Source organism: Bos javanicus, chromosome 10, assembly GCF_032452875.1.
Source record: "Bos javanicus breed banteng chromosome 10, ARS-OSU_banteng_1.0, whole genome shotgun sequence".
Taxonomy (NCBI): domain Eukaryota; kingdom Metazoa; phylum Chordata; class Mammalia; order Artiodactyla; family Bovidae; genus Bos; species Bos javanicus.
Genome location: NC_083877.1, coordinates 88908199 through 90061631, shown reverse-complemented (window position 1 = coordinate 90061631; position 1153433 = coordinate 88908199). Strand labels below are relative to the sequence as shown.

At 43.0% G+C, this 1153433-nt stretch overlaps 1 protein-coding gene, 1 long non-coding RNA gene and 1 other non-coding gene across 3 annotated transcripts; all 3 read right to left on the bottom strand.

The window, feature by feature from the left end:
• Window positions 1-224976: 224976 nt before the first annotated feature.
• LOC133255253 (neurexin-3) lies at window positions 224977-1112498 on the bottom strand. Its single transcript, XM_061429773.1, has 15 exons — window positions 1112075-1112498; window positions 1034406-1035846; window positions 996023-996040; window positions 974869-974898; window positions 614034-614335; window positions 607841-608002; window positions 539542-539980; window positions 532439-532822; window positions 417636-417839; window positions 411579-411605; window positions 257672-257791; window positions 246416-246797; window positions 245310-245500; window positions 244361-244534; window positions 224977-225173 (listed from the first exon to the last, which is right to left on the bottom strand). The coding sequence occupies exons 2-15, from the start codon at window positions 1035112-1035114 to the stop codon at window positions 224977-224979; spliced, it is 3339 nt and encodes a 1112-aa protein (XP_061285757.1). The 5' UTR covers window positions 1035115-1035846; window positions 1112075-1112498.
• TRNAG-GCC (transfer RNA glycine (anticodon GCC)) lies at window positions 986379-986450 on the bottom strand. Its single transcript has one exon. It is a non-coding gene; the product is annotated as a tRNA-Gly (tRNA).
• Window positions 1112499-1143795: 31297 nt separating the features above from the next.
• On the bottom strand, window positions 1143796-1149856 carry LOC133255448 (uncharacterized). The gene is made up of 3 exons (XR_009738945.1): window positions 1149501-1149856; window positions 1147978-1148969; window positions 1143796-1144047 (listed from the first exon to the last, which is right to left on the bottom strand). It is a non-coding gene; the product is annotated as an uncharacterized LOC133255448 (long non-coding RNA).
• Window positions 1149857-1153433: the final 3577 nt, after the last annotated feature.

Sequence of the window (1153433 nt, the reverse complement as noted above, 5' to 3'; positions counted from 1 at the left end):
ATATCTTTCTATTCTTTTCAAAATCCTTCTATGACAAAGCCAAGGAGTAGGTTTATTGTTTGGCTGATTCTCTAGTAGAACGATCACCAGATCTTTTTACATCCTGCTTCTCTGAGCATATCAACCCCATTCTTCCCAGAGACAAACTCAGCACATAGTTGGTGCTCAACCACATTTGTCAGACTCTCAGAGTTGGAAGGGATCTTTGGGAACATCTAAATAGTGATTCTGAGAGCCAAAGAAATGAAGTCACTTGTCTGTCTTCCAGTATTCTTTTGCTATACTGGTTTAAACTGTGTTGGTTTGATAACTATTGTAAATTGGGGGTATTGCCTATTAACAATGTCATGGTCATTTCAGTGAAGTGACTCAGCCATACATATACATGTATTCATTCTCCTCCAAACCCTTCTCCCACCCAGGCTGGTACATCACATTGAACACACATTCATGTGCCATACAATAGGTCCTTGTTGCTGGTTCATTTTAAATATATTAAGTGCTTTAATCTTGACAACTGTATCTAAAATGCATACTATTATCATCCTCAGATTATCATATTTTATAGACCAAGAATCACAGACCTAGAGAGGCTTAGTAACATGGTTCAGTGGCCCAACTCATGAATGGAAGAACCAAGATCCCAGTTCCATTCTAACTGCAGCACTCCCTACTAACTATATCCTGTGTTATAAAGTAGACAGTGACCAGGAGCTAGTGATTATTGTCTGCTCCACGATCTCCTTTGTTTCTATAACTGCCTAAGCATTCCTATGTGAGATCCTTCACTTCTCTGTTAAATGGTAAGACAGACTAACACACTGCCATTGGAGTATTCATATGCATTGAAAGCATTTAATAAAGTGGAAAGCTCAGAACTTTAAATTGAGAGAAATTAGCAGGCAAATCCATATTCTGTCAATTATCTGCTAAGTGCTTTCAGGCAAACTTGACTTCTTGAATCTCAGTAGGCTGTTTCAAGAGTAGTTTGCTACAAGGCTTCAAAATCTTACGTCAAATGCCTGGGAAATAGGATGCTGTCAATGAACAGCATCTGTTATCACTGTTGCTAAATGGAAAGTTCTTACATTTGTCCGTCTCTGCCATGATGTTACAAACTTTGGGCACTTTCTATTTTCTGTCAGTGGACACATTGTGCCAAGATTCCATAGTAAGTGGACACATGGTGATTCAGGAAGTCAGAACCTGGATAGATCCCCTGGCATCCTGGTTTTATGACTTCTACGGCAATGGGCAGAAGTTTTCAGGCACTTTGATCCACCACCATCAAAAGGCTGCCTCCCTGAAGAGTAGTCATCAGACCCAGTGGTTGTACTAGGAGTCTTTCCCTGTCATGACTCACTGATCTGCCCTGATTTGGCTACCAGGTATGTCTTTGCATTTCAGTTTTCTCTCCCTACTCTCCTAATTTATTTGCTCTGGTGTCTGGCCTGTGTTCTAAACTCAGTTTCATTTCTGAAATACTGGAGTGATGACTTCTCCATAGTTCACATGTCTCACTGCTGTGTGTTCCAGTCTCCTTAGAATTCTGCTCTGGTTGACCCTGACAGGCCTTCACTCAAAGACCACAGGAGAGTATCTCCTGTTTGGGAGCTCTCTGCTAGTCTCTGTTGGCTTCCAGTCGCTACACCCAAAGCACACAGAGACCCTGATTCACTGGAGATGGGACTCTCCATGGGACAGTCAAGCATGTATACGTCTGATCCATGCTGAATCTTTGTTCCTACCATGCTTTAGATTATGCGCAGTTATAAGGGTAAACCCTGAAACCATGAAGACTCTTGCTAGGGCTTAATAAGTTCGTAATGTCAGTGTGAATTCATTTTCAACAGTTTCTAAGAGACTTAGTACAATAGAAGGTTAAGCTAGGAAATGGAGTTGCAGGTGTAGAAAACAAACCCATGGTTACAAAGGGGTAAAGTGTGGAAGGTATAAATTGAGAGACTAGGATTGACATATACACACTACTCTATATGAAACAGATAACTAATAAGGACCTACTGCATAGCACAGGGACTCTACTCAATACTCTGTAATCAACTCTATGGGAAAAGAATCTGAAAAAGAGTGAATATATGTATAACTGATTGACTTTGCTACCCAGCAGAAACTAACACAACACTGTAAACCAACTACATGTCAAATAAAAATTGAAAAGTAAATAAGAATCAGAACGGGTTCTGAATAAACAAGATCGAGGTTCCCTTTTGTCATCCCTGTATCTCCACCAGCGTATTCAGAATGCCAGGGGACCTCTAAAGTAATTTCCTTTCTCAGGGATTCTCTGCATTAGGACAAGAATGGCTGTGACCTCTTTGGATCTAAACTTTGGAGAAGTGAAAGGAATCAAAGAGTATCAGAGTTTGAACTTTCACCTTCAGAGCACATCAGGACCAGAAATCAGTGCCAGCAGAATCTTGAATTCCAGAAAACAGAACAACTGAAGGTCCATTAGAAAATGACCACTGGTTAATACTGCATTTTGCAAAGAGTGGGCCTTTAAAATAAAGAATTTTTTATGTATAAATTAGACTTGAATCCAATTCACTTTTTCAGTAAGAATTATTGAATATTTATAATGCACCATGAGCACTGGGGAGATCAAGGGTATAGAAGGGAGACAGAGAAAAAGAAAGGAATTATGTCAGTTCAGTAGGGAAAAGCTGATATTTTACTGACTGTCAAGCACAGCATGATGACAATAAAGGAAATTTTCAGTAAGGATTATAGACCTGTTCAATGGAATCTGAAAATGCTTCCATGACAAGCACACAAGCAAGCCTCATTTTATCACTCTTCACTTTATCGCACTTGGCAGACATTGTGCTTTTTACAAATTGAAGGTTTGTGGCAACCCTGCGTCGAGCACATCTATCCACCATGTTTCCAATAGCATTTTCTCACTTCATGTCTCTGTGTCACATTTTGGTAACTCTTGCAGTATTTCAATTTTTTTAAAAAATATCATTATATTCGTTGTGGTGATCTGTGATCAGTGATTTTTTTTATGTTACTATTGTATTGTTTTGAAGTATCCATATAAGATGATGAACTTAATTGATAAATGTTGTGTGTGTTCTGACTGCTCCACCAAATGACCATTCCTCCATCTCTCTCTCCCCGCATAGGCCTCCCTATTCCCTGAAACACAACAATATTGAACCTTATTGAGCCAGTTAATAACCTTACAAGGGCCTCTAAGTGTTCAAGTGAAAGGAAAAGTCACATGTCTCTCACTTAAAATCAAAGGTTAGAAATGATTCAGTTGAACAAGGAAGGCATGGCAAAAGCCAAAACAGGATGAAAGCTAGGCCTCTTGCACCAAATAGTTATCCAAATGGTGAGGGCAAAGGAAAACTTCTTGAAGGAAATTAACAGTGCTACTCCAGTGGACACAAGAATGATAAGGAAGCTAAGCAGACTTATTGCTGACTTGGAGGAAGTTTCAGTGGTCTGGTTAGAAGATCAAGTCAGCACAGCCTTCCTGTAAGCCACAAATCTAATTCAGAGCAAGGCCCTAACCCCCTTAATTCTATGAAGGCAAAGAGGGATGAGGAAGCAACTGAAGAAGAGTTTGAAGTTAGCCGAGGTTGTTGGTTCATGAGGATTAAGGAAAGAAGCTGTCTTCACTACAGGAAGACCATGCAAAGTGAAGCAGCAAGTACTGATGTAGAAGCTACAGTAAATTACCCAGATTACCTAATATAATCAGTGAAGGTGGTTGCCCTAAGCCATAGATTGTCAATAGACAAACAGCCTCACAGTGGAAGAACATGCCATCTAGGACTTTCATAGTTAGAGAGGAAAAGTCAATGACTGGCTTCAAAGGACAGACTGATGCTCTTGTTAGGGGATCATGCAGCTGGTGACTTTAAACAGAAGCCAGTGCTCATTTAGCATTCTGAAAATGTTGGGACCCTTAAGAATTATGTTACATCTACTCTGCCTATACTTTATAAGTGGGAAAGCAAAGCCTGGATGACAGCACATCTGTTTACAGCACAGTTTACTGAATACTTTAAACCACTGTTGAGACTTACTGCTCAGAAAAAAAAATCTCTTTCACTATATTACTGCTCATTAACAATGCACCTGCTTACCCACGAGCTCAGATGGAGATGTACAACAAGATTAATGTTTTCATGCCTGCCGATACAACATCCACTCTGTAGCCCATAGATCAAGGGGTAATGTTTGACTTCCAACTTTTACTATTTAAAAAATACATTCCACAAGACTACAGCTGCTGTAGATAGTGATTCCTCTGATGGATCAGGGCAAAGAAAGTTGAAAAACTTATGGAAACCACTCACCAATCTAGATGTCATCCATTAAGGACATTTGGGATTCATGGGAAGAGGTCAACGTATCAACATTAACAAGAGTTGGAAGAACGTGATTCCAACCCTCACGGATGACTTTGAGAGGTACGAGGAGGAAGTACATGCAGATGTGGTGAAAATGGCAAGGGAACTAGAATTAGAAGTGGCACCTGAAGATGTGACTGAATTGCTGCAATCTCATAATAAACCTTCTATAGAGTTATTTCTCATGCATGGACAAAGAAAGTGGTTTCTGGAGATGGAATCTACTCCTGGTGACGATGCTATGAAGACAGTTGAAATTTAGAAAACCAAGGATTTAGAATGTTACACCAACTTAGTTGATAAAGCAGTGGCAGGGCTTGAGAGTGCCGACTCCAACTTTGAAGGAGGTTCTGTGGGTAAAATGCTATCAGACAGCATCACATACTATAGGGAAGTCATTCATGGAAGAAGAGTCAATCAGCGCAGCACACTTCAGTGTCGTCTTATTTTAAGACATGGCCACAGCCACCCAGCCTTCAGCAACCACCATCCTGATCAGTCAGCCATGACACTGAGGCAAGACTCTCTACAGGCTTCCCAGATGGCTCAGCGGTAAAGAATCCACGTGCCAATGCAGGGTACACAGTTTCGATCCCTGGGTTGGGAAGATCCCCTGGAGAAGGAAATGGCCACCCACTCCAGTATTCTTGCCTGGGAAGTCCCATGGACAGAGGAGTCTGGTGGGCTACAGTCCATGGGGTTGCAAAGAGTTGGAAATGACTGAGCAACTAAACAACACAGACTCTCCACAGGCAATAAGTTTACAATTCACGAAAATCTCAGATGTTAGCATATTTTAGCAACAATTACTTTTTAATTAAGGTATAGATATTGTTTTTGAGATACAATGCTACTGTATTTTTAATAGACTATACTTAATAGTCAATTATACTTAATAGACTATGTATAAAAATAACTTTTACATGCACTGGAAAATGAAAAAAAGTGTGACTTGCTTTATTGAAATACTTGTTTTATCACAGTAGTCTGGAACAGAATCTGCAATATCTCTGAGGTATGCCTGCATTCCTTTCTTCTTTTTGACGCAATCTCTGATCCATAAAGACTGCTGGCAATATCCATCATTGAAAATTATAGGGAAATCTGAGAAAATGAGTAGGTAAAACATTATTTCCCTTCAGGGGATTTTTCAAGGAATGTCCAATATCACCCAACTCCAAAATGCAATGTGTTTCCTATTCAGAACTCATACCCAAGTGTAATGTAAATTCCTACCCCTGCTATAAATACTGTCTTCAGGGAAATCTTTCTCAAGGAAGACAAAAATCACAGTATAATACACTTGAAAAGATGCAACAAACCTGTCACCCTTTGACGAATCGATAAATATGTTTTTATTGTTACCGTGAAATAGGTTACATATGTATACAGTTGTATGACTCTTTTTTATGCAAGAAATAATGTGGGATTGCATTCGGTATGGAGTGACTTAGTTTTCACTGTTCTACATCACTGTCAAAAGTTCCATTCACAGGTCCCCACTGCATACATCTTTCTAGAAAGGAGCTAGGGGTGGGTACAGGGCAGGGTTGGGGGTAGTCTTTGCTACAGATGTAAAAGCCATACTCCTTGCTAGATGACTTGAACTTTGCTTTGGAAATTTTCCATCTCTCAGTCTCAGATTCCTGGGAATGTTGCTTGGTTATTCCTCCTTTGTCTCTTTCTTTCTCTCCTTCTCCTCCCTTTTTTCATTGTGCAGCCCAAGAAAAATCACATGACCTCCCAACAAGGACCAAAGGGCAAACATTTAAACACTTACCAAAGCCAGCTGAAAGAGAACGATCAATTAGCTATTCAACGTGCGATGGATTTAAGAGTGGCTGGGGCTCCCCATGGGGAGTTTAAAATCATTTGACTCAATAGTCTTGGTGGGTTCGCTCTGGAGAAGCAACTGTCTTTTCACAGAGATTCAGTAACCATGTGTGCATGGATATCCTGTGAAAATGACACCTTCCCATGAAGGCTATGTCCCCAAAAGATGTTCACTAGAAATATCTTCGTACAGTCTAAGGAAAGGAATCTTATGTTGTACAGGCTAAAAGGCAAGCAGTAATATGAAGCTGCTTTTAAAAACCCTACTTTTTCACATATCTCTAATTTAGATAATTAATACCAGGATGTCTGCAATAGGGGACTTGAAAATACTTCTTAAAGGTAGGCTATGTAGTTTGGAAAGAAACATCACCATAACCATCACCACCACCAACTGTACAATATTTACTTTGAATGCATCACCCAAAGTAATGGAATTAATAAATTCATGCAACTTTCTTGCTTTATTTAACACCCCTTATTAGTGACTCAAAGCATTTACTTTGTAATGTTGAATGAAGGTGCAAGAGAAATATATAATTATTTCTGTGGGTGGCTCAGGGGTAAATAATCTACCTACCAATGTAAGGAGCCACAGGAAACACGGGTTCAATCCCTGGGTTGGGAAGATCCCCAGAAGGAACTGACAACCCACTCCAGTATTCTTGCTTGAAAAATCCCATGGACAGAGGAGCCTGGTGGGTTACAGTCCATAAGGGTCGAAAAGAGTCAGACGTGACTGAGTGACTGAGCACACAAGAGAGAAACTCCAGCTGACCTCTTAGGGTGAAAACCTTATGCCCAACAAAGGCAAACAAAACCTACCAAGACACAAAATCCTGGATTACAAAACTAGGCATTCATTCATTCATGCGCACAAGTTGCTTCAGTCGTGTCTGACTCTTGCTATGGATTGTAGCCTGCCAGACTCTTCTGTTCATGGGATTTTCTGGGCAAGAATACTGGAGTGGGTTGCCATGTCCTCCTCCAGAAGAACTTCCTACCCAGGTATTGAACCTCTGTTCTTATGTCTCCTGCCTTGGTAGGCCGGTCCTTTACCACTAGCGTCAATTGGGAAACCCTATATGCTCAACAAATATTTCCTGTTCAGTTCAGTTCAGTCACTCAGTCGTGTCTGACTCTTTGCGACCCTATGGACTACAGTATGCCAGGCTTCACTGTCCTTCACCAACTCCCAGAGCTTACTCAAACTCATGTCCATCGAATCAGTGATGCCATCCAGCTATCTCATCCTCTGTCGTCCCCTTCTCCTCCTGCCTTCAATCTTTCCCAGCATCAGGGTCTTTTCCAATGAGTCAGTTCTTCACATCAGGTGGCCAAAGTATTGGAGCTTCAGCTTCAGCATCAGTCCTTCCAATGAATATTCAGGACTGATATCCTTTAGGATGGACTGGTTGGATCTCCTTGCAGTCCAAGGGATTCTCAAGTCTTCTCCAACACCACAGTTCAAAAGCATCAATTCTTCAGAGCTCAGCTTTCTTTATAGTCCAACTCTCACATCCATACATGACTACTGGAAAAACCATAGCTTTGACTAGATGGACCTTTGCCAGCAAAGTAATGTCTCTTTTTTTTCATATGCTGTCTAGGTTGATACTTCCTGAGTTCCTGCTTTAAGTGAAGTACCACACTACAGTAAGAGATATGGAGAGTGGTGTATACACAGGGCATGATCTTTCAAGAAACAAACGTTTAGTAACACCCACTGAGATGATTCTCAGCCCCACTCAGGAAGGGTTCATTGTTGAAAATAGCAGAAGGATCTTGTTGTAATAACATATCACCTATAAAAATCTAGTATGATCCCGGAAAATAGCATATGCCTTTCCCCCCATGCCTACACACTCAGTTTTAATCCCTGAAAACTGCATCATCTGTTAATAGGGTAAATCTTTACAGTGAGTATTGAATTATTCTAGAGGGTACTATTACATCTATTCAAAACCCAAGAGAAAGGATCATTTAATCTGATTTAGCTCCAGATGCCTCTTCTATAAACTGTATACAGTAATACTTTTTACCTCACTAAGAAGTGAAATAATGAAATTTAAACCACTTAGTCCAATTTCTGAAAATAAACTTTGGTTCTTATGAATAATAAAAATAATAATATAGTGTCTTGCCACCTGTGAAAACTGCTAAGTTATTCTGAAACTTACCTACCAGCTTCAGGCAATCTTTTTTTTTTTTTTTCTTTTATGGCTTAACTGCTCAGCATGCAGGATCTTAGGTCTCTGACCAGGGATTGAACCAGCACCCCACCACAACCCCCTGGGCCCCCCTATAGTAGAAGCAAGAAGTCTTAATGGCTGGACCACCCGCGAAGTCCCTGCCTGCCTGCTTTAACGATGTGTTCCAAATCCGCTTATGGTGCATACATTTAGAAACAAGTGAAAAGAAATTGTTTACATGCTTGTGAACTTTGGTGCTCTGGCCAGCATGCCAGGTGAATGAAACTCATGGCCTTAAGTCTACTACCAAGGCATAAAAATGGTGAGAAGGAAACTCAATAGGAAGAAATCTGTCCAAATGTTTATCTCCCTTCATTTAGATCCATAAAACATATAGATCAAATGCTCAGAGCTATTAGGAGCAGAGGAGAATGCCAGAATCGATGCTGCAACGCATTTTGTGCTTACCCCGAATTAATGCTTCTATATCAGTGTTGTTCCTGATTTAACTTCTTGTTAATGGTCTTAAACGTTTGATCTATATCTTTTGCCAGCTCAGATACAGAAAACTCCACATCATGGATTCCCCATAGAGTCATGAGGAAAGGAATCTGCAATATCAACAGAGATGGCTAGAAACTATACCAGGTTTGAGTGACACTTCCTTTCCTGCAAAGTAGTCATTACAGAGAAACTTGATGCTCTTATATCATAAAATATAACTACCATCAAAGGGAAAGCTTTCACTACTCACCAATAATTAAAATCAAGGTTCTTTTTAAAGAGTAGAAAAGTCTCAGGGAGTTGATTCCCTTTCCTGTTCTCTGCTTTTAGGACAATTTCAATAAATAACTTTTGAAACATCAAAAGATCTAGCAACAACTTTGGGATCTTCAGAAATATGTCTTATCATGACTGGACCACTGCTTTCCAAACTGAATTCACTGGAGATGTTAGTAGGTGCATTGAAAAGAAAGCTAGTCTGATAAAACAATTTAAATTTTAGAAACATACCCATGAGCTATAATGGATATGCACAATTCATATCTATACATTAAATGTCTAAGTTTCAGAGTAAAGCAAAATTTTTAAATGTGTACATCACCCTATTTTATGTAAGGATTTTTTTCAGATTAACACCTTTGGCATCCTGGTATAATTATTTATTGGTAAGTTTATCAATTTCATGTTAAACTACAGAAACAAAATGAAGTAAAATAAAATAGTTAATATGTACTAAGTACTTGTAATATGCCAGTCAGATATTATTCTAAATACTTTGCATGTATAATTTTATCCTCCTAGAAACTCTGTGATGTATTTACTGTTATTACAGAGGAACCACAAGGTTAAACTTTTCAGGGTAGACTGATAGTAAACAGTAAGGCCAGGCTTCAACCCAGGCAGTCTGGCTGCAAATCATCTCAAACCTGCATACAGGCAGAAAACTCAAGGTGATTTTAGAAAAATGACAGATAATGAAAATGCTTTTTTTCCATCTAGAAAGCAGAATGCTAAAAAGAAAGAATAATATTCTCATATGTAAAATAGGCTTCAAATAAAAAAGTAAATTAACAGGAAACACTGCCCAAGAATAAAATTGCTGAAGTAGTAGAGAAAGTAGAGGTTGAAGTTGCATAAATATTTTTTTTTCTCTGAATTATTTAAAATACGAATCTTTCACCATGTTTACCTCTTAGGACAGTCTTTATTAAAAGCAATTGGATTAATAATCCCTAGACCCTCATGAACATGCAAGCATGCCTGATTTCATATGAAGTGAGTAGAAAACACTTAGTGAGTCTGGGGTGACTTCACTTCATTATAAGTGGGCCAGTCCACAGCAAATTTTCTGGGTATTAATATTTCCACCTGAGAAATGAGTCTATTAGGACTATGAGGAAAATGAAGCTTCAGGAGCACAAATAATAATAATCACCTCTTAAGATGATAAAACTCTATAAACAAGTTGCTATGTGAGCTGCACCTCTGCAAAATAACCTGAGATGATGGCTTCCCAGGCAGCGTTAGTAGTAAAGAATCTGCCTGCAGTTCAGGAGACCTGGGTTCGATCCCTGGGTCAGGAAGATCCCCTGGAGAAGGGAATGGCAGCCCACTCCAATATTCTTGCCTGGAGAATCCCATGGACAGAGGAGCCTGGCAGGCTGCAGTCCATGGTGTCTCAAAGGGTCGGACACGACTGAACACAACACAGCCCTATTCGGGTGAAATGACCAAGTCATGGACAAAATTACAGCACCATTTTATTGACACAAATATAGAAACTTGAGAAGCCAAAATATGTGTTCAGCATCCTTAACTATGTATATCATCTTGCTATACACAATGAAAAATTTGCCAATGAAGCACTGTCCCTAATAGGGAAAAAATGTTATGGTACTACAACTATTTTTCTAGATTCCATATATATGCCTTAATAAGTGATTTTTTTTTCTAACTTACTTCACTCTGGATGGCAGACTCTAGGTTCATCTACATCATTACAAATGCCCTAACTCTGTTCCTTTTTATGGCTGAGTAATATTCCATTGAATATATGCAACACATCTTCCTATGCATTCATCTGTCAATGAATATTTAAGTTGCTTCCATGTCCTGGTTATTGTAAATAGTGTGGCACAGGGAGCTCAGCTCAGTGTTTTCCAGCACCTAGAGGACTGGTCTGGGAAGGAGGGGAAGGAAACTCAAGGGGTGGCAATATATGCATACTTATAGCTGATTCATGCTGCTGGTCAGCAGAAACTAACACAACATTGCAAAGCAACTATACTTCAGTTAAAAAACTAAATGCCCCCCTGCCCCAAATGGTATAGTATGAACAGTGATGTCCCAAAGTATTTCTTTGATAGTTACCCTCAGTCATTCATCCCTATACCCTTTGCTCTTGTTTTAGCCATTAGCGAGATTTAAGTCCTACATGATTCAGATCATCTCCTTCACTGTCCACCAGAGAACTCAGCACATACAGGAGAAGGTTTTTATGTCTATGATGGCCCAGGAACATGTGAAGGCACTGGTTTTAGGAATACGTCTGTTTCCAATAAAGACAACACTGCTGCTAAGTCGCTTCAGTCGTGTCCGACTCTGTGCGACCCCATAGACGGCAGCCCACCGGGCTCCCCGTCCCTGGGATTCTCCAGGCAAGAACACTGGAGTGGGTTGCCATTTCCTTCTCCAATGCATGAAAGTGAAAAGTGAAAGTGAAGTCGCTCAGTCGTGTCTGACTCCTAGCGACCCCATGGACTGCAGCCCACCAGGCTCCTCCGTCCATGGGGTTTTCCAGGCAAGAGTACTGGAGTGGGGTGCCATCGCCTTCTAGTGCAGTGCTAAAGGTCGAAACAACATGGGTATCCCAGATCATATTCTCTGATAAGGTAACAGACATCTAAATCCAGAATCCATATCTGCCAAATGCAATCTTGAAATCTTTCTCCTTGTTTTTTTTTTTTCCACAGATAAGCATAAATCATTGTTTCTTGCTTTTTCCTTTCCTTTTTTGTCTTTTTATTACAAAATTAAAACTTATTGCCCTGTATCCCAAAACATTACAGATTTCACATCCTGTTTGGGCTAATTATATCATCCAGTCTGCCAAAATGGTTTCATCAATGAGCTGGCATTGCAAGAACCCTCCTAATCAATTCTTTGACACTTAATTAAGGACTGTCTGTCTTTGAGGATTTGGAGCCTAAAACAGGGAGGGGCTTCTGCATGCAAGGTAGATTGTCAGAGTTCCTTGCAAGCAGAAGCCCATCTCTCTCATCATTTGTGCTTCCCTGGCTTCTTTGATATTGCTTTGAACTTTGGGACTCTCTCTAGTCCCCAGTCCTCAGTTTTTTTTTTTCTTGGTTACTATCATCTTGGACTAGGGATGCATAGCATTTTACATGTTGCTATGGAATTCACATAGGGTTTGGACCCCTTTTAAACCACCTTACAATTAAATGAAAACATATTAGAAAGAAAGCCCATACAGGATAAAAAGAGCCCCTGGTAGTACGTGAGGATCAGGCAAGGATGGGACAGAAGATACGGTTGGGCAAATTCTAGGACAAATCTTACTAAAACTCATGGAAAAAAATTATAGTAGAGTGCACCCTCTATTTGAAGCATATTGATGAGTTTTTGCTAACAATTTCAATTATTTAAGCCCACATGAATCAAATATATGGATCTTGAAGTTTATTCAAATCTAAGAAGATTAGAATTAAGGATATGAAAAATGAAAGTGTGCTCAGAGCAAAATAATCTTAAAAATACATGTTTAACAAACCTAACATATGGCAGAATTGAAATGCAGATTTTTTATAGTATTTAGTCTGATTATATAGCAATACTTCTCTTGTTCTAATATGTCTCAGATTTCTCTTTATGCTTCTATTTATAGTGAATGTTTTCCAGTCACTTATTTGTTAACAGTTGATTTAATCAATAGTAGATTTCAATGATGAGTAAATTTATTTGACAACAATAATTTTGTAATAAATTTTCAGAGATTTCTTGTAGACTCTATTTCTCATCATAACTGAACTTAAATAATGCATTGTGTAAATAATTGCCTAATGTGTGAGTCTACTAGGATGTAAGCTCTGTGAGGTGCGGACAGTATCCATCTTTTATTTATTTTTTGATTGGAGGATATTTGCTTTACTTGTGTTGGCCTCTGCCATACATCAGCATGAACCAACCACAGGGATACATATGTCCCTTCCCTCCTGAACCCCCCTCCCCTCTCCCCCCTCATCTCACCCTCTAGGTTGTCTCAGAGCACTGGGTTGAGCACCCTATGTCACACAGCAAATTCCCACTGGCTGTCTATTTCACATACAGTAATGTATGTTTCCGTACTGTTCTCTCAATTCATTCTACCCTCACCTCCCCACACTGAGCCAACAAGTCTGTTCTCTTATGTCTCCATCTCCATTGCTGCCCTGCAAATAGGGTCATTATTACCATCTTTCTAGATTCCATATGCATGCATTAATATATGATATTTGTCTTTCTCTTTCTGACTTACTTCACTCTGTATAATAGGCTCTAGGTTCACCTACCTCAAAGACTGACTTGAATATGTCCTTTTTTTAGAGCTGAGTAATATTCCATTGTATATATGTGTCACAATTTCTGTATCCATTCCTGTGTTAGTGGACATCTATGTGGCTTTTATGTTCTAGCTATTGTAAAAAGTGCTGCAATGAACATTGGGGTACATGAGTCTCTTTCAATTATGGTTTTCTCAGGGTATATACCTAGTAGTGGGATGGTTGAATCATATGGTAGTTCTACTCCTAGGTTTTTAAGGAATCTCCATATTTTTCTCCATAGTGGCTGTATCAATTTGATGGTGTCCATTGTATTCCATGCTTTGTTTAGCACTTAGGGCATTTTTACCTTCATGTATCAAATATACTCAAATAATTATTAATAAGGGAATAAATAAATACTGTATTGATCACTTTACGAATATCATAAATATTTGGAAGACCCTGATTATAAATAGGGGCAACAGCAAAGACTGAAAACATCAATAGAAGCACTGTTTCTTGGACCACAACCAAACCAATCCCCAAATTTCTCCATTTTCATAGAAGAGAGGGCCATCTAAATTTTAGGTCATATTATTCTTCCTAAAAGCTGAACTGTGGAATCCATGATTAAGATATTTCTCAAATAAAATATCTACCCACTGTGTATACCCTCAGTTCAGTTAGATTCAGTTCAGTCTCTCAGTCATGTCCGACCCTTTGTGACCGCATGGACTACAACATGACAGGCTTCTCTGTCCATCACGACACCCGGAGCTTCCTCAAACTCATGTCCATTGAGTTAGCCATGCCATCCAACCATCTCATCCTCCGTTGTCCCCTTCTCTTCCTACCTTCAATCTTTCCCAGCATCAGGGTCTTTTCCAACAAGTCACTTCTTTGCATCAGGTGGCCAGGGTACTGCAGTTTCAGCTTCAGCCTGAGTCCTTCCAATGAATATTCAGAACTGATTTCCTTTAAGATTGACTGGTTTGATCTCCTTGCAGTCCAATGGACTCTCAAGAGTCTTCTCCAACACCACAGTTCAAAAGCATCACTTCTTTGGTGCTCAGGTTTCCTTATAGTCCAACTCTCACATCCATACATGACTACTGAGAAAATCATAGCTCTGACTAGAAGGACCTTTTATGGCAAAGGAATGTCTCTGCTTTTTAATATGCTGTCTATAGGTCATAGCTTTTCTTCCAAGGAGGAAGCTTCTTTTAATTTCATAGCTGCAGTCACCACCTATGGTGATTTTGGAGCCCCCCAAAATAAAGTCTCTTACTGTGTCCATTGTTCCCCTATCTATTTGCCATGAAGTGATGGGACCTGATGCCATGATCTTAGTTTTTAGAAAGCTGAGTTTTAAGCCAGCTTTTTCACTCTTCTCTTTCCCTTTCATCAAGAGGTTCTTTAGTTCTTCGCTTTCTGCCATAAGGGTAGTGTCAACTGTGTATGTGAGGTTACTGATATTTCTCCTGGCAATTTTGATGCAGCTTCTGCATCATCCAGCCTGGCACTTCACATGATGTGCTCTACATATAAGTTCAATAAACAGGGTGAAAATATACAGCCCTGATGTACTCCTTTCCCAGTTTGGAACCAGTCTGTTGTTTCATGTCCGATACTAACCTTGCTTCGTGACCTGCATACAGATTTCTCAGGAAGAAAATGGGGTCATCTGGTATTCTCATTTCTTAAGAATATTCCACAGTCTGTTGTGATCCACACAATCAAAGGCTTTGGCATCGTCAATAAAGCAGAAGTAGGTTTTTTTTTTTATGGAACTCTCTTGCTTTTTCAATGATCCAACAGATGTTGACCATTTGATCTCTGGTTCCTCTGCCTTTTCTAAATCCAGCTTGAACATCTGGAAGTTCACAGTCCATGTACTGTTGAAGCCTGGCTTGGAGAATTTTTAGCACTATTTTGCTAGTGTGTGAGATGAGTGCAATTGTCCAATAGTTTGAACATTCTTTGGCATTGCCTTTCTTTGTGATTGGAATTAAAGCTGATCTTTTCCAGTCCTGTGGCCACTGCTGAGTTTTCCAAATTTGCTGGCATATTGAGTGCAGCACTTTCACAGCATCATCTTTTAGGATTTGACATAGCTCAACTGGAATTCCATCAACTCCACTAGCTTTGTTTCGTAGTGATGCATCCTAAGGTCAACTTGACTTCACATTCCAGGATGTCTGGCTCTAGGTGAGTGATCACACCATCACGGTTATCTGAGTCATTAAGATTTTTTTTTTTGGGGGGGGAGTATAGTTCTTCTGTATTCTTGTCACCTCTCCTTAATATCTTCTGCTTCTGTTAGGTCCATACCATTTCTGTCCTTTATTGTGCCCATCTTTGCATGAAATATTCCCTTAGTATCTCTAATTTTCTTGAAGAAATCTCTAGTCCTTCCCATTCTATTGTTTTCCTCTATTTCTTTGCACTGATTGCTGAGGAGGGCTTTCTTATCTCTCTTTGCTATTCTTTGGAACTCTACATTCAGATGGGTATATCTTTTTCTCCTTTGCCTTTAGCTCCTCTTCTTTTCTCAGCTATTTATAAGGCCTCCTCAGACAACCATTTTGCCTTTTTGCAATTATTTTCTTGGGGACAGTCTTGATCATGGTCTCCTGTACAATGTCACAAACCCCTGTCCATAGTTCTTTATGCACTCTGTCTCTCAGATCTAATCCTTTGTCTAATCTATTTGTCATTTCCACTGTATAACCATAAGGGATTTGATTTAGGTCATACCCAAATGGTCTAGTGGTTTTCCCTTCTCTCTTCAATTTAAGTCTGAAATTGGCAATGAGGAGTTCATGATCTGAGCCACAGTCAGCCCTGGTCTTGTTTTTTCTGACTGTATAGAGCTTCTCCATCTTTGGCTGCAAAGAATATAATCAATCTGCTTTTAGTGTTGAGCATCTGCTGATGTCCATGTGTAGAGTTGTCTCTTGTGTTGTTGGAAGAGGGTGTTTCCTATGACCAGTGTGTTCTCTTGGCAAAACTCTGTTAGCCTTTGCCATGCTTCATTCTGTACTCCAAGGCCAAATTTGCCTGTTACTCCAGGTATCTCTTGACTTTCTACTTTTGCATTCCAATCCCCTATGATGAAAAGGACATCTTCTTTGGGTGTTAGTTCTAGAAGGTCTTGTAGGTCTTCACAGAACCATTCAACTTCAGCTTATTCAGCATTACTGGTTGGGGCACAGACTCGGATTACTGCAGTATTGAATGGTTTGCCTTGGAAATGGACAGAGATCATTATGTCAGTTTTGAGACTACATCTAAGTATTGCATTTCAGACTCTTGTTGACTATGAGAGCTACTCCATTTCTTCTAAAGGATTCCTGCCCACAGTAGTAGATATAATCGTCTTCTGAGTTAAATTCACCCATTCTAGTCCATTTTAGTTCACTGATTCCTAAAATGTTGATGCTCACTCTTGCCATCTCCTGTTTGGCCACTTCCAATTTGCCTCGATTCATGCACCTAACATTCCAGATTCCTATGCAATCTTGTTCTTTATAGCATCGGACTTTATTTCCATCGCTAGACACATCTACACCTGGGCATTGTTTCTCTTTGGTTCTGTCTCTTCTTTCTTTCTGGAGTTATTTCTCTACTCTTCTCCAGTAGCATACTGGGCACCTATCAACCTGGAAAGTTCATCTTTTAGTGTCCTATCTTTTTGCCTTTTCATACTGTTCTCAGGGTTCTCAAGGCAGGAATACTTGAGAATACGTGAGGGTGTGTACCCTAATTAATGTAAATGCACATTTTCTGGGATTACTTCATAAAAAATAAGGCTCGTTTCATAGTAACTTCTTTAAGGGGGAAAACAAATATTTCTTATTCTATTGGTTAAATCTTAACCCACTGTTGTAAGCATTCCTCTATCCTAAACACCTATTACATCCTCTATGATCCAAGAAAGCAAAATCCTGTGCTGGGAAAAGGGAAATCATCTGACCTCATTCAGAGAAGGCTTAGACTGAGGAAAATGAAGTAGGAGTCATCTAAGCATGAGTTTTAGTTTTCAAATAGGAAGTAGGAAAAATAAAATAAGAAAAGGATTATTATGATGAAGATATTGGCTTAGGGAAAGAATATATCCCTGGTGGCTCAGTTGGTGAAGAATCCATCTGCAATGTGGAAGACCTGGGTTCAATCCCTGGGTTGGGAAGCTCTCCTGGAGAAGGGAACAGCTACCCACTCCAGTATCCTGGCCTGGAGAATTCCATGGAATACACAGTCCATGGGGCCGCAAAGAGTCAGACGTGACTGAGCGACTTTCACTTTCACTTATATTAGAGAAAGGCCAAAAGGTCAAAGTGGAATCTAGGGTTTGCCCCATTCTTCCGCTGACGTGTTTATTCATTTTAGACCAAGTTCCTACTCTTATAGTTTGGATCATCATGCCTATCCTTTTAGTTACCATCTTTCTTTCATTTTGATTGCTGTTTGCTTTGTTTTCCATATTAGATTGTTACCCCTTTTTGGAAAGTCTGCTGACAAAGAAGCTCTTTGTCCCTGACTACATCTCACAGTGTTTCTCTCTCTGCTACATGAGCACTGTGGACTGTTTGAGTGTAGCTTACAATTATGGTACCGCATACACATCATTGGACTGAAGGCACAGTAGAAGAGGCACTGGCATAGAATTGGGGTCTATGCAACTTAAAGTTTATCAACAGTGTATATTTGTCAATTAAAAGCTTCCACTGTGCCTTATGATGCTAATTTTAAAATATCTTATGCTATCTGCTGTGAGTTTGGGGGAACCAATGAAACTCAGCAAGTGTATCCATTAAAGATTGGACTATGTAAGATATACCATGCAGGGAAGACTGTTAAGATGAGAGGCTTCCAGAAATGATAGATGGCCATTAATGAAAAATGCAAAAGCATAAGAGCTAATTCAATTTTTATTTGGCAAAATAAAATTGTTTCATTTCTGGTGCTCATGAAAATGCGGGAAGACATACTGTTAAAAACCTTGATATTTACCTTGACAAAAATGCTCAAGTTTTTCCCATTTGCACTTATTTGTGTGGTCGGGGGGGAAAAATGGGGAGAGAGCCCATTTATTTCTTCCTAGAGACTACGATTTCAAATTTCAATTAAAATGAAATGAGCGGCACGATTATCACTATAGAGCAGGCTGTAGGTAGCAGCAATGGGCCTCCTTTCATTGCTATGGCAACCGTGCTGCATTGTCACGGCTACCTTGGCGCTACATGTAATTGTCAGTGTGTGAGCTAAACTGATAATACACAATCAATACCCCATAAGCCGAAAACACATTCTGAGTCTGAAAGAAAACCTAGAGCAAGCGAGGTGATTTATTATTATTTTTATACACGTGGTCTGAGACTGACACACGTATTGCGGCAATCTATAAGTTTTGCTAGAAGGGGAAGGAAAACAAACCTGAATGGCACTCTCTGGACTAAATACCACCCACAGTCAGGGAGGATGAGCCTTAAATGGTCAGGGGCCCTGATGGAGCAGGAAACAGCACAGAATGCAATGTGGATGGGGCTTCTGAAAACAACCAGCTCCCCTTCTGAAGGGAATCACCCCTGCAGAGCTTAGAATAAAATATAGAGTGCAGAGTTTGCGGGAACAGAGTATGTGTGCACGGTGTTCCCTGGGTGTCCTCCTCACCACTGCCAAGCTGCCAGTTATATTTTGCAGCGACCAAATAAAAGTGCCTCATGCAGACACCAATTTCAGCCAAGGATACAAGAAAAGCAATCATCAAGAGGACCAGACTCTTCCATGTTTTCCACCCAGTCCTGCCCTTCTTTTCAAATCCTTAAACTGGTTGTTGCCCACCTTCAGTGTGTGTGAGAACTACCTGCAGGGCTTGAGAAAATTCAAATGGCTAAGGTGCCTCCCTCAGAATTCTCACGCAGTAGGTCTGAGGTGGGTTCTGAGAAGTTGCTAATACTGTTCGTTCCCAGGCCACACTTTGAGAACCACTGCCTGAAACTTATCTCAGCAGGGGTTTCACTGTTTGTAAATAATCATAATAATCTCTATTCTAGTAGAGTCACAATGCAACTAAAATATGTATGTTTTGGAAGGAAGAAGCATTAAGAAGGTTGCATTAACACTGAATAAACTTGACTCAAGAAAAAAAATTAGATAGGACTTTTATTTATTTGTTTGTTTTCTTGTCTTTTGTACTTGTCTTACTTAGGACCTTGAGATAGATTGACCATTGCTGAAGATACTTAAGGAAGAAGAACACCAGGTATGCCAGAATATATGAAATCATAGGAAATCTGTGAAGTCAGAGAGAAATACATCTTTTAGACATGAAGACTAGCTTGAGACGTGAGGAGTACAACCTTTGGGTGAAAGAAGACAAGAAGTGCCCCCCACCACCCAGATGGGTTTCTTGACCCATTGACCCTTACCTCCAGCCTCATTTTGGGAGTAGTGGCTCAGACAAAGCCTTCCTTTTAGTAAAGAGTAAGTGGAACAAAGCCAGAAGACTGGCGTTGGGAGGGTCCTTCAAAGAGGAAAAAGGTGAGTGGTAGGAAATGTTTGATGTGGTTTGGACCTAGGCAGAGATTCATGATTTGGCAGAAAGCTGCTGACTTAATGACCTTCACAGCACAGAATAAAGTCACTTTATCTCTTGTTTTCCAGTGTGTGGTATGGTCAGAACATGTATGCTTTGGACAAGTACTGATAAAATACATGCCCTGAAATGTATACATACTCTTAAGGAATGATGGTGTTTTACTGTTCTTCCTGATGCTTACTGTTCTCCAAAGGACAGGATCTGACAGCATCTATTTAAATCAGGTTTCATTTATTCAGAGTATGCTCAGTCTGATACATGGTGAAAAACCAGGGGTGTGTTTCAAGTAATAGCTGTAAATTAGTGACAAAATCTACAGCTCAGTCAAGAGGCCACATAATTTTATGAAAGTAAATGCTGTTTTTCCATTCCTTTAAAATAATGTCTGTCCCATGTTGCCATGGAAAATGTAAGGCAGTTAACATTAACGTGAATTTAGTGGAATTTCAACTTTCACGATTGTAGGTTAATAAAATGGTATTTTAAAATATCATCCAATTTTTGATAAAGAAAAGAGGAACTCACTGAGACACTTAAGGTTCACAAAATGAGCCCAGCATTAACCAGAGATAATCATTACAGTAGATTTTCTTTTCTTTAATCTTACCTAAGTATGGTAACAGAATAATGTTTCCCAAATTGTGGTTCCTAGACCAGCGGCTCAGTTTTACCTGGGAACGTCATAGATGCACAGTTCTCCTCCCTGCTCACAGACCCACTTCATCAGGAACCCTGGGAGTGGGACCCAGCAATGTGGGTTGCACAAAGCCCAAGAGACGATCCTGATGTACCCAAGCTTCAGAAGCACATGCACAGAGTGCTCCTTTCTTTATCCCTGATCTCAGGTAGGGGCCTGGTATGACACACTCTACAGAGCTCGGCCAAACAGTCATTTTTCAGTTTCTGGAAATAATGGGCTATTAAAAAAAAAATCACTCATAAAAATAAGGATCTCTACCATCCTTTATGACATTTTTTATTATGATTTCCCCTCTGTTCACACTCAATTCAATCTTGATATGCATAAAAAATCAACGATAACAATGTTAATAAACCCATTTGCCACAAATTTGAAAGCAAACAACTGACTGTACTATTTTTCTCTCATTTTTGTCATTACAATTTAGCAGTTGAGATCTGCTGCCTCTTCCCAGAGTTTACCCACCCCTCAAATGCTTGAAGATTACTTTTTAAATGTAAATGCATCAGGAGGAAAAGACACCTGCGAGAGTTTCTTTCCTCCAATGAAACAATTTACTCTTAGATTAAGTTTAAATAATCCCTCAGAAACCCTAGATTGCAGCATTAGGTACTTGGCTGTTTTAGAAGGTATTTTTTTCCCCCACATTCATTAAAATTAATTTGTGCATTTTATGACACGAAAACTTATCAAAGCATCTTAACTGTGAAGCTAACCAAATAAATATCCCCAGCATTCCCCACACTTAAAGAGATTATTTATTTTCTCTGAGGGCTGATAAAAGTTCTGATGGCACATTTTCTAATTTTAAAACCATTTTCATTTCACACTTCTGAAAATCTTGAAGTCAGGAGTGAGCTGGTGGGTCTGTTTGAAGTGTGATTCACACTTTATGTTCTCTCCCCCCAACAGCTCATGCATATTTATAACGCCAACCAGACTTCAGGTTTTAAACATGCCAAAGAAAGGGACTATTTTAGAGAATAATAAATAAGTGTGCTGTAGTTATGTAGCACTTTCTGTCCAAAATATCCACTCTTTTTACAAATTTGAACTCACAATTTTCAAAGATAAATAATAGAGAAGTCCTCCTCACCTTCATCTTACTCTACAAAAGGCTTCATTAAAAATAATATATTTTTTTCTCTACAGCACTTTCAACAGTAACTTTCCACTTTCCTTTTTCTAGGTTTATAATATTCACTATTTTACTTAATAACCAGCAACTTACTAATCATTCATTCACTATTATTTCACTTAATAATCATTCATTCATTCATCAGGCAGTCAATCCATCCATCTCCCCACCCAACAAGTAATCCACCAGTCAACAAATACCATTACAAGGATGCTATGATAAAGTCAAGGATAGGCTACAGAGATACAAGCAGAGAATCCCTGCTAGTTAATAACAGATTAACTTTCTCAGCTGAGAGTACATAAATTATCTGAGATTACATGATAGGTATATAAGTTATTATATCAATATGAAAAGTCCCAAAAATGATAAATGGATGAAGTAATAAAGAAGGAAATACTTAACTTATTCCAGATATGGTTTTAAATGGCATCATGAAGGCAGTGGTGTTTTAATTTTATGTAAAAGGATAAAATGGAATTCACTAGGTGCAGTTCAGTTGCTCGGTCGTGTCCGACTCTTTGCAACCCCATGAACTGTAGCACTCCAGGCCTCCCTGTCCATCACCAACTCCCAGAGTTCACCCAAACCCATGTCCAATGAGTCGGTGATGCCATCCAACCATCTCATCCTCTGTCATCCCCTTCTCCTCCTGCCCTCAATTTTCCCCAGCATCAGGGTCTTTTCAAATGAGTCAGCTCTTCGCATCAGGTGGCCAAAGTATTGGAATTTCAGCTTCAAAATCAGTTCTACCAATGAACACCCAGGACTGATCTCCTTTAGGGTTAGGTTATGGGGCACAATAAGCAACTCAGTCCAAAGAAGTAACATGAGCGAAGTTTCCAAGGCACGGAGAGGCATAGCCTCTTGAGGCTGAGGGATCACCAGCTTAACACCATGGGCCAGGAGCTTCCTATGGGAGTGTGCTTTATTTCAAGGCATTCTAATTCAATTCATTTAAAACATCAAGCAGGTTCAGGAAAGCACACTCTCAGGTTCAGATTCAGTGCCTCTTACTGATTCCTAAAGCTAACTGGAAAGTATGAGAAAAAATTAAAAGGGTCATAGGATCGGATTTGCATTTAGCTGTGTGGCAGACAGATATTAGAGGAGAGAGGCAGAGAGCAAACGTACTGGTTAAGAACAACTGTGGGACTTCCCTGGTGGTCCAGTGGCTAAGACTCTGTGCTACCAATGCAGGGAGTCAGGGTTCGATCCCCGGACAGGGGACTAGATCCCACATACTGCAGCTAAAGATCCCAAGTGCCAAAACTAAGACCCAGTGCAACCAAATCAAAACAAAACAAACCAAAATAGAACAGCTGTAACAACCCAGTTCCTGTTAATACTTTCATTCACTCATTTGGCCAACTGATATTGCTAAGTTCTTAAGATACGCAAAACCCCACCAAGCTAAGCTCAGAATCAGATCATGGAATTATCTTAACAGAAAGTCCACTGGGTTGCTTTCTGTTGGTTGTTTTTGTTTGCATCTCCCTTTAGTTGGTAAACTTCTTACAGGCAGCAGCAACACCTCTTTTAAATGCACTCATGCGCTCGCCTAGAGCACTACTACAGGGCTCTGTGCGGGCCACAAATGTGTGCTGATGACATTCAGTTTCACGACTGCAACACTGTTTTGTAACTTAGCCAGGAAACAGAAGTACTGTGATTCAAACAACACGCCATCCCACTTCCTCACTGCCAGCAACACAGCCCAGAAGCCAAAGCTCTGGGCTTGGGAGTGAGCTGGCTGGGGAAATTCTGGGACTCCATGGCAAGCACTGCTAACTTTGTCCTACTCGGAAGCGGCCTACACTTTTCAAGTACGCAAGTCATGCATCAGAGTAAAGAGGCATTATGTAGTCCTCTCAGCTTCCCCTGGTAAGGGGCTGGACTTGTTTTCTTAAGCGAGAAAATATATGAACGTGCTGCTTTTAAAAACAATATAGGTTTTTAAAATAGTTTTTATTTATTTTTTTAATTTATTTAATTGGAGGCTAATTACTTTACAATATTGTAGTGGTTCGGCCATACATGGACATGAAAATTTACTGGATACCTGCCAGGTGGCACAGTGGTAAAGAAACACATACCGATGCAAGAGACTCAAGACACATGGATTTGATTCCCTGGGTCAGGAAGATTCCCTGGAGGAGAAAATGGAAAACTGCTCCAGTATGCTTGCCCGGAAAGTTCCATGGACAGACGAGTCTGGTGGGTTATAGTCCATGGGGTGGCAAAGAGTTGGACTCGTTATTAGCAAGGAGAACTCTATAAAACTTACTGCTGCTGCTGCTAAGTCGCTTCAGTCGTGTCCGACTCTGTGCAACCCCATAGACGGCAGCCCACCAGGCTCCCCCATTCCTGGGATTCTCCAGGCAAGAACACTGGAGAGGGCTGCCATTGCCTTCTCCATAAAACTTACTATTCGTGTTTATATTAAATAGAATATAAAGCACATACAGTAAATTCTCTATAAGTTTATAAAGTTTCCTCTTAAAAGAATGGGTGATAACATCTCATCAGAAACAGTTCCAAGTGAAACCTTAATCTTCTGTTCTTTATTCTACACTGGCCCTGTTGTACCCAGTTTATTTGCTGTGATTTCTTGATCTTGTTTCAGCTCTTTAAAAAAGAAAAAAAAAAAACAACCCTAAATTCTAAGTTATTTTATTTATATACATATCTAAAGTTTGATTTATTTCCCTCTTTCACATTCCAAATTTCCCTACAGCTTCTCTTCTTCTCTCCATCTCTTGACAACCCAGATTAACAACTTGTTTTATTCTTTTCTCTCCCTATTATCTTATTTCCTCACTTAACAATAGATTGTGGAAATTCCTCTAAGAAATGTGGTTTAGATCAAGATAGATCAGGTTCATTCTTCTAAGGACTGTGGAACAATCTCTAAAAGAAATCTATTATAATACACTCGACAACTCCATTTTCCTATTTATAAATATTTTTCCTTTTTTAACCACTGTAGATAGTCACAAAAAACTCTTACATGTATGTACTAGAATACTGATACTTTTATTTCTATGAGATAGACTCTCATAGTTAGGATTCCTGAGGCAAAGGGTATACGTATCTTAATTTTAACAGAAACTGCCATGCAGAAGTTAATCTTTATTTAAAGAAAAAAAAAGCTATAATAATTTAAATTTTTTCTGTATTTTAAACAGCAGTAGGAGTTGGCACACTTTAAAATTTGTACTAATCTGATGAATATAAAGTGATATCTCATTGTTACCTAAATTTGCAATTCTTTGATCACACAGGAGATCACACGTTTTTTCGTAGGTTTAAAGGCCATCAGAATGCTCCCTTTTGTAAAGTGCTTATTCATATTCATCACCCATTTGTCTCCGAGGTTCTTTTCCTCAGTTATCAATTTGCAAAACTTCTATGTATAATCTGCTATTGTTTGTGGGAGGCACTGCTGGCCACCTATCCGGAATTATTATTGCCCTTCTCCCCATAAAAGAACTCTAATATTAATGTTGAAATACGCCCAGATTAAAGAAACAAAACAAACAAACAAACAAAACCAAATTGCTTGAACCAATCTCACGTAGCAGTTGGGACAGACACAGTTATGGTGAAAGAAAAACAAGCTGACATCACAAGGTGACACTGCTGACAATTTCTTCTGAAAACTGAAAACTTGGCTGGTATATACTTTTTGCTTTCACCCTTCCAACTTTTTCCTTCCTAGAATTTGGGTCAAATACTAAATGTTCAACAGCCTTTTAGAGAACACAAAGAGACAAACATAAGGATGAACGTCCACGGTTAGGACAGCTGCTTAGGGATTATTGCATAGGGCTGTTGTATGAGCTCTGAATGGCTCACCTTTTGACTTCTTATGTAAAAAACAACAACAACAACAAAATTCAGACACCTAACTTGTTAAAGCATGGTTATTTATGCTCTCAGTTACAACTGTTTATAATCCTTATGGACTTATTTCATTACAGCTTTTCCCAAATATATCATTTATATACTAAAAGTATTAATGGAATCTTTTACTCTAAGTTTTTACTTAAAATTCTTATATATTGACTATTTTCTTTTTATATTATAGCATCTGGGATTCCTGTTTTGGTTAGAAATGTTCCAACCAATCATTCGTACAGATAGTATACACGTTCTTCCAATATGTTTGGTACTTAAAAAAAAACAACAAAAACTTTAAGGCTTTAATTCATTAGGAGTTTATTTTGTTTATGAAGTGAGACAGATACCCATATGGATTTTTTTCCATATGGATGGTGGGCTGTCCTTCTACCATTTGTCAAACACTTTGGATCTAGCCACTGAATTGTGATAACAGCTTGGTAAGCAATTAAATTGCCATGTACGCTGGGGACTTTTTTTGGCTACTCTTCACTTTCTATAATCTACTTGCCGATTTCTATGCCAGAACTACATTTTTTTTTACTACAATGGTTTATATACTGGACTTATAAAGTATAGTCCTTCCTCAAAATCTTTTCTTAGATTTCTTTTTGGCTATTCTCAGATATAAACGCTTTCATATGAACTTTAAGATCACTCTGGGTCATCAAAAAGCCACCAGCAGGAGATTTGATTTGGAATTGTAGTGGGTGATCACTGATACTAAATCATCCCACCGAGGTCATAGCCTTTTCTTTGGCCAAATGCTGCTTGCTCGTTTCTATAGTCTAAAAAATATATGTGTTTTTTTTTTTTTTCACATTCTGTTAAATATATCTCTAGATATTTTTTACTTCGGTTATCTTTTGTGAGATGTCTATATCTAGTTGTCCCAGGCAAAAAAACAAATACATATCTTTCTTTTCCTCTTTCCCTTCTACAGGAATTTTCTTCTACAAAAATAATTATTTTTCTCTAAGAATAATTAACCCAGATGTTAAAGGTGAGAAGATAACTTAGAATATGCCCCCATTAGTAAAAGAGTTCTTTCCTACTCTCACCGTATCAGAAGGGAAAGCACAAGGGAAAGAGGAAAAAAAAAATCCTTCCTTTTTTCTTTCTCTTGCCCTTCCTTTCTTTCTTTTGGAGATATTCAATATTTTTAAAAGTAAATACAATACAAGAACAACAACAAAAAGATGAATTAGAACAAATATAAGGCAAGAAAGATAAATTTATCTATTTTTACTTATATTTTGAGCATTGTTGTTTTCCTCTCCATTCTACAAATAAGGGCAACTGAAGCTCAAAGTTAGGGGTCTGGTATCATAGTCAGGATTCAAACTCAGGGCTGTATGTTTCCAGAGTTGTCCCCCTTTTCCTACCATGATATTGCTTCTCTATAGCAATTTCCCACAGATATTGTTTCATTTATACTTGCTTTTTACATAGATGGACAAACACTAATTAATTCAGATATTAAAAGTGAGAAGATAACTTAAAATATGCCCCCATCAGTAAAAGAGTTATTTCCTACTCTCACTGTATCATATCTAGATTGTGTCCTTTTATTTGTAGGATTGTTGCAAGAAAAATATTTTTTTCCTGGCTTTAAATGTACCTGGATATTACATTGACCTTTCTTTTATTCCTGTAAGTTACAGTTGCACATTGCAGAACCCATTAGATTTCACCACAACTGGGATTATTTTTCCAGTGGGACAAAAAAAAAAAAAAAACCTAAATGAGCAAAAAACTATTTTCTCCAAAGAACAGGAACTTAAAACTCAGATGCAGGGCCGTCTCTCTTGATTATAATTTTGTTTCCATACGTTTTCAACAACAGCCAAAAAGAGATTCAAAAGCAAAACTATCTGATACATCTGCACCCATATAAACATCATCCTCACTCTTCTGATCAGGCATGCATCAAAAAGCCTTGTCTACATTTAAATGTAAGATGAATGATCACTTTGAGCTTTCCCTCGGGTTCTATAGGATGATATCATTATGCATGATAGTGAACTAGTTACAGAATTGAGTGTCACCGAAGTATAGGCGGGATCTTTCAGTGACTTTGCTTTTTTTAAGTGCAAGGGAATGTAACTGAAAGGGACCGAATAAAGGGACAAAGTAGCTGATTAAATAGTTAATGCCACCAGGGGTACAATACGTTGAAAAAATATGTGAGGTCCCTCCAAGTTAATGATTATTCAAGAAAGCAGCTTTGCTTAACCACAAAACCAAGCAGTCTTGCTTAGCAACAAGATTATGCAACAGGAGCATGAGAGATGCCCTGAAACTGTGGCATAAGGCAGAGGGGCCTGAACCCCACAACCTGCCAGTGAGTTCAGTGTGTTAAGATACGCTCTCTGCACACATCAGTTCAGTTCAGTTGCTCAGTCGTGTCTGACTCTTTGCGACCCCATGGACTGCAGCACGTCAGACCTCCCTGTCCATCACCAACTCCCGGAGCTTACTCAAACTCATGTCCGTTGAGTTGGTGATGCCATCCAGCCATCTCATCCTCTGTCGTCCCTTCCTCCTCCTGCCCTCAATCTTTCCTAGCATCAGGGTCTTTTCAAATGAGTCAGTTCTTCGCATCAGGTGGCCAAAGTATTGGAGTTTCAGCTTCAGCATCAGTCCTTCCAATGAATATTCAGGACTGATTTCCTTTAGGATGGACTGGTGATCTCCTTGTAGTCCAAGGGACTCTCAAGAGTCTTCTTCAACATCACAGTTCAAAAGCACACATAAAACACACACACACATACATACACACACACACACACAAATTTCTGGACCTAGCTTGACCATGTAGAGACAAAAAAACTTCCCTGCCCAACCTGGAGGAGGAAATGATGATGGAAGCATGACATCTACCAAAGAATGGCAAAGAAAGTCTTCTCCTCACTCCCCACTTTTCCTTTGATGAAAAACTGTAGTCCACTAAGTTTTTGGGTGTGGCACCCTTTTGTCTGTCTGCTTGTAGGCTTCACAGGCCGCCGATTCGAATAAACCACATTTTATCCATCACTTTGCCACTCGCTGAATTCTTTCAGCATTGAGACATAAAGGACTGGACCTCTTTGGAGCCCCCTGAAATGATACCTAACGGTTTCATAGCTAGACTCCAGTGACAGGTAAGGGAGAAGCCTAGTCATTGCTGGGCACTCATTCAACTACTTTCTGTAAGTACTACTATCATAACTCCTTGTGACTTTACTTCGAAATCCAATTTTCCTCTGTTCCAAAAGAAAGAACATTTTGGGTATACCACTTTCAAGGAGAGGAGAAGAACAAATGTACTCAAGGTCTTCCCTCTACCTGCCCCTTCTTCAGTGGACAGCAAAATAAAGAGTATGTGTAAAGGTTTAATTAAGGTCAGGATTAAAACACAGATCCTGCTTCTGTGCCTGGGGGAAGTCAGTGCATGTTTTTTGAAGTTTAATTTCAAGAGCAGAGTAGAACCTTGTAGAGTTCTTCCTACTAATTGGGCCCTACTTGAGGAGTCCATATGTTTAAACATCTCCTGTAAGGGTTATTTGTATTCCCCCTCCTCCTCAGAAATATACATTAAAGGAAAAATAAATCTCTCCTTGGAATATTATTGTTTTGAGATGTTCCAGTACTTGATTTGTGACAGCAGATACAAGGAGTCACCAACTGATATCCCAAACTCAAGCCACTGGGTTGATTCAGACATTAAGAAAGCATAATCTTCTCTTGAAATTCTAACTATCTCAAATTTCTGTATCACAAAGAACACACATTCTTTTCAGATATTTGGTATGACTAAAACAGCTATTAATAGATTCTGGAAATGTAGAAAGAAATGTGGAGAGACGGAAAAATCTACAAGGGAAAAAGCAGGGTAATTCTAAATGTACTTCTTGCTGAATCTTGTACCGTGTGCGCACACGCATGCACACACACACACACACAATCAGGTAGTGGATTCTCTGCATAACTTTCCAATGCTATTTGGTGATGAAGAGTGATTTTTCACCTCAGTCTATCCTTTAAGAATCAATTCAAATTTCAACACCTCCACAAATATCTGTCTACCCAGCCTCCAGAGATCTTTGTTTTCCTCATACCTACAGGGCCTGTTGGGCTTCCCTGGTGGCTCAGATGGTAAAGAATACTCCTGCAATCCTGGAGACCTGGGTTTGATTCCTAGGTTGGGAATGGCTACTGACTCCAATATTCTGGCCTGGAGAATTCCATGGACAGAGGAGACTGGCAGGTTACAGTCCATGGAGCTGCAAAGAATCAGACCTGACTGAGTGACTTTCACTTTCAAACTTTTATGGGACCTATTGTGAATGACATCCATCTGACATAAATATGCAGCCATGAAAATGGCTACTTTACTTGGAGTTCTAAAATAATAAGGAAACTAAAAGACCAACCCCAATCCCTCATTTTGCATATTAAAAACTTGTTAGATATGTTAAATAATCTGTCTAAGACACATTGAGAACTGTAACTGGGTATCTCTTCCCCCCAACTATATTGCAGACTCACAGAATACAGAATAAAAGTATTTTTTCTTCAGTTATTTTTTTTTAAATTATTTACTTTTAATTGAAGGATAATGACAATACTGTGCTGGTTTCTGCCATTCATCAACATGGATCAGCCATAGGTGTACATATGTCCCCTCCCTCTTGAGCATCTCTCCGACATCCCTCCCCATCCCACCCCTCTAGGTTGTCACAGAGCCCCGGTTTGAGTTCCCTGAATCATGCAGCCAATTTCCACTGGCTATCTATTTTACATATGTTAGTGTATATGTTTCCATGCTACTCTATCCCAGAATGAGAGTCTTATACTCCATATATTCCAACGACCCTTGCTGGTCCTATTCCAGTCACTTTCTCATAATAGATGTTCAATAAATATGTGTTGATTGAAGGTTTAACATTAATCTTGAAGCAAATTTAATTTAATCTGGTGCAACCAAAAAATATCTCTTGAATATGTAGTATAAAAAGTATGGTTAAGTGAAGAATTCTACTGTTCTCAGAGAGCTTGAAATCTTGCCTAAAAGACATGATGTTCCAGCTATGTCTACCTTGGCTAGAGTCATGGATGTCTTATATACATTTAGGACTGGTCTCTACTGGATGGTAAGCCAATTCTAACCAACGAAGGGTGTATCCTTAAATCACAATCTCACGGGTTGATGGGTTTGCAATGACTGTATTCGGAACACTTGACGGGTCTGCAGTTACTACACTTTGGAACACATTGGCCGCCTCTCACTGGTGTATTTTCCCTATCTCTATTTACTTTCCTTCTGGGACTGTGGCCTTCCATGACATCCACAGTTATTAGATGAAACCCTAAAAAAATATTTTCAATCTCCACCACTTCAAAGTATGCTTACAAAGGATGCTTCAAAGTGTGCTCAATCAGTGAGCCAGGCACTTTACGTAGATTACTTTATGCAACAGTCACAGTAAACCTGAGATGTCAGGATGCATATATTTATTTTATTGATGAAAAAATGGAATCGCAGATGACTATAGCATCTTTCTCAAGGTCCTACACTTTACTAAATAGCAGAGGCAAGAATGAAATACAGGGATGTGCCACTATGCTGTGCTGAGCTTAGTCGCTCAGTCATGTCCAGTTCTTTATGATCCAAAGATGGTAGGCCATCAGGTTCCTCTGTCCATGGGGATCCTCCAGGCAAGAATCCTGGAGTGGGTTGTCATGCCCTCCTCCAGGAGATCTTCCCAAACCAGGGATCAAACCCAGGTCTCCCGTATTGCAGGCGGGTTCTTTACCATCTGAGCTACCAGGGAAGCCCAAGAATACTGGAGTGGGTAGCTATCCCTTCTCCAGGGGATCCTCCCAACCAAGGAATCAAACTGGGGTCTCCTGCATTGCAAGTGGATTCTTTACCAGCTGAGTGACCAGGGGAGCCCGAAATACAGGGATACCTGGCTTCAAAGATTCTCCTTCTTCTTCTTTTTTTTTATTTTTTAAGTCCATTCCAAATACTCTTCATAAGAAAAGTTACAAAAAGCCAGTCAATGCCAATTTTATTAATCCTCAGGTCTCAGCATTAAAAATAGAGAATTTTCTTAAAATTTGGGTCAATATCAATTTTAACTTCTCTAGAATAGAAAAACTCGACTTAATAAAACCCAAAAAAAAAAGCATCTTACAAGATAAGATGACATTCTGTCTCAATTTCTCAATTATTGTATTCATAACACCAACACCAATATTTCTGATTAATTTCCATTTTCTATAGACAAACTTTTGTATGACTCACAATAAAATCTTTGGGAAATCTGCCCATTGTAAACAATGTAGCAATAAGAGTGAAGAGGAAAGAGGAAACAAATTAGGATGGATGTGTGACCCTCAAGCTGAGAATGAACCAGCTTGATGAGAGACTATTTGTAATACCTTTTAACTCCATAGAGTTCTAGGCAGTTCCTGTCAACCCGCCACACCCCCCAACTACAAGGGAAATGGGGAAATGCTTTCAGAACAACCCAGGATCAGTGGCATAGCCCTTGGATTCTTTCCAGATGTACATGACTTAGAAAGGACTACTGTAATATAATAATTCAGGGGGCAGGGGGGAAGGACAGAAGTAAACCAGTACTGGTATTAAAGGCAGCTGCAAAAGAAGCTGTAGAAGGGCATGCATTTTTAATACTGCAGCACATGGAACATTCTCTGCCTGATCCCCAATAGTATTGTGATGGCCATTTGTAAATCATTTTTAATTGTCTTATTAAGGAGCTTAGAGTACAGCAATCAAAAGCTTGTGGCGTTGTGAGACCTGGCAAAGCCATCGGGCACGGATCAGTGGTCAGGATAATGGAAGACGCAGGATTATATAACCAGTTATGGTCAGCAGGGAAGGCGATTTGGAGAGAAAGCAGTACATGGTTGATTTTGAAGAGATGCTAATCTCAGACAATATGAAACCCAACATTATGGTTCCGGGGAATGGAGACCCCTCTCCACACATGCACACACATCAGCCATGTGCAGTCTGATGACTGCATTGGGAGACTCTAATTGTCAAAAACAGTGATCTCTTTTCAAGGAGAAATTCCTCATGCCGTGTCCTGACTCATGACATAAAGGCTATTTGCAAAATAGGCCCCAAAGATTGGAATTTTTTTGGAGGAGATTCCCAGAAACTAAATCAGGAAGTTGTCTTTTGCTTTAATGAGAACATATCAACACAAGATTGCAAGAGAGTGAGATCTTCGAGTCAAGATTCCATGAAGACAATTTTCTGAGATGAGTGTGTCATGTCACAACTTTGTGACTCACAGTTATGACATCTGTAGACTTAAAATAGATAAAAGATCAGTTCTCATTCCTCTAAAGACTTAATTGTCCTGCACTGCCCTAAAGCATTCCAAGGAAAAGACACAAACTCCTTAATTAATTATTATGTCACTTTAGGCACTAGCAAGAGCCACAGTTGTGGTCAACAGATGAGGAGCGGAGCAAACACGGGATGAGTTCCTAGCTGAGGGATCCAATGAAATAAGTTATTCTTCACAAACTATCTCTTACTAGACAATAACCACTGTCAACTCAGCCAATAAAAGTTTGGCCAAAAATGAGGAATGGGAAAAGAAAGAACTTACAGAATTAATGGCAATGCATTTGTAAATGCATATTAAGAGAATTCTATTTTAATGCAACATTAGTGGGGAAAAATTGCCTAGTCCCCTGGATTTATAGTTCCCCAGTTATATGCTGCGACATAAATAATGTATAGCTTTCAAAATTTTTTTTCTTGATTTTCTAGTCATAGGCAAAAATATTTTAAGTCTGTTTCCATATGCATCTGGTCTTATCCAGACAAAGAAAGCATAAAAACTTCAGTAAAGACACTGTTGGTCAAATGTTGCAATAGTCTTAGAAATCTTATGATTATATACTATGTGTTTTTCTGAACAACAACTCTATTTATTTTAGCTTGAGATTTTGAAATAAGTCTAATTAGAGATATAGCATAAATAATCTAATTTTGAGAAATATGCTTGGATAAGGGATGGAGAATGGGAAGAACTTCCCACATGGGTATTCTTTCTCATTTTCATAAGTGATAACTTCTTTCCCCCTGATATTCCTCTTTAGGTTTAACCATAGGTGTAGCAATTCAGAAGCAATTTGGTAAAATATCCCTGAAGTTTCTCCATGGAAATTATAATGATTTCACAAGTGGCTTTATTCCCAAACATCTCTCAAAGTGATTATGTTAAATAAAGTAAAATTAAAATGATTTAGCCACACCAATAAACAAAACTGATTAAACATCCACCTTTCCAATGAAAGTGGAGAAAACAAAGAAGGACATACATAAGTCACTTATTTTACTGTTAGGATTTGTTCAGTCCTTGCTGGAGAATCCAGGGGGATCTTAGGTTGTTGGCTACAGACTAGATAAAGTCCTTATCCTTGGTCTTGGTTTATCAGAGACGTGTACCTAAAGGATCGAAAGTTGTGTTTCATTGGCAGACATATATAGTTGAGAGATGTGTCCTAGAAGTGATGAGTGACATATCTAAAGAGAGATGCAAGACACTATACAGGGAACCTGCTCATAAGATGAAACTAAACTGGTAAGTAAAGAGCTGGGAGGGTCAGGACAAGGCTGAAATGTGTAGGTTCAAGGTGAGTATTTCATGTAGTACTGACTGAATGGATCTAGTATGGCTTAAAAGCTTAAAAAAAGTCACACAGTACTGGACAGGGATAACAGTGATGTTGCTGCTGTTGTTGCTTTTGTTATTTTACATAATAACTATTTTTAGACAAAGTCTACTCTTAAAAAGAAGAGGAAAGGGGCATGGTTTATCCTCGTTCTGCCATTTTCTTCAGTTCATTAAATGAAAGAAATTGATTTGGCAGAGCTAATTTTGTAATTAAAAAGCTTATCATGGTTTTCTACAGTGAGTTAAGTAAACAGGCAGTAATTCAGTTACAATATTTACATAGCTCATGCCAGGGGATGTCTGCTCACTAAACTATGGGGAGATGAGAAAGAGGTCATATAAAATGGGGATAAAGAGAGTGTATCAAGGGCAAGAAGGAATTCAGATGTGACAGGCCATTACTGTATTTCTTATGTTGGCACCAGGTCAGGAAGTTAGCTATTTGTGTCTCTTTTGAGGGAGAGAACACTGTGGCCATTGGCTTCATTAGACTGTGACTCCCATGAACGCTGATTCATCTCCCTTGAGAAAGAAGGTTAGTAATCTACCTGAGACCAAAAGATGCCAAGTTTTCCATTCTCATAAAAGGAATTATTTTCCTTATGATCCCAAAGAGTTCCCAGGAAATTACAATTCATCTACATTTGGAGAGAAGCACAGAAACTGCTTCATGAAACAGGGATATGATGAAGAAGTAAGGATGGTAGTTGAGAAGACAGTTGAAAGTCTACCAAGTCTCAGTGGAGGCAGACAAGAATTGCTCAAAGGATATCCTCTCAAAGTCCTAATAAGTTTATTTGAGGAAAAAAAATTGTCAAAAATAACTAGGTCCACCATTGATCAGGACCTCTCTTTGAAATGTCCTCTCAAAGATGAAACTCATAAAGATACATATCCCTGATTTATCAGTTTGAATATTGACTTAAGAGTCAATATTCAAAGAGAGTCAGACAGAGACCAGCAGACAGATGAAGAAAGGAAGAAAGGAAGAGAGAAAGGAAGACAGTGGGAAAGGATGGGAGGGGTAGAAGGGAGAGCGAAAAGAAGGGAGAAAGGGAAGGGAGGTGAGGTAAGGAGAGAAGGGGAGAGAAAAGAATAGGCAAGGAGCCACAGTCTCGGTACCTCAGCACCTGGCTTTGTCTTTTGATTTGGTAATTGAAGTAATGATCAAGCCCAAAACTGCTTGCCTTAAAAGGAGAGGCAAACTCATCACCTCAGATAATGCAGTTGCATTGGGTACGATTATTCAAAACTATCTTTGACAATTACTGCCTCGAGATAAACCACAGGGCTCAAATTGTACAGCTGAACCTGAAACTTAGATGTTCCTGGACTTTGAACTATAGGCTACTCTTTACCAACTGTCTCTACTCTTATTTTGCTAAATCCCATGGGATCCCATTATCCCAGTGCCTTTATTACTATATTAGTTCAGTGCCATTATTTCAGGACAGGTCAAGGGATTCCAGTCATTTTCCTTTGCATCCCGTGTCCATTCTCATCAAGGCTCAAGTCATTCAGTACCATGGACAGCTCTTTGACTCATAACGTAGAGATGGGCTATCAACCTGAGGCTTAGCTCTGCCACCTTAAATCACACATGGAATGTATCCCAGAACACAGAAAATACTGGTCTTTGTTCAACTGAGAGGATTTCAGCAGTGAGTTAATGGTATCATCTACATCCTTGTGATTTTAAAGATATTTCAAAATACAAACTGCACATTCTTTACCACACATACAGCTATATTTGTCTTTTCAATCTTTCTAAATGGGATACTACTAAAATCAATTCAAATTATCACTATGTGTCAAAGATATGCCCATCAGGATATTTCTGCCTTGTGAGCTACATTGGAAAATGCTGATGGAAGCAACTGGATGTCAAAAGTCTCTTATGTTCAGCACAAATTCTTTGAAATTTTAGACTGTATAAATTTCTGGACGCTGGGCATACATAAATTCTTCCCTGTGTCAGTATTTTATAAATATTTCCTGAAAATCTATTATGTTATGCTTACAGCTGCATAAGAATATGTCCAAAGAAAATAAAGTTTTAGGAATTGCTCCATGTATCCCTTTTTATGTTCTCGTCTCCAAAGTAAATTATGATGCTGTTAATCTCTAGTTACAGAAATCCAAGTAAATGCATTGTACAAAGAGGAGAAACAACAATCTTACATTGAGTAAGCTTTTCAAGTTGTATGGCTTAAAATTAAAGGTTAGGATGGTCTCCTTATCCACAGACATAACTGATACCCCTTGTATCACTACTTAGTCTCCCTCCCGAGAGACCAACCACAAAGTGTTACTGAGAAAACCCATATACTGGCTATTTGGAGACAAAAGGAAGTAATTAATTCTCTCTGATTTAAAAAATGGTCATGACCTTTTCCAAAGCTCTTCCACACCACTGCCTACTCGGTTCCGCCTTCTCTTCTTGTGTTGCCCAGCCTACCACCCTGTGCCATCTGCCAGTTTCTGCCTATAACACGTGAAGCCTCCAAAGTATCTGAGTATCATTTTAGATCCTGTTTTTCAGGTTAAAAGCAGTAAATTGCAGATGGCAAGTTTTTTTTTTTTTCTCCCTTGATATTACTGAAAGCTGGGGTAATTTTGTCATGAGTCACATTAAAAAAAGAACAAGTGATGTTATCCAGCACCTACTCAACATGAATATGTGCAAAGAACAGCTAACTACCCAGTCATCCATTGAGCAAGGAGAGAAGGCTTTTGCTTTGCTTTAAGGTGACAGATTTTGGAGTGAGAGAGTGTGTGTAGTTCAGTGTGCCCTGTAAGCACTATCAGAAACTATGTGTGAAAATGTGAGTGAAAAAAACAACAGAATTGGTGGAGTACCTCCAGCGTGCTGACTTATACTAGGCCCTATGTAGAACCGACTTATTAAAAAAGCTGGGGAGGGGAGATCCAAGTCAAAGGAAAGGCTTGAGGTCAATATGGCAAAACACTTTTACTCAGGGTCTAAGATTAAGAATTTATTTAAGAAGTTTTTTTTTTTTTTTTTTTACCCTTATATATGTTTATTTCAAAGTTCTGGGCTTAAAAAGTCCAGCTTTGACTTAACTGCTTAATTTTAAGAAGACTTGAACTGTTTCACTGTTTGAAATGAAACCAATTTCACAAGCACCCTCAAAGGAATACTACTGCACCAGAAGTTAAAGTTGACAAAGGAAAGCATTGGGTAATGCTGGAGCCCAAGAAAGGAAGCTGTTGCCTCAACCTCTTTTAACCAGCAATGGGAATTTACTCCAAGTCATTTCACTCCACTGAGTCTCAACAGGTTCTAAAGAGGTCCGTGCTGACAGCACTTAGGATTCCTGGGAGCATTATAGCCTATAATCTATCTCTTTTTAAGGGATTTTATTTTGAAGCCTCCAGTAGATGACATCTGAAAGTTTCTGCAGTCTTGAACTCTACAATTCACTTAAAATAACCCATGCATGAGTCCATACTATGTCCACATTCTCCACGATAAATTTTAGAGCATAGCATAAGACATGCATGCAGATGAATACACCTATTTAATTATGCTGCTATCTATCCTCAAAGCGGGGCACTGAGGAATCTTAAATCAACACATCTAAGACACAGACACAAGTAACAGTAGAAAAGAAAGGTACTTATGAAGTAGGTAGGTGAAACAAGGAAATTTCATTAATAATAACATTAAACCTTATGTTCCAGTGAATTTTGTGTGCTTGTTTGAGTTGTAGCAGTAAAAGCCTTAATCAGTTTCATTCATCATGAAAACAGACAGGTGTTTGTGAGGTTCTCAAAATAATTTATACCTTAAATTTATCCCACCATAACTAATACATTAATCTCACTATTAAATATGCAAAAGCAGTGCCTTAAAGCAAATATATCAAAGGATCAATTAGTATTAACTTCTGTGTTTTAGAAAGGTGCAGGGTACCTTATCAGTGCCTCTCCTAAATGACTTGAACATTTTTCTTTGAATACTGGTTTTGATCATAGGGAAGTATAATGGAATACTTCTAAGAGAGAATAAATCTAGAGGAGAGTCTCCAGGCATAAAAAGGAGGAATAAACTAACAGGATCTGAGTAAGAGTAGAGTAAGAAGCGGACAATAGTAGACATGATGAAAACAGAAACAAAAAGTGTTATCTTTTCAATGCAACCAGAGGCACAGCTTACAAAAGAAGACCTGCTTCCGAGGGTGAGTCTTTACATAATTGCTACACTCTTCTGAAACTTAGCCTTAGCATAGCAACTGTTCAGGAAAATATTATGAATATAGGCAATTTCCAAGTGACAGTGAGAGAAAAGCTGTGCTTGTTAGGTTCCATCGCAAACACCCTCTCCTATAAAATCTTTCTCAAGTTTTTGTTCTAAGTCCTTCACTGTATTTTCACTTTCCTCTGCTCCATCATCTTTTCCAACAAAGGACACCAGGCTGTTTTACTGATCCAACAGGTAAGAATTAGAAATGGTGCTGCTGATGTGAATTTTGAGTCAATGATCCATCAAATGATGACACTTATGTCTTGGGGCTCCAAAAGGCTTCAGGAGAGTTTGCCAAGTAGTGACAGGGCAACTCTTACAATCTAAATGAGGAATCTCTGAGTATCATATCTTCTGATTCATGTCACTACATCATATAGCAAGATGAGGATCTGTTCTTTTCTCTAATTAAACAAAACAAGTGAAGCATAATACCAGCTTATGCTGGTGAAAAAAAGATGCCCCTGGAATCCTGGAAACCTCAGATTAGCCAAAAAGCAATCAGTGTTGTCCATTCCTTTTCTGATTTTCACAGTGATCCCAGGCCCATTCAGGCTGATAAGGCTTTCATTCACTTCCAAAAGTCACAGTGCTTGATCAGTACCTTCAGAACTATCCTTCTTTGGGAAGACAATCTGCTAGAAATTTAGTTTCACTAACTGAAATCAAAGTAAAAACATTTAGATACACATGTTATAATGCCATCTTTTTTTTTTTAAACCTCCACTGCTATGCCTTGAAAATCAAGCTAGATTTTATTATGACCTAAAGAGTTCTAAGCTGTCCTCTTTCTAAGCAGAGAGAGGAGCTTCAATAAAGGTAGATGTGACGACAATAAAACCACCACAGCAACAATAACAGATATCAATTAACAGCAAAATAAGCAGAGAAGTACCACAAGCTTAGGTAATCCCTAGCCACAGTTCTTCATCAGGATGAATTTTGCAAAGTCCTCTGTTTTTATTTGGCTGTTCTGGGTCTTTGTTGAGGTGCTCAGGGCTCTAGAGTGCCCAGCCTCTCTAGCTGTGGCACAGGCTTAGTTGCCCCGTAGCATATGGGGTCTAAGTTCCCTGACCAGGAATTGAAACCATGTCCCCTGCATTGGAAGGCAGATTCTTAACCACTGGACCACCAGGGAAGCTCCTGATAACCATTTTGATTGTCATAGTTAAGGGGTAGGGCTGGCATCTAGTAGGCAAAGCCTAGGAATACTGCTAGACACCTTACAATGTACAAGGCAGTCATTTCCAGTAAAGAATGATCTGGCCTACCATATCGACAGTACCAAGGTTGAGAAACCCTGCCATAAAGGACGTGGAAATAGGAATGAAGTAATGATAAAGGGGCATGGAGTGAAATAGTGGCGGGAGCCACTGCTGGCAATTTAAAATAAAATCCTCTCCACTTGGATTCTGCAGACTTCTGGAATTTTTACTCCTCCCTGGCTCTATGAATGCCCTCAGAAACTTCCTCTTAAATTCATCTTCCAAGTTTTGTTAATAAAATAACATCGTAATAAGGAATTTAAGTAAAGCAATATGAAGGAAAGAAGGGAGGAAAGGAGGGAGGGGACAAAATGGAAGACAGAGAGGGAGGTTGGACATTCATTTGAAAATGAACTAAAACAAGAAAGATAAGCAAAATGTATTTTGTTATTCTTGGATATTTGCTTATTTACTTTACCTCCTGAACCTAAATCCAAATTGTAAAGTTCATTCTTTCAAAGATACAGAAACTTCAGAATGTCAATTTCAGTGAGGTAGATGGTTAACATACTTAAGAAAAAGTAATAATAATTAACAACATTCAGAAAACTAAGATCATGGCATCCTGTCCCATCACTTCATGGGAAATAGATGGGGTAACAGTGGAAACAGTGTCAGACTTTATTTTTTTGGGCTCCAAAATCACTGCAGATGGTGATTTCAGCCATGAAATTAAAAGACGCTTACTCCTTGGAAGGAAAGTTATGACCAACCTAGATAGCATATTCAAAAGCAGAGGCATTACTTTGCCAACAAAGGTCCATCTAGTCAAGGCTATGGTTTTTCCTGTGGTCATGTATGGATGTGAGAGTTGGACGGTGAAGAAAGCTGAGCACTGAAGAATTGATGCTTTTGAACTGTGGTGATGGAGAGGACTGTTGAGAGTCCCTAGGACTGCAAGGAGATCCAACCTGTCCATCCTAAAGGAGATCAGTCCTGGGTGTTCTTTGGAAGGAATGATGCTAAAGCTGAAACTCCAGTACTTTGGCCACCTCATGCGAAGGGCTGACTCATTGGAAAAGACTCTGATGCTGGGAGGGATTGGGAGCAGGAGGAGAAGGGGACGACAGAGAATGAGATGGCTGGATGGCATCACTGACTCGATGGATGTGAGTCTGAGTGAACTCCAGGAGTTGGTGATGGACAGGGAGGCCTGGCATGCTGCGATTCATGGGGTCACAAAGAGTCGGACATGACTGAGCGACTGAACTGAACTGAACTGATGGCCTCTTACTATACTTAGCCATCTTTTTTTTTTTTTTCTTATAAGTAAGATTATTTCAGGAGGAGTTAAGATTGCAGGCTCCAGAATCAGTCTGAGTTATCTGATCTGTTAGCTCTGTGATCATGTCAAACTAATAAAAATAAAGCCTATTTTTCACATCTGCAAAATGGGTTCTTTGATAGTGTTTAATGTCTCAGCCTGTAAAGAATCTGCCTGTGATGCAGGAGACCCAGGTTCAATCCCTGGGTTGGGAAGATCCCCTGGAGATCCAATGGATGGCAATCCACTCCAGTATTCTTGCCTGGAAAATTCCATGGAGAGAAGAACCTGGCGGGCTACAGTCCAGGGAGGTCGCAAAGGGTCGAACGAACAAAGCTGAGCAACTAACGCTAGTACTTCAAGAGCTGTTGTGAGGACCGAATCAGAATACCATGCAAAGCACTTCACTGGTATTTGAATAAATAATCATTTAGTAGTTTACTGATGTGGTGGTTATTTTATGATATACAGTGAAGACTTTGGTTTAAAGAAATAAAGTCCTTCTTTCCTTTAATTAAGAAATGAGGTAAAGAATAGATTTTTTAATGAAGTTCAAAAGATGTAACTCCCCAGCAATGTATGTCACAGTACTGAAAATATCCATAAAGACAAAATTTCCATATACCATCAGAATATATGATTATACCATGTTTGTGACCGTGTTTAATGTTAAATGATTGAAGTCATAATAAAGAAAATACTAAAACATAATGCAAAAGTATTAACTTTTAAATTTTCCTTTGATCCTTATTTCCTCATAGAGAAAATTGGTACTTACAGACTTCCTTTATTTTCTTTTTTTTTTTCTTTTGGACAAGCAAAGAGTAGACCTTGGTTTTGGCTGGCTACAATATATTGCTAATATATAATACTTTTTTTTTTCTTATTGCTCTTATATTTACCATTATCTTTTATCTATGAGAAATGATACTGACCTTCCATGTATCTTATGGTTATACATTTTCCTTTTAAAATAAATGTATTTCTTTCTAAGTCAAAGCAATCAACTTAAAGAAGACAAATAATGGCACAAGTCATAAGTGGGCATGACAAAAATGGTGAAGGTGGTGTTAGGATACTGGAGTGGGCAGCCTCTCCCTTCTCCAGGGGATCTTCCCGACCCGGGGATCGAACCCAGGCCTCCCACACTGCAGGCGGACTCTTTACCAGCTGAGCCACAGGGAAGCACTCAGGTGACACGGGCACAGCAAACACGGCATAAACCTTCCTCGTGGCTCATCTCTGAACGAGTACTCAAATCACGCAGCTCCATGGGGTTTCAGAGAGTCTACACTTTGTCTATCATTTTGTTTAATATTTTACCAAAGGATACAAGAAAGATCCATAATATTCAAGAGCTAAATATGTCTGGAAGTTTCGAAGTGTCCTGTGACGGGTGTTCCATGCTAACACACATGGTTTCCGATTTCCTTTTTCTAGTTTTAGGTGGACATTCACCAAAGAGGAAGCAGAGGGCAAGAGTGAGGAAAGGACACTCCACGTGACACCAATTTTCTATGATGAGGAGGAAAATGTCCAGAACCTGACAATGAATAGGATGCCACAACCTCCTGAATGAAAGGTAACCTGTGAGGTGGCCTCTTGATCTTTGTAAAGTCACAAGAAACCACAGGGGAATATAAAAAGAGAATGAGAACGTGTCCAGAAACTTAACATTCCACAGATTTTAGGCTGGTCTGCCGACCAATGGGTGAAGATTCAGTTTAATTAGATGAAAGTCAAGAAGCTTTACTTGCAGATACTAGATGTTGGGTTTGATCACATTTCAATACCATAAAAATAATAATCATAACACTACTAATGAATTTAATGAGGATACATTCTATTATGTTATATTTGGTGAACTTTATTTTTTATTTTATTTTATTTTTTTATTTTGTGAACTTTATAGTCCTTTTCCTGGATTACCTCTTTGGGTCGTCGGAAGATCTCATGATGTAGGCAGAGCAGGTAGCAGGACAATTTTACAGATGAAAAAACTGCCGTCCAGAGAGGTTAAATGGGGTCCAGAAAGGCCAAGCCACAGAGCAAAATTCCTACAGGGGCCTGGCAGGTAAATGTGGGAGTAAGCTTGCCATAAGAAAACACAGAGCGATGTGGCCTCAGGCAAAAGCTGAGCGCCTATGACCCACCAGAAACGTGACATAATTTCACATGTTTAAAAAGAAAAATGTTACCAAACAGCACAGATTTTGCAGGGCAGATTTTAATCTTGGGAAAGCAAGTTATTCCTTCTGGTAGTCAGTAGAGTTAGGGCTGGTCTCCTGACTTGGTCAGTTCACTTGAATACTTATTGAAAATTTCCTATTCCATGACATCAGCCCCCTAATTATTTACATCCTAGTTGGGCACTGGCAGTAAGACCATCAGGTGGTTATGCAGGTCACGCTGGCATCCATTAGCAGAGCCATTCACACCCCAAATCCAGTGAAATGAGTCATCTGTACACTGTCTGGAAACCAGCCTGGTGTTTAAGAAAACAGGATAATCATGTGAGGTAAGAGGCACAAGAGAGTACTAAGTGCTACAGGCATGAAAGGGGCAAGACGTAACAGTTCAGTGGTGAACGCCATGCTCTGGGCACAGTGGCCAACCCTGCCTGACCACAGTCCACTTCACAGAGTCCCAGGCAAGGCAAGCAGGGTCATTCAGATGTCCTTTGTGAGTCTGCTGAAAGTGAAAAAGTGAAGTCACTCGGTCGTATCCGACTCTGCGACCCCATTGACTACAGCCTCCATCCATGGAATTTTCCAGGCAAGGATACTGGAGTGGGTTGCCATTTCCTTCTCCAGGGGATATTCCTGACCCAGAGATTGAACCCAGGTCTCCTGTACTGCAGGTAGACTCTTTACTATCTGAGCCACCAGGGAAGCCCTGCAAATCTGCTACTCCTTCCAAATCTGGATTCTTGGCCTCACACTGACTTAGCCTTCCATCTTCTTCTCTTCAGGGTTTCCACCAGGCCTGGGCCTCTGCATTTCACATAGAAGATAAAATAAAACCTGCCTTGAGAAGAATGGAGTGAAGGGAAAAATCTCTTGACAAGTCACAATAAGTAGTTTATTATGATAGCCCGAAGAAGGACAAGCGAAGAAGAGATCCACCAAAGACAACATGTTAGAGGCTTGCTTTCGTTGCAAGTTCCTCTAAAACATCAGCACAACCCAAGGATCAATGGTGAGCTAACCAGATGTTTAGCGTTTCCTCGTAAAATTTCAGTAAAAGTTACCGATAAACTTCAGTTGAAAGTGCCAAAACAGGGCTCTCTCATCTTTAGAAGCATTCATAATCATATTTCTAATTTTTTCACATTCTTTTTTTCTTTTAAATAAAGGAAGAAAAATCTAACTAGAACTTCGAAAAGCATTTCATGAAGATGGAGAAATGTTTTGAAAATGGTTGCAGGTAAATAGCTTTAGAGAGAAAAGCCGAGGTCAGGATAAGACAAGCCAACATGTAGTTGTTAGGCTGTGTGTCGTCAGGATAATCAGTTAAGAAGATAAACTTTTCTAGCAAATCAAAATATGTCCCAGTTAGTTCAGCCACTCAGTCATGTTTGACTCTTTGTGACCCCGTGGACTGAAGCACGCCAAGCTTCCCTGTCCATCGCCAACTTCAAGAGTTTACTCAAACTCATGTCCATTGAGTTGGTGATGCCAAAAAACCATCTCATCCTCTGTTGTCCCCTTCTCCTCCTGCCCTCAATCTTTCCCAGCATCAGGGTCTTTTCAAATGAGTCCCCTCTTCGCATCAGGTGGCAAAAGGATTGGAGATTCTGCTTCAACATCAGTCCTTTCAATGAACACTCAGGACTGATCTCCCTTAGGATGGACTGGTTGGCTCTCCTTGCAGTCCAAGAGACTCTCAAGAGTCTTCTCCAATGCCACAGTTCAAAAGTATCAATTCTATGGTGCTCAGCTTTCTTCACAGTCCAACTCTCACATCCATACATGACTACTGGAAAAACCACAGCTTTGACTAGATGGACCTTCGTTGGCAAAGTAATATCTCTGCTTTTTAATATGCTATCTAGGTTAGTCATTAGCTTTCCTTCCAAGGAGCAAGTGTCTTTTAATTTCATGGCTGCAATCACCATCTGTAGTGATTTCAGAGCCCCCTAAAATAAATTCTGTCACTGTTTCCATTGCTTCCCCATCTATTTGCCATGAAGTGGTGGGACCGGATGCCATGATCTTAGTTTTTTGAATGTTGAGTTTTAAGCCAGCTTTTTCACACTCCTCTTTCACTTTCATCAAGAGGCTCTTTAGTTCCTCTTCAGTTTTCTCCATAAGAGTGGTGTTACCTGCATATCTGAGGTTATTGATATTTCCAGGAAAATTTGCCCTGGAAACTCATTTTCTACCTCCACATTATCCTTGCCAAATCAGAAAAGGTTGTATTAAATGGTAATCAGCTAGCTTCCTCAATCTCATGGCTTTGTGAACTCTAGGTTTTTAGGTATGAGATGCTCAGGAAATGATCTAAGAGCAGTCAAGAGTAAAATGTAAGCCCACAGGTGTCATTTCAGGGTCTTCTATCTCTCCCCAATGCATGACCCTGATATTGCATTTCTTATGCAAAATTTCCTCTTTCCTGTGGTGTGCTTTGTCATGTCTGACCCTTGCGACCCCATGGACTGTACCCCATCAGGCTCCTCTGCCCATGGAGATTCTCCAGGCAAGAACGCTGGAGGGGGTTGCCATGCCCTCCTCCAGGGGATCTTTCCAACCCAGAGATTGAACCCCAGTCTCCTGCATTGCAGGTGGATTCTTTACCAGCTGAGCTACCAGGGAAGCCCAAAAGGCTGGCTTGTCAGGAGTGGGATTCGAACCCATGCCTACAGGGGAGACTGCGACCTGAATGCAGCACCTAGACCAACAGGCCTCTTTCCTACATGTACACAAAATTACATGTGCATCGGTATTTGTGTGTGTGTGTGTGTGTGTGTGTGTGTGTGTGTGTGTATTGGGGGCAGGGGGAAGTTTAGAAATTCCAAGCTGATTCCAAACAAACACACTGATAAAAGTTCACGGTATTTCCATTTGGTTACCAAATGCAGAGTGTGAGATTCAGAGAAGGAATTTGAACTACAAATAAGAAAAGAATGTGATCCAAGACAGTTGTTACTGGTCTCCAGCCAGCTGACTACAAATAAACTTCAAAAACATTCTATCCCCATCCTTTCAGTACCTTAGCACAATAAATGATCATCTAGTCGAAGAAGGGAAAAAGAGCACAGTGTCTGTAGAAAATACCTGTTCAAAACAGCAGGTCACTCAGAGCTGAAAATAGACCCAAATACACACTACGGAAAAATAAAAGTGGTTAGAGAAAAAACAATAGGGATGAAATGAAATAAGTCTAATTATTAGCAACATTGTTTTGAGAGGATAGTAGTTACTTTCTTTCCTTTTAGTTTTCTCTATTACTCATTTAAAAATATATATAATGAGTGTGCTTCTTTTCTAGTATGAAAACATAAAGTAATATTTTTGAAAGAAAAATAAAGCACATTGGCTTCCAAAAGACACCAATTAGAAACATAACATGGCATAAATTCATTGAGAGCATCGGTGACGCGAGTGGTAAAGAACCTGCCTCCCAAGTTTCATTCTTCAGAATGCCGTTTCAAGAGTTGGACCTGACCTTGATTAATACTGAACTGGTTTCCACTCCTGAATAATAGGGCTCAGGAATAAAATTAAGCAATTACCATCAGGAGTCTCTGTGAGCAAGCCAGAACCCATGGTTTGTGATGCAGATACTCCATAGTCATTTCAACGTACAGAAGGACAAGGTTTAGAATGGTTCACAGTAGGCCTGCTTGTCTGCATCTCATGTGAGAACAATTATGTTTAATGAAAGCAATGTGTTATTTTAGGGCACCTCCCGCACCCACAAGAGAAATTCTAGAAATAAATAGCCACCCATGACCTAATCTATTCTCTTCCCCAAAATAAATCAGAATCCTAAGAAAGCTGGTACTTACTCACATCTACCTTTTCTTTCTGTTAGTCATCATGCTAAGACTTTTTAAAAGATTCCCTTTTTACCCTTATCCAAGATAGTGACACCAACAAATGGCTATGGAAAGGTGCTACCAGACCACAGGTGGGTGCACACTGGGCTTGAGGTTCGGGACTCTGGAAATACCCTGACCTCTCTGAGCTCCAACGTGTCTCCTTAGGCAGTGTTCTGCCAATTCTTGATGAGCTCCCAAGGTTTTTGTAAGAATCACAGGAAGTAATACAGAGACACTTGTGAAATTACAGTGCATTATTATAAAACATATATGTGAGGCTTTCATCTGCTAATGTGGCAAGGTCAGGGAAAATACGGAACAGGATGTGGGGATTGAGAACAGTGGATTTGGAGCTTCTCGTGTTTTACTTGTAAGGTACCAACTTCTGCACTTCATATAGTGAAGCAAAGGTGGCATCTGGACAGCAAAGGCGACTTCCTCCCTGGTCACATCAAAAAAGTCATCTCTGCTACCTGTCTCCTGAAGATGGACAGGGAAAAGCATCTAACACAAAACAACATACGTCTCTGCATCTGAAGTCTTCTGCGTCACTTTGCAGCAACCATCCCTCTTAATTCTGTTTGAAAAGGCATGTATTAACCAAGTGATAAAAGAGAGAAGATTCAGAGCAGTAAGTCTTCACAACAAACCAGGTTCACAACGTATAGAAGTGTCTTTCCTCCTGTCTAGAACTGAGCAAAATTACATTAGGGTGCTGCAGAAACAGGCTTTTCCAAGTTCTTTTCCCAGAGTCAATCCCCACAACCTTTACAACTCTGCTTCCGAACCCCTGCAATGATGGAATGCAGTCAGTTGACTATTAAGATACCCTTCATCTGTTAACAGAAAAGCTGCTAAATTGCAACTCTGAGCAAATTTACATGGAAATCACCAAGGAAACTCAACACACAAGGAGGGAATTACCACGGCGAGCCGCATGAGCGTCTAACTTCTGGTCCCCATGGAGCGGCTGACCTCGGGGCACAATCATCAGTGCCTGGATGAGGAAAATCAGCCAGGGCTCCCCTTGGCTACTCCCACCTCTCACACCCATTTGGACTTAATTTCCATCTGGCTTGCTAACCCACTGGTCCTTTCGGAGCTGTCACTCCCTCAGACCCCCTCACATGGCTTTTCGCAGCTCCCTCTCCTGCACAATGGAAGGGAGTCTGGTCTTAATTAGTTTCACACCCACCCCCAAAGGTTAATTGCTCAGTTGTCTCTGCTCCCCTCTATCTCCGAAACTGCTGCTCACTGGTGTTCGACTCAGAGCAGTGTTCAGTGAAGTATGTGAGGAACAAACATCCCGCAGAGTTCCTAAGAGCTGGGGCTGCCTCTCTTCCTGTCTCTATAAATGCCCTTCCTCTTTCCTGGCATCCAGATGAGCGATCTGGGTTCAGATGGGCTGTTCTTCCCTGAAGCATGGTCCCTGCTTTGCTGTCCTGAACTTCTCCGTCCTTCCAGGAGGAGACTGCAGCCTCCGTCTACCTGGGCTGAGGGCTCCACTCAGGGTTTTGGGGTAGCACACTCACTTCTCCAGACTCTTTGAAGCCTGCTCTCCAAAGACTTTCAGACCTCATGGTTGTCACTGCCAACTCCACACTCCAGGAGAGTCAAATCCTTTCCTTCTCGTATGATCAGGTCAGATATCATAACTCTATGCAAAATGAAAATAAAATAAAAAGTGAATGTCCATGCCATTCCCGTGTCTCTGGATTTGTCACTTTGTTCCCCAGGACTGGATCACCGGCTCCTTCTCCCCTCCCTAGACCAGAGTCCAGATCCTTCTTCAAGAACCATGTCAGCCTTCCCTCCTGTATCGGTGTTGTCTTGCCATCTATACTCTCACACCACAAGAGAGACCCAGGCTCTGTGATTTTGTAATCTTCTGTAGTGGTTAAGAATACAGGCTCTGGAGTTCAACAGCCTGGGTTCAAGTCTTGAATCTACCACTTATAAACTGTGAGATGGAAGTTGAGTTACTTGAGTTTTCTGAGTCACAGTTTCTACACCAGCAAAAAGTGGGTTATGAGGATTAAAAAAAAATAATGCATGTAAGATAAGTACCATAATAAAACTCAATAAATGTTAAACACTGTAGCTGTTACTTTGTATCACTCATGTGCCTAGTTTAATGAAGGACACACACTGGAAATTAAATATCTGTTGTTTGATTCAAACTTTCTCTCTCTCCTTCTCTCTCTCTCTCTTTTACACACACACACACACACACAAGCAAGGACTCATTCTCAGAAAAGACCTGATAATTTCCCAACCCTCTTCAATCCAAAAGAACTCCTCTACAAAAAGTACTGCAGAGAATGCTGCTGAGATCTCCATAAGTAACCTAAATAGAAATCTTGTGACAATAGAAAAGTATTCTAGAAATGTGAGACCCCTACATGCGATAACCACCCGTTAGTTGTACCTGGTAGTCCCGCCCCACGTGGGAGCTGCAAGATGCATGTGAGATGTAAGAGGCAGCTTCCTGTGGAAAGAAAGCACATTTTTCGTGAAAAGCTGAATTGGAACCGTGCCTCCATTGTTTACTAGTTGTGTGAATTCGTACCAGTTAAGTAACTAAACTGTGTCTCAATGTCCTAATTGGTAACATTTGGGAACAACCTCACTAGTTTATTGAGATAACTAGCACCATGTAGGTATAAATAAATCTTGGCTGGCTTTCCCTCGCCCTCCTAGCACACAATTTCAGGAGAAAGTTTGGGACCACAAAACAGAATGGCACTCATGATTTTTAACTGAGACTTGCCTTTTACAGTAGAAGAGAATTGTGAATAGCTTTAACAAGTATCCTAGAACAACGGCAAAGGTAAAGACACTAGATTTTCCTCGTGAGGAAGATCTACCTGGCTTTTTCTAGAATCATTTAATGGTAGTTTACTTGCCTAGTCATATCCAACTCTTTGCAACCCCCTAGACTGTAGCCCGCCAGGCTCCTCTGTCCATGGAGATTTCCCAGGCAAGAGTACTGGAGTGGGTTGCCATTTCCTGTCCAGGAGATCTTCCCCATACAAGGATCGAACCTGCCTCTCCTGTGTTGCAGATGGTCTCTTGCATCGTAGGCAGATTCTTTACGAACTGAGCCACCAGGAAAGTCCCCGAATCATTTGATGCTGGTTATAAAGACAATTTAGCATGTAAATGTATCCCTGTAGGATCTGAAATGGCCCATTAAAAACGTCACATACTACGTGGGGATCACAGCATTCATAACATGCTGTCATCTGGGGGGTAAAAAAGAGCATCGTTACTGTTTCATCTACTCTCAGTATCGACAATGGACAAGGGACTGTACAACTAAAGGGGATGTGAATTTTGGTCTCGGATGCTGAAGTTGGGCCTGTGACCTTCCAATAAAAAGTTTCACAATAAAAGGAGACAAAAAGAGGTTATTTTTAAATGACACAAGGGAAATTTTGAAAAGAGATCTGAAGATTCAAAACTGCAGTTATATGCTTTACCCAAATAACCACATATGAATCAAGACTAAGATTAACGTGCAGGGTTGCCTTATGTATCTCAATGGCTGTACTAAGTAGTCACGAAATACTCAAGAGAACTCTAGAATCATGCCCCCTTGATGAGCAGACAGGGCTTTCAATTTTAAATGATTCATCTGAAACGAGTCTCCCACACAGGAAATTGCATGAGACTTAATTCATTTACCTAAAAAGGACAAAGGATTGACTCAAGCCAAGGAGAATTCAAACATCAATTCTCTAGGCTTTATGGCAGAAATGTCTAATAACCTGATTTTGAGATTCTAAGTTCATTAACTCTTGCTATGATTTTCGAAAGAAATGAAGAAAGAAAAAGAGAAAGACAGAGGAGAAAGAGAGAGGGAAGGAAAGAAGGAAGGAAGGAAAAAAGAGGATTGAGAAAGGGAGGCAGCAGGGAAAGGGAGCGAGACATGAAGGAAGTAGAATGAGATGGAGAGGAGGGAGAAGAAAGAGAACAGAAGACCAAGGAGGCAACACATTCCTAGATCAGGAGAAAAAAGGAGCCATTAGATCAAAAAGGATCAAGAAACGCCATGCTTCCAAGACTGCTCAAAAGGAGACTTTTTCAGAAAAAAAACGTTACTAGCTTTGTACCTTTTTTTTTTTTAAAGTCAAGCCTTTATATATTTTTTATTAACAAAGTTTCCAGCCAGAGGGGTAATAATCTGTGCACAAAAAAATGGGACCTACAGTATTGTTTATGCAAATTTCTGACTTCACATCAATGACAACAGTGGTTACCTCCACTAGTTGAAATCCAAGCAAGTTCACATTAACAATTACTTTAGTTGGGGTACATGGTGAATCATAAGGACATTTGTGAAATTAGCACCTAAATCTTCAAAAATGTTTAATTACTCCTTTTATTTATTTTTTGCTTTTTTATTTTATTTTATTTTTGTGTGTGTGTATTTTTTTTTAATTTTATTTTATTTTTAAACTTTACAATATTGTATTAGTTTTGCCAAATATCGAAATGAATCTGCCACAGGTATACCCACTTTCCCCATCCTGAACCCTCCTCCCTCCCCCCTCCCCTACCCTCCCTCTGGGTCGTCCCAGTGCACCAGCCCCAAGCATCCAGTACCGTGCATCAAACCTGGACTGGCGACTCGTTTCATACATGATATTATACATGTTTCAATGCTATTCTCCCAAATCTCCCCACCCTCTCCCTCTCCCACAGAGTCCATAAGACTGATCTATACATCGGTGTCTCTTTTGCTGTCTCGTACACAGGGTTATTGTTACCATCTTTCTAAATTCCATGAGTGAAGTAAGCCAGAAAGAAAAACACCAATACAGTATACTAGCTTTGTACCTTAACATCTTTCCTGGCCAGGGCTCCACCAGTATGCTCAGGCACTGTCATCTTGCAGAGCAAAAACTACCCAGTTAGCAGGGTTGGCGGTTCAGAGTGGCATGGGAGATGGAAAATATACCGCAAACATCTTACTTTTGAGAAGACCTGTGGTATTTTTAGGGTGACATCAGGAAACAGTCCAGGAGCGCCCTCACTTACGGATGTTTGCCACTTGTTCACTCCTCTCCCAGGAGGCACATGTCTGATCTCATTGCTAGGGATGAACCTACCTTCCATCGGAGTGCGGTTACACTAAAAACCTTTAACAAGAGAGCTTTGGCTCTTCTGGGAGTTGGAGGTTGATAAATGTGTGAACTAGAGGTGATGGGAATCTGTGTTAAAACGGAAAGGTCATGCTCAGCCTAGGATCATTTAATGTGTGTCAAACATATAGTTTCAGGGCTAGATTTTGCCCCTAGAGATGCTAGTCTGCAATTTCTGTAAAATGAACTCAACTTTTATCAACTGAAAGGATGAGTCATACAGGCATCTTTCAGGCTCCTAAAGAATGAGGGAATGTTTTCTATCACCAGCAACAGCATCAGATAGCTATTATTCCACCGTCTCCCTTCACTCCACCCTTAGGAGTTCAAATTCATTTCCTTTTTTAAATTATTATTTTTTTACTTTTATTTTTAATTGGAGGATAATTGCTTTACTATGCTGTGTCGGTTCCTGCCATCCACCAATGTGAATTGGTCATAAGTATACATATGCCCTCTTCCTACTGAACCTCCCTCCACTCCATACCCCACCCCTCCCCTCCAGGTCGTCACAGAGCACTGAGTTGAGCTCCCTGTGTTATACAGCAACTTGCCATTGGCTATCTATTTTACACATGGTAATGGATATGTTTCAGTGCCTCTCTCTCAATTTGTCCCACCCTCTCCTTCCCCAGTGTGTCCACAAATCTGTTCTTTACGTGTGCATCACTGTCCCTGCCCTGTATATAGGTTCTTCAGTAACATTTTTCTAGAGTCCACATATATGCATTAATACACAATATTTGCTTTTCTGTAAATTAATTTTCTTTCAACACAGAAAACAAACAAAAAAAAAAACTTGTGATATTTAAAACCTTCATAGAAAAATTTGAAAATATCTGCTCACCCCATCTGGAGGTATATACACTTCAAGAGGAATACAACTGCATACAGAGGTATCTGCATGACTTTTCTGACTCCTATATCTGGTTAATACAAATAATCACATAGGGAGAAAAAATACAACTCTTTGAAAGGTAATGAAAACCCACTGTATCAAATGCCTCTAAAGTTAAAGGAAATCTCCCTGTAAAAGGGGAGCAAAGTCACCATAACTCCTCTAGGCTTCTAGATCTTAAAGCAATCAGCCAGCTAATATTTATTCCACAATATAGACAAAAGTCTCCCTCCTGTCAGGGGAAGAGAATGAATTGTTTTCCCATAATGGTGTTTTCTTTTCAATCAATTTCCCTTCAAGCTTGATTTAAGCAGGTACCGTGTCAGAACCTCAGCCTGGTGGATGAAATCTGGGACAGTTTCCCATCAAAGGTGAAAATTATGAGAGGCAAACCTGTGGAGTTCAATCTAGATGCTGCAATACACCCCCCTCCTCCTTCTCACTCACTCACTCTCCTTTTCTTCTTGTCAACTATAAGTGTTTGCAGCACTGGAAAAAGCTCATAGGAGCCAAAATGAAAAAGGCTGAGATAAACCCAAGAATTGGAATAGAGACGAGAACATCCTCCAGGTACTTTTCCTCGTTGTCCTAAGTACATTCAACCTCAGTCCAATCCATCAACCATGTGTCGAGTTCTACTCGGTGTCAGGCACCAGTGGGCTGGGTATTTGATAGATGAATGACATGGTTTTGGCTGTCTTTGCCCTCAAGGGGTTTGCAGTCTAGGTAAACTACTAAAATGCAGTGTTAAAGGCTATTATAACTACTTTTATGTGAAAATACAATAAGTGTTCCTGTAACAAATATGGCAAATGAATAGATGGCATTCTTCTAATTAAATCTAATCTGTATTTTTTCAAAAGGAGCTTATTAAGTGCTATCCTAGCTATGGCAACAGTTATCCACACATGTGTCTAAGCCAGTCTTCTCCATTTCTCTTATTCTATATATTTCATCAGGTGCTAAGCTCTGTTGAATACATCCACGTCATTCTTTCTGACATCCGTTCCCTCTCCCTGGCCCCCATGGCCACTTCCTGCATCTCAATCCTCCTCCTGTCACTCCTGAAATTAAGCAATGGCTGACTGCAGTTTGAACCCTGGCTGTTCTTGCATCACACTGACACCAGAGTGATCTTTCTAAACCACAAATCTGGCCATGGTACTCTTCTTCCTAAAAACATCCACTGCAGCTCACATGCTACCAAGTCATCTTCAAACTCCTTAGCCGAGGGCACGGGGCATTTCACAGCCAGACAACGGCCACTTCTGCCACCAACACAGTTTGACCACCTTGGCTCGTCCATTGTTTCTTGTTCCTTAATGCTTTTGCTGAAATGGTATCCTCTTATCTGTATTAACTGCCTAGCCACCATTTATACTGAATTCAAATGGCACCTCCGCCCCCTCCACAGGAGTGTTCCTTGAAATCCCAGGAAGAACTCCTTTGCTTCTCCATGTGTACTCACATAGTACTTTATATGTGCCTTATCATATGTTACGATATTCTTAACAGATACTGATGTTGGCTGAAAATTAAAGCAAGGGAGATTGATTTATGAAAAACTAATAAAATTGTGCTTAATGGACCATCCTAAACATATACAGCCATTTGAGACCACCAATAGAGGCTATTTAGAATTACACTTTGGCTGTCACTTCAGAGAAAATCAATTTTAAAATATTAAGTAAATGCCTTCTTTTTAAGACAAGGCATGAGTTCAAAATCAGGGAGAAGATACAAGAGAGATCTGATGTTTTATTTTTTTAAGAACATTTCAAACGAAAAAAGAGTCACTTAAAAGTTTGGTATAGAAGAGTAAGCACTGGCCTAAAATATTGGAGTTCTTAGTTCAAGTACCTATAATACTGCTCACTAATCCTGAGACCAGAGACAAGTCAGATAACCTCCTAACCTCTATTAGTCTGTTTTCTTTTAATAAAACGGGGATTAAATTATTTGCCCTAAAAGCATCAAGGGGATGTATAAAGGATCAAAGTGTAATAACGATAGTAGCTTACATTTATTGAATACTCACAAGGAGTCAGACACAGTGCTAACTGCATTCCACAAATAATCCCATTTATTAGTGCCAAGAGCAAGTTAGGCAACAGTAAGATGGGAACAAGGGGACGCTTATTGACAGAAGAGGAGGATAGAAAAGCAAAGGCTCTTGGGAAAAGAAGGCATAATCTATTTCCAAATCAGCACAGACAGCTTGACTATTAGACACTCCAATGGCTGCAGGGCTGTACCGCTGGGGTGAGCTCTGTTGCCATATTACATATCATTCAGCACTCCACGCTCAGAAAACTGACCTCCACAGAAGGCATCAGTAAAGTTGAAAGATATGCCTGTCACATTTGATAAAAGGGAAATTTGCTGCATTTTACACAATTTGTTAATTTTTTCCTACTAATGCTTCTCTTAAAGTATTTATATTTTAAGCATAAAAACATAAACAATATACACATATTATATACAAAATATATGCATCTGTGTATTTCTCTCTCTCTAGGTCTGTCAGTACATATTTTCATTCAGGACACACAAGGAGGACAAGTTAAGGTCCTTTAAAAACAGTTCTATTAATATTTACTAAAACTAGCTGTCCAAGGTAGAGTGGAAGGAGAGGAAGGGTCAACATCAACTTGTCCTATATTTCTACTCTGTAGATCTATCTCTTTCCTGTAGCACAGTTTTCTTTCGATAGGTGGCTTGTGCTCACTCTGCTTTTTTGACAACAAACCAGTACTGAAGATCATTTACCTTCACAGACACACACTCAGATGTGATAATAACAATTGCAACATGGCATCCTTATGGTGAAATGGAATTATTATCCACTTAATCCTCAGAAGTGATAATGGGAATGATCCAACATTAAGAATGTCCCTAGTGGCTGCAACTGTTCTCACCTCATTAGAGGACATCCTAGATGGGAAGAGAGGCAAATAGGATATTGCACCACTTGCTCACAAAAGGCAAGGAAAAGGTCAAGCTTTCTAAATCTCTCAAACCCACTATACCTGTCCAAACACATGTATGCGAGGAGAAGAGATAAAACTCAGACTAGCTCAAATCAAGGTTTTCCGGTTCATGTAAGCACCGTATGTCCAAACCAAGCATCTGTCATTAATTTCTTAGTTCTGTTAGATACAGTCTGCACAAAAATTATTTTCCCGTGACATTTTCATGGCCTATTTTCCCTGTCTCCAACCCGGGTGAAGAGATAGAAACTAATACATAATGAAACAAATGGGTTTTGTTTGAATAACAAACAATTTTACTGTCTTTTTAAAGATGACAACAGATACAGCGTCCAAATACGAACAAAAGAGTTTGCCTTTTCCCACATCTGTGTTTCTATTGCCAACTGTGAATATATGCATATGGAATTTGCACAAGCCATTTTTCTAGGAAAATCTTTGACTGTGCAACACTGATAGTATTTAATTTTAAGCTAGACTTAGATGCAAATTTATGACCTGAAGTCATGGTAATGATTTTTTTTTTAATTTTTATTTTGAAGGCTAATCAGATATTTATTAAAAAAAAAATAAACTTGGGATATTTAAGGGGCTTCCCTAGTGGCTTAGTTGATAAAGAATCTGCCTGCAATGCCAGAGATCCTGGGTTTGATTCCTGGATGGGGAAGATCTTTGGAGAAGGGAATGACAACCCACTCCAATTTTGTGCCTGGGGAATCCCATGGACAGAGGAGCCTGGCAGGCTACAGTTCTCGCGGTGGCAAAAGTCTGACACAACTTAGCAACTAAACCACTACCACCACCACCACCACTAGAAATTCTTTGAAATTCAATCATCAATTAAAAACTTTTAAAAATACTGTGAAGATAGTAGGTTTTGAAACAAAAGTAGAATTCATATAGCTAAAAGGGGGCTCAAATGATCCATTGGTAGTACCAGAGATTTTCTATATATTCATTTATACGTGTGAACTTACAGAACAGATACAACACTGGAACCTTATTTTTTTTTATATTCAACATGACATGAGAAGAAAATTTCATTTATAAATTTAATTGATTTATAGAAGTGAATCTATAAAACCAATGCCTAGAATATGGATGTATTATTTACGAGGATTTTTCTTCCTTTCCTCGCAACAGAATACATTAATTGGGTCACATGGCAGGAGGCATGCATACAGACAGGCCCATATGTCCAGGTCTCTGCTGGCTTACTAACCAAAGGAACCCCTAAAGCATTCTGACATAAGACAGAGAAAGTGAACGTGAAAGTCGCTCAGTCGTGTCTGACTCTTTGCAACCTCGTGGACTATACAGTCCATGGAATTCTCCAGGCCAGAATACTGGAGTGGGTAGCTTTTCCTTCCCCAGGGGATCTTCCCAACCCAGGGATCGAACCGGGGTCTCCTGCATTGCAGGCGGATTCTTTACCAACTGAGCTAAGAAAGTACTTCTTCAAAAAGCCAAATGAAACTAAGTTGTTTGTTTGTTTATGAAAGTCATTAGCTGACACCACCCATGGAGATCTGTGGTTACACATTCACCACTCAAACTACGTCCATATGGAAAGGTTACTGGACAGATATTTTAGAATTCTTTAGTGTTTTCACTTTAATTATGTCATTTCTCATTCGAAGGTGCAACTTAGAAAACAATCACAGAGCCATCAGCCCTGAAAGTTGGAAAGAAATAAGAAATCGCAGAGTTATAAACGACTTCGAGAAGGACACTACCTGTGAAGTGTCCATTAAGTCACCCCTCACTATCCCTTGCCCTCTGCTATGGAAATTCACTCCCTATGTAGCTGATCTTATCTTTTTCCGCTTTGGGGCCAGTTCAATGGCTTTGTTCATTCTCATCAACTCTGTACACTATTTTATGAAGAAAAAAAAAAAAAAAGGTTGTGTTTTGAGCTTGAGTTGCAGTTTTGGAATATCACTTTTGTTTCTTATTTCAAACCATAGTCATGTATCTAGGACTATTCTTGTTCTGATGGTTCAGTAAAGTTCTAATGTTAATCACTACCTCCTGCCTTCTTAAGTTCCCTAGTGATTTTAACATGATACGCAGTCATTCACTTTCTGTCCAACAATGATAATTTACAACTTTGATGGGGTCTTGGTTCTATAAATCTCAACTAGCCAATGACCTTCTGATTTAGCCTACAAAGTCTCACATTTTTGCCAAGAACCATTCTACTTCAGAGCATCTTATGTTTTCAATAACCCTAGTAACTTTGGGAATATGAGTTATGACCCTTAAAAAACAATGCAATATGTCCCAGCTTTATTCTTTTCCTTTATTCTTTTATCCAGATACATTTTTATTTAAAAGAATATCTCTAAAAGAATAATCAATATTTTCCAGATTTTTAAGTGTTTAGCAAAGAACTTAGCTTCTGAGAAATGTTATCTCACTGCTTTCCATCCAATGATCCAAAGGATGTTTTCCTGGCACAAAACATGCCACGGAGAGAGACTGGCCTCCAATGAGAGCAAAATGCCAAAGTGACTTTCCAAGGGAAGAATTTTCATGGTCCCTTTTTGAACTAATCCTTTCAGGGACTTCAGGTATTACCTTCTCCTGGCCTATACCGTGGTTCCAGAGGGAAGATATTTAGATGAAAAAAGGGAAAGCAGGCTATGACACCCCAGGCAAAACCATTGAGCCTGGCTTTCTTTGTCTAAGAAATGAGTAGTAAGTATCTTGCAAGGTCTTTGCAGAGGGACAGGAGAAAATAAATGTGAAAGCATTATTATAAAATGGTAAAGTACCATAAATACCTGAATTATTTTATTAGAACCAGTTTGTATAACCCCAAATTTCTGTTATTACTCACTCTTCACAAGTGGCTGAAATTTAACATTAGTTGGAGTGCTCTGTATGAGTGTTCACAACTCTAACATTTGTGTAATGTCTCGGGTTTTCAGGTGGAGTGTATATGTGTAGGGGTGGCGTGCATCACTTTTCATAACTGATTCACACCAAAATGCTAGCTTTCAAGAGGCAGAGCGATGTATGTAGGCAGTTGTTGTTTCGACAGTACACAGTTACTTGGATGACAAGCAAGCTTTCTGCAGGAACAGAACACTCTCCCGTCACCTTCCTCCAGATGAAGGCCAGAATATTCCAGAAATAACAGATGGAGACAAGCTGGGACCTAATTGAAGATCTACCTATTGAGAGTAGCAAATGCCTGAGAGCTCCAAGGTCAGACTTTCCTCGCCAACCAGGCAGCATGCAGAACCCAGGACATACAGAGCAAAAGAGACTTACTTCTCACTGGGTGGGGAGAATCTTTTCCACCTACATGACCCCAAGGGGTAAAGGGTTTATGATGAGGAATATAAGCAGGTTAAGGAGTATGATGAGAACACGGCCCTGCCAAAGTGTCCCAGCATGTAATTCTTCTGTGGTTATCGGATGGCTCCTGAGATTTCTGAGATTTTTTTTCTATATCCTAATTCCTGGTATTTCACAACAGTATTAGTGCTCAGACTCTGGGAGCAGGACTCTATAGATTTGAACATTTTGGTTTGTGTTTTACAGTCTTCATTTTTGCCTTTCTATCCTAAGAATTTCTTTATACTTACCCTGTGTACTTTAACATCCTAGGATTTTGTCAATCAACTCCAATTAAGCTGGAAATAAACTTCTTGTTTGTAATTTGGCTAAGTAAGCATGGACAGCCCCTGGAGAAGACAGTGCAGTCAGAACTCTGTTGAGGGTTCCCCATGCAGGGATTCAAACAACCATGGATCACTACTGATACTATGCATAAAATATAGATATTATGCATAGAATAGATAACTAATGAGAATCTACTGTAGGCCACAGGGATCTCTACTCAGAGCTCTGCGGTAACTGAAATGGGAAAGAAATCCCGAAGAGAGCGGATATATGAGGGCATATAATTGATGCAGTTTGCTGCACAGTAGTAATGAACACATCACTGTAAAGCAACTGTACTCCAATAAAAATTAATTAAAAAAAAAAACCATGGATCAAAAGTATTTTTTTAATTCCAGGAAGTTCCTAAAAGTAAAACTTCAGTTGTACCAGCAAGTATCTACACAGCATTTCTATTGAATTAGGTATTAGAACTAGAGATGATTTAAAGTATACAGGCGGATGTGCATAGGTTATACACAAGTATTACATCACCTTTTATAAAGGCTTGAGCATCTGCGGATTTTGGTATCCCCTGAGGTCCTGGCCACCTGATGAGAAGAACTGGCTTATTGGAAAAGATCCTGCTGCTGGGAAAGATTGAAGGCAGGAGGAGAAGGGCACAGCAGAGGATGAGATGGTTGGATGGCATCACCAACTCAATGGACTTGAGTTTGAGTAAACTCCGGGAGTTGGTGCTGGACAGGGGAGCCTGGCGTGCTGCAGTCCATGGGGTTGCAAAGAGTCAGACATGACTGGGTGACTGAACTGAACTGAGGTCCTGGAACCACACCTCCACAGATAAGGAGGGGCGGCTGTATTAAATCTACAGTTTGTATTTCCAAAGCTTATTTTCTCTTTTCACCTGCTCTTACCAAGCACTCTGTGAAGTTGTAAGTATCTTGGCCGCATGGTGAAAGGAGCAAGCCTAGACTCAGCAACTATAACAGCTGTGAAGGTAATAGATTTATCTGTGATTCACTAAGTCCCATTTTCCAAATCCTATTATCTCTTAATCCATTCAGTTTCTCCTAATGGGTTTCCCCTTCCAATGTGCAAACTACCACAGGAATCTGAGGAGTCCGGAAGAACAACTCCATCGCTTATTCATTTTGAGTCCTTACAGAGTTGGTCATTAAAGAGAGAGAGAGAGAAAAAAAAGAAAGAAAAACACAAAATACCACAGTCTGCTTCTAGTGTAGCAGCAACATGTCTGCAGAGGACACTTTAGGTGTGGACTGACGACCTTGATCCATGTCTGGACCTATCTGGTTGAAGGTTTATGGGAAAGGCAAGAACAGTGTGTTCCAAACAGTATGAATACATGTGTCCAGGGACTGTGGAGTGAATTGCACCTTTAGGGAGTATCACAGACCAATGAAATAACCTCGCACACCATCCTTCAGTGATTTTATATGGGATATTACTAATTCCCAGAATTTATGCCTCTGGAAACTCAGCTCATTGGCTTGGAAACAAAGACTTTTATCCTGCCCTGTGGCTATAAATTCAACTCCAGACAGGACTTGGTGAATGTATCCTTGGAGGAAAAAAAGGCAAAGACAAACAGATAGCTCCTGATAAAGGGAGTAAAAGAAGAGGATGAGGAGAAGTAGCAGTAGGAAGGTAGTCATTGCGGTGGTGCTGCTGCTGTGTAATTACAAGGCGGCAGGACAGTACCGCCGGGTGGAAATAGCTCTAACTCCGAATACAGCTCCGGTTTCCTATCAAGACTCCGTCGACAATGACTTGTGTGATTTTGGAGAGCTGGCTTGACTTCAATGAATCTCTGTTTTCTCATCTCGAAAATATTTCATAGAAACTAAATAATTGATGTAGGTCACCTGTACAATTAAAGTATCTCTCAAAGGATCAGTTCAGTTGTTCAGTCATGTCAGACTCTTTGCGACCCCATGAACTAACTGCAGCACGCCAAGCTTTCCTGTCCATCACCAACTCCCGAAGCCTACTCAAACTCATGTCCATGGAGTCAGTGATGCCATCCAGCTATCTCATCCTCTGTCGCCCCCTTCTCCTCCTGCTTTCAATCCTTCCCAGCATCAGGGTCTTTTCCAATGAGTTGGTCTTTGCCTCAGGTGGTCCAAGTACTGGAGTTTCAGCTTGGAGACCTAATGTTTATTTAGATCTTTGCTCCCTGAATTTAACAACCACTTACTTGGCTTATAAATCAAATGCAGAGTCACCAACTGTCTTCTTAATATTAAAAGAAAAAGGTTTCTTTGGGACTTGCAGTTGCTAAAACTCTGAGCTCCCAATGTACGGGGCCCAGGTTTGATGTCTGGTCAGCGAACTAGATCCCACGTGCTTCAACTAAAACATCCCACGTGACACAGTGAAACCGAAAGATCCTGTGTGCTTCACTAAGGCTTGGAGAAGCCAAATAAATAAGTAAATTATTTTTTTTAAGTTCTTTTTTATAGGAGGAAAGGGGATAATTTGGATTGCCAGAAAACACATCTCTTAGTCCTCTCTGTTACTCTTATATTTCAGAGATCTGGACATTCACATCAAAGTAAGCCTGAAAGTTACCTTAGAAATTTACTTTAGCAAGCCCCTAAGTGAACAAGGATAATAATACCAGTTGTCATTTATATTCTGCTGTCTTTCTTAATTTGTATGACTTTTTATCTTTCAAATCTCCCTGGAGGAAATCAGTAGGATTTATCAAACTAATTACCATTCTCATCATATATATATATAGAGAGAGAGAGAGAGAGAGACAGACAGACAGACAGAGATAAAGAGAGAAACCAGGGGAAGGAGGGATTTTGTGACATTTCCAAAGTCAAAAAAGTACTAGAGGTAAGACTAAAAGTCACATTTCTTTTTCCTAAGTTGTTTATGTTTTCATAGGGCTACATACATACACTATACCACACAGTGAAAAAAGTAAATCTTTGGATAACCGTGATCAGGAGCAAATCTGTTCTAAACTCGCCCAGAACTGAAACGTCTTCCCCAAGAGGTGCCTCATTCCATATTATGCACTACTCATATCCATTTCTATCTTGTCTCAGTTGCTGACACATATGCAAGATGAAGTGAATTATCAGTGGCGTTTTAGCCTGAACAGCAGAAACTATCCACTAGGCATTCTGAAGGAAACATGTTAAAACCAGTTCTAACCCTGGGCAGCTGGGCAAGACAGGGATTCCACCAACGACAGTGAAGTAGATAAAGCACCAAATCTATCATATACACAAAATATCTGCGATGGTTATCAGCAGTCCAAGAGAAGCTAGAACAGAGGACGAGTCTGAGGAACAGAGAAAGCCAGAGTTTGTTCTCATTTCTGCTAATGGGTAACTTGAAGCAAAGACAACAAGCCTCCCTGAAACTAAGTTTAATTATCTCTAAAATGATGATGATGAGATGATTCCTTTATATCTCCTTCAAAAAGATCATTTGAAAATGGGGGAAAATTATAAATTGCCTGGAATTTTCTACACACAAGCAGCACAGAATTCAAGCTACTGCTCCCTCTCTAAAGCCTCAAAGCAGCTGCAATTTCTCTGCGGGAATGAGGAGGAAGGTATTATGTAACACTGCATCTGCCCTGATGGTCCATTTCTAAAAAGAGCTCCACTGAAGGACCTAGCTAGCCTCCTTCCAAACACTGGCAGGGCTTTGTTCTTCCTTTTAACTGAAATTAAATTGCTGCCTGAAGAACAGAGGATATATTTAGAAGACAGATTCTTCCCATTTTTTTTATCTGCTTTAAAATTTTCTAATTGAGACTCATATTCCATAAAATTACATAGCAGTATAAAGAATTGGGGAAAGAGGCAGGAATAATTTTTTTTTAAGTCTTTCTGACCTTTTCCCCATTTTCTCATCATAACAAATACATAGCCTACCTTTTAGGTTTCCTGACAGTACGCACTCACCCCCATTCCATTCAGATATTCTCTTTCAAATCTTCCACGGCTAACACTCACAGTCAATTCATTAAATCCTTTTTAATGTCAAAAATATGCAACACAACTGAATTTATATCCAAATTTCCAGTAAAGACTTCCATTTTCTATTTCTTTACTCCTGAAAGGTATGATACCTTTCATACCAGGATATGATAATACATGCTTTCACTGAGGATGTGGATAAAAAATACGGATATGACTGGTGTCATACATATTTTTATTCTTTCAGTAAATACCTTCTTTGGAAAACCTCTGATATATTTGGAAAGTCTCAAACCAATCTTATAACAAGGCTTTGGGGAAATTATATATATATATATATATGTGTATATATATATATATATATATATATATATATATATATATAGTCCCTATCTTCAAGGAGTTAACAAGTAGTGATGAGAGTTAGACAAATACAAAAGTACCTTTTCTTGTAAACTTTCATGGAAAAGAATAAAGTCTGGTCAATGTGGTCTGCAACCATCACAGGGTATTAAACATAGTCCCCAGTCTTGGCCGGGCTCAAGTCAGTCTGGTCTGAGCTTATAAACCAACACCAACATCTAGAGGGGCCAGGCAGTAATGAAACAAGAGCTAAGACAGAGATAAGTCAAGAGGAAGAGACAGTATCAATGAGAAACACACAATTTATGCCACGGCCTAAGAAGACAGACTTGGTTTCAGCGATGAATTGGTGTCATAATGTAAAGAACAATATTACATTGGAATCTGGATTGTTAGGTCCATGAATCAAGGTAAATTGCAGGAGATGGAAAGAGTGAACATCAACATCTTAGGAATCATTGAACTAAAAATTGGTGGGAATGGGCAAATTTAATTCAGATGACAATTATATTTACTAATGTGGGCAAGAACCCCTTAAAAGAAATGAAGTAGCCCTCACAGTCAATAAAAGAGTCCAAAATGCAATACTTGGGTGCAATCTCAAAAACAACAGCATGATCTTGGTTTGTTTCCAAGGCAAACCATTTAACATCACAGAAATCCAAGTCTTTGCCCGAACCACTAATGCCGAAGAAGCTGAAGTTGAATGGTTCTATGAAAACCTACAAGACCTTCTAGAACACCAAAAATATATATATATATATATATATATGTCCTTTTCATCATAGAAGATTGGAATGCAAAAGTAGGAAATCAAGAGATACCTGGAGTAACAGGCAAGTTTGGCCTTGGGGCTCAAAATGAAGCAGGGCAAAGGCTAACAGAGTTTTGCCAAGAGAATGCATTGGTCATGGCAAACACCCTCTTCCAACAACACAAGAGAAGACTCTACACACAGACATCACCAAATGGTCAATACTAAAATCAGGCTGATTATTTTCTGCAGCCAAAGGTGGAGAAGCTCTACACAGTCAGAAAAACAAGACATGGAGCTGACTGTGGCTCAAATCATGAGCTCCTTTATGCAAAATCCAGGCTCACATTGAAGAAAGTAGCAAAAACTAATAAGCTATTCACCTACGATCTAAATCAAATACCTTATGATTATACAGTGGAAGTGACAAATATATTTAAGGGATTAGATCTGATAGACAGAGTGTCTGAAGAATTATGGACGGAGGTTCATAACATTGTATAGGAGGTGGTGACCAAAACAATCCTAAAGAAAAGAAATGCAAAAAGGCAAAGTGGTTGTCTGAAGAGGCTAGACAAATAGGTGAGAAAAGAAGAGAAGCTAAAGACAAAGGAGAAAAGGAAAGATATATCCATCTGAATGCAGAGTTCCAAAGAATAGCAAGGAAAGATAAGAAAGCCTTCTTAACTGAACAATGCAAAGAAATTGAGGAAAACAATACATTGCGAAAGACTAGATACCTCTTCAAGAAAACTGGAGACAGTAAGGGAACCTTTCATGCAAGGATGGGCATGATAAAGGATAGAAATGGTGAGGATCTAACAGAAGCAGAAGAGATTAAGAAGAGAAGCAAGAATACACAGAAGAACTGTACAAAAGGTTTTAATTACCTGGATAACCATGATGGTGGTCACTCACCTACAGCCAGACATCCTGGAGTGTGAAGTCAAGTGGGCCTTAGGAAGGATTACTACAAACAAAGCTAGTGGAAGTGACAGAATTCCAGCTGACCTATTTAAAATCCTAAATGATGATGCTGTTAAAGTGCAGCACTCAGTACATCAGCACACTTGGAAAACTCAGCAGTGGCCACAGGACCAGTAAAGGTCAGTTTTCATTCCAATCCCAAAGAAAGGCAATGCTAAGGAATGTTCAAACTACCGTACAATTGTGCCCATTTCACAAGCTAGCAAGGTCATGCTCAAAAATCCTTCAAGCTAGGCTTCATCAGATTGTGAACTGAGAACTCCAGGTGTACAAGTCGGATGTAGAAAAGGCAGAAGAACCAGAGATCAAATTGCCAAAATTTGTTGGATCACAGAGAAAGCAAGGGAATTCTAGAAAAACAAAACTTATGCTTCATTAACTTTGACTGTGTGGATCACAACAAGCTGGAAAATTCTTAACCAGATGGGAATCCCAGACCACCTTACCTGTCTCCTGGGAAACCTACCTGCAGGTCAAGAAGCAACAGTTAGAACCAGACATAGAATAACGGACTGGTTCCAAATTGGGAAAGGAGTACGTCAAGGCTGTATATTGTCACCCTGCTTATTTAACTTATATGCAGAGCACATCATGTGAAATGCTGGTCTGGGTGAATCACAAGCTGGAATCAAGATTGCTGGGAGAAATATCAACAACCTCAGATATGCAGATACCACTCTAATGGTAGAAAGCAAAGAAGAATGAAAGAGCCTCTTGATGAAGGTGAAAGTGTAGAGTAAAAAAGCTGGCTTAAAACTCAACATTCAAAAAACTAAGATCATGGTATCTGTTCCCATCTCTTTACTGCAAATATAAGGGGAGAAATTGGAAACCATGACAGATTTTATTTTCTTGGGCTTCAAAATCACTGCAGACAATGACTGTAGCCATGAAATTAAAAGACACTTGCTCCTTGGAAGGAAAGCTATGACAAACCTAGACAGCATATTAAAAAGCATGACTTTGCTGATAAAGGTCTGTATAGCCAAAGCTATGGTTTTCCCAGTAATCATTATAGATGTGAAAGTTGGACCCTAAAGAAGGCCGAACACTGAAGAATTGATGCTTTCAGACTGTGATGCTGGAGAAGACTCTTGAGAGTCTTTTGGACAGCAAGGATATCAATCCAGTCCATCTTAAAGGAAATCGACCCTGAATACTCATTGGAAGAACTGATGCTGAAGCTGAAGCTCCAATACTTTGGACACCTGATGTGAAGAGCTGACTCACTGTGAAAAGATTCTGATGCTGGGAAAGACTGAAGGCAGGAGAAGGGGAAAGCAGAAGATGAGATGATTGGATGGCATCACTGACTCAGTAGACATGAGTTTGAGCAAACTCTGGGAGAGAGTGAAGGATAGGGAAGCCTGGTGTGCTGCAGTCCATGGGGTTGCAAAGAGTTGGATACAACATGGCAATGAACAACAGCAATGAATTGGTGTTAGTCAATACATATGGCAATGCACTCCAGTATTCTTGCCTGGAGAATTCCATGGACAGAGGAGCCTGATGGGCTACAGTTCAGGGGGTCGCAAAGAGTCAGACACGACTGAGCACCTAACATATACACATAAATACATTTAATTAAAAAAAGACAATCATCAAAATGTTTAACATGAAACTTTTAATCAAACTGTCAACATGATGGACACTGAGATGTACTGCCCAGATCTCCGTGCAACTAAGGCCACGTTGTCCAACTTGCTGGGAGTGCTATCTACAGAGGGCCTTGAGTGTCAGCCCCTTCAGGGTTAGCCTCAGGTACAGAGAGCGCCTATCCCAGATCATGCCCTTCCCAGGATGAATCAGTGACTTACTGATGCACAAGTATAAAGGCCTGGCCATCAATAACAGGATAATCTGAAAGCCAGTTCAGCTCCAGAGCTCCTCATGGGGTGGGATGAGGCTATTGCTGTGTGTGCATCACCACTCAGCAACTCTGACTGCAAAATTCTACTTCTGTCCCCTCCCATCCACAGCTGGCAGCCCCCCAGGGATCTTCTATAAACCCTGTGGCACACTAAACTCCAGCTCAGACTCTGCCCTGGGGAACCCAACCTCTGATTCTTAGCAACTGCTGGTTTCTTGTTTTGTTTTGAGTATTATTAACATGATAGATATCAAACAAAACCAACTTAAAGTACCTGGCCTAACATAATAAAGAGCATAGGCTAGAGTCATCTGATAGAAATACAAAGCAAAGCAAATACATACTTTTTAATATTCTAGTAGCCACATTAAACAGTAATAAGAAAAATTAGAAAAATAAATTTAATAGTATATCTTATTTAACCCCAATGTCAAAATACTATCATTTTAAGATATAATAAAAATTTTTAAATATTAATGAGATATTTTGCATTCTACTTTTAATATTAAGTCTTCAAATTCCAATGTATATTTTATGCTTACAGCACATCTCATTTCAGAAACAATTTTTAGTAAAAATATATGATCTGCATAGGAATTCCATAAAATTTACTACTGTAAAAGCAGATTCACATGCCCAAGTTTTCTATACATACTTAAACACTTTCTAATGACTGAACTGAACACTGGTTTTTATAGTCAAATTTAATTAATTAAAATTAGACTGCATGAAAAATCCAGTTCTTCAGTTGCAGGAACCACATTTCAAGTACTTAGCAGCCATTGTGGCTAGTGGCTTTTATGCAGTGTAGATACAGGCTGTGTGCCTTTTTTTTTCTTTAAGTACTTGAATGGATATTTTGAATGCTATGACATCCAATCAATGCAAAAGTAGTGAATAAAATTATTGAAAGAAGAGTTATGTTAACAATAAAAACAAAAGTACAACACATGTTTTTAATGAAAGTGGTTACTCAAGTATATGAAATCGTTCATTTGACAATAAGAAAAAATCTGAATGACAAAGTATAAATCACGCAGTGCGTTAAAGTGCTGTCTTGCAGTTGCCAATCTTCAATGAGAGATAGACAAGTGGAAATTGAAAAATTATCGATTCATATGACTAGATTAACATCATATAGCATGCTACTATACTGAGGTTAATTCAGGAGATGGCTAAGAATAAAGAACATAAAAGTCAAGCATAGGAAAAGGGATGCTGGTGAAGATCTGCTTGCAAGATGTGGCAGAGTCCATAGTCAAGCAGTTTATGCAATGAGTCCAAGTTTAACCATATGGGGATCATGCAGCATCAATCTGCTAGTGAAGTGGTGAGGGCAGGAACCGGAGATGCTAAGAAGATGCCTATCTGTTCACAAAAATCACGAAAGAGGGGAATGACCACTACAAAAGATGCTTGATAAAGAAAAAAATACGGTCTAGTTTCTATCAGTCCATCTGAAAAGCACATATTTGAATATCTACAATATCACTAAAGTGCTGGGTTTTCCCTGGTGACTCAGACAGTAAAGGATCAACCTGCAGTGCAGGAGACACAGCTTCGATCCCTGGGTCAGCAAGATTCCCTGGAGAAGGAAAGGGCAACCCACACCAGTATTCTTGCCTAGAGAATTCCATGGACAGAGGAGACCCAGGTTCGATCCCTGGGTCAGCAAGATTCCCTGGAGAAGGAAATGGCAACCCACACCAATATTCTTGCCTAGAGAATTCCATGGACAGAGGAGCCTGGTGGGCTATGGATCTGGACCCTTTGAGTACTTGGGATTGCAAAGAGTCGGACATGACTGAGTGACTAACACTTTCACTTTCACTTTCACTGTCCTCAATTTGCTTACATCCTAGTTGGAAAAGTATACAATTAATTCACTGGTAAATAAGCAAGACAATTTTTTATACTGATAAGTGCTGAGGTAATGAGGTAAAAACAATATGATAAAGCATGACCAGAGTCTATGAGTCACTTTAGCTATGGTGACCAGGAAAGGCCTTTCTAAGAAGGCTACATTGAGATGAGATGAGATCTACAAGAGGAAAAAGGCAGCCAGAGGAAGATATGGGGAAGAGTGTGCCAAGTAAGGCTTTGACTGTAATAGATTAAGTACTTAGTCTTAATATACAGTTTTAAATTGTCCTTGTACATGTATGCTTTAGCCTGAATTGCAATGTTTTCTTGAATAAAATCATTGCAGTCACTTTTTAGGCATTGCATATAACTCATATTCCTGTGGGGGTGTACTAAGCAGGAAAAGGACAGCCATCTCATGTATCTCACTAAAAACTTTAGGGAATGATTGCTTAAAATTTTCCCAAATGTACAAACTTACAGACTGACTCAGTGACTGATTCTCTGAAGTCTTTACCTACTTCCAGAGCCATGATCCAAGTATTATTTGTATTTCTCCTTGGAAATTTCCCTTCCAGCAGAACAAATGGCAAGATGATCAAATATGCCTTAAGAGTTTCTGTTTTACGGGTGTCCCACTATTAGGCCAGTATGATTATTAGCAGCATCCTCTTTTACCCCTTATGGTGTCCTAGTTTGGAGATAAACTGTGTATGGTCACTCTAAATGCTACCCCCGTGATTATACTGGGAGGCCAGAGGTTAGCTCTCTCCTTGCATCCTTTGGCACATAAGCACGCATGGGAGTATCCTGCACCCCTATGTGCTCCTAGCCAGTTTCCATTTGCCAGAGGTTAAAGATAAATAATGACAACGATAAGCAAACAGTCTGATTTATACTAAGCACTACGACTTGCCCTAACGCAGGATAACGTATTGTCTCCAAGCAACCTCATCTTTGTTTGCCTGCCTCCTGACCTTCTCAGCAAAGAAAGCTTCTTGATTTGATAACGTCTGATAGCAGGCACTGAAGACTCCTGGGTTTGTTGATTCTACATCTACCTCTTCATTTCATTTAGCTTGGTTTTATTTTTTTTTTGTTCCTCAACTAAGAGAGCCAGCATGACCCTTTGAGCCTTGTGTTTAGACCTGAAGCAATCAACACCGGTTTCAAGTACCATGGGAAAGCCCCAGACCTACATTAGAGCTGCAAACAGGACTTTGGATTGGAGCCAGATGCTAACGTGTTCAGGAGAAAAGATGTGTTGCTCACACAGCAGTGTGACATAGGGGTGGGGCAAGTGGGATAGAGAGCTGTCCCATTATTCGGATTAGATCCTTAAGACACAATTTAGAAATAGTGAAAAACCGAGAGAGAAATTAGCAGAGGGAACTAAGGATGAGAAAAATAAATCTTTCAAAAAAGAAAAGAAGAAGAAGAAGAATTTGCTGGCTGGAATGCACTTTTCTCCATCCACAATTTTGCTTCCTTGGTCTGTTCTGTTTGCTCATTCCTTATATACCTTCTTTAAACAGAATCACCACTGAAACACCTTCCCTGACTTATACCCCAGCCTCCAAGGCAGAACTGTGTAGCCCTGCCCACTTCTACAGTCCCAAGGACATTCTGTTAGAGATTACACGAAACATTTTCAATGTTGTATTTATCCATCGGTCTCTCTCTCTAGATTGCAAGGTCCTTGAGAGGAGATGGTTTCTTACCCATCACAATCGTCTCAGCCTAGAACTCGTATCCAGCAGCCACTCAATAACTGTCCTCTGAATTTAACTGAAACCCACAAATAACGATGCATTTTAGGTCCTTCCATTGAGGGAGGGAGGGAATGAATAACTGGGCGAACTGTAGCACTATCATATGGTTGCTTTATTACCCAGCTATTTCCTAGCAGACAGACCAGCTCTAAACTCTACATGAGAGATTCAATTTAGAAGAAACAATGGAAAATTGGAAAACCCATCTTGACAGTAAACATTGAGATGAATAATGAAGAAAGAAGCGGACTTTTCTTTTCTAGGCGCACACACGCACGTGCACAAGTAGGCATACGGAATCATTTAGCCGCAGCCCCACGTGAAGGGAGAGGAGCCACCAGAGGGCTTTTCCCACGACGAGTCCACCCTCTCATCGGCATCCTAAATAAAGGTGAATTATTGCACTCATTATTTCTGAACTTGGTGGGGCGATGACAGAAGCTGAAGATAAACTGAAAACTACTTTACTCCCTCCTCCGCTGTGAACTTTGTCACTGAAATTGTATTTTCATTCCTTCCGTGAAATTAGGTTATACTTATTCCTGGCTTTCAAAGAGAAACTGGAGAAAAATAGGTATTTTCATACTATAGAGCTGCCTTTTGAATGAGGTGTGGGGGGGAGCAGTTTAAATAGATTTCAGAAGTCTAAGAATTTCACAGGCAAGAAACTTGAAGAAGTAAAGTGATTTGACCCCAATGACATAAAATCTGGTGTGGTGTCTGGGACACAATAGGCCATGGCAAAAATAAATAAATAAATAAACTTGGCAAAAATTAATGAATACTAATGAATAAATGAATGGCCAAACCATGGCTAGAAATGTCAGGACCATGAGTTAAACTGCACATTCCAAATAAAGCTATTTCTGCTCTACACGCTCATACTAACACTGGGTCTGTTTGTTTTGTTTTCCCCCTTGGCTGTGCCTTGCAACTTGCAAGGATCTTAGTTCCCCAACTGGGGACTGAACCCAGGGCCACGGCAGTGAAAGCTACGAGTCCGAACCACTGGACCTCCAGGGAATTCCCTGAGTCTACTATCTTAACAAGATACTGATCTTTGTTGAATTTACAAAGAACATTAAAATCTCTCTTCAAAAGCTATTCTCAATTGTTTTCCTTCTCTAATCCCATGTAGTATCTGGAAATAGGGGACCATCATAGCCCAATTCCCGTGGGGGAAAGTCTCCCAGTATCTGTATATTATTAACTGTGCCTCCTTCCTCTCCAAGTCCTCCAAAATCAGAACATGCCTCTGGCCAGTTTCTTTCAGCCAAGCTGCCCTCAGGCTGCGGTGATGCGTAGGGTTTTCCTCAAAATGTCAGAGAGCTCCAGTCAACCCCTATCTGCTTCTCATTACTCTGTTTCCTCTGCCAGTACCCCCGAACCCTTGGGAAATCTTTTTTGATAACAACCAGATTGAAATTTCATTTTTGCTTCTGTGCATGACCACCTGCACATACCTGTCAGCTATGATGGGTCAAACTTTTCACCAGAACCCAGTATACACTACAATACAAAAAGCCGCATTGGAAAAAATGGGCCAAGAGAGATAAAATGAATAGTATTTGTCTTAAAACACACTAATCTAGGTGTTAAAAGGCACCAACTTTGTGGTATGGTGTGCCGAAGCTACAAAGCAAAAAATACTAAACTCACACGTATACACAGCCTTATTTTGCATAGTTCTGACATGTGTAGATTTCATTTACCATGATTGAATTAATAACTTCAGAGAAGGAAATGGCAACCCACTCCAGTATTCTTGCCTGGAGAATCCCAGAGACAGAGGCGACTGGTGGGCTGCCGTCTATAGGGTAGCACAGAGCTGGACACGACTGAAGCGACTTAGCAGCAGCAGCAGCAATAAATAACTTCAACATTTTGATAAAAGTTTAATTTTCAGCTACAGGCATAGGTGGGAGACACTGAAGATCCAATACCAGACTGGAACAATACAGGAATATTGCATTACAGTGGGTCACATTAATTTTTGGTTTTCCAGTGTACATAAAAGTTATGTTGACACTATAGTAGAGCAATAGCATCACATCTAAAGGCACTGTACTTACCTAAATTAAAAAATAATGTATTGCTAAAAAATGCTAAACATAATCTGACAACACAGGGTTGCCACAAACTCAATTTATAAGAAGCACAGTTATCTGGAAAGCATTACAGAGAGAAGTGCAATAAAACAAGGTGTGTCTGAACTACAGGATACTAACCATGGCTACCCACAGGAGTGTAAACGTCACTGCCAGCTTTTCAGTTCACAATCGCTACATGAATCACAGACGTACATTACAATCCATGACCAATCACGTAAGTTCTTTCAAAGTCTGACAGTGAATGTTCGCAAGATGTCTATTATTCAGTTTATGCACAGACAGCAAGACAGGTAAGGTGTCACCTCCTTTCTCTCAGCCATGCACCCACGTGACATTCTGTCATAAAACTGGATAGTCAAAGCAGAGAACCGGCCATCAGAGAAAACAAGGAAGAGGCTGAAAATCAAATTTAAGTTGAATGTAAATGAAATTATGGAAGAAGTAGCCAACCATGTGAAAATGTTGCAACTGCCACTCACGAGAGGTTTCAAGGTCTGCATGCAGCCAGAAAGATCTCCCTAAAATCTAGAGGTGATCCTTCCCTCTTAAGTGAGTACTTACAGCTCTATCCCTTACACCACCAAAGAGGTGCATGGTTTACTGTTGATTTATGTCACCCCAAAGGGCTCATGATCTCACGCTTTTATGACAGAGGTATTAATGTGGCCGAAGAAGGCCTGAGAACAGACTCCCTGTTGTCTTGAAAAGACACTCTGAATACAGTCCTGTTCCTCACTTTTGGATTCACTGCTCTCACAATGACGACTCTAAAGCAGTTAAAAGCATCACTTGGTACAGCAATCGTGAGAAAGCTTTTCTTCGTGACATTGTTCTGAAAGATCTATGAGCCCGTATTCCCCTGGAATTGCATCTCCTCTTTGCTGCATCCCACCTATAAGGCTCGCAGAAGAGAGGTCATGAATAGAACGCAAGTGACAAGTCTTTTGCTGTTAATTTCCGCCCGCCCCTGCCCTCCACCCAGAGAGCAATGCAGGGAAGCAGAAGTACGATACAATAAGGTTATCTAGAATTTTCCTCCTTCTAAAGGGAATGCATGGACACAAAAAGCAAAATATCACCTAGTTATAAAGAGTAAGCAACTTCTGAGATTTCATGAATATGCTGTGTATACAAGATTTAGTGTGCTTGATGAAAAATACATAGAGCTATTTCTGGCTGGAAATTTTTCTTTAGCTATTTAGAAAAAAAAATATTTTTGCATTCTCATTACAAAATAAAATGTGCTTAAAAAACAAAAGTTGGATAACAGAAAAAATGTAAAAGCATGAGAAGGAGACAACAGAGGATGAGATGGTTGGATGGCATCACTGACTCAATGGACGTGAGTCTGAGTGAACTCCGGGAGCTGGTGATGGACAGGGAGGCCTGGCGTGCTGCAATCCATGGGGTCACAAAGAGTCAGACACGACTGAGCGACTGAACTGAACTGAACTAAAAGCATGATGAATAGGATAAATCAACTTTAGAGACGACCCTTTCAGGCTTTTCTGTCTTAAATTTTATTTTATTTATTTATTTTTACTTACTTATTGGCTGCAACAGGTCTTAGTTGTGGCATGTGGGATCTAGTTCCCTGACCTGGGATCAAACCCAGGCCCCCTGCATGAGTCTTAGCCACTGGGCTACTGGGGAAGTCCCTAGGCTTTTCCTCAGGGGCATGCATGGATACATAGTGAATACAGCCTTGCACTCTACTTGTTTTTTACCAGCCTCTGTTACGAATGTTCCCTGATATTTATAGCGTACTGATCATCTAGATGAAAACTGTGACTGGAAATCAGTAACCAGTTGGAGAGAAATTACAGAAAATTATGCCCTTCTCAAGGAAAAAAATCAGTATGAACTTATGACTTCAGCAAGAAATACATTTTTTTCAGCTTTGCCATTACTTCAAGTACTAAGAACCAGGGCTCGTGCCCACCAGCCACGCTCGCATAGGCAAGATTCTTTGCAGTCTTGCTGATTTCATGTCTTGGAACCGGAATTAATCTCCGTGAGTCTAGAACTACTCCTGCAGCCACAACACAAGTCTATGCACAAAAATATCAAAGGAAATACTGAAAGGACAGAGTCCACTTAAAGGAGACCCTACTAACCAGTCGGTGATAATTTGAACGCTAAATAATAACCACAAAACTACTCATAATTTTTGTTGTTGATTGAAACAAGCCAAGTCCATGAAAGTTCGCAGTGATGTTTAAAAAAGTTTTCTATAAATAATATGATGGGTAGTTTTAATATACAAGGAGTATGAACATAATAACAATAAAATATATTTAATTATTATTGATTTCAATAAGTAAAAGAGTACTAAAAAATATGTGCAACTACATTTTACTTTACCTTTTACTTAGGTGCCTGTCTTTAGAGTATTGGTGTGGCCATGTTGCTACTGGATAAGTAGAGAATACGAACAGAAGTAACAGGAAATAAATCAAACAGTCTTGAAGAACAAAGAAGGAGCCTTTCCATGAACTGATAAGCCTGGTCAGCTCTGGGCTTCACATCTTACAAACCCAGAGAAAATGATTCACCAGAGCTTTCTAGGATGACACACTAATCTTATAAACTGAGGAGAAATAACTATTCACATTCACCCTCATCTCCTGGGAAATGAAACTGCCAGATGGTCCTTGGCTTTTTTAAAAGTTGCTCACAAGTGGTCGCGTGGTGGTAAAGAATCCACCTGCCGGTGCAGGAGACTTGAGATGCAGCTTCCAGCCCTGGGTCAGGAAGATCCCCTGGACAAGGAAATGGCAACCCACTCCAGTATTCTTACCTGGGAAATTCCATGGACAGAGGAGCCTGGCAAATCCCATGGATGGAGGAGCCTGGTGGGCTGCAGACCATGGGATCGTGAAGAGTCGGACACGACTGAGCGACTTCACTTTCACTTTTCCCTTTCATGCATTGGAGAAGGAAATGGCAACCCACTCCAGTGTTCTTGCCTGGAGAATCCCAGGGATGGGGGAGCCTGGTGGGCTGCCGTCCATGGGGTCGCACAGAGTCGGACACGACTGAAGCGACTTAGCATAGCATAGCGTGTATATATTATTTGGGGGGCAGGATAGCAAGTTGCAAGAAAAATATTAGACTTTTGTAAAAGCAGTTATATCTTGAGACAATAAATCTAATTAATGGTTAAAGAAATAAGCTCAGCCAACTGACCAGCAGCTGAGATTCGATTCACCTTGAGAAGAAACTACTATGTAATATATTAGCTGGATATTAATCTCTAATCCTCCTGGAAAACATAAAAATGAGTCCAGAAATAATGATAAATGAGTCAAACTTTACTGATATAGATTTAAGTTTAAAAGTTTAAGTGTAAAAGGTATTTAAAATGTTCTTAAAAATCAATACAAAATATGGAATTAAAATTTAAGAGTAATTGGTGGCTTAGTTGGTAAGGAATCCACTTGCAATGCAGGAGACCCAGGTTCCATTCTTGGGTTGAGAAATTCACCTAGAGAAGGAAATGGCAACCTACTTCAGTATTCTTACCTAGGAAATCCCACAGACAGAGGAGCCTGGCAGGCTACAGTTCACGGGGTGGCAAGTGTCAGACATGACTTGGTGACTAAACCACCATCGCAAGCACCTTATAGGGCTTCCCACCTGGGTCAGTGGTAAAAGAAGCCACCTGCCAGTGCAGGAGACGTGGGAGACACCGGTTCAGTCCCTGGGTCGGGAAGCGGGAAGACCCCTGGAAGAGGGCACGGCAACCCACTCCAGTATTCTTGCCTGGAAAAATCCCATGGACAGAGGAGCCTGGCGGACTACAGTCCATAGGGTCGCAAAGAGTCGGTCGTGAGTGAGGAACTGAGTGCACACACACACACACAATCATCTTATAAAGAAAATTTAGTTTTTAAAAGTTTGCATTTTAGATGCATAATGTAAATAAATGGAGCATCAAACAAAGCACAGAGAGTAATGACTGCTCTTAACCCACAAAGGCCCTTTAGATACCAAGACATCCACCAACACAGTGTCTCCACTTTGTCATCTTCCTAAGCATTGCATTTTTTAAGATGGCTTTAAATCTTCCAGGACTAAAATAAACAAAACCCCTTTAAGGAAACTTACCCTATGGGTAGGGCTGTGGGTATAATGAGGTGGTAATTTGGGTTGTGAGAAGAGTTTATAACATTATGCAAACTTTTTGCCTCTCTTCCTTAAGGAAAATAAAACATCTATACTTTAATCAAATGTGCCCATTATAACAGGCCAGGTTATGCTGCTGTAACAAAAAAGCCCCAAACCTCAATGGCTTAACATAAAGATAAAATGGTCTATTTTTGTCTACTGTGGGTGGACTGGAGGTTTTGCTGTTAAGTTGTCAGAGTGCTTACTCCAGGAGCCAGGCAAACGTAAGGGGTACTATCTGAAGATCACTAATAGGCCTGGAGAGCAACTAACTTTCACTTTCCACAGGCTTGGAGAAGGAGAAAGAGCTGTAGAGGGTATCACACTTTTGGTGTTTAGTCACTAAGTCGTGTCCATTTCTTTTGCGACCCCATGGATTGTAGTCTGCCAGGCTCCTCTCTCCATGGGATTTTTCCAGGCAAGAATACTGGAGTGGGTTGCCATTTCCTCCTTCAGGGTATCTTCCTGTCCCAGGGATTGAGCCCACATCTCCTGCATTGGCAGGTGGATTCTTTACCACTGAGCCAGCTGGGAAGCCCTCAGTTCAGTTCAGTCGCTCAGTTGTGTCCGACTCTTTGGACCCCATGGACTGCAGCACACCAGGCCTCCCTGTCCGTCAGCAACTCCCAGAGCCTACTCAAACTCATGTCCATCACGCTGCCCAAATGGAAAGCCAGAAATATATGATGAACTTTGTGTTGTGCTAGAATTTTCATGAGCAAAATAAGGCTATAAAGCTACCTGTGTTCTCCGAAAAACAAAAAAAAAAGTGACCCACCAAATTCTGAGATAGGGACTTGGAATGACTATGCCCCCCGGCCAATGTCTGAGGGTGATTTGTGGTCCCCGCTGGAAGGGAATTCACCATTTCTCTGCTGAATTTCCAGGGTCTCATCACCAGTCAGCCCCATCTTCTTTCACTAATACACGTGCCCTGCATCTTTGAATTGGTTTTGCATCTTTGCTCAGGTTTGAAGAAAAACCTCTCCTTATTCACTGCGGTCACAGCCGCTACATCCTGACCCCAGCACATAATACCTGTCCCTCTCTGAGCACACAGGCAGGCGGTCATATCATTTCCTCTCTAGGCACAACCCAGACCCTGGTGGGATCACTTCTCTGTTAGCTCCAGCAATGGCTCTTTTTTTTTTTTTTTCCTTTTCTTAAGGGCTCACCTTGAGAAGAACCATCTCTTTCAATCTATCTGATGCTGACAGGTTAATAGCTAGAATATGACAAATGCCTAAAAAGACAGAAGTGCTGTCTAAGACCTGAAACACGCTTTTTGTTGTTGTTGTTTGTTCTTTTGCCACCAGCCCTTCCTGTCTCCCATCTAACAGCTACCTCTGCTCCTTACATTTGTTGGTGTCACTTTAAAAATGATCTTATAAATGTGTTGCTGCATACACTTTTGGAGGGTATATCTCAAAAAAAGAAACTCCATGATTTCAGGAAATGTAATAAAATCCTTTAGGGACAAAGTAATGGTGATATTTTTTTTTAAAGAATCTAGAACCCAGACCATGGGTTCACATGCCCATGGGTCTTTCTAATATCTTAGTGGTGAAATATAAATATGTTCTGATGGCTAATATCACTACTATTTTTTACAGTTATTAATACATTAAAAGGAAAGATATCCCATATCCATCTGTAGTGACCTTACTTCCATCTAAGTCCTTTCCTCCATGCAGACATTCACAGGCAGCAACAACAAAACATATAATATACACATATTATGAAAAATGTATACATCTTATGAAACGTGGAATAGTCGAGAGATATGTAGGGCAAAGTAGAGAATTTATAAGAAATTTATAAATGAGACATGAATACATACACAATATAGGTAATGTTTCATATAAGAAATACATGAATACACAGTATATGAATGAAAGGGGAACATCAATGGATGAATAAAAAAGATGTGGTACATATATACAATGGAGTATCATTCCACCACCAGAAAGAAGGATTTCCTATCATTTGTAACAACAGGGATAGACTCCGAGAACATTATGCTAAGCAAGATAAATCAAAGACAAGTACCATATGATATCACTTATATATGGAATCTAAAAAAGTAAAACCTGTGAAAAACGAAATAAAATGGTAGTTACCCAGTGATGGTACAGGGAGGGATAAGAGTGATGTTATTTAAGGATACAAACTTGTAACAAGTAATACATAAGTCCTAGAGACCTAAAGTGCATTATAATAACTATAGGTAATAATACTGCACTATAATTATGTAAAGGAGAAGGCAATGGCACCCCACTCCAGTACTCTTGCCTGGAAAATCCCATGGATGGAGGAGCTGGTAGGCTGCAGGTAGGCTGCAGTCCATGGGGCCACTAAGAGTCAGACACGACTGAGCGACTTCACTTTCACTTTTCCCTTTCATGCATTGGAGAGGGAAATGGCACCCCACTCCAGTGTTCTTGCCTGGAGAATCCCAGGGACGGGGGAGCCTGGTGGGCTGCTGTCTGTGGGGTCACACAGAGTCAGACACGACTGAAGTGACTTAGTTAGCATAATTATGTAAGATGATAAATACAGCTACAATGACAACTGTATTAAGACATGTAAATGCATCAGAGTAACACATTATACGCCTGAAGCTTACACAATGTCACACATCGAATTCACTCAATCATATCTGTTTTAAAGCAAACTTTTAGAAAACATGTTGCTGCTTGCGGGCATCCCAGGCGGTGCTAGTGGTAAAGAACCCACTGTCGATGCAGGAGACATAAGAGACGTGGGTTTGATCCCTGGGTCAGGAAGATTCTATGAAGAAGGAAATGGCAACCCATTCCAGTATTCTTGCCTGGAAAATCCCGTGGACAGAGGAGCCTGGCAGGCTACAGTTCATGGAGTCACAAAGAGTCGGACACGACTGAAGCAATTTAGCACGTGGCTATTTTCTGACTAATATAAGTAATGTTCTAATATAGGAATCTTGTTTGCCTTATTGCTTAATATATCTACAGTGCTTGGTGCAAGCATGCATGCTCAGTCCCTTCAGTCAGATCTGACTGTGCGACCCCATGGACTGTCGCCTGGCAGGCTCCTCTGTCTATGGGATTCTCTAAGCAAGAATACTGGAGTGGGTTGCCACACCCTCCAACAGGAGATCTCCTCAACCTAGGGACCGAACCCATGTCTCCTGCATTGCAGGCAAATTCTTTACCCATTGAGCCACCTGGGAAGCCCCTTATATGTAAATATAGCAAACAATATTTTTAGACTGAATGAATACGAGAATCTCCAGTAGATAAATATATATGAATTATTACTGAAACCAAGTTGTTCATTTTTTCCAGTAAAGACTAACACTAAGTGTGGTGGGATGGGAATTGCAGAAATCTTTGGGAAGACCTGGATAAGAAAGAGAAAGGCAAGCTGAGGATGATAAGACCATCATTTTTCCATCCTGGTAGATCCTTTGCTGTTCCTTAACAAAATAGTATGTATACAAAGGGATGCTAGTGTGCAAATGAAGTGTCCCCAAAGTTATGTAATTATTGCATTTGAAGTTATTGAGTTTCTGATATCTCTGACCTGACTTTCACTTAAAGACTCTTCACATACCAGAGAAACATCGATAAGGGAGACAGAAGTAGGAGTTACTCCATCAACATCAGTGATCAAAATAGTATCCATCCAAAATGAGGCAGGTTTCCTCTTTTTTTAAATGAGGCAGCCCCTCTGGAACTGGGGCCAAGCCTCATACGCCCCCACTCAGAGGAATCCTGAACATGCAGACAGTAACTAAGCCAGAACTTTACAACTGTGGTACATGTAATGGGGTCAACCTGGCAGAACAAAATGCTACAGTAATCTTGCATCCATTACAGCCTAGAAATGGAAGCTATGTATGAAAGGGGAAGGGCAATTAGGAGACAGTGAGAGGTCTGCAGGTGTCTCTGTAATAAACTCCCACAAAGAAATGCTTTCTTCTGTGTCTTCTATTAGCCAGCTGCACTGCTTTTCTCACTAATGGGGAACCTTCTCCACCATCCCCTGGAGGTACAAAGGTTGAATTGCATGGCTAGTTCTTTTGCACCCAGGTCTTAGATCCTCAGGAGGATGGGTCTGGTTTTTCACGAAGACCAGGTTCGGAGAGTCATGTTCTGCAGCAATTGAAATGTGTGCTATTAGAGGAGCATCAGTTTGGTTGCTAGGCAGCCACCCATCTTCAAATCCTAATTCTACTAGTTATGATATAGGTGACTTTGAGTATGTTCCTTATCCTTTTAAACCCTTGGTTTCCATGGGATCATAAAAGGTACAATAACAGAATCTACCAATAGGCTTACTCTACATAAGATGGAATGCAAGGTACTTATTCTGGTGCTTAGAAAGTACTTAAAGATAGTGGTTATTATTAGTACCATTGCTAAATGTTCTCTGGGGCAGGAGGTGAATTTACCCTTGCTGAGAGTCACCGAGAAGTAGAGGGGACTAGAAAATGAGACCCAAAGTGTCAAGGAGAGTCAGTCTTAGGAAACCATGCTCATGAAAGCCAAACCAAAGCACTCAAGAAGAGAATGATCAAGACACGGCTTTGCAACTTTAATCCCCAGATGAACAGCATGAACGTCAGCGGGGAACTTGTAGGAAATGCAAATTCTCAGGCCCAGAGCCTCCTGAGCACAGAGCCCAGGAATCTGTTTTCACAAGCCCTCCAGGGATTCTCATACACGGTAACATTTAAGAACTGATCAAGAGTAGCAAAAGTTTCACAGAAGTCAAAAGAGATGAATTTAGGAAAAGTTCAACTAATGTGATCATTGGAAATATTATTGGATTGTAGCATTTGGGGGACCACTTTTAGTAGTGTTATAAGAGAAAAAAAAAAAGGCAAATCGGGATGTGTTCCAGAAAGTGGGCTGTGAGGAGGTGGAGAAAGACACTGAAAACTACTTTTCTAAGTTAGTCGTGATGTGAAGACAGAAAATAAAGTCATTTAAACCTTTGCATTGTCAAGAGACATTCTGTTCGCCTCTAGAATACAGGAGACGATCAATTCCACGCTCAGTGAAGATTTAGAGACAAGATACAGAGGCTAAAGAGGATAATTAACTGACTGAAGAATTCTGTTTTGCTGGGCAACTGGCCACTATTTACTTACTCTGTACAATGAGTTCCCCCAAGTTAAACTAACCTACCATACTACTTGGAGGAAGTCCCGGTGGTGCTAGTGGTAAATAATTCATCTGCTAATGCAGGAGACATAAGAGACACAGATTTGATTCCCTGGGTCAGGAAGATCCCTTGCAGTAGGAAATGGCAACCCATTCCAGTATTCTTGCCTGGAAAATTCCACGGACAGAAGAGCTTGGAAGGTTATAGTTAATGGGGTCGCAAAGAGTCGGATACGACCGACCACACATACACACCATACTACTTATGGATTTGGAACAAAGAATAAATCTTTTTGTAAGAGTACAGAACTCCCTTCTGGTCAATATGGGCCATGGCGATCATTCTAAACCAGGTATGTTTTCTTCCTTCCCCTAACTTACAGGTTACATTTGGCAAAGCCTTGATTTTCATAAGTGGAGGGAGACGCTACTGGCATCTCGTGGACACAAGCCTCCTACAATGCACAGGACAGCCCCTCACAGCAAATAATTATTTGACCCAAAATGTCAAGGGGGCTGAAGTTGAGAAACCCTAGTCTACCGGGAAAAATTTGTTTTATGGTTATACTGCATGAACTGTATGTAATGAAATCCTGCCTCTCTAGGTAGGAAATTTGCATCTCAATGCCAACTCTTGCCTTATCTTTTTCATCACTGCTATTCTACTACATAGAGGAGCTCACTCACTTTGGCTGTAAATCCTATGACATTTCAGCTCAAGAAATTTACTTTTAACTTTATCACTGTGTATCGTGGTCTATCTTTGTTCCTATGCTAACAGTGTGTGCAAGGCTACACACAGTTGCTGATATTTTATTCACTTGGGGCCAACGGGATATCTTTATTCAGAAAGTAAACTTTAAAGCATCCAGAGACTAGCCCAGCTTTCTCTACGGTACTGCAGTTTACATTGTTTAAACTCTAAAATCTCAGACACGTGCAGACAACACTTCTGAAAGTGCTTATTTCACTTTTTTTATGTACACATAGTCTGTTGAATAAGTCAACAAAGATGCCACTTCTTTATATTAATTCCACGTCCCAGTCTATTCATCCAAAGTTTCAAGAAGCCAGACAGAACAGAGAACTCTGCCAAAAATTACAGAAGGAAGGAACAGACAACGTTCTGTTTGTTTGAAAGATCCATGGTTCACAATACTGCTGCCAGCCAGGCTTCCAGGCTGAAGAACCAGTGAATGCAGAATGGCACCCTTCTCCCAGCAGTCCACACCTACATGCTGGAATTCTTACAACTGCAAGGTGATGAGGAAGATAAGAGACAGAGAGTCGGGACTGGGAAGAAGCAAGGCCTGCTGCTCCAGAAAGAACCTCTAGTTTTGCAAAGAGTTACTTTTTAAACATCTCCTCTTAGAACATTTAAGATTAATGGTTGCGCGTAGGAGGAAAGAATCTGTTGATATTTTAGTCATTTTATGTACTCAGCGTATTTTTTAAAAATAAAATGATAAAACACCATAATTAAATGATTACTCAGAAGTGGACTATATTAAGTTCTGTGGGTATTGCTGAAAATGGACTGTAACTTCTTAGGGATTCTGGTTTTGAAAGTTCTGAGCAGAGAACTTAGTCATGCACACACTGGACTACTTTTCTGTTATGGGAAAAAGGTTGCTGAGAACACTGTAGGTAGATGAGCTTGTATCCGTTCCCGTCACAAAATCGTTCTTTTTTTTTCCCCCCAAATTGCAGTATAATTGCTTTACAAGGTTGTGTTAGTTTCTGCTGCACGGCAAAGTGAGTCAGCTGTATGTATACACGTGTCCCCCCCGTTTGGACCTCCCTCCTACCACCCCTCATCCCAGCCCTCTAGGTCATCAGAGAGCACCGAGCTGACCTCCCCATGCTTTATAGCAGGTTCCTACTAGCTAGCTATTTCACACAAGGCAGCGTAGACACGTCAGTCTCAACCTTGTAACTTGTCTCATCCTCCACGTACCCCTCTCCTGCCGTCCACATGTTCTCCGCGTCCACATCTCTGAGTCATTCTAACGGCTGCCCATTTATTTTCTCACCCAAACTCTTTTTTTTCTAATGTTTGCTTAAGACCTCGATTACGTAATAAATTACACAGTTAAGTCCTAATATCTTAACATTTGTTAATGCAATTTTAAGCAGTGAGGGTAAGTCTAGAACTCAGAGCTGTGAGAAGCTGGTACTGGCCACCATCCGGGGGCAGGCAAAGAGATACAAGCGGAAGAGAGCCAGTGGCGAAGCTTCACTGGACAGTGAACATCTGAGATTTCAACCGAGATGGTCTTATGATGTCAAGGACTGTTAGGAGGTAGCCGAATTCTGCTTAGTCCTTCAGAGGCAGCTGCTTGCAGTCACATCAGTCATCTCTTGCCTCGAACCCACCCTTGTCTCACTGCACTGCTCCAAAGTTGATGGTTCTCATCTGTTCACATCCCAACTTCCTTTCTTCCTCCTCCATTCTCAATTCTACATTCACATTTTTAGATAATTTCTGATCTATGGAAGAGCTGTAAAACTAGTTCAGAATTTTTTTTGTTTTGTTTTGCTTTTTTGTAAGTACTAGTAATACAGGTCAATGCTTGTTTCCAAGGTCAAGTCAATTGTTATACGATCAACTGATTTTGTAAACACACCTGATAATCCCCTTAAACCCTCTTTACAAGAAACTGAGGCTAGGTGGCTTAAAAATATTGGATGCAATTGCTAAAATGGTCACCTGAAAAATATATAACATGGGAAAGAGAGAGAAAGCAACACAGATCTCAAAGAGAGAAAGATCCCTTTCTGTCTAAAGAAAGAAATTCTTAACAAATCAAGGGGGAGCTCTAAAGTCAGTGAGATCTTAGCACACATAGAGCAAGGAGTTGCCAAATCCCCACAAACTTAGGCAAAATCTATTTAAATGGTCATCTATTTCATGCATGACATTAAAAAGAGGGCTGTGTTTAACATTTTTGATCCTGGCTTTGTCCTTGCCAAGTTTCAAACCTTTCTGCTTCGGCTAAAGACATCCCCTGTATTTCCCCCCAGATTTGAAGAAAATTACCCTTGGACCTTTGTTTATAGAATAGACATAAAGGAATACATCAGAAAGAGACATAATTATCTAGTAATATCCTCTGGCACATTCACATTGGTCCTGATCAAAATGAAATATATTTGGCTTTAGGTGAGACTTCATATTTTTTCATTTGAATTAGATAACCCAAGTCAAATAAAATATAAGTACTAATCTAATAAAATATATTTCTGTTTCCACCCCAGCCTTCCCCTTCTCAGTAAATACCACCATAGTCTACTCAGCCTCTTGAGTCCAAAAGAGTAGGCAATCCCAATTTCTCCCTTGTCATTAATCCCCCTCCTACTTCCATATCCATGAGCCATCAGCAAATTTTGTTATCACTGTTCCTGAAATATACTTCCAACACATCCACTCTTTCTCCACACTTCCCACTAAAAGCCTCCTGAGTAATGTTCCTCTTCCTCTCTGCCCCCTTCTCCTACAATCCATTCCCCATAAAGCAGCAAGAGTGACCTTTCAAAATATACATCAGATGATGTCATTCTCTCAAGCGAAGCCCACCAATGTTCTATGTTGCTTTTAGAATTACGTCTTCATCGCATCCCACGGCCGTCAGTGCTGTTCGGGATCTGGCTGGCTACCTCGTCAAGTTTGATTTTACTTTTCTGCCCACCAGTCCCTTCCTCTTTCCCAGGCATGAACTCCCCTCAAAGCCCACATACTGAGCACATGTCTTGCCACTCTCAGCCTTCATGTCTCAATTTTGATGCCCCTGCTGCTGCTGCTGCTGCTGTTAAGTCACTTCAGTCGTGTCCAACTCTGTGCGACCCCATAGACGGCAGCCTAACCTACATATTCTTCCTCCAAGCCAGTTATCACCTATCACATTATTTTCTTTGCATATCTGTTTACTTATTTTTAGACTCCACCCCAGGAATTTAGGTTCCATGACATCAGGAAGTCTGTTGGTTGTTCACCTGTATCCCTAATGCCTAGCACAGTGCCTGTCCCCAGATAAGGCCCTCAATAAAACACTGGTAAAGGAAAAATATGAGTTCAAAGGATGAATGAATTCCTCCTCTTGTCTTGTTGGCCTTGGGAATCACCTTCGTGTTGGCTTTAGAAAGTAGAGGTACTCTTCTCTGCTCCTTAAGGTACTTAGTACCCTCGTCAATAAAATAAGATAGTTGTATTAAATGATCTTTACAATGTCTATTAGCTGAGGAGAGTTGTTAATTCATGTTAGGAGAATAATATTAATATAAGCTATTAGCAGCAGAGTCACTCACGGAATGCAAAGGTCATCAGTCTCTTTTTTATTCATTAGCTATTATGCTTATATTTCATTTCCTTTTTCATACAGGGAAACAATCTCTATACATAGGTATCTCTCTCTCTCTCTCTATTTATTTAAGCTAGCTATTTTTATCCCTATCTACCTATGCATTTGTAGTTTTTTATAACAAGATAAATAATTAAGTCAGACTTCAACATTCATTTTTATTTGGAAAGAGACAGAAAAATATACTGTATTAACTAATTATATTCACTAATAAGAAATCACTCCTATATACCTTCTCTTGAGCCCCTGTATATTGTGCATAAAGTGATTCTAAATTTATTGAATTTTATCAGCCTTTCAATAGTCCTTATTTTAAAAACTGCTCTTTAAGTTAAATTATTATACATGATCAATTATGCTAAGTTTCATAAGATATTCTCACATTTAATGGAAATTTTCCAACACATTAAATACTTTAAAGTTTCTTTGTTTAAATTATTGGATGTTCTCAAAGGTGTGTAGGGTGAAGAAATCATGTGGCAAGATTAAATGAAAATGTCCTTTTTTATTAGCTTGATTTTCCCTTCCAGCCCATGTTTTGGGGTATGTTTTGCTTTTTTCTCATGTTAACTTTTCCTAGTCTTAAAAGGCAAATCTCCTAACTAATATCTTCCTATAGGAATTAAAGAAGAGAAAACACATTTGAAGAACCTGGGCTTTGGTATAAGCAGTTCTTCTGGCTTATTCTCTTTCATTTCATTAAAAGGAATATTCCCAAGATAAAACCTATGCTCACCAAACAGGTTTCAACTCCTGAGTTAGGTTTCAACACAGTTCATCTCTCCTCACTCTACTACAAACAGCTGTCCAGGGCAAATGTATTAGAAGATTATGAACTATGACATCATATCATTCTCTGATGCCCATATGGAGATGACAGACCTTAAGTTTACTAACCTTGAGGACACAGGTAAAGAAAGGCCATGGTGCCATATTGAGGGGAAAGAAAAGAAATTGGAGGTCAGAAAATCGAGAGCCTAATTCAAAATGATTAAAACTATAGGAAGAGCTGTCTGTCTCTGGATATTTATTTAAAAGTACCTACTATGTGTTTAAAGTACCTACTATGTATTTAAAAGCAGAGACATTACTTTGCCGACAAAAGTCTGTCTAGTCAAAGCTATGGTTTTTCCAGTAGTCATGTATGGATGTGAGAGTTGGACTATAAAGAAAGCTGAGTGCTGAAGAATCAGTGCTTTTGGAGAAGACTCTTGAGAGTCCCTTGGACTACAAGGAGATCCAACTAGTTCATCCTAAAGAAAATCAGTCCTGGAAGGACTGATGCTGAAGCTGAAACTCCAATACTTTGGCCAACTGATGCAAAGAACTGACTCACTGGAAAAGACTCTGATGCTAGGAAAGATTGAAGGAAGGAGGAGAAGGGGACGATAGAGGATGAGATGGTTGGATGACATCACTGACTTGATGGACATGAGTTTGAGGAAGCTCTAGGAGTTGGTGAGAGACAGGGAAGCCTAGCGAGCTGCAGTCCATGGGGTCGCAAAGGGTTGGAGGTGACTGAGCAACTGAACTGAACTGAACTATGTGTTAATTATTGGTATATAGTGGTGATCAAGACAGAACTATACCTGTTTCAGGAGGCTTAAAATTCAGTAGGCTAGAAAGAGAAAAAGCAGGAAAAATAATCATATATAATAGGAGAAAAAAACAAAGCAAAACACTGGAGCAAAGAGATGCACGCACATGTTATAATCAAGAGGAAAGGGTTTATTTTAAATCCCTTATCCTCTTCATTGTGGATTTCCTCCTGATCTTTGACTTTTTTTTTTTGTTGGTGCCTGTTATAATTGGGGACTTATGTTCCTCTATTGTTTCTCCAATGCAGCTTTTTCTGTTAACTCCTTAAATAGTTTTAGCCTTTTGGCAATCTTTTCTTTCTTAGTTAATTTTTCTCCATTGAGAGAAAGCTCTGTTTGCCAGCTTTGCCTGAGATTAAGAATTTGGTAGCAGAGGGAGGCCTGGGGAAGTATTTGGGAAAGAAGATGGAAGCTAAAGAAACCCACTCTCAAACAACTTTCTCAATAGTGTGGCCTTCAGAGAAGCCAGGAGAATGGAATGAATGATCGCTCTGAAACTGCAACAAGAGAAGTATATTCATGCGTGAAAGTTAAAGTGTCAGTTGCTCAGTTGCGTTCGACTCTTTTGCCACCCCATGGACTGTAACTGCCAAGCTCCTCTGTCCAGGCAAGAATACTGGAGTGGGTTGCCATTCCCTTCCCCAGGGGATCTTCCCAATCCAGAGACCAAACCTGGGTCTCTTGCATTACAGGCAGATTATTTACCTCTGAGCTTTTTAAAGTATAAATAGATGGCCATTCTCATTTCAACAACACATATTGCTTTCATACACTATTTTTTTAAACACAGATACCAGATAGAAAATTTAAAAATTACAAAAAGTTATTTGAAAAATCCTATTCTCCTGTTTAGAAAGCTCTCTATAGGATATTTTTATGGACAGGTAGACAGCCCATCTGTGACTAAACAAGTTCTTTCTTTGGCTGGAGATGATTTGTAAAGAGAATATTTGTACATAGGACATTAAAATGATATTTATCAATGAAAGTGATGTTGTGGATCTGACTGCAGATTATTTTTTGATGATGGCATGTCTGTGCCATGATCAAGTCACTTTTTTTAATCCAGTTTTCCTTATAATTAAAAGCATATACTTGAGAAGTGGCTGCCTAGGATTAAATAAGAGGGTCCCATGACCACAAGAAAAACCATACTATTTAAGAAAGTATTAAACCACTATTTTGGCCTTAATGTGTTATGACCAAATGAGAAAATGGATCTAGCCATGAAATACCATGAAAACTGAGGAAGTATTCCATGCAGTAAATGAGTGCTGGCAAAATAAAATCTTAATAAAAGGAAATCTCATTTCACTGAAACATGGCTTTGAAATGCTAGATGAAGCAATGGCTAAAGGGTTACCAAAGAAAAAAAAATAAAACCCTATCACAAGATTAAGGATTTTACAAAACTCAGAAAAAAATTAGGATGCAATAACTAGGAGGAAGGTAAAGTTCCTTTAAGTGATAAATAGGCAAGTGATGATAAATTGAATGTCCTGTTTATGCCAACAGTAAAAGGGAAAAAACATCATCTAATGAGAAGGCTTAATGAGAAGTTGATTACTGCAACACGGTGCCAACTAATGAGATAGTTCAGACACGGACAGAAAAGGACGGCCTCGTTTTCCTCCTGTATATTCCATACATTGTGACCCAGAGCACATGTGGTAAACTGCATCTTCTTGGAGGACAAGAAGTTTTCAAGAAAAGCTTCAAAGCTTACCAGAGCAGTGATTCTCATCAGAGAAGAGATTACGTGGGTTGGAGGTTCACTGTGGAGTGGGGAGGATCCTCCAAGTCATGTCTCTTTTCTCCAGAGTGCACATTCACTCTCTACATCTCATTAACACTCACACCTTCATTTGTCCATCCGTCCATCCATCATTCATCCATCCATCCTCAGTGTGCACCCGTAGTCTATAAATTAAATTACCCATTCATGCTAGAAACTATGCTTAGAGGCTACAGAAATATGTAGATCACTGCTTCTAATATGGAACTCCCATTCTAACAGGAAAGAAAACATTAGAGCATGAATTACTCAATACAGCTCAGTAAGTGGTATGGCATTAAAAAAAAAGGAGGAAACCCTGTTTTAGTATGACGTCATGGATAAACTGTGGTGTTGGATAAGACTCTTGAGAGTCCCTTGAACTGCAAGGATATCAAACCAGTCAATCCTAAAGGAAATCAGTCCTGAATATTCTTTGGGAAAACTGATGCTGAAGCTAAAGCTCCAATGCTTTGGCCACCTGATGTGAAGAGCCAACTCATTAGAAAAGACCCTGATGCTGGGAAAGACTGAAGGCAGGAGGAGAAGGGGACGACAGAGGACGAGATGGTGGGATGGCATCACTGACTCAGTGGACATGAGTTTGAGCAGACTCTGGGAGATGGTGAAGGACAGGGAGGCCTGGTGTGCTGCAGTCCATGGGGTCGCAAAGAGTGGGACATGACCGAGCAACTGAACACAACAGCAACAAGGATAAAAAGATGTTTTAGCTGAGTGTGTGTGGAGTGAGTGGGAACTGACTAGGTGAAGGTCTGCATGTGTTTGTGAGCATGCCTGTGCATATGTGCACATTGTATATGTGCATGGAGGGAGCATCTGTGTTCACAGTGCATACACATGACTCTATGGGCATGTACACATACGTGTGTGTGTGCGTACTATGAGGATACGTATGCATGTGTTCACATGTTTGCATGCGCATGCCGGTGCACGCATATGCTGTGCGCAGGAGAGCATGTGTTGAGGGGGTGCTTCCTGAGGTGGAAAGGGGTCTCACCTATGTCTCTGAGAGCTGAAATCCAGAACCTGAGCCTGACTGAGAACGTACCTCAGGACGAGCCTGGAGACAGGCTGAGCCAGTTCACAGTGCCTGGCCAGTCATGCTAAGGTTGCAGGTCTTTCTCTAAGAGCACCACATGATTGCTGAAGTGACTTAGGCAGTGGGAGTGACAGAAATGAGATTTACATTTCAAGAAAGGTCACTCTGGCTCGACCACCCTGTTGATGAATCACAAGTGGATCTCTGGTCCTGACTTCCCATCCGAACTTCAGACCAAAATTTAAAATTGGCTGTTGGACATCTTCCACCAGGCACTTGAAATTCAAAGCAGCTAAAAACAAAATCAGTATTTCTTTGAAGAATATCTTGTTCCTCTCTCTAATTCACCTTGAAGAATGGCACCATCCTCAAACCATGATTCAAAGCAAGGGCTTTAGAGTCAATACCCTCCTTTTTCATTCCTTCCAACCATCAATTGATAAACTGATCATTGGGCAAATTAGTCCCCTTTTTCGCTCTTTTCAGTCTCACACCATCTCCTTCCTGGATTGCCGTGGCCACACTGCCTCTGGTCTCTAAAGTCCAATGAATCTTCCACCCAGGCTATATAATTGCCACTCTTCCTCAAGGGCTTCCAGACATTCTCCACCTCTCTCTGCAGCACAGTGTAGTGAGAAGAACGGGGTCTGGGGATTTAGGCCTGGCTTGAACTCTGGCCTCCATCACCTACCATCTGACTGTGTCGAACAAGTTACCTACATCTCTTAATTTTCAGGTTCATCCATTAAGTAATGCCAGTAGTCACCTCTCAGAGTTGATAACCTATTGAAAACAACTGGTACAGGACCTAGCCCATAGGAAGCACTCCATAATATTTTACAGTCTGGCCTTCAGCCACCTTTTCCTCATCTGCTACCACTCTTTCACCCACCCTATGATCTAATTGTGCCTACTAATTCCCTCTTTTCAAAATTATAATATAATTTCCCATAGGACTTCCACATCCTAGAAGGTCCTTTTTTAATCTGCCTGACAAAATCCTGCTCATTCTTGAAGAAACAGCTCAGAAACAGTCTCTAGGTAAGGACTTTTATGATGACCAAGCAGTCCTTACACAAACCGCACCTCTTCTCAGCTTCTTGAATAGCTTCTCATACTTGCTTTATAAATGTCTACACACCTCTTTGTGTCCCTCTGGATTGCTGGCTCACTGAAGACTAGGACTCTCTCCTCACTGCCTGGCACATGGGTGGTACTCAGAAAACATCTGTGTGGAAAAAAAACTGACAAGTCTAAGTTGTAAGAGACACTCTTTGGGAAGAGGATGCCAGAGGGAACAGTCAAGAGAGCTGCAGGTTTGACCTTGGCAACTATTAACAACCTCTCGCTTCTTGTATCTTTCCCCCACAAAACCTGCCTCCTGAAAATTTAAGTGTACCAGAGTAAAATTATCAACAAAGTGACTAAATTGTCCTACCATTTTCTTTATCCTCTGCAACCCCAGGAAGAGTGAGCACATTGTGGTTCCGAATGCTCAGTGGAGAGGGATTATACTCAGTGACCCCAGGGAGGGGGAGACACAGAGGAAAGAACTTGGTGAGCAACACAGGATCTGTATCAGGGAAGGGAGAGAAGGGGACTGCATTATGTCCCCAAGGTTGCCATGACAAACTGGGTAGCTTAAACTAACAAAAGTTTATTTTTTGACTATTCTGGAGACCTGAAGTCTAAAATCCAAACATAAGCAGGGACGAGCTCTCCCGGAAAGCTCTAGGGTGGACTGTGCCCCAGGCTTCTCTCCTGGTCCTGGGGATGCTGGCAACCCTCGCCGCTCTTTGGCTTGCAGACACATCACGGCCGTCTCCGCCTCGGCTGTCACAGTGCTTTTCCTCCGTGTGCTGTGTCTTCCCGGGGCAGTCACTTCTCTGTGTGTCTGCCTGTGTCTCTTGTCCTGTTTTATAAGAGCATCAGCCCTATTGGGCTGGGGACCTGCTCTCCTCCAGGACGCTCTCCTCAACTTACATCTTAATCACAGCTGTAAAAATCTTATTTCTAAATAAGATTATATTTACGTATGTGTGCATGCTAAGTTGCTTCAGTCGTGTTCAACTCTTTGCGACCCCATGGACTATAGCCCACCAGGCTCCGCTGTCCATGGGCTTCTCTGGGCCTGAAATGTTGTGCTTGTAAAAGGCTCCCGGATGATGTCATGGAAGATGCTTGAATAGCGAGGATCTAGAACATCAGCAGAGAAGGTGATGGCACCCACTCCAGCACTCTTGCCTGGGAAATCCCATGGACGGAGGAGCCTGGTAGGCTGCAGTCCATGGGGTCGCCAAGAGCTGGACACGACTGAGCAACTTCACTTTCACTTTTCCCTTTCATGCATTGGAGAAGTAAATGGCAACCCACTCCAGTGTTCTTGCCTGGAGAATCCCAGGGACGGGGGAGCCTGGTGGACTGCCGTCCATGGGGTCGCACAGAGTTGGACACGACTGAAGCGACTTAGCAGCAGCAGCAGAATACTCAGAGGGATATGATAAATGTGCACACTATTTAGTTGTAGATAAGAATTAATCATTTGGAGATTTTAATGTCTTTTTCAACCAAATTCTGTTTCTAGCAGAGTGTCGCAAATATGCTGTAAAATTCCTGTCGAGGTATTTCTGTGAAAATGCCTAGGGCAGGGACTCTCAACCCTGACAGAATGTTAGAATCATCTGAAGAGTTTAAAAATACACAATCGAACTTTACAGTGGTTCAGGGATTAGGAATCTGCCTGACGATACAGGGGACATGGATGATGCAGGGGACACGGACAATGCGGGGGGCATGGGTTCAATCCCTGCTCCCGGAGGATTCCACATGCTATGCGGCAGCAAAGCCCAAGCGCTGCAACTATGGGTTCTAGAACCCGTGCTTCCCAACGAGAGAAGACAGTGAAGTGAGAAGCCAGAGCGCTGCAACAAAGACCCAGCAAAGCCAAAATTAAATCAATTAAATTCAACAAAAAGCATTAAAAATACACAATCATCAGGGGTTCTGACTTAACTCATCTGGGCGTCCATGTATTTGGGGGGTGGTGGATTTCTCTATTTAGTTCTATGGAGTTTTATACATGTAGACTGCATAGAACTAAATTAAATAATTACCATTTGATCCAGCAATTTACTTCTGGGTATTTATCTGCAATAAAAACATTAACTCAAAAAAAAAAAAAAAAAGCTGGAGGGGGTTGCCATTCCCTCCTCCAGGGGATCTTCCTGACCCAGGGATCAAACCCACGTCTCTGCATTGGCAGATGGTTCTTTATCACTAGTGCCATGTGGGTCAAGACTTCAACATATCTTTTGGGGACTCAAGTCAACCCATGACCAGGATATCAAGGGAGGAAAAACCAGCACTCAGCTTCTGCAAAAGACAAGGATAGTTGTTTACCAGAAGCTGGCGGATGGCTGGCGGGAGCACTACTGACCACATACCACTAAACACAAGGGGAATGACAGTGTTTGAGACGAAGCACGCCCTGAAACGCCCAGAGCCAAAAGGAATGAAAATAAAGATGACCCCACAGCAAACTAAAAACTATTCTCCAAGTTCTTCCGTCACCACTTGCTAGAGAATCATGTACAACTCTTTTATCCAAAAAGCAAATCTTTGAATTTCCTGCCAGTCCAGAAGGTGGGGATGATTGAAGGTTGGATCAGGAAAATAAAGAGAAGGGTAATTATATAAATAGGGTGGCTAAATGTCAGTCTCGTTCCCCAAGTGTGACAGCATGATACCATCACTACAAGGAGTGAAGCTACTGAAGACAATTGCCTCTGAATCCCTCCCCTGCTTTGTAGGCAGCTGCTGGTGGGCTGCTGGCTGTATGTCAAGAGCAAGATGGAGGAGACAGCCAGTTCTTCCAGAACAAGGCTCTAGAGAGTTGACTCTGTAATCCTCTGAATAGTGTGTTCTCTGTGTATGTTCTTATCTGTGCTGTGCTGTGCTTAGTCATTTAGTTGTGTCCAACTCTTTGTGACCCGATGGACTATATAGCCCGCCAGGCTCCTCTGTCCAGGGGGATTCTCCAGGCAAGAACACTGGAGTGGGTTGCCATGCTCTCTCCTCCAGGGGACCTTCCCAACCCAGGGATCAAGTCCAGGCCTTCTACATTGCAGGTGGATTCTTTCCATCTGAGCCACCAGGGAAGCCCAAGAACACTGGAGTGGGTAGCCTATCCCTTCTCCAGGGGATCTTCCCAACCCAGGAATCAAACTGGGGTCTCCTACATGGCGGCAGATTCTTTACCAGCTGAGCTACCAGGGAAGCCCATGTTCTTATCTACCCCTCAGGAAGTAAAAGTAAAGATTAAAGAGACATGCACTTCTCTGGTCCCTGATTAAGAATCCTCCTTGTAAGGCAGAGGGTACCAGTTCGACCCCTGGTTTGGGAAGAGCCCACATGCCTCAGGGCAACTAAGCCTGTGTGCCACAACAGTTGATGTTGCAGCTCTCTAGAGCCCATGTTCTGCAACAAGAGATGCCGCCACAGTGAGAAGTCCTCACACTACAACTACAAGGTAGCCCCTGCTCGCCTCAACTGGAGAAGCAATGGAGACCCAGCACAGCCTTAAATACACACACGCACACACACATACACATACCTGACGCGAAGAACTGACTCATTGGAAAAGACCTTGATGTTAGGAAAGATTGAAGGCAGGAGAAGAAGGGGATGACAGAGGATGAGATGGCTGGACGGCATCACCGACGCAATGGAAATGAGTTTGAATAAGCTCCAGGAGTTGGTGATGGACAGGGAGGCCTGGCGTGCTGCAGCCCATGGGGTTGCAAAGAGTCTGACATGACTGAACCAAACTGAAATTATATATATATTTTTTAATTTCAAAAAAGATCAAAGAGATAACTAATTATGGGCTGCTGGGAAATTTTAGCAGCAGAGCTGATGTTTCAATATTCATTCACATGCATCCACCAGAGCCACCTATTTCATCCAGTTTTGGATGAAACAGAACACTCCCTGGAAACAACAAACCACTGGGAGGTCATGAGCCTGGATACTGGAACATGAGACGATTTCACAGTGACCCCTGATTGTACCCAAAGGTGAGGGGTTTCTTGTCCCCACTTAAGGGTGCTGAGTTCTGTGACAGGGTGTTTCATGCCTTGTTTGCCATCTAAATGACAACACTGCCATCAAGGCCCAGGGGTGACTTATTTTTCTTGGTAGCCCAGACTGAACGTAACTCATGGATTAGCAGTTTCGCAGACCAAGAAATAGCCCCTTTCCAAAGCAGGAGAAGTTTGTTCAGAAATATGAGGTTTCTGTTAAACCCTTGATAGAAAGCTGATATTTTTAACCTATTCATTTCTAAGATCCAAGATCTAATCACATAAACCAGAAATCAAAGCACCATCTTCGTAGCGATCATACTTTCTGAGATTACTGAATAAAGGGCCAATAAGAAAAAGCAAGAAACTAGATCGTCTTCTTAAGAAACGTGAAAGACTGAAGTTTACAAATGTAGGGGAGTCTTTTTACTATTCATAACATTTTATGTTAGTATTTAGCTGAAACGGAGTGGAAGAGGGGGTGATTTGGGGCTTTCAAAATAATTCCTCTCACTTTTTCAATAGCAACACTCAGTTTTGAAAATACCTTCCCAAGATGTATGTTTAGGCTTCCTCTTGCCCCTCTCCTTCTTTCAGATACACTCAGACTATCAGCGGTACTCCCTGAAACAGATTCAGTGGCCTGTTTCAATGAAAAGGCCCTCATTTCTGGATATTGACGGGCAGAGAACATTCTGTGAGCACAGCAGCAAAATGCAAAGCTAAACAACATATGGGAAAGAAAGAACTGGAATATTTTCTTGGAGGGCAGATGACTGGTGTCCCCCTTCCCTTAGAAAGATCATTCATATGTTTCATTCAAGCTTGAACACATTTTGTCTGTAGGAGATTAGCCTTCTTCTGTTTCAGTTATTCCCTCATACAAAGCTGTTTTCCAAGCTTCTATCAGCAGCCAAGACCGAAAAGATCCTCAGTAACAGCTAAGCCTTGGCAGGTTAGGAGAAATTAGAGGAACACTTGGCACCAACACAAGATAAAATAAAAGATAAACATTTATAGTTTTCCAATATGAAATATTTTGATTTTGTACATGCTAATATTTTTTTTTTCCAAATTCATCCCAGAATATTTACAAGTTCTGAGGGGTAAAAACAGTATCTTCTATAATAGTCTTTCTAATATCTCATAAGATTTAGGATTTAAATAAAATTAAACATGAACTTTGCATATAAATTTGGAATTTACCATGATCTTAAATAAATGTGGCATTTTCTTCACCTAAGGAAACTTTTTTAAAAAATAAACTTTTGCTTTTTCCCTCACATTAAAAATAAAAAAGACCCCCTCATATAGGCCTGGCTTGGGCATACATTTTACTTTGCCTAGGATGATTTTACCTGTTGGCATGGTAGGATTATTTATAGCATCCCTGTTGACGCTCAAAATCATCCTGATATAAATCATAAATTATACTTTCAGCCTACTTATAGGGGACCTTTTTAGGTAGCCATTTGTTTGTTTCCCCCCAAGACCCCATGCGTTCTCTCATGCCTTTCCCTTTGTATGAAGTGTGAGAATCCAGATCCAGGATGAAATCTAAAAAGAAATAATAGTTACTCGGACTTCCCTGATGGTTCAGTGGTTAAGAAGCTGACTCCCAATGTAGGGGACACAGGTTCGATCCCTGGTCCGGAAAGATTCCACATGCTGGGGGAAACTCGGCTGGGGGTTGAGTGGGGAGGCTTCTGGAAAGTGTTTTCCTCCTTGGGAAACAGTGGGGCAATGAAGCTCAGGTACCCTGACTATTGAGGCCACGCCGTGGAGCCTGCGCACCACAGCAAGAGGAGCCGCCACAGCGAGAAGCCCCCACGCTGCAACTAGCAGCCCCTACTCGTCGCAGCAACAAAGACCCAGTCCAGCCAGAAGTAAATAAACAAAATTTTAAAAAATAACAGTTACTTGAAAATATCTCAGACAAGATAGAAGATTCTGCTTAGACCCTTGTACGTGACATGCAAAATACCAAGAAACCCATCCATGACTCCTCCCATGGCAAACACTACTGTGTGGTCACCTCCTTCACATCGGTTCTCTACCTTAATGGATTTTGATTTGGCTCCGAAATTGGGAAATCTTGGTCTGCTGTGCTAGTGGTTGATTTAGGAGTGACCATAGGTTTTGACCAATCAGACACAAGGGAAATCTCTACTGGGGGTTGGGTGGGGAGGTTTTTGGAAAACGTTTTCCTCCCTGAAAAAAGAGTGGGATGCATGAGAAAAATCCATTTCCCTTTTAACCTTGAATGCCAAATTGTGACGTATTTGGAGCCGCAATGGTCATCCTGTTTGACAACCGATCAGGGCTCCCAGTGACTTGCTGTCAAAAGGACTCTGACGGGTTCCTATTCTAGGTACCCCTGCAGCATCCAGAAATCTCAACAGGGAGCACCTCTCTGAGCTCTGCTGCTCCACAGCTTGGTGATCAAGTGCATTAGAGCGACATCCTCAAGGTGAGTTATATGAAAGCAACTTAAATTAGAGAAAGGATCTAAATTAGCCAGACTTGGCAACATCACAGGAGAAGTGTGGTGGGGTGAGAATGTGTGAGAAGACAGGCCGCACACCCAGAATCAGAGCGATGCCATGAGCTTCTTCCCTAGGAAACTACCCAACGAGGACTCGCCCTATGGCCAAGAGATGATGCATATATCTACTAATTAGAGAAGAAAATGCAATGAGGCTACAAGCAAGATGGAACTGCAAAGTAAACAGCTTTTAAGGCATATGCAGTAATGCGTGTACTTTCTAGTGGGGGCAGGGTAAACATTGAAAATGGGGGGGGGTGGTATGGGTTCATTAAACAAATAAGTTTGTTTGTTCTTACATAGTAAAATCAGAGATCAACTCAGCCAGGGTGCACCCAGAGCAGGATGGCTGAGATGCTTTAATCCAGTAATAGTAGAGCATTTCACATCCCAGATAAAGTCAGCCTCTTGGGCTGTCCTCTTTCCAGGTGACTCTGCCAAGGGCCCATTTAGATGGCCACGTGGTTTAGATGGCCTGGAGGAGTTCTCCAAAGGTACCAGGCACTAAGGAGCACTTGGTGGAGAGATCCCTTTCAGAGAGGCTGCTGCAGGAGAGTAGTATGACCCCAAACAACCTGCAGAGCCCTTGTTGAGAACACATATGCGTCTCCTTTATTTGATCTTCAGGGCTGGCTTTGCAGCCAACTACCAGGACCTCGTGTAGCTTTTCTGACGTGGGGCCCAGGCTGCAAGACCCCTGTGTATTAGCACTGTGGTATTTACTGCACTGAGGAGCAGGGGGACACTGCATTAACGTGAAAAATATGCACACGATTCCCTTTCTACAGTGAGAAGGGATTTACTGAAATAAAGGATAAGGGGGTAATTTATTCCTCACATTATCCACTGAATGCAAATGTGACAAATAAAAGGAAGGACAGAAGTACTCAGGCCACAAATTCTAGTCAGGGAGTGAGTTCTAGCTCATTCAGTTCACCCACAAATTACTCATTCAATAATGTGTTTCCCTCTTCCTTCTGGACTCATCAATTCAGCCAACAGAGTCAGAAACCCTTTCCCAAAGCTCTAAGCAAATTCACTCCCTAATTTTCACCCGATGATGCTTCAGGATGCACACGAGGATACTCAGTTGGCATGCCTACCTTTGGAAAGCAGGAGGAAATGGCTTTTTCTCTTCTCACGCAGCTACACAGAGCCAGGGCTTCTTTCGATATCGGCAGCACAACTCCCGGGGTTACAGAGAATGTGGCAATATTGTGGCACAAGGATAATTCTGCTTCTGATGCTTCTCTTCTTCTGTCTCCTTTGCTCTCCAACCTTAGGCTACCCCTTGTTTCAGCAAGACTTTGATCTCGGATTAACCCATCTCAAGTGCCAGCCAATGTTGACTTCAGGGACTCACCAGGAGGATTTGAAGCTGGGAAGAAAAGTCTAGCTAAAAAACTCTAAAGGGCCGAGGAAGGAGTCTATACTGAAGAAATTCCAAGCACCATAGCAAAGCATAGAAAAGATCATTTTGACCAGAGAGGCAACTTGACTGAACACTTACAGGCTGCTTTAAGGTTGAGCCTAGCATCACTGTATACCAAAATCATTTCAAAAGCTCAATTTCTCAGAAGCACGCTGACTTACTATGGAACTCGATTTCTCCGTGGCATAACAGGGTCAACATAGGAGATCAAGACTTACCTGGAGAGGATTTAAATATGCCAGGTGTGGAAAGCCAAATGGAACAGTGTGGAACAGGCTCAAGAACAAAAGGGGCAGATTCACAGAGAAAACTGGGGAGAACCAAACAGACAAGGTGTGTGATACGGTGCTTATATTTTTCACATAATATCTCAGTTTTGGGGCTACCCTGATGACTGAGCAGTAAAGAATCTGCTTGCAATGCAGAAGATACAGAAGACAAGGGTTTCATCCCTGGGTCAGGAAGATCCCCTGGAGGAGAAAATGGCAACCCATTCCAATATTCTTGCCTGAAAAATCCCATGGACAGAAGAGCCTGGCAGGCTACAGTCCAAAGGGTTACAGAGTCAGACACGACTGAGCAACTGAGCAAACACATCTCAGCTTTTACAGGAAGCACTGCATGATTCTACAGGGAAGGAAATATGACTCAGAGATGTTAACAAGTATCTGAAGTCACATAGTTAGTAGTGGTGGAACACAAGTAAGAGATAAAAGGAAAATAATTTCCTGTAAGCTAATTGACACAATCTACGATTGTTCTTTCCTGCCAGCACATTGAAGCATGGATTTTTCCAGAGAGAGGAGGAGAACTTAAGAAAAAAACAGAGAGACAGAAAATCAATCAACCAACTGGGAATACCACAATGGAGAAAGTTGGCAAGAAAATGTGAAAAAATTTCTAGAATCTAGACTGCAGAAGGTAATAGCTTTTGCTTGTCCAGATGTATATGAATTCTTACAACAAAATTTTCATATATAGGTTTCCAAGAATTGTTTACACATTCCAAAGTAACCATCAGTAGGAGACAAGGAAATAATTTTCCTAGGATATTAGAGAGAAAGTAATAAAATATCACCCCACTAAAGGCAAAAATTACTCCTTGAAAACCAGAGGGTAGATGAAAAAATAATGAAAATAAAACTTTGCAGAAGTTTCCCATGGAGTTGTATAGATAATCAAGGATGAAAACCATACTGAGACTATCAACATAGACATGCATGTTTCCTCAAATCTGACCAGTATTTCTTAGAAATTCCTGGTAGTATCTCTCCCCTATAATGCATATGATTGACTGCTTTATCTTCAATGCCTAAAGCATTGCCTAGTATAAAGTAAGTATTCAGTAAATATGACATGCATGCATAAATGAATGAAACTCCTTGATAAATCACCAGTCTGTCTTGCAAGGGTTACAAATGTTTAGCATCTGAAAAAGTTTAGCTTATTGCTGATGACAGATTTGAATTTATAGGGACAAAGAATCATAGCTAACTTAGACCTAAGTCTATAACTGTATTTTACAAAACGTGAAGGAAAGAAATACACTGTAGAGTCAAGTGCTAAATAAGAATAATAATTTATAATCGCTTGCGGTGGCAGGCAGTTACATTGGTAAAAGCTGACTATAGATACCCAGGCCTCTACCACCACCATTAGAGAGGAAATTAAGCAGGAGTAAAGTGCTGTCACAGCAGAAGACCACAAGAGCACAGCCTCATTAGCATAAAGCACGGCAGCCAGGAATTATGACTGTTCCTAATCTCTGAATGCTCAGGAGTTCGGTTACATTCAACAAAATGACCTGTCCATTTTGAGGCATTGGTATTTCTTCCCATTTTATTATACACACACACACACACACACACACACACACACACACACACTCCACCATCTTTTTGAAGCCAAAATGTATGGGTCAGAGTTTTTAAAAAAAAAAACAAAAACTCATTTTTAACTGTCCATGATCCTCACTTATGCCTTCAACTCCAGCCCAGTACTTTTCCCCTTGATATTCAACAGCCAGAGTTATGCTGGAGTCTAAGAGAAAGCTGATGATCATGGCACGTGCTTCTACAGCTTTCTAATGGGCATTAACTGTCATTTAAAAAAACTCAGAATTCTCTTAAAACATTAACAGATATGTGTTCCTTCGAGGGTGGAGGATGCATATATACTGGAAAGATTGTTTTGTCCAAAGATCCTAATTCCTTAGAACTGTAATTATGAACTGGATGGAGTCCGAGTTGTATCAAATCTGCAAAGACAATAAAATGTTTGCAGAATAAAGGGACTGTCTGCTAAAGAATTGGTGTGTATTTCATTGTGACACAATCCTACCCACTTTCTGCAATCCACTTACCTTTACAAATAATTTTTAAAACTGTACACACACAGCCCTTCTGTCCACATCTTTCTCGTTTAATAAAGATGGATGCTTAAGCTTTGGAGTCCTTGCCTTTGGGGTGACTGGCACTAAGAATAAAGGAAGCAAAAACAGAAGAGATGGGTGAAAGCAAAGTCCAGTCTTTGGGAGCAAGGACAAATTAGCGGGCAATTTAGAGCTTAGCTATACCCCACTGCTCAGAACACTGTCGGTCTCCCCTTCTTACCACTCCCCTCTGGCAGAGACCAGACACTCCAAGCCTGGGCTACGGAGCTATTCTTCCTTACCCACTGCCTGACCTTGCTCCACTGTCCACCCCTCACGCTCAGCTCTGAGGGACAAAACAAGATGAGGTCAACTAAGCCAGACTCGGGGGCTCCTGCCAGTTACATATTTGGGCTGAGTTACCCTGATTCTGTCCCATCACAATCTCTATTTTACCCCCTTCCCCTTTCTTTGAGTAGGGGGCAGGAAAAAACATAGAAAAAAAAATCAATCAGAATGATGTATGACTCGTCAGTTCTGAAGTAAAGCCCAGTCGTGTAGAAAATAGACCAGGCATTGTAGTCTGAGTCCAAAAGATAGGGTGAGCAAGCTCCAGCCTCGGGTGCAATTATCTCTTGAAAACAAAATGAAATAAAAAATGCGCTCATATATATATATACACCCTCAGAGACAGATATTTATCTAACCTCCGCGTCACACACATTCGACTTTGCAATGTCAGAGCTAACTGCTCTGCACGTGGTTTATGCAGTTTCTCAACCTGTACTTCTGCAACTGCACAGACTCGCTCTCAGGATGCAAGAAATGTCTCCCCAAACTCAGCACACTTCTCCAGTGCCACCGCCTCTGCTCCAGTTAAAGCTACCATCACCTCCTATTCCAACATCCACAATAGCATCCTACTGGTCACCTTGCCCCATTTCATCTGCCTCCCACCTTACACAGCTTATAAATCACACCTTGATGCGTCTTAAAATTCTCCAGGTGTTCCCCATGACTCTCGGAATAAGGGGTCAAACTCCTTCTGTTGCTGTTGCTTTTCAGTCACGAAGTCCTGTCCAACTCTTCGCAACCTCATGGACTGCAGCACACTAGACTTCCCTGTCTATCACCATCTCCCTGAGTTTGCAAAACTCATGTCCACTGAGTCAGTGATGCCATCCAACGACCTCATCCTCTGTCGCCCCCTTCTCCTTTTGCCTTCAATCTTTCCCAGAATCAGGGTCTTGTCCAATGAGTCGGCTCTTTGCATCAGAGGCCCAAAATATTGGAGCTTCACCTTCAGCATCAGTCCTTCCAAAGGTAGGAGGCCTTTAAGGTCAAAGGTCAAAGAGACCCACCCTGCTTCCGTGCCCCGGGCATCACTTGCCCCAACCTGCCAGCCCCTGTTAGGCACTCTTGGACTTCAACTTGAGGCCTCCTCTCTTTCCAACACCTCTTTTCTTCTCAGCTCTCTTTACCTAGCTAAGTTATCATCATCCCCGGTACTCGGATTAGATTTCCTGTCCAGGAAGCCTCTCCTTACACCCTCAAGTATGCCAGAAACTTCTGTGCTCTGCACCAGTCAATGCACAGCTCAGGCTTTCCTGTAACTATCTGGGTCCTCGTTTGTGTCCCTCCCTGATCTGTAACGTCCTTTGGCCGTCAGTGTCTGTGTCTGTTTCAGGTTTATATCTCTAGCCCTGTGCTCGGTATCGCTACCATATGGTCACGTGAGTACGAATGAATAAGCACATGAATGAGTGAAGCCAGAGGACGGCCTCTAGTCGTCTAAAAGCACATCACCATCAGACTTCCCTGGTGGTCCAGTGATGAAGAATCCGCCTTGCCCATCGACAGATGAATGGATAAAGAAGCTGTGGTACATATACACAATGGAATATTACTCGGCAACACATTTGATTCAGTTCTAATGAGGCGGATGAACCTAGAACCTATTATACAGAGTGAAGTGAGTCCGCAAGAGAAATACCATATTCTAACACATCTATACGGAATCTAGAAAAATGGAGCTGAAGAATTTACTTATAGGGCAATAGCAGAGAAACAGACATAGAGAATAGACTTATGGACTTATGGGGAGAGGGGAGGAGAGGGTGAGATGAAAGAGTCACATGGAAACTTACATTATCACGTGTAAAATAGATAGCCAACGGGAATTTGTTGTATGGCTCAGGAAACTCAAACAGGGGCTCTGTATCAACCTAGAGGGATTGAATGGGGAGGGAGATGGGAGGGAGGGTCAAAAGGGAGGGGATATATGTATACCTATGGTTGATTCATGTTGAGGTTTGACAGAAAACAGCAAAATTCTGTAAAGCAATTATCCTTCAATAAAAATAAATAAAAATGAAACAAATAAAAGAATCCACCTTGCAATGCAGAAGACATCCATTCCACCTATCCCGGGTCCAGGAAGATCCCAAACGCCACAGGGCAACTGAAGCCCATGAGCCACAGCAGCCGAGCCCACCACGTCCTAGGGCCTGTACTCCATGATAAGAGGAGCCACTGTTCACCACGGCTAGAGAAAGCCCATGTGCAGTGATGAAGACCCAGTGCAGCCAAAAATAAATAATACATAATTTTTTTTAATATTAGCATTTTTAAAAAATAAAATAAATTAAAAGAAAAAATAAAGGCACACTATCCCTTCAAGCCCAGGCCCTGTGAGCCCAGTGCAAGCATAGCAAGATGTCTCAGAATAGGGTGGGGATCAATGGGACAAGGTCCTTGGGGGAAAGTGTTTCCTTTCTGCTTTTAAAACTGAGAAGAAGGGAGCCCCAAGGGTCTGTCACTGCCAGGGGTCTTCACGAACAATGCAGTAGGCTGGGAGCTACTGCACTCACTCCTTCAGAGAGCTCCTCCATTCACCGAGCGGAGCCAGCTTGCAGCAGTCGCAGAAACAGGCTGGCTCAATTCAGCCACAGCCCGTTCACTCCAGCCTGAGGCCACACATCCAGGCGGCAGCTCCAGCAAACCGTCACCTCTTATTGCACTTTAACTTTCGACAGAATTACATACTTCTACATGTACCAACAGGGCACGATATCCGGGAGAGATACATTTATCGTATGACTCTGTATGGGCTTCCCTGGTGACCCAGGGAGTAAAGTGTCTGCCTGCAATGCAGGAGACCTGGGTTCGATCCCTGGGTCCAGAAGATCCCCTGGAGAAGGAAATGGCAACCCACACTCCGAGTACTCTGGCCTGGAAGGGTCCTCGGTCGAAGGAGCCTGGTAGGCTACAGTCCGTGGGATGGCAAAGAGCTGCACACGACTGAGCAACTTCACTTCTGTATGAAGACGGAACGATCTTTTGGGACAGGTATGTATGTGCACATGTACTCATGTTTCTATTGGTAAAGGCAGAGCAACGGGTTTGGATGGCTGCACCTTGAAATGTCAACCATGATTTCCACTTGAGAGAAGAGGAGGGTTGGGGATGGTCAGAGCGGACTTTGATTTTTCCTGATATTCTCCAGGATATTTTGAAATCTTTTCCATAGTGTGTGATAACCATGCAGTTAAAAATACAAGCAAAGGAGAGAAAATAACGTGGAGTTTCTGACCTGCTCTGCAGGGATGGTCCTAATTAAACTGAGATCCAATTTGAAATGAATTCCCTATAAATTAGGCTTGGTGGCAGCAACTGGAGCACAACCATAAGCCTTCTGCAACTTTCAAGTCTGATGGAGAATTATCTAATACAAATATCATTGCCCGTGTGCTAAGTCGCTTTAGTCATGTCTGACTCTTTGCGATCCTACAGACTGTAGCCCGCCAGGCTCCTCTGCCCCTGGAGTTCTCCAGGCAAGCACACTGGAGTGGGTTGCCATTTCCTACTCCAGATAACCTTATGAAAGAAAAAAAAATGTAATAAAAATAAAGCTGATTTATTATTCTTTTCATTCTCTTTTTAAAAATAAGTAGTTTTTCAGGTTATCAGAGGAAGCCGTGGTCAATTCTCACAGTTTTGACTTAGTTCCATTTGAAGTGAACAAAGAAGTCCAACCGAAAACATAAACATAACAAAAAGGGGCCCATTAGAAAAGATTAACTTGGAGTGTTTTTTTTTTCCCCCAAAGCCCTGGAGGAACACACTGCCCCCTCCTTAATCATTCACCTTTGTTCCCCTTTGGGAAGTGGTGCCACCTCACTTCAGAAAGTGTGGCTGCAAAGGTATGGGAAGCAGCCGGCTCTCCGAGTCTCCTGGGGCACTAACTAGGTCTTTAAGATCACACATCACCTGAATATAACTGCTTTGACACCATCACCCACTGGCTCAAACAATCACCCTTATAGTAATACCCTGGGCACGCAGAGTGCTCCTGATTATATAAGCTGCAAGCAGGAACACCTGGGACAAAGTGCCCTGTGGGGAACCTCTAAGATAAGCTACTTGATTTCTTAATCCTTCTGTCCTTCTGTCAGCTCAGCTGGAAAGCAGGAATCGGGAGGGGGCGTGGAAAACCTCCTGAGGAATCAGAGGTTGAATGTGAGCCAGATGCAACTTACATTTCTGTTACAAAACGCTACTATTATTACTCCTCTGTGCTTTTCACATAGAGTTGAAAAAGAACATGGAATGTGAAGGAATGTGGATGGAGCTTCCGATCACCTACTGTACCAGTGCAAACTTCTCATCCTGACATCCAATGACATTTATCGTAGCCTTAGCGTTCTACGGCATTTTCCACAAAGTTTTTGAAAAAACAATTTACTATACACCGGGCAATTAAAGATGCTTTCATAAATGTACATCCAAACACAAAAATGACACTAATCGAGACAGAATTTTGTCAGGGGTGAAGGAGGGAGAGCTCTTCTTTCATTCTGTTTGTTTTGGCTCACCTTCCTTACTAGGATGGGAGGCTGTTTCCACCAAAACGTCATCTGGGACAAACCTGAGTAAGGCAGGAACCACCTTGTAGGGGTCTCAGGTGGTTCTTTGTGACATGGCTTGTGTTCTCAGGGATTTCTGTTTTTTTTTTTTTTTTCCTTCATGTCGTTTATTTTTAAATCTTGGGGTTTATGTCCTTGCTAAAAATCCCAGGCTTTGAGTGCTGGGAAATTACCAGTCCATTTCTACGAAAGGCTTTGTTCCTTTGTAATACCATGTATGTCTGGGCAGTGCTACAGGCTTGATTCTTAAAGCTTCATATTCTGCCATTCCCTACTAGGTGTCTGGAGAAGGCAATGGCACCCCACTCCAGTACTCTTGCCTGGAAAATCCCATGGACGGAGGAGCCTGGTGGGCTGCAGTCCATGGGGTCATGACTGAGCAACTTCACTTTCACTTTTCACTTTCCTGCATTGGAGAAGGAAATGGCAACCCACTCCAGTGTTCTTGCCTGGAGAATCCCAGGGACGGGGGAGCCTGGTGGGCTGCCGTCTATGGGGTCACGCAGAGTCAGACACGACAGAAGTGACTTAGCAGCAGCAGCTACTAGATGTCACGCAATGTTGTGGACAGTCTACTTCCTAAAGAGGCTAAAGAATTTGGACTTTCCTCTGTTGACAAGAGGTGGAGGATTTCTGAACAGCAGATTGAATAAAAAGAAGAGGTGATGGAAAGTGAGTGGGCATTAAGGGGAGGCATAAGATGTGAGACCATGGCAATCTGAGAAGCTGGCAGGGAGAACGGAACCGCAAGGAAAGACACATAGGGGAAGATGGCCAGGGTGCATGAGATCCCAGGTATCTGGTAAGTCCATTAAGGGGAGTGACAGGCCGATGAGGAAGATGAGACAAGACAAAGACATCACCCAGAATCTGGACGCAATTGGAAGCCTGGGATTCCTTGGAGGGAATCTAAGGGTTCTAACGTAAGGGCTGCTGCCTGCAGAGGCCAGGGCTATCGTCTTCTCTAAAAGGGCAGGCAAGGATTTGCAGTGCCTGAGTACTCTCATTTCATGCTAGGCATCCAAGAGATGCATATGCTGAAATCCTAACAGTCACTATTTTACAGTAACTGGGAAGCAATTAGAAGTCTAAAAATAGCCTTTCTGCATAAGAGGATGAGTATTATTCTACCCAATCTATAACCGGGAGAGAATTAACCCCTGAGCCAACATTTCTTGATGTTTAAAAGAGAAAGTGCTTCTGAAGCTAGAGTGTAACCAGTCCTCCACAAAACTGGTACCTTAGCTACATATTCTTTGAGATATCAAAGGGAAGGTAGCTTCATCATCACAGCAATCCAAAGTGTGTTATTTCAGAAGCTTGACTCAAGGCAGTACTCAGATATGATTTTGTGATTATTTCAAAAACATAAAATATACTGCAAAATTCCCACTTGACTTATGCTTCAAATTGAGAAATGAGAAATCACAATCTTAATTCAGGTCAATTAAGTGTTCTTGAAACAGGCCAAGAGGTACGAGAAGGTTGAGAGATTCCCTTCAGGGAGTCCTCCGTGATCCTTTCAAGCCCCCTAAGTGGTGCCAAAATGCACAGGAGAGATCTTGACTGCTCTCTGCACGAGTCTGAAGGTGTGAATGAGAAAGTCTGTAGTCGTCATATCCATGGGGGAAAAAAAATCTGAGTTTAGTAACGTCTTGCCATGCACATGAGTTATTTTTTGAAAAGGTTTCTAAGCTTGTCAAAATATTCTGAGGTGCAAGTTTAGTGTTTCTTGGAAAAAAAAAAGAAAAGACAGAAAGCAAAAGGCAAGCTCTATAACTATGTTTGGTCTTTTTCACTCACGTATGAAGTAACTGTCAGTTAAAGAAGAGACGCAGAATTCCTTATCTACAGGGAATTGCACTCACATGCTTGTGCTTAGGATGCTGTTCTCATCTAAAGGCCTTTATTCCTCCTCTCTAATTATCTGATTACTTCTCACTGGTGGAAGCTCAAAGCAAATAACCTTCTTACCAAAGCAACTTCCTTCTTTGTTGCCAACAGACTTTGTCAGAAATTAAAAACAGTTATTTTTACTACACATATTTAGTATTAAAATTGTTAACATATTGTTAAGTGTTCAGATCATAGTTTTCCTATGAGTTTATTAACAATACCTTGAGGTCAGGTGTACCTACCTCAACATGTCCCCCACATAGCTTTGCATGTGGCAATTGCTCAGCTGAGCTTCCACTGACTGATTCTCTTAGAGGAAGAACAGATAAGGGGGATTATAAAAGATGTCTGAATTCTTATGCCTCTGTCTGCCATAAATACCACACCCCACTTCCCTTGCCAGATCCTGATAGAGATACTCAAGCCATAAAACCAGGTATTTTTGTTTTACAGTGTTGTTGTCATCATATGATCATCGATATTCTGTGTGCAGAATATCCTCGCTTTCTAAGTTTCACTGAAATATCCTATGCCTGGGATAATAATCACACAGATTAGAAGAGATCCATCTTACAACTGAACAGCTGCACCATGATTTAAGCTGCCTTATTTCTAAATACCCAGCCTTTATTGACAAGGCATATTTTTAACATGACATACAAAAATGACCTAATAAGACAAAGAGAAATTGAAGAAAAAGAAAGCCAATATAGTAAAAAATAAAAAGTTGTTTGCATTTAAATGATGAACTTATCCTCTTTCTTGTACGGACTGAGTAATTCTCACTTAACCTTTCCCTTCCGCAGGCACTGCATCTGAAGAACCATTAAGAGACTTTTTGACTTAAGTCCATCACAAGGAAAATTCAAGAAATTTGTTTTCTTCAAAGAGTATAACTGCTTACAGTATAATGGAATATTCAAGAATATACTGTACAGATTTTATTTTCTTGGCTCCAAAATCATTCTGTGGATGGTAACTGCATCCATGAAATTAAAAGATGCTTGTTCCTTGGAAGGAAGGCTACAACAAACCTAGACAATGAATTAAAAAGCAGAAATGATATTTTGCTGACAAAGGTCTGTATAGTCAAAACTATGGTTTTTCCAGTAGTAACGTACGAATGTGAGAGTTGGACCATAAAGAAGGCATAGTGCCTAAGAATTAATGCTTTCAATTTGTGATGGGAAAGACTCTTGAGAGTCCCTTGGACGGCAAGGAGATCGAATCAATCAACCTTAAAGGAAGTCAACCCTCAGTACTCACTGGAAGGACTGATGCTGAAGCTCCAACATTTTGGCCCCCTGATGTGTAGAGCCGACTCACTGGAAAAGACCTTGATGCTGGGAAAGACTGAAGGTAAAAGGAGAAGGGGGCAGCAGAGGATGAGATGGTTAGATAACATCATGGACTCAATGGACATGAATCTGAGCATGTTCCAGGAGACAGTGAAGGACAGGGGAGCCTGGCATGCTACAGTCCATGGGGTTACAAAGAGTTGGGCGTGACTCAGCAGATGAACAGCAGCAACAATAGTGTGCACATATACATGAATATATTAAAGCTTCAGGGAAAGGGGGAGGATCTTAAAAGCATTCAAGCCTCTGTTCTCTCCTGTCATTCTTTATCCCAACAGAATCTGGGGTGAAGTTGCTAACTGGGGGAGGCTGAGGCAGAGCATAGTCAATATCACCGCCTTTAGCAGGAGGCAGTAGAGGGCTCCTGTCTCACCCAGGCTTTCAAGTCACCTTACTTGACGCTGCTCTTTGGGGAGAAGGGTAAGATGGTGAGCAGAGTGAGGATGGATCAAGCAATTTTTCTTATGAAGTGGAAGCCAAGATACTTCAAAGTTCAGATGAAAGTGAAAGTCACTCAGTTATGTCCGGCACTTTGCAACCCCATGGACTATACAGTCCATGGAATTCTCCAGACCAGAATACTGGAGTGGGTAGTTGGTCCCTTCTCCAGGGGATCTTCCCAACCCAGGGATTGAACCCAGGTCTCCTGATTGCAGGTGGATTCTTTACCAGCTGAGCCCCACGGTGATCCCTAAAGTTCAGATAGTGAAAGAGATTTATCTGAAATATTGAAACAGACTGACAGAGGTTTATAAGGATCTAGCTAATCCTCTCCTCTCTGACCTATAAGATGCTATTACTCAAAGGAAATCAACCCTGAATGTTCATTGGAAGGACTGATGCTAAAGCTGAAACTCCAATGCTTTGGCCACCTGATGTGAAGAACTAACTCATTGGAAAAGACCCTTATGCTGGGAAAGATTGAAGGCAAGAGGAGAAGAGTGTGGTAGAGGATGAGATGGTTAGATGGCATCATGAACTCAATGGACATGAATCTGAGCAAACTCTGGGAGATAGTGAAGGACAGGGGAGCCTGGCGTGCTGCAGTCCATGGGGTCACAAAGAGACACAACTGAGCGACTGAAGAACAACAAAGGAGAGCGCTACTGCTTCTCCAGAGGAAATTCACCAACTCACTCAAGTGCATTTGGCCTTGGGTGATTGCAGATTATTCTGAGATGATTTGAATCCTGCTGTTGCTGTAACTGGGGAATGGTTAACTGTGATTCCTCAGACACTCAGGTGACTCAGCACCTCAAGTTCTTCCCAGATGCAACTGAAAGCATCTTCTTATCTTCTGTCCAGGAAAGTTCTCAAACACAGTTTTGTTTTTTTTTTAGTTAAGGTGGCAATGGTTGCCTGATATTTTTGTCCAAGTAGTAATGCATAGGTTTCCTTAAAAGAATGTAGTCGAGATGCGGCCATCAGTTTTGATGGGGTTAAGTGGGACTGAAGTGGGCTGTGAAAACATGTAGGGGTCTATGTTTGCCTCTTACTCTTCCACCAGAACACGCTCCTCCCCATTCTCCACCAAGTATTCTGCATTCTTCATCTCTTTCAAGGTCAACCTTGACCTTGACCTTGAAAGAGCAGTGAAGCCTTCCCTGCCTGTAGCTGGCGTAACTGGTTTTGTGTTCATATAGACATTAGACTTGCCAAGCTGTTATTATAAATGTGTTCCTCCTCCTCCAGAGGATTAGTTTTTCCAGGGAAGTTGTATAAACTCTTCCTCATCAGAAGTCTTATAGCCAATCTATGTAATTAAGATCCAACTCTTTCCCTGGTTACATTCAAATCTTCCTGAGACTTTTTTCATTAGAAATATAAGAAACACGTTTGACTATATCTTAATAAATACCTGTTCATTTCCAAGGAGATCACCTAACCTTGTGTAGAGCTATGGATAGACTGTTAAACTTTTCATACAGGAGGCCAAACTTGTTTCAACATTCTAATTTTACTGTTAAAATTCAACTATTTTGGAAAAATAAATGAAAGAAATATTGAATATAAATTACCACTGTGGTCCTTAAAAGTGGAGGAAAAACGTTCAAGTTATATACATTTCATTAAGGCTGACGTTATAGCTCAAGAATGTGTGGTGATTCAGCAATGTCCAACAGATCAAGTGCTAAGTGGGCCACTGGGCCACAGAATTTCCAGGTTCTCTATGCAAACGTCCATCTGCAGTGCGCACCCTCAATTTAAAATGGGGCAAGTGATTGACAGGTAGGTGTTAATGTCACTCACTTCATCTTTCCAGACATAGAGTTCTCAGCAGAGAGGGAAAGTAAAACCTACATCTCCAGCATTACACAGAGAGCATAAGATCCTAAGTCATGTGAAAGGGCGATGTCCTAGTGGAGAGGAAAGTAAGCTAGGAATGGGAGGGTTCAGGCCACCTTCCCGCCTCCACCCCTGACCAGATGTATAACCTTAAAAAAGCAACTTTGCCTCAGAAACACTCAGGAGTCACCTACTCTGTGTAACAGAGGACACAGGCTAAGTGGCCTGCGAGATTTCATCCAGTCTAAGACGTTATGATTTCATATGGGTTCTTTTGACTTTTCATTGCAGCTTACAAATCTGCAGACCCCATATCATATCCTATCTCCCATAAACTTAACACAAACTCTCTGCCCCCAATATCACACTATCAAAAGTGTGCAGTATAAGAACCATGAGAAGTGACTTTTTAAAAAAGAGAAAGAAAATCATCATGGAAAAATTTTGAGACTCCGCCGCTCTCATCATCACTCAGTGATCTTAATTATGCATCAATCAACCCCAGCTCAACTGGGAGATGAGAAAATGGGATTTTTTTTTTCTTTTTTTTTGCTGATCTCAAAGGACAGGCTTAAGAGGCAAGATCATCAGAATCATTACAGCTGAACAGGTAGTTTTATCCACCCAGAGGGAAACCATTCAAAATTTCTAATCACTTTTCACTCATCATGTTCAGAGGTTTCCAGAAAACTGTCTTATTTATTTAAATCATCTTGTATTCAGGGCTTCCCTGGTGGCTCAGTGGGAGAGAGTTTTGCCTGACAATGCAGGAGACACGGCTCGATCCCTGATCCGGAACCACCCCACTTGCCTCAGAGCAACTAAGCCTGCAGATCACAACTACTGAGCCTAAACTCTAGAGCCTGGAACCCACAACTTCTGAGCCCACGTACTGCAGCTAATGAAGCCCGTGGACCCTAAAGCCCATGCCCTTCACCAACAGAAGCCACCGTAATGAGAAGCTTGGATACTGCGACCGGAGATTAGCCCCTGCTCTCTGCAACTAGAGAAAGTTTGAGTGCAGCAGTGAAGACCCAGTAGAGCCAAAACTAAAAATAAACTTTAAACAAATATTTTTAAAAATAAGAAAAAAGGAATGAAATCATCTTGTATTCAAATTCTTTTTCTCCGTCTACTCCCTCTAGCTCGCCTCACCGCTCCCTCTTTTCTGTGCCTTCTTGCACTTGGGTAGGACTGTCATGGCACATAAAACCCACTCTATAAGCCCAAGCCATTACTTTACTTGGTAGAAGCTGGAAATGAATATTTTTGATTTACATCTAGTAGCTGGATTTTATTTTCCCTTTTGAGGAGGACCATTTTCCTATGAACCATAAAGATGGGTTACTTGAATATCCCCTCAGATAAAACACTTTAAAGTGTTAAAAGTAAAATGGGTACATTCAAACTTCTCTATTTTATTATGAGTTCACCAGAACATTACAATATAATACAAATAGCTTTAAGGTGAATTTTAATACCAAGTCATTCATTTCATAAATTATTTTTATCTTGGTTGACACTGATGGCCCCAAAAGACAGTACTTAATATTTCAAGACTGGAGACAACAAATTTCATCCACCAATCATGTAACAGGAGGTAATCATACATGAGAAGTAACCATATAAATGTGTTTAAACACTTGGAAACTCCCCCAAACCCCTAACACAACTCCTAATTTTCCTTGTTTAAGCGAGTTATTTTAAAAAATACACTTCAAATATGTTTAGGATTCCATCCCAGCAAATGAATAGCAGCACATAAAAGAGTAAAACTAGGCAGGAACCCAGGCATAATCCCAAAGGCAGGATGCAAATAAAATGTCTCGTCAGCTCTTAAGCCTTAATGCATTTTACCTTAAACATTTACATTAACAGATGGTCCCCAGCAGTGCCATAAACTTACTTCTGAGTTCATTTCCATGTCACTCTCAACCCCATTTATCACTACCCATGCAGTAGAAAGTGCCACAAGGGGTTTAAATCAGAACAGTAAGGAGCAGGGACAAACTCTGAAGCAATTGGTGTCACCTACAAATATGCGCTTGACCTTTGTTAAAAAAAAAAAAAAATCAGTAGGAGAATTGATGACTGATGCAGGGAGAAAGAAGAAGATAAGAACTAACCAAAGTCACCACATTGGACCCACTGGAAGGAAGATGCAACAGAGACATATACCTTTCACCCGGAATCCTTAAAAGCCTTCTGTTTTCCTGATTTTCCCAACAGTATGAAGCCATAGGCCATGAAATAGCCATGAGTGATTACAGATGTCAGGGAAGAAAGAAGTTTAAGAACTAGATGTAAAGATCATAGTTTCATTTTGTGTGCAAAATGATGATACTTCTTTTCTGTGTCTCATTAATTAGGCTTAATAGTTGACAATATTGTCAAACCACATCATTTCTGTTTGACATCTGCCAACGTAAAGAGGACAACCTTTTACCAAAATGTTTACAGTTTATTTTTAAAATCATCATAAAATGAGTTTTTTCTTTGGTGAAGAGTTTCATGAATTTTAACATATGTATTGGTCCATGTAATCACTACCATAATTAGAATAAAGGATATTTCCATCAGTCCCTGAAACTCTCCCAATCTATCCTTTAAGAGTCATTATCAGTTCAGTTCAGTTCAGTCACTCAGTAGTGTCCGACTCTTTGCCACCCCATGGACTGCAGCATGCCAGGCCTCCCTATCCATCACCAATGCCCAGAGCTTACTCCAAATCATGTCCATCGAGTTGGAGATGCCATCCAGCCATCTAATCCTCTGTCGTCCCCTTCTCCTCCTGCTGTCAATCTTTCCCAGCATCAGGGTCTTTTCAAATGAGTCAGTTCTTCACATCACATGGTCAACATATTGGAGTTTTACCTTCAGCATCAGTCATTCCAATGAATGTTCAGGAATGATTTCCTTTAGGATGCACTGGTTGGATCTCCTTGCAATCCAAGGGACTCTCAAGAGTCTTCTCCAACATCACAGTTGAAAAGCATCTATTCTTTGGAGCTCAGCTTTCTTTATAGTCCAACTCTCACATTCATACATGACCACTGGAAAAACCATAGCCTTGACTAGACGGACCTTTGTTGACAAAGTAATATCTCTGTTTTTTAATATGCGTTCTAGGTTGGTCATAACTTTCCTTCCAAGGAGTAAGTGTCTTTGAATTTCATGGCTTCAATCACAATCTGCAGTGATTTTGGAGCCCCAACAAATAAAGTCTGCCAACATTTGCACTGTTTCCCCATCTATTTGCCATGAAGTGATGGGACTGGATGCCATGATCTTAGTTTTCTGAAGGTTGAGATTTAAGCCGACTTTTTCACTCACCTTTTTCACTTTCATTAATAGTCATTATTCAGTTCAGTTCAGTCGCTCAGTCATGTCCGACTCTTTACGACCCCATGATTCACAGCACGCCAGGCCTCTCTGTCCATCACAAACTCCTGGAGTTCACCCAAACTCATGTCCATCGAGTTGGTGATGCCATCCAGCCATCTCATCCTGTGTCATCCCCTTCTCCTCCTGCTCCCAATCCCTCCCAGCATCAGGGTCTTTTCCAATGAGTCAACTCTTTGCATGAGGTGGCCAAAGTACTGGAGTTTCAGCTTTAGCATCAGTCCTTCCAATGAACACCCAGGACTGATCTTCTTTAGGATGGACTGGTTGGATCTCCTTGCAGTCCAAGGAACTCTCAAGAGTATTCTCCAACACCACAGTTCAAAAGCATCAAGTCTTCAGTGTTCAGCTTTCTTCACAGTCCAACTCTCACATCCGTATATGTCCACTGGAAAAACCATAGCCTTGACTAGATGGACCTTTGTTGGCAAAGTAATGCCTCTGCTTTTGAATATGCTATCTAGGTTGGTCATAACTTTCCTTCCAAGGAGTAAGCGTCTTTTAATTTCATGGCTGCAATCACCATCTGTAGTGATTTTGGAGCCCAAAAAAATAAAGTCTGCCAACATTTGCACTGTTTCCCCATCTATTTGCCATGAAGTGATGGGACTGGATGCCCTGATCTTAGTTTTCTGAATGTTGAGCTTTAAGCCAACTTTTTCACTCTCCTCTTTCATTTTCATCAAGAGGCTTTTTAGTTCCTCTTCACTTTCTGCCATAAGGGTGGTGTCATCTGCACATCTGAGGTTATTGATATTTCTCCCAGCAATCTTGATTCCAGCTTGTGCTTCTTCCAGCCCAGCGTTTCTCATGATGTACTCTGCATAGAAGTTAAATAAGCAGGGTGACAATATACAGCCTTGACGTACCCCTTTTCCTATTTGGAACAGCCTGTTGTTCCCTGTCCAGTTCTAACTGTTGTTTCCTGACCTGCATATAGGTTTCTCAAGAGGCAGGTCAGGTGGTCTGGTATTCCCATCTCTTTCAGAATTTTCCACAGTTTATTGTGATCCACACAGTCAAAGGCTTTGGCATAGTCAATAAAGCAGAAATAGATGTTTTTCTGGAACTCTCTTGCTTTTATTATACTTTACATCAAATAAAACTTGGCTCTGACAGTTGTAAATCCCCATACTAAGATTTTTTAAAACAGTTTTATATCAAACCTGTAATGAATTTTCCTATATGTTCCTATACTTTTACTATTTTTGCCTTCAAGATTCTAGAAATTTTTCAGCCACCAGATATTCTACGAGGATTTTGAAGAAATATCCCTTTAGAGCAGATGTCATGTTATTATTATTTTTTTTTACATAGGGAAAAACAACATCATGAAGAACAAAACTTTTTTTTTTTTTACACATCGTACACACATACACACATCAATTGATGATTAAAAAGGAAAAACGAGACAAAATCAGTTCACTATTTCAAGTACATAGTGGAAGCTTAGCAGAATGCCTGGAACACTGCGTGAGCTCAGTACAATTTCCATTCATCCTCTGCTTTGCTTCCAAGGCTCTATTTTCAATCCAGTGTTTTTACATGACCTTTGCTTTTGAGAAAGCCCAAGAGCCATTGTTTCCCCTTGTGTGGTTCCCATCAAGATTTATAGATCAGAGTTTCAGACTAATAGCTGTAGTGAAATCAGCTAAGTCTTCTTCAATCTGCCAATACTCCTGACAGAGTGACTGGCAATGGAATTGTTATTTTTATGGGAGATCCATGTTGCTGTAGGAATAAAACTTCTGTGTCTCAGGAGCGCCAAGCTTAGACTGAGTAAAACATCTCGCACAGTGCCACTGATGGGAAATAAATGGAGATTTGTCATCTTTTGTTTGGAGATGCTGCTGTGAAGCATGTCAACATCCATTTAAAAATGAAGAAGGCAGAAAAAAATGTTCCATCAATGTCCTCCTGCCCTACCATGCTATGAATGCTAAATAGCAACTGCGGAGTATAAGAATCCTCATATATGAGGGCGGTCCCCACCGCCCTCCCCAGCCCCCAAACAAAATTTCATGTATTTAGGGCTGTGAATACACAACAGAATCCATGCTAAAGTATATCTGGCCCTTATTTGGCCCTTCTGTAAAAATTACTCAGCTGAATCTGAATTCCTAAATCAATTTTCCAAAAGTATAAATTTCCATTAGGCTTTATATGGCCTATATATTCTACTTGTTCAGCTTGAACTTCTTTTCAATTAGTGTGCATTCGTCAGAATTCCAGTTTCTTCCTGATGCAAAAGGCATGGTGCGATAGAAAGAGGACTTATTTGGGAGTCAGGAGCTTTGAACCCTAAGTACGGTTCCACCTATGCTCCTATGTCAGGCCATTTAAATTCTCCTGGCCTTAGTGTTCATGCATAAAAACAGAGACTCAGATCAGAGAGCTTCATTCAGCTCATTCATTCATTCAGGACTAAATCCATTTAGCCCTAATTTTGATGATGCCTTCACCATGAGTCTGACGCTTGCAACCATTTTATGTCCTCTTCTAAGGCAGAAGTATAAAGCCAGTGCCTCACACAGTACTTAGATGTGATAAGGTATGAATAAAAGATTTCCGGTGCTGTGTCGAATCAACTTTATTAGACACCTAAATTTTAATGGGCCTTAAGCTAGCAGAAGACAGCTTCTTGAAATGTGAGGTATGCATGTATATTATATCTGTGTGTATGCATATGTATGCATGGATATTTATGCATGTTTTCTATGACATATGGATATGTTTATGGGTATATGTATATTTATGTATATGTGTATGCATAAATATGTGTGAATATATATACTAAATTATTTATATTTCCTCTTGAGCATCAAATCCAAATTCAGGGTATTATTTTGATCCATCAGCAGTGATGGTAGAAGTTTTACTCTCACATCTTTTCAGACACTTTTTCCTATCTGTAATACCATCCATATCAACAACCTATGGGACAAGCTATCATATCTGACAGTAACCATGAAAAGCCTGCTTTTGTGATAACCTGGGCTATTTCAGGACATTCTCAGTTTGCAATAAGGAAAACACATATCTTCTTCCTTACTTTACCTGCAACATCTATTTTCTTTATGAGATGGACAGCCTGCACAGAATCATGTATTTTTGCTCAGCTTCTATTAATTAGCATAATGCCTAGCACAGAATATGGAAATATTCTAAACATTAACCATCCGGGATCACAAGTCAGTCATTTTGTTTTTAAATCCTGTACTTCCACTTGCTAACTATAGGACCTGTAAGCCTCAGTTTTACCATAGGGGAAAAAAAAAAAATGGAAGTGATAAAGAAACCAACTTTACTAATTGTTCTAAAGTGTTAATGAGATAACAAATACAAAGCACGCAGCATAATACTTTGTATTCATAAAATGTTAAAAGAACAGCTGACCCTTCTCTAGCTTAGGAAATGGAGAAGGGAAGCAGAGATTTACAAAGCACACAAAAACAAGAGTTGCTGGCAGAGGGATAGAAGAGAAACCACCAAATTACAGGATGAGTATTTCCTTTCGGCCAAAAGACAACTGTGTTTGGGTCACTAGTCTTAACTAATCAGGAAGGTCCAGCTGCAGTTGGGGGGATTCCTGGAAGAGAGTAAGAAAAGGCCGTGATAAGCGCATAGAACATAAGCAGGACAGGCGTTTGGGAAGGCTCTGTTTTGGGAATGTGAAATCCAAAAATTGTCACAGGCTTTCTTCTGTTCATTGAGAAAGCTCTTGTTGAATATGGGCCTTGAGAAGAAAGCAGAGGAATGTATCTTGAAAGGCATGGCAGAGGAGGAAACATCTACGTGAAATATTTGGAGGGCTTCCCTGGTGGCTCAGATGGTAAAGAATCCACCTGGAATGCAGGAGATGTAAGCTCGATCCCGGGGTCAGGAAGAGCCCCTGGAGAAGGGAATGGCTACCCACTCCAGTATTCTCGCCTGGAGAATTTCATGGACAGAGGAGCCTGGCAGGCGACAGTCCATGGCGGTCACAAAGAATCGGACACAACTGAAGCGACTAACACTTTTCACCTTTCAAAAGGATGGGAGCTGGGAAAACAGATGAGAAAGGGGTATAAATGTCCCCACAAATGGGGGAAAACTAGTGCAGGAATCAGAAACTGCTCGAATGTGGATATAAACAGATTCCCTTTAGCCACCCATCCTAAAATGATTAGACTTTAGCCTTACTGAGCACACTGCTAATACTTTGATAAGGGTCCCAAATCAAAACTCCTCAGAGAGGTTCCATCTATTTTTTGACATACAAAAAGCTGCACATAACTAATATATACAACCTAATGAGTTTGAAGATAAGTATGCACCTGTGAAACCATCTATCTTAAAACAATATATTCCATTTGGCTACTGTAGCTCATAGAAAATAGTTTACCTACATCTGTCGCATTCATTAAAGCCACTTTTCAAATCCTTTATATATCTGTTCCTTCTTCATGTTTATGTTTAGGCAAAAGAACATAAATGACTTTGTTCCTGAGTGGTTGAGTCAAGGACATTCAGGGGTTTAATTTCAGATTTGAAAGGGTCTAGTTTCAGATTTCCAAACAAACCAAACCACAACCTCACATGACTTCTGGAATCCTCCAGCTGTCAATCCAGAAGTGTCAAGTATGAGCTGATTAGGAGGACGTGCCCTTTTTGCTTCTGGTGGCTTCCTCAGACCAAATGGCACAGTGATCATAACATACAAACAGTTCTCAGTTTAGCGAACAATGATCCAGTTTGACTTTCTCTTTCTCCCTCACCTGTAGCTTTCAATCTCTTCACCTGCCTACTGGAACTTATTCCAAAGAGTGAGAAAGCCAGAAACATTACAGTTCATGTGTTATTCTTTTCAGATATCTCTGGGAAAGATTTTAAGGTGTAGGATGTTGAAACAAGCAGTTGTACCGGGACTTAAAAACATATATATTTGGTCCTTCTCAACACAGGTTTAAATGCATGGACCCACTTTTTCAATAGTAAATATTATAGTACTACATGACTTGCGTGCTAAGTCGCCTCAGTCGTGTCTGGCTCTGCAACTCCTCTGTCCATGGGATTCTTCAGGCAAGAATACTGGAGTGGAGTGGGTTCAGGGGATCTTCCCAACCCAGGGATGGGACCTGAATCTCTTATGTCTCCTTCACTGGCAGGCAGGTTCTTTACCACTAGCACCACCCGGGAAGCCTGATTCTATGACATGAAGGTGGTTGAAACCGCAGATGCAAAGCACCGATATAAAGGAAGGGCAGGCACAGAGTCAGTCAGGTCAGTCGCTCAGTCGTGTCCGACTTTTTGCGACCGCATGAACCATGGCACGCCAGGCCTCCCTGTCCATCACCAACTCCCAGAGTACACCCAGACTCACGCCCATTGAGTCGGTGATGCCATCTAACCCTCTCATCCTCTGTTGTCCCCTTCTCCTCCTGTCTTCAATCTTTCCCAACCTCAGGGTCTTTTCAAATGAGTCAGCTCTTCGCATTAGGTGGCCAAAGTATTGGCGTTTCAGAGAGCCAACTATAAATTATATGCAGATTTTTTTTCGACTGCAGGAAGACTCAGCACCCCTAACCTTTGCGTTGTTCAGGGGTCAACAGTTTTTGAAAGTTTAAATTATCCATAATATCTTTGATCTCACTGAAAGACTGGTTCAAGTTTTAACCTTAATATAACAATGTACAACATCAAATAATATACTGTTTGTTTGTCTAAATACCTTTTTCTTCACAGAGGAACAATTATTTCAGTAACATATAATCTTTCCAGTTGTTACTTTGCAGTGGAGAAAAGGATTGCTTTAAAGGTATTAACGGTTGTATTACTATGAAATGGATTTCAAATCAGTCTGCAATTTCATAGCAGATTGATGTGTTTCCCCAGATTTCAAGATTTCCCTTATCACTTAGCTTTGCATTGGTAACATTCACCTGGTAATTTAGCTAAAGGGTCTTTCTATAGCTGAAAACATCCCTGACAAGCAAGGGACTGTGGAACTGTGCACAGACACCAAGAGTCAGAGCAGAGCTGGATGCAAATTCATCTTCAGCAGCACAGCTGCATCCATAAGATGTGGAGGAACACAAGCTTGCTTCTGTCACTAAAAGAAGCAGCGTTGACTCAAGGACAACATAAGTCACAACATGAATTATAAAGACTGGCGACAGAAAAGAAGCGAGGTGTTCTCTTTTATATGTACGGGTCTCCCAGTACCCCTACATAAGAATAAGGCACTAATAAGGTGTTAGAGCTTGAAAGGAATTCATAGATCGTCATCCAGCATGACCTCCCACCTTTACATGCACTGGAAGTGAGCCCCAAAGAGAAGAAGTCATTTGCTTAACCTGTAGTATTGCCGCAAAAAGAACTCAAATTCTTGTAAGTATTCCCAGAAACGGTCGTTCATCTCTTAGAAATATATGTGTAGGTGTAAATAAAATTATATCCAAGGGGGTTTTTAATCTGACAAAACTCTATATTACAGAGCAGGAACAAGCAAGAGCGAAGTTGTTAATACACTCAATGAATAGAAGAATACCTTATTTTACCACCTCTTGTTCTCCTGTTTAGAAAATGTATATATTGAAACAAGCTTCATCTTATCTAAGTCTCCTCCTGCATGGATCAGTTAAAATAAAATGGTGTAGGCATCATGTTTCATAGGGTTCTGGAAGGTATACAGAGCAAGCTTAGGTAGATTTTTATGATATAAGGCCACTGGGCAATGTTTATAGTGGAAATAGGCCTCTGCCACTCATTTCCAATGAAGCAGTGAAAAACCAGGATATCTACCTCCCACCAGTCAGCACACTTGCGCTTTGCTCTATCCTGGAAGCTACTTAGAACACTGGAGTAGCTTTAGTGGTCAGAAGTCTAACAAAAAGATCTTTATGGCTGAAAGAACTCAATGACCTCTAAGGTTTGATCCAACCCTGAGATTCTAATTGTAGCAATAGACACCCTGGGTATATTTCAAGTGTCATTTTGAACAAAGCACATCAGAAGGGAAAAAATCTTTTAGATTCATTATCTTGTCATTTCAACCAATATAAAAGCCAGCTTCATTATCTAAAAGCTTTACTGGAGTGTCTACATAGGTCTATATACATTTCTAAGTACCTCCCTGAAGTAATCATCCTTGTCTATAATACAAGTCAAACACACCCTATATAGGTTTCCCTGATCAAACAGGCAACAAGCTCTCTGACATATATTTTCACCCTCTTGTCTGACTATAATGAAATGGAAGCAGAACCCCGCCATAGAGTACAGCATTACATCACAGACTGAACTGTGTGATTGCCATAGTTTATGCCTTGTGAAGTAGTTGCATGTAATTTGTCTCGCACCATATCACCAATTATAAGGGGCTGATCTGCATTAGATCTGATAGGTCTAGTTCTATGGGGCATTTCATTTCAGTTATAGTTTAATTTTCAATTTTATACCTGGGCCATTGTTATCTCTCCTTATAATCACCCTAAAGGTCAGGAGCCATGTGGAATGTGAAGTGATTTTTGTACTTACCCATGTGGAAGTAGAAATCTAATAAATACCTTTGATAATGGGATTGACAAGGATGCTAATTTCTCATCTTCTGTAGGAGAAATCAAGGTTTTAACTATAGCAGAATTCAGAAGGTATAGTCAAAATTCGTCTTCCAGATTCACAAAGGGCACTGTGAGACCATCGACCCAGAGCTTCAGGCCATGTGGCTAAGATCACACACAGTGTGCTCTGCCTTCCAGCGACTGAACTTCCAGGTGAGACCAGATTAGACAGAGAAGGTCGGAGGAAATTTAATTCTTATCATCTACTGTGGAAGACTGGCAACAGCAATCCCTGCACGAAAGAAGAGGCTCCTAATTATGATTAAAAGGATAATTCAGGCAAGGTGACTCTAGATCAGCTTCAGTTAGTCCTTATTTTTGAATTTCATATTTAAATCCATTCCCTTGACAGCAACTGAAGAAGTGAAACACAGGAAGAAAATTGTCTATAAAGGATAGCATCAAACACTAATCTCCATGTAACGGAGACTCTACAGAATTTCAAAGGCATGTTGGTACTTGAGTGACTGCTATGCACCAGGCAATGTAGGGGGTGATGGGACACAGGATACAATGATGCTCTATTCGGAGGCAGTTCCTGTGGTATATGACTCCTCAGTAAGCCCTGCAGTGCAGGCTTGCTCATATCCATTTCACGCTATTTACGCCTGCTGAAGGCGGTGTGCAACATGGATGCCAGTCATCCCCATTCCTCGTAGCCATGCCCGTATGTCACCATTGGTGCCTGCTCAGTCACTCAGTCACGTCCAACTCTTTGCAACCACATGGACTGTAGCCTGCCAGGCTCCTCTGTCAATGGAATTCTCCAGACAAGAATACTGGAGTTGGTAGCCATTCCCCTATCCAGGGGATCTTTCCAACCCAGGGATTGAACCTCTGGACTGGTAGGTGGATTCTTTACTTCTGAGCAACCTGAGAAGCCTCTCCCCTTAAGTATGCACTGGACGCATCACATCTAAGGGATGGATGGAATATAGCAGGAGTGATGGAATCACTTTCAAAGTCAGATTGAAAAAGACAGTGGCTTCTAGCTTGGTTATGCCATCTCTCTCTCCCATTTTCACTGAGTGAAGATAACCACCATGCTGTAAGCTATTGTACAGAGAGGTCCACATGCCAAGGAGCTGATGTCTTTGGCCAGCAGTCAGCAAGGATCTAGGGCCTACCAACTGCCATAGAAAGGAGCTTAGAGGAAGATCCCTCCTAAGTTGAACCTTGAGACTGAAGCTCTGGCTGGCACCTTGACTGCTGCCTTTGAGGGACACTGAGCAAGTCACCCAGCTATGCCACACCTGGATTTCTGTGCCACCGAAACTGTGATGTATTCTTATTTACTGAAGGATCTCAGTTTTAGAGTAATTTGTTTATCAGCAATAGATAACCCACAAAACATTATTTCCTCCTTGCTAGTCACCATTATCTAAGAAGTAACCACAAGAAAGAAGAGTAATCAAACATTCAGAATCAAGAATCAAGTGATAGACCAGGCAACTGCAACACTGCCAACACCTCTCCTCTGGAGGCTGCTCTTCTTCCCTAAGACAAGAGTACACCCTGAGGGCTTCTCTCACCACAGAGCTGCAGGATGCCCTTGGCTAGCGCAGCAGTACAGGTAGGACGACTCTGCAGACCACGCCTTCATATGCATTCAAAATGTGTGAAGGTCACTCAGTTGTATCCGACTCTCTGTGACCCCAAGAACTATACAGTCCATGGAATTCTCCAGGACTCGGCTAGCTGTTCCCTTCTCCAGGGGATCTTCCCAACCCAGGGATCAAACCCAGGTCTCCCTCATTGCAGGCAGATTCTTTACCAGCTGAGCCACCAGGGAAGCCCCTCGTATCAATTATGTCTCAGCTAACACTTCTACAGCTCAGTTTGGCAAAGAGCCAGTGGCATCTGACCTCCTTTACATTTCCACCATAAATTAATTAATGCCTGGGGAAGACATCTAACTTCTTTCCCTCTTGTGCCCCTGCCCCCACCCCCACTGCCATACGCACTGAAGGCCAGGGACGGCTCTTTGTAAAACTACCTGAAATACACTTAATCTTAGCCAAAAGGCTAAGAAGCACTTTAAAAACAAAGAAAAATAGACCAAAGCAAAAAACCACCTGAAGTAAATGCTACTGCCCTAGTACTCTTTGCAAGCAAGCAAATCTGGATGGAATGTAATCAAACAGAGTGCGTTTGGCATCAATTTATGTTTGAGCATTGCAGGAAGATAAGTGAAAAATACGCTTTGGCTGCGAGTTAGACAGAAAGGAGGACTTAATTAAAGTTCTGAAATGTATACCATTGGAACCAATTAACAATCATCAAGGAATCATAAAAGAGAGGACAGTACTAAAACTAGCTGGCAAAGTCAGAGTTTTCAGTGGAGAGAAGGAATCCCATCCACACTTTCCGAACCAGTCGAATGGTAAGAGGCAATTATTTTATATCCTCTAAGTAATTACTCATTATCAGTGGCCTGCTGCCCTCAAGAAGCTTATGGTCTCACTGGGAAATCATGACATGTAAACCATGATCATATATATGAAAAAAAAATAACATTGTGTGCATCAAAACACAGGCTCTAGTCAGGATTTGATCACTTTGAAGTTCCTCAACTGGAAATCAAGCCTGAATATTCATTGGAAAGAGTGATGCTGAAGCTGAAGCTCCAATACTTTGGCCACCTGATGCGAAGAGCTGACTCCTTAGAAAAGACCCTGATGCTGGGAAAGACTGAGGCAGGAGGAGTTAGGGACGACAGAGGATGAGATGGTTGGATGGCATCATTGACTCAATGGACATGAATTTGAGCAAACCCCGGGAGACTGTGAAGGACACAGGAGACTGTGAAGGACTCGGAAGCCTGGTGTGCTGCAGTCCATGGGGTTGTGAAGAACTGGACACGACTGAGCAACTGAACAAGGAACAACAACCCCCATCTATCAGTGCACGTGGACATTTATATCGTCTCTCTTCAACAAAAAAATAATTTTACCCTGAAAAATCTGGTGGTCAACTGAAATGGAGCAATTTATAGGTGGGGCTTTCTCTTTTCATGCATGCTCACTTGTGTCTGACTCTTTGTGACCTCATGGACTATAGCCACCCAGGCTCCTCTGTCCATGGATTTTTCCAGGCAAGAAAACTGGAGTGGGTTGCCACTTCCTATTCTAGGGGATCTTCCCAACCTAAGGATCGAACCTGCATCTCCTGCAAAACCTGAATCAAAGGGTAAAAAATAAAATGCATAAAGATCACACAAATTAAGAGATTCTAAACTCTGAAAATATATTTGGCTTTCAATTTCCTCTACCATAAAAATAGTGGTGGCAGCAGCTTACAAAAGCAAAAATAAAAGTAGGTATGTTGAGGGATTTCCCTTGTGATCCAGTGGCTAAAATTTCGCCTTCCAAGGCAGGGAGTGTGGGTTGGATCTCTGGTCAAGGAACTAAGAGCCCACATGCCTCAGGGCCAAAAAAAACCCAAACAGCATCAAACAGAAAGCAATGCTGTAACAAATGTAATAAAGACTTTAAAATTTAATAAAGACTTTAAAAATGGCCCACATCAAAAAAAACAAAATAGGTATAGTGAGGCAGGAAGAAACCCCCCACCCCCCCTTAAATGGTTTTGCAAATTTGAGTCACATGATCCAATGGCAGAGGCTGAAGTGTGTCCAAGGAGGACTTGATCTTATCCTGGCCCCTCCGGCCCAAGCAGAAATCAATGCAGGCTTTTCTGCCACCTGCTTGTTTTGTCTGCACTCAAGCAAAACGAGGGGCTTATCTCCTTCACAGATCAGCATATGAGATACGCCTCAGATATGTCTGCCTGTCAGGCTCATAAACACAACAAGGCACGCCGGCAGCAATGGAAGAAGAGCCCGGCTCCGGTTCACGGATTACAGACCGCAACATCCATCAGCGTAAAAACAAACAGCTCCAAACCGCTGTCCTTGGAACATGGCCTAAGAGTGTGGAGGGATGTGAGAAAGAAAGATAAAAGCTCCCAAGGTTTGCTAAGGGTGTCTCTCACCGCCTTACACTTTCACAAGGAGAAGTGTCCAAACATATTCAAGTGGGCTAGTAGGTAAATGAGAAGCCTCCTTCTTGACTGATATGGGGGATTCTGAAATACTTCTTATATTCCCAAGAATTGATATAGGCTGTGGGTGTCTAGGTCCTGATACTCATGTCGTAGGACAGCCAACCTCTGGATCAGGGATGTCTGTCAAAACTATTTAACTCAGCACAGTTCTCTCTGAAATTAATTCAGTAACTTGATCAAATATAAACATCATAACACTTCACATGTATATACCAAACTCATTATAAGTACATTATCACTTGGATAAGTATGATTATCCTTTGAAATACGTTGGATAAATAATATTTATATTTTACAAAGGAGAAAACAGCTCCAAAAAAAGTTTAAATGTGCAAGATCACATAGTTATTTAGTAGAAAAATGGAATGCACATGTGTCCTCTTCCCCACTCTAATTTATTGATTTATTTAGTCACCAGTATTTATCACAGTCCGTATGGAAGGTAATAAGCTAGCTAATGCAAGCGATGTAAGTAATCCACTAAGCCTTATTTTATATAACAAAACTCACATAACGTGCCAAGGTATTTTTCTAATCACTTTACCTAGATTAACTCATTTAATCTTCCTAACAAGCCTCCTGTGAAGCGGCTACTGAGGCACAGAGAGGTTAAACAACTTGCCCACAGCCACACAGCAAGTACATGGCAGAGCTGCAGGGTGAAGACAAGCAGTTGGGCTGTAGAAAATATTCTTTAACCACTTTACTGTGCTAAACTACTAAGACTGGCCTTTGATAGGACCAGAGGGAATGAGTGTCAATAGCAACTGTGGGGACAGGAAGGAATGGAATGGAAATAGAGTCCTTCAATACATGCCGGCTTAGCTTTTAAAGAAAGATTGGTGATAGTTGCAACAGGAAGGGACTAAGAAGCAAAGCCTTCCCTTAGTACTGTCTGTAGTGCAAAGAGTTTTCCAGGTTCTTTAAGGACCTAAGCCACCAAACATAGAGGTCTGGTAACCTCTATCACAGCGATTAACTAGGACTCCCATTTCATCGTTGATCTAATTCATGCCCAGCGGGAGGAAAATGCTGATTTAATCTGCAATTCTCTTATATAGTCCAGTGAGATGTCTGTAAGAATAAAGGCTAATTTGTCTCTAAGATATATATCTGCAGCAGGTGCCTATGGAAGATAGTTAAAGGCATGTCAGTATTCTCTTTGCACTCTGAAATCTATCTGCAGAATTAATATTCAGGATCTCTAAAGTTGTTTCTGCGGTCCATAGTATCGCTAAAAGAGGGGTGTGGAAATATGCTGATTTCCTCAACACAGAGGACTTCCCTGGTGGCCCAGCGGTAAAGAGGCTGCCTGCCAGTGCAGGGACATGGGTTCAATCCCTGGTCCTAGAAGATGCCACATGCCATGGGGTAACGGCCTGTGTGCCACAACTAATGAGCCCACGTGGCCTGGAGTCCATGCTCTGCAATGAGAGAAGTCACCGCAATGCGAAGCCCACACCCTACAATTAGAGAGAAGCCCCTGTTTGCCACAAGAGAAAGCCCGTGCACAGCAGTGAAGACCCAGCAGAGTCAAAAACAAACAAATACCTACATAAAAATTAAAAGAAAGAAAGAAAGCCACATACAGATGGCTCATCGTGGGATGTCAACAGGGACTGACCACACTGGAACAAAAGGGGAGGGAGAAGAGATGGAGAGACAAGAGTAAAAGGAACAACCATTTTAGTTAATAAATTATATCACCAGAATGAACACTGTGACCCAGCAACAACAATATGAGTATCTGGCATTCCTTGAGAGTAACTGTTTGCTCATGCTTTATCATATGCGGTTCTCACAACCTTGTTAGAAAATTAGCCTAATTATCAGTTAGGTCAGACTGGTTGACACATTCAAAGGTTGCAAATAATTTTGTGTTAGAAGAGAGGCTTGTTTCTGTATTTTCAAACCACAGCTGCACTCTTTCCATTACACTACATTATGAAATTACTTTTATATTCCAGCCCAAATCACTCAGTGTTTACTCGGACTTGGAGATTTTTGATGTGCCCGATGATTTTTTTTATGAAAAAAAAAAAACAAAACCAGTATCTCTAGTCAGTGCCATCTATTCCCCAGTCACATCCTGGTAAGTGTTAGCAAAGATCAGGACACCACTGATGACCACCTTAACAAGAGTGCAAATGCAAGCTGCCAAGTTTCTTCCTCAATAGGGTCTTTGGGTAGCCTATTTACACTGGCTTGTAGAAGCATATAGTGGTAGCTATATTACAAATATTTACCAGCTTCATAGACATTCATAAAAGTCAGAGAAACATTTTTCTCCTACTATCCTGCATTGGGTCTGACTCTTAAAAGAAAAATCAGGAACCACCAATCACTCAAGAATGGCAATAACTCTTCTCCCATACAATTTGTTAAGGGTGCCTATTGGATGAATGATAATCAAGCCCCTTGCCAAGATCTTTTGAAATCAGAGAAATCATAAGGTAGTTCTTTATTATCTATGTATCTATCTATCCATTCATATACTCACCCATCCATCATCCACTCATCCTTCCAAATTTTATTTCACTGTTAATTCAGTGGTAGGGGGCCAACTGCTAATGACAATACATGGGAAAAAAAGAAATGCTTTTTATTTATTTGACATTTTTAAATTTTATTTCTCCTACTGAATTGAAAAAGTGTTGAACCAGAACAGTGTTAAAATTCAATATCGAAAATAAGGCATCTGAGAAGCCACCAAAGAAACATACTCAGAGAAATTTGATGGGGTTTTCAAAGACTCGACTTTTCAAAGATTCTCAAGTCCTTTCAGAAAAGAATTAAGAAGCCATAGAACTTAAAATAGATCAGCTTAGAATATTAATGTACAAAGAATTTAACACTGATTGTTCTAGGGCAAGAGGGTTTCCTATACACGGGCCTAATGCAACGCTGTTAAACCATCAAACTGTGTTTCACCCTATGTTTCTACTGTGTCCCTGAGACTTCCTGACACATCTATACACCTTCAAGAAAGATACTGAAGACCTTTGTAAATGATTATGATTTATTTTTTCCAGGACAGAACCTAAATATTCTACAGTAAATGCACATGTGGAAAAAGCTATGATAATTGCTATTATTAGGACAATTTGTTTAAAACTGGATCGGTTTTGTGATTGTTATTTTCCATTCGAGGCTTGGTAAACTTATTTCACCTAACAGAAAACAGAAAGACAAAAAAAGAGGGGAAAGGGTCTTCAGGTATGGAATAACAGCAAGGAAAAGCAAATATTTAAATTCCAACTGTTTGATTACATGCAAATATTTATAAAAGGGAAAAAAAAAAAACCACACATACACAAGGGGAGAACAATGTGTAAACAGGTTACTAAGAAGCCCTAACTGTGGCGGGAGTGCTGTCCAAAGTTTTCCAAAAGCTATTGAACGGCCTTTCATTACTCAGGGCTATCAAACATCATACAGCCATGACGTTTGCTTTTACACGTTAAGCTGACATGGAATGGCGACTTGTGTTGAGAGTATTCCTAAATTTGCTATTTCCTTTTCTCTCCCTTCCTCTTCAAAGAGTACAGAGGAATACTACCCCTTCCTTTTACCATACAATCTGAAGATCAACGTTTCAGATTAGAATCACAGAGACTTGTCTTTGTTTTACTGTCACTGGCGTTATGGAAACTGACAGACAAATTGCCAATTTACAGGATGCCTGGTGTCACTCAGAACAACACGGGAGGTTTGTACACAATGCAGTGGCCACCCAGAGGGTCATCACGAGCTTCCGAACTTGTGACAGTGATTTTCCAAATGAATGAAATCCAACACACGCAAAACACTCAGTCTAGAGCAAAGGCAAAGAGGCAGAGCTGCAAGGAAACACACAGAAAAAAGAAGTTGACGATCACATCCCGCTTATCCTCAATAGCTCTCTTATAAATTGTCATATTGTTTTCTCTTGTCAAAGCACTTCCATCCATGACAATTCCAAACACAGGCATAGAAGAGGTCCTGAGGTTACACGTCCTGCAGTCATTGTCTAGAATTATAAATCTATCACATTCTTCAGGCTGGAAGCAAAATGCCCTCCTACTTGTAATATTATGATGCATTTTTTTTTAAATGACCATAATGTGCAGCAATTTAATCACCAGGATCCAGATACTGGAACTTTCTGTGTCACTTTCACAGAAAGTTCCTAGAAGATTCAATTCCCACAGGATAAACACTAAAAAGTAACAGAGTCAAAACTTTAAAATTTATCAGAAAAGCAGTCTCTTCTCTGACCATTCTTTGTAAAGTTTTAACTTCTCAGACTCTATCCCTTTTCCCTGTTTTATTTCTCTCTGTAGAATTTAACACTATGTAATAAGTGATAGGTTATAGTCATAATAGTCAAAGGTCCATCTAGTCAAAGCTATGTTTTTTTCCAATAGTCATGTATGGATGTGAGAGTTGGACCATAAAGAAGGCTGAGCATCAAAGAATTGATGCTTTTGAACCATGGTGTTGGAGAAAACTCTTGAGAGTCCCTTGGACTGCAAGGAGATCAAACCAGTCCATTCTAAAGGAGATCAGTCCTGGGTGATCATTGGAAGGACTGATACTGAAGCTGAAACTCCAATACTTTGGCCACCTGATATAAAGAACTAACTCACTGGAAAAGATTCTGATGCTAGGGAAGATTGAAGGCAAGAGGAGAAGGGGGTGACAGAGATGAATACAGAGTATCACTGACTCAGTGGACATGGATTTGAGTAAATTCTGGGAGATGGTAAAGGACAGAGGAGCCTACATGCTGTAGTGCATGAGGTCACAAAGAGTCGGGCATGACTTAGCGACTGAACAGAAATAACAAATGCGTCGTATAACTTATGATTTTGTTAACCACTCCCAATCTTCACTCAAAGAGAAAATTCCACAAAGATAGGGAATTATATCCATCTTGTTCAGCTCAGCCAATAGTTACAGAATTAATTAATGGCTGTCTTCACCATACAACTAACTGTGGGCTTACAGAGCTAAACTAATTTGGACAAAGGGAGAAGACAGGAACAGAGAAGAGAGATGAAGAAGACATAATTAAAGCAGTGATAGAGAAGAGTTGGTCAGGCACACAAACTGTACATGGATTTCCCATCCTTGTCTGACATTTTCCTCTTCTGTTTTCTTGATTCCATTTCTTCTCACAGCCTTAACACTTTCATTTTTAGCCAACAGCCCCAGTAAAAGGAGTTCTGTGCCCTTCAGGAAAATTTGACCTATGCTTGGCTTCCCTGGTGGGCTCAGATGGTAAAGAATCTTCCTGTAATGTGGAAGACCCAGGTTCAATCCCTGGGTTGGGGAGATCCCCTGGAGAAGGGAATGGCTACCTACTTCAGTACCCTGCCTGAAGGATTCCATGAAGAGAAGAGCCTGGTGGGCTACAGTCCTTGAGTCTCAAAGAGTAGGACACGATTGAGCAACTAACACTTTCAATTTAAGAAATACATTCAATTTGGTCTATTCATTCTCCCTTTATTGGTGGGAACCACAAAACAGAAAATTATGCCATGTTAGAGTCCTTAAAATATTACACAGTAACTCTCCTGCTATTATTAAAATGCTAAGCAATCAATGTAAAGGCTTTAAGAACCTACACCCCATAGGTTGTTCCTCCTGTGTCTTCTTCCCAGCCCTTTTTCTGGAATCTCCCATCAACTTGAATAGCATAACTGAGAATCCAGCTGAAAAATAGGCAATGCTGAATAATTCTTCATTGGAGTATGTGTATTTGGATATACTCTCACTGTGCATGTGTGTTCTGAATATTATTAAACTACATATTTATTGGTATGCACCATTCTTTCTTCTTTGTCATTTCATTTTAAACGACCCAACAACTATAACACAAATAAAACAAACACACGGAATAAAACATCTGGTCCCCCCAGGAAATTAAATGCTAAATTACTATGTTAATTCAACCAAGAAGTAGAGACTTTAAATGTGAAGAAGTCAACAAAAATCAAATTTATGCTCCCCACTGTCCCCATAACAGCTAGGCTGCACATGCACATTTTATTAAGACATAAATATAAGGTAGCAGACATAATTGAGACTTAAACAAGCAACTTAGAAAGCAGTACTGTCTCTGACTCAGCATGCGACTATGACCAAATGCTATCAATGTCGAGAGTTTCATTTTTTTCTTCTCCTCAATTTTTCTTTTTCAGGAAGATATTAAACTCAGAAATTGTAGCAGTTAGAAACCGTTTTGTCCAACAGGTATATAGTTAAAGTATCTTTGTAACAAGATCATTTCCTATGTGATTAAATTAAATGGACATTCTAAAATACGTGTGCTTTGAACAATGAAAAACCTGCATTAGAAAGTAAAAGAAAAGAACTAGGGGTAAATGAGAAATCACACATAACTTTGAGGAATCTATAGATAGTTTTTCCAAGTATCTGTTTCCCTTTGGGTTTTTTAAAGAAAAGTGTGGTGCCCAGAGAGGATAAGGACTTTGAGACGGGCTGGACTATATCTGAGTGGCTTTCGATCCTTCAGTAAGTTCACAGCCTCATGTCTGTTCTTCCACCATCATTTCTCTATATTTCAGTCTACTTTGAACAGAGCTAGAATTATCTTCTGCAAGAAATATTTTTGTCACTCCATGCTACTGATTGAACTGTGCCCCTCCACAATTCATATGTGGAAGTCCTAAGCCCCAGTACCTAAGGACATGACCTTATTTGTGGTTAGAATAGCATCACTGACTCAGTAGACATGAATTTGAGCAAATTCCAGGAGATAGTGAATGACAGAGGAGCCTGGCGTGCTGCAGTCCATGGGGTCACAAAGAGCTGGACGTGACTTAGCAACTCAGTTCAGTCACTCAGTCGTGTCTGACTCTTTGTGACCCCAAGGACTGCAGCACGCCAGGCTTCCCTGCCCATCACCAGCTTCCAGAGCTTGCTCAAACTCATGTCCATTGAGTCAGTGATGCCATCCAACCATCTCATCCTCTGTCATCCCCTTCTCCTCCTGCCTTCAATCTTTCCCAGCAGTAGAGTCTTTTCCAATGAGTCAGTTCTTCTTCACATCAGGTGGACAAAGTGTTGGAGTTCAGCTTCAGCATCAGTCCTTCCAATGAATATTCAAGACTGATTTCCTTTAGGATGGACTGGTTGGATCTCCTTGCTGTCCAAGGGACTCTCCAGAGTCTTCTCCAACACCACAGTTCAAAAGCATCAATTCTTCGGTGCTCAGCTTTCTTTATAGTCCAACTCTCAAATCCGTACATGACTACTGGAGAAACCATAGGTTTGACTACACAGACTTTGGTGGCAAAGTAATTAATGTCTCTGCTTTTTAACATGCTATCTAGGTTGGTCATAACTTTCCTTCCAAGGAGCAAGAGAAAACAACAATCCACTTATAACATCCCTTGGCTCTTAGTAAAAATTCAAATTCTCTGGTCTAGACTATAGAGTCTCTATATCTGCACTACTTAATTTCTATATGAGACCCTACCCCTTAAGTTCTAGCAACTTTGACTTTCCACAGTCTATCCCATGTCCTTACAAAACTCAGTACCTATGCATATAACATTGTTCTTTGTGCCCCATTCCTTTCCTGACCTGGCACAATCTTACCCATCTCTCAGGATTCACATCAATTGACACCCATCAACAGAACATCAAGCCTATCAGGAACTTAGCCATCAAAAATACAAAGTTGAAAGAAAGAAGCATGATGCAGAAGGAGGCAAACATCACTCTACTGTGTAAGTCAACCGGATAAACTATGTAAAATGTCATATGCTGAGTTTTCTCTAGATATGTGTATGTGCACAGAAGTGCATATTTTAAAAATCACAAGTAACCACACTGAGATAGTTAATTGTATGTTCAACTTGGTTGGGTTACGAGTAGCTCATTATTTGTTTGAACAGTATTCCAGGTGTGTCTGTGAGGATGCTTCTACATGAGAAGAACATTTGAATTGGTAGACTGAATAAAGCAGGTTGCCCTCCCCAATGACAATGGGCCTTCTCCAATCAGGCAAGGGCCTAAATGGAACAAGAGCCTGAGAAAGAAAGAATTTACTATCTGTACCTGACAGTCCTGGGAGCTTCTCAGGTGGTGCTAGTGGTAAAGAATCCGCCTGCCAATGCAGGAGACAAGAGATTTGGATTTGATCCTTGGTTGAGAAGATTCCCTGGAGGAGGGCATAGCAACTCACTTCAGTATTCTTGCCTGGAGAATCCCATGGGCAGAGGAGCCTGGAGGGCTAGAGTCCATAGGTTCCCCAAGAGTTGGATACGGCTGAAGTGACTTAGAATGCATGAATGCACACGACAGTCTTGAGCGAGGGCCATTGATCTCTTCCTGCCTTCAGACCCAGACTGGAACTTACACCTTCGGCTTTGCTGTTTCTCAGGACTTCAGATTACAGATCTTGAGACTGCTCAGACTCCATAATCACACAAGATAATTTCTTATAATAAATTCCAAGTTACAGATCTATATATGTAGATTTAAAGACATATCTCCTATTTGTTCTGTCTCTTTCGAGAACTTTGACCAACATATACACCAAACTCAAAAGACTGATTTCTCTGAGAAATTTGGGAGGATAGGATCTAGCTGAGGGCAAAGTACAAGAGGAGAGTTTAACTTCATATTTTTTTTAAGAGCAGAAAAATATATCTATAGGCTGCTTTTATAATTTATGAAAGACTGAGGAAAGGATGACACACTATTAATACTGCTTGATTCTGGATAACAGGAACATATTAATGCATATAAAAACTACTACCCTGCTTGTACTTTAGTGATTTTTCTTTTTAATTTTTTTTTAAACTGGAATAATAAGTCCAGTCCTTGAAGATAAAGGAATAAAAAATGTTTGGTGTGTTTTTAAAAAAGAAAATAGACCTCAAAGGGAGTCACTCATGCTAAGCCCCATGTCAGCAGAGACTTACATTAATGACAGTTTCAGTTCTCCCAGAGATGGAGTCTTGAAACAGTCAATCAGGAATCACCAGATCAGCATTAGTTACGATGGACATGAGTTTGAGTAAACTCCCGGAATTGGTGGTGGACAGGGAGGCCTGGCGTGCTGCAGTCCATGGGGTGGCAAAGAGTCAGACATGACTGAGTGACTGAACTGAACTGAAGTGAACTGCCTGATAGACCTTGCAACCCCTAAAGGAAAGTAACTCTGTAATAACCAACCTGCTTTTTCGTCTAGAATAACTTTCTGTTTCCTGCTCCTTTGTGCCTATTAGCTGTTCATTTTGTATAGATCCTCGGATCTCCTTTGTATCCACGAGATTGGATGCTACCCAATTTGAGTTGATTTGTGTTCAAAAACACTCTTAAAAACTTTAATATGCCTAAATTCACCTTTCAACATTAGGAAGCCAGCTGAAGACCGAGGAACACCTTGAGGAATTTGAAACATGGTACCCTTTTAAACCTGGTTTTTATAAAGAATTTACTTTTACTTCCTGGCTGGCATTGTGGTGCTGCTTTGAAAGAAACTGTCATGTAGAAAAGAGAAACCCTGGATTGAACTCACAGCCATACCACTATCTCCACATTTTATAGAGAGAGAACCTGGGGGCTCTCTCCCAGATGAAAAACAACAAGGATCATAAGACATTAAGTCACTTAAGATGCTTCATAAGCCCATATAAACACTAACAAGCTACCTTTTAATTCTTTAGGAATTCATCTTGTCTTCCTCTAGTTTTATACAAATAATCAGAATATTTACAGAGTCATGTATATATCTTCACACACAAACACAGGCTTTTCTGCATATATTTGATTCAAAAAACAAGGAAATATAAATATACTGGCCAAGGTAAATAAAAGGAACATACATATTTTGAAGAGTGGATTTAAGTGAAAAAAATTCAGTAATACTATTCCTTATCCATTAACTCCTTTTTTAAAGAAATGTTGAACTGTTTTATTTGACTCTTTAATGGTCCCTCTATCTTGAGCAAACACAAATATAATAGGTTGGAAAACCCTAAAACAGTTTCTTGCTCTTGACTTTTTCTCTTCCCATCAGCTTGTATTCAAAGATGGAACAGCCTTGTTGGTGACACATCACTTTGTCACCTTGGAAATGCTTGTGGTGATGTGGCACAAACAAGATTCCCATCATGAACTGCAGGAAGTAAGTTTTGTTAATATAAAAGGTAGAAAAATTGTCAATTCATTGTTTGCCTAACCTCCTTACCTTTAAAGGATAACTGCATTTGGACTCCTCTCCTTTCAAGAATGTGTAAATTTCTCAACAAAAGAATTCAGTGTTTGGAAGCTGGGAGTTTAATTTGACATTCAAACCAGAATCTATTCAACAGAAACAAAATCAAATGCAAATACACACCCTTCCTTGAATATGCCAACAGTTTGCTTCCTCACTTATCACAAAATAAAAAGATAAAGCTGTGTTAAAATTCACCTAAACTGTCACCAAGTCCTCCCCTCTTTTCTCATAATACACACTATACAAATTACTGCCTTTAAGGGAGTAATTCCAGGTTGTTCACCTCAGAATTATTGCTGCCAATTGCTATTATGGTAAAACCAATTTTCCCTGCAAGAATTCACAAAACGGGTTTTTTGTTGTTTTGTTTTGTGTTTTATATTTTTCTCTTGCACAGGAAAAGAGACTGAATAGAAACAGAGAAATAAAACAGAAGAGCATTACAAAACCTTTGATTACTCTAATTACACCTAAAAGGAAAACAAGACCCCTCTCTTGGTACCAGAGGTATAAATAATTAATGGAAAGAAAGGAAGATAGAAAAGCTGCAAACCACTGAGAGCTGATCTGCAGGGCCACCAGACAAAGGTGTTGGGCTCTGAAAAAGTCACTCCTTATTTCATTTTCTCCCCCATGCCTTAAGACCAAAACTTCTCTCCCTTTCGCCCCCGGTTTTATAATTCATTGTGGAGTTGTTTTCAAATGTATTAATACCCTTCGGGGGGGCCTGTGTCAGTAAGAAAGACATTCCTGGAAACTTTGTCATTGTGCTTTATTTGGAAAAAAAAAAAAAAAGAGTGAATTGTGGATGTTTAGCCTTCTTAAGGGCAGTCACAGAGAAAACTGGAGCTTTGTAAACGTTTTAATTGCAATTTCCCATTGAATTGAACCCATTGAGCATAATGAAAGAAAGAAAGGGTGTAGGTGTGGAGGGAGGGACAAGCGTGGATAGGGAATTGGCAGGAGACTTCAGCCTTGCCCCTGCAGGAACCAGCGGCTTGCTGCTCCAAGCAATGAAAATCCTCGCAGGGAATTAATTCCAGGGATCAAAAGCCTGCCTGGTTTTTCCAGGTAATGGGGAAGCACTGTTGCTGATGGGACCCCTTGAAGACACCAAGTAGCCAGCGGCTAAATCAGGCAATTTAAAAATTATGGGCATTTTGCTAAATAAATGAGCATGCTTCAGTGGTGACAAAGAGGATTTCCAAACAGCTCCCTACTTGTTTATTTGCTTGTGTGTTTCACCTCAGGACAGAGAACGTTGAGCGAGCAGAGCTGGGGTCTCTGGGTGAGGTGTGATAGATTAGCCCAAGAAAACTGAAACAACAGCTATTACTCTCCGGCCCACTCTGGCATCCGGCCGGCTGTGCTGGTCCATGGTGGCGGGAAGGGGAAATGGGATGGGGAGGGCACGCGTCATCCTTCTCTTAAGGCGACAGGGTGAGTTGAGACAAGGACACGCACAACTCATGTATAACCCAGTGTGGTTAGCCAAGAGAAAAAAAAAAAGGGCTAATTCTTGACGACACAGGTCTTGCATGGAGGGTAGATGTCCTCAAGAGAGAAGGCTGGGCCCACGTGCAGGGGCCTGATCCTTCAGATGACCTCGCCTCTGCACAGCTGCCCACTGCAGCTCAAGCAAGAACCAAACTCCTGAGCAGGCTCCCCCGGGCAAGTCTTACCTTGAACCTTTCTCCCTGGACTCCAGCCATGTCGGCTTCATCTCACTACCTCATCATACTCCCTCACGCTATGAGTGCTTTGCACACCCTGTTCCCTACGGCTGTGAGGCTCTTTCCTCTCTCTCCTGGTCAACTCTACCCATCCTTCATATCATTGTCCACAGCCACTTCCTCAGACAATTGCCTCCTGACCGTCTTGATTCCATCGCATCTCAGCAGCACCAAGTTCTATCACTGTGGGGTCTTCATCACTGCTGCAACTGTACCTCTGCTTGTGAGGGTATCTGATTAATGCACATCTCTCCCTTGATGATACATGCCCTGCATGAACAAAGACAGTGTCTCTCTTTATGCACTGTGGTGTCCCCAGAGCTTAGCATATAGGAGATGCGTAATGGGTTTTTATTGAGTAAATAAATTAAAGAGTGCCTCTTGGTTGGAGACCACTTCTAATTTTCTGGTTTCTGAACAAAAGAGAGTGCAGCTGTACATGTAGGCCATCGAATCGACGTTTGATTGTCTATCGCAAATTATCATGACCCTATGGTGGACACTGGGATAGAGAGACCAAAAGGGCCAGAGCACGTCACGCAGTATCGCGGGTAATCATTGACAGACAGCAAGCTCAGACTCTCCTCCCGGTCCTCTGTGAGAGGGGGCAGCCGTGGTCTCTGCCCATCACCTAGTAGAAGAGTCAAAGCCTCTCCTATGTGAAGTTATAACACAGCATACCCATAGCGATATATGCATAAGGTACCAGGGAAGTCAGAGGGGAAGGAAAAAGAGGAAATTTCACCCTAGTACAAATCTGAGAGAGATCTCATAATCCTATAGGAAACTGAGGTAGAGAGAGGATTAAGGAAATTAGCCTCACAAAATGAACATGTTGTTGAGTGAGAATTCAAAATTGGGTTTCTCAGATTCTCAAAACCAAATCCTTTCCATCACAGCAGTGGGGCTCCTTTTGGGTGTAGGATTCCCCTAGCATTTGACATTGGAAAGAACCTAAAGTTTTTGGCTATAGGTACAAAGTGAAAGAAGTCCCTTTACCATTCACAAACCACTGGAACAGAGATGGGCGTGGGCAACTGTCATCCTGACATGCGGCTGATTTACACACATACTGAATGAGCATATAACACAGGGCACTGTTTGTACTAAGCCAGAGCTGGAGACAAAGAAGACACAACATTTATCCTCAAGAACTGTTCAGGTAGAGATAGCTCAGAGAAAGAAGCTTAAATGCCATGCAATCAAAGTTCCTACAGACAGTCCGTGCTGTTTGAATTTCTTGCTTCTGTTTCAAGGCTATTTTTGCTCTTGAGATCCCCCTAAAGATTCTCTCCTCCAGCAGAACTTGTGTGGGACTTTGATCAACCTCAGAAGTACACCAGGAGGCACTAAAGCCCTGGCCGGCATTCAAACCCTCTGGTTCGATAGAGTCTGTGCATATTTCAAATTTGTTGCTTAGTGCTTTCAGCTGCCTCCACAGCAAGGGAGCTGGTCCCCAGGGCAAAATCTGCAGGGTCGTTGAAGAAATAACCCATGTTTGACCTCTGTGTTTCCTAAAACTGAAAGCCAATGCCAGAGGCAAGCGAAGTCGGGGTACTGGCACTTGTACAGAAATTGGGAAGTACACAGAAGAGCCGTCCAAGTCAAGATGTAGGATTTGGAACAGGAAAGCACCTGGTATTGAATCTCCCTGTCTGTTCATTTCAAGTCCACTAGGCTAATCGCTCCATTCTTTTAATTCCCCCTTCTCTTCACATTACCTACCATCCAGGAGAAGTTATGAGAATTAACAAGAATAAAACAAAAGGAAGCCTGCCTTGTGACTTGAGTCAGAAAGCCCGAAAAGCCAACTTGAGACTACAGTTCCTTGTAGCTGCAATGAAATGAAAATAAGTAACTCGAGACCAGATCTGGATCCACACAGAATGAGAACAAATGTCTACCAAGAGGTTTTGACTTGTGCAGGACCTAAGGACAGCCTTCCTGTCATAGAACAATGGCCCTCATTGGCTTGATCCACTAGGGATATGATGAAGGAAAGGAAGATGAAATTACCAAAGGAGAGGAGTACAAATGAGAAATATCATCTACTTTATGATTTTTCTTGAGGCCATTCCAGAGAGGTAAACCCAGGACGCTAGCATTTCCAGGACTTTTCTGTACTTACTATGACAATTACGACAACAGCACAGGAACTGGCTGCGCTTTCTATAGTAAGAGAATAAAATATAGATGCTGAAGCTGAAATTCCAATACTTTGGCCTCCTGATGCGAAGAACTGACTCATTGGAAAACACCCTGATGCTGGGAAAGATTGAAGGCAGGAGGAGAAGGAGACAAGAGAGGATGAGATGGTTGGATGGCATCAGTGACTCGAAAGACATGAGTTTGAGCAAGCTTCAGGAGTTGGTGATAGACAGGGAAGCCTGGCGTGCTGCAGTCCTTGGGGTTGCAAAGAGTCAGACATGACTGAGTGACTGAACTGAACTGAATAATAAAAGAATCTTGGAATAAGAAGGAACCTCAGCGGTCACTCATATCCAAGTCTCACCTAGCACAGGAGTCGCTCATTCCAATATCCAAAGCAAAATAGTCATCCTAGGACCTCTCTCTTTTCTCTCATCAAATGCATTTTCACCTGACTCCTCTTACTTCCCCCACAGCCTGTCTTGCATTGGCCATTTATCTATCTGCCCACCCACTTACCACCCCTTTGACCCTTTGATCTTCTGCTGAATCTCACTGATCATCCTCCAATGCTGGAACAAACTAATGCCTCCTTTCTTCACTTCCTGGGTTCTGTTGGAGAAATGTTCACAGCTGTGCTGATCATTACTACTTAATGGCTTCCAGCCTTGGTTTCAACCTTAACAATCCTTTTATTTACCCCTGTTAAATTTCCTACAGCAGCTGTTCTAAATGTGTGTTGTTGTGGTGTTTTTTTTTTTTTTCTTTTGTAGCCCGTCTCTCTCTACAAACCCTTTCCCTCATATTCTATTTCAGAGGAAATGTGGAGTCATCAGGCATCAGCTCCCTCAATTTTCCTCTCTGCTACCTCCACAGATTCATATTTTTACCTGTGTGAAAGGAGGACAATTCTCAATTGCTCCAATTCTGATCTTTCCATTTTATGCCTCATTCCATACCTTGCTTCATCAATGATCACTCTCCTTATCTCAATATATTATCAATTCTACTCCATTAAAAAAAAAAAAAAAAGTACAACCTCTCTCTAACCTTGCTTCATCCTTGGAACACGACTGCTTCTCTCCTCCCCATGTGTTGCCAAGCTTACTGAAGGAGCAGTCTGCATTTGCTCTGCACAGGGATCTCGCTCACGGCCCAGGGCACAGCAACCTGGAATCTTGACAGCTCTTCGGCCTACTCCGAGGTCATCAGAAGCCTCTACCTTTTCGAACCAATGGCCTCGCCAATTTTCATTTGCATAATGTGTCAAAATGGACCTTTCTTCTTAAAGCTCTCTCCCCTCTTGGTTTTGGTAACACTCCTCTCGGCTCATCCTAAAATTTACCTTTTTCTGGTCATCCTCCTCACTCATCCCTAATGTTGTTATTTAGGATACCATCTTTGATCCCTGTCCTCTTTCAATGACTCCTAAACCATTTTGTTTTCAGTCCCATCTTGGGTGCAAGGACACCAAGCGGCACATCTGAGGTATTAAACTCACATCAATTACAACACAAGTATGACGACAAGAAAAGCAATGTTTCCTGAGGTCTGAAAACACAGCCGCAGTCATCACCTTATATACATGGCTGTTCTTTGTAAACAACCAAATCTTCACTGGGCTCCAGTTAATATTATGTTCTTCTCTCTTCTTGTCTTTTGCACCTTGTTTGATAATGTACTGCTTCACCTCCTTAGACATAACCACAGGAGCATGAATCCTCAGGTATAAAAGAAGAACGGCTGTACGTTAAGGAAGATGTGATTTATTCATTAGAGAAGGATTATCAGTGTATATAGACCAGTGCTCAACTCCCGTGCGAAGATTTGTATTCATAGCTTCAACAATCACCTTAAAGCATACAAGGTAAAATCTGATAGTCTTTGGAACATAATTAAATCAAATGTAGACTACATGGGAAAATTTTTAACTGAAAAAGTAACCAATATCCAGATGCTTGTCTTCATTTAGAAAGCATCTCCATACTGGCAATACAGGCTAATCTTCCTACGTTGTAACATTTCATTAGAGCTGAGAAGCATCAGTGCCTTTTGGGAACGTCATTTACTTTCTGATTTGCCACAGTCCCCACTACTCCTTATTGTCTTATGCCTTGTCTACTTACCTTATTTATAGTATCTGCCTATCTTTTGAGGACTTTTGCTTTGATGATCCTTGCTTGTCCTGAAAACTCTGCAATACATTCCCCCATCCCTGACTATTTTCTAAGCTCTAGATTCATATTTCCAAACACTTCCTGGACAATTCCATGCAGCTGTCCTTCAAGTACCATAAAAATTTTCCCTCTAATCAACTCCTCTGCCAGTTTCCATCATTTTGGCTAATACCTCCACTCGACCCTGGACAGAATGAATTTCCATAGTTCTTTGTTCACATCAATAATATGTATTTCACTGACTTTAATTAGCCGTTAGTTATCTCAGGATCTCAGTCTCCCTAAGGGTGGGCTCAGTGTCTTGTGCATCGTTACTCAATCTATAGCATGTATAAAGCATTTAAAAATATGTCTCAAATTAAAATGCTCAGACACATTCAATGATGGATGATAAACAAAGGCTTTCAATTTTTGGACCACCCTATTGTATTGAAGTTAAAATATATTTCTCCCATGAATCCTTACTATGCCCTCTATAAATAAACAGAATAATCTCCATCTTCCACCAGACAGCCCTCCCAATACTTTTTAAACTGTTAGCAAGGGTCCCCATAGACCCTTGCTCCAGGTGTCTGCCTGATTAAAATCTTTTATACCTGTGCTGTTTTATCTACTGCCACTGTCATGACATTAAGTTAGGACCACCATCATTTCTCACCTGGATTGCTGCAAAAAAAAACCCTCCAACTTCTCTCCATAAATCTACACTTTCTCCTACAATGAAGTCAAATGAACTCATACTACTCCTCTGTTCTAAATGCTTCCCTTCTACAGAGCCCTCAGATGACATACAGGACCCATCAGGATCCACTCTCTGCTCAGCTCTGTAGCTGTGTATCTCTGCACTCCCTGGGGCACTATGCTCCAATCACCCTAGACGGCCCGAGGCCCCCAAGTTTGCCTTCTCTGACTTCTCATACAAGTGCCCCCAATGCCAGCCTACTTCTCACTCACCAAAATCTCTTTACTCAGGACACCGTTCATTTCCTGGGCTAGCTATGATGGTTCTTCCGTTTATTCCCATAGCATCTTTTGTTTCTCCTACAGAAGTAAGAATGTTAACATCAAAATACTGCTCAAGCTCCCCTTAATGTGATTTTTCAGGCCTGTTATATTGTCTGTGAGAAACATATATAGATATGATTAAATCATCTTGGATGTTTTCCCTCGACCATTTTTTGCCAATGTTTCCCTTAAAACGTGTTAGTCAGATTTTAGCCCAATCCCCCCACATGGTTAGACTTCTGTGGGGTACAATGAAGAAACTACATCACTTGCTTCAATTGCTAGCAGGTTGGTTTTAGCTTTAATTTTTTATTTGTACAGTAGGAACAGTATACCTTCCTTTAAAGCTTTGAAGACTGAGGACTAAATAAGGCAATGAATATAGCAATGGGCCCAATCCCGGCAAACAGGAGGTGCTCAGAGAATAACAACTATTATTTTAATGGAGTACAGCATTACCACATTCTACCTGTGAAAGGTTGTTGTTGAATCACGCGAAGACACAGGGATTCTTGGCCCCGGGAGGAGAAGAATTCAATCTGGGGCCAGAGACGAGGCTTGATCGCTCAGAGCTTTGGTGTAATAAAGTTTTATTAAAGTGTAAAGGAGATAGACAAAGCTTCTGACATAGGCATCAGAAGGGGGCAGAAAGAATACCCGCTTGCTAGTGTTAGCAATGAAGTTATATACTCTCCAGTGAATCCAAAGAATGTCTGGAGGTTGTAAAGACCTCCCATAATTTACATTTTAAGATAACCGAATTAGCCAGAAGGTTTAATCCAGAGACTGTCCTCAGGCAGGATACATCCTTGTAAAGACCAGGTCTACTCCCATAATTTACAGTTTAAAATGACAGAATTAGCCAGAAGGTTTAATCCAGAGACTGTCCTCAGGCAGGATACATTATTGTTATATAATCCTAAGGAATGTAGAGAAGGGAAAAAAGTTTGTCCTTTCTTCCTCCTTGAGAATTCCAGACCCCTCTCTCCTTGGGGACCCCTAGACTCCCTATCAACCTGCCTAGGAAATGACTCTCTCACCTGTCTTGGAACCCTATAAATAGTAGTCTTCTTATGCATAAGAAAGAAAGGGAAAGGATCACAAAGTTCTGTTTTGGTGAAATGAAAACGCAGGGGCACTTAACACCTCAGCTTCCTCTCTGTGTCCTGAAGGAGCAGAAACAGAAGGGGTTGGAGAAGTCAGTCACGGGGGTGGTGAGGGTCGTGGAATTCCCCATACCAGAGCAACACGGTACATCTGGAGGGCTGCTAGACACCGCAGCTCGTGAGCCACCGCTGTATTGACATAAAACATCTACTTCAATGGAAACCTGCAGCTCACGGAATGTAATCAAAACAACATCTGTTTACATTTCCAGCAACTACTATATTTTGTCCTCTACTTCAATAGCCTCCAGCAGATGGGAGACTGCTTCAAAAAGGGCCCACTCGCGTTTTTGTACCACCGTAGACAGCTGCAATCAGATATCCATGGATAAGGCAATTAAGCAGAAGACACCATTAAAACAAAGTTTCAGGGTGTCTAAAAGAAAATGTGTAAGTAGCACTGGCCCTACTTCCAAGTGTTCAGACAAAAATTTCATGCTTCACACCCAAAATCTCCAGCTCATCCTTCCTAGACTCAGTCCAGACCTCGTGAGTCTCAGCATTTCCAGTGGGATATTCTGACCAGAAAGCCTGCTGAAGCAGGGCTCCTTGCAGAGGGGGAGGCTGCAAATAGGAAACACTGGTGCGAAAAGCTTCTGTTTAAGTCAGAAATCCTCTCGTAGGGAAGGGAAGCTCTCAAGTGCAATGAAGTCAGACATGGCCATCAAGGAAACTCTGTACCCACAGAGCACACACAAAGCTTTGCTCTTCATCCAAGGCCATGCCTCCTTCATCTCTTGCCTGGACCACTGCAAGAGCCATGGACCCTGCCATTCTGACAGCAAGAGTGTTTTGTTTTTTTTTTAATCAACTGAAGTAGGTAACTTCTTTAAAATATTCCAATGACTCTACACTCCAAACTTGGCCCGTAAGACCCTGCAGTTCTGATACTGTCCCCACACCATCCCAACCTCACACGTATCCCCAGTTCTACCATAAGCTTTTCAGCCTACAGGCCTTTCCCTTTGAACTGTCCAAGCTCCGTATCTCTCTTCTTGTTCCCAAACTTGTTCTCCTCAGGACCCTCAGGCATGCTGCTTCCCCCACTGGGAACACTGTTAGGTTCCTGCTTTACTCCAAGCACAGCACACACACGCACACAGTTCAGTTCAGTCGCTCAGTCGTGCCTGACTCTTTGCAACCCCATGAACCACAGCAAACCAGGCCTCCCTGTCCATCACCAACTCCCAGAGTTTACTCTAACTCATGGCCATCAAGTCGGTGATGCCATCCAACCATCTCATCCTCTGTCATCCTCTTCTCCTCCTGCCCTCAATCTTTCCCAGCCTCAGGGTCTTTTCCAATGAGTCAGCTCTTCACATCAGGTGGCCAAAGTATTAGAGTCTCAGCTTCAACATCGGTCCTTCCAGTGAACACTCAGGAATGATCTCCTTTAGGATGGACTGGTTGGATCTCCTTGCAGTCCAAGGGACTCTCAAGAGTCTTCTCCAACACCACAGTTCAAAAGCATCAATTCTTCGGTGCTCAGCTTTCTTTATAGTCCAACCCTCACATCCATACATTACCCCTGGAAAAACCATAGCCTTGACTAGATGGACCTTTGTTGACAAACTAATGTCTCTGCTTTTTAATATGCTATCTAGGTTGGTCATAAGTCTCCTTCCAAGGAGTACGTGTCTTTTAATTTCATGGCTGCTGTCACCATCTGCAGTGATTTTGGAGCCCAAAAAATAAAGTCTGACACTGTTTCCACTGTTTCCCCATCTATTTCCCATGAAGTGATTGGACCAGATGCCATGATCTTAGTTTTCTGAATGTTGAGCCTTAAGCCAACTTTTTCACTCTCCTCTTTCACCTTCATCAAGAGGCTCTTTAGTTCTTCTTCCCTTTCTGCCATAAGGGTGGTATCATCTGCATATCTGAGGTTATTGATATTTCTCCCGGCAATCTTGATTCCAGCTTGTGCTTCTTCCAGCCCAGAGTTTCTCATGATGTACTCTGCATATAAGTTAAATAAGCAGGGTGACAATATACAGCCTTGACATACTCCTTTTCCTATTTGGAACCAGTCTGTTGTTCCATGTCCAGTTCTAACTGTTGCTTCCTGATCTGCGTACAAGTTTCTCAAGAGGCCGGTCAGGTGGTTTGGTATTTCCATCTCTTCAAGAATTTTCCACAGTTTATTGTGATCCACACAGTCAAAGGCTTTGGCATAGTCATTAAAGCAGAAATAGATGTTTTTCTGGAACTCTCTTGCTTTTTCCATGATCCAGTGGATATTGATCTCTGGTTCCTCTGCTTTTTCTAAAACCAGCTTGAACATCTGGAAGTTCATGGTTCACGTATTGCAGAAGCATGGCTTGGAGAATTTTAAGCATTACTTTAATAGCGTGTGAGATGAGTGCAATTATGCGGTAGTTTGAGCATTATTTGGCATTGCCTTTCATTGGGATTGGAATGAAAACACCTTTTCCAGTCCTGTGGCCACTGCTGAGTTTTCCAAAATTGCTGGCATATTGAGTGCAGCACTTTCACAGCATCATCTTTCAGGATTTGAAATAGCTCAACTGGAATTCCATCACCTCCACTAACTTTGCTCATAGTGATGCTTCCTAAGGCCCACTTGACTTCATATTCCAGGATGTCTGGCTCTAGGTGAATGATCACACCATCGTGATTATCTGGGTCGTGATGATCTTTTTTGTACAGTTCTTCTGTGTATTCTTGCCACCTCTTCTTAATATCTTTTGCTTCTGTTAGGTCCATACCATTTCCATCCTTTATTGAGCCCATCTTTGCATGAAATGTTCCCTTGGTATCTCTAATTTTCTTGAGGAGATCACACTAATCACATAAAATCACACACGCACTAATCACATAAAAACCATACACACACACGCACACTCACTTCACCCACAAGACTCTCATCTTTTCAGTTTCAGCTTTAATGACCTTACTTTTGAGAGTTACCTCCTGACCATCCAGTACAAAGTAGTGAACCCTTATTATTCAATGCATCATGGCTAAAACCATGAACCCCAAAGGCAGACTGCCCAAGTTCAAATCCTGCCTCTGTGACTTGCCAACTTTGTGACCTTGGACTCAGTACCCAAAGCCCCTGGTCCCTCAGTCTTCTCTTCTCAAAAAGGAGATCATAGTAGCATATGTCTTTATAGGCTGGTTGGAAGAGCAAAACAAGTTAATATATAGAAAGTCTTAAAAGTGCAGCTGGCATGTATCAATTGCTCAGTAGATGCTAACTCTTATTCTCAGTGACTCTTATTCTTACTTTCAATTTCATATCCACAGTGAGATGCAGCCCACCATGTAAGAGCAGCATCCTTCTTTTTTCCTGTTCATTCAGAGATCCCCAGCAATCAGTACAGGAAAAGGCACATGATGACAACATGGCTAGTTTTGAATGAGTGGATACATTTAATTAAAGTTGATAAGTAAAACATGGGGAGAAAAAGAATCTTAGCCTCTTCTGAAAAAAATACTATATATCACATCCTCCTCTCTATTTTTTTCACTACCTGGTACTCAAAGTCCAACTGCTTCTGGGTATCCCTGTTAGGCAACCACATTGGTGCATTCTCAAGAAATGACATCAGGGCAGGGAAGCCAATACAAGGAAGGAAGGCCAGAAAACACTGCAGACGTAGGCTCCAAACAGGCAACCTCTGATCCCAATGGGGAGGCAAGGTGATTTGTATCTTACCTAACAAATTTTTGCATCTTGGTTGGAGAATGAAAGACATTCATTTGGGATAATTACTCATAAGGTAATAGTCTAAGAGACAAAACTAAAATAAAACTATGGCAGAATAGCCCTTTGGTGTCTAAAACCTAGGAAAGCCATGTGCCATCTGGAAGTGAAAAAAGAACCCTACAAAGAGAAACACTCATCTCTAACCCCGGGAACACAGAGGTCCAGGCTAAGTTTTCTGTCTCAGCCTATTAGGACACAAACCTGTGCGGAGTGCAGCCCACCCCTCTCGACAAGTCAAAAATCATTCTGGTAACTACAAGAGTTCAAGGACTTTGTGAATGAGAACTCCCAAATCTCAGGTGTTCTGGAAATTTGGTAGTCCAAAAAACAAAAAACAAAAACCAAAACAACAGCCTTATTTCTTTTTAACAACATAAACTCTGAGTTTTTAGCCCAAGGCTTATCTGAGTTTTAGCCTAGAAATCATTTCCTCTTCCTCCCAAGGGACTAGATTCCCTAGACACACTTGCCATAATTTTGAAGGTTTCCCCCATGGCTCAGTGGTAAAGAATCTGCCTTCAATGCAGGAGACTCAGGAGATGTGAGTTCAATCCCTAGGTCGGGAAGATCCCCTGGAGAAGGAAATGGAAACCCACTCCAGTATTCTTGCCTAAAAAATCCCATGGACAGAGGACCGTGGCAGGCTACAGTCCATGAGGTCACAAAGAGTCAGACAGGACTAAGCATGCATGCACGCATAAAAAATGTAGAGAATTCACTTTGGATGAGGCCAATCCAAGTTCTTCAAAATGCCTTAGAGCCACCATTAGGACTTATTCTCAATCTACCCACCCCAGGGACAGGAATATGGCAGCCACTTCTATCTCTTCTATCTACTTAAATCAACTTTCTTCAAAGAAAAAAAAGTGTGTTCCTCAGAAACAAAATCCCCACACTCTCTTACAAAGCATTAAAAATTAAATAGCTTAAAAATTGTGACTCAACACAAATCAAAACCAAAAGAATTTTAGAGAAAGAACCTTTTTTTTTTTTTTTTTTTAACTCTAATCATAAGGTACCAATGTGATTGCTGAGTCTGCTGGCCTGATGCAAACATTTCCATCCAAGCTAGAGGAAGTGTAAGAGACAAGTCTTAGGTCAAATTCAAAATCAGTCCTCCAGCTCAGCTTCACTTTTGAAACAAGCAATTCCCCTCATCCCCTGCCTTCCATATGTTGACACCTCCTCTGGCAGGGCACTGCCATCCCTCCCAATGCTGCCCTTTCTTGAGAATTACTGACTTAAACCACGAAATATGTCAGGTCACACTGACCAGGACGACCTTGGAGAAAATCCAGTTCTTTCTTTTTTTTTTTTTTTTCCAGTTCTTTCTAAAACTGGTTTGGTGCCAGATTCATAAAATTGAAGGCAGTCTCTATCAAACCAGAGACTTTCCGGCTCAGAAAGAGCTAAGTATAAGTGTTCCTCCAGCAAAATTTTATTTAGTGCATTCTCTGTTTAGTACCTCTTCTATTAGAACCAGACTGAACAAATGCCCTTTTATTTCAGCTTCTCTGCAGTCCTCCAGTCGGGGGACAGCCTCCGGAACCAGTCTATCGGGGTTCACACTCTTCCCAGCTGTGTGGCCACAGGCACGTTCCTTTAACACTGCACGACCGGTTCCTTCATGTGCAATGGAGGGATGCAAAAAAATCGCACTTGCTCATGAACTTGTGAAAAGTCAAATGAAATAAACCACTTCGCACGGAGGCAACTGTCTGTCTAGTATCAGCGGAGATCACCCCCATTCATCGGTCACTCACAGGTTTACTTCATTGAAATTTTCGTTCTTTTTCCAGAGGCAATACATCCTCCCTGCCTCCTCTCCTGCAGACAGGAAGCAGGGCAGAGAGGTGTGGCACCCCCAGGCTGGCTCTCTCATTTGCAAACTGCATGGGGGGCAGGTCTGTAGCTCCCCTATGCTTCTGCAACTGTAAAGTGAGGGGTCACAATAGTAACCCCCATAGTATAGCAACACAGCAGGATATCGTGACCATTAAATGAACTCTTGCATGTAAAACATCCCAAAGAGTCCTGGACAAGGAGAATGCTTACTCCCCAACTGTCAGTTACTATCGGACCCCTTGCATTGTGAGAGGATGTTTGCATTATTGATTTAATACCCCATGCCCAAAGGAAGCAATGCATTTAAATGCTTCTTCAAGGCTGTAACTCAAAATGTAGGAGAGTCCAAGGCATAATTTCATTTTTTCTTTTTCAAATTTCATAATTTCATTTCCCTCACATGAGGAATCTCTCATGTAATCTGGAACCCATGAAGACTGCAGTGGCCATGGCTCAGGGCTGGCAGTCAGCAGATCTCAGAGCGAACGAGCTATGTGACCTTGGGCTTCACTGATCTGGGTTTCAATTAAGTCAACAATAAAATGATTGAGTTGCAACCCAGCCCTGAAATTCCATGAATGAAGGCAAGAATATTTTGAATAGATATCCTTATGGATATCCTATTTCAAGATGAATAGCCATATGTACTGCTTATCAGATCCCTGTCCAGTCCAGGGCCATTTCTTCTCTCTCCTTGTCCCTGCTCTTAGCAGATCCATGTGCCAAGGGCAGCATGGTACATTCTGTAAGTGTGGACTGGGGATTGATCTCTGTTTCAACCACTGTGCTGCTCTCAGTCTGGTGGAAGAACGGTGGGGGCGGGGGTGGGGTGGGGTGTGCATCAATTCTTGCTTCAAGTGTTTGCACTGACATTGATTTGAAGTGCGACTACACGAAGATTATTTTAATTGGTGCCATCACCTCTCTTTTTTCACAGGACATTACCATTTTATGATGATGTTAATGAATTAGCGTTTGTAATGTGCATGCAAAAATCTGAATGAAGAGTCCAAACGAAGTGGAAAGGGTCATCAATTCTATTCTACAACAGATAATCCAGGACAAGACAGGGACAGGAAGGCCAAAGTGCAGAGGCCCAGAAATGAAGCGCAGTTGTAAAAGATTCCCCCTAGAGAAGCTTCACAAAAGAATAATTTATCTAGAGGGGAAGGTACAAGGTTTTAAGAGATGCACATAATTAATCAAAGGTGTTTTGTTTACTGTTAAGCTATTCCCATTGAGGCAGGCTGGAACCTGGGACCCCAGACCCTTTGCTGCAGAGCTGCAAAGCCTGCACCTGGACACATCTCTCCTAGAGCAACAAAATACAAAGAAACTATATGAGATTTAAAATAACTGTATGCGTGCCCGGTTGGGGCAAATTCTGGGCAAAAAGAACAAAAACCCCATCTGTCACTTCTCACTTCTGAAGTTGTTATTGCTGTTCAGTCACTTAAGTCATGTATGACTCTTTGCCATCCTATGGACTTCAGCACGCCAGGCCTCCCGGTCCCTCACCATCTCTTGGAGTTTGCCCAAGTTCATGTCCATCCAGTGATGTCATCCAACCATCTCATCCTCTGCTACCCTCTTCCCCTTTGCCTTCAATCTTTCCCAGCACCAGGGTCTTTTCCAATGACCAACACTTGTGAAGAACTGGGAGCAAAAATAGACTGTTGGGAGTACTGTGCATGCCTCGTGCACTCAACACAATCAAAGGCCTGGGCAAAACACCTAAGCCGCGCCTCTAGCCCAACCCCTACCCCTACCATATAAGAGGCCCCTACCCTCAATCCATGTAAGGAACCATCTTGCCTCCACCTTAGAGAGTGCTGTCGCCCCGCCCCCCACCCCCACCCCTGCTGCAGCAGGAGCCTCGGTAATGCCCTGCCTGAATTTCTTGTCTGGTCTCTAGTGAATTTTTACTGATTGGAGAAGGCCAAGAGCCCTGGTCAGTATCACTCTTTCTCTATTTTCTAGATGATGGTCAACTGCTGAACAGAAATTCAGATGGTGGGAAAGAATACAACAAATAATCTGGGCTCAGGATAACACACATGATTTCAAGTATATCACTGGGTGAATTTTAACAACTCAAAACTCTATGAAACCAACACTCTCATCAGGATACGCACATTTCTGCCATCCCAGAAAGCTCTCTCGTGTCCCTTCTGGCAATCCCCACCACTCAGAGTTGACCAGTGTTACGCTTTCGAATGCAGATTAGTTTTGCCTCTTCTTGAACTTCACTTAAGTGGAATTACATAATCTGGACACGTTTGCGGCTTTTCTTTCCATATAATATTTCTGAGACATCTATATCTTGTATTTATCTGTAGCTCATTCTATCAATTATTAGTATTCTATCATACAAACATGCCATATTTTGTTTATTCACTCTCTTGCTGGTAGGCACCTGTCCCATTTCCAGACTACTATAAAGCTATTATTAATGCTTTTTTACACAAGTATTTTTGTGACTATGTATCTTCATCTCTTTTGGATAAAGAAACTTGCTGGGTCTTACTATAGATAGACTATGCTTGGTTTTATTAGAAACTGTCACACAACTTTCCGAAGGTGGTCATGCCATTTTTCCTCCCTACCTACTCTGTATGAGAATTCTTGTGCTCTCATTCTCACCAACATGTGGTGTCACCAGCATATTTAATGTTAATCATTTTCATGAGTATAAAAGGACACCTTATTGTGATTTTAATTTTGCTGATTACTCAAGATGCAGGGCATCCTTTCATAGGCCTAGTGGCCATTTGTGTACCTTCTTTTGGGCTTCCCAGGTGGGGCTAGTAGTAAAGAACCTGCCTGCCCAAGCAGGAGACAAAAGATATGCAGGTTTGATCCCTGGGTCAGGAAGATCCCCTGCAGGAGGGCAGGGTAACCCACTCCAGCAGTCTTGCCTGGAGAATCTCCATGGACAGAGGAGCCTGGAGGGCTACAGTCCATAGGGTCACACAGAGTGAGACACGACTGAAGCAACTTACTACACATGCATGCACTTTCTTTTATGATATATCTATTCAATTCTGTTGCCCACTTTTCACTGGCTTTTTATTAGTGATCTGCAGGAGATCGTTATATATTCTGAAAACAGACTTTTTTTAGATATATATCTAGAAAATAATCTCTCCCAGTCTGCAGGTCACACACTTTAATTTTAAGAATACTTTTTGAAGAGGAGAAAATTTTAATTTTGATCAACACCGATATATTACTTCATGCTTTTTGTAGTCTCTCCAAGAAATTGCTGTCCACCTTAAGGTCACAAAGATGTTTCCCTACATTTTCTTCTTTAGATTTTTAGCTATGCATTTAGGTTTATGATCCATGCCAAACTAATTCTTCTCAAGATTATAACTCAAAACATTTAACTCTTGCCAGGTCTGAACTGCTCCAAAGTGGTCCAGGAGAATAACATTTAGATATGGAACAATGGACTGGTTCATAATTGGGGAAGGAGTATGTCAAGGCTGTATACTGTCACCCTGCTAATTTAACTTATGTGCAGAGTACCTCATGTGAAATGCCAGGCTGGATGAAGCACAAGCTGGAATCAAGATTGCCGGGAGAAATATCAATAACCTCAGACATGCAGGTGACACCACCCTTATGGGTGGTGTCATCATTTTACTTCTTGATGAAAGTGAAAGAGGAGAGTGAAAAAGTTGGCTTAAAGCTCAACATTCAGAAAACTAAGATCATGGCATCCGGTCCCATCACTTCATGGGAAATAGATGGGGAAACAGTGTCAGACTTTATTTTTGGGGGTTCCAAAATCACTGCAGTTGGTGATTGCAGCCAGAAAATTAAAATACACTTGCTCCTTGGAAAAAAAGCTATGACCAACCTAGACAGCATGTTAAAAAGCAGAGACATTACTTTGCTGACAAAGGTCCATATAATCAAAACTATGGCTTTTCCAGTAGTCATGTATGGATGTAAGAGTTGGACAATAAAAAAGACTGAGTGCTGAAGAACTGATGCCTTCAAACTATGGTGCTAGAAAAGACTCTTGAGAGTCCCTTGGACTGCAAGGAGACCAAATGAGTCAATCCTAAAGGAAATCAACCCTGAATATTCACTGGAAGGACTGATGCTGAAGCTGAAACTTCAAAACTTGGCCACCTGATGTGAAGAGCTGACTCGTTGGGATAGACCCTGATGCTGGAAAAGATTGGAGGCTGGAGGAGAAGGGGACGGCAGAGATTGAGATGGTTGGATGGCATCACATGGTGATGGACAGGGAAGCCTGGCATGCTACAGTTGATGGGGTGGCAAAGAGTTGGACATGACTGAGGGATTCAACAACAAATTTCCCCAAGATAGAAGTAGGCAGTGGTTGATTTTTGTTGTTGTTTGGTTGTTTTGTTTTGTTTGGGTTTGTTTGTTTTGGTGGTCGGCAGAGGGGGTAGTTACTGTCTGATGTTGGTTGCCTACGTACAACCAGAAGAAATAAAATCTGTATCACAATGTCAGGAATACTTACTATGTGCCAGAAACTCTTCTACCTGTTTCTCATGTAGGAACTTATTTAATATTCAAAATCCAGGAAAATGAGATCTAGATAAAGTAAACATATGAGTGCCATGCAGTAGCTGAGTCAGGTTCCAACCCAAAACAAGTGGACTCAGAGCCCTCAGACGCGGTCTACCACGGACCATATAACTCTGTCCATTGAATATAAATGACATGCTTCAAGTAGGATGGCATTAAAGTTTATTGAGCGACTACTGTGCCAGATATTATGTTAGGCTTTTCTATTTCAGCTCATATAATAGTCAAAAATACCCACTTAAGCCCCTATTATCAGGTTTTCACAGAGGAGGAAATGTAGGCTCAGATTTAAGTGGCTAGAGTCAGGCTGCGCAGTCACCGGCGACTCTGAGAATTTAGCCCAGGTTATCAGACTCAGACCCCATGCTTGTTCCACTAAGAGACTCTGTGTCTCCATAGAACCAAGTCACATATCATTGGAAAAAGAACATGTAGGAAAGGGTTTGATAGAGAAGGTAAATTTGAGTCAGGTCTATAGTATGTTTCTGGAGAAGGCAATGACAACCCACTCCAGTACTCTCGCCTGGAGAATCCCATGGATGGAGGAGCCTGGTGGGCTACAGTCCATGGGGTCGTGAAGAGTCGGACACGACTGAGCGACTTCACTTTCACTTTTCACTTTCATGCACTGGGGAAGGAAATGGCAACCCACTCCAGTGTTCTTGCCTGGAGAATCCCAGGGACGGCGGAGCCTGGTGGGCTGCCATCTATGGCGTCGCACAGAGTCAGACATGACTGAAGCGACTTAGCAGCAGCAGCAGCAGCAAAGTGTGTTTCACTTAAGCAAACAGAGCAGCAGAGTGTTTCCTGTCTTGGAGAAAGTCTTAAGAGTAAATGTTTGAGCCATAAGCACACTCTTTGCTCATATCAGCATGCAGGCCTTACTTAGAGAAAAAATGACCCCCATAAGTGTTTGGTGCTCAGCTGCTCAGTCGTGTTTTTTTTTTTTTTTCCCCAGAACTCTCATTTTTCCATTCAAATCTTATCTTGAACAACAAACATAACTTGTTTTCCTTAAAGTGACGGGCTCACTTTCTTAAGAAATTCTCAAGAAAACATTTTTATAGCCAATTTCCATGTCTGAACAACCAGAGTTTACCTTTCTTGGAAAAGAAGCATAACTAGTTCAACTTGCAGTCAAACACTCACACGAGCTTTATTCCTCAAGCACGTCTGAGTGTTTGTGAACCCTCTGGACTATAGCCTGCCAGGGACTGTAGCCTCCCCATGGGACTTCCCAGGCAAGAATATTGGAGTGCTTCGTGGGTTGCCATTTCCTTCTCCAGGGAATCTTCCCAACTCAGGAAACAAACCCACATCTCCTGCATTGCAGGTGGACTCTTTACCCATTGAGCGATCAGGGAAGCCTTACCCAAACCTCACACACATGGACAAATTATCAGACCATCTGCTTCTCTTGCTTCTTCCACTCACTGTTCTTTCGCAGGGACCATGATAGACCCCAAATGTGTCCCTCGAACTCAAAGCACAGACTACAGTTAATCCTGTCAGATCTGGAAAAGAAAGTTTCTGTAAACTGTAGAGAGGTGCAACATAAGCTGTGTTTTGCTGTTACCTAAACCTACACCGATGGGTGGAAGCAGATTTTGACAGGCCACCAGCATTCTGTTACACTTGGAGTTGAACCACAAAAGAATGAGCTGTTCTCTGCAGCACTGGCTTGAGATCCCTCAGGTGCAGCAGTGGTCTGCAAAGAACCTGGAAGGCCATTTACCAGGAGACTTTTTAAAAATCATATGGGGGGAAGAAGACCAAACCCACAAATAACTATATGCCTAGAGTTCTTCAAGTTTCTGATGATATTTCATAAACATAAAGTAAGGGTTTTTTTGCCCCAAACCAACTGGGGAGATGACTATTGCTTCCTGTAAAAGCTAGCAAGTGCCATTCTGAAAGAAATAATTCTGATCTGGGAGAAAAAGAAAGCTGTGAAACACACTAGGATCTCACCACTCAAAATGTGTTAAGAGATGAACAGTGTCAGCCTCACCTGGGTTGGGGGAGGCGGGGGGAGGGGGGCGGTGGGGCGGGCGGCAGGCTGTAAAATGCAGATTCCCATGCCCCACCCAGACTAGCTGGATCAGAAACTGAACAAGATCACCCTGGTGAGTCCCACACACGTTCCCTGAGAGGTAACTAGAGGAGGAAGAAGGGATCTGTGAAAGGTGGGTGCTTATCCCCCAAATGTTTCCTGTAGGAGTGCTGTTCCAGGTGGTACCTTTGTCGAGCTCTGAGCATCAGTAGTGGAGTGGCCTCTGCCATTTCACACGAATCCCCTAAAGCGCCTCTATGGGTCTGTGAGCCGGTGAGGTCTCTCGGTGTGAGCTTACTTGGTAAGTGTCAGGCCACATCATGGAGAGGGCATCCTCGGGGACACTCTGCCCCACATGGCTCGGGGAAGCCCTGCCTTGGGGCTCTGAGTCACCTGTACTCACGGCAGCTCCCTCTCCGAGGGCGTGATTCATGAGACGAGTGGGATGCAGGCTTATTCTTTACGGTCCCATCAAGCTGTCGTACCTCCAGCAAACAGGAAGCTGCAGTGCCTGGGATTAGGGCTGGCCTTCTCTGTTTACGGCCTGTTCCCGGTCATAAATTTGGAGCCAGAGGGCAGAGTGATTGCAGGTTGTTCTGGGGCTGGAAGCGGGGCAGGAGGAGGTGACAGAGGAGGGATGTGGGCAATGCCATGAAAAGCTAATGCAGAGCTGGTGCTCCCTCAAGGTCACTTTGCTTCTGCAGCAAAAAGAAAAAAAAAAAAAAGAATTTTCCCATTTCCTACATCTCTGCACCATTATAGACACAGATTTGATAAAGTTCTGACCGAAAGAAAGCTGCTGGGTTTTTCTTTTCTGGTTTCTTTTTTAAAATGCCATGGTGTTTATGAGGAGGCTTAACCAATGAAGCATAAAATCAAAAGTCACTATAGGAGTTTTCTCATTGGTTCAAGGGCTGCAAATCAAGGAGATGATTTGCTCTCCATCTGATGATGGTTTCAGAAGGAAAGCATAGGAAGGAAAAGACAGTGAGAGCAGGGAACAGTGAGAGCAAAACCAGAAAAAAAGAAACTAGAAGAGCTAATCAGAGTGTCCAGAATTTGTCTAAACATAGTGTGTAGTTAATCAGACTGTGTGTGTGCGCGTGTGTTTACATTTGTGAATCTATTCTCTGAGATTAAAAAATGTGGAAAGTATTTTGTAAAGAAAAAAAATGAAAAAACAAACATTGGCTTACTAACAACAAGCTGACTAATTCTTCCAAAATTTCATTAGTGACGGTAGTAATTCCAGGAAGCATAAAGCACTCAACTTGTGCCGGGAGCCGTGTCCCATGGTTTCACCACGTTGTCTCATTTAATCACCACCACGACACGATGAAAAAGGTACAGTCGTCATCCCCCTCATCTCACAGACGCAGGAAGGGAGACAGAACTGTGAAGTCACGCAGCCAAGGTCACAGAGCTAGCTGGTAGCAAATCATTAACTCAAACTCAGGGGATTCTGGCTCAAAATATGTGAATGTAACTACTGCCTTCATCAACATCCTATTTCACATTTGGGGACAATCAGCCGCTAAAGATTAAAACGCAATATGTTTTCTCAAAAAGAATCAGAGATTTATGTTGGAAGTCTGTCTTAAAAGAAGGCCTTGCATTACTGAGCATAATTAGGAAGAAGAAAAGAAAGAAGAAACAGTGGCCTTATTTCAACTTATTTCAAAGGAGACAAAATCTAAGGCAGTGGTTTTCAGTCAGGAGCGATTATGCCCCCCAGGGGACAACTAGCAATGTCTGAGATATTGTGTGTTGTCACAACTCGGGGAGGGTACTACTGGCATCTAGCGGGTAGAGTGCAGAGGATGCTAAAAATCCTACAAGGCCCAAGACAGCCCCACAACAAAGAATCATCCAGTCCAAAACGTCAGGAGCGCCAAGATGGAGGCCTCCTATAGTGATGCTGTAAGCAGAAAAGATCTTTCAGGCAGTAGCTTGAAATTTCTCTCAGTGGAAATGAATGGGCTCTCAACCTCACACTGCCATGCTGTCGGAGGCAGAAAAGACCTTTTGACTACGCTTTACAGAACTGGGATCTGCAGGTGAGGCAGCCAGCACATCGTCACAAAGAGCCACGGCAGGCTCTGTCGCCTGTGTGAGAGAGCAGCCGTCCATCCCCGGCGGCAGCCTCAGGAGAGACCTGCCTGCCCGTGACCAACACAGCAGGGGCTGTCCCAGCCCACAGCTCCCCAGACGGCAGGACCGAGTGAACTTCATCAAGTCTCCTGCCATATCTCCAAGCCCTGGTACCTCTCAGAAATAAAGGATTTGGGAAAACTGGATACGTGTGCAATTTCAAATCCTGCACGTTTCTCTAGCAGGAATCCTTGCCAGGTGGCATACCACAGAGGGTCACAGTGCAAACTGGCTTCGTTCAGTCAAGCAAATAGTCACCCACTAAAATCTGTGATCCTAATACATCTTAACCCACACCCTTCCAGACTCCTTGGCTCACGCTACAGTCTTGCTTTGTTCTCAACTCTACAGGCTACTCCCAGTATCTAAGGTGGATATTTGTCAAGGATTCTAGGCCAGCAGTGTTGAGGGGAGCAAATCGATGAACCGTAAAGATGTCGTGAAAACAGAACCCAGGGAGCAAGAGATTTTAGGTGCTTATTAACCAATTCATTTGGTAGGGCTTGTGACAGAATCTAATATTTTTGTTTCTGATAATTCCCACCATTTCATTTTCTTTAATTCCTATTTCATTGTCTGGCTGCCTGATTTAACACAGGATTATTCGGAAAAATAAATTCTTGATTAACTTTTTTTAGGAGGTAGAAAGAAAGTGAAATAGCATTTGTTTATGCCACACGCTCTGCAGCTTTATTGGGCTGCTCACTGAGTGGAAATAAAAGATTTCTGACTATGGCCAGCCATTCTACCGCAGTGATAATTAAACAAACTCTCACCAAAGCGAAAAAAAAAAATCCCTTAGCTGCATTTTGAATCCTTTCCCCTGTACTAGTTGTTCCCTTTCCAAGACAACAGGACAGACCATACCAATCTAAGAGAATCTGCAAATAACCCAGATGGCAGAACTTTATTGTTCAAGTGAGCAGTTTCAGCTACTCCCAGCACAAAGGCACGCTTACCATAGCTTTTCTAATTCCCAAGCAACATTAAGGACAAAAAGAAAGAAAAGGGTACTTTCTCCAAAGATAATCTATATTCCAAAATTATCCCTTAGTAAAACTTATTTTATATACACATAAAATAAGTGTTACATTTTAACACATTATATATACACACTTTTTTAAAAATTAGAAAATACAGTATGAATTTGGGGTCAGAATGAAATTTAAATCTAGTTCTACCACTCAGGACTTTTCTGACCCTGAGTAAATTATTTAGTCTTAGTCTCACTTTTCGCATCTCTAATACAGGGATAATAGGGAAACTATGGATTAAGTATTCATCCAATAAGAGTGACTGTGAGGGGGACAAGACTCTGGAATTTCGACTGTAAGGGCCCAGGCTCAGCTACCAAGTTTACTGCTGCATGGAGAACGAGCCATCGATCTGCTAAGCCTCCCAGTTTTGCAGGTATTCTTACAGAAAATGGGAATCCAGCGGGATTCAGGGAATTTCAGGGAATTCAGCAGAATTCCCTGAAATTCAGGGAATCGTCTGCTTGTGAGGAAGCCTGACAGGCCCCCAAACAACTGCTCACTTTTCAAAGAGGCAGCCGCACGGTGAAGAGGTGAGGAAGGTTTTGTTAGAAAAAAATGAGAAGGCTCCCTTCCCTTTGGCAAAGATTTCCCTCCTCTGGTCTCCTCTTGCGAAGTTGATCTGTTTCACCACTTAGCTTTTCTTCTGTGTTCTTTCTTCTGTTTCCACATCCAGGCTTCCTTTTAATGTTTTCCTACTGTTCTTATTTGTCTAAGCTTACCGGCTTTCCATGCTTCTTTTTAAGGATGCACTTGCTAAGTCACACCACAATTCAACATGATAAACCTCAGAACATTAGGAGATGTGGCCAATCCCAGAATCACTGTTTCGTTTGTATACATCTTTGCATTGAAATTAAGACTTGAGCTAGCACCTTTGCATTTGTGAGCATGATTTAGAGGCTGCTCCTCTTTTCATATCACCTTCATTATCATACAGCACATGGCACCTTCCTGGGCAAGCCTAACGCTCTAGAGAGAAGTGATCTTTACTTTCTTTATCGAAACCCTTAAGAAGAAGAAGCTAAGTTTGCATTAAAGTATTTTTTATAACAATCATTTTAAGGACAAGAATACAGAAACACTATAAATTGATTTTTAGAGACCCCAGAACCAAGGGTAGGAGAAGGCAATGGCACCCCACTCCAGTACTCTTGCCTGGAAAATCCCATGCACGGAGGAGCCTGGTAGGCTGCAGTTCATGGGGTCGCTAAGAGTCAGACACGACTGCACAACTTCACTTTCACTTTTCACTTTCATGCATTGGAGAAGGAAATGGCAACCCACTCCAGTGTTCTTGCCTGGAGAATCCCAGGGACGGGGGAGCCTGGTGGGCTGCCATCTCTGGGGTCGCACAGAGTCAGACACAACTGAAGCAATTAGCAGCAGCAGCAGCAGAACCCAAGGTTATAATAAGATGAAAACCTAGCTCCCCAAATCCTAGGTCCAGCCCTTTATGAAAAAAGCAACATTTACACACAGTATAGTCCCTTCTCTGCAAGTGTGATTATCCATTCTTATGATGGCATTATAATAGAGCTGCTCCTTGACTTGAAATAACGCTTTTCTAAATGTAGCTGGTCACCAGTACTCAGTGAGAATCTTCATGGATGAAAGTACCAGCTAAAAATGAGATTCTTTTGTTTCATTAAAAATTCTGAACCATAGATTATGATCCCCGCTTGGCAAGCAAAAAAAAAAGCAGATTCAAAGAGAAAAGGTAACAGGCATGAGCCTGAAATTTCAAGGGCTCTCAAAAAATGGTCACTAAACAAAGGGTCCAAAATTAACAGCTATAGAGCAAAAGTCAGGATCAAAACTCAGGTCTTCTGTTACATTAATGTTTAGCCCACACAGTTTTATCTGTGTGAGCTTGTTTAGGCTGCTCCAAGAATGCCTTCCCCGCTATCTTTGCAAGCTTTGTATACTGAAACTCCACTCATCCACCAGATTTAGTTCATGTATTCCTCCCAGAACATCCTAATATTCCCCTACTATCCATTCACCCTTCTTCACCCACTCTGTAGTGGGTAGTCACAGCAGCCTGTGATCTCTGTACTCACAGCAGCCTGCTCAAATCCTTGTTAGAATATCCAACAAACCTTCCCTGGGATTATAACTGCTTGCTTATATTTCTGTCTCTCCCAGAACATTTACTCACACAGGTAGTCACTGGTTTTATGAAACCATTATTGTGGCTTACTCTGTGTCTGGCCCTGAAAGTAGAAGCTAAATAAGTTAGGCAGGATTCTTGCTCTCATGGAGTTTACATGGGGAGCAGAGGTGAGACAGGCAAAAATAATAACAAAAGGTGATCACTTCTGTAAACGAAATCATCAGGGTAGGGAGATGGAGAATAACTGGGAAGGCCACTTGAGATGAACAGGACACCCCTAGGGAGTGACATATGGTTTGAGGCTGAAGAAGGAGAACAAAAGGCTATGAGAAGATCATGGAAAAGGCACTACAGGCAGGGACCTGAGTGAGTCCGGACTAGTGAAACAGATCAGAATGCCTGGAGATTTCAGAGTGAAAATGCCAAGACCTGAGCTTGGAAGAGAGCTGGACAGACTATGTGCGTCTCCTGCCTGAAGCAATGGTGTGGTGCAGAAGACATGTTTTGTACTTACGCACCACTGGAGCCAAAAACTGTCTTGTCCCTTACAAACTGTGTGACCTTGGACAAATCTCTTAATCTCTCTGATTCTTAATGTCCTCATATGAAGAAACTGGAGATAAAGAAAGAAATCAGTAAAAATGCACTGAATAGGAACGGTCTTGATCTAGTCCTGAGTTGTAAAACTGAGGAAGAATGAGACTCATAAACGAGCTTTGGGTTCTGCTAATTCTTGAGAGTCCCTTCGACACCAAGGAGACAAACCAGTCAATCCTAAAGGAAGTCAACCCTGAATATTCACTGGATAAGGACTGATGCTGAAGCTGACGCTCCAGTACTTTGGCCACCAATTCTTTAGAAAAGACCCTGAAGCTGGGAAAGATTGAAGACAAAAGGAGAAGTGGGCAGCAGAGGATGAGATGGTTAGATGGCATCACCAACTCAATGGACATGAGTTAGAGCAAGCTCCGGAAGACAGTGAAGGACAGAGAAGCCTGGTATGCTTCAGTTCCTGGGGTCACAAAGAGATGGACACGACTTAGCAACTAAACGACAACAGTGTAGATAAAGGGAAATTATCTAAAATGAGGTTTAAGCAAATGGATTTTTCTCAGTAGGTAGGTCACCTGCAGTCAGTTGAAACTGAAGGACAGGCAAGCAGATACCGGCATGGTTTACCTAAGGCTCAACTCTAACACAGAGGCACCTCGATCTTCCATGGAGATGGCTTGAAGGCTTGCAAGTGCACTGGGGCCTCTGCTTAGAATGGCGAGTGGCATTTGCACTGTCGCTCTGCACCGCATTGACAAATGAGCAGGACACTCTCAAGTGCTGACTCTGTTTTTCCAGTTTCTAAAACTAGAACCTATTTGACAATATGTTTCATTCTTTCCTACACCCAATTACTACCCTCCTCACACCCACTAGAGCTGATACTGCGGGTCCTCAGCCACTTGCTGAAATGAAGAAATCTCACTTCATGCCAAAAAAGATGGAAACTGTGTCCCAAGATCAAGATTGAATCAGGAAAGGGAACATGGTGCAGCCAGAGATCTCCTTTGCCTGCGGCTCTGCTGACCAGCAGGAATCAAGGAAGCCTCTCCTAGGAATTCATCTTGAAATGAGTAGAGCTCCCTGCTGGGGCTTCCCTGGTGACTCAGACAGTAAAGAACTGCCTGAAATGCAGGAGCCTTGGGTTCGATCCCTGAGTCAGGAAGATCCCCTAGAGGAGGGAATGGCTACACACTCCAGTATTCTTGCCTGGAGAATTCCATGAACAGAGGAGCCTGGCACCTACTGTCCATGGGGTCACAAAGAGTCAGACATGACTGAAGGACTAACACTCTCACTTTCAGGGCTCCCTGCTACAAAGGAGAAAAAAAAATGTAAAGCACAAAGAAATAACTGGGATTTTGTAACACTTTTGGAAGATGAACCCAATCACTCCTGCCCCCAAATAAAATGAAACCATAATCAATCAATAATAATTACCTGGAGGTAAGAACAGTTAAAAACAAAAAAAAGCATGGAAGGAAACTTGGAAATGTAAAGTCCATTTTAAATGATAAACAAAAAATCTGCTAAGAAATGTTGGTCCTACAAAGAGAATCTAAATTTATTATTTTTAACTGAGTAGCCACACTCAAAACAAAAAGTAACACTATTTTTCTTCATAATTGAAAAAGTAACCCATTTATTTTGTCTTCGGTTTAGTGGCCTCACTCAACTGCACTTTCACACAAAGCAGAAGTCCTCCCACCACTGTGTTATTAAATGTAAGCCTTACTGAATTGTACCAGCAGGGTATAACTGTTTATCAGTTCTCTGTCTTTTCATTACATATTTTTATGGCTGCAGGTCTCTATTTCTTGACTCCGCAGTGTGGAGAAAGAAATAATATTCTCACCAGTTTTTCCCAGATAAATACTCTATAAATCGCAAGCAATGTTTCTGGTATTCAATAGAGATTCAATATATTAAGACTGAAAAACAGGACTAGATTTTTACATGGTGGTATTTACTGACAATAATTATATGGATGTATAAACAGCCATACACACCCCCTTCATAAAGCTCCTTAATTAACTTGTCCAGGATCTGGAGTCCCGACAGTCTACGAAGTCAGCAGGATCATTAAACCCAATCATATTTTCAGTCTAACCTGATATTTCACTGGACCCATTCAAATCAATTTACCCAACAGAGACATTTGTCCCTGGCCTGTCACCAAAGACCGTACCCAGCGTCCTACACTTCTTTATCTTTTGGCAGGGCCATCATAAGCGAGTGACACAGAGGGTGATGTATGGGAACTCAAAGAAGTCATAAATCCCGCAGCCCTTCACCTCCCTTCAGGAGGACTGAATTTACGCCCACTGGCCTTGGCTACGGCTCTCAGCTGAGCTCTGAGAAAGTCAACTGAAAATGACACACTCTTTTAGGAGTGAATCTCCCCTCAATGTGGCACCAGGGAGAAGCAAACCGCAGAAGACCAGGGAGATTAGGGAGCCGCCCGGACACGCTGCTCTGTATCAAGGTAGAGGGCACTCACCTCCTTCCCCTCTGGAATTAAAACACTCTCATAGAACAATGCTCCCCGCCTTGTATCACCCCAATTCTAAAATGACCGGAAATCCTGCATTGTAGTTTGTGTTCTAATTGGTATGAGTGGCATAGAATTAAGAAGGGAGGGAGTGGTAACGAGAGAAGGTGTGGCTAACAGAGACCACAGAGCAAAGATTTGCCTAAGGAACTCAGAAACCAGCAGCTTTAGTGCTCTGTAAATAGCTGAAATACTGTAGGTCCTTCTGTAGCTGCGAGAGCTTCCTGCTGTGTATGCATTTGTGTGTACATGCACACATGCTTTTTATCATGGCTTTAGTTAAAAACAAAGCATTCAGATTGGGAGATCTGTCAAGCCCCCAAAGCCCCACTCTTTAGATGCAACTAACCCAAGAGTTCATGGAATCTGTTGGGAAAAGGATTTTATCACAAGCTACATCTGTTTCTGGATGAGGAAGCTATACCACTCCCTGCCTCCTTCCTCATCTAAAAAGAAAAATGCTATTTTCAACCCAAGTAAATAACAACCAATGTGATGTCACCTAATAAGAAATTTAAAAGAAAAAAGAAATTTAAAATTTAAAGTAAATCAAAGGTACTGAAAGTCAGAAAAATGGATTAAAATAGTTGCCAGTAATCATTTGAGGTACTTTTATATGTCTTTATCCCTCTAAAACAAATAGAAATTTTGTCATTCATAACGTATATTAAAATTAACACAAGTAATTCTACTTGTCCCCCTCTTCCCTTCCACTCATTTTGATAGTCAACAACAACATAAAATCAGCAAACCACTATGTCTTCTCCATACAGCTCAACATCAACCCTTCTTAGCATATATCTTGAATAGTGCAGTTAACTTCAATGTCTCCAAGAAAACTAAGTCACTTTGGGACCATCATTATCATAAACCACAACCTGAGTTTATATGTTCTCAGCTGCACCTTGTTGTAACTTCCTTTAAAATAACAAACAAAATCATGTACTGAACTTGCACTGGTCATCTATTTCACATATGATAATGTACATGTTTCAATGCTATTCTCTCAAATCATCCCACCCTCGTCTTCGCCCACTGAGTCCAAAAGTCTGTGTGTCCTTTGCTGCCCTGCATATAGAATAGGACTATAAAGAGAACTGAGCACCAAAGAATTGATGCCTTTCAAGTGTGGTGTTGGAGAAGACTCTTGAGAGTCCCTTGGACTGCAAGGAGATCCAACCAGTCCATCCTAAAGGACATCAATCCTCAGTGTTCATTGGAAGAACTGATGCTGAAGCTGAAACTGACGCAAAGAACTGACTCACGGGAAAAGACCCTGATGCTGGGAAAGACTGAAGGCAGGAGAAAGGGACCACAGAGGATGAGATGGTCGGATGGCATCACCGACTTGATGGACATGAGTTTGAGTAAACTCCAGGAGTTAGCAATGGACAGGCAGGCCTGGCATACTGCAGTCCATGAGGTCGCACAGAGTCAGACACAACTGAGCAACTGAACTGAACTAATGTAAAATCATCAGTACCATCTTTCTCTGTCTCTCTCTCTCTCTATGTATATATATATACAATATTTACCACATGTAAAATAGATGACCAGTGCAAGTTCAATGCATAAAGCAGGGTACCCAAAGTCGGTGCTCTGGGACAACCCAGAGGGATACAGTGGGGAGGGAGGCGGGAGGGGGTTCAGGATTTGGGGGGACACATGCATACCTGTGGCAGACTGATGTTGATGTATGGCAGAACACATCACCATATTATAAAGTAATTATCCTTCAGTTAAAATAATTTTCAAAAATAAAATAATCACAAAAAGAAAAAAAGACTCAACTTTTTTGATTTTTTAGAAACCAGGACTCAACAAAACAATGACAAAGTAGTTTGAGCCCTGGTTTCCATCCAATCCTGTAACTTTTCCATTTTTGCTGTTGCTTTGCTTCTGTCATTGTATTTATTGATTATTATCCAAGGTACAGAACTAAGGATAAGTAGAGAATACATCTTCTCATGTCCTTTCTCTACCACACTCCTGCTAATATTGTAAAAATATCTGGCATGTCATTTTAGTTGGGGAAATTTTTTGTCTTGGGTTCAGAAAAAATATCAGAAAGTGATCATATTAAATTTAAGACAATTATTCCCAGTGTTTAAATAAGGAACACCATTTGGTGATTTAGAGTTTTGTTATAAGTTGGAGGTGGGAGATGTATCTTGTTGAATACTATATAAGCAACTTACTGATTTCTGAAATCAGTTAACTCTGCAAGTATATCCTTCTTGTCCAAAAGCAGCTTACAGTGCTGAGCAAAATGCAACTGTCCTTCAACAGGAAAAGAATATCATGTAAAAAAACTTTGCAATGCTTTTCATATTTCAAGAAGAAATGATAATATTGAAATAAACAATATCCCAGAAAGATAGAATTTCAGGCTAATAAGGATAGTGACCAGATACTAAAATTCCACTATCAGAGTAAAAATAAGCATGCACACACACTTAATATTTCTTTACAAAATAGCAGAGAAATTATTAGTTCTATACCCCCTCAAAAAAATCTAAAAGTACAAATGTTACTTGAAATTAAAAGTAGCAAAACTTAGACATGTAATTGGAGAGATAAAACAGTATAGCAAGTCTTCAAGATTAATTTGGGGTTTATGCCCCCTGGGCTGGTGACTGTATTTCCTGTATTCCTACTCCTCAGTATAGAAAATGGAAATCACATAACTTAGATTGAACTGGATTTGGAATCGAGAACTCTTGACCATAAATGCCACTTGACAGAGAAAGGGGATACGATATAGCTAATGACTGAAACACTTTAAATTTCTGGGGTTAAGATGCTCCATAAGTGTAAAGTATATTTTACTTAAAAAAATCTATGATTTCCATGAATATGTACATGTAGGCGATGGACAGAAATAGGACCTGTTCTTTTCACATGAATGACTGTCAAGGGAGAATATCAGATCCATTTTCATGAAAAGGCCAAATATGGCATGTTTTATGTAATGAAAAGATTACATCAAAATCCTTGTGAAAGTGAAAAATGAGACAAGACTAGAGAGTAAGACCTATTAAAAGGACAGGAGTCATTTCAAATAACTTATCTTAGTAGCTTCATAACTACCATACATGAATAAAACTTTGATTTTACCCATTTTCTGTCAAATGTATCTCATCTGTTAACATTTTGCAATGTACTTTTGATAGACTGAACTTAAATTTGTTAACATTTTTTAAAAGGTTTACATTTATAGAAGGAAAAGGAGCTTTTCTTAAAAGTATACAAACCTAACTAACGATGATAGGCTTTGTGAATTTCTCACATTTATTTTCGTGTGCTATGTAAACTTGAGGTGGATTCTTAGACATGACATGATTATAATCTTGCTCCCACAGCATCAGAAAAAAGTTAACTTCATAAATGAATGCCCTATTTGCTTTCCATAGCATGTGCTTATAACGTGGACTCACTTAAGAGTTTAGCATTAGGATTCTTAATATTTAACTATTGTCAGAATCAAAGTGAATGCTTTATAAAATTCCTATTTTATGCAATCTCAGAAGTTCCCCTTACTTTTAACAATCAAGTTCAGTGTTTAATAAATCTGAAATTAAGTGATTTAAATGTACTTCTAAACCCTACAGAACAGCAAACCAAACTAGGCTACTTACAAAAATATTATACATGTAACAAGACTACCATTTCACCAAATTTGCATATATGCATCATAATACCTTATTTTTCATAGCACTTTATATTTCACACTTGATTTTCTCTTTCCCGCATACTCCTCTCTACCCCTCTTACAGAGGAAGAGCAGATGGCGCCATTCCCGTTTCATAGATGATTATGGTGAAGCTCAGACATGCTCAATTTTCTTCTCACAAAATATCTAAGTCCTTATAACTTTCAACATGCATATCATATCAGTCAGTTCAGTCGCTCAGTCATGTCTGACTTTTTGTGACCCCATGGACTGCAGCATGCCAGGCTTCCCTGTCCATCACCAACTCCTGGAGTTTACTCAAACTCATGTCCATTGAGTCAGTGATGCCATCCAACCATCTCATCCTCTGTCGTCGCTTTCTTTTCCCACCTTCAATCTTTCCCAGCATCAGGGTCTTTTCAAATGAATTAGCTCTTTGCATCACGTGGCCAAAGTATTGGAGTTTCAGCTTCAACATCAGTCCTTCTAGTGTATTCAGGGTTGATCGCCCTTAAGATTGACTGGTATGATCTCCTTGCAGTCCAAGGGACTTTCAGGAATGTTCTTCAGCACCATAGTCTGAAGACATCAATTATTCGGTATTCTGCCTTCTTTATGATCCAGCTCTCACAACTGTACATGACCACTGGGAAGACCGTAGCCTTAGCTATACGGACCTTTGTTGGCAGAGTAATGTCTCTGCTTTTCAACACACTGTTTGGGTTTGTCTGATATCACAGCTGTATCTGTCACTACTTCCACATTTCCTCTTCTATTTGCCATGCAGTAATGGGGCTGGATGCCATGATCTTTTTTTTTTACTATTTAGTCTTAAGCCGGCTCTTTCATCCTCCCCCTTCACCCTCACCAAGAGGCTCTTTAGTTCCTCTTTGCTTTCTGCCATTAGAGTGGTATCATCCACATATCTGAGGTTATTGATGTTTCTCCTGCCTATCTTGATTCCAGTTTGTAACTCATCCAGCCGGGCATTTCTCATGCTGTGCTCAGCATACAGGTTAAACAAACAGGGTGACAGCAGACAGCCCTGCAATTAGATCTGTGCTAATCCATAGTGCAAGGCTTCAGGAGAGACCTAGCCCCAATTCCCTGTACATGACCAAGTACTCATCATTTCAAACTTACCTATAAGCCTCTGGAGGATACCAGTGCTCCACAGAGACACCTGCCTACTCCTAATCACATATGCCTTGAACACTCAGATATTTGGTAATTAACCTTCATCCTTTTTCTAGGTTCTCACTCTAGGTTTGCTCATTCAGTGGAGGCAGGGCATTCCGGAGCCCCTCCAATGAGCTAAGCACTGTGTCGGGGCTAGAGCTGCAAGACGAACAACGCAGGGTTTCTGCCCTCAAGGTATGTGTGTTGTGGGTATAAGAACAGAGATACAGGAAGATACAAGGTATAATATATTATGACACGGGTAAACTCATGGTTCAGATGGCCAAGCGTTTGCCTACAATGTGGGAGACCCAGGTTCGATTCCTGAGTCGGGAAGATCCTCTGGAGAAGGGAATGGCAACCCACTCCAGTACTCTGGCCTGGAAAATCCCATAGATGGAGGAGCCTGGTAGGCTACAGTCCATAGGGTTGCAAAGAGTCTGACACAACTGAGTGACTAAAAAAAAAAAAAAATTCAGCACATAAGAAGCGTGTGCATCCTGCAGGGCAGGAAAGTAGTCAAAATGATTCCCAGCAGAGTCCAAAGTCTGAGACCTGAAGGTCAAGCAAGAGTTAGCTGGGTGAAGGGGACAGATGGAAAGCGTGCTAGGGTCCAGGAACTCAAAACCACCAGGTAGAGAAGGAAAGAGGGGCACTGTCAGGGGCTGAGTCTATACGCGTGGCAACAATAAGAACAGTTAGCATGTGTTGAAGGCTACTGTTTTCGCTACAGATCACTTCCCTGGCACTAACTAGTTTTCACGAACAGTGATCCTGCAAAGTGGGTAATATTATTATTCCCATTTCACAGATGAAGTAACTGAGCTCTGGAGAGGTAAAGGAACTTGCTCAGGGGCACACAGATAGATAAGAAGGGAAGGACAAAAACCTCCAATGTCATGGATCAGAGCACGGATTTTATCCTGAAAGAAGTCAGGAGCCGCTGACTAGTTTTCAGAGCGATCAATGCTCACCAAATATCATGACAAGTTGGCTGTAGTATGTAGAAGGCACTTAAATGAAGGGAGAGTGAAGCCATGGAAACCAGTCACGGTGCCACCCAGTCCTGGTGACTGTGTAGACAGACGTAAGAAATATCAAGTGGAATTGACAAAGAGACTTGCAGACATCACCTTCCTCTCTTGGACATCCTCAAGTTAGAGCATGGTCTCACGCACTCACGTATTTTTGGCCACCTTGGTTTATGGTGGAAACATTACTAGCCAAGGCAGTGATGTTTGACAATAAATAGCTGAGAGCTCTGTCAGAGTGATCCCTCCTCCTCAACCCCAGCACAATGACCATGGAAATAACTACTCAATAATTTCAGGAAGCAAAGCATTTGGTGGAACTAAACTTATGTGCTAGAAATTTTAGGAAACTTCAAGATCTTGGATATTTGTGTGATTTCTAAGAGAAAACAAATGGCTCAAGAAAAATACCAAACACCTTCCAAATATCATTGCCTATAGTAGACTTTTTGGAGAAGGCCATGGCACCCCACTCCAGTACTCTTGCCTGGGAAATCCCATGGATGGAGGAGCCTGGTAGGCTGCAGTCCATGGGGCTGCAAAGAGTCGGACACGACTGAGCGACTTCCCTTTCACTTTTCACTTTCATGCATTGGAGAAGGAAATGACAACCCACTCCAGTGTTCTTGCCTGAAGAATCACAGGGACGGGAGCCTGGTGGGCCGCTGTCTATGGGGTCACACACAGTCGGACACGACTGACGTGACTTGGCAGCAGCAGCAGCATAGTAGACTTTTTAATGATGTAGTATTGTATCACTGAATTTATTGAGGTCCAGACAGTGTACTGAAGAAATGTATCCTAAACTAGAAAGAAAAGAAATGTCTCCTTCCTTTGTTAGGTTTCGGTTGCCTCTGTCAAATCCAAATTTCTATCTTGACTTTCTCGGCGGGTTGAGGGTGGAGGGTTGTTTAAAGTTTCAGAAACCTTAACAACCCTCTTCACACAGTCCTGCCATTCTGCTCTCAGCAGCCGTCACTTTTCCTTGTGCCACAATTAAACAAACAACACGAACAATAAAAGTACTGAGAGATATAACTTGATTCATTTACATATGGTCCAATTAAGCTGCATGTTTTTAACATGTTTCTACTATAAAATAAATTTTTCCTGAGTTTACAATTTCTTCTTGCTTTGGTGAACCAAATGATTACACATTTTAATTGATTAACTCTTGATACTGGCTTTGATTTTGGATACACAGTATAAACAATCATTAAAGGAGGATTAATTTGGCTACACCAGATGGATTCCAATCTGTTTTGCAAGTTTATTACGATTCTCATTTTCTCACAAAAATGAGAAAATTGAATAGTTTTCACCATCTTTGTGAACCCCACGGGACTCTCATACTTGGTTTGGACATTCCTTAGGAACCAAGCAAAAAGGTAGTACTTTGCAAATAGCCAAATCCTATTCTTAAAATTTTTTATTCCCAAACTTTGCCTAAAGCAACTTCCACATCTCTACAAATCATTGACTTCATCTAGCATTATAAAAAGAGTTAATCTCAAGAATGAATTACCTATTAGTTTTCTAAGATAATTGCTTATGAACTCATATCATTTAAAATGATTTTTGTGAAAGGTTAAATATTTAAACTTCGCTGGATTTAATATTCTAAATGTATAATTTGCAAAAATTCAATTCTATAAAATAAAACAAAGAGTTGCTTCTGAGCACTTAACTGAAAAATCCATTCCATATCCATTCCCTGAAGCTTATTGTTCAATAGAAGTATAAGGTTTCTAGAAAGAACATGCCTAAAGAACTTCCTACTCAGAGAAAGAGACCTTGATAGGAGCTTGGTACAGATGGATCATTTCCAAAGAAAGGCAGAAATGAAAAAGAGGATGATAAAAAAAAAAAAAAAGACAGTCACAAGTGGAAATACCATGTAAACACACCAACATCCTCCAGAAGTGTAAGGGGGTCATGAGAAATAGTTGGAGAGATACAAAAAGAGAAAAGGAGAAGGAGACAAGCAGTCATTGAAAAAACTCAAGGAAGAATCCAGAAACACAGTCATTAAAAGAATGATACAGACTTGGGAGATAAATACCTAATGGCTAAGCCCTAAAATGAAATAGAGATCTGGGTAGAAAGACAGATGTTGATACAGGCAGGAAAAGGCTCCACACCAAAAAGGGATCGAGAAGCCATAAAGAGAGATACAAAAAGCAATACAAAAGGAAAGGAAAAATAAAAAGTGAGAAACTCCACGGTGGAAAGTTAAAAATAACAGAGGTAAATGAGGTATAGACAAAAAGCCCCTTACTTCTGCAGTTGAGGTACTGGACATCAGTAAGTGTCCTTTGAAAGTAAAAAAAAAAAAAAAAAAAAACTGCAAAAATTCTTAATAAGAATTGGATTGGGACGAGACACTTGGAAATGTCAAGAGATATCTTTTATTGTGACAACTAGTGTGTGTTTGAGGAGCAGCGAGGTTAACTAGAGGCATCTAGTGGGCAGAGGCCATGGCCAAATACCCTACAGTGTGCACCACAGTCCTCCACCAAACAAAGAACAATTCACAAAACCAGCCCTGTTTGGATTTTCTTTTGTCATCCGTGAAGTGGAAGGCCAGACCAGAACAATCGTTTCCAACCTTTCTGAGTTTGGACAGAGGAGCCTGGAGGGCTACCGTCCGTGGGTCACAAAGAGGAGGGCACGATTGAGTGACTAATATGTTCACTTTCTGGGTTCAAGGGTTCCTTTTAAGTTTTAAAACAGAAAGGACACCACTACTTGAAAGCAATCATACTTTTAGCATTTTTTCTTGCTTTAGTTCAGTTGTTAAATCATGTCCAACTCTTTGTGACCTCATGGACTGCAGTGTGCCAGGCCTCACTGTCCTTCACTATCTCCCAGAGTTTGCTCAAACTCATGTCCACTGAGCCAGTGATGCCATCCAACCATCTCATCCTCTGTCGTCCCTTTCTCCTCCTGCCTTCCATCTTTCCCAGCATCAGAGTCTTTTCCAGTGAGCCGGCTCTTTGCATCAGGTGGCCAAAGTATTAGAGTTTCAGCTTCAGCATCACTCCTCTCAATAAATATTCAGAGTTGATTTCCTTCAGGATTGACTGGTTTGATCTCCTTGCAGTCCACGGGACTCTCAAGAGTCTTCAGTTGAGACAATACAGACCTCTAACATTTAGTGAGATTCAATTACATATTTTATTCATTATCTTTTGCAGTTATTTTAGTTTTCCAATAATATATATTCACACAAAGCAGACTACTTATTATAAATATGGTGCACAGGCAATATGTGGATTACATATGGATTTATAGGTCACTTACAATAATCCTGAGATCCCTGACCCTTTAACTCAAATGGAACTACACTTAAGATGATTTCATCAATGTCTCTTTTCAAAATGGACTACGTGGTGAGGGCAGGGGGAGCAAGCAGGCAATGGAAACCTTCAGGGCCATTCGTGTCACCGAGGTGGGGATCAAGCTCAGAAAGAAACAGAACTGAAGAATTGAACAACTGCTTGCTTTAAAGACAGCAAGTGCTATGCAGCTCCAGCAAAGCATACCCTTCATGGGAAGACTTATCCTTACTCCAAACCTTTCCATTTCTCCGAAGAATTCAGACTTCTGGGTTTTTCAGCACTGGCTCAAAGATTTAAAATCCATCGTTGTTACTGTTGTTCAGCCACTCAGTCATGTCCGACTCTGTGACCCCATGGACTACAGCACCCCAGGCTTCTCTGTTCTCCACTGTCTCCCGGAGCTTGCTCAAATCCATTTACAAAAGGTTTCAAATACTGTGAGCCAAAACGGCATTTCTGTAGACTGAGTTTGGTCCACAAAAGGGCCATTTGGTGATATCTGGGTAATTACAATTTATAATTTAGCACGACTGCCTCAAACCCTAAAGAGACAAGCCATGAAATAACAACGATCAAGCATGGAACTTAAAAGACAACATTTTTTTTAAATATCAGGGCACATAAACTCTATTTTTCTCACCACTCACATCTGATCTATAGTCAAGTTCTATAGTCAAGCACATCTTCTTTCAAAATATATCCCAAATCCAAGAAAACCATCTTAGTCCAAGTCAACAGCATTTCGACCCTGGCTATTCTATTACCCTTCAAATTTGTCTCCCAAATTTACCTGCCCCACCAACTGCTACACAGCAGCCAGAGCCATACTTTAAGATAAATACTACATTAATGTATTGCCTTTTTTGAAACATTCTAATAACTTACTCTCCTGAAAGTTCTGCACTGCCCAGCTCCCACACACTCCATCTTCATCTCCTATCTTCCCGTTTGCTTCCTTCTCTCCAGACACACTAATCTCCTTGACATCCCTCTAACACATCACTCTGACCTCAGGGCCTTTGCACGGGCACCTTGCTTCAGACTGAATGCCCCCCCCTTAGATATCTACACAGGTTGATCATTTCTTTTATTTTGCCCTTTACTCAAAGCCACCTCCTAAAAGATGCCTGCTTAAGCATCTTATCTAAAATACACATGTGCTTCCTCCTATCCTATCACTCTGTAACCCTGTACCATGAGGCAGTTACCTTTACACCGACTATCGTGAGTTTATATTATTTGATACAGTATCATAAATACTGTTTGTTCTTTCCTACTTACATGAAGCTCCCCAAGGGCAGATATTTTTGTCTACTTATGCACCCCATGTACGTGGAACTGGCACAACATAGATGCTCCCTCAGCATTTGTTAGCAAGTGAATGAATGCATGAACGTAAAACCTCTGACAAAGCAAAGGGTAAAGACACGTTACAATGGTGACGCGTTTGCAAATACTGTCTGACAGCCTGCTTATATTACCATTATTATTATTAAAAGTAAGAAAATGCATGCAAGATGTGTGCAATAGCTACAGATTAACTGTAGGCTCCTTGTGACTCCTGGGACAAGTTAGACATCACAAGTTCATTCAACTCAAATATATCAGATATAGATTAATGTGCTAGATCCTTCATCCCTTCTTCTCTTGTCCCCTGTGTCCTTCCTTCTTCCACTTTTTTGCTTGCTTCCCTGCTCGCCTGCTGTTTTGTCTTCTCGCCTTCTTTCCACCACATGTATTCTTCTTTCTTCCTCTGCCATCTTCCTGTAGGGACCTCCCAGCTTGGCTGAGCATCACTCCATGCTCACCCCTCATGCTGTCTCTCTGGGGAGATGGCTGCACCTGCCTGGACTGGACCCAGAGTTATGTTTGAGTGGATGAGGCAGTGAGAAAAGATGGAGAGAACTAGACTCCTTTACAGTTCCTTCCATCTATGGCACAAAACTGTGGATCAACGGGCTAATTGAAAAGTCTTCTCCATGCACTTTTCATCCCCCTGAAACTCCCACCAGTGACTCCCCGCTGCCAGTCAACACCTCAGTCAACCATGACTCTCTTCCACTGCAGAAACCTGGAAATCATTTACATCTGTACGTGTGTTCCCTCTCATCTGTCATTTCCCAAACACCAGTCATTTATACTGCAGTAAACAGTACATTAGCCACCAGACAGTTCCTAATCTGTCATCCCTTTTGTTAGATCCACTCTATCTGTTCAACAGAGGAGCTGCTTAAAGAGACTTCCCCTTGCTAATGAAGAGTCAGACTTCTAACCTTGTTCACCGTTTGTTCTTGGGTGGGGTGGGTGGAGGATGCTAAAAGCCACAAGATGACCTCCTTGCTCTTTGTGATTTCCCTTTTCAGACTCCAATTTAAGATGTTTAAGGAATATCGAGCGAAAGCTCTCAAATGAAATAGACCATTTGGCCATGCAATGGGAGAACTAATCATTTGATTTCAGCATCTTATTCTACAGGCCTAACTCTGCCAGAACATGAAAGGAGTAATGAACAGGAAGAGAGATGGGGTCATCGTGTTTTCCAATGGCCAAAGTAGTGAATTAGACATCAGGATTCTGGTCCTGTTTCTGCCATTAATCTTGAATAAATTTGAACATTCCTGGGGCTCAGTATTTTTCATGATGATGACAGTAATACTAATAATATACTTTATGGTAAAAATTTTACACACATGATCTCAAATGTTCTTCATAACAATTCTATGATATAGATCATAATTATTGTCCCCATGATATAAATTAGAAAAATAACTCTTACAGAAGCGACTTGCCCAAGGTCACACAACTTTTAAGTGGTAAGGCAAAAACTTAAGTTCAGTTCTACCCAACTCCAAAGACAAGATCTAAATCAACTTCTTAATATCTGAAAGGAGAGAGGTAGAGGGCTGGTGGATCCATATCTTCTTTGGGATATGATAAATGTTTTGCTTTCCATTCCTTAGAATAAATACAGCACATGCAATGAAATGGCACATACAACTTCAAAGAGACCACAGACTCTGGACATAACAACAATGTCCTTTCCAGGGTTTAAGTTCTACGACCCTGTGATTCTCACGCTTGACTCCCTGGCTACGTAGTAAAGCTCAGGATTGACCCTTAACTAAAGAGGACATGATATCCTAGAAACCTTGATGCATATGGCGCTATATATGCCATGGTCATATTTCAGGCAAGTGACAGCTAACTGCTATCACACAGCAATAACTTTCAATTCATATTAACCTGCACTAGCATTATAACCAGCAACTGGAGGTAACAGATTCTTTATTCTTGATCCAATTCTGCATCCCCGAGCCATCCAGTCCTCCAGCTGTTCCCTTTTCTGTTTTACTTTGTTTCATAAAGACAGTCATTTAACTTCCCGTCATCTTCAGCTCCTAATTGCCACAACCAGATGGAATAACTCACTGCTGGGTGAATCTGAGACTATTTCATCCTGTGACATTGACCAAGAGAGTCCACATCCCCACAGGAGAATTCTGATTGAATCAGTTGGTTACCATGCCCCCCAACATCTGGCAGGTTCTGCTTTTCCTTTGATCAAAATTAAAAAAAAAATTCTATGGATTTTCAATGCATTTGATATAGATATGATAGATAATTTAAAATGCATACATACAGGTTGTTATACTATAAAGTTTTATTAAGTTTTTGTTGTTGTTGTTTTTCCCTAAGAACTTTAATAAATTACACGGTGAATTTCCTTCTGCTTTTTGAGTGGAGGGGACGCAAAGGGAGTTAAGAACACGCTCTGCCATATATATATATATGGCACACACACAAGCACACTTTTTTTCTGGGATCACGTGTGATTTTTGCACATGCACCACCTTCACAATCTTGCTAATTGGATATCTCTCTGCCCTTCCCTCCCACCAAGTGTCACTTCTCAGAAGCAGGGTTCCTGTGTGTGATTTCAGGTGATGGGACTGTACAGCTGATGGGCCCACAAACTGTTGATCTTCATTAAACACCTGAGACTTGTGAGTTATTGTCACATAGCTCAGTATCCACAGGTCAACAGCCTTACAAAAATCCAGAGGTTCCCTTTCTTATCTGAATGATAAGATACACGAATCTCAAACACTTCCGTACGTCTGTTAGTGGGCCACTACTTTTCCCTACTGAGGAAAGTTTATGGGGACTAGCTGGCAGGAGACTCTTTCTTCCTTGATTCCATTCTTGATTTTATTTACTATCTCTGGGACTCTTCACTACACCAGCCAGGGCCTCAAATTGGAAGAGACAAAAGACACAGGCATTTACTTGGCATCTGCCATGTGGGCTTTACCTCTTTTAGTCCTTGCAATATCTCAAAGAAGCAAGTGTTACTGTCAATCCAATTGTTCAGATGAGGAACCCATTATAGAAAGATAAATAACTGAAGGCCATATGACCACCAGGCCATTTAATTGATAACAAGCTAATCTATCTGTTCCCATTGTTTTAGCTGCAATGTTCTCCCATTAAAAGAGAAGCATTGACAGTGATTAATTATGCATTTAGCTTTGTTGGGTCTGATACTACAGGCTAGTTCACTTAAGACCAATTCTTGACCACATTTTTCTAGTCTTGCCTCCCCTAGGAACTTTGAAGTCCCAAACTCAATTTTACAGCTTCCCTTGCAGCTAGAGATGGCATGTCACATAATCTTAACCTTGCTGACCAATGAGGTATACCTGGCTTTCTGCTGTTCCATTCCTCCTGCCTGAAGGTACAGTACTTATATTATGATTAAAGGCAATAAACCAACATACAGAAGATGTTGAACCAGAGAGAACATGGGTCCCAGATGGCATAAGTGAGTGGCTGTACCACCCTGGACTTCACACTTTCTGGATGTTTTGTTACTTAAGACCATCAAGCTCTACCGGTTAAGACAATGTCAGTTGTGTTTCTGTGAGTTGAAGCCGAATAATACAAATCAATAAAGAAAATACTTTATCTGCAATAAGGGGCATCTGATGTAAGATGAGCAGTTTCTACTGAAGGTGTATTTAAAATAGGACCATTTTATAGACCTTTGAAGTTTAGAGAAACCGTTCAAGAAGGAAGAGATCAATATGGCTAGAAAAGGGAGGATGCATTTCATGAATGAGACAGAAATTGATCTGGGTCTTTTAGAGAATATAAAAAAGGAGGCTGCCCTTTGAGTGGGGCAAGCAGTGTGAGCAAGGTTATCAAGGGAAGAATGTATCTGGCAAATTCCAGGGATCTCATGAACTCAGTCACATGGCTGAAATCAGGTTGGTTACAATAAGATGGAATAATAAGCAAGTTCAAATGATAATATAAACCAAGGAAGTACTTATAGTTATAGATGGCAGACAAATGATTAAAAGATGTACACAAGAAAAATAAAAGCACCAATAAGAAAATGGGCAAAGAAGGAAGTGACAGCACTATGTAATTTAGCCATCAATCAGATGCTGCTTTCCTTTTAACTTCCCCCAGTCTATTTTTAGTATGTTTCAGTGTTCTGCAAAATTTTCTTTGATAATTCAAGATGCCTCTGATTTTTAAATATACACACAAGAGATATTCTTTTCTAAGCCAATAAAAATGTTTTCATGGAACAAAGTGAGAAAAATAAGGTGGAGTCATTATGCAGTACTGTGCAGCCAGCATTCAGAACCTGCCTATTATTACACTGAGAACAGTGGAGAGCCCCGAACAATGGTAAGACGGTAGCAACGTGGCGAAGTGGTACTTAAGGTAGCAGATCAGACAACAGTGCACAAAATTGGTTGGTGTGGCAAACGATTGGAGGCTGAAAGGCAGCAAAATACAATAGTCTAGATATAAAAGGATAAAGGCTCTGTGAGGAGAAAGGAGCAGGGCTGCAAGCAAATGGATAGAGTATAAAGAACCTTCTAGGAAGGATTCCACAGGACTTGAGGAGGAAGGAACAGGAAGACTGGAGAATGATGGTGAAGTCTCAAGGGGAGGAGAATGGTGGATGTTTTGAGAGCTAATTGACAGGGAGAGTGAGCACAGCACTGACTTTGTAGGCAATCAGACCCAGGGCCCACCCAAGCTGCCCATTTATACGACGGGGCTCTCTGTGCCCCTGAGTCTCAGTCTCTTTGATCTGTACAGAGAACTAGGTTCTATGGATAACTGTGTTAGACATGACATATTTAACAGCTGTTTAGTAGATACTTCATCATCATTGGACTTCCCTGGTGGCTCAGACGGTAAAGCGTTTGTCTACAATGTGGGAGACCTGGGTTGGGAAGATCCCCTGGAGAAGGAAATGGCAATTCACTCCAGTACTATTGCCTGGAAAATCCTATGGACAGAGGAGCCTGGTAGGCTACAGTCCATGGGGTCGCAAAGAGTCGGACACGACTGAGCGACTTCACTTTCACTTCCATCATCATCATTATTAGCAGGTGGAGAAAGTAGATGAGTTATTTTGTATGTAAGAGAAGAACTTCACTCATGAGTATGATTTTCAGGATTTTTAAGAAACTGACAGGATAACAGTATCAGGACTTCAAATCCTGTAGGGACAGCTTTGGGGACAGTTCTAGAATGATGCAGATTACAGCGTTACACCTACGTCTGAAAAGGCATCCTTACCATGACTCTTTCTACAGATTAGTGAGCACCAATGCCCCCGTGGCAAAATGGTACTCTTAACTGCCAAGTGCTCCAAGGGTCTCAGCTGCCCAGAAAACTTACCCTTTTTATTTTCACCCCACTGCAATACCTAATTGGGATGCTTCTCACTGCGTGTGTGTGTGTGTGTGTGTGTGCGTGCACACTGTGGCATGGTAAGTGGTGTGGCATGACACCATCACAGGGAGCAATCACTCGTTCACTGTGACCTCTGAGGTTCACGTCATTCATTCTGAAACCTGAATTTGAGGCACTTGTGTTTCAGAAGACAGAGAAGAGAAGGGGAGGGGAAGAGGGGCATTGAGAAAGGAAGGGAGTGGATTGGAGAGGTCAAAAGGAGAGTAGTGGAAGGGAAAAAAAAAATCAAGGCACAGGGGTGGGGGGAGGGAAGGAAGATGTTTCCCAGTGACTTGCCTAGATGGTAGCAGCCCTCTGGTATGAGAATTCCTCTTCAGTCATTTCCTTGCATTGCCAATGGAGAGGAAGCTCACTTTTTTTTTTTTTTCTTCTTGCACACCAGTAATGTACTAGACACTGTGATATATATTTACCTCCTCCAGGTCATTTAACATTACTTGTGCACACTGAATGATTCCTAGTAGGTGCTCAAGTTAAAATAAAATGAAGATATACCACCTGAAGTACGAGCTGTCTTCCCTGCCTGGAAGGCCTTTCTTATAACCACAGGTGTCTCTCACTTCATCTCGACTCAAATGGCTCTTCCAGGAGAAGACCTCCCCGACCACCACCCGTCCCATTCTTTCTCTCCTTACTCAGTTTCTTTATCTTTAGAATGCTTTTTTGTTTTTCATACCTGGTGTATGTTTGTTTGTTTATTGTCTCTCTCTCACTCAGTGAGAGTTTCAGGAGCTCAGGGCTTGGTCTGGTGTATGCTCCCCATCTCCCCAATATTCTGATTACTGGGCACAGAATAAGTTTCTAAACTCCTACTTAAAGAAATATACCTAACTCCCAAAGATACTAAGAATCTGTCCTCAACTTTTGGAAAACGACATTTCCCAAACAGTTCCCATCCCTAGGATCAGACGGTGTCACCCAGGAAACCAAGAAATGGCCAGAGGTCGTTCCTGGGGGTCCACGCTGACTGCATCAGAGCTTCCTGTGGCCCTGCATCCACTGGAGTGCTGAGCAAAGTGGTGGTGGGGACCACACACCAGCTTTCATTCTGCCCTATGGGCCCCTAAGCAACAGGGGTCCCACTCTTTTCCCTTTCCTTTCCTAGACTTCATGCAATTGGCATTTTCTCCAAAAGCCCGTATCCTCGGCTTGATAACAAATAACCGATTACCTAATCTGAGGTAATGTAGACTCTGATCAAGGCTAATGAAGACACGGGGGCCGAAACCCGGTTTGCTGCGCACAGCACCATTAGGGAAGATTAATCACCTTCTAACCAGCACTTCTGTGTTCTGGCTCCAAGCAGCCGGAGAGAGGCATCCATCACCTCATCCAAGCAACACCAAATGTGGCCGCAGCCCATCCATCAGGGAGGCAGTGACCAACTGCACAGGGCGGGGGAGGAGGGTGGCAAGCAAACCGCAAGGGTGTCCAGATGAATATGGAGACAAGCATCCCCGCGGCGCTGCAGAGCAGTGCAGAGTGCGGAGAAAGTTACGGAATGACAGCTCCCGCAGTCAGGTGTGTGGTTCCAGGAACATGGCAGAGGCTACCTGGCTTCTGACCTTTTAGCAACCATACCCTGGAGTTGTTCTACTTAGAAATAAATTCTTAGAAGGCAGAAGCTATGTTTCTTCCAGTTGCATGTTTCAGAAATGACAGCACCCAACACACATAAGTGACCAGTAAGTGAAGAATCGGGGCACACTTATTAAATTCCTGTGTGTACAGAGTACACTGTACTCACTCGTGTTCTTTGGTTTTGATCCCCTTCTTCCAAAAGCTTGCAGGAAACCTGAACAGGAACTGCAATGAGGTGTCTAGGTCCCTCCTTCTAAATCCCCATGAAAATGTATTACACGATTCTTTACCCAGAATATGTAGGACTTGACCTATTCTGGGTTCACAGTTATTTCTGGAGTTCAGATTCCTTAAATCCCAAAAAGCACCTTAAAAGAAAAAATTAAACCCCCAAAACTCTACATAACATATACCTTTGCACAGCTGCAGTTCAATGTCCTGAACACCTATTGTCTGCCAAACACACCAAGAATCAAGAACAGCCGTGGGTCACTCCCCATCACTGGGATTACTGCATCCTTACCTCCTTGCCCCGCATCTTCAATCAACTAGCCCTACATCCCCTACAGCACAAACTGGGCAATCACTGAAGATGACATCATTGCCATCTTATACATTCTTTACAAATATTCAAACAAATGGGCCATGGTGTTTAAAACAAAGACCTTAAAAAGAGTTCTACTATGTGATGGTTCCTGGGTTTAGGCACAGGAACGAAGCCAGTTTTCTAGTTATTCACATAGCCTTGCATTTCTGAATTAAGAAATCATTGTCTGCACCACCTCTTAGGGTGCTTATCACATCCAATCTGGCATTAGAGCCAATTACGCACTCCCATCCTCTCCACTAGATTGTAAACTCTTGAAGCACGGGCTGAATCACGCTCATCCATAGATCCCCTGAAGTGCCTGGTGCTTTCCAAGTGAATAGAGGCACTTAATAAACATCAGTAGAATTGAATTTTTTTTTTTCAAGAGACCATACATCAAAAGAAGTAAAATGAAATTAATTCAATTGAAGCTTATTAAAATGCACTTTCTCCTCTCCTTCCACTGCACAGGATATTCAAGCCAGCATGAGAGCATCTTCAGGATCCAAACTAAAGACTGGTATTGTTCTTCAAGTCCTTTTGCTGTAACTAGGTGACAGGGTGATGGTTAGGGCCAAGAAGACTTGCATTTGCAATCAAAAAATGTCCCATAAGAAGGCGGGTGGGGCTGAGCAAATGCTTCAGTATCACAGAACCTCAGTTTCCTCCCACGTCAGCTCACAGTGTGACTGCAGGGACTGTAAATGGGATCACATATATACCAAGGGTCCAGTGTAGTTCTGGATCACAATCAGCATACGTTTTTCTATAAGAGTTACCAGACACAATTTATAGCTAGAATTAAGCTCCAGGGTGGTATGAGGTGAGGTGAGGTATTAAGTCTCTCAGACATGTCCAACTCTGTGACACCGTGGACTATAGTCCACCAGGCTCCTCTGTCCATGGAATTCTCCAGGCAAGAATACTGGAGTGGGTTGCCATTTCCTTCTCCAGGGGATCTTCCCGACCCAGGGATCGAACCCCGGTCTTCTGTACTGCAGGCAGATTCTTTACTGCTGAGCCAGCAGGGGAGCCTGAATCTAAACTTTATACTATTTAAATAGCACAACATAAGATCACATACCTAAAAACTCAATATTTTTAAAAAAGACTCTAAGACTCCAGAATGTAAAGAGTATTTACTATTATATTCAATTGGTTATGAACTGACAGGGATGTAGAGAGGTGTGTGTGTGTGTGTGTGTGTAGGAAGGCTTTTTTAAGCAGAGTTTGGTTCAATGACGTGTTTATACAGAAAACCCTGCCATTTGGAAAATGTAGTTAGAGGTTGTTTCCATGGTCATGTCCTTGCATACTAAAAGGATTAAATGGCTTACTTTAACCCAATATCAAAAATAAAAGCCAAATAAATAAAACAAAATTTTAAAAACTGTTCTTCAATGTTTCCTGATGAATGTCCTACTTCTGCACTCGACCTAACTCAGACCTGCCCCTTTCTACTCAGGTTCACCACCTACCGCCCTCAGTGTGTTTCCTTAGGAAGCTTGCAGCTACCGCTGGCTTTACCCACATTCAACCCTCCTCCCTTTGTTCCGCACGGAGCACTGCTCCTCTGACCAAATCGATCCCACTGCAGGGGGCCTGGTTTCAAACCGGTCAGGGATCTAGATCCCACAAGCCGCAACTAAAGATCCCACACGTGGCAATGAAGATTTCAGGGGCTGCAACTAAGATTTGGCGCAGCCAAATAAACAAATATAAATAAATGCTAAAAAAGAAGCTAGTGATCTTTCTACAATGTTGAAAAAACTGACAAGCATTACCACTTTTATAAGCAGGATAAAAAGCAATGTAGACAAATAATGGAAAAGTATGATATTTAGAAAAAGGGGTTAGATTACAGCAGTTGGTTATCAAAGTGTGGTGTCAGGCCAGCAGCATCTGCTTCACCTGAAATTGATTAGAAAGGGAAACTCTTTAGCCCTACCCAGAACCTGCTGTTGTTCAGTCGCTCGCCTCCTCCAAAACTATGCTCCATCAGACATCGTCTCACTCCTAAATTTTCAGCTATCTCCTTCCTCGCTGCCAGGCTCATAACAGATTGTTTCAGGTTAAACTGCAGCCTCCCCTTTGACCTATATCTCACCCTCTGGCCACCGCGCAGTCTGGTCTTCCCTCACTGCTCGACCTCAGGACACCCCCTTCATTCCTCACCCTCCTCTTCTCACCATTCACCATCCCTGTTCCTACCCTCCAATTAAAGTGAGCTCCCGCCTGCCACACCCAGGAGGCATTCTCAGCAGTTGCCTTCCTAGACCTCTCAAGAGGACAGGATTCTGATGGTTAGGATTTGACACTAAGGATTACTTCCTTCTTTGTAAAACTCTGCTGACCTCCGTTTCACTGAGATGCTCTTTCAAATCTTCCTTCCCTGAATTCATCAAGGGCACTGCTTCCTCTCAAGCACAAGCCAGGGACTCTCCTTCAGTTTCATCCAAACTGTAATCAAATGTCCCTTCCTCACAGAGGAGCTTCTCAGGGACCCCAGTGGTAAAGAATCTGCCTGACAATGCAGGAGACACAAGAGATGTGGATTCAGTTCCTGGGCCAGGACGATCCCCTGGAGGAGGGCAAGGCAACCCACTCCAGTATTCTTGCCTGGAGAATCCCATGGATAGAAGAGCCTGGAGGGCTATAGTCCATAGGGTCACAAAAGAGTCGGAAGTCTTCCAAAACCACATTATCGCTTGCCCTACACATTCTCTCCTTATCTTGCTTTGTCTTCTGAGCACTAATCATTATCTTCATCTTACAATACATACTTATTTACAAATTTTCTAAAAGTTAGACATTTGTGACTGAAAAAGACGTGCAATCCTTAAACTTACTCTATAGAGTGAAGTAACATATGTGCAGATAATAAGAGCACTTGGCTTTTACTGAGCCCTTGACAAGTTCCAGGTGTCAGAACAGGCATCTGGTACCTAGGTCCTCATCGCACGCTCTAGGCCAGATGTCCTACTGCAGAAGTTTACTATCAGTGAGAAGGAACTCAGGGTCAAGGAAGGTAACTGACCACCACTGCGTGGCAAAGGTAGGACTTGAGCCAGAGCACTCTCTTCAAAATGCTTATCTCGATATTATTGACTCTAGATGAACGAGAGCAGCAGTTTGTTCTAATAGATCAGAGAAGCAAAATATTTTTTCCAGCTCTGGTAGATAAAGAAAGCCTTTACTGAGTGAGGAGTTAAAAAATTAAGCTCGTCTTGAAAGACGAACAGGATTTTAGTAAGTGGAGGAAAGATGGGGAGACAGATGTTTGATCAGCAGCTATAATTCCTGAGAGCCAGGGCAGGAGTGCTCAGTGACCTGGAAGCACCTGGACATTTTAATCACCCTTGAGCTAGAGAAAGATAATTTTTATTCTGAACCACATGATTTATCCTTCTGGAGGCAAATAGTGAGACACTAATAAACTCCATGAACAACACAATGAACAGGCTTATTGGACTACATTTAAAAGTCTAAGGCAGGGAAAAGAAAAATCTAAGTCAGTATCAGAGAGATCAGGATGAATATATGTAGTACATATTAATCTGTTGAATCACTTATTCACTCTGCACTTATTTATCAGGATCATGCCTTCTATAAAGAATAGCGAGAAAAAAAAAAAATAGTGAGAGATAGGACTACGAATAAAAAGCTGTCCAAAGGGAGCCCAAAATCCTATAAGAATTAAAATGAGTAAAGGGCCGATAGTATAAAATGATCATAATGATAGAATTATTATCAGAGAATTGAAGCAGTCTAGGATCTCAGAAATTGAAGAGATCGTTTCTTTTGATATACAAAGAAGGAGTAAGAGAAGTGGGTGGGATCAGAGAAAAAAATGTTTCTCCCATAAGGGCTTCTTTGTTTTTTTTTTCTTATTGCTTTATTTTTCTTTTAACTTTCTATTATATTAACAAACCCTTTTATTATAAGAAGTGCCCAAAGGATTCCCTTTGATTGTTAAGGACTCTTGTTTTCTTGATTCTTTATCACAGAAGACGATTTGCTGTGTGTATCCTGGCAAGCTGGGCTTCCCAAGTGGTGCTAGTGGTAAAGAACCTGCCTGCCAATGCAGGAGGTGTAGAAGAGGCTGGTTGATCCCTAGATTAGGAAGATCCCCTGGAGGAGGGGATGGAAACCCACTCCGGTATTCTTGCCTGGAGAACCCCAAGGACAGAGGAGCTAGGAGGGCTACAGTTCATGGGTTCGCAGAGAGTCAGACATGACTAAAGCACCTTAGCACGCACATGGTGGCAAGCTAGCTTCACCGGATACTGAGAGCAGACGTCCACAGACCAGCTTCCAGGGGCTTCTGTGGAGAGAAGTTCCAGTCCCTTTCATCCTTTTCCTGCTGCCCATCATTTAATACCCAAAGCCACAGCCCCCTGTTAACAGAGAATCCTGCACACAAACTGTTTCCCTCAACACACATGTGGCATAGAACATGTAGGTTACACCAACTGCTGTGACAATTTTCTTCAGTAACCTTCGGAGTATTACGGCTGACCCTAGTCCTATATGTCACCTGAACATTTCTGGTCAGAATGACTCTTCCCATCTCCCCTCCAAGCCACCTGGATAATTTCCCTAACTCCAACACCTTTCAGCAGGACTGGTGGAATCTGAGCCCCACAGTAGAATCCAGCATACCTACAAGTAGGTAACTCAGGAAAGACTGCTGCTGATGCTCCAATACTTAGGCCACCTGATACGAAGAGCAAACTCGTCGGAAAAGACCCCAATGCTGGGGAAGACTGAAGGCAAGAGGAGAAGGGGTGGCAGAGGAGGAGATGGTTAGATCGCATGACCGACTCGACAGACAAGAAGTTGAGCTAACTCTGGGAGATAGCAGAAGATAGAGCAGTCTGGCGTGTTGCAGTCCATGAGGTCGCAGAGTCAGATGCCACTTAGCAAACGAACAACTTAGGAAGGGGGGAGGTTGGGGAATGAGAGGGTACAAAGGACGAGCTTCATCATAGATGAGTTTCTCTAAGTGGATGAGGCTGCTGTATATTGAGTTGTGGCCACACAGCAGGATGACAGGGCCAGATGCATATCAAGGCTGGAGAACTAAAGAAGTTCTGGTACAAAGCATGGATGTGGTCCATGGGGTGGTCCACACCAGGGAGACAGTGATCATCGGATCCACCCCCGGATGTACTCCATTTATGGAGTCAGCTACTTCCGACTCTGTTCCCAGCAGAGCTTGACCCTAACCTTGAGAGTCAGGCACAGAAAGTGACAGAGACAGTGGTCAGCCACCTCCTTTCACGAATATGTGAGGGGCACCAAGCTAAGGGCCAGATGTATCGTAAGAAGCGAGACAGATGCAACGTCTGTCATGGAGGTCACTGTCGGCCCAAGAGTCTTTTCTCCATTCTTCATGTGCGGCTCCGGAGTGAATCTGATGCCTCTTCTGTCATTTGCTCTGTATGTCTGCTCTCTGTACAGCCCAGCTTACTGCATGTGCACCATCCTCCTTGTCCTTACAGACGTGGGAGTCTGGGCAGGAGCAGGGAGGGCTTGGTGGGGGGGCGGGGGGCAGGGGGAGAACCCCTCTTTATTACAGAAAGGTGAAATCATTTGCTCAGGGTCATTCAATCAGACAATGCTAAACAAACAAAACAAATCCTCAAATTCCCCAGATTAGGTTAGCCCCTTCCACTGTTCACATCTACAGAAACTTGACTCTGCTTTCTGGAGCCTCCGATGCTCTTGGAACTGTTTATGGAAGGCCTGTGATCTCGTCAATTTCAGGCACTACCAGAGCTGACATCATACCTATTGTGCTCACCGTGGTGGCCCCTGCATATGTGTGCTCCTGGCGTAAAGTAGGTGGACAAGAGTATTTGTTGAATTTATTGTAAATTTGCAGGCACTCCTACTAGCTATTATAAAAGAATTTCCCAAACTTAAAAAACATTTCCCTCACACAAGATGCTTGAGCCTGGACATCCCGTATCGCAACCAAAAGGGCCTGGCACCCAAGGCAGATTTTAGAGAGATGGGGGTCTAAACCAAAACAAAAATATATATGAGCCAGAAGTGCAGATACAGTGGGTATGTGATCTTGATAGGAACCAGGGTGGACTAGGAGGTCTTGGGTGTGTAGTACTAACACAAAGATTGCCTCCCCAGTGCACAAAGATGTTTCCACTCAATTGCCATCGCTTCATAACAAGCTCCCTCGACTTGTGGCTGCTGTGTTAGCCAGACTTCTACATCCAGAGAGAGCAAATAAAGGGCACCAGGGGACACGGGTGAGGTGACACGGAGAAAGGCATTTGCTTTGAAAATCACTAGCAGCCAGAGATGACCACCTTTTCTCCTGTGGTCCCAGACACTGAGAAAAGAGGTGATGATACCCTTTAAGAGGAAGGGGTAGACAGCAATGAGATGCGGAGGACAGAGCAACCATTCCCACTAGAGATCCAGAAATTCTGAGCTTTGGAGAGGATTTACATCCTGCCCAGAGAAGCCAAGAGAACCAGAACAAGATGGCTGTCTGCTGCAGGATGCAGCAGGTCCTTGTGTGGGACCACTGTGCTTAAACGTGTTTCTGCAGCAGGCAGGGCAAGGCCAGGCCTCACTCCTTTGGACGGAATGCAGAACCTCTCCTCTGGGTCATGAGTCCAAGTGCCAATCATCTTGGGATGAGCTAGACTTTGAGACTGAAATTAAAGACAGAGGAGGTAAGCCTTAGAACAAAAACGAGGGACATTCTTCTCTGGCCTCTCTTTGCTTTGGACTCAGAATTCTAGGCATGCTTAAGGATCTTAAGGCAAAGGTAGCCTTGGGAAATCCTGAGGGACCCCGTGAGGATGGGCGTGGCCTGTGGTCCCTCTCTGAGCACCCCCAGCTAGCAGCCCGTGTGCCTCCCCACCCACGATTCCAAATCCATCGGGAGCATCGTAACTTCTGCAGCCGTCTCAGCTGTGGATACAGAATCGAGGAAAGGGGCCATTCATTGCCCACACCCGGGTTGTTGCTGGTAGGATGGCAGCAATGGAGAAAGGGATTCTCAGGGGCAAAGGGAGGTCCACAGCCCTTGGCCATGGGGAGGGTTTCACTTCTCAGCTCACAACAGTGAATGATGGTGCCAACATCACTAATTCCGACCAACTGGGCTTTCATACCCAGTCATGGAGAAAAACCTGTGATTCAGTGAAGCATGAATAGTTTACATGTTGTAAATTTCATGAGAGCAAAGAATTTTTTTTGGTCTGGTTTCCTATTTTATCTCTAGTGCCAAGTACAGCACCTGCTACACAGGAGGAATTTTAATACTAGTGGATGAGCAAACTGATCACTGAATCTTACATTTTGCTTTGTATACCAATAAAATATTTATGAATGAATGCATTAAAATGAATACTCATTTAGAGACACAGAAGTCATGTGAGGTGGTTGCTTAGAGATTTTTTTATTTACCTATTTGGAAATATTGGTAAATTCTCTAACTACTAAACTAGTTTGGGGCAAACAGAGTTAATGAAGATCATGACCTAGTATTTTATAGTCAGCAAGGTGGTTGGCAAAATCTAACATGAATAGAAATGCATTCAGCATTTCAGGAACAAAAGCTTCTTTAGAAGAAGTTAATAATCCCTTTGAGAGCACTGCCCACCCACAGGAAGTGGAGTGGGCGGTTACTGGGACTGTGTTTTTGTTTTAGTGGGTACTGAATACCAACATGTTATAAGTAACTTGGGTACACATAGAATTAGGCAAAAACTGGTCTGCTGTAAATCCTGCCACTCCAACAAAGCAAAGAAAACCAGCTCATAGATACATCAAGAATGCAAGAACAAATTCACCATCGTTATGATCCAAGGAGTTTTTGGTAAGCTAGCATCTTACTCATGCAATATGGAGATTTTTTTTTAACCTCCTCTAAAATAATATTTTAATTTGGGAAGAATTCACAAGCGTTGGTGGGCTTTAAAACAATTTAGGAACCCTCACTGACCTGCTGGAAATTTGATTATACACATTCTTATTGTGCATGCTCAGTCATGTCTGATTCTGTGACCCCACAGACTATAGCCAACCAGGCTCCTCTGTCCATGAGATTTGCCCAGCAAGAATATTGGAATGGGTTGCCATTTCCTTCTCCAGGGATCTTCTTCACCTAGGGATCAAACCTGTGTCTCCTGCATTGCAGGCAGATTTACCACTGAACCATCAAAGAAGCCACATATTCTTATTAGATGAATTTAATACAGGCAAAGCTGAAAATTTCCTGAACTAAATATTTGCCACTGCAGCCACTCCATCCCCCTACCCCACCATACCCACACATACAGACTGTATTTCCCCACCACCTTTAAATACAGGAGGACAGGCAGAGAATGTTGGACCACAGTTGGTGTCAAAACCATCCCTATGAATTTCTGCTTGAAAATGCTGAGGAAACATGCTTACCAGAGGGTAAATGAGTATGATGATAGTTAAACTGCAACAAGACTGCTCTGTCTACAGTTTGAAGAAAAAGAAAATGTTGAAAATAGCAAGCAGTCTTTAAATAATTAAACCAGGAGCTCATCCACTCTTGTATAATCAATTCTTCAGTAGCTTGGAAAGCTGGAGAGAGTCAGGATCTAAATCCCCATGAAGTAAAGACCGTGATGGTTGGTCCGTCTGCACAGTCTCTGAATTTGGGTGGTCCCCTGGAGCTCCTCACCTGCTCTCTGGGATCCCCTTCTCTAAACCATGGATGAATGACCCACCCTTCTTACAGGGTTATGTGGGGAACACAGCGTCTTCAAAAGCCCTCCGATAGCTTTCAGAAAAACAGCTCACACTCAGCTTAGCACTCAAAATCTCCCCAATTCTGGCTCCGCCTGTGTCCTTGGTGACATCACTGTGCTCAAGGCTACAAACTCATCATTCCCCTCACTCACTGAGGGTCTCAAGCTTCTTTACATTCTCCTCCCTCTGCCCGCCTCTCTCCTTTCTTCTCCTGCTAATCTAGCCATCCTTGCAGACTCGGCTTGCCTGGGTTCTGTTGGTCAGGCCATCTCCATTACACAGCCCTTCAGCATTCTCCCCGGTCACCAGACTTCCTACCTTGTGCAGAAGGCCACCAGTCACTGCACACACAACAGTTCAGCTGTCTCTTTACCTTTCTCACTAGACTTGAGGCTCCTTAAGGGACTGAGCACAATTTCAGTATCCTCAGTACCTAGCACCTTGATTGGTATAATAGTAGACATTCGGAAGTGAGTAGATAGATAAGTGATGTCCATAGCCAAACCTTTTAAGGAAACTTTCTGATTCACAAACTATTATCTTACACTCTGGTCTTTTCCTGGAAAATTACTCCCTGACAGAAGGAAAGACAAGTTAACAAATAAAGTCCTTGCATGGGATGGAAATGGGTGAATTCAGGGTATTTAGGTCAAATGATGGATTGATTTTGCTGGATTTGGATTAATGCTATTTTCCCATTCCACTGCTTCCTTCCCACCCCACTCCTCTTTGATGTCAATCTGTTTAACTCATTGTCCACTCCCTTTTTCGTCTCCACTAACATTAAAATGTAAAGAAGAAAATCAAATATAGGGTGTGTGTGGGTCCCAGAACAACATCAGGAGTCAGTTTACTTTCCACAGGTACACACAGATGGCAAACTTGGTTGAGCACAGTTTCAGCCACTTATATGACTTGCTTTGTAGGAAGAAAGACTCATTGCAAATATAGCCGGTTGAGATAATATGCTGATGAGATAACTGAGCTAGTTCCAACTATTGATGCTCCTTCCCAAAATGCATGAATGCAATTTATAAAACAAAACAAAACAAAAAACTTGAAAAAGCAGTATCTAAAATTTTCCAATGGGTTTAATTATCTTGGTTATAAACAGATATAATGATGGAGAAAACCCAAATGGAACAAACCTAACTGGCACAATCCCCTTAATCAGCCTTGTGTTGGGCTATTTTCCTGGACCAACAGACATCTAGGAGGGAAAAAGAAAAAAAAGGAAAGGAAAAATAAAGCAAAGAAAGCCAAGCTCATTACATTTGACCCACAGGACTAAAGCACCACCTAGTGGGAAAAATGAAAAACAACTGCTCTTGCACTGGCTCTCCTTTTTAAACTCAACAAATGTTTTCTTGGATCGCCAGTCTTTCAGTGTCTAGTGAATTTACAAATTCTTCCCTTTTGATTTTATGCTAAAAATTAATTGCAGACTTGTAAAGACAGAACAAACAACAACTTCTTTTATTATCCCTCAAACCTGTTAACACAAACACTCGGGGCCCGACGTAAATAGAGATGTGTGGGCTGCACACCATCTGGGTGTGATGTGTTTGCCAAGTATCCTCTTATAGCAACTAGCTAGCATCCCCACAGTCGGAGTACCTGGCCATCTATATCTTCTCTGGACTTTGTCTGGGGTCCCTCTCTGGGAAGGTGGTGAGACCAAAGTTCTGTTCTGTACCTCAGCATGTGGAAAAACAATATGGTATAGACATTAAGACCATGGGCTCCTAAGAGACAAACCTGGATTTGATTCACAACCTTCTACTTTCTAGCTCTGTGGCTTACGGACCAGACATCTCAATTCTTGTATCTCAGTTTTCATCATTGTTATAAATGGAGCAATAAATAACGCCTACTTGCTGGGGAAATAATATCTAACTGAGAGACTGTTATAAAAATAAACCATGAGAACATAACCTAGCACTCCACAAAGATTTTTGAAAAGTTTTATCATTCTACTTATTAGCTTATTCTAATTTCAACTTAAATGTTTCAATGATACGAAACAAAATTCATGGAGTGGAATTGCACTAAGATGAAATAGTAACCTCTTTTTGGACTACACAATTTTTTATAATAACTTTCATAAAGAAAGAAAGCTGACCATGAAAGAATTGATGCTTTTGAACTGTGGCGTTGGAGAAGACTCTTGGAGAGTCCCTTGGACTTGCAAGGAGACCAAACCAGTCAATCCTAAAGAAAATCAGTCCTGAATATTCATCGGAAGGACTGATGCTGAAGCTCAAATACTTTGGCCACCTGATGCGAAGAACTGACTCATTGGAAAAGACCCTGATGTTGGGAAAGATCGAAGGCAGGAGGAGAAGGGGATGACAGAGGAAATGGTTGGATGGCATCACCGACTCAATGGACATGAGTTTGAGTAACCTCCAGGAGTTGGTGATGGACAGGGAGGCCTGGCATGCTGCAGTCCATGGGGTCACAAAGAGTCAGACATGACTGAGCGACTGAACTGAACTGAATATATGTCAACAAACAACTTTTAGGATTTTGTTATCAATCTAGGCATGAATTATACACCAATGAGTACTAGATAAGCTCCTGCAGAAGTCATGTGTAATACAGAGATATGACTCAAATGCTGGTTGGTTGCTTGATTGCTTTTATGGCACAAAAATCACTCAGAACCAAGCAAGAGAGGACAAAAGTATTCCAAAGTCATCATGCACAAATTCACAGCCAACATGCTCCCTAAATTTTATTTTCCCTAATTGAATTTAGCAATTTCCTTGAATCAATCAAACATTCTACTGCAACATAGGCTAAAAATAAAACATATAAATGGATCAAGCTAAATGAAGGATAGAAAAAACTGATATTATAAATCCTGAAGGCCCATTCGTGTTTTTCAATGTGTTGAATACTAAGAATTGTTGGTTTTTTGTTTTCTGTTTTTCCCCCAATAATATGCTTGCATCAGGGCCTTTAAGGAATCTGTACATTTGATCTGGAGGGGAAAGGAATCATTTCTCACATTCCTCAAAAGAAAAGGTGACAACCCAATAATGTATTTTTAGCTCATCTTATTTGTTGGCTTTTTCATTCTTTTGCAAAAGAAGCCTTCACTGAATTGCAAGGCAAAAGAGAGTGAACCAACCACAGGCATTTATAACAAAGAGACAGATGGTTGAACTGGTCACCTGTCGCAGAAATTATTCATGGAGAGGAAAAAGAGCAGCAGAGAACAAATAATTCCTATGTGTGTGTATGTTTTCTAATAACCTCAAACTACTCTTTCTGTTTCAAACATGAATCTTAATCAGAGTAGTGAAAAAAAAAGAAAAAAAAAGCTGGAGGGGAAAGGCCATAATTGCTACTACCATCCTCACTGGAGATGGATGATATGAAATCCTCCCATTTGATCATGATGGATGGTCGCTCCTCCCTACTCGGGAAAATGAGTCACCTCCCCCACAAAGCACCTCCCTCTGGCCTCCTTGAGGAGAAGGAGGGCTCGCTCCTGTCCAAACCTGACAACTGGATTTAATGGTGTGTGGAAGGAAGGTGCCCCTGGGGTGCAGCATCACACCGACTCAGAAGCAGTAAGTGAATTCAGCTTGGTCCCTGTACTTCCAGTAAAAACAATCTCTTTCTCTCTCTCTCTCTCTCTCTCTCTCTCTCTCTCTATATATATATATATATATACACACACACACACACACACACACATCCTTTTTCAATATTCCTTTGGGTATATTTCAATCCAGATCTGCATGTAAGATTACCATTTCTTTTTTATGGGATTTTTTTTTTTTTTCTGTCCAGGTAGCTCTCAAAACCAGTATCGCTAAGAATGGTGTCATTTTCAGATACTGATGATTTCCCCCTTAGTCTCATGAGGAACAAGGGTGAAGCAATACTTGATGAGCACTTAAAACATTCATACTTAACAAGGTCTTAAGTATGTATAGAGAAAAGAGCTTTCCCAGAGAAAAGCAGGTAGGAACAATGAGGGAATAGAAGAGACCCAAACAGCTTAAGACTGTAACAATTAGGTCCTCAAATCTCTTTCTAGCAAACATCATTCTCATGCCACCCAATTTGAAGAGCAATAGGAAGATGTTCAGATTCAATGCAGACATCAGAATCTAAACCCCAGGAGTTTCCTTTTGAACATCATTTGGGGGCAGGGGATGCAGAAAAGCCTAAATTAGTAAACTCACAGTAATTGTGATTTTTTTTTTAATACAATGAGTTTATAATTCTTAAATCGGGAGGTAGGTGCATGAGCATTTGTTATTTTGATGCTTTTGAACTGTGGTGTTGGAGAAGACTCTTGAGAGTCCCTTGGACTGCAAGGAGATCCAACCAGTCCATTCTGAAGGAGATCAGCCCTGGGATTTCTTTGGAAGGAATGATGCTAAAGCTGAAACTCCAGTACTTTGGCCACCTCATGCGAAGAGTTGACTCATTAGAAAAGACTAATGCTGGGAGGGATTGGGGGCAGGAGGAGAAGGGGATGACAGAGGATGAGATGGCTGGATGGCATCACTGACTCGATGGAAGTGAGTCTCAGTGAACTCCGGGAGTTGGTGATGGACAGGGAGGCCCGCATGCTGCAATTCATGGGGTCGCAAAGAGTCGGACACGACTGAGCGACTGATCTGATACTTTACACACATTAACATGTTATAAATATCATTTGCATGTGCTCAACAGTTAAGAAAAACATGACAAGTATTTTAAAAAGAAATAAAAAAGTAAACTACAGTCTTTAGCAATTTGGTAAAAAGCTAACATTTTTAAATAAGGATGGTGGGTACAAGGGTGTTGAATATTTTCTGTTTTTTCCATATGCTTGAAATTTTTTATAATTTTAAAATTAAATTTGGCTTAAAAAAAAAATCACACACTGCTGCTTTTCACCTAAATTAGTTTTAGGTGAGAAGATGTAACAGTGTTGATTCTTTTAGGAATGAGTTTCTAATTCTCAAAGGGAGACAGTTTCCATCTTGAGCTCCTGAAATACTGAATAACCCTTTCTTCTGTGGATATCTAAACAATTTACAAAACAGTGGTAGGATTTTTTTCTCAAAAAGTAAAATAAAATCACAGAGAATATGAGCAACCTTGGGTTGTCCTGATTTAGTTACTTGTCAGAACCTAAACTTTCTAAGCCAAAGAACCAGAAAATCACAGGATTAAGACAGAGGCAAATAATAGCTGACCTTGCACCACCTCCTCAGGGGTGGTAATATGACCATGGTTTAGCAGTTTCTCCCACCTAATCCTATCATCAACACAATTGTTTTGTTTTGTATTGTCCTTAAAAAAGAAAAAAAAAAAAAGCTTCTTTTTGAGAGACAATCTCAGGCGTGTAATGTTGCTGAATTTTACCCAACATTTACCTTGGAGGTTTCTTTTCAACACTATCTGGTTCAAAATTGGGAAAGGAGTACCTCAAGGCTGTATATTATCACTCTGCTTATTTAATTTAAATGCAGAGTGCATCATTCGAAATGCTGGCTGGGTGGATCACAAGCTGGAATCCAGAATGCCAGGAGAAATATCAACAACCTCAGATATGCAGATGACACCACTCTAATGGCAGAAATCAAAGGGGAATTAAAGAGCCTCTTGATGAAAGTGAAAGAGGACAGTGAAAATGCTGGTATAAAACTCAACATTATGATAATCTCAACAGATGCAGAGAAAGCCTTGGACAAAATTCAACATCCATTTATGATAAAAACCATCCAGAAAGCAGAATAGAAGGAACATACCTCAACATAATAAAAGCTATATATGACAAACCCACAGCAAACCTTATCCTCAATGGTGAATAATTGAAAGCATTTCCCCTCAATTCAGGAACAAGACAAGGGTGCCTGCTCTTACCACTACTATTCAACATGGTTTTGGAAGTTTTGCCCACAGCAATCAGAGCAGAAAAAGAAATAAAAGGAATACAGATTGGAAAAAAAGAAGTAAAACTCTCACTGTTTGCAGATGACATGATCCTCTACATAGAAAACCCTAAAGACTCCACCAGAAAATTACTAGAGCTAATTAATGAATATAGTAAAGTTGTAGGATATAAAATCAACACACAGAAATCCCTTGCATTCCTATGCACTAACAACGAGAAAACAAGAAATTAAGGAAACAATTCCATTCACCATTGCAACGAAAAGAATACAATACTTAGGAATATATCTACCTAAAGAAACAAAAGACCTACATATAGAAAACTATAAAACACTGGTGGAAAGAAATCAAAGAGAACACAAATAGATGGAGATATATACTGTGTTCATGGATCAGAAGAATCAATATAGTGAAAATGATTATACTACCCAAAGCAATCTATAGATTCAATGCAATCCCTATCAAGCTACCAATGGTATTTTTCACAGAACTAGATCAAATAATTTCACAATTTGTATGGAAATACAAAAAACCTCGAATAGCCAAAGCAATCTTGAGAAAGAAGAATGGAACTGGAGGAATCAACCTGCCTAACTTCAGGCTCTACTACAAAGCCACAGTCATCAAGACAGTATATGGTACTGGCACAAAGACAGAAATATAGATCAATGGAACAAAGTAGAAATCCCAGAGATAAATCCACACACCTATGGTCACCTTAGCTTCAACAAAGGAGGGAAGAATATACAATGGAGAAAAGACAATCTCTTTAACAATTGGTGCTGGGAAAACTGGTCAACGGCTTGTAAAAAATGAAACTAGAACACTTTCTAACACCATACACAAAAATAAACTCTAAATGGATTAAAGATCTAAACGCAAGACCAGAAACTATAAAACTCCTAGAGGAAGACAGGCAAACACTCTTCAACATAAATCACAGCAGGATCCTCTATGACCCACCTCCCAGAATACTGGAAATAAAAGCAGAAATAAACAAATGGGACCTAATTAAAAGCTTTTGCACAACAAAGAAAACTATAAGCAAGGTGAAAAGACAGCCTTCAGAATGGGAGAAAAAAATAGCAAATAAAGCAACTGACAAAGAATTAACCTCAAAAATATACAAGCAACTCCTGCAGCTCAATTCCAAAAAAAATAAATGACCCAATCAAAAAATGGGTCAAAGAACTAAACAGACATTTCTCCAAAGAAGACATACAGATGGCTAACAAACACATGAAAAGCTGCTCAACATCACTCATTAGAGAAATGCAAATCAAAACCACAATGAGGTACCATTTCACACCAGTCAGAATGGCTGCTATCCAAAAGTCTACAAGCAATAAATGCTGGAGAGGGTGTGGAGAAAAGGGAACCCTCTTACACTGTTGGTGGGAATGCAAACTAGTACAGCCACTATGGAGAACAGTGTGGAGATTCCTTAAAAAACTGGAAATAGAACTGCCATATGACCCAGAAATCCCACTGCTGGGCATACACACTGAGGAAACCAGAATTGAAAGAAACACATGTACCCCAATATTCATCGCAGCACTGTTTCTAATAGCCAGGACATGGCAGCAACCTAGATGTCCATCAGCAGATGAATGGATAAGAAAGCTGTGGTACATATACACAATGGAATATTACTCAGCCATTAAAAAGAATACATTTGAATCTGTTCTAATGAGGTGGATGAAACTGGAGCCTATTATACAGAGTGAAGTAAGCAAGAAAGAAAAACACCAATACAGTATACTAATGCATATACATGGAATTTAGAAAGGTAACAATAACCTAGATAGCAAATTCAAAAGCAGAGACGTTATTTTGCAAAGAAAGGTCCATCTAGTCAAGGCTATGGTTTTTCCAGTAGTCACGTATGGATGTGAGAGTTGGACTTGAAGAAAGCTGAGTGCCGAAGAAATTATGCTTTTGAACTGTGGTGTTGGAGAAGACTCTTGAGAGTCCCTTGGACTGCAAGGAGATCCAACCAGTCCATTCTAAAGGAGATCAGCCCTGGGTGTTCTTTGGAAGGAATGATGCTAAAGCTGAAACTCCAGTACTTTGGCCACCTCATGTGAAGAGCTGACTCATTGGAAAAGACTCTGATGCTGGGAGGGATTGGGGGCAGGAGGAGAAGGGGACGACAGGGGATGAGATGGCTGGATGGCATCACTGACTCAATGGACGTGAGTTTGAGTGAACTCCGGGAGTTGGTGATGGACAGGGAGGCCTGGTGTGCTGCAATTCATGGGGTCACAAAGAGTTGGACACGACTGAGCAACTGAACTGAACTGAACTGAACGATAACCCTGTATGCAAGACAGCAAAAGAGACACAGATGTATAGACCAGTCTTTTGGACTCTGTGGGAGAGGGTAAGGGTGGGATGGTTTGGGAGAATGGCATTGAAACATGTATATTATCATATATGAAATGAACTGCTAGTCCAGGTTCGATGCATGTTACAGGGTGCTCGGGGCTGGTGCATTGGGATGACCCAGAGGGATGGGATGGGGAGGGAGATGGGAGGGTGGTTCAGGATGGGGAACACATGTACACTCATGGAAGATTCATGTCAATGTATGGCAAAACCAATACAATATTGTAAAGCCAAAAAAAAAAAAAAGAAACAAAGATCATGACATCTGGTCCCATCACTTCATGGCAAATAGATGGGGAAACAATGGAAACACTGACAGGCTTTCTTTTCTTGGGCTCCAAAATCACTCCAGAAGGTAATTGTACCCATGAAATTGAAAGCTTGCTCTTTGGAAGGAAAGTTATGATTAATCTAGACAGAGTATCAAAAAGCAGAGATATCACTCTGCTGACAAAGGTCCATATAGTCAGAGTTATTGTTCTTCCAGTAGTCATGTACGGATGTGAGAGCTGGACCATAAAGAAGACTGAGAATTGAAGAACTGATCCTTTTGAACTGTGGTGCTGGAGAAGACTCTTGAGAGTCCCTTGGACTGCAAGGAGATCCAACCAGTCATTCCCAAAGGAAATCAACCCTGAATATTCAGTGGAAGGACTGATGCTGAAGCTGAAGCTCCAATACTTTGGTCACCTGATGTGAAGAGTTGACTCACTGGAAAAGACCCTGATGCTGGGAAAGGCTAAAGGTGGGAGGAGAAGAGGACAGCATAGGATGAGATGGTTGGATAACATCTTCAACTCAGTGGACATGAGTTTGAGCATGTCTAACTAACTCCTGGAGATAGTGAAGAACAGGGAAGCCTGGCATGCCACAGTCCATGGGGTCTAAAGAGTCAGACAGGACTTAGCAACTGAAGAACAACAACAGTTGATAGAAAAGACAATCAACTGGCAACAGTAAATGAAGCAAAGATGTAGTGAAGACATGGAGCTCCATGTTTCACTGTGCACAGCCTGAACAAAACTGTTAGAATTTGCATTCTAACATATGCATTACAGATGCCTTGATCACTCTCACACCAAATGGTGTCCCCCCACAAAACACAGGAAAACCTAAATATTTGATGTACCTCATTCCTTTGCTACAAGAAATTTTTTTTAACCAGAATTCTGTTAAGATTTTTTTTTTTAAGTATCAAAAGATTTTCCTGTAGCATGGGAAGTTTCTCAACCTTCTAAATGTTCAGACTGTATCTTTTAAACAGGAAAGTCTGCACACATTTCAATCTGACTCAGGAAATGAGTTTTGAAAGCTTCAAGCATTTTAGTTTAGCAACAGGGAGCTTGGGGAGGGTGCTGAGGGAGGAAGAGTCAGAGGCCTCTGGTATCTCTATTAGCAAGAAGCCTGGAGCCTGGGCAGGCATAGAACTCAGCTGACCGCAATTCCGCCTGTATCAGGGGGAAAATGAACTTGGAATGAACTTGGTCCCAGCCATTCACAGCCCAGTGTACTAAAATTATAATTTAATCAGAGAGGCCATAACAGTTCATTCCATTAGAAATCATACAACAAATATGATCTAACAGTTTTTAAACCAATGTATCTCTGAAATACAATACTATTCACTGTTTGAGTGACAGAGAAAAAGGTTTTAATACAAGAAGTGGATTCTTCTTAACAAAAGAAAAATCTTTAGCTGCAAATATAAAAACAAAGTTAAAGTCAAAAGGAAAAGTAATTAAAGCTTGTAAGATTGCAAATCAGTCCTTGTAAGATTACAAATCAGTCCTGAATATTCACTGGAAGGACGGATGCTGAAGCTGAAACTCCGATACTTTGGCCACCTGATGCGAAGAACTGACTCGTGTGAAAAGACCTTGATGTTGGGAAAGATTGAAGGCAGAGGAGAAGGGGACGACAGAGGCTGAGATGGTTGGATGGCATCACCAACTCAATGGACATGAGTTCGAGCAAGCTCCAGGAGTTGGTGATGGACAGGGAAGCCTGGTGTGCTGCAGTCCATGGGGTCACAAAGAGTCAGACATGACTGAGCAACTGAACTGAACTGAAGATTACAAATGGAGTCAATTTCTTAAATCCTTGCCATTTCACTAGTTCTTTGAATATTACAGTTAGTTGTTTCTGTCTCTATGTAGCTTGTATTCCATTTTTCAGTTGTGGTTAACCCTAAAATTCTCACTGCCAGCACTAGCTCATGCCATTTCGCCATGTACCCCAGCTATTATAAACATCCTAAGAAGCTCCAATACTTTGGCCACCTGATGCAAAGAGCCACCTCGTTGGAAAAGACCCTGATGCTGGGAAAGATTGAAAGCAGGAGGAGAAGAGGGCAGAGGAGGATGAGATGGTTGGATGACATCACTGACTCAATGGACAAGAATCTGAGTAAACTCCGGGAGATAGTGAAGGTCAGGGAAGCCTGGCACACTGCAGTCCATGGGGTCGTAACGAGTCGGACAGGACTTAGCGACTGAACAACAACAAATGGCTTTCTTGTTTTCACTAGTTAGTCTGACAATTTTTCATCAAATCTCCACTGCGTATCATACTCTACTCGAAGGTCTGATTACTGCCTTCTCTCAACTCACCCCCCAACACTCTGCGAGGGGGCTCTTTCTGAGACATTCTTTGCCCATATCACATATGAGCTCAAAAACATCAACTGTTCCTCTTCCTCCAAAATCTCCTGCCTCTGGGAGCTCATAATCTGACTTCATCCAGGCTGCCTCCTGCCATCCTTCACCCTCCCTTTACTCCAATCAGACTTTTTACTCCCCAAAAGTCCCTGACTTTTCCCACTCCTACCCCTGCTTACCTTGTTCTTTCTATGTAACACTGAGCCTGACCAGAACTGGGCCTATATTCTGATGAAAGAGAAATATATACATGGGACTCTGTGGAAAAAAAAAAAAGTTACATCCAGATACACTAGTTATGCAGGCCCCCTTGAAATGGGTCTAGTTTTCTGAGACGCTTAGGGAAGAAAAGAAGAGAGGAGACAAAATATGAAATCCTCTACAAGAATAAAATGATTTTCTTCCAAGTGACAGAGAGTAACTTAGCATGTATATTAAGTTGCTTTTACTCTTTGGGATACAATAATTTCTGCAGCAGGGTCATATACTTGCCTCTTTAAGAGCATAGAGTTTCTTCTATCATTTCCCTTTCTTTACATCATGGACATCTATTACCTCTGCCTTTTACTCCCCAGCTCCTTCCCTTCAGTCCAGTCAGTGTATGTAAATGAGAATGAAAACTCCTGGGACATGTTATTACGCAAAACACCATTTAGAAAATACTGACTTAGGATCACTGGCTCGAGAACCAACAGTCAGGAGTCCTGGTTCTTATGCTCTACCACTCATTAGCCATGTAACCTTGGAAAGCAAGTACTTTCTTTTGAATCTTATTTAATACATACATAAAACAATAAATAAATGAGCTATTTATTTACAAATGAACAATAAATCATTTATCCACAAATAATAATATGTCTTATAAATTAATAGTTTTGTGCCTTGCATGGCCCATGACAGTAGCCTAATCCACATTCCATACTTTCAAAGTAAGCTGCTGATTATCACTGCTACCTGTAATTGGTAGCCAGTGTTTCCTACACTTATCAAAAATTACTGAACATCTATAAACTGTCATGTTCCTCAAAAATACTGAGAATAGAAAGATAAATAAGGCATTGTACCTGTTCTATAGAGTTGACAGTTTACTAGTGAGCCAGAATAGTTAACAAACACTTGTGTGATAGGCACTATAATGGAGAAATATTTAGTGCAATGAAAGAGTGAGGAAACGTCTTTTTTTTCCACTGGCTGACACTGTGCTAAGCAATGTAAATGGAAAGATAATCACATAGTCTGGATCCAAATTAGAAAAAAAAAAATATATATATATATATATATATATACACACACACACATACACATATGTAAGCATGTCGCATAAACATGGAAATTGTGCACAAATATTCATTCACTACAAGGCCCCATTCAACATATACAGGTGAGTAAAGTAAGGAAGATGAGTCAAATCGATAAAGAGAGCTTGGACACATTTGGAGGGGAGTCTTCCCACCGGTGCTCAGGTTTATGAAAGTGAGTCCTAGAAAATCTGAAACAGAAAATAATGTTTAAACAAAACTCCAGGAAAGTCTTCACTGCCATGCAATAGAGATGTGAGGTGTTTAAACATAACAACAAAGCTTATGAAGAAATAAGAAGACTTACAAACAGCTCCTAATAGGTGAATGCTAACTAGCACAGTAGAGAACAAGATATCACTGGAGAGACGACAGAGTGGTCATAATTGAGAGTCCCAGCTTGGGTGGCCACAAAGAGGAACACGCTGAAGTTATCACTAAGAGTAAGAGGCTACAGATTCGCAGTGCAGTCACTGCCAGGTGCCTGACTTTCCCTAATTCACAAGGCAGCAGCCAAGAAACCAAGTAGAGGGGTTTACTTGAAATTTGGGTGGTGTGGCTAGTTCACAAGGCAAGGGCTCTGGAGGATTGGTGGGGATGTCACTCGAATCAGCGACCAGGAACTGCAGGTGGTGTACAAAGGCAAGAGAAACCTTTGACCCTGTGGAGGGCAGAAGGTCGAGTCAGGAGAGAAGTGAAAACTTAGAAGGGGTAACAGCAAGAGAAATTCTCTTTGCTAGGTAGCCAGATGTTTGAGGAAGTCAGGTTATTAGGAAAATCACAACATGAAAATTGAAGTCACCCAGGTTAATGCAAAGGATGCAGGAAGATGAAGGCTATGAGCAAGGAGCTTGGTTCAGATCATTCTTCACATCTCGAAGGTCAGAAGTTTATGATGAGGATGGGAGAAAATGGCATTAAAGACACGTGGACCTTAAAGAAAGAGACATCATGGAATGATAATGGTGAACTATGCCCCGACTCCAGGAATAAAAGGACTGAAGAAAATAGTCTCCATCTAGGGAGACTTCACAGGATGTTACACCAATGTAGTATATCCAGATTTTAGCTAAGGCATAGATGTTGAGATGGTAGGAGACTTTGTTCACATTAGGAAAATACATGTGAAACAGCAGTGTGCCCAGGTGGTGGCAATTACTTAATCATCTGTGGTCTACCACTTACTTGGCATCACATAGTTGTCATTAGAAATAAACACTACTTACATAAACACATTTCTATAATGCAAAGGCTGAGAAGTAAATAAATCACCTTTTCCTCTAATGACTGAATATAAAGAGAAAAATCATTTCCATGTGAGTACACTTTGAAAAGAATTTAAATCTCCATCAAATTAACCAAATTATTTTTCTTTTTTTAAATTTAAATTTATATATTTTTAATTGGAAGATAATTGCTTTATATTACTGTGTCAGTTTCTGCCATATATCAGCATGAATCAGCCATGGGTATACACATGTCCCCTCCCTCTTGAACCTTCCTCCCATCTCCCACCCCATCCCACCCCTCTAGGTTGTCACAGAGCACCAGATTTCCTTTGAACATGTGCGTTTTATTAATCTGAATCATGTTCTCAAGAACAACTAGAATCTGAAGTACAAATTCTCCACATAATTATCCTCATTACTGCCAGTCCTTAAGATGACTGAAATTTATCTTTTGGATTCCCTCTCCACCAATCTTCCTCCCAGACACTAAGCAGTCACACTTATCTACTTCCTTTCCTCAAATACTACCAGCTTTGTAGGTTCCAAAGAGCTAACGGCACTGTAACATGATCAAAATCACCATGATTAAGATTTTGGTCTAATCTCCTAATGTTCACAGCTGAGTCCATTATGAAGGACCCCTGGGTAACTGGATAAATATAATAATGTTCCTTAGACATGGCTTCTCGTTCAGTTAAACTCCAGTGGAGATCAATATGCAGCCATCTTCCCACTGCTGCTGCTGCTGCTAAGTCGCTTCAGTCGTGTCTGACTCTGTGCAACCCCGTAGACGGCTGCCCACCAGGCCCTGCCGTCTCTGGGATTCTCCAGGCAAGAACACTGGAGTGGGCTGCCATTTCCTCCTCCAATGCATGAAAGTGAAAAGTGAAAGTGAAGTCACTCAGTCATGTCTGACTTGTAGCGACCCCATGGACTGCAGCCCACCAGGCTCCTCTGTTCATGGGATTTTCCAGGCAAGAGTACTGGAGTGGGGTGCCATTGCCTTCTCTGACGGCAGGCAGTAATTAGCACATTAAGCCACTCAGATGGTAACCTAGGACTCTATAGTTCTCTGGGTCTTTTTCTATCCAGAATGAAGATGGAATGAGAGATCGGCTATAGTTCTTCTACAACCTGGGCCTCGTGTTCAGAGTTAAAGCAGATCACTGTCAAATTTGGCCTGGCCTGATCTTAGAGCCTCAAGGCTCAAAGAGTTTTGAATTGGGGAGAGATAACGACAGAGTCATCTACTGTAAATAGTCCATCATGAATGCTAAAATTAGGTTATACTTTATGACTGTAGGTGAGGGGATTTAAAAATGAGTTTATTTCTGCAAAGTTAAGATTATGTATTGAGATTCTGATAAAGATAGAGACTGCAAAGATTGTGGTTTGGTTCCCTCAGTCCTTTAAATGACAAGACACAAAGATTTGCCCTGGCTAGTAATTCTTCGTATTCCAGGAAGGAAACAAAAGTAGGACATGAGATTACCGAAGGTCACAGAATCCTCCAGCATGCTCTTGGAAGCCTGTGCAAATATTGCATTTAAAAGCTGGGGTACTTACAGGAAGGAGAGTAGGTCCTCTGAAACTTCCTTAGGTTTTTGGTCAAATTTTACAGCCCCCAAATCAGGAATATGTTCAAATTTTAAATTAGAACATCACTGCTATTTGGATAATTTTATCCCAGTAACCCTTCCACCTACATCCGCTCAACACACAGTCACATCTACTCAAGAGGAAACTATAATCACCACCATAAGCAATTGGTTCTCTGGAGAAGAGAATGAACACACAACAAAAGTGGCCCTTAATCTACTCACAATTTTACTTGTTTTATTCCCTGGTGGCATTTTGCTCCAATGGAAGTTCCACATTTTTAATTTAAGCTGCAATCCTGAACTTTTCAAAGACTATTTTTTTTAAATCCAACACTCTGCCCTACATCTATTATTTCTAACTCTATAAGCAAAAGTGGGACTTTTGCAAGGTACATATTGTGAGGCTGTGTCACACTCATTTCCAAAGGCCACCCAGTTAGGAAGGAGAATAACAGGATTTGAACCCACCACTCTCTCTCAGGTCCACGTTAATCTCCTTTACCTGCTGAGTACTGCTGTCTCTCAGTTCTGAACATAAATGCAGTGGGATTTGGGGAGAAGTGATCAATATGGACTAACGTGGCCAGAGAAAATGCAAGGAAGAGGTGAGACTTGGGCTTGGTACTAAAACTGTACAGGATTTGAAAATCCAGGTCAAGAGGAGGGAAGTTACTCAGTAGGGAGGAAGGGCGTAATGACCTTAGAATATGCTATGACGGGGAGGACACCGACCTTATTGGAGGGCACAGTAAGCCAAGAACATGTAAGAAACAGGATCAAGAGACAAATGTTGAAAAGCAGATAAATGAAGACCTTGAAAACCAAGTGTGGCATTTTTAACTACAACAAGAGGGGGCCATCGAAATTTCATGAGCAGAGGAGTGATAAGACAAAGACAGTGTTCTGGGAAGATAAATCTGGAACTGGTACACAGGGTAGATTTCAGAAATAAAAGCAGGAGGCTAGCAAGGCAGAGCTCAAAACCTGCCATGGGAAGCAGCCAGAGAACTGGCCTTAACACACTCTGTGTTCCCCAGGTGATGCTCAGTACTATGGCTTCCCAAGAATTCCAGTGGAACATTCCTCCCTGCCTTGCTCTGTGTCTGCAGAATCTGCCACCAAAGCATTCCACGTGACAAGCAAGGCGGCTTTAGGAAATGCAGCCACAGCCCAACATTACCTAGGAAACCAAATATGACTAAATGCAAAATGTTACCCCACGCTGGGAAATAGCTGTGAGATCTGGTTAGAGCCGTGTTTATTGTTCATTAAACTTTATATAATAGGAAAATAGGCTAAATGAATCCAAATGCAAATTAAAGTAAGTTCGATGTTGGAAAGACATGGGATGTGTTGGGGTGACTGGAATAACGCCTTTAATAACACTGAGGGTGTGTGTGGCTAAACCCGCTTGTTCCAATTCGTTCTTTTCCATGTGTTCTGTCCTCGTGATTTTTTCATGAGTCAGGGACAACAGGCATGTGTGACGATAGGTGTGTTGAACCTCAGGCCCCTTACCAAAGGCATCCTAATGGCAGGTCCCTGATGTGAGTCTTAACTAGATGACACAATTGACGCCAGCATGAGGGAGCCCCCTGGGAGTTTCAGGTAGGGAGAGGAGCTGGAAAGATGGCTCTCAAGGAAAAATAAATCCCAGGGGAGGTTGCCCTCCCCAAATAATTTTTCAGAGATAAAATCATACCCCACATATTGAGTATTCAGTTCAGATAAAAGGGACTTTCTGCCAAATATCCTGAAGAGCAGACAGATTCCTGATCTGCGACCCCCTAAGCCTCAGAAACAAAGTTATTTGGATGGAAAAAAATATTTCAGAACCACTGGAAACAAACAAACGAGAAACTTAAAAGAAATTTGTATTTATTCATAATGTGTATATATGCACAGGTACCTATTTGTATTTATATAAACACAGATTGATGGAGGAGCCTGGTAGGCTGCAGTCCATGGGGTCGCTAAGAGTCGGACACGACTGGGTGACTTCACTTTCACTTTTCACTTTCATGCATTGGAGGAGGAAATGGCAACCCACTCCAGGGTTCTTGCCTGGAGAATCCCAGGGACAGTGCGGCCTGGTGGGCTGCCGTCTATGGGGTCGCACAGAGTCAGACACGACTGAAGCGACTTAGCAGCAGCAGCAGCAAACACAGATTTGGTTTTACTCATATAAACATATCTGGGTAAAATTGCAGCTTTACATGTAGTTGAGGACTGATTAGAAAAAGCATCCATTGAACTGACTAGGAAATAATGCCCATAGCCACATACTGTTGGTATCCATCAATGCTCCCAAGAGTGATTACAAGGAGTTTACTAAGATTGGGTGAATTCTCCCACAGAGATACAGAACTCTTGAAACACATGGTGTAAAAAAATCAAGAAACCTTTGTGTTTTGCATTTTCAGTACATGGTGCATTTACATTTTCCAATCATATATTACGTACTAGTTTAGGTCACCTAAAACTCAGCAGAAACTGACGAATGATATTAAAGCAGAAGAGTTCTGTCTCTCTAGAGGACTAGAGTATTACAAGAAATCTCATCATGTGAAATAAACCATGACACCTCTCTAGAAGCAAATGCCACAGAAAAAAAAAACTGGGACCCAGGAGGCTCCTTCCCCATACTTATGATAAGGGCTCTTTCCTTCAAACTGCAATCCACTGCAAAACTATTCTACTTCTAGGGAGATTCAACTATGTATAACTGTTTAGAAACTGCAAGGCTTTCTACTGAGAAGGGACAAGGTCAAGAGAGAAAAGAAATAAACACATCTTGACATTTTCATTTTTCATCCAAAGAAGAAAACTGCATATTGGGATGCTAATTATAATTCCTGAATGCCTAAAAGCATTCCTTCTGGCAAGAAAACACCTAGCCCTGGTAGAAATGCTATTCGTCTCATGAAAAGAATGCTAGGACCTTTGCACAACTCAGACTCTGAAAATAGGCAAGGCTCAGTTGTTCACTCAGCAAATATTGCCTGAACATCTAGTATGTGCTGGACACCATGGATAGCCTGAAACAAGGTCATATAATTGGTAACATTATGCATGTTTTTTTCTTATACTTTTATGCATTTTCCAGATTTTCATTAGTGAGCTTGTATAATCTTATAAAAAAAAATGTTAAAACTAAAAAGCATCAACCATGCGACGTCCCCTCTTGTTTATATTTTTGGAGATTTGCATCAAAGATAAGTGCACAAAACCATCTACAAAAGCATCTAACGACCAAAACAAGGAGCGCCAACAGTCAGAACAGTCCCCAGCACAGAAATACTTCCACTTCCCTGAAGACTCCAAAATTTTTGTTTGAAAACACTTCTTAATTTCATTTGGCCAAGAGATAAGGATCAGGCGGCAAAGATCCACAGGACAAAGGTAGGTGAGAAAACAAATGACAATCCTAGATAAGGAAAATAAGAACAGCTGGCTGCAAGAGCCAAATCAATTCCTGTACCCACTGAGCTTAATCAAGTGCTACCAGGGAGACTGCAGGGGAAAAGCGATGGGGACCCTGTAAATGAAACTCAGATGAAGAACTGCTCGATGGAGACACATTTGCAGATGTGCAACTAGCTTGGCACAGTTTCTTTTGCCAGGGAAGACTGTTTGACTGCAGAGGGCCTGTAACTGGTGTTGCAGGATAGTCCCATATACCAAATAAATGTCCTAGAATATTCTAGGCTACCAGGGCTGTCCCAGAGCTAATGCAAAGCCTTACATCATCCCTAGAGGTTGCGGTTTAAATCACAGCACACTGCATGTCAGGGCAACATCCTTCCCTCTCCGCTTGCCCCAGTGTCCAAGGGCAGAGACGAAGTCAAGGCAAGAGAAAACAAGCAGACACCTACTTCCATCCTCAACAGTAACAGTAATTGGATCTGAAACGAATGATCTGAAACAACCAAGACAAGGACAAGGGATGTTAAACTACGGAAGGCGCTGGACATCAGGCAAAGGACAGTGATTCCCGAAAGGGGGAAGACAAACAAGGTGAGCCGCCAGTGCTCACTTTATGGCCTTAGGAGGACGTTTTGCACCATGGTGCAGGGCGAGAAGGAGAAGACGACGGCACCCCACTCCTGTACTCTTGCCTGGAAAATCCCACGGACGGAGGAGCCTGGTGGGCTGCAGTCCATGGGGTCGCAAAGAGTCGGATACGACTGAGAGACTTCCCTTTCACTTTTCACTTTCATGCATTGGAGAAGGAAATGGCAACCGACTCCAGTGTTCTTGCCTGGAGAATCCCAGCGACGGGGGAGCCTGGTGGGCTGCCATCTATCGGGTGGAACAGAGTCGGACACGACTGAGGCGACTTAGCATCAGCAGCAGCAGCAGGGTGAGAACCCTAAGTGCAGTCCTGAAGACTCCTTCAGGTGAGGAGATGGAGCTGAGAGTCAGGAGAGAGCCAGGCAACCAGAAGGCACAGGGACATGTGTGCCCCTTAAACACATTCCATGGAGCTAGAGAAAGCAGACATAGATGATCCCATACTGGGCGATCCCATTTATACATACCCAAGACAAGTGAAAGTAGAGAGTGAAAAAGTTGGCTTAAAGCTCAACATTCAGAAAATGAAGATCATGGCATCTGGTCCCATCACTTCATGGGAAATAGATGGGGAAACAGTGGAAACAGTGTCAGACTTTATTTTTTTGGGCTCCAAAATCACTGCAGATGGTGACTGCAGCCATGAAATTAAAAGACACTTACTCCTTGGGAGGAAAGTTATGACCAACCTAGATAGCATATTCAAAAGCAGAGACATTACTTTGCCAACAAAGGTCCATCTAGTCAAGGCTATGGTTTTTCCAGTGGTCATGTATGGATGTGAGAGTTGGACTGTGAAGAAGGCTGAGCGCCGAAGAATTGATGCTTTTGAACTGTGGTGTTGGAGAAGACTCGTGAGAGTCCCTTGGACTGCAAGGAGATCCAACCAGTCCATTCTGAAGGAGATCAGACCTGGGATTTCTTTGGAAGGAATGATGCTAAAGCTGAAACTCCAGTACTATGGCCACCTCATGCGAAGAGTTGACTCATTGGAAAAGTCTCTGATGCTGGGAGGGATTGGGGACAGGAGGAGAAGGGGATGACAGAGGATGAGATGGCTGGATGGCATCACTGACTCGATGGACGTGAGTCTGAGTGAACTCCAGGAGTTGGTGATGGACAGGGAGGCCTGGCGTGCTGCGATTCATGGGGTCGCAAAGAGTCGGACACGAGTGAGCAACTGAACTGTACTAAACTGAAGAACAGACAAAACTCATGGACGCTGATAAAAATCCAAGCTGTAGTGATCTCGCAGAGGAGGAGAATGACTGACTGACAGAGGCACGAGGGATCCCTCTGGGAAGATGAAACCATCCTTTATCTTAACCGGAATGCTGGTTATATGGTTATAAATGTTTATAATAATGCACTTAAGATCTGTGCATTTTGCTGAATGTGAATTGTATACCCCAAAATGTCCCCTCTAAAAAAAATGTTAACAGGAAAAAATAAGGGAAGGAAACCAAATTATATTTACTAGCTCTATTTTACAAGAAAAGATAAAGTCATTTGCATTTCTTTTGCCTCTGCATGTAAATGCTAATAAATGGAAATGTAGGAAATTATAAGCCTATATTGAAAAATACATTAAAATTGTATCTGAATATGACTAACAAGATAATATAAAATTACACTCTCTGGACCAATAGGCTCTCAGCGGATTACTGCCGTCACCATCAATAAGTAACTAGCCCAGCACACCAGAAATAAATGGATCATAATTAAACATAAGCAATAAAAATGGCCTACAAATACAGCATGCTGAAGACGGCTGAAATGAAATTAGTGAGGCCAAAGATTGTTACAACTCATAACAATTCCTGACCAGCAACAGATCCCTGAATTCTGGAGCCCATTTCTTCTTGAACCACAGGTCCAAGTATCAACTGGAATTTGTAGAAACAAATGTTACCCAGCTTTGTTTCTACGGATGGTTGTGCAAAACAAAAGCTGTAAGCAGTCCTGGCTCTTGTTGAATCTATCTGACACCATGTATTAATACCAGCAGTACAGTAGATTTTAGGCACAAAATAGTCACTTCCTGATATCAGGGGTGTTTATAAGCAAGAGTGATTCCCATGATTCCCACAAGCTAGCCACAAGCTGCATCTACAAAACTGTTCCCAAGAGTACCAGTACCATCCTCCTCACGCGAAGATGACTTTGGGTTTCACTGCATCCCCTGGCCTTCTTTCAGCAACACTGAATATCTGTGGCCCAGGAATAAAACACAGAGGCAAAGGAGAAATATTAATAAATGGGAGCATCACTTTCGGTGCTGCTCACTGGTGAATGCTTCTTTTGTATCTGCCTTCCCCCTGGATCTTGCTGATCATGGTGCCAGGCTGCTTCTCCCAGCCTTCCTGCCTTCTCTGGACTCAGTCTCTGCCTGCCTAAACCTGCCAAGCCTGTCTCAGCTTCCTCATCTGTGAAACAGGGATCAGAAGAACATCTACTTTCTCATGCTGTGTAGATGACAAAAATGACATAAATTCAGCACCGTGACTGGCACACAGTGTAAGCAGTTAAAAGTAAAAGTAATGATATAAGGACAATATTCAAGGTAAATAGGATTTGTAATTTAACAGAACATAAAAAAGAAAAATTATCCAAAACTTAGAAAAAAAGACTAAAAGAGACGTGTCCTTAAAATGCCTTATAGGGCTTTCAGTAAAGAATCCATCTGCAATGCAGAAGACCGCCTACAATGAAGGAAACCCAGGTTCAATCCCTGGGTCAGGAAGATCTCCTGGAGGAGGAAAAGGCAACCCACCTAGTATTCTTGCCTGGAGAATCCCATGGGCAGAGGAACCTGGCAGGCTATAGCCCATGGGGTCCTAAGAGTCGGACATGACTTAGCGACTAAACCACCACCACAGGGATGTTGTTTAACATATCCACACAAGAAATACTTAGTTTTATGGGAAAATGTATCCTTGTTTGAAATAGATATTTACTATTAATTGAAGCCCAGAGTCCATGAGATGATAATTAACCTGTAGATTTCTATTCAGCAGAGATCAACTGTTCAACAGAACGTGGTGGTGGTGGTGGTTTAGCCGCCAAGTTATGTCTGACTCTTGTGGCCCCGCGAACTGTAGCCGGCCAGGCTCCTCTGTCCGTGGGATTTCCTAGGCAAAAATATTGGAGTGGGTTGCTGTTTCCTTCTCCAGGGATCTTCCTGACCCAGGGGTCAGTCCAGAATCTCCAGGCAGATTCTTTATCATCTGAGCCAACAGGGAAATCCTGTTCAGAAGAATAAATAATATCAAAAGTTAAGAGCCTTTTACCCTGTGAGACATTCACCAGTTTTATACTGAACCTAAATTTGTATTTTAATATTCTTTTTAATGCCTATAAATATCCAGTTCTTCAAATAATCTTTTGTGATCTTGTTGCTTACATTTAACCATATTGTTGCTTCCCTCATTGAGGAGTTAAATAAATTTGGGCACACATTCATTCTATATTTACATGAGTTATATTTTAACTTTATGAAAACTACATTTGTATGAGTCATGTTTTTAACTTTCTGAAAACTAGACTGAAGAGTAGCTAATAGTTCTGTAGGGACTATTACATGCCATGTCCTGAACTTCACAATTATGAATTCAACTTATCATTACAACACTCTAATAAGGTAGAACATAAAAATATCTACATTCTAGAGACACAAAGGAATTAATTAAGTAGCACCAAGGTAACACAGCCATTAAACAACACAGTCCAGATTTGAATAGATGCCATCCACTCCACGTCAGCTGTCTCATCCACTCTGCTATAGGACATAAACTAAAACTGTAATAAAGTAAAAAGAAAATGGAAATCAGAAGGTGGTCAACAGAGAATGAAAATATAAATATCAGAGGCTACAGGGGATATTCTAAGTCTAAATCTTTAATACCTAAAGATCTTCTAACTTCATGGCCTCATCTGAGTATTAGAAACAACTAAAGTGTTCTAAATTTCAGAATAGGATAAAATTAATAACCAGGAACACAGAGCTTATCTTTTCCAAGTCTATGTGCTGAGCTGTGCTCTACTGCTCAGTCGTGTCCAACTCTTTGCGACCCCATGGACTGCAGCCCACCAGGCTCCTCTGTTCATGAGGATTCTCCAGGCAGGAATACTGGAGTGGGTTGCTATGCCCTCCTCCGGGGGGCTCGAACCCAGGTCTCCCACATTGCAGGTGGATTTTTTCCGTCTGAGCTGAAGCCCTTTCCAAGTCTATGCCATGCTATGCTAAGTCACTTCAGTCGTGTCTGGCTCTGTGCGACCCCAGAGATGGCAGCCCACCAGGCTTCCCTGTCCCTGGGACTCTCCAGGCAAGAACACTGGAGTGGGTTGCCATTTCCTTCTCCAATGCACGAAAGTGAAAAGTGAAAGTGAAGTCGCTCAGTCGTGTCCGACTCTTAGCAACCCCATGGACTGCAGCCTACCAGGCCCCTCCGTCCATGGGATTTTCCAGGCAAGAGTACTGGAGTGGGATGCCATTGCCTTCTCCGTTCCAAGTCTATATTCTTATATAATTCAGTTGTCTGAGAAGACTTGCGCAGCTGAAATTTTAAGTCCTCTAGTCTAGCAACTAGTGCTGATGCTCTCTGTGCTTATTTCTAATAAGGACTAAGTAGCAGCAAATCTAATGATAATGTGACTTTTCATGTCAAACAAACCTGGGTTCAAGTGCTGACTCAGCCAGTTCCTGTGTGACCGCAGTTTTCCCATTGTAGAAATCAGGACCAGAGAAGAAGAGTATTTCTTCAGGAATTTGGAGTGACTAGGGCTTCCCTGGTGGCTCAGACAGTAAAGAATCTGCCTGCAGTGCGGGAGCTCCGGGCTTGAACCCTGGTTTGGAAAGACCCCCTGGAGAAGGTTATGGCTACCCAGTCCAGTACTCTTGCCTGGGATATGCCATGGACAGAGGAGCCTGGCGGGCTACAGTCCATGGGGTCACAAAGAGCCAGACACGACTGAGCGACTAACACACTTGGGATGACCAAAGGGATGACATCTTTAAAGGTCACAGCAGAACGTCAGGAACGAAACAAAGAATTGACAAGTAGCAAATACTATTAGATATATTAAAACCTATTACTGCTCCTGTTTACTAAGTACTGATCACACTCCTTGTGCTGTAACAAAAGAAGCTAAGTGACTAATTCAATTTCATCATGATAGAGTTAGAATTGGCATTTAAAGCAATTTGATTCTAAAGCTGATTAACCTAATGACTATGCTATGAAGTTTTTTATAATGCAATGTTATATACATTACAAATCAACCTTTTAAAAATATGGTTTATTATAATTAAATTTCCAAGATCAAGGTCTACCAATGGTTCAGTAAAATACGATGTGGACCCTATTAGGGTTATTTATACCCAGGACTCAGCAAGAGATTCAACACACCAGGGGCTTCTTTTCCAATGACCTGGGCACCATCACACACATTCTACTAAAGGAAATTAGGAAATCTAATTGTTTTTATACTTTGAAAATGCATGTTGTGCAATAAGAGCACAAACTTTAACCTGAGTGTAAGTTTAGCCACACAAATGCTTAGAATAAAGACAGGAAAGAAATCTGGCAATCACAACAGCATTTTCTATAGAGGTAATAGAGGGAGTTGAATCCACATAATATCCGAATACTGTCTTCTGACCTGGTGCCAGAATAGACAGGAATTGAAGGAGAAATTCTCCGAGAGAAAATGACTGTCTCAGAATGGGAGCCCTGAGATCTGTGGCAGGAGTGACAGCCAGCTGAAGACCCCAAGGAGAATCAGTCACTCTCTTATTCACTCAGCACATGCCGACTCTTTACTCAGCACACGCTGACTGCTACAGGCTCTGTGCTGTCCCACAGGGAGACAGAGGGTAGGAGCCAGCCTATCTCAGAGAGCTCACCCCACCCAGACACCCACCCTTTAGAACTACACTCTGAAGGCTTAACCACCAAAGGGAAGGTCCAGGTTCCTTGGAGTCCACTGAAGAAGGGCCAGCCAGGCCCCATCCCTGACCCAAGAGGCTTCCAGAACTTCCTCCAGCTCAAGGAGGGTGTCCTTCCCACACAGCTCCAGCCTTCTCCCAACCAAAGGTCGGGGCTTTGAAAGTCCCCCGTGCTCTGATGGGGACAGGTGTGGGCACACGGGTTTACTCACAGGTAGAATACGTGCGCAAGAGGAGGCCCATGTATTTGCAAAAGGTTAGGGGAGAAAAAAACATGGGAGGAAATAGCCAGAACATTAACAGTGACTGTACTTTATTTCTCTGTGTTTGGCGGAATGAGGCCTTACCTACCCAACCCTAGTTCATGTCATATTTGCTTAGGAAGCACTTGCATATTTTCCAAGACTCATTTGTCAATGAAAACTTTTCTAAAGGCAGTAGCTCTCCGAGATGGAGTCTCAGCCCCAGGGAGGGTTGATCCCCTTCCACTTTATGACTTCTATTTACCGTTCATATTTCTATTCAAGCACTTTCATACGTATCTTCCCCCACTAGACTGTAATGTCTTTAAGAACAGGATGGATGTTATTCATGATCCTATCTGCAAATTAGAAATGTCCGGTGAGTGAATAAATGAATAAATGATAAAGTGTGTTCTAAGCAGAAGATAGAGGCCTTGACTGAGAACTTCTCAAATATGGCCTATTTGCTGGACAGGCAAAGCCTGAAAACAGAGGCAAGGAGCAAACACATCACCAAAATCATGGACATATTGTAGTATGATATCCGTGGAAATTAGTGCTATACATACAACATAGGCTGGTAACACAATGCCAGGGTACCTATATGAACTCAAGAGACAGAACTAACACACACACGTCTGTCCCCTTGTTTGTGCACTAAATTATGTGTATATTATTCATTTTTCGGAAGCCTGAATGGGAAATGTGTTTTTAACAGATGTAGTCAATACACCCACCTACATTAAAAAATAAATAAACCCACACAATAAATAAAAAGGCCAATCGATAGCCAACAGTGCTGCTCAACAGCCACTCCAGCAGAAAACTGTCTGAAAAGGTGCCTCACACACCACTGTCTGCACGATCCATAGCTGCTTGCTATTGATTTGTTGCAAGCAAAGAACATCTGTTATCACATGCCAGTGTGAACCCACCATTTCTCCAAGTAGCTCTCAGTCTACCTTGAGCAACATCGTACACGTAGCTGGCTGAAGGTGGGCTGAGAACCCATGTTCATTCCTTTCTCTTCACCCCCACAAAACCATTATAAACACTCAATTTATAAATCCAAGAACTTGACGTGGGGACTCACGTGACACAGACGGCCCCGTGTTCACTTCTCCGGGGCACAGACGCAACTGCGAGATTCCAAAATCGCAGACAACGCTAAAGAGTTGTCATGAACAGGCCTAAAAGTAACGAGGCGGTGAGGATAGATGTGAGGTGTTCAACACTGGTGTTTTCAACAAGCCCTCCCCAATGATCACTTTTTTGCACACGTGTGGGAATGCACGAGTGGGCTGGGTTTTGTGTGACACTGTGTGGCATCGTGAAGGAGAGAGGAACCCAAACAGGCTGCCAGTGGAAGCGGCATTGCCACTCCACACAGGAAAGGGGTTTTGGATTCTCCTGATCGTGCAAGGGCTGCAGGATACTAGAACTGCCCTGATTCTCAGCCCTGATTGAAAAATACCAATAAGAACCCAATATCCAAAAGGAATCTCCTTACCAGGACCTGTAAAAGGTTCCTATCTTTTGTTGTTTTTAAAATGTAGCCCCTACAACGCGTCATCAAGTTGGATGCAGCTGGTGCTCACTCTCAGGGCAATCAGCCCCCTCGGCTTTGAATGTTTCCGAACGGAAGACTTTCTTTGGAGCATGTTACTTGTGTGTCCTTCCAAAGATCTTACTGGGTCCTACAGGAACTCAAAATTGCATCTGGGATGAGTGTGCCTGCTGTAGTTTCAGAACAGCCTGAAACATCACCTAACAAAACTATGATTTTACCATTATGTGAAATGGCGGATGCCTTAAAACTAGATAAGACAATTAATAAATCAATTATACTTGCGTCTTCAATCAGACGATTTCTATTTTTACTCTGTGGAGTTGGTGATGGACACGGAAGCCTGGTGTGCTGCAGTCCATGGGGTCACAAAGAGTCAGACACGACAGAGTGACTGAACTGAACTGAACTGACCAGCCTCAGAGAACACATGCCGTTCTTTGACAACCACTTATATCAGTTTTACAGCTATCTTTATAAGGATGAACCAGAAATTTACCCCATGGCCTCCATCAATCCACATTGCTCTCACAAAGAATGAGAGAATAAAGTTAAAACCATCCAGGCTTGGTCTATTCATACTAAAGGAGGCACAGTTTTTAAATGTAAATTCTACTCATGGAGGCCATTTCTATGTGACAGCACCTTGAAACTGTCAAGCAAATGTCAAATTGAGCAAACAGGCAAGAAATAACAAAAGTTACAAGTGATAGAACCAATGCTAGAAGAAGTGAGTGAGACTCTAAAATGCAAACATGTTGTAATCAACTTTTCTACATATGATGAGCTGAGCATCTTACTTTGGAAAATATCTTAGCCTAGTCATTTCCCTATTGAACAAGTTTCGATTCTTGGATTTGCAATAACTAATTGAGATGTTTTCATTTCTATCTGCTATCCTGAGAAACCACTCATGGAAACTTATTCAAACATCTCCCCTGTGAAATGAAACTATCTCCTGCCATACCAACAAACAAGAAATGTCACAGCGACCAGCGATTCCTGGCCTCCAAATGTGAATGAGGGCTCCCAAAGCCACAATCCAGCGGATGCTACCACCTCCCAACGGTGGTTGCTGAGGAGCCAGGGGAATGCAAGCACCAAGGTGAACAAGGAAAGAGGATTGACCCAAGACAGCTGAGCTCCATAGGGAAGAAATGGATTCAGTGAGCCCAGAGGCTTGCGTGTCCCCATACAGAGAACGCCAAGTTCCTTAACTTAATACTTGACCTTTGATGACAACGCCCCACTTCCCCTCCTGGTTCCTTGGACCAGTTTTCTCTGAGCTACTGACATGCTGTGTCTGGTCCACTCTCCAAGAGGAGAACAGGCAAGAAGACTCTTTCAAGGATTTGGGCTCAGAAGTCTTTAACAATCAAAAATTCCACTGCATTGTTTACAGGATAAAATTCAAAATACATTACCCTCAGCCTGGATGTCTTAAAACATTTTTGGAGGATGAGGATCTACTGCCACAAAAGAAACACTGACCTTTCCCAGGACTGGTTCTGGTACTTCACGACACATTGACAAATTGCTCAGGTCAGATAATGCAATAGTCCTCATCCCAGACTGAGGTACAATCTGTTCTCGACAAAGTCAAAAACAATCATAGAAAACTGGAAAGGATCCTGGTTGATTTTTAGCAGCAAACCATGCCTGGTGCAGGTGGCAGAAAGGAACATGTCAGCAAGAGAAAAATGCATACATACCTTCTGAAGACTGTGTCTATTCACCGCCGTTAGAGAACTTACCTTTCACCCTTTCCTGTGTGCAGTCTCTTCCTGATCACGTTCTACCGGAAGTGATATGTATGTATGTGTAATATGGAATAAACTTGTGAGGGTAAAGAAGCATTATGCTACCACTTAGGAAAAAAGTCTCCCATGCAGACAAATTGGAGGAAAAAGAGCATACAGCACAATTGCTCAGGGACCCTGGATGGGTCTATCGCTGCCTGTTTCAGAGTGGAACAGTATTTCCAAATCATAAACATGGAAATAGGACTTTCAATAACACCAAATAATTGGAGAGCCATCTAATGCCAAAATTTTCTGCAAAGAATGTGTTCTTTGAAGTATAAATACAGAGGCAAACGCTTACATCTAGATCAACGAGTTTCAAAAAATTTTCTCTCTACATATCCAGATTCCCCACTTATTTTTCCTTAGTGTGTCTTAAGTGACTGACAGAATACACAGACAAAAAAAAACAGCTACTAAAAAAAAAATGGAAACCAGGACGAGAGATTACTACAGACTTGATCAAAGTTGAGACGTGAGGAATCCAGGAAAACCAAACAGACACACTAGAGACAGCATTGTAATTGGCACCCACTCCCACCTGCACAAACTGTAATACAACTTTAGTATTTGTTCATATCACATTATGCATCTTTTTTACCAAACCAATTAATGGCACCTATGAGTTCAGATTATAAAAATAAACTCCTACCATGAAGGCTGCCTTTAGAAAAGCAGAAGGTCAGCAGGACCTAGTAAGTCAGGGCTTTTCAACAAATCTCTTTGCAATAGAGATGCAGAAATTTCCAGTGTTTGCTCATCAGTGGCCAATTGGAAGGAAGCAGAGATACCTGTTACAGATTCCCACAGAACGTAAGTATGAATATTTCCACCATAAGCGCTAGAATTGCCTTTATGAAATCAGTCTTCTCCTAGAATGAAAACGGCTGATGAACCCGAAGCTTCACTAGTGGACAAAAATAGCAAGTGGCTGTCTTCCAATATGAAGCGAATACACAGATACATACATATACACATACTGGCAAAATAGAAATGCATATATAAACAGAATGACTATGCACATATAAACTAAACAGATATCAATACATTTATCCAGAAGGAATCTCTGCCTACATTTGAAAGACCCTTCAGAATGTGTTAAACATTTCTAGTTGGAAAAAAATAATAAACTCTTAATGTCTTCATCATTTGGAAGGCCTAAGAAATTCCCTAAACTCAGACTTTCTGAGAAAATAGCTGTATTCCTTAATATCCTCTACGTTATGTTAGTGAGAGAGTCTCAAAACTGTTACCCAGATGATTTAATTAATGGAAAACTGAACTCCTTAGAACAAAAATATTGTCTTAATTGTTTTGTCAAAGGTAATCTAAAGAAAAATAGGGAGGACGTATGGATAAACATCTGGTATGGTTGAACAAGAAATGTCTCTGCTCTTCCACAAGAAAATTAGCTTTCTATTTTCCAAGTTTCTGGATGAGCAAACTGCTTATGAATTGTTCAGAAGAGTCATTCTTTTACCTAATGTTCCTTAAGGTTTCTCCAAACCTCTGAACTCTTTGAAAATATCCCAATATGAAAAAGCTGTACTCACGATCATTGCACTGGTTTCCAGAATAGGAGGTCATGGAACAGTCGCAGGTGAAGCCTTCCCACTGCTGCATACAGACCCCCTGGTTGGCACATGAATCCTCCTGGCAGGTGGTACTTGGTCCTAGTAATTCATAAGAAGAGCAGGGAAGAAGAAAAAAGGGGAGAGAGAGAGAGAGAGAGAGAGAGAGAGGTGTTCAAACTAATCAGATTCAAAGCCATCACCTGAATTTACTCTTCCCAAGCCCCAAAACATTCAGACACCACTGCCAAGAATATCAGTTCTATATCATGCAAGAAAAAAGTCACTGTATATTTACAAAAGACGACAAACACACACTTAGCCACAAAGTATCAACAGTGACACACGGAAGGGAGAGGGCTGAACACACTGTTCTCTTTCTGGCAGACTCTGCAAAAGAGCTTCGTCTCTACCATTCAACTAGAAAGATACCTCATTCGGAGCATGGTCTTTCTAAATGGAGAATGCTAAAGCAGAAAGATGCACTCCCATGATCCTTGTGAATTAAGGCATGAAAGTTCTTTACAGCCTACCCCATGACGCTAGGAAGATGTTTGATGAGAACGAAGAGGAGGAGGAGGATACAGCAGCCAACATACATCGATGTTTTGGGGGTTATAAGCACTGGATGATGAGCACTTTGTCTACATTATCTCACAAAGCTTGCCAGTGACCCTAAAAATGTAAGTAATGGTGATTACCTCCATACCACAGATTTAAAAAACTAAGCTCATGAAGTAAAAGAGTTTACCCAAGGTCACACATTTGATTATTAAAGGATCCTGATGTTCAATTTAGGGAAATTAACTCTGAGACTAACTACCTCATAGGTTCTTAAAGCATAGTTTCAGACCAGCTTCACCTAGAAAGTTGATGGGCAGTGCTTAGTCACTCAGTCACCTCTGACTCTTTGCAACCCCATGGACTGTTTGGAGGAATGCAAATTATTCGGCCCCAGCCCTGATCTACTGAATTAGAAATAGCATGGAGGGAGTGGCAGAAAACTGTGTTTGCACAAGCTTCTAGGATTTGGGGGTGCAAAGCTCTTTAAGAGAAGGGAATGGCAACCCACTCCAGTATCATAGCCTGGAGAATTCTATGGACAGAGGGGCCTGGCAGGCTACAGCGTATGGGGTCAAAAAGAGTCAGACACGACTCAGTGACAAACACTTTCACTTTCTTTCAACAGGAAATACCTTACTATTCAGGATATCCAAGAGTTTTCCAGAAAGTCACAAGGGAGGTGAGCCCACTGACTCATCAAATGTATTAGTCAGGATCTGATGCAAAAATCCACTTGACCCAGTAAAAATATATCCACTGCGGTAAATGCATATTCACAGTTCCCAGGCACAGAATGTTGAAATGTAAACATATCGGGTCCAAGGATGCATGTTCAAAAGAGATGCATGACTACAGAGGGTTTGTCTTCTGGGTGGCAAGACTTTTTGTATTTATCCATGAAGAATGGACGCAGTACAGACCATCGCTCCTAACACAAAGCTATTAAGATATGACATAAGAAAGTTCAAGACAATTACTAGCACTGGGCGAGCAGCATGGCCGCTGGGTTTCTGCAGCTCCTAAATGCCATGTAGTTCCCCCATGCGGAGATGAAAGGAGGTTCATGGTCATGTTCTCAGTGGGTCTTCAACTTGAGCATTGTGTAGGACAAGGCTTATTAACAATAGCAAATCAGGACGGCTTCTTTCAAAGGACAAAAGCTTCTGAGAAGTCCACGGGGCTCACTGACCAAACAGCTCTCACCAGACAATGGGCTAGTAATTCAATTGTGCTCAAGAATCAGAAACACATGGAAGGCTTTGCCTTGAAAGACAGCAGACCAGCAAAAACTTCAGGGAAACAATAATCCTTTGCAGGTTCATTGAATCTGAAGACAAAAGTTTTCCCATGCCTCTCTCTTTCCCTTTAGCCAAATTTTAGTCATTTTCCAAGGATCAGCTAAAATGACTCTGAGATACTGAATATTCCCCAGTAACTTTAGACAACAATTCTCCCATTTCTTAGTGGCCACAGCACATATCACGTACATCACTACCGTTTATATATGACAATATTTAACATTTTATTGCACATGGCGCTGTACTCACTTACGCAATCCTCTAACTCTTTCACATTTTTTACTAGTTGTCCCCAAAGATGGAATGCTACCTACAGTTAGAAAGCGCGTTCTATGCTTTTGGTTATGTCCTTGCTGCACCAAGTGTGGTGCCCGATGCAGAGAATATGTTTCAGTAAATGTGGAACTGATCTGATCCATACTTCCAAAACTGGAGTGTGGGGAAATGCAGCTCTGCAAAGGGAGAAAAAAGTTCCCTTTGTCAAAGGTTGGTCAGGAATTCCATACAGAGGGAATTACAGGCCATTTCCAAATCGCACAAGAATGTGCTCTGCATTCATTAGGTGAAAGTGAAAGTCGCTCAGTTGTGTCCAACTTTTTGCAACCTCTTGGACTATAGTCTGTGGAATTCTCCAGGCCAGAATACTGGAGTGGGTAGCCTTTCCCTTCTGCTGGGGATCTTCCCAACCCAGGAATCGAACCAGGGTCTCCTGCATTGCAGGTGGATTCTTTACCAGCTGATGCATTAAGGGGCAAGTGCTACATTAAGGGGCAAGTGCTATTCAGAATCAGATAATCCTCAAAGACTGACTGCATGGTAATCCTCTCAAGAACCAGGGAGGTTTCAGGGTTTCAGGAAGGACCAGAAGGATCCGCAATGATTTGTTCATCCTAGTCTGAGTCCTACTTTCTTTCCTGGGTGAGATCCCAGGGTCCCCCGCCTCCTCCTCCAGCCTCATTTCCTACTGTTCGTTCACCTGCACACACCAAGCTCTCTTCCTTCTGATTTCTCACCACACAATGATGCTCAGAGTCTGGGCACCTAGTCAGTGGCCCCTGCATGCCCTGGGGGCTTGTGAGAAATGCATGTTTTCAGACCCCACCCAGACCTATTGCCTGGAGGCAGGGCTCAGGAATCAGAGGCAAGACTAGTCCTTTGGGTCATTCTGAGGTTGCTCAGTTTTAGGACCACACAGTACCCCCACCCCCAACCTGAACATTTCAAGACCACCCCTGCCTTCAAGTCTGCCGCTGTTGCTCAACCCACAGACTGAAATGTCCTTCCTACAGAACTTCAGATAACTGACTCATTTCCTTCTTTAAGTTGCAGCTCAAAATGGGCTTTCTACAGACTCTCCTATTTGAGGAAGTCCCCATCAAGATTTCATTTACTTTCCAGCCTGTTTCCCTCTTTATTTAATTCACAACAACATCATGGACAGTAATAAATTATTTATTACGTTCTTTCATGTCTATTTCATCCTGGTGGAATATGAGTCCCTTGAAGGCAGACACCTTGCTTGTCTTGCTCACTTTTTATTTCTCTAATTTCTGATAAAGTCTTTGGCATAAAATAAGGGCTCAAAAATATTATTGAAAGAAAGAAAGAACAAGAGAATCAAAAAATAAAGGGTTAAAATTCTTTCGTGACTTAAAGAAAACCTGTGGTTTTCCTAACTAATAATTTATCCACCAAACTTAACAATAACAACTCATATAAGCAATTTTCTATTTGGAACCAAATGTTTTGGGGGTAGTGGTGGTGGCGGTGGTGGTATTTAATTGACCACATTTCCTCCTCTAATTTAACTATTAGACTCATTCAATCTCAGCAGATGTTGGGACAGACTCTTGGGTTGCCAGTGCCCACGAAAAGCATGCGGTAACTGTGCTGAATGAGTGTGAGCTGAGACTAGACTGAAAAATACTTTCTGAATAGCAATGTAAGCTCCTTTCTTTATTTCAAACTTGTTATGTACATCCTTTCCTGAATAGACTGTATCTTATATGTGTATCTGTTTTCCATATTCTCACAGTGTCTTCCAAATTGAGAGACAGAAAGAGAGAGAAGAAAGAAAGAAGGGAAGAAAGAAAGAAACATTGGAGAAATAGATAAAGGAAAAGAAAAAACTTTAACAATGCTTCCAATTGCACACCCACTGAAATAATTCAATCTTATGCAAATCAAAGGATATAACAATAACAAAGTAGGGCAATTACCCAGCACTTATCTACGTAGAATGGTTCACGTATTTATTCTTTGTAAACACAGGATAAAGCAATTATAAGTATTAAAGAATCAGAAAGAAAAAAAAAAAAAAACAGGAATGATCTTCTCATGGAAGACACCCAGAACTTCAAAAATAAAAGAATTCTTTGACTGTTGATCAAATTGGAAGGCAAGGATTTCAGAAAAGTGAATTAAATCACAGATCCAGTTATGTGTGTTTTGTTTTGTTTTGATTTGTGCTGGGTCCCACAGGGAATAAGAAGCAGGATGAGGTCTCAAACCTAGGTGTGCAAACACCACAACTGACCTCTATGGACATCAATAAACTTGTGTGTGTGTGGGTGTGTGTGGGTGTGTGTTGCTATTAGATTAACAAGAGTAACTTAAGGTACTTTTAACCTAAAACCAGAGAAAGATAACTTTTTAAATGTAAGAATGTGGCTGTTTTAACAACAAAAATTTTCAAATCCTATTTCAATTCAAAATCCAGTTAAAAATAAACAGGACAATCTAGCTTTGTCTAAGTACACGGACAAACATCTGTATCAAATGCATATAATAATAAAGATAATAGATCTTCCTAAAGACAATAATCCTACCTAAAACATTCTTCCAAATAAACCTAAAATTTAAGATACAGTAGGATAATATAAACTTTTGGAATTATATATTTAGAAAGTTTTTCAATTATTATTAACAATAACTTCAAATTGCGCTAAGGCTGCAGGGAACCCCTGCATAGGGATGGTGCATTTAATATGTAATCAATGCTCACTAAAATAGTCACATATTCTTTTGAGAAAAGATAGTGACTTTTCTTTGTGTAGTAGGGAAAGTGACAAGGCGACAGAGAGATGCATGAAAAGACTAAACAAGTTGTCAATGATGTTAGTAGGTACTCCGGTTTTAACTCCCATCTTGGTTTTTAGTTTATGGAGAAGCATCACATTATGTCTTTGTTCTTTATTTTTTTCAGGTGAAAACTCTGATGGCTGCCACAAATTTCTCATCATTCTGCTTGAACCTGGGATTTTCTTTTTAAGAACTGTCCCAGACAGTCATTTCATGCCTGTTATTGCTAAAATCTACCTCTGCTGTAAATGCAAACTTACTCAGTCACCTCCTCTTCACGGTCCAGAAAATCAAAAGTTGACAGACTGCCTTTTATTACTTGCAGATCCTTGAGACAGAACTGCTGTTGGAAGCACAGGACACTCGTATTGGAGTGAATTTCTGTTATTGCCGAGGAGGACTTAACCAAATCTATGCCTCAAACATTCCGATTTAAAACAGGTAAATAACCAGCACTAGCTGGTCCTGGCCATAATGGAAAGGTGGGCTTGGTGTTGATACATCTGGTCTGATTCCCAATATGCATTTATTCTAAAGGGCTAAGGCTGGTAGCCCACTAGTGGGCACCTGGAGCAGTTGGTTTAACAAGATTCATCATCTTTAATCACACAGCATAAGGCATCTGCACAGTGGGATTACAACCTCAATGTGAAGCATCACAAGAGTAAAACACTGTGCCAATCAAAGGATTTGCTGGCTCATATAAAGCACTGACATGGGAAGGAACCACAGGGAGCTGCCATGGGCTGCCTACAATGATATCATCCAGCTCCAATTTTATTTCCTACTTCTGTAAGTTCATAAACCTTTCCAATTTACAGTTTTAATTTGCTTCACAGAGGAAGGCTGACCAAGCAGTAATTGAGTGGGAAGAAAAACAAAAAGAAAGAACAAAGAAAAGGAAGATGAAGACATGTAGATTTAACAAGGCCAGGAATCAAAAGCCACTGGAGATACAGAATTCATGAGGGCATCTTGGTTCCAACCAATTGCATACTTGTGCGTATGTGCGTGTGTGTGTGTGTGTGTATGAAAGACTCTTACCAGCTTCCTGATCAATCTACAGCCTCTACTGCTAAGTAAAAGAACCAGAAGTGTCAAGGCTTCCTGAGAAGTATTCTTGACATTCAGTTCAGTTCAGTCCAAAAGTCATGTCCGACTCTTTGCAACCCTGTGGACCGCAGTAAGCCATGGCTTTCCTGTCCATCACTAAGTTCTGAAACTTGCTCAAACTCATATCCACCAAGTCGGTGAAGCCATCCAACCATCTCATCCTCTGTCTTCCCCTTCTCCTCCTGCCTTCAATCTTTCCCAACATCAGGGTCTTTTCAAATGAGTCAGTTCTTTGCATCAGGTGGCCAAAGCACTGAAGCTTCAGCTTCAGCATCTGTCCTTCCAATGAATATTCAGGACTGATCTCCTTTAGGATGGACTGGTTTAATCTTCTTAGAATCCAAGGGACTAAGAGTCTTCTCTAACACCACAGTTCAAAAGCATCAATTCATTGGCACTCAGCTTTCTCTATGGTCAAACTCTCACATCCATACATGACTACTGGAAAAATCATAGCTTTAACTAGACAGCCCTTAGTCGGCAAAGTAATGTCTCTGCTTTGTAATATGCTGTCTAGATTGGTCATAGCTTTTCTTCCAAGGAGCAAACATCTTTGCATTTCATGGCTGCAGTTACCGTCTGCAGTGATTTTGAAGTCCAAGAAAATAAAGTCCGTCACTGTTTCCATTGTTACCGCATCTATTTGCCATGAAGTGATGGGACCATATGACATAATCTTTGTTTTTTGAATGTTGAGTTTTAAGCTAATTTTTTCACTCTCTCCTTCCACTTTAATCAAGAGGCTCTGTAGTTCCTCTTCACTTTCTGCCATGTGAGTGGTGTCATCTGCGTATCTGAGGTTATTGATATTTCACCTGGCAATCTTCATTCCAGATCGTGCTTCATCCCGCCTGGCTTTTCGCATGGTGTACTCTGCATATAAGTTAAATAAGCAAGATGACAATATGCAGCCTTGACATACTCCTTTCCCCTCTGGAACCAGTCAGTTGTTCCATGGCTGGTTCTAATTGTTGCTTCTTGACCTGCATACAGATTTCTCAGGAGGCAGCTAAGGTGGTCTGGTATTCCAATCTCCTTAAGAATTTTCCACAATTTGTTGTGATCCACACAGAGACTTTAGTGTAGTCAATGAAGCAGAAGTAGATGTTTTTCTGGCATTCTCTTCCTTTTTTCTATGAACCAAGGGATGTTGGCAGTTTGATCTTGGTTCCTCTGCCTTTTCTAAATCCAGCTTGAACATCTGGAAGTTCTTGACTCATGTACTGTTTCAACAGCCTAGTTTGGAGAATTTTGAGCATTACTTTGCTAGCATGTGAAATGAGTGTGATTGTGTGGTAGTTTGAACATTCTTTGGCATTGCCTTTCTTTGGGATTGGGATAAAAACTAAACTTTTCTGGTCCTGTGACCACTCCCGAGTTTCCAAATTTGCTAGTATATTGAATGCAGCACTTTCACAGCACCATCTTTTAGGATTTGAAATAGCTCAACTGGAATTCCATCACCTCCACTAGCTTTGTTCATAGTGATGCTTCATAAAGCCCACTTGACTTTGCATTCCAGAATGTCTGGCTCTAGGTGAGTGATCACACCATCATGGTTATCTGGGTCATTAAGATTATTTTTTTGTATAGTTCTTCTGTGCATTCTTGTCACCTCTCAATATCTTCTGCTTCTGTTAGGTCCATATCATTTCTGTCATTTACTGAGCCCATCTTTGCATGAAATGTTCCCTTGGTATCTCTAATTTTCTTGAGGAGATCTCTAGTCTTTCCCATTCTATTGTTTTCCTCTATTTCTTTGCATTGATCACTTAGGCTTTCTTATCTCTCCTTGCTATTTTTTGGAACACTGCATTGAGATAGGTATATCTTTCCTTTTCTCCCTTGCCTTTCACTTCTCTTCTTTTCTCAGCTTTTTGAAAGGCCTTATCAGACAACCAATTTACCTTTTTGCATTTCTTTTTCTTGGGGATGTTTTTGATCACCACCTTCTGGGCAATGATGACCTTCCATTCACAGTTCATCAGGCACTCTGTATATCAGATCTAGTCCCTTGAATCTATTTGTCACTTCCACTGTATAATCGTAAGGGATTTGATTTAGATCATACCTGACCTAATGGTTTTCCCTAGTGTTTTTCCCTACTTTCTTCAATTTAAGTCAGAATTTGGCAATAAGGAGTTCATGATCTGAGCCAGGTCAACTCCTGGTCTTGTTTTTACTGACTGTATAGAGCTTCTCCATCTTTGGCTGCAAAGAATATAATCAATCTGATTTTGATATTGACCATCTGGTGATGTCTATGTGTAGAGTCATCTCTTGTGTTGTTGGAAGAGGGTGATTTTTATGACCAGTGTGTTCTCTTGGCAAATTCCTGGTAGTCTTTGTCCTGCTTTATTTTGTACTCCAGGGCCAACTTTGCCTGTTGCTTCAGGTATCTCTTGACTTCCTACTTTTGCATTCTAGTCCCCTGTGATAAAAAGGACATCCTTTTTTGTGTTAGCTCTAGGTCTTGTAAGTCATCACAGAGCCATTCAACTTCCTCTTCGTTGGCATTAGTGGTTGGGGCACAGATTTGGATTACTGTGATATTGAATGTTTTGCCTTGGAAATGAACAGAGATCATTCTGTCATTTTGAGATTGTACCCAAGTACTGCATTTCAGACTCTTTTGTTGACTATGAAGGCTACTCCATTTCTTCTAAGGGATTCTTGCCCACAGTAGTATGTATAATGGTCATCTGAGTTAAATTCACCCATTCCAGTCCATTTTAGTTCACTGATTCCTAAAATGTCAGTGTTCACTCTTGCATCTCCTGTTTGAGCACTTCCAATTTACTTTGATTCTTGGACCTAACATTCCGAATTCCTATGCAATATTGTTTTTTACAGCACCAGACTTTACTTGCATCACCAGTCACATCCACCACTGGGCATTGTTTTTGCTTTGGCACAGCCTCTTCACTCTTTCTGAAGCTATTTCTCTACTCTCCTCCAGTAGCATGTTGGGCACCTCGCAACCTGGAGAGTTCATCTTTCAGTGTACTATCTTTTTGCCTTCTCATACTGTTCATGGGGTTCTCAAGGCAAGAATACTGAAATGGTTTGCCATTCCCTTCTCCAGTGGACCACATTTTGTCAGAACCGTCCTCCATCATGACGTTAGGGATAAGGTTATCCTTACTGAGCTGCATGTGTGTCTAGGTCCCTGCAGCAAGGATGCTGCCGTCGCTCTCAAAGTACATCTATGTTTACAGTATTGTGTCATCTTGGCTTTCCCAAAGAGAGTCATTTACAGGCAATATACCATTCATCCCTTTTAAGTGGCAGCAACCAAGCTCATTTCTATTTAAAGTAAGAAAGCTATGATCCTTAAATGTGTCAAGCATCCCTCTTCATAAAGAAACAGCTGAGAGTGAACACTCTGGTTCCCATTTCACGGAAGATTAAGCAAAACCAGAGAAGAGGGTCCTAAATGTTATTATCAAATTTCATTGCAGAAAGACCTAAGAGTAACTGTGTTCCCAAGATCTTCTTACATTTTTGTCTTGAAGGCTGGACCTCTGCCTTAGCTTATGATCAGAAGGGTTCCATCAAGCATGCTCAGGCTCCTTCTCCTCGATCAAGGGTTCAAAACAGTCCATTGGTTAGGACAATGAGTGAAAAACACTAAGGATAAAATCGAGCATTTGGGGGGACACTGGGACAGTTCAGTAGCACCCTCGTTCTCCTCAATAACTTTTACCCTCTCATCACACATTGAGTATAAATTAGCCAAGAGGGACATGAAAATTGGTGGAAACCAAGATGCCCTCATGAGTTCTTTATTTCCAATGGCCTTTGGTTCTCTGCACTGTTAAATATTCAATGACTAGAACTATAAGAAAAAGAAAACCTGATATGTAACATTTCTGTAAGCTGATTTTTATAGCATAAAATACTTTCTCTATAGCCAATCTCAAGGTATTCATAATACGTCTTACATGATATGGATCAGCTGGGAAAATTCCTGAAAATTCCTGTGCTGATGCCAGCTCTAGCACAGTACTTCCCTTGATGGCCAATAAACAACACAGAGTAGTTATACTTGGTGAGAAAAGCGATTTACCCACAGGACGCTTCTAGACAATGGAGAGGTCACGGGAATGGGGTGTGTGTAAAGGTGAGAGAATGATATTGTCATAAAACCAAGAATGCTTGCTCAACCCACCCTATTTTCAGAGGCTGTCTGGGTAATAAAGGTCAAATGATTAGATCAGATCACCCCTTCTTTTTTAACAACCATGAACAGGTCCTCAAAAGTCAATGTTGCCTCAGAAAATACAAATTGGGGCCTCATTTTTCTGCTTTTCCTTCTTTTCTCAGCACTGATGGAGCAACTTGTTGGAGTAGTAGAGGGTAGTTTTTAAGAGCGAGAGAGAGAGAGAAGGGATTTCAAAGGTCGGCACAATGACAGAGAAGACTAGTTTCAATTGCTTTAATGAACACTGTACCAGTATCATCCGGAACTTAGTGACCTAGTACTGCCATGAAAACCATCAACCATAAATTCAGCTGGATGACCCTCTTGGATACTCTCTGGTCATCTCTGTTCTGTTTCTGCTTTGGAAATATGCAAATCTGGATTCACACCCCCATAGCATAGTATGGGAAAGGCCATAAGCTTCAAAATCCAGCTTTATGACTTACTAGTAATGTGAAATTGAGCCAGCTACCTCAATTCTCTGAGCCCCCGGCTCCCCATTTGTATAAAAGAGATAGAAATTGTTTCTATGGTGTAAGGTGTTAATAACTAGAACCATAAGAAAAAAAAAAAAGAAATAAGAAAACCCGATCTGTGACATTTCTGTAAGGTGTAAGGATTCTGTACATGGTGTAAGGATTGAATTAGGCAACATATACAAAGCCTATAAAGTCATCCTTGACCTGGGAATAAAAACATCTACTATGCAAGGTCATTATCATTGTAGAGACACAGGATAGAAAGTCCTTAGCATGTGCCTGCACAAAGGAGACCCTCAAAAAAGGGTATTATCAATTCCATTGAAAAAGAAAATTAAGTTCTCTCTACCCGTTTTAGTTGGGTAAATCAGTCAGGAGTGCAGAAATGAGACACACTGAGGCAGCAAGTCACAGTTACAGTTCTTTCGTGAAAAACCTCTGTCATGCAATGTTGAGAGACAAGACAGAAACCACTGTGGGAAGTTCCATTTAATTCCTATCTCTCTTATTATTGCCCATAATGCAAACCATTTTTGAGGACCTGATTTCTATTAGGTCAAACACTGAATCACATAAAATACAATCGAGAAAGGAATACAGCTCTTAGCTTTGAAGAAAATGAAGTGAAGAACTATATTTCTTGTGGTAAGGAAAGCTGGAGGATTACTCACTAAAAGTATTTGGCTGATGGCAACTCTTATAGAATGACCCGAAGGCATGTTTAGGTTTTCAAGGTATCCAAACCAAAAACATTTATTGACCGACTCAAGACACGCAGCACTTGGAACCAAATCTGATCAATCCTTGGCCCCTCCTACCCACCTGTCCATCATCTAAGCAGAGGGATAATTTGCATTCCATAAAAGAAGCTATTCATCTCCAGAAATAGAAGTTGCTAAGAGGACAATGTGATAGAAAGTGGGGAGAGGATATTCTGATTAATCACCTAACCCAATAAAGAGCTATTCCTTTATTTCTGGTGATTATGACTCATCTGCCTCACTCCCAACAGACCAAACTTAATACTGCTTTTATAGTTGAGCAGCTTCTTTCTATGGATAAGCTTTTAGGAATCTTTTCCGCTCTAGGAACACCCCTCTTACAAATAAAAAGGAATCAGAAAATTACCCCTGAAAAGCCCATAGACATTGTTATTCTATTCAAATGACCTTGAAGTTCAAGGGACTGTAATTCTCCGAGAGGCAGCACCTCACAGGGGTCTCAAGGGAACTCTTACTCCCTCTTAAACTGGAGGGGTGCAAAGTCTGATCTGAACCCAGGCCATCAATCAAGTTCCTCCTTGACACTTTCGGTCATGATGTGCAAATGCATCTGCTGTGAAACACAGCAACACTGTGGGGTGGGAAGGAAATACACAGGAGAGAAAGTTCCTTTTCTTCCTCATTCGTCAAAGGTTAAATCCCAGAAAGACACATACTTGTCTTCTTAGCCCACACCAGTACCAAGTGTCAGTTTCACAGCTCTTCCCTCTGTCGTGGAAGATGCTACTTCCCTCTGAAGCACTCTCTGCTTCTACTTCCTGTCTTCCTCATCCATCTTGCACCTGGGTGTCAGAGTGAACTTGAAAAGATGAAAATCTGACCTGAGTCTCTGTCCTCCTTAAAGCACCCCCAGAGTAAAGACCAATGACTTCCACAAAAGGTCTGATGTCACCTGTCTCCATCCAACTGGGCCCACTTCATCCACAGTCACATCCCCACATGCCCATTATTTCAGCCAAACGGAGCTTCTGGTAGGTGCTCAAACTGGCCAAGCTCTTTGAGCTTCCACCTCTCATCTACCTAAAACATGTCCTACTTCAGACTCAGTTCCAAGTCTGCCTAGAAAATCTCTCCTGAGCACCCACCATCACCCCAGGCAGCACAGCAGCCCTTCTCCCAGACCACACAGCCAGCTCCATGCTCACTCTAGCGTAGGGGTTTTCACTCTGCAGTGTAGCTATTGGCTGATCTCCTACAGGTCTCTTTGTTGTGGAGAAGAATGAATGAAATGAATGAATAAACGAACAAATAAACACATATTTTAAAAAACACCCCAACAACACAAGGACAAGAGGATTCAAGCTGCTGACTTGTCACACTTGTGCCACTTCCTAGATCCACCATTATATTTCCTTCTGAATATGATTTGCCTTTACTTTTTAGACTCATTTTTAGCCTCCTTTCCTTGTCAAATGGTTTTACTGTCCTTCACAATTAGGGTAGTTAGTACTATCTGTGTCCACAGGCTGTAGCTGAAAAGGCGAGTATGAGTAACGGCCCATACCCCAATGTCAGGAAAACAGAAAGGACAGGCATTTGCATTCTAAAAGGTCTTTTGCCATAATATCCAGAAAGAGTAATATGACTCAAAATAATTACAAAGAATAACAGTCTCCTGCCACAAAGAGACTGGTGAGTCATCACAAGAATGGAAGAGAATTTGGTCAATGGAGTAGTAACATAAAAACCATACTGATGACTAGACTGCTTCTACAGATGAGCATTTTAGGACACTCTAAACTATTATGTCCCCAAATACATATCTACACTTTGGTCAACAATTTATTGTATGGCATAGACATGAACTATGAGTCCTATAAACCATTTCTCCTTTGAATGGGAACTTTCAGATCATTTTGCTACATATGAAGTCCCCTTGTAAATTTCTGGGAATTCAAAATCCAGAGTTCTTACCATGAAAAACCATAAAGTCTAGGGGCAGATGCAGCTGTCTAGTTTTATCTAAAAGTATCTGGTCACAAGAAGCTCTGACAACCTTGAATTGTCTCTTTTCTAGATCAAATCCCGCTCTCTTTTATCTCCCATTCATTTACAGAGTAACATGGAGTAGACCTAGTTAGAAAACTGAATAGAATGTCTAAAAACAACAGCCTTTCGTATCACTGAAAGGGCCATATATATATGAAATGGAAAGCTATTGTACAGCTACCTAGGACTTCAAAGTACTAACCCAGTGCATGCTCTTTTCGTCAATTTTATGACATATTAGCATATTGCTGAATCTGCTAAGCTGAGATGAAGAAAGAGTGAGAGTAAAATGGCTAAGAGAGACTTCTGCTAGTTGATATCCACCCAAGAGACAGACACTTGTGCTGGTTACTGACATGACATTTAACAACTCATTGCAAAGTAAATGATCTTTTAGGTGAAAAGTAATTTTTTTTTTTTTTTTTTGCCACACTGGGTCTTTGCTACTGTGCGTAGGCTTTCTCTAGTTGTGGCCAGCTACTATGGTGCATGGGCTTCGTATTGACTTAGCTTTTCCTTTTGTGGAGCACAGGTTATACGGCATAGCCTTCAGCAGTTGTGGCCCTTGGGCTCAGTAACTGCCGCTCAGAGGCTCTAGAGCACTGACTCAGTAGCTGTGGCACATGGTCCTGGTTGCTCCGCAGCACGTGGGATTTTCCTGGGCCAGGGCTTGAACCCGTGTCTCCTGCACTGGCAGATGAATTCTTAACCACTAGACCACCAGGGAAGCCCCAAAAGTATTATGTTAAAGCTAACTCCATCTACCTAATTTTAACAACTGGTGCTGATTGTGAATTCACAGAAGCCATCCCAGGCTCAATTGCCCCACCCATCTTCACTCTCAGCTGAAAGACGGCTAAAAGGCTGGGTCTTGTCTGGCTCTTCCGCATCAAAGTTCTGACACAACAGGACAGGTGAACCATTACAGACTTTGAAAGGTGCCTCTTTGAATGGTAGGAGAAGCAGTTTCTGCAGTAGATATTCACTGATATCTAACATGCAGACATTATCAAGGGGATTCAGGATAAAATCGATACATTGATTAGACCTCTTCCTCCCCAAGAGTACTTTTTTCCTGTGAAATCACAAAACAGGAAATTAAAGTGCTCCATCAAAATCCCCAATTGGGGACACAAATCTCTAGAATGTTTTAATAACATTAATATATCCCGAATGCCTAAAAGATGTCTTTAAAATGAGTTAAGAGAAAAAGGCATTCTCTTTCATAAGTTCCAAGCACTCAAAACTCCTGCTCTGAGAAATAACCTCCCTGACCCAGAAAATAATAAATTAAGAACACAAATGGGCTTTTATTTTCTTTTTCCAAGTGCTGTCTTCTGTCTGGAATGAGTAAATTAAAAGGAGCCTACCTGCTCCATGACAACTACTTGGAGAGGCACTTCCAGAAATGGATTAATACGTCTGTGGGTCATCACCACATAGGGTGCTGTCAAACCTCTTTGATCACCCCCAAATGGAAGCATATTCCCATCCCCAAGACTCCTCGCCCATGCAGTTCTTTTTCATGCAGTGATCCGGGTTCTCTGCCACTGTCTGTAAAGAACACAGGGTTCAGCCCCCTCCCCACGACCACCGCTGTCCAAGAGGTGTGACAGCTTGAAGGCCTCTAGAGAAAAGATCCCAAGGGTGACACAGGACTTCTTTCAGTCCAAAGTGGTAATGGGAACAAGAACCTTCTCTACCTTGCAGGTCAGCTTTGGTCAACGCAACTTTGTTAGCGAAAGAACAGAAGAGGTGAAAACAATAACCAGAGGTTAGTAAGAGGTGGAGTAAACGAGGGGTCACATTACAGAAATGAACACACAATCGGCATAACCAACATCACTCGGACAGACACTTGAGATGCTCCACAGGTTTCTCCAGAGACAGCACAGACAGGGAATGCACAGACCAGGGGTGGAGCAGGCCTCGGTCATCAGAGCCACGACAGCAGAGCGGGGGCGGGGGAAACGCCGGACGGGACAGGGCACAAGCAGTGGCACAGGAGCCTTCCCAGAACCACACAGCAACCCCAAGGCAGATGGCCCAGAGAAACGACTGCCCATCGGTCAGGATGAACATCAAGAAAGAGGCACAGGACGTGGCCAGACTGAAAGACACGTGTGCACAACCAAACGGAGCCCACAAAAATAATTCTGCACATGGAGGAGTTGAGCATGGAAGAGCTGCCGGGGAGCATCCCTTGTAAACTCCTGAAAATGCCACCAAGGAAACTGGCACCAGAAGTGGGCATTGCTAGGAAAGTGATCTGGGGACACCCAACCATCTCAACTGGCTTAATTTATAAAAAATGGAGCCAAACCCAAATGGCAGTGGGCAAAATGGCACCCAACCCAATGCCCTTTTTATTTATTTATGCCAATCTCCAAATGAAGCATGTGCTTTCTCTCAGATGTTTACCGTCTGCAAGTGTGGGGTCGAATTTCTAGCCAATCCATGCCTTGGTTTCTGCAGCAAAGCTGGCCTCAAGATAGAGATATTTACCAGCCAAGTATTGAATCAGACAATATGAAAAATCCCTAGCCCAAACTGAGAGGCTGCAGGTCACAGTTAGATGTTGGCTAAGCTGTTCAGAAATCACACTCAACTTTTAAATTATGCACTCCGCATATATTAAAAACATAAAATAAAAATCTAATTCAGGATTTGTTTTTCTCTCTTATTATAAACAATTGAGTGCCAAAGAGTAGTGGATTGATGAATCTTTAAAGTAATTTTGGACTCTTTTGGGTTAGATATGATAGGGAAAGTAATACAACTACTACTTAGGGATCTTGAAGGGTCATTACAAATGACTTTGACAAGAACACACAATATACCCTAGCCTGTGTATCCCAGCTATGTAAGAATAAAACACACCCACCATCTTGGCGAGATTCAGGTTTTAGTTCCTTAGTAATGAATCCTTATCCCCTACCTGTTTCCTGTTCTAGGCATAGAAATGACACATCAAGAAATGTGTTCTGTTTCCTGTGACTGCCTAGTTGTCAAAGGCCTTCTTGAGGGTCCCGTACTATGTACAGAGATTCAGGGTGAGGATGGTTCTTTTTCTGGAGTCTTTCCAAGGTTTTGTGCCCCTCATTTCACTCCCCATTATCTTCCACAGTGTTCTAAAAAGCGCCTGGGATCTCTTACAAGGTCTTATTCACAATACTGCAAACTTCCGATGACAGTAATTTATGCCTTAACCCACTTTTTGGCCATTTTTCCTGGCCCCTTACGCTAATTATCTCAGTCATCTGTGTACAATAAACAAGGGCTTTCTTCCCTGAGCACTCATCCTCCACTTCCCACCACCCAGTGGGGCACTCATAATGCACCATGGGTAACCATCATAATTATCTCCATGGCAATAGAGTGCAGTGTTATTAGGCCCATAGGACTTGCCATAGATGTGGGTGATAGAGCCATCAAGCCACAGTGTTCAGCTTTGAACAATCACCCATACGCAGAGGAAGGTCAGAACCCATCATCATGCTTGTGATGAGTCATGCCAAACTGCACCTCGAGCTGTAGGTAGGGTCAGGAGCATTTTCTCCCATCAGATGGGCAATTTCTTTTCCCTAATGTTCCCACGACTTCCCCTAAAGCTCTCTTACATGGGGTCCATTCCACCTTTGCACTATATATTTTTATCCACTTTTATAAAGGTTGGTTTAGATTTTCTTTTAATCCAGTGCTACAACTTTACCTCCTCATACCCCAATTTTTATACTCTATAGAACCATGCCTCCAATACAGTAGCCATAGATGCAAATGGCTATTGGGTACCTTAAAGGTATGTGGTCTGCACTGAGTACAAAATACACATTTGATTTTGAAACTTAAAATGTCTTACTAAAAATGTTAAGTTGATTATATGTTGAAAAGATAATATTTTGGATATTCTTGGATAAGTTAAACTGTAAAATTAAACTTCACCTGTTACTTTTAATCTCTTCTAAATGTAACTACCAGGAAATTTAAAATTACATATGTGACACATTATATTTCTATCAGCCAATGTTGCTATGGAGCTAAATGGATGATTTCTGTTAACCTCTAAATCTGCAGAACTGATGGCATGATAAACATATTTAACATTTGAAGAGTGTCTTGTGCTTCTGAACATGTAATTTTATATTATGATTTGACTGGATATGATTAATCATTCCAGAAAAACTGGAATTCCTGTCATTCCAAAGTCCTAAACTAAGATACTCAATTCCCAAAGAGGGCATCTATTTCAGGATTTCCCTTAATACCCAAAGGAACTAAGAGCAGGCCAACAGGACAAAAACTCTTGAGTGAAATTAGGCATTTTCAGGAGAAGAAGGCAAAGTGGCTACTTTAAATGGTTGGTGATACCCAACTTCCTGTCTGCCCATACACACACACTGTATTTGGCCAACAGAATTTAAGAAATATTTCTGGCTAAAAGAAAACTGGAAGGGTTATAGGGATAATAAGCCTTATCACTAGGCAAAATGGCAATGAGAAGCTGACTCTCAGGTGAAGGGAAACGATTTCCAAGCTACAGATCAGTCTGGGAAGTTGATCAGAAGCTTCTAGACGGCAAGTGAAGGATTGAAGCTGATGAAAAACAGGAGTAATAAATGAAGCTGAACAGTTCGGAGATGAACGAACAGGTTTGATGTGGTAAATTAATGAGGGATACAAGAAAACACAACATATGGCACAAAAGACCATGTCGCTCAACCAGACAAAAGAATACAAGGGCCCTGGTGACTAGTCGGATCATCCTCTTGGACTCTTAAGTTAGATTTGAGTCACCTTTTCAATCTACGCAAGGAGGCTGGGGAAGGCTGAGAATGTCTGCTATCCCCTGCTGGTTAAAATGAGATGGGTTTTATTGCCAAGAACTGATTGGACTCAAAAGACCTATAAAATTCTGTTAATATCTCAAGAGACAGTGTATTACCTACAGAAATAGGCTGAGCATGGTTTGTTGTGCCGCATGGGTGGGCATGCAATGCTATTATATGTCTCAGATGAGATAAAATTCGTAAATGATAATCCTACCACTTATTGAGTACCTACTATGTATGTACCAGGCATTCTACATTTAACTCTGACTTACATATATTACCTTCCAAGACACGTTTTATTGTCCCATTCTACAGATGAGGAGACATAGTTCGGAAAGGTTAATTAAAGTGCCACAAGCCACACAGCTGACAAGAACTACTACTTGGACCTAAATCCAGATCTTTACAACATCAAAGCCCATGCTGTTCCACTCCACCACACTGAGAAACTGCCTAAGGATGCCTGACACCTAGTAAGTACTCAATAACTGTTCCTTCCCTTCCCCCATCGAGGCATTCTGACACCATTTTCCTACCTCCCGCTCAGTCTGCATTAAATAATGCAGCCACTGTTGGTGACATACTTTTCATTCACGGTGATACCCATACAGAAGTCCCCGGTTTGTGACTCCTCATGTACTCAGATATCAAGTAAAAGTCCCTGATACCTTTTCAGCCATGCAGGAAGCAAAGACACGAGTCAGGAGAAGCCTGATGTCTGTGCCAGGAACGGTCCTCTATGGCAAGGTGACACTGAGCAGACATGTGCCAACATGCATTCCCGGAGCCTGAGGCACATGTCTTGACACACTCAGCCAGAGACAAGAGGACACCGATGGTGATGCAGGGTCAGACGGGGAAGGGGATGGAAGGTAAACCGAGGAAGGAGCACTGGCAGAGGCAGCAAAGAGGCTTGCAACAAGGCTGCAGCTTAAAAAGACAGAGGGTACCTTCACAGCCCCGCTCGATCTGCCCACTGCGATGGAGGGCATCGTTGATGAGGTCTGGCAGGCGCCCATTCAAGTCCACTGATGCCAGGCAGCCCTGGAAGCCATCCCGGGAGGCCACGAGCTTTGGGAGGTTGCTGTACATGCCTTGGGCCAGACCTGCCATGTAGAGGTCACCTGGAAAGGAAAACGGGTAGGAAAAGCAAATGGGTAAAGGGAGCCGTGTCAACGAAAGCCAAGCCCACTCGCCGTTACCCAGGTAACGGTAACACAGCTGGCGGAAACAGCATCCACAAAATTATTGACAGGGTTTCCACACTGTATAAAAAAGAAACTTAACATTTCTTAAGTATCATTCATTTTATACACATCATCTCACAAATTGTAATCACCATATCCATTCCACGAGGTAGCTATTGTTTCCATTTTATGATGAAGTAAAGATTAACAACATTTTCAACAAAACAACCATTTACTGAGTCCTTTTTATGTGCTTGTTATGAATAATATGCTGAGAATTTTATAGACATTATTTCATCAAAACTCCTAACAGCCCATAAATGTAGTAACAATTATTATCCTCATTTTGAAAAAATAAAGTGTATAGAAGCTGAAAAAAGGCTAAAAAATTTTACCGAAGTCACACAGGCAGTAAATGATTTAGCTGAGATTCCAAAACCTATGTGCCTTCCTCTGCATTATGACCTCTCCACGTTTTGTAATTCATCACTCAGTTCCCACACGCCCAAGGTTTACAGGGAAAACAGAGCATTCCTAAGGAGTGGGCAAAGTAAAAACTGAATAAACTGCATTCTGGTATAATTCAGTGTAGTTAAAACAGGATATACATAATGTATCAAAACTGCACGGTGCTCCTAAATTGCAGTTTACTGCCGGGAACAGCCTTTCCACTGAAAGCTCTAAGGAGGATAAACATCTTTACAAGCTTTACCTTTCAAATCCAGATTCTTGGCACCATTGATAACTTGAGTGACCACCTTCGTGTCCACTTTCAGGCTGTGGGTGTTACTGTTGTCCCGGGTGATGACGACGTTGTGCCACTGGTTATCATTCAGGGGGCGGTCACTATTGCCTTTGATCACATTGGGGCCATTTCCGAGGTCAAACACGTAGTGTATGTACCTGGGGGAGATCACAAGCACCCAATGACTTGAGATTGCCTGGAGTAGTTTAATGCAGTTTAATGGTAACGTGTACCTAACTGACACGGGGGGCTTCAAACGCCCCAAGAGAGACTGGCATCATGCAAGGAAAACTAAAGCTTGATTTAAGAATAAAGAATGTGTGCCAAGTCACTTCAGCCGTGCCTGACTCTCTGCGACTCTAAGGACTGTAGCCCGCCAGGCTCCTCTGTCCATGGGCTTCTCCAGGCAAGAATACTCGAGTGGGTTGCCATGCCCTTCTCCAGGGGATCTTAAAGAATAGTCAGATCATATTCCATCAGACTGCATTTTAGTTCTAACCCATTAAATCTATTTAACACTACCAAGTAAAAACCCCGAGTCGCAAAGCACAGCGGCTGGTACACTGCGAAACACTAGGGGGCGACATTGAAATTCACAGTCATTTATGGATCTGTGTTTTGGGTTTTGGTCTCTTTTTTTGCTCTTGTTTTAACTACATCCTAACACTCAGTAGTAAAATATCCTGGACCAAGAACAGCTTTATAAAATTTGCATATATGGGATAACGGTAGTACTGAAAATATCTATATTTCACTTCTTCCCATGAATTTGGTGGCACAGATTTTACTGCCCCACAGCCTATATCCCTGTTTTGCAAAAATAATTCCTTTTTTCCCATAGGTTTAAAGGACTACATTTCATAATAAAAAGCTTGAGAGTACTGAGTTAGCAGAGGATCTTTCAATAAACTCATGAATTTCTCTCCCTTCCTGCCTTAATCATTACACAGACATTTTTAATCAATGGGGGTGAGAGCATGTATCAGGAATAGAAAGTAGAATGGACAGTCTTTTCATATCCATAGTTTCTGCAGGGCTGGTGTTAAGATACCTAGGCGCTGTCATCCACTTACCCCTTGACTAGTTCAACGGCAATGAAGTCGTTGCCATCACCGCTGTTGAAGAGGATGAAGCCGTCAGCGGAGGTGGTCTTGAACTGAAAGAAGAGGTGCATGGAGGTGTAGGCCTGGAGGGTGGCCAGGCTCAGGTAGCTGCTCTTGGTCTTGAAGGTGACAGGGTCAGCGATGATGTTCCTCAGTCCAAAGCGAGCCTTCAGTTCACAGTAGTCGATGTCTCCGTTTTTGCACAAGTCAATGTAGAGCAGCCCATTGAACATAAGGCTCTGCAAGTGGCCAATGAAACTGGAGGGGACCACGGAGATGTAACGTTTCTCAGTCATGATACCAGTTTCGATGTTGTGGAATTCCAAGCGGGTGTGGTCTCCCACCATCGTACCTGTGAAAAAATCACAAGATGAGATGCAAACGGGAAAAGTGACCCTGTTTTGTCAATAGCATCCTTACGATACTGTGTAGATCTAATTCATCTCTACACAAACATTCAGTTCCAGAAAACAAAATACTCAGTATAGCAGATATCTGACTTGGCTGCAGTGGGCGAGCTGATTACTGGGCCAGTCCAAGTTTTATGCCCTGCACTCCATGCCCTCCTGCAGCTGCACAGAAAGTACCATCTATAGAGGAAGATATGAGATCATGGACAACTCAAGTTAAAGGATGAATCTACTCGTTTGCTCCATTCAGGAAAACAATGGAGTACAAAAACATACTGTAAGAAGAAAAGGTTTTATTTACCCTAACCCTTGTAAAGATAAAATAAGCAAGCCTTAGTCATTCATTACCAAATATTTCTTGGTATCCTAATTTGTCACCCAGTGCTTGGGGAAAAGTTTCTATTGTAGAACATATTAATTTTATCTGACTAGCAACTGTCGCTTTTTCTGATAATTACATATAATTTTCCTTTGGGAATCTACCTTCCCCACTCCACCCTTAAACCACTGGGGCTGGATGAAGGTGACCCCATCGCAGCTCCTGAAATAATCAAATTACCCAGTCTGAACCACTCAAGGTATTCTATCCCCCTAGACATAGAGTGTGGTCAATGGACTAACAAATTGGTCTTCTAAAGCATGCATCTCAATCACACAGTTCACTGAGCCCACCCTTAGAGTTTATTATTCAAAACTCTGGAGTACAGCCCGAGAATCTGCATTCCTAACAAGTTTCAAGGTGCTGATTCTGTGATCAGTCTAGGGACTACACTTAGAACACTGAATTAGCAGCAACCCAACTCACCCCCATGTTTTTGCTAGAACACTTAGGAAAGAGACATTCTTGGCAAACAAGGCTTGCTGAAGGGGAAAGAAGAAAAGCCAGGGCTGCTGGAGGCCACGATAACTGGGGGGAGAGGGCCTCCCTGGTGAGAGAGCCGACCCAGACGATATCACGAAATGGAGAGAGATGGTTTCTGCAGGGTGATGTCTTTTTAGGACCTGGATCTAGTCAACCAAACCTGGGCTTTTAAAAGCTATATGGCCATAGATTGCCCTTTATGCTTAAAACATTTGAGTTGGGTGTCTTACACGTGCAACTAAAGACTCTCCAGCTGATACAAATAATCTCTTAGCCCTCTCATTACCTGGTTTATGCAGAGAGAGTGAGTGGCTGGGGCAAGGGCAGTAAGGAGGGCTTGAAATAAATACAAAGAGACAACACATTTCAGTAACAAAATCAAGGAAAACAGCATTAATGTGGTCAAACTAGAAGGTAGCTCTCTCAACATTTATTTGGGTAAATCATATCAAAATTTAACACACTGAAAGCCAGATTTATAGTATTGCATCTTAAAAATGTGGGACTAACAGCAGTATAGATTGTTACCTTAGTGGGTTTTTCTTCTTTTTTTTGCTGGGACCATCTACCTGCCTTATGTTACACTTAGGAAAAGTATTACGTTTGGTTTATTTTGTAACTTCAAGTATTATTGCCTTAATGTCTCTTAACCCTGTTACACGCTGCTTGTAGACATGTTAATATAGTAATACATTTTATGATAAATTGAGTTTAAGGACTACTCTTTTTTGCTAATGTTTTATCATGTATGCATTATTTTGTATATGTACAGGGCAAGTAGGTATATAATTTGATAAAGTTGCAGTTATAAAATATTATTAACAGAAGATGTAAGAAATTTCTGCATGGTCTAAATCTTTGTGTACCTTATTTGTAAATTATTTGCCCTGAAGTTTTAGAAAATAGTTTCTGATTTTTAAAATTGCTGGATTCATGCAGCCAGCTTTACCGGTTATCAGAGATCAAAGATTGTAAAAATAATACATTTTGTAAATTGTAAGCAAAAAGTAATTTTTATATTATATACTGTCTAATTGTCCATCCTAATTGTCTTTGTTTTCATCTAGTCATGGAGATTCAGTAAGTGCCTTGGAACAATATTGAATTCTCTTAGCTTGTGTGTGTTACTTTAATATTTGAACTCAACTGGGATTAGAAGACTATCAAACTATATGTATGTTTCAGGATATTTGACATGCCATTAAAAAAAACAAAAATAAAATAAAATTTAACAAACCAAGTTGTAATACCCCAGAGGCAGAAGGAACGGAAAGGGAATTCCCTCTTCCTTCTTTCTCCTGTTATGACCTTCCACTTTGAAGAAATTTCACTAGCAAGACATACTAGTATCTCTTTATTCCCTCTTTTATAGCTTTCCAGAAAAAGAGAGTGACAAAATCTGAAATATAAGGACCATCTGCAAAGAGAAACCATATGTCCATAGCTCAGCCCCTGGCATGCGCTTTATGGGAACACGCTGCCTTGGGAAACATCAGTTTATGTCACTCATTCATCTGCTGCATGGCTGTTAGAGGAGCAGATGTGCTTCAGGGGAGATTCCCACTCCAGTCCTGAATCAGCGTGCTAGAGGGCAATTCTAATTCTGAAATCCAGTACATGTAAACCACATATTTCAACATCAGTGCTCTCACTAATAAAAATCAAAGTTCATTTCTGCCAGACTAGCATTTGTTTTTCTCAATTGGTGTAGAACTCAGGTGGCAAAGATAAAAGCAGGGGAGGGGATCATATTTTCTTGGGTCCTTAAACTTCAATATATGGGACCTTCAACCAGATCACACCTTTGGATGCTCAATATTAATTTCAACTCTTTGGGAGCATCCTCAGACCTAGTTGAAAGAATTGTTCATAAGCACAAAAATCAAATTTACATTTTATGAGCTCCTGTGTGGTGTTTTGACAACTAGTGACAAATTGTTCTCCTTATATAAGCAAAAATAAAATGATGATGTTGGTTAACTTAACTATAAAATTGTGATAGGACAAAAATCAAAATGCAACATAAGCCTGCTAACAATTGAATAACTAGAAGAAGGAATTACTGGATAAAATGCTTTAGTACTGAAAACTGGACTGGTCATGAAAATGCAACTAGCATAATCTAAATTCACATGACATAAAACTATGAAGTGATGAAATAAATACCCAATGTCAGTGTGGCCACAGCTGTTCACACCAGGGCTAGAGGCGGGGAGCTGGGGCTGGATGATGATGTGGAAGGGAAACCATAGCCAATCTCGATGAGGGCCTGGGAAATGAACAGTGATGATGCTAGTCCTCATGCTCATTCTTAGAGTAAAACTTTAGAACAAGAAACATCAGTGATGAGAACTAAGAAGAGATAAAGGGATGATCCCTAGTGAAGACTGGAGTTCTGAAAGGAATCTGAAGAGACGATGACAAGGTCAACTCGGAGTTTTTAGAGAAGTATGGATAAATCGCAGCTCATGGGGTTGCAAAGAGTCGGACACGACTGAGTGACTGAACTGAACTGATGGATAAATCAGCCTATAGAACTGAGGGGTTAGGAAATTCTACTCTCCAAAACAGGAATATCATAAAGCAGGAAAATCACACAGTGTTGCCTGAGAGAGACCGAAGGAAGGTTTGCATAAGTAAGAAAGTGTTTGTTGCTCAGTCATGTCTGACTCTTTCAGACGCCATGGACTATAGCCCACCAGGCTCCTCTGTCCATGGAATTCTCCAGGCAGGAATGCTACAGTGAGCAGCCATTCCCTTAAACAGGGGGATCTTCCTGACCCAGGGATTGAACCCAAGTCTTCTACATTGCAGGCAGATTCTTTTCCATCTGAGCCACCAGAGAAACCCTGTAAGTAAGGAAAAGGAGGCTAACTTTGAGAGCTTAGGCCAGGGATACAAACAGATTTAAAGTTTAGGATAACTCAGAGAGCTTCAGCTAGAAGTTGGTGGGGTTAGGAGAGACAAGGGAGTGAAGAAGGTGACATGGGACCAAATTAGAAAATCTGCTGCTGTATTTAAAATGAATAACAACAACAACCTAGTATATAACACAGGGAACTGCGCTCAATACTAGGTAACTAACCAGAAAAAGAATTTGAAAAAGAACAGATACATGTGGAGGTATAATTGAATCACTTTGTTATACACATGAAACTAACACATTTTTAATAAACTATATTCCAATAAAAAAAAAGTTTTTAAAAATTGAACTGGCTTTACCATGTGCTAAAAGAACTCACTTGGCCACAGATGGATATTCAAAAAAAAAAAAAAAGAGTGTATGCTGCTGCACCTGGAAAAAGCATTGAGGATATAGCTTAAGTTTGAAACTTGGCCAAACTAAGTAAATAAATGCTTTATAAAAAATCTGTGTATCAGTTCAGTTCACTTACTCAGTAGCGTCTGACTGTTTGCAACCCCATGGACTGCAGCATGCCAGGCTTCCCTGTCCATCATCAACTCCCAGAGCTTACCCAAACTCATATCCATTGAGTCAGTGATGCCATCCAACCATCTCACCCTCTGTCGTCCCCTTCTCCTCCTGCCTTCACTCTTTCCCAGCATCAGGGTCTTTTCCAGTGAGTCAGTTCGTTGCATCAGGTGGCCAAAGTATTGGAGCTTCAGCATCAGTCCTTCCACCACCTAATCAATACTAATAGCTAGGAAACTTTTCACTCATCTCTTTTAAATGCTGTCTGCAAACTGAAACTCCCTCCACTTAAGGTGAGAATACATGCATACTTCACACCAGCTGCTTTCAAATTTCAGAGGAAAGAGGAGTAACTTGGGAGAAAAAAAATAGGGAAAAAGCAAGACTACTGAAGAATCCCTATATGCCAGGCACTCTGTAACCACCATCAAATGCCACAATCACACAAAAAAGCTATAGATAGGCATTGTTATATTGCTTCAGAGGTGAGGACACTGTGCTTAGCATTCTAGAGGGAGTTTATCACAGGTCATATAGGTGGTAAATGGTAGACCCCCCAAACTGAACACAGGTGTGTATCATGCTTCCCAAAGCCCATATCTTCTCTTGTACAGATACACTGTTTCTGGAGAAAACACTTGACTCATTCCTCACATCAATGTCCAAGAAAAGTTGTAGATGGAATTTAACTGGTAAAATTTCCACACAGAAGTTGCTGCGATGAATTCAAACTCCTTTCCAGGGGCCAAAAATTGTAACATCATCCATCTAACTCACAAGACTCTTGAGAGTCTCTTGGACTGCAAGGAGATCCAACCAGTTCATCCTAAAGGAAATCAGTCCTGAATACTCATTGGAAGGACTGATGCTGAAGCTGAAACTCCCAATACTTTGGCCACCTGATGCGAAGAACTGACTCATTGGAAAAGAGTGGGGAAAACAGAAGGCAGGAGAAGGGGACGACAGTAGATGAGATGGCTGGATGGCATCACCAACTCAAGGACATGAGTTTGGGTAAGCTCTGGGAATTGGCGATGGACAGGAGGCCTGGCATGCTGTGGTCTATAGGGTTGCAAGGAGTCAGATAGGACTGAGCAGCTAAACTGAACTGAGCTCAATGTATTCCTTACCTTTCCCAGGATAGGCATGCTTCCCTGGCTCCTGTTCACGTACTCACTGCCATAGTTCACCATTGGCCAGCGAGCAGTTTACAGACCAGCCCTCAGAGTACAGGAGTTTGTTGAGAGCATAAACCTACTGAAAATTTTAGCCAAGTTCAAGCTGTAACTTTCCACAAGTGGATGAACATGTAAGCTCTGAGGCTTGACTGCCTGGGTTACATAACTTTCCTGTGGCTCAGTTTCCCTGTGAAATCAGCATGAAGTTATCAGGAAGAAATGTATCAGTACGTATAAAGGACAGAACACAGTCCGTTATCTATGAACTAATTACGCATCTTTCCTTTTTCCCTTTTCTCTGACGTCTACTAAGAATTTCCTGGAGACCTCACTTATTGCTTTCTCTCTTTTACCAGAACACAAGCTCTTTGTAAGTAGGGGCCACTCCTTGCCTCTTCCGTGTGCCCCACACTAGTGGAGGGGCTGGAGCACAGCAAGCACCCCTCACGTCTGGGGAAGGAGGGTGCATGTGAGACATCTGCTTTGGAGTCAGCCTTAAGAGTTGGCCAACACTGACAGCAAAGAAATAATGGGAGAGGCTTGACCACCCACGCCCACCGATGGGGAGAGAGAAGTTAAGAAAACAAAGGCTTATAAAGCTTAGTAAAGAATGCACATTTTGCCCACAATCCTCCAGCTCTACCACTCTCACATCCTTTTCTCCATGTTATATCAACATTTTTCAAGAGTATATGCTGTGAAATGCTTTCAGTTCAGTTCAGTTGCTCAGTCATGTCTGACTCTTTGTGACCCCATGGACTGCAGCACGCCAATCTTCCCTGTCCATCACCAACTCCCAAACTCATGTCCATTGAGTTGGTGATGCCAACCAACCATCTCATCCTCTGCTGTCCCCTTCTTCTCCTGCCTTCAATCTTTCCCAGCATCAGCATCTTTTCAAATGAGTCAGTTCTTCACGTCAAGTGGCCAAAGTATTGGAGTTTCAGCTTCAGCGTCAGTCCTTCCAATGAACACCCAGGACTGATCTCCTTTAGAATGGAGTGGTTGGATCTCCTTGCAGTCCAAGGGACTCTCAAGAGTCTTCTCCAACACCACAGTTCTAAAGCATCAATTCTTCGGTGCTCAGCTTTCTTCACAGTCCAACTCTCACATCCATACATGACCACTGGAAAAACCATAGCCTTGACTAGACAGACCTTTGTTGGCCAAGTAACGTCTCTGCTTTTTAATATGCTGTCTAGGTTGGTCATAACTTTCCTTCCAAGGAGTAAGCGTCTTTTAATTTCATGGCTGCAGTCACCATCTGCGGTGATTTTGGAGCCCACCCCAAAAAAAGTCTGTCACTGTTTCCACTGTTTCCCCATCTATTTGCCATGAAGTGATGGGACCAGATGCCATGATCTTAGTTTTCTGAATGTTGAATTTGAAGCCAACTTTTTCACTCTCCTCTTTCGCTTTCATCAAGAGGCTCTTTAGTTCTTCTTTGCTTTCTTGCACTCATCTCACAAGCTAGTAAAGTAAAATGCTTTAGAAATTTTTTAAAGTTCTGGTACCGAATAAGTTGGGCAAACACTGCATATGCAATTTTTGATGATGAGCAAGGGATATTACCATATTAAAGGCTCCTAACAGGTCTTTCAATAAAGAATTCTACTGCATTTTGTTTAACCTACTGTATCCAAATTGATCTCAACATTTCTTTTATTAACATGAAAAATTTTTCTTGGAAAATGATGCTCTACAGCTTGGTATGGTATGTGCTATATACAGGGTGAGGGAAGGAAAGGAAAAAGCTAACGTGGACCAGAGGAGTAAAATTTAAAAAGAAAAGAAAAGGTGAAATTCTATACCAGAAAGAAGCTCCAGGTGGAGTGGGCAGTTCCTGAAGCATTGGGTCCCCAAGCTGAGGAGCATAACTCATGTGATGTATTCTGTTATTATTTTCTAAAGATTTTTAAAAATATTTATTTTTATTTGGCCTCACTAGATCTTAGTTTGGGCATGTGGGATCTAGTTCCCTGACCAGGGATCGAACCCAGGCCCTTGGCATCAGGAGCACAGAGTCTTAGCCGCTGGACCACCAGGGAAGTCCCTAATTTATTCTTAATAATAGAAATCCAGCCCAGCCAATCAATCAATCAATCCTGATTAACTGTCAACTGAACTTAGTATTTTTCCAGGAACACAGTATATTACAATAAATTAAAACCACCAGGCTAAGGATTATTTCTTTCCTAGCTTCTGATTTCTTATGAGTCTGACCTATTCTTTGCATCCATTTCTACAAACTAGCTGAAAGTCTGACATCCTGGGGGACCTTAAACAGCATGAAAGGCATTTCTAAATAAGTCAGTAAGACACTACTTAATAACCTGAAGACCGTGTGGTATTTTAGTTTCATTGCCTGATTTTATGACTTCTGTGAGCTAAAATTAAAATTCCCAAACCCCTTATCACTGTAAGGAGCAACCCAAGGCTGCAGCTCATAAGCAAAATAGCCTTTTCTTCTCCAAAATTTCTTTATCCACATGGCTCCTTTTTTTTCCCATCAGCAGCAAAGTAGGGGGTATGTTGGGGTTCATTAATTTCTAATATCAAATTACTGAATGACTTGGGCATCCATGGTTTAATCCTGCAGTTTAATTATTAGTGGTTAAGAGAGAGCACAATTTATAATTACCTTTATTCTAAAATTTCTATAAAAGAATAATGACTGAGGGAGACAATATACATTACTATATTCTCAGTCCTGCAGTTCTTAGATTTCAGGGTATATAATTTCCCCATGGAAATACATGGAATGCACTGTTTGCAGAGAGGGGTGAGGTCGCCATCTAGTGGCTGTTTATTCAAAACACGCTGCAAAGAGCACTGTTGGCTTTACTGGGCTGAACCCAGAGAAGTCAGCGAGGGACTAGGGGTGTATCACAGCTCTCTTTGAGGTCTCCTTTCTGCACTCTCTCATGGGGAGTTGTTGAATAATTAATTCAGGTTGGCTATGGGTTCTAAAGCTTACGAGCATTTTACATCTCTTTGATATATTCATTACATAAAACTCAGTTACCCTTCAGGCATATAGAACAGTAACTTCACCCCCAATACTCAGTTATGTCTCTGTACAATTGGAGGGTAACGGCTTATTGCTGCGTTCTGTTTCTCTTCCCAGAGGGAAGGAAGGAGGTGGGTACCACTGTCTACCTTCTGAAATGTATTCCTCACCTCACCCCAATCCATTCCACTATACTGCACCTATGGTGTAAGACAAATCATTTTATTAGGATGAACTGTGACGTCTAACAAGCAGTTTGATTGGGTCAAATCACACAGACATGAATTTAGAGTTTAATCTTACACGTGCCTCTAAATTCATGCTCTCCTTACATAAAATGACAAGAAGAACACTCGACTTGCGAGGCAATGGTGTACTTTAGAAGATTAAAGGAGCTGATGTGTGTAAAACAGCTAAGCCAGCGTCTAATGCCAGCTGGGTACTAGATATATGTGGATCTTCTGCCTGTACCCAGGCTCTCATTCCTGACTCTCACACACACGGCTCACTACAAGGCCCAACTCCATAAGCATAGACTCTCAGGCTTATAATTATAAAACTAAATTACAGAACCAAACATGGCAGGAACTTAATACTGCAGACAGCCTTAGCGATAGTAGAATTTCAAGTTTAGAAGTCTGAAGTGTTAATAGAATTTCAAAATGAGGAAATAAGGAAAGGGAGGTTTAGCATTATTTCTATCCCAAAGGTATAAGGCATTTTAGTGACAGTGACTATTAAACCAAAGGATCCTGACTCGAATTTGACTGTCATATTCATAAAAGACATTGCAAATATGGCTTAGGCCCCTGACTTCAACTCGCAGGCCCAGATAGGATAAGTGACTTTCACAAAATCCTGCAGAGAATCAGCATTAGGGCCCAGGTCTCCTGACACCAACAGCGCTCCACATAACACCCCATCCTGCCTGACATTTTCCTTTCCCACATGGACAAGAAGGTATGCACTGCTCTGGAATACTGGAGAGTATAAATTTTAAAATGCCTCATGTAAGATGCGAGGAGATCCAACCAGTCCATTCTAAAGGAGATCAGTCCTGGGTGTTCTTTGGAAGGACTTCCGATGCTAAAGCTGAAACTCCGATACTTTGGCCATCTCATGTGAAGAGTTGACTCATTGGAAAAGACCCTGATGCTGGGAGGGATTGGGGGCAGGAGGAGAAAGGGATGACAGAGGATGAGATGGCTGGATGGTATCACCGACTCCATGGACATGAGTTTGGGTGAACTCCAGGAGCTGGTGATGGACAGGGAGGCCTGGCGTGCTGTGATTCATGGGGTCGCAAAGAGTTGGACTGAGCGACTGAACTGAACTGAACTGAAGATGCATTAAAGACGCCTTCTCTCTTCTGTCCTAGATCTTACTCAATGATCCATCAAATTCTGCCCAAAGATCTACCACTCCAGATTTCTCCAGCTCAAATTGATACTTTTCTCTCCAGATTGAAAATTATAATCTTGCTCACCCAAATTATCATCTCATTATATATTCCCTGACTTATTTTCAAATTCCCAAGTCTTATCTAATACACAAAATTGATTCACTGTTGAAGGAAACAGGTAATCTTGTGTGCTTCCTTTATAACTTCCACAATCCTTAGCATATTCCTGACATATACCAGGCTATCAAGAAATGCTTCCTGCTCGAGTGAGGCTCTGAATATTCGTTTATGTATGTAAAGATTCATTCACTTATTCCTTGCCCTCCTAGAATGTAAATTCCACCAGACCCAGGACTTGCCTAATTGCCCACCACCACATTCCCAGCACCATCTAAAGCAGGACTTGGGACACAGTAGGCAGTCAATTAATAATGACTAAATAAATCATTAAATAAATGAATAATTATTCAGCACCTTCTAAGTGTCACGTACTGCTTTTGATACTTACTTGTACCTATAAAGTTTTGAATTTCTTGTTTACCCATCTCCCTCTACTAGAGAGTGACTCATTCAGAAGGGAAGGGACTAGCACTTGGGATGACTGAAGTGGGTTTTGAGTAACTGAACAATAGAAGGATCTCGAGAACTCTGTGTCCTTTCTCCAGACACACACTCCATGCCTAAGGAGAGAGCCCCATCAATATGTAACCACAGTAGTGGAGACGTTTGGCAATACAGATCAGTGAAAAGGGATTCTGAAAATATAGAGGCAGATGTTCTTAGTCTTACCTGAGCTTGTCAATAGAGAACAAGACATGTGACTTCTGTTTAGCAAAATACAAGATTTTCAAAACAAAAAACCCTTTGCTCACTGAATGACCGAGAGGAGTCCAAAAGAAGAGAGAGACAAAGTTCCGCAGAGCTTACTCACCCTCGGCTACATCGTCGTCCACGGTTAACTTAAGGCTTTTTCCTCTCCGCACCACCCGGACGGTGTGCCATTCATTGTCGTTGAGCTTCTGCCCCGCGTACAGGGTCTCTGGGCCTTTGCCTAAGGGCAGTGGTAAGTGCCAAAGTTAGGATCAGTCTTAAAAGTAGTGTTCATGGCATCAGAGTTGTCAGAGCCACACTGGTGCATATGACCCAGCAATGCTCAGGCAGTCAACCCCCTCCAGAGCCCATGTGAGTCTCAGGGACACTCTGCAGAAGTCCCCAATGCAAAATTTCAACTGAATCATAATGGACAGTAACAAATAAGTATCCTCTTTTATCTGTAGGTACAAGACATTTCAAATGGCAATGCAATATTTACAGGAAATAGTAGTCAGCTGTCATTCTGCTTCCCAAAGTCTTAGACTTCAGGTGAATTTCTTGAAGACACAGGAAATTCATTATACATTCTTTTAGAACCATTTGATCACTCAGGTATAATACACCAGTCTGGCTTTCAGAGTTGGTTGAGAAAAGAGCTCTACAATCTATGTTTTTAATTTGACATTTCCATTAACCCATGGTCTTACCAGAATTCAGTGACCATATGAATCGCAATGGTAATCATTACAATAATAATAATGTCAAGGTCTAAACTCCATTATAAATAATGCTCCTGAAGGGAATACAATGGGCCTCAGACTTATTCACTGTTCATCATCTTCCAAAAAGATACAAAGATCTAAAAAATGAAATAATGCAAATTCCAAAACTGAACTTGTTTAGGTGAAAAGAATATTCAGTAAAATGTGCCACTAAATAAAGGAACAAACCAAACTATCCCAGAGGATTCATAATCAAGACGCTCAAGATGACGTTCAAGTGAATCCTTGGAAGAATCGGGTGTTGTGATAAATTATGGTATTTAGGGACAGGAGTTGGCAAGACAAACACTGAGGCATCGAAACAGATGAAGAGGAGAGGAACATCATGTTTCATTCACTACAGAATTGAGATGTAAGTTGAAAAGGCAAAGAAGATTGCGTAGAACCAGAACTCTTTAGAAAAAGTTTGCTCTCTCTACATACATAGCTGATCCCTTGCAGAAAGATGCTGCTTCAATCTTCCTACATTAGTCTTAGTATATGGAAAGTCTTATTTCTGGAAATAACTTGCAAAAAAATAAGAGATGAAACATCTAACTGGGCAACACACGGATTGGCATCTATGGATAGTAGGCATTTGGAAGATTTCAGAAGACCACACACTCTACTCCAGCATATAGGAGCACAGGGCCAGGCACACAGTAGGAGCTTTAATGAGTGCTTGTTGAATAACTGATGTCTACCTAGATCATTATTTCTTCAGAAACAATCAAAATAAGGTCAGTATACTCTTATCTAAGTAATTATGAAACTTATTATATAACTTTCATTAGCTAGTCTTCCCACTCCTCTACCTCCAAGACTGAAGATACTCTGTTGTTTAGGGGAGAAAAGAAAACAGAGTATCACTTGAGTAGAACACTTTTAGGATAGGTAATTTTAAATTAGACCCTTTAATGTTGAGTAATTAGCATTTCCATTAAGTTCTGGTTATTAAGAGTTACGATAGTAGTTGCAGTTTGTTGAAATTTCTTTCTTGAAAAGCAAACAGGCTCTCAAAGTGCAAAGGTTTCTTTTAATCACAAGGTCTTCAGCCGGTAATTTGTGTTTTTTTCAGAAGGTACCTATACTACAAGGGCAATCCATATTTATAAAAATTCTGAGAATTCAGTGAAGAAACTTAGAATGGACCACATACACCCAGAATTCAGTGATGCTGCCATGAGACCTGTGAATCTTGAGAAAAAAAAAATAATTCTATAACAAACAATTTAATACTCAATCTTAGCCTCCATTAAGTATGCCTGTCTTTGATATTATCTAAAATCTATACACTGTAACAGGCTTTTTCCTACATTTTAGCTGGTTAGGTAGCACTGTTCGTGATCTCATCAAGTACAGGTCTAGGAGTGATACGTGTCTGCCCCATGCCCTGCAGTTTAATTATACTTGATATCTCCAACCCCCCTAATCCTCACTGCTCTAAGAGTGGGGGAAAAAAATTGACGCTCATCTCCTTAAAATGGCAGAGAAACAAGTACTGTTTGATATTTATTTTTCAAGCAATAAATAGAGAAATCTCAGTAGGCTTCTGGAAAATGCTTGGCCTCCCAAAGTGGAGAGTCAACAGCGTTTATCTTTAATCAAGCCAAAAAGGTCAATTTGTCCTACTAGAAGGAAAGTGAGGTTTAAACTCAGCTGGAAATGTTCACAAATAGAGGGGAAGAGCACGCCTAACTGGTAGCCTAAGCATAAAAATGGATTGATAAGTAATGCAAGAAGCAGACACCAGCTGAAAATCGAAACAGACCAAGGGACAGGTTTCAGTAATAAGAGGAGTTAGTCTGGGACAACTTCTTTGGCAGATTCAAGCGCAAAGTGTCAGTAAAACAACAAATGGAAAGAGCTCTTTACTGTTAAGTAAACGATGGTCCAGATAAGGAAGAAATCATTGTTTAAGCTGAGCTTTAAAACGTAACTTGTGAGAATGTAAAAAAAAAAAAATATATATATATATATATATATAAATCAAAGCTATTGATTTTCCAGCACTGTCCTTTTCTTTTTAGTAATTTGGAGAAGTATGATCTGCAGTTGGGTACATATTACATGCATCTCCTTTTTTTCTTATAGTTTACATAATAAATATTGATCACAAAGCAATCTTTTGAGGCCCTTTAGACTGCTGAGATCATCAATGTTTTATCTAAATACAGGAAACTAACAAGTTGTCTGACACCCCTTAGCTGAATTTTCCAGGTAATGACACCCATGACTGGAGTAAAGATGCAAAACGAAGATGGAGATGGTGGGGCTGTAGCAGTCAGCGAAGTGGAGCACTGAATCCGTTTGTTATTGCAGAACAGAGAGCTTTCCATGAATCCTTTGAGTAATGCCATACCAATGCCCGTTCAGTACAAACTCACTGCAAACTCGGGTAGCATCCTCTCTTGTAGTTAAGGCTGGTCTCACAGAAGATTCTCTGATGAGCAGGGGACAGAGAATGAAAATTGTGGATGAAGGACACAAGCTAGACTGTTTTCTCGACCTATCCTACAGTAACCTCAAGGAGGCTGGAGCTAAGAATAAAATGAGAGTGAAAATTAGGAGAAAAGTACCCTTTGGGAGAGAAATCATTGCTGATAGCTTGAAAGAAGATGACCCTCAGATATTAGCAGAATGTTCCTTCTATTGGAAGATAGGAATGGAAGTGTGTGGGGGAAATCTACATGTGAGCATTACTAAAGGCACACTTCTTCACAAAGTGGACTGTGGATTTTAATTACTTTGAATCTATTTAGTTGTGTGTTGTTGTTGTTGTTTTTAACAGACCATTCACATTACATGAATTTGTTATTCCCCCCAGGAGCAATATAACCAGAAAAACTACAAAATATCCAAATATTTTGTATTTCAATAATTTGTCGATATACTTCTAAGACCTGTCCAAACCAACTAAACCAGACGGTTTTGCTCATATGCAGGGAGTAGAAATTCCTTCCATGTTCCACAAAGTGCTATTTCTGAAAGTGGGTGGGTAGCGTTTAGGAACTTTTTGTGGGGATAGGAGGGCAGGGATTAAGAGGGACGAACACCTGCACCACACGCACTGAACATCTTACTATTTGTGCAGGAAGGGAAAAGGAACGCCAACCTGATTTCTCTTGGAACTTGCTTCACATGAATCAGGACTCTTACAATGAGTAAAAAAAGATGTAATTCACTCCTTTAGAAAGGTACAGTGCAATGCATGTGATTATACATCTAAATGATATGACAAATACACAAAATGGACTCTATTAGGTTTAATGAACACCAAAAAATATTTAAAGACCAAAAACTTACCTTATTTCCTCTGGCACCTTAGGTTGGGCTAGCTGAGCTATGACACACACTTTACTAAGCCTGGAGAACCATATATTTTATGAATCTTCCTCTCCAGAGAGGAGAGATTCAGCAAGTAAAAGCAGGGGTGAGGAAGAAAAGGGAGGAACTAAAGAATAAGGAGGGTGACAGGGAAGCAGGGAAAACAAGTATTTTATTCATTCCTCCCCCCCCAATTTTCCGGTTCTGCTTGTTTCCTTTGGGCTAACAACCCAACAGAGTGTGAGAGGTGTTTTGTTTTGGGGAAAAAAAAAAATTTTTTTTTAAATCAAAAGAATTCATTTTTGGGGGAAAAAGCTTAAATCATATTTACTTATAGAGCCAGTCTGATGAAACATTTCAAAACATTTCATCCTCACCAGAATCCTCAGGACTCAGGAAGAACTGCCGTACTTCCTGCAACAGATCTGAAAAGCACAAAGGAGGCCTTCCGGAAGCCTGGTATTAGGAGGTCTTCCCATGAGTATGCGAGAAAGACAAGCCACCAAGTCATCCAGGGTGAGCCCATGGTCACTCCTGGAGGCCAGACTCTAGTCAAAACCCAGCACTGATACTTATGGGGCTTGAATAGTTCCATGGACAGTGTAGCTTGGCAGGCTACAGTCCTGGGGATCACAAAGAGGCAGACATGACTGAGCGCACCTGCACACACATGTGCCCATCCACACACGCGCGCACACATATACCCCATCAGACCCACCACGTGCAGCATGCCCATCTCTGGGCTGCCATTCCTTTCCTGTGCTCACCCTCTGCTCTGCTCTTCCAGGTGCTGACAGCGTCCTGCTAGTGACCCCTGACCACACATCGGAGAGTCTATCCACATACTTAACAAACGGTCATGGGTTTTCCAGTTGGTACTAGTGGTAAAGAACCAGCCTGACAATGCAGGTGGATGTAAGAGACAGGGGTTCGATCCCTGGGTGGGGAAGATCCCCTGGAGGAGGGCGTGGAAACCCACTCCAGTGCTCTTGCCTGGAGGATCCCAAGGACAGAGGAGCCTGGCGGGCTACAGCCCGCAGGGTCACACAGAGTCGGACACAACTGAAACAGCTTAGCACACAGGCAGTGGAGCATCAGCCTGGCACAGGCACCATCCCGGGTGTGCAGGATGTGGAAATGAACAAGACAGGCCGGGCCCTCAGCCTTTATAGAGCTCACAGGCGACTTTGGGGTGGGAGATGATGAAGAGTAAAACTAAAATGAAAGAACATGAGAAGCTTCAGACAGGGCTGAGTTCTACGAAGGCAGCAGAACAGGGTAATACGATGAGACTAATTGGGGTGGGGAGTGGGAATAGAGGATTGGCTACAGCGCAGAATGTTCCGGAAAGTCTTCTCGGAGGTGACGACTCTATTCAGGCCCTGTACCAGGTTGGACGGAGAGCTGTTTAGTGAGACGGTACAGTGGAGAAGGAGCCAAGCATGCAAACGCATGAGACGATGGGGACAGCCAGAGGAGAAGCCCAAAATGAGGCTGGCATGTTGGAGGAACAGAAAAAAGCCCATGATGTCTGGAGCTTGTGCCCAAGGGCGAGTGTGTCGCAGGAGAGAAGGCTGCAGTACAGACAGAATCCAGATCACAATCTCTAGAACCTAAAAGTTCTAGAAAGTGTTAGTCACTCAGTCGAGCCCAACTCTTTTCAACCCTATGGACTGCAGCCTGCCAGGCTCTTCTACTCATGGGATTCTCCAGGCAAGAACACTGGATTGGGTAACCATTTCCTTCTCCAGGGGATCTTTCTGATCCAGGGATGAAAACTCCAGTCTCCTGCATTGCAGGCAGATTCTTTACCATCTGAGTCACCAGGGAAGCCCCTATGGAATCTGAATGCTGCTCTACATGTTGCTTTAAATCCTCTCCTTCCCTTGGGAAGTTTTCAACAAGGGAACGAGACTGGATTTAAGTTTTAAAACTCAACTGCAGATGCTATGGATGCACTGGTCCAGAAGAGATGAACAGCGAGACAAGGAGAGGTACTAAAGAGCTTTGCCTTTAAGGCAAAAAAAAAGAAAATGCCATGGACCAGGGGGCCGCCGGTAGAAACAGAAGTGGTGAGGTTTGGATATACTTTTAGAAGCGGGGTCAACAGTACTTGGCGATTGGTTTGGGAGGTGAACTGGAAGTAGGAGGGAGAAAGAGAAGCATCAGGATGACTCCCAGATTTGGGCTGAGAGCCTGGGGGATGGAAGAGAGAGACTCCAGGAAAAGTTAAGACACGACTGATCCTATTAGCCAAGGGAGCGTGCCTCTGCTATTTGTGTCTTTTCTCCCTAACATCAGTCACACTTGGTACCATCTCCCGGAAGCCTCCTGGGGATAAGTGTGGCTGAGTTCACTGCTTGCGTGACTGTCTTAGCACAGGGCTAATTTGCACCTTAAGCCACCACTGCTACTAATGGCGCAAAGTCGCTGAGTTTCTGTTGGCTTTCTTTCCAGTCTCTGCCTCTGTCTGTCTCTCCCCTCTTCCTCCCTCCCTTCCTTTCTTCCCCCTTCCCTGGCCCCCTGCCTCTCTCCCTCCATTCCTTCCTTTTTAAATTTTTTTCCCAGCATGGTTTCAGGTACACGCTCCAGCCCACCCTTAGGAATTGAACAAGGAGTGGCCCTAACACGACAAAGCAAACACTGGCAACTCATTCAATAGGATCTTTATGCATGGTGATCACAGCGTAAAATGGACACGTTCATCCTCCCCAGGAGAACAGAGCAGGACAGTTTTGAAATGGAATGAATCCAGGGCAGATAAATGAACAAAGGACTCCACAAAGGATGAGAAAAAAATTCTCGCTCACAATTTCCTGGCAAATCTCTCCTATAAGTCATAAATTTACAGCCCTGCTTAGGAGGGGTGAGCAGAGGACAATCTCAGGATTTCTCATGATAATCTCTCTCCATGAAGCCACTTTTCAAGAGATGAGGGCAATCTGTGCAGGGATAGGCAGAACGATGTTTTTGCAGATACTGATTCTACTCTTGTTTTTTTTTAAAAAGAGCTTTCTAAAATACACTAGTATTTTTCCTACCACTGTCAGGACATAACTAATACAAATTAGTCTTCCTTTGATTATTTAAAATGCTATTCCAGGACTTCCCTGGAGTTCCAGGGGTTAAGACCCTGCCTTCCAGTATATGGGAGGCGGGTTTGATCCCTGGTCTGGGAGCACCCCCTTGCATCCCATATGCCTTAGAGCCCAAAATCCAAACATAAAACAGGAGCGATATTGTAACAAATTCAATAAAGGCTTTAAAAAATGTTATGCTTTAGGATCTCGCTATGCAATCTTGCTGTTTAGCACTGAAGACACAGATTTGGAAGCTGACAGAGACTCAGCTAAAGAGACTTTAAGCAGGTTATACATTAGAATATGCTCTCCTAACATCCTTCTAATACATTTCCAACTAGTGTTTACTTGTAAACTGACCGTTTTGTGTTGAAAAAAACCAGAATTTTAAACTGTCCAATTATGAACTGAAAGGTCTCGTTCATTACTAATAATTAATATTGTGCTCGAAACAGGGATTAAGAAAGCCAGAAGACACCTTTCACTTTCATATACACTCATGACTGGTCTACCTCCATCCATCACTTCTCAGCCTTCTCCGGCCGTTCCAGCTGGAAGTGGTCACCTCTTCACTAATTCATCAGTACTTTTATACTGTCAGGCATCACTCTCTTCCTTGCATTACAGGTTTTTTTTGTTGTTGTTGTTTTTTAATTCTTAGTGCCTCCACTTTTATGCCCTTTAAGAAAGAACATTCTACCTTGGTAATCCCTAGCAATGAGGCAGAGTGTCTTATACCAAGAAGGTACTCAACGTAATAGAAAAAAAAAAAAAAAAAAAAAAACCTCAAGCAGCAAGTGAATAAACAGAATTGAAGAAATTAAATAACAAATTAGTAGATAGACTGAGGAAAGGAGAAGAAATGATAGGGGAGGTAAAGAGAGTTACAAGCAGTATTTTAGCAACAGAATGAATTGAACCAATCCAGGATGATACTCAATATGGTAATAAATATATATAATTGAATTAAGAAGTAAATACACAGAAGCAGAAGAACAAATAAATGAGAGTAAATTTGTTGAAGATGGAGGAAGAAACGGAAGGAGAGCAGAGATACCTGAACGTTGCCTTTTGACAGCTGAGTGAATTAGACACATTTGAAACTAAATGACACCAGGCAACAGACATAAATCAAAACACTACCTATGTATTCATGCTGCTGCTGTTAAGTCACTTCAGTCGTATCCAACTCTGTGCAACCCCCTAGATGGCTGCCCACCAGGCTCCCCCGTCCCTGGGATTCTCCAGGCAAGACCACTGGAGTGGGTTGCCATTTCCTTCTCCAATGCATGAAAGTGAAAAGTGAAAGGGAAGTCGCTCAGTTGAGTCCAACTCTTCACAACCCCATGGACTGCAGCCTACCAGGCTCCTCCATCCATGGGATTTGCCAGGCAAGAGTACTGGAGTGGGGTGCCATTGCCTTCTCCATATGTATTCATATAGGCACAGTAAAGATATATACAAAACACATATATTTTTTCCCAGCCAAAAGAAAATGTATTCTTCTGGGAAACTCAAACTGGAATGAAGGAAGTACCAAGTACATTGCACACATGATCTTATTTAGGTTCGTATTATGAGGCTGATACAGTTTACCCAATTTTACAAACAAAGAAGTAGAGCAAAGCACCACAAGGTCAAGGTCACACAGCTAGGGACTCAACCCCCAGTCAGTCCACCTGCAAAATCTCTGCTTCTCGTGGCTGCATCAGGGTCACGCCCCTAGACTGTCCCAGTCCAGGTGAATGAGGAGGGGTGAGTCCAGGTGAGTCCGGGTAAAGAACATGGAGGAAATGGGGAACACTGCTTAATTCGAAACAGAAAATCTAATCTGAGGGGGGGTGTCGATGAAAAGTAGCACCTGATTTCACTTCACCTTTTCAATTCCCGAGACTAGGATCCAGACCTAGCACCTGCTGCTGCTGCTAAGTCGCTTCAGTTGTGTCCGACTCTGTGTGACCCCATAGACGGCAGCCCACCAGGCTCCCCTGTCCACAGGATTCTCCAGGCAAGAACACTGTGGTGGGTTGACATTTCCTTCTCCAATGCATGCATGCATGCTAAGTCACTTCAGTCATGTCCGACTCTGTGCAGCCCTATGGACAGCAGCCCACCAGGCTCCTCTGTCCATGGGATTCTCCAGGCAAGAATACTGGAGTGGGTTGCCATTTCCTTTTCCTAGTCCCAGCACTTAGGACTTATTAATAAAGCCAGAAGAAGGTAAAAGCTAATCTTGGAAATGCACGTGAAGGGTAAACACACCCCCACATGCTGGTGCCCCAGCAGGTGACACTTTCAAGGCCCCACATCATGTCCACTCAGCCAAGCTCAGATCTCAGCCACAGGGCAGCGAGCAGTTACTGTGACACACCACCTCCCACCCAGTCTGACCGTTCCCACCTCGAGCAGAGCCAGCTCCCGGGCCTTCTCCTTGTCTGCACACAAGAGGTACAAATGGGGTGGGGGCTGGCCCACAGGGGCAGGGACGGAGCTGAAGGACAAATGTCCTGACCTCCCGTCCATGGGACAGACAGCTCTCAGAGGTGTGTGTCACGGCACCTTCCATCTGCCCCACTTGCACCTGGCTCAGGGCGGAATCCTTGACTGTGGACGCTCACGTCGGTCCGTCTTCTTCCCGCTCCTTCTCTCTGCTCCTGCATTCCTACCTATGGGATCTCTGCCAAGCAAAGCGCCTGACCCAAGTCTTTGTCTCAGCCTCTGTGCTCCCAAGAGGATGAAGACTGTGATGAAACAGGTGGCACGTGCTCCCTTCCTCCCTAGTCACTTACACGGAACAACCACCCTGTGAGATGGGTTGTACCACTTGTCTGATGAGATCCAGAGAGGTTACACGACTTTCCCGAGGTCACAAGGCTGTTATATCATGGCAGGAAATCAAGAGTCCAGGCTTCTGACTCCACAGAGAGTGCTCTTCTTATTGACCTCTAGCTGCCTGAAGTCTATGAAGTCCATGGAGGACTGGGGACCGTGGTCTGAAATCAGCACTAAGGGCACACACGGGGGCTGCGGCCGTGAATTAGCAGTTTGAGATGGGGAGAAAGCGGCCCAGGTCTTTTAGAACAACCACTGCACTGTCGACCCCGGGGACCCACGAGGACCATGAGGACCGTGGAGGGCTGCTGAGAAAGTGCCATCACCATCATTTTATTTTTTTAATGTAAGATCTATTATTATTTATTTATTCTCTGTATATTCTTTTTTTCTGGGCCATGCCACACAGCATGTGGGATCTCAGTTCTCTGGCCCGGGATCAAACCTGTGCCCCCTGCATTGGAAGCACAGAGCCTGCACCACAGGACCTCCAGGGAAGCTCAACCACCATTTTTAATTAATTTAGGTCGATTCAAGACCAAAGTTAAGAGATATGGTCTCCATACCCAAAGTCCCTTCAGGCTCTATGTTTTTAATAATTACCACATCCAAGGTGGGGGCCTTTATTTTAAATATAAAGATATAGTCACTGGCTTTAAAAAAAAAAGAATACCCCAAACAAAGAGTTCTGTGAAATGGCATTTCCATATCAATACCCATGTCTGCAGCACCTCCTTCCCAAAACAGAATGTACTAAATCTATGGTAAGAACAGGAAAGGAATGGCATTTCTAGCCTGTCTTCTTGGGATGGTAATCACAAGGTCTGTTGGCTTATGAGATTGACGACATTAGCTGATCACCCACCGCGGACACAGGCGGTTGCCACACAGAAGGATGCTGTCACCTGAGTGGACCCTCTTATCCCATTAAGGTCTGATTTGTGCACCCGGGGGATCCGGGAGACTGGATTAGCAGAACCATCACTCTATTCTGGTCTTAGTTCACTGAGACGAGGATCCTTCTCCATACTAAACTAATGTGCATGTCAGTTTGAAAACCTGAGACATTATAGCTCCCCATCTCACCAGAAATATCATCTCTCTATGGTCCTTACCAAAATAAAACTTGCAAGGCAAGCACATAGAGGAAAAACATTAAAACCAGAGCATTAACACAAATAGATCAAGTATTTTCATTCAAATGCATTTGTCTCCCTTAAGTAATATAAATGCAACAGGCTCCTTGTGCAGCAAAGCGTGGCCTTGGGTAAGCCATGCAAAGAAGCTTCTCTGGGCACCAGGACTCCTTTCCTTGTGCTGTCTTCATACCTCTGTGCAACGCTTTGGGTGGGTACAGTATGGAAGTTAACCTCAGACTGCTCAGTGCTTTATCCATGTACTCTGAATTCCTGACTCGATTTGGAAAAGGAAACTGTTCCTAATGAAGAGGACAAAACCACCATCCCACCTCCACACTGTATAAAGGAAGATCAGTTTAATGGAGAGGTTCACTTCATGCTATAACAGCACTGTGGAAGTTTCTGGAGGTACAAAGACAAAAAAGACATGCTTACTGTAAGCCAACAGCTCACAGGCTGCTGGAAGAGTTGAGCAAATAAAGACCAATGTGTGGCAGCACTGGGTATAGATGTTTTCCCTGGGTACCCTGGAGATGGGGATCTTAAAAGAAATCAGAGTCATCAACTATCCTTTTCTCTTCATATTTATTTTTTTACACAGGACCATATAGTGCATATGTTTCCCTGGTAGCTCAGACAGTAAAGAATGGGCCTGCAATGAGGGAGACCTGGGTTTGATCCCTGGGTTGGGAAGATCCTCTATAGGAGGACATGGCAGCCCACTCCTGTATTCTTGCCTTGAGAGTCCCATGGACAGAGGAGCCTGGGGGGCTACAGTCCACGGGGTCACAAAGAGTCAGACATGACTGAATGACTAAGCACAGCGCATACAGTTCATATAAGGCAGAGACCAAGGCCTTCATTTCTATATTGTTCTCAACTCTCAACAGTACTGTCCTTGGCATGTACAGTGGATTTTCAAAGTTGAAGGGTGAATGAAAACATTTCTTCTTCTTTTTATACTCATATTAGACTCTATTAAAAATAGCTAACACATATATTTTACTTACCAGACACTAGTCCCTGGACACCATTCTAAGTGTTTCACTAACTAATTAATAGATTAATCCCATAAAGTTATAGAGGTTGATTGTATTGTTGACAGTATGTGCTGCCCCTTCCTACCAACCTTTTCCTAAATGAATCTGTCCTCTCTGGAGGATTGCATTTCCAGTCCCATTAAGTCACACATTTTGTGTGGCTTGCTTCATAACCAAAGAAAGGTGAGCAGAAGTGTCTCAGGCCACTTAGAAGGTTTAAGAGCCATCACGTCACATCCAGCTCTCTTTTCCCCTTGCCGCAATCTTCGAGGTGACATATTAGGGCCTCTTCTTCAGCCCGGGTCCAGAAATGAAGAGGACACACAGCTGGGCTGCAGCAGAACCACAATGGGCAGAACCAAGAAGATACGGGCAGGCATTTCTGACTGCAGTGCAAGTGAGCAGAGCTGAGCTGCCAATGTCCACACTTGAACTTGAGGAAACCGAGGCAGAAAAACGTTCAGTCAGTTCTCTAGGGCCATGTAAGTAATCATTGCTGGGATCTGAAACTGGCAACCTGGTTCCAATTTGCCCTTAAAGACTATGCTGTACAGCCACTCTTAGCCAAGGGATGGACTCGACGGACATGAGTTTGAATGAACTCCGGGAGTTGGTGATGGATAGGGAGACCTGGCGTGCTGCAATTCATGGGGTCGCAAAGAGTCAGACATGACTGAGCGACTGAACTGAACTGAACTGGACTAAGGATGGCTAAGGACGAATGCTCGGAGAGCATCACTGACTCAAGGGACACGAGCAAACTCTGGGAGTTAGTGAAGGACAGGGAAGCCTGGTGTGCTGCAGTCCATGGGGCCGCAGAGTCGGACACAACTGAGCAAAAACAACAAGGATGAATCCCCACAGTGAAATATTCTACACATGCCCTCAAGGGAAAAATGCATAACTACTAAATCAATGGAAACACTTTTCATTTCTGGGTGGAGAGAAGATGAACAAAGGCAGAGGAAAAAAAACAGAAGGCAAAATAAAACAGGAGAAGAGAGACACATACAGAGAAAATGACAGGGGAAAGCAACAGATTAAGAGGAATCTCAATATTTGTCAAACTGCTCAGAGGCAAATCTCTCTTCTGGAAAAAAAATAATAAAACTCTTAAGATTTTTAATCTCTAAAATGCTGCCAGAACAAAGAACAAATAAAAATGTTTAGAAGTATGCATTTTGGAAATTATCTGGGTTTCCTTCCCACTTTACTAAAATATACTCCTCAGTTCGTATAGGCTGACAGGAAGCACATCTCACCCAGCGGGCTGCCATTTACATGCATGGAACGGTATTATCATTTTTCAGATTTTTCAGAGCTGTTAGGAAGTAATCTAGGCCGGTGGATCTCACATTTTACACTTGATAAGAAGCATCTGTGGATAACATTAAGAATTCAGATTCTGGGACTCCAGACATGTTGTCTTTTGCCAACCTTGACTTCTCAACTCTCGTTTTCCTATTTCATTTTTCCCAGGTTTTCTCCTAGACACACTCTATTTTCCCAACCCTCTCTTTCCTCCAGGAAAGAGAAATGACCTCTTAAGGTCATGTCCACCCAGTTCTGCAGGCCATTAAGCTGGCAGTCATCTTGGAGTTTTCTTTATCCACACCTCCTGCACCCAAACCAGAGCCCGGCCAGGCAGTTCGACCTCCCGTGTTCTGCCTGAGTCTGTTCTCTCTGTGTGAGCACAACCCTAGCAATACCTGTCTATCAACCACACAGTGGTCAGAACTACTATCCTTCAACAGAAATGTCCTCATGACAATTCCCACTTAAACTCTCCAAAGGGCAATAAATGTCTAGGTACAATGAAAGCATCCAGAGTCCTTGGGGATCTGGCCCCAGCATAAATTTTTATAACCTCACTTCTCCTACCAAATATAGCACTCCAACTGCACCAGCTTGCTCCCAGTTATTTCATCATAGCTTAACCCTATGCGCTCTCAAAATCTAATTCAAATATTGCCACTTTGAAACTCTCCACACCAATTCCTTAAACTCCCTAGAACTCTATTTTTGTCTACTCTATAGTAGAGAACAAGAACAGGAACTACTTCTCAAGGTTTTCTGAGTATGAATCAAGATACTGTGTGTAAAATTTCAGAGTGACAAATGGCTACTACATGCTAAGGGAATATTACCAATTATAGTGATGGTTTAAGTATCTTTCTTGCTACCATGTATATGATTAGGAAACCCGCATTCAAGGCCTGAAATAGAAGCCCACAGCAAAGTGATACTTGAACAGTTTTGTATGATGGGAGACATCCTTAATGCAACACCATCACATCACAAAATCAACTTGAAACTTGACATCTGCACGAAAGTGATAGTTTTCACGAACGTTTCTTCTCTCCCTTCCTCTCCTCTCCCCTCTTCCTCTTCCCCAACTTCCCTTCTTCCCTCTCTACTATTGGTTGAAAAAGAAACAAGGAGGTAGAACCAAAAATATCTGCTGTTTACAGGCTGCCTAGTACGGACCAAGGGCTTTCCTGGTGGCTCAGAGGTGAAGAATCTGCCTGCCAATGCAGGAGACATGGGCTTGATCCCTGGGTCAAGAAGAGTCCCAGGAGAAGAAAATGGCAACCCACTCCAGTATTTGTGCCTGGGAAATCCCATGGACAGAGGAGCCTGGCGGGCTACAGTTTATGGGGTCACAAAGAGTGGGACATGCCTGAGCCACTAAAAACAAAAACAGGAGATGGACCAAGCACCGGTTTTCTACATCCCACTTAACTCTCATGAGCAAAGCTGTCTAATACTGTATGAAGTTTTGAATTCCTCTTATTTTACAGGGGAAAAATTGAGGCTCAGAGAGCTTAAGCAACATGGATAAGACCATTTAGATTGAAAGTAGCAGAAACCAGATTCAATCCTCTATCCCTGTGACTCCAACAGCAGCGCTTTCTTCATATACCTCAACCTTCCCACGAGCCAAATATCTTCATTAGACAACATACTAGCATTTGAGATCAACTTCAGTGGCTGTTAAAATCATATTGCTTATGGCTCATTACACTATCTACTCAGATGACCTTTCAACCCAGCATGGGTCCCTTGGAGCCGGAACACAACCTCACAGCTCCCTCTACTATTCTCTAACCCAAAAGCAAGCTCAGATTTTCTAAGACTCTAAACAGTGCTTTCTTTCCACACTCCTTTTGCTAATAGTGGGTCTTTTAGAATGTAGGGCACTAAAATGGAGTCCTCGCCCATTCCAGAGGGTAATTCGTCCCAGAGATGGCATAGGATGAATAGGGTGAAGGGCTGCGGGACAGCAGGAGGGATGATGGAACAAGAAATAACTGTTATACTTTGCGTTGGGCTTAATACATAACTGTCTTATACTTAACTTACACCATAACAGGATAGTTAACCATTACAGTTTGTGTTGGGATTGAGAAGGAAGAACTGTGAAGTAAGCACTCTGACCCCACATTATAGATGATGGGATTAACACACAGGGATGCTAGGTTATCCTGGCCAAGGGCTAACTGTTAGTACGTAGATCCAAAGCCAAGTCTCTCTGAGCGTCAAGCCCTCAGCCTTATATTAAACTGCCTTCTGGATGGATGTTCAACGCATGAGTGTGCAGGCAGGACCAGGTGAAGGCACCGGTGCTGCCCCCGCAGTGGGGAGCAGGAGTGGAGGTGGGGGAACGCACCCTGGCAGGGGAACCAGAGATGAGCAGGAGTGGAGGTGGGGGAATGCACCCTGGCAGGGGAACCAGAGATGAGCAGGAGTGGAGGTGGGGGAATGCACCCTGGCAGGGGAACCAGAGATGCTTCTCTGAACTGATTCTCAGGCTGGGTGAGAATGAGGGTGGATGTGTGAGGCAGCAGAAAAGTCCCCAGGAGCAGTATGGATGAGGAAAGATAAAACTCCTGTGGACTCTGGATCATGCTTCTGGGGGAGGGACATGTGCTTATTTGGGGTACTTGATTATTCAGTGAATTTACATGGACCAGGACTTGCTTTGTGGGAATTCAAGGGTACCCCAGCTGGAGTTGAGGTGGGTCATCCCGGGACTCAATAACCTATTTGCCATTGATTTTGAGGTCATGGTGGCTGCACACTTCATGTGGCCAGAGACTGTGCCAATCTTTTTTTAAGTTCTCATCTAAGGCTGAGACATAGTCATGACTGAAAATGCACTGATATGAATGCACACAAACGCAGTTTATGGACACTGAAATTCAAACAGTGCATGAACCAACACGCTCTAACATGGAAACGGGGGGCACAGTAGTTAGGTGCTTATTACATCTAATTATCCTGTTTGAAGTTACTCACGCTCCATCTGCCTCAAATCTTTGTTGTGATTCGTACAACGTTGTCATTTAATCCAGTTCCCTTGGGATCAATGGAAAAAGAAGTTCTAATATAATCTCACACGCAGTACATGCCCAATAGATTAGTGCTACTTGCTATTATTACGCATTTATAAAGCATATGTAAGTGATTTTTTAAAATAAAGTAGTAGGAATAAATAATACTTTGTATAAAACATTCAAAGGAAAAAAATGAAGGGAAAGAAAGTCCCGTAAGGACTGAATTTTAAAGTGACAAGTGTAAAAATCCTGCTTACTCCAAGAACAAATATCCCCCCAATGGTAGCACAGTAGCATTCATTTATTTGTTATTAAATATTCATTAACTCAATAACTCAGAAAACACTGCTCATTTATAACATGTGAGGCTTTGGCTAGTGACTGAGGATAATAGGAGAAATTTATTAAAATCCCTGAATAAAAGCTGTTCAGAGTCTAATGTAGGAAAGAATAGCATAAAAAATGCAATAGTGTTTTAAGTGCTCAAAGCTAGCATGTGCTTCTTATACTTGACCTTAGGAGCGCAGTGAGAGGGAGGAGGTATTTGTGCATGTGTGTGTGTGTGTGCACATGTGTTTGCCTTTTGGCCTGCATTTCGGATTAAAATGATAGTGGTGTTCAAGTAAGACTTCCTAGAAAAAGCCATACTTACACTTCTGAACGGATTAACAGGAACTAGTGCTCCAGGGAGATCATAGAACATTCTGGCCATAATGCAGACGAGTGAGAGGTGTGCAAATTCAGGGAATACGTGTTGCTCTATGTGACAGGAAAGTGGAGGGCGCTGGTGAGGAGCACTGGGAGATGAGACTAAAAGAGTACCAGACTGGATCATATAACATACGGAATACAATGCTATTTTGCATCTTCTTTTCTAGACCAAAAAAGAGTTCTTGAAATATCTTAAACAGGCTGTAGTGTGTGAATGCTGTAATATTTAGGATTACTCATGGGTTGGAAAGATCCCCTGGAGAAGGGAAAGGCTACGCACTCCAATATTCTGGCCTGGAGAATCCCATGGACTGTATAGTCCATGGGGTCGCAAAGAGTTGGACACGACTGAGCGACTTTCACTTGCACATTTTCCTATGGATTACGATAAAGGCAAATGGGCTGAATAAAACTCATACAATGGGTTAAGTGTAGAGAGCAAATGGAAACCTCTGACCCCTGTCAAACATACAGAACCTAAAGAGAGCATGCGCATGTGTTAGGTGCTCAGTCGTGTCCAAGTCTTTGTGACCCTATGGACTGTAGCCCGCCAGGCTCCTCTGTCCATGGGATTCTCCAGGCAAGAATACTGGAGTGGGTTGCCATGCCCTTCTCCAGGACTCAGGAATTGAACCCTGCTCTCCTGCACTGCAGGCAGATTCTTTACTGTCTGAGCCACCAGGGAAGCCCAACAAGAGCATATGTATTTTAAATAAAGATAAAAAGACTGGACCAAACAGAGAGGTACTTGTCATAGAAAGGAATGCGAGGACCAGTAAACCAAATACATTTTATAAAGCTTAGACCAAGCCTGATTGACAGTTTTCATCCCTAAATTTATCAGCTCATCAGTGACACTCATTATGACCCCATATTTTCTCTGCTTGAGACACACAGATAAAACCTGTATGCGGTTACTAGGCTAATGGGTGAGCTACAGCTGTGGCCAGATCTATTTGCTCTTGTATCTCCATCCCAGCTCTCCAGTAGGACAACTGTGTGATGTCCTCAGCTGCCTTCCAGCTGCTGTAACCCCCCTATTAACCTCAAGTCTGGTCCTTGTAACCAGTCATCACCAGGAAAGGATGATACGGCAGACAGCGAACTATATGAACACTGTGACCAAGGATCCGGGCATAGCAGTCTTATCATCTCACTTATTATCCTAAGTGTAATCATCTGCCTGATTTCTTTCCCCTTCCTTCTGTGTACTTTAAGTGATTTAATGAATGACATAATTATACATCTTAATTTGGTCTATGAGCATTCTGCTCCATGACCTTTAGGGCAGCCCGCTTGAGTATACTGGGAGTGATTCCCACATAGGGAATGATACGATTAGACAATAGTTTTAGAAAAATTGCTATGGCCCTTCAAGTGTAAAGTTTAAAAGGGGAGCAAGGCTGGAGGTAAAGACCAATTCCTGAATCCCTTTTCCAGCCAATGAAATGCAACTCAGATTTCACAAAGGAAAGGTTAGACAGGAGATAAAAGCTCTAGTCTCACACAAGAGAAAATGTCCCAAAGACCACAATTCTTTATTGTTAAACCAAAATAAACTCAATTCCTAAAAATACCACAAAGTCCATGCAAAAACCACTTAGGAGGTAAGAAAAAAAAAAAAAAAACTAATGTCAAATAAAAGCTGAGATTCCTCCACATCCAACCAAGAGGGTCCACCCTTCCTGTACACCGATGGTGTCAGGACAGCTTGCAGAGTTAATGGCCCATGGCAATTACAACACAGTTCTATAACCTCTCCTGAAGGCTGCCAAGATACCCCAAAGAAACTGAAAATGGCATGCTAAAAACACCAGGGTGAGGAAATGGTCGAATGATAATCCAAATGCCTCACAATGAGTAGTGAATGGGGCGGCGGGAGGGCATGAAAGAACACTGGTTTCAAACTAGCCAAGCTTGGCTTCAAATTCCTGCTTGGAAAGTACTAGCTGTGGGACCTTGGGCACACACCTAAACGTCTCTGAGCAAACTTTCAATGTCTCAGAGTTGCAAACTGGTATAAACCACTGCTTTCGTCTAGGAGCTACGCTGAGAGATACGTGAGATAAATAACAAATGTGTCCAGCTTGTCTAAATGTGACTGTCATCCTCTTATTTCTCCAGTCTCTGTTTTATCCCAACACTAAAAATGTTTTCCTTTAAGCATCCTAACGCCATTGGTATGTTACTAAGGAAACTTCCCTAGAGATAAGCAAAGCCAGCATTGGGGTCATTTAGATTTAAGCAGTTGAGCTTTAGAGAAACTCCAGCAAACTCTCCTCTCCAGGGAACATTGTTCAGCCACAAACCTTGGGGTGCTTTAAGAAGCTTACAAATTCCTCTCAGAGTGAATTCAACTTTAAGACCACTGTGTGAAGCCAGTGTCATTTACAAGGGCCTAAGAGATGGAAAATTTCCCAGTGATATCTTCTGTTCTAAAGTCTCTCACAGTCTCATAAAACATGCTTCTATTTCTAATTTTCTCCTGGCATTTCTTTTCTAAAATTACAATTTTTCAACCTAACTAAAAACATCCTATTATTGTTAGATGTGGAAAAGGAGAAGATGAATTTGCGAGGCTAATGATATGATGTGCACTTCAGATGGGTAATTTAGCCAAACAAAGAAACTGAGCAGCCCGTGCTCTGCTTCTATAAAGGAATATTGTATCAGATGAGCCCCTGCAGTTTCAAAGAAGGATGAAACACACAGGAAAGAAGCAAGCTTAACAGGCAAGGCATCACCTACAACAAAGGAAGGGGAGACACGTACCACTAACGTACTACCTGAGTAAGCACAGGTACCCCCAAAATACCTGTGCAACGAACCCGTAAAATGGAGATGAGAAAACTCTAGAAATTCAGAAGGTGACTTGAAGATGATCAAGTCCAGTCCTGTTTTATCTTTGACTAAGGTTAAAAGGCAGGAAAAGGTTAAGTGACGTGACCAAATTCCTAGAACTAGTAACAGAGTGGGAGTCTGGGACTCTGGGAAATCACTCCAGTGGCCTCTCTATTATGACATGAGTAATGGTCTTCCCTTTTAATTGGCCTGGTGTGCCGGAGGCCATGGGGTTGCAAAGAGTCAGATATGACTGAGCGACTGAACTGAACTGAACTGAATGGTCTTCCCTTGGTGGCTCAGTAGTAAAGACTCTGCCTGCAATGCAGGAGACGTGGGTTTGATCACTGGGTTGGGAAGATCCCTTGGAGAAGGAAACGTCAACCCCCTCCAGTATTCTTGCCTGGAGATTTCCATAGACATTGGAGCCTGGAGGGCTACGATCCATGGGGTCGCAAAAAAGTTGGACACAACTGAGCAACTAGACAACTCTTCAGAGTAACCGAGGCTGAGACAATGGGAACACCTGTTGGGAATGTAACCAATGTTTTCTTTTAAAGTGAGGTACAATTAAGAAATAATAAATCACACATATCTAAGATGATCAATTTGACAACTTTTGACATAAGAATAGATGAATGAAATCATTACTCAATCAAGATAAGGACAATATCCTTCACCCCCAAAAGTTTCCTTACATCAATTTATAATCCCTTTTCTCATGCCTCTCTCTAGGTAATCAAAGATCTACTTTGTCACTACAGGTTCATTTGCACTTTCTAGATTTATATAAGTGAAACTGTACAATATGTACTCCTTTTGTCTGACATCTTTAATCATGAGCACCGTTCATTCATTTGTTCTAATAAACATTCTATGAAAAGCGATGGTGGGAATACTTGGCCTGCAGGTTGTAGGTTGTCAGCAGCTGCTCTAGTTGTAGACCCCACATGCTTATTTCTGTGGTACGCCCCATCCACCAGAGGGTACTGGAGGGCGAATATGACTGACTGTGGCAGGACAGGCAAAGCGGGGAGGGCATTTGTGTTTGTGCGCACTGGGGAGCAGATGGAATGTGAGCTATGCAGTGAGAGAGGAGGTAGGAAAGACAGTAGATTGTGGCTAATGCTAAGGATAATCACAACGGTGTGGTCACTCACCTAGAGCCAGACATCCTGGAATGTGAAGTCAAGTGGGCCTTAGAAAGCATCACTACAAACAAAGCTAGTGGAGGTGATGGAATTCCAGTTGAGCTATTCCAAATCCTGAAAGATGATGCTGTGAAAGTGCTACACTCAATATGCCAGCAAATTTGGAAAACTCAGCAATTGCCACAGGACTGGAAAAGGTCAGTTTTCATTGCAATCCCAAAGAAAGGCAATGCCAAAGAATGCTCAAACTACTGCACAATTGCACTCATCTCACACGCTAGTAAAGTAATGCTCAAAATTCTCCAAGCCAGGCTTCAGTAATACATGAACTGTGAACTTCCAGATGTTCAAGCTGGTTTTAGAAAAGGCAGGAGAACCAGAGATCAAATTGCCAACATCCACTGGATCATCGAAAAAGCAAGAGAGTTCCAGAGAAACATCTATTTCTGCTTTATTGACTATGCCAAAGCCTTGGACTGTGTGGATCACAATAAACTGTGGAAAATTCTGAAAGGGATGGGAATACCAGACCACCTGAACTGCCTCTTGAGAAACCTATATGCAGGTCAGGAAGCAACAATTAGAACTGGACATGGAACAACAGACTGGTTCCAAATAGGAAGAGGAGTATGTCAAGGCTGTATATTGTCACCCTGCTTATTTAACTTCTATGCAGAGTACATCATGAGAAACGCTGGGCTGGAAGAAGCCCAAGCTGGAATCAAGATTGCCGAGACAAATATCAATAACTTCAGATATGCAGATGACACCACCCTTATGGCAGAAAGTGAAGAGGAACTAAAGAGCCTCTTAATGAAAGTGAAAGAAGAGAGTGGAAAAGTTGGCTTAAAACTCAACATTCAGAAAATGAAGATCATGGCATCTGGTCCCATCACTTCATGGGAAATAGATGGAGAAACAGTGGAAACTGTGTCAGACTTTATTTCTTTGGGCTCCAAAATCACTGCAGATGGTGACTGCAGCCATGAAATTAAAAGACACTTACTCCTTGGAAAGAAAGTTATGACCAACCTAGACAGCATATTCAAAAGCAGAGACATTACTTTGCCAACAAAGGTCTATCTAATCAAGGCTATGGTTTTTCCAGTAGTCATGTATGGATGTTAGAGTTGGACTGTGAAGAAAGATGAGCGCTGAAGAATTGATGTTTTTAAAGTGTGGTTTTGGAGAAGACTCTTGAGAGTCCCTTGGACTGCAAGGAGATCCAACCAGTCCATTCTGAAGGAGATCAGCCCTGGGTGTTCTTTGGAAGGAATGATGCTAAAGCTGAAGCTCCAATACTTTGGCCACCTCATGCGAAGAGTTGACTCCTTGGAAAAGACCCTGGTGCTGGGAGGGATTGGGGGTAGGAGGAGAAGAGGACAACAGAGGATGAGATGGCTGGATGGCATCACTGACTTGATGGATGTGAGTTTGAGTGAACTCTGGGAGTTGGTGATGGACAGGGAGGCATGGTGTGCTGCAATTCATGGGGTCGCAAAGAATCGGACATGACTGAGCAACTGAACTGAACTGAATGCTAAGGAACTGGATGTTCTGTTAATAATTGAAGAATTATTGAAGAATAATTGAAGAACTGATAAACAATGTTTAAGAAAGCATGAGGTGGGGCAGTTAGATGAGACAAAGACCAGAACAGATAGACTACAGACAGACCACTGAATTTAGGAAAGAGGTAAATAACCCTGAATTTAAAATACTCTATAGTAGAGAAAGAGAACAGATTTGTGGACACAGTGCGGGGAGGAAAGGAAGGGACGAAGTGTAAGAGTAACACTGAAACACACACTACACATCACCATATGGAAAATGGACAGCTGGTGGGAACTTACTGTATGAGGCAGGGAGCTCAACCCCAGTGCTCCGGGACAACCTAGAGGGGTGGGAGGTGGGAGGGAGGTTCAAGAGGGAGGGGACATCTGTATGCCTATGGCTGGTTCACATCCATGTGTGGCAGAAACCAACACAATATTGTAGAGCAATTATCCTCCAATTAAAAATAAGTTTAAGAAAAATACTTTATAGCAGAGAGAAAATAAATGAAGGATGTGAACAGGAGAGGGAGCCAGATGATCAGCTGGGTGACAGGATTGAGAACGGCAGGGGGAGAAGCAGGATTATTAACACCTCATATCTCTAGCCTGCTTAACTTGGGTCTTGCCACTTATTTTAGATGAAACAAAGAGAGATCTGCATTTGGAAGAAACACTGGTAAATTCTATTTTGAATGTCCTGCATTTGTGGGATATACAGGTGGGAAAAACTAGAAGGTAATCACAAATGTGGACCTAGAATGCAAGACTCAGATGGAAAAGATTAGGGCTTACATACTCAAATACATATACCCACAGCCCTTTGAGTGTAGAGAATGGGTTTTCATTAATCACTGTCACCTACAGCTTGCTAACACCACCCAGTGACATCATGAGCTGTGCCTAATGATGTCATAGGAGCTCTGGATGGTGCTTCCATATTCTCATCAGAGGCCCCACTCCAGAAACTGATAAGCACTGCGTCTCCAAACTACAGTGACTGACTTGCCCTTGCCGGGGGCCTGGAAGCCATCTGCTTCGGCACAGGAAGTACACAGGAGTGAGTCAATATTTTAAGATAGTGCCTTTCCCTTCTTAAACCAGCACCCTTAGATCTCCACCACCAGGGAGACCTACCGGGGGTTGACGGGCTCAGAGTGAAGGCATCTCTAGAGGAGATGGAGCTGCTATGGCTTGTGAATCTACTTGGGAGCATCCTCTCCAGAAAATAGCGCTCTGCTGGGCCAAAGGGGGAACCTAAAACGTCTTAGAGCATCAGGTGTGCAAGGGCACTCGCTGGGTTCTCATCGCACGTGTCCCCTTCTCGTCAGGCGCCGGCATCTGCCTGAGCTAGAAATAGACTGCAGATTGACAATAAATTTCAAGGCCCCGATTCAAAGCAGCAGTGCAGGGGTTTGCTTTGTTTTGTTTCTGGTTCTCTGGTGCCCCCCTGCGTTCTCTTCTCAGATAACACTTAATTTACAAGATCCACAACACTCGATTTGAAGTAAGCTCAAGTAACAGTGAAGGCAGCAGAAGGGGGAGACAGAGGATGAGATGGTTGGATGGCATCGTCAATCAATGGACATGAGTTTGCGCAAACCCCGGGAGCCAATGAAGGACAGGGGAGCCTGGCAGGCTGCAGTCCGTGGGGTCACAAAGAGTCAGACATGACTTAGCACCAGAACAACAAGGATCAGTGATTCTTTCTTTGAAAGCATAAAAAGACCACATGACTTTATACTACAGGCTTCAGTTTGTTTCAACAAATATGTTTCCATGTAAAAACTGTTTTAAAGAAGTAGAAGACAATCTCTAATGTTTGACAAACTGACTGCCATAAAGTAGAAGCTCAAAAAATATTTGTCAAATGAGTGAAGGTCCATTAATTGTTGGTGTTTTTTAGCTAAGTCATGTCCAACTCTTTGGCCATCCCATGGACCATAGCCCACCAGGCTCCTCTGTCCATGGGATTTCCCAGGCAAGAGTACTGGAGTGGGTTTCCATTTCCTTCTTCGGGTGATCTTTCAAACCCAGGGATCGAACCTGTGTCTCGGCATTGGTAGGTGGATTCTTTACCACTGAGCCACCGGGGAGGTCCATTAGCTATAGAGTTAAGTAAGGAAGTCTGTTAAGCCTTTTTGGTATATTACAGCAAATTTATAGAGAATTGCTGAATTGATACCTTTAGCTTGGATTATATTTGTACCTACTTTATAAACTACAACAACTATAAAACGAGTCCACCATTTATTCTTTCAGGCATTCCTTCAATCAGATATATATTGACTTTGGACTGTGAACTGCTCTCTGTTCTAAGTGCCAGGAAGTCAAAAAGGAAGACCTTGTTCCTGCCCTCAGGAAACACACAGTCTAGTGGTAAAGACGGAAAAGTAACCCCACCACTTCAGCACAAGTAAAACCCACTATGATAGAGAAATGCTTCGGCTATCTAAGATCACAGGGGAGGGACAAGTCACTGGATCACAAATATTTTATGCTGCATGGTGCAAACTCTGGAGCTGCCTGTGGGCTAACTTTCCAGCCCGTGTCTAGATTTTGAATCCCTACAGGCTGAGTTGGTATCTCATATTTGTACAAATCAGCAACTCCAAGAATTCTGATTAGCACATAGAAGATAGGCTACCATGTGTAAAACAGATTGTTAGTGGGAAACCGGCTGTAAAGCACAGGAAGTGCTTCATCAGTGCTACTGATGACCTAGAGGAGTGGGGTGGGGGTGGGGTAGGAGGGAGGTCCAAGACGGAGGGAATATATGTATACATGTAGTTGATTCACTTCATTGTACAGCAGAAAGTAACACAACATTGCAAAGCAGTTATACTCCAATAAAAAAAAAGAAGACACCCAGGATTTTTAATTGATTCACTAAACTCTTCTTATATTAGTTTCTACCTCATTTGACAATAAGAAAATATGAAGCGTATGTCAAAAAATATTCCTTCACTGCCTACTGCCTGGGAAGGTAGAGCTCAACATTGAGAATTACGAGTATATACTCCTTGCTGGCCTCTCCTGGTCACAACTCAGTTGGTAAGTTCAAGCACTACTTTCCACTTCTGTTCACTCCTTTTTCCTATTCTCAAAGGCCCTCCTGCTCTGGCTGCCCTACATCTACATTACCAGAGCATTCTTTTTGCAGGAATTGTATCATCGAGTGATCTTGCAATATTTTATCCTTTGTAATCAGACTCCAATTCCATACCTACTACTTCAATAAAGCCACTGTTTCATCTCACCCTTCAAAACTCTTCTAGATCAAACAGAAAAATCAGACCACTTTTCAACACGGCCTGGGGCTAAAATCTCAGGCACTAAACTGACATGGTCTTTAGACTGGAGACCTGCCTTACTTTCCTTCTCTAGGACTTGTCTCTGAAAAAAAACATGAGTTCAAAAACCTCACCGAATTCAACTAGAATCATCTTCTGACTGCAAACTCCTCCACCAGCCAGAACCACAGAGCCTGACTTCTTTCATTTCTATCCAATCCCCAAGCTCACAACTCTCCATTCGAGCCAAATGGTTTTCTTGGCTTCCTGGTTTGCAACTTTCTTCTACTTCCAAGAATTTGCTTATGAACTTTACAGTTCTTGATACAGTCTTCCATCACCTAACTGTAGCATTACCTTCTTCTCCTCCTTGGACACTGCAGCCCAACACCAGCTCCTATGGGACATTTTCACCTAAACAGCACTTCTCTAGAGTGAAGAAAATGGTTTTCTTCATGCTCAGCAGTGAACCTGTGTTTGTTTCACTTCTGCCCGTTTAGGTAATGCACTTAACACTAAATATCTCATTCTCAGTGTCCCGTCTGTGAAATGCGACTATCCATACCTACAACATGAACACTTTCAGTAAGCATTTAATAAATGATGGTTTCTTGTCTGCACTTCCTCTCTGACTAACCCCATTCACTCTCTTATCTAGTATCACAACATCCTATAATTACTGCAAGTAAATTGATTATATCCCATTTAAAAAAATATGTTTTCTTTTTTTTAAATTGGAGTATAATTGCTTTACAATGCTGTGTCAGTTTCTACGGTACCATGAAGTGAATCAGCTATGTGTGTATATATATCCCCTCCTTCTTGGTCCTCCCTCCCACCTCCACCCCCATCCTACACCACTAGGAAATCACAGAGCACCAAGCTGAGCTCCCTGTGCTATACAACAGTTTCCCACTCAGTTCAGTTCAGTCGCTCAGTCGTGTCTGATTCTTTACAACTCCATGCAGTGCAGCTCACCAGGCTTCCCTGTGCATCACCAACTCCCAGCGTTTACTCAAACTCATGTCCATTGAGTTGGTGATGCCATCCAACCATCTCCTCCTCTGTCGTCCCGTTATCCTCCTACTTTCGGTCCTTTCCAGCATCAAGGTCTTTTCCAATGAGTCAGTTCTTCACATCAGGTTGCCAATGTACTGGAGTTTCAGCTTCAGCATCAGACCTTCCAATGAATATTCAGGACTGATTTCCTTTAGGATGGACTGGTTGGATCTCCTTGCGGTCCAAGGGACTCTCAAGAGTCTTCTCCAACACCACAGTTCAAAAGCATCAGTTCTTCGGTTCTCAGCTTTCTTTAGAGTCCAATTCTCACATCCATACATGACCACTGGAAAAACTATAGCTTTGACTAGATGGACCTTTGTTGGCAAAGTAATGTCTTTGCTTTTTACTATGCTGTCTAGGTTGGTCACAGCTTTTCTTCCAAGGAGTAAGCGTCTTTTAATTTCATGGCTGCTGTCACCATCTGCAGTGACTCTGGAGCCCCCAAAATAAAGTCTTTGTTTCCACTGTCTCCTCACCTATTTGCCATGAAGCGATGGGACCGGATGCCATGATCTTAGTTTTCTGAATGTTGAGCTTTAAGCCAACTTTCCCACTCTTGTCTTTCATTTTCATTAACAGACTCTTTACTTCCTCTTCACTTTCTGCCATAAGGGTGGTGTCATCTGCATATCTGAGGTTATTGATATTTCTCCCGGCAATCTTGATTCCAGTTTGTGCTTCATCCAGCCCAGCGTTTCACAGTTTCCCACTAGCCATCTATTTTACATGTGGTAGTACATATATGTCAATCTAATCTCCCAATCCACCCCCATATTCTCCTTCCCCTGCTTGGTCCACATGTCATTCTCTATGTCTGCATCTCTGTTTCTGCCTTGGAAATAGGTCCATCTGCACCATATTTCTAGATTTCACATATATGTGTTAATATATAATATTTGTTTTTCTCCTTCTGTCTTAGTTCACTCTGTATGATAGGCTCTAGATCCATCCATATCTATCTTTTATTCCATCTTCTAAGAGCAGAGACCATTACTTACTTCTGGCAGGAAGCTATTTCATATTTTAGACCACAGATGCTATTGATTCTTTATATCACTACCCCCGCCAATCAGCCTGCTCCCCAAATCCTGCTTTAAAACCCCTACGTCTTGACTTTTTTAAAATAAAAACCTCATTAGTTCTATATCCAAATAACCTGATAAATCCCAAGGGTTGGTTAATTCTGCCTCACAGTGGAAGTCACCTAAGAGGGGGGGAAAAAAAAGATAATTTCAAGTTGTAAATCAATGAGATAATAATTTTCTTAGTCACCATCTGTATATTACATCCCCAGGACTTATTTATAACTGGAAGCTTATACCTTGTGACCACCTTCAAATGATTTTATATTTTATATATTAATCATGTTTTTATATGATTAATATATAAATTTTATTACCATCTGCATATTTTTATATATATATATATATATATATATATATATATATGAAACTGGGATAATCATACTTATGTAATTTAGAAAGAGAAAAAGGGATGAGTCATCTGGATGACCTGCTATTTACAACAGTAATAAAAGAGAAATCTGTTTTCCTAAGCAAGATACAGTACCCTTGCCTGGAGAATCCCAGGGACGGGGGAGCCTGGTGGGCTGCATCTAGGGGGTCGCACAGAGTCAGACACTACTGAAGTGACTTAGCAGCAGCAGCAGCAAGCAAGATCAAGAGCATAAAATGAAGGAATTGTGATCAGAAATATTGTGCCTTTCTACCCATCACCACTAGCGCCAAGCACAATGGAAAGAGCGCTGGAGAGGGAAACCTTGGGTTCAAATGCAGCAGCATGGCCTTAGTTAACCTGCACTTGTTCTTCGAGCTTCAGTTCCTCATCTGCAGGCTGTTTCCCTTGCACAGTAAAGTATATTAAAGGTCTCCTTCCTTCCTTCTTCCCTGTCTTAGCCTAAATAAACTCTTTTCCCTTCTCACTACAGCCATGGCACTCTGTGTTGTAGTTTATCTGCTTATGTGTCTATCTCCCTGACCGGACTTGAAACCAGGAACCAGGTTACATTTGTCTTAATCACAGGGTAGCAAACAGAATGCCTGGGACATAAGAGGCACTCAGCAGAAGGTGGTTAAAACACCCCTTGTTAACAGACCATGTTACACTTAGGTAGAGGCGCTGCTGACTGAATTTTTCAACATTTTAGCAAAGCTCTGGAAAGCACCTCTCTCTCTGGTGTGCTGTGGACATGGATTTCATTGTCAGTTCCTTTCACTTGCGTCTCATGAGGCTTTCACTCAGCGACACCGGACTGGTCCCTGAATCTCAGGAAGCCTGGCCTTTCACCCTACTGGCTTGGTCCTTTTTTAAAGTCTGCACATCTCCTTCTCCAGCATGAGTCTATAACTCATCAGACAGCAAGAACTAGGAGAACTTTCAAGCTCCAGAAGTTTGCACAGATGTGAGAAATCTTCCAGAAGTTGTTAAGACTTGTAGTTGTCTACAGCTATTCACTCCATCTATTTAGAGATGATGGGAAGTAAACCAACATCAATAATAATAATAAGGCTAATTTTATTGAAAACTTATAATGTCATACTAAGCACTTGAAAGGAATTATGTCAGTAAAGTTTCACAGAAGCTTGACTTAGTTATTATCTCTATACCCTTTCTAGAGATGAGAGGATTGAAATAACAAGATGTCTAATTTCCTTAAAACTGAAAGAGGGGCAGAACTGGCCACAAGGCAGGCCTGCTCTAAAATCTATAGTTGTCTTCACCTGGGGTTCCACCTAAAAGCAGATCTGGGGGTCTTACTAAAAGTAGACCCTAACACAGGATTTGGGTCCAGATAGTTTATTTGGAAGGGGAGTGGGAGAAGCAGGGAAGGGAAAGAATCAGGTTAATAGCTGACTTAATTTCTTAATTTCTATTAAGCCCAATAGAAGCGTTATGGATTACCTAATCTTTTAGGCTTTCCGTGTGGCACAGTGGTAAAGACTTCACCTGCCAACACAGGAGATGTGGGTTCAATCCATGGGTCAGGAAGATTCCATGGAGTAGGAAATGGCAACCCACTCCAGTATTCTTGTCTGGAAAATTCCATGGAGAGAGGAGCCTGGCGGGCTACAGTCCATAGGGTCACAAAGATTCAGATGTGACTGAGCACACACACAATCTTCCTTCGAACTATACTGTGCCCTTTCTCCAAAGAAACCTGGTTTCCTCGGGCAAATTCTTACAGACATGACTACTGTATTGGAAAGCTTTAGAAGAGAGCTTTCAAACCTCTGAATCATAAAGTTATGTTGTCTTTAAAGTTCTTTCCTCCCAGCATTAGCTAACTGGTTAGCTAACTACCTGTGCTACTTGATTTTTTTTTTTTCTTTTTATTATCAGGGCCACTGCTTTAATTTAACCTTAATCACATGGTCCCCAAAGTTCTCTTTATTTTCACCTCCTTCCATATTCCTGTCCCTTGTCTCCATTATCAGTCTGCCCCAGATATGGAAGATTCATCACCCTCCCTTCAACCCAGTGTCTAACTTGTTATTTCCTAACTCAAAGACTGTCCGTGGATCCTACAGGTAATAAATCTTTCCAGAAGAACATGCAGGGTATGAAAGCTACCTTCTTTGCCATTCTCACCTTACATCTCTTCTTTAAACACAGACCGTGTCAACCGTGTGATTTGTATTTGCACAGGTTGGTGTTATTTGCAATTTCCCAACCACAGCTATGATTTCTACCTTTGTACTTCTGCTGATAATGTTCCCACTCTCTAGAGTCTAGACTGCTTTCCTCCACCAAATTAAGGCTGACTTCTCTTTGCTATCCGTGGGAAAAGGGTGGAAACTGACCCTAGCCCTGTGCACTGTGCTGTAATGATCAAGTGTCTCTCAGGGTCTGATTTCTGCACAATCAATGACAATCAATCAACCAATACCACCCCCATCTCCTCTCCCTCTTTTTCTCCCCCTTTTTTTCCAGTGTATAATACTGAGGCTCAGAGGTTAGTATATTTATCAATTGCAGGCCAGGCCACCCGGATGGTAAAACCTAATGTGTGATTTGAGCTGGAATTGTCTCCAGAATCTAAAAACCGTGAACTTCTCACCATCTACTTCACGACTCAGTTGGCGATTTCTTTAATTTTGTCCCCAGTCCACAAAGAGAGATATTTGGCTGTTTACTATTTCCCACCCAAGTCTCAAGGCACTTAATTGATATATCTCTTTTAGAACATTTGACACTGAAGAAACTCTTGTGGACCTAGAGATTGACTGAATTCATATTTTTGTTTTCTAGACATGAGCCCAGACTCTTCCAGCTACTCAAAGGAGGGTTCAGCACAGGGAATAAAGCACAGGTTCAGTTAGATGGTTTACATTCAACTCTTATTGTTTGGGTTTGCAAACTTGGTTCTTCGGAAACATTAAGCATCTATTTCCCAGGCATGAAGGAAGGATGAAATGAGATGACACAGTTCTGCACATATATTAACATTAACTCCTGGTGTTAATTGAGTACTTTCTGTGTGCTAAGCAGTCCTGCCTATGAACTTCCTATGAGATCAGTCCTATCATGATCCTGATCTTGCAGGTGAGGAAATTGAGGCATGGAGAGCTTAAATAACCTACATGAGACCATTTAATTTATAAGCAGCAGAGGCTGAGATCGAATCCAGAGATTCTTAGCACTATACTCAGTCATAGTGGGTGCTGTGCAGGACGATATCTGGGGCAGGGGCCAGGGTTCTTCCGTCCATGGTTGGCATGACCTTCACAGCGCTCCACTCAGCTGGTGCTCATCACGGTCACTGCCTCTCACATTGCAGGAAGGACATCCAGCCAATCATGCGCTTGGGAATTGTCCTCCCGACAATGTCAGCCTGGGCCAGCCATACTTTCTCCAAGTCATGGATTGGCCTGGAGCATGGTGGGGTCTCAGTGACTCTGGTCCTGAATGCCAGGGACCGCATGGACAGGGAGAAGCAGTTATAGACGCAGCTGGAATGTAGATGCCACAAGGAAAGAGACTAAGTCTAGGAGATTAGTGTTCAAGGGAATACTTACAAAGTCAGAACTCAGAAAATACACTTTCAACAGTTAAAAGTGATGACCCAATAGAGAGATACCCAATATGGACTCAGAAAAAGCTGGGTTCAAATTTCTGCTTTTCTACCTACTAACTCTGTGATCTCGAGAAAGTCACTTAACCCTTCCAAGCCTCAGTTTCTTCAACTATAGAGGGAAATTCTAACAATTATAATAACTGAAAATTTTAACATGCATTTAACACCCCCTGTGTAAATAAAACAGGCATAATATGATTTATGTTTACAAAATAAAATGATCCAATTAACCTCCCAGCAAACAGTGACTATTATCTTCTTCGGATAGATAAAGAAATGGAGTATATATCACTTCCTCAAGGCCACACAGCTAGTAAATTAAGGAGCTTGTGTTAGTAATAGTGGTGAAAGTGAAAGTGTTAGTCGCTCAGTTGTGTCCAGCTCTTTGCACCCCTATGGACTGTAGCCCTCCAGGCTCCTCTGTCCAAAGAATTCTCCAGGCAAACATACTGGAGTGGGTAGCCATTCCTTTCTCCAGGGGATCTTCCCGACCCAGGGATTGAACCCAGGTCTCCTGCATTCCAGGCAGACTCTTTACCATCTGAGCCACCAGGGAAGCCTGTAACAGTGGTATGGACTTCAATCTTTGGAGGCCTTTACCAAGGACGGGCCTCATACTTAGCATACACAGAAGGTTCAAGACGGAAGCTGTGAGCCATCCAACTGGTACATCCTGCTTCAGTGAGGATATCTGAGTCCTGACGTCAATTTAAGGTTGTCTCTCAGGATTTTGCCAAGTCCCTTTCCCACTATTACTAGCATGTTCTTTTCAGAGAAAGTGACCTGTGTTCACTTGGGTAGGGTTTGGCAAAAGTGGTGCTCTAAAACAGAAGTAAAAGAGCCAAACCATTATATTTAACTACTATGTTTTCACATTGCTTTATTTTCCCAGTGCTGCACATGTATAAACCATGTTTCTGTTTGTGTGTATCCGGGCGGGGGGTAGAGTTTCAATCATTCTCCAGCAGTTAAGTACCTACAGGGCTAAAGTTGAGTTTTGTTTCCTTCCTACAGTAGTGTGTGTTCAAGGGCTACACAAGAAATGTTCTCAATGGTCCAATGCATCAGTGCATCTCCGGGCACACACCCTCTCATTAGAAGCTACTAGAGAAACTGACTTCATGTCAGATTTCCTTCTTTTAAACTCTATTAGTACCTTAATACGGAGAAGGCGATAGCACCCCACTCCAGTACTCTTGCCTGGAAAATCCCATGGACAGAGGAGCCTGGTAGTCTGCAGACCATGGGGTCACAAAGAGTCGGACACGACTGAAGCGACTTAGCAGCAGTACCTTAATAACTGATTTATTTCTAGAAAGACTTTCCCATCTTGTGGGGGTGTTATCAGACTTTGCTGGAAACTTTGCCCACTTAAAAGACAACCTAAGAGATCCAGAAACAACCCAGACCCACCAATAAACACGTATGAGCCAACTGACTGTAAACACACTTATCTCTCCACCAAAATCTGAAGGTAAATGCCCAGTCTTGTTTGCTGATGGCTGCTATTCGAATTAAAAAAAGATGAGGCTTGGCCAATGCTTCATTTTTGTGAATGCCTCAGGCTCAGCTCTGCAACTTTTTAAGCAAGGAGCTTCTGCTTCTCTGCAATAAGTCACAAGAAAAATCAGAAACATGTTCTTCAAACCTCAAGGGCGAGTCAGCAGGACTGCTGCACTCACCTGACAAGAAAAGCTGGGTCTCCAAGGAGCAAGAAATTTACCTCAAAAACTGGGCACTGGAAGCACCACAGAACCCCAAAGGTAGTACGAGCGGAAAATCACAAAAGGACATGGTTTCAGTTTACCAGAGACTGAGAGAAAATGCTAGAATTTTCTGAAAGCCACTATGAACATGAATGTAAAAAAATCACATACATACGCACAATTCAGCCTTGACTACAGACGGGAAATAATATGCCATGTACTTTATTATAGTTATTGTATATTCATTTAATTATAAAAATACATACTTATTAGTACAAAGCTAATTCAAAAATAATTTTTGTGAAATATTTCTTTTGTCCTGCTAGCATCCATTTTCAAAATTAAAGATACTTTAAAATATCTAATAACCTTTATTGAGAATTTTAGCATTGAGGAGACAAATTAATGGTGAGTTCCATAGGGGCATTCCTGTTGGCTCAGAGGTAAAGAATCTGCCTGCAATGCAGGAAGACAGGGGTTCGATCCCTGGGTCGGGAAGATCCCTTGGAGAAGGAAATAGCAACCCTCTCCAGTATTCTTGCCTGGGAAATCCCATGAACAGAGAAGCCTGGAAGGCTACAGTCCCTGGGGTTGCAAAGAGTCAGACACGACTTAGCAACTAAACACTAACAAGAAGTGCTGATCTGGTAACTCAAATAGGAAAACACTTTCTTACCAGGAATCTCCTCTGTGGAAAATTTTGTCAACTCCTCAATTCATAAGAAACCCCCATATTTCTGAGATTCAGTTTAGTTTAAGCTCTAGGACCTAGGAAATCACGTTTGGCTTGCATATCAGCTGCATCTAATTTGAACAAGTACTATTTCACCTACAGACACTGCATCAAATTCAATTCTCAGCCTGAAAAATGTTTAAGTCCAAATCTTTTGATTCCATAGAATGGAATATGTTACTGTTTTACCTTTTTTGGAAATCTAATAAAATTAATAGGCTGAAAATTTTATACCAGAATTTTATACTTCTTTATTGTCAAGAAGAAGAAGAAATAAACATGTGAACACACTTGGGTTCATGGGGAATATTATTTCTGCTCTGACAAGGGGCCATGAAGGAAGCTGGCACAGTAAGGGTTAAATCCTTGGGCTCTGCAGTCAGACAGGCCTGGCTCAAATCCTAGTGTCTGTAGTCTCTGTGTGAGCTTGGGGGTGTCTCTAATGCTCTCTTTAGTGTTTTGAAATAAGGCTGATAACATTTTAATCTACAGGAGTGTTTGGGGTTATATAAGATTTGCGTGTAGATTGCTTAGCTTAAAAACTAGCACATAGTAAGCCCATGGTAACTGTCAGCTCTCAGACCCATATGTATTAAAGATTTTAATAAACTATGTGAAAATAATACCTTAGAATATCCTTGCTGAAGTATGGGACAATTAGATAGATTATAACGGGTGAAAGAGAAGGAACGGGATAAGGTATCAATGTCAACCTGACTCAAAGATTACAGTAGTGTTTCCATCTGAGGCACCGCCCACATGAGACTGCAAAGAGCAATGAGCAACACAGAGCTTCTAATACCCTTATCACAGTATCTGGTACATAATAAATGCTCAACAGACATTACCTACTATCGGCTGCATTCACAAATCAAATACCTAAAGTTAGGAAACATGGCAGAGCAAGAACTCCACCAAAGATCTCAGATGTTCTTCCACTGCTTGGAATTTATTTCCTCTTCTCTTCTCATTTGTGGGGCAGGAGTATTGAATAACCAATGCAACCTTTAAGAAGCTGTTTATTATATTCAAAATAGCACATCAAAGTCTTTCTCTCCAGGTGAAATCTTAGCCTCCAGGGGATGCCACTAAAAGGTTAAAACCATGAAAATCATTCACAAGCTTTAAAAGAAGATCAGAATGGAATGTGCTAACATCCCCTGTCATTTTTATGCTGATACTTGTAGTGTATCAAATGTATTCAAATTTAAAAACAGCTCTTCAGAAAACAGACTGCCATATTGGACATCAAGAACAGGAAATCTAAAAATGGATTCTGTCTCTTTTTGTTTTCTTTCTGTTGCTCGTCTGAGAACAGAGATGTATAACCAAAAAAAATATCTAACAGGATGCTAAGTGAAAACTTCTCTGATATCTGAGGATTACACTCAGACAGTGCCACCGATATGCGTGCATGCTCAGTTGTGCCTGCCAGGCTCCTCTGACCATGGAATTTTCCAGGTAAGAATACTGGAGTAGGTCATCATTTCCTACTCCAGAAGATTGTCCCAAGCCAGGGATCAAACCCACATCTCTTGCATCTCCTGCATCAATAGGCGGATTCTTTACCACTGCACCATCTGAAAAGCCCAAGAACCACCAATAAACTGCTACAAATTGGAGATGTACACCTCCCATAACCAGGTTTTACTGGAAGGTGACAGAGTCTATCCAACTATTATAAAATACCAGACTGGAGAAGCATGGAAGGGAACTGGATTTTTATGGGGAACGTGGCTTTCATGAAGAGAGTTCTTTTCCTTCATTTTCCCAATTAACACTTGGCTTGAGTAAGGAGCAGTGGTAGTCTCCAATTCCAGTCACTCATGGAGCAATCATCTTTGCCCCATCCCCTGACAAAACAGTTGGCTGGGCCCCGCAACCGTACCCATTGCTACCCCTGGAGTAGTCATCAGTTCAGTTCAGTTGCTCAGTCATGTCCGACTCTTTGTGAGCCCATGGACTGCAGCAGGCCAGGCCTCCCTGTCCATCACCAACTCCCGGAGTTTACTCAAACTCCTGACCACCGCATCAGTGATACCATCCAACCATTTCATCCTCTGTCACCCCCTTCTCCTCCTGCCTTCAATCTTTCCCAGCATCAGGGTATTTTCCAATGAGTCAGTTGTTCACATCAGGTGGCCAAAGTATTGGAGTTTCAGCTTTAGCATCAGTCCTTCCAATGAATATGCAGGATTGATTTCCTTTAGGATGGACTGGTTGGATCTCCTTGCAGTCCAAGGGCCTCTCAAGAGTCTTCTCCAACACCACAGTTCCAAAGCATCAATTCTTCGGGCTCAGCTTTCTTTATAGTCCAACTCTCACATCCTCACATGACTACTGGAAAAACCATAGCTTTGACTAGACGGACCTTTGTTGGCAAAGTAGTCTCTGCTTTTTAATATGCTGTCTAGGATATGGAATAGCCATAATAGGAGGCTTCTTAAAGAGCTCAGCATTTGTTTCCTGGAATATGGAGTGAAATGTAAAATTTATGATTGAAGCTTACTTCCAGTCTAGAAATTTTAAAAGATTTGAGGTAGCCATAGTAAATTGTGCCAGTGGAGCTTGGAGAGGCCAAGCCTGAAGTCTAAAGGATGAGGCATACCCATTCCAATTCCTCAGGGACTTTGAGGGTCCCAGAGAGACCCTCAATAATTCCTGTATTTCTACTCTAAGGAGTGGGAAGACGAGAGGAGAAAAATGCCCTTGAGAGTCACTAGGTCAAGCAACCAGGTACGCCCAACCAGGAGAAGGTGCTGGCGGGCTTGTAGCAGGGCTCAGGGTCAACAAGATTGACCCTTCTCAGGGGTTCTGCAGAAGAAGAGGGGTCAAGACCAACCTGACTCTGTAAAAACACACATACCACCGAGGCAGAGATCACCACAGTCACAGTGTATGGAGCAGGTTCGAGCTGAGTAAGACGAGGTGTCTTTCGTAAGCAGTATGAAACCTATGAAGATTGTGTACAGAGACCTCTTTGAGTTTAAGGCACTGCATACATGAGGAGTTGATTTTGAAATCGAGTCATCTCTAAGTCACAAGTCTAATTTATGAGAGGTAAAGGGGGCTTTACATCAGGAAAGACATGGACACAGATGGTACTGGACTAAATTTTAACAGATGAAGTGAGTGAGAAATTGGGGAAACTACTCAAGATGGAGCTTAAGTAATATAAGTGGATACTGGACACGGTATGGTTGAAAGAGACTCCTGTGAAAAAGACAGAAGAAAATCATAACATGTATATTCCTCAAAGAGCTGAGACTCTATAATAAATTCATTACCCAAAGGAAAAAAAAAATCCCTTATATGTGTCTATGAGGATTTTCACCACAGAGTAAAGTGACTAGATTTAAACTCTTATTCCAGTATTAGTTAAAAGCCAACACATTCGGCTTAAAAATGCTTTTTAAAGTCACACAATCACACCTGAGAGAGCCAGCGAGGCCCAGCTTGGCCCATCTTGTGCGGAAGTCAACACTGACCCTTCCATAACCTGGGCAACTCTACACACTTCTCCCCGTTTCGCTGCCTACAGGATGAGAGCGCCAATCAGTGAAAGCCTACAGGAAGAGGGGCTGTGGACAGTGTTGGCAAAACTCCCATTTATGTGAAAGATGGCAGAGAACATGATTATTAACTGAAGATGCCAGCTGAATTGTAAAAGAATATATTCAAAGCTGCTTACAGCAGCTGCGTCTAAATTGGTTGAAGGCCCGTGAACAGCGTGAACTTGATCTGAAGTATAGCCATCCAATGGACTATGTGTGCTTCTTTTTTTTTTTTGGTTTTGTGATCTTGGCCTCAAAAATGGAGGCAATATTTGAAAAATTATAACTCAACATAGATTGTATGTTGTATGTGACATAGATTGTAAACCTACTTATATTCTGGAAAATTCAAAAGGTTTGAACCAGAGATTGGAGCACCTTATTTTACTCACAAGCTTGACTCAATTAGAGTCAACCTCATTATGACCACTGATATTTTTATAAGAGGGAAGTGAAGTGAAGTGAAAGTCGCTCGGTCATGTCCAACTCTTTGTGACCCCATGGACTGTACAGTCCATGGAATTCTCCAGGCCAGAATACTGGAGTAAGCAGCCTTCCCCTTCGCCAAAGGATCTTCCCAACTCAGGGATCAAACCCAGGTCTCCCACATTGAAGGTGGATTCTTTACCAGCTGAGCCACAACAGAAGTTCAAGAATACTGGAGTGGGTAGCCTAGCCCTTCTTCAGGGGATCTTCCTGACCCAGGAATTGAACTGGGGTCTCCTGCATTGCAGGTGGATTCTTTACCAACTGATCTATGAGGGAAGCGTTCACTCAAAAGGTGTAAAAAAGCCTGAAAAGGCAGTGAAATAGCCTATATGCACACATCCTTCTCGAGTGAAAAGGAAACCTCCGTGTTTTTACATGTGTGGTTATAGGAGAAAATTAACTGTGAGTAGATCAATTTCAGTAAAACAATCAGGGTCACAACTTTAGCAGAACTAAATAAGTAACTTCCTATTTTGAGATGAGATGAACCAGGACAAAAGAAACAGGATGTGAACATTCTGAAAAGCATGTCTTATCTGGGAATTTTTTTTTTGAGTGGGTCTCACAGGAAGTTTTTCAGACATCTGTAAGAATTCATACTGCAAATCTCCTAAACTCAAAATTCAAAGAAATGGGACTTCCCTGGCCGGCCAGCGGTTAAGACTTCACCTTTCAATGCAGGAGGTATAGGTTCAATCCCCGGTGGGTAGCAAAGACCCCAAAGCCTTGTGGCCAAAAAAAAAAAAAAAAAAAAAGGCAGTAATAGTGTAACAAATTCAATAAAGACTCTAAAAATGGTCCACATCAAAAACAATCATAAGAAATCCAAAGAAAGAAATGTAAGCAATCTAACATAGCTCTACATATAACTAGCTCATATGCAATAATCTATTAGTTCATATTTTTAAAGAACGTATGCATTCATGTGCTCGTTCATCCATGTGTGCGTTTGCCCATGCATGTGTTATTCTGTGTGAACCATGTAACGTAGATTACACCCTGGGATAGCAGTTCAAAGCATCGTCTCTATTTGCCTACACTTTCCTGGCCTCTCCATCTGGCGTGTGTCTGTGCTCTGATAAGAGAAATGTGCCAACCTTAGACCACATCTAACAGATGGGATTAAAAGTGATTCAGGTCATAAGAAATTCAGCGTGAGCCTCTCCAGTTTTCATCACCATCCCACAGCCAGCATTTCCTCCCTGCTCCCAGCTTACTCCTTACTCACATATGGAGGTAATTGCTTCTGAGAATAGAGGTCATGTTTTATTTATCTGCTGTCAACTTTCACTAACGCTTCTCTAGGCTCATCTCCTCTTCCATGAGTTTGCCTGACTTGAAGTCCAGGAGGACAGAAACTGCCTACTCCATTCATCACGGTATCCCCAGTGTACGCAGCTTGGCATGTAGGTGTTTGTGCTACAAACAAACAAACAAAATAGATATATGGTCTTTCACCCAGGTGCCCAGCATAGAATACTCAAAACCTTCAGAATTTATTGTTTGTTTTGTATGCTAATGAAATGATCCATGGGGGTGGGGCTAGAGAGCTTCAGGATGGAGGCTGGTTGCCAGAAAATTGTTAGATTACAAGGTTAGAATTCTCAGTTCTACCTCCAACCTTCAGACTGGAAAGACAGGCTAGAGATTGAGTTCCATCACCAATGGCCAATAATTCAATAGATCATGTCAACGTATGTTATGCTATGCTATGCTAAGTCAATTCAGTCATGTCCGACTCTGTGTGACCCCGTAGACGGCAGCCCACCAGGCTCCCCCATCTCTGGGATTCTCCAGGCAAGAACACTGGCGTGGGTTGCCATTTCCTTCTCCAATGCATGAAAGGGAAAAGTGAAAGTGAAGTCGCTCAGTCGTGGCTGACTGTTAGCGACCCCATGGACCGCAGCCCACAAGGCTCCTCCGTCCATGGGATTTTCCAGGCATGTCAACATAAGGGTACCCCAATAAACCCCCAAATGATAGGAGCATCTGGGTGGGAGACCACTGCAACTTGCAAGGAGGATGCCCTGCCCAGAGAGAGAACAGAAGCTCTGCACCCTCCCCCCAAATCCTTGCCCTCTGCATCCCTTCCATGTAGCTGTCCCTGAATCAAATCCTTTAAAATAAACCAAAAACCACCAAGTGAAGTATCTGTTTGGAGTTCTAGCAAATTACTGAACCAAAGCAGGAGGATCATGGGATCCTCCAATATGAAGCTGACTAGGCAGACGCATGAGTAGTCCAGATACCCCGTTAGGCAGCTGCTGTCTAAAGGCAGGGGTGAGGTTGTCTTGAGGGACTGAGCCCTTGACCTATGGGGTCTGCACCCATTTCAGGTACTGTCAGAATTGAATAAAATTATTGGACAACCAGGTGGTGCTGAAGAATTGGAAAACTGGCCGTCATCAGAAAAAAAAAAAAAATACAATGATGATCAATATTTACTTGTTGAACAAATGACTGCCTCAGTAAGTAAAATCGAATCTATGCCCTTTTAGAAATAAAACTGCAGTTTCAAGCTAAGAATAATGGAGCAAGAATCTCTTTTTTCTTGTATGCCTTGACACTCTGCTGTGTTTTTTCCTGTTCATAGTGGGCCCTCAGTGCTGAGTGAAAAAAGACATTCTAAAGAAGGAAAAAGTAAATGCCTGTTTCTTGTAAAGAAGGTGATTCTAGGAATGACTAGGGCTGTCTGTCTCATTATCTTACTGCTCTCTGTGGCAGGTATCAGTGTTTGCAACCAAACGTGTCTAGTACCTTTGAGCATGTGATGAGACTGCACTCTCACTTCCTTGATCCGGGTACAGTTGTGTGACTTGCTTTGGTCCCAAGAGCTACATCACCTCCGAGCAGAAGTGCTAGGGAACAATGCATGACTCACCACTCTTTCCCTTTGTCACGGCGGTCAGTCATGTTCTAGATGGTGCTCCCCTGTCAGCCTTGGTCCCAAAGTAAAGACGTGGGACAGTTCTCTGCACTGCAGGGGTGGGGATGCAACATGAATGAGAAATACACTTTGTGGTTTTAAGACTTGCTGGTTGTCTGTGATTAAGGAAGATCTTAGCCCATCCTGATACAGAACATTTCCCACTTCTGCACGCCCTCATTTAAAAAGTTGAACGCTATACTGCCAATCACTGAACACTGACATTTTCAGAGAATGGCAGGCATTCAAGTTGAGTAAATTAAATGATGAATATGGAACACTTAGCATATTGTGATTAAAATATAAGTGCTTAACAAAATAAACTATTATCATCATTACTATTAACAGAGTTAAAATTGAAAACTCCAAATTTAACTTATGTAATACACATGAATAACAGTTTGATTTTTTAAAATACTCTAATGAGCAATACAGGCATAAGGTCAGATAAGTTATATTTTCTTTTCCCACATAGATGTTTGACATGTGTTCACATATATGACCCTGAACAAGTCACTAACCTCCCTAACATTTGTTTGCTCATCTGTCAAACATGAAAATCATATATTAGAAAAAAACCCACGTGAAAATCAAATGACACGCAGAAGCAGTAAACACGGAAGCATTAGCTTATCGTGATGAGAACAGAAGAAAAGGAGGGTTGTCGTTTATGATTTCCATCTAGCAAAATTCACAGGAATTATCTTATCCCACCTCAGTTTAAATGCCCATTTGATATTTTAAAACATTTTTTTTTTACCTAAAATCTAATTCTTTTCACTTGTCTAATCTGATAACATCAACTTATCTCCTTCCTTGGAAAACAGACATTAAAATTAATTGCCAATACTAAGGTAGAGTGACATAAGATAAGTTAGTATTTTGGTGCCATACTTCAACAATTGTATTCCAAAATGTCTGTGCTGTTATGAACTGAAAAAACATTACCCGGCTTCCAGGAAGTTGGCCAATGATCAGTAATACACAGAAGCATGTGCATTAGCACTGGGTGGACCTTTAGAGGTCATCTATTTCAATTCCCTTTAGACAAAAAAAAAAAAAATAATAATGGAGTGTTCTTTGACTTTTCACTTTCATGCATTGGAGAAGGAAATGGCAACCCACTCCAGTGTTCTTGCCTGGAGAATCCCAGGGACGGGGGAGCCTGGTGGGCTGCCATCTATGGGGTCACACAGAGTCAGACACAACTGAAGTGACTTAGCAGCATCAGCAGCAGCAATTGCTGTGTTTTATTTGATGTGAAACAAGAGCATTTCTCATATAATAGATGCTGAGGAAGACTACATTTTTAAATTCAATAGAAGTCTTCCAAATTATATCTGGAATTAACATGTTTCCCCTTAATGGATATTACGTGAATGCTGTGCTGCGCTTAGTCGCTCAGTTGTGGCCAACTCTTGGCTCATGTCCCAAATGTTTAGATTCATCATTTCTCCTATAAACCTAAACTTGTCCAAAATCTCTGCTAATCACTCTCCGTGAGACAGCCCTGAAGCAGGGGGTGCTAGTGACTCCAGAGCCAGGAAGACCCAGTGCAATCCCTGGACTAGGGCTGGGCCAGTTCACCAGTTGGCCTCTGTAAATGGTCTGCGAACTAGATGTATCCCTTAGACTGGAAACAAGAACTCAGGAGGAGGAGGCATGGAGAGCCGCATCTTGTACCAAGTGCGAATACTTAGTTGAGGACTCTTCAGAGACAAGAGAAAGAAGACATACTCCCAAGCCAGCAGCCACCTTGATTATCATAATTCCTTCCAATATACCTAACCCTTCCTCCAAAACCAGCCCTTTAATCTTTTCCTCATGGCATTAACTCACACACTTCTGTTCAGGCTTTTTCCCTCTGTTCCCTGTACCCCACCACTAGCATCTATCCCAAAGCCTCCTACTCCACCTCCTACTCCATGAAATCTTGTTTGTAAAGTTTTGATATCTGTTGGTAAGATCATATCATACAGTGAATTCAAAAGAAAATTATAGATGATAAATTGCCTGCTCTATATTATCTACCATGTCATCTTTTCAAACTATCTATTTAACCTTCAATTTATCATTTTTTATTGCTCAAAAGTGTGTGAAAGCCACTCAATCATGTCTGACTCTTTGTGACCCCATACTGTAGCCTGCCAGGCTCCTCTGCCCATGGAATTCTCCAGACCAGAATACAGGAATGGGTAGCCATTCCCTACTCCAGGGGAACTTCCCAACCCAGGGATTGAACCCATGGTCTCTCGCATTGCAGGCAGATTCTTTACCATCTGAGCTGCTCACAACTTATGCTTTAGGTTTTTAATTCCCTTTTGCCTTCTCAAAAGCCAGCCCATTCAGAATTACAGCTTTTCTGATCTTAGCTGAACAGTCAGACCTTTCTCTTTTGCTTTTGTGCACTACGAAAGCATGCTTCCTTCTTCCTTCTTCAGTCCTGTTTCACCATCAGTTTTCCAATCACACCATCTTTTTCAGTGCACATATCTACCACCAACCATACTGTCGGAAGCCAGACTCTAGAAGGACCTCCTCTACTTCATCTAGATTCCACTTCTATTCAAACAGAGAGTGTATAACTCCATGTGACCTGGAACTTCAGGACACAAAGGCTGAACATGGAATGGCTTAGGGATGACACAGGAGGCAGAGCCAGAGCAAAGGAAACGTGAGGATGTACTCTTGGTGAAGGAGTCTTAGGTAGTAAAGGGGCAACCCACACATCAAGTTCAAAAGGGTCAACACAAGTGAACTGAAACAGACTGAGACCCTGAGTAGAAAGAGGAACCCAGAGAAGGGAAAGAGCACGAATCAGCTCAACTCTGAGAGAAGAAACGTGTTTATGGTATGTGTATGCGCATTAGTTCATTAACAGACTTCAGTCATAATAGTCTTTGTTTTCCCTAAACTGGTTCAGACATCTTCAAGTTTAAGGCACAGATGTCAATATTTCCTTCACTATAAGCCAAGATGTCATGGTTACTGTTCTCCAAGATCTCTGATCTGTTCTTCCACCTCCCAACCCATACTCACCTTCATCAAAAGTTTGTTTAGAACAGCAGTTTTTCCCTCAGTACTTCGTGATTCATGGAATGACTGGAACATAACTTTCAAGATTCTTTTGAGAAATTAAGCAAATTCTCTGGTTAATTTATATACACACACATATATATAGTAAAATAGATATAGATACGTGTGTGTGTGTGTATATATACACACATGTGCTGTGCTGTGCTAAGTTGCTTCAGTCCTGTCTGACTGTTTGCAATCCTATGGACTGTAGCCCACCAGGCTCCTCTGTCCATGGGATTCTCTAGGCAAGAATACTAGAGTGGGTTGCCATTTCCTTCTCCAGAGGATCTTCCCGACCCAGGGATCAAACCCGAGTCTCTCATGTCTCCTGCATTGGCAGGCAGATTCTTTACCAGTAGCGCCACCTGGGAAGCCTTATATACACACATACACTTGGTAGAATCATATATCAGAAAATTTTCAGACGGTTTAAGATGACCATGACTTTTACGCTCTGCTCTTGGACCAACTGTGTAACAGACATTAGGAAATTATCTCACGTAAATATCACCCCACCAAGTTGGGTGTGATGCTCCCGTGTCTGTGATTTATCACTCCAGTACCTGGATCTGGACAAGCAGGTGACTTGCCTCCATGACTTGCCTTCCTTCTTCTTTCTGTTTTATCGATCACTCATGAACTCATTGTTGGGTATTCCTAGATCTTACTACTCCAGACCTTGGCACCACCAGGAACTCCCATACATCTTATTTAGACAACCTTTCAATATTGTGTGTTTTGTTATGCAGATTCTTGATGTCTAGATTTGAATAATGTCTTAAGAGATTTTAATATTACTCTCTACACAAAGCTTCTATTTTACACCATGACTGCTATACTAACTGAAAATTGAGATGTTAACTGTTTTGATCCATCTTCCCTTTACTTTTTATTCATTTATTTTGGGCCATGCTGTGTGGCATGCAGGATCCTAGTTCCACTACCAGGGCTTGAACCCATTCTCCATGCAATGGGAGTGCAGAGTCTTAACCACTGGATTGCCAGGGAACTGTCCCATCTTCCCTTTAAAACTGAGTTGAAACACCATTTATTCAGTTGATAGAATTTCCCTTCATCTCTTTTCAGACTTATTAAGGTGTTATGGGCTGAGTTATTTCTCTCTGAAAAATTCACATGTTGAAGTCCTAACCCTCAATATCATAGAATGTGACCACATTTGGAGATAAAGTTCTTTAAAGAGGCAATTCAGTTAAAATCAGGTCATTAGGGCAGGGCATAGTACAACATGATCAATGTCCTCAAAAGAAGAGGAAATCTGGACACACACATGCATACGGGAGAAGACAATAACAGTAAGAAGAGACAATCACGGAGAAGCCAAGGAGAGAAGTCTGGAACAAATTCTTCCCTCTGGTGCTCGGAACAAACCATCCCCGCCAACACTTTGCTCTCAGATTTCTAGCCTCCAGCGCTCTGACAAAATAAATTTCTGTTGCTTAAGCCACCCGGGCTGTGGTGCTTTATAACAGCAGCTCTAGTAAAAACTAAAGACGGGGACACTTAAGGTCCAAAATTTCTCACCATACCTACATGCATGGCCCGATGTGAACTAGCCTCTCCCTACATCTGGGATCTTGTCACCTCCCCAGTTCCCCTGACAGTTCATTGTCCAGCCAGAAAGCTTTTCTCTCCCAGGCCATGTTGACTCCCAGGACAGGACTTTTGCAGTTTTCTCTGCCTACAGCATGCTGGCCGTGTATCTCCCTAGGGATGGCTCCTTGTCATTCAGATCTTAGCTCAAATACCCTTCTCAGAAAAGCCTTCCTTGACTTTCCATGTAAAAGCAGTTATCTCCTCTACCAACCTATCAAAACTCTGTCTACTTTCCTGGTTTACTTTCACTGTAACAGTTTTTGTTTTTCTAAACCAGATAACTTAGCTTGCACCATCATCAATACGTATAATCATGAACCACTTTGTGCAGAAAAATAGATCTCATTCCAGTGACCATATGCCTGGGTTTGCCAGCACAGTCCTAATTTATACCTATTTCAGTGTAATTATTAAAAGCTGTCCCTCTCACTGTCAAAACTGTCCTGATTTGGAAATCCCCCCCAAAATGATAAAAATACACCCTGAAAGTCATCAAAAGGTTTGAGCTGTTTTCTACACTAGATGACATAGTTTGGCTCTTGAGTTCTGTGCATCTCTGCTTTCAAACACTAAATAAGCCCTGTGGTTTCACCCTCTGTTCCCCTGCATGTGAAGTTTCTTCTGCCTGGAATCCTCTTCCTTCATACCCAGAACCCTCAAATGCGAGTGCTCCTCCTCACCCTTCAGGACACTGCACAGGGGGAAACTCTTTGGTTCAGTTCAGTGGGAATTAGGCAACTTCCATGGTGGCTCAGATGGTAAAGTGTCTGCCTACAATGCGGGAGACCTGGGTTCAATCCCTGGATTGGGAAGATCCTCTGGAGAAGGGAATGGCAACCCACTCCAAGACTCTTGCTTGGAGAATCCCATGCATGGAGGAGCATGGTAGGCTATAGTCCATGCGGTTGCAGAGAGTCAGACACAACTGAGTGACTTCACTCACTCACTCACTCCCGTGTATCACACTACAGTGTAATTTCCTTATTTCTATATACTTCCCTTTGGATTATAGGCTTCCCTTGAGAATGATTTTGTTTCACTCATGTTTATATCTCCAGTATCTAGAAAATTTCTAACATAGTGGACATTCGATGATGCCCAATAAATGGTACTAAATGGACCCCTGAGTGCTCTCTAACTCTTATAAAGTCGTGTTGTTTTTCTGTTTCATGTACAGTAGGATTTGAGGAAAGGTGGAGGAGAAGGGAGCTCAGACATTCATATGGTTATCAGTTCAGTTCAGTCTCTCAGTCATGTCCGACTCTGTGACCCCATGGACTGCAACACGCCAGGCTTCCCTGTCCATTACCAACTCCTGGAGTTTGGTCAAACTCACGACCCTCAAGTCAGTGATGTCATCCAACCATCTCATCTTCTGTCATCCCCTTCTCCTCCTGCCTTCAATCATATGGTTATAAAATAGATAAGAAGTATTTTATAAACCATCCAGAACTCTACATACCTGAAACGCAAATTGAAAACTCTATCCTTGAAATTTCCTGCTATTTTCATTCTGACATCTTTAATTTACATTTTCATATCCAATTGGCAGTAGAAAAACACTTGCTTTGTCTCAAAATCATCTTTTACACGCTGCTCTTGGACAAACATCTCTTTCCCATATTTCCTCTTCCATTATGACATCGTCACCTGTTTACTCTCTCAGATCATTCTGACATCTTTTTTTCCTTTTGTCTATACTAACACTCTATTCACTAAATTATTCCATTCATTTATCAAATGGAACAAGGCAAGAAACCCACTTGAGCAAATTATCCCTCATCCAATCTTTATTTCTCCCCTCGCTTGTGACAACCACTTCCGAATGACATCCCTGCACCTACCCTTCCCCTCTTCATTCTATTTTCCACAGAGCAGCTAGTGTGATCCTTTCAAAACCGAAGTCAGAACACGCTCCCCTTCTGCTCAGCCTTCCCTCATGGTGGGAGCCAAACTCTCAACTACAGCTGCAAGATCATTCATGACCTGGTTTTCAGCTACATTTCTGACTACATCTTGCTCACTTAGCTTTAGCTACACTGGTCCCTTGGTCATTTGTCAAACCTGCGAGGCCCCTGGTTAAGTAACATCACACCTGCTACTTTCTCTGGAATATTCTTCTCCAAGACAGCCATATCACAATGCCTTCCTGTCTCTGCTCACATGTCACCTTCTCAGAGAGGTGTTCTTTGACCTCATTCTTTGGAAGAGTAAACCTTTACCTCCCCCGCCACCCGCCTCTTGCACCCTATTCTTCTTTGTTCTTTTATCTCCAAAGAGTTTATCACCATGTGTCTTACAATCTTATTTTCTTCTGTATTGGTTTATTGTTTGTTGTTGTTCAGTTACTAAGACCTGTCCAACTCTTTGCAACCCCACGGACTGCAGCATACCAATCTCCTCTGTCCTCCACTATGTCTAAGAGTTTGCTCAAATTCATGTCCATTGAGTAGGTGATGCTATCTAACTACCTCATCCTCTGTCATCCCTTTCTCCTCCTGCCTTCAATTTTTCCCAGCATAAGGGTCTTTTCCAATAAGTCAGCTCTTTGCATTAGGTGGCCAAAGTATTGGAGATTCAGCAGCAGTCCTTCCAATCAATATTTGGGGCTGATTTCCTTTAGGATTCATTGGTTTGATCTCCTTGCTATCCAAGGGACTCTTAACAGTCTTCTCCAGCACCACAGTTCAAAAGCATCAATTCTTTGGCACTCAGCCCTCTTTGTCTATAATCTTCACTAAAGTATAAGTTCCAAGAGGGAGGGTTTGGTTATTGTTGTTCATTGTTTTATTCAAAGCTCTTTAGACAATGCTTGGCACGTATTTGGAGCTCAAAATATATTGACTGAATTGATGGATGCAGTTCCTTCCTTTTTAATTTCCTTCCTCAATCTATACCTGCAAAGTAGCTGGGTTAATAAGTGGGTAGTTAAGAAACCTGAGTAGGAAAAGGAAGGTGAACAGCAACCACTGCTGGGAACTACAGCAACAGCAACTGAAGAAGGCCAGTTTTGGTTGCAGGAATCCCCCCCAAAAAATTCCAGAGTTTCTGCCTTGGGTTGGGTCAGTACACAAAGCATTCAGAGTCCAGCACAGAACTTGTAACAATGCTGGAACTGGGCAATTTAGGTACTGTCTGCAGAACTTACTTTTGCCCCCTTATTTATTAGGGAGTCACTGAACAAGAAAAAGCTAGATAGCGCTGAGACTTCCAGAACAATGGTTTCAAACTAGTGCTACAGGGTCATAGAGAGGTGATCCTGGGACGGGCAAGTCTAGGAAAAGCTCAAGGATACAGAGCTCCCACCCCCAAATGAGGGCAATTCAGATTTTTATCTGTGTCCTGTTTATCATAGTACACCATGCTGCTGAACATTAAAGTCTGTAAAGATGAGAACAGGCCACTTGTGATTAGAAGGCTGTTACTATCTTGGAGGCAACTGTTTCCATAATATAAAGATGCTGTTTCCATAATATAGAGATGCTGTTTCCATAATATAGAGATGCTGTATTGAGCTGGACTGTCATTTACATGCTTACTTTCTAATCTGCAACTGTCTTATCAAAATTGCAACTAAATTGGTGTCTTGTTTAACATCTGCCTTCCCCACTAGGATGTACACTCTATTGAGGGAGGGACCACATCTGTCTTATTTAATGCTACAACCCAGTATTCTAAAGGCATAATAGGTGCTCAGTTAACATTTGTTGAAAGAATGACTAAAGGAATAAGGGATGAATATCTAAACAGCAGAGACAATAGGTATAGCTAATATCTCTCTTACATATAGATATGAAAAGGGAGTTTTAATTACAAAACTTGCTCAGATATTTAATTTCCAGAAAAGACTATTATTTTCTACATTTTCTCATCCGTTTCCTAAAATATATGAACCCAGCAGTAAACCACCTAGAACACTTTTTAAACACTCTGCAAATAATCCTATTTTGAATTGCCTTCCGCCCAAATTTATTCAAAATCTCAGGCAGACAAGTGTAAATGGAGAACTGTTGGAAGAAGACATAGCCTTCTAAGTTCTGAATATCTTTTGACTACGGGTTTTCCATTCCTTCTAGATTTGCTTTCCTTGAACAATGCCTCAGTATCATACTCTCAGCTTTTGCGAAAGGACAAGACAAGGAGGGGCCATGTGAACCTAAACAGCTCATGGTATGCGTGTGGCGGAAGTCTTCGTTCATCAGGAAAGGCTCAGGTAGAAATGTATTACCAAGCTGTGAAACAGGAAAGTTGTGTTTTCCTTAGATATCTGGCATGAAACTTCCTTCCTGACAATAAGAACTGACCATGTTTCCTTTTATTAACTGGCTATCAGAAACCTTTAAAAACAGAAAGTTGAGGTTCAATCAAGACAACTATCTGTAGTCCCTTGACATTGAACATTTACACACCTCTCAGACCACCCTTTACCCCAGAGTCCAGCGTTTTACTCTTATTTTTTGCTGACCTGACTTTTTATTCCTGTCATTACTTTACAATATATTATCATAGCAAGGTACTGAAAAATCCTCTGGGAAATATAATGTGAACATGCAGAAGAGAATATGCTTTTCAAACTATGGCAAAATAGGCTTGATAAACTATTTCTGCTGGAAACACTAATTAGCATGTCATAGAAATGCCATGCAGTATATCTTTCCTTTTATTAATAATTTACTTCTTTCTCATAGTAACGTCATCATCTGTTTAGCCTTATGGATACTGAGCTGATTGACAACTTGACCAAAATGTACTGAACTATTGGCTCAGTATTAAGCAGGATGAAAGGTAGGGAGTGTCACAGAGGCTTAGTCTTGCCTTATGCATCTTATCATCAGTTGAACATAGATACAGGTCTCCCCTGTTTTGTGAAAGTTCAGTCTATGTCACTTTACTTTAAAAAAAAGACCTACATTAGTACCTGTTTTCACTAACTAGAAGAAATCCAAAAATGGTTTAGGTTTTATGAAAATAGGAGAAAAGCGAAAATAGCATTGAGCATTCATTTTGCTATTATAGAGGCAGCACACACACTGAATGGCTGAGCGTGGTACCACCAAGCTCCTTCCCCCAGAATAACCCTCAGCATCTCAGCATCAAGAGGCCACAGCTCTGAACTGTGTCTCTGAGCATCTGTGCCTTATCTCGACTTATTTTGTACAACTGTTAGCAAGATGCATCCTAAGGTAACCGATTCTTCACTTCACACCATTTCAGCTTATGCATGATTTCATAGAAATGCCCCACTTTGGGCTAGTGGGGGGACCCTGTACAGATGAAACATGTATTAAATTTGCAAATAATACAAAACTCAGAAGAAGGTTACTTTTAACACTGGTGAATATGTAGCTTATAAAGTCGGACTACCTGGTTCATTTCCATTCTATGACCTACTAGCTGTGAGACTCTGGCAAGTTACTGGCCCTCACTGTGCCTTGACATTCACATTTTTTAAATGGGAATAAAATGATATTTGCATCAAAGGGTTAAGTATTAAATTAAATACTATGTCAAGATTTATGAGTGTTTTTTATACAGTAAGCAGTCAACACAGTCATGATGTTATTTTTGCCATAAAATTATCATAGTTGCTAAGAAGTCCAGCAATAAATTCAAAACACCATCGGATTACTGGAACTCTGGAAAGAAACAAGTCATATTTATTAAGGATAAACACAGGTTTGGGATTCAGGTTTTCAAAATGCATTATATGGGATGGAGGAGTTCTATCTTAGGGAAAAAACAAAAACAAAAAAACAAAAACTGACATCTGAGGAGTATCTGAAAGTTTTCCTAGACCCCAAAATCTTACACAACAAAGTTTGGCTATGTGTTTAGAGTGTGCAGGACATGATTCTAGGGACTCTGAACATCAATTAGTAAATGAGACAAAAGAGATTTACAGCCTCATGTATCCCAATGGAGACAAAATGAGCTAATAATCAAGCAGATTAATGAAGAATTGTCAGAGAGAAAGGCGATCAGAGAAGAAAGTGGACTTGTGCACAGGGATAGCCAGTGATCAGTGCAAGTACAGACTTTTTGAAACAGCAGTCATGGTTGGGGGGTGGGGGCAGTCTTTGAGAAATGATAGTCAAGCTGTGAAAAGGTGAGATGGAGCCAGCCCTAAGACTGTCCTGGAAAGAATGTTCTAGATTAGGAAAGCCACAGGTTTACAGACCTGGAAGTGACAACAGTCATGATCGGGTTGTTAAAACAGCACCAAAAGTTAGGTGACAATGATGGCAAAAAAGATTCATAACAGAGGACTCCCTGTCGGCCAAGGATGCAATGTTCCTCATAACACTACCAGGTAGGTACCACCGACTGATACCCGCGCTTAGAGGGGAACCTACACGCAGGGAGGGTTGTCCAGAGTCTCACAGCCAGAAGGAGGTGGAACCAGAGCGTGAGTGCACTCAGCTAGGCTCTGGTTGCTGGATTCCTCCTGCCCCATTCAGAATGGAAGTAAAGCCCACAGCACAGTGAGGAAAGGCCGGAGAGACCCTCTCCTACGGCAGGGACAGTTTATTTTGGATGGCATATTTTAAAGAAACTAAATATACAGAAAATGGAATAGGAATGGTCAAGAGTAGGAAAACTATCTCACCAGAAATGACTAAAACGTCTGAATGTGGCCAGCAACATGAAAAGGGAAGGCAAGGGGAAGGTGGGCTGGCTTTCTTCAGGTGTCTGATAAAATTTGTATAGATGAATAAATGATAGGTAAGTGGGAATAGGGAAGGAGGGGTGTGCAAACATATCTTTATATAATTCTAAAAGAAAAAAAAAATATGATCAACAGAAGGACAATAAGTGACGGAAGATTCTGGCAAAGATGGGTCAGGGCAGGAGTCTCAGCAATCCAGAAATCTGAGCTACCAAACTATCGAAGAAGCTTCTGGTGAGACTGCAAGGTCCTCATAGCCTGTAAATGTACATATTAACTAAGAAAACAAGACTCATTTTTTATGGGCTTGCAAAAGGGACTTCTGCAAAGTTAGAGCACTGGACTTCTGCAAAGTTGGAGCACTTGACTAGAAGTCAAGTTCCTCTTACAACTCTACATTCCTTGCTTTCTATAATGGAAGCCACAAAAGAACACATTGGATTTCGTTGGAAATGGTATTAGTAAGAGTGTTAAGCCATAGAGGGTATTAAAAAAGAAATGCTCATAACTGTTTGTATTACATTTTTCCTTGCCAAAATATGTATTTCTAATATATATATGTGGCTAAAATTCTTAAGACATGTGTTAAATGCCCTCTGTGTTGAATAAACTAATTGGAATGCAATCTTTAAATAGTGACATGTTGAAGTCTATACAGCGTGGGAAACACATACACAGGTTGGAAAGCACATGCACAAAATCTATTCTAGAAAACACAGCCTAGGAAAATTCTGCTTACGATCACATAGTTCAAAGTTGACACACTACACAGTTTTTCCTTAAATCTCTGAGTAGCTCAGGAACTGTAGTGTGATGGAGACAGAAGAGTCCAACGTGTTCCTTGGTAACAGCCTGGCCATGTTGAAGAAATACGACCCACAGCCCTCCATGGCTTGATGGAGGGTTCACAAGGCTATGGAGTAATGTTAACTTCATAGTGATAAGAAAACAAGATCCAAAATCAGATTCAGTTGGCCTTCTGTATCTGCAGGCTGCGCATCCACAGACTGAATCAATTATGGATCCAAAATATTTGAAAAAAAATTTCAGAAAGTTCCAAAAAGCCAAACTTTAATTTGCTGTGAACCATCAACTATTTACATAGGATCTGCATTGTATTCACAGCTATCCACGTAGCATTTACATGGTATTAGGTATTATAGCTCATCTAGAGAGGATTTAAAGTATAGAGGAATGTGTGTAGGTTACATGGGGATGTGAGCATCCGTGGATTTTGGTATTCACAGGGGGTCCTAGAACCAATCTTCCACAGATACGATGGGATGCCTGTAGTATCCCATGTAGTATCCCATACGATGGGATACTACTGCATGTAGTCCAATTTCAACAATAAAGATGAGCAGGAAAAAGACAAAGGAGATGTCTAACTGTTATCACTGTTTGTGTGTTGAGAGTATGACCGATTTCTTCTTTTTACTTTTAGGGGAGATACAAGCTTTTGTCTGCCTGGTACCACCTTTCCTGTTTCTACCAGATACAACTCCCTGACTGTGAAGAGGACTGTAACCCAGGCCAAGACAATCAATGAACCCTGGCCACAAGTATTGTTCCAGGAATAAACGCTTGTCCCAGACCAAGGTTATCAAAGTCCTTCGTTATTTGTTTTTAAGTGAATTTAGCAGGAAATGTTTTTCCTTTCTCTCCAGTAGTACGTTTATAAGTTTGTAAGCCTGTATCTGCCAAGGCCATGGCTCCAGCCTTGTGGGGACAGTATTTCTGAAAGAAAGAAACCAAACTGCAAAGAGAAAAGAAGAGGGGACAAGAGGGCCAGAGAAAATGAATGACTGGGTTCTGAGTGATTAAACTTTCTGAATCTAGGCACTGAGGCCAGGGCAATTCCTACCCTTTCTGTAGTTAAGGCCATGGATTTGCATGGGGTCAGGGGGATAACATGGAGGAGCCTGGTGGGCTGCAGTCCATGGGGTCGCTAAGAGTTGGACACGACTGAGCGACTTCACTTTCACTTTTCACTTTCATGCATTGGAGAAGGAAATGGCAACTCACTCCAGTGTTCTTGCCTGGAGAATCCCAGGGACGGGGGAGCCTGGTGGGCTGCCATCTATGGGGTCGCACAGAGTCGGACACGACTGAAGCGACTGGGCAGCAGCAGCAGCAGGGGGATAAGAGGCATTGGAGACAATTATTTCCCTAAAGAAACTCTGTTTGAGGGAAAAGTGAATCATGTCTGTTTGCACCAACTGAATATCATAGAAAGGTAAAGAATTAATAATAGTAATGAGTAAGGGGATTCAGAGAAAGGTCTGATTATTACTAGGATCAAGGAAAGTGAGTTGGTGGCACAGGTGATAAGTAAGTGGTACAGGAAGGGGTTTCGACATCAGGGAAACTTTGGGGAAGAACATTCTGGGTGCAAGACACAACGGAAGCAAGCAGTAGAGATGGGAGAACACAGGGAGAGTTAGTCGGTGTCCGGTTTGGCTGGTGTGCAGGGCACAGTGTGAAAAGTAATCCTGGGAAATAAACTGGAAAATTTGACCAGGGCCAAAATGTGAACAGCCTTCAGTGAGTGTGAATTTGGTTTACTGAAGTTACAATCATTCAGATTATGTAACATATCTCCCTGCCCCAGTGTTACTATCATTGAAGTTTTATCTTCTAATAATAAATAGAACTGTGCCATAATCAAGTTCAACAAATCAGTCAAATTAACGAAACAATCTGATTTTTATGACTTAATTGTCTATCAATGACAGAGATAACTGTTTTTAAACGATTATCTCTTTTAAACTGACAATAATTGTTTTTAATTTTATCTAACCATTCCCCTAATAAAAATAAGAAAGAAAAGACAGTGAAGTTGCTCAGTCATGTCCAACTCTTTGCGACCCCATAGACTGTAGCCTACCAGGCTCCTCCGTCCATGAGATTTTCCAGGCAAAGATGCTGGAGTGGGTTGCCATTCCCTTCTCCAGGAGATCACCCCCACCCAGGGTTTGAACCTGGGTCTCCTGAATTGTAGGCAGATGCTTTACCATCTGAGCTACCAGGGAAATCCTAAAAAATATACGAATGATCCTATTTTTCCCATTGCCCTTCATATTTTCAATTTCCTCTTTCACCAAACATTTGCTTAAAAAAAAAAAAAATGTTGGCTTAAGTAACAATTACAAAAATCCCCCAATGCAATGATTTTTAATATAACACATAAACTCTATCAACTTTAGTTTCACTATTTCTAAGTATTCTCCATAAAAAATTATTTCCAGATTATGGATTATCTTTCAGATGGGGAGAATATTAATAGGCTTTGTAGACGAATGACACATTAAGTCATTTTTTTTTACCATTTTATAGATGATTAACTCTCAAAATGATTTCATTTTACTGAGATCACACAGTTAAGATTTTAATTCAACGAACTATGATATCAGGCACTGGGAAAGAAAATGAAAAATTAGTAAGTTTTCCTTTGGAACAAAATAAGGCTGTCCAGTTGGAATGATGCAATATAAATGCATAAACAATTTAATATTCAAAGGAAGAATACAGCCAACATAAGTGGTATGGAAAAGAGGAAGAATTAAAGGCAGTGTAAATGATCATATCAGGTCTTAAGGGTAGGCGGTGGACGATTAGGGCACATCCATCTGGAGACCACAGTATGGACAGAGGAAGGACCGTGGGGTGCTCAAGAAAAGGTTGGGTGGCAATTCAGAGGAGGACGACAGAGCTGGGAAGACAAAGTTGGGTCAGATCCTGAGGGATCTTCGATGCTAGATCCATTCTGCACAGTATCAGTGACAGGAGATGATACTAAAGGACGTGGGGCCAAAGAGTTAGTCTAGAGAAGCTAACCTGATGACAGTGCAAGATAATCTAGAAAGAGAAAAAGAATGCAGTCAGCGAGATCAGCTGGGAGACTACTACACGAATGTCACAAGACATGGAGACGCCCGAGGTCAAGGCTGTGCTGAGTGTGCTTAGTCGCTCAGCCGTGTCCGACTCTTTGCAGCCCCACGGACCGTAGCCCGCCAGGCTCCTCTGTCCATGGAATTCTCCAGGCAAGAACACTGGAGTGGGTTGCCATGCCCTCCTCCAGGGGATCGTTCCAATTCAGGGATCAAACCCAGGTCTCCTGCATTGCAGACAGATTCTTTACCAGCTGAGCCACCAGGGAAGCCCCTAGGTCAGGGCTAGGGTGGGGTAAATAGAAACTGAAAACCAGCTTAGAAAATGGTCATCAGTATTCAGTTACCATTTGGAGAGGACGCAGTGATGGGGAAAGTGGAAAGAAGAGTACAAAAGAGAAGGGGAAATGAACCCAAGTTCCCAGTCTGGCCAAGGGGAAATGGAGCTTCCGACACAAAGGATGAAACTGCCAAGGGAGAAGTAAGGAGTGGCAGGCACTCTGAATTCACAGATCCTGGGTTGGAACTGAGGGCAAAATCATTCAAATCAAAGTGACCTCCTGAGAGCTGCAAGTAAGAAGATTCTACTGAGAGGTCAGGAGTCCATTCGTAAACTTTTGGGAACCATCTCTACAGATGATTTCTGGAAATTATCTCTACAGCCTATAAACTCAGTTGCCGTGAATTCCTACCTGCTTTGTTCCTATTAAACAGGCTTTCTCAACCTGAGGACTATTTGCATCTCGTGATGTGATGTGTGTGTGAGCTTAGTCATGTCCGACGCTTTGTGACCTTATGGACTATAACCCGCCAGGCTCCTCTGTCCATGAAATTTTACAGGCAAGAATACTGGAGTGAGTTGCCATTTCCTTCTCCAGAGGATCTTCTGACCCAGGGATCAAACCCGTGTCTCCTGTCCTGGCAGGCAGATGATCTACCACTGCACCACCAGGGAAGCCCCATCTCAGGCTGGGTAATTTTTTGCTGTGATGACTATCCTATACATTCGAGGTGTTTAGCAGCATCTCTGGCCTCTACCACTAGATGCCAGTAACACCCCATCCCTTAGCTGTAACAATCAAACACATCTCCAGACAAGGCCCAATATCCCCTGAGACTCAAAGTCACCCACGGTTGAGAACCACTGTCCTAAGAAGAGACCAGCCTTTATAAGCAGAGTCTCTGAGTCCCAGTCTGCCTTTTACTATTCAAATGATCTTGAATTTATCACTTAATCTCTGAGGCACAGTTTTATCTGCAAATAAACATACGTAATTCTTGTCCCTATATCTTATGGTGGGCGGTAAAGGGTAAACTGTGATGATGCAGATAAAGTGCCTGGAATCAAGCAAGTATACAAGAAATGGGACCTATTACTGTGCTGTAATAGGCACAGGCATCACCTAGACTTTGTCCCTGAGGTCATTCCCCATTCACTGAGGCGTGCAGAGAAGCCCAATAACTGTTGACAAGGCAAGAAATGCATGTTTTTCTTTAAATAGCACTTCATTCAAGGCTTAATATAAAGTTGAGCCAGTTGACAAATGGTGCCTATCATGACATGTTGTTTTAAACATCAGTCACACATCCCCAGGGTCCTACAGGTCACGACGTTCTTCACTAATGTCAGTAATACCAATTCTTCTCTAAAAGAAAGACTGAAGTATATAAAGACTTAAAAGGCATAATAAAAAGTCACTTTTTAGGTGAGTTAGAAATTTCAGCGGGCTTCCCCGGTGGCTCAGTGGTAAAGAATCCGCCAGCCAATGCAGGAGATACAGGTTTGATCCCTGAGTCGGGAAGATTCCCTGGAGGAGGATGTAGCAACCCACTCCGGTATTCTTGCCTGGAGACTCCTATGGACAGAGGAGCCTGACAGGCCACAGTCCATGGGGTCACAAAGAGCCAAACACGACTTAGCGACTAAACAACAACAGAAATTTCAGCATCACCTGAAAAAGATTTTAATCTTCATGTTAGTTCAACATTTCAGGAATTGGGAAAGATGCCGTTTGATACACATTTCTTAGGCCCCCATGCTAAAGTTTGACAAGAAAGATAAGACCTCATGGTTTCTGTTCTCAAAACGTAAGTCTAGAGAGGAGAAAGGGAATGGCTAGTACAAAATAAGAACTCAGTATAAGACAGTGCTGTGGAAAATGAGCAGAGAGTAGTTTCAGCCTTGCCAGAGAAATCAAGGACAACCTCACAGAGTGAGAGGCAGGAGAGCTGAGGCTTGAAAGCTGAGCATGAGTTCACAGGAGGGTAAGAATCATCGCCCAGGATCCAGACGGATGAAGTACACAGAACACACAGTCACAGCTGTGAGAGGCATTGATCCGTTCAGTGAATTGCAATGGTTTGTGTTTTTGGAGCATAAAATTCAAGGTGGGCAGTTGTAAGGTTGAATCTGGACTCAGGCAGGCAAATGTTAGACAGTAAAGCGCCTTGCACATCAAGTAAAAACAGTAAATTTCATTCTATAGTCCACAGGAAACCATGAAAGAATTCGGAGGTCATTGTCTAGGTATTATGATTAAGAAAGAATGCTTTAGAATAAAACATTGATTTGCTTTGTTTCGGCATTCGAACCTCTCCTCCACTTCTGCCTCCTCCCTTTTCTGTTTCTCCTTTTTCTTTACTCCTACTATTTTAAATGCCTCTAAGAAAACATTGAATGGAATTTTTAAATAGTCTATTTTATTTTGTATATCTTTTTTTTTCCTTTTTTTTATTTTTTATTTTATTTTTAAACTTTACAATATTGTATTGGTTTTGTCAAATAACTATGTCTATTATACTTATCACTGCATCACAGATAATTCAAAATTAGGTAAACATAGAAAACATATAAATACATATGAGATACATATAAGAATTGGCCAAACACATTCTAGGTGAAAACATAAATTGGCAATAAGGTCTTAATGTCAAATAAGAGTATTTTTTTCACTGAGTAATGGCTGCACAAAGTGAGACATGTTTAGATGTCGCCACTAGAGGGAGCCAGAGTGTGAGGTTCTAAACAAGGCCTCCTTGCTGGCACGCCTGTGAACCAGGAAATAGAATTCTTTGCAAATCCCTTTGTCTGCTTGTCTATTTTGATCAAAATCCTTCAGTCTTGCAGAAATAATTTAGCTGATGCCAGAGTCTATTTAACACACCAAAAGGTGGATCATTACTGATGCCCGGTTTTCATGCTGGAATCAAACTCTCAGTCCCTATTTCCAGCCTCTTTATATCTGAGACATTCCTTCAAACAGGCCTTGAGTAAGATGGATCGCTGGCTCAGACTCAAGTGTCACCTCCATCCTGCATATCTGAGGGGAGGACGGGGAAAGGAGAAGAAGAAGATGAAGTTAACAAACTAGGGAGAGGAAAATTCTTAGCTCAGACTTTTAATATTGGTGAGGAACCCACACATTAGCTAGAGGTAAGAAAGTGTTACCGAGTCCAAGCTTGCTCTGCAAGCCATGGAGGGACGAGGTGTCAAGACAAGGAATATCACTTAATTCAAAAAGCTGGGTGACACAGAAGATGGCAGATTAATGTCTCAAAATAACCATCTTGCCCGGGTTGGATGCCAGGTTCTTTGACGGATTGGAGATGCGGGAGGTGAGGAAACAAAGTAAAAGACCATTTAATTCTTGCAAATATCTCCTAGAATGGCAAGCCTCAGGCAGGGGGATGTGTTTCTTTTTCTTACAGTTATTAACAGGTGAGAGGATCAGATTATCTCCCTGTGAGCCTAACAAAGGCACTTTAGTTTAAGGGTCAGGCAAAGGGGGCAGGGTTCTCTAAGGCAGGCCATTATGTGTGACTATTCCCTGGTGGCTCAGAGGGTAAAGCGTCTGCCCCAAAATGCGGAAGACCCGGGTTCGATCCCTGGGTCGGGAAGATCCCCTGGAGAAGGACATGGCAACCCCACTCCAGTATTCCTGCCTGGAGAATCACATGGATGGAGGAGCCTGGTGGGTTATATATATAGTCCATGGGGTCACAGAGAGTCGGACACGACTGAGTGATATATATATATGATAACAAAGGGCTTCCTTGATAGCTCAGTGGGTAAAGAATCCACCTGCAATGCAGGAGACCCCATTTCGATTCCTGGGTCAGGAAGATCCTCTGGAGAAGGCATAGGCTACCCACTCCAGTATTCTTGGGCTTCCCTTGTGACTCAGCTGGTAAAGAATCCACCTGCAGTGCAGGAGACGTGGTCCGATCCCTGGGTTGGGAAGATCCCCTGGAGAAGGGAAAGGCTACCCACTCTAGTATTCTGGCCTAGAGAATTTCATAGACTGTATAATACAGTTCCCGGGGTCACAAAGAGTCAGACACGACTGAGCAACTTTCACTTTCATGATAACAAAAGTGGCCAAAGACACACATCTAGCATGGAGGAGTCAAAATTTACTCCTGGCTTCCTCCAGGTTACAGAAGCAGAATGGCTACCCACTCCAGTATTCTGGCCTGGAAAATTCCATGGACTGTATAGTCCATGGGGGTGCAAAGAGTCCGACACAACTGACCGACTTTCACACTCACAAGCTGCACTTAACTTTGCGTACATACTACGTCACTAAAGTCCTGTCTGACTCTTTGCAACCCCATGGACCATACCCTGCCAGGCTCCTCTGTCCATGGGATTCTTCAGGCAAGAATACTAGAGTAGGTTGCCATGCCCTCCTCCAAGAGATCTTTCCAATCCAGGGATTGAACCCTGGGTCTCTTTCATCTCCTGCATTGGCAGGCAGGTTCTTTACCACTAGCGCCACCTGGAAAGCCCATGGTGGGGGTGGGGACTGCATCAACTCTCAAAATAATTACATTTTACACAGATCCCACAGTTAGACTCTCATTTCATAAACTATATCATCAAGCCTGGGAAAGAGAACAGAAAATTCACAGGCTGTCTCTTAAAAACACAAACTGTTTAGTTGGTAGGATAAAATACAGACATGCAAAATATTTGAATAGAAATACAAAGAAATAGCTGTGGGTTAGGGCCACGGTACACGGCATAAAAAAAGAATAAAGGAATGTATCAATAAAGCTGCAAGGTTGGGTCCATAAACATGGACGTCTGTGCAGAACGAAATGGAGAGAAAATTAGACACAAATTCTTCCCTGGAAAGATACCCAGGCTTGAGAGTTGGCCTTGATTGAGAAAGAGATTACTTTTTAAAGTATTATTAGCAGATGGAAACAAATATCATAAGTCATTCTTTTAGAGGTGGATCTGGGAGGTGGGTGAGAGAATGGATAGAATATTAATTGCAAGATGCAATGTGACCATGCATGGGGGAAAGAACCGGGGGTTCAGACCTGACCTGCTGGAAATTCCCACCCAGCCCACAATGCCTCTGGGACCTTAGGCAAGTCATGGGATCTCCTTGGTCTTATGCATCTGTAAAATGGGACTTTTCAAATCTACCTAGTAAATTTGCTTTGAGGAACAGTGTAGCAAGAACAGGCACCAAGAAATGGTACAGTTTAAATAACGGATCACAGTGATGCCAACAGTAAATGTCTTCATCCCTCCACTTCCCAGACTTTCTCCCTTCTTCCTGGGTCAATTCAAATGTGGGGATGCGCTAATTTTATTCTTGGGTTTCAGGAACTGTTTCTTTAAAGTAAAGAACATTCATAAAGTAATATCTATGAAAACATAGATACTATTGTTTCATTTTTTGCTGAGTAATGAAGTTCTTAATGATATTACAAGGATTTACCTACGTCCCAGGGCTTTGCTGATAGATACCCTGCAGAAGAAAGAGCGTGAGATTTCCAGGCAAAGTTCATCTTTGGTGATCCCCAACTCTGCACCAAACATGTAATAATGATAGTTATAAAAAAGAGAAAAAGAAAGAAATGAAAGTGCATGCCATCTTCAATAAAAAGATGGAGACTTCATGAATGGGAAAGAGGACAGAAATCCAAAGTGAAAGGTGGGCCTGAGTCATGAGCCCACTGGACTCAGAAGCAGGCAAAGGTCTCAGGAAGTTAAATTCCTCAGGCTTCTAACCCAAGCTCTTTGGTTCCTGAGATCTTAGCCACAAGCCAAGGACCTGCTTAAAGCCTCAGTCTCCTCATCTGCAAAAATGGAAATGATACAAGGACTCACTCCTTGGTTGTTGCGATGAAAATGAAGAAATGTCAGACCACATAGAGAACTAAGCTGGGATGCTGGCATAGAAGAAATGTTCCAAAATATTCATGGTGGTCTTTTCAATTGTTTTTAGAGGGAAGAAGACAAAGTACTTCACCAGTTAAATTGAAGGAAATCAAAGTGAAAATAGATAATGACAATTACAGAGAAGAGAATGTTTCCAGGTTGATTTCCTAGAGTTCCTTAAAGGCAGGAGGAAAAGGAGATGACAGGTCTGAACTCAAGGGAAGTATGGACAAAGTTCACCCCTTCTCATTCAAAGGAATGACATCACTTCTTTAAAAACAAAAAGGAAGATTAAAGGGCGACACATCAAAATCAAGGTAGAGAAGAACTTGATGTATTTTCTTTTCAAAATAAAACTTTGTGCATCAGTACTTTTACAGGGACATCTCAGAGGTTTTTGCTTTAGATTCGCAAAACTGATTATGCTGGGCAATAAGCATTTATATGAGATGCAAAATGGTACTGCATCAGCTAAAATGTCCTCTTTGTTCTCATAAATGTGAACATGTTTAACCAATCCTGTAAAGACTGAAGATTACCTTAAAACGATGGGCATCCATAAACCATAATAACCCTTCAAGCTCCCAAATCCAGTGTGTCAAATACTAAAAGAGACTGCAAATCCCCATAAGAAAAATGTAACCTGGGCTGGTGGGGCCGAGATCAACCCTGGAGCCCACACCAGCAAATTTACACATTCTGGTGAATTTCTACTGCATGCCACGTGGCAGATGTCACACTTCCCATCTGGTAAACGTGCTACAGGTGAGTAAAATCTTCCCAGGTGAAACCACCTAAAGCCTAAGGAAGAGCCGATCCTGATGCTGGGGCTGGGCATCACCGGGGGCCCAGGCTCAGCGTCCGAAGTATTTCTTCATTTCTCAGGGAGTTCACGCCGTTGTGCCATATTCTCCTTTTCCCCTTATTCTGCCCTCTCTTCTTGCTTTTTCTCCCTTCCCTGGTTCCTCAGAACAAAGGGTAAAAGAAGTGGCTGCTAAGGGGTCATTGTTGGCCCATCCCTGCATCTCCAAAGCAGCTTCATCCCATCTCACTTTTGAAGTTGTATTTCCTCGAGGAAAAGATCTCACCGCCTTTCCTCCGGCTCCCAGCAGAGAGATGCTGCTCATTCAGAGGACCTGCGCTCTCACACAAAGCCAGCCTTTGGGCTGGTCCCCCCCTCTGACCCTGTGACTCCCTCTCCAAGAAGTGTGCTGGAATATCAGAGCAGGAGGAGCATTTGGAGAACTTGCTGTAGTTTTTTAAAAGTCGTTTTCAAACATTGCAAGATACCTCACAACTTTTCTCAATATTTTAATTGAGAACACCTACACTCAACTAAGCTGTTCCCCTGAAAGCCTACGGTAAATGAGCAGGCAATGGCACTGAAGCTGTTACATAATTATCAATCATTCTAATTATTTTCAATCAGAACAATAGGCTTACAAAAACAGGTGGGCAAAATGAGTCATTGGTTAGAAAGATAATAGCGATGGAATACGGAAAAAACCAAAGAGGGCAAAAATGTGACTCCTCCGAATATAACCTACAGTGAGATATATCCATGTATGGATGTGAGAGTTGGACTGTGAAGAAAGCTGAGCGCCTAAGAATTAATGCTTTTGAACTGTGGCGCTTGAGAAGACTCTTGAGAGTCCCTTGGACTGCAAGGAGATCCAACCAGTCCATCCTAAAGGAAACCAATCCTGAATATTCATTGGAAGGACTGATGTTGAAGCTGAAGCTCCAATACTTTGGCCACCTAATGTGAAGAGCTGACTAGTTGGAAAAGACCCTGATGCTGGGAAAGATTGAAGGCGGGAGGAGAAGGGGACAACAGAGGATGAGATGGTTGGATGGCATCACGGACTCTACGGACAAGAGTTTGAGTAAGCTCCAGGAGTACATTATGGACAGGGAGGCCTGTCATGCTGCAGTCCACGGGGTTGCAAAGAGTTGGACACGACTGAACTGAACTGAAGATATATCAGCCAGATCTACACACACACGTGTGTGACACACCAAATGTGGTTTGGATAGCACCCTTTGAAGATGATTATGCATCTCTGCTTAATGTGAAGAGTTCCTGCCACCTTTCCTTTCTGGTCCTTACTCCTGGACGATAAAGTGGAGATACATGTAATAGAAATCCAACATCATTCATGCCTTCACTGTCCCTGGAGAGTTCTCGCCACGGCTGCAAGTTCCCTGGGAAGTTTAGCCATGTTTCTATCATTCTTCAAAGGCCTCATTTAAAGACTAGATGTTTTTTAATGCACTTATATAGATGCCTAAACATTTTTTCTGAATTCTCTCAACTGAAAGTCTCTAGTTCTGTACAAGAAGCATTGATGAGCTTGAGAGTTCTCTAGAAGTTTAACTTTTAAGTACTTGATAAATATGTCACCACTTTTTTTTTTTACTGTGCTATGCTGATGCCCTTATGAAATTTTGTAATTATTCCAGCTATAAATACTATACTTATTACAAAGGAGGGGAGGGGAGGACAGGTGCTCATTCTCCGCCCTTGTACACCTCAGAGAGGCACCTTGATCCCACTGCTGCATTAAATAAAGTCAGAATATAGTCTCTGCCACTGAAAATTGACAAAGCCGTATTACATGAGCTAAATGCTATGACTTTTATGTGAGTTAACCATGCAGAAATTATTTTTAAAAGGTCACTAACTAATAAAGTACAAGCCATCCACTGAGAGCCAAAGAAGTTGCTGATGATGAAACAAAACCAAACAAGGAATTTGCATATGTCAAATAACCTTGGATTAATTGGGACTTCCTCCTTCCACCCCCATCTACAGTTGGTAAATAAATTGAAAAGTGCACAGAAGGAAGCTTTGAGTACATTACTTGAGAGAAACATGTCGTCTTTGTGGACTAGGTGTTAGCTAGGACACAGAGAAGGTGGCAAGTTAATATAAGCAGGGGAAGGCCTGCCTTGAATGTTTGAGAGGTGTCATGGCCAAGGTCCATCAAGACTGTAGCTTTGCTCTCCGTGAGTTACTTCTGGTGACAAACTTGCCCAGGTATTTTCAGGTATCTTTCCCCAGAAAAACAGAAGGTGGTCCAAAAGGAACACTGACCTCTAACTACTCTCACATCGGCCTTCGTCCAGAAAAAAGCGAAAGTGAAAGTGGCTCAGTCGTGTCCGACTCTTTGTGACCCCAAGGACCGTACAGTCCATGGAATTCTCCGGGCCAGAATACTGGAGTGGGTAGCATTTCCCTTCTCCAGGGGATCTTCCCAACCCAGGAATCGAATCCAGGTCTGCTGCATTGCAGGTGGATTCTTTACCAGCTGAGCCACAAAGGAAGCCTGAAAAAAGCAAAACCTCCTCCTATTACCATGATATCTCAACAGAAAAATATATACACTCCTTCACTCATTCAAATATTGTGTTGGCCAAAAAGTTCATTGGGTTTTCCACAAGATTGTATGGAAATGAATTTTTGACCAACCCAATATTTAAGCCTCTAAGTGGAAAACTGCTACTCTAAGAAGAATCTAAGATTTCACCACCATCCTTTGGGTTGCCTATCCTGGCACAGAACGCTGTACTTTATGGAAGTGATCAGGGATCATTCAGATTTCCATAAAGGGCCACTGGCAAATATTTCAGCTTTGTGGCCAGACAGTCTCTATCACAACCATTCAATGCCACCATTGATGCATGAACGCAGCTGCAGACAATACAGAGATGCGGGAATGAGTACGGTCATGTTCAAATAAAACTTTACTCACAGAAACAGACAGTGGGTTGGATCTGGTCTGTGGGCCACAGTCTGTCAACCTCTGTTCGAAATCATTCATGACTCCCCACTGCTTACCAAGTCAAATCCTATGTCACCTCTCCTTCCGAGCCTACCTTTCCAGACTACAACCTACCATTACTCAGAATCACCAGTCCCTCCAGCCATGAGGTAGGAACCCTGGACTCTTCCTTCTTCATGTCCTTTACTCTGCTAGAATCTCTTTGCTCTTCTCTACTTATCAATATCCTCAGTTCTTCATACTTCCTCCAGGGGGCTTCTGTAGATTTTAGAAACATATATATTTACAAATAATATACACACACACTCACATTCTATCTCTTCCTCACTCAATTTTTAACCTCTAGAAGCTAGTAATCATACCCCATTCACTTTTGTTAAATGCAGAGCATCCAACATAGAAACTCAAGTACAGATGTTGAGTTCAGAACACATGAGGGTCACCTTGCTTAAATTATCAGAATAATAAAATGTTGTAATCATTAATCATCCTATTTATCTGATTCTGTCTTTATCATTGTTGCTGTGAGTATCATTTTACTGAATGGAAGAGAGAAGCATATCGTACTGAAACAAACATATGTTTGATATCGCTGCTGCTGCTGCTGCTAAGTCACTTCAGTCGTGTCTGACTCTGTGCGACCCCATAGACGGCCTCCCACCGGGCTCCCCCGTCCCTGGGATTTTCCAGGCAAGAACACTGGAGTGGGTTGGGCTTCGCTAGTGGACAGCAAATGTCCTTTTTCAAAAAAACATTTATCTATTGATTTGGCTGTGCCGCGTTTTAGTTGTGACATCCAGGATCATTTAGTTGCGGCATTCAGACTCTCAGTGGGGGCATGTGGGACCTAGTTCTCCAACCAGGAGCTGAATTCGGACCCCTGCATTGGGAGCGTGGAGTCTTAGCCACTGGACCACCAGGGAAGTCCCCCACATGTCCTTTTGAGACCTTGTGTAATTTTACATAATTAACAAAGACATTAGTAAACAGGGCCATCCATTCAGCTATAGTCTAAATGCCTACTCAAAGGACAAAAAAGAAATCTAATATCTGGATCACTTAAAAACTAGACTGGGTATACGACTTTTAAAGTCCTGGACTAAGTAAATTCATACCCCTAAGAAGTCCAAAACCGTGGAAACAAGGATCCTGGAGTGTTAGATGAAATGTGCTTCAAAAGACTCAACAATTTCGCCATGAATTCTTGCAATTCCATTAGAAATGTGGGAGGGATAGATGGAATGGTCCCAGGAAAGCCTAAAATAAAAGGGCCTTTCCACAGATGAGGTCAATGAAATCCGGATTCTGGCCTTTGAGACTCAATCGCTGCCCAGCTTTAACACCGTGAATCACAGCTATGTCACACAGTGGGTTTTCACCTTCTTCAATCAACAGCAGACCCAGCATGGACTCCCTCACCACCGGCACAATGGATACACAAAGAGATTAGTCTTTAGACAGAGAACAAGCTGCTGAACCAAAGACCAACTACAGATTGGTGCAATAAAAGAGAGAGGAAATTTTTTTTTTTTTTCAGAGTAATAAACCGATTCATCCACCTGCTCTTGCAAAGCGGAGGATCAATTATGCCAACAAAAGAAGACACAATGAGGACTGTAAAGAGAAAGCCAGTGAATGAATGAGCTCATCCAGGGTGTGGATGGATTGAAATATACAGGCTGACCCGGGGAAGGAGAAAGATGACGTAAGTGGATAAGGAAGAAAAGGAAGGTGGGTGGCCAAGCAGGTGCCCACAATACCGGACAAATAGAAGTAATCAGGAATAGGGACAGAATTATTTCCCTTCCAGAGAACTCTCTTGTGATGCTGGTTGAGATGCTGGAATTAGTATCGGAAGAGGCCACCTGCACCACTTCAGAGCACAGTCACCCCTCTGATTGCCAAATAACAAAGGAAGCACAAGCAAGCAGCAACATTTTCCTTTGTCTTTATGCAGCTTCCTAAAGCCCAGCTGAATTCAAAAGCAGCTGTGTGACTCTCCACAAGCTAAGAGAGCACGTGTAAGCATGTGGGGATGCACACGCATGCACACACACGCGACATGGGCATTGCTGAGTTATTCAAATTAAGTTGCATATGTCAAAGTAGTCAAGAAAGAACAAAGACTGTCATGGCTCCAGCCAGGATGTGTAAATAAGTCTTAATGTGTAAATGTTCTTAATGGGGAAAAAAGGATTGATTTAAGACCGCTGAAGTTCTACCAACTCAGTACATCTGTTGAATTACATTCACTGGGTATGGAAAGGAGCTTTGGTCACATTTCAGTTCCCACTCAGAAACCATCAATCCTTCAATGAGTCCCATTACTTTCAGAATAATGTCTAAACACATGCAAGTCATTCAAATCCTTAGAGTTCAAATGTTGCAACTAAATGATCCTGCATGTCATAAAACCCAGCACAGCCAAATACATACATATTTTTTAAAAAAAAGGATATTTGTTGTCCACTAGAGATGTTTCCCTGTTAGCTCAGATGGTAAAGAATCGCCTGCAATGTGGGAGACCTGGGTTCAATCCCTGGGTTGGGAAGGTCCCCTGGAGGAGGGCATGGCAGCCCACTCCAGTATTCTTGCCTGGAGAATCCCCAAGGACAGAGGAGCCTGGTGGGCTACAGTCCATGGGGTCGCAAAGAGTTGGACATGACTGAGAGACTAAGCACAGCACAGAGAAGTCAAACGTACTTTTGTTTCAGTACAATATGCTTTTCTCTTCCACTCAGCAAAGTAATGCTAATATGACAGAGCCTGTCACTGCCTGATTTCAATCCAGGTTTTCAGCCACAGGTAGCCTACAACTCTGACCGAAACAAGCACATTTTGACTCCTGCTCTTCTCTTTGACTTTATTCCCTTTCTTACCCATTTCTATCAGCCAAAATCTACTTGTTTTCCATGGCTCTGGTCAAATACCACCTCCTTCGAGTCCTCGCAAACGTTCCCAGTGGAACGTGATCTCTAGCGTCCTTTAGCACAGTCGCGCTTTCCTGCGCCCAATGGTTCTGACACCTTCATGTGCATCAGACTCCTTCAGAAGGTTCTAGAAACAATCTCTATCTCTGCTGGACCCCCATCTGCAGCACTCTGATTCAGGAGGTCTATGATGGGGTGAAAATGTGCATGTCTAAGAAGCCCCCACCCCACTCGATGCAAATGCTGTTGGGCCAGAGACCACACTTTGGGAATAACAATGAGTATCTCACCTTCCCTCAAAAAGCTCCTTGGGAGCAGAAAATAAACCTGTTATTCCTACCACTCTTCATCCCAGGTTTACATTCAGTAAGTACGCAACAAATATTTGTCAAATTAAATGTACATGTTCATGTTGCTTCATATATGTTTGTGTATATACATTCATATTCATTCAACAAATATTTATTGCAGACATATACATTTGAAATATGCATCTATATGGTGAGAATATTTAAAGTACAAGCAGGTTTCTTAATCATCTCACATTTGGCAAACTAAAGGGAAGTATGAATATGCTATGATCTGTCTTGCAAATGTGTTCCGCAGAAGAGTCCCATTAAAATTCAATATGGATCTCTGTTTGAAGAGTGTCCATCTGTGTTCATTTGTGGCAAATGTAATGAATCTCTCATTCTGCCTGCATATTCTGTTAACCCCTGCCATCTAGTGCCTCAGCTTCAAGACAAGGAAGTGTGGGATACTCATTTCTCATTCTATGGATTCCAGGCAACTCCCTGAGATCACTGCAGATGTGACTCTTATTCCAGATAACTTAATAATTCTGAAGCAGACCATGTCTACCCACCAACAGTACATACAAGCACAGATGCTAAAGTCATCTTGAAAGTGAAAGTGTTAGTTGCTCAGTCGTGTCCAACTCTTCTGCAACCCATGGACTGCAACCCACCAGGCTCCTCTGTCCATGGATTTCTCCAGGCAAGAACACTGGCATGGGTTGCCATTTCCTTCTCCAAAGTCATCCTGCCTGGGCTCAAATCCTGGCTCTGCACATGTCTAGAGTCTGAACTTGCACAAATTGCTTAACAGCTCTAAACTTCGATTATCTCATTAGTGAAATAAATATGGACAATAACCTTATAGTTACTATTTTCTGATTGTTATGAAGAGAGAGGAGGAAGTATTAATACTTGGGCAACATTTACTCTGGCACACCATTGGAGCTGTTGTATGAATATAAATCCAGCCTCCCCCCAGGTTCCCACTGCCCTGTATCTTCTGAGGCCCCAAATCTTATTTCACCCAATTGTCATACAGAGTCATCATCAACTAAGCCAGTCAAAACGGATAAATGTAAATGTTAATATTTTAAACTTTCACAGGTACTTAATAATTACCTGCACTGCTCATTAATGTTAGTGCCTTATGTTCATTCAGCTCTTTTGAGAACTGAAAGGATATAGTGGCCACATTTTGACTGGGAAGTACAGAGCTGCTTCTGTGGCTTCCATTATTGACTAACTGATATCACCACTCAAATCCCATAGCCAGCACCAGCAAACAACATCCATTCTGATCCCAAACTCCCTAACCCATGAAACTAAAATTATGGGTGTCTACAGATCATTTTTGGAGAAGGAAATGGCAACCCACTCCAGTGTTCTTGCCTGGAGAATCCCAGGGACGGTGGAGCCTGGTGGGCTGCCGTCTGTGGAGTCACACAGAGTTGGACACGACTGAAGTGACTTAGCAGCAGCAGCAAAGATCACTTTGGAGAAGGAAATGACAACCCACTCCAGTATTCTTGCCTGGAGAATCTCATGGACAGAGGAGCCTGGAGGGCTACAGTCCAAGGGGTCGCAAAGAGTCAGACACGACTGAAGCGACTTAGCACATACACACACACAAAGATCATTTTGGGGCTTCCCGTGTGGCCCAGTGGTAAAGAATTCACCTGGCAATGCAGAAGACACTGGTTTGATCCCTGGATCAGGAATATCCCCTGGAGAAGGAAATGACAACCCACTCCAATATTCTTGCCTGGAGAATTCCATGGACAGAGGAGGCTGGTGGGCTACAGTCCCTGGGTAGCAAAGAATCGGTCATGACCTAGTGACTGAGCACGCATGCATGCAAAGATCATTTTGGCTTTTCAGCTTATGAGACTAGATATCACTTCATCCAGATTTCTTATGAGACTAGATATCACTTCATCCAGATTTCTTTCTCTGTCTAATATTATTGGTGGATCTACAGGTGTGGGCCTGCCATTCTGTAAGGTTTCAACAGCGTTAGAACAGTGACCACGTGAATTTCGTCAGGTTTACCCACATACATCACCTGATAAGTTCACAAGAAACATAAAAATGCGGAGGTCGTTTCTGTTTGTGATTTTACGTATCCTGCAGCTTGATGTGGGCAGGGGACTGCATTTCTCCTGTCTGAAGAACACTATTCTGTGAGAAATTGGCAACTGTTTCTTGAGACGGAAATTTAAAATTAAATTTTAATATAGGATGTTGCCATAAAATTAAAATTATAGGAAATAATCTGTGTTTAATAATCATCTTATTATTGCAATATAACTGATGCATAGCAGGCAATGGTATTTTCATAATTCAATGCTTCTGGACTGATTGTACATAAACACTATCCTTCCAGTAAGAAGAGCACTTTGGGGATTTCCCTGGTGGTCCAGCAGTTAAGAATCCACCTTCCAATGCTGGGGACATGGGTTCGATCCCTGGCCGGGGAACTAAGATCCCACATGGCACGGGGTAACTAAACTCATGAGCTACAATGAAGACCCAGCAGAGCCAAAAAAAAAAAGTTAATTTACTTAAAAATAAATAAGTTATCATAAAAAGAAGTGAACCTTGGCTGTCTCGTGTCATTTTATAGGTTGTGTAAATTATCCTGTTTCATTTTGTATTAGACTCCTGCTGCTGCTGCTGCTGCTGCTGCTAAGTCGCTTCAGTCGTGTCCGACTCTGTGCGACCCCACAGACGGCAGCCCACCAGGCTCCCCCGTCCCTGGGATTCTCCAGGCAAGAACACTGGAGTGGGTTGCCATTTCCTTCTCCGATGCATGAAAGTGAAAAGTGAAAGTGAAGTCGATCAGTCGTGTCCGACTCTGTGCGACCCCATAGACGGCAGCCCACCAGGCTCCCCGTCCCTGGGATTCTCAGGCAAGAACACTGGAGCGGGTTGCCATTTCCTTCTCCGATGCATGAAAGTGAAAAGTGAAAGTGAAGTCGATCAGTCGTGTCCGACTCCTAGCGACCCCATGGACTGCAGCCCACCAGGCTCCTCCATCCATGGGATTTTCCAGGCAAGAGTACTGGAGTGAGTTGCCATTAGACTCCTAGGGCAGCTGTAATAAATGACCAAGAATTTGCTGGCTTAAAATGACAGGATCTTACTCTCTCATAGTTCTGGAGTCCAGGAGTCTGAAATCCAGAAGTCAACAGGCCAGCACTCCTCTGAATGACTCCAGGAGATAATCCATTCCTAGCCTTTTCCAACTTCTGGTGTCTGTCATCATTTCTTACAGTGTATCATTTAATCTCTGCCTCTCTTTAATCTCTTCATATGGCTTCCACGTGTCTCTATGTCTTATATAAGGAAGGACACTCTCCACTGGATTTAGGGCCCACCTAGATAATCCACCCTGGAGAAGGAAATGGCAACCCATTCCAGTATTCTTGCCTGGAAAATCCCATGGATAGAGGAGCCTGATGGGCTATCATCCATGGGATCGCAAAGAGTCAGACACAACTGAGAGACTAATGCTAGATAATCCAGGTTGATCTCAAGAGGCTTCATTTAATTACACCTGCAAAGGCTCTTCTTTCAAATAAATCACACCCATGGGTTCTAGGGGACCTATCTCTTGAGCAATGGCCACCATCCACCCTGTACACTTGTTGTACAGAGAGTATGTATTTCATTTCTCTGCAGCAGCTTCCCTGAGGCCAGAGATCTGTTTTCTGTATCCGTGATTCCACCAGGCTCAGTAGTCAGAGTACCTGCTCATATGAGATGCTCGTTTAAGGTGTGTTGAGTGGATGAATGAATATCATCACAACTCCTACACCATACCAGAAAAATACTGGGGAAATATTCTCAAGTGGAGGCATACCAGTCCAAAACCCATCAAAAGGGCTAGCCACAGTTCACGTCAGGAGCCCAGATGCAGCTGGTGAAGTAAAGCAATAGAGTAGAAAAAATGATAATAAGATCATGATCCCAGATTCAAACCACACACCAAGCACAACACTTGTCAGAAAGCAAATGGCTCTCTGCAGCTCAATGGGCACTTACAGAAAGAAGGCTCAACAGAGGGAAGCACATTCAGACACTTCCCCAATGAAAAGACGGATAAGAAAACTTTTAACAGATTTACAGAAAGTTAATCATATTTATCCTTCCCCTTTGAACAAGATCTTTTGCTTGTCAGATTAAACATCACAAAAATGAAACCAGTTATATGAAAATCGGATTCTAAAACTGAAAGAATAGGCCAGTCTTCCTGCATCTCAAATATGATTTAGATCATGAAAACTAACATTTTAATCATACTTCACAGTGGGTAAGGTATTTTCATGTGATTCCATCTGACATAAGCAATAGCCTCCTGAAATCAGGTATCTCCCCTGTCATATAAGAAAACACATGTTGAGAAATTCAGAGACTTGTTCAAGGTGATGTGAGTGACAACAGGTAGACACCTAATGAATGTTGTTTTTATGGTTCCATATCTGGTATATGCATGTGTGTGTGTGTGTGTGTGTGTGTGTGAGTGAGTGTACAAGAATAAGTCTCCTCTCCACTCAACTGCAACCTCCCTTGGTGATTCTGCCACAGTGATTCTACCAGGCACTTTCTTATGTCTGGTTGTATAATTACATTACAAAATATTTTTAAAATCTGACTCATAGAGATTTAACTTTCTTCCCAAGTCTGCCTGAGAATAATCTTGGAAAACCTTTATGGATTCCAATAAAGAGCAAAATGAAGAAAATTAAACCCTGGTGTGGGAAGGAGTGGGGATTAGGAAGAAAAAGTAACACACCACTTAGAATTTGTCTGTTCCTTCATAGAAGAGGAAAACTCACTTTTCCTGCAAACAGGAAAAGCACTGTTCTAAAAATGGGTCACTTTGAATTTCACTAAATCAAAATACTACTTAGCATGTTGTTAACAAGCTGTTTTGTAATGTTTCCATGTTGGTACTAACCGTACTGACCAATTGTACGTTCCCAAAGGGCAGAAATTATGTCTTACCAGAGTAAACAGTCAACGTTCACATTTCTCCCAGCTTACCCTCACATGCTGGACACTCAAAATTCAGTAACTGGCCACCAATTTAGAAAGAGAAGAGATGCTCTTGATTGTTAGGAGTCCCCAGGAAATCTCCTTTTGGGGACATGGGCTCCATGACATCTGCCATGGCGGGGTGCATCATGGTCCCTTTTCCCCTTAAAATAATCAAAGCCTGAACTAGGACACTGAAAGGGGGCTGTACTGTAGTAGCTGGAATTTAGGCATAAATGGCATTTCTGAAGTGTCAGTACGTAACTGGCTTTTAAAGGACTGCAGGCTACTTAGCCCTGGTCGGTCTGCTCCTGAGTGCCAAGAAATAGGAACCAGGGCCATAAGCATCTGACTTCATGAATAAGGAGACCTAAAGTGCCCCCAGGAAGCCAGAGGCAGTGAGAGGTGCCTCCAGTCCCAGAGGCTGCAGGTACACAGCCTGAGACCCTGGGCAGAGCCCTCAGCCACCAGAGCGGGATCCTGTCCCTGGGTCCCTCAGGACACAAAGACAGGCAGCAACCCTGCTTCTGCCACCAGCTTCTCCCTCCACTCAGCTTGAATCGGCAAGAAGCTGGGAACCCACCTCCCCTCTCTGTTCATATGAACCCTTTCTTCTGACGAGGCTCCACAGAGGCCAGGAGTTTGCTATAAATCTTGTTTGCCAAAACATTTATTCATATTCTATGAGTCTGTATAATTTCTGTGAATGCCCACTCATCTATGGGGTGGGGGTGGGAATCTATTTCTTACCATATCTGTGAAATCAGAAAATTAGCCTTTAATCAAACAAGTGTATCTTTGCATGTTCAGGAAGAGAACATGGTGCTTAATCTTCTTGAGGTTATAGGCCTTGAAAATCTTATATCCTATGGGCCTAATTTTCATAATAATAACACACTGTCCTAAATTTAAGAGGTCCCTGGAATTCTTGTAGCACCTTCAGAAACACCCTGGGGTTTTAGAACTCTGGGCAAAAAATGCAAGAGTCTATACACTTGTGTTTTAGTCCTTATCTTACATTTTGAAAAAGTTACTCTAATGTCTGTATAAATCTCTCTTTCTAGAAAAAGAGGACAAAATTATCTTTCACCCTTAATATCTTAAACAAATGATCATCAGCCAGAGTGCTTGAGTGTCCTGGCTTGGGGTCAGGCCGATCGTATTTGGACTCTAGCTCTGTTCCTTTCTAAGATGAATGACTACAGACAATTTGCCTAATCTATTTGAACATGACTTTCCAAATCTCTAAATATGTACAGTGAGACTTATCAGTAAAAGAAATAATATCTATAATGTGATTGATGCAATGCCAAACCACAATTGCTAATGCTGATTAAATGGCTGGTGCCATCATCACCTTCACCATCAAAAAGACCAGAGTTGGGATGCAGGTAGTTCTGAAGCATATTCAATTCCAAAAAGACACCAAGAGCCATATAGGGAAACTTGAAAATCTATGAAAAACAAACCAGTCTAGACAATCCCCACCTCTACAATCTCCAGTTTACCATAATACAGACCTTAGGTTATATTACCATTTCCAACAAACCATGAGAGAGCTTTCACTATGACATGGGAAGGGTCTCACCTACACAGGATTCCACAGTCTGGGCCCTGAGGGTGGCATCCTGCTACGATGGAGGTCTCACTGCTGCTACTGCTACTGCTAAGTCACTTCAGTCATGTCCGACTCTGTGCGACCCCATAGACAGCAGCCCACCAGGCTCCCCCATCCCTGGGATTCTTCAGGCAAGAACACTGGAGTGGGTTGCCATTGCCTTCTCCCGGAGGTCTCACTAGCACAAGTTAAAGATGTGGCTGAGGGTAAATTTTGTGGAATGGCATATATATACTTGACACATGAATTCAAGAGGATACTGTAGTCCTTCATAAGACCAGTAAACATTTTCATGAAATCAACAATTTGGAAATGTTTACTAAAACTTTAATGTCCTCTTCTTTATTCTTGTTTTGATACAGCTTTTCCCCAAGATGAAATTTGTCTTTGATTCCCTATCACTCATCACAGTGCCTAGTAGAATATAAAGCCTCTGAAACTCTGAGATCAGAGAGAAAGAAAGAGAAAAAGGAAAGAAGGAAAGGAGAACTAAAGGAAGAATGAGGCAAGAAGATTGGGAGCACATGTTCATTTGTTCACTCAAGTAATGCTTGTTGAATATCTGATACATGCTAAGCTTTGAGTCAAGCACCTTAGAGACAATGATAGGTGAAATAGGGTTCTTATTCTGAACAAGCACACACAATTTAGTGTTTGTTCTTTCTTTCTTTCTTTTTAATAAAGGAAGAGGAGGGTGAAAAACGGGACCAAGTCTATTGCCATAGCTCTATTATAATAAGGGTACGTGTGCTGGCATGCTGAGTCCCTTCAGTCGTGTACAACTCTGTGCGATGCTATGAATGCAGCCTGTTAGGCTCTCTGTCCATGGGATTCTCCAGGAAAGAATCCTGGAGTGGATTGCCATGCCCTCCCCCAAGGGATCTTCCTGACCCAGGGATCGAACCTGCATCTCTTATATCTCCCACATTTGCAGGCAGGTGAGGGCTTCCCTGGTGGCTGAGCTGGTAAAGAATCTGCGTGCAATACGGGAGACCTGTGTTTGATCCTTGGGTTGGGAAGATCCCTTAGAAAGGGAACGGCTGCCCACTCCAGTATTCTGGAGAATTCCATGAACCGTGTAGTCCATGGGGTCACTACTGACACGACTGAGTAGTCGTATCACTTCTTTACCACTAGCACCACCTGGGAAGCCCATAATAAGGGTTTGGCACAGATCATCCCTGTCTACCAAATACCTGGGCCCCTGCCACAGGCATTGAGCTGTTTCACCAACCAACGCCGGCCAGAGACTACATTTCCCAGCTTCTTCTGCAACTACGGGAGACCTTGTGACTAGCTTCTGGCCAATGAAATGTGACCGGAAGTGACGTTTGCCACTTCCCGGCCCTTGCGACACCTAGAACCACCTTGGTAGCCCTATATGGGCTGCAGGGCAGGGCCTCTGACTGCTTGGGTCCTGTGTGACTGTGTGGAACAGAATCTCACTTCCCTTCGCTGATCGTAATTGCTTGTTCTACACATCAATGAGCAAAACTAATACTAAAACAAAAAGCTTTTTTTGGCTACTGTGCTGAGATTTGGGGGTTGTTCATGTAGTTACGGAGAAGGCAATGGCACCCCACTCTAGTTCTCTTGCCTGGAAAATCCCATGGATGGCGAAGCCTGGTAGGCTTCAGTCCATGGGGTCGCTAAGAGTTGGACGCAACTGAGCGACTTCAGTTTCACTTTTCACTTTCATGCATTGGAGAAGGAAATGGCAACCCACTCCAGTGTTCTTGCCTGGAGAATCCCAGGGACGGGGAGCCTGGTGGGCTGCCGTCTCTGGGGTCGCACAGAGTCGGACACGACTGAAGCGACTTAGCAGCAGCATATAGTTAATGTTTACTCTAGCTAACACACGTTAAAAATCTAAATTTAATTTTCAGGTAGCTTGAGATGTATCTTACGTGTATTGATACTAAAATCAAACTGACATATATCTTATGTGTATGGATAATAAGCTGTCAAGAGACCCTGCTTTTGAACTAGAATTATGCCCCATCAGCACAGCAGTGCTCTTTAGCGCATTCTGATCTGCTGCTCTATCAAACTGCCAATGATGTCAGAGAAATCTGGAGACAGAGTGGTGGATGGTTACTGCAACACATGCAGAAGAGTCAAAATCAATGTCATTGCTTTGCTAATAATTATTTTAACGGTAGAATAAAGCAATCATTATGTATTACATGCAATTTGTTTAGCGGGTAAAATCATTTCCAAACACCTTGAGCTTAGTCTCATTTACAGATTTAAATCGAAGACTTTTTCATCAACACCTCTTTTGCAGAACATGAAATTCTCCTTTTCTATTTTTTGTGCCTTTGTCTTATTAATAACATTACTGATAATTTCTCCTAAAAATAATACCCACATCTGATGAATGCTTTCTATGAGTCAAAGCCTGGTTATGTACTTTTCACACATGAATTTTATATTTATCTAATTTACATATGCTCAACTTGTCACATGTCAACCCTCTAAGACAGATATATTATCATTCTATCTTACAAATATGAAAATTAGTGTTACTAAAAGTCAAATAACCTGACCAAGTTCACATACTTACTAAGTGGAAGAACTGAAATTTGAACTAGGGTTTCCTGATACTAAAGCCCAAGGCAGTTTCATTGTGTCAGGTAAATCTTAACTGAAGATGAATTTTAAATGAAAATAATATTAAGCTTACAGCATCATGTTAGGTCAGGGGTATAACAATAGCATCCGATATTTACTGAATGTTTGCTTTGTGTCAGATACTCTCCTAAACACTACGGGCTAATTTATAAATCTTCACAACTCTAAGAAATAAGCACTAAGATTGTCTCTTTCACACAGATAAGAAAACTGAGGCACAGAGTTTCAGTGACTTGTCCAAGATCACACAGCTAGTTGGTGGGTGAACCAGAATTCAGATATAGGCTTCCTGGTTTCAAAATCTGTTTCCTTAACCACTCCACTAACTGCAGTAAGGTATGCAAATATGTCTTTAATTAAAGATAACACTTAAACTTGTTTCTATTTCAGAATGATGCTGGGTGTGGTCAGAATTATTGTCATCGCTATGCAATCAAATTTTAAGAGAATCCCTGAATCTAGAATAGGAAAATATTGTACAAAAAATGAAAGTTGGATAAGTATTAATAAATTGTCTTAACAAGAAATCAAATACAGAGCAACCCCAACAGGATTAGAAACATGAGCAGCAGTGGAAATGTCTGATTTTGGTCTCAGGTAGGGAGTTGCAAGGGTCACCAGGAACTCAGAGGGGCAGAAGTGTGAAAAAAGCTCACAGGTCATATATCCACCGGATATTCTGCTCTCAGTAGTTCCTACCTACCTACACTCTTTTCTTTCATCTATATTTCATATCCCAGGAACAAAACTCACTTTATTTTTTTTTAAATATACAAAATTGCCTGATCATTAAGTGTTTTCTGATTACATCAGGCAGAGAATCAAAGAAAGCACAGGTAGGTCTCACAGGTGACATGTAACAGAAAGATCTGTGCTAGGATTCAAAAAGGACTTTAAGAGCAATTAGAAAGCATTAGAATGCCATTCTTAAAATAACAATGTCATGACTAAATGGACTGAAGAAACAGTAAGTCCAGTCCTTATTTTAAAGGATGGATTGACATTATAGAAATAAATAGATGAAGCGAGTAAGATTTAATCATGGAACTATTCATCTGAATGACTCAACAATACTTGACCATTCCTAATGCAGCCTTTTTACAGAAGGAGTACAAGAGTCCAACCTCTGCAACTACTTAGGGGTGTACCATATACTTACCAGGTATTATAGGAAATCCTTCCTCCAGAGAGCTTTATCACTCAAGAAATTTAGCCAAAGTAAATTCAGCCAAAGCTGAATTAAGATGGACGGACCTGGAATCCACAAACTCGGACAACTGCACTTTTTGAGAGTGTGATCTTAGGCAGGACACTTAATCGCTCTAATTCTCAGTTTAAAGAAATGTGAAGTGAGTGGGACCCTAGTAAATGCAGAAACCACGTGGTCCAATCTCTAAGTTGTCTCCTTCCAAAGTGCAGTCCAATAGCCAACAGAAATCTTAAAAGTAATTACATTTCTCCCTTAAGCTTCTTGAAAGCTATTAAAGGTAATCCAATACAGGTAAACTCTTTTCCCACCCTTCCTTTACTTCCCTCGAAATCTTAAACTGCTACGGTGGTTTTTTTTTTAGCTCTTCACACTGCTGAAAAGCTCCCTGACACACACACTCTCACTCAGTATTCAGATTAACTTCGTCTCTTTTCCAGCAAGAAAGAATCCTTCCTCTTTAGAAAAACGAGAGGGAACTGAGCTGATGAGCTGGAATAAGAAAGGTGTCTGTGAACACACACATTTGTTTGTTTGCTATATCATGTGCGAATAATGATGCTCGTCTTAAGGGTTTTAGGAATATTAAACAGATAATATCTATAAACTTTCCAGAACGCAGTGAGAGCTTTTTCATGAGTACATGCACTATAGCCATAATGCATATACATTCCCCACTACACACAGAGTGTACGTGATATTTTGTTTGGTCCTTTGGATCATTCTCCACCCAAACTCTGCCCTTTGGGAAGCTCATCTTTCTGGGTTGCACCAAGTGGGAGGCATTGGCAGGAAGCTGGGGGAGTGAGTCATGGGATCAATATCCCTGGTTCCTCCTCAGTCAGTCCTCAGAGGTTGGCAGCAGCTGGATTTCTTCACTGAAGAGTGCAGACCCTCCCCTAGTTGCAGTCACACCTCTCTCTTTTGGTTCCAGTAACTGTCCACCCACCCCTCCCAGGCCTGTCAGTGATAACAGTTATACGGGTGCTTTTCCACAACCCCACTAGCATCTCTGACCACAGACTTGTCCTGCCCTGTTCAGTTCAGTCGCTCAGTCGGGTCCGACACTTTGCGACTCCCTGCACTGCAGCACGCCAGGCTTCCCTGTCCATCACCAACTCTCGGAGTTGTAAATAGGTCAACCGTCATCATACTACTCACTTGAGTGGCACCAGTCTTCCCAGCAGGATCCTGACTGATAGACGAGGGAAACCAGCTGGGGTGTTTTCTACCCTTAAACTCCTCGATCTGATGTGGAAAAGTGGCACAGAGGCACTCAATGCTTCATTTGCTTTGCTCAGAAGCCCCCACAGCTATAGGGAAGCAGAACCTAGAGTTGGTGGGGGGGGGGGGGCGTGTGTGTGTGTGGGAGGGTGGTAGGCGAGTGGGATGAAGGATGAAGAAGCAGCAAGGAGACTTAAGCTTCCCTGAGAAGACCCCTTCCTCATCTTCAAAATGTGACATTCCACAGGCTTCCGTGGGAATGAAAGGTTTCCTTTCACTCAGATTACCTACCGGACAATACAATAACTGAAAAATTCATCTTGCCTCCTATTGGGTGGACCCATGTCAGTGTAGAATTGCTTTTACTTCTTCAGTTAAAGCATATGTCCAGGAGTTTCACTAAATAATTCTGTCTTGTTATATGGAAATACTCTGTAAAGGTTACTTGTGTTCTCTGGACTTTTTAATAAGTGAAGAAAAGTAAGTTTAAGTAATATAGTGATGGTTTTCAAAACTCATTATCAAGGAAAGTAGATCAATGTACTTCTGTATATTTATTTTTAACTGAATAGGACATGCCCAATTACTCGTGATTATGAAAAACAATTCAAAGCAAATTTCACCCAGCAGCTATAGTTTTTTTAACCAGAAAAAAAATGATTTGCCTGACCTATTCTCAGTAGCCAAATTTAATCTTACTAATGAACAGTGACCAAATTGTTGGAATTAATAATGGATAGAAAAAGTAGCTTGTAATGCTTTATTGACCTCTTTTAACACAGAAAGGTCTAAATGTTTAGTCTGCCAAAGCAAGTTTTGATATTATTCCCCTCTTACTTCTTTTTATCTATAAGCTGCAAGCTGTCTGCGATGCAACTATTTATTTTTGTTGAATTGAATTCCTACTACCCACCACCATAGTACCTGGCACCTAGAACATGCTCGACATATGTTTATTGATTTAATAACAGGATGAATGGATAAAAGATGAGTTAATTTCTAATAAATTTCAAATCCTACAGGATTTGGGCACCTTGTTGAAGAGATAAAATTGTAATTAAGTCTTTATTTGCTTTTACTATTTCTTCCTAACTTACAGAACTTAGTATTGCATATGAGTTCACCAAAGCTTGTTTACTCTAATCAAATATTTGTTGAGCACTTACTATAAGGAAATGTGACGCACTACGGGGACCATGAAGGCAGTTAGATATGGGTGCTTTCTTCTGAAGACGTACTAGCAGGAATAAAAGAATACAAATGCCTGCTCTACGAAGCAGTCTTTCTTTGAATATCAAGGAAGATCAGCTGACATGGAGTGGGTGGGCACAGAAGGAGTGCTGACATCTGGAGGTTGGGGAGCTCAGGAAAGGCTTCAGAGGAGAGGTGGCTTCCATCCTGGGTCTTAAGAGAGTCATTGGATGTGGACCTTCAGAGAATATCAATAACTGATACTAACTCGACACCACGCGGTCTGCAAATGAGCACACTCACTAGATACTTTCATCGGATCCTCACAGCCTCCCAGTGGGATGGGTGAAAGTGACAGGTTAGTCCCTCAGTCGTGTCCGACTCTTTGCAACCCCACAGACTGCAGCCCACCAGGCTCCTCTGTCCATGCAATTCTCCTGGCAAGAATACTGGAGGGGGTGCCATTCCCTTCTCCAGGGGATCTTCCTGACCCAGGGATCGGGTCCCGTGAACTGTAAGCAGATTCTTTACCGTCTGAGCCCTTAGAGACCATCAAATGACTTAAAAGACATAAGTTTAAGAGACGTGTTTGTTCAGTCAGAAAGTGATTGAATGAATGAATCTCATCTTCCTAAAAGTTCTAGAATAGATGGCACAAATTGTACTTGTGGAAACTTTGGATTTTAACCAAGTGTTCTGAATCCCAAGTAACAGATCTTTCAACTACATTGCATTGCCCTTTTGGGGAGGATCTTGAGGTAGAAATATCCACAAATTACATAGTAGGCCAGTGAGAAAACAAATGATTTACTGAGGTTTCAGTGCAGCAGCAGTGAAAGTATGGTTTCTTACAATATAGCTCCCCTGGAGTGGCTGACAACAATAATAATAGCTAACATTTATTGAGTGCTTTTTATGTGGAATGCATTATGCAAAATCTTACATGCATGCTCTTATTTGCTCTCATTTAATACTCACAACACCATGTGGTAGGTGCCATTATAAACCTATTGGTACAAATGAGAAACACGACGCTCAGAATAATTAATCACTTAGGCAGAGTCACACATTTGATAAATCACTGCACCATTATTATTATTAACGGCCCTTTGGAAATGCAACCAAACCTTTAATTAAGAAGACAAACAATTCACTTCTACTTCGTAATAAATTCTACCTGTGAAGAAATGTTCCCTGGTATCTGAGCCGTTAGTCAGACTGCTGGGTCTAAATGTTCATCCACAAATTAGTTGCATCTTCATCAAATTTGTTCTGCCAGATATACAAAATATCTAAGTATGTTGTCAGTCTTATTAGGGGATTTCAGTTACCAATGCAACTGACAAATAAATCTGCAGATATACAAACTTCTAATGATTCACTGGAAAACGAAGTCCACTTTTTCTTTTTTATGCAATAGCTCCTTGGGGCTAGCTTACCTCTCCTTTGTATTGAGTCTGACATGCACACTTTCAAATTAGGTCGCTGGCACAAAGTCTCCAAATTTTCCCCCTCTTTGCCTTTCAAAGCTTCACCCCTTAATAAAACCAAAGACACCAATCACTTTGGTTTTGTTTTTGTTTCAAAAGATCCTTTATTTTTGTCATTTGCCATTTGAGCCTTTTAACAAAGCCAGGCTTTACAGCTTTCATCTGATTTGGGTCAGAATCAGCCCTGCAGAAGTCATTCATTTTTAAGCTGAAGGAAAATTAACTTAGAAGCAAAGAGTACTGGAGTGTCACTAACCAGAAATGAGACCCGAGAGCAGCCCCCCACCTTCACCTTTCTACCTCAGTTTCCTTGTCTGTAAAGTAAGGGAGAAGGCAATGGCACCCCACTCCAGTACTCTTGCCTGGAAAATCCCATGGATGGAGGAGCCTGGTAGGCTGCAGTCCATGGGGTTGCGAAGAGTTGGACTCGACTGAGCGACTTTCCTTTCACTTTTCACTTTCATGCATTGGAGAAGGAAATGGCAACCCACTCCAGTGTTCTTGCCTGGAGAATCCCAGGGACGGAGGAGCCTGGTGGGCTGCTGTCTACGGGGTCGCACAGAGTCTGATATGACTGATGGGACTTAGCAGCAGCAGCAGCAAAGTAATGGAAAGGGAGGAACTGCTCTCCACTGTTCTTTACAATGTGAGATTCTATCCTTCTAATGCACACAAAGCTTTATGCCTCTGTTCATGTATTCACTCTTTCTTTCTACCAATACTTATTTGTAGATGCATATTTCTACCAATACTCACTGTGCTCGCAATGTTGCAAAAAGTAGAGGTAAATTCTTTAAACACATTATCTTTTCACAAATACAACGGGGTTTCAAGAGCATTTTTAGGAAAAATCTCACACTATTGAGAATAAAGCACATTTTTACATTTCTTCTTTAGCTCTTTTATTGGGAAATGTTTTAAAAAGGGCTGAGGAATGATATTCAAATGGAAAACCCAAGGCCTTTAAAATCCTTTTTACAGATGCTCAAACTAGAGTCTCACATATTCTTCCATTTCTCATCTTACAGTCTAAGGAAAAACAAAAACAAACAAACAAAAAACTTGACTTCCAAAGTATATCTTTAATAACAGTGCACACTTAAAGTTTAAGAACTATAGAATATTTTTAAAGTTGATGTAGACTATATCTCAGAGGCCACTTTATACCATATTCAAGAAACTACCATGCTGTTATTTTTGTCTTCAGAGCAAGCTGCTACTTTAGCAATTAGCAGTCCATAAAAATGTGGGCAATTGGCTTCCTCTAGACTAATTAGCAAGTTTGCTATGTTGCTGTCCCAGCTGGTCATGCTATGTCTTTTAACTTAGCTCAGGCCTAGTTGGTTTTGCCAGTTCTAGAACCTTTTAAAGTTTGTCGTAATAACAGATATCTCAGTTGGCTTAAACTCTTCAGCAAAACAATGTTATCTGAACTGGGTCAGGATTCTCAGCTCCTATCTCCTGTTCTCAACAAAAGCTCAGGCAACTCCCTACTCTGTGCAAACCTCCTCCAACTGTGTTCACCCTGTCCCTCACCCCAATGCTCAAGTCTCTGTTTTCTGAAGTCTATCCCACAGTGTGGTTGGCAGATTCTCACTCTTGACCTCTGCAGCCAGGTGGACCAACCATCAAGCGTGTAGCTTCTCCAGAAGTTGACTCTTCTTGCTTTATTCCCTTGCAATGTTTCACTCATCAGAGCCTTCTGGCATTTCTCCTCCAGCATGCCCAGCCTCTTGATTCAGAACCCTAGACTTGACCCAGGATTTGTGTCAGAACACGTTCCCTGACAGCAAATGGATAACTGGAGATTTAAGCGTGGATGTGAGCAATGGCACAGAGCAAACAGGAAAAACAAAAACAAGGATGTTGTCCAGGGTCAAGGCAGGCAAACTGCTAAGTGAACAGATCAGACTCAAAAGTAGATGTGATCTGGTGAGGGGAGATCGAATTGCAGTGTTGGAGAAGACTCTGCAGTGTCCCTTGCACTTCAAGGAGATCAAACCAGTCAATCCTGAAGGAAATCAACCCTGAATTCACTGAAAAGACTGATGCTGAAGCTCCAATACTCTAGATACCAGATGCAAAGAGTTGACTCACTGGCAAAGACCCTGATGCTGGGAAAGACTGAGGGCAAGAGGAGAAGGGGGTGACAGAAGATGAGATGGTTGGATGGCATCACCGACTCAATGGACATGAGTTTGACCAATGTCCAGAAGATAGTGAGGGACAGGCAAGCCTGGCGTGCTGCAGTCCATGGGGTCTCGACGAGTAGGGCACAACTTAGCAGCTGAACAATGAACAGCAGCAAAGATGGAAAGTTATGGTAGATCATCAGTAAAGGTTAGTGGGAAGTAATTTAGTGGTGGGAGGAGGGGGAGGAAGGAAGTAGTGGTAAATCGAAGACATTTAGTGCCTGAGGCACATGATGATAAAGATAATAATTATAATAAATAATAATAATAAAAATGACAGTCAAGCGGCTCAAAGGAAGAAGCCAAGAGTAAATAAAGAGACATTTACTATATAGAACCCTGGAAAGACATCAGGGTTGTCTGAATTGGAGGCATCAATTTCTAAAAGCGGGGGTGAGGGGCAGGGCTAAAAACAGGAGAAGTAGTTGAAAGTTGTATGAGGATTAAATGGATCCATAGATATCCTCTCCACTGTGGCAAGGAAATCCAGACACCCAGAAAAAGTGAATGAGGAGAGCTTTGGATCTGGGGACCCAGGTTCAGGCCCTTCCAGGTGTGTGAAGTCAGAATAAAAACAGGAGTTGGTGGTGTTTAGTCACTCAGTCGTGCCTGACTCTTTGCAAAAATAAAAGGGCTACATGTAAATCTACCCACTGACCTGAGACCAGTCCACATACCCTGAGCCCTCTCCTCCTCAGTTCTCAAGGTACTGTCACCCACCTACATACAGAAAACATTCATATACAGAGAAACTGACTTAGACTCAAGAAACCGAATTACTGGAGAAGCTAAAGGGCTTGAGAGAAAAGATACAGAGATAAGAGTTATCTTTAAGGGGCAGCTCTTTGACAAAGAGGCTAGCCCCTCAGCTATTTATACTCTAGTGAACTTTACCAACTGATCTAAAAAAAACAGACTGCCCATAATTACAGCTTCTAATTGGCTTGTTAGAATTTTATTATTAGGGGAGAATAAATAATAGCCACCATTCACCCGACATTGGAAGATAGCCTCTAACAGAAACATGAAACCCAGAGATGAAGATAGAGAGTGGGGAAAAAAGAATTCAAAAAGACAGTGCAGGGAATAGAAAAACAATTTTTAAAGCTTCATCCTTAATAATGTTCACAGATAACTTACATCTACTAAAAACCACAAACTGAATGCTATTAAAAGGAAAAATAATGAACCACGAAGCTCTTAGAAAATAAAAAACATAAATATTTATGTATATTTGCTAGCAGAGATCTACTAAACAGAAGGATTGGAAGATAAAGTCAAGGATATTTAGAAAAAAAATGCTAGTTGTCTAAAATGAGCATTCGTGTATAAAATGTAAATAAGCCAAAACAAAAAAATAATGCATGTAATTCAGAAATATGGATGTAAAACCAGAAGGAAAAAACTAAAAGTATTAGATGCAATATCTTTTGATTGATGTGTGGAAGAATTAGGTCAATAGTTTTCGCTCACTATTTTCATTATAAGCTTTACAGGAACACTTTTTATATATTTATGTGATAGTCTGTTAAAACATGAAAATTTAGCTTAAAAAAAGACAGTAGAAATTTAGTGGAGCCCAGCAATATGCAACCTGGGTGAGACAGTCAACAGATTGCAGGCAAATGGAAGTAGCTATTGTAGAGGCTGGTGACACCATGATGTAACAAGAAATATATATTTGATCTTTGTGCCAAATTGCTGGTACAGGGCTTCTGAAACTCTTATAATTTCCTGAGTAATGGGGTAAGAGGAGCAGCTTTCGTTATTCCTAACAAACCTTTTCAACTATGCTTGAGTTTACGCTAATGAAGTGACTCTTGGAGGATGGGGACTGGCTGCCACGTGGAGCCCTATATGATCAGAGAGTTGGAACTTTCAGCCCCACTCCCATACCTCTAGGGAGGGGACTAGGGTAGACACTGAATTAACTGACGGCCAGTGAATTAATCAATCATGCCTAAGTACAGAACCTCCATAAAAACCCTAAACAGTGGGGTTTAGAGAGCTTCCAGGTGGTGAACTCACCAAGGTGTTGAGAGGGTGGTACACTTGGAGAGAGAGTGGAATTTCTACACCCCTCCCCTATATTTTGCCCTATGTCTCTCTTCATCTGTATCCTTTATTACACCCTTCCTAATTAACCAATAAGTATAAATATAATAACCTGGTTCTGTGAGCCATCATAGCAAATTACCAATCTGAGGAGAGGACCGTAGAACTCCTGATTTACATAGTGCCGGATGGTCAGAAGTGCAGATAACAACTTGGGACCTGTAGCTAGCATCTGAAGTAGGAGGCACTTGTTTGTGGTGGGGCCCTTAGCCTGTGGGGTCTGCATTAACTCCAGGAAGTTGTTTCAGAAGTGAGTGATATTGTTGTTGTTTAGTCACTACGTTGTGTCCGACTCTTTTGCAACTCCGTGGACTGAAGCCCACCAGGCTCCTCTGTCCATGGGATTTCCCAGGCAAGAATACTGGAGTGGACGGCCACTTCCTTCTCCAGGGGATCTTCCTGACCCAGGGATTGAACCTATGAGTCCTGAATTGACAGGCAGAGTCTTTACCACTAAGCCACCTGAGAAGCCCCAAGTTAAACTGTAGGACACCCAGTTGAGGTCCACCAAGATCTAAAAAATTGCTTAGTGTGGGGAGAAAAACCAACATATCTAGTGACAGAAGTACTGTAGAGTAGAGGAAATGCTTTTCTTTTTCAGACCTAACAATGGAAAAGTTAGTAGAGGAGTATATCATAGGATTAAGATCAGTGGAGGAGTGTATCAGATTAAGTAGAACTGAATGTCCATGAAACCAAGCCGGTATTTCTAACAAAGAAGAAGACTGGACTTCCAATTACCAAAATTCTTCAGTTCTATTTGGGTAAATCTTATAGACTTAGATGCTTCTATAATATTCAAAGGGCATAAATCAATCCACACAAATTTTATTGTTTTACTGAATTCAATGATAGTGCAAATTTTAAAACCAACTCGTCACACCTCAGGCAAAAATTCAAATCTCTGAACTAAAGGCTTATGTTAAGCAAAGGAGATTTCCATGGGGCATAAGAAAGACAAATATAATATTTTGAAGACAAAACATAAAAAGGAAAGCTGTGGATTTTACATCATGTGATTATTTAGGAAAAGATAACATGTGGTCTGCTATATTAATTTTTCCCATCTAAAGGTTGACAAAAGATGAATGAGGTATTTTCAGCAATATTAACTTATGGATCACAAGGGATGTGCAGAGTTTATTTAGAGGATGTAGAGAGAAAAACAAAAGATACTTTCACTTGCTTGTATCTTCCTTCCTTATTTAATTGCATTATACACACAGACAGGCTAGATTTAAAACAGTCTGAGCTGTCAGATAATAGATCTAAATTAGAATTCAGAGCTGCAAGTTGGGTCACTGTCCTTTCAAACTGCTGCCAACCTCCTGGATTCAGATAACTTTAGAAAACATAATTCTGTCTAGGTCACCAGCTATTTAAAAATAAAACATTCCTCCCTAAAGGAGGAAAGCCAAGTCATTGCAAACTGGTATTTATATAGCAGAGTTCTACTGGTGAGCCATTCTAGATCCTTTCTGGAACAAGAAGAGTGAGCGAGAAGGCAAAGATGAGAAGAAACACAAGAGTTTGAGCTTCACTGTCTACACCAAAAATAGTTACCGCCTCGGCGTCATTCAGGAATACTCAAGACCAACTTCATTTTGGTCACCCAGGGGTTCTAGTTAGAGGCTTTGGCTTTGACTATTTCCTCACTCACAGCCATCAAATCCTGTCGAGTCTTAATCCTTCCCTGCTTTCCATCTGCCTGCTCAGTATTTCCTGTCGTCCAAGTTCACAGCCATCTTCCTCCTCTAATTCTGCCAAGTCTTTCTTAATCCTAGTACTAAAGGATCCTCTTTCTTAACCCCATGCAGATTCACCACGTGATAAAGTATACAGTTCTTAAAGGCCACATAAGGCATTCCCTGACATAGTCTTTACCTTTCCGTCTAGTTACACATTCCTCCACTTACCCTCATAAATCTACCTTTCAAGTCATTCTAAACTAACTACCTGTGAGATGGGCCCTAAGATAAGCTCCTCCCACTGAGTTCCAGAAGAACCTGAACTTACTTCTAGACACAGAATATGCCAAGGGTGATAGGATTATCATTCTTATGATTGTTGTTGTTATTCTTTAGTCACTAGTCTGATTCTTTTGTGACCCCATGGACTGTAGCCCGCCAGGCTCGTAGGTCCATAGGATTTTCCAGGCAAGAATACTAGACTGAACAACAACAAAAAAAAGAATACTAGACTGGGCTGCCATTTTCCTCCTGAGGGGATCTTCTCAACCCAGGGATCAAATCTGCATCCCCTGCTCGGCAGGTGGATTCTTTACCACTGAGTCACCTGGGAACCTGGTTCCTATGATTGTATTAAGGTATATGGCAAAGGCAAAAGAATTTTGCAGATATAATTAAAATCCCTCATTAAAGACTGAGTTAATAAAGAAAGAATATCATGTATAAGCCCAACCCCTAGCCAGGCTACCCCTTTAAAGACAGCCTAAGCCTTGCCTGGAGGTAGAGGCTTGAAGCAATAGGGACACTCTTCACCACTGGTCTTAAAGAAGTAAGCAGCATGGTTTCTGCAGCTGCCAACCATCCAGGAAGGAATAAATTCTGCCAACAATCCAAGGAAGCTTTGAAGCAGATGTTATCTCATCAACCTCCAGATGAGAATTCAGTCCAATGAACAAGTTGACTTCAGCCTTAAGATCAAGGTGAGACTGTGAGCTGAAAATCTAGCCAAGTCCACATGCCCTTGTGATCTATAGAAACCATGAGATAAAGGAATGCTATTTTAAGTCACTAAATTCATGTTAATTTGTTGCTCAGCAACAGAAAATGATTATGCTGTGCCATTTGATTATATACCGCCTTGTCATTTCTACAGTTGTCCTAGCAACTACCTACTTACCCATCCATGCTATTCTTATGATGGAGACCAACCAACATTTGTTGAGCAACTATTATGTGCCAAGGATTATGCTTAACAGGAGACACGAAGATGAGTGAGATATGGTACACACAGGTGCTCTAAAAACAGAACTGCAACTGATCCAGTGGAGGTTCGAGATGAGAGAATGGCACCATTTTACTAGATTAGGGTCACTGAATGACAGACATACGGAACTCCCCCAGCTGGGAAAGAATACGAAAAGGTATTACACAAAGAGGAACCAGCATGAAGGCTTGAAATGGAGTGTAATGTGCTTGAAAGGACAAACAATTTTGTAGCATAAACATATCATGAGCACGTCAACCACGAATGGGCACTTGCCAGGTACCTCTATGAGGATTAAATCATGTGCTGCTACAGCTGCTGACCTTCAACATCCCCCTGAAGGAGTTCAGGGTGGAGGGCAGAAATGAGGCATTCTGTGCTCCTGGGAAACTGGCAGGATAGGTCTTCACATAGATATTCTCTGCAGCTGATTTTTTGAGCTCAATTCTCCTATCTCCTCATACCTAGAAAAACACTAAAATCCCTCCTGGTGATAACTGCTTCTCGTGACTAGCAGAAGCTTCATGAGACCAGCAGGAACTTTCTACAAAAAAATACGTGCTTGATTGCACGTACTCCCCTTTACCAGAATCACGTATATACTGTCCTTCTCCCTCACCTCTTTGGAGCAGTTTCTCCGCGCTGAGTTGCTGTCTCCCAGGCTGCAGTCCACATCTTGCCCCTCAAAACACTTAATCACAACTCTCACGTTGTGCATTATTTTAAAGTTGACAAAAGGTAGGGAGAGGCCAGAACACAGAGAACCATCAGCTTAGACATTATCCTATAGCCAGCAAGAAACCCTTGCAGCATTTCAAGCAAGGGGAGATGGTGCTAAGCTTTGAGGTTTTAAATAGTTTGGATGATGGTTTTATGCCTGGATATGGGAATACCAAATAAGCCAACCGATTTTAAATCAAAATGCTAAACATTTCATGTAGCTCAGTGATGGATAAAGAAAAGGATATGGAGTTGAGAACCGACTAGAGGCAAAATTGGCAATCATTAATTGAATATTTGCAGGGTAAGGGAAAGAGAGTGTCAGGGGTAATTCCAAGGTTTCTGGCTTTGCTTGGTTTGGTATTCAAATGTTCCTTTCATACTTTTCCCTCCCACCATCATTTTTCTCACCCAATCCCAAGACATTTTTTCCCCTCTATCCTAGGCATTATCATTGTCCCTTACCCAAACCATTTCTTTAAACATGTATTTCACTGTATTACAATGGTTTACTTCTCCACGTATCTTCCCCAAAGAGCCCAATTTATTACATGTCAAGCAGGACCTGGAGGACACCTGTAACTTTAAATTTTGGACTCTGAGTGTCCTAAACTCAAGCTATTCAACAGAATGCCGTTATGACATTAATATTTAGAGAAACTGTTACTAGTTTGATGGTGTCCAACTCTTTGGGATCCCATGGACTGTAGCCAGCCAGGTTCCTCTGTCAGTGGAATTCTCCAAGCAAGAATACTGGAGTGGGTATTCCCTTCTCCAGGGGATCTTCCCGACCCAAGGATCAAACCTGTGTCTCCTCCATTGCAGGCGGATTTCATTCATTTGCAAAGCTTTGAAATGTGATGTCTTTGAGGGAAACTAAATACTAATCTCCTCTAGTTCTGCATTTTAAAACAGGGTTTGGCTTTACTGTCACTAATTTTTTTTTTTTAAATGTTTGCCTGTGAACAGAGTTTTAAAGATAGGATCAAATAGGCCAGCAACATTGTTTTTAGGTCAACCAAGACTGAAAAGTTCTTTCTTTAGACCACAGATGGCCACACAATGAATTAAAAGAAAAGGAGCTGCCAACTAAAAATTGGTGTTCCCCATGTGCCTTTGCAAAGATTAAGTCACTAGGCACCAAAGCCACTGATCTTCAACGCACCCTGAAAAGAATTCAGTGTAGAGATCAGGAATGAGGCACTCTGTGCTCTGGGAAAAAACTGGCAGAACAGGCCTTCATGTGGTGAAATATTTTCAGGAGGAGATTTGATGAGCCCAAGTTCTTGTCTCTCCTCCTATCTAAAAAGCACTGAAGCCGTCAGTGAGGTCTACTCCTCTGGACTAGCAGCAAGCCTCTGCCAAAATGCATGCTCACCCGCAGGTGCCGCCCTCACTAAAATCACCTGCAGTACTGACCTCCCCTACCTCTGGAGCAGATCCTCAGAGCCATCTGAGATGCTGTCTCTGGGCCACGATCCTCATTCTGCACCAAATAAAACTTAATTCATAATTCTCACATTGTGCTTTTTTCTTCTTCTTTTCAGTTGACAGAACTAATATTTACCAAGCTACCACTAAGTGTCAGATGCTTTGTTGGGATTGAAACTTGTCTTAAACTGCCTGGGGATTGTAGAAACAGTTTTGCCTAGCACTAAAAATTAAGCCAGGGCTGTGACCCGTTTAATCAATAAGAATCTCTGTCCCTGGGTCAGGAAGATCCCCTGGAGAAGGAAATGGCAACCCACTGCAGCAATCTTGCCTGGGAAATCCCATGGACAGAGGAGCCTGGAGGGCTACAGGCCATGGGGTTGCAAAAGAGTCGGAGAAGACTGAGCAGCTAAACAACAAAACAACATACAAAATAGATATTTTTTAAAAAGAGAAAATCAAAATAATGATAATTTGTAATTATAACATAAAATAAATTTTCCACAGAGGCAAAAAAATATATTACACTTGGATCCAAGAAACTGGGGTTCCCATGCTGGTTTTTTTCTGACAGTCTATGGGACTTGAAGAAGTACCTCAACTGTATCATGCTTTTCTTACTCATAAAACAAGTACTAAAAAGTCTAACTCACTCTAACAGTTACTATGATATTAACCATAAACTACACATAAAAGCATTTGGAAAGGTAAGCAGAATAGATACATGCAAAGTGATAGCATTTTTATTTATTTCTTTGTTGTACTCCTGCATCTAGGAATTCAGGACCTCTAGAATGTGGCTTAATAATATCTTTGATCATATAAAGATAACCAATCCTGTGGGTATTGGAAGCTATGATAGGCTAATCAATCAGCAGGAACACTATTTCATTAAGTAGCATTCCTTATGAGCCTCTCTGTACTACTTTGCAGTCTAATCAAGAAAATGAATGCAGACTTCCTATTTTCCCCACCAAGTGCTAAAAATGCTAAACTGTGTTCATTCATCATAAAATTACAATATGGCCCTGTCATTACTGGGTTAAAGATAGCTTGTGTCACTGCTTCCAGATTTAATCAGACTTACTAATAATCATTCCTCAGCTCAAGGGTAATGATACATACTCCACACAAAATAATGCTGAATTTTCATTAATGCCTCAGGGATCAAATGATTATAGCTATCACTATTCTAATTTAGTATAATCAACATTAAATTATTGAGGGTTTGTTGGCACTTTTTCAGTGTGGAGATAAAAAATGATCTTATTTTTCCTTTTCTTTCCCCAGAACACCTTCGTCTTAGAGCGGTAGTACCCTAGGCACACAAGCACAGCATGATCTCAAATTTAAAGCCGGCACAGACTACAGAATTCTTAGGACACTGGCCATTGAAGCATTTGTATAACCAGAGTCCCTGAAAGTCATTATTCATTTGAAAAACAGACCTGATAAGTTCCAAGTTTTGGTAATCTGGCAATAAATCTAGTGATAAATTAGTTGTCATTTGTCTTTTTCTTTCTTGATTCTGAAACTGCATTAAAAAGCAAGGGTCATTATGGAAGCAGCATCTGTAACCTCTCTGATAATGTAAAGCTAATGTTCTAGTTTAGGGGCTCTGAAATTTCCCCACGGCCTAAATTGTGCTAATCTGACATCTCTCATTGATCGAATAAATGTTAGTTTGGGCTGTAAAATAAAAGCTCTGTATATCGACTGCCTATCTCTTGTTAAAAACTGACATCTACAGCAGTCCCTGGAAAAGCATAGTCCCTTCTGTTTAATTCCAGAAAAACCTAATTTTAGAGGTATCCAGTTTAATTTATTTTAAATTAGAACTACTTTACTATAGACAACGCTGGGAAAGGCAATGATTTTGAGAAAGTCATGCAGCATAAATCTAGTCTTTTTAATTTTCCAATAGAAGTTTTGATAGATACTTAAATTTAAAAGGTACTTTTATTAGCTATATTTACACTTCTATAGGCTGTACTCTTTAAGAATGACCCGTTTAATAGATTCTTTGGTTCATTTCTACATTCACAGCCAGTGTCACATTGTCACATTTGATCCATCAGTATTCCTTATCTCTTAAACTTTTCAAAGTTTAGTGACTTTCAATCACATTGAACCTTCTTACTTTTACAACTTCACTATCAATCATTATTTTACTCATTATGTCAATTTTACATTATCTGCCTACTGAATTTTAACCATCATGTTAAGAGAAATGGTAATGTAATATATTCTAAATGTCACTATGATAACATGGGCAAAAGTCAATTGTAATCAACTGGCTGCTGTGAGATAAGAATGGTTGTTTATGAATGAGTAACCACTACCCTCTCTGTCTTTCTTCACAGCTCACAACTTGAGACATTAAATGGGTGCCAGGTATGATATTGCTACCAACTTACTCTCAACAGATGTCAAATACGCATAGTGAATAGAGTACTTTTAATTTTCTATGCAGTTTAAGATCAGGCAAAGCACAAAAGGTTAAGCTTAATAATTTATGGTATTGATGGTGATAACTCACTTTTATGGAATGATTACTAGATGCCAATTTCTTACTACACTTTAAGTATATACTATCTCATATAATGCTAGTAGCAATCTTCAGTGTGAGGATGTTCTATCATGTCCAGTTTACAGGGGAAAAAACATAGATTCATAAGTTGGATATTTATGCAAGATCATACGGCTGAGAATTTTTATATCTAAGATAACAACCTAGACCGTTTCATCAAAATACCTAGATTATTAACTAATCCATGGGGTCACAAGAGTCGGACACAACTTAGTGACTAAACCACCATTAGTCATGTTATTCTTCTTAAATTACAATGAATGAAACTTTAGAATGATGTTTAGGTGGTATATGGTACAAAATTATTGTCCTAATTATTGACTGACAACACCAACCCTGACTCTCTGACTAAATGTGTTTTGAATTTTCCAGTTAGCAAGGAAGAGATCCTTCCTAAAAGAATCTAGAGGTATCTAGTAAGAACCGGTCTGCATTTGTTTTCATGAGAACAATTAAATTACCAAGTGCAAAGGTAATACATTCACAGGAAACTACTTATGTTTATATTTGTTCTATTTGTCAATTATTAAGCCTGAGCCATCACAAAATTGTTTTACAACCCACTTCTTTTTAGCAAGGTCCTACATTTAAAATAAATATTTCACCAGTTAAAATATCCTTACTCATTACATTTATAATAATGATGATAATGATGAGGAGGAAAAGGAGAAAGAAGAGGAGGAAGGAGCAGAAGGGAGGAAGAGGAGATGAACAGGGGGAAGAGGAAGAAGAGGAAAGAGGAAAAAGATCATGCTTATATTTTCAAATAATTTTATGGATTATTGGAAAATTATTTCAAGGTTATTTTTAGAGTACCTATAAGGCTATTTTTAGAGTACCTATATTTTTTATGGACATATACAAAATTTTTCAATACTTCATAACTGAAGATAAAATCAGTGATCATGTTCTTTCAGCAAATAGAACAGTGAGCCAAGATACTTGTGTGGGAGGCTCTATGTGCAAAATTTAATTGGTGTCTGATTAAACATGAATTGGAAAATGCCGTAGATTAGAAGGCGAGACAAGCAGGAGTCAGGGCAATAATCTGGCACATGATTGCTAGGATCACATAAAGAGTAATCAGGACAGGTAGCCTGGATAGGCAAAAGGTACAAAATAGTACTTCAAGTACAAAGACGAAGGATGCTGATGCTCCAGTATATGTTCAGCACCTTGGATAGCTCTTTGGGAGCCGAACAGATAACGTTTTAAGAGTAGAATTCTAACCTTGAAACCGCAGAATCAAGGGGCTTATAATAAGTAGGTAATCTATTTAAAACCAGGAGTAATTCATATAAATTCAGGAAATCTATTTATTTCCTTGTAAGACTGAAAGATGCTGCCAATCTGCCTGACTTGGAGACCCCTGGGGATGCGCATGGTTTTAACAGAGCTGGGGAGTCGAGTAAAAGACTTCATTATCTGGCCTCTTGAGCACTAGTTTAGCTCAGGTCTGGGGCCCTCTATGCAAATCACAAGTACATTATTATCCAGAGAGATGCATTAGTAGTGATATTAATTTAAAATTATAAACTCCTCCATGATAACAGAAATCACAGAAAGCCTTAATCCAGTTTTATAAGTACATTATCAGAAGGTATTTTAGACTCAAAAAGTACTTTTTAATCTTCTACACAACAGCTGTGGTGACCTTTATTGATCAATTTCACTCTCCTCTAAAGTTCCTTTTGCTATTTTTCATATTTTTAAAATTGAGAAAATGTATTTCCCAGTAAATATCTTAGGATCCTGTTTTATATTTATTTTCATAACTTCAGGATCTTATTCATTTTTCCTTACCCAGAACCAAAGACTTGACTTGCCATATAGTAGGACCCTGGTAAATGCTTGATGAATGAAGAAATGAATGGGTGGCCATTCTATATAACTAGTAAATATTATAAAGGCACATTGGCACATTATAAAATGCAGATTAGGGATATAATCAAATAAACCATGTGACAAAGTTAATTGGCATGTCTTTGTTGACCAATTAGCCATTAATCCAAATTCTAAAATCATAAAGAATCCCCAAGGGGTATATTGCTGGCACAGAATATTTTACTGATTTTAAGCTAAATTCACTTCTCTCCTAAAGCTATGTGGGCAATTACACAACTATCAACACTAATAAATATTTGTCTGCAAATATCCACGCTCTCAACGTCTCTAGTCAATCTGCTCTTCAGATGTGCCAAACTTATTCATACTTTACTGAGTGTACTCTTGATGTGTGTGCATTGGCTCTGAATGATCTTGTTATAGATGTTCTCCTCCCTGACTTTTCTGCAAATGGGTGGGAACTACTGACAAGAAAATATCTGATAATACACACAACACACACATATAATGATTACCTAGAATCTCACCAATGCAGAAAATGTTAATGGTAGTAATGTTCTGACCAGTTCCCTTTCTTTTATGAAAAGACATGCATTGTAATTGTCATAACCCAAAATGACAGTTCTAAGAAATCAGTGTGCAGTTGGCAGATAGTAGCTCCAATCTCTAAAACTTATTCCAACATGGTACCGAAAGGCTGTAATTGGAAAACTATCTGCTTGCCTCAGCTAGCAAATACATGGCAATTAGTACATGGGGGATTGACTTTTCCTAGGGTTAAGAGTTATAGAAGATGAAGGCAGTTTAGGGTAGAAGTTAAGCATGAATTTGACTCCTGAATTCTCCATTTAAGAGCAGGGGACACTGGGCAAGTTGATTTCTTTAGGCCTCATTCCTCATGTATATAATGAGGGATGGTAATAATACCTGCAAAATAGCTAATACATAGTTATAATGAGAATTAAATGTAACAATGCATGTAAAACACTCATTGTAATACTTTGCATATGAAACATTTACACATAAAGCACCTTAGACATAAAACAACAAATGTTAAATGCTTTACTAACAGTATTATTTCAGCTCTGAGATGTTCATCTCAGGACTAGTAACAGCATAGGACTCCTCAACATCCAACTGGGTCAGACAGTCAAAGAGAAAGCAATTAAGTGCACACAGTTTTTCCCTGCCACAGGTTCTGAGTTTTAGGATCTTAAACTTAGTATATGATCTTCAGCAGTTTCTGCTCCTCACAGAAGCAAGACACTTAGAGGAAAGACAAGAAACGGGTGACTGATGATGGAGGCAAGGATAAGAATGAGGGAAGGAAATGTGTCTGAAATGACCCTGTGTCTTTACTCCTTCCATGCTCTTTACAGATGAAAATGTGAAAAAAAGGAAGACATTCTATACTCCTTGTCAAGAAAATACAACAGTAAACATTTGGGTTTACCGTTTACCACTATTGGGGTTCTTAAGCTACTCTTGCACTTTGGGAGATGATACATGTATGGTAGGATCACAGTCCCTAAATAAGCTTGTTATTTTGCTGAGGGCTAAATCCTAATACCTGCATCAGCAAAGAAAGTGGTAAACAGAAAAGCGGGCTTTCCTGATGGCTCAGCGGTGAAGAAAACACCTTCCAAGGCAGGAGATGTGGGTCCCATCCCTGGGTCGGGAAGATCCCCTGGAGAAGGAAATGGCAACCCACTCCAGTATTCTTGCCTGGAAAATCCCATGGATGGAGGAGCCTGGTGGGCTACAGCCCGTGGGGTCTCAAAGAGTCAGACACGACTTAGTGACTAAACAGCAAACAGTGAAGTATTATGAAGTGTAGGAGGTGGTCTGGTGAGAGGTATTTCATTCTCTTCTTTCTGTTGTCAACTCAACCTGGCTACAGCAGCTCAAGCACACGGGTCTTCTCTCAGGAAAATGCAGGTAAACAGGGGGCTCCCCGCGCTTCAGCAGCACAGAACATGTGCAGATGGGAGTAAGAGGTGGCTTAATGTTGTTTTCAGCTTGTGGGTTTTCTCATTATTCCAGACTTACAGAATCCAAATTTGATCCTATGGATCATCCATGTCTACGGAAAATGGAGGAAAATACATAGATTTCTAAAAAAGAACCAAAGGCACAAATCACTGAATACCTGGAATTCCAACCTCTGAAGACTTTACTTAATAGAGAGAAAACAAGCTCACATATTTGACTTGTAACTTTCCCCTGGGAACAAACACTTCTAATGTGCTAGCCAAGGAGTACTGTGGAGAAAAATAAAGGCTCAATCAGAAGTGAACAAAAACTGTCCTCCAGAGACCTGACTTAATCAAGAGCTTAAACATGTCTAAAGCCACAGCTAAAACACAAAGACCCAATGTCAGGGTCAGGGAGGGTGAATTCCTAAGTAGCTAAGGACCTGATAAGTCCCCCCACCACCACCACCAAGTTGATAGTACCCTTTGTTAATCAGCTTCACTCAAGTCCTGTTGGTCTCAAGATTGTAAATAGCCAAAGGGCAACACTGAGACCCTACTCCCCGGACAATCTTCACCCCTGTCTCTCTTTTCAGAAGAGGAGGGACTCAATTCCTCTGCCAAAGGTGGAGTGTGATTCTAACATCTACTTACCAGGCTGAAAACCTACATATACACATGCCTTCCTACCTACCTACCACTTCCTCCTGCACCAACCCCCCTACCACACCCCCCCCCAAAAAAAACACCCACAAACAAAAACCCACCTCTTCGTTTTCTCCCCCAACCAACAGAAATATTCCAATGTCATAACAGGTCCACATGACAAGCTGAAGACCATCTCTATGGTTAAAATCCCCCAGATGTCCAGAGTCAGAGGGCACCCCATCAGGGACACCTGTGCTCTCATCACTTTGCACAGGATTTCCCAGCACTACTGGCCTGCCAGTTGCTTCCTGCAGGTGAATTCCCTACCTACCTTATACAGAAAGGAAGGTTGACCCATGCAACACACTCTCTACCACCAGAAGTCCTCTAGCAAGCCAATTTTCCAGTTTATTTTCAGACACATTTTTTCTTAAGCTTATCTCCTTTTTACAACATCCCACCTCCCATCCACAGAAGTCCCAATCATCCAAAAGAAAAGGCTGAGTAGAAGAAAGTAATTCTGAATCTTGGGTAAGAGAATAACCTAAGAGTTGGCTTCTCCTGGCTCAGCATTCAGTAACCCCCTCTATACTTCCCCCTTGCATCCTCCACCTTTCTGTTCAGTCACTCAGTCATGTCTGACTGCTTGAGACCCCGTGGGCTGCTGTACACCAGGCTTCCCTGTCCTTCACCATCTCCCCTGAGCTTGCTCAAACTCATGTCCATCGAGTCAGTGATGCCATCCAGCCATCTCATCCTCTGTCATCCCCTTCTCCTCCTGCCCTCAACCTTTCCCAGCATCAGGGTCTTTTCCAATGAGTCAGTTCTTCACATCAGATGGCCAAAGTACTGGAGCTTCAGCATCAGTCCTTCCAATGAATATTCGGGACTGATTTCCTTAGGACAGACTGGTTTTATCTCCTTGCAGTCCAAGGGACTCTCAAGAGTCTTCCCCAACACCACAGTTCAAAGGCATCAATTCTTCAGTGCTCAGCCTTCTTTACGGCCCAACTCCCACATCTATGCGTGACTACTGGAAAAACCATAGAAGTGAAAGTGAGGTCGCTCAGTCGTGTCCGACTCTTTGCGACCGCATGGACTGTAGCCTACCAGGCTCCTCTGTCCATGGGATTTTCCAGGCAATAGTACTGAAGTGGATTGCCATTTCCTTCTCCAGGGGATGTTCCCGACCCAGGGATCGAACCCAGGTCTCCCGCATTATAGACAGACGCTTTACCATCTGAGCCACCAGGGAAAAAACATAGCTTTGACTATACAGACCTTTGTCGGCAAAGTGATGTCTCTGCTTTTTCACACACTGACTAGGTTTGTCAGAGCTCCATCCACCTTTCTGAAATTTCTACCTTATGCTGATACCTGGGCATGTTCCTTGTGTCTTCCCCCATGACCTATGACACATGTCACGTTGCAGTCACTCTTTTCACGCACACATGGAATCTTGCTCTTTGGAGATTTTAAGACAGTATCTCTGTTGGAAATAGTGCTTCCCCATTCATATCCCTCTGACTGCCCTATTCCAACAATCTAAATTATTGTTCCTTCTCTCCTCATACTGCCTGAATTAGTTTCGTTTATGCCTGGTGCCAGTGGTAAAGAAGCCACCTGCCAATGAAGGAGACACAAGAGACTGGGGTTCAGTCTGTAGGTCAGGAAGATCCCTAGAGGAGGAAATGACAACCCATTCCACTATTCTTGCCTGCAGAATCCCATGGACAGAGGAGCCTGGCAGGCCATGGTCCGTGGGGTCGCAAAAGACTCAGACACAACTGAGTGACTAAATCACGATATACCCCAAGATGTTTTGCACAGAGTAGGTGCTCATTTGTGGGCAAGAGCTACACACACAGACTCAGTGAGTTGTTAATTACAGCTTTAAGATTTCAGAGAACTTAGATTTTCTTCAAGTAATTACAAGTATGAACTAGTCAGATTTCTAAAAATTCTAATCACTGTAGAGCCTCATTCAAGGCTCTACAGCTTCCACATTTCTAATGGATTATGAACTTTAGCCCTAAAACTGTCTGAATAATTACCATTAGCATTGCTACATGCATTTTTTTTTGGCTCATTCTATGTTCATTTTATAATGTGAATGTTAATAAAGAGGAGGAATCTACATATTCAGAAGTCTACAAAGTGAGAAAAGGCTTGGCAAAGACAACAAATATGCTTAACCTATTCCTTTGAAGATAAGCAATTCATGTTACCATAATTCTATGTAGGAGCACAAGTCTTGCCTAAACAGCTTAACACCTAATATATGACATGGAGACATATTTTATTCCAGAACATATGTAGACATGGGTCTGGAAAAGAAATATGCATAGCCCAAGGAGAGTTGAGTATCACCTTTGGAGATAATATTAGTTATCCATGAGACACTGTGCAGTGAAAAATGACTACCAGAATTCCTTAAGTCTACAGATAGACATAAGCCATCTTGTTACTATAGTGAACTTCATCCTCTGGAAAAACTTCAGAGAAGACAGCTTTCAAGATGGTCAAAGAGACACAAGGCAAACACAGGCATCAGGAGTCTTCCTTTGCTGTGGACCATTAAGGATCTATAAAACAACTGATATTTCAAGTACTCAAAACATGCATCATACATTCACTTGAGGCTTAAGACTTTAGATTAATTGATGGAAATTTATAGTTACTTCAAAAGTGGTTATTAATTTTAGAAGTTATATTTTGGCTGTATCCTCTAAATTCTTGAGATCAACACTATTAAAAAAAATATATATATATATATGTGTATATATATATATATATATATGCCCTCAGTCTTGTCACCAGCATAAGGAAAAACATGCTGAACCAAAATGGTATACAATCCAACTTTCTACAAGGGAAAAATGATTTTGCAACTGTGAAAAACCTAGGGAAGGTGTGAAGGTACAACATGGTTGGAGAGGTTTATAGAACAGTCCTAAGCTATGGATCAGGGCTGTGCATAGCATCATGAGTGGGACTATGAAGAGACTTAGGGTTGAAATACTCTGACCCTTTTATTATACCAAAAAGGAAACAAGACTCAGGGAGATGGTTAAGAAGCCGGACCAAGGTCATAGAGATACTTACTACTGAGTCATGACTAGAAATACCATCTCTGGACTCTTCCCTTTTTACAGGACAATCTTTGGACCTAGTCCATAGAAAGATTAGAGGTAAAATACTGTGACTATAAAGTTCTGAGAGAGTCAATTCCTAGGCAGGTTGATAAGAAATCCGGGGTCCCCGAGGAGAAGATAGGGGTCTGGAATTCTCAAGGAGGAGGAAAGGACAAATTTTTTTTCCTACATTCCTTAGTCTTAGTTTCATTAAATGTTTTTTTTTTTTTTCTTTTTTCTTCTTTAAGCCAAATTGATGATTATAACAAAACAACAGAGCTTAAAATCTGCACTAAGGATTATATAACAATGATGTATCCCACCTAAGGACAGTTTCTCCTTCCTGAAAAGAAAATGAAAGTGAAGTCACTCAGTCGTCCTGGACTCTTTGCGACCCCGTGGACTGTAGCCCACCAGGCTCCTCCGTCCATGGGATTTTCTAGGCAACAGTACTGGAGTGGGTTGCCATTGCCTTCTCCAAACTTCCTGACTAATTTTAAGATAACCTCCTATTATCTTAAAATGTATATTATGGGAGTAGGTCTAGTAAGACCTTTACAACCTTGAGACATTCTTTTGATTTATTTTAATAACCAATTAAAAAAGGATATAGCTCCCTTGCTCACACTAGCGACGGGGGCATGCTCCACTCCCCCCTTCTGATGTCTGTGTCAGAAGCTTCATCTGCCCCTTCTTATACTTTAATAAAACTCTGCTACGCAAAAGATCTGGAGTGATCAAACCTGGTCCGAAGCTAAATCTTCTTCAGAGATCACGAATCCAACATCGTTCACTGTAAGCTATCAGTTTCATGGCATTTCAATAACAAGATCTCCTTGGAAGGCCTGTAAGAAATACCTGTGTATTCCAGGAATATATGTAATAGTCAATGAATCTCCAGTGTAGCAATACTCCAAACTTAAATGTGGATTGTTGCTAAATTTGAAAAACAGTTCCTGATATGCTGCATTCAAATGATTTTTGACAGCAACATTAATTGTCTCTGGGATCTTAGAATTTGGTAGAAAACTGGCTTTGTTTTGTGCTAAAACTGTTTCTTTTCATGATTTCAATTTCTAGCAGTAAATGCTGGTTCACAGACACATCAGGAAAACACAGGAACAACACACACTAAAGGCTTTGGGATGACTTTTTTCTTTTTTTTTTTCTCTAAAACTGAAAATTTTCTGACACATTCCTATAACTCATACTTTTACCAGAAAAGATCAACAAATCTCTGAAAGATAACTTTCAACAGGTAGGTTTTTGTCTCCTTTGTTTTACTTATCTTACCAAAATAATAATATCATAAGCATCTGTCTCCACAGAACTTTAAATTATCTGGTAGAAAAACATAAAGATCATTGTAACCTGAGACACTATAAACCAGGTAAAGATAGGAACAGTGTGCTGTGTTTAGCTGCTCAGCCGTGTCCGACTCTTTGGGACCCCATGGATGGTAGCCCGCCAGCCTCCTCTGTCCATGGGGATTCTCCAGGCAAGAATACTTGAGCAGGTTGCCATGCCCTCCTCCAGGGGATCTTCCCAGCCCAGGGGTGGAACCCAGGTCTACAGCATTGCAGGTGGATTCTTTACCATCTGAGCCATGTGGGAAGCCCAATGTAAAGATAGGAACTGCAGTTATATACTTTATTGTATTTTTCATTCTATCAATCTTGCCGCTGCTGCTAAGTCACTTCAGTCGTGTCCGACTCTGTGTGACCCCATAGACGGCAGCCCACCAGGCTCCCCCATCCCTGGGATTCTCCAGGCAAGAACACTGGAGTGGGTTGCCATTTCCTTCTCCAATGCATGAAAGTGAAAAGTGAAAGTGAAGTCGTTCAGTTGTGTCAAACTCTTAGCGACCCCATGGACTGCAGCCCACCAGGCTCCTCCATCTATGGGATTTTCCAGGCAGTAGTACTGGAGTGGGGTGCCATCGCCTTCTCCACTATCAATTCTAATGCTCAGTAAAAAAAAAAAAACAAGTTTTGGAGGAAAGCAAGAAAATGAACTCTAAATACTTATGGGAAGGATTGATGCTGAAATTCCAACACTTTGGCTACCTGATGCAAACAGCTAACTCATTGGAAAAGATCCTAACACTGGGAATGATTAAAGGCAAAAGGAGATGCAGAGGATGAGATGGTTAGATAGCATCACCGACTCAATGGACATGAACTTGGGCAAACTCTGGGAGATAGTAAGGGACAGGAAGGCCTGGAGTGCTGCAGTCCATGGGGTCACAAAGAGTTGGACATGACTAAGTGACTGAATGACAAGATATTTCGAGCCAGGAAACTTTTAGTTTAATTCTTGGCTCTGCCACTGATTAGTTGTACAAGTTAAATATTCTGTTCCAGAGCTACAAGTCTCAATGACTTCATCTGAAAAGACTATGAAGATTGCGTATCTCACAGGACAGTTGAGAAGATTTAAATGAGCTAATGTATATCATCAAATAAGCAAGCAACATACTTTAAGACTATAACACTGTAGGTGCTCAAAAAATGTGAATTTATTCATTGCTGGCATTCCAAACATAACTGTTAGATTGAAATGGACGGAAATCACCTCCCATTGAAATGTGTCCCATTATGGTGGAGGAAGACATCAGGTGCTTGGGTTGATTGATATGCTGCAGAGAATCCTGTGAAAGGAAGCAAAAAGCAAAGCTAGGAGAGGGAGCTGAAGTCACTTGTGGAGACTAACTGCAGTAGAAAGTGGCTGCTAGCCAGGGACCACAGAGGAATGGCTAACTCAGGGGAAGCAAAGCACGTTTGACAAGGAGGAAGCATGTGTTGTGGAAACCTGGGACAGGATGAGCACCACTAAAAATCAGAAAGACCAAATTTGGGTGATGACAGCTGCCAAGGACATATGACAACTTGGAAACAGCAACAGAACATGTAATCAGAGGATGCTTGACCTTGGCTAACTGGATTATTCCAACAGGTATAATTAAAGGCTGCCATATGGACTGCGGAGTAGGTAGTTACAAATATGACCGCAATTTCGGAGGCATCAAAAGGAGTCCACTGCCAAGTAAATACCTCTCACCCAGGCTGAAATTATACTCTTAGATGACATCTCTGCTATAGTGCCTTGAATATTAATAATGCATGTTTTATTATGAAATAGTTTATCAAATCATTTTCCTAGATCAGACTCTTAACTTTTATGTGGGAGAATGGGGAATAAAGGAAGACCTTGGGTACTAGGGACACAAGAGGGGAGAGAAGTCGGTGGCGGGGGGGTGACAAATGAGGGAAATAGATGTGGACCTCAGAGTCTTCAGGCTGGAACCATAAATGGCTTGGCTCATTAGTAGGACTTTCCTTAGGAAGCATAGTACTGCCAAGTTTGAGAGTCTGTCCTCAAACATCGACCAAGAGTAGCTGTGCATTAAATGTAAAGTTACACATATTTTACAATATATATACTTTTAAAATAATGATTGCCAAAATTGGAAACATTTGTTGACAATCTGTCCTATACCAAATGTGTTACATCCTAGCTCATTTATTCTTCACTAAAGCCCTATGGCAATGGCACCCCACTCCAGTACTCTTGCCTGGAAAATCCCATGGATGGAGGAGTCTGGTGGGCTGCTGTCTATGGGGTCTCGAAGAGTCAGACATGACTGAGCAACTTCACTTTCACTTTTCACTTTCATGCATTGGAGAAGGAAATGGCAACCCACTCCAGTGTTCTTGCCTGGAGAATCCCAGGGAGGGGGGACCCTGGTGGGCTGCTGTCTATGGGGTCGCACAGAGTCAGACACGACTGGAGCGATTTAGCAGCAGCAGCAGCAGAGCCCTGTGAGGGGCTTCCCTATCACAGCTCAGTTGGTAAAGAATCTGCCTGCAATGCAGGAGACCCAGGTTCAATTCCTGGGTCAGAAAGATCCGCTGGAGAAGGAATAGGCTACCCATTCCGGTATTCTCGGGCTTCTTTTGTGGCTCAGCTGGTAAAGAATCTGCCTGCAATGCGGGAGACCTGGGTTTGATCCTTGGGTTGGGAAGATCCCCTGGAGAAGGGAAAGGCTACCCACTCCATTATTCTGACCTGGAGAATTCCATGGACTGTATAGTCCATAGGGTCGCAAAAGTCAGACACGACTGAGCTACTTTCACTTTCAGAGCCCTATGAGGTAGATCTGTTATCCTTCCTATAAGAAACCCTGGGTTATCCATCCTAGATTAGGATGGATTTGCTAATTTGTCTGTTAAATGATAGAGTCAGGACTCTAGTCAGATATTATGGCAAAGGGGAGAAAATGGAGACATACATGAACTTGAGATCCATCTCTATACAATGTCATAGGCAACAGAATGAGCAGGTAGGTTCTTACTGAGCTGAGAATTTCTCTTCTAGAATGATGACAGCAACAGAAGTGCTTGCAGACACCTGACTTACAACCAGGAGTTTCACACCCAAAAGAAACCTACCGACTTGGCTACTTTGGCCCACGCTGTTGTAACAGTGAGCTAATTTATAGCCATTGTTAATTATAAAACCATCGCATGTTAAATAACAATACCATAGCAACAGAGATGAACCATGCCATACCAGGAAGAAATAGACTCATGCAGTCAACTCCAGGCTTTCACTCTCAGAACACAGGCATGTTAACAATGATGGATGTGTAAGCAAAGAGGTATAAATCTGGAGGCAGAGACTCTTGAACATCAACTAGCAGGAATTGAGATGATCAAGTGCTCTGCTTCGCCAGATACCATTTCACATATTCACTAAAATAGTCCATCACCCGCTCTGTGGCAATGAAGTTGTTTAAGTTCCTATGCCTGCCCTGCCTTTTTTCAGTTGCACTCAGCTGGAAAAATAATTTAATTTCAAGGTACTAAATAGGAATCTATTCTTCTGTATCTTCCTACAAAATAAAGACAGGCATTATGGTATATTCCTGTATCTATTTTTAAATGCCATCCCCAAACTCCTTTTTCTGAGCAACACAATTCTTGCTACTTTCCAGCAGCAAAAATGACTTTGCTAGGAATATCTCTACACCAAAATCATAAAAATTTAAAATAAAGTTATGCCTCAAACTTCCTGTTGACACTAATCCCATAGAGGTCTTCTAAGAATCATTCTGAATTTGGATTCTGCTCAGGGTAAGGTTTGTTATCCATTTTCATTGTTTCCTCCCATTTGAAGAGATGCTGCATATAAACAACATTCCTGGCAGGCCCCCAGAGAAAGAGCTGGGGCTTCAGTCTGCCTAATTCTGAAGTGTAATATCAACAAGCCTACTTAGCTGTGAGATCTGAGCTTCACCCTATAACACCGTCTTCATGGGTATGGACTCAAGCACTGACATATATAGATTGGGCTGGCTTGTAAGAGCCAAATGTGTAAATCTCTGCCCAGTTTCAAACTCAGTGACATCATATTGGCAGCTTGAAGCTGACCACGGGGAGAGAACTTCACCCCAGAAATCTATAAACACTAAAAATCAGACCCTCCCCTACAAATGTTAAACATTTACTAGTATACCACCGAATGAAAACATTATATATATATATATATATATATATATATATATATATATATTTTTTTTTTCCTGGTTCCCCAACCAGGGATCAAGGTCTTGTCCTCTGCAGTGGGAGCACAGTGTCTTAAACCACTAGACCACCAGGGAAGTCCTGGAAAACACATTTAATCGTTTAATCTTTACCTATCTAACCCCTGTGCTCATCTCAACTGATAATGAACTCAGTAGGCGGTACTATCTACTGCCCTGTCCCCATCTCCAGCAGTCTCCCGAGGACTGTCTACTTCCTTTTTCTACTAATCATCAGGAAAAAAAAGTTTGTTTTTTTCTTAAAGGGTATCTGTCTAGTTCTACATGTATCAGCTCAAAAAGAGACTAAATACAAAACCTTGAAGAATGGCCAAATTGTAAAGCATTAAAACATACAACCACTTAATAATTTTTAGAAACGGTTCATGAAACTCGTGTCCTTGAAATATGTAATACAAGAGAAAAATGCTAGTTTTCTTAACTTTCTCATTCTTGCCTATAACATTTTATGTGACTTTATACTTTAATGCGTAGCCTCCATTTTTTGTTTTTTTTTTTTTTATAAAAGCTTTATTCACCCCTGAACAATCTGAAGCTGCAATTTTAGCAGACTTGACACAGCGGTGGTGGTATTTCAGTCACAAGATCTAAATTACAGAGTACCTGCTTGGCCTGTAATGCTCAAGGCTTTCCTACTCGGCCTCCTACAGGGCTGTAACCCAAAGTTCCCATCACCATATTTACAAAATAATAATAATAATAATAATAATAACATTTTAATTAAAATACCTGCATAGAAACACCCACTGGTGTTAATAATCATATAGTTCTAAGGCAATGAAAGCAAAGCTTGACCAAAATACAGATAGTTATCTTACTTTTTACCATTCTTCTGTTAAGCTTTTGTTAAAAGAAGGCATCAAATGTTAACCTGTATGCAAATGCACTATGGTTAATTTGACCAGCTGGGGCCTAACGTGAAGTCACTATTAAGTCCATCACACACCGTATCCTGAAGAGAAGACTGAACAGGTAGACTCAGTGTTTACCCTAGCTCTGTCTGAGAAACCATCTAACCGCCGGGAAGTTCCTATCGTGCCAGGCTGGCTCCCTCATCTATACCACTATTCCGTGAGGTTTCTGGGCTCTGCCTGCTCCAGCATCCCAGGTGCCCTCTCTGCAGGGTCTCAGCGGTGGCCTGCCACCTCTGTCTCAGCTCCAGGCATGTTAACATAACCTGCCATGCGTTGTGTGAGTTAATTAAAGGGAACTGATTGCATTTCGCCTTTTAAACCTTTCGGAACTCCACGTTCTGCCTCCCATCTCCACATGCGGTACATTAAAAAAAGTGCCAAGCTAGGGTACAAGGCATGATTGCGCCTGTTCTCCCTAAATCTTCGCTGTCAACATTTCTTCCCCACCCTTCACGTCTCAGATAATTAGAAGGTGGTGAATTCTGCTTCGCCTCCAAAGTCTCCGCCCCTTTCAAACGCGGGATGGGATCTTTGTTCAGTTTCCTTACAGCCACTTTGCAGAGCTGACATACGGGCTCCAGACCCTCTGCCTCTCTCCCCCCCATCCCCCAGCCCCCCATTCCACTTGATGAGCTGGAGAGGAACAGCTTGAGATAGTTGCTTCAATTATAGGCTGCATTAATTAAACTGGTGGTATTTTTTACATAGAACAGAACATCGTGAACCAAATTTAAACATGGTTTTTTAAACATAAAATGTAAACCGGTGTCTTTACTATCCACACCTCTGAGTTAGGTTTTCTGTGGGTCCTCGGGGGCTTTCTAGAATCATCAGATCTCTAGGTTGGAGGGCCCTTTAGTGCCCCCTGGTCCAGTTAGCCGTCTGACCCATAAATCTCCACGATGCCTCTGCCAATGGGTCCTACTGCTTCTGCATGTGCCCACCCAGCAGCTGGGAACTTAACACCAGAGGGAGGCATCCCGCTCTGGGACAACTGACTTTCCTAGTTCTCAACTTCTACGTCTCAGACCTTCCAGCGTTTGTGTATCTCTGAGTCTAAAATATATATATATATTTTTTATATATATAAAATATATATATATTCTATTTCCATCCCAGTTTAACAGATTGGGGAAATGGGGACAGACAAGTAACTCACCTAAGGACTCACATAAGTGTCAGACTTAGGATCTGAACCAAGACCCATCCCTTAAGTCCTGAGGTTATATTGTCTCTATCTTCATAATGAGTACTGAAAATGTGCCCCTGATTCAATTTATTCAGTTCAGTTGCTCAGTCGTGTCCAACTCCTTGAGACCCCATGGACTGCAGCATGCCAGGCTTCCCTGTCCATCACCATCTCCCAGAGCTTGCTCAAATTCGTGTCCACTGAATCGGTAATGCCATCCAATGATCTCCTCCTCTGTCGTCCCCTTCTCCTCCCACCTTCAATCTTTCCCAGTATCAGGGTCTTTTCCAATGAGTTGGTTCTTCGCATCAGGTGGCCAAAGTATTGGAGTTTCAGCTTCAGCATCAGTCCTTCCACTGAATATTCAGTTTATTAAACCACTCTAAATATGTACATAACTCATTTCTTATTCACCAAGTTTTCTGCGTATCATTATTTACTGCTAACTCTCCACTCTTGCTCTCCACTTTACTGACTTCCAAAACAAACCCACTCCAGCTCCCTCAGCCTCTATAATGAGAATGCTCACCTCCATTCTCCTTGTTTATTCTAATCTTTCCCACCCTTCGAGGCCTGGCTTTATTTGACCACCTGCAAGGACTCCTCCCAGCCACTCAATTCAACAATTCTTCTGCCAACAGAAACAAATAGCTTACTCACTCATGCTAAGTAATTATCCTTAATATCTGTGTCCTCAGTTTGTAATCTCACATACAACATAAGCAATAGTTTATTTTCCACTAGTGCCCACTGGCCCCATAGTAGGAGTTTAATAAACATGTGAACAATGTCAGAATATGACCCCTAATACCTTATGGACTCTTTTTTTTTTTTTCTTGAAAATGCTTTGTTGTGACAGATTCATCAATAACCTCATTTCTACTCTGAAATAAATAAATAATTCTGAAACTCACTCAACTAATGTTGACATCTTCTCTACCTGATAGCGGGGCCTGGAAGGTATCTTTGGCTTAGCAGATGCATTTCTGCACGCTGACCACCAGAGGGCTCACTTTCCTTTCTTTTCAAGGCTCTCCAGCCCCTGACCCAGAGCCTTCAGAAATCTGAAAATCTACTTTTGCAAAAATGCCTTGGTGACACTCTGTCACCCAACCATCCATGCCACAACACAAGGACCCCAACATTATTCTAGTCTCTGGAAAGGAGAGGATCCTTGAACACCATCCCACTCAATAGATGGGAATCTGGGGACAAGAAAGGATGGGAAGAGGGGGGATGGGACACCTGCAATGCACCCCAAAGCCCACCCTTCACCCTCCACACTGAGTGCGACATCTTCATCGGCAGCAGGGCTGAGCATGGCCAAGCCTGTAGACGCCTCTCCTCAATTTCTAGGCAGGTCAGTTTCTTAGCCAGAAAGGCTGGGGGAGGAATTCTATTAATATCCATTATTCACTGCAATGCCCCAAATATCTTGAGAACCAGATTTCCTTTCCCACGTGAAGATGGCCTACCATAGTTCTTTTCTAAATTCTCTGACAATTTTACAAGCGGGGTGGCGAGTGGCCTTTCTTTCTTTGAAAAAGTGTGTATAAGTGTACCTATTCATAGAACTCCTCCAGAGCTGACACCTGGTTCTCCAAAAGTGGAGCTTCCCTCTAACCACATTCTACTGACATTTATAGACTCTGATTATTTTTGATAGTGGGAAGCAAAGCGGGGAGGGTGAGCAGAATTGTAAAGCACACGCTTTCATCCAACATTCCCCCACAGCAAAGCGAATTGTTATTTTCGGGCTAGATGCACAGTACCCAAATGTAGACTATTTCTCCTCTTTTCCTGGGAAGAGACGGCTTTGCTTTTCCGTGGTGGACACATCACACCTGCTCCTCCAAGCTCTTCAGTTCACTAGGCAGCCCGCTTCTCCCAGGCCCGCGGACGCTCACGTCCCACAGCCATGCAAAGCTAATGGTTCTCTGAGAAATGACAAAGTGCTTTTTGAACAGTACACAGGCCTGCTCTCAAGTGCTGGGGAACGGCCATCAAACTCTGGGCAAGATGCAATTCAAGTCAAACCTGACATGTTGAAAGTGAATGACTTTATTATGCTTCATGGTTTATAATTCAGTCATAAGCCATGGCAGGTTGGGCACATCTTTTTCAGACAGTTAAGAATTAGGAGGACTCGAGGCTGTCAGCTTTACCAGATGGTCATTAACTGGAAATGTGTTGTTTAAGCAAGATACACTCAAGGCGGGTGGGAAAGGCTCACAGAGTTTCATTTGCCAGGAACTTCTTCATACCTACCTCTCAGGCAGAGGTGAGAGCTGCAGAGAAGGAAGGTGTGCTTCGGAAAAAGGTCGTCTTACCTCTTTTCCAGCTGCCCTCAGCAAGGATGAGGCGACAACCTGTACGCTGTGCGGATTCAACTCACAGCATCAGAAATAAAGTAACTTCGTCAACAGCACATAAACCCGTCTCCACATGCAATCGTCTTCACAACATGCTATGACCTTGAGACCAAAATGGTGAGAAGAAGCTGGACACAGATTTCACTGGGGCAAAGCCGAAAAGAGTGGGGATTAAGGAAGGACAAAAAACCAGTGGAGAGAGGGTGAAGCTGGGGGGGCTGGTGAGCAGCAAAGCAGACCGCAGAGGCCTAAGGGCAGCAAACGAGTTTCTGAAAATTAACTGATGGCATTCTCTCTCCTTCCACTGACCGTAAGTGGTTTCACTGTAACAGTTTGAAGGAATTCTGTCCAGCACCTGAGATTCCCTCAGAACTGTTGAGAATCTTAACACTTGTGCTTAAGAACACATCAGGGAACCCGGGGTAGGAGACAGATAAGACAAATGAACTCATGGAAGGATTGCATCTTAAAACCACCTGTTTATGAGCAAAACTCAGTCATAAAAGCCGCTGTAAGCAGAAAGCACAGAAACATTATTTTGTCCTCTTGACATCCCTAATAGCCTTTAAACCCCATCAGAGCAGCAAAGATTGTAAAGAACTGACGCTAACTGTCATAATTAACCACATGCACATCTCCACTACATGCGCAGCTTTGCAACTGGCGGACCCGATCAGGTACAAAAGAAAACAGAGCTTCTGAAATCTCAGGAGATGGAGGAAACGACTCATCCGATCCCTCTCATTCTCAATTACTGCGGGTGGAGGCAAGGTAATTCTTCAGCCATTTCAAACATGGAAAACACTCATCGAGAGAACACAACCGGAATCTAACGTGATATCAGCTTTATTTATTTTTTTTTGCCATTTTAGATGTGATTGGGAATAGGGGTTGTAAAAAAGTGGAAATAACACACAGATAAGATGTTTATGAGCACTGAAGCAGATGTTCTCGGAGTCATTTCTTGGAAGATATGAAATGGTTGTATGAAGAAAAGCAATCATGTCTTAAAGAAACAAACTTACCTGGAAACTCTGAAGATCTCCAAAGAGTCAGTTGAGTAAAAGCAAAAATCTCAGTTACTTGCACACATGCACAAACACACATATGTAACATTCTCACGCTCTCCTGGAAAATCTAAACTTAGTATCGTCACTGCTTTTATTTTTTCTAACAACCCAAAGTAATCCAGAAAACAAAGATATGAAATAACCTTTTTTTCCGTCTAGATTGGAAGAAGGAGATAAATAAGATAATGAAAGAATTTAGCTACAGAGTAGGAGATTTTAATTTAGGAGCTAAATTCAGAAGATTGTAAGTTCATGGGATTTTAGAGCTGGAAAGCATCTGGCTCATTATTTTGCCTCCTGCCTATTTCAGTGGTCACACACAAACACACATCAACTTGATTATAGTTCACTAAATCGGACATTATTCATATTCAAAGTCAACAGTCTTTCCACAGGCCAGAAGGAGGCGCAGTAGCCAGGAGGGGCAAGGTATGTGAGTAGGGTAAAGAGAGAATGAGACCAGAAGATTCTGAAAAAGTGGAATGGCAGGAATTAAGTTACTAAAAATAAGAATTTACAGAGGAACACATTAAGAGGTCAAATTCTGAAGCATGCTCTGATTTCAATTATGCCCTTCCAATCTATGGAAGCCGGCACAACTTATTCAGTTGTCTCCCAATTCAGAGACACAGAGCTACTCCAAATCACAAGCAGCTCAACAAAATCACATCAGATATTACTACAAAACTCAGATATTATATTTTAGTCATGTTTTGATGAGCGTTTTTACTTCTAGAAGTAGAAATTATAGCTTGAGAAAGAGCCTAGAATATGAATCGATAAGCACATACCTCAAATAAGAATTCTGTAAAGTGTGGATGACAAATTCTATGCTGCCCTTATGCTCAGCCAAAGAAGATTGTTTGAAAAGATTTTTTTATTTTTTTCAGGCCCGTGATGCTGAGACACCACTGGTTTGTTACTCCAACTATCACTCATTATTATTTAAAGAGTTTGACATCACATCATAACACATTACAAAGCATGCTAGTGGATAGGAAGCTGCAGAAAACAGAAAGAAAGAAATTACTATTAAATGAGGCATGGCCAACACAGAATGGTTATCTGAATATAAAACCCGTTTGTGGGTGCTTTATGCATAATGGTGAACTAAATATAAAACCTTTTTTTTTTTTTGGTTGCTCAATAACATTTTCTCAACCAAATCATAAAACTTTAACAAATCCTTAACCAAACAGAGGTCAATCTTACCTTTTTCTTTAAAGTAAAACAGTTTAGAATCTGTTCTACCATCTAAGCACCTGGGACTAAGGCAATACATTGTCCAGAGAACTGAGTTAGAAACATCATCTACACTCTATCTCTTTTATTTCTCATTAAAACTCTGTAAACTGGGCATTGATAGTCTCATTTTACAGATGTGAAACCAGAGTTTCAGACAGATGTGATAACTTGCCTAACTGTAGATAATCAAAGCACAAGTTCCTGAGCCTAGGTATGGGGGATTGAATGACAGACAGCCCCTCCAAAAGGACATGCCATGTTCTAATCCCCACAACCTGTGGTCACTACCTTCTTTATATGGCAAAAGAGTGAATATTACTGCATATGGCAGAAGATGTGACTGAGCGGAGGAGCTTGTCCTGGATTGGTCAGGGAGGCTCTAAATGTAATCACAAGTATCATCATAACTAAGATGCAAAGAGGAGCAGAAAAGACCCTGCAAAGATGGAGGCAAAGAGTGGATGGACGCAGCCACAAACCCAGGGGTGCAGACAGCCGGCAGCCACAGAGGCTGGGAGAGACAAGAGTGGGGGCCCACTGAGAGCCTCTGCAGGGACCATGGCCTCCAGGAAGCACCTTGACTTCAGACTCCTGGCCCCCAGAACTGTGAGCTATATACATATATAGACACATACATATATACATACATATATATATACACACATACGTACATATGTATGTACGTACATACATATGTACGTATGTGTGTATATATATAGCTGTAAGCCAACCAGTTGGTGGCAAGTTGCATGACAGCTACAGGAGACAAGAGGTCTTCTTGTATCCCCTCTGCAACCCCACTCAAGTTCCCTGACGTCAAACTGCCAGAGTGAAGAACACGGTACTCTAGGCTCTCCCCAGGTCAGCACCAGACTAGGGATCAGCCATAACAGATTTGAAACTGAGGTTCTTAGACTAGTGTTTGGACTAATTGTTTAGACTAAACAATTAGCCTTCTTCATATTTGAGTCAAACCGCTTCAATTAGTACAAAGAAAACACAAGAGCACAAGTTCATGATCTCATGGATGTGTTTCTCCTGAGGCTCAAGAAGAGGTAGAAGAAAATGAAACATTCCCTCACTTGCTGTCCTCAGTGAGTCAACTTTGATACTGAAGAGCCCATTCGACCACAGATCCTTTTACATGCTTAGTATTAAATGTGTAGAAATGAGGATAGATTTGGTCTAAAAGATTTTAACATTCTGTCTATCCCTAAAAGTCTCTATAATTATCTTACTGTTTCTCAATAAATATTTGATGAATGAATAAAGGAATCAATCAATGAATGAAAATGTTGCTATGCATAGAGCCAAAATAATCAAGCCCCATTGTGTCTCAATGACAAATATTTAAGCCAAAAAGAATGAATGTCTTACAAAAATATCACTCTCTGGGGAAATAACCTGAACAGATTATAAAAGATTAGATTAAAGGGAATAAATAACTCTATGACAATAATAGAACTTAGATCCCTGGGATAAATTCATATAGAGAGAACATGAAATTTTAGGTATAAGGCAGTATAAGAAAGAACTTGAAAAGTGAAATCTGAAGGAAAATTTGACTCCCAAGACAAAGATTAAAGACATCATTATTGAACTTTCTCTGTGTCAGGCAGTATTCTAAGTACTTTGCAGCACGAAATTAATACTCATGGCAAGTCTGAGGTAGGGCACACCGTTATCCACATCCTATAGCTGAGAAAACAGTTTACAAAAAGTTTATTAAAATCACACAGTCAGTAAACCATGAGGTAACTAAAAGGCAGAATGGCTATCTGTCAAAACATTGGTGAAAGAGATAGGTCAGAGTAGTTGAAGAAGAACCTGAATTCTTAACATGAAATCCATCAATTCATTAACTTATTCTTTTATTTTTAAGATATACGTGCCAGGCAATTTGCTAGACAATGGAGATATAATGGAAAAGAAAGTAATGAACTAACAAAATGTTCTAAAACAAAAGGGAGATAATTCACAAATAGGAGAAAAGTAAAAGAGAATCGCTAAAAGTGATTTTGGGGAACATGCTTATAAAGCGAATTTGAAAAAAGTAGCTAAGTTTTCTAAGAATTTTTCAATGACAAGGCTTCCCTAACACTGTCTTAATGAGTATGATCACAGGATGTTCGAAGCCTTAATAATCCTATAAGAGCTAGAAAAACGTGAAAGTGCCCGTGAAGGCAATTCTCAAGGAGCTTGAAGAATTCATGGAAAGGAAAAATGATCTTGCCAACCATAAAAACAGAAAACTAAGCAGAAAATGGCTGAGAATAGTTTTAAAAAAGAAAAATAATCCATTTGGTCCTAAAGACCAACACAGGCAGAGCAAAGCAGAGACACATTTAAGCAATTCTAAGTGACCAGGTCAGAAATCACTGGACTCTGTTCTTTCAAGCACTATGTAACGTAAGTCAATAGACTTCAATTACCTGATAGGAATCTTGGAGAAGTGCTCAGACTCTTAAATTAGGAGGAAGTGGGTTTGAAACGTAGCTCTGCTAAAGACTAGTTGTGTAACCTTAGGCAAGTTACTTAAAGACTCTCAGTTTTAATTTTATCATGTGGAAAGCAGAGATAATAATAAAACCCACCTCAGAGGTTGGTAAAGAATTAAATGGAATAATCTATGTGAATTGTTTAACAAAGATGTTGGTACATAGTAAGTGTTCCATTATGGATAAGCAGTTGTGTTATTATCATTTCATTGGTTTACTGATCAATTACTGTGGCTAGAATAATTATTAGATTTGACCAGAAGCTTCTCATTGTTTCATCAACATGATGGTTTTCCTCCTAAAGGAGGATTGCTGTTTCTTGCTCCCATGGAGTTACTCATCACCACATACTTGCCTGAGCTAAAGGAATATACATGGAAATAAGGTCTCACTTCGGGACTGAAACATTTCAAGGCCAGTCACAATATCCCTTATTTCTCTGTTCAGGGGAACTAGCAACATTGTAAATGGTTAAGAACCCATGAGCCTAGTTCCCTGAATGGTGGTGACACAAGGAAGTGGCCCCTGGCATTCCGTGATGGATATAAAATGTGGCGTGAGAAGCAAGCTCCACACATTAAGCTACCAGGTACGGAGTTTGTTTCCACAGCACAAACTACCTTATCCTGAGTAATAGAAGAGCAACCCAGAATTGTGTGACCTTCAATTTATAAGTAATATAAATACCTGAAGTCCATTTATATACTGATCCAATATTTTACAATCTCTTGTTTTGGTTCCTGATACCTTCATGGCTCTTTTCAAATGTTTATAAATAAAGGCTGTCTCATAGATTGAGATTTTCTCAGGACAGAGGCCATGAATTTGTAATTCTCTTTACAGCAGCAATACTAAACAGCATCTGCCATTTAATAAATGCCTCTTTGACAGTGGCAATGACAGCAATGCTCATAAAGCTGTCTTCATGATAATCCCTTAATGTCTGTCTCCACTGACTGTTTCACTACTCAACAACTCTCTTAGAAGAAAGCTGCGATGACGCATGAGCGCGGCAGCTGTGACGGCGCATGAGTGTAGCCGAGAGGAGCTACCCCACATCCAAGGTAAGGAGCAGCGGCTGAGCTTTGCTGGAGCTGCCGTGAAGAGAGACCCCAAGACCAAGGTAAGAGATACCCAAGTAAGACAGTAGGTGTTTCTAGAGGGCATCAGAAGGCAGACAGATTGAAACCAAATCACAGAAAACTAGTCAATCTGATCACATGGACCACAGTCTTCTCTAACTCAACAAAACTGAGCCATGCCATGTGGGGCCACCCAAGATGGTGGAGTCATGGTGGAGAGGTCTGACAGAATGTGGTTCACTGGAGAAGAGAATGGCAAACCACTTTAGTATTCTTGCCTTGAGAAACCCATGAACAGTATGAAAAGGCAAAAAGATAGGCTCTGAAAAATGAACTCCCCAGGTCGGTAGGTAGCCCAATATGCTACTGGAGATCGGTGGAGAAATAACTCCAGAAAGAATGAAGGGATGGAGCCAAAGCAAAAACAACACCCAGTTGTGGATGAGACTGGTTACAGAAGCAAGATTCGATGTTGTAAAGAGCAATGTTGCATAGGAACCTGGAATGTTAGGTCCATGAATCAAGGCAAATTGGAAGTGGTCAAACAGGAGATGGCAAGAGTGAACGTTGACATTCTAGGACTCAGCGAACTAAGATAGACTGGAATGGGTGAATTTAACTGAGATGACAATTATATCTACTACTGTGGAAGGGGATTCCCTTAGAAGAAATGGAGTAGCCGTCATAGTCAACAAAAGAGTCCAAAATGTAGTACTTGGATGCAATCTCAAAAACGACAGAATGATCTCTTTGTTTCCAAGGCAAATCATTCAATATCACAGTAATCCAAGTCTATGCCCTGACGAGTAATGCTGAAGAAGCTGAAGTTGAACAGTTCTATGAAGACCTACAAGACCTTCTAGAACTAACACCCAAAAAAGATGTCCTTTTCATTATAGGGGACTGGAATGCAAAAGTAGGAAGTCAAGAAACACCTAGGGTAACAGGCAAATTTGGCCTTGGAGTACAGAATGAAGCACGGCAAAGGCTAATAGAGTTCTGCCAAGAGAACGCACTGGTCATAGCAAATACCCTCTTCCAACAACACAAGAAAAGACTCTACACATGGACATCACCAGATGGTCAACACCGAAATCAGATTGATTATATTATTTGCAGCTGAAGATGGAGAAGCTCTGTACAGTCAGCAAAAACAAGACGGGGAACTGACTGTGGCTCAGATCATGAACTCCTTATTGCCAAATTCAGACTTAAATTGAAGAAAGTGGGGAAAACCACTACACCATTCAGGTATGACCTAAATCAAATCCCTTATGACTATACAGTGGAAGTGAGAAATAGATTTAAGGGACTAGAGCTGATAGATAGAGTGCCTGATGAACTATGGACAGAGGTTCGTGACATTATACAGGAGACAGGGATCAAGACCATCCCCATGGAAAAGAAATGCAAAAAAGCAAAATGGCTCCCTGAGAAGGCCTTACAAATGGCTGTAAAAAGAAGAGAAGCGAAAAGAAAAGGAGAAAAAGAAAGATATATCCATTTGAATGCAGAGTTCCAAAGAATAGCAAGGAGATAAGAAAGCCTTCCTCAGCGATCAATGCAAAGAAATACAGGAAAACAATAAAATGGGAAAGACTAGAGATCTCTTCAAGAAAATCAGAGATACCAAGGGAACATTTCATGCAAAGACAGGCTCAATAAAGGACAGAAATTATAGGGACCTAACAGAAGCAGAAGATATTAAGAAGAGGTGGCAAGAATACACAGAAGAACTGCACAAAAAAGATCTTCACGACCCAGATAATCACAAAGGTGTTACACTAACGTAGAGCTGGACATCCTGGAATGTGAAGTAAGGTGGGCCTTAGGAAATATCACTATGAACAAAGCTAGTGGAGGTGATGGAATTCCAGTTGAGCTATTTCAAACCCAGAAGAAGATGCTGTGAAAGTGCTGCACTCACTATGTCAGCAAATTTGGAAAACTCAGCAATTGCCACAGGACTGGAAAAGGTCAGTTTTCATTCCAATTGCAAAGAAAGGCAATACCAAAGAATGCTCAAACTACTGCACAATTGCACTCATCTCACACGCTAGTAAAGTGATGTTTAAAATTCTCCAAGCCAGGCTTCAGCAATATGTCAACCGCGAACTTGCAGATATTCAAGCTGGTTTTAGAAAAGGCAGAAGAACCAGAGATCAAATTGCCAACATCCGCTGGATCATGGAAAAAGCAAGAGAGTTCCAGAAAAACGTCTATTTCTGCTTTATTAACTAAGCCAAAGCCTTTGCCTGTGTGGATCACAATAAACTGGAAAACTCTGAAAGAGATAGGAATACCAAACCACCTGACCTTCCTCTTGAGAAACCTATATGCAGGTCAGGAAGCAACAGTTAGAACTGGACATGGAACAATAGACTGGTTTCAAATAGGAAAAGGAGTACGTCAAGGCTGTATATGGTCACCCTGCTTATTTAACTTCTATGCAGAGTACATCATGAGAAATGCTGGGCTCGAGGAAGCACAGGCTGGAAGCAAGATTGCTGGGAGAAATATCAATAACCTCAGATATGCGGATGACACTACCCTTATGGCAGAAAGTGAAGAAGAACCAAAGAGCCTCTTGATGAAAGTGAAAGAGGAGAGTGAAAAAGTTGGCTTAAAGCTCAACATTCAGAAAACTAAGATCATGGAATCCGGTCCCATCACTTTATGGCAAATAGATGGGGAAACAGTGGAAACAGTGGCTGACTTTATTTTTCTGGGCTCCAAAATCACTGTGGATGTTGACTGTAGCCATGAAATTAAAAGACACTTGCTCCTTGGAATGAAAGTTATGACCAAATTAGACAGCATATTAAAAAGCAGAGACCTACTTTGCCAACAAAGGTCTATCTAGTCAAGGCTATGGTTTTTCCAGTGGTCATGTATGGGTGTGAGATTTGGACTATAAAGAAATAGTTTGAGATCTTCCCAACCCAGGGATTGAAGCCGGGTCTCCCATATGGTAGGCATTGTAGACAGACGCTTTACCGTCTGAGCCACCAGGGAAGATCACTATAAAGAAAGCTAAGTGCCAAAGAATTGATGCTTCTGAACTGTGCTGTTGGAGAAGACTCTTGAGAGTCCCTTGGACTGCAAGGAGATCCAACCAGTCCATTCTAAAGGAGATCAGTCCTGGGTGTTCATTGGAGGGACTGATGTTGAAGCTGAAACTCCAACACTTTGGCCACCTGATGAGGAGAGCTGACTCATTTGAAAAGACCCTGATGCTGGCAAAGATTGAGGGCAGGAGGAGAAGGGAACGACAGAGGATGAGATGGCTGGATGGCATCACCGACTCGATGGACGTGAGTTTGAGTGACCTCCGGAAGTTGGTGATGGACAGGGAGGCCTGGTGTGCTGCGGTTCATGGGGTCGCAAAGAGCTGGACACGACTGAGTGACTGAACTGAACTGAACTAATGTATTTTTAAAACATGTGTTGCTGATGAAGGGATGCAGGTAGGCACATTGCCCTCTGTTTTCAACCTATTCTAAGAGAAAGACACATCTGTAAAGCTGATACTCCCAAGCCTTGCATTAATGTTTCAGAAAAAGAAACAAAAGTGTTCATGTTCTATAAAGGAAACATAAAAACAATTAGCCTTTATACAAGTTTTCCTTATGGGAGCACTGACTCATAAGAATACTTAAAGACTATCTGTACATTTCACAGGAGCAGGAGCTGGCTGAGGAGCATCTGTGCATGTGGGTATACGGCTCCCTCTTCATTTTGCAGAACCCTCCAATGTCATAAGACATGCTATATGTCTTGCTTCATCTGGGCAAACCAGTGGCCAGAGGGACAAGGGTGGTCAGCCTGTCTTGGGCTCAAAATGTGCTCAAAAATGAACAGAGATAAACTTGTGAATTAAAGAACTACTTAGCACTAAATAAACTGGAGCCACAAGTTTAAGAATGTGAGCTTTGGAAGGAGGCAGATCCTAGATTTAAGTTCATTTTCTGCCATTTACCAAGTGTGTGTTGTTGGCCAAGTCAATCTCGATGTGTCTCAAATTCCTCATCTATAAAATGGAAAGAATGGTAGTGGCCTCTGTTATTTTAAGTAAAATAATGGATGCAACAGCACTGGCCGAAGTCCTAGTTGACACAAGGCACTATATAAACAATAGCTATATAGAAAATATTAATACTATAATTTAATAGGTATTTAATAAATAATTTAATATGTATGAATTCAATTTCATATTATAAATATAGTTATCGGGAATATCAATACATCCAACATTCTCCTAGACAATAAAGAGGTCTATAAGAATTCCTGTTACAAGAATGAAGCAATATTTTTAAATAAGGCTGTTAGACTATAAAAATTCTTTTAATTAATCTTATAATGATCTATAAGCATTGCATGGTTTAAGATAGACTTTACAAAGAACATCTAATATAGAGAGATAGTTTAATGACTTTTTTAATGGAACAAAATTTTCTAGAGGAATAGACATTTAAAGACTTCATTCTTGGTTATAAAACCTCTGTTCTAATCCTAGATAATAAAGGTTTATGGGGAAAAAAGAAAAGAGCTGTGCATGTCCTATTTTATTCTCCTTAGTAATCACTATGTATCTGATCCCAAATATCAAATGTCTAATCTATATCACTAAGTCTTGTCAAGACCTAACATTATTCTATATCTAGTACAGCTCAACAAAAACTCCACTGAGGCTTCCTTGAACTTTTAATACAGATATCTTGCCTTAAATTGCAAGAAATCTACTTGAAAACGCTGACTAACCTGAGTCAAAGTTTGAAAAAAATAAGATTTTACATCTGTGCCAATATCTGTTTTCTGGTATAGCATCCTGGGACATAACAGCATGCCTAAGTGGGTCTTCACTAAAGATATAAACTCAGATAATGAATGGAATTCAATACAAGATTAAGTGAAGCACGAACTCATGGAAGAGAAAAGCTAAAGCGTGAGACCAGAGAAACAGACAGGATGACTTCCCTCTCCAGCTCTAGAGAGATCAGGACAGGAGCCAGGGGCCAAAATTCCCCAGTAGGAACTTATCAAAGGATGCTCACTCTTTCTAAGGGAATCAGAGAAGGGTACCACTATATGAGAATATTCCCCGGTCGACTTAACAAGAAAAGAATCTCAAGGAGGGGGAAAAAAAATCACCAAAATAAATAAACAAAGGAGTGGGGCTAAGCATTTTCAGATTTCCTTCCATAAATGAGCTTGACAACTGCCAGGAGCACTCAAAAGGCCCAAGTTACTCACAGCTGTAGCTCACAGTAAATCCCCAAATCAATAAAAATTTTAAAACCAACAAAGAGGGCCTTCGACATGAAGTTCCTTTTCATTTTAATCAGAACTTGGCTGCTATTCCTAACTCCAAATTTGCTTCTGGATTGAAATAAAGGGAGACCTTAGAAATAAGGATAGAAAGGCTATGATTCTGAACAAACTGTGGTCAATCAGGCATCCTAAGTGGGAGTCCATGGGGTGCATTCACAGTTTGCCTTTGCACTCAAGGCATAGCCTCTCACACCTTTTCAACCAACCCCAAGCAAAGTTCCTTAGGTGCGGATGGGGTGGACAGTAGGTGGCGATATAGGTTAAGTGAACTTGAACATGGACCTCACAGAATCCCAGCACACTGGCGGGGAGGCCGCAGGTCTCCCGGTCACTCTAAGGTTCAACACAACTTTCAGCTGCACAAAAGAAGCCAAGGTGGCCCTGACCTGGGTTTCAAGGAGGACTTCAGCCCCACACCTCCTCCATCATAATCTACATTCTCCCAGCTTTTTATTTTTAATATTTATTTGGCTATTGCAAGTCTTAGGGCACGTGGGGTCTTCAGCTACAGCATGAGAGATCTAGGTCCGGTGATTGAGAGCATGGAGTCTTAGCCAGGGAAGTCCCTCTATCTCCGTTCTGCCCATGCTAAAAGCCTTTCCACTAGTGGAAACTGTCCTGTTCATACCTTAACATGGATTATACATAAGAAGGCAGTGATTTTTGCAACAAATTAAAGCAAAATACATGTCATGAAATAAACTAATACTGGAGCCCTTTAAACGATCACGGAAAACACAGATGATTTTAATTTATTTTCCCCTAAATGTCCTCTCAAGAGCTTCAAATCATAACCCTCACCTGTGAAAAACATTCTATGGAAATTCAGACTAGAATCTACATCAGAATTACTGAGCATGCTTATTAAAATGTAGATTCTCAGTCCCAGCTTGACCTAGTAAATCAGATGTTCAGAGCCTAAAGCAGAGGAGACACACATTTTTACCAGACCCTCACTTAGGCAAGAAAATTGCTCTTCATATCTTATACCTCGCTGAATAGCCTACCAAAAAGTAGGCAAAAGCCTTTTTGAATAACAATATTTATCTTCAGGGCAGCAGCAGAAGCTGGAATTTCTAAGCGGCAAGCTGTTTTCTGCCCCCATCCCCACCACATCGTGACAGATAATAGAATAAATAACATACTCTTTGCTTTTATTTTATGTCTTGCCTGTTTCCTGAGACTCTGTGGTCTGGAAAATTTAAACATCTTCACTTCTTCCAGTGTATACAATTTCTAATACTTACAGATTTTGGATGAAGTAAACAAATTTTACAAAAGATCTTCCAAGCTGGTTTAGGGCGTGCTGTGTGTCAGAGCAAGACTGCAGGATGGCAAATTATAGGGTTACCGGCACAGTTCTCAGGGGAGAACTTGGACTCGAAAAAAAAAAATAAAGAACACTAGAATTCAAAGTATAGTGGCTGGAGGAAGACGATTACAAAATTCTGAAAGCCCGTGCAAGGTCATTTCATTCTGAGAAGGGGTCATATTGCCCGATCAGATCAAGGTGAGACACACTAGCATTTTCTACATGCCACAGGCTTGGCATATTCGAGGGGCATAGCCCTTTATAAAAGTCGCCCCTATTTTTACTACATTGTTAGATCCCATAGCTGTGCCCAGGTGTCTTGGTGTAAAGGAAGATTCTAGATAAGACTCAAGTGTTAAAAGGTTGAGAGCTTGGTGTAGCTGAATCTCCCAAGAGAAAATGCAATAGAGAACAAAGTCTATCTACACAGTAAACTGTAGCAAGAACAATGAAATAACAGGTATACAGTGGGCATGTAACCGCTTCTCATAACTCATCTCTCCGTCTCATTAAAAAAAGATTGAGGGGTGGATGCCAACTGCCCAGATTATAGTTTAAAAAGAACACAGATGCCTCACACCTGGGGCGTTCTCACAGGCTATACCAAACCCCATCTCTCAGTGGGGGAGCCTGTCCTACACCCCCAACCTATGACTTCCTCCTTCCCCAAAGGTGTGGAGAGCCTGCTGCTGCCACCGCCAGCTCCCACCATCTGCAGGCACAGCTGGTGGGACACATTTCAGCAGGGAAGCTCAGCGAAGAGCGTAAATCCCATAGGGGCGGGTGGCTGTGAGCGGAGCCACCATCAGCTTGCCTGAGCTATTTCTGGAAGCACCTTAACTGATGGTCCTCTGGGCAACTCTACTCCTGCTTTCCCTTTTCCAGCCCTCCTCTCTCTCTCTTCTTCCCAACTGGAGACGCCCAGGACTTCCTGATCAAGACTATGATACAGAGCAGACAAGCTGAAGGAAACCGGCGAACAACCGACAGGAGCAGATAGATGCAGGGGCGATACCCAATACAGAGCACATGATTGAGGGTGGGGCGTGTGTACATGGATACCCTGTGTAAGAATTCAGCTTCACAGATGGGCTGGAGGTGGATGACAGGAGGCGAGCTGGGGAGAGGAGGCTGCAAAACAAGAAACTCTCAAAGAGTATTGTCTCTCTCTCCCCACCCCTCCAACCTCCCCTGCATAGGGTTCTTGATTTAGCAGGGCAGGGTAAAGAGTTTAATGAGCAACTTGCCCCCTTGACGGCCCAAAGCTTGCTGTTTTCTATACTTAGTACGTGCTGCTGAACATAAGAGTGGCTAGACAGTTGAGAGCAAGGAAGAGAAAATTCAGCAACAACGGAGCTTCAGCAGATCCCAGCCCTTGCACCCGAGGACTCAGAGGCGAAGCTCTGCTCCTCCTGGTGGAATGAGCAGACAGGAGCCTCCTCTCCACGACCTGGTCACAGGGGCTGAAGATCAACACGGCAAGGAACACACAGACCCAGCACTGAAGGGCAAGCTGACCTCCAGATTTGCAGGAGCAGACACTAACAGCCCTGTTAAAATTTCCGGAAATAACAGAAACTTTGGATTTCATGTTTACATCCTGGTTTTCCCCTTTATCCTTGCCTACACTCTTTCTTTTCAGTCTCTTAACACCAAGTGAAAGTGAATGTCGCTCAGTCCTGTCTGACTCTTTGTCACCCAGCATCTGTACAGTCCATGGAATTCTCCAGGCCAGAATACTGAAGTGGGTAGCCTTTCCCTTCTCCAGGGGATCTTCCTAACCCAGGGAGCAAACCCAGGTCTCCCGTATTGCAGGCAGATTCCTTACCAGTTGAGCCACAAAGGAAGCCCAAGAACACTGGAGTGGGTGACCTGTCTCTTCTCCAGCGGATTTGCCAGACCCAGGAATTTGCCAGAACCAGGGTCTCCTGCATTGCAGAGGGATTCTTTACCAGCTGAGCTACCAGGGAAAGAGCAAGTAAAACAGTACAGCATGCCAGGAAGGGGGTTGAAGGCAGTGGCACCTGGGTTTGAGGTCCAGGTGAGCAATTCAACCGCTCCCTCTTCCCTCTATGCCTACATCCCCTGGAACAAACCTCTTCAGGGAACACTGGAAATATGTAAACTGAATCAAATCACTCATATCCTTAAACATCCCCAAAGCTTCCTGTGCCCCTCAGAATAAGATCCAAATTCCTTCCCCTGACCTGCACGACCTCTGCCTGGCTCAGGTCTCTCACCACCTGCCCTCACTTGTTCATGCTTCAGCCTCTTAGGCTTTCTTTCTATCCTGCGAAAACACCTACTGAGTTCCCACATTCACAGGACTCCTGGCCGGACCCTTCTCCCTAGAAGCCCACAAGGCAGCCTCCTGCTCTGCTTTCAGGTCAGTGTGTCTGCTGCGGAGGCCTTCTTGACTACTCTCCTCTCCCAACTCATGGGGAAAACTGATGCCTAGCCCTACTTTCTTCAAGACATATCCCCCAGGAAAGTCATGCTGCTTACTTGGGCTTCCCTGGTGGCTCAGCTGGTAAAGAATCTATCTGCCTGCAATACAGGAGATGCCAGTTCGATTCCTGGGTCGGGAAGATCCACTGGAGAAGGAATAGGCTACCCACTCCAGTATTCGTGGGCTTCTCTGGTGGCTCAGCTGGTAAAGAATTTGCCTGCAATGCGGGAGACCCAGGTTTGATCCCTGGGTTGGGAAGATCCCCTGGAGAAGGGAAAGGCTACCTCCTCCAGGATTCTGGCCTGGAGAATTCTATGGACTGTATAGTCCATGGGGTCGCCAGGAGTCGGACACGACTGAGTGACTTTGACTTCACTTCACTTGTTGACATACTAATTACTTGCTTCCCTTCACTAAAATATAAACTGTCCAGTTCAGAGCTACATTATCAGCACTTAGAAATATAGGCACTCAATAAATATTGGATGAATATTACTTAACATACGTGTTTCCTCACCTCAAAGAGGAGTAATACCACCTCTTTGGCAGCGTTAAGAGAAGAAAACAAGCAAAGTGTTGGCTGCGGTGTCTAAAACACAGTAAGCCTTTAATGTTTGGATTTTTTCAGATTTTTATTTCTTCATTGATCTCTTGGTTATTTAGTAGCATCTTGTTTGACCTCCATGTATTTGTGTATTTTTACATCTTTTTTTCCTGTAACTGACTTCTATTCTCACAGCATTGTGGTCAGAAAAGATGCTTGATATGATTTCAATTGTCTTAAATTTACCAAGGCTTGATTTGTAACCCAAGACATGATTTATCCTAGAGAATATTCCATGTGCACTTGAGAAGAAAGAGTATTCTGCTGCTTTTAGGTGAAATGTCCTATAAATATCAATAAATCTGTCTGCTCTAATGTGTCATTTAGGGCTTGTGTTTCCTTCTTAATTTTCTGTCTGGATGATCTGTCCATTGTTGTAAGTGGAGTATTAGTCTTCCACTTCTCAGATTTTGAAGGCCACTTCCTACCACCTGAAATAGTCTTCTTTTACCCTGATAACTCAAAATCTTTCAATCCGTTTCAAAAGCTGACTCCAAGTATGTCTATAAATTTTCCAGACCCAAGATTCCTCCTCTTGATCAAGCTGCTCTGATGTTTTCTTATTAAAATACTCTAAGAGAAGCAGCAAGTGAAAATAATTGTTTGAAATTCTTCAATTACGTATGGGAACAAAGCCAACTGTCCAGGCCAAGTAAAGGCCATCTGAAGGGTAGATGATCCATCTAGAAGTGGTGCTAGGAAACCAAGCAAACAATTATTCCTCCAAGACCTGAATTCTTGGAGGCTTCCTGACATTTATAAGCTAGCAAGACTGGAGTTCCAAGACTTACTGAAGGAGGAGGTCACTCAAAAGCATGAGGTCTTAGGCAAAAATGAAAAGATAACAAGGAGAACTGTAAGATTTATAGTATACTAATCACAGAATTCGGAGAAGGCAAGGGTAACCCACTCCAGTACTCTTGCCTGGAAAATCCCATGGTGAGAGGAGCCTGGTAGGCTGCAGTCCATGGGGTTGTGAAGAGTCAGACAGGACTGAGTGACTTCACTTTCACTTTTCACTTTCATGCACTGGAGAAGGAAATGGCAACCCACTCCAGTGTTCTTGCCTGGAAAATCCCAGGGATGGGGGAGCCTGGTGGGCTGCCATCTATGGGGTCGCACAGAGTCAGACATGACTGATGCGATTTAGCAGCAGCAGCAGCAACAATCACAGAATTGGTGGAAGAGTATTAAACCCTCTTAGTCACCAAACAATAGGAGGGCAGGGCAGCAGAGAAATGAGCAGAGACACAGACATTTCTAGCTCAGCAGCTCCTCTGCAGCATGAAGGTTGGGGACAGGGGCTCTGGTGGTGGATAAGCCTCACAGAAGCTCATCTCCAACTCCTTGGTTACCAACTTTCAGCGGCAAAACTTTAACCTCTTCGTGTATGAAACTAAACTGAAAGTTCCCCGTGAGATGGAGTTCCAGCTGGAGATGACTCTACAGCTCTTGTATCCTATACGGTGCCTGGTGCAGATCCAACAAAATCAACACTTTCTAATGGACAGGTGGGCTCCTTTTTCCAAAGTTCTATCTAACAAGATTGGTCCTCTAAAGGACTAAAACCTCTGAGTCATGGGGCTACTAATAAGAACACTCAGTTTTCTCTGATCCCAGCATTTGACATCACATAAATTGAAACCACATTGGAGAACTGGTTAGTTTTCAAAAGTTGGGGGAAGTGTCCAAGGAGATGCCTTTTGTTACAGGACTGCCTGCCTTTGGTGTAGGTGCTATCACATGTCCATCAATCCTCTGCCCGCCTCTCCTGTTCCTCTGGGAAGAAGGCTGGTTCTGCCCACTGTTGGACATCAAGACAGAAAGGACTTGTCCCAAACAATGGCAAAAGGAGAACAGGGATTAAGCTACGGCCTGTTTCCTGCTTAGCCTAGTTGCAAATTCCCATGCCATGTACTATGTTATAATCAGCTGTTAGTTTAATTATGAAATACCTGAACGCTGCATAATTACAGCTGTTTTTCATGAGCGACTGCCTCCTTATAAAGTAAAACATCAGCTAAGTAGTAACACCTGGAACCTGGAAGGGTTGTCTATTCACAGCAAGAACCACACAACAGAACATCTGATTGCGTCAAAGCCTTGTGTCAACTTCCTAAATAAGCCTTCACTAGTTCTCTGAGAGGTATATACAACTGAAAACTTGATAATGGTTTTTGATCCAGGACACAAAGCTAAGTATCCTTTGAGTTAGGAACAATTTTCTAATGCACACACATACACACATATTTCTCAAAGGAATTTCTCATTTCAAGGCCGAGGTAAGTGAAAAGTTATTTCGTAGTTGTTATTCAGTTGCTAAGCCACGTCCGACTCTTTGTGACCCCATGGACTACAGCATGCCAGGCTTCCCTATGAGCCATGCTGTGAAGGCCACCCACGATGGATGGGTCATGGGGGAGAGACCTCCACTGGAGAAGGGAAACACAAACCACTTCAGTGTTCTTGCCTTGAGAACCCCATAAACAGTATGAAAAGCGGTCCTGCAGAAAAACAATTCCATGCAGTTCTGAACAAAGGCAAAGAATGAAACACAACAATTTTACCTACATAAGTGACAGTTTCACTATTTGCGAAACAATAACATGTAGAATGTGAATGATACTTATTTTTTGCACACGATTACTAAAGCATAAGAAAAAGTAATCTGTGAAGATGCTAGCATCCCAAATCACATGACTTCAGGACATGTGGTGAATATGCTGATATTCACCCATGAAAACTCTGCTAAAACTGCAAATAACTGAAAATGTTAGTGTCCTGTCCATTTGCAATGAGAACTGAGGCTTGCTTTACCTGCTTTCCGATAATTTCTTGGTATATATAGAAAAGCAGAAGTCTAAGCCTTATTAACAGCTTTAGCCACAAAAGTAAGTCACCTACCCTGGCAAATGGTTTAGAGGAAAAATAATTGTTTCTACTTTTTTTTTTTTTCTATAGAAAGTTATCAGGCCACTTGGTAAAGTTATCAGCCTATTCGAGTTCAATGTCATGTATATTTTTCAGTTTTCATTACATTAAAGTTCCCAAACCAAGAATTATTCTTCAATATGTGATTTCTGGTTGTAAGAATAGGTGAAATGCTTTAAATATTTGCTAAGCATTTGATGATATTCAATAAAACCCCATAGATGACTGAAGTAGCATTATTTCATCGTTGTCAGATGAATGAAGTTGAATGTGCTATATAAATGGAAACTCTGATGGATATGGTGCTAGATGTGATTATAATCTGTATTTCAAAATGTTCCCTTTATAACAGTTGCTGCTGCCAACTCCCAAGGAAGAGATTCGGGAGGCTTAAAGGAATACATTATATCCTCATAGAAAAAGGAAAAAATTAAATGGAACCTCCAAATACTATTTTATGGCTAAATAATTTTTTTAATATTTTGTCTAATTCTAGTTATACATATGAAACACCAGGAAAAGTGAATATATTAATTCTGATCTAAATTATTTTTTTTAATCCTTACAATATCTTGTGCTAAGACAAAGTAGAAAAAAACACTTTTGTTACAAAATATAATCTCTTACCTTCATTCTCCTCACCAATTTGGAAATCCTATACTATGTTAGTGGAGATACTGCATTTAGACTTCTACCCTCAATAAAACTCATTAACTCAGAATCAAACACAAATTTAGAATTTGCAACAGAATCTAGGTTAATATGTTCCTTTATAGAATCCAAAAAAGAAAAAAAGCTATGTGAAGCCAATTAAGATATCAGACCAATTTTGCTGAGCCTATTTGTCTTCTTACAAAGTAAAATAATTATAAACATGCTAAGTAACTTGGAAGAAATATTTTAATCAACTGAAATGGCAGTAATAAGTCAGGCTTATATACTCCCTCATGCAAAGAGTTGACTCATTGGAAAAGACTCTGATGCTGGGAGGGATTGGGGGCAGGAGGAGAAGGGGACGACAGAGGATGAGATGGCTGGATGGCATCACTGACTTGATGGACCTGAGTCTGAGTGAACTCCAGGAGCTGGTGATGGACAGGGAGGCCTGGCGTGCTGCAATTCATGGGGTCGCAAAGAGTCAGACACGACTGAGCGACTGAACTGAACTGAATATACTCCCTAAAATCATTTGTTAGGATGAAAGTATACAACACACACACATATACACATACACACACACACCTTCATTTAGTTAAAACATGTTTTTGAAAGGAACTGTATTTCTTTTAAAAAATCCATGACATACTCTTTCATTAATTCAGAATGGCTTCTCCCCCTGGCTGTCTGAAATTGTAATAGGTTACTGCTCATAGTGTTTTAGCCTTCTAATAATTCTTATCAGAACACAGAACTCTTTAGCATTCATCTGAAGCATTGTTATCAAACACCATTGCCTGGAAAACTAACTTGTCTTTCAAGGCAAGACACTCTAATTAACTTCCCTGAGCTTGCCTTAATTCTTTTGGAACCATTTCCCCAAATTCCACTTGATTGTGGCAAAGGACTTGATTTTGAGTCAAACTAACTCAAGGCATTTTATTTAGATAACAAGCAATTCTCCCTAGATAAGCATTTTACAGTCCCAAACAATAATGGATTAAAAATATTTTTCCCAAAGTATCATAAAATGACTATACAGCACAAGAGCAGATGCAGTATTTTCTGTGAAACAAACTGATTTGATTATTTTAGGGTATGATGAGATTTTTTACAGGCCACAGAATCCAACCAACTAGCAAGTCTGGAGCATTTATGCACTGAAACCCCCAACTGTTGAGCTGTTTTACCCAATCACCCAAACATCATCAACTACTGAGAAACTGTCAATATTGCCCAAATGATTAGACCTATGAAACTGATGCATGGCTTTCTTGACTCCACAAGTCTTACCTCTAATATCCTGGTTTCACCATTTCTTTAAATATGGTTCAAATGTCAATCTAACTATTTCTCAACTGGATCACTGGCTTTCTTCTAATAACTGTGGGTTTGAATTTTTAAAAATTATACTTTGATAATAAACACTTAATCTATATACCTATGATTCTGCCTCCCCCAAGGAAATAAATAATAATAAGGCAAAAAATGACTGTGAATTACAAGGTGAGTTCTTTAACTTGCAAAATTGTGACTATAGGTCTGTCTAAGGAAGATAGTTATAGAGACAGAGTCCTTTACCCACTGCTACAATTTAACCACAGAGATGTCTTCCTGATCCTCAAACACACCAAATATTTTCCTTTCATAAGCCCTTAACCTTTGTGAATGCCTCTGCACAGAAGGTTCTTTCCCTAAACTTTCCCAAGACTGGATCCTTCTCATAATTCAAGTTTCAAATATCATTTCCTCAGAAAGGCTTCCAGGACAGTCCTACCTAAAGGTGCCCTTCCTCCCACCTCTAGGCTTATACTTTACCCTATATACTTTATTTATTGCATTTTGCATTATCTGAACTAATTTAGATATATACATATTCACAAACAACTCAAACAGAATGCAAACCTCATGACATAAGGGCATTGGTCTTGTTTAGCATTGCATCACCAGAATCTAGAATAAAAATAGATTTAAACAGATAGCTTTTCGAACTTCCATTTGCCCTGCCATTTGAAATCTCAGATAGTTTCGTCTACTTCCCAAATATGGTTTCTCCAAGTGTTCCTCTCTTTTAGTCCTAGTCCAGGGATTGGCAAACGATGACCCTTGGTTCAAATCTGGTCTGCTGCCTCTTTTATCAATAGTAATTAACATTTTGCTGAAACTCAGCCTTGCCTGTTACTTTGTGTGTTGTCTAGGGAAGCTTTTGTACTACACTGGCAAAACAGAGTTGTGACAGAATTGAGTTGTTGTGACAGAGACTACTAGGTTCACAAGCCTAAAATGTTCACTATTTGGCCATTTATAGAAAAAGTGAGCCAATCTGTCCCTCGGTTGGGAAGATCCCCTGGAGAAGGAAATGGAAACCCACTCCAGTATTCTTGCCTGGAGAACCCCATGGACAGAGGAGCCTGCCAGCCCCCCAGTCCATGGGGTCACAAGAGTTGGACATGACTTAGTGACTACACCACCTGTACTTGGATCAATAATAACTGAACTATAAATTAAGTGGTCATTTAGAACAGAAAGCAAGACCAACATATAATCACATAAAAAAGTGATGAAATCCTCACCAATAAACACTTGCTACATGTAGGTAATTGTGACATAAACCATCAGTCTGGATACAGAGGGTCCAAGTAAACCAGATGTCTGAACAAAACAATCTGAGCAGAAGGATATTACTACTCCCAGCACAGTGAATGTGTGCCTTCAAAGGCAGTGACAATAATCTCAGACACAACTAAGTACGTTGTGACATGGAACAGAAGATGCTGCTCCCCCATGAATACAAATGTTACAGGAAACCCAGCTTCCACCCCTGAAGGGATGCTGTCTTTTCCCCCGACATCATTTTGAGTAAGAGGTGGCCACGAGGCTGAGATAGCCGAATAGCTCAGGATGTCAGCTCCCACCACCAAGCGCCTAACAACAGGGAAGACGGGGACGAGGCAAGCTAACGGCTGCTCAGTGGAAGCCAACATAGATTATTCTTTTCAGAAAGACACTGAAAAATAGTATGGCTTGGTGGCCCTCAGGGACGGCTGTCATTATAACCACAGCAAGTGTTTCACTTTCATTAACTTGCAACCAATTTGCTCTGCTCTGTTCCACAGATTCTGTGGTATTTGTTGGAAAGGACAGAGCTTTTCCTTTAAAATATTCTGATTGGACCTGATAGCTTTCTCATCATCCATTCCCACTGAAGGGGATTTACTTGATTGATCTTAAATTAGGTAAAGGTGAACAGAGAATAACAAATTTAAAACCAAGGCACCGGGAGCATGGTTCTAAAGATGGTAAATAGTCAATTACTCCTAGAACAGTTCTCTTTTCTCCTTCTCATTTAGTCCAAGGGATTTCCACAACAATGGTGCACTGAAATAATGTCCAAATTCTGTTTGCTAGTTCCTGATGATGCACCAGAGCCACGAAATGGTAATTTAGGCTTTTAAAGGCTGACTTTCAATAAATATTAATAATAATAAAGTAAATAAATAAAGGTAGTTTGATCTTCCATTCACAACTGGGCACCAGTGGAAGATAATCCTTAGTAAAAGGAAGTGACGACACCATAGTGTGGGCATGTGTGGCCACCAATCAAGGCCAGTCGGGGGGAACTGATTTTTACTAACATAATTATGCCCAAGACTCTTTAAACACTGACACTGAAAAATAAAGCATGGTTCCATTAGCCAGGAAACAGTGATGGACAGTTGTATGCCATTGTGCAAACGTCTCTAGGAAGGATAGTTAATATGATTCATGATTTGTCTTTGGCCATGAGCAAAGCCAGCCAGGAGCAATTAGGATTTACAAGATGTGGTGTTAAAAGTCTGCCAAAATTCAGAACAAGCCAAGTTGTCAATAATAGGTATACCATGTTTTAGTAATTATATAGTGGACAGTTATGCCAAGAAAACAAAGCTTCTTTCTGATTAATTGAAGTTTTCTCAGCTGTAAAATTCCAATAATAACTTTATCTATTTCCAGGGCCAGCTTAACAAGTAGACAACCCGTACAGTCACACAGAGCTATGCATTTCGGGCTCAGTGCTTTTTAGTTGCCATCTTAAAATTCCTAACAATGTTATCTTAGAATTTATGCTTGATAAGTGACATTCAAAGGGAACATAATCTTCAGCCCCTATGGCGCTCTTCACACCTCCCTTTTCTGCCTTAACCCAGCAAACAGCCGCTGCTGTTTTCTGCCCAACACCATGTAGAGCCATGCGGTGGAGTCTTGGGTGCCTGTGAGGGTCTGCACTCGCCCTATAGGTATCCTCCTGCTTCAGGGAGCACATCAGATGGCAAATTAAAAGAGGAGAAAGAAAAACACCATGACAGGTGGAGAGAAAGAGACTGTGAAAGAAAAAGGAAAGCTTCTTTCTTGCTTTTTGAATAAGGGGTTCGCATTTTCATTCTGCACTAGGCTCCACAAATTATATAGATGGTCCTGCCAACTGCGTATAATTACGGTGGGATTACGGGATATAATGTACGTACAACTGAAAATATTACTTGGCCCAAAATAAATGCCCATTAAATACTGGCCCATTTGTGTTATTTTTGCTTCTTCTACATGTATTTCTTCATGGGCAAACATAAACGCATGGCATCTGTAGCACTCAACTTTATCAGGGCCAGCTTAATCCCTTTGGCATTAAACTGAACCCTCGGTCCCTGTGACTTTGGTAGAGGAGGATCCTTACACCTGACCTTACTGGGAGTGAGACAAAAAGCCCTGAATTCATTTCACAGAAGATTCTACACCAGCTGCTCCATTAAAGCTATCGTGAGCACACTCAGCTTCTTCAAACACTGATTCCTGTCCTCCTGTGAGATATTTTACAAAAGGTGCAATTTCCTTTGAAAAATCTCAAAGGTTAGGCAATTACCCAGGAGGCCTGGGGTTCCTGATGTTTCCATTGTTGTAAGTCCAAATGATCAACGAGCAATCCAGGCTGTGAGACGTGAGGGCCATGGCAGTGACTGTGGGTTTCGGTGCCTATTTCGATGCTGGAATGGGAATCACGTGGCTGGGAGCAAGGCAGTTATTTTCGTCTTCATCAGACAATGCTATAGTTATTACTACTCATAATGACGGCTTGAAGAAACGGCCTCAGGGAGACGGCTAATGAGACACAGAGCAGGTGGAACCGAACCTGAAAGCTCCTTTCTCTCCACCTGGAGATGCTGCCGCTCACGCTGCTGTTGCTTGTTATGTTTACCTGTTGTGAGTAATCTTCCTCCTTCTCTTCAGGATCAGTCTGAAGTTTAAAGAGGCCAATAAAAATAATACAGGACATATATTTCTATCCAGAGTGGGTAAGACATAGAATCTACTCAGTTTGACGTGTACAGAACAATACTGCCCAAAAGTAACTTGTGCTTTTGATGTTTCTTTGAACAATCATGTAGGCAAAAGAAGAGTCATATCACTTTGAAATCACATTTCCTCATGTTAAATGTTAGCCTTCTAACATAGTAATATTAGTAAGGATTTCTCTTTAAGACCTGGGCAAAGACCCTATATCATGGTAACCCCTTGATAATCGAATGGGATCTGCTGCTACTTCCCTCTTTGTAAATGTGGGACAATTTTCCTCTTATTAAGAAATATGTATTCATCTATGGAGATTTCTCTTGTCATCCCAAGTTTCAAGTCATTAGGTTTATAATTATGAATTCAATAAATGTGCATTAATGCCAACCATATGTCTAGCACTGTGCTAGACAGTAAGAATACAATGCCGAAGAGGACATTTTCCTAAACTGTGAGGAATCCAGAGATTGGTTTGAGAGATGCACATGTAAGCAAATAAAGCGACACAAATGTTATGAGACTTCTGAAAGATGTGCATTCAGGGTGCTCTGGAACTTCAGAGATGAAGAAACCTAGACATGCCTAGGGAAGGGAAGGCTTCTTGAGCCGTCATGACCCTTGAGCCGTCATGAAGGATGAGAAGCAGTTGGTGATGGTGAAACAGAGAGAAATGGTACACAGTGCATAAGGCAAAGCACAGATGCAGAAAGAGGAGTATCAGAGAGCTTGGGGAATTTAGGGTCGCATAATCTGTTTGCTGAGACTACAGCACTAGGGTCTAATAGAAAGAGACAAAAGGCAGGGAATACCAACTAACACTGTACTTCTTAAGACAGTGTCATCATTGTATCTTTGATAGATGTATTGTTGGCATTAATGTACATTTACTGAATTAATTATAATCCTAATGATGTGAAACTAAGCACGGAGGATGGATCAGCAATTAGCAGTTATGGCATTCCAACACTACCTTCTGCTTAGTCATCCCATTGTCTGTGATAATTCCTAATTCATCCTCTAGGCATCCCTAACTGCCAACTTCATTTCAGTCATAGAATTAAGCAATATGCCTATAAAGCTGAGCGGAGGAAGGCTAACTCTGGAAAGGTCAAGGTTACAGAAAGGCACGCTAAAGAAACAGGACTTACTAGTGACTGGATGCAGCATCTTTCATGGGAACCACTAGCTCTTGTCCTGGAGTGCTAGCTGAATTCATTCGAGCATCTGAGCAGAAGCAATATGTGCTGTGGTGAGGAGCACAGCTTTAGGGTCAGGTATACAGAATGTGGGGCTTTCCTGGTGGCTCAGATGGTAAAGAACCTGCCTGCAATTCGGGAGACCTGGGTTCGATCCCTGGGTTGGGAAAATACCCTGGAGAAGGGAATGGTAACCCATTTCAGTATTCTTCCTTGGAGAATTCCATGAACAGAGGAGCCTGGTGGGCTAATGTTCATGGGCTCACAAAGAGTCAGAAAGACTGAATGACTATGCACAGCATATACTGAATGTGAGACCGGGCAAAGCATTTCATATGATTAAGTCTCATTTCTAAAATGAGGATTATAACACCTTGTAAGACTATGGTGAACATTAAACAAGATGATGCAAACAAACTGCTCATCTTGGTGCCTGGCATGCAGAAAACACTCACTCTTGGCTATAATTTTTACTGTAACTAGTAACCATCTGTGAAGTCAATCACATTATATAACAATAGCAAAAGATTTTTAACTTTGTATTACGAATTCTCTTGTATACAGACTTACCAGCATCCATTATTTGCTATAAAAAAAAAAAAAAGAGGAATAGGGTTCAGTGAAGATCTGTAGAGGGGAAATAATGGATTTGGTCTTAGTGTTTAATTTTCACGCCTTTGACATGTCAGTCATGAGAGTCTCATTCTTCCAGGTATGTAGGTGTGTGGAAAAATCAGTCATAAATATCTGGGCATTTACCTAGTCAATAGGGTAACATAACAACTAGCGTTTCTAACAAGTTTTTTTTTTTTTTTAATTGGATCCTTTATCAAAAAGGGAGCTTGCTTATAAATCACCATCAGTGAATCGGGTAAACATTCCAACTACTGACAGGTATACAGGGTGACTTTAATTTCAACTGGGCTTCCCTGGTGGCTCAGCTGGTAAAGAATCTGCCTGCAATGTGGGAGACCTGGGTTCAAACCCTGGGTTGGGAAGATCCCCTGGAGAAGGGAAAGGCTTACCCACTCCATTATTGTGGCCTGGAGAATTCTATGGAATGTGTAGTCCATAGAGTCGCAAAGAGTTGGGAAGATCCCCTGGAGAAGGCAATGGCAACCCACTCCAGTACTCTTGTCTGGAAAATTCCATGGATGGAGGAGCCTGGTGGGCTACAGTCCATGGGATCGCAGAGAGTCGAACACAACTGAGCGACTTCACTGGTTCACTGGTTACTTTCAACCATCAATTTCTTCTCACGAGGAGACGACAAGCCTTCTCAGGCCATCCCCTGGTCCAGTGGCCTCACCATATTGTCTTTATCCATCTTCCACTGGGTTCTCTTTTTCTTCGTGAGATTGGAAAGATACAGACGTTTTCTGTGGCAATAAAACACACTCCTCTCACACTGCTGCTGCTGCTGCTGCTGCTAAGTCGCATCAGTCGTGTCCGACTCTGTGGGACCCCATAGACGGCAGCCCTCCAGGCTCCCCCATCCCTGGGATTCTCCAGGCAAGAACACTGGAGTGGGTTGCCATTTCCTTCTCCAATGCATGAAAGTGAAAAGTGAAAGTGAAGTCGCTCAGTCGTGTCCGACCCTTAGCAACCCCATGGATTGCAGCCTACCAGACTCCTCCGTCCATAGGATTTTCCAGTCAAGAGTACTGGAGTGGGGTGCCATTGCCTTCTCCCCTCTCACGCTATGCCATTGCAAAGACGCGCATGTCCTTTCTCTCGGTCTTTACCTGTCTTGTACACCTTTGTCATCATCGTTTACTGCTCGGCTCCCATGCTGCCTTCTCTCTGCTGCTCTCACCACCCTACTCCTGAGGGCATCCTCCTTTTGGTCAGCAGGATAGTTCCTTCTCCTAGGGTTCTGAGACGGGAAGGAAGGAAAAGGCCTTCCTGATAGACTGTCAGGAAAACCATTCAAAGGAAACAACAGACTTTCCTCTCTCCATCTTGAGCATTCTGAATTTTCATTTTCTCAAGAATAGAGGCATAGCCCCCTATGCTTATTGCTTTAGATTTCATCCTGCCCACACCTCTGGGTGACACTGACTTCATTTCTGTCATCTCAACTCCAGAACTAAATTTCAGTCTATTCATAAGGCTGCTCACCCCACAAGCAGGAGTTTAGGCCATAATATCCTTCCTAATTTGGTACCTTTTAGTGCCCTCCCCCTTTTAAGATAACTCTGAAGAAAATAATGTTTGTGTCATCATTCTGTTCAGTCACTCAGTTGTGTCCGACTCTTTGCGACCCCATGGACTACAGCACGCCAGGCTTCCCTGTCTATCACTAACTCCCGGAGCCTGCTCAAACTCATGTCCATCAAGCTGGCAATGCCATCCAAACATGTCATCCTCTGTCGTCCCCGTCTTCTCCTGTGTCATCATTAAAAGACTACAATTTGGGTGACGAACAGTGTTCATTTGATTAAGAATCAGGAAATTAAATTTTTTGAAGATTCATGCCTGCCACGAATCACCCTGAGGCTTTGGGCAATGCATGTCCTTTCCACAAGCCTTGGCTTCCCCATTTGTGATATGTGAATATTTTAACTGAGCTTCCCAGTTGGTGCAATGGTAAAAAAACCTGCCTGCCAAAGCAGGAGATGCGGACTTAATCCTTGGGCCAGGAAGATCTCCTAGGGTAGGGAATGGCAACAGACTCCAGTATTCTTGCCTGGGAAACCTAAGGACAGAAGGAGCCTAGTGGGCTACAGTCCACGGGGTTGCAAAAGAGTGAGACACAGCTGAGTGATTCACACACACACATACATACACACACACACACATACACACACACACACACACCCAACAGGCCTCTTTGGAGGACCCTGAACTCATACCCATTAGAAGGCTTTGCTTCAGTGGATATGATCTCTATTAACGTTTGTCTCTCTTTTAGGACATATGCTTTTTAACATTTTTCTATTGCATCATCATTCAGGAAGATATAGATTATTATAACTAGGTACTATATATAGTGAAATATATATATATATACACACACACTGTGAAAAAAAGAACCATTATTTTGAACAGAATACTGCAATGAACCACTGCTGAATGAAATCTATGAGAAGCTCATCTGCATTTCAAAGATACATATGTCCAAGTTTCAGTGGATCTATGAGAATCAGAAAATGGGAGGAAAGTGGGGACGTGCCTAGACTATAAGGATCCTTACTGTATGTCCCTTGGAAATCCATAGTATAAATCCCTAAAACTGACATCAACACGTGGAACCCAGCTAACTCCCAGTAAATGCTCATTAAATAAACGAATGAAGAGTGACAACATATGATATTTACTGATACACATTTATCCTCCTTCATGAAATGCTGACTCCAACCACAACCCAGCCAAATAGAATTTCATGAAGACCTTCATTCTCTCTGCAATTCCTTGCTTTACAGAGAAATATTTATTCTTTCAGATTATTAGGGAAAAAAGAACAAATTCACTCTTCAGTTAACTTTCTTCCCTTTAGGATGACAACAAAACAAAAAGTTGTAATGTGTTTTGGGGGCCTGTATCTCTGTATCAATTCCTAAGAGTATCTGTATAAATAATAAATTAAGGGAAAGGAGTGGGTACAATTCATTACTCAGTGACTTAGTATTGTTTGAGTACACGATATCCAAGGTAGTTTTAGGTCATGCAAATCCTACAGTGGCCAGATATCAGCATAAAAAGTTCAGGTTGTGCTGACGTAAGGAATCACTACAGGTATGTATGGATCTCTGGGCCTCCCAGCTGGTGCTAGTATTAAAGAACCCACCTGCCAAAACAGAAGATGTAAGAGACTCGGGTTCGATCCCTGGGTCGGGAAGATCCCCTGCAGGAGGGCATGGCAACCCACTCCCGTATTCTTGCCTGCAGAATCCCATGGACGGAGTAGCCTGGCAGGCTACGGTCCACAGGAACGCAGAGTCGGACACAACTGAGGAGATTTCGAACAGCACGTGTATATATCTCCAAGCTATGTACACTAACTTAATACAGTTTAATGGCTTGAACTGTGATTGGGAAACAGTTCTAATTTACATATGGCTGCTCTTGCCTGACAGTTCACAACAGATCATTCCTAAACTGGCATCTTGTTTGCTTATTTTTAGAATGTTACAATAGAGCTTTTACCCCTTTATATTTTTGTTTAATTTTTAAAATATTAACTTATTTATTTGGCTACGCTGGGCCTTAGTCGCAGCATGCAGGATCTTTAGCTGTGGCATGCAGACCCCTAGTTGTAGCACGTGGGATCTAGTTCTCAGACCAGGGATTGAATTCAGGCCCTCCCGCATTGGGAGCAAGGAGCCACTGGGCCACCAGGGAAGTCCCTTACCCCTTTATTTATCAACCTTTCCTAGAATTTAATAACTATCAACTTGGCTTATACCTATATACTTTGTGAGGTCATGTGTTTTTAACTCCTTTGCTTTTTCCATCTCCTTTGCTATTTCCTCTGTTCCTTTCTTTGATGAGACAAAACACTCTCTTTTTGAGAAAACACTTACCTATAATTTAATGCCTCAATTTCACTCTGTCTGCTCTTTAATTGGGTGCTTGATCCCAATCCCTTTATCTTTTTAAAAGCCAGATGAATCACAAAGGTTAAAATACTTTCTTAAGTGGACTTTTCCATACCAGGAACTCACCTTAGGTAAAAGAAACAAACCAAAAGGTGACGATTTGCATACTAGAGTGCAGGGATCAGCCTGAAATCACAGAAAAGGAGCCTGAGCTAAAGGAGAAGAAGCTTCTCTGTGTGTCTCCCTTAACCTGTTCTCAAAGGAAGCTGGGATGGATGGGCACTGTAATCCTAACTGCTAAATGATCATTAAGTTTCTACTTCTCAAGGCATCATGCATGGATCTGATAAGGCACGAACCATCAGCCTTTGTATGGTATATGTGTAATTTCAATTACCCAAAGGTCCACATGTGAATCTCTTAACAAAACAAAAAAAGGACGTATGCCATGCTTCAGCAAACTGGTTGAAACCAAAATACAAGACCTCAGAAGAAGAAGATGACTCTCTTCACCTTTTTGGGAACTGGCTCTCCTTTCCCTTAATAGTCTGAATGAACCTGATGACTTTTAAAACCATGATACAGGAAAATGTGCCAAGGAAGCCCAGCAGACAGTAATGTTCTTAGCCAGAAGTCTGGATCCTTGCTGCAAAAAGTCTTACTTCCCTGACTCTATTTTATTTTAGTTCCTGTTTAGATTATACAAATTGATATTAGAAGATATTAAAGTCACAAATATGATATCATTGAATCATATCTGTGCACTTAAAAAGATAATATTTTCATTGTAGAACACTATTAAGCTTTTATTAACTAGCATCATAAACCCCAAAACAAACACAGAGGAACTCATGAAGCCAAAATATTTTCATTAGTTCTGGATTAACATCAAGTATTTCTTTATCATTATGCACTGTGGGGGTGGGGAACCCAATATGATGGTCTCATCAACAATATTAGTAATGTTACTGATGCAGAATCCAATTCAACTCTGATGAACTTGAGTTTATTATTTCCCTGAGCAATAGACTAAAGGAAGTAGGATATTCATTTCACAGGCATCTATTAATCTGCCAAGAATTGTTTCAAGAATATATTCAGGGATTCCCAGGTAGCTCAGTGGTAAGGGTCCACCGGCCAATGCAGGAGACATAAGTTCCATCCCTGGACTGGGAAGACCCCACATGCCGTAGAACAACTAAGCCCGTGCACCTCAACTATTGAGCCTGAGCTCTAGAGCCTGGGAACTGCAACTATTGAGCCCACACGCCGCAACTCCTGAAGCCTGCATGCCCTAAAGCCTGTGCTCCACACAGGAGAAGCCACCGCAACAAGAAGCCAAGGCACCACAGCCAAGAGCAGCCCCTGGTCTCCGCAACTAGAGAAAAGCCAGCCCAGCAACAAACAACCGGCATCAGTTCAGTTCAGTTCAGTCACTCAGTCATGTCCGACTCTTTGCGACCCCATGAATCGCAGCACGCCAGGCCTCCCTGTCCATCACCAACTTCCGGAGGTCACTCAAACTCACGTCCATGGAGTCGGTGATGCCATACAGCCATCTCATCCTCTGTTGTCCCCTTCTCCTCCTGCCCTCAATCTTTGCCAGCATCAGGGTCTTTTCCAATGAGTCAACTCTCCGCATGAGGTGGCCAAAGTATTTGGAGTTTCAGCTTTAGTATCAGTCCCTCCAGTGAACACCCAGGACTGATCTCCTTTAGAATGGACGGGTTGGATCTCCTTGCAGTCCAAGGGACTCTCAAGAGCCTTCTCCAACACCACAATTCAAAAGCATCAATTCTTCGGTGCTCAGCCTTCTTCACAGTCCAACTCTCACATCCATACATGACCACTGGTAAAACCATAGCCTTGACTAGACAGACCTTTGTTGGCAAAGTAATGTCTCTGCTTTTTAATGTGCTATCTAGGTTGGTCATAACTTTCCTTCCAAGGAGTAAGCATCTTTTAATTTCATGGCTGCAGTCACCATCTGCAGTGACTTTGGAGCCCAAAAAATAAAGTCTGACACTGTTTCCCCATCTATTTCCCATGAAGTGCTGAGAGAAGATGCCATGATCTTAGTTTTCTGAATGTTGAGCTTTAAGCCAACTTTTTCACTCTTCTCTTTCACTTTCATCAAACCGGCATAGACACAAATAAATACATAAAATTATATATATATATATATATATATATATATATATATATATATAAAAGAACACATATATATCTATTCTTAAACAAAAACAGTTCTCAACAGATCATCTTTTCTATTAGGCAGCAGAAACTAACACAACATTGCAAAGCAATTATACACCCATAATAAAATTTAAAAGGATAAAAAATAAAGTAGAAGATGGCTTGGATAAAATAGAATATCTTCAAGAAAAAAGGTCACCTTTTATTACAGGAGTATACGCTGACAGGATTAGTCATCCTCATCAACACCAGACATTAGTTCTGGGCTTACTCAAAGACGTGGGCACGGTAATCATGCCCGTTTTACAAATGAGGGAACTGAGGGTTAAAGTCAGTTGTCCACAGGCACATAGTTCATTAGCGGTATAGAATGAAAAGGTTGAGCCCAGGCTATTTAGCTCCAGAGTCCTTCTTGCTCTTTGTAATGGTACTTAAATGCCTCTCTTTGCTGGGATTCCAACATAGACAAGCAGAAGTACAAGAAGATAATAACACAAAACAACTGTAACATACTACCACTTTTCTACAACATCCCTTTTACTAGGAAAAAAAAAAAAAGATTAGCAAATTATCAAATGTTGCTGCAGCAGATTTCCATTAAAATATTTCTGGTATAAATGGTCACCAAGACTTTGAATGCCATTTGTCCGTGCAGGTATCTGAAGAAGTGAAAGAATGGAAGGTAAAGGTCTGTGAGTGGGTCACTGCTTGAATATGTGACAGCCACATTGTAAAAAAGTAGTTGGAGAAAATGAACAAGAAATTTGATAATATGAAGTATTTGGCAAGGGTGATATAAATCTGGACAACCTCTTGGGAATGCAATTTGGCAATATCTATCAATATTTTTGTTATGTACTTACCTGTTGACCTAGTAACTTTACCTTTAGGGATTTAACTAACAGATGTTGCCGTACATGAACTCAAAGACTGGTGAACAAGAGCATGCATTTTCTCACTTTTAGTAGTGGTAAAAAGCCGAGAAAAAATCTGAACATTTAACAGTAAGGTACTGATTTAATCAAATATAATACTTCCATAAAATGTGACATTATGTGACTATTGAAAAGAATAAAGTAGGTCTTTACATTCCTATTATAGGGAATAGTCCCTAAGACATTTTGTGGGGGAAAAAAGGCAAGATTCAGAAAAATGTGTTACCATTGTGCTAAGCAGAAGGAAGACAAAGAGGAGGGGAGAATGTGGTAATAACTGTGGTAATTACTATGGAGAACATGATAATAACATTTCACACTCGTATCGATTGCCTCTGAAACAATGTTAAAGCACTGATAATTTAGCTTGCGCCTGGAAACTGGGGGACTAAAATTAGGGATACGACGGAGAATTTTTGCAACATTGCCTTTTGTTCCCTCTACAATGTTTAAACTATTTTAAAATAAATGCAGTCTGAATATTTATTAAGCGTTTCCTATTAAATATTTAGGAAGCAGCCTATGAGCATACTCAAATCCGCCTACTACTGATACTGTTAATAAACTTACATATGAGGTGTTTCGTATGTCACAAGAAACATAAAACCTTCCAAAGAGAAACAAAAGTATGTGTTATCTTTTAAAACTCAGGTTTTGATGAATGCTGAAGTACAGCACAACCATTTATTATAGAAATAGAAAGTCTCTGGTGTGATGCCGATAGTTTGGTAGATAATAACACATTACTGTACATAAGATTCTGCTTTGTGATTTTTCTGTCTCCACTAAAACTCTACTGGGAAAAGCGGTATGGTCAGGCTCACAGCAGAGGTGATCCAAACCTTGGAATGGATACCAAAAAGACCACAATTTCCCTCTGAAAAAACTTTTAAGAGTGAAGAGGTTAGCCTTCCTGGTGGACACGAGAGAAGTATTTCTGAGTTGAAGGGATGAGCTGAGCAAGTCAGCTCTGGGATTTCTTGATAAACCAGGCCTAAAGATGATGCAATTTATTCTAGTACCTAGGCAGGGAAGACAGAGAAAAAGAGAAGAAAACCAGAAGTCAAGTGTAATAAACTGGAGTTCACCAAGCCATGCCTAAATGAAGCAAAACCACCCACACCTTGTTGACTTTGCCAAAACACTGGCATTGAGTCTGCTTGGAAACTCAAGGCCAAGAAGCAAGGGCGGAAAACAAAGAACAGGTGCTAGACGAGCAGGTGCAAGAGAAGGAATATTTAGTATTGATAAATACTAGTAGTTTTCAGAGATATGATTTGGAGAGACCATATCCTTGTGATGTTATTTTCTTTCAGATCTTACATTATTGTGCGTCTCTGTGATTCAAAGACAACAGACTCAGTCTGTGGGACGTGGACAAGATTATAAAAGACACAAATGACTACATGCGGTGCTTCAGTGATTTCAGGTCAGTATATTTTTGCGTGACATTGTTTCTTTTCTCCTCTATGTGAAGAAGAAAAAATTAACCTTGTCACAGATAAATCAGTTAAGTCTTCAAGTTGAAAGCAACTTAGGGGGAGGTCTACATATACCTAAATAATCAGGCATATGCATGGAATTCACAATTTTCATGTGATATATGCCCCCCCTTTTCAGAAAGAATGAGAAAGTGATCACAGAAGAATTAGCCTTTGAGAGAGAAAGATTGGAAAAAAAAAAAGGAGGGGGGAATTGGTATTTATTAATTTGTGTCCACTATATTATTTCATGCTGGACTTCCCAAATGGCGTTAGTTGTAAAGAACCTGCCTGCCAAGGCAGGAGATGTAAGAGATGTGGATTCAGTCCCTGGGTTGGGAAGGTCCCCTGGAGGAGGGCATGGCAACCCATTCCAGAATCCTTGCCCGGAGAATCCCATGGACAGAGGAGCCTGGCGGGCTACAGCCCATGGAGTTGCAAAGAGTCAGACATGACTGAAGCGACTTAGCACAACACACATATTCATTCTTGCTACACTCATATTTAATCCACATGAAGTCACTGCATTCATTCAGACAACACGGGACTCACAAGGGATGGGATGAAGGAGGCATTAGGAACCTGGAGGCCAGAGTCCCAATCAGATGAGGTGAAAGGCCACAAACCATTTTCCAGACTTTCATCCAAGCAAACACCCATGAAATCAACAAGAAGCTCATACCTGTTTGCAGAACCACGTGCCTCCTAGGTACAGCCAGCCTCATGGAACTGGAACCATAGGGGATGGTGACTTCCTCCAGAAATTCCCAGAAAGCAGCCCTGTTTTCTTTAGCTGTGCTCCAGGGCACCCTGGAGTTCAACCCACCGTGATGACTGCCAACTCTGTTGCTCTTTGGCAATTTTAAAGTCAATTCTAGACTGGAAATTTCTTTACTACTTAATTTTAAATATCCCTGTCAGATGAATCTATCAAACCCAGCAATGTCCCCAGTTCAACCAAAGACTCTGATTGGCATGCTCTCTAACAAATGTCTAATGACGGCAGCTGGAGAAGAATTCATGGTGTGGTATTCTTGCAGGACTGGGAAAGCAGGGCTAGGAAGATTTGGAATGAGTAATGCTATCATAGGTATTATGGGGAAAGACAAAGTACTGGAAAAGAGAAGGTAAGAAAGGGAGAAAGGCAGAGAACCTGATTGTTTCTGCCACTTGGAAACCCTCATCAGGGAGCTGGGTCAGTTACTGACAGAAGCGCCCGGCACCAAAGCTGAAAGGAAAAGGCTTTGGAGACCATCGCCTTCTTTCATGTTCAGTGGCTTTCTCTTCACATTGGAAGACAGTCCTTCTTTTTCATGCTCTCTCTCTCTGTTAAAAAGACAGTCACACAAACCCTTGGAGGTAGTCATTCTCCAGAACAAACAATATTTTGCGGCAGATTAAAAAAAAGAAAAACTGCTAATGTCATTCAGTATTTTACCTGATTTCTTTACAAGACAGGGATTCTAAAAAGAAATACGGGAAGAGCTTATGAACTTGTATTTAAACTTAGTTAAAGTTTGATTTACTGTGTCACTTCAAGAGAGAAAAAAAAATTTGTTTAGAAACTTGAGCCATTACCCCTTAAGACTGCTATTGAAATGGCAGCTGGATCTCAGGGGTAAGAATCTCCTTCTCACACTCAGCTGGAAATCAATCTTATTTCTTGTACTGTTACAGTGAAAAACTGTGTAAGAGACAGGATCCGCACACCTATTACAGAAACAACTTGACATTCTGTAACAGGCTGAACTATGAATTTTGATATCATGTGATTAAAAATAGGGGTTTAGAAGTTCTAGTCCCCTTTGTCTCTTTTACCTCAGCATTTAGCTGTGTAATCTCAAACTTTTCCACTCAAGTGCCAATAAAGCTGGGAATGGAATAGAGAAGATACACAATAAAATAAAATACACAATAAAAATTATATGTCTTTGAATTCTTATTCTTTTTCTTAAAACATAAAAGAAGATTTACATATTAAATAAGGTTCATGCTTATTTTCATTCTTCTGCATTGTTTCACTTTGCTTTCAAGTATTTATTCCAAATCAACAATTAAAATTAACTTCAAGAAAATGAATCACATTTACGTTATAACTCTACATTATCCTGGGTACATATCTACCCATCTTAGTAGTAAAGATCTTTAAATTAGTTTGAAGAACTTGTGTGTGTGTGTCTCTGTGTGTGTGTCTGTGTGTATGTGTGTGTGTGTGCGTGTGTGTTTCTCTTCAGCCTGGATGCCAGGAGCAAGCACTATGTGTTCTTTCTTCCATGCTTTCAACAAAAGTAACCTCCTTAGTATGTTACAGATTTATCATGAGAATTCAAAATCAAATTTTCAAAATCCAGTCTTGGCTCTTTACCTAAATATTGATTTAAACCAGTCTTACTGTTTCTATTCTGTGATCAAAGTTGGAAACACATCTTTCCCTGCATTTCCTCTCAATGCTGGTGTTAGTGGCTCTGAATAGAAAATCGTTTGTCTGGCTTAGGAAATCTGCTGACATCTGTAGAATAATCATCATCTTCCCAGGAGAAAGAACCCAGGAACTTGTCTTGTGATGACTCTCCATGGCTAAACAGATGGAATATATGGAGTTAAATGTAAGATAAAGTTTGACTAGAACACAAAAAGCCAGCCCTGATATCCTGATCAAATAGCTCCCTCGGTTCTCTGCTCTGCAAATAAGTCCCTGCAGCCAGAAGATGCCAGCTTCAACTTTGGATGAGGTTTTTTTACCTTCATGCTCAACTTTCATTTTAGTTCCTTCTGGAAACTAATGCAAGATGAAAAGACAAAACTTTTCATAGATACACTGTATTTAGTCCAAACACAAATGACTACATGCTATACGATTCAACTTATATAAAATGTCCAGGAAAGACAGAATTATAGAGCCAAAAGCAGACCAACAGCTGTGTTGGACTATGGGAATGCACAAGGATTAACTGCAAAAGGACATAAGAGAAATTTGGGGAGTGCTGGAAGTGTTCTAAAGATGTGACTATGGTGATATTTGGACAATCCTAGAAATTAAAAAAAAATCGCTAAATTGCAGGCTTACAATGGATGAATTTTGCGGTATAGAAATTATATCTCAATAAAGCTACTTAAAGAGAAAATGCCAGTCTTTGGAGAAAATGGATGTTTCAATTAGATTTGTAATGATCTAAATATCAGGAGAAATTTCTGGCTAATTAGAAATGTTTAAACACAGCAAAATAGGATATTGCTTAAATTAACTGACAGTGATGCCAAGACAAGCAGAAAGCACTCTACTTTAAGAAGTTGTTGTTTATATCGATTTTTTATTTTTACATTTCTTTTTGTTATTCATTTGTATGGAACATTTACCTCTAAGAAATGGATTTGGGCTTTATTAGTTGGTCATCTTAATAGTGTATCTCCTAAGAAAGAAGGTTAAGCCAGCTAACACCTTTAAAATTTTTTAAAGGATGAGATAAACAAGTCAATGAAATGTAAACGATTACTTCCTTTTTTTGAGTTTGTTCCTACAGCAACAAACTAGCAAGGAAAGAAGCAAAAAATGAGGACATAATACTGAGAATTATATGTGCTAGATGCTTCATTGAGTTGGTGACGTCGGGTCGGCGTCACCGACTCCATGGACATGAGTTTGAGCAAGCTCCAGGAGTTGGTGATAGACAGCGAAGCTCAGTGTGCTCTAGTCCATGGGGTCACAAAGAGTTGAACACGACTGAGCGACTGAACTGAGATGCTTCATCAATCCAACTTTGTCTTCCTGCTTCACACAGAGACTGTATTTCTCAACTTCCTTTGAGTTTAAGATGGAGCTACATCTCACAAAATATGAACAGAAGGGATGTATGGCATTTTTAGGCAAAGCAATAAAACACGCTGCGTAACCACCCAAGCTCTCTCTCTCTTCCCTGTGGGAACAACTGGAAGTAAAGAAATAACTCCAAGGTAGTTGAACCCAAGTCATGAAAGAATCTTAGATGCCTGAATTATTTCTTTGAAGAGAACTGACCAGGAGAGCTGCTCAACTGGTATGAGACTGACCGAACAAAAATGAAATCTTTCTGTTGAGCCACTGAAGTGTTGGGACTGCCTGTTGTAGCTAATCGCCCGAACCGATTACCCAAGTTGCTTAATTATTACTTAACTGCCTTGCCTATATGACATGCTGTAGGACTCAAAAGTATGTTTCTTCCTTTCTTTCTTTTATCAACTGGTCCTATCTTTCCTTCACATCCATCTTTCCTCTTTCTCCTTCTATTCTCCTACTTCATGACTCAAGTTAATGTGCATTTCTCAGACAAAGGAAGAAATGTGTGAGTAGTATTCAGCCTGTCCCTCATTAAGATCCTTCTTCAAGAGGTGGAATGTTTAAATAGGATAAGGTAAAAATAATAATCTGCCATTCTTTATTCAGAAGAACTAGAATGCATCTCAAGTCTTTGGTTAAAATGAACGTGTCTCAAGTCTTTGGTTAATATGTTGCATTATTACCAAGAGCAATGCTGTGCCCGCCCTCCTACAAAAAAAAAAAAACAAACAAACAGAAAGTTCAACCCTATAGCAATAAATGCCAGGAAAGAAATGTCAGAGTTGGCAGCCACCTTGTGGGTCATGAAACCTGCTTTCATTTTCTGAAGTTTTCGGTAGTGGAGAAGTGCATTATGGTTGCTCTAACGCTTTTTTGTCCAGCCCTGAGAGTTATTTTCCCAAAACAAAAGATTACCATTTCAATTCATTTCAAGCTATTTCATTAGCCAGGTGCCCTTTCCTCCTTTTCTGCATATAGAACCAATGCAAGGAAAGAAGAAAGGACCTGCCTTGATCTAGAAACCACATCTTGGGCCACACTCAGCCCAAATCATCACCCCAGCCCTTCAGCTTGTCAACCCCAGTTCCCCCCAACTCCATGGTCAAAAAAATAAAATAATTCAAATGAAAAACAGCTCATAAAACAGTAAATAAAATAAAGTCAGTTTTCTTTTTTAAAGAACAAAATGAAACTTGAGGGAAAACTTACTGGAGTTACAGTTTATCCTGATACAGTCTAGATGGGGAAAAATAAATGAAAGATGAAATTGCATCCTTCAAGGTAACAGCTGCAGACATCCAAAACAATCAGTCCACCCTTCCGGGGACAGACACACGCAAGAAATGTGGCCATTTTATATATATATATATATATACAGTAGGCACAAGTTCAAGGGTGGGTGTATATGTACAGTATATTGTTTTGTAAAGTTGGATACATATATATATACACACACACACATATATATACACATATGTATAGAGATATATACTGGTATACATATATATCCACAATAGACACCAAGTATGCTGCTTTTTTTTTCCTTCAAAAATCCAGTTCATTATTATTAAAGTATTTCAAACCCAGACTTTGAAATATTAATTTTGTTAAACTTGGAAAATACTGCAAAAATTTCCCCACCAAATGCAGCTTATATTTTGTTTCCCTCTATAATTTGTTTTTCTTGAAATTGCTCTTTAAAAGTAGCAAACATACAATTTTTGTTTTAATATTCCAAAGATAATATCACCAGTCTGACATAGTATATCATTTTTTCAAATTTTGTTTCTCAGGGCAGTATTTAACCCTTTCCCTTTTTCTAAAACCAAACTCCCTCCGCCCTCTTTCAGTGAGGCCCCAAATGCGATAGAAATTCACATAGGCAGACTTGCCTTTGTCTTCAGAGGTAAGAAAAGGGTTAACACCACCTGGTCATTTCCTGTCATAAAATGGCCACTTGCAAACAGCTAACCGCACAAACACCCATCCCAGATTTTAGAGAGGCGGGGCCGGGTGCTGGGTCCAAGGAGTTGTATGACGTTAGCCCAATTGACTAGGGTCTCTGCTGCGGTTTCAAAGGCCCCCAGACCAACCCCTCATGGAGCCCATCTCCGTCTTCCTGCCTGAATGCTCAGACTGAATCAAGCGCCCACAGCATTCGAGGAGAAGGCGAGTTGGGTGCATGGGGAGGTGGTCCTGGGCACCTTTGACATCCGACCTATCCCATCCTGTGACCCTGCATCTTGAAGAGAAAAGTCCATTTTAAAAAAAAGGGGGGGCATGGAATAGAGGGAATAAAAAGATGGCTATTTTTTCCAGTTCTGGTCACCAGAAAAGGTATTTTGGGTCAGAGTCAGAGCATCTATCCTTTTATTAGCATCTGTTTGGCGCCATGGACACATGGCCCAGAGGTCAAGCACAGAGTTAACGGGCAGGTGATGGGGCAGAAAGGTCAGAGACATGTCTCAGGCACATTGTTAGCAGGCTGCCCACCTGAACCTAAGTTTGTTTTTTTTTATTATGATCAGAATTCACATAAGAATGTGTTTAAAGTCAGATATTAAAAGGTAAAAGGAAAATGATCAAGGAAAGAGAAAATTACAGGAAAAAAAAAAAATACAGCGAGAAACTGTGCTCTTCTTCTAGCTAAAGTTAACCCAGTAGTTTTGGAGGGTTTATGGAAAGATAATGCCACCTTTTAAATGTCCCAAAGTAGATCACTTTAAGCAAGTCAGTGTGAAAGAAATGAGTGGCGAGTGACGGGGCAGAATAAAACTATGTGAATCCAGACAGGAGCAATTTATAACACCCAAACATTCTGAGGAAGGTGGGGGCGGGAAGCTAATTTGTTCCCCAGAACATCTCTTGAGAAAAATCTGGGTTTGGTTTCATGCGGTTAGGTTTGTCATGTGTCGTCAACCGCAACAGAAAAGTGGGAGCAAACAGCCCTGGAGCATCTGGTACGATCGCCGGACAGAGGAGGCCATGCCCCTGGTGGGGACGGGGAGGGGAGGGCTGGGGGAGGGGAGAAGCAAGGTCTCAGCTGCTGGAGAAATGCCCTTCCCTCGTGGATGCAAGAAGGAGGGGAAGCAGGTGTGCAGGCACGCTTCAGAGAAGGAAAGGGAAAGAGGGAACCTAAAGCAAGAAACCCAAGAACTTTAAAGGAGAAGTGGCTTTCTGCTTGGGTTTCTGTGCACCTGAGGCTCTCGTCTCTGTCAAGGATCTGATCTAGGCAGAGGTGCTGGGTTGGGCTCATCTTTCTGGGTTCATCCACATGGTCCCATGAACTGAATGGTGTCTTTAAGTCAACATGAGGACTTGGAGCTTTCAAGACAGCAAACAGCTGGGTATGTTCAGTTGAGAAGTAGAGAATGATTTTGTTACCTTACTTGAAACACATACTTGGGAAGAAAAATCTACCCCAGGCCCTTGTTCATAGGGTCTGAGAGAGTGGTCTTGCTAGTGAGGATGTACTTTTTAATGAGAAATGAATCAGAAGAACTGTCCTGGCAAGGCAATCTCCTTTAGAGCTCCAGTAACAGCTGAAGTTCTCTCTCTGCCTGAGCCTTGGCATGTATTTGAGGGATGTGGATGTGTGTGTATGATGTTCATTCTTTTTTTTGTGTCTGTGTGTGTGTTGTTTGTTTCATTTTAGTTAAAAGGAGAAATGTTATTTTCTATATTGATGAGCTTTGGTTTGAGCAAGGAAGAGATGAACGTTCCTAGGAGCTGTGGGTCTTCAATAATGGATACAGTCGACAGGAGTACTTTCTCTGCCTGAGTAACAGAGAACCCATGATGACTGAGTAGTTCAGAAACATGGGTAGTCGCACCACTGTGGCCTACTTTCTCTGCTTCCAAAGAGACAGAGCATCTGGAGACCCTGAATGCAATTAACCAAGCTGCAAGACACTGCCTACAAGCCTCCGTCACTGAGGAAGGGTGGCCTGCATCTTGCTGAGGGTTCTACAGGCCCGTGAACGAGGCTGCACCAACCTGATGGACTTGTTGGCTCCACTCACACCAGCACTACGGCAAAAGATGCCTTCTGCGCGTGTGTAAAAGGTGACCGTCATGAAAGCAGCCAGAGTCGTTAAGTCCGTCACATCACTGATCCACAGGATTGATCTTTGGAGGTAATGGATAACCCAGGATGATCGAGTAGTTTAGAAATATGGGTAGTCCCACCTCTGAGACCTACTTTCTTTGTTTCGTGTCTATCAAGCAATCATAAAAACATGTAACTGATTTATCTCACAAACTTACTGTGGGATTAAAATAAGGGTTTTTTTTTAATATTTAAAAATACTATAATATTAAAATTGTGATTATAGCTTTTAATAGTAAGAGATCAAAATATGATTGGTCAATAGTCAACCTCACAGCTTTAAAAACATGCTATGCTTAGCTGGACACTGTCCATGCCTGCTATCGCCACAGCTGCCATCTTCAGGAAGAAAGACCCTTGGAAAAGCCTAGTCTCCTTGACGTTTAGAAGACATACTACAGCAGAAAAATACAGACATGTATATCATGGGCTTATGTGTGTGAACAATTTGAAATAAACATTAGGAATGTCATTAGCACCTGTGTTAGAAAAGAGACATAACTTAAATGGAGGGAGGGATCATCTAAAATTAGTGATGGGGGTTTTGTACATAAATGAACACGCTGCTTGGAGATGTTTACTACTATAATCAAAAAAGGGTACGATTAATTCATGACTGGGAGAAAGAAAGCATTTATGAAGGGGTACACCCTGGGCAGGGAGGGCAACAGAACCTTCAAACAAAGCATGAGTATGGAGTGTGTACATACACTTCAAGGAATTTAAGTTCAGTTTCTAGTTATGGTTGAAAGAAAGCTATGTAATTGAAACCAGTAATTGTGGTGAACCATACCCTTCAGAGAAAAGTCACCATTGTTTCTAAAGAAGCACAGAGCTCTTCAGGGTAGACTCGCTCTGTTTTGCCTATGATGCCTCGGTCTAGAAGGAGGTACATTGATCACATGCAGAAAGAAGCCAGGAGGCTAGAGCAGAGTCTTTTAAAAATTCACATTGCCCGGATTTTCATGAGAGTTTAAAATGGAAAAATAATGCTTCTAGGAATACATCTGGAATCTATGACTCTGTGTGTGTGTGTGTGTGTGTGTGTGTGTGTGTGTGTGTGAAAGGGAGAGAGAGAGAAACTGTTCATCTTTCTAAATCATCCCCTTTTATCTCCCTCCACTTCCATTTTTCCTTTTAAGATGTGAGACCTGTCACAGTTGGCCTTCTAATCTTACAAAACAAAATCTAAAATGGAAAAAAAAAAGTTATCTGCTTAAAGCCAATGTGCATTTCCCTAGAACCCCAAAGGGCTGAGTATTTCTTATGTCTCTGGCTCTCTCTTACCTTAAAATAGATGGTTAAAAATTGACACTAAATCCTCTTTTCTGGGAGCTAAGTAGGAGGTCATATTTGTTTTCATTTGGGTTTGGAGAGGGGTTGTTCTTGGTTTTAATCTTTTCGGCTGTTTTTCAGAGAAGCTGACAGCCGGCTCCTGGTGGTTGGTTTCAGGTATGCAGTCCGGTTGGGTAGTTTCAGGTGGGGAGCACGGTGCAGGGAGGGGAAGGGGGAGGGGACAGGGGGATGCCAGCCCCTGTAGGCTGCTCAGTACACTCTGTTCGCAAGGCTGTTTGCTATGCGGGCCGCAGGCTTTGGGCCTTTGAAGGGTTGAATACCATCTTTTGATTTACCATGGCTGATGGTGGGGAGGACTGGAAACTCAAGAACACTCACAAAGATCCAGCAAAAGAAAAAAAAAAAACCACAAAATAACCAAACACACACATACACAAAAGAAAAACCAAGAGACGCACTGACAACAGAAATCCAATGTGGTTGGAAAAGAAAAAGGGCATAGTATTGTAAAAGCTGCAAACTGGAAAAAAAAAGGAGACACAACTAAACAAGCCACTGCTCAAAACAGTCTTCTGTGTCCTAGAGCATTTGAGGATTGTAGTACAGGCACTTTTCAAGTGTAACCAGTTGACCTGACAGCAGATAAGAGTGGTATGGATTTCCCACCTTCCCAGCAGGCCATCTAGGATTCTGGACCATGTTGTATCTGCTACATGTGTCCACCATGTCATCCCCACGCCTCTGACAAGCCATCCTACTGACATCTTTGGGAAGGAGCTGTGTATCTAAACATATTCTACATCCTCAAACCAATCATAGGCTTAGAAAGTTTGAACTCAGCTGTGACAACACAGGCATTGACTTTCTATTGAGTAGAATCAACAGAAACACAGATTGTTTTTTTGTTTTTTTTTCTTGCAAAAACCAAGAGGTCCCCACTTTCCAAAGTGTATTGATTAGAATTCAGTCAAGGTCAGTAGCCCAAAAGAATGTGAGGCCATAAAAAGAGGAATTTCCAAAGTATTACTATAAGTAATTACAGTAGAAGAAGAGGTCCTTTCTCAATAAAATTACAATTTGAAATCGCCAATTTTTCAACATGAAGGAAAACTGGATATGTATTATATGAGAACAGAGTAACTGTTAGCAGTGTGACTTAATCATCTTTATAAAAAGGGCTGCTGAATGAGGGTAGGAATGTCAGGAAGGAAGAAGGAGATACGTATCAGGAGACACACTGTCCTTCAATGTGTCAGACTCTAAACTCAGAGAATTTTCCTGCAGTGGGATCACGGAAACAACACGCCTGGTCCTCCCTACTAGGAGAAAGTATAAGGAGATAGTAGTGTTGTCAAGGCCACTAGAATTTCCCATGCGATTGGTCCTTGTGGAGCTTCAAACTGCATTCCCCGTCCCACTTATGTGGCTCTGTTCCCTCCAATACCACCCTCCCATTTTGCTTCTATCTCCTGCCCTGGCCCTGCTCTCTAACTTCGACTGTTTTGAGTGGTGACCGAGGAGTTGGACTTAATGAGAATGGGATTGATCAAAAGATGGACCAAAGTAGCGTGTTTCACACAAAGCTAAACGATTCCAAAAAACCAAGAAAGGAAACTTAGAAAACGAATCTTCTAGTAAAGAAATACCACCACTGTCAGAAACCAGAAATTGACATCAAAAACCTCATGCAGAAACAAGGAGAAGGTGTTTGTTGCTGTTGGGTTTTATCCTCAGTCTATTAAACAAGAGGTGAGCAGCTAACTTTCAAGAAACAAACAAAGAATTCAATCAAACCAATGAAAATCGGAAAAGAAAGGGAAGACAAGCCCAAACGGAGTGGCAGAGGGTACTTCATACGATACCTAAGTTAACCATGAGCTTGACACGCCCCCCATCGAGCTCCAAACGCAGGGTGTCGGCAGAGTCCCTGGAGGTGGTGGCCACCAGCAGCCCGTAAGCTCGCTGGGACATGAAGCGGAAGGACACGTCCTCTGCCTCGGTGTGCATGACCATGGGCATGATGATCTTCATGTACATGCTGCCGTCGTAGCTCAGGATGGACGCCTCTGCAGAGAAGAAAGGAAGAGATGGTTAGGAGGAAGCATTTCAGCATTTGCCTTCACTTCCAGGGTAAGCAGGATAGTATGGAGATGCACCAACTTTGTAGACAGGTAGCTTGTGTTTGGGAGCTTCCCTGGTAGGTCAGTTGGTAAAGAATCCACCTGCATTGCAGGAGACCCCAGTTCAATCCCTGGGTTGGGAAGATCCCCTGGAGAAGGAAATGGCAACCCACTCCAGTATCCTTGCCTGGAAAATCCCATGGACAGAGGAGCCTGGCAGGCTGCAGTCCATAGGTCACAAAGAGGCGGGCACGACTGAGGAACTAACATGGGCTTGCATTTGCTCAATCTCCATTGCCACTTTTAGGCTAGATGCAGGCCCCTTAAATGCTGAGGGTCTATTTCCTCTTTTGCAAAGGACATCTGGTAGCCTTGGTCCCTGCTCTACCATGCTCACCGACTCGCCAATGGCATCAAATGAAGTAATGGATGTGAAGTCATTCTGCAGAAGTGAAAATATCCTCACAGATGGTAGTAATTGTAATTCTGGGCTTCCCTGGTGGCCCAGATGGTAAAGCATCTGCCCATAATGTGGGAGACCCGGGTTCGATCCCTGGGTTGGGGAGATCCCCTGAAGAAGGAAATGGCAACATACTCCAGTACTCTTGCCTGGAAAATCCTATGGACAGAGGAGCCTGGCAGGGCTACAGTCCATGGGGTCGCAAAGAGTCAGACACGACTGAGCGACTTCACTTTCTTTCTTACACTGTAGATACGACAAAACCAAAGACACTAAACAAAGCCTGAGTCCTGTGAGCACTTCATGAAGAACCTGAGAGTAGGCGCAGTTTATAAGCACCGTAGCAAATACATACATACTTGCCAAGTGCTGCTGGGAAGAGAACAGCAGCATAGCCAGGCCTCAGAGCATCCCTAGTGGCCAGGCCTTGTGAGAGTCTGCTTGGCCCATTCAAAGAAGACTGATAAGAGCCAGGGCTAGAACAACAAAAGCTAAGGACAGCTTTGAAAACCAGCCATTTTAATTCCAGTAGTACCTTTATAAGAAAAGGAGCAGCTCACCTTTTTGCCAATCCAAACAACACTTTGGTTATGAGCCCTCCAGCCCCTCCAATATGTTAGCTCACTTAATGCCACAAGGTGGGTCTATTATTCCTACTTTCAAACAGAAAACCACAGCTCATGGTGGGGGATGGGTATTATCATCCCAAAGTCACATAGTCTGGATTTTAATCCAGTATATCCAATAGCAAGTCCAGGGCCTGTTCTGTAGCATCAAGTCATTTAAAATGTGAATTTGTTGAATCATTCATTGAGCAAATATGTTTACAGAACACAGGACAAGAGCATCACTCACTTTCCCATGAAGCCAGTCATCACTGAGCTCCGTTCCTGGCATTGAAGCAGTCCTTATTAAATATTTGCTGTTGCTAAATATTTGCTGCTGCTGCTGCTGCTGCTAAGTCGCTTCAGTCATGTCCAACTCTGTGCGACCCCACAGATGGCAGCCCACCAGGCTCTGCCATCCCTGGGATTCTCCAGGCAAGAACACTGGAGTGGGTTGCCATTTCCTTCTCCAATGCATGAAAGTGAAAGTGAAGTCAATCAGTAAGTGTCCGACTCTTCATGACCCCATGGACTGCAGCCTACCAGGCTCCTCTGTCCATGGGATTTTCCAGGCGAGAGTACTGGAGCGGGTTGCCAATATTTGCTACTTTCCTATATACACTGTCCCCTTGAGAAGGAACTGGTAACCCACTCCAGTATTCTTGCCTGGAAAAATCCCATGAGCAGAGGAGTTTGGCAGCCTACAGTCCTCGGGGTCGCAAAAGAGTCAGACACGACTGAGCACATGTGCACTATGGAGGGTACAAAAGGCGAAGCAAACAAGATCCCTGTCTTGAAGGCAGAAACAGTGCACAAAAATAACCGAACTAGAATTTAAAAATGGCTAAATGGCCCAGCAAAGGTGCATCAATAAAGCCAGGCACATTCAGAAGACAGAGGCTACAGCATGCAGGTGAGTGGAGTACATGGGGTAGTCTGAAACTGGTCTTGGTAGATGGGTGGAGTTTTTAATGAAAAGTGATGCCATCAGATTTGATAGGTAGACAAAACAGTGTCTCCATATATAAAAAAGAAAGAAATAGGGGAATGCTCAGATAATAGCAAACTTCACCAGAAGCATCAAGCATATTTTGAGAATAGTTACACAAAGGTGCTTTGACATTACAATGAAATCAACAGATTTGGGTAGATACTGAGAAGTAAATGAATGATTAACAAAGAGATAAACATGTTCTGTCTTCCTGTATAAAAGGAACAGGAACAGATTGGTGAGACGAGGCAGACCACACGGAAGGTTCTCAAAATAGTCTGTGTCATCATCATACCCCCAACCTTACTTTCACAACACACAAGGTGCATGAAGAACAGTATAAATACACCTGTCATCCCTGGGAATCGACCATCACCCAGTAAAATCCGTGACATGCTAATAGCTGTATATTGCAATTTGCAAACTCTAAGGGTCACAAATAAAGGTGGGACAGTAACAGACACCATCAAACTGAAAACATATTTTGAAGATCTGCTCTTAGATGCGAAGGATAATCTAAATTTAACACACACTCTAGATGCAAAAGAAACTTCTATCTCCTGAAAGAGCAGAATCAAAAGATCAATAATGATTACTAAAATTTACTGAGCACTTAAACCATTTACTTGCGCTTTCTAAGACTTTACATGCATTAAGATGCATTCAATCCTCACAAGCACATCATGAAGAAGACACTATTATTATAGTTTATAGATACCAGGTCGCACATCTAACAAACAGCAAAGCTAGAAGTTAAATGCAGGCAGTCTGATCCTCACAGCTGTATACTTGATGATTCTGCCACATTTCGAGAGTTATACCAGAATCACACCCATGTTTCTTAGCACCCAAAGTACATCTATAATGCTTCATGGCAGAGTGTGGTATGCTTGTGTATTTGTGCATATATGTACATGTGTGCACAGACACATAAATGCCATTATTCAAAGTTGTATTTTATGACCATATAGAGTTACATAAACAGAAATTTCTGTTTGTTTTTAAAGAAGTTCACTGAAACCTAGTATATTTTGTTATCACACAGTGCAGCATGTGAAATCTTAATTCCCCACCAGAGATCAAACCCGTGCCCCCTGTGGCGAAACTGCAGAGCCTTAAGCCCTGGACTGCCAGGGAAGTCCAATGATACAAATTTCTAAATGATATCTTGTTATACATTACTATGCACAATGCTCTGCATGGCTTTATGATTATGCTGCTGCTGCTAAGTCACTTCAGTCATGTCCAACTCTGTGTGACCCCATAGACGGCGGCCCACCAGGCTCCCCCGTCCCTGGGATTCTCCAGGCAAGAACACTGGAGTGGGTTGCCATTTCCTTCTCCAATGCATCAAAGTGAAAAGGGAAAGTGAAGTCACTCAGTCGTGCGTGCTTCTTCACGACACCACAGATTGCAGCCCACCAGGCTCCTCCACCCATGGGATCCTCCAGGCAGGAGTACTGGAGTGGGGTGCCATTGCCTTGAACACCATTAATTACTACTATGACTTTCTACTATAAATACCTACACTCAAGCACACTCCTTTTCAAGAGATGCGAAGGCATTTGGTGAGCCATGAAATGGTTGTTTGGATGCATTCAACTTAAGTAATTCCAAAATTAATGGCCAACTTGATCCCTCTAGATATATGCAGTGAGAGAATATGCATCTTTATGTCAATATTGGTAGTGTCAGAGAATAAACATAAGGTGAGTGTGTAGTTAAGCATCCAGTGGTACAAAATGAAGTATGGATCTCAGCGCATACCTTTGCGTGTATCTTGGTGAGTGTGTTCTAATTTAATATAGAAATCAGCTGAAAATAAATTTGCTTCAGAATTCATATTAACTTGCTCAAAATATTTCAAATAAAAGGGGTACATGAATGGAATACTAATTTGAGGGAAAATGAGTCTAAAGAAAGAACGCTATTTGATCTAAAGTCTATCAGCTTACTGAGTATTGAAAGACTTCATCATGAAATGCTGAGATAACAATACTTATACAGTTCTGTTTTTTTCCTCTTTTCTGCTTTTATAACTTCCCTTTGTTTTACGTGAATATTTAACATATTATGTTAATTTCTTTGATGATTCTTAACTATATAATTGGGCTTCCCAGTTGGCTCAGTGGTAAAGATTCTGTCTACCAATTCAGGAGATGTGGGTTTGATCCCTGGGTCAGGAAGATCGCCTGGAGAAGGAAATGTCAACCCACTCCAGTATGCTGGTCTGGGAAACCCAATGAACAGAAGAGCCGGGTGGGCTACAGTCTATGGGGTTGCAAAAGAGTTAGACTTGACTTAGTGTCAGACTTAACTAAGTCAGATTTAGCAGCAACAATTATATAATTAACTAATTAAAAGCTTCTTTCCTAGTGGTTGGTCTAGGGCTTACAACATAAATCTTAGTTTATGAGAATCTACTTTCCATTTATATGAACTTAATTCCAGAAAGACATAGAAATTTTACTCTTACATGCTCTCATCTATTCCTCCCTTCTGTGTTATTATTGTTATTCATGTGATGTCTATATGTGTTTCAAACTCAAAAATACATTGTTATACTTATTGCTTTATAAAAACTTCTATCTTTTTACGAAGTGAAGCAATGAGTTCTCAGATATATTTATAGAGATTTTTAAAGTTAAGCTTATTTACCATCTCTGTCTCTCTTTCTTCTTATGGATTCAAATGACACCATCTGGTGTCATTCCCTTTCTCCAGTATAGCTTCATTCATTTTTGTTTTATTGTCAAATATATTACAATTCTATATGTGATAGACCCAATAACACAATGTTATAGATTATTTTATGTAACTGCCTTTTAAATCAGTTAAAAGAAGAAAGAAAAAGATATGCTTAATTATACTTTTCATCACTACCAACACAGTTACCTTTATTGGAACTCTGTTTTTTTTTTTTTTTCCATGAAGATTCAAATTACTGTCTGCTGCCACTTTCTTTCAGTTTATAGAACTTCTTTTAGTACCTCTTATATGGCAAGTATACTAGCAATGAAGTCTCTGTTTTTTGTTTACCTGGATACATCTTTATTTCACTTTCACTTTGGAAAGACAGATTTTTTTTTTTTTTTTTTTTTGACTATAGAATTCTTGGTTGTTGATATATGTCTTTCAGCACTTTTAATGTCAACTCACTGTCTTTGGGCTCCATTGCTTCTGAACAGACAACAGCTGTCATTCTTACTGTGATCCCTTGTATATGATGACTTGCTTTTTCATGATTTTCTTTTTGGGTTTCAACATTTCTATCATCATGAGTATGGATGTGAATGAATTTCTTTGCATTGATCCTATTTGAAGCTCACTAATGTATAAATAAAAAGAAAGTAGGGAAAACCACTAGACTATTAAGGTATGACCTAAATCAAATCCCTTATGATTATACAGTGGAAGTGAGAAATAGATTTAAGGGAATAGATCTGATAGAGTGCCTGATGAACTATGGACGGAGGTTCATGACATTGTACAGGAGACAGGGATCAAGAGCATCCCCAAGAAAAAGAAATGCAAAAAAGCAAAATGGCTGTCTGGGGAGGCCTTACAAATAGCTGTGAAAAGAAGAGAAGTGAAAAGCAAAGGAGAAAAGGAAAGATACTCCCATTTGAAAGTAGAGTTCCAAAGAATAGCAAGGAGGGATAAGAAAACCTTCCTCAGTGATCAGTGCAAAGAAATAGAGGAAAACAACAAAATGGGAAAGACTAGAGATCTCTTCAAAAAAATTAGAGATACCAAGGAAACATCTAATGAAAAGATGGGCTCTATAAAGGTCAGAATTGGTATGGACCTAACAGAAGCAGAAGATATTAAGAAGAGGTGGCAAGAATACACAGAAGAACTATACAAAAAAGATCTTCATGACCCAGATAATCATGATGGTGTGATCACTCACCTAGAGCCAGACATCCTGGAATGTAAAGTCAACTGGGCCTTAGAAAGCATCACTACGAACAAAACTAGTGGAGGTGATGGAATCACAGTTGAGCTATTTCAAATCCTGAAAGATGATGCTGTGAAAGTACTACACTCAATATGCCAGCAAATGTGGAAAACTCAGCAGTGGCCACAGGAAAAGGTCAGTTTTCATTCCAATCCCAAAGAAAGGCAATGCCAAAGAATGCTCAAAATACCACACAATTGCACTCATCTCACAAGCTAGTAAAGTAATGCTCAAAATTCTCCAAGCCAGGCTTCAGCAATATGTGAACCGTGAACTTCCAGATTTTCAAGCTGATTTTAGAAAAGGCAGAAGAACCAGAGATCAAATTGCCGACATCCACTGGATCATCAAAAAAGCAAGAGAGTTCCAGAAAAACATCTATTTCTGCTTTATTGACTATACCAAAGCCTTGGACTGTGTGGATCACAATCAACTGTGGAAAATTCTGAAAGAGATGGGAATACCAGACCACCTGACCTGCCTCTTGAGAAACCTATATGCAGGTCAGGAAGCAACAGTTAGAACTGGACATGGAACAACAGACTGGTTCGAAATAGGAAAAGGAGTACATCAAGGCTGTATATTATCTCCCTGCTTATTTAACTTATATGCAGAGTACATCATGAGAAACCCTGGGCTGGATGAAGCACAAGCTGGAATCAAGATTGCCAGGAGAAATATCAATAACCTCAGATATGCAGATGACACCACCGTTATGGCAGAAAGAGGAACTAAAAAGCCTCTTGATGAAAGTGAAAGTGGAGAGTGAAAAAGTTGGCTTAAAGCTCAACATTCAGAAAACTAAAATTGTGCCTCTGGTCTCATCACTTTATGGCAAATAGATGGGGAAATAGTGGAAACAGTGTCAGACTTTATTTCTTTGGGCTTCAAAATCACTGCAGATGGTGACTTCAGCCACGAAATTAAAAGACACTTACTCCTTGGAAGGAAAGTTATGACCAAACTAGGCAGCATATTAAAAAGCAGAGACATTACTTTGCCAACAAAGGTCTGTCTAATCAAGGCTATGGTTTTTCCAGTGGTCATGCATGGATGTGAGAGTTGGACTGTGAAGAAGGCTGAGTGCCAAAGAATTGATGCTTTTGAACTGTGGCGCTGGAGAAGACTCTTGAGAGTCCGTTGGACTGCAAGGAGATCCAACCAATCCATCCTAAAGGAGATAAGTTCTGGGTGTTCATTGGAAGGACTGGTGTTGAAGCTGAAACTCCAAATACTTTGGCCACCTCATGTGAAGAGCTGACTCAATGGAAAAGACTCTGATGCTGGGAAGGATTGGCGGCAGGAGAAGGGGACGACAAAGGATGAGATGGTTGGATGGCATCACTGACTCAATGGACGTGAGTTTGGGTAAACTCCGGAGTTGGTGATGGACAGGCAAGCCTGGTGGGCTGCAGATCATGGGGTCGCAAAGAGTTGGACATGACTGAGAGACTGAACTGAACTGAATGTGTAAATTAACGTTTTTCCTCAAATTTGGGAAATTTTCAATCATCAATCCTCTAGATACCTTTTCTGTCTTATCTCCCTCTCACTTTTCCATGACTGCCATCATAGATATGTTGGTACACTTAATGATGTCCCATATTTATCTGATGCTCTTTTTCTTCAATTATTTTTCTTTCCTCTATTTAGACTTTATAATCTCTATTGAGTTATCTTCAACTTTGCAGATTCTTTAGTTAAGTTTGCTAACTCAAACTTACTGTTGAGCCCCTTAGTGAATTTTTCATTTGGATTACTGTACCTTTAGATAGTTAGAAAATACATGTAGACAGGGAGGGAGGGAGAGAAACAATCTCCAAACGAGGGAAATTTTGGAGTTGGAAAATATATAAATAAACACACATATAATTTTAATCTCTGTATTAACATTATCTATTTAATAAATCACTGTCATCTTAAATCTTGCACAGGCTCCCTTAATTCCCCAAATTCCCCTTGAACATATTTATAATAGCTTTGGTGTAGTTTGTCTGCTCAGCACAACATCTGAGCCGTTTCTATTGCCTGTATGTATCCCTGTATATGGCTCACACTTTCCCTTTCCTTTGTATGTTTCACGATTTTCTGTTGAAAACTGGACATTTTACATCACAGACTGTAGCCAGTGTGGACACTACTGCCCCCTCCTTGACTACCACCAGGGTTACTTCCTTCTCTTCGTCCATTAGTTTGTTTGTTCAGTGACGTGTGTGTGTTAGTTGCTCAGCCCCCACGCACTGCAGCCCTCCAGGCTCCTCTGTCCGTGGGATTTTCTGGGCAAGAATACTGGAGTGGGTTGCTATTTCCATTTCCAGGGGAATCTTCCCAACCCAGGGACTGAACCCAGGTCTCCTGCATTGCAGGCAGATTCTCTACCATCTGAGCCACTGGCTAAACTAATTCTGTGACATATTTTCTCAGCAGTGTGAAGGTTCTGATGTCCTTGTTCAGATATTTTTTTTTCCCATTTTTATTTTTTAGCCTGTCTTCCTAGGTGTTTTTCTTGGGTCAGTGTAAGTCACTTACTGCTCAACTATTATACCTAAGCCCCACTGGTCAGTTTTTTTTTTATCCATTGTCTGTTGGATTTGTGTGACTTGGAGGCTGATTTCACAGTTCAGGAAGTTTAAGACTTTGTCTCATGTTCAGCCCGGGACTAGCACTTGGAAGCTGCCCCTCCTGTCAGTCTTGGGAACATGCACATTCCTCCGGCTAACCCCACCAAGGATAAATGTGGTTTTACCTTTAAGCCTAGTTCCCAAAGATTTTCCCCTGATGATAAACGTAGCTTATCATTCAGCCAGTTGAGAAGCTGTACTTAAGCCCCTTGAGCCAGTAGGCTCTTCCCCTTACTGATGGAGGTATATGTACTTTAGGAATACTTTCAAGTCCTTCCCATCTCCTCCTCTAATTAATCTGAGTGTTGCAAATATGCATAACCATCTAGACCCTCATGGCTTTCTCCACCTCTGATTCTTTTCACTAAACGTCTGGGTGGTCTGCCTTTTCACTCATTGCTACTAGTGTCATAAATCTATCTGTCCTTTCAGAATTGCTAGTGACCAAGATCACCACTATTTTCAAAAGTCCTTTACCCATGAACTTTTCTAAGCCTTGTTCTAAAGAGTCAGGTGAATAACATAATCAATACACGTCTCAGTGTTAAATGCACTATATCTGATTTTCTTAGGTGCCATCATGCTATTTTTGAACTTTAGAGTTAGTTCTTTATATTAAGAACAAAATTTTGGTTTGAGATTTAGGTAATCTCTTTGTTGAAGTACCCTGTTTTTCTGTTTCAGAGATTGAATTACCTTGTATGTCCTCCATATCTCTTAGTTTTTTTTTTATGATGGATTTAATCTCTTTGACTTTTCATCAGCATTCACTGTGATGATCTGAGGCTTTTCCTTCTGTCAATACATCAATATTTAGCCATGTATCCTCTGCCCTCATGTTGTTACTAATTATTTCAATTAAGTTATGTGATCACATTTGGCTCTCAGATATGCCACATACAATCCCCTTTTCCATTCACTCTGTTTTGTACATTTTCTTCAAATTCTTAAGCTGTTGTTTGTTACCCATTCATGTCTGACTCTTCATGACCCCGTGGACTGCAGCACACCAAGCTTCACTCTCCCTCACCATCTCCCAAAGTTTGCCCAAGTTCATGTCCATTGCATCGGTGATGCCATAGAGCTATCTCATCCTCTGATACCCTCCTCTCCTTCTTCCCTCAATCTTTCCCAGCATCAGGGACTTTTCCAATGAGTTGGCTGTTTGCATCAGATGGCCAAAATATTTCAGTTTCAGCTTCAGCATCAGCCCTTACAACTGAGCATTCAGGGTTGATTTCCCACAAGATTGACTGGTTTGATCTCCTTGCCATCCAAGGGACTCTCAGGAGTCTTCTCCAGTACTACACATCAAAGGCATTTCAATTCTTAGGCACTCCACCTTCTTTATGGTCCAGCTCTCATAACTGTACATATAGCCTTGATTATACAGACCTTTGTCAGCAGAGTAATGTCTCTGCTTTTCAACACACTGTCTAGGTTTATCATAGCTTTCCTGCCAAGAAGCAAATGCCTTCTGATTTCATGGCTGCAGTCACCACCCACAGTGGTTTTGGAGCCCAAGAAAAGGACATCTGTCACTACTTCCACATTTCCCCTCTCTGTTTGCCATGAAGTAGTGGGGCCAGATGCCATGATCTTACTTTTTTTAATATTTAGTTTTAAGCCAGCCCTTTCACTCTCCTCCTTCACCCTCCTCAAGAGGTTCTTTAGTTCCTCTTCGCTTTCTGCCTTTAGAGTGGTAGCACCCACATATATGAGGTTGTTGCTGTTTCTCCCACCTGTCTTGATTCCAGCTTGTAACTCATCCAGCCTGGCATTTCTCACCATGTGCTCAGCATATAGATTAAACAAACAGGGTGAAAGCAGACAGCCCTGTCATACTTCTTTCTCAATCTTGAACCAATCAGTTGTTCCATACAAGGTTCTAACTGTTGCTTCTTGACCCACATACAGGTTTCTCAGGAAACAGGTAAGATGGTCTGGTATTCCCATCTCTTTAAGAGTTTTCCAGTTTATTAAGATTCATATAGTCAAAGGCTTTGGCGTAGTCAATGAAACAGAGGTAGATGTTTTTCCTGGAATTTCCTAGCTTTCTCTGTGATCCAGATAATGTTGGCACTTTGATCTCTGGTTCATCTTCTTTTTCTAAACCCAGCTTGGACATCTGGAAGTTCTTGGTTTGCATAATACTGAAACCTAGCATGCAAGACTTTAAGCATGACCTTACTAGCATGGGAGATGAATTCTTACAGGATTAATTAAGTTGTCTGACAATATTCTGCAGTGCAAATGAGCTACAGAGTATACAGCCTGTGAGAAATTTTTCTGCCCATGGGTTTGTTTTCTTCTAGATCAAATTCCTTCAGTTTTCTAAGCTATATCTATGTTTAAAAATCATATTTGCTGCTGTTTTGTATTTGCACTGTCTTATCATTGTCTTTCTTGCTCACACTCAGGTGGCTCTGTCCAGAGTTTCTGGTTGTTCAGAGATAGTTTCAGTAACTTAGTGCTTCTCAAAATCAAATACAATTTAATGGCTTCATAATTTTAGTTCTATGTACTTTTTTTTTCCCCTGTAGGTTGAGAGATGGCAATGTGGAAGGAAGTGGATGGGAGAAATGGAAGGCTCAGTCAAGACTGTGTGTAACCATCATTTAGCTTGCAGGGCTGTGTGTCATTTCTGAGGTTAATGTTCTGTACCACCTACTTGAAGAGCGCCTCCCAAGGCCGTGGTGGTGGGTGGTCGGGGGATGACACATTTCGACTTCTGATCCCTCTAGCCCCGGTGACTTCTCTCTTGATCCTCAGTCCTACTTTCTGTTTCGGCTACATGCATTTGCCTCCCACAGCCATTCCCATTATTCTTTAAAGGCAGGACCAGATAAGAACATTTGCTCAGTCTACTTCCTTCCCCCTAAAGGCATTTTAGAAAGACATCTCAACTATTTTATTTTTTATGATCTAAACAGTACTACACCTGAGGGCCATAAGCAGGGTTTGCAGCCTTATCATGGTTGACCATTTCTCTTGACTTGGCTTCAGAATCATTTCTCTTGCTCCTATTGTTTGAGATCTATGACAGGATTTGAGCTTCTTTCGTTACTTGGAGCTAATGATGATTTGGCTAGTATACTCATTCCTGTTTAACTTGAAAGAGGGAGTTTATGGCAGGCAGCTTTCCCCTACCATCCTCCTAGAGCTTTTTCAAAATCAAATCATTACATCTAACACCAAAGAAACGATACAAAATAATCGAAGCAGCATTCTTTAATATTATTATAGTATATCTTGTTTTGATGTGATGAGGTCTTAAGAGGCAAAGTGAAGACTATAGGGAAAATAAACTGTAGGAAGTGAATGGTACAGAAGATCTTCTTGCTTACACATACTAGGAAGTGACACCACTTACATTTCCTATAGTCTTAAAGGAGAAAGCCAGACCGGTAGGCACAGATAGGGAAGAGATAAAACAAAAGTACTAGACAATACAATTGATGTGAGGCCACAGACAGATACAAGGGGCCCCTTGACATCAATACAGTCCTATAAATAATTAGCAAAATGTGCTTTCATGCAGTCGACTTCCCAGGTCTCACTTTGCACTTAGCATATCAAGCAGACTTCCTAGTACTACCCAGTGGCCCTTAAGCTGTCTACTGTAGAAAGAAAGTATGTTCATGGTCAGCCTTGTAAGCGAAGCACCAATAAACCATTGCCTTCCCCACCAGGTTCTCTTTTCATACCTTCAAGACCTCCTCCTGCTCACTCCTGCAGCGAATGGCCTCATACACTCCCCAAGTATGTTTTATTCTAACAAAGCTTCCAAAATACACAGATTGCTTCCTCTCTAACCAAACTGGGCCGATCTTAAAAAGTGTGCAAATGTATGCGGGAATGCCTGCCAGGTTCTAATTCTGTATTTTGCAGCAGCAGGAGCAACACAAATCTCTAGCTCTGAGCAGACCCAACAATAGCCAATAGTTCCAGGGAACCATAACTGTTACGAGGTGATCTCCTCCCTCTGGTGGACAAGGCTGAGAAGAACTAAGTTTTCACATTCTCGACATCATGCTGCCATTATAGATAGTCCAATGGCCTTCCCATCCCCAAACAATTAAAGCACCCTAAAGCCCTGACAGAAAATGTGATGGAGGTTTTCTACTTTAAGAAAAGCAAGCAGGTATATCTACATATTTTAGTATTCAAAAATAAAAAAAAGAAATCCTGGTTTGTAGGATGCATAATTTCAAGAAAATGTTCCTTTGCTCAGAGAATTCATGTAGCTTTATCTTAAAATTTCCCACTGAATTCAAAATGTGACTTAATTTATAAAAATTTAACATAACACAAATCTTCAAAAGAACTATAGCCACTGCTTGCAGTAATATTCGCTCATTCATTCAATGACTAATATCTAACGTGTGCCAGATAGTGTGCTAAAATGGGGGTGACAGGATCACAAATAACGTGAGTTACAGACACAAACAGGTAAACTGTCACACTATAGAATGGAGAAACCTCATGTTCACAGCAGCACTGTTCACAACAGCCCAGACGCAGGAGCCACCTAGATATCCATCAGTGATGAATGGATAAAGAAGATGTGGTACATACGCACAATGGAATATTACTCAGCCATAAAAAGGAACCGAACTGGGCAATCTGCAGAGACGCAGATGGACTTAGAGACTGCCATACAGAGTGCAGTAAGACAGAAAGGGAAAAAACAAATGTCTTATACTAATGCATACATGTGGAATTTGAAAAAAAATTCTACAGATGATCTTATTTGCAATGCAGAAACAGAGATACAGATACAGAGAATAAATATATGGATACCAAGGGGTAAAGGGGAGGTAGTGGGAGGAACTGGGAGACTAGGATTGATTCATATGCACTATTGATACTGCGTATAAAACAGATAACTAATGAGAACATTCTGGTTAGCACAGGTAACTCTCTCTCTCTCTCTCTATATATATATATATGGCCGATCCATCCTGTTGAGCAGTCGAAACCAACAAAACATTGTAAAGTGACTATACTCCAAATCAACACAACATAGTAAAGCAATTATTCTCCAATTAAAACATAAATCATTTCTTTTAGAGATTTACATTTTAAGATAAAGATAAAAAATTAATTTGAAACAAAAAAAATAATGAACAAAGTGTTGTGGGAATTTAGCCCTTGTGTCTATAGCTTTACCTAGCATCATTAGGGAGGGAGTATATCACTTAGGTTTCAAGAATGAGAAAGAGTGAACCACAAAGGGAGGAATTAAAAGGCATTCCAGCTGAGGGAACATACATACAGGTGCAAAGCAGATAAAGGCATGTAATGAAATCATATTAAACACACTGCTTGACATAGCATCTGTTAAATGGTAATTATAATGCAGCAAACTCAAGAGTCAGGAGGAACTCAACATGCCTCAAGTAGAACAGGATTTCTCAACAGTGATAATACTGAACCAGATGTTGTGGAAGTTGGCCTGTGCATTGGAGGATGCTTAGCAGTGGCCCTGGCCTGCACCCACTAGATGCCGGCAGCAGTCTGTCTAGTCAAGACAAACCAAAGTATCTCCAGACATTGCCAAAAGCCTCTTGGAGGAAAAATCGGCACCTGCCCCGGCCCCCACCCTGTGAGAACCACATTGATTCCATATGGGCTAGAGGATATGGATTGGAATGGTAAAGTTAAGACTGAAGGGAGATAGAGAGGGTCTATCCTAGCAGAGCAAATAACCACACTTACAAAGTTCGGATGTTAGTCAACAGAGATGACTTTTAGGATAGAAGCGATCTGATAGGACTTGCTTTTTAGGCTAACTGTGGTGATGCAGGGAAGGCAGGATGGTGTGGTGAGAGACTAGATGCAATCTTACTTAATTTTCCTCCAGATACCACTGCCATTGCTTTATTTTGAGAGCATATTATGAAATTTCAAAACACGGTATTTATAAATGATGGTGGTGTGTTTCTCAGAATTGATCTGACTCTGAGTCAATTCAACAAAGCTCTATTGTGCAGGACTATAATTGCACATACATAATTATACCTATGGGCTTCCCCAGTAGCTCAGTGGTAAAGAATCCGCCTGCCAATAAATGCAGGAGACTCGGGTTCTATCCCTAGGTTGGGAAGGTCCCCTGGAGAAGGGAATGGCATCCCACTCCAGGATGCTTGTCTGGGAAATCCCATGGACAGCAGAGCCTGGTGGGCTACAGTCCATGGGGTCACAAAAGAGTCGGACACCACTTAGTGATGAAACAACAGCAATTACACCTGTTCAAAATCATTTTTCAGTGGGCTGTCACTATGAGCATGTAAGCCTGGAGTTAAAAAACCTGGGTAGAATCCTAGATCTGAAAGTTACTTTTTTTATTTTTTGCCTGTGCTGGCATGTGAGATAATCTTAGGTCCCTGACCAAGGATCAAATCCAGGCCCCCTTGCTTTAGGAGCACAGAGTCTTAACCACTGGACCACCAGCGAAGTCCTAGATCTGCAAGTTATTTCACAGTGAAACATTTTTGAGCTTCAGTTTCCACATCTGTAACATATATAATAACAAACTGAATCAGCCAGGATACTAAGAGGAAACAGATGCCCCACTCAAATTAGGTCATTTGATGAAGGTTTAATAAAGGTATGAAGGTTTTATTAAGGTAGAGACAGGGAAGAATGAACCCTCCAGAGGTAATATGGTATTCATGGTTATTAAAAGCAAACCCCAATTACTATTTTGACTACCCTAAGGCCTGACAGAGCAAGGGGAAAGTCAGTTGCCAGAATCCTGATGCAGGAGGGGTAGAAGGAAAGAACAAGGGTGCACTGAGTGCCTCACAAGACAGTGGGCTTACATCAGGGGCACAGCAGTGGGTGATCGTGTCAGAGGGGCAGAGGTAAGAAAGTAACTATTTGGATCTCATTCTCATCATTTCTCCTCATCTTTACTGCCTGCTTTCCACTGGGCAAACTCAACCAGAATAGATGGTTAAGAGAGGCTGTTAATGTCGTCCCTATAGGGTACCTTCCAGGGTACAAAGCCCAGTGGGAAAGTATGGTGGAGATGGGAGAATGGATCCAGGGTTTCAAAGAAAAGCTACTCATCACAAAGGGGTGGCCACTACTAATTGATCCAGACATCTGATATTAACAGGTCCTCAATGAATGTTACATGCATATGTGCATGCACATGTGTTTTAATTTCCCTAAAGTCTAGAGATGACCCATTGCTCTCACATGTGCATACTTCCATATCAGAGGCAGCGCTAACCAGCAGAAAGAGCCTAGGGGTCCAGAAGCCAACATTCCATCCTAGCTCCACGTCTCATGGGCATGCAGCCTTAGGAAAGTCACACATTCGAAGACTTCCCTTTTCCTTTATGTAAATCTTCAAGCATTTCCAAAAATCATATAAGAAAATACATTTGAAAGAGCTCCATGAAGTGTAGTTCAGTTCAGTCACTCAGTCATGTCCAACTCTTTGTGACCCCAAGCACGCAAGGCTTCCCTTGTAAGTAAAGAGCTAAATATAGTGCTTTACTAATCTTTCTCTTTATTACACAGTCTACTTTGGCTAAATACAGAAATAAGGTAGACATTCTGCCTTCCTTTGATCTCAGATTCCCTATACAATGGGTCTACTTTCTTTTTAATATATGTTATTTATTGGCTATGCTGGATCTTCATTGATGCACACAGGCTTTCTCTAGTTGCGTCGAGCGGGGACTGTTCTTTGTTGCGATGTTCAGGACTCTCGTTGCAGTGACTTCTCTTGTTTCAGAGCATGGGCTGTAGGCATGCAGGCCTCAGCAGCTGCAGCTCACAGACTAGTGGGCTCAGTAGTTGCAGCACATGGGCTTCCACAGCATGTGGGATCTTCCCAGCCTAGGAATTGAACTGGTGTCCCCTGTATGGCAAGGCAGATTCTTAACTAACGGGACCATCAGGGAAGCCCAGGTCCACTTTCATAATAATGGTAGAGACTGCATTCAAGAATCCCCGAGTCTTATTAGTTACTGTAGATAATAAGCATGGTTCATAACAGTCATAGGCAGACTATGTTCAGTGATTGAACCTGACATCCAGCTATGCTTTCCATCCTGAAAATCAGACAGCTCTATTTCTGTAGATTTTCATCTTTGCCCAAAGCTTGTAGCCTCCCTCTGTCATATTCTTCCTGTTAGTATTCCAGAGAATACATCTGCTCTCTCGTCATCACTAGTGATATTTGGTTACTAAAAATCTGAATAAAAAAATTTCACCTGTGATCCATCAGTGGGGATGACTGATTTGCAGGCATGGGATGGATCTGTATACTTATCATGTTTAGTTTATCTAGAACAATGTTAGACAACAGTGTTGAGCAGACACAGTTAAGTGATTAACGGCCAACTTGCATGCATGTCCTTGCTGTGTTTCTCAGGCTAGCTTCGGTGTTTTCATTTCCAATTAACTGGGTTGAAGCTGCAGAGAACTGTTCCGCTCACAGGTCTGGCTCACTGGAATGTGACTGCTCCATTACTGCCTAAAGTCAGACCAGAGGAACCAGTTTTTCAGGGCAGCAAAAGAGAAGACACTTTCTACCTGTCAACTGTTCTGCAATGAACCAACTCAACAAACATCAGTTATGTATGGAAATTTGTAAGTTGATACTGAGACAGTATTTCAACAAGAACCAAAGTCAAATTGGCTAGGACTATAAAATACATCTCAAAGAGTCAAACCAGTGAAATTTTCAGAAGTCTAATTAACTGATTAAAGTAGAATCAGTCTCTTGTGATTTTATCAGAAAAAAAGAGCACAGAAGTTATAAGATTATTCCTTTGAATTGCACAAAATTTAGAGTCAGAAACTTAAATTTACCTGCATTCAAATCTTAATTTCAAAACTGAGGAAACTGAAGCAATATTGAAAAGCTTTGCCTTTTTTTCTTAAAAAGCTCATTCATAACCTTATTTTTTTTCCCTGTTTGGGACTCTATTTCCAAAATGAGGCTGTACAAAATTAGCAATGATCTGAAAGAGTTGAATCAATAGACACATGTGTGTGTGTGTGTGTGTGTATTTAAATACTTGATCTGTTGAAGCACCTGGTTGACAGTACTGTTGACAACTATATATGATACGCATATATCATATGTATAGTGGTGCATGCTTAGTCTCTCAGTCGTGTCAGACTCTTTGCAACCCCAAGCACTGTCGCCAGGGTCCTCTGTCCATGGGATTCTCCAGGCAAGGAGAGTGGAGTGGGTAGCCATTTCCTTTCCCAAGCAATCTTCCCAACCCAGGGATCGAACCCAGGTCTCCTGTATTGCAGGTGGATTCTTTACTGTCTGAGCCACCACGGAAGTCCTATGTATACAGGATATATATATATGACATATATGACATACATACAAGCTATTATACTTCCAACACTACTTAAGCAGAGTTATCTACATAATGGAAATACAAAAGAACTGTGCAATGATGACACCCAGTTTACAATGATGACGTGTGCATGCTAACTTGCTCAGCTGTGTCTGATTCTTTGTGACCCGATGGACTGTAGCCCACCAGGCTTCTCTGTCCATGGGAGTCTCCAGGCAAGAATACTGGAGTGGGTTGCCACGCGCGCCTCCAGGGGCTCTTCCTGACCCAGTGCTGGAGCCTGCGTCTACGGCCCCGTGCACTGGCAGGCAGGTTCTTTACCACTAGCACCACCTGGCAAGCCCAAGTCACGATGAAGATGAGTTAAAAGATGTTTTTTCTAATGGATGTAACTAAGAGAGCTAACAGAGGGCCATCTCACAGCCCCACATCCGTGTACAGTAGAATACAGAGTCACTAGTTTATTCCAAGGTTAATAAACTACCCTTAGAATTAAGTTCCACATAGTTTTACAAAACTTAGAATGCTGTTACAGTAAATGTTAACATACATAATGTTACATAATGTCTAAGGTTGACACATCGCTCCATTGACACCTCTGCCAATTCTTGCTCAGTAGAACATGCTCTTCTACATCATCTGTGGTATTCATTTCGAGATCACTACAGCATGTTTTTAAGTCAATAGTTGCGCTTATTTATTTTTAACACATAGTATTTTAGTGCCTATTATGTTTTCCAGCATTGTTCTAGACTGGGGATCTAGAAATGGACAAATTTCCCTTCTGTACAGCTTTAACATTAGCTATAGTCTCCTGAGGGCAATGGCTGAATAGAAGAAAACCTGTTGGCCCAGTGATATAAATGTCAAGTAGCTACTGTCACATACTAGGGAGAAAAAAAAATCTATAGGAAGATAATCATTTGACTATGTTCATGGCTGGCATCGCTCTGATTAGTCTATTCTCAAGCCTTCTATTAATATCATTTTATAAGAATTTTGGAAGAATAATCTCAGATAATTTTTATCAAGGGAAAAGCCACAGCTATGGAATACCTAACGAGTATGTCTCAATTCCTTTGTCACAAAAGATGAAGGTGCATGCTAGGGTTACTACTTCCTAAGGTAAGAGGCTATCACTGTGGCTGTTGAGCAAAGACTGATGTTACGCCTAGTTTGCCAAATTTTCTAAAGAAGTTGTAACTGTCTGACAGGTGACTAGGATGCATCATGAACAGGCAGCTGCTGCAGTAACTATGGAGAACACAGCTATGATTAAGCTATAAAGACTTTTTCTTGTCAGGCCCCCAATCCCCTATAAACAGAAAGCTGTTTTACAGGGCTGGCAAACTGTACTGTAAATTATATTACCAGCCCACAGCTCATGAGTTTATAAGTCTACAGGGAACAAGTTATCTGGCTCCACCACCATGCTTAGCTTGCCAAAATTGCATGTGAGGCACACTAGTCTGAGAGAGATTGCTAAAACTTAAAAATAAGTCGGCCAAGAATAGCACTGGAGCAGAAGAAAGTTACATGGTACATGACATTAATTTGTCCCTAAAGTTTTCCTCCTGGAACTTCTTTATGACTCAGTGACACTATCTTGCAGTCCCTGAGTCAACACTTAATTATACTGTATAAACTACTAGACTTCAAGGGTGTGTCTGATGAACGCATAGACAATCTCCAGTAAAAATAAAAGGTCCCTCATCTTATTATACCACCCTGGAAATGTTTCTGATTTCTTGTTTATTTCTCTAACTATCAGAAGGTATCTCTGTTTTCAGGGTTCCTTTTCTCTTTTATCCTTTTATTCTCCTGATAGTTGAGTGAGTGTCATTTTTCAAAAAACAAATCAAACCATGCCACTTTCAAGTCAAATGCTTTCAATGGCATCACAATATCTACTGATTACCATTGGATTCTAAGTCTTTGATGACCTGGCCCCAGTCATATCTCCAACAGAGTCGCCTGTCCTTCTGCACCCCTTTAATTTTCCCGTAAAAACACTAGGGGCTTGTAGAATATGCTCCACACCTGTGAGTCTCTTCTTGCCACTCCCTTCATATGGAATGTTCTACGATTCCTAACTAACTGATTTAGTTCAGTTCAATTGCTCAGTCCCATCCGATTCTTTGCAACCCCACAGACTGCAGCACTCCAGGCTTCCCTGTCCATCACCAACTCCTGGAACTTGCTAAAACACATGTCCTTTGAGTCAGTGGTGCCATCCAACCATCTCATTCTGTGTCATCCCCTTCTCCTTCTGCCTTCAGTCTTTCCCAGCGTCAGTGTCTTTTCCAATGAGTCAGCTCTTCACATCAGGTGGCCAAAGTACTGGAGCTTCAGTTTCAGCATCGGTCCTTCCAATGAATATTCAGGACTGATTTCCTTTAGGATTGACTGTTTGGATCTCCTTGTAGTCCAAAGGACTCTCAAGAGTCATCTCCAACACCACAGTTCAAAAGCATCAGTTTTTTGGCACTCAGCTTTCTTTCTGGTCCAACTCTCACATCCATACATGACTACTGGAAAAACCATAGCTTTGTCAACAGACCTTTGTCAGGAAAGTAATGTCCCTGCTTTTTAAAATGCTGTCTAGGTTGGTCATAGCTCTTTTTCCAAGGGGCAAACACCTTAATTTCATGGCCATGGTTATATCTGCAGTGATTTTGAAGCCCCAAAAAATAAAGTTTGTCACTGCTTCCATTGTTTCCCCATCTATTTGCCGTGAAGTGATGCGACCGGATGCCATGATCTTAGTTTTTTGAATGTTGAGTTTTAAGCCAGCTTTTTCACTCTCCTCTTTCACTTTTTTCAAGAGGCTCTTCAGTTCCTCTTCACTTTCTGTCATAAAGGTGGTGTCGTGGGCTTCCCTTGTGGCTCAGCTGGTAAAGAACCCACCTGCAATGTGGGAGACCTGGGTTCAACCCCTGGGTTGGGAAGATCCCCTGGAGAAGTGAAAGGCTACCTACTCCATTATTCTGGCCTGGAGAATTCCATGGACTGTATAGTCCATGGGGTCACAAAGAGTTGGACATGATTGAGTGACTTTCACTTACTTACTTGCTTATCTGCATATCTGATGTTATTGATATTTCTCTTGGAAATCTTGATTCCAGCTTGTACTGCATGCATATAAGTTAAATAAGCAGGGTGACAATACACAACCTTGATGTACTCCTTTCCCAATTTGGAACCAGTCCATTTTTTCCTGTCTGGTTCTAACTGTTGCTTCTTGTCCTGCATACAAATTCTTCAGGAGGCAGGTCAGGTGGTCTGGTATTCCCATCTCTTTCAGAATTTTCCAGTTTGTTGTGATCTACACAGTCAAAAGCTTTAGCGTAGTCAATGAAGCAGAAACATGTCTTTCTGGAATTCTCTTGATTTTCTATTATCCAGCAGATGTTGGTAATTTGATCTTCGGTTCTTCTGCCTTTTCTAAATCCAGCTTGAACATCTGGAAATTCTCGGTTCACATACTGCTGAAGTCTAGCTTGGATAATTTTGAGCATTATTTGCTAGCATGTGAAATGAATGCAATTTTGCAGTGCTTTGAACATTCTTTGGCATTGCCTTTCTTTGGGATTAGAATGAAAACTGACCTTTTCCAGTCCTGTGGCCACTGCTTAGTTTTCCAAATTTGCTGGCATATTGAGGGCAGCACTTTCACAGCATCATCTTTTACCATTTGAAACAGCTCAACTGGAATTCCATCACCTCTACTAGCTTCGTTCATAGTGATGTTTCCTAAGGCCTACTTGACTTTGCATTCAAGGATGTCTGGCTCGAGGTGAGTGATCACACCATCATAGTTAGTCCTGGCTTATCAACCAAGAGTAAGAAAACTCACTGACTCTACTATCAAAAGTAAGCAAGTCTCCTTTTCCATGTCTACTTCCTTAGTTCAAGCCTCCATTCTCTCTCTGCTAGCCAGACTTCTAATTTTTCCCCCACTTCCGTTCTTTGCTCTCAATAATCTATGCTCCACTTGGCAGTCAAAGAAATCACTTCCTTCCCCTGCTATCCCTTCCCATGCCTCCCTAATGCACTTAGAATACATTTGTACTCCCTGCTTGACTCAAAGTCCTACATGACTTGTTTCTTCTCTATCAGGTGACCATATGTCTAGGTTTAGCCCAGACAGTTCCATTTTATTTCTATTGTCCTGGTGTGATTATCAGTGAAACCACCATTTACTCAAAAGTCTGCCAGGTTGGACTTAAAGTCAACTGCTCAATCTACTTCTGCAGCTCAACTTCCACTGTTATCCTCTTGTCCATTACAGCCCAGCACACTGTCCTCTCTTTGTCTTGATAAATAGGACACAGCAATTTGTTCTTGTGCTCAAGAATCCAGCGAACCTGTACTTCAGCATAGAACTACCTGCTCCTTAAATTTTTTGCACAGCTAGCTCCTTCTCATTCATACCTTGGCCTTAACAGCCTAACTAGCTGCTGGTCAGAAAGATATTTCCCCATCATCCTATCTAACTCCTCATTTCTCCACGTGTATTCTATCATATTAGCTCATTTATTTTTTAATCCCAGCACTGAAAATATCAGTTTTTTGTTCATGTGTTTATCTGACACCTCCTTCTATAAAGCAAGCTCCATGAAAGTGGTACTGTTTTTGTGTTTATTACCAAGTAACTACTTTCTAGATGAGTGGCTGGCCCAGAATAGGTTCTCAGTGAAACAGATAGTTAACACACACACACCCCTCAAGCATCCCCTTCTCTACGCAGTCTATCCTGGCTTCCTGCACTCCCACTCCAGTGGAGATCAACCACGCCTCCATGGCCCCTTTCTGCAGTGTACACACATATTATGGGCAGTTCCTGCAAGACTATTTTTGTGTGCCTTTTATTTTAATTTACCTGTTAGCTTCTCTCATCACGGGGTAAGCAAATCTGAAGGCAAATATACTTCCTGTTCATTTTTCTGTTTCTGTTCCTGTTGTTTTTTCAAATATTTTATTTCAAACTTAAATACTTCTAGAAAAGTTGCAAAAATTACACCAAGCATTCTCTTATACCTCTCACCCTACTTCCCCTAATGCTAATACCTTACATAGCCATTGTTTGAGTATAAATAATAGGAAATTAACATTGATACAATACTTTAAGTAAACTTCAGATCTTTTTCAATTTTATGACTTTTTCCACAAATGTTCTTTTTCTATTTCAGGATCTTATATGCATTAGTTGTTATTTCTCCTTAGTATTCTCCACTATGTACTAATCCCTACATCTTTCCTGGTTTTCAAGTCCTTTTAAAGAGTACCAGTCAGATACTTTATCAAATGTCTTCAATTTGGGTTTGTCCACCCTTATGGCAGAAAGTCAAGAGGAACTCAAAAGCCTCTTGATGAAAGTGAAAGAGGAGAGTGAAAAATCTGGCTTAAAGCTCAACATTCAGAAAACTAAGATCATGGCATTTGGTCCCATCCCTTCATGGGAAATAGATGGGGAAACAGTGGAAACAGTGGCAGACTTTATTTTGGGGGGCTCCAAAATCACTGCAGATGGTGATTGCAGCCATGAAATTAAAAGATGCTTACTCCTTGGAAGGAAAGTTATGACTAACCCAGATGGCATGTTCAAAAGCAGAGACATTACTTTGCCAACAAAGGTCCATCTAGTCAAGGCTATGGTTTTTCCAGTGGTCATGTATGGATGTGAGTTGGACTATGAAGAAAGCTGAGCGCTGAAGAATTGATGCTTTTGAATTGTGGTGTTGGAGAAGACTCTTGAGAGTCCCTTGGACTGCAAGGAGATCCAACCAGTCCATTCTAAAGGAGATCAGTCCTGGGTGTTCTTTGGAAGGAATGATGCTGAAGCTGAAACTCCAGTACTTTGGCCACCTTGTGCGAAGAGTTGACTCATTAGAAAAGACTCTGATGCTGGGAGGGATTGGGGGCAGGAGGAGAAGGGGGTGACAGAGGATGAGATGGCTGGATGGCATCACAGACTCGATGGATGAGAGTTTGAGTGAACTCCGGGTGTTGGTGATGGACAGGGAGGCCTGGCGTGCTGCAAATCATGGGGTCGCAAAGAGTTGGACATGACTGAGCGACTGAACTGAACTGAACGTTTGCTCGTGATTGGTGTGAGGTTATGCATTTTGGAAAGACTATCATGAAATTGACATTGTGTCCTTCTCAGTGCATTATATCAAGGGGTTCATGATGTTGACATGTCTTTTGACTGGTGATGTTTTCTTGGTTATTTGGTTAAGTTGGTATCTCCCAGGTCTTTTTAGTAAAAAGAACAGTTATATACCTGCCTTTTCCTTCATACTTGAGAAATATCTCATGGAAGATACTTTGAGCCTAGGCAAATGCTGATTCTTCTCAAATTTTCACCCACTAATTTTAGCATCCATTGATGGATCTTTTTGTGTGTGTGTGTGTGGTATGTAACTAGAAATAGTTTATGTTTTTTTTTTTAATTATTTAAGTGGAGGCTAACCACTTTACAATGGTGTAGTGGTTCCTGCCATATATTGACATGAATCAGCCATGGGTGTACATGTGTCCCCCATCCTGAACCCCCTTCCCACCTCCCTCCCCATCCCATCCCTCTGGGTCATCCCAGTGCACCAGCCCTGAGCACCCGGTCTCATGCATCGAACCTGGACTGGCGATTTGTTTCACATATGGTAATATACATGTTTCAATGCTATTCTCTCAAATCATCCCATCCTCACCTTCTCCCACAGAGTCCAAAAGACTGTTCTATTTATCTGTGTCTCTTTTGCTGTTTTGCATATAAGGTCATCATTACTGATGGATTTTATCTGCAACATTCATTACTGCAGTATCTGCCTAATGGTGATCCTCTCTTGCCCACTCTCCTTCTACATTTATTAATTGGAATTCTATTGTATTCTTATTCATTTTGAATTTCCCTGCTAGTGCCTGTTGTCACATTTCCGACATGCACGTGTGTCTATCAGTACAGATTATAGCAGCATAATTATGTTCTGTATACAAGACCTGACATGAGCTAGCATGGCAACTCAACAAGTTAATCTCTCTGAGCCTCAGTTTCCTCAATAATGAAATAGGATGATTAGTACATGGCTCATTAGGCTGTTGGGAACACAGTCAATTCATTCCTAATCAATTCCATCATCCATTGAGGCATTTATACGACAAACAAGAGAGGCCACTCTGATTTTAAGTCTTGACTAGCCCAGTCCTAGGTGTGTGTTAAGCATAGCAAGGCTCCAAAGTTGTTTTCTAAGTTATGATTAAGAATTGTATAATTTCCTTGCCAAGTCTGGATTCTTACAGATTTCAGGTGGACACTCACATCCCACTCCTCACCAATGCAGTTTTTTTTCAGTTTCCACTGACATGATAAAAATCAAAGGGATGTGCCCCCACCCACACCAGGTATGCAATTTTAGTAACGAGTTTTCTGCAAACATGTCAAAATCCTAGGAGGAAAGCTCAATTAAAACACAAGTACAATCTTTAATGAAAGGTAAATGTTAAAAGCTCTTAAAGGAGGGCTTCCCTCTCTCTCAACCACTCTCTTTAGGTCCCAGTCTATGGAGGAGCTGGATTGCCATCACGTGAGCCAGAGGAAATATTTGAAGATGGAGAAAACTGTAGCTGGTAAATGTTATTGCTAGCTCCGGGAGGTGAGGCCTGCAAGGCTAATACCGCTCTTCTGGAGCTTGGCAGGCCCCTGAGGGAGCACAGACACTCAGGCGAACTGATCACGCGAGCCCAGTCCAAATGTCACCCTAACATTTGCGGAGCTGCATGAACTGCTTAAGGAGGGGGTTCCAATGAGAAGGTCAAGGATGGAAAAGCTGTTTGGGGAGCTGAAGGATGTATCTGGGAAGGTGTAACCATTTTGTGGAGTATTCTTTTCCCTTCACATGAGCAGGTTTTGCTTTATTCTGGTTTATATTACCCTGCAGGGTATTTCAGGCTGGCAGCCACTCATATAGACAGATAATCCTTCAGGAGGGCGAACGCCAATTCTCTAGTCTGATTTTAGGGGGGAAGGAGAGAATACAGAATCTTCTGAACTCTATTATCAAACAGCATTTATTTTATTTTAATTTGTATCCTTTTAGTCCTCGGTTGGTTTTGCATGTCTGGAGTTGGCCCTTGCCATTTCAGAATTTAACATTCACAATTTGACATTTTCTCAAAGAGTCTGAATAGTTATGCTTTTCGGTCATATAGAATTTTAATCAGTCCCATTGACAGCAGGAAATGCAGGAACTTAATGAATAAACCTGATCACTCAGCATCCATGGGCTCAGTGGCGCTAAGTGGTCTTTATTTAATTTTGAAATGTTTCATTCAAACAAATAGAAATAATAATAAATATCCATGTACCTAAATTTAGTTTTTACCCCCCTAATATTCTACTGTATTTGTTTCAGATTCTTTTTGAAGAAATAAAATATTACAAACACAGGTAAGACCCCTTATAGCAGTCCCATTTCCCTCTCTTACCAGAAGTAGCATTTGTCCTGGGAAGTTCATCATATCCAGGCTTGTTTTAATTTTTTATGTATGTGGATCTTTACATAGGACTTCCCAGGTGGCTCAGTGGTAAAGAATCCGCCTGCCAGTGCAGGAGACACAGGTTTGATCCCTGGGTCAGGAAGATTCCCTGGAGGAGGGCATGGCAACCCACTCCAGTAGTCTTGCCTGGAGAATCCCATGGACAGAGGAGCCTGGAAGACTACAGTCCATGGGGTCGCAAAGAGTCAGACATGACCAAGTGCACACATACATCTTTACGTAAAGTATTTTGGATTATAGAACATGTTTATAAATTTTATATAAAGGTATCATTCTGTTACCTCTGAACTGTGTGCTCAGTTGTGTCTGATTCTTTGTAGCCCTATGGACTGTAACCCATTAGGCTTCTCTGTCCAGGGGATTTTTCAGGCAAGAATACTGGAGTAGGTTGCCATTTCCTCCTCCAAGGGATCTTTCCAACCCAGATATTGAAACTTCAACTCCTGTGTCTCCTGCATTGCAGGCAGAGTCTTTACTGTTGAGCCATTGAGGAAGTCCCTGATTGTATCACTTGCTTTTTTCAGTTGATGCTATGACTTTGAGGATCAGCAATGTTGCATGCAGCTCTAGTTTGTTTTGTTCCACTGCTGAATGGGATTCAATTGTACTGAGATCTACTATTCATTTATGTTCTCTCACGTTGATTTAGATTGCTTTTTTTTTTTTTTTACATTGCAAGCAATGTTCCAATGTACCTTCTCGTAACTACCTAAAGAAAGAAAAAGTGAAGTCGCTCAGTCGTGTCCAACTCTTTGTGACCCCATGGGCACCAGGCTCCTTTGTCCATGGGATTTTCTAGACAAGAGTACTGGAGTGGGTTGCCATGTCCTTCTCCAGGGAATCTTCCCCACCCAGGGATTGAACCCAGGTCTCCCGCATTGTAGACAGATGCTTTACCATCTGAGCCACCAGGGAAGCCCAACTATCTGAGCATGCACTTATTTGAAAGTCTCTCTAAAGCCTTTATGTAGATGTACGCTAATTAAGGCAAACGTCTTGCTTAATTTCAATGCTAAACCGCACTCCACAGTGGTTGCCTATTTCTCACTCCCACTGTTTAGGATATGAAGATTCTCAATGCTCCTCCTCTTTGCCAACCTTTAATATTAGAATTATTAATTTTTGCTACTCTGCCATATTCAACGGACATGGGTTTGGGTGGACTCTGAAAGTTAGTGATGGACAGGGAGGCCTGGTATGCTGTGGTTCGTAGGATCGCAAAGAGTCATACACGACTGAGCGACTGAACTGGACTGAGTCTGCCATATGATTCAGCAATCCCATTCCTGGGCATATATCCAGAGAAATCCATACTTTGAAAAGATGAAGGCACCCCAATGTTCACTGCAGCACTATTTACAATAACCAGGACATGAAAGCAATCTAAATGTCCATCAACAGAGGAATGAATAAAGAAGTTGTGCTATATGTGTACACATGGTTGCTGTTGTTAAGTCGCTAAGTTCTGTCCGACTCTTTGCAACTCCATGGCCTATACAGCCTGCTGGGCTCCTCTGTCCATGGGATTTCCTAGGCAAGAAGACTGGAGTGGGTTACATTTTCTTCTCTAATACATATACATATACAATGGAATATTACCCAATCTTAAACAAGAGTGAAATAATGCCATTTGCAGCAACATGGATAGACCCAGAGATTGTCATCCTGAGTGAAGTCAGTCAAATAGAGAAAAACATGATTTCACTTGTGAAATCTAAAAACAGGGTCTAAATGAACTTACCTATAAAATAGAAAACAGTTACAGATGTAGAAAATAAACATATGGTGACCAGCAGGTAATATAGGGAGGGATCAACTGGGATATTGGGATTGACATATACGCAACTACTATTTACAAAAGAGCTAGCTGGTAAGAATCTAATGAGTAGCACAGGGAACTCTGCTCACTACTCTGTAATGGCCCATAGGGGAAAAGAATTTTAAAAAGAGTGGATACATGTATATGTATAACTGATTTACTTGGCTGTACACCCGAAACCCATTTTAAATCAATTATATACCAATAAAATGTTTTTGCTAATCTGGTGGTTTGCAGTGATATCACAATATTATTCACATTCTCAAGCTTAGTAGCATAACTGGACATCCCTTTATAGATTTACCATCTATTTTGGTTCAGCATCTGTGATTTGCTTTACTTATATCCCTTATCGGTGTTTCTGTTGGGTTCCTTTTCTTTTGATGACTTGTAAAGGTTCATTATAGAACTTATAATACCAATCCTTTGTATATTACCACATGTGCTGTCCTAAGTCACTTGAGTCATGTCCAATTCTTTGTGACCTTACAGATTGTTGCCCTCCAAGCTCCTCTGTCCATAAGGATTCTCCAGATAAGAATACAGAAGTGGGTTGCCATACCCTCCTCCAGAGGATGTTACTGACCCATGGATCAAACCTACATTCTTCCACCTCCTGCACTGGCAGCCCAGCTCTTTACAACGAGCACCAGCTGGGAAGCCCATATTACAGTATATACACTGCCAACAGTTTCTCCCAGTCACTCCTTTTTAATTTTTTATCATGTTTTTCCTTGAACATAAGATTTACATTAAACTGCAGTGAAATTTATGAATATTTTCTTTATGGTCTATGCTTTGTTTCTGCTCTTTTCAAAGAAATCTTTTCCACACATAGATCATAAAGCTATTCACCTGTATTTTCTTCTAAAAATGCTAAAGCTTTGCATTCTAAATTTAACTTTTGGGTACTTAATTTATTTTCATGTAAAGATGAAGACTGATTTTATTTTTTTCCATATAGGTAACCAGTTATCTCAGTGCCATGTCTGACTAGCTTGTCCACTGACCACTGATTTGTACCATCAATCTGGTCATGTATGAATTTCCTATATTTCATGAGACAGTTACTGAGCTCTATTCTTTCCCACATGTCTATATGCCTATGTCCCACTCACATAATTATTACAGTTATAAATTATGTCTTGATATCTGGTAGGGCAAGCCTTTTCTATTATTTATTTCTACTTGTTCCCCCAGAAATATCTTGCCTATTTGGACACCTAGCATGTACACATGAGTTTTATGAGATCATCTGTGTCAAGTTACATAAAAAATTGTTGGAATTCCCTGGTGGTCCAGTGGTTAAGAATTTGCCTGCCAAAGCAGAGGACACGGGCTCGATCCCTGGTCCAGGAAGACTCCATATGCCACAACTAAGCCTGTCTGCCATAACTCCTGAGCCTGCACCCTAAAATCCTGTGTTCCACAGGAAGCCACAGCAATGAGAAGAAGCTCGTGCACCACAACTAGAGTATCTCCCACTTGCCGCAGCTAAAGAAAGCCTGTGCACAGTAACTAAGACACAGAACAGCTAAAAAAAATTAATTTTGAAAATTTGTTGGAATTTTGGGTAAAGTTGTATTGCATACATTCATGATCAGGTGTGTCCAACTCTTTGCAACCCCATGGACGATAGCCCGCTAGGCTACTCTGTCCTTGGAATTCTCCAGGCAAGAGTACTGGAGTAGGTAGCCATTCCCTTCTCCAGGGGATCTTCCCAACCCAGGGATCAAACCAGGTCTCTGACATTGCAGGCAGATTCTTTAAAGCCAGAAGAATATTGGAATGGGTTGCCATATCCTACTCCAGGGGGTCTTCCCAACCCAGGTCAAATACATGTCTCCTGAGTCTCCTGCAATGGCAGGTGGATTTTCACCATTGCACCACCTGGGGAGCCCAGTTGTATTAGATTTACGGAATAATTTAGGGAGAATTGGCATCTTTATATTATTGAGTATACTCATGAAATGCTATCGATGATTTTTTTCAGAACTTTATTATCTTCAATGATATTCTGTCAATTGATATCAATTGATATCTTCAAATGATATTTGTCAATTTTTTCATAAAGGTCATGGTTCTTTTTAGATTGATTCATAGTGTCTTTATATTTTTGTAGCTATTGTATACAAAATTTCTGTTCTACATTGTAATTGGTAATTATAACTGATAGAAAAGCTAATTAGGTTCTTATGTTTATCTTCTAATCAGCAAACTTACTGAAATCACTTTTAGTTCTAATAGTTTACCTATGGACCTTCATGGGCTTTTCACCAATTAGGAAATTTCAGTATATTCCTCACCAATCTTTATGCATCTGATTTTCTTTTCTTATTTTATTGGTTTCTCTATTTCAACAATAACTAGGAATGATAATGAGCATCCTTGCTTTTTGTCTAACCTGAATAAATATGATATTTGCTGTAGGTTCTTGATAACTTCCTACTATGAAGATTAAAAGTTCTAATCTAAGCTTATTTTGATTATTTTAAATAATAAATATATAGACTATCAAATATTTCTGTGATTATTTTTCCTTCTTTATCTTTAATATAATATCAGTATTTTATATTAAATTTAATTAATTTATTTCTTTATGTTATATCATCTTTACATTGCAAAGGAAGTCTCTCCTTGTTTATGATGTATTTCTTTAAATATGAAATTATATTTGCTGGCTTTTTTATTTGGAAATTGTGTGGAGATAGGAATGGCAACCCACTCCAGTATTCTTGCCTGGAGAACCCCATGGACAGAGGAGCCTGGTGGGCTACACTCCATGGGGTCACAAGGAGTCAGACATGACTGAGCAACTTAGCATACTTAGAAATTGTACTAAAAGCATATATTTCATGCATATAGTTGTGCTTTGGAATGGAAGATTATTATAATGATATAAAACTGAGCCTGCGTTGGTTTCCATTCATGCCGATTCAGTTTCTGATTTACATCAAAGTCTTTATGACAGGAAATGAAGACCACTACAAAGGTCTGATGTATAGACTGCAGTTCTAATGGGTTTAATATTTAAAACAAATATACGCAGGCACAAAATACGTGTGAAGAAACAATGTGTAGAATGCATAACGAAATTCATGTTTAAATGAAATAAGACGAGAAAAGAAACCAGAAAGGAAAGAAGGCAGAAGGTCTCATGGCAAAATTGCAAAAAGTGCTGATACTTTGCAGTAAAGTAGTTAAGAGAAAACAGATGAAAAACACTGAAGGAATTTGCTTCTGTAAAACTAATCTTATTTCAGACTAACTTCAGATTGCTCCGATATTTTTCTGACCCTTCAGAAATAGAGCATTTGTTTATTTGACCAATGATTAAGTCCTGATCACAAATAACTTTTTGAGGGAAATAGTGTTTGTCTGATGTCTTTCTGTAACTTCAGACTAAAGGAGGTTCTATGGTTCTCAGCCTATGGGCCACTGCTTCTGAAAAGCCTTTAGCTTTAAAAGCAATCTCAGTGTATTAGGTTTTTGCAATACTGAGAATGTATGAGGGATAAACCACTCTCAAAAACAGTTGAGATATAGCCTGTAAAGTAGACCAAATGTCTTTCTTCTATTGACTCACACATAAACTCTTCAATTATCAAGATAAAAGGCATGACACTTTGAGGTACTGAGCTTTGTTTTAATATGACCATGCTGCTGCTGCTGCTGCTAAGTCGCTTCAGTCGTGTTCTACTCTGTGAGACCCCATAGACAGCAGCCCACCAGGCTCCCCCGTCCCTGGGATTCTCCAGGCAAGAACACTGGAGTGGGTTGCCATTTCCTTCTCCAATGCATGAAAGTGAAAAGTGAAAGTGAAGTCACTCAGTTGTGTCCGACTCTTAGTGACCCCATGGACTGCAGCCTACCAGGCTCCTCCATCCATGGGATTTGCCAGGCAAGAGTACTGGAGTGGGTTGCCATTGCCTTCTCCGTAATATGACCATACTTAACCCCAATTTAATTATTTTAGTATGTCTTTGTAAAGTCCCTTTCAAGCTAAAAGTTCCCTTTCTCCTTCCGAAGGCATAACCTGATTTTAATTTTTTTTTTTACCTTTTTATTCTACACTGGAGTACAGTCAATTCAATCAATGTTGTGATAATTTCAGGTGGACAGAAAAGGAATTCAACCATACATATACATATATTCATTCTCCCCCAAACTCCCCTCCCGTCTAGGCTGCCACATAACTTTGAGCAGAGTTCCCTGTGCTATACAATGGGTTCTTGTGGTTACCCATTTTAAATACAGCAGTGTGTACATGTCCATCCTCAACTCCCTAACCATCCCTTCCCTCCACTCTCCCCTCCTGGTACCATCTGCTTTTCTGATAAAAGAGCATCCAGAAGAACAGGTTGTCATCATTTGACCAGTTGAGGCTCTTTAGACAGACACAGTGGTTATTTCACTATGTAATTGAGGCAGTATAGTTCACAGGCCAAGAATGGAGATTCTAGACAGAGAAATGAGTCTAAATCTCAATACTGCTCTTATTAGCTTTGTGACATTCAAAAAGTTACTTAACCCTCTAAGTCTCAGTTCCCTCACTAGTAAAACAGATATGAGTAATACCTACTTTGTATGGCTTTTATGAAGATAGAATATGATAAATTTTGTTATATATGTTGCATGGTATATGGCACACAACCAATAAATATTAGCCATTATTATAATGCAAATCAACTTCTCTGTCAAATTAAACCTATAGAAAAATCAAGATGGACCCATTGCATGGAAGTGAAGACCAAAAAATCACTAAGCATGTGGCTAATATTACTTACATTTGGAGCCCCAAGGAAACGGTAAGCATTTAAAAATCGTATTGAAAGCCTCTACATATCAAACCTCCACTCTTTGTTCTGTGCCATGTTGCTATATTAGCTGCTTTTTATGCTGAAATAGTACTCTTGCCTAGAAAATCCCATGGACAGAGGAGCCTGGTAGGCTGCAGTCCACGGGGTCGCTAAGAGTCCGACACAACTGAGCGACTTTACTTTCCCTTTCATGCACTGGAGAAGGAAATGGCAACCCACTCCAGTGTTCTTGCCTGGAGAATCGCAGAGATGAAGGAGGCTGGTGGGCTGCCGTCTATGGGGTCGCACAGAGTCGGACACGACTGAAGCAACTTAGCAGCAGCAGCAGCATGCTGAAATAAGAACGTGGTCCTTGAATAACTGGAATGAAGTGCAGTCTCTATACAGACCAAGGTGTGGAGAGAGAGGCAGGAACCAGGAATGACGGATATTCTGGATAATAAAGACAGGGAATTTTATTCCAGGTACAACAAGAAACCACAGGAAGGGTTTCTTGAAACCACTGGAGGGTCCCATTTAGGAGCAAAGGGACAGGATCTGATTTATACATGTACATGGATGACCTCTCTTGCGTTGTCAACTTTCTCATTGGTGAAAAGAAAGCCTTAAACTAGAACAGTGGTTCTTATAGTTCCCAAATCAGCAACATCAGCCTCACCTGGAAACATGTTAGAATGCATATTCTCAGGCCTCACCCAAATCACAAGCTTTGAGGGGGAATCCAGCACACTGTGTTTGGCTAAGTTCTTTAGGCAAATTCACACACAGAAGTTTGAGAACCACACTTGACCAAGCTCAGATATTTTTTTCAGCTCCAAAGCTCAATGTTCCTAGTACAGTTAAGTCCTTCACAATGCAGGTCATGAACTGCCTAACCATCTAGGCAAATGAGACTAACCATCTAGCTTTTCAACAACAACTTTTTGTTTTACAGAAGAGCATTCAAAGAAAAATAAATAACTATGTAATGCACAGATATCATGTCAGTACATGTTTTATATCCTAAGGCAAGTTGGTAATAAGATGAAAATGGATTAAATATAATGCCACACTGATCTAGAATTTTTTTTTCTCATAACTATTGGAATGAATTTCCTTAAAACCTACACCCTCTACGTGATTATCTGGTTGGGTTTACACAAAATTATAAGACCATTAAAAGGATTACATCTTTCTCTGTGCTATATAAGCATCTATACAAAAAAGATATTTAATCAGAAGCAGAATAGAGTGATGAAAGGGAATCCTGATTTCAGTACTGGTCTGAGAATCAGAATTAAAATGTCGAAGGTCTGGCAGATAACTGGTGCACTCAAAAAGAACTGGCATTATATTTACATGTGCTTGAAGAACTATTCATAAAACAAAGGCACATGACTAAGTTCCATAAAAAAATGTTCAGGCTACACTTTACCAGAATCTGCAATCTTAGATGTAAGTACTTCACTAGCTAAAATGGACTATTGGATTATATACATATTGGTTGTAAATTAATCCCCAGAGATTAACACAATCTAATAACTCACCAACAGAATCATTTTAAAATAAAGACACCAAATATGATCTTGTTTAACAAATCCAGGAATACCAAAGTTAAAGGAGCATGTCTTCACATTTTAAAAATATATTCTATTTTTTACCAGCAAAAATCTTTTCTCTGCATCATAGATACTTATTCACCCAGTAGAATATTCCAGGCTATTCTGTCCTACAATGATATATCATTTCTCTAAACCACAATACCAACTTGGAAATTATTTCTATACTACTATGGGATAGCTCTTATCCTACTAACTTGTAAGGATACTTAAGTATTTTATGAGTCTAAAACTTGCACATATACAGACAGTACACTCCTAAAGAGATTTTGAAGCTCTTCAGTAAGTACTATGACTTTTGCTTCTGTGTATTTCATAGCAGAACTGAGCATAGTACATACACATTAGGTTAGAATAAAAATACTGATGAAAAATCATGTTATTTGGGACGTACATGGGGTGAAAATACATACATTCAGGAAAGGAACAAATGAATCTACTGCTAATATTAAAAGTGCACACTGTAGTAGCTAAGAGCATAGATGGCAGAATTAGACATAGATAGTTCTTTGGAAGGAATGATGCTAAAGCTGAAACTCCAGTACTTTGGCCACCTCATGTGAAGAGTTGACTCATTGGAAAAGACTCTGACACTGGGAGGGATTGGGGGCAGGAGGAGAAGGGGACAACAGAGGATGAGATGGCTGGATGGCATCACCAACTTGATGGACATGAGTTTGAGTGAACTCCAGGAGTTGGTGATGGACAGGGAGGCCTGGCATGCTGTGATTCATGGGGTCGCAAAGAGTCAGACACAACTGAGCGACTGAACTGAACTGAACTGAGTTGGAATTTAAGCTTAGCCACTCATGAGTTACTTTTTTTTTTTTTTTTTTGACTTTGGTTCCTTAACTATGAAGCAGAGACAACAGTATCCATCTCAAAAAGTTGTAATATTGACCAGAAAATGTACTTGTTGCTTAATACTTAGAGATCAATAAGTGATAGCTATTGATAATGATAATTAGAGCAAAGGATCTGTTTAAGATATATTTTGATATTTGAGTCACACAACTTGAAAAGAACTATGATATCCCTCAAACTCTCAAACTATTCTTTGTTCAGACGTAGACATGAGCTGAATGAACTATAACTCATTTGTGGTTGCTATTGTTCAGTCGCTAAGTCAAGTCTGACTCTTTGTGACTCCATGGACTGCAGCACACCAAGCTTCCCTGTCCTTCATACTTTCCTGTAGTTTGCTCAAACTCATGTCCATTGAATCAGTGATACCATCCAAACATCTCATCCTCTGTCGTCCCCTTCTCCTCCTGCCTTCAATCTTTCCCAGCATCAGGATCTTTCCAAAGAATTGGCTCTTTGCATCAGGTAACCAAAGTATTGGGGCTTCAGCTTCAGGATCAAGCCTTCCAATGAGTATTCAGGGTTGATTTCCTTTAAGATTGACTACTTTGATCTACTTGTTGTCCAAGACACTCTGAAGAGTCTTCTCCAGCACCATAGTTCAAAAGCATCAATTCTTCAGCGCTCAGCCATCACTACGGTCCAACTTTCACATCCATACATGACTATGGGAAAAAACATAGCTTTGACTATATGGACCTTTGTCAGCAAAGGCATGTCTCTGCTTTTTAATATGCTATCTAGGTTTGTTTTGACTCTTTTTTCCAAGGAGCAAGCGTTTTTTAGTTCCATGGCTACAGTCACCATCCGCAGTGATTTTGGAGCTGAAAAAAATAAAGCCTGTCACAGTTTCCATTGTTTCCCCATCTATTTACCAGCATGAGACCAGATGCTATGATCTTAGTATTTTGAATGTAGAGTTTAAACCAGCTTTTTCACTCTCCTCTTTCACCTTCCTCAAGAAGCTCTTTAGTTCTTCTTCCTTTCTGCCATAAGGGTGGTGTCATCTGCATATCTGAGGCTTATGATATTTCTCCCACAATCTTGATCCCAGTTTGAGCTTCACCCAGCCTGGAATTTCGCATGATGTACTCTGCATATAAGTTAAATAAGCAGGGTGACAATATACAGCCTTGATGTACTCCTTTCCCAATGTGGCTGCTGCTGCTGCTAAGTCGCTTCAATTGTGTCCAACTCTGTGCAACCCCACAGAAGGCAGCCCACCAGGATCCCACATCCCTGAGATTCTCCAGGCAAGAACACTGGAGTGGGTTGCCATTTCCTTCTCCAATGCATGAAAGTGAAAAGTGAAAGTGAAGTCGCTCAGTCATGTCTGACTCTTCGTGACCCCATGGACTGCAGCCTACCAGACATCCATGGGATTTTCCAGGCAAGAGTACTGGAGTGGGTTGCCATTGCCTTCTCTGTTCCCAATTTGGAACCAGTCCCAATTTGACTGGTTCTAACTGTTGCTTTTTGACCTGCACACAGATTTCTCAGGAGGCAGATAAGTTGGTCTCGTATTCCCATCTCTATAAGAATTTTCCACAGTTTGTTATGATCCACACAAAAGTTTTTGTATAGGCAGTGAAGCAAAAGTATATGTTTTCCTAGAATTCCTGTGCTTTTTCTATGATCCAGTGGATGTTGGCAATTTGATCTCTGGTTCCTCTGCCTTTTCTAAATCCAGTTTAAACATCTGGAAGTTCTTGGTTCACACACTATTGAAGCCTAGCTTGAAGGATTTTGAGCATTACTGTGGTAGTACATGAAATGTGTGCTATTGTGTGGTAGTTTGAACATTTTTCAGCATTGTCTTTCTTTGGGATTGGAATGAAAACTGACCTTTTCCAGTTCTGTGGCCACTGCTGAGTTTTCCAAATTTGCTGGCATATTGAGGGCAGCACTTTAACAGCACCATATTTTAGGATTTGAAATAGTTCAGCTGGAATTATATCACCGGCACTAGCTTTGTTCATTGGGTATTAGAACCTTATGATTTACTAGTAACACATGTTGGAATATTATGCATTTAAAATCATTTTAAAGAGTGCTTATGAACATGAGGAAAGATGCTTAAAATTAAGTGGAAAAGATAAAGTAATATGTAATATGATTCAGTTGTTAGAAATGATTAAATTTTATTTACTTCATTTATATGTGACAGATTTACTGAGCATGGCCCTGTCCATCAGAACAAGACCCAGTTTCCTCCTCTATCAGTCTTTTCCATTAGGAAGCTTCTATAAACCTTTTATCATTCTCCATCAAAGGGCAGATAGACTGAAAAACACAATCACAGAAAACTAACCAGACTGATCACATGGACCACAGCCTTATCTAACTCAGTGAAACTATGATCCATGCTAAGTAGGGCCACCAAAGACAGACAGGTCATGGTGGAGAGTTCTGACAAAATGTGGTCCACTGGAGAAGGGAATGGCAAACCACTCCAGTATTTGTGCCTTGAGAACCCCGTGAAAAGTATGAAAAGGCAAAAAGATAGGACACTGAAAAGATGAACTCCCCAGGTCAATAGGTGCCCAATATTCTACTGGAGATCAGTGGAGAAGTAACTCCAGAAAGAATGAAGGGATGGAGCCAAAGCAAAAACAACACCCAGTTGTGGATGGGACTGCTGATGGAAGTAGTCAGATGCTGTAAAGAGCAATATTGCATAGGAACCTGGAATGTTAGGTCTATGAATCCAGACAAATAGGAAGTGGTCGAACAGGAGATAACAAGAGTGAACATCAACATTTTAGGAATCAGTGAACTAAAATGGACTGGAATGGGTGAATTTAACTCAGATGACCATTATATCTACTCCTGTGGGCAAGAGTCCCTTAGAAGAAATGGAGTAGCCTTCATAGTCAAGAAAAGAGTCTGAAATGCAGTACTTGGATGCAATCTCAAAAATTACAGAATGATCTATATCCGTTTCCAAGGCAAACCATTCAATATTACAGTAATCCAAGTCTATATCCCAACCAGTAATACTAAAGAAGCTGAAGTTGAATGGTTCTACGAAGACCTACAAGACCTTCTAGAACACCCCCCAAAAATGTCCTTTTCATTATAGGTGACTGGAATGCAAAAATAGGAAGTCAAGAAATACCTGGAGTAACAGGCGACAGTGGCTGTGGAGTACAGAATGAAGCAGGGTAAAGGCTAATAGAGTTTTGCCAAGAGAACACACTGGCCATAACAAGCACCCTCTTCCAACAACATAAGAGAAGATTCTACACAGGACATCACCAGATGGTCAATACCAAAATTAGACTGATTATATTCTTTGCAGCCAAAGATGGAGAAGCTCTATATAGTCAGGAAAACAAGACTGGGGGCTGACTGTGGCTCAGATCATGAACTCTTTATTGCCAAATTCAGACTTAAATTGAAGAAAGTGGGGAAACCACTAGACCATTCAGGTATAACCTAAATCAAATCCCTTGCAATTATACAGTGGAAGTGAAAAATAGATTCAAGGGATTAGATCTGACAGACAGAGTGCCTGAAGAACTATGGATGGAGGTTCATGACATAGTACAGGAGGCATGGATCAAGACCATTCCCAAGAAAAAGAAATGCAAAAAGGCAAAATGGTTGTCAGAGGAGGCCTTACAAACAGCTATGAAAAGAAGAGAAGTGAAAGAAAAAAGAGAAAAGGAAAAATATACCTATTTGAATGCAGAGTTCAAAGAACAGCAAGGAGAGATAAGAAAGCCTTCCTCAGTGATCTATGCAAAGAAATAGAGGAGGGGGAAAGAGGCTGGGAAAGACTAGAGATCTCAAGAAAATGAGAGATACCAAGGGAACATTCATGCAAAGATGGGCACAATAAAGGACAGAAATGGTATGGACTGAACAGAAGAAGAAGATATCAAGAGGTGGCAAGAATATACAGAACTATACAAAAAAGATCTTCATGATGCAGATAATCACGATGGTGTGATCACTCACCTAGAGCCAGACATCCTAGAATGCAAACTCAAGTGGGCCTCAGGAAGCATCACTATGAACAAAGCTAATGGAGGTGATGGAATTCCAGTTGAACTATTTCAAGTCCTAAAAGATAATGTCGTGAAAGTGGTGCACTCAATATGTCAGCAAATTTGGAAAACTCAGCAGTGGCCACAGGACTGGAAAAGGTCAGTTTTCATTCCAATCCCAAAGAATGTTCAAACTACCATACAATTGCACTCATCTCACATGCTACCAAAGTAATGCTTAAAATTCTCCAAGCCAGGCTTCAACAGTATGTGAACCATAAACTCCCAGATGTTCAAGCTGGATTTACAAAAGGCAGAGGAACCAGAGATCAAATTGCCAAGATGTGTTGGATCATCAAAAAAGCAAGAAAAACATCTACTTCTGCTTTATTGACTATGCCAAAGCTTTTGACTGTGTTGATCACAACAAACTGTGGGAAATTCTGAAAGAGATGGGGATACCAGACCACCTGACCTGCCTCCTGAGAAATCTGTATGCAGGTCAGGAAGCAACAGTTAGAACTAGTCATGAAACAACAGACTGGTTCCAAATTGGGAAAGGAGTACATCAAAGCTATATATTGTCACCTTCCTTATTTAACTTATATGCAGAGTACATCATGAGAAATGCTGGGCTGGATGAAACACAAGCTGGAATCAAGATTGCCAGGAGAAATATCAATAACCTCAGATATGCAGATAACACCACCCTTATGGCAGAAAGTGAAGGAGAACTAAAGAGCCTCTTGTTGAAAGTGAAAGAGGAGAGTGAAAAAGTTGGCTTAAAATTCAACACTCTCTCCCAAAGGAATTCAGGTCCTGATCCTTTCTCACAAATTATCTCTAAACCAGCAAGGTTAGGTTCCAGTCCTGGTATTTAACCACTATAATGCTGTGTGACATACTGAATCTTCTGAACCTAGTATCTGGCATAGCTAATTTCACATTTCTGAGAAACACCACAAAAATTAAGTAACAACAGACATAAAACATGCAAATAAGAAATTAAGAAATAACAGTGCATGGATTATTAAAATTAACTGAAGAAAACCAACCTAAAACAAATAAACGTGTTTTGGTTTTTCAGGCTGGTGAAGACGTCAATGTTGGGGAAGGATGTTGAGTGGTAATTACTGCCTAGTGACAGCATAGGAGCCGGAAGACTGTGGTACACAACTTAATTTGTGGTTCTTGACTGAAGCTGCTAAACCTAAAATAAAAATGTAAAAAGAAAAGAAAAAGCCAAGTAAGGTCTGTAACCAAGGGGGAGGGAGGGAACTGGATTCTGTGTTTGTTACTTTAGCCTGCTGTCAGGGATCTGCCCATCCCCAAAATAATCACCAAGTTCTGGCAGGAAGGCAGCCCCCAGCAGCAGGGGAGTGCCTGGCTGACACTGCATAGGGTCTCTTCCCTCTGCTCCTGGGGAGGAAGGACAGAGAAGGAGGGGAGAAGAAGTCTTATCCCTGTGCCAGGGTCCAGCCCCGGTGGAGTCAGGGGTTTCGAAGGGGAGATCAGGAAACAACAGCTTATTTAAATGCTAATTAAAGATATATAGAGTGGTTAAATAAGGATAGCTCAGTGAGAAAATTTAGTGGAGAAAAGAGGCTGAATAATTCAGCCAGAAGGTGAGAGAAAGAACGACATGGGGAGACCAAGCTTCGGTGAACAAGGCCCACACTTTATTTTCCAAAGTAGTCTTTATACCTTAAGTAATGCATAGAGGATAATGGGGGAAGGGGTAGAGTCATGCAGTAAGCCAGGCTTTCTTCCTGCAAACTTATCATATGCAAAAGTTTAGGTGATTTGCATTATCTTGTGGCCTGGAGGCCTGTTAACATTTTAAGACCCTTTCTTCAGAAAACTTATTTTTCTCTAAAGGTGGTTAGTCAGGCGCCACCCTCCAAAAGCATTACATAAAGTTGCATTCCTACAGGGCAAAGGTGTGGTGGGCTATACCAAGAAAAAGAATTAACTCAAGGGTCCAAGGTTACAAACATTAAAGCTACTACTTACACCAATTATATTAATCAATACACTGCCAGGAACACAGCAGGTAAGGGATATGGAAACTTAGCAGCAAACATTGGCCCAACAAGTGAAAAACCCTTCACCAATACAATTTCTAATCAATCTTTTAACTGCTCAAATGAATCTGTATTCAGAAAGTTTAGAACATCTCATGCCTCTCATGGTTGTGAACTAAAACACTCCTGTCAAGCCCAGGAACTTTAACTGGAGCTGTAATTTAACTCTTTTTCAGAGAGGGGTGGTGGGGGACAGTCCCCGTAAAGTCAGAGGTGTGGGTGAGAGCACAAAGCAGTAAAGTAGGCAGACTCTGGTTTTGGGGGTAGATGCTCGAGAATTTCCAGGGGGACTCCTGAGGCTCGATCCCGCCTTTGTGTATGCCGTGCCTCCTTCCTCATGACCTTTGCCATGGGTGGAGTTCCTCACGCTGGCTCCCGGCACCCCTGCAACACTCAAATGGCCTTGACCCACAGAGTCTCCACCGTGACCCACAGAGCCTCCACCGTGACCCACAGAGTCTCCATGGTGACCCACAGAATTTCCATCGTGACCCACACAGTCTCCATCGTGACCGACAGAGTCTCCACCTTGACCCACAGAATCTCCCACCGACAGTCCCAGGAGCTAGAGGAACAATTCAGGTTGAGAGCTTTTGTTACTGGATGGCAACAAGTGAAGAGGGGGAAAGTGCCCGTGTAGAGGACCTGAGTTTGTGGAAGAGCTTTGCCCTTTATTGCATTACCCTGGGTAACTGCACTCAAGTGCAAACAAGCTTGCTTTACTGAGATCATGATTATGCAATACTTCACAGCGTTCCTCTGCTCAGTGGTTATTATGGGCCAATCAGGCCTCTATACGTAGGAGAAACAAGGACAAAACGTGACCAAAAATGAGTTACAGAAGTAAAACAGGAGACTGTAGAATTGAAAAACATGGTGAACGTTTACAGGAAAAAAGAATCTCCCTGAATGTTTAGGAGGTTTTCTTTCACACTTCATCTTTAAAATAGTATTTGTTTTCTTTTTTAAATTTAAGTACCAAAAGAGAGACTTTCCTGGTCATCCAGTGGTTGAGAATCTTGCGATGTAAGGGACATGGGTTAGATCCCTGGTCAGGGAACTAAGATCCCACATGCCAGGGGGCAACTAAACCCGCATGCCTTCTGAGCTTGTCCACTGTAAGAAAGACCCATAACTCAATGAAGATCACACATGTGCAACTAAGACCCGATGAAGCCAAATCAGTAAATAAACTAATATTAAAAACAGGAGTTCATTACCCACCCCTCTAATATCACTAAAACTTCACAGCTCAACATATATCCACCCACCAGCAACATCAGCATCCCTGGGGAGCCCGTTAGGAATACAGAACCTCAGGCCTCACGCCAGACCTCCTGAATCAGTATCTGCATTTCCACAAGATGCCCACATGCCTGGTGTGCAGAGTCAAGTCTAAGGAGCAGTGACCTAAATCTGATCCCTTACTTCTCAAGTGTCACCTGGATTGGCCCTTGCTCTTGCTTTTCACTGCCATTACTCTAGTTCAGATCCTATCACAAGACAATTTTTTTCAAAAGTCACATCTGATTTATTTATGGACTCCTTCTTACACTCATTTATTTGTCAAATATTTACTGGTGCGTACTTAGTTCTAGGCCAGTTTGAGTGCTCCAAAGAAAACATTTTCACTTGGAAGACAGACAGACAGCAGGGATAAGTAAAGGGGAAAGTACGGATGGTTTATGGGGAACAAACAGCAGTTCCATTTTGCTGGAATATCCATGATGAGTAACGGAAAGAGGATGAGAAACTGAAAGACCAGGATCAACATCCCACAACGGCCCCTTGTCAACAGTGCCCTTCCCAAACTCTGGTCAGTGATACAGCACTGGCACACATTTATCTATCTATATGGTGGTTTAGTCACTAAGCTGTGTCCGACTCTTGTGACTGCATAGACTATAGCCTGCCAGGCTCTTCTGTCCATGGATTCTCCAGGCAAGAACACTGGAGTGGGTTGCCATTTCCTTCTCTAGGGGATATTCCCCATCCAGGGATTGAACTCCGGTCTCCTGCATTGCAGGCAGATTCTTTGAGCTATGAGAGTAGCCCAAATCCAGACACATCCTGAATTCTTATTTACTTTAGCTTTTTCTGTGAACTGCCTCACTTCTTTTTACTCCACATATTTGTATTTGAAAAGAACTTTATACTAGTACTAAAAATGGAAAATGAGTTATCATTTGCCTATAGAAGTTAGCCATAAAAATAAAATGGAAATAAAATAATGTTAGTAACAGCTCTAAAAACTGAGCCTGAGGCTTAATATCTTTTTTTGCAAATAAAGGAAATTAGTAAGAGATAGGGTGTGTTAAAGACAAACTAAAACAGTTTGATATAATCAAATGGAACACACATTTCCTATTCCACTCAAGCCATTGTGTGTGCACTCCCATTGCCCCTGCAGGCTGCTCTCAAGCCTTGGAATCCATCCTGATGCCAACTGTCGACTTCTCCAGAGCAAGCCAAGTGCCTTCAAGTTCTGCCACTCTCCCCTCCTCAGTTCTAAGCACTGTCACCCGCTTTGATGTCTTCTCTCTCTGTACTTTGAAGAGGCCATCAAAGGTATGCAACCCAGCAGTGAATGCTCACTCATCACGTGGTGTGTTGGTCCTACCCCTAAAACTTGGCGCTGAGCTCTCATAAGAGAAGGACGGGCCCCTATTCAGAGAGAGGTAAATTTATGCGGATGTTGGTTAGACTTGTACCCCTTGGGGAGCCACCTAGAATCCATCTGAGGTGTCAGGAGCCATTGAAAAGCTTAGACATCGACCCTTCAAATTGCAGCACTAAATCTTCCTACCAAGCTTCCCAATAGCTGTCTTGCAGAAGCTTTTGAGAGACGGCTTTTCACTCCAGAGACCACAATCAAGCCCATTAGGCCTGGGGTTGCCCAGTCTTGCTCCATGATGCCACCTCTGAATGAGTTCAGCTCAATTAGCAACCATGCTTTCCTTAAGTGGTGCAAACCATTTACGAAGCCCAGTCCCATGGGAGGGTTCTGTAAAGGGTCATCCCTGAGACTGCACTGTTCTGATTGCTACTGCCCTTCTAAAGCACTGCCTCCAATGACTAAAGTCACTGCACTTTTTAGAGTGGATTTACCAGGATTCAGAATAGCTCCCTTCAGCACCTCGCTCCCCAAAGGTGTACATCAACAGACATCTCCCTCCATCTCTCTGTCTCACCTGTCCTCACCTTACTTTGCTCCTTCTCTCCAAATCTTGCCAATTTCCTTTTTTTAAAAATATAGTAGAAAATAAACTGAACTTGGAGTGAAAAAGCCTCAAATAGTCTTTAGCTGGCCACTAATTTTCCTTTTGATTTGTACATTTATTTTTTTATTTAAAAATTACTGATCAACAACTAAATGTCATACACTAAAGAAAAATCACTTTGAGTCTCTTAATTTATTATTCTTTATCTAGAAAACAAACAATGTAAAAGTCTCTAAGGCATTTTGTTTTTTACTCTCAAATTATCTTATCTACTGGAGTCATTTGGCCATTATTTCCCTTGTCAGCAAATTCGCCAATTTTTATAAACAAGAATGGAGAAGCAAGAGCCATCTTTGTACATCTTTGTTCCAAGACACATTTCATCTAAAGTGCACGGATATTATTGCTATCTTCAAAAGTCTCCCTATACACAGGCATTAGTCCCAAGATGATACGGAGAGAACTCACTCTGAGAACACATACAGCTAAGTGCATAGCACCAAAGTGCTGGTTTTCCCAAGCCCAACCACAAGCTATGCTGTGCAGTTAACAGTGCGTGCTCTCAGTTCAGCTCAGTCACTCAGTCGTGTCCGACTCTTTGTGACCCCATGAACCACAGCACTCCAGGCCTCCCTGTCCATCACCAACTCCCGGAGTCCACCCAAACCCATGTCATTGAATCAGTGATGCCATCCAACCATCTCATCCTCTGTTGTCCCTTCTCCTCCTGCCCTCAAACTTTCCCAGCATCAGGGTCTTTTCCAATGATTCAGCTCTTCGCATTAGGTGGCCAAAGTACTGGAGTTTCAGCTTCAACATCAGTCCTTCCAATGAACACCCAGGGCTGATTTTCTTTAGAATGGACTGCTTGGATCTCCTTGCAGTCCAAGGGACTCTCAAGAGTCTTCTCCAATACCATAGTTCAAAAGCATCAATTCTTCGGTGCTCAGCTTTCTTTACAGTCCAACTCTCACATTCATACATGACTACTGGAAAAACCATAGCCTTGACTAGACGGACCTCTGTTGGCAAAGTAATATCTCTGCTTTTTAATATGCTGTCTAGGTTGGTCATAACTTTCCTTCCAAGGAGTAAGCGTCTTTTAATTTCATGGCTGCAGTCACCATCTGCAGTGATTTTGGAGCCCAGCACACTGTGTGTGCTCTGGGACCAGCCAAAATGGGGTTCAGTTCCTGGTCTGTAATGATTAATTTTGTGTGAACTTTTGATTGGGCTTAGGAATCCCCGAACAGCTGGTAAAACATCATTTCAGGGTGTGTCTGAGACAGGGTTTCTAGAAGAGGTTAGTATTTGAATTGGTGAACCAAATAAAGTAGATGAATCTCCCCAAGATGGGTGGGTCTCATTCCACCCACTGAGGGCCCAAACATAACAAAAAGGCAGAGCGGGGCAATTTGCTCTCTCTGCCTGAACTGGTGCATCCATCCTCTCCTGCCCTTGGACATCAGCTCTCTGTTTCTCTGACCTTTTGGTCTCAGACTGAATTACACTGCCAGTTTTCCAGTTCTCTGACATGCAGACGGTAAATCATGACACTTCTTGGACTCCACAGTCATAGTATGAGCCAATTCCTAAAATAAATCTCTCTGGGTGTATGTGTTTATATATGTGTGTATCTCTCCTATGGGTTCTGCTTTTCTGGAGAACCATAATACATACACCCAACACTTATCAGGGTTGTGCAACCCTGAATTCATTTCTTACTGTTTTAAGTCACAGTTTAGTTATCAGAAAAAATGGGGATATCAACACAATCCAAATCACAGTGTTGCTTTAAGAGTTAACATCTTAATACTAAAGCCCACTATCCAGTGGTGTTAATCCATCCTATTATCACACCTGTACACATATAGATCCCTTAGCAACACAGATGTACACGTGGACCTGGAGACACCCTGCCTGCTCATCACCTAGCAATAAAAACAGGAAAATCTCATGAAGTTCATTTTCTTTTTCTGAAACAATGAAGACCTACAGTCCAAAACCTGTGATTCCGTATTCTGGACACTAATCAGCATGTCCTTAGGTTTTGTTTGTTGTTGTTGTTATTGTTGTTTTTAAATCTCTGAGCATCTGCTAACACTGTTTCTGCCCCCAAATTTCCACTGCCCTCCCATGATCACCTTCTCAGTAGCTTGGTCATCTCCCTATTCTAGATCTCCACCTAACTTCCTCTGTGTTGTACTCGTTCTGTTCTGCCTGCTTTCTGAAGTTCTCTGGAGTTATGCCTTGAGTTCAGTATAATGCATGGAGGTGAACTCTACTAAAGTGAGTAGACTAGACCTAAAAGCAACTGGAGCATTCTGATTATAGCCTCTATCTTCAAAGTGCTTCTCCCTAGAGAGAATGACTAAGTTTCAATCACAGGGTAGCTCAGAAGAAGAGAAGCCAATTAGTGATTGCTGTGGGTTTAACTGTCTTTTAAAAATATATGTTCAAGTCCGAATTCCCAGTACCTATAAATGTGACTTTACTTGGAGATGAGTTCTTTATAGATGTAAGTTAAAGTTAAGTTAACCTCAAGTTAACTTAAGTTATACTGGATACTGTTCGGCCCTAAAGCGGGAATCTTGACACAGGATAGCCACACACAGAGGAAGACAGCTCTATGATGATGGAGGCAGAAACTGGAGTGAAGCCTCTACCAGCCAAGAAATGACAAGGATTCCTGGAAACTAGCAGATGCTAGAAAGGAGCAAGAAAGGATACTCTTCTAGATCTTCCAAGACAGTATGGCCCTGCCAGTGCCAGGAGTGGCTTACTTCTAGCCTCCAGAACTGGGAGATAATTGACTTCTGTTGTTTTAAGTCACCCACTTTATTAACTTTAAATATTGTATTACAACTGCCATATGTAACTGGTAGGTAGTCACTCAGACATGTCTGACTCTTTGTGATGCTATGGACTATAGCCTGCCAGGCTCCTCTGGAGTTCTCCAGGCAAGAATTCTGGATTGGGTTGCCATTTCCTTCTCCAGAGGATCTTCCCGACCCAGGGATCAAACTCAGGTCTCCCTCATGGCAGGCAGATTCTTTACCACCTGAGCCACCAACATTTACCATATCCCACATGCTCAAAAGACAATATCCTCCTTGAAGTGTATTTTTCTAAAGTTACCTCAGTATTACATCATTATATTTTTTGAGATGAGATGAAACATCTAACAGTTCATCTCTTATTCATAGTTAGATCCTGAGAAACATTCCACCACTCTTACCCTTGAAATTATATAAAATAAGTTCATAAATATTTATTTACAAACCCTTTATACATTCTGTTCCATAGAATAGACTGTAGAGTCACTATCCATAGTCTCCAGGGTTAAAATAAGGCTATAGATTTAACAGCACTGGTTGGGAAGCTTTCTGACCATTTACATTCCCCTGATTCAAATGATTATAGACAAATACTGTCATTTCAGTGCCAAACCCTGTTCCTGAAATATGTAAATGTTAATTACATGCTTACTAAGTACCTGCAGTGTGTCAGCTCTTTAAAGGTAGAAAATATATTCCAGCTTGGTTGCTCTCCATAATGACCTATTTACATATGTTTCTATGTACTTATATCTAAATAGATCTATATATATTTCTTCTATTTTTGCCAGTAAAGTAACCTTTTCTTCTTTCTTATTCTGTAGAGATCCCTTATGCAACTATAAGAATAAGGTCTTGCTAAAATTGCACTTACTATATAATGCTTTCCACTGATAATCCATGACTAAGGTTCTCTATTAAAATAAATGAGCCTTAGATCAATAGTATGGCTCTGCCATCGTATAAGAACTTTTTCTTGTACAGAGAATTTTGTTTTTCTCTAACTTAAATTGAGCCCAAGGACAGGTACAGGATGGGTGCTCTTTTATCTCTTATAAGGCTTAAAATATAATGAAACTAATGGTATTCCTAGTAATTCACTCATACAATCATGAAAGCAAGATAAGGAAACTCTCAGCACATGGAGATGCACACAAAGAAAAGCAAACACTGCCAGAGGAATAAACTTATTTACAGATACATTTCTCCTTCCCAAGGGACTCAAACTCATATACTTTCTTAACTATTGTGTTAACAATTTCTCTAGTTACACAACCTATACTTTTTTTCCACCTTTGCAAGCATAATTGTGTTCTATTGCATTGTCATCTAGTTAGTTTTAAGGTTTTTCTCTGATGTTTCCTGTTAGGGAACAGAGTAAAAGACACACTTTATATGTGGAAATTTCTGTTAGTTCCACATGAATTATCGTTGTCCTTACTAAATGTGTGTTAAGGACTGCAGGCGCCAGGCTGACATCACTTCCCTTTATATGATGCTGGGCAAACCCATGTCCCTAGCTCATCAGGATGTTCAGTCTAGTTCAAGGTGGCAAATGTGTTTCATAACATCTCCCAACACTGATCAAACTGTAGTTTCTCTCTTCTGCACTGTCCTTCAAAGAATGTTGAGACTGAGTCTGGAGTCTCAGGAAACAAAAACGCTGCATCAGCTATCTTTTTCTACACTGGGGAGGAATGCGAAAACAGCTCTCACGTTCCCAAGTGTCTGCCAATTCGGATTTCTTTGGGAAGATGAAACGAATTTCACTGAAACAATTAGCAACCAACACAGACACAGACAGGACGCACTGTGGCTTGCTGGACTTTGAAAGTATGATGGGCAGGTCCTGCGGTGACCCTCAATGCTCCTCCTTGCCTCCAGATGGTCACAACTTTGTGTAATTTCCTCTCTTTGCATGTGACTTGCTTCTCAACAACAAATTACAGCAAAGGTGATGAGGCCTAACTCATGTGATTATGTTAATAAATACATAAAAACTGGGCTTTCTTTACTGGGCTTCAAACGAGCAGGTTAGTTTGGAACTGTGAACCACCTATGGAAAGTTCCACATGTCAAGGGACTGTAATGTTCCACATGTCAAGGGACTCAGTCGTGTCTGACTTTTCGTGACCTGATGGACTGTATAGTCCATGGAATTCTCCAGGCCCGAATACTAGAGTGGGTAGCCTTTCCTTCTCCAGGGGATCTTCCCAACCCAAGGATAGAACCCAGGTCTCCTGCATTGCAGGCAGATTCTTTACCAGCTGAGCCACAAGGGAAGCCCAAGGGACTGTGGGCAACCTCTAAAAACCTCACTCCTAAAACCACAAGGAACGGAATACTGGCAACAACCACGTGAGTTCAGGGGACGATTCCAAGTCTCACATGAGATCACAGCCCTCACTGACACCTTGACTGAGCCTTGTGAGCACTTAAAGCAGTTGGGTTCCAACCAACCCGTGACTGGACTTAAGGCCTCCAGACACTGTGAGGTGATAAACCTGTGTTGGGTTAAGCAGTCAGGTCCATGGTAATTAGTTATGCAACAAGGGAGCTAATAAGAGAGTCGCTAGGAAATTATGTTGGAAGATAAGTACAATTTGAGTGTGGAGGATCTTTTCTTAGACAGCCATCATGGCAGCCCAAGGAGGAATGACAGATGAGGAGAGTTGGGAAGACAGCACTCACAAATCCTGCCCAAGATAAGAAGGGAAGGAGTGACAAGCTGGGTTTCAAACTCAACTAGGTCTACCTGACTGCAAAGCCCATGTTCTTTCTAAGACTCTACATGCTGCTGACCTGAAATCACAAAACTGTGTTGGATAATGAGCTCCCTTTATTGGGGACCTGGCCCCTCTCGTGTGACTGCTCCTCTACATTTCAGAACCTACAGAGACAAGGCATTGAAGCCAAAGAAGAAGACAGTGAGAGGGATGTGGGAGTTCAAGAGCTGGTTCATCACATGGGACTAAATTTGATTCAGAAATCGGCAGTCAACTCTGGAGACCCCTATCTTTCAGACCTAGGCCTCAAGGTAGAAACTGTCCATAAGGGTGATGGCAATGGATAGGGTAAGACACTTGGAAGGTCTTTTTGTTTTTTTTTTTTAAGTAAATTTTTTTGCAATGTAATTGGTTAGGTAGACTACTGTAAATATTTTGCTTTTGCAAATTAAATTATAGGTGTATAAGCTAGATAAATGATTTTGCTTATGCAGCTCAATATACTTTTTCCCTTCCCATCGCTGGTTTTTGCTCTTATTCTGGTTTAACAGAAGCTGTTCTGTTAAGTAAAGACAACTAGAGGTCCTAGAGCAACAGATATTTGTCAAAGAACATTACTAATGACAAAATCCTTTATATTAAGATGGTATCTTTAGCTGGGGAAGAACATCTCAAACCCAAAACTGAGTTACCTCTCACTGGAAGTTCCTCTGGCACTAAACCAAACCAAGCACTGTTTCATGGACTGGGTCCTGAGTCTCTGTGTAAATACTACCTCCTTCAGCTAGAGGTATTTCAGGCAGCGTCATGGCTCCCAGGCAATAGTTCAGTTCAGTTCAGTTCAGTTCAGTCGCTCACTTGTGTCTGACTCTTTCCGACCCCATGAATTGTAGCATGCCAGGCCTCCCTGTCCATCACCAACTCCCAGAGTTCACTCAAACTCGCGTCCGTCGAGTCGGTGATGCCATCTAGCCATCTCATCCTCTGTCGTCCCCTTTTCCTCCTGCCCCCAATCCCTGCCAGCATCAGAGTCTTTTCCAATGAGTCAACACTTCCCATGAGGTGGCCAAAGTACTGGAATTTCAGCTTTAGCATCATTCCTTCCAAAGAACACCCAGGACAGATCTCCTTTAGAATGGGCTGCTTGGATATCCTTGCAGTCCATGGGACTTGCAAGAGTCTTGTCCAGCACCACAGTTCAAAAGCACCAATTCTTCGGCACTCAGCTTTCTTCACAGTTCAACTCTCACATCCATATATGACCACTGGAAAAACCATAGCCTTGACCAGACAGACCTTTGTTGGCAAAAGTAATGTCTCTGCTTTTGAATATGCTATCTAGGTTGGTCATAACTTTCCTTCCAAGGAGTAAGCATCTTTTAATTTCATGGCTGCAATCACCATCTGCAGTGATTTTGGAGCCCCCAAAAATAAAGTCTGCCACTGTTTCCACTGTTTCCCCATCTATTTGCCATGAAGTGATGGGACCAGATGCCATGGTCTGTTTTCTGAATGTTGAGCTTTACACCAACTTTTTCACTCTCCTCTTTCACTTTCATAGTTACAGACTGTTAAAGTTTTTTTTTTTAATAAAAATTATTCATGATTTAATTTCATTTTTTCAGGCTGTTAAACTTATTTTCATCATAATCACTGAGACATTCAGAGAACACTTCAACTACTGATACAGCCTAGTAGGTAAGAGGTCTCAGCAGGCTACAGATATGTAGACCAAAACAAAGAAAAGTCAGGTGAGCTTGTGCAAAGAATCAATGAGTGGAGTAAAGGCAATAGCTTTGAATATTTATTCATCCAGTAAACATTTATTGAAAACACTTTTGTCAATAAATGCACTTTACTAATGAGTAGCAGTACAAAGCAGAGAAGGCAATGGCACCCCACTCCAATACTCTTGCCCGGAAAATTCTAAGGATGGAGGAGCCTGGTGGGCTGTCTATGGGGTTGCACAGAGTCAGACACGACTGAGTGACTTCACTTTCAATTTTCACTTTCCACTTTCGTGCACTGGAGAAGGAAATGGCAACCCACTCCAGTGTTCTTGCCTGGAGAATCCCAGGGATGGCGGAGCCTGGTGGGCTGTCTATGGGGTCGCACAGAGTCGGACACCTCTGAAGCAACTTAGCAGCAGCAGCAGTACAAAGATGAGGAAACCACTGTTCCCCATCCCACGCTGACTCTGGTAGGGGAAATCGACTTGTCAGGGAATCACTGTAACACATGGAGTCCATTTAAGGACGAATGTGGGAGCTATGGTCTTCCCCACTAGCTCAGCGGTAAAGAATCCACCTGCAATGCAGGAGACCTGGGTTCTATCCCTGGATTGGAAACATCCCCTGGAGGAGGGCATGGCAACCCACTCCACTATTCTTGACTGGAAAATCCCACAGACAGTGGAGTCTGATGGGCTATAATCCATGGGGTCACAAAGAGTTAGACACAACTTAAGTGACTGAGCATGCACACATGCAGGCAGGAACTATGAAGTATGCCTGAGGAAGACCATTTCCAAGAGGAGCAGTTATTTGGCTCTTTATGGCTGATTAAATGTATGCTAGGCAAACAGAAGGGGGAGAGTAATCAGGAAGAAGGTACAGTGTACCACCCTTTCTTTCCCAGTGGAGGTGACCTTAGCATGAATTCAGTTCCCTCTCTCTAGCTGGACAGCCAGGTGAGCAGCCAACTGAAGGCTGAATAATCTTCCACCCAGTCCCTTCAGTCAGTCAGTTTAGTTGCTCAGTCATGTCCAACTCTTTCTGACCTCATGGACTGCCACACGCCAGGCTTCCCTCACCAACTCCCAGAGTTTACTCAAACTCATGTCCATTGAGTCAGTGATGTCATCCAACCATCTCATGTTCTGTCATCCCCTTCTCCTCCAGCCTTCAATCTTTCCCAGCATCAGGGTCTTTTCCAATGAGTTAGTTCTTTGCATCAGGTGGCCAAAGTATTGGAGTTTCAGCTTCAGCATCAGACCTTCCAATCAATATTCAGGACTGATTTCCTTTAGGATGGACTGGTTTGATCTTCTTGTAGTCCAAGGGACTCTCAAGAGTCTTCTCCAACACCACACTTCAAAAGCATCAATTCTTTGGCGCTCAGCTTTCTTCATAGTCCAACTCTCACATCCATACATGACTACTGGAAAAATCATAGCTTTGACTAGATGTACCTTTGCTGGTAAAGTAATGTCTCTGCTTTTTAGTATGCTGTCCAGGTGGATCATAGCTTTTCTTCCAAGGAGCACGTGTCTTTTAATTTCATGGCTGCAGTCACCATCTGAAGTGATTTTGTAGCCCCCCTGCCCCCCCCAAAAAAAGTCTCTCAGTGTCTCCACTGTTTCCCCATCTATTTGCCATGAAGTGATGGGACCAGATGCCAGGTAGCAAAAACACATTTTGTGTTTCAGTAGCAAAACACATTTTGTCTTACTCCTAGTTTGGGAGTCATGACGGGATTATACAAGTACCTCCCGGGTGTTGACTGTTCAGCCCTTTGTTAGAGCGGGGCAGACTGGTACAATCACCTGGATGCCAGTCAGTCAATCAAGGGACCATGGGAGGCAGCTGGCTGAATGAGGTTTTATGGTGTGCTCCTCAGGAAAGCTTTTGGGAGCCTGATCTAATTCACCACCTCTTCTTTTGTATTATCTCAACCCTGAGTATTTTCTCACAATTTTCTATGCTCAGGAAATGACAACGTCCTCCTCTGTAAGTTGCTTCTCAGCACTCATTCTAAACTTTTCCCCAAGCCAGCAGTCACTTTGGCAAAGCGGGAGAAAAATTCCTCACATTCTTACAGCATGTCTTAGGCTTAGCACTTGTTATTCTTTATGGAGCCAGAGCAAATCAATTGCATACAGCTAAACTAAACAATAAAAGATAAATGAAGAAAAAAGTGAAAAGTTGCTGTTGTTTCCCATATGTTGTTTTGAAATCTGATAGGCAGCTTCATGCTCAGAGGACTATGAGCTCAGAGGACATTTCAGGTGGGACACAGGAAGCCTGGTGGTGTCAGGAAGGCAGTAAGCCCTCCTGAAAGGAATTGTTGGCCTCCCTAGAAGGTACCTTCTGCTCAGCAGTTACTCCAGACCCTGGTCAGCTCTCTTCTTTAACAATTTGGATCCTTACTTCTAACAACACCAGGAAATACAAAATTTTCTTATAGAATATCTAATTTCTGTTGTTTTTGATGTTTTTGCTTCCCTCCTTCTGCTCATTAATTTGCAAATTATATGCACAATCCATATCTTAACTGTGAATAGGAGTGATCATTAGGAGCACCCAGGAGTCTCACAGATCCCCTGGGAGCTCTAATTTTCCCATGCACTGATTGTATGATCTTGGGCAAGCTCTACAGTAGGGCATGGGTCCTCAACCTCCAGGACCTAATGCCTGGTGACCTGAGGTGGAGTTGATGTAATAATAATAGAAACAAAGCACAAAAATAAATGCAATACACTTGAATCCTTCCAAAACCATCCCAGCGTTCTCCTGCTCCATGGAAAAGTTGTCTTCCATGAAACCAGTCCCCGGTGCCAAAAAGGTTGGGGACTGCTGCAGTAGTAAACTTTAGATGGATCTAATGCCCATTCCCCACAGGAATGCTCCTGGGGAACTGACATCTGGTGTCACAGTCAACTCTGAGAAACGTTCTGGAGTTGCTTGACACTCATTACTCGAGGCTGGTGAACAGGCCAGCCAGGAGGTCGACAGAATTTATTTCAAGAACAGGGAGATGTAGAGGCAGAAGTGCCTGGAAATGAACCCCCACCTGGAGAACTGTAAGGCAGCGTCTTGTACCCAGCAGAATCCTTGTCTCAGACAGGTGATGCGTCCACAGCTGCCTGCCCCATGGGGCGCACTGGGAGACCTGAAAATCCACACCTCTCTCTTGGAGCTGCTGCTTTAAGAGCTGTCCACTATACCACTTCTGTGTGCTGCTGCGTCCTTTGTTATTAAAGACACTTAATATCCTCGACTGAGCCTACTGGCATCTTTCCATCAATCATGTCACTATCCCATTGTGACAGCCATACACTTTCTAAGCTTAAATTTTCTTTCCTGCAAAACAAGGATAATATCCCCATGTACTCATGTATTATTTTGTACCCATGTACTTACTGAGAAGAGTAAGAGAGACAATTCCTATACAGTCCTCAGCACAGTTCTAGGCACTTAGCTATAATTATAAATAGAAGTATGACTATATTATGTATCATATATTATGGCCTTCCCTGGTGACTCAGATGGTAAACAATCTGCCTGCAATGCAGGAGACCCAAATTCGGGAAGATCCCCTGGAGAAGGAAATGGCAACCCACTCCAGTATTCTTACCTGGAGAATTATAAGAATGGACAGTGGAGCCTGGTGGGTTACAGTCCATGGGGTCACAAAGAGTTGGACATGACTAAGTGACTAACACACACACAGATCATATATTATGTAAGTGTATAACTACATATTTATATGCAAAAATAAATTATAATTCTATGTATAAGTACATAAATAAATAACATTTTTCTTTTTGCTGAGAATCTACCAATATGCCAAGATCAAGATTGTGGGGAGAAATATCAACAACCTCAGATATGCAGATGATACCACTCTAAAGGCAGAAAGTGAAGAGGTGCTAAAGAACCTCTTGATGAAGGTGAAAGAAGAGAGTGAAAAAACTGGCTAAAACTCAGCATTCAAAAAACTAAGATCATGGCATCCAGTCCCATCACTTCATGGCAAATGGGGAAAAAGTGAAACAGGGACAATTTTCTTGGGCTCCAAAGTCAATGTGGACAGTGATCGCAGCCATGAAATTAAAAGATGCTTGCTGCTTGGAAGGAAAGCTGTGACAAATCTACACAGCATGTTAAAAAGCAAAGATATCATTTTGCCAACAAAAGTCTGTATAGTCAAAGCTATTGTTTTTCCAGTAGTCATGTATGGATGTGAGAGTTGGACCATAAAGAAGGGTGAACACTGAAGAATTGATGCTTTTGAATTGTGGTGCTGGAGAAGACTCCTGAGAGTCCACTGGACAGTCAATCCTAAAGAAAATCAGCCCTGAATATTCATTGGAAAGACTGATGCTGAAGGCCCAATACTTTGGCAACCTGCTGCAAAGAGCCAATTCATTGACACTGACACTGGGAAAAATTGAGAGCAGGAAGAGAAAGGGGCGACAGAGGATGAGATTCCCGGATGGCATCACTGAGTCAATACACATGAGTTTGAGCAAACTCCGGAAGATAGTGAAGGACAGGGAAGCCTGGCATGCTGCAGTCCATGGGGTTGCAAAGAGTTAGACATGACTGAGCGACTGGACAACAATAACAACCAATACATCACACACTGTATGTGTATTATCCCAAATGTTTACAACAATACTTCAAGGTATGTAATCATTACTTCCTTTGAAGATTTGGGGAAGTGAAACCTCAGAAAGGCATGTAATTATTTCAAGATCACCCAGCTAGTAAGTCATAAACCAGGATCTGACTGCTTTTGTTCTATTATATCTATTTTCTTTACAATTAAAATCCAAAGAATATTGCTCCTAAACATGTGCTAAGGTTCCTGTTTATGTAGTGGGTTAGCAGCAAAGGGATCAGTGTTGTCTTTAATCTGCATTTTTCTGTATATTTTGTTTTCATAAATTTCAAGACTGCTTGCAATGACACCACATTCCCTTCTACACTTAAACCAACACATGCGGACACTCCTGTTTTACCAACTTTCACTCCACTTAACCACAGCTTATTTAGACAATGAATCATTAGGAAGCAAAATATTAGACAGTGTAGCAAGCTCTTAGACAGTCATCAAAACATCAGTTCAGGTGTTACTGTTTTTATAAAGCCTCCTGTGCTTGACCTGACAATGTGGCCCTCTTCTGAACAACCATAACACTGGTGTGAGACTATGTTAGCTTTAGCAATAATTAGTATAGCTAGAATTTACTGAACACTGACTATGTAGTCAGGCAATATTCTAAGTGTTCTCCATGCCTTATCCCATCTAACCATTACCCTAACAGATAAACAGTATCATTTCCTTCATTTTTCATCTAAGGAAACTGGACTGATATTGACTAGGTGTCTGTTTCCCCGTCCCTTGGACAATGAGTTCTTAACTTTCTTAAGACACAGAGACTGTGTCTTACTCATCTCTCTTTTCATCCAATAGCCACTTGTTGACATCTCCGATGGCCTAGGTTGTAGACATTACCACACTTATAATTACAAAAAATATGTGGTTTGTATTAGTGTAGGCTCCATCATTCAAGTGAGGAAGCTGAGGCTCAAAAAGATGAGGTTAACTTTCTCAGAGGCAGAGTCAGTTGGCCTATGCCTGTCCACTCCCTTATCCAACTCTGTCCCTCATGTTGGATATTTTTATTCCTAAATTGGAATGTTTTCCAATTTTAAAGACTGCAAGAATAAAATGAATGAATAGTACATTTTGCAGTAGGTGGCAGGCTCAGGGAGATATGTTAATATACTAGAAGTTAGGAGCCATCAACCCATCACGACTTCCTGAGAAGCAAGGCTTGGTCCATCACAGACAATGATGCTTTTATAGGAAACAAACCTTTGAGAACCACTATTTATCAATAGTTCAGTGGTTAAGAAAACGGTCTTTGGAGAAAGATAGATCTGGCTTTGACTCCCTGCTCCTACTTTCTCTATGTGTGACTGAAGGCTAGGCATATAACCCATCTGAACTTCAATTTCCTCATATGAAAATGAAGATAACAACCCCCCAATTTGATGTGAATTTTTATGAGGTTTCCAATGGAATAATGTACACAAACATATCTGAATAAACTCTACAAGCCATTACATCCTTGTTATTTCATTTCTCTCCCAGGGTTTATATCAAACGCTGTCCAAAAAATACCCATGGGCCCTCGTGTCTCACATGCTTACACACAGATATTCCTGAGAGTAGTTTCTATGAAGGGCAATTTTTCCTTAATCCTGGGTAATTCTTCAAATGAGGTCCCATTGTGTATTTTTCACCAGCCACAGACTTTCATTAACAAAATGATTATTTTTTTTCTCAAACTGCTAGGTTTCATTCACAATTTGATCACCCTGATAAGAGTTTACAGATGGGAAAACACAACAGAATAAAGGTCCAACCTCAGTATTGTTCAGAACTGATATGGTCTCCTCTGGCTGAGCTGGGAAATAAAAGCAGAACGAGTGAAAATGTCATTGAGTTAAACAAGCCAAATATCTTCAGAGAGATTGATTGACCGCACAATCCCCCTGGAAACCAAAGCCACCCATGCATTCACAAAGCCGCCTTCTTTCATGGACAATCCCCCTGTTCTGTTTCGTTTTTAATGGATTTTAACTTCTACACTCTCAGCCTATTGGTAACCCAAGAATCATTTCTCTTGACTTTATTATCAGCAAGAATTCAAATACTAGCTGGATTAATTTCCATTTTCCCAGACAGAGGATTTTTCTTAGGATACCCAGGACTTAAGAAGAAATACACCTCGTAAACAGTCAGGAGGGAGAAGAATGATATGTTGAAGGATTTGGGTTCATTTTTGTCCTTTCCTGTGGTTGAATTCTCAGGGAAGATTCTCTTTGATTATTAACATTCCCCTAGTTCCACATACGGCATTCTAGAGTAATACCATAATGAAATGCATTGAAATACCTTCAATTTACATGAAACAGAAAGTTGCTCGGAAAATTCCAAATATATTATTAAAGTGATCTAAACTGCTCTGGTTTGGTTATTAGAACTTTGAAAAGCAAAGGAAATAGAGGTCAACGAGTAACACCTTGTTGAAACAGACATTCACCTCCTCTTTTCCAGGCCAGGATGCCTCCCACTTCCTCATGCTGATATTCTCCTCAGAAAATTCTAACCCTTTCCACCTCCACAAGCACGTCATTCCTTTAGTCTTGACTTGCTAGTCAAAGAGCTTCTGAGAAAAAATTTGCGGATAGTTTTTTTTTATTTAGACTGCATTTCACCATTAGGTAGTCACACAATATTCAAGATGAAATTGTACAATATACGAGAGACAATATGTGCAAACCTGCACAGGGACAGAGCGATGACCTTGATAACAAGCAAACCAAGCAAAGCCCAAATGCCTTAGGCTGGCTTCAGTTGGCCTTGTCATTTGCATGGTCAATCCCTGCCCTACATAGAAACCTATTTATCACTACACATCATGGGTATTTCCTCCTCTGTGTCATTGCTTTTGCTCTCCCCTCTAACTGGAATGCCTTTCATCCCTTATTTAACCAAAGGAAAAAGGTACTCATTCATTCACTATATATTAAGCACCTACTATGTGCCAGGCCAGTCCTGTGGCCACAGTGGCAATAGCAGTCTGCAGGGCCGCTGCGAGCTGCTAAGGACTCCACAGTCAGGACTGTAAAACGTCAGTTTTCATTCCAATCCCAAAGAAAGGCAAAGCCAAAGAAAGCTCAGACTACAGCACAATTGCACTCATTTCACATACTAGCAAGGTAATACTCAAAATCCTTCAAGCTAGGCTTCAATAGTATGTGAACTGAGAACTTTCATATGTTCAAGCTGGATTTAGAAAAAGCAGAGGAACCAGAGATCAAATGCCAACATCTACTGGATCATAGAAAAAGCAAGAAAATTCCAGAAAAAAACATCTACTTCTGCTTTATTGACTACACCAAAGCCTTTAACTGTCTGAATCACAACAAACTGTGGAAAATTCTGAAAGAGATGGGAATACCAGACCACCTTACCTGCCTCCTGAGAAACCTGTATGCAGGACAAGAAGAAACAGTTAAAGCCATACATGGAACAACAGACTGATTCGAAATTGGGAAAGGAGTACATCAAGGTTGTATATTGTCACCTTGTTTATTTAACTTATATGTAGAATACATCATGCGAAATGCCAGGCTAGATGAATCACAGACTGGAATCAAGATTGCTGGGAGAAATATCAATAACTTCAGATATGCAGATGAGGCAGAAAGTGAAAAGGAACTAAAGGGGCTCTTGATGAGGGTAAAAGAGGACAGTGAAGAAGCTAGCTTAAAACTCCACATTCAAAAAACTAAGATCATGGCATCTGGTCCCATCATTACATGGCAAATAGATGGGAAAACAATGGAAAGAGTGACAGATTTTATTTTCTTGAACTCTAAAATCACTGCAGACAGTGACTGCAGCTGTGAAATTAAAAGATGTTTGGCCTTGGAAGAAAAGCTATTTCAACTCTAGACAGCATATTGAAAAGCAGAGAAATTCCTTTGCCAACAAGGGTCCATCTAGCCAAAGCTATGTTTTTTTTCCAGTAGTCATGTACAGATGTGAGAGTTAGACCATAAAGAAAGCTAAGCATTGAAGAATTGATGCTTTTGAACTTTGATGTTGGAGAAGACTCTGGAGGGTCCCTTGGATTCCAAGAAGATCAAACCAGTCAACCCTAAAGGAAATCACCAGCAAATATTCATCGGAAGGACTGACACTAAAGCTGAAACTCCAATACTTTGGACACCTGATGTGAAGAACAGACTCACTGGAAAAGACTCTGATGCTGAGAAAGATTGAAGGCAAGAGGAGAAGGGGATGACAGAGGATGAGATGGTTGGATGGCATCACCAATTCAATGGACATGAGTTTGAGTAAACTCTGGGAGATGGTGAAGGACGGGGAAGCCTGGTGTGCTACAGTCCATGGGTTGCAGAGAGTCAGACACGGCTGAGCGACTGAACAATAACAACTCTGTGCCACACACTAAGGATACACCAGTAATTAGGTAATTCTGCTCACTTACAAAAGGACAGGCTCCAGATCCACACCACCTGGGTGGGAATTCTGGCCTTGATTTCAGTGGACTCTGGGATCTTTTGCAAGCTTCCTCATCTTTCTATGCTTTAGTTTGTCCTCTGTGAAGTGGGGATTCTATTGGTAAGCATCTTCCAGAAACGCCATGGGTTGTAAGTGACTTAACAGCAGCCGTGGGCAAGAGCTGACAGCCAGTAAGCACTCAATAATTAAACTACTATCATAATTAACTGCTCATCCAGGTCCTAACTTTCCTTCCAAGACTGAGCTGAACTTCTGCTCCTCTGTGAAGATCTTCCTTGACTACTTCCACCCAGGTATTTGTATGCTCCTTCCTTTCAACAAACATTTACTTCCTGGATGGAAAATAGGATTTATCTTCTATGTCAACCCTGATCAATAAACGAGAGTTGCCTAGAGTCAGGCTTAAGAAACAATGTGAGGTCAATTCTAGAATCCTTGGCAGGGGGGTGGGGAGGGGTGGGCGGTGGATTGCATGTGAAGATTGATGAGTGATGTGCAATATGAATTAGGAAAAGCAGCATGTCAGTGAGCATCTATGTATTTGCTAAACCAAAATCATGTTCTCCTCTGCTTCCTATAAGCTTAGGGTTATATTTGGCTAAGTTATGTAACTTACCTGAGTTCCAGTTTCCTCATTTGTAAATAATACTTTTAAGAGTAGTATCTTCCAGGTTTATTGGGAATACCAAATATTACCTATAAAAAGACCTAGTTAGAAACTGGCTCGCAATAAGAATTTATTTAATGGCTTTAATATTATTAAATTATTAAATGTTATATTAATAATATTAAATTATTAATATCATTAGCTGCTGCTGCTGCTAAGTCGCTTCAGTCACGTCCAACTCTGTGCAACCCCACAGATGGCAGCCCACCAGGTTCCCCCATCCCTGGGATTCTCCAGGCAAGAACACTGGAGTGAGTTGCCATTTCCTTCTCCAATGCATGAAAGTGAAAAGTGAAAGTGAAGTCGCCCAGTCATGTCTGACTCTTAGCGACCCCATGGACTGTAGCCCACCAGGCTCCTCCGTCCATGGGATTTTCCAGGCAAGAGTACTGGAGTGGGGTGCCATATCACCAATTGGTAATAATACCAACTGGGCACTGATTTACATATGCCTGACAGTGTGCGAAGGTGGAATGCATGACCCCTGTCTCCCCAGGTAATAACTGTCATGTGGGCAGCAACCCACTGACCCTCCAGTGCTGGACACTGCCACCCCGACTCTACAGAAGCAGGCCCTCACAGTGCACCTGTGGTGCAGGTGAAGCTGACCAACACCAGGAGTTTCTCCTACATCAGGAAATTCAAAACTGGAGGGTGGGGCGAGAAATGAATTGCTGGGAGGTTCCTCTTTCCTGAGCCTCCGTTGCTGCTTTGCTGGTACACAGACAGCAAAGTGAAAGAAACCACAACTGCACATTAGATGGGTTTCTCCTCAAGGGAAAGTCCAGGGCTATCCCTCCTTGTGAAGGACGCTGCTCAGGCCACAGGTCAACTAAGTGAAGTCTCTGCACCCCACGGCTACAGGCTTTATGCTAAGTATGCTGAAACAAAGCAAAAAGGGATGGAGTGATAAAGTGAGCCCTGGAGGCATAAGGTAGGAGAGCCTTGGAGCATTCTCAGACAGGGACACATTTAACAGTACAGCACAGTGGAGAGACCCTTTGAGGCACTGAAAGGAAAATAAAGGGATGGAGCTGCCCCAAGGTGGAACTTCCAGAGCAGAGCTACTGAAATGCGTAAGACCGCTGTCCGGAACTGCCCTCCGCAGGCACGCCAAAGGTGGAGAGGAGGCGGAGATACTTATGCAATCCCCAGGAGAGAATAAGGCACACACCATTTTCCCAAGGAAGGCCTTGTCTATCATCGATAAAGAATCAGCTTTCAGGCTGTTGAAGGTGCAAGTCTGGGAAGTACCACTCTCGTCTGTCATTAGACAGCTGTGCCACGGCTGGACGGTCTTCCAATACCTCTCCCACATTTCCAGAGCACAGTAACGAGAGCACTTTCGAGGCACTACTTCATTTTAAATTTACTGTTTAAGGGCTGCCCTGGTGGTCCAGTGGTTAAGAATCAGCCTGCGGATGCAGGAAACATGGGTTCAATGTCTCGTCCAGGAAGATCCCACATACTGCTGGGCACCTAAGCCCATGCACCACAATTACTGAGCCTGCATACCCTAGAGCCTGCGCTCCACAAAAGAGGCCACCTCAGCGAGAAGCCCACGCGCTGCAGTTAGAGTAGCGCCTGCTCCACGCAACTAGATAAAGCCCGTGTGCAGCAGCAAAGAGCCAGGACAATCATAAATAAATATTTTTTTTTTAATTCACTATGCACAGTAGTCCCAGCATCCACACAAGCAAAATGGTATGTTCATTATACAGACCAAAAGCCCAAGCCTCAGATGGACTCACTGCCCCTAGATTACACAGAGCGGCAAAGAGGTGTCAGGGTCATGAAGTCAAGCCTTAGTGTTGCTTCCCAAGACCACGATCACTTTGCTCAACCCTGACCTACAAAAGGCCAGTTCATTCCCCAATGGTCAGTCAATTCTTCACACATCTTCTAAGACCCTGGGGGAGAGGGAACAAGAATAGGGTGCTATGATATCCCACAAATATCACAGGAATTTTCACTTAAGTTCCTACTAAAACCCCAGTGCAAGTGTTAGTCACGCAGTCATGTTTGACTCTTCACAGCCCCATGGACTGTATCCCCCCAGGCTCCTCCTCTGTCCATGGAATTCTCCAGGCAAGAATACTGGAGTGCATGGTCATTCCTTTCTCCAGGGGATCTTCCCTACCCAGGGATTGAACCCAGGTTTCCTGCATTGCAGACAGATTCTTTCCTGTGTGAGCCACCAGGGAAGCCCAGAATCCTAGTACTTTTATTTAAACATAAACATTTTATTTTGGAATAATTTTAGACCTATAAAACAAACTGCAAATCTAGTGCAGCCAGTTCTCCTGGTTTTGCCTAATGTTCACGTCTTTGTCAAAACGGAGATACTAACACTGGCCCGTTACCACAAACCAAACTTCAGGCTTTATTCAGATTTCGGCAGTTTTCCACTAATGGCCTCCTTCTGTTCCAGGATCCATCCTAGGACACCGCAGAGCGTTGAAAGCTCCACTACATGGACCACGTTGTTTAGCGATTGTCCTCTGTGCCTTCTTTGTGCCACTGAGAGGCTCACTGCTTTGAAGACAAACCCCATGCCTCTCGCGGTGCCTAGTTCTGCCCAGAACGCTGGAGGTGCGTGATGTCTGTGAATGACTTTAGCTACACAAAACCCCAATTTAATCATCATTATGAAAATCTGAGCCATCAACCTTAAAATCTAGGTGAGTATATATATATATTTTTAAAAGGTAGGGTGGCAGCATGTTCAAAAACACAGCAACACCTTTGGCTGACACAGCAAAACTAATTTCCAAATGCAGAGTAAATACAAAATATAACAGACATCAGCTGGAAAGAGAAAACAGTCCGTTAAACACTAAACTGCATCAGCTTTCCGTTCCACCAAATCTGACAACCCACCAAATGAAAAATTAAGGAAGAAAAACAGGCGTTGTAAGAACGTAGAAGAAATGTAAATAAGATTTTAATCAGTCTGTCTTACAGACCAGAGCTGGTGGCACACGGTTAAACAGTCTCATCCTGGAGCTGGGATCTATTTATAGCTCTGAATTGTGCAAATTCCCCAGTTCCTCAACGCCATGAGTCCATACCAGCTGCCAAGTACAGCTGTTTTATTTTTTTTCCCTTAAACAAAGGCAATTTTTTAAAATGGGAGCAAGGGAGAAATGGCATAAATGATTTAGACCAGCAAGTACAACCAAACTCTCATTCTATGTCCAATCAGTGTGAAGTGTTAAATGAGGAAATTGTTTCCCTTGGATATTATATTTCCCACCCAAAATGCATAAATATTGTCTAGGGTATCCAACGGCATACAGCAAATAATTCAACGAGAAACAGAATATTTCTAACATCTTTTTATTTGCTGAAATCAGCCTTGTGAGAAATTTCTCTCATCATTTCCATGTCCAAAAACATCATGCAAATCCATAAGGCAAACTACATTTTTTAATTGAAAATATTTTGTCCTCTGCTTATCATTCTCTAGAGCACTGGCTCAGATGGTAGAGAAACTGCCTGCCATGCAGGAGACCCAGGTTCGATCCCTGGGTTGGGAAGTTCCCCTGGAGAAGGGAATGGCTACCCGCTTCTGTATCGTTGCCGGCAGAATTCCATGGATAGAGGAGGTCAGAAACAGACACAACTGAGCAACTAACATTTTCACTTTTTTCAGAGCACAACACTACCTACCAGTTTAATATAAAAATATGCATGCAGAGCGTATATAAACACAATAGACAGGTAGACACACGGACAACAGAGGCTCTTTTAGCACAGCACTCTATTGGGTAACCCCAAGAGCACCAAGTACAGTGCAGTCAAACACTTGAGTAAGGAAGGAAGAAAGCACGTTCATTTCAGTCTGGGCACCGTCATCTCTTCCTTACTGTATCCCTTAAATATCAATGGAATCTGCTTGAAGTTTTGTACCTAAAGCTGCCACATCTTTGATATTTCTTCCAAAGGGAAAACTTGCAAATTCACTGGACAAGTCTAGCAGCCACTAGAATTGCAAAGCTTCAGTTTTTATCTGTAAAGTTGAAAATACCACCACTTTTAAATGTTAGTACAAAAATCAAATGTGGTCCTTCATTTACCCACTAAACAACTCTTAACTCAATAGCTAATATGGGCCATACAGAAAGTGAAGAAAAACAATAACAACTCAAGTTCTAGTCTGATGGAGCCTATGAGGCTCCCCATAAAGACAATGATTAAAAAAGGACACCGAAACACTGCTTCCAGAATCATCCAGACACTTAGAGAAACGTGGACTGGTGGGCCCCATCCTCAGAGTCTCTGGGGGTTGGTGGGAGAATCTGCACTTCTAACAAGTTCCCAGATGGTGACGCTGCCGCTGATGTGAAGATGGTATTTTGAGAACTGCTGTACTAGTGGATATGAGACGGCGATTTCCCTAAGTGTTGCAATGCAGAGGGACGTGGGATTAACAGAAATGGTAACAGGGGGCGTTTGATCTAGTTAGGGAAGGGCCTCTGAACTGAGATCTAAGTTGGTGTCAGAGAAAATACACGACAATGAAAAGAGTGAAGAAGACAATTCTAGGCACCAGGAGTAGCCTGTGCAAAGGCCCTGAGGGCAAAGGACCAGGGGAAGAACCATGGACTGAAAAAAAGGAGGTCTGTATGGCCCAGAGGGGAAAGAGTGGGAGGCATGCCCAGGATCAGGGCTGAAGAGAGAAACAGGGGCTATTGGGTGCAGGGCCTCAGAGGCCCACTGCAGGGACATCTTACTCTGAGAGCCTTGGGAAGCCCAGGAAGGCTGTTGGTGCGCTGTGCAGTGACAATGAGATCACTCAATCCTGAGACATTTTCCTGACTTCCTCCGGGGATCACTGCCCACCGTCAGTACTCAACGTCTCTCATTTTGACCTCAGCTCTGCCATTACAGCTTGGGTGGGTCACACATTCTTCTAAGCATCAGTTTCCTCACCTGGAAAATGCTGGCAACTCCTTTCTAGTAAATTTTGTGTGAATGACTGAATTAAAGTACGACACTTAGACCCATGTCGGGCACAGAGTAAACATTCAGATGTTAGCTGCCATGATCACCATTCCTCACTGAGGACACCTCCTCCCAAATGTTACATCCACAGGACAGGAGAAAATACAGTTCACTTTCTTAAAAGCCCTTGCAGGTAACTTATCTCACTGCAAAGGTGACAGCAGCTTAAACCACAAAGGAAGAGGAGAGTCTCTAAACAGCCCTAAACCCAAGCAGCTTCAGCATCCACGAAATTAAGAACTTAATGGCAGAAATCGATATCGTTCCCCACCCCGCCCTCAAATACAAGTTCCAGAGATACTGAATTTTTATTTGTTCTGTTTTGCTCGCTGCCACACCCCAGGTACCTAGAAGAGTGTCTCTAACTCATCTCTTATCTGCTGAGTGAGAATGAGAACCCTTCAGTGTTGCTACGGTCAATCGCAGGCAGTTCATTCCATCACCATCACGAAAACTCACGGCTCTGTTTCTCCTCCATTTCCCTCCCATCACTTAAGGAGTGAGGAATGTGTGAGCATGCTGCTTGTGAATTGATGGCTGGGGTCATTGTACCTAACAGCACAATCAGTGGGACACTGTCTCCCTGAAAGCTACAGTGACCACACCACTCCCTGTAGCCCAGGAGGCCTGGGTGCCTCGAATGCTGAGTTGATGGCCAACCTGGGGACTACACTCAGGACATTCTCTCACTGGCTCCCCTCCTGCTCAAAATTCTGTTCCAACCCCCTCAACAACTTCCCAGCATGCTCAGAATAAAGCTGTAAATGACCAAGCTTACAAACCCCTGTACCAAGTGACCTGGCCCACCCCTCCAGTCTCTTCTCACCTTCCCCTGATGGGCTCCACATTCCAGCCAACCTCAGCTGGCCCTGAATACGGGGCTCCTCCAAGTCTCTGGGCCTCTGTCCGCTGCCTCCTCTGCCTGGTACACCCTTCTGACCCCTACCCTTGTCCATCTACCAAGTCTCAGCTTAACACCTCTTTTTCTTAGAAGTGAGCTCAGTGTTTAAGAATCCCCCCAGAGCCCAGAACAGGGATACTTATTCAGTATACATTTTCCCCATAAATTCCTTAAGAGGGGCACCAGGTTTGCTCGGGGCTCTAAATAAATATTCCTCCAATGACCTTATTATTCTTTCACAAGGCCAAGACACATGCATACATGCGCACACACACACACAGTTCCTAAGGAATGTCATGAATACCTACTCTTTATTTGTCATTAGTGATTTCAGTTTCTACAGAGACGAGTTCTTTCTACAGAGTAGCTCATGATTTTCCTAACACCTGGGATTCTCCTAATTTAAGTCCCAGGTGACTTAAACAACAAACATTTATTTTTCACAGTTCTATAGACTGAAAGTCCCAAATCAAGGTGCCAACAGATTCAGTGTCTGGTGAGAGCCTGCTTCTATAGACAGCTATCTTCTGACTGCGTTCTCACAGGGCAAAGGGGCAAGGCAGCTCTCTAGTACCTTTTCTGGAAGGACACTAATCCCATTTAAGTCATGACTGGCTCCTCCCTCATGACCCAGTCACCTCCCAAAGCCTCAACGTCCTAGTACTGCGGGTTAGGATTTCACCTCTGAGTTTTGGAGGGACACAAACATGCATCCCATAACACCCATCTATTTATTTCCTGCCCACTGCTTCCCAAACAGTGTTTATGAATCACCTGGAAATCTTATCAAACTACAAAACACAACCAAATAGGCCTTATGTGGGGCCCAGAGTCTGCATTTCTGACCAGTTCCCAGGTGCTGCAGTGGCTCAGGGGGCCGTGCTTTTAGACAAGGTCCTCATCCATGGAGAAGCTTCCACAGCACCCTCCTCACCCACTTCCATTCCCCCAGGGCAGGCGCACACTCCCCAGAAACAGCCAGGGGTAGAGGAAGAGACAAGATCCCTTAAATAGAGGAGAGGGGTGGCAGGACCATCCAGGACTTCATGAGACACTCACAGCCACTCCACCAACTCTCAGAAGCTTAATGTGGCCTAATAACTGTGATTTTTAGATTAGTACTGGTTGTAAAAACAGAGCGACAGGAGACACAGTCTACATGAATGAAGAGGGTGAAGAAGGAGGTGGCACCAGGAGGCACACAGAGGGAAAAACAGGAGCTAAGCAGGAGCCAGACTCACACTCTGAGCTAGTCTACCCCCAAACGCGCATCACCACACTGAGGGAAACTTACAATTAATTAGCTGAAAGGGAATTTATCTGCAGGTGAAAAATCTGTCCTATTTCCTTTGCTCTGAACACCAGGGATGCCCTGGAGAGTAGCTGACTTCCCTTTAACACCTAAACCCATCAAATTAACTCAAGCTTCCGCTAAATTCCTGTCTGCAGGGTGTTCTGGGTCACAGAGACCACAGTGTAGACATTAACTGTGAAACTGTGAAGAATGTATTACCAAAAAAAAAGGCAAAAGCAGAACTAGAATTATACACAAAGCTGAGGATTTCTGTTTTTTTTTTAAGAGGCTTCGGAGAGCCTAATAGCTTTCGTTCTCTCCCCTATGCTAAGCTGCAGAACAGAACAGTGTGCCCCTCCTTGGTAGGAACTGTCACTCTGAGTCTCAGTTTAAAATATACTCAACATAGTGAAGCTGTCATGGTAGGATTCTGGAAGACTGCTCCTCTGGGGTTCTTGAGTAATGAGCTATCAAAAAAAAAATTAGAGGGTCAGCGCTGGTTACTTGAGCTCTGGGAACTCTGGTCCTCAGAGAGAGAGGAAGCAACCTACGCTTTTAATGTCCCTGGCCTTTATCAACATGGAGAGACATGAAAATACAATGAGGCAACTGAAAAAGTTGCTTTTTGGATTGTGCCTACACAAGCACCTTAATGATTAAGGCCAGCATGCCTGGCCAGGTGCTAACAGCGGAGATGGAGAGTCTGGGATGGGGCCTGTGTTCTTTCTCGGTAGAGATCAGAAGGGGAAGAGAACAGGGGAACATTTTCTTCTTCTTTGTCTAGCTCCGCTGGGTATCTCAAAGCCTAGTTTTAATACAGGTTCCTCAATCGCTTTACCACTGTAGTTTTAATGACATGGAGTCAGCATATTACCCTCTAAAAATATGGAGAAAACACACCCACCAGACTTTATTCCAACATCTCACTGTGGCTGCCTTTCTTCCAGCATCACACCAGGCATTAAGCATAGCAAGGTCACCTGCACTTCTATATTTGCAACCTCCTCCTCTAAACTTGAGATTCGTGATGTTGGCCCTTCTTGGCATAAGGAAAGGTTGGCTAATTCACGCACCCAGGATGCATCAGCTGTATCTACTCTGCAAATGTTTGGAGCTAAAGGTGTCATTCTGCAAGAAAGAAACTTGGTGGGTCTCTTAAAAGGCATGCCATATCACAACACAGAGACCCTGGGGCTAGCAGACAAGACTGAGGGAGTGATGACAGAGTACGTATGCACATAGATGGACACCAGAGAGGAAAGCTTAGAAAAACAGGGGATAAAACCCACCTTCATCAAAAACTGATCCAACCTGAAACATAGATTTGTAAACACTCCTCAGATCAACTGATTGGTGACCGCCAGGTAGAGAAGGAAGCATTAACTGAAGCTGGATTCACGAAGACTTCCATGACATTCCAGACAAAGAATTCCTCTGATCCATCTACAAAGGGGCTGTTCTCAAAAACCAAGGACCGGGCAGGGCTTTTGGAGGTGGAAGTAGTGAGAGGTCAGTACTTCAACCTAACTTAAGTGCAGAGAAGATGACAAGGGGAGTTCATACCTACAGAAGATTTTCTTGGTGAGACAGGATAGGAGAATCCTAGAAACAGCACTGGCACAACAGTGATGGGGAAATGAAGGTACAGGAGCGGGGTGCCATGCAGCTGTGTTTCTGGTAAACTCTGCACCAGCTCCCAAGCCCAAAGGAACAGAAAGTTGGGGAAGAAAGGAAACCCAGAAAGATGGAACCCCAGAGGGGTGGGGCTTGCATGCTTTTTCCTCCTTCCTATTCCTACATCTGCTTGGAAACCATCTCACATTCCAATCAGAACTGAGAGGTATACACACTAGGATTCAAAGTGAACCAACGAAATAAAAGCAGTCCAATGAACTAAACTAATGGCTCCGATTTTCCCAGACCATCAGCTTCAGATTTGTGATTTGTTAAAACAGCACCTCTTACTTTTTCCTATTTCTTGAACTACAGCAAACTACACCTCACACACGCAAACCAAACTAACAAGCTGTCTCAACAAATCAGCTGAGGGGTCGATTTGTTTTACCAAATCAGGACTTCACTGAAAATGTAATCAAGAGAAACCAGAGACCTTGGATGAAGGGCACTGAAGGTGAAATAAGCATAAAAGCTTTTCTTAATAATAGCGCCAAGCACTCTAGGTATTGTTTGGGGACAAACGACAAGTTCTGATTGGCTGCTTAGATTGGATTTCTTCCTCGTTTGTCAACTTGGAATCAATAGCTTCTGTGCATTTCTAGAGCCATCTCTTTACCACAGGGCCCACGTACATCCATCAGGAGGTTCGCGGCAAAGCCAGGAAGGAGTCGCTGCTCAGCCCGCCTGACAATGTAATTGGTTCACTTCCTCTGGGAAATTATTTTCCTCCCCATCTCTAGGTTTCTAAGAGAAATCAACAGAATGTGGCCTGACTCTCTCACTTGGGTTTTGTGAGCAAAGAGCAACCACTTCTAGCGGAGAGAAGACATTTCTGAGCTGGGCGGCTATGCCTTGCACGCTGCCCTTTACGTGAGCAGAATTAGAATCTGTGGTTCCAGGAAGTTCTGCCCACCTGCTTCCGGCCTTTGGTTCTACTGTGGTGTCTGCTATTCCCAGCACAGTTGCTACCTCAGAAGAGTGGGCCAAGGCTACCATTAGTTACTAGTTACAGCCGCTCCAGCCACAGCATCTGCGTGTTCACATTTTAGCTCAATCCTGCCTTGTCCCCAAGGATAGGAAGAAATGTGGCTCCCTTTCTGGCCCTCATCTCCTATCGCTGCGGCATCAGCATGGTATCCCACTTCAACCCCTGCTTTTCTAACCCATTTACTTGTATCTAGCTCTCCTACCTCTATCTGAGACGAAGCTGGTTTCTTAACCGTGTTTCTCGTCTTTCTCTGCTTGCCGCCCTTACTGGGACACTGCACCAAGGATAGTCATTTTAAAGTTCAGTTCAGTTCAGTGGCTCAGTCGTGTCCGACTCTTTGTGACTCCATGGAATGCAGCACATAAGGCCTCCCTGTCCATCACCAACTCCCAGAGTTTACTCAAACTCATGTCCGTTGAGTTGGTGATGCCACCCAACCATCTCATCCTCTGTCATCCCCTTCTCCTTCTGCCCTCAATCTTTCCCAGCATCAGGGTCTTCTACAATGAGTCAGTTCTTCACCTCAGGTAGCCAAAGTACTGCAGTTTCAGCTTCAACATCAGTCCTTCCAATGAACACTCAGGACTGATCTATTTTAGGATGGACTGGTTGGATCTCCTTGCAGTCCAAGGGACTCTCAAGAGTCTACTCCAACACCACACTTTAAAAGCATCAATTCTTCAGTGCTCAGCTTTCTTTATAGTCCAACTCTCACATCCATACATGACTACTGGAAAAACCACAGCCTTGGCTAGATGGACCTTTGTTGGCAAAGTAATGTCTCTGCTTTATAATATGCTGTCTAGGTTGGTCACAACTTTCCTGCCAAGGAGCAAGTGTCTTTTAATTTCATGGCTGCAGTCACCATCTGCAGTGATTTTGGAGCCCCAAAAAATAAAGATGACACTGTTTCCACTGTTCCCCCATCTATTTGCCATGAAGTGATGGGACCAGATGCCATGATCTTAGTTTTCTGAATGTTGAGCTTTAAGCCAACTTTTGCACTCTCCTCTTTCACTTTCATCAAGAAGCTCTTTAGTTCTTCTTCACTTTCTGCCATAAGGGTGGTGTCACCTGCATATCTGAGGTTATTGATATTTCTCCCAGAAATCTTGATTCCAGCTTGTGCTTAATCCAGCCCACTGTTTCTCATGATGTACTCTGCATAAATTTGAACTTTTCATTTAAACCTTTCAGTGTTTTGTATCGTCTTTAGGATGAAAAGCCCCAACTTCCTCCCAGACTCTTGTCCACCTTTCCTACCTTATCCCTGTGTCCGTCTCCCTCCCTTGACCTCAATCCTCAGGTCATACTTTTTTCTATTTTCCAAATGTGCTATGCCCTTTCTTGGCTTTGGGTTGGTGACCATTTTATTCTCTTTGCTCTGAATACTCCCCTCTCCTCTAGCTCCTTCCCACAGCTGTTACTAGCCTTCACACCTCACTTTATACCCAGGTAGATCTGCTCTGACCCCCACATTCCACCTGTGGTAATACCATCACAATTGTTAAGAAAAGGACTATGTCTTATTCAGTTATATAATATAACCCCTGAATGGGCCACAGCATCTCCAGCCCAGAGTAAGTGCTCAACAAACATTTGTTATATGAAATTAAATTGTAAAGAGTGAGAGGGAAAGATAAGATGTACAATACTCCCTCATTTGTGTCTTCCCAGAGTGTGGGCTTTATCATTTCCCTGCTACCAGAAGCTTTCTTACTGTGAAAAATGAAAGTGTTTACGTAAGTACATGTATAGTAGAAAAGTGCCTGACTCTGAAGCAGACTGGGAGAAAGTCCCCCAACATACAGGACAAGGTACAAGGAGAAGAGACCGGGATGTATCAGGAGGGAAACTAAAGGAGGCAGGAGAGCTCTCCAAGCAGAAGGGGAAACGGTCTGCAAGTTGGGAGAGGGTCACAGTGTGAGACTGTTTCAGGAGATGACTGGGAAAGATGACAGTTATCATGCAGAAAGTCAAAGAGCCCTCAAAACTATAATTGAGCCCAGATGTAAGGGCCATTCTCACTAGAACTCATGATAAAAGAACTTGAAAGTTCAGAGACTGGAAGGAGAGAAGCAGGGTCTCTGGTTTGAATTTAAGGAGGAATCTTATAAAAAGGAAATCTACTCCAAGAACAAGAGAAACTCATGCACTGGGTTCTATCACCACCATATATAAAATTGGGCTCAGCAAAATCAGGTTGAATCTTGATCTTTTCTCTTACTACATACAGTCATGTGGCCTTATCAGATCACTGAAGCTCAATGCACCTTGGTTTCCTTGGTGAGGAAACAGGAAGGGCAAAGGAACTATAATAACAATTATTGGATACCTCACTTGCGTATGTTATTTCACTTCATCTACCTTAAAAGTAGATTTACGATACTCACATCAGAGATGAGAAAAGTGAGGCTCGTGGGGGGAGGAGGGAGGGTTAAGAAACTGACGTTTAAATAAGGGTTTGAGCTCATTTGTTGATCTCTGAAGTTCACCCACAACACGGGCCCAAGAGGCCATGGTGGGGGAGTGTGGAACACCGGATTCTCAACCCCTAGTCCTAGCTCTGCCATTTATGAGTTTTGGTGTCTTGACAACTCACTGAACATCATTCCTGGCACTGGCTTTCCTCTTCTCTACAATGGGAATGCCCACACCTACCCTGCCTGCCCACATATACTCCTTATAAGCAGAGACACAATCAGATTTTAACATTCAGGGACCACGACATGAGTGAAGGTCAGGATTTATCTACTTTGCAAGTGAATCTAGGTCTGGATTCTTCAATTATAGTCTTAACAGCAGCATTAGTTGGAAGATGCTTTGAGCAGGCATTCCTATTGGAAAATATGCTCCCTCATTTCCCTTCCTCACTAAGCTCTGGAGAATAAAGAGGGTATGAGGAGCAAAAGTGATGGGCTTGTGCAAGTACGCTGCACAAGTATAATAAAAGTAAGCACACCCATGAGCAGTCAAGCAGCTCTATACTGTAGACTTCCCTATTTAGTTCATGTTTCCTATTTTCCTTAAATTGAAAGGACTCCTTCCATTGTCTTTTAGATAAGGTCATCAGGTACAAATACTTAGGGTGTGACATATTTCCTGTCTTCAAAGATTCCCACTTTGACAAATCATTTCCCAGAGTGGACTGGTAAAGTCAATCAACGGTGCAATCTTGCTAAAGTTAATAAAGTCATGAGGTTTTGTCCCCAGAGTAGCTCCATTGTAAGAACTTGTCCTGCTAAAGGTCAACACACACAGAGCTACACGCTCCAGGCAAAGAGCATGCCTTTGTGAGATTTGTAAAGGTTTCTGCGTGTTCTCACTTAGAGCAACCCAACATGATCTGATGGGTGTCCTGGAATCCTGTGGCACAGAGACGGTGCCATCAACCTAAGTCATTTCTGACCCCATTAGAAACCAACCTTCAGAAATGTGGGCAAAAAGCAGCTTACAGCTTAGAGGATACCAGCAGCCTTTTAATCTAATGAGCCTTGGGCACCGTTTCATTTTCTTTAGCATGTACTGGCCTATGGTTTGAGCTGTCAGAATCAGAGCCTATCAATACCTTTCCTTTTCCACAATGCACTTAATCCGTTTTCATAAATCAGTATCTGAGTTTAAGTAGGAATAAACTAACATTGATTGAGTTCCTACAAAATATGTTAAACCCTGGAGTAGGAAATGGCAACCCACTCCAGTATTCTTGTCTGGAAAACCCCATGGACAGAGAAGCCCTACAGTCCATGGGGTCACATAGAGTCGGACAAAACTGAGTACACACACACACACACACACACACACTAAGGCAGTTAAATCAATCTTTACAGAGAAGTTGAGGAAATCCTAGAACTATGATCTGAACCCAGGTCCAACTGACTCAATAACTTCTGCTAATTTCACTCTAACATAAACATTCTTGGAAAACAAGTATGTTTTCATCTAAACAAAACAAAATCAATTGCTGAGAAGAGCTCCTAAGTGCCCCTGTTACTCTGGATGAGAATAAAGCATATCATTTGAAGAAAACACTGTGCCTGGCACCAAACCCTGTAGAGTCCTATAAAACAGGTGGGGGGGGGGGTAAAAGCAGAGGGCTCCTGATAAACATGGACACATAGATAAAACAGAAATAAGATTCTTCATGAAAAAACCAACTATAAATTAACGCACAAAGACTCAATGCAGAGACAGACCAAGTAGATCAAAGAAACAGAATGATTCCCAGTCTAATAGACTCCATGATAATATTATGGAGCTTATTAATGTATCCACAGAAATGATGCGTCAATCAGAAAGGGAGGTAGTCAGCAATGGAAGATGGAGCGGGTGGAGGGAGAGTCAGCAAAGTCAGCTCTGATGGACTTTCTCTCCTCGCAGGAGACAGCATCTTGATGAGCAGAATGAGTATTCTGGCACTGTTGACAAAGTGCAGAAAGACAGCAGCGATAAGCTATTTTAGCAGAAGAAAGCTGCTCAAGAAGACCTAAACTCCTTTTCTGAATTTCAAGTTCACCAAGCAAATTTGTGATTAAAATTTAGCTTCTCGACAGAAAAAGAAAGTACAATTAAAGTATAAGTCATGCCAACAGGTGCACTTAGGTCTATCTGAGATTCTATTTCTCATTATACTTTAGTAAAAGTACATTATAGTTTTCTACATCAGTCTCTTGGAGCTTGACTAATATGAGTCAACGGCTTGGAAGTGAAGTCTCTCTTGTTGATGTACTAACCAAGACTGTTAATCAGAACAGTTGTTGGGACTTTGCAAGGCTGCTGACCGGGCCAAAGCCACAAGGCAGGCATCATGATAAGGCATCCTATGGACATCCTGTATCTCCCAGGTGGCCCTTTAACTCAATGCCTCTCATCTTCCATTCAGTCTGCAGGCCTCTGTGCAGTTGTAGCACAGAAGAGAGGGAACTTGCCTCAGTGCAGTAATATGGAAAATGCACAGGAGGTTACATTAAGAGATTGGAGTTCATTAAGTGACAGGTTTGCCAATTCACTGTGTGACATTAGAAAAGTCTTATTTCCTCAAGCCTAAAACCCCACATCTGTAAAACAGGCAGTATAATGTTGCCAAAATAAAGTTGTTCAAATTTTGGTCCTTTCAAAAAAAAAAAAAAATACCTGCCATATAAAAATGTATGAAGATAGACAATTGAAACTCTCTTTTTCTCCAGGACAAACCCACAAAACTCTCTCTCAGGACCAAAGGATGCCAGTCTGGTGTTTGCCATCTGCCAGCAGAGCGACCTTGAGCAAGCTGAGAAACTCTGGGGGTATCTATTACTTTGCCTGTAAAAGAAAATATTACATCTTACATAAGAAGGCTCTGCCAACTCTGAGGTGTTGAATCTAACGTAATCAGGATTTCATTATCCAGAATGAACTGTGCTTGTCTAATGCTCAGATCACAGCCAACAGCTTTCTCTCTGCTTTGCCTGAACTCAGCAATGCTAATGCTAAGTCCACTCCCCTGATGGCTCAGCTGGTAAAGAATCTGCCTGCAATGCAGGAGACACAGGAGACATGGGTTCAATCCCTGGGTCAAGAAGATTCCCCGGAGAAGGAAATGGTAACCCACTCTAGTATTCTTACCTAGAAAACCCCATGGACAAAGGAGCCTTGTGGACTACCGTCCATGGGGTCATGTTGAACACGACTGAGCAAGTAACACTAAGTCACTTCAGTCGTGTCTGACTCTTTACGACCCTATGGATTGTAGCCCGCCAGGCTCCTCTATCAATAAGATTTTCCAGGCAAGAATCCAGTCAAGCTCTCTTCAAACCATATTCTGTATGATTCTCAGATCAACTGTAACATAATTTAAGTCTGACCATGTTACATATTTTCTAAGAAGGCTTACATTGAAAGAGCCTTTCACTGCCTTCAAAATAAAAATAAATATGTTCTGCTTGTCTCATAAAGCTTCCTCCCGCCACAATCTGGCTTTTGCCTTCTTTCTCCTATCTCTCCCCCATACATACTTAGTGATTTATTCTTATGAAATGATATTCTGCTACAGATGGTCCCCAGATATTTGGTGTTGAGGCCTTGATATGTGCAGAGAATTCTCTTTTGAGTTGACTGTGAAATGTCTAGTTAGAAATGTCAGGTAAGCAGGCAGACCTGTGTGTCTGAGGCTCATGGGAAATTTCAGCTACAGAAATAAACTCTGAAGTCAGCTGAATAGACAAAAGTTAACCCCATGATGCGAGTGGAGGTGATCACCTAGGAAGCTATGCAGAGAGCAAACAGTGACAGGCTGATGGCAGAATGTTGGTTAAACAAGTACCAACATTTAAAGACTTCACACATTTTAGCCCAATTCGTGAAACATTCTACAGGGTGAACACCGGACAGGGCAGAAAGGCTGGGAAGATCATCTTTCCATGTCGGTAATGACTGTACACAGAAGAGATAACCCATTTTTCAGAAAAAGAAATTAAGACTTTAGGAAGCTGTAATCATTTGAGAAAGGTGGTCAGGCTGGTAAATGACGAAGCTGGGGCTTATATCCAAACATTTTTTTTTTTTCTTTTTAACATAAGCTCATCATCTTAAAATTACACTCTCCTGAATAAGCCTGATGACAAAACACCTGTCATCTCTTGCAGGCAATGCTAGAAGCAATAAATTAAATAAAGCTCAATGTAAATAAAGAAGTGATTATGATTGATAATAAAAGGACTATTACACTTTAATTAATGAATCGGTTGGATTTCCCAAGTGACACTAGTAATAAAGAATCCACCTTCCTTTGCAGGAAATGTAAGAGATGCAAGTTCAATCCCTGGGTCAGAAGATTCTCTAGAGAAGGCAGTGGCAACCTACTCCAGTGTTCTTGCCTGGAGAATCCCATGGACAGAGGAGCTTGATGGGCTACAGTCCATAGGGTCACAAAGAGTCGGACACAATTGAAGCGACTTAGCATAGACACGCAATGAATTGGTTAATGGTGGTTCCTTAAGTTTAGTTAACTAAATGGTTTATTTGCAAGAAGTAAAATATTAAGGAGTTAGAGCTAAAAGAAGAGAGCTGTCATCCTCAGAGTCTGTGGGCAAGCAGTTCCCATGGTAATTAAGCAGAGTAAAGCTTAAAATTTCATTTGCCTATAAACTTTCATTACCTGTAAAATGAAATAAGCGTAGTATTACATAGTTAAAGGCAAGCCTTCATTATAAAAGTCATAATTCCACTTTTGAGGGACATCAGAAATTTGCAATTAACCTGTCAGCCATACCCTAGCCAGAATTCCTCTTACACCAGACAGAAAGCCTGGTCAAATCTGTAATAATCACTGTGTCACCCAGCACATACCTTTGGCTAATGGAAACCCCTTCAAATTTAATGTTGCTTAACTAATGTTTAACTAAAACAAGCTCTTTACGCAGTTTACATGCAGCAGGTGATATGGCTTATTCCCTTTCTTATTTATAGTCATCAAGTTTTCTAGCTCTGAAGTCATTTCTAATTGAATTTGCTCATTATTATCATTTAGTGTCTAATGCAAGCTCTTGGGGACAAATACTGAAACTGTCAGAATGTAACGTGCAGCATTTTGTTGGACTGTGGCGTGACTACCTTCTGCCACGTTCAGAGCCAAGTCCTGGAGAAAGCTCATGGGCTTGGGATGGCTGCCTGCCAACGTGCGTGTGTGTGTGTGTGTGTGTGTGTGTGGTCTTGGTCTCTCCAAAAATGTTCTTCCCCCACTCCTGCACCATTCTATTGCTAGATGAAGACTTAGAAGTAAATAAGAGCCAGATGCCATCGTTCCTAAAAAAAAAAAGATAATTCTCACAGGGAAAAATTAACACAAGAAAACAAAAAACAATTAGCCTCTTTGACAACCTGGTGTGTTGAAAGGAGGCCATAGCACATACATCCAGGGGCGTCCTGTGTTTCTGTAGAGATCAACGTAAGATGTGAGATGTACAAAGTAAGATGTAACAACACTTACATCACTTCCTCGAAATCCTGGTCAGCTTCTCACCCTCTGCCCTGCCTTCCAAAACAAATTAAGTACTGATGTTTCTCCACTGAGGAAAAGGGTTCATTCCCTTCCATCATATTTTGCCACTTACTGTTAAAGAGTAGAGAGGGCAGAGGAACAAGGCCTCTAGAACTTGGGAAGGGAATTCTGCCCTAGAACTCTTCAGTATGGATGGAAAATAAGGATTCCCAGATTTCTAAGCTGAAAACACTGCATCTCCTTCTTCCTGCTGTGAAATCCACAGCAGCCACTGCCAATTGCTAAGTGTAGCCTGGTTATCCTGGTGGGGGACACAGATTCCCAGTGCTTTTCTATACAAGCAAATGCTTTGTCACTACCTGTTAGGAGAAAAGAATGAAGAACTGTCCATGTTCTGAAGCCCCAAGACATGGAGTGATGTTCATTCAAGCAAATGGGGTCAGTTTAACCAGTGAGAGATGATCCATTCAAACACAGCCATAAAAATCAGATGGTTTCCTCTGGAAAAGCAAGCTTAAAGAAGCTTCCAAATCTAGAATTGCAATTCAGAGGCCAAGGCAGGGCCCTGAGGATTCCAAACTGCAATGGTATGTCAGAAAGCACACATGAGCTTCTTCTGGACATTAAAAATACCTGCATTAACAAACACCCCTTCCAACATCTACCCTCAAATTCAGAGACTCCAGGCCACCAAAGTTAGGCAAAAGGAGGACCTCAGAAAAGAAGGGTGGCAGAAGTCATCCAAGAGCCATCACCTCACTTCTTTCCTGACAACAGAACCCTGGTTTGTTCAGGCAGGGGCGGAGGACCCTTGTTCTCAGAGAAAGTAGGCCCCTACTTCCACATCCCCATGAGAAGATGAAGCATGGTTGGTTTAAACCAGGCAGAGTAATTGCATCCCCTCCTCCAATTATTGGTCTTGGGATGAGCAGGTGGGCTCATCAGATATGAGAGGTTTGCCATGAAGGACCACTAATGCCTCACTCAGAGAGGGCTCTTTGTCCTCCTTCCTTCCTCCAGCCTGGAATGAGGGCGCGATGCCTGGATGTGCAGGAGCCATAGTGAGACCATGAGGCAACAAACCTGAGGATAAAAGTCAACATATGATGGAATGGACTGAAAACAATGTATTTCCTAATGGCTTTGTCAGACTGTGGGAGCATCCCTGGACTGCCGAGCTTGGAATTCATGGATACGTAAGAAAAAAGCATCCTTATTTGTCCAAATCACCATTTTTCTACCACTTTTACCTGGAGGCATTTCTAAATTTATACAGGAGGAAAGCAGAAAGAAGCAAAGGTCCTGGCAGAAGGAAAATGTTGAAAAAGGACAATGCCTGCCTCCTGTGTTAAGCTAGATGGGAATGGAAGAAGTGAGGATCTAACGGAGAATTCCTGACTGAGAACAGGATCTGGGGAGGAGAGTGGAGGCTTGGTGTCTGCAAGCAGACTCCAGGAGAGGAATGGACAGGATGTAGTAAGCGCCTCATGGTGCTACTGCAACTGCACGTCTTTTAACTTCTAATCTGTATTCGCAGTTGGCAGGGCTTTCGCTCTGTGGCTGCACGCTTTCGCTTCTTCCGTGGGACCATTAGCCCCGTGAGCATGGCACAGTCCACGCTGATTCCACCCAGCACGTTGCTTTACTCAGAGCTCCTTCATCCGTCTGCCTTCTCATTATTCTCCTGAGACAACGCCTGGGTGTTTCTGGCTCTGACTTAAAAGCCCACCTGTGATGTTAAAATGAAAAATAAAACCACAAAATACATAAAACAAAAATCAAAGAAGGAGAAAGCCATAAGGAAGAAGAGAAGAGGAGGCAAAGGGTGTTTCTTTTGGCCCCTGTCTTCCAGCCACTCTCTGCATGCAATGTGGGAAACCCGGGTTCGATCCCTGGGTCAGGAAGAACCCCAGAGAAGTGAATGGCAACCCGCTTCAGGATTCTTGCCTGGAGAATCCCATGGACAGAGGAACCTGGCGGGCTGCAGTCCATGGGGTTGGAAGAGTTGGACACGACTTGGCAACGAAGCCACCACCGCCATCATGTAAGCAACATCAATTGTCATGTGGCTCCTTACTGCTGTTATTGTGGTGGTGGAGACAGAAGACAGACAGTTCCTTCCCGAATCCACAATCCTTAAAAATCAAGAAGCCCATTTGGTGCTTGAAGGCGACGCAGAAGCATGGCTTTTCCTGGCCCCTTTAGTCTCCCTTGTGAGAGACGGTACCTCCCACCCTCCTCAGTGACAGACCTATCAGAGCAATCCTCAGAGATGCGGGATTAGGGGGATGGCCCAACGCAGGGGGTACTGCGACACTCAGGTAGGCAGCAGACTGCCTACCAGCCCTAGAGAAGCCTCTAACGACTTAACTGCTGGATAATAGCGCCCCTCCGCAGGGGACACGGGCTGCTCCAGAATGGAAAGAGTTTCAGTGATTAAACGCACAGCTGTCGTTAATAGCTAAGACTGGATTTCTGAAAATAATTTGAAAATGTTCCTAACCTTATGCCCTTTTCTACCGTATCCTGGTCAGTCCTTTCCCTCTCTCTCCTGGGGGTCGAGATGGGTGGATGTTGGGAGCAAAGCTCTCCCAGGATGCGGCTACAGCTCCAAGCCTCAAGACTACCTACAGTCTGAATGAGGGCACTCACCATCTGCAAAGAACACAGGCTGGGTCAGCTCGACAGGAGGCCCACAGTGGGCCAGGCAGATTTTTTAGGGATCATCCCAGGGGTGTAGGCAAAGGTACAGACTAGCGCCATCAACAATGTCCTACAGTGCCCTTGAGAAATGCACTGGCACCCTGGGTACCAATGGGACAATTCAGCTCCCAGATCCCAAACCATGCCAGCAGATCTTTAGGAACTAAAAGATGAGACCACTTCCTATTTATTTATCTTAAACCTTTGTAGAACAAATTGGGGGTTAAGTGTGTAGAAGGGTAGGTGGAGACAGGAATAAAAGAAACATTCATCTTCATTTCCCTAGGGACTAACTAGGTAATACCACAGATGCTCAATGCATTAAGGGATGAAGCGAAGTAGGGAGAGGGAAGCGGGCAAGGGAAGGAAGGGAAAACCTACCAACTGGTATATTGCACCAAAAAGCAAATTAGCTCAACTGTGCCTACAGTCTCCACAGGCACCACGACCGACCCCCTGCTACACCACACTCAGCAACCCCCAGGCACTTTCCCATCCCCTTTCTGTTTTACTTTTCTCCAGAGCACTTAACTGACAAAAACATACACATATTTTAATGTGTTCTGCTTCAAATTTAACTAGATTGCCCTGGGGGCAAGAAATTTATCAGATTTTTTTTTTCTGTGTCCTTAGAAGGATACCTAGAACATACTATGCACTTAATATGTGAATAAAAAAGATAATTCTGTAAAGCACTGTGCACGATGCCTGACACATATTACAAGCCCAAAAAAACGACGGCTAACATTACCACACCCCATCGAGTTCTTGCAACAATCGAGTGAGGCGACTGTATTATCTGACTCTACAAATGAAAAAAATAAGGCTCAGAGAACATAAATAACTTGATCTAGGTGACAACAGCTGGCGAATGGCAGACATAGGTTTCCAACCAGGTTCTGCCTGCCTCCAAAGTCTACAGTCTACTTGCCACATCGTATCAGTCTATCACGCCAAAGTCATACCTGCCTTTCAGGTCCATCCTGAATTCCAGGACAGTCAAGCTAAGCACAGAACAGAACATGATGACAGGAACTGAAAACTCGAGTAAGCAAATTTCAAAGTGAGGTCATGGATCCTTCAGATTAAGATATGTGTGTATGTAGTAAATATCTGTGGATATAGCAGTGTAGCAGATGGGGAAGGCAGAAAGCACTTCAGTTTACTCCCTGGGAGGAATCTGCAATGCTCCACTGACGTGAAGTGAAGCAGGCCCATAAAGAAGGATCATTCCCAGATTGGGTGTTGGAAGTTTTGGGTCCAGTTCACAGCCTTTCTATCATCTAGCTGTGATGCCTTGGGTAAGTCAATTTCCCTCTCTAGACTATGGTTTCTCTTCTGAAAAAGAGGCAGACAGGAAGACTGCTAATCCAATCCTCCCCATTCTAACACACTTACTTCTTTGGGTGTTATGAGGGTAAATGAACTCAGGGCTATGAAAAGCCAACCCCTAACATAAAATGAACACATGACTCTCCCCTAGAGAGGGGCGAAAGGATTCACTGACCCACTGAGCAGCTTCAGCCTCTCCCATATGCCCCTCACTGGCTCTTGGGTCATGGTGGCACTCTCGAGCCAAGCCTTCACAATTGCCATTCCTTATACTCTGCTTTGTCTTGACCAAAATTAATCACTCCTATAGGTCTCTGACCTGGAATTCTGCTTGTCTCCAAGCCTGACTACAGACACCAAAAGTGGAACATAGCCCCTTGTCAGCTTCTCCTGGGAATTAGCCAAGTATAGTGAGACCTTGTTGCTCTCAGACCCAATGGTTATTTCCCACTGCTTGTCCAACATCCCCTCCAAAGACTGTGCTCATTCCTGCTTGTCTTTTTTACCCTAGAAAAGAAAACCTCTTATTTTGTTTTATTTGATTTTCCAATGCTTTCAGACCTTACTGCCATAGCATTCTCCCTATTGAAGAGTGCATTCCCGTCCCTTGCAATAATCCTTTTGAACAAGTCTCTCCTTACTAAGCCTTATTTTTTTTTTTTTGACATCTCAACTGCTATGAATATACAACTTTCTAAATATATCTCAAATTCCCTCACTTCCCTTCACATTCACAGCCACTGCCCTAGGCCAAATTTAGTCCACCATTGACTCTTTCCTGGAGAATGAAAATTTTAGCATCGATTGTTATTCCCCTCCAATCCATTCTCCATCCCACGGCCAAAGTGATCTTTATAAGTCATGGTCACGTTACTTCTCTGCTTACCACTGTTCAACAATTTGCCTTTAGGATAAAGTTTAAATCAGCAGTAGTAGCAGTGTTAGACCAGGCTTCCCTGGTAGCTCAGCTGGTAAAGAATCTGCCTGCAAGGCAGGAGACCTCGGTTTGATTCCTGGGTTGGGAAGATTCCCTGGAGAAGGGATAGGCTACCCACTCCAGTATTCTTGGTCTTCCCTAATGGCTATTGGTAAAGAATCCACCAGCAATGTGGGAGACCTGGGTTCAATCCCTGGGTTGGGAAGATTCCCTGGAGGAAGGCATGGCAACCCACTCTGTGGGGTCCATGGGGTCACAAACAGTCAGACACAACTGAGTGACTGGGCACAGCACAGCAAGTTAGTCACTCAGTCACGTCCAACTCTTTGCAACCCCTGGACTGACTATACAGGCCAGGCTCCTCTGTCCATGGAATTCTCCAGGAAAGAATACTTGAGTGGGTTGCCATTTCCTCCTCCAGAGGATCTTCCTGACCCAGGGATCGAACCCAGGTCTCCTGTATTGCAGGCAGATTCTTTACCATCTGAGCCACCAGGGAAGCATAGGACAATACCGCTGACTTCCCCTCCAGACTCTCCCTCTCTGCACTCCAGCCCCATCAACCCAGCTTCTGTTCCATAAACTCTAATTTGACATTCTCCTTTTCAGCCCTTGGGCTAGCAACAACCTTCTGCCTGGAAGACTACATCTACCCCTGCCTAGCTGCTTCTTGCTTATCTTTCAAATACCAGCTCAAGCATCACGACTTCAGGAAAATATTTCTGCTCCCCACCCCCAACGAGGACAGGCTTTTCACACCTCTCAAGTTTAAGAAAGTTTGAAATTCTAGGTTTAGTTGATGATTATTTGATGTCTCTGTCTCCAGAACATAAGTTCTATGATGCCAAGAATGGGTCAATTTTTGCCTACCACTGTCCTACTCAGAGGCTGTCAGATTCTCTCTGGCATATTATAGGCACTAAGCAATATATGAATGAATATCATTTTAAATGACAGTATCAAGAACAGTATAACATGCAAGAGCTCTCTTTATATATCAGGATACAATCTTGAAATGGTGCATCTTTGGAATAAATGACTTTTCCCAGTTTTACTGAGATATACGTGATATATAACACTATAGGAATATAAACATAACGAATTTAATTACACACATTGTGAAATGATCACAGTAAGTTAACATACATCATGTTATATAGATACCCTCCCCAAAAAGAAAAAGTGTTTTTTCCCTTGTTATGAGAAATCTTAAGATCTACTGCCCTCATTTTCAAATATACCATACAGAAGTATTAACTACTGTTGTTGTTGTTCAGTCTCCAAGTCGTGTCCAACTCTTTGTGACCCCATGGACTGCAGCACGCCAGGCTTCTCTGTCCATCACTGTCTCCCCAACTTTCCTCAAACTCATGCCCATTGAGTGATACCATACAGCCATCTCATCCTCTGTCACCCTTTTCTGCTCCTGCCTTCAATCTTTCCCAGCATCAGGGTCTTTTCAAATGAGTCAGTTCTTCGCATCAGGTGGCCAAAGTATTGGAGCTTCAGCTTCAGCGTCAGTCCTTCCAATGAATATGCAGGACTGATTTCCTTTAGGATGGACTGGTTGGATCTCCTTGTAGTCCAAGGGACTCTGAAGAGTCTTCTCCAACACCACAGTTCAAAAGCATCAATTCTTTAGCACTCAGCCTTCTTTACGGTCCATCTCTCACATCTAGACATGACTACTGGAAAAACCATAGCTCTGATGTATTAAATATAGTCATATTAAAATAACTTTATTTTGATTCTGCATCTGTGACTATTTTATCAGCCAAGAAATAACATATAAATGAACTAGTAACCTGGAAAGGGTGTGTGTGTGCTTCACTGATCTTTACAGATGTAGATGTGTATTATTTGAGTCTCTTTTAATATTTTACACTAATACCCTGATCCTAACCTAGCATAAGTCTTTCTGCCACCTTAGAGAAAAGTCTTACCATACTCACTGATTCTGGGAGTAGAGAAATTGGAATTCTGTTCTGACTCAGATCTAGGCTCATTCTCTTCCCCTCTCCACCTCCAATCCATCCTAAATAAGATCTTAAATAAGATCATTCTTAAATAAGATCTTAAATAAGACCGTTCATGCAACAGTAAAAATGAGATCTTGGTTGTATGTGCTTTATGTCTGATCTGTCTTCCTGGAAGCCGTCACCTATTATCGTGGTGACCTTGAGCTTCCTGAAGACTGGAGACATCTTTTACCCTCTGCATCCTTTGTTCTTAACCTAGTGGCTGTCATGTGATAGGGTCTCAATCAATATTTGCTGAATGACAGTAAACCACAGTGGTAATAGATGGTTTTCTGCTAACGTTCTATGGCACTAGCCTTAACCACACAATATCCCTTCCACTCCCCTTCACCCAAATCAATATCTCCTTTCCTTCACACGCACATGTCCTGATGTCATATAGCTGACTTAGGGCAACGAGCTCCTGATGAAATTCTGGCTAGGAAATTTTCTCTTTGGAGAGAAAACAAGTTATTAAGCCTCATCAATTTAATGAGTCTCTTTGTTACCACTGACCATCTAGTTCTTCTAGCACTGACTGATGCCTTGACACTGTCAAATTTTGCTTATATAATCCTGCTCCTTCTTTAGAAAATTATATTTGAAATAAGAACCTAAACTAGGTTTTATACAGGCACTTTTTGGTTTTAAGCATGAAATATAAGCCTAGAGCAAGACAGTGTGCACAGGAGGAAGAATATATGGATAAAAAAAAGATCCATCAAGTCTTTTAATGGAAAGATTGAGGGTACCTGTGCCTTGAATCTACCATTATCAACAAGCGTGTGTTGAGCACACACTACACACCAGGCCCTGAGCAGTGGAGAAGGCATGGTCTGGCCTTCCCAGAGCATGTTATCTAATGTGCAAAATGGAGTATGTATTTCAAGAAATACATACCAACTAAAAGCAGAAAGTCAGATACAAAAGAAACAAAATTAAGAGGTCCATCAGGAGAGAACCAGGATACCAAGCATTAAGAGCAGAGCAGTACCAGAAACAGCAGCCTGAATACCAGAACCCTAAGCAGCACACATTCAGAGCCCTGACGAAACCTCAAGCATGAAAAGAATTCTAGATATAAAAAAGGAAACCGGCACAGATCACAAGAGCATAAATTCAGTGATTCTGAATTTTAAAAACTAAAAACAAAAATGAGATTTTATCATTTCTTACTATTCCTAGAGAGCCCACACCCCGGAGCACCTTACCCTGTCCTGGCCTCCATCATGTTTTGTAGAACCACATTCAAAGTGAAAAGTGAAAGTGTTAGTCGCTCAGTCCTGTCTGACTCTTTGCAACCCCATGGACTGTAGCCTGCCAGGCTCCTGTGTCCATGGAATTCTACAGGCAAGAATATTGGACTGGGTAATTATTCCCTTCTCCAGGGGATCTTCCTGACCCAGGGATCAAAACCAGGTCTCCTGCATTGCAAGCATATTCTTTACCATCTGAGTCACCAGGGAAGTTAAGAACCACCCTTAAAGCAGATACCAAATCTTACTGCCTCACCTGTAAGGCTGAAGCTGATGGTTTTCCTGAACTGACCTTGCTAGGTCTCAGGCTTCTTCTCCTTAAGCCCATCTGCAATAATGGTCATAAATATTATCTCGCCAAGAAAATATTCCCTGGGTAGCTTCTGGTCCAAGGACAATGTGGAGACCATGGAGCAGACTCAAATTTAATTTCAAAACCTGTAGCTGTGTCCAGTCATTTCACAGCTCAGAGGAGAGCCACCCCAACCTAGCTACAGATCCATAATTATAAAATTTAAATGCTGTTTGTTGTAAGCCACTACATTCTGGACTGACTTGTTAACAAGACCTGGCAAATATAGCTACTGTAAAGTCATCCAAAAAAACATCATATTTTTAAGATTTTTTAAATAATTTGAGACAGAAGTTATAACACTAAATTGAAATTACGATATAATTTTTAAATTACGATATAATAGAATTTATGAATACTAACTGAAAAACTGAGGATAGAAAATTACTTTTAAAATGACATTAAGGGAAATCCCTGGCAGTCCACTGGTTAAGGCTTTGCTTCTCTCACTGCCAAGGACCCAGGCTTTAATCCTCAGTCTGGGAACTAAGATTTCACAAGCCACATGGCAAAAAAAAATTAAAATTAAAATTAATTAAATAAAATGATGTTAAAATATATTTTATATACATTTCCCAAAGGAATAAAATAAAGTATACCAATCTGTTAACAATGACCATTTTTACTTGGTATAGCTATGCTTGATTTTACTTTTTATTATCTGTCATGGAAATAGGTACTCGATATTATCCAGGTAAAAAATTGAACAAGTAAACTTCCATATATTCATGTTTTCTACAGTGACTGTATATAACTTTTGTAATCATAAAAGTGTTTCGTTTTTAAAAATGGAGATCCACCACCTAGCATATTGGTGATAATCCAGTGGGGACAATTCTTTATGAGGCTTCTTCCCAACAGTGGTAAATGCTCCTGACGGAACTACGACCTAGAGATGGTTTACTGATCAGCATTTTATAAAGACAGAATAAGAGTTCTACCAAAGTCAAGGTTCACTTTATCAACTGTCCCAGCAGAGCCCCCAGAACACTTCTCTATGAAAAGAAACGGGACAGGTCAAGCAAGTCACACAGAGGGGACAAAGGACGAGCGTTCTGAAGGGACTGAGGGAGGGCCAGGAAAGCAGGAGGTGAAAGAAAGGTGAGCACGGAGCAAGAGAATTGAGGGAACAAGGAAGAAAGGGGGAGAGAAAACTTACGAAGAAACCACTCTGATCAGCCTCCCATGAGGACATGTTACTTCACCATCACACCACTGCCAATCTCCATTTATAGACAGTCCCAGGGGGCAAAGCCACCATGAGGCAGAAAGGACCTCTCCTGCAGCAGCTAAGTCAGATCCTTAAGTAGGGACTGATATCTCAGTGCACTGCTCTGCATTCCCCATGAACATCTTAGCCATTTGGTTTTGCAGAGTCATGGTTCCCTCTTGCCAAGACCCCTGCTCATTACCACAGTTCAAAAGGAGAAGCCTTTCAGGCTAGACAACATGCTTGCAGAGGCTCTGGATGATGGTTCTTCCCTTCTGCCTCTGGCACCTGCCTCTAGGCAGCCCCTAGGAGCCAGTCCACGTTTTATGGCAGCTCCTATGCCAATCATTCTGAATAAACAAGGGTCAATTTCATCCCTCTGGGAGGGAACTGTCTATTAAAAGGTAGACATGATTGCTGCCCTTCCCCAGTGGCTCAGCAGTTAAAGAATCTACCTGCAATGCAGATGTGGGTTTGATCCCTGAGTTAAGAAGATCCCCTGGAGGAGCGCATGGCTACCCATGCCAGTACTCTTGCCTGGAGAATGTCATGGACTGAGAAGCCTGGTGGGTTACAGTCCATAGAACCACCAAGAGTCAGACAAGACTGAAGTGACTGAGCATGCACACATTGCTGTATCAAGCCTACAAGATGGATAGACAAGGGAAGAAAGGACTGTGAGACTGATTCCGGAAGAAATGAAGAAGAGGGATAAAGGAGAATAGAAGAGTGAGGGTAAGGGCGACAGAGGAGGGCAAGGGACAAGAGAGTGGGAGGGGGCAAAAGGGCATCACCCATCAGCAGCTCTTCTCACCAAGACAGCGGCAAGGTCAGCACCCTGTTTGAGATGGCAGAAGTGCCTGCCCAGGCCTGCTTCTCCTTCCGTCTGAGCTTCATTCTTTCCACGCCCATCAGTCCACTTTAAGCCAACACTGACTCTTGCCTCTCTACAGATAATACAAGCTTGTAGGGGGAAGACACTAGGCCCCAGTCTAAGGGAGCTGCTAGATGATTCTCCTCCAGGTGTATCTCCACCTCCGCCCACCAGAAAATCCCAACCTGTGTGCATCTGAGGGTAGAGGGGAGGGACATTCAGGCCCCAGGTTTCTCAACGTTTGTCAGATAGTAAGCCAGAATTCTAGGCTCCGTAGAATAACAGGGTTAGACCCACTCATTTATGTGTTTATTCAGCCTTTCCTCTTCTTTCTTCCACAGTCACAGCCTGAGCTTCTTTTCTCTCCTTGGCAGTGGGATACTCAATACATGCGTGATGGCAGGGGGCAGATAAAGAAAACAAAATACAGCAAGGTCCAGGTTTATGACTGAAGAGTGAAGGGTGTCTGTACATGTGTGTGTATGCATGGGTATGAATGTAGGTGTGAATTTGGGTACATGGTGGCCCTGGATTTACTGTCATATGGCAAAGTCTATCTCACTGGTCCTAAGTGTAAAGATTTTGTGTTTTTTGGACCAGAGGAACTTAAAGAGTTCGTCTCCTTTACTTAGGAATCAAGAATGTAGGCAAGAGCACGTGGAAGATGCTGATGACTCTTCTAAATTCTGAATTTTACCTCAAACGCGCAGCTTCCATCTCTGCTTATTCCTTAGATTCACCTCCAGAATGTCCTGAAGTAGAGAACAGACAGGGCTGGAAGATAAACAAGGATCTCTCCATTTCCTACAGCTCTATCCCTTCCTGGGATCCCAGACCCCACCTCCAAGACCTCCTATTTTAAGGAATGGAAAAGTAGAATAGAAAATCTGATGCAATGGGTTTTAAAAGTACTACCTCCACTACTCACTAATTTTGTGACTACAACAAGTTATTTAATCTATGTGAGCCTTAGTTTCATCATCTAAAAATATGAGTTCAGTTTAGTCGCTCAGTCATGTCCAACTCTTTGCGACCCCATGGACTGCAGCATGCCAGGCCTCCCTGTCCATCGCCAACTCCCGGAGTTTACTCAAACTCCTGTCCATTGAGTCAGTGATGCCACAGACTTCATAAACCACAAACTTCATAAACTTATTCTAAAATGTAAATGAGAATACTCCTCCTCCAGGTATTAAACACTTAGAAAGTTACAAGTGTTGTGCTAAATTTTTTACATAATCATGTTCTTAAAGCCTCACAAAAACCTCAAAGAGGTTTGTTTTACAGATCAGAAAGCAGAGGTTCAAAGAGGTTAAAAACACAGCAAAGGTCATATAAAAATCACTGATGGAATTGGGATTTCTATCAGCTCTGTTGGACATCAAAGCCTCTGCACCTTAAGCATCAAGTTACACCTGGTGTATAATAGATACTCAATAAATGTGAATTACCTTTTTATACCCCCTTATGTCAGTGTCAGCACATGTCAGTGAGTTTGATAATCTTGGCACAACCCTACACTTCTCCAAAGATGTCTTTCAGTAGTCTCCCCATTCTTGGAGATGACCAGGAATCTGAATATTTAGAGCATTTCTTTTCAAACAGATGTGTTGATAATGTATGGTTTGGGTAATGAGATTTTCCAGGTCATAAGTTGCTAATTGTGAATTAACTATCTAGCCTATTTGCAATAAATAAAGGGACTAGTACATGCAAAAAAAAAAAAAAAATCACAAAGGACCTACTGAGCTCATGCAAAAAGATTCTCAGCTGCGTTGCACAAGGATCCAGCTGTCAGACCACCCCAAAGGCACAAAGCTAGAGTATCTCCTGACACTGCTTTAGGACAGAGCACTCTGGTCCAGGATTCGAAATATTGAGTTATGAGTCCATCATGACTACTTGTGTGACTTTGAACCATTTAGACACACAACCATATAAACTTAAGTTTTTCCTTTTAAATTATCAGCACAAGAATATATAAATTGTATGTTTCTGACCAACTCTAGCATCCAATGATTCTATATCAGCTGATATTTGGCAAAACTATGGTTTTCCTGTCAAGTGATGCCCTGAGATGGTCCTAATGCCAAAGATAAATGCAGCCTTGCTTTTGAAATAATTGATTTAACCACACTCAATCTGGGACTGTTTTCAGTGATAAGATTAAGAAGTAAATGTGATGCTGCCTATTGTGGGCTCAAGATATTTTTATCAGGATATGAAACTGCCATCAGTCCTCAGAAATATATCAGCAAATCCCACTGGCCTCACAAATCCATACTCCATATGATGTCACAATGTTCAATAATCATATGGGTTACTACATTAGTAACAAATGCTTGCTGCCTAAAGGGACACCTTTACAAGGAACACCACAAATGTCTCTGGTCCTGGAAGTCATCCTTGCACTCACAGCCCCTCCTGACCTTCCTCCATTCCCTTCAATGACCTCTAGATTATGGAGGAACTCAACATTTAGGTTCTCAACATTTAAGAACTCAACATTTTTGGAACTCACAACATTTTAGATATCAGTGAACTAAAATGGGTGGGAATGAGCAAATTTAATTCAGATGACCATATATACTACTGTGGACAAGAATCCCTCAGAAGAAATGGAGTAGCCCTCAGAGTCAACAAAAGAGTCCAAAATGCAGTACTTGGGTTCAATCTCAAAAACGACAGAATGCTCTCAGTTGGTTTCCAAGGCAAACCACTCAACATCACAGTAATTCAAGTCAATGCCCCAACCACTAATGCCAAAGAAGTTGCAGTTGAATGATTCTGTGGATACCTATAAGACCTTCTAGAACTAACACCAAAAACAGATGTTGTTTTCATCATGGGGCATTGGAATTCAAAAGCAGGAAGTCAAGAAATACCCAGAGTAACAGGTAAGTTTGGCCTTGGAGTACAAAATGAAGTGGGGCAAAGGCTAACAGAGTTTTCCCAAGAGAACGAACTGGTCATAGCAAACACCCTCTTCTAACAACACAAGACGACTCTACACATAGACATTACCAGATGGTCAATACCCAAATCAGATTGATTATGTTCTTTGCAGCCCAAGATGGAGAAGCTCTATACAGTCAGCAAAAACAAGACCTGGAGCTGACTGTAGCTCAGATCATGAGCTCCTTATTGCAAAATTCAAGCTTAAAATGAAGACAGAAGGGAAAATCACTAGACCATTCAAGGATGACCTAAATCAAATCCCTTATGATTTTACAGTGGAGGTGACGAAAAGCTTCAAGGGATCAGATCTGATAGAGTGCCTGGAGAACTATGGACAGAGGTTTTATGAAATGGTACAGGAGGCAGTGACTAAAAGCATCCCCAAGAAAAAGAAATGCAAGAAGGCAAAGTGGTTGTCTGAGAGAGCCTTACAAAACCCAGCAGATGAAGACTAGTTCAAGAAACGAACAATGTTTATCCTGAGAATGACTCACCACATTTCACTGGGAAACTGACAGTCCTCTTTAGCTATCTAAAGGTCTACTATAGAAGAGGGTTTAGGTTTTGTACCTCTATATAACCCAGGTGTTCATGGCACAGTAAGTACCAAGTAAATATTAACTGAGAGATTAAATCTTGTATAGTTCCCAAAGCCAGAACCAAGATCAAAAGAAAGGTATTAGAAGAATAGAGAATTCAATTTATGGTAAAAGGGGGATTTTTAGAATAAAGGCACATCAGACAGTAAAGAATCTGCCTGCAATTCAGAAGACACGGGTTCAATCCCTGGGTGGGGAAGATCCCCTGGAGAAGGGAATGGCTACCCACTCCAGTATTCTTGGTTGGAGAATTCCATGGACAGAGGACCCTGGTGAGCTACAGTCCATGGGGTCACAAAGAGTCAGACGTGACTGAACGACTAACACTTTTAATTTTATTGCATTTTGTTTTATTATGCTTAGCAGATATTGAATGTTTTACAAATCAAAGATCTGTGGTAACCTTGTGTCAAGTAAGTCTATTAACACCGCTTTTTCCAACAGGATTTGCTTACTCCATGTCTCTGTGTCACATTTTGCAGTATTTCAAAACTTCCACCAGCAAAAAGATGACAATTCACCAAAGGCTCAGATGACGGTTAACATTTTTTAGCAATAAAGCATTTTTAAATTACATCCACAGACAGAGGAGCCAGAGAGGCTACAGTCCCCAAGGTCTCAAAGAGTTGGACATGACTTAGCAACCACACAGCACCGTATGCATTTTTTAGACTTAACACTATTGCACACCTAAGAGACCACAGAACAGAAACGTAGCTTTCACATGCACTGGAAAAAGGTCACGGGACTCAATGTACTGTGATAGTCACTATATTGAGGCGATCTGGAACCAAACCTACAGTATCTTCAAAACTGAATACATCTGCTTTTTGAAAAGTGAGCTTCCTTATCATGGGGAGCAGTAGAGTATACTGATCACAAAAGAGTAGGCCCTGGAGTGGAAGGTCTAGAAGAACTAGGTGACCTTGGGCAAGTTATTTAAGCTATCCGTGACCCCCATTCCTCAGATGTAAATTGAGAATGAAATAGTATCTATCGCATACAACTTTGCAGTGGTTAAATAAGCTATCCACTGCTATGCACAGAGCACAGCATATGGAGACAGGAGATGTTTCCATACAGTCCACATAACAGAGATTTTGTCAAGGGTATTTATGCATCAGATGTTGGATTAGATTAAAAAATCTCAGAGGTCTTTTCTAACTAAATATGAATCTATAAGTTCTGATAACAGAATCAACCCCACCATCATCCCAATAAATGTCTTTACCACCTGTACAGCTGGAAGAGATACACAGAAGAATTATACACAGAAGAACTATATTAAAAAGGTCTTAATGACCCACATAACCACATGGTGTGATCACTCACCTAGAGCCAGACACCCTGGAATGTGAAGTCAAGAGGACCTTAGGAAGCATCACTATGATCAAAGCTAGTGGAGGTGATGGAATTCCAGCTGAGCTATTTCAAATCCTTAAAGAGGATGCTGTGAAACTGCTGCACTCAATATGCCAGCAAATTTGGAAAACTCAGCAGTGGCCACAGGACTGGAAAAGGCCAGTTTTCATTCCGATCCCAAAGGAGGGCAATGCCAAAGAATGTTCAAACTACCGGACAATCGTACTCATTTCATATACTGGCAAGGTAATGCTCAAAATCCTTCAAGCTAGGCTTCAGCAGTATGTGAACTAAGAACTTCCAGATGTACAAGATGGATTTACAAAAGGCAGAGGAACCAGGGATCAAATTGCCAACATTTGCTGGATCATAGAAAAAGCAAGAAAATTCCAGAAAAACATCTACTTCTGCTTCATTGATTATGTTAAAGCCTTTGACTGTGTGGATCACAACAAACTATGGAAAATTCTTAAAGAGATGGGAATACCAGATCACTTTACCTTTCTTCTGAGAAACCTGTATGCAGGTTAAGAAGCAACAGTTAGAACCAGACTTGGAACAACAGACTGGTTCAAAATGAGGAAAGGAGTACATCAAGGCTGTATACTGTCACCCTGCTTATTTAACTTATATGCAGAGTATATCATGTAAAATGCCAAGCTGAATGAATCACAAGCTGGAATCAAGACTGCCAGGAGAAACATCAACAACCTTAGACATGCAGATTATACCATTCTAATGGCAGAAAGGGGCTTCCTTGGTGGCTTAGATGGTAAAGCATCTGCCTGCAAAGTGGGAGACCTGGGTTTGATTCCTGGCTTGGGAAGATCCCCTGGGGAAGGAAATGGCAATCCACTCCAGCACTCTTGTCTGGAAAATCCCATGGACAGAGGAGCCTGATAGGCTACAGTCCATGGGGTCGCAAAGAGTAGGACACGACTGAGTGACTTCATTTTCACTTTCACTGGCAGAAAACAAAGTGGACTAAAGAGCCTTTTGGTAAGGGTAAAAGAGGAGAGTGAAAAGGCTGGCTTAAAACTCAACATTCAGAAAACTAAGATCATGGCATCTGGTCCCATCACTTCAAGGCAAAAGAAGGCGTAAAGTAGAAACAGTGATTTTATTTTCTTGGGCTCAAAAATCACTGTGGATGGTGACTGCAGTCATCCAATTAAAAGACACTTGTTCCTCAAAAGGAAAGCTATGACAAATCTAGGCACCATATTAAAAAGCAGAGACACCCTTTTGCCGATAAAAGTTCATATAGTCAAGGCTATGATTTTTTTCCATATGGATGTGAGAGTTGGACAATAAAGAAGGCTGAGTGCTGAAGAATTGATGCCTTTGAACTGTGGTGTTGGGGAAGACTCTTGACAGTCCCCTGGACTGCAGGGAGATCAAACCAGTCCATCCTAAAGGAAATCAACCTTTCATTGACTATTCATTTGAAGGACTATTGCTGAAGCTGAAGCTCCAATACTTTGGCCACCTGATGTGAAGAGCTGACTCCCCGGAAAAGACCCTGATGCTGGGAAAGAAAGAGGGCAGGAGAAGAAGGTGGCAACAGAGGATGAGATGGCTGGATGGCATCACTGCCTCCATGGACATGAGTCTGAGCAAACTCTGGGAGACAGAGAAGGGCAGGGAAGCCTCGCGTGCTGCAGTCCATGGGGTCACAACGAGTCAGACACAACTTAGCGGCTAAAGAACAAGAAAACCTGTACAGACACATGACTTTTGCTCATCCATCCTTTCTCTTTCCACCTCTACTCTCAACATAGACTTGACTGTGGATTTCCACAAGAGGCTTCATATTACAGTAGCTGGAGAAACTGAGTTGCTTGTGAAATATGTTTCATGAAAGCCTGAGAAATGAGACAAGGGGAGCAGAGACAGTCAGCTGGAGATGAGGTGGCTGTCAGCAACAGCCTGCCACTAAATGTGGTAAGAATAAGAGTGAGCCACTATCACATTTAAAATGGGTAACCAACAAGGACCTCCTGTACAGCACATGGAACTCTACTCAAGGTTATGTGGCAGCCTAAATGGGAGGGGAGCCTGGGGAAAAGAGGATACATGTGTATGTACGGCTGAGGCCCTTTGCTGTTCACCTGAAATTATCACAGAATGGTTTGTTCATCGGCTATACCCTAAAACAAAATAAAAAGGTTTTTTTTTTTTTTTTTTGAATGAGTGAGCCACTATTTTCAGATCCAGAAAGGAAGACTTCAGGAGTAGGGAGAATTCAACTAAGCAAATATCAGAGCAGTTATCTTTCCTTTACCATGTTGCTGATGGAGATAAAAAATGTGCTAGCCTTAGCTGGTGTCAGTCTGAGACCCTCAGAGGCCATATGAAAACAATATTCAAATACCACTGGGCCCCAGCAGGAAGCTCCAGACAAGGGGCTGGCAGAGAAGATTGAAATCTGAAAGGCACAGGGCTTTCTTTCCCTGGAGGAAAAAAAGAGAGGGGGCATGCTAATCCCACAGATTTCATGAGGTTTCTGATTTACTAGTCTCTCAGATGGCTCTGTGGGGGTTTGTCATTTTGATGAGAAAGCCTTGTTGTAAAGGTTAAACATGCTAAGCAGCATGAAGTGATCTCTAAGAAAGATTATATCTTCTTGCCAGGGAGACAGCTGTCCAATAGCCCACAGAAGGGGGCCTTTAAAGAGCTGCACACCCAGGGTTTTGGCCCCAAGTCCCAGTTGCACTTGTCACTTCAAAACTCTCACTGTTGAGCTGGATTTATTTGTCGTATGGGGTAATGTGGATTGGTTGATGAAAGAAGAGAAATGTACATGCCTTTTCTCTCCATATTTCTTTCCTCCAAATCAATTGCCAACATTCTAAATAAATTTAGCAACAGGAATAAGACTGGAGACTAACCAAATGTTCGTGTTACAATGCATCATTCTATTGCTTAGTAATCCATGGGGACATTAGAGGGAAAATACACATTTTTTTTTTTTTTCATTCTTGAATCGCTGAATTCTAGATTCAGAAATGGACACACTGGCTTATGATCTCTGAGTACAACATACACTTTGACTCTATAATAGAGGCTCCCCCAAAGCTAATGAAACCGCCGTTGATAATTCTCAGGGGTAAATATGGGAACTGAGGCACAGAGAGAAAATAAATTACACATGTTCAGAGTGGAACCAGTATATGTAGGTGATTCCTAACTATATCCCCTTCATTGCTACCTCACTCTTCCCCACTCGTCCTAAGTCCCTCCAACTCACTTGAGATGGTTGAGTAGCTCAGGGAAAACAAAACAAAACAAGCTTCTAAGACCAAACCTTTGTTCTTATCCAGTCTTGGTCACTCTTTAGCTGTGTATGATTGGTTAGGGTTAGGGTTAGTCCTATCAACACTGTCCCTTAAATATCTATTGGATGTATCCCCAAAATTCAACCTCCACTCTCCTATCACAGTTCAGACTCTTATTTCCCACCCTGAACTAATATAAATGCAAAAGTGAAAGTGAAGTCACTCAGTCGTGTCCGACTCTTGCGAGCCCATGGACTGTAGCCTACCAGGATCCTCAGTCCATGGACTTTTCCAGGCAAGAGTACTGGAGTGGGGTGTCATTGCCTTCTCCAGGGGTTCTTCCCAACCCAGGGATTGAACCCAGGTCTCCCGCATTGCAGGCAGACATTTTACCATCTGAGCCACCAAGGAAGCCCAATATAAATGCAAACTGAACTATTTTATACTGGTCTGTTGGCCTACTATCTCCCACATTTCATTCATCACTTGCCAGAGAGATCTGACTTTGTTGTTTAGTTGCTAAGTTGTGTCCAACTCTTTTGTGACCTGGTGGACTGCAGCCTGCCAGGCTCCTGTGTCCATGCAATTTCACAGGCAAGAATACTGGAATGGGTTGCCATTTTTTTCTCCAGGTCTTAGTTATCTGATTGCTAAAAATGGCATGCCCACTATAATGTAAGGTCCAAATTTGTGAGGAGAACAAAACAAGCTACTTTACAACTGGTCTTGCCACTCCTTCAGCCACACCTTCTAAAACATCCCCTCAAATCCCTTCTCTTCACTCCCTAAGTCTTAGATTTCATCCATGAGGAAAATGTACTGTTTCCAGAAGTCATCCCTACATATATGTTCCTTCTGCCTAGAATACTTACCCTGCCTAATCTTCCTAGGAGATTCCTGCTACACCACCAAGCCTCAGCACAAGTGTCGCCCAATCTCTAACACTGTGCATAATATTTCTCCTTGCATTATTGATATGTTTATGAAAAATATATTACGATCAATTCTCGTATCTCTAGTGATCCATGAAGTCACTGGCATACTGTACTCAATGGATGCCTCTGAATGAATGACTTGGGGCCTTCCTTATTTTCTTCATTGAGAAAATGAGGTTGAGATTATGCAGCTTGCAGAATGGATGTGAGGGTTAAATGGCCCAGTATATATTAAGAATACAGAGCAGGCATATATTAATAATCTCTCTCAATAAGGTTAATTTTCCTTTCCTTTTATCAGACTGGAGCAAGGAAGGATTCATCTATCTGTGAAAAGACATATGAAACCAGAGATGCTAAAAAGAAAAAAAAAAAGAAAAGTCTATGACAATCCCCTTGTGTTGTATTTTGAAGCACCTGTTTCTCATAATTTTGTGACATCTCAATTTATTGCTTCCATAATGGGCAGATGTCTTCTGGCAGTTAAGCAGCTTTTAGCAAAGGCAGTAATAAAGGTATGAAGTGGCAATGTAAGTGACCGCCGTGTATATCTCTGCATCTGACAGAATCCCAGCCAACAGCAGATGTGTCACACTGCTGAGCAGCTGTGACACGCGGCCTCAAAGTACTGACCCATACATTCTCAGGCTGCACACAGGCCTAGCTGTAGATTTTCTGAAGATCTCCAGAGTCCCCAGCCTGTCCTTCTGAGACTCCAGGAGTTTCAAGCTTCTAAAACAGCTAGAACTTTCTTTACTTGCTGTCTTCTTTAGAGTAACAGAAAAATCCATGATCAGGGGTATCTCAGATCCCAACCTGATAGAATAACACGTAAGGGTTCATGGACTCTGGGACAATTTCCTGGGATCATACAACGCTGCGCCTGTGGAAAGGGAAACTCGGAGAACAGGAAGAGAAACAAGAAGAGGCTGAATCTGAGCAGTGCTATCATCACCACTCCAAAAATAGTCAGAAGACCTAAGACATATCTCCAAAGAAGACATACAGATGGCCAGGAAGCACATGAAGTGATGTGCAATACTGCTAATTCTTTGTTGTTGTTCAGTCGCTAAATCATATGCTAATTATTAGAGAAATGCAAATCAAAACTACAATGAGGTATCACCTCACACAGTTAGAATGGCCAACAAAAAGTCTACAAACAATAAAGGCTGGAGAGGGTGTGGAGAAAAGGGAACCCTCCTACACTGCTGGTGGGAATGTAAATTGGTACAGCTATTCTGGAGAATAGTATGGAGGGGCCTTCAGAAACTAATAGAGCTTCCATATGATCTAGCAATCCCATTCTCAGGGATATACCTGGAAAAAAACATGGTTCAAAAGGATATATGCACCACAGTGTTCACTACATCACTATTTACAGTACCCAAGACAATGCAAGCAACCTACTAGGTTTGTTAAAAAGTAACTGTGGTTTCAGCTTCTGGTTCAAGATGGTGGAGTAAAAGGACATGCACTCATCTCCTCCTGTGAGAGCACCCAAACTGCAACCAGCTGTTGAACAACCATCGACGGGAGGATACTGGAATCCACCAAAATAAGATACCCCATGTCCAAAGGCAAGGAAGAAGCTTCAGTGAGACGGTAGGAGGGGTGCAGTTATGACAAAATCAAACCCCATACCCACTGCACAGGTGACCCACACACTGGAGAACAGAAATACCAAAGAAGTTCCAGCATTGTTGTGAAGGTTCTGAACTCCACATCAGGCTTCCCAGCCTGGGGATCTGACAGAGGGACTGGGGATCAACAGAGAATCTGACCTTGAGGGCCAGGGGGATTTGATTACAGGACTCCCAGAGGACTGGGAGAAACAGAGACTCCAGACTTGGAGTGGATAAACAAAATTTTGCTCTCATCATGACCCAGAGGAGAGGAGCAGTGACCCCACAGGAGACTGAATCAAAATCACCTGCTAGTGTTGGAGGGCCTTCTGTGGTGGTGTGGGCCAGCAGGGGCTCACCACAGGGACAGGGGCACTGGAACGTTCCCCTTGGCACAAGCCCTCTTGGAGTTCACCATCAACCCTACTATAGGGCCCCAGGGATGGGTATCCTCAGGCCAAACAACTACTATGGAGGCAGTACAACCCCACCCACCAGCAGATAATTGGATTAAAGCTTTACTGAGCAAGGCCCTGCCCACCAGAGCAAGATCCAGTTTTTTCCAGTCCTTCCCATCAAGAAGTTTACACAAGGCTTTTAGCTTCATCCATCAGAGGGCAAAACAAGAAGAAGCATTCTCACAGTGGCTAAAACAAAAATCATATTACAGAAAGTTAATCATGATGAAAAAGTAGAAAGTTATATCCCAGATGAAAGGACAAGATAAAAACTCCAGAAAAACACCTACATGAAGTGGAGATAGGCAACCTTCCAGAAAAAGAATTCAGAATAATGATAGTGAAGATGATCCAGAAGCTGGGAAAAAGAATGGAGGCAAAGATTGGGAAGGTGCAAGAAATGTTTACCTAAAACCTAGAAGAACTAAAGAACAAACAAACAGAGATAAATAATACACTATCAGGAATCAACAGCAGAATAACTGAGGCAGAAGAACAGATAAATGATCTGGAGGACAGAATGGTGGAAATCACTGTTGCAGAACCGAATATAGGAAAAGAATGAAAAGAAATAAAGACAGCCTAAGAGACCTTTGGGACAACATTAAATGCACCAACATTCACATTAGAGGGATCCCAGAAGGAAAAGAGAGAGAGAAAGGACCTGAAAAAATATGTGAAGAGATAACAGCTGACAGCTTCCCAGTGATGGGAAGGGAAATAGTCAACCAAGTCCAGGAATCACAGAAAGTTCCAAGCAGGAGGAACCCAAGGAGGAACACACCAAGACACATAGTAATCAAACTGACAAAAATTAAAGACAGAGATAAAATATTAAAAGCAACAGAGAAAAATGACAAATAACATACAAGGGAACTCCCATCAGGTTATCAGCTGATTTCTCAACAGAAATTCTACAAACCAGAAGGGAATGGCATGATATATTTAAAGTGATGGAAGGGAAGAACCTACAACCAAGAACACTGTACCCAGCAAGACTCTCCTTCAGATCTGATGGAGAAATCAAAAGTTTTTCAGACAAGCAAAAGTTAAGAGAATTCAGCACCACCAAACCAGTTTTACAACAAACGCTAAAAGGAATTTCTCTAGGCAGGAAACACAAGAGAAGGAAAAGACCTGCAGAAAGTAAACCCAAAACAATTATGAGAATGGTAATAGGATCATACATATTGATAATTACTTTAAATGTAAATGGATTAAATGCACCAACCAAAAGACAAAGACTGGCTGGTGGATGAAAACATGTGCATGTATGCATTTCCATTTACCACATCATTCTGTTGACCTCCCCAAATTGTATGCAATTATTTTATATTGTTAAGTTAATTGTGTTTCCATTATGGCTTGCAATTGTAATTATCTTTTATTTTTGTCTGGTTATTGACTGCAAACTGATAAACATCTTTTATTCTTGTGATTAAGTAACTATTACTCACTTAATACTATTGTATCATGATTGGTCTACAGAAAAACAACAGAACTCTATATCACCAAAACTAGGATCTAATAGAAAAACCTGTAATCACTTTTTAAAATTCAGAAGCATATCAGAATTATCTTGAAATTTTTTGTAAAATACAAATGCTCGAGGGAGGTTCAAGAGGAAGGGGGAAAATGTATACCTATGGCTAATTCATGTTGATGTTTGGCAGAAACCAACAAAATTCTATAAAGCAAATATCCTTCAGCTAAAAAAATAAATAAAATTCTCCCAATAATGAAAAAATAAAACAACAAATGCTTACGTATTGCTTTTTTTTCTCCAGAGCTCGAGATATGTTTCTAATGAGCAGTCATGTTTAAAACAAGTGGACTATATGATTATCTTTTACTTTTATTACCTGGTATGTTTCATCTTTTCTATTTTATATGCAGTGCTTCTATTTCATTTAGTTTATGTTCTCCAATTTCTCCATTTCTTTGTTTTTTTAATGTACTTTCTCAAGCCTTTATCAAGTGTAGTAGAAAAGCTTTAATATACATATATAAATATGTCTTGGAAAACATTAATTTTTGCTTAACTAAAAACAATTGACATTTTGATTCTACTTGTTTGATTTAGCATAAATAGAATGCTAGATTTCTAATTAAAAAATAGATATGCAACAAGCAACAAAGTTTTACTACATAGGGAACTATAGTCAATATCTTGTAATCATCTATGACGGAAATAATTTCAAAATTAATATATGTGTATTTGTATAACTGAATAAGCTTGCTGTGCACCTGAAACATTGTAAGTCAACTATACTTCAATAAAATATATATGTTTTAGAAAAAATGAATTCAGAGTGTGAATTTTAAATCATTATACTAAGCTCAGACACATCTTTATTAATCAAAGTAGGCACTATTACAATCAATACATTCTGGCCAATGAGAAATAAGTTGGTTTATTCCTGTAGCATAAAAATCCATGCTTCAGGATTTTATGAACTCTTAGAAAGCATTTTCTGCCTCCTGCTGGTTATGGAAGCATTTTCCCTGCAAAAAGTTGTTGAGATGCTGGAAGAAGTGGTAGTCAGTTGGCGAAAGGTCAGGTAAACATAGAGGATGAGGCAAAATTTTGTAGCCCCATTTGTTCAACATTCGAAGCATTGGTTGAGCGATGTGCACTTGGGCACTGTCATGGAGAACTGGGCCCTTTCCGGCGGGCTGACCAATGCTGGCTGTAGGCACTGCAGTTTTTGGTGCATCTCATACATACTTCTCAGATGTAACAGTTTTATTAGGACTCAGAAAAGTGTAGTGGATCAGACTGCTGGGAGACTACCAAACAGCGACCATGACCTTTTTTGGGTGCAAGTTTGGCTTTAGGAAGTGCTTTGGAGCTTCTTCTTGGTCTAGCCACTGATAGGTCATTTCAGGTGATGTATAAAATCCACTTTTTGTTGAAACCTGATCAAAAAATGGTTCATTGTTGTGTAGAATAAGAGAGGATGACACTTCAAAATAGCAATTTTTTAATTTGTGGTCAGTTCATGATGCACCCACTTATCGAGCTTTTTCACCTTTCCAATCTGTTTCAAATGCTAAATGACCACAGAATGGTAGACACTGAATTCTTCAGCAATTTATCATGTAGTTATAAAAGGATCAGCTTCAATGATCCTCTTAACTAGTCATTGTCAACTTCTGATGGCTGGCCACTGTGCTCCTCAACTTCAAGGCTCTCATCTCCTTTGCAAAACTTCTTGAACCACCACTGCACTGCACGCCTGTTAGCAGTTCCTGGACCAAGAGTGTTGTTGATGTTGCAAGTTGTTTCTGCTGCTTTATGACCCAATTTGAACCCAAGTAAGAAAACTGCTCAAATTTGCTTTCTGCCTAACATCATTTCCCTAATCTAAAATAAATATAAACAGCAAGTAATGAGTCATTAGTAAAAGAATGTAAAGGAAGAAATGCACATTAAAATGATGTATAACATAACCACATTTATTAAAGAGTATTCCAATATAAAAGAGCAAAGTTCAACAATGCAAAACCATATTTACTTTTTCACCAACTTAAATAAATGTCCATTCACAGATGAATGGATAAAGAAGATCTGGTACATGTACACGATGGAATATTACTCAGCCACTTTTGCAAAAACTTGGATGGACCTGGAGATTATCATACTAAGTGAAGTTAGTGCAACAAAGACAAATATCATATGATATAGTTTATCTGCAAAATATTTAACACAATGATATAAATGAACACATTTACAAAACAGAAACAGACTCACAGACTTAGAGAAGGAACTTACTGTTACCAGGGGTGAAGTGTGTGGGATGGGCAGGGATAGATTGGGACTTTGGGATGAATATGTATTCATTGCTATATTTAAAACAGACCAACCAACAAGGACCTACCATATAGCACAGGGGACTCTGCTCAATACTCTGTAATAAGCTAAATGGGAAAAGAATTTGAAAAAGAATAGATACATGTAGGTGTATACCTGAATTGCTTTGCTATACACACCTGAAAGTAATACAACATTGTTAATCAACTGTACTCTTAATATAAAATAAAAAATATAAAAAGCATCAATGGATTAAAAAATGGGGGGCCATGTTGGTTGATGAATTATATTTTGCATGGGGGCCTCCTTTCTCTAATACTTGTATTTACTCACTGAAAGGGGGTAAAAAATAAACTAGAAAAGAGACAGCCTTTTAGTGATCTTAAGAAATCTAAGAGTCTATTCATTAATCCATCAATTAAAACTTTTAAGTTATAGACCTGAAGTATCCCCAGTATACCAAGGTACTTGTTTTCTTAGATGAATGAATCAGAGAGGTGACAACTTCATTGCAGTGCTGATATAACTAAACCTAGCCTCCTAACCCAGAAAGTACTGCAGACTGCAAGGAACAAGGACTAGCATCCCTGCTCTGCCCTTCATTCACCTTTACCCCTCTACTCAGGATAAGGGAAGACATTGCCAAGCTGATGACATTTGAGAATCACAGAGTTTTATAATTGAATGGGCCCTGGGAGAGCATGAAACACAATTGCCTCATTTTATTTTTTCAGAACAAGGAAGCCAGAGGATCCAAGTAAGAATCTCAAAGTCACAGATCTAAATAAAGGGCCTAGGTGTTCCTAGGGAAATGGGGCAAGGCCTCAATGGTACTGAAACAAGGGAAAGCAACAAACATGTTTATATTTGACCTTGGAGGCCAGGTTTTCTTCTGTTCCCACGTCAGTGAGTCAGTCTCAGCAGACCCCAATAGATCCAGAGCTGTTTTTAAAGTACTATATCATGTTGGACCTATTTTGCTTTCTAATTGTTATCTCATTCTTTCCTGTGATTATTCCTGGATCATTGCCCTTGGTGGATTGATAACAATTTGCAGATTACTCCTCCAACCCCTCCATTAGACTGTAAGCTCATGAAGAACTAAAACCAGGTCTTTTACAAACTTTTATCCTCACAACTTAACTCACTAAGCCTGGTGGAGACAAAAGGTATGGAATCACCATATGAAAGTGAAGTGAAAGTGAAAGTCGCTCAGTTGTGTCCAACTCTTTGCAACCCCATGGACTACACAGTCCACAGAATTCTCCAGGCCAGAATACTGGAGTGGATAGTATTTCCCTTCTCCAGGGGATCTTCCCAACTCAGGGATCAAGCCCAGGTCTCCCACATTGCAGGTGGATTATTTACCAGCTGAGCCACAAGGGAAGCCCAGGAATATTGGAGTGGGTAGCCTACCCCTTCTCCAGCAGATCTGCCCTGCCCAGGAATCAAACCGGGGTCTCCTGCATTGCAGGCAGATTCTTTACCAACTGAGCTGTCAGGAAGTCCTAACTACATGAATGTTGTAGTTCATTCCAAAGAAGTATCACAGCTACGTTTCCTATAACTTGAGGGACCAAAAGCCACTGGAACTAAAGCTACTTAAGAATGTGTTGAATATTTAAACATTTTAACAATCTCACTTCAATACTCTAAAGAAGGCACAAAATTAATTTGCGTTTTTCAAAACATATGACATGCTATCCAGTTTTCCAAAGAAGAGATCAATGTAGGTTGACTTAAGATTATGGTGGTAGAGAGGGAGAGTAGTGGACGGATATAGGATGGGTTTAGATGAGGAGATGAAAGGAACTTGCTGAGTCTGAATGAGATGGGAGAAGACAAAACCAAGGGAAAGGCCAAGGACAGTGGTGATGCCATTTACTGAGAAGGGAAAAACTACAAGGAAAAACAAGCAGTCTAAGTCAGTCTAAGTTAAGATTTCTATTTTTCAATGTTATGATTAAGATAGCTATCAGATATCCCAATGAAAACATCAAGGAGACAACTGGACATAGAAATCTGCAGTTCCAGAGAGAGTTCTAGGCTAGAGAACTTATTTGGGAATTACCAACATGTAGGTAACCATAGCAACGGATGAGGATACAAAGGGCAATGTGCAGATCAGGAGACCCAGGATAGGGAACTGGGACCCTCCCTCCAGTATTTAATAACCTCGTGGTATGTGTGTGACACAGTGCTGGAAACCATGCCAAACAAAAATGCCCAATGCACTGTTTTTCCTTCAATGACCTTATAATACATCCTCTTTCACGTGTAAGAAAAGGAAAGCCTACTCAATGTAATGGAAAGTACAGAGAGTTAGGAGTCAGGAACCATGAATTTTAACCATTCTACAGCTGTCCCAAGTTAAAATGACTAACTTCTCAGGGTTTCCAATTCCTCACTCACAGAAATAAGGATTAGCTGACTCTGCCAGCTCTACTAATTCCCAATGTCCTAATTTCCATGTGGCATCCAAGTGACACACTCCAGGCCCCTCGAAAGGCAGGGTACCACTCATTGCTGCTCCAGAAGTGCACAGAAGCCATCAGAGGGGACGGCTGAAAGCGAAGTTCCCAAACAGCTGCTGCCTGCAAGCTTTTCCTGTTGGAACAGGGTCATCTGAGAGAACTCAAAATATCTGCATTCTTGGTTTTCAGCTGGAGTTTATGTCAGATCACTGGAATCCCAGGGACCAGTGAGAAGAGCAGATTTACCCTCTCTATCACATTTTCTTGATTCTACAAATTAATATTCTCAAAGACATCCAATTTCCATGACCCTAGGAGATATTTTATCAGATAGAAGTAGTCCAGGTGGGTGGCCTTGTGAGTCAGGATACCCCAGGCTTAACCATGAAAGGGCACCAAGAAAGCGGTTCAGTAAGATCCCATACCTACACAGTAGGTGATCGTTTATATTTAGTCTAGGTGACTGCCCACCTGGACAGAGCTGACTGGTAGAACAGACAGATGAACTAAACTGGGCCAATCAGGTTCTTTTTGAAAAATGACAATTTGCATGAAAAACTCCAGATTCTGTAGGTCAAGAGAGATGTATCACTTCAACTGCAGCGCCTTGGGCTCCCCCGAGCTGCTCTGCTTCTTTTTCAAGACATAGGTTGTGAGATCATCATTTGATCAATAACTCTCTAGGTAATCATGTATAGCAAACCTAGACAGCATATTAAAAAGCAAAAGCATTACTTTTCCAACAAAGGCCCATATAGTCAAAGCTACGGTTTTTCTAGTAGTCATGTATGGATGTCAGAGTTGGACAATAAAGAAGGCTGAGCACTGAAGAACTGATGCTTTTGAATGGTGGTGTTGAGACTCTTGAGAGTCCCTTGGACTGCAAGGAGATCCAACCAGTCTATCCTAAAGGAAATCAGTCCTGAATATTTCTGGGAAGGACTGATGCTGAAGCTCCAATACTCTAGCCACCTGATGCAAAGAGCTAATTAATTAGAAAAGACCCTGATGCTGGGAAAAATTGAAGGCAGGAGGAGAAGGGGACAATAGAGGAAGAGATGGTTGGATGGCATCACTGGCTCAATGGACATGAGTCTGAGCAAGCTCCGGGAGTTGGTGATGGACAGGGAGCCTGATGTGCTGCAGTCCATGGGGTCACAGAGTTGGACACGACTGAGCGACTAAACAACAAATCATGTGGTAAGTCTCATTCCTTGACTCTGTTAGCCACTGTCAGTTCTGAAGCTTGCAACCAAGAGAACCTTATCTAGTAAGTATCAGTCTCCCCATTTTACAGATAAGGAAACAGACTTGGAAAAAATAAGAAATACGTTGTATCAGTTGAGTTGAGTCACTCAGTCATGTCCAACTCTTTGTGACCCCATGAATCGCAGCACTCCAGGCCTCCCTGTCCATCACCAACTCCCAGAGTTCACTCAGACTCACATCCAATGAGTCAGTGATGCCATCCAGCCATCTCATCCTCTGTCATCCCCTTCTCCTCCTGCCCCCAATCCCTCCCAGCATCAGAGTCTTTTCCAATGAGTCAACTCTTCGCATGAGGCGGCCAAAGTGTGAGAACCAACTTTAGGAAGCAAGTCCATTTGATTCTAAAATCCATGCCATTAACCACTAGGTCATCCCAAGTCTAAGTACTGGAGTGCAGGTTATTTTTGTCATAGAAATGAGCTTGTGCTGAGTCCTGTTTTATTTCTTGCTAAATAAATGATGGCATGCATTCAGAAAAAGCCATCTAGGGAAGAGGTTGGAATCTGCAACAGCCTCCAACTGAAGTTTGATGGTCCACAAATAAACCCACAGCCTTGCCTGTGGACACTTGGTCCCCACTAATTAAACTACAGTCTGGCTACACTGACAAGGAGAAGATGCCTATGTTGTCCCACGTCAACTGATCATCCTACAATACATAAGACAGAATGTTTCCTCTGTACAGTAGGACTTTTAAAATGGCAAGCAGTCTTCCAGCAGATGCGCTTCTATCAAATAGGCATTATATAGCTACAGCAGGCCTTAGCTTTTTAGGTCATGGACAGGTTTCCCACAACACTATGATTAACAAAGAACGAACCAGAACAGCCACAGTTGAACAACTGGGATGGGTCAATCTATCTACATCTCCTTAGAATAGTATCAGATCATGGCGGGAAAAAAAAAAATCTAAATGCAATATGAAGCCAATTGTTATATGTCAAAATTTAGAGTTGCTAATCCTCATATGTAGTAGAAGTACTCTTTCGAGGGTATAAGCAAGAGTCATCCATTTTTACTACCAGAGGAAGAGACTCATGCAAATGAACTTTAGTCTTATGGGCTTCCCTAGTGACTCAGATGGTAAAGAATCTGCCTGCAATGCAGGAGACCCAGGATGGATCTCCTGGAGACTCTGGGAAGATCCCCTCAAGAAAGGAATGGCTGCCCACTCCAGTATTCCTGTCTGAAGAATTCCATGGACAGAGGAGCCTGGAGGGTTACAGTCCATGGGGTCACAAAGAGTTGGACAGGACGGTGTGACTAACACGTCCATGTACTCATACAGTTCCTGGTTCCCTTGTTCTATTCCCTTCTCTCTGGTTGACAACTTTAACCTTGGAGTTGTATCCAAGACGGGTGTGCTTGCTCACTTTGCTTGGGTTCCTGGCCATTTGGCGTCTTCCCAGAGCCATCCTTAACTCTGCTTTTTCTCTGAATACTGGTTTTCAGCATCTTGCCTATGCTTTCTACATTTTATATAGACAAGTGGCTCTTTCAACCACCATTTCTGTTGTGTGGCCCACAGCACCAAGGGACTGACACTACTATGAAGCCCAAATATAGAAGAGTTGGGGTTAGATGGGACACACTGCCTTACGGATTGTCTTTGTCGTCTCAATTTTGGTACAAATGATTTTCAGGCTTAGTACTGCTTCTAGAAAAAAAAATTAGAGAACTGTAAATTGAATGAACACACTGATGGTGTTATGGTGGGTAGGGCAGCACTCCTTGCCAAAGAGGATGACGGTCTTGCATAAGGAATGTTAACACTCACCCTTAACCACTCTTCAGAAGTGCCTGTAACGGATCTTGAGGGTCAGAGACAGAGAGAGGCCATAGTTTTGTTACTAAGAGGAGATTAAAAAAATCCAAGTAACCTCAGATCCCCCTTCCCCAACCACTCACCCATATAGGTGTGGCCTCTCCCATCTGTCTGCCCTCCTGATCCCCTAAGACATCAGGCCTGATATCTGTCACACATTAGCACACTCCCCATCTTTCCCTCTCCCCAAAGACTATACACCCCATGCTCAAAATCAGGGGCTATGTCAGTTTCTTTTTCCCCTTCATTCCCAGCCTCTAACACAGTGCCTGGAACGAATTCGGGTTTCAACAGATGTCTGCTGCATGTATGAAAAAATGAACAAAAGAGACTCAAAAGCATCCCTGCTGATGAACCAGTTTCAATAAAGAAAAACAATGTCACAGGGAAACTATTTTCTTTGCCAGCAAAGTAGAGTCCCATCATTTTTACACTCCACTGACTCATTCTGAACACGGTGTCGGGAACAATACAGGACCAGAAAACAATTAGCCGGGGAACAAAACAATCAGTGGACCCGTCTGGGGTTTGAGCGACGTATAGATCAAATGTCTTTAATTTGCTAGCGCCTTCTCATTTGGCCACAATGGATGATTTTTGGCTGCACTGTACCAGGAATAATTGTCCCTCATATATCCCCAATCAGCTGCCATTTAATGACTAGTCGAAAGTGACAACATAAAAGGTGCAATGACTTTCATTGTGTTTGGCAAACCTTGGACCAACCTCCACTGATTTGCCCATGGAAAGGTGATCCCGGGGACACCTTGCACAGCTGTCTCCAGTAATCACAAGGCCCTTTAGTTGGAAAGAGAGGTCTGATGGGGCATCTTACACTTAAGGTAGATGTCTTACACTACCTTCCTTGATGGTGGACCATCCACAATATCCTGACTTCTATCCAAATGGTCTCCTGTATTACAGTGGTCAAATGACCTTTCTGTCTCCCCAAACCAGCAACTGAGATCGTCTACCCAAAAAGAGAGATTTGGAAAGCATTCAGGAGCTCGACAGACTGGCCAGCCAAATGAGGCCCACTTCTGTTCCAGATGGCCACCTCCTCATCTCAGCTCATGTTCTGCAGTCGCTGCTCTGAAAATTCACTGAATCTGAATTTAACTTCCATGAGCCCCAAGAAAGCTCCTTTTCCTTTATTCCAATATCCTGTGTCCTCTTTTTTGGTCCAGCGGTAGTGAAGGTTTGCAGTTCTCTTGAAACGCACTTTAGCTAGCTATATGGTTGACCTCAAAAAATGAGTCCTTGAAAACCCTTGCCTGATTACCCAAGCCTGTTCCAGGATCCCTTCTCATCACCAGACTTCTGAAACTTGAACAAGTCTGGCCACTGGTACACTTAATAGATGAGGCCCTGTTTGTCTCTAATCAGGAAAGTCTTCTTTGAATTTCCATGTTCTCCTAGTAGTCCAGCCCATGCTGCTGTCCTGCATCATCTATACAGGAAGCAAACATCTATACTTCCTGTATAGATGTCTCAACTCCTCAGCTAAGTAAATGATATTATGTCTACTCCAGACACAGTATTCTCGAAGCTCTAGAGAGCTATGCTGTCGGCAAAAATTTGTTAACTGTCTAAAGTATCCTTTCATATAAAATCATGGTAGACAATTCATAGACAGTCAGCTGAATTGTGTGTCCTTGGCATGTAAAACAACTAACCAAGCTGCAATCTGGACATGGCTTATAGACTGGCATCTCTGTACCTTGATGTTATCTCTTTGCTTACTTTTATCTCTGCCTTTTACCCAAACTGTAAATTCAGTGCAAATGTAAGAAGTTAAAGTGGTAGACGGTCTCTTCTAAAGGGTCAGCCCCCACTCTTTGTTCCCCAACATTTCAGCCACCTCTCACACCCTTCCCCCCACTGGCACTCCCCACTCCATTTAGTTATGGACTTTGTTTGGTTCCTCAACTGCGCCATGGTCTCTTACCTCTTGGCACACAACGTCCTTCCAATCTAAGACACACGGTTTTCTCCCACCTTGTTGCCAAGCTAGCTACTACTCATATTTCAAGTCTCAACCTACATATTTCTTTCTTGCGGGAGCTTTCTATGAATCTCTATAGTATGTTCGATCTCCTGGAAAAGGAATCCCAAGCTTTTCTGTACTTTCCCGTTAATGATGTCGATGACAATCATTATAACCATAACAATCACTGACATTGACTATACACTTTCCATAGTGCAGGAATCTATTGACTCATTTAACCATGATTAATAGTAGGTAGGAGTCTTCCCTTGTGGCTCAGCTGGTAAAGAATGCGCCTGCAATGCTGGAGACCTGGGTTTGATCCCTGGGTTGGGAAGATCCCCTGGAGAAGGGAAGGGGCAACCCACTCCAGTATTCTGGCCTGAAGAATTCACGGACTGTATAGTTTATGGGGTCACAAGGAGTCAGACATGACTGAGCAACTTTTACTTCACTTCACTTAGCAGGTAAAGAAAGTGAAAGTGAAAGTCACTCAGTCGTGTCCTACTCTTTGAGACTCCATGGACTATACAGTCCATGGAATTCTCCAGGCCAGAATACTGGAGGAGGTATCCTTTCCCTTCTCTAGGAGATCTTCCCAACCCTGGGGTCAAACCCAGGTCTCCCACATTGCAGGCGGATTCTTTACCAGCTGAGCCACAAGGAAAGCCCAAGAATACTGGAGTGGGTAACCTATTCTTTCTCCAGGGGATCTTCCCGACCCAGGAATCAAACTGGGGGTCTCCGGCATTGCAGGTGGATTCTTTACCAACTGAGCTATGAGGGAAGGAACCTGATTATCTCCATTTTAAAGAAGAGGAAATCAAGTCTCAAAGATATTATCTTGAGTTCATATCACTCTACAAAGGCCACATTTCTCATCCAGTCTTGCCCCAGAATTCATGTTCTTAACCAACACACAATTGCCTCATAAAACTCAACATGTAAGTGATTGTTTAACAGCTAACTATTCCACTAGGCAGCAAGTTACAAAGAACAGGGCTGGGGCTATTTTATTCTACAGTGTATTTCTAAAGCCTAATCTGAGAGCTAGCTCAGAGAAAGCACCCAAAAAGCATGAGTTCAAGGAACAAATGAAATAGCCAGTTGGTGAGCCCACCCAGAATCCCCAAAGAAAAAGTATTGGCCTTCTCAAAGAGAAGATGTCAAATACCCCATCAAAAAAGCATCATGACCTAGCTCCAATTTATTCTAGTTTCCCTCTCTATGATCCAATCCTAGCTAAATCGAAACAAACATCCAGACCTAGAAAGGGTGTCATCTGGAAAGCAGTGCACCCAAGAAAACTCTCCCCCAGAAGCACGCAAGCACAGGGAGGTCCAAAGGAAGTGTCCGCGATAGCAAAGGGAGCCCAGGCACGTCTCCCCACTCTCACCCAGCGCATCACCACACCACTCACCCCGCTCGCAGGTCCGTCCCCAGTAGCCAGTGCCCGTGCAGTCGCAGATGAAGCGGTTCCAGCCATCCTTGCACACGGCGTTGTTCTTGCAGGGGTAGCTGTCACACTGCTTGGCGCTCATCCGCGAGCAGGAGGACTTGACGCCCGCAGCGTTCTGCATTTCCGCCAGCTGCCGGATGTTCTTGCTGCGCCCGTCGATGAACAGGTCGCGGATGCAGCCCACGTAGCCGTAGTTGAGCATGGCGGTCCAGAGCTCGGTGGGGAGGATGAGGCCAGCGCGGTTCTCCGGCAGCCCGCCCAGGTACATGTCCCCCTCCAGGTCAAGGATCTCGCTCTCCCCGCTGGCGGTGAACGGCGTGCGCCTGCTGTTCACTGATATGGTACCTGGGATGGGAGGATGGAGACAAAGAATGAGCTCATGGCCCTCCTGGCATCCCAGGTGAGCCTCCCAGTTGATGAAGCGAATGAAAGGAACCTAGCGGGTGAGATGGGAGACCAGCGTGGCCCGGCCAGGAGAGAGCCTTGTGAGCGGGGAATGAAAGGCCACAAAATGGTAAAAAAAAAAAAAAAAAAGGACAACGCAGGCCATTTGGTTCTGGTCCCTGCAGCTAAGACAGCCAAGCCCAGAGCAAGACCCAGGAAAATCCCAGTGGTCAGTGCCGAAAATACTTTTTTTTTCTACCTAAAAGTCTTGGCTGAAAGGTTGTATGCCATATAGGCTGACAGCAGCACCATCCCTTCCCGTGTTTAAATCCTAGCTCTGCCACCTACTAGCTAGACAACCCTGAAGACGTGACTTCACTTTTCTGGTCCTCAATTTCCTCATTTGTAAAATGGGAAAGGAACTGTCCCACCTCACAGGTTGGCATGATGGCTGCGTGCATGCATACTAAGTCGCTTCAGTCGCATCCAACTTTGCAACCCTTTGGACTGCAGGCAGATGAGCTGATATATGTAAGGCGCTTTTTACTCTGTACCTAGGACAGAGTCTATAAGTCCCGCCTGAGTCTTCACCTCTGGCTCACCATTGCCAGAAGGATGGAACCTGCTCTTCTGTCTCACTCTCCTCTCTCTCCATGAGCTGATATCCTCTGTACTTGTCTTAGGTACCCGTCCAGCCAGTATGTATTTTCAACACTCATTGCTTTTGATAAATTTTAACTGGAACATGTTTCTTCATGTGTTCACTTAACAACTATGTATTGGAACCTGTTCTATCTCTAGTATAGTTCTAGGCAGACACGAATTTGACAGCCATGCCCCTGCTCTCATGAAGCTGATGTTCCAGAGCAGAGGAAGACAAAATAAATAAATCACTAAATAAACAAAAGAGACGGACAAATGGCAAGTGGGAGGAAGGCAGTTAAATGGGTGCAGCAGCCCCAGCAGACGGGTTCTGCTTTCAAGTGGACGGTTGGTAAAGGCTTCTCTAAGCAGGTGACAGGTAAGCTGAAACCAGAATGCTGAGAAGGATCCAGGCATGCCAAGTCCAGGGGGAAGAGGAATGTGTCTGGCACCGGGAATGGCACTCACAAAGGGCCTCGGGTAGGCAGGAGTGTGGCTAGAGTCAAAGTTGCCAGAGGAAGTCAACAAGAGGTGAGATCAGAGCTGGACTGGGCACACGAGATCACAGATGGAACCCTGAGCCTGACCTGGGAACTTGGGAACCAGGTTTCCAGTCTTAAATGGCTTTCTAACCCTGCACCAGTCCCTGAACCCAGTTACAGATCAATTTCCTAACTGAAAGATCAAAACGATATCTGAACGTCATGCCAAAACTTTAAAATTTAGTCTTCTCGAAGTCCTCTTTTAGTCCCAGGATAACAGGGCCATCCATCAGCCAGCTTTCCCTCATCTGCATCTCAGTTCCCTCGGCTATGACAGAGGACAGCATGCAGGGCCTGGGAGATCAGATGAGATCAAGAAAGTGAAGCACACTCGAAATCACAAAGCACACCCAGCAGCGGAAGGCAGGAAGAGCAGAGGAGCCACTGGGGCGCTCAGTTAGACCCGCTCCCCCAGCTCTCCCCTGCAAATTTTCTCCTGGAAAAACCAGCTTTGCCTTTTCACTTTTAAATCTTTTTTAAAAAAACCCTACATAACAGTAAAACTGTCCCGGCCACCATTTTTTGTACTTTCTGTGCTTTTCTGGACTCAAGCTTCAGAATAATCTTGTGGCTGATGTTCGTATTTCCCCTATTTTACAAATGAGGAAAGGGACTCAAGCCTCAACATCCTCTCTCTTGCACAGTCTGCTTTCTTTACCCACCACATTCCACTGAAATAATCTGATCACCAACTAACAGCAAGGAGCTTCTATTGCCAAGTGAAGAACAGCACCCGGAACCGATTTAAACAGTGGAGCCTTAAGCAATCCGTCCTGAGCAAAATCCTCCTCTAAGTGTGTGACCACAAATGTTTTGAGAGTCAGTCCTCCAGTTGGGGAATGAAAATAAAAGGTTCCCAAAGATCACCTCTCAGTCATATTCTTCAGGATGAGCAGCAGGCACCACAATTAGATACTCTTAACTTTTTATAAGGATTCCCAGAAGGCTCAGTGGTAAAGAATCTGCCAGCCAATGCAGGAGACACAAGAGATGCGAGTTCGATCCCTGGGTCAGAAATATCCTCTGGAGTAGGAAATGGCAACCCACTTCGGTATTCTTGCCTAAAGAACCCCATGGACAGAAGACCCTGGCAGGTCAAAGTCCACAGGGTCACAGAAAACTCAGAGAAGACTTAAGGGATGAAACAGGGATGAAACAACAACAACGAAATGTTTTTATAACTATTTGTTTTAACATAGATCTGTTCAAACTACTGCATAATTGCACTCATCTCACACGCTAGCAAAGTAATGCTCAAAATTCTCCAAGCCAGTCTTCTTCAAGTGAACCAAGAACTTCCAGATGTTCAAGCTGAATTTAGAAAAAGCAGAGGAACCAGAGATCAAATTGCCAACATCCGTTGGATCATCAAAAAGCAAGAGAGCTCCAGAAAAACATCTATTTCTGCTTTATTGACTATGCCAAAGCTTTTGACGGTGTGGATCACAACAAACTGTGGGAAATTCTGAAAGAGATGGGAATACCAGACCACCTGACCTGCCTCTTGAGAGATCTGCATGAAGTTCAAAAAGCAACAGATAGAACTGGACATGGAACAATAGACTGGTTCCAAATAGGAAAAGGAGTACGTCAAGGTTGTATATTCTCACCCTGCTTATTTAACTTATATGCAGAGTACATCATGAGAAACGCTGGGCTGGAGGAAGCACAAGCTGGAATCAAGATTGCTGGGAGAAATATCAACAACCTCAGATATGCAGATGACACCATCCTTATGGCAGAAAGTGAATAAGAACTAAAGAGCCTCTTGATGAAAATGAAAGAGGAGAGTGAAAAAGTTGGCTTAAAGCTCAACACTCAGGAAACTAAGATCATGGCATCTGGTCCCATCACTTCATGGCAAATAGATGGGGAAACAATGGAAACAGTGAGAAAATTTATTTTGGGGGGCTCCAAAATCACTGCAGATGGTGACTGCAGCCATGAAACTAAAAGACGCTTGCTCCTTGGAATGAAAGTTATGACCAACCTAGACAGCATATTAAAAAGCAGCGACAGTACTTTGCCAACAAAGTTTTGTCCAGTCAAAGCTATAGTTTTTCCAGCAGTCATATATGGATATGAGAATTGGACCATAAAGAAAGTTGAGCACCGAAGAATTAATGCTTTTGAACTGTGGTGTTGGAGAAGACTCTTAGTCCCTTGGACTGCAAGGAGATCAAACCAGTCAATCCTAAAGGAAATAAACCCAAAATATTCATTGGAAACACTGATGTTAAAGCTTCAATATGCTGACCACCTGATGCAAAGAACTGACTCATTGGAAAAGACCTTGATGCTGGGAAAGATTGAAGGCAGGAGGAGAAGGTGATGGCAGAGGATGAGATGGTTGGATGGCATCACTGACTCAATGGACATGAGTTTGAGTAAGCTCCAGGAATTGGTGATGGACAGGGAAGCCTGACATGCTGCAATCCATGGGGTTGCAAAGAGTTGAACATGACTGAGCGACTAAACTGAACTGATAAGAACAACATACTGGAAAATACTCTCAGGAAGAAATGAAGTTCATTTCTTAAAAAAGCCGTCTGAAATTTCTTCAAATCTAAACTTGTTTAAAGAACAATAGACCCAAGTGTAAATATTCAGAAAGTGCTCCCCAGGAAATGCATTAAGAGCCTTTTTTTTCCTTTTCAATTGTAGTATTTCCCATCTCTACAGCATGTAAAGGACAGGAGTGTCTCTGATACTGTATTTCTTCCAAGGTACGTTGTTTAAAAAATGAGTTTCTATCAGGTTTAAATATTTTTAAATAATCTATTGACAAGAACATATTGTAAAACAAAAAAAATCTAAAAAGCAATATGGTAATTTGTGTTCTTACTGAAATAATTTGATTATAAAAAATTACTTATGAGAGCTAAATTACACTGTATAAATGTCACTTTTAAAATTTGTAAGTTTGACATAACATCTAAGACCCATTTTTGTGTCTCTAAGACTAATTATTTTGTGTCCCTTTTGAATTTTTAAACTTCTAATTAACAGTGATTATGAAAGTATTTCTGAATAAAAATATACATTTAAAAACATATTAAAATGTTGTTATGCTGCTTATATATAAAAATTCTTTTTTTGTTGTTTAGTTGCTAAGTCATGTCCGACTCCTTGCAACCCCATGGACAGCAGCATGCCAGGCTTCCCTGTCCTTCACTATATCCCAGAGTTTGCTCAAGCTCATATCCACTGAGTTGGTGATTCCATGCAACCATCTCATCCTCTATCACCACCTTGCTTACGCAGTAAATTTTTATAGGGTTTAATCAAATTTATCAGTGTGTGTTGTATTCAGTAGCTAAGTCATGTCCACTCTTTGCCACCCCATGGACTACAGCACACCAGGCTTCCTGTTCTTCACTATCTCCTGGAGTTTGCTCAAATGCATGTCCATTGAGTCGGTGATGCCATCCAACCATCTCATCTTCTGTTGCCACCTTGTTTACTCAGTAAATTTTTATAGGTCTTGATCAGATTTATCAGTATGTCAAAGTATTAACCAATGCCATAGCATCCAAGTATAAAATTAAAGTGTTTTGTAATCAAAACTTGTTTGTCAAAAGTGGGTCTGATGGTTCTAACCAGACAAAATAACACCCTACTTGAAAAAGCAATTAGTGTTGAGAATAAACAGAAACAGATACGGGGCAATTTTACATGTTCTAGCCTGCCTGTGACTCAGATAGGTGACATTTAAGCTGTGCCAAGGTCTAGGTTAGTCAATCATGAAAGCCATCAACCATGACCAGTCCAAAGACCCAATGTGCATGGTCTTAAAAACTCTGTGGGAGAGGGAGAGGGTGGGATGATTTGGGAGAATGGCATTGAAACATGTATACTATCACATATGAAACGAACCGCCAGTCCAAGTTCGAAGCATGATACTGAATGCTTAGGGCTGGTGCACTGGGATGACCCAGAGGGATGGTACGGGGAGGGAGGAGGAAGGGGGGTTCAGGATGGGGAACACGTGTACACCTGTGGTGGATTCCTGTTGATGTATGGCAAACCCAATACAATATTGTAAAGTAATTAGCCTCCAATTAAAATAAATACATTTATATTAAAAAAAAAAAAACTAGCAGGAGTGTTTCCTTTATAATTCTCAGATAGCTTTCTCGCTCCACCCCGGCCAACATATTTATGGATAAACTTTGAAAGATTTGGCCTCAGAAGAAATTAAGTTTGTGTGCTTTCTGCTTAAAAAGAACAAAATGCTTATTCTTGCCCAACAAGCACGTTTCATTTGAAGTCTCTTGGTTCTGATCAAATTTCAGGCAATCAATAAGGCAGCCTGCTGGGCAATAAACCATCCAGATCTGCAATCTGCCACCCGTCTGCCCTTTGCACAGAACCTAAGCGGCTCCTCCTAAACGCAACACTGCTCGTCTCCGCCATCCCTCCAGCTCTGGGAGGATGCGGAAGAGCCATCCGCGCATGCCCAGCCATCCCTGGCTACAGCGGGGAACCTACTGCTTTCTATTGTTGGCCAAATGTACCCAGAAAAGAAATGTCCAAAAGGAAGGCATTTTTGTGTTCATCAGGAGAGTAAAACCTTCAAAATATGGCAAACAGGGCTGAGACATTTCTTGAGTATGATACTACCTAAATGGAGAATCCGGAAATAAATGTGAAATTCAAATGCTCTAATTATTATTACTCAGGGTGAAATGTCCTTTCTGATGGCACAGGATGTGACCTTCAACGCCACATGTCCACAAAAAGCAGGCAGACTGTTCAGGCATTGCAAAGCCTCAGCTTCTCTATTTGTGTTTCCCCACTCCCATCCTTTGTTACTATTCCAGGGTGGCTATGTACTGCCTGGGGCTAGCTTGTTTGATCCATGGCTGCAGAAACAAAGCCATTTGAAGCAAATGCAGAAGGTTATGAAGAGGAAGGGAGAGTTAGTGAGGTCTGAGCAAACAGTGAAATATATAGGCTTTCACACCAAAGGAAGGCTTTAAATTGAACATGACTTCAGGAAAAATCAATTTGTCTTTTCCTTTCTTGTCATAATTTCCCCTGCAATATGACTCCTGACAATTATTGAAGGGTGCATCGTTGCATAAACCCTTGCACAGTGTGGCTTATTCTCCAAGAGTAATCACATAGTGTAGCATCTGTGATGTCACAATTGGTTTCTATGGTGATAAGAAAAAGGAGACTAAGAAGAGAAGGGGAAAAAAACCCATCACACCAGTGACATGACAGTCACTTTGGTAGCAGTGCGAATGCTCCTTGTAAAACCATCCTCAGTCCCAGGGTCTCAGAGCTATCACTGAAACCATTGTGCAGTGAATGACAAGGGAGATGAGGAGAGGGATGTCAGCCTTTGATAAGACAGGTGTCTTGTTCGGTAACATCATCTTACAACAAGCATTAAGGAGAATAGCAGAAGAATCAGCAAGTGCAAACATTAAAAAAAAAAAAAAAACCTATAAGGAAAGGGAAGTTTGCATACACCCTGCCTCTTCCTACCTGATCTGCCGTCTCGCTGAATATCCACGTGGTACCATTCCCCATCGTTGGCTTTCTTCTGCGTGGCTTTCACTTTAATGGTGCCTGAGCCCATGTCAAGCAGCAGGTACAGGTTGCCATCGAGGAGTTCCACAGCAAAGAAGTCCACCTTGGTGTTCTTCTGGCTCCGGGCATCCTTTCTCTCTTGGGGCTTGCCGTGAGTGAAGAGGATCAGGCCGTTGGGCTCAGTGGTGCGAAAGTCAAAGGAGATAGAGCCCATGCGTTTGGTATTCCACTTGGGCAAGCTGATGTAAGCCTCTGGGGTCTCAAAGTTGATGGGGTCCAGTGTGGCCACATTCTCACACTTGAATACTACCTCACCATAGATCTTCATCTTGGTGTCCCCAATCCTGGCCAAGCGAGACAGCTCCAGACGGATGTCATTATTCTTATAAACAACCTGTCAAAAGTCAAACAAGTGCCATATGAATCAATCTTGCAAGCTGCAACCATCCATCGCTCACTGGGAACTCAGGAAAAAGGCCCGAGAAGAAGCTTCAGGACACAAGAGTCTGAAATAATATGAGAAACATGAGCCACAGCACTTGAAAAGCAGCTGCACAAACCTCTGAGGTGCACAAAAGCCCTGAAGAAGCCCCTGTGTCTCCACTGTGTTCCTTTGGTCTGTTTCCTTCTGGCTGATTTTTTGCAGCATCAGAAAGTTACACAATGCAAGCAGAAATCAAAAGAGACTGAGTTGCGCAGACACAAATACTTCCAGAGATATTTACTGAAGTGTCCTCAGTAAAAGGCCAGGAACAACCTAAATGCCCATCAGTGACAGACTGGCACACCCTTATACCGGAATATGAGGCAGCCCTCAAAAACAAAGTAGCGTTCCCAGTTTTGATGTGGATTTTCTGAGTAATATTGTTAAGTGAATCAGCAAGGAACAGAACCATGTGCATTATGCTATCATTATGCAAAGTGGGTGTGTGTGTTAGGAAGTGTGCATTTTATGTATATACGTTTGCAAATGCATTAAACATTTTTGGAAGGAAACACATAAGAGACTATAAAATGGTCACTAGGGAGAGGATTTGTAGAATTAATATTCAGGAGTGGAGAGAGACTTACTTTTCACTATATCTTGCTGTACGGTTGGTTGTTTTTTGTTGTTTTTTTTTTAAGATGACTGAGTGTTAAGCGTTGGGAGGGAAGACCTATATTTTTCTCCACATTACATGTATCCTCTATACACATAAAGTAAGAGAATGAAACACCCTAAAACATTTTTAAAAATTATGACTTGCTAAACCTCATATAACCTATGTAAGAGTAGGGATTAATCTTGTTCCAAAACTAGAATTTTAAAGAGGTTTTGTTGCTGTTAAAACTGAATTTTGATGCGGCGCCCTCAGATAGGTCTTGGTCCTTTGATCTCTAGGCAATGTCACATCCATACCGAAACAATAAACAGGGGGAAACAGAGGGCAAAGGGGCTAGCATCTGAGTACTGATTATGTAGACCGCTTTGCTATGTCCTTCACATTGTCTTATTCAAATTCTAAATCAGGACCTTGATTTAGGTTCCAATCCCACATCCACTACTTCCAAGCTGTGTGAACTTCAAAGTTATTTAACGTCCTCCAGTTTGCTTCCTCCTTTGACAATGGGAATATAGGAACAGACTCCTTCTTAAGGATGGAATGAGTTACTATGTGGGAAGCACTTAGAATGTTCACAGAGTATGGGGACAAACATCTCAGCTCTTTTGAGGGTGACTGTTAACTCACTTGGTCCTTTCTGCAGCCCTGAGAAAGTTGTCTTATCTCCATTTTCAGTAAAATAACAAGACTTAAGTGCTAAACTCTTACACCTCATCTCACTGATAAAAAGTTAATTGAGTGAGTCATTCCAGTATATATCATTTAATCCCAAACATCTACCTATAGAATTGCCTCTCTTCTCTCTCCCAACATGAGGAGAGAATCAAGCAAAGATGTATGCCTTTTCATATTGATTAACAACAAAGAATTGAAAAGGCCTACCATATAGCCTTCGTCATGGGTGAAATCATAGTCACACTGAGAACAGTCACAATACTAATATTTACTGAGCACCTCCTACCAGGCATTGTACTCAGGATCTGAAGTCTAGCACCCCATCAGATCCTGACAACACCCACTTGACGTGTCTACCATCATTCTCCCATTTTACAGATGCAGAAACAGACATGGACAGTAGTTAAGGAGCCAGCCCATGGTCACACAGCCAGTTAAGTGCCCGAGTAGGACTTGAACCCAGGGAGTTAGCTCCAGAGTCCATGTGCTTCGACACCTACGGACATTCAGCACAGGGTTATACTTCCAGCACCCATGAGCTCATCTTCAATAACACACTGGAAATCATGTATGTTCAACTTCCCAGTTCAAAAGCTAAATTTCTTAATTCTAGTGGACTGACCATGTGCAAAAGGAAAAAAAGGAAAAACAAAACTGCAAGATTCTTAGGCAATCACTCAAGTGAGTGAGAAAAGAAATGAAAAATGTTTAATGGCTAGCAGCTTTTCCTTTCTAATCCCCATGCAACAACCTGTGAGAGCTCTCTGTCATAACCTAACTGCAGCTTTCTTTGCATTTGGGCTAAACGCCTATGACCAGAGCTCTTGTAAAGGTTAATTATTAACGTAGAACAATAGGGGATCCCACAGGGACAGACTGAGGCTCGGCTCCATTGAACAATAAATGGAAAAAGAACTCAAATATCTCTACAGGAGGCAGAAGGATAAAAATAAAAGGGCCTTTTAAAAGAATGCAGCATCCTATGAAGAGGAACTCTTCTGTGAGAAGGGTACAGAACCGCGACTGGGACAGACAGTGAATAACTAGAATGCAGATTTCTGGAGACACAGACAAGAGAATCCCAGCTGGGAACTGGCAAGACAAAGACTTCTCTCAAAAGCTCTTTGAAAATGAGCTCTCTAGCTACTCCATGGCCCTGAAATTACTTGTCTATTTATTTGCAATTTCCACACCTTTCCCACTGACAGCTGAGTAACCTCTCTGAGTCCCATTGTATTTATTTCCAAAGGCAGGAGACTCAATAGCTGTTCCAGAACTGTTCCCCTTTCCCTCCAGCCCCAGAGCAATTATCAAGATTAAATGGGATATTATACCTGGTAGAATGTAGAGAATCCTAAATAGTACGTAAGCCTAGGAACACAATAGTACACCATGTTTTCCAGCAGTACTGGGGTACTATTGAAAACTGGCAGGGGCCTGAACTGATGTTCTTCTGAGGATCTCCTACCAATAAGAAAGGGACAGGAGAGCACCTTGTAGCCCAGTGATATTCAATTAAGAAGCTCCATGGTTGGCATCTTCACCTCCCTACCCGAACCCCTGCCAACCTGCCCACTGCAAGACCATGGCATGGCCATGCAAAAGTGTAGCAGCACCTTGGGGAGGGCATGATGGCAAGAAACCCCAGTGGACTCCCTTACAAGGCAAAGTAGTATCTAGTATAGTTGCTATACTAGATGTTGTTCAGTCACTAAGTAGTGTCTGACTCTCTGTGACCCCATGGACTGCAGCACACCAGACTTCCCTGTCCTCCACTATCGCCAGATGTTTGCTCAGGTTCTACTGAATCAGTGACGCTATCCAACCATCTCATCCTCTGCCGCCCCGTTCTTCCCCTGCCTTCAACGTTTCCCAGCAACAGGGTCTTTTCCAATGAGTTGGCTCTTCGCATCAGGTGGCCAAAGTATTAGAGCTTGAGCTTTAGCATCACTCCTTCCAATGAATATTCAGGACTGATTTCCTTTAGCATTGACTGATTTCATCTCCTTGCTGTCCAAGGGACTCTAAAGAGTCTTCTCCAGCACAATTCGAAAGCATTAATTTGGTATAGTATTTTCTGTAAATTCATACTTTCATCTAAATGGAAAGCCCTGCCTGATGACCAAACTAGGAAAAGATGTGGCAGTGAGCACCTTGGTTGACAACTAGCCTCAAGGAGCAATGAGAGACAAAGTGGAAACCGCTCCTAATGGGAGATGTCACAGAGCCTGGGGTGACAGAGGCAGAGCGCCAAAGAGTGACAACTCCAACCTCGGGCTTATAAAAGCTGCTGTTTGGACTTGCAGCTTGTCCAGCTGTCAAGTCCTAAGGATCGCTCAAACCAGCCCCTCGCCTCCTCCCGCAGTGCCAGACTCTGTCCACCACCATTTCTCCTCTGGATTTCTGCAATGGCCTTCTAACGGAACCCCCTGATCCTTCCCCTCATGTTCTCCATAGTTCCACAGTGAATTTTCCAAAACCATTAAATCTGATCAGGCATTCCCTTGCTTAATAACCCTCAACATAGACAAGGATGATCTGTCCCTGTCTCTCTCCCCACTTGTTTCCCTTTCTTTCCCCTATCCTTTCATTCTCTAATCCAGATGACTTAAAGCTCTTTGATTCTTTTAATGATCCTCTTCTCTCCCCTGTGTCTGTCTGTCTGTCTGTGTGTTAGTCACTCAGTAGTATCTGACTCTTTGCAACCCCATGGACTGTAGCCCTCCAGGTTCCTCTGTTCCTGGGATTCTCCAGCAAGAATACTGGAGTGGGTTGCCATTCCTTTCTCCAGGGAATGGAGAATCTTCCAGGGAATCCTCCAGGGAATCTTCAGAATCCAGGGATCCAACCCAGATCTCCTGCATTGCAGGTGGATTCTTAACCATCTGAGCCATTTGTTCCCTGCTAAACGCTTTTCTTGCTCCGATCTACATCCAGTACACACTCCTTGTCCTTCTGGTCTCAGTTTAGATGCTACTTTCTTGAGGAATCCTTTCTGACAAAATGACCCCCATAATTCTGACAATTTTGTGGACGTTTTCCTTCTGCACACTATCTTTTATTCTTTGACTATGTGTAAGTATGTTTGTACAATTTTGAATCCTTTTAAAAGTGTTTTGATTTTGAATTATCAAATAAGATCTGCTTAGGACTTTTATCCTTATGTATCAGAGGGTAGACAGAATGAGAACCATAATCACAGAAAACTAACCAAACTGATTACACATGGACCACAGCCTTGTCTAACTCAATGAAACTATGAGCCATGCCATGTGGGGCCACCCAAGATGGATGGGTCATGGTGGAGAGTTCTGACAAAACATGGTCCCCTGGAGAAGGGATTAGCAAACCACTTCAGTAATCTTGCCTTTAAAACCCCATGAACAATATGAAAAGGCAAAAAGATAGGATACTGAAAGAAGAACTCCCCCGGTCGGTAGGTGCTGAATATGCTACAGGAGATCAATGGAGAAATAACTCCAGAAAGAATGGAGAGACAGAGCCAAAGCAAAAACAACGCCCAGTTGTGGGTGTGACTGATGATGGAAGTAAAGTCTGATGCTGTAAAGAACAGTATTACGTAGGAACCTGGAATGTTAGGTCTATGAATCAAGGTAAATGAGAAGTAGTCAAGTAGGAGATGGCAAGAGTGAACATTGACATTTCAGAAATCAGTGAATTAAAACAGACTGGAATGGGTGAATTTAATTCAGATGACCATTGTATCTACTACTGTGGGCAATAATCCTATAGAAAATATGGAGTAGCCATCATAGCAAACAAAAGAGTCAAAAATGCAGTATTTGGGGGCAATCTCAAAAATGACAGAATGATCTCTGTTCGTTTCCAAGGCAAACCATTCAACATCATAGTTATCCAAGTCTGTGCCCCAACCACTAATATCAAAGAAGCTAAAGTTGAACGGTTCTATGATGACCTACCAGACCCTCTAGAACTAACGTCAAAAAGATGTCTTTTTAATCATACAGGACTGGAATGCAACAGAAGGAAGTCTAAAGGTACTTGGGGTAATAGGCAAGTTTAGCCTTTGAGTACAAAATAAAGCAGGACAAAGACTAACAGAGTTTTGCCAAGAGAATACACTGGTCATAGTAAACAATTCCTTCCAACAACACAAGAGACAACTCTACACATGGACATCACCAGATGGTCAACACCAAAATTAGACTGATTATGTTCTTTGCAGCCAAAGATGGAGAAGCTCTATACAGTCGGCAAAACCAAGACTGGGAGCTGACTGTGGTTCACATCATGAACTCCTTATTGCCAAATTCAGACTTAACTTGAGGAAAGTAGGGAAAACCACTAGACCATTCAGGTATGACCTAAATCAAATTCCTTATGATTATACAGCAGAAGTGACAAACAGATTCAAGGGATTAGATCTGATAGACAGAGTGCCTGAAGAACTATGGATGGAGGTTCATGATATTGTACAAGAGGCAGTGATCAAAACCATCCCCAAGGAAAAAAAAATGCAAAAGGCAAAATGGTTGTCTGAGGAGGCCTGACAAATAGCTGTGAAAAGAAGAGAAGTGAAAAGCAAAGGAGAAAAGGAAAGATACACCCATTTGAATGCAGAGTTCCAAAGAATAGCAGGGAGAGATAAGAAAGACTTCCTCAGTGATCAATGCAAAGAAATAGAGGAAAACAATAGGATGAGAAAGACTAGAGACCTCTTCAAGAAAATTAGAGATGCCAAGGGAACATTTCATGCAAAGATGGGCTCGATAAAGGACAGAAATGGTATGGACCTAACAGAAGCAGAAGATATTGAGAAGAGGTGGCAAGAACACAAAGAAGAACTATACAAAAAAGATCTTCATGACCCACATAACCACACAGTGTGATCACCAGACATTCTAGAATGCAAAATCAAGTGGGCCTTAGGAAGCATCACTATGAACAAAGCTAGTGGAGGTGATGGAATTCCAGTTGAACTATTTCAAATCCTAAAAGATGATGCTGTGAAAGTGCTGCACTCAATATGCCAGCAAATTTGGAAAGCTCAGCAGTGGCCACAAGACTGGAAAAGGTCAGTTTTCATTCCAATCCCAAAGAAAAGGCAATGCCAAAGAATGCTCAAACTACTACACAACTGCACTCATCTCACAGGCTAGTGAAGTAATGCTCAACATTCTTCAAGTGAGGCTTCAACAGTATGTGAACTAAGAATTTCCAGATGGTCAAGCTGGATTTATAAGAGGCAGAGGAACCAGAGATCAAATTGCCAACATCCATTGGATCATAGAAAAAGCAAGAGAATTCCAGAAAAACAGAAAAACATCTATTTCTGCTTCATTGACTACTCCAAAGCCTTTGTGTGGATCACAACAATATGTGGAAAATTCTTAAAGAGAAGGAAATACCATACCACCTCACCTGCCTCCTGAGAAACCTGCATGCAGGTCAAGAAGCAACAGTTAGAACCAGACATGGAACAACAGGCTGGTTCCAAATTGGGAAAGAAGTATGTCAAGGCTATATACTGTCACCCTGCTTATTTAACTTATATATAGTGTATATCATGCAAAATTCTGGGCTGGATGAAACACAAGCTGGAATCAAGATTGCCAGGAAAAATGTCAGTAACCTCAGATATGCAGATGACACTATTCTTATGGCATAAAGTGAAGAGGAACTAAAGAGCCTCTTGATGAAAGTGAAAGAGGAGAGTGAAGAAGCTGGCTTAAAACTCAATATTCAAAAAAGTAAGATCATGGCATCCAGTCCCATCACTCCATGGCAAATAGATGGGGAAACAAAGGAAACAGTGGCTGACTTTATATTCTTGGGCTCCAAAATCACTGCAGATGGTGACTGCAGCCATGAAATTAAGACACTCAATTCTTGGAAGAAAAGTTATGACCAACCTAGACAGCATATTAAAAAGCAGAGACATTACTTTGCCAACAAAGGTCCATCTAGTCAAAGCTATGGTTTTTCCAGTGGTCATGTATGGATGTGAGAGTTGGTCCATAAAGCTGAGCGCTGAAGAATTGATGCTTTTGAACTGAGGTGTTGGAGAAGACTCTTGAGGATCCCTTGGACTTCAAGGAGATCCAACCATTAAACCTAAGGGAAATTGGTACTGAATATTTATTGGAAGGACTGATGCTGAAGCTGAAGCTCCAATACTTTGGCCATCTGATGAGAAGAACTGATTCACTGGAAAAGATCTTGATGTTAGTAAAGACTGAGGGCAGTAGGAGAAGGAGACAACAGAAGATGAGATGGTTGGATGGCATCACTGACTCCATGGATATGAGTCTGAGCAGGCTCCGTGAGTTGGTGATGGACAGGGAAGCCTGGCGTGCTGCAGTCCATGTGATCACAAAGAGTTGGACACAACTGAGTGACCGAACTAAACTCAACTCAACAGGACTTGCAGCGCATGCTTAGAAGGTCAGATAGTAAAACAGTTGTATACAGAATCTCAGGGCTAAGACACTGTCTCAGAACACCACCTCTTGCCTTAATCTTAATGTCCCTAATCTTTGATACAGAGGCACACAGGAACAATACCAGGAGTAAGGCAAGCTATGAGCAGGAGCAATACAGTAAAAACAGTCACCACCTACCAAGAGCCTATTATGTGCCAGACACTTTAAAAATGCTGATGTGCATCTTCCACATTAAGGAAGTGAAACAGGTAACATTAGCCTCACTTTGCAGAAATGAGGTTCAGAGAGGATAGGCACTTGTCTAAGATCACACAGTCCCTTAAGGGCATAACCAGGACTTGAACCCAGATCTCTCTGACTGTACTGGGGCAAGGTCATGTTCCAGGGGTGGCCATTCCTAAGCTCTCTAGTAGTGCAGGCTTACCCATAAAGTAGAAACTCCCTAAATCATGCACAAAAAAACACACCCAGCTCCATCCAGACTTATTAAGCCCTTCCTACCTGGGCTGCCCTCTCTAATGGATCCCTACCCTTCCCTTCCCCACTTTGAGGCACTTGGAGGCTTCAGTGTGAACTCTGGTGTCAGAGCTTCTGCATACTTGCTCATCACGTAGGTTTCCCAGCCTACAGTGCCTTCCTCTCCTCTCCAACCTCTAAATGATGATTCATCCCTCCCAGGATCTACCCCCAAACCCACTCCAGGCCCTCCCGGACTACTCTGGTTCTTGCTGATACCCACCATTTGCTTGGAAGCCTTTCATTGCCTACCTATGACGGAGCTGTCTGCCTGCCTGCCCAGACCATTGGCCTTGATTGGGAAAGAAACCGCTGTTCTTTTAATATTCGTTTATTTTTGGCTGTGCCAGGTCTTCATCACAACATGTGGGCTTTCTCTAGTTGTGGCGAGTGGGGGCTACTCTCTAGTTGCGGGATGCGTGCGTCTCATTGTGGTGGCTTCTCTTGCTGTGGAGCACAGGCTGGGTACACAGGCTTCAGTAGCTGTGGTGCGTGGGCTTAGCTGTTCCGCAGCATGTAGGATCTTCCTGAACCAGGGATCGAACCCATGTCCCCTGCACTGGCACACAGATTAAAAACCACTGGACCACCTGGGAAGCCCCAGGAGAGGTTATTCTAATCTATATGCTGTGCTTTTTAAACTCTTCCATGATGCTCAAGGAATATGGCAAGCCCAGGAGTGTGAATCTAAGGGGTAGCAGTTCATGGGAGTATTTAGAAGGTCAGATAGTAAAATGGTTTTGGACAGAAGCACAGGGTTAAAATACTCTCTGAGAACAACCGACTCATTTGAAAAGACCCTGATGCTGGGAAAGATTGAGGGCAGGAGGAGAAGGGGACGACAGAGGATGAGATGGTTGGATGGCATCACCGACTCAATGGACATGGGTTTGGGTAGACTTCGGCAGTTGGTGATGGACAGGGAGGCCTGGTGTGCTGCGGTTCATGCGGTCGCAAAGAGTCGGACACGACTGAGTGACTGAAATGAACTGAACTGAGAACAACACCTCTTGTATGTCTCCCCAATCTTTGATACAGAGGAACACAGGAACAATACCAGGAGTAAGACAAGCTATGATAGCAAGAACAATACAATAAAGAGAGTCACCACCTATCAAGAACGCATGGGAGTATTTTCCTCTCTCTTCCATCTTATCCCAGGACACTCTGGACGCTGTTTTCAGCTTTCTGGGAATATACATCCACATATTCTGTGATAAATGCCACATCCCTGGACTCTCCAGCAAGGGACCCAGAAGGAATCTGGGAGTGTGGGTTTGTTCCCCGCGGTTCCAAGATGGCCTTGTGGTTCTGTTTCTCCTGTCCAGGAAGAGCAGATTTACCACACGGCCTTTCTTTTCTCTTGTTTTTGAAGTGTCTGTAATCCTCTACGTGTCTACATATAGGGCAATCTCAATAAAAAAAAAAAAAAAAAAAAAAACAGATCGTCTTATAGGACTGTGACTCACAGGCCTGTGACTTGATGATGGAGCATCACTGTTCTGACCCAGGTCAGTGGACGGTGTCTGAAGTCAGGACTCTGGGGGACATCCTCTGGAGTATGTGGGCCAGACGAAACAGAGTGGTGAAAAGCCAATGTCAGGGGCCTTGGGGTGGAACAGCATTGACAACAAATCCCAGTAAAGCCTTTTGACTTTATACCTGTGTGCAGAGCAGTTTACATATGACCAGCAATGGACAAAGATTTATTCCCTACCCCAACATAATCCTTTGACAATAGATAATAACGAAATGAGCTTTTTCTCTTCAGCTTTCAGGATTGTGCAGTTTCTAGATAAACCTGGGGGTAATCTTGTTATTGTGTGACATTTCTACTCTGCGTAAATAAATAAGAAGCCCTGGGAAAGCACCTTGCGTCTGGGGCAGTCACAGACTCACATATCCTACTTTCTCTATATTACTTCCCCCTCCACCCTTCAGGCAACTGATGACTCTGGTCGGTGGTGATTTTCTTTCCTAGGGAGCGTCTACTCAACTCATTTGTCACTCAAAACATTCAACCTTGTTACCTTTCAGTAAGCACGGGTCTTACTGTTTTGAGTAAACCTCAAATATCTTATCAGCAAAACATATGCATTACAGCTTTAAAAATCTGAACCAGCACCTAGTTGTAGCGGTGCTTAATAAATGCTCATATCTTCATTAAATCCGATGTTGGACTCAGTTGGCAGCACAAGGCAGAGGTCAAGGTCACGGACGCCCCGCCTCAGTAAGTACAGTCTGAGTCCAGCTCCTCCCCTGCCGGCTGTGTGACCTTGGACAATGGTTAACGTTCTTCACGTTGAAGACTTACAGGTAACGCGTCTCCTTTCACAGGGCCGTAAGAGGCCTGTGAGGTAATGTGTCATAGCTACAAAATGCTTTAGCAGTTTCTGATGCTTCTCTTCATTTTGTTATTTTCTGTGAGAAGCCATAACTAGATCAACAGAGAGGAGAGCCTGACATGGAGTCATTAGAAAGGGAAGATTCCACTACAATATTGTAAAGTAATTAGCCTCCAATTAAAATAAATACATTACTTTAAAAAAAAAAAAAGGGAAGATTCCCTGTGAGGGTAAGTTCTAAGCCACGTGTCCGCTCAAGAGTCTAACGACAGACTCTGGATTTAACAAATTCTGAAGGTAGAATAAAAAATTACAAATTACAAAATCGGGACTTCCCTGGCCCAGTGGTTAGGAATCTGCCTTACAATGCAGGTCTCCGGTCAGGGAAGTAAGATCCCACAAGCCTTGGGATGACAAAGCCCCTGGGCGGCAAGTACTAAAGCTCGTGTGCAGAGAGTCCACGCACAGCTAAAACCTGATGCAGCAAATTAGGAAAAATAAATAAATAGTTGCCTAGTGTGGCATTTATAAGATATGAAAACACCTAGTGGTATCTTTTTTTGTCTTTCTCACACACCAGGCCCTTGTACAGATTTAGGATTCATGATCCTTAACATCATTTTCTGCCGCAGTGTACCACTGACCAAATTCCAACAGTGAACTTCTAGCACAAATGGGGCAGCAGATGGTCCTCTTAGCTTCCAAAGCCAGAGAAGCTGATATTTGGCATGGCCAAGGCCACATCTGCACCCCTGGTCTGGCTAACAGGGGTCAGCAGACTCACTCGCCTGCTGAGTTGCAGCTGACACCCAGGCTGAGGCCCTGAGCCCCCGCCACTGCATACCACGGACATCATTTCCAGGTTGCTGTTCTGCTCACAGCGCTCAGGGTCTGCCAAAGATAAAAACCGAGCCCCAGAAATAGAAAATGGGAATGGAGTTTCAGAATCACAGGCAAGAGCCAAGAAATATGAGAGTCCTGAGACTCAAAGTAAAGGCCGGAAAGACTCCAGATAAAGTTGAAACCTGTAGGAGAAATACTGGCGATTAACTAACTTGAGGTTTGACAGAAACAACAAAATTCTGTAAAGTAATTATCCTTCAATTAAAAATTAAATACCTTTAAAAAAATTTTTTAAAGGTTGGGCGAACATACTATCACAGGGAACTCTCCTTAATGCACGGTGGTGACCTAAATGGGAAGAAAATCCAGAAGGGAGGAAATATATGTATATGTATGGCTGATTCATTCATTCACTTGTTGTGTTAGTACAGAAGAAACTAACAACGTGTAAAGCAACTATACTCCATTAGAGATGAATTAAAAAAAATAAAATTTAAAAAGGTTTGGTGATCCAACACTCTGTGGGTCAAACAATACATATCTGAAAGCTGGATCTCAAAGACTACCAGTTTATAATCCCTGGTCCATGGTTCCAAGCTGAGCACCAAAGAATGGATGCTTTTGAACTGTGGTGTTGGAGAAGACTCTTGAGAGTCCCTTGAACTGCAAGATCCAACCAGTCCATCCTAAAGGAAATCAGTCCTGAATATTCACTGGAAGAACTGATGCTGAAGCTGAAACTCCAATACTCTGGCCACCTGATACAAAGAACTGACTCATTAGAAAAGACCCTGATGCTGGGAAAGATTGAAGGCAGGGGGAGAGGGGGACGACAGAGGATGAGATGGCTAGATGGCATTACCAACTCAATGGACATGAGTTTGAGTAAACTCTGGGAGTGGGTGATGGACAGGGTGGCCTGGCGTGCTGCAGTCCATGGGGTTGCAAAAAGTCGGACACGACTGAGCAACTGAACTGAAGGTTCCATTTGCAAAAGACTGACAGGAAAAAATAAAAGGGACAGAAAGCAAGCTGGAGTCATAGGAAGAATCCAGACAAACTTCAGTACTTAAATTGAACCAGCAAAGTCCTCAGACCCTTCCTCATTTAAAAAAAAAAAAAAAAGCCTGACGCAGAGAGAGGAACACACGAGCAAGCACTGTGCAGCAACCAGTTAGTCTGACCTTATAAACCCAGGGCCATGGGCGCCAGCTCCAGAGCCGCACGAATGACGCAAGTCCTCACCACTTAGCCTGAAGACTTAGGCAAGCATTTATTCCCTTGACTGATTCCTTAAGAGAAAGCAATGACCATGTAAGTCTGTGGTCAACTGCAGACATAAATTGTAAGTTTAAGACTTCCAATCTCTGGCATAGTGAAGGTCTCAATTTTATTCTTCAGGAAGGAGAACTTTCTTAGGCTCTACAACATGCAGATTTCAATAGTTGCACAGGCTTGGTTGCCCCGTGGCGTGTGGAATCATCCCAGACTAGGGATCAAACCTGTGTCCCTGCATTGACAGGCAGATTCTTAACCACTGGACCACCAGGAAGTCTTAGGACTTTTATTCAGCTAAAAGGTTGACTAGGCACATATGTCTATGTGTTCCATAGAAAAGATTTTCAGCCAACCAAATCTGTGGGGTATTTAGGATACCATAAAAGTCCAGTCTATCACAAGAGGTAAGACGTGCCAACTCAGGCTTTATCATTCTTCCAGAGCCTTCTAAGATTTTACTAAATTAATGAACCAAGAACATGGCATAGACAAACCATAAACTTGGCATAACCAGAACCAGGCAAAGAAATAAGATGTGAATATCCATATATGGGCCATAGTTCTCCAAGATAGGCCTTATCAGTGAATAGTGAAAAGGTTTCTAGATAATTTAGAAAAGTTTTCGAGGTGACCCTTTAAGCCACAACTGGACAGAAAACTCTCCCATCTCTTAGCACCATGTTGGCAAATACACGTTTCTCTTCTTCCTTTCTGGAAGATGGCATTGCTAACTAGTCTAATTCTATTCTACTCCCTTTCTCATTGAACCCAAATGAAGCCTCAGAATTCAAGGCAGTGCTCTGTGAAGTTATCACCAAAGAGCTGAAACTTGAGGTGAACCTACCTATGCTCTGGTTACTTTCTAACATGAAAGCCAACATAACGTAAATGAAGATTAAGCCAACTTAAAGTAAGCTTCCCTGGTGGCTCAGATGGTAAAGAATATGCCTGCAATACAGGAGACCTGGTTCAATTCCTGGGTTGGGAAGATCCCCGGAGAAGGGAACAGCAACCCACGCCATTATTCTTGCCTGGAAAATCCCAGGGACAGAGGAGCCTGGCAGCCTACAGTCCATGGGGTCGCAAAGAGTTGGACACGACTGAGCGACTAACACTGACTAACGCAAATTAAGAATATTGGAAACAAAAGAAAATCCATGTAAATATGTTAACTAACTTAAGCTCTAGACCATGGAAGACAAAGGTAACATGAAGTACAATCTGATATTCAAGGCTTAGAAATCTTGGAGGATGCTTTATATGAGATACCTGTCACTCCACCTAATGAGTGTGCCTGGGTCTGTAATCAGAAACTTGGCCCAGACTGTATTTATCTTCCCCATACTTTTTAGGAATGACGTAATAAACAGGCTGTGCATTTCTGATGGGGCAACTAATGGATCCCCGGTGTCTGGCACACAGTTGAGGCTCGACAAATTTAATACACTCCTAATTCTTGTTCTGATATTTTAAGTACTACACAGATCTACCCCCATGAATGCCTGTGTTTCTTTCTGTCTTAGAATATTTGATGAGGGCACCCATGTGACTACAGTGAAAGTTACATGTCTCAAAGAGGGGAACTAAGATCAGATGAGTAGGTGGTACTTCATTATGAAAAGCTCTAAAAATACAGTCATTATGCAGTTGGGGGGAAAGGAACCATTAGGGTAGAAAGGAAGCCTTTAGCAGTTTGATTAGAAAGGTGACAAAATTTAAAATGTGCCTTCCTGAATCACTAGGAATCTACTGTTATTTTTATTCCAAGGACTAGAAATAACTCTGATCATCTTACTGTTTTCTCTGGGGATAAAATGTCCTTTCCTGCTTGAAACTCTTCAATGGTTCTTCTGTACCAACTTCAGAATCAAATGCAGACTTCTAAGCATTAAAGTCTTCCTATCTAGTCCATCTTCATCATCACCAACCTTGCCAAAGTTCTGTGGTTCTTCCAATAAACCATCCCTGGCATAAGCCTCACCTAGATTCTCCATCTGAATAACTACTGCTCACATGAGAGGCACAGTTAGAGTATCACCTACTTCGGAAGCCTTTCCCAACATTCTTGCCCATTCGACTTCCACCCACCGCTGATTCCCTTCCCTCTGCTCCCATAGCTCCATCTTCTGCTATTATAGAATTTATCATGCTGTGCTGTAACTGTCTATCCCCAGTAGACTGGGAGTTTCTCAAGTGGAAGACCTGGTGTTTTTCCTGTGTTTCCCAAGGTCTGTTCCAGTGCCTGGCACAAAGTCAGTATATATATTTTAGGAGGATGGGGAAGAATGGAGAGAAAGAAGGGCAAGGAAAATCATAGTCTATATCCCAATGCCTCTAAGTCAAAGAGGACTGTAAGGCAAAAAGAAGCCTCTACATTCATTCTGCTTGACAATAAGTGAGGAGACAAGAATATAGAAAACTGAAGAATCACACAGTTAAAAGCATCTGGTGGAACCACTGAATAGTTAGTTGCTTTCCCTATTGTGTATGCTTGGGAAATGTGCTTATATTTTAAGCTATAAATATGGAAAGTTCCGCACCCTCGAATGGCAGCTGTCATTAGTTTGTGCATCTTGGCAGAACACTAAGAGAAGCAGCAGCAAAAAGCCCAACTGCAAATTCTAGCAAGATGCTCTAGGAGATTGCCTGATGAAGCTCAGCACCAGAACTGCCTCTCACTCTGCAGCCTGCTAAGAGATGACTGCTCACCTCTACGACCATGGAGCCTGGACTGTCAGAGAGAACAGATTTTGAAACAATACCTCAGAGCCCTTATCCCCTGCACTCAGAGACAAAAAAAAAAAAAGGAACAAGAATGAATCCCCAACAGTGAAGCCTTCGACCATGGCTAGCAACTTCTGGCTGCTACCAACTATCCTGCAAAAATATAGATTGCAAGAGGAATGCCAAATAGCTTTTGAAGAAAGATTTTATGAAAGGCCCAGGAACTACTATAAAGGACTCAGTGAAACAGAACCTTGAAGAAGTCTAACACAGTTGGCTGGCAACAATAGCAGCATATCAGGAAAGCCATGAATTCCACGCAGCCCAGAAAAATGGAAGCAGTGGGTTCAGAACCACGGATAGTGACACACAATTCCAAGAGATGCTGATCGACACACAAGCTCCAGGAGGACCAAGATGGCAAGTTTACACAGGGGCTTTGCAGCCCATTCATTTGTATAAAGTACATATGGGCTTTATATAAGAGATGCATGGCTTCCTGATGGTCCCCCACCTTTCTAAAAAGGGGCTCTGTTGTCAGAAGCAATTATCAGCTGTTTCTTGCCTGGCCTGCTAAGCAGCTCTGCTACTAGTCTAATAAAGGCTCTAATCAGATGGCCTTTCAAAGTGGTCCAGAGGAGCCCTCTGCAATCAGCAGAAGGGGTGAGGAGAGTATAAGAAGAATATGCCAGGTTGGCAGGTGTCTGATAACAGAACCATTTCTAACCTTGTGCAAATGGCAGCAAATAAGAATTGAATTCAAACTGACAGTAATATAGACAGAAATGCTAGAACTCAAGTTGATTTCTTTTCTAAACAGGTGTCTGTACCTTTTGTTAACGTCAAAATAAAGAGTTGTGGAAAAAATGAGGCCAACCTCCTTTGGAGGGCACCCTTTCAAGGTGATGGCCCTTAGTCCCAGGATTTACACCTGGCACTTTACCTTTAGTACATCTGCAGAGACCCACACAACCACTAGATGTCCCTTACGCCACATAAAACCAACCTGAAATGAATTTCACTACCAGTCACACAAATCACATTTAAAGAAAGCTTATCTAAGTCTTGGATCTTAGGTATCAACTATAATTCCTATCACTACGTACTCCTCCTTATTTATATTTTGTCCATTTCTATGCATTTCAATAGTCTTGAGAGTCCCTTGGACTGCAAGGAGATCCAACCAGTCCATTCTGAAGGAGATCAGCCCTGGGATTTCTTTGGAAAGACTGATGCTAAAGCTGAAACTCCAGTACTTTGGCCACCTCATGCGAAGAGTTGACTCACTGGAAAAGACTCTGATGCTGGGAGGGATTGGGGCAGGAGGAGAAAGGGATGACAGAGGATGAGATGGCTGGATGGCATCACTGACTCGATGGACGTGAGTGTGAGTGAACTCTGGGAGTTGGTGATGGACAGAGAGGCCTGGCGCGCTGCGATTCATGGGGTTGCAAAGAGTCGGACACGACTGAGCGACTGAACTGAACTGAACTGAATAGAGAACTATTATGAATTAAAATTCTTTTAGAGGAAAAAATAATAGAGAAATAGGCAGAAGGAATATTTCAGGAAAGGACTGCTGCTGCTGCTAAGTCGCTTTAGTCGTGTCCAATTCTGTGCGACCCCATAGACAGCAGCCCACCAGGCTCCCCCATCCCTGGGATTCTCCAGGCAAGAACACTGGAGTGGGTTGCCATTTCCTTCTCCAATGCATGAAAATGAAAAGTGAAAGTGAAGTCGCTCAGTCGTGTCCGACTCTCAGGGACCCCACAGACTGCAGCTCACCAGGATCTTCCATCCATGGGATTTTCCAGGCAAGAGTACTGCAGGAAAGGAATATAGGGTGCCTAAAGGACTCAAAGTTCACTATCACTTTTAGGAATCAAATAAGCTTCAATATACATGGAGTAACCCACAAGCTCAGCTTAAATTCAGTTACCGTACATTAGGATCTTAGATTCAATGAAACTAGGTATGGCAAATAATTTTAATTTCACATGTCAAGCTTGATCAATTAAGAGAGGCTGCCTAGGACACAAAATGGGAAAGATTATTGGGCTGTGACCCAAAGACAATGCCTGATAGGCTTGTGAAAATGGGGAATGGTGACTCCCATGATGCTGCACTTGCAGAACCTGAATTAACCCCCTAGCTCGAAGCCTCCCAGACTCAGAATGACCATGGGCCAGGACAACAGGATGATGGCAGTAGTAGAAGTACTCAACATAGCCACAGCTGACCTTAACGGAAGGCCTTTCGTGGGACACGTTTTGTTCTCAGTATTCTACACAAAATAATTTAATCCTCATATGGCAAATATCCAAACCAAGATACAACACTACTTTTGAGAGTAAAAGAGGGCAAAAATTCACCCGGACAACAGGTAACCCAGAACATCCCAAGTCTACCTGCGGTGGATGGCTGCCCTGTTGGAGCCTCATGACAACCTGAGGAATGAGAGGTAGCATAACTAGGGTTCGGGACTGCAAGCCTTGAAGCCACCCAGCTTCCTGACCGAAGACAGAGCCCAGAGAAAGCTACAGAAAGACCACTTCACTGTGCGGAGGATCTTATACACCTGCAGCAAAAGGTCCTGGAGCAACATCCCACTGTGCACGGCAGACAGCAGGCAGGACATGGCCGCCACCTTCCCTCTTCAGGGGAGGAGGAGGCTGGGGAATTCACACCAGGCTGGCTCACCAGTTACCAGGGAAACCAGGGCTGGGGCAGGGGACGCAGCTCCTGATTAAGCCCGATAATTAAGAGGATGGGATAGCCGTGTGAGCGAAGCAGGGACTGGTCGAGCCGAAGATATATAAGGAGCAAGAAAGCAACCATCTTGAGTTGCCTGACCACACATTCCACCCCTACATACCCTGCAGGACCCTTATAATCTTGGTCACCCCTCTTCTGCAGTACCCCTGGGGTCAGGCATGTTGAGGTACACTGTAACCAAAGACCACAAATGCAAGACAATAACAGCAGCTAAAGAGGAAGCCAGGTACTTATTTGGCCAATTTTTCATGCAAGTCCAGAAGAGGAAAACAACGGCATCTCACTGCACACCCAGCCATCAGACTCACTTCACAGTGGGGCCACCATTGTCACCCAGTCTGCAAACAGATAACCTTGGCTCAGACTAGGGGTGAAATGGAAGTTTAGCAGGCAAATGGAAATTAACGGTGTTTCACAGGCACAAAGCAGGGAAGATTATGATCATTAAGCAAAATACAAGCCACGGCAGCACTCTGAGATCACACCACTCCTCCCTGAGGTCTCTGTCCTGGCCGGCACTCTCAGTCCCCACAGCTGATGCCAAGTACTGGAGAGGCGGATTAACAGCAGAGCCCAGGGTTAACATGATGGTGCCTCCCTCCAGTAGAGGGCCCAGACTAATCATCTTAATGGTCTTAAGTGGGGCAGGTAGAAGACAGGTGAAGTCTAAATTCTCTTCTACTCCTGTTTCCCACGAGGTGCAAACCCAAACCACCGGGGATGTATCCTCCCGCCCCATGGCTTTTTATAATGTGATCCCCCTGGGTGGGTCTTATGGCCAGGGCAAACCTGAGCCACTGTCCTGACCGATAGTTGGCAGGGGTCCCTCAGTGGTTAGCGGTTGACCCCAGCTGGTTAACATGCCACAGGCACCGGGATGACTGCTCCTGGGATGTTCAGTTACAGCAGCAGGGCTCCAGTCAGCCCCCTGGCCCTCGTGTTGACAGAGCAGGTTTCCCTCTCAACTGTTAAGGTAGTTTGATCATCCTTTCAATTAGCCAGAGATCAGTGGGGCTGTAGACAGGTGAAAATGCCAGCATGTATCATTTTTATCAGCCCATTCCTGAACTTCGTGGCTGGTAAAGTGGATTCCTGGGTCACTATCCAATGTCCATTGGTGATGGGGGGGGGGTCCTTATATCATACACAGCTGTTCCAGACACTGAATAGTGATTTTTCTGCATTACTGGATGACCCAGGTAGACCATTAGTAAGGTCTTCCACCTGCTGTAATGCTCTGTAGATGCACGGGGCTGGTGTCCGTCACACTGTATGGCAGTTCTGCCCACATTCATAGCTGCCCCAGAGGCCCAAGGACACTCTTACTACTTTGCTGTTGCCACAGGCCCCAAGCAAGCCCTTCTGGGTAACTGGCCACATCCAACTCACAAGTCTGTCCCCCTCAGTTAATATCCCTAAAGCCTGTGTCCATAACTATTGAGGGGTCAGATAATACCTAAGTATTGGACAGATAACCTCAGTCCTTGAGATTCTGTCTGTGTTCACCAGCTTCCCCTGTGCAGTCAGATGAGCCAGAAGCTTGGGGCTGCTACTTCTCAACGGGAAAGAGACTCTGAGGTTCAACAAGACGCCACCAATATAAAAGAAGAGAAAGATATCTCCCGTGTTGGTCAGCTGCCACAGCCCCACAGGCTGGTGGACGGCCACCTCGGGATTACCCCTGCCATTTCCCATTCCCGTCCTTATCTCTTGACAATGCAGCATTCACAGGCATTCCCTCAGCCTCCTGAAGTGCTCTTCACTTGTTGGGCAGCACCCCACAGGCCATCAAGCCTTGCAGCTGCCCAGCCTGGGGACCAAAGAAAGAGCCCAAGACAGTGACAGAGCCACCAAGGGTTTATTGGACAGGGCTGGGTCTTACCTGTGCACAGAAAAGTTCAGGGAGTGACACACTCACCATGTGCAGGAGGCAGAACACGGCAGCCACCTTCCCTACTCAGGGGAGGAGGGGGCTGCCATTTATAGGGGGAACTGACGTCAGGTTGGCTCATTAGAGTTACCAGGGAAACCAGCCGCTGGGGCAGGGGCCAAACCTGCAGGCAGTTACAGATTAAGCCCTATCATTAAGAGGACTGGAGATTTCTGTGAGTGAAACAGGGCCGGGTCAAGCAGGAGATGTGCAGAGTGCAAGAGAATGGCCATCTTGAGTGGCCTGACCATACATAGAGTTAAGAGACATTTGCTGAAGTCAATCTATGTGGGTTCAAACATTTGCTTTGCACTTGTCCTTGCATAACCTGGACAGGTTATTGCACCTCTGTGTACCTCAGCTTCCTCATCTTTGAATTGGGACGATGATAGTAATAGTATGATTATCTTGTAGGATTGTTGTGAAAAATAGAAGATTAAGTACATGTAGGGGCTTTAGACTAGCTCTTGGTAATATAAGTGTTGGCTACTATTATCTTCAGTTTACAGAAGAGAAAAGGAGAATCAGAGATTTTAACATCTAAGGTCACAGAGCTATTACTAGAACCAGAATCAAATGCAAGCCTGGCTTGAGAACCTATGCTCAGTAACTGACTACCCTGCCTCTACACAACAGAACAAAACAATGTTTCCCTAAGATCTCTCCTGTAATCCAGCTTCTCCAACGAGCTGGACCACAAGAGAATCGCTAGAAATGGGAGGCTCTCCTGCCTGAGGTTTAGGTTAGCGGGTTATGGTCAAGTAGGTGCATTGAATGAAGCATGCTCAAGGCTCCTGTCAGAGCCCTGCGGAAGATTTCTCCTGGGGGCCATGCTCTCCCCCGGCTATATGTGAGAGGAGGAAAGGAAGTGTGCAGGAGCCAGGTGAGTCTGCTTCCCAAACTCAACTGCTGCTGCTGCTGCTAAGTCGCTTCAGTCGTGTCCGACTCTGTGTGACCCCATAGACGGCAGCCCACCAGACTCCCCCGTCTAATTCAAAACTTAGTGAAGACCCCGTTCTGACTGTGTATGAGAGCCCATTCCAGAGCTCCTCTCTCTTGACCAGGCCTGAATTCCCCTCCCAGTGACCACCTACATCCCCTGTGACCTTCCTCATGAGAAAGATGGCAAAAGCGATTGCTGGACACTGAAGAGCGAGTGCCAGGCTAGCCCCAGAACTAGACCGTGATCCATGCAAAACGGGGCTAGGTCATAGGACCTGGCCACCACTGTGACCTGCCCAGGCCTCCAGCCAGCTCTTTGAGTTCTTACTCAGCTCCTCAGTAAGTATTAATTGTTTATTTTCATAATGAAAATAAGGAACGTTACCCTAGCTACCTGTCCAGTGACGTCAGACTGACCTAAATTAGCCCCTTCCTGACAGTATTCCCTGGCTTCCTTCATGTGGGCCCTCAGTTTCAAAGCTGTTTACTCATGAGGGATGTCTGTAAGCAAACCAAGATCCTGGAAGAATAAGCACTTGGAGTTTGCAAAGGGGAAAAAAGTCTGTCTCTGTAGAAGGCTGAAATTTTTTTCTCCAAGATAATGGGCCTTATTTGCTAAAAACCTATAAAATACTACTTTATTGGAAAAGTCAAAGTAAAGATGCTCAGTCATGTCCGATTCTTTGCAACCCCATGGACTGTAGCCTGCACCAGGCTTCTCCATCCATGGGATTTTCCAGACAAGAGTACCAGAGTGGGTTCCCATTTCCTTCCTTTCCCTTATTGGAAGAGGGTCTTTGCAAATGTGATTAAGGCTGTTGACATGAGATGATTCTGTACTATCTTGGTTGGCCCTAAATACAATCACCTGCATCCTAATAATAAGAAGAGGGAGATTAGACATACAGAGAGAAGACAATGTAAAGGTGACGGCAGGGCTGGAGACATGCAGCCACAGGTCAAGGATTATCAGCAGCAAGAGAAACTGAAAGAGGAGCCGGTTCTGCCCAGCAGCTTCTGGGGTGCAGTCAAGGGAGGGGCTTGCTGACCTCTTGAATTCTGCCCAGTGAAACTAATTTTTGAACTTCTGACCTCCAAAACTATAAGAGATTAAACTGCTGCTGCTGTTTTAAGCCACTGGTTCAGGATCCTTTTTTACAGTAGCCAAAGGAAACATACACACTCTCTCTTCTCATTCCCCAGCCCCTGTTAGAGTCTGAATTGCAATTCTCCCTCCAGGGCAAGGTCTACCTGCTTTGATGCTTGCCATACACAGATTCCTCAGATTTGTTTTTGTTTTGGATTTTTTTTTTTTTAATTTCAGCATAATTGCTTAACAATATTGTGTTGGTTTCTGCCATACAACAATTCAAATCAGCCATGAGTCAATATATTCCCCCTCCCTCTGAAGCCTCCTTGCCAATGTCTCTGTCTATCCCACACCTCTAAGTGGTCCCAGAGCACTGGGCTGGACTCTCTGTGTTATATAGCAGCTTCTCACTAGCTAGCTATTTTACACATCAGTTCAGTTCAGTTCATTTCAGTCGCTCAGTCGTGTCCGACTCTTTGCAACTCCATGGATTGCAGTATGCCAGGCTTCCCTTTCCATCACCAGCTCCCAGAGCTGGCTCAAATTCATGTCCATCGAGTCAGTGATGCCATCCAACCATCTCTTCCTCTGTCATCCCCTTTTCCTCCTGCCTTCAATCTTTCCTAACATCAAGGTCTTTTCCAACGAGTCAGCTCTTTGCATCAGGTGACCCAAGTATCGGAGCTTCAGCATCAGCCCTTCCAATGAACATTCAGGACTGATCTCCTTTAGGATGGACTGGTTGGATCTCCTTGCAGTCCAAGGGACTCTCAAGAGTCTTCTGCACACTGCAGTTCAGAAGCATCAGTTCTTTGGTGGTGAATGTATGTCAGTCCAACTCTCGTGATTCTCCCACCCTCTCCTTTCCCCGCTGTGTCCACAGGACCGTCCTCGACGTCTATATCTCTATTCTTGCTCTGGAAAGAGGCTCACCGGTACCATCTTTCTACATTCCATACACACACACATATATATATGTATTAACATACAATATTTTTTTTCTCTTTCTGACTTACTTTGTGTAACAGGTTTGACAAGGAAGAATCAAATAAGAATGGAAAGCTGTGCAGACCTATCAACACGAGTACTCAGATCCTAGGATGCACTGTCTCTGAAGTTTAAATGACCAGCTGTACTTAGCCATCAGGTGTTTGATCCCACAGTTCAATCAAGTATGTGCTTATATGATAAGAGAGGATGCTTGATTCTCATAAGCCACCAAAGCCAGAGTTCAAAGCAAAAAAATGAAACACAAGAATTAAAGCATGGATTATGTGCGATTCATTGTGCTAGAAGCTATCTTATTTTTACAACACAGTCTCTTTCCTGAAGAATTCACCATGTTTGGGGGAAAACAGGCTTGCGTATTGTTATTCATTCACTGAGCATTTATTGAGCAACTGCTATAAAGGACCATGCTGGGAAATGTGGAGTGTCTGAAGAAGAACGAGACATTGACTCGACCCTCAAAGATTTCACTCTATTAAAGAAAACAGATACATACACATTTACTCAGTTAGCCACATGCTCATTATCTATTCATTCAGTGTCATGCTCCATGGAAACACAAGGATGAAGGAGATACAGCAAAGAAGTCCTCTGTTAGAAGGAGAGATAGAAAAGTTAGCCATGTGCATGACAAAGGGTTTTTTGAAAAGTATTCCTATTGTACGTTAGTCACTCAGGTGTGTCTGACTCTTTGTGACCCCAAGGACTGTAGCCCACAAGGATCGTCTGTCCATGGGATCCTTCAGGCAAGAATACTGGAGTGGGTTGCCGTTCCCTTCTCCAGAGGATCTTCCTGACCCAGGGATCAAACCCAGGTCCTCTGCACTGCGGGCAGATTCTTTACCATCTGAGCCACCTGGGAAGTCTTAAAAGTATTCCTACTCACCATAAAGTAAGGATGAGCCCTAATTCAACCTGTGAGTAGGAGGAAGGGTCAGTCTAAGGTGAAGCTTGATGTATGACTTACATCAGCCAGAAGAAAGAGGAAAGTCAGAGAAGTAACATGGAGAAAGAGAGACAAGACTGAAAAATCTTGGTGTATTCACAGAAGGGAGAGTGATCAGTATGGCTGAATTACACAGAGTTGTGGGAGGGGTGGAGGTAGAGAAGAAGAACTGTGAAAGACCCCAGAAAACCCTGCAAAGTTTTGAACTTGGTCCTAAAGGCAGTGGGGAATCACTCAGGTGGGAGAGTGATGAGATCAGATTGGCATTACATAAAAGATTACTCTGATGGCCACAGGAATTAATTAAAAAGCAGAAAAACAATTTGAAAATCTACAGCAGCATGACATATATAAGATCAGAAGTATAAAAAGTACAATGAATATAATGATTATGGCTTGGTGATGATGTATGTGTCAGGGAAGAGAATTGCATCAAGAAAATGAAAAAGAGATAATCAAGCTGATAAAATAAGTTCATGCCAAATCACAGTCTTAAAAACCAGGTTAAGCACTGAGGATCCACAGCAGGAAAGGCATAATCAAAAACAAGTTTTGTGAGGATCAACATGGCAATTGTGTGCAGCATATTAAAAAAAAAAAAAAGTCCAAATAATAGAAAGTAATGTCCAGGTTTAGGGAGGTAAAGACAAAAATAGGAGGGAAAGATTCTAGAAAATTTTCAAAAATAAAGCTCAGAGGGCTTGATGACTTGTTGGAAGACAGGGGAAGGCTTTACTGGACTGTTCTGTTAAGGCATCCAGTTGTATCCATCGAATACTGATAATGAAGGATATATACTAGGTGCCAAGCATGGTGATAAATGCTTTATATTTAGAACTCTCTGTAATAATCACACCAGTTCTATGGGGTAACATCACCATCTCACTTTATGGATGAGAAAACTGAGACTTGGAGAGTTAAATGACTCACCCAGGCTCTCAAACCTTTCAAGTGGCAAAGCTAGGATTTGAACTCAAGTCCATCTGACTCCCAAATGAATTCAAAAAACCATTAAGCTCCATGGTTGACTCCTATATTCCAATTACTTTGGAAGAAACAGTTTAGAAACATCCTTTATTCAACCACAATGCCATTACTATTTATCAGAAAATTATCCCCATCTTGGGACTCCTCTGATCATACACAAAACCTCAACAAAGACTGGTCTGTTGCTGCATTCTTAAATCGGTGTATCACTCCATTACCAATGCCCCTTGAAATCCAAATCAGTAGCTGGAAAGCTTAGTACCATCTAATCAGGATAAACTAGAATGGTCAAAGAAACAAAAAACAGGCGAGGATCCTAGGGAATACATGGTATTTGGGGGACTTTCCTACTACCAAAGGTCTAATAGATATCCTGAAAGAAGCTAAGACTTTGGAAAAAAGCCTACCCACTTTTACCTTTAACTCTTTAGTCTTTAGAGTTTATTTTTGGACTAGCATGAAAGTAACTATTATCAGGTGTTTCTTTAAAAGTTTCCTAAGGGCATCCTGCAGAGAAGGCAATGGCACCCCACTCCAGTACTCTTGCCTGGAAACTCCCATGGACAGAGGAGCCTGGTAGGCTGCAATCCATGGGGTCGCGAAGAGTCGGACACGACTGAGCGACTTCACTTTTACTTTTCACTTTCATGCACTGGAGAAGGAAATGGCAACCCACTCCAGTGTTCTTGCCTGGAGAATCCCAGGGTCAGCGGAGCCTGGTGGGCTGCCGTCTATGGGGTCACACAGAGTCAGACATGACTGAAGTGACTTAGCATTAGCAAGGGCATCCTGGCACTAAAAAAGGATGTTTCTACCTGTAAACAAAGCAGATAACACAAAATTATGGTTGCAGAATTTACCAAAGACCTTTCCTGGAACTTCCATAGCACTGACCATTTTCCCATTTCTAATAGACCATTTAACTGACCATGCCCTTGTCTACATTTTCTTTCATCCCAAAGGTAGAAAATGTTTATTTTCCTGCCTGACATAATTTTTTATTAATATTTATTGTGGTTCTGATTATGACAATGAAATATTAGAAGCAAATATGTGACAATATAAGACTGGTTTAAAATCTTCATACAAATATATTATGAAATATTATAAGCCATTAAAGTATTTTAAATGTATATGCATTAACATAAAAGCTATTTATGATTCTTGGAGTGAAAATAGAATGTAGAAAAAATACGATGAAGTCTATGAGCTAAATACTGTTTAAAACATGAATTTAGATATTTGTATTTATATGTATAGTTGTTGCTGTTCAGTTGCTGAGTCATGTCAGACTCTTTGCAACTCCATGGACTGCAGCATGCCAGGCCTCCCTACCTTCACCATCCCCCAAAGCCTGCTCAAACTCATGTCCATTGAGTCAGTGATGCCATCCAACCATCTTGTCCTCTGTCGTCCCCTCCTCCTCCTGTCTTCAAACTTTTCCAGCATCAGGGTCTTTTCAAATGAGTCAGCTCTTTGCATCAGGTGGCCAAAGAACTGAAGCATCAGCTTCAGTGTCAGTCCTTCCAGTGAACACTCAGAACTGATCTCCTTTAGGATGGACTGGTTGGATCTCCTTGCAGTCCAAGGGACTCTCAAGAGGCTTCTCCAACACCTCAGTTCAAAAGCATCAATTCTTTGGCACTTAGCCTTCTTTATGGCCCAACTCTCACATGCATATATGACTACTGGAAAAAACCATAGCTTTGACTAGATGGACCTTTGTCAGCAAAATAATGTCTCTGCTTTTTAATATGCTGTCTGGGTTTATCATAGCTTTCCTTCCAAGGAGCAAGCGTCTTTTAATTTCATGGCTGCAGTCACCATCTGCAGTGATTTTGGAGCCCAAGAATATAAAGTCAGCCACTGTTTCCATTGTTTCCCCATCTATTTGCCATGCAGTGATGGGATTAGATGCCATGACTTTCATTTTCTGAATGTTGAGTTTTAAGCCAGCTTTTTCACTTTCCTCCTTCACTTTCATCAAGAGGCTCTTTAGTTCCTCTTCACTTTCTGGCAACAAGGGTGGTATCATCTGCATATCTGAGGTTATTGATATTTCTCCTGGCAATCTTGATTCCAGCTTGTACTTCATCCAGCTTAGCATTCTGCATGATGTACTCTGAATATAAGTTAAATAAGCAGGGTGACAATATACAGCCTTGACATAGTACTTTTCCTATTTGGAACCAGTCTGTCCCATGTCCAGTTGCTAACTGTTGCTTCTTGACCTGCATACAGGTTTCTCAAGAGGCAGGTCAGGTGGTCTGGTATTCCCATCTCTTTAAGAATTTTTCACAGTTTATTGTGATTCACACAGTCAAGGGCTTTAGCCTAGTCAATGAAGCAGAAGTAGGTGTTTATCTGGAATTCTCTTGCTTTTTCTATGATCCAATGGATGTTGGCAATTTGATCTCTGTTTCCTCTGCCCTTTCAAAAACCAGCTTGAATATCTGGAATTTCTTGATTCACATACTATTGTAGCCCCACTTGGCGAATTTTAAGCATTACTTTACTAGCGTGTGAGATGAGTGTTAGAACTGGACATGGAACAACAGACTGGTTCCAAATAGGAAAAGGAGTACGTCCAAGGCTGTATGCTGTCACCCTGCTTATTTAACTTATATGCTTATATATAACTTATATAACTTATATGAGAAACGCTGGGCTGGAAGAAGCACAAGCTGGAATCAAGATTGCCAGGAGGAATATCAATAACCTCAGATATGCAGATGACACCACCCTTATGGCAGAAAGTGAAAAGGAACTCAAAAGCCTCTTGATGAAAGTGAAAGAGGAGAGTGAAAAAGTTGGCTTAAAGCTCAACATTCACAAAACGAAGATCATGGCATCTGGTCCCATCACTTCATGGGAAATAGATGAGGAAACAGTGGAAACAGTGTCAGACTTTATTTTTCTGGGATCCAAAATCACTGCAGATGGTGACTGCAGCCTTGAAATTAAAAGATGCTTACTCCTTGGAATAAAAGTTATGACCAACCTAGATAGCATATTCAAAAGCAAAGACATTACCTTGCCAACAAAGGTCCATCTAGTTAAGGCTATGGGTTTTCCAGTGGTCATGTATGGATGTGAGAATTGGACTGTGAAGAAAGCTGAGTGCCGAAGATGATGCTTTTGAATTGTGGTGTTGGAGAAGCCTCTTGAGAGTCTCTTGGACTGCAAGGAGATCCAACCAGTCCATTCTGAAGGAGATCGGCCTGGGTGTTCTTTGGAAGGAATGATGCTAAAGCTGAAACTCCAGTACTTTGGCCACCTCATGCGAAGAGTTGACTCATTGGAAAAGACTCTGATGCTGGGAAGGATTGGGGGCAGGAGGAAAAGGGGACGACAGAGGATGAGATGGCTGGATGGCATCACCGACTCGATGGACCTGAGTTTGAGTGAACTCTGGGAGTTGGTGATGGACAGGGAGGCCTGGGGTGCTACAATTCATGGGGTCACAAAGAGTCAGACACGACTGAGTGACTGAACTGAACTGAGATGAATGTAATTGCATGATAGTTTGAACATTTTTTGGCATTGCCTTTCTTTGGGTTTGGAATGAAAACTGACCTTTTCCAGTCCTGTGGCCACTGCTGAGTTTTCCAAATTTGCCAGAATACAGATTGCAGCTTTCACAGCATCATCTTTTAGGATTAGAAATAGCTCATCTGGAATTCCATCACTTCTACTAGCTTTGTTCATAGTGATGCTTCCTAAGGCCCACTTGACTTCACAATCCAGGATATCTGGCTGTAGGTGAGTGATCACACCATCGTGGTCATCTGAGTCATTAAGATCTTTTTTGTATAGTTCTTCTATACATTCTATATGCATAGTAGACATCTGGAACTTTACAGCAGTTAATGTTAAAATATTAACTGACTATTGCTAGGTGCTAGAAATGTTTTATTATGAAATACTGCAAACACACAAATTTATAGAAAATAAAATAACAAAAACTTCTGTACTTAACATTTCTGCCTGACATAATTTTGACCAACTAATGTCTTCTGTATTTATGACAATCCAAGGATTGATAAAGACATGAGAATGGCATCTTTCTCCCTGGTCTCCTTATGGGATGACCTGAAGAAAATGCTGATGCCATGGACTATTGCACCAAAAAGACTGTTTGGATCTATCTAGGGCTCTCTTACTCTTGTTCCAACTATGAAGGTACAGAAAAGGTGAAATGTCAACAGAAAACTAGAATGCCCCTAGATCCAGCACAAAGAAAAGGCAAGACATCAACTTGAATTCTATCAGAAAACCAAAACCTACTGCTAAACACCTTACAGTGAGCATAGAAAGTCACAAGTGGCAGCTGAATAAGTCAAGACACTTAGTTTTTATCTCTGGTTTGTACCACTATCCACTTGACTGTATGGCTAGAGGACACAGTTCCAAGAAAAATCAATCACAGGTATTTCATTTAATCATGGATGAAAGAAGAGAGAATCTTTGCCACCTTGTCGTTGCAGCATTCAAAATACTATGCTTTAACTTAATGGCTTCCTAAGAGAAATCATTTTTAACTTATTATTAAATTATTCTTAATGAAAAAAAGCAAGATTACTAATGTCCAATTAACTAAATTTAAATAGGCTCAGAACAGTCAGTATCTGTGAAATAGCTATTTCTTGTCTATAACTTTCTCTTCAAAATTCTCTTTTCCAGGGTTTCCTGACTGCACACTTTCCAAGTAACTCTTTGATGACTCACTTTCTTCCTGTCATCAGCATCTTTTCCAAATTCCTTAAAAAGAGGCTTTCCCTTAAGCATCTGACGAGGCTCTCTTCCCCTTTTTTCATGACTCTATCTCAACTGGTAATATCCTCCACTCACACATATTTATCCCTAGACCAAACACTTTCCAAAGCCCCACAACCCTAAATGAACTGTCCACTGAAACATTCACCTAAAATTAAAATTATCTGAAGAACTTTAGAATCAACCTGCTTAAAAACAAACTCACAGATTCCTCATCTCAGGTCCCCTACATCTGCTAATAGTCACCCCAAGTTCAAATTTTTGAAGATATATCTGATCCTCCCCTCCTCACGGTCCCTAGCATCAATTTGTTACCAAGCCCATTTGGTTCCATATCCGACAAGTTTTTCACATTCATTTTCTCTACTCCATTCCACTGGTCCTGTTCAGGCCCCCGTTTTCTTTAATCATCCAGTAAACAACCATAGAGAACTTACTAAATGTTAGGCTTTAAGCAGGGTCCCTGACTTTAAGGAACTTTTTACTAGAAGTGTTACACGTGTAAACATATATATGTGCAGCTATGTTAGAAGAGGAATATGTATGGATGCACTAGATTCTTAAGGCTGGATGGTCAATTCAGCTCCAGAGAAATGGAGCCTGGGTTAAATCTCAGATGGACTTGTATGATACAGATTCCTAATGAGCCCCGATCCCGACTCCAGTGTCTCCTCCTTCAATCTATTCTTCATACTGCTGTCCTACACTTGGCTGTGATCCACAGCATGACAATAATCTACAAGAGAATGAACAGCTGAACCAAGACAGTGGCAAGAGGTAAGACAGACATGAGTCTAGTCAACATGGCTTAGGGACAGAAGACTCTTGGAGGAGTGTTTAAGGAAAGGGAAAACAATAATGACTTTCAGGTCTCTGGCTTGGCTAATTTAGGTAGATATCAAGTCAATGATAGAACAAATTCAACAGGAGGAGTAAGAAGTTCTGGGGAGGAAGGAAGGAGGAATGGAAAAAGAAAGAGGGAGGGAGGAGATGGTTAGACCAAGAAACCCCACAAACCACCAGAACTGAAATGAACCAAACTATACTCCAGAGAAGGCATGTTTTAAAGCCACATTATCCCTAGCTTGAAGAAGAAGATAAGTCACTTTGACTCCATTTGATATTAAGATAGGTAGTCAGCACTTTGCTCTGCAATTACATTCCAGCACTATTACATATGATTCTCATAGCATACTCCAGGAGACAGTGAAGGATAGGGAAGTCTACTGTGCTGCAGTTCATGGGGCCGCAAAGAGTTGGGCATCACTAAGTGACTGAATGACAACAACCTGAGCATGTGAAAAAACTTCTCCCAAGTAATCGAGCAACACCATAAGCTTGAGGCCTTAATTTCCTGTCCTCCTGTCTGAGCACTTCTTTTCTTTCCTGATTTTCTGTTATTTCTCCTAGGAAACTGAACTGAAAGAACTTAGGACAGGAATCAAGTTCACCTTTGAAATAAGCACTCAATAAGTACTCAACATATAATCAAGAGTGCTGTCAATATACCCTGCCATTCTAAAATGCATGCCTCTCAGTAGTTCTAGCCCAATTATTAAAATACCAAAATAATTACTTTAATGAGGTTTTAATGGTGATGATAATTATTTTGATAATGATGATAGTGACAAGTGATGATGGTGAAGATGGAAGAGAAAGAGGAAAAGAAAAGACAGTGATGAGTATGGTACTAACAATATATTTTAAATCAACTTCATTAGAGAAATGTCAGGACAATGAGAGGAAACAACAGCAGAAAGAACAGCATCAATCCCATGTATTTGATACACACACAAAAAACATTAACCTAAGTGTTCCACAGTTCTTTTTCAGTCACTAAGTCATATCCTACTATTTGTGACCCCATGGGCTGTAGCCCCTCCAGGCTTCCCTATCCATGGGATTTCCCAGGCAAGAATACTGGAGTGGATTGTCATTTCCATCTCCAGGGCATCTTCCCCGACCAGGGATCAAACCCACGTCTCCTGCATTGGAGGCAGATTCTTTACCACTGAGCCACCAGGGAAGCCCTCCACAGTTCTTAGCGATATATTTAACCAACTGTAATAGTGTCTACAGAGAATTTGGCAACAAGGTATAAAGTGTGGACTATATATTTATGAGACCATGCAACTTGAAGAAAAACCGCTTGAAAAGGTATTGAAACTCTCTTTCTTTGATTTCTATGACACATAATCTAGTCAACCTATTTTCTCCCATTTCGTACTAGCTACTGCTTCTTCTCCTAATTTTATTAATGCGTGTTCCCTAAGGCACAACCTTCATCTCCCCACTCTTTATTCTCTACACATTTTCTATCACAACTCATCTACATTCCCAGTTTTATTTCTTCCCTAGACAGAGGGCTTCTAAATATTTATGCCATATTCATGGCAGCTGATTCCTCTCTCTGTTCAGATTCGCATCTCCAACTAATATCTGAGGATTTTTCATCCAGCTGCCTTTCTTTTAGGTCAAAGCATTTCAAGAGACAAAATCACCCTCTTGTCTACACATCTCCTCCCCCTTCTCACCCCTTCTCTTCTTGATGCCCTGTCCCTCCTCACTATAGACCCTGTGTAACTTCTCTGATTAAAGAAAACTCTTCCAAAAGCTGTCTGTTCCTACTTTCATCAATTCCACACTTACTGGTCTCTCCTCAATCCACTTCAAATTAGTCTCTTGCCCATGGCACACCCCAGGAGTGGGCAATACCTTGCCAGAACCAATGATTCACTCTCACGCCCCTTGACCTCTCAGCGTTCTTCTTGCAAGATATGCGTCGCAAGTTCTTTTAAGATTCCCATACTCTCTTGTGTCTCTGTCTACCTAAATAATCTCTGTTTCTTTTGTTGGCTACTCCTCTGTAAGACTTCTATCTGCTGAGAGCCCCAGAGTTCTGCTTCTGGCCCTCTTTTTGATTCCAACTACAATCTGTGAGTCTTATTATTTTCAATATTATAATTATGTGGTTGATGCTCAGTTACATCTCTAGCCACAGCATTCCTCTGGTCAACAGACTCACATTTCCCACTGTCTTCTTGACATCTCCACTGAACAGGCTTTTAAATTAAGCATGGCTAAAAGAGAAATATTGATTTCACCTTTCCCAAGCTCACTCTTCTAAGCATCCCCACTTAGACAATGTTATTAACAGTTATCCTAGCCTGGAAGATATCATGGAGTCACAGTGCTGCCATCTGAGCAATTCTGACTCTTTACCTCCCTCGAGTGAGATAGGATTGTATGTTTTGGCCTCCTTGTGGTAGGTGGAGCTGTGTGATTACTTCTGACCAATTCCTTTCGAGCAGAAGTGATGTGTCATTTCAGGCCAAACATTTCATTGTTCCAAGTTTGAAATCCTCTAAATTTCTCTTTTCCCTTTTCAGTGTCAACCACCAATGTTCCCACGAGTGGTGACCCTGTCATCCCATGTTCCAAAGTGAGAATAATAATAAAAATACCAAGGCCTCCAGCCAACACACAAAGGATATAGTGTTGGTGAACAGTTGTAAGCCTCTGGTATTCTGGAGTATTTTGTTGCCATATCACAACTTAGCTTATCCTAATAAATACATCCTCAATTACTCACCTCTCATACCCAATACCCAATCCATCAATAAATCCTATTGACTCCATCTCCAAAGGACACCCCTCATCAATCCACTTCTTACCATCTCATTGTTAACGATTCTTGTTCACAGGGCTCTATTTTCTTGCCGGCCTGGTAACAGCAGCCACCTGACCATCTTCTGTCTCTATTAGTACATACTATGATCCATTCCCATAAACCAGTCAGAGGGATGCTTCTAAATTCAGATCAATCACTTCCCTGCTAAAAAGTGCCCAATGGTTCTTCATTGTAATTAGAATGAAATCCAAATCCCTTATCATGGCTTAAAGGTTCCACACAATTTGGTCTATACTGTGTTCTCCTGTATATCCCTTGAATCCGACAATCACTTCCTTTTAGGTCTGTGCAATTACTGATCCTCTGACTTCCTGTCGAGCAACATCAGCTCACTACCAGCCCAACTCTCTAAAATGGCACTCCGTCATCTTGCACTCCCTCACCATGCTATATTTTGTTTCCTCTCCTCAAAGCATTTGTATCACCATACATAATACTTTAGGTTTCTTTTCTTACTCCTTGTTTCCAGCTACCATAACATAAGCTATATGAAAACAGGGACTTTTGTTGTTGCTGCTGCTCACAGCTGTAGGTCTAGCCTTAGCCAGAAGTAGTAGCTAGTAAGCTGAAAGTGCATGAGGGCAATTCTGTAAGCCTTCCTCATATTTCTAGCTCGTCAAGCATCAAGGGTTCTGCTGAACCTTCAGAGTTCTTTGTGGTGGTCAAATCTTTTGACTTTGAAGATCCTTTGACACTCCCATGGACTGTCGCCCACCAGGCTCCTCTGTCCATGGAATTCTCCAGGCAAGAGTGCTGGAGTGGGTTGCCATTTCCTTCTCCAGGGGATCTTCCTGACCCAGGGATCAAACCCAGGTCTCCTGAACTGCAGGCGGATTCTTTACCATCTGAGCTACTAGGGAAGCCCATAGGTCATACATATACATATTATGCTTACCTATACAAAAGTACATATTAAACACACAATATACACAAAGAAAAGTAGATGGGTGCACACCCATGCACACATACATATATACACACGCTGTGCTGTGCTGTGCTTAGTTGCTCAGGCGTGTCCAACTGTTGGCAGCCCCATGGACTGTAGCCTGTCAGACTCCTCTGTCCATGGGGATTCTCCAGGCAAGAATACTAGAGTGGGTTACCATGCCCTCCTCCAGGGGATCTTCCCAACCCAGGGATCAAACCCAGGTCTCATGCATTGCAGGCAGATTCTTTACCATCTGAGCCACCAGGGAAGCAAAAGGATACTGGAGTGGGTAGCCTACCCCTGCTCCAGGGGATCTTCCTGACCTAGGAATTGAACCAGGGTCTCCTGCATTGCAAGTGGAGTCTTTACCAGCTGAGCTACCAGAGAAGCCCATATATACACATATGTTTAATCTAACAGCTAACCAGGTATTACCAAATTTTTTAATATGAGAGAGGCTCTTTTGGCCAGCAAAAGCACTCGCCTAAAGCAAACCCTGCTTTCAATCATTGTAAATGATTAAACGGCATTTCCAATTGTGACTGAGATGTTATCTCGGCAGAAGCTAAGAGTTCCTGACAAGTTCTGACTAAATCTTCTGTTCCCATTAAGAACTGTTAATGTCATTCCAGAGAAACAGTCCACTAGGGAATATTTGCTTCTGCTGGTGCCAAGAGGATATATTCATCACTCATCTATCCATCCCTATTAGGTAAACATATGTGGAAGACATTGTAAGAGACGGAAAATAAATTACTGACTCAAAAAATATTTATTGAGTGAATACTGGTATGCACAGGCATGGTCCTGAAGTAGACAAAATAAAATCTTACCCACATGGACCTTACGATCTAAGTGCATGGGGCAAATAAATACGTAAACATACAGTATATTATATGGTGATAAGCAAGCTAAAAGAGAATGCATATGCTAGGATGGGATGCAGGGTTTCTACTACTTATTCAGGATAGCCAGGAAAGGCCTCTAAAATCCTGTGATATTTCAGCAAGGACTTGAAAATGTTGGGGCTCAGGCCCTAATTCTCATTTAAGGAAAGAAAATTCCAGGCAGACAGACAGTAGCTCTTTAAGTTCTGAGCAGTCAAGTAAATGACATTCAAGAATCATCAAGGAGGCTGGTGTGGCTGATCGGGGGGAACAGTGAGGGGTAAACTGGAGACGAGGGCAGAGGGATGGTGAGGGCAGAGCCTGCAGGGTCTCACAGGCCTCCCAAGAACCTGAGCCCGGCTGCTGAGCTAGACAGAAAGCATTCAGAGGGTTCTGAGCAGAGAGGTGTGTGTTCCTTTAATGTTTTAGGAGGAAAATTCTGGATGCTAGGGAGCAAGAATAGACTTGGGGAAAGGGGAAAACCAGAAGAGAAAACAGAAGTGGGAAGAGCATTTAGAAGGCTGACGCAGGAATCTCGTGAGAAAAGAGGGTGGCTTGGACCAGCATGTCCCCCTTTATACCCTGTCTGACGCCCAGATTGGTTTACTGGCCCCTTTGCTATGATCCTGAAACCCTGAAGGAGTGTCTCATTAAAGCACTTATCAAACTGCACGACAAGCATTTATTTATTTTTCAGTTTCCTTGACCAGCATTAGATCTCTTCAATAAGACATCGTCACTGCATTTGTACCTTTGTCACCACGCGATGCCTACAAAAAAGTGAATCAATGAACCTAAAACAGTTAAAGCATAATACAAGTCAATTTACTTATTAGCACAAGTAAACAGTAACTCACTCAAATTCAGGTGCCCATACTCAGGAGGAAATGAGAGGAGGTGAGAGAATTGTCTATTTACCACCTGATGTTTGGCCTCATTCCAACTAGCTGGCTTTTGTATCTTCTGGCAAGAGTTGCCTTAACAGAAATGCACAGAGACGTCAGGATGCTAAGTCTTGCTTTTCAAACTTTCAAGGATCCTGGACTTCAGGGGGTGATTTTAAAGCCTTGTTAAGGGTAAAGTTAACTAAAAGCATTTTTTCTACCCACTGCATCAATTTTAGAATGTAATCTCCACATAAACTGTGACTCTTCTGTGCCACGCCCCTCTGGAGACCTCCATCACTCCACACAGCCATAGCGTATTTTTGAAACATGCCCAAGGCCCAAAGGGGGCTTCCCTAGTGGCTCAGACAGTAAAGAATCAGCCTGCAATGCAGGAGACCTTGGTGTGATCCCTGGATAGGAAAGATCCCCTAGAGAAGGGAATGGCTACCCACTCCAGTATTCTTACCTGGAGAATCCCCATGGACAGAGGAGCCTGGCGGGCTAAATCCATGGGTTCACAAAGAGTTGGACATGACTGAAGTGACTTAGCACGTACGCATGGTATTGGTTTCAATGTGGGAAAGTGTCTTGCAGGACACCTCAAAGCTAGAAGCAAAGCTGCCTGTCCAGCACATAGATGCTGATTCCCCTCTAGATGAAGTGGCTTTGATATGTCTCATTTGGGTAAAGAGCCAAGGGATTCCAGTATTTAAAAACATTCTTTTAAACAGACATGCATAGACTATTGGTACCAATTCTTTTAGAATGTGACAGAAGTCCCAAGCATACAAGGCAGACCTGTGTGTTCCAGAAACTTTGAAGGACTCAACCCCAAATGAACAGTATCTCCTGCTGCTGCTTGCTGCTATAAAGGACTCTGGGTGTCAAGCAAAACTGTATTAGGAGACACTAAACCTGTTTCTGTCTTCTGTGGTCACCATGTCTGGGAGAATTTTGGGTTGGTCAAAAGGTTCATTCAGGTTTTTTATAACATCCATGGAAAAAGCCCAAGCAAACTTTTTGGGCAACCCAACACTTTTATTCCTAAATAAGTGAGAAATTAAATGAAATGTGTGTTTATGGTCTCTTCCCGCCAAATCCATAGACCATTTGGAATAGAGTATAGTTTAGGGTGCATTTCCTCAGAATGTGGACTATCTGGGTCAAAAGGTGGACTGGCCACTGTGATCCTTGGGGTGGGCCCTCTTAAAGCCAGGGAGTTCACTTAATGACATCTACAAAGGAGAGAGACCACGATAGGCAAGAGTTACATAAAAGGAGTCATTTATGCAAATTGATAAAAACCAAACCACTCTACTTTGTGTAGCTAAAAGTCAAAGATTTAATTAAAATGAGACAGAAGACTCTGCATTCACATATATTCTGGGAAGGAAGCAGTCTGTGGGAAATGGGAAGTCAAATTCCAAACTCAAAATTCACTGGCAAAACCAGCTCAAGCTGGTAGTATTTCAAATGCAGTCCAATCCAAAATTCTGTGTTATACTTTCTGCTCAAGAACCCATCATCTCTTTATGTTTTGCCATTAATTTATGACACTCTACAAACAGGATCCAACCTGTATCTTCAGCCTAATCTCCTACCCTTTTCCCCAGACATATTGAATTTTGTAGGCACACTCAAACACTTGTTAATTGAGAATAACATAAATCTTTATACTTACATATGTTTGGTTTAGACTGTTCCTTTAATGGAACATTCTTTCCCTATCTCTTCCATCTATTTCTGCAAAATAATCATGGCCAATTTTCAAATTTGTTTCAGGCCTTCTCAAGCAAAACTCATTGTTTATCTCTTGGCTGACACATTTTTAATTTAGTTAAAGCACACATTTGGAAAAGTACACAAATCAAGAGCTCTAACATAACATTCAGAGTAATCACCTATATGTACTCAACGTCGAGACCAAGAAATATAAAAACACCAACGTGACAGAAGCCTCCCTCCTGCCCCCCACTCACCCCATTCTTCTTCAAAGAGAACTAACTGATTTATGACACCATAGAATAGTTTATCCTGTTAAAAACTTTATGTAAGGGAGAATTATAACTTGTATCCTTCTCATCTGACTTACTTTACTCAATATTCTGTTTATAAGATGTATCTATTTGTTGTAGATACATCAACAATGTATTCATCAAATGTATTCCATCTTGTGAATATAGCACAGTCTACTGAGTCCACTGTCCATGGCCATGTAGGTTATTTCCAGCTTGGGGTTATTTTAAACCATGTGTTTATCAATATTTTTGTGTAGAGACTATGATGTAATATGTCTGCATTTCCGTTGGCATATACTCAGGAATGGAATATTGTCAAGGCTCCTTCTTATTGATAAATCTGGACTCAATTTCTGTCTACCAGCTCCATGAAACTGAAGGTTCCTACTGAAGGTCCTGCTCACATTCTCAGCCTCTGGGATGCCACTTTCTGCCTGGCTTCTTAGGGAATGTCTAGAGGGGAAAATACATGCTTTTTGGCGAGACTTCTTGCCTCATCTTTCTGTGCTTTGCTCCTCTTTTTACAGGACCTTGGCCCTTTGAGCCCTCTCTCTCTTGGTAGATCTCTGATGTCTACAGATTGATCATTTTCAGGCTTTGTCTGGCTTTCCTAGCTGCTATTAGCGACAGGGTCACTTTGATACGAGCTTATCCACCAGAAACAGAAATCTTACCTAGTATTTTAAACATCTTTCCCATTTGGCATCTTTTATTCTTCATCATAATTACTACAATTATTTCCAACATGTTTGCCAATATTTCTTATTTGGGCCCCTTGAAGGAAGGAACAATTTTATATTAATTCTGTATCCCTTTGTCTAGCAAAACTAAACCAGAGAAAGATACAGTCAGAGTATCACTAAGGAAAAAATGTCTTTTTAGCTTTTTAATGCTAAATGAAGATAAATTAATTTTTTCTTACAAAAATTACACACTTTATCACACTTTTCAGCCTTTGCTTCTACTCCTTTCTATGCACTTGCGTATTAAAAATGGTCACTTCATTCTATGGTTTCTTTCTGTATGTCTCTCTCTCCATCTTCCTCTTTTTTACCATTGACTAAAAAAACACATTTATAATAAAAAATTCATACTGCAGTCAAAATACTTAAAACCTAATAGAAGAACACATACACAAGTAGTCTTAAGTCACATATTACACATCCTTTATGTTACTTTCCAAGTTAAATGTTAAAGCCATAGAGATCAAAGATCCTTCCACTTGGCTATGGAATTCTGTACCCTTAAAAACCACATTTATAAAAAGATGATGGAAGCTAGACCTCAGATCTCAAAAAGGTATGGGATATCTTCTCTCTGATCATCATTCTATCATCAACACTTAGCACAGTGCCTGACATATACGAACAGAGAAGCATTTAGTAGTTACTTGATAAATTAATCAAGGAATACTCAGTTTACTCAAGCCCAATAATTCAGTGATCTTAAACTTTCCATCCTCGTCAAACTGCTTTCAGTTGTCTATGAGAACATTCTTGCTCCTGGGAAGAAAAGCTATGACAAACCTAGACAGCATATTAAAAAGCAGAGCCATTACTTTGCCAACAAAGGTCCATCTAGCCAAAGCTATGGTTTTTGCAGTAGTCATGTATGGATGTAAGAGTTGGACCATAAACAAGTCTGAATGCCAAAGAATTGATGCTTTTGAACTGTGGTGTCAGAGAAGACTCTGGAGAGTCCCTTGGACTGCAAGGAGATCCAACCAGTCCATTCTAAAGGAAATCAGTCCTGAATAGTCATTGGAAGGACTGATGCTGAAGCTGAAGCTCCAATACTTTGGCCATCTGATGTGAAGAAATGATTCATTAGAAAAGACCCTGATGCTGGGAAAGATTGAAGGTGGGAGAAGGGGATGATAGAGGATGAGATGATTGGATGGCATCACCGATTCAATGGACATGAGTTTGAGCAAGCTCTGGGAGATAGTGAAGGACAAGGAAGCCTGGCGTGCTGCAGTCCATGGGGTCACAAAGAGTCAGACACGACTGAGTGACAGAACTGAACTGATAAGAACACTGTAGCATCAAATTTCACTTCCTATTAATAAAAAAATTGAAGCAAAACTGACACCGTTCTTGGTAGAAAAATCTCAGCACCATGATCCTAAAAGATTAGATAGCTTTCTATACATTGGTATGCTACTAAAATTAACTTTATCAAATTGAAATTAATAATTGAGAGAGGGAATCTGCTTTTCACACATCTGAGTCTTTAAGCTAAACTACATGATGAAGTTTTGTTTTGTTTCTTTGTCACATAACAGCCAAAATAAATATTTTGCTTTAACTTTTGTAGAAAATGCAAGAAAAAGACACATGAAGGGGGCCACAGTAATAGTAATGGCAGATGAGGGCAACTACGTAGTCCACTCTAAGACATAAATTTATGACTTTCCATGGAAGGAATTGTTGGGAACCATAGTTCCAAGAGACTCAAATGCTGCTCACACATTTTAAACTCAACTCTAGGGAGAACCCAAGAATTTCCTAACTACCCATCAACACCCCAGAAAAGGAAATCCTAAAGTGGGAAAGAATGAACATATTTGGGGAATAATATTTTCCATGAAAACATCCTTTTTTTTTTTTTTAACAGTTTTGATGCCTTCATTTTTGGTTGCTCAGTGATAATTATCTGCTTTGGAGATTTTGTTGTGTTTTACTTTATCTTTATTTTTTTTTAACGAAGTATAGTTGCTTTACATTGTCTCAGGTATAGAGCAAAGTGATTTAGTTTTTTTTTTTTTTACATATGTATATATTTTTTCTTTTTTCAGATTCTTTTCCATTACAATTTATTACAAGATATTAAATACAGTTCCCTGTGCTATACAGTGGCTCTCTGTTGTTAATCTATTTTATATAATGTAGTGTGTATCTTGGGCTTCCCAGGTGGCATGAAGGATAAAAAACTCACCTGCCAATGCAGGAGACATAAGAGATGCAGGCTCGACCCCTGGATGAGGAAGAGAAGGAAATGGCAAAAACACTCGGAGAATTCTATGGACAGAGGCGCCTGGGTGGCTACAGTCCATGGGGTAGCAAAGAGTTGGACACGACTGAGTGACTAACACTTTCACTTTTCAGAAGAACTACATCATTTTCAAGCAAAAAGACAACAAGTTTCTTCTGATAAAGAGACGGGCTCCAAACTAAGAACTGAATGGGAAGCTTCGTACTGGGGCTTCGCAGAGTAAGAAGGAAACAGGAAGCACAGAGTTTATTTCCCCTTAAAGTCTGTGGATTCTCAGTAGGAGTGAGGAACTTAAAATGAGAGAAAGCTGTTGGTACATATTTTATATGGTATTTTATAGGGTAAATCTTGTTTAACCTCTATTGAGTTGGTTTATACTATATGACTTACAGTCAATGCCAAATATTGTCAAGGATCAAGGAGACATTTACCTGCTGCTAGTGGGAGTGCAAATTTGCATACTAATTTGGAGAGCAATTTGGCAATATCTGGTAAACTTACAGATATACCCATAGACAACTTCACTTCTGGCAGAAACATGAATAAAAACACATGCAGGGCATTCACTCTAGCCTTAGCTGAAATGCTGAAAACTGGAAACAACTTAAATATTGAGCCACACTAAAAAATGGCATGAAATAAGCAAAACAAAGTATGTTCCGACCGTGGGACGCTAAACAGAAGTTAACATGTATAATTGAAGTCTACCATCTTCTATCTTTAAGGGAATCTTCTAAGATAAATCTTAAAAATGTTATATTGAATAAAACAGCAAGTTGTACAAAGATATGTATAGTAAGACATCATTTGTATAAATTTTAAACACGCAGATTACAGAAAATTTGCTTAAGGATATAAACATGTACAGTAAAATGGTAAAACATGAACTAGAAAGCAACATAGCAATACAAAGAAAATTGTTTCCTGCAAAACCAGAATCCTTTGTAACTCTACCACCAACATGTCTGAGCTGGCATAAGGATAAAATTTATTTCATCCTACAGTTTCACTAGGGATAGCTCAGAGCTTCTCTTCTCACCCCTGCTCCAAGTTCTGAAATGGCTGAGGGCAAAATTCATTCATCAGTGACCCAGTACCTACTTAAGAAGGACTGAAAGCTTTTGGACAGGCATGTGTGTGCTTAGTCATCAAGTCGTGTCCTACTCTTTGGCAACCCCATGGACTGTAGCTCGCCAGGCTCCTCTGTCCCTGGGATTTCCCAGGCAAGAATACCAGAGTGGGTTGTCATTTCCCACTCAGGGAATCTTCCCGACCCAGGGCTTGAACCTGCATCTCCTGCTTCTTCTGCATTAGCAGGTGGATTCTTTACCACTGTGCCACCCAGGAAGCCCTTTTAGAGGGATAAAGCTTTAATAAATGGAAATAAAGTGGGTCAGCTACTCTCCTGGATCTCTGCACAAAGCTTTCCTCCTGAGTCTCTTTTCTAAATAATGGGCTCTCAGGAGAACCACCTCTTGTGTCTTTCTTTTATATGAGAATTAGATTCCTTTCATTGTGTTATTTCTTATGTCTCATGCATTGGTTGCTATAAAATGATTTGGGGCTGATTCTCATTTGGGAGACCCCTCCTGCCTCCAATGTTTAGAAGGCTAAACAGTCAAGAAGGTGAGGTTCAAGGAAAAGGTCCCTCAATTCTGCCTCTCACCTAGACTTTAAGACAGTTTGTAGGACAAAGATACCAGATAGGGTGTCTGGTACCTCAAAGCTGCATTTGGTCTAACATTTTCTGAACAAGTGAGTAAGTGCTTCTCCTGGGCCCGGCCCCAGCTTCTTGGCTGCCTCTCTAACTGTTCAGCACTCCACTGAGTACTTGCTGTGTGGAAAACACACCGCTGCTCCATGTTCCTTCTCTGCCTCAGTAATTCACAGATTACATCTTACAGCGAAAACAGTTTGTACTGTCCTTAAATGAGAAAGCCATGCTACTCTTTTGTAATGTAGAATTATGAGGATGGAAGGGTGCTTTCTATGGATGCTTCTAATGACTAAGACCATGAAATCAGGATAGGGCTGAAAAGGACAACAGATTTCCTGATTCAAGCAAAATATTTTAATGTGACCTGAAAGAGATAAAAGTCACTGGTATAAAGCTGACAAGTCACCTGGAGCCTCCACAACCTCCTTTTGCTGATAACCTATAAATACCAGGCTGTTTTCACCCGGGGGACCAATTAAAGAACTTCCACCCACCACACTCACTGCTAATGGATGAGTACTGAAACCACAACTCCTTTGGCCAGCCGCACAAACACTCTCGGTGTGGTAAGAAATCTTGTTCCCCATCCAAACTACCTGGACACAAGCCCTAGGCACAAAAGGCTCTAGTTTCCTTTCTGGGCACTAATGATTCATTTAAGAGACCTCTGAAATGAAGATTTTCCTGTCCCTGAGATGCTGAGAGCCTCTTCTTCTTAATAATGGATTTCAATAGGCCAGAGGTAGGGGATATTAGCCAGGGTTCCAGGGCTTCACAAAGGGCCCCTATTGTTTGCAGAAATATCAATCAGTGCCCAAAAATGTATTAGAAGTCCCTAAACACCAACCTCCTTTTAATAGCAAATAGATTTGAATGTGGCTTTGACTATGTCAGACCAGCTCCTGCCTGGTTTCAACCTCAAGTCAGCAGAGTGGAACTTCAGAGACCCACGGGGCCCTAAGTGACCTTCTCTCCTGAGTCTGTCCTGAGGGACAGGAGGCTTAATAGCCACCACTGTCCCAGCTTCGAGTAAGGGTGTGGGATTAGATCTGTAAACCCAGGGGCACTGTGGAGCTTGGGCTCCCAGTGGCCACTGTGTGACACTCACCTTGTTCTATTGCAGACCTGCCTTCTCTTGACTATGTTGCCTTGAGCTCCATTCCTCTTGAAATATCAGAGACGGCTGTGAAGCTTAGTGTGCTGAGTCTGGCCTTCTCCGCTTTGAGTCCCAGGCCTTTCCAGGTGCAACGGGCTGAATGTTTGTGTCCACCCAACTCAGAGTCATATGATGAAGCCCTAATCCCCAGAGTGATAATATTAGTGGTGGGCCTTTGAAAGGTAATGAGGTCGTGATGGTAGAGCCCTTACGATGAGATTAGTGTCCTCATAAGAAGATACACAAGACAGATGATCTATCTCTCTACCACGTGAGAGCATAGCAAGAAGATGGCCATTGACAAACCAGGAAATCATTAGACAAATCTGTGGCAACCTTGATCCAGATTCCCCAGCCTCCAGGACTGGGAGAAGCAGTCTGTAGCTTAAGCCACCCGGTCTGTGGCATTTGTTACAGAAATCTAGGCTGATGGAAGAACTGATGCTGAAGCTGAAACTCCAATACTTTGGCCACCTGATGTGAAGAAGTGACTCATTGGAAAAGACCCTGATCTGGGAAAGATTGAAGGCGGGAGAAGGAGACAACAGATGATGAGATGGTTGGATGGCATCACTGACTCGAGAACATGAGTTTGAGTAAGCTCCAAGAGTTGGTGATAGACAGGGAAGCCTGGCGTGCTGCAGTCCACAGGGGTCTCAAAGAGTCAGACACGACTGAGTGGCTTGACTGAACTGACCTGAAAGCTGATGGAAACACCTAGGAATCTCGAATTTTTATCTGAGGACCCACACCCTAATTGGGCAGGTCTCTTGAAAGCATAACACATCTATCTGATTCCCACCATCCCAAATGTCACAGGTCATCTGCTGAAGGACCCCCTTTGGCATCACGAGTGGCTTGGGCCACCTGGCTGCCCTGAAAAATTAAACAAAATCAAAGCAAAACAAAAACAGCCAACAGCCTCTGCAGCACAATTAGCTCCACTAGCCTTTGTGAGATATTCCAAAGAGCAAGTCCCACCCACCCAGTCATGATTCACTCACCCCACTCCCAGGGTCCTTTGTCACTGCCAATCCCAGCAGGGCTACTACATAGGTCTCCTCATTTATGACAGGCGACTTAGATTTCAGGTCACAGGATTTAACCTGCAGTAAATCCCCATTTGCATAAGGATAATGGGCATTCTACTACACTTCACACCAATAAGCCCTAATGTGGTAATTAACCACTGAGCACATTTACTGATAAGCTGTTCATTAGAGAAAAACCTGACAACTACCAGTGTTATCAGACTCCACAATTTTCAAATCTCTTTCAGAAAGGCTTTTTTGCCTATAGGGACTAAAAGCTAGCAAAAATCACAGTGCAGTCACTTGCAGTGCTATTTTGTGAAACAGCCATTGTGATTAACCCTTAGAGATGAGAACGAAAAGTCTTACGGATTTCATTAGATTTTTTTAATAAAATGTTACCCTAACATTTGGAGAAGGGAAAGGCTACCCACTCCAGTATTCTGCCCTGGAGAATTCCATGGACTATATAGTCCCTAGAGTCTCAAAGAGTCGGACATGACTGAGCGACTTTCACTTTTACCTTAACTTTAAATTTCTTTCATAAGAAACTGCTATGGTGGAATTACTGGGCCTTTATTTTTTATCTGTCCATCTTAAGCTAGAACTGGTTCATTCATTCTATAGATTCTGAGGCTTCCCAGAATCACCCTGCTAATGTAGGAGAAACAAGAGACGCTGGTTCAATCCCAGGGTCTGGAAGACCCCCAAGAGTAAGAAATGGCAACTGACTTCAATATTCTTGCCTGGAAAGTCGCATGGACAGAGAAGTCTGATGAGTTACAGTCCACGGGGTGAGCTACAGTCCATGGGGTGGCAAAGAGTGGGACACAACTGACAGCACAATTCATACAGAAAGCACATTTTTATGAACCAGTGCTGTTATAAAAGAGGAAAGAACCCAGTGGGTGTGGCCAACTCCCACTTGATAATGAATCCAACACTTAGCCTTCTCTTCTTCTACAAAGACATTTTCACTCCCAGTCCTCTACAGATGGAGTTCTCACAATTCACTTTCTCTTGATCTTTAAGCTCTTTGTCATTAGCACAATTATTTGGAGAGCGTCCACGAAGCACACGGTCCAACCTGCCTCTGAGGCACTAATCCAATGGCCAAAGGTCATCAATGCACTTAATGCATGGTAGCCATGGCGCCCTGCCCCAGGGGAACACACAGGTAAGACACAGTCTGTCCTCGAGGAGCCAAGGTAGCTTGGATCACCCCTTGGTTCTCTATCACTGTTGTTTTTCTGTTAGAAAAGTACTTTAGTTAACTCAATTCTCTCCAGAGAAGAACATCACACAAGCTGGTAAACGGAGAGGATTTACCTTCCAGTATTCCAGTACATTCTAGCCTCTCCCTTCCTGAAAATACACAGAGCTTGCACCACTGATTCTACATGTGATAACAGCATTTCATTACATTTCTTCTTGATTAGAATTCAAGTGCTTTTGTGTATGTAAATCTTATCCCATCAACTACACATTTAGTTGCTGTAAATTCTTTGTGCAATAAACATACAAAACAGATAAGATGGCAAGCTGTTTGAGAGCAAAACATTCTGTCACATCACTGTTAATAAAAATGCATGGCATTCAATGAAAGACTTAAAGTGAATTGAACTCAACTAAACTGACACTGTGCTCTACGTAATTTTTGATGTCTTAAAATTTCACATCCATGACGTTGGTGTCCTATTTGCTAATCACATAATAATATCCCCGAAGTTTTGCTGTTCTACAATTGTGGCTTTTAAATTTTATTATAGCACATAGATATTGAGTCCCTCAAGCCCACAACTTCAGTAAAATCTAATGATAGATCTAATCAATTAGGGGGAAGGAGACTGTAACTACAAAATATAAATTGTTGAAAGATTTCATAAAATGCATTTTTTTAAAAATGTATCGCAACTCAAAATAAGCCCACAAAGTATTTCTCCATGAGATTTCTTGTACATACTTTACTTAATGAATACTTAAGAAAAGTTTGGAATTCTCTCCTGGAATATTGCTTCAACATTTATGTTTTTTATATCTTTAGCTTCTCCACTTTTACTGTTTTTTTTGCCTTTGAATTTCAAAATGATTAAGTATTACTGATTCAAAACCAAAATAAAATTACCCTCGAACTCTGAATTCTCAGCTACAATGGTCCTTTCAGTTCTAAATGTCCCTTTCGGTTCTCAACTTCCCAGTGCTCACTTTGGCACTAAGTCCTGGAAACTTTCTTCTTATTGCCATACATGATATCACTTTCTCAGATTCTTCTCCTACCTCCCTGATTTTTCCTTTAAATCCACTTTTAATGACCCTCAGGATTCTTTCATATTTTTAATCCATTGTTCTATTTGACGTGCTTTCTTACCTGAGTTCATCAATTTTAAATAATGTTACACTTATAGCTCCAACTATCTGAACTTAACTGTGAACTCCAGAGAATACAAATATCTCCAACACGTTCAACATTAAACTTACCATTTTCCCCATTAAGCTTACCTCTCCCCCAGTACTTCTATATTCTATTAATCTCACCAAACCAGAAACTTGTGACCTCTCTCTATTCTGACTCTTAAGGTTCAATCAATTTGAGAAGTCTTACTAATCGCTTCCGTGATGCTTTTCTCATTCTTAGTTTTATCCAAGTGTTGAATAAAATCCTAGCTCCAGAACATACTCACGTCTTCAACCTAATCTTATCACCCCAGCCACAGTGAGCTGTTTCTAGATGAATCAACACATGTGAAATACTAAGAGTTCCTGGCACACAGTAACACCTACTATGTGTGAGCTGCTAGTATTGCTATTCCTGCCTCTCCTACTTCCCTTATTCTTATTAATAGTTTCCCACACTCGCCACACTATTCCACGTTTCACATTTTTATGCCTTTGCTGATGCTATTCCCTCTTCTGGGGCTTCCCTGTTGGCTCAGATGGTAAAAAATCTGCCTGCAATGCAGGAGACCTGGGTTCGATCAGGAAGATATCCCAGAGAAGGGAATGGCAGCCCACTCCAGTATTCTTGCTTGGAGAATCCCATGGACAGAGGAGCCTGGTGGGCTACAGTAAATGGGGTTGCAAAGCGTTGGACGTGAATGAGTGACTAACATTTTCAATTTCCCACTTCCACTCAAGAAAACAAACAAACAAAAAATTTTGTTATAGTCTTTCTCCTTCAAGAAACCATCTCTAATATCTCAGGTTAGGCAAACTGCCCATATTTTTAGCTTTACTATAAACCTGTGAAAACTTGCACCACACAGCTTAATATATTATAATTACATGGTTTTGTTTACCATGTCACCTAGAGCAGGGGACAATAAACTACTGTCCTAGGGCAAAATCCAACCCACTCTCTACTTTCTTATGTAAAGAAAGTTTATTGGAATACAGACTTACCCATTCGTTTACCTATTATTTGTAGCTATCCTGGTACAAAGGCAGAATTCAGTAGCTGTGACAGAGACCCCTGGGCCACAAAACCATATCTTTACTACCTACTTACTATTTATTATCTGGTCCAGAGTCTCCATGTTAGCACTATTGAGGCTCTGGGTTGGACACTTCTTTGCCATAGAAGGACTGTCCTCTGTGTGGCAGGATGGGTAACGTAAGTCTTGGCCTCCACCTATTAAATGCCAGTAGCATTCCAACTCTATCACTTCACTACCCCTTTGCTTCACTCCATCTATTCCCTCACTCTTACCAACCCCAAGTGTCTCCAGACACTGCCAAATGTTCCCTGTGGTCAAAACTGCCACCAATGGAGAACCATTGACCTGGCCCTCTGCAGAAAAGGCCGCCAACCTCTGAACTCAAAGATCTCCCAAGGAAGGATGTGTGCCCAGTTCACTTTGTCCAGACACTATGCCTGGAACATAACAGAGGCTCATCTAATCAGTCCTTTAATGGTAACTGAGGGATTGTAAGACATTTTAAAGCAATTAATAATTCATATGAATTTTAGACTTGAAAGGGACTTTAGTGAGCATCAAGCTAATATCTGATGTTGTAAGTTTTATTTCCTTTAACATTTTAAACATCAACTTCCAGAACTGTTTCGTTAAAACTGTCTATGAATTAAAAAGCACGCTAATACCATCACAATATCATTTGATTACCAGCAATTCAAAAAATGTGAAATCACTGAATTCATATACCATACATGTGCATACGTTTTATTGAATGAAAGTTGCTTTTTGCACTACCTATAGAGAAGAAATTATTATCTTCATTTTGCAGATGGGATCATTTTAATTGGAATCAAACTGTGGTATGGAGAAAAAGCAACTTCCTTACAGTCAATCAAGAAATCCATTCAAGGGATATATATTACTTCCTACTCTCTTTAATGAATAAACCTACAGTATAAACTTTACTGCTGAAACTACAAAAACCTCTCTGTCTCAAAGGAATTATATGTCTGCCAGAAAAGTTAACAAATGAAGGGCATTTTAAGGACCAAATACATGGCAATAATAGCCAATATTTACTGAGCACTTATGATGTACTGGTATTGTATCACTTCATTTGATTCTCATAAAAATTCTATGAGGTAGGTACTATTAAAAAATCCATTTTATGTCCATCATTAAATAGTCTACAAATAACAAATGCTGAGAGGATGTGAGAAAAAAAGTGAACACTCCTACACTCCTGGTGGGAATTTAAATTGGTGCAACTACTAATACTAAACAGTAAGAAGGTTCCTTAAAAAACTAAAAATACATCTACCATATGATCCAGCAATCCCACTCCTGGGCATAAAACTGGAGAAAAACGTAATTCAAAAAGATACACACACTCCATTGTTCGTAGCAGCATGACTCACGATACCCAAAAGATGGAATCAACACCAATGCCCACTGATAGATGAATAGAGAAAGAAGATATGGTATACATACAAAATGGAACACTACTCAGCCATAAAAATAATGAAATAAGGCCATTTATACCAATATGGCTGGACCTAGAGGTTATCATAGTAAGGGAAGTAAGTCAGAAAGAGAAAGACAAACACCATGTTATCACTTATATATGGAATCTAAAACACGACACAAATGACCTTATTTACAAAACAGAAAAGAGACTCATAGACACAGAAAACAAACCTATGGTTACCAAAGGAGAAAGAGGGCATGGGAGGGATAAATTAGGACTTTGGGTTTAGCAGATACAAACTACAGCATATAAAAGAGATGAACAACAAGGTCCTACTGTATAGCACAAGGAACCGTATTCATTAACCTATAATATACCATAATGGAAAAGAATATATTTTATATATATATATACGTATATACATATAACTGAATCATTTTGCTGTACACCAGAAACTAACACAACATGGCAAATCAATTATATGTCTATTAAAAAGCATATAGATGGAGAAACTGAGTCGCAGAGAAGCTAACTGACTTGTCCAAGGACACGTAGATAGTGAGTGGCAGAACAGAAATTTAAAGCCTGGAAGTGTGCCTCCAAAGTCTGAGCTCTCACATGCCATACCATATATACATATGCAGATGGCATATACATATCATATACACATGCAGAGAATTTAGAAGTGAGAAATAACACTGCTGACCAAGGTGACTGGTCAAGCAGGCAACCATGAATTGAGTCCTGGAAGAATGCGTAAGAGTCAGATGGCAGAGATAAAAGGTGAAATCCTTGACTAGGAGATCCAAATATAGAAGTTTTAGAAGCAAGAACTCAAAACATATATTCTGAATAAGATGTACTAGTCACTCTGGTTCGGCAAGGAGAGGAGGTATGAAGCAGAGGTAAGAAAGTTGAAGCCAGACTACAGAAGGCTGTGAGCGGGCAGCTGGAGAACACGGGCTCTCAGTGGGCAGTGGATGTTGCTGATGTGCAGCAGAGAAGACACGGTGGGGCAGGATGCGGGCTATTAGAAACCGGCAGAGAGACCAGAGGTGGGAAGACTCCTTATGACACCATGACAATGAGCAAGGGCAGGGGGAAAGGAGGGAGCCAACCACCCAGAAAGGAAAGAAGTGAGTGAGAAATAGCACACGGGGAGTGTCAGTGGGATTTCTGGCTGATGCCATGAGAGCAGAGAGAAGAAGGGGAGTGGGAAGGAAAGATCAGGATTCACCCAGATGTTTCCAATTTGAGTGAAGGGCTGTTGCTTCCCTGGTGGCTTAGATGGTAAAGCATCTGCCTGCAATGCAGGAGACCCGGGTTCAATCCCTACGTCAGGAAGATCCCCTGGAGAAGGAAATGGAAATCCATTCAAGTACCCTTGCTTGGAAAATCCCATGGATGGAGGAGCCTGGTAGGCCATAGTGCATGGGGTCGCAAAGAGTCAGACACAACTGAGCAACTTCACTCTGATGACAGTAGTGTCAGCTATTCTAAACCTACTGGATTATATATAACCATGCATTCTTCTCACACTTAATACACTGTGACCTGCCTCTAGTGTAGTGAGGACATGGGTCATCCATGTGAGTTTTCTCATCAGTTCACTTCAGTCACGTCCGACTCTTTGTGACCCCATGGACTATAGCACACCAGGCTTCCCTGTCCATCACCAACTCCCGGACCCTGCTCATTCATGTCCATTGAGTCGGTGACGCCATCCAACCATCTCATCCTCTGTCGTCCCCTTCTCCTCCTGCCTTCAATCTTTCCCAGCAACAGGGTCTTTTCAAATGAGCCAGTTCTTCATATCAGGTAGCCAAAGTACTGGAGTTTCAGCTTCAGCATCAGTCTTTCCAATGAATATTCAGGACTGATTTCCTTTAGAATGGACTGGTTGGATCTCCGTGCAGTCCAAGGGACTCTCAAGAGTCTTTTCCAACACCACAGTTCAAAAGCATCAATTCTTCGGCACTCAGCTTTCTTTATAATCCAAATCTCACATGCCTATGTGACTACTGGAAAAACCATAGCTTTGACTAGATGGACCTTTGTTGGTAAAGTAATGTTTCTGCTTTTTAACTTGCTGTATAGGTTGGTCATAACTTTTCTTCCAAGGAGCAAGTGTCTTTTAATTTCATGGATGCAGTCACCATCTGCAGTGATTTTGGAGCCCCCCAAAATAAAATCTTTCATGGTTTCCATTCTTTCCCCATCTATTTGCATGAAGGGATGGGACTGGATGCCATGATCTTCATTTTTGAATGTTGAGTTTTAAGCCAACTCTCCTCTTTCACTTTTATCAAGAGGCTCTTTAGTTCTTCACTTTTTGCCAACAAAGGTGGTGTCACCTGCATATCTGAGGTTACTGATATTTCTCCTGGCAATCTTGATTCCAGCTTGTGCTTCATCCAGCCTGGCATTTCACATGATGTACTCTGCATAGAAGTTAAATAAGCAGGGTGACAGTATACAGCCTTGACGTATACCTTTCCCTATTTGGAACCAGTCCATTTTTCCATGTCCAGTTCTAACTGTTGCTTCTTGACCAGCACACAAATTTCTCAGGAGGCAGGTCAGGTGGGCTGGAATTCCCATCTCTTTCAGAATTTTCCACAGTGTGTTGTGATCCACACAGTCAAAGGCTTTGGCATAGTCAATAAAGCAGAAGTAGATGTTTTTCTGGAACTCTCTTGCTTTTTTGATGATCCAGTGGATGTTTGCAATTTGATTTCTGGTCCCTCTGCCTTTTCTAAATCCAGCTTGAACATCTAGAGGTTCATAGTTCACATACTGTTGAAGCCTGGCTTAGATAATTTTGAGCATTACTTTGCTAGCATGTGAGATGAGTGCAATTGTGTGGTAGTTCGAACATTGTTTGACATTGCCTTTGAGATTGGAATGAAAACTGACCTTTTCCAGTCCTGTGGCCACTGCTGAGTTTTCCAAACTTGCTGGCATATTGAGTGCAGCACTTTCACAGCATCCTCTTTCAGGATTTGGAATAGCTCAACAGGAATTCTATCACCTCCACTAGCTTTGTTCATAGTGATGCTTTCTAAGGCCCACTTGACTTCCCATTCCAGGATGTCTGGCTCTAGGTCAGTGATCACACCATCGTGATTATCTGGGTCGTGAAAATCTTTTTTGTACAGTTCTTCTGTGTATTCTTGCCATCTCTTCTTAATATCTTCTGCTTCTGTTAGGTCCATACCATTTCTGTACTTTATTGAGCCCATCTCTGAATGAAATATTCCCTTGGAATCTCTCATTTTCTTGAAGAGATCTCTAGTCTTTCCCATTCTACTGTTTCCCTCTATTTCTTTGCACTGATCAGTGAGGAAGGCTTTCTTATCTCTCCTTGCTACTCTTTGGAACTCTGCGTTCAAGTGGGTATATCTTTGCTTTTTTCCTTTGCCTTTAGCTTCTCTCTTTTCTCAACTACTTGTAAGGCCTCTTCAGACAACCATTTTGCCTTTTTGTACTTCTTTTTCTCAGGGATCATCTTGATCCCTGCCTCCTGTACGATGTCACAAACCTCTGTCCATAGTTCTTCAGACACTCTGTCTATCAGATCTAATCCCTTGAATCTATTTGTCACTTCCACTGTATAATTGTAAGGGATTTGGATTTAGGTCATACGTGAATGGTCTAGTGGTTTTCCCTCCTTTCTTCAATTTAAGTCTGAATTTGGCAATAAGGAGCTCAGGACCTGAGCCACAATCATCAGTCCTTTCTCAAATCTCAAAGCCATTCTATGTTTTTTCTCCTTACCTACAATCTCTGGGAAAGAAATATGCTTTCTCTGAGTTTAAGAAGGTACAAGTAAAGGCAAGGGTTTCATGCAAGGATAGGCTAGAGCAGCACATGTTTGTAGCCTGCAAAGGAAAAACAAATAGACGGGCAAAGGTCAAAGGAACAAGAGAAAGGGGGAATAACAGCAAATGCCAGGCGGTGACAGGAGAGGAGACATTCTGCACAGGTGAGCTCAGAAACCTGGAGAGACACCCTGCTTTCCTGAATAAAGGGAGACAGAAAGTCAACCTAGACAGGAGACAAACAGCAAACGAAGACCCCAAGGTGCAGGTAAGCTTGATCTGTTGATATTGCCTGGCTTAGACCTTTGAAGAGAAGCCTGATGTCTAATCACAAACACTTTGTCCTCTCCCCACCTCTCTCTGAGACACAGTCACAGTGGTTGCCTTATTACTTCTCTTTTTTAATTGAAGTGTATTTTATTTACAAAACTATTCTAGCTTCAAGTATAGAGCATAGTGATTCAGTATTTATACAGATTACACACTCCACTGAAAGTCATTAAAAGAGAATGGCTACAACCCTCCCTGCACGGTACAATATATCCTTATTTCTTATCTACTTTATACATTGTGGTTTGTATCTCTTAAGCAATATTCCTAACTTGCCCCAACCCTTCTCCGCTGCCCTCTGGTAACCGCTAGTTTGCTTTCTGTATCAGTATCCCTGCCATGCCTGCAACACACAGCCCTTCACTTCCCTGGAGTCCTTTTCATTCTCACAGCTTCCTTAGACTGAAAGAGCCTCTCGAAGATCTTTGTGTGGCTCTTTCCTGCATCCTCGGTCCCAGCTTAATTGTCACCTCCTCAGGGAGTCCTTCACTAACCACTCAGTCTAAAAACAGAGACCCGATCTCCTTGCCACTCATGAAGACCCCGAGGTGGAGGTAAGCTTGATATGTTGATACTGTCTAGCTTGGACCTCTGAAGAGAAGCCTGATGTCCAATCACATTCTCTTTTACTTACTTCATACCACATATCATTAAAGTATCTTAATTAGCTCAGGGATCTCATACAGGGTCTCATTTACCACAAACTCCAACACTTAGAGCACTCCATGAGTATTTACTGCAGTCACGAAGAAGTGAGTGAATGATACACTGTTGAGAAAATGGATATAGCAGACATTGCAAATGTAAAGCAATAGTGTTATTACTAATATTCACAAATATCTATTTTTTGAAGAATATTTTCCAGATACTCATGTGCCAGGACCTATGTCTAATGCTACAGTGAGTACTCAATCTGTAGAAATCCTAGTCCTTGCCTTCCAGAAGCTCATACTATTGGGGAAACTTACAAGCAGAGGATCATTAAAATACCATACAATGTAGTATAAAGTATAATAGCACTTAGAACACAATGCAATTAAGAACTGAGCATCATAGATCATACAGTAAAGTGTTCCTAGCTTAAGCAAGACAAAGCCAGAGATAATTCTGCTCAAGTGTTTCAGACAAGTGTAGTGCTTCAGTGTACGGCATGCACTTGTAGAGGGTATAGAGTAACCAAAAGGTAGAGAAGGTGGAACACATATGCAATTTTCCTAAGAAGTTTTTGCTTGTAACAGGGAATGAGCTAAGGTACAGGTTCAGCAGGAGACAGGATCAAGAAAATGATTTTGAGCATATCTCTAGTTGAGGGAATAGAAAAGAGGTGTAGAGAAGAGCTAAGGTAACCAAAAGGGAGAGATTCCCTAAAAGGGCTAAATCTCAAAAGAGGCAGAAGAGAACAGCAGTTACACTCAGAGAAAAGGAGAGCTCATCCTATAAGACAGGAGAAGAGAAGGTAGGGATGACTATCTTTGCCGTGAAGCGAAGTGAAAGTCGTTCAGTCATGTCCAACCCTTTGTGACCCTATGGACTGTACAGTCCATGGAATTCTCCAGGCCAGAATACTGGAGTGGGTAGTGTTTCCCTTCTCCATGGGATCTTCCCAACTCAGGGATAGAACCCAGGTCTCCCGCATTGCAGGCGGATTCTTTACCAACTGAGCCACTATCTTTGAAGGTAAATCTACAAGTGGAGAGAGAGGAACTGACCAAGCAAAAGTGAAAGCATTCCCATTTTCTCCCCAGTGTATGAGATGGACCATCTGCGGGTACTGGCTGTGAGGGAGAAGCTGGAGGAGGGGGGAGATGGAGAATTTTATTGGTCAATAATTGGCGTGCATCCCGCTGCATCGCCACTGATGTGCCAAGTAGAAAATGTGTCCCACTACCTCTCTTGAAATTTATGCAGAAAATAGTCGTGGCATTCTGTCCATATGGGGGATTGGAACACGAGGTTACAAAAGCACGTAATGTTAATGTCAGAGTCATTTCAGCGTTTGCAAAGCAATTTTAAAAAGCATTAGCTAATTAATAAGCTCAATGATGACTTTATCCCTGTAGGTGTATGTGTACAAAGACTACTTTTTCTGTCTCCTCTGAGGCATTTGAAGACACAAGAGATTTTGTCTCAGTGGGAATGTTGTGGTAGATTACATTTGCTGTAAATAAGTGACATTTTTAGAAAGCAATGAGTTCCACTGAATTTATCCCGAAGAGGGGGAAAAAAAAAAAAGATGGCAAAACTAAATGAGAGATGCCCAGAATCAGCCTGAAAATTCATCATAAGCCTAAAAAGCTCCTCATTCTGGCTTTCTGAGGGCATTGGAGGCAAATAAGTCCAACTTCACAGAACATATTAGGAAGGAATAAAAGGACAGACGCGCTCCCATCTCAAGACAAAGGTGTTTCGTCGCTTGGCATTTATGCCAAGAGGAGCCACTTTCCACTCATGTCCCATAATGAAAATCATTCCTCCATTAACAGGGTAAGCGATATCAATTTGTCCAGTCAGAGTTGGAAATCAAGCAAAAACTGCCTTCTGCTCAGAACAATCAGTGGCAAGGTAAAAGAAATAGGCAATTGTGTCCAGTCTCCCAGCAAGACGTTTTTGCCAAATTACATGACCTCTCTCTCCTCTGAAGTGAAGCCTCTAAAGAGAAGTGAGAGGCCATTCCCTAGAGTGGGGTGAGCCGCAGAATTACCAACCTTTTCCTGAAAAGCCTTTTCTTTTCCTTCTTCACCAAGTCTCTCGACTGAGTTGGTAGAGACGAGAAAGTAGGAGTCCAGAAAGCAACAGTGTTTAGATCTCAGCTCCAAGCCTTGCTAAAGGAGGGACCCTGAACCAAGCACCCATTATCTTTCCAATCAAATTAGCAATGAGAACAGAATCCACCTCAGAAGTTTGTTGTGAGGATTAAATTAGGAAATATATACAAAGCACTTAACCACAAAGACCCATACTTCACAGGCATTCACATTGTTAAGTGCTCAGTAACTGTTTTTCTTTATTGTTATTATGATTATAATTGCTGTGGTTATAATGGTTATGGAGATGATGCCCAGGAAGGTCTGAGGAAAGAGAAATGTAAGTGACTAATAAATGATGACAGTGGCTGGGAACCTCAAATCCTACCACAAGGGCAACCCTGAGTCTCTGTGGGACACGTGTAGTCAACTGCTTTGGAGATTAATCAGGAAAGTCTTCAGTCAATCTGGTCTAATTAGTCTCATTCTTTTCAGAAGGCTCACTTTCTATAGAGCTATAGGATCTTGTGTGAGTTTGGGGGATTTTTTAAATATTTTTCAGTAATTGCATTACTGAGATATGATTGATATTTAATGCTGTATAAGCTTAAAATGTACAATATAATAATTTGATACACATATTGTCATACTGAGTTGAAGAAAGTCAGACATAAAAGGACAAATATCACATGACATCATTTATATGTGGAATCTAAAAATAATAGTAAAAAGGAACCTATTTATAAAACAGAAATAGAGTCACAGATGTAGAAACTAAACTCATAGGTATCAAGGGGGAAAGTGTCTGACTCTGTGACGCCATGGACTATACAGCCCGTAGAATTCTCCAGGCCAGAGTATTTCCCTTCTCCAGGGGATCTTCCCAACCCAGGGATCGAACGCAGGTCTCCTGCATTGCAGGTTGGATTCTTTACCAGCTGAGCCACAAGGGGAGCCCACCAAGGGGGGAAATGGGGGATAAATTGGAGTACTGGAATTGACATATAAACACTACTACATATAAAACAGATAAGTAATAAGAACCTACTGTATAGCACAGGGAACTCTACACAATACTCAATACAGGTCATCACAGTGGCCTAAAGGGAACAGAATCTAAAAATTAGTGGCTATATATATGTATGTATATAGAATCTTATGTTTAGAAGGAAGCTAGAAAAATCAAGACTGGCTACTCATTTGGTGCTTTGCTTGGATGCCTTGAGTAAGAGAGAAAACATTATTTTAAAAGTAGCTTTGACTAGCTCTCATTGAAATGATTGCCTTGTATTTAGTACCAGCTTCCACTCACTTGCCCTAATGCTTCTGCCTAAGGATATATGAACCACATTTAAATCCACATCCATAAGACAGTCCTTCGAGTATGAAGACAGCTCTCAACCCATGGGCTCAGGCACCCTTCCCTCAGGTTAAGTGTTTCTGGATCCATCAGTCAACTCGTTTTGATGTCAGACTCTTGAGTACAGTTATCTTTTTCATAGCTCAGCTCTAAAGATGCTCTAATCTGTCAATTAGTCAGCTAAACATTTAAGTGCTTATCATCTGGAACTGCAGAGAAATATTCCCAGTAACCACATTGTCACACAATGTTGATCACAATGATGCTGATAAATGCAACTTACCCAACATTCTCTGTATGCCAGGCATGGTGCTAAGGATTTTACGATTATCATCTCAGTCAATACTTACAAGAACCCTATCAAGTAGGTATATTCTCCCCACTCAAAAAATTAGTAAAGTGCAAAGAGGGTTAAGGAACTTGCCCAGCATGCCACAGCTAGTGGGATCAGAACTCTAGCTACAGACTCTACTCTCTCAGCCAATCAATTATACTATAGAGCCGTAATCTCTTTTGTTTTCACACTTTTATTAATTCAGACTCAGAACACATAGGCAAATAACTTCTATCCTTCTCAGCTCCGTGCCACTGGCACGGTTGATGAGCATTCTCTCCTACCTTCCCTCAAGCTCCTAATATAAATGCTGAGTAAGACAAAGCACTGGGCATTCACCAGAAACCTCCATGTAAGACCCATTCATCAGGATTCAGTTGTTTATTTAAAGAGTTACTCCTTTACTGAATAGCTCTTATATCCAATCCCTTTTCCCCATCTTGTTGATGAGGATATCACAAAGTGTATTGTCAAATGCCTTGCTGATATTTAGTAATGCTAGGTCCACAGTACTTTTCTGAGCTTTAAGGATAGCAACAATTTTGAATAATGTTTGTGAGTTTAGTTTTCTAGGTTTATTTTTAGTGAATTACTACAGTTCTCTTTTTTTCTTCTGTGGGCTCATATCTTCTGTTCATTATGAAATTCAAAATCTTCCTCAGATACCACCGAAGCTCATAAGCCCATAGCATGCAGGATCTACACTTTTTCCGTCTTTCGTCATTAGGAACCTCCTCCATTCTCTACAGTTTCTCAAAAACTATCAACTGGATTTCAAAAATCTTACTTTCAAATTCTGTCTGTATCATTCATCTAAGTCAAGAAATTTAAAGTAATGCACGGCAATTAGGTGCTACTTAACAAGCTCTGATATTAAATTTCTTAACTTAATCTTCTCCTGGCCAAAGACCTATTTTCTTATCAGAGAAGACAGGGGTAAAATAGCAATAAGGAAATCTTTCACATAACTTAGAGGTCTGCTGCAAATGATAGAAAATCAAGCTCAGGCTGGTTTAGACAAAAGAAGGAATGTGTTCAACCATGGCTGGAAAGTCAGGGATGGTCTAGGTGGAACAATGTTTTATCCAGGGCCTCAAAAATGACACCAGAACCTAGTTTCTCCCCATCTTTTAGCTCTGCTTTGCTCCATTCTAGCTTCATTTTTAGTCCCAATGGGGTGGCAAGACAGTGGCCAGAAGCTCAAATTCTATACCATCCCAAGTTGCAGCTCAAAAGAAGGAGAAGTACTTCCCTACAAGATACAAAGTCCTGAAACTGAATATCTGTCCCTGATACAAACTGGGTTAGGTGTCCAGCAATGAACAAAATAAGCACAGCCAGAGGAATGGAAGTTCCTGATGGACTGGGAGCTCACAGGCTCACCAAGGGAGCCAGGAAGGAATCAATGACATTAAATCACTGGACTGAACATAAGGGAGAATGAAAATCAAGAAAACGGTCATTGAAATGAGGGAAAGTGAGTATCAGGTCTCTTAAAAAAATGTTTTTCCTATCTTAGTTCTCCACCAATAGCCCATCAATTATAAGGAGCAAACCACCCTTTAACATTTTCTTCCAGCACTAACTGAAGAGCCTCTCCCTGTTTGTGACAGTGCTGCAGTACTGAGTATAGGAAGGCTCACCCTCTGGATACTCTTTCTCAGCCTCTCACTGCTTTCTTACAGCCACCCTGGGCTAAGTGCTCACACCTTGCTCCTCTGTGACATAAGCCCCACATTCATCATGAATCCTCAGTAGCTCAGGGTTTCAACTCCTCCTCTGTGACACTGAATGCCATTCTCTCCCCTGCCCGTTTCAGCTTCTGGTAATCCAGAAATTAATCTCTTTTCAGTGAATGTGAAAGTCACTCAGTTGTGTCCAACTCTTTGCGACTACATGGACTATACCATCCATGGAATTCTCCAGGCCAGAAAGTGGGTAGCCTTTCCCTTCTCCAGGGGATCTTCCCAATCCAGGGATTGAACCCCAGTTTCCTGCATTGCAGGCAGATTCTTTACCAGCTGAGCCACCAGGGAAGCCCAAGAACACTGGAGTGGGTAGCCTATCCCTTCTCCAGAGGATCTTCCCAACCCAGGAATCAAATTGGGGTCTCCTGCATTGCAGGCAGATTCTTTACCAACTGGGCTATCAGGGAAGCCCTAATTCAAGAAGATCCAATTAATTCTCTTTTTTAAAAAACGCTTTCATTCTTTTTTCTCAATGTATTTATTGATTATTTTGGCTGCACTTGGTCTTCCTTGGTGGGCACAGCTTCCTCTAGTTGCTGCGAGAGGGGGCTGCTCTTCCTTGCGGTGTGTGGGCTCGGGTGTGAGCTCAGTCCGTGTGGCTCACGGGCTTAGTTGCCCGCAGCACGTGAGATCTGCCCGGACCAGGAATCAAATCCACGTCCGCTGCATTGGCAGGCGGCTTCTTAGCCACTGGACCACTAGGGAAGTCCAAAACTTTTATTCTTAAACTGGATCACATGACATTGTCAATGTTTGACTTTTTAACCCAGGAAAATGGCAATTTCTATGGTCAACACAATAGACAGCTTCTGAGACACAGTTTCTCTTCTTTTGTGTCTTCTGCTGCTGCTTTCTTCCCGTTTCCCAGATTCTGATTCATGTCTCTAATTCTTTCTACCTTGTTGGAATCTTGTTCCTCTCTGTCTCCTTTTTGTTATCGGCCCTTCCATTCTGCCAAAGCCTTCTTTCCTCCAAACCCATACCCTGATTTTCTGCATATCTTCCAAACAGGAGAGAAATAAATTATGTGTTGCTATCCAATTTGTCTTTCTACGTTAGAAGGGCTCCTTGGTAGGGTATGTTTGGTGTGACAGTGATAACAATCCTCATTTGACAGATCAAGACATGGGTGTCCACAGAGGAGTTACGGCTTTCTAATCAGTACCAGAAATGGACCTGGTGGCCAGGTTCTAATTCAGATGCTCTTTTTATTAAAGTAATTGGACTCTCACATCTTCTGCTATCTTTATTATTATTATTAGTTGCAGAAACAGCAAAGAGCAGCAAGTGATTCCTTAAACAGATCAGTTTGGTTTCATTTAATAACATAAACTGTTACATTGGCATTTGCACAGTGCTCTACAGTCTACTAAGCACTTCCACTTTTTACCACATTTGCCCCCCCCCGACCCCCCCCACCCCCCACCATATGAACTCCGGGAGTTGGTGATGGACAGGGAGGCCTGGCGTGCTATGATTCATGGGGTCGCCAAGAGTCGGACACGACTGAGCGACTGATCTGATCTGATATAAAAATGCCTGAATTATTATTATCTGACAAAAAGCTGAGTCTGGGAGCAGTCGAGTAGCATGCTGAGAGTCTTGCAGCTGGTAAGGAACAAGTCTAGGCAAGACTCAAAACCTGGATTTGTGCTTCCTAAAGCCAACCCTCCTCCCATTTTCCAACCTCTTCTGACCCTAGGGAAAAGGGAATTTTTAGGTCCAATGCCATGGCCTAAATTTACCTGGTTATGGACAGAATGGTTTAGCATCACTGGAGAAATCATGAAGGATACCAAAACAAAAGATTGAGAAGCATAAGGTTAAGGAAAATGAGAATGGGGTAGGGGGAAAAGGTATAGGAAGTAAAAAGAGGACAATACAAAAGAAAAACCAGAAGAAAAATTGTGATCAAATAATAGATAGCAGCAAAAGACAGTGAGACTAGATAAAATAAGTATTTTTTTTTCAAAAGCAACAACAAACACATTATCCCAAAGCCCGCAGGTGCTAGCAATTCAAATAAACGTATCGCAATTAACAGAATTAACACCGCCTTAAATAGCTTGGCTCACCAGATGTGGACTCCTATCAGGGTTCTATAAAATGTAAAGTTATTACAGATTAAACCATTAATCATCTGTTCAGAGACTATCTCTGGCTGCAAAATCCCATTCAGTTTTAAATGGCTAATAATCACAAAGGGATGTGGAATGTAATATGCGCAATGATGGTCTACCCAGTCCTTTTTCCTTTAAATATGTGTTAACTTCCCCCCCGTTCTCCTGCTTTCCTTCCTCCCCACTAGAGATGCCGTCGGAAAGGAGAAGTGAGCTAGACTGGCTAATCTCAGAGGGTTCGGCAGCGCATGAGCTTCCCCTTGGGCAAATGAGGGGCAAATGGAGAAGCAATATACCAGTGCGGAGGTAACAGCTTGAGGATGGGGTAGAAAGGACCAGATCCCACAACACAGGAGGAAACTCTGACGGGCCTGAGTTGGCCCCCTGGTCCTGATGATAGAGACGCTGACCCTGAAACTCAGCACTGAACTTAGCTTTCCTCTCTTGCACCGTGCTTCATCCTACAAGAGCTCAGGAATGCCAAGGACAGAGGAAAGGATAAACATATGTCCTGACAGGGAAGATCACTGGAAAATGAAATGGAAGTCAGAAGGAAGCACTTTTCTGCAGAAACCTGACGATCCAGAGACTCACTTTCCTCGCCCAGGGCTAAAGCCAACGGACTAGCCTTCTGACTGCTCCTCAGCACCCTGGGACAGAAAGATAAAACAAGTAGAAGCAGCAGAAGGACTAACCAGTGGTCAGGGAATTTAAAGCCTGATGGACAACCGGTTAATCCATGTCATTCTATTGCTTCAGATCCTTCCATGGCTCCCCATTACCTAAAGTCCAAGGGTAGAGCATGACTTAGCCCCTAACTAACTCTGCTGATACTTCGTCAAAACTCCAGATCTTGTGTTTTGTTCCCGGACATTGGCAAACCATCTGCAAGTTCTTTGCCCAGACACCACGATCTGCTGTCTCTTGGCCCTTGCTCATGTTGCCCCGTCACCCCAGAGCATCACTTTTTCCCTGTTCATTTCTGTTTGTCTTCTTCTTGGGCATCATTGCCTCCAGAGTTTTCCTGAACCCTGTGATATTCTAAGTTCTTCTCAGCAGCCCCACTGCACCTGGGAATGCCTCTTTTTGTGCATTAAATGCTTTTTCTTGAAAATATATCTGTGTGTCCCCCACTAACTGTGAGGTCCCCTGAGGTAAGGATTCTGATGCATCTTTGTATCTTAGCATATCCTTGGCGTATTGTAGGTTTTCAGCACATACCTGTGGATCCAAATTTCAGATTTTAGAGCTCCATGAGGTCTGCTCATTAATTAACTTATTCATTCCAGATATGCTTATTGAAGGCATTATTTTAAGCCAAGAACTCTTCTAGGTGTTTCGTGAAACACCTGTGAACAGATGTGGCCTCTGTCCTCATGGAGCTCACATTTTAATAGAAGGGAGATTGATAGGTGTCAAAGAAATTTCCAAAGGCAACAGACTAGGTAAGGACTGAGTGTGGGTGAGATGGACGATCCCTATTTCAGTGAAAATAAGAGAATTTTAGTAAGGCGAACCTCAGAATCAAGTTGTTCTCCCCCCAAACAGTGACTTGGTAATATGGGAAATGCAGACACTGCATGTGATAATGAATATTCACTTATGCTTACATTTATAGTCACAAACTGTTTTATAAGAATCATTACATAATCCTTAATCACAATTATTGTAGCAAAACTTCATTGTATATTTATGTATGGTTCCACTTATACGTACATTATTCCATTCGTTCTTAAGAACACAACAGACGTCTTATTATCTCCATGTTATGGGTTAGGAGACTGAGGCTCAATTAAGATCAGTGGCTTACTCCAGGCCATACAGGAAGTAAGAAAGCTGGAATTCCTAACCAGGTTTTCTGATTTTTAAACTCGGCATTCTTTTCATTTATACTATGATGCCTCCTCAAAGTCTTTTCAATCCTGTTCTTCCCAGAAGGGGTGCCAACATATTTCTTTTAGCTAAGCTGGGCCTTTTTATGTAACATCTCTCTCATATAAGATAGCTGGCAAGTTCCTGAAAGATTCAACTATTGCCATGCCAGGATGTTCTTTAATGACTCCAAGAAAGTCACATAGGCAAGTGTGCCTAAGAGCATTTATCTAGAGGTTTTTGTTTTTTTTTCTTTACTTACAAACATGAGATTTCATTTAGCAAATATTTATTGAGAGCCCACTAGGTGCTAAGAACCATTCTAGGAGCTGTGGACACAGCAAGAACAAAAGACAGACAGACACATTAAAACACAAAAACACGAAGAGGAACAAGAATGGATTTTGTGATGTTTAAGTGGATACAAACCTTGAATTGATAACTAGGGCGTGCAAAGTAGAACACAATAATTGGATCATGTCATGCTTTTACACTGGTATCAAATTAGGAGCTGTGCACACAGGTGAAATCCACAGATGCTTTGACCCAAGTGTGGAGCCAGAACTTAACTTTGAGTAAAGTAACTGTAGTTCCAAAGATAAAAACAACTTTGTGCTACAAACTATCAATGATCCAAAATACAAATCCCATAATGTCTTCCCCAGGTCCCCGTTTTGAAACAAACAAAAACACATAAAAGCACCCAGCTCCTAGAACCACAAATGGCCAGAGATGACAGGAAGGGGAAGAAAGAGAGAGAGAAGGGAAGAAGAAGTTGGAAAATAACTGCAGACTGTCCTAAAGGGAAATGGTTGAAGTGGGTAAGTGGGATTTATCAAGGAGCAAAGTCCCAACAGAGCTGGGAGCTTTTATTGTTTACTAAACTGTCAAGAAGAAATGCCAAGAACAAGAATTTACTACATTTGCCCACAGAAAAGTGAATTTCAATGATTAAATGGACAGAAATAATATGCTAGGATTTCATGAGACTCAAAGTCATCTGTTTAAAACATTCAGACAAATGAGAAAGCCTCCCAAGTCCCTTAGAAAGACTATCTCATATATGTAAAGGAGAGATGGGCCAAAAATTTAGGTTAAGTTCTAGTTTTGCTTACCATTTCCTTAACTGTTTTAGAATTCCGTCTGACGTGATCTGGCTTTAAGTTCTGTTTAGCTACTAGCTAAGATGTGTATATTTTTATTTACACATAAATAAAAGATGTTATTTTTATTTCTGTCATTGACACTGCTTTTCAGAACTATCTTTAATTTTTAAGCTATTATGTGCTACTTTTCACAGACTTTTGAAGCTGTCTGCTCTCTACATGGAGAGAGTGGTATGTGTGTATGTAAATTTTATTTACTTTAGGCTCTCCATGGATAAAACCATCGGAGATACCTTCATACTTTTATGAGTCTTGTTTCAAAATATTCAGGGGCATCCTTCTTGACTGATAGATTTGCAGTTGGGAAATTGTCTCCTTGTCTCAAAAAGCATAATTGTGTTCTGGGGTGGGGGGGGGGGGGCGGCAGTGGAGGGGGTTGATGATTCCTAGAGGCCACCCCCCAGATGCTGTCCTGGAGAGACTCCAGGTGGTTCAGGGCTGTTTCACTACATAAACGGATGCACTCTGCACAGTGTTCAATGCCTCATTCATTCCTGAGCCACCAGCGAGGAAACAGAACACGGCCATCTATTTCTGATGAGAGGGCAATTCCAATGGAGTGTGATTTAACAGTGTTTAAGACTCCTTCAAGGTTCATTAGTCACTGAGAAGTTTATACCTTTATCCTCCTCAAATGGGAGTAAATCCCAGGGAAGAAGCGAGCTATGTCTACCGCAACCACATCAGGAATGACCTGTGTGGTCCCCGTGGTCAGCAGAAGGCTAGGTCATACCCAGCAGAGAGGAAAACATACTATGAGTTCTCTCCTGTCATTTCTCCTTCAGACCAAGAACAATACAAAGCTGTACCTGGATTTTCCCCTCTTTGGCACGTCTCTGTCTTACCCCTTCCTCTCAATGTACACATGGTTTATTGCAGCAAGGCCCAGCTCAAACACCATTTCTTCTCCAACACTGACTCCCACCTAAAATGTATCACTTCCTCTGCTCAGTTAGAGCATTTCATCTGTGGCACTGCACACACAGTGTCCTGAACTGTAACTGTTCCCTGAGAAGTTTCATCTCTCTTCCCATATTATAAATTCCTCAAATATGCAGATCATGGTTTACAAAAGCCTTTATATTTAGTTATAGCCAAAAAAAAAAAAAAAAAGGTACCCAATGATTATTTGATAAGTTCATCCATTTAATGCGTACTTACTATGCACTTGCTCTATGCCGCACATGACAGACGCAACTCCCCTCTAACACGGCTCACAGCTGAGGGGCATGAGCGAGTCCATGCATGATGCTATCTCATATGTGACTGATATGCAACCAATTTCAAGTAACCAGAATAAGAATGAAACATGTGCTCCGAGAGGAGACTCATAACATGTCACAAGGGATCTTTATTTACAAGAAAGAACACTGTTAGCGTCTCAAGGAATTTCCCCAGGGGAATGGTATAGCTATCTTAGGCAATCAAGCTTAGCTTAGATTAAACAAAAGAAAAGGCAGTGCCCTGTGCTGATGACACTGTTTGCTGAAAGAATCCAGCAAATCAAGTCTGATTTCTTTTGCCTCAACAATTGACCTTAGAGATTGAACTTACACTTGACTCAAGCTCCCTTGCTCTCAGACAGAGGTCTCAACATATCAGCTACAATAGTAATAAATGAGTAATGGCAAAACCCCACTGCTTTCTCATAGCTGCTACTAGCTCTCCAGGAGGAAAAAAAAAAAGAAAAACCAGTTTTCTGGGCCTTAATATTACATTCCAAGAATTTTTCTTGATCTCAATAATGAGACTCTTGGGAACACCAAGCTCAGCAAAGGTAAAGTAATACGTATGTTATGTTTTAGACAAGACACACAGCTGCAAATGGAGCCACTTTTGGCTAAGGCTTCCTGACTTGCCGAGTCGAAAGTACAAAATCCAACTTTATACGGGTCTATATCCTCGTGACTTCAAAGTCCTTTCATCTGAGTTGTTTAATTTCATTTATAAAACACAGCTACCTGTGGGGATCAGGTGATTCATTAGTTAGATGAGCATACAGAATCACAGGGTATTTAAGTGGCAAACCCATGGTCCTGTAACCGGGCCAAGCTGGGATCAAAACCCGGGGCCTCCACTTCCAAGTCCAGAGTCTTTTCTGCTACAACTTTTGACCTCATAGATCAGATGACAGAGTCAGTCACTGAACTGGAAATTTCACTTGTGCTTAGACAGTCAGCGTATTAAACGGAATGGGTGAACTCACCTCTTTAAGGCAGCCCATGAAGTTGTTGCTGACGGGGGAGCCTGGCAAGTCAGCGGTACTTGGGCTTCCTCCCACGTAGAAGAAGTCATCTGAGCCCAGCATGGTGTAGTCCTCTTGAGTGTAGCCTGTCGTGGTAAGGATCCCATCCACAGAGATGGTCACCTGGTGGAGGGACACAGGGACAAAAGAAATCCCAACAATGACCTTAAGGTCCTGTCAAAATCCGGGGGCTTGCCCTACCTGTGGCATCACTTTCTTAAGATTTGGGTGAGGTATTATTTCTAATTTTGGTTTGATTTTGATATGTGCAGCCAAGTTCCATTTTCTGGTCTGCCTCCCTGTGGCCCAAGCCTCCGATGTTCGCCTGCAGACCCCCGGGAGAGTTTCTCAGAACTACCAAGCTGAGCGGCTCGCTCTACCCAATGCCCTCTTCAGTCAGGCTAGAAAATGGAACTATCCTCAGACGACACCACTTGTCTCGGTTCATTGGTAAAATGATGGCTTATTTTTGAACGATTGTAATTTACAGTGGTCGTGAGAAACAGCAAAGGAGACATTAGACGATGGGGTTTGTTAGGGGGTTGGTCTTTGGTTGTTGATGGTTTTTGTTTCTTTTTTTCTTTTCTTTTTCTTTTTTTTTTTTTAATTTGTTTCCTTTCAGGCTCACACCACACTGACAAACATGCATTCAGGGAGGGAAGGAAAAGGGTCTTGAGTTTGATGAGTCATGGGTGATACATGCTGTGGACTACCCAGGACATCAACCCCTGTCCTCCCTTGACTGCCATCACCACCACCCAGGGAAGAAATGACCCAAACCAAAAAGGCAATGCTAACAAAAAGAAAGGAATGATGAGGCATGAGAGCCAAAATAATAATAATAATGCCCACCAGAAAGAAATAGCACCCATACACCCAACATCCATGAAAGGAGCAGAGGGTGCAGAGAAAAGATGAGGCCCCAGAGCATGCACGCACCTTACGCTGACACACCCATGCGGAACTTATCTGGAGCCAAGAGAGAAGGCAGAAGAACAGAAGGGAGGGACGTGGGACCGGGTGCAGAGAATGAAAGAAAAGAACCAAAATCCACTTCACACCTACATGCGCTAAATCAACTGAAAAATAAGATGGAAGTGAGGAAAGAAAACACACTCAACACCAAAGGGTCATCTTTCCCCTACCTGCCACCTCCCCTACTAACACAAAAAAGAAAAGAAAGAGTCCAAACCCAACCCCAAAATATATGAAGGATGAGAGGAGAACGAAGAAGGGTGGAGACAAAAAAAAAAAAGAGAGAGAGAGAGAAAAGAAAGTGGTGTAGGCTTGATGACTGGTAGGTTGTTAGTAGCGAGGAGGAAAATGAGGAGACAGGTTCTGATGCTAATGGGGGATTCACAAGACAGGAACATGCCATGCAGAGTTTGGATGGAGAACACAATTGGCGGAGCTCCCTTTGGCCGAGGCGGGAAGTAAGGAGCAAGAAGGGAAAGGAAGAACACAGGAAGCAGAGTACTTTCCTCCCCAGATCACCTGTGGCCGCCAGGGCCACACAAAAGGGAATGAAAAAGGGGGGATTCAGGAGTTTGGGGGTTGGTGGGGGAGGAAGAAAGTTGGAAGAGTGAGGGGGTAGGAAGACACGGAGAGAAGAAAGTCCTCAATAGAAATCTCAGTTGTCCCTAGTCTGTAACTTGGAAGTTGCAAAATAAAAAAACAAAATGAATTTAGCTAAACAAAGAATATTTATTTAAAAAAAAATTTTTTTTAGGAAAAAAAAAAAAAATAGTGGAGAAAAGGAAACTGTCCCAACCAAAGTCATCCAAATGTTGTCAGGACAGATGCATCCCCTTCCATTTTCTTTTTAAAGAAAAAGAAAGGCTTGTATTTCATTCAACACCAACAACAAAAAATTTAAAAAAGAAACAAGTCTAAAGAGGATAAAAGGGGGGTTTGGGGAGGAAAAGGGGGGCAACACACGGCAAACCCAAAAAAAGAGACAATAAGAATGATATCTACCAGACAATGTAGTTTGTTTACCATAGCGTGTCCGATGCCTGAGTGCTTTGCGGAAAAGGGGGAAGAAAGGAAATTAAAAAATTGTGAACAGAACGATTGTTAATTAAAAAAACTAAAAACAAAGATGAGTCGTTAGGGTGTTAGTACATTAGTCGGTTAGTAAAATGACACATCGCATGAATGATCTTGGGTTAGTTTTTCAAAAAAAAGGCACCCGACACAGAAAAAGAGAGTGGGGGAAGACAATGAGACCAGGACTCTATGGAAAACCTTGGCGCCAGGCTCGCAGCCAGGAAAGGAGCTGCAGCCCACCCTGTCGTCCGTAACTCCCGCTTCTCCCAAACACCACCAGACGGGACCTCACCCAGGTCGGAAGTAGCATCATACTTACTTTCCAAGGGCTCTTCTGAATGAACACTGCCCCCACGCCCTTCCCACCCTCAGCACATATACAATCCACCTCTCCTGAAAGAAAAGACCCCCAAAGTTTATCATTGAACTTCAGTAAATCGATAAATAGAGCTGAAATACCCGTACTTTGGGGACTTTTTATTTTTCACATCTGACTCTGACTACATGCGTGGACAATCATGACCTTCTCCTAGAACAAAAAGAGCTTAGAATGTTTCCTGTTCACATCGGGCAGATGAAGGCCATATAATGTAGCTCACTCTGTGTTTCCAGAGGTAATTTAAAGATCCACAACTGCCTTGTCTTGGGGTGCCTTTGTGAGGCAGGAGGGGAACTTTCTTCTCTTTCCTGCCTTCTTGGGTTACAGGAACTGTGTCGTTAGAATGTGCCAAAATAGTTCGAGTCTTCGTCATTATCCAATCATGCCATTATTTGGTTTACTCTGCTGGAATGCCTGCTGTTGGCATCGTGCTCCCCTCATTCCTCGTTAGGAATGTCTTTCAAGCTTTGAAGGAATTTCTTGCATGGGTAGCAGAGAGGACTGGCAGGTCAAAAGTGATTACAGAAGCCCTACGATTAGTCTCTTCTTCACAGCTTTCAAATGTTAAATTAGTGGGCTGGAGGTAGATAAAGACGGGTGGTTTGATTAAAGTGTCATATCGAGGTCAAGCAAGTCCTGTGATGGTCATGACCTTGGGCTCAAGGTCATGGACCAAAAACCAAACCAAAGCAAAAAAAAACCCCACAAAAACTCCTTACTACCTTGGTGCTAATCCTGGTGATGGTTTGGAACAAATAATCCACATTCTCTCCATTACTCAGAACCCTCAATCAAGTGTCTGAACTTGCCCTGTGCACTAAGTCGCTTTAGTTGTATCCAACTCTTTGCGACCCTATGGACTGTAGCCCACCAGGCTCCTCTGTCCATGGGGTTCTCCAGGCAAGAATGCTGGAGTGGGTTGCCATTTCGTCCTCCAGGGGATCTTTCCAGGGATCAAATCTCCATCCCTTATGTCTCCTGTATTGGTTGTCGGATTACCACTAGGGGCCACCTGGGAAGCCCAAATTTGGCCCTACTTAACCTAAAAGCTACTGAACAAACCAACACTTTCACTGACTTTAGCCCCAAAGCAGAACCATGAGTAGATGACCAAGAAGGAAGAAAGGGGAAAAGCTCTGCTCCGTTTGGTAAGGAAATTCCAATAAAATTTCCTCAGGTCAATCTTTACCACAGAAGCCATTCACCCTTACAAAAAACGCAGACATGGCTGCCATCAGCCTATCAAATATTCATGAAGTGATTAAGTTTAATTGAAATAGACGAGGGCTTCCCACTCCTTCAAACGTATCCTAGGGAACTCAAAAAGTTGTTATAAGTGTATTTTATGGGAAAAATAATCATCTGAGATGACTCAGGGTTGAAAAGATTCTCTTTGCAAAGTCAACTCTGCTTTTCTGAGGTATTTCCTCTTTAAATAAATTGCATTTGGATGCAAAATTCAGCCCAAATTTCAACGAGGTCTGAATTTAGGTGCACTTTCTCAAAAAGATTCATACTCCCTCTGCCAAGAAATGGCCCCAATACCCTCGGGCCTCACTAGCCTTGTCTTGAGAGCTCTTCTTAGCCGCATCCTTAGGGACAGACAGAGGCAGTCACTTTCGGACAGAACGCTCAGCCTGTAAATCATGTGTGTGTCCCAGCGAGTCTAGCACCCAGACCACAGATGAGCTCATAACCCTCCTGGAACATAAGGTGCTTTGCGTATTTACCACACATGGCTGGGGAGGGTTGTAATCAACATCTCGCAAGTGGAAATTGGTGTGGGAAGGTTAAATGGCTTGTCCAAGGGCACAGAGTGGAGCTGGGGCTCAGAACTTAGAAGAGAAACCCTCCAGCGTGGCTTTCCTCTGCTTATTGAGACTCAAACAGCACAACCCGTATTTGAATCACAGTCTGGTCTGTCCCCATTTCAGTGTAAAGGACTGAATTAGGGCTCAACTCTATCTGAGAGAAGTGTTTTTAGTAGAAATCAAAGTGAGCCTTTTCTGGCTATTTGAAATCATTCTAGAATGGCAAGGAAGCATGTGGGGTGGGAGAGAGATATAGAAGCAGAGCAGCTGGTGAGAACACAACCAGATTCTGTTCCCCAGGACAGGAAAATCTCCCCCTCCACTGACTGATGCCAGAAGGGTGTTACTGTGTACCAGCCAGTGGAAACCAACAAAAGGTCATATTTTACTTTTTGGTCTAGACTCTGCAACTCAAACATTTCAAGCCCTTATATGTTAGCGAATGGACATTTCACTTGGGCTCTCTTGGCAGCTGAGAGGGTCTCTCCTATAAGTGCAGGTGAGGAATGATGAGAGAAAATGTCAGCAATAGAATTCTTTGGCCTTGCAGGAGAAATATAAAATGGTAATTCAAAAATGTTCGATCTATGTGTATTAGGATGTCTGGGGACTCTAACTCTTACAATTTGGCAACTGCACCATAGATATAATAAAATAGCCAACCTGGGGCTTCCTTGACATGCTTAAGTGTAGAAATGGGTGTTTTGAAAATTGTGTGTTTCTGCTGTGGGTGGGCCTTCTCCATTTATTTAGCATTATGAAGGAGTTACACTTTTATCAAACAGAAAACATATGCAAATACCTGTCACTTCTTATGCCTTCATGTTTACAGAAGGCATTAAATCAATCATACTGCAGAAGAAAATTTGATAAGCACCTTCTTGAAATTTACATAATGCTTTCTGATTAATAAAGGATGAAGGCTGTCCAACTGGGTTTAATGACAAATTCACAAGAAGAAAAAACAAATGAAAACAGAAGCTGGAAAAGGCAGTCTCAGGACAGACCTTGACTTTTACAGGAAGTGATTTTAATCTTTTCCTGATGTGGGCTGCTGAAATATTATTATTGTTGCTGTTGTTTGATTATTATTAGTTATGAACAGAAAGCAACCTCACTTGGCTAAGGTTTTCTGAGAGTGTTGTCACCTGACGGAGTCGCCTGCATAGCATCAGCAAGCGATGGGAGTTCTCAAGCACGTACAGAACCAGGAAAGGCTGCTCCAAAGTTGACTTTTTAATGTGGGTCCTTCCACTTTCCAGGCCTCCTAGTCAACTGAAGAGTCTCGGAGGTAGAGACAGGGGCAATAACGTAGCAGCAAGGAACAGAGAAACAAAGGAATTCAGAAAGATTCCAGCTAATTCACTCCAAGGCTAGAGGTTAACACAACAACCAAAAGAATAAAATAAAAGAATAAAAAAATCAGTGAGGGGCTGGTCAATCAAAAGGAAGAGAAAAAGAAAGACTTTCTCTGGAAGAAATTAAAATCATGGCATCGGGGCAATGGCTAACTTACTTAAAAAACAAAACATACATTCAAAGGAGGAAAATCTACCAAGCTATAGAAATAAAATGCTGTCCCTAACTGAATTTAACAATAATACAAGGTACAAATGTAATCAAGAAGATAATAAAAAAAAGAAAGCAGAATAAAGAAGTATTTATAACTTTTATTATCTATACAACTGAATTTTTTTCTTAAATAACAAGCACACATGGAGAACTGAAGTAAGAGGAGAAACATATTTTAATCATTATCCTTGTGAAATTGTAAAGGCTGGGAGAAAGCTTGACAAATGCTCACCCATATGGTACCTCTACCCTTCTCCATGTAACCTAGCCCATCACCTACTTCACACCCCCTCCCCAGCCCCCTAAGAGGAGCCTCCAGGCGCTCTCTGCCCTCAGCCATTACCTGCCGGAGGTTGCGCGTCACTTTGACATCGTGCCAGGCGTTGTCATTGAATTTTCCATTCACTGGCTCCACAATGGCCTCGAAGGCCCCGGACCCCAGGTTAATGACCAAGGAGACCGCACCATCCTTCAGAGCCAGGTTGACATAGTCAGCCGACTTGCCCGTGTGCAGGATAAGGCCATTCCGCTGCCAGGTCTTAAAGGACAGGGTGATTTCATCACTGCTGCTCTGGATCGGGTTCTGAGACAGGTCGTAGCACAGGTACTCTGAGCCTCGGAAGGTGGCCACATTCTCCTCTCGAGCTGCAGGGAAAGAAAAGGGGAGAGCGGTCAACACTTGATTGGCAGGAGCCAAGTCAAATACCAAGGAGAACACACACAACTACAGGGCACTGGCCCTGCCAGGGGCCTGATGCCAGCACCACACTCCGTGCACCTCTTCCACAGGCTTGTATCTAAGGGCCAGGGAAACTAGCTGAGAAGCTGTGTGTTCACACAAGGGCAGAAGACTGAAACAATGATGCAGGAAGGCTTGCTGCCTTGCCTTCAAATTTTCCCAGGGAAAAACCTAAAGGGAAAATTCATGCAAAACAGTAAAGTGAGGCTTTTGTTGCTTTTGCATCAATATCGGCTTTTAAATGCCTGTAAAAGGGCTGGTTTAGAATGGATAATTAACTGTTCTGACAGAGCGTTCTTTAACTCCAGGTACCTTTTATTGACCAATAAATAAAAATCAATTACCCTGAAAGATTTGGCTCTAATTTCTATCCATCGGTAACATGGCTAAGTTTGGTTTCCATGGTACAGTCCTGCGCCCAGTGGAACAGGACTGGGTTTCTAAAAAGGAGGTTGAACTTAAGGAAATGACTGAGCAGATGAGGAAAAGGGAACAGAATGGAATTTGATAATATGCTTTGATATCACACTAGACAGCAATGCCTCCCTTTTATCCCAAGGGACCACTCCCTGAAGGTCTTTGAGATGGCCTGAGCAGACCGTCCTATGCAACAGCTCTCCACAGGACCAGGGGTCCACAGAGCCAACATGGTATCCCACGGGGACCCAGACTCTCTTTCAAGACCATATTCTAGACCCTGGGGGACTATAATTTGCTACCCAAAGAGCCCCAAGTGTGTTCCCAGGGCTTGTGCAGGCCTCTTCTCTGGATCAATTTTCTGAAGGCAAATCATGCTTGTCAGTGGACTAGCCCTGGGGACTATTTGTACAGGTCTACACAGACCTTGGCCATGTGGGTGGAGGAACCCATGTGCATTTGTACCAGACCCCGTGATAAGCGATGGAGTTGAGGAGGGATAAAGGCCACAGAGCCAACCAGAGGGGCTAGCTCTGCCTATGCTGATATTCCCCAAAGCAGAACTCCCAGGAATCTGGAAATGCTACATGAGAACCTGACTTAACCGAGTAGTTTAGACGATCTATTTTTAAGGCAAGAAGATAGAAAGTATTTGACTTAATTATTTGTTGATTTATAACTTAGACACTCTGCATGCACACTCCCATCTGTCCTCTTGTCAGGCAACCCCACTTAGAGTAGATGGCTTGCCTGGTGGCCCAGTGGTAAAGCATCTGCCTACCAAGGCAAGAGACTAGAGTTCGATCTCTGGGTGGGGAAGATCCCCTGGAGAAGGTAATGGCCACCTGCTTCAGGATTCTTGCCTGGGAAATCCCATGGACAGAGGACCCTGGTAGGCTACAGTTCATGGACTCGCAAAGTGTGGGATATGACTTAGCCACTATACAACAACTTCGTATCAGGGTTGGTCAAAAGTACCTCTCGATAAAAGGAAATGAGTGATAAAACAATTTAGAGATGCAGTTTCCCTTTAAAGAGGGGTGGGGTGGGGTGGGGCTACAAAATAAAGTTGAGGAAATTCTATTTTTCCTCCTAGACCTAACCAAAGCCAATCCACCTTAACTCAAATCCTTATCAACCATCATAGCCTTTGGTAAGCTCCTTAAGGAAAATCAAATAAATATTTTCTTATCATGAGATAATCATCACTCTCATAATGTGAAGAGATGACCACCCAATATATAGTATTAAGTTCATCATAGCATCACCACATCATTAAAACGTAAACCTCAACATCACAGTCCAAAGAATGAAAAAAGAGATAAAGTATGTCCTGTATCTTCCAGAGGGCCTCAGAGACATGTATACACCCGCACATGTCTGTTTGCATACACACTGCTATAAGCAAAAGGGACTCGTCCCCCTCTAAGTGACCACGGTGTTGCTTACACAGGTAAGTAGTGAGTACTCCTCAGCACGTACCATGCCAGATGTATTTTACCAAAATTAGTCCCCCCAAATTCAGAGTAGATATTTGGCACTACATCTTTGAAACAGGTCCATCCATCCAATCCCCTAGTGCCCTACTTTAATTAGCTCTCTTCCCATTTCTGCAGAAATAGTTTTGTCAGAATTCAACTGGACAAGCTCTTTTGTACAGTAGACCGGAGGTGACCCTGATTTACAGCAGAAGATGGCAAACCCAATGCAGTTATCACCACTAAGCTCTCTTCCTAACAACATGGATGTGCGTACAACCAGCTACTATGCCTGTCCTTGGCGCCCAACATGGTGTAGTAGTGGGTGTCTTCCATAAACATTTTAGTTACACCTTGTGTGCCCAGTGAACCGAGACAGACGAGCAAGGAAAGGAGGGCTTCTAAAGAGAAGCTTCAATTAATCATCGAGTACCCTTCAAAGGGGAAAGGCCTGACACAGAACAGCAAGGCCCCAGGATATTATTTAATATACTATGTGGCGCTTAATATTTTTCACATAATTAGACCAAGGAGTCTGTCAAAATAATAAATTTTAGAGCTATAAAGGATTTTAGAGATTGCCTGACTTAAAACATTCTTTTTTCATTAAGGTAGAAACTGATGACCAGGAATAAGTGAGTTGCCCAAGACGAGACAGTTTGTCCTACTCTGGGCTTCTGCTGCCTCTAAACTTTTCTCCAAATACCAGTTTCCTTTCACCCTTCATTCTGGATATACCACCTGCCCTTATTTTGCTGCTTAAAGGGAAGGAATGGTTCCACTGAGCCATGTGTTGATTTACAAACCATCCCAAATTTTGAATAAACTAAGCCAGAGGCCTATTCCTCCTACCCCCATGTAAATCACACTTCCTCACCAAAAGAAATATTTCTCTTTTCCTCCTGGAATCAGTGTATTTAAAACTAAAGAGCTGATTTTATGTAGAAGGCCACAGGAGAAAAATGACATCATTAAGAGGCCATCACAGTAAATAAATCAGAAATAAAACCAATGAGAGAAAAAACTATGCAAACCACACACATATTTATGCTAATACCCATGCAAATTCATCAATGAAGATTTTATGCATCCTTGAGAGTATATTACTTCGCAAATATCTGCTCAGTGGTAAAGAACCTGCCAAGTAAGAGAGGTGCGTTCAATCCCTGGGTCAGGAAGATCCCCTGGAGAAGGAAATGGCAACTCACTCCGGTGTTCTTGCTTGGGAAATCCCATGGACAGAGGAGCCTGGTGGGCTAGAGACCATGAGGGGCCAGAAAGAGTTGGACAGGACTTAGCTACTAAACAACAACAATGAAAACTGCTGCAACCGTTCACAACCCTCTAACTCTCTTCATTCAATGATGAATTTCCCCAGTTTAACCCTTTCTCTGGGCTGGAGAAGGCAGTGTCACCCCAGATGTCGTGTATCTCCTTCACGTGTCAGTGAAGAGTAGACCACTGAAAGCTACTCCCTGAATCATACTCTAGATAAGCAAAATCATATCATTTTTAATTCATAGGCTCCTTTCCCCTTTATCGTCACAGGAAGGAGAGGCATAGGCAGTGCATGACCCAGTCTTTAAAAGAGAAAACAAGGGGCTTGCCAGGAGAAAGCCTGAGGACCTGGAAGAAATTGTTCCTTTGTATACTTTCACCACTGACATTTTTCTCCTAGGAGCCTGAACTGTCTAAATTTCCTTCCAGTGGCTAAAGCTCAAGCACTTTCTTATCACCTTGAAAACCATACTAAGTTGATAGTGAATATAACTAAAGGTTGCAAAGCCAAATACTGACAAACACGTTCCTAAGCCAGTTCAATTCTCCAAACTCGCCATTAGAAAGATTTAATACCGCCCCCAAATCTGCTTTCTATAGCGAGTGTCTACACCGAGGAGGAGGCTGAAGAGACAATGCAGTCACCTTGTACGTATTTAGGCTAAATAGGTAGAGAAAATGAATGCAGGGATAATGTAACACGGCATACAACGGCTTAGCGTAAAGCTACAGCTTGGCAAGAGGGCAGGTGCTGAAATGGCTAATGGACTGTGTAGATTCATTTAGATTATATCACTCCAAAGTTGACAATCAATTGCATAAGTGTTAAAATAAAAATGTGACTCTCACTGCGTGAAAAGCAGAGCTCAACCCTGTATGACAACAAATCGTTTGCCCATTACTTGAAAGTGTCCAATTGATTAAACACTAGATGCAATCAAGATAAGTATAACTCGAGGTTTTGAATCAGTTCATATAGACATATAAAGCACTGATCTTTCAAATGACTTATTAATCCAAGGACTGATCTATACACAGCATTAATAGGCATTTACTCAGCTCTGTTTTCCTCTCTCTCCCCCCCAAAAAAATCCAACTACTGACTTATATATCAATAACTATTTCTCTGAGAAATTCCAAAATAGATTAAAATAGTCTTTTTTTTTTTTTTTACTGTGGAACTTAAGAAGTATAAAGAAATACATATCTCTGTTGAATTGGGCCTGTGGTTACTGATAGCTTGATGTCTTAGGCTGTGAGATTAAGAAATAGGAACTTTATTCTAAAGGTCGGGAGGAACCAATGCCTAACTTTACTGAGAGGATGGAAGGTCTGATTAGCATTTTTTAAATATAAGATTATGCAATCCAGCTTCTGTTGGGTTGAGAGTGAACTGGAAAGAAATGAGAGCTGAAGGCAGAGGGCCCAGTGAAAATAAGAAAACACATTTGAACTACTCTTCCAGGGGGTGCCTGAAACTGCTTCAACCCAAATGTTGATACAGCCTAGTGGGGTTTGCATTTCACTGGATAAGAACGGAAGCAAAAGTTCCTAGAAGAGACAGCCTAAGGACTTGAGAAACAGAGATTCTAAAAACCTGGAGACCATAGGAAGAAGCCAAAGTTTGGCTACTTTAGATCCAAATGCAGCCATGGAAAGCCAAGGGCCAGAGGTTAAAATTTGAGGACAAGGACACAGCACTAGGCAAGAAAGGGCTCAGGTGAGAACGGGTCAGGAATGGGGAAAGTGAAAACTGAAAGTTTGTCGCTCAGCCGTGTTCGATTCTTTGCGAGCCCATGGACTGTAGCCCACCAGGCTCCTGTGTCCATGGAACTCTCCAGGCAAGAGTGCTGGAGTGGGGTGCCGTTCCCTTATCCAGGGGATCTTCCTGATCCAGGGATCAAACTCAGGTCTCCTGCATTGCAGGTGGATTATTTATTAACTGAGCCACCAGGGAAACCCAGGAATGGGTAAAGGGGGATTCTAGTCACCATTTTTAAAAATATTACATATTTCCAAATACTTTCTTAATCATCCTTTGTATTCCTTCCACAGTCTGTGAGGTTGCTTGGCTATGATTACACCAACGCAAGGAAGAGGGACACACGGTTTCCATAGGTTATCCAAGGCCCTTGGAAGCATTTAGAGCAGTTCCCAAACCTCAGAACTCCGATTCTCATTCCATCACTTTTGCCACATAGCCCACCACCACCCTTGCCAGGAATTCAAATTCCCAGAGGAGAAGGTGCCTGACCCTGTATCTGATGTCTTGAAACTGCATGAAGTCCCTTCTGTCAAAAGGAAAAACCACTGACAATGAATGACAGGTGAGCACCCACTCAGGCGGCAGGAGCCCAAGCAGGGGATCCGGGAACGGGGCCAGCTTAACTCAAAGTCCCCTGTAGGAGCAGGTTGGAAAAAGCCAGACCGAGATCACACTCTTCACCCTCATCAGAGAAAGAGCCTTAGAAATGGAATGTTTAGATACCACTTAGGAGAGCCTGTTAGAATGCCAACCCCTGTGGGGCGGCTGTAACTACTGGGCCTGAGCAGAACACCTGCTAGTTCCAGAAAAGGAAGCAGGAGCCAGCTTTCTGAGGACAGATTCCAGAGACACAGGCAAAACTGTTCTCCCCTTTTACCACACCCTAGTGTTCACCAGGAAGGGCTTCTCTGGTGGCTCAGAGGGTAAAGCATCTGCCTGCAGTGCAGGAGACCAGGGTTCAATCCCTGGGTCAGGAAGATCCCCTGGAGAAGGAAATGGCAACCCACTCCAGTATTCTTGCCTGGAAAATCCCACAGACAGAGGAGCCTGGCAGGGCTACAGTCCATGGGGTCCCAAAGAGTTGGACACAACTGAATGACTTGACTGTCACTTTTCAGTGTTCACTGAAGCACTGTTTACAATAGTCAAGACAAGGATGCAACCCAGGTGTCCACTGACAGAGGAATAGGTGAAGATGTGGTACATATATATGCAATGGAATATTATGCAGCTATTAAAAAAGAATAAAATAATGTCATTTGCAGAAACACGGGTGGACCTAGAGAGTGTCATACTGAGTGAAATAAGTCAGATGGAGGAGAAGAAATATTGTATGGCATCCCTTATATGTGGAATGTAAAATGAAATTATACAAAGGAACTTACTAAACAGACTCAAAATGATTGCTTGGGGGTGGGGGAAGGATGGGGAAAATGGATAGTCAGGGAGTTTGGGATGGACAGGTACACACTGCTTTATTTTAATATGGATACCCAACAAGGTCCTACTGTACGGCCATGGAACTCTGCTCAGTGGTATGTGGTAGCCTGGATGGCAGGAGGGGAGTTTGGGGGGAAGAATGGATACAGATATATGTATGTCTGAGTCCCTTTGCTGTTCAGCTGAAACTATTGCAACATTATTTATCAGTTGTACCCCAAAATAAAATGTTTTTCCAAAAAAAAAACAAAACACTACTCTCATCTTTGAATTCTTCATTCTCCAATAGGCCTCCGCAGCAGCATGGTACTTTATTCTGCACTGATGCAAAGATAACCCCAGCTGGCAATCCTGGCCTGGCCCACCCTGGAGCTAATGAGCCACAGAACACAATATGAGCTACTGCTGCCCTCCCTGGCAGACAAAGGGAGGTGGTCCTGAGGCTGACATGCTGACTCTGTTCCTCTGATCCACAGATTCAGCAGGGTTTTGTCCTTCCTCCATGGGTGCAGTTGCAATGAGAGGTTTCAGGGTCTTATTTTGGAAACTAACACATCACCCAATTCTACCCAAGGGAAGAAGCCCTGAGGAGGATGGGAGACGCACGAGCCCAAGTCAGGGGGTTACAGAAAGCAGAAATAAACTTCTTGAGAAGGCCACGATTCCACAACCGTTCTACTCGTTACTATAGGGGCTGCATCTCCACTCCATCTGAAAGTCACCCTGAGGGAAAACGCCCGTCTGAGTCATTTGCTGGCAAAGGAATAAGTTAAGGTGGATGGGTGTGAGTCTGTTCACACACAATTCTGTTTTCCATGCAACCTGCTAAGCATCCAACATACAGAACAACTTCCACCCCTAAGGGCTTCTTACAAGCTATGTGTAGACACCCAAGTTAGCGGTTGGGCTATGAGAGGACCATATCTGCAAAAAATGAGGGAAAAGCAGAAATCTTCTTCCCAAAAGAATGGCCTAGAAAATCACGCTGTACTGAAATCACTAGAAAGCTAACAGCATCCTGAAGACCGCATGGCTCTCAATTGTATTATAATAAAAGTTAAATTTCTGTTTATTCATTCAAGGAATAAGTATTTCCAGGTACCTATTATGCATCAGGTGAGGTACCATGTGAGTAGGAATAATTCACCTCCATTTTACTGAAGAAGAGAAATTATAAAGCTGAAGAAACTAGAATGCCAGACCTGCCATGGACTCCCATTACTCAGGGCACCCTCCTGTAGCTCACAGTGCAGGGGAACCGTTGACTTGATAACATGGAATTTAAAAATAAGGCTTTGAAATGGACAGACCTGGGTTTTATAGCCAACCCTGGAATTTACCTAACTCTGTGGAACCTCAGCTTACTACTTAACTTCTCTAATTCCTACTTTCCTAGTCTACAGAATGAGAAAAACCACAGTACATATTTCACAGATTCACTGCGAGACATGAATCAGATAAAGTTCCTGGCCCAGGTCCCACACTAGATACATTAGCTATCACTGTTGTTGTTGATAATGCACATATAAAAAAGTGATTACAAGTGTCGTAAACGTTTAAGAGGTGATACGGGTCTTGACGTATGAGTAAGAGTTCACCATACAAAAGAAGGGATGACGTTCTACTTAAAAGAAACAATGCATTCACTGGTAGGATCATTAGAAAAGCATGGGGTGCCCAGGGGATGGTGAGAAATTCAGTGTGGGTAGAGTAGCAGGTGCATGAGGCTCAAGCTGCAGGCAGGAGCCTTATGAGTCATATTCCTGGGGCACGGGGATGGAGAACCTGCAGAGGAGAGCTTCAGCTCGTGAGTGCATTGCATCAACAGGTCCAGTGGATGGACTAAGGCCTAGAGAGGTAAAGAGGAATCCTGGAGACGCCGCCAAGAGAGAATGAGATGACTGAGGGGCCCTGGCCTGAAGCAATTGTGTTGCATCTCCCTGCTGGCCGCCCACTGATAATAATTTATGTGATATGTTGTGCCTTATATTTCCCATAACCACTAGATCTACATGAGTTAAACTGTATCTACACTTCTTTCACTACCGGCTTATCATTTTAATTGTGGGTCAGACCATCATTGAACACAACAACACACTCTCTCTTATAGAGGGAACTCCATTTTCCTGTCCCATGCCTTCAGAAGGGACTCTCCAGAAGGCAGTCATTTGGAATGACACATGGACCTTCTCTCCTTTACCCATTCAAATCCTCCAGGGAGAGAAGTCAATCGTCTGCTCGATCTGAAGCCCATAGATCCATATTTCTTAATTTGGTGGTCACTATTTCCATATGACTTCTCTCTCTCTCCTTCAGCTCTGCCCCTCCTAAGATAATTATGCATTCTCCTCTAGGCTCCCCCACGCAGTGAAATCCATCAAGGTAGACTCTGCCCCTACATGAGAACGCCTGGGGTTTTCTAAGTCTTCAACCTATGGCTGAACGATTGAGTTTAATTCAGGGGGAAAATTACCAGGAGGCCCAGTAGGACTGCAGATCAAAGCCACATTCTCTAACCCAGCTCTTCCAGCACTGGAACTGATGTCTGGATCCTTGACCTGACTGCCAGCATCCCTCTTGTGTCTGTTCCTCAATTAATTCAGGACACTATGGTTGCCGGTTGTCAACCTCAGATAACCAGCACCTGGACTGCTTTCACAGTCCGATTTCGAAGATAACAGACATCCCTGGAACTGTATCAGGGCAGTGATGAGTAAATACGATGATTATATCAATAATACTAAAGCCAGCTCTGTGCCACTGTGTTATTCAGATGCATTTCTTGAACTTACACCGAGGATATGGGTGAATAGAATGGTAAAAATTTAACCAGGGTCACAAACTTGAAGACAAATTTTAGATTGAGTTTTGATGTTTTTGAATAAAAAAATACAGAAAGTACACACACCCACAGACCTACGTAAGCATTCACCCTTGGCCCAGCCCTCGAAGAATAATCTTCATGTTTATTTTTTTTTAAACTAGCATCTTTTATCAAAGTTCCACAACAACTAACGCAATTGTACAGAGTACCTAACATCTCATTGTGAGACTATATTCTACAGAGTTGATGAGGACAAAGAAAATTACTAGGGACACAGAGGAGGAGAGAAGAGGATGGAAGACTGTAATTTTGATAAAAACAAAATTAATAACAATGAAATGCATCCAGAATTATCCTAGAACAAGAAGCAGATCATCTAAAATGACTTTTTTTAAACAGTGGTACTAACCCTAATTGCTAAGTAAATTAAATACTCACTGTATTCACACATAATGTTCAGGAAGGAATATAAATGTCACAGAAGTTCACAGAATTTGGGAAAATTCAAACAGACATTAAGATATGTAGAAGCAATACGTGGGTTTTTAAGTTCACATGGAATTTTAAAATACTTTTGTAAAATTTCTCTTTTCATTCAAGATGAAAACAAGTAAAAAGTCCTCCATAATAAATCATCACTGTAGCATCAGAAGAAACCTTGGAAGATGATCTAATCTATTTCCTTAATAAGTCTACATCTAAATCATCTTGGTGAATTTTTCCACCTTTAAATATCAAAAAAAATAAATAAACCCCCAAAAAACCAAGATGATTTGGTGTTATGTGAAATTTCCTACAGACATTTCAGGAGCTCAAATGGTTCCTAGTCCAAAATGACTCCAGGATACTGAGAGACTGCCAAGCTTCATTTGGGTGATCAACAGGGAAGAATTAATCAATACAAGGTATTAAAGACTTTTACCAAATATTTCCTTCATTCAGCCCAGGATAAACAGAAAATAATGAGTATAAACTGTGTGTAGCCAATAAATGTTTACTTCCACTGATTTATGCACACATACACACACATAATAATCACTAATCATTATATATTACAGCACTATTCATATGCAACAAAAATAGGAAAAATCTACCCATCAATTTCACATAGCGTTTATTTCTGGGGAGGGAGAGAAGAAAGGGAAACAGGGAGATATTCAACAGGATTGTCTTTATGAAAGGGCATAAAGCAAAAATGGCAAAACATTAAGATTTGTTCCATATGGGCGATAACTAAGCCAATGTTTATAATATCCTCTACTACAGGGTCTGTTCTCTTTTATGTTTGAAATATAAGCATTCATTTTTTAAAAGTTAAATCCCTGCAGATGATTCTGATAAAATACCTAAATCACCAGATAAATCTTGAACAATCCTTTGGCTATTTACAGGTAGATGTCAACTCCTCCACAGTATCTTTCTGAGTGGCAGATATTCATAGCTTTTCAAAATCTCCCATGTACCCCAAAATGTGTTAAATGAAGACTGAATTGAAATGAAGTTGAACTGATCACAGCAATGCTAAAGTAACCGGTTCTTCTCCTGCCTTGCCCACTCCTGAAGACCCACTGCAAAGTGCCCCAACATCCCAGGGTTCAGCCTGGCTTCTTAGGAGGAAAGAGGGGAAAAACTGATGGAAGTGAGGGGAGAAGAAGACACCTGTGTTTACTGCCATGTGATGGCCCCGCAGCCAATGCTGGGGGTAGAGAAAGCCGGCTGGGGTCTGGGGGACAAGTCTCTGCACAGGCCTCCCAACGACAGAATAAAATCACTCTAGTTCTTTAAGAAAATCCCCACTGAGAAACCTGAATCCTTACCCACCCCTTTGGCCTTCCAGGGCAGCAGGCAGCCCAGCCCTCCTTTGTTAGCACTGGGGGCGCTAGCCTGCAAGTCTAGACAGAATGGCTGGTTAAAAGGCCCTGGAGTCAATGCCTGCACAAGATCAATAAGGCTTTTTATGGCACAATGAAAACTTTCTATTTTGTTAAATGTGGCTAATCTACCATTTCTGCAGTACCCTTAAAGCTTTCAGTGCTGAGCACTCACGCCAAGGTGATTAAAACCCTGTTCAGAGACACAAACTGCGGAAATATGCCAATGGAGAGGTGCAAATCATGGAGACACGGGCTGTATCTTCTTTTATGATGAAGTGTGCATTTCCTTTTCCTCCTGTAGAAATAACGGTGCCAGTAGGGATGGGGTCTGATCCTGACAAAAATGAAAACTGTCCCATGCCAGGACTCTCAGGAAGGGACAGATGATGCTCAGGGTCCAGTGTAACTGAACAAAAGGGTTTAGTTTTTAGTGAACCTGAAGGTGGATGAGGATGGGGTATGCTGAAAGGAGGTGGAGAGGGAAAGTTCTCTAAAATGCAGGCAGACTTACAAATCAGCTACTTAATTCAGGAAACCTAAATAAAGGAGAAAATCTTCAGTGACTGCAAATTCAATTATAAATTGAACTAAATAGAACTCAAATAAAGTGCTTATTTCATTTGCATCATTTCTTCACCTCAGATTATTAGTAGAGCTTTTTTAACAGGTATAATTTTTTTTTGCCATCGTGTAAAAAGGACAGGTATTAATATTTATTGAATTTGTATTATGGTCCAGGCTTTAACACAGAGAGAGTCTAAATAAACTAACACTACACATAGTATCTGACAAGAATTGACCAAGACTTTTTTGGTGATTGGAGCTACAAGAATTCAAAACACTAACCACCAGAACCAAAGTATTACTAACAGAAATAACATTTCTGTGTGTTCATATGTCATCTGGAAGGAGAGCCTTTTCATTGGAATACTTGGTATGTTTCTTATCTAACTCTCATAGAAGCCCTATGAAATAAAGTTTGATTAGCCCCATTTCACAGATGATAAAACTGAGATTCACAAGGGGTGAAATACATGTGCAACACTATAGCTAGTACAAAGCAGATTCAAAATACACGCCAAGGTCAACCTCTAAGCACTGTATGCTTTCCTTTAGATCATGCTGTCTCCTGCTGAGGGTTGGGTATATTTTGCAAAGGCCTCTGTCAACAGTATTCCTGTGGGACATGAACAATTAATTTAAATCCATGTGCATGTGTGTGCGTGCACATGCACACGTGTGCACACACACACTTGCACATTCTGTCACATATTCCAAGCCACTTTCACATACATTATCTAATTTGGTAAAGCATCCTTCTGCAGCTTTTATAGTAACCTCTATCTGTTCAACAAGGGTAGATTTTCAACATTTAGATGTATTAACCACATACCCTGGGATATGAATACAGATCATTAGAATGATAGAGAAAATTGTAAGAATTCCCTAAATTTGAAACACTGCAAATACATAAAAGCTAAAAAAAAAGCCCTTAATTATGAAAGCATAAAAAGGAAATCCCCTTCTGATGCGCTGAATCTAAAATGGCAACCCTCCTTCTAAGTCAGATTATTCATAAACCATTTACAGATGCTGTATCACTTCAGCAAGCTCACTGAAGCTCCAGGGCCAAACAGCTGGACTCTGACTCTGGAGGGTACAGTCAGAAGTGTGCTCAAGTTTCCCAGAGAGGGAAAAATTATTTGACTTGTTATTAGAAAGGGCACACAAAATTGAGATTATAAGACTCTGAAAGAGATGCTCGAATTGGGTTAGTTTTCTTGTGTAGCCATTTATGATGGATATTTACAGTTCCCATGATGTGGATAAAAGGCCTTCCCAGGTGGCTCAGCAGTAAACAATCTGTCTGCAATGTAGGAGATGCAGGTTTGATCCCTGGGATGGGAAGATCCCCAAGAGATGGAAATGGCAACCCACCCCAGTATTCTTGCCTGGCAAACCCCGCAGACAGAGGAGCCTGGCGGGCTATAACCCATGGGTCCTCAAAGAGTCAGACATGACTTAGTGACTAAAAAACATGATGTCAATAAAACCAAAATGGTAATCCTCTTCAGACATTAATTAATGGGTAAGATTTGTCAATGGCATCTTTTGTCCATGGGTTGTGATACAATCAGGAATGATGTAGATATCCAACTATGATATGACGAGGCTACACAGGCTATCCCAGACATATCTGCATACTATCCCCAGTTGATCAAGGCTTCTGACCACAATTTTTCAGTGAATGAATCAGAACAATGGAAAGTGAGGAAACTTAAGACATACAGAAACACCATCCAAGACTCAAAAAAACCACAAAAAAACAAGTAGAACCGCTGGCTCATTCCTGCCAGACATGGTGACACCCATACACAGCTATCAGCAAAGATGAATCTGGATATGGTGGCAATTGAAGGCTGAGAGGAAGCTGATTGAATCTCATTCTGTGATTTAAAGGACCAGATATGTGGTCTTCTCTCTCTTCAGGAGTGATCCTCTCATGACAGATGGACTACATCAACTAAAATCAACACGGGACTAAGGCAGACAGCAGAACGTCATTATCACAATTTAAATTACCATCAAAATATCCTGCAGTCCACAGATTCGTAATTAACCATGGGTTCCCGAGCAATGGGGGCCTCTGGACCACTCCTCAATGACACTGGCTGCTGCTACTGCTAAGTCACTTCAGTCGTGTCCAACTCTGTGTGACCCCAGAGACGGCAGCCTACCAGGCTCCCCCGTCCCTGGGATTCCCCAGGCAAGAACACTGGAGTGGGTTGCCATTGCCTTCTCCAGTGCATGAACGTGAAAAGTGAAAGTGAAGTCGCTCGGTCGTGTCCGACTCTTAGCGACCCCATGGACTGCAGCCTACCAGGCTCCTCCGTCCATGGGATTTTCCAGGCAAGAATACTGGAGTGGGGTGGCACCGCCTTCTCCGCAATGACACTGGACCACTTTACAAAAGAGCAGTAGTGCCCCACTGTCAAATGAAATAGAAAAGCATGATGGCATCAAAGACAGGAGAAGGAAAGAACCTATAACTCAACTGCTCCTCTACGATGTACCTGGAATAGTGAAAGTCCCTTTGCAAATATTGTTTTTACAATCCTACGATGCCTTAGAGAGTAGGCATTATCACTGCATAAATACAAGAAGATGTCCATAGGCCCTGAGTTGAATGTGATGGTGATAATGATAATGATGAAGACAACTACCATTTTTGAAGCTTACTGTGTTTCAGGGGCTTTAGCTCTGGTTTAACTGTTATGCACATGACATTTAATACAATCTTCACAATAATCTATTCAGGTACTATTATTTGCAGTTTTCAAAGGCGGGACTGAGGTTCACAGACTCAAGGCTATCCAAGTAGAATAACAATAACTCACAAGAAAGGCATTTAGAATGAAGGTAGACTTGGGGCTAACTTCAGTCTCATCGCTTCCTCTACTGCAACAAGAGTTAGGTTTTGTACAGTATGGCAGTTTCTCAAAAAATTAAAAACAGAACTACCATGACTCCGTGATTCCTCTCCTGCATACATACCCAAAAAACCTAAAAACACTAATACAAAAAGATACATGAACCCGAAAGTTCATAGCAGCATTATTTACAACTGCCAAAATATGGAATGCTGTGTGTGTGTGCATACATATGCACACACACAAATATGGAGAAGGAAACGCAACCCACTCCAGTGTTCTTGTCTGGAGAATCCCATGGACAGAGGAACCTGGTGGGCTAGTCCATGGGGTCGCACAGAGTCAGACATGATTGAAGGGACTTAGAAATACTTACATTGCTAAGTGTGTATATATATTCACACACACACATATATTTATATACACACATAAATATTGCTCAGTCATAAAAAAAAGAATGAAATTTTCCCATCTGCAACAACACGGACGGACTTAGAGGGCATTATGCTAAAGGAAAATAAATCGGACAAATTGTAAGGCATCGCTTATTCGTATAATCTAAAAAATACAACAAATTAGTGACTATAGGAACTTCCCTGGTGGTTCAGTGGCTAAGATTCTGCACTCCCAGTGTAAGGGTCCTGGATTTGATCCCTACTAGATCTCACATCGGAGAAGGCGATGGCACCCCACTCCAGTACTCTTGCCTGGAAAATCCCATGGGCGGAGGAGCCTGGCGGGCTGCAGTCCATGGGGTCGCTAGAGTCAGACACAACTGAGTGACTTCACTTTCACTTTTCACGTTCATGCATTGGAGAAGGAAATGGCAACCCACTCCAGTGTTCTTGCCTGGAGAATCCCAGGGACGGGGGAGCCTAGTGGGCTGCCATCTCTGGGGTCGCACAGAGTCGGACACGACTGAAGCGACTTAGCAGCAGCAGCAGCAGATCTCACATACCACAGCTAGACATACCACATGCGGTAATGAAGATCAAAGATTTGAGTATCCCAACTAAGACCCAGCGGAGCCAAATGATAAATAAATCTTTTTTAAAAAGAAGCTGACTCACAGATGTACAGGACAAACGAGTGGTTACCAGTGGGGAGAGGGAACTAAAGACGGACAATTTTGGGGTGAGGGGTAAGGGATACAAACAATTATGTATAAAATAAGCTACAAGGATATATTATACAGAACAGGGAACACAGCCAATATTTTACAATAACTAAGTGGAGCGTAACCTTTAAGAATTATAAATCACTAGACTGTATGCCCATAATGGATGTAATACTATATACCAACTATACTTCAATAAAAAAAAAAGTCAGGTTTTATATAAAAGTCCTTCTCTTGAGATCAGGAGTAGCCAGTTTGGATAGGAACCCTCTTTGATGACTCTCTCAAGCTAGCTAAGTTTTATTCATCTCCTGCTGGTTTCTATGGCAGGACAGCAGACCTACCAATATAACCAGATTACACACCTTTCACATTTGGCATTATCTACCCAAATGTATCCAATCATTGATGCTGTTGTTTAGTCTCTTAGGCAGGTCTGACTCTCTGGGACCCCATGGACTGTAGCCGGCCAGATTCCTCTGTCCGTGGGATTCTCCAGGCAAGAATACTAGACTGCATTGCCATTTCCTACTCCAGGGGATTTTCCCGACCCAATGATCAAACCTGGTCTCCTGCATTGCAGACAGATGGATTCTTTACCACTGAGCAACCTGAGAAGCCTCGTGTAATCATTACTGACAGTCAAAGAAAGAGAGTTGACAATGAAGTTGTCCTGAATGAGACAATGAGAGTTGACCTGAAGCCTGTAAGTCACTCACTTGATCACTTAGCCATCCATTCAGACACCACATTTTGAGAGCACTAGTCATGTGGGAGGTTAAGAGTGAAAACAGAAGAGCCCTATCACATTTCTAGGGGAGGCTAAAGTGGAGAGTATCCTCAAACTGGGTCATCCTGAACTGTGACCAGGTTTTGAAAAAACACAGAGAATTATTGCAACCTGATGATATTACTATTCATATAATTTATTCTCTTTTTTTCCATTGCAGAAGATGTGTACCATTTCCTTAAATGCTCACCATGAATATCCTAATGGACAGGCTACACGGACGAATCCCAAGAACCATGATTTAGGGTTTACCTCAAGGCACTGAGGGAAAAAGGAATTAACACGTTTTCATATCCATGTCCAGTGAAGGATATGCGTCTCACTGATGCCTTGCAGGTAGAGTTGGTAAAGTGAAATTTAGCCGTTAGTGATGGAAGGTACTTTGAAAATCATTTTCTACTTCTTTATACAAGCCTAGCACAGCTCAGCATTTGTCCAAATGAATTAGCAGTTGAGGCAAGACCAAAACCCAGGCTTTCTGGTTTTTATGTAAGTGAGTTAGTTGCAAAATAACAACGGGGTGGACACGTGAACCCAGTAACTGAAGGGCCAACTCCAGAAGTTTGATCTCCAAGATGCTGGATGCCTAGTTCTTACTTGAGTTCTTTCTCCAAGGCCTCCTGCACATGTGGCACATCCAGATACACATTACATTCATGTCCCAGAGTCCCCAAGGCTGGCACTGGGCAACGCCTTTCCCTGGAAAAGGGCTCTGGGTAAGCAGCGCTCTGCCCAGAGCTCACATGGCTAAGCCACGCCCTCGATGTGGGTTACCTCTGCTACTCTGAGCTTCCTTTTCTTTTCCCCCTGCATCAGTGGAGACTCTAGGACTTCAGGGAGGGAACACTACTGAATGACTTCCCTGCAATCTCCTGAAAGCCTTATCAGCCGTGTTCAGCCCCTCTTCTGACAGCTGACCTTTCCCATTGCGCTCAAGTCCAGGGAAAAACAAAAGCACCAAAACAATTAAAAGCGGCGAAAGAGAATGAAGGAGGGGCAAAGAGACTCTAGCCTGATGCAGAGCAGCAACACATAACTTTCTTTAAAAGAAAAAACAGAGGGGAAACAAAAGATAAGCCAACACAGTGAGGAGGGGCAAGAATGAGAAGACTGGATTCTCTTTATTGCTTATCCTGATGGCTGCAGAAGTCATGAAAAGGCTGTTAATAAATCTGAGAACCATGCTGGTGAAGGAAAATGAAAAGGACAAGAAAGAAAGCAGCAATGGCATGCAATAGCTGGTGACATATAAAAAGGCTCTCCGCTCCCTGCATCCCTGACAAGCATGCCAAGTGGCCCAGGAACTCCCTGAATGCAAAGCTCCTTGTCTCAATAACACAGATGAGCCTACCACCTGTCAACAGCCTCAAATCCATCCTTCAAGGCCCTCCGAAGACCCCAAGAACACACGCCTTGTGTCACTCCCACCTGGAAAACAGCATCTCTTCCCCATCTCATGTGAAATGCACTGGTAACTTTTATCTGACACTGACTTAGACCACATCTGGGGAGATGAATATATACATCCAACCACTTCCCCAGTGGCTCAGACGGTAAAGAATCTGCCTACCATGCAGGAGACCCAGGTTTATTCCCTGGGTCAGGAAGATCTCCCGGAGAAAAGGCTGGCAACCCACTCCAGTATTCTTGCCTGGAGAATTCCATGGACAGAGAATCCTGGCAGGCCACACAGTCCACGCGATGGCAAAGAGTCAGACATTACTGAGCAACCTTCACTTTCACAGAGAGGTCAGAACAAACAAACATGTCTAAAGACAAAAGAGAATTCTTTTTTCTAAGTTTTACATTGATTTTGAAGGGGGAAAAATAATGCTACACCCCTTCACCTCTGGACAGTTTAGGGAGCACCCATGATGACAGTTTTCTGCAGATCTCTGAGAGATGGATTTCATTTCTCTGTCCAATTGAATATGCCATGAACCATGCTGACAGGATGCTTTTTCAGACACAGGTGGGTCTCAATACCACCCTGCTCCACCCCGCCCTGGTTACAGAAGTGAAGTAAAGCTCCTTCTAACAAGCTACACAAAGGAAGGTGAAGTTGAGTATTGCTGGAGTTCAAGGTCTACATGGACCCTCTGGTGCAGTAGCTCCGAGTGGTTTGTCCCCTTACGTTGATTTGTTAGCTTTTCACTATTTAATAATAATGGCAGTAACTGGCTCTGGAGATCTGACACACTGAGCACTATACTCAGCTCCTTGACTGGTCCTAGGCAACTCTGAGAGGCAAGGATGGTCATCATGGTCTGTGTTCTCCAGACATGAGAGTGGAGGCTCTGTAACCTGTCCCTGGTGGCTCAGCTGGTAAGAGGCAACATCAAGGCTCACACCCAGGTTTGGCTGACCCAAATTCACTTTTCACCACAGCCCTGTATTGCCTCATCAGGCAACCTCAAACCTCACACACACGTGGAGTGAGATCAATCACTGATCTCTCCTCTGAAGCCTCAAAGCCCACTTCGGTCTGCCAAGGATTCAGGCTGAAGGAAGTTCTAAAACTGTGGCTGATAGCCAAGAGTCATTTCTGCCTCACTTCCCGGTGGGGGGCAGGGATAACCTGTGTCCTGCGGGTCTGGAGGTAAGAAATGCTCCCTTTCAGCTCCTGCATGCAGGGCCTTCTCTGCCAGAGTCCTTCCCAGATGCAGGCAAGCTAGGCTAATTTCAAAACAAGCTTGCCTCCCTGCAAAGTGCACAGAGGTTGCCAGTGACCTTCTCTTGGCATTGGATATTTGGCATCCTTGGTCTTCCATCAATCAAAGGGTAAATTTTTTTTTAAAAAATCAAATAACAAACAAGAACACAACCCTAACCTTCCTTGACAAAGCACAGTGCATCTCACTTATATTAATACCCTTTGTGGGCACCAAAGATTACGCACATGATTAGTCACTCAGTCATGTCCAATTCTTTGTGACCCAATGGACTGTAGCCTGCCAGGCTCCTCTGTCCATTAGATTTCCCAGTTAAGAATCCTGAAGTGAGTTGCCATTTCCTCCTCCAGAGGATCTCCCCAATGCAGGGATCGAACCCTTGTCTCCTGCATCACAGGCAGATTCTTTACCGCAGAGCTATCAGGGAAGCCACATCAAAGATTATATTAAGCACACATAGTTATTCCCCTATGTGAGAACTGCATTTCTTTAAGGGGCATTGCTCAACCCAATGGAATCAACCCATAACTGTAATATTTCAGGGATTAGAAAGGCTATTTCTTTGGTTGGGGGAACTCCACGGAGTCCCTCATATCCCATCTCCTAGCAACTGCCAGTTCTGACTGTGCCTATTGCTTGTCCCGCCTTCATATGAGTGGAGGAAGCATTTTGACTACTAGCTACGTATGTAAAACAAACAAGTCTGCAGGTATCAGCTCTCAGCTACAGGCCAGAGAAAATCTACACTGGGCTGAAAGCCAAGGAGAAGACACAATAATCAAAGGATTCATTAAACGGCCACTGGGTGTCCAGCCCTACAGCCATGAACCTCCTTTCCAATCAGGTCCTTGTTATTTCCCTGGCTGCACAGGAGGGGCATGTGTGCTAGCGTAGAGAATGCAATCCACTACAGCCAGTCCTTTATACGCTCTGCCTAAAGAGAGGGGCACTAAGATACATCAGCACACAAGTCAACTGAGATTTGAGAGTTTCACGTGTTGCTGGACAAAAAGAATCTCCCACACTTTAGAGGCAGCCAAAGCCCTTTCTTAAGTAAATGGCCACCTATTTTAAAGCAGCACTTCCTCTGGCCTGGGAAATCGTATGGACAGAGGAGCCTGGTGGGCTACAGTCGATGGGGTTGCAAAAGAGTCGGACACGACCTAGTGACCAAACAGCAACAATGCTCACTGTTAATAGCCTATGAAAAATTACACGTTAAATCTTAAAACAAGTCATATCAGTCACTTCAAAGAACCTTATTGCAAGAGGACAGCAATTTCTAAGACAAAGCTTCTGCCTTGCAAGGTTTAAGAAATGAAAATATGTAAAGGTCAAGAAATACACAATCCTGAACATTTCTCCCACAAATTACGTTAGCTCATGGTCTTGCTGGAAGAGAAGCACTTGCTAATAACCCCGAGTACCTTCCCTACTCTGCTCAAATCACCCTCCACTCACTGGGGGGGAGGGGGAGTGTGTGAGGGGTATCTTTGTACCACATTAAGAAGCAGTGGTCTAGGATGACCCTGAGGGATGGGATGGGCAGGGAGGTGGGAGGGGGGTTCAGGATGGGGGACACATGTACACCCATGGCTGATCCATGTCAATGTATGGCAAAAACCACTACAATATTGTAAAGTAATTAGCCTCCAATAAAAATAAATTAATTAATTAAACCAAAAAAAAAAAGAAGCAGTGCTGATTGTAAGCCCTATTAGAGTATGAAAATCAACAGAAGACTATTCAGTTTTCCTAGGATTTTTTTCCCCCAAAACTCAAGATTACTTTCAGGGGCCAAAGGGAAGAGAGAAAAATCCTCTAAGGGATTCCCAGGCCCCAAATTCCCAAGCATGTTCTCTGGCCATAGTGAAAAGTTTCGGCAGGACCAGAAGACGACTCAGCTGAATTTTACATGATCACAAAACCATCACAGAACAAAAGGCCTGCAGCAAGCGAATGAGATGTACCAGAGCATCCTTGCAATACTTCTGCCATCACCATTTTCCAACATGTCTCTTTACTGTCCTAAGTCACACATGGGTTTTGTCTTGGGTGACAACTGTGGGCAGTGGATGGTGTCTCAAAGGTTGTTCACCCCCCGGAGGGCGGGAGGTGGAATTTCCAAGTAATCACTAATTCAGAGGATCACAAGGCACTGACCCAGCTCCATTCCATTTCACCTTTTAACTTTAAATTGCAAAATGACATTTTATTGCCACCCAGAAAAGTCTCCTCTCAGAGCACCAATGCTTTAGAACTAATAGGCTGTAAGTATACCCTCTGTACTTAAATCTGTAAGAGTCTACCACCCACCTATTGCCAACCTGTCATAAGTGTCCAAATGTCCAAATTCATTTCAGAGACCAGTCCACCTTGCTCCAAAGTGCAGCTTTTAAAAAGCTATCCCAAATAATAGATGCAAGCAAGTAACTACATCAACCAAAACAGGGCACTGAGGTAGAAAATTCAAGCAAGGACAATGGTACTTAACATACAACTTAACAGAACAAAAGTCTCACTAATTCATCCTAATTGGAAGAAAGGTCAGTACGACAATTTTTAAAAATTAACAAATGCACTTTGAAAGAAATGCTGATTTTATTATCTCTAAGGATATAAAGGAAAAAAGATCTCTGCTATATGTGTGTGGAAATCTTGCAGGAAACTTAAAAATGAATTTTCTTTCGTAATCAGCGCACTTGTTACTTGAATATAAATAACTGCCCTGAATACTGGGGATAGGTACTAATTCACTGACTTGACCCCACAAAACAGAATGGCCATTTTCTCACGTGGTTTTATAAATCCTCCCCAATCTACAATGTTCAAAGGTAAATTTCAGATTAACATGACTAAATTAGGAAACTATATACTTAGTGAAGTCAACATTTAAGGGATTTTATTAAGGAGGAGAAAATACTAAGTGTCTTATTTCTTCATGAAAATAGAAAAAAATCTATTTTTCTGAAAAACAGAAAAAATTTTTTCTAGGTGCTTCACATAACTGGGGGACAATGCAAGAGCAGATAGGGCTCCAAAAATATCTCCTCATGCTCTGAATGTTGCTGGTTCTTTGCCATTCTAGTTCTGGAACTAGACGGCACGTGGCTCCGATTCAATCTTCACCCGAGTCCATGCTCTTCCTTACTCTGACAGCTGATAACGCAGAGGAATTAAACATTCCTTTAAAATGCTGGCAGGTGCTTCTGAAGTTGAAAGATTAGAATTTCCAGAATCACAATCCCTCCCAAACTAACAGGAACCCTTACCTTGTTTGATATCTTGTGGGGAGTTGCGGGTCTCTTACACTGACCCTCATGGTTACCTGATGTGAACTGGGGAGGTTATTTAAACTCACTAAGCCTCCTTTTCCCCATCTATAAAATGGGTATAAGAATAATAACAGCCAGTCTCACCTGAGGCTGCAGTGAGATATAAATGAACACATGGAAAGCATTTACAACGGAGCCTGGCATATAGTAAGCATTTGACAAATCACCATCCTCGTCTTCTTACTTGGCTTTCAACGTCATTTCCAGCACCATAAACTTAGTATGGTCCTCTCATCTTCCTCCACATTCTGATGCCCAGACACCAGAAACCACCACCACCATCCACTCCAGGAAAAGGTGTGCCTGCTTTTTCAGTGATTGCCCCTTCTGCCATAAGTGCTGTTCTGATGCAGCAGCACCCACCGAAACCCACATGCACCTTTGCTGGAGAAGTATTCATTTTCTAGCTGCTCTATATTGATGTGTTTACTGTGAACAAAGATACGAGAGGGAGGGGGAATAAATCAGAAGCAGTTCAAGCGGGTTATTTTTCTAGCCATCTAACATGTTATCTGCATGCAGCAAAGGACTGTGTTATCCAAATATTATGCAAAGGGCCAGGGCAACACCTCAGTAAACATTCTGTGTGTGTCTGAAATGATAAAAAGTGTCTCAAAGTTGGAACAATTTCAAATGCACTTGGTGTCTTACTCCTTTCATCAGATCCTACCATCAGTATGCCAACTTGCTAATTGATTCCCAAGGGAAGAAATTAAGGCCCGCCCCCCATACACACACACACACACACACACACACACCCCTGGAAGGTATACACACACACACACACACACACACACACACACACACCTGGAAGGTATCTCCTAGCCCTGTTTCGCCTAGTAGGCAGGTCTCTTAGTCACTGTGAGCTGCTGTAACAAAATCCTATAGACTGAGTAGCGTAAACAACAAACATGTGTTTCTCTCTGTCCTGCAGCTAAGAAGTCCAAGATCAAGGTGCTGGCGGATTACCAGGTGCCTGGTAAGATCCTGGTTTGCTGATGGCAGTCTTCTTCCTGAATCCTCACTTGAGACAGAGAGAAATGACCATGCTCTCGTCTCTCTTCCTCTTTTTTTTAATGTAAGTTTTATCGATTTCTTTATCAGTAGTATTTTTGGCTTGGTGGCTCAGATGGTCAAGAATCTGCCTGCAATGCGGGAGACCTGGGCTAGAAACCCTGGGTTGGGAAGATCCCCTGGAGAAGGGAACAGCTCCGCATTCCAGTATTCTGGCCTGGAGAATGCCACGGACAAAAGAGACCAGCAGGCTACAGCCCCTGGGGTCGAAAAGAGTGGGACAGGACACGACTGAGTGACTTTCCCTTTTTGGCTGTGCCTGTCGTCATCGCTGTGTGATGGCTTTCTTCATTTGCAGTGAGTGAGCGCCACTCTCTGTTGCAGTGTGTGGGCTCCTCATTGCTGTGGCTTCTCTTGTTGCAGAGCGTGGACTCAAGGGTTGCATGAGCTTCAGCAGTTTTGGCCCAAGGGCTTAGTTGCCTCGTGGCCTATGGGATCTTCCCAGAACAGGGATTGAACCCATGTTCCTGGCACCGGCAGGTGGATTCTTAACCACTGGACCACCGTGAAAGTCCCTCTCTTCCTTTTCTTTTAAGGTACTAATCCCATCTCGAGGACTCTGCCCTTATAATCCTATCTAAACCTGATGCCTGTCTAAGACTTCCTCTCCAAATCCAGGCATATTGGGCATTAGGGCTTCAACATATGGATTCGAGGGGTTGGGGGAAGGACAAACATTCACTCCATAGCAGGGAGAGTAAATGGAAAATTCAAAATATAATTTTAGAAGCAAGGTTATCCACGTGAAAAGCGACAGTGTGACAAGAGGGCATGGCTCGTCCACCTTTTCCCAACGTTCAGTGGCTTTTGGTCACAGTCACATCCTGTGACTCTCCCTGAGGTAGCGGAGGTGCCCTGAAGAAAATGAAAGCCACACGTGAAGGCTTCTGGCTTCTGGATAATGCTCCTCCCTCCCAGATGGAATTCCTCAAGGAGATGATCTTGGTTGCAAACAGTAACGGGTCTAAAGGTCACTTATATAAGGTTCCAAAATTGACTGGCTACCCCATTAGGGAGTCACACATAAAAGTCACAGAAATAATCAGAGGGCAGACATAGAAGTGAAACTCCCAAAGCTCTAATAATGCTCTTTCCCCGTTTAATCCCTACCGAAGTCCCCTTATATTTGAAGAGAGAAATTGTTTTTTTATTCTTCGCCACCAAAGCACTAAAAAAAAAAAAAAGTGTTACTATTGATGCCTGCAATTAACAGGGTTACCTTGAAGAAACACGTCTAATTTCTGTGATCCTCAGTTTTCTTAGTCATACAAAGAAGAGAGCATTACATCTTGATTGTTTGAGGATAAAAAGAGATGATGAACAGCAGACAGAACAAGGAGGAAGCTCACTAACGTGACTTCTTCTGGGAGAACCTTCTCTCCAGGCTATTTCCGAGGCCCTGATACTCACTCGGAGCGTGCACTTCCAGAGTCAGCACTCAGAGAGCAGACAGGCTTCCAGAGGGATGGGGGCTATGGTGGACTCAATCCCAAAGCTGGCCTGCTGCTGCGACTGCCCTTCGGCTGACTTCCCAGCACGTCCAGGCCTGAGTTCTGCACTCACCTTCTTAGTGATCATACCTGGTGGCTCAGACGTGCGCCAGATTCAGGAAAAGAATCTGTCTGCAGTGCAGGAGCGGAGAAGGCAATGGCACCCCACTCCAGTACTCTTGCCTGGAAAATCCCATGGACAGAGGAATCTGGTAGACTGCAGTCCATGGGGTCACTGAGGGTCGTACACGACTGAGCGACTTCACTTTCACTTTTTACTTTCATGCATTGGAGAAGGAAATGGCAACCCACTCCAGTGTTCTTGCCTGGAGAAACCCAGGGACGGGTGAGCCTGGTGGGCTGCCGTCTATGGGGTCGCACAGAGTCGCACACGACTGAAGCGACTTAGCAGCAGCACTAGCAGCAGTGCAGGAGACCCGAGTTTGATCCGTGGGTCAGGCAGATCCCCTGGAGAAAGGAATGGCAACCCACTCCAGTATTCTTGCCTGGAAAATCCCATGGACAGAGGAGCCTGGCAGGCTACAGTCCATGGTGTGGCAAAGAGTCAGACATGACTGAGTGATGAACATTTTCACTTTCTTAGTAATGCTGGTGTGGGTGTGCCACAGGACACAATTCTCACTGCCAAAGACCCAGAGGAAAGAGCTGCATCAAATACCATAGCACACCGTAGCCCAAGGCTTTGCTTCTCACTTGTTTGGGGTCTGAGATGTTTTGCTTTTGTCAAAGCAAAAGTATACATGCAAGTAAGACGTGGCTGACGTTTAGCTCGTGTGTCATCGGCAGAAGCTGCCCCGGAACACTTGTTAATGTGGAGCGGAAGGGAAGTTGACAGAGCGCAGGGGAGGGCGTGGTCCTCATCTCTTTACTATACTTAGTTTTCCAGATGGATATTTTTCGTACTTACTGTATCACGTAGAAACCAATTTTATTTGCTGATTCTGGGATTCCCTCCATCTTGCATATATTAATTCTACACATTGAATACTTGTTAAATAAATGAGTGAATTATGACACGGACAAAATAAAGGACATGTGTTAACTCCTGGCATGGTAGCATAAAGAAGCTTGCATGCATTGAGTGTGTCTGGCTTAGGTTTCTTGGCTTCTGATTCATGTGTTCACAAAATCCTGTACCTGAACTAGGTATGAGCTTAGCCAGACACATCTTAACCCTGACACAAGGACCATATAACTTTTGGGGTGCTGTCAAATGATGGGCAGAGAAGGATGATAGATATCTACATAGATAAAATATATAAACACATATATACACTTATATGTACATACATACATATATATATATATATATACACCTTGTTTTTCTCACGGATTCTTAAAACTTGAGAAGACAGAGATCTCTCAGTCTGCTATCTCACATTACAGACTGAGCCTCAGAAGGTCAAAGGTCTGATCAAGATCAAGAAGCAGAATGAAAGCAAGAACCCAAATCCTCTTCCTGCCTACCGGTCTCCCCACCCCACTACCAGAGGATGGCTGAACAAGGGGAACGGGAGAAGAAGTGTCAAACAGGTCAAGAAGCATCTTCTCTCCTCATAAGGAGATTCATCCCGGAATCTGCAGTAGTGCTGCCTGGGAGAGAAGGATAAGCCCGTCCTGCAGGACAGAGTCACCTCCTGCCGAGTCATTCCCCAGACACAGAACACCCTGCTCCGAGCCCCGGCCCCAAGAACCGATGACATCACAATTGGATGGCGAAGCTCACACACGAGCCAGAGTCCTTGGGGCCTCTCTGGCCCGAGCAGCAGCCCGGGAGGGCCGTGGAGGGTGATGTGTATTCTTCCCTGCTCTTAGCAGCTCCGCTCATTTAGTAGCCACTCAATGGGGACCGGCTGTCAGCAATTTCCTTCCTCCAACAGCTGGGAGATGGTTTTCTGCAGTTAGCTGCCATTTGTTTCAATTATGTGTATTAATCATAGCCTTCGCCCTGATGGTATTCTTCAGGAAAAGAAAAACACCAGGGCTTTTGTTTTATAACCAAGCTGCTTCCTCACTCAGAACAGACTTCAGCAGTGGCGAGAGAAAGGGACGATGACTGGTCAGAGGCTCTTTGGTTCAAGGGCAGCAGTGCGTGCAGGTGGTGGGGGGAAGGGGCGGTTATCCAGCCACTAAAGCAGGGAGGAGGGTAGTGCAACTTGAGGGCTGGGACATTCTAACCGTCTGCACAAAGCAAGCCCGGCCACGGTCTGCCATGATGCATGCTTACCACTTGCTCTTTCAATACACAATGGTTCATGTATTGAGATGTGTATTAAGCTCCCACTATGTGCCCAGCTACAGGCTCCGCCAGGAACCCTCGGTCATGTTTTCAGCAAGAACGAAACCAGAGGGAATCAGGAATTATTTCAGAGGCAGAGCGGCACCATCTCACACCACTGTTGCCCATCTGCGCCTTTTCGGGTCCATCATCCCCTCCCTACTTAACAAATATGTCTAGTGGTCTGGCTCTGAGGCAGGCAGTGAGCTACAGGCTGAACAGTCACTGGTAAACCAAGTTTCCCTGGACCTGGTCCTCAGCAACCTTGCAGCCAGGTGAGGGAAAGTGAAGTCGCTCAATCGTGTCCGACTTTTGCAACCCCATGGACTGTAGACTATGAGGCTCCTCCGTCCATGCAATTTTCCAGGCAAGAGTACTGGAGTGGGTTGCCATTTCCTTCTGCAGGGGATCTTCCTGACCCAGGGATCAAACCTGGGTCTCCCACATTGCAGACAGACGCTTTACCATCTGAACCACCAGGGAAGCAGCCTTGTCCTCAGCAACCTTGCAGTCAGGTGAGGGAAACCACGCTCAAACAGAGAGGCCCACAGCCGGACATAACCATGAATGATGTCCAGCTCGACAAGATCAGGCTGGGGCATGAACAAAGAGAAAGTGAGCGGGGCTGTTTGAGACTGAAGCTGCAGGGATGCCCTCTTGAGGAAGCAGAATTAAAAGCGGAGTCCACAAATGACCACAAGTTAGCCACGGGGAGGATGGGGAAAGACTCGCGAGGGCAGAAGAGAACCTGATGAGCCTGAAATCTAATGGCACCGACGGATCAGAGTGAATGGAGAACAGCATGGGATGAGGCTGCAGAGGCAGTCAAGTACTAGAGCATGGTGGGCTCTGCAAACCATGTCACAAAGTTTGGACTTCATTCTAAAAAAAAATAAATAGGAACCATGAAAGGCTTTTAAACTTACAGTGATATGGTATGATTTATACTTAAAAAAGTCACTCTGACATTTTTGTAAACAATCAACTGGAGGGGCTAATCATGAAGCAAGGAGACTGTTGCTAGGCTTCCACGAATGCCCAGAATGACAAGACGATGGTGACAGAGAAGCGGACAGTGACAATGAAGAAGGACACGTGTGGGTGGGTCTGAGTTTGCATTGAGGGGTAAAATCAGCATCCGTTCCATCTCTTTGCGCCCTTTATTGTCCTTCCTCTTAACAAAGGATCTAAGAGTAGCTGCCCTGTCAATCCTATAGGATTATGGTGGGGACCCAATGAGATACATGCATAATGTTTTACAGGTGAGGTATGGTTATCCTTGTGGTGCTGTGACCACCATGATATTACTTACTTCCAGCTGGTTCAAAATTTCAACTCATAAGAGAAAACAGCCTAACCTAAGCAGGGCGGTGGGAGAAGTGTCCATATTTATTGTGTGATCTGTCTCTGAACCTCATGGAAGTGGGTACAGGGGTGTCCAAGGGCACACCTACGCTCTGCTCTCCCTGGATCCACACCCCTCAATGGAATAAACTGGGCACTGAAGGAGGTTCAGACATGCTGCAAGGCCCCTAGAGTTCCATTAGCTGTGGAGCCCCCATTTAGACTATTATTACAAATTGTGCCCTAAACAGCCTCATAAGGGCCCACAAGAGTTCCTTCAGTATCCAGCTCACTATTAGAGAGAGCCTTGGGCAAAACTGACCCATAAAATTGCCATTTAGCACAACCCTATAGTCTTTAATAATTCCCAGAAATAAAACAATGCCTCAAGAGAACAACAAAGTCTGAGTGTTAAATCCATTTTCCGTGGGGTGAGAGAGTTGTGTCTGTATACAAGGCAAAACCTCACTTGGTGGATTCTGTGGATGATAGATTAAACCTTTAAAAGCCCAAAGATTTCAAATGTTTGATATTTTTAAAGACATATTGTTAAAACATATTGTATGCTTTCCCTGTGTTAGAAAATAGAGTATATTGGATATAATTTGCTTAATTGAAAAAAACTTGTTAGAGTATCATTGTGTTTCTGTCGCTATCCTTCTAGACTTCACTGGATAAATCATCTATCTTCTCATATGTAAAACAGGCTCTTTAATAAGATCAGGGATTTGCAAAGTCTTCGTGGTGAGGAACCAAATTTGTTTTTGTTTGCTTGTCCTTAATTCCCAATCAATCCAGACCAGTACATGGGAACCGCAAAAAACTAGTAGCTCATGCCACATGTGACTCACCAAGTGAGTTTGAAAACACTGACTGGTTGATACCCTGTTCAACAAAACCAGTCCACTGACCTGGATATGCCCCAACACGGAGCAACTATCAAAGTGTCTCAACGGTTCCTCTCAGCTTCCATATTTTATTCTCGTAGATGAGTAATAAAGAGCCATGGACAGCACGGATCTGTAGGAAACACCTTGAGTAGCCCAGAGCTGAAAGATGTCTAAGATCCATTCAAACCAAAGAGTCTAGGATTTTAGGATCTTGATGAACATCAGTTATTTCACTGATGCTTTAATGAAGCTTCTAAGAAATGTTGATTTCCCTAAGAAATGTTGATTTCCGAATGTGCTTCTCTGGTTTAAGAATACAGTCGATTTTCATGTTCTCTAGATGCTCTTGCTTAAGGCCAACAGACCTGGTCCCCTGGGCCAGCATCCTAAATCCTGAATCTATTAGGATTTCCTTCCATGGCCTCCCCCAGGGCACTTCCGTCCCTGCTGTTGCTCCACTAGCTCACAGCAGGTTTGACTTCTTCCAACATTCTCCACTAACTCTATTTGCTGTCCCAGTCCAGCTCTTGGTTCTTCTGCCTGATATAAAAACTAAGTCCTAATACATTTGAGTCAGTCCTAATGAGGTGGATAAACCTAGAGCCTGTTATACAGAGTGAAGCAAGTCAGAAAGAGAAAAACAAACATGATATATTAATGCATATATGTGGAATTTAGAAAGATGGTACTGATGAGACTATCTGCAGGACAGCAGTGGAGATATAGGCATAGAGAACAGACTGTGGACACTGTGGGGGAAGGAGACAGCGGGATGAATTGAGAGTAGCGTGGAAACATACATTACCGTATGTAAAACAGACAGTCAGTGGGAATTTGCTGTATGACGCAGGGAGCTCAAATCAGATGCTCTGTGACAACCTAGAGGGGTATGATGGGATGGGAGGTGGGAGGGAGGTTTAAAAGAGAGGGGACATATCCTTGATGTCTGGCACAAATCAACACGATATTGTAAAGTACTTATCTGCCAATTAAAATTTTAAAAACAAAAACAAAAAAACTAAGTCCAAATTCTCTGGCTAACTCCAGGTCTTTCCTATGGAAAGAAAGCACACGGACCATGAGATAACTCTCCCTCTGGTTTAACGACTGTGTCCCCTTATCTCTTGCTAACTTTAGATTCATGATTGTCTTGAAGTTCCAAATTTCAATAGCTAGATAAGAGGCTTATTATTCTCACATTTCTTTGAATAATGAACAAAAAAATCAGATAATGGAGCAATTTCTGAACACTCTTCTAAATGTTAAAATCTAATTTTAAAATTTATTAAAGTGATAAAACATTTACAAATATTTCTCAATCCCCAAGGCACTCATCTTACAAACCAGCCATGTTTGCTTTTTAAAAAGAAATTGCAACGACTGGAATAGTATGAACACTGAATAAATGTTTTCTATTGTTAGATTATACCACCCTTAGATGCAGGATGGCAGTAAATCCATTTAACAACTTCAAACAGTCAAGCAAATTAAAGGGGGCAGAGAGACAAGACAGCAAGGGGGTTGGTTAGCAAAGCAGGTCTTCAGCCACAGCATTGCTCTACATGCAGGGAGGACCTGGCCTGAGAGGCTGCAGAAGTGGAAAAACCTCTGGCTCCTGTCGGTTCTAACAGTCCACGATTGCATGATACGACAGGAAGGTTCTATCCACAGGTTCTATCTCTAAGGAACTATCCACAGGAAGATAACTACACAGGCCCTGAAACCACGCAGCAGCAACCCAGGACTGTCACAATTTTAGCAGCCTAATTTCCTTAGCTTCCTCACCACCTAGAAAGCATTTTGCCAGAGGCCTATTTGAGTTTCCATAGCTAAAAATGGGTATGCCTGCCAGAGAAGAGAAACTGCAGGAAGAGATTCAGGGTGCAGGAATTTTTTTAAAAGCAAAAAAAAAGAAAAATCATAGAATAGAAATACACAACAGCAACCGTTGAGTCACAGATAAGTTGAAAAATCCAAAACCTCCAGAGCGTAACTTTTCCAAAGCTACAGACCAGGCAAGCAGCACAGCAAAGACATCGGTATGGCCAAAGCTGTGGGAGGAGCCACTACCCTGTATCACCTTGTCCATGCAAAGTTTTGCATCCGTTTTTAAGGAGTTTAGAGATCCTAGGTTAAAAACCTCTGCTGTGAAATACAAGCATTGCTCTCTATCAGCACAAAGCACTCTTTCCTAGGATTCAAAAGCCACTATATTATTTACAGTATACGTCCTCTAGATGCCCATAGACATTTTATGTTATTCAGTTCTCAGTCACAATTACCATAAGTAAAAACATAATTGGAATATCCATTTATATTTTATTTGTAAATCTTTCAAGACCAAATGAACGCAGGAACTTGATCCCAGATCTCTCTACAGTTTGAAGTCCACTAAATAATGTTCAAGACAAGATGGACGCTGTATGCAGATGTAAGAAAGAAATCTTAAGCAATGGCAACAGCTTAGAGGATTCCAAGCCCATCAGCCATGCCCCTTGTTTCTCAATGTACCATGTGGTCTTCTGGCAAAAGGGCAAGCTGACACCCCCAAAATGCCCCTACTTTCAACTCAAATAGGTCACTGTGTCCCTTCTGTGTGCCAAGATTACATGATTACATAATGATGCAATGATAGGTAATGAGCAGATAGAGGTACACTGGATTTTAAAAAATCAAAACAAAAACAAACATGATCCACATTTATTACAACTCAAGGCCAACTGGCAGGCAGGCAAGATCTGCAAGAGGCTTTTAAAGTAAAGATCTAAAGACCGTCCTTCTACATTCCAATGCTTGGGGGACTTGTTCTGGGACTAAGGGTTATTTAGTTAGAAACAAAACCCTGATAACGTGAGAAGGGATTGGTAACTCTAAAGTTTCCAGTTAGTAAACAGGAAAGAATCCTCTTTAGGGTCCAAGCAATCTGGGTTGAAGTGAAGGTTCTGACATTTACCTTGCTTATCTAACCTCATGCAAATCATTCACCTTCTCTGAGCCCTTTTTAAAAAAAATCTGGAAAATAAATATCAGCACCCAAGTCCTATTCATCTCACACGGCTGACTCATCATCCAAATGAAAAAAGAAAAGGTATTTGAAAATGCTTTGTAACTTATAAGTCATTATGCAAATAATTGATCTGACTATTGTATACTATGCTTTCATATACACTCATAAGTGATTCAAAGCGGGAAGAAAAGAGGGAGGGACGATGGAAAGAAGAAGTCCAAAAAGAGAAGCTACAGAAGAGAGGACTGGGAAAGAACTGAAGGAGAGAGAGAAAAAAACCTCTGCCATGGGAAAGGAGGAATAAAAAGAAAGGAAGGGAAGTCACGAGAAATCTGTGCCGGTACAGTAACAAATAAATCCCCCAGCACGACAGCCTTCTGCTGAAGCATTTCATTTTCCCACAACATAATGGTGTGTTATTGCCCATTATCTGTTCTGTCAGTGCCAGAGTCGATACTAAATGAGGGGCAGCTGCATGTAGCTGCCATTTTTTCAGCTGTCTTCACGTTGCCATGGAGACCCGGTTGTTTCTCGGTGAACCTGCCAGGGAAGCCAGGGGGAGGCAGGTGGAGGGGAAGCAAGTGCTGCTGGCGGATGGGGTGTCAGGGGCAGAGAGAGGCGGGCGGGGGCAGGGGCTGGGACGAAGGAAGGCCAGAGCAGGGCTGGCCTGCGCCTGACGCGTCAGCCGTTTTCGAAAACACCATCTATATTGCTGAGGCGATCCCCTGGAGAAGGAAATGGCTCCCCACGCCAGTGCTCTGGCCTGGAGATTCCATGGACTACACAGTCCATGGGGTCGCAGAGAGTCGGACAGGACTGAGCGACTTTCACTTCACCAGGCCGCAGACCCTCCGCCCGGGGCCTCCAGGCTGTACAGGGGCTCGGCAGACATCCTGATCTCATCACAGATCCCTCCTCTCATCACAGGCTCCATCCTCTTCTCCCCCGACCCACCACTTCACCTGCTCCCTGGTGCCCGCCTTCTTAGAGAACAGTTTTCGACCCCTGAATGGTCGCCATTCAGAAGAGAAAAGCCAGTTTCACATAAGACATTCAGACCTGGGCGCTGCAGAATCTGTATATTTTCTTCAAGAACTTTTTTTTTTTTTTTTTCCCACAGAATGATGGATTTGTAAATTTCTGTAGGACTTTAGAAATCACCGTGACTGTTCACCCAAGAGGGGCAACAGCTCTTGTGCCCTTGGAAGAACAGGAACCTGGTTGGCCAGATCTTCAATCCAGGCATCTCTATTTTTGAGTAAAATCTCCAATTGTTAAATGTTGGCTCAACTTTAAAAAATATATATTTCTGCGTGCTAGATACATGGACTGTCAATTTGCAATTGAATGTGATTTTTAAATGAGGCTTAAAAAGGCTAAGAAACTAGATCCACCTCTCTGTCTTCCCAAATATAACTTGCACTTCCATAATTTGTCTCCCTCCTTCCTCTCACCTTTCTTTCTTTCCCTCTCTTCCCATTACACAGTGGAAGGTAAACAGGGCTGTGAATTTATTAATGCTGCGGTCCCCATCCAGCAACAGCCCCCAAATATGCTGATGGCTGCCTGCCTCCATATGCTCAGTCCTCTTCCTGGAATTCCTCTCCCTCCTGCCCTGTCCCTCTGTGCTTGCCTCATCCTTCACAACACAGTTCAAGCCCCATCTCCTCCAGGCCGCCTTTGTGAAGTCGGATCTAAGTCAGATGCATCTTCTCCAAGTGTTCCTGGTCCCCGATACCTTTATGGTAGTATTGTCATACCATGCTGTGGTGTTCTTTGAGGTCAGGGACCATGCCTGGGCCACTTACCTCTATATCATAGCACACTGTCAGTTGTCTTAACTGATTACTGATTGAATGAGCTACCCATCTCAGTTGACAAACAAATAAGGTTATCTTCTAAATCTGTTCTGACTTCCTTCCCAGACATCAATACAACTAACTGATCAGTGACAAAGGAATCAATAAGAAGAGTTTCCTTGCCCACACGACACCTCACACCTGACTTCCTAAAACAGTGCTTCCCTGTCAATCACCATGTCCCAACTAGCGAGAATTCAGAGCAGTATGTACATGAGTATGCACATAAATACATGCATACATAAATAAGTGGATCTATTTGTTTAAAAACAGGAAAGAGAAATGTCTGAATACGCAGACACATCTGGGATATATTGGTTCCACACAGTGGCTTTGGATGGCAACATCTCTTTGGGCTGAAGGTGGGTTCTAGGTCAGGATGTCCATAATACAAGTAGATGGGGAGTTTTGACATCTCAGGCCGACATCAAGGACTCCAGTGTGACTCCCATCTGAAACGTACACAGAACCACTAGCATCTCCAACAACATTCTACAACTTTTGTTTCTTGTCTCTGGTGCCTTTTATGCCTCAACATTTTTCTCTTAGCAAAGGGCCATTTCCCCTCCTGTCTCTATTTTCATTTCAAAGGCTTAAAAGCAAAATCTTCCCACATTACTTACATAGTAACCAACTTCAAGCTTCCCCTAATACCCATGTTCATACTAGCTTCAGAGTGCCCAGAAAACACTTGGGACTATTGGCAAGCCAGCTCTTTAGCATCTTACAAGTGTTAGCCCAAAGATGTCCCCTCATAGAAGAGGGGCTATGGATACTTGAGGGCATGAATAAGGATCGACTGCCATGTCCTTCTGGTGGCTCAGATGGTAAAGCGTCTGCCTACAATGTGAGAGACCTGGGTTCAGTCCCTGGGTTGGGAGGATCTCCTGGAGAAGGAAATGGCAACCCCTGCAGTATTCTTGCCTGGAGGAGCCTGGTAGGCTACAGTCCATGGGGTCGCAAAGACTGAGCGACTTCACTTTCCTTTGCCATGTCCTTAAATAAACACACAGTCACAGAAACCTCAACACAAACCAACGCTTGAACTGGAGAAGAGCATCATAGCATGCCTGGATCCACCATTACTTACCAGGATGGAACTATCCAATTTATCTCAAAGTACATTTGATAGGAACAGATTTGATGGGAAGGCGCTCCATGATCAGGTCACTAAGAAAGGGCTCTACAGGCTTGGATCCTCAGCCTCTAGCACAATCCACATAGGAAAGTGGAAAATAACAAAACTGACCTAAAGAGGCAATTAGGAGGACCTGCAGACTCCTCGTGGCTGCAGGAGGATGATGGGGACTGAGTGACAGGAAGTAAGCTCCCCATCTCAGGACAGTGGGGAGAGCTCAGGTTTGCCTAAAGAGGTAGTTGTCCTGAGTGCTTAGACTTTGGTCCCTTGGGATTAACAAAAGGAGCCAGTTCAAAAAGAAAAAAAAAAAAAAAAGACAGGCAAGGAGGATAGGGTGCTAGCCACGGAAGCTTAACAGGAGAATTCCTATTTTAAGAATCATCTCTGAAGCCTCAAACTACTGATCTTCTTGTAATAAAATTATGCCACTGCAGTGAATGCTTTGCACGAGTAGAGACATCACTGGGCACCCTGAGGTGCGGGGAAAGCAGTGCTCCCCACAAGCTGAGAGGGAGCTCTACCTACACACCTCAGAAACCTATTGAAGCCTCCTTACAAAAGCTTATGACAGTCTGAGACCCAGCAGACCACGTGACTACGATCGTAAAAATTCTAGCCATGCCAACCAGAATCTCACAGAATCCATCCTCGGATGATAGGAAGCAGGAAATAATGAGAATTACCTAAAGCCATGGAGCCTTAAGGAAAATGCTTCCTCCTCAATACACAAAGAACCACAGCGTTAGTCTCCCACTCACATATACACATTACTGGAAAACAGTCACTGTAATTTTTTTATTCCCCAACAAGAGCTTACTCCATTTGTGGAAAAGGACATGTTTTGCAACAGAGAGCGTACAATGGCTGTCAACACGCTGTTGTTGTTTCGTCGCTCAGTCGTGTCCAACTCTTCTGTGACCCCACGGACTGAAGCCCTCCAGGCTCGTCTGTCCATGGGATTCTCCAGGCAAGAATACTGGAGTGGGCTGCCATTTCCTCCTCCAGGGGGATCTTCCTGACCCAGGGATCAAACCCGCATCTCTTGCGTTGGCAGGCAGGTTCTTTACCACTGAGCCACCAGGGAAGCCCCTTGTAAACACATGGTCAGGAGCTAGATAAGAAATGACCCCTAGTTGACTGTCTCCTCTGAAAGTAAGCCTCAGCTTCACTGAGAACTGGAACATTAAATTGCTAATATGCTTGAGCTTAGAGAAGATTTATTGAGCACCCAGGACATCTCATTAGACTACTGGAATACAGACTGGAACAAGCCATGGCCATACCCCTCTGGGGCTCGTAGTTAGCAGCCTCATGGGAGAGACAGTAAGTATTCATTTAAATATAATGTCATCTGAGAATACAGAGCCGGCAAACACAGCAAGGCTAAAGAGGAGGGTCAAGACAGACGGGGTGGTGAAACAGCTGAGCTAGTCTGGAAGAGCGGTAAAAATTGGCTAGTGAGGAAAGAAAGAGAGTCTCCAGGCAAGGGAAAACAGCATGATCAAAGAAAACTTAGGTTGGTATTTCTTAACTAAAAATGTCAGATGAGGGTATGGCCTTGTCATAAGACCACAAAGGAATCAGAGGGGAAAATAATTCCAAAGATATGCATTGGAGACAGCTTGTATTTAAAGCGCAAATCTATTTTTTAGGTGTTAATGCATAAAGCCCTAGAAAAAAGTGGTTATTGCCGTAAGGGGAAAAGACATCCCTTTGATTTTTCTAGTTTAAAGAAACTCATCTTTTCTTCTAGTCTTATACCCGTGTCCCTCTTCCCGCTTGATCGTTTTTTTTTTTTTTTCATCCTCCACCTCCTCCTCACATTTTTGTGCTGCTTAAAATAGTCACCATCTATCTTTCTTCACACATTTTGTCATTCCACTAATCCTGAGGAATTAAAAGCATGCAGACAGACAGACACACACACACACACATACATACATACACACACACACACACATCTGCAGTCACATGAAGATTCCATATGCTGACCTGCATGATGATTTTGTTATTTTTAAAAAGCTGATGGCAGCACCTTCATTTAATAGTCAGTACAGTATTTACATGTAGACATTTTGTACACCAATGAAAACTGAAGGTTTCCCAACTTGTTAAATACGATTTACTATTATACCACTTAACACGTGTGAAATCTGACTCTTGTGTTTATTTTTTAAAAAGAAATCCCAACAAATGTAGGTGTTTAAACATGGCACTTCTAGCTTGTGCTTGTAAAGGCTGTGAAATGAGTAAAGATTTTATAGAAAAATACCCAGAGATGGCGTCTCCCATATTTTTCACTATTGTGTATAATAAAGCTGCTTGCCTGGTAGCATTTTTAAATGACATTATATTCCAAGATCTGACAGGGTTAGTTTTGATCTGACCTGAATGTCAAATTAGAGGCCAGAGACCCAATACATATTATTCACTTGGATTATTTTTTCCCCTCTGGATTTCTTTTAAACATTCCAATGGCATCAGTCAAACAGAATTTCTCTCTCCTTTTATAGAGCACAGCCATCTATTTCTAGCAGAATCTGTGTGCGAGATTCCAGCTTTTTCCTCAGAGCTCCAAGGAAGTGCTATAACTTACACAATTAGATATCAAGATACTAATGATTCCTTGTTCTTGGAGAGTAAGGACAGTGGCACTGAATGTGACTCTTCTCATCAAAATACAGCAGAGTTCCTCTTGAGCCTCAGGGGAGATTATGACTTAAAAGAAGCAGAGACAACTCCGAGTCAACTTGTGGGGTGGAAGGTGAGGAGGGAGAAGAAAGAAAATCAAAATCCTTTGCCTGATACTGTGTCTTTATGATTTTAGGGAAAGGTTCTGAGAAAAGCCTTTGATTGTGAATTTCCTAAGCTCAGGACCATGTGGTTTCAGAATCTGATCTTGAGTCTCTTTTGAGATGAGAGTCTTGAGAGGTAGGACTTGGTATTCAAGCCTCTGGTCTGTCATAACATCCAGGATGTAAGGATGGTACTAAAAATAGGGCTGAGGGCTGACTTTTAACGTGGATATTGTTATTCTAAACTGGGCTAGTGAAGGGTTCTTATAAGTGTCTGAGGCTGACCAGCCTAAGGGTAAAGGGGCTTGTTTTGATACTCCCATTGGAGATGGCCAGTCGCAGGCCTCTGAATGGCACTCAAGATGCTGTGACTCTTTGCCCAATTAATGCCTTATCTCCTCTAGACACAAATTCCTCTCCAATAAAATCAACAGAACAAAGAATCGCTCAAATCCTTTTTAGGGATGACAAGCAGCTGTGTTAAAAGCAAGCAAGTTTTCACTTTTTTGCCTTCATGATCAAAAGGAGAACGGATCTCAAAAATGCTAAAGAGGATGTTGCCTCGATTTAAAACGAAATTTCCTATTACATAGTTGATATGCAGCTGAGACCTTTGATTAGGGGTTCCCTTCTCACACTCTTCTTGGGGTTATCCCTCTCTACCATCAACTTACAAGCACGAAGGATTATCCTGGGAACCCTCCTTCCTCTCTACACAAAACAAATGAAGAAATGATATTTGCAAGTTCACCACGAAACAAAAGGAAAGAAATTCATAGCAAAGGCAGAAGAAGACAAAGTATAAAATCTGGGACCAAATTCTCATTTTCATCACCATGACTGACACTGCCAACAGCATTTCCTATGACTGCATGCAGTCTGTGAAGGTCACTCTTTTTAGCTCATGGGGTTAGTCTAGGAGCTTCTGACCCTTGCGGTTGGCCATCCAAAGTCAAAAAGGTCCCAGGAGACAGGGAGAGGTCTTGTCCTGGTGATGTTGATTGGAATTAATCACAGCCCACAGTCACAAAGAGGCAGGCAGTAAAATGAACATGTGTAAGGCCACAGCGGCTATTATCATAATTCCTAATTATGACTGTTTAGAGGTCTCCCAAGGAATATAATTAAGTTTAACATGCCAAGCAATAAAGCAAAAAATATTAATCCATCTTCTGTCCTCCCTTACCACCCGCCAATAACTCCTCTCGCTTCCTAAATTATCGGTAAGATCCTCCACCCTGGCTCTGTTTTTCTCACAAGTGGCACTGTCAAAGGGAATTTATTCTTCAGAGGACAAGACAGTTGGCTGGGAACTCCCACAGCTGCTGCAGGAAGCCCAGGATTTCAGTTAAAGTGCTCTCAATTGCAGACCTTAAGACTAAAAAAAAAAGAAAAGAAAGAAAGAAAATATGATGGATAAAGAAATGAGGATCCTTGTGAAGTAGGTAGTCAGGCGCTTTAATGTCATAAGAACAAACAGGGTTAAAGGAAAGCAATAAGGGGCAATGGAGAAAACTTCTGGGCATCCTGGGGACAGGCAAAGGGCATGCTACTTCTAGCAATTTTATTTGGAATTTCTGGTGTGCGTGTGTGTGTGTGTGCATGTGTGTGTGTGTTTAAGTCTACTGCCCACTACCCCTCAAAAGAGGGGGCAAAAAACTGCAAATGAATGGTTAAATTGGAATTGGAAGACTCCAGGGTGACAACTTGCTGCCTTCTCACCCCAGGCTGAGTAACAGAACAGGCCTGTAGGCTCTGACGCCCCTTGACCCTAACTCCCGACCTGAGGCCATGGATGAAGGGAGGTGGTCATCTGACTCCTTCTGCAGCTAAGGTCATTCTGAAAGAGTTTCTCCCCTTTGAGCACCACAGTGGGTTTATGACTTGACCAGAGTTATCTTTACTCAAAGGACTCCAAAGGCACCAGGCTGGTTCAGAATGGCACTCAATGCTCCTAGCTGTAGCCAGAGGTTCAGGGTGATGAGAGATCAGAGTAAGGGGTTGACTCCATCTGGGTCTAAACCTTCCCCCCAGACACACACAGATGGGACCACGACTCACAGACCAGAAAACGATCTTCCTAAAACTGGAGACCCCTTAGAGCTCCTGTGGTTCCTCCTCAGCTCACTACTCTCTCAACAAAATCTGTACTGACCCACAATGATACATCAGACATGAAGAATTAGAACAATTGCACAGTTCACTTTTCTTTCCCATGTCAACCCTGCTCACTCAGATCAGTCCCTGCCACCAGCAAAGAGGAAAGAACCCAGGTGACCTGAATAGAAAGCCAAGCAAGAAGAGAGGAGAGCAGGCCTGATAAAACCACGAGGCTCTAAAACCTAAGGCACAACCTTCTCTGTGGGAGAAGGACTCTTTGCTTGCTTTTGGAGGTAGATTTCTTTGGAATTAAAAAAAGTAGCTGATATGAAAAGCAAACCTGATTTTTTCTTCCCTGCGAGAAGCCTCTATATCCCATATGTATTCAACAAGAAAATTGTTTTCTGAAGGTGAAGCACCAAGAATGATTTCTATAGAATTAATCACTGTGAGCGTTTGAAAGGAGGCTGACAGGAGACCTTGAGATTCCTCATGAGCTGTGCAGGTCGGCAGCTCATCTCAGATGACTTCATTGTGATTCACGCAGAACAGCAGCTCTTAAAGCTGAGTTCACCTATGAACACCATCCCGAGCTAGGGCAAGGGAACTCCCAAGTAACTGCTACCATTTTCCCAAACTTCTCAATGACCAGATTTTCTGAGATAGGATCTTAGTCTTCAAGGAGAAACCCAAGGAGGGGAGAATTCAGCCAAGCTTGTTAGGAACCCAGATGGGAAGGAGCACAAGTGGAATAAACCTTTTCAGCATGGGGCAGTCCATAGGGCCCCAAAGAGTCAGACATGACTGAGAGACTGAGCACACAGTTTAAAAGAAATCCATGAATCTACACCTGTTGGTGGAAGGGGCCAAGATGGAAGAAGATGAGGGCGCCAAAAGGATCAAAGTATCAATACTCTTCAGGTTATAGACAGACAAAAGACTTTCATGAAGGACTACCTTCATTAGCTCATTAGCTGACCATAATAGGAAATTACTATGAAGAAGCTCTGTATTTTATTCACAAAGTTACCGTAGGACCAAAAATAATGGCCCTGGGCGTTGTTTGAGAGCCTCAGGAAGTGTGTTATCTCACAGATGGATTTCTTTTCAACTGCGTGCCCAGTCACTCGGTCGTGTTCGACTCTTTGCAGCCCCATGGACTGTAGCCTGCCAGGCTCTTCTGCCCATGGTATTTTCCAGGCAAGAATACTGGAGTTGGGTGCCATTTCCTAATCCAGGGGATCTTTCCCACCCAGGGATTGAACACGCATGTCTTGTATCTTCTGCATGGTCAGGTGGATTCTTTACCACTAGCACCGCCTGGGAAGCCCCTTTTAAAGTAGGAACCCACTAAAAGGTGTTTGCTGGCCTTTCCTGTACTCATTCATGATACTGGAAGAGTGTGTTTGAAGACTTTGTGTAAGAATCTAGACTCTATTAAAATAACATTTTGTTTACAAACTGTATCCAGATTTTCTTTTAGAGACAAACCTTACACCGCTCCCGGACACAGGCAGGCAAATGTCAGAGGACAAATAAAGCTGATGAAACCCTGAATGAGGGCAGTGTAGAGTCAGCCTACAAAAATACTTGAGCGGGTAGAATTCCAAGACTGGGTGGCAAATTAGAGGTAACAGGCAGCGGGGTAGATGGGATGAGCAAGGGAAGAAGTGTAGGTAATGATCAGGTGAGAGTCAATGAAGTCTTTCATTCTCTCCATTCAGTTCTACTCTTTTACTGAGAAACAGAGACACAACTTTTGTGGAGCAGAGAATGAGTTTAGATTTAGATGTGTTATTTGAGGTACTTGTGGGGCAAATCAGTTGAAATGTTTAATAGGAAGCTGTTCTGAAGCCCAGGAGGAGATAAGGGCTAGGAATCTGAAGCTGAGGCTCATCAGCATCGAGAGGATGCTTGAACTTGTCCAGAATGAGGATTACAGGAGAAGGAAAGGGGAGCCAAGGGAAGAACCTTCAGGAGCACCAGCATTTCATAAGCAGCCAAAAGGAGTGAAGCTCTAACAGGGGATAAAAGAAGCGGAGGGCAATCAGACAGCCCAGAAGCCAAAGGCAGAGGAAGCAGATCCCCCTGTAAAGCTGCTCAGCACTGTCATCAGGTATGAACACGGAGGCCAGTGTTACCTGGAGGAGAGGAAGGGAGGCCCGAAAGCACAAGTGATCACATTCTCGACTTTGTCACAACGTGTGTGACCGGGAAGGTCGTGAGTGAAATATAAATATCTTGAAGCTGGGGCAGTTTTTGGCACCAGCTGGTAGGAGCCACCCGCTCTCCAAGTGCTGCTGTATGACAAGATCGGGAGCATGAAAGCTGGGTAAGAAGTGGGCAAATTCTAGTGGTTCCCATGCACCCAGGACCATGATCAATGCAGGAAAAACTGAGCAATAAGCAAGTTTTTTCTTTAAGACCAACCCCCATACACTCCTCCTATGTGCTCTCCCTCTCTTGTCCCTAAAGTACCCATCACTGAATCTAGTTAAAGGTGTTACTTCAGCCATCTGTGAGCTGAGAAGGGAGAGCATGATATGCAGTGGAGAGCTTCCAGAAGTCCCATAAGTCACCTCCTGCCGTCCACTGCCTGGCCCAGCCTGCAGTTGGCAGCACAATCTTCCCACCACCACCCATCAAGCCTCCCCACATGGGGTCCCATCCCCCCCTGCCCATTCCATCTCTATTTCGCCATCATCTAACCTTGTCCCAGCAAACACCTGAGAATCACCACAGTTCTCCCTGGTGTGTTAGCTTACAAGGGCTTTCCAAAGTTGAAGAGATGTTTGCATAGAGTGAAAATGGAGTGATCTGGTTAAAAACTAATATCATGAACAGATAAAGAAGATGCGGTACCTATACACAATGGAATACTACTCAGCCATAAAAAAGAAGGCAATGAGGCCATTTGCATGAACATGGAGGGATCTAGAGATTATCACCAGAAGTGTAAGTCAGGAGAAAGACAAATCCTGTATGATATCACTTGCAAGCAACATCTAAAACATGACACAAATGATCTTAGCAACGAAGCAGAAACAGAGTCACAGACATAGAGAACAGACTTGCTGCCAGCAGGAGAGAGGGGGAGGGAGGGATGGACTGGGACTCGGGGATTCGCAGGTGCAAACTAGTATGTGTTGGACAAACAATAAGGTCCCACTGTATAGCGCAGGGAACTAGATTCAATTCTCCGTGATAAACCATAATAGAATATGTGAAAGAATACGTTTATGGATAACTGAATCACTTTGCTGTACAGCAGAAATTAACACAGCGTTGTAAACCAACTATACTTCAGTAAAATAAGTTCTAAAAAATCCTAATCTCAGGCTGTAAAAACAAGTCAGCAGGGCTGAGTGAATGACTGAATTGGAGGTTGGTGCTGTTTGGGGTGGCAATGGGGGCTGGAAAAATGTGGATAAAAGGAATAGCCGATGGTGATTCTAAAGCTTGTAAGACACAAAGTGTGCAGGCAAGGAGCACAGGCTCCAGTGTAAAATGCATCCTTGTAGGTAAAGTGTCCTTAGAAGGTACCTTAACTGTGCAATGGAAAGAGTAGGGAATGAAAACTAAGATTGAATTTCTATTATAAAGTAATAAAGGTAATCCAAGCTCCTCATTTACAAAGGAAGAATTGCAACATGCTCTGAAAGAGGATCATTTGAACACTCAATAGCTTTACCAGTATAAACTACACTCCAAAGTTCATCGATGGAAAGCCACCACCGTGCTTTCATAGAACTCTTATTCAACACTATGAAATGTCTTATTTCTACCCATTCCCTTTCCCTGGCTTATACTGTTGAGAGGGAAGTCAAAGAGGAGTTTTGCTAGGTCCTTGGGCATTCCTTCCCAAAGGATAGGGGTGCTGGCATACCAAATGTCACCTTGACCATGCCCTGTGGACTTTTGGACTCTCCTGGGAGTAGAGGTCATATTGCATATCTATTCACCCCGCTATACTCTTTGGCCTCTCCATAAATCAATCCTCTTATTTAATTGCCTATTGCCAAGCACAAAAGTCAGAGTAAGGAAACCCTACTGAGAACCCTCTACCTAAGCCCCAGGTCAACAAGATGCATATGACCTTCAGCAATTCATTTCTTTCTTTCCTTTTTTTGCAATTAGTGTCTAGGGTTCTAGCCTTCTTGGAATAATCTCCACCTAGACCCACCTTCAATTTTACCTGAAAAAGCATTTAAAATCTGAACCATGATAATATATTCTGCAAAGACCCTGAATGCCCCCAATAACAAGTGCCCCCAGACTGCCTTCCTCCCTTGCAATCCTTAGCCAATTACTAAGATGCTGGCTCCTTCTGCTCTCACTGCATAGAACCCTCTTTTCAAAGCCAAATGTTAAAAAGCCTCATCCATATTAACCAGCTCCCCTTGGGAAGTGTTAATTGGAAAACCACATAACGATATCCGTTTGCTGGAGACAACATCTAACCGAGGCAGAAGTGACACAAGCAAATGTGTGACTGTTAAGAGAAGATTCCAGGTGCCTTAGCTACACCCCAAACACCGACACCTGACCTCAGAAGAAGCCGGCACACTGCAGCTCTGCAGCTGACTCTGGGCAAACCAAAGACCTTTCTGTGCAACCAATCTCGCCTGCAGAAATAGGAGGGGTGGTATGCCCTCTGCATCATCTCAAGTCAGGAGGGGTGCTGAAAGGGCTCCCTGAGCTCCCCTGTGATGCTCTGTGTTCCCGGGGTGGTGGGCGGGGGGGCTCTGTGAACCCTGGCTCAAGCTCAGGTGCATCACCAAGCCAACAGAAATCTAACTGTGGGTTAGGAGCTGTGCACTCAGCTCTGCTCCAGCCACTAGAGGGCAAGTGCTCTCCAGGGGCTCTGGTTCCATCACCTGAAAGAGGAGTCAGTTGTATACAGATACACTGCGATGTGCCTAAAATTGAAGGCTACGGTAATTATCCATGAAAACATGGAACTCAAGGTCTGCTACTCTGTACGGTTGTCCAGCCTCTACTTTATCTTGTCAACCTGTCTATGCAAGTTGGCTCACAGCTATAAGCCAGTGACCCTTGGAGCTCTGCCTCTCCAAGGGTGAGTGTTAAGGTCCTACTCCTAATTCCATGGAAGTCAACATCAGTAACCCACTGTCAGAGTCTTTCTGGGATGACAGTAATCTGCCAAGAAGGATCAGCCATGGCCTCTTGACTCATGGACCCTGTTGCCCCTCCTTGTCTCAGCAACCCCTTGGACTACAGGCACCCTTTGGATCCCCCTGAATCACAGCCACCCTCTACATACCCTTGGCCATGAATGCTCCTTGCGTCTCCCTGAATCATGGGTACACCTTCTATTCTCTAGAAAGGACTCAGACTGATGAGAAAATACTGACTTGGGTTGAAAGATGGTGGCAATGAAGGAGAGGCTTCCCTAAGCAAAATGAAGAAAAGTCAATCTGTAATCTTAGAGTAAGGAAGTCCCCTGGATATTTAATCCCAATCTCCCTCTTAATGACTTCCCTGGTGGCTCAGACGGTAAAGCGTCTGCCTACAATGTGGGGGACCTGGGTTTGATCCCTGGGTCGGGAAGATCCCCTGGAGAAGGTAGAGGCAACCCACTCCAGTACTCCTGCCTGGAAAATCCCATGGAGAGAGGAGCCTGGTAGGCTATAGTCCATGGGGTCGCAAAGAGCCAGACACGACTGAACAACTTCACTTTCTTTCTTTCCCTCTTAACAGGCAGAGGAACTAAGGTCCGAAGAGTTTTCATGGCTTGCCCAGGGTCAACCTCCTTAATGACAAAGGCTGGCCTTCTCCTACCCCTGGTCCCTGACATATTCTTTCCCCTGCCCCAGGGAGCCTCTGAAGTGTTCTTGGTGAGATAAAAGACAAGGAATTCATCAAGTCCTATGCTGCTGCTGCTAAGTCACTTCAGTCGTGTCCGACTCTGTGCGACCCCATAGACGGCAGCCCACCAGGCTCCGCCGTCCCTGGGATTCTCCAGGCAAGAACACTGGAGTGTGTTGGAGAAGAACATTGTCTTCTCCAATGCATGAAAGTGAAAAGTGAAAGTGAAGTCACTCAGTTGTGTCCGACCCTCAGCGACCCCGTGGACTGCAGCCCACCAGGCTCCTCTGTCCATGGGATTTTCTAGGCAAAAGTACCGGAGTGGGGTACCATTGCCTTCTCCGCAAGTCCTATGCAACCAGATTCAGATGCCCAAAAAGAAACAGCAAAGGGTTTTAGGGTCATGAGAATGATGTCAACCAGTGACATCCCAAGGAAGGTGTGTGGTTATAGCCAGTTTAATTTAGATACTCAGGCAAAGCAGCCTTTATTTAGGCTCAAACCATGGAGTTAGGGAAAGTACAAAAACTTCCTCAGTTTTTGAAATCACACAGTACATTTTAGGATAAATTTAAGACTATAACTTCTCTATTTTATCTTTAATTACACACAGGGAAGAGTTACATGCTATTAAAGGAATTTCAGATACAGTGAACAGGTCAAAGGGAGATTTTTCTATAGGAGACTCATCTACATACTTCTGAAGTCAGACCACTAAGTTAACTTTTCTTTCTGCCCTTCTCTGTGAGACTGATCCCACACAGGTTACAGCATCCCAGACTGCCTAAGCTGCTCCCAGTCTTCTTTAGCAACATGCTGGCTGCCTCAGAGAGGTCCAGAGGCTGCCCTCCCATCTTCTATGCCTTTCAGGGTGAAAGAGAAACAAGAGGGTCTTCCCAAGATATTCTGCTTATTGATCTGAAATCCTAGGACTTGCCCAGCCTCCTCTGCATTGGCCAGTATCAAACATGACCAGAAATTTCTGCAGCTACCTCCTTGCTATGTGATCTTCGTAGCCATTACAGGAGCTGTTTTCTCTTCATTTCCATTAATTAATTATTCTGTTTCGACTGTGCCCTCAGAGCTCTGACAGGGGTGGGAAGAGGGCAACAACTTTATTAATAAAGTCATTATATTACATCTAGAGGTAATCGTGATGCAAGAAAGCGAACAAAGGACATCTGAGTAACTGAATAAGAGACCACATGTCTCCCCACCTCACTGTAATAATTCCCAGGTGTCTCACTGGCTCTTTTCCTGCGAGCCATCTCTTCAGGCCCCTGACAGCTCTCTCTCCGGCTCTTTTGGAATATAACATACAGAACTCTAATGGTTCCACAGATCGGTGTTGTCAGAGGCAGAATAATGATGGTTTCATTTGACTAGTGGTGTAAGGATTAGTAATAACACACGTATATAGTACTTTCAAGAACACACTTTCACATCTGTTGTCTTGTAGAATTCTCACGACAAACCTGAAGGGTAGCTGGAGGAGGTCTCGTCACCTCCGCTTCACAGGTGGCAAAACCACAGTAGAGGCAGTTAACTGATGCCTTCCCTCAACTACAGGCTTGTTGCAGCACTGCCCCGGGGCTGCTCACCCTGAGACCTAGCTCTTTCTCTCTCTAAGTAAAGTCGCTCAGTCGTGTCCGACTCTTTGCGATCCCCATGGACTATAGCCCGCCAGGCTCCTCCATGCATGGGATTTTCCAGGCAAGAATACTAGAGTGGGTTGCCATCTCCTTCTCCAGGGGATCTTCCCAACCCAGTGATCGAACCCGGGTCTCCTGCACTGCAGGCACATGCTTTACCATCTGAGCCACCAGGGAAGCCCAAACAACAGCTTACACAGCAAGGAGAGCTGGGGGGAAACACCATCCCACTGGAACCCCAAATAACCATTTGGATGTTAGTTCAGTATCTGGAAATACTGTGTGGCAGTAACCCCTAGGGCAGAGATACTGATATAAGTAAGAGGGAGGAAGGAAAGAGCAGTTTGCCCAGTAAGATCTCACTCAGGGCTTCTCAGCCTCAGTGCTATGAACATTTGGGTCCAGCAGTTCTTTGTTGTGGGGCTGTCCTGTTCATCACGAGATTCGAGCAGCACCTCTGGTTGCTGCCCACTAGGTGTCAGTAGCACTCCCTCTCTGCCTCCCGGTGTGACAAGGAAAACTATCCCCAGATATTACTGCCAGTCATCCCCTCGGGGTGCAAAATTCCTCTTGGCTGAATCCATGATATTATGATATATATAGCTTCTTTCTCAATCTTTCTGTCTCCTTCTCTCCCCACCCCTACTCCTGCCCTAGGAGGTATTTCCTGGGCTATTCATCCCCAGCCAAGATGGCCAAAAGTCCATACTTAAGAGTTTGAAGCTTACTTCTATCTCTTCTTCAGTGAGCCATCTTGGGAGAGTTCTCTTATCTCTTAGAGCCTCAGATTCCTCGCTTGTCAAATGTAAATTATACCACCTACGTTCTACGACTTTCATGAGGAAGCCTGGTGTGCTGCAGTCTATGGGGTCGCAGAGTCAGATGCAACTGAGCGACTGAACTGAATGAGATGATGTATATGCAGGCTGAACATGAGGTCTGAATCAAACCAAGCATCCAATAATATATAGCCAGTATTATTTTGGAGGAAAGAAAGGATTTGGACTGGATGATACATAACTGAGGATGACCCCTTCAGGTAGAGTTTGCTCCAGCTGCCCCCTCCTACAAGGCACTGTCCCAGAAGAATTACTGTGCACGCAGGAGAAGAGCAGTGACTTCACTGTGAGTACAAAGGACTCAGTAGCCCATTAACAGGCTCTGCCTCTCCTTGGGTGACCCAGCAGAAGTTGTCATTAATGGCGAGAACGTTTATCCTTGGATATGCATCTCTGTGACCTGCCCGAAGTCTGACATTCTGATTACTTGCTGTGGACTACAAGATCTGGCCACTGCCCTTTTTACCACCCTTACCCACATATCACTTTCCCCTTCATCTGCTCATCTTTCTGTTCCTGAATCTCCAAGCTGGCCCTGGCTTGGTGTTGGTCTCACAGTTAGAGCCTCCTGCTTGGAATACTCTGCTCCTAGAATGCTCTCTCTCTGTGGCTTCACTGAGCTCTTGGCTTAAATGTCACTTCTTTACAGAGTTCACCCTTGACCTCCAAGTAGCCTTATTCTAGCCACCTTCAGTCTCCTTACCCTCCCTCACTTTCGTCTCAACTGTCTTGCTTTTTTTGTCTGCATCTTCCCTCACAATGTTAGTTTCAAGAGACCAAGGGCTTTCCTTTGTCCACCATCATAGCCTAAACACTTAGAACTGTGTCAGGCCCAGGGCAAATAGTCTAGAATATTTTTTGGATAAATAGTTAAACGGCCTCCTCAAGGGCAAGTCCCACGTCCCTTTAGCTCCCAGAACACCTGACACTGGTTGACAGGAGATGCTCAGGGACTAGTCAATCGCCCTGCAGTATTTACTGAGCACCAACTGTGATCTCTGGAAGCTGCTAAACCTCGGAAAACTTTTCCTGAGAGGCCAGCTCTGTCCTTGAAGAGAAAAGAAAAAAAAAAGGATGGAAAGCATAGCCCACAGTGTCCTCTGGAATTCCTCAATCCTTCATGGCTAAATCTGGCACTGACACTTAGCATTAGGAAGTGGGCTGGAATGGGGATTTCGGGTGTGGACTCCTGGCCCAATTATGTACCCACATGGGTACGCAGGAAGGACCTAAGGGACGTCCGCATCATCCAAGGAGTTACACTGTTTGTTGCCCTGGAAACCAGCCAGGTTCTCAGCAGCCGTCCTGATTGCCACTCACCATGACCTGTGCGGGCAGCCCAGTCCAGCCCCGTCACACACCCTTGCTAGGAGGTCCCCGTTTAAGAGCAGAGGTCGGAACTGCAGTGTGTTCAGGGGCAGGAAACCGTCATGACCTCACAGATGCTGCCTCTGGTCTCTGGCGCACAGACCCTGCCCTGTGAGCCAGCGAGGGCCCCTGAGGTCTGCAGAACCCCTCGGAGACCTGGTCCTTCAGACAGGGCCAGCGGCCAACTGGGCTGGTCGGGGAGCAGGCATGCCCTGGACACCGGGGCTGCCGTTTCCACATTTAGACTGCATCGCATTACCTCACCGCCAGCCAATCGGTGCCTCCTGGGGCTCAGCACACGTCCTCCCCTTGGCCACAGACATCGCCTCATGTCCCTGTCCACTCCTGGAGCGTGCAGCGCCCAGGGCCGGCTGGCGGGGGGTGGTGCTGGGGTGGGGTGTGTGGGGGGAGTCAGGGGGCAGAAGGAGAGAGGAGGCCACCAGAGCCACTGGGTACCCGCAGCCCCACTGGGTACCTGCAGCCCCAAGCCCAGGGCCCTCCTCCACCATGCATGCCACGTGAGCACCACAGAGTGCAGCAGCTGACAGGCCCGGGCCCCTCTCAGTTGGGAGGCAGGTGGCAGGAGGGTAGGACAGGGTGAGGAGAGCCTTCAGCCTACTCACAAGAAGCTGAGCTCTAAGCTACCGTCAAGAGGATGGGTGAGGTCAGTGGTCTGCAAACCCCTTTAAGCCAGGCCCCGGCCAGCTATGCCTGGGGTGAGGATGACTGTTTGCCCACTTCCTAACCCAAGCCCCAGCTCACCTGTGTCCAGGACCAAATTTCAGCCCCTGGCATCTCCAGTGACCAAACAGAGGAGCAGAGACTAATATTTTAGGAAATCAGAGGGTCCCTTACAACCAAGACGGACCCAAGTTGTTGAAGTTAGAGGCTTGGATCTTGGGATTTGAATGAGCAAGGGGACTTGGAGCTGGCTGACTGGTGGGTTCCCATGTACCCAGCCCATGCTCAGGGGAGCTGGCTCCCAGGGGACAGGGACAAGAGAGAGACTGGGGCAGGCGGGCTTGCAGTGAAGCTGTACCACCCACTGCTGGGCTGCACACACCCCCCACCCACTCCACCCCGTGGCCTCCTGGAAGGTCTGCAAGCTCATTCTAGAGGGAGATGATCAGAGAAGGGCATTTTATCTTCATGCTGTCTCACTTCAAAGGTTTTTTCCTCTAGATAGAAGCAGAGATGTTAACATATCTTTAAGTAAAGAAAAGAGGGAAGTGTAGGGGACAGGATGGGAAGCCAGGATAAATCTTTACAAAGTGTTCAATATTTTACACAAATACAGCTCTTCAGCAGCAACCACATTTCCATGGATGTGCCACTTGTGAGCACAGTTAATAGCTCTGCACACACCGAGGACGGAAGTGCGGCCGGGAACACAGGAGAGAGATACTAATGAGAAGCAAAATCAGACGACTCAAGAAAACCGCCATTCAACCAATCCAAGTCTCTGTGCGCACACAAGGGGCAGGGGTCACTTCCTGCCCCTGTGGTCTTCCTCCCCACTTGCAAACCAAGAGGGCATCTCCAGTTAGACTTACTGTAGGGACTCTGTCAGCGTCTCCCTCGGGAGAGGGATCCACGTTCCAGACCATCTTGCCAGTTATCCAGCCCCCAGGTGTCACATCCCATGCCCAGAAGGGAGGTATCACAAGTACAGATGACAGTCAAACAATGGGTCTGCCACACACGGAGCAGACTGCACCATTCCTAAAGCAATGGGCTGCACTTGGAGTGCTCATGAGGGCTTCCCTGGTGGTCCAGTGGTGAAGAGCCTGCCTGTCAATGCAGGGGTCCCAGGTTCGATCTCTGGGATGGGAAGATTCCACGTGCCACGGAGCAACTCAGCCTATGCACCACAGCTGCTAAGCCTGTGCTCCAGAACCACTGCGCCCACATGCCACAACCACTGAAGCCTGCCAGCCTAGAGCCTGTGCTCCTCAACAAGAGAAGCCACCACAATGAGAAGCCCATGCACCGCAACGAAGAGTAGCCCCCACTCGCCGCAACCAGAGAAAGCCCACACACAACAACGAAGACCCCAGCACAGGCAGACATGAAGGGCTAACGACATGTTATGGAGGCAAAGAGGCAGCAGCCTGAGAGGATCCATGGGAAATTGATCCTGATGTCATGCTTAGACAGTAGGGTTATTCTCTCACCTCCCAGCCCTCAGTTGAAAAATCTGGGTAGGAAGACATATTTTGCTTTAATACAACCACCATGACAGTTGGAAAGTGATTCTTCAAGGTGGAAGCAGGCCAGGAAGGAACAAAAGCCACCCCACGTCAGAAGACACACGATAATGTCTCCTCAAGTCGCCGCCCCATTCGCAGAGTAACTGATGGGGGACCCCTCCAGCATCAGGCCAAAGTCCCAACAACCACTTGTGAAAGATGAAGTGGGCCCTGAAAAAGGGTTAATAAGAAATCACTTGCCATCAGCTCCCTAAAAAGCAATAAGAACAAAAAAACAGGTGGAGTTAGGAGAAAGGCTTCAGTCCCACTTTGCAAAGCCGATTTATTTTCAGTCATTTTTTATTTCATTTATTACCTAAAGGATAATGCACACATTTTCAAGACCTGGTTAAAAAAAGAAACCTATTGCATAACTGTAATAGGCCTGGGAGCTATTGTTGTCATGAACAAACTGGACATCTCATCTCAGAGAAAGGGATTCAGAGGTCTGAGGCCTAGGTATTCTTTCAAGGTGTCCAATGAGCCAGCTGCTGCTGCTGCTGCTGCTAAGTCGCTTCAGTTGTGTCCAACTCTGTGCGACCCCATAGATGGCAGCCCACCAGGCTCCCCCGTCCCTGGGATTCTCCAGGCAAGAACACTGGAGTGGGTTGCCATTTCCTTCTCCAATGCATGAAAGAGAAAAGTGAAAGTGAAGTCGCTCAGTCGTGTCTGACTCTTCGCGACCCCATGGACTGCAGCCTACCAGGCTCCTCCGTCCATGGATTTTCCAGGCAAGAGTACTGGAGTGGGGTGCCATTGCCTTCTCGGAATGAGCCAGCTGCCCAGGCAGAAAGGACAGGAGACTCCTAGAGGTCACAGATTGAACCTAAATGAGTGATACGTGGGGAGGGGAAGTCACCTGTGAACCGAGGATGGATGTGGGACAGGAGTCACTCAACTGTAGTCTCTGGTTCTCTTTTCCTTCAAGAGAACAATAGAATCTGGTATCCACTCAGAGGCACTGACCAGACAGTGACCAAACCACCCACACAGAGGGTGAAGGAACCATGTAAATTTCCAGGCTGCAAGACCAATGGACACAACCTCCAGGCTACTTTAAGGAAGAATAAGGCAGAGGTTTCCATTCTCCCTGGGGATTCTCAGGTGGTTCACTGGTAAAGAATCTGCCTGCCAAGGCAGGAGACACAGGAGGCACGAGCTCGATCCCTGGGTCAGGAAGATCCCCAGGAAGAGGAAATGGCAACCCATGGGAAAATTCCATGGACAGAGGAGCCTGGTGGGCTACAGTTCATGAGGTTGCAAAAGAGCTAGACATGACTGAGCACGCATGCACACTTCCTTCTCTCAAGCACTAAGACAGAAACACTGAACTGAAGAACTGGAGAAGGCTAGTCTATTTCCCTCCTTCGGTACCATTGAGGAAACTGGGTCTCAGGGAGTTCACGACTTGTCCAGGGCCACACACGGGGCTGAAATTAAGATCTACTGCTTCTTCATCCAATGGCCACTATGCCCGTGGCCACTCAAAACACTGTCCACAGACCAGTAGCATCAACAGCACCTGGAAGTTAGTTAGAAACAAGCCCTGAGCCCACCCAAACCTTGTGAATCAGAATTCACTGTTCCCAAGACCCCCCAGCTGAAAAATACACACATTAGAGTTTGAGAAGCATCATCCTACCCAGCCCTGACTCTGTGTGAAGACAGGGCAACTGCTCAGCAGGGACTCTGTTCACCATGGCAACTGACCAACTCAACTCCCACTGGCCCTCCTGCTCTGCACTGGTCTTTGAAATGTTTTTATGCAGACACAGCTCACCAGATCTGAAAACAGACCTCTTCCTGGCAATAAGTAGATTCCCTAGTATCAATAGCACTAAGGTATCAGCTAATTAAAGCCAGAGTTCTGTCCATATCACGGTCCCCTCACATTGCCTTCTAATATAAACAGCATTTTACTTCTCTGATAACAGTCACTATCCACCATTTTGTTCCCTCTCCTCTTAATTTATTGCAATTCATTATCCTAAGAAGAAATAGGCTCAATTCCCCATCCCTAAACCCCAGCAAGCTTTCTCTTTCTGCTCTTAAATGTACAGGATGTTCACTCTCAATGAAGAAGACATTTAACTTCCCTTTAGGGTTGGTCCAGCTTTTGGTCTCAAGTCTCCACTGTTTGGGAAAGGAAATGTTTCTATATCCATAATGCCTTAAAAAGGTACTTGTTGGAACATTCATTCATTACATAAGAGGTTGGTCTGCTCCACATTCCCTCGACACATATGCTAAGGCCAGGGAGCAAGAAAGGACTGAGTCCACCTCCTCCATCTCAGGTGAGAGGAGTGGGACGCTGTGGTCTTTGCGGACAGGGGCCAGAAGTAAGAGTGATACTTCCACAGGCCACATACCTGGGAGCAGTTCTTGAAAAGAAATGGCCTGTTTCCACATCAAAAAGAGCATGAGGCAATATTAATTAACAAGGCCTCCTAGCCCTGGCAGGGGACTCTTCACAGCCTTGGTCCTAAGCCACTTGCGTGACTCCTCATCCTTTGATTTCCAACCCTGACTGTACCCTTGCCTTTGACATCTTTCCTCCTCTGGACAAGAAGTCCAGGCTTTTAAGGGCATTCAATTCCTCCCTCTCGCTCTGCTGTTTTTGGCTGCCCCCAAACAACTTCCTGAAGCATCCAGCCCAGCCCCATGGAGACAGTTTCTCAGCCTAGCCAGGGTAGCCATCCTACTGCTCCAGGTGCCTTTGGCTCAAGACCAGAACTAGTATATTTGCTTTTTAGAAGACTGGTGTGAGTTGTAGTAATTGCTCTGTCATGTCCTTGTCTTTGGGACCCCACAGACTGTAGCCCAGGGGGTTTCTCTGTCCATGGAATTCTCCAGGCAAGAATACTGGAGTGGGTAGCCTTCCCCTTCTCCAGGGGAATCTTCCCATCCCAGGGGTCAAACCTGGGTCTCCTGCATTGCAGGTGGATTCTTTACAGTCTGAGCCACCAGGGAAGCCCAGAGCAGAACTAGTATAAAGACCTTGCACCACTCTCAAGATGTCGATAGACACATCCCTCATACATTTACTAACCGGGCAACAGACGATAAGTGCCAAAGGGAATCTCATGTGATAAGTGCTGGCAGAGGCCAGAGCTGAGAGGGTCTTGAAGACTGAAGGATTTGCTGATGCCAGTAAGGTCAGACTTACATGGGGCTTTAAAGAGAGGGTAGGGCTAGGACTGGCAGAAAAGTGAGATGGACTGGGTTCGCTCTTTCAGAAGTTCCCTGCATAGGCTGGAAGCCTTCTTGGCTGTCTTCAGGGACAGTAGCTGTCAGCATTCTCTACCGGGAGAGAAAGACACATAAATGGACTGAATAGAAGGGAACCGGCTATTCAGGAAAGGGGGTGTCCCTCTGCATCTCAGAGGTGGGGGCTTCTTGGGCCCCTGGATCTATTCACTGCTGAGGTCCAGAGTGGCCTTAATCAGTGGAAGGCATGCCCCGTCAGATAATCTTGGCTGGCAGGCCTGCATTGAAAGACCCCCTCCAGTCCCTTCCAAGAACCTGCAGGTGCCAAGCAGGCACATTGTCTAAACCCTCAGCACGTCCCACATCTCAGAATGCACCAGATTTCAAAGCAGTGAGCACAGCTGAAACACCGCCATCCACATACACTGTGCATTCCACAGTCCGGGTTTTTTTTTGTGGAACTATCATGATTGCTGTATTTCCTGCCAACATTTTCTATAGTGAGTATGAGCTCCCACTCTGTGACTTTATTTTACGTCTCTATTGATTGGGTATACTCTGAAATAGGATAAAAAAACAGAGCAAGGTCCCAAAGCCTCTGGGCCAAGGCAGCCGGATACTGGGGCAAGGGAAACTGAAGAAACGCCCTTAAGGCCTCCATGCGGCCCAATTATCTTAGACGCAGCTTGACCACCATGCAGATCAGGTGTATGTGGTGTTACATTTCCACTTACACTATTTACTAGGATTCCTGCTACACTGCTCCAAGGGAGGAGGATTATTATCATTATTATTATCATCTGCATTTATAATGCTGTAGCTCCAGGCCCAGAAATGCCAAGTGATTTGCCTGATTCCATCCAGTCACTTAGTGGTAGAATCAAACCTAGAATGCAGATGTTTTTTCACATATCAGCCCTGGGCACTCTCTCCCAGGCTGACTTGGGAACCCAAAGAAAGTAAAATACAAGAAAAAAGGAGAAAGGAAGAGGGGGTACCTCACATTTAATACTCCCTTTCAAGACTTCCCTGGTGGCTCAGATGGTAAAGTGTCTGTCTACAATGCGGGAGACCCAGGTTCAATCCCTGGGTGGGGAAGATCCCCTGGAGAAGGAAATGGCAATCCACTCCAGTATTATTGCCTGGAAAATCCCATGGACGGAGGAGCCTGGTAGACTACAGTCCATGGGGTTGCAAAGAGTTGGACACGACTGAGCGACTTCACTTTTCATTCCAAAGAGCAATAATTTAGATGTGAATGAATGATACATTATGAATTACATCTTCTAGGAAAATACATCAATAATGAAGAAAGACACAAGAGAAAGTATAACATTGGGGGTAAATGTTCAGAAGAAGGATGGGGTGGTGAGTATTGTACAACAACTTTTGTCATTCAAAACACCAATCATTGAGAAAGTATCAGAAATAAACAGCAAGGCAGGCAAGAATCCAGATTCTACCCTAGAGAATTCAGGTACAGAAGCTTATATTTGAAAAAAGTATTCCCTCAGATTTTCATTTGGTTATTTACTCTTATTTTTTACTCATTTATTCTTGCTTTGCACACCCTATTAACCATCTTGATTATTTCAGTTACTGTAAAAAATCAATTTAAAAATAAAATTAGAAAGTGAAAGGGGTCCTATTAGTTTACTTATGGTAGGAACAGCTGATATGCAGACAATGAAGAAGAAAGCCACATACAACTGAAAAAAAAATTAAGCTAAAAAAAACGGTAAAGAATACACAAACACAGACATATGATACTAAAAGCCCTATACCCAACACAGCAATAATTACACTCATGATTATGCCCTGAGTCTTTAAGGAAAAGCTAAACCGTGATTGGTATCCTGTAACAATTTTAAGAAAATGAGAAAGCATTCATTTTGGAAAGATAATTGGCAGATTAGCTCAGAGTAAAAATGGTCTGAGGTGTATAAAGGGATAAAATCTGAAAAATTCTCTTGGCAAGAACATCTGTCTCAAAATGGGGATCTTTTAGCAGCATCTTTAGAGGAGTGGTTCTCAAACTTTAGCGTGATGAGAACCACCTGGAGGGCTTGGTGAGCTCAGTGGTTGCTGATCTCATTTAACCTTTACCACAATCCTGTGCCATTATCATTCCCATTTTCCACAGGGGGTGCACCACATTTCAGAGAGGCTAACTAACCTGCCCAAGGTCATACACCAGAAGCTGCTGATTCCATGGCTTGGGCTGGTGCCTCTAACAAGTTTCCAGGTGATACTGATGGTCCACAGATCACTTGAAGAAGTACTGCTTTAGAGACTAACCAGGGAATATAGCCATAACAGAAAGAAGAGGACCTATAACAGACACAAGAACAAGTGAATGGGAAAGGCCAGATTCTCTTTCAGGAGCTGCCCAAAGGACAGCCACTTCTGTGTGCTCCTGAGAGTCTGGACCCAGAGGGGGCCAGTGGTGAAGCTGGGGTGCTGAATGCCAAACCAGAACATGATGCAAGGTAATTCTTTCCTGACCCAAGCCTTGGAGCCAGGGTCTTTAGAAAAGCCCCAGTGGGTCTCAAACCCATTAATCCTAAAGGAAATCAACCCTGAATATTCATTGGAAGGACTGATGCTGAAGCTAAAGTTCTAATATTTTGGCCACCTGATGTGAAGAGCCAACTCACTGAAGAAGACCCTGATGCTGGTGAAGATTGAAGGCAAAAGGAGAAGTGGGTGGCAGAGGGTGAGACCGTTGGATGGCATCACCGACTTAATGGACATAAATTTGAGTAAACCCCAGTACAGTGGAGGACAGAGGAGCCTGGCACACTGTAGTCCATGGGGTTGCAAAGAGTTGGACATGACTGAGCAACTGAATAACAACAACAGGTCTCACTCCCTCTTCAAGCTTCTCATCCAAGGCTCTTCCTGGGAGAAAATGTCCCAGGCATGGATGGGATATCTAGGCCCTTCTCCAGCATTAGGGGTATGTGGTTTAATTGCCCAGGCGAGAGCTGCCAACCCGTGTGGTCAGGGACATAGCCCCCCGGGAGCCTATCAAATCCTGAAACACAGAATGTGTTGTCACTGGTCAGTAACACACATGAAACCGGATTTGCTCAAAAGCTTTCAGTCAAGACTGCTTGTCAAAGATGGAAGGTAAATGCAGAGCCTGGAGCAGGGCTGGCCCAACTTCCTCCGACTTCTTCAGGGCCTGAGCACAGGTCACACGGCTTACTCCAGCGGGCTGGGGACAGTCACCACCCTAGCCCAGACCCGAGGCCACGGGCCGCAGACTAAGCAAAGGAAAATGGGTGCTGTAAGATAGTTACTTACATATGAGCACTTACTGTCGGTCAGGCACAGCTGAGGGTTTTACCTCTATCATCCTGTTTCATCTTCACAATAACTCTGCATGACTGCCGTCCGCACAGGTAAAGTAACTTGCCCAGGTCACACATTCCCAAAGCCTTACCCCACCTGGTCTATGCTGCAGAGCTCCTGCGGCCCCTTCCTCCTGCCTGGCTATTCATTCCGAGTCTCCTTTGCTGGGCCCCCATCCTCTCCCTGATTTCTAACCCAGGTTGAACAAACCTGCCTATATAAAGACAGTAAATTCTCTTGGCTTGGTGGGCTGTAAGCCTTTGTCACAACTATTCAACTCCACCACTGTAGCTCAAAAGCACCCATAAGACAAAGACAGGCAAAGAGCTGTGTTCCAATAAAACTTTATTTACTCAAAGCAAAAACAATCCAGCTGCTGTCTACCATCTCCTCCTCTAAACAACAAGCCCCCAAGCCTGCCTCTGGATCAGCCTTTCAACCACTTAATTATCCACAGTCAAGTCTGTGTCCCCATTAAATTTCAGGCCCCTAAGTGGCATGTTTATGCTAATGACTCCCAAATTCTGAACTGCAGACTTCTCCCTGAACTTATTATCTTCTGTATCCAACCACCTATTTCATTTTTCCCCTTGGGTGTCTCAGACTGAAACTCAACAAGTCCACAACTGAATCCCTAATTTCCACCCTCCTCCCAAGTCTGCTTCTCTCTCTGCTCTTCCCATAATTCATCCCTCTAGGGGCTCAGGCCAAATATTTAATACCTTGATGTTTTTGGTATCAACTTTGCCCCTCTCTCAATAAACCCTGTCAGGCTTATCTTCAAAATCCAGCTGGAATCAGACCTCTTCTTCCACCTCTTTCACCACTAACACCGTGGTCCAGGCCACAATCATTACTGACCTACGTATTCTCAACATACAGAGAGCCCACATACATGAAACATCATCTGCTTCTCTGAGAAGGATGGTGGTTCAGTGATTAGGAGGCGGCTCTGGAGCCAGATGGCGTGAATATGAACCATGACTTTATTAATAATAGTAGAGAGACCTGAGACAGCTCACTTCACCCTTCTGTGTCTCAGTTTCCTCAATAAGGAGACTGAAATGTTACTGGCTTCACCTGGGTCACTGAACTGCCTGAGTAAATACATGAAAGTTTCCAGAACAGTGCCCGGCACATGAGAAATTGTCAATCAATGATAACTGCATATATGGACACATACAGCTGATTCACTTCATTGTACAGCAGAAGCTAACATAATATTATAAAGCAACTATACCCCAATTAAAAAAAAGAAGGAAAAACTGGTAACTGTATTATTTCAGGCAAACAGTGTGCTATGCTTGAAAGGGTCCATGGTCCACTTGCTGCAATCTCCCAGCCCGAGAGGAGTCCAAGCCCACAGTGTGGGAACCTCTGCCCTACAGCACTGACTCTCAGCAAGCAAGGCGAGAACGGCAGTCAGGGGCAGCTTTGAAAGTGCCGTGGGAGATGCCATCATTCACCACCAGCATCTTGGTCCAGGAGAGTTTTCAAAGTACTGTGTTCACTCACTACAGATACACTCGGAACCAACTCTATTTCATTCCGAGAGTCTGTAAGCTGAGCTCATTAAGAACCACTTCTATTACACTAAGACAATGGCAGCTGTACTCTGAGTGTTCTTAGAAATAGATTAGAAAGAGATTGCCTGTTTGTAAAAGAGGTTACCTGCTTGTAACCAATAAAAACTTCACTAGTACATTTAATAAATTCAGAGTTTAAGATTCCACTTCAGGGGGAACTGGAATACTTAAGGGTATTGGGATTTTTCATTATAAATAATGTTTCATTATTAATATGTGATCACTATTAAAAGGAAATGTAAAAAGAAGAAAATAATTATAGCCTTCCCTCCTCCATCCCACAACACTATTAAAATTTTGGTGAGCTTCAAGAGGAGTAAATCTTAACTCCATATTCTGCCTTGTCATCTTTCTGAGAACACCAGAGCTCTGGATCGATAAGGGAACTGACCTCCCAAGCTTTGGTCTCCCTAGTGACCCTGGGTGGGCCCCAGAGACAACAGGAAGGGAAAGGAGTTTCCCTGTGCGGATGCTTGTATCCCTGAGGCCCCATTCAGAACCACAGGGTTCCTTGCAGGAGGGTAAACAGTGGGATTTACACATTCCCAGCCTATTGCACATGTGAAGGCAAAGCGGGGTGGTATGCATATATGCAGACACGTCTGTGTATACCTGGACAATTTCTAGAAGGAACTACATGAAATTGATGATGGTTGCTACCTCCACAGAAGAAAACTGAGTGTCTGGGGTATATGAAATTTTCTTTGCATTGCATTTACTTTTAAAAATTTATATAACAAATATTTATATAGCACTTCCTAGATCATCTGTTAATAATAATGCATACCTATGTATTATTCTCTGGATAATAAGCATCTAAATAAGCATCTGGATAATAAGCACCAGATACTGCCTGGTGAAAAGACAGAGAATCAGCATAGGTGCTTCTCACACATCAAAGCAGTAATAAGAAGGGGGCTGCGATGTGCGATTGGGCACACCATAAAACTACAGATGTGCTTTAAAATGCAGCGTGAGCTGACCAGCAGCTGCTCAAGGCCTCCCAAGTTTCCTAAACCCCAGATCTCCAAAATCCTAAAGATCCGGAAATCTTGAAGCATCTCACTCCAGCCCTACAGATGGGAGCAGTGACGGGGTCATCCACAAACACCCTGAACTATGCCTCGCTGCCAGGGAGCCACCTGTTTCCTTAACTCCAGCCTTACAGAAAACAGACCTAAGAACATTCAGCAGGATGCTGTGGCAATTAATAAGCACTTGAAGGAAGACAGATACTGGATCAAAGGAAAATACAAAAGGACCGTCATGAAGAGATACAGATGCTGAGCCTTCTGGAGCCCCTACCAGAGTTGGTCCTAGGATGGGCTGAGTTCAAGTGTGAGCAAAGTATAAATTGCAACAGGTATGTACACATGTCAAGGTAACTCCTGCTCTTTCTCTTCAGCTCCACCTGCTCTGGAGTAACCGGGCTCCCAGTAAGCCATCATGTGGGCGTACAGGGCTAGCCAGTTGTACCATCTCAGAGCCCACATGTGCACAGTGAAATCAGTACAACATCAGAGAGCAGAGGAAGAAACGTTTTTTTAAAAAAAGGTCCCTGTCCCCAGAGAATAAAACAAATGCTCAAGCAAGAAAAGTATTAAAGAATATTAAAAGACAAAAGAGTATTTTTATAAACCTGTAGAGGAGAAGTTAAGAGCCTATGAGATTGAAATTATTATTCCAATATTACCATAGTTTTTCATAAGAAGAAACAGGCATACAGAGGTGAAATAAGAAGCTGGGGATTGACTTGGAAGAACTTGTTGACAAATGCCCACCGTTATCATTCAAATTCCTTCTCATGTCCCATGCTAGTGATTTTCCAGCCAGAGCTACAAGTTATAGTGCAAGCAAGACTTGAGCAAAACAATTTAGGTGAGCTTTCGTGCGCCTCACTTGGCCTCATTAGCAGGATCCTCTAGAGGATTGAGATAATGGAGCACAGACACTGGGGGCCACCGTGCTGACCTTGAGCAAGGTGACGAGGTGCCCACGGCTGGTTCCCTCCTCTCACTGGCCTGTGCCCGAGCTTGTTTCCTTGCCCTTTGCCCCATCATTTCCTGTTTTACTCCATCCCTCCCCATGCATGTCTTAATCACACACTGATGAGCACACAGGTGGATCTCACTGTGGTCTTAAACACTTTCTAACAGTTCAATCTGAGTTTGAACCCAGACTGGAAACGAAGCTACTGACTTCCTTAGCAAGAGAAAGTGGAGATGTTCTTCACCCTAAGGGACATATTAACTGAACCAGTTTTATCAAAATCTATTCAGTTCTAGCAGCATGCTTGTTTGGCTCTAATTGAGCATTTTCCAACCAGAAGCAGCCAACTGTGTGAGGGTACCTCCAAGATACTCTTAAGTAAAGCACATTAGTAGCTGGAGCCCAGGAGCAGGTGTGGGGGTACATGTGGGGTTGGGGGGGCTAACAGTGACAGGGGTATGATGCTTGAGTCCTAGCATAAACAAGCAGGGGTCACTGCAGTCCATCCAGGCACAGAATAACTAGACCCGCACTGACTGGCTGAAGCCTGCGTCTGAATCCTGTAACAGGCTTGCAAAAACTCAGCTTCCAGGGCAGTCTTTCTCTGCAAGTCAACTGGCACAAAGAAAAACAAACCCCACGGAAGCACTAGGAAAGAGAACCTATAGAGGCTTGGATTCTTCCTCCTGCTGCTTGGTGAAGGCACCTCAGATCCCAGTCTCTTTGTCCCACTGGTTGGTGTCCATTTCTGAGTATGTGCACCCTCTGTGATCTAAGAAGCCTTACAGAAAGCTCTAAGTGGGTAAAAGGTGTTAATTCAGCAACAGTAACATGTTTCCAAGCCCCAAATGCCTCAATTTAACACCTGGCTTTGACTCAAACAATACATTCAAAATACCAACATCTCCTGGGTGTTCTCCAGGTCAAGAGCTCTTCAAAGTATGTCTCTCTCTTCATCACTACAGTAATACTGGAGCCAATCCTTACTCTCCAGAGGAATAAAGCTTTCTTTTTCTTTTTGGATATCATAGAGCTTGGATAAAAGGGAAATAAGACAAAGGGCAAGCAGAAAACAAATCAAAGATTCATTTCCAAGCAGACTAACCCACCATTTCCATGGAAAGAAGTACATGCCCTGGTCTCCTAACTAACCTCCAGGTCTTCAGAATCGCCCTAGTGAAAGTAAGCTCCAGGGGAAAAAAAAACAACCCTGTATCACAGTCACCCACCTCAGTTGGTTCACAGCAAGAAATTTAATCAATCTAACCAAGTGAGATGTCCCTTGAAAGCTTATCTGATTCTACTCTAAATCTGAAAAGCTTACCTTTTGTATGTACTAAATAATTAATATAGCTGCATACCTCCGATAAATGATGTGTTCAGAATTCAAGATACATCTGCTTGGGAAACTTAATGTGATTTAACAGATAAAATCCACTATTTACCTGAATCACCTGTCAAATTTTGAAGCCAGGATAATTTATGCACCCAGACATTTGTCTATGCACACAACATTCACATAGCTGGTTTAGATGACTCAATCCCTTAAAAATATTCTTAATTTCCCTATGAACCCACAGAAAGCAAAGCACTCTTGCAAAACCAAACCAAACCAAACCACCAATGCTGCTTGGAAACAAACAATCAAACAAAAAGACAGCTGGGCCCCAGAGTTCGTGTTGTGGTGTCATCTCAAGGGAGCATTAAACCAGGAATCAGCAGAACTGGGCTGCAGTCAGTTTGCTATTATTTACCTGTAGGATAGGAGGCAAGTCATTTAACTCCTGTGACTTTCAGTTGCTGTACACATGTTAGGTTTTTTTTTTTTTTTTTAATTCACCATAATTCCTCTACATGCAGATACACTAAAATATTAACAGTGTTTTCTCCAGGCAAGTTTTTATCTGCATCCATGTCCTTATCCACACACATACCCATATAAATAGCTATCTTCTTGGAACAATATTGTATAAAAAAAAAACAAGACTGAATTCTTAGCTTTTTTCTGGCCCCCCAAAATTGGGAGATTCTGGGAATAAAGAGAACTAACAATTACCCTGCTGCTGGTGTAGGTGGCAGAGACATGCAGTAGATGCCTGCTGACTCAGAACGGCTGGAAAAGCGCTCTTTCGGATCACTGAACATTCCAGAGAGCTGAGATGTGGTCAGCACATGTACAAGGTAACGTGGGCAGGAGACCGGATGAAAGGGATGTGTGGAGCAGAGCCTGGGGCAGCTCTGGAGCCACTCTGCAGGGAAAGAGTCAGCCCAAAGAGAAAAATGCACAGGACAGGGAGGGAGGTCAATCGAAACAGCCAAGATGGAGAGTCATAAATCACGCCCAGAGGCAGCAAGAGTCAAGAGAACTGGAAAACCGAGAAGTCTTGTACAGTTAGTGGAGCTGGTTCAGGCTTTCCAGAGAGCAATTTGGAAGTATCTATCACAAGCTTTAAAAATAAGGATGCCTTGTGACCCCATAGGGGAAATTGCAAATTTGGCCCCTATTTTTCACCCCTTCCTCAATGCACACCTTGGCTGTATAATTCTGCAGTCCCCTTCAACTGTTCAGTCCCCTTCAACTGTTTTGCCCCTTGATGCTGGGCTCAGTCATATAACTTACTTTGTGATGTTCGTAAATGTGATCTAAGCAGAAACTTGAAAAGCATGTGGAAGAACAAGCTTGCTATGTCTCTGCCAATGACATGAGAACACATCCGGGCCAGCCTGCCAGAGAATGGGAAGCAATGGAATAGAGTCAAGTTCCCCCAGGCACTGGGTCCCAGACAGCCTCGATCAGCCAACAGCCAGCCAACTGACACTCAGGTAAGAGAGCCGCCCAGCCAAGATCAGCAGAGCCAGCTAGCGGACCCCTAGTTGATCCCAGTCTTGTGAATAATGCTCATCATTTGTGCCACAGAAGCCCTGCTTTGCAGCATTACTCTAGCAATAGATAACTAATACTTCCATCAGCTCCACATCTAAAAATCTGTCCAAAATAAACATATACACTCATACGTATGTACAAAGACCTGGCTACATATATGCTCATCATAACACTGTTTATACTATCAAAAATATAGAAACTATTCACATGACAATTAAAAGGACTAGTTAATCATATCATGCTACATCTGTATAATGCAATACCACCCAGTCACGCTGCAGAAAAGCAGTTCCTAAGATGAAAAAGAATATTTACTCTGCACTAAGTCAATCATCAAGCTGTATAGAATGATGTTGTATCTGTAAATATATATGATTATGAAAAAAAAAAGGCTGAAGCATAAACACCAAAATATTAGTATTTTGTCTGGGTGGTGTGCTTATGGGAGATTTTTAGATTTCTGATTTAGCCGATATGCCTTTTCTACAGAAAACATGTGTACTTTCGAAATACTTTTAAAAGTACTGAAAATTAAGAAGCAAGACCTCAGCAGACAAGGCCACTGGTATTGTTCCTGGAAATGTGAGTGAGGAATGGAGATGATAAATCTGGACCGATACCAATCAGGAGCCAAGGCCACCGAGATGGGAGGGCACCAGAAGAGAGAAAAGCTAGCAGGAAAGGTCTGAACAGGGCGAGAGCTGCTCTTTCACCTGACTCTCTCCATTTCCTCCTTTTAAAATCTGGAATGGGAAGGAAAAGGACAGCTGCATTATTAATGCATTAATTATGATAATATTCTGTGCGCGACTAATACATGTCAAACCATCCTCATACCAAATTGAAAACTGACATTTTTACTTCATGAATATTGCTCCGTCAGTGACATTTATTGTACGTTCCCAATCTTGCAACAGTGAATGTCAGGTCAACTATCAAGCATTTGCTTTCCTTCCATTTTATTTCCTATTTTAAAGCAGTAAGCTGTCACTGTTAATTGGGATGCAAAGTCAGATTACACTCAGAGAATCTGAGGCCACTGGCCGCCTGAACATCTTTCTTTGGTCCCTGGAAAACAATACTACATCAGGGCTGCCCATCTATCCTTGCCCTCTTCTTTATCCTACTTAAATTTTAAATCATCACCACCACCCTGGATTGCCCTGTCTCTACTTTCTGTTTCATTTTTCTTCAGAACACTCACCATCACCCAGAATATGGTATATTCACCTACTTGTTGACTGCCTATCACTCCCTATTAAGGGTAGGAATTTCTGTTTTGTTGTTGTTCAGTCGCTCAGTCGTGTCTGACTCTTTGCAACCACATGGCTGCAGCACGCCAGGCTTCCCTGTCCTTCACCCTCTCCCGGAGCTTGTTCACACTCAAGTCCATTGAGTCGGTGATGCCAGCCAACCATCTTGGCTTTTTCTTTTATCTACTGCTATATTACCAACACCTAGAATAATCTTTCAAATAATAGTGAAAGTCACTCAATCTTGTCCAACTCTTTGAGACCCCATAGACTGTAAAGTCCATGGAATTATCCACGCCAGAATACTGTAGTGGGCAGCCTTGCCCTTCTCCAGGGGATCTCCCCAACCCAGGGATTGAACCCAGGTCTTCCACATTGCAGGTGGATTGTTTACCAGCTGAGACACAAGACAGACCCAAGAATACTGAAGCGGGTAGCCTATCCCTTCTCCAGCAATCTTCACAACCCAGGAATCGAGCCAGAGTCTCCTGCATTACAGGTGGATTCTTTACCAACTAAGCTGTGTTCAGTAAATGCTGAATGCAAGAATCACTTCGCATAAATGGACTTCTCAGAATCCTCAGAGGTGAACTGTTCCAGCCAGTTTACCACATTTAAACCATACAATTTTCTGAATCCCAAGTTCTTAGTGACCTACAGAATGACTCATTACAAAACAGACTTTTCAAAAAGCTGCATCATTCAAGCACTCATTTTTCATCTCCAGTTTCATATTTACTCTTGAAAACCCTCAGCTGCACTCCCCGCCCTGCCATGTGTCTATTGTATTGCTATCATAATCACTCATTGGTCACCAATTCTCAGACGCCACGTTTCCTGGAAATTTTCACCAGCCTCCATCTACATAGTTCCTAAAAATGATGATCAACAAGCATTTATTCATAACTCACACTGTGTTCATCACATCACACATCACGAGGGAGGAACAAAGGAGGAACAACATAGGCTCAGATGGCAGATACGAAAATGATAGAAAAGAAAAACTCTGAATGTGATGTCATCTGCAATTGCGGCTGTAACTTCAAACTTGCTATGCCACAAAATGAACTTCCTATATATCTGCCAAACTTCTTTCCTAGCATTTTCCTGTGCAAATGGCATGTGGCTAGTAATATTAACTGATAAAAGCATGTCATTATTTAATAAGTGACACTTTATAGATGGTTACATTGATTATAACCCCAGCAATCACACAAAAAGAGAACTCAAGATTTTTCACCAGTAAGGAAATCAAAAGCTTTTATATTTTGTATGATTAAGAAATAAAGACAATGTGTGTATATCCATGTATGTAAAAGTTCAATGAATTCAATGGATAAACTGCAACAGTTCCTAAGCCCCTAGGGCTGAAGGAATTGAGAAGCAAACAGGAAGGGAGAAGCACCAGGATGGGCCACGAGATGCCTAGCACTGTGCCAGAACTTACTGAAGACACAGAAAAAGCAGACATTCCCTGCTGTCCCTTCCCCAGGTCTCGGAAGCCACATGACATCATTTCTATTATTTCAATAAAGAGTATTCTTCCTCTCAAAGACAGATCAGATTTTCTAAAAATGAATCTATCAGTTCAGTTCAGTCACTCAGTCATGTTCAATTCTTTGTAACCCCATGGACTGCAGCACACCAGGCTTCCCTGTTCTTCACCAATTTCCAGAGCTTACTCAAACTCACGTCCATTGAGTCAGTGATGCCATCCAACCATCTCATCCTCTGTCTTCCCCTTTTCCTCCCGGCTTCAATCTTTCCCAGCATGAGGGTCTTTTCCAATGAGTCTGTTCTTCATATCAGGTGGCCAAAGGATTGGAGTTTCAGTTTTAGCATTAGTCCGTCCAGGAATATTCAGGACTGATCTCCTTTAGGATGGACTGGTTGGATCTCCTTGCAATCCAAGGGACTCTCAAGAGTCTTCTCCAGCACCACAGTTCAAAATCATCAATCTTTGGCGCTCAGATTTCTATAGTTGTTTATTATAAAGAACCTCCCTTTATACTAAAAAAATATCTTTCCTACATTTTGGAGCTAAAATGTCCCTTTCTTTTATGACACAGTGGCAATAATAGCTGATAAAACTTTTTTAAAAAAGGATCCTTAGTTTGACAATACTATGTTGGTCATCATGACTATATATTTTTTTAAGAGTTGTTTTGATGTTGGCCATTTTTAAAGTCTTTATTGACTCTGTTAACAATATTGCTTCTGTTTTATGTCTTGGTTTTTTGGCCACGAGGCACGTGGGATCTTCGCTTACCAAGCAGGGATCCAACCTGCACCCCCTGCATTGGAAGGTGAAGTCTTAACCACTGAACCACCAGAGAAGTTCCAGTTTTATAATGTGATTTTGAAACTCAAAAGTCAGACCATCACCACTCTCGGCTTCCTTCCACCGCCAACAGTGGCATCATGGCCGTAGGGAAAGGCTGATGTATCCTCTATCTCAGGATATATGGGTGTGGATGTACCTGTCGCCAAGTCCTGATATATTACATCATTACACAGAGAGGCAGAAATTAATGTCAGCTAAAGAGCAAACAGGCCTTCAGGGAGATTCAAAGTCTCCACGATCTGAAATAACTGTGTGAAGCTCCTGGACTGGTCTGATCCAAGGGGAGGTTTGGTTTCAGATCTAGATGCAGAGGACAGCCCATCGGGACACTAGGAACCGAACACACCAGAGACGTCCCCGAGTAGTCAGCCCGGGCCGGGGCCTATCGACACATTAAAGGGGAGCAGCCTCTCTAGACAAGGCTCCCTGGTGGCCATGAGAAGCCAGGCAGCTGTCAGACGAGTGTCACTTGGACACACAAACGAGCAAGTGCAAGAGAAGAGGGGAGCGGGGTGAGCCTGGAACCGAGAAGGCAGAACGAGAGAAGCGACAGAGGCAAAGCAGCGTGGTCAGGCAGCCTAGCATCGTGTACGGAGAAACACCAGAGGTGAACTGCAATGCCTTTCTCCACCCAGCTTGGTTCATATTGTACACACCAGCACTGACACTTGAACGAAAAGCCCCAGAGAGGCAGGCAGGAGCTAGGTACATCAAGAGCCAGCCCCTGGAGCTACCATCGACTCTTCCGAAGAGCAGAGAGGCAGCGGTGGCAGCTTCTCAATGCACTCACATGGCAAGGAGGGAGTGCACAGCTCTGGCAGGGCACATATCCATTTAGTGGTGGAACATCTGACTGTGAACCCTTCAACACATACAGGGGCGGTAATTCAGGGAGGTGACTTGTAAGTGAGAGGCAAGAAGAGAGAAGGTTTATAAAAGCACCAAGGACCCGCCAGGTGTATACAGACCCCAAGAGCAGTCTGTATAAAGTTCTAGTACAGACTCCACTCAGGGTTCATCTGGGCCCTCAGAGAAACCTCAAGACCAACACGTGCCTGCTCTCCGTGTTGTACAATCGTGTCTGTTTGTGTAAGGTCATGTGACTTTTCTTCTATACACCCACCCCTTTTCAACATCAAAATCAAAAGAAATGGTATCTGGTAAATAACTGTTGATGTCTAACATCCAGTAAATGCTCGATATTTGTTGAACTGAAAAGATTTGATATGGAGATGACCACAGCTGAGCAGTATTCCAAACACAACCCTGTTCAATAACCTTTTATCTCATTTTCTCACTCACTTGGCGGTATCTATCTTGACAACAAAATGACTACTTATCCCTAAAAGGCAACTAATGCTGCACACAAAACCGAAAATTCATTTTTATCTTTTGAGTTCGAAGATAAAATCAGGCCTCCAATCATCAGATTTGGTCAAATTTGCGTCTTAAATGTTTCTTTCTCTCTCTCCTCTCATCTCCATCCTCACTTTCTCAGGTGACTGCCTCCTCATTGTCTCCTCGCCTGGTCACGTGTCCTCCAATCCATGTTCCAGATGGTGGTCAGTTATTTTTAAAATGACTTGTGATATGACACTTTACTGCTCTAAAAACTGTCACTGGCTCAGCATCCTTTACTAGGTGAAGTGGAAACGGACTTGATGAAGGAACTTGAGAACCATACACGGAAGATGACCAGAGGTGCCAGGATGCTGCTCCAGCAGCAAGGGTGATGTCCTGGGAACAGCCTGATGGGGTCCCAGTTACCACTCGACCACTGCCATGGGCCACTGCCCCCCTCCCTGGGCATCACCAGAATGAGTTCTTCTTCCCACCCACTAAGCCTGGCTTGCAGGGTTCTCTTGAAGCCGGGGAAAGCAAAACTAGCCTTTGGGGGCCTCAGGAGCAGAATAAGGGGCCCATCTGCCTTTCAGCAAACTGCTCAAGCCTAGAAAGGGAGCTCAGCTACTAGGCAGCCTCAAAAAAAAAAAAAAATCACAAGTGCACACATTCATCAAATCCTAAGCTCCTCTTTGCCAACCTCTGTCTGCGGACGCGGTAGGCACAACAAGGATGAACTCTCATGCAACTCTGTTCCATCAGCACAGCTCTTGGCCACACACAGAGGGATGAAGACCCCCCCGACTCTCTCTGCCAGGGCTCTGGAAGACGGAAGACTGGCCAGACGCTGCTGGAGGACTGCCTGGCCACCCAGAGTTGCATAACGGACTTCAATTTAGTACTAGAACCTAGAACCCGAATTAACCTGACAGGATTTCCTGTACTTCCTAGCTGAGCTTCACACTGAACCATAAAAAGCTCTAAAGCTTGAAAAAATAAATAAAACTACAAATGGTTAGAATGGCTGCAAGAAAAACCATGCCGCCTGGTACAGCATCCAGTCTGCGCCAGGAATTCTACACACGGTAGGTAACATTTAAGGCTAACAAACACTGTCACGGACTAAATGTTTGTAGCCCTCCAAAATTCCCATTTTTGAAATCCCAAACCACAACATGATAAAAGCAGGAGGTGGTGCCCTTGGAAGGTAATGAAGTCATGATAGTGAGCCCTCAGGAACGGGGTTAGTGCCTTCATAAAAAACACAAGAGGAGGTGGTTTTTCTCTCCGCCATGTGAGGATACCTAACCTGCAAGCACCTTGATGTGGAACTTCCCAGACTCCAGACACACGAGAAACAACCGTTTACTGTCTAAGTCAGTGAGTCAATGGTACAGTCTGGATGAACTAAGACAAACCTTTGAACACGGGTACTATGCCCACTGTCAGAGGAGGAGCTGGAGCCTGGACCCCAGTCCTCCAGGCCAGTGCGACCAAAAGTGTGGTCCTTGGACACCAGCATCTCCAGAGAAACTATTAGAAGTACAAGATCACTGACTCCACCTCAGACCGGCTGAATCAGAATCTCAGAGGGAGGGGAGAAGCAATGTGTAGTTAAACCAGCTGTGCCTGTGCTTCTGACTTCCACTAAAGCATGAGACCCACACCTCAAACAGCAGTGTTTGCAGAAGCGTGGCACGATTTCCCTTGAGGGTATGACACATTTGCCACATGGATGAACTTTTTAAAAAGGTAACTGCGACGTATCCATTTTAATATGGATTGGTTAAAAAAAAAAAAAAAAGAACAAAACAGCCCACACATTAAACCCCTGATTTCACAGACATATTGCTTAAGGAGATGTCAAATCTCCTTAAGGCAAATAAGAGCATCAGTATACAGAAAACCAATACAGTTGCAGAAAGTTACGGTAAGATCAGTGAACCTGATAAATAAACAACTACAGTCTAGGATACACTTCATAGCTCCAGTCCCAGCTGTAAACTAGCACTGAGAACAGGACCCACTACCCTTTCGAAAATCTCTTCTATGTGATGCCCAAACTTAACTTTGGAACCTTTGTCCACAGCTTTCAACCCAAATTAAAATTAAGAGAGAGGAGTTTGTGGTTCTATTTCATCTGATAGGGTAAGAGCCTAAAAACCCTGAAAGACACAGAGAGCAGGAATGACTCTACAACAGTGGACAGGGGCTCAGAATTGGGAAGCTGCAGGAAACGAAGCCTGCCATCTACCCCGATTACCGGTCCCAGTCTCACCGGCCACCCATCTCTGGACACTGTTGGCAAAAGGACCTGCAGGCTGGCAAGGTTGAAAAACGAAGGGGCAGTCAGAGCTGACATCATCATTTTTTCTCTACTACGACTAATAATGCTTACTTACTATTATTATTATTCATAATAAAGCCATTTAAACCCCACTCAATAAGAGGTTTAACAAGCCCATTAAGAACAGGAAAGCTATTTCCTGCCTGGCACTGCTTACGCACATCACTAGGAGACACTTGCTGGCAGGGGAGCCCCATTAACTCTAACCAGGAGTCTTGGCAGCAGCTCATGGAAGGAAAAATAAATCCCTCAAGTAGAATTACTGTGCGGTCAGTGAGGTCATAGCTCCTGTCTGGCAGCGCTGTACTCTAGTTTGAAGTCCCAGTGATGCACCAGGCTCACTCTATAGTTATGCTGGAGACAGGAATCCTCCTGGCTCTATACCTTCTGAAGCCAACTGGCCACAGCCTGACAGCAAAGCCCACTCTGGGGACAGCCTGAGAAATGACAAAGGCCATTCATCACCACCTCTCCTGTGCACTTTTTCCCCACTATGGATTGCGTTTTCTACTTCCATCTGGTTCTTCCTACTCTTTTTCTGCTTCTTCGACACTCAGAACCCCTACTCTCTGAGGGATCCTTGTGAGCCAAGAGGCCACCCCTAGACCCCTCCTTCTGCAGCCCCCTGAAGACCACTTTCCTCCGTCACCTTCCTTGAAGAAAGGATCGGGTCTAGCTAATTCAGTAACCAAAGTGACTGACGGTGTTCAGGGGCTACCCATAGTGGGAAACCCAAGATCACAAGGTCTGACTCAAGAAGAAGCCAGGAAACACCATTCCCAGGAATGCACCTTTCGAACAGAGAACTCAAAGGACACAAAGCAATGAATCCCTGAGAGTTGCATTCCAAAGCCCAGTACGCAGCTGAGACTCCTCGGGAAACATTTTGGTGCAACGACCTTTTTGACTGGTTCTGCCCTCCCCTCAAGGCTAATCACACAGTAACCGCAGACTGGACTTGGTCCGCCTGGAGACTGGTTTTCCTGGTCCAGCTCAGCACTTCCCACCCCAGTGACGCTTTCTCCCCAGCAGAGGGCAGCAGCTGTCAGAGGCTGGAGAGACTGGGTATGCAGCCATCTCAGAAGCAGATCGGCTAAAAAATGGGAAGAAACAGAAGCAGGGGAGGAGGCAGGCTGGGGGCGGGGAGGAAGCACGGAGCGCCAGCCACCCCATCACGCCGCCGTCCGCTCGCATTTCTGGCGGAGTCTGGTTTTCCAGCCAGTGCTCCCCACAACCCAGTGCTTTCTGGCGAGTCTGTCTCACCCCGAATGGCTGGTTTGGAAGATTCTGGGTTATTAATCTGGCCAGCTAGCACCAGCACGCTTAAACCTCTTAGCTTTCCCTTACTCAGCTGCTGATGCCACATGGAAAACACGAAGAAAAAAGAGAGGAGAAAAAAAAAGTCCAACTATGTTTGAGTCAGAGATGGTTCTGCTTCCACAGCAGATATTTTCTACATTGGATTCCTTTTGTGGCAGCGACATTTACATGAAAATGGGGTCTAGGATGGTAGGCTCCCGGCATCTAAAGTCACTGTTCCCCCTCCTGTCACTGTTCCTGTCCTTACGAGGCTGCCCCCAGAGCCAGCAGCCGTGTGAGATCTAGAGGGGCGTCTGGCTTTCAGAGCATCCTTTGGGAGGAACCAGGCTGAGCACACGCTCCCAGGGTTACTTTGGAGAGATAAGTATGATTAGGAAGTTAAATGCAACAGATTAGCCAAGAAACTTTGCCAACAAAGGTCCTCTGCCTTTGTTACTTTGCCGACAAAAGTCCGTCTAGTCAAAGCTATGGTTTTTCCAGTAGTCACGTATGGATGTGAGAGTTGGACTATAAAGAAAGCTGAGTGCAAAGAATTGATGCTTTTGAACTGTGGTGTTGGAGAAGATTCTTGAAAGTCCCTTGGACTGCAAGGAGATCCAACCAGTCCATCCTAAAGGAGATCAGTCCTGGGTGTTCATTGGTAGGACTGATTTGAAGCTGCAACTCCAATACTTTGGCTACCTGATATGAAGAGCTGACTCATTGGAAAAGAACCTGATGCTGGGAAAGATTGAAGGCAGGAGGAGAAGGAGATGACAGAGGATGAGGTGGTTGGATGGCATCACCGACTCAATGGACATGAGTTTGAGTAGCTCCAGGAGTTGGTGATGGACAGGAAGGCCTGGCATGCTGCAGTCCACAGGGTTGCAGAGTCAGATATGACTGAGCGACTGAACTGAACTGAAACCAAGAAACTGAAAACTCTTCACAGAGGCAGAACTTTCAGTGAATGGAACAAAATCAGTGTTCTGAAATGTGTAAAGGGTAGACTCTGCTGAAACCCAAAGTGTTCCAGGCACACTCAAGTCAAATGTTGCCACACACTCAGCCTCCCAGCTTACCTGGTCAACCTGTGGCTGCTAAACTTTTACAAGTAACTCCGGGACTGCAGTCCTTTTTCTAGCTGTCGCTATCTGTGAATTGGTGTTCAGGCCCTATGGAACGCCAAATCCCTCAGTCAGTCTACTATTGTGCAAGGAGACCCGATGCAGAGCTGCCTACAGAGTAAGCCCCAGTGAATGTGAGCTGAAAGTTAGAGGACCTCGCACACTACGAAAACTCTTCACCTAAACAATTAGCTTCAGGAATCGAACTGGGGCAAGAGTATTTATGTCTGAGAAATCCAAGTAGTAGACCTATATGTACAGGGAAACATTCAAATGAAAGGTCTTGTTTAGGCACATTTATGATTTCCAAGCTGAACAGACTGGCATCAAAAGGCAGGCTTCTTAGAACCTTGGCTTTCATTTACTCCTTGATTTGTCCATGTAGGGGCTTCCCTAGCAGCTCAGCTGGTAAAGAATCCACCTATAATGCAGGAAACCCTGGTTCAATTCCTGAGTCAGGAAGATCCTCTGGAGAAGGGATAAGCTACCCACTTCAGTATTCTTGGGGCTTCCCTGGTGGCTCAGCTGGTAAAGAATCCACCTACAGTGCAAGAGACCTGGGTTTGATCCCTGGGCTGGGAAGATCCCCTAGAGAAGGAAACGGCTACCCACTGCAGTATTTTGGCCTGAAGAATTCCATGGACTGAATATGTATAGTCCATGGGCTCACAAAGAGTCGGACATGACTGAGCACATTTCACTTTCACTTTGTCCATTTAGTCAAACAATATTAACCAAAACCTTCTTTTAAATTAAAAAAAAACAATCTTTTGGCCACGCTGAGTGGCATGTGAGATCTTACTTCTCCAGCCAGAGATCAAACCAGACCTGGACCACCGGGAAAGTCCCCTGAATACCTTCTATGCACAAAGGACTATCCTGGACTCTGAACGGATATAAAATCAGCACAGGGTAAAGTTATCCCTGGGTTTCCCAGGTGGCTCAGTGGTACAGAACCCGCCTGCCAATGCAGGAGATGTGGCTTTGAGCCCTCTCTTATGAAGATCCCCTGGAAAAGGAAATGGCAACTGACTCCAGTATTCTTGCCTGGGAAATCCCATGGACAGAGGAGCCTGGTGGGCTACAGTCCATGCGGTCTCAAAAAGTCTGACATGACTTAGCCGTTAAACAGCAACAAACTGATCCCTGCCTGTCCTGCCTGCTGCCTGCTAAGTCATTTCAGTCAGCTCTGACTCTGCAACCCTATGGACTGTAGCCTGCCAGGCTCTTCAGTCCATGGGATTCTCCAGGCAAGAATACTGGAGTGGGTTGCTATTTCCTCCTCCAGGGGCTCTTCCCAACCCAGGGATCAAACCTGCATCTCCTACAGCTCCTGCATCGCAAGCGAATTCTTTACTGCTGACCTACTAGGGAAGCCCATCCCTGCCTGTAAGGCACTTATAATTGAATTGGGTAGACAAAATAAAGACATTCAAAAGAGCATAAAACAGTACATGCCAAGTACCAAATGAGCAGTGACAATAAAGAACACTTTAAAATCTTGGAAGAGGTGGGTGGGAAGCCCCAAATCCTAAGGGAGGTCAGAGAAGGCCTAATGGAAGAAGTTGACCTACTTTGTTCTCATAAGTGTGGGCAGGAATCAGATGTATAGAGAAGAGATCTAGTAGAAGGATTCCCAAAGTGGGGGAGAACAATGACCAAGAACCCCCACTACCACCACGCGCCCAGCACTGTGTTAGCCCTGTAGGAGTTCTGCATGGAGGAATGTGCAAAACCTACCAAGGGGGCAATGAAAACATCAACCCAGAGCGCTGAAGAATTGATGCTTTTAAACTGCGGTGTTGGAGAAGACTCTTCAGAGTCCCTTGGACTGCAAGGAGATCCAAACAGTCCATCCTAAAAGAAATCAGTCCTGAAGATTCATTGGAAGGACTGATGCTGAAGCTGACACTCCAATACTCTGGCCACCTGATGCAAAGAACTGACTCATTTGAAAAGACCCTCATGCTGGGAAAGATTGAAAGCAGGAGGAGAAGGGGACAACATAGGATGAGATGCTTAGATGGCATCACCGACTCAATGGACATGAGTTTGAGTAAGCTCCGGGAGTTGGTGATGGACAGGGGGGCCTGGAATGCTGCAGTCCATGGGGTTGCCAAGAGTCGGACACGACTAAGCGACTGAACTGAAGAGGTGGGCTGAGAAATGCAGACCGGATTGAAGGATCTTCAATACCAGGTCAAGGAACTGACGCTGGATTCTAAGCAGCAGAAACATACAATGCATACGTTTCCCAACTATTTGCTTCCTGGAGGTGGGGTTTATGGTGTTCCATTGAGAGTTGAAAATGCCTGTAAATAAGGAGTAGGTAATAGAGCCTGGAAAATTACTAAAGAAACAGGATTCTAATTTTCTGTTAATGTTCCTCAAAACAAGGAAGGAACAGGTAGTGGGTGAACCAGAAGTCCAGCTATCTCTTGAAACAAGGGCTTCGAGGAGACATTCGTGAACCTCCCGGGAAGACAAGGTGGGAAGCTGCTCTTCCAGACCCAAACTTGCCAAACCTCACACTGAGGCAGGCATAGGAGGAGGGGAACAAGAGAGGGTGGAGACCAAAGATGTTCAGTTAGCCAGTTACAAGCATCAAACCCAGAACTCACCTCTTCTCTCCATTATTATTGTGTTTCATTGTTACTATAAGGAAAAAACTGCTATTCACAGGCCTATCCCCCTCTGCCCTAAGTATTTAAAATGCTGCTGTAACAGTAAATATCCCCTCCAGCGTATTTGTCCTGGAAGAAAAGAGTATGATTTGGAATACCTAATTGAAATGTGCTACAAGAGATAAGGCAGCGCAGAGACTGACATTTAAAGGTAGGAGACACCACGGAAGACATGAAATATTACTGTTGCTGCCTCAAAGGCAAAAGCCACTTTCATGGGATGGAAACATCCTCCAGCTCTGTCTCCCTGCTCCTGGATCCCCCAGGGCCCTGCTCCCTAGACTCCCTGCCACAGAATTCGAAACCATCTCTGCTCTGCTTCTAGAACCCCACGCTGCTGCCACTGGGAATCTTGAGGGGCAGATTGAAAAAGAAAACCATTCTAGTTCTCTTTTGCTCTTACATAGCCATCTCAAAATCCTAGGTCTTGTTTCCTGATAAGGCTTGTTTCCTGATACATGCAAATGGATAGGCAAGACCACAAAAAAAAAAAAAAAGGAAAGGAAAAGATCTGTCAACACATCTCAACAGGTCTCATTAAAACTCTGCTTTATGCCACTGTGCAAGAAACATGGTAAGAGACTAAAGGTTATCCGAGCTTAATGACCAGCAAGCCCTGTCCACTGCTAATTGGACATCGTTACTTCCCAAACGATGAATCTAGACACAGGCTAATTCACCACTCATTCTCTTCACCTAAGACTCCAAATAAGACAGTTTGCCAACCAACAGTCAGACCCAGTACAATTCCTATTAACCAGATGTTCATCAAAGCTGCTTCCAACATGTCTCTGCACACCTAAGTAGCTGGTCTCCAAGGATGGGCTCCCAGTGAACCATGGCTTACAGTATTTAAGTCTGTATAGTCCTCTGGCCTTGAATATGAGCTGGCCCTGGGACTTGCTTTTGATCAACAGGACAAAGTGAGGTCCTAAGAAGTCTTATAGTCTCCATCTGGCTTTATGAGAATGTGTGTTCTTAGGGTACCCACCCTCAGAACCCTGCCACCCTTCTTTGAGAAGCCTAGATCACCTGGAAAGGTCACACGGTCATGCGTACGTTCTCCCCAGCTGGGTTCTCTCATCAACCTCTAGCCACGAATGTGAATAAATACTTCTGAAGTTGCAGCTGATTGAGACACCAGAAGACTGCACCCTGGTTCATATCGCAGAGCAGAAAAAACCCTCAACGGGTCACAGTCAAGCCACAGGTCTGTGATGCAGAATAGAAAGTCTGCTGTTTTAATCCACCAAGTTTTAGAGCAGTTTGTTTTGTCACAATAATCTGAACAGAAATGATTTAAGAGTAGGGTGCTGCCAAAACAAAAATCTAAAACATTTCGCATTAGCCTTGGAACCAGGCAAGAAGCAGAGTGAAGGGCCTCCGTAAGTATAGGAAGAAACGTGTTACTAGAGGCTAGAGGAAAGAGGACAAGCCTTATGAAGTGGCAGGAAGTTTAGCCAAACTGTCATCTGCAGTAACATGAACATTGAAAAAATACTCTCCGAACCAGTGGAACTGGCTAAGGAACTTTCCATGCAGATTATCAAAAGTGCTAGCTAAGTTTCTTTCATTTCTCATTGACAAAGTACACACAGAAATGAGCTAAGGAAAGAACTGTTAAAATTTCAAACATAATTTAGAGGAAATATAGAGGAGTCAGGACTTAAAAGTGTTTGAAAATAGAAGAATTTTTCATCCCCAGTCTTTCCAACCAGCAAATGTTTCTAAAAATAGAGATAGGCTCATAGTATAGATCAAATTCAGGACCTTTCTATAAAATGTAGCCTTAAGATTACATTTTGATCAAAGGTACAACCTAAGACATTTTGTTTACACCTAAGAAAGAATAAGGTGATGCCTTACAGAATCTCTTAACTAAAAAAATGACTTCTTAGAACCATAAGGTTCTATCTTCTAACACTCTTCAGACAAAATGACTTTTAAGAACCTTAGAGTTTGCCTCTGGTAACAAATTCTATTCTGGTTACGTATTACTTCATAAGAAACTATATCAAAATGTAATGGCTCAAAACAATGTAGCATTTCTCATGGCCCTATGTGTTGGCTCGGATCAGCTGGGTGATTTAGTTTTGAGCTCTCCCATGTGGCTCCAAGTCACTGCAGCTGGAGCCGGTGCAGGACGAAGCCTCCACCGAGCAGGCATCCAAGACAGCCTCCTCACTCACGCACCTGGTGTCTCCTTGGCCTCTCTCTCTCCAGTTTGCATTTCATTCTCCAAGGCCTCGCTGCCAAACTTGAGCTTCTCTTGGCAGTTATGCTTCTTCGCTGGCTTCCAAGTGAGAACGTAGAAGCCACCAGGCCAGGGAATGGCTAATCCCAGCACCGCAGCAGCATTAAACCACCATGTGCTACTGATCAAAGCCATGATATGGTCTTTCCAGATTCAAGAAGATGGGGAGAGAGGCTCTACCTCCTGAAATCAATGAGACAGTGTCAAAGACACAGCACAAGAGGAGTGTATGGGACAGGAAATATTACTGTAAACATCTTTGAAAAAATACAATCTACCACAACCTACTACTTAAGAAAAAAAAAAAAACTCATATCCCTCCTTGAGTTAGAAAACATATATGATGCTTATAATCAGCCCAAGGTATAATATAATGGTCAGAAAGACCAACAAAAATGTTAACTGCCAAAATACAAATCCAAAACAAGGCAAACCAACAGGTCTTCTGGCTTCTGCACTGATGAAATCACATATGGAAGGAAAAGTATGTTCATGGCTAAGTACTAAGTTTACAAAGGGCCACTGAAAAAACCTAGGGCATGTTCTAGGGAGAGTGATCAGTGTTATCAAGAACTGAAAATTATGTCATTCTAGAAGTGTGTGTTGCAAAAGCAACAATACTCTACTAGAAGATTCATGGACAGGATCTCATCTGAGCTTCTCACATGTTCCCTTCTGTGTCCCCTAGGAGACTCACATCACACATAGATATATGGTTTGAACTCACTGGCCTAGGTCCCCTCTAAGATACTTACATTCTAAGTCTCTGGTTCTCTTCTCTGCAAGGGAATGTATTTGATCCTTACTGCATAAAATTTTCCAGCATCTAACAAAGCTGTCCCCATTTTCCCACTGTGGGGAACATTAAAAATATTCTTTATGATTTCCAGTCCTTTTTTCTCTCTGGAAAGACAGATTTACACTTCTCCAGCACCTTGTAATTAAGCAGGGTCATGTGACCTGCTTTGGCCAACGAAAGCATTTGAGAACCAGTGCAAATATTCCTTGTTCTCTTCCCCTTCTAAAGCCTCCTGTGGAATGGCCCCACCAAAAAAAAAAAAAAAGGAGCTTTCCAATCAATGATGAACAGAGCCTCATTGTTACCAGTATTCAATATGTAATATGAATGAGAGGTAAACCTAGCCTCTTTTAAGATATCAAGATTTGGGGGCTAATTTGTCACTGCAGCAGAATCAAGTCTATGCTGACTAATAGAATCACCATCTTGGGAAAAAGCATCACCCTGAAAGTGTAACTCAGAAATATGTTTAATTTTTTAGGGACTCAGCTCTCTAATGGAAGTCCTGAAACCTAAATGCAACTATATTTCAGAGTAGTTTCTGAAGTGATTAGACGCAATTGGCAAGAATCACGAGTTACCCCTGAAAGCCAGAAGTTGGAAGGAGCTTTCTCCAGGAGCTTACCCAGCGTTCTCCTTTCCCCAAAAATTCCAGTATAAGGGTCTCCACACTTACCTGCACTCCAAGAGCTTATGTATAAAGAGAAGTTCAAGGTGAAGAAGACAAACTCGACACCGGAGCCCAGACTTCAGCTGCTGAATGATTCAACAGAAGCGGCCACACTGACCCAGCCTGCTCTTAATAACTCCCACAGCATGTGCTTAGCCCAGAGGCCTCTGGGCTTGTGAAGGGTCAGCATCTTAGAAAAGCCAGTGAGTACCCAACCCTGAGGGAGAGGTTACACTGTCTATATCTTCGCCAAGAGTTTAATTAGAAAATGCTGCTGTTTGTTAAATAAACATTCATGCATTATGAAACACACCATCCACTCTGCACAGCAAGGTTGGGACCTGAGTCCCTGATTGGGCAAAAAGGATCTTCCATCTCTGGGAACTTCCCTCCTCAAGCCCAGCCAGAGGTCACCAGAAAGGACAATGAGTCAATAGCCTGGCCTATTGTTCAGCTGTCAGTTAGGGGAAAACACCCTGCAGGAGCCGTAGTCTGGCTTTACCAGAGCAGTTTCATAGATGAGGTACCTCTGGTTCAAGTATGGGGGAAAACAGTCCATTAAAGGAAAGACGGACTGAATCACCATTTTCTAGAGCAGAATAAGATTACCTGTGGCTTTCTAGCCTAGCTCCACCCCACCCTTCCCCAGCCTCTTATTGGCAGGCAATACTTTCAGAAACTCAGATAATTCATTTCCAAAAAACAGTTCCTGAGGGTCTTGCTCTGAAGCATTGCAGGACATGCGAAAGTGAGGAAGAAAGTTCACAGCCCATAAGGTGGTCACAAATAGCTACTGTAGGAAGCAACTGCAATATTCTCTGTTTCAAGAAACACATAAACCAGTTGCTGGGGGGAGGGGATCGGGGCTGGAGGAGATGTATTTGAGCAAAGGCTTGGGCTCCCCTGCTCCTTATTCAACCACATCCCACCAAGGCTCTCCAAGATGCCTCCAGACCCTGCTCAAGTTCTCCAAACTTGTGGAAGGCTTTACTTGGGTAAGTAAAACTTACGCAGCATCATCTATTACAAAAGTGGATAATGTACTACCCCGACAAGCCCATCCACTGGCTCGGGTACCACATTCTGCGGGAGAAAACCTGCGATGCCCAGAGTGGGTAAGGAAGCCCTGAGACGGGCAGAAGGCTAACCTGCGGGTTTGCCACAAGCCGCCCTCTCCCGGCACGTGGGTGCCCCAACTGGCTAGCAAGATCTGGACCCTGATGGACAAGGCCTTAGGGAAGTGGGCTGTGAGGCTGGGGTAAGCACGAGCCTCGGGAGGAACCTCAGGACCTCCAGCCTCTCCCCAGGGGGAGGCCCACCTGCGTGGGCATCTTTGGGAGCCTTCACGTGGCGCCCCGGGCTCCACCCTCTTCGGCTTCCTCTGATGCGTCTGGGGCAGCGCTTCTTGTGCACCCTAAGTGCCAAGCACCCAGAAGGCAGGCCTTCAGCATCGCTCTGGGAACCCCAGCCTGATGGAAGGTCCCAATACACCAGGGACCTTCGGGGCCCTAGGGGCCCTCCACCTCAGCTCCTTCTACAGCCCCATGTCAGGACCCCCTGGAAGCATCACGCCTCTCCGTCCACAGACTCCCCCGTGGGGGTCATTCTGAGCGAGATCCTCCTGAAAAGGCTGACTACACCGAGGCCTTCTGAGGGTGCCCTTGGATGCCCCTTAAGCCCGAGAGACCGGCGAGGTTATGGCTGCTGCTCCCAGAGGGCCAGGTGTGGCTGCCCCTACCCTGGCCGAAGCAGTGCCCTGAGGCTTGGGGTGCCCTCTGGCCTGAAACCCCAGGGGCTCGTGCTGTGCCCCCCTCCACTGGCTCTGAGACCCACCCCAGTGGCTGGAACCCGGGCCCCCAGCTGCCTGGAGCCGACTGTTCTAGACTAGCCTTTTCCTCAGTACCCGCTGCCTCTGCCACCAACACAGAAAAGCATCCATCACTTTCTGTGCTGTGTTTTTTATTCTTGATACAATTGAATTTTTCACCTTAAGTCCACATGTATATGTCTATAAGAGCCTGACCTGTAATAAAGGATTAATGAAGAAGAAAAGTGAATGTTGCTCAGCCCTGTCCAACTCTTGGAGACCACATGGACTATTTAGTCCAGGGAGTTCTCCAGGTCAGAATACTGGAGTGGGTAGCTTTTTCCCTTCTCCTGGGGATCTTCCCAACCCAGGAATCGAATGCAGTCTCCTACATTGCAGGCAGATTCTTTACCAACTGAGCTATCAGGGAAGCCCTTGAACTGCATGGAGATCCAATCAGACCATCCTAAAGGAAATCAGTCATGAATATTCATTGGAAGGACTGATGCTGAAGCTGAAACTCCAAAACTTTGGCCACCTGATGCAAAGAACTGACTCCTTAGAAAAGACCCTGATGCTGGAAAAGATTGAAGGCAGGAAGAGAAGGGGACGACAGAGGATGAGATGGTTGGATGGCATCACCGACTCAATGGACATGAGTTTGAGTAAGTTCCAGGAGTTGGTGATGGACAGGAAAGCCTGGTGTTCTGCAGTCCATAGGGTCACAAAAAGTCAGACACAACTGAGCGACTGAACTAAAGAAGAAAAGAAAAAGATGAATAATGCCAACTATTGTCAAGGTTGTGGCAGTGTGGAACTTTTCTTTAGGCAGAGCTGGTGGGCGTTAAAATTGGTATAGCCTTTCTGGAAAGCAATATGGAAGCCTCATGTGTAGGTCCTCTAACCCAGCAACACCACTCCTGGGAATAAAACCTCAAGAAGCTCTCACTGGGCTCCCCAGGTGGCGCTAGTGGTAAAGAATCTGCCTGTCAATTCAGGAGACATAAGAGGTGGGGATTGGATCCCTGGGTAGGGAAGATCCCCTAAAGGAGGGCAAGGCAACCCACCCCGGTATTCTTGCCTGGAGAATCCTCCATGGACAGAGGAGCCTAGCAGGCTACAGTCCACTGCAGAGAGTCGGTCACAACTGAAGTGATTTAGCACTCAGTCTCTCACTGGGCACCCTGTAAGGAACAGTTGGTAAAAGCAGAGTTGAACAGTGAGAAGACAGTGGATACATATAGGGGGACGCTGTGCTGCTGCCGGGAAAGGAGAAACTAAATGTAAAACATGGCAACGTGAGAAGATCTTAAACATATAGTTTTGAATGAAAACAAAATACATCAAAAAACAAGCACGTCAAGTTCAGTTGATGAGCGCATCAAGAGGTAGAACCAATTGCTATTAACATAAATTTAAAACGTATAACAACAAAATCACATGACATATCTTACAGAGACAGAAACTTATTTAAGTATATAGGTTCGATCCCTGGGTGGGGAAGATCCCCTGGAGAAGGGAAAGGCTACCCACTCCAGTATTCTGGCTTAGACAATTTCATGGACTGTATAGTCTATGCGGTCACAGAGTCGGACACAACTGAGTGACTCTCACTTCACTTCACACATATTTAAAAACTACACACACACGCGCGCACATGCTTTAATTCTCTGCTGTATCTAACAGAGAATAGAAAGTCTGATTAAAGATGAAGGAGAAAAATAAAACCAGGGAAGCCTCGCAGTGCTGGTGACTGTGTATTATATACTCACTTTCTTTACCAGAGGTCAAAAGGGGAAAAAATATTTTGCTTGACTTGGGCAAACTATGAGATTTGTGTCTGAACTAAATTTGTACATGGTGTGGTGTAGTGGTTTAAGAGATCAGGCAGTGATGGCAGAGAGACCTGCTTTTGAATTAAAGCCCTATCGCTTATTAACCGTGTCTGCAAGGATTAAGAGGAGATAATGTATGTAAAGCACTTATCACAGTGCCTGCTGCAAAGCAAGCAATAAGTAAACGGTAGCTATTCATAATAGGTAATGTAATTTATCATTATTTTTTTCTATCTCCCTTCTACTTTAGTGCACACACCTTGAAACATTTTACATGGTAAGAAAATCATCATAAGCTTCTTATTGGCTTATGGTTTATACCCTCCCTACATCCAAGAGATTTGGAGGAATTATATATGATTAATCAATAAGAAAAACAGAATGACAGGGATAAAAACAGAGCAGATGTCCTCTAAAAGCAGCCGGAAAAGTAAATATCAGCAAGTACCTGCACTGAGCTGGTGACTGTACTTGGCACAGAATTGGGCCCAAGAGCCATGGAAGCCAAGGTAGAAAGGGAACGGTATGGGCTTCGTAGTCTTCATTTAATATCAAGTGAAACTGACAAAAGCCTTTGCAGAAAGACTCTGCCTATATATTCTATCACCTGGGTTTTCACATGAGGACTATTGGATAACATGGAATGTAACACCTGCAACAGGTATGCCAAAGACACAGAAAGTTCCACCTGAGCAGGTGACTTCATGCATTGAAGGCTGAGCCATAAACTGTTCAGGAAGGGGGAAGGAGAGATGCTAAAACCCTATGCTTGGGTCTCTTGCTTTCTGAGAGTCTAACTAAATCCAGGGAAAGAATGTGATGACTCTGGAAGAACAGTTGTTGAACATGACCATTAAGACCATCCTTCCCATATAGTATAAGAGTCAAGTTCCCAGGCTCCGGAGCCAAACCACCTGGTTCAAATCCTGCTCTGCCACTTACTAGCTCTGTGATCTTGGGGAACTTACTTGGCCTCTCTGTGCCTCAGTTTTTCCATCTGTAAAACGGGGGTGACAAGTGCCTAAATCATAGCCTAGCTGTGAGAGTTAAACGAGTCTTCTTAAGCCACTTAGAACAGGGCAGGGCACATGGCAAGCTCTACATGAGCTATATGGGCACATGCTAAGTAAATGAACAAATAAATGTCAGATGCGGTAGGCAAGCCTGGGAAAGGTGCTGAATTGCAGTCCATTCTGACCGAATTACCTAACAAGTACCTGGAGCACAGATACTCTTTGATGCTTTAAGTACCAGCCGAGAGGGAGGCAAAGGGGTCTCCCGTGAACAGAGAGACACTGAGCCTGTATCCTCACACATATAAAATATGCCCCTTTTACCAGACACTGGAGAGAGATGGAACAATCACCGCAACCATGGTGATCCTATAACCAGCATAACTGAAGGCCACGTGGTGCCAGGACTTTGCTGCTTTTCAGGTCTCTTCCTGGAAACAAGGCAGGCACTACCATTATCCCTATTCTACCAGTGAGAATGCTAAAGCTCAGAGGGGTTAGATGACTCCTTCAAGGCCCCACAGCCTAGAACATGTCCGTCACTTTGGCTCAAAACAAGTCCTGTGCTCTTTCCGCTAAATTATACTGCCCCTTCCTTATCCAGGCACACAGGGGTGGGGGTGCAAGAGGAAAATTAAAATGGGAAATCGCCCTGATGCCTTTTCTTGCTATCATCTACTGACGAGAAGCTCAATCACCATAATTCTACTCCTTAGGGTCTTTGAAAATGAAGATCAGGCATTTGTTAGCACAGAGGAGGTTAAAGTTGATTTATCCCTTTCTGTTCCTAGTGCAACCGAGATGATGAATGATATTAATATGCCAGGCGCACTCCCATGGCAAAGACTCTCCAGAGAGCACAATCAGAATGCGGGTGGGCGGAAGTGATGCTGTTTCAGCAGTAACCCCGAATCTGATCTAATTTAAATTTCTCGTTAATCTTTGGAAAAATTTAAGAACGTGAACTAGTATTTACTAACATTTGACACATGATTGATTATGACACACCAACATGTTCCAGCACCAAGACTGATACCTGCTAGTTTAAGAAACACCAGGGAAGCTCACACCCATGTTCCCATTTCCTTTAGAGCCCAAACAGAGTGCCTTATATGAAACCTTGTAAGATTTCGTTGAGTTTTCAAGAATTTTGGAGTTTCAAGATAAAAAATGGAAAGGCCATCATGCTATCATTTGTTAGCAAATTAAAGAATAATTTCCAGTTTAACCAGCCTCTTGGCATGTATCACAGAATAGATGTATGGCTTAGTGGTGGCAGAAAGCCTAGGCAGGTGTGGTAAAACCATCACTTCCTCTGCATTCTCCTTGGGAAATGGCCTCTACCCACCTAATCAGCAAGAGTCTGGGCTGGAAGGGAGTTTTTAGCCAATGAGTGCAGGGCAGGTCCATGTGGACACACACATAGGAACTCTCCCCTTGGAAAGAGCTCTTGAGTTCACATCCAGGTTCCCAGTCTCTCATGTCAACATCAAAATTTCACATCTTTCCATAACAGCCAATTGCATTATTCATTTCGTTAAAGACAACCTCCAAATCTGAAACAACAAAAGAATAGTTAAAGACATAACTTCTTCTGCTTTCTTATAAGACACAGGTCTGTTTTCCTTGCATGACACTGAAAAGAATATTCTTCTTTCTCCAGGATCAACAACATTCCATCATTGGCCCTTAGTGATATTTCATTTTGAGTTTCTAGTTTAGCTACATAATATGTACCTAAGATGTACACATAACAGGAGATAAAGTTCAGCCAGATAAAGTGATCTTCCCAAGATCACAAAGGATGGTGACTATCCAAGTCAAGGGTTCTTTCCTCCGAGCCATACATCCTTGGAACAGGGCAGCTCTGTGCCACTTCCCACCTCCTCTGCACCCTGCTGCGCTAGTGACAGAGGATGAAGGATGCTAAGGGACAGTATGAGCATGTATGCATGGCAAAGCAAAAAACATAAATAAATAAACTGGAACCAGAAGTCCTGGGCTCTCAGGCCAACTCTGTCCCTTCTTATTTGTAAACCTTGGGAACATCACCAATCCCAATTTTCCAGCTTATAAAAGAATGATCTTAAAAACTCTGCCTTGCCCAGTGCATAGGGATATTGCTACAATATAAAGATTTTTTTTTTAAGTTAATCTTTCCAGTGCTATTTATTTTGTGCTCGGTATGTACCAGGCACAGCACTGGCCACTTTATCTTCTTGTTAACCCTCACAAGAGTCCTTTGTGATGGATGCCATTAGGGCCCTCATTTTACGTATGAGGAAAAAGAGACACAGACATGATAGGTGATTGCCCAAGACCACTCAGACTGGGGAGTGGCAGAGTGAAGGGATAAGCCCCCATCAGCTCCAGAGCCTGTGCTCTTGACTGCTCTATGCTGTATATATATTAATAAAAGGCTGCCTAAAGAATTTTAAAGAAACACGTGTGGCTTCAGTTGATGACTGGAAGGTGAGATCCAGAGGCTTTAAGTAGACTAGCATCCCCCCAGTAAAGAAGCTAGGTTGTTCCAAGTCTGAAAAATACTGGAAGATAATCCCCCAGACTCCTCCTTCGGCTGATGTCAGAAAACTGGCCCATAAAGGCTCTGTTCAAGTTCCAGGTGCTCAGAGCATCCTGAAGGTGAAAAAGGTTCACAGTCAAAGATGATGCTGGGGACCTGGAATCACACACTAGCAGCCAGAGCTGCTGCTGCTCCCAAGGGTGGCCACCTTGAAGGATTCAAAAGTGTGGGAGCTTCTGTTTGACAGAGTGTGTAGAAGTCAGGAGAACTTTCCTTTTTTTCGTTTCCTTGGAAGGCCAGATCGCAGAGCCTCTGTCCTCCCAGAGCCCCAGCCTGTTTTGGGCCCTGCCTTTCTGCGGGTGGGCCAGGGAAGCAGCAGCCAGCCAGTGGAGTCAAGAGGAACAGAAGCCAGCAGACGGCGCCTGCCCCTGCTCGCCCACGGTCACCACACATCCAGCAGCACCTCGGTGGGTCGTGACTGCCAAGCTGAGTCAGCTCAACATGTCCACCCTTCTTTCCTTGTGAGCAGCTTGGTCGCCCTCCTAACAGGCCTTTCATTAATTAGGAGGATGCGTCAACATGCCAACAAAATTAGCAGTTTCAATATCTCCCTAAAGTCTGAGGGTTGCAAAGAAAACGAAGGCTTGGTCACACCCTGTTATTTTTACTCTCTGCTACCCCCCTGACTTTTGGGCAAGCTGTTCCCATCCAAGAGCACCCTTCATCTAGGTCCACACAGTCTCCTCTGTCTTTCTGGTTCTTTTTTTAAAAAAATGTAACGCATGTCTTTTCCCTTCTCTTTTGAAACCTGATAAATCCCAAGGAAGTTGCATTTACCCACACTTTCCTGACCTTATCACCTGCTAGACACAGTTGATAAGCTGGTCGCTGTGGGCCCAGCTAATTTGGGGGTCTTATTTGGACCATGAGTTTAAGGATAAAATTAAATGGGCGATGAAGAAAGAAAAGGAGTGAAATTTAGATAAATTATCCAGGGCAGGGGGAGGTGGGAAAGGGTAGAGAGACTGGATTTGTGACAGAGCCGCTCAACTCCCTGGATGTACCAAAAATGGAACTTCTTACCGTGAACTCACAAATGTTCTTCCTCCTTAAAAAAAGAAGCACCATTGTCAAGCCTCCCATGGATGAATAACCTCTTGGATTCTTGCTGATAGAAGCCTGAGAGGGGAGAGGTACCTAGGACTGAGCCCCCCAGTAGGAGAAGCAAAGCTTCTGGAGCTAAGGTTTGGGAGCAAATACAATCTGGGGACCCCTGAGAAGAGCGGGCCTGGAAACCTGTGGGGACTGCAGAGGGGCTCACCAGCCAGGGCTCTGGTGTTTGGAGAAGTAGGTGAGAAAGAACCCCAGACCGTCACAGCTTCACACTCCGTATAACTGGGGTTCCACACTGGCTACTAGCTCTTCCATATCAGCTGCTCAATATATTGTGGTTGAAATGAATCCAAGACCCCTCAATACTTACCTGGGATCTGCAACCATAGACAAAGGATGGAATAAATAATTCAGACATAAGTAGTAGCCACCACCGCTCCCCTTCCCCACAAAAAGCCTCTGCCTACAGACATTTTACAGTCTTTGTGGTTAAGAATAATAATAGTGTTTACTTCATAGGGTGGCTGTGGAAATTAATTCCAATGGTCCTGAGAAAGTGAATTCACAATAAATGTTGTATATGGTTATTCTTCCCTGCTAGTGTCCGGAACTTCCTGATCAAGTCTGGAGGCCGGCAGGTGGGGTTGAGTAGAAACAAGGATGCTGGCTAGCACTTCTGCCTTTCGACACGTGCTCCAAGGCCCAGGAATGGTTAGGCTCCCCTTCCCTCAATCATCACTCTGTGTGTTTAGAGAGGAAGTCAGGATTCTGTACTGTTTCCCAGAGGAAGGAAGAAAAGAAACAATCGTTAACACCTACTGTGTGCTCACCAATCTGCCAATCGCTGCTTGCTCTTTAGGGAAGGTATAATTTCCCACATGTAACACATCTAACAGAGGATCAGCAAGTTCTAATAGCTCAGCCAAGATGAGCCGATGAGTAAGTGGTGAAATTAGGACTGATATCCAAGTTTGCTTGAATTAAAAAATATATATAGTCTGGGGCAGCCCGCATGAATATTACTCCAAGGCCGAACGCTGACCTTCTAATCCAGTATCCCTAGGTGCAGAGCCTGGCCTTTTAAATGGTGCCCAGGGTATCATCACCAACTAGCTGGGTCTGGGAACCTCTGAGACGCTTGAGCTCCAAGGGCATTTCCAGCCCTAGAATTCTATAATGAGAAGAAAATGTCACTCTCTTAGCAGCTGGTCTGATTTTTTTCCCCACTTAGGGACAGACTTGCCTTTGTTAAAACAAAAAGATGCTTCGATGAGCCTGCTTACAGAAAAGAAAGAAGCGAAAGCAGCTCCGGGGAGGGATGGAAGGAGATAGAGGAGGGAAGAGAGAATTGGGAGAGACTGAAGGGGAGAGGAAAGATGGTAGACTACGAAAGAGGGGAAGAAGGTAGGGGGCAGGGAGAGGGGGAGGAGGCTTGTGAAGGGAATACGGAAGAGGGAGGGAGAGTGTGAAATTTCTTGCGGAAACCAATAAGAAGCCAAGTTCTGCATTTGGATTGGAAAGGGGGAAAAGCAAGAAAGCATACACAGGTATAAGGGGGAGAAAATAAACTGGGAGGGAGTTTTAATTTCATAGGCTCATTCATTCATAAACAGGAATAAAACCAATTTTGATCCTTCAGCTAAAACCAAGAGAGGCTTAGACTAGCTCTTCTCTGGTGTCACTGGGCCCTCCATTTGTCTCTGTTGGTCTGTAACGTGGAAAAGAGCCTCATTAACTGAGTGCGATGTGATATACATGTTTGTGCTCTCATATAAATTCTCATCTCTCTTTAACCATCTTAGGAGGTAGGTTCTATCTGGTCTGTACTACACAGATAGAGAAATGGAGGCACACAGAGGTTGACAGTTTACACAAGGTCATTGACACTTTGATTAGTGTCAAGACCAGAGTGTGAGCCCATCCATTCAGACCCTGCAACTCTCACACCCCACCACTGACTCCAAGAGGCTTTATACCTTTCATCTCAGTTGCTTCTTATAACAAAGGGACAGTGTAGATAAGATACATAATGCCCTCCTCATTATACAAAGGAGGACACTGAAGCCCAGAGAGGTCACGTGAACTGCGTAAGGTCACATGGTTGGTACATGAATGGAGGTTAGACTTGTACCCCAGATCTCCAAATCCTGATGTCCTATGCTACCCTAGTCTCATTCCCTAGTCATGCTAAGCTCTCTTAGGTGTCTCAGACAGAGCTTGCCGTCCCTTCCATAGAGCAATCTGAAGCTTACTAGTAAATGCCTGCTCACCCCAAAATATCTTCCAACTGCTGGTTACCTGGTCTGGCATACTTAAAAAGCACACACACACACACACACACACAAATGATTCCTCTGGTTTTCTTTTAAAATACAATTGCCATCTAAAGAGTAGAAGACCTCTCTGAACATCCCTAATAATTGTGTGTGTGTGACTTTAGTAGGTAGCCTCCTTTGGGGCATCACACCTCAGCTGCATGACAGATGCACAAAAGGCTAACTGTCAGGGAGAAACCAAGAGAAACAGAAGGTCACGGAGGAAGAAGCTTGCAGGAACAATTCGGTCATCACCTTTAGGAGTCCTCTTTAGTAACTTAAAGGATTCTTAGAAGTTCCTATTGCATTTGTCCAACAGGGAGAAATGAGGGTGATATGGTCGAGGCAATGGGAGCAGCTTGATGTTCAAATAAGATCAAAATAACAGATGAGATAAGGGAATGGGACCCAGGACGCAAGGAAGAAATGTATTATAGTCTAAAAGTTGACCAAGCATCCACATAGTAACCCCATTTACAGACGAGGGCTAGAAGGCTAGTGGAATCAGAAAAGCTAAAATTAGACAGCAAATTATAAAAAGATGTGACCAGCATCACTGCTATCAAAGCACTGCATTCATACGTTATTTTGTTAATTTAGAAAATACTCCCTGGGGTTACAGTGGACCCCACTGAAGACTCACAGGGGTCACCCACTGTTCTAGGGCACACTGGTAAGGCACTGATGGTCAGTGGAGGCAACAGACACATGAACAGATAATCATATGAATCGATGTGGGAAGCTGGTGGCAGTTTTCGGGGGAGACATCTAATGTAGACTTGGAGTGTGGGCTCAGGACAGGTTTCCCAGGGGAGAAGACACCTGATCTTAAAAAATAAGAGTGAGAAAGTGAACAGAGAGAGAAGAAGAAGGGCATTCTGGGGAAAGGGAACACCAACAGCAAAGGCATAAAGGTGAGAACTCAACACAGTTTTGTTTGGAGAACAAAGACCTACTTACTAGGTGAAGAAGACAGAGGATGAAACTTGATAGCTTGGACCTGGCTTCTCTGAATGAAAAAAATAAAATGCACTCAGCTTACAAAAAAAAAGAAAAAACCCTGACCTTCAAATCTTTCACCTTAAGGAACCACCCTTGTTCCACTGGGGAGAGTCTAGTGGAGCTTGTCCTCAGTGTCTTTTACTTCCCTAACTGAGGAACAGGAAATGATCCAAGCTACGGCGATCAGATACTCCCTCTCTAGAATTTCAATCTGGAGAACTACAAATTATTAATTATTGATAGAATAGAAAAAGCTATTGATATTACTTAGTTTATAACCATCCAGCTTACAAGTTAACTATAGTACTTAAGTTTCTTAGTATATAATCACAGTATCAGCAAAAAGAGATAATCTTAACTCTTCTGATTTTTATATCAGTTATTTTATCTTCCTGTTTTATTACCTTGGAGATTCCAGCAAATATAATGGTTATTATTGTTAACATGGGCATCCATGAATTCTTCTTAATTTTAATTGAAATGATTTCCATATTTGTCAGATTTGCTGTTGTTTTAGTCAATCTCCATGTAGCTAAGCAATCATGTCTTATATACCTTTTACCTAGATTTTACTAAGAATGGCTGCTGAAATATATTAAATGCCATTTCAGCCTGTATTGATATGATCATTTTTTCTCTTTTAACTAGTTAATGGAAAAGATTATCTTGATAGTTCCCTTCATATTGACCGTATATAAAATAAAGATACAAAATCAATACCTTTTGTCTACCTCAGTAATAGTCACAAAAAATAGAAATGAGAAAAGTATTTTATTTGCAATATCAATAAAACCTTCAAAATATTTATCAATAAATTTAACTTAAAATGCAGAGGGCAAAACAAAGAAAAATACAAAATCTTATTGGAAAATGTAAACTAATATCTAAATGAAGAGAAAACATATCATTTTTTTTAATTGAAGGATAATTGCTTTACAGAATCTTGTTGCTTTCTGTCAAACTTCAACATGAATCAGCCATAGGTATACATATATCCCCAGCCTTTTGAACCTCCCTCCCATCTCCCTCCCCATCCCACCCGTCTAGGTTGATACAGAGCCCCTGTTTGAGTTTCCTGAGCCATACAGCAAATTCCCATTGGCTATCCATTTCATACATGATAATGTAAGTTTCCATGTTACTCTTTCCATACATCTCACCCTCTCCTCCTCTCTCCCCATAAGTCCATAAGTCTATTCTCTATGTCTATTTCTCCACTGTTGCCCTTAAACCAAATTCTTCAATGCCATTTTTCTAGATTCTGTATATATGGTTAGAATATGATATTTATTTCTCTCTTTCTGACTTACTTCACTCTGTATAATAGGTTCTAGGTTCATCCACCTCATTAGAACTGACTCATATATGTTCCATTTTATGGATGAGTAATATTCCATTGTGTATATGTACTACAACTTTATCCACTCATCTGTCGATGGGCATCTAGGTTGCTTCCATGCTCTATCTATTGTATATAGTGCTGCGATGAACAATGGTATACATGTGTCTGTTTCAATTTTGGGTTCCTCAGGGTATATGCCTAGGAGTGGGATTGCTGGGTCATACGGTGGTTTTATTCCTAGTTTTTTAAGGAATCTCCATACCGTCTTCCATAGCAGCTGTATCAATTTACATTCCCAACAAGAGTGCAAGAGCATTCCTTTTTCTCTACACCCTCTCCAGTATTGATTGTTTGTAGACTTTTTGATGATGGCCATTCTAACTGGTGTAAGGTGATATCTCATTATAGTTTTGATTTCCATTTCTCTAATAATGAGTGATGTTGAGCATCTTTTCATGGGTTTGTTAGCCACCTGTATGTCTTCTTTGGAGAAATGTCTGTTTAGGCCTTTTTCCCACTTTTTGATTAGGTTGTTTGTTTTTCTGGTATTGAGTTGGATAAGCTGCTTGTATATTTTGGAAATTAATCCTTTGTCAGTTGTTTCATTTGCTATTATTTTCTCCCATTCTGAGGGTTGTCTTTTCACCTTCCTTATAGTTTACTTTGCTGTGCAAAAGCTTGTAAATTTAATCAGCTCCCACTTGTTTATTTTGTTTTTATTTCCATTACTCTAGGAGTTGATTCATAGAGGATATTGCTTTGATTTATGTCATCAAGTGTTCCACCTATGTTTTCCTCTAAGACTTTCACAGTTTCTGGTCTTACATTTAGATCTGTGTATGGTGTTAGGAAACGTTCTAATTTCATTCTTTTACATGTAGCTGTCCAGTTTTCCCAGCGCCATTTACTGAAGAGGCTGTCTTTGCCCCATTGTATATTCTTGCCTCCTTTGTCAGAAATAAAGTACCCAAATGTGCATGGGTTTATTTATGGGCTTTCTATCTTGCTCCATTGGTCTATATTTCTGTTTTTGTGCCAGTACCATACTGTCTTGATGACTATAGCCTTGTAGTATAATCTGAAGTCAGGAAGGTTGATTCCTCCAGGTCCATTCTTCTTTCTTAAGACTGCTTTAGCTACTTAGGATCTTTTGTGTTTCCATATGAATTGTGAAATTTTTGTTCTAGTTCTGTGAAAAATGTCATAGGTAATTTGATAGGGATCCCACTGAATCTGTAGATTGCATTTGGTAGTATAGTTATTTTCACAATATTGATTCTTCCTACCCTAACATGGAATATCTCTCCATCTGTTTATGTCATCTTCAATTTCTTTCATTAGAGCCTTAAAATTTTCTGTGTACAGTTCTTTTGTCTCCTTAGGTAAGTTTATTCCTAGATATTTAATTTTTTTTGTTGTAATGGTGAAAGGGATTGACTCCTTAATTTCTCTTTCTGATTTTTCATTGTTAGTATATAGAAATGCAAGTGATTTCTGTGTATTGATTTTGTATCCTGCAACTTTACTAAATTCACTGATTAACTCTAGTAATTTTCTGATACTATTTTTAGGGTTTTCTATGTACTATATCATGTCATCTGCAAACAATGAGAGCTTTACTTCTTTTCTGATCTGGACTCCTTTTATTTCTTTTCTTTCTCTGACTGCTGTAGCTAGGAATTCTAGAACTATGCTGAATAACAGTGGTGAAAGTGGACACTTTTGTCTTGTTCCTGATCTTAGGGGGAATGCTTTCTGTTTTTCACCATTGAGAATAATGTTTGCTGTAGGCTTAACATATATGGCCTTTACTATGTTGAGGTAGGTTCCTTCTATGCCCATTTTTTGATGAATTTTAATCATAAATGGGTGCTGGGTTTTGAAAAATGCGTTTCCTGCATCTATTGAGATCATATGGTTTTTATCTTTCAATTTCTTAATATGGTGTATCACATTGATTTGCATATATTGAATAATCCTTGCATCCCTGGAATAAACCCAACTTGATCATGGTGTATAAACTTTTTGATGTGTTGCTTAATTCTGTTTATTAAAATTTTGTTGAGAATTTTTGCATCTATGTTTGTCAGTGATATTGGCCTGTAGTTTTGTTTTTTTGTGTTGTCTTTGTCTGGTTTTGGTATCACGGTGATGGCGGCCTCACAGAATGAGTTTGGAAGTGTTCTTTTGTCTGCCTATCCTTTGACAGATACACTCTTTGAAAGAGTGTTAGGATAGGCATTAGCTCTTCTCCAAATGTTTGATAGAATTCTCCTGTGAAGCCATCTGGTCCTGGGCTTTTGTCTTCAGGGAGATTTTTGATCACAGCTTCAATTTCAGTGCATGTAATTGGGTTGTTCATAATTTCTATTTTTTTCTGGTTCAGTTTTGGAAGATTGAACTTTTCTAAGAATCTGTCCATTTCTTCCAGGTTACCCATTTTATTGCCATATAGTTGTTCATAATAGTCTCTTATAATCCTTTGTATTTCTGCACTTTCTGTTGTAACCTCTCCTATTTCATTTCCAATTTTGTTGATTTGATTCTTCTTTTTTCTTGATGAGTCTGACTAAAGGCCTGTCAATTTTGCTTATTGTCTCAAAGAACCAGCTTTTAGTTTTATTAATCTTTACTATTGTTTCTTTCATTTCTTTTTCATTTACTTCTGCTCAGATTTTTATCCTTTACTTCTTTCAACTAATTTTCAGATTTTTTTGTTCTCCTTTGTCTAGTATTTTTAGGTGTAAAGTTAGGTTGTCTATTCAATTTTTTTTCTTGTTTCTTGAGATAAGAGGGTATTGCTATAAACTTCCCTCTTAGAACTGCTTTTCCTGCATCCCATAGGTTTTGAGTTGTTGTGTTTTCATTGTCATTTATTTCTAGAAAGTTTTTTGATTTCCCCTTTGATTTCTTCAGTAACCTGTTGGTTATTTAGAAACGTGTTATTTAATCTCCATGTGTCTGTGTTTCTTACAGTTTTTTTCTTGTAATTGATATCTAGTCTCATAGCGTTGCGGTCAGAGAAGATGCTACAATATTGTAAAGTAATTAGCTACCAATTAAAATAAATAAACTTATATTAAAAATGATGCTTGATATGATTTCAATTTTCTTAAATTTCCTGAGGTTTGATTTGTGACCCAAGATGTGGTCTATCCTGGAGAATGTTCCATGTGCACTTGGGAAGAAGGTGTATTCTTCTGCATTTGGATGGAACGTCCTGAAGATATCAATGAGATCCATCTCATCTAATGTATCATTTAAGACTCGTGTTTCCTTAGCAATTTTCTGTTTTGATGATCGGCCCATTGGTGTGAGTGGGGTGTTAAAGTCTCCTACTGTTATTGTGTTCCTGTCAGCTTCTCCTTTTCTGTCTGTTAGTGTTGGTCTCATGTGTTGAGGTGCTCCCATGTTGGGTGCATAGATATTTACAACTGTTATGTCTTCCTCTTGGATTGCTCCCATAATCATTATGTAGTGTCCTTCCTTATACCTTGTAATCTTTTTTATTTTAAGGTCAAAATTGTCTTATATGAGGATTGCTACTCCAGCTTTTCTTTGCTTCCCATTTGCATGGAATATATTTTTACATCCTCTCACTTTCAGTCTATATGTGTCTTTAGGTCTGAAGTGGGTTTCTTGTAGACAGCATATATATGGGTCTTGTTTTTGTATCCATTCATCCAGTCTGTGTCTTTTGGTTGGAGCATTTAATCCATTTGTATTTAAAGTAATTATTGATATATATGTTCCTATTGTCATTTTCCTAATTGTTTGTGGTTGATTTTACAGATCTTTTTTCTTCTCTTATATTTCTTGACTATATAAGGGTAAGTCCCTTTAACATTTGTTGTAAATCTGATTTGGTGGTACTGAATTCTATTAACTTTTGTTTGTTTGAAAAGCTTTTTATTTCTCCATCAATTTTGAATGAGATCCTTGCCGGGAACAGTAATCTTGGTTGTAGATTTTTCCCTTTCAGTACTTTAAATATATCCTGCCATTCCCTTCTGGCCTTCAGTTTCTGCTGAAAGATCAGCTGTTAAGTGTATGGGGTTTCCCTTGTATGTTGCTTGTTGCTTCTCCCTCACTATTTTTAATAATCTTTGTTTGTGTTTAGTATTTGTTAGTTTGATTAGTATGTGTCTTGGTGTGTTTCACCTTGGGTTTATCCTGTATGGGACTCTTTGTGCCTCTTGAACTTGACTATTTCCTTTTCCATGCTGGGGAAATTTTCAACTATAATCGCTTCAAAAATCTTCTCATACCCTATCTTTTTCCCTTCTTCTTCTGGGACCCCTATAATTCAAATGTTGGTGCATTTGATATTTTCCCAGAGGTCTCTGAGACAATCCTCAGTTTTTTTCATTATTTTTAATCTGTTCTGCTCTTCATAATTTATTTCCACCATTTTATCTTTCAGCTCACTGATTGGTTCTTCTGCTTCAGATATTCTGCTATTGATTCCTTCTAGAGTATTTTTAATTTCAGTAATTGTGTTGCTTGTTTCTGTATGTTTATTCTTTAATTCTTCTAGGTCTTTGTTAATTGATTCTTGAATTTTTCCATTTTGTTTTCAAGGTTTTTGGTCATCTTTACTATCATTATTCTGAATTCCTTTTCAGATAGTTTGCCTATTTCTTCTTGATTTATTTGGATTTCTGTGTTTCTAGTTTGCTCCTTCATTTGTGCAGTATTTCTCTGACTTTTTTATTCCCCCACTTATTGTGGGAAAGTTGAATTCTTTCCTTGAAGAAGGTTGAATTCTTTATTCCTTTTGGTTTCTTCCCTCCTAATGTTGGTACGGTGGTTTGTGTAAGTTTTGTATACGGTGAGATTTGTGCTGAGTTTTTGTTTGTTTGTTTCTCCTCTGATAGGCAAGGCTGAGTGAGGCTGTAATCCTGTCTGCTGATGATTGGGTTTGTATTTTTCTTCTGTTTGTTGTTTAGATGAGGCATCCTGCACAGGGTGTTACTGGTGGCTGGGTCTTGTATTCAAGTGGTTTCCTCTGTGTGAGTGCTCACTATTTGATACTCCCTAGAATTAGTTCTTTGGTAGTCTAGGGTCTTGGAGTCAGTGCTCCCACTCCAGAGGCTCAGGGCTTGATCTCTGGTTAGGAACAAAGATTCCACAAGTGGTTTGTTATGGTATTAAGTGAGATTAAAACAAATATACAAAAATGAGAAACCAATGATGAACCCCAGACAAATGGTAGTTACAAAATCAGGCAAGTAATAATTAAAATAATGGACTATACACACATACTTATACACCCGTACAGATTGACCTGGCAAAAAAGGAAAACAAAAATTACGTTTACCAGTGAAGAAGAAAAGAAAGCATACCATGTTTTAAATGGGAATAGTTAACATGAGCATGCCAGTTGTCCCCAAATTAATATTTAATGCAATATAATTTTAATAAGACTCCCATCAGATATTTTAAGTGACTAAAATGAACATAACTTCAGGAAGAATGAATGCCTGAAAACAGTCAATAAATTAATGAAAAAAAATCACTGAAGGGAGGCTTGGAGTATAAGATAATAATTATAAAACTACTATAATCAAATCAATAAGGAATTATTATAGGAATAGATGAATAGATCAGGGAACAGAACAGAGAATCTACAAAAAGACTTTGCTATATATTAGAATTTAGTAAATGACAAAATAAGTCGTGAATTCAGTGTGAGGGAATAAATTATTTAATAAATGGTACTGGTTCACTGGTTAGCCAAGCAAGAAGCACTATAGTAAGAGTGTGGACATCAGTGCCACAGTCCCTGGATTTAAATCCCAGTCTCACCACTTTATCTACAAGGTAACTTTCAGGGCTTTCCAGGTGGCTCAGTGATAAAGAATCCACCTGCCAATGCAGGAGACACAGGTTCAACCCCTGGGTCTGGAAAATCCCCTCGAGAAGGAAATGGCAACCCTTTCCAGTATTCTTACTTGATAAATTCCATGGACAGAGGAGCCTGGCAGGCTACAATCCATGGGGTCACAAAAGAGTCGGACAAGACTCAGCAACCCAACAACAACAACAGCCAAACCTTTAAACGAGTTACTAGGCCTCTCTGTGCCTCATTTTCCTCATCTGGAAAACTGGGTATAAATAAGAAACTCTGAATTGTGACAAGCGTGGCTTAAAATAGGTAACACGTGTAAAGTACTCATGTAACAATGTAGCACATAGTAAACTCTCATAGGAATAAAATTAATGTGAAACTCCACCTTACACTAAGCACAGAAATAAATTTCCTGGTAGAATTAAGATTTAATTGTAAAAAGTAAAGCCAAATTAAAAAAAAAATTCTTTACAATCTTAAAAACAAATCACATGCTTTAGAGATAGAGATGGGAGAAACATTCTCTCCCAAGACTGGAGACCCAGAAGCTATAAAATTCTAAAAGGCAGACATTTAGCTACATAAAAAAGCAACTCATTTGATGGTAAAATATACCCTAAACAAAATGAATAAGTAATAGACTTTGGAGAGACAAGAGAAAAGCCAAACATCTCCACTGAAGAAATGAGCAGAAGTCATGAATAGTCCTGTCACAGACATGCTCAGCTAAATGGCCTACAAACACAAGCAAATATGTGCAGATCCACTAAGAGACTGAGAAATACGATTACAATGACAATGAGCTGGCGCTTGATACTCCTCAGACGGGCATAGTTAAAAACAGCAATGGCTCCCACTGTTCTCAGGGACGAGTTTAAAGGGTGCACCATACCCTGCTTGAGGTAGCAACCCGTGACTGTCACATTTTTGCCATTTTGGAAAGCATCCATTCAGATTTCAAGAACACATCCCCTTCTATTCATCAAGCACCAGTGCAAATGCACTGGGACCTACTGCAACACTGTCCAGGGTACATGCCAGAGGGAAGGCTGGACAGGAACCTACAGTCAGTAGGAGAATGCCACATATGTAATAGCGCCCACAACGGGACATTATGCACCCACTGAAGGGAGCCAATCAGAGCTCTGTTTTTTGACAGAAGGATTTCAAGGAGGCAAAGCTGAGCAAGAAAATAATGTTTAAAGAGAAGCACAGGATGGATTCCAGAGAGTAATGTTCTCAAGGGAAAGAGAAAGAAGAGATTGCAGAGTGGCACAGAGGCACTTTCTAAAGCACCTGTAATTTTCTGTCTCTTAATCTAAGGGGACAGGTGCACCATGAGTGTTTGCTTTACTATTCTTCAAACCTTTTAAATACATCTTAAAACCTCCTCTACATTTATTCTATAGTTCACAATAAAATTTTCTCTAGAAAGGAAATCAGGATACCAAATTAGCAGGTAATACCCCATTTTATAAAGCACTGACCTGAAAAACATGTATAGATGTCTATATGGATAAATTATATGAGTATAGAGGAAAATATGGCAGGTATATAAAAGGTTATTAATATAAACTATCTTGGAGGGAAATTAGGGGACCAGTATAGGCAATAAGGAGAAGAGAGGGGAATCACACAAAAATGGAAAGGAAAACTGCACTTATAAAAATATTAATTAAGTCATCATGTTTATACATTTATGTAAAACTGTGTATGTTTATGCATAGGTAATTAAGAACTAGGATTTGGAAGAGAAAGTAAAAGGAAGAGAGGAAAGGAGGGTGCAAGAAAGGAAGAAAACAGTTGAAGTTCACTTCCACCTAGTCTCTAGCCTCCTAGAATATCCGTCGTTGCACTGAGTTCACTTGCTTGCAGCCAAAGGGTCTTAACATGAAGGCAGGAATATTTCACAGACTTATTCTCAGAGACCTCCTCCCTGCGCATGTTTTCTTTTGATTTCAGGGTATCTATTAGCAGTGCAGCCTATTGTTTCTGCGCATCCTGGTTCTTCCAGACTCCATCTTCCTTCTAAATTTCACAAGGGAAGAACCAATTCATCAGTATCACCAGGGTTAAATTACATCTGCAGCAATGCCAATAAATCATCATCTAAAAACTATTATTAAGGGACAAAACAGTGGAAGTTAGTTTTTAAAATCAACTGGGCTCCTGTGCAGCCTATGAAAGTGCAACAGCAAATGCATGCTTGGCTGCCAACCTGGGAACCCAACACCTACACTCAGCTGCCCCTGCAGTCTCTCGGGTGATCTCTTCCCAGGTCATCTCTCCACTGCCACCTCTGCCCATGCTGCAGCTCAAACCACCTGCAAACCCAAGTGCCTTGTGGGGAAGATTTGTCAGGTCATACACGTGTATCCTCTCAATCAGATGGTGAAACTATAGCGCCCCTTCAGCATATCGTTCCCTAAGCTACTTATTGGCTGATGTGTTGCCAGGGAGCCGAATGATGTCTCAGAAAACTCGGGAAAGAAGGAATAGATTCCATGACGTTTTCACTATGGGACCCTAGTCAGTTCTCATCGATAGCCCCTGTGAGTCCTAATTCTCTTGTCTGGAAGAAAAACCAGGAATTCCACTAGACACTCTATATAACCAGAGGACTATTTGAGAATCAAATAAAAGAGCCTGTAGGGAATGCACTTTTCCCAACGATCAAGTTGAATTATCTACCCCATTTCCTTATCCTTAAGATCCCTATGTGCCAACAATGTGAAGATGAGCATGGTCTCAGTCTGGGGAGGTGCTTGGGGTGTATCAGGCACCTCTGACCCTGCCTCCGGTCCTCTCTGCCTGCCGTGACACTCCAGTGACCCTCCTGCAAACAGCTGTGCTTAGGGATCTCACCTCCGCTTCACAACATCCTCTCTCCCTCACTTTGTGCCCTGGGGCTTCTCTGCCACCAGCACAGTAACCTGCAGGGCCTGGGAGCAAACCATGGTGTATGAGAAAATGAGTGTCCCTCGAGGCAACTGACGACTTCCAGGTCCCACAGGTGGGACAGGCTCCAGGTCTGAGCCCAGGTGGGGCGCCAGAGGGCACAATTGATGTGATCAGTGCTCAAACACATCCCTTTGGGTTATCCTTAGCAATATAATTTTAATATTTTGAGAATCCCTATTACCAGGCTCATGACTTCTTCCCCAGAAAAATAATTCACTAAAAGCACAAAGTTTTTGATACAAACACCAGGAGGTCGGCTCATGGACCCTGTGCAACCCATTCATGACATCAGGTCACAAAAGCATTATCCCAACTGGCTAAATTTAGAGAGATTATAGGAAATGGAAATCCAGGCAGGTTGTCTCCACCCTTTCCAGGTTTATCTGGTCCTCAGCAAATCACAGACAGATCACCTTACCTCAGGGCATCCAGTTTTAGAGAATCCCTAATTTGAAGGACACTGAAGTTTGTGTGCCCCTGAGGATAGCAGGGCCCTCAAAATCTCATATAAAGCCAGACCTCCCCAGAACAACCTCAAGCCCCACGTTTAGCCCTGGAATCCATGTGATGATCCTCTTTAGCTCACTCCTATCCTAAAACTGCAACATCCTTCTGATTGTTGGTGTTCAGTTGCTTGGTCATATCCAACTCTTTGAGACCCTATGGACTGCAGCACGCCAGGCTTCCCTGTCCTTTACTATCTCCTAGACCTTGCTCATATTGATTGATTCAGTGATGCCATCCAACCATCTCATCCTCTGTCACCCCCTTCTCCTCTTGCCCTCAATTTTTCCTAGAATCAGAGTCCTTTCCAATGAGCTGGCTCTTTGCATCAGGTGGCCAAAGTATTGGAGCTTCAGCTTAGCATTAGTTCTTCCAATGAATATTCAGGACTGATTTCCCTTAGGTTGGACTGGTTGGATCTCCTTGCAGTCCAAGGGACTCTCAAGAGTCTTCTCCACACCACAGTTCGAAAGCATCAATACTTCAGCTCTCAGTCTTCCTTGTGGTCCACCTCTCACATCCGTACATGACTACTGGAAAAACCACAGCTTTGACTACACCTTTGTCAGCAAAGTGATGTCTCTGCTTCTTAGTATGCCATCTAGGTTTGTCATAGCTTTTCTTCCAAGGAGCAAGTGTCTTTTACTTTAATCCTTCTGATAAAGAAGGTCAAATAAAATTCTCATATCCCCTACAAACCTAAGCACATTGACAGGGATCATTATAGGAAAGATTTAATAAGCCCCATTTTTATTCCAAACTACATGTTAAGCCTTGGATCTGATGAAGCTAGTTCTGTTCTAACCAGCTTCCTACAGTAATAATCCAGGTATCAAGATCTAGGTACAATAATTCTCCATAAGCATCACTTATGCTGGCTTATTGGCTGTGTGTCTTAGCTTGAGTTTCTTCAGAAGTAAAGTTTGAGAGCAGAGTTGAAATGCAAACCACTTACTTGTAAGATGCTGTGGGATGTGACGTAAGGAGAAGCCAGCAGCCACTGCAGGGTATATTATCAATCCAGCTACCACGAGGGGCAAAGGGAACTTAAACTCACAGAGGAAAGTCTAAGAGTGAATGAAAAATGCTGCCAGCTATTGATTGAGGGATGCTGAGGAAGGGGGCCGTTAATTCCTCTTGCCAACAGCACAGGATGCACAGAGGGTACACGAAGGACATTAAGCAGAGAAGTACATGTGCCGCTAGAAGTTGGGCTGCTGGGCACCGAGCTGGTAAGAATAAGGGGACATGGAGAGACTGACAGCATCCACTATACCATAAAATACTCTCAGGTATCCAACTTTGCTCTGAAAATTGGGAATCGCGAGTCTGATGGGAACATTAAGCAGAACAGGACGTGTGGATGCATGCCGCAGAAAGTCATCTGGGAATGACACAAATCAGAGCCAAGTGCCATTCAGCATCAGTAGCATATCACCACAGTTAGCATTTAGTTAGCTCCTTCCAGCAAAAAGGTAACAGCACTTACCAACTAGGCACTTACATACACACTGACTTATTTAATCCTCAGAACTGACCTATAAATAGGCATTCACATTCCTTTTTATACATCTAGAGAGAGACCGTTTTGGAAAATGAAGGCCCTCAAAGTTCAAATCGCTTTATTCAACATGATACAGCTAGAAAAAAAAAATGAACAAAGGCTTCAACTGTCTACCCTCTTTCAACTACATCATATTAACCTTTGGATGTCTTAGTGGCTTCCTCCCCTCCTTTTCCTCATAAAATATTTACCACACCCTGACTATATAGCAGGTGCTACAGTAAACCCCAGGACATTAACTTCATAGAAATCCCATGACACATGCACCCTCAGTAACCCCTTTGTACTGCTGGAATAATTAGATCTTAGAAAACCAACTTCCTCAGATCACAGACTAGTCAAGTGACAAAGCTGGGGCCAGAAACCAGGTCTTTCTAACACCAGATCTCCAGCTCTTGATCCTTACACTATTTTGTGTTCAATTTAAAAGTCACACAGTTATGAATGAATGAGTGCCTGCTGCTGAGTGTCTGTTGAAATCAACCTGCCATATACTCCAGAGTAAAACTAAGCCCCACGTTCAACAGATGCTTTCCCTTCCACTTCCCACCCTCCCTCCAGGATTCCACCCAGTTAACACGAAGGCAGCAAAGGCTCAGATACCCTCACATTTGGCAGAAGCAAGGCAGCTCAGCAGTCTCTCCAACTTGAGGGGAAATCGTCTCTTCTCAATTACAAGACAAGACAAACATTTCAAGGAACTGGCTCTCATTTTCTTGCATTATTGCTCTAATTTGCTCATTATACACAATTATTAAATGTGCTTTATTACAATCGATGGTCTTTATAACAAAGGAACAATCAAGCCTGCCCTTGTTTGCATTTGTTTGTGTACATACATGTAGGGGGAAGGGGCGAAACTAATTTTTAAAGTACAACCATTGTTAATGTAAATAAAAACAACTATTATCACTAAAAGTACATATAATTGCCTGCTACAAAACATACTACACAAATACAGGCTGGAGCACACCTGTTTCTGGTGAAAAGCAAATATTTAAAAAGAGGAGAATCCAGGGGTCCTAGTGAGAAATAAAAACACTACCCTTTATAAAGCAAAGTGTGATCTAGGAATACTGAACATGACTGTGGCATAGTGACCATCTCAGAATTCTATATGAGAACCTGGTCTAGAGCTTTACATTTTAAAGAGAAAGCAAGAAAATAAACGGGCTTATGCCTTGACAATGATTCAAAACAGGATCTAGAAATTAAGCTTATTTCAATGAGAATGACTGCATTTATCTAGCTCTTATGCACAGTCTTTGCTCCCTACTACCTTACAGAGTACTCTTTATGGATTGGGCAGCCACTCAAATGCACATTACATTCTTACCTCACTTTCTGAATGTGATTATGACCTCCTCTAAAATCTTACTTTAGAAAATTTACATTTGCATAAAATTCAGTATGGCCTTCACAGATCCAGTGACAATCTGTGATTAAGATTTTCTTCCAGCTAACAGGATTTATCTACAGTCATTATTGTCAGTGAACATTTCTTCCTGTTTATCTCAGTTTTGCTAGCAAATACCACCATATGCTTAAAAGTCTCCAAGAGGAATCCAAGTTATTCGAAAGAGAGAAGATCAACTTCATGTTACCTCCTTGTCTCCCTGTGGTGGAGAAAAGGCAACAGTCTCTAGAAGTCATCTGACTAACATCAGTATCTCCAAAATCACTGCAGATGGTGACTGCAGCCATGAAATTAAAAGATGCTTACTCCGTAGGGGAAAACCTATGACCAACCTAAATAGCATATTAAAAAGCAGAGACATTGCTTTGCCAACAAAGGTCCATCTAGTCAAGGCTATGATTTTTCCAGTAGTCACATATGGATGTGAGAGTTGGACTATAAAGAAAGCTGACCACAGAAGAAATGATGCTTTTGAACTGTGGTGTTGGAGAAGACTCTTGAGACTCCCCTGGACTGCAAAGAGATCTAACCAGTCCATCCTAAAGGAAATCAGTCCTGAATATTCATTGGAAGGACTGACGTTGAAGCTGAAGCTCCAATACTTTGGCCATCTCATGTGAAGAACTGACTCATTGGAAAAGACTCTGATGCTGGGAAAGATTGAAGAAGGGAGGAGAAGGGGATGACAGAGGATGAGATGGCTGGATGGCATCACCGACTCAATGGACATGAGTTTGAGTAAACTCCGGGAGTTGGTGATAGACAGGGAGGCCCGGTATGCTGCAGCCCATGGGGTCGCAAAGAGTTGGACACGACTGAGCAACTGAACTGAACTGAGTATCTCCACAACAGTGACAAATAGGCTACAGAAACAATTTCCAAAAGTTTTCAATGCATGGCCCCACAAATTCCCCCTTACTCTATGGGGAAAAGGCTGGCTTTTTTTTTTTTTTTCAAACTGCTCTAAATTCTGCATAAATGTGTTAAACTTAACATTGATTCAGCACCTTCTGTGTGTCAAGAACTCTGCTCAGTGCTATCGATGCAAATGATATGTTGAGGAAGTATGGAGACAGATTGAGGAAAGCAAATATAGGAAAAGAAAACCATAATTCACTATACTGAGTACAATAGTAGCCCATATGCACAACATTTTACACCAAAAGAAAGCAGGGCAACTAACCCAGTGTGGTAAGGGATGGATGGAGAGAGTGGGAGAAACACCCAGGAGGCTTGCTGGAGAGATGATGCCTGGGCTGATTCTTCAAGGATGAGTGTGAATTAACTAAGCAAATAGGGAAAGGCTAATATTAACAGAAGGGAAAGCCCAAGTAAACCACAGATTCAACAAAGGTTCGTCTAGTCAAAGCTATGGTTTTTTCTGTGGTCATGTGAGAGTTGGACTGTGAAGAAGGCTGAGTGCCGAAGAACTGATGCTTTTGAACTGTGGTGTTGGAGAAGACTCTTGAGAGTCCCTTGGACTGCAAGGAGATCCAACCAGTCCATTCTGAAGGAGATCAGCCCTGGGATTTCTTTGGAAGGAATGATGCTAAAGCTGAAACTCCAGTACCTTGGCCACCTCATGCGAAGAGTTGACTCACTGGAAAAGACTTTGATGCTGGGAGGGATTGGGGGCGAGAGGAGAAGGGGACGACAGAGGATGAGATGGCTGGATGGCATCACTGACTCGATGGACGTGAGTCTCAGTGAACTCCGGAGTTGGTGATGGACAGGGAGGCCTGGCGTGCTGCGATTCATGTGGTTGCAAAGAGTCGGACGCAACTGAGCGACTGATCTGATCTGATCTGATCTGATTTTAAATAAGGGGAACAATCAATGACTGGGTGTTGCTGGAGGGTAAAGACTAAGGTAGACTTGGTGGGCACGAAGACTGGAAAACTGGCAGTCATACTGTGGAAAGCCTTGTACAGATAATGTAACATTATCCTATAGCAACAGGGAGGTAATAAGTGTTTTAATCAGATCAGCTTTCCATTTTACATGGTGAATGTGGACGGATTTCCTCTTGCCATAGGGGAGGATGGGCTTGAATAGATGAGGTCTGGAGGAGGGGCTGTTAGTTAGGAGGTGGAGGATGTAGTGGAACAGCAGACTACAGAGATCTGAACAATGGTGGTGGGGGCAGGAATACCAAGGGCAAGGTGACAGTGAGAGCTGTCAAGACAGAAACAAATAAATTTTAATTGAACTTGGTTGACTGTAGAAGATGTGAAAAGAGGCAGGGTGAAAATTCTGGGTTAGCTAGCTAGATGACAGTGTTGCCACATTCAGAAATGGCAAATACTGGCATTTACCATTTGGCAAATGGCAAGCTTGGTGAGAAGACAAATCATTGGCCTAAGAAGGATTCATTGGAGCCAAAAAAAAAAAAAAGATAATTCAGATTTCAGTGAGTTGAATAATGAATGGTGATTTGGATTAAAAAAAATAAAGAAAAAAAGAGGAAGGAAGGATGGAAGAAGAAGAAAGCAAAAAGATTCAAGATGGGAGCTAAACAGATGAGATATTAAGAGAGGGATATCTGATAAGTGGGGTCATTGGAAAGGCTACTCTGAGAGCAAGAAGCCAAGTAGAAAGGGAAAGGCTGAGGTTTTATCCAGTGGGTGGAGGGGATGGGGTGTTTGGAGAAAAATCCTGGAAGACAGAAGGGACTGGTCTTACACCATAGAAGGAACCTCTAAGTCCAAAGGAAAGAAAATAGAATAAATTAGAAAGAAAGTGTATAACTAAGAGAGAGCTAAAGAATTGAAGGAGATACCATAAAAGAGCATCAATTTCCCCCATGATGTAGAGGAACCCCCAATGAAATTGAGGGTTGAATTAGAGAAATAGGAGACTGGTGATATTTTGGAATCATCATTGAGGAGATGAAGTGGGGAGACCACCACAAACGAGTAGAGTTGACTGAAAATGCTGACATCCCTGCTGAGGTTGAAGATAACCCTTATCATCTCATGGGGTTACAACGAAGGTTTGAAGTAACTGGCTATGTGTAAAAGCCTGAGAATGATTTTTAATAATCTGAGAATGATTATTAATATAAAAGCTCTTCCATGTTCATAAGGTTCTCCTGTTCTCATGGTAATCCCATGCCTTTCTCCATGGCTATGCTGGCCATCCTCTGAGCCCAGACATGACCAATATTTGCTATCATAGTTAACTAGGAACAATGGAGGATGGACAGCATCCTAGGATGAGCTGAGGTTGTTAATATATAATGACATGTATTTAGGCTACCCCTAGTCAAGGGGGCTTCCCAGGTGGCTCAGTGGTAAAGAATCTACCTGCCATGTGCAGGAGACATAGAAGATGAGTGTTTGATCCCTGGGTTGGGAAGATCTTCTGGAGGAGGAAAGGGCAACCCACTCCAGTATTCTTGCCTGGAGAATCCCCATGGACAGAGGAGCCTAGTGGGCTACAGTCCATCGGGTCGCAAAGAGTCAGACACAACTGAAGCGACTTAGCATGCACACAGAGTCAAGGGAGAGCCCTTCGTTTTAATACCCTCAGCTAATATGAGTGAGACCATTTCCACATCTATAAAACTTTCTCCCCAGAAGATTCACCTTCTTGAAAAGAAGCATAAAATATATTGTGTTCCAAAGTGTCCATGGTATTCCTAATGATGGGAAATCAGTAAACATCAGAGAAGGAGTCTGCATGGCTTTGAATATAGCTAATAAGAAGACAAAAAGGAGTCTTTAGGAAAGGCAGAGGTGGGGAGGGTGTATCTCCTTTTCCCTAAAAAGGATTTAATAGGATCTAAGAGTTAGTCAATCTGGCTTTGGGATTTTACAACCAAATACAATAAAACTTGAAAGTCTGACAAGGATTTATTCTCACAAATGTGTATATTTCATCAGCTGAGGCTTGGCAGACTTTACTTGTTTTGCTAATTCTGCTCTGGCAACAGGATGACCACAGGTCAAAACCTAAAGCCAATACTCTATGAACAAACGTGTCAGCTTCCTACATACACTTGGTCACTTGGATGAGGGCCAGGCCTAGCACAGGAGACACCTCAGCCATCAGCAGGACACCCACCACTGTTGGCTGCCCTGGAGCATCAAACTCAGAAGATAGCAATTTCCATAGCAACCCCTCTCCATCCTCCAGGAACCTGAAAACCAACCTGTAGAAGCCTAAGTGCCTTGACAGCTGGAAAATGCAAGCCTGCCAAGGGAAAAGAGGAATAAAAAGGCTCTAAGTGAATTTTCTTCTGCTAAAAGGGGGTAATTTCCACCACAGTCACTGAGATCCCTGTCCCAGGTCTTCAGTATTTCTTCATTCTGATGTTCAGCACGTTACAGATAAAAGGAAACATGCCTCTAACCACGGCGCTGAAAACCTCCAAATGCGCCCAGGGCACATCAGCAAATGCTGGGCCTTTTTAAAAAGGCAGGATCCACTATCCTGATAAGTGGAGTACATGGCTATTTACCAGTCCACATGCAAAATGTCACAGATTTTTAAAATTTCTTTCATCTCCTTGATTACCCATGCTGCAGTTTTGCTATGAAATGTATTGCTTTTTGGTCATTTTGAAAATTCCTCTGTGAGTTTTCAGAGATGCCCAATTTGGAATGAATTGAATTGCGCTGCTGTAATTATTTATTCACTCGGTAAGTATTGTTGGCCTTCTACTTGTGCAGCAGAGAACCACGCCGGATGCTGAGTATTCAGTGCAGAGCAAAGCAAAGACTCTGCCTACGTGATTCTCTTACCCGATCTAGATGCACGTGTCCTCAATAAAAGTCACCCCATAAAAAGGCTTCCCTGGGTTTCCCTGGTGGCTCAGATGGTAAAGAATCTGCCTGCCATGCAGGAAACCTGGGTTCAATCCCTGGGTTGGAAAGATCCCCTAGAGAAAGAAATGGCAATCCACTCCAATATTCTTGCCTGGAAAATACCATAGAAAGAGGAGCCTGACAGGCTACAGTCCATGGGGTCACAAAGAGTCAGACACGACTGAGTGACTAACACTTTTCATTTCACTTTCAAGAAAAAGCAATGTGGTTGCAAGATGACTTGTTGATGAGCGATGTGATGGCCCAGCATGGGAGGCTAGAAATGCCTTCATGGGGACAGTAATTGGGAAAGAGCCAATGTCTTGAGCAGGACAGTCAACTCAAGGGCTAGCAGATGCTGTAATCCAGAATCCAGGGCTATAGGAGCAGATAAGTGAGGGAAGGATAGAGAACTCAGGAAGCAGTTTCTGCTGATTAGAGCTGCAAAGATAAAACAAAGAAGAACCAGGATGAGGGAATTTCTGTGGGGAGGGAGAGGAGGATGCTACCCAACTGGGGTTCAAGTTACTTCAAAAAAATAATTTTAACCTAAAACTGAAGGGGTGCCCAAGACCCAGAAAGAAAGCAAGACACTGCTTCTCTCAGGGATGAACAGAATTGGAGAACTCATTTCTACTTGTCACACTGGTCTCTCTCCCCAGTTTGTTACAGTCTTCACCACTTACGGACACCAAGGCATTGGCATTCGCCACTCTATTTTATGTCCTTTTCTAGGAACCAGAGCAACACCTCACTTTCTACACCGTCAAGTAGTTCTTTATACCTAATCTAAATGCTACCTGTTGCAACTTGATGGGTCAGAGGAGGGTGTGGTACTAAACAGACATGTGCAGCTCAAGGCCTCTACACTTTCTGCCCTGGCACATTTAGTCAGGCTTTATGACGAGCTCACACCCTCCTGACGCTCATCTGCCACGCTGTGTCAGTTCCACTTGGTGTGACAGGAAAAGCACTGAAGTGTGACTCAACAGACCTGAGTCATTGCTACCAGCTTTGGGATTTTGGACCTCAGTTTCTTTGTGTGGAAAATGAAGGGGTATGACTAGTAGCCTACCGAGCAGTGGGCCTGCTCTACAGGGCTCAGACTAGGGTAAATCAAGTCCCTCAACTCATCTCATGCACAAAATGCAAGGGGGTGCCCCAAACACCTCCAGATAAAAATTATTTTAATGCAACACTGAAGAAAGTACATGGATGCAAAAGTCCATGACGAATAAAATCAAAACTTTAAATAAAGACAGGATGCAACTCTGAACTTGCATGATGCTCCCTCACATCACCTCATCCTATAAGATTGGTCCTGTAAGAGAGGACCGCCTGCCTATGGGATTCTGTGATTCTCATGAATTCAATTCACACTAATTCCATGAGCAATTTTCTTGACTACCTTTATCCCAAATCTATCAAAAGTTTAATGAAAGAGCTACTCCACCATTTATTACACTAGGAACTCTACTTGAAGGTCAAACATGCCTGATTCTCTCACATACTGACTCCACCCTTACCCGTAAAATGGGGATTATGTCAACCTCCCTTCAGGGAGTTGCTGGGAGGATCATAAGAAAGAACAAGCCACGAAAGAGTTCATATTTTGGCAATGACCTAGAAAAGTTGGGTGATTGTCTACAGATTGTCTAAAGATGATTGAGACTGTGGAAACATAAAATAATACAATCCCCCTCCTAGGAAAGCAACACAAGACGAGCATTCCACTGAATGGAAATGTGGTATCGCCTCCATTGGGGAAGGCAAAAAAAGCAAGCATTCCCTTTGTCTCTGGGCCAGCAGCAAGGCAAACCAAAATAAGAGAGAGAGACGAAGTGTGATAAGATGAAAAGCTCTCAGTTCATTTAAATTTGAGTTGTCTTTCTGCCATTAACTCCCTCAAACTCACAGAAGAATTTTAAAATGATAATTTGTAACTGGGAATACTTTGAAAAGCAAAGAAGCTATAAAAGAAAGTGAATTGAGTTTAATATTTATACAGGGCAGTTCTAATTAAATTAACGCACTCACAGATATGCTAAACAGCAGACAGTTGTCTGATTTTCTTATTATCCTTCTCCTACCAATTAATGCATATTTTTTTAAAAAATTTAAATTCTCCTTGATCTAATTTTATTTCACAGAGAAGGAAGAAAATTAGCAAATGACAATCTTTTTAAAGAAGAGAATAAATATTGGACAGCATGTCTTCCAGATAAGAAAGATTTAGTCCTGTAGTCAGTGACAAATAATAAATCAGCCATCAACATGGTGGCTGTTAGGCCTAACAGCTGTATTAGTTCATCACTGACAGAATACTTTCATGCCTGATATCTTATTTAATTCCCCTGTCCCCTCCCCAACTAACCAATTCAAGTATTATTAATCCCATTTTTCAGATCAGGAAAACTGGAGCTTAGAACATTCAATGAGGCTCAACTCTGGAAGATGATGCAGAAAGGAAGGTACAGAGAGAAGTAAAGGGATGGATTCAGTGTATTGACATTATCCTTGGTGACTTTTGGAAGTTTGCCAATAAAACTGCAACATAAGTAGACTCTGGAATTCACATGTACTCTCAAACAAGCAGTTCCTGTTCAGTCCTAGAAGATCCCTTGGATTCTATTTCTCATGACCACCTCACTACTTCCATGCACAGCCTTCCGTTTGGTCCTTACTGAGATGAAATGGCTTCATACAGCCAGGACATAAAACAGAAAGCCGCCTTGGTGGGTAATTCTAGATTATATCAGTAAAAAGCAGTCACCTGAGTTGGATATTCAGGAAGATCAGGAAACATGAAACCCTTTCCTTCTACAGATTCCATTCAGAGCTGCCTTATCCCACTTAGCTCAACTCAGTTTGCCCTTCTGTAAAAATGAAAAAATCGTAGCTCCTGTCTACTTTTTAAAATTACTGAAAGTATTAAATAAGAGACTAATGCATAAAAAGTGCCCTCCCCAGTGTGGGGCTCATAGTAAGCATTCAGTAAGTGTTAATTACTATTATTGGATAAGGCAGCAATGTTCCAGTTTTATTGATAAGAAAATGAAGATCCACAGAAATCAAGACCCCAAGGTCACAACCTAAATGAGATAAGCTTGTAAAGCAGCTCAGGGCTTAGGATACAGTGAACCTCAAAGTTAATAATAAGGGAGGGGGAGGGGCAGAGATCACACTGGAATCCAGTTCTCGTGACTCCAAACCCTGTATCCGCAGAAAGGTTTGTATTGTGTTGACACGAGAAAGCCAAGCCTCCTGGCTATTGTGCTATCTGTGCAGGTTTGAAGTCTGAGGCCCAGGGGTCTCTTCCAAGTCAGGAGAGGAATCGCAGTGCGTGTTCAGACAGACAGTTGATGTCACCCTGCACGGCAGATGTCTGCAATGTCCTGGCATGCCTTCTGATCAGATCAGCCTATTTTTCTGTTGTTGAGCTGTGACATCCCATAAGATATTCCTCCTCTGCAAACTCATCTCTGGGATGCAGCTGTTCAGAGTTTGCAATTAAGCAATTTAATGGCAATCTAGGCTTCCCATGGCTTCTGTCTAACCACACTATCTTTTTGTTTCACTAGCTGCACAATTGTGTGGCCTGAGCTCTACGAACCAGATGCAGAAAGCCATGAAGGAAGGAAGTACTTTACTAGCCCTCTTTCAGGGCCCATTTCAGGAATGCATCTGGAGAATTTATCACCTAATCCTACTTAAAACAATGAAGAACTAAGGACCTAGAGAAATGTATAAATCAAGGTCACACTGCTAATAAGTGCCCAAACCTGGAGAACTCACTACACCACCACTGTCTTGATTTCCATTGGTTGCAACTTAATCTCTCCCAAAGTATTAATTGATAATTACAGAGTAAGCTGATAAACGGATTAAGGTTAGACCTCCCTCAGGAGTATTTTAATTTAGAGAGATTTGAATTCCCGACCAACTGGATGAAGTAATTACTGTATACTGTAAGCAGAGGTTCTGAAGTACTGGGACAAGTGGCCACACCTTTTTAGCCCTGAGGTCATTCTCTAGCAGAACACAGTTGAGCTGGGTCTATAAGAAGAAAAAGCAGACTTTATCTATGGTAAATGAAGGATGAGTCTCATCATGTTCTCATTTCCTTGATGACACAAACAAAAGCAAAGTCAAGCTTATTAAAGAACTTTTAATGGCTACTAATTACTGTTGTCAGCACCTAATCATGTAGGCTAATATGTTTGCAAGGTTTCCTTTACCCTCCCTCCACCCTTTGATTCAGCCCAGAACCCCCTGACCCATACCAATAGTGTACAAACTAGGAGTCAGCTTGCAGACAAAGGATAAAGACTGTCCAGGTCTCTCCCTACCAAATTTTGAAAGCTGGAAACATTGCTCCCAGACTTTTCACATAACTCCAAACAATACAGAGGGCTCTCAATTTCTAAGCATCCCCCAGAACTCAAATTTGTATAAAAATAGAGGAACAGTGTTGATTTTTCCATGTAATATTGGGAGGGTCTCAGAAATAGGAGGAAGCTAGCAAACCTTAGGAAAGATTGTCACAGAAGTAGATCAGATAAAACGCTGATAGAACACACACAGATAAGAGGATTATGCCAAGCAGATTAGCTACTAGGAGAATGCAGAAGGGGGAAAAATAAAGACACTTATTGGAATTATCATTTCCTCTTCAGACAAACTCACATTCAGGCTCCCAGACCCTCTCTCTGTTTCCTTTCATGACTCTGAACCCCTTTCTCTGCTCCTGCAAATCTTGATTCATTTTGATGCCATTTTCAGCCACTTTACCTAGGTCCAGAGGACGTTCAAGTAATGGATCTTACTGAGAGAAACAGAAACATCCCAGGCATGGACACCTTGGCATCAGGAGTCAAATAAAACAGAACAAAGAACCAAGAAGAAGCTAAGAAAGCATGTCTGTGACTGAACCTGTTCTCTACCTGGGCCTCAGCAGTGAAACAGGAGGGAAGGGGCAAGGGTACACCCTTTAAAAGAGCGACATACGCACTAGTGGTAAAGAATCCTCCTGTCAACGCATGACACATAAGAGATGTGGGTTCGATTCCTGGGTCGGGAAGATCTCTTGGTGGCGGGCATGGCAACCCAATCCAGGACTCTTGCCTGGAGAATCCCATGATCAGAGGAGCCTGGCAGGCTACAGTCCATAGCATTGCAAAGAGTCAGACATGACTGAAGCGACTTAGCACACAGCTGGAGGACACAGCATAAACCGATTGGAACCAAGTAGATCTGGGAGGGCAGATAGCTGACTTCCACTAGAAATCTACATCCCTTTCCCAAAATAGCTGGAATACTCCTCCCACTCATTAGCCTATGAAATTAACCATCCCTATAAAAACTTGGCCACCTGATGTGAAGAACTAACTCATTTGAAAAGACCCTGATGCTGGAAAAGATTGAGGGCAGGCGGAGACGGAACGACAGAGGATGAGATGGCTGGATGGCATCACCGACTCAATAGACATGAGTTTGAGTAAATTCCAGGAGTTGGTGATGGACAGGGAGGCCTGGCATGCTGTAGTCCATGGGGTTGTAAAGAGTCAGACACAACTGAGCGACTGAACTGAACTGATTTTGTAAAGTTCAAAAATAAAATAAAATAAAATAAAAAACTTCTAGGAGGCGGAGCCTGGCAAGCTTCGGTCCACTGTGTCACAGTCAAACACAACTGAAGCCACTTAGCACATAAAAGCTGACAACGTAGTACCCTGGGGACACTCTCACTCTCTGAGATGGCTCACACTCTAACTGTGGAGTGTGTTTCTCTCTAAATAAATCCACTTCTTATCTATCACTTTGTGTCTCACTGAATTCTTTCTGCAATGAAACATCAAGAACCTAAGCTTAAGTCCTGAAACCAAGTGTGTGATATCAGTTAAAAGACGGTACATTTAAAAAAAAAGAAGACGATAGGTCACGTAAGTCCCAATCTGAATCACGTGGTTTCTGTAGCGGCACAAAACAGCAACATCAGCAACAGTAAGCAGGGGACTGGAACCTGACTTGCTCTGCAATGCCAGGGTTTTGTGTGAGATATGAGATACAGCGTTTGACAGTGAGGTTTACTGAACCAAAGAATTTATTGTTGACAGAGGTTGCAAATACATTTTTCTAACATGTTTGAATATAGGTTAGATTTGTATATGGTTCATGAGGTTTCAGAGTGATGTTTTTTATTAAATAACCTGAAGGCAAAAGATAAAGGAATCCCCAAGGGCTAGTCTGTGGACTGGCATAAGAATCACCTGAGAAAGTTGTACAAATATGTATTCATATACCCTACCTTCCTACCAAAACAGATTTTGATTCAGTAGGCCTTGGGTGGAACTCAGTAACCAGTGTTTTTTAATAAGCTCTCCAGGCATTCTGTCATGCAGCTAAGCTTGAGAATTACTGGGTTAGAAAGATGATCTCAAATAGTCCCTCAGGACCTTGGCTCTGGTTCAGTGATTACATTAATAGACACACACATCCTGAAGCATGACTTCCTGAAAACACACATGTGTGGTTCTCCTCCTCAGTAGATCACTGTGACACTGCATAGAGGTTTTTCCCACGGTGGTATATCCCTGGAGAGCAGAGCCACATCTAGCTGGAAATATAAACACATTCAGTAAAGACAAAGCAGCAAAATGTGAGAAGACAGTGCAGTGACTCACAGAATGCCGACCAGTTCTCAAGCCCTGTGTTTGCAGCACATTTAATGTCAGAAATCACGTAGGAAGTGTACTGCTAGCCATACATGATGATGGTGATGATGATGTTGAGAATAAAGTACCAAAATCTGTGAATGATGTACTTCTTTTTCTCAATCTGATTCCCTGGATTGAAAAGGACCTTGATTGGGCCATGCTTTCTAGTGGAAGCATGCACTGAAATTGAAAGCTCACTCATTTGTGTGTGGCTCTCTTCCTGGCTATGCAGGAAGCTGACCCACATTTAGAGTCTTGATTGAAGTCTGATTTACTGATCACCTTTTATATTTCATACTAACCACTACTGGGCACTGTGGTCTTAACACCGGCTAGAGTTAATATTTGAATTAGAGGGTTGAGGTTTGAACCGAAAACCTATGCTCCAAACAAGTTTATTAGAAGGCTGTTGGGAGTTTTGAACATACATACAACTGATAATAAGTCAGCACCTCATTTCTCATTTGGCATTATTCCCTGAATTTACAGCAGCCTCTGGGACCTCACAGGGAAGAGAGATGTCTCAATCAAGGCCAATCCAGGCATTCCCCCAAGCATTACACAGAGCCTAAAGCACTAAACATATTTGCTGGGCAACCAATTTATCCTTGAGAGCAATTCAAGATAATCTGGGAAACAAGGGCAGGTGCCAAAGTTTTCACAAAGTTTTGATCAGATTTATGGAATGTAATCAGTGCTATCTCACTGACTATAGATATATATCAGCCACTCACACAAATTAAGAATCATTGCCAGATTTTTATGTATTTAAAAATTAATTTGGTTGCAAATAACATAAACCAAGATAAAAGAAAAACACTACAGTTTTACATCCTTTTAAAGAATTTAAAAATTGGGGTTCAGGAGTGGCTTGACCCAGGATCTTCAAGAGTATCAATAGGGCTTGACTCTCTTTTTCTTTGTTATAACTCAGACAAACTCTTTTATTTCAAATTAATGAGAATGAATCCTCCTAGTAGTCTCAGCCTTGCAGCCTACATGCCTAACAACTCCAGTGGAAAGAGAGCATCTTCCCTGATGACTCCAGCAGAAAGGTAAAGTCAGCTTGGAAAACATGAAATCTCAATAGCTGTGGACAGAACAGGCTACACTGACTGATCAGGCCCAAACTATGTGCCCAGCCTTATAACTTGAAGTGAATTGGGGTAGAAGGAGTTCCCACCTCCATCAGAAAAATGTAGTTTTTAATACTCATTGGGAAAACAAATTCCATTGCCCAAAGAAAGGGCAAAGATGCTAGTTAGGTAACACAAAGATGTCTACTGCTAAAATAATACTAGGAATTATTCTTATTATAGTCAACTTATTTCTGATAATAGATTAATGGAAAAGTCTAAGAGAAAACAGTGTGTCCACCCTTCTACCTCAAAGAAAGACGAATCTGTCAACAAATATCTATTGAGCTTCATAGTAAAATATGAAGAATCTGGAATTTAGAGTCAGATATGCTGCTGCTGCTGCTAAGTCACTTCAGTCGTGTCCGACTCTGTGTGACCCCAGAGACGGCAGCCCACCAGGCTCCCCTGTCCCTGGGATTCTCCAGGCAAGAACACTGGAGTGGGTTGCCATTTCCTTCTCCAATGCATGAAAGTGAAGAGTGAAAGTGAAGTCATTCAGTTGTGTCGGACTCTTAGCGACCCCATGGACTGCAGCCCACCAGGCTCCTCCATCCATGGGATTTTCCAGGCAAGAGTACTGCAGTGGGTTACCTTTACCTGGATTTAAATCCTGACTGATCTATCATGGTTATGTAATATTGGTCAAGTTACTTGGCCTCTTTTCAGTTTTCTTGTTTGCAAAATAAATGCAGAGATAACCTATTTTATAGAATTGGTGGTTACATGAGATATGGTATATAAAAAAAGTATAGTACATCATTCACAGGGGATTCCTTATAAATATTAATCCTCTGACTTGAATATACTTTCCCTCTACCATTACAGCCTCTTTCTTGTGGTAAGATGATATCTAAATCATACCAAGCAGATAAGAAAAACCCTACCTTGAAAACCCTATGATACAGGAAATAAACAACAGGGATATCTTACTGAAGTTCGACTTACATCAGCCCCCTGCATCTCTTATCTGTTCCTCCTTGCTCACGTATCAGTGAGACTAAAAACTAGCGGACCGCTATCCTCTTTCACAAGAAGTCTTCAAACAATAAAAGTCAATAATTAAACGTCACCATTCTCTTCTATTGGTCCCCAAGTTGTCTTCTGTGTATCTTCAAAAAAATGTACGTTCCATCCTTTCTACTTCATCACGATATACACATAAGCTCCACTCAAAGAGACAGCCTCCTGTCCAGCTATATCATTATACCTTACACTGTTTACCATGCACTGTAATTAAAGCTTTTATCAGATTTTATTAAAATATATGACCCATTTCCCCAAGAATACTCTGGGAGTGTTTGCCCCACCTGAAAACCTACATCCATCCCCCAAAATAATTAATACAAGAGCCTATAAAGTGTTGCTTAGTTCCTATTACTGATGGTTAAACAGTTATTGGAAAAGTCAACCCTGGGCTACAGGTAGGGCATTTCTCTTCCTGCATAGCATTGGTTAATTAGTTCTCTTTGTATATGACTTTCAAGAAGAGTCAATCTTTCTTCTTTATTTACTGCTGTTGACTAATATCTAAATGGCCCTCATTAAAGTGATAGATGCCTTTTCTTTCTTTTTTTTTTTTAAGATGTGCCCTTTGGAGAACAACAGCTGCCAAACTGACCTAAACATCAAAAGAAACGTGCTGAAGGGGGTGAGAGAGTGCTATTTTCTAACTGATTTCTGCTTTTCAAGTGGACAGGTCTGAATGCCATAAAGGGGCAGAGAGAAAAGATGCTGGAGAGAACTGGGGGGAAAGGGGTGGAGGGAGGAAAGAGAGAAAGAAAACAGGTGCAGAAGGGAGTATGCAGTGGGTCTCCCCTAAATTACTGCCTCTGGACCCCAATCACACTGACTGATATACATCTGTCACCGATAGGAAAATGAGACTCTTGTTCCCTCCAGCCTTGTTTAGCCTCCAAATGACAAAGTAAAACAATGTCATTCAGAAGCTATAAATCTGGCTGGGGAGAGAGCCCCACTGACAACTTCCATGCAGAGCTATTTAGAAAGGGAAACAGATTAACTTCTCAGCACCATCGCTGAAACGCCTGTCTCCCCAACCTGCTGTGGTCCTCTTACCCCCGAACCTTCACTGTGGTGACGGGCAGCGTACCGTCTCCCCCCTCTTCAAGGGCACCAGTTGGACAACCATCCAACCTATCCCGTAACCATTCCCAGCCTCATCATTTTCAAACTGATTTCAAAAACAAGGGCTATCTGAGTCTCGGCATAAATTTGTGAGTAGCCCGGAAGTAATATGTCTGTCTTTTACAAATAAGGATGTTGAGGCTTCGACACAACCTAAATGACTTTACCCTGCTTGTAAGTGGTAAAATCCAGATTTGAACTTGCGCCACGTCTTCTGCATCTTCATGCACGCAGCTCCTTTGATACAAGGGCCTCTCCTTCTCCTGGCTCACTAGGAATCTCCTAGTGAATCTCCTTCTTCAGGGCCCTGAACACATGTCATCTTCTCTGTGCATCTTTCCAACTAGCCTAAACAGTTGCCATCTCCTTAAGCAATTCACATGTGACTTGATATTTCTCACTCTGCATTATAATTGTTTTTAACCTTTACAAATAGAATAAGGTAAATGCAACGAGGAGAATAGTGATTTGTTATTCTGTTTTTCTAGTGTCAGGCACATTATATATGCTCAATTAATGTGTGCTGTGTAAATGAGCTAATGAATAAAATGGTCTTAAATTACACATAATGAAAAACCACTTCAACAAAATGCTTCCTAAGTAATCATACAGGGAATGAAGGTAGCCATGGGATGGAACACAATGAACCATTTTCTTGCGAAGACACCATGATGATCTCAGTAGGCTGGCAGAGATGGGGACTTCAGTCATACACTCATGGTTATCAGAGCCCTAGTTTTCCTGAGTCTGGTTTTTAACAAAGGTATATATTTCATAAATGGCTCCAAAATTATCCTCCTAGGTTCTTTGCTACTATTAATACTCAATATAATTGTGAGGTTTTTCTATATTCAAGATTTTGTTTTTTTGTCTACTCTGTTGCATAGTCAAGTTGCATGGGGAACTGTTGAACCACTCTCTGACACGCTTCAGTAAATTATATACCAGAGCCAAGCTCTGTGTAGGGTAGAGGGAAGCTGGCTGGCTGACTCCTTGGAGAAGAATGACAGTTATAGGTTATGGCTCTTTTTCCCATGACTAGGCTCCTGGTGAAAAATACATCACAGAGAGAAAAATCAGTGATCTAAAGGGAACCCATCACAGGCCGGTCTTACCTCCTGTAATGCTCCAGAATGGATTGTTTTTCTTTCTGAGGTGTGCTTTGGTAAATAAAACAAGAATTACTCCCACCAACTTCAGGATGTATGCACCTGTGAACCAATCAGGACAGGGACTGATACCTGATCACTTTCTAGGAGAGGAAGAGACAATGCCCTTCAAAAAGCCCGGCTCCTGGGTGAAATTTTGCTCAGTTCAAAACAGCCTGACTTCTGGTTGAAATTTGGCTCCTGGTAAAGCTTGCTCCCATATGCATCAAGGATAAAAAACAAATAAGGGCTATCATGCCTGTCCCTGGTTACATCCTAAATCAAACCCCCCTATTTCTGCTGGATCTCTTGATGGCTCAGAGTCCAGAGAACCACTTCTCATTGGGTCTCAAGTCACCTTTGCTTTATTGCTGTTGTTGTTCAGTCACTCAGTCATGTCTGACTTGTTATGACTCCATGGGCTGCACAAGCCAGGCTTCCCTGCCCGTACCATCTCCCAGAGTTGGCTCAAACTCATGCCCATTGAGTCAATGATGCCATCCAACCATGTTCCTCACTTTTTCTCTTTTACTTCACACATAAAACAAAAGTCAGAGAAAGCACCCCCCCTAAGCAACTCTTGCCCCTGGAACTCCAGACTGAGATCACCATCTGGAGAGGAATTCAGGTAACAAAGAATGTCCCTGCCATTTTTCCAGGTGGACGAAACTCCACATAAACTGCCATTTCCTCAGACGCTCAGTCTCTTTCCTGTCCTCCTTTTGCTTCACTTCAGCATCACATTGGGATACTCGGTATAAAGGCCTCGTGAGGAGACACCGTGTTTTAGATCTTTTTTTCCACGCTCCATAGACTAATCTTCTAGATGACCTGGTTTCCAATAACTTAACAAAAGTATATTTCTCTGTTGGCAACTCCAGCTCAGATATTGATCAAAGACATCATCCCAGAGGGCCCATTTGTCTAGCCAGAAAGTTTAAGCATGGAAAGTTGGGTCTCTGGTTTCTGCAGTGAGAACATATGTGGAATGACAACTTTACAGGTTTTGGACAAGTTTTTTTGACAGTCTAAACTGACAGTGAACATCTTGTATTTCCCTCTGCTGACTTAACAGAAAATGAACTGTTAGAGGTGAAAGTTTGATTTTGGATAACTGAATAGCCCAACTGATTGTCCCAGGCATTTTTCTTCATTGCTTGCTTTTTTAGAGTAATTGAACTGAAGGTCCAAACACCTGCTAGAGCTGTAAGTTTTAACGATGAATCACCGAACATTCAGTTTTCACCTATCTCTAAAGAGGAAGAGCAGCCTGTCTGGCAGCTGACCAACTAGTTTCTGAACTTGACTAATGCAATGGAGAGAAACAGGTGAACAAAATGTGAATCAAAGATAACATATGAGTTTTTCATTAACAAGTGTAGGGAGTCAGTTTCCATGACAAAAATGATGACAGGGAAAACAGATATACTCAAAATTCCATCTCTGTGCCTGTGCTTTAACACAGTGGGGTAGCTCAGCAGACAGGTCTCTCTTACCAAATTCGAGTCACCCACATGTACTAGGCAAAGGCACAGTTAGGACAGAATCTATTAATGTGATGTCCCAGTAGGAGCCTGGTCACCACCACTCAAAACCAAGCGTCACATACATCAACATATTAAATAACCTAATAACCCTTCTCACTTCAATTCATGAAGCCACTGCCCACACCTCAGTAAACACACACCAACTTAAACATTTCTACAATATCCACATTCATTCACCCCAAGAGAAAGAAACCTGAAATTGCATTCGAATAAAACAAAACTGGACATGGCCTGAAAACCTGGGAACGTGAAATAATTTCTCACTTGCTGCCTTAAGCTTGATACCACTAAAGCCCAGATCATAAGCCTCTCTGTACTCCACAGCATAGAACTGTAAACAAAAAGGTGGATTAGCCATCATCTAGTCCAAAGCCCTCATTTTTCAGACTAAAGAAACTGAGGCCTCAATAATTCCAATTTCTTGTGTGAAACATGGTCTGGCAGGCAGGTCTCCTGATTCCCAATTTACTGTTATTATGTATAAAGCTAGTGATAAGATTTTTGTGTTCTCCTCTGCTAATTTCTCTCTTTACAATCCACTGACTATAGTTATTTCCTGAATTTCAACTTAGTGTTTTCCAATACTCTACTTTTACCCACCCAGAGAACCCGACTGCTTGTTTGGTTCTCAGGGTCACATGACACAGGCCCTCCCCCGACCTTCTACACCAGCTCCAATCAGTGTTCTCTCCGGGGACACAGATCCTGAATCTACACTCTACCTGTAGCTGCTGGCCTTGTACTTCCCTTTGACACCCAAGCAACAGGTTGAAACCCTCTGTCACCCATCGCTGTTTACCAACACCGTCGCTATCTCTGAAACCATCTCAGATTTTCTAGGCTTCAGGATTGACCATCTGACTTTTATATCTAACTTTTTTATCTATATCTTTTATATCGGAGCTTTTCTCAGAGAGCATCATGACCAGCATTTGTCATTCATAGACTTTATAGCCAGTCTCCCCTCTGCAGCTCTGCCCAATCTCATTCCTTCTCCTCTGTTTCACAGACTTAAACAGGATAAAGGGAAACAAGTGACTGGCACGTAGTAGACACGGGAGAAGGCAATGGCAATGCACTCCAGTACTCTTGCCTGGAAAATCCCAGGGACGGGGGAGCCTGGTGGGCTGCCGTCTATGGGGTCGCACAGAGTCGGACACGACTGAAGCGACTTAGCAGCAGCAGCAGCAGACACCAGATAAATGTTAGTTGACTGTGAATTTAGTCACATTCTGATTATCTCTGAATACCTGGGCACTATAGTTTGACTTCTTGATATTTTTAACTTAATGGTAAAAACTAAAAAGGTAATTTCTTTTTTAAGCTTTTGCTTAATATTTTATATTAAAAAAACTAAAAGGTAATTTCTTGTTTAAACTTTTATTTAATATATTATAGTTGATTTACAATGTTGTGTTAGTTTCGGGTGTACAGAAAAACGATTCATTTATAAATAAACATATATCCATTATTTTTCAGATTCTTTTCTCATATGGGTTATTACAGACTACTGAGTAGAGTTCCCTGTGCTATACAGTAGAACCTTGATGATAACCTACGTTATAAATGGTAGTGTGTATTTATTAATCCTAAACTCCTAATCCTAAAGAAGGCTGAGCACTGAAGAATTGATGTTTTTGGACTGTGGTGCTGGAGAAGACTCTTGAACGTCCCTTGGAGTGCAAGGAGATCAAACCTGTCAATCCTAAAGAAAATCAAACCTGAATATTCACTGGAAGGACTGAAGCTGATGCTCCAATACTTTGGCTACCTGATGTGAAGAGATGACTCATTATAAAAGACCCTGATGCTGGGAAAGATTGAAGGCAGCAGGAAAAGAGGGAGGCAGAGGATGAGATGGTTAGATAGCATCACCAAATCAATGGACATGAATTTGAGCAAACTCAAAGAGATAGTGAAGGATAGGGAAGCCTGGCATGCTGCAGTTCATGGGCCAGCAAAGAGTCAGACAGGAATTAGCAACTGAACATCAACACCAAAATAATTTCCACAATATTTTGGTTTAAAAAAGTGAAAGTGTTAGTCGCTTAGTAATGTCTGACTCTTGTGACTTCACGGACTGTAGTCCGCCAGGCTCCTCTGTCCATGGGATTTCCCAGGCAAGAATACTGGAGTGGGTTGCCATTTCCTTCTCCAAGGGATCTTTCCAACCCAGGAATCGAACCTTGATCTCCTGCATTGCAGGCAGATTCTTTACTGTCTGAGCCACCAGGGAAGACCCAAGAACAAGCTAAATGATAATTCTGCCGACAGTGGCAAACACTACAGTGAGCGCTACCATAGAGCGAGCCCTCACTAAGTGCCAGGCACTGTGCCAAGCCTTTTAACATGCAATTTCTCATGAATCCTCATGAGCAGTTGACGACTCGGGTACTATTATTCCCCATTTTACGAGTGAGAAAATGAAGACTCAAGGAGTTTAAGGAATTCATCCAATTTGGATGTTGGAACCTTTGTTCTTGACTACAATGCCTCACTATGATGTTCTGTTTTAGGACTTTAAAGAGATAAAGTCTGTCTGCATCGTGTATCTTTTCCTCTTCTATTCCTTATAATCACGCACTACCTTTTTCATCACTCTCACATTTTCTGTAAGCTCAAGAGCCTCCTTTTCTGAATTCTGTCTTGTAAGACTTTCATCCTCTCTCAGCCTTGGTGGCAGCTCTCCACCCAGCTCTCACCCATCTGAGCCTGAAGCCAGTCTTTTTCCTCTGTAGGATCTGTATTCTCCTATTACTGAAATCCTCTACTTTTTTATACAGAACATATAAGGTAACATCTATTTTTTAAAGAAAAAAAAATTGGGCATGTAGAACTATGTTTAGAATGTAATTATTTAAACTGATTTCCACCAGGTCCCTCCTCAGGCAGAAGGGGGTTCCTGGGGAGTCTTTCCAGCTCAGGATCAGCTGCCTTGTTCCCTGGCTTTGAGAGCTGGATCTCTGTGATCTGCAGAAAATGAATAAGCCAAACCTTAACTTGTTGGCTCCTGCCATAGCTAGCACAAGCAATTTCCACAAACTGGCAAGGGAGACTCACTAAAGATCACAGGGACCTCACTGTTGGAACAGTACCCCCTGGGCTCCAGTTGGCCGCCACATCAAGGATAATCATCCCTCCAGCCCCAGCACACTCCTGCAGGACCACTCCCTTTATATCGCTCCTTCTCTATCACATCCGCAGGGTGATCTGCCTGCTTATTAAACAAAAGTCCACCTTTTGGCTTTTCCGGCTAATGAAGTGCTTCTCAACCTTGGCTACCCATTAGAATCACTTGAAGGACTGTGGCCTGGACCTCACCTCAGAGATTCTGATTCAATTGATCAACAGTAGGACCAGACCTGAGCATACCATCCAAGCAGCCTACAGTTACCCGACCTCCCATCCCATTTCTATGTGCTTTTCCTTGACCCGACCAAGCTCATCCCCACCTTAGAACCTTCATGCTAGCTATTCCTTTTGCCAGGAATAGTCATCTCCCAAATCTTTCACACAAATGCTCCCTCCCCTCGTTCAACTCCCAATTTAAACGTCGCCTACTCCAAGTGACCATCTCTGACCTCTCTCTCTAAAATGGTGTTTAATCCTTCCAATTAGGCTCTATCACATTCCCTTGCTTTAGTTTTCCCTAGCACTTTGGCTATCTGACATTACTATATGTATTAATCTTATTTTTGTTTGTTCCACACTTAGGATATAATCAGCATGGAGGGAAGAACCTTTCCTGTACTGTTCATTGCTGAATTTGGGGAGTTGAAACATGCCTAGAATTTGTTGAGCATGTACTCAACAAATATCTGCTGGATGAGTAGGCATGCACATCCAACAAACACACATCCAGTAACTGGCATGCAGAAACCATTCTGGGCAAAATTATTTCCAGTGTCCTCTCAAAATTATTTCTTAGAGCAAAAGGGCTACTTTCTTGTACTCACTATCTGTTGTCGTTCCGTCACTAAGTCATGTCCAACTCTTTGCGACCCCATGAACTGCAGCATACCAGGCTTCCCTGTCCTTCACTATCTCCTAGAGTTTGCTCAAACTCATGTCCATAGAACTGGTGATGCCATCCAACCATCTCATCCTCTGTCTATCTGTAGATACTATCTGTGGGAAATGATCATCCCACCAAAACCTCTTTGAGCATTTACACCACTGCTCTTTCGGTTATGGCATCTTCCACTTCTTTGTTACCAACATAACCCAGCTCAAATCTCATACTCTCTATGAAGTCTTCCCTGACCCCTCAACCCAAAGTGACTTTTCTTTTCTCTAGTCTCCTTTAGCAATAATAACTTAAATGTTAGTTAATGATATGCTACTCTATGACATCTCTTCTATTGATGCCTTGGAACTGTTGGCTAAAGAGACCTTGAACTCCTAGAGACCCTGGACACTTGGTTACTAAAGCCATCCTCTGGTTTTCTCTAGCCCTGCAAATCATAAACAAATATCAAGGTGAGCAGAGAAAACATGGGTATCAAATGCACTGAGAAATAATGCTCAGTTTAGAGCAGAGATGCACATGAGGGGCACATGCCTAGATTTGAGTAAGAATTTACCCACAGATGGAAGGAAAACTGACCCAGGACAACACATGCCTTAAGGAAGACTAGAAAGTAACACTATGAAAGCCAGGCTTGTGGAAATAGACTAGATATGAGAGACAGAGGCAAGTTAATTAATAGTTAACTCAGTAGCAGTAGGGTTAGAGACATTAATGTCAGGGAATGGGAGTAAATGCACTATAAGGATCTTTTTTTAAAAAAAATTTAATTGGAAGATAATGATCTTAAACCAACATTTATATCGATAATCTTGAACACAAGTTGTTGGGAGAGTTTGGTCTATCAGCCCATTAGCTGATGGTGGATTCCATCACATTTGATTCCAAATTATTTTTTAAAAATTATACATAAGTAGTAAGTTTTAAAAGTTATTGCACTCTCAGTAACTCAGTTGTTACTTAACTCCCCAAGTATTTACTATTTCTCTCTCAAGTAGACTGCATATTCCATGGATCCCATAGAACTTTCATACTAAACGAGGTTTCTAGGTAAACCCTTTCCAAACTATTTTACCATACAAATGTGGGCTAGGATTTGAATGGGGAAATGAGTTCAATTTTTCACTATCTCCTCATCCACCCTTCCTCTCTAGGCCTTCTACCTCCATTTGCAATCTTTTCTCTGTTAGACTACTGGGCAAGATGAAAAGGAAGAAGATAAAGGAAATCAGATAATAACAATAATGGCAAACACTTAATAAGTACCAACTGTGTGCCACCCTCCTTATAAATATCATTTTGATCCTCATAATGAAGGCTTCCAGAAGCTGTATAACATCACACGGAGCTAATGAGTGTGGTGGAGGCAGCCTGGGAACCTGGACAGTCTGACTCCGAAGCAGGGTGCTCTGTGAACCGCCAGGCTGCCTGCCTTGTCAGGTTCACAGGCTCTGACAGTCCTGTCCCCAGACCCAGAGATCCACATGGCGGAGGGAGATGAAAAGAAAGACGGTCTCTCTGGGACTTCCTGGTGAGCCAGTGGTGAAGAATCCTTTGACCTCTGGTGCAGGAAGATCCCACACGCCACAGGGTAACTGAGCCCGTGCGCTGCAACTGCTGTGCCGAGGCTCTAGGGCCCACAAGCCGCAGCTACCGAGCCTGTGCGCTGCAAGTACTGAAGCCCAGGCACCGAGAGCTTGTGCCCCACAACGAGAGGAGCCACCGCCGTGAGAGGCCTCTGCACCACAACCAGAGATGAGCCCCCTGCCTGCCGCAACTAGAGACCCAGTGCATCAAAGACCCAGTGCAGCCAAAAATAAATAAATGTTTGTTTTTTTTTTTTGTTTTTTTTTTTTTTTAAAGAGGGTCTTACTGACTAATTCTCTGGGATGAGGCACACTGGAACAAAGAGAATTGGGGTAGCCTGCTCTACTTTTCGTTCCTTTTTTTTCCTGGCTTCCCTGGTTTTACAGCCTCCCTTGAAGTTAGATGGGACCATGTGACAAACCCTATAGGGCAGAAGGTGAAAATGTATCAATAACACTCTCAAAGATAGATGCCCTGACTTCCTTCTCAGTAAGAAGAAAGAAAAATCTCTTATTCTCGGAGATCATGGCTTAAAACCCATCCTACCTTGTGGTACTTGTCTGTAGGTCCCTAGTTTTATTTCTCAGAGTTGCAGAGGAACTTGGGCAGAAATAGGTTTATCAGACTACCTCCCGGGAGGATAATACAGCTGTCCTGTTCCCTTTTCCCTGTCCCCCTGTGGCAAACAGATAAACTAAAAGGAGCTGTCTAGGCACTTGGCCCAAGGAACCTGCCTGAGAAGTTGTTACACACCAATTACTACCTCAGGGTTCTTTGTACAAAATAAAGGTAAATCAGTGTAGCAGACACTGACGTGCCAGACACTGACCAGCTGCTTTGAGCCTCATTCCTTTTCTTCTGGCTTCCCTGGTTTTACAGTCTCCCTTGAAGTTAGATGGGACCAGGTGACAGTGAAACAAGGAGTATCAGTTCTAGATCTGGCCCATATGAACCTCTAAAATGTGATTCCTTTCAGTTCAGTTCAGTTGTTCAGTCGTGTCTAACTCTGCAACCTCCCCATGGACTGCAGCACACCAGGCCTCCCTGTCCATCAGTAACTCCAGAGTTTACTCAAATTCATGTCCATTGAGTTGGTGATGCCATCCAACCATCCCATTCTCTGTCATCTCCTTCTCCTTCTGCCTTCAATCTATCCCAGCATCAGGGTCTTTTCCAGTGAGTCAGTTCTTCGTATCAGGTGGCCAAAGTTTTGGAGCTTCAGCTTCAGCATCAGTCCTTCCAGTGAACATTCAGGACTGATTTCCTTTAGGATGGACTGGTTTGATCTCCTTGCAGTCCAAGGGACTCTCAAGAGTCTTCTCCAACACCACTCTGGGCTTCGCTCTAATTTCAAGGAATCTGAGAATGCAGAGGAGTACTCACTACTAAATTTGGTATTGGCTCTGAGATGCTTCCAAAGAATCTTTTGAAGGAGTCCCTGTTGGGAAATTGAACATATTCACATATCTCTGAAATATGCTTCAAGTTTATCATTTTGTGAAATTCTGATATTTTTGCTATCAGAATTCTATCTGGACCACAGAAAGCAAATTACTTCTGTGTAAAATAATCAGCCTGTCTGAAACTGAGACATGACTTACAGTTTGAGCCAAGCCCTGTTCCTCACTAGATCTGGGTAATTTATTATTTATTTTTGTTTAATCCCTGGCCTTGAAGTGTTGGTCTCACTTCTTTCCAGGGTTGCTATAAGTCTTGCTGACTAAGTTTCAGGTATAATTCCTGGAGATTCTCAGCTAGGAGAGGCTGCAAAGGGCCAGCTTCTCTAAGTAACAGTGTCCCATTGTTTGCATTGACTTTTTTCCACCTCGATAATAACTTCCAATCTGATGTGACAGCTGGTAAGCACTACTTTTTTGCCTTTCCCTATGGTTATGTGTGATTGGTTGCTTTAGAAAAAAATTGTATTTCTTGAATGTCTTAGGATCTCATAAATTATAGAAGTGCTTTCCTTCTGGCTAGAAAAGAGCAATAAAGCATGTCCCTGACTTGTAGCTCCCTCTACACTCCAGTATCTTCTCATTTCCAATGTCTCCTACGCTGATGTCACTGAAAGGTTTATTGCCTTACATGTCAGAGAGCTAAGAAAAACATCTAACTACAGGGCCAACACTTACTCATGCTCTTCCCAGAATTCAGTGTATGAACAGACTGGGCATGCCTTAAGCCATTGGCTCATAACCTTTGTGTCATGACTCAGTGGTATGTCTTGCTCAGTTTCCTCATTTGTCATCTCTTAGAGAGCATGTAAAAAATTATTCAAAGATATCTGCTTATATTAGCTAGGTTAATGCTAGTTGATTAGCAGATAAAGTTTAAAATCTCAGTGGCTTAACAAAATAGATGTGAATTTTCCACTTATAAATGCACATGAAGCCCAGCTGTAGGTAGACAGTGGAAGAACCAGACCCAAGGAGGCTTGGCCATCTTCAACCAGTGGCTTCAAAGGAAGCCCTCAGGGTGGACACTTATCCACAGATGAAGAAATAAGGAACTTTTTGTAGTTTAATTTGTTTGCTTGTTTTCGTTTTGCAAAAAAGTTACAGTAAACAGGTGAGATGGAGCTTCAGAAGAAATTATGCTTATGGCTCAGACGGTTAAGCGTCTGCCTGCAGTGCGGGAGACCCGGGTTCGATCCCTGGGTTGGGATGATCCCCTGGAGAAGGAAATGGCAACCCACTCCAGTACTCTTGCTTGGAAAATTCCATAGACTGAGGAGCCTGGTGGGCCACAGTCCATGGGCTCCATCGGACACAACTGAGAGACTTCACTTTCACATGGTGGAAAAAAGAGCTTAAAAAGATGGAAGCTTTCCTTTTATTCTATTTATCCTTCATCACTTAGAATCACAGAGTATTAGACTTGAAAAGTGTCTATAAATCAACTTGCTTGCCTTCCTACTCCCAGGAGATCTATTTCTAGAACTCGGGACTTTCAGCTCCAAGGTGAGCTAATGTGCTTCCTTCACATAGAACACACACCTGTAACAGTGCCCTGGGATTTGTCACTCGTGCGTGCTCAAGTCTTTGCACCTGGACACTCAGTCGTGTCCAGGTGTTTGCAACCCCATGGACTTTAGCCCACCAGGCTCCTCTGTCCATGGGGTTTCCCAGGTAAGGATACTGGAGTGGGTGGCCATTTCCTACTCCAGGGGATCTTCCCAAACTCTGCTGGGTTTAAATCCTGGTTGCACCACTTGGGAGCTGAGCTAGTTACACTCTCTGCAAAAGGATAATTTTAATAATCTGTTCACTGGGTGGTTGTGAGAATTAAATGCACAATGTCCGACACATGCTGAGAAAGATTGAAGGCAGGAGGAGAAGGGGATAACAGAGGACTAGATGGTTGGATGACATCATCAACTCAATGGACATGAGTATGAGCAAGCTCTGCGAGATGGTGAAGGACAGGGAAGCCTGATGTGCTGCAGTCCATGGGGTCACAAAGAGTCAGATACAACTGAGGGACTTAACAACAAAGTTCCAGAGGATTAAAACTGAGTGACCAGTCTTGGTGATGTTATATAATAATGAAAACAACAACAACAATCTTTATCATCACGGCTTCCACATATTGAGCACTTTCTACCTACCAGAGTCATGTTTTAATGGACTTCACACACAGGGATGTACTCATTTCTTACAATAAGCTCATTATAAAAATACTATCATTATTTCCATTTTATAGATGAGGAAGTTGAGGTATGGGGAACTAAATAACTCTCCTAAAGTCACATAGCCAGTGAGTGAGCAGAGCCAAGATTCAAACCCAAGCTCTCTATCTCTAAAGCCACCCCTACAACCTTACAACTATTATGTTACTAATACTAATGGTTGCAAAGCAAACAAACAAAATACTGTTGGAATAATCATCTCGCATTCTAGCTGTCTTGAATATTCAGAAAATAGAGAAGCATTTTTACCACCCCCTACCCCCATACCAAAAAGATACGAGATCATCCTGTTCTGAGCCTCAGATCCTTTACTTTCCAGATCATGAACAACTTCTGTGACTTAGGGCACAGAGTCAAAATGAGCAGGAACCCAGAAGTCAACTTCCCTCATACAAAAATCTGTCTGTGAGTCTGGACTGAAGGAGTGCTGGGGCTAAAGGAAGTAGAGAGCCCAACCAGAAGGGGTGAGCTTTTCTGAGTTAGAAAAGGGATAAGGGATTACTGAGTTTCTAAGAAAGACAGAGTCCCAGGTCCCCTTTGAAGTAATGGCCAAGATGAAAGGGATTCCCGCTGGTTCCTATACAACCAACACTAAACCCTGCAGAAGAGTAGAAAGTGTTTCTCTGGCCAAGTTGGTGGTCAGTAGAGGGCCATTGTGAGGACCCTCTCTGTGACCAGCAGGCCTATGACCTGCACAGATAATGAAGGACCAAACTGGAGAGCTGCGCCACGTGGCAGATAGAGAAATAATCACAGCAGAATCCCCTGGGAAGGATGCAACCCTCCACTCCTATCTTCCTAACCTCATGAGAGTGTCACTTAAAATTGTTGAAGAACCCTAGGAAATGCGTTTCCTCAAACAGAATGCAATAGATTTTTTTATACAGCTTTCCACCAGATGAGAGCTCAGAACTAAAGTTAATTTGATTTAGAGGAATTAAAATAATATGGCCTGTGCTTGAGTGTTATACAGTAACATTACCCACCTACAACACTTACAGTACTGCATACAAATATTGCCCATGATATATGGATCAATCTGACAATTTCAATGGTTGATTAGATCCTTAAAACAAACTTTTCTTGATTGTGATAAAATATACAAAACATAGGATTTAACGTTTTAAGTGTACATTTCACTGCCGGTAGGTATATTCACATTGACCTGCAAGCTCAAAATCAATTGGCTTAAAGAATTCACCCTGGTGGTGAAGAAGAAAACGTCTAAGGGCCTTTTGATACATTTAGGGCAGTCAGCTAGAATTGGCCATATTTTTTAAACATTTTAGATAAAAAGGAAATGCAATGTGGCCTTTAGAAAGTTCAACAAAAGGCTTAATATTTACTTTAGCAGGCATCGTAGTATCAATAGCTCATATCTTGAATTTCCTTTCCTTACTTCCTAGCATACAAAACAGATAAAAGAAAAGGAAACTGTAGAACAGCCCTGAGATAGAAAACCTGAAAACACTTCAGAAAGGTAGATGGGAAAAACTTGTAAAGCCCATCTGACCACAAAAGCCAGAGTTCAAGTAATAATGCAAATATAAAGAAAGCCATTAACCTCTGCCGTAACCCCTCTTGGGCCCCCGTGTACCTGTGATTACACATAATAACAGCAGTGACTGCGAGTAAATCTTGCTGTGATTTGTCAAGCAATCGGAGGCCTAGGAGACGCATCACCAGATTCTAAATGGAGGCTGGTGTTAGTGTCAATCAAGAGAATTTCTGTCTTAGTCACGCCCTTCTGACTTTTCCTGTGTTCCAAGCCAGGAGTGCCCACGGTTTCTGGAGTGAGATCCACATTCCTATGAGCGTCCACATTCAGCCCCTCTTCCCCTAAAGAGGCAAGCAATCCAGGCAGACGCTGGGATCTCAAGAGCTTTACTTCCATACCTCATCAAAAGGCCTTTATTAAACACCCATTTATAGACAATGCAGTAAAAACCTTCATCTCTGTCTAAAGACAACCATGTAGACACAAGCCTACTCCTCCATGTGAACTCAGCAATCATTTAACATCTCTAAACCTCACTTTCATCGGTAATATGGGCATGAGGATTTCTAAACCCAGAGTTGTTTTGAGAACTTTATGAGGTGCTATAAATTATCTAAACTATTGCACACACCCTGAAAACCTGTCCCTTTATTTGAGTGTCAGTTTCTCCCTTCTGTAGTAGTAAAACAGAAGTCACTGACCAGGAGTCTATAATGTCTTATTTGGCCAATACAACGCTTTAAACATTTATTTATTTATTTATTTAAATTAAAGGCAACATCGCAAAAATGGAAAAACTAAGATAAAAATACAGATTTTCAACTTTTCTTTAAAAATAGAAATTTCTGGCCATATGACCTTATCTCCCTGAGGCAGTTCACCCACCAAGCCTAAAAAGCACAGTCCCCTGCAGAGGGGGCATGTCTTCCTCAGGTGACCACTGCAAACCCCACGCTGCAGACAGCCCTCATTCTCTGCCTCTTCCAAGATTCTGCAGGCTTCTAATAAAATTCTTGCCACGGTCACAAAGAGCCTGGGTCTTTCAAAGATGTCAAATGAAAAGGCGTTCTTTGACCCAGCTAAAGACAAAAAGCTGCTTGTGCTACCTATCTGGATTGTGATTTTTGTCACAGAAACCCAGCAAACCTTTCTCTCCTTTTCTTGCCCTACCTTAGTTTAAGAACACTTTTCTGAGTCAGTTGACTTCAGCCTGCCCACCTGATAAGACCCAGGATATCAATGCTTCATCATTCTCCTTGGATTAGCTTGTGTGATACTGACCCAGTCTACCAAGCAGACAGATAAGATGTGTCAGCATACGATCCTGTGTGTAATGGAATAGTCTCATGCTTGTTAAGGCTCCAAATGAGGTCTGTGTAACAACCTCAGGGCCAAGACTCATACTGGTATCTTGGCTCATGCATCCGTATCCTGGAGAGTTGTTGAGGGGTAGGTATAAAAGCCAAGACCTTCTCTTTGGGTCTGATAGGGACAGCATTATATAAGGAGATCGGGCTCACCTAAAGGTCCATCTTTAAATATTTTCTGTATCCCCACCCATCAAAGGACTTCCCTGATAGCTCAGCTGGTAAAGAATCCACCTGCAATGCAGGAGACCCCAGCCTGGAGAACTCCATGGACTGTATAGTCCATGGGGTCGCAAAGAAGCCAGACACAACTGAGCGACGTTCACTCATTCACTCATCCATCTCAGGATAATAATGACGGATGTCAGGGTGATTGTGAATGATTACTTAGCACAGAACATTAGGCACATGTATGTCGAAAGCACAGAGCAGTAGGAGCTCACCCGATCTAAGGCCTCAGATCACTGAAGAACCACTTGAGGTTTTATCATCAAATGAGTCCCTCCATGAAATGTTTCTCAGCAAATGGTTTAAAGGCCACCCTTATCAGAATTATCGGAAATGCTGGTGAAAAATACTATTTCCTGAGGTCACTTCTCCACAGAGTTATACACATGCACACACACACACACACACACACACACACACACACACACCTGCTGACCCATGATCTCCTTAATAATCTTTCCTTTAAGGATGTCATGGAGTGAAACAATAAACACAGAAAATTCTCTTACTTCCCACGTCCTAACTAGTAGGGGGGTTGGCCGAGGGCTTGAGAAGGAATCATTCTTCAGATTGTTACTCCAGTTAGCCACATATAATGCTGTTCCTACTAGTAAATAATCAGTAACCTTGAAGACTCTGGCACAGTCTACTCTTGTTCTCTCAAGTCATTATTTATTTAACCAATGGCTGCTAACTTCACTGAGCACCCCAATACATGAAGAGTGATGCTCACTTCCTTCTATGACCCCATATTCAATTAACAAAATTTCCCCAGAATGTGCGTCATAGAATAGCAGTTTCAGAGACACCAAAGTGTGCCTGCAGATGAACTTAGGATGGGAAACTAACCTTCTCCCCCTCCTGGAGATTCACACGCTACACCAGCACATTAAAGGCAGTGAGAAGTCTGCAGTGAAGAATTCCACTTCACTCCAGTTAATACTGGTTTCCCCACACTTATATGACCAGAGAATTCTGTTTTGGAAGCTTCTGTGTAACAGTCTACAAAACAGATTTTCTAGGGAACACATTTTGGGAAATGATTAGCATAACCGTGTAACTTCTCGTTTATCATTAAACGAGCCACAACCAGCCTCTTTTAAGTGAAATGGGAGCATGATTAATTATTAGAGTGCAACAAGTATAAGGTAAGCCCATGCGAGAGAAACTGGAACATATGATGGCTCTAGAATAATGTACCTTCTTCCATTTGATGTCACATAAACCCCACCTTGAAACAAGTGTCCCAGGCCCTGGGACCATCCTTGTCTCTGGTCGAGGAGAATAAAAGAAGCTCAGGACCCATGGGTCTTAATCATGATCCTGCTGATTGTGGTCCTGACCTGCCCAAGCGCTTGTACCTCACAGTTCATCATTCTCCCGTATCTTGATCTGACCTCAAGCTGTTGATATTGGCCTGCTCCGTGGTGATCCACTCCAAAGACTAACCCCCCATCCCTGCCAGATGTCCCTGAGACCAACCGTCTTTCTTCTTTCTTTCTTCAGGGCCTCTGTCTCCTGCTTGTAAGGACCTGCTGGCTTCCAGGATATTCACTTATTGCTTCCTGCTCTCTTGGCCTTTCTTCTAGCCTTTTTAATTTGCATCTCCCCATGTATCCCACCATCCTGTTATCAATCAAGTTTTTTTTTTCTATTTTATTATTTCTAAAAGTAAAAAATAACCAAAAGAGTGAACAAACAATTTAATATTGGGCCTGCAGGTGCTATTTTAATATGCCATTTAGTTATTTAACTAAATAAACAGATTGCAAATAATGTCAGTAAGCCAGGTGAGAGCCAACAAGTTATGAATAGACATTTACCCAACCTCACGTTTCTGCCAGTGACATTAAACATAAAATAAAATGGTGCTGTTCCCTTCTCAAGTAACTATAGTGCTTTAATACATCATTTATTCTTAGATATTGCCTGGTGCAAAAACAGACCTCCCTCACAATTATACACTAAGTCTACCAATTTCTCAGATGTATACTAGACAGAAACTCATGGTGTCAGGCCATGGACGATAGTTCCTGGGAGCAGTGAACCATTATTGCTCCCTTCACCAAATATCCCTGTGGCCATTTATCCTCTGCCTACTCTTTTCTGTGTGATTAGTGCCTAGAGAATCCAAGGGACAGGGAAGCCTGGGGGGCTGCCACCTATGGGGTCTCACAAAGTCGTACATGACTGAAGCGACTTAGCAGCAGCAGCAGCAGTTCAAGATTTCCAACATCAAAAACAAATGGAGAGGCAAGAGAGTTAACCGCTGGGTACCATTTCTTGCAACTGTCGTAAGTGGTTAACATCCTATCAAAGTAGTTGAGCAATGGAGTCCATTTAGATTGCAAACAAAAAGTAAAAACTGGTACTTCTATAGGTAGGCTGCTACTCCAAAAAGTAAAAAAAGAAGAAAGTGAAAATAACAAATGTAAAGTTCTTTGATCAAGTCTTCATGCATTTTTCAACCATTGCTATTCAAATACAGAAAATAATATTCATAGACTATCGGACACTGTTCTATAAGCAGACCCGCAGCCTTATTACCCAGCATGCTCGGCCTGCAGCTCCAGATCTGATAGTTTCCAGAAGGAAAAGGGTCCTGCAGATGAATGATGAAGCTTATTGACCCAAAGGAGGAAGAGAAGGGGACAACAGAGGACAAGATGGTCCGATGGCATCACCAACTCAGGCGACATGAGTTTCAGCAAGCTCCAGGAGATGGTGAAGGACAGAAAAGCCTGGTTGTGCTGCACTCCGTGGGGTTGCAAAGACTCGGATACAACTGAGCGACTGAACAAAGTGTGGCAGATATGTTAATTATATAAACTAGTAATTATCCTAAGCATCACGTCTTTTGTAGACACAAAGTAGAATCAATCTATGTAACAAAGGCATTGCTAGGCAGGTAGCATGCAGATGACAATGCTCCTGAGTGAGCCTTTCAGCATGGCAAGTGCTTCTGCGCCGGAGGAAGTAGATGTAAATACTAGTCATATGACCCGTGAGGCTCTGGCAGGGACTGGAAGAAGGAGGAGGCCGTCTTTGGGAAAACATCTCTGGGCCATGTGGATCTCCTTAGAGATCCAGGGTGGGGTTATACAAAATCTGGCCACTGTTTCTGCATTTACATGAGGCCCTCTAATGTCCTTTCCACAGTCAATATTTGATAACTCTTTGTAAAAAAAAAAAAAAAAAATCATTCTTTAGGCCTCTTACCTCCTAGCCCATGTCAGTCTGTTTTTCTAACTTCATCTTCCTACCTCTCTATGTGCTCAGACAGAAAATATGAAAAGGGCTGACAGCTATGAATGGGTAAGGGGTAGCTGTTAGGTAAGTCACTTAATCTTAAACTGCTCATAACAACTAACTTCTAGAATTAAAATATCACTCTGTCCATGTGAGATGACTTATAAAATGACTCCCAAAGATCCTCACCTCCTAGTACTTATGCCCAAGTGTAATTATCTCCACTTTAGGTCTTCTGAACAGTTCTTTGTTGTTCAGTCACTAAGTTGTGTCTGACTCTTTGTGACCCCATTGACTGCAGACACCAAGCTTCCCTGTCCTTCACCATCTCCTGGAGTTTGTTCAAACTCAGGTCCATTGAGTCGGTGATGCCATCCAACCATCTCATCCTCTGTTGTCCCCTTCTCCTCCTGCCTTCAATCTTTCCTAGCATTAGGGTCTTTTCCAATGAGTCAGTTCTTCTAATCAGGTGGCCAAAGCATTGGAACTTTAACTTCAGCTTCAGTCCTTCCAGTAAATATTCAGGGTTGATTTCCTTCAGGATTGACTTGTTTGATCTCCTTGCTTTTCAAGGGACTCTCAGGAGTCTTCTTCAATACCACATGTTGAAATGTGGTGGTCCAACTCATATATGGTCCAACTCTCACATCCATACATGACTACTGGTAAAACCATAGCTTGGACTATAAGGACCTTAGCTTTGACTGCCTCCTATTATGTATGCCCAAGGGTAATCATCTCTACTTTTTTATATCTGGTGAACTGCTCTTAATGAATAGTATACAACAAAAGTCATGGGATACGACTTCCAAGTTTACATTACCAAAGACTGTAGCTCCAGTCTTATTCACACTGGCTTTTCTCTGTGTGAAAAGCCAGAAGAGATCTGGCTCTTCTCACTTGCCTCAGATAAAGCAAGCTGCTGCATCATGAGCTGCCCTACAGAGAGATCTAGATGGTAAGGCAATGAGGGAAGCCTCTGGGCAATGGCCCAGTGTGTAACTGAAGCCCACAGTCCAACTTGCAAGGAACTAAATTCTTCCAAGAACTACATGAGTGACTTCAGAAGCAGATATTTTTTCAGTAGACCTTTGAGTGAGTGCAGCCGCACTTTGATGATCTGAGCCAGAGGACCCAGCTAAGGCATGCCTGGGTTCCTAACTCACAGGAATTGTGACATAAGAAATGCTATTTTCAGCTGCTAATTTCTGGGTTAATCCATCACTCAGCCACAGATAACAATCTCATTGCCTCCGTAGAAGTGGTAAAGAAAGGGAGGGAGAATAAACTAGGCGTGGTGGGCTTCCCAGGTGGTGCTAGAGGGAAAGAATCTGCCTGCAATGCAGGAGACACAGGAAACGCGGGTTCGATCCCTGGGTCAGGAAGATCCCCTGGAGGAGGGCATGGCAGCCCACTCCAGTATCCTTGCCTGGAGAATCCCATGGACAGAGGAGCCTGGCGGGCTACAGTCCATAGCGTTGCAAAGAGTCAGACACAGCTGAAAGGACCGAGTATGCATGCGTACATAGGGCAATACGAGAGGCTTGATCATCTGCATTTGCCTGTATTCTCTAGTCTCGAGGAGAAGGCAAATAGAGAGCTACTTACTCCCATTAACAGTGGAAGGAAAACAGATTAAGAGTTGAAGGATAGTGTCTGAGCAAATAAATCTTTGAGGGCTGCAAATATATATAATTATAACTTCATCACCTAGCACAGGAGCTGGGTCAGAGAAAATGTTCAAGAATATTTGATGAATAAATTAAAGGAGTGAGTAACTCTGCATTTAACTCTGAATGACACTGACTAGAACCATGTGAACGGAAACAGTTATAAGGGAGCTTTTCCTGACACCTCTATCAATTTGCATCTATGTTCCTATACAGCTTATCTTCCCTTGGTACTAAGAGGAGGCAGAGAAAGCCTTTCCCAGTCGGAGGCTCATAACACTGTGCTACCCTGTACTTTTCTCTCAGCTTATCCATTTGTAGGGGGAAAAACAGACAAATTGGAAGTCTAAATATTCAGATTTACTAAACAGTTAAATACGGGTTAACCATCCTCACTTTATCACTGTAGATAGCTGCTTCTCTTTATAAAGTGTGCCTTTAAATAGAAGCTCCCCTAGCACCTCTGAGTACTTGCTTCCAGATCATTAACCACTTAACAGAGGGGCTGAGGAGAAAAACAAACTTAAAATTGTTCTCTTTGTTACCAGTGGCTGCCCAATGACAATCAATCAGAAGGAAGACAAAGCATGCCTGAAATTGCAACGTTCATTAATGGAAACATAACTTTTTATTTATAGGGAACAAAAAGTATAGCAAAACTATCATTTCTTAGAGAACAAAGTTTCCAAAATTCAGCTGGAAAATTCGAGGCCAGATATACCACTTAGACTTGTCCTGATAAACTGGATTCTATGGACTGAAGTTCAACAACAACAAAAAAAGCTAAAGTTAAGCAAAATAAAGCATCTGAAAGACAACCAACAGGTCAGGCGTGTTGTGACAGAGACAAGGTGGCCCCCCGTGGTCCCCATTTCCTAATAGTTACAGCCTTGTATAATCACCTCCTTTTGAGTGTGGGTGGAACTGGTCCCTTACTTCTAACTAACAGCATGCGGCAAGCATTTTGGGATGTCACTTCTGTGATTACATAAGACTGCAACTTCCACCTTGTTGCAGTCTCTCTTTCTCTCTTTCTCCCCCACTCCTGCTTGCCCCTCCACCTCTCCACCCAACTTTTTGTTGGCTAAGATGAAGCAAACTGCCATGGCAGGGAAAGCTGCATGACAAGGAACTGAGGGCAGTCACCAGCTAACACCCACTTGGAACTGAGACCTTCAGTGCAGTTACAATTTTCACTCAATACAAAATCATATAGAGTCGTGAACAAGTACCTGTTCTCCATTCTGTCACAAGGAGCAGTGGGAAGAGAAGAGAGACTCCATTTTTTTCCATGTGAACTGAGATCTTTCTTTTAGCAGAAATGTGAAAATTTTGCATGGTGCTTAGTCGCTCAGTTGTGTCTGACTCTTTGCGACCCCCACAGACTGTAGCCCACCAGACTTCTCTGTCCACAGGGCTTCTCCAGGCAAGAATACTGGAGTGGGTTGCCATGCCCTCCTCCAGGGGATCTTCCCAACCCAGGGATCAAACCCAGGTCTCCTGCAGTACGAGTGGATTCTTTACCAGCTGAGCCACCAGGGAAGTCCATATTTTGCATTTCAGTTCAGTTCAGTTGCTCAGTCATGTCTGACTCTTTGTGACCCCATGAACCACGGCACGCCAGGCCTCCCTGTCCATCACCAACTCCCAGAGTCCACCAAAGCCACGTCCATTGAGTCAGTGATACCATCCAACCATCTCATCCTCTGTCATTCCCTTCTCCTCCTGCCCTCAATCCCTCCCAGCATCAGGGTCTTTTCCACTGAGTCAGCTCTTCGCATCAGGTGGCCAAAGTATTGGAGTTTCAGCTTCAACATCAGTCCTTCCAATGAACACCCAGGACTGATCTCCTTGAGGATGGACTGGTTGGATCTCCTTGCAGTCATTTTGCATTAGGTTTAATGAAATTGGTGAGAACATCCCTGAGAGATTAAAGATGGACTTGAGAGGTCCATATGAAAGAAAACTAACACTTGTCAAGGGCTTACCTGTGCCAGGCACTGTGCTGGGCAATGACCTACCTACACAAAGATTATCTAAGTGAATCTTCATCATAACATTGTTCTCAATAGCAACAGAGGTAGTACTAAGAGAAGAATAGGAGAGGGGAAGGAGGAGGAAGAGAAAAAATAGCAAATATTCATTCAATACTTCTTAGGAGCTGATAACTTAAGTACTTTAAAAATATCTCATTTAATCTTCTCAACTATCCAAGGAAGTAGCTTATAAATATTAAAAATCATTTTATATCAATAAAACTAAGGCACAGAGAAGCCTTGCCCAAAGTTACATGACTAATAAAACACAGAGCCATGATTTGAACCCAGGCAATCAGGCTCTAGGGAAGTGAAGGTCGTTCAGTTGTGTCCGACTCTTGGCGACCCCGTGGACTATACAGTTCATGGAATTCTCCAGGCCAGAATACTGGAGTGGGTAGCCTTTCCCTTCCCCAGGGAATCTTCCCAACCCAGGAATCGACCTGGGGTCTGCTGCATTGGAGACAGATTTTTTAGCAACTGAGCTACCAGGGAAGTCTTTATCTGGCTATATAGTCCCCCATATTTAGTCCACACAGGCACTGAAGTCACCACATAATTATCATCCTAAATGTGACATTTTTCTAATGCTTTCCCATGCCTTTGCACTAAGATGGGTCACAGCAAGTGTAAACGTAAGTGCCACCACTGTATCTTGCAAAGTTACAAGTCCTGTAAACCAAGTGCTGTTATCCTTACTCCAATCAGATGTGAAGAGGAATGACCCAGAGTTAATATCAAACATTTGTTGTTCTTGCAGTGTCGCTAAGTCGTATCCGGCTCTTTGCAACCCCATGGTCTGCAGCCTACCAGGCTCCTCTGTCCATGGGATTTCTCAGCCAAGAATACTGGACTGGGTTGCCATTTCTTTCTCCAGGGATATTCCCAACCCAGGGATCAAACCCACATCTCCTGCACTGGCATGTGGGTTCTTTACCACTGAGCCACCATAGAAGCCCAATATCAAACATACCTTGAAGTTTAAAAAAAACAAAAACTAGGCCTGTTTGTCTAAGGTTAAACTCTTCCTGGAATACACACAGAGACATACTTTGTTCCCCACTGGGATCCCCACCTGCCTAGACCATGTATCAGGATGGAGTCCTAGAAATGTCAGACAAGTCACTGACATAAAGACAAATCAAGCCACAGAATACAAGAGCCAATCGCAGGGAGAACCGGCTTTACATTTCCATGCCGGCAGAAGCAGCTGGAGGATCACCTCCCTCTGTCTGTCGATCGCCCCTGCTCTGCTCCTCGTCCTTGGCTGGCTGCCCTGGTGACACTCACACCTGGCACTGGCCTTCTGTAGGCACGCTGAACACTCCTCAGAAGCAGCTGGAGGATCACCTCCCTCTGTCTGTCGATCGCCCCTGCTCTGCTCCTCGTCCTTGGCTGGCTGCCCTGGTGACACTCACACCTGGCACTGGCCTTCTGTAGACACGCTGAACACTCCTCAGAAGCAGCTGGAGGATCACCTCCCTCTGTCTGTCGATCGCCCCTGCTCTGCTCCTCGTCCTTGGCTGGCTGCCCTGGTGACACTCACACCTGGCACTGGCCTTCTGTAGACACGCTGAACACTCCTCAGAAGCAGCTGGAGGATCACCTCCCTCTGTCTGTCGATCGCCCCTGCTCTGCTCCTCGTCCTTGGCTGGCTGCCCTGGTGACACTCACACCTGGCACTGGCCTTCTGTAGGCACGCTGAACACTCCTCAGAAGCAGCTGGAGGATCACCTCCCTCTGTCTGTCGATCGCCCCTGCTCTGCTCCTCGTCCTTGGCTGGCTGCCCTGGTGACACTCACACCTGGCACTGGCCTTCTGTAGGCACGCTGAACACTCCTCAGAAGCAGCTGGAGGATCACCTCCCTCTGTCTGTCGATCGCCCCTGCTCTGCTCCTCGTCCTTGGCTGGCTGCCCTGGTGACACTCACACCTGGCACTGGCCTTCTGTAGGCACGCTGAACACTCCTCAGAAGCAGCTGGAGGATCACCTCCCTCTGTCTGTCGATCGCCCCTGCTCTGCTCCTCGTCCTTGGCTGGCTGCCCTGGTGACACTCACACCTGGCACTGGCCTTCTGTAGGCACGCTGAACACTCCTCAGAAGCAGCTGGAGGATCACCTCCCTCTGTCTGTCGATCGCCCCTGCTCTGCTCCTCGTCCTTGGCTGGCTGCCCTGGTGACACTCACACCTGGCACTGGCCTTCTGTAGGCACGCTGAACACTCCTCAGAAGCAGCTGGAGGATCACCTCCCTCTGTCTGTCGATCGCCCCTGCTCTGCTCCTCGTCCTTGGCTGGCTGCCCTGGTGACACTCACACCTGGCACTGGCCTTCTGTAGGCACGCTGAACACTCCTCAAGGACAGGCACTTGCATTTGTCCCACGGAACATACACTGGGTACAGCGCCATGTGCCAGGCACTGTGTTAGATGCTAAGGATGCATCTACCCCTCCCATTTCTCCCGAAAAAACAACTCTCTCATTAACACTTAACACAAGGTGGGTCTCTGATAAGCTGCTGGATGAACTGGTAAGGAGTGAACTGATAAAAAAAGGAAAGAAGAGAGGATTAAATGCAAAACAAAACAAAAAAGGTATTCCTTCAGGACAAAAGGAAAGGGCCTTGGATAAATTAGTGTTGTGATTCTAATAACAAGTCTGTGATAGATCTTTAGCAGCTCTCATCCTACACCTACAGATGAAGAAATTAAAGCTCAATCAATATAACTTACCCAGGACTTTATGGCTAAAGCCATGGCCAGGATTCCACTCCAGGCAGTTTGAGGCTACAGTCCATGTATCTAACCATGAAATATATTGCTTCCCAATATGGTACCTGGCACAAAATAGTCACTCAATGAATAGAAATTTGGCAGATGGCTGGATGGGCAGATGAATGAATGGGAAGATCGGAGAATGGGTGAACGGATGAACAGACAGATAAATTAATGGATTTACTATGTAGAGCTACAAAAGGAAACAGAGTGGCATTAAAAATGTGGTGTCTATTTCCAGATCCGAGAGAAGGGCAAGTGGTAGCTTCTCTCTTCTTACAAATCAATACAAGTCCTCCAAGGCTTGGGCTTGTGGCTTCGTTCATTATGTAGGTGGTGGGTAGGTACATTCTTGAAGAAGGTCATGGAAAAACAGAAAGGCAGATTTATGAGTTAAGGGGCAATGAGGCCCCAGACAATGTGATTATATAATTGTGAAACCACTAATTATGTTTGTGGCTGTGTTGGCGGGAAGCAAGGAGAAAGGTAATCAAACCTTGGGTTTCGGGGAAAAATGTATTACCTTCCACTCTCCTTCTCCTAGGCACCATACACTATTGCATTTTACCATGAAAACTTGGTTTAAGGAACTTCAGAGTGAATAGCAGGTAGACCTAGATGTTCCAACACCGCATCAGGTTTGTATAGCAATGGCTCAGTGGCAAGATCAGTGAGATCTGTTTGACCTAGTGATATATTGCACAAAGAACACTGGACCCATGGAGCAATAAAATTGGTTTTGGTACATTAAGATCCCAGAAGCCAAAGAAAGCCTCTCATGTGAACTCACACTAGTCATTTGTTCGTGGATCTTACCTGGTAGCTCAGATGGTAAAGAATCTGCCTGCCAATGCAGAAGACCTGGGTTTGATCCCTGGGTCAAGAAGATCCCCTGGAGAACGGAATGGAACCCTACACCAGTATTCTTGCCTGGAAAATTCCATGGACACAGGAGCCTGGTGGCCTACAGACCATGGGGTCACAAAAGAATCAGACATGACTGAGCAACTAACACTTTCACCAAGACTCTGTGATGGCTCTCCTTGTCAACTCAGAGAAAAACCTGAAGTCCCTTCAGTGGCTGAAAAGACCCTACCTGCCCTGGTTCTGAATAGTTAACTCCCCCCTTCTTCACTCTAGGCCTTCCCTGACAGCTCAGTTGGTAAAGAATCCGCCTGCAATGCAGGAGATCCCAGTTCAGTTTCTGGGTCAGGAAGATCCACTGGAGAAGGCATAGGCTGCCCACTCTGGTATTCTTGGGCTTCCCTTGTGGTTCAGCTGGTAAAGAATCCACCTGCAATGCAGGAGACCTGGGTTCAATCCCTGGGTTGGGAAGATCCCATGGAGAAGGGAAATGCTACCCACTCCAGTATCTGGGTTCGAGCCCTGGGTTGGGAAAATTCCCTGGAGAAGGGAAAGGCTACCCACTCCAGTATCCTGGCCTGGAGAATGCCATGGACTGTATAGTCCATGGGGTCACAAAGAGTCAGACATGACTGAGTGACTTTCACTTTCTTCAGTCTGCTCCAGACGTGCTGGCCTTGTCGTCCCCAAATGTCTACAAGGCTAACTTTCTCATCTTTGGACCAAATGTCCCCTTCTTCTCCTGTCTAGACTCCTTAACATGATATCTTAACCTGATATATTTTGTCTTTTTCTATGGTGCTTATCCCCATATAACATATTATAGAAGTAAATTCCTTGCAATGCTTATTTTTTATTGCCTTTCCCTCCCTCTACCAGAATGTAAGCTCTATAAAATGAAGGAATGTTCTTCTCTTATTGTTCATTGATGTATTCTAGGCCCCTAAAACAATGTGTGGCACAGCAGATAATCAATAAATATTTGTCGAATAAATGAATGCAGTTTATATTTTTAACGGGAAAGAAAAAATCACCAGCTTAATTTTTTCCATTCTTAGAGAAGGGGTTCCCCAAATTCAAAAGAAAATGTATGCATGTATGTTCAGTCACTAAGTTGTGTCTGACTCTTTGCAACTGCATGGACTGCAGCACAGCAGGCTTTTCTGTCCTTCAGTATCTCCGGAGTTTGATCAAACTCATGTCCATTGAGTCAGTAATGCTATCTAACCATCTCATCCTCTGCTGCCCTCGTCAAAAGACAATATTTCACATCAAAACTCCAAAACACAGGCGTAAAAAATCCCAAAACAAAACAAATATTTTAAAAATCTACAATTGTATTAATTTAAAACCTGGGGACATTTTGTGGACTGACTTACACCCCAACCCCCACAATTTCAACTAAATATCTTCTGAAGAGGTAGACTTCCCTCTGGCTAATATATACAACACTGAAGAGGCCAGGATGGTTGGTGTTTTGGCATTCTGTTGTACAACATGTTAAAAAGCAAGAATAAAAATTAAATACCTAAACAATACTGGAGATTTGATCAAGGTCAGTGGTGAAAACTGTATTCATTTATTGCGCCTCCATTTGTTCTGATGAGGGCTCTGCTGCTGCTGCTGCTAAGTCACTTTAGTCGTGTCCGACTCTGTGAGATCCCATAGATGGCAGCCCACCAGGCTCCTCCGTCCCTGGAATTTGCCAGGCAAGAACACTGGAGTGGGTTGCCATTTCCTTCTCCAATGCATGAAAGTGAAAAGTGAAAGTGAAGTCACTCAGTCGTGTCCGACTCTTAGCGACCCCATGGACTGCAACGCATCAGGCTCCTCCATCATCCATGGGATTTTCCAGGCAAGAGTACTGGAGTGGGTGCCATGGCCTTCTCAGACCCTCCCAACTGCCATAATCGATGTGTCACTCATGTTAAGACTGCGGGATCAGTAAATGGGAGAAAAATGCAGGGCTGAGGCAGAAATGAGTACAGCAGAGGGATGGGTGGACACAGTGGGTGGTCTGACTGCCTGTAACAGCTGCCTTATAGTCATCCAAAGTTCTCTGGGAGAAAAGTCCGCCCAGGCTGATGGGGTAGGGAACGGGCCAGCGACAGTGATGCCACTCGGGGATTCAGGCAACTGACCCCCAATGAGGGGTGAGGGGTGAGTAGTGGGAACCCCTAAGCACTCAGTGCCTGCCGTGTTCTCCAGAGAGCATCTGAATGATCCCCAAACAGCTTTCCCATCCAGGGCTTGCTCCTAGTCCCTGATACAAGGAATCAAGAGTCCCTTCAATCATTCTCTGAGAAGAGGGCACCCGTGCCACTAAAGAAACTCTCCAGATTTGAAGTTTCTGTTGCCATTTATTGGAAATATCGGTTTCTTGTTCACTGGAATTAACCAAGATAATAGTAAAAAGACCGGATACACAGTAGGCATTCCATCTCTTTTCCTTTTTCCTGCTGGGACACAGGTGGTAGAAACAAGGTTGCTTATTGAGATCTGTGCACTTTGCTTTGGAGAGCAAGCCATGGGAGTCTATTTTTAGCATTTAAGGAATTTCTTACCTATCTCCCTAAGTAAAATGAGTCACAACATGTACTTCACTCTCTGGGATCTAAAGGCTCCTTCTGGGTATCTAGAGGTTGTCAGCTTTGCTCCTTCCAGTAGAACTGGGGTGAAATTGACAAGAGAAAGCATAGTGACATCTCAGTTCAGTTCAGTTCAGTTCAGTCGCTCAGTTGTGTCCAACTCTTTGCAACCCCATGAATCACAGCACGCCAGGCCTCCCTGTCCGTCACCAACTCGCGGAGTCTACCCAAACTCATGTCCATCGAGTCGGTGATGGACTGACTCCAGCCATCTCATCCTCTGTCGTCCCCTTCTCCTCCTGCCCCCAATCCCTCCCAGCATCAGAGTCTTTTCCAATGAGTCAACTCTTCGCATGAGGCAGCCAAAGTACTGGAGTTTCAGCTTTAGCATCATTCCTTCCAAAGAAATCCCAGGGCTGATCTCCTTCAGAATGGACTGGTTGGCTGTCCTTGCAGTCCAAGGGACTCTCAAGAGTCTTCTCCAACACCACAGTTCAAAAGCATCAATTCTTCGGCACTCAGCCTTCTTCACAGTCCAACTCTCACATCCATACGTGACCACAGGAAAAACCATAGCCTTGACTAGACGGACCTCTGTTGGCAAAGTAATGTCTCAGCTTTTGAATATGCTATCTAGGTTGGTCATAACTTTCCTTCCAAGGAGTAAGCGTTTTTTAATTTCATGGCTGCAGTCACCATCTGCAGTGATTTAAGGGTACACTAACAAGCCACTTCCCCCTCAAAACACACACACACACACAATAAAGAAGAGGAATCCACAGGAAAAAAAACAAGAATTTTTTTTCAGGGAATGCCAAGCTCCTCATAAAGGTTACCTGAGAAAAGAATCCTGCTAGACAACTGATTCCAAATTCTATGGACCAATCCGTCCGGCTTTCACTTCAGAGCAACTTACTTGGAAGAGCTGGGTGCCCTACAAAGAGGCCAGTCTGATTAAGTTAAAGAACTAGCAAAATACACCTCACCCTCAGATGACCTTGGGCTATCAGGTAGTATTCCAGAGTGTTGTTTCATTAAAGGAAAATGATAAGCATAACAGAAAACAACAAGTCTATGTTAATTTTTAATAGCAATGCATTTGCTCTATTAGGATAGTGATATATTCATGTACTTCATAATAAATACATATGGTAGCCTGGAGTTACCTCTATCTGCATCTCAGGGCAGGAAACATATCTTTTATTAGGTTGGCTCTAGACATAAGAGGAATATTACCTAAATGGTCAAGGAGTTAGTTCGCAGGGCCGCAAGTGTTCTTTCAGTAGCTATGGCCACATAATCTATTGCTTTCTTTCCCACCCTCCAACGCTTACCTAAGAGTACAGCTAAACCATTCTGATTATTCAGACATTTTTTTTTTTTTTTGATCTGCTCCCTTATCATTAAGTTTGAACGATGGAAATAAAAACGACAAAAATCTCTGGAAGACTTTTTTCATGTCAGTGTGGTCTGACTCCCTTTACCAAGCAGCCAAACAGGCTGGATGTGGGTTTCTATGTGATTAGGAGCTAAGCATTTCTTCTAACCCTGGTTTCAACAGAATTAAAGAGAAAGGTTAAAAACCACCTGCCCAAAACCTCTGTTAGACTAGGAGGAGGCAACCTCAGGACAATGTCTTTCTCATAGCAATAGCTACATGAAGGCTAGTTTTAAACATGGATGTCAATTATATCTCAAAAAGAATCGCTTAATGGAAAATATTGCTACTATGGATGGAAACTAGTTCTGCACCTTTGTGCTAAGTGACTGTCCTGGTAGTAATCGCTGCAAAATAGCCAGAACTTGGAGACAGAAGCACTGAGGCCCACCTCCTAGGAGAATGAGCAAAAGAAAAGAACAGTATCTTTCTACTCCCTTTGCAGGCATCTTACACTTAGAAAAGGACAATCCCACAGGCTGAAAAGTTATTTCAGCTTTTTAAACTTCAATCCATGCTGACACCATTCTTAAATTCTGACTTAACAAATCTGGATTTTAAGTCAGTTTTGTTTTTATATTAACCTGATTTGATTTTGGTTTTTATTTTGTCATGATTTAGAGGTTTTGAAATAAAAGAAATTTACTACAACACGTAAAGTCATTTCAGCTCTATGCATCAGATTTCTCCTTTTCCAAGATGTTACCTCCTACTTAAGGCTGCCTCCCTTCCTATCAGCAGAAGGAGGAGCTACAGCTTTCCTCCAAAAGAAGATTATCCAAAGATGAGATTCGTTTGGAATTTCTCCCAACTAATTACTCATCAGGTTGGTTGGAAGACAGTCTTTAAAAGCTTAGAGTGCTGAGAGCAGGGGACTGGGACATAAAATGCACAGCACCCCCAGAAAAACACATGCAAATGTATTAAGGTCAACCACGTGACGTAGTTCTCCATTACCTGCTAAGTACCCCATGGCTCTGGAAGCCTCATCTGAGAGTACTTCCCTTTAAAGATTTCTGTGCAGAACCAGAACCAGTCACAGATATACACAAAGGCAAACCCACAGGGCTGAAATACAATAATTAAGATGGGTGAGTCTGTACAGATTTTCTAAACTATTTTTTACACTTGGCAGAGTTTATGCCTTCACAAATTCTTGGATGTATAACAAAATAATATTATTCTTAGACATTTAAATGCTGACTTTGATTATTATTGAGAGCTTCAGTCCATGTCTAAATCAACAATGGAAGACAAAAGGTAGGCTGACGGCATGCCAGAGCTCTCTTACTGAATGACAGTATCCACTTGGTCCCTGGGGAAATTTATGCATGGGACCCCCCCCAACCCCAGGCTGAAGTTGGGCTCTGTCTATAAGTAGCTGTATATTGGAGGGGGGATGGTAGAAATGGTATATCTGTGTATAAAAGCCTGTTTATACCTCACCTTAGGGAATTTGGGTTTCCCTTGCGGCCCAGCTGGTAAAGAATCCACCTGCAAAGCGGGAGACCTGGGTTCGATCCCTGGGTAGGGTAGATCCTCTGGAGAAGGGAAAGGCTACCCACTCCAGTATTCTGGCCTGGAGAATTTCAAGGACTGTAGAGTCCATGGGGCCACAAAGAGTCAGACACGACTGAGCGACTTTCACTTTCTTTCATGTTTTTAGGGAATTTGGACCTGATTTTCAACATTTATACTACACCAATACTAAAACTAGTATACAAAACACAATACTTAGCACTGTTTAAGTGCTTGTCAGTTAAGTACTTGATAAGCATAACCTTATTTTCCACACACCCCTTGGACAGAGGCTGAATTCCTTACTTTGGGAATGCTAACATGCCTTTTGAAGTATATTACTAGGTGGCAGTTGTTTTTAAAATGTTTCACAAAAATGTTACCAGTCCTAAATTTGTTCCCAATATTAAGAATCCAAAAATCTGGGGATCACTGCACTAAGAGATCTTATCACCGTCTGGTCACACCTGTCTCATACTCGACCTGCTGGATCAGAGGGAGGTGGGAGGCATTTCTCTGATGCGTTACAGAGTGAGAGGCCTTCAATAATTTATGTCAAACATACTATTTTACTTCCTCCTCAATATAAAGCAACCTCACAGGGTTGTTATACATAATTTAACTGATGAGTAAACAGACTGAAAGGCTTAAAGAGATCAGTAAGTTACCCAGCATCAATGTTGCTCAGATAAAAGTGCAGAGGCAGGATTTAAATCTAGCACCTGTGAGGTCCCAAATGCCATATTCTTTCTGTCACATCCTACTGGTATTTGGGCTCCCGTGGTTGGATTTCAGAGAAACTAGTAAGTTTCTTCTTAAAGATGAGAAAGGAGGAAACGTTTTCAGACACATTCCCAATTGAGAATTCCATAGACTTTACCAGTGATTCATAGAGGATGCAATCTTTCCACAGGAGGAAGTTTGAAAAGCATACACACCTATGTGGCATAGGGATTATGTATTTGATTTGGAGTAAGGAGCTGGGGCTCCTTGGCAGCATAAAGCTGCATTCACTTTCAACTCAGTCTTTGTTCCTAAAGAACCGTAAAATACACAATATATGCCAGATATTCAGAGCTTCATGTATGTATATATATATATATTCATATATATGGAGTCATATGTGTATTCAGTCACTCGGTTGTATCCAACTCTTTGCAACCCCATGGACTGTAGCCTGCCAGGCTCCTCTGTCCCTGAGATTTTTCCAGGCAAGAATACTGGAGTGGGTAGCCTGTCCCTTCTCCAGGGGATCTTCCCAACCCAGGGATTGAACCCACATCTACCTCCATCTCCTGCATTGCAGGCAGATTCTTTATTGCTTAGCCATCAGCGAGTTGCGTGAGGTCCTATTCATTTGCTATCTCGACAGTCACAGAATGCCAAATCAGGGATTCCTGTCTCTACAAAGGACATGAGAAGACATTCCCATTCAATGAGCTATTGTGAGGCCTGAATCTGCTAATCCTCCTCTCCTTCTGCCTCATTCCCCGCCAGCTTCACTTGGAGGGGACAACAAAGAGCCCACCTCCCCACCCCCCACTGGACGCCACTGGCCTGTGGCCTGGGCCACACAGTAGCGGCAGGAAGGACTCGACCAGGATCCGATCCATCTTCCCTCCCCCTCTGGGTGGCCAATGAGCTGGAAAATGAAGGACACAGTGCAGGTTCATGAGACTCTTAATTAGGTCACAGCTGATCCCAGTCCCCTTCATCCGACAGCTGGGGCCAGTGGGCCAGCACATGCAATCCAACCCCTTTGCAGGGGTGCCCAACTTGAATACATCCTTTCTTCCTTAAGATGCCCCTCGCAGACCAGACCCAAGGAAACCCAGCAATGCAACTCTTCTCCATATAGGTCAAAGCACTCTTGGAGAACAGGCCCTCCTTGGGGAATAACACTTTAAGAGGAGGCACGTGCAGAAGAGAGTGTGGGACAGTTAAGAAGCAGTCTGCCAAATGGAGAGCTCAGAGAGGGCAAAACAGCAGTCTTCCAATACTATGGGTCAGCTATGGCCAGAGAAACAAGGATTCGAGGATAAAAATTAGTCACGTGACTTCAGATAAGCCCCCTAACTCCTCCGTGCCTCTGTTTTCTTATTATAGGTAAAATTGGAATAATTACAGTACCCACCTTAGAGGATTGCTAAGAGGAATAAACGTAACAAATATCACTATGTATAAGTGGGTCAGGTAAGCACTATAGGAATGTTCAATGATGATGAAAATTAGGCAGATCTGGGCTCAATACAAAATCTTCTTCTAAATATTATAAATGAACATTAAAAAAAGTGACTTGTGCTAAAGGCAGTGATAAGCTAGTAAGTTCCCCATGACTAACAACAGTCATCTGGGCAGGACATGGGGGCATAGAAACAAGCCCATGCAGAGATGCTGCAGGAAAAACCCCTACATCGGTAGGGGAATGTTTAAAAAGTAGTAACATGTTTTATGGCTCTTTGGTGCTTTCAGAATATTTTTCCACCTGAATTTTTCTTTCAAAGCCAACCGGGGAAGTAAGTAGGGTAAGTATCAGGCCCACCGCACAGAAGATGAGACCAAGGCACCGATAGGCCAAATGTCTTGTCTGAAGCCAAAGAGCTTTATCTGAAAGTGCAGGCGTCTGAACAGAGAGCACCCGTGGCATCTCAGACACTGTTTCTCCCTGCACCTCACACCCCCGTCTCGTCCAGGTCAGGCCTCGTTTCTGCATAGATTCATCCCTGTCATTCCCGGCCCATCTGAATTGTCCCTTCTCGGCCTAATGCTGCCGTCTGCTTGCTTGAGCTTCCAAAATTCTGTTGTCTCACAAATCTCCCCACTTAATCCTGCGTTTGTCTGTCAACATAATTTGTTATTACCAAAGGAAAGGGAGGGCAATACATGTTTAAGCTTGAGCTTTGACTCTAGGGTTCCAGGAAGAGGCTGGGGAATCATAAAACCAGGAGGACCTTCAAAAAAAGAGAGAGGTGGGTGAATATTCACCTACACAGAGGTCCCCAGGTGTGCACAACACACTTTTGCGTTGTTCTTAAGTTATACATCCACCGGACATACCCACACCACCCAATGTGTCCCTGTCTTAGAATGTGGTAATAAAGTAAAGACCATTGCCAAGGCTTTTTAGCAAGGAGGACAGAACTGGGCTTTAGTTTCTAGAGAATCTCACAGGGGCCGCAGGGAGATGGATGGCCTGGAAGCTACTAAGAGCTTCGGGCCCATAAACCAAATTGCCTGAAAGAGCGACTCAGTTATTTTCTCATTCACGGCTTCCAACGGCACCAACAAAGCCTGAGTCATCCGAGTCCCTGGAGAGACATATCCAGCCTGTGCACACATCCGTGCTCATTACTGCTGGACGGTCCTCAGCTATCCACACCAAACAAGCACCTCCCCGCCTCCAGGGCCACATTTAATTTCTGCTCCTGTTTGCATACATCTGATCTACACACTTTGTCCTCATGGAAGGACCTGGATCTCCTAGGAGAAGGAAACGCACAAACTCTCTCACATTTTTATCATATATTTTTTTAAGCAGGTGAGTATTTATTTATTCACTTGGCTATGCTATGCAGCATGCAGGATCCTAGTTCCCTGACCAGGGATTGAACTCTTGTCCCCTGCATTGGGAGCCCAGAACCTTAACCCCTGGACCACCAGGGAACTCCCGAACTCTCTTTCCAGACGCTGGCCATGCTAATTCCCCTCTCTTCTCCGTTTCTCCCTTGATCACGCCTTCTTCCTTCCTGCCCCTTCTCCCCCTGCGCCTCCCTCTCCTCACACTTCTCTTCTTCCATGCTTCCACTCCCTTATCTTTCTTTCTTCTCCAGTCGTCTCTTTTTTCTCCCCTCCTTTCCTCCACTGACATGACAGTTTTCCTTCAACTTTCCGCTCTTTCCTGTCCTACTCCCCAATCCCCTTCTCCCTCCACAATGTGTGGGGAAGGCTACTAGTGTTGCCCTCTGCTACCCAAACAAGATAAAAGTTTATGGAGCCATGATCCTTTCCGCTCACCTCTTTTATGGTTGTTATAAAGGCAGTTCTCGTAATTAATTTCCCATGTCTAAGACATTACAGATATGCCCAAATGCAAGCTTCTGAAGGAATTTCTAGAAGGCAGAGCCGAGGTAGCACAGGGATCAGTCAGTGCTTTTTTTAAGACCTGCCTCACCCTTGTGTCCCTGTATGAAGGACACACCCACCCTTGCATCCTTCCAAAATTCACACGTTGAAGTTCTAAACCACCCAGTGCGTCCAAATGCAACTTTATTGGGAGACAGGCTCTTTAAAGAGGTGATTATATTAAAATGAGGCCATCTGGGGAGGCTCTAAGCCAATATGACTGGTGTCATCATAATAACAGGAAATTCAGATGCACAGACCATCAGGCCTCACACGGAGGGAAGGCTGCGTGAGGACACAGCCAGGAGGCGGCCATCCGCAAGCTGAGAACCGAGGCCTCGGAGGAGATGGAACCTGCTGCCCCTGCTCACCCAGCCACCAGGGCTGTGAGAATATAAGCGCCCCTTATTTAAGCCACCCTGTCTGTGGTATTTTTTTATGGCAGCCCTAGCAATTCAACATGCTCTGTGAAGTAAATAGGGTATTCGTGAAGTAAATACAGGTATCTGCCTGTCGTCTCTTGCATTTGGGGAATCTGGACAGAAACTCGATGCCTATCAAGCTGTTACTCTTTGAGTTTAAGGAGAACTCTTTTGTAAAGCCAAAAGGACCCCTACCCCACCCCCCCCCCCCAAAAAAAAAAACTATGACAAGTAGCATAGCCCAGAGATGGAGGTATCACCCCAAGGCCGCTTGTGTTGTGAACGCCCTGCCCAAATGCAGGCATGGCACAGTGACACTTGTGTATCAGAAGGAATTCTTCAGAGTGGAATTGATATAATCATACCCCCCAAATATCAACCAGATTCCTCCTAAAAAAAAGAAAGCATTTGAGAAACAAACAAACAAAACTGTAAAATTTTAATAAGAAAAAAAGTTTACATCATAGGTTTAAAGCCAGGCAATACTGGATAGATTCAGGAGGTCAGCTAGACCATGGAAGTTATTAGAAATGGAAGATTATTAAAACTCAGTCTGTGGGGAGCAGTAGAAACAGTGTCAGACTTTATTTTTCTGGGCTCCAAAATCACTACAGATGGTGACTGCAGCCATGAAATTAAAAGACGCTTACTCCTTGGAAGGAAAGTTATGACCAACCTAGATAGCATATTCAAAAGCAGAGACATTACTTTGCCAACAAAGGTTCATCTAGTCAAGGCTATGGTTTTTCCTGTGGTCATGTATGGATGTAAGAGTTGGACTGTGAAGAAGGCTGAGCACCGAAGAACTGATGCTTTTGAACTGTGGTGTTGGAGAAGACTCTTGAGAGTCCCTTGGACTGCAAGGACAGCCAACCAGTCCATTCTGAAGGAGATAGCCCTGGGATTTCTTTGGAAGGAATGATGCTAAAGCTGAAACTCCAGTACTTTGGCTGCCTCATGCGAAGAGTTGACTCATTGGAAAAGACTCTGATGCTGGGAGGGATTGGGGGCAGGAGAAGGGGACGACAGAGGATGAGATGGCTGGATGGCATCACTGACTCGATGGACGTGAGTCTCAGTGAACTCTGGGAGTTGGTGATGGACAGGGAGGCCTGGCGTGTTGCGATTCATGGGGTGCAAAGAGTTGGACATGACTGAGCGACTGATCTGATCTGATTTGATTAGATGTCAGTCTACTCTTAGGTACCTATAGAACCTTGCCCATTTACATACTCTTGTGCACACGGTGCTAAGTCTCTTGAGTCGTGTCTGACTCTTTGAGACCCCATGGACTGTAACCCTCCAGGCTCCTCTGTCCATGGGATTCTCCAGGCAAGAATACTGGAGTGCATTTCCATGCCTTCCTCCAGGGGATCTTCCTGACTCAGGGATCAAACTTGCATGTCTTATGTCCCCTGCATTGGCAGGCGGGTTCTTTACCACTGAGTCACCTGGGAAGCCCGTATATTCATATGGGTCCCAGCCAAATTGTAAATTCATCTGGAAGCCCCTTTACTACATTGTCTTGAGGTCTGCATACAGAAGCCCTTCTGTTCGGAGGTTAATAAATGAAACAGAATCTGAATGACCCATGAATAGCTCCTCTCTTGATTATAACCAAAGCTCCACCCACATTTATGAGCTTCCTTGTGCCCAAACAAATCACTGATACAAGAGATTATATCACCGACATCACCCTCTAACAGACAAGCCCACAAAACCTCACAGACATAAGTGTACATAGAATTTGTGTGGTATAGCTATCTAAAATACACTAGGGAGGAAAAGGAAAATTCCAGACATGGGGATCTCCTTTGTGATCCTATTTTTCTCATTTCTCCTTAAGCCCCTTCTTTCACCAGACAAGCCCCAAATCTCACAAGCAGCTCTTGCCTCCAGAGGGAGGCCACCAAGGAGCTCAACAAATCTGTTCACATAAATGGACTCTGCGTTGTTCTGGGAGAGCCCTTGTCCCCAGAAAGAAGTATCTCTCCATTTGCCTCCTACATCAACAGGTTAAAGAAAAGGCAAAGACTGAATGGGGCAGAGTGTACACCTGTTCAAGCTACAAGCTGGTCTCGTAAGAAAAGGCTCACAGACTTCCCAGGAGAACAGGAGGCATCTCATGTTAACTCCATGCCCTTAAGAAGTGTGTTGACCCATCCCAGGAATACACAGCAATCCCCATTCACCCACATGGCCTTGAAAGAAGAGCAACGCGGGGGACCCAGAGAGGACATTCACCCAGGCTTGTATTTCCAAAGCACTCCTCGACATTTTAGCTTTTGAAATTGGTTTCATTACAGTGATGTTCAAACACTCACTAACAGTCTATTGCTCAATTCAACAGTTATTATCAATGTGGTTTCAATTCTCTCTTTTTGTTGTTCCGGAGTATATTTAAGAAAATATCAAACATAATATAATTCAGTCTTTGGGTATTACTTCCAAATGATTCTGCATATACAGCCACCACTAAAGAGGGTACAAAAGATGTAAAATATCAACAAACAATTCTAAACTGGGGTTCCATCCCTGGGCCACCTGCCCATAGCAGACTGTGAATTAATATCCTCTCTAAATTTAGAGATTCCTGGTTTGTGACTACACTGCATTCAGTGGGTTTCTGTGTGAACAAATAATTTTTTAAGTGTTAACATTTAAAGGTTATGGCGACTATGTTATTTCGTTTCTTCATTTTATCAGTGTGCCAAGAACTTTAAAGCAGAGAGGAGAAGGAAGAAAGAAAAGAAAGGGAAAAAAAGAAACAAAAAGCAAGGACAGTGGTCAAGGACTCTCTGAACCTCTGAAACTTCTGTCCCGAAGAAAAATCCACTATGAATTAAATTCAGTGAAATGATCCTGATAATAGCAACGATCTGTTGCATGTTTACTACATACCAAGCACTATACCATGCCCTTGAGGAGGAATCTCCTGGAACATAGAGGTACTATTCAGCTATGTCCACTCCTTAGGGCTTTGTACACGGGAATGTCCAGTCAATTTCAAACAACATACAGCCTGGAGCACATATGAAAAAGCAGAGGTGGGGATGAGGTTAGTCATCGCAGTCTTAAGGTAAACCTTGGCTTTGGGAGGAGGGAGCAACCTATTTTGAGAAACTATTCCCCTTTCTTTCCTCTGGCGGGCATACAGCCTTCTTGAATCATTGTGCAATTCCCCTAACCAGCCAATACAAAGCAATTGCTTCTTTTCTGGAGGGCCTCATTAATTTAATAAGTAAACACGGAGTTGTTTTATTTACGTCCTAAAAGTGTACCATCACTAGCCGGCAGGGCTCCACTGAGGAACGTCTAGCTAGAATACTGTAGCCTTGAGACTGCGGTGCGGGCTTTCCCGGAGTGACAAAGGATGCGGCAAGGGAAGGGTTAAGGCATTGTCGGGGTGGCCGAGTCCGTCCCAAAGCAGTGTGCCAGTGCAGTTCATTTTCTATACTATTCTGTTTCTTCTGCACTAATTCACAGTCATTATCATACCCGGACAAGCACCCCATGCTTCATTTACTGACAGTAATTAATTCCCCACCCCCTGCTCTCTACCTTATTTTAAAAGCACGAGGAGGGAAATATCCCATTCTCTCAGGGAGAGAATGCAGGTTTAATAATGGGTGGCAGCTGGCTTTCTCTGGTGCAGATGAGAAAGAGAAACGCAAGCCAGCTCACTGTCGAGCTTGCTGGACCGTGGCCGAGACGACACCTCTCACCTCCTGTCTCCACCCTCAACCACAGCCCCATGCCCAGACCCCAGGCCTCCTTAAGCTCAGTGTTCCAACCCCACTCCCTGACGTGAAGAGGTTTACAAGGAGTAGTGATGGGAGAGAACAGCCAAACTTAGGCACCTCTCCCTGCCCTCGTTCATACCCAGTCATGACACAGAGGAAAGTAATAAATGCACGAAAAGGACCAGCTGATACCAGCCCCTAGGAGCACAGCTTGTACGTTCTAGCTCAGGCTCTGGAACTCACAACTTCACCCTCTGAAGCCCCAGTTCAGCACATCTCTGAGTATCCTCCCTGCCTTTCAAATGGGGAGGCCAAAGGGCGAAAGAGGCAATTTAAACTCAATTGCCTACGTGTTCCCATTAGAAAGACGCTCCTGTGAATGTGTATTTGATCCCCTGTCATTTACTCTACAACTAAACGACATCAGTCCCCAAATGTGTTCTTTATTATTGCTGTTCTATTCAGTTGCCCAGTCATGTCCGATTCTTTGCGAGCCCATGGACTGGAGCATGCCAGGCCTCCCTGTCCCTCACCATCTCCCAAAGTTTGCCCACAGTTCATGTCCATTAGTGCAGAAGGAAATGGCAACCCACTCCAGCGTTCTTGCCTGGAGAATCCCAGGGACGGCGGAGCCTGGTGGGCTGCCGTCTATGGGGTCACAAAGAGTCGGATACGACTGAAGCGACTTGGCAGCAGCAGCATGTCCATTAGATCATGTGATGTCATCCAGCCATCTCATCCTCTGATGCCCTAATAATGTCTAATAATAATAGATATTATTTATTATCTGTTACTATACTCTTTGGTACTAGTGTATTATTCACCAGCTATATTAACACTCTGCATTCCTGACAGTCTACCTGTACTAATAACTTTGCCCAGTGAATCCAGACAGAGAAGTACCTACATGATGGTTTTTGGGGAGGTGGAGGAGGGGAAGGTGGTTGTCAAAGAGAATGCCTTGGTTCATATCAAAGAATGACTTGGCATGTACACACTGCTATATTCAAAATGGGTAACCACGGACCTCTTGTATAGCACATGGGACTCTACTCAATGTTATGTGCCAGCCTAGATGGGAGGAGAGTTTGGGGGAAATGGATACACGTATTTGTATGGCTGAGTCCATTCGCTGTAAATCTGAAACTATCACATCATTGTTAATTGGCTATCAGATCAGATCAGATCAGTCGCTCAATCGTGTCTGACTCTTTGTGACCCCATGAATTGAAGCACACCAGGCCTCCCTGTCCGTCACCAACTCCCGGACTTCACTCAGACTCACGTCCATCGAGTCAGTGATGCCATCCAGCCATCTCATCCTCTGTCATCCCCTTCTCCTCCTGCTCCCAATCCCTCCCAGCATCAGAGTCTTTTCCAATGAGTCAACTCTTTGCATGAGGTGGCCAAAGTACTGGAGTTTCAGCTTTAGCATCATTCCTTCCAAAGAAATCCCAGGGCTGATCTCCTTCAGAATGGACCAGTTGGATCTCCTTGCAGTCCAAGAGACTCTCAAGAGTCTTCTCCAACACCACAGTTCAAAAGCATCAATTCTTCGGTGCTCAGCCTTCTTCACAGTCCAACTCTCACATCCATACATGACCACAGGAAAAACCATAGCCTTGACTAGATGAACCTTTGTTGGCAAAGTAATGTCTCTGCTTTTGAATATACTATCTAGGTTGGTCATAACTTTCCTTCCAAGGAGTAAGTGTCTTCTAATTTCATGGCTGCAGTCACCATCTGTAGTGATTTTGGAGCCCAGAAAAATAAAGTCTGACACTGTCTCCACTGTTTCCCTATCAATTTCCCACGAAGTGGTGGGACCGGATGCCATAATCTTCATTTTCTGAATGTTGAGCTTTAAGCCAACTTTTTCACTCTTCACTTTTACTTTCATCAAGAGGCTTTTGAGTTCCTCTTCACTTTCTGCCATAAGGGTGGTGTTATCTGCATATCTGAGGTTATTGATATTTCTCCCGGCAATCTTGATTCCAGCTTGTGTTTCTTCCAGTCCAGCGTTTCTCATGATGTACTCTGCATATAAGTTAAATAAACAGGGTGACAATATACAGCCTTGACGAACTCCTTTTCCTATTTGGAATCAGTCTGTTGTTCCATGTCCAGTTCTAACTGTTGCTTCCTGACCTGCATACAAATTTCTCAAGAGGCAGATCAGGTGGTCTGGTATTCCCATCTCTTTCAGAATTTTCCACAGTTTATTGTGATCCACACAGTCAAAGTCTTTGGCATAGTCAATGAAGCAGAAATAGATGTTTTTCTGGAAATCTCTTGCTTTTTCCATGATCCAGCGGATGTTGGCTATACCTCAATACAAAATAAAAAGTTTAAAGTATGGGGGAAAAAATAAAGAGTAACTTGGTCTTTCTTTAAAAGGAGGCATGCACTGGAAAATGAACCCTGGCAGTCTAGGTAAGTCTAGGTAAGTCAGGAGCTAAAACTGCCATCATTTAGTTCACGTCCTCCTTGGCCAGCTATACTTCTCTGGGCCTTGATTTCCCCATTTACAAAATGAAATTGTTAGATGAGATGAACTCCGCCCTCTTTCCAAAGCCCTTGAGTTCTGTCTACTTAGGGTTTAGCCAGTGAGTTTCATACCCTCCTCTCTCACCTGGGATTTTTCTCAAGGCTAGAGAACACTGAACATTCTGAGTTCTAATTCTGCCTGAATTTGGTTAATTTCTCTATTTCATTGGAAAGGAGAAAAACTTTGGTTGCCTCTCATCTGTATAGCATGGATCAGAATCCCTCTTTGTGAGAATTAAATACCTTGGTATTTAATTTTTTTTTAAAGACATAATAGAGGGCCAAGTTCTTGGAAAATAGAGAACACAGTTTAAATAGCCAAGTTAGTTGATTTTTGAATTTTTTTTTGATTCACCAATGATGTACATTTGGCAGAAAGTTCTCATTCATCCTTTCCATTGCCAAGTCTCCGTGCTGAAGGCAGTAAGGAAACCTCAGCGGCGACACAGAACTGGCTACCAGAAACACGAAACACAGAGGAATTTAAGAGTTAACCAATTCATTCCCAGCAAGTCGAGTAGCAGGTTAACTGGAAATGTAACTTTCCTGCTAAATATTCAGATGGAGTCACAGAGAAGAGGGGTTCTAGATACTTTCGGTCCTTTTGCTTAAGCCAACGCTGAATATCCTTTTTTTTTAATGAGTGTTTGTTCACTGTCTTTTATCGAGCTCAGTCTTCCTCAGACAACTAGAAATGCTGTTTGTTACAGGGATCAGAAAATAGGAATTAGCACATTAGGAACTTTAAAAAAAAAAAAGTAAGTTTATGGGGAAATGAGAAGGGGTGAGAGGCTGGAGGGTAAGGGATGGAAGCAGGGAAGTGAGTGGTAATAAGGATACACCAAAGAAGGACAAAAACCCACAGATGACCTACAAATGGACCGTAAGATAACAGCTAAATCAGGGTAACAGTCTAGATTGATTAGTAACCAACACAAAGCTTTAAAATGACATTAAAAGGAGGGAAGGGGCAATGCTGACTAATTAGGAAGCCTGTCACTCTATCACTGGTCTCATTAGACAGGTAAGAAACTTCATTCACTTTATCTCAAGGTTATCCACGGAAACAGATGCAGAAGGTCACTGGGTTTGTGGTCGTGTTGCCTACTCTTTTTGTAAAATAGAAAGAACAAGTCTAAAATGTGACTAATCAAGTCAGCAAGGTCTAAAGTCCTTGTTGAAGCATATGGGACAAGTACTAAAGAATGTAATAGGGTTTGGAGTCAGCTCATCAGTCAATCCATTGACAGGTATTCATTGAGGGCTTACAATGTGCCCAACACTGCCATTCCTGATTGCAAGTCAAAAAGCTTGGGAGAGGGGGGAGGTCTAGCCGCAGCCATCTCATTGCCCCCTTTTGTGAACTCAAACAAAACAACTGATCTAGTTTGACAATAGTTTCAAGCCTCTGTTATAAAGTAGGCATAGCCCTGGGTGTATAGGAAAGCCAAGAATTAGCGAGGTTCACTCTCTGCCTCAATCAGAACAAGAGAATGATAAACAGGTATATATACAACACTTAGACACAGCATATTCAGTAACCTTAAAACAACAAGTTTAGTAGGGTTTCCTGATCTATAAAATGGAAATACCAATTAACTAGAGTATACCAACTATTCAAACTTAAGACTTTTGGAAAAGAAATAGTCCACTGATAGAAATACATCCAAAGCTTTGCATTTATGGGAGATGAAATGAGATCTTTGGTCAAAACTCAAAATTTTTATTGGAATTTTACAATATGTGATTTATCTGTTTCATGAGGCGTCAGTTAACCTTCGGTTGAATCCTTGATATAAGAAATCACTTTATCATCTTGCTTACATAGATAATACATTTTACACAAACGATTCAGTCTCTGGGAGGAAAGGGTGGGAGGATGCCTTAAAAAAAGTAAAGAAAACCTCAAGAAACAAATATTTCCCAAAAGAATGCTTTAATAAAAAAAAAAGTCTTGAGCTCAGGGGCAGGACGAGCAAAATACCAGATGCCGTCGAAGGTTCTAGGAAGAAACCCCCTTTCTGGTGGTGGCAGCAACTTAAACTGAACGTTTCCACAGTTTTCCTCCATAGAAAAATCCCCCGTGTTCGTCTTGCTATCAAGACAGACACCTGGAAGGTGACCATCTCTGTGTGACTCTGTTTTCTCTCCCTCAAACTGTCCCTTCTCTAGCTGTTTTCCTCACTCTCCTCTTCATCTACCATAAAACTGATCACTCCAGTTCATTCTCTATATTGTTTTCGCTCTCTGTGGTGTGTGTGGGTGGGTGGGTGTGGGTGGGTGAGTTTGGATGTGTGTGTGTGCGTGTGTGCACACATTTCAACAAAATAACAAATCTTAGTCTTTGAGAATCTCTCTTTCCCACCCCGATAAGGGACTCATAAAAGTGAGTGAAGTCGCTCAGTCATGTCTGAATCTTGCAAAGAGTAGCCCGCAGGGCTCCTCCATCCATGGGATTTTCCAGGCAAGGATACTGGAGTGGGTTGCTATATACAGAACTTGTTTGTGTCCACTCTCTGCTTTTTGACCTAGTTCAGATTCAGCAGTTCCACTTCAACACTTGCCTCAAGAAAGAAAGCAAAAAACAGAGAGATAGAACAGCTTTAATTAACCAAGCTCTAGACCTCTTATCACAGTTTATAGGAGACCCAGAATAAAAGAGGAAAAGTGTAAAGAATACATATCACTTCTCCTCTTACTGAAAACACTGAAACACTGTGTGGCCATCCATTCTGAGGATCCAAACACTTGGACTTCACCCTGGTTCTCCCAGGGTGGTACATTACCATGACAACAGATGAGCCAACCACAACAGACATTGTTGCCACACCTCGGCCAGCGACTCAATCAATCAAAGTCCTTCCCTGCATCTGACTGGAGAGGGTTCCAGGGTGAAAGCTAACGTTTTAGTAGGTGGAGGTAAAAGAAGTCTGAAACATGAAAGAAAAAGAAGTATTCTTCTCATGACCACAGTGATTTAGAACACTTGAGTTCACTTGGCAGGGCTCGCTGACTACACTGTAAATCGGTTCAGATTCACTTTGCACAGGTTGCCCTGACTTACTAACAAAACATTGACTGTCGTAGGATTTCCTCACCACCATCCCTGACCCTGTCTCCCTCTCACCCATGAACCCTAAGGTTTGGTGAAAAAATTCTTTTATTTGGTTCTATTAAACCCACACTCACAAACCAAAATGGCACAGAAGAGCTGTGAAGGTCTTCTAGCCTCCTCACCCGTTGCCACTCCCACCCACTGCTGGGGAGAAAACCAGAGACTGACTGGTGTCCGGGGGCCCTCCTTTACTTCCTGCCCACTGCAATGGCCACAAAGACAGCCCCAGATAGAACACAGAACATGGACCCACGCTAGAAACAGGGAGCAAGAGACAAGGGAACAATAAGGAAAAAAGTGGGATAAAGGGGAAGAAAATCCGGCTAAATGCAAATTTGACCCAGTCCTCATTTGAACCATGTCCCCTCCATTTCTTCTTCAAAAAGAGGAATACTATATGAAGGAGGACAAAATAAAAGCAGATTACATAATACCTCAATGAAAGTAAAAAGACAAGTCGGGGAATATATCACACAGCTGAAAATCAACATCCTGAACTTTAGTATTTTAGCTGAGGCTTAGGACATTGATTGAAAAAATAGTCAAGATATAGAAAATTCTTTAACAGCAACTCAGATCCTTCATAGTCCCTAATCCACTATTTCTTAAAATGGGTTTCTTAGATCCACTGTACCAGAATCATTTATTTTTGTTAGAGATTCCTAGATGCCACTCAGGATTAAGACTCTTTGGAACTGTCACTTGGGACCTGAACTTTTAACAAGCACCTCTGGTAATTTTAATATCTTCTAACATTTGAAAGATGCTCCTGAAACTTTACACTACCTGCATTGAGTACAATTACCTAATTGTACTGAATTTGCAAAGCATGCTTTTAAAAGTTACTTCTACAAACAGCAACTTTTGACAAGGATGTGGAGGAAAAGGAATGCTCATGCACTGTTGGTAGGAATGTAAACTGGTGCCACCACCGTGGAAAACAGTATGGAGATCCCTCAAAAAATAAAACAAAAATAGAACCAGCATACAAGCCAGCAATTTCACCCCTGAGTCTCCAAAGGAAACAAAAACCCATTTCAAAAGATAATATGTACCTCTGTGTTCATTGCACCTTTACTTACAATTGCCAAAATATGGAAGTATACGAAGCGCCCATCAATAGACGACTAGATGAAGTTATTTCTCACATACAACTGGGATTACTGCCACTACATGAACAGTGGGTCTGTTATTACACCACAAGCCCCATGATAAAGCCTTTTCCTCCAGGTTTGCTCTGTTAGTACTTCAGAGTACCTAATACAATTCAGTCTATAAGAGTTTTTCTCATAAAAATAGCATAAAACAATGACCAAAATCCTTATATTGCCAGGCATTCAATTTACATAATAAAACAGTATTGTAAGCAAGAAACAAAACTATTAAGCTACACAGTAGCTCACAAATGATAGAATCTAAGATAAAGACCTGAAGATCTCATTTAAAATTGCAGGGTCTCAGAATTCTAGTTCAGCAGGTAGAGGGAGGTACTCAGAAACTGCATTTTAACCAGTATGTTCAAGGGCCAAACTTGAGGAAATGTTTAGCATAACTTGGACTGACTTGACTTCGATAGCTTATAACAGTGTTTCTCAAAGTGTGGTCCCCAGAACAGCAACATCAGTGTCAGCTGAGGACATCTTAGGATTACACATGCTTGGGTTCAAGTCCAGGTTTACTGAACCAGAAACTCTGGAGGTAGGATCCAGAAGTCTGTGGTTTAACAAGCTGGCCAGATGCAATTCATTTACATCAGTACATAGAGGGGTGGTTCTCAACTTTGAAGACCTAGGGGTAGTTTTAGACAATCCAGTGCCGAGATTGCTCTTCAACCACATCTCTGGGGCAGAGGGAGGGGCTGAGCATCAGTAGGTTTTAAAGCTCCCCAAGGGCTTCCCTTGGAGAAGGAAATGACAACCCACTCCAGCATTCTTGCCTTGAGCATCCTGGGGATGGAGGAGCCTAGTAGGCTACAGTCCATGGTGTCACAAAGAGTAAGACATGATTCAGCGACTTCACTTTCACTTTTCAAGGACTTCCCAGGTGGCGTTAATGGTGAAGAATCTGCCTGCCAATGCAAGAGACATAGGAGACACAGGTCCCTGGGTCAGGAAGATCCCCTAGAGGAGGGCATGGCAACCCACTTTAGTATTGTTGCCTGGAGAAGCTCATGGACAGAGGCGCCTTAAGGGGTACAGTCCATAGGATTACAAAGAATCAGACACGACTGGAGCAATTTAGCATGTATGCAAGTGATCGCAATGGGTAGCCATGGTTGAAAAACCACCACCTTAGAACAATATTATTTTACTTACTCATGAAGCACAAGAATAGTCACATCCCTGCTCACCCATTGCAACACACTGCTTTGTCATCGAAACATTATTCACCATTATCTTGGATTCTCTGACCTGTTCTGTTCACCACAAGCTCTCGGATGTCAGTGGTATGACAACACTCACATCTCTGCATTGAGCTTGGAGAGGAGGGAAAAGAGGTGCGTCTAATGTGTTGCCGGATCAAGTGACTTACCCAGGATGATCCGCATGTAGAAAGCTCTGAGTTTCTGAGCCGTTCTTTCAGCTCTGAGCTCCCTGCCTCTAGATGAGAGACACATAATGGTAGGGGAAAGCTACCCCGGGCACTCTCTTTCCAAGCTGCCACGAACCCCATGATTATTCCCTCCATCAACCTGGGTGAGTGGGCTGGGAGTCACTTACCCTCCTTTGAATTGCCCCATTTGTGTCAAGGTTACTTTGTACAAAATGATAAGCATTACCCACTAATTCTCTTCTGCACCTCCCACATTTTTCCCCAAAGCCTAGGCTCTTAGAAAGCTTTTCTCTTTCTCCTTTCTGACTCCTTTTAAAAAGACCTTTAAAACATCCTTACCCTGTGGATTTGTCATGCTTTTCCATCCTCTAATCTGCGAGCCGACAGACAGCTAATCATTATTATAGTAAAAATGAGTTATTATCATTACACACTGAAAAGAAAATGATGCCAAATCCTGCATTTTCCTCCAGGTCCAGTTAAATACCTCCTCCTCCATGAAGCTTTCCTTGTTAGCCCCTCACAATATTAATAACATTTCTTTCTGTTGACTCCTGCAATTATTTGTGTGTCTGTACTGCACAAACTAGTCCTTAAGTGCATATAATGGCATGTACTGGTTTCAAGTCGTGTCATATAAAGTCATTTTTCCTTTCCAGCTCTCTGCTAAACTTCCCAAGGGCAGGCACCACACCTTCTAGTTCCTTTATGTCCCTGATGGCACAGCACATTTCTGGGCAAAAAGCACTGAGCAAAAATCCAATAAACGTTTGACTCTCATTACACCTATTTTATAAAACATCAAAAACATTTAACCATTATTCTGGCTTCTCAGATACATTCTACAAGTTAAAAAGCAAAACTAAGATTGGCAACCTATCTCTAATTTCAATCATTAGTGAAAGTCGCTCAGTTGTGTCCAACTCTTTGCAACCCCACAGAATTCTCCAGGCCAGAATACTGGAGTGGGTAGTCTTTCCCTTCTCCAGGGGATCTTCCCAACCCAAGGATCAAACCCAGGTCTCCCACATTGCAGGCGGATTCTTTTCCAGCTGAGTCACAAGGGAAGTCCAAGGACACTGGAGTGGGTAGCCTATCCCTTCTCCAGGGATCTTCTTGACCCAGGAATCGAACCAGGGTCTCCTGCATTGCAAGCAGATTCTTTACCAGCTGAGCTACCAGGGAAGCCCTTCAATAATTAAGTTGAGCCTAATTCTCAAAGATCAGAAAGCATACTGACTTGTGTGTGTGTGTGAGTGTAAGTGTGTGTGTGTGTGTGTGTGAGAGAGAGAGAGAGAGAGAGAGAGAGAGAGTGCCACTGTCCGCGTGCTAATGCTTCTTGAAATTTCTGTGAAAATTAAATATCTTTTAGTTTTTGTAACTCAATCTTTGTTCTTGGTATTGCCTTCAAGTCTCTGCTTTTGTCCTGTTTAATTATTATTGAAATTTAAGAACTATTTCTCAGACATATTTAAACATTTTTATCTTAGAAACCATTACAAATCTTGAAATTCAAGTTTTATAATTGAAAAGACATTTGTTCCTTATGGGTGGCATTTGCATTTTAAAGCTGGTCAAGGCTGAGGTAGTGCCGAATTTCAAAGCTGATCTGAATTGGTTATGAAGCATATTAAATTTTCATTCTAAAAACAATACTGTATTTTTGAGAAACCACGCTTCCTTCTTTGGGGAAGCATAAGGCTTGGTGATTCATAATGGGAAAGTTACTAAATATATTTTGGGAAATAAGTATACATTGCACTCAAATATACAGTGAGCTTTACATTAAAGATTTTCATTGCATTCTTAGCATGTAAGTAAATTTCTATGCAAACACAATCTATCCCCTCAGTCTTCACATTTACTTCTATAACCAGTGTAAATAGAATGGAGCTTTAGAGATGTGTGAAATGTAGAGGATGAGTGAGCAGAATATCTTCTATGATTAACTGGGGAAAAGAGGACCCAGTGGTACGGAGAGTGTTTCTCTAGACAGCACGGGAATAGCAACAGAGAAAGGAAAAATATGATCGCCTACAAAAAGTACTGTCTTCCTCCGTAGAGACACCAGAGAGAATTTAAGCGATGCATGCACCCTAGATGGGTACATACATCTACTGCTTAGACAGGAATGGAGAGACGGCAGCACCCAGGATGCAGAAGCAGACAGCTGAGGGCAGAGAGCACTTCCCTGGATGCTCCAAAGGTCTGGTAGCCCAGGATGCTAGTCACAGAGAAAGTACACCCCAAGATCTCAAACACACAGCCAAGCAAAGAAGCTCCATATCAAAGGTATTTCAGAAGACAAATGGATCTGCAGACTAATATTAACCACAAATTCCCAGTTACTACCTGAGTCAATACACTTAATAACTTGCTGTACATTGCTGTATGATATTTTTTTAATTATACTACTTGATGAAGTTTTATTAGAATAATGTTTGTCCTGCATTTTGGATTTTCTCAGGGGGCGCTGGAGCAAAGAGAACTAATTACAGGAGGAAATTCATATTATAAACCAATGGATTTAGATGTTATACCTATCTCTGATGGAAGAACCAAGCATGATTTAACTGGAAAGAAAAATAGTTTTCTAAGGAGTTATATTGGCTTTCAAAGTCATAGCTATGAAAGAAGGTTATTTTTCTCCTAATTCCTTTAACCAGGTTCCCAATCTCCTCAGGTTTATAGTCACATCGGTCTTATCTCTGCACCCCGACCTGCAGAAATCAGAAAGTAGCCTACTCTAGTCGGGGGAATTCCTCTCCAGGGAAGGGATATTTAAAGTGATATCTGAATAAAGGAGGTGCCAGCTGTGCAGCTCAGCATCCTAGACTGAGTTGGGAGGGCACTGGGGCCAGGGTCCTGGGTCTTTTCTGACTTCAGGACCACCATGAATCAGGAAATGTGTCTTGTCTTACCACTCAATCTCCATTGCCCAGCTACTCAATAAATATTAATTGATAGATCTGTCATAATGACATCAAAATTATTATAACAACAATAATTATTGCTATCTCCTTTGAGACACATGGAAAAGAGAAGGAAATGAGAGGAGAGCTTGGCCATACTCCAGAGAAACTCAACTTGAGAAGTATTAAAGCAGTCCCCACAACATGCTCTGGCCAGCAATTCCTGGACACTTCACGTGAACTCACTCCTGTGTAATAATACACCTACGGAGAGACTGCAGCGAGTAATGTACAATGCTAGCCTCCATGGGAACTGCGGCATTACACAGCATCTAGATCCTGCCTCCAACAGCTTATCATCTGGGAGGAAAGTGAATGTCTACAAAAATAATGCTAATGAAATGCCCTTCTCCACTGAAATGCCCTGTCGACATCTCATTGTACCTCCCTCATGCATGTCAGCAATTCACCTAGTATATGTCAGCCATGCAAAGTCTACAAAGCAACACTTACATGCAAACCATTCCACAGAATGAACCCTTGATGCCAGGGGTTAAATAGATACGAAGTCAATGTGCTATGCTATGCTTAACCCACAGACTGAACTGTTGATGCCAGGGGTCAAACAGATACGAAATCAATAGATGGCAGCTAAACCAAGTCCTGCCTAGGATGGTACATCTCAAAGTGTGGTCCTCAGACCACTTACTTCAAAAGCATCCCAGGTATCCTAGACACTCTGAATCAGAGTCCCAGGGGTAGGCCTGAAGACCTGAAATTTTTCACACTCCCCAAGTGATTCTTCTGGATACTAATATTTGAGAACCACTGGACAAGATCTGACAGTATTTTCATACATCTAAGGAGACCAGTCCTTGAATCTGCCAATATAGTCGTATAGTGATGCCCTTTCTCAAGAGGCAGATCAGGTGGTCTGGTATTCCCATCTCTTTCAGAATTTTCCACAGTTTATTGTGATCCACACAGTATTTGTATGCAGGTCAGGAAGCAACAGTTAGAACTGGACATGGAACAACAGACTGGTTCCAAATAGGAAAAGGAGTACGTCAAGGCTGTATATTGTCACCCTGTTTATTTAACTTATATGCAGAGTACATCATGAGAAACGCTGGACTGGAAGAAACACAAGCTGGAATCAAGATTGCCAGGAGAAATATCAATAACCTCAGATATGCAGATAACACCACCCTTATGGCAGAAAGTGAAGAGGAACTCAAAAGCCTCTTGATGAAAGTAAAAGAGGAGAGTGAAAAAGTTGGCTTAAAGCTCAACATTCAGAAAATGAAGATCATGGCATCCGGTCCCATCACTTCATGAGAAATAGATGGGGAAACAGTGGAGACGGTGTCAGACTTTATTTTTGGGGGCTCCAAAATCACTGCAGATGGTGACTGCAGCCATGAAATTAAAAGACGCTTACTCCTTGGAAGGAAAGTTATGACCAACCTAGATAGCATATTCAAAAGCAGAGACATTACTTTGCCAACAAAGGTTTGTCTAGTCAAGGCTATGATTTTTCCTGTGGTCATGTATGGATGTGAGAGTTGGACTGTGAAGAAGGCTGAGCTCCGAAGAATTGATGCTTTTGAACTGTGGTGTTGGAGAAGACTCTTGAGAGTCCCTTAGGAGATCCAACTGGTCCATTCTGAAGGAGATAGCCCTGGGATTTCTTTGGAAGGAACGATGCTGAAGCTAAAACTCCGGTACTTTGGCCACCTCATGCGAAGAGTTGACTCGTTGGAAAAGACTCTGATGCTGGGAGGGATTGGGGGCAAGAGCAGAAGGGGAGGACAGAGATGAGATGGCTGGATGGCATCACTGATTCAATGGACGTGATTCTCAGTGAACTCTGGGAGTTGGTGATGGACAGTGAGGCTTGGCGTGCTGCGATTCATGGGGTCGCAAAGAGTCGGACACGACTGAGCAACTGATCTGATCTGATCTGATGCCCTTGCAAACTGTCACCCCTGGAGAGCAACCCCACCCTCTCTCTCTCAGTCAGTCCTTACAATATGGGAGTTTTCTAGTATATATGCCAGCTTTAACAGTATGGCATGGAAACAACATTGGTAACTATCAATTCCAGCCATGAGCAAGTGGGTGCCCAATTTTGAGTTGGTTTTCTGAGACAAGGAAAAAGATCATGCATAGATATGATGCAAACAAATATGACTGCCATTAATGATGATTCTCACGCAACAAAATTTGAGCCTACCATTGCCTGATAAGGACAGCCAGCACATTGGTCCCAAAGATACTAACGTGGAATCCCTAGGAGTAGAAACCTGGTCTCCAAATCTTTAACAACATTTCAGTTAACATGACACAGGTCTGCAGACCAACCATGAGGATCTAGGGATCCAGTATAAAGTATGGGACAAATATCCACATATTTGAGGACTCACCAGAGTCATGCATACTTCAATATAGGCTTAATCACTTAACCATGACTATGAGTAATGGCAACTGATTTATTCTAAATTTATAAATAACTGGGAAATTAACTGTTATTCTCTCTCTCTCACTCCGTTGACTATCAGTGGGGTTGGTCAACACAGACGCTGTTTTTTTCAGAGGGCATTCCCTTAATACCACAGATGAACTCATGCTTAATATTCTTAATATCGGCCAGCCTCCAAGCAGCAACTCCGCAATGATTCTAGCTTCCTAGTATTCGTGCCCTTGTATGATTCCCTCCCACAATGAAGAGTCGAATCATGTAGTCAGTAGGCTTTGAGAAGATGGTAGAGTGTTACAAGGCCAGATAATAAAGACACTGCCCCGTCTATTTTCACCTGCTTGGATCACATGCTGTGGTAATGTAGCTGCCATGTCATTAGGATGCTCAAGAAGCCCTCTGGAAAAGTCCACGTGATGAGACACTGAGGTCTTCCACCAAGAGCCAGCACCAACTCATTATCCATCATACTGGGCCATCCTTGCAGCAGATTCCCCAGGTCCAGTCAAGCCTGAAGATGACTGCAGATCTGCCCATTGTCTTCACTGCCACCTATGAAACCCTGAGCCAAAACCACCAGCCATACAAGCCACACCTGAATTCCTGAGCCACAGAAACTAGAATTCCTGATCCACAGATACTATAAGAGACAATGAATGTTTGCTGTGACCTAAAACCACTACCTTTTGTGGCAATTTGCTATGCAACAATAGTTTATACCCCTAATCTAACCCAAGATGGCATCAGAGCTCCAAACTCAGGGCTCTCTCCAGGGCCATAACTGAACAGGCATCCCAGGCAAAATTACTTCATCCCTTCCTCCCTTAATTTACTCTACTAAAAAGAAGTTTCACAATAGAGGCTTTCCTTTTAAAGAGCCTTAGAAACAGCCCTACTGTATCAAACAGGATTGGTTTTAAATGAACATTCTTGTACTTCTCTACCTGTCAGGGGAGTTGTGAGGCTTAATTAATTACAGATCTTTGGATGAAAGGAGAACCGAGCACTAAGAATTATCATCAAATGGGACTAGGGAAAATGAGGGGGGAAAAAAGACATTTTCTCTCTTTTCTTGCTAAATCCATTTCACCTAAGATTGAGCAAAGGCTGAGTCACCTATTGTTTAGAGAATATTAAATTTTTTGCTGAGTGCAGAGTGCAAATAAGCCAGCACAGCATCAGAACAGGGAGCCCCTGTCCTTTAGCTTAAAATAGACCCCTTCTCCAAAATGAACCGCAATTCTGCTTTTAGGGAATATCACAGGCAATTGGTTCTTCCAAGATTTCAAGGTGGAACAATGAGATAAAATGGACATAAAATATAATCTCCATCTAACAGAACTATCCCCGTTTGTAACCAAAAGCTTCCTAAACAACAAACCAGACCACACCATGGACACTGATGCCTTCTCTAGGCAAACGCAAAATGTAAGGAATATGTTTGGGGGGTTCTTTCTCATGTCCTAATGACAATGCTCCAGCCAGAGGAAGCCCAGGAGAAGAGAACTGATTCTCCACATAAGAATAAGACGGCTGGTAGAGGCCAGGGAGTAGAATAGAAAAATCATGAGGGATTGTCACCCCAATTCAAGAGTTCAAATCGCAGCTCCTCCACTCACAAAAGAAATGACCTTGGGCGAGTAAATGATTTAACTTCCCTGACCCTCAACTTCCTCACAGCACAAATGCACCACTAGACATATTGCTTGGACCCTAGACCCCAAGGCTACCATGCCCTCCCTCCAACCCCTCTAAGACCTCCAGACCCCACCGGCATTGCCCAGGGAGGAGGGGAAACTAGCCCACCGGCCCTTGATGCTGAATTCTTCCAGGCTGAGGGGTCATGTCCACTTTCCTTGAATACAACCTTAAAAAAATATTTTACCTTTATTGATTTATCTAAACTGCTGCAGGTCTTAGCCATGGCACACAGACTCTCTAGTTGTGACTCATGAACTCAGTTGCCTTATGGCATGTAGGATCTTAGTTCCCCAACCTGGGATCAAACTCGTGTCCCCATGCCCTGGAAGACGGATTCTTAACCACTGGACCACCAGGGACGTCCCCTCGTCCATGCTTCTTGACCTTAAAAAATAAGATAAAGCCTTACTCTCCACACTGATAGTGGAAGACTGGAGGGCAATGGCAATTCCTAATGCAGAAGCTTTTTGGAAATTCTTTAAGGAAGGCTCTATGTCTTGATTATAAATGACGTTTGTATAAATGAGCAAACCTTCTCCAACCAACCAAAAAGAAAAAACTTGTCTGACTTCTCCCCTAAGCATATTTGAAGCAGTAACTATAGTAAAGACTCTATAACTATATAAAGATCATCCAAAAACATGTGAAAAGTACAGATGACTGAGCCCCACCTTCAGAGATTTTGTGGTTCTCCAAAATGTGCCCTTTTCACAAGCCTGCCCCCACCCCAAGGGGATTCTGCTGCCTACTTTGAGGAACCCTGAACCCAGAACATAATCAGTGCATATCTAACAGGAGGCCACTCTGCTCTTATGCAATTAAATATTTCTCCAAATACATTAGGCTTACAGAGGCCAAAAATAAACTAGACGAAAGTCAGGAAGGCAGCCCAAAACCCAAATGATTAAAGTTCTGCCAGGAATGATTTATGAACCCAGGAAAAAAACTCTAAATACTCTGTTGTCGACTCAATGACTTGCCTATAGACAGACAGTTTGTCTAAAAATATTTATATTTATAAATATATATATATATATAATATTTATATTAACAACAAGGTCTGGAATTATCTAAGATGTGACAAGTTCAGATTAATGGGATGAACCCAAGGAAGAGGCAGGTTTGGTTTGCAATCAAGGAAAACACACACATATTGAGACCTAAGACATTCTGAATTCCCCTCCTCAAAGAAACACGATGCAAGTTGCATTGTCTGAGTGCTACTACAGACAAGAAAGTGCCTTCAAGGTGGTATGGCTAAAGGCTGGGTGCTACTACAGACAAGACTGAGTGCCTTCAAGGTGGTATGGCTAAAGGCTGGGTGCTACTACAGACAAGACTGAGTGCCTTCAAGGTGGTATGGCTAAAGGCTGGGTGCTACTACAGACAAGACTGAGTGCCTTCAAGGTGGTATGGCTAAAGGCTGGGTGCTACTACAGACAAGACTGAGTGCCTTCAAGGTGGTATGGCTAAAGGCTGGGTGCTACTACAGACAAGACTGAGTGCCTTCAAGGTGGTATGGCTAAAGGCTGGGTGCTACTACAGGGGAAACTAATTCGAGTCGGAGGACAGGGGCCTTAGATGACATTTCACACTCTGTGCCTTTCCAGGGAGATTTCCCGACATCTCTCCTGGAAGCAGGATTAACCCTGAGATGCCCTTGAACTTCAAGTGCTAGCTGTATGATCCCAGTTGGGTCCTCAAAGTTTCTGGTCTCATCCTCTGATTGCTCCTGTCCCCATGTCCTGACTGGCACCCAACAATCTCACGCTAATTCTGAACTCACCCAGAGCTTAAGGAGACTCTGTTACAGTGCCCCTTTGCCATGGCTTACAACCTGAAAACATTGATTATTCACAGTGAAAATTAGCTATCTAGGTCAGTGGTTCTCAACTGTAGCTGCACATTAAATTTAGCCAGAAAGACTTTTTTTTTTTTTTAATACAGTTGCCTGGGCTCTCTCCTAAGCCAAAGAAATAGATTCTTTAGCTCAGGCATCACTGTTTGTTATAGATCTCCAGATGATTCTAATGTATGCACAGAAGGAGAACACTGATCTAGATAAAGTTTCCAATTTTGGCTGTACATTAGAATTTTCTGTGATTACTTTAAAAAAAAATAACACCAGGCCTCATTTCCAGAAATTTAATCCTAATTGGTCTCAGATTAAGAATCAATAAATATGATTTGTAAAAATCTGCTTACATGATTTTAATTTGCAACCAGGTGGAAAAAAATTCTCCTTATGGAAAGAACTCCAGCAAATCAAACTCTAAACTCAAATCTCTCCCCTTCACCTTTGATGTCTCTGCTTTCCCATCACCCTTCATTGACTGATTCCTGCTGAATATCTTTCTTCAGTTAGAAACTTCACTATCTTCTCAGTCACCCAGGCTTGAGTTCCTTGGACTAATCTTTAACTTGTTTGATTTTTCTTTTAAATCAAGTCTTAGAAACAGAGTTGAGGTTTGCATTCTGTGTCTCTTCCTGCCCAAAACATACTCAAATGTCTTGCACACAATACTGTGAATACTTGCACATACTTTGCACATAGCCTCTGGCTTGGCACAAACAAGCACTCAGTATTTATTGAGTGAATCAACAAATGAGTGAAGAAAAAAATGAATAGCAGTCACTCAATCTAAATGAGCATTTTAGAATCAACAGCAAGGCATGGAAAACCCAATTATATTTGGAGAATAGATATGCACATTACTATAGCTGAATAATGGATACGTAATAGTTTGACAATTCTGGCGAAGGAATGATGAATGGAAGGCAGCATTTAAGGATGCAGCTCTAAATCCTTCATGGCAAAAAGTCAAAAGATAGTGTCTACATTTCATATATCAAGAAAGTATATACGAATCCCGGCGGTAGAACAGAACATTAGTTTTACCACTGGAGATGGCACTTCAGGGTGGATCATTTTCATTTGGGCTGCTTCTGTAAACATCTGAATATTTTTTTTTTACAGTATATACATATTGCTTTTATAAATTTTGTTTTTCTAATATAAAAGTACTAAGGACAAAAACATAATTAGCTTTTTGACTTTGAGAGAGAAAGATTAAACCAGACTGTCTAGTTTAAGTCCTCCGCGAATCTCTTCAGGAGATAAGGGGCAATGACCTCTGAATTTCTTTCCCATGTGATTCTAAGATTATCAGACATCCTTAATTTCCCCTTTCAGTTATCCCATCATCTTTGCCCCCATGCCCATCACCAGTTGTACTTCATCAAACATTTTCCTTTTCAAATTAAAAAATAATAATTAAATAAACACATAAACGAGTAGGCATCATAAAGAAATGGGAAATTAATAGTAACAGTCAAATCCCTATAGATAAAGGTCAAGGAATATTCTGTAAAAGGGGCAATACTGAATACACCTCTATTTTGCATAATCATCTATACAAACTAATGTGTAAAGGCTGGCTGGGTGGGAAATGTCCTTTGGTCCTGAGCAAACATTTACTGAGTACCTGCTATGTCTAGAAGAACCTCCCTAGTGGCCACAACGATTATCAGATAGGAAGAGAATCTTGTGACCCCCGCTGGTCTGTCTCTCATTTCCATGAGACAGAAACGAGGCACCTCTATCTCTGTTGCCCCTAATGTACCTCTGTGCCTTTAATATAATTAATACTGAGCATATTGAGCACATCCTGTGTCCACCATCATGGAAGAAAGGACAGAAAAATTCCTCTATTGAGGACCCGCCAGGTGATAGACGTAAGCGATAAGAATCATTATATGTGATGTGTGTTTGCTGTTGCTTAAAGACATAGGACAGAGAATTCCAGCAGAAGCCCATAGTTCTTCCACTTTTAGACCATCCTTCACACAGAAGGGTGAGCGGGCCACAGGAACACTCCTTCAAGGCCACAGAAACATGGTTTGTAGGTCAGAGCCACGGGGCCAACTGCATTTCTGTCACAGACGTGAAGAGCATCACCCAATGAAATTACTACAAAACTACTTCCACAGACTTATAACCAAGGGTAATAAAGACCCCTGGGATGCAAATGGTGTATACTGACACTTCAGAAGGACAGGTTAAAAAATAAAAGTGAACTTTAAAAAATCATGTTCCAAACCAACCATCGGAAAGTGGGAAGACTGTGCAGAACAGAATAGTAGACAGTCAACTCAGGGACAGAGCCCCAGGGGCAAGGAGGTGTTGTTTGAAGGGTGGAAGAAAAGTAAGATGCTTGGTTTGTAGACGTATAGGCCCTGACATCATAAGTACTCAAAGCCAAGGCCTTTTACACCCTACCCTTTATCCTATAAGATGAGCTTGTCCCAAGAGGGGAATAAAAAGCCAGCTTCTGATTACTCTGAAACAGTAGAAATGGGCAGGAATAGCTAGCTAGATAGACAGATAAGATAGGTAGATAGATTGATAGATACAGAGAACTATACCTGCACTTTATTCCCCACTTTCTCTCCAAACCAACCCTCCAATCTCACCAGTGAGCCCCATGACTCTCACCCATCCAGCCTCCTTCTCCCTCACTGCTAATCTCCCAGAGACTTCATTCACTCTTTCTGCTCATTTACTAAGTTGACTAATAAATGAACAGCTCTCAGCAAGTTAAGGGCTTCCCTAGTGGCTCAGTGGTAAAGAATCTGCCTGTAACACAGAAGACCTGTGTTTGATCCCTGGGTCAGGAAGATCCCCTGGAGAAGGCAATGGCAACCCACTCCGGTACTCTTTTCTGGGAAATCCCATGGACAGAGGAGCCTGGAGTTGCAAAAGAATCTGACACAACCTAGCAGCTAAACAGCAACAACACTCAGCAAGTTGAAGGCATAAGGATTCCAATCAGCGCCAAGTTCTGGGTCTGTAGGCTGGGACTCGTGATACTATTTGGAGCAGAAGCAATGTGTTGACTCCAGACGATTACTGAGAGGAGAAGGTCCATGACACATGACACATTCTGAGGCACTGAGACTTTGTCCTGGGAAAAGCATCCTGCTCTTAATTTAACCCATGGGAAAAGCTTGCATCAGCAGCCAACAATTCTCCTCCTCGTTACTGCCACTGCTCAGCCAGTGTGCATTCAAAGCAGTTCAAAATAAAGAACAGACATCCCTAGGATGTGCTTTGAATTACAAGGTCATTGTCATTAGAAAAACCGCCAATCCAAGAGAAGAAAAGTACCCTCCCCTATACGAACTATATTTAATTATAGTCATCTTATTCATTCATTTTGCCAAGATCATTTGATGCAAAACAACGAAGGTAAAATAAAGGGGAAAAACAAGAAAGCACAAAGACTCCTCTTATTTTTTTAATAAGTAAATAAATTAAGATGTCTGATAACAGGAGCTGGAGAGAGACAGGAGCTTTAAATAGCACATTCTGATGTGCCGGCTGAAGCAGCAGAAGTCCAGAAGGTCTTTTCTCATTGCAGTCTGGGTCAATTGATGGGACAATCACCACTCTTGTCTCATATGCTGAACTCTACCGTTTTGAATTTTAAAAAGCAGACACATCTCCCATCTGCTTTTCAGAGCAACCCCACAAACACGCAGTGATGTGGCACCTGGTGACAGCCACCCAGGGAGACGTGTCCCTCTGCCCTTCTGGAAGTGCCTGGCCTCTGCAAGAGAAAGTATGGGAAGTGGTTCTTTGGGGAGACCGACAGCATCACACCCATCTGGAGGGCATCCGTGGATCTTCGGGGCATCTGAAGGGATCAGTGGGAATTCGGGGGAGCTTTGACAGGGGATCTGCAGCTGAGCCTACTTCCTAGAAAGAGAAATGACCATGTGCTGAGCGCCATGCAACAGGCATCGCACTTGGGGCTTTATCTCATTTATCTCTTACGCAAGCCCGTGGGGAAAGGATTACGCTCCTCATTTTATTAGAAGGAAATTTAAAGATCACACAACTGTTAAGTGCAACGCGGGAGCTGGGAACCAGCTCTCTCCAGCCACAAAGCGCTGCTTGTTCAACAGAAGACAAACGGATCTTAGCTCAGGTCTTACTTCACACGCATATGTATTTTATTTAAGAAGCTGCCTGGGAATGGGCGGTTTGATTATTCTGATTTGCTAATCGAATTTTCCAAGGTGAAAAAAAAGCCTCAGGATTTGGGCCTCAGCCATTGTCACAGCTTACAGTTCTCCCTGACAATTGGGAAAAACAAATTCAAAAGCCTCGAAGCCACCCTGCATTCTTAAAATAGGTCAACGTGTCAGATCCATATTTCTCTTCTCCCCACTGTTCTACAAATACCTCTTTCCTTCCTTAAGTCAGGGCTCAGTACTTTGGCTAAACGGCTGGATGGCTGGATGCTGGGAACAGTCCCTCAGGGGAGAGGCAAACGCCCCATTACCAGAATTACCTGAATGCAAACTAGGTTAGAATCTGAGAGGACACTCATGTGGAATGAGCTGCGTATTGGCCAAGGCAGCAGAATCATTCACCTGAAGCATCTCTGCAAGAGCCTTTCTGTACTGAAGGAAGAGAATAAAGGAACGCCCACATGGCCACCAGGACAGTCAGAGCAAAACCCCTATAGCTGGAGGGGTTTGGCTACACATCTCTGGAAAAAGGTCTACCTCTTTTGATACAGGTTTTATTTGATTATGTTCCTAAACATTCTGTAATAATCACATATACCTTCTCCAGGACCTTTTCATTGAGTGCTTAGCTTTGCATTGTTAATTAATAAAACCTTTCAAATAGCTATGCACACACACACACACGTGCACACACATACACATGCACACACACGAAGCTGATGAGGACCCTGCCAGGAAAAATGCTGATCAATACTAGAATGTTCTAAAACATTAGTGTCAGAATCCTGATTTGAACCTTGTGACTAGGATTTGACAATCCATGTGTTAGTCTGTGGACATTTACAAGTGTTTACGTGACTATCTGTCTCTCAGCTAAAGCATGTTTAGACATGTGCCAATGGGCCTGATTTCAGAGGTGCTTATCTTCTGTTACAAAGGAGTATAAACAAATATTTGTGGGGAGAGGGAAGAAAGGAGTTAGAAAAGGAACAGGTGGGCTGACTGCTAGTCCATCTTCAGATGTCTGCAGGATGCAAAAAGAAGGAGATCCCCAATGTCACAGATCACCAGGCATAGTCCTAGCATATTTCTACTAATCAGTGACCCAGGAGGGGCAGAATCTCAGACCCAGTCTCTGGCCCTTTCGTTACACTTGGTTCGTGTGCCCAGCCAGCCCTAGTTTGGTCCTTTCTGCACAACCCACTGCCACCAGCTTCTGCTCAGAATAGCTCCTTGAGTCAAAGGGCCCACAGTCTCCCCAGTTATTCACAACCTCCCCACACCCAAAATCCCATCACCCGATAAAAATGCGAGGGGCCCTGGGTCAACCCCCACAGATGTCCCACCCTGCACCAAAAATCCTCCACCAGGCACTTACAGGAAGCAATCCTACAGGGGCCAGGGAGGAAAGGCTAACCTATCGACGACCTTGTCCAAAAGAGCAGAGGCCCTTCTATGGGCCGAGATGAGGAGCAGAACAAGAGGGTGATGACATTCTCAGTAAGGCGAGAGCAAACTTTACATTCCACCAGCATCTTTCCTTTGAGCACCTCATACACTGAACATGAACTCATTTGCTCTGCCAATATCCCCATGAGACAGACAGCCGAGAAGGCATTATCTTCTTCATTTTCGAGAAGGATACTGGAGGCACCAAGAGGTTAGGTAACCGGTCCAAGGTCACAGAGTCAATCAGCATCTTCTATCTTTTGACGCCCCGCTCGGAGTTCAAACACTTTCCCCATCATTCTCATGATTCCTTTCATTTTAGCAACAATAAGATGCAACCAGGTCACGAGCAGAAACTTCAGTACATTAGCCACGTAGCTCTGCATCGATCCACTGAATCAACGGAGAAGGTGAAGCACAGGATATGGGGGGTGCAGGGGAAGCTGCCTGTCCTGATAGAAGAGCTCAACTTGACTAAAAGGAGTAGAGGCATCTTCCAAGTGGCCAAGGAGCATCATTGGCCCAATTTCTAAGTTGGAAGAAGTCTCAGGCTACATCTCTTCTGATGCAGAAGTCCCTTCTCCAAGCACACATCCCCTTGTGCCATATTTCTTGGAGTTTTCTCTGTAGTCAGAGCGTTTACACATAGCACTCTAATGGGATCTGGAGACTCCCCTTTATAGTCACGGGTGAGGAGGAGATGTTGCAATGGACATTCTGCTTGTAAACTCTGTTAGAAGAGAAGCATCTCTAGGTTAATAGCTTAGGCTCTCATGGATTAAAGATTAAACTATGACCACAATGAAATATCACCTCACACCTAGCAGAATGGCTGTCGTCAAAAGGAACACAATGAACAAATGTTGTAGAGGATGTGGACAAAAGGGAAAACTTACAAACTGTTAGTAGGAAGATAAATTGGTGCAGCGACTATGGAAAACTGCATGGAGGTTTCTCAAAAAACTAAAATTAGAATACCATATGATCTAGCAATTTCACCCCAGGTGTATATCCAAAGAAAACAAAAACACTAATTTGGAAAGATACATGCACCCCAGTGCTCAAAGAAGCATTGTCTATAACAGCCAAGATACAGAAGCAACACACGTGTCCATCAACAGATGAATGGATAAAGAAGATATGGTACATATGAATATATACAATGGAACACTACTCAGTGAGAAACAAAGAATGAAATTTTGCCGTTTGAAACAACATGAATGGACTTGGAGGGTATTATGCGAAGTGAAATAAGTCAGAGAGAGAAAGACAAATACGGAATGGTATCACGTACATGTCAAATCTGAAAAATAAAACCAACTAGTGCATATAACAAAAAAGAAGCAGATTCACCGATTTAGAGACTAGACTAGTGGTTACCAGAAGGAAGAAGCAAGGTGAAGGAGCATGGCAGAGGTAGGGGATTAAGAGGTATAAATTACTATGCATAAAATAAACAAACTACAAGGATACAGTATACAGTACAGGTAATATAGCCAATATTTTCTAATAACTATAAGTGGAGTGTAACCTTTAAAAACTGCGAATCACTATGCTGTATACCTGAAACTTACAGAACGCTATAAATCAACTATACCTCAGTTTTTAAAAATAATAATACTATTCCCAGTAATAAGAAGAAGTATGACAGCCAGAATGAAAATTAAACTCTGAGTGCTGTTTGGTAGGATTGGGATCTTGCCTCATAGGAAAATCTCAGATCACAAAACTGCTGCAAAAGACATGTTCTCCTTCTCCCCCATATAGAGAGAGGGGAATACACACACAGATTCACAAAAGGAGAAAAATGAAACACAAGGAGGAAGCGTGAAAACACGTAATCTCACACTGTTAGGGTAATTTAGGAAAGGATCAGCACAGTAGAGACTGCTGAGGGGTGGGGGGCGCTGAGGAAGAAAACCACAGCTATTAGCGATGCGTGTTTGGGCATGGCTTGAGAGCCGTGGCACACATGCCCCCACTGTCCGCATCTCTAAATTTGTCTTAGCCCCTCATTTAATACCTGAGGGTCTTCCTTAGGAGATAATTCCCTATGAATATCTCACCTTTCTGCATGGACTGGGCAAAGGGCGTCATCAACCTTTTCAAGTGTGTTTTGCAAGGTAAATCATCCTTGGAAGCTAAGACCGTGCCATCTCTCCATGTCTGAAGGCAGATTTGTTTCACCAATCAAAGATAAACAAAAAGATTGACAAAAATACACAAAGATAGACAACATCTCCCTCCCCGGAGCCACTCCAAGAGGATAAGGACTCCTAGCATCTGCGAGCAGATTGGCTTACATTCCAGAGTAAGGCAGGAGAGGTCAGCAGCAGCCCTAGATAAAATCAGTTTCCTAACTTAGGGGGGTCTTCTTGATACACTCCCATGGCACATGCAGGCTTCAGCCAGCCCCCGCCACCATCCCGTGGGCACTGGGACTCAGAGAACTGAGACAAGGGACTGCTCTGCTTGCTGCTTTTGGCATAAGTAACCCAGATACACACGTGTGTGTGTGTGTATCTGTGCATGTATACATACTGACAGTAATGTACATGTACACGTATATATTTTCACATGTATATATGTGTGTGTATACACACTGACAGTAATGTATACATACATGTATACGTGTATATATTCACATGTATGTGTGTAAACATACTGACAGTAATGTGCGTGTACATGTTTGCACGTATATATTCACATGTATATATGTGCATGTATGTATACATGCTAACAGTAATGTGTGTATACATGTATTTACTACATATGTATTATATGTGTATATATTCACATGTATATGTGTCTGCATACTGACAATAGCATGTGTGTACATGTATACATTTACATGTTTATATACTGTATGTGTATTGTGCGTGTATATATCCACATGTGTACGTATGCATACTAACAGCAGCATGTATATACATGTGTATATGCACATGTTTATATACTATATAGCGGAAAAGGCAATGGCACCCCACTCCAGTACTCTTGCCTGGAAAATCCCATGGACAGAGGAGTCTGGAAGGCTGCAGTCCATGGGGTTGCTGGGTCAGACACGACTGAGCGACTTCACTTTCACTTTTCACTTTCATGCATTGGAGAAGGAAATGGCAGCCCACTCCAGTGTTCTTGCCTGGAGAATCCCAGGGATGGGGGAGCCTGGTGGGCTGCCGTCTATGGGGTCACACAGAGTCAGACACGACTGAAGCGACTTAGCAGCATATACTATATATGTATACAAATACATACATTTATCATATATATGTATACAATTACACACACACATATATACCTGAAGCAGACTAACTTGCTAGCTTGCAAGTAGCTTACAGTCTCAGACTCTTCACAGCTTCTCACTTTAAATAATTCTCAGCTCAATATTCCTTCCCCTCACCGCAACTGGTGCCAGACCCGATTCTGACCCCTGCTTCACACCTCAGTGCCACCTGCTCCTACCAGAAAGCAGCTCCTTGAGCCAAAGGAGCCAGAGTTCCCTCAGTTACCATAACCTCACCACAGCCCACCACCCTGTCAGCCAGTCACAAGGGGAGGAGGCGCGGGGTCTTTTCACCATTCCCGCACCCCCATCCCCGGGGGGCCCACACCGCACCATAAATCCTCCAACAGGCATTTTGGGGGGGACAGAGAGGAAAGGCTGTCCTGTGGGATGAGCCATCAGAACTAGCAGAGCCCCTTCCACAGGCTGAGAGGAGAAGCAGAACAAGAGGGTGATGGCGTTCAGTGCAGCAGCAGAAAGAAAAACATGAATGAAAAGGAGAGGGATGACGAGAAAGGAAAAGTTAGCTAGAAAAAGAATGAGCTAGAAAGGAACTTTGTGCAGAGAAGGCGACATGGAGATAGAAGAATATGTTACTAAGGAGGAAATCAGTCGGTAAGGTAAATTTTAAAAGTGTGAAGTTAAAAATAGTGCTGTTAAAAAAAAAAAAAAAATCCATCCCCAAATGCTTGAGTCATTAAAGCAGGAAACCCTTTACAGGCTCACATTTTTATCCACGTCCCCATTTAACATATGAGAACGCCAAGGCACAGAGAACTAAGCAAACCTATTAACACGCCTTATTCAGTCACTCCAACAAGCCTGGGGCAAGCAATTCTGAGTGGCTCTCTGAGTCTGTCTTTCTGAGCTCTGTTTTCTCTCCCGATTCTTACCGGGATGCTGTCACTAGAAGCCTCGGATGTGAGGTCTCCCGCAGTAAGAGGGGGAGGTTGTCACATGCGGAAAGACAACAGAGCTGTTTGCCCTGCCATGTTTACAGAGGACAGATTGTGCCAGATAGGTTCACAGCGCCGCTGACGGGCCTCTGAGAAAAGGCGGGGGCGGGGGCGGGGGCGGACAGCGGACGCCCCGCTGAAATCAGTGTGTTTGGACATTCAGCAACACATTTGATGCCCATCAGGAAATTGTACTTGCAAATTCGTTCAGACGGACTAAAGAGAAGACAAAGGCTTTCCTGAATTGCAACACAAACGTGTCAGACAGGAGAAGAGGAACGAGGTGCAGACAGAGAAACCTACAATTTGCAGGGCAGGCCTGAGGGGTCAGCTGGGCCCCCAAGAAGCTGGTACAGCTCCAGGAGCTGGGTTTTTTGGGCAAAAGGAAGGAGAAGAGTCTCCCCCTTGGAAGGAGGGGGTGGCTGGTCATAGGGCTCTCAAGAGATCCATGAACTCCCAAGGGCCTTCTCTGTAGGATGGGGTCAGCGGTGCTAATGGAGTTTGTGGGGCTACTGCTTGGAGAAGTAGAAAAACGTTCAGAAGGCCCTCGGTAAATATCAAGTGCTGTACAAATGGCAACAACAATGCCACATTTTATTTAACGTCTTCATTAAGGACATAGAGCTGGGCAGGCAGGCTGTTAATGAAATCTGCAGAGAGTACAAAATTAGGGATCGCGGGTAACAGCACAGCTCAGACAAGTAAACACCCAAGAGATACCACGAACACAAACCTCCAGGACGGCAGGTCCGGTCAGTCTCTCAGCCGGCAAGCCGCAGGGCTGAAGGGCCCGCCTTCGGGGATGGGTTGGGAGGTGGCTGGGGGAAATCACATTGAACCGTCTCCAATCCAACCCCCAGGTTTATCCAGGTAAAATCGGATGACAATGAACATCGGAAAGATGCTAATGGAAGGATGCGAAAGCTGTCCTGGGGTCCACCCAAAATGCAGACCTGTGGCAGGAGTGTTGAGAACACCTCACTCCTAGATCTTAGGGACGGGGGGGTCATAGTTAGGGACATGACACAGTTGCATGACTTGGGAATCTCTCGGAAAGTTGGGGATTCCCCCTTCTCGTGAGCTGGGCCTGCAGGCCTGGGTTCTAAGACACACATCCTGGCTTGGACCCCTGGCTTCCAAGAGAAAAAGTGTGAGCTTCTAAGCCCATAGCTTGACCTGTGTAAGCATCAACGCCAAAAGAGCAAAACTCAGCGTTGAGAGCCTTGGCTATGCCCCCAGGACAACCCAAATCCCAGACTGGCAGGACACACTCTCCTTACCATGGCTTACAGGCCTCTTCAGAATTCATGTTACGTTTCCAGCCTTACCGCTCACCACCCACAGATGACTCCAGCTGTGCGTGTCCAGATCCTTGACTGCACATACATGCTATTCTCTCTGCCAGGAACAGTCTTCTTCCTCCTTCTTGCCTGACTAAATAGACTTCTCTTTTAAGTCTCAGCTATCCCACAGTTGCCCTGAATACTCATCTTCTATGCACCAAGAGTACCTTATACTTTTCTCATTATCAGTACAATTCAGTTCAGTTGCTCAGTCATGTCTGACTTTTCACGACCCCATGAATCACAGCACAACAGGCTTCCCTGTCCATCACCAACTCCCGGAGCTTATTCAAACTCCTGTCCATCGAGTCGGTGATGCCATCCAGCCATCTCATCCTCTGTCGTCCCCTTCTCCTCCTTCCCCCAATCCCTCCTGGCATCAGGGTCTTTTCCAATGTGTCAACTCTTCGCATGAGGTGGCCAAAGTATTGGAGTTTCAGCTTTAGCATCAGTCCTTCCAATTTCTCATTACAGATCCTGACAATTATTTGGTGATGGCCTTTTTTGAGCTTGACATTGTGGAAAGGATATGTCATTAAACAAGACGTACACAATTCTTACCTCATCAGAGAAAGTGGTTCTCAAAACCTGGCTAAATATTAGAACCACCTGGGAAGCTTTTTAAAACCATCACTACCACTGCATCACTATGAACAAAGCTAGTGGAGGTGATGGAATTCCAGTTGAGCTCTTTCAAATCCTGAAAGATGATGCTGTGAAAGTGCTGCACTCAATATGCCAGCAAATTTGGAAAACTCAGCAGTGGCCACAGGACTGGAAAAGGTCAGTTTTCATTCCAATCCCAAAAAAAGGCAATGTCAAAGAATGCTCAAACTACCACACAATTGCACTCGTCTCACATGCTAGTAAAGTAATGTTCAAAATTCTTCAAGCCAGGCTTCAGCAATACATGAACCGTGAACTTCCAGATGTTCAAGCTGGTTTTACAAAAAGGCAGAGGAACCAGAGATCAAATTGCCAACATCCGCTGGATCATGGTAAAAAGCAAGAGAGTTCCAGAAAAACATCTATTTCTGCTTTATTCACTATGCCAAAGCCTTTGACTGTGTGGATCACAATCAACTGTGGGAAATTCTGAAAGAGATGGGAATACCAGACCACCTGACCTGCCTCTTGAGAAACCTATATGGAGATCAGGAAGCAACAGTTAGAACTGGACATGGAATAGCAGACTGGTTCCAAATAGGAAAAGGAGTACGTGAAGGCTGTATATTGTCACCCTGTTTATTTAACTTCTATGCAGAGTACATCATGAGAAATGCTGGGCTGGAAGAAGCACAAGCTGGAATCAAGATTGGTGGGAGAAATATCAATCACCTCAGATATGCAGATGACACCACCCTTATGGCAGAAAGTGAAGAGGAACTAAAAAGCCTCTTGATGAAAGTGAAAGAGGAGAGTGAAAAAGTTGGCTTAAAGCTCAACATTCAGAAAATGAAGATCATGGCATCTGGTCCCATCACTTTATGGGAAATAGATGGGGAAACAGTGGAAACAGTGTCAGACTTTATTTTTCTGGGCTCCAAAATCACTGCAGACGGTGATTGCAGCCATGAAATTAAAAGACTCTTACTCCTTGGAAGGAAAGTTATGACCAACCTAGATAGCATATTCAAAAGCAGAGACATTACTTTGCCAACCAAGGTCAGTCTAGTCAAGGCTATGGTTTTTCCAGTAGTCATGAATGGATGTGAGAGTTGGACTGTGAAGAAAGCTGAGCACCGAAGAATTGATGATTTTAAACTGTGGTGTTGGAGAAGACTCTTGAGAGTCCCTTGGACTGCAAGGAGATTCAACCAGTCCTTTCTGAAGGAGATCAATCCTGGGTGTTCATTGGAAGGACTGATGCTAAAGCTGAAACCCCAATACTTTGGCCACCTCATGCGAAGAGTTGACTCATTGGAAAAGACCCTGATGCTGGGAGGGATTGGGGGCAGGAGAAGGGGACGACAGAGGATGAGATGGCTGGATGGCATCACCGACTCGATGGACATGAGTTTGAGTAAACTCTGGGAGTTGGTTATGGACAGGGAGGCCTGGCATGCTGCAATTCATGGGGTCGAAAAGAGTCGGACATGACTGAGTGACTGAACTGACTGACTGACCACTGCAATTTAATTGGTCTGCAGTGGGGCCCTGATAGTATTTTTTAAAAGTAGTTCTCAACAATGGCGGTCTTTTCGATTAAATACTAATGATATGTATTCTCATCCCAGTCCAATTAGATCAAAATATCTAGGAGTAGGAACTGGACATACTTTTTTTTTTTTTTAAGTTCCCAAAAGATTCTAATGTTTGGCCAGAGCTGAAAGGCAACAGGCTAGAGCAAAGAATAGATATTAAATACTTATCCTACTGCTAAGAATGGCCTGTTCATTTACCTACATCCCTGCTAATCTATGAGCTCCATAAAAGCAAGGATCTTCTCTAAGACACTGTTTTCAGTACTTGGCATTGTACCTGGCACACAGTAGGGAATCAGTAAATATTTGCTTGAAAAAGGAAGGACAAACTCTTAAATATCCTGGTTCAGTGGTATATAAGTGTAGGACGCTACATAGCAAGTACCACAAACTGGGGGACACTGAAGTCTCACGGTTCTGGAAGCTAAAAGCCTGAGATCAAGGTGTCGTCAGTCTTGGTTCCCTCTGAGGGTTGCAGGGGAGAATCTGATCTTTCCCTCTCTCCTAACATCTGGTGGTATGCTGGTAACAGTTGGCATCCCTAAGCCAGTAGGTACATCACCCTGATCTCTGCTTTCAGCTTCATCTGGCCGAAAGCCACACTGTCCCTGACTGCATGTCTGTCTCTGGATCTAAATGTCCCCTTTTTATAAGAACACCAGTCACACTGGATCAGGACCACCTAATGATCTCAGATTAACTCAATCACCCACAAAGACCATCCTGAAATACGGCCACATCCACAGGTACTAGGGGTTAGCACGTTGGCATCTTCTGGGAGGACGTACAAATCCCATAGCAAGTGGGATGCTCTTTCTTAAGCTCGGAGAAGGAGAGAAAGGAGGACACACTCTTAATTATCTTGGTTGAGTTCCCACTGTCCTCTCCTGGATCCAGGGCTGTCCTCTCCTGGATCACAGCTCCCTGTTCTAATTTGTCTGCACTCAGAACTTCTTCCAGCAGCTCTCTGCTAAGCGAAAAAGGCACAAAGTGGGCTACCTCTTGGAAAAATGTGAATTAGCAAAGACTGTCCGCCCTCTCTCCTCCCAAGGCACCTTGCCTATGTTCAGTTCTGAATTGGACGAAGGTATTCAGCTGTCTGCTGCATCCAAACATGAAGGAATAGAATGTTTCATAAAATACTATTGCATGATTTAGTGTAATGTATTGCCCTCTTGGGGACACTGGATATTTAACTGAATATTCATTAAAAAAAAAAAAAAAAAACACTAGCAATGCCTCAGAGACTAAATCCCTAAGGATAGAAATACAGGCATTTTGTCAGGGGAGGTACACAGAACTGTTGTTGTTATTTGGTTGCTAACTTGTGCCCAACTCTTTGTGACCCCATGGACTGTAGACGGCCAGGCTCCTCTATCCGTGGGATTTTCCAGGCAAGAATACTGGAGTGGGTTGCCATTTCTTTCTCCAGGGGATCTTCCAGACCCAGGGATCGAACCCGGGTCTCCTGTATCGCAGGTGGACTCTTTTACTGCCAAGCCACTGGGGAAGGCCTATAGAGAAAAGGGGGGAGGGAAAAAGTGGACTCCTTGGTAACACCCTCCTCATCCGACCCACCCTCTTTGTCTGTAACACTGCTGCTGCTGCTGCTAAGTCGCTTCAGTCGTGTCCGACTCTGTGCGACCCCATAGACGGCAGCCCGCCAGGCCTCCCCGTCCCTGGGATTCTCCAGGCAAGAACACTGGAGTGGGTTGCCATTTCCTTCTCCAATGCATGAAAGTGAAAAGTGAAAGTGAAGTTGCTCAGTCGTGTCGGACTCTAGCGACCCCATGGACTGCAGCCCACCAGGCTCCTCTGTCCATGGGATTTTCCAGGCAGGAGTACTGGAGTGCCTTCTCTGGTCTGTAACACAGGGGGCCATATAGGACTTGGCCAAGGAAAGGTTTATTCTAGGTCCATCTAGAAAAAAGAAAAACTTCAGCAAATACAAGCTCCATTCCACATTTGATCCTGATGCTATCAATGGATCAGTACCATATTCTGTGAAGTGGCTGTTTTTCCCAGCGGAACCTCAGAGCTTGACCTCTGCTCACCACACAAGTTGACTCTCTCCCTGAGTTTCCACCTAACAGCAAATCTTCTCTGGACTTCACCTACTTGTATCTACTGCCACTAGGTCCTTAGCCTGGGTATTAGCCCCAGTGCCACTCAGTAAGTCCACTAACTGCTCTGAAGCTGCAGCTGCCAACTTGGGGTGGGCATACAAATTGTGAGTACTTTTATGTTTTCAGGGACTAGAGTTTAACTAAACAAGCATCAACGCTTCAACTGTTCTCACCAAGGTTTTCAGCCCCTGTTCTTATGATTGACAGCTGTCAAGGAGGATGATATTATGGGGGATATAAATGATCCTGTAGATCTTCCTCAGAGCAAGAAAAAAGTACTAGACGAGGAGTCTTAAGACATGGATTTTTGACCTGGATCTGTCACCAGCTGGGTATCATCAAGAAAATCACTTCCACTCCCCTTATCCTCAGTGTTCTCAGATGTTAAATGAGGATAATAATAGCCAGGCACACTTCTAAATGCCTTACATCCCTAGAAGTGGTATTGTTATTTAAACATCTACTTAAATATTAGAAGATTGAAGCCCATAGAATTAGGTTGCTGTGTTCCCACTACTGGTGATGAATGAGTTGAGATTTGAACCAGGTAATCTGGCTTCAGCTTCTCGCCCTTTAACCATGATGCTCTAATAATGGCATAATAATAACAGTAACTACTTCCCCAGAAGTAGTGAAGATTAAATAAGATAATGTACTTGGGAACTTGGCAAAATATTTAGCAAACATCAGCTGTTTTACCATATCTTAGAGTACGATGTTAATAAATGTTGAGTAGGTGGGTGGCTGGATACCTTCCCCAGAGGCATCTGTGAGTCTTTTCCTGAGGATGCTGTCCAGAGTTTACCAGGTTTCCACTATTTCCTCGACTTGATGGAGAAACATGAGAGGGACAATACCACGTATGTTCAGAGAAAAATACCCAGCTGAGCTGGCGCAGAATCCCATTCTGATGCCTGCAAGATAATGCTAGTCCTAAGAAGAACCAAAGTGGAAAAACTTGCTGATCTAAATCCAGATTCCCTACCTAACTTTTGTTGTTTTTCAGTCACTCAGTTGTGTCCGACTCTATGACCCCATGGACTGCAGCACGCCATACTTCCCTGTCCTTCACCAACTCCTGGAGCTTGCGCAAACTCATGTCCATTGAGTTGTCCATCTTGTCCTTTTCTCCTTCTGCCCTCAATCCTTCCCAGCATCAGGGTCTTTTCCAGTGAGCTGGCTATTCGTATCAGGTGGCCAAAGTATTGGAGCTTCAGTATCAGGCCTTCCAATGAGTATCTGGGGTTGATTTCCTTTGGGAAAGACTGGTTTGATCTCCTTGATACTACCTTGATCTCTATAGATACTACTTTGTCTGAAATGCTGCCATCTTGGCTTAAGGATTGCCCTCTGCTTGCCCAGGCAGGGCTCTTAAAATACAGATGCCCACCAGGAGAAAACCTGCATTAAGTCCCATGCAGCCCACTCCAGTATTCTTGCCTGGAGAATCCCAGGGACAGGGGAGCCTGGTGGGCTGCTGTCTATGGGGTCACACAGAGTTGGACACGACTGAAGTGACTTAGCAGCAGCAGCCACATTAATAAGTCAGTTCATTGCAGTCTTTTTTTGGGAGAATCGCATGTGTGAGCTATGGATATCTATAGAGAAAGAGAATATGAAAAAAAAAAAGTAAAACAGCTTAAACTTTGCTTGTTTCACAACTTGGGTTTGGGCCATCCTGGTTTCAAGCCCATTGATTTTGCTTCTCATTTCAGTCTATCATGGAAGGCAATGCAGAGCCCAGAAGGGAACTAAATTTATAGAGCACAGATCAAGTGTTAGGCATGGGGCAATGTGATTTCTCCAGTGTTTCTCCCTTTGATCCTCACGGTAATTTTGCAACATAGATATTCTCCACTCCCACACCCATCACCTGTTTTGTTTCGGTTTTTTAATGGATAGAAACAGGTCAGAGATGTAAAGCAATCTGCTGAGGCCCCATAAACTGTCATGGGCACACCCGGGACTAGGACTGGGACGTGTCCAATTCTGAAGCTTGTTCTCCGTGCCACCCCACACTGCACGTGCGAGCCGCTGGCCCTCACACAGCCCCAGGACTCCTGGGTGGCAGGGTGGGAGACCAAGGGGGAGGTCCTATAAACTAGCTGAGGAAAGAGCCCAGAAGCCCAGCCCCAGTTCTGGACCCTTCTCTGCCCTCACCACTCATGCAGATGCAGAACTCCAGAGACGAAAAGAGTGGCAGCAGCTGAGCCAAAGCCCCAAGAGTGAGCACCCTTTCTTTCACACGCACACACTTTCTCTTTGCCTCCCTCTCTCCCCCTCCATCAAGCACCGTCATCTGAAGCTTGGACTGCGCTGCCTGCCAGCCAGGCTCCTGTGTGGCTGAGAGGAAAGTTATTTACAGCAAGGTCTGGCCTCTCGCGCCACCATGTAATTCAAGGCAATTGCACTTCCAAATAGATCTTTTTTAGAGAAAATCAACAGTGGCTTTGCTTTCAATCTGCTGGAAAATGAAGTCCTGGGAATGTGTTACATAAGTCCCCAACAGCCAGAGCGAGGAGGGCAAGAGCCCAGGGCCCTGCCAAGACAGAGGGGGGCTCTGGTGCCTCCACGCCTGCCCTGCTGCGGTCGGTGGCTTTGGGGGGTGAACCGCAGCCCCGAGGAGGAAGAAGGTGTGAGCGCAGCCTGCCAAAACCATCAGCTGGGGCTCTGGGGAGAAATGGGAACCAGAGAGGCACAGAACACACAGATCTCCCTGGTGGGGGAGATCACCGTGTCTGCTTCACTCACTCATCCTCAGTGGAATCTAATGCAAGGTGGTAACAGCATCCCACACACACATACACATATACATGCAATACCTATGCCCAAATGTGTTTTTTTTTTTTTTTTTACTTTTTAATGCTTATTTTCCATTACAAAAGTAATAAAATCTCACTCAAGACAATGCGAAAATATAGAAACACAGAAAACTAAATTGTCCACAACTCCATCACCCAAGCATAGTCATCATTAACGTTCTGAGGGATTTTCTTTCAGTCTTTGTTTTCATCCATTTTTAGCTTAAAAAAAAAAAAAATGATTCCTGATGAGCTTTCCAAAATTCCTCAGGCATTCACCTCTGGGACCTTCTGTCAAGATTCTGATTGATGCAAACTCAAGAGTTCTAAGAGGCTGGATGGTAAATTGATTGGCTGGATTACTATCCAGTGGTCTGTTAGGTCATGGAGAAGGACAACAGTGGGAAAAAAGGAGCACTAAACTGTGAGTCGGGACATGTTCATTCCAGCCCCATTTCCACCACTATTGACTGTAGGACCAGGGGTATGTTCTGTGTTCCTTTTTGGCCTTATTTGCATCATCCATATTAAGAAATATAAGGAAGAATTCATTAGGAGACCTTGTATTTCTTATATTTTCTGAGAAAATCACTTCCTTTATCTATATATGAGTATTTTCATCTGCACAATGGGAATATCAATAGCTGTGCTCCAAAACTTCTCATAGCTATTGTGAGGGTCAAATTAAATGGTGCATAAAAATGGCTTTGCTAACTGAAGAACAATAAAAAAGGAAAGCTATCGTTATGATTTTTAAAGAGAAAAATAGCTGAGCCACATATCTTGTGAAAATACAAGGATAGTGAGATGAGGTGATCCAGGAAAGAAACAGAGAGAGAGGTGCTATCTCTGCAATTCAGACAAGAAATTTGGAAAAATAGAGGGGGAGCAGAGAGAGCAAGGAATGAAAGAATACAAAAGACAGTGACTTCCTTTTAGCCCACTTTGTCTAAAAAGGCACCAGCTGCTCACCCTCTAAGAATCCAGGTAGGAGATACAAATGTGGAGGGTGTGATCTGAGTTTGGTTCTGCACCTTAGCAGGAGCTTAGAGGAAGTTGAAGGACATCTATTCCATCTTAGTGGAAACCTTCCCAAAGGGTGACATTCTCCAGCCTGCAGAATGGAGTCTGCTTTATGCTTTTACATCATGAAGGGACGGAGGAGAGGATAAAGAGAGGACAGCATTGAACCATGTAAAACACAGATGAGACCTGCCCATCAGAGTGTGTGTATATTAGTTGCTCAGTTGTATCAGATTCTCTGCAACCCCACGAACTGTAGCCCACCAGGCTCCTCGGTCCATGGAATTCTCCAGGCATGAACACTGGAGTGGGGAGCCATTCCCTTCTCCAGGACACATCAATTTGGGGGATCCCCAGGAGCAAAGCTGCCAGACCGTGGAATCAGTGACAGTGAGCCACCTTCTGGTGGGCTTAGATATTGCACAATTTCCTGTGTCCATGAATTCTAACTTTAGTCCCTGTTTAGAGTTTGGAGACTCTTAGCGACTCTTAGCGACCCCATGGACTGCAGCCTACCAGCCTCCTCCGTCCATGGGATTTTCCAGGCAAGAGTACTGGAGTGGGGTGCCATTGCCTGCAGTCCATGGGGTCGCTAAGAGTCGGACACGACTGAGTGACTTCACTTTCACTTTTCACTTCCATGCATTGGAGGAGGAAATGGCAACCCACTCCAGTGTTCTTGCCTGGAGAATCCCAGGGACGGCGGGGCCTGGTGGGCTGCCGTCTATGGGGTTCCACAGAGTCAGACATGACTGAAGCGACTTAGCAGCAGCAGCAGCAGCAGAGCTTGGAGAATCCCAGGGACAGTGGAGCCTCATGGGCTGCCGTCATGGGGTGGCACAGAGTCGGACATGACTGAAGCGACTTAGCAGCAGAGCTTATAAGGTATCTTACCTTATTGGTTCCATGGAATCTCCAAGACCAAAAGCAGGCCAGGAAAAACTACTCCAATGATGAAACATGTCTTTAGCAGCTCCCACTTTCTTATTCAATTTGTGTTCTCCAGGTTTTCCCTTCTACCCTCATTTTCCACCTGAGCCCAGTGCCCTTAATTCCTATATTTGCACTCATGCCCACCAGGTCAGTTTCCCCACCAGCATTTCTATTTGACAGAAGACCTAAGGGAATGGGCATAACATCCACCTTATACATGCATTCAAATGGGTGTTGGGCCTCAACTGTGTGCAAGATATGATTCCATTTCCAAAATCTCATCATCTGTTGAGGAAAGTAAAAAAAATGTACTGAAATAACTACCCTACCATAGTTAAAGGAAACAATTAGATGAATGGTAAAGACAACAGAGTCTCTAGGAATTCTGGAAGCAAAAAAGGCACTTATGATTGGGGTAATTAAAGACGGTGGTATGTCTGTTGCGGAGGACAGGCAGTAGGGTGTGCGGGCTTCCATGATTGTGGCACGTGGGCTCAGGAGTTGTGGCTCTAGCATGTGGGCTCAGCAGCCTGCGCTCTGCAACACGAGAAGCTGGTACAATGAGAAGCCTACACACCACAACGAAGAGTGGCCCCTGCTCACCACAAGCAAAGAAAGCCCACACGTAGCATCGAAGACCCAGCGTGGCCAAAACAAACAAATACATAGTTTATTTGACCTGATAGTTGAAGATTTTAACAGGAGAATGGAGAAGAAGGTATAGCTGAAAGGGACATAGCACAAAGTACAGAACAGCAAAAAGTTAAGACTCACTCATGGGGTACTTTGACCACAGCATGTCAGAGAATAATGACAACTAATGTTTACATGACTTTAGAAAGCCTCTTTTAAGAAATTTTATCTTCTCAAACATCTCCTAAGGCTGGTATTAGTACTATTGAGCCCATTTTCCAGATTGAGAAACTGAGTTTAGAAGAGATTAAATTATTTGTTTTATGAAAATTCTATAGCTAGAGAGAGAACCTAGACCCAAGGATTCAATATCCATCTCCCAGCCCATAGCAAATATGATTAACTAAAAAAGGGAGAATGCAACCATTCTGCAAAGGGCAAGAAATACCAAGCTAGAATATCAGGCTAATGGTGAGGTTTCAGGCCCTGTGGCAGTAGAATAGAGCTTCCCTGAGGGACTGGTGGAGGTAACAAGATATGATCTTCTTTGTCTTACCTCTTTCCAGAAAGAGGCTGACTCCTCACTGGTCATTTTCTTTCTTCTTCTTAGAGACACACCCTGAGCTATATGACTACACAGGAGCTGGCAAAACACAAAGAAAACTTATTTCTTTGTTTTGCCAGTGAATTTATCAGTTTGTTTGATTTTCTGTTCACTGCTTTGTATTTTATTAGGCCTTAGGGTGCCTCAGTAAATTAAGATGATATAGTCGAAATGTATGATTAAAAGACTGAGCAACAATAATAACAGCATAATCATACTGTGCATTCATATCCTACTCAGCATCTGTTATATCATTTACTCACACAAAATCAGCAGCACTGCAAAACAGGAAGGACAGAATGTAGCAATCCAGATTTACCAGCAGGAAAGCTGAAACAGAAAGGCTAGGTGGTTTGCCTGGGGCCACACAGCAAGTTATTAGAACTTTACTCAGATCCTGCAATTCCCAAGCCAGCCTGCTCTTCACAGTAGTTCAGTCTCTGAGCTCAGGCAGGCTATGGAGATGAGTGGTACCATGTGGTACCATCTGCTTCTGCCTCCCAGGAGCTGTGATTTCAGCACCATGGACAGAGGCGCCCAGGCCGGGAGCTATTCTTTAATGGCATACAATGCTAGTTTCCAAAGTTCACAAACTGAATTCTGGAATGTTGAACCATGTCAGGCACCACAGGAATATTGCATGGGTGCCTAAAAGTGATGGCAATAATAATCACTTAGAAACAAGTCAGAGTCTGTAACAGAGATCTTTAAAGGCTTACCTAGGTTGAAGCAAATGCAACCTTTAAACAGAGCAGCTACTCATTCCTCATAAAGCCTGAAATTAATTAATAATCAGTAACATTTACCCTAGTATCCAAATACCAAACTTCCTCCAATTAAGTAACTTTGTTTTCCCTCTTCACAACCCAAACTATCAAATGTGAAAATAATAGCAATATCAATAATGTCTACAGAGTTATTTTTTTATGTCAGGGCATGGGCTAGGCACCTAAATACTATGTCACCATTTGATCCTTTTAGTGGTATGCATGAAATATATCTAGGATATAGAGGCTGTAAGGAAAGTATTTGGGAAAATAAGGATGCTAGATTGAAAGACAGACCAAGTCTGGAGTCACACAGTCCTGCTTCAAGTCCCAGATCTGCCTTTCACTAGCTGTGTGATCTTGGACACTTGTTTCATTGTCCTGAGTCTAAGCCTCTGCCTATGTAAAATTACAGAATCATACTCTCTTCATAGGGTCTCTTTATGTGCATAAATAATATGCATAACACCCAGAGCACTAAGTTGGGCACATAGTAACTATTCAACAGACACTATTGTATAAGTTCTTTCCCTCTTTCTATCTTGTATGTGTACCTTTGGTTTATCTTTAGACTCCTCTTCCCAGGGATTATGTCCAACTCCTTGAGTTGGTATCAAGATAAAAATAAAATTTGGGAAAGGGGAGAGAGTATGTTAAATGAAATTCAGCTCACAGATCTGAAGAGAGTAGGACTTGTATTGAGTTAAAAAATGATAATGCCTCTAATGGGAGTCTCTCAGGGTATAAGGAAGGGAAAAACAGTGGGTGCAATGTGTATAATGGTTATAAGTCGGTTATATATACACTGTCAAACCTATGGTGTCTGACCACAGACTAGCAATGGAAACAGAGACTATAACAAAGCTATAAGCCAGTGAACATCATTCCTGCCTTTGCCTCCCACTCATATCATTTTCAATGTAACTTCACAACCTAAGCAGGGAAGGGGCTAAAAATGAGGACTTTTTTTTTTTTTTTGCCAGAACCATAGGCACAACTTCCAACATTCACCCATATCTGCAAACCTCAACTCATCTTCACCGACCCTTCCTAATATAAGCTTTAGAATCTACTGTCCCATTGAGAAGAAGAGATTCTTCCAAACAAAACTGATGCAAGAAGGAAATGTCTCTGGAGAAATGGAATCTAAAAGAGCTTAGCTGTTGCATCCATTCTTTCCACCACCACTCACTGATCATGACAAGGAATAGTTAAAAGTCTACCCACACATCAAGAAATTTGCAACTAGTGAGGGACATGCCACTAGAGCCTGGTGAATGCTTTAATAAAAATGTTCCCATGGCACTGTGCATGATGATGGGGAAGTCTAATGCCAACCAGCCCCATCCAGGAATAGTTCTTGACCCATTGCATATATAGGTAGCACAGCTATCTATATAGAACCACTGAAGTTCCTCTGTACCCTGCGGAAACTCTACTTGTCCAGGGTGATCAGGATCTCTACCTCTTCTCACACCCCAGGCCCTCTGACTGCACTCTGATTCAAAACACAACATATGTTTATGTCTGAAAGGAAAGCTAGATATCATCTTGCCTGACCTTTTCATTTTACAAACTGAATTCCAGAGAGGGAATAACTTCTTCTAGGTTGCAAAGCTGGTGGATCAAGAACTAGGACACAGGTCTCCCAATAACCAAGCAGGAAACTATGGTAAGTTTCAAGTGTTTTCATATCTCATATGTGGTTCTTTGACCTCCTTGGTGAATTACAATTCTGTCTCCTTTGTAAACCCATGTCCCCACAAGTCCCTCCACTGGTCTGCAAAGCTGAACAAGATGCCCAGGAGTGTTAGGTGGCTGAGACTCAGTTCTGGGTTTTAATTCAAAGAGTACTGAAGAAATTTCCTCTGTCTGTACTCTAACACTGCTGCTGCTGCTGCTGCTAAGTCGCTTCAGTAGTGTCCGACTCTGTGCGACCCCATGGACTGCAGCCTACCAGGCTCCTCCGTCCATGGGACTTTCCAGGCAAGAGTACTGGAGTGGGTTGCCATTGCCTTCTCCTGTAACTGCATAGTGATACACTAATTCAAACTTACTGCTATGGGGGAAAAACACCATTTAATGAGACATGAAGACAAAACACAAACTCGACTCAGGAGACACACCAACCTGCAGTGTATTACATATCCTAGGTAGTCTTTTTTCTTCATTGGAATATAATTGCTTTACAATGTTGTGTTAATTTCTGCTGCACAACGTGAATCAGCTATATGCACACACATATCCCCCTCCCACCACCCCCCCCATCACAGAGCACCGAGCTGACCTCCCTGCACTTTATAGCAGGTTCCTACTAGTTACGTACTTTACACGTGGTAGTGTATGTAGCCTTTATCAAAGCCTCCTGAAACAATAATGGGCGTCATATCCATAAGCAGTAGGACAGAGGGGAAAGCTCTTGGGTCTAGCACTACACTGCTGGTCAGGTTCTATGCAAACTCCTCCATCCCTTATTGCTGAACGACTGGGAGAAAACCCGTTCCCTGGAACTGCATCTTCTGTTCTCTGTTGGCAATTGGGAATGACAGTTTTGCTCTTCTTGATTAATCCTTACATTTGGGCTCTTCATAAGCTATATTTGCCCCAGGGCCCCTAGGGAAGCAGCATGGTGGGGCATAGAGTGCTGACTGGCACAGGAGTCAGGCATCCTGGGTAGGAAGGAGGTTTCTCAGCTATGTAACCTACAGCAGGTAGAACTCCCTAGGTCAGCATTTCCTCATCAGTTTACCAATCTGATTGGGTTGTTGTAAGAATCAAATAATATATTTGAGTAAAGGAACTGGCTTATATTGAAAAGTGAACATCGTGTCTGACTCTTGGTGACCCCATGGACTGTACAGTCCATGGAATTCTCCAGGCCAGAATACTGGAGTGGGTAGCCATTCCCTTCTCCAGGGGATCTTCCCAACCCAGGGATCGAAGCCAGGCCTCCCAAATTTCAGGCAGATTCTTTACCAGCTGAGCCACAAGGGAAGCCCAAGAATACTGGAGTGGGTACCCTATCGTTTCTCCAGGGGATCTTCCCAACCTAGGAATCGAACTGGGGTCTCCTGCATTGCAGGTGGATTCTTTACCAACTGAGCTATCAGAGAAGCCCTGGCTTATATTGGAGTTAATAAATATTGGTTTACTGGCATCTGAATATTCATTTCCTCTGTTCAAATCCCTAGCTTCCCCTTTGCAAAAAGAACATCTTCCTATTCTCCAGAAAATAATGTGACAGAACTACTCAATTTTTCTGAGATAAAGGTATGATTTACAACAGAAGCATAACTTTAATAGCAGAATTAATCATGTGTGGGTGAGAGGAAGGAAATAAATGATGACTAAGTGCCTACTATGTACCAGGCATCTGAAGCACACTATTTAACATAATCTTGTGTTCCTCCTGGGAGGGTTATCTGTTACTCTTCCATTTTACAGATGTGGATTGGCAAGGTTAGATAAACTCAGACCAGCGTAGATATTAAGCATCAGAGTTAAGAAGTGAACCTATCTGTGAGACTCCAAAGCCGTTTTTCTTTCCATTTACACAACACTCTTAGCTGCGGAGCAGAATCATCCACTGAAACTCTTAAGGAGAGAGCACGCCAACATAAACCATGCTAAACGGGTTGACTATCCCTGCGTCCTCCTGACCCAGTGATCTTCCTTTCGTTGGAATTTTAGATGCTCAGGTGATGGATTTATGCCAGTGACCACCAGAGGGGGATAACAGCTGGCAAAGTGCAGGCTGCATGTGCGTGCATGCATTGAAAAGCATACACACACACACACACACATTTCTCTAGTAGCCTACCCAAACAATAACAGAGGAGTAAGGCACACAGAGAGTCCTTTTAAAACAAAGACCCTTGCATATTTACTCAGTATTGACCTTCCAACTATGGCGACGCCTGCGCTTAACCACACAGGGCCTGGTGCAGAAGTAACAGGACTTGGACTGTGTGAAATAGAAGCAAGAGGAATCAGGGGTCATAAACAACAGTCTGGAAGGAAGGGTCCAGATTCCCCACACTGGTATTTTTATGCGTTCCTCCTGCTCTCCCAGGCCCACCAGCCTGTTATTAGTTTCCGGGAGCTGCTATAACAAATTATCACAAACTGCGTGGCTTGAAACAACAGAAATTTATTTTCTTACAATTCTAGAGGACACAAGTCTGAAATCAAGGTGTTGGCAGAGCTACTGCCTCTGGAGGCTCTCAGGGAGGATCCTTCCTTGTCTCTTTCAGCTTCTGGTGGCTGTCAGAATTTCTTGGATTCATTGGCTTGTGACCACATCACTGAGATCTCTACCCCCATCTTCATCCCAATTTCCTTCCTGTCTGAAAAATCTCCCCTGTGTGTCTCTTATAAGGACACTTGTCACTGGGTTTAGGGCTCATCTGATCATCTCTTCATCTCAAGATCCTTAGCTTAATCACACCTGCAATGACCAATTACCAAATAAGGTAATATTCATAGGTTTCAAAAATTAGAATGCACCATATCTTTTGGGAAATCACCATCAAACCCACTAAAGAGCCAAACCAAACAAATCCAAAGACACAGAACCACGTGGATTGTGTGATGCCATGATGTGTAAGACACGCAGATGGGAAGATAGCCCTTGACCCAAAGAAGGGAGAGGATGTGAGAAACAGCACTCCCAACCACAGAAGGCAAGGTTCAATCTGCCCAGGGAAGACAGTGGGAAAGCTTCTTGGAGGGGAAGCATTTGAACTGGGCCTTGAAAGGTGGGTTTTGATAAAGAGTAGTAGGAAAGGAAAGAGAAGGAAATTGTGATGGAAGAAACAGCAAGAGCAAAGATAAACAGGTTGCCAAGGAGTCCTGGGGCTAGAAAACAGGGAGAAGAATGGATGAGAAGAGGGAAAATATATCTAGGTGGGAGACTAAAGGTAGAAGCACCTCACCCAGGGCCCCAGGGTGAAGCAGAGAGAAAGCAGAAGAGCAACCACAGTAGGGGGCTGATTCCACTTCACTGCCCGCTCCGACCTGCTTCCCTGTTTCTGTGGCGGACCCTTGCTCTCTTAACTCCCCGCTCCAGTGGTCTAAAAGAATAGCTATTCTGCCTGTCCAAGCTACTCCTGAAACATAAGCCCTGCCCTGGGTAGTTTCGCACACACCACCACCCCGCCCACTCCTGCCCCTTGGGGATGCAAACAGTTCTGCAGAGAGGCACAGCCTCAAGAATGGGAGCCGGCACACTGAAGTCAGACAGAGAGACAGACTGTCAAGCATGCAATGCCCTGCAGAAAACGCAGCAGCTCCAGCCGATCCCAATGCCTCAGGACACAGACAGTTGGACCTAGTTAATTGAAATAGAGGCTTCGGGCAATAGGATTTATCCAAACAGCAAGAAAATAGCAGGAGGATGCTGGCAGCATGCAAATGGTTGAGGGGGGAGTCCTTGAAGACCATCATTCAGATGGGGCGGTCCAGGGACCGAGAGCTGTCACTCCCGCAGCAGCACCCCCACTCTAACCCCTTCCTCACATCCTCGGGGCTCTCTTCTCCCCACCCCATGCCTCCTGGACAAGCCCGATTTGCTCTAATAAAAGTGGCCTCAGCCCCAGGGAGACTGGGGGAGGAACACAGTTGATTTCACCTCTTTAACCCTGAAACTAGGAAGACAGCGAATGCTGACCGTCTTCCCAAGGGAGAATCCCAGAGCTTTATCTCATGCATTGCACGACCTCTAGGAACCCCTGCATAAGTGAGATAAACCCCCTGTGCCCAAGAGGAAACCTACTTATCTCCCAACAAAGCATTTTCATAAATTACTTTTTTTTTTTTTTGCTTTTCAGGGAAGGGAGTATTTTAAAAAATAATAACTCTAAAAACAGTAATAATAATCATCAACTGATGCCTATACCCTGTCCAAGACTTTAGAGAAAGAGGTATGGGGGCCTGCAGGGCAGGATTGTGCTGGGACGTGGGCAACTCATGTGCCAGGGCTGGGCAGCTCCCCCAAGGGTCCTCAGCCCTGCGTCTGGTTTGAGAGATACGGCCGCCACCTCTCTTCATACAGAATAAACAAATGATTAACTGTCTCATTAGCGACTGTGCAGGAAGACACACGACACACATCCCGGCGGGTGGTGCAGCCAGGAGATTTATGTTATTTAACAATAAAAGCAAAACGTGGCCTTCCCACCCGCTGCCTGCCTGCATGGGGCCTCTCGCACTGGAGCAGGGCAGTGGCACCTGGCCAGGACAAGGATTCTGGCCGGAAGGAGGGAGCAGGTGCTGGACCACCTTCCTGGCTTTTCAGGGCTGGGGTTAGGATAGGAGGAGGGGTGAGGGCAGGGGTTGGAATGGAAGAAGAGAGAGGGAAAGAGACTGCCCAGAAATGCAACACAGGTTACTCAGGAGCTGTGTGTGGGTGTTCACATCCTGGGAAAGAAAACACAACTAGAGGTCAAGAGACCCGAATTCCAGCTGGAGCTCCGGCCCTACCAACATATGTGACAAGTCTGGCAAATTCTGCCTCAGCTACCACATCTGTAAAATGGGCAGATGAGTGTTTTAAGTACCATGAGAATGCATGTTGTCATTATTGCTGCCTTTTCATCACACAATATAGCTGTGTGATGAGAAACCAAACTCTGAATCCAGACTCTCTGGGGTCAAATCTCAGCTCTACTATAATACCTACTAGTTACGTGAGCACGGACAATTAATTCCTTCTTGTGGGCTGTAGAGTGGGTATGCCCATTACATTTACCTCTTGGGATTACAAAAAAGGTAATTCCTCAAGAGCACTCTACAATGCCTTGCAGAGAGGGGAAGGCCTTCAAAGTATTGCAGATGTGACCATATTTATCCTTCTTCTTCACCAGTGCTGTCATTTGGAACAGTCTAGAATTACACTTCCAAGAATTCCAGTTGTAAATTCAACCTCTAAGCTTTTCTCTATTTTTCCTTCCTATCCTAAAGAAAGTATTTCAACTTTTCCCAAGGACATGAGTCCTTCTTTCCTCTGCCGGGATTTTAATCCAAAATGATCCAGTCCTTTCCCTGTCTTCAGATCCTTTTACTCCACTGGGTCCGCTCTTCCTATAAACATGCTCAAGCCTCATGCGTTCTGCAAACAACCCTCTGTCAGTCTTGGCTGTCCATAAGCCAGCATCCCTCCTCTTGCTTTTCCCTCTGAAGATAGTAATCTGCATTCCTTGCCTCTCTCTTACAACTTTCATCCGCTCTCCTGGTCCCATGCCCCATCACTTTGCTGGTGACAGAAGGTTCCAAACATGTCCAGCTTGTCAAGCTTATCCCAGGACCTCTCTCCAGGCTTCAGCTGAAGTTCTCAGTGAGAAAGAGCTTTCTAAAAATAGATCTGTTTGCAGAATTACTTTATCCTCTGCATATTCTCTAGGCTTCAAACCTGTGCTCTCCTACTTACCTCCCCATTACAATTTTTCAGTGGCTTCTCATTGGTTACATTGTACTCAAAAGTCACCTGGGGAACTTACTAAAACGCATATTCCTGGTCTTCACCCTAAACAATTTATGATACTTATTCTCAGTAAGTCTAAGAGACTGTATTTTTAACAAGCACCCTAGAGGATTTCAATACCAATTCTCCACAAATGATACTTCCAGAAACTCTGAATGGAAACCACAGCTGGTTGTTAACAATGTGGACTTTGAAATCAAGCTACCTGTGGGTTGAATACCGACTCTTCCAGAGTCAGCCATGCATACCAGCTTGAAGCCTTTCTCTCTGTGCCTCGGTTTCTTCATCTAATGTGTAAGGGTGGTAACATCAATACCACACACGTGTCCGATGCTTATCACACGTCAGGCACCATGCGGCATGTGTTAAATGCATAGATTCTTGCGATCATCATAACAAGCATATGAAGTGGATGCTGCTGTTAAGTCCATCTCCCAAATGAGGAAACTGAGGCACAGAGAGAAGAAGGAATGTGCCTAAGGCTGCGGAGCTAACAAGTGGCAGAGCTGGGTTTTGCATTCAGGCAGTACTCTTGCCTGGAAAATCCCATGGACGGAGGAGCCTGTGAGGTTGCAGTCCATGGGGTCGTGAAGAGTCAGACAGAACTGAGCAACTTCACGTTCAATTTTCACTTTCATGCATTGAAGAAGGAAATGGCAACCCACTCCAGTGACTTGCCTGGAGAATCCCAGGGACGGCAGAGCCTGGTGGGCTGCCGTCTATGGGGTCTCACAGAGTCCGACATGACTGAAGCAACTTAGCAGCAGAACTTTGGATCCAGAATCTTTACCTATAGCCTTCACGCACGAGGTTTTCCTGGAGATCACAGGACACAACCTCGTGGAAACATTCAGCACAATGCCCTGCACACAGTAAGAGCTCAACAAATGGCAGCCTTGTTCCTGTGGCTGTTGTTAGTACCACCATGGTCGTTACTGAGTCAGCTCTGCACACTCCAATTTCAAAGGCAACAGAGCATTACAGTTACGTAGACTAGCAACCTGCCTTGTGCAATACAGGGGTTTCTAGCCAATGTGCCTATTTAAATGTGCATATCATCAAAATTAAAGACAATGTAAGATTCAGATCCTCAGTCACACCAGGCACACTGACAACCATATGAGGCTAGTGACTCCTTCAATGAAGTGCAGATTTAGAACATCTCCATCATTAAAGAACGTTCTAATGATAGTACTGCAGTCCAGGGGGTCTCAAAAGAGTTGGACATGACTGTGCGACTGAACTGAATGGTAACACTGCTCTAGATGTAGATTGCTGGATTAAAAACTTGACTCTGACAGCTTAGGTTTCTCTGGAAAGGTAACTCACCTGAGCCTCGGTTTCCTCATCTGTAAAACAAGGGCAGTAATGGCACCCACCTCATATGAATGCTTTGAGCAACAGATGAGTTAATGTAACAATGTACCTAACATATGGGCTTCCCAAGCGGTGCTAGTGGTAAAGAATCTGCCTGCCAGTGTAGGAGATGTAAGAAACATGAGTTTGATCCCTGGGTCAGAAAGATCCCGTGGAGGAGGGCATGGCAGCCAACTCCACTATTCTTGACTGGAGAATCCCCATGGACAGAGGAACCTGACAGGCTACCATCCTCAGGGTGGCAAAGAGTCAGACACAACTGAAGTGATTTAGCATGCCCGCACTTAAAATATAATTAATACAATAGGTAACATATATGCGTTTGTGTATTGGTATGCAGGTAGTGGTATCATTACTAACGTTATCATTTAGACTTGAGCCACTGGCATGACAAGCTTTGATCTTGGAATCTTTGTATTCTGCCCTTCAGTCGGACACGACTGAAGCAACTTAGCAGCAGCAACTCTTTGTGACCCCAAGGACAGTAGTCCAGCAGGCTCCTCTGTCCATGAAATTGTCTAGGCAAGAATACTGGAGTGAGTAGCCATTCCCTTCTCCAGGGGATCCTCCCTACCTTAGGATCTAACCTGGGCCTCCTGCATTTCAGGCAGGAGAGGCCCTTCTTTCCCTCCGTCTACTTTCCACTCACCTGACAAACTCCTACACTTCCTCCAAAACCCAGTTAGCTTGTTGCATTCCCCCAAAGCTACCTCACTTCTGGACAACCCATCACTTCTCAATCGTGCAAAGTCTGGAGCCACCCCTGCTGCTTTTCCACTCCAAGACCCTGACTTCCAATTGCTCTAGGTTCTTCCTCCGGACATCTCCTTTGAAATGTCTTCTAAGATTCACAGTACTCTTTGGAAATGAGAACAGGCCTTGCAAACCCTCTTATGATAAAATGTATCCAGAAAGAGAAGCAAATGTGATCTTGTGCCTTAGGCACTGTGTCCATCACAAACCCCTGGGCTCCTGCGTGCATGACCTTTGCAAAGTCACATTGGCTGAAATGCCTCTGTATTGTTCTTTGCTCGGCAATGAATCATGCTGCGTAGAGATGAACATTCTTCCTTGAGTAATTTCTCAAACAGCTGAGCTGGGAAGACCAGGAGTTTCGACTGGGAGGGGGATAAAAGGTGAGCACTACAGCTGTTTCTCACAGAATATCTGCTACTCTCTGTGCATCCTAAAGAAATAGTGACCATTTGCAAAAGAAGAAACTTGCCAAACTGTAGAAAACGAAGGATTTGATGTGAGGATAGTGACAAAGTGCTGGGGAGACAGAGCATCACTACTTACTGGCTCTGTAACCTTGGCCACAGCCCTGAAGGCTTTCTGAGACTCGGTTTCCCCACATGTGATATGGAGGCAACAGTCTGCCTTGTAGAAGCGGGTGAGTAATAATGTACACACACACTTCTCTAGGGCTTCCTTGGTGGCTCAGATGGTAAAAAATCTGCCTGAAATGCAGGAGGCCCAGGTTAGATACTAAGGTAGGGAGGATCCCCTGGAGAAGGGAATGGCTACCCACTCCAGTATTCTTGCCTAGACAATTTCATGGACAGAGGAGCCTGCTGGACTACTGCCCTTGGGGTCACAAAGAGTTGCTGCTGCTAAGTCGCTTCAGTCGTCTCCGACTCTGTGCGACCCCATAGACGGCAGCCCACCAGGCTTCCCCATCCCTGAGATTCTCCAGGCAAGAACACTGGAGTGGGTTGCCATTTCCTTCTCCAATGCATGAAAGTGAAAAGTGAAAGTGAAGTAGCTCAGTCGTGTCCAACTCTAGCAACACCATGGACTGCAGCCTACCAGGCTCCTCCATCCATGGGATTTTCCAGGCAAAAGTACTGGAGTGGGATGCCATTGCCTTCTCCCACAAAGAGTTGGACATGACTAAAAAACTAACATTTTAACTTTTCACTTCTCAATTCTCATAAGACCTGTCATGTGGTAGATTTTCCATCAGCAACAGCTAGTGCTATTACCAGGTTCTATCAAAACTTTCCTTCCGAAAAAAAAAAAAATTTTTTAAGAATTTTATTTTAAAAGAATCAAAAAAATTTTTAAAGAATTTTATTTTAAAAGAATCAAGAAAGGGGAGACCAAATAGAAAAGCGTTCCCGTGATATTAAGACTGAGATTTACCAGGCCACAAGTAAGCAAACATGTGTCTCCAAAGTAACTGTAACTCAGTCAGATGGCACACATCTCTGTTTACAAAGGCCACGTAATAATACATGCAGTTTTACAAAATCCATATGGGAGAATAAGTCAAGTTTCCATAGAAGGGGCATGGAGACGACCAGAAGTAGCTGGCTGTTTAGCTGGCTGCAGATTCCTCTCTGTTGGTTATTTCCAAACAACACACATGTCCAGGTCTCTTTTATTCAACCCGTTTCTTCTCTTCTCACCACTTGGCCTCCTCTTGGTCACAGCTGCTTCTTGATGGCAGCAGGCTCCACACTCTCCATCACGTGGAAGCTGCTCTCACCCTGGCCACCAGTGATCTCCTTTTTACTAACGGCTGTCCTCACATCCCAACCACTGAGCAACTCTCTTGGTTCAAGGACTCAGTGACAAGCAAAATCCTAGGAATGACCTTCAACTCTGTCTTCCCTCCCCTTTGAGTGCAGGCAGAACCCGAGAACAGGATGCATTGTCAGTATCATGACATATATACTAGATGATATTACGGGTTGAACTGTGTCCCCTGCGCCCTGAAACACATATGATGCAGATCTAACCCCCAGTATCTCAGAAAGTGATCTCATTTGGAAGGGGATATGGCAGATATAGTTAGCTACGATGAGATCCTAAGAGTGAGCCCCAATCCAGGATGATTTGCATCCTTATAAAAAGGGGAAGTCTGGACACAGGCATGCACACAGGGAGAAAACCATGTGAACATGAGGATGTCAGCTGGAAACCAAGGAGACAGGCCTGGAGCAGACCCTTCCCTTCTAGCCCACAGAAGGAATCAACCTGACCAACACCTTGATTTCAGACTTCTGGCCTCCAGAAATGTGAGATAATAAGTCTATTGTTTAAGCTGATGGTGACTGCAGCCATGAAATTAAAAGACACTTACTCCTTGGAAGGAAAGTTATGACCAACCTAGATAGCATATTGAAAAGCAGAGACATTACTTTGCCAACAAAGGTCCGTCTAGTCAAGGTTATGGTTTTCCCAGTGGTCATGTATGGATTTGAGAGTTGGACTGTGAAGAAAGCTGAGTGCCAAAAAATTGATGCTTTCGATCTGTGGTGTTGGAGAAGACTCTTGAGAGTCCCTTGGACTCCAAGGAGATCCAACCAGTCCATTCTAAAGGAGATCAGTCCTGGGTGTTCTTTGGAAGGAATGATGCTAAAGCTGAAACTCCAGTACTTTGGCCACCTCATGCGAAGAGTTGACTCATTGGAAAAGACTCTGATGCTGGGAGGGATTGGGGGCAGGAGGAGAAGGGGATGACAGAGGATGAGATGGCTGGATGGCATCACCGACTCGATGGACATGAGTTTGAGTGAACTCCGGGAATTGGTGATGGACAGGGAGGCCTGGCGTGCTGCAATTGATGGGGTGGCAAAGAGTCGGACACGACTGAGCAACTGATCTGATCTGATTGTTTAAGCCACCCAGTTGGTGGTACATTGTTATGACAGTCCATGCAAATTAAAACACGTGGCAAAAGGAGATTATACAGGTGGGCCCAATTTCATCACATGAGCCCTTTAAAAGCAGAGTCTCTCCAACTGGTAATAAACAGGAAGTCACAGATTTATAGCCAAGGTTGGATTTCAGGCCCCATTGCTGGCCTGGTAGATGGGGTAGATCCATGACAAACAATGTGAACAGCCTTTAGGAGACAAGAATGGCCCTGGGAAGACAGTAAGCAAAGAAATGGGCACTTCAAGCCTACAACTGTGAGGAATTAACTGTGGTCAACAGTGGGCCTCAGGTTGGATATATAGGTTATCTCAGAATCTGCAGATAAGAGCCCATCAACCAACACCTTGATTTCAGCCTTGTGAGACCCTTCGCAGAGGACCCATCCAAACCTACTGCACTTCTGACCTATACAACTCTGAGCTAGTAAATGGATGCTGCTTTAGGTAACTAAGTTTATTCATTTGTTACAGCAGCAATGAAAGACTAATTCATATTCCAACCCTCAGATCCTTTTCTTACAGAATAATGTGAATTCCAGACTCTAAGACTCAATTAAGTCTTCTCCACTCCTTGCTTCAGTTTGCCCCTCTGCTCAGACGTTCCTGGTTCCAACAATTAAGGCACTGCTCATCAAAGTCAGGAAGTGACAAGAGACTTGGGGTTGAAGGTAGTTAAGACCTTCTCTGAACTTCTCTCTTTATCCTAGGGTACAAGAGCTTTCCTGGGCTACCAGCTCTGCCTGCTTCCCTCTGGTCCTCCCACCTCCTTGTGAACAAGCTCACCATCTTCAGCTCCTCCCACAAAATGAGGTTTTCATCACTACCAGGGTCACAGAGTCAGAAACACTTATTGCACCCAATGCCATACAACTCAGTACCTCACAGAGGCATATCTCAATGGTGAGTCATAGGACAAGTTGCAAAGTCCCTTCAGAAAAATGGAGACAGTACTGTGAATACACGTGGAGGAGAGAAGACCTGAAACATGTCAAAAAAAAAAGAAGACCTTGACTGAAGCTTCTGAAGATGGGTCTAGAAAACCAATCACACACTACACAGCAGCCTTGCCGATGAGCTGCTAGAATTGCTGTCTGGAAATTCCGCCAGAGAGTCGATCTAAACTGGGGTTCTCAGTAGGCAGACATTAGTATGTAACTTCCCAAAACAAACTCCTTTTCTGTACTATTACTTCTTCCCCAGCCTCCAAACTCAACTCTCCTCCTGGAGGTCTCATGAGCACCCCCAACTCAACACATCCAAAGTGCATGCCTCAGCTCTCCCCCCTTCCCCCCCAACCAATAACCTTCTCTGAACACCCACGGTAGAATCAGGGCAGTAGAGAAAATGTAGCCTTGGGTTCAAATCCCAATTATTTCCCCCTCACTGGATGGCTGACTTCTGAGCCTTAGTTTCTTCATCTGCAAAGTGGACATAATAATAACATTGATCCCCAAGATATATTGTGAGGAAAGAACTTCAGTTCAGTTCAGTTCATTCGCTCAGTCGTGTCCAACTCTTTGCGACCCCATGAATCGCATCACGCCAGGCCTCCCTGTCCATCACCAACTCCCGGAGTTCACCCAGACTCATGTCCATCGAGTCAGTGATGCCATCCAGCCATCTCATCCTCTGTCACCCCTTCTCCTCCTGCCCCCAATCCCTCCCAGCATCAGTCTTTTCCAATGAGTTAACTCTTCACATGAGGTGGCCAAAGTACTGGAGTTTCAGCTTTAGCATCATTCCTTCCAAAGAAATCCCAGGGCTGATCTCCTTCAGAATGGACTGGTTGGATCTCCTTGCAGTCCAAGGGACTCTCAAGAGTCTTCTCCAACACCACAGTTCAAAAGCATCAATTCTTTGGCGCTCAGCCTTCTTCACAGTCCAACCCTCACATCCATACATCACCACAGGAAAAACCATAGCCTTGACTAGACGGACCTTTGTTGGTAAAGTAATGTCTCTGCTTTTGAACTTAAAGCTATGTAAAGCAGAAAAACCCGTGTGAAGCATGTAATTCAATAACTGCCTACAAAATGTATGCTGTAAGTAACTCACACATTGCTGCTATTATTATTATTCTCATTATCTTTCTAATGTACAAAATAAAGTCAACCAGATAATCCCTAAAACCCATTTCAACTCTTGAGTCCATAAGATCTACACTTCAATTTTTTTCAGATCATTCTCCCCTGCTTACCATACAAAACACAAACACACCTCATATACACATTTGCCTTCCCCTTTGTTTCTCTTTACACATGATGGTTCCTCACCCACATGATTTACATTTCTGCCTAAAATCGTATCTATTTTCCAAGGTTCAACTAAAGGGTTGAATCCAAATTAAAGGATTCCAATCATCATTGGAACCTTTATTTATCCCTCAGCTAGAAGTAATCTCATTCACCCCGAACCGCTGATGTAGAACCTTTAGGGAACATCAACTTGCTATGGTATGGGTTTTGAGGAAATTAACCTTCCATGCCCATTAGATTTAAACTTCTTGAGGTCAAAATTCTGAAAGAGATGGGAATACCAGACCACCTGACCTGCCTCTTAAGAAACCTGTATGCAGATCAGGAAGCAACAGTTAGAACTGGACATGGAACAACAGACTGGTTCCAAAAGGAGTGCATCAGGCTGTATATTGTCACCTGGCTTATTTAACTTATAGGCAGAGTACATCATGAGAAACGCTGGACTGGATGAAGCACATGCTGGAATCAAGATTGCCAGGAGAAATATCAAAACCCTCAGATATGCAGTGAAAAAGAATGAAAGAGCCTCTTGATAAAAATGAAAGAGGAGAGTGAAAAAGTTGGCTTAAAGCTCAACATTCAGAAAACTAAGATCATGGCATCTGGTCCCATCACTTCATAGCAAATAGATGGGGAAACAGTGTCAGACTTTATTTTTCTGGGCTCCAAAATCACTACAGATGGTGATTGCAGCCACAACATTAAGACGCTTACTCCTTGGAAGGAAAGTTATGACCAACCTAGACAGCACATTACAAAGTAGAGATATTACTTTGTCAACAAAGGTCCATCTAGTCAAGGCTATGGTTTTTCCTGTGGTCATGTATGGATGTGAGAGTTGGACTGTGAAGAAAGCTGAGTGCCAAAGAATGGATGCTTTTGAACTGTCGTGTTGGAGAAGGCTCTTGAGAGTCCCTTGGACTGCAAGGAGATCCAACCAGTCCATCCTAAAGATAATCAGTCCTGGGTGTTCATTGGAAGGACTGATGTTGAAGCTCAAACTCCAATACTTTGTCCATCTGATACAAAAAGCTAATTCATTGGAAAAGACCTTGATGCTGGGAAAGATTCAAGGCGGGAAAGGGGATGACAGAGGATGAGATGGTTGGATGGCATCACCGACTCAGTGGACATGAGTTTGGGTAAACTCCGGGAGTTGGTGATGGACAAGGAGGCCTGGCGTGCTGCAGTTCATGGGGTCGACTGAGCGACTGAACTGAACTGAAACTGAACTGAGATCAAGTACTGAGTCCAATTCACCTTAATTTTCCCTTAATGTCAGTCAAATTCCCTGGACCCAGGAGGAACCTATACACATCATTTGAATGAATGACTAACCAAATGAGTGCATCTCCTCTGGACCCTCTGGGTTCCTGGGGGAAATGCACATGCTGCCTTGCAGGTCTGTTTCAGAGGCTTCTGTCTTCTAAATACATCAAGTCTGGACTTATGGTAGATTTCAGTCACCCACTTAAAAATAACAGTTTATTTAGTATGAGTTCACTAAAAATTTTTAAACTTTTTTTAAAATTCAGTAAAGAAAGAAGTTGACCACAATAGCCGGGGATGAAGCAGATCTTAATAACAGTGAACCTACAATTCCCAAAGTTCTTGTCAGTGAACACAAACTCTGAGTGCCCAGAAGGAAAACAATAACAGCAAAATCCACTCCCTAAAGTTGCAATCTGTCTTTACAAGGTCAGTACCGAGTGAGTACAACCTTCGGCTGTCTGGTCAAGGTTGGGGGAGTCGGATTTATTTGTTTAGGGTCCCACGTGGTTTAGTAGAAAATTGTTTCCATCACAGTGCGTGTATGCCTCTGAACAAGAGCTATTCAGGGCAGAGGAATGAAAGCCTTCCCTCTGGTGTGGTGGGAAAAACTTCACATTCGCTGAGTTGGAGGACCACTCGTCACGAGGATGGGTCCTACACTGCCCTGCTGTTTTTGGCTGCAGATCTGAAGAAATAAAATGAGTGAAGTATGGTGCTCTGACAAGAGCACTGGACTAGGAGTCCTGAGACTATGGGTGATGGCTCTGCCCCTAGGTATCTGATTTTATGAAAATTACTGGACTTCTTTGAGTCTCCTTTTTCCACCTGTAAAACAGGGGGTTTGGGCTAGGTTGGTGGAACCACTTGGCAATGGCATGCTACAGCACACTTCTAAAAACACCAATGCCCAGGCTCATTCCCAGAGAGGGAGCAGTCTGTACAGGATGAGACCCAGGCACCCGTGATTTTAAAGTTGAGAACCCCTGGGCTACACCACTATCCATTTCAGTTCTAACACTCTTTGATTCTATAGGAATCTTTCTAGAAACCAGTAAGCCAGCTTCCCTTTTCATCATATGGGATCAATCTGAGAGAAGAATCTGGCAGAGTTATCTCTTTGAGTGAAAGACTGCCAATGTATTTTCCATCTCACAGTTGTCTATAAACCTATAATCTTTGCAATAAGGCATCTTCGGGGGTTGGTTCCATGCCTCTGTCCCTGGCCATCCCAACCACACAGAGACCTTACCAAAATAGGGTTTAGGGGGCTTCCCTTCCCCAGTGGCTCAGTGGTAAAGAGCCTGCCTGCCAATGCAGAAGACGTGGGTTCAATCCCTAATCCAAGAAGATCCCACATGCCATAGAGCAACCAAGACCAGGCGCCAGAACTACTGAACCTGTGCCCTAGAGCCCGGGAGCCGCACCACTGAGCCCACGGCCCCAGGTACTGAAGCCTGTGTGCCTAGAACACTACTCCCCAACAAGACACGCCCCTGCAGTGAGAAGCCCGTACACAACCGGAGAGCAGCCTCCACGGGCTGCACCTAGAGAAAAAGCCTGTGCAGCAGTGAAGACCCAGCACACTCATGAACAAGTAATACGTTTCTAAGTTTTAATAGGGTTTAGCCAGAGAATGGGGTAGGAGCTGACACCAATGAATGGAAATCACCCTGAGTGTCTGCCTCAGGCCAAAGGCAGATGCTAATCGTATTGGGTGGCCATCTGAGTGAGAATCTATTTTTCAATGTTCTTTCCCTACAATTCCATATTCCAGAGATACAATATCCAGTTGAACTTCTTTATGGTGTGAACTCATCACAGTTCAGTTCAGTCACTCAGGCATGTCTGACTCTTTCTGACCCCATGGACTGCAGCATGCCAGGCTTCCCTGTCCATCACCAGCTCCCAGAGTTTACTCAAACTCATGTCCATTGAATTGGTGATGCCATCCAACCATCTTATCCTCTGTCATCCCCTTCTCCTCCCACCTTCAATCTTTCCCAGCATCAGGGTCTTTTCCAAGGAGTCACTTCTTCGCATCTGGTGGCCAAAGTATTGGAGTTTCAGCTTCAGCATCACTCCTTCCAATGAATATGCAGGACTGATCTCCTTTAGGATGTACTGGTTGGATCTCCTTGCAGTCCAAGGGAGTCTCAAGAGGCTTCTCCAACACCATAGTTCAAAAGCATCAATTCTCTGGTGCTCAGCTTTCTGTATGATCCAACTCTCACATCCATACATGACTACTGGGAAAACCATAGCTTTGAACTCATCACACTGATTAGCAAATTGTGGTGGTCAAGATAGGATTTATATCCCCACCACAAAGAAGAATACTAAGGCTCTAGCAATGCAAAGCACACTTTAATAGTAGTTAATCAGAGTGGAGTTGGGTTTAGTCTTGAGCCTGGAGCCAGGGTTCCGGACAGGATTAGGGAGGAGGGTGATATCATAGACAATTTTATGCAACAACTTGACTGAGTCATTTGCTATCCAGACAACTGCTCAAACATTATTCAGGGTACTTCTGTAAGGGTGACTTTGGATGAGATTAACAATTAAATCACTGGACTAAGTGAAGCAAATTGCCTTCCCTCATGTAGGTGGGCCTCACCCCATCAGCTGAAGATCTGAATAGAATGAAAAGGCAGACCCTCCTCCAAGTAAAAGAGAATCCTTCCTGCCTGCGGTCATAGAACTAGGGCATCAGTTATCTTCAGACTTTTCAATGAAGTAGCAGCTTTTCATCAGGTATCAAGCGTGTGGGCCTTTCAGACCAGAACTATACCATCGGTCTCCTGGGTTTCAGGCATTCAGGCTGGAACCTCACCACCAGTTCTCCTGGGTCCCCAGCTCACCACTCACCCTGCAGACCTTGGGACCTGCCAGTCTCCATCATCACACAAGTCACTTCCTTAAAACACCTGTCTGTTGCTCTTTCATCCATCCTGCTGGTTCTCTTCCTTTGAAAGAGGCTGACTAATGCAGTCGGAATAGGGTAGGGCATAGAGTTGGGGTTACAGTTTGGTATAGGTTTAGGGTGGGATTCTAGTTAGGATTGGAGGTAAATCTGGGAAGAGGGCTGGGGTTGGCATTGGCCTAGGCTGCAGAGTAGGATTGTTTGGAGAACAGAGATTGATGAGGGAGACAAAATAGCGAACATCTTTTCCTAATGTTATTATTGCCAAAATGACCTTGAAAAGTGATCAGAAACTGATTATCAAGTGACTATAAAGTAACAAGTGTTACTACTGAGTCTCCTACTTGCCTGCTGATAACTCTGTGGGCAATATTGGGCTTTCCCACGTGGCACAGTGGTTTAAAAATCCGCCTGCAAGGCAAGAGACATGGGTTGAATCCCTGGGTCGGGAAGATCCCCTAGAGTAGGAAATGGCAACCCACTCCAGTATTCTTGCCTGGAGAATTCCATGGACAGAGGAGCCTGTGAGAGCTACAGTCCATGGGGTCAGAAAGAGTCAGACTCAACTGAGTGACTGATCACAAATGGCCAAAATTGCTCTTAAAGCTCAACTGTATTTTTGTGTGTTTTTTTTTAACTCTTATCTCATTTCATCCTCTAAAAAACCCCTTTAAGAGCTATCACACCATACTTTTAGCAGGGCAAGAGACTGAGGGCCCATAAAGACAAGGAAACTCCTAAGTAGAGGATGTGATGTTTGAACTTAACTCTTTCTGACTCCAAAATCAATTTGTGCCAAAGCTCCAGCTGGGGTGGTAACAAACTGGTAACACCCCTGTCCCCCCAGAGGATAAGAAACAAGACAGGATGGGTCCCTTCCTCAGTGGGGGGTCAGGAAATTCCTCTGGCTAGTGGGGAGCGGTGGGATGAGTAGTCTGTATTACCTTTCTTTCAGGGTAGCCCTGACAGCTGTGCTTTCAGCCTGGACTCTGATTTATAAGCCCCTTCCCTGAACAAGGCTGGAGGCACACTTCCTTCCAGGGGGACTATCTCTGTCTCAACCTCAGCGACACGCACCCTCCCTTGTCTATCTTCCACTCAGTGACAACGTTGATGAGTTATTGCCCTCCTCCAGAGCAGCCCCTTTTGGGACCTACCCAGAGATGCAATTTGTTTTATATTTTTCTCCTTTTTCAGAAGCCTCCTTCCAGAGACACATAAATGCTGGATTCATTATATCACTCTCAGGTAGAGGCCAGTGTTAACGAGGCTTCGATCGATCTCTTAAATAAAGCTGGCAAAATATTGCACTTACTGTGGGCTTTCTGTTCCCTAATGTAGTCAGACTGGCTTTTCCTCCTGGCCCCGCCTGCTTGGCCAAGGAACCCAGCATTTTCTCCCCACCGTGGTTTGGCTCATGACAAACAGACTTAGAATTTGAACAGGTCCTTTGATCAGCAGATTTTTAACTCTCAGGAGGGAAAGGGCAGCTTGCTCAATTTCTATTTTCCTGCTGGGGAAGTTGAAAAAAAAGAAAAGTGAGATAATTTAAATCAGGTGAATCCAGAGAAAAATTGCTGCAGCTCTGATATTTGGACAACTCTTCTCCCTTGTGGAGGCCCTTCAGCCTCCCTACAAGACCCCTGGGGGCGTCTCACCTTGCCCTTGACCCTTCTGCTTCTCCCTCCCCTCCTCAATCCTTTTTCCTCACTGGCACTTTTTAAAAATCATTTTCTCCTCCTGGAGTAGTTAGGTAGCTCTGAGGTCCTGCAAAAGGCATCAGACTTGAGGGCTAGAAAATTGTGGTTCAAATTCCAGCACTGCTCCTAGCTGCTTAGACAAGATTTCCAACCTCTCAACTTCAGCTTATGGCCTTCACACAAAGTCCCTAATTCTGGAAGAAGCCAAATGGATGTGCCTGGAACAACCACAGACCTGCAGTATCTTTGGGGGACCCCAAACACACCCTAACAGGGACCCCAAAGCCCTCCTCCAAGTCCTGCCCAGTCCCTGTTCCAATTTCCTTTCTGCTTCCTCTCCAGCCTGGCCTTTAAAGTGACATTTAACTTGAGGAAGTGATAGGAAGTAGGCCCACGGGGCAAGTGACCCCAGCGGCCAGCGGCCTTTACCCTCTGATGTCACTTCCTGGAACAGCACAGCAAGTGCCACTTCTGGGACTACCAGGAATCAGGTTCCCAGGCCACTCACATGGTTATTTATCATTTCTTGGGCCTTGACTGCGGTCCAAATGTTACATTCGCAGCTAATTTTCTATTAATTAGGTGCTGCAGTTCCTCAGCTAAAAGAATAATGAGACAGACAGGAGTCCTGAAGTTCAAAAATACCATGGACTGTGGTACAAAGAGAAGCTGGGTGGGGAGAGAGGGGCAGGGAGCCAGCCTGGGAAACGGGGGGAGGGGGAGACAAGGGACTCGGCCGAGGGCTGCTTCCGCAGTCGTGAAGCTGTTACTTGTTGGCCTTATCGAGCCTGTAGAAGACATTCGGCTGAGAATGCTTCTAACACTTACTTCTCAGGGTCGGAAGAGAATGCAGAACGTGGCGGGTCCAGCCAAGGAGTAAAATGGGGGCTCTTCGCCCTCTGAGCCAGTGGTTCTCTGTGCCGGTCTCCAGACCTGTGTACCAGCCTCACCTTGTTCAGCCTGATCACGTGGGGTGAAATCTGGGAATCTGCACTCTTAACACCCCCACCCCTGGTCATCCCTAGGGATATGAGAATCAGGGAAACATCATCCCAAGGTTTCTGGGATTTCTGGGCCATGAGGAGTCAAAGGGCCTTGGCTAACATTTGTAAACATTTGTTTATAAATTTGGTAACTGTTTACCAAGTACCTTCCACGTACTCCCCTTTCTCTTTAGTTCTTACAGCCCTATAAGAAGTGGAGGCCACTATTATCCTTTAAATGAGACAGCTGAGACTTTCAAAAATCAAGTGGCTTGGCTCAAAGATCTAGGAGGTGGTGGGAGCAGGAGGGCTCATTCTCGGCACATTGGATACCGTGTTTATTTGCTAAAGACATCTTCTTCCGCTTTCACCAAATCAACCCAATGAGACTCCTGAAAAACTGCTGAGTCTTCTCTTCAGCTGGAGAGGATCAGATAAGACGGAGGTATAGGACAGTGATCAAATGAGTGATCAGCTTATATAGGACCAGATTCCAGAGCATTAAGAATGCAGCTATGGCATTTGAGTGTCTCTTTCCAAATCTAGACCCCATTCCACTTTCCAGTTTAGAAACTTTGGGCAAGACAGCTTATTTCTGGTGCCTCCGTTTCCCCACTGTAATACTGATGATAACAGCCATGAGCACTGCACTGGTGTGGCTGGGAGGATGCAGGGAGCACAAGACTTTGGATCACTCACAGATTCTAGGCTCATTGACTGAGTCAACCTCAGTGATTCAAACCCCACCATCTCTGGATGTCTCATCCTGCTTCTCCCCGGGGGTAACACCTGAAACATGACACAGATACCCTGCTTTTGCTCTGGGGATGTCTCAGATTATGAAGACTGATGCCTTTCCTCTCACACTGTGAATGTTCTTCCATAAATAATTAAACTAAACTGGTTACTGAAAGAAACGATCAAAACCCACAGTGGGAGGACAGTAGGGGCTTTGTCCCGACAGTCTGTCCAGCCACTTACTGATTCCCTCTGGGGCCCAGGGGGATAAAGAGAGGCGCACAGATCCCACTGTGAAGAGCCTTCACACTGGAGATGTAAAGGGAAAGGGTCCAAGGGTCAACACGGGGCTCAAATTGAGACACACATGAAGACTGACAGGCAAGAAGACAGCTAGACAGACTTCCTTTGAGAGCGGGCCCTGCAGGACCGATGCAAGGCCCATGTGGGAGCAAAGCAACGAGGTGGTGGCTTGGCTAGGTCAAAGGTCTAGGAAGCGGCAGAGGCAGGACACAAACGCAGAAGATACAACTAGGAGACCAAAGCACCGTGCAGCACAGGGGACTTCCCTGGAGGACAGGACTCCACCTGCCGACACAAGGGACGTCAGGTTCGCTCCCTGGTCGGGCAAGATTCCACAAGCCAACGCAAGAAGAAGCCCGCAACAAAGAGTAGTTCCCACTCGCTGCAACCAGAGAAAGCCCACGCAGAGCAATGCTATAGCACAGAATCCCCTCACCCAAATAGAGGCCTTTAGTTCTGTTCAAGAACCCTCATTTCTTGGACATTTCTCTCCTGAGCCCAGATCACTACTCACCTTTCCTGGAATTCACTGAGGATAGGCTGAATCCCTTGCGGAAGTTTTTGCATATGCTTGTCCATGTATCCACGCCCCTGGGGGAAGCGAGGGGGGCGGTAATATTTCCTTAAGCGGAAAGCCTTCCTCTACCTGCTAACATACCTTTTTCTCCAACAATAATGCAGTAAAACCATGCTCACGGGCCCTAATTGGACTGTTCTAATGAAGTGGGCATTAAAGGACATTTAAGAATAAATGTGCTGTTCTTAGGGTCTAGCTCAAAGAATCAAGACTCGAGGCTAGGAGCTAGCAAAAGGTCTTGGCAAACCTATAAATGCTTGCACCAGGAGATAGGAATCAGCTGTTGCTTGTGAGCAGTGTTGGCCTTTAGTCTTAATTTACAAACTCCTTCCCTTCCTCCAACTCCCTGCTCCATCCACTGTATGGATAAACTCTAGCCCACCCAAGGACAAGCTTGTTACTAATGTTACATGAAGGAGGTCCTGTCATTCTGAAGACAGCTCTGCTCAAACTTAAAATAATCTAGGGTGGTAGGGCAATGGGGAGGGGAGGGAGTCATAAAGCATTCCTAGTAGGCTATGAGCAAAGCCCATTGTCCTCCCTGCCCCTAAACAGGAACTTCCTTCATAGATTCCAGGAGGGAAAAAAAGGTTAGGCCAGAGACTGAAAGGAAACAGCGGGATTTGCTTGGTATCTAAATGTATCCATTTCCCACATCTTCTTTCCTCTAACAGCTCATGTCTTATTTCTGTTCCTATCCTTGATTCCCATACAAAGGTGATTGAGGAATTCTCCTTTTGCATTTTTACAGAGCAACATTTCAGGGTAGCTATTTTGTCACATTTCAACAGGGAAGGACTAATTAAGCCAGACCAAGCTTCCCCGCACCCCATCCCTGAAAGGCAGAAAACTGCTAAACCAACACACTAACTCCGCAGTTATTGGGAACCGTTTCCTTTTTTATTTCATGCTTCTAAGTTCAGGGAGGCGTCTCCTGATCTTTGTGTTTAAGATGACACCTTTGCAATAATCATCAGAGGCATTTCTGCATCCACGTCTTTCCTGGGGAAACATGGAACTCTGTGTTTCCCTGGACCCACAGTGAAACGCTGAAGCTAAAGTGCCACTGGCGTTCCATGGTTCTTTTCCAGTCACTCCAACCCCTGGCCCTTCCTGCCTTCTGAATTCTGCAAGTCTTAATAACCCCATTTCATGCGTGAGCTGAAGAAAAGAGGCAAAGCTGCTTCCTAAAGGTCTCAGGGCCTCTAACTGTGCTGGGCACATGGTCGGCACTGGGTAAATGGGTGTTGATTGATTTCTTGATTGATTGGCCCGATTAGAATACAAAGCCTTAGCTCTCCCGCATGTTGAATCATATACTCTTTCCCAGAAAAAAAAAAAAAAGAAAGAAAGAAAGAAAGAAATAGTACAGTGACTCTGCTAGGAAGCTTTCTCTCAAGACTATCATCCCTCCAATCCACCTCAAAATCCTAGATCTGTCTTCCTACCAGCTGATTCAAACCTTTGCATGCAAGAGTGTATTTATTCCTTAATGAACACTTGTGGAAGACAACGAGGGATAGTCCAAAATGACCAAACACGAAAGTCAGAGTAGATACCTCACATTCATCTTATAATCTCAGGAATAGACATAAAATTACATGATAAGAATTCTAAAGTGCTGTAAGGATATTCAAAGAGGGAACACAGATCCCCTATTCCAGGGAAGATGACCTGGGAAAGCACCAGGTGAGCAAGCCCTGAAGGATGAAAAGAGGTAACCTGGGAAAGAGGGCAGAGCGGGAGCAGAGTTACCGCCTTGGCTCCAGACCTCCACTTGGAGACTGAGTCACTCCTCCCAACCTTCCACGACCCATGAGGAAGGCAGGGCATCTGGCTTACTCTGCAACCAGAAGCGAAGGCTTACCCTCCATGACCCGACTAATACATGCAGCATCCAGAAGCAAGTCTGTCCAGCTCCTGTTGCAGTTTCCATGGGATGAACATGCCACAGTAGAAACACCTGGTACCTGTTCCCATTTTACGTTTGGAAAGATGATATGTAATTGTAGAAAGTAACTTGGGCAGATGAGTTCAAATAAGAAAATTAAAATTATCTGGTACCCAGAGACAGTTACTGAAAAATGTATGTTTCTTTAGAGAATTTTTTCTAGGAATGGATATAGATATTTGAAAAAGTCAAACTCATATTTTATAGAAAGAAATCTTTTGCAATTTTTACCGAAATACATTTATATCTATATTTATCTAACTATATCCATGTTATCAAATACTCTTTAAAAAACATGTTTTTTAATGGCTGAAAAATATTCCTAGTATCCCCAATATTAGACATCATTATTTATCTATGTATGTCCTTCTTGTTGGGCCTTTAGGATAGTTTTAACTGGTCACTATTCTGAATGATGCAGTAATAATTCTCCAGCTTCTAAAATGTGATCACGTTTCTTAAGAAAAGTCATAAAGGTGGGAGTGCCGAGTCCCCACACTGTGCTGTCCTTTCCACGTTTTATCATCGGCCACACACAGCCCATAGGGGTAGAGGCTGCTCTGTCTTGATGCCTCCACTCTCCATCACCAGCATTAACTTGCAGAACCCGTTTGGAAGGTCCTGAGCCAAAGACCTAGAGCTTCTGCCTACCACAGTGGATCAAAGTCAGGGGACACCAGACCACATGGATGCTGTTTCAGCCAGGCCATGTGTGTGTGCGAAGTTGCTCTGTCCTGTCCAACTCTTTGTGACCCCATGGACCCCGCCAGGCTCTTCTGTCCATGGGATTCTCCAGGCAAGAATACTGGAGTGGGTTGCCGTGCCCTCCTCCAGGGGATCTTCTCAACCCAAGGATCAAACCCATGACTCTTGCATTGGCAGGCAAGTTCTTTACAACTGCACCACTTGGGAAGCCCAGGATGTTACAATTACCAATTTTCAGATCTACTGCACATTCCTTAAATTCAGATGGACCTTATGTGTGATCTCAAAATTCATAGTTTAGGTAAGAATAGCCATTCTTAATCTAGTTCCGAGCAATTCCTTCGCCTGCCTATTATTCTTGCAACCACACCCTGCATCTGTGCAGTCACTCCCAAATGCAAAAATGACAGCGCCCAAAGGAGAGCAGAGCAAGCGCTCCACGCGGAGGTGGAGAACGATCACATCAGCTTCGCGTGATCCAGATCAAAAGGAGAGCAGAGCAAGCACTCCACGCAGAGGTGGAGAACGATCACATCACCAAAAGGAGAGCAGAGCAAGCGCTCCACGGACGTGGAGAACGCTTATGTTAGTTTCGCGGTGATCCAGATAAAGACATGATGAAAAGGACAGAATCATTGTATTGCACCCCTCCCAACAATATCCTCTTAATGTTATTAATCATGTTATTTCAAAAGTCTGACAGTCACATGTAGAGACATGAATCGCTAGTTGCAAACTGATACAAACTTCGCTCTATTAGCTTTCCTGTACAAAGAGTATGAGAACATTATGTAGATAAAAGTTTTGTCACTAAAAATATTTCTAGGTTTTATAATTTCAAAAAGTTAGCAACTCCACTGATCAAGTTAATCTATGAAAATACTGTCCACATCCATATCTGTCTTACTTCTCTGCTTAGACTTCCAGGGCAGCTTAAAGCGAATGGCACCACTATGGCGTTTTTTAAATCTCCCCTGCCTATAGCGTTGACTTGAGTGCTCCATACACAACAGGCATCTCTCCTACCGAACCAAACTGTGTAGTGGTACCATCGGTAGTCATATACGTGTACACACACACACACACACAAATGCATAAACACACACAGGTAAAATCCTATCAGTGGAGCTAAAAGTCTAGAGAGGGTCACTTGTCCTTGGTCAGCAGTACAGCCCCTAATGCAGGTCAGTGCTGTGACATGGTGTCCTGGCTTCAAATACAGTTAGATGAAGCAAGTTCCCATGCACCCAGTCTCTAGAACTGTTCCCTCTCATAAGCTCTCTGATAAGCATCCAGCTGTTCCTCAGTGCTACTGTTTTTGGAGCCCCACTCCCGGACAGAGTCTAGCACCCTCTTCATTGACATAGGGCTTTTGCCTTCGAAGAAGATGGAAATTCTCTTTGGTCTCATCCTCAGGAAGGAGATGAGAAGTGACTGCTGAGAAAGAGATCTGGATTGAAGGAAAGAGAACACTTTCTGAACCAAAATAAAAAATAGAACTGGGGTCTCAGGAGAGGCAGAGCATGAGAATGAATCCAGATCCATGGCGTACTAGCTGTGTGACCTCAGACATGGTACTGAATCTCTAAGTCTCAGTCACTCCATCTTAGAAATGAGGACAATAATAATAACCTGTCCCAAGGTTGTGGTAAGAGAAATTGAGGCTCTCTTTGTAAAGAGCCTGGCAAGGGTCCAGCACAGAGTTAGCCCCCAATAATCAATAGCCACAGCTGTTACTATTGTTGTTGTTGTTATTACTTGGAAAGTAATATAGTGCCAAGGTTAGGATTATAGAGCTCTGTTAGACTACCTGGGTTCAAATCCCAGCTCCTCCATTTGTTAGCTATACAACCTTGGGCAAATTTCTTTGTCTCTTAACATGGAAATTAAATTTATCTGCACATAAAATTGTGAGTTGAAATCAAGTAGGCCAAGTAAAATGTTTGGTGTGGTGCCTAGCCTGTAGAAAACTTTCAATGCATATAAATCATTATCGTTATTATTATATTAATAGTGCTATTATCATTACAACCAGAATACCTTTCATAAGGGATGCACCTAGAATAAGAGATGTAGCAGAAGGCTTCTTTTTGAAGGCTCCTGCTACCTGGTCCCTTCTACACTTGTCTTGTTTCCTTGCAAGGCACACTATGACGTCCATCTCTGGGCCTGCATGGGGTTCCTTGGCCCATATGCCTACAGATTGCAGTTCGAAAGGGGAGAGCCAGTTCCTAGGCTCAGACCTTTCACTTCTCTCAAAAGAAGGAGCATACGCACTTGGGTTAGAAATGTGGGAATGCATTCTCCCTTCTCCTACCATCCCTGGAACTTACTCTCAGAGTCCTCATTTCTAAGGGCAGGTTGAGAAAAAAATAACTGAAGGCAAATGGTTTGGGATGTTTTATGCGATCTGACACCCCAATCTACCAACATGAATAAAATGATCATCCAAAAGGCATGGGAACCCACTCCAGTAACCCTTGCCTGGAGAATCCCATGGACAGAGGAGCTGGCGAGCTACAGTTTATAGGGTCACAAAGGGTCAGACATAACAGAAGTGACTTAGCATACACATACACAACCTTATTTCTAACACAGGATCATCTCCAGACATAAAACTGAACTCAAATTCATCAGTGTGAGGACTTAATTTCTCACGTAATACTAAATGTACAAACAACTCCAAACTCATCTGGACGAATCCATCTCTGTGCTCTTGCCCAGGCTTTTGTCTCAGAGTCATAAAAATTTCACCTTTGCAGTAAATACTCATACTGATTCCTGTACAGATATGTAATATCAAAACAGGAAACCCCTTGGCTAAAGGGAACTCAGATTCAGGGTGAAAATTCCAAGTCTCCACCACGCATGAATTTCCATGACAACCCAAAGAGGTATCTTCACAAATCCATTAATTCCACAAACATTTTTTCAGCATCTCCTATGTGCCAGTCAGTTCTGTGCTCGTCAGTTGGGTTATCTACAGGATTAAAATAAGTTCCTGGCTTCAAGGAGCTCACAGTCTGTCTAGTGGTAGAGCTAGAAGCATAAATAAGTAATGACAATGTGGTGTGGCAAGTGAAACAGTGAGAATGAGATGCCCAGGACTACACGAGCATGTACTTCCAGGAGGGATGTTTGCAGCACATCTTCCCCAACTAGGGGAGTTGGTGGGGTAACTAGGCGAGCACACTCCAGGAAAAGGGAAAGATGCAAACGGTGGTGCAGAGAAGCAGAGCACGGTGTGTGCAGTGGGGACAGAAAGTTGAAGATGTGGATCAGAACAAGCTGAGGCTAGACAGGTAGGCAGGAGCCAGACAAGGGAGAGCCTTGCAGGCTAGGGACCAGGGACAACATCCCACGGGCAATGGTGGGCTGTGATGGTTTCCAGCCAGAGGCCTGGCATGGCTGTCTCTGAGTCCCAAGAAAATTGCTATGGGGCTTCTAGACAAGACAATTTTGAGATGACTGGTGGTAAGACCACTTACAAGGTTGAAACAGTTGTTCAGTCATTCAGTCGTGTCTGAATCTGCAACGCCATGGACTGCAGCATGCCAGTCCTCCCCATCCTTCACCATTTCCTGGAGCTTACCCAAACTCATGTCTATTGAGTTGGTGATACCATCCCACCATTAGAATCTGAGCCTGATTCCTCACCAGTCCTTATTTCTCCGTTTAAATAAGATCCTTACCTTTAGTCATCAAGACACTCATCACTCATTTAATAAAATCATGAGGCCTACCCTAGGTCATATTGACCCAAGCTGCACTGAAAAGAAGTTCCACGCTTCCCAAGACCATAAGTATCTCTGAGCCAGCTGATATGCAAAGGCTGCATGCAACAAGGTACAGTTTCCCTACTAGCCTTGGTTCCGGCCACGGACGAGCAGATAGAAGTGACAGCTCCCGTCGGGATCTATGTGCCTCCAAGTGAGTGTAATTCAGCGCTGGAGCCAAAGTCGATGACATGCATTAGTTATTACTGTAAGACGGCAATTCGGTGATAAAATACAATATTGTCACTTTCAATATGTACTAAAAGTGATTTACCAGAGCTCATGGGGAACAACTTAGACGACGATCTGATTACAATACACAGGATAAATCACCCTCATTTGAGGGTTAAATTATCCCATCTGACACTGTAGATCAATTTGACAGCTAAAATCAGGGTCCCACTCTTCCCAACTTACAGAGTTTGTCCTGGTTCACGTGGGTGAAAAATCAAAACAGCAGAAAGACCCTTCTTTTCCTTGCATAGCTATTTCCAATCCTTCATGCAGGGTCCCCCTGGAGCTCTGGGAAGCCATCTCTAAAAATTTTAATGTGCTCTACAGGGTATTCCCCTTCATGGTAAATATCTGTAGCCCAAAAGTAGCATGCTGTCAGACAGTAAGGTCTAGAATGAATGCCTCCACGAAAGATAGTCTCCAAATATGGCCACTGAGACAGTTAACTTTATTTATCAACTGGGCTGAGCAATGCCAAGACAGATAGTAAAGGTATTATTTCTGGGTGTGTCTATGAGGGTGTTTCCAGAAAAGATTAACATTTGATTCAGTAGATAGTAAAGAGAGCCCAGTATGGGAGGACCTCATCCAATCCATTGAGGGCCTGGATACAACAAAAAGGAGGTGGAAAAGCAAATACATTCTCTATGCTTGAGCTGAGATTGCAATCTTCTCTTGCCCTTGGACATTGGTTCTTGGGCTTTCAGACTCAGATCAGCACTTACACCATTAGCCCTACCCCATGCCACCCCCAGTTCTCAGGGCTTCAGGCTCAGACTGAATTTCACCACCAGCTCTCCTGATTCTCCAACTTGTAGATGGCAGCTTGTAGGACTTCTCAGCTTTCATAACCCCAAGAGCCATGAAATTCTCTCTATATATACATACACCCACACACACCCACCCACCCACACATCTGTATGTTCTTATTGGTTCTATTTCTCTGGAGAACTCTAATACAGTTGCCAATAACTCCTCCTCTTCCAACACATCAATGCCACTCTGCCCAATGAGACTTGGAGTCTGATTCCCCTCCTTTTGAATCTGGAGCATCCATGTAATTTGTTTCATCTATGGAAGTGACAAGGTGCTAACTCTGATCCTAACATTTAAAAAGGCAGTGTGCTTCGGTCTGGGGGCTCCTGGAGTCCAGCTGCCGTATAAGAAGCTTGAGCTAGACTACTGATAATAAGAAGCAAGTGAAGGAGGACCAAAGCCCTTCCTGCACACCCCTTGTCAGAGCTCAGCTAAGCCCCCAGCTACACGCAACCACACGAGAAGCCAGGCTGACAGGATGCACAACCTAACTGGGTAGTTTACCCGGCCAACCCATAAAACTGTGCTAAATGATAAATCATTGTTGCTTCAACCCACCAATTTCTGATTGGTGGCTCAATTGTTTATTATTAATAGAAACTGAAACTGTCTTTTCTCCCCAACTAGACTGAAAGCTTCTCATGGATGTAGCATAATGATTGGTAGAGAATAAGTGATTTTATATGACAGGCATTTTACATACTTTATGTCATTTAGTCCACATAGGAGTTATACATGCTCAGTGCTCTTACCCCATTGGGGTAACTGAGGCTGGGAAACTGAGGCTTAGAGAGGTTACATACATCCCTTGCCCCAAGTCATAAAGCCAGTGCTCAAGTCTGTCTGCCTCCAAGATCTGAGTGCTTAACCACTCTTCTATACTGGAATCCATGGTTCAGAACTGAGTAGGCAGACATCTTAAAATCTTATATTTATTCAAACAATTTGGCAAAGTAAGACGTTGCCCCTTTAGAGTCAGAGAGTCACCACCTCTGGAACCAAATCCTGTCTCTGACGTGTCAGCCTTGCCTAAGTCTCCTCCACACTCAGCATGGCAAGATTTTGATATTAATCAAAAAAGTGAGACTTCCCTCTTGTATTACGTTTTCTGCCCTTTGATGAGTATGTGGTTTTTCATCATTTTCTTAATTCTAAATTAAGAATTAATCATCATTTTTCATCTAAATTCTTAATGAATTTCCTTAATCTTCCATTCTTTGATGCTATGATTTGTTTTACTACATGCAAGCTGGTTTTAATTTGTTTGTTTTGGGGATTTTCTGTGTGGTAGCTTATAAGGATCTTAGTTCCCTGACCAGGGATTGGACCTCTGCCCCTCTCAGAAGTGCAGAGTCCTAACCACTGGACAGTTAGGGAATTCCCATCTGAACTGTTTTAACTGTGTTTCCTTGGAAAAATTGCTGACATTACCTGATATTTATTGTTCTGGACCATAAAATGGATCCTCTAACTTCTTATCTTGCAGGCTCATAGAGAGAATTAGATAAAATAGTTATACAACCAAAGCCCCTGGCACATAGCAGGCATTTAATAAATTGTGTTGGTGTTGGTGCCATTATTAATATTATTATTCTGAGTTGCTAATTCTGGGTCTATGAGTTTGAAGCTGCCCAGGTGGCTCTCAGTGGTAAAGAATCCACCTGCCAATGCAAGAGACAGAGGTTCAAACCCCTGGAGGAGGAAATGGCAACCCACTCCAGTATTCTTGCCTGGAGAATCCCATGGATGGAGGAGCCTGGTGGGCTACAGTCCACGGGGTCACAAAGAGTAGGACACAACACAGCACGCACACATAAATTTCACTAAGAAGGAAAACATCCCAAGAGTTGCCAAAACATTTTTGGTAGTCACTGTGCCCATTTAGAAAGTAAAGAAAGAACTTTCCCAGGTGATAGACAACATGTATCAGTTCCAGGTCCAAAGGTCAAGACAGAGTTCTTTGCCTACTCGGCTCTCACGGGCACACACACACTTGGGTGTCAACAAAAAGCATTGTAATGAGGAATCATTGTGGTCACATTCCACTACTGTGTTACACACTTTGCTGTTTCCCCTTGGCTTGACCCTATCACCCCTAGAAAAAGCACAGATCTAAAAAAGATGAGCCACTGACCTCAAACACCGCAGCAGATGCTACTGGTGCATCCTCCGGATCCCTTTGCCTGGCAGGTGCACCCACCCCCCAGTTGCTGCAGGTGGTGGCTGTAGCGACCTCACACCAGCATCTTTCTTGGTGGACTGCCTTTAGCCAATGGGAACCACTTCACCTGGAGATGCCTGGGAGGTTATGTGCGTGTGTGCTAAGTTGCTTCCATCATGTCTAACTCTTTGTGACCCTATGGGCCAGGCTACTCTGTCCATGGGATTCTCTACTCAAGAATACTGGAATGGGTTGCCATGCCCTCCTCCAGGGGATTTTCCAGACCTAGGGATGGAACCCACATCTCTTATGTCTCCTGCATTGGCAGGCATGTTCTTTACCACTAGTGCCACCTGGAAAGCCCCTGGGAGGTTACATCCAAGGCCGATGACCAACTGTCTCAGGGGAATAAAATCTCAGTCTCTTTGACTCAACACAGAACAAGCTCTATAGTACAATCATACACCATAGCTCCCCCATGGAGTCAGGCTGAGGCCAGGCTTCCGCTGTACTGCATCTTTGCTTAACTTCTTTTTTTTCTTGGGGTATAGTAGTTTGGGGGGTTCCCTGTTGGCTCAGTGGTAAAGAATCCACCTGCAATTCAGGAGCCACAGGAGATGCAAGTTCAATCTCTGGGTCGGGAAGATCCCCTGGAGGAGAGCATGGCAACCCACTCCAGTATTCTTGCCTGGAAAATCCAATGGACAAAGGAGCCCAGTGGGCTACAGTCCATAGGGTCACAAAGAGTCAGACACGAATGAAGCGACCTAGCATGCGCACACACGTGGCTGCTTTAGAATGTCTTGCTGATTTCTGTGGTACAATGATGTGAATAAGCTGTATGTATACATATATCCCCTCCTCCTGGGACCTCTCTCCCTGCCCCACCATCCTCCGATCCCACCCATCTTCCTTCCTTGCCCTATCCCACCTCCCTCAAAGAAACCTTCTTTACAGGTTTCTCCACAAAGCACTCCACGAAATAAATCACACACCAAGACCCCCATCTCAGGCTCAGTTTCTAGGAAGCGGACTCAAGATAATCACTCTGAGGCCTTTAAGCAAAGATGGGGAAAAAAAAAAAGCCTTCCATTTTCTTAAGAAGTTTCTTGTCCCCATATCAAAGATTTTGGTTTCAATAAGAGGTTAAAAACCCAAAAGTGGTCAAGCAAAGCAAAGCAAATGAGAGACTTCCTGTGACAACTTGAGAGCTGGATAACCACAACAGGCCACTCTGCCGGTTTCTCAGCCTCACCACCAGGCTGAAGAGTAAAAGCCAACAGAGGAAATCATTTCCAAATGAAACTATGGAGGATGCAGTTCAAGAGAAAAGGAAGGCAGAATTAATATCGGCCGATCTTACCAGGAAACCACAGGCCTGGTCTATGGAGTCTGCAGAATAGTGATTAAGAGCACAGGCTCTAAAGTTAGACAATGTGGGTTTAAATCCTCAAGCTACCACTTAATAGCAGGGTGACTGGGCAAGATACTTAACATTGTTGACCTTGGTTTCCCCACATAAATATGAAGATAATGATGACACATCTTTCTAGGGTATCCTTATGAAGTGTGGACCAACATGTGTCTGGCACTAAAGCAAGTGCCCATGACACGGTCTGTTATCTTGGGCACCACAGGCCAGGTTATGTACTATGAGAAACATCTCCAAAATCTCAGTACACCAAGTTATTCCTCCTCACACTACACTGGCCTAGGGTACGGAGTTCGGGCATACTAAATAGCCATCATCCCAAATGTTAAGATGAAGTTAAGGTGGCTGAGCTAAAAGTCACACACCAGCAATTAAATGCTCTGATTCAGAAGTTACAGACCTCATTCTGACCCACAATTCATTGGCTGGACTTGGTCACACAGCACCATCCTACAACAAGGGATCCAGGAAGCGTCATTCTACTATGACCCAAGCGAGAAGACAACTGGTCACCTTGAGCAGCACTGAGGTCCTACGAGCCTGTGCTCAGCAGGTGCCCACATTTTCCATTTAAGTCTCACAGCCATCCTAAAATGTCAGGATTAGCACAGCTTCATTCTAAAATGCACATGCTAGCAAGGTAATGCCCAAACTCCTTCAAGCTAGGCTTCGGCAGTACATGAACCAAGAACTTCCAGATGTGCAAGCTGGATTTAGAAAAGACAGAGGATCCAGAGATCAAATTGCCAATGTCCACTGGATCACAGCGAAAGCAAGGGAATTCCAGAGGAATATCTATTTCTGTTTCATTGACTATGCTTAAGCCTCTGAGTGTGTGGATCACAACAAACTGTGCAAAATTCTTAAAGAGATGGGAACACAAAACCACCTAAACTGATTCCTGAGAAACCTGTATGCAGGTTAAGAAGCAATAGTTAGAACCAGATAAGAAACAAAGGACAGGTTCAAAATTGGGAAAGGATTACGACAAGGTTGTATATTGTCATCCTGCTTAGTTAACTTAAATGCAGAGTACATCATGTGAAATGCCAGCCTGGATGACTCACAAGCTGGAATCAAGATAACTGGGAGAAATATCAACAACCTGAGATATTCAGATGATACCACTCTAATGGCAAAAATAAAAAGAAACTAAAGAGCCTCTTGATGAGGTAAAAGAAGATTGAGAAAACTGGCTTAAAACTAACATTCACAAAACTAAGATCACGGCATTCCATCCCATCACTTCATGGCAAATACAAGGAAAAAGTGGAAACAGTGACAAATTTTAATTTTCTTGGGCTCCAAAATCACTGTCGATGATGACTGAAGCCATAAAATTAAAAGGTGTTCACTCCGTGGAAGAAAAGCTATGACCAATCTAGACAGCATATTAAAAAGCAGAGACATTACTTTGCCAACAAAGGTCTGTATAGTCAAAGCTATGGTTTTTCCATTAGTCATGTATGGATGTGGACCATAAAGAAGGCTAAGAACTGAAGAAGTAATTCTTTTTTTTTTTTTAACATTTTAAATTTTATTTTATTTTTAAACTTTACAATATTGTATTAGTTTTGCCAAATATCAAAATGAATCCGCCACAGGTATACCTGTGTTCCCCATCCTGAACCCTCCTCCCTCCTCCCTCCCCATACCCTCCCTCTGGGTCATCCCAGTGCACCAGCCCCAAGCATCCAGTACCGTGCATCGAACCTGGACTGGCGACTCGTTTCATACATGATATTATACATGTTTCAATGCCATTCTCCCAAATCTCCCCACCCTCTCCCTCTACCCACAGAGTCCATAAGACTGATCTATACATCAGTGTGTCTTTTGCTGTCTCGTACACAGGGTTATTGTTACCATCTTTCTAAATTCCGTAATTCTTTTGAACTGTGATGCTAAAAGACTCTTGAGAGTCCCTTGGACTGCAAGGAGATCCAACCAGTCCATTCTAAAGGAAATCAGTCCTGAATATTCATTGGAAGGACTAATGCTGAAGCTGAAGTTCCAATACTTTGGCCACCTGATGTGAAGAGCTGACTCATTGGAAAAGACCCTGATGCTGGGAAAGACTGAAGGTGGGAGAAGAAAGCGGCAAAGGATGAGATGGTTAGATAGCATCACTGACTCAATGGATGTGAATTTGAGCAAATTCTGGGAGAAAGTGAAGGACAGGGAAGCCTAGCATGCTGCAGTCAGTGGGGTCGCAAAGAGTCAAACATGACTTTGAGACTGAAGAACAACAAAATTAAGAAATTAAAGAATAGAGAAGTTAAGTAACTCACTTAAGGCCACATCACTAGGAGGAGGGCATGGCATCACTGAAGGAGGGCATGGCAACCCCCTCCAGGACTCCTGCCTAGAGAATCCCATGGACAGAGGAGCCTGGCAGGCTGCAGTCCACAGGGTCGCACAGAGTCAGACCCAACTGAAGTGACTGAGCAGCAGCAGCAGCAGCTCTATAAATGCATCACAGAAGTATGAAAACAGGGTCATCTTCTAGCAAAAGCAACCTGGCAGCCACCCTGAGCCCAAGCTTGGACAGGGGCACCTTAGGAGCAACTGCTCTGGGAGACTTGGATTTTACACACATGTACATATGTTTGGCCATTTCAGGGGGCTCCCCCAACACCATATGGGATCCCCCAGGGCAGTCTCCTTCCGGAGCTGCCATGCTGTAACATTTTGAATTGTAAAATCCCACAGAATGGGCACTAATGACATACAGAATTGTAACAAGGCCAGGCTTTACATGAATTGTCGCAAATCCTAGCATTAACTTTGTGGGCAAATATCATTATCCTCACTTTACTGAGCAAGATTCTGACATGAGAGATTCAAGTTACTTCCAAATATGATACAGCTAGTCAGGGGTGGAACAGGGATTCCAAACTAGGTGGCTCTGATCCAATGACCAAAGGAAGGGCAGGGCCCACTGAACCAGAACACTTCCATTTTTCTGTGGTCTGGGGCAACTGTTCAAAAAAAAGACCTCATCCCCGAAAAATTGAAAGAAAGAAATACTAACAACAAGTTCATTTCAGTCACTTATTATCAACATGCTTAGTGTCATGAAATCACATTATGAATTGAGAGACTAACTTCCAAGTTGTTGAGTATGTAGAGTTTACAGACAGGGAGGAAAAAGCTGACGGTGATATTAAATCTCCTACCATGGGCTAAGCTTGTTTTTACACTTTCTTGTTGAAGTAGCTATTTCTATTATCCCCATTTACAGATTAGGAAAGCTCGACTTGACAAGATTAAGTGAATTATCCAAAGTCACAAAGGGAGGAAGTGTCAGCTTTGTCTACCAAGTAGCCTGTGCCATGGTCAAGGAGAAGGAATCAGTGATCGGTGATACTCAGGGCAGGAGGCCCTGACTCCTCGTCTAGCAGCCCCTATTTCATACATCTCAAGTCTGTGTCCAGTAGAGTTTTAACCATTCCTGGCCTCCTTTTCTTCATTCTTACAGAGAGGCTGCCAGAAATTCACATCTTTCAGTTTAGGAGGCTTCTCTTCACCAACTGAAACCTCAAGACTTTTCTCTTGACTTGAATCCAATGTTCCAGCTCAGCCCTCCTGACATCAGCTGCTCCCACCCACATATCTCCCCATATGCTGATATCCAACCAACACCATCTGTAGGACTAAAGATGTTCTGGGTCCCTCTGCTCTAAATAAGAACCCTGACTCAGGAGTGAAAGAACTGCAGGGCCAATTGAAAGAGCCAATTTATGTGTTATAGTCTCTTTAGCCATTCCTTCCTAGTCTCCATGCCACTGAGCCTACAGGACACATATTGATTGGCAAGGAGAGTTAGGGGGTGTGTATCTTGTGGGTGCTGTTGTCCCTGGAGAGAGAGAAAATACTGTTTGAAGAAGCTAAGATGTAAGTCATCACATCAGGAGTTTCCAGTGAAGGAGTCATCACCTTTCTCCAGGGTGAACTGAATTGCCTTGAGGATTCACTGGTCACTCTCTCTCCTTCCATCCTTATACCAAACTGGCCAAAGGTAATCAGTGTAACTTCTTTTGCTGAGCACAGTGACTGCTCCAGGAAGAAGCAGGCAACCTAGAAGGGTCAATAAAACAAAAGCCCAGGATTCTTTTTCTGATAATTTATGAAAGGAGTTCTTTTATCACCCTCCCCCCGACCCCAGACAGAAGCTAAGCAGAGTGAGGTTTGGAGCTGCTGCATTAACCTTGTGATCATAAAGCAAGAGGAGAACAGAACCAACTTGAAAGATGAGAACATGAAACTTGGCAATGTCACAGGAGACTCTTCATCAAGCTGTACCTCAATCCAGAACAACTCCTAGACTCTCTCCCTATCGATTCCACTCAGTTCAGTTCAGTTCCTCAGTTGTGTCTGACTTTTTCTGACCCCATGGACTGTAGCATGCCAGGCTTCCCTGTCCATCACCAATTTCCAGAGCTTGCTCAAGCTCATGTCCATCGAGTCAGTGATGCCATTCAACCATCTCATCCTGTCGTCTCCTTCTCCTCCCACCTTCAGTCTTTCCCAGTATCAAGGTCTTTTCCAATGAGTTGGCACTTTGCATCAGGTGGCCAAAGTATTGGAGCTTCAGCTTCTGCATCAATCCTTCCAATGAATATTCAGGATTGATTTCCTTTAGGATTTCACTGGTTGGATCTCCTTGCAGTCCAAGGTATTCTCAAGAGTCTTCTCCAACACCACAGTTCAAATGCATGAGTTCGTTGGTGCTCAGCCCTCTTTATAGTCCAACTCACACATCTGTACATGACTACTGGAAAAAACATAGCTTTGTCTAGACAGACCTTTGTTGGCAAAGTAGTGTTTCTGCTTTTTAATAGGCAGTCTAGGTTGATCATAGCTTTTCTTCCAAGGAGCAACTGTCTTTTAATTTCACGACTGCAGTCACCATGTGCAGTGATTTTGGAGCCCAAGAAAATAAAATCTATCACTGTTTCCATTGTTTCCCCATCCATTTGCCATGAAGTGATGGGACCAGATCCATGATCTTAGTTTTCTGAATGTTGAGTTTAAGCCAGCTTTTTCACTCTCCTCTTTCACTTTCAAGAGTCTCTTCAGTTCCTCTTCGCTTTCTGCCATAAGGGTGGTGTCATCTACATATCTGAGGTTATTGATATTTCTCCTGGCAATCTTGATTCCAGCTTGTGATTCATCCAGCCCAGCATTTCGCATGATGTACTCTACATATAAATTAAATAAGCAGGGTGATAATATACAGCCTTGATGTACTCCTTTCTCAATTTGGAACCAGTCCATCGTCCCATGTCCAGTTCTAACTGTTGCTTCTTGAACTGCATACAGATTTCTCAGGAGGCAGGTCAGGTGGTCTGGTATGCCCATCTCCTGAAGAATTTTCCTGTTTGTTGTGATCCACACACTCAAAGGCTTTGGTGTAGTCAATAAAGCAGAAGTAGATGTTTTTCTGGAACTCTCTTGCCTTTTCGATGATCCAAAGGATGTTGGCAGTTTGATCTCTGGTTCCTCTGCCTTTTCCAAATCTAGCTTGAACATCTGGAAGTTCTTGGTTCACATACTGTTGAAGCGTCACTTGGAGAATTTTGAGCATTACTTTGCTAGCATGTGAGATGAGTGCAATTGTGCAGTAGTTTGAAATTTCTTTGGCGTTGCCTTTCTTTGGGATTGGAATGAAAACACCTTTTCCAGTCCTGTGGCCTCTGCTGTGTTTTCCAAATTTGCTGGCAAATTGAGTGCAGCACTTTAACAGCGTCATCTTTTAGGACTTGAAATAGCTCAGCTGGAATTCCATCACCTCCACTAGCTTTGTTTGCAGTGATGCTTCCTAAGGCCCACTTGATGTGGGACTCCAGGATCTCTGGCTCTAGGTGAGTGATCACACCATCATCGTTATCTGGGTCATTATGATCTTTTTTATACAGGTTTTCTGTGTATTCATGCCACCTTTTCTTAATATCTTCTGCTTCTGTTAGGTCCATACTGTTTCTGTTCTTTATTGTGCCCATCTTTGCATGTAATGTTCCCTTGGTATCTCAAATTTTCTTGAAGAGATCTCTAGTCTTTCCCATTCTAATGTTTTCCTCTATGGACTCCACTAATATTCCCTTCTGACTTAAAATAGTTTGGGTTGGCCCAGACACTTACAATCAAAACAGTCCTAATAGAGTATCATAAATAAAAAAATGTCTCCAGGTCACCATGTCTAAGTCAAAACAGGGGAGACTGAGGTTTATCTGCCCAACTATTAACTTCTCCCTCCATCTGGGCGCCATTTTATTGCCTGCTGCCCTGCAGCCTCATGAGCAGAACTGACTTCGGGAAAATCAAGAAGCAAGTCCAGAGAATCCTCAGTGCTCTGCTTCCTTAGGCTCTGCTCTTTCCCACCTCAGGTGCCAAATGTTTGAATGCTAAATTCATAGCATGATGTTAGAGACTTTTGTCCCTTCACAGGGGTTGCTAAATTTGGCAAGAGGGAAAAAATTGTGCTTATTTCAAAGGAGGAGTAAAGGTCCATTTAGGGAGAGCTTGAGTCTACAACCAGTAGAGATGTTCAGATACAAGCACCTCCCTGACCACACTTTTCTCTCTGCTCTCACAGTGTCTGGTACACATATTATCTCTGAAAATCTGAGGCAAAGCACTAAGTGACCTGCTGTTTGTTTTCTCACCTGTGAATAGGGACAAGAGTCTCACAGAGGTGTCATGACAATGTAATGACTCAATCACATGGAGTGCATGGACGGTCCCTGGCATAGGGTAAGGACCATCTATGTCAGCTCCTGTTCTCGTTATTCTTAGGATGGACGCTACCATCTAGATTGCATACTCCTGGGCAGCAGATGATATGACTTAACTTTTCTATGCATTATTATAATCAGCCCAGGGTCTGGCTCTAGAAGTGTTAACTGAGTGGCCCTTGGCAGGGGTGCTGTAAAGAGATTCTTGTATGTATGTTTCATCTCATGGTCTTATGAATGGATCTCTAATAATGGAATTCCAAGACCTAAAGTAGGGCATTGTGGAAGAGATTCTTGGGCAAGTCACCCATCCTCACTGGGATAGTTCCTATTAATGGTTGAGAAACAAATAAGTTGGTTGGAACAGACGCACAGGAACAGCTCTGAGTCTGTGATGGAATCCCCATCCCACTCCAGAAACCTCCATCTTAACCTGGCTTATGACTATGGTTTAATGTGTTTCTTCATTTCTCCAGCATCCAGAAATCTTCCTGCCTTGAGAACTGTCACCCTCAAGAGAATTTTCTGATGTTTGTCTTGCAGCATCCTAAAATCAGCTCCTTAGAGGCACCTACAGAACAGGCTTGTTCTTCAGTCCCTCGGTTGCCAGCAAACCAGTAGAGAGCTGTGAGCTGTCAGCGAGGGGTTTCTGTTTTTAGAGGAAAGGAACCTTGAGCAAAGATACTGTAAAAGAAAATCAGTCGGAAGTCTACTGAGGGGACGGAGGCATTTCTGATGGAGAAAAAGATTCCCCACCAAAGAAAGAATTTTCAGGTGCTAAATTTCTCTTGCATGTGGACTACTAGTCCTATACAGGGTTAACAATCTCCTCTATCATCTTTTTGTTCTGAAATGTGCTTGGAGAATCAGGAGTATGAACAGGTAATTCAATTGGGTAAGTAAATTGCCTCTCCTCCCTGCCAAGCTTTTAAGTGGGCACTTCTAGCATTGCATGGGCTTCCCTGGTGGCTCAGCTAGTAAAGAATCTGCTGGCAATGCAGGAGACCTGGGTTCGATCCTTGGGTTGGGAAGATTCCCTGGAGAAGGGAAAGGCCACCCACTCCAATATTCTGGCCTGGAGAATTCCATGGACTGTATGGAAATTTGCGACCCATGGGGTTACAAAGACTTAGACACAACTGAGCCACTTTCACACTTCACTTCTAGCATTGCATGGGCTTAGATTAAATTTCCCAGAGGCCAGCTAAATGCGGATGGTGAAATGACAGCTCAGAAAAGAAGAGGAGGGTATCTCCCTCAAGACATCGGAAGACTTGGAGATAGTCTTCCCTATCAGATCAGATCAGATCAGTCGCTCAGTCGTGTCCAACTCTTTGCGACTCTATGAATCGCAGCACGCCAGGCCTCCCTGTCCATCACCAACTCCCAGAGTTCACTGAGACTCACGTCCATCGAGTCAGTGATGCCATCCAGCCATCTCATCCTCTGTCGTCCCCTTCTCTCCCGCTTTCAATCTTTCCCAGCATCAGGGTCTTTTTTCAAATGAGTCAGTTCTTCGCATCAGGTGGCCAAAGTATTGGAGTTTCAGCTTCAACATCAGTCCTTCCAATGAACACCCAGGACTGATTTCCTTTAGGATGGACTGGTTGGTCCAGAAAAACATCTATTTCTGCTTTATTGACTATGCCAAAGCCTTTGACTGTGTGGATCAAAACAAACTGTGGAAAATTCTGAAAGAGATGGGAATACCAGACCACCTGACCTGCCTCTTGAGAATCTGTATGCAGGTCAGGAAGCAACAGTTAGAACTGGACATGGGACAACAGACTGGTTCCAAATAGGAAAAGGAGTATATCAAGGCTGTATATTGTCACTCTGCTTATTTAACTTATATGCAGAGTGCTTGTTAAGCATCTCTATAAAATGCAGTGGGGCTGGGGGAAGTGACTTCATGGTAGGTGGCAGGGAAGTGGACCTAATTCTTTCCCATAAATATTCCTAGAAATACCGATCCATGCCTATGTCACAAACAGAAGAAGTTTAGGAACTCAGGGCTTAAATGTTTCACTAAATTTCAGCTGTCTCATTATCTCATTCCTCATTCACAAAAACCACTGATAGAGTACTCTTTATGCCATGCACAGCAAGGCAGCAATTATGAGAGTCCAGAGAGGGATGAGGCATCACTGGAACGGGGGGAGGTGGGGGATGAACAGGATGGTGTGGCTTGAGGGATTTGGATATCAGATCGATTGGACTTTGTTGGTTGATGGGATGTGTAAAGGCAGCACAGAGGGGCTAAGCATCAGAGAAAAGAAAAGAGAGCCAAAGACACGGGAGCCAGGATGATCCCCTGGTGTGACCGGGTGTGGCTCCCTGCGCAAAGGAGCGCAGCCCCCATGGAAGAAGCTCAGAGGATGACTGCAGCCTGGAGCACAAAGAGTCAACACTCAAAACTCCTGATGCCCGTCTGATTCCTGGCTGTAATTCTATCAACCGCCAAGTCACTTCTGCAGCCCTTTGCACCTGCTAAATCTAATCTGACTCAAACTCGGGCAGGAATGGCCTTCCAAAGGCTAACCTGGTTTCTCCACTAGAATAACAAAGCTGGAATGTAAAATAATTCTATCTGAGGAAGAAAGAGAAGAAAAACTCTGCTGGGGGCTACTAGCAGTCAGACATGGGGTTGCCTGCTTTCTTGTTTGATCCTCACAAATGGGGAAGGAACTCTTACCCCCCACACTTTACAGATAAGGCTCAGAAATTAATTTGTTAAAAGAAGTGAAGAATAGTAGATACAGAGACCAGACCAAAGTCATGTCTCCTGATTTCTGCTTTGACAATATTCTTTCTCATTATTCGTGGAGCTTCTCTGAGAAAGAAAAAACACATGAGCTCTATGTTTTGATGGGCCAACTACTGAACTTCCTACTCATGACTTCAGCATAAACCCCCAGATGCATAAGCCCCTTGAGAAAACCTAGGCATTAGTTAACAGAGGGTCAGTGAAACAATAAATGTCGTATCCTCCTAGGACACTCAACAGGTTCCCAATTCTTGAGACCTTCTCTCCCTCTCCTGACAGCTTGCTTTATCCCTGAGCAGATGGTGACCTATACAACCCAACTTATACTGGAGCTGGTGGTCAGGAACCAATATCAGAGGACCTTCAGGGTACAGAGTTTATACAGCCCCAGAGCAGAAAGGAGGAATCTTGGGAGTAACCAGGGGAAGGACCACCACCCATATCCACTGATATGACCCACCCTCCTGGGTATACTTGGGCTTCCCCAGTGGCTTAGATGGTAAAGAATCTGGCTGCAGTGCAGAGAACTGGGTTCGATCCCTGGGCTGGGAAGACATCTGGAGAAGGGAATGGCTACCCACTCTAGTATTCTTGCCTGGAGAATTCCATGGACAGAGAAGCCTGATGGGCTACGGTCCATGGGGGTCCCAAAGAGTCGGACATGAATGAGCGACCAACACTTTCTCTAGGTATACTTACTCCTGCCTCATTATTCTAAGACCCCCACGGAGCCGGAGAGGGAAATATCAAGTTGCAAAATGGTGGTGGGAGGGCAGTGGTAAGAGGTCCCAGCTGGCAGAGGCACAGCTTCAGGGCTGGCATCCTGAGCACTGACACAGATCCCCCACCCCTAGTTGCCACCACTGCCCCCCTTGCCTCTCTAGGGCCTCTGCTACGGGATGCTGGTAGGCTGCCAGGCATTCATCCTCCCGTCTCCCACCCTGACTTTCCTCTGAGGAATTTGCCTCTCTGCTCGTTTCCCCCAGGCACCCTGGGGGAAGGTGCTGAATGATCTGTTAGTCTGTCTTTCCCCAACCACGGTTGGGTCCAAGGAGAGAATATGAGCTCAGGAACCATGGTGGGGGGGGGGGGTCCTGAAACTCATCCCACAGCCAGGAGGGAAGGGGGCCTATGCTGCTGCCTGGAAGGTTCAGAGGCGATGGGCAGATCCTGAGGATAAAGCCAACACAGCAGGAGACAAGACCAGACTGAGAAAAATCCAGACCTTGGTCACATTATCTGACCTTCTCAATTACATGAGCCAATAAACCTTTTTTTGTTTAAACTAGTTCGGACTGAGCTTCTTTGTCATCTGCTCAAGGCTCACCTTAATTTCTACTCTGTAAGTAAACCTTTCAACCCTTAACATGTCTTATAAAAGAGTCTTTTCTGAAGGTGCCTTTCCTGACAAGATGTGTGCTGAAACATACCCATACTTCAAAGTAAACAGAGTTTCAATTATGAATCACCTGCTCACTAGCTATGTAATCTTAGGTAAGGTGAAGACATGTGTCTCAGTTGCCTTGTAGGTGAAATGGGATAAAACTCTTTTCTCTCCCAAGAGAAATAAAAGAGACCGTGGAAAGCACCTGCTATGTGGGAAGCAGAGTGAACTTCTTGGGGGAAGGGACCCCTGCAACTGACTCCCAAGCACACAAGGACTCCATGCCCTACACACAGCAGGTGTTAAGTCAATATTTTCTGTGCAGGCTGAGAGAATAACTGTATCCCTCCCCCAGTTCCAGGTCAGAACCTGGGAATATGAGCTGAGCCAAGTCAACCCAGCATGGGGAGCATCTGTCCACAATCTGCTTGGCTTCCAGCCAGGCTCCCAGCCCTGGCAGTTGCAGGAATTCATCAGCTTACCTGGAGTCCCCCTCCCCATCCACAGCACTCACACTAAAGGCAATTCAAGCTCCAGGCAGCTCCCCTTGTTTCATGTAAACTGTGGCCAGTGACAAACACACTGAGCAGAGGAGGAAGTGATCAGAGATAATAGAATATTTTAGTAGCCGAAAAAGAAATAATAGAATATTATATTAAGTAGGGAGACCATGGTAAGGGAGACCATGCTTTTCCTGTTTCAAATACAGGAAGAAAACGTAAGCAAAGCACCATGCGGCTATAAAAGAGCAGCCCAGGCTCAAGGATGAAGGACCACTCAGTCAGCTGCTTTTTCACTTCCCAAGGGCAAACTTCAACCAGCCCTCCATGGATGACTCAATCACCTGTGCCCCTGTTACCTGCCTTTTGCTGAGAGGAGGGCTGAGCGTCTGTCTACTTCCCAGCATGTCTGCAGTATCAGGTATGAGGTTGGTGGAAGGGGAAGTCGAAATAAATGCTTAAATCAAGAATTATAGTTACTCTTAAATTTCAGCCATCTGTAGGTAATGTCACCGCTGAATCACAGATCGACCTGTGAATGAAGGCTTATCTTTTGTCATTTTTATCTCTAATGATGTGCTTTTACATGAAGTCTGTCTCATAACCTGCCTTAAATTCTCCTGGAACCAGGTGGCTAATAGACAAGAGACAGACATAGAGGATGGACAGATAGACAGATAGGTATGCACACAGGCTCTGCGTGTTTATATCTCCCTGTCCCATGCTTCCACTTGAGAATATCATTCTACTGTCCAGCAGAACTCATACCTTCATCACTTAGCAATTAGCATTATCCTTCCTTATTACTCCATCTTGACATTCTAAGGATCACCTAGCATATGAATCTGAATTCACCCCAAAATAACACATCTTGGCACTAATATTCCATCAACATGTATTTATGGAGCATTGACTCTGATCCACACACTGAATGAGGCACTGTTCCTCATCCCCTCAAGCCAGTCACTGACATCCTAATAATTATCTCCAGAGTCATATTATGATTTCTACGCAGCTCCAAAACAGTAAAACATTTACTTTCTCCCCTGTAATTTCCTATTCCCTCACTCCTATCCCTTGCCTGGACATTCCGTTGCTCCCAAGAAAGTCAACCCAGGTGCCTCTGGAAATTGGGAGGCTGTAGGCAACATCTGGTGCACCAGGGGAATGTGTTTGTCTCAGCCCAGCTCAAAATAGTATCTGACAAGCCTGAATCACACAAGTTCTGAAAAACTCACAAGAAATCACCTAAGAAATCTATAGCTGCCTCCTCCAATTTCACTCCCTGTCTGGCTGCTTACTGACTCCTGCAGCCTGTATTGACAGCGTGCAACCCTGCTTCTGTCTGCCTGCTCCCATGCAGTGGTAACTAAACAAGCAGGGGGAAAAAAAAAAAAAACAAGAAAAGAAAAGAAAAACAAGGAAGATCACAGCTCTCACTCATGCCAGAGACCCTGTCCTGGAGCTGGGCACCAGCCTGGAGGCAAAATTTCCAAGCAAAATGGGAGATTTGATAGAGAGAAAATGCCTGAGTCCCCTTCCCTTTCTTTCATTCATCCCTCTACCCCTTCCCTCAGGGCCACGTAGTTCGTTTGGCTGCTGCAAACCTCTGCTCCACATTTAAGCTTTCAGATAACACTTCTGCACCAATAAAACATGTCTGATGTAAAGCAAAGGGGGGTACAGCCCACCCCCACCGCAGCTCTCAAATCCTTGTCTTTTAAAGGTGACCTGAAAGACTCACCTGCGAAGCTTGAGTTAATTTCACCGCAGAAACGGAAGTGCAGGGTACACTTCTCTAGGAGCGCACCACCTCGAGGAGCCGAAACCGCGAAGAGAGGGACCACCACAATGCCTAAGCCCTCTAGTCCTGTGTCTCTCCCGGAGCAATTGATAATCTCACTAACACCTACAACAGTGTGCAGGAAGCTGCCTTCCTAACACCGCCCTCGGTGTTCGTGATTTTGCAACTCTCTCACCCTTCAAATCTTAGTGCAGTGCTGGCAATTAGAAACCTGCACACATCTGGGGCCTGGGACGGGGTGCTTTGTGCATACACTGGAAGCTGCAGCCAGCACGGGGGGACTCTCGCAGCCTCGTCCTCTCTCCGGGGATTTATTTGAATCTGCAGATTGTGTCATGCCAAACCTGTCTCGTTGCTCAGTGTGAATCACCTACTCGGGAAGTCACATGGACCCAAGATTCCCAGAATGAGAGCTCTGTGCTGGGAAATACCGGGGGTATCTACTCTCCTATTAGCCACAGCCTTTAAATAACTATGTTGATCAGAATGCATGACTGGAGAGGAGATTGTGAAGTGAAGCTGCTATTGCAGTGAGCAGAAAAGAAGTCAGGGCAAAAGCCAGCATGCTTCCTACGGGAAACCGTTTCCTGGGGCCCCTACCTCCTATTGGCTGGTTCAGAGTTTCAGGGCAGCTGCAAACATCTGGAATGCTCCACAACAAATACAAGGGTCTTGAAATTCTCTCGTTTCAGACCTATGACCCAGCAGTCCTCCTCTCTAACCTAACCCCAGGGTTCACTGAGCTCCCAAGGATATTTTAGATTGTATCTGTCATGTCTTTGCTCCTACCTTAGACAAGAAGCAGAAATGAGGGGGATATGGTACTATATATGAATTTCTCATCTTGTGTTTTTAACAAATATAGACTTGGTTATTACCTAAATCTCTCAGAGGGAAGGGGCATCCTCTTTATTACTTCTTATTAATAGTGTTAACAACAACATTAATAATAGAAGTTGGCATTTGTTATATTGCAAGTATTGTTCATAGCACTTTTCATGCATCATCTCATGCAATGTCCTACCAGTTTTGTGAGACCCAGGTACCCAGTATTCTCCCCATTATAGAAATGAGAATGCCTGGTGTTAGAGCTGCTAAGCAAGTTGCCCATGGTCACATGGCTAAGCATGGTTTCAAGGCTGATATCCAGTCCCCTCTAACTTCAGAACACTGTGCTGTTCCACCACATTGAGGAGGCATTTAGAGTAAGCTCGGAATCATTCATATCCTTCATACTTGAAATCTGTGGCCATTTATGCATTACTCACCTTCAGGATACTCTTCTGTTACAGAAGAGATCTGTTAAAGAATATCATCATATGCTGGAGATCTCAGAGAGAATGACAAAGTTTTTTTAAAAGAACAAACTTCTTTGAAGCACCTGGGCAGCACCTTCTTGCTTATAATTCATGTAAATATAAATTTCCTAAGAATCATGACATACTCAATTTAAAAAAATATAAATCCACTTAATAAATCATTGCTGTCAATACTAAATTCTTGAATGTGATTTTTTTTAAGTAATCACTTATTCTGACTTTTCACTAATTCAGACTTTTTTTGTTATCAAATGATAAAGGTGTGCTTGTAGACATTTTCTTCAGAGATGTTTAATACACATAATATCCTCAGAGAAAATGGAAAGCATCAATCCCCTCACTTTACGGACATTCAGAAGAACACACAGAGGCCCTTGCGAGGCAGCGGCACACAGCACACAATGTGCAATGTACAGTAAGCCAGATCGCTCTGAACAATTCAACATCCATTCACAGATCCATTACTCACTACATGCAGGAAGACAAAAACACCATTTTAAAGAGCAACACAACTCTCTGAAGTTGTGTGGCTTTGGAATCCAGCAAACCAGGTTCTCAAACTTAGTAGTTTAATCTGGCTAAGGCATTAATTAAAAGTTACTAAAACTAGTTACCGGTAAACTGATGACTATGTTCCTCTGTCAAGCATTGCCTTCTGAACTGTGCTGACTAGCTCGGCTTGTCAGACCAAGGAGTTAAGTATGACTTGTAGATTTAATCCTTATGTGGGCCAGTTAGCTTCATAGAAGGTAGAAAGTGGTCCATGGCCAGGCATTGGCTATTTGCACAAGCAAAGAGACATAACTTCTGCCTTTCATTATAAAAATCTGAGGAAGGGAACAGTGGAGACAGTATCTCCACTTTGAAGACAGTGACCAACACTAAATTCATACAACCATACACTAAATTTATAATAATTATGAGGTTTAATTAAAAATGTCTATAAAGTATAATGTGCAGTCCAGGGATTGAGTAGGTGAAAAGCTTTCAGACCCTTCACCTTCTTACTGATATCCAAGCCCTTCAAGGATCCTTAGACCTGTGTAATTTTTTAGTGCCTCTCCCAATGTCTATAATCCCATGAAATAAACTAAGTACTTGCTAGTTAATAGATTGACCATTAGGTAAAATTTCTATAAAAGATTCTCATAAAGCTCATGTAGGAAAAAACCATCACCTCTTTAGCAGAGGAGGATGTTAGGTCCTTAAAAACACAGTAAAATTACTATCAGATAAAGGAAGAAGCACAAACTTTCTTTAGAGGTCATGGAAATTTTCAGACTTCATCTATCTGCCTTTTATCTATTATATTAGGAATAGAATGGATGGAGGGGAAAACTATCACTGGAGCCAAGGTCAACTCACAATAAGAGACTGCTATATTCCTGTTTCTGAGGAAATTTTCTCTTAAAGAAGAAAAATATCTTTTCAACCATGACTACATCATCCCCTTTTAATATTCCTAGTAGAATATACAAAAATGTTTTGCAGTTATTTCTTTGTAAATACTCAAAATTGAGAGGAAAGGGTAAAAAAACAAAATTCAATATAGCCAATTATTTATTTTATTTTCTGTTCCTTATGCCTTAAAAGTAAAAAACAATGAATGCACTGTAGAGGAAAGGCTCTGGAAAATTTCCCTTAGTTGTAATTAATTCTAGTTTCCCTCTGAAACTATTAGTGTCTTGAGGGAAGAGCCTCTCTTCTGCTCTGCATTTTTGCAGAGGATTTGTTTCTACTGTTCCACAAACAGGGCAGTTCAATGGCTAGAGGTAACACTGACAAGAGCAGTAAAGACCATGACAGGGGATGTCCCTGGTGCTCCTGTGGTTAAGACTTTGAGTTCCAGTGCAGTGGGTTCAAGTTTGATCCCTGGTGGGGGATCTCAGATCCCAAATGCCCTTCAGTCAAAACACCAAAACATAAAACAGAAGCAATACTGTAAAAAATTCAATAAAGACTTTAAAAATGATCCACATTAAAAAAGTCTTTTAAAAAAAGACCATGACAGTGCTGTGAACTTTCCAAGGATCTAGTCAAATAAGAGTGACAGCAAATACAAATTTTTATCAAAAATAGGCAATGCCTAGCCAGCTACAAAGGCCCTATTAAGCACGGGTTCATAAGGCAGCAGTTAAAAGTTGAGTGTGAGAGGAGTATAGATAGGGTAGTATAGTGTAGTTAGAGGCTGGTACCAAAACAAGTGAAAACAGGACAGAGGTTTAAGGCCATTAGGAGCAGTAAGACAGAGATGGAAAATTCACATCCACTGAGCCAGAGACTTTAAGGAGAGTCCAGTATCTCAAATAGCTTCCTGCGAGCTTTACCCTGAGTCCCTAGAGAGTCAGTCTATAACTGGCCATCAGATGGTCCTTCACTTATTAGACATTTATCAAGTGCTTTGGTGTTTTTAAAACAAATGCACAGACTTCCAGACTTACACTTCAGAGAAGATGGAGTAGACGCCCCTGTTCCTATGCCTTCTTTGGTGGTGGTGATTCAGTCATTACACCGTGTCCGACTCTGGTGACCCCATGGGCTGTAGTTCACCAGGCTCCTCTGTCTATGGGAATCTCCAGGCAAGAATACTGGAGTGTGTTGCCATTTCCTTCTCCATTCCTTCTATTAAGTACAATTAAAACCCAATACATGATATATAAAATAAGCATAAATAGACTCTGAATGGTAGAGAGAAGGTAGAATGAGTAGGGAGTTGAGGATCTAAAGAATGACCTGTCTGTGAGTTCTCTGAGTTTTCTTTCTGTCTCATATGTTACAGACTAGATGCTGGGGAAACTGGACATAGAAACACCAGAGGGTGCAAGTAAAAAAAAGAGAAAAAAAAAAACAAAAACCATCAAGCCAGAGAACCAGAAAAGGTCTAGCGAGGCAGAAAACTTTGACAAAGTAACTGCTGTACTCTAGCCAAACACTGTAAGAAAGAAGAGTGGTTTCACCCCTACCCAGATCAGCAAAGAGCAAGTGAAGAATCTAAAACCCCACCCGTGCCAGGCCGTAATGAGGCATCTCAACTTGCCCATCCGTGCGGTATCAGAAAAGGCCAAGTGGGAGACGAAATTTTCACTTCTGCCACACAGTAACAAAATCCCCCAACATCACCGTGGCAAATGAGAGCTGCATGTGGAGCCTGAAGTTTTTTACAATAACAAGCAATCACTCTCTAGCCCCTCTGGGTTTGTGTAAGAGGAGACCTCTTACCATATCTTGCAGTAAGAAAGCAACTCCTTCACTATCATTTCAGTATTAGTGAAGGCTAGTGGGGAGTCGGGGCTCCAAACCTTTCCCAAGAGTAAGGAGCCCCACCCTCAAGTATCAAGGGTGAGAAGAGAACCTAGATTTGCACCTGGACTGGGCAGTAAAGAGGTGGCTTCCTGCACCATTCCCTAACACAGCAATGTCAGACATAACCAGGTAAACCAGAAAGTTTAAATAAAATCCAAAGTCTCAAAACATACAAACAAAATGCTCAGATTGCAATTGAAGATTAGGAGTAACAGCAAGAACCAAGACAATCTCCAACTGAATGAAAGGAGAAATCGGTAGATGTCAACAGTGAGACGATAGAAACGTTAGAATTATCTGACGAAGATTTTAAAGTGGCTGTCATGAAAGTGCTTCAGTGAGCACTTATAAACACGTTTGAAGCAAATGAAAAATTAAAGAGTCTCAACAGAGAAATTAAAGTATCAGCAAATAAAAAGACAGTATAAATAAGAACAAAATGGACATTTTAGAACTGAAGAACACAGTAATTAAACCAAATGAAAAGCTCAGTGGATGGCATGACAGCAGAATGGAGGACACACAGAGGGAAAAAAGTCAGTGAAGTGGATGACAGGACAGCATAAATTACCTGATCCGAGCAAGAGAGAGAAAAGAGACAGGAAAGATGAGCAGAGCCACAGGGACCTGGGCACTAAAACAAAAGATGTAACATTTATTATGCTATTAAAGTCCCAGTAACATATATTATGCTATTAAAGTCCCAGGAGAAGACGGGAAGGGAAGCATGGCTGAAAAAGAAGTCAAAAGAGTAATGACTTAAACCTTCCCAAATATGGTCAAAGATATTAACCAATAGATTCAAGAAGATGAATGAACTGCAAGCAGATTGAATTTTAAAAATCCACACCATGACACATATGATAGACTAAATGATGCTCCTTGGATTCCTACGTGGAAGCTCTAACAGTCATCGTGACTATATTTGGAAATAAGGCTCTTAGGAGGTAATTAAGCCGACTCATTGGAAAAGAGACCCTGATGCTGGGAAAGACTGAGAGCATGAGGAGAAAGGGGCAACAGAGGATGAGATGATTGGATGGCATCATCGACTAAATGGACATGAGTCTGAGCAAACTCTGGGGGAGACTGAAGGACAGGGAGACCTGGCATGCTGCAGTCCATGGGGTCACAAAGAGTTGGACACGGCTGAGCAGCTGATGAAGTGCTGTTTAAGAGCAACTCACTTAACAACAAAGGTTAAGTGAGTTCATATGGGTGGGGTTCTAATCCTACAGGATTAGCGTCCTATAGGAAGAGAAAGAAAGAGATCTCTGTCTGCCCTGCGTGGACATAGCAAGAAGGCAGCAGCCATCTGAAAGTCAGGAAGAGAGCTCTGACTGGAACCCAAATATGCTTGCACCCTCCTCTCAGACTCCAGAACTGTGAGAAAATTAATCTCTATTGTTTAAGCCACCTAGTCCGCGGTATTTTGTCCTGGCAGTCCAAGCTGATTAAGACAACATATCACAGTCAAACTTTCAAAATGAAAGACAAAGAATCTTGAAAACAGCCAGAAAAAAACGACACCTTACCAATAATGGAAAAGTAATTTAAATGATAGTGGATTTCTCATCAGAAACCATAGAAGACAGAACGAAGTGACACAACAGTTTTCAAATACTGAAAGAGAACAACTGTATACCTAGAATCTTCATCTAGTGAAGATATCCTTCAGGAATTAGAGGAAATCAAAATATTTTCAAATAAAAGAAACTTGAAAGAATTTGTTGCTAGCTCACCTACCTTAAAATAACAGCTGATGGATGTTCTCTAAATGAAGGAGATGATAAAAGAAAGACTCTTAAAGCATCAGGCAGGAAGGAACAACACAGTAGGCAAAAAATACAGGTAATAAAGTAGGCTTTTCATCTCCTCTAGATTCTTCTAAACTATGTATGACAGTTGAAGTAAATACTAGACTGTCTGACTTGGTTCTAAACACATGTAGAGAAAATACTTAATATTATATTATGAAAGGATAAAAAGACATAAAGGGAAGTTTATTTGAGGTTTCTACATTTCACAAAAACTTTTAGAATGATGATACCAGTAAACTGTGGTTTCATATACGTGTGTGTGAAATATGTAGAGCAAGCACTAAAGGAAGCTATACAAAGAAATACACTCCAAACACTACAGATAAATCGAAATACTAAATCTAAAAAAAAGAAAAAATTCATGTAAGCAACAGGAATAAAGCAAAAAGAAAAGAGGAACAAAGAAATAGAGAAAACAAAACAAAACAAAACCCAAAACGGTAAACTCATGCCCTAACGTATAAATAATGACATTAAATATAAAAGGCATATAAATATATGAACTAAAAGACAGAGAATGCAGGATGGATTGAAAACATGACCCAACTGAATGCTGTCTACAAGAAATTCACTTCCAGTATAACAATATAGATAGGGTGAAAGTAACATGATGGAAAATATATACGATGTCAACATCAATAAAAAGTAGGAGTGGCTTTATTAATACTAAGTAAATTAGACTCCAAGGCAAAAATATAATATACAGAAAAATTATTATATAATGAAAATAGGATTGATCCTCCAAGAACACATGAGCTTATGTGTGACTCTACCAAACAGCAGAGCTGCAAAATATGTGAAGCAAAACTGTTAAAACTGAAAGGAAAAGTAGACCAATCCAACTATATTTGGAAAATACATAAGCCCTCTCTTCAATGGACGAAACAAGCAAAATAGAAAATCACACGATGTAGACGAGCTTAACAACACCATCAACCAACAGTGTCTAACTGACATTTATAGAACACTCCACACAACAGCAGAATACACAACATTTTCACGTATCCATGGAAAACCCACATCCAAAACAGCCCACATCCTGGGCCGTGAAACAAACCTTGACAAACTAGAAAGACTGAAGTCATATAGAATGCGTGTGCCAACCAAAATGAAAATAAACCAGAGATTAGCAAAAGCGTAACACGAAATTCTCCAAAAACCTGTAAACTTAAACAGGACATTTCTAAATAATACACAACTAATAAAACGAATCTGAGGAAAATCAAATAACATGTTAAACTGAAGGAAAATAAAAGTACAACATATCAAAATTTGTGGGACAGAGTCAAAGCAGCACTGAGAAAGAAATTTATGGCAGTAACTGGATACAGAGAAAAGAGGAAAAGTCTCAGATCAATCATCTATGCTCACATCTCAAGAATCTCGCAAAAGAGAAAAATAAATCCAAAGCAAGGAGAAGAAAGAGTAACAACTAATAAAAACAAAACGAAACAAAAAAAAAACACTGTAGAAATCAATGAAATAGAGTTGGTGCCATGAACTGATCAATAAAATTGGAACAGCTTCCTGCCAAGGCTGACAAAAAAAAAAGGGAGAAGACACAAACTACCAATATTATAAATGAAAAATGAGATTCCACCATAAACCTTCAGACACCAACAGGATAATAAAGGAATACTACAAACAATTCTACATACATAAATCTGACAATATAAACGAAATGGACCAGTTCCTCGAAAAACACTATCTACCACAAAGCATTCCACATGAAATAAATCATTTGAATAGTCACTCAACCATCGATGAATATAATACTCCCCCAAATGAAACCTCCAGACCCAGAAGTCTGCACTAGAAAATCCTACCAAACATTTAAATAATTAACACTAATTCTCTATAATACCTTTCTGAAACAAAGAAGAGAATTTTCCAGTTCATCTTATGAAGCTAACGTTACTCTGACACCAAAATGAGACAAGGACAGTACAAAAAAGAAAACTGCAGATCAATATTCTTCATGAAGAGACACAAAAACCTTAACAAATTAGCAAATAGAATTTAGCAATACATACAAATAACTATAAACCATGACTAGCTGGGGTTTATTCCAAGGATACAAGGTTGGTTCAATATTCAAAAAATGTGTCAGTGCATCCACCATGTCCCCAGGCTAACAAAGAAAAATCACATTATCATATCAATTGATGCAGAAAAAAGCATCTGAAAAGACACTTTAATACCTATTCACAATTTTTTTTAGAACTCTCAGAAAAACTTGAATAGAAGTGAACTTTCTTATCATAATACAGAACATCTATAAAGAAAAAAACAAAAGCCTACAGGTTGATTTAAAAAAAAAAAAAAATCCTACAGCTAACAATAGTGAATGACTGAATTTTTCCCCTTGAAGATCAGGAACAAGGCAAGAATGTGTCATCATTCTCACCCAAGATGATATTGAAAACTCTCACCAATGAAATAAGGCAAGAAAAGGAAAGAAAATACAGAAGCGAAGGAAGAAATGAAAACGTCCCTATTTGCAGATGAAATGGTTTTCCATGTAGAAAATCCCAAGGAATCCACACACATAACATACATACGCCTAGAACTAATACGTGAGTTCAGTAAGGTGACAGGACACAAGGTAAAGATTAAAAAAATCCATTGTATTTCTGTATACTAACAATGAACACATGGACATGAAACTTTCAAGGGTAATACCATTTATAAATTACTCAGAAAAATTCAGTGCTTGATATAAATCTAACAGAACTTGTACATTGAAAACTACACAATGCTAACAAAATAAATAAATAAATAAATTGAGATATACTATGTTCAGGAATTAGAAAACCTGATAAAGATTTCAATTCTCCCAAGTTGATACACAGGTTTTTAACATGGCTTCTTTCAAAATTTCAGCAAGATTTCTTATAGATATAACAGAGATTAATTTAATTTATATGAAATGGAAAAGCAACTAGAATAGCTAAAAGAATATTGGAAAAGAAGAATGAAGTAGGAGGAATCGGTCTGTCCAGTGTCAAAACTTACACAGCTATAGAAATCAACACTGTATGGTATTAGTGGAGGGACAGACATACAGACCAACGGACCAGAATAGAGAACCCATAAACAGGCCTACACAAATATGCTCAACCGATTTTTGACAAAAGTACAAAAGCAGTTCAACGGAGGAAAAATAGCCTTTTCAAAAAATGGTGCTGGAAAAGTGTACATCCATATGTTCAAGCAAAAACTGAACCTCAACTTGTCTCATTCTTTACCCCCAAATTATCTCAAAATACATCATGGGCTTAAAAGCAAAATGCGAAAATATAAACTTTTTAGGAAAAAATGTAAGAGAAAGTCTTCAGGATATAGGGTTCTGCAAAGAGTTCTTGGGTTTGACAGCAAAAGCACAATTCATAAAAGAAAAACTTGATAAATTGGTTCTCATCAGAATTATTAACTCTTGCTTTGTGAAAGACCAAGAAGACAAAAACACAAGCTACAGAGTGGGAGAAAATATTTGCAAACCGTGTCTCTGACATAGGACTAGTATCTAGAATATGTAAAAAAGAAAAAAAATCTAAACTCAACAGTTAAAAAATCCATTTAGAAAATGGGCAAAAGAGCTGAAGAGATATTTTATCAAAGAGAATATACATATAGAAAATAAGAATATGAAAAAATGGTTAACACATTAGTAATTATGTAAATGCAAATTAAACCACAATGAGAGAGCACTACACACCTGTCTGAATGACTGAAATAAAAAAATAGTGACAACACAGCAAAGATAGGGAGAAAGCAAAATACATATATCATGCTAGTGGTATGATAAAATCATACAGGCACTCTGGAAAATACTTGGCTGTTTCATAAAAATCTAAACATGAGACTGCCTAGCAATTGCACTAGTGAATATTATTTCAACAAAATAAAAATACATGTTCACATAAAAAATTTTGTACATAAATATTTATAGCAGCTTTTTTCATAATAACCAGATTGGAAATGACCCAGATGTCCTTCAATTGGTAAGTGGTTAAACAAACTGTGGCATATATTTTGCTAAATAAATCAAGTTAATCCCATAGGTTGCATAATACGTAACTCCATTCACATAATAGTCTTAAAATGGAAAAATTACACAAATGAACGGATTTGTTTTCCATTGGAGATTTGTTGCTGGGGTTGAAGGAGGCGGTGAGGTGTGAAGCAAGTGGGTTTGGCTATAAAAGGGTAACCTGAAGGATCTTTGAGTGGTGATGGAAATATTTTGTATCTTGGCTATATCAAAGTCAACATCCTTTGTGATGCTGTGACATCAAACAATAGATTTGCAAGATGTTACTGGAGAGGGGAACTCTGTAGTGGGGACTCATATCTCTCTGTATTATTTCTCACAACTGCATGTGGCATACAATTATCTCAAAATAAGAAGCTTAATTTTAAAGATTGGGGGAAGAAGTACCATATATTCTCTGATTATTTCCTGGTTAGGTCTTTTCCCTGGAACCTTCTAGATATAAAGTCAGTCTTGCTCCTATTTACAAGTCATTATCACTAAATCACAATCTTCTCTGTTCTAGCAGATTAATGAAAAGTCTAAGGCTCTGAAAAGCAGAACTTTCTCTCTTCTAACTCATTACCAGGCCTCAGATTCTCAAAGATAAAATGAATTGAATCTCCTCTCCTTTTACCCACTTTATGGTACTCTAGGAATTACAATTATTCTTTCAATAAATAAAATTGCTTTAATATTCAGCCTCACTCTTCCCAGGAGTAAATAGTTCTTTTTTATTAGTTCAAATCCTAATGGGGTACCACATTTAGCAAAATATTATTCTTTTATACTATGTAATACACTTTTGGTCTGAAGAATGAGATCATATCTAAAATACACCAAACCAGGGACTTCCCTGACCACCCAGTGGTTAAGACTCCATGCTTGCATTGTAGGGGCCACAGGTTTAATCTCCAGTCAAGGAACTAAGATCCTGCATGTCTCAAAGCACAGCCTAAAATTAAGATAAAATACTCCCAACCAACTTTGAACTCTTAATTCTGGCATGAAACACTTTCATTGAACTTCTCTAGATTGAAAGTCTTCTTGCTATAATCCACTACTGTAGATGACCATGTTTGCCAGATTGATCCTTGCTTCTAAAATGAAGAGATTATGAAAGGTTATAATAGTAGGGACTCTCCTAGCAGTCCAGTGCTTAAGACTCTGTACTTCCATGGCAGGGCATAGAGGTTCAGTCCCTGGTTGGGGAACTGATCCCATATGCTTCGAGGTGCAGCTCCTCCCCCCCCAAAAAATAGATAATAATAGTAGAAATCCAAAATAATATTAAGATAATGATAATAATAAATTAATAATCAGATCAGATCAGTCGCTCAGTTGTGTCCGACTCTTTGCGACCCCATGAATCGCAGCACGCCAGGCCTCCCTGTCCATCACCAACTCCCAGAGTTCACTCAGACTCACGTCCATCGAGTCAGTGATGCCATCCAGCCATCTCATCTTCTGTCATCCCCTTCTCCTCCTGCTCCCAAACCCTCCCAGCATCAGAGTCTTTTCCAATGAGTCAACTCTTCACATGAGGTGGCCAAAGTACTGGAGTTTCAGCTTTAGCATCATTCCTTCCAAAGAAATCTCAGGGCTGATCTCCTTCAGAATGGACTGGTTGGATCTCCTTGCAGTCCAAGGGACTCTCAAGAGTCTTCTCCAACACCACAGTTCAAAAGCATCAATTCTTCGGCACTCAGCCTTCTTCACAGTCCAACTCTCATATCCATACATGACCACAGGAAAAACCATAGCCTTGACTAGACGAACCTTTGTTGGCAAAGGAATGTCTCTGCTTTTGAATATGCTATCTAGGTCGGTCATAACTTTCCTTCCAAGGAGTAAGTGTCTTTTAATTTCATGGCTGCAGTCACCATCTGCAGTGATTTTGGAGCCCAGAAAAAGAAAGTCTGACACTGTTTCCACTGTTTCCCCATCTATTTCCCATCAAGTGATGGGACCGGATGCCATGATCTTCGTTTTCTGAATGTTGAGCTTTAAGCCAACTTTTTCACTCTCCATTTTCACTTTCATCAAGAGGCTTTTACATTTGCTGAGCACTTATCATGTGTGAAGCATTATGTTAAGCAATTTATATCATCTCACTTAAACCTCATCAAACCACATTCCAAAATGGTAGATGCTATTATCATCCATATACTATAGGCTCATTTCGGCTTACAGAGTTGAACTAACCTTCCCAAGGACACAGCCAGGCCATGGGACAACACAGATTCAAATCTAGACCTTCTGACCCTAAAGCCCACAATCTTAACAGCTACTGTAATGTTTAAGCTTCTTTCAAGATCTAAGAGTTTGATAAGTCCCTTCTGTCAAAAATATCACGGATGGAATTCCTACACTGGGTGATGGGTTAGTCTGATCAACTCTTAGGGTTTATGATGTCTGAGGAGTGTGCATGCATTGCAATAAGAGTAGATGGCAAAGTTAAGAGTATCTACATACCATTGAGCACAGATATTCAACAAAATAAAACCTCTGTCTACATCGCCACCCTGGAGCTCTGGATAACTATGCTCAGTCTCTACTGCATTTCTTAATATATTTATAACTTGCAGCCAGTGACTTTCTGTAAGTCCACAATTCTCTTGAAAGATGACTGTCAAACCATCTCTCTCCCTAGTGGGTCTGCAACCCTTTTGTTCCTATTCCCATTCTCATTGGTCTCTCTTTCCCTCTTTACCTTCATTCTTTCCTTCTTCTTGGCTTCCCCCTCTCCCTGATTTCTGCCCTTCAGCAGAGGAGAAGTCACATCCCTATGTAATCCTTGCCCAGTTTAAAACAAGGACGTGTCTTGAGGCTGAAGAAACCACATCCTATCCTTCCATTCTGAGATGGTGAAAAATAATATTTAAAACAAAATTTTAGCTCTTGGTACTTGTGAAAAGAATTATTTCAGTACAAACCTGCACCGACAATTTTTTTTCTTTTCAGCATTCTGAGACTATACCAAAAATAAAATGTGACCTTAAAAAAACATACTTTTTATTCTCTTTTTAATTTTCTTTCTCGGCTCCATGTGGATGCGTGCTCACACATACACTTACATGCACGTTTGCACACACAACTTTTCAGGCATTCCCGTCAGCCTCTCAGGGACCTCTGACCAGTTACAGCAATCCACAGCGCACTGCTGAGTGCATAAAAACTCATTCCGGACCATACAGAGAAAACTAGCACTTCCCACTGAGACAAGCCAGAGTTTCAAAGCTGTCAGAAAAATAAACAATCAAAGACTTGTGTGCCTTTGCTATGGGGTCTGTGTGCAGATATCACTATTCAGTTTTTAAACATCCATGGAAGTCTCACTATATCATCCTTCAAGCACTTCATGAATGCCTGCCCATACCTGCCCCAGAGAAGGGTCACGAAGGATCTCATAGATATACCCACACACTTGAAGACTTAACCTTCCAAAAGACCCTTTTTGCCTTTCTTGAGTCCAAACTTCTTGTTCCTTCCATCAAAGGAGGAACTCTCCTATCTCGAGCTCTTAGCTAATCCACACATAAAGTCAACTTCTGCATCCCAGAGCAAATGGAGAAAGAATGTGATGAGATCATGAAAGCTGTGGATTATCTGAAAGACTCACTTCATTGGCTATGAAATGATCTTTCAAGCAGTCAAGTTATGTGGCTGCATTATTTTGCTTAGGCTATCACTGTAAACTGATACCTCCCCCAACCCCGCCCCTCCCCTGCAAGAGAAGTCTCTAAGATTGTAGGACGAAGTCAGATTGGGAAGAAATGTTTGCGATCAAAACAGCAATAAAGCTAATGCAAAGACCAACTGCAGACAGAGGATCAGCTCTATATTTCTCCTTCTTAAAGAAGTAAAGGCAGATATAAAATATATTGGAGCATATGGCCAAAGTCTGGCTTGGAATCTGTAGCATGTCCCAAGAAGTGGGTCTAGACCTCGTGGCCCTTATTTTCCATCTATTTCCTATCCCAAGCCTTTCAGACCTGAGGGCCAGAGAGCAAGTATTATAGGTTCTGCAGTTCATTAAAATCTCTGTCAAATCTATTCAACTCTGCCACTATGGTGCAAAAAATACATACACAATGAAATGCACACAAATAGATGTGCCTGTGTGCCAATAAAACTTTATTTGCAAAAAACAGGTGGTGGACACATAAGGATTATGTACCATTGTTTAACAACCCTTGCTTTAGATGCTTATTGATTAAGCCCAATGGTCACTTACATTTTTTAAAAGAGGATTTACGATGTCCTACCAATTGTTTGTATGCAGGTCAGGAAGCAACAGTTAGAACTGGACATGGAACAACAAACTGGTTCCAAATAGGAAATGGAGTACATCAAGGCTGTATATTGTCACCCTGCTTATTTAACTTATATGCAGAGCACATCATGAGAAACGCTGGACTGGAAGAAACACAAGCTGCAATCAAGATTGCCGGGAGAAATATCAATAACCTCAGATATGCAGATGACACCACCCTTATGGCAGAAAGTGAAGAGGAACTAAAAAGCCTCTTGATGAAAGTGAAAGTGGAGAGTGAAAAAGTTGGCTTAAAGCTCAACATTCAGAAAACGAAGATCATGGCATCTGGTCCCATCACTTCATGGGAAATAGATGGGGAAACAGTGGAAACAGTGTCAGACTTTATTTTTTGGGCTCCAAAATCACTGCAGATGGTGACTGCAGCCATGAAATTAAAAGACGCTTACTCCTTGGAAGGAAAGTTATGACCAACCTAGATAGCATATTCAAAAGCAGAGACATTACTTTGCCAACAAAGGTTCGTCTAGTCAAAGCTATGGTTTTTCCTGTGGTCATGTATGGATATGAGAGTTGGACTGTGAAGAAGGCTGAGGGCCGAAGAATTGATGCTTTTGAACTGTGGTGTTGGAGAAGACTCTTGAGAGTCCCTTGGACTGCGAGGAGATCCAACCAGTCCATTCTGAAGGAGATCAGCCCTGGGATTTCTTTGGAAGGAATGATGCTAAAGCTGAAACTCCAGTACTTTGGCCACCTCATGCGAAGAGTTGACTCATTGGAAAAGACTCTGATGCTGGGAGGGATGAGGGGAAGGAGGAGAAGGGGACGACAGAGGATGAGATGGCTGGATGGCATCACTGACTCGATGGACGTGAGCCTGAGTGAACTCCGGGAGTTGGTGATGGACAGGGAGGCTTGGCGTGCTGCAATTCATGGGGTCGCAAAGAGTCGGACACGACTGAGCGACTGAACTGACTGACCAATTGTTAGTCTAAACACTAAAGCTATAACACCTGGAACAATGTAAAGCTGGAACAAGCATTGCTGGAAAATTATTGAGCACAGTAGACAGCCTAGTATATATGAAAATTTATTCAATACAGAAATCCACAAATCAGTAAGGAATAAGATGAATTACTTAATAAATTGTGCTGGGAAAGTTTGCAATTTGAAAACCAAAAAGAAGTAATTTGGTTTAGTACTCTACCCCTAACATAAATTCCATAAAGATTAAAAAGTTAAATCACAAAAAGACAGAGAGGATGCAAAGGTATGTTTATCTCATCTTTGAATCAGGAAAGTCTTTCTGAACACAGAAAAAGCAATTGGAGAAATCATAAAAGGAGAAAAATCAATAGTTTTTACTAAATAAGAAAACACATATCTCTGCCCCCTCAAAGAACATCATAAAATTAAGAAATAAAATTGAAAGAAAAAAGTGTTTGCCATAAGTATGTATTTATAATACCAATTACAATGTTGCTAACAAATTGGTTTCATGTTTGTGCCTAATGCAGATTCACTACAGCTTTGTGGGCTCTGTTTCACTGTGGCTTGTGTATACCCCAAAAGCCAAAGTGCAGTCAAAAGAGCCCTACGCTTGGAGTCAGACACCCAAGGTGTAAATCTTGGCTCAGTCCCTTACTAGCTAGGTGATTTCAGGTACATTATTTAACCAGAGCTTCAGTTTCTTCCACTGCAAAATAAATGCAGTACCCACCACACCTAGTCAATTATTCAAAGAGGTCATGTATAAGAGTATCTGGCTCTGGGCTGACACATGTTATCAGTAGAGATCAGTGGAATTTCCCTTTGGAAGGTATAGAATGAACTCTGGTTGGAGAATCCATTATATTTTGATGAGGAAAGAGGATGTTGCAAGCATCAGGTTGAAAAGTCTTAGAAACCTTCTACTTCACGCAAACTGCTTAACTATCAACTGACCTAAGAATACAGTTCTGGCTATAATACCCATGGGTTGACTGCTTCTCACTCAACTGGCCAAATAATTTATATCTGCAACAAAATACCTAAGACTATTTTATAAACATTTACACCATAGAAAAGTAGGGAGTGGCTCACCAGCACTACCCACATCACTGTTTAAGAGCCTTTGTTGGGCAAAGATCTTCTGAGAGTAGGCAGAAGATGGGGGGATGTGAGTAGAAGATGGCAAGAGTTTTCTGGCAAAGAATTGCCCAGGAACTCTTTGTTCATAGACTGATTGCCTTCACTCCCAGGAGAGAAGCCACTAGGACCGTGTTTTGGCCAGGAGCGCCAGTCCCCGCAATCAGTCACGCCGCCAAGTCATGAAAGCAAGGCTTTATGGTTGGCCAATCACATCCATAACTTGAGATCCTCTAAAGAGCTCCATGAGGAATGAAGGGCAGGTATTATCAAGCCCTTTATGGAAAAGAGAAGAGATTACAAGAGGCTAAGTCATTTACTTAAGGTCATTTCAAGGTCAGGTGGGGTCTTCTATCTGAATATTTTTTCCCATTAGGTAATCAAGATCATCTTCCCCATAAACCTCACTCCTAGCATAATTTAAAAAGAAGTTCATGAAATAAATAATTTGGTTATGGCTTTTTTGATGAGGATGAAAGACACCCTCCGGGGCTTCCCTAGTAGCTCAGAAGGTAAAGAATCTGCCCGCAATGCAGGACACATTCTCCAAACTAAGTAAATCATTATTTCCTTTAGTATTAAGTTAGCACTTAAAGAAGAAAATGACATTTATTGACATTTATTATACATAAAGTACTGCATTGGTATTGGGATCTAGGGGTAAACATGGCAGAGAACTTCAAAAACCAGATAAAATATTAATATAATCTAGTCCTTACAGCTAAGAGGCACAGCAAGCATAGCACGTTCTTTAGAGTATGAAGTCCAAGCTTCAAGTTCTGTCTCTGCCACTGCTGCTGCTGGTGCTAAGTCAGCCACTTATATATTCTAGCCTCTAGTATGTTCACCCATAAAATGAGAATAGCTACTTCTAACTTGCAGGTAAGTGAAGAGTACATGTACATAAGACAAACACACAAATGAGTTCTGTAAGCAAACGTAAGGCACTGTCAGAAACATGTTAGGCAGAAACATGAGATCGACATGAAAAAGTCCCATGGAAAACTACAATGTGAATTCCAATTCCTTATGAGATGCTCTAGGCTACGTTTCGGAGACGGCAATGGCACCCCACTCCAGTACTCTTGCCTGGAAAACCCCATGGGCAGAGGAGCCTGGTAGGCTGCAGCCCATGGGGTCGCAAAGAGTCAGACATGACTGAGCGACTTCCCTTTCACTTTTCACTTTCATGCACTGGAGAAGGAAATGGCAACCCACTCCAGTGTTCTTGCCTGGAGAATCCCAGGGACGGGAGAGCCTGGTGGGCTGCCGTCTATGGCGTCGCACAGAGTCGGACACGACTGAAGTGACTTAGCATCAGTAGCAGCAGCAGGCTACATTTTCCCACCTTGCTTTGCCTCCCTCCACCCACAGCCACAAAGAGCCAGTATCATAGGAGCCAGAATGAAGCCAATTGCCCGTAACTATCTGGTGCTGGGTTTGAAGCAATGACCACTGAAATCATGAAACGACTTTGGAAAGCAAATTTTAGAATTGATTTTCCTTTGCCTTTGTCTATCTGCTTTTAAATTACAGCAAGAGGAAGAGGAAGAAAAAGATACTTTTACGAAAAAACACTCAATTAACTCTGAAAATCAAAAATAATAAACTGAACATAGATCTGTCTGACTATTGCACCATTTCTGTCTGCCCCTATCTATCTATCCATCTGTTATCCTCCCATCTCTCTTAAGGAGACAGTCAGATACTGAAAATGGGACTTTTCACATTTTTACTGGTGCAGTTAAACCTAATTACCTTAAAATGCCTTATAGAGGAGAAAAAAGAATAAAATGCAGAGGAGTTTTCTTAGGTTGCTCTTCCCCTTCCTTGATTTTCACAGGATTTCAAGTCAAGCTGTGTTTTAAGGATTGTCGCAGATAATTCTGAGGGCTTATTCTTGACCTTGAGATCTCATGGCATTTATCAAGTGCTCCTGGTGCATGTCATTTAGCCAAGACTATGGTAACTGGAAGTGACCAAGAGTGTGTCCTGCCTTCTAGGCCTTAAAAGACAGCCTAGGACATGGTACCAGGAAATAAGGAGATTGATTCTTAAATCTCTAAGCTGAATCTGCCACTGATCCAAACATCTGCATGGAGCTTACATTAGTATCCAAAACAAAGCATCTTTTCCATGTGGAATGGCCCCCAGCCACCTCATACACAGAACAGTTTCCAATCACTGGGTCTTCTGTCCCTGGAGGAATGAGGCACATTCATCATATGAAGGGGTAAGAGGGCTTCTATTGTAAGTTCAGGAAATGTGGGTCCTTAAATTTATAATCTGTCCTGGCTCATTGAGTTTAAAGTCAATAAAATGCTATTTTTAAACACTATTAATTTCAATTTTTGTGCTGACTTAATAATCTTTTAATTAACTTAATTACTTTTGAATGAAAATGTGTTCATTTTTAATAACTTTTTTATGATTAGGAGTTACGTACACATGTGCTGCTTAATGTTCAGAAAATACAGAGAAGTTAAAGAAAAAAAAATCAACTTGCCCTTCACTCCATTATCCAAAAGTATCCCCTATTAGCATTTTGTTTTCTATCCTTTGCTCCTTTTATGTGTATGTGTGAGTAAAACTATATGGTATATGTAGTATGGTGTTTTTTAGGGGGAAGTTCTTGTGTTACTTGAATCACAGTTCTGCTAAGTTCTTTAGCAGATTCCTCTAATCAGTGATAAAGTAACAATTGGCTAATAAATAGTGACAAACAGAAAAATGTAGGGACTTCCACAAGATTTTATTTCCCTGGTTTAAATTTTCTGAAAATGAAAGAAAATCAAGTTTAATCAAACTACCTAAATTGCTAAATGCTAAACCAAGATAACCAGCCTTTAATCTACCTAAGAATGGTTACTGACAAATAAGGTAAATGAAGTGGCACTCTAAATCCTGGAATTAGCGAATATCCAAAGGTTACATTTGAAAGAGATCCAAGCAATTGCAGAATTCAGTGGTTTTCAAACGCTGCTCCAGGGAACCCTGGAGGACCCTCAAAGTACCCCAGGAGCTTCCAAGCCTTGGGAGGGCAGTGGCAGGGCAGGGGGAGAGAGGATGGAGAACGGGGAGGCTGAGCATAGTTCCCTCTTTCCACCCTCAACCCTCCTCCAACCAGGGCAGGTCTACTTTTGCATGATCTACATCTTAGGTATCTAAACAAGGTTTCACCTGATACAACTGATCAACTGTTTAAGAAATAAAAGTTGAAAAATGCTGGTGTGGTACAGAACTCTCATGTTACAGATAAATAAAATGAGGGTCAGGAATATGAAATTACTTCCCACAGTCACATACCTAATTAATATCAGAGCTTAGCAGATATTTGTCATTTGGGGAGGTAGGTCTCCAATATTCTGTCCCCTTCCCATCTTGGAGGAAACCCCTGTTGAGTACAGTAGGCTATGAAAGTAGAGTTGGGGAGAACCCCCCACCCTTTTTTCATACTCAAGCAGCCAAGGCCTGAACACAAGACAAGATGGTCTTCACCCAGTTCTGAGTCTCAAGCAAATGATTCTCATATATACGCAGAGAGGCAGAGGTCTGCTCCTAGTCTCTCAAAGCCTCCTTGGTTCATTCAGTGCCTCCTCTTCTAGGCACCCAGTGATTCTGCCCTCTTCCAGTAAATCAGCGCTTGGTTTTCAAACAGACAGTGCTTCCAGACACACAGAACATGTGCTAGGACCCAGAGCTCTTTCCTGCTAACCCACTTCTTTTTCCTCTACATCACAGAGGAATCACTGTCTTTAACTACTTGGCACTTTGCCATGTAGATCCCATGCAACCATTACTTTTCCTTTAGGAAAAATGTATCCCTACTCAGCTGCTGCTGCTGCTGCTGCTAAGTTGCTTCAGTCGTGTCCAACTTTGTGTGACCCCCATAGACAGCAGCCCAACAGGCTCCCCCGTCCCTGGTATTCTCTAAGCAAGAATACTGTAGTGGGTTGCCATTTCCTTCTCCAATGCATGAAAGTGAAAAGTGAAAGTGAAGTCTCTCAGTCATGTCCGACTCTTAGCGACCTCATGGACTGCAGCCTACCAGGCTCCTCCGCCCATGGGATTTTCCAGGCAAGAGTACTGGAGTGGGGTGCCATTGCCTTCTCTGAGAGACTCCTTATTGGGGAATATTATAAATCAAGATATAAAAATTGTTCTAAGTGGGAAGCTGGATAAAGGCGAGGATTAACATTTGCTGAGCACCTACTATGCTCCGGTATCCTTTTCCACCCTATCTACCTCTGGCAAATAGATATAACAACCTATTGTTACTGGTGAGGAAAATTAATCACAAAGAGTAAGTAATTCATCAGTTTCAGAGTCAGGAGGAGAACTCAAACAGCTACTGACCTCAAAATGGAGAGACTGAAGCTCATATGTCTTATCGGATTTTATTTTCATTGCAGATAAGATTTGTCCCCTAACACAGGTTATTACACATACCGTGGAGATCTTATCAAGGACTCCCAAAAGTTCTACCCCCAGGTCTTCTCAGATCAAGTCATTCTGTTTATTTTAAATTAGATTAGATAAAAGGTAAGTCAGATAGCTAGATATAATTAGATAGATAAATATGAGGAAAAACAGAATGATTTATTCTCCAGGTATTTCTCTACACTGGTTTTAGACCACATGGTTTTTTGGGTTTTTTTTAGGTACCACAGGGTGCTTTATGCTGTGCAGGAGGCTTAACCCTGGGGCCCCCTTGCCCCAACAGCTAGCTACATTTCCCATTACTCATGTTCACCATGTTTTCCATAACTAAATGAGCATGGCCAGAGGAGACTGTGAACAAACCTTGGCAGAGCGGTTGATGAAGCAAAGACACCAAGCCAAAAGTGGCCTCCAATCCCTCCCAGTTTGCTCCAAACACAGATGTCCACTCTCAGATATACCAGACACCTCAGGGCAGAGCATGGCCCCTGATTCACATGGAGGAGGGTTATCCAGGACAGAGTCTGGCACATGGCACCCTTTGCTGGGAGAAATTTGATTAATCATTCTCATTACCTTTCAATTCCGTGCACCTGAGCTCATTCATGCTCTGCCCAGAACCAGCAGTGTTTAAATGGCACATGAACACCCAGATTAACTATGATAAGCAAATGCAGAGAGGGGCCCCCCTCCTCCTGCAGTTCCCTCTTAGGTTAGAGAGATCTTGTAGCACCTCATCAAACACTCCGATCCAAACTAACTGACCTGGGTTCAATCCCTGAGTTGGGAAGACCCCCTGGAGAAGGGAAAGGCTACTCACTCCAGTATTGTGGCCTGGAGAATACCATGGACTGTATAGTCCATGGGGTCACAAAGAGTCAGACAGGACTGAGCAACTTTCACAAACTAACCAGTTCTAGGAGACAATGTCTCCTTAGGTATTCCAAACAGTTATTTAAGAATTCTGGGCACCAATTAAAGAGAAGGAGGGTGAACACAGACCTCCTCAGATCTAAGTATTTCATTACTGAGAAAAGATACCATTAACCATGACTACAACTCTTTGCGACCCTATGGACCATAGCCTGCCAGGCTCCTCTGTGCATGGGATTATCCAGGCAAGAATACAAGAGTGGGTTGCCATGCCCTCTTCAAGGGGATCTTCTCGACCCAGGGATCGAACCTGCATCTCCTGTATTCCAGGCAGATTTTTTTTTATCACTGAGCCATCTCGGAAGCCCAACCATGACCATACACCAAGAGAAAATGGACCGCAAGGGTCTGCAAGGCAAGCAATGTCCACTACTTTAAAATATGCATATTGCACACTTAGCCATTTCTCCTTGACTCTCCTACCTATTTGTTTACACATATTTCAAGTTCTTCCAAGGGTTAACCACAACCTCAAGACCTCCTAACACTGACTTGTAAACCTTATAAAGCTAGATCTTACATGGCTTGGTCTCACTGCAATATTACAATTAAAGATATTGATTTTTAAAGCCTTAGTTTAAAAATTAAACCAACTAAAGCAATGGTTAATTTCTTTCCTGAAGTTTTTTAAAACAAGAACGATCACTCAATACATCACAATATATATCACTAACAAAAACCCTCTTTTCCTGTCTACTTGCATCATGTTCCATGGGTGTTCTGGACTCTTTCTATCCACCAGTCCACAAATCTCCTCTCCCATTTCAGCATACCCAACATTTTTCTTTACTCCTCTCTCTGCCCTCATTTACTTATTATGTAAATCAAAAAGCACAAAATAGTACTGAGCAGGCAATATTGGGTCTGAAAACATGTTGTGACTGCCTGCCGGTAATTTTCTAATTCATTAATAGTTGCATGGCTATTCTTATTGCATATTTCATATCAGCTGAGTTGCGGTAGATTGTGTTTTTTTAAGAAGCGATTCATTTCTTCTAAGTTGTCAAATGTATATGTGTGAGGTTAATTTATAGTATCCCCTTATTATCCTTTGTTACCTAGTGTCTATAATGATATCTTATATTTCACTTTTTAATTGTATTTTATTTATCTTTGGCTGTGCTGGGCTCTTGGCTGTGTGGGCTTTGCTATACTTGCTAACTCTGTAGTCGTGGTGGCTCCTCACTGCGGTGGCTTCTCTTGTTGGGAAGCACGAACTCTAGGCTGCTTGAGCTTAAGCATTTGTAGCACCTGGGCTCAGTAGGTGTGGTTCCCAGGCTCAAAAGCTGTGGCACACAGGCCTAGTTGCTGTGCAGAATGTGAGACCTTTCAAGATCAGGGACTGAATCTGAGTCTCTGGCATTGGCAGGCAGATTCTTTACCACTGAGCCATCAGAGAGGACCCTATTTCATTATTGATATTAGTAATTCATGTCTTCATTTTTTCTTCATCAGCCAAGCTAGAGGTTTGTCAATTTTCTTGATCTTTTCATGGAACAATTTATTTTTTCACTGATTTTTCTAAATTATATTTTATGATTTTAATTTCATTGATTTTTTATCTTTCCTTTCCTTATTTTATTTTACACTTTGCTTTATAGATTCTTTGAAAGTGAGCTTATATTATTAACCTGAGACTTTTTCTCTTTCCTAATACATGCAATTCATTCTATAAATGTGCCTCTCAGTATTACTTTGTCTGTGTCCTGCAAATTTTGTTATATTTTAATTTCCATTCAGTTTAACATATTATTTGATTCCTTAAAACCTCTTCTTTAACTCATGGGTTAGTTAGAAGAATTTTGGTTACAAGTATTTGGAGGATTTCCTGTTGTCTTTTTGTTCAGTTCAGTTCAGTTCAGTCGCTCAGTTGTGTCCAACTCTTTGTGACCCCATGAATTGCAGCACGTCAGGCCTCCCTGTCCATCACCATCTCCTGGAGTTCACTCAAAGTCATGTCCATCGAGTCGGTGATGCCATCCAGCCATCTCATCCTCTGTCATCCCCTTCTCCTCCTGCCCCCAATTCCTCCCAGCATTAGAGTCTTTTCCAGTGAGTCAACTCTTCACATGAGGTGGCCAAAGTACTGGAGTTTCAGCTTTAGCATCATTCCTTCCAAAGAAATCCCAGGGCTGATCTCCTTCAGAATGGACTGGTTGGATCTCCTTGCAGTCCAAGGGACTCTCAAGAGTCTTCTCCAACATCACAGTTCAAAAGCATCGATTCTTCGGTGCTCTAATTTGATTCCACTTTGGTCAGTCATACATACTCTATATGATCTCAATTCTTTAAAATCCGTTGAGGTGTGTTCTATGTCCCAGTCTTTCATAGTATATGTTCCATGAACTCCTGAAAACAACTGTGTGAAAGCCATGTCTGTTCCGCTACTGTTGGGCTAAGTGTTATATAAACGTCAATTAGATCCTCTTAGTTAATGATGTTCTTGAGTTCTTCTATATTGTCATGGACTAAATTGTGTCCCCTCCTAACAAAATCCTTGTGTTGAAGCCCTAACCCACAATGTGACTGTATTTGGGAATAGGGCTTTTAAAGAGGTAATTAAGGTTAACAGAGGTCACAGGGGTAGGGCCCTAATCCAATACGATGGATAATCTTATTAAGAAGGATATCTTATTAAGAAGAGGAAGGGACATTAGGACATGTGCACACACAGAGGATAGGGTGAGAGGGCAGCCCTCTGCAAGCCAGTAAGACAGGCCTCAGGAGAAACCAAACCTCACGACACCTTGGTCTCTGACTACTTGCCTCCAGAACTGGGAGAAAATAAGTTTCTGTTGTTTAAGTCACCCAGTCCATTATATTTTGTTATGGCAGCCCTAGCAGATTAATACATATATTCTTGATTTCCTTCCAGTTGTCTCCAAATATAACTGGATTTGTGATTTTTTTCTTTGCAGCCCTACAAGTTTTCGTTTCACGTATTTGGCAGCTCCGTTGTTTGGTGCGTTGACCTTTAGGATTGCTATGTATTATTATTGCATTGACTCCTCTTTTATCATTAAATAATGTCCCACTTTGTCCTCTGTAACAATCTTTGTGCTGAAGACTAATTCATCTCATATGAATATAGCTACTCCTACTTTCTTTAGATTAATGTTGGTATGATATATCTTTTCCCATCATTTTATTTTCATCCTGCCTTTATTATTATACTAAAAGTGAGTTTCTTTATACATATAGATAACATATAATTGGGCCATGTTTTTAATCCATCCTGCCAGTATATTTTTTAATTAGTACATTTAGACCAGTTACATTCATTTACATTTAATGCAATTATTGACCTATTAAGTCTTGTCTATCATTTTACTTTCCGTTCCCTTTCATTTCTTTGTTTCCTTTTCCTGCTTTTCTGATTATTTGGACACTATTTTAGGATGGTATTCTGATTTACCTATAGTATTTTGGAGTATCTCTCTTTGGGTAGCTTTCTTAGTGGTTGTGCTAGGTATTACACTAAATATATCTAACATCACAAACCTGACCTTCCTTTACCCTCCTCTATTTATTACATAATTGTCTTAAATATTTCTCTGCTATTTGACTAGAAGAGAGCAGTTACTCACAAAATTATTTCTGTCTTGTTCAGCTTCTCTTTTCCTATTTGGAGGCTAAATAACATAGACTTTTCTTGGGGCTCTTTTATCCATTGGTGTTTCTAGTTTTTCATCTTCTTTAGCTACAAATCTGGAATACAGGAGGAAAAAAGGAAATCCAAATAACTCACCATGGTGTGTGTATTTCCTTGGGTCCCAGGTCCTTAGCATGTCTGCCATTTTCTTTCTACCTTTCAGAGTCTTTTTACAATTATATATACTACTCAGTTATGACAAACCTAGACAGCATATTTAAAAGCAGAGACATTACTTTCCCCAAAAAAGGTCCATATAGTCAAAGCTATGGTTTTTCCAGTAGTCATGTATGGATGTGAGAGTTGAACTATAAAGAAGGCCGAGCACCAAAGAACTGATGCTTTGAACTTTGGTGTTGGAGAAGACTCTTGAGGGTCCTTTGGACCGCAAGGAGATCCAACCAGTCCATCCTAAAGGAAATATTCACTGGAATATTCTGAATATTCATTGGAAGGACTGACGTTGAAGCTGAAACTCCAATACTTTGGCCACCTGATTGTGAAGTGCTGACTCATTGGAAAAGACCCCGAGGCTGGGAAAGATTGAAGGTAAGAGGAGAAGGGGACGACAGAGGCTGCGATGGTTGGATGGTATCACTGACTCAATGGACATGAGTTTGAGCAAGTTCTGGGAGTTGGTGAAGGACAGGGAAGCCTGACGTGCTGCAGTCCATGGGATCGCAAAGAATTTGACATGACAGAGTGACTGAACAACAACAAAAATAATACCCAATTAAGTTACACTTAATAGATAGAACAGTGACAAGTATTCTACCCCATTTTCCTGGAAGTGGAAGTTCCTATGGCAATGTTTTTAAAACTGGAAAATCTCATATAAAAAACAGATCTATACTGTTCTTGAAAAACTAGAACATTTGGCAATACCAAGCTCATATTATACATTCCAACAATGTTCTTTAGCAGAGTAGAAGCTGACCTGTTTATTTAGGGTATGTCATGATGGCAACCATGCCTCTTCATTGCATTACACCCAACCTGCATGATTCATTTATGTTACCCTTAGCCTCTATAACAACTTGAGTTTACAACCTCCAATGCTGGCTCCCTGGCCAAGCATACACATTTTCCTCCTACCACTCTAATTCTTTCTCTCTCTTCAGCCTTTCGATTCTGTATCACAAAACTCCTAAAATAAATGATCTGGAAGAGTTGATATTATCCTCAGGAGAATATGTACATGTGTGTATGTACATGGATATAAGTGTCTGAGGAGGAGGCGAGAAGTTGAACAGGCAGAAAGCACAATTTCAATGAGATGGAATCATGCCAGTTTAGCTTTAAGTAATACAGAAAATTCTCCAAGCTAGGCTTCAATAGTATGTGAACCGAGAAATTCCACATGTTCAAGCTGGATTTAGAAAAGGCAGAGGAACCAGAGATCAAACTGCCAACATCCGTTGGATCATAGAAAAAGCAAGAGTATTCCAGAAAAGCATCTACTTCTTCTTCATTGACTACACTAAAGCCTTTGACTGTGTGGCTCACAATAAACTGGAAAATTCTTCAAGAGATGGGGATACCAGACCACCTGACCTGCCTCCTGAGAAATCTGTATACAGGTCAAGAAACAACAGTTAGAACTGGACATGAAACAACAGACTGGTTCCAAATTGGGAAAGGAATATACATCAAAGCTGTATATTGTCATCCTGCTTATTTAATTTACATGCAGAGTACATCATGTGAAATTCCAGGCTGGATGAAGCACAAGCTGGAATCAAGACTGCCAGGAGAAATATCAATAACCTTGGATATGCAGATGACAACACCCTTATAGCAGAAAGTGAAGAGGAACTAAAGAGCATCTTGATGAGAGTAAAAGAGGAGAGTGAAAAAGCTGGCTTAAAACTCAACATTCAAAAGACTAAGATCATGGTATCCGTTCCCATCACTTCATGGCAAATAGATGAGGAAACAATGGAAATAGTGACAGACTCTATTTTCTTGGGCTCCAAAATAACTGCAGATGGTGACCACAGTATTGAAATTAAAAGACGCGTGCTCCTTCTAAGAAAGACTATAACCAACCTAGACAGCATATTAAAACGCAGAGACATTACTTTGCCAACAAAGGTCCATCTAGTCAAAGCTATGGTTTTCCAATAGTCATGTATGGATGTAAGAGTTGGACTATAAAGAAAGCTGAGTGCCAACAATTGATGCTTTTGAACTGTGGTGTTGGAGAAGACTCTTGAGAGTCCCTTGGACTGTAAGGAGATCCAACCAGTCAATTGGAGCATCAGTCCCTCCAATTCACTGGAGGGACTGATGCTGAAGCTGAAACTCCAATACTTTGGCCAGCTGGTGCAAAGAACTGAATCATTTGAAAAGACCGTGACACTGGGAACGATTGAAGGCAGGAGGAGAAGGGGACAACAGAGGATGAGATGGTCAGATGGCATCACCAAACTGATGGACTTGAGTTTGAGCAAGCTCTGGGAGCTGGTGATGGACAGGGAGGCCTGGCGTGCTGCAGTCCATGGGATCACAGAGTCAGACATGACTGAGCAACTGAACTGAACTGAACTGTCAGTCATGGCAAGAGGGGAAAGTCGTGAATGTGCATCCATTAGTAACTTTTGTCATTTCATTCGCACCTCAGGGCCTTTGGAATTGCTCTTTCCCCACCTGGAACATCCTTCTTCAAGACTACTGCACATGTATTGCCTTGCACTTGTGTCTCAGGTCAAACGTCACTTACTTAGAGAGAGCTTTCCTGACTACCCTATCTATTTAAAATAGCCCTTTTCCACTGTAAAAACTATACTTTACTGCATTTTTCTTTACAGCACTTAACATTGCCCTGAAACTATTATAAATTTATTAATTTCCTTTTTTTTATTGCCCATATCTTTGAAGATGGAGACCTTGACCATCTTATTCTTCATTATATCATCAGTTCCTGGCACATAATAGGAGCTAAATAGGCATGTAATGAATGGATGAACCATGTCTTGAAACATCTTAATGAGAAGACTGATAAATCAGAAAGTGTTTGGAATAGGGTGGTGAAATGTTTATAACCATAAAATGGCTGAACAACTGAAGGATATGAGATTGAAATGATGAAATGATCATTGAAAGATGATGAAATGATGAAAGATGAAATGATCACTCTCTTCAAATACATAACATTCTGTTTACTGGGAGAGGGAGTAGAGAAACATATCCCAGGCTGTTTCAAATGGCACCCCTGCAGTCACCTTGTAAAGAGACAAATTTGCCCCCACAGTGAAGACTTTTCTAAAAACTAAAAATTCTTCAACAGGGAAGTATAGCAAGTTCCCAATTACTAAAATAGGTTAAGCTATACTAGGTACCATCTTAAGGGTCAGTTGTAAGACAAATTCCAACTCTTTATTTTGACCGGGTAACTTACAAAGCCCCTCCACCTCCACAATTTTAAGATGTTTTAAGGGCCATAAAGCTGGGTTCTCACTTTTCACAACTCCAGGAGATACAACAGACAATATTGCTGAGTTTAGAGGTTTAGTTTAAGAAGGTTAACCACAGAGAGTTTGGGAAACAAAATGTAAACCAATGAAAAGGTTTAAGTCTCTCCTAGAATAAAATAGGAAATAATTGATTTTTGCTTGAGTGTGTTACAGTTGAAACTCAACAACAAGTTAGATTTCTTTAGTAACCAGGATGGGTAACATTCTATAACTAATAAAAATATTTTCCCTATATGATTTTGAGTTGTAAATGATTAGTATGTTTAAGGCTATTTTTTCAGATAGTATGACTTTGATTTGGGCAACTACTAATTGGTGGTAAATGTAATTATAGACCATATCTCAAATAAGTATCTTATAATCTTATACTAGTTGTAGTACAGTATTTACAGAATTTGTTTTTTAGTCAACAAGGATTCTTAATGCATAAAAATAATTATGGACTCTGTCATATGGCATATTTAAAAGAACAATATAGATAAGACTTAACTATAAACTTCTAGGTATAATTTGATATGCTCTTACTCACTTTAACAACCACTGATTAATTATGCTTTCCTATTTTAAGCAATAAACAAAATTCATACCAAAGATTACCTTGGAGCCAAAGCCTCCTTAGGCATATAAACACTTTGGGCTCAACCTCCAGCACTTTTGAAGTTGTTTCTCTAACCTGGTATGTGATCAAAGAATCCAAGGTCTTCATATCTAATATTTAAGTATTATTTTATAATTCTAATGCCCACTGTAATTAAATATGTATCAATATGTGGGAAGCCTTAGGACTCACTAGGGATCTATCTTTCACCACTCCATTTTCATACTTACTTGGTGTTCAAACCGTCCATGTTTTATTTTTCAAGCAAATCACAGGAGCTTGGTAACTCGCATTCTTAACACTGACTAAATAGCCAAAAGAATTTTTTAAAAAAATATTGCAATTATTATTCTGGCAGCTCTAGTTAGCAGTTTCCTTCAGTTCCAAACTAAAAGCCTATAACATACAGTTCTTTTCTTTCTATAGAAATAATACAGTAAAGGTGGGTGATGAGTTCTCCCGCCTTCCTCATCAATTCCATTTCAGTGGTTCTGCCAGGAATGCAGGAGGGCTTCCTCTCCTTTGCAGATGGCACCAGCTACCCTCCTTCAGCTTGCGTTTCCATCACACCACGGCTTCCCACTCCCACTCCCTCACACTCAGGAGTCCTTCCTTTGCTGTTGCAGCACCACATTCAAGGAAGACCGAATACTTTTTAAACCCTGTTTCATCCAGGAGATATACATAATACGAGTGCTGTCTCCATCAACAGCTGTCAGCTCTCAGGCATCAAGATACACAGCCACATGGCTTTGTCCCTGTTTACAGATTTCCGGTGAGTGTTTATGCATTTAAAACACAGCTGTTTTGCATTTAAGCTATCTCCACACTGATGGAATATCTGCTCATCAGCTCAAAAAGAGGAGGACATTAAGGACCAAGCAAAAGACAGTTTCTTTCCGTGGGCTGCTGCCCTGGTCTCTGTGCTTCCTCTGTGGCACCTGCTTCACGGTTAACTGCCTAAGGCTGCTGCTCTCTAAGCAGCACCTTCCCCATCTCAGCCCTCCTGCTCCCACACTCCCCTGACAACCATCGTCCCCTAGGATCTCAGAAAAACACCCATCTCCACTGTGAAGGCTCCCTTTTCCTTTGCACTTAGCATCCCTGACCTCTAATATACTTGGGATACTGCAGATGTTAAAGTTCAGGGTTGAAACAGGACAAGGTTATCTGGGTCTTGAGTCTGCACACCAGTTTAGACACTTCCTTTTCAGGAAGCCCAGAGCCATGGTGATGCCATGAATATTTGATAAGAGTCTTAGGTGCGTTAACCAAGAACTGATTCATTATTCTACCTAAGCTTCCTGCCCTAATCTTTCCTACTTGCCTCCTCTAATGTCTTCTGCATTATGATACATGGCCATTTATTTTTTATAACACAGATGTTTTATCTAATTTTATTCAAGAGCAAGAGAACTGTTTATTGAGGGGAAAAAAGCAGAAATAAATATTTGAGTACCTACTATGTGTGAGTAGCTAGGCATAATGTTTTAAATATACTTTATCATATCCTTAATTTTTAGATGATATCAAAGAACTCTAACAAACATGTATGGCACCAATATCCTGCAAGTGATAAAACCAGAAATGAAATCTAGGACCATCTGACTTTAAGAACATATGCTTTCCTCTATGCCACATTCTCTCACATTGTTCCACAATTCTGTGGAGTGCAATTATGTCACTGTGTGTACGTCACAGTATTAATTAAGAGATAGACTCCAAAGGCAGAATGCCTATTCATCACCACCCTTGACTTTAGGCCAGTCACCCAGTGGGCTTATATTTCTTGTCAAATGAAGAATAATACCAGTGCCCATTATCTACGGTTTCAACGAGTATCAAATGTGTTACGTTAACATAATTATGGCTTAGAATAATACCTTACATATACTAAGCACTATGTAAGTACTAGTTATTTTTGTAAATCTAACTTCCCAGATGGAGTATACGCTCTCCAGGTATCAATCAACCAATTCAATTCAGTTGCTCAGTCGTGTCCGACTCTTTAGGGTAACCTAAATTATGCCTTTACACTGGTATCAAAAGTAGCAACTCTGTAATAGGCTGGATTAATTCTTCTGTTGACTGATGCTCTTTCTATTGTTTCCAGCACAGTGTGGAAGGAGCTTTGTCTATCTACACCTTTACCTCGCACTTGTAAGCATGGCTCCCAAAGTTTGCAGTCAGGTCCAGTCTTAGACTTCTGTCGGGAATCAAGGCGGACCAGTGATTCTCTCCCCATTACTTTCCTCTTCCTGTATGTAGGTTATAGACTTTAAGTTTAGGATGATGATTGATGTGGCTCAGAGTATGAGAATGGTGGAAAGCTGAGATCTGTTCATCACTCTTTCCTTTGCTCATTTATTCACAAGACACATTTTTCATTAGGCACTGAGATATGTACCAGGGAAAACTCAGAGTCCAGAGGTGAGTAGAGATGAGGAAAGCAAAGAATCACAACACAGTGTGGTAAGAGCTATAACGAATGGAATAAAAGCTGCAACAGCCACTTAACCATTTCAGGGAAAGCAGCCAAAACAGGGAACATTTGAGCGACATCTGGAAGGACGAGGAAGCAGCTATAAACCAGAGAGGTAAAGAAAGAGGGAACCTTCCTCGTAGTACACACAAAAAGGTACTAGTGAAGTCAGAGTAAAATCAGCAAGTTCTATGCGGCACTGACTGACTTTACACCACTCTCATGAGTATCGTGGATGGTGTCAAGAGCTGCTACAGGAAAATGAAATTTAGAGTCCAGATTATTATGCTGGGATGACTGGAAAAAGGAAGGGTTGCAGACATGGACACTGAAGACCCAAGAAAGACGGTCAGGATGATAGCATGATCTCAGCCTTGGCACTGTGGATAGAAGGTAGGAATAGCTATAAGAGATCCTCAGAAAGTAGCATTGGCTGGATTGGTGACAAACGAGTATTAAGGGGAAAAAGATGACCCCAAGTACCTTCATTTGCTTATGATATATTTAACATGACTTTAATGTTACACACATTTAAAGTCACAGGGTGACTTTCTTTTTTTAAACATGATAGTAAGGACAGAGACCTCCTTTCCAATTCTCACTTAAATTTGCTTATTGAAATTATTGAGCTTTATTCTGTTAATAATGTCATTGTATTCTGCTTACCATCTTTCTTCTTTGAACTACTCCCATAACATTACCAGTTACATTTAACTAGACCCTACACCAAAGTGAAGACACCTTCTCTAACAGAAGCTATATAAGCTTATAAACTCTGACTTGAGTCAAAAAAATTTAGCTTCCCAAACACACTGCTCTGTCTCAGACTCTGGGTCAAAGTAATGTCAATAAACATCTGTTAAAATACAAACAGCCCACCTTGGGCACTTTACTTTAAAACTAACTCAAAGTATCAGAAAAACAGAGAGCAGACTAGGAGGACATATTTCGAAGGAACGCACAGAAAGGGTTCACTGGCATAATTAGAAATCAGAAACTGTCCAAAGCAGCAGAACCGAGAGCGCACACGTAAGGAGGGTAAAAGGGTAAGAACAGCAAGTGCACACCAGATACCAGGAATTCTAAAAGTGGGAAAGGGAGGCCACATATAAAGAAGCCTAGTCTAGCTGGATCCTGAAGACTGCCTTCACACATATAATGACAGCACCTTTCTTTTCATAAACCTTTACTGACAGAGCACTACTACCACTACATCTGCGCTTAATAGCTGTGTCATGTCAGGAGAAGGCAATGGCACCCACTCCAGTACTCTCGCCTGGAAACTCCCATGGACGGAGGAGCCCGGTGGGCTGCAGTCCATGGGGTGGCTAAGAGTCGGACACGACTGCACGACTTCACTTTCACTTTGTACTTTCAAGCATTGGAGAAGGAAATGGCAGCCCACTCCAGTGTTCTTGCCTGGAGAATCCCAGGGACAGGGGAGCCTGGTGGGCTGCTGTCTATGGGGTCGCACAGAGTCGGACACAACTGAAGCGACTTAGCAGCAGCAGCATGTCATACACAGGATTTAAACTCTCTGTGCCTCGGTTTTCTCATCTACAAAGCCTGGAGGCATGAAGAGAATCAATTTCACAGGGTAATAAGCTGAGATGCACAGAAGATTAAGTGACTGATCCAGGGTCCCTAGAACCTGCAGAACTAGGGCTGGAGTCAGGCTCTTCTGACTCCCAATTCAGTGAGTATTTCTGTTTACCTGGAGGGCTCATCCAACCTGGGAGACCAGCATGTGATCCCAGGTAGACAGTCATTTGTAGAACATGAACAAATCACATTCACTCTGTGGCCCTGCTCGAGTTTGCAGCACAACTAGTTCTAGTGGTCAGGATGTCATCTCTCATGACCATATTTTAAGTCTTTCTTGGGACCCCTAAAGAGGGCTTCCCTGGTGGCTCAGTGGTAAAGAATCTGCCTGCAATGCAGGGGACCCAGGTTCAGTCCCTGGGTCAGGAAAATCCCCTAGAGAAAGGAATGGCTACCCACTCTAGTATTCTTGCCTGGAGACTCCCAGGAACAGAGGAGCCTGGAGGGCTATAGTCCGTGGGGTCACAAAGAGACGGACAGGACTGAGCAACTAACACTTTCACTTTAGAACCCCTAAAACCTCAGAAAAATGTTCTTGGGTTGAGGAACTCATAACAGTTCAGATAAGTCACTCAGTCATATCTGACTCTTTGTGACCCCATGGACTGCAGCACGCCAGGCCTCCCTGTCCATCACCAACTCCCGGAGCTTACTCAAACTCATGTCCATTGAGTCGGTTATGCCATCCAACCATTTCATCCTCTGTCGTCCCCTTCTCCTCCCACCTTCAATCGTTCCCAGCATCAGGGTCTTTTCAAATGAGTCAGTTCTCTGTATCAGGCAGCCAAAGTATTAGAGTTTCAGCTTCAGCATCAGTCTTTCCAATGAATATTCAAGACTGATTTCCTTTAGGATAGACTGGTTGGATCTCCTTGCAGCCCAAGGGACTCTCAAGAATCTTCAACACCACAGTTCAAAAACATCAATTTTTCACCATTCAAGTTTTCTATGTAGTCCAACTCTCACATCCATACATGACTACTGGAAAAACCATAGCCTTGACTAGACAGATTTTTGTTGGCAAAGTAATGTCTCTGCTTTTTAATATGCTGTCTAGGTTGGTCATAAGCAGATGACCATATCCATAGCATTTTTACATCCCACTTTAGGAAGCATGTGAATGTTTAACTTAGGTCCTTCTGGTCATAAACTGGGGCTGGGCTCACAATATCCCCCTGCTTGCACCCTAGTAGCTCCTGTTCTTTCCAGATTGTTTTGTAAGTACTCTCGAATTTTTCCCATATAAAACATGTTTCATTTGCCTGTCCAATTATAAAATCCCCAAGCAATCCTAATAGGATAAGGGATAAGGAAGGCTAACAATTTAGTAAAAAGACTAAATATTGGCATTTTAAGTGGTAATTTTCTTACTTTCCCATAGCTAAATCTGCCAAAGGGCTACCTAGTAAAATTTCTGGAGCACCAGCTTCAATGACTAGGTAGGAGAGGCTTGTAATTAGCAAGTCAATTGTTTGTAAGAAATAGGCACCTTTTACAGTTATTCCCAGACTTTGGTTGAAAACTTAGTCTTAGAGATAAAGGAAATATTTGTCCTTAGTGTTGCAATAAGTACCCACCTTCTCCAACAGCTTTGTTTACTTTATCCATTTGCATTTTAATCTAGACTTTGGAAGAAAACCACTGAGGGGCAAAAGTAAGCTTCAATTTAGGGAAAACCCAATAGAAATCAGGACCAGAATCCGAAAAATACCAAGAAGTTCCAAATGCAAAGCTGCTGGCTTATTTCTTTCTAGTTCCAAAATTAAACCCTTACCTAAGGCTTGGTTTCAATTGAACCCAGTCCTTTCTGCTCGGGTCTGTTTCTCGTGAGAGATAATGGCACACATCACATACAGCGTCAGCACAGAGTGGTGGTGGTGGTGGTGATCTAGTCGCTAAGTCACGTCCAAATCTTGTGACCCCTTGGGCTGTAGCCTGCAGGGCTCCTCTGTCCACGGTGTCAACTACACATTGGCACTTACCAAGAGCACTGCCAACGACTGAACAACAAAGGCATTGCCATCTGCCTCTGCAGAGAGTGAACCCCGTGCACTATAGCTGTTGACCCTCAACAACCCCCGAGGGAGTTCAGGGTGGAGTGAGGCGCTCTGTGCTCCAGGGAATCTGGTGGGACAGACCTTTAGATAGTTGGAGGTTTTTAGGAACAGATTTTATGATCTGGATCCTTGCATCTCCTCTATCTAGAGAAGCACTAAATCCCTTCATGGTGACATCAGATCCTCATGACTAGCAAAAAGCCTTTTATAAAATGAGCACTTTCTGGTATTGAACTCCCCCTTCACCAAAACCTTATATATTGACTTTCCCCCACTGCCGCTTTGGAGCAGTCTCTCAGAGCTATCCAAGATGCTGCCTCCTGGGCTGCAGTCCTCATCTTGCCCCAAATAAAACTTAACTCACAACTCTCAAGTTGTACATCTTTTTTCAGTCAACAATGGGATTCTCCAGGTAGGAAAACTGGAGCACCGAGTAGCTGACGTCCAAATAAAAGACTCTTGACTGTGAATTGTAAGCACAATCTGTATTACTGGACGATGGGAATGAAGTGACTAGAAGAATGTGGTAGTAAGGACTGAGCCTCATCATCCTTCAAAGGATGGAGAGTGATTTACTGATTGATTTTTTTTTAGCCCATGGAAGTCAGCACCTTTCAGGAGTTAAGGCAGGTCTCAGACCACTATCAACTAAGCAAAAAAGAGCTGGGACACCACCTCTGTCTTTTTGAGATATGAATATTTTTTTAAGTATACCTGGTTCTGCCAACTGCCCAGAAGTACAGAGTAGCAATATAAAGAAACGTGCTGGTTAGTATTTAGGGTACAAAAGTTTCCAGCACATTTTTTTTTTTTTCCAGCACACTTTAACTAAAGGAGCTGAAATTGTCTAGTCAGAGAGCATCAGCAGTTAAGAGTCCGACAGCGGCAAATAGTCCACTGGGTTGTTTGAAGAGCTGCTCTTACTGCTCTAGGGAACCTCTTACTCAGAGGACTGTGGAGGGGCAAGAGACAACTTTGATTGTGGACCCTAAATAATGGGTTGTCAAGCTGAGGAACTCATCCTGTGTCTTTCTAAGCTTGAGCCCATGTAGAAAAAAAAAAAAAAGGACAGGAAGGAAATACATTGGATGTTACCAGTTTTCCCCCCACCCCACACACACACAGTATCCATATTTTCAATAATAGGTAGGCATTAATCTAAACTTTTTTGTGTGAAATATGCACTTTATTTAAAAAACAAAATCCTAAGCATGTCAATGACCTGATAACCAGCTAGGCAGCAAAAGAAGAGAAAAGTTCTTTCAGACACAATTTGTTCTGGCAAATCATTAGCCCAGGACTGGCATAGGGTCCCGGTCTTCCTAATGACTGTTTTCTTTCATTGGTGGTATTATCATAGCTACCGCACTCTCAGAGCTTACTCTGGGTTAGGGTATGACATTCAGTACTTTATTTATTCTCTTGTCTAGTTTTCAGAACATCTTTACCCACTGGGCTCTATCATTACCCCCATGTAAAGAGGAGGAGACGGAGGCTTGAGAGGGTAGGTAAGTGGCTACAGAACACAGGGCAAGCAGGTGACTACCAAGACCAGGACACGCAGCCAGACCCAAGTCCACGGTTATAAACCACTTGGTGAAAATTAAAATAACTTGCTCAAACATCACTTCTGACCCTTTCTCCACTCTACTGTTCCTATACTTGAGCCTCTCTTGTTCAGGACACCCTCTCCAGGGTGACTTTCCCAGCAGGAGAAATTTTTGCCTGTTTTGTTCACTGTTATTGAACTGAGCCTAGAGCAGAGCCTGGCACACAATTGACACTCAATAAACATTAGCTGAATTGATGAATTAACTCTAATACATCAAATTCTAACCACAATATTGTAACTTTGCAGTTGTCCAACTCCTAAAAGCAGTCTCCATGCTCTTTCAGTCTCCTACTATGATAAGTTTTTCACAGTTGCACGAGCTGGTAGTTCGACTGTTGTCCAAACAGTTTTCTTTTACATTGGAGACTACCTAGCTGCCCCTGCAGTTGGCAGTGGTTTGTGACTGAGTTCTAGCAAATGACATATGGGTAGGAGTGATGCAGCCACTTCCAAAGCTGACCTGTGAAAGCCCAACCTTCCATACTCTCTTCTTTCATTTGCCAGCTGGTTGTATGACACCCAGTAGACAGAAGAAGCCAGGATCCGAATGTCTGCACAGACTAGAGCCTTGCTCTACTCAACTGACCTACATTGTACATTGGGCTTAGACATAAGCAAGAAATAAACCTTTATTTATTAAACCAGTAGACCTTGGAGTCATTTTTATATAGCAGTTACTCTTCCTGACTAATAAAAAACCATATCAGTCAAAAATTGTTTGAACATGCAATGAACATATATATATTTTAAGTATTTATATATATCATAAATGTATTTGTGTATATAATTGATAAATTACATGCAGGGCATACTGTAACAGTATGTAAATGATAAAATATACTGTAAAACCTACATCAAAACAGAAAATTTGAAAAAGGCTGGATACAGATAAAATTAAAATATTCTTAAATTTCTTACTAATCATGATGGTTCTACTATGTAACTAGGCAACATTTCAAGGCACACTGGGGCTTAGGAAAAGGCTTGTCATTAACAATGATAGAAATAAATTTGTATTTCAAATGGTCTTCCTGACTGATGACTATTTGGTGGCTGACTTTGCATCAGTCCTGACTATACCTTTATTGTTCTTACATCATAATATTGCTGAAAAAGAACTCAAATTAGGAATAGAAGTGACAGTTCTGCCATTTTATTGTTGCTCACTTATAATAGTGGTATTATTTTCCATCCAAGGACTCCTTACAGGAATCTGTAGAGCCACTTGTCTATTTTGTGAAGGCTGTTTTCATAAAAACTAGATCAGATAATCCATAAATCCACTTTACCAGACACAACTGAAAAGTGTTATGTCCCAGTTCACTGAGGACAAATGAACATATAAAAGTACCAATGTCAAGCTTCCCTTCCTTTAGGATGTGTGGGAAGCCTGCCTTCCTTTAGGATATGTAAATAACATATAATACATGTAGCCATGTGTCATCAAATCATTTGAGGATGCTAGTAGCAATCCACATATTAGAAATACATTAAACTTAACGTTCTATTTTTTCATTATAAAATAAATTGATGTTTTAGCCCTTATGAACCCTGCATGGGCACAATCTATTTTTGAAAGCACTGTTCTGGCAAGTGTTTCGGACACTCAAATCCTAATGCTCTCAATGCTTGAAATCCAGTCTCCTGGACGTGCGTCAGATGGCTGACGTCCCTCCACTAATTCCTTTCATACTAGAGCCCCCACCTTACCCCAAGGTAAGAGTTCTTCCTCTTAATATGGGCTAGAAGACCTGGTCTTGTCTCCTGGATATTAGCTAAGCTCTCTGTGGTGTGCCCTAAGACAAATTATAGACGAAACAAAACCCTACTTTACCCACTCAAGTAAACACATATGACTTAAGAAGGTGACCGGGAGGCTGTGTGATGTGGGGACAAGACCACCGGCTTTGAGTTACAATAGCCAGGACCATCTCTTCAATAAAGTCAGCGTGGCCCTTTGTATCTCAGCACCCTGACCTATGGAACAGGCACAGTAATGCCTGCCCTACCTACATCCTAGGGGCCGTGAAAGAACTGTGGGTGAAGAGGCTCCTTACAGCCCTAACTTGAGTAGACTGCATGAGCACTCCATAGAGAGAAACTTGGCAAGAATATGAGATGGGAGATTCTCCACAACAGTGAGTCTGTGATCTATGCTGTCTTCCAGGAAAACTTGAGAGCAGCTTAGGACAACACAGGACGAGAACAGTCCTAAGAGATTTTAGACTTTTCATGCCTTTTATCAAGAGCCTTGAGAGGATAAGTCACAGTGGATAAATGAAAAGAGTAAGGCCCCCTATGCCTGCAAGGTATAGAACACTCAGCGGACTCTCCAGTCAGGCAGAGAGCTCCTAGCCAGGGGTAGAAAGGTCAGGATCTGAGCAGAGCGTGACACTGGGCTCTGAAGTCAGGGCTGAGTTCAAGCTGAGGCTCTAACACTGACAACTTTCAGGTGACTTAATCAACCTGTATATGCCTCAGTTTCACCATCGGTAAAGTAAGGACAATAATGATAAGCTTGTATTATGTTTATGAAGTTTTAAAGAAACAGTAGCCATGCCTGATGTAATCCAGGACCTGGCACATAATAGGTTCTCAATAAATAGTTACCTTCTTCACCATCATTATCTTCCTGCCCTTGCTTACTTAGCCCATCTTAAAAAGGAAATAGATGAGGCATAGCTAACATTTGCCAAGTACTTAAGAGTTAGGCTTGGCAAGCGCTCATCAACATCAGAGGTTAGAGAAGTGCTTCATGGTGGGTCATACAGAGTGGATACTCATGCCCTGAAAGTCCGTGCCAAGAAGTCACGGGTAATGAGCAGTGAAAACAAAGCAACAAACCCTCCAGGTTGGAGGAGAGACAGCGGGTAGGCAGCTGGCAGCCAGCAGCAAAAATGACCTTACTGACTCAAGGACACCCTAGTCAAGTGGGTGAAGAGCAAAGAGGAATCAGAAAGCCTTAATAAGAGGATCTCGCTTCTTTACTAAGAAAGAGGATGCTTTTGGCCCAAGTCAGTAGAGACCAATTCAACCTCTCTCGTGCACTAGCTGTGGCCTCAAGCCATGCCCCAGCCAACTGGCTCTCTGAAGCTCACATATCACTAGACTCTGTCCTTGGAGAAACAACAAAAAGACCTCCCTCATGAGTGTTCAGCACCACCACAATCCCACCGTGAACACTGTATCCTTTCATCATTTTGGAGGGTCTTGTAAGCTGTTAACCAAGTCCAACATCGTGTACGGATCCCAGGAAGAATCCCGACTTTGGATTCACCTTATAGCCCACAAAATGAGGCTGTAATTTTTATGGACACATTTAATTCTTTTTCACAAGAGCACCAGGAGAGATAGGGAAGTGGTGGATATCGTGCATTGCCCTCACCATGACTAGACAACTCAAAATTCTTTCCTTCTCAATAGTAAGCCCTGCTCATGCATAATGATATGAACAACATCCCCATTAGGAACAGGTTGTGTCTGAAGGGTTCTCATGTATGCCCTTTGAAAAAGATAGGGTAAATCCTCCTCGGTAAAAGGAGAGGTGTTAATTATTTAATTAAACAAAGTAGTTATTGACTTTTTAGAAGCAATAGGCAAATTTTCCATAAAAAAAGAGACTCTTTTAAATATATATTTCTCTAGTTCCTGAAGATAAAATAGCTGAAAATTTAACCCCAGAGTGAAAAATACAGGTGTTTATGAAAGAAGTAATGTGCAAGTAGAACCTAGAATTTCTTCCTACAGTTTTGACTTGGCCTTTGAAAAGTATCTCAATTCAATTTCTATGATAGTATGAATCCCAGTGGTTTCACAAACAGGGGAGTGATTTCAGAAGTGGAGGTGAGAGCTATACCAAATCCATGAAGTATAATATTTGCAAAATACCCCGTAGATAATACAAACTATGCCACTTAATCAAGTACAGAAAAGGTTCAAATTAATCCTGACTTCACTAAAGTTAATATAAATGTCCCAAGTCAATAAATCTTGTTATTGATTAATCTATCCCCCCAATTCAATTTTTAAGACCCACCAGTTCCCACAGGCAGAAGGGGCAGATGTGACAAAAGCAATTTACAAAATCAATACAGAGCAAGAGATCTAGAGAAATTAACTACAGGAGAGACGACCCAGTAAATCATCCAGTCCATCTCCATCTCCCTCTTGGCCCCTTGTACGTTGCTCTCTTCCCATATATTTGAGCCTCGCTTTCCAAATAAGTTGTAAAGTTCAACAGGTATGAGGTCTCGTTCCTTTTCCCAAAAAAAACTACTGCCATCCCCTATCTCCCAAAACTGAGACCCACTTTGCACACTGCATCAAGTCTCAACTCTGGCAGCATGTTAGATTCACCCAGGGAGCTTCTGAACTATACCAGTGCCAGGCCTTATGCCCAGAGATGTCTATTTACTTGATCTCAGATAAGACCTCAGCCTTGCTGGTATTCCTTTTTTTAATACCCAAATGATTCTACCATTCAGAGAAAGTTGAGAATCTGTTCTCTTTAATTTCAACAGTTTTATCTCTTGTCCAGGTTTTGAATGCTTTCTTCTTGACCATGTTAAAATTAACTCAATACTGCCAGACTGGGAGTAAGGTCCTAGATGACAGTAAGTCAGTGAATCCCCTCTGGCTGAAGAGCACCAGCGGGGGACCCTGCAGGGAAATCACTGCCACTGATGGAAGCAGGACCTAACCTCAGGTGGACTGGGTTCCTGAGAAGGGGGAATGGTTGTACTACATTTCTACAAAGACTTTCTACAAAGACTTTCTACAAAGACTTTGAACAGCTTTGAACTACAAGGGAGGGGGCTTCCTCAGTGGCTCAACTGGTAGTGAATCTGCCTGCCAGTGTAGGAGATGCAGAAGCAGTTTCAATTCTTGGGTCGGAAAGATCCCCTGGATGGGAAATGGCAACCCACTCCAGTATTCTTGCTTGGGAAATTCTATGGACAGAGGAGCCTGATGAGCTATAGTCCATGGGGTTGCCAAAGAATCAGACACAAATGAACGAATGAGCATACATACCACATGGAGAGCTACCAAAGACGGAAACACATCCAATTTGGTGCTCCTCTGTTGATCAACATAAGCTTTGAACACAAAAATACATACATATGCAATCTAAAAGCTAGCTTTTGTTGAATCCTCATTACAGGCACAGTTCTAACTGTCTTATATGCTTTAACTCATCTGTTTCCCCACATCCTTGTGAGGTGGGGGCTATTATTGTCCCATTGTAGAGATGAAGAAACAGAGGCATCTAGGGTCACCCATCAAGAGACAGAGGTGAAATTCCAACTAAGGTGGAGTGGTTCCAGATTCCATGCTTTTAATCATCAACGTCAACTACCTCTCAGCACTGTGTAATTTCAACAGAAAGCACACACCTGAAGGTAGAAATGACAGGTAGTACCTCGTCCTATGGGGCTTCCCTTGTGGCTCAGATGGAGCCAAATCTGTGACAAATCTGCCTGAAATGCAGGAGACTCCAGTTTCCTTGGAGATCCTCTGCAGATGGGAACAGCAACCCACTCCAGTATTCTTGCCAGAAGAATCCCATGGACAGAGGAGCCTAGAGAGCTACAGTCCATGAAGGTGCCAAGAGTCGGACACGACTAAGAACTAACACACACACGTTGTCTTATAAGGGCTAGGGTGTAATTTCTTCAATAATTAACCATAAAGCAGTGGTTTCAAATCATGCATAGAAATAACTGGAAGGGATTTTAAAAACAATTGCTGGTCCCCTTTCCCTAGAGATTCTGATTCAGCAGTCTGCCAAGGGGAACTGGGGGTGGGGGTGGGGTGGGCATGAACTTGCATTTCTTATAACATCTGACACTTTCAAGTTCACCAGAGAAGTTCAAGACTGGAACGGAGATATACCAATTTCAGCAGTTAGGAGGGAACTGGGAGCCTTGCACACAGTCCTTTGGGGCAGCTGGAGTGGCAGAAGCTAAGCTAAAAGAGTTAAAAAATAGTTCTGAGGATGTGGAGCTGGTGAGGGGTGACTCGTCTTCCAAGAAGCTTCTTGGTGAAGAATAGTACTCTGAAGAAAATTATTTTTAGAAGGATGGAAAGTGCCAGAAGAAAAAGGAGAGACTGAAAATTCAAGAAAGATAGAGGGAAACTGGTGATGGAACAAGGTTCTGGAGAAGGCAGGAGGGTACACGGCGACTACACCGAGTCCACCTACCAAAGTCTCCATCGCAAGAGGGGCTCCTAGAATGATGGGCTACGCCAGGCCTCTTGGCACCGTGTTCAAGTACAAGTGTGTATTTCCCAACCAGGACTGGATAGCTATCTCAGGAACACTTTATCAAAGCCTCTTAAAAAATAGGCAGAAACTAACATAATGCTGTAAATCAATTATCCTCCAATTAAAAAAGAAATAAATTGAGAAAATAAAGAAAAAAATATACCATAAGGTATAACATCACCACGACATGTCCAAACCTTCGCGAGTACTAACGCCAAACTGGAGTGATGTGCTGCTCCTAAGAGGACCATGAGCTAGTACATGTGATGCAGCTAATCCATCTTCTCCCATACAGGATGCTCTCAAGCCTGGCTGCAGAACTGGCTGCGTAATTTATGGAGCTCAGTGAAAAATGAAAATGTGAAATCCCTTGTTCAAAAAGTATTAAGAATTCCAAGATGGTAACAGCAGCGCATTAAGCCAAGTGCAAGGCCCCTCTAAGCGTGGGGCCCTGTGTGACTGAGTAGTTTGCCTACCATGAAGCCGGCCCTGCCTGGCTACACGTGAGGACCGCCCGGGGAGGCTTTACAAATGCCAATGCCCAGGCCATACCTAAAACCAATTAAAACCAGACCCTCTGGGGGTGAGAACCACACTAGAATGTTTAAAGCTCCCCATTGATTCCAAAGTGCAGTCGAGTTTGGGAACCACTGGTTTTTTGTCATAGAATCTGACAATGCCAGCTTTAAATTATTTTCTTTAAATAGGAGATTCCATCTGGAAAAAATATATTGGTCCCACAAAATGGACGATGGCCTTACTTACATACTACTGAGTCACATTTCTCGACCTATTCATTCCCATACACTGGCTCAAATTATTAGTACAAAAGAGAAGAATACAAATCCCTTCCTATAATAAATACATGTATTTCTATACAGACCAAAAATAAGAGACACTTGAGCAATGGAGACCTTGCTGAATTCTGTTAAGGCCACTGCCTGAATTTTCTTGGCTCTTCTAGGTGGTTTCTTCCAGGGTCTGGGCACCGGCCCAGAACGCCTCCACATTCTGAATAATGCATGACACAAGGTCCTTCCAGGCAACACTGAGCTTTGGACGGAACGCTCCGTTAAGGCAGGAGGATCCGACCCTCACCAAATGCAAAGCCTGAGATTTACCCGAGGAGAAGGGATCAACTGAGGATGACGATCCAAGCAGCACAGCTGGGCCGCTTCCAGCTGGATACAAAGCTAAACAATAGTTGTTTGCCACAAACCCAGCCACCTCAAGAAAAGAGCTGCCGTAGTGAAGAGAGGTGGGGCTCCCCACAGGACTCTTAGACCTGAAATGTATTAGGGAGGCCAATTCCTTTACAGTGGTCTCTACACAAGCAACACAGGCTGAGGCAAATCATGGAGACCTCCAATGGGGTCCCCTCAGGATACCAGCAAGGACTAAGGTCTTTCAGTTGGATCCTACCAGCAACAGAATAACCGGAAATGCTGTGGCGGTAGATTTTATGGCTTAGAAGCCTGGCTCTACCACCTATTATAAGCTGTATGACCTCTGTGTGCTTCAGTTTCATCATCAAAAAATGTGGAGCTAATAATAAGCTAATCCTCACAGAATTGCTGTGAGGATTGAGATAATCCAAGCATGGTCCTTATAACAGTACTTAATACATAGTGAGCATACCATTACTAAGGTAATTGTAACTTAGCAATCATCGCCATTACCACCATCACCGCAGCACTCCACGACACACACACAACTCACATCTTCCCTATTTTGCTCAAAATGAAACTAAGGTGCACAGGGCTTAAGAGGCTGGCTTCACGTTCCACAAGCCAGTGAGAGCAGGGCCACGTTACCTCCTGATGTCACCCAACTTGAGAACCGAGCGACTCTCTCTGCAGCCTTTTTGGTGTCGCATACAGCTTCGCCACAACTTGCTCTAGGTGACGACTGAAGGAGGTGATGTAGCTTAAATCAGGGAGAGCTGTCTGTCACATCAGAAGGACGCATTCCATGTTAGCTACTGTTATTGTTGCATTGACACCACACAACTGATGAACCAGCAGGAAACTGTCCTGTAATTGACCATATCCACCATAGTGGAGACTCAAGGAGCTGGGTATCTAAAGAAACCTAGTATACAACTCACAGATGAAAACGGAACTCTCCCTGCTCATACGATTAAAATCACCCCCAAGCAAATTATCCCACGCCTACGCGAGGAGCCTCCTGTATTGGCTATGCGGAAAATAATGAAAACCATACTGCCAAGCTGTCCCGAGCAAGGGATAGAGCAAAGGTATAATTTTAGAAAAGAAATCAAATTTCGAAACCTCCAGTCCCCCGGCTGGGGATTGGCCAGTATGGAAATGAAGTTTTAAGTCCTCCCTTCTCTTCAAGAGAAACTGTATACCACCAAGCCAAGCCCAACTCACCTTTTGTTGTAAAGAGTCACACTGACACAGTCCCAGGCCCTTGCTGAGGGCCCAGAAGCAGCTATGTTGAGTTTGTATCCCCACCTTTGAGAGAAAACTTCCTGACCAATCAAATGGCATTAAGTCATTAGATTTATTTTTCCACCCAAGTAAATGCCTCTTCCAGAAAGAAACCTGCCCTATGGCATCAATTTCCCTCTTTTGCTGAGTGGTCTAAGGGAAAAAATAAAAATTTAAAACACAACAATGAATCCGTGACAATTAAGCTGGCACATAATGAAAGCCACAAATACATAATTACTATGTCCCACTTGGTACAATATACTCCAGAGTTGCCAAAAACTGCCCACTCTGATAGCAGTTGCCCTTACGCAAGCCCTGGGCTCTGCAGCTGCATCTCAATGAGCCCAAGTCAGCTGCCTGGAATGGTTTCCCTGGTAACAAGGTGCTGGCTGAGAGGGACATGGATTACCCCGAGGAGTGAGTTTCCACTTGGAGGGAGACTGGGTGAATGCAAAAGCAGGGAATTTGGAAGGGGTACAGCAGGGTCCAAAGGGGTGCAGGAGTCACGAAAAACCCGGGAGAGGGTCTCAAGCTTTTCCCTTCCTGAGATGGAGGAAAGTCACATGTCAGTCTGGAGACTTGAGGACTTCTAAGGGGAGGCCTAGAGTTGGAATATCCCATCTACTCCTGACTTGCCCACATTCTTTATCAGGAAAACTGGCCTGGTTGTCAGAAGGCGTGAATTATAGTCTCAGCTCTCTGATTAACTCACTGGGTGACCTTGGATAAATTACACCTAGGTCAAATCAAGGGAGTCAGGATTAAGTGATTTTTCTAAGTCTAGCTAAGACCACATGAGGAGAGAGAGGGTCAGCTCAGCCCATGACAGTGAGATCGAGTTTCTGTGTGTTAACAACTGTTCTTTCCTTCTGCATTTACATTTTCTAACTCTCCTCTCCTGTCTCAGGCTTAACTCTTTGGGATGAAATTCAGATTTCTCTGCCACCTGTTTCCAAGGTTGCCTAGAAGAGAAAGGTGCCCATCAGTCTGGTCAATTTCCACCACAAGGGGGACAAATCTGAATGCTATGTGGGGATGAAGATGCTCCACTGTTGCCCAAGAACTGGGAGCAGCTGCTATGATTCTCTGAATGGCTCACCCTCTCCAGGCATGCTTTAACGATTGACGAACAATGAATTCATGGGATCTCAGAGAAGCAGAAAAGGAAAAGCATTCTGGCTAAAGGGAACAGAATATGTAAAGGCTATGTGGGTGATGAAAGTGGGTTCTTATGAGGCCTGAAAAAAAATGCCAGAGTGATAAGTATATTGAATGGTGGGGAGGAGTTAAGGGGTATGTGCAGGGCAGGCAGTCAGACAGGCAAGAGTGAGACCACGCAAGTCTCGTTAGTGGCTACGGTTTTGTTTTTATTCTAAGAGCTTTAGACGCTCTTAGCAGGGGAGGAAAGTAGAGGTAATATGACAGGATTTTATTTTGAAAATATTTAGTTAACATATGAGACTAATTAGGAGGCTACTGTCATAACCCAGGCAAGAGATGCTATTGGATAGATGGATAATTTTCAAAAGAGGAGTACAACTTATGTATGAGTGGTGGGTGCAGCCCTCAGACTGCCCCCACCCCCGGTTCCAGGTAAGGTCTCCTGGTTTGTCCATTTCACCTCGTTTGGCGTCATCTCCTGGCATCGCATGCTGACTGTTAAGGTCTCGTCGTCGAGAGTGGATTCCCCTGCCCCTCAATAGCCACCACCTCCGTCCTCCTACTTTGCACTGACACCTTACTCGGTTGGAAGCCTGAAACTCTCTGGAGACTTGTCTAGTCCTTATTCCCTTGGAAAGCTCATAAACTTTGTGACTGGTTGTCACATTTTTATCTCACAAGCCACATGCAGTAAGAGAGAGTCTTCAGCAAACACACATCTTTTAGCACGGTGAGATTAAAAAGAAACAAAACAAAAATAATCCCTACTTCTTATCTCCGAATGCCAAAAGGCAGTGTAAGTTGTGTTAGAAACACAGGAACCTGGTCCTAGAATCCTTCGTGTGTCCCCAGGCACTACAACAGCTGAGGAACACCACCTCTAAAAACTGTCCCGGGGATCATTTGAGATCGTGTCAGTCTTAACTGAGTTCTAAGCATACAGGCAGGGACAGAGAGAAGCATGATAAGACCTCTGCATCTGTCAAATATGAGTGATTTGCTTTCAGCAGATTGGGGCACTGGACAGGAGAGTCCAGGGTGACAGCCCTTCTGATGGAAAGAGGCAGAAAGGGAAGTGTGAAGATCACACATTCTCTAATATTTCTCCCCCAAGAGTCAGGGTCTAAGTACTCCGCCGTTGGCTCTGGGCTCTACGGCTATTTTGGCCTGAAGAATCCAGGCAGATCTCAGAGAGATGGCAGTTTTGGTTCCAGACCATCACAGTCAAGCGAATATAGCAATAGACTGAGTCACGTGAATTTTCTGGTTTCCCAGTGCATATAAACATTATGTTTACACTCTGCTGTAGTCTAGTAAGTGTGCAATACCATTATGTCTAAAAAATACATATATGCCTTAATTTAAAAATTCTTTATTGCTAAAAATGCTAACCATCATCTGAGCCTTCAGCGAGTTATAATCTTTCTGCAGTAGTAATGCCACAGATCACAGGTCACCATAACACACGTGATAATATTGAGCAAGTATGAAATATCGCAAGAACTGTCAAAAGGTGACACAGAATCATGCAGTGAGCAAACACTGTTGGAAAAACAGCACCAACAGACTCGCTCAGCACAAGGTTGCCGCAAACATTCAATTTGTAAAAAACACACTAACGATGAAATACTATACATCAAAGCGCAACAAAACAAGGGATGCCTGTACAAGAGAATGCGATGGCTACGACGCTGTGCCAGTTTCTCTTCAAAACCCTGTAAGTCTACAGAGGCTTCCTGTTTTGAAGATACAGACATAATTAAGTGGGATGATTATTCTTATATCAAATGATGCTTCCCATTTCAGACAGTTTTCTCTGAATTTCTTTATGACTTTTGTGACTATTAGATGGCATCTGCTGAAATAAAAGAAAAAGTTATAGTGTGAACAGTCACTAACAAGTTAATATCAATCGGAAATGAAGCTAGAAGACTTTTCCCAGGTCACTGAGACTAAAAAGACTATTTTTAAGGTCTTATTTACAAATGACCTTTTAAAGAAACATAACCTTAAAGTGAGTTTTACCTCCACAAATTCCCCCAGGAGACACGCGATGCTTTTTTCCGTATGAGAAACCAGACCTCTGGATTGTGGCAGGTTTTTTAATTCCCCTCTGAACTGCATTCTCTACCTCCCCTGGGGCCATCTCTGAGGATACAGAAATGGCCTACTTCCAGGAACCAACATCTCTGCAAATATGGTCTCTCCTCAGTCCCCCAGCATGACGGCTTCCACACTCTCGAGGCCACAACAGGGAGGGGAGTACACGAGAAGAGTTCTGCAGATGTTTTCTTCCTGAAAACCTTTTCCCCTCCTCCAGTCAGGAGAGCCACAGAGTGAAAAGCAAACTCAAGTGGAAGCCCTAGATTCTGGAGCTTTCCCCAGCACTGTAAGCGGGGTGAGCAACTGAAGCTCTCCCCGCCTCAAGTCTCCTCCTCTGCAAAGACACAAACACACCACAGGCACCATCATCCAGCAGGTCCTTCCGACCTACGAATCTAGGATTTTATACTTTTGATGGGGAGTGGGAATCTGGCCTCCCTGGTCATGCGAGTCAAAACTCCCAGCCAGATCAGATCACAGCCTCCTTCCAATGGCCTGGGCACCCAGCTTGCTGTGTTTAGCAGGGAGGGTTGCGAGGAGGAAAAGGCAAGACGTCCACCCTCTTGGAGGAGGAAGGAGTGGCCACTCCAGGAGGTCTTGTCAGTGCAAACCAAGACGGTGTGAAGAGGCACATACACGGTGCATGCATGCATGTTAAGTCGCTTCAGTCACATCTGACTCTGTGCGACCCTATGGACTGTAGCCCGCCAAGCTCCTCTGTCCTTGGGAGCCTGGCGGGCTACAGAGGTTGGAGGAGGCCAACATTTCCTCTCCCCTGAGTTACAGAAAGGTGATGCCTGACTTCTGCAGCTTCCCGGAGCCTTCCTGATGCCCGTTCCCTCTCCAAGACAGGCCCAGTGGCCAGCTGCGTGCTCTCAGCTTGCATCTAGGTTTGTGGTGTCATCAGTTCAGTTCAGTCACTCAGTCGTGTCTGACTCTTTGCGACCCCATGGACTGCAGCACACCAGGCGTCCCTGTCCATCACCAACTCCAGGAGCTTGCTCAAACATATGTCCATTGAGTCAGTGATGCCATCCAACCATCTCATCCTCTGTCGTCCCCTTCTCCTTCCACCTTCACTCTTTCCCAGCATCAGGGTCTTCTCCAATGAGTCAGCTCTTCACATCAGGTGGCTGTAGTGTTAGAGTTTCAGCTTCAGCATCAGTCCTTCCAATGAATATTCAGGACTTATTTCCTTTAGGATGGACTAGTTGGATCTCCTTACAGTCCAAGGGACTCTCAAGTCTTCTCCAACAACCACAGTTCAAAAGCATCAATTCTTTAGCGCTGCAATCTCCAAAAATTTACTTTTTCTGGTTATATCTTCACTTGCATCCTCAGCCAAATGCAAACCTCTCTTATCTCAAGATGATATCTGAGATGGTGAAAAAGCCAGAATTTGGGATTGTGTTCTGATTTTCACACAAAGCTGGTTGAAAGTGCAGATGGTAAAATGTCCCCAGTAAGCCCAGCCAGAAAACCAGGCTTCACCAGCAAAGGTTATAGTAGTCTTGAGTCCGAGAGTCTTGATTCTGCAGAATCACCTGGAGAAGGTAACTAATGGCTTGGGATAGCAGTGAGCGAAGAGCATTAAAGTTATGGCTTTTTAAAACACTGTGCTGTCTTTTCAGGGTTAAACGCATAGACCAAGGCACTGAAAAGAAATCTCGCAAACAAGGACCCAGAGCGGACCTGGTACATAATGAAGGGAGCACTATAATTATGTGGGTAAAGGATGGATTGTTCAATAAATATGGAGGGGTAATTGGCTTTTAAAGGAAAAGTAAATAAATAGAATTCTAGTCTCTATGTCCCTGACCACATGCAAAATATATTCCTGTTGCATTAGAGACCTAATGGTCAGAAACAAAACTTTAAGACTATTAGAAGGATATACAGGGTCATGCCTACAAGCTTTATGACACTGAAATAGTAAAAGAGTTTTTAGACATAAAAAATATCTCATGGAAGGCCAAATTAATCCATCTGCAACATCTTTTTAGACAATATCATAAATGAACTTTAAAAATGAGATAAAATGAGAGAAGTTATTATTATTATTATACACACACACACACACACGAAAGTGAGAATGATGGTCATACAGTCGAGTCCAACTCTATGTGCCTTCATGGACTGTAGCCCACCAGGCTTCTCTGTCCATGAAATTCTCCAAGCAAGAACACTGGAGTGGACTGCCATGACCTCCTTATATATATATATATATATATATATATATATATATATATATATACACACACACACACACACACACACACACACACATATTTTCTATGACTGCAAGGAGGTCCAACCAGTCCATTCTGAAGGAGATCAGCCCTGGGATTTCTTTGGAAGGAATGATGCCAGTACTTTGGCCCCCTGATGCAAAGAGTTGACTCACTGGAAAAGACTCTGATGCTGGGAGGGATTGGGGGCAGGAGGAGAAGGGGACGACAGAGGATGAGATGGCTGGATGGCATCACCGACTCGATGGACGTGAGTCTGAGTGAACTCCGGGAGTTGGTGATGGACAGGGAGGCCTGGCGTGCTGCGATTCATGGGGTCGCAAAGAGTCGGACACGACTGAGCAACTGAACTGATCTGTTGTATGTATACACAGAGAGAGACTGATACCTAGAATATATGAAGAACTCTAAAGTACCAATTAGAAAATGGATGAAGACTGTCAAAGGTACAGACTTCCAGTTTTAAGATAAATAAGTACTGGGATGTAACATACAACATGATAAATGTTATTTACACTGCTGTATGTTATACATGACAGTTGTTAAGAGAGTAAATACTGGACTTCCCTGATGGTCCAGTAGTTAAAAATCCATCTGCCAATGCAGGGGATAAGGGTTCGATCCCTGCTCAGAAGAGTCCATATGCCACAGGGCAACTAAGCCCATGTGCCACAACCACTCACCTGCACTCTAGAGTCCACAAGCCTGAACTACTGAGCCCGCGGGCCACAGCTACACCCTAGAGTCCATGTTCTGCAACTAGAGAATAGCCCCTGCTCGCCAGAACCAGAGAAAGCCACGTGCAGCGATGAAGACCCAGCACAGCAAAAAGAGATGAAGCAAAAGTTTTTTTAAAAAGAGAGAGTAAATCTTAAGAGTTACATAAGGAATTTTTTTAAATTTCTTTAATTTTATGTATACATGAGATGATGGATGCTCACTAAACTTATCGTGGTAATTACTTCATGATGTATATAAGTTAAATCATTATATGTACACCTTTAACTTACACAGTGCTTACATCAATTATATCTCAATAAAACAAAAAGGAAAAAAATGTTGCAACCCAAAAGAAAATGAGCAAATGGTATTAATATAAGCAAGTAACACATAGAAAAGGAAGCTTTAAAGCTGCTGCTGCTGCTAAGTCACTTTAGTCGTGTCCGACTCTGTGCAACCCATAGATGGTAGCCCACCAGGCTCCGCTGTCCCTAGGATTCTCCAGGCAAGAACACATGAAAAGTTTCTGACTACATGTGATAATTAAAGAAATGCAAAGAAAAACTAGTCACATCCAAGTGGCAACCTTCATAAGGCCCATAATAACAAGTATTGGAGAGGAAATGGAGAAATGGACTGTCCGCTGATGGTGGGAGTTTAAACTGGAACGATCAAACCTGAGAGTCTTTGGCAACATGTGCTAAATTTGAAATGGGTGTTCCTTAAGACCAGCAATCCCATTTGTGGCACACAGCATAGAAAGATCTTCAAACACGTGCACAGGAGAAGCATGCATTGCTTCTCCTAACTGAAATGCTTCCCAAAGCAAATAACCAAACATTCTAAATGTCCACCAGAACAGAATGAATACATAGTCATAAGATGAAATACTGTTCAGCAGACAAAATGGATAAACTAGAGCTAAATGTATCCACACACACACAAAACCACTTTGCAGAAAACAATGATAACCATTTCCATAAATACTATACAGTGTTTATGAACACTTAAGTATGAGACTAACACAGAAAAGCTTGGATGACAAGAACACGTACCAGATTTTTAACAATGGATGCCCCTGGCAGTGAGATAGTGGATGGAACTAAACAGAGAAATTTAATTTGTAATTTTAAAGTGTTTCTAATAAAAAGCAGATCAGAAGCAAATATGACAAAATGTAAATATCCGTCCATGCTGGGTAATGGATACAGGTGTTTTTAAGAGTATTCTCCAGGCTTTTCTATTTTAATGTGTTTATAACCAAGAAAAGCAAAGCAAACAATGTTCTTATATTAAATGTAAACCCTCACACCCTAAATATGTCTACATTCTATTTCCTCCATCTCTGCCTCAGCTCAGACTCTCGTCTCTTCTCCAACAGGCTGTTACTGGTCTCCCTGTTTCCAGTTTCCACCTCTACAATGTTACCAGGGTGATTTTTCTGAAATATAAATCTTCAAAGTCTATAAAAGGAAATTCAAATCCAACTTTCTTCACACGGATCCTTAGCTTTCGGATAAAACCCTCGCTTCTTTGCATGGCAGACAAAGTCCTCCATGACTGAGGTCCCACGTCTGTTGGCCCCAGACGCCACAGTCCCTGCCCCTCGCCACACGCACATTTGGGGCTCTGGCCCACTGCCGTTCAAGAGCCTTAACTTTCACAAGCTTGTAGAACACTCTTCCCCTCCTCATCTCCCCACTTCATTACGGTTTGCTCTTCAACGCTGGGCTCAAGACATCACCTTCTACCTGCATTCAGGGCTCCTTCCCCAGCCTCCGAGAGCCCTGTGCAAACCGTTTCTGCAATTAGCACGTCGCATCCTAACCGCCCTCTCCCCAGGGAGACTGTATGCATCCAGTCTCAGGAACCAAGTCTCATGAAGTTCTTTCCCTTGTGCCTTACTGAATGCTCACTAAATTGTGTCAGATTAATAAATTAAAACATCCCAGCACACAGGAAACACCCATGGAGCACAAAGTACCAACCTAAGTGTGGTTTTACTCATTCATTCTGTAATGACTAGGATTATCAATAATAACCATAGCCCTCCCTTGTTGGGTATTACAGTGCACTTGCTGGGTCTTGCGGGAGAACGTAAAGTAAGACTGGACATAGGCCTGGTCTTCACGGAGTTTCTAGTCTTGCAGAGAGACACCATTAAGACATGAAGCCTGAAGCCTATAACCAGATCTGGGTATGACATGGGCAAATCAAATCTAAGGTAGAACCCATTCCCGGCAGATTTCCCGTAAAGCATTTAGACATAGAGTTGCTTTACAATGAACAAGAGGTAGGAAACAGGAAAGAAGAGAGATGGGAAATGAGAAAAGAAGAAAAGGCCACAGAGGTCCTCACATTCATTCCACACATCCCGGCTTCCTGCCTGATGGGAGTAGACACTGAAGGTGGGGACGGGCCCAGACCAGGCTGGGGGCCCCCACGGGTGCCTGCCTGTCAAGATACCCTGTATCCTCAGGATGAATAATTTAGGGACAAGGGGGGCCTGGCACTGGCTGGCAACTTGGCCAGACAGTCCCAGTCCTTCCCCTGCCCCAGGGCTCTGCCATTCAAATCAGTATTCGTTAGCGGGCGGAATGGGCTCGCTTCACGCATGTTCTAATTAGACAATGGAAATTATTACAAAACACCTGCAATGTTTGTAATCGTTTAAAATAATGAGAATCAATATTAGCTTTCAAAGTCACCATATGGTAAATGCTCATTCCAGGCATGTGGTCCCTGATAGGCTCTCAATGCTTCAAAACTGATCATTAACATTTTTTAATTTGCAAGAAGTTGCTCTCGGTTAATGAATTGGCTGCCTGTGTGCTCTCCGCACAGTGACTGCCTCTAAGTGATCATTTAATTGTAACACGGCCTCAGGGCCCACCGGAGTACTTGGGGTCTGCTGCAAAGGACATGCTCCAGAGTCAAGAACAAGCCAATACCCCACCACCAGCAGGCACTTCTCAGATGTCTGATCTCCAAGCCCCTTAAAATGCTGGTTCTCAGATCCCGAGAGAACTTGTGAAGAACAGACTGGTGAGTCCCATCCCAGAGTTTCTGACTTGGCAGGTCAAAAGGAAGGGGCCTGAGACGCTGCATTTCCAACAGTTTCCCAAGTGATGGAGACACTGTTGGGCCAGGGACCAGGCTTTGAGAAGCACTGTCCTACAGGAGGACATCCAGGCCGGACTCCAAGGTAACACCTTCCCCATCGGCAAGAAGCACCCGGGAAGGGTGAAGATTGAGAAAAAGACTACAGTTTTTTCCCTGTTCCCTGAGCAAACTTCCGGGTCACACCTAATAAGACGGGCGGTGGGCTTCATGGAACATGTGTTGAGCCAGATACTGTGCTGGGCACCTCTACATCTTGATTAATCCTCACCACAACCCGGTGAAGGAGGTGCTACCACCACATGGGACAAAAGAGGAAATGAAGACCCGGGACTGTCCGGTGGCAGCCTGGCCAACACGTGGAGGATTCCAATTTAAACAAAGGTTTCATGCCTCCAGTCCCGTGTGTCATCACAACTGTCCCAAATGACGTGACCGGAGGGTAAGTGTGGGCCACTTCACTCCTCACCCAGAGCCTGTTTTCTCCCCTTCCCTGGGCTCTCCTGACCACTATGGGATGCGAGGCGGAGAGGATCCTCTGCAAGCACGTAGATGGTGCAAATTACCAGAACCGCACCAGAATATATTCTTTTTCTCTTCACACGTGGTCAAAAGTTCTTCCCTCCCCATAAACTGAGCACACAACCCCTTTTTGCTTTGACCTCAGTTTGACTGCTTTGACCTCAGTTCTCATCTACTAGACTGGTACTTCTCAACTTTTAATATGCCTAGGAATCACCTGGGGAGCTTGTTAACCTGCAGCCTCTGGAGGCACAGGTCTAGGACGTGCCCAGAAGCAGCACGTGCTGCCCTGCTTCCAGGTGGCACCCCAGGGGATGCTGACGGTTAGCTCTGTGTAGACACAGAGGACCTGGCATGGTGGGAGGCGTGAGCTTGGGAGCCAATGCACCTAGGTTCCGATCACTCCCAAGGTATTTTTCCTAAAACAGTTTACTCGAACTCTCAGAACTTCAGCTTCCTTATTTCTAAACTGGGAATAAGATATACCCTCCCCCCCACAGGATTATGGGATTCCCAGGTGTCACTAGTGGTAAAGAACCAGCCTGCCAATGCAGGAGACATAAGAGACAGGGGTTCGATCCCTGGGTCAGGAAGATCCCCTGGAGGAGGGCATGGCAACCCACTCCAGTATTCTTGCCTGGCCTGAAGGGCTACAGTCCATGGGGTCGCAAGGAATCGGACACGACTGAAGCGACTTAGCACGCACCACAGGATTACGAGATAAATAACACGTGAAAAGCACCTATCATTCTAGCACCCTCCTGCCCTCTCCACAAAAACCCCTCTGCAACTACTTCACCCTCTTTGAAATCTCCCTTCTCTCACTTCCTACCCACCCAAGCTTATGAGCAAGGGAGGTCGGACATTTTTACCTGGTTTACCTGTGGGGCAATCACAGGCTTCTGATAGACCAAGTCCACAGCCAGGCTGTGCTGGGTCTCAAATACAACCCAGGGCTCCTGATCCCAAGCTGAACGCTGTCTCCCATGCCCTAGGGACCGAAGCCTCAGCCCTTCTACTTTGGCGGTAGAGCAAACACAAGAACAGAACCACTGCAGCCAGAATTAGCATAGCTCTGCAGGAGTCCTAAAGAAGAAATGAATGGCTCCGTACTCATCTTTTGTTATCTGGAAATAGAAATATTGGCAGTGGGAGTGGGGTGGGGTAGGGGGGAAGTGTGCAGATTTCAGCACAGCAACAGCCCAGAAAGTAGACACTGTCTTATCTCTAGCTGGAGCTCTATTTTCATCCAGGGAGTGACTTGGTAAAACAGCCCCTGGGATAACACAGGAGACACCTCTTAGCCCCAGGCAGGGAGCCCCGAGAAATGTACAATATCAAAAGAAGGAAAACAGATAAAACGGAAAAAATCATAGGTAGGATTTATGGCAAAGTTTGCTCACAGCCAGGTGAATTCACTAGGCTCCCCGAGCTTCCTTTTTCTTCTTCCTTTGAAGTTTGAAAATACCTAAGACTGTTGTTTTAAATCATCCCCATAAAACATCGCCTGCTACAGAAGCTGCGATCAGGGATTCTCTCGGCATCCGCATTTGTCGCCGAGCTCGTAATTCACAGCAATTCATAAACTTTTTCAAAATGCTGTGAACGTAACTTCAGGGGGTTAATAAAACAGCTTTCTACTCCTCTACTTCTTGCCATTGATAATTTATTCAAATTGTAATTGCCTGTAATGTGCACCCTCTATCACATTACTGCTCACGCCCCGTGCACGCTCCCCCACCATCCATCACCCCAGCTGTCAGCACGGCCCTCCTTCCTGCCTGGCACACAAACATGGGACTGCTTCTCTTCTCACAGCTAGTGGACAAGCTGGATGGAGGATCCCACTGGCGCCTTCCCACTCGATGGCTGACATTTAGTCTCAGGCTATCTGCGTCTCAACCATGTGTCTTGTGGCATGAGGTTTGCAGGGTTTGGTGGTTTGGGCAGAGCTATTTGCGCATGTGCAGACAATGCAATGGCAGCAAAAGGCTCTCCTGGGGAACAGCGGGTGATGGATGGATCACAGATTTGAAAATCAGGAGACTTCTCATCCTAGCTGTACTGTGACTTCTGTGCAAGCGGAGGTAACCCCTTAACCTCTCTGAGCCTGTTTCCTCACCTAGAAAATGGAGGCTGTGAACTTGCCCCCTCCATTCCACAGGACCCAGTGACTGTTTCAGAGACAATGAGATTATTTCTCAGGCTGACTCTGACTCACACAAAGTCTGACATTCCCTTCCAGGTTTTCCCCAGTGGAAAAAAGCAAGTTATCATCTGAGTTCTTGAGGCAGATCTGGAACCAGGGGATCAGGCAAGGAGAGAGGTCATGGAAGGTGGGACCCAGCTTCTAGGAGCAGATAAAAAGGATACTAGAGTCAGTCCTAGAATTAGTCCAATTGTTTGGTGTTGGGCAGATGGGTGTCTGATTCTGGTGACCCCAAGATGGCAAAAGCAGAGCTCAAGGCTGCAGCTGGGCTCCAACCAGTGGCTCTGAGGTCTTCCGGGCACTGGGCGATAATGCATCAGATGATGTTTCTTTCCCCCTGCCCCTGTTCAGATCTCAGTGTGCATCAGCAGTTTCTAGCCTCCTTACTGAGCGGCCAGCACCGGTCTCTCCTCTCCTGCATATCACCTCTTAAGCTCCCCAGATGTACAGAAGGATGGAGTCCCAGCCTTTAACAGCCTTTCCAGAAGAAAATGCTCCCACCCTCTCAGAAGTTCCTGTGTGGACTCAGAAGTCCACATGCAGGGCCTGTCTCCAGGCACCTGACCGCACAGAAAAGCAGATCTTTTCGACCCCGGCTTTTTTTTTTCAAGTCCTAGCACCGCCCACGCCCCCACCCCCCACTTCTTGTTAAAATTCCCCACAACAAGTGGCAGCAGTAGGTTTGCTCAGCAGGTACCTGAACGTAACTGAGACGAGGGAAAGGAAATCGCAGAGAATGCCAAGAGACCTCCCAGGTCCCCCATCACCCCCTGATGGGTTTCTCTTTATAACACGTGGAGGAAACCAACTGGTTTCCTGCATCCGCGGAGGCCGAGAAGTGGCACTAAAATGAGGAGGAGGAGAAGCAGAGAAGAGACGTCTCTAAACCCCCCAGTTAAGTTCTGGCCCGATGCCTGAGCCCCTGGGAGCCTCTAGTCCCTTAGGAAGAGGCAGGTGGAGGAAAATGCTCTTTTCTGCAGCTGCTACCACTTACCACAAATCATTTATTTCATCTTCTTAGCAAGCGCAAAGTGTACCCAATCCCACCAACTGCTTTCTCAAAATCTTAAGAAGTAGCATTCTCCGGTAGGACTTCTTCCCCGAACGAGATTGCCTTCCTCGTGCGATTTACATTAGTGGGGAGTCTGTTATTAGCTTGATATTTTATCTCTGACACGGTGAGAAATACTGCTGCCATAAACCTGGGTGCCCTTAGTAAAAGCTGAACTACTTGGCAAAAGCTAATAAAGTGAGGGACGATGAAAGCAATTGGCTATGAATACCTAAGCAGCAAAGACGACAGAGGCCCGCAAGGCTGGGCCACAGGCATGCGCGAGTCTGCACACACACAGACACGCGCGCACGCCCTCCCATGTCACTTTCCCTTGTGGCCACGATCACCTTTTTTCTTGCCCTGTGAGCCATTTCCTCCCAACCCAGGGCTCTTGGGTCCAAGAGTCGCAGTTGCTTATTCCTAAAAGCGGATGGATCTAGGCTTTGTAAACCATGCAAGATTCAGAAGGCACAGGAAACGCCCAGAGAACTTGGTGAGGATTCAAATTCCCAGCCCCCAATCCCTCCAGAGATTCTGAGAACAGGATGATGGAATCTGAGAACCCGCATTTCTAACAAGCATCCCGTGAAGGGTCAAGGGGACTGGACTCACGACCGCTGTATTCGTAGGCGCTGAGTGGTCAGCATAACAAACAGGAACCTGTCCCTGCACCAACGCTGAGTGAAGAATGCATTTCAAGGCCGACTCAGACCCTGTTTCAAAAGATCTGGTCATCCGTATGCCCCAAAATGACTTAGATCAAACCAGCCGTATCAGAACAGAGGCTTCTGCCTTCCTGAAGGCAGGTGCCAGCCCAGGTTCTAGGTGTGTGTATCACATGCTGGAGGAAGGGTGGATGCTCGCTCCATATATTGATGAACATGTGCTGTCAGTCTGTGGACACGCCCATAGGAATATTAATAAAGGCAGCGTCTCTTCCTCTGGCTACCTATTTAAGAAACTTTACCAATTGAGAGACTCTGAAGCGCAGTGGCTGGCAGTAAATGCCGATCCTTTGGCTCACATTGCTTGAGGGACTTCAAAACACTCGGAGGCAGGACTGTCGGGTGTGGTCCTCACCCACCCAGCTGCTTCTCCTGAATAATGAGAAGAATACAAAACCACACTGGACAAGCGGTGAATTATGCAGCATGCCTTGAAGTTTTTAACATGTGCTTCTTTACTCAGTGATGAGCCTGGAAGGAAGGTGAGATGGGGTCAGGGTGGCAGAATCCACCATGATGGAAAGTGAGCCTGGTGGAGCCAAAGAGATGGTATAACGCTGTGGATTCTCAGCCCTGGCTACATAGTGGCATCATCTGCAGAATTTAAAAATAATAGGAAATACTAACCCTAGAGATCCCAACTCTGATCTGGGGTGGGGCAGGGCACAGGTATTTTTTTAGGGCTCCTCAGATGTTTCCAACACGCAGCAGAAGTCAGTCATCTCAGATTAATAGAACTTCCAGGGAGTTTAAAGCTGGATGCTCAGTCTGCGCTGAGTTGGACCTTCTGGCAAACTTCACAATGTGTCATTACTGGGGTCCCATCTCAGAGAATAACAGGTGTGGATTCTTTTAAAATCCCCCCCTTTTTTTTTGCTTTTGTGTGTGCTCAGTCATGTCTGACTCTTTGCAATCCCATGGGCTGTAGCCTGCCAGGCTCCTCTGTCCATGGGGTTTTCCAGGCAAGTATACTGGAGCAGATTGCCATTTCCTACTTCAGGGGATCTTCCCGATCCAGGGATTGAACCCGGGTCTCCTGTGACTCCTGCATTAGCAGATGGGTTCTTTACCACTGTGCTACCCGGGAAGCCAAAATCTCCCCCAGGTGATTGCACTTTGCCGCAGAGGCAGAGAAGGGCTGGGAGATGTTTCATGCTGACGGCTGCCTGTCCTTTGCCTTGGGTTTTAACACTGACTTAGTGGGAAGCACTGGATTTTGAATCAAGAGACTGAATTTAAGTCTTAACTTTCTTAGAAACTTGCTGTTGCAACTTAAGCAAGTCATTAACCCTCTAGGCCCCAGCTTCATTTTGATCCTATCTCACAAAACTGGTGTAAGAATTAAATAAAATCATTTGAGGGACTTCCCTGCTGGTCCAGTTGTTAGAACTTTGCCTTCCAATGCAGGGGGGTGGGTTTCATCCTTGGTCAGGGAGTTAAGATCCCACGTGCCTTGAGGCCAAAAAGCAGAACATAAAACAGAAACAATATCATAACAAATTCAATTAAGACTTCAACCATAGTTCACCTTTTAAAAAATCTTAAAAACTACATTGAAAAAAAAATTTGAAAGCACTCAAAAAACAGTGATCTGCTACATAAATATCACTGTATCCTTTCCTAGACCAAAAAAACAAAGGTTCTACAGGGTTTGTATCTCAGCAGGCAGGGAGAGCCTGTGCTATGAGGAAGCAGGCCCCACGGGCAGATACTAGTGACAAGGATGATGCTTTAATGCTTCAAGTGTGTTTTTCCACCATTGACTCCACCCCAGGTAGAATTCTGAGATTATGCTGTTCCATATTAGAGAAGCAGCTCAGAAAGTCTCAGAAAAAGGCTCAGAAAGTTCATCACTCAAACAGCAGCAGCAAAATTCAACTTGGTTCTATTGATTTGCGACCCCAAGTCCTTTCCATTACACCCAAGGTTCTCAAACCTTCCTGTGCAGCAGCCTGTAGGGACCCCTAGCCCAGAGTTTCTGATTCGGCATGAATCTGCATCTCTAACAGTTCCCAGGTGATGCTGTTCGTTCACTGACCACACTGGGAGGACTACTGAACACCACCAAACCTTCTTTGATGGTAGAGAATCGCCCTAGAGAATGAAGCAACTGCACCTGTGGCAAAAGTGGGGGCAGGGAGGAAATGGGGAGCGAAATGGACAGTCTAACTTCACCTCCTCTATTTTTTTAAATGTGTAAGGAAACAGGCTCAGTGAAGCTAAATGGCCTATCAAAAGACATGTGTCCCACAATACCAGGCAAGGAGGCGTGGAGAGGGCTCATAGAAGCTGGCAAAAATACCAGGAAAGGCTTTGGTGCTATGGGCTCATGAATCATTAAGGGTCTAGAGGGTTTGAACCCCCTGGTGGTTCAGATGGTAAAGAATCCGCCTGCAATGTGGGACACCTGGATTCAAGCCCTGGGTTGGGAAGATTCTCTGGAGTAGGGCAAGCAACCCACTCCAGTATTCTTGCCTGGAGAATCTCCATGGACAGAGGAGCCTGGTGGGCTACAGTCAATGAGATTGCAGAGAGTCAGACACGATTGAGTGACTAAGCACAGCACATCAGCTTTCTGGACAAATCAAAACAATTCTCTAAACCACAATTTAATTTCCTGTAAAACTGAGAAAATGAGAGAACCTATGTCTCAGAGCATTTAGTAAGATAATGAATGTGAAATATACAGTTTATCTGACATTAAGCACCCGATAAATGTTAGCTGTTATTTATAATCATTACTGTTACTACCGTCACCATTCAAACCACTCTCACCACCAGCAAGCACCAACTGAACAGCCTCTAATAATGTAGAGAGCTGCAAGATGTGGGCATTTCCCAACCTGTACAGAAGTGAGGGCTCCATATTTTTCACTTGTAGCAGTGTCTTCAATTTCAAGTTCAAGTAAAATAAAATGAATATTCCTTTGAGACTCTTTCAATCATCTTTGAGTTTAGGGGAGATGTATTGTCACCAAATCATTATTGTGGGAATAGATCATCGAGAGCTCACTGACTTTCTCCCTCTCTCTATCCTGGCTTGCCAGGAACTATCCTGGGAAAAGCCCAGGGAACTCTCCTGGACTTCCCAGATGGCGCTAGTGGTAAAGAACCTGCCTGCCAATGCAGGAGACACAGGAGATGCGCACTCAGTCCCTGAGTCAGGAAGATCCCCTGGAGGCGGCATGGCAACGCACTCCAGTATTCTTACCTGGGAAATCTCATGGACAGAGGAGCTTGGTGGGCTATAATCTATAGGGTTGCAAAGAGTCAGATGCAACTTAGCACGTACGCACGTGCTGGTTTTAGCTCTGAAAATCTCACACCCTGAGAAATTTCTGTCTCTCCCAGGCAAACAGGATGGTCGATCAAGGACTACTCTTTCACACACCTGAATACTCTTTAGTAAGATGAATGTTTTAATTATCGGCACTGGCGAGCACATTTTAAAGGTAGAGAGCAAGGTAAGGACCACCTGTCTTACCCTAGTCAAAAGTATACATGAGTTACAGCCTCAGCTTTCCTGTTCCAGGGTCCTCTTCTATTCTCCTTCAAGAGGGATCCTAAATACATTTATTCTGGGATGTAAAGGCTGTTTATCAGCTTAAAAGGATTCTTGGTTCAGGCAATTTACATTTCAATAGAGAACCAAATATTAGCTGAAGACTCAAAGTAATTATGAGCAGAGAGAGATTTGTACTTGAGGGTGAGGGATTTAGGGCAATCCTCGCTGAACCCCTGAAATTATAGACTTCCACTCTAGGGGAAGCAAGCCTTCCCTTCCTCACACCAAGAATTCTCATTAGAGAAGGGGGCACATCAGAATCATCATGTCCAGGGATCAGCAAATCGCAACCTGCTTGGTCAAAGCCTATCCACCTCTATTCTTGTAAAGAAAACAGTATTGGAGCACAGCCATGCTCCTTTGTTTATATCCTGTGTGTGGCTGCTTTTCTGACACAACACCGGAGTTGAGTAGTTGCAACAGAGACCCTATGGTCTGCAAAGCCAAAAACGTTTTCACCCTGAACGTTATAGACCAAGCTTCTTCCAAGTGTGGTCCATGGGCTGGCATGCACATCACCCAGGAGCTTATTAGAAAGGCAGGACTTGGTTCCACCCCAACACTTCTAAATCAAAATCTGCACCTTAACAAAATCTCCAGGTGATTCACATGCATGCCAAAGCTTGAGAAACACTGGCCTAGGAGGATTTCTCCAAATATTCATGTCTTGGACTAGCTTCAGGACACCAATTCACTTCTATAGACCCCACCTGTCACCCCGTGAGACTATCCCTTCGAGAGCCACTATTCCCACAGGGTGGAGTTGCAAAATAGAATATAAAGTGCCCAAGGAATAGAGATGCAGATGTAGAGAACAGACCTTCAGATACAGCAAGGGAATTAGAAGGGGGACGAAATGAGAGTAGAGTCCACATTTCTACACTACCGTGTGTAAAATAGCTAGCTAGCGGGAAGCGCTGTGTAACACGGAGCTCAGCTCGGTGCTCTGTGATGACCTCGGAGGTGGGATGGTGGGGGCAGGGGAGGGAGGTGCCAGACGGAGGGGGTGTATGGATACGTTCAGCTGATACATGCTGTTATACAACAAAACCAACACAACATTGTAAAGCGATTACCCTCCAATTAAAGATAAAATTTTTAAAAAATATACAAACTGCCCAGTTAAATTTGAATCTGTAAAAACAAGTACTTTAGTGTAAATGTGTACCAAATATTCCATGGGATATACCTCTAATTAAAAAAAAAAAAAAAGACTAATCTATCTGAAATTAAAATTTAACCAGATGTCCTATATTTTTATGTGCTAAATATTGCAACCTATCAATTGGGGCTTAATAATTTACTAGAACAGCTCACAGGACTCAGGGAAAAAACTGTACTTACTATTGGTTTATTCTAAAAGCTACAAGTTAGGAACAGCCAAATGGAAGAAGTACATAGTGCAAGTTATGAGGGGAGGGCATCCCGCTACCCCAGCACTTCAATGTATTCACCAACCCAGGAGCTCTCTGAACTTGTCCTTTAGGGTTCTTATAAAGGTTTCACTACATAGGCAAGATTGGCTAAATCACTGCTCACTGGGGACTAACTCAATCTTCATCCCCTCTCTTTTACCAGGAGGTTGAGAAGTGGGGCTCCAAGTTCCAACTCTAATCACTTGGTTGGTTCCTCTGGCAACCTGTACCCACCCTGAAGCTGTTTGCAAAGAGACATCTCATTAGCACAGACTCAGTTATGTTGAAAGGGTCTTATTATAAACAACAAAAAATACTCTCACTCCAGTCATTCAGGAAATGTCAAGGGTTTTGGAAGCTCTAGGGCCAGGAACTGGGGGTGAAGACAAATATATATTTCTTACTGTGATTTCTTATATCCTATCACACCTCTTAAGGCACTTTGCCTGCAAATATGGCTCCCAATAATCCGTCCCATCCTGACGACCACATGTCCCTCCTCCCACCAAGAGGAATAGCCTGTTTTCTGTCCCATGAATCTCAGCTGGCCTTGAGATGTGCTTTGATCCACAGGAAATGGCAGAAGTGATGCTCTGCCAGTTACAAGGTCAGCCTTTAAGACACCCGACAGAGAGAGACAAATATCATATGATATCAGTTACAGGTGGAATCTAAAAAAGCGTACAAATGAACTTATCTACAAAACAAAAATAGAGTTACAGATGTAGAAAATAAACATACGGCTACCAGGGGATAAGTGGAGGCAGGGAGAGATAAACTGGAAGGTTCGGACCGACACACACACACTGTTGCCGTTTTGTTGTTCAGTCGCCAAGTCATGCCCGACCCTTTGCGACCCATGGACTGCAGCATGCCAGGCTTCTCCCATGCTGCTATATATAAAATAGGTAACTAATAAGGACCCACTGTATAAAATGGGAAACTCTATGCTGTGTAATGGCCTATATGAGAGCAGAATCAAAACAGAGCGGATGTGTATACAAGTATGAGATGCACTTTGTGCACACCTGAAACTATTACAACATTTAATTCAACTACACTCCAGTAAGAGTGTTTTCAAAAGACACTGACAGTTTCCACTTTTATTATCTTGGGACCCAACTACTATGCTACAAGGGAGCCCAGGCTATCGACCCTGCTGGAGAGGGGCTGTGCAGAGAGGGGCTGTGCAGAGAGGGGCTGTGCAGAGAGGCTCTGGAAGATAAGAAGTCACACGGAAAACTGAGGTGCCAGATGGGTGAGAATGACCTTGCTTTTCTAGCTCAGACTTTCTGCCAAATAAATGAAGCTACACAGGTGACCCCAGTAGTAGGACTCAAGGCAGAACTAATGGGTCAACCCAAAGAATCATGAGAATTAACAAATTACTTACTATTGCAAGCAATCTTTTTGTTCCACAGCAGTGATTAACTGATAAACCTGCCCTGTCCCCAGATTAGACACTTGGTTTCACTCTGAAGAGTCTTGTTCTTTAAGGCTGAGTCTGGCAAAGGAAACAGCCATCTTCAGAGTATCCAAGCCTTCCTAAGAAGGATTGGATAAGTCCTCTCAGGACAAGATGGCTTTTCTTTCCCCACTCAGTATTATTGAAGGATGCAATTCTGTTCTCTACCACAATGGTGGCTGAATTTCTCAGTTCTTCTTTGGGCTCACAGCTGCAAACCCAGCTTTTGATGAGCTGGTATTTCTCTCCCAGAACCAGTACAATCCACGGGATGAGAACTGCTTTCTAAGCTATGAACAGCATTCTTTTCTGCCTTCCCTTCCCCTCCGCTGCCTCCATGAATTTAAGCTGTTGGCAGAATGAATGCAACTTGTCTTCTCAGCTACTGAAGATTCTGGGTTAAAAGGAGAAGTCTAAAATCTCTCTTCCTTTGTGGGCACTTGCCATCACACTGCTCTCCATCTATGTTTTCCTTCTTCAGAAACTCCAAAAACCCTGCCCCTTAGCATCCTCATTAAGCAAGTCCCTGGCACTAGTATCTGGACTCAACGTGGTAGCATAAAGATATTTGCTTTTATCTGCTGTCAGCATCCAGGGCTCACACGTGCTCAGAGCAGGGATCAGGTGGGCAGTCTTCTCTGCCACCAGTTTAAAAAAAGGCATCCCTTTTTGACTCACGCAGTTGGACTCCAAAGAAACTGGCAGCCTCATTTGTCCATCCCACTCCAAAACTATTTCTTTTCTCCTCACATACATGGCTGGGAGAATCCTATATATGAGAAGGGGCTGACCCGGGGTCTGCTGGCATCCCTCCCAACTCACATGCTCAGACACAGGTAATGCCATATGTGCACCTCCTCTCCAGGGTCCCAGGGCTCTCACCTCATTACCACCGGGTTTGCGCATGACAGCACTGTGGAATGGTGCAAAGACCAGGCTTTGGAATAGCACCCACCTAAATTTGTATCCCATCTGCTTACAAGCTTTGGGACTTTGGGCAAGATTCAAAATTTCTCTGAGCCTCAGTTTCTTTATCTGTTAAAAATGAGAAAAACAATATCTGCTACCCTGGTGACAATATACTGAAAAGACCTGGCACAGTATCTAGTATACGATATTCAAAAATAGTAACTACCTCTCCCCTCCCAGCTAGGGTGTCACACAGCTTAGCAGGGCCAAAGACACCCCACCCCCGACAATTAGTCCACTTGCCTTGATAGGGGTCTTCATCAGAAGAGAAAAGCAACTCATTACGGCCAATCAGGCTAGGACTTGGTCTTTTCTTTGAGAAGCAATGTGGTCCAATACAAAAAGGCAAAGAATTCAAAATTAGCATGCTCTAGATCCTACTGACAGGCTAACCACTTCCACTGCCTTGCACAAATGACTCTAACTCTAACTCCTCATCTCTATAATAAGGGACCTAGAGACACCGGAGAAGGCAATGGCACCCCACTCCAGTACTCTTGCCTGGAAAATCCCATGGATGGAGGAGCCTGGTAGGCTGCAGTCCATGGGGTCGTGAAGAGTCGGACACGACTGAGCGACTTCACTTTCACTTTTCACTTTCATGCATTGGAGAAGGAAATGGCAACCCACTCCAGTGTTCTTGCCTGGAGAATCCCAGGGACGGGGGAGCCTGGTGGGCTTCCGTCTATGGGGTTGCACAGAGTTGGACAAGACTGAAGCGACTTAGCAGCAGCAGCAGAGACACCACAAAGACACCTTCAGGTGTTCAACTATGAAGTCCCAGATTTTAACCTAAAAGTCCTGATAGCTGTATTTTCCTGGGCCTGCATCCTGCTCCTATTTCCTTTCAATCTAATTCACCCCTGAGTTGATTAGTCCTCATACTTTCACTGTAGCTCATTTTACCAACTGTTGAGCTCCCACAGGTTCTGTGCCACCTGCTGCCCTGAGAGTCTGTCTTTTCCACTCGTGGACTGGCCATCAGGTGGCCCTCAGTCTGTGGCAATGACCAGGCTCATTGAGAAGGAAGGTACCCATCTGCCCACCTGCAAACACAGGCCGAGGGAGTCCTAGCCCCTCAAGGACTTTGGGGTCAAATAGGAACGTCTGTGATGATGGAAATGTTCTGCGGTCCTGCTCTGTCTGTGACATCAGCTGCCAGCTCCATGTAGCTGTAAGCACTTGAAACATGACTAGTGAGAGGGGGAAGCAGAAATTTAAATTTTAGTTAATTGGAAAATAAATAGCCAAATGTGGTTAGCGACCACTGTATTGGATGGTGCAGCTTTAAGGGAAATGTTACAGAGAAGCAGCTTAAAGGGCAGAGCTGGTGGGAATCATAAATATGTCTGTGGACGACATTTACTCTCCTGGGGATGATTTATTCTTCGAGGGCAGAAAGGTCTGGCTCAACTCTTAGCAGTAACAACCTAATCACCAAAGGGAGGAGAGGAATATACAATACTCGCCCTCACTTTTCATCCACCCGCAGGTGTTCACCCCACAGCCACCACCCCCACAGAGTACTCTCAAGCCACGCGCTCCAGAAGAGCCTCCACTGGGTCAGAAATGACCCTCAGGGTCTTAGACTTTGACTGTGAGCCCATCTTCCTACCAACTTTATTGCCCTAAACATTCCTTTTTCATCTGTTCATCTGAATATGTTCTAAACAATAAAAATTAAAAGTTAAAAAGTTAAAACAATAAAAAGTTAAAAAATAAAGATGCCAACTTCCTAGGAGAATAATATCAATACTGTACAGTGTGGCCTTTGGAGGGCTCCGGGAGTGTAAAATAAATTAAGATGCTTGACAGAAAGAAGTTTTACGTAGATCTTAATCCTTTAGAGAAAGTCTCCAGCGCTTTGTCTAAGACATGGTGTGAGACGGCCTTTGCAACTCCAGAGCGGGCCGTGTACAGAGGCACAGTCACCAGTCAGCTGAAGACGGCCCACTCCCTCCCAATGACAGAGGCAGGAAGGTGCCCCTCGGCCTAGCGCACTGCTCACTTGGTTACCCCAAAGCAGCTTTGCTTTCCCTCTGCCCCTACTCTCTCCATTGCCTCGTTTTCTCCTGTACCCTCCATTGCCTCCTTCACTAATCATCCTTGGTAGTTCCACCGTAGCAAGATCCAGAACCAGGATGAGTGAGAGTGCTTTTCTCCGAGACAGCAGAATTTAAGGGGTGTGAAAACGGCTGAACTCAAGGTCAAGGAGAGGGAGGTCATGTCCGTCCCTCTGTACCATCGGGGAACCCACTATCTCCCTCTTCCATTTGCTTCTTGGCTCTCCACTTCCAAGGATGTTCCATTGCTTGGCAGGCACATTTGATACCTGGAAATTGGAAAATTATAGCAAGCTACAACTTCACATCTCAAGATCCCACTGAGACAGACGCTAAAGAGACAAAAGTCAGGGCTTGGACTGAATTCCATAAAATTCTTAGAAATTAGAAATTCTAGAAAATTGGAGCAGGACCTGGGCTATAAACACCCGCCCAACCCAAATGCCACGATGGAGGCCTGTCGGGCTGAATGACTTGCCCTAACCCTGGCAGAAAGCCACCGTCCCAGTGCAATGCTCCCAAACAGAACGCCGTCCCCCAGCCGTCTCCCCAAAAGGTGATCTCGGGAGGGCAGATGAGAGGCAGCCCTGGGGTGGTCATACGTGAATATTTACCCTTTTAAACACTAAGTGAAGCGCTTACAATAGCCGGGAACTGAAAGCACACCATAGCTGTTGCACCTCCATTATGAAAACAAGTCACTTGTCCCCTAAGGCTCTTCCTTTCCTCTTCATCCATAAACTGAGGAGTGGGACACCCACCTCTGCACGAGCACTAAGCATACACAGGCTAACCCAAAGTCCTGGCTTGTCTTAGAGCCTCAGAGAAGAGACCCCTTCTGTGAACACAAATATAGACCCAGAAGCCTCCTGGGACAGAAGCTTCAGGAGAGAGACCAAGGCCTTGGTCTTATTTACCCTGTTTAACTGAAGTACCTGGAACAGGGCCTGGAGCAAAGCAGATGCTCAGTAAACACTTACTAAATAAATTAATATATTGGCGTGTCCCTTCGGCCTTCTAAAATACCAGTTCAAGTTCAGGCTTGGGAAAGCAGCCACAGTTTAAAGTCAACTAAGGACCAGGGCTGCATGAGAAAAGGCAGCTCCTGGCAAAGGGATAATTAACACATTCAAGACAATCAGATCAATTCAAAGAACCTAGACCCATTTCTCACCCACAACTCCAAGTAAAAGTGCAGTAATTCTCTAAGTGTGGTCTCCAGAACAACCCACACTGATTTGTTTATATATATATATAAAAGGCAGATACCGGGGCCCACACCAGACCTACTGAATCAGACTTTCTGGGAAAGGAGGCCCAAGAATCTGGATTTCAGTTGCTTCCCCAGTGATTCTGAGGAGCTCTGGAGTTTGAAGACCCAGATCCAAAGCATGTTCTTCTGAGTCTGCTTTGAGGAATCTCCTTATATGGAAAGCAGGGAGCACCCAAGAACGCAGACAAAGCCATCCGAGTTGGGATTCTGGCTCTCCTGATGATGTTCTATCTTGTGATTGCCCATGATCCTCATGTGATCGCCTGTACCTTCCCCACCGGCTCCCCGATTTACGTCTCATGAAGCTGGAGACAGGCTTTCCACGAAGAGAGGCTTCTGTTTCTGAAATCATTTATGTCCTGTTCCAGAGACCTCAACAAACTCCAGGAGCCTCATGCCAGCCAAAGGGCATTGAGGTGGGGATGGAGGTGAGCAGGTGATGGCTGCCTTCCTCCTGGATCCTGGCTATGTGAACTGTTTAATCACTGCTCTCACTTGATTTTGTTGTTGAGACTCTTACACCCATGATAGAGTAATCAGTCTACAAGTCATCATCCAACACCCACAAGGTGCAGGGCACCAAAAGGTTAAGAATAACAGAAAAGGAGCTGCAGGAACTGGGTAGGGTTCTTACCCTCGAGGCCTGTGCAGTCTAGCCTGAGAAATAATCATAAACCCATGAAAAGAGAATTGCAAAAGAACTGACCAAAGAGCCTGAGGACCATAGACAATAGTTGGAACTTGAAGCTTTTCTTTAAAAAGAAGTCTAAAAGAGAGAGAGAAAGATTTGGAAAATGCAACAGCCTCTTCCCTCCCAGGGGGAACATTGCTGACCATTTGGCATTTCCCGACTATTTTCATCAAGTGTAGACCTGAGATTAGAAGAGTGTTTTCTGAAACTGTTAGCCACTCAGTCACGTCTGGCTCCTTTGTGACACCATGGACTGTAGCCCACCAGGATCCTCTGTCCATGGGATTCTCCAGGCAAGAATACTGGAGTGGGTTGCCGTTCCCTTCTCCAAGGGATCTTCCTGACCCAGGATTCGAACCCATGTCTCCTGCATTGCAGGCAGATTCATTAACATCTGAGCCAACTCAAAAAGAAATTGGAGAAAACAAAGTTGAGCTTTTTCCCATCAGGAATGCCTTGGGGGCAATGATGGTCTAGAAAACAGCAGTTCTTGAGGTGAAATCCTGGAAGGATACCTCCCCTCTTTACCTGAGTAAGGGCTATCTCCTGGGCCTGCGGGGGTCCTGAGAAGGTTGCCACCCTGTGCCCATCATCAACTCACCCTCCCTTTCCTGTTCCTTCATGGGGAGTGATTCTCTGGTTCAACCTCCCAGGCTTTCTCTGAGGATAGGAGAGCAAAAGGTGAAAATGCCCATTGTGCTGTCTGGACCTAGAAGGTGCTTCAGCAAGTCTTGGTGGCACCAGAATGTTCCCTTAAAAGGATCTCTTCTACTGGAGGCAAGCTGGGTGTCCCTCTCACTCCACCAGGGACAAAGACACAGGACTCCCTGATTCCCACCCATCCCTCCAGAGCTTTTGAATCAATAGATGTCCCCTGTCTCCTTCATCCAGCTGGTGGTCTGTAAACTTCTTTAATCTCCCACTTTGTTAGAAGTTTATAAACACACATTCTCAAGAAGCATAAACTTCTCTCATATGCTATAACCACACAGTAGATGTATTAGAGAGCACACACATACACTTGAACATGCACACACTCACAGAGAAAAATATTAAGACAGGATCAAAGATACATATTTCTAGCCTGTTCATCCTAACATCTCGATAGATCACTTTTTATCCTCCTTGGGAAGCAGACCCTTCACTTCAAAGACACCTGAATCCAGCCAGGTATAAACCCCAGACACATGGACAAGGGAGAAGGCAGCTCTGGCAGATAGCCATCTCAAATCCACCCTAGGGAATGTGAGTTCTGTCAAAGGACAGGAAATCTCACTAAAAGGAAGTGACTCTGGAAAGTGTCCTGGCTTTAATGGCTGTCCATATGCTGATGACCCTCAGATTTACATCTCTGGTCCCACCTCTTCCGTGAACTTCAACCTCAAACCCACTGACTCCTTGACATCTCCCCTTGGATGTCAAATCCAGGTTTGGAGATCTCAGACTTCATGTAACTCAACTCAGCTCCAGCTCTTTCCCCTTAAACTAGCCCTGCCTATAGCCTGGTCTCCCCCTCTGGTCAAGGGCACTGCCTTCTTCCTGTCGCTCAGGACAAATGCCTTGGAGTCATCCCTGACCCCTGTCTTCTCACTCACTGCACTTAATCTAAAAGCAAACCCTATTTATTAACTCTGCCTTCCAAGTAAACCCAGAATACGACTATCCTCGGGCTTCTAGCAGTGGCACTTGTGGTAAATAACCCACCTGCCAATGCAGGAAACATAAGAGTCATAGGTTCGATCTCTGGGTCAGGAAGATCCCCTGGAGGAGGGCATGGCAACCCACTCCAGTATTCTTGCCTGGAGAATCCCCGTGGACAGAGGAGTCTGGCAGGCTGCAGTCCATAGGGTCATAGAGTTGGACACAACTGAAATGACTCAGCACTCACACATCGTTGACTATTCTCATCCTCTCTACTATGGCCACCCTGGCCCCAAGCCCTAACCTCTCACCTGGGAGCCTCCTAAGTCGCTCAGTCATGTTTGACTCTTTGCCACCCCATGGACTGTAGCCCACCAGGCTCCTCCATCCATGGGATTTTCCAGGCAAGAGTACTGGAGTAGGTTGCCATTTCCTTCTCCAGGGAATCTTCCCCACCCAGGAATTGAACCCAGGTCTCCTGCATTGCAGACAGATACTTTACCCTCTGAGCCACCAGGGAAGCCTGTACTATTACTTCCTGAACTATCTTCTATTTCCCTCTCTTGTTTACTTTGCTTCACGTACACAAGCCTCCTGGTTGTTCCTAGGCAGGTCAGGAAGGCTTTCGACCTCAGAGACTTTGCCAAATTATTCCTTCTACCTGGACCACTCTGCAGTCCAAGTCCTGGTAGGTATGTCCTGCCTCCCCCTGTATCTGTATCAGGATGGCACATGTAGTCTTCATTCCAGTGTTGCATTCTCCACAATGTCTCTCTAACGACCTCATATCAAACTGTCCTGTTTGTTGCACACACTCCCACCCCACACTTCACTGATCTATTGTGCTGCTTCTCCCCCCGACCCCTATCATCAGACCCAAAGTGAGCAGGAATGTTTCCATTGGTCTTCCTTAATGTTTACCATGGTGCCTGGCTCTCAGTAGGCACTCGGGAAATCTCTGTTGAATTTGGACCTGGAAGTCATAGTGCAAATCCCTCACGGCACTGATTTCAGAGGCCCCCCTGCCACGTGCTCCCCAGCAGCTCCTTCCCCCTGCACCTGGCTGCATGGCCAACCTCCCTCCAGGCCTGCAGAACTTACCAGGGCCCCAGACCCTGCCAATCGAATGCCTACCAATCTAGGGAAAATAGTCCTGCCCTACGTTTGGATGCTCTCCAGCAACGACTAGATTAGCACTTGCAAATTTATTCAGGGACTGAATCAAGCAGCACAGTCTCTGGAAAGGCCCAGTGTAGTAAACTTACTAATGGAGCTGTGCACGATCTCACTGGCGCACAAGCACTGGCAGAGTAACTGTAAGTTTGTTTTTTTTAATTGCTGATTAAAACAGTCCTGAGGAGCCCCCCCTTTCATAGCCAGATTGGCTTTACAGGTAGGTAGGCAAGGCCACATGAAGAAAAGGGTTTAAGAAAAAAAAGAGAGTTCAGAAATTTATAACTTGTGATATCAAGATGGTACCGGCCCCAGACAAAACTGACCCTCATATCAGCAAGCCAGAAAACAGAAATTTCACCATTAGAGACTCATTGCTTTGGGTCAAAATGAGTTTTCAAAGTTCTAAGGTGCCTCTAAAAGGTTATAGGTGTTATGGGTTATAAGTGTTAGTCACTCAGTCATGTCTAACTCTTTGTGACCCCATGCACCATAGCCCGTCAGGATCTCTGTCCATGGGATTCTCCAGGCAAGAATACTGGAGTGGATTGCCATTCCCTTCTCCAGGGGAGCTTCGCAACCCAGGGATCAAACCTGGGTCTCCCGCATTGCAGGCAGATTCTCTACCATCTGAGCCACCAGGGAAGCCCAGATCCAAGATGATCCTTAAAGCCTTTTCAGCCAGGTCCATGGCAGGGTTAGCATGATAGCATAACTCTGTGAAAATGTAGCATAGGATAGGGGTTTGATATAGAGAAGAAAAGAGTTGGCAGAGGAGGAGAAAATGAATTAAAGAGAAATAACGAGAAAAAAAAAACAAAACCACCAAGGTGTCCTACATTGCGGGCAGACTCTTTACCATCTGAACCACCAGGGAATCTCCTGTAAAGAAAAACAAACACTGAGGGTCTGCCTTGAAGCAGGTATTCTGCCACCGCCTTTACATACATGAACACATGCACTAAGACACCCTGATAGTTTTCTCTTTATTACTCCCATTTTAGAAGAGGTTCAGAGAGGTTAATGACTCATCCCGTCACACAGCTAATAAGGACAGAGTCCAAGTTCTGACTTTAGACTGGTGTAGCTCCAACAGTCACGGTCATTACTCAAGAACAAAGTTCAGAGAGAGTTAACATTCAACTTCTTTATGATTTCTCTTCTGAGTGGCCTTCCTGGATATAATGAGGTGGCCCATGTTTTAAGGTAACCTCTAGTACAGAATACTGACACATGGGCACCATGTCGAAATTCTGGATCTCAGGACAAATTTATGTTATGTGGAGTGATCAAGCACTCACGTTGAGATGCATCATACAAAAACAGCTAGTTCTGCACATGCTCTCCAATTTCCAGGCATGCCAGGCATCACCCTTCAGGTGCCAGCCATACCCAGGAAGTGAAGAGTACTTCCTTCTCAGGCCACGAATCCTGGAACTCTGGGCTACCTGTTCCAGGAAGCAGCCTTCAAGCACAAATTTCTGGATTGCATTCAGCTAAAATTGATCTTTTCTGAGAAGAAAGCTTTTTCAAAGATTTGGTAAACACTCTGCCTTTTTTGTAGTTGAGATTGAGGGCACCACATTCATCTTGCTCTCTGAATTCTAGATGCTTTGCATCCTGGGACCCTGGAATATTTTCACATCTGTCTTTTCATTTCATGTATCTCTTTTCCATCCCATCATATGTGGAGAATTCTAAGGACAGAGGAGCCTGGCAGGCTACAGTCCGTGGCGTCGCAAAGAGCCGGACACGACTAAGCGACTATCACTCATATACTCAAACACTGGCGAGGTACAACTTATGTTTCTTTTTTAAAAGAACAGTCCTTCTGAAGAGAGTACTCAGTAGCTGAACTGAGAAGTAAGTTTAAGGTCATGATGGGAAAAGAAGGCTGATCACTCCTCGGCATTTAAAAACTCACATCCGGCCAGACTTTTCCAAACTTTAGTGAAGGTTTAAGATTTAATCATCCTCATTTCAAGCCTACAGTATCTGCTCTCAAAGTCAGCTTATACATTTTGGTGACCTTTCTCAAACTGGGCTTTGTAAATCCATGTGGTTATTATTTGACATTATAGACTCATGCCAAGCCAAATACCTTGCATAAAATATAGGATCCAGCCTTCTGACCCTTCAAAATTTGCATGTTCAAACACGCAAGCAAGCAGATTCTGGCTCCACTGTTTAAACTATACGAGAACATCAACTGAAAAATGCTAGGAAATTTACCAGTATCTTTTTATCTCCTAAGAGGAAATGGGTATCAGTGAAGAAGAAACAATGGCTTGCACATTTGTATATGCTATCATTCCATCTGCAGTGGTGTCAATCAGCTAATACGATCTATATTAAGTACATACTCAAAATATCTAATTGCAAAGATTTTAATAATTAGCTATTGTAAAGACTTTAAGCCTAGATTCTAGGTTTCAGCCCATCAAAATGTTAACTGGTCTTACAGCTAAGTCCCTTCGCTGTTCACCTGAAACCATCACAACTTTGTTCATCGGCTATTCCCCAAGACAAAATGTTTGTGGTGTTAAAAAACTTTATAAAAGTTTTTAAAATGTTAACTGATCTTTGCTTCCTCCTGTGAGGGGCAACACACGTGACAAATTTAAATGAAACAGAAGTATGTCATCAGTAACACCACATGATGACGGCCTTACTCACACAGAATCTCTTATTTAAAGCAAATACATTATGTTGTGAAAAGTACAGAGATTTGAAAATTAAAAACCTGCATTTTAGACCAGATCTGAGATTAATGTAACATGATAGAGAAAATTTTGTTCATTATAAGTGCCCTGAAAAAGTTTTGAATTTGTTTGGGAAACAGGTTGGAGTGGACGACAAGTGTACTGGGGCAACCTGAAGCTAGGTGGGCTCACTCCACCTGAGACAAGAGGAAGAATGCTTCTGGTGTTTTGGAGAAGACAGGCTCAGAAAGAGAGACCAGGAAAGAGACTAGGGGTGAAATCAAAAGTGATGCTCAGAAGACCACGTTGGGGGAGCTATTCTCAAGCTCACCAAACCTCCTAGTGTCAGATCGGCCCCAGCTAGCATCTAGCTGGAGAAGGCGATGGCACCCCACTCCAGTAGTCTTGCCTGGAAAATCCCATGGACGGAGGAGCCTGGTAGGCTGCAGTCCATGGGGTCGCTAAGAGTCAGATACGACTGAGCGACTTCCCTTTCACTTTTCACTTTCATGCATTGGAGAAGGAAATGGCAACCCACTCCAGTGTTCTTGCCTGGAGAATCCCAGGGATGGGGGAGCCTGGTGGGCTGCCGTCTATGGGGTCGCACAGAGTCGGACACGACTGAAGTGACTTAGCAGCAGTAGCAGCAGCAAGCTTACTTAAAGCTCGAAGATTTTAAAATTGTGTCTATTTAGCTATGGTACCAGGAGCACAGAGCCCAGTCTACTTTACAAAGAAATCAAATTCTGAAACCATTCCACAACATCGGGCCTTCCACTGCATATGGAATGGCACACCTCAAGGCAAATCCAGCAAGCACCAATTATTTTAGGTGCTTACAACAGCAGTAATAACCAATGTGTGCATCTTTGGAGCAAGGTTGGTGACATCCTGACATCATCAGTGTTCCTTCTCGAGAGACCTCTGCAAGTTGTACTCCCAACCATCCTCAAATTCTAAAACATCATGAGAAAAACGGGCTTCCTAGTTTCTTCCTTCAGTACGTTTTGCCAACCAAGAGGCATCTCAAAGCGAGTGAATAGAAAACACTCATGGAATTCCAGGTGCCGATCCCACTTTGCCTGAAGAAACCCAAGGACAGAAGCAGGTGTCTCTCCTGTTTGGAAACTTCTCGTTCGGACTGTCTTGCCCCCGGCCCCAGCTCCGGGCCCTTCTTTTCAGCCTGATGCAAGAAACTGTCAGCAGGATGAGAGTCATTTGGCGGAGACTGCTACGAACAATTGTGCGTTTTATAACAGTCCATTAGCACAAAGCTCTTAATGAAAATGAAAGCCATTAATGAAGCCAGAAGGCAGTGGAAGCCTCCGATCTGGAGTGGGCAATTAGACAAGAGGGGAGGGAGGAAAAAATAAATACAAATCCGAAACAAGGTACTCTGCGATCAAGCACGTGATGTAAGCACGACAGATCAGCCAATTTATTTCCTGCCTTTTTAAAGAGACATCTACAAACACTGAAAACTGTCATCATCCCAGGACCCGCCCCTTCCCCCAGGCTGTCAAATGATTCAATCTCGAAATTTCAGATCCATTGGCACTTTCGAAATAAAAACAGCAAGTGGGATTTTTAACTCCAAGAAGGTTTCCCTAAGAGTGCCATGATTTAGAGCAAAGTGAGTCACGAAAGTGAACTTTGTAATTACTATATTATTTTTATAACTCCTCTGAATCAGAAGCTCTCTTATTTTAACACACTGCAGACAAAGGCAAAGATTGCGGGAGAATAGGCCTCTGCCAAACACACTATTTTTGAGTGGGATTATTTCCTGTGAAAAGACAAGTCTCTAAAAGCTGTGCAGCTTCTGGGATGAGCACGAAAAGATCTCTGGTTTTCAAAGCTTGACCGCGTCCTGAGGTGGTCTTCTCACCCTCTACCCAGTCCCAGCTGTGCTTGGCCTGTAGCCCGGGTTTGCACTTACAAGATAGTCCCTTCCCTTGTGTACCTGTGGGCTCTTCAACTAGACCATAAGCAGTCTGAGAGTGAGGACACCATTGTATATGCAGGTAGGACATTATGCCCCTTTGCCCAGAGAGACTTACAGACTTCCTGCTGGTGGCATCTTCATCCCTGGGCATACCTCTACTAAAATTACATATCTGGGAAATTCCTGATATCAACGTCCATCTCTGTATCCCTGGCATTTAGCATAATGGAAGTTTACTTGCTAGTACAGAATTTATGCTTCACATCCAAACATAGCCCATTACTGTGCCTGTGCTGAGCACAAATATTTGGGGAATGAATGACTAAACAAATGAATGATCAAATTGAACTGGATAGTCGTCTCCTCATTTACATTAGCGCTTCTTCTAATTCCCCAGAGCCAAGTTCTTATTTAATCGTTTTTCTTTTTTGTCTAGTAATTACGTCAATCAAATTCTGTTGCATCAAATAGCTGACTATGATGCTGTGGCTAATGATGATTGATGCAACTAAAGTCATCCTCCCCAGGGAATGCGAATCAAATCTCCTCCCTGTTAGCTACCATCTGGGCACTTGGGTAAACTACTGGAAAACCAAAGGCACCTCACTTGAGAAACAGCTTTAACTAAGGAGTCATTGTCTAACGGGCAAATAGTCAAGGAAGTCTCATGAGGATCTTTCCCTAGATTTCCTAGGAAGCCCCATCCACACATCCCATGTGGTGGCTTTGTAAAGCATCAGCTTGGCTAGGCTGAACTACGTTTCCCAGAATTCCCTTTCTTGTATGTTTCCAACTTGGGTGGGCCCCAGGTAGGACTCTTGAGGGCTCTGCATGATGGAGGAACAGTGGCAGCTTGTACACAGTGTTACAAATCTGTTGGTTTGCCTCATTCACATGAAGCAGCACCGAACCTACAACTGCTCCTCCCTCCCCTTGGATTCCCCTTCAGTGTCTCTGCCTCCTGATCCTGGGCAAGTACGTGTCTTCATTATAAAGAAGGGCCCCGGCTTTGACAGGATATCCATACCACTAACACCAAAGGTGACCAGAACCGACACAGGTTTCAGACCATCCTCGTGGAACTCATGCCATTGGGGCCAACCCACCTTTGATCTCCCCTAAACCACTGACTGCAGCCATGAAATTAAAAGACGCTTACTCCTTGGAAGGAAAGTTATGACCAACCTAGATAGCATATTCAAAAGCAGAGACATTACTTTGCCAACAAAGGTCCGTCTAGTCAAGGCTATGGTTTTTCCAGTGGTCATGTATGGATGTGAAAGTTGGACTGTGAAGAAGGCTGAGCGCCGAAGAATTGATGCTTTTGAACTGTGGTGTTGGAGAAAACTCTTGAGAGTCCCTTGGACTGCAAGGAGATCCAACCAGTCCATCCTAAAGGAGATCAGTCCTGGGCATTCATTGGAAGGACTGATGCTAAAGCTGGAACTCCAGTACTTTGGCCACCTCATGTGAAGAGTTGACTCCTTGGAAAAGACCCTGATGCTGGGAAGGATTGGGGCAGGAGGAGAAGGGGACGACAGAGGATGAGATGGCTGGATGGCATCACAGACTTGATGAATGTGAGTTTCAGTGAACTCTGGGAGTTGGTGTAGGACAGGGAGGCCTGGCGTGCTGCAATTCATGGGGTCACAAGTGTCAGACACAACTGAGTGACTGGACTGGACTGAACTGAACTAAAACCACTATGTACACCTACATTCCCTTCCTGACTACCTGTCTGGTGGACTAAAAGCTCCATCAGACACAGTGACAGCCTCACACATGTAACCAGCTCCCACTAACTCTTGCATGATGCCAAATCCCTACAACAAACCCATATATGCAGAGATATATTTATCCATATATATATTCCACCTCCTAGTGGTTCTGCATTTCTGGCTGAACCCTGACTGATACACCCTGCTTCCTCTTTGGTATCATTCCTTACTAGCCTCCCCTCACTCATTTAGCTCCCGCCTTACTAGCATCCTTGATATTCTTCAAACACAATGACAGTGCTCCTACCTCAGGGCCTTTGCACCTCCTGTTCCCTCACTTTCAACACTCTTTCCTCACCCATCCATGTGACTTATGCTTCACATCGTCCACAGTCCAGTCATGTCTCCACCTTCTCCAACCACTCTGTTTAAAACACTACAACCCTTGCTATCACTATACCCTGCTCTAATATTTTTCTTCAGAGCACTTATCACTGCTTCATATACATTTTTCCTTTTGCTGCCTGCCTCCTCCACTAGAATGGAAGTCTCATGAGAGCAGCAGTTTCTTGTCTCACTGTTTTATGCCCAGTACCTATAAGAGTAGAAAGCATGTAATAGATACTCCATGAATATTTGTTAAATGAATAAATCATTGAATCAATCAATGAATCTACCAACTAAAAAAAAATAAAATAAAATCTTGTAATTGAAGAATAATAAGGTAATGTGTTCAGTTCAAGCCCAGGATTTGAATTGTAAATAACAAAATAAGCAGGAATACATAGCATCTTCTGTTGGCTGCTGTGTTAATCAGCAAATGCAGCAGGAATTGCTGTGCACATCTCCTAAAAAGCCAAGGAAAGCTCTAGCCAGCCTTTTTAGGCTGATCAAATTGCCAGCTACAGCCTCAGACGTTGACCCCTTCTTCTGGTTATTTACTTCAACTCGGATCCCTTTTCCCCCAGCAGGCAAACCTTTATAGATCTTTTCCCCACCATTCAAATACCACCTTTAGGTCGACAGTAGATTTTGATGATCTTCATTCTTTGCTCTTACCTGGCTTTGCCTTGGCTGTGTTACCTTTGTATTATAAACATAATTCTTCTATGCCTCATTTTGATATATTACTATTGATGATAGTAACAACAACAACAGCAATAATAATAGCCAGCATTCACTGAGTGATTAGTACCTGTCAGGCCATATACTGAGCACGTGGAATGCATTACTTCATTTGATAAGGATAACAGTAACATGAGCTATATGCCAGGCATTCTTCTAAGTGCTTTTGATATACAAACTGATACAATGTTCACACTTAATAAGTAGGTCCTATGACTATGCTCCTTCTACAGGTAAGGAAACTGAGGCACGGAAAGGTTTTGTAACTTGCTCAAGGCAACACAGCCAGGAAGTAAACCCTTGTTTTTCACAACTACACACACTGCCTTTCACCTCCACTAGACCAAAGAAAGGATGGTACCATCTTTGTGTACTCCCCACACCTAGAGTATGGGCTTTCCAAGGTGGCAGAGTGGTAAAGAATCCACCTTCCAATGCAGGAGACGCGGGTTCCATTCCTGAATCAGGAAGATCCCATAGGGTAGGAAATTGCAACCCACTCCAGTGTTCTTGCCTGAAAAATCCCACAGACAGAAGAGCCTGGTGGGCTACAGTCCATGGGGCTGCAAAGAGTCTGGACACAACTGAGTGACTAAGCAACAGCAGTACCAACAGCACAGCTGGAGCAGCTGATGGCACAGTGTAAGCAGATGCTGAAAAAACGCAAAGTGTAAGGGTGCAGCTTTGGAGCGGCTTTGCCTCCATCCACAGTTCCCCTGTGGATGCCTGGCCCCAGCCTCCTCTCTCCTCCTTCCTCTCCTAGTTACCCTCTCTTGCCCTGCACACACACACACATGCACCCTGCCTAGATGCATGGGCTTTTGTTCTTTTTCTTCCTTCTTATCAATTACTTCCTCTCCCTCGTCAATCATCTGGATGACTCCCTCACAGCACCCTTCAATCTGTCACTTTCCGGTCCCTGAAGGATCCAAAAGTGAACATGTTATTCTAGACAGAGCTCTGGAAAATAAGACCGACTCCTTCTTTCGATTCACTCTTTCTATGGAGGAAGCCTCACACGTGTTGAGCCTGTGAAGCGATGCCCTTTGAAGACTCACTTCTCTCTTGTCAGCCCCAATGTCAAGATGGGAAGCAGCCAAGCAGGTCCAAGTAAAAGCATGAAGTGGGACTGGGTCGGTGCAGAAATGAGGAGTAGGCACAAGGACCCTTTGGCACCTCCATGGCAACATGTCTCCTGATGACTCAACTTTGGTCAGCCCATCTTGCTATGGACTGACTGTGTTCCCTTCCACAAAATCATAGAGTCAGCCTTAACCCCCACGTGAGGACATTTGAAAGCAAAGCCTTTGGGAGGTTCCCTGGTGGCTCAGATGATAAAGCATCTGCCTACAGTGCAGGAGACCCGGCTTTGATCCCTGGGTCCAGAAGATCCCCTGGAGAAGGAAATAGCAACCCACTCCAGTACTCTTGCCTGGAAAATCCCATGGACAGAGGAGCCTGGTAGGCTACAGTCCATGGGGTCACAAAGAGTCAGACATGACATCGTGACTTCACTTCACTTCACCTTTGGGAGGTTATTAATTCATGCGAGTAGAACCACTATATGCAGAGACAGAAATGATCTGTCTCTACCATGTGAAGACACAGCAAGAAGGCAGCCATCTGCAAGCCAGGAGAAGAGTCCTCACCAGGAACAGAATTGACTTGCACCTTGATCTTGGACTTCCCCATCTTCAGAATGTGAGACATAAATTTCCATTCTTTAAGCCACCCCGTTGGTGGAATTTTATGATAGCAGTCCAAGCTAAGATATGCCCCATGAAAAATGTTGAATGGCTTCCTAAGGATGCTTCCCGTGGCTCAACAGAACTACTCAGTTCCTGCAGATGTGTATTTAGACTGTCATCCAATACTCCTACAGTTGGACAATTATTCCATGGGTAGGCTGACCAACCATCCCGGTTTGCCCAGGACTAAGGGGACAGAGGAGGTTTGGGGATGTAAGACACTCGGTGCTAAGAGTGTAGGAGTCAACTTTCCCATGGGTGGCAACTGCTGGCATAGGTCTGCAGAGTAATGTATGTTCAGAAAATATGCTTAAAACCTGACAGTTTGAACAATATAAAACCCTACTAACTTTGTATTTGAACTTTTGAACTGGAAGGGGCCTCAGAGATGGCCAGGTTCATCCCCAGATGTTTGTAGAGGTGGAAACAGGAACAAAGAGGTAAAGTGACTCATTCAAGGTCACCTGTAGCAGAGTTTTGGAGAAGGAACTGGCAACCCACTCAGTATTCTTGCCTGCAGAATCCCACGGACAGAGGAACCCGGCAGGCTACAGTCCATGGGGTCAAAAGAGTTGGACATGACTTAGCACCTAAACCACCACCACCACCATAGCAGAGTTTGGAAAAAAATCTGGATGCCTGAACTTATGCTCTTTTTACTCTGTGAGTGGTTTTCAAATCATATTCTCTGGATGTTTCTTCCCCCACTTTAACCAGAAAGGCCATTATCTGTTCAGCTGGTATATTCCACCACAGGTATAGACTGTGCACTCCAGGCCATGATGATGATGATAAAAATAGTAATGACAATAATAGGTAATATTTACTAAGCACTTAGCACATACCAGGCATGGTGCTACCTATTCCATTTATTTAGTTCTCATAAAACTCCTGAAGCATCTTACATTCCTATTTTACAGGTTATTTTCCCATTTTGCAGGTTAAGCGATAGAGCCAGGATACAGATATGCACAGTGGGACATGAGAACACTAACTCCCAAGCAGGTAATGACACTGTAAAAGCCAGTAGTTCTGCCTCTAAGATCATCACATCAAAGAGGAAGGAAGGAACTCTACCTGGCAGGTCATGGCTGTTAAAATACCCACCATGGCTCAGGTACCTTGCTGATCCCCAACATACCTCCTGTGTGATTCAGCTCCTGTATGATTTAAGCTCGTGTTCAGCTTAAATCATGGAAGGATAAATCCCTGGACAGCTTAAGATCTCCAGCTCATTCCTGTCCTGATGTTACTAGATATATATATGTATTTTTAACATTTGCAGACTGTCCTCAAGGAAATTCCCTCCACTTGTCCTTGCCTGCATCCTCCCCCATTTTTCCAGCCTGCATCGCTGTGGCCTCCTGACCTTGACTGCCATCCCCTTATTCTGTGCTTCTTCCACAAGCCATCGTGGTGACACCTCCCAATTTAGCATCATGTATGAACGTCATTACCAGGAGCTTAGTCGTTCTTCCAGATCATTAAGTGTTGATGGCTAAATTGGGTCTTCTCACCTGACCCCATCATACCCAGAGAGCTATGGTCATTTGTCATCATACCCCTCTTTCCCTCCCATCTCCCATCCAGTTCTCATTCTGAATGACATGGCTTCCTTCCTAGCCAATTTGATTTAATTTCTCAGGCAAGATTTCAGGCCATTTCTCCTTCGAGTGATTTTACTAAAATCTAGATATATTACATCCACTGCATACTTCTCACCTTCGAGAACTGATCAAAATGTCCTGACATGATTCTTTCTTTTATAAATGCACTGTCTTTGCTTTTCTCTGTTTAACTGTCTTTGTAAATTGCCCACCTTGGTTAAATCTCTTGATTTTGGTATTTATACTTGGGAATGAAGGTGGATTTAAAGGGCAATGGTTACCCATTAACATGGCTTTTTCCTTTCTGAAAACACAATTGTTCTAAGATGGCTACATTTTTTCCTCCCCTCCCTAATTTGTGGCAGGTCCAACTGTTAAGAGATTATTACTAGAAGGACCCTCAGCCTGAGCTGATGCCCTGGCTATCTTATTATCCCAGACCCAAAGCAACGCCAGGCGTATCCTGGATGCTCAGTGATATCCATGCATATCATCTACAGTGCAGTACACACAGTCCTTCCATATCCAGCCACTCGCCATATCCTCACACACATGCAGTGAGCTAGGTAGATATCATTATCCCCAGGATACACATGGCGAGACCAAGGTTCCAAGAGGTTGAAGCCAGCAAAGCATAGTGGTTAAGCGTTCAGCACTGGCAGAGGCCTGAGATCCAACCCCAGCTCCTGTTTTTCACTCGGCTGGTTCCCTTGAGCTGCTCTATTAACATCCCTGAACCTGTCCCCTCACTTGTATCCGGGATGAAGTGAGGTCATTTCCATAAAGCACTCAGTCTCTGGCATTTGATTGGCTAACACCACGTTTCTAGAATATAATAGTCACGGTTGGCAAGTGTGGAGAGGGGACTACAGCCCAGGTCTTCAGCAGTCCTGTGGCTCACACTGACCTCCAGCACCTCTCTATCGTAACGGTGGTAAGTGACACCCCATTTGCGCCTATCATAGGCAAGGTCAGGGCCGACACCCCTTAGCCTTCTTCACCTTCACGGGCCTGGGGGAATCCCTCCCAGTCAGGAGAACGTTTGCACAGATGCGGGGCCTGCAGCAGCTGACCACAGGCTCCTTCCAGTCTGGCCTCTCCCCTCCAGTCACAAAGGCCTCTCCATCGATCCATGCCCCTGCCGCAGTGTGGCTTTGGGAGCATTCAGACAATAAGTGATGACGATGCCGTTTATAGTAACAACCCTCCTTTGCATTCACAGAGCACCTTACAGTCTACAAACTGCTTTCATTTGATCTCCCAGCAGACCAGGAGCAGGCAAGGCAGGGTCCTAATTGCCCTCTACAGACCAGGCTCCAGGTGTGCCTGATCCAGGTTACCCAGAGAGAAACACAGCCAGGATGCTAAGCAGGGCTCCTGGGGCTCTGTGATGTGAGCTCACTCCATTCCTTTCTGACTTACCTCCTTCGGCTTTGCTTTTCTCTTTCACCCCCACTCCCAGCTTCTGTATCCCCAAGAGGAAGGACAGGGAAGCCTGTCGAGCTGCAGTTCATGGGGGTGGCAAAGAGTCGGACATGTCTGAGTGACTGAACAACAAAGCCACCGTACCTCACCCGCTATGAAAAGGAAGTACTAAATCGACTATGTATTGGGTTGGCCAAAAAGTTCATTCCAATTTTTCCATAAGACATTAGGTTGAGGGCTTCCCTGGTGGTAAAGAATCTGCTTGCCAATGCAGGAGACACAGGTTCAATCTTCGGTCCAGGAAGATGTCAACTAAGCCTGTGTGCCACAGTTATTGAGCCTGTGTTCTAGAGGCAGGAGCCACATTTTGCAACAAGAGAAGCCACCTCAATGAGAAGTCAGCGCACAGCAACTAGACAGCAGCCTCAACTAACTACAGCTATAGAAAAGCCCAGCAATGAAGCAGCATCGAAGACCCAGTAGAGCTTAAGATAAAAAAATAAATAAAATTTTAAAAATTACTTTAAAAAAATGTTAGGTTGTAATTTGGGAAGATACAACAATTGAAAATTCATGTTTAATTTTTTTCCATCTATCCCCCATCTGCTGGCTGTGTGTTCATGCCTGCCACTGTAAGAAACTCTGTGCAACACCAGTTAATCAGATGCAGCCAACCTACCACCCTATAACCATCAAGCCTGTAGCGGCACCATGGTGACCACATCACAAGGAACAGAAAAGAGGGTGCCTAGCTTCTGATAGTTTAGACAGGTTGGGGAGACATGAAGAGAGAGATATAAACTATAGACAGGGACAATATAGGGTAAGGGATCTGTTTGTGGTTCTGGAAAGCACTGTGGCATTCTGAAGAGCTGAGACAGTCAGAGAAAGGGTGCCAGAGGGACTGAGACTTGAATTAAACTCCCACAGATGGCCAGAGCTGGGGAGAAGTTATGGACGCTAAAGGGGAAGCAAATGAGCAGAGCCCCAGAGAAAACACTGCACCTGGGATATGGAAGGGTCCTGAGTTAGCAGGTCCTGCTGCTGGCAAAGGGTTTCACACATGGGAAGGGAGCTGAGGTTAGGCCAAATGTGGCGTCCTGAGTGCAAGACTAAGGAGCTTGGACATTATCCTGTAAGGGTATCCTATCACGGTGAGGGGGCGAGTGGGAGACGTAAAAAGTGTTTCATTGGGAGCGTGACATCTGGAGCCCAGAGTTTAGGGAAGATCTGTCTGCACTCTTACAAAAGATTGTATATCAAGGCCAGCATCACAGCAGAGACAACCAGAGAACAAAGAGAAATCTAATAAGGCTACATGATATAACGCAGTATGGCTGCTGGAACGCCCAGGCTCCAGAGTGCTTTACCACACAGTAACAGGGCAAGGAGGAGGACTCTAGAGCTGCACGTTCCAGCAGAGCTGAAGTCCAGGGGAAATGATCACTGCTCTCTAGGCCCACCTCCCTAGTGCACTCACCTGGCAATGCTTTTTCCCAACATCCACGGCTTGTGCAGTTACGCGTGTGACAGCTGTCTTCCCCTCCAAACTGTAAGTGTTCAGAAGCAAGGGCCAGGCCTATCTTATTCATGTTATCTGGGCTGTGTACTTAGTCGCTCAGTTGTGTCCAACTCTTTGCGACCCCGTGGACTGTAAGCCCACCAGGCTCCTCTGTCCATGGAGATTCTCCACTCCAGGCAAGAATACTGGAGTGGGTTATTCATGCTGTCTACTCAGCCCCTAATAACCCATGGAGGCTCGATTAAGAGTTTCAGCTTGTATTAAAGGGGAATTCAGGAGCCAATTAAGTAAGGCTGCTGTATGGATTCAGGGAATGTGGTGAAAAGGAAAGAGAAGTGTGGAAGAAACCAGAGTTTGATCTTAAGTTCAGTGAAGAAAGTGACTAGTCAAAAGCAGAAAATATGGACTGAAAGCCCCTCCCTGATGTGCCTTCAGAGAGCCATTCCATCTGTGCTCGGGCACCTTTAGGTAGGCAGCTCTTTGTTATCCAACATCATGATCCACAAATCTCTGACACTGAGCAAATGGATTTAGAAGAGGAACAAGCGATGCTTTGAAAGCCATGGAAACCATGAAGGCACAAAGCCCCATCACATGCATACCTGTCTGCACTGGCTCAGACACCTTGCAACTTCAAAACTATGGAGGGAATAAGTATGCCGGGGCCCTCCTCCCTGTCTCTCTACCATCGAACCAGCTTCCCTGCCTTGATGACCGAGGACAGAAATGAACAAGGCATCTAGATCTGCCATGCCTTCCTTTAGGCAGCTGTCTCAGAAATGTTTTATCAACAAGAATAAGCTAAATCTAGCAGACAGCCTTGAGGGAAACTTTTAATAAAAGTCATTGTGCTCACTAAAAAAAAAAAAAAAGGCAGGGGATGGGAAAAGAAAGGAAAATAGAATTTGCACGTACAAATATTTATGAACACAGAAGGAAATAGAGACCAGGATGGAGTAGGGGAGGGGGCTGTGAATTATGGGGAAATGGGCTTTGCTCTGTTTTTACTGGTGATTTTACTGAACTCTCTGATTATCCCTTCCTAGCCTGGGGAAAGTTTTTAAATGTTGTCACTGTATCCGACACCTTGGGGCAGCGGAAAGAAGGCAAGATAGGGGTGCGACACCAGCTTGGACTTGAGTCCCAGGAAGGATAATTCAGAGCTGGGTGACCTTAGGTGAGATGCTGAATCTCTTTACATGCCTATCAGTGGACTGGGAACACTAGAAGTGCCGTCCCTGGGTTACTGTGCAGATTCAGCTGGAGCGTGTCACAGGGAAATCCACACCGCATCCCCAGCACTCAGCATGAGCTGCCTCTTGCCTGCTTCTCCCTCTCCCTTCCAGACCTCCTGGAAACTACAGGATTAGAAGAAATCACAGGCGCAAGCACTTTTGGTTCCTCTGACCACATGCTAGGCAAATATGAACAGCAAGGTAAAGGGTCTTATTTGGATTATTCTCAAGGCAAATTAATTGAAGCCGAGGTGTCTGGCCAGGAGCAGATAAGGTCAGATCTTACACGGACGACCTCAAGCTGCTCAGAGGCTCCTGTGCGAAGGAGATTAACATCCACTCCACGCTTCCGGGACCCCAGTAATGGAATACATAATTCATTTCCATCCATGTTTCTCCTCCTGCTGCCGAAATTCAGATTTAAGTTTCAAACAGTTTCATTTGTAACTATAATAACCACCAAAATCCCAGCGAGGGCTCCCCCTTCCACCCACATGGTGTGTGTTTTCTCTGACTCTCCTGCGGCTGGATTAGTCCCCAGGGAAGCCGGAAGACCCACACTGTAACCGTTCTCCGAGCAGATTGAATAACTAGCTCCACTTACAGCTGGTTATACAGCAGCCCTAAAGACACCAGGTAAACACCTGAACCCAGGCAACTACCAGCTGAAAATCGGAGCCAAGCTTCGTCATAAATCCATTAGCCAACGCAATCACAAGCAACCAGTTGTGCAATAAAAGCCTCCTAATTCACTTCTGCTCCTCCAGCAGCGTGTTTCCTCCTCCCTCTAGTCCAAATAAAGCAATGGAATCAACTGGACAGCTAAGCATCCTGCTTTGTTATACTGTCAGATTATATTTCTTACACATTTTCTCCTTTACATTTTGTTTAGATCTGATTCCTACTGGGGGATTATACAGACAGGAAATAGGGAGAGTGAGATTAAATAAGGCTGAGCACAGGCAACAGAAGACTGCATTTGTGAAACAGACTTGACTGAGATCATACCCGGAGGACAGCCCATGTGCGGGGTTGCAGCCTCAGCCCCCCATTGGCAAGAATGCAGACCCACGGCAACCATTCGTGCGTAAGGGGAACTCTTGGGAATTTGGGCAAGGGAGTGGGACTTGAGACTGAGACACATTTGATGTTCTTTCCTGTTGATAATTACAATCACCATAGAATGGGAGTTTGTGAGTTGTGCAAAGTCTGGGAGGTAACTTGATACAGATTCCTTTAGGCACATGAAGTGGAGTATGCTGGAGATTGAATTATATGCTATCCCCCTCCATGTCCCTCAACTTGTGGGACTGATGAAATAGCACTTGAATACCGATCACAAATGCCATGATTGAATGTTCCCTAAGCTCCTGGGAGATAAGCCAATGTCATCATACCCCATCACACCAGGAGACAGAGCCCAGGATTATCACTCCACGTCTATCATCCAAGGAGGATGAGAAGGCTTGAGTTTTATCAGTCACCTGCTCAGGTGCCGGAAGATAACAAATGATTTCTAGGAATTTAAGTCGCAGGTCTCCCTACTACTTCCAAAGGAGTGCTGGTCTCCTCCTTTGCATCCAGGCTTATCAGAGAACCAGATGGTCTCACTTGCAAGATCACTCAAGGTGATGACCTTAAAGACTTGCTCCTCCAAACTATGATCCACACACGGGCAGTGTCATGGGCATCCGTCTCCTGGTAGCTTGTTAGAAGTGCAGCATCTCAGTCTCCATCGACCACAAACCTCCATAACTAGAACCTGCATTTTAATGAGATGTCCAGATGATGTACATGCACATTAATTTGTGAGAAGGACTGGTCTAGAAAGAAGCTTGAGGAAGGTCAAATACACCCTCATTACTAGGGGCAGCAGCCTATTAACGAGGGGGCTTTGCCCTCATGGTGCTTGGTTTGCAGACCATAATAACCAGGTCCATCCAGCTACAGCCCCTCAAGACTCATTGTTTTGCTTGCCACACTGGCAGCTCGCTTTGGCCAAAGGTCCCCGCTACGGTGGGGTGTCAGGCAGGTGATGAGAACGCTGGCCCCAGGTCAAGGTGGAGCTAATGCCAGCAGTCACACTGAAGAGGCACTGCCTCCAAAACCTAGACAAAATGTGTGGCTAAGAATTAGGTCGGTGTGCTATGGGGGGCAGCAGTTGATTAAGCAGCAGTTAAAGAGAAAGACTCCGTGGATGAGACAAGGCATTTGAGAAAGAGATATTTACTGAGAGCCACTCTGCTGAAAACACAGTTGAGACTAGAGAGCTGTCTCACTCAGCTATCCATCAATAGCAATCCACGCCAGGTGACCTAAGCAGAAGCCTGAGGTCAAAGCAGGAGGAAAAGACTCCACCACATCAGTATCGCCTAAAGCAAGTTGGGCCTAGCATTCACTCCATTCCCATGGACATTTTCCCTGACTCTTTTCACATCAAGATCCCAAAATGCTGACATCTTGATTATGCAATGCCAGGTCACCAGTGGCCTTCCTCTCCCAGCTCTTTGCTTCCAGATGGAGCCTCTGCTGGTGCACACACCCCCATTGACATCCCCTCCTCATGAGACAGGACCACGTGACAGCCAAAGGCTGAGGGTGAATGATACACACCCAGTTTCGTGATTTTTTGATTAAGGACTTAATTGGCTTTGGCTTCTGATTTTGAAATTTTATCCAGGAGCAGAAGGAGGCTTCTGCTTCCACTCCCCTATTCCCAAAATTTGGGGTGGCATATCCGAATCCCCCTGAATCCCATGTGCTATAGGAAAAGCCAACTCTTCCTGTCAGTTCTGGAATTGAGAATGTGAGTCAGGCCTAAGATACCAACAAATCCCATCCCTGTGATCACTCTGATTACAGTGATAGGCTCAGAAATAAACATGTGACCTAGGTGGTCCAACTGGTTTGAAACTCCAGGATTTTTGTTGAATTGCTAGGGAAGAGAGTTACTCTTCTTTCTTTACAGGAATCAAGAAGCAAGTCATCCTGGAAATGGCCATCAGCCGTGTCAAGTTCCCAGAGGCAGTAGTCTGCCAAGAACGAAGCCAACACCCAGAAAGCAAAGCCAAAAAAAAAAAAAAAAAGGGTGAAGTGAGACACCAGTTCTTGGTCATATTATTTGAGTTACTACACTTTTCAAGAACTGAGCCCATAAATTCCCTTTGTTGTTTAAGGCAGCTGAGCTCAAAGTTCTGTTATTTGCAGCTGAAAGCATCCTAACTGACATATCAGGTGAATAAATCATTTCCGGCTGGGAAGGAAGATAATGTCTCACAAAAACTCTCTTGGTCTGAGCATATATTAGATGCTCCTGGCTCCCTTCCTCCTCTCCAAATAAATTGTCAGATCAAATAAATAAATAAAATCTCTTGGATGAAGAGGTTGGCATGGAACAGAAACGCAGCCTCGCCTTCCTCTATCCCCAGCTCTACAAAACAACAACCCCAGACCAGCTTCGGTTTTGCTTTCTTTCATCAGGAATTCCCTATTCCCTCCATCTAGGGATTTAAATATCAGAAGCAAATTTTCCACCCCTCCCCCCAGCTCTGCCTTTGCCCTCCAAGACTCTACTCCCTCCCTCACTACATTTAAAGCAGGGGCGGGGGTGGGGGGGGGGGGGTGGGGGTCGCTTATTCTAATCCCAGTGCAATTCTCTCAGCTCTTTCCTAAGCCCTCCACCTGTGAGATAATTGCTGGCAGTTAGGGGAAAAACTCAATAGTAATCATAGACTCACACACAAAGACACAGAAAGAGGCAGATAAAATGGGAGAAAGAAAAAACTCACAAGCCCAGAATTATCCACACTCCGACACTCATTCTAGAAGTACAGTGTGGCCAACCACTCTCTACAAGGAATAAAGGCACAGCTTTACAGAAAAGGGGTGCATTTCACAGTATCATGGTTTGTATGGCTCCCACACATAGAGTGAGATAATACACATTGAAAAGTTAAAATGGGCTGTCATCATTTAACCATACACAAGTCAGACACAGAAAATAAGCAGGTCTATCGAAAATGGGCTCCTATCTATTGTCTTAATGTAACACAAGAATTCTCTTAATCGAGGGTGTCCCTTGTTAGGTGATAAACAGGGAGAAAAACATGCTGAGATATTCCTATCCAGTGATAAGAATAAAATAAAACCCTGTGAATCATGCATTTGGCCCCACTATCAACTCAGGCTAAGATTTCAAACACACTTCTAGCTTTTGGTTTATGGATGCCAACTCAAGATTAAACCCCTTAAAACAAAAATTACAACAAAAATTCATGTATAACGAATAGGTTTAAAAGCTTAGATAAATGAGAAACTTGTTTTAAACTACATAAAATTCTGCAAAATACTTTTAGTAAAGTCTCATATACTTCCTTTAAGGTTTGCTACATTCCTTGGAATTTGGTATAACACTGTGTATCTCAAACTTGCCTGATCATAAGAATAATGTAGACCTGCAGATTCTGTGGTCCAAATAAAACTAAGAGACTTTAGCTTCACAAGTTGCCTGAGTGGTTCTTATGAATTTGAGAAACATTATTGTAACTTTGTAGGGTTTTATGTAAAATAAAAATGGTGTATGTATTATAGAAAAGGGAATGGACAGGAACCCACTAACTCATAGAAATCATGGAGGCATTTGGTTGGTTTGTGTGTTTGAACAAAGGTAATCTGAGAAGGCTAACAGGCTTGACACAGATGATGCAAGAACAGAACACAACTCACCCCCTGGGCAGGGACTCACACGGTATCCACAGAACTGCTTTCCCTTTCCTCCTGGGCACACAGCTAAATTACATTTCTCAAACTCTTTTGCAATTAGATGGGATCAAGTGATTGAGTTCTGGCCAACAGTAAGTGCCACACATTACTTCCAGGCTTGATCTTTTTTAAAAAATCCTTCAAGTTCCTCTCTTTCTCTATCTCCATCTCTGTATCATCTCATCCCAACTCTCTCCATCTGCCAGTTGAATTCAGTGAAGGACAAGGTTCTAGAAAATGACAAAGCCACGGGGAATGCCTGAATGTCTGTTTGGAGCAGAGATTCCCCCTGCACCACCCACTAATTTGCACTGAATTCTGATGTAAGTGAGAAACTTTTGTCAGCATTAAGCCACTGGGATTCAGAAATTATAGTTACAGCAGTTAGCTTATCCTAATACACACCATTACTTTCCTGTATCTCTCTGTTTTATCCTGTCCCCAACACTTGAAAAAAAAAAAAAATCCCCATGTAAATGGATTCCATAGTTCAAACCCATGTTGTTCAAGGGTCAACTGGAGTTCTGTAATTAGTTTTGTAAGCTTGGACTTCTGTTTTCTTGTCAGTGTAAATGGTGATAATGCCATGTATTCATTCAGAGACTTCTTTAAAGTGAAATGAGAAATAAACTAGCAAACAAATCTTTGTTTTAGGTCTAAGAGGAATTGGTAGAGAAATGCAAGAATCATTTCAGACAAGATAAACTATTGCCAAGAAAGAAGAGGCAATGATCTTTACCTCTAAAACAAACTGCCAAGCAAGGACTGACCGAAGAGCCAGTAAATGGAAATACAACCACTCATCTCCAGGGAGAACAGACCTGCCTCTGTCCACTGAATGGATGAAACAAAAAATAGACAAAAGACTTCCAGCTATCTGGTTGGCCAGAAAGGGCAGAAAGGATGCAAAAGAGAAAGTGAGCCTGTAAATTCTCAAATGCATTTTTTCCTATTAGTTTTGGAGGAAAGCTGACCAAAATAGGAAGGGATCTGGAAAGTTGAAAAAACCATTATTCTCCACAAATTACTTTAACCTTGCCTAGGAAGTGACCTTCACACTACCACTGGTTTAATGGCCTCTATTTCAACACTAGCTGATTTCACCATTAAACAAAGATGCAGAGCACAAGATAATACAACTAAATCACTCTTGTAAATATTTAATATCATGGCCTTTCTTTTTGCCTTTTAACAAATCACTATCAAAGCTGAGCACATAGTAGAAAACACATTTATTTATTCTATCCTGGAAAAAAAGCTTAGTGCTCATGCATTTTATCTATCCAGTTCTCCAAATGACTTTGACACTTGAGAGCCCTTGTGATCAACACAGTCTGAAGGAAGGCAATTTTGTGACAATTTAAGAGCTGATTTCATGCACTGATCAGCACCCCCCAAAGTTGCCTCATGGAAGGGTACTAAATTTAACCCATCAGATACATGGCTAACACCAAAGGAGAAACCACATTTTTAAAAGAAAACAAAGAAATGATATCGACAAAGGCAAATACATTCTTACTTGAGAAAAAAAATTTTTTTTTACTTTTTAGTTAAAAAAAAATTGTAACTAAAATTACTATTCTTAAAGGAAGAAAGGAAGTGGAAAATTATTAAGTAACAGTTTGAAAATTAGTCCCAACTGGATTTCCTCATAGGCATATACTCTGTTATAAACTGTCAACATGGGAACAGTAAAAAGAAAAAAGAGTATAAAAGCTTTTTTAAGGTCAACTGGTGTCACCATCTGACTTCAGCCAAGACGAAGCAGTCAACAGGGCAAGTCCATAAGTGGTGTAAGGCATTATAAAATCCTGAAAGACAGAGCAATTTACTGACAACTTCAAAGACGGGTTGCATCAGTTCTTAGGGCAGTCAAGTAATTTAAGAGACAACCTCGCTTAGTATGGGTGTACTCTGATCAAGGTCTTCCTTGCGTAGCATCATTGGTTACAATCTCAGCAGCCAGTGCAGGGTCTGTAACAAACGCCACTCATGCACGAAGATGACTAGGACAACTTGGTGGCCTCTTAGACTTAACTTCATGGGAGGGGAAAGAAAACAGCTCTAGGAGTCAGAAAGTCTGGCCAATCCCAACAGCGCATGAACTATTGGTATAGCAACAAACTCAGCACCTATGCCTTCTGGGCATGTTTTGTCATTCATAAAATTATAGTAGGATGGACTATAGGAATTTCAAGTCCCCTTTCAACTCTGAAATTATATACTTCTAAAATTTAGGGAAGTAAATCAGCTTAAAAAAAAAGTGTCAGCTAAATGTTTTTGTTTTCTTTATCATTCAAATAGCTTTATCAAGTAACATAAGGAAATCCCAAAGCTCAATATGCACAGAAAACAGCAAGCACGTCCACTGAAGATTTAAAGAACAATCAGGCTTTAACAGGATTACATTTTTTTTTTCATAATACAGGAAGTTCTGAAGGAAGAGGCCAATGGTTTCCTTTTGCAATGGAGTTGCCAGAGGATCTCCTACTGAAAGTAGAATAGTATCAAGGGTAGGATTGGAGCTGTCCATGGTACTGAATCCTAATGCTTATATAGAAGAAGGGACAGATTCGAGGGATTAGATCTGATAGAATGCCTAAAGAATTGTGGAAGGAGGGTCATGACATTGTACAGTAGGCAATGATCAAGACCATCCCCAAGAAAAAGAAATTCAAAAAGGCATAACGGTTGTCTGACAAGGCCTTACAAATAGCTGAGAAAAGAAGAGACGCTAAAGGCAAAGGAGAAGAGGACAGCTATACCCATTTGAATGCAGAGTTCCAAAGAATAGCCAGGAGAAATAAGAAAGCCTTCCTCAACAATCAAGGCAAAGAAATAGAGGGAAAAAATAGACTGGGAAAGACTAGAGATCTCTTCAAGAAAATTACAGATACCAAGGGAACATTTCATGCAAAGACAGGTGCAATAAAAGAAATGGTATGGACCTAACAGAAGCAGAAGATATTAAGAAGAGGTGGCAAGAATACACAGAAGAACTGTACAAAAGAGATCTTCATGAAACAGATAATCACAATGGTGTGATCACTCTCCTAGAGCCAGACATCCTGGAATGCAAAGTCAAGTGGGCCTTAGGAAACATCACTATAAACAAAGATAGTGGAGGTGATGGAATTCCAGTTGAGCTATTTCAAATCCTAAAAGATGATGATGTGAAAGTGCTGCACTCAATATGCCAGCAAATTTGGATAATTCAGCAGTGGCCACAAGACTGGAAAAGATCAGTTTTCATTCCAATCCCAAAGAAGGGCAATGCCAAAGAACATTCAAACTACCGCACAATTGCACTCATTTCACATGCGAGCTAAGTAATGCTCAAAATTCTCCAAGCCAACAGTACATGAACTGTGAACTTCCAGATGTTCAAGCTGGTTTTAGAAAAGGCAGAGGAACCAGAGATCAAATTGCCAACATCCATTGGATCATGGAAAAAGCAAGAGTTCCAGAAAAACATCTATTTCTGCTTTATTGACTATGCCAAAGCCTTTGACTGTGTGGATCACAATAAACTGTGGAAAATTCTGAAAGAGATGGAAATACCACACCACTTGACCTACCTCCTGAGAAATCTGAATGCAGGTCAGGAAGCAACAGTTCAAACCAGACATGGAACAACAGACTGGTTCCATATCAGGAAAGGAGCATGTCAAGGCTGTATACTGTCACCCTACTTATTTAACCTATATACAGAGTACATCATGCGAAATACTGGGCTGGATGAAGCACAAGCTGGAATCAAGATTGCCAGGAGAAATATCAATAACCTCAGATATGCAGATGACACCACCCTTATGGCAGAAAGTGGAGAAGAACTAAAGAGCCTCTTGATGAAAGTGAAAGAAGAGTTAAAAAGCTGACTTAAAACTCAGCATTCAGAAAACTAAGATCATGGCATCCTGTCCCATCATTTCATGGCAAATAGATGGGGATATAATGGAAACAGTGACAGACTTTATTTTGGGGGCTCCAAAATCACTGCAGATGGTGACTACATCCATCAAATTAAAAGACACTTGCTCCTTGGAAGAAAATTTATGATCAACCTAGACATCATATTAAAAAGCAAAGACATTACTTTACCAACAAAAGTCAGTCTAGTCAAGGCTATGGTTTTTCTAGTAGTCAGGTAAGGATGTGAGATTTGGACTATCAAGAAAGTTGTGCTGAAGAACTGATGCTTTTGAACTGTGGTGTTGGAGAAGACTCTTGAGAGTCCCTTGGACTGCAAGGAGATCAAACCAGTCAATTCTAAAGGAAATCAGTACTGAATATTCATTGGAAGGACAGATGTTGAAGCTGAAACTCCAATACTTTGACCACCTGATGCTAAGAACTGACTCACTTGAAAAGACCCTGATGCTGGGAAAGATTGAAGGCAGGAGGAGAAGGGGACGTCAGAGGATGAGACGGTTGGATGGCATCACCAATGCAACGGACATGAGTTTGAGTAAGGTCTGGGAGTTGGTGATGGACAGGGAGCCCTGGCGTGCTACAGTCCATGGGGTCGCAAGGAGTTGGACACGACTGAGCGACTGAACTGAACTGAACTGATGGCCTGAACTCTGCTAAGCACTATCAGTTCAGTGATTCCTAGTGCCCATTCAACAAACACTGAGTCATTTCCACTCTGAGGCAGGCACTGTTATAGGCACTGAATATGCTATGATGAACACTGCAGATATTGTTTTTGATTTTGTGGAGCTTGTATTTATTCTCATGGACTACTAATTCCATAATGTAGTCCATTTTAATTTGCACAGCACTTTTGCTTGCATAATATCAATTACTAACCAGAACAAACCTACCAAGTAGGCATTTTACAGGTAAAGATTAGAAGATCAAAAAGATTAATTTTTCAAAGTTCCCAGAGCCTTGGTGATACTAACAAGATTATTTATGATGATAACTAACGTTTATGATAAAAAATATTTACTTATGTTAGATCCAAACTCAAGCATAAGCCTTTTCTATACACTGTCTTAATGCCCTCCCAAGTAGGTAATATCACTGTTTTCATTTTACTTATTAGGGTATAAGGCTTGATGAATTTATATAACGTAAGGGTCAAGCACTAACATCGGTGCTTTAATCTACCACGTTTTCTTCCTCAGCACCCTGAACAAGGTCTCCTCACAGTTACCTCAGTGTTCTTTCTGCTCCATAGTGCTGGCATGCATTAGAAGTATTCACACCTGATTATTTGGTGTGGCTTAATTGCCACATGGATCAATTAGTTTAAAACTGGGAATCTCACTTATAACAGTTTTGGCCAATGCATCTGTAGAGGCCCATTATTGGTCACTTGGGGAAATGGAGAGTACGAATGGCTCAGCAAACTACATCCCCATGGCCAGATTAAGAGCCCCAGGCAAACGGTCTACTACAGATGGATCAAAGGCAGCCACTTCATACTGAACAGATAGCACATCAACAGGACAAGGTCCTCAGCCTTGCAGTGAGTGAGCCACAAGATCCTCCGCTGAGCCAGGGATTTCCAAATAAAATACAAGTCATTCTTACCAGAAGGAATTTCTTTCACTTACATGTTCACTGTCTGGGGAAAAAACAAAAAAGCTCTAGATAGCCAAACTCTCAGAGACAGAAGATGAATGACTTCTTCAGCTATACAGTAGAGAAATAACCACAGTGACTGCTAACCTGCTCCAGATTTCAAAGCAAATAAGACGTAAAGTTCCTAGAAATATTCCTATCTTCTGCTGAGACCAGCTCTTCCCAAAGTAAAGCAACCCTTTATCAGAAGCACTGCTTACACACACTATATGGATACCCATTAGAGTACTTAGGTAATACAAACTGAGAGTACTTTAACAAGACTACTGTTCTTAAAACTGCAGTTGTTTTAACATCTGTGTTATGTATTTTACCAGGAAACAATATTTTTTCTATTGAAGCTAACCCATCCAAAAAACTATTCCAAATCCAAACAGAAAGTGTAGTTTAAAAGGATTTGGGGGTGAAGGAAATCCAAAAGCCTCTTTCAAAATTTAGACACATTAAGGTTTCCAAAGTTTTTCAGCTGAAAATTGGCTTTAATTCTAGCTATCCTCATCCAAAATGTAAATTAGAAAAAAAGGATTTCATGTCTAATAAATTTGGATAACTTTGAAAACTATATTTCCTTTCATAGAGATTCAAATTTTGAATTGTCATAACAAAGACTCTGAGAAGTCCTAAAGTCAAAAACCTACTTAACTTTGTTTTAAACCTGTGTTTTGAGAATTTATTTTTCCCATACCTTTTTTTTTTTTTCTTGAAACACCATTGGCATTTCTCAAAATTCTTTTGGGAAATGGCAATCTGGATGAACACACTATATAATACCAAGATTTTGAAAGAACAAACTTTCCCCCAATTCACACACACTTGGGTTTTCCTTGGGGCTATTTTGAAACCAGGTATTTAGTTTTAAAGAAATATAACACTCTAAAACATCTCTAGTTCCTTCAGACTTAAATAAGCAAATGGTTAGTACTGAGTGAGTTGCACAGTTCTCCAATCAACTGTGTAAAATGCTGGTCACTATAGATACATTGCTTCTCAGGTGGTCAGTGGTAAAGAGTCTGCCTGCTAATGCTGGAGAGGCAGGTTTGATCCCTATTCAAGAAGTTCCCTGGAGAAGGAAATAGTAACCCTCTCCAATATTCTTGCCTGAAAAATCCCATAGACAGAGGAGCCTGGTGGGCTAGTCATCCACAGGGTTGCAGAAGAGTCCGATACAACTTAGCAACGAAAAAACAACATAGATATGTTAGACTATGAAACTCACATTATCAGTTTATGTTCAGAGATGTCACCAATAATTCAAGAATGTGTTTTTTCAATGCATATTTTAAGCTACTTACTGATTCTTAACAGAAACAAGCAGCAACTGGTCACAGTAATACACCAAGTTCAGTTTAAATATTTCAAGAAAATGGGTTGAGAGATTTTTCCGACCTTTGATACACCTTTCATTTTGTTTGGGGAGAAGTGTAATACACACACACACACCACACAAGCACAAGTATTTGAGGACTGAGATGTATTTTTGGACAGTATCAAGCCAAAGTACTGACTCGCATTTCAATAATGGATCTGCCGGCATTTGCAAGAAACAGTCATTAGCTTATCTTTAAGTAAATATTTTGATTGTCAGACAGTTCATTGCAAACAAGGTTCTTTTCCAAACACTCGCTCTTGATGCATCCAAGCCCGCTTGCACATCATTCATTCAGGAATCTGCGTCTGTGCTAAAATATAAAATCATCCTAAGGAAGTCCAAGTACAGACAAAAAGCATGTTTTGCAGGCTTTTCATTTAAAAGGGCTCCCGAGCTTGTGGGACCTGGTTCTCTGTCAGTTCTCTGTTCTTTGCTGTGCCACATTACCATAAAGCTGAGGAAATGAGCTATTACACACCATCATCCCTCCTAACGGCTATCACAGAAAATCATACACTCACAAAACACTATTAATTGTCAGAATTAGCAACCATTTAAAAGGCAGCTGTTCTTTCACTCTTAAACAGGCTCCAAATTTCAGATCTCTCTCCCTGTATTGGCTGCTATTACACGCTTACACATGCACACATACACAGGCACTCACAATGGATTCTTAGACAAATGAATTTTTTTAATGCCCTATATTCAAAGGATCCAAGAAAATATTGTTTACTCAGTGACATTTTCCACACCAGTGCTTGCCAATATTGGTCCAACTAGCTGGAAAGCTTCCAACCTGCACAGAAGCACGTGTCACAGCTCCAGGTAAAAGGAGCTGTTCTGTGCAGCGTTGGGGGAGAAAAAAAGAGCAGTATCTCTTTAAGAGTCAATAGTAAATTAACTTGCCCAAAAGAGTGAAATAATTAGCAGTTAGTAGCTTATTAAAAGGGTGGCAAAGGCCAAGCTGCCATCTGGGATCTCCAGTTCCTTGTGATTGTTATTATGTCAGGATGGGCAAGTTGCATTAGCTTTCATGTCACCGCGCCTGCCCTTACTTTATATGTAAATTTTAATGAAAGATATGGCACTTCTGAAAATCAGACGTCCATCAAAAAGTGCTATTAGTCTGGCTTTTTACAAAGCATATGGTCTTTTCTACCTCTGCTGTTCTATTCACCACTAAATGCCTTAGGAAAAAAAGAGAAAAACCCCAATGATATCAATTAGATATTCTCTTTGTGCAGAGGGAAACCTGCGTATCATCAAAAACAGGGCAAAGCTCCACCTCACCAGAGGGCAAGGTTTCTGCCTCTATTTACACACAGGGAAAACCACAATACCTCCTTGTCTTGCAAGGTTAACCCTTGTTAATGGAAATTAAAGCAACCTGGAGACTGCCTGCTGATCACTACATGGATACATAGTTTTAAAGGGAGTATGGAGAATAAAATTTATTCGTTAAAAATAAGTGATAGAAAGTGGTAGGACAGAAACTTATGGGATGATGGACACATTTTATATCTCAGTCTAGACAGTATTTATAGGGGTGCATATATATACATGCACCATATAAATATATATATATATGTCAAAAATACTTAAGCTCTATGCTTAAGAGCATGGATTTCATATGTTTTATTTACACTATGTATTCCATCATCCAATAAAGATAAATAAGTGAATGAAAAATGCCAACTTTTTAATATACAAAGCAACTTCTTTTCTGATTCTGAGTAAAAAGTGGGTGAGTCAACTGAGTTGTTACCTGATAGTTTCCCTTTAAGATAAACAAACAAAATTACTTTAAGACTACATATATAACACGTTGAAAGAATTTATTCAAGGCTTTAGAAGGAGAGGTGGTTGCTACACTTGAAAACCATTTTCTAACTCTGTTGACTATTAGCAAGATATCAGAAGGCAGGGCTTATGTATTCAATAGCTAGCACTTGACCTGGCCCATTGTTGGCACTCTGTCCATCTTTGCAGAATGCTGAAAAACCACTGCTTTTCAAATGTTAACGTAGACAATCTACTAAATTCAGATGCATACGACACTGGAATAAATTATTTTTAGAATTCTACAAATAAAAGCTATGTATAATAAACCTATTAGTAAATATTCGGACCAATTGAACTTACACCCAGATGTACATACACTGCCCTGCACACCTGAAAAATAGACCAGACCATGGCATATCCAAGCCTAAGCACATAAGAAAATGCTTGAATTCTTTATAAATGAGATGAGTCATAAAGATAATAAATTAAAAAAAAAAAACATCCTATAGATATGATCAAAGTTAGGCTTATACGTTTGTATGTGTATACACACAGATTTTCAGTTGAAAATTCTATGCCATCTAAGATGAACCAACTTGCCTTGATAAGCAGAAGTCTATACAAGTATGTAGATCACCATTCATCTTTGGGGAGAAAGTGTTTTATGATATATACACAGATCCAAAATCTATGTGTAAATACTAAATCCAAACTGATAATTGAGAAAAAGAAATAGAAATGTTGATTAGAAATCTGAGAAACATTTTCCTTTACATGTAATGCCAACTGGAGTTGAATTGAAGCATTTCATTAATCCATTGTACAGTTTATTAATAAATCTGTTCACATTTATCCATTTTAAAAAATGCTCCAAATAACAACTGCTTTTAAAAAATTCTTCAATGTCCAATGAAAATTTCTAAACAGGGAAGGAGGGAAAAAGCCCTCTTCATATTTTCAAGTACCATTTTAGACATCACTGTCAAAAACACAGAGTTGCTAAAATCAGGCAATTTTACTTCTTGTGTTTAAAATGAATCTATTTTTCCCCTGAAGACTTTCAAAACATTAGAAGAAGAAGAAGAAAAAAAAGCATGAAAAGCAAGCTTCTTTTAAAAACAAAGTGATATTATTCATTGTCAAGAGGACAAATCAGTGGTGGATGAGAAACAGATGAGGCAAGAGATGGAAATATAATATTGCCCCTATTTTATTATAATTAGATATTTATAGACCACAGATGAGTTTATTTTCATAATTAGTAGCTGGCGTTGCATTTACTAATTTGCATAAACAGTTGGCTATCAACACAGTAACTTACTTGCAGGGCTCCTGAGCCCTAGCAGGAACAAGAAGGGCCTCAGCTCCTGAAAATCAGCTTTTTAAATGTTATTACCAACAAAATATAATCTACATGAAATCATGTTCAAGTTCATGTAGCTTGATTATCTCTTTCCAGTCTGGCCAGTTTTGATTAGTTCAGCATTAAAAGGCCAATGATCAAATCTACAGGGAAAAATACACGTAAATAAGTTGGAAGGGGTCTCTAAGTTCTGATGGATTAAAGTACACCTTAGGGTCAACACCACCGAGTTTAGCAGATAAGAAGCTCTGTAGAGAAAGAGGAAAAAGGAATAAAATACCCTACGGTCACTCTTACTATTTACAAATTGTGCTGGTTCTTGGCAATTGCTGAAGGTGTCAGTGACATACTTTTCTTGGTCATTCTTGGCATTCTCCACACCCTCCCTACCCATGCCCACTCCACTCTACAAAACCAACTTCCCCCAAAATGGATCAGGCTCCCCGGCAGCAGTGTTAAGGGTAGGATTTATTCCTGGTGCCCTGACCACTGCTATGGGCTGAGAGAAAATTAATCAAGCATGCTGGCCAGACACCTCCCACTACTGACGTTCAGGAAAAAACTTTGGAGGAATATTTTACTTCTCTTTTACCCTCATGTCAAAGGTCAAAACCAAGTCAAAGGTCAAAACCAAGTCAAAGGTCAAATCCTTTGGCACATGTGAGTATACGTCTATATGCATACACACATCTATATATACAGAGAGAGAAAGATGCCATGAGCTGACATTTTTATAAAATCTACTCTGGCTTATCCTGAGGCTCTGGTGACAGTGGGCACACATTCTTGCATAGCAGCAATCAGCTGGAGCGGAATAAAGACGTGACAGGATTTGTGGTTTCCGCTTTGCCGCAATCCCCACCACTCTCTCCTGTTCATCTAACACTAGGACTTTCCTTACCATATGATCTGCTCCTTGATAATACCTGTCAAGCCCCTGTAAGCATTTGAATCTACTACACCTATTCCAAGTTCAGTTTCAAGGGAAAGTGTTTGGCAATCGGACCCAAGATAGACAATCCCCAAACTAAAAAGTAAAGGGGGATAGAGGCCAAAACACACACTAAACATTTAAACAAAGGCAGTCAAAATCCAGTCCAAAAAGTTGACCAAGGTTGCTGAAGAACTCCTTCCATCAGCTACTTCTAGTTAAAAGTCACGTTAGCTTTTGGCCCAGTGCAGCCAGCGACCTCCTGAATGTAGCGAACATTGTTCTGGCCTAAACATCCTGCTCAGTTTTGTAGATTTAACTTCATAGTTCTTTCCACTACACGGTCACTGCTTCATCACTCAGTTTTAAAACAATGACAAAATCTGAGGCATTCTTTTCTCTTTTAAACTCCTGAGAAAAAGTCCAAAGACCTCTCCCACATTTACTCTGATGCCCTTTGCACACACAGGGCCAAGAGATGGCCCGGGTGAGGAGGGACCTAGACTCTATGACCCGCGGGGCTCCTTTGCTCTGTTGGTGGGGTAAGAGGGTGATGAAAAGGGCCACGGTTCTGTCCACAGCTCTGGACACAGTACTGAGCTGCCTGCAGTATGGGCACAAGGTTCTTTCGGGAAGAGATAACTGACCCACATTAAGTTTGATTTAGGGCAGGTACTTTGTAATGGAAACACAAAGTCTGGAGGACCTAGGAAGCTTGAACCTTAAAGGGAGGTGGGGGAGAAGGGTCATCCAAGGCCATTTGGAAAAGAGACCAGAGCTTGAGTGAAAGCTTGAGGCAGGAAACCATAATGTGGATTCAGGCAGAGTGAGCTGCTGACTTTAGGAGACAGGGGGCTGGGCAGCGGTGGGAGCACAGTGGGCTATGTTACTGTGGAAAATAAAGCTGGGAAGGCACGTGGACAACTACACAACAAGAATCCACCAAAAGCTTCTGAGCAGATGAGCTACATGATCCGATTTAATTTTAATTTTGCTTTATTTTCACTTTTAGGAAGATGACGGACAGCAGGATAAGAGGGATTAGAGATTTTGAGTCTGTTCACGGTATAACGTCCCAGGCTGGACCCATCTGGACATTAAAAAATGAATATGTTTGTCTTCAACATACTTGTGATCTAGTAGAGTGTAGTAGTCCAATCTCCAAATAAGTTTAGTGTAAGATATTAGAAAGATACATGGAAGGGGAGCTCATATCTAAACAGAGCTTAGCCTATCTAAGTGTGCAGAGCATTCATAACATCAACTGGAAATAAAATCTAGGTATGATTTCAATGGGCAGAAACAGGAGAGGAGGAGCTCTTATAGAGGAGAGGGAAAAATAAGTAAAACTAAGAGACAAGGAAAGGTCCAGTAAGATTACTTGGTACACTATATTTGGCAATTTTGCATCAAAGATTAGCAGGTTAAAGGTAAACAAGGCCATATCAGTGATGGTTTTGAAAGTGAGATAGTTAATCCTGAACTCCATATGGAGGACAGCAGAACTTGAGCAGTTCTCAGTTACTGGACAGACTGGGGGAGAACAAAGACTAACTAGGTTAGGGCAACAATCCAATAAGGGCTAGCTGGGAACCGAGCTAGTGTGTCAAACAGAGATGCAAGAGACATTCTGAAAAAGAATCTCAAAAAAACTCTCTTAACATCAGCTGGGAATAAGAAAGTTCAAGAAGGAAAAAAAAAAAAAGCAATTGCTGAGTTCAAGCCCAGGTGATAAGGAAGATGGGGAAACTATTAACAAAATTAGAGAATCTGGTTTGTGGCCAGATGGTGCCAAGGTTGACTTGAAATATTCAGTTGACAGAACATTTCTGCGGACACCTGTTACGGAGAATGAACACAAAGTGGCCAGTTGGAACATAAGCCAGGTTGGTGCCAGGGAGGTAGCTGAGAGGCATATCTATGGAGGTCATCCTTGGATCAAGAGAAGCCATATAAAGCAGTGGCTAGGTACTCAGATTCTGAGTTTCACTGCCACTTACAGCCACCTGACTTAAGTTATTTAGCTCTCTGAGCCTTGTTCTACTTGCCCATATAGCTAGGATAACCATCGTCTACCTCATAAGACAGTTGCAAGGATTTACTGTGGAAAAGCATCTAATGCTCAAGGCACAATGTCTGGCCACATAGGAAATGATCAGTGTTAGCAGCAGGGGCCAGAGAAGGATCAGTTCAGTTCAGTCGTTCAGTTGTGTCTGACTCTTTGCGACCTCATGGACTGCAGCACGCCAGGCCTCCCTGTCCATCACCAACTCCCGGAGCTTACTCAAACTTAAGTCCATTGAGTCGGTGATGCCATCCAACCATCTCATCCTCTGTCATCCCCTTCTCCTCCCGCCTTCAATCTAGAGAAGGATACCTATGTGCAAAATATAAAAACACTAAAGACATCTATCTGATGGGATGTTTCAGGGCAGTGGTCCCCAACCTTTTCGGCACCAGGGGCAGGTATCATGGAAGACAATGCTTCCACAGACTGTGCGGGGGTTTGGGATAATCCAAGTGCATCACATTTATTATACACTTTATTTCTATTACTGCTACATCGGTTCCAACTCAGATCATCAAGCATTAGATCCCAGAGGCTGGGGACCCCTGTTTTAGGCAATTAGACAAAGCAAAGGAGAGAGGTCTAGGGGTTGGACACAGAACCATGTGCTTCATAAAGGTTGTATCCTGGGCACAGAGTGCTGACTTTGACTGTGAAGAGATCACTAGAAGCCTTTGGCTGAATACAGTAAGTAGAGAAGCGGAGGGGTGGCTAGCTATACCTTTTCAATCATTATTCCTCTTCCTTGTGCCCCTCTCCCACCTCCTTAAGCTCCTAAGAGGGTAAGGTTCCCCATAGCAGATTTCTGAGACTGAATCCACCTGTGATTAGCAGAAAAGAAATAGGCAATCAACCAATCCCAAAGCGAAAGGACTGAACTGCTTCCAAGGTAACCATACGTAACTTTTAAAAAATCCAGAGAGGCATGAAATTCAAATGAGATGGCCAGTTCACAGACTAGTCATCAAATTAACATTTTCAGTATCTTGTCAGTCCCATCTTTCTGCAACATCCTCACACCGGAACTCCCATTCCCTACTTCTGTTATTTGCCAATCTTTACAGGAAGCAGTGGCGCACGCCTGCAGAGAGATAGGGGCTGGAGAGTCAGGAAGGGAAAAGAGGAGAACTGAATGCAAATACATATTTATAATTTATCAATTAGCCTCTCCCTTCAGTTCTGAACAGCTAAGCCAATTTGAGCTGGTGAGCTAGGTTCTCTGGGCTCGGGTCTCTGACAGCTTTGATTAGGAATGGATGAGTGAACTGTGGTACCCAAAGGTGTGAAGCAGTGAAAGGCATGTCAGAGCATCGGAGAGAGTGCACCGACTCAGCGCCCCTCCCTTTCCCAGCTTATCCCACAAAAGGTGGACCTGCTAAGTTAAAATCCAGCGTTGTCTCTCCACTTTCTCCTTATGACGTAATGGATTATCATTGGGTCCACTGTCAATGGATCCCCATGTCCTTCCACACCCCTAGTCCCACCATTCTTAGCTTATCATACTGAATCAGAAAACTTTTATTCCCCCCAAAATACAGGAGATACAACACAGAAGATAAAAGAGCCACAGATATTACCCAAATTTCAAATTTTATACAATTTCCAGTCATTCACCAATCCTCTCCCCATTCTCATCTATCACCCTGAATTCAGCTATTGCCAGGTCATGGAAACACTGGCAGGTCATTTCGCATCTTTCCTGTGCCCTCAATACATTTACAGGAGGGGATCTTAGAATACCCTAAGTAAAATATATCTTCCCCACAGTGCACAAGCACATTCAGACAGAAACAGCACACCATAATGGGGAGGCTCATTCCAGATTTAGAGGAAGGCAGGCCAACTCAGAGCAATCCCCAACCATCAATCATGAAATACCTTGAAGGAAAAGGAGAGCCCTCGATTTTTTTTCTTTATGTTGTTGTTTAAAACACCATTATAATCTGGACTGTATTCATCAGAATCAACAATTTCCCAGGGATATATGAATATTTCAGAAGGCAAATTGATAGTTACAATGATAAAAATAAAATGATCTCTACCTTTACTTCTACCTACAGAAGTGAAGGTCCAATTAAGTAGAGGAAGCATGGTGTCCACCATGGAGGCGGCAGGAGAGAGAAAGAGAGAGCAGGGAGAGTAAAACATCAGCATGCTGCAGACACACAGAGAAATGTAACACACATAACAAACCCCACAACAGTAGTGGCAACAGCAGTACAACCTTGAGAAGGCAGCACAAGACAAATGCACAATGTGAAGCTTAAACAGTGTGACCAGCACATGCTTAAGCTTTTTCCCGTCAGCCTCTTCTCAAGTCCCATCCTTAGAGACATGACCACGTCTGCATGCAGAAGCAATGCATAGCCTCGTGTGTGTGAAATCGTATGCACTTAACCAGACTAAAACTGTTTGGGCCACGTTTCAGAGAAGCGAAGTTCTCCTGTATCTTCTCAATGTTAATATGAGTCATGAGGATCCAGAGTGTAACGTACATGTACGGGTGGTACACACACAAGTTTTTCCACATACATTTATAGGGATCAAAAACAAATCGCGGAGACTCAGTGAGAACCAGACAGATTTCTCTTTCTTTCACGTTGAAGGAATAAGGAAAAGGAAGGGAGGTAATCATCATAAGGGCAAGAATGGACAAGGGGTGGGAAATGAAAAAGAATGAGAGGGGGAGGGATGGGGTCAAAGGACCTTCTTTAAAAACTTGAACTGAAAAATTGCACCTTAAAATCTTAGTGGCACTGACGACCCAGAAGAATTCCGCATCCTTTCTTGAAAGCCTTTCTAAAGGGGGATTCACAATACCCATGTTTGTCACTATGTCATTGCCTAAAGACTCTTTTTCTAGAAGTTTCCTGCCTTACCCCTGCCCCCCAGAGCACGCGTCCATGGGTGTGTCTGAATTCTCTACTCTTAAATGCTTCAGTGCTGGGCAAGAAGTTGAATAGTAGGTGGAAAAGTGGGGAAGTTACACACCAGAGGTTCTCCAGATACTTTTCACACCAGGGTTGGAATTTAGCCCTCCAAAATGCCCATGCTGTATCAGTGGGTTGAAATAAGTCAGGATTAAAGAGGTCGCCACCAGCCTGTCTCATCAACCTAGACTCTACCCTATGACATCAACCGTATGAATACCCTCAGACCTCCAAGCCACTAGAAAATCTAGAACTCTTAAAGGGCAGCTGGGAGGACGAGACGAGGAAATGTAGAAGCATCTTCTCACTGGGACTCTGAGGGCCTGCTTTTCCTGGTGGAACCTGTTATCAAAGTGGGGCCGCTGAATTCTAGCATTCCTAGAGAGTGGGTTATCACACTCTGTAGAGATATGCGTAACTCTCTCAAACTATCCGGATGTACTTGGTCGACATAAAGAGCACTCCTTGCTCATACTCACCTCATGGTAACCTGCTGTGGGGAGACAGCATCCCTCACTCACCTACGAGAATGGAGAGGCTTCACCCCAACCTCTTGCTGGAGAATTCTACCAACCCCCTCTAGCTCTGTTCCTTGACATCTGCTCTATATGAGATCGTGTCTTCACTGAAATGTCCAATATCCACATCACAGGTCGTGGCTCAGGTCTAGAGGATACAGTTTTATTGGGAAAGTGTGCTTCCTTCTGTCCTGCCTTATCAAGTCAGAAATGCCCTCAACTGTCCACCTCCGCAGCTTCCTGGACAAAACTTCCCTCAGACCTGGGTGGTTCCTTGTTCTGATCATATACTCCTTTTTATGGCAAAACTGTCTGATGAATCCTGTGTAAGAAAATGGGGGTGTCGGGGACGGGGCAATTGCCCTTCAGTGCCGCCCCACCCTCCTCAAAAGACCAAGAAAATCAGCAGAACATGGAAATACACCTCCTCCCCTTCTCTTTGGTCCTTGAACACAGGCAGTGAGTCCCATGTGTATTTTGAAAAGAAATAGACAAGAGAAATTAAAGTACAGTCTTTCAGGGTCAGGGCCAGGCCAGGTAGACCAATCTTGCAATCACCCCAAAACGCAGAAGAAACACAATAGTAGCAATTGAACAGTGACGAAAAAGACAATTTGAAGTAGGCTCAGTTCTTGAATCCTGATTTAGGCTGATAATATGGAAAATTTTTATTTAGGAGAAAAAGGCTTCATTCACAGCCCACCCTGTGCTTAGCTGAGCTGAATTTCCTGCTCAGTTCATTCCCTGCATAATTGAATATTTTAGGTTGCAGATGCGGAATTTACAGATCTTTATATGCCGTTTTCTTCAGGGTGTATAATGAGTTAGAACCCTGCCATCAGGACATTAGCATGTTCTTTCAGTGGTTTTGCTTTTATACAAAACTGAAAACAGTCAAATCCCCAAGGGCTTCCTTTGACCACTGGAGGTCGAGGTGGGGGTGGGGTGGGGATAGTGGCTAGGGCTGAAAGTCATTACAATGGGCAGGGGGATGGAGGGGAAGACAAAAATCAAACCTTTACTCAAGAGTGAAATTCAGAGAAGCCCAACGCCTCTCCCCCAACCTGGGGCCCCAGCATGAGGCTTAGGGAAGAAGTTAAACGCTCTGGTGCTCTGAAATTAGCTTCATTCACCCCCATTATCGACACCGTCATGGCTTGTTTCATGCTTCTCTCTGGGAGGCAGCCCAGCAGGGCCAGCGCCCAGGATGACAAATGGGGTAGTGGAATGGAGAAGCCAAGGGGATGATGGGGGTGCAGGGGGAACCTCGATGCGATGGGAAAGGTGCCCCCCACCCCACCCCACCACAGGGTGGCCCGGCCCCCAGCCTGGCCCCTGGCAGGAGAAACAGGCAGCAAACGGCCTGCAGGGGATGATGCGGGCTCTCAGCAACCAGCCAGAGGCATGAAGGCAAGCAGTTCAGGCAGCTGCAGCACCGTGAGCCTAGAGCACCTACCTTGTTCACTCATCATGAGGTGGGAGAGGCCTTGAAGGAGGGGGAGAAGAGAGGGGAAGGAGAAAAGAAAGAAGACAAAGTTAGAACCCCACATGGAAGGCCATCTCCCCTTAATGCCCGAGCAGGAGTGGCGGGGGGCACCCACATGTACGCAGGAGCATGCAACGAGCCCTGAGACGCAGGGCAGGGTGTCCAGGGCCATCCAGTTCAAGGACAGTCTTTTGTTTGCTGAACCTGCGGGCCACATCGCCACTGATCTATGCAGTAGGTAGGATTTGAGACAAATCTATGAGACATTAGGTCCCTTGGGAAAGAGACTCCAGATGTGGGCAAAGTAGGTTTCTTTCTTTCAAATAGCTTGCAATAGAAATTCATACAGTGATCACTGTAGAAACTTTGGAAAATTCAGAAGAGAAAGAAATCAGTTGTAGTCTCGCATCCAGAGTTTACCATCCAACACTGTCCACCCTAGATACAGTTGTCTTTTCTACAAAAATTGAACCACACTGAACATACCACATGGGTGTCTGCTTTCAAGTTAGACAGCTTGAAACATCTCCGTATGATCCTGACCTTCACCCAGCGACGACCACATCCCTTCCCTCCAGCACCAACTTTTCCTAGAAAGTCCCTCATGTTTGATCACAGAGGCCTAGCCGAGCACTGAAAGGATTAAAGAAGGTACACGAAGTCCCAATAAATAGCACAACCTCTCGCTATGTTCTTACAGAAGTCCAACAAGGCTCTTAAGAACTCATTACTTCAAGGAAAGCATAAGCCCTGATAAACCTATTAAAAGAAAAGATTTCCAACCAGTAGCCAACTGTGCTGGCTATCTGCTCTTCCACTGTTTTTATTATTGCTGGAGATATTTGGAGATCCTTTCCCCAGAGTAAAATTCAGGGATATAGGGGATTAATAAAGGAGAAAAATCTCTAAAATATGGAAATCTCTAAATGTTTTTGGAGATTACTAGAGATTTAGAAAAGTAATCAGAGGCAAAATATGGGTCAAGCAACTGACTTTTTAAAGATCAATGATATATTAAATACATAGATATACCATGTGCCATAAATGTCATGGAGGCATTTTTTCAACAAATTTCATTAAACTATAGTCATATTTTAAATGCACATTTCTGACATTCATTTCTCAAGGCCTGGCATATTAGTACTCATGGAGGAATGGAATCACGCCAAAGCAAGTCATTCTCACGTTTTATTTAAAAAATTAACTATTGGTCGTTTTGGGGAGGGGATAATAAGAAAGACGCATTGCAGGCAGACGCTTTACCGTCTGAGCCACCAGGGAAGCCATAATAAGAAAGAAGAAAGGATTAAGAAACCTTGGCAGAAGTGACTGTTCATAAAATGCATGGAGTTTCTGGAGCAAGCCATTGCCTTCAGCATCCAAATCAAGCACACTAAGAGGGAGGGCCTGAGGCAGACAGGTGGGGCATGTGGGAGGGGGAAGAGGAGGAGAATAGGTGTGTGAATTCACAGGGCAGTTGTCAAGAGCAAGAAACGAGAATAGGAAGATCTAAAGAGGTCCCTAAGATGCAGGTTAAAAATAAAAGGCAATAGTACTATAGTCGGAGAAGGCAATGCACCCCACTCCCGTGTTCTTGCCTGGAAAATCCCAGGGACGGGGAGCCTGGTGGGCTGCCGTCTGTGGGGTCGCACAGAGTCAGACAAGACTAAAGCGACTTAGCAGCAGCAGCAGCAGCAGTAGTACTATATCATGCACTTGAAGTATAAATGCTAGAGAGTAGATCTTAAACGTCTTCACCATAAAAAAGAAATGGTAATTATGTGATGAAATGAAGGTGTTTGCAACCTGTATCTAATTAACACAGTTTATATGTTAAGTTTACACAAAGTTATATGTCAATTATCTCAATAAAGCCGGGGGAGATATTTCTTTTTTTTTATTATTCTGTTAAATGGGACTTTTTTTTTTCCATTTAAACATTTTATATTGGAGTATAGCAGATTAACAATGTTAATAGACATCAGTGGACAGCAAAGGGATTCAGCCATACATATACATGTATCCACTGAGGAGATATTTTTTAAAAGAAAAGACCAATATTTTACACCTGTAACTGAAGAAGAAATGGGATACTTGATAGCAAGAGGGTATTCAAAGCCAAGGAGAAACCCCTAGAGTCGGGTCCCATTTATGTACCGCATGTGGATCTTTAAAGCAGTGTTTCCCAGAGCACGTTTCACTGACACCTGCATTAACCACCTGGGGATACTTACTAACAGCAACGTTCCTGGACCCCACCCACGTCCGAATGAGTTAGAATCTCGGGGAGGAGTTGGGGAAGGACCTGAATTTTGAATAAGTTGCACTAGTGATTCTCATGCTCACTAGGACTTGCGAGCTACCCCTTTAGAGTGACACATAAATCAAATTTTGGTAAATTAAACTGTATGATAAATGCACTAAGAGGAACTGGATATTTAATGGAACCCTACGGTGGATCTATGTACTTATCGGGTTTTATTAAGCTACATATGTAGTTGCAGTCTTGTGATTAAAATAAATGTACATATTCTTCAACTTATAAAAAATCTGAACTAGAAATATTAGGCCAGGAATGTAAATCTGGGATCCTGATGTGTTGTAGGCAACAAAGCAAAACAGACAGAATCAAGTGTAAGAAGAAATAGCACAAGACAGGGGAGAAAACTGTAACCATAATGTGGTTTGAGTTTTATTTTGCTTTTTGAGAAGGGGATTTTAATCCACTTTCATGAGCTTTTACATTAGTATCTCCTCTTATACAAATCTACCCCCGAGGATTGCAGAATTAAGAACTGGAAACCAGGAATTCCAGAGGGTCTAGGTCTATTATGAAATTCTGTTTCTCCCCTTCCTTCCACTCCCAAACACTCCTACTTGCTGGAAAAAGGCCTCAAGTCCCCGCCAAAAGTGAATGGAAGAAATGACAATCAAACGAGTCCAGTACCTACTGTAGGTAAACACTGCATAAGGCAGTGAGACGCAAACAAGTGTGGTACATAGTCGCCAACCTCTAAGAGTTTAGAGTCTGATTGGGAAGGTGTGTGCACGCGTGTTTACATTTACACACACATACAAAGTCATACATAGACATACATGCACATAGGGTACCTGACAGTGAAGGATAGGGGCTAAGATCAAGGGCCTCAGATTTGAATCCCACCTTCATTATTTTCTAGTTTGTGACACCAGGGAAGTTGCTACACGTCTCTGTTCCTTGACTTCCCATCTGGAAAATTGGGATAATTATCATGCCAGATTCAAAGTTTGTTTTGAGGATTAAATAAATGAATGTATGTAAAGCAGGGCCTGTACATGCTAAGGGCTACATAAGAGTTACTGCTGTTATTTTTAGACTGTAAAAATATACTGATGTGTGAGACAACGTGAAGCCTAGTGCCTGACACACAGGAGGTGCTCAGTGTGTATTCTGTGAGTGAATGAGGAACGATTGATGGGTAATTGTTAAGTGTCAAACAACTGATTCAGACAATAAGATCCGTAAGGATTGTGAGGAGGGCCCTGGGTGTACAGCAAGAGTTTCTGGAGGAAAGTGGGATTTAAAATCCATCTTGGAAGACAGTTTAGGATTGAGAGCAATGAAGGACATTCCTGGTAACACCACTAGCTCCCAAGACCACTAACTGCTTTTGTAAGGATTCTCCTGTTGCCTTTCTGGAATACCTAGGACACTGCCAGGCACATGGTAGGTATGTAACAGATGGTGTAAAAATAACAATTAGATCAGATCAGATCAGTCGCTCAGTCGTGTCTGACTCTTTGCGACCCCATGAATTGCAGCACGCCAGGCCTCCCTGTCCATCACCAACTCCCGGAGTTCACTCAGACTCATGTCCATCCAGTCAGTGATGCCATCCAGCCGTCTCATCCTCTGTCATCCCCTTCTCCTCCTGCCCCCAATCCCTCCCAGCATCAGACTCTTTTCCAATGAGTCAACTCTTCGCATGAGGTGGCCAAAGTACTGGAGTTTCAGCTTCAGCATCATTCCTTCCAAAGAAATCCCAGGGCTGATCTCCTTTAGAATGGACTGGTTGGATCTCCTTGCAGTCCAAGGGACTCTCAAGAGTCTTCTCCAACACCACAGTTCAAAAGCATCAATTCTTTGGTGCTCAGCCTTCTTCACAGTCCAACTCTCACATCCATACATGACCACAGGAAAAACCATAGCCTTGACTAGATGAACCTTTGTTGGCAAAGTAATGTCTCTGCTTTTCAATATGCTATCTAGCTTGGTCATAACTTTCCTTCCAAGGAGTAAGCGTCTTTTAATTTCATGGCTGCAGTCACCATCTGCAGTGATTTTCGAGCCCCCAAAAATAAAGTCTGACACTGTTTCCACTGTTTCCTCATCTATTTCCCATGAAGTGATGGGACCAGATGCCATGATCTTCATTTTCTGACTGTTGAGCTTTAAGCCAACATTTTCACTCTCCTCTTTCACTTTCATCAAGGGGCTTTTGAGTTCCTCTTCACTTTCTGCCATAAGGGTGGTGTCATCTGCATATCTGAGGTTACTGATATTTCTCCCGGCAATCTTGATTCCAGCTTGTGCTTCTTCCAGTCCAGCATTTCTCATGATGTACTCTGCATAGAAGTTAAATAAACAAGGTGACAATATACAGCCTTGACGTACTCCTTTTCCTATTTGGAACCAGTCTGCTGTTCCACGTCCAGTTCTAACTGTTGCTTCCTGACCTGCATACAGATTTCTCAAGAGGCAGGTCAGGTGGTCTGGTATTCCCATCTCTTTCAGAATTTTCCACAGTTGATTGTGATCCACACAGTCAAAGGCTTTGGCATAGTCAATAAAGCAGAAATAGATGCTTTTCTGGAACTCTTTTGCTTTTTCCATGATCCAGCAGATGTTGGCAATTTGATCTCTGGTTCCTCTGCCATTTCTAAAACCAGCTTGAACATCAGGAAGTTCACGGTTCACATATTGCTTGGAGAATTTTGAGCATTACTTTACTAGCATGTGAGATGAGTGCAATTGTGTGGTAGTTTGAGCATTCTTTGGCATTGCCTTTCTTTGGGATTGGAATGAAAACTGACCTTTTCCAGTCCTGTGGCCACTGCTGAGTTTTCCAAATTTCCTGGCATACTGAGTGCGGCACTTTCACAGCATCATCTTTCAGGATTTGGAATAGCTCAACTGGAATTCTATCACCTCCACTAGCTTTGTTCATAGTGATGCTTTCTAAGGCCCACTTGACTTCACATTCCAGGATGTCTGGCTCCAGGTCAGTGATCCTTTGGTATCTCTGATTTTCTTGAAGAGATCTCTAGTCTTTCCCATTCTGTTGTTTTCCTCTATTTCTTTGCATTGATGCTGAAGAAGGCTTTCTTATCTCTTCTTGCTATTCTTTGGAACTCTGCATTCAGATGTTTATATCTTTTCTTTTCTCCTTTGCTTTTTGCTTCTTTTCTTTTCACAGGTATTTGTAAGGCCTCCCCAGACAGCCATTTTGGTTTTTTGTATTTCTTTTCCATGGGGATGGTCTTGATCCCTGTCTCCTGTACAATGTCACGAACCTCATTCCATAGTTCATCAGGCACTCTATCTATCAGATCTAGGCCCTTAAATCTATTTCTCACTTCCACTGTTTGGGTGTTAAAACTAACACCCAAAAAAGATGTCCTTTTCATTATAGGGGACTGGAATGCAAAAGTAGGAAGTCAAGAAACACCTGGAGTAATAGGCAAATTTGGCCTTGGAATACAGAATGAAGCAGGGCAAAGACTAATAGAGTTTTGCCAAGAAAATGCACTGGTCATAACAAACACCCTTTTCCAACAACACAAGAGAAGACTCTATACATGGACATCACCAGATGGTCAACACTGAAATCAGACTGATTATATTCTTTGCAGCCAAAGACGAAGAAGCTCTATACAGTCAGCAAAAACAAGACCGGGAGCTGACTGTGGCTCAGACCATGAACTCCTTATTGTCAAATTCAGACTTAAATTGAAGAAAGTAGGGAAAACCACTAGACCATTCAGGTATGACCTAAATCAAAAATAACAATGAACACACACAAATGGTTCACAGAAGGAAGAAGTGAAAGGTGATCTTAAGGACCATTGTATGAAGGCCTGGAGTTTCCAGGCTAAGAAAGGACTTGATCTTGCAGCTGATGGGAGACACCGACGGCGCACGGGCAGGAGAATGCCCTTGGGAAAATGACGTTGGGGAAGATCGTGTTGGCAATGGTGTGGACAGGATGGATTAGAGGGGAAAGAGAGAGAGGCACAGAGATCTGTCATAGGCAGAGGGCCGAAATTAGTATCGAGGCAGCAGGAAGGAAAAGGCGAAAAGGATTCAACAGGCTTTGGGTGACCGATGAGATGCTTCAGGGGACGAATGGATGGCAGACTGAGTGAGGCGCAGTCAGAGACAGGAAGGTGGGATGGAGTTGGGAGATGGATCTGGAATGAGGGTGATAATGAATTCTGTTTTAGGCATGATAAGCTGGAGAAACAGAAGAATCACTGAAGCAAAAAGTCTAAGGTGCATTTAACATTACAGGAATAATTCTGCAAGAGAGTCAGGACAAATGTAAAAGTGTATCATCTCCCCTTCTTGAAAGAGAAGAGTCTGTGCCCATATAAGTGAATGAAGCCTCAAATAAAAAGGGGCCAGAGCCCTGAGTCTTAATCTGGGAGGGATGGAGACTATTAAAGTACCCCAGAGTTTCTTTTTTTTCATGCATATTCCAACATTAAAGTAAAATTTTACATTCAAAAAGAAAAAGGAACTATATGGCTTTCCAATATAGATACAGAAAAATAAGGCTCAAAAAAAAAAAAAAAAAAAGCCTTCACTGAGGATATAATTAACAAGGAAGGAAAAGCAATCTATGCTAGCTGTGTGATATGTGTGTGGCTGATGAGAAAAAGAGGAGGGGGGCTTCTTGTTAATCTCAGAGACAGAAGGTCAGCAGCAGCCCCTCAGACCACACATCAGGCCCTGGCACTAGCACCTAGCTGGACTTGGAGCTCAGCATTGAATCTGAGCCTGATATTCAAGGGATGCTGAAAGACAAGACATGGGTTGGAACGGGGGGCTCAGGGAAGCAAAGGAAAACCCACCACGTTTGTCCAAAACAATCCCACCATTGGTTGTGGATTTCAACAGACCTTCAGTAAAGCTTCGAAAGCCAATTCCATAAAATCTCATCTAAGGAGGGCAAGGAATAGGGACTGGCCTAGGGCGAGCCTTTGATCATCAGAATATGGAGAATTTTCTATACAGAGTTCTTATGGAACTACAACGCCTTTAAAAAAATTATTATAAAAATTAGAAAGCAACTGAAATGTCTCCTAGCTAGATGTCACACTCTGTCAAAGTGCTACCTAGTTGGGTTCAGGGACCATTCTGGATCCCATGAAGATGTCTGATATTTTTCATTCTTTCTTTCACTCTTTCTCCCTGGAGGAGGACATGGCAATTTCTAGTGCTGTCTACCTCACTTTCTGTGCCTATCTATCTGTGGTTCATGGGCTTCCCAGGTGGCGCTAGTGGTAAAGAACTCGCCTGCCAATGCAGAAGACAAGGGTTCGATCCCTGGGTCAGGAAGATCCCCTGGAGGAGGGCACAGCAACCCACTCCAGTATTCTTGCCTGGAGAAGCCCATGGACAGACGAGTCCCACAGATCGTGGTCCACAGGGTCAAGAACAAGAAGAGAAAAAGACTGCCAATAGGTAAGACATACAAAGTAGAAAGTACCTTAGAACAGGCTGCAAATCCTATGTAGATTATATGCAAAATACACATATGGCCCTCTAAACTATGTTACACCTTTTGGGAAAATCCCTGTGGAGGTAGTTGCAGCTGGAGAGAATGGAATGGCTACAAAAGCAGTCATCTGTAAGCGGCTGTGGCCATTATGAAGCCTGTCATGAAAATGACTAATATAGAGAATACAGACCATTTACTGGAACAGGCGAAGAAGATGCACTGTTCAGGAGGCAGGCCAGAAGTGGAAGGCCTCCATCACTGAAGCTAATACTGTCTCCCCCTTAAAACTGTAATAACCCACTCCCCTCTGATGGTTTTTAATCCTTCTTCCTTCCTTCATTCTGGCTGAGTAATTGGAGAAAGTATTTCAGGGGAGGGAGGAAGTCATTCATGGGGGAGGAGAAAAGATGCGGGAAGGAAAAAAAGCAAGTTATCTCTGCCAAGACTTCTCTCTCATTCAGTTGCAGGATAACTTTTCTCCCCCTGTAAAATCCACACATATCATCTCTTTTTCCATACTGAAGTGGAGAAATGAAATGTCACTAATTGCTGTAAGTGCCAAGTGCCAATGTTGAATTTTTATGAAGCGACAAGGACTTTTAAAAAGAGTAATTACATAAAATCAGAAGGTAATGGAAACATCCACCCCGATATTTCCGGAAGAGCTAAGGAGATGGTGAAGGTAGCAAGGGGTGGGGCTTGACAAAGAGAGAAGCCCCCAGTGACTCTGTGTCTGCGGAGTGACCGTGAATTTGGAAAAGAGGGAAGGGGATAGAAAAAAATACGCATTGTAGCATGTTAAGCACTTAAAAGAGAGGAAATTCAGTTAGCTTGGTAAAAGGACAGAACTGTAACAGTGGCTAGTATTTGTTGACTGTTTAACATATACCAGACATGCTAAGTGTCACGTAACATTAAATACATCTCTGTGGGAAAGGCATTGTTGTAATGTAGATTTTACAGGTAAGGAAGCTAAGACCTAGAGCCAAAATCTCACTACTTAGGAAGCGGTGAAATGCAGATGCTAAACCAGCAGATGGATTCTCCAGGCTGCATGATAACTGTGATAACTACTAGCTACCCTGTCTTAATTCAGTGCTGGTGGAGAAGCAAGAAGACACATCTTGAACAATTCAGGACCAGAAAATAGTGCCCGGACATGAATTCAACTTCATTTATGATCCTGGTACAGCATGACTGAAGGAGCCCCCAGGGCAACTGTTTTAAATAACTGGTCACCGTCTCCCTCTCCTCCATCTCCATCCCCAGCTTCTACTAAAATATGAAGCTCTTCCCTTCCTGGGTCCTTTCTGGGGGTTACTAGGCCATTAAGAGATGTTTATTCCTTGGAAGGAAAGTTATGACCAACCTAGATAGCATATTCAAAAGCAGAGACATTACTTTGCCAACAAAGGTCCGTCTAGTCAAGGCTATGGTTTTTCCTGTGGTCATGTATGGATGTGAGAGTTGGACTGTGAAGAAAGCTGAGCACCAAAGAATGGATGCTTTTGAACTGTGGTGTTGGAGAAGACTCTTGAGAGTCCCTTGGACTGCGAGGAGATCCAACCAGTCCATTCTGAAGGAGATCAGCCCTGGGATTTCTTTGGAAGGAATGATGCTGAAGCTGAAACTCCAGTACTTTGGCCACCTCATGTAAAGAGTTGACTCACTGGAAAAGACTCTGATGCTGGGAGGGACTGGGGGCAGGAGGAGAAGGGGACGACAGAGGATGAGATGGCTGGATGGCATCACTGACTGGATGGACATGAGTCTGAGTGAACTCCGGGAGTTGGTGATGGACAGGGAGGCCTGGCATGCTGCGATTCATGGGGTTGCAAAGAGTCAGACACGACTGAGCGACTGAACTGAACTGAACTGAAGCCACTTCCCTCATTAAAATTCAACTCTGAACACAAACTGCACTCAGGCCCCTGTCATTGCACTGCCTTGTTCCTGAGGCCATCAGGAAGCCAAGCTTAAGATCTTTCTTCAGAGACAGGAATGGCACAAGGACGTGTGAGAAGGAAGGATGGAGACACGCAGCCACAGGCTGAGGATGTCTACTGCCCCGGGGCAAGAGGGAGAAGCTTAAAAGGAAGGAGGCGGGGCCTGAAGGAAAACTCCACCCACCTCCACAGCTGTGTCTCAGACCAGCCCTTCCCCAGGCAATTCCCTGACCGGCATCATGACCTTCATCATGGACTTCAGTTTCCTTGTCCTACCTGGGGTTCTCTGGTGGCTTACAGCAGAGCTTTGACCTACTTAGCATTTTGACAAATGACTTGGCTGAGAACATCCATGACATGCTGTCTGGATGTTGTAATGAACCAGAGCAGAAAGAAATATCTAACCCGTTAGCCTTGAGAATCAGGGTCCCAAAGATGTGAGTGGACAAAAGCAAAATTTAATTTTAAGGGGGTAAATAGAAATTGTGGCCCTTAAGCACAACCTCCCACACTCTCCACAAACCCTCAAAAAAATCACAAGTAAAAAGAAGGCACCAGTTCCACTTCTTCTCAGCACTGACTACCAAAGTTAGGGTCTGGGTTCAGAGAACATTGCCATATATTAGGAGGGGCATTAAGGAGGTGGGAAGGTCCATGGGAGAAGAATCAGATGGTGGGAGTTCCAAAAGCACGTCACATGCAGAATGGCTGAAGGAACAGCTGTGTACAGCCCAAACATGAGAGCTAGATAAGGACATGAGTACTGCCTTCAAACATTTTTAAAGTTGCACATGCAAGTTAAAAGAGCACGTACATTCAGCAAGATGAGGGTGGAATGACAGGGGACGCGTCACTTGCCAGAATGCCGTAGAAGAGAGTCACAGTGAGGTTTTAGAAGATAACTAACAACTATTCCAACTCCAAAACATAGAGTTTCTATGAACCAAGCTGACCTCTGAAGAGGCCAAGCAACTCCTTACTGAGATGAACCATATGAACCTGCTGATATGTGACTGGTTTTGACCTACAAAAATGACAATTTTCAATGGTCCAAACTGATATCCAGAGACCACCACCCCTAATCAAAAAGGTAGTCATGAAACAAGGCTTTGCCGAATCACCCAACAGCAGTCGTGAACTGACACTGACACTTGGGAAGTTCAACCATTTGCATTCACGATGTTGGCTTTTCCACAAGCCCTGCACAATACTAGGGACAGAGTGAATAGTTGGGCTGATGATCGTGATGGCGTCCAGAGGAACACCTGTTGCTAGTTCTCTAGGGCAAGCGCTTCTGGGTTGGTCCCTCCATGATGCCACCACACTCCATCCTCGGCACTAAGCCCTGTGCAGGATGTTACTGTATTAGCTCACTCAGTATTTGCCTCTAGACCAACTCTGTTCTTACAGCATGGTGCCTGGACTGAACAGGAAATATTTCTTCGGAGGCATCCATGAGTCACCCATGGCATCTATATGGCATAGCCACAGGGAAGAAGAAAGAATGTCTGCAGCCACCTTCTCAATCTGGCCTACCTGGGAGGGTGTGGGGGCAGGGTGATAGAGGTGGGGTGGGGTTTCTTTTTCATGAATATCATGAAAGAAAGAGAGAGAAAGTCAAGCATGTCACTCCAAGGGTTAAAAGTGAAGTCGCTCAGTCATGTCTGACTCTTTGCCACCCCAAGGACTGTATCTTACCAGGCTCGTCCATCCATGGGATTTTCCAGACGAGAGTATTGGAGTGGGTTGCCATTGCCTTCTCCAGGGGATCTTCCCAACCCAGGGATAGAACCTGGGTCTCCTGCATGGCAGGCAGATGCTTTACCATCTAAGCCACCAAGGAAGCCCCTAAGGGGTAAAGAATCAGCAATTATGGCTTCTAGAAAAGACTCTTCCCAAAGAAGAGAAAGTCCTTGCTCTCCAAATGTTATGAACTTCTCTAAAATAGCTCTTTATTCAAGAGTGACATGAAGCTGGAAAGGACTTCGGATATGTTACATGAAATAATTGTGTCCAACTAGGCCATGGTGTGCTGGATTTTAAAAATCCAGGGATGAATTTGACAAAATCAAAGCATGGCCCCACGTCAAATACACCAATTGCACACATACAAAAGGGAAAGAAGTGGCTTAGCAGCAGTACACGTGAAATAGTAGAAGTTCTCAGTGATGTTAAGTTCAGTTTAATACTGTAGTCATTATATAAAAGTAAGGTCATTAATAGATGTAGAAGTCTAGAAAAAAGGAGCAGTGTAACATGAACCGGTTGCAACGTGTCCATGAACCTGTATGTGGTGTGGGCAAGGATGCAAAGAAAACTGTCATTTTTCAGAGAACAATGACCTGGATGAAAGAACTTAAAACCCTTGTATGAGAATGCCCAAAGAAACTAGAGATGTTTTGGCCTTTAGAAAAGAAAATCCTTAAAGACAAAAGCCCTGTCTTCAAACACTGGGAGTGTAATTAGATCTATTCTGTGCGTCTCCAAGGGCTGGAAGCAATACAGGTGGTGAAAGCTATAGTGACTCAGAATAAAGAAGAGCTTGTGAACATTCAGTGCTGCTAAAACGGAATGGCTAAAGGAGCAACGAGTTCCTCATCATTGCAGGGGTTCAGGTCTGAATAAGCTCATATGGAAGAGATTCAAAACTTAGGTGCACAGAGAGCTCAGCAACTTTGGGTCCTTTCCATGTCTGAAATGCTGATTCTAATAACAAAGCTTATGAGCACATACAGGATGCCAGGTAGTGGGGTGCAGGCATACTCTGTTCTCAAGAGTATGGCTCTCCCTGTCCTTCTAGCCCACAGTGGCCAGTGTGGACACATGGGGGACAATAAACAGCTAGCTATTGAATAGGGTATAATGAGGCAGGCTCCATAGCTCTGTGATCTAAGGTGCCATGGGAACTCAGGCGAAGTGGGGATCATTCATCCCATCCTCCCTTCCATCATGGGAGGTATACAATAGTGGTTAATACTGCTGCTTTCAAGTCCCTTCACTTTCCTTGAAAACATGGTTTTCAAACTTTGGTCCTATCAGATTACCTAGGAGCAACGTCTTACTTCAGTTAGACTGGATCGCATTCATTAGCTTTCCAGGTGACTTTAACTGTTTTATTATTTATTTGGCTACACAGGGTCTTCGTTGCAGCAGGCAAACTCTTAGCTGCAGGGATCTAGTTCCCTGACGAAAGATGGAACCAGGGCACTCCACACTGGGAGTGCGGAGTCTTAGCCAGTGGACCACGAGGGAAGTCCCCGGGTAATTTTCATGTTTACCATTGCTCTAAATAATCCAAAATCTGAATGCAAATCCCAGCCCTGTCTCTTGCTAACTGGGATATTAAGCAAGTTAACTATTCTGTGCCTTTTCCTGTAAAATATCTGCATGTCACATGTAAAGTATCTTAGGATCACTGTGACAGTCACACGCAACCACACACAAAGAGCACTTCTGAGAGCTCATGGCACACAGGAAGGGCTGGGAAGCTTGTAGCCACTGCTGTTATTCAGGAGACTGGCATATCTAGGCCCTGTCTCCTCCACACCCCCACCCTCCCGTCTCTTGCCAACAGCACTTCTCCAGGAAGCCGGCAGCTCTAGGAGACCACCTGCCCAGGCATCCTCAGCTGCCTGCCTCCACGGTCACGGTCGGCTAAGTGACCCCACAAGGGCACCCACTGTCCTCAACACTGCGCTGCTAGTTCCTGAGGCCCAGCCCCACACACTGACTAGCTTAGCCCAAGTCCTTTCTAGACTTCTCGAGGCAGGTCGTCAGAATGAGAGGGTCTCCGAGGCTGCCATAAATAGGCTGGTGACTCAGCTGAGTTACATGGATGTTCTGGGGCCTCCATTTTCTCTCCTACACAAGGAAGAACTGGTCCAGAATAGTTTCTCTTTGGTCTCACCAATGGCATTTTGAGCAGCACAGTCTTCAAGTGAGACTCTCCCATATATTGCAGCACATTTAGCGTTGATTGGTCCTTCCTCCTAAATGCAACCAATGGCTCCTTATCACTGGCACAGCAAATATCCATACCACACCCATGGCAGGGACAGTACTAACCCACTGAGACTATAGGATCGCTTCCAGGCCTTTTCCAGCTCTGACCTTGCCCTCCAGAACAGAGAAACAAAGTGGACCACAGCCAGCATGCTGGTGAGTCGGACTTGCCACGACAGTAAAGGAGGCAACTTTAAAAGGCTCTACAAAGAGGCACCAGGGCCAAGTGATCTGCTTCTTCGAGTTAGCCAAAGCTGGAGGCACGCTGGGACGCGGCTCCTTACTCACACTTACTCATCAAGAACGGCCACGGGAGCCAAGGGGGTCTTCCCGGGCCCCAGCCGGGCAATTGGCTGGGAGCTGAGCGCTGTTAGCCCAGCCAAGGGCCCCTTTCCAATCCAATTACACACAGCAGTGCTGGATTTCCTACAGCCTGCAGCCTCCACTGAGCTGAGCCCAAGAGATGGGCACTGAATGAACACAGAAGGCTGAGTTACCTTCTGTCTCGGGTAAGCCCCAATAAAAAGCAGCCTGTCTTTCAAAGGAACGTGGGGTAAAGTGAAAAGCTGATTCTGGAGCACTTTCACTGAACAAGCATTTACTCCATGCCTATGATGTACTGGCATTGTTCCAGGCCGAGACCATACAGCACGGGAGTGTACCTTCGTGGAGCGGATGCTCTAGATGGAACTCCGTATGAGACATCCCCAGGGCCAGACACATCAACATTTGCATCCTGCTCCACCACTTTTTCCTGGGTGGAGCTGATGAGTTAGCATTCCTGAGAGTTTGTTCTTGAGTGAAGTGGGTCTAATAACAGGATCTTGGACACGTCAAAAGAATTAACTGGTAGACATGAAAACTTAGTACTTTAGTGCCCTGCTCAAAACACAAGCTCAATAAATGTCAGATGTTTTTCCTAATAAGTAAGAGAGAAAAGCAAATGGGACTGTTGCCCAAAGGAACAGGAAAGAAAAGACAAAAAATATACCGGGCAGCACTGGAGTTGGGAACCGCCAGTCTCTGGCAATGGAAGATATGACATTTTCCTGAGTCCTTCTTCCCAAGGGGGCTTAGTTACTGGCCTAATCACAGATCCTCAGAATGGAAGAAGCCTGAGAGGGCATTTGATTTAAATAAACCTGATACCCAGAGAGGCTTATGATTTACCTAAGGCCACACAATTCCTGGGGAAAGTGAGAGGCAAAGAGAGTCAGAAGGACAAAGCAGAGATCCCAGACTGCATTTAAATCCTGATGCCTGCCATACTTGCTTCTGGCCTGGGGCAAAGGATATAATGTTTTAAAGACCAATATTTATCATCTGTGAAGTGGTGGAGGCCTGGCACGTGAGGGGCCCTCTCTACATATCAGTCCACTTTCCACCCTCTTACTGGGATGTCTTGGCCTCACTTGAAAGCAGTGCTTGCCAGGATCCAAGCTGGCGGGACCTCTTTAGGGACCTCTTTACTGAAAGCATAAAGAACAGGATGGATGCGAGAAAGTGTGAGATGAGAAGACAGCAGTTTAGAGGGGTCTACAGCAGAGGAGAAGGGGGTGGCCAAGGATGAGATAGTTAGATAGCATCACTGACTCAGTGGACATGAGTTTGAGCAAACTCTGGAGATAGTGAAGGACAGGAAAGCCTGGCGTGCTGAGTTATGGGGTCACAAAGAGTCAGACACGACTGAGCGACTGAACACCACCACAGCTGAGGAAGCATGCCTCTGAACAGTGAGGGGCAGCAAGACACAGGCAAAAGAATATTTTATTTTGCTTTTAAACTTCTCTAAGTATTTTCAGTTGTAAAATGGAAACACATGTGGAAAGAACCAAATGCGATAACTTACAATAGTAGCTAATTAATACATTGCTTACTCTGTGCCAGGCACTGCTCTAAAGACTTGACTTGCTTGAGCTTATTTAATCTTCACAATAGTCCCATGAGATAGGTATTTGTTGTCCCCATTTTACAGATGAGGAATGTAGGGTCCACAAACGAAAAGTTACCTGAACAGGCCATGCTGTGCTGGGATAGAGACAGGGTGTCAACCTGCCTCTGGCTCCAAGCCTATGCCCTAAGCCAGAGGTGACAAACTTCCTCTGTAAAGGGCCAGATGGTAAATCTTTTAGGTTCTGCAGCTCAGAGAGCTGTGTCTACATCATAGCAGCTCCCCTCTGCTTTTGCAAAGCAGCTACAGACAATACAGAAATGAACAAGTGGGCCTATGTTCCAAAAAACTTTGTAAACACTGACATTTGAATTTTATAAAAGTTTTGCATCACTAATTCTTCTTCTTCTGATTGCTTCCAACTATTTAAAAAGTGAAAAATCGCCCTCAACTCAAAGGCCATATGAAAGCAGGGAGCTATCTTGCCTCACATACATGAGAAGGGCCCAAACAGTGACCTGTGCAGACCACGTGGTGGATCAGCGTCCATTCTCTTTTCTTTCCCTAATCTTCTTCTTAGCTCCTGTCAACCCAGAAAGTGGATATTTCGCTCTGTCCCCAGCAGATGAAACCAGGAATAGGGCTTTAGCAAAAAGAGTGCTGCACTCTCCTTAATAAATACGGCCCTGTTCGTCCCAAGGAGACTGGGGATTTTAGGTCAGTGTCTCTCCAGCGCTAACAGGCAGACCCCAGGGACCTTGGTCAAACGCAGAGGTCTAGGGAGAGGCCTGAGATCCTGCCTTTCTAATGGGCTCCTGGGTGAGGCTAATGCTACTGGGTCTGTGGGTCGGGTCTCCTCTAGGAGCAGCCAGCTTTGAGAGCAAACCCTCTGTGTCCATAAACACAAGTCAGCTGTGTCAGGCACTGTCTTCTGTGAACAGCGCCCCTCAGGCCAGATGAGGGACTCCCTGGAGACATAGCAGGGTTCAGGACAAGTCAGCAGATTCCCTCTCCAAGGGCAGCAGTGAGATGACTTACATGGGAGGAGGAAGACAAGGAGGGGCAGAGATCCAGAGCATGCACAGGGAGACCTGAGCACAAGCCGTCAGCTGCTTCCGGCCATAGCTGACCACGGTCCCCCCGGCCCCAGGCAGACAGGTGCCCCTCCTCCCGCACCTGCCAGGGTTCTGATGGACCGAGGCAAGAGGCCTATTTCCCTCATCAGGCCTCTGAATAACTAGGGCATTTCCACAAGGTCACCGTCATTCATTTAAATTCCAGCTCTAATCAGCAGGCTGAGCCGGAGAAATTATCCCTTCGGAGCAGAGATGCTGTCAGTGAAGCACTATAAACAGCGGCCCCCCCACCAGAGCCCCCTGCCTGCCCCAGGGAGGGAGAGGACTCAAGGGGGTCTCCCATCCACAGGCCCCAGCCCTGCTTCCTGCCTCCGAGGTCCTCCATCCACCCCGTCTTCTTCCTCGCCTCCAAAGCACTTCCTCTCCCCTTGGCAGAGAGTTCTGGAACACACAGGAAGTGGGGAGAGGACTAAGAGTTTGGCAGAGCTGGGAGGGCAGCTCAAAGACAAACCCTATCAGCCAGGAGCATGGGATCAGCATCTGATAGGAATCCCTTCAGGGCCCCAGATGGGGTACGTGGCCTCAGAGATGTCCCCTTCCCCTCCCTGGGCCTGCGTCTCCTCCTCTGAAAAGTGAGAGTTGCAGTCCTTAGACAGGATTCCCTTGGAGCTCCAACGTGTCTCGAGACCCTGCAGACCCACAATGCCCCTGGTGCTTGTGGCCATACTTTCTGCTCGAGAAATATTTCCAAGGCCCTCCTATGGTGCCATGCTCCACCGAGCAGAGTTGGGAATGCAAAAACGCCCAAGATGCACACAGCTCTGCCTTGAAAATACCAGAGTTTTTAAAGAAAAAGGCGCAGGCTTTGGAGACAGACAGATCTGAGATCCTGGTTGGTCCTAGCAACTGGCGACTGTGACCAGTTACTGGACCTCTCTGCGTCTCCTTGTCCTCTTCTGGAGTGTGGATCCCGACCCAGAGGGGCTGATGTGAAGAGTCAACCAGAGAATGCATGGCAGGCATCAGAGCTGCGGGTCCCTCCCCTCCTTCCAGTCAGCGCACCACAAGCGCCTCTTGCCACTTCGTTATCTTGAACCTCCCTCCCAAGGACTAGGAGGAGGGGCTGTGCACTTTCCCATATGGAAGTCCATCTGAATACCGCCTGCCTTTTTCTCCTATCAGGACACTATCGCTGAGTCCCCAGCCCATCTCCCGGACCTTAGGAGAAGTGCCAGGCCCCTTCTCCAGCTGTATTTTACAGGAGGGTTACTTCTAACCAATCTCCTCATCATGTAGAATTAATCAATTAATCAATTGTCCCTTTACAGTCTTCCAGCAGCCCCTGGATAAATAGTTACATTAGGTCATAAAATCCCCAATTTGTCTTCCTGAGGGGAAGGGGGAGAAAAAAAAAGAAACTCAGAGAACCACTAAAGGCCTCTCGTTTGAGAGCCGCAGCCCCACTGGCTCCAGATTGCTTGGCCAGGAGCGCCGAGAGGCGGGAGGGGGCCCGCTGACCTCAGCCAGGGCTGGGCAGTGCAGGTTGCCTCCTGCCACCTCAAGGGCTGCAGGGAAGTTTCTGGACCGGCGATTTGCTTCAGGCTAGAAACCACACATACACACACAAGGCCAAAGGTCAGTGAGGAGACAAAATGGGCAATCCGCTCTTGACTCCTCAAGGGCAGAATGGAGAAGGGTCAGAATTAGGCTGGAATCCCCCACTTGGCCAAGGGACTCGGCTCAGGACCTCACCTCCTGGCCTCAACTCCCTCAACAGAAAAACGGGGCTCAGGCAGTGTGCCTCGGAGGGTTTTCAAGAGAGCAAGACGAGATAGTGGCCGTGAGGCTGAGATAGTGCGGTGTTGTGCTGGTGATCGCTGCTATTTCTAAGGTAGGCTCATGGGTGACCTCTGCCCCTTTGGAGAGATGGCGGGGGCACCTATGGGTCCACGGCATTTCACCCCACCAGGGCCAGTGTGGCACCTCCTGTGAGAATTAGGGAAAGGTGCCCCTGGGTCAGAGGCTGCCCTCTGGGTGCAGGCGTAGCAAAACGCAGGTTGGGGTTTGGCCTCCACGCATTACCTGAGCAGGGAGCCGCTACACAGGACATAAGACACACAGGTCTAGGTGAAGACCCTGGGTCATCTCTGCCGTGAACCAGGAAGAGAAGGGGTTCAGCCAAATGGCACTCAAAAAATGTTGGTGTTGGGCTTACTCCCTCATTTGAAGTATCCTAGAAAACATCAGCTTAGCAGAGAGACAGACCTCCCTGGACCCCCCTCTTTAAATTAGCAACTTCATTTTTACCTGCTTCATTTTTTTTCCACAGCGCTCATTACCCACCACCTGATACAATAGATATGCTGATATATATATATACATGTACATATATACTATACACACACATATTTTTAGTTGCCTGTGCTGTGCTGTGCTTAGTCGCTTCAGTCGTGTCCAACTCTTTGCAACCCCATGGACTCCAGCCTGCCAGGCTCCTCTGTCCATGGGGATTCTCCAGGCAAGAATACTGGAGTGGGTTGCCATGCCCTCCTCCAGGGGATCTTCCCAACCCAGGGATGGAACCCAGGTTTCCCTCAATGCAGGTGGATTCTTTACCATCTGACCCACCAGGGAAGCCCATGAGTACTGGAGTGGGTAGCCTATCCCTTCTCCAGGGGATCCTCTGGACCCAGGAATTGAACCGGAGTCTCTTGCATTGCAGGCAGATTCTTTACCAGCTGAGCTACCAGGGAAGCCTTTCAGTTCTTTGTCTTCCTCTGTCTATAGATACTTTTACTATAGTATCTATAGTAAAAGATATATGAGGACAGGGATGAGCTTCTGTTTTGCTCACTTTTTCATCTCTAGTGCCTAGAACAGTGCCTGGTACATTGTAGGTTCTTGATAAATGTTAGCTCAGTGAATGGCTGAATTAAAATATTATTATATAGAATAAATTAAATGATATCTTCCTAGAAAATTCTGTCCTGCGCTCTGGTTCAAACTCTGCTTATTTTCAAAGGTGAGTGACAGGCAGACGACAACAGAGGCAGGGAAGCCCTGTGTATTTGCTAGGGATGACAGTATTACCCTTTTATGTTGTGTAAGATGGCACGGAGACCAATGGTCAGAAACTCCACTTAAGTCTGGGTGATTCTTTTACATATTCAAAATCAATAAAGGATAAAGTCCTTTGGAAAGGCTGCTACAGATAAAGTCACATTACCTCTGAGCAAAAATAAATGATAGTCCTATTAGGAAATACTTACGAGATCTTCAAGTGAAGAAATTCAGGGATGAGACCCCACATGTTCCAATGGAGTATGCATGGCTTTGCAGTCTGAAAGCCCCAAGTTCAAACTCCAGTCCTCTGACAAGCCCTATGATCTTGGACAAGCTGCTTAACCTATCAGGCCCTATATTTCCTTCACATTAAAATGTATTTAACAATACTTCTCCTCTATTGATGCTATGAGAATTAAATGTTAAAAAGATTAAATAAGAAAATATATGTGAAAATACCTAAGAAAGATGATACCCGCTTCTTATTTGGTAGGGTTATTCTTCTTAACCCAAAGTTCTATACAATTTAGTGTGGTGGGAAACCATCAGAAGTCACCTGATCATCTATCATCTACAGACAGATATTTATAGATATCACCTGATATCTATCATCTATCTATAAATGGTTGTTCCTCTCCTATGAGTCTATGTTTGTGTGTACATATACATCTGTCTATAAACACACATTGCCTACAATTAGGACTCTGGATGAATATTCATTTGTCCATTGATGAAAATGACAAGAATCATTATTCTTTCTTCTATTTTTCATTCATTTATTCTTTTTTTTTTAAACAGGGAACATGTACTAGTTATATAACCATTAGAAAAAAATATTGCTTTTTCCATTGTGGAAAAGTAAAGTCAATTCTTAGAATATAAAGAAAGAAACCTTCTTTTACCCACATTGTATTTTCCATGCTAAGTATGTCATATTTTCAACCTTTAACCACTTAAAGCTATAAGATAGTAGCTTAAAGATATGTAGATTTTTGAAGACAAGGCAAAAAATGCTTACTAAATTGGAGAATACATATCCTAATAATATATTTTTAAAATATTTTCAAAAAATGCTCAATTTCCACTTCTTTTCTTCACCCAGAAATATTAATCAGAAGATAGTAATTGTATAAGTATGGGAACCACATTCCTTTGGTTTGAAAATGGTTCTTCAAAGCCAATACAAATTCATCAATTTGTAGCCAATACAAATTCATCAAGACGTGAAGGCACGTCTCATAAACCTAAATCAATGAAAATGCAACGTGTTCAGATTTTTGCTCTGTGTAGAGTCCCTAGAAAAAGGTCTCACTCAGAGTCAAACCATGCACAATCTGGCAGAGGGGAAATTTCCACAGCAGCTGTGCAAACACAAAGACTCACCTGGACCTTGACTGACATCTGTGGCAGCATTTTCAAAGGGAGGGAAACAGAGAGGCGAGAAAGAGGGAGAAAAAGAAGAGTGTTAGCAACACGCACACACAATGCAACGTGCCCTTGCATGACCATCAAGTTCATGCAAGACCCCAAAGATGCTCAGACTCTGAGCATTTAGCTCTACCTTCACCCAAAAGCCACCCATGCAAGCCGAGGGGCCAAGCTCCCTTTCCACTATGCATGTAGCAAGAGAGCTGAACTTCGCATCTGTCCGGAAAGACATCCTCCAGGAATCAGATAGGGCCACAAAGAGCCAAGCAGACCGGGATCCTGCAAGAATATTGGTTAAAATATTCTGGTTGATTTCTGCATACCCACACCCAAACAGTTTTCCTCCCCTCCGGATGCAGAACACTGGACAAGAAGTCAAGCAAGGTTTCTGCACAGAGAGAAAAACAGTGATAAACCACTCCCTTAAGGAACAAAGGAAAAGAGGTATAACAACTAACAGCAAGTTGCAGCGTCGTTCAGCTCATAGTACTGAAGGACACAAGGTCACAAAACATTTATAATTCCCTCCCGACCCAGGATTCCCAGTGACCATTCTTCATCACAGACAGCGGTGTGTGTGTATGAGATTGCATGTGAGTAGGTCATTTGCCACACAAATTGAAATTCTGCCTCTCCCTTTCATTTTTCTCCTTGCTTTTCACCCCATCATTAATGACAGAAATTGCCATTGGAAATCACTTCTGACAACTACAAATAAACATCCAGCTCTGGAAAGGTTGACATTTGAATTAAACCAATGAGCTTTCAAAAAATGAAGAACGGGTTCATGCCCACCATCTCCATGTACACAATCTCCTCCTCCTCCCCTCAAATGTAAAATAGAATTATGCTGGGGAAGCCCAACCCAGAGCAGCCAAAGCCTTGTTGTTAATAGAATCCCTAGACCTGACCTGGTAAGATAGCCTACGGCTCAGGAGAAGAAACGGGGCTACTTCAGGAAACCACTGGCCATCCAGGCCAACCTGGGTGACCCCCTTAAAATCACTGACAACGGTGGGTCTGGGACATCCATGGATGTTGTCTAGTTTAATTCTTTTTCATTAAGATGGAGGATGAAATACGCTGAGAGTCTTGTCCAAGGTCACACAGCTAGTTCAGGAAACAGATCCTAGGAGAGGCCCTGGATCCCGTGAATCCCACCCAATCCATACTTCATTCGACTGAAATCCAGGTCCCTCTAGGCTGCATGTGACATCAATTCAGTTTGCAAGCTCAAGTGAGCCCCTGAACCCACAGGGAAGGCAGTGAGAGATTGACTCCCAGATAACCCTACAAGGGGGTCATGGATTATCCTGTGTACCTCTAACCTGTGGCTAACAGATTTGCTAAATTCCAGCAGGTTCTTTGGGCAACAGGTTCTTCAGGGCTTTTGCTCCCAGGAAAATCCAGGCACTGACCTAACCCACAGCAACAGCTGGGCATTTCTCCAGCCCACACTCTGCATTTCCTGAAGACTGTATATTCCCAATGAGACTATAGAGAGCTCTGAATCATTCCTCAGCCACACCCCCTTCCAGGTTTTCTGGTGAGTTGTTAGATTCAGGGGTGGAGTAGCAGCAAAGAGGAAGAGCCAAAATAGAAGAGGTGGGAAGGGAAACATGCTGCATAAATAACTAAGCAAGGTCATTAACTATGACTGATGGACTGCCTAGAATAGTGGTCATTAGAATACCCCGTCATTAAACAGGATATCGAACTATTTCAATGTGGTAGAGTTCAGTGGGGAAAGGGTCAGCACTGTTATTCATAGAAACACACTCTCTGGGGACACCAAGACCCAAGGGAGATAGGATACCTTGGAGCCCCAAAGTTCATTCAACACTAAATTGCCTATTTGGGCACTATAGTTACAACCCTAAATTATGGAGACAGATAGTCCAAGTTCAGATCCTGACCCACTCGATGACCTTGGGTCAATCATTGAACTTCTGAGTTGTTTTCTTCAGTTATAAAATGGGAAGATAACACAGCCTCCCCATGTAAGTGTTACTAGAATTAAAGGAGATTAAATACTTGTAAACCACTTAACTCAGGACAAGGCAAACATTGCATAAATGTTAGCTGCGCTGATTGTTATCAGTTTGAATTACCAGGGACAGAATTACCCAAAAACGTTGACCAGATGGCTCCCTGAAAACATCAAGAGACCACAGGAATTAAGGTGTATTTTGTTTAGTGATTTGGGTTCAACTTATGCTTGTGAATGAAGACCTTGCCGCAGCCCTCCCCTCCTGGATCTCTTTCCTCCCTCCCAATCTCCAGCAAGAAGTGGGTCAAAGGGGAGTTCAAAAATTCTAGGTGAGAATAAGCAGGGATCAAAACAAATGCCTTTGTTACTTCGTTTTCCCTTGTGAAGCCTTAATACAGCGCACTTCTAGTCCTGCATAAAAAATACAGCATCCCTTCTTGCAAAAGAGGAGCAAGAAGGCCACCAAGAAAAACCCCTTTAGCTGTGGGGGTGGCGGGGGGGAGGTGGGCAGTCAGGGTCCAAGCTCAGTTCTTGGCCGTGACACCACACTGCAGGCAGCTCTAAGAATTTATGTCCAACTTGAAGAAAAGAGAGATATCGTGTCACCTGGCACCTGTTTCAAGAAGCAATGAGTGACCTGAATTTCTGCATTCGATTCTGACCAACAGAATGAAACAGCAAAGGTTTGGGCAGGCAGGGGTGGTGGTGGGAGAGGGGAATAGGGGGTGATTTTAAAGCTCAACATTCAGAAAACCAAGATCATGGCATCCGGTCCCATCACTTCATGGGAAATAGATTGGGGAAACAGTGGAAACAGTGTCAGACTTTATTTTTCTGGGCTCCAAAATCACTACAGATGGTGACTGCAGCCATGAAATTAAAAGACGCTTACTCCTTGAAAGGAAAGTTATGTCCAACCTAGATAGCATATTCAAAAGCAGAGACATTACTTTGCCAGCAAAGGTCCGTCTAGTCAAGGCAATGGTTTTTCCTGTGGTCATGTATGGATGTGAGAGTTGGACTGTGAAGAAGGCTGAGCACCGAAGAATTGATGCTTTTGAACTGTGGTGTTGGAGAAGACTCTTGAGAGTCCCTTGGACTGCGAGGAGATCCAACCAGGCCATTCTAAAGGAGATCAGCCCTGGGATTTCTTTGGAAGGAATGATGCTAAAGCTGTAACTCCAGTACTTTGGCCACCTCATGCGAACAGTTGACTCATTGGAAAAAGACTCTGATGCTGGGAGGGATTGGGGGCAGGAGGAGAAGGGGATGACAGAGGATGAGATGGCTGGATGGCATCACTGACTTGATGGACATGAGTTTGAGTGAACTCCGGGAGTTGGTGATGGACAGGGAGGCCTGGCGTGCTGCGATTCATGGGGTCGCAAAGAGTCGGGCACGACTGAGCGACTGAACTGAACTGAACTGAGAACCTCAACAGTATCCATCTGTTACATGGTCCATCCAGCATCCTTTCCTCCTCCTTTTTGTAACAAGTCCCAACTGTTTTCTGGGAAACCTCGTTTCCCACCCTTAATCCCTGTGGTTTGGTAAAAGATGACCCCCACCCCCACCCAAGGGTAGGCATGCCATTCAGGCCAGGTCATAGGAATTAGCAGAGGGAGAAGGGGTCCACAGCTGAGTTACTGGGATTCAGGCTCAGGCTCTTCAGGTGGCGTGGACTTTGTGCCAGTTAGAGCTTTCTGCGCTTGTTCCTTATCTGTAAAGTGGGTGTGACGATAGTTCCTACTTCCCAGGATTGTGATGAGCAGCTCAGATCAGCGCTTAGCCTGCAGAAAGCCCTCAGTCAGTGTCAGCTGGTAATACTACTACCTTCAAGGGTATTTTATTTTAAAGCAACAAACTTTTCTGTGGACACACAGCAAGGAAGGTTGACCTTGGAACAGCTGGGGCATCAAATTCCATGCCTTGCTCCTGCCCCACTTCCAAGGTGATCATCACCAAAGCCCCGCTGTCTGTCATTGCTGTGGGTCACAGCCTGGAGTCTGCGTGTGAAGGAGTAACATGGGGCCCCGGGACAAATCAGAGGAAATATACATATATGTAAATATGTGTATCTCAGTTTTTTTGGTAGATAAAAAGTGGGGGCAAATGGCTGCAGAGAAGACAGCTGACAACCAGATGAGATCGCTCTAGGAAAGGTGGCATCCTCTCCCGTCCCAGTACCTCCTCGGTTGCCTCCTGCTGTTTTATTTCCTCACACTGCTGGGCCTGTAGTTTTCCAGAGCACTACTGCATTTAAATCTATATTCTATTTTCTCTTCTAGAAAATAGGTCAGACCCAAGGCAGAGTTCACCAGGTGGGGTCCCAGGAGGTTTGGCTGGGCCACGCCTCCAGGAACCTGGCTGGGCAGTCTGCCCCATGCTCCCCAAAGCTCCTCCAGGGGCCTGGGGTGGGAGGTTGGGAGGTATAAAAGCAGCAAGTGGGGGAATCTTGGACTTTCACTCTTGAAATGACCTAGCCCAAATGAGAGGTGAGGTGGGAGGGCTCCCCCCACCCCCATGGAGCTATTTTCTGCAACAGCAGCAGATGGAGGGTCCTTTCATTCCCCTACTTGGTTACAAGAACCTGAGCTCCCCAAACTGCAGGAAATTGTTTCCTTTGAACTTTAAAATAACCATGCTGAGCATATGCACTTGTAGCTGAGATTATTGTTGAATACGCAATAAGCGTCCGTGGGGGCACTAAGTAGAGGTGGGCCTGGCCTCATTTATTTCTTCCCTGGTTGTGATGCCAAAGAGAGTGGGTGAAGGGCAGCGGTGGCTTTCAAATCCTTCCTCTCCTGTGCCTTGCCCATCCCTGGTTTGAGCATGGCACCCCAAACAGAGGTGGCCCCAGGCTGGAACAGGATCCTTTTCATCAAGATCCCCTGCCCCCAATTATTTCTCAAGCACCTGCTACCCACCAAGGTCAGTGTGAGTGCTAGAGCTTGGAAGACAGGAGACAGGCCAACCTTCAGCGCTCTTGTCAAACAGCAGAAGTAACTAACATGAATTGAGGCGGTCCTGCCTACAGCCTATGAATTTGTTATTCTTCTGCCTGCCTGAACAGTCTTTGTCAGACATGGGTAAGACTATTCCTCACTTTCTTCAGATATCAGTTCAAATGTTACTTCTTAGAAGGATTTTCTTTAACCACCTTCTCTAAAATAGGAAGCCTCCTCTTCCATTTATGTTTTTCTTTTTTTTTTATGGCACTAATCACCGGCTGAGTGCCAAAGAATTGATGCTTTTGAACTGTAGTGCTGGAGAAGACTCTTGAGAGTCCCCTGGACTGCAAGGAGATCAAACCACTCAATCCCAAAGGAAATAAGCCCTGAATATTCATTGAAAGGACTGATGCTGAAGCTCCAATACTTTGGCCACCTGATGCGAAGAGCTGACTAATTGGAACAGACCCTGATGCTGGGAAAGATTGAGGGCAGGAGAAGGGGATGACAGGATAAGATAGTTGGATGACATCATTGACTCACTGGACACAAGTTTGAGCAAACTCAGGGAGATAGTTAAAGATAGGGAAGCCTGGCGTGCTGCAGTCCATGGTGTCGCAAAGAGTTGGACACAACTTAGCAACTGAACAACAACAACTATTTGACATTATAGGATGGGTCTGTTTTTATTGTTTATATCTCCCTTAAGATATAAGCTTCATGAGAGCTATATTATCTATTTCATTCACTACTTATGTCCCAAGTGTTTAAGGAGGATCTGATCTACAATACGTGCTTGCAATATGCCTGGAATGGTGACTGCTGCTACTGCTGCTAAGTCACTCCAGTCATGTCCGACTCTGTGTGACCCCATAGACAGCAGCCCACCAGGCTCCCCAGTCCCTGGGATTCTCCAGACAAGAACATTGGAGTGGGTTGCCATTTCCTTCTCCAATGCATGAAAGGGAAAAGTGAAAGTGAAGTCGCTCAGTCGTGTCCGACTCTAGCGACCCCCTGGACTGCAGCCTACCAGGCTCCTCCGTCCATGGGATTTTCTAGGCAAAAGTACTGGAGTGGGGTGCCATTGCCTTCTCCATGAATGATGACTAGATCATCTCAATTGATACAACTCACTGAGATAGATACTATTAGTATCTTCATTTACACTTGAGAAAATTGAGGCTCAGAGAAATTAAGGTATGTGGCTATGGATAAAAAGACAGAGCAGGGACTGGACTCTGGTTCTGTTTTAATGCTCTTACGCTGTTAAGAGCACTGTTTTCTTCCATGTTGGCCTCATTATCAGGTGAATTGTCTCCATATAGTAACAAAGATGGAACTTGGCAATTCTAGAGAAAAGAGAGCAGCTTATTTCCTGGTGCATGTGTGCTCAGTCACTTCAGTCGTGTCTGACTCTTTGGGACCCCTGGTGCATGTGTGCTCAGTCACTTCAGTCGTGTCTGACTCTTTGGGACCCCACGGACTGTAGCCCGCCAGGCTCCTCTGCCCATGGGGACTCTCTAGGCAAGAATACTGGAGTGGGTTGTCATGCCTTCCTCCAGGGGATCTTCTCAACCCAGGGATCAAAATGGCATCTCTTATGTCTCCTGCATTGGCAAGCAGGTTCTTTACCACTAGCGCCACGTGGGAATCTATTTCCTGGTAATTCTAGTAAAATTCCCTGGGAAGACTGTCATTGATTTGGTTTAGGTCACATGTCCATTCCTGAGCCAATTGCTGTGTCCAGCGTCACACGTTAGAGGATGAATTTCAGGATAAAATGGGATAATGCCTGTCTGTCCCTGGCACAAAGCAATACTAATCATAATAAAGTTCACATTCATTGAGGATTCTCTGTGTGCTGGGTTGTGTCCTTGATACACATCTTATGTTCCAACCCTAACAGGTAGGAACATTATTCATCCCATTTTACAGATAAGGAAACTAAGACCCAGTGAAGAGGCTCCATCATTTATTCATACCTCTCATACTCAGAGTGCCACATCAGAAGGGAGTCAACCTCTATTTCTGAATAAAAGAACAAACCAGGATAGGTACCATCTAACCTATCAAGGTATAAATTAGGGATAAGAGTATTGGGAATCTCACAAGAGTGAGCAAAAGGCATAGCCCAGGTAGAAGGAAGGGTCAAGTGCAGTATGACCACAGGCCAGGACAGCTGGAGTTCCTGCCAGGGCTGCACATTTTATAGGGGCCTGCTCTGGCCCTTCTGCAGCCACAGCCCACCCCAGAACTGAGACATCTACAGGGCCAGCTGGACTCCCTGCCTCCGGAACCAGCAACACCTGCCGTGAGCCCCCTTGTAGAGAACACTCAGGTACTCTGAACCCTTTGCCCAAACTGCCCCAAATCCACGTGGGCCTCTTTTCTGGGTCCATTCTCCCAAAAGCAGAGCCATTCACAGATGCATATACTCTCATGTCAAGAAACAGCCAATGGGAAGCCGTCTGCAGGAGCTGCGGACTTCTATTAGCTGGGGCACCCACAAAGTACACAAGGGTCTTTGCGGTGCTGGCAGTGGAGAGAAGGGAGGCTGACCACTGGGTGTCCATGTGTATTCTTATCCCAGGCCCACCAACATTGGGCAGGGTTTCAACTCAGGATTACAACCAACTTAACATTAGGATAAAAAAAAAAAAAAAATTGTTAAGGTAAAGACAGCATCTCCCCAATAGCCTATCTTTTCTCGCCCCTGGAGAGAATGAGCATAAGCGTCTTCCCTCCGTTTCAGGAATAAATATACAGAAGGTTTTTTTGTTTTTTGTGTTTTTTTAAGTTGAGAGCTAAAGCAAACTTCCAGCAGCGAAGAGGCTGGGTTTCCTGCGTCCTGGGGCTCTTTCCGGCTCTCAGTGTCTGAGCTCTTCAAACACAGGAAGAGTTGTCTTTCCACAAAAGGCCAGGTGGTGTTAGCTTCATCCCCGACACAGTGCCCACTTATCCGCCTTTGTAGAAGACGGAGCCCTGGTGCTGTTTGCTTTTGTTCTTTGCTGCTAATAACTCCAGATTGCAAGATGGAGCGCAGGGGTAGCTGCTGTGTCCGGTGCTAGCCTGCCTGGGAAGGCAGAGGCAGGGAGAGGAGGAGGATGCGAGGCAGGAAGGAAGAAGGAGGGCCCTCCCCTGGGCCAGGTCACGGCTGTGCCTGAACACCGTAGGGGCCGCCACACCTTGTAGAGGCTGCGGCTTGAGGAGCCCAAGCTTGACTGACAGGTGGGAAGAGAGAGAATTTCCTCGTTATAGAGACAACGGGAGATCAAACGGAGGTTTGTTCTTTATGCGTGTGTGTGTGTGTGTTTTAATGCTTTAAAGGTTCTGAGTGCAGACATGGGGGTAAAGCCATCTGGGGTTTAAATCCTGTCTTTGCTATCTGTTATTCCAAATATTTTTGTTTCAGTATCTTACTGTACCTTCCTCTTCAGCCACGTGGGAATAATGGCAGTCAACTCAGTTCTGCTAGAAGCACCCATGCATGCCTAAAAGTCATGTGCTATGCAATATCACGCAGTTAGGAACCACAGGGCTTATAGGGAAAACAGGATTAGGGCCCAGTGCCCCCAAACTTCATCAGCGACACTTAAGGAAGGATAGGAACCCCGTTTACATGTGTTAAATGGTTAAGGAATGCGTAGATAATACAGTGAGTATAGCACTTGGAAAACACCTGGGGTTGCTTCTGGAAATGGGAAGCTTGAAAGTCGCTTTGAAGTAATGCCAGAAGGGTCAGGAAGTTGTAACCCCAGATGTGGAGGGGCGTGGCTCATAACACCCCTGGTAACTGAAGCAGCTGGCACAGGTTGAGGTGTTTGCATTCATACACAACTCAGATCAGCGGGCTGCAGTTTTCTGCCTTCACCTCGAGTTTCTCATGGGCAAAATCATGCATTAGCAAAAGCAAAATTATTATGCTCAAATCGTTCCCTAATATATCAATCGCGTTGGAACAAATTTGCATTTTCAAAACAAGCATTATAGCAGAACTGACTGTACTTAATTTAAATGACTGTTATGAGGACCAAATGAGATGATCCATACAAAATGCTCAGCACAACAGCACAATGCCAGGCACAGGGTAAACATCAATAAACACTTACTGACACTACGGTTACTCATGTCCCTGCTGGCTTGTTGATACCTCCCCTGGTAAACTGATAGTATCAGACTGAGCGTCTATCCAGTCAGCCTTGCAACAAAGGGCATCTCTAGCTAACTCCTACTCCCCACCTGAGATCACGAGGTTGTAGGCTCCCACCTAACAAGACATGCATTTTAGAAAAGTCCTCATATCAGATGGACACTGCTAGAGACAGGATTCAAATGCCAGCTTCTTAAGTAAAGAAACGGTTGCTGTCCTCCCCAAATGAGCAAGACCCACAGGGAGAAGAATACCCACTTGGGTCTCTGAGAACACCAGGAAATCAAAGGAGTAACTGACCCACATGAGAGGACAGCCCATCATCTGGCAGGACAGAGAAGAGTGGATCCAGGAGGGGAAGAAATAAGTCAATTCTCATGTGAGAAAAACAACCTAGGTGCAGACATTTTCAATCTCCCTGCCTCCTGCAGAGAGGAGAGGGGTTCAAAGGCAGGTTCTAGAGCAAGGGGTGGAGAAGGCAATGGCACCCCACTCCAGTACTCTTGCCTGGAAAATCCCATGGACGGAGGAGCCTGGTAGGCTGCAGTCCATGGGGTTGCACAGAGTCGGACACGACTGAGAAACTTCACTTTCACTTTTCACTTTCATGCACTGGAGAAGGCAATGGCAACCCACTCCAGTTTCTTGCCTGGAGAATCTCAGGGACGGGGGAGCCTGGTGGGCTGCCGTCTATGGGGTCCCACAGAGTCGGACACGACTGAAGCAACTTAGCAGCAGCAGCAGCAGCAGAACCAGGGGGCTTTCCAGGTGGCTCAGACAGTAAAGAATCTGCCTGCAGTGCAGGAGAGCCAGGTTTGATCCCTGGGCCGGGAATTTCCCCTGGAGAAGGGAATGATAGCCCATTCCAGCATTCTTGCCTGGAGAACTCCGTGGACAGAGGAGCCTGGTGGGCTACAGTCCACGGGGTCACAAAGAGTCAGACACAACTGAGTGACTAACACTTGCACTTTTCTAGTGCCAGAAAGACTTGATTGAAAATCTTGGCTCCTCCACACACCACGTATATGAGGTCAAGCATGTTAACTAAACCTGAGACTCAATTTCCCTACCTATCAAATGGGAAGAACGTATTTATCTTGTAGGACTGATGTTAGGGTTGACGGGGTGTCTGGCACTGAGGAAATACTAATCAGCGCTGGTTAATCACAATTACTACATTTCTTCACAATGGCAATTTCCATGAGACAGGATTTGCCCTCCTTCTCAGAATTCCTTGCTCTCTGGAAAGACTAACTCCTTGGGGCATATGCCAAACTGAAGAAACTGTCTAGAAGAAGCAAGGGTTTCGGTGGAGGTGAGTTCTGCAAACTCTGCAATTCAAAGACCCTTGCAAGGGGGCTCTGTAAGCTCTTGTAGGGGTCGCTGTGTAGAATGTGGGAAAGAGCCCAGTGTTTAGAATCAGCAGTCTTGGATTTTTTTTTGTTTTGTTTTCCTAATTTTTTATTGTGATAAAATACACATAAGTTACCAACTTAACCATTTTTAAGTGCAAAGTTCAGGGGCATAAGGTGCATTCATACTGTGCAACCGTCTCCCATTTCCAGACCTTGTCATCTTGCAGAACTGAAAGCTTTTACCCATTAAACAATTGTCAATTCCTCCTACCCCATCCCCTGGCAACGCCATTCTACTTTCTGTCTTTAGGAACCTGACTATCCTAGTAACTTCATATGAGCGGAACCATGCAGTATTTGTTCTCTTATCACTGGGTTATTTCACTTGGTACTCTGTCCTCAAGCTTCATCCATGTGTGGCATGTGTCAGAATCTCCTTCCTTTCAAGATTGAAGAATACCCCACTGTTTACGCAGTTCCCCCCTTATCAATGTGGGCAACTATCAAGAATCCCGAGAGGATGCTCAAAACTGCAAATAGTACTAAACCCTATATATACTATGTTTTTTTCCTATACGTAAATACATACCTATGATAAAGTTTAATGTATAAATTAGGCACAGTAAGAGATTAACAATAAGTAATAATAAAATAGGAAAATTATATTGTGATAAAAGTCATGTGACTGCGATGTTTCTCTTTCTCCCAAAATCTTACTGGTTATGGTGTAAGATGATAAAATGCCCACATGATGAGCTGAAGTGAGGTGGATGATGTAGGCACTGTGATGCACCATTGGGCTACCTCTGACCCTCTGGTGATGTGTCAGAAGAAGGATCATCTGCTTAGGATGATCCTAGATCATTGATGACGCCGATGGCTGGATGTCAGGATCAGATGATATCAATGGTTGGGGATTACAGGTGGGACAGAGCAGGATGGCAGATACTACTCAGAACAACATACAATTTAACCCTTATGGAATTGTCTGTTTTATGAATTTTCCATTTCATATTTTTTGACCATGGTTGATTACGAGCAACTAAAACCATGGAAAGCAAAACTATGGGTAAGGGGGGACAACTTACTGTACACTATATTTTGTTTAGAAGCCCTGGTTTTGAGCCCCGAGTTTCCAGCCTACTACCAGCTGTTATGATCTTGGGCAGCTCACAGCCTCTCCAAGCCTCAGCTTTCCCATCTATAACATGCAGGAATAATGACACCAATTATGTGACGAGGTTGCAGTGAGGTTGACCTAATGTGACCTAAATGGGGAAGCATTTTGTACACAATAAAGTGCTATGCCATTCATCTAGTCTCTCCAGAAACATTAATTAAACAGCAATTCCTTACTAGCCCCTAATCTAGATTCTGGTATCGAAAAGATTAAGTAGAGTCCCTGTTCACAGTGATATTACACCAGACATTTTAAAAGAAGACAAACGCAGGGATCGTCATTTGTTATGATGACGAAATGAAATGATGAAAGTCGCTCAGCTGTGTCCGACCCTCTGCGACCCCATGGGCTGTAGCCCACCAGGCTCCTCTGTCCATGGAATTCTCCAGACAAGAATACTGGAGTGGGTAGCCATTCCCTCCTCCAGGGGATCTTCTGGACCCAGGGATCGAAGCTGGGTCTCTCATTATAATCCTTGCTATTTACTGAAGGCCTCCTACGTATCAGGTACCTGCAGCAGAGTTGTAGGTATATGACTTCATTTAGTCCTACTGTGGGTCCTGTTGTTATTCCCACTTACAGACAAGGAAACCAAAGCTCAAAGAAGTTAATATCCCCAAGTCCACTTAAGCCATCAGTTGTAGCCATGATGTGAACTCAGATTTCTCTGAATTTAAAGCCCTTTTTCTCCCCACAGTACCACTCATCCATCCCCCATTATTTCTTCCCTCACTGATCTGACCACTCAAATCTATCACCCTATAAGACACAGGGGCAAATTTCAAGAAATTAGTGTGGAAAAATGATGGAAACTGCTGACTATACCCAATATCTGTTGCTGGGCAGGATCTCAGGACCCATATTTCAGAGAAAGAAATATGAATTGGGGCAATATATCCAAAACTGAATTCCATAAAAATACAACAACCAGTGAGATGTGAATAGGAGTTCCTTGCCAAAAAAAAAAAAAAAAAAACCAATCTGTGGTTAAATAAATTTAGAAAACAGTGAGATAAAGAAAGGTAATCAAATATCTGAACACCAAGACTTCAGAAAGCCTCACCTACACCACTGTGAAGTCTGAGAGGGGATATTGTACAGTTTTCCCAATGTTTTGGGTAGACTGGACACGTTTCCTTCTATAAAAGACCTGGGAACATGTCACAGAACATAGTTTGAGAAAGGCTGGCTTTGCAGCTTTCAGAACAGCTGGGAAGCCTTTCAATTCATCACAAGTCTTTATCCTCACCCTTTTCGTCCCCATCGTGAGCCTTAGAATCTGGTTCTGTTTGCAATAGCTAACATTTATCGACCACTTACTACATGCCAGACACCGACTTAGGCACTAGAGACTCAAAATAACTGCCGGGGTTGCAGTTATAGTAAATCTAATAAACCAAGAGAGTGTATAAGCACGATAGTGTGGCCATACATGGCCATCTATTATCGAACTTCACGTTAATGGGGGATTAGGGGTTGACAGAGAATGCTTCAAAGGTTTTTGCTGGAGAAACCTTGAAGTGGCCCTCAGAGGATAAACAGTAACAATTAAGTGGAGAGAAATCTTGTAACAACATTTTACCAAAACTGGCCATTGGTCAGGTTGATATCCCCGAGGGATGGGCTCCGTGCAAGGCATATAGTCCTCTGAAAAGACCGGAAGTGTTGAGCTAAAATTCCAACTTTGCTATTTATTATGTGACCTTGGATAGGTTACTTAAACTTCATCTGTAAGATGGGGATCAGTACATCAATTTCAGAGTTGTCAAGAAGATCAAAAGAGGCAATTGTATGTAATAATACAACGCCTAATGACCTGCCTGGCACAGTGCTTAGCTCAGTTTCGTCCAATTGGTGACATCCTGGAGTAATGTGTTAAGAGTCTGAGGCTGCTGCATATGGGCTTAGAGAGAAAAGAGGGTCATGACTGATTAGCAGTTTCTGCCATTGACTTGAGAAGGAGGGGGTCACAAATTGGCTCAAGTTAGCTGGAGACTTTCAACCGAGTGCTTTCCCAAGGGTCCTTGCCCTCAAAAAGGAGTTTCTAACGACCTGGGGGACCTCAGAAGAAAGCAAGCAGCCCTCACAGAAGGCTTTCTCACTATTAGCCCCTGTCAGCTCTTCTGCTTTCCCATATAGCCTTCATACTCTTTCATTTTCAGAGAATGACCAAGGTTGAGCTTTTGCCTATGTCAAGCAAGGGTGTGCTGTGATGTGAAACTAGTACAGTATCTGCTCTGAACTTAAAAATTTTTTTGAGTCTGAAAAACATGCACATGGTCTACTAATGAGTACCAGTCCCCTTCTAAAGAGCTCGGCAGGATTGTGCAGGCCATTCAAGAGAGAACTCAGAAACCTGGGTAAAGGGCATTCCACTGCCAGGAAGTACAGAGATGGAGCAAGAACAGAGCGAGCCCCTAGAGGGAAATCCACATGTTACATATTGATAATACACTTGCTGTGTTATAATTATTATTAATCACCATTTTTATCTTGTAGCTTCTGTGGTACTACAGTTTAAAAAATAAAAAACAGTAAAAACATTAAAATCTGATGGTTTCAGAGAGAACAGCGTAAAGGAGCCACACTAAATTTTAGAAGTGGAAGAGTTCAAGGATGTCAAGTAGATCCATCCCTGTTATTTTACAAGTTCATTCCACTGACACGTGTTCACTGCACAGATCCATAGCCAAGCAACTGTGCTAGGCACTGGGGTGACGGCTGGTGAACAAAACAGATGTGGGTCTTGCACTCTTAAAGTCTAGGAGGGGAGATGGGCCACAAATAACCAAACAAACATTTAGCTATTTATCATTATGATCAGTGCCCTAATTACGATCCTTATGGGTCCTTTGATGCTCAGATGAGAGGAGACCCAAGACAGGGGATCTGCCGTGTCCACTCAGCTAGACAGTGTTGAAGCTGAAACCTGAATTCAGGTCATCTGCCTCCCCTGTCACTGTGGTCCCCACTGGGCCACAGCGGGGGGACCAGTGCCCTGATAGGAGTCTGGGAGAAGGATCCGGGACTAAGAGATGGTGGTGGGAAGCTGGGGCAGAGAAGCAAGTGGCCTCTTCTCTGCAGCTTTCACAGAACAAGAGCGGGGAGCCTGCAGACTTCACTGTCTTCCCAGACACTCCCTCAAGCAAGGCAGCCGTGGAAGACGCTTCAGCTACCCTCAGGTGAGGGCCGGGACACTAGAGCATTCAACAGTCAGGACGATGAAGAGGACAGAGGAATGCCTCCTCCAAAACCCATTAGAAAGGGCAGAGAATGGGAAGTGTAGACCCACCGCGGAGGCTGATCACCAAGCTTTCTGCTGCACTTTGCTTGAGAATTAATCACACAAATCCCTTGATAAATCCGAGGCCGTTATTAGACAACACTAATAGCCCCCTTCAAGTAATCCAGGCAAAGACATCGAGAGAGCAGGGGCGGCGGGGGAGCCCCGAGGGGCTTGAGAGCAGGCGGCTTTCACGAGCACGTGCGTCCACGTGAGAGCACGTGCGCGCTCACGGCCTGCCCGCCCCCACGCCCAGATGTCTGCTCCCAACACCACCTCTGGCTTCTGCCCCAGTCGCTTCAGGCAAGTGGAGCGAACTGAAGGATGGGAGAACTGATGGTCTGTGTTCCCTCCCCTCCCCAGCCCTGCCACTGACCTAATTCTCCACGAGAGGATTTTTTCCTTTTCGGTCCTGCTTGTTTGTAAATCATGCCACCCCAGTGCGCACACAGCTTAAGGCGGGGCCTGGCTAGGAAGCCCGGAGACGCCAAGCTTCGAACCGTGGTCCCAGCTGCTGTTCCTCAGGGCGGAGGGTCACAGAAGTCTGAGAACCTCAGAAGGGTGGGGGAGTGGAAGGTGGAAGGAGAGAGGCACACCATCAAGGTCAGCCCAATTTTACATTCTTACTCTGCCCTTTTCTGAACTAGAGGTGCTATATATTCTAAAACGGGCCAGTAGAACTCTGCCTTATATATGATTTGGGGTAAGTTTCTTAATTCATCTAGGTCAGTGGTCTCAATGAATGACAAAGGATATTTTGACCCGGGTGTTATGACCCCTCGAGTATGTTGTGCAACTGCTTTAAAAAAAAAAAAACAACAACACCTGTCAGGAAGGAGACTGACTTTAGTTGTAGGAAGAAGATATAGTACTTTGAACTGGAAAAACTGACCTGGAAAAAAATTAGACCTGTCAGAAAAAAATCAACACAAAATGGAACTGACAGCGGCTAAAAATTCACGTGGCAAAATTGGTTATTGACTGAAAAATTGAAGGAGGAATCAAACATTCTTGACAAAATTTAAACCAGCTGATCTGATGTGAGAAAACTGGGTATGGTAGAAATGATGACCATAAAAGAATGTTCACAGTGGTAGGAGCTACATGGGCAAAATTTGACAGGCACACAAAAAAGTAACTGATCGATGAATCAAATCTACGCTACAGAAGACACGTGGAGCAGAACTGATCTTGTAAGAAATAGTTAAGTGAAATAAAAATGAATTAGAAAATTAAGAAATGGTTTAACTATGCTGAAGAAAAAAAAATGAAGAATTGCACAAACTCATTTACTTCTAAAAAACACTCCCTTAATAAAACTGTTTTAGTGTTTGTATAATCCTGATTATACTGACATAGAGTTAAAAGGTTTCAGGGTCAAATTGCACAATCAAAACATCTTGATAAATGCTGAAGAAAAATATTTATCTCAGTGGTCCTATCCAGCTGCAATTTTTTCCCCAATAAAAGATCAGAATAGAATGTGAACAAAATTATACAAATAATTTACTGGAAGATGATAGCATGAGAACCAGCTTTCCTGCAAGAATGATTCTCACACTAATAGATTTTATTTATTTATACTTTAAGCAATTTAAAGCAATTTTAGAAACTAACAATGGATAACTGTATTTTCATTTTTCCAAGAAAGAACAAAAACCTGACACTTTGTATAACCATAGTTTCTTAAAGAGAAAATGGCATTTTAACACCCTAAAAATAAAAGGGCATTAATTTCAGAATTAAAAAAAAAATCTGAATGCATCTTTACAATAAACTTCTACATGATGTTTAATTTTCTCATTTTCCTGAAGAAAGATGAAATTCCATTCTAACTCTTTGGGGTGTCTTTTATCCTACTGAGTGGAGGGCAGATGGGTAGTCTCTCTGTAGCTCAGCCTCCTCATCCATAAAATGGGAATAAAAGACAGAACTACTCACACAGTGCCTGCAACATACTAAGTGTTCAATAAACATTAGTCTAAAACCCAGGAAGCATAAGGATCTAGCTGATTCCCAGCCTTAGACTGTACCCCTACTACTTCAAGCTGAAAATTCTTTAGATGTTCTGAAATATAAATACATACGGTAAGAACAGCCATAAAGTGTGGTTTGACTGGGACAACCCCGTCTTCCTCTTCACCTACCAAGAAAACACATGTGGCCGGAAGGAGGACCTGGGAGGGCAAGTGAGACTGGGAAGAAAGAGCCGCTATTGGAAATGCACAGCTGATCTCTGGACTGTGGGCGGGACTCACGCTGTGCGGCTATTTGGGGAACAAGTCTCTTAAGGTTGGCGGCGAATGATACTTGCTGTGGCTTTCTTGTTCCAGCAGCCTCACCTTCACCTTCTCCGCACAGAGCTTCCTTTAGCTAGAGATTCTATTCCCCAGTTCTCCGCTGTAGGATTCTGAACTCTGGGTGGAGATGTTCATGTTTATGCCGCTTATGAGACAAGATCAGCACCCTGATGCTGTCACACTGAAGGCCTCTCTCTCAGGCCCCAGACAGTTCTTCATCCATCCATCCACCAGTATTACCCATCAACCATATCCCAAAGAAATACGTAAAAGACATAGTTCCTGCCAAGAATTTCAGACTGATTCACATTGTCCTTGGACCCAACAAGTGACCACACACATAGGCGGCCCCTCACCACTGCTTTCTCCTTATTCGTCCTCATCTTTAGATATCAGTCCTCAGAGGGGCCTCCCTGATCCCTCCTTTTCTCATTAGATCCCCCTCACCTTATTCTTTCCACCTACAGCACTCATCACAATCGTAATCGTACATTTATGGGTTTATGTTGTCCACAGCTCTTATGTGTAAGCTCCATGAAGACAAGCGCCACAGCTGTTTTGATCTCCATGGTTTATGCTTGGCAATCAATGTCCTTTTGAATCAATCAATTCTCTTTTCTCAGCATGATGTAGGGGAATGTATGCTAGCCTGAGAGTGACGATCCCTGGGCTCTAGTCCCAGTCCCCTAGCCACTTGCTGGCCTATTCTAAGTTAGCTTGCCTCTCCAGGTCACAGTTTCATATAAGAAGGTTCGATTGTGATGTTCAAGGTGGGGAAGGGGTGATAAGATGTATGTGTCGGGGGTACATATGCAAATCGTAACAATAGTCATCTTACAACTTGAGCCAAGCAAAAGATTTCCACAGAAACTTGACCAAAGACCTCTTGGATAGTAAGACTATGTGAATGACAATGAAATGACTTGGAGATCATGGGTTATAAAAGACAGAAAATACAGGATTCCAGCTCAAGTAGTTCCTAGTTCACTTACAGCCCACAGGATGGAATAAGACACCATGGATAAAGGGTGGGTGGTGGGGAGGAGTTCCAGGACAGCTTGTTTGTGCCTGAATTGGGATCAAAGTCAGTCAAGTACAGAAGGCAGAGAAGTCGTAAGACAGGTGAGTGAGGAGAAGAAAGGCGGTCCCCCTCCATGCTAGAGGCACCCCAGTTAGGCCACCAGAACATAGGAGTGGGTCTTCAATGGTCAAAGAAGCCATCATTCAGTTTCAGATTGAAAGGGGGACAGAGTGAGGCGATGGGAACGCAAACTCCAGATCAGCCAACTGCCAGACTCATGTCTCAGGCAGATAGATTGCTGTCTCTTTTCAATATGAATCCCTCATTTATAAAACCAGAGAAACAACAGAACCTTCCTGGTGAGGGTGGTTGGGAGAATCAAAGGAAGTCACATTTGAAAGCACTTAGCCCAGTGTCTGAGGGCTTCCTAGGTGGCACAGTGCTAAAGAATCTGCCTGCCAATGGAGACACAAGAAACACAGGTTTGATCCCTGGGTCAGGAAGATCCCCTGGAGTAGGAAATGGCAACCCATTCCAGTATTCTTGCCTGGAAAGTTCCATGGACACAGGAGCCTAGTGGGCTACCATCCATGGGGTCTCAAAGAATTGGACATGACTGAGTGACTGAGAACCCAGGCATAGACCAGTATCTGGTACATAGAAAGCATTTCATGAGAATTAGTTCATCATCACCATTGTTATTAAATTTGTGAGTGTGTGCTCAGTCGCGTCCAACTCTTTGCGATGCTATGGACTGTAACCCATCAGGCTACTCTGTCCATGGGATTTTTCAGGCAAGAATACTGGAGTGGGTAGCCATTTCTTCCTCCAGGGGATCTTCCCAACCCAGGGATCAAACCCCCACCTTCTGGCAGGCAGAGTCTTTTACCACTGAGCCATCAGGGAAACCCTTGTTATTAAATTTAGTCTATCAAAATAGACAACTGATAAATCATAAGATTTCCATGATATTAGTAAAAATGATACTTAGTAAAAATGATTAGAACTGGGCACAAAGCTAAACTCAGCCCTAAATCCACTTGCTTGAACTGCGATTCCTGGCCAGAGACTCAGGCTACACCAGCCTGCCTGACCACTGGGTCCAAAAAAGCCCTGGAGCTCCTGTAAGTCCTTGGAGTGTCTTAATCACACCCTGAACTTGAGTCTTTGCTCTGCCAGGGTTGAAGAGGGATCAGTGGAAGCACAGAGACCACTGCTACGCTATGCTTCTCCTGTCAAAGCATCCATCACTTCATAATTGCCTGGTTAATTAAACAGCTTGAAGGCATGACTGTCTTGTTCATCACTCTACGCCCAGTACTTCCCCTAACACACAGTGGGCCCTCAGTAAGCGTGTGTTGTTACACGGGGTGGGAAGAAGTTCCTTTCAAATAACATCCCTGGATTTCAGTATAAGAGATTTCATGTGAGCATGCATGCTCACGTAGGCTCCATTTCTTGGTTCTCATCACACGCCAGCTGGGCCCCTAACACCTCAATTTCTTGTGCTTTGAAAAATGTTCGAAGGCGTTCCCCTTCCTCCCTAGGCACCCCATTCTGACTTACGCTAGATAAGCAACTTCAGATTGCTGAACAGCAATATACAACACAGCTGTTAGAAAATTCCTGTGTCCTGAAATTCCTGGAAAATCATAATGCACAACAAGCATTTAGAGTATGGACCCAGGATCCTTACCCCCAGGCCCAGAGTCAGAGATGGGAGGAAGGCAGCAGCAAGCAACTGGAACCGAGCCTTGACTTCCTGAAAGTATTGTGCTTCCTTTCCAAGGGCCCCACCCGGGGCAGAGAGAGAGAAACCACAGTGAATTAATTGCCAGCACTTCCATCACTGGCTGGTGAGCCAGGGGCTTCTAGCGTCTCCAGTTTGGGGGATCTTTGTCTGAGCTCACAAGAGCCAGAATGAGAGAAGTCTCGTCCCCAAGCCCAGGAGAAGGTCAATGGTTTTGAGCTGAGTATGACTGCTAGTACCCTATGAACTCAATGCCCAACTCCAAGAAAAAAAATGGCCAAGTGAACAGTATGAAAAGGCAAAAACATATGACACTGAAAGATGAACTCCCCAGGTTAGTAGGTTACCAATATATTACTGGAGAAGAATTGAGGAATAACTCCAGAAAGAATGAAGAGATGGATCCAAAGCAAAAATAACGCCCAGTTGTGGATGTGACTGGTGATGGAAGTAAACCCCGAAGCTATAAAGAGCAATACTGCATAGGAACCTGGAAATTTAGGTCTATGAATCAAGACAAATTGGAAGTGGTCAAACAGGAGATGGCAAGAGTGAACAATGACATTTTAGGAATCAGTGAATGAAAATGGACTGGAATAGGTGAATTTAATTCCAACGACCATTATATCTACAACTGTGGGCAAGAATCCCTTAGAAGAAATGGAGTAGCCCTCATAGTCAACAAAAGAGTCTGAAATGCAGTACTTGGGTGCAATCTCAAAAATGACAGAATGATCTCTGTTTGTTTCCAAGGCAAGCCATTCAATATCACAGTAATCCAAGCCTATGCTCTGACCAGTAATGCTGAAGAAGCTGAAGTTGAACAGCTCTATGAAGACCTACAAGACCTTCCAAAACTAACACCCAAAAAAGATGTCCTTTATGTCATAGGGGACTGGAATGTGAAAAGTAGGAAGTCAAGAGATACCTGGAGTAACAGGCAAATTTGGCCTTTAAGTACAGAATGAAGCAGGGCAAAGGCAACAGAGTTTTGCCAAGAGAACGCACTGGTCACAGCAAACACCCTCTTCCAACAACACAAGAGAAGACTCTACACATGGACATCACCAGATGGTCAATACCAAAATCAGACTGATTATATTCTTTGCACCCAAAGATGGAGAAGCTCTATACAGTCAGCAAAAACAAGACTGGGAGCTGACTGTGGCTCAGATTATGAACTCCTTATTGCCAAGTTCAGACTTAAAGAAAGTAGAGAAAACCACTAGACCACTCAGGTATGACCTAAATCAAATCCCTTACGATTATACAGTGGAAATGACAAATAGATTGAAGGAATTAGATCTGATAGACAGAGTGCCAGAAGAACTATGGACAGAGGTTCATGACATTGTACAAGAGGCAGTGATCAAGACCATACCTAGGAAAAGAAATGCAAAAAGGCACAATGGCTGTCTGAGGAGGCCTTACAAATAGCTGAGAAAATAAGAAAAGCAAAAGGCAAAGGAGAAAAGGAAAGGTGTATCCATCTGAATGCAGAGTTCCAAAGAATAGCAAGAAGAGATAAGAAAGCCTTCCTCAGTGATCAATGCAAAGAAAAGAGGAAAACAATAGAATGGGAAAGACTAGAGATCTCTTCAAGATAATTAGAGATACCAAGGGAACATTTCATGCAAAGATGGGTACAACAAAGGACAGAAATGGTATGGACCTAACAGAAGCGGAAGATATTAAGAAGAGGTGGCAAAAATACACAGAAGAACTATACAAGAACGATTTTCATGACCCAGATAACCACAATGGTGTGATCACTCATCCAGAGCTAGACATCCTGGAATGCAAAGTCAAGTGGGTCTTAGGAAGCATTAATACTACCAACAAAGCTAGTGGAGGTGATGGGATTCCAGTCAAGGTATTTCAAGTCCTAAAAGATGATGCTGTGAAAGTGCTGTACTCAATATACCAGCAAATTTGGAAGACTCAGCAGTGGTCACAGAACTGGAAAAGGTCAGTTTTCATTCCAATCCCAAAGAAAGGCAATGCCAAAGAATGTTCAAACTACCGCACAATTGCACTCATCTCACATGCTAGCAAAGTAATGCTCAAAATTCTCCAAGCAAGGCTTCAACAGTATGTAAACCATGAACTTCCAGATATTCAAGCTGGATTTAGAAAAGGCTGAGGAACCAGAGATCAAATTGCCAACATCCATTGGATCATAGAAAAAGCAAGAGAATACCAGAAAAACATCTACTTCTGCTTTATTGACTATGCCAAAGCCTTTGACTGTGTAGATCACAACAAACTGTGGAAAATTCTTCAAGAGATATGAATATTAGACCACCTGACCTGCCTGAGAAATCTGTATTCAGGTCAAGAAGCAACAGTTAGAACCAGACATGGAACAACAGACTGGTTCCAAATCGGGAAAGGAGTACGTCAAGGCTGTATATTGTCACCCTGCTTATTTAACTTATATACAGAGTACATCATGTGAAATGTCGGGCAGGATGAAGCACAAGCTGGAATCAAGATTTCCAGGAGAAATATCAGTAACCTCAGATACGAAGATGACACCATCCTTATGGGAGAAAGCAAAGAACTAAAGAGCCTCTTGATGAAAGTAAAAGAGGAGAGTGAAAATGTTGGCTTAAAACTCAACATTCAAAAAACTAAGATCATGGCATCCACTCACATCACTTCATGGAAAATAGGGAAACAACGGAAACAGTGACAGACTTTATTTTCGGGGGCTCCAAAATCACTACAGATGATGACTGCAGCCATGAAATTAAAAGAAGTTTGCTCCTTGAAAGAAAAGCTATGGCCAACCTAGACAGCATATTAAGAAACAGAGACATTACTTTGCCAACAAAGGTCTGTCTAGTCACAGCTATGGTTTTTCTAGCAGTCATGTATGGCTGTTAGAGTTGGACTATAAAGAAAGCTGAGTGCCAAAGAACTGATGCTTTTTAACTGTGGTGTTGGAAAAGACTCTTGAGAGTCTCTTGGACTGCAAGGAGATCAAACCAGTCTATCCTAAAGGAAATCAGTCCTGAATATTCATTGGAAGGAATGATGCTGAAGCTGAAACTCCAATACTTTGGCCACCTAATGCAAAGAACTGACTCCTTGGAAAAGACTCTGATGCTGGGAAAGACTGAAGGCAGGAGGAGAAGGGGACAACAGAGGATAAGATGGTTGGATGGCATCACTGACTGGATGGACATGAGTTTGAGCTGGCTCCAGGAGTTGGTGATGGATAGGGAAGCCTGTTGTGCTGCAGTCCATGGGGTCGAAAAGAGTCAAACACAACTGAGTGACTGAACTGAACTGAACTGAACGCATTTTATGTTTAGCTCACAAGTTCTCAGGAGAAGGCAATGGCACCCCACTCCAGTACTCTTGCCTGGAAAATCCCATGGATGGAGGAGCCTGGTAGGCTGCAGTCCACGGGGTCGCAAATGTCAGACACGACTGAGTGACTTCGTTTTCACTTTTCACTTTCATGCATTGGAGAAGAAAATGGCAACCCCCTCCAGTGTTCTTGCCTGGAGAATCCCAGGGACGGGGGAGCCTGGTGGGCTGCCGTCTATGGGGTCTCACAGTCAAACACAACTGAAGCGACTTAGCAGCAGCAGCAACACAAGTTCTTAAAGAAACACAAAGTACAAATCAGAATGCCCACTCACTAATCTTGGGCAAGTCCCTTCACTCCTCTGGGTTTGTTTCTTTTGAATCACTGAGCCCTTGATTCCCATGAGATTCTAATGTTCTAGGAGTCAGAAATTGTATTACGTTTATGAGCAGAACATCCAAAACCCTCAGAATCATCATCTCTAAATGAGGCGTAAGTTTCTACATGTAGACATTTTTTCAAATGAACAGACCTCTCCAGAGGCAGACAAAGAGTTCATGTGAATGGTTTTTTGAAGCTAAATTATACAGTCTTTCGATGCTGTTTTATTATATTCCGATGCATGCCCCAACTTCAACCAGGTAGAGAAGGCGTACTCTTTCATTGAGTGCCCAGTGAACAATTTTAAGCAGCTCTCCTTTGTCCCTAGTTTCCCTTCTACATCTCCAATCATTCGCTTTACTCTGTCTCAGGGATTTCCTTTCTTCTGCTACCCTATGTATTAAGGTTCTGAGTTTATCCTCCTTTACCTCTCAATTAGACTCCTTGCCTGGACAACCTCACTCCTGCACCTTACCCCTACAACAACAACCACCACCCTGACCTCTGCCCAGCCCTATCCTCCTCCCCAGCATGACCCTTGCCCCCACCTGCCTCTGCACATCTCCCCACAGGTGTCCTGTAGGTGCTGAAGAGAAAGTGGGCGAGATACAGACAAATCATTTATCATCATCCTTCTCTCACCTTTACCCCAAATCTGCTCCTCCCACTGACTTTCCTAGTTACCCCTACAACCAAAAGAGCATGTGATCAAAGCTCTTCTTCCCTCTTTGCAATTATCATCATCATTAATAATTAGTAATAATGGCTAACATTCATTGAATGCTGCCTGCATGCCAAGCATTGTTCTAAGTATTCTATGTGTGAGATCTCAAACTTCAAAGCAATCTGAAATGGTGGGCACTATCATTACACTCCGGAGAAGGCGACGGCCCCCCACTCCAGTACTCCTGCCTGGAGAACCCCATGGGCGGAGGAGCCTGGTGGGCTGCAGTCCATGGGGTCGCAAGGAGTCGGACACGACTGAGCGACTTCACTTTCACTTTTCACTTTCATGCATTGGAGAAGGAAATGGCAACCCACTCCAGTGTTCTTGCTTGGAGAGTCCCAGGGACGGGGGAGCCTGGTGGGCTGCCGTCTATGGGGTTGCACAGAGTCGGACACGACTGAGGCAACACAGCAGCGGTAGCAGCATCATTACACTGGTTTCACAAATAGTGGAATTGCTACACAGAAAAGTTAAGTCTTTTGCCCAAGTTTACACAACTAGTGTGTGTCAGAGTCAAGGTCTAAGTGCAAACCCACTAAAGCTCATTGCCTTTCGGAGTATGAAGTGCCTCTTTTTAACATCTCTGCAGTTGGCCCTTCTTCCATCACTACCCTCCCAGGAGTGACTCTTCTATCACCAAAGTCACCCAATCACCTCTACCTGGATCCCCAGCTTTCCCTCTCCCAATCACCAACTGTTCCATCACACAAACTGCTCCTAGAGCCACCTTTCTTTTTTAAAAAAATAAAATTTCATTGCAATATAGTTGATTGACAATGCTGTGTCTTTCTAAAATTCATATCTGATATTCACTGCTCAGTTGAAAAGTTTCCAAAGGCAGGAAAATATAATGTCCTGAATACATGCAAACATTTAAGACCCACACTACCTAAGTCCTCCCCATATTCCTCCTCCATGGTCCCCAACCCTTTAATTCAGCCACATTAACAACAGCAAACTCCTAGCAAGAGCATCTTGCTGTTTCACAGGGTCCCCTGAATGTCTTTTTCCCCCAGTCTACTAATTAAAGCTTCAAGTCCAACCTGAGGGTTTCCACCATGAAATGCCCTTCAGCCCGACTTCCGCCATGAGCACACACACACCGCAAGCAGGTGGAGCGCTGCCTTTTGAGCTGCTCCACAAACATACCATGTGGTATCTTAGCAGCTCTAATGTACACAACACCTCTTTGCCCGACGGGCTTTCCAACTGGACCATGAGCTCCTCAAGGGCAGGGCCCAAGCTTGTACACAATAGGCACTCGCTCAGTCACTGTCAGAAAATGAACTTATTCCAGTAAAGAGATGGGCTACTTCAACATACAGATGATTATACATCAAGGATTGCTTTGCAACTGTTTGAACATACTTCAAAGACTCTGTTCTCTTACACAATCTAAAGTTGCCCCGGCGAACACTATGATTTTTTAATGCAAAAAAAACTCTGCAATAGCAGATAATATTAGTCATTCTCAAACACTGAGGCTTCTGAAAGTGGAAGATGTGACTGGAACAACCTCCTATGGGGCCCTCCAAAGCCACCTGGCCAAGTCAACCAAGACCACCACACACAGAGCTGAAGACAGAGTTGAGGAACCCAACGCACATCCCACTGGCATCGGGGATACTTTGGGTATCAGTCCCCACCTGAAATCTGCAAGCCAGCGGTGGGGGTGGGGGATAAGTGAGTAACTATTGCCAACTAGAGATTCAACTAGAGATGTAGAGATAAACATAGATCTGAGTCTTGACCAGTGACCTCCAAAGCTTTCTGCACCAACTCCCCACTACAAAAAGTCATTTTACTATATTCTCCTGAGAGATGTATGTTACATGTACTTATAAATCATTTGTATACAGGTTAACTTTACACATTCACTATTTCCTACCTGTATCCCCTTAAATGGTCTTTGCACTTACCCTGCTTTTTTGGCCATGTCACACAGCTAGTGGGATTTTAGTTCTCCCACCAGGGATTGGACTTGCCCTGGACAGTGAGAGCTCAGAATCCTAACCACTGGAGGGCCAGGGAATTCCCAATGTGTCCCTTTCTGAAGCCCACTGACCTAAGGAATATCTTCCCATCTCCCGGAACTGCAGAGGATGGACGTGATGACACCCCAGGACCGTGGAGTCCTTGGTTCACAGGCACGTGCACACCAGCACAGGTGTTGCTCCAGCACTCCGCACCCCTCCAGGCAGTACGACAAGGCCACACTGCACCTTCCACGGTCCCGCAGCTCCAAGCATCAGAATTCCTCCTCTTAGCTCTGATCGTTTCCACCCTCCAGCCCAATATCCTCCCCCTCCTCCACCCACATGGCAGCTCTTCCCACATCCAAGGACACTTATCTAGTCCCCAGTGAGCCTCCCCTTCTCCAGGGAATCCACGAAAGCTGATGGAGCCTCTCCATCTCCAGTGACAACACCGCGCCTGCCTCCAACAGCCATTCCACACGCATTTACATGGTCCCAGGCTGGCTGCTGCCTATAATTGTTACAGGAAACCACTGGTTGTAAACAAACAAAGTCTTTCTAGTTCATCCTCAGCTAGATCAAGCCAAGTGGAGTGTACGTGTGTGTGACTCAGATTCTACGAAAACCGCAGCAACCATACCACTTTCCTTATTAAAAGGAGGCATGTCTAAAGGTGGCCCACTCTACGTGGTCCAAGCCATAGCTGTAATCAATGTATTAAACAGACATTAAGCTCACGTTCTTGGGAACCTGCATCCACCCATCACGTAAAACATGAATGCAGGCACACATACACACAGAGTAGGCTTCATTAAGGCCACAGACATTTGGTGACCACCTGCTTTTTGTCAGATACCAGAGACATGCCATTTAGCCTTCCAGCCTGTAGCGTTAATTCACAAAAGGAAACAGGGTCTTCCCTTGGCTTCATGTCTTAGAATTCTCAACGAGAACTCCTCCTCATGTATACTCCTGTGACGGGAATCAGGAAACCCAACGGAGCTACTACAACTTGCATTAAGGATGTGAAAACCAAAGGGAGCTGAGAGACACATTAAAACATAGCCAGTGGTTATATATTCTACACAGCAAAAAGAAAAAAAAAAAATTTAGCCCCAATCTGCATTAACACAAGACTGAAAACTCAGTATCAGGATGGTGGTGGTTTAGTCACTCAGTCGTATCCGACTCTTTGCAGCCCCACAGACTGTAGCCCCCTAGGCTCCTCTGTCCATCGGATTTTCCAGGCAAGAACACTGGAGTGGGTTGCCATTGCCTTCTCCAGGGCAATATCAGGAGGAGCAAACAACAAAGTTCCCACAGCAACTAAAACCCAATCATCTTCTTCCCAAGTGGCAATTACCACTTGACTATGTGAGATGCCCATTTCCTTCTCTGGGCGTGTGGTTGGTGGAAACGGGCCGGACAATGGGGACTGCCACAGTAGAAGTCGGTGACTCTGAGTACATTTTCATGCTCTGAGTCAAAAGGATGTCTGTGGGCTTTGCTCTTAAAAGCAAACTATTTTAAACCATGAATTATGAGACAAATTCTCCTATCTTTGCTGCAGTGTCAGTAAAGTGACTGTCAATGGGGAGGTGGCTGAGAGCCAAGACTAGCCTCATCCCCTTTAGGGTGCAGGAGGGGATTTGCTTGGCAGGTTTACAGTCCGTGCCAATGCAGGAGCAACATCTTCTAGCCCTGCCTAATCCTCTCCCTGGGAGACTTCTTCCCAACAGTGCCAAAAACATGGGACACCCAAGGCAGCCTGGCAGAGTCGGAAACATTTCTGAATAGGGCATATGCTTCCAAGGCCAGTTTCCAGGAATAGCTACTCAATGCTACATCGAATCATACCCTTGTCTTTTTCTCTTTTTTTTTAAAGCATCCTACTAGGCTTTTAAGCAAAATCTTGATGTGTGTTGGGGCGTCTGATCCTGGCTGCCACGATAGACTTGTCAAGCAAGTCCAATCCAATTCCATTTTCCTCTATTCCATAGCATTCTGGAACTTCTCACCTTATTTCTGAGCCATTACATATTTCCAGGGGGCTCCTTGGAAATTCAGAGATGCTGAAAAGCTTGCTGAATATGGAGGAAGATGGGACATTTTAGGGGGGATCACATTAGGCACAGATAATAGAGCCAGAGATGGGGCTAAGCATGAATCCTTCAGAGTGCAAGCTCCCCAGGAACGAAATGACTGGAGCATGAATCACCTGCTTACATCAGGATTTCTTCCCACATCAAGCCCTCCCATGTCATTTAAGATTAATCACAAGCAGTTAATTCTAAATAACTCAGTGGTGTGTATACTGTTAGTGCTATATTAGAGAATCCCTTATGAATTCTACTTTGTGCAAGGGTTAATTCCTCCAAAGCATCATCCAGAAATGTTATGACCTACACATTAGCCCCACCCACATGGCCCATCACAACGGTCAGATTGCTTTAATTAAAATGAGGACCAGTGAGGAAATGTCTGAGAAGCAGACTTTGGCCTGATGAAGGAAGAGCTCCACAATACTCTGTAATCAGAGATATATCAGGATGCTTTGGAAAGTACCAAGCCCCTGCCGTTGCCACTGCCCGGGGTTTTTTAGTCAGGGAGAGATGTCTTACACAGTTGAGAAGAGGATGTGAAATGAATAATTAGACCCAATGACCTTTATAGTCCCCTCCAGTAACGTACAGCCCATGGTAACTATACTATTAATAATACAGTATCACATGTTTAAAAGTTGCTAAGAGAGCTAATCTTAAAAGTTCTCATAATAAGAAAAAGCATGTTGTAACTATGTAGCATATTAAAAAGTAGAGACATTACTTTGCCAACAAAGGTCTGTCTAGTCAAAGCTATGGTTTTTCAAGTAGTTATGTATAGATATAAGAGTTGGACTATAAAGAAAGCTGAGAGCTGAAGAATTGATGCTTTTGAACTGTGGTGTTGGAGAAGACTCCTAAGAGTCTGTTGGACTACCAGGAGATCAAATCTGTCAATCCTAAAGGAAATCAGTCCTGAATATTCATTGAAAGGACTGATGCTGAAGCTGAAACTTCAATACTTTGGCCACCTGATGTGAAGAATTGACTCACTGGAAAAGACTCTGATACTTGGAAAGACTGGGGAGAGGGGGACGACAGAGGATGAGATAGTTGGATGGCATCACCAACGCAATGGACATGAGCTTGAGTAGGGTCCGGGAGTTGGTGATGGACAGGGAAACCTGGTGTGCTGCAGTCCATGGGGTCACAAAGAGTCAGACTGAGCAACTGAACTGAACTATGTAGGGTGATGGATGTTAAGTAGGCTTATTGTGGTGAGCATTTTGCAATACAGACAAATATTGAATTTGAAATTATGTTACACACCTGAAACTAATTTAGTATGTCAATTATGCCTTAATTAAAAGAAAGTTCCCTCCAAATGTATCATCCCATGATTGTTAACAAGCATCTTGGTTTTTGGTTTTGGGGGAGGGGCAGATTTTTGTGTTTGTTTTTGAACACCTTGGTTTTCAGTGCATCACACAGGCAGAGCCATGACTAGAAGGCGGTATAAATGTCTTCCTGACCTCTACACGGGTCACACCTGTGGGGCATCCCTTACAGACGATTTCTCCCATGGCACCAGAGCACCCCTCTGATGCTTCAGTGTGACTCCTTATAAGAAGAGACTCACAGCACACTGCCTCAGCCTGAGCTCCAGACTTGCCTTTCCTGACCGAGATCAAGCAAATATGCTGTGGGACGATCATTAGTCTTTCAGAATCTCACGGATGAGAGGCTTAACACCCCCCAGCCTGCTCTTCCTCATTCCCTTAGCCATCCAAGGCTAACCATGCGAGAGACAGGACCCCTTCTGGAGAGAAGCCTGAGAGAATGAGGAAGGTGGAGACCATGAGTGTTGGGTGGGCCCTTTCCCACCATGTGGATCACAGAGAAGCAATGTCAACCTTGCTCATCCCTCCTGGCAATGGGTGCTCATTTTTATTTGACAGCAACCTATTGGGTAAACAAGCTGTACACTCTCTCACTGCACTTTTTCTATTCCAATCATGCATGGAGGAAAGGTTATGGGGTTGCCTGGAATGCCCCGCCTGCCAGCGGAGGCACCAACCCTAACACTGCCGACAACCATGGGATTATCAAGACGCTGGCCTCTAAGGACTTTACATCAGCAAACAGGACCACTTCAGGAGAACCAAATGCACAGGCAAGAGGAAAAAATGTCAGAGAAGGCTTGGATGCATACAGGTCCCTGGAGAAGCATAAAGGAGAATCTCCCCAGAGCCACCTTCTGAGCTGCAAAGATACTGTACTTAAACAAGAGCCTCGGTAAAACCAAAAGGATATAAACGCATTTCACAGCTTAAACCAAGAGCTTCCCATTGCCCACAGCCTGCATCCCTGCCTTCCTTTCATCCTCAGCCTCTTTAGGACCTTGCACAAACTTCCAGAAAACTGCATCCCCCTCCCTCCCTTGAAGAGCTGACAGCATTCATGATTTTTAGGTCCACACACCAAGTAAGTGGAGCTGGAGAGTTGGGCTGGATGACGATGAGATGAATTTGTTTTTAAAAGCTGCTGGTACCAGTTCTTAGATGTTAAAAAAAAAAAAAAAAGTTTTTTGGAAAATACATTATGTTGGAATATCGTGGCTAGCCGTGAAGGTTTGAGCCCAGACACAGATGACGACACATTTAAAGGGGCCCCATATTGCTTTTAAATAGGTCACCCAAAGACATCAATTTCTGGAGAACAACAGCAGTAATGACAACCCACTGGCACTGTCAGTTCCCAAACAGATCACAGAGGCAGGCCTGCCGAGCCACGCTTTGTCCCTCCCCTCTGTCAGCCGCAGCCTGCCACCTGTAACACGGCCCGGCGCTGAGCCGCGCAAACCAAGCATCCCAACCTCAGCTGCGAAACCTCAGGAGGGCCCCAGATGTGTCCCCTGCTTAAACACAAGCTTGTTCCTCGAAATTTACAGCAAACATTTCTGAACACATCCTCGTTACCCACTGCATATCCTACATGTCCCCTGCTCCCCACCACGCCTCCCCAAATCATGTTCCTCTCTGCCTTCATCCTCCCGTGCTCCGTCCCCATGGCTCCTCCTGCCCTGTTGGTCATGAACAGAAAGGAAACGCGTCTGTGATGAAGGGTCAGGGGTCACTGGGGAATCACTCATACACCCAGAGCAACATTGCTGTCGCTGGACAGCAACAAGCCTTCTTAACAGAGGTGGATCCACAGAGGGGGAACCAGAAGCTCGTGAGGTCAGGCATGCCTTAAGAAAAAAAACAAAAATCACAAATACAATAATATGCATGGGGCCTTGAAAAGGGACCATGCAAGTGAAGATAGGCCAAAAGTTTAATTTTGTGGCAAATCCGCCTCTGCCTCTGTAATAATCTCCCCTCCCACACACACAAAGGAAAAGGGAGGAATAAACACAGAGGAAGGGAGTTTGGTTTTGCTATCTGGGAAGAGAGTCAGAAGACAGCAGGAAAGCAAGAAGTGCGAAGGATGAATCCTGGAGCTCCGTCTTTGACCGCCAACCCTGGGTGGGCTGCCGGCCACTTCCTGGTACCTGGGAAATCAAAGGCGAGTCTGAAGAGGTCATGCGGTCCATCCAGTGATGCTCCAGCGTGGGGAAGCCGTGCAACTTCCTCGGGACCCATGGGTCCATTCCCAGGCGCTTCATTTCAAACCAGGGTGGGAAGTGAATACTCAGACTCATTCATTCTCTCTCATTCTCTCATCGCCTCTCTTTCTTTCCGACTGGGAGGAGCAGATCTTCTGGGACTGGCCAAGCTGATAACCTCCTGCACCGGGAGTTTGACATTTTGCTTATCATCAGCAACCAGGGAGGCAATGCTCCATTTCACAATGGAGACACAGGCCATTTGTGTTAATGAAGGCAGCCTAGGAGCGATATAAAATGCTAGGTTGAAGATCTGGGCTCTCGAGTCGCAGGGCCACCTGCCGAACAGGCAGCATCTAAGCTTGCCCTCACGCTGTCTACCTGCAAGATGAATGGCGCTCTCACCTATTCTGTGGGACAGTGAGGCCTGTGCTACCCCCTCTGTGGGATGCCTTGTGGACCGGAACGCCACATTTACGGGGCACAGAGCTCTGAATCCAGTCCAGCAGGCACCACCGCTGTCAGTGACCCCAAGCTCTTAGGCAGGGGTAAAATGGTAATGAAATTAGATTCTAGATGCTCCCGAAATTCCCCTCCTTTTCTTGCTGCTGCCTCTCTAACAAGGATGAAGGAAAATGACAGAGGTGGGGGTAGCTCAAAGGGAAGCTTCAAACCTTCTATGAAACCAAATTGACACAAAATCCATTCTTACACCCACCAGGCAGCCAACAGCCCAGAGTTAGGACTCCTTCTTTCCCAGAGACTGTGCTGATCATTTTTTATGTTTCGTCTCCTTCTGTGCTCTCAACTACCTAACGTATGATTTCTTGTTATCCCTGCTTTGCTGCAAGGCAGGACAGCACAGTGGTTAAGAGTGTGGGCTTTGAAGCCAGACCCTTGAGATATATACTCCATTCCAGTCTCTCCCTGGGGGGAGTTACTTAGCCTTTGTCCCTCAACTTCCTTATCTACAAAAGTAGAATAACAATAGTGTGTCAAGAGTGGTTCTGAGGGTCACAAAAGCTAATACAGAGCAGACCTGGCCGGGTGACTGTCAGCTGCTCTCATCATTGTTGTTATTATTATTGTTGAGGATGCTGAAGCTTCCAAAACCATCTCCAAACACCGCGTGTAAGTGGACAAGCCTTCACGTAAGTCCAGAAGCTGTGCTCTTAAGCATAGCACCAAACCTTCATCAAGTTTTTGATTTCTCTGCTCCTCAGTTTCCTCATCTGTGAAATGGGGCTAGTTAATGGTATCAACTGCATAGGAGTGTTGTGAGAATTAGATGAGACCATGCGTAGGAAGCACGTAGGATTCAGGCTGGGGCGGTGCTCAAAAACAGTAAATAACATCACTATTACTTTTTCTAAGGAAGGCTGCTTGATCTCTGGAGCCTTGTCCCAAAGTCTCTCTCACTCCATTTCCACCCCTGACCCCTGCCCCTGGGGCCTCACTTCTCTAGAGCCAGTGACCCCAGGGCAGTAGGAGGCATTGGGGACGGCATGTTAGCTCCATCCCCCCAACACACAGCCCACACCCCACCTCTTCTGTCCTGTGAACAGGGGACTGAGCTGACGGCAGCTGCTCTGGGACAGCCTGTGAAGGGAGATAGGGGACTTAAAGATAATTAAGATGATTAGCCCCCCAGAGCTGGGCCTGTGGTGTCTCATCACCAGATGCAAATGCAAGTTCAGGGCTCCTGGAAGGCTTCTGGCAGAATGCCCGCCCGCCCCTCAACCCTGCTGAACCCGAACCAAGCCTTATCCAAGGCCCACCCTCTCTGCAGCCCACAGCTGGAGTGTGGGCTGGGGTGGAAGGAGAAGGCTGCTCTCCTTGTACCACAGAAGAGGGTACAAGGAAGAAGGGTCTCCTGTCTTTACAAGGAGGCGGAGACGCTATTGTGAGGAGGGGAGTGGGGGGAGCAGTTCAAAAAAAAATTGCTCTTCCCTCTCAGTTAAAAGAAGGATAATTGGAGCAAGTGGAAGGCGGCGGCTCTGTCATTTAGCATGCAGCATACCCAGGAAATCTCGCTGGGTAATCAGGAGGAGAGGACGAGAAAGAGCAATCAGACCCCTATTCAGGCTCATTTAGCGACAGCCCCCGCTGGCTGGCTGGCTGGCTGGGCCGGGGGAGAGCGGGGCTGGTCCTAACGCCCGAATGCTGGGTGGGAAGTCGAGTCCTCCCTGCTTCTGGGCTTGTCTCCACCCCAAGGGGAAGGATTCTGAAAAGGAGCTAGACTGGCCTCTTGACTCACCACTGCCCACTCCGATCCTCGGCCATAGGGGTTGACTGAGATTAGGAACAAAGCCACATTACTATTCAGGTAGCAGGGGCAAGGGCGAGGGGAAGAGACGGTGATATTTTTATACAAGTGCCCCAAACTCCTCCTAAACATGGGAGGAGCCATGGCAATCACTGGGACCTTCACTATAGCATCGGATGTCTCTGGCTCTTGGTAAAACTTCGGAGGTAAGCACCTCTTCTTGGAATACCTTTCCATCTTAGTTCTGGCTTTGAGAAATGGGAGAAGAAACGGAACGTTCACCATAAAAAAGAAAACTAATTAAAATTCACTTTCGGGAAGGCACACCAAGGCCACACGGTGGTACTGAGCCATCCATCAACCAACCTGAGTAGGATGTCAGCTTCAGACGGCGGGAGGGATGCGGGATGGATGGGAGGCTCGTGGAGCCCACACCACCATGTGCTTGTCCTCAGACTCTGGCCCCTATTACCTGCACCCACAGCTGTACCTCATTGGGGGATCCCCACCCCTGAAAACTTAACAACTCAACAAGTCGCTTTTGCCCTGGGCACCTGCCTAAGTTAGCAGGAAAAGATAGCAGACAAAGAACCGATTTTTCTTTTTGCCGACTCAACAGGACCTCATGTCACCTCACTGAAATTAACCTAAAAACACGGGTGTACAAATGATCTTTGACACAGGTAGACCCATGGATTAAGATCTGATCATTAAGATCTGATCGTAGAGATCAACCTGTGGAAACTTCCCCACCTTTCCTTGGCCCCACCCCACCTGCAGCAGGCTGGTTTCAGGCTAAATGAACCCTTCAGGGAAGCTGGTACTGAAACGGAGACCCTTTGGCAGTGAACCAGTTCGTCATGGCTATAAGATTGTTGAGAAATTCAATACCTGCACGTTCACAATTGAGAATGTTTTAAAAACAAACAATCAAGCTAAACTCATGTCAAGGTAATGACAAGCCCCCAATAACCAACGAGAGGGCTGCTGTCTGGAGGCAGCTGGGGGCACCTCTTTATTGTCCAGTGAGCTTCAGAGATGCCCCAAAACAGGACTGGGCTAAACAGAAAAAGCCAGGTGAATATGTCCCACACAGCAGGATTATATTCCAAACCAGATATGCATAATTTTAAAGTTATTTTGAGGCAAGATTAAAAGTCATCTTGAACAAATCTGAAGTTGAAAACCCAAACATTTGATTTATAAACATAACAACCTAGAAGAAGAAGAAAAAAAGTCCAGGACCACCCCCCTCTCTCTCCATCATGTGCCAGAATGTTCAATGTGACCATTAGCTGGTTTGGGAGTCTTGGGATGAAGTTTCCCCAAGTAGGCTGTGTGGGGTTCAGTCTGCAGCCAAAGTCTTTTGCCACAAGAAACAGAAGATAACTGTGTCCATAACTTGTCCCCCGCAAACCCAACTCTCCCACAGCAACTATCTCCAGGGTCTTGTGGGTCTTACCTAGAAAAGATACCCAATGGGAGGTCAAAATCGCCCAAAGCAAATAGAAGAGATGGGCCCAGCAGTGAGTTCTTCCTGGGGTGCAGAATGGAGACATTTCCAAGCCACTGAGGCATGGAAAGCCAGACAGGCCAAGCAAACATCAATACCGCCAGCATGCTAGAAGCTAATGGACCGCAGAGAGCGCCTCCAACAGGCCCCGACCACATCCATCTGAAGCTGCAGGAGCCCTCCCAGCTCTTCCTGCCTTTGAACTGCTAAAGCATGAAGCCCTCACACAATCAAACAGCACGGCCCATCCTGCAAAGTGGGATGATCAGAGGCTTGGTACACAGCACCCGCTGCTGGGACCAAGTCCCCGGGGGGTTTCAGTTCTGTGACATTTGCAATTTAAAGTGGGCGAGAGATGAGGCCAGAGAGGCACCCTCACTGCCCGCTTTACACTGTCTTTAGGAAAACGGGCAGGTATTTGTTTAGGCTGTTTGTCTTGTTTTATGCAGATCGGCTTGACACTCAGCAGCTGCTGTGGGTGTTTTTTTTTTCCCCTTCATATTTTACAGGTGAGTCTTCCCCCTGCTTACTCTAAAAATTAACTGTGTGGAGAGAACGGATATTTACTAAAAGCCTGAGATGCATCTTTGTGATTGATTAGACATAATGACAATTACCAGGAGCAACAGGCTTCAAGTCACCAACAGTAAATGCTGGTACCTCCCCCAACATCCACCCTCACCTCAGCCATTGCACTGCTCCAGACCAACCAAGTGTTAGTAGTTAGTGGAGTGCAGTTAATACTAAGTCTGTTTACTGTATTATGTACCGTGAGAATAATGAAATATGCCGCGTTTGCCTTCTACAGATAGAGGCATCAGTCCATAGCCACGAGATGGTCTGAACCCTATAGAAAAAAAACCATCATTAAAATATATATACTGTATTTAGCTATTAAAAAGTTGACTGCTTATCACCTACTCTGAAGAAACTCCTCTGGAGACCTCAAACAAACATACACACACACCCAAACCAAAAAAATAAATAAATAAATAAGAGAGAGAAAAAATTGTATACATATACAGTATAGAGATTTCTTCCTGCAGAAAAGTGCTGATCCAAACCTGCCCAGAGGAAATGAGTTCTTTTTAAACACAAAAAATGCAATCAGGGATAATCAGCAAGTTAACAACACACTTGCAAACACTCTGGTCCCTAGAAAGGAAGAATGCCAGCTCCCAATGCCAGTTCTGAGAACAGAACAGATCCTTTGGGCGAAGGAGAAAACAAGTGTTCATGTCAGCCTTCAGGAAGAACTTTCTCCAAAGCCCAGAAGCTCTGGAACAGCGGTCAGCTCCAGGGGGACCTGCTTGTGGTAAGTGCTTCAGTAACCACTGTCCCCAGATGACTCTGTGGGTTGGGGCTGCCTCTACCCCTCTGCCCCATCCCTCCTCCAGTGGACTCAGTGAGGAATAACAGAGGTCAGAAAAGGACTTCTTGCACGTCTTGCATCTCCCTTTCTGGCAACCCACCCACAAGAAGGGAGGTGTGATGGCAGGCCCAGAAGAGGAAAGAAGCACTCTTGCAATAGCCCATACTTGACCTACAAGGAGGCTCCCAAGAAGATCCCCAGAGTGTCCTGGTCTCCAGCATGTATCACCTGTGAAATAAACTTTGTTTTGATTTAAAGAAATGTTTTAATACCTGCTAGTAGATAACGTTCATATCAACCACAGCTTTAGGAGTTGGGTGGTTTCAGGGAAAGTGTAAGGAACGTCTGCAGACACTATTTTTAATTACAAATCCCAAGGCAGTAGGGTAGCACGTGAATGAAGGGATTGTGGGAGTCTGCACTAAGACACTCACCTGGCCCCACCTACCTGACCTCCCTTGACCTGTTGGTTCCCAACTTTTGCTGCACAATGAAATCACCTGGGGGTCTTAGTACGAGGAGGCGAGAAGTCCCCCCCAAAAATGCCCTGTCTACCCATCAGACACCTTCCAGAAGACTGTGGGAGGAGGGGCACAGCTGAAGGGCTGGGTTGACAGCAAGGCCAGGTGTGGACCCACAGTCTATCAACCCTCATTCTTCTTTGCACCGGCATTCCTTATGTTAGGGATGATAAGGAGAAAGTGATGCGGAGTGTCCCGTCTATTCACAAGGGCCCAATTCTCAAGGGATCAAGAGGGCCATAGACAGCCACCATAGACAGCCACTTTGCCCCTTTCCATCTGACATCTGGCCTTGTACTGACCCTTCGAAGCTTCACCGCGGTGGAAAGAGCTGAGCTGGGGCTCAGATCCTATACTCTATCCAGCCTTTTGAGCAGAGCCAAACATCTGTCTAAGGAAGGAGCCCCTGGTTGAGTAGTCAGGATTCTCTCCTGCTGAGATCTGATGGATTTTTTCCATTGAGAGAAAGCCAAGGATTTCTACCACACCCTCGGGGAAAGAGACCCAATTATCTAACAGGCAGCTAAAGAGGCGGGTCAATGATAGAACTGGTTTCCCTCCAGGCGATCTTGATCCTTACCCAAGCCGTCCGGGGTGGGCTCAAGCTCAGAGGGGTAGAGAAGAGGACCCTTACCTTCCGAGCACAGCTTGCCGCCATAGCCGGTGGTAGAACAGTCACAGGTGGGGTGTCCATCCAGGAGAAAGCAGATGCCGCCATTTTCACAGGGACGCTCGCCGCAGGGCCCCTCGGCATCCAACTGGACACCCTGGCTTCCCAGAAGCCGGGGCTCTGAGTTGCCGTACTTGAGATCCGAGATTAATCCCTTGAAGCTGGGCATGGCCTGCACCCCATCAAGGGTCAGAGCAGACGGCCGGATATCGGCGGGAACGCCGCCCAGGAACAGGTCACTGACCACGTCCATGTAGGGCCGCTGGGGCTGCAGCTCCGCGGACCGGCCCTCCCCGTCGAGCACCAGCACTGTGCGCAGGCGGTCGCGGCTCACCATGACGAAGTGCCAGCTGCTGTCGTTCACCCGCTTGCCAGACAGCACGGCGGTCTCCGCACAGTCCATGCTGAGGCGCAGCTGCACACGGCCGTCCACCAGGGAGAGGCAGAGGAAGTCGCAGACGCCGCCGTCGTCTAGGTAGAGGAGCAGCCCCGCGGACACGTTGGTCTTGAACTGAAAGCTGAGGTCGCTGCGCGTGCTGGCATCCCAGCGGAGGTAGCGCGCCCACTGGTTGGGGAGGCCCATGAACTCCAGGCCCAGGCAGAGCCCCAGCAGGGATCCCAGCAGGAGGCTCACCTTCAAGGTGAAGAACACCGAGTGCATGGTGAAGCTCATTCTGGCCAAGCCCCAGGGGCCCGGAGGCGGGGAACGGCCCTCGGGGGACAATCCCCCTGCCCCACCTCCTTTGAAGTGGAAGGCAGAGAGGAAGAGGAGATGGCTGGGGGACAGAGAACACACAAGAGGGAGGAGGCACACACACACACACAGAGAAGAGGATGAGGAAGGAGGAAAGAAAACCAGAAAGCCCCTGGTGGGCACCCACAAGTAAGAAATTCAGTAAGAGACAGAGTGGGGGAAGGACGGGGCAGCAATAGAGGAGGTCAGTCAGGCGGGCGGGGGACAGTGAGGGTGCAGAGTGGGGAGCAGAGTGTCCTTCTCCAAGAAAAGATCTCAGCTATCCAATGTGGATCCGGAGGCCTTGATTGGGCAGGAGAAAAGTACACGGCGGGCTGGCTGGCGGGTGGAAGCCTTCAGCAATGTCCACCTCCCGGCAGCAGACCCCCAAACGGCCCAGCCAGGGAGGCCGGGGAGAGGGCTGGGGTCAGGGGGGCCGTGATGGAGGAGGAGCGAGCAGTCAGGTGAGCCAGGCGCAAGGTAGAAACAGGCCGAGGACCAGCCCTGAAGGCCGACCTCCTAGCAGCCGAGGGCCGCGGGGAGGGGAGTAGCCGGAAGTTGAAAGCTCAGGCAGAGCAGGGCCCGGGGCCAAACGGAAGTGGACTCAGGCTTCATGGTCCACTCGGGGCGGTCCAGCCCGTAACCTGCCTCCCAGGACTCCAGAGAAAAGACCTGCAGGAAGGAGGGGGGGAGAAGGAAAGGAAGATTAGGGCCCCGTGTCAGGAAAATATTGCACCCTATTTCACAAATATTGATGGAGTGCTGACTGCGAGCCCGGCTACTCTGGTGAGTCCCAGAGCGCTTGGTGCTTTAAGCGGCAGGGAGGGCCTGGGGTCTTTCAGAGCCATGTCAGGACCCCAAGCTCAGCTCCTAACGATGCACTCAGGTTTTCCACGTGCAAAAAAGTATCAAACCCGCCAAGCCATATCAGCACATTTTTACAATGTTCATATCACAGGGTCACGTAGCCAAAATTTAATTTTCAGGTACATGCTAACATTTTAGAGAAGGCAATGGCACCCCACTCCAGTACTCTTGCCTGGAAAACCCCATGGACGGAGGAGCCTGGTAGGCTGCAGTCCATGGGGTCTCGAAGAGTTGGACACGACTGAGCGACTTCACTTTCACTTTTCACTTTCATGCATTGGAGAACGAAATGGCAACCCACTCCAGTGTTCTTGCCTGGAGAATCCCAGGGACGGGGGAGCCTGGTGGGCTGCTGTCTGTGGGGTCGCACAGAGTCGGACACTACTGAAGCGACTTAGCAGCAGCAGCTAACATTTTAGATACTCAAATACACACATGCAGTTTTAACTTGTTTACCTATTAAAAGACATGAACATGATAGTGATTTGTTTGTTTGTTTGTTTTAGATTTTCTTTCTCACTTTGCCAAGCCAATGTCTGGTGTAGGCAGCCGAAGACAGATCCTCACCTTTACATTTTTGAGGGAATTATTTACAGGAGTCAGTGAAAATAAACTAGGAGGTGAGTAATGAGCAAAAAACACTCATCTCTTAACTAAATGTTGGAGAAAAGGTCTTGGGGCGGGGGGCGGGGGCGGGGAGAATGTACTTTGAACCTTTAAAAAAAAAAAAAAAAGGCTGAGTATATCCCAGTTCTTCTATATGGAGCTTTGAGAAAATTTCTTAACTTATTTGAGCTTCTATTTTCTCACTCATAAAGTAGAGAAAATAATAGCCTTTTTACAAAGTTGGAGACAGGATTCAATGCAATCATGTATTAGAAGATTCTAGCATGAGGATATAGCCACAGTAGGTGAACAATGAATGCTACCTCTTTCCTTATTTGTAAGGAAGGATGAGAAGAGGGGATTGCTGGTGTATGTCTGTACGTGTGAGTATGTGTATGTCTGCAAAGGGGACAGTATATTAAAACATACATTTTTAAATTAAAAAAAAAAACAGAATGAACAACAAATGAATAGTTAAGGAATGTCACAGAGCTAGAGCATATCATGCATGTTTTATACTGATTGTAAATGCACCAGCACCCAGTTAAGGGGTGGCCAACTGAAGGCAGACTCTGGTCACAGAGCTGAGAGGAAACTTCTCTGTTCACATGAGAGCAATGAGTGTAATTTTTAAGAGTTATGCAAGTTGCTGCTTATTAATTGGCATGCTCGATAATTTACCATGGTCGCTGTCAGACCACTGTCTAGTATTTTTATGATGGCTGCATTAGCAAAGCTAGTTATTACTCATGCTTTGAAGAGGAAAACGCTGTTCCTTAAGCAGCAACAAACACCTATTTCCAGTGAACACACAAGCCCACCCAAAAAGAGGCTGATTAAATCCATTATAAGGAAAGCCTCTGTGGTATAAAACGTCCTGTACACACAGTGGTTCCCAGAGTGTGGCATGGGCACCTCCAGGGGCGTGAGGAAGTCTTAACTGGAACATGAGCATAGCATGTGCCAAAACATGCAAGCTTTGCACACGCACAAGCCAAACCAAGTCTTAAAATGCCAGCAATTTTTGGACCTCCCTGGGGCTTCCCTGGTGACTCAACAGGTAAAAGAATCCACCTGCAATGCAGGTGCTACAGGAGACATGAGTTCAATCCCTGGGTCGGAACGATCCCCTGGAGGAGGGCATGGCAGCCCACTCCAGCATTCTTGCCTAGAGAATCCCATGGACAGAGAAGCCTGGCAGGCTACAGTCCAGAGGCTCACAAAGAGGTGTCCATGACTGTAAGTGACTTAGCACGCACGCACGGTGGTACAGTGGATAAGAATCTGCCTGTGGATACAGGAGAGGCAGGTTGGATCCCTGGTCTGGAAAGATTCCACAAGCCCCAGACAACTAAAGCCCGTGCGCCACAAAAGCTGAGCCCACACTCTGGAGCGTGTGAGCTGCAACTACTGAGCCCGTGTGCCCTAGAGCTGCCCCCCTGCCCCCCAAAAAAAAAAAAAATCAGCAGTTTTTGAGCTGGTTGATGACACTTTGGTAGCAAAAGAAATCAGCTACGCTAGACTATTTACACCACAGAAATAGGCAAACATCACGAATCAGAATCTGAGAAGATGAGATTTAAGGAAAGCCTTGAAGGAGGATGAGAGAACTAGCTATGTAAATGTCTGTGAAGAAGGTTCCAGAAGGACTAGTGCAAACACTAGTGCAACATCCCAGGGGAGAAGAGAGACCCTTGTGCCCAAACAGGGCTTCTTCTGGTCCTAATATCTGCCATGTGTACATAATTTTTTAATCAAATTTTTTAAAATTAATTTTTTTTTAATTGGAGGCTAATTATTTTACAATATTGTAGTGGTTTTTGCCATACATTGACATGAATCAGCCATGGGTGTATATGTGTTCCCCATCCTGAATTTTTTAATCAAATTTTTGAAAAGGGACCACTTTTAGGGAATGTGCTCAAAGGACAGCTGCTCTCCTATCGCTCCCTCCATCATGCATCTGATCTAGAAGAGTGGGGAGCAAGGCAGACATGACGAGCACAAAGCCCAGGTCTCTCCAATGAAGTATCCCACGCCGGGAAATATCAATGAGCTGAGAACGTAAAGATCACATGGCACGGTGGGAGCCCACGGTGTCTGAGTTCCAGAGGCTTGGGAAAGTGTGTTCTCAGTGACACTACCCCTGGCTGCCACACCTCCTTCTCTACTTCCCCTCCTGCCAGTTTAGACCTAGGAGTCTAGCTCAGGCAAGGCCCAGGCTCAGGTGGCTTCAGTCAGTGGGACCCCCTTAGTGGAAGGCAAGAACATGGAGACTGAGGGCCCGATGACATGGATGAGCAGGCACATGGGAGTCCCTCTAAAAGGATGGCCCCAGAAGCTTTCAGACTGATCTAGATGTCAACCCTCTGGGCCTCAGAAAGTCACTTGTGTGTCTGCAGAAATTAAATGACTTGCTCAGTTCAATCTAACTACTTATTGAGCTCCGATTTATCCAGTCGCTCCTGGATCTAAGCAGAAGACAGGGTTCTTGCCTTAGGGGCGTCACAAAGTAGTGGGGCAAAGTGTACTTTAGAGAAGAAAGCAGAACAATAAAAGAGTCCACGCTACGAAATCTCCCTGGGGGCACAGACTGCTTCACCCTGGTGCTGCCGCAGGACCTTGGCTCCCATGGAGTGGGAGCTTGAGATACATGTGTAGAAAAAATGAACAATAAAAGAAGCTGAAGAGCATCCTTGAGGATCATTTGTGTTTCATGAGGTGACCTCTACACCTCTCTGTTTCATACAATGACAGCAATCCTGCACCTCCAGGCTTTCCTGAATGCCAGGCTCAGATGACCCCTCAGGACAAAGCAGCACATGCCAAGTGATCTGGGTTAACATATGAGTTAGGAAGTAGGCTGCCCAAGACCACTCCCTGTGCGGAGGATCATGGGAATTTACCCCATCTGCTTTGGGGTGGTCACTCAACCCTGTCTGCTGAGCCTCGTCCATCAGACTGACCATTCTCCCCTCCTGCCCAGACCAGCACTGAAGATACCGACAGTCCCCTGCCTGCATCATGGGTAATCAAAAAGGCTAACAGGAAAACCAAGCTTTCTTTCCCCTCCACAGGCGCTGGGCAGAATCTGATTTCAGGACAGGTAGCATCAGAATCAGGTTAACCTAAACTCAATGCCCTGTGGACACCAAAATTCTCTCCTAAAGCTCTTGCATTGCTTTCTTGGACCATGGACATTCCTGTGACCTCTGGGAAATTGTTGCAGAGGCCCATGCTAGAAATGACCTTCCATTTAATATCAAAGCCCTCAAGCCAACTGCCCCAAGCGTTCACCCTTAAGCCTTCTTTAACCCTCTTCTGGGGCTATGCTGCTGCTGCTGCTGCTGCTGCTGCTGCTGCTGCTAAGTCGCTTCAGTCGTGTCCGACTCCGTGCGACCCCATAGACGGTAGCCCACCAGGCTCCGCCATCCCTGGGATTCTCCAGGCAAGAACACTGGAGTGGGCCGCCATCTCCTTCTCCAATGCATGAAAGTGAAAAGTGAAAGTGAAGTCGCTCAGTTGTGTCCAACTCTTCGTGACCCCATGGACTGCAGCCTACCAGGCTCCTCTGTCCATGGGATTTTCCAGGCAAGAGTACTGGAGTGGGCTGTGCCCCCTCCACCGGTCAGCCAACTGCTCCCCTATCCTGAGCCACAGGGGCAGGGAATTTGCTCCAATGCCTATGTGGAAGGCCCAGGCTGGTGCAGAAGCTCAAAATGCTTGTCTGCTGTCTGAGAACCAAGCAGGAGAGGGAAAGTGAATGACATTATCTAATTGCCAGCTAATCTACATAATTATCGAACGGCATACTTCTTACGTGGGGTTAGCATCTTTGCAAATGTCTCATGATCCGGCTGCTTGGGAGACAGAAGGGCCCCCACATGACTCCAACACATGGGCTATTTACCACTGGCACAACTCGAAAGATCCGGCTGCCACGTACCCTTCCACTGCCTCCCTATAGTTCCTCTGCTTCCCTGAGACAGATTCAAAGGAAAGTGGGGCCTGTGTTGAGAACCACGGACGGTGGGAAGGCGTGATGAAGGCTGTCCTCAAAGCCTCAGACTGGGCTCATCAGTTCCTCCTCTGGAACCTCCCATCAGCATCCCTCTGAAGTCCCGATGATGGCTCTCTGTTGGTTCTACCCGCCTCCCTTTCACCATAGCCTTTGACCCACTTTGAAGGTAAAATGATTTTCACCGCCAATCTCGGTCCATGTCATTTAGGTGGGGTTCATCCCAACCCCAGATCTTTGGACCCAGTTTAGCCACTTAGGACACTGCAAACTCCTGCCACAGTGATTAGCTTAGGGATGGGTTTGTCACCCAAACTAAGTCAAATTAGAGTTTACATTGGAACTTTTACTGGAATATTGGGAGAAGGACCCTCTTTTTTTTTAACCTCATGGTCAAACGATTAGAGTGACATCCAGAATTGATGAGAGATAGCACTCTTACTGGAGAAGGCAATGGCACCCCACTCTTGCCTGGAAAATCCCATGGGCGGAGGAGCCCGGTGGGCTGCAGTCCATGAGGTCGCTAAGAGTCGGACACGACTGAGCGACTTCACTTTCACTTTTCACTTTCATGCATTGGAGAAGGAAATGGCAACCCACTCCAGTGTTCTTGCCTGGAGAATTCCAGGGACAGGGGAACCTGGTGGGCTGCCATCTATGGGGTCGCACAGAGTCGGACATGACTGAAGTGACTTAGCAGCAGCAGCAGCACTGTTACTATTCAAGATAATCTTGTCTAAAAATGAAGACAACAAAGAAGGAGAGTCAAGAGATGGATAGAGATGTATTTCCAGTGATGTTTCTGCACCTAGATGTAGCCAGACCTGAAGCCCAAAGGATCCTGGTTTCATCTCATGAACCAAAACTTTCTTTTTTCTTTTTTGCTTAAGCAATTTTGGGTTGGGTTGTGACTGGGAGTTCTGAATAACACATTCCTAACGCTAGACGTTAAAAATCTATCAGGACATATCAAGAGACGTTTCCATTTCACATGGCCACCCATGCCTGTGAGGAATCCCTGTAACTTGGGAGACGTGTCAGATTTCTCACCCCTACCACCAATGTTCTACACCCACTGTGCCCATGTCCTTGGCAAAGGCAGAGGATGTGGGCATGCTCTATCCCCAGGTGCTTTGAAGGGGGTTGCAGGCTCATTTTTGCACAACAACGTCAGAGATTCACTGTCAACCAAACTACGTCCCTCTTGACACGACACCACCAGGCCAGCCCCTCACACTTGGTACCCTGGATCTTAATTCTACAGCAGAGGCTCTACTGCAGGAAGTGGGGGAGGTGAAGGCATGAATTCTCTCCAAGACATCAAAGTAATTCAGGGTAGTGATGAAGAACATGGGCTTTGGCACCAGACAGAGTTGGATTTAAACTCAGACTGTCATTACCATAGCTATTTAGCCTTGGGCCACTCTCTGAGTCTTTGTTTATTCATCAGAGAGAGAGAGAGAAGGAGAGAGAATGATAATACCTATCTTGTAGTGTAGTTTTGGACTTTATTAAACTTTAAAATGTATAGCAGTATAACTACTTCCTGAAAATTGCATGGCAGCAGCTACTAAAGCTAAATATTTCTGTCCCATGACTCCACAATTCCCCTCCTGGGACTCCACAATTCCAGTACCAACAGAAATGCTTATGTATGTCCAACCCAAGTCATGCACAAAAATTTTCATAACAACACTAGTCATAATACCTGAAACCTAGAAAAAAAACCCATGTTCATCCACAGTAGACTGAATTAGTAAATTGTTGTTTATTCATGCAAAATGCCATACAGCCCTGAGAATGCCTGGTCCTATGTCCAGATAGTCACATGGATGCGCCTCACAGAAGAGCGTATATCCTACGTGTTCCATTTATACAAGGAACGAATCGAGGCAAAGAAATCATCCTCTACTGATATATGTCAGAATAGTGGTTACTCTCAGGGAATCAATGAGTGGAAGATGGCAAAGCAGGTGAAGTAGTTCTGTTTCTGGATAAGAGTGACATTGTCCACGGTGCTTAGTTTGGGAAAAAGCATCAACAGGGCTGCATTGATGACTTGAGCTCTCATCTCTATCTATGTTATACTTCACTGAAAACAATATGCTTCCTGATACATAGCATGTGCTCATTTATTATTTTATTTGTCATCTGAAGGAGAGTTTTAAAGAAACATATTACTGGTTTCCATTTGGAGGCTGAAACTCCTTCCTTACAAATCCCTAAGTTAACACCAATCTCTTATCTAGGAAAATACGGGCAGACAGGGAGAGTACCATCCTTCTCTCTCCCCAGGCCACTTCATACCCCAGTTCTCTCTTTCACGATTTTTCACATCTAAGAGTCTCATCCCTCCTCATGTCTTCTCCTTTCCTGTGACATCTGCTGAGCTGCTTTGGTCTCGAGGTGCCTCCGCCACCAAGCTCACCCTATCCTGGTTTGCTGTCCCTGCCCTTCAGGAAAAGGTCTGAAGATCTCAAATTCCAGTCCATCAAGGGCATTAAAGTTTATGTTGTGCTGAAAAGGGAACAGAGGTGGAAGAGAAGAGACTTTTTTTTTTTTTTAAGTCTTGAACTATAGCACTTCTTGAGATACTAAGTTTTCTTAAGAACTAACATGTAGTCACATCAGACTAAAATAAATTCCTTTTCTGGGAATACTCATCAATGACAGTAGAGTCACAATGGAGTTGTATATGGACTCCTGCCGATCTTTTGGGAAAGTTTCTCATGTTATGAGGGATGTAAGGTGGACAGAACCACAAAGACTTGTCACTGGCTAAACAACAGCATTCAAAGCCGGTGTGGTGGTTAAAGGCTTGGGGAGGCAGGCTGTCATCTGAGGTCAAGCCCTGGATGAAGGGCTTGATTCATATTCCTCAAGAGCCTGGACGAAGAGGGAAGGGCCATGGGAATAGAAGCCCACTCACCAACTGATCACAGTTGTGAATAAACTGACACTGAAAGTTAGAATGTGGCATCTCTCTTCCAATTTAAGACTGCCTCAAACCCCTAAGGCTACTGCTCTTGGTATTGTTGAGTTGGCTCTGTACATCCAAACACTTTGGTACTTCAAAGGTTCAAGAGGTCACAGTAGGCTTGAACCACAGCCTGTGTCTAACAAGAGGAAGTCTAACGGAGATAAATGGAAAGTTAGACAACTTGATCCTCCAAAATAAACAACCCATGAGGATAGAAGGTACAATTTCTAACTATATAGGAGACAAGAATTGAGGAATGACATAGACAAGAGGTTTTGTGGTTGCCAGATAACCAAATGCAATTTTAGACTCCCTTAATTATGATATAACTTGTAGGAAAAAGGACATGAAGATCTGTGTCAATTTGGTGCTGGTCATTAGATTTTTATTCTGAGCCCCACTTTTTGAGAGAAGTGTAGGTGAGTTAGAGGGTACTGAATTAGAAGGAAGTCTTTTGTTTGAAATTTTTAAGATCATGGAGCACCAATGATATAGATATAACACATTTTGTAAATAACTCAAACCCTGCAAGGTACTTATATACCCAGTAGAAAGGAAAATGTATGTATGTGTATTAGTCACTCAGTCATGTCTGGCTCTTTGTGACCCCCACGGACTGTAACTGGACAGGCTCCTCTGTCCATGGGATTCTCCAGGCAAGAATACTGGAGTGGGTTGCCATTCCCTTCTCCAGGAAATCTACCCAACCCAGGGATCAAGCCCAGGTCTCCTGCATTGCAGACAGATTCCTTACTGTCTGAGCCACCAGAGAAGCCCAGAAAGGAGAGATGTGAGACCAAATGATGTGAAGAGCTAGACCAAAGGTGAGAAGTTGGATCTGCTCGTATGGGCTCGATAAGGCAGAGGTCAATCTGTAAGGTCCAAACAGAATACAGGCATTCGACTGAGTACCCCTTTCACAGAGTTAACGGCACGGCCTCTGGGGCCAGACCTCCTGAGTTCAAATCTACTTGCTTCCTGTGTGACCTGGAGCTAGTCACTTACCCTCTCTGAACCGCAGTTGTCTCATCTATAAAACAGTTAATAGTGAGTTACCATGGTGGGGCACTGAGAAGGGTAAACCCCCAAAGCAGTGTTGGGCACGGGTAAGTACTAAGTGCGTGCTAGTTACCACCGCTGCTGCTGCTGTGGCTGACAGCCTCGGGGTTTGTGTTTCCTCCCAGCAGCAGGCTGATTTGGGTGCCTCGGGAGGAGTAGCATGGACAGATGGACGTCCTTTTAAACCTCATCCCATGACACAGATAATGGTAAGAGTCACACCTGAGTCTCTTTGCGTGAGGAACCTTTGAAGTACCAAAGTGTTTGGATGTACAGAGGCAACTCAACAATACCAAGAGCAGTAGCCTCAAGGGTTTGAGGCAGTCTTAAATTGGAAGAGAGATCCCACTGCCCTCAAGGATAGAACTCTGTCCAGTGAATGGAAGTTCTAGAGAAAGTGGTTATGTCTTTGTCTTACACACAGACCACCTCCAGATGAAGTGGACTACCCCATCACTGGAGATGTCCCAAAAGAGATGGGACGCTCTTTGGAGTCGCGTGTCCAGTACTATCTAGATCTTTGTATGAGGTGCAGCAGAGTCTAGAAGAACAAAAGATGACTCTGGCATAGTGTGGCCAGGGCAGGATTCTCAAGGGAGGGGGACTTACATGGAAACTTGAAGGACACGGGGCTTAGGCAACTGAAGAGAAGTCTGCTGTGGGGGAAGAACACCAGCCCAGGAGTCAGATCCAGGCTCTGTCTTTCCACTCACTACTGGGCAAGTGACCTTATGGGAAACTCTGTGAGCTCTCCAGTTTTTGTTTCTTCTCTTAAATTAGAGGGAACGATGAATACACCCTCCAGGATGGTGTGAACACCCAAGGAAGTAAAAGCTACACAACCTAAGGTAATAATCGTGCCTTCCTACCATGTGGACACTCCTCTAAAGTTCCCAGCCAAAGTAACTCATGACATTAAGTCTCTTCCCACCTACCACTTCTACGCCATCGCCAGGGCAGTCCTGAGTTTTCTAGTGGGCCAAACCCAAGCACAGCAAACTCTTCCCCCTGACCACAGAACTCAGGGCTTGCAAGGAGCTGAGGGGTTCCCCAACATCCCAGGTGCAGCCAGGACCTCAGGAGGCTGTGGTCACTCCCCCTACTCCTCCTCCCTCCCCCCATCCCCTCCTCTCCCAACCAGCGGGCTTTCCAAGCCAAGGCTCGGAAGCCATCTGGCTGCTGGGAGAGTTAATAATTTATAATGAAGATAATCACCCTTCAAGATCCTTGCCTCTTGGGACCATTAAAAAGGACTCAGTTGGGAGTCAGTGAGTTCTTTCCATGAGGGGACAGGGGGAAGGGGAGAGGGGAGAGAGGGATGGGATGAGGAAACAGTGAAAAGAAAGGGAGGGGGAAATCAGCTAGGTGCTCAGCTGACCTTGGCCCCCTAACAGAGGCAGGGGGGGAAGAAAAATTATTCAGTCCAAGAAGACAATCTTATCCAGCTTTCGCAGCACCAGCCCAGCAAGAGTGCCATTTATGGGGCTTTTCTCCTAGCCAACTCTCTCTACACAAAGAGAAAAAAATCAAACGCATGCAAGAGATGGGGAGAGAGGTGCAGACCAGGGAGAATGAGCCTGCCCGGCAATCACATCTGGGCTGCTGGGACAGCGCTTCTCTGTTCTCTTTCCAGGGCACAGTGAGGCCCCCACGGTGCTAATTATTCCCATTACTTGACAAATTCTCCATTAACAAAGCAACTGGGGCCAGAGCCGGAGGGGGTAAAGCAGAAAGGACTCACAGAGGCTCCGGGCAGACTCGAGAGGTGCAGACCCAGAGCAGAGGGTCCCCAGCTTCATCAGGGGGCAAATGCAGAAACTGGCACAGCCCCATCTGTGGGGTACATCTTGGAGGTGTGGGGTGCAGACCGGCTTCCTGCCGTGTAAGGCAATGGAGGGGGGTGGAGGAGCACGTGAGGGCGGGATGATAATGGGGTGGGCGCTGAGCCAGGAGGTCTGGGGCGGGCTGAAGACAGCCTCTCTCGGAAGAAGGCAGAGCTGATCAGTGCGTTCAGGGCCAAGGCAATGGCAGTTTGGTCCTCCCATGAGTTTGGAAAGGCTCATCATTCTCCCAGTGCACATGTCTTATAATAATAGCAGCAGCTACATGTATCAGCAGGCTTCCCTGGTGGCTCAGACGGTAAAGCGTCCGCCTGCAATGCAGGAGACCCGGGTTCTATCCCTGGGTCAGGAAGATCCCCTGCAGAAGGAAATGGCAACCCACTCTAGTGTTCTTGCATGGAGAATTCCATGGACAGAGGAGCCTGGTGGGCTACAGCCCATGGGGTTGTAAAAGAGTCGGACATGACTGACCGACCTCACTTCACTTTATACGTATCAGTAGCAACCACAGCAAGCACATGGATCACACTCGCTCTGTGCAAGGCACTACCCCAAGAACCTTACACTTAGAGTTTTTGTAAAGGTGAAAGAGCTTCAACAAGTAGTAACTATTATTATTCCTATTTTATAGATGAGTAAACTGAGACCCCCAAGAGAGTAAATAATTTTCCCAAAGTGTAAAGGCTCAGATGGTAAAGAGTCCGCTTGCAATGCAGGAGACCCAGGTTTGATCCCTGGGTTGGGAAGATCCCCTGGAGGAGGGCATGGCAACCCACTCCAGTATTCTTGCCTGGAGAATCCTGTGGACAGAGGAGCCTGGTGGTCCATGGGGCTGCAAAGAGTTGGACACAACTGAGCACACGCACACACATAAATTGTTACCAACCCTCATACTCTGTCCTGCAGAGAGACATGAACACCTGGAGGGTGAAAGCAATGAAGGGAAGGCAGTGGCAAGGAAAAGACACAGCTAAAGGACACTCCTGGGACCCTCCCAGATCAGGGCAACTTATTAGCAGCTTAGGAGCTTTGAAGGAAGGTGGGTACAGTGCCTGGCACAGAGTCAGTCAGAGCTAAATGTTTGCTGACTCAACTAAGGTGAGGAAGCAGACAGAAATTAGAAGAATTCAAGGGAGAGACCTCTGGATCAGACCACTGGCAGATCAGATCTGGTATTTCATTCCTGACGGTATAGGCACAGCTGCCGCCCACTGAAGATCAAGAATGTCAGAGCTCAAGAAGACAGTGACAATCACTTGATTCAAACCTCTCACTCTGTAGACAAGAAAGGGAGGGAGGAAGGAGCCTGGGCGTTCAAGCTAGTGACCAAGATCTCACCACTGGGCAGTGCAGAAGTGGCATTAGACCCTAGGCTCTGGACCCTTTGTCTAGGGATCTTTCCATGAGAACAACAGCTTTCCCTTCTTAGATCATCAAGATCCTTATTTCTTCCAAAAGAAGAAAACATAATGCATCAAAACCCAAAATATGACATTGAAATGCAGAGTTGCTCTGTAGAAGTGGAAGGTGAAATCTTTTCCTCCACCTTGACTCATGGAGTGGTTCTCAAGATTTATCATCAAAACCTGTAGAGTCCCAAAGAACAGTTTCAAAACCACTGCACCATATCAACTTCAACATATAATGGGCTATCTCTAAGAGCTCCCACTGTCCCCTCAGAAAGTCACAAAGAAGCTGTCATTTATACAGACTTTTCTGGAGCAGATTTGCCTTTTCATTCATACTAGCTTGGGACTGAGTACGGTAACCACTGAAGCCCTCACAGGGGCTAGCGTCAGTATGCCCATGACAGGACACATTCCTCAAAGTTACCAACCTCTGCATGAAAGGGCTGCCTATTATTTGTCTTGAGTTTATCTCCAGTAAATTTCAAGTGATGTCCCAGCCACACACACCACCCCCACCCCAACCCCAGCTCTGGAATTCTTTCTAAGAGCTAGACTATAGAGTCACACAGAAACAGATTCTTATCCCAGCTCCACCACTTCGGAACTCTGTAAACTTTGGCAACTACTTAATCCCTGTGAACCTCAGTCCTCTCATCTGTAAAACAAACTTTCCTCTGGAGCAGGAACTGGCAACCCACTCCAGTACTCTTGCCTGGAGAATTTCATGGAAGAGGAGCCTGGTGGGCTACAATCCATGGGGTCGGACAGAGTTGGACACGACTGAACGACTAACGCATGCACATCAAGTCTTGTGAGCGTTCAACGAAAGGGGGCAGAGTGTGTGCATATAAAGCTTCCAGCAGAAAGCATTCAGTACCTGTTAGGTGTTCCATCGCCATCACTGCTACTTCTCTGTTTGTCTTATCACATGATTCTAGTGTTAATGGCCAAAATTCTTCACCTCTCTATCTCTAGACCCTTTACCGTCTAACATTACTACACTTGACATCAAGCTCAGACACGTGGCTTGCTTCGGCCGGATGGGATGTTAGCAAAAATGACATGAACAGAGGCTTGGAAAGTAGTTTTACATTTTCTTCTTGCTCACTCTTGTTCCTCTGCCATGAGAACATGCCCGAGCTCACCTCCTAGAGGATGAGACACGTAAAATAGAAGTGATTCATTCCAAAGAGCCCCAGTTCTGAGGCAGCTAAAGAAAGTCCGTCCAAGTTCTTAGTTCCAAATTTACTGTGAATCCTTAACCGGGACCCTCCAAGCCTATGAACCCCATGATACAGTCCAACCTCATCAGCTTCAACGTCACTGCCTCGTCTGAAGGACATCACCACAGAGAAGCCAAAAGGCGGGAGCCTGGTGAGCGCCCAAGCTAAGTGGTGTGTCACGTTAGTGGATCAGCACAGCTTCTGCACGCTGGGAGCAGAGAATGTAAAACATGGACACTGTCACGCATAACGTGCTCGAATCAAACAAATAGACACCAAGTACCTATGGAAGGGAAAGTCACTCAGCTGTGTCCAACTGTTTGCAACCCCATGGACTGTAGCCTGCCAGGCTCCTCTGTCCATGGGATTCTCCAGACCAGAATACTGGAGTGGGTAGACATTCCCTTCTCCAGGGGATCTTCCCAACCCGGGGATCAAACCCAGGTCTCCCACATTACAGGTGGATTCTTTACCATCTGAGCCACCAGGGAAGGCTGATAGCAATCTCAGAAGGCTTGTTTAAAAATAGTACACACTAATGTGTGTAAAGTACCTAAGAGTTTATAAAACACTCTCATTTAACCTTTAGATCAACAAGTAAGGTATCCATTTTTTCAACTCTCTTTTATATATGGAAGAAGTTGAAGCTCAGAGAGAGAATGTGGCCTTGTTAAGGTTCATAGAACCAGTAAATTCAGGCCCTCGAACAGTAAGTCCTATGTTTCTATCATTATGTAACACTGATTAACATTAGATCACTATTTCTGGGATCTGTTAGATACAGAAGGTGACTACATGAATTCTCCCTTCACAGGTCCACAGTACACTTCAATAATCAATCACAGAACCTTTCTATTAAGGAGGATGGAGCCTCAGACTCCCCTCTCAACCCAACAATCCACCCATACATCAACTACAACATCCTTATTAAATGAAACCTATGGGCTCATCCTGCAGTAATTAAACACACTGGATGGCATAAAATGGACTCATCTATGCCACACTTTGTCTTACAACAGATAATGAGTTACTACATAATGACGAACTTTTCATCTACGGTACTAATCCAAGATTTGCAATCATTCAATGAAGTTTTCATCATCCTCAAAAAGTAGAAAGTTTCAGTGGCATTTTCCTCTATAAAGTTCTAGGTTTAACTTTAAAATATGTGGAAATTTCTAAAATAAAAAATCAGTATCACTTTCAAACCCAGGGCTCTAAATAGTCTGTCAATGTGGCTTCAACTTCAGGGCTCAGTGAATAATTCTGTAATATTTATGGTCTTTTGCTTATGATACACTATTACACAATTGGGACTACCTCTAATTTTGCATTAATTTTTCCACTTTACTTATTAGAACCTATTTACAGCTTAGCTTTAAAAAATCTGCTATGTTTGCAAGATAACAAAATTACATCTCTTCTTTAAAATACTCCACCTCTTGAAGCCAGACTGGGCTTTTGTTTTTCTAAGTTAAGGAAGTCTTTTCATAACCAGAAAGGTGAATACCTAAGAGAAGGTGACCAGAGGGAGTTAAGAGACCATAATCTTCTTTTCATTCAACACAACTCATGCTTATTCATGCATTCAACAAACCTCCAATAAACACCTGCTACTTACCAGGAACCACATAAGGGCCTGAACTCTCAAAAAAAAAACCCAGCCAGAGCCTAGGGAGTGAGAGGAGATAAGCATGCAAGCAATAATCACAATGACGTGATGGACTTTAACAAAGATGTACGACTGTTACATGAGCAAAAAAGATGGAGCCAGTGACTAGCCGAGACGTAGAAGAAGACTTCTGAACTGCACTCCAGAGATTAAGGGGTTTTGTTAGATCATGAGGATGGTGTGCCAGCAGAGGGAAAAGCATGAATGAAGGCAAATAGAAGTCAAAGATCATGGGATACTCAGGAAGTAATACGAAGTTCTACTTGACTGGAATGTAGGGTGGGTAGGAGGTAAGAGGAGGAAAAAATGTAAAGCTCAAAAGCCATGTTGGAGGCAGAGTTCAAAGGTCTTAGGTGCCAATTTGAGAGATTTTTAAACAGAATGATGAGATAAAGTCTGCATATTACAGGTACTAGTTTTAAAAGAAAGACATGAGGATACAGAGAGACCAATTAGGATGTGATTGCTCTCATCCAGAAGATATGGAAAGAGCCTGAACTTGATCCCTATTCCTAGTTCTTAACCATCCATGGCCATTCCCCACACACCTGAACAGCCCGCCAACACCAGAGACCACATCCTATCCATGTAGCTAATCCAACAGAGGGAGAAGGTAGCTAATAGCCCCATTCCAGATTCAGTGCTTTCCCCTGGAACTGCCTGATTTTCAGAAGTCCTGACTCTATATTGTATTGACATGTTCAGCCCTCTCAACCTCTGGCCACATGCCTACACAACCCACTGCCTCGGTCCCCAGGCCTCCAGAGATACAGCTACCCTAGATGCCTTAAATCCTCCCTGGGGTGCAGGGTGCTCAGGGGTGAGCCACGTCTGCTCTAGGAATAGTGAACCCAAATAGGAGCTTAGCAGGTACGACCCGATTCTGAAACCTGAAAACCCACCTCCAACATTACCAGGACAAAGGATAACCACATGCCTGAACCCTTTGGGTGGTTCAGGCAGCCAACCCCATCCTGAGCACAGAAAAAGAAAAAAAAAGAACACCATGAAGTTTGGTGCAAGTGCTCCTATGAAAGTGAGATGGGGATGACCTTCAGAAGAAATTCTACAAGGATTATTCCACCAGAATTAACCTCAGCCCACATCCCTTAAGGGTTTGCCTGGTGGCTCAGCTGTAAAGAATCTGCCTGCAATGCAGGAGACCCAGGTTCAATCCCTGGGTTGGGAAGATCCGTTGGAGGAGGGCATGGCAACCCACTGCAGTACTCTTGCCTAGAGAATCCCATGGACAGAGGAACCTGGTGGGCTGTAGTCCACAGGGTCACAGAGATTCAGACATGACTGAAGTGACTTGGCAGCCATAAGCAGCAGTAGCACATTTCCTAAAGCGTGCTCTTTAGAAAACCAATCCCATGAAATACTCTAAAAACAAAAAGGGAAAGAAAAGTCTTTGTGATCAAATACATTTCAGAAACATTGCTAGAAACAAAACGTCTGTCAGTCTTCATTGACATTTGTGTGTAGAAGCCTGATCCCCAGTGTGATGGTTTTAGGAGGTAGGGCCTTTGGGAGGTGATTGGGCATGAAGTGGGAGGCCTCATGAATGGGAGTAGGGCCCAGTAAGGAGAGACAGGAGACAGCTTGCTCCCCACTGTCTCTGCTCCCTGTCATGTGAGGATACGAGAAGACAGCCATCTGCAAACCAGGAAGTGGTTCCTCCCCAGACACCAGATCTGCCTGTACCTTGATCTGAGACTTCGCAGACTCCAGAACTGTGAAAAATAAATGTTTGCTATTTAAGCCACCCACTCCATGGTATATTTATTATAGCAGCCTGAGCTGACTTAGACAGATATCAAACTGTTTTCCCTGTTTTAGAGATTTTTTTCCCCCATTTTAGAGACTTCCAATGAACAATAGAATATTAAAGCTTCCAAGGAGCCTTGTAGGAAAGAAACGTGAATGACTCGTGTTGAGCCTCCCTCTTTCGAAGATGGGCAAACTGAGATTTGAAGCATCTCCTAATAGCTCTGCACTGTTGGTTACTGTTCCCCAAGCTGCAAGTGAAGATAAGCGACCATGTGCAAAGACCGTGCCTTATTCTCTATGAATGCCCAGGGCCTGGTCACCAGCTTGATACTCAAGAGGTCCCTAAACATTTGCTGACTGGTGTGGGCAAGAGCAAGTTTGGAATTCTTTTAAGTGGAGAACAATACACAAGCTTTAAATATGTTATCATTCACGCCTTCATCCACCTGAAAATATTTATTGAGCAACTATTATGTGTGTGCTGCTAGCATGTGGGAAAGAGCCGTGAATAAGGGAGGCCCAAGCTTTACCCTCAATGAGCTTACATCAGAGAGGGAAGGTCAGAAACCCCTGAAAGGTAGTGACAAGCTCCGCAAAGATCAAGTGTAGGTTTGGGGTGCTCCAGCCTCCTCCATCTTTCTCCTAGAGTCTATCTTTCTAAGGATGGATGCTATTTTTATTACTGGATCTCCATTAAAATAGTTTCCTTCCTACACCCACCCTCTCACTTCCTTATTTATACTGAAAAAAGAAAAAGGAAGGAAGAAAGGAAAAAAGAAAAAAAAAAAGAAAATTTCCCAATACCCCATCAGAGTAAAAGCAATTGTGAAATCCCAAGTATAGTATGGAGCTGTGACTACCTCTCCATGGAAACATCTCCTCCCAGGAAGCATCTGCCCTTCTCAGTTAGTCAGAAAGAGCCAGCGCACAGAGCCCCATTCAAGGCAATGTGGGGGCTGGTCTTTACAACACCTTCCCAAAATAATAAGACTCCCAGAAGGTTTACCTTGGGTCACTCAAGCTCTTCTAGCTTCTGTGTGCGTGTTAAAATTTATTCCCGAGGCTAGGCCTGCCCCCACTCAGGCAATTGCTCTCCAGCCTCTTATGAACTCTTCCTTCTGTGGCTTCTGCAATTCCTGCTGTCCATATTTGACTTCTCACAGCACAAAACCCTGTATCTTCTCTAATCGAATGGTTTCTTTCCCAAACACTCTTAGTTGGGGCTCTCAGGGTGGGAGCTGAGCGGACAGCACCCTTTCTTCCCACCTTTGTTCTTCTGTGTCATCCACGCTCCTGTGCCATCTGCAGTCCCATCCTCTCTCTATCCTCATAGTGCTTGTGGTCGATTAGGTTATTGTTTGAAAACATTCGCTTACCAACCCAACTACCTCCAAGTGGAGCGTGTCCTTCCCCACCCCATGACTTTGGCCAAAGAAATGTTAGCAGGCATGACGTGATCAAAGGCTTGAAAATTGCTTGTTCTTTTGCACCTCTGGTTCATTATTTGAAGAGGAGCCTGAGCTAGCCTGCCAGTCCCAGGAGGTGAGTGATCAGAGCCATTCCAGCCAGCCCCCTGCAACCAGGACCAACCTTGATCAACTAGGTCCCATCCAACCTGCGGATGTGAAATCAACAGATTTAGCCAGATGAGTCTGGCCCAAATATGCTATCTCCTGATGTGGAAAAAAATCAATAAATGCTATATGTTAAATGCCATCAAGATTTTTATAGTTATTTGTTAGGTAGTAAAAACTGACCAACACATCATTTCAAGATTACTCTGCCACACTTACTGAGACATTTAACTGCACCCTGACTCCTACCATCAGGTACAATCCCTTGTGCACATTCCCCTGGTTTCCTAGCCCTTGTTCTCTTCTGCTCCATAACCATGACCTTTACCTGCATTCTCTTCATACCCACCTGGACTTTGACCTCACCCAGAACTAGTTCTCCACCAAACACCTGGCTCAGAAAAGTCTTGTTTCTATCTCCCATCTCATTCTAATCCTCTTCTTTAACATGATAGAGCCACAACATCCCGCTGTCTTCACTCTTGCAGTGTGCTGTCCCTTCCCCACTGTCTTTGCTCAACTTCTTACCTAGAAGTTCATGGCCAATCATTCCCTCACCCCCTGGACTCCAAACACATCCAGCTGATAGTCCTCCACCTTGAAGGAAATCTAAGCACGCACGTGCCTTGCCCTTGAGCTACTGATCAGCACCAGAAACCAAAAGCTCATCTGTGCCACTGAGTACAACTATAATTCCATCCCTCTCACACTCAGTGACTCAGCAAGCCTTAAACTTTTCCCCAATCTGCTGTCTTCTTCAGCTCCTCTTAAGCCATTTCCACCTTCTCCACTCACCAAATGCTACAGGGGCTTCTATTTTACTGAGAAAAAATTGAGGCCTTGAGTCATGAAGACCTGTAATTCCCGCCCCTTCAGCTCCCTGCTTTTTTCTCTTTACCTTCTCAAGGAAAACCGGCCAAGACTGACCCCTCCTCAGTGCCCTCTCCAAGCCGTCCCATCCCAGGACCTTGCTCCATCAATACTTCCCCTCTTCCACACCCTCTCCACTCCTTCCCCAACCACCCACTGCCAGCAGCATGCTGCTGCTGCATCGCTTCAGTCATGTCCGACTCTGTGCGACCCCACAGACGGCAGCCCACCAGGCTCCCCAGTCCCTGGGATTCTCCAGGCAAGAACACTGGGGCGGGTTGCTATTTCCTTCTCCAATGCATGAAAGTGAAAAGTGAAAGTGAAGTCACTCAGTCGTGTCCGACCCTCAGTGACCCCATGGACTGCAGCCTTCCAGGCTCCTCCATCCATGGGATTTTCCAGGCAAATGTACTAGAGTGGGGTGCCATTGCCTTCTCCGAGCAGCATGCTAGTAATCTGAAAATGAAACACAAATCTTCCCTTTTCTCCAACCTTTGAGACAATCACAGTAATTCTTTTCTCCATTAAAACTCATAATCTCCATTCCTCCATTCCTAGCCTTATCCTCTGAAATCTGGCTTCTATCCCCCATGTGTCCCCAGCTCACAAAGCTCTCCCCAAGGTTACCAGAGGCTCTGGAAATACCCAGGGGGCTTCCCTGGTAGCTCAGTTGGTAAAGCATCCACCTACAATGCAGGAGACCCCAGTTCGATTCCTGGGTTGGGAAGAGCCAATGGAGAAGAGATAGGCTATCCACTCCAGTATTCTTGGGCTTCCCTTGTGGCTCAGCTGGTAAAGAATCTGCCCACAATGCGGGAGTTCGACCCCTGGGTTGGGAAGATTCCCTGGAGAAGGGAATGGCTACCAACTCCAGTATTCTGGCCTGGAGAATTCCTTGGACTCTATAGTCCATGGGGTCTCAAAGAGTCAGACACAACTGAGCAACTTTCACTTCCCACGTGGTACAATGGTAAAGAATCTGCCTGCCAATGCAAGAGATGCAAGTTCAACCCCTGGATCGGGAAGATCCCTTGGGGCAGGAATGAGCAACTCACTTCAGTATTCTTGCCCGGAAATTTCCATGGACAGAGAGCCTAGTGGACTATAGTCCATGGGGTCACAAAAAGCCGGACACAACTGAGTGACTGAGCACACATGTACGCCCTGGAAGTACTCAAACCAGCACCTCTTCTCAGTTCCCATCCTCTGGGGACTTCAGCTGCTTTTGACCCTGTGGAGCCCACTTTGATGAATCTCCTGGCTCTGCACTCCACCCCCTTCTTTGAAAATTACTCTTTCAAAGCCGCCTCACCTTTGAAAGTCACTCTCAGTGCTCTTCTCCCCTTCGCCTTTGAATGTCAGTGTCCCGTGATGCTTCAGCCCAAGTTCCCTTCACAAACTACCCATTTATGATCTGGGATATCTCCCCCAGGCAACACAGACATACCTTAACTAAAGCAAGATTCTGTATGCTATTTCCCTCCTCCTCCTCCTCCCTTAGCAGTTCCTCCTGGCTTGTTATCTTTCTTTATATCTTCATCCATTCACTAGAGCAGAGAGCAACCTGGGCATGATTCCATCAGCCCATGTCACAACTCCACATCCCATCAAGCTTCATATGTTCTGATGCCATCACTCAAATACCCTTGACTTCCTCCTCTCTCCCATCCTCTTTCTACATCCTTCTCTCCTCCTTCCCTTCCAACCCACCCACCCTGCTCAGTCAGTTCAGGCATATCTCTCTCATTTGGATTATTTCATAATCCTAATGACTGATCTTTGTATTTCCAGCTTCTTCCTACTCCCAACTCTCCTTATACACTGCTTCCAAGTCAGAATTAACTTTCTGAAACTCACATTTAAACATAACACTCCCATGCTTCTAAAGAAATTCCAAAGGCTCCTTCGTTGCCAAAAGGAAAGAGTCCAATCTCCTTAGAATCAGACTCCAGGATCAACTAACATTTTTGAAATCTTACCAGATACCAAGCACTGTTCTCATTTTATTCCTACAGAAACCCACTGCTATGTTAGTACTTCAATTTTAGGGACTAGGAAAATTGAGATGTCAAGGCTAAGTAACTTATTCAAGGTCACACAGCTAGGAAGTAGCTAAGATCAAACACATGTCTTCTGACTCAGATTGGGGTGCATTGCATTGCGTCCTTTAGTGATCAGTCTTTGAAATTAATAACTTGGACTTTGGCTACATCATAGTCTATGTATAGCTGAGGAAGCTCCTCAAAAGTGGCCTCCTATCTCCACATTTGTCACCCTATTCAATTTCTTCTGGAAACCAAAATTTGAGCGGACTTCATTTTAATCCTGGGCTTTCGGGTCCTACCAACCTTAAACTGGAGCTGTGACACAATTCCATTCTCCCCACCAGCTGGTCAAGAACTCCTGGGACACTTGATACAGTTATATTCTAGGAAGATTAAGTTCTTGGAGAGAATTAACATCCCAGATAATGGGCCTGCCTTCCAACCAGCACTGGGGGCATCTAATAGTCTTGGGTTTTCAGACTTACAGATAGCATGGAGAAATAAAACATGATCTTTCCCCCGAAAGAGAGCAAGCCTAACATGGGACGTAGGGTTATCAATATTTTCTTCATCAGACAAAGACATTTTTTAAAACAGCAAACTATAGATCAGTTTAAAAATCATACGTGCACACACACATATATATATATATATTATATATGTATTTATATCAATGTGGCTAGATCTAAAAAAATGTTGAAGGGAAAAACAAAGCAAGACAGAGAATATGTTATGATGCTATTTATACAAATTAGAGGAATGCTGCTGCTAAGTTGCTTCAGTCATGTCTGTCTCTGTGCAACCCCATGGACAGTGGCCCACCAGGCTCCCCTGTCCCTGGGATTCTCCAGGCAAGAACACTGGAGTGGGTTGCCATTTCCTTCTCCAATACATGAAAGGGAAAAGTGAAAGTCAAGTCGCTCAGTCGTGTCCGACTCTTCACGACCCCATGGTCTGCAGCCCACCAGGCTCCTCTGTCCATGGGGTTTTCCAGGCAAGAGTACTGGAGTGGGGTGCCATTGCCTTCTCCAAATTAGAGGAATACTTAGGCACAAAAACACAATACCACATATTGTTTATTCGGGCTTGTAAATGTATGAAGAAGTATGAAAAACATTTCTAGAAGGATATCAATATCATGGTAGTGCTTCTCTCTAAAAGAGAGCCTCTCAGTCTAGGAGCTATTAACATTTTTTTAGATCAGATAACACTTTGTTGTGTGTTAAGGGCAGTGAGGGCTGTCCTATACATGGCAGAATGCTTAGTAACATCATCCCTAAAATTGCCCTGGTTGAGAACCACCTTGCTAAGACAAAGGAGAGGATGTCACTGAGGAGAAGATGGTTAGCAATAATTTTAAAATCTATGTCTGTACTTTTATTCTTAAAAAATTCTTGAATCAAATGCATGTCATTTGTTATTCTTTTGAGTGATAAGAATATGAGAGGTTTACTTTCTGAATATTAGACATTTATAAGATAAAAACCTACCATCTCTGATAAAACCATAATTTCATAAAAAAAAGAATGACATTTAAAAAAATCGAACGAGAAAAAAAAAAAGAACAAGCAGAAAGGATTGACTAAAACATAGTGTTGTGGGTTAAATCGGGGCCCTCAAAAAGATAAGTTGAGGTCCTAACCCCAGGAGGCTGTGAATGTGTGACCTTCTTTGGGAATAGGGTGTTTGCAGATGTCATCAAGTCAAAATAAGGTTGAACCGGAGCAGTTGCTGTTGTTTAGTCACTAAGTCATGTCTGACCCTTTTGCAACCCCATGGACTGTAGCCCACCAGACTCCTCTGTCAATGGGATTTCCCAGGCAAGAATACTGAAGTGGGTTGCTATTTCCTTCTCCAGGGAATCTTCCCAACTCAGGGATGGAACCCACATCTCCTGCATGGCAGGTGGATTCTTTACTGCTGAGCCATTGGGTCCTAAATCCAATGACTAGTATCCTTAGAGGGATGGAAAGATTTGGACACTGAGAAGCACAGGAAGATGGCTGCGGGGTATGGGGACAGAAGCTGGAGTGATGCAGCTACAAGCCAAGGGACATCAAGAGTTGACAGCAGCCATGAGAGGCTAAGAAGAGGCAAGGAAGACTCTTCCCCAGAGTCTGCAGAGGGAGCATGGCCCGGCCACCACCTTGATGTTGATCTTTTAGCCTCAAGAACCATGAGAGAATAAATTCCTCTTGTCTGATGCCACCCAGTCCGTCGTACTTTGTTAGAGCAGTCCAAGGAAACTTCCATAAAAGGAAGGCTCATCACCTTTTCAAACTCACTGCATTCCCAGGAGGGTCCTCATTCTCCCACCACCCAAAGCAAACTCTATCTCCCCAGATTTGCCTTTGACAACCACCAAGAAGCTTAAGGGGCTTTGTCGGCTAGAGTCCAAGGGGCCCTATGGCTCTGCCACCTCCAGTCAGGGCTCTGGGAGGCGGTAGGTCAGGTGGGAAAGGGACAGAGCTGATAGCAGAGCTGCCACTGGTTCTGTAAACCTTGCCAAGCTGGGCCTCAGTGTGTACATCTGTGAAATGGGAACAACACAACTACCTCGCACAGGACCCCAGGAGGCCCCAATGAGACTATGTACGTGAAAAACACAAAGCCACACTGTTATGAGCTCCAAGCAGTCATCTCGGACCTGGACCAAAAGAAAGACAATTAGCCCCAGAAAAGACAATTAACTTGATACCTGTAGGGGAAAAAAAAATGTCTTTGACTATAATTACTTTTTTACCTTCTTGGGAAACCACTATCTGGTCTCAAGAGGGTTAAAGATGAGAAACGGAGACAGATAGATGCTGAAAACAGTATCAGAAATAAAACCAATTAAAATTTTTACTGCATGCTCCCTGAAAGTTTTTAATCATCCTTGCTCCTTTATTTCCTCTTTCATGGGTCATCTTGGGAGAAATTCCCCCACATTACTCTTAAACCCAGAGTGGTTATTGGTCACCATGCTGAGCTTTTATTATCTGGAGTAACTGCTGACACCAGCACCATTTCTTGGAAGTTTATACCCAAGGAGGAGGAAGTGGTAAACAGAGAGGAAGGGCTGCAAGTTCAGAAATCAGAACAGTGGTGGGAGGCCCCAGAGAGTTTTCACCAGGTACATAAACCCTGGAGCACAGGTGCAGCAGCAGAAAACAGGTGTGCACAACGGGACAGAGTGTGCAAGGGGCATCTCAGCCCTGAAACTTCACAGCAGCTCTCGCAGTGTCAGTGATCTGCAGGGCAGTTATCACTTTCAATGCTTCCCAGTTTGGTTCCCCAGTTTCAATAGGACTATAATGGGGTCTTTCTTTTCTTTGCAAAAGTGAAGTGAAGTGAAAGTCGCTCAGTCGTGTCTGGCTTTTTGCGACCTCATGGACTATACAGTCCATGGAATTATACAGGCCAAAATACTGGAGCGGGTAGCCTTTCCATTCTCCAGGAGATCTTCCTAACCCAGGGATTGAACCCAGGTCTCCCGTATTGCAGACAGATTCTTTACCAGCTTTTCCAAAGGGAAAAGCCCTTTCTTTGCAAAGACCTCCAGAAAGCAATTCCAACACACCTGTTTGGCTTCTCCATTTCCAGCATTTAACTACCCCCAGTGCCAGAAAGTTCTTTCTGGGATTTAACAACTCTCTCAAGCCATTCCAATCCACTCTTGCTCTGTGCCCTGTGTTTGGGAGTCCAGTAAGAGCCTCCTGCTTCCTGACTTGAGCCCTTGCCCTTCATGAGGGTCTATGGGACTCCCTATTGAAAGAAGCCTTCAGACATCAGTTACCACAGTCCCTCCTGTCACTGCTGAAGGGACCCAGGCAACTGGTCTGGATCATCCTTCAGACTTACTCGTCTCTTCATAGAGCTGATGCTCCAAAATTTTAACTTGTTCAGCTCCTTTGAAGAAAGACATAAAAATACCCTATCCATAGAAGAAGGGGCCAGAGTGGGCTCAGGAACACGAGCAGTGACTGGGCCTGGGTGGTCTGCCCACCCTCCCCCATCACTGCTGACTTCAGGTTCCTTTTATCAAATAGAATTAAAACATGATATAGGAATAGAATCTATAAAACATTTTAGAGTTTTAAAAAAGCACTCTTTCCCATATTATCTCATTTAATCTTCAAATTTTTCCATTTAAAAAAGAAGAATGGAACTGGAGGAATCAACCTACCTGACTTCAGGCTCTACTACAAAGCCACAGTTATCAAGACAGTATGGTACTGGCACAAAGACAGAAATATAGATCAATGGAACAAAATAGAAAGCCCAGAGATAAATCCACACACATATGGACACCTTATCTTTGACAAAGGAGGCAAGAATATACAATGGATTAAAGACAGTCTCTTTAACAAGTGGTGCTGGGAAATCTGGTCAACCACTTGTAAAAGAATGAAACTAGAACACTTTCTAACACCATACACAAAAATAAACTCAAAATGGATTAAAGATCTAAACGTAAGACCAGAAACTATAAAACTCCTAGAGGAGAACATAGGCAAAACACTCTCTGACATACATCACAGCAGGATCCTCTATGACCCACCTCCCAGAATACTGGAAATAAAGCAAAAATAAACAAATGGGACCTAATTAACCTTAAAAGCTTCTGCACATCAAAGGAAACTATCAGCAAGTTGAAAAGACAGCCTTCAGAATGGGAGAAAATAATAGCAAATGAAGCAACTGACAAACAACTAATCTCAAAAATATACAAGCAACTCCTATAGCTCAACTCCAGAAAAATAAATGACCCAATCAAAAAATGGGCCAAAGAACTAAATAGACATTTCTCCAAAGAAGACATACAGATGGCTAACAAACACATGAAAAGATGCTCAACATCACTCATTATCAGAGAAATGCAAATCAAGACCACTATGAGGTACCATTTCACACCAGTCAGAATGGCTGCGATCCAAAAGTCTACAAATAATCAATGCTGGAGAGGGTGTGGAGAAAAGGGAACCCTCTTACACTGTTGGTGGGAATGCAAACTAGTACAGCCACTATGGAGAACAGTGTGGAGATTCCTTAAAAAACTGGAAATAGAACTGCCTTATGATCCAGCAATCCCACTGCTGGGCATACACACTGAGGAAACCAGAATTGAAAGAGACACGTGTACCCCAATGTTCATCGCAGCACTGTTTATAATAGCCAGGACATGGAAGCAACCTAGATGTCCATCAGCAGATGAATGGATAAGAAAGCTATGGTACATATACACAATGGAGTATTACTCAGCCATTAAAAAGAATTCATTTGAATCAGTTCTAATGAGGTGGATGAAACTGAAGCCTATTATACAGAGTGAAGTAAGCCAGAAAGAAAAACACCAATACAGTATACTAACGCATATATATGGAATTTAGAAAGATGATAACAATAACCCTGTGTACGAGACAGCAAAAGAGACACTGATGTATAGAACAGGATCATGGACTCTGTGGGAAAGGGAGAGGGTGGGAAGATTTGGGAGAATGGCATTGAAACATGTAAAATATCATGTACGAAACGAGATGCCAGTCCAGGTTCGATGCACGATACTGGATGCTTGGGGCTAATGCACTGGGACGACCCAGAGGGATGGTATGGGGAGGGAGGAGGGAGGAGGGAGGAGGGTTCAGGATGGGGAACACATGTATACCTGTGATGGATTCATTTTAATATTTGGCAAAACTAATACAATTATGTAAAGTTTAAAAATAAAATAAAATTAAAAAAAAATAAAAATAAAAAACACATTATCAAGTCCAGTTCAAGATGGCAGAGTAGAAGGGCGTGTGCACATTTTCTCCTGCGAAAGCACCAAAACTGCAATTAACTGTTGAACAACCATCAGCAGGTGGATGCTGGAACCACCAAAGTAAGATACTCCATGTCCAAAGACAAAGAAGATGCCACAGTGAGGTGGTAGGAGGGGTGCATTCACAGTAAAATCAAATCCCACACCCCCCGGGTGGGTGAACCCACAAACTGGAGAACAATGATACCAAAGAAGTTCTCGCACTATTGTGAAGGTTCTGAACCCCATGTCAGGCTTCCCAGCCTGGGAATCTGACAAAGAGACTGGGAATCCCCAGGGAATCTGAACTTGAGGGCCACTGGGATTTGATTATAGGCCTTCCAGAGGACTGGGGGATACAGAGACTCCAGTCTTGGAGGGCACAAACAAACTTTTGCTTGCACCAAGACCCAGAGAAGAGCAGTGACCCCAAGGAGACGGACCCAAAACCACCTGCTAGTGTTGGAGGGCCACCTGTGGAGGTTTGGGTCAGCAGGGGCTCACCACAGGGACGGGGGCACTGAAGGTCCCCTTTGCTGAAAACCCTCTTGGAGTTTGCCATTAATCCTACCATAGAGTCTGCAGACCCCAGGGCTGGGTCTCCTCAGGCCAAACAACTACCAGAGAGGGAGTGCAACCCCACCCATCAGCAGATAATTGGATTAAAGCTTTACTGAGCAAGGCCCTGCCCACCAGAGCAAGACCCAGTCTTTCACATGGCCAGTCCATCCCATCAAGAAGCTTATACAAGCCTGTTAGCCTCATCCATCAGAGGGCAGACAGAAGAACCTAGAAGAAGCACAGTTTCACAGCTGCTAAAACAAAGACCATATTACAGAAAGTTAATCACGGTGAAAAAGCAGAAAGTTATGTCCCAGATGAAGGGACAAGATAAAATCCCAGAAAAACAACAAATTAAGTAGAGGCAGGCAATCTTCCAGAAAAAGAATTCATAATAATGATAGTGAATATGATCCAGGATCTTGGGAAAAGAATGGAGGCAAAGATTGAGAAGATGCAAGAAATGTTTACCAAAGATCTAGAAGAACTAAAGAACAAACAGAGATGAGTAATATACTAGTAGGAATCAATAGCAGAATAACTGAGGCAGAAGAACAGATAAATGACCTGGAAGACAGAATGGCAGTAATCACTGCCACAGAACAGAATATAAAAAAAAAGAATGAAAAGAAATGAAGACAGCCTAAGAGACCTCTGGGGCAGCATTAAACACACCAACATTTGCATTACAGGGGTCCCAGAAGGAAGAGAGAGAGAGAGAAAGGACCTGAGAAAATATTTGAAGAGATAAAAGCTCAAAACTTCCTGAACATGGGAAAGGAAATAGTCAACCAAGTCCAGGAAGCACAGAAAGTCCCAAGCAGGATAAACCCAAGGAGGAACACACTGAGACACACAGTAATCAAATTGACAAAAAATTAAAGACAGAGATAAAATATTAAAAGCAACAGAGAAAAAATGACAAATAACATACAAAGGAACTCCCATCAGGCTATCAGCTGATTTCTCAGTAGAAACTCTACATGCTAGAAGGGAATGGCATGATATATTTAAAGTGATGAAAGGGAAGAAACTACAACCAAGAATACTCTACCCAGCAAGACTCTCCTTCATATCTGATGGAGAAATCAAAAGTTTTCCAGACAAGCAAAAGTTAAGAGAATTCAAGCACCACCAAACCAGCTGTACAACAAATGCTAAAGGAACTTCTCTAGGCAGAAAACAAAAGAGAAGGAAAAGACCTACAGAAGGTAAACCCAAAACAATTAAGAAGACAGTAATAGGATCAGACATATCAATAATTACCTTAAATGTAAATGGATTAAATGCACCAAGCAAAAGACATAGACCGGCTGGAGGATGGAAACATGTATGCACTTCCACTTGCCACCTGCTTGCGCTGTGCTTCATCGCTCAGCAGTGTCAGACTCTTCACGACCCCAAGGACTACAGCCTGCCAGGCTCCTTTGTCCATGGGGATTCTTCAGGCAAGAATCCTGGAGTGAGTTGCCATGCCCTCCTCCAGGGGATCTTCCCAACCCAGGGATCTAACCCAGCTCTCCCACATTGCAGGAGGATTCTTTACCACCAGGGAAGCCTCCTGCTTGACACCCACCCCCCCACCAACTGAATGTAATTATTTTATATTGTTAACTTAATCATGTTTCCATTATGGCTTACAATTATAATTATCTTTTATTTTTTGTCTGGCTATTGATTGTGAAAACTGATAAACATCTTTTACTATTGTGATTATGTAAGTCTTACTCGCTTAATACCATTGTATGATTGGTCAACAGAAAAATAATAGAACGCTATATCACCAAAACTAGGATCTAATAGAAAAACCTGTATTTCAACTTTTTAAAATCCAGATGTATATCATAATTATCTTGAAATTTTTGAAAAAATTACAAATGCTCAAGTATTGCTTCTTTTCTCCAGAGCTCCAGATATGTTTCTAATGAGCAGTTATGTTTAAAAACACCTGGACTACATGATGATCTTCCACTCTTATCTAGTTTGTTTCACTTTTTCTATTTCATTTTCAGTGCTCCCGTTTCATTTAGTTCATGGTCTCCAATTTCTCTATCACTTCTCTTTTTTATGTTCTTTCTCAAGCTTTTATCAAGTGTAGTAGAAAAGCTTTTGTATACATAAATATAAGTATGTATTATATGTATATTTTAGAAAACTTATGAATTTTTGCCTAACTAAAAAATTATTTTGATTCCACTTGTTTGACTTACTATGAATAGAATGCTAAATTTCTAATTTTTTAATTAATTAATTTATTTTAATTGGAAGCTAATTACTTTTACTTCCAGATGTTCAAGCTGGTTTTAGAAAAGGCAGAGGAACCAGAGACCAAATTGCTAACATCTGCTGGATCATGGAAAAAGCAAGAGAGTTCCAGAAAAATATCTATTTCTGATTTATTGACTATGCCAAAGCCTTTGGAAACTGTGGAAAATTCTGAAAGAGATGGGAATACCAGACCACCTGACCTGCCTCTTGAGAAACCTATATGCAGGTCAGGAAGTAACAGTTAGAACTAGACACGGAACAACAGACTGGTTCCAAATAGGAAAAGGAGTACGTCAAGGCTGTATATTGTCACCCTGCTTATTTAACTTATATGCGGAGTACATCATGAGAAACACTGGGCTGGAAGAAGCACAAGCTGGAATCTAGATTGCCAGGAGAAATATCAATAACCTCAGATATGCAGATGACACCACCCTTATGGCAGAAAGTGAAGAGGAACTAAAGAGCCTCTTGATGAAAGTGAAAGAGGAGAGTGAAAAAGTTGGCTTAAAGCTCAACATTCAGAAAATGAAGATCATGGCATCTGGTCCCATCGCTTCATGGGAAATAGATGGGGAAACAGTGGAAACAGTGTCAGACTTTGTTTTGGAGGGGGCTCCAAAATCACTGCAGATGGTGATTGCAGCCATGAAATTAAAAGACGCTTACTCCTTGGAAGGAAAGTTATGACCAACTTAGACAGCATATTAAAAAGCAGAGACATTACTTTGCCAACAAAGTTTCGTCTAGTCAAGGCTATGGTTTTTCCAGTGGTCATGTATGGATGTGAGAGTTGGACTGTGAAGAAGGCTGAGCACCGAAGAATTGATGCTTTTGAACTGTGGTGTTAGAGAAGACTCTTGAGAGTCTCTTGGACTGCAAGGAGATCCAACCAATCCATTCTAAAGGAAATCAGCCCTGGGTGTTCTTTGGAAGGAATGATGCTAAAGCTGAGACTCCAGTACTTTGGCCACTTCATGCGAAGAGTTGACTCATTGGAAAAGACTCTGATGCTGGGAGGGATTGGGGGCAGGAGGAAAAGGGGATGACAGAGGATGAGATGGCTGGACGGCATCACTGACTCAATGGATGTGAGTTTGAGTGAATTCCGGGAGTTGGTGATGGACAGGGAGGCCTGGCATGCTGCAATTAGTGGGGTCGCAAAGAGTTGGACATGACTGAGCAACTGAACTGAACTGAACGGAATTACTTTTACAATATTGCAGTGGTTTTTACCATACATCGACATGGATCAGCCATGGGTGTACATGTGTCCCAAAATAGATATGCCACATGCAACAAAGGCTTACTGTTTAGCACAGGGGACTATAGTCAATATCTTATAATAATCTATGATGGAAAATAATTTTTTAAATAATATATATCTATTTGTATAACTGAATCACCATGCTGTGTACCTGAAATATTGTAAGTCAACTATACTTCAAAAATATATATTTATTTAAAAGTAAATAAAGTAATTAAATAAAATACCCATTATCATCCCCACTTTTACAGATGAGGAAACAGAAGCAAACAGTTTGATGATGAAGAGGAGTCGTCAAGTTCAGATCAAAGGTGAGAGTGGCTTGAGTCTGTCCATATGGAAGCCAGACATCCCTCTTCAAATCATGTGCCAAGTGACCACATGCAGCCTCCCTTAGCAAAGGGAGCAGGGGACTCAGACTTAAAAGACTAAGGTATAAGCCCCAGCCCTTGAACCCACTAGCCTTGTGAACTGTCCCACCACCTGCTGCTGCTGCTGCTGCTGCTGCTGCTGCTGCTGCTGCTAAGTCGCTTCAGTCGTGTCTGACTCTGTGTGACCCCATAGATGGCAGCCCACCAGGCTACCCCGTCCCTGGGATTCTCTAGGCAAGAATACTGGAGTGGGTTGCCATTTCCTTCTCCAATGCATGAAAGTGAAAAGTGAAAGTGAAGTCGCTCAGTCGTGTCCGACTCCTCTCAACCCCATGGACTGCAGCCTACCAGGCTCCTCCGTCCATGGGACTTTTCAGGCAAAAGTACTGGAGTGGGGTGCCATTGCCTTCTCCAACCACCTAGGCTTGGTCTATTCCAATGTGAGACAAGGAGGGTGAGCAAACAATGACCGCCAGAGTCACTCCGAGCTCTGGAGGAAGCTGTCTTATCTGCTTTTATTTTGTTTCTGTGCATATTTTATTTCTACTTATTGGATATCCTAGTATTCTTTCCAGGCTTCCCTGGTGGCTCAAACAGTAAAGAATCCACCTGCAATCCAGAAGACCTGGGTTCAATCCCTGGGTTGGGAAGATCCCCTGGAGGAGGGCATGGCAACCCACTCCAGTAATCTTGCCTAGAGAATCGCCATGGACAGAGGAGCGTAGCAGGCTACAGTTCATGGGGTAGCAAAGAATCAAACACGACTGAGCGACTAAGCACAGCACAATTGTCAGATATTCATAAAGGTCTGATGCAGCATTTCCTTTATCCTTCACAAGCATTTCCCCCAATAATATTCTTGCATATCTAATCCTATCTTGATGTCTGCCCCTGGGAGGACCCAAACTGACACACCCACCATCTTCACCGTATTTCTGTTCTCTTCCCCCTGCTTCAGACGAGTGATCCTAAGAGAACCAAAAAGATCCTCACTATACTGGTCTTGCTTTCACAAGGGTTTTCTGGAACTCTGACAGCATACCCCGTCATTTCTTACAGCATCTTGGCCAATATCTAAGCACTCGTGCTGTGCTGTGCTTAGTCGCTCAGTTGTGTCTGATTCTCGACCCTATAGACTGTAGCCCACCATGTTCATGGGAGTCTCCAGGCAAGAATACTGGAGTGGGTTGCTATGCCCTCCTCCAGGGGATTTTTCCAACCCAGGGATTGACCCAGGTCTCCCACACTGCAGGCAGATTCTTTACCATCTGAGCCACCTAGCCATTCTAAAATGTCAATAAGCATTTTGCAAAAGCATTAGATGAGCTTTGCCAAAGCTATGGTTTCTCAAAGTCAGTCAAATCAAGGGGTTCCTTACAGAAGAACTTTTCAAATGATACCCATGATACCCAGGTATTCAGTTCAGTTCAGTTCAGTTGCTCAGTCGTGTCCAACTCTTTGTGACCCCATGAATCGCAGCGCGCCAGGCCTCCCTGTCCATCACCAACTCCCAGAGTTCACTCAAACTCACCTCCATCAAGTCAGTGATGCCACCCAGCCATCTCATCCTCTGTCGTCCCCTTCTCCTCCTGCCCCCAATCCCTCCCAGCATCAGAGTCTTTTCCAATGAGTCAACTCTTCGCATGAGGTGGCCAAAGTACTGGAGTCTCAGCTTTAGCATCATTCCTTCCAAAGAAATCCCAACCCAGGTATTGCAGATACTCTATTGTGGATCTAACAAAGGAGAGGCCAGGTCGGCAGGCCTTGGCAACCTCTAGTCCCACTTTAACCAGAACGGCTACACTTTTATCATTTTGTTATTGTTGTTTAGCTTTGTTTTTGATATTGAAATTCTATTTATGATTTCATTTGGGGATTAAAATTTTCTGCTGCCCTAAGTAAAAATATGTAATTTATAAACCGCTATCAGGCACTTTGTGGTAACTGCAGGCCATTACCACTGAAAACAACTAAAAATCTGGATAAAATATGCAATATATTTTTTTAAAGTCATCAGAATCCTGGTTACATAGTGAGGAAATACTAGTTTAACACTGAAGGGAATCAGGAACCCAGAGAAATACGGACATCACTTTTGCCCTGAAAGTATTTTCTGAGTCTAGCAAATATGAACTTTGTTTTGAAAGCCTGGGCTTCCCTGATAGCTCAGTTGGTAAAGAATACACTTGCAATGCAGGAGACCTTGGTTCCATTCCTGGGTTGGGAAGATTCATGGGAGAATCTTCCCACTCCAGTATTCCTGGGCTTTCCTGACCAGCTCAGTTGGTAAAGAATCCGCCTGCAATGTGGGAGACCTGGGTTCGATCCCTGGGTTGGGAAGATCCCCTGGAGAAAGGAAAGGCTACCCACTCCAATATTCTGGCCTGGAGAATTCCATGGATTATATAGTCCATAGGGTCACAAAGAGTCAGACACGACTAAGCAACTTTCACTTTCACTTCTTTAAAAGCCTGGCAGTGTTAGATAGACAGAAATCAATGCCCAGAACCTGTACAAGATGAGGTAACCAGAAGCTGACCTTTTTCACAATAAGCTAGAGCCTCAGGGTGAGAATGAACCAGAAATTAACTAGCCCTGAAAAGAATCTGTAGAATAGGTTTGAATTTGCCTGTTGACGAGGGCATCTTAAGTTTTAATTTCATTCGAGAGGTGGGGGAGTGCTCTAGATTTAGAATACCTTCTAATTTCTGCCAGAAAAAAAAGTAAAATTTCTCTCTAGAGGAAACTGTATTTTTCATCTCAGTTCTTTATAAATGGTTTTCATGTACAATGACCAACACACAATCAAAGATAACCAGGCAGACTTTACAACCATGACTAAAAACCCAAAGCAATAGATACGAATGAACTTCTCTGTCCCTTAGCTCTGAGACCCTGTTGGGACTAGAAGTACCTCCACTGGGTCATAGTGACCACCACCTGGGATCTGACTGGCCCAATCCGTAATCTCCCTTCTAACAACGTAGGCGCCTCCATTCTCTAACCAAGAAGCTCAGCTCCCATACCCGCTAAAGGACGCACTCACAACCTGAGCATATGACCCCAGAGTCAGCTTTATGCTTTCGCCATAGGGAGAGAGCTTCACAGGTCCATCGTGTGGGAAGTTGGAATCACTCGCACCATAAAGACAAAGATGCCTCCCCTTCAGCCCATGACCACTACATGACAGCCCCCCTTCTCCACTTTCTTCCTCCCCTCCAAGAGCCTGCCCTCCCTCTTGATCAAGATTGCTCTCCTAATTAAAATAAACAAGTGTCAGGAAGCAATTACTGCAGAGAAGGAGGCAGATGGTAGAACAGTGGCACTCTGGTATTGCATTAAGCAGTAACTTGCTCTCTCTTCAGAGTTTCTGCACTTTAATTAAGCATCATTGTAGACAGGTTCAGTGAGCTCTGGAGTGGGGTTTATCAAATTCGCTTTTTGCAGGGCTGATGCTGCATGATTGTAAGTGTTCCTGATGCACACAGTTCAGCTTCCTGAGAGAGCCCAAGAGAGGAGCAAAGGGCAAGGAAGCCCAACCCCACCTTCTTTGCAGGCCAAAGGGGATGAAACTCTACTCAGAGGGGCGGAGATGGTGACATAGATGGGGATAGCCTAAGTGAACCCTGAGACAGGGGAGCCAGATGTCCCAGAGCTGAGTGCTAACTTCTCCTTCTGTGTGCACCACACACAGGATTCTGGCCTGAAGGGGAAGGACCAGAATTGGGGAAGGGGTAGAACACAGAGGTTAAATGAGACAGACTTGGGTTCCTTCCTGCATTGCAGATAACACCAGTCAAACTACTTTACATTTCTGTGCCTCAGGGCTTTTCCCTTCATTTGCAAACTGGAAGTAATAACAGGTAACAATATTGAATATGCACTTCTGCCAGGCCCCATTCTAACCACTTTGTGTGTTTACTTTAACTCATTTAATGCTTCTCCTAACAATCCTATAAGGTAGGTACCATTATGACCCCATTTAACAGATGAGAGGCCTGAAGCACAGGGAAAATAATCCTGCCCAAAGCCACACAGCTGGTAAGTGGAAGAGCCAGAAATCCAGTCAGTCAGCCTGGATCCAGAGTCCACCCTCCCTCATGGCCACGAAAACCACAAAGCAAAATAAGAAACTATTTTCTACCGATCAGCAATGAAATCAAATGAACCACTGTTACATTCAACACAGATAAATCATAAAAACATGATGCTGAGCAAAACAAGACATGAGTATGAGTCCATTTATATGAAATTTTAGAAAAAGCAAAGCCAATAAATAATGACAGAAACTACATCAGTTGTTACCTAGGGCTAGGGATTGACCACAAAAAGGTACAAGAAAACTTCCAAGGGTGCTGGGAAGTTTCTACATCCTGATTGCGGTATTGGTTACACAGGTGTATATATACCTGCCAATACTCATTGAACTGTACACTTCAAACGTATACAGTTTATTGTATGTAACATAAACCTCTAACCAAAAATTTACCTTATATACTGAGTGACTAAATGCAAAAATATGAAGGGTAGTTATCCTTGTGTGATGAGATTCGTTCATTCAACAAATACGAAGCACTGATTGGATCTCAGGAAATGTTCCAGGTGCTGGTGACCTATCAGAGTGAACCGATTAAGAAACTTGCCTTGGTGGAACTTAAATTCTACTGAAGGAGGAAATAGAACAGGCTCTATCTTGAAAGCAGGACTCCATCTTGGGCCAGACTGTGGACTTTGAGCTCTATGCCCAGTATCTATGGAAACAACATACCAACTGGAAAACCAGGCCCCCGGAAGGAAGAGCCCCAGGGCTCTCCATTGCCTAAAAGAATACCCTAATTATCTGTGTAACTGAATAGATCATACATTCTATTGTGCTTATTGGGGTATGATCACAGGCCTATTGATAATTGTCCACTGTTAACTACCTAGGCTTAAGGCATACGAATCAGAATCATGGGTTTAAGGCACAGGAGTCATGGGTTAACTTTGATTGTATCTTTCTTTTCCTTGGTTTATACTAGTTCCAGAGAACTTGGGGAGGTGGGTGTGAACACGTACACTTAGGGTTTATTAAGGTTTTCACAAAAACTGGTTGGGATCCTTGGCTAAGAGGAGACTCTGCCTTGGGCCCGCCAGCGTAATAAACTGCACTCCACTATCTGCATTGTCCTTCTGAGTGAGTTTCTTTCCCAGAACACATGGCTACAACACTATTAGAGAGAGATAGATAATAAGCAAATGCATAAATCTAAGAAATAGTGTGCCCTGTGGTGATGAGTACTCTGGAAGAAAACTAAGCAGAGAAAGAGGAGTTAGAAGTTTTGGAGGGAGGGGTTGCCATTTAAGACAGGGGCTCAGGAAAGGGCCCCTTCTCAGCAAGGTATGTGAGCAGAGAGAGGAAAGTAGTTAAGATAATCATACCCACCATGACAGCCAGCCCATCTGGCCTCTGGATTCTCCCTCAGCCTTTCTCCAGTCTTCCACCCCAAAGCTACCTCCCAAGAATCTATGCATCCTGACTGCTAGCTCATTCTCCCAAGTTCTCCAGATTCTCCTTGCCTGGTCTGCTGCTGCTGCTTCTTTCCACAGCTGGCATAGTCCTACCTGCCAAGGTCTCCAGGCTCCCCTCTCCCTCCCTCTGCTTATGCATCCCCCCCACACACACCTAGGCAAGTCTTCACACCTTGCTTCATACCACCTGCTCAGTTTAGAACATCCTGCCACCTTTCGGGTGCAGACTCACCTCCTTCAGATGGACCATCAAGAAAACAAAACCAAATACATGGTGGCCAGGACACCAACTTCATCCCAAGTGGGGTTCAGATAGCCATAATTATTAGTATTATTTAGAATCATCTACTAAAGGAGATGCTGGAATTGTAAAGCTGAGTATATAGGGTCCCACCCTTCACAGAGACACATATGTAAGCTATAAATTAGTTTATAGTATCTGATGCCTGTACTGATGGAAATATATCATCATAATGCTGTCAGCTAACCATGTGCTGAGAGCTGGACACAGCCTTTTGTATGCATTGTTGCTGCTGCTCAGTCACTAAGTCATGTCTGACTTTTTGTGACCCCATGGACTATAAGCCCACCAGGGTCCTCTACCCATGGGATTTCCCTGGAAAGAATACTGGAGAGGTTTGCCATTTCCTTCTCCAGGGGATCTTCCCAATCCAGAGATAGAACCTGTGTCTCCCGCAATGCAGGTGGATTCTTAACCACCAAGGCACCTGGGAAGCCCTTAGAATGCATGGTACCATGTAATTCTTACAATAACCCTATGAAATAGGTGGCTGCATGGTAAAGAATCTGCCTGCTACGCAGGAGATGTGAGTTTGATCCCTGGGTTGGGAAGATCCCCTGGAGAAGGAAATGGCAATCCTCTCCAATATTCTTGCCTGGAAATTCCAGGGACAGAGGAGCCTGACAGGCTACAGTCCTTGGGGTCACAAAAGAGTCAGACATGACTTGGCAACTAAACAACAGCCACAAACATAAAGTAGGTAACTTATTACTCCAATATTACAGCTGAGGCCCCCAGAGGTTAAGTAACTTGCCCAAGATCAGGCCGTTGGTAAGTGGCTGAATCAGAAAATCAGAATGGGAACAATTTCTGTCCTGCTCCAGAGCCTCCAGACTAACCACTAAATGAAATCTACCCACCCATGAAAGTAGCTCAGGGCAAGGTAGGTTATCTTTGTCCAGATAATGGGGATGCTTCAGAGAGGAAGCATCCATTTTAAATTTTAAAAGATGAGTAATTTATTTGAAGGTTTATAATGGGGAGGAGACATTGGAAAGAAGAAAGGAGAAGAATCCAGGGATAACAGGAAACACGAGGAAAAGCATAATGGTACAAAAAGTGGCGAATTGTTGAACACTGCTGGAGGCGCAATGCCAGGAACCAAAGGACTGAGAACCTGAGCTTGGAGAGGTCAACAGGGGCCAGGTTTTGAAAGGCCCCCATGACAAGCTAAGCAATTATGTTTATTTTATTTAACAAACTCTTACTTACTATGTGCTAAGCACTTTTTAAGCACTTCAAAAATATTAACTCACTTAATTCTTATAACAACACTATGAAGTAGGTATATTATTACACCTACCTATTTTGACCCAGGAATTGAACCCATGTCTCTTAAGTTCTTTACCACTGGTACTACCTGGGAAGCCCCAGTATTATTATTCTTCTCTGATTTTATAGGTGAGGGAATTGAGAAACAGAAAGTTTACATAATGTGCCCAAGATAACTCAGCCAGTCAATGGGATTCAAACCCAGGCAGTCTGACTCACAGAGTCCAGGATCTTAGCCACTATCTTTGGTATACTAAAGAGGTTTTACAGAGGAGAGAATGTTTTATGCAAGGAGTAGATTTGATCAGGTTTGTATTTCCTTTAGCTCCTTCCTACAGTATGTAGGAGAGGAAGAGAAGATGGAGGAAGAAAAGAAGGGACAGTAAGGAGACCACGGGAGAATGAACCAATGTGTTCCACTTGGAGGCTGATGACTGTCCGCTGGCAAGAAAGACACAGAAGAGCAGATGGAGTCCTCGAGCACTGAAAAGACAGAACCAAAGGGTTTCAATGACTAATGAGGTGGGGGAAAAGGGATACTGTCGCTGGCTCCCACCTCTCCAGCTCGCATTCCTGGGCAGACATGGATGCTGCCCACTCGCACAAGCAGGAAAAGATGCAAAGCAGACTTGGGTGTGCACAGTGTATGTATCAACTTACTTTCGATTCTCAACTGCAAGAACCAGTAGTCAGTCACCTAAGTAGGACTGAAGCCAACACCCTTATTTATAAGCTGCCAATTTTGATGTGCCCACGAGAGGAGAGGACCAGGACTGGTGATCTACGGTGTAGGAGGGGGTTCAAGGCTGGAAGTATCAAGAGGGGAGTCATCCACCCTTGGGTAGCAGTGAAAACCACAGGAGTAGAAAAGCCCACACAGAAAGGGGATGAGGTACGAGAAAAGGGTGAGTGGTAGGGCTCTGGAGAATCCAGACATTGAAGGGCCACATAGAAGACATGAATCAAAAAGAAGGGGTGTTTATAGTTCAGTTCAGTCAGTTCAATTCAGTCTCTCAGTCGACTCTGACTCTTTGTAACCCCATGGACTGCAGCATACCAGGCCTCTCTGTCCATCACCAACTCCCACAGCCTACTTAAACTCATGTCCATCGCACTGGTGATGCCATCCAACCATCTCATCCTCTGTCGTCCCCTTCTTCTCATGCCCTCAATATTTTCCAGCATCAGGGTCTTTTCAAATGAGTTGGTTCTTCGCATCAGGTGGCCAAAGTATTGGAGTTTCAGCTTCAGCATCAGTCCTTCCAATGAACACTCAGGACTGATCTCCTTTAGGATGGACTGGTTGGATCTCCTTGCAGTCCAAGGGACTCTCAAGATTCTTCTACAACACCACAGTTCAAAAGCATCAATTCTTCAGTGCTCAGCTTTCTTTATAGTCCAAATCTCATATCCATATGTGACTATTGGAAAAACCATAACTTTGACTAGATGGACCTTTGTTGGTAAAGTAATGTCTGCACTTTTTAATATACTGTCTAGGTTGGTCATAGTTTTTCTTCCAAGGAGCAAGTGTCTTTTAATCTCATGGCCATAGTCACCATCTGCAGTGATTTTGGAGCCCCCCAAAAATAAAGTCTCTCACTGTTTCCACTGTTTCCCCATCTATTTGCCATGAAGTGATGGGACCAGATGCCATGATCTTTGTTTTCTGAATGTTGAGCTTTAAGCCAACTTTTTCACTCTCCTCTTTCACTTTCATCAAGAGGCTCTTTAGTTCCTCTTCACTTTCTGCCATAAGGGTGGTGTCATCTGCGTATCTGAGGTTATAGATATTTCTCCCAGCAATCTTGATTCCAAGCTTCATCCAGCCCAGCGTTTCTCATGATGTACTCTGCATAGAAGTTAAATAAGCAGGGTGACAATATACAGACTTGACGTACTCTTTTTCCTATTTGGAACCAGTCTGTTGTTCCATGTCCAGTTCTAATTGTTGATTCTTGACCTGCATACAGATTTCTCAAGAGGCAGGTCAGGTGGTCTGGTATTCCCATCTCTTGAAGAATTTTCCACAGTTTTTTGTGATCCACACAGTCAAAGGCTTTGGTGCAGACTCTTACTGAGCTATAACTTTTAAAGTTATAGCTCAGTAAGAGTCTTTAAAAGTCCAATGTGGTGAAGTGGGAAAAAGAAGCTGGGAGACCAACACATTGACCTTGGAGAAGTCTCTTCACATCCCTTGAGCCGCAGTTTGGACTTAATGGTCTTCAGTATCTCTGCCAGTTATGAATCTGTGGAATGGGTCAGCAGATGACCCATAGATGACCCCCGAATGGAGTCTATACAACAGTCTGGGAATATTCAGGAAGGTGAGTCCATGGAGGGAGTGCAGGCCAGTCAAGCAGAGAGGCCACCATCCAGGAATGGAAGCAACCTCACCTACCTGGCTTCCTCTTTAAGCCTCTCCGGGTCTTTTCTCTCTGCCTCTGGAACAACACCGAGCTCCTTCGTACCTGGTCACTCTCCTCTGGGCACACTAGAGAAGAGATGTGAGGGACCCAACCAGAGAGCAAAAACCAGCTAAGTAACTGTATACTAAGACCACACAGACATCATTTCATGGGTCAATAATGGTGGGAGGATCTGTGAGAGGTAATCACAAAAGTGTTTTGGAAGAAAAGGACCATTGTATATAAAGAAACCCCTCCACCGTATCAGGAGACAGACATGAATCTCTTTGGGGTAGCTTACAATTTGGGAAGAAATGGTGTCTCTACTTTTGTGTTCTATAAGCCCTTTAAACACAACATGTCCCAAACTGGACTCATCAGCATCCCACCAGCCCCCTAGTCTGCTGTCTCTCCCATTCCTCTGGCTCAATGAATGTGCCCCCAATCTCCCAGCTCCCCCATATGTTACTTCCCTCCCACCTGCCCAGCGCTCTCTAGTCTCAAAGCCACTACAGTAGATTAATTTCACTGTCATCTCTCACCAGAATTACAGAAATAGACTCTGGTCTCCCGACAGCCAGTCCTGGTCCTCTCCAACCCACTCTATACAGGAAGCAAAGCGGTCTTTCCATAAGTTGAGGCAGATCACACAACTCCTTTCCTTACAGCTCTTCAATGACTCCCTGTTACTGTCAATCTGAAATCCATGCTCTGACCTGCAGAAAAGGGCCTTCATCATCTGTCTGCCTCGTTATCATCACCCCCCTCACCACCTGCCTCTACGCCAGCGATTCGTGTCTGTAACGTACCTCCTTGTCCCTCCACCTTTGTGCAAGCTGTTCCCTCTCCCTGGAATACTCTTCTTTACCCTCTGGCCTAGTCACAGTCATTTTTTAGATCTTCCAACTCATTGTTTCCAGGCAGACTCCACAGTTCACCCCAAGCTAAGCTGGGTGCACTTCCTGGGTGAGATCACAGCACCCTGTACTTGACTAGATTGGTCACATATTTGCAATAATCTATCTATCATTTACTCCTTTAATTGACTATAAGCTCAAGGATCTTATAGTTTGTTCACTATTATATCTCCATCACCTAGCAGAACATATGACAAACAAAATAAATGCTTAACAAGCAGTGAATAATGAGTAGATCGTATAGCCAGCAGGTAGACATGGAAACACTGAGTTTTAGAAGAGCAGACCTGAAATTACCCTTGGTGGCCATCTAGAAACATCCTCCCACCCAGTCCAGGAATCTCCTCTGGCCAACATTTGGAGGCTCTGGCTCTCAACATTTGTTCTACTGACCACTGTCGGGAGGCTCTACTTTCTAGAAGGATCTTTCTTAAACTGAGCTGAAGTGGGTCTCCTCAGAACATCCTGGACTTCATTAGTTATAGCTCTGCTCTCAGGAGTCACACAGACCAAGTTTTATTCTTCATTCCTTATGACAGCTTCACACATATAGGAAGGCAGCTGCCACGCCCTGCTTATCCCCTCAATGACCTTTTCTTCTACTATACCCTTCACTTGTTTTCAGAGCTCCACTGTGCCCAGGAATTCCACTGCTCTCCCACCATAACCACTGCCCACCCTGGACAGACTCTCAGACTTAAAGAGTGATGCCCAAAGCCAACTCAAGTGTCTTCATACCCAGGGCACTGATAGCCAAAGACGAACTCAGTAACACAGCATGGGGCTTTAAGTCATAAACTCAGTAACACAGCATGGGGCTTTAAGTCATAAACCGAATGAAATCTCCAGTTCTCAGAATTCTCCTCAAACACCCAGGATGGAAGGCATCATAAGAGGAAAACCCATGCCACTGAGTGCCTGTAGCTCAGAAAATAAAGGCATCTCCACATGGAAACCTGAGTCTGGGGGGAAAAAAACCCTTTCGATCATTGACTTATCTCTCTGCCAGCTCTCCCAGTTCACTTCCCTTTATTTCAAAGTTCAGTACTTCCTCTTCCTCTGAATGTCATTTAATAATTATCATTTTATAAGGGGGAAAGACTGACACTGACCTTCTCCCGTGCCCAATCCTACTAGTTAGAGAGTTAAAAGATCCTCTTTCATCCAAACTCTAACCAAGCAAGAACTTAACTCATATTGACCAGAGATATATTAATACTTTCTTTGTTACCCAAATGTTATTGACCAGAGACCTTTCAATATTCACTTACAGAACAAATTCTCAGCCACAGGCATTAGTTTCTGCAAAAATCTCCCAGTCGATAATGTGTTAAGACTCACCCAAGTATGCTGTGAATCATCTCAGCCAATTAGACACACGCAACACATGACATACTGCACCATCCCAGTGGAACACTGTCATGGGGATAAAGACCCTGTTGCAGGCAAGTGACTTAATCCCTCTAGCTTCTACTTCCTCATCAGTGAGTAAGGGAACCAGCATAGGATTCTGTCCCCAGTATACTTGTCATTATCAGAAACACACAAATACAACCAAATCAGTCCCTCCAGATGACACTTAGACATCACACCTCTGGCATTCCCTGCCTTTCAGTTTCCAAACCCCAACCCCAATGGTTCTGAGACTCACTTACACCTTGGATGGTGTGTCCTACGTACTCTGTGGTCCAGGACAGTGGACATCAAAGATAGGTTCTTTCCCTCCTCCCTCACCTTGTGCCACCAAGTCCAACAAAGGACAGAAGAATAGACGGATGCTCTTTTCCAACTCCCTAATTTGATTCTAACCTTATTAGAAGCCCCTGCTATACGCAGTCCTGCAAACTTCCAAAGAGCCCCACAACCCTCAAAGAAATGTAAAAAGACTCATTAACATATAAAGTCCTTGGGAGAATCTAAGTGACCCAGAACACAGTTACTCAGGGCTCTTTCTTTCCATGCCTAATACTTCAGAGTTTACTTGCTAACATCTGTTTTGCATATGATTTCAATAGTATTACATGCACCTGTTACAAACTTTTGAAAACACAGAGAAAAATATATAGTTATATCATTGAGAGATGATTAAAATTCACCTTATAGCCTTTCTTTTATGCACATATTATTTAATTGAGATCATAATGTACATATTATTTTATAGCCGGACTTTTCCCTATGCCATTAAATTATTTTAATGATTGCATAGTATTCCATTATCACCATGAAGTTAACTAATTTCTCATTTTAAACACTCAGGCTATTTCAGCTTTTATAAATAAAACTGTGACAAATACCCTTTAAAAGATATTTATATATACCTCTTTATAGGATCTAGTGTTTTTGTGTTACATTGGCAAAGGAAAAATCAAAGGAGGAAATACACAAAATCAAACTGAGATGGCTGACATCTTTTTCCCCTTACAAATTCCCAACAAATCCATCTACATATGTACTCATTCTTGCTTAGTACAGCTTAAGGTTGAGACAATGAAATAGCATTTTTTTGGTCCTGTCAGGCAAAGAGCAGCAAAGATGTATCTTAAGGGTATTGGAAAATGTTCTTACATATTACAGGCAGAAATGTAATATGGCCTAAACTTTGGAGGTATAAATACTAATATTTCTAATTATAGAAAATGTAGGGCCTAAATATCTAACAACAGGGCACAAAGTAAATTGGTATGTCTATACAATAGAATATTTCGTATCCTTACAACCTTTTAAATAAAATATTTAAGAATTTTTTGACACATTAATACACTCACATTATAACACTAAAAGCAGGGGGAAAAAAGACCATATATGTTATTTCATTTCTGTAAAAAAAAAATAAAAAGTAAATGTATCTCACATACACACACACCTGAGTGAATCTACACCAAAATGTAGATCATGGTATATGGTAGGAAAAGAACGATTTATGCTTTGGCCTCTGTGCTTTTCTAAGTTTTTGAAGTTTTCAGTATTAATCATGTCCTATTTACATTACATAAAATACTATGTTAAGGTGGTAATTTAAAACGTATGAAATCAGTGAAGAAAATAAAACAAAACTAACTCAGCTTTTCAGACCCTGAGGCGGTCAGCTCAACTCACCGTGTCTCCTTTCTCAAAGCTCTCCGCCGTTGGCCGTACCCAAGAGGAAAAAGAAGAAAAGCAACAACTAGAAAGTGAGGCAGGGACATTTCCCACCCAGTTGTGAAACTGAGCCAAGTCACGGAGAAAAACTGGGATCAAAGAAATGATCCAACTTGTGAGCCGGAGCCAAACACCACGCTACGAGTTGCTGATGTCTAACCCTGCAACGGGAACACCCAGAGAACGCTTCACCCGGCTCCAAGATGCCAGCAATGAGTCATTAATACTCCCCAGGCCCCAGGAAGCCTCACTTCACTCAGGGAGGCTGAAACAAAGAGGAGTGGCCTCCCTCACAAAGCGAGCCTCCCACAGCACACGTGGCTGGCTCCCACACCTGCCCTGAAACTCACAATCCCCAGTCCCCCCTCCCCAGGCAAGCTCCACTCCGGAAGTTGGTTCAGCACTGCTCAGAATGCCCTCTCTATGGGGACACAGACACAGGAGGAGACATCATCATGTGTAAAGAGAAAGGCGCAGGGACTCGGGTATGAAGCTGTGCAAGCTCATGCCTTCCTCACGTGTGTCTTCAAAGAGACAAGCACTCAACCCAGGCAGGCAGGTAGGGTGGGAGGTCACGGCCCCGACCAGGACTGTGTCGTGGGGTCTCCACTTGCTGGCTGTGCAACTATATGCAAGAGTTTTGATGTCTCTGTCGCCTCATGTCCTCTTCTGGAACACAGGGTAATCCTATCTATCCAGTGGGTTACTGTGATGATTAAGTTGAATAATACACTTGGAAACTGGCTCCATTTCCTTCACCTGCCTTTGTCCCTGGAAAAAGCCAGAGATTCATATTGACTTATGCTTCCCACCCTCAGCAACCAAGACTTCTCTCTTTGGGTGTTAGCAAGGGGAACTGGGCTTGATATAAGAGCTCTGTTGAACCCACTTGATCAACATATTCAGAGCAAGAAGGTCCACCACTGGCATTTATTTTTTCCCAAGAATCCTAGAATTAAGAGTTGGGAGGGACTGTAAGGTTACCTAGTTGAATCTCCCCTACCACTCTCCTTGTACCCCACGTTCCAGTCCTGACAGGTGACCTCCCAAAGGAGCACACACACACACATCCCCAGGGGAACTTTCTGGCTATGATGAGCCCAAGCACTTGACAAATGTCACATCCTTTGACTCTTGACACCCCCAGAAACAGAAACCATAACGCTGCAACATCTTTAAACAACAGGGAAGCCGTGAAGTCCTCTTGCAGAGGCTGATTTCAATTTCCTGCATTTCACTTTTTGATTTAAAAATTCTGTCAAATCCTTTCTGGCTGTAGACAAGAACAGGTGTTCCCTGTATATTCAGGTAGGGAAATGGAGTTACACTCATTTTAAATCACACAGCCTTTTGTTTCCCCTTCTGCTCCACCCAGGATGGCCCTCTGCTCCCAGGTCCTGGAAGCTATGATGAGGTTCAGCCATGGCAGCATCACATCTCCCAAGTTCACAGTGGAGAAAAAAGCCCAAGAGGGACCAAAGGGGGATGCTATGGGTGTTTCTCCCCTCCCACTGCCTCCATTCAGAGCTGTATCCTTCCCTCTGGTGGAGGCCCCTGGCCTGAAACGGACCTTACATGAAACGGCCTTGGTCACTAGAACCCACTTCTGCCCTGGTGGTGTCGCTCAGAGAGAGGTTTCAGTGGGGTATGTCCAAATTGCATTTTCCTCTTGCAGCCCCAGAGTCACACTTCAGATGCGCGTCCTCTGACGAAGACGGAAGGCAGCCTGTCCGCGTGTCTGAGCGTGTCACGGCCATTCTGGCTCTGCCCACCAGTCCATGAGCTCCTCTCCGGAGGCAGTGTATTTCTCCGTTCTCCTCCAGCCCAACTTGTCAGCAGCCCCCTTGGGCGGCAAACGTAAAGGTTGTTTGGCTTCAAAGGTCAGCTCGGTACCGTTCTTTGCCTCTGCCGCCAGAGTCCTACGAAAGCCGCGGGAGTGCAAGCCGTCCTGGAGGCAGGCCACCCCCGCTCCCACCCCCGTTCTCACTCCTTCACCAGCGCCCCCCTCGCCTGAACAGTGTCTTCAGCCAAGGAAGGACAGACGCTCACAGGCTGTGTTCCCACCGCCTTCCTCGCGCAGAAAAGCTTATGCGCCAAAGCTCGGCACACACAGTTGTTCAAGTCACACAGCAGAAGCCACCAAGGGGGTCAGATAGAAGGAGCCCTGGGGCTGGGGGGCTGACCCTTTGGTGTCCGCGGGCCTCTGTGCTCAAGAGGCTTGACAGTGCAGCGAATATAGCCTGGTTCAAAGTCAGGGAGGCTGTTTGGCTACATTCTCAGGCAGTCATTTCTATTAATGAGGCACCTGTCCTAAAAATGCAGCTCTCAAATCAGGGTCCAGGGCCTTTGGCACCCTGGCAGATTCTTCCAGATGGTCAGCAGGCTGTCGCATCCAATATTAATGCTTAAACTATGACAGCATCAACACCTCTGCTTCCAGCATGACATAACCACGTCCTTTCCTTGTGACATCTCTAAGAACCATGGACTGTCACCACTCAGGAACTTGGAGAGTTCCAACCTATCCTCACTTCATAGATGAAAAGCCTGAGACCAGGAGCCAGGAAAAGCCACGCCGTAGCCCTTAAGATTAATGCCAGGTAGGGCAAGAACCCCAGTGCAGATTTTCCTTGAGCTACAATACCTGAACTGCCTTAAGGAAACACCTACTGTCAACCATAGACTTTCTCCCACTCAAGTCCAGTGAAGGGTTTTTCCTATCAAGGGTGGGTTCAGTAGCTAGACCATGGGGAACTTTGCTTAAATCACTGGAGAACCTCTGTTGTTAATCAGATTAAATCCAAAGAGGATTTATTAAGTTTATTTTTCATTAGACAATATAAAACCAGCAAGTTCAAGGTCTTCTCAGTCTCAGAGGTCTAGGCTGTGTCCAGAACCCTACAGTTTACCTACCCTAGTTTACAGCTATGACTCTCAACCGTTACTATGCATCAGAATCGCCTGGAAGGTGTTCTAAAATGCGGCTTGCTGGGCCCTAGAGTTTCAGACTCAGGAACTCTGAGGCAAGACCCAAGAACGTATATTTCATATAAATTCCCAGGTGACACCACAACCCACTTTGAGAACCATGTACTCGAGTGTCACCAAGACGGACATTTCCATTTGCAGTCCCCACTCCATCCCCCAAGCTACACATTCACAGCTAATCTGCACCTGCGCAGTCGCCTCCCCTGGCTGCAACCTTATCTGATGGTTCTGCCCAATTATGATGACTCGCTTGTGCTACAACATAATGTATTGCCCCATTAACAGATGGCTGAAGATTCAGGCTGGCCTCCTTCCCAAGATCGCCTGCCCTGTGCTGTACCAGTTCCCCCAGTCCAGACAGAGCAGATGAACCAGTGAGGGGGTTTTTAGACACCATCTTGACAGCAAGTCATTCCTAAAACGCTCCCATCACACCAGCTTTGCCAGGAATCATAGAAACCCAGGAGTTATCACAGTCCAAAGATGGAGACCTTCAAGTCAGTGTCTGGGAGGCCCACAGAAATATCTAGTTTGTCTACAGGGGCCTGGTTGAATCTGAGGTCATGCTCCCAGTGGCCTTTGTAATGCGGCAGTTGAAGCCAGGTATATTGACATCTGGTTTTCTTCAGTCAAAACAGTATTAAGAGGAGCTAACGTTTATTGTGCCGGGTCTCTGCCAGGCTTTAAAAATAACTCCTGTGAACAGAGCTCTAAGGCAGGTACCATCGTTTCCCTTGTTTACAGATGAAGAAACTGAACAGACTTTCTAAGACCACGTAACTCCTTGTTCTCCTTCATCCATCTTCAACTTGCAGGGCTTTGCTTCCTCTCCAGGCACTCTCCTGCTATAGGTACAAAAGTCATGACATCATTCAGGGGGACAGCCACTCCTACATAATACATTGAGTCCCTCCCTGGCTCAGAGAAGGTTGGGTTGGCTCCGCTTTGGAAAGGGCAAGGCAGGCAGTTGCTCGTATCAATGGGTGTCTTCCAGCCTCCAGGGCTCGGCAAACCCCCTGCGACCCTGGGTTGTTCAGTGGGACACAGCCAAAGCAAGAAAATGGGACCTTAACTGAGGTTGACCAGTAAAATAGCAGAGTAGGTTTAAGAACGTGGCCGTGTGGGCTGAAGCCAGGATCCACGGTCCGCTCACCTCGGGCTAGTCACGTGGCCTTAGAAAGTCTGTCCAGTTTCCTCATCTGTAAACCAGGGAAACGATGGTACCTGCCTTAGAGCTTTGTTCACAGTAATTATTTTTAAAGCCTGGCAGAGACCTGGTACAATAAATGTTAGCTCCTCTTAATACTGTTTTGACTGAGGAAAACCAGAAGTCATGACAACTGCCTGGCTTCAACTGCCACATTACAAAGGCCACCAGAAGCGTGACCTCGGATTCAACCAGGCCCCTGTAGACAAACCAGACCCTTCTGGGGGGCTTCCAGACACCTGGTTGCTCACTCATCTCCAGCAGCACTGGCCAGAAACTGGCTCCCAGAAGGGTGCACTTATTCCTCTCACATGAGGCCTCTTTGGCAGTATTCTAGATAATTCAACTTGGCCTCTCATAAACGTCCATTTTAAGCCACAACGCAAGCTCTGACAGAATACTTCTGCTGACCTCAATGCTTCTCCTAGTGCTGGCATCACCAGAGTTCCTTGGAGACAGGAACTCCAACCCGCAGCCAGGCATCCGTTAGAGGTTTTTTTTTCCCTCAGTCACCATTTCACTGGTGCATATCCATCACCTGACCCTGACAGGAAGCTGCCAGCTATAAACCCAGTTAAAGAATCTTCAAGGAATTCTTCCCAAACTACAGGAAATGAGCCGCTGTCTAAAGACAGACTAGAGGCTACTTGACACTACTTAAGCCCTACACACTGCTTAAGCCCTACTCCTAGCCAACTAATTGGCAAGTCTGTTCTGTTGCCCTCTCCTCAGTGCTGGGAAAACTGTGAGGACTTGAACTAGTTAATAAACCTTAGATCTGGGCTTCCCTAGTGGCTCAGATGGTAAAGAATCTGCCTGCACTGCCGGAGATGCTGATTCAATCCCTGGGTCAGGAAGATCCCTGGAGAAGGGAATGGACAGAGGAGCCCGGCAGGCTACAGTCCATGGGATTGCAAAGAGTTGGCCACAATGGAGTGACTAACACTTTGACAGATTTGCAAGAAACAAAGTCTCCCTCCAAGTATGGTCAGGATGAATTGTTGTTGGGAAGATACAAGGAGTAGGGCAGGCTAGGACCACAAAGCTGTCACACAGGAGGAGCTACACCACCCCCTCCTTTCCCTTTTTCTTTCCTCTCCGGCACCACCACTTTGTGTTCAGCATCCCTCGCCATCTTCCCTCTCTGCTGGCCACCATCTGCTAACTTCAGTTAGGACTAAATCATGATATTTTAGCTCAGGAACCCCCCACCGCCAGCTCAGTGTCCCAATCTCAAACTCCCGAGGGAACAGAACCCTCAGCCTGACTCGTCTTTTTTAAGCTCTAGATCACAAACCAGGATGTGGCTGGGCAGCCAAAGTGGCTCACTTCCAGTGCAAAAAGCCATATCTGCGGGGTAGAGGTGGGCAGGGTCCCAGGTTACGAAGCAGGACTTCTGTCCACTCAACAAGGATGATGGAAGGGCAGCTTCTCTCAGAACGAGGTGGGGTTAAACAGGGAGGGGAATAAAAGAAGAAAATAATTAAATTCCTGTTCCAGGCAGAAACCCGCCCAGACCGGCACTTCCCCACCCAGAGTTGTGCCAAGACCTTAGATTTCTGACCGGGAGAACAGCAGCCAAATGCTAAGTATGGAGAGCGAGCCTGGTCTGAGGGCTCTTCAAAGTGGGTCAGAGATTGAATCTAAGTCATATTTCTTCCTTAGCTGGAGACACTGTCCCTTCCTCTGGATTGGAGGAGCTGTACGGTAGATCATGTTTCTCTAACTATACAGTCAACGTTTGGGGATGGACGATAGAATGGGATGGAGGGGAGCAGGTGTCAGATGAGATGACCACATCTCCCACTGTTTGGAGGTGTTTCAGAAGTCTCCCCTCTCCTCCCTGACCTGGCCAGGAGAGGAGGAAGCAATGGGAAGGAAATGACTCCAGTAACGTCTCAGAGGGATAATGCTGGGTCATGGATACCCCAGAAAAGGCCATGCGAGGGCCAACCCAGCTCCTCTCACCAAGAGAAGGGCAGGTAAGACCAAGGCCCCACCTGGTCAATACCCAGCCAAGAAGGAAACAGGGGAACACACGCCATCTCTTTGCCAGCCTGTCTGCCAAGAACTGGACACTTTAGTAGTCAGAAGACCCAGCAGTGCCAAGAACAGCAAGGGGAAGAGCTGCATGAAAGCCGCGGCCTGCCAGTGGCCTAGGAGTTCTTGAGCCAAGACACAACCAAGCACCTCTCCAGCTGCTGGAGATGACGGTTTGGGGCCGTGGCAGGAACTTGTGGCTAACCTGCAAAATCCTGCCATGCAGCCTCACAGAGTTAGGTGGAAGGCAGCACAAGTGAGGAGAAGGGGCATGGCAGTGTGACCCGGTGTGTGGCTGAGCTCCACAGAAACAGAAGGCCTTCTCCAGCACCCCAGCTCACAGCGTGGCAGCCTCTTGTATCGATTATGCATGGCGGCCACTGAGCAGACAGGCCGGCTGGGCAAGGGCCGAGGCCTACTGGATAATTGATGTCCTGACATTGGCATTCACAGCGCTGTGGGCAGAGTTCAAAGGAAAGTGCTAGAGAACAGACGCTGGAGACAGAAGCCAACTGCCACACTTCTTCGGCTTGCTGTGGGCGGAGCAGAAAGGTCTCTAAGGAGATGGTGCAGAGTGATGCCAAAAGGCATGTGTGTGTAGGTTACACAGCTCCCACTGCCCGCAGCCTCCAGTCCCAAAGCTCCGGGCAGACCCCTTCAGGACGAGTGGAGTGTCAGCGCCTGACCATCACTCCCAAGTCAGGCTAAGTGAGTGACCTCCTTGGAGCCCCTCTGATTACCTGTGGCTGCCTCCATCAGAACCTACTAACTCACCCATCAGTTCAAAGCATTTCTTCCAATGCAATGGAGAAGGAAGCCTTCTCTGATGCACTTAACACAGATGAACCTCCCATTAGGGGCAAACAGCTCCCCGTACCCCTCCTTCATAGCTTTATCCCAGTTTGTACTCGGATTTTCAGTACCTCTTTTCTCACTCTCCCTCCCCGCCCCACACTGTAAGCTCCACGAAGAAGCGGACTTGTGCGCCCTTTTCCCCACTGCACCCCCGCCCCCGCACCTGCCACAGTACCTGGCCTATGTGGAAACTCAACGCTCAGTGACTTAGCAAATGAATAAGTGAGTCCTGCTACACCATTTTACTGTTGTATTAATCCCCCTTTCCTCCCAACTAGACTGTGAGATCCTTTGGGGCAAGGACAGCATCTGACTTGTCTTTTCTCTCCAGCACAAAAATAAGGGGGATGAGGTCAAGCGTCTCTGGCACCCTTGGGTGATTATTTCCCATCACTGAGATGAACCGAACAGCTCACCTCATGTTCCTTCACCGTGCTTAGTGTAATTCCTAAGCCATAACAGGTGCTCAGCTATTTTCAGAAAATTTACCTTTCACAGAGCCCACACCTAAGACTTGGAATCAATCCTCTATGCCAAACAGTGGCAAGTAGGTCCCAGGTGGTGATGACACTTCAAAGCAGCCCCTCCTGGGCACCCCACATGGACAAAGGTAGTATTTAGAGCAGAAGGAGATCACCCAGGGGGTGGGAAAGCTGAGTATCAGGCCACCCCACCGATACTTTCTGGCTGGGTGACATAGAGAAAGCATCAAACTTCCGAGTGGGCAGTTATCTCATCTCTAAAAGTGGAAGAAATTTCCCCCTGGCCCAGAGGTACCAAATCTACCATCCAGTTTTATGGTGACTAAGTACAGCTGCTAGTTGTATGGACCCAAGTTTGAGACCTAGCTTCTCCGATTTTCAGCTGGGACCTTGGATAAGAGACTTGAGTCTCAGTTTGCTCATCTGTAAAATAGGGCTAACAAGAGTTTACAAGGATGGGATAAGATGACACATGAAAAGGACTTTGTACAAATGAACACAGATAGTCATTTACTGAGGGCAGCAAGTTACAGTGGAAAGACTACAGGCTTGAAGGGAAAGCCACTCCAGTTAGCTGGCTGCTAATGGACAAGCTAGGTTTTAAGGTTCAGTATCCTCATCTGGAAAGGGAAGGAAACAAATCTGTTTCTCCTCACGCTGGCTGAGTTCCCGCCCATCCAGGACACCTGTACTTGCTGTTCTGTGTGACGCGCACACACACACACACACACCCCACACAGCGTTCCCATGGCTCTCTCATCACTCAGATCTTAGCTCAGACGTCATCTTCCCTGCAACCCTTCCAAGAAACCCATCAGCCCTTTATCCTATTTTATTTCCTTCCTGGTAGTCACTTCTGGTCTGAAATTGTCTAATTTTATGTGTTTATTGTCTATTACTCTTCTCACTAGACTCTCAGCTCAATGAAAGCAGAAAACCTGATGTGCTCTCAGCTCTGCTGTATCACGGAGAAGGCAATGGCAACCCACTCCAGTACTTTTGCCTGGAAAATCCCATGGATGGAGGAGCCTGGTAGGCTGCAGTCCATGGGGTCGCTAAGTGTCGGACACAACTGAGCGACTTCACTTTCACTCTTCACTTTCATGCATTGGAGAAGGAAATGGCAACCCACTCCAGTGTTCTTGCCTGGAGAATCCCAGGGACGGGGAGCCTGATGGGCTGCTCTCTATGGGGTCGCACAGAGTTGGACACGACTGAAGCGACTTAGCAGCAGCAGCAGGTGCTGCTGCATCACCGGAGCCTAGAATGCTACCCTGCAGATACTATGTGCTGAACAAATGCTGAATGAATGAATGAACCCATGAACACCCTCCAGGATCACCGTGAAGATACAAGTGGATGATGTACATGAAAGTGCCAAGTGCCGTGCCTGACTCATAGTAGCCTCTTCGTGTTCATTTTCCCTGCTTTTCCTGTGAACTCAGTTTTTGAGAACTATAGTCCTTAAATATTATCTCAGCTTGAGATTTAAAACTTACATAAACTGAGCCAAGGTTACCAGATGGGGGGGGGAAGAAAAGGGGGAGCAGCCATAATTAACCTCTCTGCGCAAATCTCCATCAAGAGCTTCTTAACACCTCTGAAATACCAGAGCAACCGAGCCTCCCAGGATCCCCTGAGCGCTCCGGAAGACAGGTCATCAATTGAGCCCTGACCGCATCTGCACACGTTGCACATCAGACACAAAGACAAATGGCGCTCAGACCAGTGCCAAGGGGTCAGCGCCAGCCAGGGTGTAGATTCCAGGCTGGGCCCCCCGAGAGGGCCGGGGGCTGGAATGCAGACCCAGTCGGGCGTCACCCAGGATGGGGACTGAGAGAGTCGCTCCAGGACACTAGAGCACCCCACCCTGCTCTGTAACGACAGTCCCCTCCCCCTGCCATCCATCTCTGGAGCCCCTCTGCTCCTCTGTGCTGCTCTCCTCACACTCTCCTGCTCTTAACCCACCAGTGGGGGTGTCTCCCCACTCTGCCCAAGGGCCCAGGCCAGCGTGGCGGATGTGTCTGTCTTCCCTACCCCCTGCCACATGCAGCCAACCACCCCAAGCCAGGTTCTGACTGCCAGGGGCCAAAGGTGGCGAGGACCTCACCTTGCCCACACATTCACCTACATTGTGAGTGACTGAGCCACAGCTGCCCCACAAATTCAGAAAGGCAAGACATCGGAGGTCAACGTGGGGGTGGGGGGAGGGTTCCCCCAGGGGGGATCCCTCCCCACAAGCTGAGCCTAAACCCTGGATACCAGTCAGAACTCACAGCCCTGCCCCTCTCCCAACTCTGCGGGACCAAGGTAGGAAAAACGCAGGTGTGAACCTCCGTTTTAAGTGCAAGGAAAAGCTCTGTGGCTCTCTACACTCAAACGCCACATGGCCTGTCAAATGCCAAAGCAAGGTCGCAGCGGGGTTCACCTGTCGTCGCACTTGGCCCATTGCACCCAGAAAACCCTTGCCACTGGGAGGAGACAGACTGGCATGGGCATCACGCCCCTGCCCCAAACCCAGTTTGCATTATCTCCATGGACTAGAGCTTGAGCTGAGTCTCTGCTCCATCCCTTTGGGGCAAAATCCAAAGGCAGAAGGAAAGAATTAGCCTGAGGGCTAGTTACAGAAAATAAGCACTAGATAGAGAGACAGAGAGAGTGGCTCTCAAGCCATCACACATCACAGGGCCTGGGGAGGGGGCTTCCCAAGGGCAAAGGCTGACAGATGACCTTGAACTCTGTCTTCGAGCCAGTTCAGTGGTATCCTTGACCCCTTTCAGTCCCATTTTCGCTTGACACTCCAGTTTCTTGGTGAAGCTAAGTTCTTTTTACAGGACAGGGGTCCTTAACTTCCACTCCAATGGGTTCCTAGAGTAGCCTGCAATTCCTAAATGACACCGCCCTGACTCTCAGACCACTTCATTTGCTGTTTTTCAGACCTCTTCTCTCTAGCTTTACAGTTCATAAAGTATATTGTATCTCAAGGTCCAGCCATACCAAGCTGCTATGTGACTTCACACTATCCTTAACCTCTTTGAGCCTCAGCTTGTATATCCTTAAACTGCAGGGCTAAATTAAACAAGGTTCAGAGTTTCATTTTAGCATGAATATTCCACCATTTCATGGTCATTTGAAAGATTATCTGCTGGACTCATCTGTGATAATGTTACCTATTTTATCAGAATCGGACCTGAACATTTTTGCCTTCCCAGGTCCCAAGCTGAACAGACTCCCCAAAGTTTCCCTTAGGCGGGGAAATGCTCTGTCAGTCCCTTTCCCCTCTTCATATTCTTATTTCAGATAGAGGTGGGAGATCAGGAAGGTAGGAGGCATTGGGTGGATTGAGGAGCAACTGGGAAATACTGGTGCGTGCCAACTTCTCGTAGGGAAAAGAAAAATGCAGAAGTCCAGGCTCCATGGCTGACACCTCTCGGGGCCTCTCTTACCCCTCCCCCTTTTGAAACATGTGAAATCTTCCCTAGCAATCTGGAACCACTCTACCCTCCCCAGGAGAGGAGTGCCGATGCCAAGCTTCTGACAGCTACTCACATCAGCGCCCTGGGAGTCATTCCCCACACTGATCCCTGCCTCCAAGATCCAATTCATCATCAACCCCAGTCAATGGCACCACCAAAACATGTCTCAAGTCTGCCAGCTGCCGCCCACACCACTGCCCCCTCTCCGTCTCTAGCACCTTGCAAAGTGTCTGGACCCAGCAGGTGCTCCATAAAGATCTGTTGAATGAATGGAATCCAGGGATCGACTTCTTCCCTGGGAAACAGAACTGAGAGACAGGCTACTTTGCAGGGCAACCGTGAGTTCGGTATTTCCTATTCAGCTAAAGCACAAGTAAGCAGCCCACCTCAAACCCCACACCATTGCCTGAGTGAAGAATTCCTCTCCTCCTTCCTGCTCAGGTCTCAAGACTTGGGAGTGGCAATGAAACCACAGGTATCTCCTCAGTCTATGGATAAGACCTGAGTGGATGTATCGGTTTAACATCTGAGCAGCGTTAATTCCCAGGAGCCATCTCCTGCCCTTATGCAGGCTAACGATATCCAAACAGTAACAGACTCTGCAGCCACGCGCGTGCACGGCCACGCACACACAGACACACCGTGCTCCAGCCGCAGAAGAGGGCAGGGTTGTAATTCAGACCCTCTGCTGGGGCCTCATGGTCCCGCCCCCACCGGGATTTTAAGATTCTGCACCTCAGTTCCCTGACACTGGTGTGCTTTTCAAGAATACAAACCCCACCCCCAACCCCATCCCCAGTCCCCATCCCTGGGGCCAGATACTTAGAGTTTACACGCAGCTCAGAGAGGAGAAGGGGCGATTTAAGATCCCCATTTACTCTAAATTTCGGGAATTCCACATTCATCTGTAGGGAGTCCTTTGCCACAAAAGTCCTGAGCTGCAGAGTGACGTGGATGGCCACCTGGGGCCCCTGTCATGCCCATTTCAGGTTGGCCCTCTTTATTTCACATGGGTGGTACCACCTCCAAATTTCCAATGCCATCACAGGAACACTGCACCTGTTTGGTCCAGTCAAAGACATAGAAGCAGACTCTCTTCTGGCCACATGGAAGAGCAACTCTGGGGGCAGGCAGATCCCCCAGCCTCCTCCCACAGCTCCATCTAATGCACTTCCATGCTGGCCCTCCCGCCTGTCATTTCCGACTGCTCCAGGAGCACGTTTCATTGTGGTTACTGACACAGATGCTGGAGTCCAGCAGCCGGGGTTTGGATCACAAGCTGCTCCCGAGAGGTATACCTGGAGAGGTCACTCAACCCCTCCAAGCCTCTGTGCTCTCATCCATAAAAGGCAACTCACAACTCACCGCACGCACAAGATTGCCATGAGAATGAAGTGCGGTAACTACTGTAGGTAAAGCTCCTGACCCCAGGTAAGGGGTCCCTCCACTGCTGGCAGTCCCCAGCCTCCAGCCAGCCCCACCAACCCCAGTTAGCACGCCGCTGGCCCTGAAACACCCAGTTCTTGCGGCCTTAAAGAAAGCTCCATCCAAGTAAGATGCTTTGAAAAATAACCAAATTAAAGGGAAATGAATTTCCCTTGTAGCTTTCCTGAGGTGTCTCTTCCTCTTCCCTGTGTGAAACCCTTATCTGATGAGAAACAAACGGCTTTCTTAATATATGAAAGAGAGCCACTGATGAGGCCAAATTCTGCCAATTCCTAGTCACACCACTCTCCACCAGACAACACTGTTGGTGTCATTGTCATCTTGCTACCCATTTCCTTAATAATATCCTTCCTCTGTCGCCCACTCCTCCCAGTTCAATCCTCTCTGCAAGAAACAGCACCTGGGCATCGGAGGACAGTCTGTGGGGTGGGTACCCTGACAGTGACAGAGGCTCTGTCTGGGAGGAGGGATCCCAGCTGATCTTCATGTTCTTCGTGGTTTTCTCCATCTACTGAATTTTGCTTTCCCCCCCCCACCATAATGTACATGGCCACATGTATTCCTTTTTAAAATGAGAAAAAATATCAAGTTGCTTCCCAAAGTCCCAGGCCTTGTCTGTAAAGGTCGTTTATGAAAGACAACTAAGGATGATGAATCGTTCTCATTTGACCCTCAAGGACTAGGCAAGAAGTGGCCCGGTGTAACCAGAGACCTGAGCCATGGAAGCAGGAAGGAGGGTGCTCATTCACCCGGCGGGCGTTCACTGAGTGCTTCCCTCCTGCAAGGTGCCAGCTGTGAACACAAAGTTCCAGCCCGCCCTTGGGTGAGGAAGTCCTATTGGGGCAGACAGACACGGAGCCAAGCAGACACATGTGTAACATGTGCTGTGAAAGTTAAGTAAGATAAAGAGGAGGAGCGTCCTGGGGGGGGAAGGGCCGTTCTGGAAAGGGTGGCTGGGGAAGGCTTGTCCAATGGGGTTCACTTCCACAGAGACCTGGGGAAGCGAAACAGCCAGCCAACAGCCGGAACAAAGGCATCGAGACTGGACTGGGCTTATCGAGTCCAAGGAGCAGCAAGGAGACCAGTATGACTGGAACGGCACGTGTGTAAAGGAAAGCGGGAGGAGAGGAAGGCAGAAAGGCGCCAAGCTCAGATCTGGTGGGGCTTGCCGGTCGTACTTAGGACTCCGGGGCTCACTCAAGTGGCACTTGAAGCCACTGGAGAATTTTGAGTGCAATGACATAACCAGATTTTCATTTTAAAGATCATTCCTGCCTGCTGTGGGAAGGAAATAAAGTATAGAGTCAAGAGTGGAAGCAGGAGTCCAGTAGGAAGGTCATTGCAATACTGCAGGTGAGGGGGTGTGGTGTTGGTGGCTTGGACCACTGCGATAAGAAGTCTGGATATATTCTGGATCTTGTTTTTAAGGGAGAGGCCACAGGCTTGGTTGATAGGTTGAACATGGGATGAGAGAGCAAGGAAGGAATCAAAAACAGTCCTAAGTATGTTGGGGTGAGCAACCAAGAGGTTGGGCTTGCCCACTTCTAAAATGAGGAAGACTGGGCAGAGCAGGTGGGGACAGGAGGTTTGATCAAAAGATGTTAAAGCATATCAATTTGAGTTGAAATAGTATTAAACAAATAGGCAGTTTATGATCAAGCTGGTGGGTATACAAGTCTGAGCTCAAGTGAGAGGTTCAGACCAGACATATAATTAATTCTGAGAGCCCTAAACTGAGTGGTCAAACCACAACTCCTCACTTAATATTCCCAACTAAGCAGTGGCGTGGCTATGACTTTGTTTTATAAATGACAAACCTGAGACTCAGAGAGGGGAAGTAACTTGACCAAAGTCTGTATTCGAGAACAGATTCACCCACATTCATGTGTGGGTCAGTCTGATTCCAGAGACCATATATCAGGCCTTAAGAAATCCAGATCATAACAACCACAGGGCCAGTAACTCAACGCATGGCACCCTGCACCTTCCTGATTCAGTAAGCTGAGCCCTACCTCCTTAGAAGATCTGCAATTGTTCTTGTTGCCTGAGCATCCACAGCATCTAGGGCCCAAAGTCATGTCTAGCTCTTATGTATGGGCATTTGCCTTGGTTTCCTGATTTGTCCCAAATCTTCCTACAGACCTGAGATCAGGCTCTAAACACAAGCCTACAGCACTGTGGCCCTAATGCCCCATCACTTCTTGTCAGTTCCTGCCTGGGTAGGCACTCCAGGTGTCTGCTATTTATTTATTTATTTATTTGTAGTAACCATTACCTGGAGATATCGTGACCTTGACCTCAAAGTGGTTCCTCCCACTGTGGGATCTTGGTCAAATCATTTGACCTCTAAGCCTCAGTTTCCTCACCTACCAGAGGGTGGGGATAGACCAGAATCTTTTAAGAGTCTGTGAAACATGTAGAAAGTGCAAGGTTCTCAAATAAAAGTTTTCTATAATGAAAAAACTTTGGATCCTGTAGCCCTGTTTTGAATCCTGGTTCAGAGGCTCACTGGGTGGGGTGAAAGTGAAGGTCACTCAGTCGTGTCCAACTCTTTGTGACCCCATGGACTATACAGTCCATGGAATTCTCCAGGCCAGAATACTGGGGTGGGTAGCCTTTCCCTTCTCCAGGGGATCTTCCCAACCCAGGGATCAAACCCAGGTCTCCCACATTTGCAGGCGGATTCTTTACCAGCTGAGCCACAAGGGAAGCCCTGGAGTCATGAGTAATTTAATCCCTCCACCCCTAAATGAGGGTGACAATATCAACCTTACAGGGTGTGAGGAGCACAGTCATGCAACACGGGTGCTCCCGACATACTAGTTTACTGAATACAAACTTCAGAAAATTCTAAGAACGCACAGTGAGCCCAAGTTCCCCAACACTACCTCCTAGTGACTCCCCTTCCATCCACAGCACACACAAAAGATTCCAGCATGTTCTACCCAGCCATCTGATGATTTCTCTCACCTCCTGCTTTGACTTACCCCACAGGCCCCCAAACCGTATTTGCTAACAGCTCACCTTTCCACTTAGCCCTAGGCTCATTTCACCAATTCCTACTCCCCAAGAAAAAACCCTGGGAGACATATTAGGAGGGAAAGAGGAAGATAAAAAAAATAAACAAACAAACAAACCTCCTTGCCTCTCTGATCCATCACCAGAAGCTTCCTATTAGCAGAATCTGACCAACAGAAAATAATGAGTATCAGCACGGTTATTGCAGTGACTGTGGCTCCTTTATACCAGGCAGGACCACAAAGTAGTAGAGAAAGGGGGAAACAGTGTAGGTTAGATCACAAGGGTTCTAATCCAGGCTGAATCACATTACCAACTCCTAGATGACCTCAGAGAGGTCACTTGATTCTGAGCCATCCCCAACTATAAATCTGACATTATTACCTCTGATTTATAGATAATGACCCTTGAATATTAGCTTTATTATCAACACACATATGCCCTTGGATGCTTGGCTTTGAAGCTTCAGAGAACAACTATAAAGGCCCTACTATGCTCCAGGGCTGCCTTGGACCCGTGGATTTTCTCATTCTGAAGTAGCCCTGGGGTAGCAATCACGATGGGGTTTTAAGTTCAAGTGAAGTACTAGAAGTGAAGGATATACTTAGCTAGTGAATAACAAGCAGAGAGTTACCCTAGTCCTCAATATTCATTGAAAGGACTGATGCTGAAGCTGAAACTCCAATACTTCAGCCACCTGATACGAAGAACTGACTCACCTGAAAAGACCCTGATGCTGGGAAAGATTGAAGGTGGGAGGAGAAGGGGATGACAGAGGATGAGATGGTTGGATGGCATCACCAACTCAATGGACATGAGTTTGAGTAAACTCTGGGAGCTGGTGATGGACAGGGAGGCCTGGTGTGCTGCAGTCCATGGGGTTGCAAAGGGTTGGACACAACTGAGAAACTGAACTGAACTGACCCTAGATCTGCATGTGTGACCCCGAAGCTCATGCTTCCCTTGCCAAGTCTTGATACTCAGGACACTGCAGGCTTTGAAGTCAGAAACCACTGGATTTACACCTCATTCACTTGCTGAGAAGCCTTGGGTAAGCGTCTTTACCTCTCTGAGCTTCCATTTATCTCAATAATGGAATGAAGACACTGCTACCTGCCTCAGAGGCCATATAAGGATCTGGAGAGCACATGAAGAGAGCAGCTTAGACACAGTGCAAGCACAAAGCAGCCCCTCAGAGACCTAGAGCTCCATTCTCCCTGCTACTTTAGGGCCACCTCAGATCCAGAAGCAATCACACGTCCAAGCCAGCCCTGCCATACAGGAGGTCCTTCACAGCCATCCTCTGAAACGTCAAAGCTGCGTGTCCAAGGCCATGCGGCTATGAACGACAAAGCTAATATTCACACACAGCTCTTCTGCCCCAAGGCTAGGGTTGCCCCCAAAGCCAAGTCAGAGCAATTTGACCATCCTGAATCCCGAGAGCATCACGCCCTCACCAGCCTGCTCTTTTTATCCCCCATATTCTAGCTCAATTTTCAGCTACCTATACAGACTCCCACTTGGAGGAAAATCACCAAGTCAGAAAAGTCCCGTTTTGCCAGCTCACAGGGGATCTCCTAGTAAAAAGGCTTCTACCTCCATGTCAAGGAATAGCAACAGAAAGTATCCTATTGACTTTTCGGACTTAAAGCAAATTAATTCTCCAAGCACAGTCCAGAGCAAGTCACAGCCCAGTAAGAGCCAGTTAAACATAAATGAGAACCAGCACAGCAGCTCTGAAGCCATCAGGTCCCTGAGAAAACGGTGATGTTGCGAAGGTAACTATCAAGCAAAACTGATCCTGGAGGCGCCAGGCATGTCCACGCTGCGAAAGGAATAAAAACTCAAATCCAGAAAACATGAACACCGGTTCCTGCATATCAGGCTCTACCTGGGAAACTACAGGCCCTTCTGAAGTATTCTGTAAGCAGCACCAACCCTCCGGCTTCCCTAAAAGATTCTTGGCCCCTTCTTTCTGAAACACGACAAAGTCTGCAGGAGCACAGTGCCAACAGATGAAGACTGGCTGCGTCCCCCGTGGTTACTCTCTCGTTCCGCCTCTCCTCCTGCCTGCCCTGGGCCGGGATGGATCCAATGCACCTACATGGACCTCATTCTAGATGTGGCTCAGTGGTCAGAAGAGCCAGTGTCAGCCAGGCAGTGTCCTCCTTGCCCTCAACGCTGCCAAATCCAGAGACTTCTCCATCCCACCTCCAGAGTTCTGCTCCTACACCAGACTCTAACACGAAAAGGCTGGGGTTTTTCCCACCCTCCAAACCTTTTCTGTCCCTCCCTTATTGCCTAGAGAAAGGAACACCTTCTCTCCCAAGGAGTCTAACACGGCACCTGCCTTCTGTGCTGAGCATAAAGGCTCAGCAATCTTCCCTTCCTTCTTAGACATGAGACCTGAGATGCCAGAATTTGCCAACTGCCTCATTACACCCCAAATCTAAATCTGGAAGCTCAACAGCACGAGTGGCTGTTGTGGGAAAGTGCTCACGATGCATCTTTAAGTGTATCTCGAGCTAGCATGACAGCCTCCAAAATGTGATTTCAGGGCCTGGTACAGAGCGGACACTCAATTGGTGCTTGTTAAATGAGTGAATGAACGTCTTTAAAAACAGAACAGCACACTCTAGATTGTGGATGCTTAGACGTTAAGCTGGAAAAATAGATATCGAAATTTTCCCATTGGTTATTTTTGGAGTGGGGACTTACAGGGGGCTTTCCCCCAGTATTTTCTAAATGCTCTCTAATGAACATACAATATTTTGCAATAAGAAAATCATTAAGTCACTTTTATAAGGAGTTAATTGTTGTTAAAAAAGGGGGGGGCCTACACATATACAAAAAAAGGAAGAGTGACTGTCATCCAAACGCGCAACCTGCACACGAGCCAACTTCTTCCCTCCCACACATCCCACCCCTTCTCAGAGAAAACTTTCCCGCCCTCCCTTTTGTGTCTTGATTCCAGGCATCTGGGGAGTCAAGCAATGGCCTTCAAGTGTTAGCCTCATCAGAGTCAGAGCCCAGCATTCAGGCAAGCCCCATTGCTCCAAGGCTAGCAGAAACGCAGAGGAAAACCAGCCTGCTCGCTTCTGGTGTTCCCCCTGCTTTGCCAGAACCATCCTGCCATCCCCAGAAGTGAATCCAGCCTCCATCTCATGGGGCCCTTGTCTACCTGTGCAGGCTCACTCACCTGCAGGTCAGGCTGAAGATGTGAACTCTCATGTCCTGGCAAGCTTTCCAGGAATTTAATATTTTATCAATGACCCACTAACCCATCTCCTTCTTCTCATATCCCCTGTCTCTTTCTCTCGTAGCCCTAGACCACGTTTATGGTCCAAGTCCCTGTCCTTCTTCCCACCTGGATTCACATCTGCCCAGTGTAGAGCAGCTCAAGATGGCCCAGGGGGACCACATGACTCAAGGGCAGAGGGGACCTCAGGTGAACACACAGGAAAGGCATTCACAGAGGCACCAGACAGAGGAGGGAGGGTGGAACTGCAGGTGAGAGGCATCTCACCAATCAGCAACAGGGGGCTGGAAAGTGGAGGAGGGAAGGAGACAGAGGACAAGCATCGCCAAGGGCTCCTGGACCCACAGACCAAGAAGCAGGCCGGCCTGGAGCTCTTGCCAGAGAGAAGAAAACTGGAGATGGCTCACGGCACAGAAGGGCAGCCAGGCCCCAGCTAGGACCTGCATTCTCCCTCCTCCGGTTCTCCTCAGCCCAGGACAAGCAGATGTGAGGGCTCTGGAGGAATCCCCCTTGTCATCCCCACATTCACGATTAGCACACCCAACAGGTGAGATGCAAGAAGTCCAAACAGGGCAGGATTCAGAGTGTCCACCGTCTGTGAACGTGACCTCTCAAAGCCTTGGTTTCCCAGCCTGCAAAGAAGGGAATAAGAATTCCTACTATTCCAAGCTGTTGCAGGCATTCAGTGAGATAATTTCCATGAAGTATTCTGCACAGTGCTTAGCATCTAAGAGTTCCATATGAGGACAAGATTATCAGCATTTTCTTAACTTCTCTGGTTTTTCTTCACCCCCAACTCATCCTTCAGCTCTCTGTGCAAACATCACTTTTTCCAAGCCACCTCCCCACTCAGAGATGGGGTGTTAGAGAGGGTTCAGATGGTCAGACAGACCTCAGTGTTAGTTCCAGCCTGGACACCTCGCCATGGCTCAGTTTCCTCATCTGTGACAAGGGAACAATAATGACCGTACCTCCCTCCCTCCAAGACTCATTGTGAGGACTAAGCGATACATGTGAAACCATGACAACAGGATCTACATATACTGAACACTTAATAAATTTTAGCTATCATTTCACCCCTTGATCCCATCATTCTAAATTAGATTTCCATAACTCTCAGTGCATTCATCATTTCTAATTACATATTTCTTTGTGTTGTTTAATATTTGCTCCCTCCACCCAAGTTTAAGTTCCCCGAGGGACAAACCAAGTGTCTCTCTTGAATGTGGCTGTATTCCCAGCACCTGGTACAGTGCCTGGATATAGTAGGTGTTTAATAAACTCCTGCTGGATGAGTCAATGAAGAGAACATTAATGCTGGCATGCATAATCACCAAGGTCCCTTCCAGCTCTGAGAGTCTCTTACCATTCTCTATTTTTTGACAGTTTTTGGAAGAAAAGTTTAAAATGAGCCCCAGAGAAGCTGTTCATCAATCCTGGGGGAGGACTCAGTGCACTTTGCTGACAGACTCCCCAACCCTCAAGTCATCCAGAGATTTACTCTGATTTTTTTGTTGTTAAAACCCAGGAAGGAAGGCTGCAGGGTTTCCAGGATGGGACCATTCTCTACTCCCTCAGGGCAGCTTGCATGCAGGACATTAACCAAGGACACTAACCTGGGGAGCGGGGACCCAGCCAGGAGAGCAGGCCTTCCCGTGTTAGCAACGGACAGGCAGCCCTGAGCCCGGGACACCAGACCTCACAGAGCAACAGGCGACCACAAGCATCCCCTGTCCTCACCTTTCCACCTCTCCAAAGAGAGAGGGCTTCACGTGCACAGACATCACGTGCATGAAACAAGGGGGACTCGAGGGCTGGCCCCAGGTATCACGACCTCACCCAGCCACAGAAGGTGCTTGCTTCTGAAGCAGATTCCTGGGCCACCCTAGAACTTTTCCATCAGATCTGCAGTGGGGCCTGAAGACGCGCATTTTGTAAGAGTTCCCCAGGCATTGTGATGCGTACCAAAGTCCAAAAGCTGCTGTTCCAATGAGAAGAAAATTGACCAGTATAACGGCTGCCCCACTGGATACTAGATATGTGAAACCAATTACTTCTGCACTTCTAACCTAACTCTGGAAACAGAAACTGGCCTATTCTACCAACAGCTGCTTTGAAGCAGCTATTCTGAATCACCAGCTTACAGGTCTGATGGATCACCTGGGAAGCTCTAAATATACTGATCCTGGAGTCTTACCCCTAAGGATTGATTAATTGGTATGAGTTGCAGTCTAAGACTGCATAGGTCTAGGATCTTAATATGGTAATTCTAACATGCAGGCAAGTCTGAGAACTGCTCTAACTTACCCTTCCCACCCAGTTCACTAATGCAGACTCCAAATACCACAAGCACCCAGAAGAGCCTTTACCCACCAGAGGCTCGGCCTGAGAGGTCATGGGCGAAGAAGGAAACAGACAGTGTGGTTCACATTGCAAGACTGGGATTTCTGAGGCTCGGAATCTGGTCAGAGAATCCATCCTAAAAGACCCAAGTCTCCGTTTCCCAGAAGTTGTAGGTGACTTGCTGACCGGGCATCCGTGTCCTCAGTGTATATGAGTCAAAAGAACAAGGCTGCAAAGAGGTCCCCAAGTTCTCTTCCAATTTTTATTCCAGCTCCACCATTTACCAGCTCTGCAACCTCAGCAAGTCAGGTAACCTCTTCAAGTCCCACTTTCCTCCTCTCTATAATGGGAATATCATTATTTAACACTTGCGCACTGAATCCTCACAACTGTATATGCAAAGCATTTAACATTGTTGCTGGCACACAGTAAAAGCTCCATCCATCTTAGCTGATGATAAAATAAGTCCTTCTCTGTTGCTTCATTCTTTTCCTTTTTGCCTTTAGAGGGACTTGGATCCTTGGTGCTATTCTGCTGATCTCAGATACTCTTCTAGGGCCCCCCTTTTCTTACCAAGCTTGCCCACCTCTTTGCTCTTGAATTTGCTACCTAACTTCTCTGAGCCTCAGTTTCATCTCCAAAGTGGGGGTATAAAGAAATACTACTCCTGCGTTTACTTTAAAAACCAATGAGCTAACCTATGTAGAGTGCCAAACACAAGACCTGCCACAGGATCACTCAAAAAAAAAAAAAAGGATACTAGAGAAGGTGAAGAATGGTGGCTTCTCCCCCCTTGAATCAAGGTTCAGCCAACTCCATCTGCTCTGGCAGCCAAAGGGAAGAAAAGGTGTCTCCTAAAGGCTCTCGGGAAGCTGAAAATTCCAAATGTGGGGCCAGGGGAAGAGGCAGCCTTGCCTGCCTGCCACCCCTCCTGGGGTGATGCTGAAGAATGCGGACTCCAGCCTGGGCCCCTCTCACCGGCTCCCCATCCTCCTCCCTCCATTTAGCTCTGGCAATCCAATTCCCTTTCTTCCACCCGGAAATCGATGTTTAATTAACACATTATTGGAAAAATAAACACAGTCTTCATGGGACTGCAACGAAGCTAATGCAGCTCAGCTTGGGGGCCAAAGACCATCCCCTGAGTGAGAGAAATCCTCTACTCCTATTCCCTGCTTCTCAACCAAGAAAAAAATTCCCCCTTCTCCCTGGAGTCCTCCAGCCGGGGAATCCCAGCTTCCCACCACTGTGTATCCTCCATTTCAGTCTCTAGGCAGAGCGATCACCTGTCCCATCTTATCCTTGGTCCTCAGACACTGATACAGGGAAGGAAGGGAACCAGGTGTCATTGCATATATCACAGCTTCCCAGGTGGCTCAGATGGTAAAGAATCTGCCTGCAATGCAGGAGACCCAGGTTTGATCCCTAGGTGGGTAAGATCCCCTGGAGAAGGGCATGGCAATCCACTCCAGTGTTCTTGCTGGAGAATCCCATGGACAGAGGAGCCTGGTGGGCTACAGTCCATGGGGTCGCAAAGAGTTGGACATGACTGAGTGACTAACAGACGTCTGACATGATTACAGAAGGAGGTACCTCCTTTGGGACTTCTGCAAGGTGTGGACGGGCCCATCTCCTCCTTCCCTCCAGACTAGAACCAGCACTCATCCAGCTGAGAGTTCAGTGGCTGTCTTCCCCTGGCTGGAGGAGGGAGAAGACCCAGGGGTGGCTGAGCAGGAGATGGGGCCCAGATGCCCTCTTCAGCCCCCAGACTCAGGGGCTGATCTGAACACCTGAATTTCCTCCTCTGCCTCCCTTTTCAGACCTTCCAGCTCCCACCACTTCTGCTCCAGGGTTCAGCGTAGCAGGCAGGGCAAGGACTCCGAAACAGCAGGAATTCTGGGGTCAGACCCAAGCTTGGGTCAGAGGTCTGCGACTTCTCCCTGTGTGGTCCTAGACAAGCTATTTAACCCTCCTGATCAATAGCCTCCTTGTCAGACAAAAGAGGACATCACCCATTACAGGAAATGTGGCAGACCACGATGCTCTGCCAAGAGCAAGTGCTAGCTGATTGTCCACTCGCCAGAATCTCCCACTGGGGGCGAGCCCCACTGCCAGGGCCAGGACGAGTGTGGCCCATCAAGAATCAGGGCCCCAGAGCAAAGCAGAGCCAGACAGGGTGCAGGTTCTCTGCCTTCTGCCCACCCACCACCATCACACATCAAACAACACAGCCTCCCTCTGCAGCTCTCTCTTCTGACCAAGGTAACTGAGTCACCACAGGAAACAGAGTCTCTCAATGGCCATCAGAAAGACCCCCAGCAGCCTCCCGTCCCTAAGCCATGTTAATGCCACTGAGCAGCAGCAGCATCTTCAGCAAGTCCCAGGGTTGTGATCCAACAGCCCAGCAAGCAGGTCAGCTCCCAGACTCAAGTTCTCAGACATGGAGGGGTGGGTGGGTGGACCAGAGGACTGGCCCACAGACGTGCAGTGACCCAGTGTGAATATCAGAGCATCGGAGGCAGGTCATTGGGTTTTAACGTGATCTTGTCACTTCCTTCCTGCATGACCTTGCCCATGTTATTTAACTTCTTTAGGGCTCAGTTTCTTTGTTTGTCTTACCAAAATGTCAAGAGTACCCATCTTACAACGTGGTGGAAAGGTTAACTGGAACAATGCATGTCAAGTGCTTAGCATAGTAACTGGCAAACAGCCAGGACTCAAACGCTGGCTAGCAGAAAGAGTTGTTGTAAGGGAGTTAGGTTAGTAGTCGTCATGTTGGTAGCAGGAGTAGTCAGGAGATTAAGGTCTTAATCCTTTAGAAATGGGGGACAAGAGGAAGTACCTCTGGGGGAAGGCTCTTCTCCTAGGCACCTTCTTGCCCTAATATTTGATTTCCCTTTCTGACACACCTTTTCTTTATCTCAAGAACAGAAAGTGGGTGATGTCATCCCAAAGAAGGATGACCATATATTTTATCATCCAAACCAGGACACTTTTGAAAGCTAATAATTACACTAGGACCAAGCCCTAAATGGGCCTGTCTCTACAAACCAGGGCAACCGGTCACCCCATCTCAAAGTCACACAAAAACAGCTTCCCATCCCGTCTCAAGGTCCTGGCAGAAGGTAAGGCTTCCCAGCTTCTCAGAGTCTACTTTGCTCTGGTCTCCCACTCCCCAGCCCCAAAATACACAAACAGAGAGACAGACAGACAGACACACACTCACACACGCAGGCCTAGGACGTCTAACCCCTTCCTGAATCGAGGTCAAGTCCAAGCCTAGGATTGGAGTACAGGGACTAATAAGAGCCCTTCCCCTTATTCCATGACCTCACACTCTCCAGCCAGCCTCTGGAAACAAAGACAAAACACAGCGAGGCTAGTGTCTGGCCCCACACCTCACTTTCTTGAGAAGCAAGGGCTTAGCAGTCTGGGAGAAGGTGACAAGCTGCCAGGTCTTCGGATCCAGACTTTGAATGGAGCCCCTGCTGCATCTGAGCTTGACCATGACGGGCAGAGCTACACGAGATTGAGGACCCGGAGCACCCCCACTGGGGCCTCTTCCTCCAGCACACTCAGGGCATGACCTTGACCCGCACCCAGCGACTCTAATGACCTTGGAGAACAGCCCCCAGCCTCCCCCTACTCTCCTTCCAGCTCTGCAGGAATAGTCAGCCCCCATTAAAGGCACACCTACTCCCTCTCACTTCACAAAGCCCACCCCACTCTGTCCAAGGAAGAAGGACAACTCAGAGGGCATCTCAGGCAGCCTCCAGCACCATTCTCTTTGAGAAAGAGCCTGTGTCCCATAGACCCAGCACGATGGTATAGAAAGAACACAGCCCGGACAGCCAGAAAACCTGGATTCCAGCTTTGTCTCTCCATCAGGCTTGGCATATGACTCTGGACAAGCCACTGAATCTCTCTAGGCCTCAGGTTTCTCATCTGTGTTGGAGAGTTCTGAATGAGATGATGGCTCATCTCCCTTCTACCTCTAATAGTATAACAGAAGGGTCATAAGCTTGGGCTCTGGGATAAGAAAGATTTGAGTTCAAATCCCTGATCTGCCATTTTACCTTCTTACTTCAACTGAGTCTGTCTCCTCCTCTGTCAATGGCAGAGTTTCACAGCACAGTCATCGCTCAGTATCTGCGGGGTACTGATTCCAGGATCCCTCTCAGATACCAAAATCTGCGGATGATCAGGTTTCTTACATAAAATGATGCAGCGTGGTTGGCCCTCCATCTCAGAGGATGCAGAGCCCACGAATACAGAGGGCTGACTATATACTGCACTGAGCTGTGCAGAAAATTAACAGAGACACTGAATGCAAAAAAAAAAAAAGAAGGAAGGAACTTTTACAGAACTTGGTATATATTAAGCACATCAGCTATGGTAGCCATATCACTACGATTACTGTTACTACAACTTGATGACAATAACCAACTAGCATTAGTGGGACCATGAAGGAGACAGCGTCACTCAGCCGGGCCTGGAAAAGAGTCTATCGGACTTGGACATTGCATATTGCAATCCCTCTAGCAGATCTGGACTTGCAGGCAGGGACAGCCTGCAAAGTTCGGCTCTCCCAGAAGACAGGTTCCAAGCTTAGAACCCCCAACGCCAAATCCATATGGTTCTTTCTGCCAATCAACGAATATTTGCTGAGCACCTCCAACATGCCAGAAAATGTCCTAGGCACTGAGAACACTGCAACGAACCCAAAGAGACAGAGACCCTGACCTTATGGAGCCTGCTTCCAGGGGGAGACAGACAAGATTACCTTAACACCTGGTGGGTATTGGAGCGTTAGGTGGTGAGTAGTTGATGAGAATTAAAAGCAGAAAAATGGGCTGGAAAGGGGCCAGGCAATAGGGGAGGGTGTTATTTCAGATGGCCCCTTAGGCGAGGCCTCTCGGAGGAGGACTCACTGGAGCAGAGCCCTGCAGAGCCCTGCCCAGGCCCGGGACTGCCACCTGTGGCCGGCCCAGTCACACCTCGCCATCTGCAGAGCAGCCAGGGGTGCCCTCCAGGGTCAGAGCTGCAGTGAGGCTTGGCGGTTCCTCCCCCAGCAGATACGTGCTTGAGGGAGGCCGGGCCTGATGGCAGCAGGAACCGAGGCATCAGGCCTGCGAATTTCTAGGCAGTGAGCTTTGGAAGGGACACTTCGACTTTTGCAAGGCTCCCATCTACACTCAAGGCTGATACAAGGGGAACGCAGCAGGGGGATCCCAAGAGCCTTCTCCTCTGGGTGTCTGGCCCAAGAATCCACCCCCGAGTCATCATCCTACCCCTCATTTGTCCCCTTTCTCCGGCAATGACGTAACCCTTTCTCCCTAACGGCTCAAGGTCAGCCCTGGCAAGGGAGTGTGGACATAGGAAACGTCCGACAACCAGCATTTTGCTCCAAGGATTTTTTTTCTTCTCTCTCTTAGGAAAAATGTTTTCCCATCTCATATATAATTCCTAATAAAGAGAGACACACCTTTAGCCAAAGGAAAAGGGAAAATGGCGTCTGGTAGTCAAGGCAGCCGGAGCCCAGGAGCCTATGGGGTGGGGGCGGGGGTGCTCAGATGCCATCCCCGCCGAGGGCGACTGCAGCTCTCTGGGGCTGCAGCCTCCGCCGACAAGGCCGAGCCGCCCAAGGGTGGCTGGTGCCCAGGAGGGCAGGGCCGATCTCTGCGCTCTGTCCGGGGCTTCTGAGGTGGCGAGGGAAACCCTCAATTTCGCCCACCTCCTCCCTTGCCCCCCCTACCCCGTCGGCATCCGCCCACCCGTCATCCACGATGATCACACCCACCCACGGGCTTGCTCCGGGGAGCCGGGCTGGCTCACGAGGCTTCCCGCCGGAGACGGAGCGCCTTCTCCCCCTCCAGTCTTCTCAACTCCCTGGAATACTCCATCGCCCTGTCTCCCCCACCAAACACCTCGGCTCTTTGCCGTCCTCCCCACGAGTGAGGGTCAGGGAGCGTCACCCCCACACCTCCCCAGAGCCAGGCGCACTGTCCGCATCCCACAAGCACACTCACGCAGCACAAACAGGCAGGCAGCCCCCCGCTCCAACCTCACGCACCATGTTGACAATCCAGGTTGTCCAATTGGAGGCACACGGGGCATTTGACAAAACACAAACACCCCTCCAGCGCCGCCCACCCCCACCCCAACCGCGAGGCCACACAAAGGCCACCCAGAAATTTAAGATCAGACATCATCCGGGAGAGTGAGAGCTGGGTAGGACAAAGACATCACTCCAGCCTCTCAACAAACCACGACAACCCTGGGAGATTCTGCCGTGCCCTCTGACTTGACACAGGCCACCGAGCAGAGCTGTGTGTTGGGGTGTGTGTGTGGGAGCATGCACATGTGTGTGTGGAGATGGGGGGGCAGGTATCTGTGTCTCTATTGTCCAGGCATCAAATCTCCCCAGAGGTAACCCAGTCCAGACTCCGCTTTCCCCGGGTAACCTTCCTCCAGTGTGCCGCAAACATATATTACACGGATGGTTAAATTGGATCATTATCACCGGGTGCTTATTTGGCAAAAGGGGAAAAAAAAACCCATTAATGTCATCTACCCCCATTCCAGTCCTCCTCCTATGAAGTCCCCTCCCCCAAAGAGTCTCCAACATGCTAATCCCATGAACTGCGACACACCACAGTTTTGGGGAAAGCAGGATGGCGAGAAGAAAGCAGAGGGCGGTGTAGGGAGAAGACGGGGGTACCGTGACTGCGTTTCCCGTATGAAGACTGGTGGAGAGGAGCCATGGTGGAGGTAGGGGTGGGGAGAGCCGGAAAACCAAATGGAACCAAGCCCTCGATCGCCTGAGACTGTGGGAGTGTGAGTGTGTGTGTGTGTGTGTGTGTGTGTGTGTGCAAGAGCATGTGCAAAGTACGTGTGTAGATGTGCCGACTTAGCGCTCCTATCAGAAGGCTGCATCCGTGTGGCATGTAGGAAAGGCCATCGCACCACTGTTGTGTTGCAAAAAAAAAAAGAAAAGAGCCGCAGAGCCATCAGAATCAGAATTTTCTCATCCAGGCAGAAAGGACTCCAGGAAAGGGGGGAGGGGGTAAATAGGGGTAGGGGAGAGCGGGTGTGTGCAAATGGAAGCAAGAGAATGGCAGACCTGGGGGAGGATGGAGGGGACATTGGTGGTAGGGTGGAAAAAATTGCACGCACACAGAGACACAGACACACACACACGCACAATACCCAAACGCCAACCCCACCGCTCCACTGTGCATCCGAGACTGACAACCCGTCCCCCATCCCTCCGCTGCCTCTCTGCGCCCCCAAAGCTGATGCCGATGGGTTTCCGTATCTCAGTTTTGCAGCAGTGGGCTAATTACAACCAAGCCCCCTCACCAAATTAACCCCTCCCCTCCTTCTCCTTTTTTCTCTAAAAGGCCAATTGAAGAATAATGTGTTTTTAGAGATAATGGATTTTTCCCCCCTAGGAGAGAGAGAAAGGGGGATACAGGACAGAAATTCTGCCAACCGGTGACTTTCGAGCTCACCTCTGTCTCGCCTCATGTCCCCATTTGCTGTAGCATCTCATCTACCATTTTCCAACCATCCCCTTATCCCCCACCACCCAAAAGAAAAGACCTTCCTACCATGCACATCGACAAATACATCAACCGCCACCCAATCTCAGTAGCCGATCTCAAAACCCCAAGCCTCAAACCACCTCGATACATCCTTTCCCTTATATAAGCAGCAAATCATCAACATATTCAGTAGAAACGCAGCATTAAAATCAACCAGAAAAGGAGGCCAGCCCTCCGTCAACCCCCTAATAATGAATAACAGGGAGCTACCAGAGAAGCAAAGACGTAGTTGTCTCTCAAAATCCAGAATCCCTTTGATTTCTTGCCCCCCTCATCTTAGGAAGCAATTTTGGAAAATTATTATTTCACTAGAAAGGGCCGGAAAGCTCCAGAAAAGGGCATTCGCACAGTCCAGTTGTTTAAAAAAAGAAAAAATTAACCCAGCCCTGTTGCTCACTTTAATAGCTAACTTCCAGTGTCCAGCCTTTTCCCCCTCTTCCAGAAGGAAGACTGACTCGCCAGATGAACCCCAGGCTGCAGAAAATGGGCCAAGAGCCCTTACTCTCCACTCCCCAACCAAGGGGGGAAAAAAATCAAACAATAGGAATGTCTCTGCACAACCAGCACCCATTTGAAATATCGTTCGCCCCAATATGACTTAGGCAGATTAAGCCAGAAGATTAAAAAAAGAAAAGAAAAACCAGCCTTGCTATGTCTCTCCCTCTCTCCCCTCCATCCTTCAGCCACGTACCCAGTAGCCCTTAGGTAAACTTGCCCATCATAACCAGCAGGACCATTTTAACTTGAAAGGCGACGCAGAAGCCCTTGGACGATGAAGGGAGGCTCTACCCAGAACGGCAAATTCATAAAGGGCTAGTTCTTCGGGCTCCCCAGACCTAACCTCCAGGTGCCCCCAGATAGACTATCCTGGGTACTAAGTCACCCAGCGCACTGGGAGTTCAAATTTCCATTGGAACCTTCATCACAAAGGCAAACGGTCATCTAACCCCCGAAACTACACAATCCCCCAGGTGTGACAAGGAGCATTGTTCTCCCTCCAGGGCCATCCACAGGACCCAGGGCAAAGGAAGAATTAAGAATGTTAGGGTGGATCATGGGGGTAAAAGCAAACCATCTCCCCAAGCGGGAATGACCGGAGCAAGACGGAAAATGACCGTTCCCCTTTTCCCAGTTCTCCTAGTTGGTCCGACTCTGTCTTGCTCCATCCTAGCCTAGCTCTCTCTGGGTGATCTCTGACCTTTGTATTTAAAGAAAAAAAAAATTTTTTTTAATAATGATCAGGGAAGAGGAATCCTACTTTACCTAAACCCCAGTAATGGTTATCAAAAATATAATTTTCTCACTGCATGACGATATTTCTACATCCAAATCCAAAGAAGAATGCATTTAATGGAGGAAGGGAGAAATTTATTTTTTTTAACAAGTAATCACAGGGTAAGTCACCTGCAAAGCAGGCGAGCCCATAGGTTGGTATTACATCACTGGCCTAGGAAGGGATAGAGGGTGGGGGGGGAGCAGATTTTTTTTCCCTTGTCATCAGGATGATGTTTCTAGAGCAGCTAAGTTTTCTGGTTAAAAAAGAGAGAGAGAGGGAAAGACCTAAAACTCTGGGAACAACACAATGCCTAGTAAAAAATACATCGAACCAGGCTTTAAGGTCACTGAGAGCTTGCAAAACCCACAGTGCTTACACAGAGTGGAAGTTTTCAGGCAAGCCTGCTACTAAATCATTAATATAAACAAATGGAAGGCAGAGGAGGAAGATTCCCTTGTAACTGATCCAAACAGGAGTGCGCACACACACACACACACACACACTCCCTATTTCACCTTCTGTGAGTATGCCTACCTCCACAACAAAATAACAGGACTCCAGCCTGAATCTTCATACTCAAGATCTACCTCCTCACACCCCTTCCAAAAAATATCACACATACACACACAGACACACACACACACCCTTCAATTCCTCAACAGCTAGGGAAATCCCTGTCTCAATTCAATTTTGTCTTCTTGTGATCCTCAGAGCTTCCCTTCTTCTCTTTCTCGTTTGATCTAGCCCCTTCCCCAGAAAATAATAATAATAGGAGGGGGAGGTGGTCATAAAATGCAAAAAAAAAAAAAAAAAGTACCTGCCCCAAATGAGGTGGTAGGTACACATCATTTCAGACTAACAATCCACGCAAATAGAAGAAAGACTTTTCAAAAGATTAAAAATCTAAAACATTCTCTGACTTTTTCAACATCTGGAGCCAAAAGACCCAACTTCTAGGAGAAACTGAAGGAAAAGAAAGGCAGTTGAAAAGCCATTCCCATGGTCAGCCAAGGCTGTCCGATCCAGCCTTCAAAAAAAAAAAAAAAATCTAGGTTGGTCGCTCCCAACTGAAAACTTCTACCCTCTCAGGAGCAACCTCTTCCCCAGAACGAACAAGAAGCTTGAGTTGTTTCACACCCTGCCTGCCTTCCTCTCCCCCCCAGATCTTACCTTTCCAGTTGGACAGAAGATTTGGGGTCTGTCTGTCTGTCTGTCTGATGTTTAATCAACTGAGTTTGCTGGGTATGTTTCCTCTTTGGAGAGGCTCAAATTCCGGAATCTTTCTGTCTCCTTTTTTCTTTCTCTCTCTCTTTCTGGGAGGGAGTGGCAGGGAAGAAGGGAGTGGGTGTTGGAGGTGCAAAAAGCAGGTCCTTGGTGGCTGGAGATGCTGGCGGCTGCGAGAGGGGAGGACACGCTCGCCTCTCCCTCTCAGTGAGTTGCATGCAAGAGGAGATGTGTAGGGCTGCGCTCTGAGCCTGAGACTGCCGGAGCAGCCCAGGAATTTCACGCACTCCAGAGCCGGCCCCTCCCTCTCCCACACAGACCCCAGCATTTAAAGAGACAGGCGGGCTGCCTGGTTCCGGGCTCCGCCACCTCCTCCCCGACTGTTTCGCAAACAGCTGAGAAGATCTCATCAGGGAGGGGCACTCTGCAGCCCCCTGCAACGGGAAGGCCGTGTCAGGAGCTCATGTCTCCGCTCATCCCAGCCTAGGAAGGTTCTTCACTAGAGCTGGAGCGAGAATTGAAGACAAAAATCCCCATCTATGGTTTAATCTCCATTTACAGCTTCAGCAGACTAAGCCACTTCCTCACTGCTGAAGATGCACGTGTCTCACTGCAGACTGAGGGAGTGGAGAAGACCCTGACCCACCAGTGTGCCTCAGTTTCCCCCAAGCAGTTGTTCTTCCTTGCAAAGTCATGGCAACCTCTGTGTCTCTGATGGGGGTTAGGGCTATAAGTAGGACACCAAGCCATTTCTCCTGCAAGCCCTCTGAAAGCTTGCTTAGGACAAGGCATAGAGCGAGGGACAGGGGACAGAGAAAGGAAGGGGACCAATGGGGCTTCCCCCCTCTTCAAGGGCTCCTGCTGGCAAGGCAGACAGAGGCACAGCCCAGCCCGTCCTCAGGGGCAGCAAGCTAAAAGAGACGGGGGCAAGAAGAATCAGGCTTGGTGGTGGGTCAGGAGGGTGGCTCCCTCTAGCATCCTGAACTCAGAGCCTAGACATTTCCACAGCACCCCCATGCCCTTCAGTATCCATCACCAGTTTTGCCAAACTAGGCCGTGTCTGTGGCAACATTTCCCCAGTAGAGTCTAAAGGAGAGATGACGGTCGGTGGCCCCAGACACAAGGTTTCGTTCATCATCAGGCCCTGGTACCCGGCAGTGGGATAATAGCCGCCCGCCTCTTCTCCAGCCTCCCCTTTCTAAGGTCTGCATAGTGCATGGTCCTTCAGGCTAGCACCAATGGCCGGGATACACTCTAGAGCTGTTTAACACTCACCACGTGCCAATCCATGGGTCATCTCATTGAGTCCAGGGAGGTTGGTGCCCGTTGACTGTTGAGGTCCATCTTACAGTTGAGGAAATCAAAGATTTAGAGAGGGTCCCCCATGGTCACCAAGCAGGACATAACCAAAATGAAGGTGTATGGACTCCAGAGCCTGTCTGCTCACCTTCACTTTCCACTGCCTCCCTTCCATGGAGAGTAGTAGTTCTTATACTTCTGCCCTTTCCCGGACATCCTTTACCCCAGCAAACTTGCTAGCACGTGTGCTGAGCATTGTTCTCACAGCAAACCTAACAAGTAGGTCAAGTCTCCTGCCCCAAGGAGTCTTCTATGCTTTGGTGGAAGACAGAGGTGCATTCTTATAAAGCAAGGGGGAAATAGCAATCATGAAAGCAAGGTAAGGTAGGCTCTATGAGATTGTCAAGAAGCAAATGATAAAATTGTTTTGGAGATGGAGATTATCAAGGCAAGCTTGATAGACTAAAGCGACCTTTGGGCTGGGCTTAAATGGACACATGCAATTCCAGCATTACCGGTCTACATTTCCGTCTGTTTTAACTTTCAGATAATAATGTCATTGGTTATGTTTCCGTGGGTCCCCGATCTTCAATACCTTCATGGAACCCAGCACTTAATAGGAACATAAACATGTCTTAACTGATTAGGTTCATGCATGACCCCTCACCTTTCACCAGTTTACGCTGGACCTGGACTGCCCCGTCTCTGATCTATTCCCCCTTGCCTAAACTTCCCTGAGGTCTGCACCTTGTTTGTTTCCAGAATATGGAAGGGAATTTCAGAGGGCGCAGTGCATGGGGTTGGGCAAGCTGTCTAGAGCTCCTGGGGGAACAACAGTGTAAAGGGATCACCATGATCCAGCAGGACCCTGGAAACAGCCAGGGCAGCTGTAGACTCAGCCCTGGGAACACCAGGAAGAGGTCTGAGGGGCCCCGCGGAGTATGAGGGTAGAAGCCCAAAGGCAGAGCCTGAGAACTCAGCCCAGCAGAGGTCGGCTCCCACGGGACACCTCCAGCCAACACCAGCTTGGGAAGGACACGCCCTCACAAAGTCCACTGCACGTCACAGGACAACTAGGGTTAGAACACACACCTGGATTCCAGCCCCAACTTGACCACTTTGTGACGCGAATTGTTTTTTCTTTCCTAAGTCACAGTGTCTTCACCTGCAAACGCTGACGATGCCTATACTTGCTTCATAGGACTGTTTCAAGAATTAAGCGACAAAACACACCCAGAACACCTGCCCCACAGAAATGCTGAGCGAGGGCCTGCTTGGCCCAGGGGTCTGCCTCCGCCCCTGTGTGGAATTATTAACTTTGGACTGCCCCCTATAGTTAGCATTCCCTTATTTCATCATTTCATGCTTAATATTTCAGCTTCTGGGAGGTCGTAGGTACTACCATTTACTTGTTTTTAGCCGTTTTGCTCAGAGAAGGCAATGGCACCCCACTCCAGTGGGAAAACCCCATGGATGGAGGAGCCTGGTGGGCTGCAGTCCATGAGGTCGCTAAGAGTCGGACACGACTGAGCGACTTCACTTTCACTTGTCACTTTCCTGCATTGGAGAAGGCAATGGCACCCCACTCCAGTGCTCTTGCCTGGAGAATCCCAGGGACGGGGGAGCCTGGTGGGCTGCCGTCTATGGGGTCGCACAGAGTCGGACACGACTGAAGCGACTTAGCAGCAGCAGCAGCCCTTTTGCTTCTTCCCTACTTTACCCTGTGCCTTGAATATACTTGTTATCATCACCCTATTCCCTTTAGTAGTTTCTTGGCTTCTCGGGTGTTATTTATCTTTCAATTACTCTGGTGTATCCTTTTAGTCTGCCTTTTATAATGAGATCTTTGGGCTCATTTTACCCCATTCCTCTACAGCATCTTAGCTAACTACCACTCTGCTCATTCTCAGTGATCCAGCAACCCCTCAGATAGCTCCAGATTTATGAGGATGGATACATATGAAAGAGCAGAGAACAACCGCAATACAGACGATAAGACATGTGACGCAACCACAGGCAAAAAGCAACATCAGGCGTTTGCCCACATGACGGAGCCGTGGCAGCGATGGTACTGATTGTTTTTTTTTTTAGTTTTACTTACTTATTTGACTGCACAGGAGTCTTAGTTGGGACATTAAGTATCTTTAGTTGCGGCATGTGGGACCTAGTTCCCTGGCTAGGGATTGAACCCAGGTTCCCTGCATCGCCCTTCGTGTGGCTGTGAGGCTGCTGCCTTGACTCCCAGTTCAGAAGGGGAACAAAATGGAACAGGAACTCTTCCAGTTTTTCTCCAATGCACCAGACTAACACTTTCAGGATGGAACAAAGAAGAATTTTATCACCAATCAAAGGAATAAATTGCCCATGACATTCTTGGGGGAAAAAAATCAAGTTGATAGAATGATGCTGCTGCTGCTACTGCTAAGTCGCTTCAGTCGTGTCCGACTCTGCTCGACCCCATAGACGGCAGCCCACCAGGTTCCCCCGTCCCTGGGATTCTCCAGACAAGAACACTGGAGTGGGTTGCCATTTCCTTCTCCAGTGCATGAAAGTGAAAAGTGAAAGTGAAGTCGCTCAGTCATGTCCGACTCTGCTCGACCCCATAGATGGCAGCCCACCAGGCTCCCCCGTCCCTGGGATTCTCCAGACAAGAACACTGGAGTGGGTTGCCATTTCCTTCTCCAGTGCATGAAAGTGAAAAGTGAAAGTGAAGTCGCTCAGTCATGTCCGACTCTTAGCGACCCCATGGACTGCAGCCCACCAGGCTCCTCCATCCATGGGATTCTCCAGGCAAGAGTACTGGAGTGGGGTGCCATTGCCTTCTCCTAAGATGATGATGATAATGACAACAATATTGAACAGTCACCACCACAACGTCTGGCCCTCTGCGTGGCCCTGCAATAAGCCAATGCCAAGATGCTGTAAAAAGCACGTCTGGGTTGAAGTCCCAGCTGCAGCACTGGCTGGCCACGAGACCTTGGCTGCTTTACTAACAGTTCAACCCTCAGCTTTCTCACCTGTGAAATGGGAATAACCATGATGCCATCCTCAAACATTTACTGTGACAATTATATCAAAAGCACCTGTCATAGTAAATGGCACTTGGAAGGTCCACAGAGTATGTGTTATCACCATCAGAGTGAGATTTAAAATACTCCATATCTGAGATAGTATGGCAGTAGCCAATCACCTCAGAGGCCAGCCATGAGCAACTGGTTTGATCCTAACAGGACATACCAGCTATCAGTCCTGAACATTAGCATTATTTCCACCCACCAGGTACTAAGGTGAGCACTGGGCATACACTATCTCATTTAATTTTCACAGCGAGTTGGCTTTATTATGTTATCTATTGAAATACATGCAATTGCATATTTACAAATAAGACTGTGCCTATAAAATCAGTTCTAGGTAAAAGACTTAACATATACCTTCCTACTGCCCTAATGACTCTTGGCATGTGAATTTCAGGTTGCTTTGTCTGGGGGTTTTTTGCCTTCATTATATAGTTCTTTCTTTTACTTAATGATTCTCTCAATAGTCTTTGGAAAGCAAATATAATGGTCAATGATCTCAGTTTCTTCATCCATCAGATAGGTAGGCACAAACACTATCCTCTCTTTCTGAGTCTCCATCACTCCACCCTAACCAACCCTGGGAAAACCAAAGGCTTCTCAAGCCAAGACTAAGTCACACAAATTGGACATCAGACACTTCTGCTAATCCCCAGCCAGCACTTCAAGGTCTCAGGTCTCAGGTCCCCATTTGCCTTGCTCTTGAGCAGATTTCAAATTCAGCCTCCAATGATATTGGCTTGAAGCAGTTTGTCCAACATCCCCTTGCAAACCTCGCTTGCCCTGTTCTCTCCTCTTCTCCCTCAAGAGCTGTGCTGCATTGCTGCCTCCTGGAGTTTATTTGACTTTCTATCACCCACGTGATGAGGTTTCCAGTGTTATTAATAAGTGACTGCTTATTAATTAGTATTATTAGACATGCGTTATGCAGCACAGACAGTAACACAGCATATCCAAGAAGAGAAGTTATACAGAAAGAGGTGAACCTGCAGCCCAGCAAGAGGACACAGGGCCAGCACGGAGTCCGGTGGAGTCAAGAGGAACCCTTCCCAAATCGGAAAGCCGAGCACCTGGGGTGGAGAACCGCTTGTCACGGGAGGGAAGGAGAGCACGTGAATGTGAGGTTCACAGCGTGTGAGGACACAAGCCCAACGGGCAGCCTGAGCATTCAGGCCCTGAGGGGGCCAGTTCCTATGGAACCTTCCTAACTCCAGGCATCCCTTCCACCGGGGTATCAGCCATTGCCACCCCCGCCAGCCCAGCCCCGACAAGGCTGCTGGAAAGGCCAGCTCCCAGAAGGGCAAAAAGTCTCTAACTTCCAGCTCCAGTCTACTCTCATTTTCTTTTCTGGCTTATTCCATGGAAATAAAATATTCTCAGGCACCTGCAGCAGTGGAAGCCTCTCAGCTATTTCCCCGAATTCAGCAGCCCACCACTAGCTGAGAGGAACCCTCCCTCGGGACAGGGCTGCCAGCACCAGCCTGGGGAGATCCCGGCTGGGATGTGGAATGGCACACCTGGGCTGTGTCCTTCTTTCCCCTGAGCACCCCGGAGCCAGCAACCTGGCTAGATCCATGGCAACAGAACATCTCACCAAAAACTTCACAAGAGAAAAACTAGAAGGAAACTCTTTCCTCCCACACTGATCATTTTCAGAGCAGTTCTAGAATTTCCTGCTTGGGGATCACATTTTAACATGGGCCGGGTATATTTGGAGTGTTTAATGGGGTCGAATGTTTGAGTGGCAGGGAGTTACCTATTAATACTTGATGGCTGCTTTGAAAAAATCATCATTTGCTCCATTTATGATGGAAGTTCTTGTGTGTTTTAAACTTCATTCCTCCCACCAGATAGATATGAGCAGACAGCTGGCACAGCCACTTTTAGATGAAGTGTCGAGAGGGCAGGACCCACAATTCAGCGTGGTGTAGTGGCAAAGGGTGTGAACTCCAGCTGCACACGACACAGGCTGGAATCCCACTCTACCGCCTGCAAGCCACAGGACCGTGGGTAAGATGCTTGACCCTTCTGCACCTCCGTTTCCCTTTCTATGTAATAGCAACAAGATAGACCTGCCTCATGGAGTCTGCAGGAGGGTTAAATGAGCTAATATTTTTAAAGTACTCAAACAGTGGTAGTCATGGTGTAGAGGTTATATAAAAGTTAATCAAGTAAAAAATAAAACAACTTCCCATGGGCGGTGCTTCCCAGGTGGTGCTTCAGTCACTAAATCGTGTCCGACTCTTGCAACCCTATGGACGGTAGCCCACCCGGCTCCTCTGTCCATGGGATTTTCCAGGTAAGAATACTGGAGCTACCAAGGGACAAATGTGTGTGCGCTTAGTCATTCAGTTGTGTCCGATTCTTTGCGACCCCATGGAGCTTCCACCAGGCTCCTCTGTCCATGGAAGTTTCCAGGCAAGAATACTGGGGTAGGTTGCCATTTCCTACTCCAGGGGATCTCCCCCACCCAGGGATCGAACCTGCATCTCCTGAATTGGCAGGTGGATTCTTTACCACTAGTGCCACCTGGGGAGCCCTAACTTCCCAGGAGGCCCTTGATAAAAGCTTCACAACAATGGCAGTGGTGATGTGCTGCTTCTGGAATATCTCAGGATCGTGGGCAGGAAAGATATCCCTTCTGCTATCATTCCTGGAGGGTCAGTCGGTCCCAGTTCTGATGCCTGTTGCCCCATGTCCTTCCCCAGCCCCTGCTTCCCATCCTATCTCCCTCTCCCTCTGCTGGACAGTGTTCATATCATCCCTGCCCCCTTCAACTGTGCAGCGGCTCAGCCTAAGAGCTGGCAGGGGCGGCAGCGCCAACACTGAGGATTTTGTGGAATCCAAAGCACGCCCCATCCTCATCTTCATCCCCGGCAACCATTCTCTCTGACCCACGCACTAGAACTATTTTTAAACAATATACTTTTGCCCGGTTGTGGAGGGGAAAAAAAAAAAAGAAAAGAAAGAAAGAAACACCCTCCCCAGGATTCAAGCTGAAGATGGAATGATTGCCAAATGCTAACAGCTTTTCAAACAGGACGCAGTTAAAAATACGTCTGAAATGGTTTTAACTCAAATTCAAAAAATAGCTTAACCGACTGGGGAGCTGTAGGCAGTGGGGGCTGGGGAAGCTGAAGAGGCAACGGGATTCCCTTCGGAGGGGCCTAAGGCAAACCTTGCCACAGGGACACAGGGCGGATGCCTGGTTTCTTTTTCCATGTGAATTAAATCTTTTGAAAACACAGACCAGATCTCCAGGGAAAGCAGTGACACCAGAATGCTTGTTGTGGCTCCACAAGAGGAGATATTCCTGATATGAGCCAGAGCGCCGAAGAATTGATGCTTTTGAACTGTGGTGTTGGAGAAGACTCTTGAGAGTCCCTTAGACTGCTAGGAGATCCAACCAGTCCATTTTAAAGGAGATCAGCCCTGGGATTTCTTTAGAAGGAATGATGCTAAAGCTGAAACTCCAGTACTCTGGCCACCTCATTCGAAGAGCTGACTCATTGGAAAAGGCTCTGATGCTGGGAGGGATTGGGGGCAAGAGGAGAAGGGGACGACAGAGGATGAGATGGCTGGATGGCATCACTGACTCGATGGACATGAGTCTGAGTGAACTCCGGGAGTTGGTGATGGACAGGGAGGCCTGGCATGCTACGATTCATGGGGTCGCAAAGAGTCGGACACGACTGAGCGACTGATCTGATCTGATCTGATGTGTCTTCCTGGACCTTCACTACTGTACGTGTGATTGCAGCTGCACCAGTGTTGCCTCTGAGTGGGTCAGCAATGAGAATCTCAGTCCCCGCCCTGACTCCAATCCCTGCAGACCTGCTCAGTCAGAATTTGCACTTCAAAAAAAGAAGAATCTGCACTTCAACAAGATGCCCAGGTGATTCAAACTCAAATTCAAGGATCACAGGTGCTACCTTGGACTCTATCATGGCACCTTAACCCTAAAAAGGATTGGGTTAGAAATATTTCTCCCCATTTATATGAGGAAACTGAGACCCAAGGAGGGACTCATCTAAGGTCACCAGCTGAGTCAGTCTAACCCTATCATTTAGAGTTCCATGCCCTCCCGTAGGACTTAAAGTTCCAAATTAGGCTTCACCATCAGACCTAGTCAAGGACAGCAGAGAATTTCCATTGCTTTCTTTCTAGGTGTAGAGGACCTAGAATGTAAAACATCCTCTTAAAGCAGTATTTCTCCAAGTAGTTTCAGTAGGTTGCTATACCTATCAGACACTCTGTGAAAAAGACTATATTGTCAAATATGATCAGAAAATCTGTAATGTTCATTAATATATTTAGGTCTCTGAGAAGTAGTTCAGAAGAGAAACTTGCTTAACATTGTTTAATACAGTGTTTCCCAAAGTTATTCTACCACAAACTCCTTTTTTTTTCCATACAGGAAACCTATTAATATGAATAGCATCATATTCAGAGAAATACTTGTTGGGATTCACTGCCTTTTACTATTTAATCACCTGCTCAATCAGTCTGCAGGAAAGCATAAAATTTCATGGTATTTCATGAAGATGGGTGCAGGAGAAAGACTTCCTTTTATAACATTCCCCCAGATGTCATCAATCTGTGACTGATCACCTTCCACAGCAAGGAGCTCACTACACACAAAGCAACCCAACTCACTCCTATATTTAGAAACATGAAGTGAAGTGAAGTCGCTCAGTCGTGTCTGACTCTTTTCGACACCATGGACTGTAGCCTACCAGGCTCCATCCATGGGATTTTCCAGGCAAGAATACTGGAGTGGGTTGCCATTTCCTTCTCCAGGGGATCTTCCCAACCCAGGGATAGAACCCGGGTCTCCCGCATTGCAGGCAGATGCTTTACTCTCTGAGCCACCAGGGAAGCCCATTTAGAAACATAACCTAAGGCCAAATCCTCCTTCTCACAACATCCTGAGCAACAATTGCTTAAATTTTATCTTCAGCACCAGTGTGCACAGGGATTTGATCCTTGTTTCTTATAGTTATCCTTCACACACAACTCTAGTAGTGATAAACTAATACGTCATTTCTGTCTTCTATAGTCCAGGTTCAAATATTTCTCAGAATCACAGAATTTAGAGCTTAAAAGTATTTACTTAAAATCTTTTACCTAACGCAATCTTTTACCTAACCCCATAACACTTATTACCTAACCCAATCTTTTCATCTTACAGATGAGAAAACCGTGCCCAAGAATGACTTGCCCAAGATCAAGCAGGCAGGGGAAACTTAACCTGGGAGACTGGATTTGAGTGTAACAGAGGGCTTGTGTTCTTTTTTGGTACAAGGGCTTCAGAAAGCTCCTCACCAGGAGCTCCTGGGTGTTTGAGGTTCATGTCTAGCCTCCAAGGCTCATCATAGAGAATCACACAGCCTCCCACATCTTTCCTCCTGGTACCCCTGTCAGATGCCACATTGGGGGCCAGATGAGTCACCGAGCTCACCCAGCGTAGGGAGCGTGTTCCAGCCTCTCCCCTCCTGGAGTAGCCGAGCTGGGACTGTTCTTCACCCCACACTGCCTCCTCACCACTAATGCCATCTGCACCCTCCTTCTCAAGGATCACCATCTGCTTTCCTGATACCACTCAGCCGCCCCCAGCACTTTGCTTGGTTTTCTAACCCACCGCTTGGGCCACCCTCCTTGCAACTTGTGATTTCCCTTCTCTGTTCTCTTTCCACAGTCCTCATCCACTCATGCTTCGCCCCTTCAGCCCACAGCTTTGAGAGCTTGCATGCTTACAGTCTGCTTTCTTGATCTCTCATGTCAAGCCCGCACTAACCTAGAAATTCCTTCACAGCCCATTGCTTAGGCTAGGATTTGCTTTGAAGCTATATATGTCTGATGAATAAGTGAATGAGGCTTTTACTTTCTGCCCCTTTTCTGTGCCCACCTGGCCTCCCATGTTCTTGAACACCATCACATAAAGCCCTCTTGCCCCTCTTTCTACAAGCATATTCCCTTCCTACAAAGCAGTTAGGGGCTGGGAACACACTAGGGGTTAATTAAATGCAAAGGGATAGTACTAGGTCACTAAAAAATATTTCTGAAGATGACTGCTGCTCCATTACTCACTGGAAAGGAGGGCAGTGGTCACATCTATATAACCGTATGCATAGCATTTTAAAGTTCTCAATAAATACATGATAAACTATTTTTTTTAAGTTTGGGTATATGAAGCCGATAAAGATTTCCACTTGTTTTAGTATCTATTCTATGCCAGACATTTCACATATTATCTCATTTAATACTTGGGGGACTTCTATAAGGCTGGAAAAAGAGGTTCAGGGAAGCAATTCTGATCTAGGGCATTCTGGTTTCCACACCTGTGTACTTCCCTTTCTTCTCTGCACCCCCAAAGGTATTGACCCAAAGGGCCAAACCCCAGATCCTTCATTTTAATAGAGATTTTCTATTTTCTTCCTCTCTGTTCTAATCAGTAGTTCTTCCCTTCTCTGACACTCCCTTTCCCTGTCTACAGCTCCTTGAGAAGACCCTCCTACCCTTTTCATTCTTTACTCCTTATTGGATATGTGGCAAATACAGGTGTTAGGAAACAAAAGTTTTTTACCAAAGGTTTCTCTGGAAGGAAACTAGAACCCTGTGTGAAGGGTAAGTGTGAAAAACAGATTTCAGTGATTAATACCCTATACACACTGGAGGTGAAAATAGATTTTAGGCAATTGTTGACTAAGAAAATCCCAAAATGTAAAAATTTGGCGTGTAACTATGGGGACCAGGGAATCAACCTCTCCCCCCTCCAAATGCTCTGATGCATCAGCCTCTAAATTCTGGATTAACTGGTTCAAGTCTTCTCTCTGCTTTGCAGCCTCTGATAGTAAGTTGGCCCTATCAATGCCAAACACTGGGAAGAAAATTAAAAGTCTAGAAAATCAACCAAATTTGGGTAAATCACCTCAGAAGCATTGAAATATATCGATAGCTGCACATTTTTAGTTTTTGAAGATTAACTCTCCATTTAGCTCTTCCATGTTCCATCACCTTTTCTCTAATTTATCTTCTAATTCATGTAACAAGTGTAGGTCACTTCAAAAACCGATGACCCCCACCTCCTCTTAGTACTACCGCTTAGGTCCGAAGCACATGAAGACCATGTTGTGGGGATGGACAAAGTGGGGGGCTGAGGACAGAAGGTACCCCTTTTACTTCCTGGAAAAGTCAAGAAAAAAATGCTCATAGGCCAAGCTAACTACCTCAGTCTCCTAAATCACACCCCATCTTCCTTCATGCCAATCTTCAGTGTGAATTAACACGAACAGCAACTCTACTCGAAGGGGAGACACACCAGGCTTACAAATAAAGCTCCCAACACCTCTTTGCTTTGCTTTGTGTCCAGGAGCTGGTGACCCTTCCTGATCAGAAGTGGTTCTCCATTTAGGTCTCTTTTTTTAAGCTGTATGTTGACTTTTTTCCTTTTAAATTTGTGCTTGCAAATTTCTCCTCATACACGGGACTTTATTAACTCTCTCCCTTTCTCTGGATTCTCCTCCAAGAGGCCACCATATTATTCTTGGGCATAGATTTGTTTACTGATCATGTCATATTCCAATTAGAAAGAATACAGTAGTAAGAAAGACAAACAAATCTCCTGTCTTCATGTACCTTATATTCTAGTAGGGATGAGGAATAGAAAATAATAGAGCACACAAATACATGAGACACTTTCAAAGAGTGAAAACTAGTGGGAAAAAAAAGTAAAATCAAAGAATTTTATAAAAGTGGCTAGGGGAAACTAGAGTGTTTTAGACTGGATGGTCAGGGAAGGCTTTTCTGAAAAAAATTTTGTCTGACTCTTGATTGATAAGAAGTATTCCATCATGAATGAATTTTTTTTTCAGAGTGATAGGACAAATATTACTTGGTAAAATTCCAGCTAAAAAGTAAGTAAAATTTCAGAAATGACATTAAGGTGCATCATACTTAGAAGTCAATCTATAGAAAGAGGTGGGAGGCCTTTATTAGAGGAAGGACATGAGAGCAGGGGAAAATCAAGTCACCCAAATATTTTTCTGACCTCAGGGAACATGTAACCACTTCCCAGGAAGTTGTAAGCTTCAGGTTTTTATAGCACAGTGATTAAGGGAATGGACTCTAGAAGCAGACTACTCTCAAATCTTGCAATTTACCATCTGTGTGACCTTTAGCATGTTATATAACTTCTCTGTGCTCCACTTTTCTGATTTATAAAATACTTATAATAAGGGTGTCTACTTCAAAATGTTGTTGTGATAGTTAAACAATTAAATATATGTAAAGCACTCATAACAAGTCACAGAATATAGTATGTGCTGTGTAAGTATTGTCATCATATTGCCAGGTGCATCCTTTTATGAACACCCATGCACATGTCAGCATCAGGCATGCTCCCTGCACACTTATCAGGGCAGTCAGTACAGAGATCCCTGTGCAAACTGAGGGATTCAGATCCCAGCAGGAAGCTGATTCCAGTCTAAAGGTACTTTCTTTCTTTCTTTTTTTAACAAAGTCAGAGATGGAGATTTAGATTCATATAGACTTGTAGAGGCCTCTGCTTCCTTTAGAACCTACTCAAGTCACACAATAATTCATAGAAGCACAAAAGGAGCCCCAACATTCCCATGACTTTCCCCCAGGTTTCTTCTTGGTTCTAACCACCACCTGAAGTCCAGAGTTGTCAGTTGCCATATATCAGTACTTGTTAGGGGGGTAGGCAGACTTTCTGGAGTCACAGCTCACCTAATTCCTGTGTGATCTATAAGTCTGTCCTAGGCTCAACATCTAGCACATTGTCTAGCATATAAAAGGTTCACCCACAATATTGGTGGAATAAGTGAATTGTGGTTCTTTCATTGTGTTTTGTGCTTCAGGTGGACAATAACATACACCTTATAATTAATATAAGCATCTGCCTCTTTTCTCACCACCACTAGGAAGAAAGCTAAATAAATGAAGCATTCTAAAAACAGTCAGTTGACACCATAAAATAAGAGAAATGTGAAAGTAGTAGTTTTTAGGGTGGATATTCGTTCAGCAAGTCCTCAAATGCTTGCTACTCTAGTTTTATCTCAGCCCTCCCATGGGGCAATCATTATTACAGCTGTTTGTGGACAGTTTCTCCTCAAATTCCCTTACAAAAGTATATTGCTCTCAGGACCACGGAGAGCTCCCAACAGCATCCCTCCTGGCTGCCTCAGTTTTCTCAGCACCACGGAGAGCTCCCAACAGCATCCCTCCAGGCTGCCTCAGATTTCTCAGCACTACGGAGAGCTCCCAGGCTGTTAGGCCATTGTGAGGGACCTGACTTTTCACAGTCCCTGAAAACTCCACCAGGAATTGCAGACTGATGACCCCTAGTAAACCACCTCCACTGCAATTCAAATATTGGAATGGGGCAAAAGGTGACTGGGGTAAAAAGTGCCCCAAAGTCGAAGAAATAGCCAAATAATCCACCATCCAGCGGTATGGCTCAGGGTGGGCCTGAAGACAACTAATGATTACAGCTACTTTGTGCCAGATCAGCATTTTTATTTCCCTTTCCCCCTCCTCACTACCAAAGTTAAATGCCCAAGGTGAATTCAAAACCCGCAGTCCAAACTGTGATCGGATCAACGCGGCTGCAACCAGACAAAACTGATCTTATCTGAATGGTGACTTTATCCACTTTGGAGAGCAGAACGCATTACAATAATAAGGAGCGACAGAAGTGGGAGGAAGAACAATCACAGCAGAGCCAGGGAAGAATTCACTTTACCATCATTTTGGAGGATTAATTCTAAGTTTCCCTCCTATAAATGTCATTTTTCACTTCAGCAGGAGGTCTGGGGTCTGAAATTATTCTAGCCAACTTCCAGAATGCATCGCTTTGCACCTGATTTGCAATCCATTTCTGCTACCTCCTACCACGTTCAATGATGTTTAATGGTCACTTGGTCCCCTACATTCTCCACCATGCTGCTGTGAGGAGGTACACACACTGGAGGCCAGGTAGAAGAATACAGGTGTTTGGGTAAGAAAATAGTATGTGCGATTACAGGCACAAAAAAGCATACACATTCTCACAAAGAATAGAGTTGTATGGCTGCAAGAGGAAGAGGGAAAGGAAAATGTATAGAAACAAATGTGTGTGTTTAAATAATGTATCATATCTAGACCTAGACCGTCTAGGTCTCTCACCCACTCACTAGTTTAAGCAAGAGGATTATATTATTACCTGGATAGTATTTCCAGTCTCATCTCCTTAGCAGCCCCCTAAATTCTAGCCACACTGGATCAACTGCCTTTTCTCAGACTTGCGGCATACATATACACCTCCGTGTTTTTACTCACACTGTCCCCTCCTCCAAAAATTCCCTCCTGACTCCTTTCTCCTCACTACCTCCCCACCCAATTAAAATCATACTCACACTTCAAGGCCCAGATCAAAGGCCACCTCTTCCAAGACCCTAACCCCTCTATCTCACACAATTACTATTCACTTTTTCACGTTTGTCTTCACAACAGGCTATTTTAAACTTATATCAGAGCTATTTTCTTGCATATCTCTCTCCCCCTCTAAACTGTAAACTCCTTGAGAGCAGGAGTCTTTTTTATCTTTGTATTCACGCCAGTACCTGTTTCTTGATCACAGGTACAACATAATACATTTGAGTACATGCATGATTAAACAAAATTAACAATATAAAGCACAACCCAGAATATCTCCCTCAGTCACTTTTTACTGGATGTTTGTACTATAAATAACTTGGAAATAGCCAAGTCTTTCCAGGTACTGATTTTCCCCAACCAGCTTAGCAACTGGGAGAGGCAGGGAGAATTGACCTGAAGACTCTAGCGTGCCTGGCTAGGCCTATATCTACAATCCCCGACAATGACCATGATGGAGCATACCTCGGTGACTCTTACCTGTGTGACTGGTGACATCTCTCCCACTGATGGTCAGACACTACTTTTAACCCCAAGGTGCTAACTTAAAATTTCCTACCCTAGCAGACTTTACTGAACTTAATTTCTAGACTTTTAAGAGTTACAGTCTCTGATGTTACAAGTTCTAGCTTTCTCCCCAAAATTCATACTTTTCCCTACCAACTCTCTCCTACCCCACCAAACCCCAGGTCCTGGACCCGTCAAAGCACCTCTGTGCTGAGTGCTGATGCATCAGCTCAGAGTATGTGTGAGTGTGGACATGAACACGACTAAACACAGCAGCGTGTGTATTGTTGTTTACATTCAGCATCACTCTGTGTGCCATTATACAAAGGTGGGAGCATACTCCCACTTGGAACAGGGCATTTCTCAACTCCTCACAGGAAGAATGTTGATAAATTTGATGTCAGAGAAATGCCTCCCCTGCCTTTCTCATAAACCTCCTGTGCGTGCTTAGTCACTCCATCATGTCTGACTCTTTGCAACCCCATGGACTGTAGCCTGCCAGGCTCCTCTGTCCATGGGAATTCTCCAGGCAAGAATACTGGCTGGAGTGGGTTGTCATTTCTTTCTCAAGGGGATCTTCCCAACTCAGGGATCAAACCCGGGTCTCCCGCATGGCAGGAGGATTCTTTACCAGCTGAGCCACAAGGGAAGCCCTGCGTGCCACAACTCATAAACCTTCCATCTAGGAGCAATTTTCAGTTCTCCAGACCTGTCTTCCACATCCAGCACTCTTAGGATTGAGTCTGACCGAAGGGAGGAGGGAGTGAAGGCTGTCGAGTCTCAGATAGAACCACCTCTTCACTGGCAGCCTTTGGAAGAGTCTGGTGTTGAGCCTTGTTTCCCGCTTCCCAGTCCCCCTACTCCATGTGTCTCCCATCACTAGCTTCTTCACATACCGCCCCACACTTCCCTCGGTTCCTGTCAGATTTCTTGGCTGAATCTTGATGGGTGGATTATGACCTTCCCATCTTGCTCAGCCCATTGGTCTGTGTCTTTGATTTTCACCTATCTGCTTCTCGAGTCTTGAAATATAAGTGGGCTGTGTCTCCTGGGTTAGTCCAAGAATATTACTTTTCCTGCCCCTGACAAGATGAGGAACATGAGATGGTTGGATGGTATCACTGACTCAACGGACACGAGTTTGAGCAAACTCTGGGAGATAGTGAAGGACAGGGAAGCCTGGTGTGCTGCAGTCCATGGGGTCCCAAAGAGTCAGACATGACTTAGTGACTGAACAACAGCCCAAGATGGGGAAGAGGCAGGGCACTTGAGGCGAGAAGGAAGAAAAGGTGATCGTAACACCATGCTCTAGTAGATGCAACAGTCCTGCATCCTGAATGACCCTTTTGTCTCACGGTGATCACTTTCTAAAAGCTGAGGTTTTCCACTGCTCCAGGATTCTTTCTCATTTTCCCCCAGTAGCCACCATTACTGCCAGTGCTAAAGAAGTTAAAGAAGAAGCCAATATTAGTGGAAGAAGTATTATGCTCAGTTTATCTCTACTTATTCACGCTCTGGGGCCTACCTATCTTGAGCCTCAGTTTCCCCATCTGCAACGTACTTAACCCAGGATTCTGATGACTAAATCAAGCAGCATAAGTGACAATATGCGGGATGATGCCTGGCCCTTGAGACAAAAAAAAACCTGTTTCTGAGCCCTGTGGGGCAGCCCTCAAGGCTTCTATGGTGAGCGTGGACTTGTGGCAGGTGGGGGCAGCAGAGGGCCACTGAGGGACTGGAAGAACAGGCAGGAGGCCCAGGTCTTCTGAATCCTTGGTTCTGGGAGACAGGTTCTAAGAGCAGGCATCTCAAGACAGCTCAGGTCCTCTACCAAGGAAATGCAGGAGAGAGAGCAGGTAGGTGCAGAGAGGCCCATCTGAGATAAGAGGGTTATGAGGATCATGAGGTCAGGATGTCAAGACTTCACTAGAGAACTGGCACCATGAGCCAGCCATACCAGCTGGGGAGCCGAGGCATACCAGAGAGGCTGGCAACCTGCAGTTACAGGGTGACCTCCTTTAGAGGCTTCTCAGAGCTACCGCACCACTGGAAACAGGTTTTCCTTGGCCTCAACAAAGCCAGCCCACATCAACAAAACTACTGTGTTGGGGGAAATTCATTTATACATATAATTCACACCCTTCGCTGAACTGTCAAGATTTAAGAGTTTCTTCTGGCCTGATAATGCCCCCGTCTTGAGGCACTTGCTAAAAAGCTCGTCCTTACAATTTCCTTGTCTCTTATTCCCAAGCTGCAAAACTGATCCTCAAATAGGCTGCCTCGGGGTGCTAGGGCAGGTATTGAACATCCACCCTCAGAAATCACGAAGGCATCTGAACCTATTTCATTGTAGGTAAAAGGTGGAGGGCTGGGTAAGGTCTCTTCCTCCTTCTGAAGCCTCTCAGTCTAAAGCTGAGAGCTTCTCCTTCAGTCACCCTGTGCCAAGCAGCAGCTCTGCTTTGTGTGACCCTGATTGGCAATGGCATCTCCTTACAGCCAGGACCTCCAGGTGGGGCATTAGAGTGGGAGTTCAGCTGCCCCCCCCCCAACATTGGCTCCTAGGCTTTGGTGGCACTCAGGCCTTAAAGCATGCATACCACACAGGGAGCTTGCCCCCACAAAACCACCCCTAGCTGCACAGTAGTATCACCTGGGGAGCTTTCGTCTTTTGTTTGTTTATTTGGAGCACCCAGTGCTGGTTGCAGCAGCATCTGTCGTTGAGGCACACGGACTCTCTAGCCGTGGCGCACCGGCTCTCTAGTTGCAGCACAGGGGCTTAGCTGCTCTAGGGCATGTGGAATCTTACTTCCCCGACCAAGGATCGAAACCACATTCCTTGCATTGAAAGACAGATTCCTAACCACTAGACCACCAGAGAAGTCCCTGGGAAGCTTTTCAGTGAGCCATTTATGACTAAGCTTCCAGCACCAGAAATTTTCATTTTATTAGTCTGGGTTGGAGTAGGAATCATGATCAAAATATCTACTGACCAGTAAGGCATGAGCCCAGGCAGGCAGATGGATGCTGGCAGCATGCCTTACCTGCACATACACGCTGGATGTCAACCCTAGCCCTGGGCCCGACTATCGATATGTTTGAAAAGCAACCTAGATGATCCTAACAGGCAGCAAAAGGGGAGAACTGTATGGCTAGACTTTGCCTCTGAGTAAACGTCCAGTGACTGAAGACTCCTCCATGAAGGACAGAGCTCACAGACAAATTGACCTAAGACTCTGTCTGCACTAGAAAAGCAAGCAAGGGGGTGGGGTGGCGATGACAGGGCACACACCCAGGGCTCCAGGGAAAATGTCACCTCCGTCTTTGACCCTCCGGCCTCTCACGGTGCGTGGCACACAGTCCATGGTCAGTAATATCTGGTGACGAATGAGTAGCACTGACACTGTATGAGCCTCTGTCATGAAGCCAAATGACACACACGACCCCACGGAGACCGCATGAGCGAAGTGCAAATACTGTTCGTGCACTCTGTAAAAGAGACTTTACTTTTATTGAATGGAGGGAAGGGGGTGCTGTTGCTCATTTTTCACATCAAGTATTTGCAGGGAAATCACTGAGTAGTTCAGAAGAAAGTGGGGATTCCTTGCCTTTGTGCAACCCCCACCCCAAACCGTCTCCTGGGGTCGAAGGAAGCTTGCTGCGTGGGATGCTTCCAGCCTCACAAACCAAAGCCTGAAATTCTGAGGGATGATTCAGCTCTTAAGCCCCCCAATCTGTCCCTCGGGCTGCTGTCCCACCCCCGAACCATGGTGGCCCCTCTTCCAAGCCTCTCCTGCCACACTCCCCTCACCCCCTGCAGCCCTGACCCACTTCCGCCATCTGCACCATGGTGTGGGTCTCTGGCTGAATTGGAAAAAAGAGAAAAAAAAAAAAAAGACAGCCATTAGGAATCTTAATGAGACCAAGTTCATTTCATTATGTTGTCATTTCATATTTCACCGCTCTGACGGTGAAGGCACAGGAGAACCCAGAGGGCCTTTCTGCTCTGCACACAGGATGGAGAGGCAGGAGGAAGGGGGCACTTGGCTGAGAGATAGGAAGAGACCACGCCCCCTCCCTGCCCACACCAGAACCAAAATGGGGCAGGGCTGGCCCCTTCCCTGGCGATCAGCGATGAGAGTCAGAGGCAGAAGGCTGAAGGAGCACCTTTCCTTACAGAGAGGCTCTGACCAAACCAGGGCAGGCAGGGAGGAGCCCTCCTCCACGCCGAGCTCTCGCGTGTTCTCAAATACAAACAGAGCTGGCCTCAGGGCATCATAGAAATTGCCATTATAAATTCAGATGGTGCACCAGGGGGTGCCTCATTTTCTATTATTGTGGTTGGTCTCATGAGCCACTCCAGCAATAGGATCTCAAAAGTGCAAGTGCTACCCCCGGGGGCACCGTTAGAAACACATTATTTTTAAAGCACCGCAATAAAGTATGAACTCAAACAACTTCATTGAAATAAAGATTAATATGGAACATGTGTTCCTCGGCCTCCTTTATCCCACACAGCGAACAACCCAAGCCCTGCCCCCTCCGCCCAACCCCCAACCCCCGCACACACACCCACCTGCCCAGCCTGCGACTCAGGGCTTGAGAAGATAGGGGACACAGAACTTCAGTGATGAGGAGAGAGGAAGGCCAAGCCATGCCAGACACCAGGGGAAGCAGCAGAGGCCACTCTCGAGATTCCAGGCTTGTTAGCCAGTGGGATGCAGTGAAGGAATGGTCTGCACTGGAGGACAGAGTCCTGGGTCTCTCCAGGTTCAGTCACTGACTAGAGGCGTGGACCTGAGCACATCAGTTAATCCCTCAGAACCTCGATTACGTTTTCTCCAAAAGAAAACTAAATGTCCCTCCTTATTATTCCTGTTTCACAGGGTTATGGTGAGCAAGAACCAAGGTAAGGCAGGTTCTAGGAAATGTCATTAAAACCAGGACATACCATCCTAGCTTAAGACACATGCTACATTTTATTATGCTTCACAGATATTACATTTTTTACAAATTGAAGGTTTCAGCAGCCCTGTGTCAAGCAAGTCTATCAGTGCTGTTTTTCCAACAGCCTTTGCTCACTTCATGTCTCATTTAGTGGCACATTTTGGTAATCCTCACAATATTTCAAACTTCCTCATTTTTATTATGTTTGTTATGATGACCTGTGACCAGTGATCTTGGATGTGACTATTGGAAAATTAAGTACATCTTGCGGAAGATTGAGACAACGGTTAGCATTTTTGCATTAAAGTATTTTGTAATTAAGGTATGTACATTGTTTTTTAGACATAATGCTATTTCACACTTCACAGACTACAGTAGAGTATAAACATAACTTTCTACATGCACCGGGAAACCAAAGAATCCATATGACTCGATTTATTGCAATATTTGCTTTACTTTGGTGGTCTGGAAACTCACCCACAATAACTCCAGGGAATGCCTGTATGCCCTTCCACAGGGTGTAGTCCAGGGAAAGGACCTCAGCTTTCCCTGGCCACTGAGGCATAGGAAAGCAAGAAGGCCCACCACCAGCAGATGTAACACCTTCTTCTCAGCTCAGCCCAGCTGGGGACTGGGGAGCAGCCAGGGCTTGGACACTTAGGCTTTGGGGTTTTTGTTTTTTTTTTTTTTTTGCATAGGGTCAGGAGATGCAGGCAGTATGGTGGAAGCAGACCAGTGAAAAAGAAAACAGAAGACCTACTAGACGAAGCAAAGAGGAAGAGGAAATGTGCTCTGAAAAAGAGCAGTAGTGATCAAAATAACCTTACTGAACGTCATCACCTTCCCTTCCACTAGAGAGCTCAGAGCTGCTCCCTTGCAGTCTCTCATCTCCACTCGAAGTAGGGGTCAGAGACAGCCTTCCCTCCATAGACCAGATGAACAGAGAGCTTGTTGAATCAGGAGGGAAAAACCAAGGGTGGGGCTCCCAGATCCAGGGCCTCTAATCCAGCCTCCTTCCCTTAGAATCTAGGTCTTGAAGAGGAGTATTTAGAGGCAGTTCTCATCGAAGGTAAACTATATCATTAGATGGGGTTGCCTACCATGAGTTAACAGGCGGAAAATAAAAATTCATGCCGCAGGACCAGACTTTCATCCATCCAGAAGCAAAGAAGGACTTAGGATCCTCCCTGAAATCCTGCCCTCCTCCATCCCTCCACCGTAGCCTAGGAGAACCATGCAGGGGTGGCTGGGGGCACCAGAGAACCCTGGGTGAGGGAGGAAATAACAGTGAGGGGCTGGCACGGTGGGATTAGGACCAAACCCCCTGCCGTTACTACTACTAGAGCCATGCAAGAGGCGCGGGGGCGAATTAAAAGTGGGAGACAGACGCCCCAGTGGGTTTTGCAGCTCTTTCGCTTTCTGTTTCTGGAAGGGAAAGAGAATGGTCATAAAAATAACTGAAATGACATCAAATATTTAAATTTCAGCAGTGCAGGAAAAAAGAAGAAAGTGAGATGAAAAATTGCTATAAACAAAGCACAAAGCTGGGCTGTGGCAGGAGGGCTCTTTCCTCTCTGGCTTAGCTGGTGACACTGCCATGCCATAACAAGATGCCACTCACCAGATATTCCCAGGAAAGAGCATGGGGTAGGAGGATGCGCTTTACCTCATCTCTGAGGGCTGGTGAGTCAAGGCAGCAGACCTGGGTCACAGGACCATGTGTGGAAGCTTGGCTCTGTTTTGTGGACCAGACTGTACTTGTCACCCTGGCCCACTCTCTCTGGAAGGCACATCATTGGCCATGAAGGGGACAAACAGAAAGGTAGGGGATGGAGTGAAACCGGAAAACCAGAGGGTGGGCCCGCAACAACATCTATGCTGCATGGGCCAAGAAAGGTTCAACATGGATCTGCAGTGAGCTCTGAGGACAGGGAAGGCAAGAAAGACTGATAAAGGAGTTAGAGTGAAATGCACGCTATTCCCTCACCATCCTCCATTAAATTGTCGTTGTTTTTTAGTTGCTAAGTCATGTCTGGCTCTTTGCAACCTCATGGACTGTAGCTCTCCAGGCTCCTCTGTCCAAGGGATTTTTCAGGCAAGAAGTATACTGGAGTGGGTTGCCATTTATTTCTCCAGGGGATCTTCCTGACCCAGAGATCGAACCTACACCTCCTGTATTGGCAGGCAGATTCTTTACCGCTAAGTTATCAGAGAAGCCCCCTTCATTAAATAAGGGGATTAAATGAAGTGGGGGCATGGGAACTTCCCTGGCCTTAGAGTGGGGAGACAGCAGAACAGAGTGGAGACACTTAGAGTCATCGTGGCCTGATTAAAGCAAGCTGAGGGCCAGAAACACAGATCTGAAGAGGCGTGTGGTGCTCTGAGCCTGAAACCAGGGAAGCTCTAGGGTCCAAGCAGATGGACTAAGTCAGTTAAAAATAAGCAGAAGGTAAGGCTGCAGCATGCCTTCCACAGTAGACTCAGCAGGCCTTGGTGACTGGGAGGAGCAAGTCTGGACTCTCAGGTTTGGGCAGTGGGTCCAGTGAATTAGTGAACTTGCAGATTGTAGGTACTGGAGGGACTACAGGTGTCTAGCGGAAGGATGAGCATCATGGCACAGGAAAGCACTTTCTTAGTGAACACCTAGAGAACAAAGGGATAGAAGATTAAACTCTAAATAGAAAGGATGCTTTATGAGATACTGAGCTCCTTGTCTATGGCAGTATTCAAGTAGCATCTGAGTGGCAGAGATTTCTACAGCAAGGGAGTAGCAATCCTACAAGAATATCTAAGATCTCATGATTGCATTACATTTCTCTTCCTCCTACCCACCCTATATCCCACCTTACCCCCCATAGACATAGTTACACTCAACTATACATGTCATCAAGTTAGTAAGAGAAATTGGTTCAATTTGTTGTCCAGTTGCTCAGTCATCTCTGACTGTGACCCCAGGGACTGCAGCAAGCCAGGCTTCCCTGTCCTTCACCATCTCCCAGAGCTTGCTCAAACTCATGTCCATTGTGTCAGTGATGCCGTCCAACCATCTCAACCTCTGTCACCCTCTTCTTCTCCTGCCTTCAATCTTTTCCAGCTTCAAGGTCTTTTCTAATGAATCAGCTCTTCACATCACGTGGCCAAAGTATTGGAGCTTCAGCTTCAGCATCGGTTCTTCCAATGAATATTCAGGACTGATTTCCTCTAGGATGGACTGGTTTGATCTCCTTGCAGTCCAGGGGACTCTCAAGAGTCTTCTCCAACACCACAGTTCAAAAACATCAGTTCTTCAGCACTCAGCTTTCTTTATGGTCCAGCTGTCATATCTATACTACTGGAAAAACCATAGCTTTGACTAGACAGACCTTTGTCTGTAAAGGAAATCTCTACTTTTTAATTTGCTGTCTAGGTTGTCATAGCTTTTCTTCCAAGGAGCAAGCATCTTTTACTTTCATGGCTGCAGTCACCATCTGCAGTGATTTTGGAGCCCAAGAAAATAAAATCTGTTTCCATTGTTTCCCCATCTATTTTCTTTGAAGTGATGGGACTGAATGCCATGATTTTTGTTTTTTGAATGCTGAGTTTTAAGCCAGCTTTTTCACTCTCTTTTACCTTCATCAAGAGGCTCTTTAGTTCCTGTTTGCTTTCTGCCATTAGAGTGGTGTCATCTGCATATCTGAGGTTATTGATATTTCTCCTGCCAATCTTGATTCCAGCTTATGCTACATCCAGCCCTGCATTTCACATGACATACTCTGCATATAAGTTAAACAAGCAGGGTAACAAGATACAGCCTTGATGTACTCCTTTCCCAATTTTGAACCAGTCCAATTTTGAATGTCCATTCTACGTCTGGTTCTAACTGTTGCTTCTTGACTTGCATACAGGTTTCACAGGAGGCAGGTAAGGTGATCTGGTATTCCCATCTCTTTAAGAATTTTCCAGTTTGTTGTAATCCACACAGTCAAAGTTAGTAATAGGAATTGGTTGAGTGATGCGGGGGAAATGCTTCAAAAGTATGCAAAAGTCCACTAACATGCAAGGATGTATCTTCTCAAATAAAAATCCTATTAATTGTCCATAGTCCAAAGGGAGGTGCAGAGGCTGTCTTCTTTCCCCCAGTTATAACCATCTGAGCATTCTTTCGCCCTCACTGGGGGATAAGACTCTTGCAGGTCAGCAGCATCTGCCTTGATTCAAAGTGGTACCCTTTGTGATCCATGAACAGTGCAGCTCAGGACACAAAGAGGATGGTGGGGTTCCTGCTAACTGCCTATCCAGTAGCATTCCCATCCCACCTTACAGCCTCCTTCTTAAAGCAAGCCCAACTTTGTTCCATTATCAGGCAACCACAGATTTATGGAAGACTGGCCCCAGCCCTAGGAAATGGATCTTGATTTCAGTTCATGCCAACAAGGGAATTCCACTCCCCTTGCTAGTAATGGTGTGTGATACCATCCTGACCAATGCAACCTGAGGGGAAAGCCTGCCCTTCGGTGAAGCTTTCTTTCTGTCTCCAAAACTGGCATATGGGTGTCTGTATGTGACACCACCTTGGGGCCATCTTGAGGCCCTGAGGAGAGGCCAACTCAACAGGCTAAGCCAAGACACAAAGGATGGTAGGGTGGGAGGAGAGAAAAGATCTGGAGCCACAGAATCAACCAATCCTGGAATGCCTACAGCTAGACTTCTTATTCTTGAAAGGGACATGATATTTTTCTTATTATTAAAACCACTTCTAGTTGAGTTTTCTATTACTTACTACTGAAAGCATTCCAAATGATAGGCACAGAAGATAGTTTTTACCTCCAGGGCCTTTGCACGTGCTCTTCTCCTTCTTCCTGGGCCCTCTTTCCTCCACGACCATCCTCCACTTGGATGCTCATTCATTCTTCATGTTTTGGTAGAGACGTCCTGGCTCCCAGAAGCCATCCTTGACCTCCCTCATTAGCATCCCCTGCATCCTATGCTTCCTTCTCACAGCACTTACCTCTCTGTTCCAGCCTGTCCTTCCCTAGGCTGCAAGTTCCCTGAGGACTGGGACCACGCCCATATTGTTCCCTGCTGTATCCCAGGTCTAGCACGTAATAGGCACCCAAACATTTGATTTATTCAACAAATATTAAGAATAGTTAACGTTTCTTAAGCATATGAACCAAGTTCTAAACACCTTGATGCTCATAACCACCAGTGAAATAGGCACGTTGTTATGGCCATTTTACAGGTGAGAGAGCAGGCACAGAGAGGTTGATTCACTTGCCCTGGGTCACACAGCTAAAGAGTGCTATACAAGAATTTTAACACAGGCAGTCTCTTTCCACTACATACTGAACACCTACTATTTGCAAGGCATGGTTGAAGGTGCTGGGAATACAATGTGACCAAGACTAAGTTCCTGCCTTTGCAGAGCTTACATTTTAATGGGAGGAGACAGATAATAAATAAAACAAACGCATATAACTTTAAAATCACAATCTTTATATTTACATCTCATTTCCCCATTAATCACTGGTACGACCTTGAGCCATTACTAACCCCCTCTGAACCTCAACTCATAATCATATGTAGAACTGGACTGATGTGGGAGCAAAATAAGAATACTTGTAAAATGGCTTTTCATACCATCTGCCACATGCTGCTGCTGCTAAGTCACTTCAGTCGTGTCTGACTCTGTGTGACCCCATAGATGGCAGCCCACCAGGCTTCCTCGTCCCTGGGATTCTCCAGGCAAGAACACTGGAGTGGGTTGCCATTTCCTTCTCCACATAACAGGGGCTCAATAAATGTTAATGGTTGAATCTGGATCCCAACAAAGTACAAGCCCCACGAAGAGAAGCGAAAGGAGTTTTGGAACTGGAGAACTGGTTGAAGGAGTCTACAGAGAATCTGACTGCTCAGTTAGGAAAGGGTAATTTATCTTCTTGGTCTAGAAGGATTCCAGAACCAAGCCAGCTCCCAACTCCCTTTTCCCCAAGTTATTATCTACATCTGCTGGAGACAAAATAGGGATTGACCAGATTGGGGACCAAGATATCAATTTCTGGTGCTAAATCACCACTTAGGACATACGAGAGGCTGCCAGTATGTTTGCATTAATAAAGCCTTATCTGGCCTATGAGGATTTCAATAATTGTCCCAGAGGCCAGCAAGGAGACCATCATCAATAGAGTAGACCTGGGGGTGGACAGTGATGGAAAAATGAGGCCTAGGTCCTAATTATTGATGGATCTGGTCTTCTTTCATAATTGCATTGAATTATTAATACATATTTATTAAGAACCTATTTATTCATTATTTCAGAAAGGATAAATGCTAATATATTTAACTGGTGCTATTTTGAAAATTGTCATCTCTCTCAGCCCATCTTTTTGACTGCCCCAAGGCAAGGGAAAACCAGATATTTACATAGAGCAGAGGAGAGCTAAGGGCTTCTCAGGTGGTAATAGTGGTAAAGAACCCCCCTGCCAATGTAGGAAACATTAGAGATGCGGGTTCAATCCCTGAGTCAGGAAGATCCCTTGGAGGAGGGCACAGCAACCCAGTCCAATATTCTTGCCTGGAGAATCACATGGACAGAAGAGACTGGCAGTCTAGAGTCCATAGGGTTGCAAGGAGTCAGACACGACTAAAGCAATTCAGCACTCAGGCACAGAGGAGAGCTGCCTGGAGTAACAGCAAGTTTGGCCTTGGAGTACGGAATGAAGCAGGGCAAAGACTAACAGAGTTTTGCCAAGAGAATGCATGGTCATAGCAGACGCCCTCTTCCAACAACACAAGAGAAGACTCTACACATGGACATCACCAGATGGTCAATACCAAAATCAGATTGATTATATTCTTTGCAACCAAAGATGGAGAAGTTCTATACAGTCAGCAAAAACAAGACCAGGAGCTGACTGTGGCTCAGATCATGAACTCCTTATTGCCAAATTCTGATTTAAATTGAAGAAAGTAGGGAAAACCACTAGACCATTCAGGTATGACCTAAATCAGATCCCTTACAATTAGACAGTAGAAGTGAGAAATAGATTCAATGGATTAGATCTGATAGACAGAGTGCCTGAAGAACTATGGATGGAGATCCATGACACTGTACAGGAGGCAGGGATCAAGACCATCCCCAAGAAAAAGAAATGCAAAAAGGCACAATGGTTGTCTGAGGAAGCCTTACAAATAGCTGAGAAAAGAAGAGAAGCAAAAGGAGAAAAGGAAAGGAGAAAAGGAAAAATATATCCATCTGAATGCAGAGTTCCAAAGAATAGCAAAGAGAGATAAGAAAGCCTTCCTCAGTGATCAATGCAAAGAAATAGAGGAAAACAATAGAATGGGAAAGACTAGAGATCTCTTCAAGAAAATTAGAGATGTCAAGGGAACATTTCATGCAAAGATGGGCACAATAAAGGACAGAAATGGTCTGGACCTAACAGAAGCAGAAGATATTCAGAAGAGGTGGCAAGAATACACAGAAGAACTGTACAAAAAGAATCTTCATGGCCCAGATAACCACAATGGTGTGCAACCGAGTACACACAATTAATGACTATGCAGATGATTTATTTAGGCTTTGTTATTAAACTCAGTGATATAAGAAGCGTCTTTGGGAAGATGCTTCTTCACCAAAAACACCATATTTGGTGCTGTTTTTGATTTACTGTGAAAAATGCCCTCTAAACTACTGTTCTACCTGTGATATCCAATAAAAGTACTCTTCATATTTAAAAAAAAAAAAAGTGAGGCTGCTACTTGTCCACCATAAGCTCCAAGCTTATGGGAGAAAATTCCCTGCCTTGCTTTGTAGTGAGTGGTTCATGTTCCTTAAAAATAGAAGCAGAAGTTTTATGTTTAAAAGAGTGCCCCTCTCCTGCAAATCACTCACCTTTAAAATCCATACACTTAACCCAATGATTTCTCGTGGCTTAACACATTTGCAGAACTCTGCCTTTGGATATAATGTTAAGTCAGATTGATCCACCCAAGGAAACCAAATTTATTACTTTATAGTCAGAGGAGTTGGTCGGTTCTCCTAAAACATATTAGCCAGTTTTTATAATGGAGTTACCTAGGCTTGGTTCTAAATGACATCTGGCTGTTTCCAAAAATAAAATTCATCCTTTTTAAGAAAAATATTTGGACCACTGAGAATGTTCAAAGCAATGTGCCACAACATATTTTTAAGCAGCCTAAATGACAGTCTAAAGCTTATTGCCTCAATTCAGTGAATAAACATGTATATGTCAGTGTGTGTGTACATCCGTGTAGGCAGATGCATAAACAATTACCAGGAAGATATACATTAGTTTTGACAGGGGTCTTCTTAGGGTGCTAAGATTATGGATGAGCTACTTTTTAAATTGTGTTTTCCTGTACTTTCCAAACTTTCTGCAACAAATCTATATCACTTTTGTAATCAGGGGAAAAAAGCACAATAAATACTTCATAAATATAGTTTTAATGTGCCACCAATCCTGAAGGCAACTTCAGATCAGAAGTTATAACAATGCTTGGCTCAGGAAAGTGTCAATGGATTAAATGCCTTGCCTTCCACGCTACAACTTTTGAAGGGCACAACCCTCATTTAGATGTACAACTTCTATTATGTCTGCTGTTGTTTCTTTAAATTACTCTCCATTAACTTAGGGCCACACTGTATAATGTCATTCCATCTGTGCTAGTGGCAGCTAAGCATAGTTATTCAGGCCTTACAATACGTGCAGTCACTAACCCCCACGGACAGGCCCACGACAGGCCTGAATTGTGCCCAACGTCATTCTGCTACATGGGGTCATGGTCCAGAGCAAGGCCCCAGTGAATTTCCTCTGAAAGCCCCTGCACCCCACTCAAGAAACATTTCTAAAGGAGAAGAAGAAAAGGCATGACCCCATCTGAAATGCAATCTCCAGTGTTCTGTAACACAAGATACCCAAGGACACTGGCAAGAGGCAGCAGTAACGGTGGCTGTAAGGGCAAGGTGGTCCCAGGCCTTTCAAAGATTGTAAGCGAATGGAACTGCTGCCTCTTGTCAGGGAACCACGGCTTGGAGATCCAAAATGCTCTATGACGTCACCCTTGATTCCGACCACCAAATGGAATGACGGAGCAAAGGCAGCGAGGTAGGGCCTGACTTGACCACACTGGCAAGAGAGAGGTAAGGTTCTTGCAATAAACAAATTGGAGCACTTGGATGCCTGAGATGAGCTCTTCAAATTTCCAGCAAATCACCTTTTCTTACAGGAATCAAAATTTCTCTCTCTTGTTACCTTGCATTTACTCAATTCATTAAATCATCTCCTCCAATCATTCTAATGTGGAATCACAAGGAACACTCAGTAATAACAAGAAAAAGTCTTAAATACTCCTGAGGAAAAAAGGGGAATGGAGCAAAGAAAAGGAGCATACCCCAGAGTTGTAGAATGCCTTACATGTTTTTGGCAAGTTTGAACTTAGGGGTACCTCTGTCCCATCTGACATGACCTTCAAACAGCTTGGATCAGCTGTGGAGTCAGTGGGGAACCAGAGGAGGAAGAAGAGGAATGACTGACATATTGTCAACTCAATTATTTTTTTCATCAATAAAAACTTCACGGGGACTTCCTGGTGGCCCAGTGGTTATGAATCCACCTTGCAATGTCAGGGACAAGGAGATCCTGTGTGCCACAATGAAGGCCCAAGGCAGTCAGATAAATAAGGAAATGAATATTCTTTAAAAATTCACAAAAGCCTGAGATTCCACAGAAAACTATACAGGCAGAGAGAACTGACCAGGAAGAAGGGATATAGGAACCACCTGGTCTATCACATCTCATACTTTAGCTGATAAGGTAAGCCCTAAAATGGGATATGCAGTCATACTGCATATAAACTACACCTCAATAACCTGACTTTGAAAAAAAAGGAGACACAGATGTAGAGAAAAATTGCCCTATAAAATTTCCCCTTCTCCTCAAGTAAGTAAATCCTGGTGAAGAAGGGGAAGGTACCCACTCTGGGCAGCTTGCATAGATGAGGAGTGTCATAGGGGACTCTGTGGGCGCTCCCTTTCCAGCTAATCTGGGTAGCAAGACAATGTGATGGAGACTTGAAGTCACTAAATGTCTTCCATGGTAATAAAAGCCTTCCTACTGTGAAACAACTTTAAACTGTTCCATACCTCTCAAAAACAGACTCCTGAAAGGTACAACTGTGCATCCATAATGATGTGAGAGAGAAATACTTTCCTTGCCAAGGAGCTAATCAGTCAATCAACATCTAACCTTTTAAAAAGAATTCATCCACACTTCAATGGGCTCCCTGTCTGTCTAAAAACCACGAAAGCATCCTGGGATTTGCCTGGTAATAGTTCAGCAGATGGCAGAACTTTGAATATGGGAAAAAATCAACCAACCAACCAACAGTTTTTGAGCATATGTTCTTCTGAGACACACTACTAGACCCTGGAGGAGACTAAGTGTAAAAGGGGATTTCTGCCTTTGGTAATTTCTGATCATCACTGGGGAGCTGCCCTACTCATTAAACACGGAATACTCCCAAAACTGTTTGAAACAGATTACAATCATCACTTTCACAGAGATTAATTCAATCCTGCCTGTATACCTACGAAGTTTGTGTCAATCACCCTGTTTTATAATTAGGTCATATAAAACAACAGCACAAGAAGTGACTCGGCACATGACGAGTGACAAAGATATGGGTGATACGGGCCACGGGCCTGGCTTCACAAAGACTATGAGACAGACTTCACGAGTGTGAAATATCTGAGTAGAAGAAGAGAGAAATAACAGCATTTAAGCCCGGTGTCGTAGTGTGAGCAAAGGTGTGACTGCACAGTCACTGCCAGAAAGTCAATTGTTGTTTAGCCGCTAGGTTGTGTCCGACTTTTGGGACCCTAGAGACTGTAGCTTCAGACACGACTGAGCGACTTCACTTTCACTTTTCTCTTTCATGCACTGGAGAAGGAAATGGCAACCCACTCCAGTGTTCTTGCCTGGAGAATCCCAGGGACAGGAGAGCCTGGTGGGCTGCCATCTATGGGGTTGCACAGAGTCGGACACGACTGAAGCGACACAGCAGCAGCAGCAGCAGACTGTAGCTTGGCAGGTCCCTCTATCCATGGAATTTTCCAGGCAAGAATACTGGATTGGGTTGCCATTTCCTTCTCCAGGGTATCTTCCTGACCAACCCATGTCTCTTGCACTGGCAGGCAGATTCTTTACTGCTGAATCACCAGGGAAGCCCAGAGAGTCAATTACTGAGCTCCAAAAGACTTGGCCCTGAACAGAACACAAGGTTCTAAGAATTTTAATTCCATACAAGGACCCAGCGTGAACACCTATTCCATGTGGATAAAAGAAGAGCTCTAGATATGAGTTCTTTGGTAAAAAACAAAACAAAACAAAATTCTCCAGCTTTATCATGAAATATATGACAGTCCCATATAAGAGAGTATAGAAAAAGGATGATCCAAAAGAATCACACAGAGGTGAGTGATGTCTTAGTCTGTTCAGGCTGCTATAACAGAATACCATAAGCCTGGGTAGAATACACAACATTGATTTCTCACCATCCTTGCGTCTGGGAAGTCCAAGATGAAGGTGCTGGCAGATCCAGTGTCTGGTGACAGCCCACTTTGTGGTTTGCAGGTCTTCTCATTGTGTTCTCACGTGGCTGAGAGAGAACAAGAAAGCTCTAATTTTTGTTTTTAATAAGGGCAGTAATCCCATTCATATGGGCTATATCTTCATGATCTAATCACTTCCCAAAATCCCTACCTGCTGCTACTGTCACAATGGGGTGAGGGGTAGGACTTCAACATACAACTTTGGGAAGGATACAAATATCCATCCTACGGCAAGTTATCCATCACGGCTGTGAGGTTTAGATAGAGATGTCTAGCAGTCATGGTCCTAAGTCATCGCTAACATCCAGAGCCGCTGACTAGTCTGATCATTGTTACCTGCCCCTTCCTTCTTCCATCTGCTTTATAAAAAAGAAACTCTAAGCTCTCATGGGTATTGTCTGCTTATCATTCAGATAGTTCTCCAAAACCTCACATGCAAAACTTTACATCGTGAAATGATGTCATTATCAAAATCTAGAATTATTCTTGGGCTCCTAGAGTAGAATGTTTACCCTCCCCTGACTCTTTTCAAACAGGTGGGTAGACCCAGGTGGCAAGTGAAGAAAAAAAATGGCTTAAAATAAATTGTAATATTTTACTGTAACATATCATTTGCTGAAATCAAGCTTTGTCCAAACTACATTACCCCAAAAGTAAGAGAGTGTCCCTGTCTGATGCTAAATTCTAAGCCAGCTGCTTCAGAGCTCTGTGCTGTTTCCTTCTCCATGGTCTGACCTTAACGGCCAGACATTTATCAGTGTTCTTGCTGTAACCGAACAGCACTTATTCCGTATTACATGCTGCTTAGGCTGCACCACAGAGACAGCCGGAAAACGCCTTAGCAGCACGGCTTTTTGCATTTCCACGGAGAAGTTATGCCTGAAGCAGTCATCTTATCCAGATGTATCTTCCCCCCTCCAGATTGGGTCTTATCACCAGCTCAGTCACCCTCTTATCCTACTCCTGAGAAGTGGAGATTGGGGGCCAGAAAATATGGCTGAGCAGGACCCTGGAAGACTCACGCACAAGCACATCTTTATTCTGCAGTTAAAATTTCTGAGAGGTTCCAACCTGAGAGATCCCATTATTGGAAACTTCAAAGAAATAAAACGAACATCATAGTTCCTTATGTAGGACAATATTCCAAAGTTCAAAACGTTATTCCATCTGGAAGACAAGATAGGGCCTGTCTGTGTCATCGTGTTCATGAATGTGTGTATGTGTGTGAATGGTCTTAACAGACTGGCAGCGGTGTGATGGATGACCTCTAACCTCCTATGATCCTGTCCACCTTAATATAAGCTTCTTCCTTCAGGTGAGATGCTGCTGAACTACAGGTAATGCATGCACGTAACTCCAAGTAACTCAGGGCTCAATAGCCTTCGTTTCAGAAATTACTAGTGAGCTTGCCGAGAGCAAAAGGAGCCCCACTACCTTCTGACCCAGGTGACCACGAGGCACGTTTTACATTGTCTGTATGAGAGTTCTCAAATTTCGGAAAGTTTGAGATTTACAGAAAGCAACATTGGTCTAGAAGTGAAGATTCTCATCCCCAAGAAAATGAGTTCTAGTGAGTTCTAGTGACCTATTTGGATGGGAGGAATGGTGAAGATTAAATGCTTCATATTTATTGAGCACCTGCAGTGATCTATGTCCTTTTCAAAACATAGCAGAGGAGACATAACTTCTCTTTCAATCAGGTTAATGAGGAATTGATTTTTGAAGCTTTTTAAAAACACAAAGTGCAATACCAGCGTTAAACACCAATCAGATGGGGAGTGGTGCTCACCTAGCTGACTGCCTAATGTGGAAGGGAAAGTGTGGGTGATCAATAGCGGATCTATAACTCGTTCCCAGGGTGCAATAGAGTGCTCTCCCCATCAGCAGCATGAGCAAAGACTCATAGTCTCTTTGCTCAAAACCGTGGTAGTAATCAAAAGAGGACTCAATCTCCCTATAAGTTAGTGGGTGCTCTTTACGATAAGGAGACGGGGCAGAGACAAAAATCTAGAAGGGATACAGAGGCCAAGAACAAGCAAAAGGCCCTGGCACAGACTTTTGCAAAATGTATGTCATGGTTTCTCAAGACAACTGGACCACCTGGTGTTAGAAAGTTAAGTTAAAGCTCCTTTCTTTCTGTCTTCCACGGACCGCAAACCACACAAACGACCTTAGGACAGTGTTAGCCAACGTCCTCTACGGTGAGGAGGGACTCAGCATTAAGCTTTGTGACTCCCGACATTCCCAGGTCTGGCCTGGGAACACTGAGGAGTATATTCAGTGTTGGTGAGACTTGGATTGTGCAGATGAACTGGAATCTATTGAGGGCTGGGTGAGACACACGCCCACATCGGCAACAAAGTCTAAAGTAACGATGTGTTAGTCGTTCAGTTGTGTCCGACTCTTTGTGACCCCATGGACTGTAGCCCACTAGGCTCCTTTGTCCATGGGATTCTCCTGGCAAGAATACTGGAGAGGGTTGCCATGCCCTTCTCCAAAATAATGATAACTATCATTTATTGAGGACTAAGTATGTGCCAGACCCTGAGTCAGTCAGACTCCTGACCTACAGCATCTGATTTAATGCTCACAGCAACCCCATGGAGTAGGGATTGTTGTTACCACCATCACACAGATGAGAAACTGAGAGGAGTGAGTTGCCTAACTGATAAGTGTTAGCACCGGAATTCCAATCTTTAGAGAGTCAGACTCCGAGTCCTGTGCCCTTAATCACCCTACAATCTGCCTTCCAACAAATAAAGCTACCATCTATTGAACACTTCAATACATGCCAATGACAGGCTGGCTATGAATATCATCTCATAACATAGGCAGTTAAGATGAGTAATTCAGCAACTCTTTCATCTACTGAGGACTAACTTCATACACCATGCCAAAATGTTTCCTAAGTGTAAAGGAAACAAATGTCACTGCCTTCAGGAAGGTCATCATTCTTCCAACTGACCCATAAGTGGATCCTGACATGTTATCAGGATGGGTTTTCCTACTGGTTCAATACTACAGCAAGAACACACTGAAGTATGTAAAGAGAGCCATCTGAATTCATTTAAAAAGTCTAAACTATGAAATGTTTTAAAATACAATCCTTTTCACTTTTAAGATGCACTTTTTCACTTCTTTTACATTTTAAGAAAAACTAAAGCTAGACCTAAGGTAACAATGTATTGCCAAGTGAAAACCCTGAGTAGTCAAGAAAATTTTCATTCATGATTGCTTTGACTTTCTGCAAATTAAAGTGCTTCTACAGCGCCTGCAGACAGTTTATTCCCTTAAGAAGATGAAAGAGTCCCTCTGAAATCCAGCTTCTGCCTGAGTTATGACAAATCCCAAATTAGTGGTCCCTCAGTAGGCTCTATACTAATGACCGTACATTTTATCTTGTATTGACTATTTTCAGTAGCTCTTTGCCAAGGAATGCAAATGGTGTTAGTCCATCATCTCATTTACTTTTATATAACAAAGTAGGCTAACCTGTGACCCACAGATGAAGTTATATTTCCCAAGTCACACACTGAACTGAAAATAGACTCACACCCTGCCCCATTCGTCAGAACTTCTGGTCCAGCTCATGCTTGCTCTCCACATTCCTCCTTCCACTGGGTAAATCTTGCTTCTCTTCCATTCTTGACAAACATAGTCAGGAACTCCTAAGTCTAATTGCTCGTGTCTTTGTGTATAAATTAGTGGTTAATAATGTTATGAATAATTACATATTATTAATAACAATATCATTATTTTTCTAAAGGTCATTCAAAGAGGAACTTTAGTCCCCAGCCTGAAAGGAAGAAAATGGGGAATGAAAGAAGGAGCTATTTGCTTATTCATGTGTTTTTAAGTTTAGAAGAAACCAAGAACGAGACCATGACACACACCAGAGCTTCACGTTGTCCCCCCATTCTATACTCGACTTCCTCCTTACTGCGAAAACCTCAATTTCACTCAGAGCTACAACTTACCCAGCAGAAAACATTAACCTTCCCAGACTCCTTCATAGCTAATAGTCAGGTGACCCAGTTCTGGTCAGTGAGGCATATGCAGAAGTCCTTGGGGATTTCTGGGAAGTGTGTCATCTTCCTGATATCAGCACTTGCTCTTCTTTTCTCTTTCTGTCAGGAATATGACCATTGCTCCTGGAGATACAGCAACCATCTTTCAATCATGAGGCTAAAGTCACGTGCTATGAATGACAAGGAAAGAAAACAGAAGTCATGGTGTTCAGTGCATGAGCATCTATGCTGGCCATGGATATCCTGTCCCATCTAGGACCTGCCCTTGTGTGAAAAAATCTTGTATTTAACCCACTGGAATCAGGATTTCCATCATCTTCCACCAAAGAGATTTTTTAAAGATCCAGTTAATTGGGGGGATACCCTAATAAAAGGTAACCAAGACTTAGGGCATTTGGAGTTGCACGGACCCGTTGCTGTTGTTGAGCTCCTCGGTCATGTCTGACTCTTTGCAAGCCCACAGACTGCAGCATGCCAGACTTCCCTGTCCTTCACTATCTCCCGGAGTTTGCTCAAACTCATGTCCGTCGAGTCACTGATGCCATCCAACCATCTCGTCCTCTGTGGTTCCCTTCTCCTCCTGCCTTCAATCTTTCCCAGCACCAGGGTCTTTTCCAATGAGTCAGCTCTTCACATCAGGTGGCCAAAGTATTAGAGCTTCAGCATCGGTTCTGCCAATGAGTATTCAGGGTTGATTTCCTTTAGCATGGACTTGTTTGATCTCCTTGCTGTCCAAGGGACTGTCAAGAATGTTCTCCAGCACCACAGCTCGAAAGTATCTTTAAAGAAGTTTCAATTGGAATGGACCTGTAGAGATCAACTAATTGAAACCATTTTAAACCAAGAAGAAGACCAAAGAGCAGACGAGAGATGTGCCTCGGGTCACAAAGCTGGTGCTTCAGCTCTCAGCCCAGTGCTTTCTGTGATTCCATGTGGCCTGCCTTGAAGAGAAAAAGATTAGAATGAGCTAGAGAAAGAAATATTTCTCAGATAGCCAGATAAAAGTGGCTCTGTGAGAGAATAAGCTGGATCCGTAACTGGATGGAGATGTACTCAAAAACTGTTGACATAGTCCTTTTAAGAGAAGCAAGCACTTCAAAAAGAGAGACAGAAGAAAAAAATGAAGCTCACAGGCTTCTATACTCAGAAGTTGAAAACAACCGTTTATTAAGTTATTTTAGCAGTCTCCCCAGAGTAAGCTAGAAATAGCAGTGTTGGTCTTATTCTTTAAAAGAAAGTGGAAAACTGCCCTCTTCTAATTAGAGAAAAATCATTCAAAAGGCGGCTCATTGTGCAGTCCCACACTGTCTCTGTACAGAGTTTCTCTAGCTATTTAGAGCCTGGACCCTGGAGCCAGATTGCCTGTGTTCAAACTCCATCTCTACCACTTGCCAGATGTGTGAACTTAGGTAAGTAACCTCTCTGGATTTCTGTCTTTCCATCTATAAAATATGTATAATAATAATACTTACTGAAGGTTGTGGGCTCAGTTGGTAAAGAATCTTGCTGCAATGCAGGGACCCCAGTTCAATTCCTAGGTCGGTCGAGAAGATCTGCTGGAGAAGGGATAGGCTACCCACTCCAGTATTCTTGGGCTTCCCTTGCGGCTCAGCTGGTAAAGAATCTGCCTGCAATGCGGGAGACCTGGGTTCAATCCCTTGGTTGGGAAGATCCCCTGGAGAAGGGCAAGGCTACCCACCAGTATTCTGGCCTGCGGTATAGACACATATACATAACACATGCATATACACACATGTACGCTACCATTACTATGATAGCTATAGTCACATGTAATAGAAGCCTGGGGCTCAAAGAAAAAGAAAATTCACGTCCCCGGGGATGTTTCGGCAGACTGATAACAAAAACACTTACATGAATGACTTCCTAGTTTAAGGAACCTCACCAAACATTTGTTGAATGAATGACTGAATGTCATCAGTCAAAGAAAGTCCCAAAGAATCTTATAAATCTCAAAAAAAGATATCTAAGGGTAATGTAGAAGCCAAAATTTTGCGTGTGTGTGTGTTTTCTTTTTTACTAAATTTATTTATTTTTTAATGAAGGATAATTGTTTTACAGAATTTTGCTGTTTTCTGTCAAACCTCAACATGAATCAGCCATAGATTTACACATGTCCCCTCCCTCCTGAACCTCCCTCCCCTCTCCTTCCCCATCCCATACCTCTAGGTTGATACAGAGCCCTCTTTGAGTTTCCTGAGCCATACAGCAAATTCCCATTGGCTATCTAATTTACACATGGTAATGTAAGTTAGAAACCAAAATTTTAGAATTTGGAAACATGGCTAGAATTCATTTAGCCATAAATTGTAATGAATGAATAGCAAGAAAATGTGTGATTGTACTTTTGGCTTATATTTCTAATTCGCTAGAAAAATATGGTGTTTACCTTTATCAATTTTAATAATAAAATTATGTATTTTCTTTTAAAAGAGACAGAGTAGCTCTAAATCTGTATGACAGCCTTAGTAACCACCGTGAGAAAGTCAGGCCATGTACAGCACATGGGGCTCAGATCACTTAGCTGTGTGTCGACTTCCACTTGCTGGACACTCCCCACCACGTTTCTGTCCACAGGACAATGAGAGCAGAGAACTAAGAACTAGGACCCTGAACCACGGATACTGCTGTGTGACCTTGGGCAGGTCACATAACCTATTTGGATCTGTTTTCTATCAAGAAAAATGAGAGTCTTGGACTAGCTCATTACCAAGTTTTCTTTAAGTCCAATAATTTTCAGAAATCTTCTATAGGGATAAAACTAAAAGTTAGGAGATATAAATTGTGACAAACATCACAGATATCAAGCCAAGGAAAATCAATAAGAATATCTCCAAGGCAAGCTTAGCTGGTTTTGCCACTTTCAATGCACCTATCACTATTAACCTGTAGCGTTTCTACCATGATTATCACCTTACTGTTGCAGAGGAAGTATCTTTTTGCATTTAAAATATCTAAGCTATTGCAGTGACCTGCGATGGGGTCCATGGCACATCTCTGAGGCCACACTCCCAAGAAGGAGAAAAGAGGTGGACAAGGGGTGATTAGAAGGACTTTCAAGATGGGAAAAGAAAAAATGCACAAAATGTCTATCAGAGAAATCATATCAAATACCATATCAATTCTGAAGGCAAAGGCAGAATTTTGAGCAAAGGTCAAATTGCTTGCTCTAGGGGACACGTGTTCCTGTTTTGCCTTTCCTAACATCACCCTGACTTTTCTTGCCAGTTTAGCTGAAACTGCTCCCACCCCCAGCAAGAGGACTGAGTCCTGACTGGCCCAAGCTATTCTGTATTGGCCCCTCTGTTCTGGCCACAGTGATTGGTTGAGGAAAAGGTACATATTATGGAATAAATGTGACCTGCCCCCCAAATTCATATGTTGAAATCTAATCCCAATTCGATTTGGAGGTAGGGCCTCTTGGAGTTCATTGGGTCATGAGAATGGAGTCCTCATGAACAGGATTAGCCTTCTTTATTTTATAAGAAAAGACCAAAGATCTAACTAGCTCTTTCTGCCATGTGAGGATACAACCCAACAGAGAGCGCCCACCAAAACCCGATCATGCTGGTACCTGGATTTCAGACTTTCAGTCCTCAGAACTGTGACAGATAAATTTCTGTAGCTTATAAGCTACCCAGTCTAAGTACTATGCTATAGTAGCCTCAACTGACCAAAATAGCACTTTAAAAAAATCAGGCCCGTCAAGGGCCAATAAGACAAATTTTGGTTGAAACCAAAGAAGCCAAGTTTCTCTTTCTCATGGATATGAATGAAGACACTGTCAGGGAGATGTTCACAACCATCTTCAGACCCAAGAGGAGAGCCTGCTTAATAACAGGACCAACACAAAGATTCATTTGAGTCCTAATTCAAGTCCTACGCAGAACATTTAGTTACAAAGCAGAGAGTCCTCCTTTCCACATTAGCCAATTTAGGTTGAGTCTTCCATTCTTTGAGACCAAAAACTTTCTAACTGAAGCAGTTTGCCGATTGTTGGAATAGGGGCATTAAGAGTCAAATGAGGGTGCATACAAGAACCAGTCATGATTCAGGAGACAAAATGACCCAAAGTGAATAAATCAGCAGAAAAAACTAGCAGATCAGGCCTCATGGAAAGGGATCTGACACAAAGTAGCTGGTCCATGCCTGCATTTAAAAGATCAAGGACACACCATCCTAAGATATCACAGGATGTCTTCTGTGCGAGAAGTAAAAGCAGGAGGCTTCTGAGACTGTATCTGTCAAATGTGCAGCCACTCCACTGAGGGTCGTGTTGAGACTCAGTGTTCCACTGAGAAAAAATCAGAAGAGGTAAAAAGGAAGGCAGGACTTAGGAGATGAAAATCATAAACCATTGCCCCACAGTCCTGGGAAAGCACAATATGACTGAAGGCAGCATCAGTGTCTACAGAGTCCAGCTCAGTGGGGAAGTGCTCTAGGCCACAGCAATACATGCCATCAGACAGATGATTTGTATGGTTCCAGGTGAGTCATCAATCCACTTGGAGGCAGAACTCAGGCAGCGTGAGAGGTCCAGGGGGAGAGTCCCACCTCCTGGGGCAGAAGTTGAGATTGGCAAGATTTAAGCAGGGGACATGCTCCCCTTTAAACCAAAGTGTGGTTTCAGATTACTCCCATCCCTAACACTTCAGCAACTTTGTGATTCAATATCGTATTTTATAAAGAACTATGGGGGCTTTCCTGATAGCTCAGTTGGTAAAGAATCCACCTACAATGCAGGACCCTGGTTTGATTCCTGGGTTGGGGAGATCCGCTGGAGAAGGAAAAAGCTACCCACTCCAGTATTCTGGCCTGGAGAACTCCGTGGACTGTATAGTCCATGGGGTAGCAAAGAGTTGGACACGACTGAGCAGCTTTCACTTTCATTTGGGGCTTCCTAAGTGGCTTAGAGGGTAAAGCGTCTGCCTGCAATGTGGGAGACATGGGTTCAATCCCCGGGTTGGGAAGATCCCCTGAAGAAGGAAATGGCAACCCACTCCAGTACTGTTGCCTGGAAAACTCCATGGATGGAGGATCCTGGTAAGCTACAGTCCATGGTATCGCAAAGAGTCGGACATGACTGAACAACTTCACTTCAGGCCAAAATACTGGAATGTTCTTTTTATGTATAGTTTTATTTATTTATTTTTGTGTGTGCTTGGTCTTCATTGCTGCACTGGCTTTTCTCTAGTGAAGGTGTATGGGCTTCTCATTGCAGTGGCCTTTCTTGTTGAGGAGCCCAGGCTCTAGGGCACATCAGCTCAGTAGTTATGGTTCCTGGGCTCTGGAGCACAGGCTCAGTAATTGTGGCCCACGGGCTTAGTTGCTCCGCATCACATGGGATCTTCACAGATCAGGGGTCAAACCTGTGTCTCCTGCACTGG

Coding starts and splice junctions, on each gene's coding strand:
- LOC133255253 (XM_061429773.1), bottom strand. CDS start 1,035,114: ATGAGCTTCACCATGCACTCGGTGTTCTTCACCTTGAAGGTGAGCCTC. Junction 539,981..607,840: donor TCATGGGCTGCCTTAAAGAG/GTGAGTTCACCC, acceptor GACTTTTGACAG/GTTGTTTATAAGAATAATGA. Junction 244,535..245,309: donor CAAGAATCTGGATTTGAAAG/GTAAAGCTTGTA, acceptor TTTCCTTTCCAG/GTGACCTCTACATGGCAGGT.